This window comes from Somniosus microcephalus, chromosome 15, assembly GCF_052327205.1.
Source record: "Somniosus microcephalus isolate GS21.2 chromosome 15, FLI_Smic_1.0, whole genome shotgun sequence".
NCBI classification, from domain to species: Eukaryota; Metazoa; Chordata; class Chondrichthyes; order Squaliformes; family Somniosidae; genus Somniosus; species Somniosus microcephalus.
This window is the reverse complement of record NC_141001.1, coordinates 56,243,527-57,133,961: the sequence shown is the minus strand read 5'-3', so window position 1 is coordinate 57,133,961 and position 890,435 is coordinate 56,243,527. Positions and strand designations below refer to the sequence as shown.

General features: G+C 46.7%; 5 protein-coding genes across 16 annotated transcripts in view; 3 read left to right on the top strand and 2 right to left on the bottom strand.

Annotated features, from left to right (window-relative positions):
- The window catches only part of LOC147106752 (uncharacterized), a 70,932-nt gene extending 5,252 nt beyond the window's left edge, over positions 1-65,680 (top strand). The window contains exons 2-12 of one of the 2 annotated variants that reach the window (XM_086007852.1): positions 29,348-29,689; positions 31,776-32,096; positions 36,022-36,135; positions 38,093-38,533; positions 38,787-39,167; positions 39,589-39,900; positions 44,813-45,133; positions 46,497-46,808; positions 53,244-53,555; positions 53,839-53,892; positions 59,928-65,680. In XM_086007852.1, coding sequence (XP_085863978.1) covers positions 29,348-29,689; positions 31,776-32,096; positions 36,022-36,135; positions 38,093-38,533; positions 38,787-39,167; positions 39,589-39,900; positions 44,813-45,133; positions 46,497-46,808; positions 53,244-53,555; positions 53,839-53,892; positions 59,928-60,232 — 3,215 coding nt within the window. In that variant the 3' untranslated portion in view covers positions 60,233-65,680. Of the gene's footprint in view, positions 1-29,347; positions 29,690-31,775; positions 32,097-36,021; positions 36,136-38,092; positions 38,534-38,786; positions 39,168-39,588; positions 39,901-44,812; positions 45,134-46,496; positions 46,809-48,873; positions 49,013-53,243; positions 53,556-53,838; positions 53,893-59,927 lie in introns of those variants that run through there. The other variant, XM_086007851.1, reaches the window with a different exon arrangement.
- A 32,028-nt stretch (positions 65,681-97,708) lies between these two features.
- On the top strand, positions 97,709-162,811 carry LOC147106751 (uncharacterized). Of its 5 annotated transcripts, none has more exons than XM_086007833.1 (11): positions 97,709-97,788; positions 121,512-121,877; positions 126,127-126,447; positions 132,661-132,777; positions 133,983-134,417; positions 136,460-136,837; positions 137,737-138,048; positions 140,183-140,506; positions 143,363-143,674; positions 145,138-145,452; positions 160,411-162,811. In XM_086007833.1, exons 2-10 carry the CDS (start codon positions 121,535-121,537, stop codon positions 145,449-145,451), a joined length of 2,856 nt encoding a protein of 951 aa, XP_085863959.1. In that variant the 5' UTR covers positions 97,709-97,788; positions 121,512-121,534; the 3' UTR covers position 145,452; positions 160,411-162,811. The 5 variants fall into 5 exon arrangements, with proteins under 5 accessions (XP_085863959.1, XP_085863962.1, XP_085863961.1 ...); XM_086007834.1 differs by lacking the exon at positions 97,709-97,788 and adding an exon at positions 106,002-106,274 and having other exon boundaries at positions 121,662-121,877; XM_086007832.1 differs by lacking the exon at positions 97,709-97,788 and adding an exon at positions 106,002-106,274.
- A 4,025-nt stretch (positions 162,812-166,836) lies between these two features.
- On the top strand, positions 166,837-200,202 carry LOC147106750 (uncharacterized). Of its 2 annotated transcripts, XM_086007830.1 has the most exons (10): positions 166,837-167,030; positions 174,920-175,273; positions 178,336-178,662; positions 181,305-181,421; positions 183,295-183,717; positions 186,507-186,869; positions 191,181-191,492; positions 195,105-195,431; positions 196,578-196,889; positions 197,525-200,202. In XM_086007830.1, exons 1-10 carry the CDS (start codon positions 166,955-166,957, stop codon positions 197,830-197,832), a joined length of 2,919 nt encoding a protein of 972 aa, XP_085863956.1. In that variant the 5' UTR covers positions 166,837-166,954; the 3' UTR covers positions 197,833-200,202. The 2 variants fall into 2 exon arrangements, with proteins under 2 accessions (XP_085863956.1, XP_085863957.1); XM_086007831.1 differs by lacking the exon at positions 186,507-186,869.
- A 37,084-nt stretch (positions 200,203-237,286) lies between these two features.
- On the bottom strand, positions 237,287-242,079 carry kcnj11 (potassium inwardly rectifying channel subfamily J member 11). Its single transcript, XM_086007829.1, has 2 exons — positions 240,373-242,079; positions 237,287-237,479 (listed from the first exon to the last, which is right to left on the bottom strand). Exon 1 carries the CDS (start codon positions 241,630-241,632, stop codon positions 240,490-240,492), a length of 1,143 nt encoding a protein of 380 aa, XP_085863955.1. The 5' UTR covers positions 241,633-242,079; the 3' UTR covers positions 237,287-237,479; positions 240,373-240,489.
- Positions 242,080-254,239: 12,160 nt separating this feature from the next.
- abcc8 (ATP-binding cassette, sub-family C (CFTR/MRP), member 8) lies at positions 254,240-835,635 on the bottom strand. Of its 6 annotated transcripts, none has more exons than XM_086007823.1 (40): positions 835,300-835,635; positions 835,040-835,181; positions 828,185-828,306; positions 814,304-814,470; positions 785,275-785,517; positions 511,164-511,352; positions 505,896-506,060; positions 473,439-473,594; positions 450,776-450,910; positions 432,926-433,088; positions 396,419-396,459; positions 385,677-385,822; positions 384,131-384,236; positions 383,731-383,841; positions 374,146-374,221; positions 369,035-369,140; positions 362,697-362,732; positions 353,333-353,371; positions 347,928-348,026; positions 343,145-343,229; positions 339,469-339,549; positions 329,496-329,633; positions 326,639-326,764; positions 326,147-326,252; positions 325,075-325,322; positions 311,540-311,706; positions 310,400-310,469; positions 305,754-305,911; positions 302,280-302,372; positions 290,818-290,920; positions 281,398-281,511; positions 278,669-278,789; positions 278,428-278,558; positions 277,005-277,083; positions 274,720-274,828; positions 270,746-270,849; positions 259,800-259,933; positions 256,445-256,507; positions 254,621-254,785; positions 254,364-254,453 (listed from the first exon to the last, which is right to left on the bottom strand). In XM_086007823.1, exons 1-39 carry the CDS (start codon positions 835,445-835,447, stop codon positions 254,651-254,653), a joined length of 4,755 nt encoding a protein of 1,584 aa, XP_085863949.1. In that variant the 5' UTR covers positions 835,448-835,635; the 3' UTR covers positions 254,364-254,453; positions 254,621-254,650. The 6 variants fall into 6 exon arrangements, with proteins under 6 accessions (XP_085863948.1, XP_085863951.1, XP_085863952.1 ...); XM_086007824.1 differs by having other exon boundaries at positions 254,365-254,453; positions 254,625-254,785; XM_086007822.1 differs by lacking the exon at positions 254,621-254,785 and having other exon boundaries at positions 254,240-254,453; positions 835,300-835,634.
- Positions 835,636-890,435: the final 54,800 nt, after the last annotated feature.

Here is an 890,435-nt window from a genome sequence, read left to right as displayed (position 1 = left end):
CCCCAGTCTCTCCCTCTCTCTCTCTCTCTCTCTCCCCATCTCTCTCTCTCTCCCCCCTCAGTCGCTCGCTCTCTCCATCTCCCCATTCTCTCTCCCCAGTCTCTCTCTTCTCTCTCACCCCGTCTCTCTAATCTCTCTCACTCTCTCCCATGTCTCTCTCTCTCTACCCCAGTCTCTCTCGCTCTCCCCCTCAGTCGCTCTCTCTCTCCCCCCCCTTCAGTCTCTCTCTCTGTCTCCCCAGTCTCTCTCTCCCCAGTCTCTCTCTCTCTCTCTATCTTCCAGTCTCTCTCTATCTCTCCCTCTCTCCCCCCAGTCTCTCTACCCGTCTCTCTCTCTCTCCCCCCAGTCTCTCTCTCTCCTTCCCTCTCTGGCTCTGTCTGTCTCTCTCTTCTTCCCTCTCTCTCTCTCTCTCCCCTTCCTCTCTCTCTCTCTCTCTCTCTCTCTCTCTCTCTCTCCTTCCCTCTCTCTCTCTCTCTCCTTCCCTCTCTCTCTCTCTCTCTCCTTCTCTCTCCAATTCCAATTCCAATTCCAATTAAAATGCTTTATTGGCATGAAAGTTTACAGAGAACCATATTGCCAAAGCTTACATAGCAAAAAGGTACAGTTTTCCAACATTCTGTAGGTGTCAATCGATTTGACATTTGTTGGGTACATACAATATTACTTTTAAACAATATTAATTTTAAACAGTCTTTGTACTTCATTTGGTACGTTCAATATTAATTTTAAACAGTCTTAATTTTAAACAGTCCTCAGGTTGTGACATGTTGTTACATATTTGGCCCCAAGGTATGGTCTGTCTCCTTCTCCTAGGACTAATCTCAATTTTGACAGATCATCCAATTCCTTGAAATCTGGGGTTGTTTGGCTTAGCTTGTTGAATAATATGTTTCTTGATGTGTTGAATTTTTCGCATTTTAGGAGGAAATGCATTTCTGTTTCAACCTCGCCAGCCAGACATTGATCGCATATTCTATTATCTCTAGGCTGCCAGGATTTCTTGTATCTGCCTTTTTCAATTTCCAGTTGGTGGTCGCTTAGTCTGTACCTGGTGAGGGTCTGTCTCTGTTTTGTGTCTCTGATGGTCGTGAGGTAGTCTGCCAGTTTATATTCTCTTTTTAGGGCCCGGTAACATTCTAATCTGCTTTGGCTTTCGGTTATTTTGTTCCAATGTTCCAGGTAGGTTTCTTTGCATTTTTTAATGATTTGGTTCACTCGGATTGGTGTTTGGGCGGCTGTGTTGGTCTGGGGCTGGTCAGGGTCCGGCTGAGTACTTAGTTTCCGTAGCAGCTGACTCAGGGGACTCTTTTCTGGGTTTAGCTCTTGGGTCTGAAAGGCTTTGAAATGAAGGGTGTCTGGGGAGCTAGATTTGAGGTGATTTAGGAAGTTTAGTGCTCGTTTTTGGATGTTTATTATCAGTGGGTATCTGCCTAGTTCGGCTCTGCATGCATTTGTTGGCGTTTTCCTTTGGGTGCGAAGGATGCTTCGGCAGAATTCTGCATGTAGGGCTTCTATTGTATGTTTTTCCCATTTAGTGTAGCTTTGGTGATTTAGCGGGCCCCATACTTCACTACCGTACAGTGCAATGGGCAGGATTATGCTGTCAAATATTTTGAGCCAGATTTTGATTGGGATTTGGATGTTGTAGAATTTTCTTTTTATTGCATATAGGGCTCTTCGGGCTTTTTCTTTTAGTGCATTCACTGCTATGCTGAAGCTCCCTGATGCTGTAATAGTTAGACCAAGGTAGGTGTAGCTCATAGTGTGTCCTATAGTGATATCACTGAGGGTAAACTGGTATTTGTTTTCCTGACATCTGGGCCTTTTTTGAAAAATCATGATGTTGGTTTTCTTTAGATTTACTGTTAGAGCCCAATTTTGGCAGTATTTGTCGAGTAGGTCTAGTTGTTGCTGTAATCCCTGTTCTGTGGGAGACAGCAGAACCAGGTCGTCCGCATAGAACTCTCTCTCTCTCTCTCTCTCTCTCTCTCCTTCCCTCTCTCTCTCTCTCCTTCCCTTTCTCTCCGTCTTTCTCTCTCTCTTGCATCACGGGGGGCGTTTCATCCCATGTGTGGGCGGACCTAATACTGCAGCCTCCCGAAACGTCGCGGCCATTTTTTTAATACCGAAAGCGACAGCACCAGCACAACAAACCCCCACAGTGCGGCTCCGGCACAATATCCCGCTCCTGGCCCGCCGGAGCGGGAGGTGAGTTGGGGTCACTCGGGCCGGGCCTCACAACCACTCGGCCCGAGACACAGAGCGGGTGAGCGGCAGCGGCCGGCCGTAAACCACGCGGCCCTGTAAACTGCCGTTTTACAAAGAAGCCTTGGCAACGCCGGCCCCCCCCCCCCCCCAGCTAGTCTATCTATATCTATATAATAAAGGAGTCGATCTGTCTGTCCTTCTGTCTGTCTGTCCTCGGGTGTGCGTCTGTCCAGCTATGCGCTCGAAAGTTATACAGCGTACCTACACGCGCGTTACCTCCAAAGAAAGCTTACGCTTCCGGGACGCTCGTAAGCGTATTTACTTTTCGGTCGGACGAAAATTGTTTGCGCCTTATGCAAAAAACCTTCAAAATTAAACTCATTATCTGCTACTTAGCATTGATTGACTGACGTCAAGGTTCGACCAATCCTGTGCCGTCACGATTGACCAATCCTACAGTACAGTCCCCTGATGGTTGGCCAATCGGTGTGTGTGTGTGGGTGGGACTAATCGTTTTCATCTCGGGGATCTGGCAGCCATTGTTTCACTGCCATTACTTCAGCTTCCAGCTCAAACTACTTTGATCATCCAGCTTTGAAAAAGTTAGTATCTTTTAAAAATAACATAAGATTTACCAAAAACGTTTTATAAGTACTTTCACTTTCATCTTTCAAGGTATTAAGTGTGTGTGTGGGCGGGACTAATCGTTTTTATCTCGGGGATCTACCAGCCATTCTTTCACTGCTTGCAGCTTAAACTACTCTCCTTATCCAGCTTTGAAAAAGTTAGTTTCTCTTTTAAAAATAACGTAAGATTTACCAAAAACGTTTTATAAGTACTTTCACTTTCATCTTTCAAGGTATTAAAAGGTAGAAATGTTGCCCGGCACCACATTCACAAAGGGACACAGACAGGGCCCTAAAGCCTGGGACTCGATTTAAAATGTTGCCCAGCACCAGATTCACAAAGGGACACAGACAGGGCCCCAAAGCCTGGCACTCGATTTAAACCGCCCGCCCCAAAACAGCCCTGGCAAAGCCGGGCTCCCCCACCACAAAACAGCCCTGGCAAAGCCGGGCTCCCCCAGCTAGTATCCATATACAACAGGTCCAGCCAAACTATCCATTCCCCAAAGGCTGCCTTAAAACTTCTTTTCCCTCTGCAAAGAGGCAATCTAACTCCTACCACTAGTTCACAGAGACACTCTTTCCCCCTCCAACTCCACCCCGTTTAGATAGGCCCTATGTATCACCCAGTTTAGAGACACTTTGGCCCCAATATTGGCGGGGAGGGTGCAGGTGAAGCTGAAAACAACCGATTAACCTGGCAAGGCTGGGGACGCGGAGGCCCTGCCAATCTTAACAGCAGGGCCTCATTTGCATCTTTTAGCCACCCCCTGCTCAGCAGCCGTCCAAAAGGACAATCTGACCAGTGGGCAGGAGGGAACACTAGCAGCAGAAGGCTGCAATGAGGGACCCTTGGGAACGGTCCCCGGAAATCGAGCGGGGCAAGGAGGACGCTCCGGTTGGTAATTGGGTAGCCGAGGGAGGCTTAAGGTTGAGGTAAAGATCAGTCATGATCTTATTGAATGGGCCATATGGCCTAATCCTGCTCCTATTTCTTATGTTCTTATGAAGGCTTCCTTGAGGGGTCTGGGGGAGCACTCCTGCTCCTGTTGGCCCACAAGAGATGTTGAAGAAGCCACTTACCTTGGGAAGCCGACAGCTCCCGCCTCCGTTTCACTGCCGAGTTTCCCGTTCCCCGGGAAACCCATGCCGCACAAGTTAATTTCAAATCAGGCTCCCAATTGCACTGTTGGAATCCTATTTAAATGGGTTAATAAACGTCCCGCCTCTCCATGGAAGGACAATCAGACGTCCTGAATTCCGCCGCCGTTAAAATGTCAGCGGGCATGTGAGCAGCATGTTGGGGTCAGGTTACGTGGATTTCATCTTTTAATTGCCCCCCACCGACACTCTCCCGCCCGTCGTGGGGAGGGGTTAATATCATGGACTTTAGGGGGTGAAATTCAGTTAGGCCCCATTTGGGTAACCAAATTATCGTCGGAGATTTAGCACCTGATGCGGAAGTATCGCCCTGGCCGCTAAATTTGGCTTACCGCCCCGGCGAGGAAGCAGAGCGCTATCTCGGGCGCTCCACTTCCTCTCGGGGTCGTTTCGGGAGCGTGGTAGCGCCGGAGCGATGGCGCCGGCATTGACAGCGGCACAGTGGCCTGGGGCGCTACCGGCGGGGGTACGGCACTATCAGCTAGCGCTTCAGTAGTGTCCCACCGAATTTCTCGGGAGGCACCGCCCGGGCGATAAGCCCTTTGTGGCCCGTTGGCACCCCCCCCCCCGGAGATGCTAATGGCAGGCACAAAGGAGCCAAATTTCGGGGCTATGATCTTAAGTATGCACCAGTCCTGGCTGCAGTTCCTACCCGAGGTTCCTTTTTTGAATCAGTTTCTGTATTACAAGAGGAAATTCCTGATTCACATGATGAAGCTTCCTACTTGCAGTTTGGTCTTTGATCGAAGCAGTAGTATAGTACAGGAACCAAAATCACAGGCACTTAGTCATAGTCATAGAGTCATACAGCACAGAAAGAGGCCCATCCTATCCACGCTGGCCAGCAAGCCCTATCTACTCTAATCCCATTTTCCGGCACTTGGTCCGTAGCCTTGTATGCTGTGACGTTTCAAGTTTCATCTAAATGCTTCTTGAATGTTGAGGGTTCCTGCCTCTCCCACCCTTTCAGGCAGTGAGTTCCAGATTCCAACCACCCTCTGGGTGAAAAAGTTTTTCCTCAAATCACCTCTAAACCTCCTGCCCCTTACCTTGAAACTATACCCCCTGGCTATTGACCCCTCTCTCTACCCTATCAATGCCCCTCATAATTTTGTACACCTCAATCAGGTCCCCCTTCAGCCTTCTCTGCTCTTAAGGAAAACAACCCCAGCCTGCCCAGTCTCTCTTCATAGCTGAAGCGCTCCAGCCCAGGTAACATCCTGGTGAATCTTCTCTGCACCCTCTCCAATCACATCCTTCCTATAGTGTGGCGACCAGAACTGCATACAGTATTCCAGCTGTGGCCTAACTAGCGTTTTGTACAGCTCCATCATAACCTCCCTGCTCTTATATTCTATGCCTCGGCTAATGAAGGCAAGTATCCCATCTGCCTTTTTAATCACCTTATCTACCTATCCTGCTGCCTTCAGGGATCTATGTACATGCACACCAAGGTCCCTCTGATCCTCTGTCCTTCCTAGGGTCCTACCATTCATTGTGTATTCCCTTGCCTTCTTAGTCCTTCCAAAATGCATCACCTCTCACTTTTCAGGGTTAAATTCCATTTGCCACTGTTCTGCCCATCTGACCAACCAGTCTATATCATCCTGTAGCCTGAGGCTTCCCTCCTTGCTATTTACCACTCCACCAATTTTCGTGTCATCTGCGAACTTACTGATCATACCTTCTACATTCATATCTAAATCATTAATGTACACTACAAACAGCAAAGGACCCAGTACCGATCCCTGCGGTGCACCACTGGATACAGGCTTCCAGTCACAAAAACAACCTTCGACCATCATCCTCTGCCTCCTGCCACTAAGCCCATTTTGGATCCAATGTGCCAAATTGCCCTGGATCCCATGGGCTCTTACCTTCTTGACCAGTCTCCCACGCGGAACTTTGTCAAAAGCCTTACATCAACTGCACTACACTCATCTACGCTCCTAGTCACCCCCTCTCAAAATTCAATCAGATTGGTTAGACATGATCTCCCCCTGACAAAGCCATGCTGACTATCCTTGATTAATCCTTGCCTCTCCAAGTGGAGACTAATTCTGTCCCTCAGAATTTTTTCCAATAATTGCTAATCAAGCCACCCTTCCTTCTGCATTCCAAAAATAAACCCCATGAAAATCAAAGAAATCAACCTGAAAACCTACATGGTACTTACATAGAAAAGAGACTACTGCCCTCGCTGTCATTAAACAAAAGACGGAAATTCACCATATCCAACAGTGTTGCACCAACATTATATCAAAAATACAAAATATTATGTTTTCGGGTTTTCTGTTAGATATACGATTTGGCTTCAGCCTCACTGATCAATTATGTAAGCTAACCGTGTCTCCCCAAGGAACCAGAGTTTGTGTTTATCTGCCCACTATTTATGCAAATATAGTGAGTCCCAGGGATTAAACTGAGAACGATTGCCACAACAACAACAACTTGTATTTATATAGCACCTTTAACATAGAAAAACGTCCCAAGGTGCTTCACAGGAGCGTTATAAAACAAAATGTGACACTCAGCCACATAAGGAGATATTAGGGCAGATGACCAAAAGCTTGTTCAAAGAGGTAGGTTTTAAGGAGCGTCCTAAAGGAGGAAAGAGAGGCGGAGAGGTTTAGGCAGCTGAAGGCATGGCCACCAATGGTGGAGCAATTAAAATCGAGGATGCTCAAGAGGCCAGAATTAGAGGAGCGCAGATACCTCGGAGAGGTGTGGGGCTGCAGGAGGTTACAGTGATAGAGAGGGGCGAGGCCATGGAGGGATTTGAAAACAACAATGAGAATTTTAAAATCAAGGCGTTGCTTAACTGGGAGCCTATGTAGATCAGCGAACACAGGGGTGATAGGTGAATGGGACTTGGTGCGAGTAAGGATGCAGGCAGCAGAGTTTTGGATGACCTCAAGTTTACGGAGAGTAGAACGTGGGAGGCCAGCCAGGAATATGTTGGAATAGTCAAGTGTAGATTGAGGTAACAAAGGCATGGATGAGGGTTTCAGCAGCAGATGAGCTGAGGCAGGGGCGGAGTCGGGTGATGTTCCAGAGTTGAAAATAGGCGGTCTTAGTGATGGTGTGGATATGTGGTTGGAAGCTGATCTCGGGGTCAGATATTACACCAAGGTTGTGAACAGTCTGGTTCAGCCTCAGACAATTGCCACTGTATTTGAAATAAAAACAGAAAATGCTGGAAATACTCAGCAGGTCAGGCAGCATCTGTGGAGAGAGAAACAGAGTTAACGTTTCAGGTCTGCATTTGGTTTACTGGAATATATGACGTGCCACCACTGTTTGTCTTTGCTGAGTGAATTTTATATACAATCTATCGGAACGAGGCTCAGTCTATAAACCAACAAACAAATTTGTTCAGTGTTAAAAAGGTAAGTAACTGGTAGTTGGTACAAAGGGTATACCTACATTAGTTTCAACCTTTGCTATTCTCCTCATTGTCAAAAGAACTAAGATGCTTATCCTGGCTACCGCCAATGTAAAATTTATGTTTGAAACTCCGTTTATGATGAAACACTACCAAAGAGTCACTGATAAAGCAGTCTGCCTCCTGGCTTTAGACAAACTGGTGAGCTGAGCACAGGGAGACAAACATTAGCTCATAATCGGAAGCTCCTGGCCACAGAGCTGTAACTCAGAGACTACAATGAATTGTGGGCTCTGCTTCCCTTCATAGACCTGACTTACATCTTCCCCTCAGTCACAGCTGTCAATCAAAACCACTACCTCAGTCACCGAGGATGATGGAATTGCACGGGTTGGCTTGATTCATTGATCTGTGCCAAATACTTTCAGTGACAATCCCCGTCCAGGTACAATGTGAACATCCCATGCACACCAGTGAATTGCAGAATTGTGCATGTCTCTATCTTGCCTTGAAATATGAATATTAGCCAGATTGTATTGTGGATTCCCTCCAGCTTGCAAAAAGCATTATGCAATAACTGACTGTAACGTTATAGCCAGTAATAAAGCCAGTAATAGATAATCTAACAATAACAAAAATGCTTCATTTTTGTCACAGAAGAGACTTGGCTCTTTTCAGCAATTCAGTCAGTCTGCTGCTCGCTTACTCTGCATCAGTGTCTCCATATTCCACATTCTGAACTGAGACCTCCCCTTTGTCCTCCTGGCACAGAGGTTCATGCTGAAGTGTTAGTCAGCAATTGGGACTTCCCTTGATGTTGTCTGGGTTGGCTGATCATTAAGAAAAAATGGCTTTTCCACTGGCCATCTGCGAGAGCAGTTGGATTTGTGAGCAGCAGAACTCGAGGAATTCACATTGTGGGAAACTCTCTTCAATGGCAGGACACCATACCTCAGCACCCTGGCTCCATTTAACCACTGTCCTGTGTCCCACCTACAGTGAGATTAAGTTAGCGGTTCTCATGTACACTTTTTATCCCCATATTTGCTGCTCCAGTGGATAAGAAGCATTCATTGGCTGCTGATTCTGACTATGGCCATTTACTGTCCCTCTAACTTCTAGAGTTGGCTTATATGTTGTTTAACCTCCTGTTTATTTATATTCCCTTGTGTTCTACCTGTCCTGTGCTGTTATTTGGTTTATCGCTGGCCTGTAAAATATTGTATGGAACTGTGGGTGGTCATATTTGCTGCTCCCTGTAGCCTGTTCTCATCTTCCCATCCCTTGTTCACCGGTGCAATCCGGGTCAGCAGGAAGCCACTGTGGTCTGCACTAAAAGGGATAGCTCCTTTTTGCCCATGCAACAATAGTGAGTGCATTTCAAAAGTAATTCATTGACTGAAGCATTTGGGACTCCCTGAGGCTGTGATAGGTGCTCTCTAAATGCAAGTTTGTTTGTTCATTTGTAGTGTAAAATAAGAAAGACGCACAAATAGCTGGACCTAGTCCTTCCATGTCTTGTCCCCTGGTGCAGTCCAAAAACTTCTTTTCTTCTTAAATGAAAAGCTTCTATTCATTGGGAGAAATGTAGTAATTATTTTAGAAACAGCTTTAAAATCAAGGAATTATTTTACAGTTTGTATTAATATTGGACGGATAAAGAATATATAGGTAGAATTAGAGGGCCTTGCGTAATGTTGATGTATGGAATGTTAGAACATACTGTGATTAGATAGATGTAATGCATAAAGAAAGGTTGGGATTTAGCTTTAGGTTTCTCTCTCTTTTTATCCCCTCTTGACCGATCCAAATGTCTCCAGAACATCTCCAGCAATTGCTTCTTTTCCTTCCTCTGCACCGTTACCTCTGGAGTCTCCTAAAGATCTATACTTAGCTCCTTCCTCCGACTTATCTACATGCTGCCCCTTGGTGACATCATCTGAAGACACAGGTCAGGTTCCACATATATGCTGAAAAACACCCAGCTCTAACTCTCCACCTCCTGTATTGACCCCTCCACTGCCTCTGTGTTGTCAGTCTGATGTCTAGTCCTAGATGAGTCACAATTTCCTCCAATTGTACATCGGGAACACCAAAGCCATTGTATTTGGACATCGCCACAAACTCCGTACCCTCGCCTCCAATTCCATCCCCTTTCCCAGCCACTGTCTTGGGTTGAACCAAAGTGTTTGCGACCTCGACAACCCATTTGACTCTGTGCTGAGCCTCCTGCTCCATATTGCTCCATCACAAGGACTGCCTCTAACAGCGCCCTACTCCACCTTGTCCATCTGCTGCTGAAATCCTCATGCCTGCCTTTGTCACATCCAGACTCGACTACTTTTACAACATTGTTGGAAATATTGCCCCACACATACTTGTGATATAAACCACAGAGAAGAGGGAGTCAGGCTAAGTACAACTTTGTTTTTGCGGTTTATTTTCCAGTACCTGTGTGAAAATGGCAAAGCATATGGTTATAGGCTGCATGTTGAAAAGGGGTCTTGTTTTGCAGTGTATTAGTGATCTTGGAAACAAGCTATTAGAAAAGATGACTTTCCATACAGACCAGGAACGTTCCAGTTTGACCCATAATCTGTGATGAGAAAGCTGATCTGAAATGCAAATATGATGAAGGCAATATAATTAGCTTTAGCAATCTGAGTTGTGCCAGAACAGGTAGTCCTGAGAAATTGGGCCTCCGGCCTCATGTAAAGTAGGCCCCAGGTGTAAAGTCTGTGGGTTGTACTGTTAATAACGACACAGACTTCAGGAGTAACAAACAAACAAACAGGTCTTTACTATTCGAAGGTCAGGGCGAATCTGCCCCAGCAATCCTGCCACAACACTTATATACTGGTGTGGTCACTGTCGGTATTACAGTATACAGAAGCCAAACAAGTAGTGCCACACCTAAAGTAGTTCTCTTAAAGGTGAACGGTTACATACAATAGTTTCCTTAAAGGTAGACGGGTACATACACTACAATCCTCCCTTTTTAGCTTATTACTTAGAGTCCCATTAACATACATATCTTCACCTTCATATAAAACACTTTACAGATATAATCTCGGTGGGAAACAGTTCACAAAGTCAGTCTCTGCAGGAACAGTTCACAGATTCAGTCTCCGATCTTGACTTGGTCCGAACAACATCTCTTTGGTGTAGCCGGTTCACATGGATAGTGTGACTCCTCCATAGCCTTTTCCTTGACGTAACAGCTTGAACTTTCGTCCTGTTGAACCGGCAGTGCCGACTTTTATAACCAACTGGCTGTCTTGATAATTTCCCACTTTTCAACTAATTTAGCTCCTTTCGTAGGTCCCCTCCTGAGCTGGTAGAAGTGATAATATTTTAGATAGTTATTGTCTTCTGCCTCTTCTTTTTCTTTTCTGCCTTTTTGAGACTCTCGGGGCTCCTTTCTCGGCTGCCAGCTGTAGCGCCACCAACTCTCTATGTTCCTTAGACCTTAAGTGTTTCATCCTGATTTCAGCACTTTGGGAGTTTTCCTCACAAACTGGGCAGAGCAGATCCTCGTAATATTCAGTGTCACTCAACAGGTGATGGTAATATTCGGGGTCGTCTTGAGTTAGGCCAGCGAGAGGGCCTTCTACTTCCTCCTTACCCATCTGGACGTTAGCCGACTGTGGTTCCTTCCCTAGACATCTTTCTTGAAAAGACTTCCTCATACATTCATATTCATCACACTCTTCCTGGGTTGTCTGCCATTCCTTCACTACTGTCCTCATTTGTGAGTTCAATACCTTCCCTTCCATCGGGGATTGCGTTATCCGGCTATTTACTCCTTCTACTGGAGTAGCTGTTTCCCCATTCTTCTGTTCAATTTGACGTAATTCAGCGTCCTTTTGGCATCCTTGTAAAAGCTGTGTTGCCACCTCAGCTATCTCCATTCCTTTTGGAAACTCCGAATTCCTTCCCTTTGAAGCCTGAAGCTCGTGTTCCCCTTGTGGAGTCTTGTCACTCCGCCTGTGAAGGAGTTGGCTGGTTGTTAACTCTTCCCTGGGGACACTGTGGATCAGCTTCTTCTCTATTTCATCCACCTTTCCCTCTGGTGCTTGGGTTTTAAGCGCTCGAAGAAGTTGCGCCTTGATGCTCTCTAGCTCCAGTTCAGGGGCCATTCTTCCTGTCTCTGTCTCTCTTCCAGTTGCCTTTCCTTCCACTGCCCGGATTCCCAGTTGACTATGTTCTTCAAGTTGTTGAACCCTGGTCATTTCCGCCTCATATTTGTCTTGGGTTTCCTTCGCTACTTTTATGAGTTCTTGAACCTCTTGGATTCCATGTTCTGCCATGTCTTCCACCTCCAATTTTTCATCGATGGATGGAATCTCTACCGATGAGTCTGTCTTGGCCTGGAGCTCCTCAAACATTTCCTGCATCCTTTGGACTTCTTGCTCATGTTCAACCTTTAGTTGCTCATATGCTTTCACTAAAACTAGCTTTTCGGAGGTTGCCGAGTTAACCCCCTCCAGAATTGTAGCCTGGGCCTGTTCATACTGTTCTTTCAACTTCTTACACTCTGCTTGTAAGGAGTCATAGAGAGGAACTGGGATAAAATCCTGGCTGCCTGAAGATTCCTCTTCATTTGTTTCGTTCTGCAAATATTCTAACTCTTGAACAGCATCAGGGAGATGTGATCGATACTTAGCCATGATGGCCCTATGGTCGCTCTCAGCTTGAGCTAGCTGCCTCTGTTGTCTTTCCAGGTTCTCCCATTCGGTGTCCCAGAATTGTTCCATTGTTTTCATCTCTTGTACGAGACGGTAACTCAACTGTTCTAATTGTTGTTGTATTTTGCGATACGTTTGCGTCCGGGCTCTGTGTTCTTCCGTCGTGGATAAGTCCTTAACTTGGACAGGCTCAGAATTCTCTGTCAACCTGGAGTTCTGCTCTGAAGCTTTATCCTTCTCGGTAGCATAAGCCTTTATGCCTGTCTTCGTTTTCTCCACCATAGTCGGCAAGTCCATTTCAGCCTTGTCTTCCATATTTGAGTTAGTCTTATCGTCATCCGTTCCAGAATCTGAGCTGATTGCTCGTACCGAGTCCTCACTCGTGATGGCTTTTAGATAGTGCCATTCCATGTCTATTTTCTTAATCCACTCCCGTCCTAGAAGTGGTGGTCCTCCCTCAGGTAATACGTACAAGTTCATTCTTGGGTGTTCTTTACCCCTCTCTCTCACCTTGACTCTTATCTTCCCCATGGGGTATACTTTATGCCCCGTGTATGTCTGTAATACGAACTTGGTATTCCTTAAGGGTATGTGAGAGAATAGCCGGTGGTAGTCCCTTCGATTGGTGACTGATAGAGCTGATCCAGTGTCCAACTCCATTCTTACTTGGACTCCAGCTATTCTTAGCATGACCCAGATAGTTTGTAGATCAGCTTCCCTCCCCACATTGTGAATTCTCAGACTACCCAGCTCCTGGTTGTTTGGGTCTGAGTCTGAATTCTGTTCGTCTGAACTCTTCTCAGCCACCTTGTGTACCTTGCTGTACTTTTCTTGTGGTGGCTTCCTTTGGTTGTTGGTCTTCTTCCCTGACCGGCATACCTTTGCGATGTGACCCAGTTTGCCACATTTCCTACATTCTTGGTTCTTTAAACCAGCATTGATTCTGGTCGTGCGTTGTCTTCCCACAACGATAGCATTTTGTTGTATTCGAGGTAATTTGGTCCACCCCGAGTGCCGCCGCCTTCAGCTGCATTTCTGCCGTTCCTTTCGCTGCGGCTTCGTGCGATGCAGCTATAAGAACAGCCCTGTCTAGTGTGAGGTCGTTCTCTTCCAGTAGTCGCTTTTGCGTCCCTTCTTTGGACAATCCACATACGAACTTGTCTCGCAGTGCCTCTGTCAGATTCCCTCCGAACTGGCAGTATTTCGCCAGCCTACGCAGTTCGACCAAGTATTCCGCGTTACTTTCGTCTTTCCTCTGTGTTCTTGCATAGAATTTGAACCGTTCAGCCAGCATCAACGGTGTGGGGTTCAAGTGGTCCTTCAGCACAGCCACAATCTCTTTGAAAGTCTGATCCGCCGGTTTATCTGGTGCTATTAGATGCTTCAAGAGCCCGTATGTTTTTGCCCCCATCGAGTTTAGCAATGTTATCGCCTTGTCGTCGTCCTCTATTTTGTTGGCTTCACAATAAATCTCTATGCGTTCCACGTACGTGGCCCAGTCTTCTATCTCAGAATTAAAATCGTTAATATTCCCTCGCTTAGGCATCTTTCTTTCCTTGGGAGCAGCACAAGTATTTCTTTAAGTATTCTTATTTATTTGTTTATTTCTAAGAGGGCGGTTTTTCCCGCGAAAATGGCGGTTTCCCGCTCTTTCCTTCTCTCTCCGCCCACTTCAATGGCAGTTAAGATGGCGGTTTTCCCGCGAAAATGGCGGTTTCCCGCTCTTTCCTTCTCTCCCCACCCACTTCAATGGCGGTTTCCCGCTTCTGTCGTCTTCTCCGCCTAATGGCGGCTTCCCGCGTTTCTTCCCTGGTGGAAGGGGTACGCTTTCCCCACAGTGGACAGGTTCAGCCGCTGGCTGGCTTCCGCACAGCTCCCCTTACTCGGCTCTGTCTTTCTCTCCCGCTCGCACGGCTCTACCGGCGCTGGGTACACCCCGTTCACGGATAACAGTTCAGCCGCTGGACTGGCTCTCGCGCAGTCTCTCTCCCCTTGCTCGGCTCTGTCTCTCTCTCCCGCTCGCACGGCTCTACCGGCGCTGGGTACACCCCGTTCACGGATAACAGTTCAGCCGCTGGACTGGCTCTCGCGCAGTCTCTCTCCCCTTGCTCGGCTCTGTCTCTCTCTCCCACACGTTCGGCTCTACCGGCGCTGGGTACCCCGTTGGTGGAGAACAGTTCAGCCGCTGGACTGGCTCTCGCGCAGCCTCCTTTGGTCGGCTCTGCCTCTCCCACACGCTCGGCTCCCGTTCGCCTCCCAGCCCTCACGCAGTCCGGTGCTTCCCTCCCCGGCTGCGGCTGAGTTTCTCTCTTCCCGCGCCTGCTCCCGGTCTCAGCGCTTCGTGGCTTCGGTCGCTGCCCGGCTTTTCCCGCCGATCGCGGTCCGGCTATCTCACGACGCCGTTGGACCCGACTTCCTGACCAGCTCTGCTCCCCCTCGACCGTGGTCGAGTGCACAGCCCTTATCCTCCGGATTTCGTTACACTTTCCCCTACTCACAGTCTCCGCGGCCGCCTTGTTTCCTGCTGATCGGCTCACTCCGCACCGTGGTAGAAGGGTAGTCAGTGCCTGTTGCTGCTGGAAGCTTTTGTTGCTAAGTCTTCTTCCTTTCTATTGCTGCAGCCTCGTGTTTTCTCCCAGCGTAACGACGAGGGCGGTTGCCTCTCTTAGACGCTCTTTAGTTGCTTTGGTAGTCTTGCCGCAGGGTACGATCGGACTCGTCGCCACTGTAAAGTCTGTGGGTTGTACTGTTAATAACGACACAGACTTCAGGAGTAACAAACAAACAGGTCTTTACTATTCGAAGGTCAGGGCGAATCTGCCCCAGCAATCCTGCCACAACACTTATATACTGGTGTGGTCACTGTCGGTATTACAGTATACAGAAGCCAAACAAGTAGTGCCACACCTAAAGTAGTTCTCTTAAAGGTGAACGGTTACATACAATAGTTTCCTTAAAGGTAGACGGGTACATACACTACACCAGGCAAGTCACCAGCGATGCAGCTGTAAATTGCGGGCTGCTGCATCACTGGTGACAACGGTCGTCAGGACTGCTAAGGAGCTGACAGGAGCAATTCTGCTCCTGAGGTCGCCAGCATCACAGAAGCCAATCTTCAACCAATTCGATTCACTCCACGTGATATCAAGAAAGGGCTGAGCACACTGGATACAGAAAAGGCTATGGGCCCTGTAAAGTCTGTGGGTTGGGCAGTTAATAAATACACAGACTTCAGAAGTAACAAACAAACAGGTCTTTACTATTCGAAGGTCCGGGCGAATCTGCCCCAGCAATCATGCCACAACACTTATATACTGGTGTGGTCACTATCGGTATTACAGTATACAGAAGCCAAACAAATAGTGCCACACCTAAAGTAGTTCTCTTAAAGGTGAACGGTTACATTCAATAGTTCCCTTAAAGGTAGATGGGTACATACACTACAATCCTCCCTTTTTAGCTTATTACTTACAGAGTCCCCGTTAAACATACATATCTTCAACTTCCTATAAAACAAATTACAGATATAACCTCGGTGGAGTCAATGTCATATAAAACAATTTACAGATATAATCTCGGTGGAAACAGTTCACAGGTTCAGTCTCTGCGGAAACAGTTCATAGATGCAGTCTCTGATCTTGACTCATTCCGAACAACATCTCTTTGGTGTAGCCGGTTCACCTGGCTAGCGTGACTCCTCCATAGCCTTTTTCTTGACGTAACAGCTTGAACTTTCGTCCTGTTGAACCAGCAGTGCGGACTTTTACAACCAACTGGCTGTCTTGACCTTTTCCAGTTTTCCAACTAATTTAGCTCCTTCCGTAGTGTCCCGCCTGAGACGGTAGAAGTGCTAATATTTTAGACAGTTATTATCTTCTGCTTCTTTTTCTTTTCTGCCTTTTTGAAACTCTCAGAGCTCCTTTCTCGGCTGCCAGCTGTAGCGCCACCAACTCTCTATGTTCCTTAGACCTTAAGTGCTTCATCCGGATTTCAGCACTTTGGGAGTTTTCATCACAAACTGGGCAGACCACATCCTCGTAATATTCAGTGTCACTCAACAGGTCATGGTAATATTCGGGTTCGTCCTGAGTTAGGCCAGCGAGAGAGCCTTCTTCCCTCTCCTCACCCATCTGGACGTTAGCTGACGGTGGTTCCTTCCCTAGATATCTTTCTTGAAAAGCCTTCTGCATGCATTCATATTCATCCCGCTCTTCCTGGGTTATCTGCCATTCCTTTACGATGGACCTCATTTGTGAGTTCAAAACGCAATTCCCGATGGAAGGGAAGGTAATTAGGCTATCTGATGCTTCTACTGAAGTAACGGGTTCCACATTCTTCTGTTCACCTTGACGTGATTCAACGTACTTTTGGCATCCTTGTGAAATCTGTGTTGCCACCTCCGCTATCTCCGTGACTTTTGGGAGCTCCGAACTCCTTCCCCCTGAAGATTGAAGCTCGTGTTCAAATTGTTCCCCTTGCAGAGTCCTGTCCTTCAGCATATGAAGAAGTTGGCTGACCGTTAACTCTTCCCTGGGAACATGGTGGATCAGAGTCTTCTCCATTTCATCCACCTTGTTCTCCAATGCTTTCACCTTCGCTCCCTCTTGTACTTTGGCTTTCAGTGCTCGGAGAAGTTGCGCCTTGATGCTCTCTCGCTCATGTTCAGGGCCCATTCTTACAGTCTCGGTGTTTCTCACAGTTTCTTTTTTTTTTACTGAAAGGATTCCCAGTTGAATCTGTTCTTCAAGTCGTTGAACCTCGGTCATTGCCGCCTCATATTTGTCTTGGGTTTCCTTCAATATTATTATGAGTTCTTGGACATCTTGTCTTTCATGTTCTGCCATGTCTTTCACCTCTACTTTCTCATCGATGAATGGAACCTCTACCGATGAGTCTGTCTTGGCCTTGAGCTCATCCAGAATTTCCTGCAGCCTTTGGACTTCCTGCTCATGTTCAACCTTTAGTTGTTCATATGCTTCTACTGAAACTAGCTTTTCGGAGGTTGCTGAGTTAACCCCTTCCAGAATGGTAGTCTGGACCAGTTCATACTGTTCTTTCAACTTGTTACACTCTGCTTGCAACGAGTCGTAGAGATGAACTGGGATAAAATCCTGGCTTCCTGAAGATTCCTCTTCCTTTGGTTCGTTCTGTAAATATTCTAGTTTCTGAACAGCATCAGGGGAATGTGATTGGTATTTGGCCACGATGGCTCTATGGTCGCTCTCTGCTTGAGCTAGCTGTCTCTGTTGTCTTTCCAGGTTCTCCCATTCGGTGTCCCAGAACTTTTCCATATTTTTCATCTCTTGTATGAGACGGTCACTCAACTGTTCTAATTGTTGTCGTACTTTGACATAAGTTTGAGTCCGAACTCGGTGTTCTTCCGTCGTGGATGAATCCTTTGCTTGAACAGGCTCAGAATTCTCTGTCAACCTGGAGTTCTGCTCTGCAGCTTTATTCTTCTTGGTAACATAAGTCCTTCTGCATGTCTGCGTTTCCTTCCCCATCGTCGGCAAGTCCCTTTTAGCCTTGTCTTCCATATTTGCATTGGTCTTATCGTCATCCATTTCAGAATCTGAGCTGATAGCTTGCACCGAGTCCTCCCTCATTATGGCTTTTAGGTAGTGCCATTCCATATCTATTTTCTTAATCCACTCCCGTCCTAGAAGTGGTGGTCCTCCTTCAGGTACTACGTACAAATTCATTCTTGGGTGTCCTTTACCCCTATCTCTCACTTTGACTCTTATTTTCCCCACGGGGTATGGGGCATACGTTATGCCCCGTGTATGTCTGTAATACGAACTTGGTATTTCTTAAAGGTATGTGAGAGAATAGTCGGTGGTAGTCCCTTCGGTTGATGACTGATAGAGCTGATCCAGTGTCCAGCTCCATTCTTACTTGGACTCCAGCTATTTTTAGTATGACCCAGATGGCCTGTAGATCCGTTTCTTTACCCACATTGTGGATTCTCAGACTACCCAGCTCCTGGTTGTTTGGGTCTGAGTCTGAATTCTGTTCGTCTGAACTCTTCTCAGCCACCTTGTGTACCTTGTTGTACTTTTCTTGTGGTGGCTTCCTTTGATTATTGGTCTTTTTCCCGGACCGGCATACCTTCGCGATGTGACCCAATTTGCCACATTTCCTACATTCTTGGTTCTTAAACCAGCATTGATTCTGGTCATGCGTTGTCTTCCCACAACGGTAGCATTTTGTTGTGCTCGCAGTAATTTGGTCCACCCCGAGTGCCGCCGCCTTTAGCTGCATTTCCGCCGTCCCTTTCGCTGCGGCTTCGTGTGATGCAGCTATGAGGACAGCCCTGTCCAGTGTGAGGTCGTTTTCTTCCAGTAGTCGCTTCTGCGTTCCTTCTTTGGACAATCCGCATACGAACTTGTCCCGCAGTGCCTCTGTCAGATTCCCTCCGAACTGGCAGTATTTCGCCAGCCTACGCAGCTCGACCAAGTATTCCGCATTGCTTTCGTCTTTCCTCTGCGTTCTTGCGTAGAATTTGAAGCGTTCAGCCAGCATCAACGGTGTGGGGTTCAAGTGGTCCTTCAGCACAGCCACAATTTCTTCGAAGGTCTGATCCGCTGGTTTAGCTGGTGCTATTAGATGCTTCAAGAGCCCGTATGTTTTTGCCCCCATCGAGTTTAGCAATGTTATCGCCTTGTCGTCTTCCTCTATTTTGTTGGCTTCGCAATAGATCTCTATGCGTTCCACGTACGTGGCCCAATCTTCTATTTCAGAATTAAAATCGTTAATATTCCCTCGCTTAGGCATCTTTCTTTCTTTGAAGCAGCACCGTATTTCTTTAAGTATTATTTATTATCTTTTTTTTTCTAAAATGGCGATTTTCCTGCGAAAATGGCGGTTTCCCGCTCTTCCTTTCTCTCCCCGCCCACTTCAATGGCGGTTTCCCGCCTCTGTCGTCTTCTCCGCCTAATGGCGGCTTCCCGCGTTTCTCCCTGATGTAAGGGGTACGCTTTCCCCACAGCGGACAGGTTCAGCCGCTGGGCTGGCTCTCGCACAGCTCCCCTTACTCGGCTCTGTCTTTTCCTCCCGCCCGCACGGCTCTACCGGCGCTGGGTACACCCCGTTAACGGAGGACAGTTCAGCCGCTGGACTGGCTCTCGCGCAGTCTCTCTCTCCCCGTGTTCGGCTCTGTCTCTCCCTCTCCCGCACGTTCGGTCCTACCGGCTCTGGGTACCCCGTAGGTGGAGAACAGTTCAGCCGCTGGACTGGCTCTCGCGCAGTCTCTCTCCCTGTTCTCGGCTCCTGTTCGCTCTCCCACTCCCGCACGTTCGTTTTTTTTTTTTTTTTGCCGGCTCTGAGTACCCCGTTGGTGGAGAACAGCCCAGCCGCTGGACTGGCTCCTCGCAGTCTCTCTCTCCGCACCCGGCTCTCACCCGCACGGTTCCCGTTTGTCCCCCCAGCCCTCTCGCAGACCGGTGTTTCCCTCCCCCGGCTGCGGCTGGGTTTCTCTTCCCGTGCCTACTCACAGGCTCAGCGCTTCGTGGCTGCGGTCGCTGCCCGGATTTTTCCTGCCGATCGCGGTCTGGCTGTCACCCGACGCTGTTGGACCCGACTTTTGGCCGGTACAGCTCCCCCTCGACCGAGGTCGAGTGCTCTGCCCTTATCCTCCGGATACTTCTACACCTTCCCCTACTCACAGTCTCTTTGGCCGCCTTGTTTCTTGCTGGTCGGCTCTCTCCGTACTGTGGTAGAAGGGTAGTCAGTGCCTGTTGCAGACGGAAGCTTTTGTTGCTAAAGTCTTCCACCTTTCTCCTGCTGCAGCCTCGTGTTTTCTTCCAGTAGCACGACGAGGGCGGTTGCCTCTCTTCGACGCTCTTCTTTCTTTGGTAATCTTGCCGCAGGGTACGATCGGACTCGTCGCCACTGTAAAGTCTGTGGGTTGGGCAGTTAATAAATACACAGACTTCAGAAGTAACAAACAAACAGGTCTTTACTATTCGAAGGTCCGGGCGAATCTGCCCCAGCAATCCTGCCACAACACTTATATACTGGTGTGGTCACTATCGGTATTACAGTATACAGAAGCCAAACAAATAGTGCCACACCTAAAGTAGTTCTCTTAAAGGTGAACGGTTACATTCAATAGTTCCCTTAAAGGTAGACGGGTACATACACTACAGGCCCCAACAACATCCCGGCTATCGTGCTGAAGACTTGTGCTCCAGAACTAGCCGCATCTCTAGCCAAGCTGTTCCAATACAGCTACAACACTGGCATCTATCTGACAATGTGGCAAACTGCCCAGGTATGTCCTATCCACAAAAAGCAGGACAAATCCAACCCGGCCAAATACCGCACCATCAGCCTACTCTCAATCATCAGCAAATGATGAGGTGTCATCAACAGTGCTATCAAGCGGCACTTACTAACCAATAACCTGCTCACTGATGCCCAGTTTGGGGTCCGCCAAGACCACTCGGCTCCCGACCTCATTACAGCCTTGGTCCAAACATGGACAAAGGAGCTGAATTCCAGAGGTGAGGTAAGAGTGACTGCCCTTGACATCAAGGCAGCATTTGACCGAGTGTGGCATCGAGAAGCCCTAGTAAAACTGAAGTCAATGGGAATCGGGGGGTGGGGGGGAAACGTTCCACTGGCCGGATTCATACATGGCACAAAGGAACATGATTGTGGTGGTTGAAGGTCAATCATCACAGCCCCAGGACATCGCTGCAGGATTTTCTCAGGGCAGTGTCCTAGGCCCAACCATCTTCAGCTGCTTCATCAATGACCTTCCCTCCAACATAAGGTCAGAAATGGGGATGTTCGCTGATGACTGCACAGTGTTCAGCGCCATTCACAACTCCTCAGATAATGAAGCAGTCCATGCCCTGGACGACATTCAGGCTTGGGCTGATAAGTGGCAGGTAACCTTCGCACCACAGAAGTGCTAGGCAATGACTATCTCCAACAAGCGAGAGTCTAACCACTTCCCCTTGACATTAAATGGCATTACCATTGCCGAATCCCCCACCATCAACATCCTGGGGGTCACCATTGACCAGAAACTTAACTTTACCAGCCACATAAATACTGTGGCAACAAGAGCCGGTCAGAAGCTAGGTATTCTGTGGCGAGTGTCTCACCTTCTGACTCCCCAAAGCCTTTCCACCATTGACAAGGTACAAGTAAGGAGTGTGATGGAATACTCTCCACTTGCCTGGATGAGTGCAGCTCCAACAGCACTCAAGAAGCTTGACACCATCCGGGACAAAGCAGCCTGCTTGATTAGCACCCCATCCACCACATTAAACATTCACTCCCTCCACCACTGGCGTACCGTGGCTGCAGTGTGTACCATCTACAAGATGCACTGCAGCAACTCGCCAAGGCTTCTTCAGCAGCACCTCCCAAACTCGTGACCTCTTCCCCCTAAAAGGACATGGGCAGCAGGCGCATGGGAACACCACTGCTTCCAAGTTCCCCTCCAAGTCACACACCATCCTGACTTAGAAGTATATAGCCGATCCGTCACCGTCACTGGGTCAAAATCCTGGAACTCCCTCCCTAACCGCACTGGGAGTACTTTCACCACACAGACTGCAGCGGTTCATGAGGCGGCTCACCACCACCTTCTCAAGGGCAATTAGGGATGGGCAATAAATGCTGGCCTTGCCAACAACTAGGGTTGCAAAATTCCAGGAATTTTTAAAAGGAAACTTTCCATGGGAATTTTGAGTTTTTTTTGCACACTGATGGTTTTTGTCTCTGACCCTTATATTATCTTTGTCACCAAAATAGACATACTGTTCCATACAAATAAAAACAGGCTTTCAAAACTTTATTTAGGTTATAATTTTGAACTTTATTGAACCCCCACAAAAAAGACCCATCTAAAATAAAATAAAAAGAGCGTCAGCTTATTTAGCCTGTAATTTGTCCTTTTTTTGTCCCTTTGAGTCTTCTACTTGTGAGTTTTCTACTCATCATTGCTCCTCCTGATTCTCTGGCTCTGACGTGTCCATTTCCTCCTTTGTGTCACTGTCTAGCTGTGTGGTGGACACTTCTGTATCTGGCTCAATAAGTTGTAGGTTCGCCCGGATAGCCACCAGTTTCTCCACTCTCTTGTTAGTCAGCCTGTTGAGCACCTTTGTATGCATATTCCCAAAAAGTGACCAGTTTCGTTCAGAGGCCGCTGGGTGACAGGGCCTCAGATGCACCAGGTATGTGCACTGATATGCTTGCATGATTCCCATATCCTGTCCCCATTCCAAAGACCTTGCTTGTTAGAGAACTTTGCCAAACTTCCCAGAACTTTGTCCACGTCCAGATTGAGGTTGCGTGAGAGGGTAGAAATCACACTGTAAGCGCTGTTGATCTGTTCTCCAGAAAGTATTGGTCTCCCAACATGCTTTGGGTCCAGCATGTATGCTGCAGCATGAATCGGCTTGACACAAAATTCTTGACGCGTCTGTATGAATTGAACAATTGCCTTCTCTTCTGCTTTGAGCAGCAGGGATGTGGGTAGGGCAATGCTGATTTGTTCTTTTAAATCCGCAAAAAGCCCGAGAACATCTGACAAGACAGCGTCATCTCCTTCAATCTGAGCAATTGCAGATGCTACTGGTGAGAGTAGTTTAAGGCTGCTAACCACTCTCTCCCAAAACACATCATCCAGCAGTATTTTCTTGATGGTGGTTTCCGTATCCCCAGACTGGGATATTGCCATTTTTTGCAGCGACTCCTTACCCTCCAGAAGGCTGTTGTACATTATGACAACACCACCCCATCTAGTGTTGCTGGGCAGCTTCAGTGTGGTGTTCTTGTTCTTTGTCATTTGCTTGGAGTTGTAGGTTGCTGCAACTACCTGTTTTCCCCTGACATACTTAACAACTTGCTTGGCTCTCTTGTACAGTGTTTCCATGGTTCTCAAACCCATGATGTCCTTGAGGAGCAGGTTGAGCCCATGAGCTGCGCACCCAATAGACGTAATATGAGGGTAGGCCTCCTCCACTTGAGCCCAAGCAGCCTTCATATTCGCAGCATTGTCAGTAACTACTGCAAAGACCTTTTGTGATCCAAGATCGTTGATGACCGCTTTCAGCTCATCAGCAATATATGTGCCTGTGTGTCTGTTGTCCTTCGTGTCTGTGCGCTTGAAGAACACTGGGAGGAGTGGAGACGATGTAGTTTATGATGCCCTCCCCTCGTACATTTGACCACCCATCTGAGATAACTGCAACACAGTCTGCCATCTCTATTGTCTCTTTGAGCTTTCCTTGGACTCTGTTATACTCAGCCTCCAGCAAATAAGTAGACAAAGCATGTCTGGTGGGAGGACAGTATGCAGGGTGAATAACATTGAAAAATCTCTTCCAGTACACATGGCTGTGAGCATGAAGGGTGAGCCTGTTGCATATACAGCTCGAGCAAGGCACTCATCTGCATTCTTCTGACTATGGCTATCCATTGTATCAAAGAACCTTCCAAGTGGGCCAGGAGTTGCTGATGATAAGGAGCCTGATGCTGAATGTGAACCATCATCTTCTTGAATGGAAGCAGAGGAACTCTGGGCTGACTGCTATGAGCTTTGAGTGAAGTTGTTGCATTTGGATAAATGCTGCTGCATCTTTGTGGCATTCTTTACATGTAGCTTTGTACAGTGTTTGCACATGTACACAGTCTTTCTATCTTTAATGCCTGGGGTGAAATGCTTCCACAGATCCGACGGTAAACGTGGCATTGTTCTATGCAGAGAAATAAAGGGCATTCGTCTCTGTGTCGAACTGCAGTTGATCAGCACGATTGCAACAGGGTGAGTAAATTTTTCCTGATGCTCCATGTGATGGAAGCGTGACCTGTGCATGCACGACGCTACATCACCAATAGAGGGAGCTAATCGCTCATCCACTCTTCCAACCAATCAGGACACATTTGTTCACAGTCACACACAAAACTTGTAATTATTAAAACAAGCCAAGTAAGAAGATAAACATATATTGATTAAGAAATTCCTGAATAATTAAGATTAAGAGAGGACTTGTGAAAAAAAATGAAAGAAATAGAAAAAAAATATTATGCTAGCATGTGCTTTTTGGGGCAAAATTCCCAAGCTAAACTTCCCATGGAAAATTTCCGGAAATTTACCGGAAACTTTCCACCCCTTCGCAACCCTACCAACGACGCCCACATCCTACAAACAAATTTTTAAAAAAAACAGTCGTCAGGACTGCTGAGGAGCTGAGACGAGCAATCCTGCTTCTCCCAGCTCCACATTGAGGTATTTTATTTAAAACTTACCTTTTTGGTGGCTGTATCAATAGTCTGACATCTAAGCCAGGCAAGTCCGCCAGCACTATTGATTGATTGGTGAGCCAGAATATGTTATTAATGAGACCTGTCGCTGGGGTCTTGGATTCTATTAGGCCAGCTCCAAGTAACTGTGCAAGCCAATAACCTAATGAGTGGGATAGTCCTGAAGGGATAATTACAAGTCCTAGCCCTTTTCGGGCTACCCCAGATCAGGCATATTCCCTAGACGTTCACCTTCAACTAAAGTTAGAGGGAGCCGAATTCTATAAGACGCTTAAATAGGTCTGAAGGTTCAGGCTATCTCTCCCTAAAGGAAAGGAACGACTGAAGATGTTACCGTCCGCCGGATAGCACTTTTAATAAGTTTAACTAGACTGTAACGTTCCGGATATTATGAGGGTCCAGAATACTCACCCAGAATTCTGCAACTCCTTACAAAAGAGTGTACAGAAATTGGGTTTGCGAGATTGATACAGAAATACTCTGAGACAACTCTAAAAATATATAGTTTTATTTAAGAGCCGACATTCAGTTAACAGCTGTTGATTCAATCGCAACTTTTACAGTTCAAAATACAATTAGCTTACACAATCTTATTCTCAGAGATCCTTATTCTCAAATCTTAACTTTGTTACATTTCCACATTTCTACTTATTCTTAATCCAGAATATCCACCAAAATCAAATACCTTGATTACCCGAGACTCGGAGTTCTGGCTTACAGAGTGGTTCTGAAGCCAAGAATCGCTTACCATTTCCAGCGACTTTTGTTTTCCCATTTGAAAAGTTCTATTTTTATATCCTTTTTGCAGTAGTAAATCCTTTCATGTTTTCTGCTGATGTAAGCTAATTATCTCTAAGTCATACTTCCTGTTGATTTCTTTCTATTCTTGCTGTCAATTTAGCTGCTGCATGCATAATTATGTCTCTACCTTTAGGTGTTCCAAAAACTTAATTATAAAACACTATGACAGTAGTCTTTATTTGATGCCATTCTTATCGAAGGACTTTCATTCAATTCTTAATATTGGCTTAACTGGTTATAACCACAGACGTCGTGACTCAGTGGTGTTCCAAGTTCAATACAAAAACCATGTGATTGCTTGGTGTCATCTGTTGAAGTCATATCTTCACAGGTATCATATTTACTACATGTAAATTAAAACCACTTTAACCAAGGTGTTTGCTTGTTTTCTAGCTATCTCAATTGGTTGCATATTTAATCGTGTTTCCTGTCTTTCAAGTTTAACATAAAAACGATTTGACCAGCAGGTGTTTCTTTTACTTGATGTCATCTTTTCAAAGGCACATGCCTCTTTTAATATTCTGTTTCTGTTTCCCTGAGTGTTGGCTTTTAACACTTTTTACCTGGGGCATTCCATTCTCCAGACCTCCTGGAAGCGACAAACTGCTATTTCAGTAGGGCCATTGTTTTAGCATATTTAACCAATTCCCATTTCAAAAGCTTGTGGTGTTTACAACTTTGTTAACAACTGATCTTTATCTCAGGAGCCTGTATTTCTGTTTACAGCTTCTGTCTGAGGTTTTTTAGATTTTTAAACCGAGTTCCGAGTTTCTCATGTATTAATAATGTCAGAAATCTATTCATATGATGGTGTATCTCTTGGAATATGGCTTATTCCGTCACAGTCCTAGTTGGACAAACAGTGGGAAGCTTACAAGAATTATGTACTGGTAAGCTGGGTGGTTTCAGCTAATTACACTCCAGCAGTAGCTTGAATACACTTGGGGGTGGGGGGAGGGGAGGGGGCGGCTAAAGTGTGGCATTTGCAAACCTGCTTCTAAGTTTTCTGAACTTGGGTAAATGGAATGTGCCCTTACAGAGGCCAGAATTTTATGGGAGGTTCAGCAGGTGGGATCGGTAGTGGGTCGGGTGGAAAAGTGCATTTTTTGACAGCGGGTCAGGACCCCGCTGTCAAACCGCCACCACGTGCCTTTCCCAATGTCTGGTCTTTCAGCGCTGAGCAGACCTGACAGGCAGCGGTGGGGGTCCTAATTAAACTCATAATGTCATTAACAGGCTTTTTTAACTTACCTTTTCACTTTAGCTTCATGGCTATGGGAACCACGCTGGTCGGGGACCACGGCTGTCAACCTGAGGCGGGAGTTCAGTGGCCATTGCTCCAGCTGATTATTTGACAGCTTCAAATGCACAGTAAAAAGCTCCCACCTGACAGATCATCACTTGCCTCAGCCACAAGCTGTTTCTCAGTCAATTTCCAGCACAGATTCTGCAGGCTTTCCACTCTCACCTCATTGGAAGAACTCTTTCACCGTTCTTCTGTCATCTCTACTTCACCTGCCATCTATTCCATCAACATGGGTGCCCTTTATACTGTCTCATCTTGGTCCTCTGAATCCGACCATGATCAGCCCCAACACCAGCAACACCAGGCACACCTGCAGCAACAACAACACCAACCTTCTCCGCAATCACTGATATTGCACATGACAGAGGGCATCGGCACCCGAGCACATTGCTGCCAGGGATAGCCTCACCATGGCCAGATTTACTTCACTTGACGCTGTACACCCTGGCCGCCACATGATGCGGCAGGTTTGCACCACCCCACGCCAACACCATAAAGCATCCCTACAATGCCCAAGCCATTCCTTTCACACTCACCATCATTGCAGTGGGTACCGTTATGTCTCACCATTCACTGCAGCTCACTAAGCTACTTCCAAAGGTGCACACAAATCTGTCCAAGAACACGGTGTTGAAAATAAAGATTTCAATGTTTGACAGCACATTAACAGAAACTTTACATGAACATTGGTTAAAACACACAAGTGACTACCCTTGTGTGTTAGTTGGTATGATTGCACTAGGATGAGGGTGAGTGTGAGGGGTGGCTAGTGAGATGGGGTTGTGATAATGTCGACAGATAGAGGGATGGGTGGAGGTGCAAGGTAAGTTGGTGTGAGTAAGGATGTGCAGGGGGAAAGTAGGGGATGTGATGAGAGACACAGCAGGCTGAAGGTGTTTTTTTTTTACTAACGTTTCGTGATCTACTGACTTCATTGAAAGGTTTGTGCCACTGCATCCAGGTCCTCCTGACAACATCCCTGCTTGTGCCTTCCTGTGCAATGTGCAACCAGGCTGTGTTGGTCTCCTGGGGAGGTCTCTACCGCCCATGGGAAGAGAAGAGGACCTCCCTGCGTGCTGTGACTCTCCATAAGCATATGGAGTGAGTCATGGGAGAACCTGAGTGCAGCCTTGCACCTCTGTACAGTGCTTGTCAGTGTTTGCAGCACCTCAATGCTGTAGAACACGGACAGCACAAGTGTCAAAATAAGGTTGGCCATGGACCCTTTAAGGAAACCGGCTGATGCTGCGTCGTCAAATGACGTCATCAGACCCGTTTCCTCTAACTGGACCGGCAAACGCGCTGGGCGGGCTTAACAAGCCCCATCAATGGAAAGTCAATTTGGATAGCGGGCTGATGCCAGCAGCGGGGTCGTGACCTGCCACCGATGTCGCCCGCCGAGGTTAGCAAAAGCCCTGCCAGAGTAAATGTTTCCCTCCATATCTGACAAACGGAAACTTCATCTATAGCCCAGGGACCCACTTCTGATTGTCATCGACAGACTTCTGCAATGTGCATGTGTGTTGACAGGAATACAGGATAGAGATCAGCTGCAGACCTTCATGGCTGAATAGTTTTCTAACGATGTTTATGTTAACGTGAAGAATAACCACTTGGACAAGGTATTTGAAGTCTACCACTGACTATATTGGAGGGCTACTGTGACTGTTGAACCCTACAACAGCACCAATTGTCACCTTTTGAGAGAAAGAGAACAGATTTGGAGACGTGTGTGTGTGTGTCAATAGAAATATATCATCCTAATATTTTTCTCTCTTGTAGTATTCCCATTCTAAGCATCATACCCACCTAGAAGGACAGTCATACAACCTGCTTTGAAGTTTCCATCTTTGCTGCTTCATAATGGCCCTGAAATTAGGATCGGGAGCTTGCCGCGCGTGCAAGCCCCCGATGTGCACTCACCCTGCGCGCCGACATCTGAAGCCCGGGCCTGCTCGCATTTCCTGTCACTGGCCCGGTTCAGATGTCGGCGCGCTGTGCTTACCTGATCCAGCGGCGTAGTTCGTGCGATGTGCTGGCTGGGATCAGGTGAGCACTGTGCAGCCAATCGGGGGAGGGGAAACTCATTCATGAGTTTGACAGTAAGAGCTGTCAAACTCATGAAACGTATGGGCTGCCAAAACACTAACTTTAAATAAAATTTTAAAAAACATCCCACTGATTATATTAACTATAAATAAGTTTTTTTTAATGTTTTAAACAATTTTTTGAAAAAATATTTTTTTAAAATAGGGTCTAAAACTAAACTTACCTTACTGTAAATTCTTCAAAAATAATAAACCTGTGGAAAAAAAAATCTACATTGTACTAAAAGCCCACTTACCTGTAAAACTAAGTACTTACGTCTGGTTTTTCCACGCGTAAAAACCGGAGGCCTTTACACTCAGGCAACTCTGGAGAAAAAAAAAGGAATTTCACTGCGCACGCGCTGCCTGTGCAGTCGCGCGCATTCTGCCTCTTAACCCCTTGGGTCAGAGGACAGGAAATGCCGGTTTTCAGCGCATGCACTGTGCATGCTGAAAACCGGCAATTCCTCCGGGCACACGCGTGAGTACCCTGTCCTTACTCACACATTGTGCCCGGAATTACTGGGCCAATCAGTTGCTAGGGGATGCATTTGAATTACCTAATGTGATGCTCCCTAATACCCTGTGAGGAAGCACCCTAATCCTAAATTTGCTCAACCCCTCTCAAAGGGATGACAGATTGGTAGTGCACCATGTCAGGGAATCATGGATGTGCCTTGCATCCAACCATTCCATGGCAGTGCTACTGTGCCACATCAAGCAGTATATTTTGAATTTGTTTTATTTCTAGTTGTGATACTTGAATGGAGATATTAATGTTTAATTGTTCTATTGATACTTAGAAACCTTGGATATGAACATATTTGCAAAACCAAAGAATGTCTTAATGAATGAAGATGTTTCCCTGGAATGTAAAGTTACCGGCTATGGAGCACCAACACTCGACTTAATAAATGTAGGTGTCCAGTGGTTGTTTGGGCCGAAAAAGGAAGAGATCTATGTCTTTAATGGAGGACAACATGAGCCAAAAAGACCTGGAGCAAAAATGTCTGAAACCGAATTACAGAAAGGAGATGCTTCACTTTATCTTCCAAATGTACAGTTTAATGAAGAAGGAGAATACACCTGTGTTGTAATTGTCACTCCTGATAAGGTAGCAAAGAGTTCAGAAATGCAGGTGTCAGGTAAGTCTCCAAAATGTTAACTGTTGTTGATCTCTGTATTAAGTGGGTTGGGGAAACACTAAGGTATAGTATATTTAAGCATAAAGCTGTACAATAAACATGCTCAAGATAGAATAGGTGATTCTTTGGGTTAGCACACTTATCTTTTCACCAATGAAGTCTGGGTTTGAATGCAGCCCAGACTGATGGAATGAGATTCCGCTCTGTCTGCTAGCAGCATGTGTGAAATGAGTTTGAGCACTCTTAATATTGGCAATCTCACTCCTGAGACCAGCAGGAAGGCTGTGTGGGAAATTGGAAACTTACAATGGTGCAGTAGGGGTACTTCTCTGAGGAGAAAGGTGAGGGACAGTGTTGGGGAAGAGTAGAAGAGTTTTAGTCGATCACAAACACACCCAACGAATGAGAATACTCCCAACATTGAAATATATGATGGCTACATAAGCAGTGAAAAAATATAAATTATACACACAATCCCAACAAGAGTATCATAAAACATAATTTAAAAATTGCACAAACATTTGATATTAACATGGTAGATGTACCACTGGAAATTTGAGGACTTTTAATACCATCACTCTAAACCCCTTGAGAGTGTATTATTTCCATAGCCCTTAGAATTCTATGGTCTTTCAAGGCCAATTTCTGCAGCAATTCTAACCAAATTCAATGGCATGAGAATATTTCCTGGCCGATTTGTCCAGGGTTTAGAAAATCTCAATACAATAAATATTTTTCCAATATTGTATATAAATAGTGCTAAAGTATTGTTCATCAATTTTAAATGGTTTAACTCCTTTGTCACCTTACCCTTTCATATCTCTGTAACCTCCTCCATGCCTACAAACCCTGCCCCGAACACTCCGTTCATCTGACCATAGCCTCTTAAGTATCCTGCACTGCTCCATCCCACCATTCCTTCAGCTACCTTGCCCTATGTTGTGGCAATTTTTTTTCCTAAGCACCTTCCATCGCTCCACTTCCTTCTCATTCTTTAAGATCCTCCTTAAAACCTATGTCTTTGACCAAGCTTTTGGCCACCCCTCCAAATATCTCCTTCTTTGCCTTACCATTTTTTGAAACAAATTATGCCTCTCTGAAGTGCCTTTGGAGGTTTATCTACATGGATGGTTATATAAATACATTGTTGTTGTCCTTAACCTCTACCTCCTCTTCCTATTCCACACCCCCTCTTTGCCTCCCCCCCTTTCTCCTCGTCTCCCCCCTTTCTCCTCGTCTCCCCCCTTTCTCCTCGTCTCCCCCCTTTCTCCTCGTCTCCCCCCTTTCGCCTCGTCTCCCCCCTTTCGCCTCGTCTCCCCCCTTTCGCCTCGTCTCCCCCCCCCCTTTCGCCTCGTCTCCCCCCCCCTTCGCCTCGTCTCCCCCCCCCCTTTCGCCTCGTCTCCCCCCCCCCTTTCGCCTCGTCTCCCCCCCCCCCTTTCGCCTCGTCTCCCCCCCCCCTTTCGCCTCGTCTCCCCCCCCCCCTTTCGCCTCGTCTCCCCCCCCCCCTTTCGCCTCGTCTCCCCCCCCCCTTTCGCCTCGTCTCCCCCCCCCCTTTCGCCTCGTCTCCCCCCCTTTCGCCTCGTCTCCCCCTCTTCTAGTCTCCCCATCTCCACTCTTGTGCCCCACCCCAAGTATTTTGTGCCTCAATGGCTTCCTGTGCATTCCCTGCCCTCTCTATTCCACTGCTGGTAGCAGAGTGTTCTCTCTGCTTTCAAACACCTTCTCTAAACATATCTATTCCACCAGGCTTTTAGTCACCTCTTCTGTTCCCTCCCCATCATTTGTGAAGCACCTTGAAACATTTTTTTACATTAAACATGCTATAAAAATGCTTGTTGATGGTGGAGGAATTTGGAATGCTTCAATCTGAATTTGAGGTATTGGAGTAGTTACTTAATTCACTCCAGATATAATTATCCACATACTTGAAGAAACCGAGTAGATTATTGAGAGAGGAATACCTGAAGGAAGGAAAGTGGTGTGCTTAGCACACATTTGCACAACAAAAATTTGATCTGGCTTTAGATGTTTATGGTAATGTGCCTTCAGCCTGTCTGACCAATTGTTACATTTATCTTCAACACAGCTCAACCAGTGGTCCATTTGTCCACACAACACATTACCATTTTGACTGGTTCAGAGGGGTCTGTGAGATGTGACGTTACAGGATTTTATCCTTTGGAGCATGAACTCATCTGGGAAAAGATATCAAAGGACAAAACTGTGACCATAATAACAGATATCTACACTGGTACCCCAATTTCCAACAGTGATGGAACCTTTAATGTTTCCAGTAGAATGAGAATTGAACCAACAGTGGATGATGATGATAATAAATTCAGGTGTGTCATGAAGCACCGATCACTTCCTGGTAGTCGTTCACTGGAAACTGTGCTCACAGTGAAAGGTAAGTCCTCTTCTTTGCGTAAGATGGGAATATTTTTCAGTGTGCTTTTGTTAAATCTTACAATTGTTTAAAATGATTTGTGCCCATTGTTTAACATTGAATTTCTACTGAGGTTTTCATCGAATTTAAATCAAGAATTCATCCTTTATTACTCCACAATGAAAAGACATTCAGAACATAGATAGATTAATTGAACGGGCAAAACTGGCAAATGGATTTCAATGTAGGCAACTGTGAGGTCATCCACTTTAGAGCTAAAAAGCATAGAATAGGGTACTTTCTAAATGGTGGTACAGTATATTAAAGTGAGGGTCAGTAAAGCTGCATCTCCGAGTTTCCTGCTTTTACACTCCGTGCATTTGGGATAAGTTAGAATGAGAATTATAAGGAATAGTTGTTTCCAGGATAAGCTGAGACAGGCAGAAGTGAGGAGTTTGTGAGTGTGAAGGTGTGGACAGTTTCAGTAGTGATTTTTGCAGCTATTTGTCTTTATTTTGCCATTGTGCCTACGCAGACCTGAACTTGCTTCTTGCTGCTTCTGACCGTGTGAGACCACTGGGACATTTAAAACCCCACCCCTCACCCAGAGCTAGGGCTTTTCAGGAGCTGATACAGCTTTCCCTATGGGATGTACTTGTATGCCATTATCATGGAATAGGATGAAACAAAGGAGAGTAAGGCAGCATTTGAGGAGGGTGGATCCCACCGGATATTACTCCCAGTAATCACCACCTGATTCCATAAGTCACACTAAATAAGTGCACTCCTTCCTGTCTAACTATAACCTCTATGAAGAACAAAGCACGACGTAAGTGCACATTCTATTTTAATGCAACAAAGTCCAAAGTGAACACAAACCAGCCTGCTCTTTCCTAACATTATGCTTCTTGGGTGTCTAAATATGCCTATTTTTCTCTTATTCTGGTTCTTCTCCCAGGTGTAACATGAGGATCAGTATCACAAGAAATGGTTAGCTGCTCGTGTTCTACAAAAAGTGGTCCTCCAATCATTGTCAGGTTGCTCCTGACAGGGGTCTGATGCTGGATACATCTATGGAGCTTGTTCCTGGGTAGCCTGGGGTCACCTTCTATGTTCTGTTGGCCTGGTATGTGCAGCTGTTGTGAGAGACAGCAAGATCATGCAGGTCAACTCCAGCCATTACCATTCCACTAAGCCCTGGATCTGTTCCCACCCCCCAACCCCCAACTCCTCTTCCCCCCTCCCCCCACCCATGCTCAGGAAGTTGGTATGCCGGGTGCTGTCTATTCTCTTCACTATTGCTACCAGAGCTGGAGCCTGTGCTTCTGTGGAGGTGGAGACACTGACTGGTCCCTGGCCATTTCTTAGATGGGGGTCTGTTGCAGATTGCAGTGAAACTGCAACAAAGAAAAATACTTCCCTGATGTTGCCACAAATGAGAGCTGTAGTCTCAAGTAACACTGTCAGTTGCTGCACATCCTTGGAGACTGACCTTGGAGCCTACACATAGGTACGATGTTCCTTGAACAATTTTATTTTCAGTTTAGCATCCATGTGTTCTGGATCCCATGACTCCGAATTCATAGGCAGCCTTCTCGATCCTCTGCTGGGGAGTTGGCAATTCCTCATCCATTTCCCATTCATCCAGCTTCCTCGTGCTCTATGAATCACCTGGTCACTTCCTCATTAACACTATCTAATTCCTGTCTCCCCGCCCACTCCCGTTAAATGTATCTGAGCTGGTGCATGGAAGTGAAAAAGCAAGTGACACGAGATGGGTTTGAGGAGGTTGTGGCAGCAGAAAGTGGGGCAGGAGGTCTCTGCAGGGATTCATAGATGAGCTTTTATCCAAATTCATCATCCTTGTCATTTTCATCCTCATTATCGGAGTTCACAGGAAGTAGTTGAGTCTTTGTTCATCATCACCATCCTCTTCCTTGTCCTTGTCCTGTGGCCGCCATTGCTGTGATGAATCTGCAGGAATATAGGGTGCAAGCTAAGTGTGGGTGATCGTGTCCTTTGGGATTAAGGAGATCGAGTAGGACTGGAAGCTTGTGGCTGTATGGTGCTTCATATAGATGCCATGGTGACTGTGTACGTATTCAGTCACTATTCATATTTGACCCTGAAATGAGCTTCCGACCGACCACATATCCGCGCCATAACTAAGACCGCCTATTTCCACCTCCGTATCATCGCACGACTCCGCCCCGCCTCAGCTCACCTGCTGCTGAAACCCTCATCCATGCCTGTGTTACTTCTAGACTTAACTATTCAAATGCACTCCTGGCTGGCCTCCCACGTTCTGCCCTACGTAAACTTGAGGTCATCCAAAACTCTGCTCGTGTCCTAACATGCACCAAGTCCCGTTAACCCTTCACCCCTGTGCTCGCTGACCTATGTTGGCTCCCAGATAAACAGAGCCTCAATTTTCAAATTCTCATCCTTGTTTTCAAAACCCTCCATGGCCTTGCCCTTCCCTATCTTTGTAATCTCCTTCAGCCCCACAATTCCCCCCAGATATCTACGCTGCTCTAATTTTATCCCCTTGAGCATCCTCGATTTTAATCGCTCCATCATTAGTGGCCGTGCCTTCAGCTGCCAAGGCCCTAAGCTCTGGAATTCCCTGCCTAAATCTCTCCATCTCTCTACCTCTCTTTCCTCCTTTTAAGATGCTCCTTGTAACCTACCTCTCATCTGCCCTAATTTCTCCTTATGTGGCTCAGTGTCAAAGTTTGTCTTATAATGCTCCTGTGAAGCACCTTGGGATGTTCTACTACGTTAAAGACGCTATATAAATACAAGTTGTTATTCAAGTGCCAACCTTTTGCCGTCAATCTTGCTGGCTCCCACAGGAAGAGCACCAAGCCACTCCATGTGCTGCATGGCTACAATCTCATAGGGTGTGAGGTTTTCCAGGTTGAAGCTCGCCTCTCCTGCTGCTTGTCTCTCACTGGCATTGTGTGACATTTTCTCCTGCAAGCAGATTGAATAAATTAGGCGAAGGCTTGCAGTTGAGTGTGCGCCAAGTGGCTTGAGAGACCATGTTAAAGCGCAGGAAAGGTTTTAAGATTGTGCACGTAATTACCAGTTACTGCTCTTAATCAGAGTGCATAGTGAAAGGTTATTTGTACAGCTGTTACTTTTAGAGGGTTAAATGTATACTGGTGTCCAGGGTGCCTAAGCAAGAAAGGGGAAGTGGCTGGTGTTGCCCTGCTTGCTCAAGTCAGGTCATTCAACATTTTGTGGCACTGGCCAGTGCTGCCTCCCTCCACATGCCATGAGTGCCTTCATTGATAAGTTTCCTGCCATGGACACAAATCATTCTGTCTCTCCTGTGCTTTATTTAATTGAGGAGGGTTTGCAGGTTAGACTCGGCGAAACTGTGGCACCTTCTCTGCCTTGGTCTCATACCCTCCTTCTGCCTTTGGCTGCCTCTGCTGGGTTCTCCTGTGTTAAACATTCTTGTAAAGTGTCCCAAAAACAGTCAGGTGACATACAGTCAACTCACTAAGTCGAGCACTGTTCGTTACTTGCCTGCTGCTGCAATCTTCAGCCAGAACTGGCTTTTTAAAGGCTCTACTCTAATTTCCATGCAACACAGCATATTCCTCCTGTTTTGCACTTCCCTAATACACATGCAAATGAGCTGACCCATGAAATTGTGGTGTAAATACCTCTCCAGGCCACCGGCAGCAGCAACTTATTTTTCATTGGTGCAAAAGGAGTGCAATTCACTGCATGAAATTTCTAGACCATTACTTAGAGGGGACATTAACTGCACATCGTTTCAAATTCTTCAAATACTTTACTGTGTTTAAGTATCTTCATTTCTAATTTACAGAAATGGAGGAGCACCATAACAAACTCTGTGCAAGTGAAGCAGTTTATTTCTTGTTGCATGGTTTTGTATAAATGCTTAATGTATTTATTTTTCAAATTTCAGAGCCTGTGAAATCTTCTGCAGCCGGTGCAGTTGTTGGGAGTATAGTTGGTACATTGCTGTTCTGTGCACTATTGTTTTTTGCTGGATTTTATGCCTATAGAAAATTTAAAAAAGGTAATGTGTTGACTGGTGAAACCCTTTTATTGTACAATAACTGTGTGTGTATTTGTGTTCTTGTAATTCTTTGGCTGCTTATTGCATGTTTTCCCCAAATTAGGTGGTGGTGGGCCTTCTCCTTGAACAACAACAGTCCTTGTGGTGATTGTGCTCCCATAATGGTGTTAGATAGAGAACCTGGCCTGGAGTTTCCGCTTTGGGCACAATTGGCAATCCAGGTGCAATTGTGCCTAAAATTCCACTCGTTTTGAGAAGTGTATTTTTTCTCCTGTTTCTGATCAAACTCATTTGCCTATCACCAAACGTAAAATCTGCCATGAATCAGTGTGATGCGCTATCAATTACTCATAAAAGACTGAGAGTTAGAAGAGTAACTAAAGGCTTTTATTAACAACAGAATGGAGGTCTGCCTCGAGTGGTCGACCGGTCCAGGATACCAAGGGCTGGGGAGCAGTCACCTTTATACTAGGACCTGTGGGAGGAGTCAGCCGAGGCATGTCCAGGCATGTACACAGTGGAATACAAACAGGACAAACAGGAATACAAACAGTGGTTTACCACACAGTGCAATCGGGCAGCATTTTGGAATGTCATTTATTTTCTTTTTTAACTTTGCTTTAAAAAATATTCCTTGATGTATTTAAGAGTGGTAACTTGGTGCAGTTTGCTTAATACAGCTGAAAATGGCTTTACCACAAAAAATAAGCATTTTTAATCAGTGTCTAGGCCACCACCTGTGAGTAACCCAATTTTGAATAACTGAAAATTACTTTTAAAACTATGCAGGACCATTTGCTAGTTATATTGGTGTACAGTAGACAGTTTCTTAGTAAATTAAAAATAAATTATATTCAGAAGCTTTGAAAACATGCCTATTGGTGTCCTTGCTCCTAAAAAAAAAAGCTTAATTTTAAGAGCCTCCTTGAAGGCCTGCAAATGGGAGCAATTAGGGAAACTTGCAATGGTGATGAATTCACTCTGGGGGCGTGGCCAGTTTTGTGGGCGGGGCTGGCTTCTGGTACAAACTCGCTTTGCATTCGACATCATTTGCACTGGTTTGTAAATTTTCAGACGAATTGTGCTGAAAGAAACAGCACAACCTTACAGAAACTCCTGCCCTGTGTATACATACACCATGGCCCGTATTTTCTGATCAGAGGCTTCCTGCGTGTGAATGCCTCCGATCTGGAAATAATCTACACCCTTACCTGAGGGCTCTGGAGGTCCGGACATTTCCGCTCTTGGGCCTCTGCTCGTGCACGTGTGCAGAGGCTTGGGGCGCAGGCGGTACGCAAGCGTCCCTGGAATCACGTGGGCCATCACAGCTTAGACCTGTCAAATGTATGAATGGGGATCACTCAAAAAACACATTTAACATTAAATAAAAAAAAATTTTAATCACGTTTTTAAAATTAGTTAAAATTACATTAAATTAAATGTTTTAAACAAAAATTTAATTTTTGCAAAATAAATAAGTTTTTTACTGGGCTAAAAATAAACTTACCTTTTTAAAAAGTATTTTTAAATTATAAATGAGTGAAATTTTTTTATTATTTTACTTTTTTAAACTCTTTTGCTGGTAAAAGCAGGTCTTGCGCCTGCTTTTACTAGGCATAAGATTTTTAAAGGTTTTAAGCGGACGGAGGTTCTGCAGAAAGCAGAACTCTCCACCCGTAGAGGCCTTTCTCCAGGGCAGGCGGATGATCTGTCGAGAATTCTTGACAGATCGGAAGTGCTGGTTTTAGCGCATGCACTTCGCATGCCTGAAACCGGCACTTGCGAGGCCCCTACGGGTGTACACAGCTCGTACACACCCGTAGGGATTGGAAAATACGGGCCATTATCGTGTCTTGTATATACACTTCTACCTGTAGTCCCAGCAAGAAAATAAAGCAGAGTAAACAAATGAGAACATTTCAATTGTCAAGTTTTAATTTACTTTTGTTTTGATTAGCTACTCCAAAAATTACTGAATTCAACATACCTCTCGACATTCGCCATTTTGAGGTAGCCGTCTTCCGTTGCCAAATTACCGGATTTAGACCACAGGGGATTATACTTGCTTTATTCTTAAAGAGGAAGGGGGATGAAAACAAAAAGAAAATTTGTTGCTGGAATAGTATGGACCAGGTTGCAAAGAACCAAGTAAAAACAAAGCACAATGGAAAACTAGATGAAGTGCAGCTTCTTATGAATGGGTGTGAACAAGATGCATTCTTTAAGTCCTTGGAACCAGAATATGAAACTAACAGTGACGGAACTTCCAATTTAAAGTGCGATATCAAAACGTATCCTGATTTATACAGCGATGATGGGGCTGAATTAACTATTGAAGTTCAACATAAAACTCTTGCATCACCTGTTATGAAAACTGTAACACTGGATGTTAAAGGAGGTAAATCATGAACATTTGCACTTAATCATTAATGTTTATGCTATGTGATTCTATTCTTTTTTGTTAACTTATGTATTTGTGCATATGAAGTGACATTCATGTGGTTAATAGTGGTTATGCAGTTCTACCATCTGTAGACTCTAAATCATAGAAAATTCAGACAGCAAAATAATATTTTCTTGCTCTTATTAACTCGTGAAAATTCTTTCAGTTTAAATAAGTGATTTCTTTGTTTTGTTTTTCTTTCCCAAAGTGCCACCGAAGATGTCAAACATTGTGGTGCCACCCCACACCATTCATAATGAGTTTATGGCCTTGGCTTGTCCAATCAATGGATTTAAACCAAGACCATTAAGTATCATTTGGCAACAAATCGGAAAGAATAATGATTTGAAAGAAATCGTTCAGCTGAATAAGGATAACAGAACAATCTTTCCTCGTGACAAAGGGAAGAAGTCCAAGTATCACCATTACATAAGTGAGATGGAGTATGACGACAAAACATACAACATCACCAGTGTACTAGTTATTGTGCCAGATATACAGCAAGACCAGGACACGAAGTACATCTGTAAGGTGCAGCATGAGTGCACTGGCAGTGACCAACAGAAAGAAATAATTCTAAAGATTAAAGGTATGTAATATTTTTGACAATACCTTGTATAGAACAATGGATTACATTTTGTAATGCAACAAAATTGCTAATTTTATTTGGCAAATCCTGTGAAGAGTGACATGTCCTGAGCGCTGTATTTCTTTAATTACTCCTTGAAGACACTGATACTTTTACAAGGGAAGGCTTCAGAATGCATCCAAGAATATTCAGAACTCAAATATTTAATAGGGAAACATAGTAGCTGATTGCCCTGGAGTTACTGATTTAAATTAGCTTGTTGTGTAACTTTTTATTTTACACTTGGGTCTTATTTCAGAACACAATGGATTAAATTTTCTGGTCATTGGCTGTGGATAGGCAAAGAATCTAGCCCACAGTATCTCTAATCTGCTTGTGTTAAAGCCTGCGGTAATTTTCTCTTTGTGTGTGTTTTTTTCAGCCACTCCAAAACTGGGCCTGATAAAGTATGAAGCAGAAAAACTAGTTGCAGAAGAGGCCGTGACTTTAAACTGTCGAATACATTCTTTTTACCCCAATGAAATCACAGTTACATGGCTCAAAAATGGTGAGAAAATGACAGAAGAATCCGAAGTTAGTCCGGCAACTCTGGGAAACGATGGACTCTATTACTTGACAAGTAGTGTGAAGATTGTACCTACCAGAGCTGATGTTGAGAAGAAATACACATGCCAAGTAGAACATGAGAGCCTAACAGAGCCAGTGGAAGCTGACTGGGTACTGGATAAACTGGGTAAGTAACCAAGTTCTGACCAGAGTATGACTATTACTATTTTTTTCTGAACATTTCTTATAAAAACATGTAGGGCCATAACTTGCTGTGGCAGGGCATCTAACGGCATCTGCTGTTAGTTAGATTTGCCCTTGTATGATTTAGGTTTTTAAATTTTTAGCGTGGCAAGTTGCTGGAAGTGCGAGCTGATAACATGAGAGTAAGCTTGCAGGGAACATAAAAACTGACTGTAAAAGCTTCTATAGATATGTGAGGAGAAAAAGATTGGTGGAGTCAAGCGTAGGCCCCTTGCAGTCGGAATCAGGGGAATTTATAATGCGGAACAAAGAAATGGCAGACCAATTAAATACATACTTTGGTTCTGTCTTCACAAAGGAGGACACAAATAAACTCCCAGAGATGTCAGGGAACATAGGTTCTAATGAGAGGGAGGAACTGAATGAAATCAGTATTTGTAGGGAAATGGTGTTAGGGAAATTGACGGGATTGAAGGCCGATAAATCCCCAGGGCCTGATAATCTGCATCCTAGGGTACTTAAGGAAGTGGCCCTAGAAATAGTAGATGCATTGCTGGTCATCTTCCAAAATTCTATAGACTCTGGAACAGTTCCCATGGATTGGAGGGTAGCTAATGTTACCCCACTATTCAAAAAAGGTGGTAGAGAGAAAACGGGGAATTATAGACTGGTGAGCCTGACATCGGTAGTGGGGGAAAATGCTAGAGTCCATTATAAAAGATGTAATAACAGAGCACTTGGAAAACAGTGACAGGATCGGACAAAGTCAGCACGGATTTTCGTGCTCGACTAATCTACTGGAATTTTTTGAGGATGTAACTGGTAGAATAGATAAGGGAGAACCAGTGGATGTGCTATATTTGGACTTTCAGAAGGCTTTCGATTAAGGTCCCGCATATAGCGTGTAAAGTTAAAGCACAAGGGATTGGGGCAAGGTACTGACTTGGATAGAGAACTGGTTGGCAGACAGGAAGCAAAGAGTTGGAATAAACGGGTCTTTTTCCAAGTGGCAGGCAGTGACTAGTGGGGTACCGCAGGGATCGGTGCTAGGACCCCAGCTATTCACAATATATATTAATGATCTAGACGAGGGAACTAGATGTAATATCTCCAAGTTTGCAGACTTCACAAAGCTTTGTGGGCGTGTGTGCTATGAGGAGGATGCCGAGAAACTCCAGTATGATTTGGACAGGTTGGGTGATTGGGCAGATGCATGGCAGATGCAGTATAATGTGGAGAAATGCGAGGTTATCCACTTTGGTGGCAAAAACAGGAAGGCAGATTATTATCTGAACGGCAATAGATTGGGAGAAGGGGAAGTGCAACAAGACCTAGGTGTCCTTGCGCATCAGTCGCTGAAGGTAAGCATGCAAGTGCAGCAGGTGGTTAGGAAGGCAAATAGTATGTTGGCCTTCGTAGCGAGAGGATTCGAGTACAGGAACAAGGATGTCTTGCTGCAGTTGTACAGGGCATTGGTGAGACCACATCTTGAGTATTGTGTGCAGTTTTGGTCACCTTATCTGAGGAAGGATGTTCTTGCCATGGAAGGAGTTCAGCGAAGATTCACCAGGCTGATACCTGGGATGGCAGGAATGACATATGAGGAGAGATTGGATCGATTGGGCTTGTACTCGCTGGAGTTTAGAAGAATGAGAGGGGATCTCATTGAAACTTATAAAATACTAACAGGACTAGATAGACTAGATGCAGGAATGATGTTCCTGATGGCGGGGGAGTCCAGAACCAGGGGTCATAGTCTAAGGATAAGGGGTAAGCCATTTAGGACAGAGATAAGAAGGAATTTCTTCACCCAGAGAGTGGTGAACCTGTGGAATTCTCTACCACAGGAGGCAGTTGAGGCCAATTCATTTAATATATTCAAGAAGGAGTTAGATATATTTCTTACGGCTAAAGGGATCAAGGGATACGGGGAGAAGGCAGGGATAGGGTACTGAGTTTGGATGATCAGCCATGGTCTCATTGAGTGGCGGAGCAGGCTCGAGGGGCAGAATGGCCTACTCCTGCTCCTCTATGTTTCTATGTAACATCACAGCGAGGGAAACCAGGGCCTGAATTTTCCCAGTCCCGAGTGTGCGGGTTTGGGGGCGGGTCAGCAGTAAAAATTGCCGAAATTTCCAGCGTGTTGGCAACCTGCCAACTTCCGCATTTAACTCGGGCACATTTCCCAGCATGCCATGGACCCGCTCGGCAGAGGCGGGTGACCTCATTGAAGTGCTTAAATGCTTGTTGGGAGACGCTTAAGAGACTTTTTAAGAGCAGCTTTTAGCTTTAACTTCTTGAGCACAGAATTCACATACCTCAGGAACCTCGCCTGTGAAGGAGAGGCGGAAGCTCAGTGGCCATTGTGCGAGTTCATGAAGTGACCGCATTGCACTCGCCTGTCCTGACCTCATGAGATCATTGAATCTTTTCCGGCACTGGAGCCACATCCTCCTGACCCCATCCCTGCTACTGACTTCCTCTGCAATCTCCAGCCATGCCCTTTTTGTGTCTTTGGTTGGTCATTTGCGTCGATCGCCAGGGAAGAGGACCTCCCTGCATGCTCTTACTGCCTGCACCAGAACTTCCAGAGAGGCATCGTTGAATCTTGGCGCGGCCCTCTGCCTCGTTTCCATGACCCACAGTTTTATCACATTATTGAGACCTCTGGAAACCACGTAATTCACTCCTACATCAACCTTCAAATGTGATGTGTGCAAGGCTGCTTTAAATATCCGCGCTGGAAACGAGTGATCGATGACGTCATCAGACCCGCTCCATTTAATTGAACCAGGAAACACGCATGACTCTTTTAATTGGAGCTATTCAGTAAAACGTGCAGTGCAGAATGCGCTGTTCACATCTTTGGGCTACGCGGCCCGCACGCACACAACCCGACTCCAAGGTAAAGATTCCAGCCCAGGCATTTGGGACCTAAGTGAACAGGGAAAGCAAATGTGTATCTCCTTAACCAATCCGATTGAATGATAGTGAAGTTAACAGTGCAAGGTCTGAGCAGGAAATGTAAATTAGAGTGGGTGAATTCAATGTCAATCAGGTACAGAAAGAGAGGGAAAGAAAGTTTGGATTAAGAGAAAAAGAGACAAAATAAAAGCTTTTTTTTAAAAATTACATTTAAAATTTAAATTTTTTAAAATATCCAACAATTAATACCTGAAGGAATGAGACTCCACACTTGTAATAGTTATTTTTCAGTGCCAGTGAGGTTGATTGGCCGTAATTAACACGTTATTAAAAGAATCTCAGACCGCTTAAAAAGCTCCCTTTGTCTGAATCCATGCTTAATTAAATATGCACGGACCTTAAATGGCTCCAAGACGGGGTCCTTGCGTCACTTCAGATCAGCCCTAACTTTCTGTGGCGGGTTTAGTTCGGATCTACTGTGCAAATACAGCAACTTCACGCCATTCAGTGCATTTCAATGGTGAGGCAAACGACGAGATGCCGTTTTCGCGAAGCTAAAGGCAACTCGGACAGCAACTTTTGGATATTTGAGTTTAACCATGCATCTACCCCTCACCTGAAGTTGCTGTACAATTTGAGCATAAATAACAGTGAGCGCCATTAGACTCATTGTTCTTTTGACAGCAAAATCTGGGGCATAATCGACTAATATGTTTAGTTCTGATTTGTTAATTGGGAAATAATAATCTGAAACTAATATACAGATTTAAGTTGGTGACTAACAATTCTACTGGGCAGTTTCAGCATTGGCAAAGGTCTGTTCGTGAAGGCCCATGACTTGGAGTGATCCGATTGGAGACCAGGGGAATAAAGAAACCAAAATTAATTAAATGGAAATCTTGCTCTCAACCAAAAATAAAATTACCTTGGTTTTTTCGATATTTTAGCAAACTGAGAAAATCCGAGTTGATCTTTTTGCAATCTGTGAAAAATATTCCATTTGGGGTACTTTTTGGTCTGGAAGAGCAATAAATAAAATAAAAGCCCAGAATAACTGAGGATAATAATATGAAAGAAAAACCATGCATTTATATAGTGCCTTTCCTATCCTATTTAAGTCTGTAAACACTTGATTGCTAATGAATTACTTTTGAAGTGTAATCTTTGTTGTTTTGTAGGTAATTTGCACACAGCAGTGTCCCACAATCAGCAATGTGATGAGTGACCAGTTAATCTGTTTTTTTGGTGATTTTATTTTGAGGGCAAAATGTTGGCCAGGACATCAGGAGAAGTCCTTGCTCTTTGGATAAGTGCAATGAGATCTTTTATGTCCACCTGAAGAGGTAGACAGGGCCCCTTTCAGTACTGCAGTGCTCTTTCAGTATTGTACTGACCTGTCGGCGTAAATTATTTCCTCAAGTCCTGGAATGCCGTGAGAACCCAGACCACCTTCAGTGGTAAGAGCAGTACTGCTGAACCAAGCTGAATAGAGTTGGAAAGGATTGTTTGCAGCCCCCTATTAGCTCATTGGGAAAATGCACCACCCGATTCGGGCCTGAGCCATAGAGAACAGTAAGGCTGTAAGTCTGATCCCTGAGTTAGGTGATCTCCGCTAGGTGGAGTGCTACAATCTGCCTCGGCCCCCATGGACTAGCGAGGTGAAATGTCACTGTCAAATGACCCCTGTTGCAAAGTGTGTGTGGGTGCTTATTCGGTGAATGCAGGATCAGGCTTGAATAGCCTCCCAGTACTCCGTTCAGTCTCTTGGCCACTTCCAAGAGATACTGGAGCATTGACTGCAGCCATGGCCTGTACCACAGTGTGAGGGCAGAAAGAGGGACAGAGAAAAAGGATAGTTAGTCAAGAAATCAATGTTTAAAATTTATCAAGGCATACCAGACATTTTTTTTTTAAATTGTGGTGTTCTCTCAGTTACACAACCTCTAACACTGTTTCTTTTGTACGAGTAGTGTCAACGCCAAAGGTAACAGAAATTAAAGCAGATCCACTTTACCCAGAGGTGGGAAAACCTGTAACACTGTCCTGCAAAGCAAAGGGCTTTTTTCCAGAAGATCATCAAATATTCTGGTTCAAAGCATTTCAGAGAACTAATGATGGAATTGAAACAGAAGAAATTGAATTTGATGAAGAAACTGGTTTGTACTCTCGATTCTCCAAAAGGACATTCATTCCAACTGATGAGGACCATGGACAAGAGTTCAAAATGCAAATCCTTCATTCTGAAACTTCAAACAAGCCTGTCTCATCCAGTCATTTTTTGAAAATAAAAGGTAAATATTGTTTCAACAAGAAGTGCAACTTCATAGTACCAATTACGGAATGTTGAAAAGATAATTTTGTAAATGGACAGATTTAAGTGTTTCAAATTCATTAAATTAACATTGTTTTTATTAATAGAGGCTGGTAGTCAGGTAGGACCAACACCACAGGACTAAACTGATAGCATATTGGTGATTGTTGAGAATAAAACATTTTATTAATGCTGTATTGTGGCCATAAGTCCTTCAAACATAGTCTTTGTGTTTATGTTGAAGGTGATGATAGCTTTGCCATTGGAAGCCCAGGCTTTAACTACCTCTTTTGGTGATCCACAATACCTTCAGTAACTGTGCCACCCTACTTACATTCCTTGTTTGCCTGTGACTCCAGAGTTCCTCTCAGTGGCTCCATTGGCCCTAAGTTGGTGGTATCCCAACATAGCTGTGATTATCAAATCAGCAAAATAAATGGTTTGTAAGGTAAAGAGTGTAAAAAATGTCATCACAATCTTTGAAACAAAGGCCAGAATTTTTACGTTTGGACCCGGGGCAGGGGGGGAGTGGGCGGTAAAGCGCTGGTAAACCTGGAACTTCAGGTTTTAATTCCACAGCGTGCATTTGGCATCACGGACTGGTTCCCCGCCTGGAAGTCAGCCTGATTGACAGGCTGGATTCCAGTCAGACGAGGAATGCTGGCGAAGAGGCTGCAACCACAGGTAGGTGCAAGCTCCGACACCGGGTGGGGGGGGGGGGTGGGGGGGGAGTGTCCGATCCCCGTCCCCGGGGAGTGGGGTGGAGGTCTGATCTCCGACCCAGGGATTGTATGGGTGTGGGGCGGGGAGGTGATGGTGGGGGAGCTTGGTGATCAGAAGGAAGTGCTCCTGCTCCTCCCGGGCCACAAGAATTGCTCCCCAAGGCTGTCTTCTCCTCGCTGCAGCTGCCGGGAATCCCAAGGCCCGGGAACCCCGGCCAGCTACAGTTAAACAAACATAGCAGGTTTAATCTGAGACTGCTAGCCTCATTATATAAAGTGCCAACCCGCCTCCTGGGAGCAGGTCGGCTGCCCACCCGCCGCCCCCCCCCGGTCCTGCCTGTGTTAAAACTGGAAGTGGGTGGGTGGGTTGGAGGCAGGTTGGGGTCGGGATTCAGGTTTTTAACGCTTTAACCTGCCACCCGACCCCAACCCACCTGTGTTTTGGCGTTAATATTCCCCTCAAAGCCTAAGTTGCACAATGATAGATTTGATGGCTGCTGTCATCTTAAATATCCATCATTTGGGGGGAAAAAACAGTTCTTTTTAACCTCCCTTTTTGATCCTTAACCATGAAGGTTATTCAGTATTGTAATCAACTGTGGTTTCATGCAATTTAAACAGGAATTCCATCTGTTGAAGACATCAAACGTGACCCACCAGAAGCTATGTATGGTACAGATCTTGCTCTCATCTGCAATATCAGTAACTTTTACCCACAAAATATCCGTGCATTTTGGATGCAAAAAGAAAAAACGATTGTCAAAGGGTTCACAACTAACGGACCTGAGAGGGAGGAAAATGGATGTTATCGTTTGTCTTCCCACTTGCAAGTAACGCCAACTGCACTAGATTTTGATCAGGATTTTTCCTTCCGTGTGGAGCATGCTAATTTAAAGACTCCAATTGTAAAAAAGGCATATTTAACACTTCCAGGTATGTTTCACCCTGATCCTTCTCCCCATCCCCCATAGTTTGAAAAATTCCACTTTTATATTTAAATGTTTGGGATTATTTTGCGAAGGAAGGAGGCAACCCAGACAGCTCCTTTCTGGCTGGGATATCAAGGACCAAATCATCCGCCTGCGGTACCAGTGAACACAACCCAAATTCTCCTTTCAACATTTGTCCCACACCTTACCTTCCCTCTGTTACTGACCATCACATAAGAACATAAGAAGTAGGAGCAGGAGTAGGCCATACGGTCCCTCGGGCCTGCTCCGCCATTCAGTAGGATCATGGCTGATCCGAATCTAGACTCACATCCACTTCCCTGCCCTCTCCCCATAACCCTTAATTCCCTTATCTGCTAGGAAACTGTCTATCTCCATTTTTAATTTATTTAATGTTGCAGCTTCCGCAGCTCTCTGGGGTAGCAAATTCCATAGATTTACTACCCTCTGACATCCCCTTGGCCACAATGCTGAAATAAAAGCCACCACAAAGCAAACTTTCTAATCCAACTTTATCAATATATGCATCCAATATTACATCAAAAAGAAAGTAGAGTGATGTGGATGTGATGAGTGGCACAGCAGCATGAGGTGTGGCTTTGCAGTAAAGTTTTGTGATCCATTGCGATCATTGAAAGGTTTGAGCCACTGCTTGTGCTCTCCTGTGCAATGTGCAACCAGGCAGTGTTGGTCTCCTGGGGAGGTCTCTTCTGCCCATTGGAAGGGAAGAGGACCTCCCCGTGTGCTGTGACTCCATAAGCATATGGAGGGAGTCATGGGAGAGCCTGGGTGCAGCCGTGCACCACTGTGCAGTGCTTGTCAGTGTTTGCAGCAGCTCAATGCTGTCGAACACTGACAGCACAAATGTCAAAGTGAATTTGCGCATGGTCCCTTTAAGAAACCAGCTGATGACGCCTCATCAAATGATGTCATCAGACCCACTTCCTTCAACTGGACCAGGAAACGCACTGGGCAGGCATAACAAGCCCAATCAGGGGAAAGTCATGTCGGAGGCCATGATGGAGCCAGCAGTGAGCCCGTGACCCGCCACTGACCTTGCCCGCCGAGGTAGGGAAAATCGTGGTCTGTGTTTCTATGATTTGTATGAGAGCTGAAGCACTTTTAGCATTATTTATCTGAAGAAGGCAGCTCAGCTTTAAGAGCTGCAGACTGCCTTGAAGAGGAGCAGGCTAGCTTTAAGTAAAAATACAAAAGCAAAATATTGCGGATGCTGGAAATCTGAAATAACAACAGAAAATGCTGGAAACACTCAGCAGGTCAGGCAGCATCCGTGGAGAGAGAAACAGAGTTAATGTTTCATGTATGTGACCCTTCGTCAGAACTTAAGTAAAGCTAGTCTCGCTCCAGCGACGCGAACTTCAGCCCCATGCTGAGAGCACAGCCTGTCAGCAGCGCGTTCCATGCTAGGCTGTGCGCTGCTATCATGGTGATAGCAGGCAGCACCAAATTGACATGCTGCCTGTGCTTCTTGAATGCGCGTGGGCATATCTCGCATCGCGGTGCCTGCAGCCTTTTTTCAGCGTTATCAAATTTCATTCCCAAACTTTTAGTATAGTTACTTCTAGCAGGATTTGGATCAAAAAACTAAAATTAGGTGATTTTCAATTGAGTTTTGTTTTGGTCTTTTTACTTTTGTGAGGCACTACTTCCTGTCTGAGGCATTGGTCTGGTGACCTTTGCTGTTCGGGAGTCCCTTTGACACCCATGGGTAAAGCTGTCTTTCACTACATGCTGCCGTGAAGTGGTACACCAAAATGCCCTACCGCCATCTTCACTTTAAGTTCTTAAAAGAATCTTTTATGTAAATATGTGAGCTTGTATATCTATAGAAAATATTCCAATAATTCTGATGACATTAGTTTTGCAGAACAGGTTCATGAGATCTTAATTAATTTTCCCTTAAATAATTTGTGTATATTACAAACTATACAAGCACCCTTTCTTTTCTTTTTATTTTGTTCACATTAAAACTTAAATCAGTTGCTTCAATGGCTAAACACTTATGTACTTTTTATTTGTTTTTTCAGCTTTGTCTCCTGATGCGCCGTCAATTACTCAAAAGACTGAAGTTGAGCGAGTAACAATCAGGCTTTTATTAACTAAAGAATGAAGGTCTTGTCTCGAGTGGTCGACCCGTCCAGAATACTAAGGGACTGGGAGGTAGTCACTTATATACCTGGAATAGTGGGAGGAGTCAGCCGAGGCATGTCCAGACCTGTACCTAGTGGAATACACATACAGACACAGACAGGTATGACAGTGGTTTACCACATTCACCCCTTGTTTAAAAATGAGTCCGGCGGGGTGAAGTGTATTTAAAAGTTCGTGTATTGGAGTCTCTCCGGAGGTCTTGTCTGCCGCTGTGATCGACGTGGCGACGGCAGGGGTGGTGGAGCTTCCGGCGTCGCGTCCCGTGTAGGCTGGGGCCCTGGAGTGTAGTCCTCGTGGGTGACGGTCCAAGGCGAGCCGGCTGCTGGGGTTGGATATCGGGTCGTGGGGGGGGGTGGTAATGGGTAGTGGGTTACAGCGGTCCCCGAGGGTGCGAGGTCTCGTATGGAGACTGTGTCCTCCCGCCCGTCCGGGTACGCAATGTAAGCGTACTGGGGGTTGGCGTGGAGGAGGTCGACCCTCTCGACCAGGGGGTCCGTTTTATTGGCCCTCACGTGTCTTCTCAGTAGTACCGGCCCTGGGGACGTCAGCCATGGCGGTAACGATGTCCCCGATGTGGACTTCCTTGGGAAGACAAACATTTTCTCGTGAGGGGTGGCATTGGTGGCAGTGCAGAGAAGTGACCGAATCGAGTGGAGCGCATCGGGGAGCACCTCCTGCCAGCGGGAGGTCGGAAGGCCCCTAGACTTTAAGGCTAGTAGGGCAGCCTTCCAAACAGTTGCATTCTCTCTTTCCACCTGTCCGTTCCCCCGGGGGTTGTAACTGGTGGTCCTGCTTGTGGCTATACCCCTAGCGAGCAGGTACTGGCGGAGTTCGTCGCTCATAAACGATGAGCCCCGGTCGCTATGGATATAGCTGGGGAAACCGAACAGGGTGAAGAGGCTGTTCAGACATTTAATGACCGTGGCACTGGTCATGTCCGGGCAGGGGATAGCGAACGGGAACCAGGAGTACTCGTCAATGATGTTGAGGAAGTACACATTGCGGTCGGAGGAGGGGAGAGGCCCTTTAAAATCGACGCTCAGGCGTTCGAAAGGGCGAGTGGCTTTTATCAGGTGGGCTCTGTCTGGTCTATAAAAGTGCGGTTTGCACTCAGCGCAGACTTGGCAGTTCTTGGTCATGGTCCTGACCTCCTCAATGGAGTAAGGCAGGTTGCGGGCCTTGATGAAGTGGAAGAACCTGGTGACCCCCGGGTGGCAGAGGTCATTGTGGAGGGCCCTCAGCCTATCGATCTGCGCGCTGGCGCAGGTGCCACGCGATAGGGCATCTGGGGGTTCATTGAGCTTCCCAGGCCGGTACAAGATCTCGTAATTGTAGGTGGAAAGTTCGATTCTCCACCTCAAGATCTTGTCATTTTTGATTTTGCCCCTCTGCTTGTTGTTGAACATAAAAGCAACTGAACGCTGGTCAGTGAGCAGGGTAAATCGTTTTCCGGCCAGGTAGTGCCTCCAATGACGCACAGCCTCCACGATAGCCTGGGCCTCCTTCTCGACCGCGGAGTGTCTGGTCTCCGGGCCCTGGAGGGTTCGTGAGAAGAATGCCACAGGTCTCCCCGCCTGATTAAGGGTGGCGGCCAGAGCGAAGTCGGACGCATCGCTTTCCACCTGGAAGGGGATGGATTCGTCCACTGCGTGCATGGTGGCTTTGGCAATGTCTTCCTTGATACGGTGGAAGGCTAAGCGGGCCTCTGCCGTCACGGGAAAAGAGGTGGACTTGATCAGCGGACGGGCTTTGTCTGCATAGTAGGGGACCCACTGAGCGTAGTAGGAAAAAAACCCTAGGCACCTCTTCAGAGCTTTTAGGCAGTGGGGTAGTGGGAGTTCCATAAGGGGACGCATCCGGTCCGGGTCGGGACCGATGACCCCGTGTTCTACAACACAGCCAAGGATGGCGAGGCGGTCTGTGCGGAATATGCACTTCTCCTTGTTATATGTCAGGTTCAGGAGTTGGGCGGTGCGGAGGAATTTCTCGAGGTTTGCGTCATGGTCCTGCAAGTCATGGCCGCAGATGGTCACATTATCTAGGTAAGGGAAAGTGGCCTGCAGCTCGTTTTGATCGACCATCCGGTCCATCTCCCTTTGGAAGACGGAGACCCCGTTGGTAACGCCGAAGGGAACCCTAAGGAAGTGATAGAGGCGGCCGTTTGCCTCAAAAGCAGTATACTGGCGGTCTTCAGGGCTGATGGGGAGCTGGTGGTACGCTGATTTCAGGTCAATGGTCGAAAAGACGCGGTACTGCGCGATCTGGTTGACCATGTCAGCTATGCGGGGGAGTGGGTAGGCGTCCAGCAGGGTGTAGCGGTTTATTGTTTGGCTGTAGTCGATGACCAGGCGTTGTTTCTCGCCGGTCTTAACGACCACAACCTGGGCTCGCCAGGGGCTGGAGCTGCCCTCAATAATCCCCTCCTTCAGGAGCCGTTCCACTTCGGTTTTGATGAAAACCCTGTCCCCGGCACTGTATCGCCTGCTCTTTGTGGCGATGGGCTTACAGTCGGGGGTGAGGTTAGCAAACAGTGGGGGGGGTGGGACTCTGAGTGTGGAGAGGTTGCATCTAGTGCGCGGCGGGCAATTTGGAGGCTGCTGGCTGCGGACTGTGAGTGGGGGGAGGGGGCCACCGTACGCCATCGTAACGCTTTTGAGGTGGCACTGGAAATCCAACCCCAGTAGAACGGCAGCGCAGAGGTCGGGCAGGACCAGGAGTTTAAAATTATTGAACACAGTCCCGTCTACTACTAGTGTCACCACGCAGTAGCCGCCAATGTCCGCTGACTGGGACTCGGAGGCCATAGAAATCCGCTGGTGCGCAGGCAGGACTGGGAGAGAGCAACGCCGCACCGTGTCGGGGTGGATGAAGCTCTCTGTGCTCCCGGAGTCAAAAAGGCAGTTTATTGCATGGCCGTTTACCTTAACGTCCATTTTGGACCGAGCTAGCTGGTGCGGTCTCGTTTGGTCCAGCGTCACAGAGGCCAGCGTAGGGGTCGGTGTGTCGCTGCGAGTATCAGATGGGGGGGGGTTGGCGGTCTGCTGCGTCCCGGCTGGTGTCCAAGATGGCGGCGCCCATGATTCCCATGTGGCTGGAGTCGTCCAAGATGGCTGCTGCTGCGGTGGTTCGCACATGGCTGGGGAGGCCCAAGATGGCGGCTCGCACAGCCCACACGCGGCGCTGCTGGCGTTCGGGGTGGCTTTGGCCTTGCAGACGCTGGCGTAGTGTCCCTTTTTCCCGCAGCCCGAGCAGGTTGCATTCTTCGCCGGGCAGCGCGCTCTGGGGTGTTTGGCCTGGCCACAGAAGTAGCATTTCTGGCCTTGGGATACTGCTGTCTGGCTTTGGGACACTGCTGCGGTAGTTGGGCCGTTGTTGGGCTGTGGCTGGGGTGGCACGGTGCTATGGGGCTGTCCTACCGTGTCCCAGGTTGTCGTTCCCCGCGGCGTCCACGGTGCAGAGGAGTAGGCATCCATGCCCCGGAAGGCTGCGTCCAGCGTTAGTGCGATGTCGGAGGCTTTGTCGAGGGTGAGGTCACTCTGCTCCAGCAGTCGCTGTCGGGTGTAGTTGGACCTGTGGCCCGCTACGAAGGCATCCCGGATCAGTTCCTCCGTGTACTTAGTGGGCGTTACCGCCTTACACCCACAGGCCCGGCCAAGCACGGACAGTGCTTGGAGGTATTCCTCAGTCGATTCCCCAGGTTGTTGCTTGCGACTCCCCAGAAGGTGCCTAGCGTATACTTCGTTCACAGGGCGCGTGTACTGGGTCTTGAGGAGCTGGAGGGCGGCTGTGTACGAGGTCGCGTCCCGGATGACTGAGTACACTCGGTGGTTCACCTTGGAGATCAGGACAGACAGTTTGTCCGCATCCGTTTCGACCGCAGTGGAGGCAGTCAGGAATGTCTCGAAGCACGTGAGCCAGTGAGCAAACTTGGTGGAAGCGTCCGCTTCCCGACTGTCCAGGTCCAGGCATGCTGGTGTGAGGATCTTCTCCATTATAAAAAATTTAGTTAATAAAATTGATGCGCCGTCAATTACTCAAAAGACTGAAGTTGAGCGAGTAACAATCAGGCTTTTATTAACTAAAGAATGAAGGTCTTGTCTCGAGTGGTCGACCCGTCCAGAATACTAAGGGACTGGGAGGTAGTCACTTATATACCTGGAATAGTGGGAGGAGTCAGCCGAGGCATGTCCAGACCTGTACCTAGTGGAATACACATACAGACACAGACAGGTATGACAGTGGTTTACCACATCTCCTACCTTGTCTGTTATTGAAGCTGATCCCGAACTGCCTGGCGTTAATCAGCTTACAAAACTCAGTATCTCATTGACAAACTATGCTCCTGCTGAAGTCCAAGTAAAGTGGTTTAAAAATGGGATACCTTGTTCGGATGTGATTAACAGCCCTCCTGTGATTGCAGACGATGATCTCTTCTCCTCAGTTATAAGCACACAATTTGTTGCAACTGAAAATGATCATGATAGTTTCATCAGATGCGAGGTGCTTCACATAGCAACAAAAGAAATTCAAGAGAAAGATTTCAAATTACTCCTTAAAGGTGAATGTTGTTTTATTGGAGTCGGATTCAAAGCAAACCATTTCATTAAAATTGTTATAACTGCAATATTGATTGCTTTGAATTCAACAAAACAGTAATTTGAATGTTTATTTCACATTGAGATTTTATATTCAATAAACACTTTTTATTAATGCTGAGAATATTTAATTTTGAGGGACTTCAGTTATTTTAAATACTATTAGATGAGTTAATTAATGTTCTTAACATTGGAAGTGCCTATTTAATTTGACTTATGTCAAATTTAACTAATTTGTTTTTGCAGATTGTGCTGAAAATGAAGATGATGCGCTTTATAGCAACATAACAAAATATGAAGGTAAAGTGTTCATTTTGAGAGGTTCCTGTTTTGTGCATGTTTGGTTGTAATCCATAGTGGTGTCAGTGTGGCATTTCAGATTATTTGCAGAATAACCCAGATATTCCTATTTAGGTGGGCAGGTGTGGGGTGCTGTATGCCAGCTGCCAGCCCACTTCTGTGCTCGTCCAATATTCTGACTTTATTTCTGGCTGTTGGCAGAATCACCCACCCTAAATGGGCTGTTAAAATGAGGCTGTGATGACATCATGGATCCCATTCTCCATCATTTCTACCTTATTTGCACTCAGTATACAATGGCTGTCTAGAGTTGCTAGATGCTGGGGAAAAGACATGCATTTAAAGAGCCAAATACAGATAGAATTAAAGCTTTGAAAAATCCTTATTTCTTCAGTGATTTTGGATTTTTTTTTTGCTGTTTCTAATGTTTTACTCTCTGCCATTTGCCGATTGTCACCATCTTCAGGCAAGACACAACGTAGGTTTCTAATTGGGGATTCCCCTCTACCTTTTGCATCCTAGAAGAGGATAGTAGGGAATCCAGGTTGGTGAGGCTGCACTGGAAACCCATGAAATATACCCACCAGTACCCCACACCTGACGATTTGCCCAAGGAAGAGAAGGAGCAGCAGCAGAGGCCTGTAGATAAAGTAGAGCATATCCTTTTCCTAGCTGCAGCACATATTTGTGCTATATTGGGACAGTAGGGGGGGATTTGGTCGCGTCCCCGTTGGGGCGGTAACTTCCCCGCGCCTGAAATTCACTGGTAGCGCCCCAACGGGGAGGCGGCGCGCTACTGGAAGCGCTCCCCCTCCCTCTTGGGGCGCTACCAGTGAATATCGTGTGCGACATGCCGTGGTACTGCAGGCCTTCCTCCCCTTAGGGCGCTAACGGGAGACGCAAAGCAACCGAATTTTGCCCCCTAGGTGTTCTTTTGACTACCACATCTGGTCATTGCACAACCAATCTTGTGCACATTTTTTCCCCCCACACCCTTTCCCATGCGCATCAACTCTCTCAGTTTTCATTCATGCCATCTGAACAAATCCATTTTCAAATATTGCTATGGACAATGTGTGCACACACAACTTTAATGCAACCATAGTTTTAATGAAACCCTGTATAGTGTGTGTGCATGCACCTTTTCCTAGGCGCCATCTGAGTGGCAGGCTGGTGTGAGGTGGCTGGATGCTGTGTCAGCATAAACCTCGGGGCCTGAGAGGCTGTTTCCTCAAGGCAGGAAAGTTCAGAGATGGACCTGCTGTAGGCTGCACCTCTTCTGCTGCTGCCTGAGAAATTTGGCCCTGCTTCCTTTCTCTCATGTGCAGGCGTCTGAGGGGCTGGCAGGAGGGCATGCATGGGCTGCTGCCCATAGAGACCATCATCTGAATGCATTCCTGCCATGCTACCAGCACTGGGCTGTGGCTCTGCATGGTCACTGGTCTGCAGAAAAGCAGATCTATCGGTAATAGTGAGATTAATAAAGATCCATGAGATATCCCTTCCCAATCCGACGCCGCAGGCCTCTATGGCAGCATGAAGGAATTTCTGACTGCTCTCATGGCCTCTGTCATGTGGTCCCCTCTTCAAATGTTCCAAAGTGGACTGCAAGGCACACAGTGGACTCCTCCAGCTTACCCACCATCTGCTGCACAGTTTCTGACACTGTCTTTGGCGTCTGCACATACGTTTAATATCCTGCAAGCATCCTTTTAAAAGCAAGACTCCCGAGATCATGATCACTTGGCTTTTGAGCCAAGGAGCAATGTATCCTGATCCTTCAGTCAGTAACTTCTTCCGCCTCACATTCCACATTGACTCCTCCAGCTCACTTGTGATCTGTGCATTACCCAATGCACTCCCCTTACATTCGGTCTCTAATGGATGTCTCTGGCCTCGTGTTTGGGAGGGAGAGAATGAGCGTTAGTTTGTACTTGGCAGGGCTGGATGCACTGGAGTCTGGCTCACCATATTCAGAAACACCTAGATAAAGAAAAGAGAGAGACAGCTTAGAATAGAATCTCAGGAATGGAGCTCGTATCAATTTCAGTGGAAAGAGTAATAGGGATATCATATGCTTCACTGAGGATTAATGCAAGGTGCAATAGGAAGAGTAGAATGTCATGACTGTTGGCAAATATCCTTCTACCTTGCTGTCTCTATCACCCAAAGTACTTCACTCAGAATCTGCATGGCTTCCTCCTCATTGAAGTGGTAAGTTTCAGGTTTGGGGGGCCTACCAACTTTGCCGTTTTCTCTTGATTATAAGGCTTGTCTGCTTGAAGAAATCATGTAAAAAGTGAGAATGACCTTTAACTGTTATGATATGCAGTACACCCCATGGATCAGAATACAGCCAATAAGGAGTATGCTGACAGCTGCAAGGCAGGCAGTATAAAAGGCACTGCACTGCTTCAAATGTCAGCTTGGATCAGTGGTAGCTTACTCGCCTCAACGTCTGAAGATTGTGGGTTCAAGATCCATTCAAGAGCTTGAATACATAATCCAGGCTGGCACTTTAATGCAGTACCGAGGGAGTGACGCATTGTCAGAGATGCTGTCTTTCAGTTAAGATGCTAACCGAGGTCCCATCAGATGTAAAAGATCCCATAGCATTATTCAGAAAGAAAAAATGCTGTTCTCTCAGTGTCTTGGTCACATTGGCCCTCAATCAACACAGGCAAAACCTATGAACTGATCATGTATCTCATTTAATGTTTGCGGTACCTTGTAATACACAATTGGCTACCACATTTGCTGACTAAAGAACAGGGACTGCACTTCAAAAGTAATTAATTGATTGTGAAATGCTTTGAGATATGCTGAGAATGTGAATGGCATTGTATAAATGCAAGCCCTTTATACGGGATGGTTTCCTGGACCAATATGTCGAGGAACCAACTGGAGATCAGGCCATCTTAGACTGGGTATTATGTAATGAGAGAGGATTAATTAGCAATCTTGTTGTGCGAGGCCCTTTAGGGAGGAGCGAGCATAACATGACAGAATTCTTCATTGAGATGGAGAGTGACGTAGTTGACTCAGAGACTAGGGTCCTGAATTTAAATAAAGGAAACTATGATGGTATGAGGCGTGAGTTGGCTAGGATGGATTGGGGAATGTTACTTAAAGGGTTGAAATCAGTATTTGTAGGCAAATGGTGTTAAGGAAATTGATGGGATTGAAGGCCGATAAATCCCCAGGGCCTGATAATCTACATCCTAGGGTACTTAAGGAAGTGACCCTACAAATAGTAGATGCATTGCTGGTCATCTTCCAAAATTCTTTAGACTCTGGAACAATTCCCATGGATTGGAGGGTAGCTAATGTAACCCCACTATTTAAAAAAGGTGGTAGAGAGAAAACAGGGAATTATAATTGTAAGCCTGACATCGGTAGTGGGGAAAATGCTGGAGTCCATTATTTAAAAGATGTAATAGCAGAGCACTTGGAAAACAGTGACAGGGTCGGACAAAGTCAACATTGATTTACAAAAGGTAAATGATGCTTGACTAATCTACTGGAATTTTTTGAGGATGTAACTGGTAGAATAGATAAGGGAGCACCAGTGGATGTGGTATATTAGGACTTTGAGAAGGCTTTCGATAAGGTCCCGCATAAGAGATTAGCATGCAAAGTTAAAGCACATGGGATTGCGGGTAAGGTACTGACTTGGATAGAGAACTGGTTGGCAGACAGGAAGCAAAGAGTTGGAATAAATGGGTCTTTTTCCGAGTGGCAGGCAGTGACTAGTGGGGTACCGCAGAGATCGGTGCTAGGACCCCAGCTGTTCACAATATATATTAATGATCTAGAGAAGGGAACTAGATGTAATATCTCCAAGTTTGCAGGCGACACAAAGCTGAGTGGGCGTGTGTGCTGTGAGGAGGATGCAGAGAAACTCCAGTATGATTTGGACAGGTTGGGTGATTGGGCAGATGCATGGCAGATGCAGTATAATGTGGATAAATGCGAGGTTATCAACTTTGGTGGCAAAAACAGGAAGACAGATTATTATCTGAACAGCAGTAGATTGGGAAAAGGGGAAGTGCAACGAGACCTGGGTGTCCTTGTGCACCAGTCGCTGAAGGTAAGCATACAGGTGCAGCAGGCCTTCATAGCGAGAGGATTCGAGTACAGGAGCAAGGATGTCTTGCTGCAGTTGTACAGGGCCTTGGTGAGACCACACCTTGAGTATTGTGTGCAGTTTTGGTCGCCTTATCTGAGGAAGGATGTTCTTGCCATGAAGAGAGTGCAGCGAAGATTCACCAGACTGATACCTGGGATGGCAGGAATGACGTATGAAGAGAGATTGGGTCGATTAGGCTTATATTCACTACAGTTTAGAAGAATGAGAGGGGATCTCATTGAAACTTACAAAATTCTAACAGGAGTGGACAGACTAGATGCAGGAAGGATGTCCCGATGGCGGGGGAGTCCAGAACCAGGGGTCACAGTCTAAGGATAAGGGGTAAGCCATTTAGGACTGAGATGAGGAGGAATTTCTTCACCCAGAGAGTGGTGAACCTGTGGAATTCTCAACCACAGAAGGCAGTTGAGGCCAATTCATTAAATATATTCAAGAGGGAGTTAGATATATTTCTTAAGGCTAAAGGGATCAAGGGATATGGAGAGAAAGCAGGGACAGGGGTACTGAATTTGGATGATCAGCCATGATCTCATTAAATGGCGGAGCAGGCTCGAGGGGCCGAATGGCCTACTCCTGCTCCTATCTTCTATGTTTCTTTTCTTTCTCATGGATGTTGATGGTAGGGCTGTATTCCCTGGAATTTAGATGATTAAGGAGTGATTTGATTGAAGTTTTGAAAATATTAAGAGGAATGGATAGGGTAGATAAAGAGAAACTATTTCCGCTGGTTGGGGAATCTAAAAATTAGAGCCAGGCCTTTCAGGAGTGAAGTTAGGAAACATTTCTCCCCGCAAAGTGTGGTAGAAGTTTGGAACTCTCTTCTGCAAATGGCAGTTGATGCTAGATCAATTGTTCATTTAAAATCTGAGATTAATAGATTTTTGCTAAGCAAAGGTATTACGGGATATGGGGCAAAGGCGGCTATATGGAGTTTGGTCACAGATCAACCATGATCACATTGAATGGCGGAAGAGGTTCAAGGGGCTAAATGGCCTACTCCTCCTGTTGCTATGTTCCTATGGTAAGCTATTCAAGCACTTTAATACAGTTAGTGGAAGTGGTTATAAAGTGGTAGACAAGCTTAGTAGAGTGCATTCTTGGCTGGCTTCTTGTAACTTACCTGACCTGGTGAGGTTATTAAACATATTGTGGCATGAAGTGACTGTGTGCTAAATAGTTGAATTGATACTGACTGTCCTACTTATCTCCTGCAGCTCTCCTTCTGTCTGTTCCCAAAGGGTGCTATTTTCATAATTGTTTCAAATTTAATAAATATCTCTGATATGGGAAACATTTTTTGTACATATGTAAATAAATTATACCAACAATATAACTTTTAACTTTTTAAAATGTTACGGTATAGCACTGCAATCTCACACTTTCATAGTTCCCAATTTGAAAATCAGATTTCCTTCTTGTATCTGCATTCTTGAATATTTTACTTGCTTCCCTCTTCCATGGCCCCATCTCCATTATCCCTTCAACTCCAAGTCTACTTCACTAAGACAGGAGGACAGCTGGATGGTCTCTGGCTGCTGCCATGGTCATTGTTATTTTATTGGCCTCTCTTCTTGGACATCAAGGCTCGTGATTTATGGAGGGGCATCTGTGACTCATGGTAAAATGGCTCATCTCTCGTAGAATATTCCATGGCCATGGTGTACATCTCCTGATTCCAAGCTTTTAGGCAGGAAATGCCAATTGATGGCTGCGTTCAAATGTCAGAAGTAGCTGGGATTAAAATAAAAAGTCCCTAGTCTAGGAGCGCAGAGCTCTGCTGCTGGAACCAGCAACTTTCCTTGTGCTTTCATTATAAAATCAAATCTATATTTTTGTCACATTATTAAGGGTTTTGCATCATTTATTTCAAATTTTATTCCAACAGATAATTTTCAGGCGGTGTCGAGGATAACTTGCCAAACAGAAAATCCTAAAGCTGACCAACCCGTAACTCTTTCCTGCACTGTTAAAGGAGTCACCATAGCAGATGCTCACATCACCTGGTACAGAGAAGTTTACCCCATTGAAGATATGAACTGTATTGAAAACACAGCATTTGCAACGGGTAAAGGTTTCACCACTACACTAACGTATATACCAAGGCAAGAAGATGACAATCGTCTGTTCCAAATTGATGTTATCACTGAGATGGACCCTATTAGCAGATCTTTCAACCTGAAATTAACTTGAGTTGGTGTGGCACTTTCTGGATCAGTAAGCAATGAGTTGTGGTTTTGATACAGAAGATGGAAGCAACTTCCCTATTTTGACCCCTCCCAGCGTGTATAATGGGCCGGATATACCGATCCCTACGGGTGTGTGTACGCGCTGTGTACCCACCCGTAGAGACATCGGAAATGCCAGTTTCAGGCATGCGCTAGAAATCGGCATTTCCGATCTGTCAAGAAAGCTCTTGATAGATCATCCGGCTGCCCAGGAGAAGGGCCTCTGTGGGTGGAGAGCTCCGCTTTTTGGAGACCCTCCGCCCGCAGAAAACACAATTCTTGCGCCTGGTAAAAGCAGGCGTAAGGCCTGCTTTTACCAGGATAAGAGTTGAAAAAAGTAAAAAAAAAAAAAAAATTCCACTGATTTATCATTTAAAAATACTTTAAAGAAAGGTAAGTTTATTTTTAGCCCCGTAAAATTTTTTAATTATTTTCAAAATTTAAATTTTTGTTTAAAATAGTTAATTTATGTAATTTCAAGTCATTTTAAAACTGATGTTTTATTTTTAATTTATTTGAAGTTTTACTATGTTTTGGGGGTGATCTCCGTTCATATATTTGACAGGCCTTCCAGGTATGAAGGGCGATTCCCTTCTCTGATTGACTCCCCATGGCCCACGTGATCCCAGGGACACTGCGAACCGCCTGCGCCTCTGGGATACGTGGGCTCTGCACACCGGCAGTTTAGAGAGGCCCAGCAGCAGAACTGTGCGCCTCCCGGGAGCCCTCGGGTAAGGGCGCAGATTTTTCCAGATCGCAGCCCTCCACCTGCGGGAGGCCTGCGATCGGAAAATACGGGCCATTATATTAGAATGTTATCCATCTGAATGAGTGAATGAAATGATTTATGGTCAACTTCAGTTTTATTTTTATATTTTATTACCTATGATATGAATTTCTTTTTCTGATTATCCTGGATCTTCGTAACATATATCACTTTTATCCAAGTTATATTAATGATACAGTATTTTTGTTTCACCTTTGTTCATTTCATTAATTAGAGGCATGATTATAGGCAATGGTGGAAAGCCATTGAGTAGTTACTGTGTATAGAAACTGTTTGAAAGAATGAGCTAAAAGACAGGCCTTCAAAGCCACTCTTTGATAAAATAGAACGACTGTTCTGCAGTGAATGAAAGAGAGGGACAAATGTAATCTTTTAGTGTGAAGGGAGAGCAGAGAGAGACGAGTGGCTGCTAAATGCAGCTATAGTTTGTTATGCAGACTGTGTAGGGTGAGATAGAAGTGAGAAAGGAAAAAGAGGGTAAGTTGTGAAGAGACCATGCGTGATATCTCCTCCATTGTTGCCACTCGCCACGGTCATGACTCGCCCCCTGCCTGTGATAGCCAGCATGTCCGCCTCGAGTGGGGAGAGGGTGTGCAGGTGGTCTCTGGCGTCTCCGGTCGCCATCTTCTGCCTGATTTGTGTGCAACTTTCTCCTGCAAGAAAAAAAGTGAGTCTGTTGGTGACGGCCACAATATTCCCGGCATGGTCAAATAGTACATGTTCTGTGCAAGGTGTGAGTAAGTGAGGGTTGCAATAGTGGTGAGAGTAGGAGGGGGAAGGTGGAATGGTGCAGTGATTGTAGGAGAGTGAAGGGAAGCGGGGGAGGAGAGTGTTAGTGTGGCTGTAGGTATGAGGAGGGAACAGTTAAGGTGGGAGGGAGAATTCGCACCTTGACAACGCTGGGGATGTCATTAAACTTTCTTCAGGATTGTAGCCATGTCGTGGGAGCTGAGCTAAGCTAAGTTGGCATTGGCATTCTCAGCCACCTCTTCTCACTGGTGATGAAGGTGTTGCCTGGAGGGCTTTCTGCCCCCTTCCCCAGGTGGAATAGGACCTCCTTCCTCCCACCTGGACCAGAGCCTACAAAGCTGCATCGGAGAACCAACCTGACGAAGGGGTCATCGACCTGAAACGTTAACTCTGTTTCGCTCTCCACAAATACTGCCTGACCTGCTGAGTATTTTCAGCATTTTCTGTTTTTATTTCAGATTTCCAGCATCCGCAGTATTTTGCTTTTGTATTAGTGAGATAAATTTAACAGACTCGGTGATGCTAGAGATTTTCATTTAAACTACAATTGAAAATCCAGCCCAGTGTCATTACAATGGGCCAGAACTTTGGGTCCCCACGGGTGAGTACACACTGGGTATTCACGCGTAGGCCAAACGAAAGTGCCGGTTTCGTGCATGCACGGGAAACCGGAACTTCTGTTCCCTTAAAGGAAGGGGTTCACAGGTCGAACGCGTGCACCGGAGAGGCAGCGCATTCGCCTGGAACTTCCGTTTTTTTTTGCAGTTTTCTCCGGGAGGGTAAGTCTCCGGCAGTTACACTTTTAAAAAGCAGTCGCAAGGCCTGCTTTTAACAAGGTAAGTGGTGAATTAAGTAAAATTAAAACATTTTTTCCACAGGTTTATTATTTTTAAATACTTTAAAGAAAGGTAAGTTTATTTTTAGCCCCGTTAGAAACTAATTAATTTTTTCAAAAATTTTAATTATTGTTTAAAATAGTTATGTTATGTAATTTATAGTTATTTTAAAAATGTGATTTTTAAAAATTTATTTCAAGTTTGTTATGTTTTGGGGCTGGTTTATATTTATAGTTTTGACAGCTCTTCCTGTCAAATTTATGAATGGGCATTCCCTGCTACCATTGGCTCTCCGTGGCCCACATGATCCCAGGGGACGCTTCGAACTAACTGCACCCCTGGGATACGCAAGCACTGCACACCGGCAGTTGGAGGAGGCCCAGGATCAGAATCCCACATGGGCCCACAGCACAACGGCCGGCGCGCTAGGTAAGTGCAGGTCGGAGGCTTGCACCCGTGGGAAGCCTCTGACCCGAATTTCTGGGCCAATATGTGCCTGTGCTTTTTTTTTCAGTTCTAACCGTGGGTGACAATTCTATTTAATATTTTATCCTTTTCATAATCTTATTAAAATTAATAAGTAATGCATATGCGCTTTGGAACAATTAGATGCAGCAGTTGACAGTTGTGGATTAGATCTTGGCATATGGAACTTGATTAATTCAGCTTCTGAAAGGTGTTCATGTTTAGTTCATTCAGTATAGGGAAGAAATGTGGTTGGCATTGTAGCCAGTTCCTGCAGCAAGAACGCATTCAATTTAAATGATACCAACATTAAAGGGTCAAACGGCTGTACTGTAAAGGCAGTTTTGTGAAATTGACCAATCATAAGAAACTGACCAAACTTCGTATCCCAGTATAACGTGAGGAACCAACGAGGCTTTTAAAAGGAATTTGCAATACACACTCTGAATTAAACAGGATAAGAACCACAGACACGACTCTTTTACTTCATGAATATGCTAACCAAGGAATTGGCTGGAACAATCAAACCACACAATGGCATGTGTTTGTGTAAATTCAACTGACTATCCTGTCCAGTGAAACTCCTTGGTCCAGCTGTTAACCAGACTTACAATTGGTTCCACCGAGTCTGGAACGGATCCCTCATCTTTTGGCAATGTTAATGCCAGGATTGTCATTGGATTGAAACCCATTCACTAACCTTTCAAACTGATAAGCAAGGAAATGTCTAATCAAGATGTGTGATAATGGTCGAACGTCAAACAGGATGAAGACATTTTTTGTACTGTATGGTTGCAATCGAACAGAATGGCAGAAAGACAAGATTAAGATGGTACAATCTAAAGGGGAAGGGTTTGCATCAATCTATTGTCACAGGTTTTGATCTTTTTTGTATTATAAAAGGGTGTGTTTAGAAACAGGGGTGCAACTTGCAAGGAAACTGCGGATGAATTTGATCACCCGTACAAATGGAAACATACTGCTCCACATGATCGCCGGGGTGAGTGGTGTTTGAAATTCTCCTCTTAGGCAGTCCTTTGGAACCGAGGATGACTTGCTTCCACATTAAAAATGAGTTCGCAGGTAACTGATTAGTCCAATGCAGGACCTACAATCTCTGTCACAGGTGGGGCAGACGTTGGTTGAAGGGACGGGAGGGTGGGGTGCTTGGGTTGACATGCGCTCCTTGCGCTTTACTTCCGCTTGCTCCCGGCGAAGAGATGCGAGGTGTTCGGCGCCTTCCTGGATGTTTCTCCTCCACTTTGTGCGGTCTTGGGCCAGGGATTCCCAGGTGTCGGTGGGGATGTTGCACTTTTTCAAGGAGGTTTTGAGGGTGTCCTTGAAGCGTTTCCTCTGTCCACCTGGGGCTCTCTTGCCGTGCCGGAGCGCCGGGTAGAGCGCTTGTTTTGGGAGTCTCGTATCGGGCATGCGGACATTGTGACCCGTCCATCGGAGCTGATTGAGCGTGGTCAAAGCTTCGATGCTGGCCTGAGCAAGAACATTGACGTTGGTGTGCCTATCCTGCCAATTTGAAATTAAAGAGTTAAAGGGAACGATGTATGTTGGTATTGTTTGGAGTTTGCAACCAACAAGCCGTGGATATTTTCAGAATAGAATGTTTAGATTAAAAACACTGGGGGCGAAATTGGGTGCCTTTGCGCCTTCCGTTCCAAGGACACTAACGGCTTTGTGACCGGATGCGGTGCTGACATCGACTCCCGCCATATTCGGCGGGAGCTTTGAGGCGACGCTACAACTTTAGGCACCGATCTCCTTCGCCCAGAGATTGTGACGTCATTGCCGTGCACAGCGCCCAGTAGCGCCCCGGCCCCGAAATTGACTTTCACCCCCTGCAGAAGCGCCAGTTAAAAACACCGACTGCTGCAGGAGGAGTACATTGGGCGGGCGGCCTCTTCGGTTGGCGATGATTAAAGGCGAGATTAACAAAAAACTTACCTTTCTTCCATTTTTTTCATGGGTTCCTGCCCACGATCGATCAGCCCGGCACTCTGCTCGAGCTGCATTGATGGTCCAGGTAGGTCCTTTTTATATTGCAGAGCCTGCAGCGATGGCCCTTCCCTTTAAGGGAGGGAAGGAGCCTTTGAACGTTGTAGCGCTGCTGAAGTCTCCGCCCCACCTGCTGCCGAACACAAACGGTGATTTTTTCAAAAGTTTGAAATTGTTAGCGCCCAGCACTAACTTTTAAAAATTAGCGCCCCAAACGGGGCAATAGTAAATTTCACCCCCGTTATGTTAGGATAAGAAAGTCTAGAGACCAGAAGGTTTATGCTTACCACAGCAAGGTCATGTGTTTTTATATGCTTCTAACGTTGTTGACGTGTGTTCAAGAAAATGCAGACTTGTGTCTCTGGACTATGCAGTAGCCAGAGACACCATATTAGGTAATGCTTGCTCCAGTTTGATAAGAAAATGGTGTATAAATGTAAGCTTTTTCCTTTATTCAAGCAGCACGAAAGGACCCATGCCTAGGTTCGTTTGGTCTATCTGTGACTGTACTCCACTTGTAAATTGCTTTCTATGCTGAATTTAAGGAATAAAATGATTACAACCAGAAGACTGAACTCGTTACTAGTCAAGTGAACAACAGAACTCTGTTTTAAGTCAACATTGGCGAGCCAGGCACGGTCTGAGCCTGCAGCTTTTTGTTCTGATAACCGGGGAGGTGTCGATACCAGACTGAAGTGAGACCTAGACCATCAAGAACTCGATCGGGACGAGCTCTGGGACAGGAGGTAGACTACTTCCACCATCGGCAACTTACGTTGACAATTACGTTGTGGGGCACAGGATAAAAATGTATACGTATGAGTAGTAAACATTTTATGGACGTATAGCAGGTAAAAAGTTATATGGTGTCTTAACATGACTGTGGCTGAAGGACCACTGTACTAATCATATAGTCCTCAATCTCTTATAGGCATCACAGATGGGGAGATTTTTTTTAAAACTTGTTTGTGGGATGTTGGCATCGCTGGCAAGGACAGCATTTATTGCCCATCCCTAATTGCACTTGAGAAGGTGGTGGAGAGCCGCCGTCTTCAACTGCTGCAGTCCGTGTGGTGAAGGTACTCCCACAGTGCTGTTAGGTAGGGAGTTCCAGGATTTTGACCCAGTGACGATAAAGGATCGGTGATATACTTCTAATTCAGGATGGTGTGTGACTTGGAGGGGAACTTGGAGGTGGTGGTGTTCCCATGCGCCTGCTGCCCTTGTCCTTCTAGGTGGAAGAGGTTGCGGGTTTGGGAGGTGCTGCCAAAGAAGCTTTGGCGAGTTGCTGCAGTGCATCTTGTAGATGGTACGCCGGTGGTGGAGGGAGTGAATGTTTGAGTGGATTGGGGTGCCAATCAAGTGGGCTGCTTTGTCCTGGATGGTGTCGAGCTTCCTGAGTGTTGGAGCTTCACTCATCCAGGCAAGTGGGGAGTATTCCATCACACCCCTTACTTGTGCCTTGTAGATGGTTGAAAGGCTATGGGGAGTCAGGAGGTGAGACACTTGCCACAGAATACCTAGCCTCTGACCTGCTCTTGTTGCCACAGTATTCATGTGGCTGGTCCAGTTAAGTTTCTGGTCAATGATGACCCCCCAGGATGTTGGTGGCGGAGTCGGCGATGGTAATGCTGTTGAATGTCAAGGGGAGGTGGTTAGACTCGCTTGTTGGAGATAGTCATTGCCTGGCACCTCTGTGGTGCGAATGTTACCTGCCACTTATCAGCCCAAGCCTGAACGTCGTCCAGGTCTTGTTGCATGCAGGCATGGACTGCTTCATTATCTGTGGAGTTGTGAATGGCGCTGAACACTGCAGTCGTCAGCGAACATCCCCATTTCTGACCTTATGTTGGAGGGAAGGTCATTGATGAAGCAGCTGAAGATGGTTGGGCTGAGGACACTGCCCTGAGGAACTCCTGCAGTGATGTCCTGGGGCTGTGATGATTGACCTTCAACCACCACAACCATCTTCCTTTGTGCTAGGTATGACTCCAGCCAGTGGAACGTACCCCGCCCCCAGATTCCCATTGACTTCAGTTTTACTAGGGCTCCTTGATGCCACACTCAGTCAAATGCTGCCTTGATGTCAAGGACAGTCACTCTCACCTCTGGAATTCAGCTCCTTTGTCCATGTTGGACCAAGGCTGTCATAATGAGCCGAGTGGTCTTGGCGGAACCCAAACTGGGCATCAGTGAGCAGGTTTGTGGTGAGTAAGTGCCGCTTGATATCACTGTTGATGACACCTTCTATCACTTTGCTGATGATTGAGAGCAGACTGATGAGGCTGTAATTGGCCAGGTTGGCTTTATCCTGCTTTTTGTGGACAGGACATACTTGGGCAATTTTCCACATTGTTGGGTAGATGCCAGTGTTGCAGCTGTACTGGAAGAGCTTGGCTAGAGGCGCGGCTAGTTCTGGAGTACAAGTCTTCAGGAGCACAAGTCTTCAGCACGATAGCCGGGATGTAGTCGGGGCCCATAGCCTTTGGTGTATCCAGTGTGCTCAGCCATTTCTTGATAACACGTGGAGTGAATCGAATTGGCTGAAGACTGGCTTCTGTAATGGTGGGGACCTCAGGAGTAAGCCAATATGGTTCATCCACTCGGCACTTCTGGCTGAAGATGGTTCCAAATGCTTCAGCCTTGTCGTTTGCACTCACGTGCTGGGGTCCACCATCATTGAGGATGGGGATATTCATGGGGCCTCCTCTTCCCGTTAGTTGTTTAATGGTCCACCACCATTCATGACTGGATGTGGCAGGACTTTGATCTGATCCGTTGATTGTGGGATCGCTTAGCCCTGTCTATAGCATGCTGCTTCCGCTTTTTAACATGCACGTAGTCCTGTGTTGCAGCTTCCCCGGGTTGGCATTTTTAGATATGCCTGGTGCTGCTCCTGACATGTTCTTCTATACTACTTATTGAACCAGGGTCCCCTTGCTTGATGGTAATGGTAAAGTGAGGAGTATGCCATGCCATGAGGTTACAGATTGTGGAGGAATACAATTCTGCTGCTGCTGATGGCTCACAGCGCCTCATGGATGCCCAGTTTTGGATTGCTAGATCTATTCTGATCACTTTAATTCACCGCTTCACTCCCACTCTGATCTCTCTGTCCTCGGGCTATTGCATTGTTCCAATGAAGCTCAACGTAAGGTGGAGGAACAGCACCTCATCTTTCGATTGGGCACTTTGCAGTCTGCCGGACTCAACATTGAGTTCAACAATTTCAGATAATTATCCCTGCCCCCATTTTTCATGCAGTATGATTTTTGCCATTCCCATTTGCAACATTTTATCTTTCCTGCCTCTTACAAAAGTACAGGATGTGCTTTCTACTCCTTCCTCCCCTCCTAACCCCCCCCCCCCCCCGCCCCCTGTCTCTGCACCTGCTTAATATCTGTTACATCTCCAGCTTTTTCCAGTTCTGATGAAGGGTCCCAGACCTGAAACGTTAACTCTGTTTCTCTCTCCACGGATGCTGCCTGGCCTGCTGAGTATTTCCAGCATTTTCTGTTGTTGTTTCAGATTTCCAGCATCCGCAGTATTTTGCTATTATATATGATGGAGGGTGTCTTCAGTGTGAAGATGGGACTTCGTCTCCACAATGAATGTGTGGTGGTCAGTGCTACCAATACTGTCATGGACAGATGCATCTGCGACAGGTAGATTGGTAGATGAGGTCAAGTATGTTTTTCCCTTGTGTTGGCCCTCTCACCACCTGTCCTAGGCGCAGACTGGTAGTTAGGTCCTTCAGGACTCGGCCAGCTGGGTCAGTAGTGGTGCTACCGAGCCACTCTTGGTGATGTTCATTGAAGTCCCCCACCCAGAGTACAGTCTGTGCCCTTGCTACTCTCAGTGCTTCTTTCAAGTGGTATTCAACATGGAGGAGTACTGATTCATCAGCTGAGGGAGGGCGGTAGGTGGTAATCAGCAGGAGGTTTCCTTGCCCATGCTGGGATCCGGAGTCAATGTTGAGGATTCCCAGGGCCACTCCTTCCCGACTGGTGGGATTTGAATTCACGTTTCTGGATCATTCGTCCAGGCTTTTGGATTACTAGCCCAGTGACATTACCACTACGCTACTGTTTCCATAAGTAAGGAGATTGGAGACTGATCACCTCCAATAGAGGTCGAGTCCAAGATGGAGATGGCCGAATAGAAAACAGCTGTAAAAATAAAAATGGATAGCTATTGTGGAGAGCATAGGCAGAAAATTATGTCCAAAAGCGCACTACGGAAGGACCTTTTAAGGAGGGTAACACTAATGACCCTTATGGGGGACCTTTCAATGAAGTGTGAGAATCGAATATAAATGAAAAATATAACAAAGCAAGAAAGGCCAATTGCATAATGGCAATGGTGCAAATAATAACTAGTTTGAATGAGAAATTCACTAAACACTCAGGCTCTACAGGCAGAAGTAGAGATTGAAAAATGAATTGGGTGCTGTACATGCAGAATGCAGATTAGCCGCCAACCAACAGTTGGAGATGCACCAATTACGCATCCAGCTGCAGCATTCTTCAGAAACAATAGCTCAGATACAGGGAAAACGGGAGGATACCAAAATAGCTTATTGAGAATTATGGAACTTTTCGTAAGTAAACAACGATAGAGAGGTGGTAAGGCAATGGAGAGAGGAGAGACGGGGAAGAGCAGAGGACAAGAAAAAGATTAAAGAATTAAAAGTTAAAGTGGCAGCCTTGTCTGTTGGCACTTATGAGGAGGAATCCAGTCCTCCCAACAGCGCCCCCACAGTTCAGAAGACCACTGAAGGTGGAGGTTTCTGAGGCCGAGCAGGGAGGAAGTGATACTTCTGCTATCAATAGTAATGCAGGAGTTGTCGCAGATTATACCCGGTCTAAAACAGGTGGTAGTACGGGAGTACACAGGTCTGTTAAAATGGCCCCGTTAGTGACCAAACACCTGCGCACAAAAGGGGAGACAGATACGTGAACAGATCAAACAGTATATGAATACAAAAATAACGTTAGTTAGGATCTGACTCTTAGAATCATGCCAACTCAGTGACCAATTGCCCAAATATGAGGGAATAGGAGACCCAACTCGGTTATTAAATAAAGTACAATTGCTACAGCAGGTGTACGCCTTGACAGACAAGGATGCTTGTTGACTGCTGCAGGCGGTCTTGCCTCCAAGCGTGACATTGCCTGATGAGTTTGAACTGGGGAAGAGGGCCAATTCTCAGTCCATGAAGAGCATAAGACCATAGTGTGTGAGGCAGTGGGATATAGGGTAGTGGCGGATATGGGAAAGATTATGGACCATAATCCCAGGGATGAGCACCCAATCCAGTATTTGAGGGACTTTGTGGAAGTGTATAATCAGAACTGTGGACCCCGTGGTGATTGAGTAGAATTGTCCGAGGATGATCCCACTTTTTGGCGTTTAGTGATTAATAAATACAAGACCTTAGTAAATCCTGCTTGTGAGCATATACTTCATCAATATGCCATGGAACTGAGGGCGATGAAGCCACGAGAAGGGATAGGGAGGGATATTCAGACACCCCTTCAAGACTGGCATGAATCCCGGCTCGAGCATAAAACTCTGACAATCCCAAAAACTGAAAAAGCAGCAGCAGTGACTAAGGGGCAAAAGGAGGGAGGCCTTGCTTTAACTGTGGGAGACAGGGATACTTTGCCAAGGCGTGTCGTACACAAAACATCTGTGGTAACCGTGGCAAGTCAGGACACACTAAAGGACAATGTTGGTCTAAGGGAGGAGGAGCCCACAGGCAGGGACCCCAACAGAAAGGAGGACAGAGAGTCTCAGTTTAACCGTTTCCGGACGAACAGAATATGTACTTGGAAGTAGTTTGGGCCTTACAGAAATTGGGGGAGAGAAAGAATCAGGGCAAGTCCATGAACCCAAATCCTTTTGAAAAGGATTAACGGGACAGGCCTGAGTAGCTGCTGTGAGTCAGCTTCTATATGATGACGAAGGCAGACCTTGTACAGGGCTGGATTTTCATTCAGAAGTTGGGAAGGAGGCGGGACTACAACTTTTGGGTTTTAGTCCCGCCTCCATCGAGATGCGGCCAATCCACGCGACTTTCCCTTGATTGACCTTGTTGAGCCCGCCCAGCGGGCTCAGCAGGCCAATTGAGGGCCACCCGGCAACAGGTGACGTCACACTGAAATTTCATCTGTCAAGACGTGTTGACAGATGAAATATCAGTGTTTCACAGCTGTTTGAAGCTGTCAAACACTGAGTCTTCTAACCTGAGTCTTTCTATGCAGACTCAGTTAGAAATCTCACCGGCACTGAAAGCTGAAGGCTGTCACTTTTGACAGCTCGCAGCCATTCTGCTTTCTGTGCCGGCTGAATGATGGACTCCCGAAGCCTAGAGGAAGGAAGGCTGTAAAGGTAAGTACAGGTAATTTAAACTTCTTTACACACTTTAGACACACCAAACACACTTACCTTTGCACTCATGCACCCATCACTCACCTGAATACCGACATCTCGACCCCTCCAAGTCCTTCAACCCGATGGCCTGCCTCCTCTAACCTGGCGTGGTTTGGAGCCCTCGGGAATCCCACATGACACCCTTCAAAATAGGGATTAGGCTAAAAACTGCCTGTTAACTATCTGTTAACAGGCACTTAATTGGCACTAATCCCTTCCCGCCTCGGGTCGGCAGGTCGGGTACCCACCTCCTTCAAAACTTACGTGGAGGTGGGTTTTAGGCGGGATGGTGTCGGGACCCCCGAATTCAGGATTTTTGCCCCCCACATGCCTAAAAGCCCGAGACACGGCACACTGAAAATCGACCCGTGTCTCAGTCTTGGTAAGAGGCCACAGAGAGAATTTTCTAGTGGACACGGGGGCGTCCTGTTCCATCACTCACCATGAAGATTTCCCCTCCAGCGAGCATTGCCTGCAGTTATTGGGAGCAGGAGGAGGAGGCATCTCGGCGGTGATGACCATTCCCCTTCAATTACAAATTGGCAGTATTAAGTTTGAATTATTGTGTATGGCCTCCACACATGAAGGGTCAATTTTAGGGTCAGGCGGGATCGCTAAAGGGAAATTGATTATTGATGTTGCAAACCGTATGATTTGGCAGGGACCCGATCCACCCCATGACACGCATGTACCAACCGTAGTACATGATGTACACTGTATACAGTAAAAGGGATAAGGGTTTATGATGTTCCCCATCTATTACAAACGTTCGATCAGTGTTTGAAACATAGAAGATAGGAGCAGGAGTAGGCCATTCGGCCCCTCCAGCCAGCTCCACCATTCAATGAGATCATAGCTGATCATCCAAATTCAGTACACTGTCCCTGCTTTCTCTCCATATCCCTTGATCCCTTTAGCCTTAAGAAATATATCTAACTGCTTCTTGAATATATTTAATGAATTGGCCTCAACTGCCTTGTGTGGTAGAGGATTCCACAGGTTCACCACTCTCTGGGTGAAGAAATTCCTCCTCACCTCAGTCCTAAATGGCTTACCCCTTATCCTTAGACTGTGACCCCTGGTTCTGGACTCTCCGACCATCAGGAATATCCTTCCTGCATCTAGTCTGTCTAGTCCTGTTAGAATTTTATAAGTTTCAATGAGATCCCCTCTCATTCTTCTAAACTCTAGCGAATATAATTTGGAAACATCAGCAGGTATGGGCATAGCATGAACATGATTGTGGGAGGGTGATAAATATGGTGATAGCCGTAGACGGTGAGCTCTTTCACCCCACAAGCAGTATCCGTATCCAGAAGATGCAGAACAGGCAACTGGGGACGTCATTCAGTCCCTTTTAGGCCAGGGGATACTACGGGAATGTGTCTCCCGGAACAATGCACCCGTACGGCCTGTAACGAAACCCGATGGCTCGTGGAGAACGACTATCGTTTACGGTCAGCTAAATGCCGCCCCGTTAGCCAGTCACCCTGATGTGGTGTCCAAGTTACGAGGCACTGCCATCGTCTATTCAACCTTGGACATTTCAAATGGATTCTGGAGCATTCCAGTGCATCCAGACAATCAGTAGAAATTTGCATTTACCTTCAGGGGACAACAACACACTTGGGTAGGGTTACCCCAGGGATTCCACAACTCGCCTACTTTGTTTCACCAGATACATTACGGTCATGTTCACGACCTGACGATGTGATTCAGTATGTTGCTGATTTATTGTTACAGTCAGAGTCAATGGGGAAGCATTACTTCCTCTTGGAGGAAGTCTTGAGCCTCTTAGAAGAGGCTGGATTTTAAATTAATCTGAAAAAAGCTGCATTTACGCAGAAAACTAAATTTTTTGGGTATTATAATTGAACAGGGAGGAAAAACCCCAGTTCCAGCCAAGATACGACTGGTAGCAGAACTACCAAGACCACACACGGTTACAGCTTTGCGGTCATTCCTGGGTTTTGTGGAATTTTGTAGGGAGTTCATTGAAGGATTCAGTGAGATGGCAGCCCCATTGTATCGCCATCTACAGGGCAACCCTGGTAAAGAGGACACCCTTGAGAATTGGGATTCGGAATCACATCAGGCATTCAAAAATCTTAAAAAGGCACGCACACAAGCTCCAGCCTTGCGGAGTCCAGATCCCTCTCAGTCCTTCATTATGGATGTTGCCGTTTCAGAGCAATGTATATCTGCCGTGGTAATGCAAGAGGTGCACGGAAGCTGTATCCCAGTAGGATATTTCTCACATACACTCACCCCTGGGGAGAGATCGTACGACCAATGTACTAAGCAGATTCTGGGGGTCCACTGGTTAGTCAAGCACACGGAATATTTGGTGTGATTTAATCAGTTAATCTTTCACACCCCTCATACCCCAGTGGTGTTATCAGTGAAGGGCCAGGTGAAAGGTGTGTCCCTGGCACAGTGGGGAAGATGGATCTTGGATTGGAGCTGATCAATTGGCCAGAGAAGCAGCTATAAAAGGGATTACATGGAAACCACCTACCTCACAACCACTGGCACCAGTGCGACAGACTCCGGTCATACCTGATTTGAAAACCTGTCAGGATACTGACCCCGATGTGGTAATGGCTAAAGAGGCCATACGCCATGGGAAGGATCTTCCTCTGCCCTTCGCACTCAGTAAGAACTCGCTTGTCCTACATGAAGAGGTTTTGTACCATGAGGATGGCCCCAAATTGACATGGGTCACCCCTCTCTGTCTTAGAAAAGAGTTGATTCTGTATATGCATCACATTGTGGAGCATGCCTCTGTTTCTCGGGTTATGGATATGTTACACAGTTCTTACTGGTGGCTAATGATGCGCCAGGATGTTCAACATCGCCTAGCTTTGTGTCTCATTTGTGCCCAAATGAATCCGGCCCCAACTAAACAAAAGGTCCCGCTGGATACCTCGCACCCGAATAATGATCCATGGGAAACATTGCAGATTGACTCTACAGGCCCATTACCCACAGCAAAAGGAGGGTATTGGTTTATCTTAGTGGTTTTATATATATGTTTACCTGGTGGATCGAAGTCTTTCCAGTCCGTAAAAATGATGCGGTTACCACGGCAAAGATTTTGTGGGAGCAAATTCTTACCAGATAGGGTTTTCCAAAAAGGATAGAAAGTGATAATGGATCACATTTTACGGCAGAAGTGATGCAACACCTGTGCCGCCTCATCGGTGTGGAGCAATATTTCCACATCCCCTACCACCCGCAGTCTATGGGATGGTGGAACGCTTGAATCGCACTCTGAAAACAGGGCTGAAAAAAGCTGTCATGCAGGGAACTGATGATCTGGTTAAGACCAGTACTGATTGGGTTATGGCTTTGCCTGGTATTCTGATGACCACACCAGTGAGCTCTGCGGGCTGATTTGAGCTGATGACAGGCCGACAGATGTAAATTGCTCATCCAAATGAGGTTCCACGCCCCATTGCTACTCACCAGATCCATAACCAGAACCTCCAACAATCTTTACAGTCTACTCTACTCCATGTAGGTGAGAAGATGGGTGCTACCCATTTTAACACCACCAGGGACGACCACCCCACCTATTGCATTAACTACTTGATTGGCGAGCAAGTCATGCTTAAAACTTTTTTAAAAGAGGGGGCCTGGGAGGCTAATTGGGAAAGTCTGTATAAAATCATGGACAAATTGGGAGAAACAAACCTTAAATTGGCCATCCAGAAACGAGGGAAGAAACCTCAATATGTGTGGTACAAGAAAAAGAGGTCAGATAACTAGATGGAGAATAAATGCTGCATTTGATTTGATTTTAACAGGAACAGGATGTGGAGAGTCATTGTACTACTGCTGACCTCTACCAGTGCGAAACAACAACTGGAAAGAAGATGGAACTGTGTAACAAGCCCAGTCGGCCCGAATGGATCCAGTGATGAACGCAACTGGAGGGTGCAAATACCAGAAGTGGGTGGGTTACTAATACGATGTCATTGTATGGGAAATAATACTTTCGGTGTAACTAAGATCATGTTTAAGTGGATCAAAATTCAAGGACCTATCAGCAGCAAAATTGTGGACTTGGGGATCCCGTATAAAGGAGCCTTAATAATTAATGCTAATTAAAGTGAGTTGAAACAAAAATTGAACTGGCCGAGAATTTGGAAACATAGCTTTCCCAAAGATGCGCTAGGAGTGGGACGCTCCGTGATGGACAGTACTAGCCGTTTAACTGTAGTATCTGGAAACTTTGTTTATATTAATGCAACAGATGTTGAGGAAAAGCTTGAGCATGGGTTCAACTCAAGCTTACAAGATTATACCTGCCCACCTCAAAGACCAAACCCAAATAGAAACAGACTCGAAGTAATCAAATCCGGGACTGTACTATATAATGTTGCCCGTTTTGAGATTGTACCAGTGTTATTGAATATGAAACTAGACATATCCAAAAAGCTTGTCATTGTAATTATACAGATATATTGCATAGAATGTTGCAAGCCTTCGTGGAAAAGGAGGGAGAAAAGCATAAGGGATTAGAAGAAGAATCGGGCTGGTGGGAAGATAGGCATAAGGAGGCTAAGAAACGAAGGAAGAGGGAGCTAATGGGATGGCTGGGCATAGGAGCAACAACAGGTTTGTCTGGAATGAACCGAGCCGATATACAGGGAATGTGGGAACATGATGTGACGAGGAAGCAATTGAAAGACATTTTATCCAAAATGAACCAAGAAGTGGGAGATGATTTAGTGGATCAACAAAACACCTTATTATCTACTGAGGAGTTAGTGAGAGAATTGGGCAAAATACAGAAGAGAATTAATCAGTTAATAGATAATAATGAGGCCAATGAAAAACAGGAGACAATGAGAGGTCTTATGTGTAGCCTGTATGCGGCTTTTGTGATGAACATAATCCAGAAAGGAATGGATCAAATAAAGGGACGTGAGGTGCCTCTGTTTATTCATGAGAAACAAATGAGAAGGTGGTTTAACAACTCGGAAGAATTCAGAGAATAAATAGGACTATGATTTAATGCAGAAAATGGGAATTCCATTTCTGGCCCCTAGGGAAGGGGAAAGAAATGAAGATATTATACCAGTGGTATGGGTCTTGGCTTTGTTAAGGAAAAATGGAAATTAAATGAAACCTTGGAAGGTGTATAGGGTAGAATCGATTGGAATGGTGGAAGACTATGAGTTAGGTCCGATCCTTAAACAGTATGAGGAATATCCAAGATTAAGAAGGGAGGAACTTGGATAGCACCAGATATGCAGTGTTGTACAGTACTCTGAAAGGAATAACATGGGTTTGTAGATGTGACGTAGTCCATCAACATACTGTTCCAGCTTGTGGGTGCACTCTCGTAAAAAAATCACCAAAATGCCAGATTGGAATAAGTAAATGGGGCGAAGACCAAACTAATACCGTGTATAAAGGAAAAGGACAGCATTGTGTGACTACCATGACCACTCATATGACTGTGGGTTTAACCCAATGTCCCATACTAGAACGCCAGTTTTATTTGACTCCAACGAGAAACACTTGTATCGGTGCTAAAACGTTGTTACCGGTAGATCATCATAACACCACTTATCTGCAGATGAGACTGCCTCTGGAGGATGAAGCCATTCGAGGCATTCTGCATATGGGACACTATATACCTCTCTTGTGCTGGCTTTAAAGGCCATAATTGAGCAACCTGGGACATCCCAGAAACACATAGTGCAAATGATGCAGACAAATAGAGAGACAAATCACGAGGCTTGGGAATCATGAATGGCGGGAAGTAGTATCTAGTGTGCAACTACATCCTTGGGCCAGATTTTTCCAGATGGGATTGGTGATAGCACAGATAATAGCTTTAGGGATTCTGGTCATTGTGTTATGTTGTATAAGGACGTCGATAAAGGACATAGGGTGAGAAATTCGGTTGGTTAGCGCCTGGGGGGGGGGTGCTAGAAACATAGAAAAATAGGTGCAGGAGTAGGCCATTCGGCCCTTCGAGCCTTCTCCGCCATTCAATATGATCATGGCTGATCCTCTATATCAATACCATATTCCTGCTCTCTACCCATACCCCTTGATGCCTTTTGTGTCTAGAAATCTATCTATCTCTTCTTAAATATATTCAGTGACTTGGCCTCCACAGCCTTCTGTGGTAGAGAATTCCACAGGTTCACCACCCTCTGAGTGAAGAAGTTTCTCCTCATCACAGTCCTAAATGTCCTACCCCTTATCCTTGTTCTAGACCCCCCAGCCAGGGGAAACATCCTCCCTTGATCCAGTCTGTCTAGCCCTGTCAGAACTTTATACATTTCAATGAGATCCCCTCTCATTCTTCTAAACTCTAGTGAATACAGGCCTAGCCGACCCAATCTCTCCTCATAGGACAGTCCTGCCATCCCAGGAATCAGTCTGGTGAACCTTCGCTGCACTCCCTCTATGGCAAGTATATCCTTTTTATGTAAGGAGACAAAAACTGCACACACTACTCCAGGTGTGGTCTCACCAAGGCCCTGTACAACTGTAGTAAGACATCCTTGCTCCTGTACTCAAATTCTCTTGCAATGAAGGCCAACATACCATTTGCCTTCCTAACTGCTTGCTGCACCTGCATGTTTGCTTTCAGTGACTGGTGTCAACATTTCCCAATCTATCACAATTTAAATAATATGCTGCCTTTCTGTTTTTCCTACCGAAGTGGATAACTTTACATTTATCCACGTTATACTGCATCTGCCATGTATTTGCCCATTCACTCAAACTTGTCTAAATTGCCTTGAAGCCTCTTTGCATCCTCCTCACAACTCACAATCCCACCTAGTTTCATGTCATCAGCAAACTTGGAAATATTACATTTGGTTCCCTCATCCAAATCATTGATATATATTGTGAATAGCTGGATCCCAAGCACTGTGGTACCCCACTAGTCACCGCCTGTCACCCCGAAAAAGACCCATTTATTCCTACCCTCTGTTTCCAGTCTGTTAACCGATTTTCAATCCATGCCAGTATATTACCCCCAATCCCATGTGCTTTAATTTTGCACACTAACCTCTTATGTGGGACTTTATCAAAGGCCTTCTGAAAATCCAAAAACACCACATCCACTGGTTCTCCCTTACCTATTCTACCAATTACATCTTCAAAAAACTCCAGTAGATTCGGCAAACATGATTTCCCTTTTATAAATCCAATGTTGACTTTGTCTAATCCCGTTGATATTTTCTAAGTGTCCTGTTACCACATCCTTTATAATAGACTCTAGCATTTTCCAGGGCACGAAGGGGTTAGCGACCGGGCGTGGCAAATGCAGCGACGCCCGCGAACTTCAGAGCCGGTTTAGTGCTGGTGCTAACTCTTACCGCCTGGGCCTCTAGCGCCTTACAGATCGTGACATCATAAAGTGCGCAGCGCCCCGTTATCGCCCCGGATGTGAAATTGCCCCCCAGCCCATGCTGTATCGCTGGGCATGAACAACAGCAGGAAGAGGAGGCATTGTCAACTCGACTGGCTGCTTGGGGAGCGCTAATTAAAGGGAATGGTTTTCAGGTAGGACAACCTTTATTATTTGCACCAGTCTGGGGCCTGCTCAAAGTTTTTGATCTTTCATTGCTGCAAGGTGGCCAAGCCCTCCACTTTGTGAGAGTTTGGGGCTGTAATGGCAGTCACGCAGGTCACTTGCAACACAGAACTGCCGACAAGTAAGTTGTGCCCCATCATTGGTCCTTCCCTTTAAGCGAGGGAAGCAGCCTCTGATGCTGTTAGCAATGTGCTCCAAATTGTGCCGCATTCTGCTGCTACCACCCCGCTCTCGGACTTTAGCGCCCTAAGAGAAGTAGTTAGTGCTTGATTTAGTGCTCCACTTCCCTCTTGGAGTGCTAAAGCTGAATTTCCCGGCAGGAGAGAATCATTAGTGCCTGGCTCTACTTTTTCTACTTTTCAAAAGTTTGCACCCCAACCAGGGCGCTATGGAATTTCTAGCCCTAAGGAAAGGTAAGGAGATAGCAAGGGCACTAAGAGGAAGCCAGAATTATTAAAGACAAAGAAGGAAATAAAACAATTTGCTAAGAAGTAACTTAACCCATAAAAACATTAAAAATTAGGACATGTTGGCATATGGAACTCAGTTAATTCAGCTTCTGAAAGGTGTTCATTCAATATAGGGAAAAAATGTGGTTGGTATCATTGGAGACACACACACACACACACACACACACACACACACACCTTTAGATTAGAAATATTATGTTAGGATAAGAAAGTCTAGAGACTAGAAGGTTTATGCTTACCACATCAAGGCCACGATGTTTTATGTGCTTCTAACATTGTTGATGTTGTTTATTCAAGCAGTATGAAAGGACCCATGCCTAGGTTTGTGTGACACTATACTCTGCTTGTAAATTACTTTCTATGCTGAAGTTAAAGAATAAAATGATTATAACCAGCAGACTGAACTCGTTACTACTCAAGTGAACAACAGAACACTGTTTTAAGACAACAATTGTACTTTGAAATTGAGACATTTTACTTTATTTTAAGGCTTAATTTGTTTAGATGTTTTTATGAGTACATTTATAAAGCGACAGATAACTGATATCTTTTTTGAAGATTGAAAGGCATCTTTTTTTTGTAATTTGACAAACATATCGTGTTAACTGATAGTTGTTTTGAGAAATGTACGTAGGAATAGATTTTTCTACTTTTCCCTCTCTAGTCTAGCGCACTGGGCTAGAAATCTTCTGATTAGGCAGTTTGCAGCCTTCCGGACTCAATATCGAGTTCAACAATTTCAGATCATAACCTCTGCCCCATTACATTTTTACTTATATTTCTTTTCCACCCCTTTGTTTTGGGTTTCACCTTTTCCCCCCCCCCTTTTTTTTTATCTCTCCCACATGGCAGCTATCTCTCATCCTGCCAGTACACTTCACACCTAATCTGAGCCGTCTTTTGCCTCCTGTCCTATTACCACCTCGTCTGGTTTTGAATACCTCTTAAATGTCTCTACTTTTTTTTGTTCTATCGCAGCCTTGCTTTCGATCTATTTCATTTCCTTTCCAGTTTTGAAAAAGGGTTCACCCGAAACGTCAACTATAATTTCTCTCCATGGATGTTGCCTGGCCTGCTGAGTTCTTCCAGCATTTTCTGTTGTTATTTAGAAATTTGTGGCCTTAGCTCCACTCCATAGCACCATTAAATGGTACTAAAGTGCTGGCTGCCACTCTTTCACCAGCTGGTGGTGGGTCCCGCAGTGACTGCTGTTTTGGTCCCTACTTTTGCACTTCCGGTTACTGGCAACGCCATCCCAAACAAAATGGCAACGATGTAACGTCAATCGGCATGCAACTCTGACTTAACAACACAAATGCGAACTTTGACCCTAGTGCTGAATTCAGTGCTGATTAACCTGGCATGCAAGCAGGCCGACAGTGGTGACGTAGCACCTCTTAAAGGGACACACACATCTTTCAGGTAAGTTTGCATTTAAGCTTTTGGACTGGGTTTTTTTGTTTTTATTAAGTTAGTGGATTGCTGCAATAGAGTGAAGAGTGTAGGGAATGCTGCTGGATGCTTGCAGGGGCTTGGATGGTAAATGAAGGCCTTTGAGAAGACAGAAAATGCTGCAAATATTCAGCAGGTCAGGCAACATCAAGATGCTGCCTGACCAGCTGAGTGTTTCCAGCATTTTATGCTGTCATTTCACATTTACAGCATCTGCGGGAAGAGGAAGACATGGAAGAGGAGGAAGCCAAAGAGGAAGAAGCAGAAGAGGAGGAAGCAGATGGAAGGATGCATCTCAGACAGCCCCTTTGTTGTCGGGATATCCAGGATGGAATCATCCGCCAGTGGTCCCAGTGACCACAACCCCAATTCCTGTTTCAACATTAGTCCCACACCTTAGCTTCCATCTGTTGCTGACCATCACAATGTTCTCTTGGCCATGATGCTGAAATAAAAGCCACCACAAAGTAAACTTCCAATCCAACTGTATATATCTATCCATCCAATGTGACATCAAGAGATCAACTCATCACCCATATGCATTCTCTTAGTGACTGTCTTGTGTGTGCTTTTGCCTATGCTACTGATGTCACGCAGTGCTGCCCCAGTGGCTGCAGCATGGCTGGTGGAAGGCTGCTGACTTTCAGTGGGGGACACTGCAAAAGGCCTTGCTGGTTGACCTTGAGGAGCTGGTGGCTTGGAGTGTCAAATCAATCTTCTTCTTGTTCTTCACGGTGGCATAGTGGTTAGCACTGTTGCCTCACAGCGCCAGGAACCCAGGTTCAAATCTGGCCTCGGGCGACTGTGGAGTTTGCACATTCTCCTTGTGTCTGCGTGGGTTTCCTCCGGGTGCTCCGGTTTCCTCCCACAGTCCAAAGATGTGCAGGTTAGGTTGATTTGGCTATGATAAATTGACCCTTAGTGTTAGGGGATTAAATACGTGGGGTTACAGGGATAGGGTGGGATATGTGTCGGTGCAGGCTCGATGGGCCGAAATGGCCTCTATCTGCACTGTAGATTCTGTGATTCTGTGATTCTTCACTCTCCTCTCCCTCCTCTTGGTCACTCACTGGCTGGGCAGGCTGCATTTCTTGTGTGTGTGAAATAAGGAATGCACAAGGGTGGAGTTGTGGTGATGGGAGGGTCGGAAAACATGAAGTGCATGCCAGAAGGACGATAACGTATGAGGATACCAGCATCTTATATCCTTTCAGCCTGGCTGCTGGCCAAGGGCTCAGCCATGCCCCTGCCAAGAATGGCCTGCACGTCTCCTCCAAGGGGGTGAGGTGAGACGAGGAATGGAAGATGTGCCTTGTGATTGGTGCAGATTGTTGGTAGGTGAGTGATTGGGTGTCGTGCATTGAGCAGTGTGTAAAGCTACTGGTGCAGTTGGTAGGAGATGGCTTTTGAAGATACATTCACTGACCTTGACCAGTGGTCTGAGGTCATGAAGCTTCTTTGGGCACTGGAGCCAGTTGGTGGGACAACACTGCTGGCAGTGATGACCTAAATGATGCACTCTCACATCGTACTTTCTGGAGGGCCTCCTGGCCCCTGTGGGTAGAGGGCCTGTCTTGAAGTGTTGAACCCCTGCACAAAGCTGGAATGCTGCATACGAGACCCTGTGTGCCCCTTCCCTGGCTTGCATTGTCCACAATTCCTTGCAAGCTCCACAACCTTGCTTCCAGAGGCTGTGTGAAGCTCGAACGCTGCACCTGGACAGGAACTTCGGGTCGGATGCCTCCAGCAATGCTACCAGGATCTCCAGCACCCCCGCCAGACGAATTTTGCTCCATTAGCATTACGGCCATTTTCAGTAGCTGTTAACTCCAGTTGCCGGTGACACCGACAACTTTTCTCGTAAACATGAATTTCTCCCCCACTATCTCTTAGTTGGAGAGATAATTCAGGATCCCTTTTCAGCCTTAGCTCAGTGGTAGCACTCACGCCTCTGAAATAGAAGGTCATGCCTCTGAGGTAGACTTGAACACATATTCTAGGCTGATACATAAGAACATAAGAAATAGGAGCAGGAGTAGGCCAATCAGCCCCTCGAGCCTGCTCCACCATTCAATAAGATCATGGCTGATCTGATCCTAACCTCAAATCTTCTATCACTCTCCATCCCACCCGAACCCATGTGATCTCCCGGGAGAGGCGAAAAACCAGATTTAAAAAAAACCCAATGGCCAATTTGGGAGAAAAAATCTGGGAAATTCCTCTCCGACCCATCTAGGCGATCGAAACTCTTCCAGGAGATCACTCTGTCCCTATATTTTCTACAGTACTTACCTTCTGTAAAGGCGATCTCCAACCCAGCCAGGAACAGGAATAAAACCATCTCCTGAAATCTAACACAGAATTAGAACACAAGAAGTAGGAGCAGAACCAGGCTACATGGCCCCTGGGCCCGCTCCACTACCCACAGGGCCATGACCATTCCGAACCTAGACTCATGTCCAATTTCCTGCCCGCTCCCCGAAACCCTTAATTCCCTTTACTTCTAGGAAACTATCTCTTTCTGTTTTAAATTTATTTAATGATGTAGCTTCCACAGCTTTCTGGGGCAGCAAATTCCACAAACCTACCACCCTCTGAGTGAAGAAGTTTCTCCTCATCTCAGTTTTGAAAGAGCAGCCCCTTATTTTAAGATAATGCCCCCTAGTTCTAGTTTCACCCATCATTGGGAACATCCTCACCCGATCCAACCCCTTCACAATCTTATATGTTTCAATAAGATCGCCTCTCATTCTTCTGAACTCCAATGAGTAGAGTCCCAATCTACTCAACCTCTCCTCATATGTCCATCCCCTCATCCCCGGGATTAACCGAGTGAACCTTCTTTGTACTGACTCGAGAGCAAGTATGTCTTTTCTTAAGTATGGACACCAAAACTGTATGCAGTATTCCAGGTGCGGTCTCACCAATACCTTGTATAACTGCAGCAATACCTCCCTGTTTTTATATTCTATCCCCCTAGCAATAAAAGCCAACATTCCATTGGCCTTCTTGATCACTTGCTGCACCTGCATACTAACTTTTTGAGTTTCATGCACTAGGACCCCCAGATCCCTTTGTACTACAGTACTTTCCAGTTTCTTGCCATTAAGATAATAACTTGCTCTATGATTTTTCCTGCCAAAGTGCATAACCTCACACTTTCCAGTATTGTATTCCATCTGCCAAATCTCTGCCCACTTACTTAGCCTGTCTATGTCACTTTGCAGGTTTTTTATGTCCTCCTCCACTCACTACTTTCCCTCCCATCTTAGTATCATCTGCAAACTTTGATATTTTACACTCGGTCCCCTCCTCCAAATCGTTAATATAGATTGTAAAGAGTTGGGGACCCAGCACTGACCCCTGCGGAACACCACTAGTTACTGATTGCCAGTCTGAGAATGAACCATTTATCCCAACTCTCTGCTTTCTGTTAGGGAGCCAATTCTCCACCCATGCCAGAATATTACCCCCAATCCCGTGATTTTTTATCTTGAGCAATAATCTTGTGTGGCACCTTGTCAAATGCCTTTTGGAAGTCTAAATACACCACGTCCACTGGTTCTCCTTTATCCACCCTGTATGTTACTTCCTCAAAGAACTCAAGCAAATTTCACAGAAATCACAGAAACTCCACAGTGCAGATAGAGGCCATTTCGGCCCATCGAGCCTGCACCGACACATGTCCCACCCGATCCCCGTAACCCCTACACCAACACATATCCCACCCTATCCCCGTAACCCCACGTATTTAATCCCCCTAACACTAAGGGTCAATTTATCATAGCCAATCAACCTAACCCGCACATCTTTGGACTGTGGGAGGAAACCGGAGCACCCGGAGAAAACCCACGCAAACACGGGGAGAATGTGCAAACTCCACACAGACAGTCGCCCGAGGCCGGATTCGAACCCGGGTCCCTGGTGCTGTGAGGCAACAGTGCTAACCACTATGCCACCGTTGTCAAACATGACTTCCCCTTCATGAAACCATGCTGAGTTTGTCCTATTAAATTATGTTTATCCAAATGTCCCGTTACTGTCTCCTTAATAATGGACTCTAACATTTTACCAACCACAGATGTTAGGCTAACAGGTCTATAGTTTCCAGCCTTCTGCCGACTACCCTTTTTAAATAAGGGTGTTACATTAGCAGTTTTCCAATCTGCCGGGACCTTTGCTGAGTCCAGGGAGTTTTGGAAAATTATTACCAATGCATCCACAATCCCTAATGCCACTTCCCTCAAGACCCTAGGATATAAGCCATCAGGTCCAGGGGATTTATCTGGCTTAAGTCCCATTATTTTACCAAGTACCACTTCCTTAGTGATTTTAATCATATTTAGCTCCTCTCCCCCTAGAGCCCCCTGTTTGTCCAGTGTTGGGATATTCTTAGTGTCCTCTACCGTAAAGACTGATACAAAATATTTGTTCAGTGTTATTGCCATCTCCATGTTTCCCACCATTAATTTCCTGGTCTCATCCTCTAAGGGACCAACATTTACTTTAGCCACCCTTTTTCTTTTTATATAACTATAGAAACTTCTGCTATCCGTTTTTATATTTTTTGCTAATTTACTTTCATAATCTATCTTCCCTTTCTTAATCAATCTTTTAGTTATATTTTGCTGTCTTTTAAAGATTTCCCAATCTTCTATCCTCCCACTAGATTTGGCTACCTTATATGCCCTTGTTTTTAGTCGGATACTATCCTTAATTACTTAGCCATGGATGGCTATCTTTTCTTTTACACCCTTTTTTCCTCAGTGGAATATATATTTTTTGGAAGTTGTGAAAAAGCTCCTTAAATGTACACCACTGATCATGTACCGTCTTACCCTTTAATCTATTTTCCCAGTCCACTCTAATCAATTCCGCTCTCATACCTTCATAGTCTCCTTTATTCAAGCTCAGCATGCTTGTTTGAGATCCAACCTTCTCACCCTCTACTTGAATATGGAATTCAACCATGTTATGGTCACTCATTCCAAGGGGATCCTTTACTAGGATATTTTTAATTAATCCTGTCTCATTACACAGGACCAAATCTAAGGTAATACTTCAGTGCAATACTGAGGGAGTGCTGTGATGTTGGCGATGCTGTCTTTTGTATGAGACATTAAATGGAGGTCCCATCTGCCCTCTCAGGTGAACATAAATGGTCCCGTGGCACTATTCAAAGAAGAGCAGAGAAGTTCTCCCGGTGTGCTAGCCAACATTTGACCCTCAACTAACGTCACTAATACTTTATTTCCTTCTTTCCTTCCTTCCTTTGTTTCCTTCCTCAAGTCAATGCTGCTCTTTACATAGCCATTTGGAGATGTGTACAGTCTGGTTGCTATAACAGGAATGGTAGCATAGTGGTAATGTTACTGGGCTAGTAATCCAGAGGCCTGGACTAATGATCCAGAGACTGTGAGTTCAAATCCCACCACGACAGCTGGGGAATTTAAATTCAGCTAATTAAATAAAAAAGCTAGTACTGTAATGGTACCATGAAACTATCAGATTGTTGTTAAAAACCCATCTGGTTCACTAATGTCCTTATCTGATTTGGTCTATATGTGACTTCAGACCTACAGCAATGAAGTCCTGTCTTCACACTAAGATCATGCTCCATCATGTTGTGTGGCACTACCACTGTACTAAATGGGATAGATTCAGAACAGATCTAGCAGCTCAAAACTGGGCATCCATGAGGCAATGTGGGCCATCAGCAGCAGAATTGTATTCTATAATTTTTTCCATAACTTTCTTTTGTATGTTTTTAGGCATGAGGGAATAATGTGGGTTTGCAGTATGGACTCTGGAAGGACTTTTGGGGATGGGTTAGATTCGAAAGCACATAAAGAGAGGGCTGAGCTGTAAGGCCTGGGATCAATGGGGGTTGGGGCAAGGATGCTATTGCCTGAGATCACTCTGGGGAGAGGATACACTCTAGGAGGAGTCAGATGTTTAGAGATTTTTGACGACAGACCGTACTATCTCACAGTTCTTGTTCATGGAAGGGGTTGGACCACTGAGGTTGGGCTGGATAGGGGGAAGTGGCACAATAAGTAGTTGGGCATGGTAGTATAGAGGGTAGATTTCACTGGATTGGTGTGTGGGAGCACAGAGAGAAACAATAAGTATTGAGGGGGTGAGATGGGGGGCTGGAAGCAATACAGGATACGTGCCTGGGCTTCAAGTACCTGGGACCAGAGCGCAAAGTGTGGTAGAGTTGGTGGTAATGAGCAGCAGCAGCATTGGGCTAGATGCAATGCACTCGGGTTGGACAGCCAAAGAAGCATTTGGGCAGGGTGAGCAAGCAGGCGGGCCAGCAGGCACTCTGGACAGATGAGTGAGTAGGTGGGCCAAGAAACATTTAGGGCAGTGAGGAGTGCTGAGAACCACTTAGTCTGGTAGATGGGTGGGAAATGTTCTAGGCAAATGAGTGAGTTTGTGGGCTAGGAAGCACGCAGACCAGGCAGGTGAGTACGCAGGTGCTTGCTATTGCCTGGGCAGGTGGATAAGTCGGTAGATGGGCGCGCAGCAGCGCTGGAATGCACACTGGCAAGGGCAGTGATGAAGTATTCAGGGCAGGTAGGCAGGTGAGTGAGTGAGCAGGCAGATAGGAACCATTCAAGTAGGCAAATGAATAGTTGGGCAAAGAAGAACTCTGCAGGTGAGAGACTTTCACAGTTTTGTCTTCCTACTTCGACTTGACTAAAATCATTTCCAAACCATTCTTGCTTCATTCATGATATTTTCATCATATAATATTTGACTTTCCAACTGTATTTGATGACTGCATTCACAGCTACAATCATCAGTTACATTAGAAGAACCAACTTTTGCATCAGCTGATAAAACTAAGAAAAGGACTCAGTGGGAATGGTTCAGAGGTCATTGGGTATGATGCCAGGTGGGTCAGTCAGGATGAGTTGAACTCAGGCAAGATGGTGGGTGGAGCTAAAATGAAGAGGGAAGGAGCTTGTTGTAATTGATAGACTGGAGCCAATTGGGAAGAATCTGCCATGTGCTGAGAAAATAATCAACAAATTCCAACCCAATAATTGAAGCTCCAGCCTAGTACTACAAAATGAGTTCCAGGGCGCCCTCACAGGACTAGGCCTCTCTGGTACATTATTTTCCATGGATTTACAATAGATAATGTCATGGTTTGGATTTCTGTGACCATTTTGTCTATGAATTGGACATGAGTGATCTTAATGGGTTTGTCTAAATGTTATTTTTATTGGTAAATTGTTCATTGGAGTAAAGTATTATGGTTGGTGACTCAAGCCAACTTCATGATATTTTTGGTATGATTTGAATGGTTACTTGCTAGTTGGGGATTGATAATTTTGGAAAATAAATTAAGTGATTTGATTGGTGATTAAAAGGTAAGTCCTCATTTCAGTCAATCACAAATTTTTACCCCATTAATGCGTGATGCCTTGAAATGTAACACTTTTGGGTGTGGCACCTTTGAAAGGCATGTAACAAAACATCCACGCTGGCTGCAAGACTTTTAATGATATAGATATGATTTCAAAGATGAGTTTGTGACAGAGTTCTATCACTAGAGTTTGGTGAGATCTGTAAATGAACTGTACTTGAGACAGAGAGGGCTTTTTTTTTGCTATCTGGCAATCAAATCACAGTCAATTTTAATCTTCCATTTTTGTAGTCTTGCAGTTAGTCATACTTTTTATAAAAATGCACTAGCTTCCAAGCTAACTGATCCATTACCAACAACAATAAGACATCATCCCTCTTGAGCCTTGTACTTTTATGTTGAGAGCAAGGCAGCACACTGCAAAACCAGGTTGTAGCTTGGAAAATGCAGTTATTAGAATTGCTCCTAACCTTACAGAAAAAACAATTGCTGAAGGCATTGATTTTTAGGTGGACTACGGTTGCTCACTGCTAACTCATCCAAGTAGTCATCGTTCACATATGAACCTCGATGTTGAATTCAGCAGGCTGTTCAACAATAGCAGCATTGCAGCCATGTCCAATCCTGTTGTCACCTGACATCCACATATGCATTTCCATCCCTGCTTGATGAATAGCTATCAGGCATAAGAATCCTGATCATTTTCTCCGAGGTAATTGGCTGAGACCAATTGTAGTCCCTACAGCTACTCTGTTTGAAATTAGCACAGACTGGGGATCGAACCTGCGATCTTTTGTGATCCAATTTTAGAAACTCATTTAGGTATCACAGTAGAAGGTAAGATCAATGTATCACTGCTAAATGAACAATTTGCTTTGGCCTTCACAGTGAAAACAGCGAATACATTACTAGAGGTACAAGGAAGCCGAGAGTCTACTGAAGGAAAAAAAAAGGACAGGAGTTATAAACAGAAAACCTGTAGTGAGATTGAAGCCAGACAAACCTTCAGGCTCAAGGTTTGTACTTGAGGATATTACAAGAGGTATGTGAGGAAATTGGGTATGAATTACACAGAATGTACAGTACAGAAACAGGCCATTCTGCCCAAAAGGTCTGTGCCGGTTTTTATGCAACACAAGCGGCTCCTCCCACCCCTCATCATCTAACCCTATCAGCATAATCTTAGTCATAGAGTCATAGAGTAATACAGCACAGATAGAGGCCCTTCGGCCCATCGTGTCCATGCCGGCCATCAAGCCCTGTCTAATCTAATCCCATATTCCAGCATTTGGCCCGTAGCCTTGTATGCTATGGCATTTCAAATGCTCATCCAAATGCTTCTTAAATGTTGTGAGGGTTTCTGCCTCCACAACCCTTTCAGGCAGTGAGTTCCAGACTCCAACCACCCTCTGGGTGAAAAAGTTCTTTCTCAAATCCCCTCTAAACCTCCCTCCCTTTACCTTGAATCTATGCCCCCTAGTTATTGACCCCTCTACTAAGGGGAAAAGCTCCTCAGCATCCATCCTATCTATGCCCCTCACAATTTTGTACACCTCAATCATGTCCCCCCTCAGCCTCCTCTGCTCCAAGGAAAACAAACCCAATCTGCCCAGTCTCTCTTCATAGCTGAAGCGCTCCAGCCCTGGTAACATCCTGGTGAACCTCCTCTGCACCCTCTCTAACGCGATCACATCTTTCCTGTAGTGTGGCGACCAGAACTGCACACAGTATTCCAGCTGTGGCCTAACCAGTGTTTTATACAGCTCCATCATAACCTCCTTGCTCTTATATTCTATGCCTCGGCTAATGAAGGCAAGTATCCCATATGCCTTTTTTACCACCTTATCCACCTGTTCCGCCGCCTTCAGGGATCTGTGTACCTGCACACCCAGATCCCTCTGACCCTCCGTCTTACCATTCATTGTGTATTCCCTTGCCTTGTTAGACCCCCCAAAGTGCATCACCTCGCACTTTTCCGGGTTAAATTCCATTTGCCACTGTTCCGCCCATCTGACCAACCCATCTATATCGTTCTGCAGACTGAGGCTACCCTCCTCGCTATTTACCACCCTACCAATTTTAGTATCATCCGCGAATTTACTGATCATACCCTTTACATTCATATCCAAGTCATTAATGTAGACCACAAACAGCAAGGGACCCAGCACCGATCCCTGTGGTACCCCACTGGCCACAGGTTTCCAGTCACAAAAACAACCTTCGACCATCACCCTCTGCCTTCTGCCACTAAGCCAGTTTTGTATCCAATGTGCCAAGGCACCCTGGATTCCATGGGCTCTTACCTTCTTGACCAGTCTCCTGTGCGGGACTTTATCGAAGGCCTTACTGAAATCCATGTATACCACATCCACTGCGTTACCCTCATCCACACACCTAGTCACCCCCTCAAAAAATTCAATCAAATTAGTCAGACATGATCTTCCCTTGACAAAGCCATGTTGACTATCCCTGATTAATCCTTGCCTCTCCAAGTGGAGACAAATGTTGTCCCTCAGGATTTTTTCCAGTAATTTTCCTACCACTGATGTTAGGCTCACTGGCCTGTAGTTCCCCGGTTTTTCCCTACTACCCTTCTTGAATAATGGTACTACATTAGCGGTTCTCCAGTCCTCTGGCACATCCCCTGTGGCCAGAGAGGTCCTGAATATATGTGTTAGAGCCCCCGCAATCTCCTCCTTTGCCTCACACAGCAGCCTGGGGTACATTTCATCGGGGCCTGGGGATTTATCCATTTTTAGGCCAGCTAAAACCGCCAATACCTCCTCCCTCTCGATGTTAATATGTTCGAGCATATCACAGTCCCCCCGCCCTATTTCTATGTCTACATCGTCCTTCTCCATAGTGAAAACAGATGCAAAAAATTCATTTAGAACCCCTCCTACATCTTCCGGCTCCACACACAGATTGCCACTTTTGTCCCTAATGGGCCCTATTTTTTCCCTAGTTATCCTTTTACCCTTAATATACTTATAAAACATCTTCGGATTTTCCTTTATTTTGCTCGCCAGTGTTATTTCATGGCCCCTCCTTGATCTCCTAATTTCTTTTTTAAGTATCCCCCTGCACTTTTTGTACTCCTCTAGGGCTTCCTCCGTCTTTAGCCTTTTGTATCTACCAAAAGCCCTCCTTTTTTTCCTAATCCATTCCCGTATATCCCCTGACATCCACGGTTCCCTGTGGTTTTTGGAACCACTCTTGACCTTTATGGGAACATGTTGCCCTTGTATGATCTCAATCTCCCTTCTGAAAGCCTCCCATTGCTCCGATGCGGATTTTCCTACAAGTAGCTGATCCCAGTCCATTTTGGCCAGATCCTGCCTTATCCTATTAAAATCGGCCTTCCCCCAATTTAGAACCTTTATTTCCGGCCCATCCCTGTCCTTTTCCATGACCACCTTAAATCTTACCATATTATGGTCACATATTTTCTCCATTATGTATTTATCTAGATTCCCCTTAAATTCATCTATGCTATTCACCTCAACCTAACCTACTCTCTGGCACTTCCGTGACCGGTGGGCGCCGCGGGGACTGGAGTGCATAATTGGATTGGTTAACCAAATTTTAGTTTGATTTGTTAACATTTATTTAAAGTTCTATTAGTTACAGCTTATTTGTTTATTTTTTGATTGGTGCCACCAAAAGAGGAACCTACTCTCTGGGTAAAGAAGTTTCTCCTGAATTCCCTACTGAATTTATTAGTGACTATCTTATATTTATGGCCCCTAGTTTTTGTCTCCCCCACAAGTGGAAATACCTTCTCTACATCTACCCTATCAAACCCTTTCATAATCGTGATGACCTGTATCAGGTCACCACTCAGTCTTTTTTCTAAAGCATTAGCCTGTTCAATCTTTCCTGGTAGATATAACCTCTCAGTTCTGGTACCATTCTTGTAAATCTTTTTTGCACCTTCTCCAGCACCTCTTTTTTATAATGTGGAGACCAGAACGGTGCACAGTACTCCCAAGTGTAGTTTAACCAAGTTTCTACACACATTAAACATAACTTCTCTACTTTTCAATTCTATTCCTCTAGAAATGAACCCCAGTGCTTTGTTTGCTTTTTATATGGCTTTGTTAATCTAATTTTAATGATTTGTGTACCTGTACCCCTAGACCCCTTTGCTCCTCTATCCCATTTATACTTAAAGCCCTGATATTTACGGGAGTGCGGGGGAGACTGAAAATGGTCAAAGAACCCAGCAAGATGGGGACACAGAGGTCCTGCCATTAAACTGTAGCATTTTTCTCTCCCATTTCCTACCCGGCAGGTGACCAGATTGACTGGGGCCCCTTGGGGATGGTCCTCGGGGAGCCTTGGGGATGGTCTTCGGCAATCAGGAGGGGGGAGTGTTGGTGGTCGGGGCATGGAGAGAGAGGCCATTGGGGGATGGGGGGGATGGAAGGTTGGCCGTGATCGGGGCTTGGATAGAGAGGCCATTGGGACTTGGGATGGGCAGATCAGCGATCACGGCAGGGGGAATGAGAGGCTGTGATCAGCAGAGGGGAGGCAGTAGCAGGGGGGGAACACCGCAGTGTCAAGATGAGCTTGACCACCAGCAGCAGCAGCCACACCAGCAGTAGCAGCAACCACAACAACAGTCTTCTCCTCAAGTACCTGATGCTCAACAGGAGAGAGGGGGGGCACCACAGGTTTGCAGCTTGCCAGAGGCGATACCCCCAACACAGGGTATAAGGTGAGGATGAGCTTCCTGGACATGACTGAGCAGCAGTGCTTCAGGAAGCTCAAGTATCGTGCCAGGTCGCCGCAGACATTTGTAGCTTGCTAGAACAAGACCTGCTGCCCAGAAGTCCTGGTGGCCACTCCATACCAGTGGCTGTCAAAGTCCTCACCGCCCTCAACTTCTTCACCTCAGGCTCCTTCCAAGGATCTGCAGCAGACATTTGCGGGATTTCGCAGTCGGCCGCCCCAGGTGACCGATGCCATGTTTCACAAGTCAGCCAATTATGTCAATTTTGCCACTGATGAGGCCAGTGTTACTGAGCGGGCACTCGGCTTTGCAGTACTGGCTGACTTCCCACAGGTGCAGGGCATCATCAACTGCACACATGTGGCCATGAAGGCACCCCATCATCACCCAGGAGAGTTTGTGAAACGCAAGGGTGTCCACTCCCTCAATGTGCAGCTCATCTGCAACCATAAAAAGATCATCATGCATGTGTGCACCAGATTCCCTGACAGCTGTCATGATTCTTTTGTGCTGCGCCAATCCACCCTCCCTGAGCTCATTGCACCTCCAAACAGACTTACCAGACTTACGCTGCTTGGAGACAAGGGCTATCCACTGAAGACGTGGCTCATGACACCCTTGAGGATGCCAAGTACTGAGGCCGAGGAGCGTCATAATGAGAGCCACATGTCCACCAGATGTGTCATAGAGCACACAATAGGCATGCTGAAGATGCGCTTCAGATGCCTTGACAGATTTGGAGTATCCTTTCAGTACGGACCAGCCAGGGTCTCTAAAATCATCGTTGTTCGCTGCACGCTACACAACATAGCGCAGCAGCAAGGACTGGAGCTGCAGGAGGAGCAAGGCGCAGAGCACACAAACTCAGGAGGTGGAGCAGGTGGAAGACTGGGAGGAGGAACTTGAGGTGGAGATGGCACCGACAGTGGTGCACATTGCTGCCTGGGAGGCCTGGGATGGCCTCATAATGGCTCGATTTACTTAACTTGCTCCAATGCAGCCACATGGCTGCCACATGCTGTACTAAGTCCCCCACCCCCCCCCCACAACAATACCATAAAGCATCCCTACAATGACCAAGCCATTCCTCTCACCCAAACCCCCAGTGCTCGAGGTTAAGTAATGTCTCACCATTCACTCCAAGTGACAAAGCCACTTCCAAGGTAGCAGGCAAAAATGGACAAGACTGGAAAGTGGTGCAAAGAAATACATTTATCTGTGTCATCAAAAGAACTGAAACTTAACACTAATATTTTTTCATACACCCATGTGCATAACCTTGTGCATCTACTTTTGTGTCTTTTTTCTTTTCCAAGTGCTTCTACGAGGTGCAGCACCTATGGCTTCAGCAGAGATAGAGGCAGGATGCTCACTTCCCTGCTGCGACTTGTCAGACACTTTTGGCGGACGTCTTCTGGGTTTTGGAGTTTGTGATGGCCCTGCCAAAGTCTGTTCCTCCTGCGACTGTGCAGGGGCAGACTCGGCCATGTGGGGCTCTGACTGAGGGGGAGGCAACGGGGAAGAAGTGTGAGCACTTTGAGAGGAGCCCCCACATCAATGTCCCCTCTCACCATCATCCCTCTCATGGGCCACCCGCATTTCGCTGCTAGCAAGGAGCTGGAGAGCACCTTGCTGCACAGCAGTGGGGCGATCAACGCCCAGGTCTACATTTATATCCCTCCTAGAGATGAGATCTATGAGCATCTGCTATCTGTTGTCCACAGCTAGCATATGCTCATGACTGGTGCATTTGCTGCTCCATGCAGGTGGCCATCCTTTCCATGTAACAGCACATCGTCATCGCCTGCGAGATGGTGGTGCTCATGTTGGAGATGGACTCCTCCATTCTCTGCACATTTGCAGATATCGTGGCTCCAAAAGATGCCAGAGCCTCATGCAATTCTTGCTGCCCTGCCAAGGTCACCCTCTTTCTTGATGGCCCCAGAGGCTCAGCGTCTACATACAGCTCAGCAGAGCTTGGAACGTTCTGCCCCTCCGGCGAGGAGTCTCCACTGCTGTCCCTGTCAACACCATCTGCTCTTGCTCACTTGTGAAGTGAAAGACACCAGGTGACAATACTACTCTATGGTGCACAGGACCCACCGAGGTGTTTGTATCTGCACTGCGCTTGGGTCTGCTGACAGTGCACCCTCAGAGGCTGGAGCTTCCTCTGAGGAGTCGTCTTCCTCCTCTGGCTGGACATTGGGTGAGGGGGAGCTGAGAGGAGGCGGGGGTCACTTGATGGACCTGTGGGAGAGTAAAGAGATGAATTAGAAGTGTTATAATAAGAATGGGTAAAGTTACCATTATGCACATGATGACATTTCACTGGCTGCTGACATCATAATCAACTTTATAATCATCATAATCAACTTTATTGTCATTGTTAGTGCACAAGTGCAGTACAACGAAATGTAGGCTTGCGGCTCCCGAGAGTGTACATTTAGATTAAGACATTTAAACATTCAACATTCATTTGGCTTGTAATACATTAACATAAACATAAACATAATAAAGTGCATTGGCAGATGTGCAGGCTTTAGAGTTTATTTGTGGAGTTCAGTAGGATGACAGCCCTGAGAAAGAAACTGTTCCTAAATCTGGTCGTTCGGGTGCGAATGCATCTGCAGCGTCTCCCAGATGGCAGGAGGGCGAACAGGCTGGGGTGGGTAGGGTCTTTGATGATGGTCCGTGACCTCCGTAAACAGCGTTTCTGGTATATGTGCTCTATGGTCGGTAACCGGGTGCCGGTAATGCGTTGGGCAGTTTTGACTACCCGCTGCAGGGCTTTCCGGTCATAGTAGCTACAGCTGCCATACCATACTGTGATACAGTTCATCAGGGTGCTCTCTATTGTGCAGCGGTAAAAGTTAGAGAGGATCGGGGTGACAGGTTACATCCCTTCAGCCTCCTTAGGAAATATAGGCGCTGCTGGGCCTTCTTCACCAGAGAGGAGGTATTGAGGGACCAGGAGAGGTCTTCTGTGATGTGGACTCCGAGGAACTTAAAGCTGTCCACCCTTTCCACCACAGCCCCATGGATGTGGATGGGGGTGTGACTTCCGCCTTTAGACTTCCTGAAGTCCACAATGATTTATTTGGTTTTCTTGATGTTAAGGGCCAGGTTGTTATCGGCACACCACTTCACGAGATACTGGACCTCCTCCCTGTAGGCTGACTCATCGTTGTTGGTGATCTGGCCTACTACCGTGGTATCATCCGCAAACTTGATGATGGCGTTGGAACCATGAACAGCCACACAGTTGTGGGTGAAGAGGGAGTAGAGGAGGGGGCTCAGCACACATCCTTGTGGGGCCCCCGTGTTCAGGGTCGGGGGGGGTGGCGGGGAGGTGTGGTTACCTAATTTGACAGACTGGGGTCTGTTTGTTAGAAAGTCCAGAGTCCAGTTGCAGAGGGAAGTGTTCAGGCCAAGAGTGTGGAGTTTGGTGGCCAGCTTGTTGGGGACGATAGTGTTGAATGCTGAGCTGTAGTCTATGAACAGCATTCTGATGTAGGTCTCTTTACCATCTAAGTGATTCAGTGCAGAGTGTAGAGCAGTTGTGATTCACCATATGAGCGACTGCTGTATGCCATGTGGCTGTATGAGATGTAATTCTGTCACCAGGTTGCTGGGGTGTCCCCCTCTCCGTCTTCCACTGCCAGCAGCTCTGCAACTCCTGATAGCTCCAGGTCCCTCTCCTCTGCTGGCGTCAGTTGGGTGAATACTGGAGGGCCACCTCCGGTTCTCTGCCTCTCCCCTGTGTTCTGGACTCTTTTCTCCTGCAAGGAGAGAAAGAAGAGAACTTTGTGTGAGAGTGATGGAATGAGTGTAAGGAATGGATGGGTTACATCTGTAGAGGGTGACGATGAGGGAGTGGGATGACAATGCCAAATGGCCTCCTTTTGTGGTGTTACTTGCTATGATTGCATTAGGATGAGGGTGAGTGTCAGGGTTGGTTAGTCAGATGGGGATGTGAGTATGTACATAGAGAGAAGGGGATGGGTGGATGTGCAAGGTATGTTGATGTGAGGAATGATATGCAGGAGTAGGCTTGGGAAGGCAGAGTGATGGGGATGTGGTGACAGGCACATCAGGATGAAGGTGAGTGTGGCATTGCACTCACCTTTCCTGACCTCATGAGACCATTGAATCATTTCCTGCACTGGATCCACGTCCTCCTCACTACATCCCTACTGCTGACCTCCTCTGCTATCTCCAGCCAGGCTCTTTTGGTGTCTTTGGGAGGTCTCCTGCGGCTATCTGCAGGGAACAGGACATCCCTGCGTACTCTCACTTCCTCCACCAGCGTATGCAGGGATGCATCATAAAATTGGGGTGCAGCCCTCTGCCTTTGACTATCCATCATTGATAGTTTAGAACAGCACTCAGACCTTTGTAATTCAGCTTCCACACTCCTTTAACAACCTTCAAATGAGTGGAATGCAAGGCTGCTTTAAATATCAGCACTGGAAATGAGTCATCAATGACGTCATCAGACCCGTTCCATTTAATTGGGCCGGAAAAAGTGTATGACTACTTTAAGTGGGGTCATTAAGTTAAAGTCGCCCTGAAGAACACGCTGACCAGAACATCGCGTTCCTGATCCACACACCCCCGACCCAACTCCAAGGTAAAAATTCCGGCCATTGTGTTTCGGGGCCCAGCTGCTAAAGGGTTGGCATCAATAATGCTGTGAACTTTGGGGAATCCTGCAATATATAAGCACTGCTCTATCATTCTGCTGTTGCTTTTCCCTGGGGAAAGTGTTAGAACTGGTAATCTTAACATCCGTGACCTCCTTGATTCATCTGTGCACTGCTGATTGACTGATGATACAGATGTTCCTTCTGGCAGCCTGGAAGGATGTGGAGGCATAGAGGTTTAGTGAAGTTGATGGCCACCAGCAGTGTAGTCCCTGCGGTTGTGATTCTCAAGTCAGCTTAAACAGATAGTACAACTCTGTCACTACCTCCCTGGTGAATCTTAACTTGCAAAGATAGTTCTTTTCTGACAGTTCCAGATGGATGTGCTTCAACAACAAAAACAACTTGCATTTATATAATGCCTTGAATGTAGAAAAAGTGTCCCAAGTCACTTCACAGAAGCGTAATCAAAAGAAATGCTGAGCCAAAGAAAAGAGTTATTAAGAGGTGTGACTAAAAGCTTGGTTAAAGAGGTGGGTTTTAAGGAAGGTTTTAAAGGAGGAGATGAAAGTGGAGAGGTACAAGGGCTTAGGGAGGGAATTCCATAGTGTGGGCTTAGGTGGCTGAAGGTATGGCTGGCAATGTTGGGCCAAAGGGAGGGGGGGGACACACAAAAGGCCAGAGTTAGAGGATAGGAGAGTTTGGAGGGGCTGTAGAGCAGCAGGAGGATAGAGATACAGTGGGATGAGACCATGGAGGAATTTAAACGTGAGGAGGTCAGCAAGGACAGGAGTGATGGGTGATCAGGACTTTGTGTGAGATAAGATGGGGCAGCAGAGATTTTTGGAGTTGAAATTAATGTAGGGTGGAGATAAGAGGCCGGCCAGGAGAGCATTGGAATAGTCGAGGCCTGAGGCGACAATGGCATGAAGGAGTGTTTCAGCAGCAAGTGGGCTGAGGCAGAGGCGGATGCAGGCGATGTTACGGCGCTCAGTTCATAATAATGGCTGCAGGAGATAGCCACCTGTGCAGGTGAATCTCACTCTGTTCATTCTGTTAGAAACTAGGAGTGCCTAAAAATGTATATGGCTTTTAAATAAGTTTCATTTTCCTGGGAAGCTTGCATTAGAATTTGAGACAGTCTTTTTAATCAGTTAGATTAGGTGAAACATAAACATTCCACACGGGGGCCCATAGGATGGTCCTGCCAGGCTAGTTATCTGTTGTTTGTACGTTAGGGTTTTGATTTTGTTAATGTATCTTTAATTTGGCCAGTGAAGACCCAGCCTATGTTTCTTCCATTATTACTAATAACCATATTATAATCTCCACGGATAGAATTTGGAGTTTGTTTAGCAGAACTGCTTGTGAAGATAATTAAAAGTTAATTGGGGAAAGACATAGAATGAAAGGAATTTGAGAAGGATAAGCTATCCATCTTAGAATGGGCCATTTGCTAGATGGTGAGATAGCGACTGATTAATGTGAGACAGCTCTGGCTGGGGCCATGATTAAGAGGGACAGGGCCGGGCCTTGTACTTGCTGGGAAAAAGGGGGAAGAGAGTAAAAAGAGATAAGATGGATTCCAATGGAGGAACCTTCAAAATGTAAAAACAAGAAAGATAAATTGGATGAAGTAATGGGTCCTTCTTTTGGGGATGGCTTTCATCCAAACACCAAACAAAGAACTTAAGCTACCATTGGTTGATGAAGTTTTGGACGAACCTCTATAGGTTAAATGGTCTTGTCAACAACTTGGCCTCAGGCCCACCCCTAAAAAGAGAATAAAAAGTGACACCCCAAGGGCTTGCACACACACGCTGGAAGGGAGAGCCAAACAGCTGGTCGAACGCTCTTTTAAGAGTGATCCCATGCTCACCATCGAAGGCCAGAGAGAGAGACCAGAAGCCAGAGAACTGTTCATGCATGCCAGCCGTCTGTCCAATCGGGTCCGATATCAGCTGCTTGTCACGGTCGTATGTTTTTGCTGTATTACTCGTGTTATATTCTGTCGTAAACTCTGATTAAACACAATATACCCACCATATTAGTTTGCACTTGATCCTGTTTACCAGAGATACGTGAATCTCTACAATCCTTTAATTCAGCCTTCAAATAATCAGGGATAGAGAACCAGTAAATGCTATTTTGACAATTTTTGTTGCCGTAGTTCAAAATTAAAAAATCTACTTCCTAAAAGGAAGGACTGGCTTTTAACACCCATATTATATAGATAGGATGAACATACTGCATTAATCAGGGCATTAGCAATGAACAATTACATGTGAGAGATCATTTGCATCTGATCACGTGCAAATGAAGCTCACATACAAATGCTGCAGAAGTATTATGCACCTGTATTAAAAATGCCCTGTAGTGAAGAAAGGTGCAAAGTACACTACCTGGTTCTGTTTGTCCTGCATAAAGTGCAAGCTTTCTTCATCTGTATGGCCGTACCAGCTAAGTCCTCAATGGAGGAATCATCACTTGATTCGAATGCCCCTTTATATTGGAAGCAGTGCCAGAAATAAGCCTGCTTCCCTTGGTGTCAAATCATCTGATTGCACAGCAAAGCAGATTGGACATCAATGGGTCAAATGCGCATATGTGTTCATGACCTTTTTGATGTCTGGATGAGGTCTATATTTGCCTAAAATGGCAAGTGCATTTTGAGAGGGGGGGGTGGTTGAGAAAACTGTCTGCCCCATAGGCTGCCCAAGTATGACAAGAGCAAGTGCCGCAGGCAGGAGCCATTTAAAAAGAAAGAACTACATTCAGAAAGTGGTTTTCACATCCTCAAGTCATCCCAAAACATTTCTTACCCAACAAATTACTATTGAAGTGTAGTCACTGTCGCTATATAGGTAAACAAGCCAACTTCTGTACACCAAGGTCCCACAAACAGCAATGAGATAAGTGACCAATTATACTGTTTTGGTGGTATTGGTTAAGGGGTAAATGTTGGTCAATTTTCCTGGTCTCTAAGTAGTGCCATGGTATATTTTACATCTACTCAAACAGGCAGACAGGGCCTGGGTTTATCATGTCATCCAAAAAGCAACACCTCCGACAATGTCACACTCCTTTAGTACAGTACTGAAGCGTTAGCCGAGATTCAGCCTTTCTGACTCAATGGCGAGGGCCTGCCCCTTAGCCAAGCTTTGCTTTGCCACCAGCTGGGGGAGGGTTCAATTCACTCCCACAGTAAGAGCAATGGCTCCTTTATGCTAACAGGAATGTTGCTCATTCTGTCACAGGTTAACCCTTGCTCTGTCATGGGTAAATCACTTTCCACTTTGTAAGGCATATGGTATGAGTTGAGGTACAGATGATCTAATAGGCTGGCAGGACAGGCTTGAGGGGCTGAATGGGCAACTTCCTATGTTGTTTGGTTATCAATTAAAAAAACACTTGCATTTATATAGCACCTTTCACGACCACCAAACATCCCAAAGTGCTTTACAGCCAATGAAGAACTTTTTGAATTGTGGTCACTGTTGTAATGTAAGAAACGCTACAGCCAATTTGCACACAGCAAGCTCCCACAAACAGCAATGTCATAATGACCAGATTATCTGTTCTAGTGATGTTTATTGAGGGATAAATATTGTACCAGGACACCGGGGTTAACTCCCCTGCTCTTCTTCAAAATAGTGCCATGGGATCTTTTACATCCACCTGAGAGAGAGAGAGAGAGAGAGAGAGAGAGAGCAGACGGGGCCTCGGTTTAACATCTCATCCGAAAACATGAGAAATAGGAGCAGGAGTAGGCCATTGGTTCCTTCGAGCCTGCTCCGCCATTCAATATGTTCATGGCTGATCTTCTACCTCATCTCCACTTTCCTGCACTATCCCCATATCCCTTGATTCCCTTAATATTCAAAAATCTAGCGATCTCTGCCTGGAATATACTCAACGACTGAGCCTTCACAGCCCTCTGGGGTAGAGAATTCCAAAGATTCACCACCCTCTGAGTGAAGAACTTTCACCTCATCTTAGTCCTAAATGGCCAACCCCTTATTCTGAGACTGTAACCCCTGGTTCTAGACTCCCCAGCCAGGGGAAACGTCCCCCCTGCATCTACCCTGTGAAGCCCTTTAAGAATTTTGTATGTTTCAATGAGATCACCTCTCATTCTTCTAAACTCTAGGGAATATAGGCTTAGTCTACTCAATCCCTCCTTATATGACAACCTCCCCCCATCCCAGGAACCAGTCTGGTGAACCTTTGCTCCACTCCTTCTATGGCATGTATATCCTTCCTTAGGTAAGGCGACCAAAACTGTACACAATACTCCAGGTGTGGTCTCACCAGGGCCCTATATAATTGCAGTCAGACGTCTTTACTCTTGTACTCAAATCCTCTTGTAATAAAGGCCAACATACCATTTGCTTTCCTAATTGCTTGCTGTACCTGCATGTTAACTTTCAGTGATTCATGTACAAGGACACCTAGGTCCCTCTGAACACCAACATTTCCCAATCTCTCACCATTTAAAAAATACTCTGCTTTTCTATTTAAGAACATAAGAACATAAGAAATAGGAGCAGGAGTAGGCCAATTGGCCCCTCGAGCCTGCTCCGCCATTCAATAAGATCATGGCTGATCTGATCCTAACCGCCAATCCACTATGACAGGACTATCTCCTGAATCTAACAGCATTAGACACACGAAAACAGGAGCAGGATCAGGCTACACGGCCCCTGGGCCCGCTCCGCTACCCACAGGGCCATGACCTATCCGAACCTAGACTCATGTCCAAATTCCTGCCCGCTCCCCGTAACCCTTAATTCCCTTTTCTACTAGGAAACTGTCTATTTCTGTTTTAAATTTATGTAATGATGTAGCTTCGACAGCTTTTTGGGGCAGCATATTCCATGGACCTACCACCCTCTGAGTGAAGTAGTTCCTCCTCATCTCAGTTTTGAAAGAGCAGCCCCTTATTCTAAGACTATGCCCCCTAGTTCTAGTTTCACCCATCATCTGGAACATCCTCCCTGCATCCACCCGATCCAACCCCTTCATAATCTTATATGTTTCAATAAGATCGCCTCTCATTCTTCTGAACTCCAATGAGTAGAGTCCCAATCTACTCAACCTCTCCTCATTATGTCCATCCCCTCATCCCCGGGATTAATCGAGTGAACCTTCTTTGTACTGACTCGAGAGCAAGTATGTCCTTTCTTAAGTATGGACACCAAAACTGTATGCAGTATTCCAGGTGCGGTCTCACCAATACCTTGTACAACTGAAGCAATACCTCCCTATTTTTATATCCTATCCCCCTAGCAATGAAAGCCAACATTCCATTGGCCTTCTTAATCACTTGCTGCACCTGCATACTAACCTTTTGAGTTTCGTGCACCAGGACCCCCAGATCCCTTTGTACTTCAGTACTTTCAAGTTTCTTGCCATTAAGATAATAACTTGCTCTACGATTTTTCCTGCCAAAGTGCATAACCTCACACTTTCCAGTATTGTATTCCATCTGCCAAATCTCTGCCCACTTACTTAGCCTGTCTATGTCCCCTTGCAGGTTTTTTATGTCCTCCTCACTCACTACTTTCCCTCCCATCTTAGTATCATCTGCAAACTTTGATGTGTTACACTCGGTCCCCTCCTCCAAATCGTTAATATAGATTGTAAAGAGTTGGGGACCCAGCACTGACCCCTGCGGAACACCACTGGTTACTGATTGCCAGTCTGAATATGAACCATTTATCCCAACTCTCTGCCTTCTGTTAGATAGCCAATCCTCTATCCATGCCAGAATATTACCCCCAATCCCGTGATTTTTTATCTTAAGCAATAATCTTTTGTGTGGCACCTTGTCAAATGCCTTTTGGAAGTCTAAATACACTACGTCCACTGGTTCCCCTTTATCCACCCTATATGTTACTTCCTCAAAGAACTCCAGCAAATTTGTCAAACATGACTTCCCCTTCATAAAACCATGCTGACTTTGTCTTATTAAATTATGATTATCCAAATGTCCTGTTACTGTCTCCTTAATAATGGACTCCAAAATTTTACCTACCACAGATGTTAGGCTAACCGGTCTATAGTTTCCAGCCTTCTGTCTACTGCCCTTTTTAAATAAGGGTGTTACATTAGCAGTTTTCTAGTCTGCCGGGACCTTTGCTGAGTCCAGGGAGTTTTGGAAGATTATTACCAATGCATCCACAATCCCTACTGCCACTTCCCTCAAAACCCTGGGATGTAAGCCATCAGGTCCAGGTGATTTATCCGCCTTGAGTCCCATTATTTTACCAAGTACTACTTCCTTAGTGATTTTAATCGTATTTAGCTCCCCCCCCCCCCCCCCATAGCCCCCTGCTTGTCAAGTGTTGGGATATTCTTGGTGTCCTCTACTGTAAAGACTGATACAAAATATTCATTCAGTGTTTTTGCCATCTCCATATTTCCCACCATTAATTTCCCGGTCTCATCCTCTAAGGGACCAACATTTACTTTAGCCACCCTTTTTCTTTTTATATAACTATAAAAACTCTTACTATCTGTCTTTATATTTTTTGCTAATTTACTTTCATAATCTATCTTCCCTTTCTTAATCAATCTTTTTGTTATTTTTTGCTGTCTTTTAAAGTTTTCCCAATCCTCTATCCTCCCACTAGATTTGGCTACCTTATATGCCCTTGTTTTTAGTCAAATACTATCCTTAATTTCTTTACTTAGCCACGGATGGCTGTCTTTTCTTTTACACCCTTTTTTTCTCAGTGGAATATACTTTTTTTGGAATTTGTAAAATAACTCCTTAAATGTACACCACTGATCATGTATCGTCTTATCCTTTAACCTATTTTCCCAATCCACTTTACTCAATTCCGCTCTCATACCTTCATAGTCTCCTTTATTCAAGCTTAGCACGCTTGTTTGAGATACAGCCTCCTCACCCTCTAACTGAATATGGAATTCAACCATGTTATGGTCACTCATTCCAAGGGGATCCTTTACTAGGACATTTTTAATTAATCCTGTCTCGTTACACAGGACCAGATCTAAGGTTGCTTGCCCCCTGGTTGGTTCAGTTACATACTGCTCAAGAAACCCATCCCTAATACACTCAATGAACTCATCCTCAAGGCAGCCCTGCCCAATTTGATTCGTCCAATTTATATGATAGTTAAAATCCCCCATAATTATAGATGTTCCCTTATTACAAGCCTCAACTATTTCCTGATTGATACTCCGTCCAACCGAGCTGTGACTGTTCGGAGGCCTATATACTACACCCACTAGTGTTTTTTTCGCCTTATTATTCCTTATCTCCACCCAAACTGTTTCATTATCCTGATCCTTTGACCCAATATCATTTCTCTGTATTACAGTGATTCCTTCCTTTATTAACATAGCCACCCCACCTCCCCTTCCTTCCTGCCTGTCCTTCCTGATTGTTAAATAACCTGGTATGTTTAATTCCCAGGCATTGTCACCCTGCAGCCATGTTTCTGTAATGGCCACAAGATCATACCCATATGTAGCTATTTGTGCCTTTAACTCGTCTATTTTGTTATGAATGCTACGTGCATTCAGATAGAGAACTTTCAAATATGTTTTGTGACACTTAGTTCCTGCTATTGCCCTTTTTATTACTTTACCTTTTATTCCACACCTTCTACCCCTTCCTGACACGCTCTGGTTTTTAATTTCCCCACTGCTACCTAAGTCTATGACCTTCTCTGTTGTCATTTGTATTATTTGCTCTCTAGGAACCTCCCCCCCACTAGTTAGTTTAAAGCCCTCTCTACAGCCCTAGTTATATGATCCGCCAGGACTCTAGTCCCAAAGTGGATAACTTCAAATTTCTCCACATTACATTCCATTTGCCGTGTTCTTGCCCACTCATTTAGCCTGTTTATATCCCCTTGAAGCCTCCATGCACCCTCCTCACAACTTACATTGTAGGACAGCACCTTCAACAGTGCAGCACTCCCTCAGTACTGCACTGGTGTGTAAGGCTAGATTTTTGTGCTCAAGTGTCTGGAGCGGGACTTTGAGCCCACAACCTTCTAACTCAGAGGTACCAGTGCTACTAACTGAGCCACAATTTTAGTGCTTTAAATTCAGTTGTTTCAGCCTTTGGGTAATTTTAGTGAGCTGTACACTTCCTGATTGTTCATCACGCGTGTCAATCTTATTTAACCTGCTTTCGGTGGCGTTGGCTGAGGGATGCACAATTGACTGTGAGGACAGTGTCGCTCCTGTCAGTCGGTCGGTGACCGGCGCCTGAGACCAGCTGCTGCGCGCGCACCTTCGCCTCGTCACCGCCCGCTCGCGAAAGTGAAACTGGGGCGAAGGGGAGGCTGTGGCTGCTTCCCGATCAGAACGGGAGAAACTCGGTGCCCAGAGAGAGGGACAGAGGCTGGAGCGGGAGTCATGGGCCGGAGCGGGAACTCGCTGCCGCTCCTGGTGCCGGTGGTGGTCGCGCTGGCCGCTCTGATACCGCTTTCAGGTAAAGTGCGAGGGGCGGGGCGGATTTTAGGCCACTTTTGAGCCGGGGCACAAGGGTTAAGGGGTTTGTACTTCGGCTGTTTGTGGATTTCCCCCGGAGTTCAAGGTAAAATTGGAGCAGAGCCAACCCTCCCGCGCGGTCTGTAACTGATGTTCCTTTTGGGCTTGGTTTGCAAACCAGAAATTAATGCAATTTAAAAAAATGGTAAAGTGCGAGGCGCGGGGCGGAGCGGCTTTTAGGCCACTTTTGAGCCTGGGCACAAGGTCTGTTTTTTATCAGCATTAGTTGAAGTTTTATGTATTTAAATAATATACAATGTTACTCGGCCCAAATGGGTGTGCTAACCCAAGGGAAAGGGAAATCATGTTTAACAAATTTGCTGGAGTTCTTTGAGGATGTAACAAGCAGGATGGACAAAGGTGAGCCAGTGGATGTGGTGTATTTGGATTTCCAGAAGGCATTTGATGAGGTGCCACATAAAAAGTTACTGCATAAGGTAAGAGCTAATGGAATTGGGGGTAATATATTAGCATGGATAGAGAATTGGCTAACTAACAAAAAGCAGAGAGTTGGGATAAATGGGTCATTTACCGGTTGGCAAACGGTAACTAGTGGGGTGCCACAGGGATCGGTGCTGGGGCCTCAACTATTTGCAATCTACATTAATGGCTTGGATGAAGGGACCGAGTGTAATGTAGCCAAGTTTGCAGATGATACAAAGATAGATGGGAAAGCAAGTTGTGCAGAGGACTCAAAGAACCTGCAAAGGGATATAGACAGGCTAAGTGAGTGGATAAACATTTGGCAGCTGGAGTATAATGTGGGACAGTGCGAGGTTATCCACTTTGGCAGGAAAAATAAAAAAGCAAATTATTATTTAAATGGAGAGAGATTACAAAATGCTACAGTTCAGAGGGACCTGGGGGTCCTTGTGCATGAAACACAAAAAGTTAGCATGCAGGTACAGCAAGTAATCAAAAAGGCAAATGGAATGTTGGCCTTTATTTCAAGGGGGTCCTTGAAAACACTTTTTGTGTTTCATGCACAAGGATCCCCAGGTCCCTCTGAACTGTAGCATTTTGTAATCTCTCTCCATTTAAATAATTTGCTTTTTTAAATTTTTCTTGCCAAAGTGGATAAAAGCAGGGAAGTCCTGCTACAACTGTACAGGGTACTGGTGAGACCACACTTTGAGTACTGCGTACAGTTTTGGTCTCCTTATTTAATGAAGGATATACTTGCATTGGAGGCAGTTCAGAGACAATTCACTAGGTTAATTCCAGAGATGAGGGGGTTGACTTACAAGGAAAGGTTGAGCAGGTTGGGCCTATACTCAATTGGAATTTAGAAGAATGAGAGGTGATCTTATTGAAACATATAAGATACTGAGGGGGCTCGACAAGGTTGATGCAGAGAGGATGTTTCCCCTCGTGGGGAACTCGGGGGCATAGTTTCAGAATAAAGGGTCGCCCTTTTAGAACTGCGATGAGGAGGAATTTCTTCTCCGGGTTGTAAATCTGTGGAATTCTCTGCCGCAGAGAACTGTGGAGGCTGGATCATTAAATACATTTAAGGTGGTGATAGACAGATTTTTGCAAGATAAGGGAGTGAAGGGTTATGGGGAGTGGGCAGGGAAGTGGCTTTGAGCCCAAGATCAGCCATGATCTTATTGAATGGCAGAGCAGGCTCGAGGGACCAAGTGGCCTATTCCTGCTCCTATTTTTATGTTGTTAAACATTGATTGTCCACGGGCGATGGTGGATTATGTGTAGAAGTAGGAACTGTATCTGTTTTCCCCCCCCCCCCCCCCCCATGTTCCCTGGGTGGAGAGGAATGATTCAAAAAGAATTGTGGTGCCCAAGTGGTTGTCCCAAGTGACATCAGCTAACTCAGCACAGAGCGCTTTAACATAGGGCTGTAAAGATGGAAGGCAACCAAGATAATTAATTATCTGAACATCTTACCTCCATTGCCTTTTTTCTCCTTTTAATTTTCTCATTCTTCATTTTTCTCTTCTCCACGCTACAAAGCTTGGCAAGACTCTGTAAACTTGAGGTCATCCAAAACTCTCTTGCCCGTGTCCTAACTCTCTCCAAGTCCCATTCACCCATCACCCCTGTGCTTGCTGACAAACATTGGTTCCCGGATAAGCAACTTCTCGATTATTTAAAAAAAAATTCTCCTCCTTGTTTTCAAATTCCTGCATGGCCTCGCCCCTCCCTATCTCTGTAATCTCCTCCAGCTCCACAATCCGCCTGCAGCGAAGATTCACCAGGCTGATACCTGGGATGGCAGGAATGACGTATGAGCAGAGATTGTGTCGATTGGGCTTATACTCACTGGAGTTTAGAAGATTGAGAGGGGATCTCATCGAAACCTATAAAATTCTGTCAGGCCTGGACAGACTAGATGCAGGAAGGATGTTTCTGATGGCTGGGGAGTCCAGAACCAGGGGTCATAGTCTAAGGATAAGGGGTAAGCCATTTAGGACTGAAATGAGGAGGAATTTCTTCACCCAGAGAGTAGTGAACCTGTGGAATTCTCTGCCACAGAGGGCGGTGGAGGCCAGTTCATTAAATATATTCAAGAAAGAGTTGGATATATTTCTTAAGGCTAAAGGGATCAAGGGATATGGGGAGAAGGCAGGGACAGGGTACTGAATTTGGATGATCAACCATGATCTCATTGAATGGCGGAGCAGGCTCGAGGGGCCGAATGGCCTACTCCTGCTCCTATCTTCTATGATTCTATGAGATATCTGCGCTCCTCTCATTGTTAAAGGTGCTATATAAATACAAGTTGTGTTATTTGTACTGCTTGTAAAAATCCTCAGTGCTATAGGGATCAAATTCTGTAACTATGAATTCTGTGAAAATTGATGTGAGAGGTTCTTTAGATTCACAGCAAGATGTTGGAAGTAGGTATCTGGTTTTTAGTAGTTCTTGGGAGAGGATGGGATTTCGTACTAGGGTGATCCTGGGCTTTGGTTGTGTTGGAGAGGATGGCTCTCGTGTTTGGCAGAGCTGGATTGAGTATCCTGGACCTTGGCAGCCTGCATTGGGCATCCTGGAGAAATGTAGCATGGGGTGTGGGGGTCCTGTGGCTTGATAGCAAGGGTAGGTATGTGAGACCACAGTGCAGGAAAAACCTGGGGTTTGATCGAATTTGGAGGGTAGGTTGACTGGTAGATTCTTGGGGTCTGTCAGCAGTGAAGTGAGAGAGGAGTGCATGGGTCTGACGGCACTGGGGGTGAGGGAGCCCTCATTGGTAAGTTTCTAAAGGATCAATATTACCACATTTCCCACATTACAGCAGTGACTACACTCCAAAAGTGCTTTATTGGCTGTAAAGCGCTTTGGGACATCCGGTGGTCGTGAAAGGCACTATGTAAATGCAAGTCTTTCTTTTCAATAAAAGGTTCATTCAGTACTTTCTGATTCAATTTCCAGTTTGTATTCAAATTGTTTTCTAAAACACACAAGCTCAAACACATGGGCTGCGATTTTACTAACCTCGGCGGGTCATCCCACTGTCTAGAATGACTTTCCATTGATTGAGCTTGTTTTGCCCGCCCAGCACGTTTCCTGGCCAATTAGAGGAAGCGGGTGTGGTGACGACATTTAATAACTCGTCATCAGCCGGTTTCCTTAAAGGGACATGGCCTAACTTTAATTTGACATTTGTGCTGTCAGTGTTCTACAGCATTGAGGTGCTGCAAACAACAACAACTTGTATTTATATAGCGCCTTTAACCTAGCAAAATGGCCCAAGGCGCTGCACAGGAGTATTTTAAGACAAATAATTTGACACCGAGCCACATAAGGATAATTTAGGGCAGGTGACCAAAAGCTTGGTCAAAGAGGTAGGTTTTAAGGAGCGTCTTAAAGGAGGAAAGAGAGGTAGCGAGGCGGACAGGTTTAGGCAGGGAATTCTAGAGCTTGGGGCCTAGGCAACAAAAGGCACGGCCACCAAAGGTTGAGCGATTTATAATTGGGGATGCTCAAAAGGGCAGAATTAGAGGAGCGCAGATATCTTGGGGGAGGGGTTGTAGGGCTGAAGGAGATTAGAGATGGGAAGGGGCGAGGCCATGGAGGGATTTGAAAACAAATGAGAATTTTGAAAGCGAGGCGCTGCTTAACTGGGAGCCAATGTAGGTCAGCGAGCACGGGTGATGGGCGAACGGGACTTGGTGCGAGTTTGGACACGGGCAGCCAAGTTTTTGATGACCACAAATTTATGTAGGGTGGTATGTGAGAGGCCAGCCAGGAGTGCATTGGAATAGTCAAATCTAGAGGTAACAAAGGCATGGATGAGTGTTTCAGCAGCGGATGAGGTGAGGCAAGGGCGGAGCCGGGCGATGTTACGGAGGTGGAAGTAGGCGGTCTTTTTTATGCTGCGGATATGTGGTCTGAAGCTCATTTCAGGGTCAAATATGACACCAAGGTTGCGAACAGTGTGGTTCAGCCTCAGACAGATGTTAAGGAGAGGGATGGAGTCAGTGGCTAGGGAACGGAGTTTGTGGTGGGGACCGCAAACAATGGCTTCGGTCTTCCCAATATTTAATTGTAGAAAATTTCTGCTCATCCATAACTTTGTTGGACAAGTAGTCTGACAATTTAGACACCGTGGAGGGGTCGGGAGAAGAGGTAGTGAGGTAGAGTTGGGTGTCAGCGTACATGTGCAAATTGACGCTGTGTTTTCGGATGATGTTGCCAAGGGGCAACATAGATGAGAAATAGGAGGGGGCCAAGGATAGATCCTTGAGGGACACCAGAGGTAACGATGCAAGAGCGGGAAGAGAAGCCATTGCAGGTGATTCTCTGGCTACGATTAGATAGATAAGAATGGAATCAGGCGAGTGCAGTCCCACCCAGCTGGATGACGGTGGAAAAGGATGGAGTAGGTCAACCGTGTAAAAGGCTGCAGACAAGTCAAGAAGGACCAGGAGGGATAGTTTACCTTTGTCACAGTCAGAAAGGATGTCATTTGTGACTTTGACGAGAGCCGTTTCGGTACTGTGGCAAGGGTGAAAACCTGATTGGAGGGATTTAAGCATGTAATTGCGGGAAAGATGGACACTGATTTGGGAGGTGACAACACGTTCAAGGACTTTGGAGAGGAAAGGGAGGTTGGAGGTGGGTGGTAGTTTGCAAGGACGGAGGGGTCGTGGGTTGTTTTTTTGAGGAGAGGGGTGATGACTGCAGATTTGAGGGAGAGGGGGACAGTACCCGAGGAGAGAGAACCATTAACAATATCAGCTAACATAGGAGCCAGAAAGGGAAGTTGGGTGGTCAGCAGTTTGGTGGGAATAGGGTCAAGGGAGCAGGAGGTGGGTCTTATGGACAAGATGAGCGCGGAGAGATCTTGAGGGAAGATCGGAGAGAAACTGGAGAAAGATGTGAGTTCAGGGCTAGGAAATGGTGGAACCTTAGAGGAAGTTTGGCCCAGTGGGCTAGGGGAAGGAAGGGAAGTGGCAGAGGCCTCAATCTTGGAGACAAAGAAGTCCATGAGCTCCTCACACTTGTTATCGGAGGTGAGGGTGGAGGAGACAGGGGAGAGGGGTTCAAGAAATGGTTAGCAGTAGCGAATAGGAGCCGGGGTTTATCTTTGCATTCCAGAATGATTCTGGAATAGTGAGCAATTTTGGCAGACGAGAGCAGGGCCCAGTAATGCTTTGTGGTCCAACCAGATCTGGCGGTGAATGGCTAAACCAGTTGTCTGCCATATCTGTTCGAGTCTGCATCCCTTGGACTTAAGGGAGCGAAGATGAGCCGTACCAGGGGGAACGGCCAGGGTGAGCGAGGGTAATTGTTTTAGTAGGGACTAGGGCATCAAAGGTGGTGGTGAGGGTGTGGTTGAGCAGATGGGTAGCTGCAGAAATGTCCTGGTGAATGGAGGGCCAGAGACTGGACAGTTGGGATTTCATAAGTGCAGTTGGGAGAGAGTTTTTTCTGGGGCGGACACCGAAGGAAGTAGGGTTTGGTGGGGGGGGCGGTGGTGGAAGGGGGATGTGGGTGGAGAGCGATACGAGGAAATGGTCAGTGATGGCCTCATCTGCAATTGACATGATGGGAATAGCGAGGCCACGAGAGATGGCAAGGTCGAGAGGGAGGCCATGAATATGGGTTGGGGAGTTTATGTGGAGGGAGGAATTAAGGGAGGATGAGAGGCTAGTGAACTCTGGAGAGAGAGCATGATGAATTGAGATGGAAGTTGAAGTTACCAAGGATGGGAAGTCGTTTGGTGCTGAGGGAGGAGAACAGTGAAGATATCTCAGTAATAACATTTTTATGGTACTTGGGTGGGCGGTAGAGACAAGAACTTTTAAATGAGAGGCGAGAAGGGTGGAATAAGGTGAGATGCTCAAAGGAGGAGAAACTGCCGGAGGAATAAGGGGACAGACCAAGGTGTGATTTGGTGATGAGAGCTACACCGTCACCACGGTGGTCTGAGTGGGGCAAGTGGTGGAAGGTCTAGTCAGGTGGGGAGGCTTCATTTAAGGGTAAGGTGTCATCACCCCTCAACCAAGTTTCCGTCAGGGCCATGATATCGATGCAGTCATCCACGATAAGCTCGTGGATGGCAAGGGCCTTGTTCGCATGTGTGAACGGACATTCTGGAGGGAGATGCGAAAAGGGGCGGTGATGGCTGCCCCTCTGCCAGCGTCCACAGGGTCGGCGCTGGGGGCGATGAGTTGGATGGGGAGGGGATTGACGAGATTTGTCCCCAGTGGGCGCGCTGGGCGGGAAGGTCGGCGAGAGAGTAGGATGAGACAGTTGGGGTTGCTGTTCGTAAGGCGGCAGTGACGAGTGCCTCCACTGACAATCACTGTGCAGGGCTGCACCCAGGCTCTCTCATGACTCCCTCTATATGCTTATGGAGGGAGTCACAGCACGCAAGGAGATCCCCTTACCTTTCCATGAGTGGAAGAGACCTCCCCAGGAGATCAACACAGTCTGGTTGCAGATAGCAGAGGAGGTCACAAGCAGGGATGTCGTCAGGAGGACCTAGGTGCAGTGCCGCAAACATTTCAATGATCTCAGTAGATCACGAAGCATTCGTACAGAGGCACACTCAACCTCATCCTGCTGTGCCTCTCATCACATCCTCATCACTCTGCCTTCCCTACCCTATTCCTATACATCCTTCTCACACCAGCTTACCTTGGACCTCCGCCCATCCCTCTCTGTATATTATCACATTCCCATCTCACTAGCAACCCCTCTCACTCGCCCTTATCCTAGTGCAATCATACCAACTAACAATACACAAGTGTAGGCACTTGGGTGTTATATGCAATGTTCGTGTAAAGTTTCTGTTAATGTGGTGTCAAAACATTGAAACCTCTATTTTCAACACTTGAGTTCTTGGACAGATTTGTGTGCACCTTTGGAAGTGGCTTAGTGAGTTGCAGTGAATAGTGAGACATAACGGTACCTCCTACAATGGTGATGAATGTGAAAGGAATGGCTTGGTCATTGTAGGGATGCTTTATGGCGTGGGATGGTGCCAACCTGGCACATCATGTGGCAGCCAGGGTGTACAGTCAAATGAAGTAAATCTGGCCAAGGTGAGACCATCGCTGGCCTCCTGGGCAGCAAGGTTTAGGGAGGTGCTGATGCCCTCTGTCCTGTGCAACATCAGGTGATTGCAGAGAAGGTTGGTGTTGGGGCTGATCGTGGTGGGATTCTGAGGACCAAGGTGAGCGAGTATAAAGGGCACCCATGCTGATGGAATAGATGGCAGGTGAAGTAGAGATGACAGAAGTGATCTGTCAATGGTGAGAGAGGTTATGAGGTGAGACTGGATGGAGACTTGTGTAAAGACTTGCAGCATAGTGAATCTGTTGTGGAAATGCAGTGAGGAAGAGTTTGTGGCTGAGGGAAGATATCTCTAAGGTGGGAGCTTTTACTGTCCATTTGGAGCTGTCAACTCAACAGCTGATTCAATGGCCACTGAACTCCCACCTCAGCTTCACAGACGTGGACCTTGTGGGCGAGCTGTCAAATGCGAGAGGTGAGCTGAAATTCATTCTTAAGTGGCTCTAAACTAGCCACTGATTACCTGAATTGGGTCCCCCATTGTGAACCCGCCGCTGTGTGTCGGGTCTGCTCAGCACTGACAGACCCGACATCGGGTAAAGGTACGTGGCAGCGGGTTCACAGCAGGGTACTGACTTGGATAGAGAGCTGGTTGGCAGACAGGAAGCAAAGAGTTGGAATAAATGGGTCTGTTTTTGAGTGGCAGGCAGTGACTAGTGGGGTACCGCAGGGATCGGTGCTAGGACCCCAGTTATTCACAGTATATATTAATGATCTAGACGAGGGAACTAGATGTAATATCTCCAAGTTTGCAGATGACACAAAGCTGGGTGGGTGTGTGTGCTGTGAGGAGGATGCCAAGAAACTCCAGTATGATTTGGACAGGTTGGGTGATTGGGCAGATGCATGGCAGATGCAGTATAATGTGGATAAATGCGAGGTTATCCACTTTGGTGGCAAAAACAGGAAGGCAGATTATTATCTGAATGGCAATAGATTGGGGAAAGGGGAAGTGCAACGAGACCTGGGTGTCCTTGTGCACCAGTCGCTGAAGGTAAGCATGCAGGTGCAGCAGGTGGTTAAGAAGGCAAATGGTATGTTGGCCTTCGTAGCGAGAGGATTTGAGTACAGGAGCAAGGATGTCTTGCTGCAGTTATACAGGGCCTTGGTGAGACCACACCTTGAGTATTGTGTGCAGTTTTGGTCGCCTTATCTGAGGAAGGATGTTCTTGCCATGGAGGGAGTGCAGCGAAGATTCACCAGACTGATACCTGGGATGGCAGGAATGACGTATGAGGAGAGATTGGGTCGATTGGGCTTGTATTTGCTGGAGTTTAGAAGAATGAGAGGGGCTCTCATTGAAACTTATAAAATTCTAACAGGACTAGATGCAGGAAGGATGTTCCCGATGGCGGAGAGTCCAGAACCAGGGGTCACATTCTAAGGATAAGGGGTAAGCTATTTAGGACTGAGATGAGGAGGAATTTCTTCACCCAGAGAGTGGTGAACCTGTGGAATTCTCTACCACAGAAAGCAGTTGAGGCCAATTCATTAAATATATTCAAGAAGGAGTTAGATATATTTCTTAAGGCTAAAGGGATCAAGGGATATGGGGAAAAAGCAGGGACAGGTTACTGAATTTGGATGATCAGCCATGATCTCATTAAATGGCGGAACAGGCTCAAGGGGCCGAATGGCCTACTCCTGCTCCTATCTTCTATGTTTCTATGCTGGGGGAGAAAAACCTCTTTCCCACCCGACCCGCCACCAATTGCACCTTCTGACGCCCCCCCCCCCCCCCCCCACCCAGAAAATCTCGGCGTTTGATTTCTCCCACTGAGAAAAATAAAAATTGATAATTCATAGGATTACATAGGCTATGCGGCACAGAAACAGGCTATTCGGCCCAATCAGTCCATGCCGGCGTTTATGCTCCGCTCGAGTCTCCTCCTGTCTTTCCTCATCAAACTCTATCAACATAACCCTCAATTCCCTTCCCCCCCCTTAAATGTATCTATGCTATTTGCCTCAACTACTCCCTGTGGTAGCGAGTTCCACATTCTTACCACCCTCAGGGAATTCAGAAGAAACTTCTTCATCTAATTTGATTTGTTGGTGACTATCTTATATTGATGGCCTCTACTTATTCTCTTCCCTACAAGTGGAAACACTCTATCTACTTCATCAAAATCGTTCATAATTTTAAAGACCTCTATTAGGTCACCCCTCGGCCTTTTTTCAAGTGAAGAGAGATCCAGACTGTTCATCCTTTCCTGATATGTATACCCTCGCATTTCTGGTATCATCCTTGTAAATCTTCTCTGCACCCTGTCCAGTGCCACAATATCCTTTCTATAATATGGCGACCAGAATTATACGCAGTACTCCAAGTGTGGTCTAACCAAGGTTTGATACAGGTTTAGCATAACTTCACTACTTTTCAATTCTATCCCTCTAGAAATAAACCCTGGTGCTTGGTTTGCTTTTTTATGGCCTTGTTAACCTATGTCGCTACTTTTAGCGATTTGTATATTTGTACTTCGAGATCCCTTTGCTCCTCTACCCCACCCAGACTCACCCCCTCCAAGTAATAAGTGCCCTCCCTAGTCTTCCTACCAAAATGTAATACCTCACATTTATCTGTGTTGAAATTCATTTGCCAATTATATACCCATTCTACAAGTTTATTAATGCCCTCCTGTAATTTGTTGTAGTCCTCCTCGGCATAAGAACATAAGAAAATAGGAGCAGAAGTAGGCCCCTCGAGCCTGCTCCGCCCTTCAATAAGATCATGGCTGATCTGATCCTAACCGCCAATCCACTATCACAGAACCATCTCCTGAATCTAACAGAATTAGACACACAAAATAGGAGCAGGATCAGGCTACACGGCCCCTGGGCCCGCTCCGCTACCCACAGGGCCATGACCGATCCGAACCTAGACTCATGTCCAAATTCCTGCCCGCTCCCCGTAACCCTTAATTCCCTTTACTTCTAGGAAACTGTCTATTTCTGTTTTAAATTTATGTAATGATGTAGCTTCTACAGCTTTTTGGGGCAGCATATTCCATGGACCTACCACCCTGAGTGAAGTAGTTCCTCCTCATCTCGGTTTTGAAAGAGCAGCCCCTTATTCTAAGACTATGCCCCCTAGTTCTAGTTTCACCCATCATCGGGAACATCCTCCCCGCATCCACACGATCCAACCCCTTCACAATCTTATATGTTTCAATAAGATCGCCTCTCATTCTTCTGAACTCCAATGAGTAGAGTCCCAATCTACTCAACCTCTCCTCATATGTCCATCCCCTCATCCCCAGGATTAACCGAGTGAACCTTCTTTGTACTGACTCGAGAGCAAGTATGTCCTTTCTTAAGTATGGACACCAAAACTGTATGCAGTATTCCAGGTGCGGTCTCACCAATACCTTGTACAACTGAAGCAATACCTCCCTATTTTTATATTCTATCCCCCTAGCAATGAAAGCCAACATTCCATTGGCCTTCTTAATCACTTGCTGCACCTGCATACTAACCTTATGAGCTTCGTGCACCAGGACCCCCAGATCCCTTTGTACTTCAGTACTTTCCAGTTTCTTGCCGTTAAAATAATAACTTGCTCTACGATTTTTCCTGCCAAAGTGCATAACCTCACACTTTCCAGTATTGTATTCCATCTGCCAAATCTCTGCCCACTTACTTAGCCTGTCTATGTCCCCTTGCAGGTTTTTTATGTCCTCCTCACTCACTACTTTCCCTCCCATGTTAGTATCATCTGCAAACTTTGATCTGTTACACTCGGTCCCCTCCTCCAAATCGTTAATATAGATTGTAAAGAGTTGGGGACCCAGCACTGACCCCTGCGGTACACCACTAGTTACTGATTGCCAGTCTGAGAATGAACCATTTATCCCAACTCTCTGCCTTCTGTTAGATAGCCAATCCTCTATCCGTGCCAGAATATTACCCCCAATCCCGTGATTTTTTATCTTAAGCAATAATCTTTTGTGTGGCACCTTGTCAAATGCCTTTTGGAAGTCTAAATACACTACGTCCACTGGTTCACCTTTATCCACCCTATATGTTACTTCCTCAAAGAACTCCAGCAAATTTGTCAAACATGACTTCCCCTTCATAAAACCATGCTGACTTTGTCCTATTAAATTATGATTATCCAAATGTCCTGTTACTGTCTCCTTAATAATGGACTCCAAAATTTTACCTACCACAGGTGTTAGGCTAACCGGTCTATAGTTTCCAGCCTTCTGTCTACTGCACTTTTTATATAAGGGTGTTACATTAGCAGTTTTCCAGTCTGCCGGGACCATTGCCGAGTCCAGGGAGTTTTGGAAAATTATTACCAATGCATCCACAATCCCTACCGCCACTTCCCTCAAGACCCTAGGATGTAAGCCATCAGGTCCAGGTGATTTATCCGCCTTGAGTCCCATTATTTTACCGAGTACCACTTCCTTAGTGATTTTGATCGTGTTTAGCTCCTTCCCCCCCACCCACCTTTAGCCCCCTGTTTGTCCAGTGTTGGGATATTCTTAGTGTCTTCTACTGTAAAGACTGATGTAAAATATTCATTCAGTGTTTTTGCCATCTCCATATTTCCCACCATTAATTTCCCGGTCTCATCCTCTAAGGGACCAACATTTACTTTAGCCACCCTTTTTTTTATATAACTATAAAAACTCTTACTATCTGTTTTTATATTTTTTGCTAATTTACTTTCATAATCTATCTTCCCTTTCTTAATCAATCTTTTTGTTATTTTTTGCTGTCTTTTAAAGTTTTCCCAATCCTCTATCCTCCCACTCGATTTGGCTACCTTATATGCCCTTGTTTTTAGTCGAATACTATCCTTAATTTCTTTACTTAGCCACGGATGGCTGTCTTTTCTTTTACACCCTTTTCTTCTCAGTGGAATATATATTTTTTGGAAGTTGTAAAATAACTCCTTGAATGTACACCACTGATCATGTATCGTCTTACCCTTTAATCTATTTTCCCAATCCACTCTACTCAATTCCGCTCTCATACCTTCATAGTCTCCTTTATTCAAGCTTAGCACGCTTGTTTGAGATCCAACCTTCTCACCCTCTAATTGAATATGGAATTCAACCATGTTATGGTCACTCATTCCAAGGGGATCCTTTACTAGGACATTTTTAATTAATCCCGTCTCGTTACACAGGACCAGATCTAAGGTTGCTTGCCCCCTGGTCGGTTCAGTTACATACTGCTCAAGAAACCCATCCCTAATACACTCAATGAACTCATCCTCAAGGCAGCCCTGCCCAATTTGATTTGTCCAATTAATATGATAGTTAAAATCCCCCATAATTCTAGATGTTCCCTTATTACAAGCCTCAGCTATTTCCTGATTGATACTCCGTCCAACAGAGTTGCCACTGTTCGGAGGCCTATAGACTACGCCCACTAGTGTTTTTTTCCCCTTTATTATTCCTTATCTCCACCCAAACTGTTTCATTATCCAGATCTTTTGACCCAATATCATTTCTCTGTATTACAGTGATTCCTTCCTTTATTAACATAGCCACCCCACCTCCCCTTCCTTCCTGCCTGTCCTTCCTGATCGTTAAATAACCTGGTATGTTTAATTCCCAGGCATTGTCACCCTGCAGCCATGTTTCTGTAATGGCCACAAGATCATACCCATATGTAGTTATTTGTGCCATTAACTCGTCTATTTTGTTACGAATGCTACGTGCATTCAGATGGCATTGCATACCATTTCCCCCCCCCCCAATTTGGTGTCCTCCGCAAATTTAGAAATTGTGTTTTTGATTCCAAAGTCTAAATCGATAATATAAATTGTGAACAACAGTGGTCCCAGCACTGATCCTTGTGGAACACCACTACACACCTTCTGCCCCTGTGAATGGCTACCCTTTACCCCTGCTCTCTGCTTTCTGTCTTGAAGCCAGCTAGCTATCCAATCTGCTACTTGTTCCCTGACTCCGCATTCTCTGACCTTCGTCGTTAATCATTCATTCAAACAAATGATGCAACAATTGTGAAATCAGTTTTGTCTCTTTGTTTGAAGTGGACTTTATTCGTTCACACAAACACCCTCTGGTTTAAAAAAAAAGTCTTTGAGGAAAAACATTAAATATAAACTATTTGAATAAAACTTTTGAAATCTGCCCTCTAGTCAAAGGCTTCCTTGTGGGGCATCTGGGGAGCAGTCCTGCTCCTCTTGGCCCACAAGGAGTGCTGAAGGGGGGCCAGCAGCTCTCGCCTCCCTTTTACTACCGAGTTTCCTGCCCCTGGGAAATCCGTGCAGCAGCAGTAAATTTCAAATCGGGCTCCCAATTGCACTGATTTAAATATGTCAATTAAGCATCTCACCTCTCCATGGCGGGACACTCCGACGCCCCGATATCCGGCATAAAAAAGGGCGGGTTGAGGGTTATTATTTCACATTTTAATGCCCCCCGACGATCTCCCGCCTGCCGTGGGGGGTTAATATCAAGGTCATTGTGTCAGTTGGGCAGAAAAACTGCTACTGATGAATCTGTCTTCAGCAAAGAGAACCATAACTTGGAGGAAGAATATCAAGGCCAAGCCCAGGCTTTTGGGAGAAGCTGAGGCCCTCAAGTAAAAACATTTTATGAAGCTACTAAAAGACAACTTTATAGTTAAGTTTAATCATATCATGAAATATGTAATTTTTCAGTGGAATTTGATTTACTCAGTCATTGTAATCTGGTGTCCATAACCATGATGTTTGCCGTCATGGGATATTGAAAATTTTGGATGTGGAATTGCAGGGAAATCAGCATCCTTTGTGTGATGTGTAGCAGACACATTTCTGGGATCTTTATTTGTCCAAATAAAGCACAAGCAACAAAAAAGCAAATACATTGTAATGTTGGGCCAAATAAATGTGGAATAAATATTGTATCCAATAGCTCTCTGGTTTGTAGCAAGAATATAGGCAGAAGCAAACTGGAATGGAGCATTTGATGAGATGCCGACTCAAATAGGCTACATAGAATTACATGGAATCTACAGCACAATAACAGGCTGTTTAGCCCAACTTGTCTATGCTGGTATTTATACTCCACCCACACTCTCCTCCCATTCTAATTACCTCTTCCCACCCTGCATCCATGGTAAATTTTGTTTTTTGGGATTTACTGTTGGTACTAGACTTATTTAGCTTGGTTCTTTGGCGATTTTTGTAATACCCCATTCATATTTTATAATTGCTTCTATTCACATTCACATTCCAAGTCAGGACTCGGTACTGGTGGGATACAGTTGCACATATGCATGTACAATTATTTGCAAAGTGCAGTGCTAAATATCCTTACATCTGCAATCACAATTTAAAATTTCTTGCCTCAGCCCTTCCCTGTATCGGCCAGCAATGTTAAAAGTGGATTTCTGGCTTCTACATGTGGCTTAAGACCTCGGCACTTTCAGCGCCATAATAACTGGTGACCGATAGGTACCACCTAACAAGGCTATTTGCATTTGCTGTCATCCTATGGAAGTGCCTATTATAGAAAGCGCTGGCTGTCTGGCACCATCATAACAAAAATGTATCATAAATTCACATTTATTTTAACATTAGTAATTATTCTTTTCTAAAACAATTTGTCCTACTTTTTTGTTAGGAAATTGATTCGTATACTGATAATTTTGGTCTTAATTATTGCAGAGGGAGGTGACCTAATTGTGTCGATGAATTCAAGAACTGTGAAAGCCATTGTAAATAAAGAGGTTCTTCTTGAATGCCAAGTGTCTGGTTATACGACTAAAGAAATTGATCTTAAAAACGTGGGAGTTCAGTGGTTCTTTCAAAAATTAGGTGCTCCAGATTCTACCAGACGAGAGGTGTATCAATTCATTGGTGGAAAACGGACACCATACAGAAAAGGAGCCACAATTTTTGATGATGATTTGAAGAGGGGAATTGCTTCCCTCTATCTTCCAGATGTGCAATTTACTGAAGAAGGAGATTACACCTGTGTTGTTTTTATAACCCCAGATAGTGGAAGTGGAAAATCGTCGATGACTGTTTCAGGTAAGAATCACCAAGAATGATTTCTTCCTTTGCTCATACAATCTGCTGAATTGCTACTACACTAAATTTAAAGCAGATCAGGCAAAGATATTCAATGATACCATATGCATGCAACTATAAGCAGTCTAGTTGTATTACTGTACTTTGTAATTTTTATAAAAGTAAATTGATTTAAGTATTGTTGGAGTTGGATCATTTTTTATGGGTATTTGAAGAGCCCACATTGAAACAATAAATGTTGACATAATTGCATGTATTGGTATAGTATTACAGGATAGCTCGTATGCATCCTGAGCAACTACCTCCCCCTCTATCCACCCCAACTTGGAATAATCATCTCGATCCTGAAGTATGTAGCCCTTTATACTATATTCAGCTGATGCGCTGAATTCCTTCAAGTGAGAGCTGGGCCTGTTTCTGGCTGGGGTGGAGATCATCTCATACAACAGGTAGGTACAGCATAACATTATCAGGGCCAAGGTGATGATCTGGACTATTTTTAATCATCTAAGGGGTCGGAGAGGAATTATCCAGATTTTTTCTCCCCAAATTGGCCTGGGTTTTTATCTGTTTGTTTGCCTCTCCCAGGAGATCACATGGTTTTGGGTAGGGTGGGGAGTGTATATATTGTGATGCACAAACTATCACAATTGTGTGGGACAGACTGATGGACCAGATGGTCTTTTTGTGTTTGTCATTGTTTGTTAATCGACATGTACAATTCTGTCAACAATGTACCATTTCAAACTTGGTGAGTTCCTGTTGTTAAATTTATTGGTGATTTATTAGTATACTAGCAGATTACCCATGGTATTGAGTTGGAGGTAATGCTGCTGCAAGAAAGGGAGGGGTACATATGGCCCCTTAAAGGATTTTGAAAGAAGATTGCGAGAGTTGAGCTCAGATAGTAAAGTAATTGTATTTTCATTGATGCCTGGGAAATAAAATGCTTTCCTTACTGCAGGTGAAAAAATAGATGTTACCCTCTGTACCACTGGTACAAGTAAATAAGCCTGTGCATGGGCATGGCAGGAGAAAGCTGGTTAACGGGCAGTGAAATTCAGTGCACTATGTTTTTCCTATTGTTTTCCTTTGCATTAAACTAGGAAATAGCAACATCATCAAGTGTCTGTTTTCTGTGGGTAGAGACATTTGATTATCCTATATTCTGCTGATATAGTCCAAGAAACAATAGAGGCTGGTAAGAAAGGTACGGCTATAATCATGGGAAATTTTAATCTTCATATTGATTTGGACAAAGCAAATTGGCAAAGTTAGACTTGAGGAAGAGTTCTTGGAGTGTATGCGGGATGATTTCTTGGAACAATACGTTGTGGAACCAACCATGGAGCAGACTATTTTAGACCTGGTAATGTGTAACGAGGCTGGATTAATGAATGATCTCGAAGTGAAGGATCCTCTTGGGAAGAGTGATCATAGCATGGTAGAATTTCAAATTCAGTTTGAGGGTGAGAAAGCTAGGTCTCAAACTAGTGTACTGAACTTAAATAAAGGTAATTACAAAGGTATGAAGGTTAAAGTGGACTGGGAAAATACATTTATAGGGTAAGACTGTAGAAAAGCAGTGACAAACATTTAAGGAGATATTTCATAATTCTCAGCAAAGATATATTCTAGTGAAAGAGAAAGACCAAGGTCCCTCTGATCCTCTGTCCTTCCTAGGATCCTACCATTCATTGTGTATTCCCTTGTTTTGTTAGTCCTCCCAAAATGCATCACCTCACACTTTTCAGGGTTAAATTCCATTTGCCACTGTTCTGCCCATCTGACCAACCCATCTATATCGTCCTGTAGTCTGAGGCTTTCCCTCCTCGCTATTTACCACTCCGCCAATTTAAGGTAGTCATGGAAATGGACAAAGATGCCTACATCGTCCTTCTCCATAATGAACACAGATGCAAAATATTCATTTAAAACCTCACCTACATCTTCCGGCACTACACACAGATTGCCACTTTGGTCCCTAATGGGCCCTACTCTTTCCCTGGTTATCCTCTTGCCCTTAATATACTTATAAAACACCTTGGGATTTTCCTTTATTTTGCCCGCCAGTGTTTTTTCATGCCCCCTCTTCACTCTCCTAATTTCTTTCTTTTTTTTAAGTATTCCCCTGCAGTTTCTATACTCCTCTAGGGCTTCCACTGTTTTTAGTCCTTTGTATCTGCCAAAAGCCTCCCTTTTTTTCCTAATCCATTCTTGTGTATCCCTTGACATTCAGGGTTCCCTGGGCTTGTTGGTCCCACCCTTGACCTTTACTGGAACATGTTGGCGTTGTACTCTCTCTATTTCCTTTCTGAATGACTCCCACTGCTCTCATGTGGATTTTCCTACAAGTAGCTGATCCCAGTCCACTTTGGCCAGATCCTGCCTTATCATATTAAAATCGTCCGTCCCCAAATTTAGAATCTTTATTTCTGGTCTAGCTTTGTCCTTTTCCATGACTACCTTAAATCTTACCGAATTATGGTCACTGTCACCAAAATGCTCTCCTACTGACACTTCTACCACCTTGCCCTGCTACATTCTCTAGAATTAGGTCCTGTACCGCCCCCTCTCTTGTAGGACTTTCTACATGCTGGCTCAAAAAGCTCTCCTGGATGCACTTTAAGAATTCTGCACCCTCTAAGCCTTTCACACGCTGACTATCCCAGTTAATATTGGGGAAGTTGTAATCCCCTACTATTATTACCCTATTATTTCTACACTTCTGAGATTTGCCTACATATCTGTTCCTCTATCTCTCCCTGACTGTTTGGGGGCCTATAGTACACTCCCAGCAAAGTGTTCGCCCTCTTTTTTTGTTTTTTAAGTTCTACCTATATGGCCTCATTAGAGGAACCTGCTAAGATATCATCCCTCCTTACTCCATTAATTGACTCCTTGATTAATATTGCGACACCCCCTCTTACACCCACCTCTGTCTCGCCTGAAGATTCTATACTCCGGAATATTGAGCTGCCAGTCCTGCCCCCTCCCTCAACCATGTCTCTGTGATAGCAACAATATCATACTCCCATGTGTTCATCAACACCTTCAATTCATCTGCCTTACTCGTAAGACTCCTTGCATTAAAATAAATGCCATCCAATTTTGGCACAAGTCCCCAGATGTTGGTGAGGAACACTTTAGACAGGTAGATGGTTAAGAAGGCATATGGGATAGTTGCCTTCATTAGCCGAGGCATAGAATATAAGAGCAGGGAGGTTATGATGGAGCTGTACAAAACGCTAGTTAGGCCACAGCTGGAATACTGTGTGCAGTTCTGGTCGCCACACTATAGAAGGGATGTGATTGCATTGGAGAGGGTGCAGAGGAGATTCACCAGGATGTTACCTGAGCTGGAGCATTTCAGCTATGAAGAGAGACTGGACAGGCTAGGGCTGTTTTCCTTAGAACAGAGAAGGCTGAGTGGGGACCTGATTGAGGTGTACAAAATTATGAGGGGCATAGATAGGGTAGATAGAAAGGAACTTTTCCCCTTAGTAGAGGGACCAATAACCAGGGGGCATAGTTTCAAGGTAAGGGGTAGGAGGTTTAGAGGGGATTTGAGGAAAAACTTTTTCACCCAGCGGGTGGTTGGAATCTGGAACTCACTGCCTGACAGGGTGGTAGAGGCAGGAACCCTCACAACATTCAAGAAGCATTTAGATGAGCACTTGAAATGCCATAGCAGACAAGGCTACAGACCAAGTGCTGGAAAATGGGATTAGAATAGATAGGGCTTGATGGCCGGCACGGACACGATGGGCCGAAGGGCCTCTTTCTGTGCTGTATGACTCTGACTCAGAGAAAGATGAACTATCCGTGGCTAACTAAGGAAATAAAGGATGGTATCCAATTGAAAACAAAAGCATACAATGTTGCGAAGAATAGTGGAAGGCCAGAGAATTGGGTAATTTTTTTAAACCAGCAAAGGATGACTAAAAAAATGATAGAGAGAGGAGATAGCTTATGAGAGTAAGCTAGCAGAAATATAAAAACAGACAGCAAGAGCGTCTACAGGTATATAAAAAGGAAGAGAGTAGCTAAAGTGAATGTTGTTCCCCTAGAGGATGAGTCTAGGGAATTAATAATGGGAAATGGAAATGGCGGAGACTTCAAACAAATATTTTGTATAGGTCTTCACGGTAGAAGACACTAAAAGCATCCCAATAATGGATAATCAAGGGGCTGTTGGGGGGGGTGAAAAAACTAGTATTAAATGCCTAACATCTGTTATTTTTTACAGCCACACCACAGGCAAAAATATCTTCAACCGCTATCACAATTGAGAATGGTACCGAGAAGTATGTGAAGTGTGAGAGTTTTGGCTTTTATCCTATTACAATTGTGATGAATTGGGTGCAGAAAACAAAAGATGGGGAACAAAACATTTTAAAACATATCTGCACGGGATCCCCAGTTAAAAATGATGATGGAACCTACAACGTTTCTAGCCGTTTGAGGCTGCGGCCAACACTCCAAGACAGCGGTAATACTTATATGTGCTACGTGAAACATCGATCACTTACTAAAGATTTAAAGTTGACGACCCAACTGACTGTCAAAGGTAAGTTTTGTGTTTGATGCCGCCCACTTGAAGTCTTGTTTGTGTTAGAAAATGTAGATCTAAAATGAAGACTGAAATTTTCCTGAGGTAATAGTGCATGAAAGCTTAATGTGTTCATCTGAAATTATTCTGCGGTTTGGGGGTTAATAGCTTTGATAAAATAGCAGAGAGGGTTGTTGTTGTTTCGTATGACGGGAAAAGCTTATCATGGGGTCTAGTTTGGCTAACCACTCGATGGCCTTCCGCGATGATAAGTGGAGAAATGAGGTCTTGGAGGGCAAGTTGATGTGATGTTTTCCATGGTCTGGGACTCATTGACACTGTCGCATTTCTGGTCATCCCTCATCTTCCACTGCATCGTCCATGGCCTGTGCAGATTAGGTTGAGCGCTGTCCACTGGGAGGGCGAAGCCAGGGACTTCTGCTGTTGGGTCAATGATGAAGTGTTGGTTCTTTATGTTTCATGGGTCCCACGATTCCGTCCATCTGGATAGCTGGTCGATACCAGCTGCATTAATATTGGCTGCTGTTTCCCTGAATGGCCGGCATGATTTTAAGCGCAGCAGAAAGGGTAATTTCAGATGAATGCAATAAGTATTTGTGTGCTAGATGCCCACAGGATAAATTCAAGCTGAAGAGATATTTTTTTTTTTTTTGTTCATATATTTTAAACTGGAAATTCAGTGCTCCTGTTTTGGTAATTGTGCTAGGAGCACAAAACAATCTAAACTTCATATTAACTAATTGACTCTTGTGAGAAGTTTGTGGAGTTTGACTGTAAAGGTCTCCACAATTGAATAGTTTGCCAAATCTGAGTGTCAAGGCTGGCACATCAACAGTGGTTGCTTGAATGAGGTGTTAGATGATGATCACAGCCCATGGAACCTTCTGCAGGAGTTGAAGGAAGAAGCTTGACGAGGGGAAAAAAGGTACAAAAATGCAGCGGGAATTTCAATAATTCCTATTCTACAATGTGAGCTACCTTTCTGTAGGTGTGACTCAAAACCATTTTGAAAATCACCTTTGATGGGGTAAAACATTAAAATAACGTCCCAATACTACTATATTCTGTGGCATTTACATACCAAATATTCATACTCTGACTTCATAGATATACTGACAACATTAATATGGTGTGCAATTTACTGTTTTTGGCTACATGGAAAGAAATGTCACTCACCAGTTTGGTTCCATACGGTAGGTCGTACCTGCCAATACTGTCAAAAGTTGCTGAACGTGAAAATCTTGTGGCAGACAAGGGTAGTTGTGATAGAAGCAGAGCTCTGTCATGCACCTCATTCAAGCAACATCTGTGTTCACTATGGAGAAAGACGATGCAGACATAGAAATCGGGCAAGGGGACTGTGACATACTTGAACATATTAGCATCGAGAGGGAGGAGGTGCTAGCGGTTTTAGCAGGCCAAAAAGTGGATAAATCCCCAGGCCCGGACGAGATGTATCCCAGGCTGCTGTGGGAGGCAAAGGAGGAGATTGCAGGGGCTCCGACACAAATTTTCAGAACCTCTCTGGCCACGGGATGTACCAGAGGACTGGAGAACAGCTAATGTAGTACCATTATACAAGAAGGGTAGCAGGGATAAACCAGGGAATTACAGGCCAGTGAGCCTAACATCTGTGGTAGGGAAATTATTGGAAAAAATTCTGAGGGACAAAATTAGTCTCCACTTGGAGAGGCAAGGATTAATCGGGGATAGTCAGCATGGCTTTGTCAAGGGTAAATCATGTCTGACAAATCTGATTGAATTTTTCGAGGGGGTGACTAGGGGGGTGGATGAGGGAAATGCTGTGGATGTGGTTTACATGGACTTCAGTAAAGCCTTTGACAAAGTCCTGCATAGGAGACTGGTCAAGAAGGTAAGAGCCCATGGGATCCAGGGTGCCTTGGCGCGTTGGATCCTAAACTGGCTGAGTGGCAGGAGGCAGAGGGTGATGGTCGAAGGTTGCTTTTGTGACTGGAAGCCTGTGTCCAGTGGGGTACCTCAGGGATCGGTGCTGGGTCCCTTGTTGTTTGTGATCTACATAAATGATTTGGATGAGAATGTAAAAGGTATGATCAGCAAGTTCGCAGATGACACGAAAATTGGTGGGGTGGTAAATTGCGAGGAGGAAAGCCTCAGGCTACAGGACGATATAAACGGGTTGGTCAGATGGGCGGAAAAGTGGCAAATGGAATTTAACCCTGAAAAGTGCGAGGTGATGCATTTTGGACGGACAAATAAGGCAAGGGAATACACAATGAGTGGTAGGACCCTAGGAAGTACAGAGGGATCTTGGTGTACATGTACATAGATCCCTGAAGGCAGCGGAACAGGTAGATAAGGTGGTTAAAAAGGCATATGGGATACTTGCCTTCATTAGCCGAGGCATAGAATATAAGAGCAGGGAGGTTATGATGGAGCTGTACAAAACACTGGTGAGGCCACAGCTGGAGTACTGTGTGCAGTTCTGGTCGCCTCACTATAGGAAGGATGTGAGTGCTTTGGAGAGGGTGCAGAGAAGATTCACCAGGATGTTACCTGGGATGGAGCGCCTCAGCTATGAAGAAAGACTAAACAGGCTGGGGTTGTTTTCCTTGGAGCAAAGAAGGCTGAGGGGGGACCTGATTGAGGTATACAAAATGATGAGGGGCATAGATAGGGTAGACAAAGAGGAACTTTTCCCCTTAGTAGGGGGGTCAATAACAAGGGGGCATAGATTCAGGGTAAGGGGCAGGAGATTTAGAGGGGATTTGAGGAGGAACTTTTTCACCCAGAGGGTGGTTGGAATGTGGAACTCAATGCCCAAAAGGGTGGTAGAGGCAGGAACCCTCACAACATTCAAGAAGCATTTGGATGAGCACTTGGAATGCCAATGCATACAAGGCTATGGACCAAATGCTGGAAAATGGGATTAGACTGGACAGGGATGGATGGGCAGCGCAGACACGATGGGCCGAAGGGCCTCTTTCTGTGCTGTAAAACTCTATGACTCTATGACTGATGCCTCAAACAGGACATTTTCTCATTTTTAATCTTTCAATAAAATAACATGCATTTAAACTGGAATGTAGTTAGCTGTAGCTGAGATATGAGCTCTTTTGCCTTGGTGTTGAAGGAGAAGAAAAATATACTAAACTGCCTAGACATCATCCACATGTCCTGGGGGCCACTTGCACCCAGCCTGTTCAGTTGCCTGCATTTGCAAGTTAACCTCATGCTTTTTGAAATGTTAATGTATATAAGTTTACAGATTGAGAGAGAAACGGATTAACTCTAATGGCTGAACCATCAAGAATATTCCATTGTTGAAGTTTTAATATGCATTGTTTCAGGTTTTGGCTGGTGTGAGACCCAGGTAACGGGTGTCAGATTGCTTATTAGTATATCCTGCCAGTACTTAGGTTTCAACATGCAAGATGAAAGACAGTCTTTCGAATCTCAGAAAATTGGGGGGTTTCCTCCTACATTAGACCCTTGTTTTAACGGCCCCACCCAATTTGACACAGTGCCAGGGTGGCCCTTATCACCAAGGCACACCGTGATGACTCTCACTCCCATGCCTCTGGCACCTTCTCCTTCGAGCACCTTGTTCAGTTCCAGCCCTCTTGCCTCTCTTTTAAAATTCTCTTTGGATTGGGAGAGAGAAAATACAATCTTTCTTTCCCTCTCTATTTCTCTTTCTGTACCTGATTTGACATTGAATTGACCCACTCGATTTCACCCTCCTTCTCAGTCCTTCCTCTGTTTATTTCTCATTCCTTAAATTTCATCGGTTAAGGAGATGCACTGTTTGCCCCGTTCCCAGATGCCTTGTTGCCCTCGCACCGTTATCAGCTCACATTTATAGCAAATTTCCTTTAAACATGCACCAACAAGTCTAACTAACGAAGCGTGCTGCGAGATGCCCCACTCTGGCAAAATCTGGCCTAGTACCTTTTGAACATCCTTCCCAGCATGCCTCCTAAACTGTGACAGTTCTGTGTTCTATCCTTCATTGTTATACTTTTAATCAAATTCTGCTCTTTGAGCAATCCAGGGTTGTTAGCCCATCCTTTTTAGTTTTCTTTAAAACTGGTATTAAAAGTCTCAAATTTTTCAATATAAATGCAGGTGATTGTTGTATTTTAACTATATTATCTGACTTCAAGCCGTCCTTCCTCTTCAAGGGCTTCAGCTCCCTACAGCCCCACAAAAACAAGTTCCAAATTTGACATGATGTTGAGCTCTTCTGTCACCTTCATCTCCATAGTTACAGGAAACTTTGTGCTATCCGGCACCGGCGGGACCGAGCTGTTGCCGTCCCATCAAAACTGCCGGACAAACCAGCGCTAATGTTGAAACATATGGAGATTTTGGGCTCCGTATCTGGCAACAAACCCTACAGCTTCTAAACAGTTGGCCGTACCTTGCAAGCGTCTCTGTAGCTTAGCAACAGCTTCAGCGAGACCTTGCAGAGCCTGACTGGTGGGGGAAAAAAAAGCAACGAAAAGAAAAAAAACCTAATGAAACGGCTCCTGATTTTTGCCGGTGGCTCGAGCATTCCGGACAGTTAACCTCCGGATAAACCAAAGTTTCCTGTACTTCTTTGGCCAAGTGGATTACCCTCACACATCTGACTTTTTTTCTCCTGACTTCTACCTTCCAGCCTCTCGCCTCCTACCCTCAAGATCTTTTTGGTCAAGAACTGCTGGCACAATATCAACCTCGTCTGTTTCTTCCACTCTCCTCAGACTCAAATCTTTCTCTGTCTGACCTTGCAGCGCTCCATCCTCTTCAGTTCAAGCCCAACATTGTTATCAAACCCACTGACAGAGGGTTCTTGTATGGAGGAAGAACTTCTCCCTTGCTGAGCTGAACACCAGCGCTCTTGTAACCCTTGACTGGGTCCATCCCATTTTTCATGTTTCTGTGCTCACCCCCTCCCCATACAGCATTGATGGGGTCTCCCATTGGTCGCCTTCCACTTCACCAGTTTCCACATTCAACAGGTCACCTTCCTCCATTTCCACCACCTCCAACATCAGGATTCAGTGATCGCTTTGCTGAACACCTTTGTTCTGTCTACAAGTGTGCCCCTAAATTCCCTGTGGCTTGCCACTTCAGTTCGCCATCCTCTTTGTCTTTGGCCTTCTACATTGTTCTCATGAAGCTTGAGGTAGAGCATCTTATCTTTCTATTAAGCACTCTGGAACCCTCTAACCGTAATATTGACTTTACTAACTTCAGCTTGGTCAGAAGGTATTGGTGATGTGGGATGGGTATGCTGGTGTTTCCAGGGGGTAGGGAATGCGCCACTGGCGCGGCAGCCTGCACTCTTGCTGTCAACCTGCTTATATTTTCCCAGGTTCCGGAGCTGCTGGACTCGACTCCGCTTTGCCAGTTTTCTGTGCTTTAATTTATACCTGCCTAACCTCCCACAGCCTCAGCTATTCACATGTTCTGTGTAATGTACATACCATTTACATTGTTTTGATTTCTCTCGTTATGCTTCCTATTGTCTGATTCTCTGCCCTTCCATTTGTTCTGTTCCTTTTTAAATGCTGTTTATTTGTTTCAGTAATGTTCTAATCCATTACTGAGATGGTCTTTTGCACTCATGATTCCTCTCTGGATTTGGCAGTTTAAAAAATATATTTTTTCCCCATCCCTTCTAATTATATTAATATCCCTGTCTGCCTCTTCTATGTTTTGAGGACGGTTCAGCACGCAAAACATTAACTTGCCGGTTCTCTCCATAGATCCTGCTTGATCTGCTGAATGTTTGCAGCATTTTCTGTTTTTGTTTCAGATTTCTAGTATCTGGACACTTTTTTGGTTTTTATTTTTTAATTGATAACATTTGCTTTTGGTATGTAGTACAGTGTACCATGAATTAAGAAAGCTACATTGCTGTAACATTTTCATTTCATAAAAGTAAACCATTGTGAAGATTTTTTTTTTAAATCTGCAAATTCTGGAGCTCAAGTCAAATCAAAAAAATGCTGAAAAGATGCAACAGGCTGACCAACAGCTAAAGGAGATAGATTAATGTTAATCAGAACTCTGAAGAACCTTCAACCTGGAACGTTAACCTTTCTCTATCAACTTGTGCATTCGTAGTGTGTTTTGTTTTACTTTAAGGTAAATCAATGTCTTGGAATAAGACTTAATTTGCAGATGTTGCTCTATTTTGATACTCACTGTTAAAATGAACATTCTGTGTTTTACCTACAGAGCCAGAAGTTGTTATACCAGCGGGAATAATAGCCGGAAGTGTAATTGTTAGTGTATTGATGTGTATGGCAATCGTGGGCATTGGATTTTTTATATATCTGAAATTTCTCAGAAAAGGTAACATTTCACTTCTATACACTTTAGAAATGTAAGAAGCATATAATATGATCTTTCAAAACAGTTTTGATTGAGCTCTTTCTCTGCGTCTCACTCATTTATTTGATACATTTCCCCATGTGAAACTGAACTATCAGATAATCCTTGATCTGCACCGAGTTAGCTCTTCTGTCGGAGTTTTTGTTTAAAGTGCTTTTCTTGGGGCTGGGCAGCTACGGGTTTGTTCCGAGGTCGGTCTAAATGTATGGGCCCCATTGCATTGTCTGCAACAAGCAGCTTCTTCCCATGAGTGATGTCACTGCAGCTTGTAGGCAGGGAGACCCAATACATTGGGTCTGTTCAAATAAGAAACTTCAGGTTTAAAATAAAATGAGGCAAATGTTTATAAACATAATTTGCAAATAGTCAATGGAGAGTACTGTGAACAAAGTAATAGCCCAGACTTTTCTTCCCCTTTTAAGTTACCAAACTCCACATTTAAAAAAAAAAAGTGTTTTATTTTGCATTTGACTGAATATTACTTTGAGTCTCCCGTGATGTTGCTCATGGTGAGTGTTCTGATCTTTTGACCTTTGTCTCTGATTCGGTTGAGTTGATCTGTCTGTTCACCGCAATAAGTCTGTTTTTTGCGCAGCTGATGTGTCTCTATTTTGTCATCGCTCTCCCTTTTTGGAGGTTTGTGTCTCCCCATCGCTGTGGTGTTTGTCTGCCTGATCTCCATGTCCCCTGATCTTTCTCCCCAGACTGTGTGCTGACCTGATTTGTCTCTGTATCTAGCTTTTTCTTGGATGATCTTTCTTGCTATGTTTCTGGCATCCATCATGCAGTACTGATCTCTGCTGTTATGTTTTTTCACTGATTTCTGTCCTTGTACCCTGATGTTTCTCTCTCTTTGCCTTAGCTTGTCTTTTTGTCTCTAATCTGTCTATTTGTGTCTCTCTTCCTCTCATACTTGTATTTTAACTTAGAGATGCAGATGATTATTATGGGCAAGGCACATTTGTTTCAACAAGGAACAGCTTATTTCATTTCATATTTAGTGATATATTAAACCTACTGTTGTGTTGTCATGTAGATATTTTTATTCCAGTAATAGTTATGTTTAGTCATAGAATGGATTCATGCTGATATTTTTGAAGTGACAGGAAGACCTTGTGGCAAAGAATGGATAAACTTCTAAGTGTTTTTAAAACATTTTTTTTTAGTTCCTCCAAAAGTTTCTGATATAAGCAAACCCACACGGATTATACATTCGCAAAAAGCTCTTTTGAATTGTCAGATTTCTGGGTATAGGCCTGAGAACATTTCTGTTCACTGGTCCCTAAAAAGAAAAGGAGAAACGAAACCACGTGAGATTTACAAGTGGATTCATGAACCTAGGAACCTACTGGAACCTGTACAAGCTGACCAGCAGAAACTTATTTCAGAAAATGGATGTCAATTTGATGAGCAAGATCGTTCCTTCAGGTTTGAGATGCCAGCTGTCGAACACAACATTGATGGTAGCTCCAGTGTGAAGTGCAAAGTTATACTACGGCCTGATATTGATAAAGATGATGAAGCTATCCTCTGTGTAGAAGTCCAACATAGCACTCTTGGAAAGTCTATTATTAAGGAGATCACGCTGAAAGTTGAAGGAAGTAAGTGTAAATTACAAGTAATGCCAAGCGAACATAACTGAAGAATTTTTGTTTATAGAGATATACAGTATCTGTTCATTTACTTTGACTTTGATTTCCAGAAGACTGTGGGTAAAATGACCCACCATTACACAAACTGGAAAACTTGTCACTGCCACTTAAGCCTCAAATTGCTCTGTCCATTTACGTATTTTATCCAACTCATTCTGTAAATTCTGAGCTGCCTCCTCCTATTCCTCTGCAATCCTAGTGTTTACTTTTAACCTTGCATGAAGAGCAGTTGTGCAACAGATGCAGTAGGATCACAACATTTGGAGAGCAGGCTCTATATTGTTAGATACTGGTCTATAATTCAGCATTCTTGTGCATTTAGTCAGATGAAGTACTTGTGTACATTTTGTGTCTTGGTGTCATTTAAGCCCAAGGTGTTATGGAAGAATATTTAAATAAACATCGAGCACAATTCTGTAACTTCTGTGCTAGGTTTCCTCTTTATCCTGTGAGAATGAGAGCAAGGGAAGCTGCCCGCAAAGGAGCTTTTAATGTGCCTCAGGCGTTACATTTTGTTGAATCTTTACAATAATATAATAAAAGTTAGGAGTGACAAAGAAATATTTAAATAATATTATCATTAACTAATATATCTACAAATATGATCAAGAACATAATTTAAAAAACTACATTAATTGGAAAGTTAATGGTGCCTTAGTCACATCTATAGACTTTTTGTATCAGTAACTGGTACAAATAAAAGATTGTGTGTGTGTGTGTGTATATAGGTAATATATAAAATTTAGCAGATTTTAAATGTAATTGTAAAGGGGTGGATTTACAATCTTGTGCAAGTTCAGCGGTAGAGCTGTCAAACAGTGTAAATGGTGCCTACAATGTGTTTCTGGGATTTCTGCAGCTCTTCCGTTGAAGTTAACAATGGACAAGTGAGAGAACCTCTGCAGAAATTCACCCTAAAGTCTCAGACTGAAAAATTAAATTAGTTATATTCAGGGACTGAAAGCAAATTGAAGCAGTGGAATGTGTGATGAGAATGAAATTGTTATGGTTGATAATTTGATTTAATGTGTAACTGGACAATCACAGCATACTGTGAGGAAAAACCTGACCAGAAACAGCACAAGCATTTATTTAAATGGTATATGTCTTTTTTATAGTGCAGAGCAATTCACTGCAATTACTGTTGAGTTGGAAGGCAACAGCCAAGAATGACCAGGGTAGCACCTGCATCCCTTCAAGAATTTCTGAATTAACATTTACCAATAGCTTTTCAAGTAGAACAGAATTTCCATCTCTATCAATCTGTTAGCTGATGTAATCAACTTGTTTTTATTTTGGTTTGTTTTCCATGCTGTCAAATAATCAGCTGGAGCAATGGCCACGGAACTCACGCCTCAGGTTGATGGACGTGATTCCCGAGCTGCGTGAATCCCATGGCCATGCAGGGAAATTTAAAAAGTAAGTGAAAAAAGGCTCTTAAGTGCCTGTCGTCTACCTGATAATGATCTCAATTTGGTCCCCCACCACTGCAGGTTGGGTGGGCTCCACGATGACGGACGCTCCTGTGGGAGCGAGCTATGAAAAATAACAACTTTCCCACCCGACCCACCACCGATCGTGCCTGCTACCACCCGGGAAAATTCAACGCAACGTTTATGGTCGATGACCTTTCGTCGGAACGATCCTGACAAAAGGTCATCGACCTGAAACATTAACTCTGTTTCTCTGTCCACAGATGGTGCCTGACCTGCTGAGTATTTTAAGCATTTCTGTTTTTAATTTAAAATTATATTCCTGGCTGTCTTGTAGCACCTGGCAAGGCCAGCTGAACGTTCTGCCAGTACACAGTTTGGAGCTTGCACAGCAGGGTTAGTGGGATTATTTGCCAGGATTGCTGAATTGCCTTTCATACTTGATATGACAGGATGTAACATAAACTCGAAGGTGTGTTTTTTTTTTAAAGTGTATATTCTATAAATTGAGAACTTTGTAAACATTAAATATTATTTTTTCTCTTTTAAAACAAAAAGTTGAACCAAGGATGATGGATATTATAATACCTCCTCGTATTATTCATGAAGAAGTGCTTGCTGTGACCTGTCCAATTAATGGATTTAAACCGAGACCGCTGGCTATCACTTGGTACAAAAAACAGAACGACGTGTTGGAAAAAATTGTGAAACTTGAGCCAGGAAAACCAGAGTTCATTGCTGGGAGAGAAACAGAGCAACCCAAATATTCCCACAGTATAACTGAGCTGGAGTACGACGACAACACGTACAGTGTTGCCAGTGTTCTAGTTTTTGTACCAACCATTAGTGAAGACCATGACATGGTGTATGTTTGTGAAGTAATGCACCAAGCCACAAATTCAAAAATACAAAAAGAGGTTAAATTAAATATAAAAGGTACTGTTAACATTTCTCTGATCATTTTTATTTAAAATGTTTTCCTGCAATTTTAGCGGCAATATTTCTCAATCAGCACAGAATGAATAATTATAGTGAATTTTTAAAGAGGTTAAAAGAATATAAAATTGGGTGGTTAGTTAGCACTAAGAACGATCACTTAACATTACTTGTGTTGCGATCCCAGGACTGATTGTCCCATAAGTTGGCCAAGTAGTCCTCTGCGTAACTTTCCAGAGTGGTCTGCTGCTTTCTTCTGACTCTGCCAGCATGAGATCAGGATTCAGAATAGTCAGGGTTACTTCTGTCTGTTCCACTGGGTTTGTTGGTTTGAAATTGGCAGGCACAGTGGTGTGGAAAATGCCTGATCTCTGCACCAAGAGCAGAACTCTTGATGTATCAGAGCTTGAATATATGGAAATGTTTTGTTCTCTGGTCTAAAATATATTAAAACTTGACTGTATGTGGTTTCATTACAATGCAGACGGTTCCAAAACCAACTGTTTGCTTAAGTGTGTTGGTATATTACACTTATTATTAGATTCTGTGGATCTCACAGAATACAGTTCCTGTGGGTGAAGTTAGAATATCCCTTCTAGAGTGGGCACATTCAGAAGTGATCGGAGAGGTGCAGGTAATGGGCCTTTCCAGGGATAGAACGGAGTAGCTTTTTGTATTTACTTCTGTTTGTTTGATTTTGTGGAGGGGTGGTGATACAGATGTATAATTTGTAACGTTGTACATGTCGAGCTGAATGTCAGTTTCTGTTTAAAGTGCTAACTGTTTCTTTTTAATGATTCAATCTAAAATCAGTTTTTTAATAAATACCTGCAGTTTGTTTCACTAATGTTCGTTATTTTCAAAATTCTACAATTTGTATTTTTCCTTTTTTTTCTCAGCTATCCCAAAATGTGATGATATAAAACTGACCCCAGAAACCCCAATTGTAGAAGAGTATGCATGTGCATCTTGTAGAATATATTCCTTCTTTCCAAAAGATATTAAAGTTATTTGGAAAAAGGATAATATCGCGTTTGATGTACTGGATGCTGATACTGAAGCAGTCCTTGGAAAGGATCACCTTTATTACTTTGTAAGTCGTTTAAAATTCACCCCTGTTAGAGAAGATTTAGGGAAGATATTAACTTGTGAATTCCAGCACGAAAGTATCATGGAGTCCAGAAAAACTGACCGTAAACTGTTTCAAGTGGGTAAGTAAGATGTTTTATTTTTATTAACATAATGGCACGGAATTTGTGGTCAATGGCGAAGTGAATGCGTTCGCCGCTGGCCCCGAAGTAAACTTCGCACAAAGATTTCACGATCTCTGTGTCGAGAAGTTCGGGTTTTCCAACGTTCAATTCAAATCAACGGAGTATAGTGGGGATCTCCTAGTGCAAGCTGCTGTGACGGCAATAAGCTCTCTAAGCAACCAATCAAAACGTCGAATTCTCAGATAGCGAACAAAAAAGTGGGTAATCTCTTAACATTCTCTAACTTTAAAAAAAAAAAATGTTAGAGCAAAACAAAGATTGGGGCTCACACATGGGGGAAAAGGTAAACCTGAAATAAAGATGAACAAACTGTTACTTAAATTTAAATTTTTATTAAAATGGATAAATTTCACACTGCACAAAATTAAAATTAGTTTTTCAGATCCATAACCTTTGTTTAACAGTCAATACACTTAAATTCCCCACTAAAAGTTAGACCCAAAGGGTTTTAACAGTGTAATTACTGCGGAAGAGCTGAAATTTTCGTCAGTTTCCGTGATTTGAGTGATTACACTGATTACCAGCTCTGTTGAGGTATGGGGCGGGGGGTGGTGCACAGCGCAGCCTGTAGCGGAGCAGTGAATGACAGACCGCAACTTCAATCCCAAAGTTGCAGTCAGTTTCAAAGGCAGAATGATGGAGAACGCTGCCAGTTCGCCATCATCCGGACCGCAAATTTCGGGCCATTCTTTAAAGATTCTAATGTTCATTGTAGCACGCAGCAGTGCATAAGTAGTTGATTTTGTTAACTGTTTAAAAACTGGCTGGTGGAATGGATAACATACTGGGTTCATGTGCTCCCTTTTAATCTCTAGGACTGAGGTGCAATTCTAGCCAGACTGATGGAATAATCTCCTTTCCTTGTTGGCTGCAGTCTTATGCGAAATGAGATCGGGCAGTTTCAGTCCAGTCCAGTCCCCAATTAACATAAATAATTTAAAGTTAAGGGTAATTTTGTGTTTATGACAAAACCAGAAATCTAGCCAGAAATGCCAAGATGGCTATTGTGGAAAGTAGAAAAATTCCTACTGATGCAACCTCTGAGGTTGAAGCTCGAGGTACAATCTGGGGCAAACAAGGGAGCTTGCTCAGTAGCTGGCTGTACTTATACTTGACTTGGGAGTACAGGTACAACATCGGTAATCTGGCACCCGACGGTCCGGCACCTTCAGTGGTCCGGCACAAGGAAGGTCCTGCTGTCACATTCCCTCCCTGGGATGGGTCCGGCTCGTGTCCCGGGACCGCCGCCAGGTCAGGATCAGCGCCTGGACCATGCAGCATCACCGACGGCTCGGCGGAGCGATGGAGCCCGAGCAGCCCGTGGGCGGCGGGGTCGGCGGCGGCACAGGGAGGGCAGCAGCAGGAAGAGGAGGAGCAGGTGGTGGCGGTGTTTGTGGTAACTTTTGACGCCTTCAGTGGTTCGTAATTTTCAGTGGTCCGGCACCGGCCTGGTCCCGAGGGTGCCGGATTACCGGTGTTGTACCTGTACTTGATTTTAACACTGGAGACAAAGTTGGAAAGAACTATTCCATCCTTCAGCACTGACCTCTTTCCCCTTGAAGGCCATCATTAAAAAGTAAAACTAATTGCAGAAATAAAAGTTTTGTATATTACATAGTATTGACAGCACAGAAACAGGCTATTCGGCCCAACAGGTCCATGCCGGTGTTCATGCTTCACACGAGTCTCCTACCCGTCTTCATCTAACCCAATCGGCATACCCCTCTATTCTTTTCTCCCTCGTGTTTATCTAGCTTCCCCTTAAATGCATCTATGCTATTCTCCTCAACTACACCTTGTGGTAGCTCTCACAATTTGTCAGACTCTTGACACATGTAGCTTTAAACCTTGAGTGCATTGATATTAAATGCAGGTTTTGTTCCAACTGCATTCAATTCCTAAAAGGATTCAGCAAAGGTGGGGGCGGTGGTATCACCATTAGTCTGCTCCCTGATATTCTTCCCTGTTGATTTCCTCCCTTGTGCTTCTTCCCTGCTGGTTTATTTTCTGTGAGTATTGAAATAGCTTGCAAGATACTACATCTAACTATATATTTTTTGTGTTGTTACAGTATCTTCTCCATTAGTAGGATACATAAGATGTGAACCAAAATTCCCAGCGGCAGGAAAAGTAGCAAAGATCGTATGCTATGCACATGGCTTTTTTCCAAAGGAAACTATGTTCATGTGGTTCAGAAATGATGAGAGAACTGATGATCCAGGAATCATTTCTACCGACCCCCAGAAAGATGAAAAAACTGGCTTTTTCTGCCGTGAAAGTCAATGGAAATTGTTAATTAAGCCAGAATATCATCAAATTGAATTCAGAGTTGAGCTGCTTCATTTCCCAACTTCACACAGACCTACAAGGTCCACTTTCACCTTACACCTTGGAGGTATGAATTAAAGGCATGTTTGTTTCTCTACTGGACTGCATTAATACTAAACTTCTAGTAAGCTGCACATTTCCATTTAAATAGGAAAGTTTTTTCAAATTTTCACATACTTAAATAACTATAAATACAAAGTCACCACAAATGTGTTGTACCAAAATAATTTTAGAAGACAATGTTGATGCGCCCTTGCTTATGAAATATATATTTCCTGCTTTCCAGTCCCTTTCTATTTTTAGAGATGAGTATGAAATGGGGCCCTGGTTGTATTAGTTATTTTGAAATTCCAATACTTTTATTCAACCATAAACTTGAATTATTTTTACATCAAAACAGTTGTTAGAAAATCAAAATAATTGTGACTGTTTATAAGCAAGTTTTTACAGTGGTAATATTGAACTCATAAATAATTTATTCGTTCATGTGGGCGTCGCTGGCAAGGCCGGCATTTATTGCCCATCCCTAATTGCTCTTGTGGTGGTGGTGAGCCGCCGCCTTGTGGTGAAGGTACTCACAGTGCTGACTTTGTTGTAGCAGTTTGGTACAACTGAGTGGCCATTTCAGAGGGCAGTTACAGGTCTGGAGTCGCATATAGGCCAGACCAGGTGAGAACGGCAGGTTTACTTCCTGAAGGACATTAGTGAACCAGTTGGGTTTCTACGACAATCCGGTAGTTTCATGGTCACCATTACTGATGCTAGTTATTTTAAACTTCAGGTTTATTTAATTAATTGAATTTAAATTCCCCTAGCTGCCGTGGTGGGATTTGAACTCGCGTCTCTAGATTATTAACATCATAATCCGGTAACATAACCACTATGCTACAGTATCGTTTGATATCAAATCTACGAGTTGATCTTGGCTTTAACACACACAGGCCTGTTAAGATACTTCAGATCATCTCATATCCGAGTAATACCTGTTTTGCTAAGATCCATGATAAACACACAATTTCTTGATTATTGACTGTTAAATAACTATAATTTACTTGGACTAAAAACCTAGGAAAACTGAGTTGAAGTGTATGGGTAGTATTGTCCTTCCACCTCTGTGGCCTAGGTTTGAATTTAGCCAAGAATGACGAGTCTTTTTGGGAGACTCAACCTAGCTGCTTCCAGGGCCACAGCACAAAATTGCCCATAATTTGGATTGGAATAAGTTGAACAAATAGCATAGTAGTGTTACCTGACAAGCTAACTATGTCTGGAATTCTAGGCATGGGGGTGGGGGAATTCAGAGATTGGCTAATTCTGAAAGTGGGGTAAAAGACAAAACCGGGTCTGGAATCAAACCAAAGAAAGTGACTGATCTTCATCAGTACATTGCGAGCAGATGAAAATGTCAAATGTTGCTACTATGGACTAAAAATTAGGGGGCAAACAGACCTTGACAGGAATTATTATAAGTAATGGGGAATGTAAAAGCTTTGCCTTTAAATTGAGCTTTTTGAATATCCGCATACTGGATGCATGAAAGCTTCCTTGCGCTACTCTTGATTTACAGTACTACTCTTACTAGATCATAGATCAACATATAATGGGTAAGTTATTCTGAAATTTCAGTAAATGCACAATTTCATTTAGCCTCCAAACTTACTGGCCCAGAATTTGCAGTTGCAATGACGGTGAAATGGTCAGTGTTCGCTGTCATTTCTCTGTGAAACTGACAGCAAATTCTGGCGTCCGCACATGCGCAGTTAATCGTGGAAATCCAGAAGTTGCTGTCAGTGATTCCCTGCTCCTCCACAGGATGCGCTGTTGAAGTCCCCGCAGACGGAAATCTTTTATAAATCACTTTAATTGACGTGTACTTCCATTTTTTACATTCTAATCGTGCTGTAAAAACACCTGAAAAAGCTAAGCCTTGTTGAACGAGGTGTAACTGGGTTTTTAACAGCGTACTAAGTCATAATTACTGCTGAAAAACCCCTCTGGTCCTGAAAAACGAATTTTATATTTGTGGAATGTCAAATTTCTCCCTTATAATATATCCATAGGTTTTTAATATGGTGAAAAACTATTTTTAAGTTTGTTTGCTTGTGATATTTCAGCTTCTACCTGAATCCCATGTGTATGTCCCAATCTTTATTTCGCTCTCTGTAAAATGATTAAAAAGTGAAGGATAATCAGTGCATTTTACTTCCTGGTTTGCTGTCTGTGAGTATTCTTCAGTGATTGGCTGCTTAGCCTGCTTGATGACATCACTTGCTGGATGATGAAGATCCCCTATAGGTGATGTCAGAATGAAATTTAACATTGGGAAAGGTGAAATCCATACCACAGAGATCGCTAGATCTTTGAGCGCTGTCACTTCGCCGCTGACCGTAAAATCGAGGCCTTTTTTTTTCTGCATCAAAATGTTTATGAAGTTAAAACAATCATGGATAGCAATAGAACATAAAGGTAAAATAAATGCTTTGTTATTGTCTGAAAGCATTAATTGTTTGTAATATTTGAAGAGTCCAATTTCAGGATGTTTGCAATTAACTAACGAAGGAATGAAAGTTGAGAGGCCAACTGAACTTAAAAATTACAGATTTTTCATGTTGAATTTAAGATTACAAAGATAATAAAGTTGATACCCATTTGTTGTTATCTAAAACATTTAACTCCTCATGTTATTGTGGGTAACAACCATTTATCATGTCAGACTGGTTTGCTAACATGGACAATTTAAATAATAGCACCGTCTTTCAGTTTGTTAGTTTACTTTGTTTTTGTGCTGATTGTATTGTTCCACAGAATTTCATCAAATTACAATACTTCATGTTCTAGGAGGGGCAGGGTTGACTACTGGTACACTACACACATTACTCATTGCCATTATTAGAAACAATTCTTGTTCTTTCTTTTCAAACAGGAAATCCAATAGTTTCTGACATCACTCTTGAGCCAGAAATTCCATCATATGGCCAGCCTCTTGTTCTTAAGTGTCAAGTAACTAATTTTTCTCCAAGTGTAATCTCAACCAACTGGCTAATGGATGAAAAGCCTGTCCTTAGTGGAGTCAGAAATATCGGCCCGGAGAAGGAAGAAGGTGGATATTATCAGTTACTTTCCCACCTGGAGTTAACACCAACAGCTTTGGATCACAATAAGGAATTTGCCTTTGTAGTGGCACATGGAGCTTTATCCAATAGTATTAAAAAACAGCTATGTTTAACACTTCCAGGTATGCTAAACTGGTGCAAACCCCTAATTTCTCTGGAATCTGTAATATTGAATGCTTTGGGTAATGAGAACTGAATTTATCATGGTTATCAACAAAATGTAATTTTTGAAGAAGGCAATTTGTGTTTTTCCTATGTCTTTCTATTTATTGTAAATGGACCTAGATGGGTAAACGGACCTGGATAGGAGTAAAATTAATAAGATTACAGGAAAATTAAGAAACTTTGAATTAAGAAAAGTAGCCTTTATTTCAACTTTGTAAAACTGGAGCATGGGAGTGTAATTAAATCCCCTACAGTCACTTGCCCTCCCTTGGGTCCTTTAAATTTTAAACCCACCACCATCACATGCGACAGCAATAGTGCACCAATAAGTTAAGGTCTACTATCCAATGTTGCTGTGGTGAAAATGATGAGAAATAGGTTAAAATACCTATTTATTTCTTTTGTGCCTCTTTATAATACTTCTGACCATATTTGGGTGAAAGGATTGGACACCTGATAACTGTCAGTGGGAAATCCTGGAAGTGACAATGCGGGAAGCTGGTGGAATGGCTTCCCAACCAATTTTCTTCTGCCTGCTGGAGTTATGGCAGGCAGCCAGTGTAACTTGAAAGGAAATGCACCTTTCTATGAATTCCTCAAAAAATGCAGTGAAATTAGTCAATCACAACTACTAAATTTCCATCTGTCAGATCAGTGGTGATGATAGGGCTGAATTTTTGGTTTCAGAGGACTGTCATTCAGCACATGTTCATTCAGCACGTGTTCAATCATTATTCCTTGGTTTAGCATGTCAGCTGAGGTAAGGTCCTGGGTGTGGTGCTTGGAGCCATTAGTGAGAGCTGGGTGAGTCATCAGGACCAATTGCTACTAAAACCACCCTTCTGGGTGCAGATGTTTGCCATGCAGAGGTGCTACCTTTTGGGCTCGCCCAAAACACAACCTACCTTTTGTAAACCCATGCTGACTGTCCATGCCTTTCTAACTGAGTAATTTAATCCTGTCTCGTGGACTGTGTATGTTTACCCACAATCAAGGCAAGGCTTTAATTCCCTGACTTATTATTTTTCCCTTTCTTGAACAAGAGTATAACATTTGCAGTTTTCTTGTCAACTTGGAAGATTTCCCATTTCCAAAGATTTTTAATATTGTTCTTCAGTATTGAGGAATGCATATCATATGGTCTGGATGACATCTATTTTTAGTCTTTTTTTTAATGGTGTCCTTTTGAAAATTTAGCTGGAGTTGTGGCTCTTCCACAGCCTCCTCAGGTACTCCTTCGGTCCTACCTTCATCTCTCGTGGCCCCAGCTGTACTGTATGACTATAGTAACTGAGTTTTCCAAATTAAAGAATTCAATTTGCCAAAGTTATCTTAAATACATTTACTAGAATGTTGAGACAAATTATCAGTCCGCAGAAAATGGCGTTAACTCTATTTGCATGTTACGTTCTGTTTTAAGGTTCTCCTCCCACTATGTCTGAAATCAGATGCAACCCAACCCGTCCAGCGAAAAACAAAGTGGCAACTTTCACTGTTTCACTGACTGACTATGCACCTCAAGAAATTGAAGTTAAGTGGTTCAAAGGAAAGCAACCCTTCATAGGACCAGTGATTAATACAAAGCCTGAAATTGCTGCAAATGGCCTCTTCTCTTCAGTAACAAAAATAGAATTTGCTCCAGAAGCGTCTGATCAGGGCACAGAAATCAGATGTACGGTTATTCACTCAGAAACTAAAGAAGTGACGGACCAAAAGATTTATTTGCAATTTTAAGGTAAATATAAGGTTTTGTTGCACCTGTTTTGTCCATAGGTCAATTTTAGACAGTCCAAGTTTTATTTTAAATTGTTCCTGCAGACATAACAAACTACATCATTATGCTTTTAAAATTTGGAAATTTAACAAGTACTATTTTATGAAGCAGGTAGATATTAAAATGAGAAACCCAACTTTAAATGTTTAGCCCATTTAAAAATGGGATTTTAGTTACTTTTTTGGAATTTTTATTGACAGCTTTTGATTTCAGTGGCTCAATAGACAAATGTACCATCTAGTGTTGTAGTGAGCAATTAAAATCCGGGGTTCCTAAGTAGGGTTGCAAAATTCCAGGAATTTTTAAGAGGAAACTTTCCATGGGAATTTATGGGAATTTTGAGTTTTTTTGCACACTGATGGTTTTTGTCTCTGACCCTTATATTTGTCATCAAAATAGACATACTGTTCCATACAAATAAAAACAGGCTTCTAAAACTTACTTTAGGTTATAATTTTGAACTTTATTGAACCCCCACAAAAAAGACACATCTAAAATAAAATAAAAAGAGCGTCAGCTTATTTAGCCTGTAATTTGTCCTTATTTTGTTCCTTTGAGTCTTCTACTCATCATTGCTCCTCCTGATTCTCTGACTCTGGCTCTGACGTGTCCATTTCCTCCTTTGTGTCACTGTCTAGCTGTGTGGTGGACACTTCTGTATCTGGCTCAATAAGTTGTAGGTTCGCCCGGATAGCCACCAGTTTCTCCACTCTCTTGTTAGTCAGCCTGTTGAGCACCTTTGTATGCGTATTCCCAAAAAGTGACCAGTTTCGTTCAGAGGCCGCTGATGAAGGTGGGATTTGGAGTATCACCGATGCAATGGGTGATGGGGCCTCAGATGCACAAAGTCCCTTCCACCAGGTAGTGCACTGATATGCTTGCATGATTCCCATATCCCGTCCCCATTCCAAAGACCTTGTTTGGTAGAGAACTTTGCCAGACTTCCCAGAACTTTGCCCACGTCCAGATTGAGGTAGTGTGAGAGGGTAGAAATCACACTGTAAGTGCTGTTGCTCTGTTCGCCAGAAAGTATTGGTCTCCCAACATGCTTTGGGTCCAGCATGTATGCTGCAGCATGAATCGGCTTGACACACAATTCTTGACGCGTCTGTATGAATTGAACAATTGCCTTCTCTGCTTTGAGCAGCAGGGATGTGGCTAGGGCAATGCTGATTTGTTCTTTTAAATCAGCAAAAAGCCTGACAACATCTGACAAGACAGTGTTGTATCCTTCAATCTGAGCAATTGCAGATGCTACTGGTGAGAGTAGTTTAAGGCTGCTAACCACTCTCTCCCAAAACACATCATCCAGCAGTATTTTCTTGATGGTGGTTTCCATATCCCCAGACTGGGATATTGCCATTTCTTGCAGCGACTCCTCACCCTCCAGAAGGCTGTTGTACATTATGACAACGCCACCCCATCTAGTGTTGCTGGGCAGCTTCAGTGTGGTGTTCTTGTTCTTTGTCATTTGCTTGGAGTTGTAGGTTGCTGCAACTACCTGTTTTCCCCTGACATACTTAACAACTTGCTTGGCTCTCTTGTACAGTGTTTCCATGGTTCTCAAACCCATGATGTCCTTGAGGAGCAGGTTGAGCCCATGAGCTGCGTACCCAATAGACGTAATATGAGGGTAGGCCTCCTCCACTTGAGCCCAAGCAGCCTTCATATTCGCAGCATTGTCAGTAACTACTGCAAAGACCTTGTGATTCAAGATCGTTGATGACTGCTTTCAGCTCATCAGTAATGTATGTGCTTGTGTGTCTGTTGTCCTTCGTGTCTGCTCTTGAAGAACACTGGGAGAGGAGTGGAGACGATGTAGATTATGATGCCCTCCCCTCGTACATTTGACCACCCATCTGAGATAACTGCAACAGAGTCTGCCATCTCTATCGTTTCTTTGAGCTTTCCTTGGACTCTGTTATACTCAGCCTCCAGCAAATAAGTAGACAAAGCATGTCTGGTGGGAGGACAGAATGCAGGGCGAATAACATTGAAAAATCTCTTCCAGTACACATTGGCTGTGAGCATGAGGGGTGAGCCTGTCGCATATACAGCTCGAGCAAGGCACTCATCTGCATTCTTCTGGCTATGGTTATCCATTGTATCAAAGAACCTTCCAAGTGGGCCAGGAGTTGCTGCTGATAAGGAGCCTGAAGCTGCATGTGAACTATCATCTTCTTGAATGGAAGCAGAGGAACTCTGGGCTGACTGCTGTGAGCTTTGAGTGAAGTTGTTGCATTTGGATAAATGCTTCTGCATCCATTCTTTACATATGGCTTTGTACGGTGTTTGCATATGTACACAGTCTTTCCATCTTTAATGCCTGGGGTAAAATGCTTCCACACATCCGACGGTAAACATGGCATTGTTCTATGCAGAGAAATAAAGGGCATTCGTCTGTGTCGCACTGCGGTCGATCAGCATGATTGCAACAGGGTGAGTAAATTTTTCCTGATGCTCCATGTGATGGAAGCGTGACCTGTGCACGCACGACGCTACATCACCAATAGAGGGAGCTAATCGCTCATCCACTCATCCAACCAATCAGGACACATTTGTTCAGTCACACACAACTTGTAATTATTAAAACAAGCCAAGTAAGAAGATAAACATATATTGATTAAGAAATTCCTTAATAATTAAGATTCCATCTCTGTTAGTAATTTTAAGAGGGGACCTGTGGGGGGGAAAAAAAATGAAAGAAATAAAAAAAAAAAAACCAGTACCATGCTAGCATATGCTTTTTGGGCAAAATTCCCAAGCTAAACTTCCCATGGAAAATTTCTGGAAATTTACCAGAAACTTTCCACCCCTTCGCAACCCTATTCCTAGGTGATGTTCCTTCTAATTTTTATTTTAGGTGTGCGGCCCCTTTAACTGGCCATTAATAATGCATAGACTACTTGCAAGAACCTATTAACTTAAACTTTACCTCCTCATCATGTTGCGCATGGAGGATGGAAAGTTTCTTTCTCCATCTACAGCAACATCAGATGCAGCACAAAATTCCTTCAAAACTGTGCTACCTATATACCAACATCACTCCCATTTGCTATATTTGTAACTCTTAGCAGTAAATAGTTTCCCAATAGTCACAAATTCTGGTTAAGTATATTCTTTGACATAACACTGACCAGGATTAATGTCTGCACTATTATTTATACCCATCAGAGAACAGAGTTGTTCACCTCCAATATGTGGGCTGGATTTGGTTCCAGGTCCTAGAGATGAAAAGACAATATTAAAGCTCAGTGTCCATTCTAGTTCTTTCTTACTTTTATTGTTGTATACTTATTGATGTTAAGTCAGACCAAATTGAATTTTAAAATTAGCCTTCTAAGATTCACAGACTAGTTCATCTACATTTTCATAGTGCAGTATCCAAAGTGAGAAAGGAATGACAAAGTAACTGCGGGTAAATTGTTTAATTTTTTTAATTTTATGTAAAGCTGTGATTCATGAGTAGCCTTATTATTATACAGTTGATGTTTACTTCGGCCTATGAGCAGTCTTCCAGAAACTGCCAAAATTGGTTGTCAAGAGAAACCTGCCAGAGGTCTTGAGATTGATGATAAAATAATGGCCCGTAATTTCCGATGGGAGGCTTCCTGCTTGCGGATGCCTCATATCAGGAAAAAATCTACGCCCTTACCTCAGGGCTCCCGAGGTCCGGACTCTTCCGCTCCTGGTGCACGCGCAGAGGCCCAGGTATCCCAGGGGTGCAGGCAGTTCGCAAGCGTCCCTGGGATCACGTGTGCCAGGGGAGCCAATAGGAGAAGGGAATCCCCCTTCATACTTTTGACAGGTTAGACCTGAATGGGGATCACTGAAAAAAGACATCAATACATCAAAAAAAAAAAAAAAAAAAAAATTTTTTAAACCCTGCGTTTTAAATGAGTTAAAATTACATAAAATATTTTAAACATTCATTTAGGGCTGAAAATTCGGTGGCGCCAAGCTCACCTGGGCACCGGAATTACCGCGCCGGGCGGAGCTGCTTGTGCCATCCCAATATTCAGTTTGAGCTCCCCAAGAGGGACGCGGGGTGCTGCTCGAGGCTCCCCGCGTCCCTCTTGGGGCGCTCAAACTGAGTATCGCAGTGCAACGTGCGCTGCAGCATGGCGCGCTGCGGTACTGCAGGCCTTCCTCCCCTTCTGAAGGGGGAGGGGCCTGCACCAGCGCGATCACCGATCACGAGTGCCAGCAAAAGAGCCCGGCACCGAGGAGAAGTGCCGGGCTCTCGGGACACAGCCGGCACTGCCCGGGGTTTGGAGGGTGGGGGGGGGAAATCAGGAGGCCGGGGAGGGCGGCGCGAGGAGGTGCTGGCAGGCGGCCACCGAAAAAAAATGACCGTCCCGCACCTCCCCCTTAATTTGTGCCACTACCGCCGCAGGTAGGCTCCCCTGAACCGGTCGCGATTTGCGACCGGTGCTACGGGGGGGGGGCGAGACCCAATATCGAGTTTGGGGCGGTAGCGGGGCGCTGCGCACACCGATGACGTCATCGGGCGCAGCGCTACAGGTTAACGCCGCCATTAGCACCCAGCTAAATTTTGCGGGCGGCATGGCCAGTAGCGCTAAAGCCACTGAGTGCCCTCTCTAGGCGCTAACTGGTGGCGCAGCCCACCGAATTTCTAGGCCTTAATTTTTTGGAAAAAAAATCGTTTTTTACTGGGCTAAAAATAAACTTACCCTTTTTAAAAAAAAGTATTTTAAAATAAAGGAGTGAATTTTTAAAAATTCTTTTTACATTTTTTGAACTCTTATGCTTGTAAAAGCAGGCCTAACGCCTGCTTTTACCAGGCGTAAGATTTTTGAAGGTTTTCAGCGGACGGAGGTGCTGCAGAAAGCGGAACTCTCCACCCGCAGAGGCCCTTCTCCAGGGCAGGTGGATGATCTGTCCAGAGGATTCTTGACAGATCAAAAGTGCCGGTTTTCATCACATGCCTGAAACCGGCACTTGCAAAGTCCCTATGGGTGTGTACACAGCGCGTACAAACCCGTAGGGATTGGAAATTACAGGCCAATATATACAAAATGTTCGATTAATAGTATAGTAACATTTGTTTAAAAAGAATCAAATCATAGAATATTTTGAGAGATGGAGAAAATGTCTTGATGGATGGTATTAGTGGCATCCAAGTTTTTATGATGGTGTTATCTAACTTTCATCCATCCAATGTGTCATTTTTGCTGGATGCTGTAAAGAAAATGCTGAAATTGTGCTGCTAATTTTACTTTTGCTGCAATGGATTACTTTCAGAAATCTTGTATCATCAGTAAAGAGGTTCTAATAGAAACCATTTCATAAGACCAACTGTTACCGTCTTGAGTTTGGCACATTTCAGCATGTTTGTGTTTAATGAGCTTGTTAGGCTACAATTGCACTCTCCGTGGACTCTTGTTAGACTGCAGACTAACTTCAGCCAGACCAGCACTGTGATGCATCAATATTGGTTCACAGTGCATCCACAGAACTCCAGTCCCCCAGCGGCTAATTTCAATGTTGAGTTTGTGAATTGGAGCATCAGCTTTGTTCTCTAACATATAAAAAGATTGTATACAAAGTTTTAAACCCTAGGAATTTTCAAAATGTGGCTTTTTAGTGGACTGGAATTCTCTCACGGCCAATGCAATTTCAAAGTACTCTGATAGCTTCTTGGAGATTTACACCACTTGTAACCCAAGTTACGCTGCTACTTTTTGCTTTGACACCTGGAACTTCACAGCGTGATCCAAACACTTAAGTTGTTATGCGTAATGATCAAACCAACCAGGTGTCACTTTGCTTCAGCCAGAAGTATTTTTACATATGACTTGAGTTGTGATTCCAAGCCCCATCCCGGACTTGATGAATAACCTAGGCTGACAGTTCAGTGTAGAACTACTACTACTACTTTCATATGATAGCAAAACAAATCAGATGTCAATATCTAAGTCAAATATGCAGGCCAAAACTTCCAGTGCAACAGCGTGGCTATCTTGTAGGCTACCTGCAAATTTCCTCTGAGGGGAGTGCTCAATGATGTGTTCCAGGGTCTGATTAGGAGCTCCACAGTCGCATAATGGGGATGCTTTAATGGAGAAGGTGGCAGCATCAACTCGGACCAGTTCTGAGGCGGTTGATGGTTGTCCACTGTTTGCGAGAAAGATTTGATCCTTCAGGTTGTACTGTGTGATCCTCTATAAGGAATGCATTCCGTATGTCAGTTCTTCCAAGCATTTTGCCATCTGTCATCAAGGCTGAGGGGAGATTGCTGAAGGGCTTCGGCAACGGTCCAAAATGGCCTTCTAGATTTGAGATGGGTTGGTGGTAGGTTGTTCAAGTCGGCCTGGATCAGCATGTCTCCACTGGTGTAGCAGTTGTATTCTCTGGAGACTGCATATTTGTGGCATAGGTGTGGTAGTTTGATGTTTGCAAGCACGGGCAGCCAAGGTGTTGAAGGGGTTTGTATTATTATAGATGCCATTGCTTGGATGGGACATTAAATCATCTGTCTGTTGAAATGGGCATAAATGATCCCTTGGTACTATTTGAAGAATAGGGAGTTTTCCCAGTGCCCTTGCCAGCATTCCTCCCTCAGCCTACAGCACCGAAACAGGTTATCTGGTCGTTTATCAAATTTACTGTTTTTGGGATCTTGCTGTGTACAAATAGCCACATTTGCCACACTGACTACACATTGCTTTTTTTGTTTAAAGTAAATCATTGGAGGTGAACTACTTTGGGATGTCTGGACATCATAAGGCACTACATAGAAACATAGAAAAATAGGAGCAGGGGTAGGCCATTCGGCCCTTCGAGCCTGCGCCGCCATTCAATATGATCATGGTTGATCCTCTATCTCAATACCATATTCCTGCTCTCGACCCATACCCCTTGATGCCTTTTGTGGCTAGAAATCTATCTAGCTCCTTCTTAAATATATTCAGTGACTTGGCCTTCACCGCCTTCTGTGGTAGAGAATTCCACAGGTTCACCACCCTCTGAAGACATTTCTCCTCATCTCAGTCATAAATGCCCTACCCCTTATCCTGAGACTGTGACCCCTCATTCTAGACCCCCTCCCCCCCCCCCCCCCAAGCCAGGGGAAACATCCTCCCTGCATCCAGTCTGTCTAGCCCTGTCAGAATTTTATACGTTTGAATGAGATCCCCTCTCATTCTTCTAAACTCTAGTGAATACAAGCCTAGTCGACCCAAATTATTTCCATACGACAGTCCTGCCATCCCAGGAATCATTCTGTTGAACCTTTGCTACACTCCCTCTATGGCAAGTATATCCTTTCTTAGGTAAGGAGAACAAAACTACACACAGTACTCCAGGTGTGGTCTCACCAAGGCCCTGTACAACTGTAGTAAGACATCCTTGCTCCTGTACTCAAATCCTCTTGCAATGAAGGCCAACATACCATTTGCATTCCTAACTGCTTAGAAACATAGAAGATAGGAGCAGGAGTAGGCCATTCGGCCCCTCAAGGCTGCTCCACCATTTAATGATATCATGGCTGATCATCCAAATTCAGTATCCTGTCCCTGCTTTCTCCCCATATCCCTTGATCCCTTTAGCCTCAAGAAAAATATCCAACTCCTTCTTGAATATATTTAATGAATTGGCCTTGACTGCCCTGTGTGTTAGAGAATTCCACAGGTTCACCACTCTCTGGGTGAAGAAATTCCTCCTCATCTCAGTCCTAAATGGCTTACCCCTTATCCTTAGACTGTGACCCCTGGTTCTGGACTCCCCCGCCATCGGAAACATCCTTTCTGCATCTAGTCTGTCTAGTCCTGTTAGAATTTTATAAGTTTCAATGAGATCCCCTCTCATTCTTCTAAACTCTAGCGAATATAAGCCTAATCGACCCAATCTCTCCTCATACGTCATTCCTGCCATCCCAGGTATCAGTCTGGTGAATCTTCGCTGCACTCTCTCCACAGCAAGAATATCCTTCCTCCGATAAGGTGACCAAAACTGCACACAATACTCAAGGTGTGGTCTCACCAAGGCCCTGTACAACTGCAGCAAGACATCTATGCTCCTGTACTCAAATCCTCTCGCTATGAAGGCCAACATACCATTTGCCTTCTTAACCGCCTGCTGCACCTGCATGCTAACCTTCAGCGACTGGTGCACAAGGACACCCAGGTCTCATTGCACTTCCCCTTTTCCCAATCTGTTGCCGTTCAGATAATCTGTCTTCCTGTTTTTGCCAACTCACATTTATCCACATTATACTGCATCTGCCCAACACCCAACCTGTCCAAATCGTACTGGAGTTTCTCTGCATCCTCCTCACAGCACACACGCCCACCCAGCTTTGTGTCGTCTGCAAACTTGGAGATATTACATCTAGTTCCCTCGTCTAGATCATATATATATTGTGAATAGCTGGGGTCCTAGCAGCGATCCCTGCGGTCCCCCACTAGTCACTGCCTGCCACTCGGAAAAAGACCCGTTTATTCCAACTCTTTGCTTCCTGTCTGCCAACCAGTTCTCTATCCAAGACAGTACCTTACCCCCAATCCCATGTGCTTTAACTTTACACGCTAATCTCTTATGCGGGACTTTATCGAAAGCCTTCTGAAAGTCCAAATACACCACATCCACTGGTTCTCCCTTATCTATTCTACCAGTTACATCCTCAAAAAAGTCCAGTAGATTAGTCAAGCATGATTTACCTTTTGTAAATCCATGTTGACTTTGTCCGATCATGTCACTGTTTTCCAAGTGCTCTGCTATTACATCTTTTATAATGGACTCTAGCATTTTCCCCACTACCGATGTCCGGCTTACCGGTCTATAATTCCCCATTTTCTCTCTACCACCCTTTTTAAGTAGTGGGGTTACATTAGCTATCCTCCAATCCATGGGGACTGTTCCAGAGTCTATAGAATTTTGGAAGATGACCAGCAATGCAGCTACTATTTCTAGGGCCACTTCCTTAAGTACCCTAGGATGTAGATTATCAGGCCCTGGGGATTTATCTGCCTTCAATCCCATCAATTTCCCTAACACCATTTCCCTACAAATACTGATTTCATTCAATTCCTCCCTCTCATTAGACCCTATGTTCCCTGACATCTCTGGGAAGTTATTTATGTCCTCCTTTGTGAAGACAGAACCAAAGTATGTATTTAATTGGTCTGCCATTTCTTTGTCCCCCATTATAAATTCCCCGGATTCTGACTGCAAGGGACCTACGCTTGACTTCACCAATCTTTTTCTCTTCACATATCTATAGAAGCTTTTACAGTCAGTTTTTATGTTCCCTGCAAGCTGCCTTTCATGATCTATTTTCCATCTGTTAATTAATCCCTTTGTCCTCTTTGCTGAATCCTAAACTGCTCCCAATCCTTGGGTTTGCTGCTTTTTCTGGCCAAATTATATGTCCTCTCCTTGGATCTTATGCTATCCCTAATTTCCCTTGTTAGCCACGGTTGAGTCACCTTTTTTGTTTCATTTTTATGCCAAACAGGGATGAAAAATTCTGTAGTTCACCCATGCGATCTTTTAAATGTTTGCCATTGCCTATCCACTGTCAACCCTTTGAGTGACGTTCCCCAATCCATCCTAGCCAATTCTTGCCTCATACCATCGTAGTGTACTTTATTTAAATTCAGGACCCTAGTCTGAGTCAACTACTTCACTCTCCATTTTAATGAAGAATATTATGATCGCTCCTCCCTAAGGGGCCTCGCACAACAAGATTGCTAATTAATCCTTTCTCATTACATAATACCCAGTATAAGATGGCCTGATCTCTAGTTGGTTCCTCGACATGTTGGTCCAGGAAATCATCCCGTTTACACTCTAGGAATTCCTCCTCCACAGTATTGTTACTAATTTGGTTAGCCCAATCTATATGTAGATTAAAGTCAACCATGATAACTGCTGTGCCCTTATTGCACGCGTCTCTAATTTCCCATTTTAATGCCATCCCCAACCTCAGCATTACTCTTTGTGGGTCTGTATACAACTCCCACTAATGTTTTCTGCCCCTTGGTATTGCTCAGCTGTGCCCATACAGATTCCACATCATCAGAGCTAATATCCTTCCTTACTATTGTTAATCTCCTCTTAAACCAGCAATGCTACCCCACCTCCCTTTTCTCTTGTCCTTCCTGAATATTGAATACCCCTGGATGTTGAATTCCCAGTCTTTGTCACCCTGGAGCCATGTCTCTCTCATCCCAATTATATCATGTCCGTTTACATCTATTTGCGCAGCTAATTCATCCACCTTATTACGAATGCTCCTCGCATTAAGACACAAAGTCTTCAGGCTTTTTTTTTAACACTTAGTCCTTTTATAATTCTTATTTACTGTGGCCCTGTTTGATTTACACCCTTGATTTCTCTGCCTTCCACTTGCTTTTCTCCTTCCTGTCTTTTGTTTCTATCCTTGGTTCCCTTTCCTCGGTCTCCTTGCACAGGTTCTCAACCCCCTGCCATTTTAGTTTAAACCCTCCCCAACAGCACTAGCAAACACTCCCCCTAGGACATCTGTTCCGGTTCCGCCCAGGTGCAAACTGTCCAGTTTGTACTGGTCCCACCTCCCCCAGAACCGGTTCCAATGTCCCAGGAATTTGAATCCCTCCCCCTTGCACCATTCCTCTAGCCACGTATTCATCTGAAATATCCTTCTATTTCTACTCTGACTAGCACGTGGCACTGGTAGCAATCCTGAGATTACTACCTTTTTTGAGGTCCTATTTTTTAATTTACCTCCTAACTCCCTATATTCAGCTTTTAGGACCTCATCCCATTTTTTACCTATATGCATCACGACAACTGGCTGTTCACCCTCCCCCTCCAGAATGCCCTGCAGCCACCCCGAGACATCCTTGACCCTTGCTGCACCTGCATGTTTGCTTTCAGTGACTGGTGTACAAGGACACCCAGGTCCCTTTGTACATCAACATCTCCCCATATCTATCACTATTTAAATAATACTCTACCTTTCTGTTTTTCCTACCGAAGTGGATAACTTCACATTTATCCACGTCATACTACGTCTGCCATGTATTTGCCCACTCACTCAACTTGTCTAAATCGCCTTGAGGCCTCTTTGCATCCTCCTCACAACTCTCAATCCCACCTGGTTTTGTGTCTTCAGCAAACTTGGAAATATTACATTTGGTTCCCTCATCCAAATCATTGATATATATTGTGAATAGCTGGGGCCCAAGCACTGAACCCTGCGGTACCCCACTAGTCACCGCCTGCCACCCTGAAAAATACCCATTTATTCCTACTGTCTGTTTCCTGTCTGTTAACCAATTTTCAATCCATGCCAGTATATTACCTCCAATCCCATGTGCTTTAATTTTGCATACTAACCTCTTATGTGGGACTTCATCAAAGGCTGTCTAAAAATCCAAATACAGCACATCCACTGGTTCTCCTTATCTAATCTACCAGTTGCATCCTCAAAAAACTCCAGTAGGTTTGTCAAACACGATTTCCCTTTCATAAATCCATGTTGACTTTGTCTAATCCCGTTGATATTTTCTAAGTGTCCTGTTATCACATCCTTTATAATAGACTCGAGCATTTTCCCTACTACTGATGTTAGGCTAACCAGTCTGTAGATTTTGTTTTCTCTCTCCCTCTTTAAATAGTGGGGTTACATTTGCCACCCTCCAATCTGCAGGAACTGTTCCATAATCTATAGAATTTTGGAAGATGACAACCAATGCATCCACTATTTCCATGGCTACCTCTTTTAGTACTCTGGGATGCAGATTATCAGGCCCTGGGGATTTATCAGCTTTCAGTCCCATTAATTTCTTCTCTTTTTTTTACTAATACTAATTTCCTTTAATTCCTCCTTCTCACTAGACCCTTGGTTCCCTCGCATTTCTTGGAAGTTATTTGTGTCCTCTTCCGTGAAGACAGAACCAAAGTATTTGTTTAATTGCTCTGCCATTTTCTTCTTCCCCATTATAAATTGTCCCATTTCTGACTCTTAAGGGACCTACATTTGTCTTCACTAATCTTTTTTTCTTTTTACATACTTGTAGAAGCTTTTACAGTCCACTTTCATGTTCCTTGCAAGTTTACTCTCATACTCTATTTTCCCCTCTTAATCTCTCTCGTTCCTTTTTTGCTGAACACTAAACTGCTCCCAATCCTCAGGCTTGCTACTTTTTCTGGCAACTTTATATGATTCCTCTTTGGATAAGAACATAAGAAATAGGAGCAGGAGTAGGCCAATCGGCCCCTCGAACCTGCTCCGCCATTCAATAAGATCATGGCTGATCTGATCCTAACCTCAAATCTACTTTCACTCTCCATCCCACCCGAACCCATGTGATCTCCTGGGAGAGGCGAAAAACCAGAAAAAACCCAATCTAATATCCTTAATTTCTTTTGTTACTTTTCCTTTTGTGTTTTTGTGCCAGAAAGGAATGTATAACTGTTGTAATTCATGCATTCATTCCTTAAATGCTTTTAATGAAGCTCCCAATCTATTATAGCCAACTCACTCCTCATACCATCGTAGTTTTCTTTGTTTAGATTTAGGACCCTAGTTTCGGATTGGACTTCTTCACTTTCCATCTTAATGAAGAATTCTATCATGTTATGGCCACTCTTCCCTAAAGGACCCTGCACAACAAGATTATTAATTAACCCCTTCTCATTGCACAATACCCAATCAAGGATAGCCTGTTCCCTAGTTGGCTCCTCAACGTACTGGTCTAAAAAACCATCTCGTACACACTCCAGGAATTCATCCTCCACAGTATTATTGCTAATTTGGTTTGGCCAGTCTATATGTAGATTAAAGTCTCCCATGATTACTGTAGTACCCTTGTTACATGCATCTCTAATTTCCTGTTTGATGCCGTCCCCTACATTACCACTACTGTTTGGAGGCCCATAGACAACTCCCACCAATGTTTTCTGCCCCTTGGTGCTTCTTAGCTCCACCCAGACTGCTTCTACATCTTGATTTTCTGAGCCAATATCCTTTCTCACTATTGCTGTGATATCATCCTTTACTAACAACGCCACCCCACCTCCTTTTCCTTCCCTTCCTAAATATCGAATATCCTTGGATATTCAGCTCCCAGCCTTGGTCATCCTGCAGCCATGTCTCCGTAATCGCAATTATATAGTATCTGTTTACATCTATTTGCGCTGTTAATTCGTCTACCTTATTACGAATGCTTCATGCATTCAGATACAGTGCCTTTAGATTTGTCTTTTTAACATTTTTAGACATCAATATTTTTTGTACTATGGCCTTATTTATCTTATTACCATTTTTTCTTACCCGGACCCTATTTGTTAGTGCACTCCTTTGTTTGTACGCTCTGTCCCTTCCTGACACAATCTGGTTATCCTTACCCCAATCACTTTCCTGCACTGCTTCCTTGTCTTTTCTCTTTAGCATTCTAGATTTCTCTCCACTGGGACCCTCCTACCCTCCCCCCACCCTTATTTAGTTTAAAGCCTTATCTACCTCCCTAGTTATTCGATTCGCTAGAACTCTGGTCCCAGCATGGTTCAGGTGTAGTCCGTCCCAATGGAACAGCTCTCTCTTTCCTCATTACTGGTGCCAGTGCCCCACGAATCGAAACCCAATTCTTCCACACCAAACTTTGAGCCACACATTCATCTCCCTGATCCTATTGACCCTATGCCAATTTGCTTGTGGCTCAGGTAATTATTACCTTTGTGGTTCTGCTTTTTAATTTAGTCCCTAGCTGCTCAAACTCTCTCAGCAGAACTTCTTTCTTTGTCCTACCTATGTCGTTGGTACCTACGTGGACCATGGCAACTGGATCCTTCCCCCTCCCACTCCAAGTTCTTTTCCAGCCCGGAGGAGATGTCCTTTTCCCTGGCATTGAGTAGGCAACACAGCCTTCGGGACTCACGCTCTTGGCTGCAGAGAACAGTATCTATCCCCCTCACTACACAGTCCCCTACCACTACCACATTTCTTTTTGCTCCCCCCTCTTGAATGGCTCTCTGTCCCACGGTGCTGTGGTCAGTTTGCTCATCCTCCCTGCAGTCCCTGCTCTCGTCCACACAGAGAGTTAAGAACTTCGTACCTATTGGACAAGAGCAAGGGCTGAGGCTCCTCCACCACTACCCCCTGTTCCCCATACCTGCCTCGCTTGTAGTCACGCCCACCTGTCCCTGACCACGGACCAAATTTGAATGAATTAATCTAAGGGGCGTGACTGCCTCCTGGAACACAGCGTCCAGGTAACTCTCCCCTTCCCTGATGTGTCAGTGTTTGAAGCTCGGACTCCAGCTCATCAACACTGAGCCGAAGTTCCTCGAGCAACCAACACTTACTGCAAATGTGGTCGCCTTGGACCTCAATGGTGTCCACCAGCTCCCACATGTTGCAGCAGTAACACATCGCCTGCCCTGCCATCTCTAATGTATTTAATTAATTAAGTGTTTAAGTTTTGAACGTTTAGTTTTTAATCCCGGCTCTTAATTTAAACCAATGCCCAAGAAAACAGAAAAATGCTGACCAACCAATAACTTCCCTGCTTTCCTGTGACGTCACTCCTTGTTGTTCTTTAAATTGCCTGCTCCCTCACAGGTTGGTCTGCTCCCACGAAATACAAGCTATTTCTCAATAAGAGGAGGCTAAACTTTCTATCCATTGATCAGGCACAATATTAGGTAGAGTTTTATGATTAAAACAAGGAAACTTCTTAAATATTTGAGACGAATGAAGGAGAGGATTAAGGCATTTAATTGGATTTTAGTACATCCTCGAAAGCTGAATTTGATGTGCATAAAACTCAGAATATCCAAGAAGCAGTTTTAGATTTGTAATGCATTTTCAGTTCTCCATTTGTACAGCAAGCTTAATAATATACTTTGTTATATTTCAGGACTGACATTAGAAATAGAATTCAGTATGTATTTTCTGTCCTGCATTTTCAGAAAGATGTCTGCTCCTCTTCTTGCAACCTCAGACCGGGAAGAAACCAGGCCCATTGGAACAGAAGATTAAAAAATGAGAAGAGTTTAGTAGCACAAGAATTGATCTGCAGTCGAGCAAACCCAAGACATTTCAATTGGCATACTGAACCAGACGGTAAACCAATGAGTCTGAACCATACCCCAGGAACTTCTACACATCTGTTGGCAGATTGTTGTAATACTATTTAACTTGTAGAGTCAATATAGATGGACGTAAGCCAGCAAGCTGACTCAACTCCATTAGACATGGGTGGGAAATTGCCCCAGAGCTGCTTCACCAGTTCTCTGCTGCTCCCTGCCACTTTTTGGACTTCTGCCAAGAAGGAGGTATACAATATATGGGTGGGTGCATCAAAATCATCATCTGACATCAATGTTGTTCTTTGTGCCATATTGTTTCTATGGCAGCTTAGAAGCCATTTAAAATTTAAATGCCTCAATTTCTTATAGATCTAAGTGCCAAATTTTGAAAAAAATGACTGTTTTTGTATAGAAGCCAAAAAATTGCCAGATAAATAGAGGCCTGCTGAAGCCAATCTCTGCCCCACACTCGGCAGACTCCCCAGTGGAGTTAGTGGAGCTTGCCAGAAATATTTAAAGGAACTGGAAAATTAGCCGAGGTCTAGGACGCATCTTTCTGGTGGGCAGAAGTCCCACCATGCTGAGGATGCACCCCAATTCAGCTAAAATGGAATATCTAGGCCATAGTGTCGAATGTGTTAATTAATTAAGTCCTAGATCGTAGTGCATCAGATCATGTCCTTGATGTCTTTAAGGTTAATTATGGCTCAAGTCTGATTAGTGCTGTGATGCACTTTCAATTATGGTAATTATTTTAATGTACCTTATTTGAATCCTTTTTTAATATTGCAGTGACTTGCAGCCAAAATTGGAATTTAACTGCAAAAGTAACTCCAGACATAATCCAAAATATTTCCTGCAGCACCCACTAGTATTAAGACTTCATGTTGGTTAATGCAATAATTGGTGGTAACTACAAGATGCTCCAGATTCTCCAGTCTGAAACTTAAGGCCATAAAAGGCAGCGCAGCACAGCGGCACCCATTTTGTTTTATTTTTAAATTTACCCCATTTCCATTGGGTTCCATTCCTGTATTAATGTAATACCCGAGTACCACTGGCAGAAAATGTAATATATCTTCTGAGACTGTAAAATTGTTGCAATAGAATCCATCTTTTTCCAGTGAGGACAAGTAAGAAAATTCTCACCTTCAATTCTTTTTTGCGTTTAATATCCCCTTCTTGAATCGTGACCTAAAATAGATTGTAAATAATGGCCCAGAAATTCGGGTCGGGGGCTTCCCGCGGGTGCAAGCCCCTGACCTGCACTTACCTAGCGCGGCCGTTGAGCTGTGGGCCCCCGTGGAATTGCGATCCTGGGCCTCCTCCAACTGCCGGTGCGCAGTGCTTGCGTATCCCAGGGGCGCAGTTAGTTTGATGCGTCCCCTGCGATCACGTGGGCCATGGAGAGCCAATGGTTGCAGCGAATGCTTCATCCATAAGTTTGACAGACCTGTCAAATCTATAAATACTATAAGCCCCAAAACATCACAATCTTCAAAAAAAAAATTTTAATCACATTTTAAAAATAAACTATAAATTACATGAAATAACTCTTAAACAATTTAAATTAGAAAATAAAATTATTATTTTTTTTTTAACGGGTCTAAAAATAAACTTACCTTTAAAGTATTTAAAAATAATAAACCTGTGGAAAAAATATTTTAATTTTAATTAATTCACCACTTACCTTGTAAAAAGCAGGCCTTGTGACTGCTTTTTACATGTCTAACTTCTGGAGACTTACCCTCCCGGGAAAACATGCAAAAAAAAAAGAAGTAAGTTCGATGTGCACGCGCAGCCTCTCCGGCGCACGCGTTCGACTTCTGAACCCCTTCTTTCAGGGGAACGGAAGTGCCCCGTGCGTACTCGCCCGTGGAGATCTGAATTTCTGGGACAATAAGACTCCATGTCTGACTACCCTACCCTATCAGTAAGATATAAAAAAAAACAACTGTAAATGCTGAAAATTCTCTTTTAGATGCTGATCAATCTATCATGTATTTCTCTCATTTCCAGTTTTAATTATGCTAACGTTTTATTCCAGCCTACCCAAAATACTGCTCTAGTTAATGTTGCAGTGTTTCCCGTATCATGTTTATAAACTGCTGAATTGTTACTGGATTTTTTTTTACTGTATATGGATGTTAATAAATACAAAATTATGGCAGTCATGTAAGAAGATTATTTTTAATTAAATGAGTGATTGATTATATTGCATTGTGCTAAAATATAAAAGCAGTAAATAGTGATGCATAATAAAATATATATCACTGAATAATATTCTGTTTGCTTCTTTATTGACAAATACCTTCTTTACAATTGCTTTTAAGTGCCTCCAGCGCCATTTCAGTGATGTTACTTTGAACTGTCCTGGGAGACACTGAAAATTGGGTACACTTGTTACTCTTATGTTTTTCCTAAACTATGGTGGCCAAAACTGGACACTATTCTAATTATGGTTTATTCAATGTCTTGTATGGATTTAGGATCAACTCTGCTTTTTATGCTACATCCTATTTATAAAACCTTTCCACTTTTTTATTATAATTCTGTTGACTTGGCTTCCCATTTCGAACAATTTGTGTATCTGAACCCCTAAGATTCTCCACTATATTCCTTTTAAAGTTTCACCACTTAGTATATATTTCTTCACATTTCTCATTAAATTACCTCTGGAGTCTCCCAAGGGGATCTATCTATCTCTTTCATCTGCAGGCTACCCTTTGGCGACATCATCTGAAGTTAGATTCCACAAGCACACTGAGAAAACACAGCTCTACCACGCCACCTCTTTTGATCCCTTCACTGGCTCTGTGTTGTCAGACTGCATGTCTGACATCCAGTCCTGGGGGAGCTGCCATTTTCTCCAGTTAAACACTAGGAAGACCATCCTCTTTGGCCCCCACCACAAACTGAGTACCTTTGCCACTGAATCCATCCCCTCTCCAGCAACTGTCCCACATAGAAACAGACTGTTCATAACCTCTGTGCCTTATTTTACCCCCAGTTGAGCTTCAGACCCCATATCCTCTCCATCATTAAGGAGTGCCTACTTCCACCTCGAACATTGCCTACTTCAGTCCATCTGCTGCTGAATCCCTCATTTATGCTAGTGTCACCTCCAGTCTTAGCTATTCCAATGCTCGCCTGGCTGGCCGCCTATCCAGCACCCTCAATAAATTTCAGGTCATCCAAAGGTCTGCTGCCTGTATCCTAGTCTGCACCAAGTCCCCCTCACCCATCACTCGTGTGCGCTCTGACATACTTTGACTCCTGGTCCCCCAATGCCTTCAATTTAAAATTCTCATCATCAAATGTTGGTCATACCCCTTCATGATGCCCCCCTCTCTATATCCTGCTCCAGCCCTACAACCCTCTTAGGACTCTGTGTTCCTACAACTCTGACCTCTTAAGCTTCCCCCAGTTCCTTCGTCCCACTATTAGCAGCTGTGCCTTCAGCCGTTTGGGCCCTAAGCTCTGAATTCCCTCCCTAAACTGCTTCAACTCCCTCTCCTCCTTTAAGACCCTCCTTAAAACCCAGTGATTTTACCAAGCTTTTAGTCACCCCTCCTACTACTTGGTTTGGTGTCCATTTTTGTCTGACTATACTTTAGTGAAGTGCCTTGGGCCATTTTCCTACATCAAAGGTTATCTTCAAAATGTACTAACTTGTCACCAATAGTCCTCTTCGCAGTTGCCCATGCATTATATTTTGTGTTTGCTATTTCCGTTATCAAGCCCCCATACCTAAATCCAGATCATTTATATGGATTAGGAGCCATGTCCCCAACACTGATCCCTAGGGGATAACCACTGTTTACATCCCTCCAATCCAAGAACTTCCATCAACAACTGCGCATTGTTTTCTGTCCTTAAGCAACTTCCTATCCCTGCTTTCACATTCTCTTTAATATTGTGTGCTTCAATTGTGTCAGCCTTCTATGTAGCACCTTATTAAATGTCTTGAGAATCTATTCAAAGAAGGTGGTAGAGAGAAAACGGGGAATTACAGACCGGTAAGCCTGACATCGGTAGTGGGGAAAATGCTAGAGTCCATTATAAAAGATGTAATAGCAGAGCACTTGGAAAACAGTGACAGGATCGGACAAAGTCAACATGGATTTACAAAAGGTAAATCGTGCTTGACTAATCTACTGGAATTTTTTGAGGATGTAACTGGTAAAATAGATAAGGGAGAACCAGTGGATGTGGTGTATTTGGACTTTCAGAAGGCTTTCGATAAGTTCCCGCATAAGAGATTAGCATGTAAAGTTAAGGCACATGGGATTGGGGGCAAGGTATTGACTTGGATAGAGAACTGGTTGGCAGACAGAAAGCAAAGAGTTGGACTAAACAGGTCTTTTTCCGAGTGACAGGCAGTGACTAGTGGGGTACCGCAGGGATCGGTCCTTGGATCCCAGCTATTCACAATATATATAAATGATCTAGACGAGGGAACTAGATGTGATATCTCCAAGTTTGCAGATGACACAAAGCTGGGTGGGCGTGTGTGCTGTGAGGAGGATGCCGAGAAACTCCAGGATGATTTGGACAGGTTGGGTGATTGGGCAGAAGCATGGCAGATGCAATATAACGTGGATAAATGTGAGGTTATCCACTTTGGTGGCAAAAACAGGAAGGCAGATTATTATCTGAATGGCAATAGATTGGGAGAAGGGGAAGTGCAACGAGACCTGGGTGTCCTTGTGCACCAGTCGCTGAAGGTAAGCATGCAGGTGTAGCAGGCGGTTAAGAAGGCAAATGGTATGTTGGCCTTCGTAGCGAGAGGGTTTGAGTACAAGAACAAGGATGTCTTGCTGCAGTTGTACAGGACCTTGGTGAGACCACATCTTGAGTATTGTGTGCAGTTTTGGTCGCCTTATCTGAGGAAGGATGTTCTTGCCATGGAAGGAGTTCAGCGAAGATTCACCAGGCTGATACCTGGAAGGCAGGAATGACGTATGAGGGGAGATTGGGTCGATTGGGCTTATACTCGCTGGAGTTTAGAAGAATGAGAGGGGATCTCATCGAAACTTACAAAATTCTGACAGGACTGGACAGACTAGATGCAGGAAGGATAGTCCCGATGGTTGGGGAGTCCAGAACCAGGGGTGACAGTCTAAGGATAAGGGGTAAGCCATTTAGGACTGAGATGAGGAGGAATTTCTTCACCCAGAGAGTGGTGAACCTGTGGAATTCTCTACCACAGAAGGCAGTAGAGGCCAATACATTAAATATATTCAAGAAGGAGTTGGATATATTTCTTAAGGCTAAAGGGATCAAGGGATATGGGGAGAAGGCAGGAACAGGGTATACCTGTCGGGAAAGGATGAACAGGCTGGGTCTCTTGTAAAGAGATGGCTGAGGGGTGACCTAATAGAGGTCTTTAAAATTATGAAAGGTTTTGATAGAGTAGATACAGTGTTTCCACTTGTGGGGAAGAGCAAAACTAGTGGGCATCAATATAAGATAGTCACCAAGAAATCAAATAGGGACTTCAGAAGGAACTTTTTTACTGTGAGAATGTGGAACTCGTTACCACAGGGAGTAGTTGAAGCGAATAGTATAGATAGAAACATAGAAGATAGGCCACTCGGCCCCTCGAGCCTGCTCCGCCATTCAACGAGACCATGGCTGATCATCCAAACCCTAGCACCCGGTCCCTACACCGACAGCCATCCCACCCAAGCCCTATCCCCGTAACCCCACGTTTAAGGGGCAGCTAGATAAGCATAGGAGGGAGAAGGGAACAGAGGGTTATGCTGATAGACTTAGATGAGGAAAGACTGGAGGAGCGAGTGGAGCATAAATGCTGGCATAGACTGTTTGGGCTGAATGGCCTGTTTCTGTGCTGTATATCCTAGGTAATGTAAAACGTACTTACAGATTTGTCAATTTTAAAGGAAAAAAGTTATAAAATCAGCACAGGTACTTCCTCCTTTTCAAAAACTGGTGTCATCACCCCCACTTTAAAAAACCAACCTTGCTTCCTCTGCCCCTCGAACACTGGCCTATTACCATCTCGTCTGGTTTTGAATAACTTTTAATGTCTCTTTTATTTCTTTCGCTCGATCGCAGCCCTGCCTTCGATCTATTTTATTCCCTTTCCAGTTTTGAAAAAGGGTTTCGACCCGAAACGTCAACTCAAATTTCTCTCCACGGATGTTACCTGACCTGCTGAGTTTCTCCAGCATTTTCTGTTGTTATTTCGGATTTCCAGCATCTGCAGTATTTTGCTATCAGTCAATCTAGAGATTGTTGGCAGCGCCCTCCAGTGGTAGCGGCTGGGACGGGCCGGTGTGCGCGCGCACCTCAGCCCCGCCCGCTGCTGGCGAAAGGGAAACTGGGGCGAAGGGGAGACTGTGGCTGCTTCCCGATCAGAGCGGAAGAAACTCGGGGCTCAGAGACTGGAGCCGGAGTCATGGGCCGGACTCGGAACTCGCTGCCGCTCCTGGTGCCGGTGGTGGTCGCGCTGGCCGCTCTGATGCCGCTTTTAGGTAAAGTGCGAGGGGCGGGGCGCGGCCTATTGGCCACTTTTGATCCTGGGCCCGGAGATCGGGAACCACTTTCTCACGGGGGTGGGGTTGTGCTTCGGCTCGGTGGATTCCCGGGGTTGGTCGATGAAATTGAAGCAGCCGGGGCTAAAGTGAAAGTGACAACTAACAAGCCCACTCCACATTCCCAGCCTCTTGTTAGACTCTTCCAGCCCAGGAGGCCATACCGCCCACCGTGCCTGGGGGTAGAGCTATCCAATCAATCCCACTCTCCGCTCTTCCCCCACAGCCCTGCAACAATTTCCACCAAGTATTTATCCCATTCTCATTAGAAAGTTATTATTGTCGTGGTTTCAGACAGTACCTCCCAGATCATAGCAACTCACTGTGTTAATTTTATTTTCCTCAAGTCACCCCTGGTTCTTTTGCCATTTATCTTAAATCTGTATTCTCCGGTTACTGACCCTTATGCCACTGGAAACAGTTTACTTGATCAAAACCCTTAATTTTGAACACCTAACGAATCTCCCCAACCTCATAGTCCCCCAACCCCACACAGCCCGCTTCTACCTCATTCCCAAGATCCACAAACAGGACTGCCCTGGTAGACCCATCGTTTCAGCTTGATAGCAAAATACTGCAGATGCTGGAAATCCGAAATAATAACAGAAAATGCTCGAAAAACTCAGCAGGCCAGGCAACATCCGTGGAGAGAAATTAGAGTGACGTTTTGGGTCTAACCCTTTTTCAAACTGGAAAGGAAATAAAATAGATCGAAGGCAGGGCTGCGACAGAACAAAAGAAGTAAAAGAGACATTAAGAGGTATTCAAAACCAGACGAGATGGTAATAGGCCAGTGGAGACAAAAGACGGCAAGATTAGGTGTGAAGTGTACTGGCAGGATGGGAGACAGCTGCCGTGTGGGAGAGAGGAAAAAAAGGAAAGGGGGGGAAGGGAAGATACAAAACAAAGGGGTGGAAAAAAAAATAAGTAAAAATGTAATAGGTGCCGAGGTTATGATCTGAAATTGTTGAACTCGATATTGAGTCCGGAAGGCTGCAAAGTGCCTAATCGGAAGATGAGGTGCTGTTTCTCGAGTTTATGTTGCGCTTCCGTGGAACAATGCAAGAGGCCAAGGACAGTGAAGTCCGAGTGGGAATGGAGCGGTGAATTAAAATGACAGGCGACCGGAAGCTCGGGGTCACCCTTACGGACTGAACGGAGGTGTTCCGCAAAGCGGTCACCCAATCTGCGTTTGGTCTCCCCAATGTAGAGGAGACCGCATCGTGCGCAGCGAATACAGTATACTAGATTGCAAGAAGTAAAAGTAAATCGCTGTTTCACCTGGAAGGGGTGTTTGGGGCCCTAGACAGTGGGAAGGGGGGAGGTATAGGGGCAGGTGTTACATCTCCTGCGCTTGCACGGGAAGGTGCCAGGCGAAGGGGAAGAGCTGTTGGGGGTGATAGAGGAGTGGACTAGGGTGTCTCGGAGGGAGCGGTTCCTACGGAATGCTGGGAGGGGAGGGGAAGATGCGTTTGGTGGTGGATCACTTTGGAGGTAGTCGGAAATGGCGGAGGATGATCCGTTGGATGTGGAGGCTGGTGGGGTGAAAGGTGAGGACAAGGGGAACCCTATCGTGGTTCCGGGAGGGAGGGGCAGGGGTGAGGGCAGAAGTGCGGGAGATAGAACGGACACGGTAGAGGGGAATCCTCGGTTGCGGAAAAAGGAAGACATGTCGGAAGCACTGGTGTGGAAGGTGGCATCGTCGGAGCAGATACGACGGAGAAACGGAGAATGGAATAGAGTCCTTACAGGAGGCGGAGTGGGAGGAAGTGTAGTCCAGGTAGCTGTGGGAGTCAGTGGGCTTGTAGTGAATATTGGTCGATAACCTATCCCCAGAGATGGAGATGGAGATGGAGAAGTCGAGGAAGGGAAGGGAAGAGTCAGAGATGGACCATGTGAAGGTGAGGGAAGGGTGGAAATTGGAGGCAAAGTGAATGAAATTGTCTAGTTCGGGGCGAGAGCAGGAAACGGCACCGATACAGTCATCAATGTATCGGAAAAAGAGGTGAGGGAGGGGACCTGAGTAGGACTGGAACAAAGAGTGTTCCACATATCCCACGAAAAGGCAGGCATAGCTAGGACCCATGCGGGTACCCATAGCAACACCTTTGATTTGGAGGAAATGAGTGGAGTTAAATGAGAAGTTGTTCAAAGTGAGAACAAGTTCAGCTAGGCGGAGGAGGGTGGTGGTGGATGGGGACTGGTCGGTCCTCTGTTCAAGGAAGAAGCGGAGCGCCCTCAGGGCATCCTGGTGGGGGATGGAGGTGTAGAGTGATTGTAAGTCCATGGTGAAAAGGAAGCGGTTGGGGCCTGGAAACTGTTAAAGTGGCGGAGGGTGTCCGAAGAGTCGCGGATGTAGGTGGGAAGAGACTGGACAAGGGGAGAAAAGATAGAGTCGAGATAGGAAGAGATAAGTTCCGTGGTCACTGACCTCATCTCCTCTGGAGATCTTCCCCCCGCAGCCACCAACCTCATAGTTCCCCAACCCCGCACAGCCCACTTCTACCTCCTTCCCAAGATCCACAAACAGGACTGCCCTGGTAGACCCATCGTTTCAGCCTGTTCTTGCCCCACCGAACTTATCTCTTCCTATCTTGACTCTATCTTTTCTCCCCTTGTCCAGTCTCTTCCCACCTACATCCGCGACTCTTCGGACGCCCTCCGCCACTTTAACAGTTTCCAGTTTCCAGGCCCCAACCGCTTCCTTTTCACCATGGACGTACAATCCCTCGACACCTCCATCCCCCACCAGGATGGCCTGAGGGCGATCCGCTTCTTCCTTGAACAGAGGCCCGACCAGTCCCCATCCACCACCACCCTCCTCCGCCTGGCTGAACTTGTTCTCACTTTGAACAACTTCTCCTTTAACTCCACTCATTTCCTCCAAATCAAAGGTGTTGCTATGGGTACCCGCATGGGTCCTAGCTATGCCTGCCTTTTCGTGGGATACCTGGAACATTCTTTGTTCCAGTCCTACTCAGGTTCCCTCCCTCCCCTCTTTTTCCAGTATATTGATGCTCTCGCCCTGAACTGGAAAATTTCATCAACTTTGCTTCCAATTTCCATCCTTCCCTCGCCTTCACATGGTCCATCTCCGACTATTCCCTTCCTCGACTTCTTTGTCTCCATTTCTGGGGATAGACTATCAACCACTATCCACTATAAGCCCACTGACTCCCACAGCTACCTTGACTACGCTTCCTCCCACCCTGCTTCTTGTAAGGATTCTATTCCATTCTCTGTTTCTCTGTCTCCGTCGCATCTGTTCTGACGATGCCAACTTCCATACCAGTGCTTCTGATACATAAATTGTCTCCTACCCCTCCCAGACCTTCCCTTTTGTTCTTTCATCCCCTCCCCCATTTCCCAGCCCCCTAACTTGCTTCTTAACCTGTTTCATTTCCTGCCTTTTTTTTTCTCAGTCCTGACGAAGGGTCTTCGACCTGAAACGTTGACTCTGTTTCCCTCTTCGCGGATGTTGCCGGGCCTGCGGAGTTTCTCCAGCGTTTTCTGTTACTTCCGATATGTCTTCCTTTTACCTCAACCGAGGATTCCCATCTACCACCCCAAACACTTCTTCCATGTGAACCAGCGATTTACTTGTATTTCTTTCAATTTCGTACACTGTATTCACTGCTCATGATGCGGTCTCCTCTACATTGGCAGATTGGGTGACGCTTTGCGGAACAACTCCGTTCAGTCCTCAAGCGTAACCCCGAGCTTCTGGTCGGCTGTCATTTCCAATTCTCTGGACCACTCCCACTCTGACCTCTCTGTCCTCGGCCTCCTACACTGTTCCAATGAAGCTCAACGTAAGCTCAAGGAACAGCACCGTCTCTTTCTATTAGGCACTTTACAGCCTTCCGGGCTCGAGTTCAACAATTTCAGATCCTAACCTCTGCCCCCATTTTTTTGGACAGCAGCAGTTGCTGGTGATTCTGATAGTCCCATTTACACCTCCTCTGGATCCATCTTATGTTTTTTTACTAGTCCCACTACCATCTTCTTTTGCTGTGCACCATCATCCCTTTTGTCATTTAATCTCTTCTGCCATCCACCCTATCACAGGCCTTCCATTTTCTTTCCTCCCCTCCCTCCTTTCCCTGCCTCTGTACTTGCTGGAAAACCTGTTGCAGCTCTAACCTTTTCCAGTTCTGACGAAAGATGATCGACTGGAAATGTTAACTCTCTTTCTCTCTTCACAGATGTTGCCTGACCTGCTGAGTATTTTCTGCTTTTACTCCCCTTAACCTCCACTCTAAGGAGCCACAACCCCCAGTTTCTCGAGTCTCTCCTCAAAACTGAAGTTCCTGACCTCTTGTACCATTCTGGTGAATCTCTATTGCACCCTCTCCAAGGCCTGGACATCCAATCTAAAGTGGTGCCAGAATTGGTCACAATACTCCAACTGGGGCCGAACCAGTGTTTTATCCACTCGCTCTCTCTCCTCTCTCTAATCACTTCTCTCCCATCCATCTATTTCCCCCTCTCTCTCTCTCTCTCCCCCCCCTCTCTCTCCCCCCCCTCTCTCTCTTCCCCCCCTCTCTCTCTCCCCCCCCTCTCTCTCTCCCCCCCCTCTCTCTCTCCCCCCCCCTCTCTCTCTCCCCCCCCTCTCTCTCTCCCCCCCCCTCTCTCACTCCCCCCCCCCTCTCTCTCCCCCTCTCTCTCTCCCCCCCCCCTCTCCTCTCCCCTCACTCTCCCCCTCCTCTCTCCCCTCTCTCCCCCCCTCTCTCCCCCCCCCCCTCCTCCCCCCCCTCTCTCTCCCCCCCTCTCTCTCCCCCCCTCTCTCTCCCCCCCTCTCCCCCCCTCTCTCTCCCCCCTCCTCTCTCCCCCCCCCCTCTCTCCCCTCTCTCTCTCCCCCCTCTCTCTCTCTCCCCCCCTCTCTCTCTCTCCCCCCTCTCTCTCTCTCCCCCCCTCTCTCTCTCCCCCCCCTCTCTCCCCCTCTCTCCTCTCCCCCTCTCTCTCTCCCCCTCTCCCCCCTCTCTCTCCCCCCTCTCCCCCCCTCTCTCTCCCCCCCCTCTCTCTCTCCCCCCCCTCTCTCTCTCCCCCCCCCCTCTCTCTCCCCCCCTCTCTCTCCCCCCCCCCTCTCTCTCTCCCCCCCTCTCTCTCTCCCCCCCCCCCTCTCTCTCTCCCCCCCCCTCTCTCTCTCCCCCCCCCTCCTCTCTCCCCCCCCCTCCCTCTCTCCCCCCCCCCCTCCCTCTCTCCCCCCCCCCTCCCTCTCTCCCCCCCCCTCCCTCTCTCCCCCCCCCCTCCCTCTCTCCCCCCCCCTCCCTCTCTCCCCCCCCCCTCCCTCTCTCTCCCCCCCCCCTCCCTCTCTCCCCCCCCCCCTCCCTCCCTCTCTCCCTCCCTCCATCTCTCTCTATAATGTTTGATGACTATCATTGCCAAATTAGCCATTCCCTGCTAGGCTGCTACAGTTGTGTCAGGGTTTGAAGAGAAAAACAGCTAGAGTTCCCACAGAATGATTAGATCAACTATGCAAATAGTCAAAAAAGTGACAAATTAAACATTGATAAATGTAAATTATAACACATTAAATGTAAATTTTTGCAGCTGTGTGAAAATATCATAAGTAAATAGTGAATGGATTTGAATTGGCAAAGGGAGGCTTGGGCTGCCTTAAGGTAACTTCAGCAATTGTAGATTGCTGGTTCAGAGAGTTTCACCAGCGGGAGTAGTATGGTACTTATGGCTTCAGCACTGGGAGTTAGAGAAGTTGAAATTGTTTAGTGTTCCCATTTCTGATTGGTGTTGCCGGAATCGTATGTGTGTGAATGTTGGGTGAGGCCAGGATCAGGCTTAGCTGTTACGATAGCAAAATACTGCAGATGCTGGAAATCCGAAATAACAACAGAAAATGCTGGAAAAACTCAGCAGGTCAGGCAACATCCGTGGAGAGAGAAACAGAGTCAACGCTTCGGGTCGAAACCCTTTGTCAGGACTGAAAAAACACAGGAAATGAAACAGATTAAAAGGCCAGTTTGGGGGCTGGGAAATGGGGATGAATTCGAGTTCAACAATTTCAGATCATAACCTCGGCCCCTATTACATTTTTACATATTTTTTATCCACACCTTTGTTTTTGGCCCTTCCCCCTTTTTTCTCTTTCTCCCACATGGCAGCTGTCTCCCATTCTGCCAGCGCATTTCACACCTAATCTAGAGCCGTCTTTTGTCTCTCCACTAGTCCTATCACCATCGCGTCTCGTTTTGAATACCTCTTAATGTCTCTTTACTTCTCTTTTGTTCTTTCATCCCCATTTCTCAGCCCCCAAACTGGCCTTTTAATCTGTTTCATTTCCTGTGCTTTTTCAGTCCTGACGAAGGGTTTCGACCTGAAACGTTGATTCTATTTCTCTCTCCACGGATGTTGCCTGGCCTGCTGAGTTTTGCCAGCATTTTCTGTTGTTGTTTCAGGCTTAGCTGTGATGTCCACAGTGGTCGTATCGCCTGCTGATGCTCACTGTTGAGGCTCGCAGCTAAATAGTGACTACTTGATAGGCAAAGTATCACAGAGAAGCTGGTGCCTGTGGAACTGTAGCCGAGCAAGCATTCACTTTTGGGGGAAACTTGGTGAGAAGATACCCCCCAAAAATAGCTCGGCTACGTTGTTTCGCTCTTATTGAAACTTGCTCTTTAGGCTTGTGTGTGAATTAGTGACCACCTGGGTGAGGTACTGGAAGCACATTCCAGCAAGGAGTCTGCCTTTAGAAGATGGGTGGGGAGAAAACTGACTGAAAAATAAAAACATTTTGAAGGTCTTTAACCTGCATTTGTATGTGGGAAAAGACATTTAACAAGCAGATGTCTTCTGGTTTAACTGCTTTTGTCAGATACTACACAAAGTATACTGAAAAACAATCGATTGAAGAAGTGAAAATACAAATGAATGGGCATGATGTGCTAACTTTGTCACTTTTGGTAGATTGTATTGTGTTCTCTTATCTAGTTTTGGTGAGGGGGGAGAGAAGCTTATATAATGAGACAATTAATTATGGTGAAATAAAGGCATAAAATGCTGGAACCACTTGGCACGTCAGGTAGCACCTGTGGAGAGAGAAACCGAGTTAACGCTTCAGATCGATGACCTTTATCAGAACCCAGTTAATGGTGAAGTTAGATAAAGGGGGAAGTTAGGTAATGGGGAACAACAACAACAACTTGCATTTATATAGCGCCTTTAATGTAGTAAAATGTCCCACGGTGCTTCACAGGGGCGTTATCAAACAAAATTTGACAATGAGCCACAAGGGGATATTAGGATAGCTGACCAAAAGCTTGTTCAAAGAGGTAGGTTTTAAGGAACGTCTTAAAGGAGGAGAGAGAGGCAGAGAGGTTTCGGGAGGGAATTCTAGAGTTTAGGGCCTCGGCAGCTGAAGGCACAGCCACCAATGGTGGAGCGATTAAAATCGGTGATGTGCAAGAGGCCAAAATTGGAGGAGTTGTAGGGCTATACATATATGGCATAGTTTAGAGGGTTTTGAAAACAAGGATGATAATTTTAAAATTGAGGCATTGCTGGACCAATGTAGGTCAGCAAGCACAGGGGTGACATTAGATAAAGGGTGAGCGGGACTTGGTGCGAGTTGGGATACGGACAGCAGAGTTTTCGATGAGCTGAAGTTTACAGAATAGTTAGCACATAAGGGAGAACGGAATAGAAGGGTTATGCTGATGGGTTAGATGAAGGGTGGGAAGAGGCTTGTGTGGAGCAGTTGGGCCGAATGGTCTTTCTTTGCTGTACGTTCTATGTTAGTTGAGGTAAATATAGGCACACTCTTGTATGGTGGACATTAATAAAACAGCATTATGTTCTTATTGAATCTGCAGAAGGAAAGTTGCAGTTGAGAGTGAGTCAACATACTGTGGAAGTAATGTTTAATGAAAATGGACTTCTACAGTGTGAAATTGCTGAACTCACTGGATCTACGCTGAGCGCAAAGAACTTGGGTGTTTTATGGTCTTTCACTAGTGACACTGAAAAATCAAATGCCTTTGTCTACAGTAATGGAGTAATAACTGTGCCATGGAAAGAAGCTGTGCTGTCAGAAAGCTCCATTCTAAGTGGAAACATGTCACTGTTGCTAAAAAGTGTCACATTTAAACACACCGGACTGTATCAATGTGAAGTTTTTATTCCACCAAATGATAAGGCTTCTAAGACGGTAAAGCTTGAGGTTTTAGGTAAGCTGATTTATGTACAATTACTGTAAACTATTGCACATTGCTGTGTAACACAATGCCATCCGTGTTCATATATCATAACAGTTTGTCTTTCTATGAAAATAGCTTTTGGAAACAAAATCTTGCAAATGAAATACCCTTAAATATAAAATCAATATAATCCAGATGCTGCAAATCTGAAATAAAAACAGGAAATGCCGGAAACACTCAGCAGGTCAGGCAGAATCTGGAGAGAGAAACGGAGTTAACGTTTCAGGTCAATGACCTTTCGTCAGAACTATTGAAAAAGAAAATGCTTTGCACCGAGTGTCTAATGTTTTCTGAACTGATTAGTATACTTTTATTAATGGCCCAATAATAATTTTATTTATGGCCCAATAATACTTTTATTAATGGCCCAATAATACATGTGTGTAGAAGTTGCCACACAATCTAATAATCCTCAGTCAGATCTTGAAACATTTTATTTGTGTGATGCATAGTAAAATCTCATTTTGATCACCAAAAGGACTGGTCAAAGGTAGTTGATTCTGTAAGGTGCTTGGGTTAGTGGGAGATAAAGTACTCGGTTGAAGCTGACTATTAAGTGCTGTAGCATTAAAATGAAAGATTGAAAAGCATTCCAACAGCTTTCATCCCAGCAGAAGTAGAAGGAGGTTCTAACAGCAATTTTTCTTTACCTTCACTTGCACACCATGATTATCTGATCCTTCTGGCTGATACTATAATAAGAGTTAGTAATAACCAATAAATGCCCTACAAATTTTCAGACAGCCGTGCAGAGCTCACAGTCAGTTGGAACTTTCTCTTAACACCTTTAGGGAACCTTCCAGATTGATAGATTTCTCTATCTGCTTGATATTGTTCAAATTTTAATAATGGAATGATAGAAACATATAAACAAATCACTTGACTAAGTAATCAAGTTTTTTTACAATGTATTTGTACAAATGCTGGAGTTTCTTAGAATGCAAACTTTTTTATAGTTCAAAATCCTTGCGTACAACATACGCAATGAACTATAGCTAACAGAACAAAATGAGAATAATGTAAACTTCACAGCATTGCCAGATGTATCCCCAGTCATGTTCCTATGATAAATACAAGATAATACATATTGGTATCAAATCATGTACTTTTTTTTAGGTGTATTGTATATCATTAATTAGTTGAATTAATGACAAGATCTACATGTAATGTAAAAGTTAACGAAATTGAAAACGTCAACAAACAGTCAGCATTTACAAAGGGAAATAAAACACGAGCGTGTGCTTGACTGAAGAACTGGCACATGCCTCAAATAAGCACATTATTGCCCACGGATAAACGTGGTACATTAACACTTAACTACTGTTAGTTATGATTAACAATGATGTTAAAACTGTTACAATTTTTTGCACATGTGGAACTGAAATAGATTAAAAAACCTTCTGCACATCAGCAGTCATGGATCTCTTCAATTTAAATGTTATACTGTATCAAGAAAGAAAACTTGCATTTATATAGCCCCTTTTACTACTTCAGGATGTCCCATCGAGTCTACAGCACAGAACCAGACCATTCGACTCAACTGGTCTATGCCAGCATTTATGCTCCACACGAGCTTCCTCCCATCTTTCTTTATCTAACCCTATCAGCGCATACCCTTCTATTTCTTTCTCCCTCATGTGCTTATCTAGCTTCCCCTTAAATGCATCTATGATATTCGCCTCAACTACTTGTGGCAACAAGTTCCACATTCTTACCGTTTTCTCCTGAATTCCCTATTGGATTTATTAGTGACAATCTTATATTTATGACCTCTAGTTTTGGTCTCCCCACAAGTGGAAACATTTTTTCCACTACTACCCTATGAAACCCTTTCATTATGTTAAAGACCGCTGTCACCCCCTGCCTTCTCTTTTCTAGAGAAAAGAGCCCCAGCCTGTTAAGTCTTTCCTGATAGTTATAACCTCTCCGTTCTGGAATCATTTTTGCACCTTCTCCAGTGCCTCTATCATTTTTATAATATGGGGTATAACCAAGGTTCTATACAAGTTTAACATAACTTCTCTGCTTTTCAATTTTATTCCTCTAGAAATGAACCCCAGTGCTTGGTTTGCTTTTTTTTTAAATGGCCTTATTAACCTGCATTGCTACTTTTAGTGATTTGTGTATCTGTACCCTTAGATCCCTTTGCTCCTCTCCCCCATTTAGACTTATTATCCAACCAATATGTGACCTCCTTATTCTTCCTACCAAAATGCATCACCTCACACCTATATTGAAATTAATTTGCCAATTACACGCCCATTCTGCAAATGTATTAATGTCTTGTATTTTTGTCACAATCTTCCTTTGTATTAACTACACCCCCTAATTTAGTGGTATCTGCAAATTTTGAAATTGTACTTCCGATTCCCGAGTCCAAATCGTTAATGTAAATTGCGAACAACAGTGGTCCCAGCACCGACCCCTGTGGAACACAACTTACCATCTTTTTCCAGTCTGAGTAGCTACCCTTAACTCCTACCCTCTCTTTTTTGTTTTGTAGCCAACTTGCTATCCACTCTGCTACCTGTCTCCTGATTCCATTTGCGCTGACCTTAGTCATGAGTCTACTATGTGGTACCTTATCGTAGGCCTTTTGAAAATTCAAATATATTGCAACTACTGCATTACCCTTGTCTACTCTTTCTGTTACTTCTTCAAAGAACTCAATACGGTTGGTCAAGCATGACTTTCCCTATTGAAATCTGTGCTGACTATTATATTTTCTAGATGTTTTTCTATTACATCTTTGAGTAAAGATTCCATTATCTTTCTTGCAACCAATGTTAAACTAACTGTTCTATAGTTCCATGATCCTGTTTAACTCCCTTTTAAATATAGGAATCACAATAGCTGTCCGCCTGTCCTCTGGCACTATTCCCTTTTCTAATGATGTTTTTATATACCTGTAATAGTGCCTCTTCTATCTCTTCCCTAATTTCTTTTAATATGCACAGATCCAATTTAGCGAGTTACTTTTGAAGTGTAGCCACTGTGATTAGTGCCGCTAACGTACCTGTTTGTTTTGGCAGCACGTCCCACAGTGACTGTGGTTTCAGAAAAAATTGTGGAAGTTGGCACTGGCGGAGAGATGGCCTTGGGTTGTCAGTTAAGTGGATATTATCCTTGCGACAGCAATGCTGAATGGTTTCAGTCAACCCTACCACAAGGAGAAACAAAACGGTTAACTGACATTTGCATCGCTCCACCAGTCAAAAACCCTGATGGAACATGTAATTTAATCACTGAAGTTAGATTGGAGCCTCGTGTAGAAGACATTGGCAGCACTTTCGAATGCCGTGTGACACACAAGACTTTTTCAGAGCCATACTCTGTGAATGCTTTAGTGACTTTGAAAGGTCAGTTGTGGTGGTCTTAGCTTTTTATTAAAATGCAAAACACGAAACTTTTTGGTTAAGTTAGTACAGGTTGAGCGTCCCGAATCCGGCAACCTCAGGACCGATGGAACGTGTTTCTGATGTCCGAAGTCCGGAAACGCCCGAGCCCAGGTTGCGATATTTCCCGACTTCAGAAACACGTTCCGAGTCCGGAAATGCCTAGGCCCAGGTTGCAATATTTCCGGTTTTTGGTAAGCCTCCCTCAGGGTGTCCGGATTCTGGAACCTTTTACGGATTCCGGACGACCCTGCCACCTATCGTCCCGGATTCCGGAACTCTGGATTTTGGACGCTCAACCTGTATTGAAAAGTACTCCAGTGTTAACCGATGTATTGTAGTTTTAACTTTTATAGGGGAGCAAAGGCCTTTTGAACTTTCATGTGTTTATTAAACTGATGTATTTTTACAGAATGTTTTAAATTGGTGTTAATACAAAACTCTGCTATTGACTTCTTCCTACAGTAAATTAGATTACGTGTATATTGTGAATAATAACTATTATTTTGCTATGGTTTTGAGCATTTTGTGGGAGGTTTTTCGAATCCATGGAAAGCATTTTTAATTACCAGACTTGTGTTCCATCCAATAATCTGGACACCTTTTCCTTACCAAACATCCAGTTCTGACCTCCACATGTGTTTTGATGACTTTTCACAACTCTTGAGAAAGGTTAATTGTAATTTGTTTATTTGACTCATATTTTCCACTTCATTGCATTAACAAATCTGTTTAGTGGGAAATTAGCCTACGACCGTTGTTCCTCATGGAGTAGGTTTCAATCTTGACTAAGAATTTTTACATAGAATATACAGCACAGAAACAGGCCAGAAACAGGCCATTCAGCCCAATGAGTCGGTGCTGGTGTTTATACTCCACGAGTCTCCTCCTATTCCATCTGCCTCATCTCAGCCTTTCAGCATATCTTTCTACAGGAAACTTTGTGCTATCCGGCACCCACGGGACCGAGCTGCTGCCGTTGCCTCAAAACTTCCGTACTCTCCAGAGTTAATGTTGAGAGATACGGAGATTCTTATCTCCGTATTTGACAACAAACACTGTTGTTTAGCAACAGCTTCTAAACACTCGGGTGTGGCCCTAAAGCTCTGTAGCTGAAGCTGTTGCTATAGCTACAGACCTTGCACAGCTTGACTGTTCAAACAAAGCAAAAAAAAAAAACAAAAAGAATAAAAAACGGCTGCTGATTTTTGCCGGTGGCTCCAGATTGCCGGATAGCTCACCTCCGGATAGCGCAAAGTTTCCTGTATTCCCTTTTCTCTGTTGTACTCATCCAGTTTCCTTTTGAAAGCATCTCCGTTATTTGCCTCAAGCACTTCCTGTGGTAGCAAGTTCCACATTCTCGCCACTCTGAGTAAAGGAATTTCTCCTTATTTTGCTATTGGATTTATTAGTAACTATCTTGTATTTATGGCCCTTAGTTTTGGATCCTCCCCTAAGTGGAAACATTCTCTTCACAGCTACACTGTCCAACCCATTTATAATGTCAAAATAGAAACATAGAAGATAGGAGCAGTAGTAGGCCATTCGGCCCTTCGAGCCTGCTCCGCCATTCAACGAGATCATGGCTGATCATCCAAACCCTAGCACCCTGTCCCTACACCGACAGCCATCCCACCCAAGCCCTATACCCGTAACCCTGTAACTCCACGTATTTAATCTCCCCTAACACTAAGGGTCAATTTTTATCATCGCCAATCAACCTAACCCGCACATCTTTGGACTGTGGGAGGAAACTGGAGCACCTGGAGAAAACCCACGCAAACACGGGGAGAATGTGCAAACTCCACACAGACAGTCACCCGAGGCCGGATTTGAACCCGGGTCCCTGGCGCTGTGAGGCAACAGTGCTAACCACTATGCCACCGTGCTGCCCATCAGGTCTCCATCAGGTGACCTCTGAGTCTTCTACAGAAAAAAGCCCAACCTGTTCATTCTTTTCCAATAGCTGTAATATCTCAGTTCTGGTACCATTCCTAAAAATCTTTTTTGCACTTTCTCCAGTGCTTCTATGTTCTTTTTATATTAGGAGACCAGAACTGTGCATCCTGACCAGGGTCCTATACAAGTTTAACAAATTCTGTACCCCTAGAAATAAATCCCAGTGTTTTGTTAGCATTTTAATGCCTTTGCTACGATGCTTCATTTACTGATTTGTTCACCTGTATCCCTAAATCCCTTTGCTCTTCTACTCCATTCAGTTTTTTTTATTTTCTAAGATGTAGGTGATGTTTCTACTTTCCCTAACAAAGTGCATCACCTCACATTTATCAATGTTAATGTTCATTTGCCACTTAACTGCCCAGTCTGCACGTTTTCTAATGTCCCATCGCTGATCCTTGTGGAACACCGCTTTCGAACTTAACCAATAGCCAGATTGCAAATAATATGAGACACTCGGGTGTGAACAAATGCCTGTTATTTGTGAGCACTTTCCCTGATTGGCTGGTCCAGTGCTGTGCTAAGTATTTCTCTGGCATACTTTACTCTTATTACATAGATTTACACTTATGCAGTTTTACACTAGTGAGTTGTGGAACCATTAAAAAAAGATCCAATATGAGAAATATGTAACTTTTCTTTTACAGAAGCAGAAATTCGTCTGAACACAGGATCAATAGTTGGAAGCATCATTGCGAGCATTATCATTTCTGTTGTAATAATAGCAATAGCAATTCTCCTCTACATGCGGTACTATTATAAAGGTAAACCTACATTCTCGGTGTTGTGTGCTACTTTGGACAGATCAGGGAATAAACTTGGGAATAAAATGACTCAAAGGAAACTTGGGTTATGGGGAACGGGGGTGCAATGAAAACTCTTACTGCTGCATAGTTCTTGCTGTTACAGCAAATTCTTGTGTCTTCTGGTTAACCAATGCTGCCCCAAACTTTCTACAATTGCTTGATTTTTTTTTTTTTGCATCAAGTTGTAGCAGCCCCAGTCTGTAGTGTTAGTAGATGGTTAATCTGCCAACTTGAGTGCTTAATTGAGATGCAAACTACGTACAGGAAACTCTTTTATCCGGCACCGACGTGCCGGTTCATCAAAAATTCCGGATAACCGAAAGCTATAGTAAAAGATACGGAGCTGAGAGCTCCGTATAAAGCAACAAACCCTGTTGCTTAGCAACAGGTTCAGAACAATGGCCAAAAGTTCCAAGCGTCTCTGTAGCTTAGCAACAGCTGCAGCCACACCCTTGCACAGCAACAGATGGAGGAAGGCAAGTAATAAAACTTACCTGAACCTACTCCTGAATTTTGCCGGTTAACCAAGATTTCCGGTTATTTAGGTGCCGGTAAATCGAAAGTTTCCTGTATGAAATGTTTAACCATGAAGTGCATTGTATTTGTGTTTTGTATTTTGATTAGTAATTTTCATAAATTTTCTGCCTAGAATCTTCTACCTTCATAAACTCCTTAATAATTTGCTCTTTGCAACTAAGGAGTGTTGCTGTTACTCTGACCTTTATGCTGTCTTATTGTACTTTAATCTTTGATCTGGTACCAGTGTTGCTGATAACCATTGGTATATTCTGGAATTTACTGTCAGTGGATCGGGTGAACATTTACAAGGGAAGGAAACTCTAAAGGGAGTAATTGTTAATTCAAAATACTCCACCTTTTGAAAGAGGAAAATGAGGAGCTTACTTTCAATTTATTTAATATTTACTTCCAAAATGTAAATTTTTCTGCTAACATGAAGGTTCTCAAGTAGGGTCTTTGTACCAGTTGAACTTCAAGTTGACTTGCGGGCCCTTTGGCACCTTGAAACCGTTCCATAGGCTTGGAATGCAGATACATCATTATTTTTGTTATTTCTCATTTGTTCTCCTTAAAAAAAAATAGTTCAGTTCTCTTTTGCAATTTCTTCTGTGTTCCATTACCCAAGTTCCCTTCTGTTAACACCCTTTTCTGTTGCTCTCTTTTTTATCTTCATCTCTAAACTTCCAATATTATTTTGAAGTGCATCATTGTTGATCCTGACTGTTGCAATCCCACATTTTTAGACCGTATTTAATTGTTTTCCTTTTTGCTTAACTCCATTTTGCACTTAGCCTGTATATTTTGTGCTCACTTCACTAACCTGTTTCCTTGATCACAGTCAACTCTAAGCTGGTAAGTTACCATAGGAGAAGATGTCCTCCATGCACTTGGTGTAGTGACATTGTAACTGTGTTCTTCATAAAGTTTTTTTAGCAATTTTGCTATACCTTGTGCACAGAGAAAATCTTGCCCCTCCACTAATCAGTTTCTCCAAGCTCATGCCAGATTAAGTGAATCCCAACATTCATGCAATTCCTTTAAATTTAGGCTCACATCAGAGTCTACTTAATGTTGGCATAAATCCCCTGTGTGACTGTGAGCAATTTCATAGATCTGCTAGTGTTCATAATTTTTAAGAAGGTTTTTGGCTAATCTAGCTGGTGAACGTGAAATATGAAAATGAAATCAAATGACAGCATTTCACAATCGGTGAAGCCCACTTTATACCAACTGATAGGAATTTTCAGGAAATGTCAGTGATCATTTGGAACAATCCAACTTGACATTTCTTTCAATTTTCTTTTATTCCTAGTTGCACCAAAAGTATCAGACATTCAAATACCTGCCCGAATTGTACACCGAGAAGCTGCAGAGTTGACCTGCCATGTGTCTGGATTCCGACCTGATGTTATTACTGTTTGCTGGTATTTGATCAGCGTGAATGGCTCTGAAAAGAAATTGATTGGTGACTGGCACAGAGACAACATGTTCCATATACCATTCGTCAAGGACAGGAAAATAGACATGACTGGAGAAAGGAGTGATACTAAGAGCAGATGGAAAGTCAAGGTGGACAGTTTCCAGAAAAATGCTGATGGAACATTCAGTTTTTCTAGCATTCTTGAAGTTTATCCTGACATCAATGAGGACAATGAAGCAGAAATCATATGTAAAGTGATACATTCAGCCAGCAGTGAAGACATCTCCAAAAGCATTTGTTTACAAATTGATGGAGGTAAGCTATTTATAAGTCAATCAAAAGTCACTATTCTGTTCGGTAGAATATGTGGACACTTCATGTTCAGGTTGATCGCATCTCCAATTTCCACTGCCATTTGTTGATTACAGTCATTAAATGTTGCAAGCCCAGGTAATGTACCCTAGAATTGACCATCTTGAGTTTTCAAATTAGTGCGTTATGGTATTGTGGCCCTCAGGTTTTCTCATAATTAAAGAGAGTAGGACTTTTCTGGGATGAGGAGGAAATCTAATTATGGAAGATGAAAGTATGGTGGAGATATAAAAAATTGACAAATGATCTATTTAATATGATGCCGGAAGTGAGAATTAGTTGTATTAGAGGAGGATGTGAACATCACTATTTTGTGGGACAGATGGATTTTTTTCTACAGATATGTTCATTTACTCTTCCAAGAATAAACAAGCTTATTGTAGAAAAGCAGAGGTGCAATTTGCTGCAGTTTTCTTGGCTGATTTACAAAACATGTTAGTAATTCAAGGTTTGGTCATTTTTAGAATAACTAGTTGATATCCTGTGGTGTTGCTCGTGGATCAACAAGAAAGTGGCTCCCGCTTACTGTCCCGCTTACATTCACTCATGCATAATTGTGAGAACAAAAGTGGGCCCAGCACTGACCCCGGGATATATCACTTACAACTCTTCTCCAATCTGAGCAACACCTATTAACCCTGACCCTTGATTGCTGTCTGTCAACCAGCTTTCTGCTACATTTCCTCTTCTACAGGAAACTTTGTGCTATCCGGCACCCACGGGACCAAGCTGCTGCCGTTGCCTCAAAACTTCCGTACTCTCCAGAGTTAATGTTGAGAGATACGGAGATTCTTATCTCCGTATTTGACAACAAACACTGTTGCTTAGCAACAGCTTCTAAACACTCGGGTGTGGCCCTAAAGCTCTGTAGCTGAAGCTGTTGCTATAGCTACAGACCTTGCACAGCTTGACTGTTCAAACAAAGCAACAACAAAAAACCAAAAAGAATAAAAAACGGCTGCTGATTTTTGCCGGTGGCTCCAGATTGCCGGATAGCTCACCTCCGGATAGCACAAAGTTTCCTGTACTATATACTTGAGTTTTTGTAACCAGCGTCTTGCGAACCTTATCAAGCTGCTCTGAAGAATCCAAATGCAGTACATCTACTGAATTCCCTTTATACAGTCTGTCACCTCTTTTGTTAAGAAAAGCTATTAAATTTATCAAACAAGACTTGCCTTCAACAAATCCGTGCTTGATTATCCTCCGCATCTCTAAATGCTGGTTAATTTAATCACAAATTATGGATTCTAAAAATTTGCCCGCAACTGATAAATTAACTAGTCTATAGTTACCTGCTTTATCCTTCTTGAACAACAGTTATCTGGTTCAGTGGCAAATAAATAATTTTACTTCTAATATCCTTATTAAAAATAAATACAGTAAACTCTTGTTTAAACGGCACTTTATCATCCAGAATACTTTAATAACCGGCAAAATAGATATATCTCAATACAAAACAACACCTCAATAACCGGTAATCTTGCCGAATTTAACGGAACATTCTGTAGGTGAGTACCCAATTATATAGTACATTTCTTGATTTTTTTTATATTTGTTTGTTAAAAATTGCCTTGGTAGGTATACCTCTCTGTTACCCAAATTTTTCATCAACCGACACCATCCTGGTCCCACAAGTGCTGGATAAGAGAGAGTTTACTGTAGCCATATAGTAGCCATTTTTCATATTTTTGGCCCTTCTACCCTTTTCACCTGCTCACTATACCCTCTATATTTTGATTTTCTTCAGTATTCTTAGCCCTAGTTTTATCATATGCCTCCTTTTTAAGTTTTAATTTAAGTTTTATCTACAAACTCTATTCTTTAATGCATTCTTTTTCGCCAGATATAAATATATTTTTGACACCTTTCATCAACATTTGAAAATTCTTCACTGCCGATCCGTGGTCCTATTTTTTAACGTAAAATCACCCCAATATTATTGCCCAGTTCTTGCAGCTCTCTGTGAAATGTCTAAGTATCTCGTACCTTATCTCCACTATTTGGTGGCCTACAGCAATGGCAAGATAGTACTATTTTTCTTTCTTTCCTTAACTTTATCCATATAGACTCTATCTTAACCTAAGCTTTTAGAACATCCTTACATTTTAACACTGGGCTAGAATACTTTACGAATACTGCTACCCCGCCCCCTTTTTCCTTCTCCATCTCTCCTGAGGCAAATAGATGGCGTTAAGGATACAGATCAGCCATGATCTAATTGAATGACGGAACCGGCTCGTAGGGCTGAATGGCCTACTCCTGTTCCCATGTTCCTAACTCTGTCCTGGGCGAGATTATCTCTCTCTCGCACTCAACATTCCCTATAAGCTGCGCCGTCGTGCAGCTCTCTGCCGGTCCTGCGCAGCCCCTTAAAGGGGCAGTGCACCCAAAATAAAAATAAGAGGGAACATTGGTTACACTTGTCCTGAATTTGGAGCTGCGCTATTGGCATGTCTGGAAATTGCTACAGGTGAAAAAGAAAAGAGATCTGCAGCATGGGTTAGGGTGGCGGCAGTAGGATAGGGAGCAGACCACTTACATGATTGCCAAGGAGAACTGAAATGGCTTAAGATTAATGGACACACACTATTGTTTGTTTAATACATATATAGATAATGCTTTTTCATTTTGTGAATCATGTATGATAGAAGATAAATCAATAACATTTTATCTTCAGAAATTGTGTATAATTAAAACTCTTTGTGTTTTGTGTTCCTCCCCCACTTTAGTTGCTCCTAAATTGGCTGATATAATTCGACCCCATATCGTGCATCATAACATTTCAGCGATGCTGACTTGTCAGATAAATTTTTTCAAGCCACGTCCTTTAAGCATCACATGGTACAAAATAATGAATGAAACGAAACATCCTTTACTGAAATACGACAACGAAGCTGAAGAGAATATCTTTTTGAGCAAATATTCCCATTGTGTGAGTGAGTTTAATTTTCCTGATCACACTCACAGTGTCTGGAGCATGTTGCTCTTTAATGCAACAATCCAAGAAGATGACAACAGTGAATATCTCTGTGAAGTTAAACACATTGGTTTGAGAAAACCAGCAGAGAAACGGGTTAAACTGGAAGTAAAAGGTAATCTAAACCCAAAGTTCTTGACATTGCTCAGTCCCTTTTTAAAATGTGTTGGTGTCGTCTTTCCTGTGTTCATACTGATACGAAGAACTTCAGTACTAGGGAATAGAACAACCTTCCATTCTGGGCATTTATTGTCAGTATTAAGCACTTCCAGATGTTTAGTTGTAAAGATGTGACCAACTATTGCAAATTTGATCATTTCTTAAGTTAGTTATCTCTGCAGCCTCTCTGAGTGAAATTATCAATTCGCGGGCATTAAGAATTGTGTTGCGATGACTCTAACTTCCCTTGTGTAGGATTCTTACAAGTCATTAAAATAGGGAGACGTTTATCCTATCTTTTTGGAATGTATTTAAATCCAGGTACCAGAAGTCACAGAATAAATGTGCTAAGTCATGGTGCCACTCTATCCCAGCCCTTTAGATTGCCTAAATTTTCCATAAATCTGTATGAATATACTTTTATTAAGCACTATCATCCAAATTCCATAAAGATTTAGCCTTTGTGAATGTAACCTATCCAGAGTACTTTTATACATTATCTGAGAAAATAGTTGTGCTAAGAAAGCTCTTTGAGCTGGAGCTGACGTCCTTGGGGGTGGCTATCCTGCATCTAGTTGATTCTACACCTGAACTCGGAACGTTTAGTGTTGTTGGTGGATATAATTAGTGGAAAAATGCTGTTGCCCAGCACCTGCTCCCTTCATCTCGAGAATCTATTCCCAAAACAATAACTTGTCTCTTATCTTTACAGATGCTGGTGGACCTGCTGTTTATTTCTAGCATTTTCTACTTCTATTTCCGATATGTAGTTTCTTCTTTTTCTTATTGTTATAATTTATTCTACCAACATCGCTAAAAATAGATTCAGGAAATGCTGGAAATACTCCAAGTCAGGCAGCATCTGTGGAGAGAGAAACAGAGTTAACGTTTCAGGTCGATGACCCTTCGTCAGAACTGGAAAAAGTTAGAGATGTAACAGATTTTTAAGCAAGGGCAGGGAAAAGGGGGAGGGGAGGAAAGAACAAAAGGGAAGGTCTGTGATAGGGTGGAAGGCAGGAGTGATTAAATGACAACAGGTATGATTGTACAAAGCAAAAGGCGATGGTAATGGGACAAGTAAAGAAACAGAAGATGGGAAAAAGAGGTGTAAATGGATATAGCAGAATCATAAACAGCTGCCATCTGAAAAAATAGGGGCAGAGGTCATGGTCTGAAATTGTTAAACTCAATGTTGAGTCCAGAAGGCTGTAAAGTGCCTAATCGAAAGATGAGGTGCTGCTGCTCGAGTTTACGTTGAGCTTCGTTGGAACTGTTTAAGAGGCCGAGATCAGAGTGGGAGTGGAGCGGAGAATTAAAGTGACAGGTGACCGGAAGCTCGGGGTCACGCTTGCGGACTGAACGGAGGTGTTCCGCAAAATGGTCACCCAATCTGCATTTGGTCTCCCCAATGTAGAGGAGACCGCATTGTGAGCAGCGAATACAGTATACTAATTTGCAAGAAGTACAAGTAAATCGCTGTTTCACCTGGAAGGAGTGTTTGGGGCCCTGGACAGTGGGAAGGGAGGAGGTAAAAGGGCATGTGTTGCATGTCCTGCGCTTGCACGGGAAGGTGCCATGGGAAGGGGAAGGGGATGTTGGGCGTGATTGAGGAGTGGACCAGGGTGTCGCGGAGGGAGCAGTCCCTTCGGAATGCTGAAAGGGGAGGGGAAGTGGAATCAAGTTGGTGGCGGAAATGGCAGAGGATGGTTCTTCCTATTTCGACTTTTTTTTCTCCCCTTGTCCAGTCTCTTCCCACCTACATCCACGACTCTTCCGATGCCCTCCGCCACTAACAGTTTCCTGGCCCTAACCGCTTCCCTTCACCATGGACGTCCAATCCCTCTACACCTCCATCCCCAACAGGACGGCCTGAGGGCGCTTTTCTTCTTTCTTGAACAGAGGCCCAACCAGTCCCCATCAACCACCATCTTCCTTCACCTGGCTGAACGTGTTATAACATTGAACAACTTCTCCTTTGACTCCACTCACTTCCTCCAAATAAAAGGTGTTGCTATGAGTACCCGCATGGGCCCTAGCTATGCCTGCCTTTTTTGGGGATATGTGGAACATTCTTTGTTCCAGTCCTACTCGGGTCCCCTCCCTCACCTCTCTTTCTACTACATTGGTGACTGTATCGGTGCCGTTTCCTGCTCGAGCCCTGAACTGGAAAATGTCATTCAATTTGCTTCCAATTTCCACCCTTCCTTCACCTTCACATGGTCCATCTCCGACTCTTCCCTTCCCTTCCTCGACTTCTCTGTCTCCATTTCTGGGGATAGGCTATCGACAAATATCCACTATAAGCCCATTGACTCTCACAGCTACCTGGACTACACTTTCTCCCACCCCTGCTTCCTGTAAGGACTCTATTCAAATTCAAATTCAAATCGCTTTATTGGCATGATAAGGTACATCTTATGTTGCCAAAGCATCAAAATACATTTATGGTTGAACACACAAACGCAGTTCTATTCATACAGTGTATAAACAGGTATATCCCTGAGTGTATAAATATACATTCGCCTTGTTTATATATACTCTTTTCTTAGTTTACTGGTTGTCCCTCTGTTCATGGCAAGCTGTAACATAGTGTGCCGCCAGTGTTACACAGCTTCTCTCCTCCCCCAGTAGGAATGGGAGTTTTTGGTTGTCATTCAGATTTCTGAATTCAGGGCATATTTGTGAGAATTTTTGGTAGAAATTCTCCCTGATGCCCTGATATTTTCCACAGGCTGTGAGGAAGTGCATCTCTGTTCTCCCAGTTTCTCCGTCTAGTTTCTGACGATGCCACCTTCCATACCAGTGCTTCTGATATGTCTTCCTTTTTCCTCAACCAAGGATTCCCCTCTACCGTGGTTGACAGAGTCCTCGACCGAGTCCGTTCCATTTCCCAAACTTCTGCTCTCACCCCTTTCCTTCCCTTCTAGAACCACAATAGGGTTCCCCTTGTCCTCACCTTTCACCCCACCAGTCTCCAACTTCAACGGATCATCCTCCGCTATTTCCAGCGTGATCCTACTACCAAACACATCTTCCGCCCCCCCCCCCCCCCACTTTCAGCATTCCAAAGGAACTGCTGAAATGTTAATTCTGTTTCTCTCTCCACAGATACTGCCAGAGCTGCTGAGTATTTCCAGCATTTTCTGATCTTATTTCAGACTTCCAGTATCTGCAGTATTTTGCTTTTATACTAAAAATAGAAATAGATTATCTGGTCATTATCACATTGCTGTTTGTGGGACTTTGCTGTGTAAAAATTGGCTGCGTGTTTCCTACATTACAATGTACATCGCATTGGGACTTTTTTTCTTTCCTTCCCTACTCTGACTTATAATTCAGTGCCCCTGCACGCTGGATCCCAGATTGTGAATTCAAGATTATTTTATTGCCATATGTAACTGGTACAATGGAATGCTTACTCCCCACTCGCTCCCACAATATAAGTATAAATATAAAAAGCAAAAGTAAAAACAAGTATAAATATAGAAACAAAAAGCAAATAAGTATAGCAATGACAGTCCAAGTTGCAGGATATGATGAATAGTGCAAAAAGCCTCTATTACCACTGGAAGTAATAGTAATATAATATAAGTATATGGTAGTATATAATAAGTATAATATGTATAAGTTAAAATGCAGTGTGCAATGTACAAATGAGTTATAAGTTATATAAGTTATAAGTTAAGGTTGAGGTACAAGAGTCCTATGTGCACAAGAATGTTCTTGTGCGCTCACGGTTCATGTGATATACAGTTCCAGGGTTGGGGGGAGAATGTGACTGATATGTGGGGCAGCGCGGTTAGCAGTTCAGTTGCCTAATTGATTGGCTAGATACTTTTAGGATGAGATCAGTTATCACACTCAAATCCTTTGTCTATTCCTGCCAATGAACACCTTTCAGATTTTACACAAATTTACCATTTCCTGTTTGTACATCTTGGCTCAGTCGGTAGTTGAAGGTTGTGGGTTCAAACCACATTCCAGGCTGACCCTTCAGTACGGTACAGAATGAGTACTGCACTGCTGGAGGTGCCATCCTTTGGATGATATGCTAAACTGAGGCCCCAACTTCCTGTTCAGGTGGATGCTAAAGATCCCATTGAACTACTTTAAAGAACAGTGGTGTCAGGGCCATTCTTCTTCTTTCAACCACCATCAAAGAGGATTCTGTTTTGAAAAATTAGTTTATCACAAATATGTAATATACAGTATATATTATTTATATATGTATGTATGTAGTAATATTCTACTGTTTTATATTTTACAGCTTTTCCTTCACTTAATGCCATCTTGTGTGAACCAGTGAACCCTGTAATTGGAAAAGAGTTGACTCTGTCCTGCAAAGTGCATTCATTTTATCCTGAAGACATTACTGTCCAATGGTTCAAAAATAAAGAAGCTATGAAGGATACTGAAACATCTGAAAAAAAGCTGAATCCTGAGAATGAGTTGTATGAATTTACTAGTTCATGTACAATTATTCCAACATTATTAGAGCGAGAGAGTAAATTTACATGCCAGGTTAATCATGAGAGCCTTATGTATCCAAGATTTGAAGAATATACTCCTGAAAATTTGGGTATGTTTATTCTCAGTTTAAAAACATTTCTGCAATATAAAAAAGGTGGAACTTTTTGTTTATAATGAAACTAAATTTTGTTCTAATTTCATAAACTATTCACTCATTTTTGTTATCGCTCCCCACCTTTCACTAGGATGGTTGAGTTTAGCAGTCAGCTGTTTCTGGTGTGCAAAACAGTATTACAGGTTGAGCATCCTGAATCCGGTAACCTCGGGACCGAGGCCGAGCCGTTTTTTGTGTTTTTCTGGACTTCGGAACGTGTTTCTGATGTCCGAAGTCCTGGGCTTGGGCGTTTCCGGACTTCGGACATCAGAAACACGTTCCGAGTCTGGAAATGCCTGGGCCACTCCGCGTAGCGCTGACGTGTTCCTCCGCCCCTCCCCTTCTGTTAAAGGGGAAGGACACTGCGAGCTCTGCAGAGCATCTGATGCACCAGGGCGGCGTGGTGCCGTGGCTGCAGCCTGACGGAAACACTTAGTGGAGCTGTGCAGATTAAGGAGGATAAAACACAACACTAAAGTTTTATTGCATCACTCGCATTTTTCATAGGATTTTTCAAAAAAAGACAACAAAAGTTGATGGCTTTTTGAAGTACAGGTTGAGCGTCCAAAATCCGGAGTTCCGGATTGCAGAACATTTTATGGATTCCGGGTGACCCTGCCACCAATCGTCCCGGATTCGGGAACATTTTGGATTCTGGAACTCTGGATTTTGGACGCTCAACCTGTACTGGAGTTTAAATGTGTTAGAGTCATAAAGTTATACAGCACAGAAAGAGGCCCTTCGGCCCATCGTGTCTGCGCCGTCCATCAAGCCCTGTCCAATCTAATCCCATTTTCCAGCATTTGGTCCATAGCCTTGTATGCAATGGCATTTCAAGTGCTCATCCAAATGCTTCTTGAATGTTGTGAGGGTTCCTGCCTCTACCACCCTTTCAGGCAGTGAGTTCCAAACTCCAACCACCCTCTGGGTGGAAAAGTTCCTCCTCAAATCCCCTCTAAACCTCCTGCCCCTTACCTTGAATCTATGCCCCCTTGTTATTGACCCCCCTACTAAGGGGAAAGGTTCCTCTTTATCTACCCTATCTATGCCCCTCATCATTTTGTACACCTCAATCAGGTCCCCCCTCAGCCTTCTTTGCACCAAGGAAAACAACCCCAGCCTGTTTAGTCTTTCTTCATAGCTGAGGCGCTCCATCCCAGGTAACATCCTGGTGAATCTTCTCTGCACCCTCTCCAAAGCAATCACATCCTTCCTATAGTGAGGCGACCAGAACTGCACACAGTACTCCAGCTGTGGCCTTACCAGCGTTTTGTACAGCTCCATCATAACCTCCCTGCTCTTATATTCTATGCCTCGGCTAATGAAGGCAAGTATCCCATATGCCTTTTTAACCACCTTATCTACCTGTTCCGCTGCCTTCAGGGATCTATGTACATGTACACCAAGGTCCCTCTGACCCTCTGTACTTCCTAGGGTCCTACCACTCATTGTGTATTCCCTTGCCTTATTTGTCCGTCCAAAATGCATCACCTCGCACTTTTCAGGGTTAAATTCCATTTGCCACTTTTCCACCCATCTGACCAACCCGTTTATATCGTCCTGTAGCCTGAGGCTTTCCTCCTCGCAATTTACCACCCCACCAATTTTCGTGTCATCTGCGAACTTACTGATCATACCTTTTACATTCTCATCCAAATCATTTATGTAGATCACAAACAGCAAGGGACCCAGCACCGATCACTGAGGTACCCCACTGGACACAGGCTTCCAGTCACAAAAGCAACCTTTGACCATCACCCTCTGCCTCCTGCCACTCAGCCAGTTTAGGATCCAACGTGCCAAGGCACCCTGGATCCCATGGGCTCTTACCTTCTTGACCAGTCTCCTATGCGGGACTTTGTCAAAAGCCTTACTGAAGTCCATGTATACCACATCCACAGCATTTCCCTCATCCACACACCTAGTCACCCCCTCAAAATTCAATCAGATTGGTCAGACATGATTTACCCTTGACAAAGCCATGCTGACTATCCCCGATTAATCCTTGCCTCTCCAAGTGGAGACTAATTTTGTCCCTCAGAATCTTTTCCAATAATTTCCCTACCACAGATGTTAGGCTCACTGGCCTGTTAGGCAAACCCAACAGTACCCTAAATAGGTCAGCAAGAGAAGTTCACCAGCAAAAGTAATTGTTCAGAGGGGATCCTAGCCAAGACTCAAGTTATACTGGTAGTCATAGTACTCTGACCATAGTAAAATGAGCTCACTGTCATCAAAATGAAGCGAAATTTTTATGTTAGTGGAGCATTGATGGGACATTAAGTTCCCCAGACCACATGGGAGTGTTTATAAATTTTAATCTTTGAAGAGCTACACTTAAAATAATGTGGGTGAAGGGGAGGGAAAGGGGACAAAATTAGTTTGAACAAATTGGGTTTCAATGGGCCGAAATTTGCGGTCGGAGGAGTACCTCCAGAGTATGCCTCCGACCCGATTTTTTAAAATCCGCACCTACCTGCTGGCTCCCGGGCTTCGGAGACTTCGGATCCTGGGCCTCCAGGTGTCAAGGCCCAAGCGTCCCTGGGATCACGTGGGCCACATCCTCCTTTTATAAAGGAGGATTCCTCATATGCTTATGGGGATTCTATTTATGAACATAATCCCCAAATAGTTAAATAATTTACACAACTGGAATAAAAGATTTTTGACTGGGTGCGGATGATCTGTCACGGTGAACCATGACGGATCGCAAGTTCCGGGTTTTCGCGCATGTGCAGCGCATGCGGAAACCCGGAACTTGCGGGCCCTTTCGCAAGTTTTACAAGGCTTACAACGGCGTACGCTGTGCATACGCCATCATGGGGAATGGAAAATCTGGGCCATGGTTACTAGTGAACCTGGTATCAGTGAAATCACATGGGACATTAAAAAGTCTTATTTCCCAAAAATGTGAACAGTGATGTTCAGGAAACAATGCTTGATCAGGCATTAAGTTCTTGATTTGTAAATTTTATATGAAGTGATATTACAGTAAAGCAATTTTATTTTGCCACGCAATGACATATCTAAATGTATCAGCAGTAAAATTATTGCATTGTGTTATGTTCCCATAATTTGAAATGAGTTAAAACACAAATTATTCCATTTTTGAAAATCTTGCAAGTGCAATGCTGATTGGTGATGTGCCAAAATCCTGGTGACAATCCTGCGGTAGTTCATATATTAGGAATTGAATCTTGGACCTTCCTGATCTGTGTAGTTTACCACATTGTGCCTTTACATACTGAGCTATTCTGGTGCTTAAAATGTAATTATTAGTTGGGAAGAAGGACTGAAGTAACCCTTTTCTGTGGAGCATTTTTTTAAATGACAAGCTCTAGCCTAGAGAATGACATTAGTTTAAAATACTAAGACTCATTTGCATTTGTGTGAGTATATAAATGTAGGGATGAACGTTAATAATCCACTTATTTGCTGCTTTCCAATTATCTTACCAACATTGAATACATTCAAAATAGTTTGTTACATAGATTTTTGGTACTAATATCTGAAACAAAGTTTGGAAAGATGTATTTCAGTTTTACTTACTGTTTCTCTTTATTTCAGTATCTTTCCCCAAAGTATCTGAAATTGTCTGCAATCCTGCCATCCCTGAACTAGAGAAGGAATTGACTTTAACCTGTACTATAAGTGAGTTTTATCCAGAGGATATTCAAATTGACTGGTTCCGAGATGAGGTGAGAATGAACGAGATTGCAAAAGATGGAAACATTATGGAAAAATCATCCTGTGAAAATGGTCTGCACAAAAAAGTCACCCAAGTAACCTTGACTCCAAGTACTGATGATCATCAAGTTGAATATAAAATTGAAGTTTGTCATTCAAAATCTTCAACCAAACCTCTTAAGCAATGTTTCCAGCTATTTCTTAAAGGTGAGTTTACATTTTCTGTTTGCTGAAGATGAAATGAGTTCTGCTGACAGCTGTTCAAAGATCGTAATCAAGAGGCTAATCTGAATTGATTGCAGGATTTGTACTTGCCCTGTGAAAGGTTAATGGAAATGTATTTGAAATGCTAAAACATCTTAATTGTGCCATTATATATTTCTTTTGCTTTTCTTTGTTCTGAATATGGATAGCTCAGTTTACAACTATGATATTTGCTGCCTAAGTAGCGTTGTTGAGAAATATCCTGATCATACAACCATCTGCCAATTTGCCAATGCCATTTTCTGCTTCATCTTGGCCTGTGCAGGCTGAGGAAAATGAGTACAATAATGAAAAGTCTGCTTACTGCATATTGATATATTTAAGTTTTGAATATGAAGGGAAAATCTAACCACCCACCTCTTGACATTCAATGGCATTATCATTGCCAAATATCCCACCATCCATATCCTGGGGATCACCATTGACCAGAAACTCAATTGGACTAGCCACACAAATGTCATAGCTACTAGAGCAGGTCAGAAGCTGGGTATTCTGTGGTGAGTGACCCACCTCCTGACTCCCCAAAGCCTCTCCACCACCTACAAGGCACAAGTCAGGAGTGGGATTGAATACTCTCCACTTGTCTGGATGGGTGCAGTTACAACAACACGCAAGAATCTCATCTATAACCAGGGTAAGGCAGGCTGCTTGATCGGCACTCTATCCAGCATAAACATCTACTCCCTCCACCATTGGCGTACTATGGATGCAGTGTGTACTGTGTACAGGAAGCGCTGCAGCAGGTTGCCAAGGCTTCTTCGGCAGCAACTCCAGCTGGTGCATGGGAACACCGTCACCTCCAAGTTCCACTCCAAGTCACACATCATCCTGACTTGGACGTATATTGCCATTCCTTCATTGTAGCTGGGTCAAAATCCTGGAATTCCCTACCCAACAGCACTGTGGGAGTACCTTCATGTTGAGGTTCATCACCTTCGCAAGGGTGAGTAGAGATGGGCAATAAATGCCAGCCTCATCAGCGATGCACATATCCAAAGAATGAATAAAAATATAATTTTTGGCAGATAGGATGTGGCTTAATTTGGACTTTTGTAACTATTAAATGTATTATTTTCTAATATGTTATAGGCTCACCCAAATTTTCAAAGTTCAAAATGGAACCAGAGAACCCTTTGTATGGCAAGCCTTTATCTGTGTACCATTCAGTGTATGGTCTTTTCCATAAAAATATTACTGTTAAATGGTACAAAGCATCTGAGCAGGTTAAAGATGGAGTGACAATTTCAGATCCTGTGCTTACTGATGAAAACACTTACACAATAGACAGTTGCCTGAAGTTTTCAGTGACTGCAGAAGACTTTGAAAGAGAGTTAATCTTTCAGTATAAAGACAATTCCAAAAGTGATGTATTCGAAAGACGTATTGAACTGCCCCTCAAAGGTGAGTGTATTGCATGCACTGATGTTTATATATGTTTTTAATGCAGGATTTGTCGATAATTTCTGTTAAAATATATATGATATAGCATTGAAGATAATGGCCTGGATTTTGTTGAGTGGCAAAGGAACAGGATTCACCGTTCACTTCACGTACAGTTGGCCTCAGACTTTTAGCGGGCTTGTCAGCATAGACTTCCTCTCTTCCGCCGTCTCTTTGAATTTGGTGCCCTCTACAGGGGGTCTGTGAGCAGGGAAAGCATCAGGGAAGCTGTTCAACCAATCAGATTGAAGAATCCTCACTGACACACGCAGACAGCAAAGCAGGAAGTAAAAAAAAGACATAAATTTCATTTAAATCATTGTACAGGAAGCAAAATAAAGATTGGGACATACACATAGGATTAAGAGAAATACATAAGAGCATGTGTTCAGTGGAAATTACTTGGTACAAGTTTGAAGTAATTTTGTTTTGTACACATGGATTGTAAATATGTTATACCATTTTTTGGAACGTAAAATAAATATTCAACTTGAGCAGTTATTGAAAAACTTTTGAACCCATGAAAAAAATGATCTTTTTAGGAGTCTGTATTGGTATTTGTGAGAATTACATTTTGTTACTGCATTTTTTCACAGCTGTGACTCCCAAAGTATCAGAAATCAAGTGTTGCCCTGCTGATCCCAAAAAGGGTGAAAACGCAACTCTTTCTTGCATGATTGAACATTTTTGCCCAGTGGACATACTTGTTAATTGGAGCAAGGGATGGACGGAATACAAGGATAAACAAATCGTAGAAAAGCCCAAAATTGATGACGAGGGACTTTACTCTACAATTACAAAACTACCTATCGTTGCAGGTGCAGGTTCAGAAGAGTATACTTGTGAAGTTCGACACACAAAAACTAATGATATTATAGAGAAGACATTCACTCTGCAGATTTAGGTATATTCTGTAATTTCAGTGCGCCTTAATCATTTCTTTTTAATAATGGCTATTTTTGAAAATTTGAGCATAATGGCCCCGAAATTAGGATCGGGGGCTTGCCGCGCGTGCAAGCCCCCGATCTGCACTCACCCGGCGCGCTGACATCTAAAGCCCGGGCCTGCTTGCATTTCCTGTCCCTGGCCCGGTTCAGATGTCAGCGCGCAGTGCTTACCTGATCCAGCGGCGTAGTTAGTGCGATGTGCCGGCTGGGATCAGGTGAGCACTACAACCAATCCGGGGAGGGGAAGGTTCATTCATGAGTTTGAGAGTAATAGCTGTCAAACTCATGAAAACTACAGGGGCCCAAAACACTATTTAAACTTTAAATAAAAATTTAAAAAACATCCCAATCATTAAGTATAAATAAGTTTAAAAAAATAATTTAAACAATTTTTTTTTTTGAAAAAAATAAATTTTTAATAAAAAGGGTCTAAAACTAAACTTACCTTATTGTAGATTCTTTAAAATAATAAACCTGTGGGGGAAAAAAAAATTCTAAATTGCACTAAAACACCACTTACCTGTAAAAATAAATACTTACGTGTGCTTTTTACAAGCGTAAAGACCGGAGGCCTTTACACATGCGCAAATCCCCCAAAACCGAGGAAATCCAAGACGCACGCGCTGCCCCCTACAGCGCATGCGCTAGCCTCTTCACCTCTTGGGTTAGAGGAGAGGAAATGCCGGTTTTCAGCGCATGCGCTGTGCATGCTGAAAACCGGCATTTCCTCCGGCCAGACGCGTGAGTACCCCTTCCGTACTCACGCGTTTGGGGAGGAATTACTGCCCCAATAAATCCAAATAATGGAGATGCAGAGCAGGAGCTATATCTAACAACAAACTGTAGGTAAGGGAATATGGAACAAGAAAAGAATGTTCGCTGATGTAACTCAATTCATTATAATCCAAATTTCTGGATTCTGTGGACAGTCGCTTACCTCCCATAATCTTTCTTTATTTTTAGTTTGATTACCTGAACTGTGACAGCGATGTGAGCTAGCCAAGCTGTTCTATCCTAATTTATGGCCAACAAGACCTGAACTCTTGTGAAAACTAAATTGAAAGCTCTCCTGAGCACTAATGAACTGTTGAAAACATACAGGCTTTTTTAATCACCTAGTGCAATGATTTTCTAGTTTTTAATAATGATTCCCTAGAATCACCATTTTCTAACTGCCAAAGAAGTTTACTTTCCTGAAATGAGAATATTTCCTATTTTATCATGTTAGCTTTGTGCTTGTGCTGTATAGATCATAAAAATAATTGATCATTAATTGGTAAGTACATTTTTAGACAACTGAAGAGATGCCATTTTGTAATTTTATATACAATTATTCCCAAAACAATGTACAATATTTGCCACTTTAGAATTGACATTTTATATTTTTCTACCTACCATTTTGGAAGAATTTATACTACAGTAAACTCTTTCGTATCCAGCACCTATGGGACCAGGATGGTGCCGGTTGGTGAAAAATTCTGGATAACAGAGAGGTATACCTACCAAGGCAACTTTAACACAAACAGAAATAAAAACCACTGACTAACTCAGCCACCGCGGGAGACTCGGCAAAACGAGTGCTGGATGGATTCGGCAAGATTACCGGTTATAGATTTTGCCGGTTATTAAAGTATTCCGGATGATTAAGTGCCGTTTAAACAAGAGTTTACTGTATTGTGATAGTTCTAAAGTTTGTTGAGTTGTCTTGGAAGCTTTCAACAATAATGATTGCAATTTTTGTCATTGGAAGTGTTCAAGTTGCATGTCTACAAATATGTGTTTAATTATGTAAATTTATTGAGTTTTTTAACAAAATATATTAAATATGTATGTAATGAATTACATGTCCAAATGAATGTCTACTGTGCATTGCATGTGTTCTTTTGAGGTTGTTTGCTATGTACAGCCCCTCTATTGTTTGTAAAAAAATATAATGGTCTGTTCTGATTTAAGGAAAAGATCTGTATGTGCTAAAGCAACTGTTGACTTTACAGTTGTCGCTTTCTATGGCTACTTTATTAAAATTTGAGAAATTGTAAACATACTGGAACTTGCTGTGATTAGAGCACCCTCTACAGGGCATCTAGGACCTGTACAAAAAGGGCAAGCAACTGTATCTCCTTAACCAATCAGATCAAAGAATCGTTAATGAGCTGCACAGCCTCAACTGGGAAGTGTAACTGAATATTTAATTCAATGTCAAATCATGTACATAAAGCATAATAAAGAGAAGGAAAGAAGGATGGGATTAAGAGACACTAAAAATTTTTTTTTTTATCTCCAACAATAATAAAAATTTCAAGGACTGAGACTCTACACTTACAAAAGCCTTGTTCTTGATTTCTACTCTTAATGATTTTTTATAATAACTTACTGACCAGCAATTCGGTAGTTCTTGCAGGACTCCTATTTTCAAGACTGTCCTCATTAGAAAATGTGGAGTTAGCCTTACAGATGTCCCTGGAATAATCAGCTTACTGTACAATCAATTGCCAATTATTCAGCCACAGGTGACCTATGCAGTGCTGCATTCTTCATTCTGGTTTCACAGAATGGGCCAATGGTTCTATCGTGTTGCCCAAGTGCCCTATTCGATTTTACAAATATGATAATGATGTGGAAATCACTCCTGAGAGATTACACATTAGCCACAACCTGAAATAATTACTTATTAGATAACTCAAAGTTACTGTATGATAACAGCAACAACTTAATTTATATAGAACCTTTAACATAGTAAAATGTCCCAAGGTGCTTCATAGGCACGTTCATTGAGCCACATGAGATATTAGGACAATTCTGCCAGTGCCATTACACTTCATCTAGTCATCTTTTGTTTCTTAAGAACATAAGAAATAGGAGCAGGAGTAGGCCAATTGGCCCCTCGAGCCTGCTCTGCCATTCAATAAGATCATGGCTGATCTGATCCTAACCGCCAATCCACTATGACAGGACTATCTCCTGAATCTAACAGAATTAGACACACGAAACAGGAGCAGGATCAGGCTACATGGCCCCTGGGCCCGCTCCGCTACCCACAGGGCCATGACCTATCCGAACCTAGACTCCTGTCCAAATTCCTGCCCGCTCCCCGTAACCCTTAATTCCCTTTTCTTCTAGGAAACTGTCTATTTCTGTTTTAAATTTATGTAATGATGTAGCTTCGACAGCTTTTTGGGGCAGCATATTCCATGGACCTACCACCCTCTGAGTGAAGTAGTTCCTCCTCATCTCAGTTTTGAAAGAGCAGCCCCTTATTCTAAGACTATGCCCCCTAGTTCTAGTTTCACCCATCATCTGGAACATCCTCCCTGCATCCACCCGATCCAACCCCTTCATAATCTTATATGTTTCAATAAGATCGCCTCTCATTCTTCTGAACTCCAATGAGTAGAGTCCCAATCTACTCAACCTCTCCTCATATGTCCATCCCCTCATCCCCAGGATTAATCGAGTGAACCTTCTTTGTACTGACTCGAGAGCAAGTATGTCCTTAAGTATGGACACCAAAACTATATGCAGTATTCCAGGTGCGGTCTCACCAATACCTTGTACAACTGAAGCAATACCTCCCTATTTTTATATTCTATCCCCCTAGCAATGAAAGCCAACATTCCATTGGCCTTCTTAATCACTTGCTGCACCTGCATACTAACCTTTTGAGTTTCGTGCACCAGGACCCCCAGATCCCTTTGTACTTCAGTACTTTCAAGTTTCTTGCCATTAAGATAATAACTTGCTCTATGATTTTTCCTGCCAAAGTGCATAACCTCACACTTTCCAGTATTGTATTCCATCTGCCAAATCTCTGCCCACTTAGCCTGTCTATGTCCCCTTGCAGGTTTTTTATGTCCTCCTCACTCACTACTTTCCCTCCCATCTTAGTATCATCTGCAAACTTTGATGTGTTACACTCGGTCCCCTCCTCCAAATCGTTAATATAGATTGTAAAGAGTTGGGGACCCAGCACTGACCCCTGCGGAACACCACTGGTTACTGATTGCCAGTCTGAGAATGAACCATTTATCCCAACTCTCTGCCTTCTGTTAGATAGCCAATCCTCTATCCGTGCCAGAATATTACCCCCAATCCCGTGATTTTTTATCTTAAGCAATAATCTTTTGTGTGGCACCTTGTCAAATGCCTTTTGGAAGTCTAAATACACTACGTCCACTGGTTCACCTTTATCCACCCTATATGTTACTTCCTCAAAGAACTCCAGCAAATTTGTCAAACATGACTTCCCCTGCATAAAACCATGCTGACTTTGTCTTATTAAGTTATGATTATCCAAATGTCCTGTTACTGTCTCCTTAATAATGGACTCCAAAATTTTACCTACCACAGATGTTAGGCTAACCGGTCTATAGTTTCCAGCCTTCTGTCTGCTGCCCTTTTTAAATAAGCGTGTTACATTAGCAGTTTTCCAGTCTGCCGGGACCTTTGCTGAGTCCAGGGAGTTTTGGAAGATTATTACCAATGCATCCACAATCCCTGCCGCCACTTCCCTCAAGACCCTAGGATGTAAGCCATCAGGTCCAGGTGATTTATCCGCCTTGAGTCCCATTATTTTACCGAGTACCACTTCCTTAGTGATTTTGATCGTGTTTATCTCCTCCCCCCGTATAGCCCCCTGCTTGTCAAGTGTTGGGATATTCTTGGTGTCCTCTACTGTAAAGACTGATACAAAATATTCATTCAGTGTTTTTGCCATCTCCATATTTCCCACCATTAATTTCCCAGTCTCATCCTCTAAGGGACCAACATTTACTTTAGCCACCCTTTTTCTTTTTATATAACTATAAAAACTCTTACTATCTGTCTTTATATTTTTTGCTAATTTACTTTCATAATTTACTTTCATAATCTATCTTCCCTTTCTTAATCAATCTTTTTGTTATTTTTTGCTGTCTTTTAAAGTTTTCCCAATCCTCTATCCTCCCACTAGATTTGGCTACCTTATATGCCCTTGTTTTTAGTCGAATACTATCCTTAATTTCTTTACTTAGCCACGGATGGCTGTCTTTTCTTTTACACCCTTTTTTTCTCAGTGGAATATACTTTTTTTGGAAGTTGTAAAATAACTCCTTAAATGTACACCACTGATCATGTATCGTCTTATCCTTTAACCTATTTTCCCAATCCACTTTACTCAATTCCGCTCTCATACCTTCATAGTCTCCTTTATTCAAGCTTAGCACGCTTGTTTGAGATACAACCTCCTCACCCTCTAACTGAATATGGAATTCAACCATGTTATGGTCACTCATTCCAAGGGGATCCTTTACTAGGACATTTTTAATTAATCCTGTCTCGTTACACAAGACCAGATCTAAGGTTGCTTGCCCCCTGGTTGGTTCAGTTACATACTGCTCAAGAAACCTATCCCTAATACACTCAATGAACTCATCCTCAAGGCAGCCCTGCCCAATTTGATTCGTCCAATTTATATGATAGTTAAAATCCCCCATAATTATAGATGTTCCCTCATTACAAGCCTCAACTATTTCCTGATTGATACTCCGTCCAACCGAGTTGCGACTGTTCGGAGGCCTATATACTACGCCCACTAGTGTTTTTTTCCCCTTATTATTCCTTATCTCCACCCAAACTGTTTCATTATCCTGATCTTTTGACCCAATATCATTTCTCTGTATTACAGTGATTCCTTCCTTTATTAACATAGCCACCCCACCTCCCCTTCCTTCCTGCCTGTCCTTCCTGATTGTTAAATAACCTGGTATGTTTAATTCCCAGGCATTGTCACCCTGTAGCCATGTTTCTGTAATGGCCACAAGATCATACCCATATGTAGCTATTTGTGCCTTTAACTCGTCTATTTTGTTACGAATGCTACGTGCATTCAGATAGAGAACTTTCAAAGATGTTTTGTGACACTTAGTTCCTGCTTTTGCCCTGTTTATTACTTTACCTTTTACTCCACACCTTCTGCCCCTTCCTGACACGCTCTGGTTTTTAATTTCCCCACTGCTACCTAAGTCTTTGACCTTCTCTGTTGTCATTTTTATTATTTGTTCTCTAGGAAGCTCTCCCCCACTAGTTAGTTTAAAGCCCTCTCTACAGCCCTAGTTATATGATCCGCCAGGACTCTAGTCCCAGCACTGGCCAAGTGAAGCCCGTCCCAACGGAACAGCTCCCTCCTGTCCCAGTACTGGTGCCAGTGTCCCAGGAAGCAAAACCCATTTCTCCCACACCAGTCTTTGAGCCACGCATTTAACTCTCTTATTTTATTTGTCCTAGCCAAATTCGCTCGTGGCTCAGGTAATAATCCAGAGATTATTACCCTTGTGGTTCTGCTTTTTAATTTGGCCCCTAGCTGCTCAAACTCCCTCAACAGAACCTCCTTCCTTGTCCTATCTATGTCGTTGGTACCAACATGGACCACGACAACTGGATCCTCCCCCTCCCACTCCAAGTTTCTATCTAGCCCAGAGGAGATGTCCTTAACCCTGGCACCGGGTAGGCAACACAGCCTATGGGACTCTCGCTCTTGGCTGCAGAGAACTCTATCTATCCCCCTAATAATACTATCCCCTACCACTACAACATTTCTATTTACTCCCCCCTCTTGAATGGCCCCCCTCTCCACGGTGCTGTGGCCAGGTTGCTCATCCTCCCTGCAGCCCCTGCTTCCGTCCCCACAGGGAGTAAGAAGCTCGAACCTGTTGGACAAGAGCAAGGGCTGCGGCTCCTCCAACACTACCTTCTGGATCCCCGTACCTGCCTCACTCGTAGTCACACCGTCCTGTCCCTGACCATGGGCTACATCTGAATTAATTAACTTCATAGGTGTGACCACCTCCTGATACACAGAGTCCAGGTACTTCTCCCCCTCCCTGATGTGTCGCAGTATCTGAAGCTCAGACTCCAGCTCATCAACACGGAGCTGGAGATCCTGTAGCAGCAGACACTTGTCACAGATGTAATCACCATTAGCCTCAATGGGGTCTACCGGCTCCCACATCTCGCAACAGTAACACATCATCTGCTCCATTCTATGTAATTAATTATAATTTTTTTTATTTAATTAATTGGATTTAAATTAAATCAATCCCTCTAAATTACACCAGTTTAATGGTTAACCAACTGTCTCCCTTACAGCACAGACCCTAGAAAAAAACCGCCGAATTTAAGCTTGTAATAAAAAGAAGAAATACTCACCAACCAATCCAACCAATCACTTACCTGCTTCCTGGTGACGTCACTCTTGGATTATTTTTTACCTCTCTCCTCTGCTGTTGATTTGGTATGCCTCTGGTCGCTGCCGGGTTATAGCTCCTCCTCCTGACCTCGCTGCTCACTCCTAGGTCCGATGCTGTACTCGGGCCTCTGGTCGCTGCCGGGTTATAGCTCCTCCTCCTGACCTCGCTGCTCACTCCTAGGTCCGATGCTGTACTCGGGCCTCTGGTCGCTGCCGGGTTATAGCTCCTCCTCCTGACCTCGCTGCTCACTCCTAGGTCCGATGCTGTACTCGGGCCTCTGGTCGCTGCCGGGTTATAGCTCCTCCTCCTGACCTCGCTGCTCACTCCTAGGTCCGATGCTGTACTCGGGCCCCATTACCATCTCCTTTTGCCTTGCACCATCTCTTAATGCCTCTTGCCTTCCATCCTATCACAGACCTTTCCTTTTGTTCTTTCCTCCCCTGCCCCTGTACTTGCTTAAAAATCTGTTCCATCTCCAGCTTTGTCCCGTTCTGACAAAGGCCCATCGACCTGAAACGTTAACTCTGCTTCTCTCTCCACAGATACTGCCTGACCTGCTGAGTATTTCCAGCATTTTCTGTTTTTATTTTAGTATAGTTAGAGGGATAGACACTGTTATCTGCAGCCAGGAGCGTGAGTCCCACAGGCTATGTTGCCTACCCGGTGCCAGGGTAAAGGACATCTCCTCCAGGCTGGAGAAGAACTTGGAGTGGGAGGATCCAGTTGTGGTCCACATACTACCAACAACACAGGACAAAGAAAGAGGTTCTGCTGAGAGAGTTTGAGCAGCTAGGGACTAAATTAAAAAGCAGAACCACAAAGGTCATAATCTCTGGATTATTGCCGGAGCCACAAGTAAATTGGCATAGGGTCAATCGGATCAGGGAGGTGAATGAATGGCTCAAAGATTGGTGTGGGTGAAGTGGGTTTCAATTTGTGGGGCACTGGTACCAGTACTGGGGAAAGAGAGAGCTGTTCCATTGGGACGGACTACACCTGAACCATGCTGGGGCCAGAGTTCTAGCGAATCGAATAACTAGGGAGGTAGATAGGGCTTTAAACTAAATAAGCTGGGGGAGGGTCCCGGTGGAGAGAAATCTAGAATGCTAAAGAGAAAAGATAAGGAAGCAGTGCAGGAAAGTGATTGAGGTAAGGATAACCAGAGTGTGCCAGGAAGGGACCGAGTGTACAAACAAAAAAGTGCACCAACAAATAGGGTCCAGGTAAGAAAAAATGGTAATAAGACAAATACGGCCATAGTACAAAAAAATGTTAAGATGTCTAATGTTAAAAAGACAAATCTAAAGGCACTGTATCTGAATGCACGAAGCATTCGTAATAAGGTAGACAAATTAACAGCGCAAATAGATGTAAACAGATACGATATAATTGCGATTACAGAAACATGGCTGCAGGGTGACCAAGGCTGGGAGCTGAATATCCAAGGATATTCGATATTTAGGAAGGGAAGGAAAAGGAGGTGGGGTGACATTGTTAGTAAAGGATGATATCACAGCAATAGTGAGAAAGGATATTGGCTCAGAAAATCAAGATATACAATCAGTCTGGGTGGAGCTAAGAAGCACCAAGGGGCAGAAAACATTGGTGGGAGTGGTCTATAAGCCTCCAAACAGTAGTGGTAATGTAGGGGATGGCATCAAACAGGGAATTAGAGATGCATGTAACAAGGGTACTATAGTAATCATGGGTGACTTTAATCTACATATAGACTGGCCAAACCAAATTAGCAATAATACTGTGGAGGATGAATTCCTGGAGTGTACGAGATAGATTTTTTAGATCAGTATGTTGAGGATCCATCTAGGGAACAGGCTATCCTAGATTGGGTATTGCGCAATGAGAAGGGGTTAATTAATAATCTTGTGTGGGGTCCTTTAGGGAAGAGTGACCATAACATGATAGAATTCTTCATTAAGATGGAAAGTGAAGAAGTCCAATCCGATACTAGGGTCCTAAATCTAAACAAAGGAAACTATGAAGGTATGAGGACTGAGTTGGTTATGATAGATTGGGGAGCTTCATTAAAAGGCATGACAGTGGATAGGCAATGGCTAACATTTAAGGAACGAATGCATGATTTGCAACAGTTATACATTCCTTTCTGGCGCAAAAACACAAAAGGAAAAGCGGCCCAACCATGGCTAACAAAATAAATTAAGGATAATATTAGATCCAACGAGGAATCATATAAAGTTACCAGAAAAAGTAGTAAGCCTAAGAACTGGGAGCAGTTGAGAGTTCAGCAAAAAAGGAGCAAGAGATTGATTAAGAGGGGAAAAATAGAGTATGAGAGTAAACTTGCAAGGAACATAAAAACAGATTGTAAAAGCTTCTACACGTATGTAAAAAGAAAAAGATTTGTGAAGACAAATGTAGGTCCCTTACAGTCAGAAACGGGAGAATTTATAATGGGGAACAAGGAAATGGATGAGCAATTAAACAAATACTTTGGTTCTGTCTTCACAGAAGAGGACACAAATAACTTCCCAGAAATGCTAGGGAACCAAGGGTCTAGTGAGAAGGAGGAATTAAAGGAAATTAGTATTCGTAAAAAAATAGTGCTGGAGAAATTAATGGGACTGAAAGCTGATAAATCCCCAGGGCCTGATAATCTGCATCCCAGAGTACTAAAAGAGGTAGCCATGGAAATAGTGGATGCATTGGTTGTCATCTTCCAAAATTCTATAGATTATGGAACAATGCCTGCAGATTGGAGGGTGGCAAATGTAACCCCACTATTTAAAAAAGGAGGGGGAGAGAAAACGGAACTACAGACCAGTTAGCCTAACATCAGTAGTAGGGGAAATGCTCGAGTTTATTATAAAGGATGTGATAACAGGACACTTAGAAAATATCAACAGGATTAGACAAAGGCAACATGGATTTATGAAAGGGAAATCGTGTTTGACAAACCTACTGGCGTTTTTTGAGGATGTAACTGGTAGAATAGACAAGAGAGAACCAGTGGATGTGTATTTGGATTTTCAGAAGGCCTTTGATAAAGTCCCACAAGAGGTTAGTGTGCAAAATTAAAGCACATGGGATTGGGGGTAATATACTGGCATGGATTGAAAATTGGTTAACAGACAGGAAACAGAGTAGGAATAAATGGGTATTTTTCAGGGTGGTAGGCGGTGACTAGCGGGGTACGAGAGGGATCAGTGCTTGGGCCCCAACTATTCACAATATATATCAATGATTTGGATGAGGGAACCAAATGTAATATTTCCAAGTTTGCTGACGACACAAAACTAGGTGGGATTGTGAGTTGTGAGGAGGATGCAAAGAGGCTTCAAGGCAATTTAGACAAGTTGAGTGAGTGGGCAAATACATGGCAGATGCAGTATAACGTGGATAAATGTGAAGTTATCCATTTCAGTAGGAAAAACAGAAAGGCAGAGTATTATTTAAATGGTGATAGATTGGGAAATGTTGTTGTACAAAGGGACCTGGGTGTCCATGTACACCAATCACTGAAAGCAAACATGCAGGTGCAGCAAGCAGTTAGGAAGGCAAATGGTATGTTGGCCTTCATTGCAAGAGGATTTGAGTACAGGAGCAAGGATGTCTTACTACAGTTATACAGGGCCTTGGTGAGACCACACCTGGAGTACTGTGTGCAGTTTTGCTCTCCTTACCTAAGAAAGGATATACTTGCCATAGAGGGAGTGCAGCTAAAGTTCACCAGACTGATTCCTGATGGCAGGACTGTCGTATGAGGAGAGATTGTGTTGACCAGGCCTGTATTCACTAGAGTTTAGAAGAATCAGAGGGGATCTTGTGGAAACGTATAAAATTCTGACAGGGCTAGACAGACTGGATGCAGGGAGGATGTTTCCCCCGGCTGGGGGGTCTAGAACAAGGGGTCACAGTCTCAGGATATGGGGTAGGACATTTAGGACTGAGATGAGAAATGTCTTCACTCAGAGGGTGGTGAACCTATGGAATTCTCTACCACAGACAGCTGTGGAGGCCAAGTCACTGAATATATTTAAGAAGGAGATAGATAGATTTCTAGACACAAAAGGCATCAAGGGGTATGGGGAGAAAGCAGCAATATGGTATTGAGATAGAGGATCAGCCATGATCATATTGAAAGGCAGAGCAGGTTGGAAGGGCTGAATGGCCTACTCCTGCTCCTATTTTTCTATGTTTCCTGCACCCCCTTTAGAATTGTACCCTTTCGTTTATATTACCTCTCCTCGTTCTTCCTATCAAAATGTATCACTTCACACTTCTAGTTTATATTGCCTCCTTGTTCTTCCTACCAAAATATATCACTTCGCACTTTTCTGCGTTAAATTTCATGTGCCAGGTGTCCACCCATTCCAGCAGCCTGTCTATGTCCTCTTGAAGTCTATCACTATCCTCCTCACTGTTCACTCTACTTCCAAGTTTTGTCATCTGAAATTTTTGAAATTGTGCCCTGTACACCCAAGCCCAAGTCATTAATATATATCAAGAAAAGCAGTGGTCCTAATACCGACCCCTGGGGAACACCTTCCTCCAGTCCAAAAAACAGCCGTTCACCACGACTCTCTGTTTCATGTCACTTAGCCAATTTCGTATCCATGCAGCCACTGTCCCTTTTATTCCATGGGCTTCAACTTTGCTGGCAAGCATATTATGTGGCACTTTATCAAATGCCTTTTGGAAATCCATGTACACCATATCAACTGCATTGCCCACATCAGCCCTCTCTGTTACCTTATCAAAAAACTCAATCAAGTTAGTTAAACACAATTTGCCTTTAACAAATGCATGCTGGCTTTCCTTAATTAATCCACACTTGTCCAAGTGACTGTTAATTTTGTCCCAGATTATCATTTCTTAACGCTTCCCCACCATCAAGGTTAAACTGACTGACCTGTAGTTGCTGGGTTTATCCTTACACCTTTTTTGAACAAGGATGTAACATTTGCAATTCTCCAGTCCTCTGGCACCACCCCTGTATCTAAGGAAGATTGGAAGATTATGGCCAGTACCTCTGCAATTTCCATCTTTACTTCCCTCAGCATCCTAGGATGCATCCCATCCAGTCCTGGAGTCTTATCTACTTTAAGTACAGCCAGCCTTTCTAGTACCTCTTTATCAATTTTTAGCTCATCCAGTATCTCAACTACCTCCTCTTTCACTATGACTTTGGCAGCATCTTCTTCCTTGGTAAAGACAGATGCAAAGTAGAGAGAGGTAAAGAGGTTTAGGGAGGGAATTCCAGAGCTTAGGGCCAAGGCAGCTGTAGGCACGGCCACCAATGGTACAGCGATTAAAATCTGGAATGCGCAATAGGCCAGAATTAGAGGAGTGCAGAGATCTCGGAGCGTTGTAGGGCTGAAGGAGGTTACAGGGATAGGGAGGAGTGAGGCTATGGAGGGATTTGAAAACATGAATGAGAATTTTAACATTGATGTGTTGCTGGACTGGGAGCCAATGTAAGTCGGCAAGCACAGAGGTGATGGGCAATGTTCCCTCGAAATTGTTTTTGTGCTGAGCGGCACAAACTCCTTTGAGCATGACCTTTTTGACCATGGGCAAATTTTACAACAACAGCTTTTACAACAGCAACAACAACCAATTAATAGCAGATAGACAGTAACGCCACATTGCCACCCCACTGTCTCAAATCATGAGACAATCAGACAAACTCTTACAAATCATGAAATCAGTTGCTCTTTCTGGTTTATAAACCTCATTAGTGGCTTTATTTAATCTCTAACAGGTCACAGCTCTTACTATATGTGTCTCATGTTATAATTTGCTCTGTGTCAGCCTGTCTGGTGTCCCATCAAAGTTAATTATAACATCTCCGGGTCATTGTTCAATTAGAATATGGTACTATTGAAGATTAGTTGGGACAATGGAGGAGTAGGAAGAAGCAGATGAGTTGGCAACATCCCATGTGTGATGTTAATAGCAGATTCCCAGAACATTGGAGGCACCAAAGCTAACAGATTAGCAACTATTAGCAAGGTCACATTAACTTTCTGGGATTGCCCAGGCCATCTCCTGTTCCTTTGTAAATTCAGACAAGAAACATTAGGTTAAATTGATTAGCAGTTGAACCGTCAGGGTGGCCATTATGTCATGGTCTGGAAGTTTGGTGAGAAGGAACCTCACTTCAATATACATTCTGGACATTGTGTGATATGACTCACCTTAAAAGTCCAACACCTATGGAAGCCAAGCTTGATCACCTTGGGTCTACCTCTTCTCCTTTAAGAACCTCCTGAAAACCCACCTCTTTGACCAAGCCTTTGATCACCAATCCTAATATCCCCTTCTTTGACTCTGTGTACATTTATATAGAAACATAGAAGATAGGAGCAGGAGTAGGCCATTCGGCCCCTCAAGCCTGCTCTGCCATTCAATGAGATCATGGCTGATCATCCAAATTCAGTAACCTGTCCCTGCTTTCTCCTCATATCCCTTGATCCCTTTAGCCTTAAGAAATATATCCAACTCCTTCTTGAATATATTTAATGAATTGGCCTCTACTGCCTTCTGTGGTAGAGAATTCCACAGGTTCACCACTCTTTGGGTGAAGAAATTCCTCCTCATCTCTGTCCTAAATGGCTTACCCTTTATCCTTAGACTGTGACCCCTGGTTCTGGACTCCCTGACCATCGGGAACATCCTTCCTGCATCTAGTCTGTCCAGTCCTGTCAGAATTTTATAAGTTTCAATGAGATCCCCTCTTATTCTCCTAAACTCCAATGAGTATAAGCACAATCGACCCAATCTCTCCTCATACGTCATTCTTGCCAGCCCAGGTATCAGCCTGGTGAATCTTCACTGCACTCCTTCCATGGCAAGAACATCCTTCCTCAGATAAGGCGACCAAAACTGCACACTATACTCAAGATGTGGTCTCACCAAGGCCCTGTACAACTGCAGCAGGACATCCTTGTTCCTGTACTCAAACCCTCTCTCTACGAAGGCCAACATACCATTTGCCTTCTTAACCACCTGCTGCACCTGCATGCTTACCTTCAGCGACTGGTGCACAAGGACACCCAGGTCTTGTTGCACTTCCCCTTCTCCCAATCTATTGCAATTCAGATAATAACCTGCCTTCCTGTTTTTGACACCAAAGTGGATAGCCTCACATTTATCCACGTTATATTGCATCTGCCATGCTTCTGCCCAATCACCCAACCTGTCCAAATCATACTGGAGTTTCTTGGCATCCTCCTCACAGCACACATGCCCACCCAGCTTTGTGTCGTCTGCAAACTTGGAGATATTACATCTAGTTCCCTCATCTAGATCATTAATATATATTGTGAATAGCTGGGGTCCAAGGACCGATCCCTGCAGTACCCCACTAGTCACTGCCTACCTCTCGGGAAAAGACCCGTTTATTCCAACTCTTTGCTTTCTTTCTGCAAACCAGTTCTCTATCCAGGTCAATACCTTGCCCCCAATCCCATGTGCCTTAAACTTTACACGCTAATCTCTTATGCGGGACCTTATCGAAAGCCTTTTGAAAGTCCAAATACACCACATCCACTGGTTCTCCCTTACCTATTTTACCAGTTACATCCTCAAAAAATTCCAGTAGATTAGTCAAGCATGATTCAACTTTTGTAAATCCATGTTGACTTTGTCCGATCCTGTCACTGTTTTCCAAGTGCTCTGCTATTACATCTTTTATAATGGACTCTAGCATTTTCCCCACTACTGATGTCAGGCTTACCGATCTGTAATTCCCCATTTTCTCTCTACCATCTTTTTTGAATAGTGGGGTAACATTAGCTACCCTCCAATCCATGGGTACTGTTCCAGATTCTATCGAATGTTGCAAGATGATCAGCAATGCATCTATTATTTCTAGGGCCACTTCCTTAAGTACCCTAGGATGTAGGTTATCAGGCCCTGGGGGTTTATCAGCCTTCAATCCCATCAATTTCCCTAACACCATTTCCCTACAAATACTGATTTCTTTCAGTTCCTCCCTTTCATCAGACCCTATGTTCCCCGACATCTCTGGGAGGTTATTTGTGTCCTCCTTTGTGAAGACAGAATCAAAATATGTATTTAATTGGCCTGCCATTTCTTTGTTCCCCATTATAAATTCCCCTGATTCTGACTGCGAGGGACCTACGCTTGACTTCACCAATCTTTTTCTCTTCACATATCTATAAAAGCTTTTACAGTCAGTTTTTATGTTCCCTGCCAGCTTACTCTCATACTCTATTTTTCCCTTCTTAATTAATCCCTTTGTCCTTCTTTGTTAAATCCTAAACTGCTCCCAATCCTCAGGTTTACTGCTTTTTCTGGCCAATTGATATGTCCTCTCCATGGATCTTATGCTAGCCCTAATTTCCCTTGTTAGCCACGGTTGAGTCACCTTTTTTGTTTTATTTATATGCCAAACTGGGATGAACAAATTCTGTAGTTCATCCATGTGGTCTTTGAATGTTTGCCATTGCCTATCAACCTTTTGAGTGACATTCCCAAATCAATCCTACCCAACTCGCGCCTCATACCAGCGTAGTTTCCTTTATTTAAATGCAGGACCCTAGTCTCTGAGTCAAATACTTCACTCTCCATCTTAATGAAGAATTCTATCATATTATGATCGCTCCGACCCAAGGGGCCTCGTACAATAAGATTGCTAATTAATCCTTTCTCATTACATATTACGCAGTCTAAGATGGCCTGATTTGTACCTGATCACGCCTTTGTGAAGCACCTTGGGGTGTTTTTCCACGTTAATGGTGCTGCACAAATGCAAGTTATTCTGAATAAACAGTAAGTCCGAACAGTTTATATGGTAAATAGCCCTTACCCTGCTGAATAGACCGTATCTGCAAGCCCCACCCCACACACAGATACTCACTCACACACACACGCTGATACACACACCACAGACACACGCACCACACAGATAGATACACACTCACTCGCACACCTTATAGACACACACAGACTCAGTCACAGACACACATCACACAGACGCTCCACAGACACTCACAGACACACACAGATGCTCAACGCACTCACAGACACACACACACTGGTCACTCCTCGCCCTCTTGAGCTTTTGTGAACATATTGCCACTTTTATAAGGTCCATTAGAGAGGAAAAAAGGACTGGGCAGAGGAGCGTGTGAGAAAGTAGCTTCCATTCCCAAGTACCGCCTTTTAAAACGATAGCAAAATACTGCAGATGCTGGAAATCCAAAATAACAACAGAAAATGCTGGAAAAACTCAGCAGGTCAGGCAACATCCGTGGAGAGAAATTTGAGTTGATGTTTCGGGTTGAAACCCTTCTTCAAAACTGGAAAGAAAAGAAAATAGATCGAAGGCAAGGCTGCGATCGAACAAAAGAGACAATAAAAGGTATTCGAAGCCAGACGAGATGGTAATAGGCCCGTGGAGACAAAAGGCAGCTGAGATTAGGTGTGAAGTGTACTGGCAGGTAATTCTAGGGAATGTGGCCGGGCAAGTGGTAGAAGTGTTAGTAGGTGAGCACTTTGGTGACAGTGACCATAATTCGGTGAGATTTAAGGTAGTCATGGAAAAGGACAAGGATGGACCGGAAATAAAGGTTCTAAATTGGGGGAAGGCCGATTTTAATATGACAAGGCAGGATCTGGCCAATGTGGACTGGGATCAGCTACTTGAAGGAAAATCCACATCGGAGCAATGGGAGTCTTTCAGAAAGGAAATTGAGAGAGTACAATGGCAACATGTTCCCGTAAAGGTCAAGGGTGGGACCAACAAGCCCAGGGAACCTTGGATGTCAAGGGAATGGATTAGGAAAAAAAGGGGGGCTTTTGGTAGATACAAAGGACTAAAGACAGAGGAAGCCCTAGAGGAGTATAAAAAGTGCAGGGGGATACTTAAAAAAGAAATTAGGAGAGCGAGGAGGGGCCATGAAATAACACTGGCGAGCAAAATAAAGGAAAATCCTAAGGTGTTTTATAAGTATATTAAGGGCAAGAGGATAACTAGGGAAAGAGTAAGGCCCATTAGGGACCAAAGTGGCAAACTGTGTGTAGAGCCAGAGGATGTAGGTGGGGTTTTAAATGAATTTTTTGCATCTGTGTTCACTATGGAGAAGGACGATGTGGACATAGAAATCGGGCAGGGGGACTGTGATATACTTGAACATATTAGCGTCGAGAGCGAGGAGGTACTAGTGGTTTTAGCAGGCTTAAAAGTGGATAAATCCCCAGGCCTGGACGAGATGTATCCCAGGCTACTATGTGAGGCAAAGGAGGAGATTGCAGAGGCTCTGACACAAATTTTCAGAATCTCTCTGGCCACAGGGGATGTGCCAGAAGACTGGAGAACAGCTAACATAGTACCATTATTCAAGAAGGGTAGTAGGGATAAACCAGGGAATTACAGGCCAGTGAGCCTAACATCAGTGGTAGGGAAATTATTGGAAAAAATTCTGAGGGACAGAATTGGTCTCCACTTGGAGAGGCGGGGATTAATTAGGGATTGCCAGCATGGCTTTGTCAAGGGAAGATCATGTCTGACCAATTTGATTGAATTCTTTGAGGGGGTGACTAGGTGTGTGGATGATGGTAGTGCAGTGGATGTGGTTTACATGGATTTCAGTAAGGCTTTTGATAAAGTCCCGCATAGGAGACTGGTCAGGAAGGTAAGAGCCCATGGGATCCAGGGTGCCTTGGCACATTGGATCCAAAACTGGCTTAGTGGCAGAAGGCAGAGGGTGATGGTGGAAGGTTGTTTTTGTGACTGGAAGCCTGTGTCCAGTGGGGTACCGCAGGGATCGGTGCTGGGTCCCTTGCTGTTTGTGGTCTACATTAATGATTTGGATGTGAATGTAAAAGGTATGATCAGTAAGTTCGCAGATGACACGAAAATTGGTGGGGTGGTAAATAGCGAGGCGGGAAGCCTCAGGCTACAGGACAATATAGATGGGTTGGTCAGATGGGCGGAACAGTGGCAAATGGAATTTAACCCTTGAAAGTGTGAGGTGATGCATTTTGGAGGACTAACAAGGCAAGGGAATACACAATGGGCCAGAAATTCCAGGCCAGAAGCGTGAGTACGGTCGGGTTACTCACGCATCTGGCCGTTGGAAATGCCGGCGTTCAGTAGGAACAGCGCATGTGGGGAACGCCGGCATTTCCAGACCCGAGGTCTATTCACAGCGTGTGCGACTGCACAGGCAGCGCTTGCGCAGTGAACTTTGTGGATTTCAATGATGGATTCAGTGAGGGTAAGTCCTTAGAAGTTACACTTGAAAAAACAAGTGTAAAGTTGTTCATTGGCTGCGGAGGAAGATATATTTTATGGTGGAGCTTTTGAAATGCAATATTTTTGTTTGGGAAAGGGAGGGAAGTTATTTTAAGAAATTTTAAGTAAGTTTTAAAGTTTAATTTTTTTTTTTAAAGGGTTTTCAGAACGGTAGGTAGAAGGAGCAATTGTGGCTGTGTGAATGGAATGTGAGAATGAGTTATGTATGTATGTCCACATATATTCCTTTACGTATATGTATGTATGTTTTATATTCCTTTACTAATGTGTATGAATGTATGTTTTTAATTATGATTTTCCAATAAGTTACTTTCTCTGAAAGTCATAATTAAATAATACATTCATACACATAAGTAAAGGAATATATACATAACACGCAAAGGAATATATACAGACATACATACTTTCAGAAGCTCCACGATAATAAATATCTTCCTCCGCAGCCTCTGGAGCAACTGTACCCATGCTTTTTTCATGTGTAAGTTGTAATGACTTGACCTCACTGAAAGCATTAATGAAAGCGGCGAATTATACTGCGCACGCGCTGCCTGTGCAGTCGCACGTGTTCTGCCTCTGAACCCCTTCATTCAGAGGACAGGAAATGCCGGTTTTCCCCACATGCACTGTGCATGCTGAAAACCGGCATTTCATCAGGCCAGATGCGTAAGTACCCCGACCGTACTCGCGCATTTGGAAGGGAATTACTGGGCCAACATTTTACATGTCAATAAAATGAAAAATTTAACAATTGCACGACTTGCCCCCTCGCATCTGCGACTGAGGGTCCAAGGAGGTGCATTGCGCAAGAGGTCATCATCGTACGTATCCTCACACTGTTCCCTTTGGGGAACTGTATGAAGTGGTGGAAGGATTTATGGCCGTGATTAACGCTCATTCCGTGACCGTAACCATCTTTGAACCAGCCATTAGTGTGGTTAGTCCTATGGCGGGAGGGTTTGACGGGCTCCCACAACCCATCTGAGGGGGGGGGGGCCACCAACACCCACGGACGCAAGTATCCCGCTGGATGTCCACCCAGAATTTAAAGTTGGAGCTCCGACTCCACGTGCCGGGACTGTCTGGAGTGGGGTTCAAAACCCTACTCCTTCTGGCCCAGCGGCGGGGATGCTTACTGCTACGCAAAAGGCCCACTCCGCACAAAAGGTGACACCCATACGTTTCCTGCGCCTTTTCCCTCCCCATGACTGGAGCCCTATGCTGCCATTTCACGTTGCTAATCGGATTGGGCCTTTGTCATAGCGGTAGGATCCCCGCCGCTGGGCCAGATCAGGGTAGGGTTTCGAACCCCGCTCCAGACAGTCCCGGCAAGTGGAGTCGGAGCTCCGGCTCTAAATTCTGGGTTGGCATCCAGTGGGATATTTGCGTCTGTGGGTGTGGGTGGCCCCCCCTCCTTGTATAGCTTGTGGGAGCCCATAAAACCCTCCCGCCATAGGACTAACCGCCTTAATGGCTGGTTCAAAGATGGTTACGGTCACGGAATGAGCGTTAATCATGGCCATAAATCCTTCCACCACTTCATACAGTTCCCCAAAGGGAACAGTGTGAAGACACGTATGACGACGACATTGCTAAATAAATAAATGGAATTTAAAAAATTCTTTTAGGGCTTTTAAAAGTCTTTAAACTGCTTTAATTCTCTTTAAAACTACTTCAGATTACTCAAAATAATGTAAACATTTTAAAAAGTTTATAAAAGTTACCAAAATCTTCAAAAAACTTCCAAAAACCTATTTAAACTGCTGCTTTGCATGTAAAAATGCTTAGCAGCTTGACAGAAACATTGGGGGCGTGTCCAGTGAAACTGAGACCTCAAGGGGCGTGTCTCACTTACACTGCACGCTCCTGGCTTCGCACTGGCTGCACTCCTGGGCGGCGTGACGTCATACGCTGCCCGGGATTCTTCTTTCTGTTTCAGCAAGTGCAGGCGTCCCTGGAGCTGATCGGCAGGAGCGCGGGGTAAGTTCAAATACGGGGCTTGCACACGCTGCAAGCCCCGTTCAGCAATTTCTGGCCCAATGTATGGTAAGACCCTAGGAAAGACAGAGGATCAGAGGGACCTTGGTGTGCATGTACATAGATCCCTGAAGGCAGCAGAACAGGTGGATAAGGTGGTTAAAAAGGCATATGGGATACTTGCCTTCATTAGCCGAGGCATAGAATATAAGAGCAGGGAGGTTATGATGGAGCTGTACAAAACGCTGGTAAGGCCACAGCTGGAGTACTGTGTGCAGTTCTGGTCACCACACTATAGGAAGGATGTGATTGCTTTGGAGAGGGTGCAGAGGAGATTTACCAGGATGTTACCTGGGCTGGAGCGCTTCAGCTATGAAGAAAGACTGGACAGGCTGGGGTTGTTTTCCTTGGAGCAGAGAAGGCCGAGGGGCGACCTGATTGAGGTATACAAAATTATGAGGGGCATAGATAGGGTGGATAGAAAGGAACTTTTCCCTTAGTAGAGGGGTCAATAACAAGGGGGCATAGATTCAAGGTAAGGGGCAGGAGGTTTAGAGGGGATTTGAGGAAAAACTTTTTCACCCAGAGGGTGGTTGGAATCTGGAACTCACTGCCTGAAAGGGTGGTAGAGGCAGGAACCCTCACAACATTCAAGAAGCATTTGGATGAGCACTTGAAATGCCATAGCATACAAGGCTACGGACCAAATGCTGGAAAATGGGATTAGATTAGACAGGGCTTGATGGCTGGCGTGGACGCGATGGGCCAAAGGGCCTCTTTCTGTGCTGTATAACTCTATGACTCTATGACTAAGAGACAGCTGCCAGGTGAGAGAGAGAAACAAAAGGAAAGGAGTGGGGGTGGGGGGGGGGGGGGCGGTGGAAAGGAGGACCCAAAACAAAGGGCTGGAAAAAATTATAAGTAAAAAAGTAATAGGGGCCAAGGTTATGATCTGAAATTATTGAACTCGATATTGAGTCTGGAAGGCTGCAAAGTGCCTAGTCGGAAGGTGAGTTGCTGTTCCTCGAGTTTACGTTGAGCTTCCGTGGAACAATACAAGAGGCCAAGGACGGTGAGGTCCGAGTGGGAATGGAGCAGTGAATTAAAATGACAGGCGACCGGAAGCTCGGGGTCACCTTTACGGACTAAACGGAGGTGTTCCACAAATCGGTCACCCAATCTGCGTTTGGTCTCCCCAATGTAGAGGAGACCGCATCGTGAGCAGCGAATACAGTATACTAGATTGCGAGAAGTACAAGTAAATCGCTGTTTCACCTGGAAGGGGTGTTTGGGGCCCTGGACAGTGGGAAGGGGGGAGGTATAGGGGCAGGTGTTACATCTCCTGCGCTTGCACGGGAAGGTGCCAGGCGAAGGGGAAGGGCTGTTTGGGGTCCTCCTTTTCCCCTCCCCCCTCCTTTCCTTTTGTTTCTCTCTCTCACCTGGTAGCTGTCTCTTACCTGCCAGTACACTTCACACCTAATCTCAGCTGCCTTTTGTCTCCACGGGCCTATTACCATCTCGTCTGGCTTCGAATACCTTTTATTGTCTCTTTTGTTCGATCACAGCCTTGCCTTCGATCTATTTTCTTTTCTTTCCAGTTTTGAAGAAGGGTTTCGACCAGAAACATCAACTCAAATTTCTCTCCACGGATGTTGCCTGACCTGCTGAGTTTTTCCAGCATTTTCTGTTGTTATACTGCCTTTTAAACTTCGCCTCCCTCTTAAGTTTGGGCCAAAGTCTCTCTCACAGGGCAATTGTTTCTCATACAGAAGAATCAAATACCCACATTGCACTGCCTGGAAAGACCATAACGTTCATCGACTCTCGGCACACAATAAACGCTAGCCCTGCTCGCAACATCTGCTGCCAACTTCCATCTGAGCTAAACTGAGACCAGATAATCTCCAGATGAAGGGGTTGCCATAGAAACCATGTTGTGGTTGGTATAACACATCAAGCGGCAGCGGACAAGTGGCTGTGAGCCTGAGGTACACAGCAGACAACGGGCAGTCAACGAACCGTGTACATTTAACTAGTGCCTCGCCCACCAGGCGCAAATCTGAAATCGATCGATCAAAGAACTCAATCCTGTGGGTCCGGCTGGTTTTCCTTTTAAGCTGCCGGGTGCAGAGTGTCAATGAAATAAAGTGAAACTCCTTGGAAAAGATTCAAAGTTCTTCTGTGAAAGACGATGGCAGATGGATTGTGTCGCCACTATCCCGAGGAGGAGGGGTAACGGAATCTGCAAAAGAACTCGAGTGACTCCACTCTTCGATAACTCGCCCCTCGTTAAAAAAAAGATACAACAGGAACAGCGAACGATGCCTGGACTCACCGCTTTATAAAGCGATTTTGTGAAGATGCGAGATTCTTGCGGAATGAAATTGCAGGTCACGTCATCGCAGCACGCTACTTCAGTGCCAGGGGTCCGGAAGGGCTGAGGAAGGCAAGCTCACTCTGGCGAGGAGTACTGGCATTCTGAAATCCTTACTTATGTTTTTGTCACCTACAGATTTGATTATTCCAATTGCCCTCCTTTCTGGCCTCCCGTTCTTCACCTGCCATAACCTCGAATGTGTCCAACACACAACTGACCCATAATCTACGCTACACTAAGTCCCACATACCCATCACCCATTATTGCTGACCTGCAGACTCTTTGTCCAAGATATCAAATCTAAACGCCTTGTCCTTGGTTTCAAATCTCTTCATGCCTTGCCACACCCTATCTCTACAACTTCCTCCAGCCTTGTCTCATCAACCCTCCCATAACTTCAATCCTCCGACTTTGGCCTTTTGCAGAGGCCAGCAGAGGTTTTTCCACAATTGCAGACAGAGGGTGATCATGGAGGAGCAGCAACAAATGCGTGAGGCTCTGACAGCTTTTGCAGCCATGATGTGCAACGGTCCCGGCAGATTGGAAAACTGCTAATGTAACACCCTTATTTAAAAAGGGTAGTAGACAGAAGGCTGGAAACTATAGACCAGTTAGCCTAACATCTGTGGTTGGTAAAATTTTAGAGTCCATTATTAAGGAGACAGTAACGGGACATTTGGATAAACATAACTTAATTGGACAAAGTCAGCATGGTTTTACGAAGGGTAAGTCATGTTTGACAAATTTGCTTGAGTTCTTTGAGGACATAACATACAGGGTGGATAAAGGGGAACCAGTGGACGTAGTGTATTTAGACTTCCAAAAGGCATTTGACAAGGTGCCACACAAAAGATTATTGCTCAAGATAAAAAATCACGGGATTGGGGGTAATATTCTGGCATGGGTGGAGGATTGGCTATCTAACAGAAAGCAGAGAGTTGGGATTAATGGTTCATTCTCAGACTGGCAATCAGTAACTAGTGGTGTTCCGCAGGGGTCAGTGCTGGGACCCCAACTCTTTACAATCTATATTAACGATTTGGAGGAAGGGACTGAGTGTAACATATCAAAGTTTGCAGATGATACAAAGATGGGAGGGAAAGTAGTGAGTGAGGAGGACATAAAAAACCTGCAAAGGGACATAGACAGGCTAAGTAAGTGGGCAGAGATTTGGCAGATGGAATATAATACTGGAAAGTGTGAGGTTATGCACTTTGGCAGGAAAAATCATAGAGCAAGTTATTATCTTAATGGCAAGAAACTGGAAAGTACTGCAGTACATAGGGATCTGGGGGTCCTGGTGCACGAAACACAAAAAGTTAGTATGCAGGTGCAGCAGGTGATCAAGAAGGCCAATGGAATGTTGGCTTTTATTGCTAGGGGGATGGAATATAAAAACAGGGAGGTATTGCTGCAGTTGTACAAGGTATTGGTGAGACCACACCTGGAATACTGCATACAGTTTTGGTGTCCATACTTAAGAAAAGACATACTTGCTCTTGAGGCAGTACAAAGAAGGTTCACTTGGTTAATCCCGGGGATGAGGGGGTTGACATATGAGGAGAGGTTGAGTAGATTGGGACTCTACTCATTGGAGTTCAGAAGAATGAGAGGCGATCTTATTGAAACATATAAGATTGTGAAGGGGCTTGATCGGGTGGATGCGGTAAGGATGTTCCCAATGATGGGTGAAACTAGAACTAGGGGGCATAATCTTAAAATAAGGGGCTGCTCTTTCAAAACTGAGATGAGGAGAAACTTCTTCACTCAGAGGATGGTAGGTCTGTGGAATTTGCTGCCCCAGAGAGCTGTGGAAGCTACATCATTAAATAAATTTAAAACAGAAATAGACAGTTTCCTAGAAGTAAGGGGAATTGGGGGTTACGGGGAGTGGGCAGAAAATCGGACATGAGGCTAGGTTCGGATCGGTCATGGCCCTGTGGGTGGCGGAGCGGGCCCAGGGGCCGTGTAGCCTGGTCCTGCTCCTACTTCTTGTGTTCAAATTCTGTGTTAGATTTCAGGAGATGGTTCTATTCACAGGGATTAGTGGAGACCTTGGGAACAGACTGCCAGCTAGGAGTTCTTCAAGAGTAAATTGGGCCTGTTCCTGGCTGGGGTGGAGATCACCTCTTACAGAAGGTAAGTACTGCAGGAAATACAGGGACAGAGTGATCTCCTGGACGAGTTTCGATCGCCCAGATGGGTCGGAGAGGAATTTCCAAGATTTTTTCTCCCAAATTGGCCATTGGGTTTTTTATCTGGTTTTTCGCCTCTCCCGGGAGATCACATGGGTTCGGGTGGGATGGAGAGTGAAAGTAGATTTGAGGTTAGGATCAGATCAGCCATGATCTTATGGAATGGTGGAGCAGGCTCGAGGGGCCGATTGGCCTACTCCTGCTCCTATTTTTTATGTTCTTATGTGCGACTGTACAGGGAATGGAGGAGTCCATCTCCAACATGAGCAAAACCATCTCGCAGGCGATGGCGACGAAGTGCTGTTCCATGGAAAGGATGGCCACCTGCATGAAGCAGCAAATGCGCCAGTTGAACGAGAACATGCTTGCTGTGAACAACAGATTGCAGACACTCATTGACCTCATCTTGAAGAGAGATACCAACGTAGACTTGAATGTTCATCGCCCCACTGCTTGTGCAGCAAGGTGCTCTCTAGCAGGGAAGTGCAGGTGGCCTATGAGAGGGATGATGGTGAGAGGGAAGCTGTTGTTTCGTATGATGAGAAAAGCTTATAATGGGATGCAGGGGGTTGGGAACCTGAGCAAGGGGACAGAGGAAAGGGAAACGAGGATAAAAGCAAAAGATATGAAGGAGAAAAACAAAAGTGGCAGTCAGAGAAATCAACGGTTTAAATCAAACATGGCCACAGTAAATAATAATTCTAATAGGTGTAAGAGCGTTAAAAAAACAAGCCTGAAGGCTTTGTGTCTTAATGCGAGGAGCATTCGTAATAAGGTGGATGAATTAGCTGCACAAATAGAGGTAAACGAATATGATTTGATTGGGATTACGGAAACATGGCTCCAGGGTGGCCAAGGCTGGGAACTCAACATCCAGGGGTATTCAATATTCAGGAAAGATAGGCATAAAGGAAAGGGAGGTGGGGTAGCATTGCTGGTAAAAAAAGGGATTAACACAATTGTAAGGAAGGATATTAGCTCTGATGATGTGGAATCTGTATGGGTAGAACTGAGAAATACCAAGGGGCAGAAAACGTTAGTGGGAGTGGTATATAGACCTCCAAACAGTAATGCGGAGGTTGGGGATGGCATTAGAAGGGAAATTAGAGAAGCGTGCAATAAGGGCACAGCAGTCATCATGGGTGACTTTAATCTACATATAGATTGGGCTAACCAAATTAGTAACAATACTGTGGAGGAGGAATTCCTGGAGTGTTTAAGGGATGGATTCCTGGACCAATATGTCAAGGAACCAACCAGAGATCAGGCCATCTTAGATATTATGTAACGAGAAAGGATTAATTAGCAATCTTGTGCGAGGCCCCTTGGGTCGGAGCGATCATAATATGATCGAATTCTTCATTAAGATGGAGAATTAAGTAGTCGACTCAGAGACTAGGGTCCTAAATTTAAATAAAGGAAACTACGATGATCTGAGGCGCGAGTTGGGTAGGATTGATTGGGGAATGTCACTCAAAGGGGTGACGGTGGATAGGCAATGGCAAATTTGTTCATCCCAGTTTGGCATAAAAATAAAACAAAAAAGGTGACTCAACCGTGGCTAACAAGGGGAATTAGGGATAGCATAAGATCCAAGGAGAGGACATATAAATTGGCCAGAAAAAGCAGTACACCTGAGGATTGGGAATAGTTTAGCATTCAACAAAGGAGGACAAAGGGATTAATTAAGAAAGGGAAAATAGAATATGAGAGTAAGCTTTCAGGGAACATAAAAACTGACTGTAAAAGCTTTTATAGATATGTGAAGAGAAAAAGATTGGTGAAGTCAAGCGTAGGTCCCTTGCGATCAGAATCAGGGGAATTTATAATGGGGAACAAAGAAATGGCAGGCCAATTAAATACATATTTTGGTTCTGTCTTCACAAAGGAGGACACAAATAACCTCCCAGAGATGTCGGAGAACATAGGGTCTGATGAAAGGGAGGAACTGAAAGAAATCAGTATTTGTAGGGAAATGGTGTTACGGAAATTGATGACATTGAAGGCCGATAAATCCCCAGGGCCTGATAATCTACATCCTAGGGTACTTAAGGAAGTGGCCCTAGAAATAGTTGATGCTTTGCTGATCATCTTCCAGCATTCAATGGAATCTGGAACAGTACCCATGGATTGGAGAGTAGCTAATGTTACCCCACTATTCAAAAAAGGTGGTAGAGAGAAAACGGGGAATTACAGACCGGTAAGCCTGACATCGGTAGTGGGGAAAATGCTAGAGTCCATTGTAAAAGATGTAATAGCAGAGCACTTGGAAAACAGTGACAGGATCGGACAAAGTCAACATGGATTTACAAAAGTTAAATCGTGCTTGACTAATCTACTGTAATTTTTTGAGGATGTAACTGGTAAAATAGATAAGGGAGAACCAGTGGATGTGGTGTATTTGGATTTTCAGAAGGCTTTCGATAAGGTCCCGCATAAGAGATTAGTGTGTAAAGTTAAGGCACATGGGATTGGGGGCAAGGTATTGACTTGGATAGAGAACTGGTTGGCAGACAGAAAGCAAAGAGTTGGAATAAACGGGTCTTTCTCTGAGTGGCAGGCAGTGACTAGTGGGGTACTGCAGGGATCGGTCCTTGGGCCCCAGCTATTCACAATATATATTAATGATCTAGACAAGGGAACTAGATGTAATATCTCCAAATTTGCAGATGACACAAAGCTGGGTGGGCGTGTGTGCTGTGAAGAGGATGCCAAGAAACTCCAGGATGATTTGGACAGGTTGGGTGATTGGGCAAAAGCATGGCAGATGCAATATAACGTGGATAAATGCGAGGTTATCCACTTTGGTGGCAAAAACAGGAAGGCAGATTATTATCTGAATGGCAATAGATTGGGAGAAGGGGAAGTGCAACAAGACCTGGGTGTCCTTGTGCACCAGTTGCTGAAGGTAAGCATGCAGGTGCAGCAGGCGGTTAAGAAGGCAAATGGCATGTTGGCCTTCATAGCGAGAGGGTTTGAGTACAGGAACAAGGATGTCTTGCTGCAGTTGTACAGGGCCTTGGTGAGACCACATCTTGAGTATTGTGTGCAGTTTTGGTCGCCTTATCTGAGGAAGGAAGTTCTTGCCATGGAAGGAGTTCAACGAAGATTCACCAGGCTGATACCTGGGATGGCAGGAATGACGTATGATGAGAGATTGGGTCGATTGGGCTTGTACTCGCTGGAGTTTAGAAGAATGAGAGGGGATCTCATTGAAACTTATAAAATTCTGACAGGACTGGACAGACTAGATGCAGGAAGGATGTTCCCGATGGTCGGGGTGTCCAGAACCAGGGGTCACAGTCTAAGGATAAGGGGTAGGCCATTTCGGACAGAAATGAGGAGGAATTTCTTCACCCAGAGAGTGGTGAACCTGTGGAATTCTCTACCACAGAAGGCAGTAGAGGCCAATACATTAAATATATTCAAGAAGGAGTTGGATATATTTCTTAAGGCTAAAGGGATCAACGGGTATGGGGAGAAAGCAGGGACCGGGTACTGAATTTGGATGATCAGCCATGATCGCATTGAATGGCGGAGCAGGCTCGAGGGGCCGAATGGCCTACTTCTGCTCCTATCTTCTATGTTTCTATGTTTATATGTCTAGTTTGGCTATCCACTCGATGGCTTCCTGAGATGCTGTGTGGAGAAATGAGGTGCCTCCTGCAACAGATCTTAGAGGGCAGGTTAATGTGATGTGTTCCATGGTCTGGGACTCACGACATCTAATGACGATTATTCTAGAGTCCCTAGAGTGCGTACTGAAGGACTCCTCCAGATCTGTCAAGGCATCTGAAGCGCATCTTCAGCATACTTATTGTTTACTCTATGTCACATCTGGTGAACATGTGGCTCTCATTATAATGTTCCTGGGCCTCAGTGCTCGGCCTCCTCAAGGGTATCATGAGCCACGTCTTCAGTGGATAGCACTCGTCTACAAGCAGCCAGCCGGAAAGTCTGTTTGGAGGTGCGAAGAGCTGAGGGAGAGTGGACTGGCGCAGCAAGAAAGAGTCATGACAGCTGCCAGGGAATCTGGCACACACATGCATGATGATCTTTTTATGGTTGCAGATGAGCTGATCATTGAGGGAGTGGAAGCCCTTGTGGTTCACAAACACTCTTGCCTTGATGGCCACATGTGTACAGTCGATGATGCCCTGCACCTGTGGGAAGCCAGCCAGAGCTGCAAAGCCGAGCGGCAGCTCAGTAACACTGGCTTCATCAGTGGCAAAGTTCACATAATTGGCTGACTTGTGAAACATGGCATTGGTCACCTGGGTGATGCATCTATGGGCAGCCGACTGCGAGATCCTGCAAATGTCTACTGCAGATCCCTGGAAGGAGCCTGAGGTGGAGAAGTTGAGGGCGGTGGTGACTTTGACAGCCACTGGTAAGGCTTGTTCACCAAGTTCTCTAGGCAGCATGTCTTCTTCCAGCAAGGTACAAATGTCTGCAACCACCTGGTGTGATAGCCTGAGCCCTCTGAAGCACTGCTGCTCAGTCATGTCCAGGAAGCTCGCTCATCCTCTGCCTGTATACCCTGCGTTGTGGGTATTGCCTCTGGCGCGATGCATCACTGTGCTGATCCCTTCTCTCCTGTGGAGCACCAGGTCGGTGAGAAGGCTGCTGGTGTTGCTGCTGTTGTTGCTGGTGTGGCTGGTGTTGTTGGTGCTGGGGCTCATCTTGGTCCGATTCTGAGGTCCAAGGTGAGACAGCATAAGTGGCACCCAAGCTGATCTAATAGATGGCAGGTAAATTGGAGATCAGAGACACAATCCTCCAATGTGGTGAGAGTGGCTTCAGAGGTTGCAGAAATGACCTGCAAACTCCTGAAAGCTAAATCTCAGCACAAAATGGTGTCAGCCAGAGCCTTTCCCTTAGGCAAGGAAGCAGGTGTAATATGCTTTTCAGCTGTCACTTCATGAACTCGCACAATGGCCACTGAGCTTCGACAGGTGACTTCCCGAGGTGAGTGAATCCCGTGCGCAACCAGTTAATGTCCAACCCTGATGTTAAAAGGCAGCTAAGAGTCTGAAATTGAGCAGTTAATGACCTCAACAAGGTCGCCCGCCTCTCCCGAGTGGGTCCGTGGCATGCCTCGAAACGCGCCCGAGTTAAAGGCGGAAGTCGTCAGGATAACGGCGGGTTCCGGACGCGCTGTCAATTTCCACGATTTTAACCACCGACCCACCCTCAACCTGCACACTCTCCAATGTGAAAATTCCGGCCATGGATTCATAAAAGGTATGTTTCTGTTTTTCTTAATTTGTTGATTCACTGATGTGCCCAATGCCTGGTGTTGTTTATTAATTTACTGGTACCTGCTCCTCTTTATTTTCCATTCACTGCTGCCTGTTGCTCTATGGATGTATTGATTCACTGATGGATGGGGCTATATGGATTTTCGGAAGGCGTTTGACAAAGTACCACATAGACGGCTGGTTAACAAAATTGAGGTGTTAGATGTTAGAGGTGTAGGGCAAGACTAGAATACTCAATGAGTACTTTGTATCAGTGTTTACTAAGGAGATGGATGCTAACAAAATGCAGTGGAAAAGGTCGAAGCAATGGTAGGGGTGAAAATTGAAAGAAAGGCTGGGTATGCTTAGAGTGGATATGTCACCTGGTCCAGATGGCTTGCATCCCAGATTGCTAAGAGAATTGAGGGAGAAGATAGCAGAAGGGCTTGCCATAATTTTCCAATCTTCCCTAGATGCGGGGGAGGTACCTGAGGATTGGAAAGTGGCAAATGTGACACCATTGTTCAAGAAAGGGTGTAAGGACAATCCTAGTAACTATAGGCCAGTCAGTTTAACATCAGTGGTGGGTAAAGTTATAGAAACAATAATCAAGGAAAAAATTAAGGGCACTTGGAGAGGTTTAAGCTAATTAAGGAGAGCCAACACGGATTTGTAAAAGGCAGATCATGTTTGACTAATCTAATTGAATTTTTTGATGAACAGGGAGGATTGATGAAGGGAATGCAATGGATGTTGTCTACATGGATTTTAGGAAGGCGTTTGACAAAGTACCATATAGAAGACTGGTTAACAAAATTGAGGCTCACGGAATAGGTGGGTCAGTGGCAGCTTGGATAAGGAATTGGCTTAAGGACAGAAAACAATGAGTTGTGGTAAATGGCTGTTTTTCAGACTGGAGGATGGTAAACAGTGGTGTTCCCCAAGGGTCAGTGCTGGGGCCACTGCTTTTTTTGATATATATAAATGACCTGGATATTGGAATACAAAGTAGAATTTCTAAATTTGCTGATGACACCAAACTTGGGGGTGTGGCAAACAGTGAGGATGATACCAATCGACTGCAACAGGACATAGAAATGGGCAGACAAGTGGCAGATGGAATTTAATACAGAGACGTGTGAGGTGATGCATTTTGGCAGAAGGAACAGGGAGAGGCAATATACACTTAATGGCAGTTTTAAAGAGTGTGCAGGGACAGAGGGACCTGGGAGTTAATGTGCATAGGTCCCTGAAGGTGGCAGGATATATTGAGGGAGTGGTCAGCAAAGCATATGGGATCTTGGGTTTCATAAATAGAGGTATTGAGTACAAAAGTAGAGAAGTTATGCTGAAACTTTATAAAGTGCTGGTTAGGCCACAACTGGAATATTGCATCCAGTTCTGGTCACCACACTTTAGGAAGGATGTGAAGGCCCTTGAGAGGGTGCAGAGGAGATTTACCAGAATGGTTCTGGGGATGGGGGATCTTAGCTACAAGGACAGGTTGGAGAAGCTGGATTTGTTTTCATTAGAGCAACAGAGGTTGAAGGGTGATTTGATAGAGGTGTACAAGATTATGACGGGTTTGGATAGGCTAGGCGGGAAAGCCTGTTCCCACTAGTTGATGGTACAAGGACTAGGGGGCACAGATTTAAGGTTTTGGGCAAGAGATATAGGGGGGATGTGAGGGAAAACTTTTTTACGCAGCGAGTGGTGAGGACCTGGAATTCGCTGCCGACGGAATTGGTGGAAGCGGAAACACTCAATGATTTCAAGGGGAGACTGGATAGGCACATGAGGGAAATAAACTTGCAGGGCAATGGGGTTAGAGCGGGGGAATGGGGCTGACTGGATTGCTCTACAGAGAGCTGGCATGGACTCGATGGGCCGAATGGCCTCCTTCTGTGCCATTATGACTCTATATTAATTCCCTGGTTCTCTCTTAGCTTCTTTTGAAACAACAATCTAATTTCTTTTTAAAAGAATTATGGATTCTGCATCAATGGGCTGTGGCAGAGAATTTTAACAATCATCTGATTAAAAACATTTGTTCTAACGTTTGTTTAATTAATGTCCTAGGGGGAGTGTTTGCTAGTGCTGTTAGGGAGGGTTTAAAATAAAATGGCAGTGGGTTGGGAACCTGTGCAAGGAGACAGAGGAAAGGGAAGCAAGGATAGAAACAAAAGACAGGAAGGAGAAAAGCAAAAGTGGAAGGCAGAGAAATCAAGGGTGTAAATCAAACAGGGCCACAGTAAATAAATATTCTAAAAGGACAAAGAGTGTTGAAAAATCAAGCCTGCAGGCTTTGTGTCTTAATGCAAGGAGCATTCGTAATAAGGTGGATGAATTAGCTGCGCAAATAGATGTAAACGGATATGATATAATTGGGAATACGGAGACATGGCTCCAGGGCGACCAAGACTGGGAATTCAACATCCAGGGGTATTCAATATTCAGGAAGGGCAGGAAAAAAGGAAAAGGAGGTGGGATAGCATTGCTGGTTAAAGAGATTAACACAATAGTAAGGAAGGATATTAGCTCTGATGATGTGGAATCTGTATGGGCAGAGCTGAGAAATAACAAGGGGCAGAAAACGTTAGTGGGAGTTGTACACAGACCCCCAAATAGTAATGCTGAGGTTGGGGATGGCATTAAATGGGAAATTAGAGACGCGTGCAATAAAGGCACAGCAGTTATCATGGGTGACTTTAATCTACATATAGATTGGGCTAACCAAATAGTAACAATTCTGTGGAGGAGGAATTCCTAGAGTGTATACAGGATGGTTTCCTGGACCAATATGTCGAGAAACCAACTAGAGATCAGGCCATCTTAGACTGCATATTATGTAATGAGAAAGGATTAATTAGCAATCTTGTTGTGCGAGGCCCCTTGGGGAGGAGCGATCATAATATGATAGAATTCTTCATTAAAATGGAGAGTGAAGTAGTTGACTCAGAGACTACGGTCCTGAATTTAAATAAAGGAAACTATGATGGTATGAGGCATGAGTTGGCTAGGATGGATTGGGGAACGTTACTTAAAGGGTTGACAGTGGATAGGCAATGGCGAACATTTAAAGATCGCATAGATGAACTACAGAATTTGTTCATCCCTGTTTGGCATAAAGATAAAACAAAAAAGGTGACTCAACTGTGGCTAACAAGGGAAATTAGGGATAGCATAAGATCCAAGGAGAGGACATATAATTTGGCCAGAAAAAGCAGCAAACCTGAGGATTGGGAGCAGTTTAGGATTCAGCAAAGGAGGACAAAGGGATTAATTAAGAGGGGGAAAATAGAATATGAGAGTAAGCTTGCAGGGAACATAAAAACTGACTGTAAAAACTTCTATAGATATGTGAAGAGAAAAAGATTGGTGATGTCAAGCGTAGGTCCCTTGCAGTCAGAATCAGGGGAATTTATAATGGCGAACAAAGAAATGGCAGATCAATTAAATACATACTTTGGTTCTGTCTTCACAAAGGAGGACACAAATAACCTCCCAGAGATGTCGGGGAACATAGGGTCTAATGAGGGGGAGGAATTGAATGAAATCAGTATTTGTAGGGAAATGGTGTTAGGGAAATTGATGACATTGAAGGCCGATAAATCCCCAGGGCCTGATAATCTACATCCTAGGGTACTTAAGGAAGTGGCCCTAGAAATAGTAGATGCATTGCTGGTCATCTTCCAAAATTCTATAGACTCTGGAACAGTTCCCATGGATTGGAGGATAGCTAATGTAACCCCACTATTTAAAAAGGGTGGTAGAGAGAAAATGGGGAATTATAGACCAGTAAGCCGGACATCGGTAGTGGGGAAAATGCTAGAGTCCATTATAAAAGATGTAATAGCAGAGCACTTGGAAAACAGTGACAGGTTCGGACAAAGTCAACATGGATTTACAAAAGGTAAATCGTGCTTGACTAATCTACTGGAATTTTTTGAGGATGTAACTGGTAGAATAGATAAGGGAGAACCAGTGGATGTGGTGCATTTGGACTTTCAGAAGGCTTTCGATAAGGCCATGCATAAGAGATTGGCGTGTAAAGTTAAAGCACATGGGATTGGGGGTAAGGTACTGTCTTGGATAGAGAACTGGTTGGCAGACAGGAAGCAAAGAGTTGGAATAAACGGGTCTTTTTCCGAGTGGCAGGCAGTGACTAGTGGGGTACCACAGGGATCGGTGCTAGGACCCCAGCTATTCACAATATATATAAATGATCTAGATGAGGGAACTAGATGTAATATCTCCAAGTTTGCAGATGACACAAAGCTGGGTGGGTGTGTGTGCTGTGAGGAGGATGCAGAAAAACTCCAGTACGATTTGGACAGGTTGGGTGATTGGGCAGATGCATGGCAGATGCAGTATAATGTGGATAAATGCGAGGTTATCCACTTCGGTGGCAAAAACAGGAAGACAGATTATTATCTGAACGGCAATAGATTGGGAAAAGGGGAAGTGCAACGAGACCTGGGCGTCCTTGTGCACCAGTCGCTGAAGGTAAGCATGCAGGTGAAGCAGGCGGTTAAGAAGGCAAATGGCATGTTGGCCTTCGTAGTGAGAGGATTTGCGTACAGGAGCAAGGATGTCTTGCTGCAGTTGTACAGGGTCTTGGTGAGACCACACCTTTGAGTATTGTGTGCAGTTTTGGTCGCCTTATCTGAGGAAGGATATTCTTGCCATGGAGAGAGTGCAGTGAAGATTCACCAGACTGATACCTGGGATGGCAGGAATGACGTATGAGGAAAGATTGGGTCGATTAGGCTTATATTCGCTAGAGTTTAGAAGAATGAGAGGGGATCTCATTGAAACTTATAAAATTCTAACAGGACTAGACAGACTAGATGCAGGAAGGATGTTCCCGATGGTGGGGGAGTCCAGGACCAGGGGTCACAGTCTAAGGATAAGGGGTAAGCCATTTAGGACTGAGTTGAGGAGGAATTTCTTCACCCAGAGAGTGGTGAACCTGTGGAATTCTCTGCCACACAGGGCAACTGAGGGCAATTCATTAAATATATTCAAGAAGGAGTTGGATATATTTCTTGAGGCTAAAGGGATCAAGGGATATGGGGTGAAAGCAGGGACAGGGTACTGAATTTGGATGATCAGCCATGATCTCACTAAATGGCGGAGCGGGCTCGAGGGGCCGAATGGCCTACTCCTGCTCCTATCTTCTATGTTTAATGTTGTAATTAGCTTGAATGTGTACCTTCCCAACACCATCCTGCTGACCATTGGAAACCATCTATTACTATTTATTATCCTTCATCATGTTGAAGACCTCACAGCACACCTTAAAACGCCCTAGCTTCTCATGCTTCCCTTCATAACTGTAAAGTCTTGGGATATTTTTCTACATTAAAGGTGCTATATAAATGCAACTTGTTGTTGTAGCACCTTTATCCCTGGTAACATCCTGGTGAATCTATGCTGCACCTTTTTGTTGCTTTAATATCCTTTCTATCCCAAAACTCTACACAGTAATCGAAGGCCAGCTTAAGGTGTTGTACAAGTTCAACATTGCCTCCTTATTTTTGTAATCTATGCTTCTAGATACAAGAGTGAATTAATATTTAGTCTGAGCAAATAAAGCTGTTGGAAAAAAATGGTTGAGTTTTTAAATGGTTAAAACTTACACTTTTCTTTAAGCAATCAATATTTGATTGTGATAATGGTTGAGTTAATATTTGATTGTAAACATAGTCATGATTATAATTATTCTTGTATAAATTCAATTGCTGATAAATGTTTAGGGCATTAGGTAATGTGCTGCACAGTTTGGTTGGGCTTGCCACAGGAATTTGATTTGAGGTGTCACAGAATTCTAGGGACCCCGACAGTAATTAAGCAAAATACAGCATCACTTTTTGAGTAATTTTAATACATATTTTCTCAGTTATTGTTTCACTGGCCAATCTATAAGTAAACCTGGCGTCTCCTACGATCTGGCTACGAATTTTTTGTCCAATATTTAGGTAAATGATAGTGAGAGCCAGGGGCTGCAACAATTAACTCTTAATCGGAGCACCGCCTACTGGAATATGTCATGTGACACCACGCCACTTTCCTTTTGAACAGTGGCCTAGATATAAAGTTACAGAATCAAGATGCAAATTCTGGACCAAGAAGTGGTTTTATTTACATAAGATGATTGAACAGTAAACAATACAACAGTGATATATACATTCTTGTACACATCAATTACATTATAAAAGTAATGAGGCCACTCGCTTTCTCTCTAAACATAGACTCTAAACAGAAATCCACTTATTGTAAATGCTATTTAGTTTACCTCCCTGGCTAGGCTGGCACTGATTTTAAAACCATAGCGCCTTGCAGCTTTTGGCTGCAATATTCACCAAATGATTGCGTGCTGATTCCCGATATAATTCTGTGAGAGGTGAGCCCTGGCTGCTGAGCAGTCAACTCAAAGGACTCACGCCAATCAGTGACCCTACCCATTTGTGAAATGGTCTCCAACAGCTGTCAGTCACTATCCCAACCTGGGGCCCGTCATTTGATCGCTGCCCAGGTAGCTTGTGGACATACTGACACCAAAGCAACAGATGATACACCTCTTATGATTTCATTAGAACAAACAGGCATTCATCAATATTGAATGAGAGCAATCTCTGATAATGGCCCAAGTCGTTGAATGTGATAACTCCATCCAGTCAACACCTTGAATCTACAACTGTCCCCAGCCTTATCAATTCACACTTATGAAGACCACTTGGAACCAAATGGACCAGCTCATTTGGAACTGAGCTAATATGTTCCTCTTTAAGAAATCCTTTATATCTTAGGTGTTAACTTCTTACATGAGGTTTCTAGCAGTACAAAATATTACATTTAAAAAATTCAATATAGGCAAAAATCAATTTTCCCACACACAGCTAATGCTGAGATATTGGGATATGCACAATTAAATGAATTGTTTATAATGGTTTAATTTGTTTTTAATCACTTTACTCTTACCATAATGACCGATACCAAAGCTTGTCATGGTTCTAATTGTGTTATCACAGATAACCCAAATAAATTGCTGAAAGTAATGTATTTCTGTGTATGATTTACATTTGAAGCCTCTGTAAAGTAAGAGTTAATTGCACTTCATTCATTGTTGTGGCTTTCTTGGTTCTGTTGACAAACTTGGCTGCCTTCAATTGTCAATATCTTTTGGACTGTCATGTAGGATGATTCAAAGTGAGTTAATTTAGGTACCATATATGAATGTACAGACAGGCAGGAAAGTGGAGTTGAGGCCAAGATCAGATCAGCCATGATCTTATTGAATGGAGGAGCAGGCTTGAGGGGCCGAATGGCCTACTCCTGCTCCTATTTCTTATGTTCTTAAATTCAAAATTAATTTTGTGTGTAAGGGATGGAGGAAGAAGCATTTGATAACCTTCCAACTACTATAGGCTGCATATTGGAATTTTTCAATAGAATATTTCCTGCACATTGTGCAAGATTTAGCTTTCACATTTTCTAACCTCCCCTTCTTGGCATGTGGGATAATAGATTACTTCAAATCGTTAATATTGAGATATGTATTGGTAATTCATCTGGATAAAATTATCTTTTTGTATCTTCTAAAATCAGATAAAATTACTTGACCATTTCAATGTTCAAGTGAAATGTGTCCCTCATAATAGTTTGCTTTATAAATTGCAATGGTAAATGAGGCAGGATTATTAAGGCATACAGACTGATGCACAATATGCATAAAGCATGAGAAAGGGGCTCGATTTTAAAAGATAGATTAACATTTTGGGTAGATCAGTGATGACTAATGATTATTTTTAACCTATGTTTCTTCTCTCATTCTGATGAACCTGGTGTATTTTCTATTTTTATTTATGTTCTTAACATTAGCTGACCTGTTTCTCTTCACTATTCACAGAGTTTGGTGTTTTACAAACTGCCTCATAACACACAGTCTGGGCACCCCTCTGCTTTCTGAGGGAATGACAGTGGATGGTTGTGTTGGGTATTCTTTACACCAGGGGTTCTCAATCGGGGTTCCGCGAGAAGATGTCAAAGGGTCCGTCAGCCAATCGGTGCGAGGAAAAGGCAAGACCCTCCTGAAGTGACTGGACATGCCTGCCAATCACACGGTTGCCATCAAGGTTAGCTTACAACGCAGCTGCCTGCCTGGAGTCAGGGTCGCTGGGGCGAAGGTGCCGTGGGAGTGGGGCCCGAGGGAATTATTTATTAGATAGTCAAAGGCAAGTCAATAAGTACCTCAACAACCCAAGTGTTTATCAGCACGCAATCCTAGCCAGTAACAAGTGTAGTTTTAACTATTCAGGTTACACCCTCTGCCTGGCAGCCTGATTGTACTGTTATCAAGCTCAGAGCTTCAGTAATCTCCTGATTACAGTAATAGGAAATGCACAGTAACAACATTCTCTTTAAAGCTTAGTCATTGAATTATTTTAGTTACAATCCACTACCATCTATTTCCCACAGGGACTTTGTTGAAGGTACAGTGCTATCCGGCTTGCTACCAACTAGAAGTTCAAGGTCATAAATAATGCCTACCCATAATCATTTGTCTTAGTTAAATGTTGCAGATGTGTATTTAATCATCGAGTACTGGATTCATATATTCCGTTGGTATTTAAAATCTTCAGGAAAGAAGGAGCATGCATGTTTTCATGTATGCATTAAATTGAATGTTATCCATGACTTGAAAACAAAATAACCTCCTCCACGCCCAGCAATTATGTAATTTGGTGAACTAGGAGCCAGCAGCAGGGGATTGGTTTCTGCTTGAGATTGTTTCCTGCTTGGCAAACAGCTCACTGGTAACTTTTCAGGGGGTTGCGTACTTGGATTTCAGGAAAATGCTGCATTTGTGTAACCTCTATGCCTTAGTTGATTCAATTTCTCTTGTTATTATTTCACCTTTTAAAACATAACTAAAAATCTAGCAATCACTTATACAGAAAAAAATACTTGTGTTACAGGGGGTCCGTGGAATATTTATAACACGGGAGGGGGGCCTTAGAAGCAAAAAGGTTGAGAACCCCTGCTTTACACTACATGTAAATCCGTGTTCATTTAAGTATCTAAGTCTCTTTTTTATATTTCTGATCAATAAAATGTAAGCTTGAATTACAAACTACAAATTGAATTCCTGGAAGACAATTATTCTTTGAATAATTCTTTTGAAGTCTGAATTTAGCTAGGAAAGCAATAGAGGGCGCCATGCACTTAAAGACCTTATACAAGGGTAACAGTAAGCAATCCAACTGATACCAGTGGCTTCAGATGTTATATTCTGATGTTTGCACTTTGAATACGTGGCGTTTTATTACCTAGTGTGAGGATGGAAAGAAAGAGAACATTTAGATGGTGAATAACAAAACCAAAGGCTGAAGAGAAAATGTTTCCTTGCATTTCTGAGGATTGGGTTTCTGAAGAGTAAGAACAGACAAAAATAACTAACAATTTGGGAGACCATGGTCATTTTATATGACTGTAGATATACATGATAAATATGATTCTGAAATAGCTAGAACTAAGTTGTCTTAGCTTACTCCACTTCAAACTGTAGACTGGAGCCCCACAGCAACACTGGCAGATTTCTGATCTGTAGTTACAGAAGCTTGCCTCTAGAGGGTAGATTGTCTGAGTCCTCAATCACTGCCAGCACATTGACCTACTTAATGTTTGCTATTTTCCCCTTCAAACTGACTTTATTTAGTAGTTCAGTTGTAGTGAGACTGGAATGAAATGTAAATTAGACCAAAATGTGTGTGTTTGGGGTTGGAAAACTGATTAAGAGGTGCTAACATAACTGCTTGAAAGAAAATAAAATGGTTATTAGGTAGGCTAATTAAACTGCAGTCTTGATGATTTCACTAAAAATAACCCTAGCTGTGTTCTGTGCAGGTGTGAACCACTAATCATAATGCACCAGCATACCCCAAGTATTGTAGAGAACAAAGAGAATAATAGAGTGGATTGGTATAGTTCAAAATGTGCTAAGTTTCCCACTTTCAAATCTAAATAACTGTGATTCAGGATAAAAATCTGAGTTGCATGGACAATCTCATTTGAATTCTCTAAACATTTTAAAGCAACTCCAGGTAAGTTTTTTAAAAAAGTGCCTAGGTGACTGAAGAGGCCTTTGAGCATTTTTTAAAACCAGGTTTGACAGCACTCTGGTGTTAAACTTTATGTGGTATCAAAATCCTAGCAATGAAATGACCTCCTCCAGGGAGTACCATCACTAGGCTCTGAAGTTGAGCTGGGTTGGGACTTGACCCGAGTTGTTGCAAAGCAAGAATTAACACCGAAGCTGCACAAAAACACACCCTTACTGTATCTAAATAGTTTGGTTTCTACTGGAAAATCAGTCTCTTGTATTGACTTTTTAAGTTGCAAATCTTGCTGTGCATGCAAGGGGGAGTGCTCAGTTATTGGTATGGCTTATTTTTTTAAAAATTGGGTTTCTACTTATGCTGCTACTGTATATTTTGCAGATGCAGGACAAATAAACTGGCTCCAGATATAAGTTCTCAATGTTTGCTTGCAATCTTTGGTTGTAATGATGAAACTATGTAGCATCTGCGGTATTCTGATTTCAGAAAATATGCATCAGTCTGGGAGCTGTGGTAAACTCTCACTTGCACTCAACTATGTGCTCCTAATTATCATAGACTAACTGTTTCAGTAATCAATAATAATCAGGGAAGCTTTTCCTAAAATGTATGGGTGCAATGACTGGGTGAACTTGAGTCTTGAATCGGGCCATCTAGTGTAAATAATTTGAATAGCAAACGTAGCAAGCATATAACGGGAGGACATTATTGCCAAAAAGGATCTTTAGATTGATCAATTTCTGTTAATTCACTGATTACTTTAATAAGATGTTGACTTGACGGAGTTAGGGTCCAATTACCCTGTAATACAATTCTCTCAGGCTGGAGGACTGAGCATTGTAAACAAGTCTCCCTCCACACCACGAAGGATTTTTCTTTGGTTTTAGATCAACTCTTGTGTTAAACTGAAATATAGTAGATTAAGATCTCTAATGTTGGTTGGATGTACCTCGAGCTATCTTTTTAATAACCACTTTTTAGGGCACTTTCCTGGATGGTTTCTTCATTTGTGTTTATTGTGAATGTAAGAATTACCACAGAATTAAATTCAATTATTAGACTGGAGATTCAATATTTACGGGGTGAATTCGGTCTTTCTTCGTACCTTTCACGTTCTTTTTTCAAAATCAATGAATGTTTGTAAATTCTTCATAATTGGTAGCTTAGTAGCAAATATCAGTTTAATTTTATTTGACGATAATGAGAAGGAATTAACTGTAGTGCCTTATGGACATCGAACCTGGTGAACGCCCATACATTTTTACATTTAAACTGCCATTCCAATGGTTTAAAAAGTGCAGTGGTTTGAAAGAAAACGCACGGAAGGATAGGCTCACCCAGGTACTCGAGGAGTGCGTACACTTGCATTGCTATGGGTTTGTAAACTGTTAATGCACTCGCAGGAAACTAGCTATTGGAACAGGGAAACGACCGATGAGAGAACGTTACCGCTGATCTTGAACGTTGTTGCCACAAAGCAACAGACCGAAAAATGTGCTTTCCATGTGTTATGTACTCGGGAGTATAGTAGTTTGAGGCATACATATTAAAAATTATCATATGCTGGTTTTATTGTCCGAGGCTGGGATGATTCTGTGCAGAACTTGGGTGGGATGTATAAGCTAGATCTGAATGACTTGGGGAATGTGATCCCAATCAGAACATTCAGAACACAAAAGTTACTGTGCGCACTGAGTACAGTACTTGTTTACTGCTCGATCGGGGCTCTCAGTTTGTAAACCAGCATGATTATAACGCTGTCGAGTTCTTAGGACAGTTGTAACGGCGCTTTACTGGAAACGATCCGTTAGCCCTCTTCAGAATTTGGACTTTCGTCCTGTCCTACACTTCAGTAGCGATTTTGTTTTCCGTCTGAGATACTTACTGCGTGAGCAACGCTTCGCCGATCGGCTAATCCGACTGATAAGTTATTGCGTTGGGGATGAGGAACTGCTAACTTCAGCCCCAATCTCCTGTCACTTAATGACACCGTCTGGAGGTTTAATTCTTTACAAAGTTGCTTCTGAGACTAACGCGTTTTAACTAGATCCACACAAAAAAACGCACCATTTGAAAAAGTTCCCTTTTTAAAAAAAAAAGCTACCTTTTTTGTATCTGAAAAGTTCAAGGTAGTGAGCGATCTCGATATGATTTTTTGGATGGCGCCCAGAGCAGTGCAGGCCTCCTCTCCTCCTCCTCGGCATCAGCGGGGAAGCGCCGGTCAAGACTCCTCGGTCTGGGGAGCCGAGGCCCTCCTCCTCAGCGAGCCCGGCGAGGGGAAGATGTCGAAGGTGGCGGTGCCGGCGCCTTGCTCGTCGGCCCGCTCCAGCTGGCGGGCGCCGAGGGGCGGCGTGGGCACCTTGACGGTGTTGCCGAACTTGGAGTAGTCGACCGAGTAGCGGCCCTCTTCCTCGCTCACCACCGGCACGAAGCGGTGGCCCCACAGGATCTCGTCGGCCAGGTAGGAGGTGCGGGCCTGGGTGGTGATGCCGGTGGTCTCCACCACCCCTTCCAGGATGACCACCACCTCGAAGTCCTGGCGCTGGAGGTCGGCGGCCGAGAGCTGGTAGAGCGGGCTGCTGCGGTCCATGACGTGCACGATGATGAGCGGCGACACCAGGAAGATGTTGCCGCCCGCCGAGCTGTCCATCTCCACGTCGATCTGGTCGAGCGGCAGCACCTCGCCCTCGGCCGTCGCCGTCCGCCGCACCACCTGCATGCTGATGCTGGCGCCGATGATCATGCTCTTGCGCAGGTCGCCCACCCGGCACATGAAGCACAGGCGCCCGTTGCGGGGCGCGATGACGGCGTGCTTGCTGAAGATGAGCGTCTCGGCCCGCCGGTGGGCCTGCGAGGTCTTCATGAAGATGCAGCCCAGCATGATGGCGTTGATGACCAGGCCCACGATGTTCTGCACGATCAGCACGATGATGGCGGCCGCGCACTCCTCGGTGATCATGCGGCCGCCGAAGCCGATGGTGACCTGCACCTCGATGGAGAAGAGGAAGGCCGAGGTGAACGAGTGCAGGCCGGTGATGCAGGGCACGGCGGACGGCTGGCCGCGGTGCAGGTCGCCGTGGGCGAAGGCGATCAGCCACCAGATCATGGCGAAGAGCAGCCAGCTGCACAGGAAGCTCATGGTGAAGATGAGCAGCGTGTGGCGCCACTTGAAGTCCACCAGGGTGGTGAAGACGTCCTGCAGGAAGCGGCCCTGCTCTCGGATGTTGGTGTGCGCCACATTGCAGGCGCCGTTCTTGGTCACGAAGCGCACCTTGCGCTGCTTCTGCTTGTAGCGGGGCCGCGACACGTCCTCCACCAGCCGCAGCACGTACTCCTCGGGGACGAGGCCTTTTCTGGCCAACATCTCCGGCCCATCGCCAGGTGGGCTTCAGAGAGAGAGAGAGACCCGGCTCAGGCTCACCTCAGCCCGGCCAACGCTCTGCGCACCAGCTGGCCGGGAGATGGAGGGAGGGATGAGATGAGATGAGGGGAGGGGAGGACGAGACATCGCGGCTCGCAGCAGCCCGGCTGGCGCCGCCAATCATGGCAGTAACCGGATAGGGGCGGCCATGGGGGAGGATGAGGGCATCGAGTGCCTGGGAATAAATAACCCGCCCAGCAGGGACTGGCAGCCCGGCTCAGCGCGGTCCATATTGCAGAGGATAGGAGGGCTGGACACCGGCTCTCTGCCACCCCCCTCCCCCTTCACCCCCTGTGGGAGAGCGGCCCCCCCGGGGGCTTGGGGGGAACCGGCCACTTTCTCCCCGCTCTGACTCGGGGGGTTAGCGGCAGTTCCTCGATGGGCTCCAATAGACAGCTCGCCGTGCGCACGGAATTTCATTTCTCGCCTGGCAATTAAATAGTGCCGCGAAAAGCACCTGCCCCGAATGCCATTGGCTGTGACATTTGAGTGGGACACTTGCTTTAATTATGTTACACACCATTAGCCTGAATGCAGCCTTGTTTTTTTAAGAATTGGCGGAGAGAGATGCCGCAATTCCGCTTGGCTGAGTGCAGCCAAGGTTTCACCCATCTCATCGGATTTGAACGGCAGGACAAAACTGTTCAGGTTCGGCTGGACATCCGCACCACCCTTTGATATTTTGAACCTGGCTGTCGTAAGCGAGTTCCGGCACTGCGGCCGCAGCAGAGGAATTAGTCATGTGGTAGTGGTTACATTGCTGGATTTTGCTGTCAACGCGGCGTTTGCTCTGGAATCTGCTGTGATTAGAGCGCCACTTCCGCGCAGTCTCTACAGGGGAACTGGGACCTGTGTGAACAGGGCACTGTCTCCATAAATAATCAGATTGAAGAATTGTTACTGAGCAGCTTAGAGTCTGAACCAGGAAGTGTAAGTTAGACTGATGAATTCAATGTCAAATCAGGTACAGAAAGCGAAATAAAGAGAGATGGGGTTAAGAGAGAGAGACAGAAAGAAAAAGTTGGAAAAAATATTTAGTTTACTAAAGTTTTAAAATAATTTTAAATCTCCAACAATAATTAAAATATGAAGGTATGAGACTCGACACTTATATAACTTAATTTTCAGTGCCAGAGAGGTTGTTTGGCAGTAATTAAGACTTTTCACACCTTTAAAAATTTATTTACACGGGAATGGACAAGCCCTAACTTTTTCTGGCGAGTTTAGTGTGTATCTATCATGTAAGTACAGCAACTTTACGCTGTTCCATGTGTTTCAATGCCGAGTCTCTTGGCAAGATACTGTCATAGTGAAGTTTCTAGAGGAGCGGGGCAACTGGAACAACAACTTCCTGATTTCTGCATTTAACTGTGCATGTGCTGTCACTGGAAGTTGCTGTTCGATTAACACCTTAATAAAGATGAGTGCTGTTATTTTTACACAAAATCCAGGCCAGTGTTATGTGGAGGGACCCCGGGTGGTCCAGGCTCTGCCAACTGTATGTGTACTGTAGGTTTCAAGTTAAATTTTCCTGCCTAGAAATGGGTTCTGCGCCAGCATGTTTACAAACTCTTCGAACACTTCCTACTCGGCTAATAAAATGTAAATATCTAGAGGAGTGGACGGCAATTTACAAAAACATGTTTCGGCACTCTTTAGACCCTGTTTGACATGGCATTGGAGTTACTATCCATGCACAAATAGTATGAGAGGACCTTGTCCCATAAGAGGGCTCCTTTCTGGAGTCAGGTTGGTCTGCCGATTCTCCTTTTGTACTACAACCTTTGGCTCCCTGTGAAGCGGTGACCATTTAGCAGTGAGGCTAAAGTTGCAATGTAAATGTGGGTTAAGAGCAGCAGAGCTTCTGTAATTTAAGGTTGCAGTAGGCTTTCAGAATGACTAGTTTTTGTCATGAAATTGTTTAGTGCTGGCAGTTAGCATTTGAATGTGTGCATAGACAGGTGACAAAATGAGGCCCATAGTGACCTAAGACCATTATAACAGTCTGAGGGTGCATTTATCTAGGACTGGTTCGGGTTCCAGCCAGGCAGAACCGTGTTTACATAGCTTGTCTCGTGCCTTGCTGGAACTGTAACAGGAGAGAGAGCTGTGTATATGCCTGGATACAGTTAAAAATGTAAATCTTAATAGGCAAGAAGGAGCTAATCCCTGCCCTCTTTTAAAAAAAAATACCCGCCTTACCCTCTCTCGTAATTTAATGAGGTAATGCTTTGGATTTAACATTTCATATTTTGATGCCCTATACCTCCCTTGAGATCCTCCCTTGGTCGCCTCTTTTCAAGGTGGATAACCTTAAGTTTCCTGGAGTCTTTCCTCATAATTCAACCTTCTGATTCTTGGGACTCAGAATTGCCATTCATCTCATCATCTCCAAATGGCATTACAGTACATTGATGTGATATTGTAAATGGCTGGTGCCCTGAATGCAGTAATGAGCGAAAATATAGGAGTCGCCCATTCAGCCCCTTGAGCCTGTTCCACCATTCAATTAGATCATGACCAATCTGTATCTTAACTCCATTTACCCACTTTGGTTCCATATCCCTGAATACTCTTGCTAACAAAAATATATCAATCTCAGTTTGAAATTTTCAATTGACCTAGCCTCAACAGCTTTTTGGGGGAGAGAGTTCCAGTTTTTCACTACCCTATGTGTGAAGAAGTGCATCCTGACTTCACCATTGAACGGCAAAGCTCTAATGTTAAGGTTATGCCCCCTTGTTCTGAAGTCTCCCACAGAGGAAATAGTTTCTATCTATCCCATCACATCCGTTAATCATCTTAAACAACTCAATTAGATTATCCCTTAATCCAATCAAATCACTTGTTAAGAAGAGTTTTATAAAGGGTAGAATTCTGTTTTAGACTGTTGCAGGCCACTGTAAATTTTGAAGAGAAATTACTCTCGCCAAATGAATAATTTGCTGTTTTTATTTTAACCTCCCTTTGAAGGAAGTTCTTTGTGTGGTTGGGTTGTGGGATCCTTGCCTGCTGTTTGGCAAGTAGTTGGAGTGTGGCGGGGGAATTGTAGCAAACAATGGGCACTCACTCACATTGTAGGTATGGGGTGCGCTGCCATTCTTTGTAACCCAAGAGATATCCTAATCCAGGAGTGCTCAACTGAACAAGTGGGACATTTGCAGCCTGAATAGTTCATTGGCAAACATGGCACTACATATTCACAGCGTCCCTCATGCTCAGCTCCAAATAGAGCCCTGGCTGGTGGTTGTGATCGCTGTCTGTAGTGGTGCACAGTTGCAGCTACTTAAGAGTGTGGAATTGATAAAATCAAGTGGGAATGTTGGGTAGTTGCAGCTGTTAAAGAAACTGATGAAATCTAACTTTTGAATTTGTCTTGTTGAGCTGCTCGATAGGCATTTGTGGCGCAGGTTCCTGTGGGATTGTGATGAGTTGTTCCGAAATATATTGGATGGGAACAGCCCACCTCCCCATCGAATCTACCGCCGGATAGTCTTTCTTCCTGCAGTAGAACTTCGCTTGCATTACGATAGTAAGCTCTCTGTCTGGGTGCTGCAGGTGAGAGGCCCAGAGTGTGCTGAATGAACAGATAACTAAAATATGAACGGCACTGGGCAACAGTAGAATTTGGTAGCATGTTGCAAAATGCCAAAATGATTGAATATGTTGATGCTGTGAACTACCTTGAGCTACCTCTGAGATTTGGCTGTGGATTTTCGTCTTAATTTCTGTATGGGTCTTTAAATTTCTTAGCCACCTATTACTATTGGAGAGTACAGGATAACCCCCCACCCACAGACACCATGGGCAGGATTTTCATTGGGCCATGGAGGCGGGATTGGAGGCGTATGGGGGGTTAAAATCCCGAAATCGGGGGGCACGAACCCATCTCGCACCCAACCCGCCTCCATGCCAGTTTCAAAGGAGGCGGGTACCCGACCTGCACTGGGACCCGCCTCCCTGAGGCGGGAAGGGGATTAATGCCAATTAACTGCCTGTTAACAGGTAGTTAACAGGCAGTTTTTAGCCTAATCCCTATTTTTAATGTTGAAGTGTGGGATTCCCGACGGCTCCAAACCATGCCAAGTTAGAGGAGGCGGACCGTCGGGATGAAGGGCTTGGCGGGGTCAAGATGTCTGGTGTTCAGGTGAGTGCTGGGTGCATGAGTGCAAAGGTAAGTGTGTTTGGTGTGTGTAAAGTGTTTAAAGAAGTTTTACATAACTTTACTTACCTTTACAGCCTTCCTTCAGGTCTCGGGAGTCCCTCATCTCACTGGCACAGAAAGCAGAATGGCTGCGAGCTGTCAAAAATTGCAGCATTCAGCTTTCTGTTCTGGGGAGATCTCTAAATCAGCCTGAGAGGAAGGAATTAACCTGGAGTACAGATTGTCAGTGTTTGACAACTTCAAACAGCTGTGAAACGCTGATATTTCATCTGTCAAAAGGTCTTGACATGAAATATCAATCTGTGACGTCACCTGTTGCCGTGTGGCCCTTAATTGGCCTGCTGAGCCGCCCAACAAGGTCAATCAAGTCAAAATCGCGTGGGTTGGCTAGAACTCAATGGAGGCGGGACTACAACCCCGAAAGCTGTAGTCCCGCCTCCTACCCGACTCCTCAATGAAAATCCAGCCCCATTGATTTAAATACATTTCATTGACTGAATTTTCTTCACCCAGAGAAAGATAAATATCTTCAGGTCTTTGACTTGCATCTGATGATCTTGTGTGGTATTGGTGGTTGGAGGTGAGTCACCGAGAACTGTCTCAGATGAGCCCGAAAGAGCCGGTTCATTATTTACAGCATTTTTTCTTGTTCTCCAGGAAAATTCAGACCATCTGTTGTCAGCACAGGAAACTAGTTTTTCCAACTGACACTTTACATTGCATAATTTCTAAGCACCGGCAACCTGAATGCCAAATAATACCCCAGTTCCTCAAACAAGTGAGTATTAAATGCATTGCTGGGAAACCCCAAGAAACGGCCGTTTAATCATGGTTGATTATGTGCATGACTAAATCCGTTGCACCATGTGTTACCATGTTTACATTTGCAGTTTAAACCAAGAATTAGAATGACATTTATGCCTTATAAATGTGTCCTTGGTTCCGACACTGTGCTTTGTGCTCTAGTGGAATTTGAATTGTGGGTAGGGGGCGAGTGCCCATTGGTGGTCTCCCTCTTCAACTGCATTTAGTATTGCAGTACCTGTTCCAGCCAGGCAGTGTCCCATTTGTTCCTTTTAGTACTGTGATGGTACAGTAACTAGTTGAGTAGGGTACACCTGCTGGAGTAGTTTTACCATGGCCGGAATTTTCTGTAACGGCTGGTCGGATGCGGGCAGTCGCCGTGGTGGGTCGCGACCCCTCTGCTCATTCCATTCTGCCCCCGAGATCGACTTTCCGTTAATGGCGCCTATTAAGGCAGCCCTGCGTGTTACCTGGCCCGATTAAATGGTGCGGGTTTGATGACGTCATCAATGACGCGTTTTCAGCCGGTATATTGAAAGGAGCCATGGCCACATTGCATTTGAAGTTCATCTAGGAGTGTGCAGGCACTGTACTGCACCATTGGAGTGTTCCAAACACTCGCAAACGTGACTGCATAGAGGCAGAGGGCTGCACCCAGGTTCTCAGCTGACTCCCTCCATATGCTTGTTAATGGGCGCAAGAGACCTCCCCAACAGACCGAAGGAGCCTGGCTCCAAATAGCAGTGGAGGTCAACAGCAGGGATATTGTCAGGAGGACCTGGGTGCAGTGCCGCATATGCTTCAATTATCTCATTAGATCAGGAAAGGTGAGTGCAAATCCTGCTGTGCCTCTCATCACATCCCCATCACTCTGCCTTCGCAACCCTGCTCCTGTACATCATTACTCACACCAGCATACCTTGCACGTCCACCCATCCCTCTCTATCTACATTATCACATCCCCATCTGACTAACCACCCCTCACACTCACCCTCATCCTAATGCAATCATACCAACTAACAACACACAAGGATGCTATTTGGCATTGGCATGACACTTCCTCATAGTCACCCTCTAAAGATGTAACCAACCATTCCTTACACTCATTCCATCACTCTCACTCAAACTTTTCTTTGCCTCCTTGCAGGAGAAGAGACCCCACAATAAGAGGGAGAGGAAGAGAACGGGAGGTGGCCCTCCATCATTGGCCACCTTAACTGCCGCAGAGGAGGTCGCCCTGGAAGTCTCAGGAGTTGCAGAGCAGTTGGAGTTGGGAGACAGAGAGAGGGGGACGTCTCAGCAACCTGGTGACAGAATTACATCTCATACAATCACATGGTGTACAGCAGTCACTCATTTGGGGACTGATGTCAGCAGCCAGTGAATGTTCATCATGTGCATAATGGTATCGTTACCCATTTTTGATATGACATTTCTAAATCATCTCTTTACTCTCCCACAGGTCCATCAAGAGCCCCCGTTCCGCCCCCCCCACCCCGTCCAGGAGGAAGAGGAAGACGACACCTCAAAGGCGCCCCCAGTCTCTGAGGGTGCACCATCACCAGACATAAGCGCATCCAGCACCAGCGCAGAAACACACACCTTGGTGGGTCCCACGCGAGATAGAGCAGTGTTGTCACCTGATGCCTCAAGTCACAAGTGAGCAAGAGCAGACGGTGGAGACAGGGACAGCAGTGGAGACTCCTCGCCAGAGGATGCAGGATGCTCCCAGCTCTGCTCAGCTGCATTCAGATGCTGAGCCTCGGGGGCCATCCAGAAAGAGGGCAGCAAGAAGTGCAGGAGGCTTTGACAGGTTTTGCGAGCACGATGTCTGCAAATGTCCAGAGAATGGAGGAGTCCATCGCCAACATGAGCGCCACCGTGTCGCAGGCGATGGTGACTGTAGGCTCTTCCATGGAAAGGATGGCCACCTGCATGGAGCAGCTAATGCGCTACTCACAGGAGCACATGGAATCTATGGAGAGTAGTATGGAGAATAAATGGCAGACGCTCATAGACCTCCTCTGTAGGTGGGATATAAACGTAGACTTGGGTCCTCATGGCCCCACTGCTTTGCAGCAAGGTGCTCTCCAGCTCCTTGCTAGCGGGGAAGTGCGGGTGGACCATGAAAGGGATGACAATGAGGGGACATGGAAGTGGGGGCTCCTCCCAAAGCGCTCACACTTCTCTCCCATTGCCTCCCTCTCAGTCAGAACCGCACATGCCTCCTGGGATCGCGATGGCCGAGTCTGCCCCTGCACAGTTGCAGGAGGAGCAGACTTTAGCGGGGCCATCACAGGCTCCAAGACCCAGAGGACGTCCGCCAAAAGTGACTATGCAGTCGCAGCAGGGAAGTGAGCTGGTTGCCCCTACCTCTGCTGAAGCCACAGGGGTAGCACCTCGTAGAAGCACGCATAAGAGAAAGATGACACACAAGTAGATGCACAAGAGTAAGCACTTGGGCGTTTAAATAACTTCGTATGAAGTTTCCGTTAATCTGATGTCACAGATAAAAATTCTTATTTTCACTACTTTCCGGTTATGCCAATTGTGTCTGCAACTTTGGAAGTTGCTTATTGAGTTGGAGTGAATGGTGAGACATAACGTTACCTCCAGCAATGGTGGTCAGTGTGAAAGGAATGGCCTGGCCATTGTAGGGATGCTTTATGGTGTTGCTGTGAGGTGTGGGGAGCTTGGCACAGCATATGGCAGTAATGGTGTAATGCCTGAAGTTAATTAAATCTGGCCATGATGAGGCCATCCCTGGCCTCCCGGGCCACAATGTGCTCGGGTGCTGTTGGCATCTGGACCACAGGTCCATCCTGCTGCTCCTTCTCCTCGTCTTCCAGCTGATGCTCTTCCTCCTCCTCTGAAGAGGCTGTGCACTCAGAGCCTTGCTCCTCATGCAGCGCTAATCCTCACTGCTGCGCTATGTTGTGCAGAGCATAGCAGACCACGACGATTCTGAAGACCCTAGCTGGTGTGTACTGAAGGGCTCCTCCAGAGAAAGCATCTGAAATGCATTTTCAGCATGCCTATTGTCTGTGCTATGACACATCTGGTGGAAATAGGGCTTTCATTAGATCTCTCCTTGGCCTCAGTACATGGCCTCCTCAAGGGTGTCATGAGCCACGTTTCCAAGCAGCCAGCCGGAAAGGCTGTTTGGAGATGCGAAGAGCTGAGGGAGGGTGGACTGGTGCAGGACGAAAGAGTCATGGCAGCTGATAGGGAATTTGGCGCACACATGCATGATGATCTTCCTGTCATTGAGTTAGAGTCATAACGGCACAGAAAGAGGCCATTCGGCCCATCGAGTCCATGCCGGCTCTCTGCAGAGCAATCCAGTGAGTCCCATTCCCCGCTCTATCCCCGTAGCCCTGCAAGTTTATTTCCCTCAAGTGCCTATCCAGTCTCCCCTTGAAAACATTGAGTGTCTCCGTTTCCGCCACTTCCATCGGCAGCAAGTTCCAGATCCTTACCACTCGCTGCGTGTAAAAGTTTTTCCTCACATCCCCCCTGTATCTCTTGCCCAAAACCTTAAATCTGTGTCCCCTAGTCCTTGTACCATCAACTAGTGGGAACAGCCTTTCCTGTCTAGCTTATCCAAACCCATCATAATCTTGTACACCTCTATCAAATCACCCCTCAACCTCCTTTGCTCTAATGAAAACAAATCCAGCTTCTCCAACCTGTCCTTGTAGCTAAGATCCCCGGGGAGACGAGTTGCACATTGAGGGAGTGGAAGCCCTTGCGGTTGTCATAGACTCCTGGGATATGATGGGGCACCCTGATGGCCACGCGTGCAGTCAATGACGCCCTGCACCTGTGGGAAGCCAGCCAGAGCAGCAAAGCCGAGCGCGTGCTCAGTACCACTCGCTTCATCAGTGACAAAGTTGATATAATTGGCTGACTTGTCAAACAGGGCATCTGTGGGTGGCCGACTGCGAGATGCCACAAATATCTGCTGCAGATCCCTGGAAAGAGCCTGAGGTGAAGAAGTTGAGGGCACTGGTGACTGACAGCCACCTGCTCTTCTGGGCTGAAGGTCTTGCTCCAGCAATCTGCAAATGTCTGCGATGGCCTGGTGCGATAGCCTGAGCCTCCTTTGGCACTGCTGCGCAGTCATGTTGAGGAAGCTCATCCTCTACCTGTATATCCTGTGTTGGGGGTATCGCCTCCAAAGCGGTGCACCCCTACGCTGATGCCCTCTGTCCTGTGCAGTATCAGGTTGGTGAGAAGGTTGATGTTGTTGGTGCTGCTGGTGTGCCTGATGTTGCCGGTGTTGGGGCTCAGAGGTCTGATTCTGAGAACCCAAGGTGAGACAGTATAAATGGCACCTATGCTTATGTAATAGCTGGCAGGTCAAGTAGAGATGACAGAAGCAATCTCAATGGTGTGATAGGTGGTACCAATGAGGTGACACTGGATCCCGACTTTGCTGAAAAGACTTGCAACTTCTAGAAAGCTAAATCTGTGTTGACAATGCAGTTAGCAACAGCATCTGCCTTAGCCAAGTAACCAGGTGTCAGGCTGAAGTATTTATTGTGCTTTCCATGCTGTGCACTAATGAGCTGGATCAATGGCCACCGAACTTCTGCCTCAGGTTTTCGCACTGCATGATTTCTGTGGTGATCCAGGGAAATTTGAAGGGTAGGGTTAAAAAGACTCTGAAGTGTCTGACAATTCTCTAATAATCATTTGAATTAGCTTGGGCGTCTCTGCCATTCGGGTCGCTGCTACGCTGGCAAACATGCCAAAGGGAATGGCGCGTGGGGGCGGGATGACAACGGGTTCCCGAGCCGCTCCAAGTTATTTCAAATTTCCCTCCCGTTTCCGGCCAATATATTTAGTTTAGGTATGGTAATGCACTTAGTTTGTGGGGGGTTTTGTGTAGCATTTGTAACGTGGTAAATGTTGACCGTTGTAGTATGGATTGCTCTATCTCACCCTCAGTAAGCTCCCCACTGGAGTGGAGCTAATTTACAGAACAAACGGGAAACTGTTCAACCTCTGTCGCCTCCAGTCCAGATCCAAGGTCGTCCCATCTTCTGTCGTCGAATTACAGTATGCGGACGACGCTTGCGTCTGCGCTCGCTCGGAGGTCGAACTCCAAACCATCGTCAACACCTTCACCGAAGCGTACAAGAGCATGGGCCTTACACTAAACATCCATAAGACGAAGGTCCTCTACCAACCTGCCCCCGCCACACAGTACTGCCCCCCGATTATCAAAATCCATGACAAGGCCTTGGACAACGTGGACCACTTTCCATACCTCGGGAGCCTACTGTCAACAAGGGCAGACGTCGACGATGAAGTCCAACACCGCCTTCAGTGTGCCAGTGCAGTCTTCAGTCGCCTGAGGAAGAGCGTGTTTGAAGACCAGGACCTCAAACCCGGCACTAAGCTCATGGTCTACAGAGCAGCAGTGATACCCGCCCTGCTGTATGCCTCAGAGACATGGACCATGTACAGCAGGCACCTCAAAGCACTGGAGAGGTACCACCAACGTTGCCTCCACATGATCCTGCAAATCCATTGGCAGGATAGGTGCACCAATGTCAGTGTTCTTGCTCAAGCCAACATCCCCAGCATCGAAGCTTTGACCATGCTCGATCAGCTCCGATGGACGGGTCATATTGTCCGCATGCCCAATACGAGACTTCAGAAACAAGCGCTTACTCGGAGCTCCGGCATGGCAAGTGAGCCCCAGGTGGGCAGAGGAAATGCTTCAAGGACACCCTCAAAGCCTCCTTGAAAAAATGTAACATCCCCACCGACACCTGGGAATCCCTGGCCCAAGACCGCACAAAGTGGAGGAGAAGCATCTGGGAAGGCGCCGAACACCTCAGGCTTGATTTTGTCAATGGGGAGCTTTTGGAGGCGGGACACCCACTTTTTGGGTTGTAGTCCCGCCTCCATTGACTTGTGGCCAACCCACGCTATTTTCCCTTGATTGACCTTGTTAAGCCCGCCCAGCAGGCTCAGCAGGCCAATTAAGGGACACCTGGTTACTGGTGATGTCAACGATTGACATTTCATCTGTCAAGAGCTATTGTGAAGCTGTCAAACTCTGACAATCTGTCTTCTAACTTGAGTCCTTCTACTCAGACTCAGTTAGAGATCTCTCCAGACCAGAAAGCAGAGGCTGCAGCTTTTGACTGTTCAGCGGCCATTCTGCTTTCTGTGCTGGTGAGCTGAGGGACTCCCAAGAACTGAAGGAAGGAAGCCTGCAGGAGAAAGTAAAGGTAAGTAAAAATTATTAAAACACTTTACACTTAACTCACATACTTCCCTCTGCACACATGCACCCATCACTCACCTGCACAATGGACATCTCGACCCCTGCAGACCGACGGTCCGCCTCGCTAATTTGGCGTGGTTCGGAGCTGTCGGACAGTCCACACTTCAGGGCTAAAAATAGGAATTAGGCAAAAAACTGCCTGTTAACTGGCAGTTAATTGGCACGAATCCCTTTCCCGCCTCGGGGAGGCGGCTCCCAGCACGGGTCGGGTACCTGCCTCCTGGGACATTGGCATGGGAACTAGATGGGTTCCTGCTCCCCGATTCTGCTATTTTCCCACCACTCCCGCCTCCAAACCCACTTCCTCGGGGCTTGGAAAATCGAGCCCCTCGAGTCTCTTCGCCTGGAGCAAGTGAAAGCCAAGCGCAAGGAGCTCATGTCAACCCAAGCACCCCACCCACCCGCCCCTTCAACCACTGTCTGCCCCACCTGTGACAGAGACTGTAGGTCCCGCATTAGACTCATCAGTCAGCTGCGAACTCATTTTTAATGTGGAAGCAAGTCATCCTCGGTTCCGAGGGATTACCTGCCTGAGTATGGATTGAGAAAATTATTTAGCTTACCATTTTTTTCTGGCAGCAATGGTGGAAATTTGTGTTTTGTGTATTCTGCCTGAGTAACATAAATGGCACAGATGATGAAATTAGGTGGTTTCAGAGTTAAAAATCAGGTGGAACTACAGTGTTTCTGAAGAAAGTATGAGAATTATATTCTTTATTGCTGTGTAGAAATGTATCACAGGTGAAGTGAAGATTATTTGTTACCAAGACTATGTTTGTATGGAAGTAGCCAACAGTACTTTGTAATTTTGAACAGAGATAGCAGATTAAAACTGTTTTGTGACTGTATATGTAATTGTTAGTTTATGTATTTGAGAAGTTTATAGTTTTGTGTATGGAATGAATGACTTGTATGTTTCTGATGTATCGTGAGATGGAATGTCTACAGAGTAGATACTGTAGAATTTGGAAAAGTTTTCTTTTGCTGACCTGAATTGGGAATTATGGTTGTGTCCATTTATACAGTGTGTTAAGTGTCAGTTATGTACATTAGGTATATAGTAGAATAATGTGGATTTGAAACATTATGGGAGGCCTTTTAAGTGACGGTAATATTGAATGTTATTTTTGTTTTTGTGTTAATGTAGAGTTTAGGTGTGAATTATTGTATTTAAATTGTGCAAAAGTATGACTAGGCCATCAACTCTGTTTGAAGTATGGTGTGACTTTTAACATATTGATGTGGCGGCGGACAACTTAGCCCATTCAACACAACCGTAAGAAATGTGCCAATTTTATTTACAGATCAAATGAAATAACAAAAGCAACTCCAGAATGCAACTATTGCTATGTATCATTTATCTGCCCGCACAAAAGAGGCAAAGATTCCATCCCTTTGTTCCAAGAGTATGCTGGGAGTGTCGTATTCCAGGATAATTCCTCTTTTCATCACAATCACCAAGTCTGCATTCAAAATGGTATGCACCCGATGCTGGAAAACAGAAACACATATTAGCATGATTCATTGCAAATCAGGGTACCTTGAAAAGTATGAAACTTGGTTAACCACTCAATGCTGAAAAATAAAACACAGCCTGTGTTAGTGTGAAAGCAGAATATTCCTCTATTTGTGTGAGGGGTAACACGCCATTCCCATACAAACCCAGCAGGCCATCTTTGCGACCGTCTCTACTTATTGGACTTCACTAAATAGGCAAATATGCTGTTCTTGCTCAGTAAATTGGATACAGAATCGTTTTCTGTTATTGTGCCCTCTGACAGGACTATAATCTGATCCGCATCCAGAATTAGCGCAACCCGGGGCTACAAAAAAAAAGGGTAAATAAATCTTTCACACAGGTTCACACAATCCTTAGATTAGCCAAGTCATAACAAAGCTTCCATTATATCTACTGCCTTAATAGCTTACAATACATTGTTGCCATTTGCATGGATTGAACTGCCCCCTCCCACGGTCACCATCATAAAAAACCAAGTCAGAGTTCTGTGCCATTCCAAATTTAATTTACCCCATTTTTTACATTTGTCATTGGTTTTCCTTTTCCAATCATCAAACTCCATTTCAACAAACAGTCACCTTTACAAGCCAAAAAATCGCAAACAGTTACTGAAACACTCCTGTCACACAGGCACAAAGGAACAAGAGTAGGCCATTCAACCCCTCGCGCCTATTCTGCTGTTCAGTTAGATCATAGCAGTATTTCCAAACCTTCCAATCATGTGTTATCCTGAATCTCTATGCCAGACCTGCCTCGTGATCCAACTCCTATTTGCACCTGATATAATTTCTCTGTACAGTGAAACACCAACATCAGTATTCATTGCAGCATAATCAAATCTTAAACCCCTTGTAAATAAAGAACCAAACTCCAATCCTATCCAGAGCAACAGAGGCCCATGGTTTTCTTGTAGGGCCTGCAGGAGCACTCCTGGCTCTTCCTGGCCCACAAGGAAACCTGTAAAAATATTTTTAAAACTTACCTTACTGGGCCTCTTCTGGCTCTAGCTGCTGTTGCTGGCAGGGAAGCTACCACTGCTCCCCCTCTCAGGAGTTGGGTTAAAATAGCAGATCAGGCTCCGATAAAGTAATTGGAACCTGATCTGCATATTTAAAAAGGACCACTTCGGCTTGGGGCGGGAGTCCTTGCCTCCTGTAATTTAAAATTGCATTTGACCAGATTGGGACGGGAAAGTAGTGGGTAAATCCCCTGCTCCATTTGAACTGTCACAATGTCTGGTTTCCACCATGGAAATTTGGCTACAGACCCCATTAATTAAAACAAATCCAGCACTTCTCTCACCCCCCATTACTGTACCTGACTGCCGAGCTCAATGCACTAATACAATTTATTTTTATGTTCTGGGTATGGTAGTGTAGTGATTATGTTACTGCATGAGTAATCCAGAGGCCTGGACTAACAATCCATAGAAGGTGAGTTCAAATTTCACCTCCCCCCGCCCCCACCCCACCATGGTTTGAGAATTTTGAATTCAGTTTATTAAAAAAAAAATCAGTAAAAGTGACCATGAAGCTGTCAGATTAACCCAACTGGTTCACTAATGTCCTTACCCGGTCTGGCCTATATGTGACTTCAGTCCCACACCAGCGTGGTTGACTCGTAATTGCCTTCTGAAATGGCAGTTGTATCAAACCACTACCAATGGTTCAAGAATGCGGCTCCACACCTTCTCAAGGCAATTACGAATGGGCAAAATATATCAGCCTTGTCACTGATGCCCACATCCCAAGAATGAATTTTTAAAAATTCTACTCAAATCAGTGTACAAAACAGTGAACAATTCAATGTCTTGTGCAATTCAAATTCCCTGATAATACTTCTTTCTATTGAAAATACTGCCCTGCAAACTCCTGCTTCATCTACAATCAATGGCACCCAAGAATCTGAAACCCTGTGACCAAAGTCTTAGCTAATGTGAAACCAATAAAAAGGTAATACTTACAGCTATCGTCACCACTGTCCGATCCGCAAAGGCCGTCATCACAACTTTCTGTAAAATATTTTCCTACAACAGGAACAACAATCAGTATTAGTTCCTTTTCCAACAAATTCTACATACTAATAACTACAGCACCCCTCTTCCCTTCATTATAGTTTTTTTTTACTGTGCATTACATTATCCAACTGGTAACTGCTATTTCATCCTTGCTTTCTACGGCTGCTTTTATACCCAACCTGACTCCAGTCTAAGTTAGGTGAGACCCTCTGGAGAAGGATAGCTCACTTTGCTTCAGGTCAAGGTTTGACTCCAGATTTATACCACAACGTATTGGCGTTGATGCAAAGGGAAACCACTTTCCTCCGATGTTACATTTGCAGTGAAAAATACCACCGAAGTCTTAGCTAGATGCACATTTCACATGGTAAATAATACAACACGGCACAAAAATGAACTCAATCCCTAACAATGAATCAAACTATACCCACCCATCTTCTCCACGGAAATAATACTATATCAGATGTGTCCAGGTTTTAAATAAATGTTCCTGGGCTGTTTAGGCACCATAGAGCATCAGTGGGGAGGTACATGTATAGGGGGTGATTTGTTCCGCGCTCTCAGTGATGTCGATGGGCGATATGATCAGTTTTTGTGGTTGGACTCCATTTAAATATAAAAGGTGAGCTGCTAGCACTAAATGTCTTCTTATAGGTGGCTTGTCCTTTGGGAGGGAGGGTGTGAAATCGAGCAGGCCTCCCACCACTTAAAGCCAGCCTGCTGCCCTTAAAGGGGAAATGCACTTTTCAAAGGCGTTCAATGGAGAGCGTATTACTGAGGCAGCGTGCGTCATGATATCATCCATGCACCCCCAATTTTCTGAAACAGCTGTGGAAGTGCTTGTGGGACAAGTGAGGAGCAAGAAGGTGGTCACACTGACAGGAAATTCAGTCCCAGGTTGTGGTGCGGACTGTTAAGATTCTTCATATGCCAATCTCTCCATCTTCAGTCTGGTACAGGTGTTTACCCTCCTGCCTCATCTGTTCATGCCAACTGTACTGACTGGCATTTACTTCTACATTAATTTTGTATCTTAGTGTTGGTCACATTGGGGGTGAAATTGGTATTCGGAAATGCAGAAAAAATGTGGGAGGGTGTCATTTAAATTTCATGGTAATGCAATGAAATAAGTCATCATGGAATTAATCTTCTCACTGGGAATATATTGTGTGCTCAGCTCGCACACATAAAAAGGGTGATAAAGACCAGTAATGCTATGGCCTTCCTGTATGTGAATATTTGAAGCTGTATTTGGGATTGCTACAATATAAATTTTGAATATAGGAATTACAATGGATGTTCCTCTGTGGTTAAACTTTTTGGTGGTGGAGGTGGAAGAAGAAGATTAAAGGAGGGATGTGAAGCAGATTTGTTTGTGTCGGAGGTGAACTGTATGTACCTATCCTTGTCCATGCAGCTATGTATACTGATCCATGCTCATCTACCTGGAAATATCTGAAGACAATTGTCTTTGCAAGCTATGCTTCATCACTGAGTTGCTGGAATATAATCTGCAGACAACATTGACCACATCCAATATTGTACCTCTTCTAAATCCTCAATATCCTTCCCATTGTGTGGAGCCCAAAACTGCACACAGTACTCTTAAGGTTTTATTAAGATTTTATATTGGCTCATCATTACCTCTTGGCTTTTATATTCTATGGCCTAGAAATTCAGTAAGGCGCCGCCAGCTTTGCGGCCAGTTACCGCCTAAAGAGGGCTTCTGCGCCAATACAGGAGTTTGCGCTGATATTCAGCGCAGCGGTAATGGCGGCGGTAGCCGTTAGCGCTGCGCCGGCACCAATGATGTCATCGGTGTGCGCAGTGCCCCGGTTCCGCCCTGATACCGGCCCAATCCCCATATTTAGTTGCGGCCGCCTCTTCCGCAGCGGCCGCAAACAGCGATCAGAAAACGGGGCCGTACTGTAGCCTTAGTGGGGCGCTTTAAGGTGGAGGTGCGGCCGGCCGCTTTTTCGGCGGCCGCCTGCCCGTACCTCCTTCCCCGGCCTCCTCCACCCCCCCCCCCCGCGGCATTGCCGGCTGCTTTCCGCGAACCCGGCACTTCTCCGTGGTGCCGGGCTCATTTGCCGGCACTATCCAGCGGCGATCTCCCCGTTGCAGGCACCTCCCCCTTAAGAGAAGGAGGAGGCCTGCAGTACCGCAGCCTGCCGCTCCGCAGCAGGTGGCGCAGCGGCGCCTAGAGCGCTGAAATTCAGTTTCAGCGCCCCAAGCGGGGGCGGGCACACCCTGGAATAGTGCCCGGTTCCGACTTGGGGCGCAAAAAGTGAATATCTGACGGTCCCAAATGGCTCCGCGCCCAGCGCTAACTTTTGGGCGCTAGCCAGCTGGCGGGGCCATAGTGAATTTCTAGGCCTATATCTCTTGAGATAAAACCTAGAATTTCATTAGTTTTTTTCACAGCCTTATCAAGCTTAGGAGCTGCCTTTAATGTCCTGTGAACCTGTGCTCTTCCACAGTACCGAGCATACTTTCATTGAGTATAATTTCTACTGTTACCTATTTTACCAAAATATATCACCTCACACTTACTGACATTGAAGTCCACCTGTCACTTTTTAGTTCACTCCCCCATCTTATCATTATTCTTTTGCAGCTTCCTTTCATCATCTAAAGAATTAACTATACTTCTTATTTTGTAATCTACAAATTTCAACACCACTCCCTCTAGGCCTATATCCAAATAATTGATAAAGACAGTAACAGAAGTGGCTCCAGAACTCAAACTTGTGGGACGCCATTACCCACTTCCAACCACTGAAAAATTGCCCTCGACTCCTACTCTGCCCTTTTCTCTCTTCTAACTAATTTTTAATCTCCCCTTAATTCCATACCCTTTAATCTTCTCTAATAACCTCCTATGTGGTACGTTGTCAGAGGCACTCCTAAAGTCCATAAACAGTACATCAACTGCAATTGTCCCACCAACCATGCCCGTTATCTCAAGAATTCTGAGGTTTGTCAAGAACAAATGTCCCTTTTGAAATCCGTACTGTCTACATTTAACTATTTTCTCTTTATCTAGATATGTGGTAATTTCATCCTTAAAGAGACTAAATTTTCCTACCACAGATGTTAAGCTAACTGGCCTCTTTACTCCATTTGGCTGGGGGTATTGTTGGTTTCCCGCCAAATTATGGTGGGAGATTGGGAGAACCTTTTGGAATTTCCAGGCCTAAAATATCTTTACAATACGATTCCTAAAATCATTTCATAGATTCCTGGGGTGATGCCACACAGGTGAGATATCCGTAAGTGAAAGCTGGGCATTGGTACTTACGGTTGCCATGTCTATCGAGGCTGTGGCTTCATCCATGATCAGCACGCTACTCTTGCGCACAAATGCTCTCGCCAAGCAAAACAGTTGACGTTGACCCAAGCTAAAATTTTCTCCTCCTTCAGTAACTGTAGCATCTACCATTCAAAGGTGAAAAAAAATAGGAACCATAATGATCATTGAGATGACAGGTAACTTTCGCCTAAACTTTAATATGTAAGCTTTCATATTCCATACAAAGAGGTCAAGTGGTTCTTACTTTTTTAGTATGGTGTGAAAAAGGAAGATGTGGTTAATTTTCCCCCCTAGGCTGTCTAAACATATTGCAACTTATTGCTGCCTTGTTTAATGTTTCAGGACTGAAATTAATTTAATGGACCAAATAATCTGACTTAAGTGTTGGAATGTGCCTGCCTGTGCTGATTGTGCCAAAGTGTCTGGGGTCAGGGGGAGATCATTTAATTCAAATAATGGAGGCAGATGCCTGCACCACTAGGGGTGCATCTCAGGAACCTGCCACAGAATACTGGCTGAAAAATGTCACCTAAGGTTCCAGTCAAGATCCAAGGTTGGGTGCTGGAGGGCAAGTGCTAGGTTCTTTGCCAGGCCAAGATGTGGGAACTCCTGGTCTAGAAGTCCCCACCTTCAGTCTCACCCTCACTTATGCCATTGGCCTTGTTTTGAGGCAGGCAGATACTCTGTCCTCAGCAAGGCCACACAAAACCTATTGGGGGAAGGCCAGGATCTGTGTCCCAGCAAAATTTGCAGCCTTTCCACTGAACTGCTGGATTTTCACCCCAAGGGTCTGTTCAAATGAAGCCACATGATTTAAGATAAACATTTCCCCCTCAGAAACTGCAATTAAGCTGCAATTAAAATAAAATAATGCATCTTATTGACAAATATTTCATTCCTTATTCCTTAGCACCTAGAAACATCATTGGCACAAAATGTACTCCCACATTGTTCTTTGCCTTTCTCCTTGATTCTCAATAGCAAACATGATAACATTTTTACTTAGTATTCATCATAGTGAATCATGATCCTTTCTTCACTTGATGTCCAGACACGGGCACTTCCCGTAGGCATAGCTGCTTGGCAGTTAGTTGCAAGGACCTTGGATGGGTTTTCTCTCTACTTCTTAATCTGACGACACAGAAACCGACTGTAGTGATCCTATTAGTGTTGCACCCCTTGTTAGGACTAACTAACAGCACACACCAGGAATCAGACCTCAGACTTATCTCTTTCATATGGCGCAGAGTAGCACACACCATGATGTGTTTACTAAAATGGCTGTTGAGCGGTTTGATTGCTGAGTTAATGCCTCTTATGGTTACTAACATCACAGTTGCTGACTCATACTTACAAATGCTTCCATGCATACCTGCAATTCGCTGATACCAGGCCCATATGGCTGTTCTTCAAGTGTGAGCCTAGACAGTATGAGTAGACTTTGACCAGATCTGATATCACAGCTAAGTTTGTCCTGTTCTCATCTGATGTCTGCACATTTGCAATTTCCAACAGTGGTTAATGGATGGCTGCCAGGAGCAGAACTCCTGCAATTAGAAGCCAATATACCACCCACATGTCTGCCTCAGCAGAGATCAGCTCACTCACCAACTATTGGGAGGGATATAGAGGAGCAACTGTGCAGGGAAATTACAGAGAGGTGCAAGAATTTTAGAGTAGTGATAATGGGGGACTTCAACTATCCTAATATAGACTGGGATAGTAATATTGCAAAGGGCAGAGAGGGGGAAGAATTTCTAAAGTGTGTTCAGGAGAACTTTCTTGATCAGTACATTTCCGGCTCCAACGAGGAAGGAGGCATTGCTGGATCTGGTTCTGGGAATGAGGTAGGTCAAGTAGAGCAAGTGTCAGTAGGGGAACATTTAGGGAACAGTGATCACAATATCATAAGGTTTAGACTAGCTGTGGAAAAGGACAGGGAGCAATCGAGAGTAAAAATACTTAATTGGAGGAAGGCCAATTTCAGTGGGCTGAGAATGGATCTGGCCCGGGTTGAGAATACAAGTGAGAACCAGGCTGAATATAGAAAAAGGAAATAAGAGGGGCAAAGAGAGAGTATGAAAGTAGATTGGCAGCTATAAAAGGGAATCTAAAAATCTTCTATAGGCATATAAATAGTAAATGGGTAGTAAGAGGATGGGTGGGGCACATGAGGGACCAAAATGGAGACCTACACATGGAGGCAGAGGGCATGGCTGAGGTACTAAATATGAATACTTTGCATCTGTCTTTACCAAGGAAGAAGATGCTGCCAAAGTCATAGTGAAAGAGGAGGTAGTTGAGATACTGGATGGGATAAAAATTGATGAGGAGGAGGTAGAAAGGCTGGCTGTACTTAAAGTAGCTAAGTCACCAGGACCAGATGGGATGCATCCTAGGATGCTGAGGGAAGTAAAGGTGGAAATTGCAGACGTACGGGCCATAATCTTCCAATCTTCCTTGGATACAGGGCTGGTGCCAGAGAACCGAAGAATTGCAAATGTTACACCCTTGTTCAAAAAAGGGAGTAAGGATAAACCCAGCAACTACAGGCCAGTCAGTTTAATTTCGATAGTGGGGAAGCTTTTAGAAATGATAATCCAGGACAAAATTAACAGTCACTTGGACAAGTATGGATTAATTAAGGAAAGCCAGCACGGATTTGTTAAAGGCAAATTGTGTTTAACTAACTTGATTGAGTTTTTTGATAAGGTAACAGAGGGGGTTGATGAGGGCAATGCAGTTGATGTGGTGTATATGGACTTCCAAAATGTGCTTGGTAAAGTGCCACATAATAGGCTTGCCAGCAAAGTTGAAGCCCATGGAATAAAAGGGACAGTGGCAGCATGGATACGAAATTGGCTAAGTGACAGGAAAGAGAGAGTAGTGGTGAACGGTTGTTTTTTGGAATGGAGGAATGTAGACAGTGGTGTTCCCCAGGGGTCGGTACTAGGACTACTGCTTTTCTTCATATATGTTAATGACTTGGACTTGGGTATACAGGGCACAATTTCAAGATTCGCAGATGACACAAAACTTGGACGTATAGTGAACAGTGAGGAGGATAGTGATAGACTTCAAGAAGACATACACAGGCTGGTGGAATGGGCGGACATGTGGCAGATGAAATTTAATGCAGAGAAGTGTGAAGTGATACATTTTGGTAGGAAGAATGAGGAGAGGCAATATAAACTAAAGGGCACAATTCTAAAGGGGGTGCATGAACAGAGAGACCTGGGGGTATATGTGCACAAATTGTTGAAGGTGCCAGGGCAGGTTGAGAAAGTGGTTAAAAAAGCATACGGGGTCCTGGGCTTCATAAATAGAGGCACAGAATACAAAAGAAAGGAAGTTATGATGAACCTTTATAAAACATTGGTTCAGCCTCAAATGGAGTATTGTGTCCAATTCTGGGCACCACACTTTAGGAAGGATGTGAAGGCCTTAGTGAGGGGGCAGAAAAGATTTACAAGAATGGTGCCAGGGTTGAGGGACTTCAGTTATGTGGATAGACTGGAGAAGCTGGAGTTCTCCTTAGAGCAGAGAAGGTCGAGAGGAGATTTGATAGAGGTGTTCAAAATCACGAGAGGTCTAGACAGAGTAGATAGAGAGAAACTGTTCACATTGGTGGAAGGGTTGAGAACCATAGGATACAGATTTAAGGTGATTGGCAGAAGAACCAAAGGCGACATGAGGAAAAACTATTTTACGCAGCGAGTGGTTAGGATCTGGAATTCACTGCCTGAATGGGTGGTGGAGGCAGATTCAATTGTAGCTTTCAAAAGGGAATTGGATGAGTACCTGAAGGAAAATTTTTTGCAGGGCTACGGGGAAAGGGCGGGGGAGTGGGACTAGCTGAAGTGCTCTTGCAGAGAGCTGGCATGGGCTCGATGGGCCAAATGGCCTCCTTCTGTGCTGTAACCATTCTATGATTCTAAGATTCAATGATTCTCAACAAAGACCAACAGTTAAACCAGAGAGCTCCCTGGCCTGTATGACTTAAGTGGTGAGCTCTTCTTGATTGTATTTTTATGATGTACTTCCCACACCACAGCCCCCCAGGGGTTGTGGGGGGGGGGGGGGCAGTTTTATGCTCAGGAAACCCGGAAAAACGCGTTTCCCTCAGGTCCTGCTGAATTTAACGGAAAGGGGGGGGGGGGGGGAGCCTGGAGAGATTGAGGTGGAGGGGCGAAGATCATGGAAGGGGCCAGAGAGATCAGGGGAGAAGATCATGGAAGGGGCTGGAGAGTGAGGAGAGATCATCACCGGGGGATCTGTGGAGGACATGGGGAGGTGGGCGGGAGGAGATGGTGGGCTATGGAGGGCATCGGATTGCAGGGGCATGGGGGTGGGGGGGGGGGGGGAGGAGGTCCGATCGCTGGGGACGTTAACAGGTTTGCTTAGTGGGCTCCTGCTCCTCCTGGTCCACAAGTAGTGCTGGAAAAGCACTTACCTGTTCCATGCAGCAGTCCTCACCTCGCTTCATCTGCCGGGTTTCCTGTGGCCTGGGAAACCCAGCCAGCCAGCGTTACAGCTGGAACAGGGAAGAAATCTGAGGCATGCAGCCTCATTAAAATATTTAAATGAGTGACCTGCCTCCTGGGAGTGGGTTGGTCTCCCCACCACCCTGTCCTGCCTCTGTTAAAACTGGACATGAGCGGGTTTGAGGTTGGTTGGGTTGGGTTTTGAGATGTTTTACATTTTTACTTCCCACCCGACCCAAACCCATCCGTTTTTGGGGTTAAAATTCTCCCCCCATATATCTCATTTACACTATAAGCTCCCAGTGAAGTTTCACTGCACGGAATTTATTGGGTGTGATATTTTATAACCACAAGCTGATCTCTATTGTATTTATCACAGGTAATCTGGAGTCTGCAGCGTTAATGTAATCTTTACCTACTAATCTGTCCAGTTCCTTTGTGGCCACACCCTGTGGAGAGGAGGTATAAATAGGCTCCGAGGTCAATTATGAGTTATTTACTGTTAAGTGAGGGAAATTTGTGGATTGCCAAATACTTGTAAACTTCTGGCTGTAGGTAAATCTGCAAGCTTCCGTCACTAACTGAGATTAACCTGTCATTCACCTCGGCATGAAATAAATGTTTTTTTTATATTTACTTTTGATACTTTGAAGTGTAATACCTGAAATGTAACAGATGCTCTTAACATTTTTTACACGGATTAGTGGAGCACTTGGCTCTTAGTGAATTGGAGGATATGCCATCTCATAACATTGTGTAATGCCATGTAACACACAATGTATTATTATCAAGGGTGACTGAATAAACCAAATTGCATTATTATATGGCATTCTGGAATTTTACCAGAGTTTTGGAAATCAAATGCCATGATTCTATCTGTTTCCCTCTGAAAACCATAAATCAATAGCCTTAATCATTATTTATGTTCATTTACCTATGGACTCAGATTTAATCCATTATCTTTTTCAGAAGCTAAGATACACACCAACACGTACCAGGTTGGAGCTAGGTACTGCAATCAGACAGGAGAGGCTATTTGGGAGGTGATAGAAGTGAGGAACAAAGTGGGAGAGGGGTGTAGAGACCCAGCCTGAGAGGGAATGGAAAATCAGGGGTCAGGAGGAAGCAGAGGTTCCTTGGTTTATGCTCTTCCAAAGTAGGGTACCTGGGAGTAGAAATGGGAGGAGTGTACATTTTGAATTAAAGAAGTCTGTAAGATTTCTGCTCGGAGACAGTGAAGCAAGTGTTTTTGATTGGTTGCTAAAAGATTTTTTTTTCCTTAGCCACTGAAAGTAGACAAATAAACAAAAGGTAACATAACTGCATAAAAAATCTGTTCTGTGAACCTTTGCCATTTTTGAATTCTCATAAATTTAAAAAAACAGGTGCAGTAACCATTTAGCCTCCCCCTCTCATGCTGCCAAGCATTCACTCTGCAACCTCTCCCTTGCTCTGAGCTAAAAATAAAAACTTAAATAGCTTTATCTTGTCAAAACATGCTGCAGCTGGTTTTGAAATCATTTGGAAAAACAAATTTGTAATTACTGTTCTAACCTCCGATTCAGTCTCTGACTTAATGGAGGTGAAATTTGTCTTGGCTGGTGGCGCAAAATGGACAATAGTGAATCGGCAGCTCATTTTACGCTCCAGCCACTTTACTTTTCGATTGACTTCAATGGAAAAGAAAATCAGGCAGACTGCAAAACGGGTTGACAATTCACTATTGCCCATTTTGCACTACCTGCCAAGACTAATTTCACTCCATTGTCTCTCTCTCACACATACTGTCTGTTTCTCTCACACACTCCCTGTCCCCCACAAAATCTCTTATGTGCCCTATCTCTTTTAAACACACATTTGCTCCCTCACATACACTCTGTCTTTCCCTCACACTCCTATCTTTTCCTCAAACACACATAAAGGTGGATAATTGTTCATACACTTAGACTTGAAGCTAACAACACGATAGCTCTACATCAAAAATATAAACTTAAGGCCCAGACCAAAACATCATGGGGGAAAAATTCAGTACCTTAGCACCTCCCATTAGCGGCAGCAGATGGCGCTAATGGGGCGCTAGAGCATTATCGCCGGGGTGAAGCGAATCCAGGGCCGCATGCCAAATCCCGCCCCCCCCTGCAGTGCCGCCGGTAACAGTTATCGCTGGGAGCCTGAACGCCAGGTGGATCGTGGCGTCAGTGAGTGTGCAACACTCACTGACTGCCTGATCTGCAAAATTAATTGTCGCCACCTACCTTAGCGTCTGGAGTAAATAGCGTCAGGGAGAGCTGGCATGAAGCAACAGGAAGCCGGCTCCAGGGATGTTATTTAAATGGAGCATCAATAATGAGTCGCAGCTGTCAGGATAGTGGAGTTTCAGTGGTTTCTTGTCAGTTTCACATAGTCCAACAGTTTCATTCAGTAATTTAAAGGTTCTTTTGTATCAGGAGTGTTGTAGCAACTAAAAAGTAGCTACATTTATTCTTTAAAAAAATCAAACTGCTACACTTGGTTACATTAATGGGCACAGTACTGGCAGTCAACCTGGCCCTCCGGGATCTACAGTGGAGGGAGAAGAGGCAGCGAGAAAGACTGGAACATGTGGCCAGTGGGAGGAGGAGGACCATCAGGGCTCTCAACAGAAGGCCTTACCCTCCGAGGGTATTCCGAAAGCACTTCTCCTACCTCCAATTAAGCGAGGAGAAGTTCATTAGAAGGCTCTGCTTCAGCAAGGAGGTGGTCACAGAACTCTGCCACCTCCTGCAACCAGACCTCCAGCCTCAGATCAGGGCGACCATGGCTCTCTTTGGCAGTCAGGGTCACCGTCACCCTCAATTTCTTCGCCAGTGGATCCTTCCAGTCTGCAACAGGAGACATAGCTAACATCTCGCAGTTTGCTGTCCATCGATGCATCCGGGAGGTCACAGAGGCTCTCTGCAGGAGTAGAAGGGACTACATTTCCTTCCCCATCACCAGAGAGAAGCAGGATGAGCGTGCATGTGGCTTTGCCAGGATAGTGGGATTCCCCATGGTGCAGGGCGTCATTGACTGCACCCACGTGGCTTTGCGAGCACCGCATAACAATCCTGAGGTCTTCCGTAACCACAAAGGCTACCACTCACTTAATGTGCAGTTGGTGTGCGACCACAGACAGCGAATCCTCACGGTCAATGCCCGCTATCCTGGCAGCAGTCACGATACCTTCATCCTGTGCCAGACCAGTGTGCCAGCACACTTCCAGCCACCACATCAAGCTCGCGGCTGGCTACTCGGAGACCAGGGCTATCCACTCTCCACCTGGCTCATGATTCCCCTCCGCAACCCCAACACTCCTGCCCAGCACTCATATAATGAGAGCCATGCTGCCACCAGGAACATCATCGAGCAGACTATCGGCCTGATGAAGTAACGGTTCCGCTGCCTTGACCACTTGGGAGGAGCCCTCCAGTACTCAGCTGAGCGGGTGTCCCATTTTGTAGTGGTCTGCTGCATGCTCCGCAACTTGGCCATCATGAGGACCTAGCCCTTGCCACCAGGGATCGTGGGACCACTTCAGGAGGAGGAAGAGGGAGAGGAGGAGGCGGAGGAAGAGGAAAATGAGGTGGAGGAAGAACAGGAGTGAGGAAGGAGGCAGCCACTCAATTGGAAAGGACGGTCTGTGATCGCCTCATCAGACTGCAATTCGAATGAATTAAACCCCAGATCCCCATTGCTCATCACATCCCCATCATTCCATCCCAGTCGCAGGCCATATCACAGCGCAAAGCTGAAATGAGATGCACCACAAAAGAATTCAAACTGAATTAATTAATTTATAAAAAATCAGTGAACACATATTTACAACAAAAATATTAACCATTCACTCTTGAGCAATCCCTTAGTGCCTCTCGTTACTGTTCCTTTGCCTACTCTAGTGCTCCTACGAAGTGTTGGCCCAGTGGCTGCAGCATGGCTGGTGGAAGGCTGCTGAGTGTCCGTGCAGGAGACTTCAGATGGCCTTGCAGGATGCCCTCGACCAGCACTGGGCCTGGAAGGCCCGGCTGTAGACTGCACCACCTCAGCATGGGCGGCAGCAGTCTGGGCTGGCTAGATGACAGGCAGCGACAAGGGCAATGGTTGAGTAGCAGTGGTGGAAGCAGGAATGCTGTCATTCTGAGAGAGGACAGCAGGTTGCTGCTCCACTGACCCACTGCCACTCCCCCGAAGCAGCAACTCAGCATCCCTAGCAATCTGTTGGAGCACAGATTGTTGGCCTGCTGCATCATCATGAAAGCCCCGGTCGACGGTGGTCGACCCAGCCACGATGACAGCAGTCAGAGATTGCATGACATCAAGCTGAGACTGCATGAGAGTAGTCTGAGATTGGATGCCACAAAGCATAGGCTGCATTACAGCACTAAAATGTTGCGTCGCTTCCGCCTGTGCTGCAATGGAAGCTGCCAGATTGCCCATCACACGCGGCATCAGGTCTGGGTTGCCACGGTCTCTCTGGGAGTCTACCATCTTTTGCAGACTGGAAATGATGGGCTCCAGGGTGTGCGCAGAGCCTTGTGCAATGTTGAAGGCGGACTCCTCCATGCTCCTCATCATTGCCGAGAGGCTCTCAGGCACCCTTGCCATTGCACCCATCATCTCCAACATCAACCTTCTGCTAAATGCCTCCCCATCGAGGTCCTCATCTGAGTCCTGTGCAGCAGAACTTGTGCGTGAACTCACCCTCTGGGGAGCTGGCCCCCGAGATACCCTTCCCCTCTGGCCTTGCTGCAGCCCACTTGTCTCCGGTGCCTCACCCTGTGCAGATCCTGCCAGTATACGAGCCTCTAAAGAATGCATAGTGCCAGTATCTGAGCTGGTACCTGCGGGCGAGACATGCAGTGACGCAGTGTGTTCTTCCTTGCTCTCTATGGTGCCCTCAGGGACAGCCTGCTCAGGTGCTTGCTGATTATCTGAAAGCATAAAGGCACAAGAGTCGGGTTAAGGTGAGGGGAGGGGGGCAGGAAGGGAGAAATGCATGCATACAGCATGATTAGCTGGAAAGTGCGAAACACTTGTGGAGTGAGGGGGAAGTGGGATGTGAGAAGGAGTAGGGATGAACATACTGTTGTCCACAAGGGGGTCAATGTCGCCGGTGGCCACGGCACCCACCACCTGGTGCCCAATGATCTGCAGCACAGACAATGGTTGGGTGTCGGCTTGTCCCCCGCCTGTGCGCTCCTGCTTCCCCCCTGTTGTGAGCCACCTTGGCCTGCAAGAGAAAGGAAAGTGTGTGAGTGAGTGTGGTGCAATGTGTTTGGGTGATGTGCCTGCCATAGTTGAATAGCCGTCATTGTGTGTAAGGCGTGAGATGTGGGTGTGAGTGTTGGTAGGTAGAGATTGTTGGTGGGTGCGTGCTAGGGGTGTGGTGCTTTGGGCAGTGTGTGAAGACTATGGCTCAGACAGTGATATGTAGCATTTGTTGAAGCATTCACTCACCCTGACCACCCGAGTGAGGTTGTTAAATTTCTTCCTGCACTGTGTGTGTGTCCTGGGGACCACAATGCTGCCCGAGACGCGCTGTGCTACCTCCCTCCACATGGTGCGGAGGACCTGTGGCGAGGGACTCCTGCCACTTGCCGGGTAGAGCACCGTCCTCCATCTCCACAGCAAACACCAACGCCTCCATTGCTTGATCGCAGAATCTGTGGGCTCTCTCCCTGGATCTGCCATGACTACAGCTGCTTCAGTCCTCTGGCTTCTTCTCCTTGTATTCTTGCTGCTTGCTGCGGCAGCTGCGCAGCCAGCAACGTTGAGAATGAGGTTCTGCAGCATCAATGAACCTCCCCCTTTAAGTACTAAAAAAAAGCCTGTGGCAATCATGACTTGTGATTAGACTGCACCTGATATTGGTCCACCCTTTGAGTTTAACACCAATGAGCTTGGGCTTTAAGACTTGATTTAGGACTCCAATCATTTATTTGAGCAGTGAGCACGAATTTTGCATGCAGTCTAAATCATTAGCGCCTGGTGCTAATTCTCCAACTTTTCTAGTGACACCGCCCATTCCTGGGCTATAATCAATTTCTAGCCCCATGTGTTTTGAAAGGCCAAGCTTTTGAGAGAGGCTGAATAAAACAAAATAAAAACATAAATAAAAGGTACTCAGACATACAAAATTCGACTCTATAGATAGGTTTAATCCTGCTATTTTGAAATTAATTGCCATATGTTTTTATTTTATGTGAAACCTTATTTTAAAACCAAATTTATGCATTATTGGAAAGTTTATGTACAATGAATTGAAACATATCATGAAAAATGTGTTGATCAAGCAATATCCGTACAGAAACAAAGGAGAGCACATAGAATGAATTTATTCTCAAACATAGTTGAGGATTAGCCGTCATGAAAGCACTCATTTTGTTAGTGGCTTCCCTGTGCTTCTGTTGCATGTTATTTCACTGCTTATGTTACCTAAGCCTCCTGGTAATGCTTTCACCACATGTTTGAGCTGAGCGATCTCCAGGGACTCCCACAACACGCTGTCTGTGCATTTTTTCTCTGGATCCAAATTAAATCTATGAAAAGAAACTCGGATTCAGAATGCAACTTTGCAAAAAGTTCTTCTGATTCTTGTCTTGCAAAATACTGGTCAACAATCTGCCAACCTGTCACTTCTAGACTTGCTGGTCAATGAGCTTGCAATGGAATTTAATAAGCATTTATTGATGTTCACTTACTCTGGTCTGTTTATAAACAATCAAACTGAAATGAAACTATCAATATTTGACAACACTGCAATCAGGAGACCAGGTTCATCCAGACTACAAGCTGGGCATTTACAAAATGTAATTTGTAACCTAAGATAAGCTGTTTTAAGAAAAGTTATTTTGAACCTTAATAAAGTTATTTCCTATCCATTCAATCTTGGATTACTATGAACCCTAATGAACCCTAAGATACGGTCAAAAAAGAACTTTTCAACAGTAGAAGTAAAGACAAATTCCAATGTTGTTAGCAGACGTTAAATCTGTTCTTTCCTTGCTAACACAGAGACTTATATACAGACCTTTGAGCTGAAAAAGAGCACTTTAGGGTTTGAAATTACAAATACCAGGGTCAGAAAAATAAATGCCAATGCAGGAATGCATTGCAAATGTAACCATCATCCTATTTGAAGATATTCAGTGTTTGATCCAGATGGGTTAATTGATAGTGAGGGCCAGAAGAAGTGATCAGAACCACATCTTCCTCAGCCAGTAAGGTAGTCACCAGAATTACTGTTGTTTCTCTGCCCACATATTATAAATGATCTGTGCTATGATCAACAGACCATCAAGATCTACCACTATTGTCTCAGGCCCTGCAAGAAAAGCCTCTTATTCTAAAAAATGACAGATCTATTTCCAGGTCATCCCAATTAGCAAAAAGCAGGTCAGCCAGAAAATTGGTTTCTGCAGCTGGATCCCAATACTGTTGAGGGTGTCCTTGAGCCTTTTCCCTATGGATCGCTGGAGTCCATCTTTAAATATGCAGATTGGGCTGTGATGACATCATTAGTGTACTAGTTCAAGCAGTGGCCTGAGCAGGGAAATTGTTGCAGCTTTCCCACCAGGTGAACCTAGCGGGAAGAAGAGTTGGGGCTAGAGCAGCATTTCTTCAGGACTCAAAGCAGTCTGCTGTCCGTCTTGACCCCGGCTTGCCTGATTCCCAATCCAAGTTAAAATCGTGGCTTTTCTGTCTCCAACCCCACTCTCCCGCACCCCCCATCCCTTCCCAGTACACAGAGGCATGTTATTCCCTCTGTACCTAGTTTACAGAGACACTTTACCCCATCTAAATCCCTATTCAATTCACAGAAGCACTATCCCTCCCTCCAACCCTTGTAATTACTGCTGGTGCTTTCCTCTTCTTCTCCACTCAATTCAACCTGGCATTCTTCTCATTACCTCCTCAGTTCAAGCTGGCACTCCTCTTTCCTATCCAACCCCAGGTCCATGTTCCCCCCACCCCCTAGTTTATGCTGCACTCTCCTTTTCACCCTCCACCAGTTTTTGTTGACACTCTCCTCCACCCCCCTTCACCAGTTCATGGTGGCAATCTCCTTCCCCACACTTAGCTCCTGTTGACTCTCTCCTTTTCCACCTCACCCCAGTTTGTGTTGGTAGCGTGTATATTGACTGAAGGCGGAGTCTGACTCATATTGGCTGCGGTAGGTATCTGTTGATTGATGCCGTCCCAACATGATAGAAACATAGAAGGTAGGAGCAGGAGTAGGCCATTTGGCCCCTCGAGCCTGCTCCGCCATTTAATGCGATCATAAGAACATAAGAAATAGGAGCAGGAGTAGGCCAATCGGCCCCTCGAGCCTGCTCCGCCATTCAATAAGATCATGGCTGATCTGATCCTAACCGCCAATCCACTATCACAGAACCATCTCCTGAATCTAACAGAATTAGACACACGAAATAGGAGCAGGATCAGGCTACACGGCCCCTGGGCCCGCTCCGCTACCCACAGGGCCATGACCGATCCGAACCTAGACTCATGTCCAAATTCCTGCCCGCTCCCCGTAACCCTTAATTCCCTTTACTTCTAGGAAACTGTCTATTTCTGTTTTAAATTTATGTAATGATGTAGCTTCTACAGCTTTTTGGGGCAGCATATTCCATGGACCTACCATCTTCTGAGTGAAGTAGTTCCTCCTCATCTCAGTTTTGAAAGAGCAGCCCCTTATTCTAAGACTATGCCCCCTAGTTCTAGTTTCACCCATCATCGGGAACATCCTCCCCGCACCCACCCGATCCAACCCCTTCACAATCTTATATGTTTCAATAAGATCGCCTCTCATTCTTCTGAACTCCAATGAGTAGAGTCCCAATCTACTCAACCTCTCCTCATATGTCCATCCCCTCATCCCCGGGATTAACCGAGTGAACCTTCTTTGTACTGACTCGAGAGCAAGTATGTCCTTTCTTAAGTATGGACACCAAAACTGTACGCAGTATTCCAGGTGCGGTCTCACCAATACCTTGTACAACTGAAGCAATACCCCCCTATTTTTATATTCTATCCCCCTAGCAATGAAAGCCAACATTCCATTGGCCTTCTTAATCACTTGCTGCACCTGCATACTAACCTTTTGAGTTTCGTGCACCAGGACCCCCAGATCCCTTTGTACTTCAGTACTTTCCAGTTTCTTGCCATTAAGATAATAACTTGCTCTACGATTTTTCCTGCCAAAGTGCATAACCTCACACTTTCCAGTATTGTATTCCATCTGCCAAGTCTCTGCCTACTTACTTGGCCTGTCTATGTCCCCTTGCAGGTTTTTTATGTCCTCCTCACTCACTACTTTCCCTCCCATCTTAGTATCATCTGCAAACTTTGATATGTTACACTCGGTCCCCTCCTCCAAATCGTTAATATAGATTGTAAAGAGTTGGGGACCCAGCACTGACCCCTGCGGAACACCACTAGTTACTGATTGCCAGTCTGAGAATGAACCATTTATCCCAACTCTCTGCCTTCTGTTAGATAGCCAATCCTCTATCCATGCCAGAATATTACCCCCAATCCCGTGATTTTTTATCTTAAGCAATAATCTTCTGTGTGGCACCTTGTCAAATGCCTTTTGGAAGTCTAAATACACTACGTCCACTGGTTCCCCTTTATCCACAATTATATGTTACTTCCTCAAAGAACTCCAGCCAATTTGTCAAACATGACTTCCCCTTCATAAAACCATGCTGACTTTGTCCTATTAAATTATGATTATCCAAATGTCCTGTTACTGTCTCCTTAATAATGGACTCCAAAATTTTACTCAAAGCTGAAGGCTGTCACTTTTGACAGATCGCAGCCGTTCCACTTTCAGTTCCGGCTGAGTGATGTGCTCCCGACAGCTACAGGAAGAAAGGCTTCTAAGGTAAGTACAGGTAAATAAAAGTTATTTACACACTTTAGACACACTTACCTTTGCACTCATGCCCCCATCACTCACCTGAGCGCCGACATCGCGACCCCTCCAACTCCTTCAACCCGACGGCTCCAGCTGGCGTGGTTTGGAGCCGTCGGGAAACCCACACGAAACCCCTCAAAATAGGGATTAGGCTAAAAACTGCCTGTTAACTACCTGTTAACAGGCAGTTAATTGGCACTAATCCCTTCCTGCCTGGTTTCGGCATGTCCCAGTGCGGGGCGGGTACCCGCCGCCCCTGAAACTTACGTGGGGCGGGGTTTTGGACGGGATGGTGTCGGGACCCCCAAATTCGGGATTTTCCCCCCCCCACACGCCTGAGACCCCACCTGACGGCTCCCCGAAAATCTAGCCCAAAGTAACTGCTCCAGAAGGACATGCCTCAGGGGCTGACTCACACATAACCTGTGTAAAGACCTTTGCAGAATTACTGACAGTAGGTCAAAATGACCTGATGGTCAATACTCACCGTATTGAACCGCTGAATAACACGGGGTCTTGAAGAATGATGGAAAGCCTGGATCGTAAAGTGCTTAGCGGCAGTTTGGAAATGTCTATTCCATCAATAATTATCCTCCCTATTGTAGCAAAACACAACAGCACTCAGCAAAGTGTTGCTTTTAAGCTATGCTGCTATAAAAACTTTTACAGCACATAATATACATTAGATTATATATGGAACAGAAAACAGTGTGCTCAGTATCAGTAATATATATTTAAATAGATGTAAAAAAAACCTCTAAAACAACAGGTGAACCCCAAGCAAATGCAGCAGTAATATTCTAATTTTCTATAAAATTCAAATAAATATTCAGCTGTTTCAAATGCTTATTTTGCTTAAAAATGACATGACTTTAATAAAAAGCAGAATGCTGTTCTAAACTATTTGCCAAAGAGAAAGATATACAGCCCTATGAGAATGTGCCTTAATGGATGCACTTCCTTACTATGCTACAAAGTAGAGTGATATGGATTTCAACTATGTAAACACGTTTCTACCTCGGCCTCAACACTGGGCAAAGGTTTTTTACTATCACACACAAGGGGTGATTATACAAGGAAGTTATGATGAACCTTTATAAAACACAGCCTCAACTGGAGTATTGTGTCCAATTCTGGGCATCGCACTTTAGGATGTGAAAACCTTAGAGAGGGTGCGGAAAAGATTTACAAGAATGGTTCCAGGAATTAGGAACTTCAGCTATGTGGATAGACTGGAGATGCTGGGGTTGTTCTCCTTAGAGCAGAGAAGGTTGAGAGGAGATTTGATAGGGATGTTCAATATCATGAGGGGTCGACAGAGTAGATAGAGAGACACTGTTCCCATTGGCAGAAGGGTCAAGAACCAGAGGACACAGATTTAAGGGGATTGGCAGAAGAACCAAAGGCGACATGAGGAAAAACGTTTTTATGCAGCGAGTGGTTATGATCTGGAATGCACTGCCTGGAAAAGTGGTGGAGGCAGATTCAATCATGGCTTTCAAAAGGGAATTGGATAATTATCTGAAGGAAAAAAATTTGCAGAGCTACGGTGAAAGGGCGGGGGAATGGGACTAGCTGAAGTGCTCTTGCAGAGAGACGGCACAGGCTTGATGGGCTGAATGGCCTCTTTCTGTGCTGTAACCATTCTATGATCCTATGGTTGGGGAGAGGAAGGCACATCTGTGGTATGTCTCATTTCTTAGTTTTGAAGAGGCAGTTAACTGAATACATTAAAAAAAAAATTAATATCAGTTGGGCATGTCCATCGCACACTTCCAGAACAGGTACTCGTTGATAGAACAGGTACTCGTTGAAAATAGGAAAGCATAAACTGGGACTGAAATGTTATATACAGGTACTGTATGAAAAAAGGGAATGGTACATGTATCGCATATACAGGAAAGCCACACTGTTTGTAGACCACACAACGCTACCATACTACACCTGAGTTTACTACTGTAGCCATCAACCTCCCATTTCTTGTGAATGCAGGGAGAGAAAATAGACACATGGGCAGTCAATTAACTTGCTAGGTCTGAGAAGGAAGCCTGGTCTGGCAAGGGAAAGCTTGCTCATCTTAAGTCCACAGCCAGTCAGAATCAAAAAGCTGACCAGGAACATTTAAGTGAGCCCTCTAATAGGGATAGTGCGGTGTATTTGTTTTATTTTTATTGTTTGCAAGGAAGGATATGAAGTTAGTTGGATTAAGGTAAGATTTGATTACAACTATTATTCTGTATGTTTAGTTGCATCTATAAAATAAAGAAGCTTAATGATTGGTATTTAGCCTCATCTCACTAAAGTGCCTACTGAAAGAATGGAGAAGTGCATGTGAGGGCATGTGCAAAAGACAATATCCAGTATAGATCACCCTGGGTTATGCTATTGTATATAGTTATATTGGGCAGTATGGGCACATTCCTGAATGTAAAACACTTGGATCACTTACAGGAATGACCAGTAAAGGGGACATTATATTATAAAGTTGCTGTCAAGGTAACAGATAATTGAAATTTTTCTATTGCTTTACACATAAAATATCTCTAGAAAATATCTTAGATGAATGATAGAATTATAGACTGGCTAATTTGTGTTCGGTCAACTTTTGTGATTACAGGTTCAGTTTGACACTCTACTGGGCAGTACTGCCAGCCTTAAAAGCATCAATATCTGTGGCCGAGATTCAAGACACTTTAGAAGGGTGTGATTGGTCGGCACAAAAAAAACTGAATGAGAGAATGTACAAAACAAAGCCAAGTTAAAACATTTTACCTTCAAACATATCTACCATTCTGAAAAAGGCTAAAGAAAAGGAAGACTTCCCACTGCCAGTTCGTCCACAGATTCCAACCTGTGTAATAAATATGTTCCAGTATGGAATATCATAATATAGTGGATAGTAAAGCCTTTTGAGATGCATACAAAAGGCATGTTGCACTAACATAAATATTACATTAAAAAGTCATGCTTGCATTTATATATAGTGGCCCGGATTTTGCATTAAGAATAATAGTGAGGCTAATAACAAACAGCAATATAGGCAGTTAAACATGGAAATCCGGTAGTTGCTGTCCGAGTTGCCCTGCTCCTCCACAAGCTGCACTCTACCAATACCTCGCTGAGAGACTCGGCATTGAGATCCATATAAGGGCGTGAAGTTGCTGTACTTACCCACTAGTTACCCTCTAAACATGCCAGACAAAGTTAGATCTGGTGCATTCAGGTATAAGTGAATTTTTAACGGTGTGGAAAGTCTTAATTACTGCTAAACAACCTCTCTGGCCCCCAAAATTTAATTTTACAAGTGTGGAGTCTCATTCCTTCAGAATTTAATTATTGTTGGAGATTTAAAAAAAAATGTAAATTAATTTTTAAAAACTTTTTCTTTCCGTCTCTTAATCCCATCTATCTTTCCCTCTCTTTATTTCATTTTCTGTACATGATTTTACATTGAATTAAATATTCTAATTTATACTTCCTGGTTTAGACTCTGTGACCAAAATTTCAATTTGGAGGTGATGAGGAAGCTGGGGTGGGCTGGAAAGCAGTCTGGAAAACTGTGAGAATGGGTTTCCCTCAGGCCCTGCCGAATTTAAAGGGAGGGCCTGATTAGCATTTTGATTCTCTGTTTCCCACCAGCAGCCAGCCAGATGGAGGGGCAGGCTAGCTGGCTGTCAGGCAGGTACGCCTGCGGCACCAGGCCACAGAGAGGAGGGAAGGAGTGATCGGATTGTGGAGGGGAAGTGGGAAGACTGGTTTGTCCTCATAACGTAACCTGCTTTGTAATGTACTGTAGGGGCATTACTCTCAAGCTGGCTGCAAACAGACACATGTGCGTGGCTGGGGTCACTTTGCTGTTAAGTTTCCCTTCATTCCGCGCTTCCTTTTATGTCATAGTTACGATCAGGCACGCGCCATGCAGAGAATGTGAACACAATCCTTCCCCTCCCCATTAATCCATGGCATGATGTACTATGCTACCAGTGGGGCAAACATTTCTTCAGGGGACAAAAGTTCTACTGCGCCACTCCTGGTGCCTATCCAGCATGGTGCTGCAATATTTTTGCCCCTAAATTATAATTAAATCCTTTGAAGGCCAATTAAAAGGAACATTTTGTCCAAACTGGTTAAGTTCATAGTTTGTCAATCTCCATTTAACAGTTTCACATTAGCCAAACACAATGTGCCAACTTACCTTCTGTCCTGGGCTGATGTGGGCATTCACATTCTTTAAGACTGGTTTTAGGGTGCTGTCATATCGGACGCTGAGATTCTGGATTTTGATCTCACCCTCGTCTGGCCAATTGGGAGGTATCTGGGAAGATGCTGTGAGTAACCAGGATGGGAAGAAACAATGGTTAGAAGTTTCTTTTATTAAATTAATAACTTGGTTATTATTAGCTTTCCTATTAAATGTGCTATCTGGGAATGCTCACAGAGAAGTCCGTCATAATTTTCCGTTTCAATTTTAAGGAGACTGTTTATTCTTTGCACGGCGCCCAGTTGCACTTCCATATCTGCTAGATTGCGTACCATCCAGTTCAAGTAGTTTGAAATCTGCAGAGAGAGAGATACTAATAAAAAAAAATAATTAACCGTACTGCCACTGGCAACATTAGGCCAAGCTAAGTGTTCAATTGGAGAGACTGTCAATATGAAAAAACGAAACCTACTGCAGTATTGACCTTCCACCATTTACACATTTAATGTCGCATAAATCATATATTTATACAATAAGATAAGTATGACCTCAGGGCACAACATCATTAATGCACAATATTTTTTCTACTTTGGCTTCGAATCTAATATAAATCTCCAGCAGCTGTATGAAGTAGTCCTACTTTCAGAGTCTCAGATCTCATAGCAACCATTAGGGGGCGATTTTGCCAGCCCTGGGGAGGCGGGTTTGGAGGCGGGACTGCCGGGAAAATGGCAGAAACTGTGAGCGGGTACTGAACTCACCCCCGTGCCATCTTCTCAGGAGGTGGGTACCCGACTCGCGCATAGACCCATCTCCTCGAGGCGGGAAGGGGATTACAGACACTTAACTGCCTGTTAACAAGCAGTTAAGAGGATTATCCCCATTTTTCCAACACAAGTGCGGGTTTCCCGACATTGGGAAACCCCGCCAGGGCCAGCGAGGTGAGCAGTGGATCTGCGGGGGTCGGAGGGGTCGAAAGGTACGCTGTGGAAGTGAGTGATGGATGCAAGTGTGGTGAGGTAAGTATGTGAGGTGGGTGAAAAGTGTTAGAAAAAGTTTACTTACCTTTGTTTCTTCCTGCAGGCTTCAACCGTTGGGGAACTGGAGGCTCCGGCATCTCCACGGCAGAGGTGACAGAATGGCTGCTGCATTCTTCGATGCAACAGCCATCTGCTTTCTGCTCAGCAAATGTATTGATGAGTCTTGAATACAAGGACTCATCAAACAACAGAGAATGTCAGTGTTTGACAGCTTCACAGAGCTGTCAAACGATCCATACGCTGATATTCTCGGTCACCGGCTTTCCCTTAATTGGCCGGCTAAGCTTGCAGGGCGGGCTTAACAAGATCAATCAAGGGAAAATAGCGTGGATTGGCCGGACGTCGATGGAGGTGGGACTAAAACCCGACAAGCAGCAGTCCCGCCTCCAATGCGCCCCCATTGGCAAAATCACCCCCATCAACAGTAAATTAACCCTTGCAACATTCAATTCTTTTTAATTTGGAAATGTCACAAATAATCATATTCTCTCCATTTCCAAAAAAAGTACCGCTTGCCTAAATGCATACCTAATCCTGGCAGAATTCCAAACCAGGCATTTTGGCAAATTAACTAAACATTTATCAGCACTGTGCTATAAACAAGAGAAATGTAGAGTTAAGAGAATATTTGAGTTAAAAAAAATTAATATCACCTCTCCGTGCCCCTGTTTATGCTGGCTCTCTTTACCTCTTCCTTCTTCCCCAGTTCACAATGACACTCTTCACCTCCTCCCTCCCCCAGTTCACAATGACACTCTTCAACATATCCTCAATTCATAGAAGCACTCTTCACCTCCAGTTCACAGATGCACTTTTTTCCAATTCTTCCCCCTCATCTTCCAATTTATGCTCACTTTATTCTTCCCTGATTCTTAAGAACATACAAACTTTCAGGAACAGGAAGGTTTTTTCCCCTTTCTCACAGATCGACCCTACTACCTGCCTTCTTATCATAGAAACATAGAAGATAGGAGCAGGAGTAGGCCATTCAGCCCCTCGAGCCTGTTCCGCCATTTAATGAGATCATGGCTGATCATCCAAATTCAGTACCCTGTCCCTGCTTTCTCCCCATATCCCTTGATCCCTTTAGCCTTAAGAAATATATCTAACTCCTTCTTGAATAGATTTAATGAATTTGCCTCAACTGCTTAATGTGGAAGAGAATTCCACAGGTTCACCACTCTCTGGGTGAAGAAATTCCTCCTCACCTCAGTCCTAAATGGCTTACCCCTTATCCTTAGACTGTGACCCCTGGTTCTGGACTCCCCCGTCATCGGGAACTCCTTCCTGCATCTAGTCAGTCTACTGTTAGAATTTTATAAGTTTCAATGAGATCCCCTCTCATTCTTCTAAACTCTAGTGAATATAAGCCTAATCGACCCAATCTCTCCTCCTACGTCATTCCTGCCATCCCAGATATCAGTCTGGTTAATCTTCGCTGCACTCTCTCCATGGCAAGTACATCCTTCCTCAGATAAGGCGACCAAAACTGCCATATCCCCCCTTCGCTCTTCTCCCTTACTCCTGTTTCGCGCTCCCAATTCTTTCTTCAACTCTCCCTACTCCTTCATTTTTCTCTTCTTCCTCTCCTTTTTCTTACCTTAAAGGAAATGTGGGATACAGCACAAATTTCAATTACAGACTCACCTATATTTTCTGAGGGGGGTTTCAAAACATCAGTGATTTCCTAGACTTCATTTGCTAATTTAGTGAGAGTTTCCTTTTGTACGCAAGTATTCAGCTCGCTACCCACATTTAAGCTGCATCTCAACTATTCAAACGGGTTGGGTTCTGCAACTTTGTGATATTAGCATAAGCTGACTAAAAAAAAAACTGAAGTATTTATGTTCACATATTGTTTAAATATCTGGTAATTTCATTATTCAAACTCACTTACAAAGAAAGATCAATAAAATATTCTTACCATAAGTGCATAGGTAAGTCCCAGACCCACAAGTCCTGATGTAAGTCCGTAATACAATGAGTTGGTGATAGAGGCTACTGCTGCAATGAGAACTACACAGGCTCCAATATATTCCTAGAGAAATCGTAAGAAACATCATTACAGACATGTAACTTTGGTGCTGGAGTAAAGCAACAATGAACGAGTAGGTGTGCAGTAACAGAGCTTGAGCAGAATTACAAGAAAACTAATGAACACAATCCAGACAATATTTAATACAGGAATCTGGCAAATTTTCAATATTTAATTTTTGGTGGGATAATACACTGACCAGTTTGTATAGCTATTTATAAAGGAGCTCAACCTGGACACTCAGCCTCTGACACAGAATGCAGTCCATGAACTCAGTATTCACATGTTGTAGACATAGAGCCTGAATTTGCGGTCGGAGGCTTCCCGCGGGCGAATGTCTTTGAAACACAAGAAAAGTACGAACCTACCTGATGGTCCTGGAGGTTCGAACACTTGCAGTCCTGGGCCTCTACGCTTCGTAAAGGCCCAAGTATTCTGGGGCACATGCGGTTCATAGAATGGTTACAGAGGCCATTCAGCCCATCAAGCCTGTGCCGTCTCTCTGCAAGAGCACTTCAGCTAGTCCCATTCCCCTGCCCTTTCACCATAGCCCTGCAAATTTTTTCCTTCAGATACTTATACAATTCCCTTTTGAAAGCCACGATTGAATCTGCCTCCACCACCTTTCCAGGCAGTGCATTCCAGATCATAACCACTCACTGCGTAAAAAGTATTTCCTCATGTCGCCTTTGGTTCTTCTGCCAATCCCCTTAAATCTGTGTCCTCTGGTTCTTGACCCTTCTGCCAATGGGAACAGTTTCTCTCTATCTACTCTGTCGACCCCTCATGATATTGAACATCCCTATCAAATCTCCTCTCATCCTTCTCTGCTCTAAGGACAACAACCCCAGCATCTCCAGTCTATCCACATAGCTGAAGTCCCTAATTCCTGGAACCATTCTTGTAAATCTTTTCCGCACCCTCTCTAAGGTCTTCACATCCTTCCTAAAGTGCGATGCCCAGAATTGGACACAATACTCCAGTTGAGGCCGTGTTTTATAAAGGTTCATCATAACTTCCTTGTATAATCACCCCTTGTGTGTGATAGTAAAAAACCTTTGCCCAGTGTTGAGGCCGAGGTAGAAACGTGTTCACATAGTTGAAATCCATATCACTCTACTCTGTAGCATAGTAAGGAAGTGCATCCATTAAGGCACATTCTCATAGGGCTGTATATCTTTCTCTTTGGCAAATAGTTTAGAACAGCATTCTGCTTTTTATTAAAGTCATGTCAATTTTAAGCAAAATAAGCATTTGAAACAGCTGAATATTTATTTGAATTTTATAGAAAATTAGAATATTACTGCTGCATTTGCTTGGGGTTCACCTGTTTTAGAGGTTTTTTTTTACATCTATTTAAATATATATTACTGATACTGAGCACACTGTTTTCTGTTCCATATATAATCTAACGTATATTATGTGCTGTGATAGTTTTATAGCAGCATAGCTTAAAAGCAACGCTTTGCTGAGTGCTGTTGTGTTTTGCTACAATAGGGAGGATAATTATTGATGGAATAGACATTTCCAAACTGCCACTAAGCACTTTACGATCCAGGCTTTCCATCATTCTTCAAGACCCCGTGTTATTCAGCGGTTCAATACGGTGAGTTTTGACCTACTGTCAGTAATTCTGCAAAGGTCTTTACACAGGTTATGTGTGAGTCAGCCCCTGAGGCATGTCCTTCTGGAGCAGTTACTTTGTGTGCTAATCTGTATCAGGGTTTATTCCTTCTCTCTCGGCTTTGTTGGTAAAGGTGTAATACTGGCCAGAAAGTCTCAAGTTCAATTTCTAATCTGATATAAATCAGGGTGGCACAGCATCTCTGGAGTAGGAAGAGAAAATCAATCGTACTTTGTACTTTTGGATGAGATCAGGATAGTGCTCAACTCTGATGTCTGAAAGAGTTTCTTTTTAGTTTTACTGTTCATAAAGTTTGACAAATCTTGTTTTTGTGTTGAATCACTGACATCAGGAAGGATTTTCCCGATGGCGGGGAGTCCAGAACCAGGGGTCACAGTCTAAGGATAAGGGGTAAGCCATTTAGGACAGCGATGAGGAGGAATTTCTCCACCCAGAGAGTGGTGAACCTGTGGAATTCTCTACCACAAAAGGAAGTTGAGACCAATTCATTAAATATATTCAAGAAGGAGTTAGATATATTTCTTAAGGCTAAAGGGATCAAGGGATATGGGGAGAAAGCAGGGACCGGGTACTGAATTTGGATGATCAGCCATGATCTCATTAAATGGCAGAGCAGGCTCGAGGGGCTGAATGGCCTACTCCTGCCACAAGCGCCCCTGGGATCACATGGGCTAGGCCAACCAATCAAAAAGGGGGACCCCATTATCCTGTGGTGATGCCATTTACATACGGAATCCCCATAAGCATGAATAGGAATCCCCTAAAAAACACAATTACACACCAGTTAAATAAAAATAAATCATTACATGTTCAAAATTAATTAAAATACAATTAAATTAAACATTTAAAACAAAAATTAAATTTTTTGAAAAATAAATTTAAACGTTTTAAAGGGGCTAAAAATAACCTATAACTAATTGTAAAGTTTTTTATGTTAAAATTATTTTTTTTAAATTTTAAGATTTATTTAAACTCTTACACCGGTAAAAGAAGGCCCGACGCCTGCTTTTACCAGGTGTAAGAGTTTCATGGGCATTCCCTGGGCAGTAGTTGGGCAAATAGCCCAACTCTCTGCCAGCGAATGTCCATGTCTGCGGGATGTGGTGGCTCTGTCAAGCTGAAACTTGACAGACCGCAAGTTCCCGGTTTTCGCGCATGCGGAAACCCGGAACTTGCAGGACACTTATGGCCGCGTACGCACTCGCGGACATAAGCCCCGGAATATCCAGGCCATAATTTTGTATTGGGCTTTAGGAAAGCAATGACAAACTGCTCTTTCTGTAACCTCTGGTGATTATACTATCCTGTGCCTTTGCACACTGACCTACACTGGCTATCTCAATGCCTTAAATTTAAAATTCTCAGCCTTGTGTTTAAATTCGTACATGGTCTCACCCCTCCCTTCTCTGTAACCTCCTTGAGCACGAAGATCCACCTTCAAACTGTTCCTTCCTCTACTTCTTTTACATTCCCCCTCCCTTCACCTCACCCCATTGGCTGCCATGCCTTCAGTCATGTGGGCCCCTTGTTCTGAAATTCTCTTTCTAAACATTTCTGTCTCTACACTTCTCTTTATTCCTTAAGACTCTCATCACTCCTCCCAATATCCTCCTCTTTGACTCTACATCCACTTTTTTTGTTATATCTTGGGGCATTTTTCTATATCAAAGACACCATATAAATGCTTGTTGCTATAGTAGTAGTAATTGTAGCAGTGGTCGTAGTGGTATACCTTCGACTGTAGAGGACTTGTGCTTTAATAATTTTTTTAATTCATATTTGAATGTGGGCGTCACTGGCATTTATTGCCCATCCCTAGTTGTCCTTAAGAAGGTGGTGATGGACTGCCTTCTTGAACCGCTGCAGTCTGTGTGGTGAAGTTGCTCCCATAATGCTGTTAAGTTGGGGGCTACAGGATTTTGACCCAGCAACAATATATGTCCAAGTCAGGATGGTGTCTGATCTTGAGGAGAACATGGAGGCAGACTTGGAGGTGATGGTGTTTCCATGCGCCTACTGCAGCCACGTTATGCCAGTGGTTGAGGGGTTGGATGTTTAGGCTAGTGCGTGAAGTACCAATCAGGCAGACTGCTTTGTCCTGGATGGTGTTGAGTTTCTTGAGTGTTGTTGGAGCTGCACTCATCCAGGCAAGTGGAGAATATTCCCTCACACTCCTGACTTGTGCCTTGTAGGTGGTAAAATGTGCTTGGGGTTTCAGAAGGTAAGCCATGCACCAGAGAATACCCAGCCTCTGACCTACTCTAGTAGCCACAGCATTTATGTGACTGGTCCAGTTGTGTTTCTGGTCAATGATGATCCCCAGGATGTTGATGGTGGAGGTCTTAGCGATGGTAATGCCATTGAATGTCAAGAGGAGGTGATTGTGCTCTCTCTTATTGGGGATAGACATTGCCTGGCACTTGTGTGGCGAGAATGTTACTTGCCACTTATCAGCCCGAGCTTGGATATTGTCTAGGTCTTGTTGTACGCAGGCATAGACTGCTTCATTATCTGAGGAATTGAGAAAGGAGCTGAACATTATGCAATCATCAGCGAACAACCCCATTGCTGACCCTATGATGGAGGGAAGGTCATTGATGAAACAGCTGAAGATAGTTGGGCCTAGGATGCTGCCCTGAGGAACTCCTGCAGCAATGTCCAACAACTGAGATGATCAGCCTCCAACAACCAAAGCCACCTTCCATTGTGCCAGGTATGACACCAGCCACTGGAAAGTTTTCACCCCGATCTCCATTGACTTCAGGTTCACTAGGACTCTTTGGTGCCCCAATTAGTTGAATGTTGCCTTGATCTTAAGGGCAGTGACTTTGGAATTCAGCTCTTTTGTCCATGTTTGGAGCAAGGCTGTATGAGGTCTGGAGCAGAGTGGTCCTGTTGGACCCAAACTGAGCATCAGTGAGCAAGTTATTGGTGAGAAAGTGCCACTTAATAGCACTGTTGATGACTCCTTCCCTCACTTTGCTGATAATTGAGAGTTAGCTGATAGGTTGGTAATTGGCCAGATTGGATTTGTCCTGCTTTTTGTGGACAGGACATAATTGGTCAATTTTCCACCATATCAGGTAGATGCCAGTGTTGTAATTGTACTGGAACAGCTTACACCACCTTCAGTGTGCCAGTGCAGCCTTCGGTCGCCTGAGGAAGAGTGTGTTTGAAGACCAGGACCTCAAACCCAGCACTAAGCCCATGGTCTACAGAGCAGATACCTGCCCTCCTGTATGCTTCAGAGACATGGACCATGTACAGCAGGCATCTCAAAGCACTGGAGAGTTACCACCAAGGCTGCCTCTGCAAAATCCTGCAAATCCATTGGCAGGATAGGCGCATCAATGTCAGTGTTCTCACTCAGGCCAACATCCCAGCAATGAAGCTCTGACCACACTTGATCAGCTCAGATGGACGGGCCACATCGTCCGCATGCCCGATATGAGACTCCCAAAACAAGCGCTCTACTCAGAGCTCCGACACAGCAAGAGAGCCCCAGGCGGGCAGAGGAAATGCTTTAAGGACACCCTCAAAGCCTCTTTGAAAAAATGCAACATCCCCACCGACACCTGGGAATCCCTGGCCCAAGACCGCACAAAGTGGAGGAGAAGCATCTGGAAAGGTGCCGAACACCCTCGAGTCTCTTCGCCGGGAGCAAGCGGAAGCCAAGCGCAAACAGCGGAAAGAGCGCACGTCAACCCAGGCACCCCACCCAACCGCCTCTTCAAGGTCCCGCATTGGACTCATCAGTCACCTGAGAACTCATTTTTTGTGTGGAAGCAAGTCATCCTCGGTTCCGAGGGACTGCCTAAAAAGAAGAAGGAACAGCTTAGCTAGGGATGGGGCTAGTTCTGGAGCACAAGTCTTCAGCACTACAGCTGGGATGTTGTTGGGACCTATAGCCTTTTCTGTGTCCAGTGCATTCAGCTGTTTCTTGATTTCACATGAAGTGATGTAAAAGTATCTCTGAAAATCCCATCAGTGTCTCACTGACTGTAATCATGTAATTTATTATTCTGTCAGTCACAAAATAATCTTCAGACTTTACCTACATTGACAGTAACTGACTCTGAAATTTGACAGGGGTTCTCCCAGTCTCCTGCTATACAACAACATAGTAAAACATCCCAAGGCGCTTCACAGGAGCATTATCAAAAAAAATGACACCGCGCCACATAAGGAGATATGCAACATCTTCATCAAAGAGATAGATTTTAAGGAGCGTCTTAAAGCAGGAGAGATAGATAGAGAGGTGGAGGGTATTCCAGAGCCTAGGGCCCAGACAGCTGAAGACACGGCCGCCAATGGTGGAGCGATTAAAATCGGGGATGCGCAAGAGGCCAGAATTGGAGGAGCGCAGATATCTCGGAGGGTTGTAGGGCTGGAGCAGGTTACAGAGAATGGGAGGGGTGAGGCCATGGAGAGATCTGAAATCAAGGATGAGAATTTTAAAATCGAGGCGTTGCTGGACTGGGAGCCAATGTAGGTCAGCGAGCACAGGGGTGATGGATGAACGGGACTTGGTGCAAGTTAGGATATGGGCAGCGGAGTTTTGGATGAGTTAAAGTTGGAGCGCAGAAGATGGGAGGCCGGCCATGAGAGTATTGGAATAGTCAAGTCTAGAGGTAACAAAGGCATGGCTGAAAGCTTCAGCAGCAGATGATCCCTCTGATGGAACCCCTAAAAATGGCAGAGACTGGTGTAATTCAGTTATTCCAGGTCTTTGCCATTTTTTTGGAACTTCCACCACTCATAGCTCTGAGGAGACCGGGAGAATTCTTGCAGAGTTACAGGGCCACTGAATTTATACAATTAAGCCCATTTGGTAATATGCTGGCCCTCATATACTCCCCAAGTTCACTTCTTGTCTTCAATCAGGAAGGTTGACAATTGGGACATTTCCTTGTGATCAACTGACAAGAAGCATCATCCTAGTAAGTGGGAGTGTCTGAACGTAATATTGCTTTTTCCAGAGCACTCCACCCTTTGGATGGTTGTGTCCTTGATCCTGCAGCATAACAGAACAGGCAAAGTTCACTTAGAGACCTGAGCAGTCAAGGGATAAAATTACCATTTTTAGTGCTCCCAGCACTGGGAGCACATATTGAGAATTTGGGTCTTAGACAAGTATAGTGGCTCTGTAGCCACTGCTACACTTGGCAATAGGCTTGTCTGAGCGGCATAATCCGTGAAAGAATACAAAATATATGGATGGTACATGCCGCACAGTATTCCAATAAAACATTTTATTTTCATTCCCCTTCCACCGTGTACTATGATTTACCTGACAGGGAGAACAAGGAGAGCCATTCTACGTACTTGCTGAAGCCACACTGTAACCAGAAGCTATGTTCGGCTGAAACATAGCTAAGCTAACCCAGGCTTCTACTATCGAGTTCGGATTAAGAAATCACTGTGTGTGGCCCTGTGGGTGCATCGCCTACTGTCCCATAGTACAGTAAGTTAGGGCATTAAATCATAACACTGCCTAAGTACTTATCCACTTCCTAACTTTTTTAAGTTGGAGCGCTAATGTAAAATAAACAAAAGGTTTAAACTTTCACAGGGAGGCAAAGTTTATAAACCCCACTCTCCCTTAACTGGTGCAACCAACAGGACAGCAACCAGAAGACTACGGCTGCAGCTGCATCACAGCTATCATCGGTTTATATTTCCTGGCTGTGAATCCGACTCTTGCAGCCAGGAGGCAGCCCTACTCATCAGCCTCTTTAGAGCGCTGCTTCCAACTTGGAAATTTTAAGTGGACAGAGTATGCAGGCAGGAGCATCCATACTCTCAAAAGTTTTATATAGGCTATGGGGGTGATTTTACCAATGGAGGCGCATTGGAGGCGGGACTGCTGCTTGTTGGGTTTCAGTCCCACCTCCATCGACGTCTGGCCAACCCACACTATTTTCCCTTGATTGACCTTGTTAAGCCCACAGGCCAATTATGGGAAAGCCGGTGACAGAGAACATCAGCGTATGATGTTTCAGCTGTCAAAATTTTTTGACAGATGAACTGTCATCGTTTGACAGCTTTGAGAAGCTGTCAAACTCTGACATTCTTTGTTGTTTGGTGAGTCCTTGTACTCAAGACTCACCAAACCTATTTCCTGAGCAGAAAGCAGATGGCTGTTGCATCGGAGAATGCAGCAGCCATTCTGTCATCTCTGCCGTGGAGATGCCGGAGCCTCCGGATCCCCAACGATTGAAGCCTGCCGGAAGAAACAAAGATAAGGAAACTTTTTCTAAGACTTTTCACTCGCCTCACATACTTACCTCTCCACACTTGCACCCATCACTCTCCTCCACAATGCACTTTTCGACCCCTCTCACCCCTGCAGACCCACTGCTCGCCTCGCTGACCCTTGCGGGGTTTCCCGATATCGGGAAGCCCACACTTGTGTTGGAAAAATGGGGATAATCCTCTTAACTGCCTATTACCTACCTGTTAACAGGCAGTTAAGTGTCTGTAATCCCCTTCCCACCTCGAGGAGACGGGACCCGGCGCGGGTCGGTACCCGCCTCCTGGGAAGATGGCACGGAGGCGGGTTGGGGACGTGATGGGTACCCGCCCCCAAATTCTGCCATTTTCCCGGCAGTCCCACCTCCAAACCCGCCTCCCCAGGGCTGTCAAAATTGCCCCCTTTGTTTCAGTTTATGAAGTGCCCATGAAGTTAAGTTGATTGTCTGAGCATTTTTCAGCTAGGCTTGATGCCAGATAATGTTGTGAGATGGCACCTTCCAGGAGGTGTCTCAGTGCTTTCATTTAGAGTGAGATCAGGACCCAATTCAGGGGCTATACATTCAGGGGTAAAAACTGAAGTGTGTGGCAGTATAAGAGCAGGTTTCAGTTAAGACTCCGTCAAGGGGGGGGGAATTCGGTTGCGTCCCTTTTGGGGCGCTAACTTCGCTGGGGCACTACTTTTAGCGCCCTGAAAAAGTTTGCACCCCTGCGCTGTAAATTGAGTGGTAGCGTCCCAAGCAGGAGGCGGGACGCTACTGGAAAGCGCTCCACCTCCTTCCTGGGGTGCTACCGTTCAATATCGTGGCGCTACAGCGCGTAGCGCTACGGTATTGCAGGCCTCCCTCCCCTGATTAAAGGGGAGTGGCCTAGTGCAGTGTGCACCGGGGCCCTTCTGGACCACCGGGGAGTGGGGTGCTAGGAAAACAGCCCGGCACGCAAGAGGAAATGGAAAGGGGGCAGGTGCTGGCAAGCGGCCCAAAAAAACGGCTGCCCGGCACCTGCCCTTTAATTAGCGCTGCCGCAGCTGCAAAATCGCCACCCTGATCCTGTCGGACATATTGTCCGGCAGTAGGTCAGGGGGCGCAACTGAAGTTTGCGGCCGGGGCCACTAACCTCCCACTGAATTTCGCGGGAGGTGTTAGCAGTGCCGCGCTCAAGCACTAGGGGCTTTACGCCAACGGGAGGTGCAAAGCAACTCAATTTTTCCCCGAGTATTTTTAATGTAAATGAATTCAATGAAAAATAAATATCTTCATTAAATCCTTTTAAAGTATGGGCCTGTAAAGATGAACATTTTTCTTTGGTAATCTATAGCAGAGATATTAAATGCACAGCTCAAATTCTAATTCCATCAAAGTGAGAACAAAAAGTAAAAAAAAGGCAACAATAATTATTAAAGTCGCCCTTACCATGCGAACTTCTAGCCAGCGGTTGGCAGCTGTGAGGAATAAGGAGGCAATGTTGTTAGTGTCGGTGAGCTCCAGCAGCTGCTGACTAAAGCGATTTTCTTCCCTGAAAACACAGCCATATAGATTTAATTGACAAAAGGTTTGCTAGGTGTAAATATTTGGTGAAAATTAGGGGAAAATAAGCATTCTTCCCTCTCAATGCTAATTCAGCAACTAAAATAGTTTATTCAGATTCGGCATTCATTTCAGAAATACTATTTTAGCTCCCACTAACTCTACTGATAAACACAGCATGTAGTTGATCTACACAGAGCACATAACCCCAGGTTCCAATCCTGGTCTGTGCTGAGTTAGTTGATCTCAACCAGGGTGGCAGTAGGATTGCTTCAGTTAGCATCAGTACCCAAATAAAGGAGCAGGAAAAAAATTAGACAACCTTCCTGCTCCTGATGGTGATCTAATGGCAGGTGTTGACAAACACATGTGTGCCTGTCAGGCGAGGACACGATTGGGCTTAGCTGGGATACCCTCCACAATCAAACAACTTGTAAGTATTCACAGTCTAGGCTAACAGGCGAAGAAACGCCTGGGTAAGTTATAGGTGGAACTGTACTTTATCAGGAGTCAGTGCCTTCAGGAGGGAAATTTTAAAAAACTAGCCAAAAGAAAGCCTATGTGTCAAAAGTCCCTCTAATAATCTGGAGTTTTCTTTCAATATCTTTCAGGATCAGTGAATATTTACACATGGCTTTCCTTCGGGAGCTTAAACAGGTGGGGTACAATGTATGATCGAATAGATTGTACACAGTCTGTAGAAGGAGCGAGCTTTTTGTCATTCCATGTTTCTTAGGTTCATCAACTCATTATTAACTAACTGCTAGGCTCCAGTCAAACCAATGCCACAATGGTACCTTGGAACATAGGAAAGTACAGGATTGTAAAAAAACATCATGAACCATCTGGCATGTCCCAGAGTTCAAAAAATACCACCCTCTGCTCTATCTTTTACATCCCTCAATTTCTCAACGCTAAATGGTAGAGTTTGGTCTTCACCACCGGGGCAATAATGCACGCCCTTTATACACACTGCCTGATTTTCATTCCATTGGATACTGTAACCCTCTGCGTGCTTCTCTAATTTTCTGAATGGCAGACTGATTAATGCTTCAGTTAGATGAGGCTAGATATGAATCATTAAGTTGCTATATTTTACAGTCGCTAAGTGAACATGCAGAGCAACAATTATGGCAAATCTCACTTTAGCTTAATTTACAATCACTCCTCATAATAAAATAAATAAACCACAATACACTGTGCCTGATGGTGGACTAAGTGACCCTTTCTTTTGGCCAGACCCTTTTACTGAATCAAACCAAGGCTTGCTCTGGACCTTATTGACTTTCTTCTTAGATGGCCTAGGGACTAACCAGCTTTTCTCAGCAGAGCATGTCAATTACATAGGATATGTCTTTTCTTGTTGTTCTCTCTCTGGAGAGGCAGAGAGGCAGTTGAGAGCTTGACCTCTGACACCTAGTAGGACTTGGTGCGGGATGGATACATCAGAAGAGCTTTGGATAAGTGAGGCCATCCAAGAGAAGATAAGAATGATTGAATCTAGAGGTGACAAAGGCATTGATGAGGGTTTCAGCAGTAGATGGGCTGAGGCAGGGGTGGTGGCAGGTGATGTCTTACCACTGGAGGCTGTGTCTTCAGCTACCAAGGCTCCTTCCTTCCTTAATTTCCTTTGCAATACATATTACCATAAATGTTTGTCCATTGAAGCTTACTTGCCATGTCAAAACATCCACACACTTTCTTCTATTTCACTGCATATGTGGAATGCTAACAGTCAATTGAAATAAAGATCCAAGTGTGTTGCTGCTATTTCCCACTTATGAATTATTTTTACAGAAAAGTTAGCACAGAAGGCCACAGTTGGAGGTTTCCCAGATGTCAGGCAATTGACCCAGATGGAGGCAAAGGCCATGACTAGCCTGGGGAATGACTCCCCTCAAGCTGTGGCAGATGGAAAACTTGGAGGTCCTGAGCCCACAATCTGTTTTTGATGTTCAAGTCATTACATTGAAAGCTCTTGATTATGGAAATAGAAGACAACATGAATAGGCTTGTCGCTGCAATATAAAATCATGAGGATAGCAGTAAGAGTTTTTCTTATGTTTCCTTAGAACCATGAAGTGAGGTAGTAGAGGAAGAAACTCCAGGACCTTCCACATCTTGGCTGCTGCTATAGAAACTAATGCAACCTATCCCTTTCACTCTCACTTCCACTCATTAGCCAAGACAGTCAGTGGGGATCAACAAGATGGTATTGATGAGAAAATGACAATGGCTGAGTCACAGAGTACAAGGAAGCCAAAGGCTGAATGTGTGGAACTGGAGCCTGATTTTGCTAAGCGGAGGCTAAGGAAATGTCAGTGCCTGCCTACTGAACACGCAGATAAAGATTTCAGGGGTCCAGCAATGAAACGAAGGATGATCGCAGAGCATCAGTTACAGGCTGCAGCACCGTACAGCCTCTCAGCAGATGTACAGCAGCTGACTGCCATGGTGACAGAGTCCATGCCATCTTCTACAGCACCATCAGAGTTATTAGCTCCACTAATATGTGTATTTTTGAGCGTGAATAATGAGGCATCTAGATCAGTCAGTGTCGTCCAACTGGAAGGATTGATTACTGACCTTCAGACCCTGAGGGACCATATGGAGAGTGTAGTGTATGTAACCTGTACTACCTTAAGAGGATACCTTAAGGTGATGGACTACTTTTTAATGGCTCCTGTACATTGTAGTACTGGTGGTGACCACACCGGTATATAAACCCTGCGGAGCAAAGTGTACCTCAGTTCCGCCCTGACCCTCAATCACTAAAGACCTGTTTACTTACTTCTGTAGTCTGTGTCCTGTTATTCAGTATAACTGCACTTGTAAACACAGACTCAACAGTGGCGACGAGTCTGATCGTACCTAGCGGCAGTTTTGCATCCAAGGAAGCTTCGTCCTCAGGAACGGGCGTCGAAAAAGGGCATCCGCCCTCAACATCCTGTTGAGCACTGCATCGCACGGGAGGCCATCGGGAACCCGGGTTGGTTTTCTGGCCACGAAGTCCAACATCAGCAACAGGCAGTGATCATCCCTTCTACGACAGCGGCGGGTAAGCCCGATCAAGCGGCACGGGGGGGAAGTCGGCCGAGTTGTCAGTGGGAGAAGGGGAGGGAAAACGAAGGAAAGGGCGGAGAACACGACCGCAGCCGGTGTCAGGGGCCGAACTGCAATCGGGGCAGAGACGCGCAGCAGCCAGAAAAGCGTTTTATTGCCACAAGGACCGCGGGAGCGGCGGGGCAACAAGAGCAGCAGCGCAAGGAAAATAAAGGCAGGAAGGACCGTTGGGAGGCGTGGACGGCAACAGTGCGGGAATCGTCATCTTGAGTCGGCGAGGGAAGAAGACAAGCGCGGGAAAAGCCGCCATCTTAAATTTAATTTTTTTTTAAAAGGTCATCATATTAAATAATATCCGAAGGGAAAGGAGAAACTCAGCAAGGATGCCAAAAACGGGTAACATCACTGCTTTTGAGAACGATGTGGAAGATTGGGCCACTTATGTGGAACGCATCGAAGTTTACTGTACAACGAATGATGTACCGGATGATAAGAAAGCACTAACCCTATTAAACTCGATGGGTGCGAAGACGTACGGGTTATTAAGGAACCTGGTAACCCCAGACAAACCGGTAGGGAAGAGTTTCGCGGCTATTGTTACTATCCTGCAAGAGCATTTAAACCCCACACCGCTGCTGATAGCGGAACGATTTAAATTCTACAAAAGAATTCAACTTAAAGAAAGCAACGCTGAATTTCTAACAGAACTGCACAAGTTATCAAAGTACTGCCAGTTCGGAACAGGACTAGCAGACGCGCTGAGAGATAAGTTTGTGTGTGGGCTCCTAAGGGAAGGAACCCAGAAGCGACTGCTAGAGGAAAAGGATCTTACGCTGGACAAAGCTTTCAGCATTGCAGCATCCCACGAGGCAGCAGCACGGGGCGCTGCAGAGATACAGCAAAGGCCACTGGAATTCAGCACCAATGAAATGGCATTGGACGCAGTAAAGTGCTATCGTTGCGGAAGGACAACGCATGACCAGAACCAGTGCTGGTTCAAAGACAAAGAATGCAGGCAATGTGGCAAACTTGGTCACATAGCGAGAGTATGCCGGTCAGGAAAGAAGACCAGCAGCAAAAAGTCACCGAAGGAGAAGTACAAAAAAGTACACAAGGTGACAGAGAACAGTTCGGATGAACAGAAGACGGATTCAGATTCCAGCAGTAAGGAACTGGGTTGTCTGAAAATACATAATGTGGGTAACACAGCAGACCACCAAACTATCTGGGTCATGCTCCGGATAGCAGGAGTTCAAGTGGAGATGGAATTGGACACAGGGTCGGCATTAACGGTCATGAATAAGCAAGATTACAAAAGGTTATTCTCGCACATTCCCCTGAGGGATACGGAGATTGTATTGAAAACATACACGGGGCAAATAGTATACCCCAAAGGAAAGATAAAAGTAAACATGGTCTACAATGGTAAAGAAAGTCAGAAAATGGACTTGTATGTGTTACCTGATGGAGGTCCGCCACTACTGGGACGGGAATGGATCCGGAGAATAAATTTGGACTGGCATTCCATACAAGCACTGACTGTGGATGCCTGTAAAGAGGATGACGTCAAACCTAAATGACTGTCCAAAATCTTAGACGATGCTAAGGAGGTGTTCCAACAGGGACTTGGAACACTGAAAGGAATTACGGCAACCATCAGGTTGAAGAACATGCAAACCCAAAATTTTTCAAAGCCTTATGCGATACGACCTGCTGTGGAAGCAGAGCTGGAAGGGCTAGAACGTTCAGGGGTACTGTCCAAGGTGGACTGGAGCGAATGGGCTACACCCATTGTTCCGGTCATGAAGCGTTCGTTGAGCAACAAGCCGGAGGAACCTGGGAAGGTTCGCATCTGTGGCGATTTCAAGATCACTGTTAATCCAGTTCTTCACCCAGTGCAATATCCGCTTCCGCGGATTGAAGATATCTTCGCTTCGCTGTCTGGCGGGAAGCACTTCACCAAGATAGACCTGGCGTAGGTGTACCTACAGATGGAAGTTGATGAAGCGTCACGACAGTATCTCACGATCAACACACATAAGGGCTTGTATCGGTATAATAGGCTGGTTTTTGGAGTGGCATCGGCTCCAGCGATTTGGCAAAGGGCCATGGAGCAGGTATTGCAGGGAATCCCAGGCACACAATGCTACCTGGATGACATCCTGATTACAGGAGATAACGATAATGATCACCTCGCGAATTTGGAGCAGGTGCTCATCAGATTGAAGGAATATGGGCTAAGAGCTAATCGCCAGAAATGCGAGTTCTTTCAAAAGCGAATCTCGTACTGCGGCCACGTCATTGACCAGGAGGGGCTCCATAAGTCACCTGACAAGATCGAAGCTGTTGTCAAAGCTCCAGCACCGGAAAATGTATCCCAGTTGAGGTCGTTCCTCAGGTTGGTTAACTATTACCACAAGTTTCTTCCAAATTTATCCACGGTGTTACACCCGCTAAACACTCTTTTGCAAACGGGAATACCATGGAAGTGGAGCGATGATTGTAAGCGGGCTTTTCGAAAGAGCAAGGCACTGATCACCTCTAAGGAAGTGTTGGCTCACTTTAACCCAACGCTGCCTATTCGCTTAGCTTGTGATGCTTCTCCATATGGTATCGGGGCAGTGCTCTCACATAAGTTTCCAGATGGCTCGGAAAGGCCAGTCGCTTTCGCATCCAGATCATTGACCTCCGCTGAGCGCAACTATGCTCAGATAGATAGGGAGGCTCTCAGCCTCGTGTGGGGAGTTAAGAAATTTAACCATTACCTGCAAGGCCAAAAGTTTACGCTGCTGACAGACCACCAGCCGTTGGTTTCCATTTTCAACCCTAAGAAGGGTGTTCCGGTAATGACAGCGCAGAGGCTTCAGAGATGGTCCCTTTTCCTAGGGGCACATCAATATGATATTGAATTCAAAGGTACAAAGCAACATGGAAATGGTGATGGGCTGTCGCGCCTGCCACTGCCTACAGCGGAAGAGGCACCGGCAGTTGACGCTGTCGAGATATTTCACTCGACCATCATCGAATGCTTACCAGTCACCAATGCGGGTATTGAGAGACCCGAAATGACCCGACACTGTCTCGGGTCTACGACTTGACAGTGAAGGGATGGCCAGCACATGGCGACCCACTGTTACCAGCATTCTCAGCCAGACGAGAACAGCTGTCCGTATGTCAAGGAACATTGATGTATGGAACAAGGGTGATTATTCCTCCTAAATTAAGGGAGAGAGTTCTAAAAGAATTGCACGAAGGTCATCTGGGGGGAGTCAAGATGAAAAGCCTTGCTAGGGCTTATGTGTGGTGGCCAGGTATCGACAAACAAATAGAGGATCTGACTAAAAGCTGCTCAGGGTGCCAAAAAGTTCAGAACACACCTCCAATTGCACCGCTGCATCTGTGGGAATGGCCTTCAGCCCCATGGCAACGTGTGCATATTGACTCTGCAGGTCCATTCATGGATTCCATGTTTTTGATAGCAGTAGACGCACATTCTAAATGGCCAGAAGTGATTAAGATGTCGACCACTACCTCTGAGAAGACGATTGCAGTTCTAAGAACCATATTTGCAAGGAATGGATTGCCGGAGCAAATATGTTCAGACAACGGACCACAGTTCGTGTCAGAAGAATTCCAGAAATTCATGAAAAAGAATGGGGTGAAACACTATACATCTGCCCCATATCATCCGGCTACAAATGGGTTGGCCGAGAGATTTGTACAAACGTTCAAAAAGGCAATAAAGGCCATGAGTGAAGATCATATTCCACTACAACACAAGGTGGATAATTTCCTAATGGCGTATCGAAACGCCACGCATGCAGTGACAAATCAAAGCCCTGCCATAATGTTCTATAACAGAAGGTTGCGGTCCCGGTTGGATTTATTAAAACCCAATGTGCGACGGGAAGTCGAAAACAAGCAATTCCAGCATGTAAATAAAAAGGCCACTCGTAGTTTTGAAATAGGACAACCAGTATTGGCCAGGGACTATAGGGATGATAAATGGCAACCTGGGACAATTCGTGCACGACAGGGACCCTTGATGTACACGGTAGACGTTGGAGAGAACGTAATACGACGTCATGCTGACCAACTTGTGGAATCGAGAACACGGGTCGACCCCATGTCTACGGCAGAGACACCAGTTGAAGAACTTATTGAGCCTGTAGCATCTACCTCAGACTCGAACGTATTGGATGATGTTGAATCCATAGGAGATCAAGTGGATGAGTCACCCCAGCAATGGGAACCAGAGATCCCTGAAAGGTGTTATCCAGGCCGGATCAGGAGGCCTCCTCAGAGACTGAATCTTTGAACAGTTTTTGTGTGTAAATTGTATATATGTTATCCATGTAGTGTATTAATTGGGGGTGTCCACTGTTAAGCTAAAAGGAGAGGAATTGTAGTGTATGTAACCTGTACTACCTTAAGAGGATACCTTAAGGTGATGGACTACTTTTTAATGGCTCCTGTACATTGTAGTACCGGTGGTGACCACACCGGTATATAAACCCTGCGGAGCAAAGTGTACCTCAGTTCCGCCCTGACCCTCAATCACTGAAGACCTGTTTACTTACTTCTGTAGTCTGTGTCCTGTTATTCAGTATAACTGCACTTGTAAACACAGACTCAACAGAGAGCATGATGGCTGTTGGATTCTGAACTCTCCAGAGCAACATCAGGGAGGGCTTCGAGGATATCTGATGCACTTTCTGTCAGGGATTTAGCGATATTAGTGTTTCCATTAGGTCTGTTCTGCTGTAGGTGGTGTGGCACTAGTATTCTGTTCTCAGTTCAGGTGGACCTGCTGATTAGTCTGCTTTCTCTCAGTACAGCTGCACGACTAGACAATATCCCTAGATGCCTTCACAGGTGGAAAAGTCAGAGCAGGACCAGGTTCTGGCTGAGCCCATATCAAATACACCGCCTGTTACAGGTCCATCTTAGGACTCAGCAATGCTGAATGAAGGGCCACCTCTGTCCCAAGAGACTCATGATCTTTGAGGTGCCATCCACATTTCAGACCCTTGACTCTCAATTTGCACTTAAATGTAGTATTAGAATAGGGTTTAGGAAAAATAGAAAATTCACCAGAGGTTGCACGGTGAAGAGTCATTATAAACATGCACATGACGTTTTCATCCATTTGGATAATGGTTTATGTTCTTTTATGACTTTTGGAAGACAGTAAACATGATGTTATATTTTATACTGTTACTAATGTGTTGACTTTGTGCTACATTCACTGCTATATTCAAAGAGATATGAGGATAGATTTTTGTCTTTACAGCCTGTGAGTTGAGCATTGACGATGGAGTGCAGAAAGGAAAATTGGCCAGGAACCATTGCACATTGGTAACAGGACCTGCATTAATTTTTCTTCAACTTAAATGAATCAAAAGAAAATCAGGTAACTAATGTGCGATGCTCCCCGCCCGATTTTTCTTTCGGCGCTCCACCCAGGCGATGCTAAATGCTCAGTCGGTAAAGATAAAAATCTACTCCACGGATGGAATTAATATAAAAGCAGATTGGGCAACACTGAGATTCTCTATTAAAAAAGTGTGTTTTGACAAGTGGTGCTTTAAGCTTCAGTAAAGGAGTATTGAGCAAGTTGTAGTTGCATCGCTCTAGCTGCTGTGGCTGTTAGTTCACTTGCTCTTCCTCTGGCTGATATTCAATCTTCATGATGTTATCATCTGCATCGCCATCCTACTCAAGCTGAAAGCCTTTCCGGATTGTGAACAGGCTTTCGCAATTTGCAATATTGTTAGGACGCCATGCTAGCAGCATACTGGAAAGCCCCCCTTGAGCTATCCGAGCATTGCTTTGAGGATTCCTTTTGCTTATTCAATGTGGATATCTTGTTCTTATGTGAATTTCATTGTATCACTCTTTTGCTGCATGCAAGTCCTTTACAGTGGTGTCATAATCCATGGAAAGAGAGGCTAGCCTTTGTCTCCAAGGAACCATCCTGAAACTTGCCCTTCATTTTGAAAGACAGCAAGAATGCTGGACTGCCCGAATATAAATGCATCATCACGGCGGCCAGCATGCTTGGCCTTCACTTGAAGGAACTGGTACCTGGAATCACAAACTAGTTGAACACTTAGGTAGTGAAGTCTCTTTCTGTTGATGAAATGATGAGGGTTGTTAGATGGAGCACATATAGCAACCTGAGCACAGACAATAGCACTTAAAATCTTGGGAAGTCTGACCACTCTATGAAAATTGACAGCATGTTTGTACATTTGCCTCCATGCAATATTAAACTTGATAAAATTAGCAGCTCGAACATGCAGGGTATTAGTGATATGCCTTATGCTAGTACAGACTGTAAACTAACTAACATGGTAGAAATCACCAGTTGCACCTTGGAATGAGCCAGGGACATAAAAAATGAAGGCAGTGGTGACCTTTTCTATAACAGCAAGGGATCTGCAACAAAACGCAGAGCTGCTGAAGGGCTTCAGAATTGAACTGAAACCTCCTATGATATAACCAAGGTCTGTACACCCTGTGGCAGAGTACCTGCAGGTGTCTCTTTTTTTGTTGGTACTGCTAGGAGACATGCTTTCCCTGAAGCCACTTGCTGCTCTTTCTCCTCCAACATATATAAGGGAAATAATGGGATCCCCATTGGGACACCATCTTTCAAACAATTTGGGCCAAACCCCCCAGGCTCACAATACACACCAGGAAGACCTAAATTTACAGCCGAGGCGTTTAGCTGAGGGTAGAAAGAAAGATGCAGTGAAAGTAAAATTATACTAAAAAATCTTTTCCTACCAAACAACTTATGTAGTTTGCCTTCAAGTCTCCACTTGCAACTTTAACTTGTAGTCCTCTGGCAGGTTTGTGCTTTATACAGATGGATAGTAGAAGGATGGATTTCAGGGCAGAAGTTGCAAGATTTAGGATGGGTGGCATTATCTATCCTAAAACCATAATTTGCATGCTTGGACTGCTTATTGGGTGGGTCCTTCTACTTATTGGGTGCAAGCCAATTTGGACACATTATACACGGGGTGAAAATCTGGAGGAATGGGGTTCTGTTCTAAATACTAGCCACTCACATAAAAACTGTCACAATTATGTCCTTCCTGACCCCACAATTTTCAAGGCCACATACACACCCCTCAATAAACATCAACCCAAAATTAATCATTAGTCTATATAGCTGACTTCATCTCTTGATCAATAAATCTGTAGGATAACTGTGCCAAAAATAAAATTACAAACAATCTGTTAAAATTCACTGTAGTAACTTTTACAAGAGTGCTAATATCCTTCACTTTGATATTATTAAACTGCAACACCTGCCCTGTTACCTCCTCCCTTCCCACCGTCCAGGGCCCAAACACTCCTTCCAGGTGAAATGGCGATTTAATTGTGCTTCTTGCAATTTAGTATACTGTTTTCGTTGCTTATGATGCGGTCTCCTCTACATTATGGAGACCAAATGCAGATTGGATGACTACTCTGCGGAACACCTCAATTCAGTCCGCAAGCGAGACCCCAAGCTTCTAGTCGCCTGTCATTTTTAATTCTCTGCTCCTTCTACTATCCCTCTGTCCTCGGACTCCTACACTATTCCAATGAAGCTCAATGTAAGCTCGAGGAACAGCACCTCATCTTTCTATTAGGTACATTACACCTTCTGGACTCAACACTGAGTTCAACAATTTCAGACCATAACCTCTGCCCCCATTTTTTCAGACTGCAGCTGTTGCTGATGATTCTGATTTACACCTCCTCTAAGCCCATCTTTTGTTTCTTTACTTGTTCCATTACCAACTCCTTTCGCCTTGCACCATCATCCCTTTCATCATTTAATCTCTCCTGCCTTCCACCCTATCACAAACCTTCCCTTTTGTTCTTTCTTCCCCTCCCCCCTTTCCCTGCCTCTGCTTAAAACCTGTTACATCTCTAACTTTTTTCAGTTCTGATGAAAGGTCATCGACCTGCAACGTTAACTTTGTTTCTCTCTCCACAGATGCTGCCTGACCTGCTGAGTATTTCCAACGTTTTCTGTTTTTATTTCAGATTTCCAGCATTCACAGTATTTTGCTTTTTTATTGTTATATAAATTCTGTAAATTGAACTCCCTATACATCAAATTCAGTTCCTGATGGGCAGTTACCTGGATGCCACTCTTGAAGTATTTCTGGATGAATTAACAAGCCACAGCAAGAGGATTAGGTAGCACATTATTAATTAGTAGCATACAAAATTTTGACAGAATAAGAATGCCATTTTAACCTGAGTTTATATTGCTTTACCTGAAGGCTCGTATTGTGGTCAGACCCTCCACAGTCTCAGAAAAATGGGATAGTAGGGGAAGCTGTGTGCTGTCGTCCAATTGCTGGAGGTCCCTGCAGCAATACAGTAAATAGGAAAATGATGAAAATTCTATTGCCGTGTTAAAGATTTTTATCACACTGCTTCATTGACATGGTGGAGATTCTATTTCAGCTGTGCTGGAATACATTCTGATAAACGTGCACTCTGGAGAAATCCTCAGGAGCAATGGGATTATTAATTACGAACTTGAAAATCTGAATTATATGAAAGGATACACATGTGGGAATAGAATATCCAGTTAATTCCATTAATAAGGAAGAATTCTAAAATTATCAGTGATAATGTCATACATAAGTTATGAATTTCTTACTTCTGATGCAATAAGCTGGGCATTCTGCGGTTTCCCTTTGTGCATTCTTCTGATACAACAGATGTGCTAATAGTTGGGTTTAATGTTTATACATTTAGTTTTAATGAGTTTTATTAGAAAGTTAAGGGTGCTTTAATTTATTTAAATGTTCTTTGAGTGCATCTCACCTCTCTCAACCTTGAAAACCCTCATACTGGGGTTCAAGCATTAAAGTTGCAGAGGCATTTACCCCAAAGACATGAAACTAGTATGATAATTTTATTCTATGTCTCCAAACAAAGACAACGAAAGAACAGTTTGGCAACAACTACAGGTACTTGCATTTTTACAGTGCCTTTAACGTACAAAAATGATTCAAGGCAATTTCGTGTTAGTAAAACAGTAGAAAAAGAACACACTGATTTAATTTGAATTGTTTGGAAGTTATAAGCATGGTACGAGGGAGATCTGGGGCTGGATTTTCTCAATGGATACGAGTTGGAGGCGGGATTGCTGCTCATCAGGACAATGTCCCACCTCCATCATCTTCTGGCCAACCAGAGAGATTTTCCCCTGATTGACTTGTTAAGCCCGCCCTGCAGGCTCAGCAGGCCAATTAGGGGTGAAGGCACTGACAGAGCACGTCAACGTCTGACGTGCTATCTGTCAAAACTTCTTGAAAGAAGAAATGTCAGCATTTGACAGCTCTGTGAAGCTGTCAAACACTGACGTTCTCTGTAGTTTGATGAATCCTTGTGTTCAGGACTCATCAAACCTTTCAACTTTGCAGATTTCAGATGGCTGTTGGGTCAGAGGATCCAGTCTGTGAAATCGACAAGGAAGATGTCAGGTCTCCTGATCCAGGGTGGATGAAGGCTCTAGGCAGAAAACAAGGTAAGTGAACATTTTAAAATTGTGATTTCAAATAAAGCTGTTGGACTATAACCTGGTGTTGTGCGACTTCTCACATTTGTCCACCCCAGTCCAACACCGGCATCTCCACATCACAACATTTTTTAAGACTTAGCACTCACCTTCCATACTTACCACTCCACACTTGCACCCATCACTCACCTCTACATCTTACTTTCAGGTGCCTCTGACCTCCGCAGACCTCCTTCATGTCTCCTCCAACCCGGTGGGGTTCTCCGAGGTCGGGATGCCTTCACCTGAGAAGGTAAAATGGCAATAATCCTTTTTTCTGCCTGTTAACTACCTGTTAACAGGCAGTTAAAAGGATTTAATCCCTTTCCCACCTCCAGGAGAAGGGACCCGAAGCAACACATCTTCCCGCCTCCTGGCAAAAGGGCACGAAGGTGGGATGGGGGCGGGTTTACCATCCGCCCCCACTTTCTGCTACTTTACCGGCAGTCCCGCCTCCATGGGGCTGAGAAAATCCAGCCCAAAAGAGTCTAAATATGGCAGATCTGGCAACAGTCAAAGTACTAAAAGGTGCAGCTCTGATGTTATTATACCACTTGAATCATATTGCATTAAAAAATGTTATTGAAATTCAGTGGTGCAGTTATTTAGACATCTTTCACCTTTGGAACTAGATTCAAACCCAGACCAGACTGATGAGATGAAAGCCTGCAGTTCTGGTGGCTATAAAGGTGCCACGTCAAATGAGTTAGAGCAGAATCATAGAAATTTACAGCAGAGAAGGAGTCCATTTGGTTCATTGTGCTTGTGCTGGCTCTTTGAAAGAGCAGTCATGCTTAGTCCCACACCCCTGCTTCTTGTCCATAACCCTGCAAGTTCCTCATCCTAAAGTACCAGTCCAACTCCCTTTTAAAATTATTTATGAAATCAGCTTCCATCACCTTTTCAGACAGCGTGTTCCAAATCCCAACAACTCAGTGAAAAAAATTCTCCTCACCTCCCCTTTAGATCTTTTGCTAATGATTTTAAATTTATGACCTCTGGTTATTGACCCATTTGAAAGAGGGAATAGTTTTTCTCTATCTACTCGATCAAAACCCCTCATCGTCTTGAAAACCTCTATTAGGTCACCTCTTAACCTTCTTTGTTCCAAGGAGAACAGTCCTAACTTTTCCAACCTCTCCTCATAACTGAAGTCCCTGATCCCTGGTAACATCCTGGTAAACCTCCTCTGTACCCTTTCTAAGGCCTTCACATCTTTTCTGAAGTGTGGTGCCCAGAATTGTCCACAATACTCCAGCTGAGGCCTAACCAGTGATTTATAAAGTTCTAGCATGATCTCTTTGCTTTTATATTCTATGCCTCTATTTATAAACCCAAGTAGCCCATATGCCTCTTTAACCACCTTATCAACTTGCTCTGCCACCTTTAAGGATTTGTGTATATGGTCTCTCTGCTCATCTACACTTTTTCAAAATCATGCCATTTATCGTATATTGTCTTGCCATATTAGTCCTCCCATGGTACATCACTTCACACTTCTCTGCATTGAACTCCATCTGCCATGCTTCTGTCCATTTCACCATCCTGTCTATGTCATCCCGAAATCTACAACTATCCTCATTACTATCTATTACGTTGGCAAGTTTTGTATCATATGCAAACTTTATAATGCTGCTCCTTACACCTGAGTCTAGGTAGTTTATAAAAATTAAGAGTAACGGACCCAAAACCGACCCTTGGGGAACACCTCTGTAAACCACCTCCCAGTCTAAAAACTAACCATCCACCACCACCCTCTGCTTCCTGTTACTGAGCCAATTCTGTAACCATACCGCTACTTTCCCCTTAATTCCACGGGCTTCCAGTTTTGTGCCGTAGGCCCATGTTCACTAGGAATTGGATTAAGTAGTAATCTCACTCAGAAAGGCCATAGGGTGGCTGGTGCGAGAAATGGAAACATGCCACATTGGTGCAGTAGAAAAATGCTCTTCAGACACTGGGGCTTGTGGGTAATACACATTGTTGGGGCAGAGTACGGGGAGATTTACTCAGCACCTAGCTGTGCTATCCTGGGACTGCTTGATGCAGACACTGGGTGCCTGAAACAGAATTTCCATTCCCCAGTGCTAATAACCTTCACCTTGATGTTATCAATGGACTGGTTCTATAAATTTAACTTCCTATACAACATCAAATTCAGTTCCCGATGGGCAGTTACCTGGATGCCACTCTGAAGTATTTCTGGATGAAGTAATAAGCCACAGCGAGAGGAACAAGTGCAATGAGGAACACGGGGGTCACATATGAGATCACAGCCAAGGCAGAGACACAAAGAAGAGTTGATCGACTGAGACATTCCAGGGTGGCAGGAATGTGCTGAAAACAAACACACCAATATCATTAATCCATTCAAAACCAAAAGGACAGAATTTCACCATCAACACCCATCGTTGAAATCAACCGATCAAAACAAATCATCATTCAAAGAGTACTGTTGATATCAGTGAGGAAAGAGGAACCTGACTATGACAAGGAAATGAACATACTGAAAGATGACTGGGTATCTCTGCCAGAACCAGATTAGATTCCTCATATAGTTATAGTCTCATTAACTCAAATCTATAACACTTCTCCCATGATGTGAGCTACTCTCAACATTTAAACAAAAATATTTTAGAAACAATAATCTGGGAGAAAATTAACAGCACTTGGACAAGCATGGACTAATAAAGAAGAGCCAGCATGGATTTGTTAAGGGAAAATTGTGTTTGACTAACTTGATTGAGTTTTTTGATGAGGTAACAGAGAGGGTGGTTGATGTTGTGTATATGGACTTTCAAAAGGCATTTGATAAAATACCACATATTAGGCTTGTTAGCAAAATTGAAACCCATGGGATAAAAGGGGCAGTAGCAGCATGGATACAAAATTGGCCAAGGGATAGAAAACAGAGAGTTGTGGTGAATGGATGTTTTTTGGGCTGGAGGGAGGTATACAGTGGAGTTCCCCAGTGTTCAGTACTAGGACCACTGCTGTTTTTGATATTCATTAATGACTTGACTTGGGGGGGACAGGGCAAATTTTTTAATTTGCAGATGACAAAACTTGTAAGTGTAGTAAACAGTGAGGAAGATAGTAATAAGACTGCAAGAGGACATAAACAGGCTGGTGGAATGGGCAGACACATGGCAGATGAATTCAATGCAGAAAAGTGCGAGGTGATATATTTTGGCAGGAAGAATGAGGAGAGATAATACAAGCTAAATGGTACAATTTTATAGGAGGTGCAAAAACAGAGAGAGCTGGGGGTGATTGTACACAAATCTCTGAAGGTGGCAATACAGGTTACAAAGCATACGGGATCCTGGGCTTTATAAGTAGAGGCATGAGTACAAAAGCCTGGAAGTTATGCTGAACTTATATAAAACAGTAGTTTGGCCCCAGCTGGAGTATGGTGTCCAATTCTGGGCACCACACTTTAGGAAGGACGTGAAGAGGTACAGAAGAGATTTACGAGAATGGTTCCAGAAATGAGGGATTACAGTTATGTGGATCGATTGGAAAAGCTGGGATTGTTCTTAGTGCAGGGAAGGCTAAGAGGAGATTTGATAGAGGTGTTTAACATCATGAAGGGTTTAGTTAGAGTAAATAAAGAGAAACTGTTTCCAATGGCTGAAGGGTCGATAATGAGAGGGCACAGATTAAAGGTGATTGACAAAAAACCAGAGGCGACATGAGGAAAAACATTTTTTATGTGGTTAGGATTTGGAATGCGCTGCCCGATAGGGTAGTGGGCAAAGATTCAATAGTAGCCTTCAAAAGGGAATTGGATAAATACTTGAAGGAGAAACAATTGCAGGGATATGGGGAAAGAGCCAAGGAATGGGACTAACTAGATTGCTCTTTGAAAGAGCCGGCGCAGATTCGATGGGCTGAATGGCCTCCTTCTGTGCTGTACTATTCTATGATTCTAAATATTTTGAAAACGGGACAGAAAAAGGATGTTGATTGCAATTGATAGGCTACTATCTTCAAATTTCTCATCCCATACAAGGACAATGCTATGTAGCTCATGGGGATGCACACAGCTAATGCTGTGGCAAATGTTGAGGTTGCTGGTATCTTGCTGGCTCCAGGACAGTAACTGAACCCTAATAATGTCACTCTGGCAGCCTCTGCAGCACCACACACACACACTCGGCCTTCCAACCCCCTCCTCGGTCTCCTTCATTCTGAGGGGGTTAGACTCATTCTGCCCTACCTCCTACCATCCTTTCCTGCCGATCCACCACAGAAATAGGGCCTCAGCTGCCGGATGATGCTGAGGAAGAGAAGGAGTAATCGCGGCCTTTATTCTCCTTCACTTCGTATGGAAGATGATGATGAAGAGGAGGAATACCAGCCCATACTGCACTTCTACCTGACTCAATCCAGCCAATCTATCTCTGCCCCAAACTCCTTCAAGTTACTGCCTGCAGCACTTGCTTCCTCTCTCCCAGGTACTAGCTCAGAGACTTTCACCTAAGGGAATTAGTTAGTGTTAGTGAGGAATGGGCACTTGGGGATTAACCTATAATGGGGGATCCAGAGGAGTGGGAAATGGGGGAGGACGTGCCCCGTTCCCAGTTGTGGCTGAGGACAAGGTAACTATGGCTTCAGAATTGTGGAACCCAGAACGTGGGGGCAATCACTTAAAAAGAAGCAGCTTTGAGTAACATCATACCTACATGAAGGTTCTGAGGACAATCTTCCATATGTGCCTCAACTGATAGGAGTGACAGCTCTCCTTTGTGGCAACATCTCAGAAGCTTTGTGCTCCTGGCAGGCACCGATACAGCAAATGGCAGCTGCACTGAGCTCTGCAACAGCTCCCCAGATGAGAGGCAGTCATAAACCAGTCAATGCTCCATGGTAGCAAAGACTGCAGCTCTGGAGCAGATTGAACCACAGCATGGATTGCTCAGTGGGGCCGCAGATCCAGGACCCAGTGGAAAGCTGGTGCCTGAAGTCAAGCGGCCTGCCGTCAGTACTGCACTAGAGTGTCAGCTTAGATTATGTGCTCAAGTGTTATAGTGGATTTGACAGCACACAGCCTGCTAACCCATATGTGGGTGCTGGCAACTAAGCTAATCTAATGACATCACGCTTCAAAGTCTTTTTTCTGACTTAGAGCCAGATATTTACAAGTACCTTTCAATCTGCAAATTTTCCTCACTAAACAGCAATTAAACTTTGATTGGCTTCAGGTAGTGTTTACTTACAGCAATCAGACCTTTTGGTCAGTTTTACACAATTCCACTGTAGCAACAGGATAATATTGTGTGCATGACATGTATGTATGAAAAGCATATCATTTGAATTCCCATGGGATATTTGCAAGTGCACTATGTAGAGTGTAGACATTTAGAGAGTATTCAGAATTACAATACATTCAGCATCAGCAACTGAGAGATAAAGCTGGAGTCTTCCACAGTCTAGAGCTATCAGAAATTGTAAAGTACACTGGTATTTCTGTGCCAAGGACACACCACCTGAACCAAAATAAAACAAATCCAAGAAACACTCTGATGCTCCAACATCTCAGCAGTGTCACAGATAATACTGTGCAGTACATTTTTAAAAATAGTTTGGAAACATGAAGATGAAGCAAATGACAGATGAAAGACCTACACATTATAATTTATAATTAAATTGCTGGTCCATGCAATGAAAAACATGCTTAGAATTTCACTGAGAATACTGAGACCAAGGGGGCGATTTTGTGACTGGGGGCGCGTTCGAGGCGGGACTGCTGCTTGTCGGGTCGATGTCCCGCCTCCATCGATTTGTGGCCAACCCACGCTATTTTCCCTTGATTGACCTTGCCCACCCAGCGGGCTTAGCAGGCCAATTAAGGGAAAGCCGGTTGCAGAGCACGTCAACGTATGAAAAGTTTTGACAGATGAATTGCCATCGTTTGACAGCTCTGTGAAGGTGTCAAACACTGACATTCTCTGCAGTTTGATGAGGTCTTGCATTCAAGGCCTCATCAAACTTCTTTCTTTTACAGAAATGAGATGATTGTTGCATCTGAGAATGCAACGGCCATCTTTCAACTGCAACACGGATGTCCGAGACTCTCCGCATACAAACCGACTGAAGACTGCAGGAAGAAACAAAGGTAAGTACACTTTTAAAAACACTTTGCACTTACCTCAGATACTCACCTCTACACTCTTGCACCCATCACTTACCTTCACACTACACTTTTGCACCCCCCGACCCCCGCAGACCCAGCACTCGCCTCGCTGAACTGGCGTGTTTTGGAGCCTTCGGGAAGTCCGCACTTGAGGGCAAAAAGGGGATAATCCTATTTTCTGCCTGTTAACTACCTGTTAACAGGCAGTTAATAGGCTTTAATCCTTTCCCGCCTCCAAGGAGATGGGACCTAGCGTGGGACGGCTACCTGCCTCCTAGGAAGATGGCATGGAGGCGGGTTGGGCACCCACCCCCAAATTCTGCCATTTTTCCTGGCAGTCCTGCCTCCATACCCGCCTCCCCAGGGCTGACAAAATCGCCCCCATCTTTCAAAGAGCTGCAGTGTGGAAGTTGATTCTTAAATCAAAAGAATCCAGGAGAGAGCTGTCACTCTTCAGTTGAATGCAAAAGAATGGCTAAACCATTACTGTCTCTAGTCTACAGTCCATATTTTTGCAGATTTTCCTGTATACAACTATACATCAATTCTTAAATACTGCACACTGTTACTAGGTGGTAACTGCCTGATTTTTCACCACTACCTGTTGGAGTTTCATGAATTTTCTGGCAGAACTCCAGAAAATTGCCACAATAGGGGACTCCTGGAAAACTACAAAAGTATCTTACCTGGTCAATTATATTAGTGTCTGCAGAAAATCGATTCAGGATGTTCCCAAGAGGGGTGGTTTCAAAAAACCTGAAGGAAAAAATAAAGAATTTGCACTGAACTTTTAGAGGCGAAGGTTTCCTTTGCATTTTGTGGTGCTCCACTTCGTTCCCTTAGCTTGCCCATGAGTCTTATTTCTGCTACAACACTCACTTTGCATTTATTTGCAGTGATCTCTGGTGATTAATCAGCAGTGTAATTGAGTCAGCGATTAGTTCTTAATAATGTTGCTAAACAGGTATCCACAACTCTAATGTCCTAAGAGTGAAACATTTCTATATAATTTCCTTCGTTACTTCTAACATCTTAATTGTTAACTTGTGGTCCCCGACAAGTGAAGCCTACACTATAGTGAATCACTTGCTTGGATCAATTTTGTTGATTCCTTTCATGATCAGGGTTGCCACTGCAATTTTTGAAATTGTTACCAGTTGCCACTTTTAACCAGCTGTGTACTGGCCAGTTTTTTTTTAAAGTCTGAAATACTGAAATCTATTTGTCTGTCTGCTGGGACTTCTCAATGACCTGCATCAAAGCAGATTAACCATTAGACTGTTAACCGATCCAGAAAATCCCAGGTCCCCTGGGCTACCTATTTTCTTCACATTTTGGCTCTCTCATTTTGCTTGAAATAAACACTAGCAATTACAGTAATAAAGCTACACAAATGTCAGGACTTTTTTTTTAAACTATAGGGGTAATTTTTACCTAACCCGCATGACAGGAAACTGAAGTCAATAGAAAGTATGATAGCAAAATACTGCAGATGTTGGAAATCCGAAATAACAACAGAAAATGCTGGAAAAACTCAGCAAGTCAGGCAACATCCGTGGAGAGAAATTTGAGTTGACGTTTCGGGTTTGACCCTTCTTCAAACTCTCCAGTTTTGAAGAAGGGTCAAACCCGAAACGTCAACTCAAATTTCTCTCCACGGATGTTGCCTGACTTGCTGAGTTTTTCCAGCATTTTCTGTTGTTATTTCAATAGAAAGTATAACTGGGTGGCGTGTCAGTTTCCTGGCGGGTGGTTTAGGTTAAATTTACCTCTTATAATTTTAAGTCGATATTAATGAAATACAATTTTAAAAGGTAGTCCAGTACCTCATTGGTGCCAGGATGACCTTCTTGAGCAAACTCTTGTGCAGTTCCTTGGTCACTTTGAGGCCTGTCCATTCCATGGCAATAGAGGTAACCAAGCAGAGGACAATTCCCAGGCAGCAGAGTATGCTGAACACTATCGTGTAGGAGAAATGATTGAAGCGACAATCCTGGGGCAGCAAATATAAAACAAAAACAATGTGCAAGGATGCAATGCAGACCACCAGAAAATAAAATAACAAAGTAAGTCTGATTCCTTAAAGTGAGTTCCATGGGTTTTATGTGTATTACTAACAAAGCCCTGTAATGAAGCCCTCCAAATTTTCTTTACATTTAAATTACTGGAAGGAAAATTTGAGAAACTCCATTCCAGGCTGCTATCCTCCCTGCCTGATATTCCTCCCTGTGCTCTGCCCAGACAATGCTTAACAGTCAGATGGTAAAGGTGTAAATCTATCCCTATATTTCTGTCAGGCTATTTGTCCCATTCAGTGATGCTCAGTCATGTAAGCATTATTTCTCCAAATGTTTTTTAAATTTCTCTTATTTTAATAAATGTCATCGAATGCTTTAATAAAAATAGAAAATGCTGGAAGTGCTTAGCAGGTCAGGCAGCATCTGTGGAGAGAGAAACAGAGTTAACGTTTCAGGTCGTTGACCTTTCGTCAGAAGGATTGTAAGAAGTAAACGTATCACACTGATACAGTCAGAGGAGAGGGGCTTTTCTTCTGAGGTCAGGGTTGAGGCATATTGTTAGAGCAGGTTAAAAAGGGTTTTACTCTGCATCTGGCTTTTACCATAGTTAACCTAGAGGTGCTCAATGCTGAATCTGGGGGTAAGTTGTGAAAACATTTTCCACTCACAGCACTGACATTGAGAAGCACAAAAATCAAAGAGAAAAAAACTCACCTGAAAATCAATGAGCTAAACTCAGTACAGGTATATGAACTCTCAAAGTAGGTCAGTGAGATGGACTCTAACTACTTGTTACAACTTTAGAAGGATTAGAGGGGAATTGAGGAGAACTTTTTTCACCCAGAGGGTGGTGGGGGGTCTGGAACTCACTGCCTGAAAGGGTGGTAGAGGCAGAAACCCTCATCACATTTTAAAAGTACTTGGATATGCACTTGAGATGCCGTAAACTGCAAGGTTACGGACCAAGAGCTGGAATGTGGGATTAGGCTGGATAGCTCTTTTTCGACCGGCGCAGTCACGATGGGCCAAATGGCCTCTTTCTGTGCGTAAATTTCTATGATTCTATGTACCAGGGAAACCGATACAAAGACTTCCTAGAATACATTAGGCTCTCCAGAAATTAAGGTCAACAGATCTGGCTGCATTGAGATCATAACACTGGTGGTAACAAACAGTTTATCAGACAGTTTATAATACAGATCACTGATGATACTGAACATGAAACTTTCCCAAAAAGGGAAACTACTAGGCAGCAACTTTAGTTAGCATTGACTAACTTCTTTCTGCACTGCAATGGCATCATTTTTTCAGTGTTAGTGGAACCACAAAGAGTTGGGTGAGGGGTGGGGGAGGGAAGAAAGAAAGAAAGTCTTGCATTTATATAGCGCCTTACATGACCACCGGACATCTCAAAGCGCTTTACAGCCAATGAAGTACTTTTGAAGTGTTGTAATGTAGAAAGCATGGCAGCCAATTTGCACACAGCAAGCTCCCACAAACAGCAACGTGATAATGACCAGATAATGTTTTAGTGGTGTTGACTGAGGGAAAAATATTGGCTAGGATACTTGGGATAACTCCCCTGCTACTCTTTGAAATAGTGCCATTTTACATCCAGCTGAGAGGGCAGACGGGGCCTCGGTTTAATGTCTCATCCGAAAGGCGGCACCTCCGGCAGTGCAGCACTGCATTGGAGTGTCAGCCTAAGACTTTTGAGTGTCTGGAGTGGGACTTGAACCCACAACCTGACTCAGAGGCAAGGCTACCAACTGTAATGATCAATAACATGTCATTCTAGAATAGTACACTAGGTGGAGCTATAGAGCTGTAGAGCTGTATACTGCTGTGTGTTTAGTTGAATGTGTTTAAGACTACACTACCCACAATGCACTAGGCTACCCAGAAAGCAGTAGTCAAGATGGCTGCCTCTACAGGATGCTGTACAAGTCCACATGGCATGAATAAATGTCTAGCTCTAAGCTAGGTGTTCATAATGCAAACGACTAGTTATTAATGAACATAACATGGTACCAGGAGTTGTGAAAATCTGCTAAACATTGTGAAACGCGACGTGGAGTCTTTGAAGCCACCAGGAGGTTTGAACCTCATGGGAAATGTCGACTACAATTGGCGGGCTTTCAAATAACAATTCGAACTTTACATTGCTGCCATCGGGTTCGGTACGAAGCCAGATGCAAGGAAGGTAGCGTTGCTGCTCACGGTTGCAGGCCCACAGGCGATAGAGGTATTTAATACATTTGTATTTAATCCAGAGGAGAACAGAGAAAATTTAGACGATGTGCTAAAGAAATTTGATACACATTGTTCTCCCAAAAAGAATGAGACCTATGAAAGATACGTGTTCTGTTCAAGGACACAGTGGCAAAATGAGACTTTTGATAGCTTTGTGACCGATCTGAAACTGAAAGCACAGACATGTAATTTCTCTGAGCTGAAAGCATCCATGATTCGTGACCAAATTGTGTTTGGTATTCATGATAAAAAGGTCAGGGAACGTCTGTTGAGAGAAACCGAACTAACATTGGAAAATGCTGTGACAATATGCCAAGCCAGCAAGCTAGCTCAAAAGCATGCGAAGATTTTCAGTGAAATCAATAATGATGCGATTGTAGTAAGTGCTGCTGTCGGTGCTGTGTCCTATGAAGGGAAGAAACATGGGCAGAACAGAAATGAAAAGCAATCGGAGGAAGGAATTTTTAATTGTAAACGCTGTAGTTACAAACACCAGTTAAGACAATGCCCAGCGTTTGGAAAAATGTGCACAAAATGTCATGGAAAGAATCACTTTGCCAAACAATGCTTTTCAAAAGTAAAAACAAAGAAAGGGCAACAAGTCTGAGTTAATGTGATTGAGGACACTGATTTAAGTGAGACATTTTTTGTAGGAATGGTGTCATGTGACAATATAGAAAAGGATACAGAAAATGTGCAGCCCTCAGGAATAAACAATGCTGAACATAAAGTTAATGCAGTAAAAGAGGACAAACGGATGATCCCACTGCAGGTAAATGGAGCATTAGTTACATTGAAACTAGACACTGGGGCAAAAGCAAACTTAATCAGCATGAGTGACATTAAAAACATGAAAGAAAATACCAAAATACAGAAAAAGTCAGTACTACTGAAGAGCTATAATGGACAGAAAATAGATAGCTTAGGTGTATGCAGACTTAAAGTGACAGTCAAAGACAAAGTGCATCATCTCATGTTTTCTGTTGTGGCTGAAGGACTTGATTCATTACTAGGTGACAAAGCTTGTGAAGACTTAGAACTGGTCAAGAGAGTCTACCATATAAACTGTGCCATAAGCAGACCAGATGACTCAGTGGATTCTGTAGTGAGTAATTTCCAGGATGTGTTCAAAGGATTTGGAGTTCTACCATTCACTTACAAGATCCAGCTAAAGGAGGATGCTCAGCCAGTGGTACATGCTCCACGAAGAGTTCCAGCACCCCTGCGTGACCGGCTCAAGAATGAACTGGACAGAATGACCACACTAGGAGTCATCAGGAAAGTTGAAGAGCCAACAGACTGGGTTAACTCCATGGTATGTGTAAAGAAAAAGAACAATGATCTAAGAATATGCATGGATCCAAAGGACTTAAATGCAAACATAAAACGTGAACACTACCAGATTCCCAAGCGAGAAGAAATCACCTGTGAAATGTCAGGTGCCAGATACTTTACAAAGCTCGATGCCTCACAAGGATTTTGGCAACTACAACTGGATGAAGAGAGCACCAAATACTGTACCTTCAACACACCATTTGGCAGGTACTGTTTCCTCAGAATGCCTTTCGGGATAATATCTGCATCTGAAATCTTTCATAGAGCGATGGAACACATAATTGAAGGTCTGGAAGGAGTTCGGGTCTATGTTGATGACATCATCATCTGGGGCTCCACACTGAAAGAACACAATGAGAGACTGACTAAAGTGCTACAGAGCATACGCCGGAATGGACTGAAGCTCAACAAAGCCAAGTGTCAGTTTGGCATCCAGGAAGTCACTTTCCTGGGAGATAATCTATCTGGTAAAGGAATAGAGCCAGATATGGAAAAAGTAAACGCCATACTCAACATGCCCTGACCCACTGACAAAAAAGGAGTGCTACGCATCATGGGGATGATAAACTTCATTGGAAAGTTCATTCCTAACTTGTCAGCCAAAACAACCTGTCTGCGAGACCTGCTACATAAAACAAATGAGTTCGCATGGACAGAAAGACATGAACAAGAGTGGATGAACCTCAAAACAGTGCTGACAACCACACCTGTACTCACTTTCTTTGACCCGACAAAGAGAATCAAAGTGTCAATGGATGCATCGAAAGATGGCCTAGGCGCGGTCTTGCTACAAGCAGAGGGTGAAGATTGGAAGCCTGTTGCCTATGCCTCCAGGTCTATGACTGATACTGAGTGTCGATACGCCCAGATTGAAAAGGAATGTCTAGGCTTGGTAGTTGGATTAGAAAAGTTCCATGGCTACATATATGGACTTCCCACCTTCACAGTTGAGACAGACCACAGCCCACTGGTTGCCATCATAAAAAAAAATCTGAATGAGATGTCTCCAAGGATTCAACGACTCATGATGAAGCTGCAAAGATATGACTTTGAACTGATCTACACACCAGGCAAATACATAATGTTAGCAGATGCACTATCCCGAGCACCCACAATGAGTCATGTGAGCTCTACTGAAGAAGACGTGGATGTTCATGTGAGTATGGTCACTGCTGCGCTACCTGTGTCAGACACAAAATCAAAGGAAATAGCAGAAGAAACAGTAAAAGATACAGTTTTACAAACAGTAATAGAGAACATTCATCATGGTTGGCCAAAAGGTTCCTGTCCAAAATACTTTCACATAAGGTCAGAATTGAGTGTCGCAAGTGGACTATTACTAATGCAGAACAGAATGGTCATTCCACAGGTTCTACGTCAAGACATGCTCAAAAGGATTCATGAGGGACACCTCGGAATTGAAAAATGCAAAAGGAGAGCAAGAGACACTGTTGGCCTGGCATAAATAAGGACATTGAGAACATGATAGGCAAATGTGAGACATGTCAGAAACACCAAAACAAACAAGCAAAGGAACCAATGATAGTAGCTGACTTACCAACAGCACCATGGCAAAAGGTTGGTATGGACCTCTTTCATTTGAATGGTAAAGAATATCTAATAGTGGTTGACTACTATTCTAACTATCCTGAGATGGCGCTGCTCTCAAGCACCACAGCAAGCAGTGTCATAATGCATGTGAAATCCATCTTCGCCAGACATGGAATTCCCAGGATTGCTGTTAGCAACAATGGTCCGTGCTTCAACTGTAAGGAGTGGCAACAGTTTGCAACACATTATGGCCCAGAAATTGGGTATAGCCCCGCTTGAGGCACTAGAACTGGCGGTGCGCAAAGTTTATAGCCAGACGAAACTTATCGCTGCCTGGCGAGATATTGGGTTGCATCGCCCCCAAAGGGGATTGAGACGCGAATTCAGCCGTTGCACGGTGCTCCTAAGGCGCAAAAGTTCAGGCGCTACTCAATATCGACGCGGACGGGCGCAGCGCAGGTGATCTCAGTTACGGGAAACCACGAGACTTCCAGGCGCCAGCCGGCTCTTAAAGGGGTGGGTCAGTCAGCCTGAGCTTCAACACCCAACGCCCTGTAGGCCTCAGATTCGGCGCTCGCCCTTCTCTGGTGTTAGAAACTTGTTGAGCATGGAGAAGGTTAGACAGAGAGCAGAGCGCTTCAGCACTGAGGCTCTGGACCAGTTGGTGGCTGCAGTTGAGATGTCCTGTATCCAGACAATGGCAAGAAGCCGAATCAGAAGGCTTACCGACGATCTTGGAGGGAGGTTGCTGTGAGGGTCAACTCCAGCAGCATGGCGACCAGGACCCCTGTTCAGTGCAGGAAGAAATTCAACGACCTCACACGGATCGTTAGGGTGAGTGGTGGTTTAGCAAACTTCTGATTCCCTCCATCTGCAGCTGACTTCGGGCACCCTGTTGCCATAATGCCCCAATGGCCATCTGTCAGCAAGCACCCATGGCCCTTTCTGGGCACACACATGGACAGATGTCTCAAGGCCTCATGTAAGGGCTCTTTCGCCATGGGGGGCATGCGATGATGTCTCAAGGCCTCATGTAAGGGCTCTTGCACCATGGGGGGCATGAGATGATCTCTCAAGGCATCATGTAAGGGCTCTTTCACCATGGGGGGCATGAGATGATCTCTCAAGGCATCATGTTACAGAACTTCCCCTTCTTTCCCCTGCAGTCCAAGCTGGCGACGATCCGAAAGGAGCAGCGTCGAACCGGTGGCGGACCTCCACAAGTGGTCACTCTGACGGATCTGGAGGAGAGAGTGCACCAGATACTTGGAGGACGTCTGTCTGGTCCTGTGACCACTGCATCTGCCGACCCCATTTCCGACAGCGAGGGTAAGACTCGCACCTTTTTCACCTGTTGCCTTCCACTTGGTCCCCCCGCCAGCATGCATCCTCAGTGTGCAGCCATGTCAGAGCCTTGCCGCAATCTGGCATGACTTTCCGCAAACCTGTCCTTTTGCTAAAGCCACTCTTCCACCTCCCTGCTTTCAGATGAATCAGCACCAACTCGGGTTCAACGCACTGAAGCTGCCAGTGCCACCGGAGGCGAGGAGCAGGAGGAATCCGGACCAGCCGTTGCAGAATCCGGGGAGCGGACACATCTACAGACTGGGGATAGTAGTCCCCTGGAGGGGAGGGGGGGGGGGCTCTGAGGATGAACCAGTTGCCGGAACAAGCGGCATGCAGCAACGCAAGGGGGATAGGCAAGTTCGGCCACCGTCTCCCCGGAGGGCAAGGCAGGTAGTGATGACTGCTGCACAGAGTGCAGAGGAGGTGCGTCGCCTGGCTGAAATGAGCAAACAGGCCCGGCTCAGACACACGGAGCTGATGGCTGCAGTGGAGAAGATGCCTGAGTCAATAGATTCATTGGCTAAGAGTATGTTGGACTTCGGGGCAACAATGGAGGGGACTCTCCAGGGCTTTGGGGCAACAATGGACAGGGCTATCCAGGGCTTCGGCCCAACAATGGAGAGGACTGTCCAGGGCTTTGAGGCCGCTATGGAAAGGACTGTTCAGGGCTTCGGACAATCCCTGGAAAGGTCTGTCCAGGGCTTGTCCGAGGCAGTGGAGCGGTCGGCACCTGCCTTGTCCGAAGCAATGGGACGAACTGTCCAGGGCTTCTCTGAAGCACTGGCACCTGGCACACAGGTCCTCACTGTTGCCACGCAGTCACTTGCTGGGCTCCTCCACACCCAGATTGAGGCAACGCGATCTCTCACTGCAGCCACCCTCTCTGCATCAGTTAGGATCACCCCGGGCCCTTCCAGTCCCATACAAGGCCAGGAATCAGTGGAGCATGCAATTGTGGCAGATGAGCCGAGCCGCTCCCCTCAGATAGCTAGTGTGTCGTCCGACCATGGTGCAGGTGTCCTCTCTCGGCAGGAGACCATTGCACATGCCAGCGCTGGTACGTCTGCAGTGCAGCTGCCACCACCTGCAGGGCACACTGCTTCCAGCCATGGTCACATCAAGCATCCTGCGTCCGCACCCTCCAAGCCCAGAGGTCAGCCAGGCCGTCCCTCAGGGGCTTCTACAGTCAGCAGGCGTCCCCCAGCCTTAAGCCCGCCACTGGGGTCCAATTACGTAGGAGCAGCAGGGGGGGAAGGGGCCGGACGCGAAAGAGAAGTCATTCTCCCTCAAGGGGCCAGTTGTAGAGGGAGGTGCTGAAACATTTCTTTGTCCAAATTCAAGGACACCCTCACCTGTTGTTATATTTGCAGAAGGTTTGTTGAGTTTTGCGGCTTTGCCGAAGAGTTCACAGTTATTTTGTTACTTATGGTTTCTGTTGACATTATGTTGTTTTGCTGTAATGAAAGACTTTTGTGACAATAAACAGAAGTTTCAATGTGGCATGGTGTATGTGACTACTTTCAGTGATGCTGGCATTCAGAGGCTGTCAAACATCCAAAGTGCGCAGGAGTTAAGACTCTCATCATTCCGCCACAGGGGTCTCGAAAGTAGTCCTGATGAGCGCCTCTGACGTATGGCCCTTCCACTTTCAGGAGCCCTTCCATCTTCCTCCTCCTCCGCCTGCTCTTCCTCCTCCCCCTCCTCCGCCTGCTCTTACTCCTCCTCCTCCTCCTCCTCCTCCGCCTGCTCTGCTGGTCGTTGAGGGACAGGTGAAATTGGCTGGGTGCGTCGATTCGCCAAGTTGTGGAGCATGCAGCAGACGACGACGATGTGTCCCACTTGCTGCGGCGAGTACTGCAGGGATCCCCCCGAATGTTCCAGACATCGGAAACGCTTTTTGAGAACACCAATAGTGTGCTGTTTACTGTGCCTGGTCGCCTGATGGCCGCTGCTGATCAGCTCTTCTACTGGGGTGTCGGCCACACGGAGTGTTGTCATCAGCCATGGGCAGAGAGGATAGCCCTTGTCCCCAGTAAGCCAGCCTCGTGTTCGAGCCAGCCCCTCAAAAAGGTTACAAACTGAGGTCAACCGCAGGATAAAGGCATCGTGGCTGCACCCTGGGAAATGCGCGGTGACTGCCATGATGATTTAGCGGTGGTCACAGACCAGCTGCACGTTGAGGGAGTGGAACCCCTTGCGGTTGCAGAAGTCCTAAGGATGCTGGCATGGCGCCCTCAAAGCCACGTGTGTGCAGTCAGTCGCCCCCTGCACCATGGGGAAGTCCGCAATAGAAGTGATACCCTGCGTGCGCTCCGCCTGCTTGTGCAGGGTCAGAGGGAAGGTCATGAATTGACGCCTTCGCCTATAAAGGGCATCTGTAACTTGCCGGATGCAACAGTGGACTGCAACCTGAGCGATAGTCGCAATGTCCCCAATGGCTGACTGAAAGGATCCGTTGGCATAAAAATTGAGGCCATCAGTCAGTTTAGCGATCACGGACAGAGGTTCTGCACCATTCATGCGGCTGCAGATCCTGACCAAGCAGGTGGCACAGATCAGTAACAATGTCCCTCCAGAATTGGAGCCTTCGCAAACACTGCTCCTCCGACATGTCAAGGCTTGACACCTGCTGCCTAAAGACCCTCACAGCATCCCGTCGGATTGGCCAACCTCCATTGCCCCTCCTCCTTCTGGCCAATCCCGGCCCTCTCTCCCGCCATCTCTCTGCCCCTTCACAGTGTTGGGCCATGAGGCCGTCGCCCTCCAAAGCAGCTCCCATTCCGATGCCAGTTGGTCAAAAGGCTTTTAGGTGTAGTGCTGCAAGTGCTTCGGACAGGTTTGAAGGTCCCAAGTACTCTAAAGCTAAATTCCCAAAACTCTGCTCCACAGTAGCTCGCCAACTCTCTCCAGCAACGATCGCAATGAGCAGGCCAAGTGGCTGAAGCTTCTGCACTAGAGCTGTCCCCTTTAAATAGCGCCCCCCTACTCCGAGAAGGGCCTGCTAGCCCTCCCTCGAACTGTCACTAATAGCGCTAGGCGTTAAGGCTCCGGGCACTACCCAATATGCGCTCAGGCGCTCCTAAAAGGCGTTGCACACTAAAATGACGTCATGATCTGCTTGCGCTCGTGGGCGCGCGCAAACACTTAGCGCAGGCGTTAAATGTATAGTCAATATCTGAGTTGTCACTATCTTCATAGCGACCGCCCCAACATAGGGTATCGCCCCAATTCTAGGTCTCTTTAGGCGCTCAGCGCCGGCGCTACCAACCGAATTTCTAGGCCTATGACTTTCAGCACAGCACATCCAGTCCTTTGTATGCTCAGTCAAATGGTAAGGCAGAGAAAGGTGTTCAAGTTCTCAAGCAGCTACTGAAGAAAGCGACAGACAGCAAGTCTGATCCTTATCTCGCCCTGCTGAGCTACTGATCCTCAGCTTTAGACTGTGGTTCTTCACCTGCTGAACTACTAATGGGTCGCAAGTTGCGCACCACGCTACCCTGCTGTGCAAAAGAACAGCAGAGTAAGGAACTGAGACAGAGACTTCAACTGTTGAAGCTGAAACAGAAATCATACTATGACAAGTCATCCAAAACTCTAAAACCATTGACAAGGGATGATGTTGTCAGGATTGAGGATCCAGATGCATGGAACAGGAAAGCTACAGTTCTTGAGGAGGTACGACCAAGGTCATACACTGTTAGCACTGAGGAAGGACAGATTCTCAGGAGGAACCGCCGTTCCCTCCTAAAAACACAAGAAACTATCCAACAGCAAATCGATGATATTGCCGCAACTGAATCTTGTCATTCACCACCAGAACAATCTCATGAAAACACATCAGACTTACCTGTGTTAAGAAGATCCACACATGAAGTAAAAAAGCCTGATAGACTTGGGTCTAGAAATTCAGTTAGGGGCGCCCAGCTGACTAGCGCCCAAAAGTTAGCGCTGGGCGCGGAGCCATTTGCGGCCGTCAGATATTCGGCTTCTGCGCCCCAATCCAGAACCGGGCGCTATTCCAGGGTGTGCCCGCCTCCGCTTGGGGCGCTGAAACTGAATTTCAGCGCTCTTGGCGCTGCTGCGCCAGCCGCTGTGGAGCGGCAGGCTGCGGTACTGCAGGCCTCCTCCTTCTCTTAAGGGGGAGGTGCCTGCAATGGGGAGATCGCCGCTGGAGAGTGCCGGCAAATGAGCCCGGCACCTCAGAGAAGTGCCGGGTTCACGGAAAGCAGCCGGCAATGCCGCGGGGGGGGGGGGGTGGAGGAGGCCGGGGAAGGAGGTGCGGGCAGGCGGCCGCCGAAAAAGCGGCCGGCCGCACCTCCACCTTAAAGCGCCCCACTAAGGCTAGAGTACGGCTCCGTTTTCTGGTCGCTGTTTGCGGCCGCTGCGGAAGAGGCGGCCGCAACTAAATATGGGGATCGGGCCGGTTTCGGGGCGGAACCGGGGCACTGCGCACACCGATGACGTCATCGGTGCCGGCGCAGCGCTAACGGCTACCGCCGCCAATACCGCTGCGCTGAATATCAGCGCAAAATCATTTATGGCGCAGAAGCCCTCTTTAGGCGGTAACTGGCCGCAAAGCTGGCAGCGCCTTAATGAATTTCTAGGCCTTAATCTTTGAGTATAAAGTAAAGCTTTGAAAATGTTTATGTTTATAGAGCACTAGCAAAAGTGTTACTGATATCATCTTTATCGTTTTTCTTGAAAGTTAATTGACGTTGATTGATATGATTTTGTTTAACCTCAAAGAAAGGGGGATGTAATGATCAATAACATGTCATTCTAGAATAGTACACTAGGTGGAGCTATAGAGCTGTAGAGCTGTATACTACTGTGTGTTTAGTTGAATGTGTTTAAGACTACACTACCCACGATGCACTAGGCTACCCAGAAAGCAGTAGTCAAGATGGCTGCCTCTACAGGATGCTGTACAAGTCCACATGGCATGAATAAATGTCTAGATCTAAGCTAGCTGTTCATAATGCAAACGACTAGTTATTAAGGAACATAACACCAACTGAGCCACAGAGAAGAGAGGATAATTCAAAAGTCACCATCACTAATTATTTAGTAACCGTTAAACTGTTCTTCTGCAGTTTTAAGACTAAACTATACATTAAAGTTTATTTTCCAGGGCAGCGTGGCAGTGTAACAGATAAACTGATCCCTTTGCTCTGCTGTACGCAAAATGTTTTGAGATAATCACAATGGTATCGGACACTTAAGCTAGCAGCCACAGCAGCACTCACCCATGTCTTTAGATGCTATGCTGTACCTGACAACACTCTATACCAGGAATATATTTAGTCTATATTCTAGGAATCATTGGGCAGCTACCCCTGTCAGAGACAAAAATAATTGCTCATGTTCTTAGGCAGTTTCCTATCAAGATTATGCTGGAAGCAGTGGGAAGTAAATCCAAAAAATTCCAATATATAGCAAATTAATTGTATATTATTATTTGCTTCCTGTAAGACCACCTAAGTAGATTACATGAAACCAATCTGCCCTTTGGTCCAGGGTGTGTTAAAGGTGTTAAAGTAATTCAAGGATCTGTGCCCGAGTGAAGTAGACTGAACGCACTGGCTGCCAGGATTTATTCCAAAAATCAGAGCAGTTTTATATGTTCCAGCATCATTAAAAATATCATCACCACATGTGGGGTGTCAGCGCATAAGCACTGGTGCTCTGAATTTGGGAGGAAATTATAACCTTGCTGGCACAAGTGACACTTAGTTGTTTAATAGGGAACAGATTTCAGATCCTGCATCCAGCACTCAAAGGAAGTTTGTTTTGAGTAAAACATAGATTACCTTGTCTCACTCTTGCTAGCTTACATAGCACTGAAGCTGCAGCTGTTGGCCAGAATTACTTTGAAAAGGAAACGAAAATCAGGTGCTGTGTAAAACAGGTGGCCGACCCACTTCCGTCTAAGTGAAAATTCCGTTAATTCCATTTAGCAATCTGACAGGAGCAAGTCACTTTCCAGCCTTGGTTTTGATATCATGGAATCATACAGCACAGGCCATTTGGCCGGTTGTGCCTGTGCCGTTATCTTGCGTATCTCATTGCTTTTTCTCTCTGTTCCCATATTCTTTGGAACATCTTTTGTATCCTCACCTAACTCCTGGTCTTTGCCAATGGTGTATATTTTTCCATTTTAATACTCACTCCCGCTGGTTAAAGTGGGCCTTACAATTTTTGTGAGTAGAAAGTCCACTTACTGATTTCACTCCTTGGGAATAGTGGTAGCGTCACAACTGAATTATTCTTTAGATCATGTAACTATCAAATGATACTGTTATACCACTGGTTGTATCTGCAAACAGCAATGCAGAACTGGCAGATGCAAAGCTATATTGTTAGCTCCGCATTGCTTACTGGCTAAGCAAAGCTGCATTCTGTGCATATGTACTTGCAACCATGCAGAGCTCTGCTAACCGATAGCCAAATAGCTAAATCTTTAATGATTGAATGTCTGCAGGATAGGCAGCTCTTTGTTAACACTGAAAAGTTTAGAAATGAAACTTAAGAAGTTCCCAGGCCATCCAACAAATAGATGGTCCAACGTCGCTTGCAAGAAGTCTATCTAGCATCAGTTCACTGACTTCACCTGCTAGTTACATTGCAATTCTTGTACGAATACTGTAAGAAAGACAAGCTGATTGTGTCAAGCACTGCAATATATCTGGGGATGCAGAATCAAATCAGGGCTTAAATACATTGCTCTGTTTCTTCTTTTAGAGTTTTGAAGCCAGCTAAATATTAGATCCTCAGCTGTAAAATTGGGGGTGGTAAAGAGTGCTGTACATAGTAGGGGAATGGCTCAAAAGTTCAGAATGGAAGCTAGCATTCTTTACCTGGATCAGAGAACAATTTCTTTTTTCTGCTTCAATCTTAACTTGAATAGCATCCGAGGTCCATTTTGCTAGCCAGTAGTCAATTGCCACCATCACTGTGTGCTTGAAGAGCTGTGAGAAGATCAGCAGGGGCAGCAAAAGGCAACCTGCCGAGCTCAGGTACTTTCCGCAGGCGCGCCATGGCATCTTCGCTCTCTGGCGCATGACAGAGGAAAGGTTGTCCTCATCATCACTTTCAATAATATCTTCTGTAGCAAACATACAAAGGAGGCCATAAGAACAGCAGCCTAATATATTACTTTTTTCCTTCATATTTACTGCACTGCCTGTAACCTAACAGTCGAGAGTGTGTAAGGGTTCCAAATACCTCCCCCTAAAACACACGCACAAACACAGTTGCTCCTCTGAACTTTCCTCTCTTGTTCCTCCTTACAGCATTTTACATACTCTTCATATTCCTCACAGTGTTGAAATCAAGACTTATCACAGCATCTCCGACTCTCTCATTCTTTGCGAGGGACTCGGAACTCCTTACCATCTCTTTCATTTTAATTTTCTCCTACAATCTTCAGGCTTTTAAAACCCAAACCTGGTATCACCTGACTACTATTACTTCATTTATCTGCTCTCTCCTATTCTTTTCCACCTTCATAGTGACGAACACAACACTTCTCTATGACCACTTTCCTTGTGAAGCTTGAGCTTTCAACCATTTACCCAAAAGTGTACAAATAGAAATGGCATCATGAGGAATGACTTTTGACTTCGGATCTGGGTTTGAATCCACCCAGACTGTTAAGTGAAGTGCATTTGGGCAGTCTCAACTCAGTACCTAATGGTCATAGCCCAGCATTCAGAATTGCCTGTAACTCTGTACTGATTTTAAATTAGTCCCACCCAGAGAGAGATCACAAACATGACTGCTGTAGGAAATGCAAATGTCACACTGGTGCTCTTTAGAAGAGAACAAAGGCCTATACGCTACATCAAACATGTGTCCTACTTTCCAAATAATTCCTTGCCTCACATATATTTCTGAACACTATTTAATTGTTGCAAATTAGATGAATACCTTCATCTTCAGCCTCTTGCAACGTTTTGAGGAGGGCCTCCCGGGAGTACATTGCTCTCCGCAGGTTCTTCCGCTCCAATGCAGTCTTGCTTTCAGCTACAGTTTCCTGTAGAGCAAAGTAACAATTTTACCTTCTTCACCACTCAACGTGAGAGAACAAAACAAAAGCAGTATTTCAAATAATTGCCAAGACTGGGTTTCAAAACCAGCCCTAAAATGAGAGTTCAGTGCTGTACAGGTACTGGGCTTCTAGCACTTTGTGTTGGAAATCATGTTTAGATGGTGTATATTGGATCACCACTGAAAAAATACAATTCTGTTTTAGCTTCTGACAAAATGAAGCATTTTTGTCTATAATATATTGTGGTTTTAGTTTCTTTCTTTTGTCGCTGTACATATAAGGTAAAAACAAGGGTCAATCACAAAAAATGCCTAAACTTGTTTTGATATAATGTTATAAGTAAATCTTTGTGTCTGAGAAGATTGAAGAACCTTTTCTAGTTCCTGATCCTGCCTGTTCATTAGTGTTTTCCAAAGTTCGAAGAGTTCAGGATCAGAATTCTGGATATCCTTGAGGGTCCCTTCTCTCTGAATAGTACCATCCTTCATAGCTATAATCTATGGAAATACAAAGCACATTGAAGAAAACATACACCATAGAATTAGTCCGAAAGGTAAACGTTACTGAGCATTATACTACCTTTGAAAAATATTATGTGACATCCTAAACATAATGGCCTAGAAATTCAATGCTTTAACTCCAGTCGTTAAGGCCAGTTTTGTAGAAAAAGTGGCAGCCGCCTTGCTCTCACCCACTTCCGACGTGGAACGCGGCGTCCGCCGTATTGGGCAGGTCGGCAGTGCTGTCGTTGCCTGCGCTCGCCACAAATATTTTAATTACCAGGAGTGTGACGTTAATCGGCGTGCAACACCGAATTGACGCACGTTCATCCATTTTGGAGCTCGCCGTCCTCTCCAAAGCACAACCGTGCGTGCAGCCATTGACAGCGCGTAGAGCCAGGAGAAAGCAGCGGTGAGCTATAAACCGTACAATAAACAGCTGCTGAGATAACTGGTAACTATGGAGAGCTCCGACTATGTAATTGGAGAGAAAACTGCTTCCAATGAGATGTATCAAATCTCCCCCCGGTCAGTCAAACAATACAGGAGGTAAATACTTTTAAAATTAACTATACTGTACTACAATAGTAAGAATCTTAGGAAAAAATTAAAGCTGCGTTTCCTTAAATTTTACACATTGGGTTTTCTAGCTTAGGAACTGATAAAATAATATACAAAGTTTGGAAGTCTGTTTTTAAAAGACTTAACACCACGTTCTCACCAAGAGCTCTTCAAAAGTCTGCCGTTGTTAAAAATTTAATTGAACTCTCTTCTGCATGATTTACACCAGTAAACTTCTGACCAAGAAGTTCATGCTCTCCTTTTTCAAAATTTATTTCAATTGATTTCTCATGCAATGGTTTAACAACATCTATGCCACAGTCTTTATATGCGGTTTACAGGCCCTCCAGATCTGAGCCTGTGCTTTAAGACCCACTCACCAGGGAGTCAATCCCCTATGTGATATGCAGGCTAGTACACTGCCACTGCTAGCTGCAAGATGGTGCGTCCCCATCCCCTTCCTGCACCATAGTGGAGCCCAAACCTCCCAAAAGCAAACATCTGGGTGCAACATATGTGAACCTATGGTAGCCAGCAAAGGTGGGAGTACCAGGCAGTCTGGTACCCATTTGTGGACCCCACACAAGACCCAGACAAATGTCCAAGAAAGTAAGAGGGACAAACAAATGCCCTCTAATGTGCCACAATGGAAAATGCTCCAACCCTATCAGCGAACTCGATACCTCCTGACCCAGCAAAACCCAGGAGCCGTGACCAAATGATCTGAAACAGCAGATTGCCCGAGAACGCCACACCGATTCTTTAGACATGACCTTTGGCCTCCTGCTAAGGTTACTGCTGGAAAGAGCTTCTGCGTTCCGCTCATGTAAATTAGCAAGCAGCACCAAAGTACCGGTGCTGCCTATGCTCTTTTTGTGGGCAGCCATTAACCTCAGCCCGTGGTGGCACCGGCTGTTTTCTGGCCTAATCGAATTTCTAGGCCAACAAATAGTAAATGGCACAAGCATCCTGATCCTGGAACAAAGATGACAGGGTCTTAAGCTGGTCATCATTTTATACATGGGACAAGACTTGCAAAGTAAATATTTGAATTCGATGATTTATTGTCATTTGGATGGATTGCTGAAGCAATCTAAAAAGGATGTAAATTGGATCAAAATAATTTCTAAGTGCATTTTGTATGAACAATAAAATGAATTGTTTCTGCAGTGTTGTGAAGTTTTAAGTGGGCTCAGTTCCTGAAATACCCTGCACCAGAATGCCCATTCTGTTGATTCCCAGAGCAAATCTCCATGGCAAGAGATACACCACAGTATCATGCTGAAGCGATATAGGAACAGATCATTATTGCATCCCCAATTGTGCTGCATTTAGATTTTCTGACTCCATTGCTGGATTCTTGGAAAAAGAATGCTGGGCTCTGAATGGGCATCTAGTCTCAGTGTTCCAAATTTAACAATGGCACAGATGAATCCATAGGACCATAGAAGGAGGACATTTGGCCCCATCATGTCTGTGCCGACTATTTGCTAGAGCAATCCAAAACTAATCCTACTGCTGTCTCCACATAGCCTTGTATTTTCCTTTGCTTTAAATATTTGTCCACTTTTTTCTTAAAAAGATGCAATAATATCTGCTTCAAATACTTTGTGGCAAAGCATTCTATGCTTCAACAACTCTTCTAACCTTTCTCTCCAGCTGTGACAATGCAATGCAGTTACCCGGGTATTTATTCTCAAATTTGACAGAAGTGTCTAATGGCAAGAAGGTAAAAATGATGATTTTTGTATGAGAGCTCTATTTAAATGGACTCAGACATGGGCCAATAGCAACAGTACTTTATTCCAAGGTATTTCTCTTGTAAGTTTCCACCTGTTGCCCCAACCTGCTTTGTCTCCTTACAAGCCGTCCCCATTGTCTACATTGGCTCTCCCTCTATTTGTACTCACTCAGCATTCTTTTTTACATTACTCATAGCTGACTTATAACCTTATATTTTAACTATATAACCCTACAGTGATTACTGCTAGAAGTTACTATGGTGCATGTTTAACAAAAACCACAAATTCTCATCATTTTGAGCCATCAATATGCTATCATATGTAAAAATGTGTTTGACAATGTTTGCAATAGATTTAATCATCAGATTCTTGCAAACACCATTTACAAAACCAGAATAAGAAATTAAAAATGGAGGCCGTCTCACCCAGTCTGCGTGGGGCAGGTACTGCAGCTTATGAGTGACCAACACCACAGTCCGTTTCTCCTCTTGCAGCAGCTTCAGGATTCCATCTTGCATAAGGTGGTCACTCAGGTGAATGTCCAGTGCTGAGAATGGGTCATCCTACCAAAACCAAAACTTGATTAATATTCAATTTAGTCCCTTCTCTCAACTGCATTGGAGGATGCACTAACATGACCCATGTATAACAAGAATATTGTGTGACTTTATAAGGATCACCAAACACATATTTATGGCTTTAATGCTTCTTGATCACCTGTTAGAAAAGCAGAGAAAGGGACCTAAAGCTTTACGTTACAAAAGATCCATATAAAGTGGCTCTTCCCTGTAATACCCTTATGTGGAACCTTATATCCTGGGTGATAGAATTGTAACAGAAATGATAAAAGTTAGATTGAAATTTAACTAATTCATCTATTCTTAATTGGGAAATTATCTCTAGGAAATGTATTTTACAATAGTTATTGCATAAAGCAATGAATTACATGTCCTACATCGGAGTGACTGCTGCCAATGAACAGGAAGCAAACTGGAAGACGTGAAGTCGCTTTATATTATGTCACTGCAACTGCGCATGCGCAACTCTTCGTTTCGCTGGCAGCCGTCGTGTCCTACATACATAGCTGCTGTGGATCGTAAGTTAGAGGCAAATGAGGAAGACCTCCCGGAAAGTAACACCACCCCCTCATCACATTATCTGTTTCTTAAATTATTTCAAAGGTCTCCTGTTCCCTACACTACCAGAAGTATATTCCATGTGTTAATCACTCACTGTGTGAAGAACTTCCCAGATTATTCCTAAATTTGTATTTTACTTGGTTGAACTTGTGCCCTCTTCTTCTATGCTCATGGGTTAACTTGAAGTGGTGTTTCAGATTTACCTTTTCTCTACTGGTTAATATATTTTATTTCTCCTTCAGGTGCCCTGTTTCGGTCCCTCTTGCGCCCAAGTTTCTCCAGTCTTTCCTCATAACTCAGTCCTCTGACCTTAGGGATCAGCCTCTTGGCTCTTCTCTGCATTATCTCAACTGCTTGAATGTCTCAATTTTAAGATCCCAAATGTAAACATTTAGATAAAATGAATGCACGAAAAAGTGCAAAAACATTTTGGTTGAGTTTTCCTCAAACTAATTGGCCAAACCATGCTGGAGTGGGGCATCTCGTGGCACACACCATTAGTTAGACTTTTCCCTGCACCCTCTGGCTCAGAATGTTTTGTACATTAACTTGCCGGAAGTGTGAACTTATAAGATTGGGAGAAGGGGAAGTGCAACGAGACCTGGGTGTCCTTGTGCACCAGTCGCTGAAGGTAAGCATGCAGGTGCAGCAGGCAGTTAAGAAGGCAAATGGTATGTTGGCCTTCGTAGCGAAAGGATTCGAGTACAGGAGCAGGGATGTCTTTCTGCAGTTGTACAGGGCCTTGGTGAGACCACACCTTGAGTATTGTGTGCAGTTTTGGTCACCTTATCTGAGGAAGGATGTTCTTGCCATGGAGGGAGTGCAGCGAAGATTCACCAGACTGATACCTGGGATGGCAGGAATGACGTATAAGGAGAGATTGGGTCGATTGGGCTTACATTCACTGGAGTTTAGAAGAATGAGAGGGGATCTGATTGAAACTTATAAAATTCTAACAGGACTAGACAGACTAGATGCAGGAAGGATGTTCCCGATGGCAGGGGAGTCCAGAACCAGGGGTCACAGTCTAAGGATAAGGGGTAAGCCATTTAGGACTGAGATGAGGAGGAATTTCTTCACCCAGAGAGTGGTGAACCTGTGGAATTCTCTACCACAGAAGGCAGTTGAGGCCAATCCATTAAATATATTCAAGAAGGAGTTAGATATATTTCTTAAGGCTAAAGGGACCAAGGGATATGGGGAGAAGGCAGGGACAGGGTACTGAATTTGGATGATCAGCCATGATCTCATTAAATGGCGGAGCAGGCTCGAGGGGCTGAATGGCCTACTCCTGCTCCTATCTTCTATGTTTCTATAAAGGCGTGACGAGGGCTATGGGGCATCTGGGACCTTAGTGAATGGTTTGACTAACAGTCTATCTCCTTAACCAATGAGATTTAAGGATTGAGAAAGAAAAACAGGAACGACAGAGAAGAAGGGTGAATTAGAGTGGGTGAATTAGAGTCAAATCAGGTCCAGAAAGAGAATCAAAGAGCGGGAAAAAGGATTGGATTAAGAGACAGAAAGGAAAAGTAATAACAAATTTAAAATCTGACATTTTAAAAATCTCCATCAACAATTTACCACATGCAGGAATAAGATTGAACAGTTAAAAATGTTCCATTTCAGGGCCAGAGAGGTTAATTGGCATTGCATTAACAATGATCAAATTGTTAACATTTGTTAAGTTCCGGCCCTAAATTTCTGCGGCGAGTTTAATGGGTAATTAATGTGAAAATGCAACAAGTTCTTAAAAATAACAGGGAGGTTAAGGGCGAGATGCCGTTTGTGCGAAGCAAGTGGCGGAGTGCCGTAAATTGAGCAGCAAGTTCTGGAGATTCACAACTGGCTGTCTGTAGGGCGGAAAAGCCTGCTGCGGGAGGATGGAGCCGAGGGAAGGGGTGGGGGGGGGGGGTTGGGTTGGGTTGGGGGGGGGGTTGGGTTGGGTTGGGGGGGGGGTTGGGTTGGGTTGGGGGGGGGGTTGTGTTGGGTTGGGGGGGGGGTTGGGTTGGGGGGGGGTTGGGTTGGGGGGGGGGTTGGGTTGGGTTGGGGGGGGGGTTGGGTTGGGGGGGGGTTGGGTTGGGTTGGGGGGGGTTGGGTTGGGGGGGGGGTTGGGTTGGGGGGGGGGTTGGGTTGGGGGGGGGTTGGGTTGGGTTGGGGGGGTTGGGTTGGGTTGGGGGGGGGGTTGGGTTGGGTTGGGGGGGGGTTGGGTTGGGGGGGGGGGTTGGGTTGGGGGGGGGGGTTGGGTTGGGGGGGGGGTTGGGTTGGGGGGGGGGTTGGGTTGGGGGGGGGGTGGTTGGGTTGGGGGGGGTTGGGTTGGGGGGGGGTTGGGTTGGGTTGGGGGGGGGTTGGGTTGGGGGGGGGTTGGGTTGGGGGGGGTTGGTGGTGGGGGTGGGGGTTGGGGGGGTGGGGGTGGGGTGGGGGGGGTGTGGGGGGGGGGTGGGGGGTGGGGGGGTGGGGTGGGGGGGTGGGGTGGGGGGGTGGGGTGGGGGGGGTGGGGGGGGGGTTGGGGTGGGGGGGTGGGAAGGGGGGTGGGGGGTTGGGAAGGGGGGTGGGGGGTTGGGAAGGGGGGTGGGGGGTGGGGAAGGGGGGTGGGGGGTGGGGAAGGGTGGGGGGGGTTGGGGGGGTGGTGGTGGGGGTTTGGGAAGGGTGGGGGGGGTTGGGAAGGGTGGGGGGGTTGGGGGTGGGGGTGGTTGGAGGTTGGGTTGGGGGGTTGGGTTTGGGGGTGTGGGGTGGGGTGGGGGCGACAAAGATGATGGTCAGGGGAAGCAAAATGATGATGGGGGTATGAGGGGGGGGGTGGGGGGTTTGGGGGGGGGTGGGGGTTGGGGAGGGGGGTGGGGGGTTGGGAAGGGTGGGGGGTGGGGGTTGGGAAGGGTGGGGGGTGGGGGTTGGGAAGGGTGGGGGGGTGGTGGTGGGGGTGGTGGGGGGGTTTGGGAAGGGTGGGGGGGGTGTTGGGAAGGGTGGGGGGGGGTTGGGAAGGGTGGGGGGGTTGGGGGGTGGGGGTGGTTGGAGGTTGGGGGGGTTGGGTTGGGGGGGTTGGTTTGGTGGGGTTGGTTTGGTGGGGTTGGGTTTGGGGGTGTGGGGTGGGGTGGGGGCGACAAAGAGATGATGGTCAGGGGAAGCAAAATGATGATGGGGGTATGAGATCACAGTGGAGGGGTGGGTGGTGGTCGGACAGATTGTGGAGGGGGTTTACAGGCAAGCTTCTTGGGCCTGGGGAAATACTCCTGCTCCCCGAGGCCCATAAGAAGTACTGTAAAGGCAATTACCTTATGGATCCAACCCTTCTCACTTCCTTTTATCTGCTGGGTTTCCCAAAGGCAGGGAAACCTGGCCAACGAGTTAAAAATAAAAATGCACTTAAAATGGAGCCACACAGCCTCCTTAAAAGCTGTTATCGACTGACCCGCCTCCCAAAAGTGGATGGGTTGCCCATCCCCCGCCCTGCCTCCATTAAAACCAGTTTGAAATGTTTTAAATTGTAGATTCTCACACACACAAACACACCCATTTTTGGTGTTAAAAGTCAAATTGCTTCAGCAGTTCAATGGCAAGAACAACAACATTAGTCTTCTATCTGTACTGGAGTTACATATTGTGCTAATTTAGTTGGAAAAACCTTGAACTAAAATAAATCGACACACATGAATTAAAACAGAGCAGATAATGATTCAAATCTTCCAAGTCACTTTTAATTTCAAACCACACTTAATTTACATCCTCTTTGTGTAAAGTCAGGGGTCTAGCAATTCATTTGTCCCCGGGGATTGCAATGCGTTAACAACCCACCCCCATTCGGAGGACCGCAGGCAGCACACAAACTTTGTGCTGTTACAAGTTTGTGCGAGGATAGCTCCAATTAAAGCTAGTCTGCACTGCTTACAGGCAGTCTGCACCTCTTAAAAGGGAGGCGCATTCTGCCTACAGCAGGTTATTGCACTGGCTGGGGAAGACAGTGGAAAAGTACTATTACTGATGGCACAACAGGGAGGAGAGCATGCACCAAGGTTCTCTAATGTAGCACTGGAGGCCTTGGTGCAGAAGGTCAATAGGAGGAGAGAGGTCCTCTTTCCACAGGGGGCCAGGAGGCCCTGCAGACAACAGAGCAAAGTGCAGTGGGAGCAGATAGCCACTGTGGTGAATGCCAGCAGTGTAGCCCCGAGGACGTGGGCGCAGTGCAGGAAGAAGTTTAATGACCTCACATGAGTGGTCAAGGTTAGTGAATTCATCTTCCAATGCCGTATCCCACCATCTGCACCACTAGCCTCACATATTACTCAATGCACCACACCCCCATCACTCATCTACCAACAATCTCTACCAAACACGACTCATACTTCACATTCATAGCTTCACTTCACCCTCACACACTTACCACTGCTGCAAGTCTCACACCCACATCTCACAGCTTGTACACACTTTCAGCTATTCAACCATGACAGGCTCATCACCCAAACACATCGCACCACATTCACTGACACTGACTTCCCTTTCTCTTGCAGGAAAATGTGGCACAAAACCGGTGCCAGCAGAACCTAACCAGCAGGGGATAAACTCGCCTGCATGACCTCACCCCCATGGAAGAGATGGTGCTGGTCATTCTTGGGAGGGGCATGGCTGAGAGCGTGGGCAGCGGTGGGGCTGAAAGAATACAAGATGCCGGTATCCTCATCCGTTGTCCTCCTACTCACATCCCACTTCCCCCTCATCCCACAATCTCTTCTGATTTACAAGCTGCACATGGTGTAAGCCTGCACCTTTTGCTCCCCCCCCTCCCCTCACCACAACCCTATCCTTGTGCCTTTCTCATTTCAGAGACCCAAGAAATCCAACCAGTGGTTCAAGAAGAAGTGGGAGAGGAGAGTGATGAAGAAGAAACAACATAGTCATTTGATCTGACACTCGCAGCCACCAGCTCAGATACTGGCACTGCATGGAGTTTAGAGGGTAGCTTAGAGGTGGGATCTGCACGTGGTGAGTCACCGGGCATGAGTGTGCTAGAGCCAGGGTAGGGGGGAAAGGGTAGCACAGACGCCAGCTCCCCGGAGGGTGAGGTTGCACATGAGTTCTGCTGCAGAGGATTCAGATGAGGACTTCGATGGGGTGGCCTGCAGAAGAACGCTGATGGGTATTCACAACAAAATGCTTCATGCTGGAATCCATTATTAAGGAAGTGGTAACAGAGTACTTAGAAAATCATAGTATGATTAGGCAGAGCCAACATGGTTTTATGAAAGGTAAACTGTGTTTGACAAATTTATTAAAGTTTTTTGAGGATGTAACTAGCAGGGTAGATAAAGGGGAACCAGTGGATGTAGAATATATGGATTTCCAAAAAGCATTCGATAAGGTGCCACATAAAAAGTTGCTAGGCAAGATAAGGGCACATGGGGTTGGGGGTAAGGTATTAGCATGGATAAAGGATTGGTTAACAGACAGAAAACAGAGACTAGGGATAAACGGGTCATTTTCAGATTGGCAGACTGTAACTAGTGGGGTGCCACAACGATCAGTGCTGGGTCCTCAGCTATTTACAATCTATATTAATGACTTAGATGAAGGACCGAGTGCAATGTATCCAAGTTTGCTGACAATACAAAGCTAGGTGGAAAAATTAGATGTAAGGAGGATGCAAAGAGCCTGCAAAGGGATATCGACAGGTTAAGTGAGTGGGCAATAGGGTGGCAGATGGAGTATAATGTAAGGAAATGTATGGTTATTCACTTTGGTAAGAAGAATAGATAAACAGAATAATTTTTAAATGGTGAGAAACTATTAAATGTTGGCGTTCAGAGAAATGTGGGTGTCCTAGTACAAGAAACACAGAGAGTTAGTATGTAGGTACAGCAAACAATTAGGAAGGCAAATGGCATATTGGCCTTTATTGCTAGAGGGTAGGAGTACAAGAGGAAGGAAGTCTTGCTACAATTGTACAGGGCTCTGGTGAGACCACACCTGGAGTACTGTGCATAGTTTTGGTTTCCTTATTTAAGGAAGGATATACTTGCCTTAGAGGTGGCGCAACGAAGGTTCACTAGATTGATCCCTGGGATGAGAGGGTTGTCCTATGAGGAGAGATTGAGCAGATTGGGCCTATACTCTCTGGAGTTTAGAAAAATGAGAGGTGATCTCATTGAAACATACAAGATTCTGAGGGGGATTGACAGGGTAGATGTTGAGAAATTGTTTCCCTTGGCTGGAGTGTCTAGAACCAGGGGGCATATTCTCAGGATAAGGGGTAGGCCATTTAAGACTGAGATGAGGAGGAATTTCTTCACTCAGAGGGTTGTGAATCTTTGGAATTCTCTGCCCCAAAGTGCTCTGGATGCTCAGTTGTTGAGTATATTCAAGACTGAGATAGATAGATTTTTAGACTCCAGAGGAATTAAGGGATATGGGGATAGGGCAGGAAAGTGGAGTTGAGGTTGAAGATCAGCCATGATCTTACTGAATGGCAGAGTAGGTTCGAAGGGCCAAATGGTCTACTCCTGCTTTTATTTCTTATGTTCTTATGTGCATTAGCAGACACGCCAGAAAGCCTGAGCGCAATGCCAAGGAGCATGGAGTTGTCCGGCAACAACCTTGCACAGGCCTTTGCGCAGAGCTTGGAGCCCATTCTTTCCAGCATGGAAGGGGTGGACAGATCCATTCGCGCACTCGTGGACCCAAGCATCATGCAGCATCTGATGGCTGATGTCTCAGCTTCCATTGCAGCACAAGCAGAAACCACCCAACGTCTGAGTGCTGCAGTGGAAGCTCAGACTGAAGTCATGCAAGCTCAGCTTGCTGCCATGCAAGCTCAGACTGCTGCCATTGTGGCTGGGTTTACCAGTGTGGAAATGGGCTTGCACGGTGTCACAGCAGTTGGGCAATATGTCTTCCAACAGATGGCTAGGAATGCTGAGGTGCCGCCCCAAGGGAGTGGCAGTGGCTCTGTGGAGCAAGAACCCACTGTCCTCTCTCAGGATGACAGCATTTGTGCTCCTACCACTGCCACTCTGCCAGTGCCCTTGGTATTGTCCATCAGCCAGCCAGCCCAGACTGCTGCCGCCCATGCCGAGGTGGTGCATTCCACAGCCGGGCCTTCTAGCCCCAGAGGTGCATGAGGTCATCCTGCAAGGCCATCTGCTGTTGCCCCCATTTAAAGCCAGCAGCCTTTCATCAGACATGCTGCAGCCACTGGGATAGGACTTCATAGAGCACTCGGACAGGCAAAGGCACACTGAAGACAGGCACTAAGGGAATGCACACGGGTGATTAGTTCACTTTGTTATGTTATATTGGATGGATTGATGGATAAACTTGGATTGGAATGTTTCTTTTGTGGTGGCTTTTGTTTCAGCATTGTGGCCAAGAGGATGCTGTGATGGTCAGTAACAGATGGAAGGTAAGGTGTGGGTCTGTTGTTGAATGGGGAAATTGAGGGTGTATTCACTTGTACTGCAGATGGATGAGTTGATCACGGACAGCTTGGGCAGAAAGGGGCTGTCTGGGTTGCTTCCTCCCTTCCACTTCCTCCTTTTCTGCTTCCTCTTCCTCCTCTTCCATTTCCTTCTCCTCAGCTGGTCGCTGTATGCCTGGTGGCAAGAGCTGTGCCCTCATGATGAGAATACAACAGACGAATCTTGAAACGCGTTCTGGTGAGTACTGCATGGCTCTTCCAGAGCAGTCCAGGCAGCAGAAGCATTGTTTAAGGACGCCAATGGTCTGCTACATCAGATTCCATGTGGCAGCATGGTTCTCATTGTACACATGCTGGCTACCTGTGGTTGGGTTGCGTACTGGAGTCATGAGCCAGGTGTTCAGCAATAGCCCTTGTTGCCCAGTAGCCACCCTCTGGTTTGTCATTGCGGCTTAAAGACTGAGGGAACAGTGGACTGGCGCAGAATAAAAGCATCATGACTGCTGCCAGGATACTGGGCATTCACCATCATGATGTGCTGAGCACATTCAGCGAGTGATAACCTTTGCGATATATCTTAGCATTTAGATGCGGTGCCCACAAAGCCACGTACATGCAGTAGATGGCGCCCTGCACCATGGGGATGCTCACTATCCTGTCAAAGCCACGTGCACTCTCCAACTGCTTCTCTCTGGTCAGAGAGAAGACAATGAACTCCCCTCTTCTAGCATAAAGAGCGTCTGTCACCTCTCTTATGCAGCAGTGGACGGCAAACTGGGAGGTGTTGCAGATGTCACCTGCTCCAGCCTGGAAGGATCCTGATGCAAAAAAATTCAGGGCCACGGTCACCTTCACAGCCACTGCTGTCCTTGCCCTGGAGAGAGACTGCAGGTCTGGTTGCAAGAGGTGGCAGAGTTCTGTGAGCACCTTCTTCGTAAAGCGCAGATGCCTCACACCCTGCTCCTGGCTCAGGCTGAGGTAAGAGACTTGCTCTCGAAAGTCCCTAGGTGGGTAAGGCATCCTGCTGAGAGCCCTTCACGCCCTACGCCTCCTCCCTCTGCGAGCAGCTTGTCCTCTTCTTCGCTGCCTCTGCTCCATCTCCCTGTTATGCTGCAGGCCAAGGGGGATGCAACTAGAGTACCCATGACTGGGAGAAAGTAGTCTCACCAGAACCCTTGAAGTCATAAACAAGGCCTTCTCCACTTGCAGCACCACTCCCTGTCACCTCACCAACTTTAAACAACTCTAGAAAGCTCCAAACACTTCCACAAACTTAAACAGAGTCAACAGGAATTAATCAGCAACTCACCTGAGACTTTAAGTATCGCTGGTAGAGGGTCATTGCAGCTGCTAAACACATGTTCAGCTGTGCGAGGTTTACACAGGATGTTAGTTCCGGCATTGAGGACGATAATGGCAGCGCTGGCGTCAAATCAGCGTTGTATGCTTATTGACGTTGCGATCTCCCTACTCTACATACTTCTGGCGCTGCTCCCAGCGCCGCGCTAACGCCCTCACCAAGATGGCGTCCGGCGTGGCCACACCACAAATGTACACGCGTGGCTTGGATGCTATTTTCAACCCAAAGCGGGACCTGTAGCGCCCAAACAACGGGTGCTACGCAATCAAATTTTTAGCCCAGGGTGTCTATACTAATGACTGTTTGTTTTCATGAAGTCAAAAGTTATTCCAGCTTAAGCATCTTTAAAAATACATTTTTAACATTAGTAGATTGGATTTTAAATTGAATCTGCATACTTAATTACTGATTAATTGAAAATGAGAAACCTAACAAAGAATTCTAGTGTATAAGACATGCATTTTAAATAGAGACAAGTAAATAACCGAACCCACCAGAAATACCACATTAGTTCGCTGGTACAGGGCTCTTGCAACACTAATACGCTGACGCTGTCCACCACTTAGGTTGATTCCCTGGGGAGAAAAAAAAAATCAAAACAAGACAAACTCAATTCAGCCACTTAACTACAGCAAGCGGAACAAAGCTGTATAGACTCAAGTTCATTCCCCACAAACCCATTAACATTTAATTAGAATGAAATGAAGAGGCTCACACCCTTCAATATTGGTACACGATTAAAGCATTTATTTAACCTGATGATATGCCCAACAGATTGCAGGATTTTAACAAGACACTGGCCATTTCTTATCTCCCCATCTAGGTTTAACCGTTAGAGCTCTGCATGGAATGGCAAAGTATACGCAATAGTACTGCCCAGCATCTGCATAGGTGTGCAAGATTGTTTGGGGGACCTGCAAAGCATCATAGAGCAAACAACAATTTCAGGGCATCTTGTGGGGGAACCCCCAATTACAGAGAGCCTCAGCACATTGAAGTGTTGAAAAGAGTTCACAAAGAGCAACAAAGATGATTCAATGGCTTACGGCTCAACTTGGCTCAGCAAGCTTTCCTGTGAGTCATGAAGGTTGTTGAGTTCAAGCCACGGGACGGATGATGACAGCCTTCTCGCGGCCCACCCTGTTACGTGATCTTAGATCACAGCTAATGTTGTCTCAAAGGACACCGAACCCGTCGTTAAATTGACCTACTTGTGGTAGTAAACCAAGCAATTTCAAGCCACAGTTCAGGACTTGAGTACGGAATCTAGGTTGTGTACTAAGGGAGTGCTGCCCTTCTAATGAGACATTAAACTGAGGCACTATTTGCCTTTTCCACTAGTTCAAGTGGATGTCAAAGTTCTCATATTCTAAGAGGAGCAGCAACTTCTCCTGGTACCTGGCCCACATTCCTCCCTCAACCAACATCACCAAAAATAACTTGCTTATAAAGCTGGGTCTATTTACTTTAGAGATGTGCAGACTCCGGGGCAATCTGATATTGGTGTTTAAAATGACAAAGCAACTAGACTGTGTTCATACTGACAGAATAACTCTAATTTTAATTCTGGCGGGAATCTGGTGGGCGGGGGCTGAGGCAAGTGGCAAAGGGTGATCTCAGCACCATGAGGCCCGGGTGATTTTAACTCCCAGGTCTCACCTGTATGCTATTGGTGGGACTTTGCTGTGTGCAGAGTGGATGCTGCATTTGCTTACATAACAACAGCGATTACATTTGAAAGTAATTCACTGTTTATGAAGCTATTTGGTTCGTTTTTGAGGAAGGTGATAAAATGTTATATAAATACAAGTTCTTTTTTTTCTTAAGATGTGATGAAAGTCTCTGGAGGTTATATGGATACTGATATATATACCCACTGAGATGGTAAGTGCTCTGTAGTAAATGATGTATCCAGTGCTGTTGGCCAGTGGTGTTGCTTGTGAAGGGTTGATGAGTGGAGTTTTGCTTGATTACATTTGGGGATTATTAAGCGTTTCTGCGGGACTGTCCCTGATGAGATTAAGTATGTAGGGTCAAGTAACTGATAGGATAGTTTGTATGTAGTCTGTAGAGGAGCTGACTTGGTAGGAGTAGCATTTTCCCATTTCATGCTTCCTTTAATTTGCTAGAGTAGGGTAGACCTTGATAGAGCGTTAAACTCATTCTATTAAATATCCCATTACAACAACTTGTTTTTATATAGCGCCTTGAACGTCGTAAAACGTCCCAAGGCGCTTCACAGGAGCATTATCAAACAAAACTTGACACCGAGCCACATAAGGAGATATTAGGGCAGATGAAAGAGGTACGTTTTAAGGAGCGTCTTAAAGGAGGTAGGCGAAGGTGAGAGACGGAGATGTTTAGGGAAGGAATTCCAGAGCTTAGGGCCTAGGCAGCTGAAGGCACAGCCACCAATGGTGGAGCAATTCAAATTGGGGATGCTCAAGAGGCCAGAATTGGAGGAGCACAGAGATCTTGGAGGGTTGTGGGGCTGGAGGAGATTACAGAGATAGGGAGGGGCGAGGCCATGGAGGGATTTGAAAACAAGGAGAATTTTAAAACTGAGGCATTGCTTAACCAGGAACCAATGTAGGTCAGCGAGCACAGGGGTGATGGGTGAACGCGACTTGGTACCGAGTTAGGACACAGGCAGCAGCGTTTTGGATAACTTCAAGTTTATGGAGGGCAGAAAATGGGAGGCCAGCCAGGAGTCCGGTGGAATAGTCAAGTCTAGAGGAACAAAAGCATAGATGGAGGTTTCAGCAGCAGATGAGCTGATGCAGGGGCAGAGTTGGGCGATGTTCTGGAGCTGGAAATAGGCGGTCTTAGTGATGGCACGGATATGTGGTCGAAAGCTCAGCTCCGGGTCAAATATGACACCGAGGTTGCAAACAGTCTGGTTCAGCCTCAGACAGTTGCCAGGTAGAGGGATGGAGTCGGTGGCTAGGGAACGGAGTTTGTGACGGGGACCATCACTGAACAGAGGCTGAATACATTCCAAGAGAAGAAAGGGGGTTAAAAAATGAATGTAAGCCACTCAAACACCCCTCATAATGGCCAACTGTAGAGAGATATTACCTGTGGTGTGGGAACAGGTCCTTTGCCTGCCCTCTCCACCAAGGAATGGTGTAATGTGTCACAGTGACCTATATCACCATGTACACTGGCTATTACATCCAGTAAAGGAGGACATTATTTCCTACAGCATCTATGTTGCTGTTGACAGATATTGCAAACCTGACCTAACCTAACCTTACAATACTGTAGAACTCTTTGTTCATAATGGAAGCTATTTTGAAAAACTCAACAGTCAAATTGCTGGGGGAAATTATAACATGAAAAATAAATTATAATAGCAAAGCATGAAGAGAAATGCTTGCTCAAGGAAAAAGTGACGTGTACACATTCTAATGAACAAAACTGGCTGAGAGCGATGATGATCTCCCGTTTCATGAACAACTATTGTGACATCCACAAAGCAAAATAGCATGATGCAATTCACAGGAGAGGACTACGACCTGACCTCAGAAAGTTATGGAGTCAGTATATCAGAGTATACTGAATTGGATTTATGTCTAACTAAAGTTACTATTTACATGTTTAACAGAATATCATAATATATGACTAACTACATCCTGTGCCATGTACTAATAGGATATGACATCCTGGTTGTAATTTTCTATCTCAACCATGCCATCACTGAGCAGAGGCTGAACACTTTCCCAAGAGAAGAAAGGTGGGGGATATCAATATAAGCCACTCAAACACCCCTCGTATTGGCCAACTGTAGAGAGATATTACCTGTGGTGTGGGAACAGGTCCTTTGCCTGCCCTCTCCACCAGGGAATGGTGTAATGTGTCAGTGACCTAAAAGATGAGTAGAAAATAAAACAAAAAAAATACCCTAATTTGCAGAGGTTGCTTCTCATAGGTTTTTACTACTTTGGGAATTACACCTGCCCTATTGCTTGCTCAAGTGGAAAGCTAATTTTAGCAGCTGTATTGCGGTTTCTATTAATTGTCAGGCATGGAAAAAAGGAGAAAAACAAACGATGACTAAAATCCAGTGACAGGCTTCTATTCAACCATCCTTCATTTTGTTTAATGGAAAAAAATATTTTCTTTAAAAAAAAAAAAAAAAAATCAAAGATTAACAATGTGGTTACTGACCCTCTCTCCAATCTGAGTCTGATCTCCCTGAGGAAGGATGTCAATATCTGGTTGAAGCGAACAAGTATCAATTACTGCTTTATATCTGTGGAGAGAGCAGCAAAGAGTCAATGGGAATCACTTTATTACATCTAGTTAATTGATTCAGAGGAAATCAAACACAAACTGCAGAGTTGGAAACTCTTACTTGGTTTTATCTGAAAGCCTAATGGATCCTAGTGATATCAAGTAAACAGTAAACCTCTACAGTGTTTTGTTGATAGTGGTAATAATTTATTTTCCACAATCTTGTATATTTTATCAGAGTAAAACAAAGCAATGACTCGGAGCTTAAACCAGGTAAGTGATGTAATTGATTAGGCAGTGATTTATTTCCACGCTCTTGTTAAGAGAAGAGCTGATCGCAAGAGGAATCAAACCTCTGGGGTAACCTTTCAAACTTAATTTTTAACCTTTCTTAAATATTGGCAAAGAACTGGCTGACAGACTTGTTGGTTCTTGCACAATAAAATGTATCTAGCATTTTAATGTTAGCAAGGGGGCTTTGCTGGGCCAAACAGCAGCACAAAGGTAACAGTATATGCCTCTAAGCAGGGTGTGAATAATGCCATTGAAATCACAAGGTAAATTAAATTCAGAATTCACTTTTTCTATTCTAGCAATCTGCCTCAACATCAATGGCAGACCAACACCACCAACTGAATGAAACAGACAGTCTCATCTTATGGCCAATTGGAGCCCAACAGCTGATTCAGCACAAGACTTATTTGAGGAAAACTGTTCTGTGGGCCTATGTCCAATTAGAAGAGGATCACAGCTGACTTCAATTCACTTTAGAGAATTTGTCATCGGAGAGGAAAGCTGCTTTTCCCATCCATCTGGGCTGCATTAGAACTTCTGCCTTTGAGGTGAAATGAAAGATTTCTCTGTCATTCTGTTCACCAAACTTTGTGCAAATACTGAATCTTTTTAATTATTCCTCATTGAGAGACCCAGACCCGGTGGTGGCTCCAGACATGTAGAACTCCTCCTCCCCAAGTCCACTGTGTCCTCTTTGAAAAACAACGTTGTCAAATCATTGAACAAACTACGTAACAGCAGTCAAAAAAACACCATCTGTCATGGTCTGTAAAACATTGCCATTTTGGTTAGATAATTGCTTACTGAACCATTAAAATGCTGCAAATATTGACAGAGAGGCAGGTTACTGATGGATGTGACTGTGCAACCTTCATTAAAAGTTATTTATCTACCACATGTGAAGTATAGTGCACCTTTATCCCCCAAACTATGCACATACTGTGGAGGAGCCACAAGAGACTCAGTGTACTTTAGTATAATCCCCTTAATTGTATTATATTGCAGCCAGGGACTGCACCTTTAAACTGATTGTTACCTTTACAGTGTGTGTTTGCCTTTATCCTGCGTGGTGACGTCATGACGCCGATCACGTGACCGCCAGTGGCGCGAAGAACGTGGGGACGTCATGACGTCAGCTTAGAGAACTTTCCAGCAGTCTTCGACTACCTGGCATCTTGAACGAACGTGTTTTGATTTCCTCCTTGTAACATCCAGCAAACTTCGTTGTTATTAAATTCCAGTCTTTTAATCCATTGAGTTGAGCTGAATTATTTAGTTAGGAACCTCCGTTCCTACAATACCATTAAAATGTTTAATTGTATTAGGACATTACTGTATCTCTGGCTGGAGGAAGGGGAAAGAAAGGCATGCACAAATTGTAGGTTAAACTGTGGAGCATATCATAAAGATGGATACAGTCTGAGGCAGAAATTCCGGTCCCTACAGGTGTGTACGCGCTGTGTACTCGCCCATAGGGCCAACGGAAATGCCGGTTTTAGGCATGCACTGCGCATGCGCCAGAAACCGGCATTTCCGATCTGTCAAGAAAGCTCTTGACAGATCCTCCGGCTGCCCGGGAGCAGGGCCTCTGCGGGTGGAGAGTTCCGTTTTTTGGAGACCCTCTGCCCGCAGAAAACACTTACAATTCTTGCGCCTGGTAAAGGCCTGCTTTTACTAGGATAAGAGTTGAAAAAAGTAAAAAAAATGTTTCCACTGGTTTATCATTTAAAAATACTTTAAAGAAAGGTAAGTTTATTTTTAGCCCTGTTAAAAACTTTATTTTTTTCAAAAAATAAAATTTTTGTTTAAAATACTTAATTTATGTAATTTAAAGTCATTTAAAAAAAGTGATTAAAAAAAAATTTATTTAAAGTTTTACTATGTTTTGGGGGTGATTTCCATTCATATATTTGACAGGTCTTCCTGCCAAACGTATGAAGAGAGGTTCCCTTCTCTGATTGGCTTCCCATGGCCCACGTGATCCCAGGGATGCTGCGAACCGGCTGCACCTCTGGGATACGTGGGCCCTGCACACCGGCAGTTTGGAGAGGCCCAGCAATGGAACTCTGCGCCTCCCGGGAGCCCTCCAGATCACAGCCCTCTGCCCGCGGGAGGCCTGCGAATTGAATTTCTGGGCCTAGTTCTTTTTCAGTCATCCAGGAGGATCCTGGATTTGACTCCAACCTAACTACACTGCTCCAGACAGTGCTTTTGGGAGATCTGCAAACAATGCTGGGAATTGGGAGCTGGAACAGGTGATCCTGGTGTATGTATGTGTGTAGGTCTGGGCAGATTTGAGCTTAAATAGGAGACCCCACTATGGTCAAATTATTTGCCAACTCTCAATGGGGTAGATCTTGACTTTGTGCGATAGTGTAAAATGAGTGATAGCGAATTGGCAGCCTGTTTTACATCTCTACCTATTTTTATTTCCATTGACTTCATAGCACTCAATCCAATCTTGAAACAAGTGTAGATGTCAACTGATAGTCCACATCACAGTCAAGTGCTAGAGATGCAAACCCCTGTATCTTTAGCTCTTTTTTCTATATTTACACAGCTAGTAAAAGTGTATCCATTAGGAGTGAGTGTAGCTGAAAATGATCATACATAAAGTGGAGCCAGTTTTTAAAATTTGATTCAAGCCCTGCTCTGTTTCTGTATATATAGATGAAGCTACTGTATTGTTTTGTTTATCTGTTGTTATCGGCTTTAATAAACTGTTTCTATCCTACTGAACAAGGCAATAAATAAGGGATCTAGCTTTACTTTGAACCCCCATTCTATAGACTATGTCCAATTTATTAATCTCTGGAGAGGGATGAACGACCACAAAGAAAACTTCCCCAAAAAGAGTGAAAATGAGCAACTGTTCCTTGACTTCTGTGGACAATCCAGGAAATGAATTAAGGAGCTATGAACCTAACATTATTCAGTCTCAACCGTTTGAATTTTTTTGTTCAGAACAGGATAGACATTCAGATGTCACTAATAGGTCAATAATAATGCAATAGACCAGGCTATCCTAGACTGTGCAGGCAATATTTTCTCAGCTCAAACTAAAGTTTATCTTCACAAAAGTAAAAGTGGAAAACAATAATGAGTACCTATGAAATCCAATTTGTTTCTATTCCTTACATGTCATCTCCTGCTTCTGGGCAGGTCATTGCATTCTGATTGATGAGAGAAAAATACAAAAGGCACAGTACACAGCTGACTTGTTGAATTTCTTGAACTGAGTTGCTTTCTTTACTCCCCTTGTTTGTGAAGGGGTTCGATTGGGTAGACATAGAGAAGATGGCCTTGATTTTAATAGGACATTTTGTGAAATTCCCAGCTTTTATTGATTACCCATTCCCTGATCCAAATATTTTGGAGTGGGGAGAAAATTTTAGACCAGGGCCAGGTATTTTTTTGGAGCTGGGCCTCCTCCTCCGTCATAACTTTGCCAGGGTTTCATCAGCACTTCCGGCGAAGTTATGGAAGTGGATCAGGACCATCTCTGCGACAGGCTTCTGCCCCCTCCCGATCTCTGCCACAGGCTTCCACGCCCCCCTCCGCCCCCCCCGCACTGACCACTGGGGACCATTCACATGGTTGTGGCCGACTCCCACTGGCCAGGTAGTCAATCTGGCCAGGTGTCAGGCGGGACTCTGCAGAGATTTATTCAAATGAGGCCCTGCCATTAAGATCGGCAGGGCCTTCACGTCCGCGGCCTTGCTGAGTTCATAACCCGTTACCGGGCTTCCCCTGCACCCTTCTCTGCCCTCCGTAAAAATCAAGGCCATCTTCTCCATGTCTAACCTATCGAACCCCATCATCATTTTAAAGACCTCTCTCAGGTCCCCTCTCAGTTTCTCTTTTCTAGTGAAGAGGCCCCAGTCTCTTCAGTCTTTCCTGACAATTGTCAGCCTTTTGGGAAAGCCATGGTGGCTTCTCTGCTCAGGCCCCAGTTAAAATGCAATTGGGGTCCTTTTGACACAATAAAACCCCGATTTGCATTAATCCATGAGACCCCCCACTTGCTTTAGGTGGGCGCCTCATCTGCCTGTAGGTTAAAATGGGAAATGGAGCGAAAGGGTCGAGTTTCGAGCGGGTAAGTAACTTGCTTGTTTTTAACAGCCCACCTACCCAGTTTCCGCCAGACGAATAGGGTTAAAATTGACCCCTGTGCCTCTCCGTGAAAAAAACCTAAGTGAGATCTGGGACTTACCATATAGAAACTATTGTGCAAGAATTCATTCCTGCTGCCTCCAGTGCACAAAACACTGATACACGAATGTCCTCTGCCAAGCTCTAATTTCATTGTTCAATAAACTAGATTAAATAAATACCGTATGAAGTCAAAAATAGAGAGAAAAGTTCCATGTTATGGAGTAATCACTGCTACATGTCTATTCTACCCTTACACAAAGTCTATTACCTTTGTTTGTTAAAAGGATTTCCAAAGGTGATGTTCTCTTCCACTGTAGTGTTCAATAACCATGGCTTCTGTGCAGCATAAGCCACAGAACTCTTTCTCCTGAGAGATAACGAAAACAGTTTACAAAATACATGCACAATGCACATAAATAAACTGCTTTGAGAAGTGCTAGTGAAGTGTGTAATATATTTAGATGATAGACACAGTGCAAAGACCTGCCTCCCCAATGTCCTGATTGATAATATTACAATATAACACATGGTGGAGACCTTTGTGAGAGACGGTGGTGCATTTTTGCTCCTGATCACAATCACCTATTCAGAACTTCCAGAGTCACTCTTGAAGAGATTTTCATTCACTTTAGAATCTTGAAGCCCATTGTCTGTTAATGATATCATGGGATTCACAGGACAACTAGAATTCCATCTGTTAGAAAGTTATTGTACTTGGGGCTTATCAACCTTTTACATTGCATTATGAGTATATACAGTAATTGGTTAAATTTGTCAATGCTTCTGATTTTCTTTACTAATTATTTAATACAACCTAACTGGTACATAGCCTGGGGAGAAAATTGAAGGATTTCCCACCTTCACCAAAAAAAAAATGCTTTTGGTGAATTGGCCTCTGGACCCACTCGTCCCATTAGATGGTGTGAGTCAGTTTTGAGATCTGTATTAAAAGCTGATATGCCATTTGTTTTCATTCTTCCGCGACATGTGCAGTTTTCAGTTTTATACCTCATGCAGATTTCATTAATAGGTAAATTGCAAGTATCAGCTCCTTGGGAATCCTGATCCATCAGAACACCTGGAGTACTGCAGGCAGTTTTGGTCTCCTTATTTAAGGAGGGAAATACTTGCATTGGAGGCAGTTCAGAGAAGGTTCACTAGGTTAATTCCTGAGATGAAGGGGTTTTCTTATGAAGAAAGGTTGAGCAGGTTGGGTCTATACTCATTGGAGTTTAGAAGAATGAGAGGTGATCTTATTGAAACATATAAGAGTCTGAGGGGGCTCGACAGGGTAGATGCAGGGAGGATATTTCCCCTCGTGGGGGAAATCTAGAACTAGGGGGTCGCCCATTTAAAACGGAGATGAGGAGGAATTTCTTCCCTCAGAGGCTCGTGAATCTTTGGAATTCCCTACCCCAGAGAGCTGTGGAGGTGGAGTCATTGAATATATTCAAGGCGGAGATAGACAGATATTTAAGCTACAGGGGAGTCAGGGGTTATGGGGAGCGGGCGGGAAAGTGGAGTTGAGGCCAAGATCAGATCAGCCATGATCTTATTGAATGGCGGGGCAGGCTCGACGGGCGAAATAGCCTACTCCTGCTCCTATTTCTTATGTTCTTATGTTCTTATTACACAGAGATTTGCCAACTTGTGACAACTGTAGTTGGGTTCTCTGCTTGAAATCAGTGTGACAATGCTCCCTGCCAGAGATAGCATCAGAAATTGACCTTGTGTAAATTCAGTTGAAGTATCCCTCCTGTCAATGAATATCAAGGAATTAGCCACTCTGTGGTTAGAATTGTCAAAATTTACAAGCACCAGTACAGACTGCACAGCTACTTCAAAGAAGTTAATCAATACCAGATGCAACAGCATCTGTGGGTTACGTAAACCTCTTACTGATAGTACTTTCAATACTTGATACAATATCAAATGCTTGGACTTGTGGTATTTGTTTAATTACCATTACCTTTCAGGGATATGAGAAAGATTTTCCCAAAGAAACATGCTCATAACCTAAACTGCAATTTTAGGATTTTTCCACTGCCAAAATTTGAGTTAAAAATTCTTAAAAAGAGATGGATGAAAATAATGGCCCAGAATTTGCGGTCCTGATGGCGATGAACTGGTAGTGTTCACCATCATTTCGCCTTTGAAACTGACCGCATTGATTTAATGCACGCGCATCCGAATGCAGAAATCCTGAAGTTGTGGTCTGTCATTTACTGCTCCTCCACAGGCTGTGCTATGCCACCACGCCACCCCCCCCACCAACTCCACCCCCGCCACCCCATCCGTGAAATCTCTTAAATCATGGAAACTAACAAAAGCTTCGGCTCTTCCGCAGTAAGTACGCTGTTACATAACCTATTAAACGCTAGACCCAAAGGGATTAGGTGTAACTAGGGTTTTAACAGCCTATTGACTGCTAAACAAAGGTTAAGGCCCTGAAAAACTAATTTCAATTTTGTGCCTTGTCAAATTTATCCATTTTAATAAAAATTTACATTTTTAAAGAACTTAAAAAAAAATGTTTTTTGTTCACCTTTATTTCAGATTTGCCTTTTCCCCATGTGATGGCCCCAATCTTTGGGCTGAAGTTTGCCGGCACTCAGAGGGCAGGTTCAGAGATGGGTCCACTGTCAAAATCCAAAAGATCCCGCTCTAAATCCGCCTCCTTGTGAGTTTTCCTAGTGCTGGCTCTGCCTGCACTTTGCAGACCCGGCACTAAGCGGCGGGTCATGCAATTGTGCTAGTTAAGAGGGTGTTTAAAGCAATTTAATCACCATTTTACCAGGTACAAAGCATTTTCCCAAGTTTTCCACGAGGCTCCCATCGCTCGGGGATCACGCCAGGTAAGTGTGTCGGGTCCTGAACAACTCTCCATTTCTTTCATTAGGTGACAGCTACAAAAGTGGTTTAAAAGCTGCTATTTTACAGCTGGTCACTTTCCAATCTCAGAAGCTTCAGTCTTCAGTATTTGGAACCCACTTTTGAGCTTTATGCACTTCTGAAGTGTTTGGAGTAATCTCTCTATCCACTGTCACCTCCTTGGAACAACCTATCTCAACATTGACATTACTTCTGTCATCTTAACCTCAGCTGCCATCTATTTTATCAGCATCGGTGCCCTTGAAAAAAATCTCACCTTGGTCCTCAGAATCCCAACACGATCAGTCATAACACCAGCATCAACAGGCACACCAGCAGCACTAACATCCACACCAACCTTCTCCGCAATCAACTGATGCTGTACTGGACACAAGGCATCATCACCCGTGCATATTGCTGCCCGGGACGCCAGCGATGGCCTCACCATGTCCAGATTTGCTTTACTTAACACTGAATACCCTGGCTGCCACTTGATGCACCAGGTTGGCACCACCCCACACCAGCATCATAAAGCATCCCTACAATGTTCAAGCCATTCCTTTCACACTCATCACTATTTGGGATGGCGGGGGGGGGGGGGGGGGACATTATGTCTCACCATTCACTGGAACTCACTAGGACATATTCAAAGGTGCACACAAATCTGTCCAAAAACGCAAAGTGGTGACAATAAAGATTTCAATCCTTGACAACACATTAACAAAGTTTACACAAACATTGGCTAAAACACCCAAGTGCCTACCCTTGTGTGTTGTTAGTTGGTATGATTGGACTAGGATGAGGGTGAATGTGAGGGGTGGATACAGAGATGGAGGAGTGATAATGTAGATAGAGCGGGATGGGTGGAGGTGCAAGGTAAATTAGTGTGAGTAAGGATGTGCAGGAGTAGGGTAGGGAAGACAGAGTGATGGGGATGTGATGAGTGGCACAGCAGGATGAGATTGACTGTGGCTTTGCAGCAACATGTTGTGATCTACTGAGATCATTGAAAGGTTTCCACCACTGCAGCCTGGTCCTCCTGATGACATCCCTGCTTGTGTCCTCCTGTGCAATATGCAACCAGGCTGTGTTGGTGTCCTGGGGAGGTGTCTTCTGCCCATTGGAAGGGAAGAGAACCTCCCTGCGTGCTGTGACTCCCTCCATGGAGTCATGGGAGAGCCTGGGTGCAGCCGTGCACCTTTGTGCAGTGCTCATCAGTGTTTGCAGCAGCTCAATGCTGCAGAACAATGACAGCAGAACTGCCAAAATGAATGTGGACATGGCCCCTTTAAGGAAACCAGCTGATGATGCGTCATCAAATGACATCATCAGACCCGCTTCCTCTTAATTGGCCAGGAACCTCGCATTAACAAGCCCCATCATCGTAAAATCTTGTTAGAGGCTGGGATCGAGACAGATGCGAGGTCCCCACACATCACAGACATCGCCCGCCCCGAACCCGCTGAGGTTGGAAAAATCCAGCTCTTTTTTTGTTCTCTCTAACATTATTAAAAAGTTAGAATTTTAGGAGCTTACCCACTTCCTGGTTCGCAGTCTGTGAGCATTCTGCATTTTGATTGGCTGCTTAGACAGCTTGTTGATGTCACAGCAGCTCTTTGCTGGGAACCCCCATTAACTTCCGTTGATTTCAACTACGCGTTGGAAAACCCCAAATTATCGATACAGATCTTGCGAGATCTTTGTGCGAAGCTTATTTTGGGGCCCGTGGCTTTGCCGCTGACCGCAAATTCCGGACCATTATTTTACAGAAAGGACTTGCACTTCCTGGGAGGACTTACAGAACGCAACGGCATAAGGAAGCTGATGATATATTCATTTAACCAGATGCCTCACATACCTTTGTCATTTTAAGAATGTGCACATGTGCTTGTTTTAATCTAGTTCCTCTGCACTTTTAGACTTGGGCTCAAATGAAATTGCACAGAAAAAGCTATCAAGACTTGCTGTTGAAGCAAAGATATTGCGGGAAAAAATAAAGCTACAATGCAAAATATTAATCAGATTGTTTTGAAAGGGGTTTGTTTCACTGGTCTATAAGTATAGCTCCAAAGTGTAGTCATCTGCTTGTGACACTGCAGAACCTAAACTTCATAAAACAATTTACAAATATATTTGTTTAATACACAACAAAACACAGCAGTGTGGCACAGCACACAAAAAAGTTAAAATGAAAGTTAAGAATTAATCTTTACACGGAACACACATAAGGGCCAGTGAAGTTCTGCCACAAAAGTATTAATGACAGGCGTGTAGACAAAGGATGCAAAGATAAGTCAGAGAGTAAGTGCAGCCCAGGTAGGGTCGCCAGCTCTAATTGGATGTATTCCGAGAGGTTTCATCACATGTCATCCAACTCTCCCGTCATTGGTTGCCCGACATGTGCATCCTTGCAGCACACTGTCTTCCCACACCAAATGGAAAGCAAACAGACTTTTAATTACCCAATTGGATGACGCTTGACTCTCAGTCAAATAGCCTTCTTTTTTATCCCTTCTCCAATATTTTTTAAACTACTAAATGTTCAAAGAAAATGAAAAAAATCACAAACAATATTTTTAAAATGTCCCTATGATTTTTCTCCTGGGTTTGCTCACAGCAGTGTCCTGGAGATTAATCTTCAATTCCTGGAGACTCCAGGACAATCCTGGAGAGTTGGCACCCCTAAACCCAGGAGACGCACCCAACACAGTCTGCTAATATCTGAAATCGTGAAGCAACACTAGGAGGAATTTGGGCAATTGAACAGCTTTCCAGTGATTGGGAAAGAACAACTTGATATACCTCACTTCAACATCAACAGCCGTGTCCTCCTCGGTACTGCTGCAATATTTTAAACAAAAAGAGGACAAAGCATTATGTCTCTTTAGGACAGTGAAGCATTTATTACTTCAGTTAAATCCTCCTAAATGCATAAATACAAACAGAAAATGCAGGAAATACATAGCAATCCAGTCAGAATCTGCACCCTTCAACAGAATGAGGATAGCTTTTGGAGAAGTGTGCAGTTCTTTACGCACCTTTCCAATCTGTTTACAGACTGTCAAACACATTAGTTGCCTCTTTGTAAAAGAAATTAGTATAACTGTACCCATCACTTGTTGTTCTCCCCATCCCTCTGTTTTGGAAAATAAATTGACAAAAGGTCCCGTTTAAACATTAACCAATGTTTCTTTTTCAGATGCTGACTGAATTGCTGACCATTTCAAGCTTCTACTGTTTTTACTGCAGAATTCGAGCATTTGCAGTTTCTCTTGTTATCCCTCAAACATACAGCCCATGCTCCAGCTTCACACAAACGGTAGTGCTGTTCCAGAGTGTTTTATCGAGAGGGAGGGGATTTGGTGCTGCAGTTGTGAAATATTGAAAAGATGTGTTTTAAATACACATTACAGCTTTCATTAGACCATTTTGCTAACATTCTTCAGTGTAATGTATATACCTTTAAGGGGGGAACTATCTTTTACAGCTCATGTATACTGCAGTACCGGCAGTGACCACATCTGTATATAGCACTGAGTAGTAATCTGTACAGATCAGTTCCCGTGTGAGCCACGTTGAGTAAACACCTGTTGTACCGTTCTCCTGCAGTCTGTGTCTTATTATACACAGACACAACATTGGCGATGAGGCAAGTTCGAACCTACCTGCAACTCTGCATCACCTCCCGGGGATTCGTTCCTGGAGATCAGTGGATTGGAGGTCAAGGCCAGAGACTCGGGCGTTGACCACGGGCAACCGCCCAGTCATCCAGCAGAGACTTGAGAATTGCGGGGGAGGCTGTCGAGAGCCAGGCTTGGCTTTCCAGTCGAGGTGGTCCAGTGAAATGGGGTGGCAACAGGTAGTGGGCAGACCCTTCCTGGACATCGGCGGGTTAGAGCCCGACCGAGCGGCACAGAAAAGGGCCGAGCAGCGTTGACGGGGGAGAGAGAGAGAGGGCAGAGCGCACAGGGCGCAGCCGGTGTTCAGGGGCTGAGCAGCGTCGAAGAGAGGGAGAGAGAGACGCGCAGAAACCCGCGAGACGCCGCCATTGCCACGAGGACCGCCGAGAGCGGCGTTGGCAGCAGCGCAGGAGAAGCGCGTGAAACCTACAGGCCGCCGCCATTGCCACGAGAACCGCCGGGAGCGGCATTGGCAGCAGCGGGGGAGGAAGGAAAGCGCGGGAGACGGCATTTTAAGCCATTGGGAGACGCCATTTTAAACCACACCCAAAATGCCGAAGAGTGGCAGTATCACCGCGTTTGACAATGAAGTCGAAGATTGGACTAAATATGTCGAATGAATAGAGGTATACTGCAAGGCAAATGAGGTGTCAGATGACAAGAAAGCGTCGGAATTGTTAAATTTAATGGGTGCAAAGACGTATGGTTTATTACGAAATCTAGTAACCCCAACGAAGCCAATGGAAAAGACTTTTGAAGACATAGTAACAATACTACAGGAACATTTAAACCCCACACCGCTGCTGATAGCAGAAAGATTCAAGTTTCACAAATGGAACCAGCATAAGCATGAAAGCAATGCTGATTATTTAACAGAACTGCGCAAACTATCGAAACACTGCCACTTTGGAGCGGGACTGGCAGATACCTTAAGGGACAAGTTTGTGTGTGGGCTTCAAAGTGAAGGAACCCAGAAACGGCTTTTACCTGAAAAGGACCTTACGCTGGAAAAGGCTTTCAGCATTGCGGTATCATATGAAGCAGCAGCACGGGGCGCTGCAGAGATACAACAGAGACCGCAAGAATATGGCACAAATGAAATGTCATATAGAACAGAGAAGTGCTATCGCTGCGGCAGAACAACACACGACCAGAATGATTGCTGGTTCAAAGGCAAAGTGTGCAGACAGTGTGGAAAAGTAGGACACATAGCACGAGTCTGCAGGTCGGGAAAGAAAACCAGCAATAAGAAACCTACCAAAGAAAAGTACAAGAAGGTACATAAGATGACGGAGAATAGTTCAGACGAACAAAAGAGTGATAATGACTCCGAAAGCAGGGAACTGAGTTGTCTGAAACTACATATTGTGATCACAACGGAGGATCACTGAACCATTTGGGTCACTCTCAAGATAGCAGGAGTCCAGGTAAAGATGGAATTGGACACAGGATCAGCCCTAACAGTCATAAACCGATGGGACTACGAGCGGCTATTCTCACACATACCCTTGAGAGACACAAAAATTATTTTGAAGACGTACACGGGGCAAAAAGTCTACCCCAAAGGAAAAATAAGGGTGACCGTTATATATAACGGTAAGGAAACACCAAAACTAGACCTGTATGTATTACAAGATGGAGGACCACCATTACTGGGACGTGAATGGATCCGGAAAATACAACTGGATTGGCATTCCATACAGGCACTGACTGTGGCTGACAAAAAGGATGATGACGTCACACCTGGGCGACTGTCAAAGATCCTAACTGACGCGAAAGAAGTGTTCCAGCAAGGACTCGGAACACTAAAAGGCATGACAGCGACGATTAAAATTGAAGAAAAGGCAAGCCCAAAATTTTTTAAGGCCAGACCGGTACCTTATGCGATCCGCCCAGCCGTCGAAGCAGAGCTGGAGAGTCTGGAATGTTCAGGTGTACTGTCCAAGGTAGACTGGAGCGAGTGGGCTGCACCATCGTCCCTGTGATGAAAAAGTCGTTGAGCAGCACGCCTGGGGAACCAAGGAAGGTTCGCATCTGTGGGGACTTTAAGGTAACAGTGAACCCGGTCCTTCACACCGTACAATACCACTTCTGCGGATTGAAGATATTTTCGCCTCGCTATCTAGAGGGAAACGCTTCACTAAGATTGATCTGGCCCAGGCGTATCTGCAAATGGAGGTAGAAGAAGCATCAAAAAAATACCTCACAATCAACACCCATAAAGGTCTCTACCAATACAACCGGCTGGTATTCGGGGTAGCATCAGCTCCGGCTATTTGGCAGAGGGCAATGGAAGAAGTCCTGCAAGGGATCCCAGGGACCCAGTGTTATTTGGACGACATCCTGGTCACGGGCGAAAATGACAGTGATCACCTTGCCAACCTGGAGCAGGTGCTCACTAGATTGCAGGAATATGGGCTCCGAGCTAACCGCCCCAAATGCGAGTTTTTTAGAAAACAGATCTCGTATTGTGGCCACATTATTGATAAAGAGGGGTTACATAAGTCCCCAGAGAAGATTGAGGCAGTAGTCAAGGCTCCAGCACCGGAAAATGTGTCACAACTGAGGTCGTTCCTCGGGCTGGTAAACTACTACCATAAGTTCTTCCCAAATTTGTCTACAATACTACACCCACTGAGCATCCTACTGCAAACTGGGGTGCCATGGAAGTGGAGTGACGAATGTAGACGAGCTTTCCAGAAGAGCAAAACACTAATCACATCGAAAGAGGTATTGGCCCATTACAACCCGGCATTACCAATTCAGTTGGCATGTGATGCGTCACCCTATGGCATTGGGGCGGTGCTGTCGCACAAATTCTCGGACGGCTCAGAGAGGCCAATAGCTTTTGCGTCACGATCACTAACCTCAGCCGAGCATAACTACGCCCAGATTGACAGGGAGGCCCTCAGCCTAGTGTGGGGAGTGAAAAAGTTCAATCACTATCTGCACGGGCAGAAATTCACCTTGCTGACTGATCACCAGCCTCTTGTCTCCATTTTTAATCCGAAGAAGGGCGTTCCGGTGATGACTGCGCAACGACTACAAAGATGGTCACTTTTTCTAGGGGCGCACCACTATGAGATTGAATATAAGGGCACGAAACAGCATGGAAATGCTGATGGGCTATCACGCGTGCCACTGCCTACTGCGGAGGAAGCACCAGCAGTGGATCCTGTCGAAATATTCCATTCGACGATAGTTGAATACCTACCGGTAACTAACGCTTGTATCGAAAAGGAAACCTGAAATGACCCGACACTGTCTCAGGTATATGATTTGACGGTGAAGGGATGGCCAGCACATGGCGACTCACTGTTGCTAGCATTCTCGACAAGGAGAGAACAGCTGTCAGTGTGCCGGGGGACCTTGATGTGTGGATCCCGAGTGGTAATTCCACCCAAGTTAAGGGATAGAGTGCTCAATGAGCTTCATGAGGGTCATCTGGGAGGGGTAAAAATGAAAAGCCTAGCCAGGGCTTATGTGTGGTGGCCGGGAATCGATAAACAAATTGAGGACCTGACCAAGAGCTGCTCAGGATGCCAGAAAGTCCAAAATGCACCACCACAGGCCCCTCTACACCCATGGGAGTGGCCCTCATCTCCATGGCAACGGGTGCATATTGATTTTGCTGGTCCATTCATGGACTCAATGTTTTTAATAGCCATGGATGCGCACTCGAAATGGCCTGAGGTCATCAAAATGTCCTCCACCACCACGGAGAAAACTATTGCAGTCCTACGGGCCATTTTTGCCAGGAATGGCTTGCCAGAGCAGATTTGCTCCGACAACGGACCACAGTTTGTGTCTGAAGAGTTCCGGAGGTTCTTGAAAAAGAATGGGGTAAGGTATTACACATCCGCCCCATATCATCCAGCCACAAATGGATTGGCTGAGAGGTTCGTACAAACCTTTAAGAAGGCAATAAAGGCTATGTACAATGACAACATTCCGCTGCAGCACAAGGTGGACAATTTCCTGTTCGCCTACCGGAATGCAACACATGCAGTCACCAACCAGGCCCCAGCCATGATGTTCTTTAACCGAAGGTTAAGATCTCGCCTGGATTTGCTCAGACCAAACGTACGAAGAGATGTTGAGAGTAAGCAATTCCAGCACATCCATGAGAAGCCAACAAGGAGCTTCAATGTAGGGCAACCAGTCTTGGCCCGCGACTACCGAACAGAAAAATGGCAGCCAGGAACACTATGCACACGGCAGGGCCCACTAATGTACACAGTGGACGTTGGGGAGAGCATTGTGAGACGCCATGCTGACCAGATCCTAGAGTCACAGGAACAAGTCAACCCCATGCCTCGTCCATACATACCTGGTGATGAACCTGACGTACAGGTCGCATCTACCCCAGAAACAGTAGCATCGGATGCTGATGAACCAACCGACGACAGGGGGCCAGAATCGCCTCCGCACCAAGAGCAAGACACTCGGGAAAGGCGCTATCCAGAAAGGATCAGGGAGCCTCCCCAAAGACTGAATATATAAATAGACTATTTTCAGCTAATGTTGCATGTTAAAAGTGTTAATTGTAATTAGTTTGATATTTAATTGTTAAATGAGTGTTGTGGTACTGTTAATCTAAAAGGGGAGGAATTGTAATGTATATATATACCTTTAAGGGGGGAACTATCTTTTACAGCTCATGTATACTGCAGTACCGGCTGTGACCACACCTGTATATAGCACTGAGTAGTAATCTGTACAGATCAGTTCCCGTGTGAGCCACGTTGAGTAAACACCTGTTGTACCGTTCTCCTGCAGTCTGTGTCTTATTATACACAGACACAACATTCAGTACCTGCCATTTTATTTTGGGGAGGGTTGGAGGAAGAGTACTGTTAACATGTCCTCAGCTCAAATTGAAATAATTATTTGAGGTTTGCAAGAACACTGGGTGGAACACATTATAGTGATTTTAAGATTAAAGTATTAAAGGTCTTACAGATAAAATGCTTTATTATGAAATTAATTCATCTGCTTTAACTGATCTGTTCCAAACCTACCGCCCAGAATTTGTTCATCCCCGTTTGGCATAAAAATGAAACAAAAAAGGTAACTCAACATTGGCTAACAGGGGAAATTAGGGATAGCATAAGATCCAAGGAGAGGACATATAAATTGGCCAGAAAAAGCAGCAAACCTGAGGATTGGGAGCAGTTTAGGATTCAGCAAAGGAGGACAAAGGGATTAATTAAGAGGGGGAAAATAGAGTATGAGAATAAGCTTGCAGGGAACATAAAAACTGACTGTAAAAACTTCTATAGATATGTGAAGAGAAAAAGATTGGTAAAGTCAAGCATAGGTCCCTTGCAGTCAGAATCAGGGGAATTTATAATGGGGAACAAAGGCATGGCTGACCAATTAAATACATACTTTGGTTCTGTCTTCACAAAGGAGGACACAAATAAACTCCCAGAGATGTCAGGGAACATAGGCTCTAATGTGAGGGAGGAACTGAATGAAATCAGTATTTGTAGGGAAATGGTGTTAGGGAAATTGATGGGATTGAAGGCCGATAAATCCCCAGGGCCTGATAATCTACATCCTAGGGTACTTAAGGAAGTGGCCCTAGAAATAGTAGATGCATTGCTGGTCATCTTCCAAAATTCTATAGACACTGGAACAGTTCCCATGGATTGAAGGGTAGCTAATGTAATCCCACTATTTAAAAAAGGTGGTAGAGAAAAAATGGGGAATTATAGACTGGTAAGCCTGACATAGGTAGTGGGGAAAATGCTAGAGTCCATTATAAAAGATGGAATAGCAGAGCACTTGGAAAACAGTGACAGGATCGGACAAAGTCAACATGGATTTACAAAAGGTAAATCATGCTCGACTAATCTACTGGAATTTTTTGAGGATGTAACTGGTCGAATAGATAAGGGAGAACCAGTGGATGTGTATTTGGACTTTCAGAAGGCTTTCGATAAGGTCCCGCATAAGAGACTAGTGTGCAAAGTTAAAGCACATGGGATTGGGGGTAAGGTACTGACTTGGATAGAAAACTGGTTGGCAGACAGGAAGCAAAGAGTTGGAATAAACGGGTCTTTTTCCGAGTGGCAGGTAGTGACTAATGGGGTACCGCAGGGATTGGTGCTTGGACCCCAGTTAGTCACAATATATATTAATGATCTAGACAAGGGAACTAGATGTAATATCTCCAAGTTTGCAGATGACACAAAGCTGGGTGGGCGTGTGTGCTGTAAGGAGGATGCAGAGAAACTCCAGTATGATTTGGACAGGTTGGGCGATTGGGCAGATGCAGTATAATGTGGATAAATGCGAGGTTATCCACTTTGGTGGCAAAAACAGGAAGGCAGATTATTAGCTGAACGGCAATAGATTGGGAAAAGGGGAAGTGCAACGAGACCTGGGTGTCCTTGTGCACCAGTCGCTGAAGGTAAGCATGCAGGTGCAGCAGGCGGTTAAGAAGGCAAATGGTATACTGGCCATCATAGCGAGAGGGTTCGAGTACATGAGCAAAGATGTCTTGCTGCAGTTGTACAGGACCTTGTTTAGACCACACCTTGAGTATTGTGTGCAGTTTTGGTCGCCTTATCTGAGGAAGGATGTTCTTGCCATGGAGGGAGTGCAGCGAAGATTCACCAGACTGATACCTGGGATGGCAGGAATGACGTATGAAGAGAGATTGAATCGATTAGGCCTGATATTCGCCACAGTTTAGAAGAATGAGAGGGGATCTCATTGAAACTTATAAAATTCTAACAGGACTAGACGGAGTAGATGCAGGAAGGCTGTTCCCGATGGCGAGGGAGTCCAGAACCAGGGGTCACAGTCTAAGGATAAGGGGTAAGCCATTTAGGACAGAGATGAGGAGGAATTTCTTCACCCAGAGAGTGGTGAACCTGTGGAATTCTCTACCACAGAAGGCAGTTGAGGCCAATTCATTAAATATATTCAAGAAGGAGTTAGATATATTTCTTAAGGCTAAGGGGATCAAGGGATATGGGGAGAAAGCAGGGACAGGGTACTGAATTTGGATGATCAGCCATGATTGCATTGAATGGCGGAGCAGGCTCGAGGGGCCGAATGGCCTACTCCTGCTCCTATCTTCTATGTTTCTATGTTTATAAAATCAGCCAATGGAAGCTCATCCTTTGAAATAATAAACCTCTCAGTACAATATAATTGAACTCCTTATAATTAGACAGTCACAATTTATTTTATGGTGACACGTTTTACAACAAAGTTCCCAGTTAGTATGCTGCAATAGGTAGAATTAAGAGTAATTTTTATGAACTTGTGTTAACAAGAGTAGTGCGAATGTGGAACTTGCTACCATGTGGAGTGATGGAGGTGAATAGCATTTAAGGGGAAGCTAGATAAGTACATGAGGGAGGAAGGAATGGAAGGATATGATGATAGGGTGAGATGAAATAAATAGACCAGGATGAGGCTCATGTGGAACATAAACACCGGCATAGACGGCCGAATGGCACACAAAGAAGTTAATTCTGTGGTGTAAATTTGATATAATCCTTTGTAAAAATCTTAGTTTACTTAATTTTAACTACAACAGATACACACCAAATGTAATGTTATATCTGTTGGTCTTCATCCCATATTATGCTCAATGCATTACCATATCTTTCTATCCATTTCCATGCTCCCAAAAAATGATGCATGATGAGCCAAATCTTGATATATGAATTAGAGCGCAAAATATCTGCATCTGTGCTTGCAGCACATATTGGGAAATTGCACATCACGGCATGTGATTTTCCATCCATTAATTTTAATGAATGAAATGTCACAGGTGATGTGCACTGGGAGTGCAGACATAGAAAATTTACCCTTAGATTTATGTCTATTTTTTTTATGCAAGCCTAATTTCACAAGATATCCTATTCAACAGAATTATCTTTAGCCTGTTGAAAATCCATCTAGATACACATACCAAAGGTTAGTACTGTATATCAATTTCCCATACTTGACTAATTTATCTTGGAAAGTTGCATTAACATTTTTAAATGGGCATCAATTACTCAGAAACACCAAAATAAAGGGAAGCTGACAGTTCTTAAACTTTAGTGAGGTGTTTCAGATGAATGGGGGTGGGGGCAAGAGTGTTGAGCAGAAGTGCTAGGCTGGAATGATATCAGAATGTTCAAAGAAAAATCACAGCATTTGACAGGACCACCTCAGTGTCGTCCAGGTTGTACACTGCCAGCAACTGCTCCTCTTCTTACAGAATCAAGGGCACGAGCAAGCATTAAACTGAAGTGATAAATCATTTATAGAGGAACACAATAAAAAAAAAACAACTCCGTCTGTTTATAAACCACCAATCCATGGAAATAAACAGCATGTGGTGATGAACAAGTCAGAGTCTGATAAAGAGAAGTTGAAGAAAATCATCATTTTTTTAAGCTTGTCCTGTAACTGTGCATCTAAAGCTGAAGGAAATTGGGGCAGTGAAGTATAGTAAACAGAATTGGAGACCATACCTGCCTTCGCCTTCCATGGGTTCATTATCAGGAATGCTGGAGGAGCATAAAGGAGAACAAGTTAGAAAAAAAGAACGTTTGTTCATGTACAAATAGAAACAAAGAAGAAAGAACTTGCCTTTATATAGCGCCATTCACAACTTCAGGAGGTCTCAAAGTGCTTTACAGCCAATGAAGTACTTTTGAAGTGTAGTCACTATTGTAATGTAGGAAACACAGCAGCCAATTTGCGCACAGCAAGGTCCCACAAATAGCAAATAAATAAATGACTAGATCATTTATTTTTAGGTGTTAGTTGAGGGATAAATGTTGTCCAGAACACTGGGAAAAATCCCCAACTATTCAGCGAATAGTACTTTGGGATCTTTTCCGGTTCACCCGAGAAGGGACGTAGATATCAGCAAGGCAAAAATAGAATCCATATGGATAGAGATAAAAGATAATAAAGGATCAATCACACTAATAGTGAAATGGAGATGGGGGAAGAACTATACAGACAAATTAGAGAAATGAGTAAAAGACATAGAATAATAATCATGGGGGATTTCAACTACCCCGATATTAATTGGACTAGTTAGGTAAAGGGGATAAGGGAATGGAGTTCCTACAATGTCCACAGGACTCCTTTCTAAACCAATATGTAAAAAGCCCAACAAGGGAGGATTTGTTATTGGATCTAGTTATGGGGAATGAGCCAGAGCAGATAAGAGAAGTAAAAGTAAGGGGACATATAGGCAATAGTGGCCATAATATAATATGCTTTAAGATGACAATAGAGAAGGACATAAGAATGACAAAAACCAAGTTAATAGATTGGAGAAATGCTGATTTTGAGGGGCTGAGAATAGAACTTGGGAAGATAAAATGGCCAACAATATTAGCAAACAACGATGTAGAACGACAATGGGAAACATTTAAAACGATATTCAACAGAGTGCAGGAAAAATATATTCCGCTAAAAGGAAAGAACAAACTAAACATTAATGAGACTCCATGAATAAATAAACATATAAGAAAACAATTGAGGGTAAGGAAAGAGGCATACATTAAATACATAGACAGCAGAGGAGTGCATGATAAGAGAGACTATGAAGAGATTAGGAGAGAAGTCAAAAAAAAACAATTAGGAAGGCAAAAAGGAACTAAGAAATTAAATGATCAAGGAACATAAAACAAAATAGTAAAATATTTTACAGGCACATCAATAAAAAAAGGAAGGTTGGGATGGGAATAGGGCCATTAAGGGATGGCCAGGACAACACCACAGGTAACGATAGGGAGTTGGCAGAAATATTAAATCATTATTCTGCTTTGGTATTTACCAGGGAGATAGAACAGGTGGACATGGCATTGGACAATGAGGTGAGTAATGAGATAAGTGCATTTAAAATAAAAAAGGGGATATATTAAATAAACTAATCAAACTCAAAGAGTTTTGGATACTGTTGGGGGGGATGACTCACCAGGGGAAGGCAGCAGCAGCCAACTTGCTGGCACTGGGGGTGCTCCTGCTGCCCAGGAAGGGGGGAAAAAGAGTGGGAGAGCAATAGTGGTAGGGGATTCTATAGTAAGGGGAACAGATAGGCATTTCTGTGGCCGTAGACGTGAATCCAGGATGGTTTGTTGCCTCCCTGGTGCCAGGGTCAAGGATATCACTGAGCGGCTGCAGGGCATTCTGGAGGGGGAGGGTGAACAGCCAGAGGTCGTGGTCCACGTTGGTACCAACGACATAGGTAAAAAGAGGGATGAGGTCCTGCAGCAAGAATTTAAGGAGCTAGGTGAAGGATTAAAGAGCAGGACCTCAAAGGTTGTAATCTCTGGATTACTCCCCGTGCCACGTGCTAGTGGGTATAGGAATAGGAAGATAGAACAGATGAATGCGTGGCTAAAGGGATGGTGCAGGGGGGAGGGCTTTAGTTTCCTGGATCACTGGGTCTGCTTCTGGGAAAGGTGGGACTTGTACAAGTCGGACGGTTTACACCTGAACCAGAGGGGAACCAATGTCCTTGCGGGGAGGTTTGCTAGCACTGCTGGGGGGGGGTTTAAACTAACTTGGCAGGGGGATGGGGTACAGAGTGGAGCTATAGTAGGGGGTGATTTACAGCCAAATACAGAGGAAAAAACAAGTCAGCTGGGAAGGCAGAGCAAATATGTGAAGGCAAAAGGGAATATGGCAGGGCTGGAAGGCATTTATTTTAATGCAAGGAGTCTTGCAAATAAGGTGGATGAACTGAAGTTGTTGTTGAACACATGGGAGTACGATATTGTTGCTATCACGGAGACATGGTTGAGGGAGGGTCAGGACTGGCAGCTCAATATTCCGGGGTATAGAATCTTCAGGCGAGACAGAGGGGGGTGTAAAAGGGGAGGGGGTGTTGCAATATTAATTAAGGAGTCAATTACTGCTGTAAGGAGGGACGATATATTAGCGGGTTCCTCTAATGAGGCCATATGGGTAGAACTTAAAAACAAAAAGGGGGCAAGCACTTTGCTGGGAGTGTACTATAGGCCCCCAAACAGTCAGGGGGAGATAGAGGAACAGATATGTAGGCAAATCTCAGAGAAGTGCGAAAATAATAGGGTAATAATAGTGGGGGATTTCAACTTCCCCAATATAAATTGGGATAGTCAGAGTGTGAAAGGCTTAGAGGGTGCAGAATTCTTAAAGTGCATCCAGGAGAGCTTTTTGAGCCAACATGTAGAAAGTCCTACAAGAGAGGGGGCGGTACTGGACCTAATTCTGGGGAATGTAGCCGGGCAAGTGGTGGAAGTATCAGTAGGAGAGCATTTTGGCGACAGTGACCATAATTCGGTGAGATTTAAGGTGGTCATGGAAAAAGACAAAGACGGCCCGGAAATAAGGGTTCTAAATTGGGGGAAGGCCGATTTTAATATGATAAGGCAGGATCTGGCCAAAGTGGACTGGGAGCAGCTACTTATAGGAAAATCCACATCAAAGCAGTGGGAGACTTTCAGAAGGGAAATAGAGAGAGTACAGCGCCAACATGTTCCTGTAATGGTCAAGGGTGGGACCAACAAGCAAAGGGAACCTTGGATGACAAGGGATATACAAAAATGCATTAGAAATAAAAGGGGGGCTTTTGGCAGTTACAAAAGACTAAAGACGGAAGAAGCCCTAGAGGAGTATAAAAAGTGCAGGGGCATACTTAAAAAAGAAATTAGGAGGGCGAGGAGGGGCCATGAAATAACACTGGCGAGCAAAATAAAGGAAAATCCTAAGATGTTTTATAAGTATATTAAGGGCAAGAGGATAACCAGGGAAAGGGTAGGGCCCATTAGGGACCAAAGTGGCAATCTGTGTGTAGAGCCAGATGATGTAGGCGGGGTTTTAAATGAATTTTTTGCATCTGTGTTCACTATGGAGAAAGACGATGCAGACATAGAAATCGGGCAAGGGGACTGTGGCATACTTGAACATATTAGCATCGAGAGGGAGGAGGTGCTAACGGTTTTAGCAGGCCAAAAAGTGGATAAATCCCCAGGCCCGGACGAGATGTATCCCAGGCTGCTGTGGGAGGCAAAGGAGGAGATTGCAGGGGCTCTGACACAAATTTTCAGAACCTCTCTGGCCACAGGGGATGTACCAGAGGACTGGAGAACAGCTAATGTAGTACCATTATACAAGAAGGGTAGCAGGGATAAACCAGGGAATTACAGGCCAGTGAGCCTAACATCTGTGGTAGGGAAATTATTGGAAAAAATTCTGAGGGACAAAATTAGTCTCCACTTGGAGAGGCAAGGATTAATCGGGGATAGTCAGCATGGCTTTGTCAAGGGTAAATCATGTCTGACAAATCTGATTGAATTTTTCGAGGGGGTGACTAGGGGGGTGGATGAGGGAAATGCTGTGGATGTGGTTTACATGGACTTCAGTAAAGCCTTTGACAAAGTCCCGCATAGGAGACTGGTCAAGAAGGTAAGAGCCCATGGGATCCAGGGTGCCTTGGTGCGTTGGATCCTAAACTGGCTGAGTGGCAGGAGGCAGAGGGTGATGGTCGAAGGTTGCTTTTGTGACTGGAAGCCTGTGTCCAGTGGGGTACCTCAGGGATCGGTGCTGGGTCCCTTGCTGTTTGTGATCTACATAAATGATTTGGATGAGAATGTAAAAGGTATGATCAGCAAGTTCGCAGATGACACGAAAATTGGTGGGGTGGTCAATTGCGAGGAGGAAAGCCTCAGGCTACAGGACGATATAAACGGGTTGGTCAGATGGGCGGAAAAGTGGCAAATGGAATTTAACCCTGAAAAGTGCGAGGTGATGCATTTTGGACGGACAAATAAGGCAAGGGAGTACACAATGAGTGGTAGGACCCTAGGAAGTACAGAGGGTCAGAGGGACCTTGGTGTACATGTACATAGATCCCTGAAGGCAGCAGAACAGGTAGATAAGGTGGTTAAAAAGGCATATGGGATACTTGCCTTCATTAGCCGAGGCATAGAATATAAGAGCAGGGAGGTTATGATGGAGCTGTACAAAACGCTGGTGAGGCCACAGCTGGAGTACTGTGTGCAGTTCTGGTCGCCTCACTATAGGAAGGATGTGAGTGCTTTGGAGAGGGTGCAGAGAAGATTCACCAGGATGTTACCTGGGATGGAGCGCCTCAGCTATGAAGAAAGACTAAACAGGCTGGGGTTGTTTTCCTTGGAGCAAAGAAGGCTGAGGGGGGACCTGATTGAGGTGTACAAAATGATGAGGGGCATAGATAGGGTAGACAAAGAGGAACTTTTCCCCTTAGTAGGGGGGTCAATAACAAGGGGGCATAGATTCAGGGTAAGGGGCAGGAGATTTAGAGGGGATTTGAGGAGGAACTTTTTCACCCAGAGGGTGGTTGGAATGTGGAACTCAATGCCCAAAAGGATGGTAGAGGCAGGATCCCTCACAACATTCAAGAAGCATTTGGATGAGCACTTGGAATGCCAATGCATACAAGGCTATGGACCAAATGCTGGAAAATGGGATTAGACTGGACAGGGATGGATGGGCGGCGCAGACACGATGGGCCGAAGGGCCTCTTTCTGTGCTGTAAAACTCTATGACTCTATGACTCTATGACTAAAGAGGATAAAACCCCTGGTCTGGATGGATTGCATTCATGTATTTTAAAATAATCTAGGGAAGAGATAGCAGAGGCATTACTACACATATTTAATAATTTGTTAGAAAAAGGTGTAGTGCCAGAGGACTGGCGGATAGCTAACATAATACCTATATTTAAGAAGAGAGATAAAACATGCCCAGGGAATTATAAACCAGTCAGCTTAACATCGTTGGTAGGAAAATTAATGGAATCCCTACTAAAGGAGAGAATAGAAAAACATCTAGAAACAAAAAGTATAATAACGAATAGTCAGCATGGATTTCAAAAGGTCACCATATTATAAAAAGGATATAGAGGCACTGGAGAGGGTGCAGAGAAGATTTACAAGGATGATACCAGAAATGCGAGGGTATACATATCAGGAAAGGATGAACAGACTGGGTCTCTTTTCTCTTGAATAAAGAAGGCTGAGGGGTGACCTAATAGAGGTCTTTAAAATTATGAAAGGTTTTGATAGAGTGGATACAGAGAGAATGTTTCCACTTGTGGAGAAGAGCATAACTAGAGGTCATCAGTATAAGAAAGTCACCAAGAAATCCAATAGGGAATTCAGAAGAAACATCTTTACCCAAAGAGTGGTGAGAATGTGGAACTCGCTACCACAGGGAGTGGTTAAAGCGAATAGTATCGATGCATTTAAGGGGAGGCTGGACAAACATCTGAGGGAAAAGGGACTAGAGGGTTATGCTGACAGATTTAGATGAGGAAAGACGGGAGGAGGCTCAAGTGGAGCATAAATTCCGGCATAGACTGGTTGGGCCGAATGGTTGGTTTCTGTGCCGTATATCCTATGTAATGTAACCCTATGTAATGTAAAGGCAGACAGGGCCTCAATTTAGCGTCTCATCCAAAAGACAGGTGTAATGAATAAAGATACCATATAAAAGTGCTTGGTGTGAGGGCAGAGTGAACACTGGCAGGAAACAAGCACTTAGCCTTGATTCCTCATATACTGAATTCCCAAAGAGCTGGGGCGAGTAGGGGCAAGGTTTCACTGATTACAATTGTTTTGTCTCCTTATTGCTAAAAATACAATCTGGGATAGTAGTTTGTGAATATCATTTAGTTTACAGAGTAAAGCAAAACTGGCTCTGGACTAACAAGATCTCAAGACCATTCATGAAGCACACACCTATGGCTAATTACAACGGATTCAACATATTACTGAAGCCCTGAGAATTCAGGACACAACTTAATAGCATTCAGCAGGACCGATACCTGTTCCAGTAGACATTTCCAGAATTCTTTTGCATTTCTCCAAGAGCTGCCAAGAGCAGAGAAGATTTGCCACACCCGACCTGACCAACTATCATGGTTAGCTGTCCTGAAAAAAAAAGGGAAACCTTTCAGCTTCACATTACCTGTACATTACTTCAGCGCTTACTGCACTTTGGGTTGTTTCCGGCCAGTGAACAGGTAATGAGGATGGAATGTTGGCTCTTGTTTAGTTTCTCTATACAGCTAATAACCAAAATGCACAAATACTCATGAAAATGTGGACTTGGATGAGAAAGAAAGGAAACATTCAAGTGATGGATGCAATGCAGAGAAGAGCCACGGGGCTAGTGTCAGGGGTCTGAGTTATGAGGAAAGACTGGAAAGGCTTGGCATTTTCAGCCTGGAAAGGAGGTATCTGAGAGCTGACCTTATAAAGGATATATGATCGTAAATTGTATGGAAACGGCGAATCCAAAAAATTACTATGAATCAGTCTTGTCCAATAGAAATCACTGACTAGCCACAGGTGTGTCTCCAGTGACACTGTTTTGGCCACATGCACTAATTTAAGTACAAAATGCCTTACATACACTCACACAATATACTGTAGGTAAATGTACTTCACATGTGTGTATTTACTTTATAAACATTTACCATTATTCAGTGCAAAACTTTAGTCTTTCCCTTGAAATTCTGCCATGAATTTATCAGACAGAGCACATCTTTGTGCAGCTTCTAGATTTTTGGCCAGCAGCCTCGAGTGGTACTTTAACTTACTCAGATTCATTGATGAGAATGTTGACTCGCATAACAAAAATATCCATTCAGAACACGGTTGGATGCTGCTTGCCCACTGTCATGACGTGTCCTATTGGAGCTGCTCATTATTGGTTCGGCTTGCTTTCTTCTGCTGGCCTGGAGTGATTATTCCGATTGGTCAAGCTGAGCACGATGACAGCTCCCCTCTCCATACAATATGGTTGGTAATTCTATGGTGCTGATATGGACAGTGTCTATTACTCATTTTTTATTTACTAATCATAAATGCAATTATTTGTATCTGGATTCCCAATTAGCCACATGTGGCAAGTGGCTAATGTATTGGACAATACTGCTATAAATTAAACCGTGAGAGTAGAACAAGGGACACAGGTTCAAACTAGTAAAAGGTAACTTCAGGGCTGATATAAGAGTGTTCTTCTTCTTACAGAGAATGATCGACACTTGGAATGGACTTCTGGGCAAAGTGGTAGAGGTGGAAATCCTGGAATTATTTAAGAAACAACTAGAGGCAGCAATGGGGGAGTGAGTAGGGTTGTTCTGGATGGATGTGTTAGAAAGGGTTGAGTGACCATCCTCATCCATAGGTATCTTGTGATCTTGAAATATGAGCTACAAAATGTAACTTTGCACCCATAAACCATCCCTTCTATAAACATGTTACGTGACATGGTGATGACATTTCCAGTGGACCAACTGTCATTCAAGAATAATACTGTTAGAATATTTGAAGAAACACACCAGGGCAGTTAATCTCAACACCATCTCCAGGATCATCAGAGGTTTTATTTGAGCCATCTGAAAAAACACTACTGTTGTCCAAATGTTCAAGCAGTTCACCTGAGTTCAAAAGGACAACAGCTTCCCTGATGGCCTTCTTCAGTGCTCAACCTAATAGTTTCCTCTACACCATTTCCCATTTTGGATACACACTTTTTATTTTGATCTAAAACATGCAGAAACCTATTATGCTTAACAGTTTCCAAACTACACGGGTACAGTTTCTGTTTGCCTGTATGGAGTGCAAACCTTCTTCCCATCACCCCAGCAGAAAGCTTAGGCATAGGTTGGCAGAGCATAGGGTTACTTCTGGAGGTTAACATGTTAAAATTATGCAATTTACCAGCACAGAGCACTGGCAAGCTTTCCACTGCTTGTCCAGGTGGGATCACTCTCCCCCATTTGGGCATTGGCTTACAGGGTTATCTGGAACCACGTGGGAAGATTCCTAATGCCTGGTCTATCCCGCCAAGTTTTATTAGTGAGCCAGGTTGGCTGGAGCAATCTGGAGCTGCCTGGCTCAAGGAGCAGATAACTGAATCTACCATGGAAGGTTGACTCATTTCTAATGTTCTATCACCAGGCATGCCATCTTGACCCCAAAGAAACCCTGCTTACCTCCCTTCAAGGAGGACTGTCATTAGTTGGTTATTAGGCAACTGAAAAACTCCAGGTTAATTCCTTGTTAGGCAGACAGTGGACACAAGGAACTTTTCTTGAGTGGTATGGTAGACAGCATTACTCACTGTAAAATCTGAAAGTCCATAACCACCATCCTCCTAACATTATCAATGATACACTGCATAACCCATTGAACGATGAGGTGCAGAGCAGCAAGTCCTTACCTCTTTACAATGCTATCATGGTAGGTACTGAATCCTGTATATACACAAACACATATTCTCATGCCCAGCCTCCAGTTAACACCTTCCAACTGCCATCATCCCAAGTTGCAGACTTTCTTCATCAGTTATATGACAGTCATCATCTTTCCACATGGTCAAAGGATCCATGCAATACAACCTGCAATGTGCCTGGCACCTTGATGTTTTAGATGACTACAGTTTAAAGGTCCATGGGGGTAATTTTATCTTTTGGTGATAGAGTAAATCAAATGATGATGGAAAGGTTGCCCGTTATACGTCTCTCCCACTTTTTGTTTCCAGAAAATCAGGAGAGGTGTATAACAGGCAGCCAATCCGATATCGCCCATTTTACACTTAAAGTTAAAATGACCCTAATATGTGTTAAATTGTAGGCAGTTTTTGACTAACTAGAAACTGACTTTAAACTGGCCAAACTCATTCTGCACAGGACTCTGCCAGGCAGCACAAACAAGAGATATTCACACTATCGGTGCCAGCTGGATTCAATCCTTAGGGCTGGCTTTTACCAGTCCTGAGGAGGTGGGTTTGCAGGGAAAATCAAAAAGAATGGGGGCGGGTCCCGAACCTGCTCCCAACCCGCTTCCAACCAATCTTCCCGGGAGTTGGGTCCCCCGATTTGCGCAGGGACCTAACTCCTAGCGGCGGGAAGAGGATATTTCCTATTTTGAGACTTCTGCTGCGGGCTTCCCGATGTCAGGCAACCCCGCCAGGGTAAGTGAGGTGTGCTGTGGGTCTGGTGAAATGTTTGTGTATAGATGACAGCTGCAGAAGTGGTGTGAAGGATCCAATGGAACACTGGTGAGTATCAGAGGTATGGAAATGTTGGGAAAGTCATTTTTAATGTGTTTACATTTTTCTGTAGGTGACAAGCTTTGAAGTGTTTGTGTGGCCTCACTTCATTTTGTGAAGTGACAGATCGCTCCTGTACCCTCACCTGCAGCTGCCACCTGTTTCATCCTAAGGAGAGAGTCACTGGAGAGCCTGGATGCAAGGGCTCACCTTTGTACAGTGATTGTCAGTGTTTGACAGCACCTCAATCCTGTTAAACATTGTCAAATCATCTGTCAAAAATAAATGGTTCATGTCCCATTAAGAAAACCGGCAGATGAAGCGTCATGAACTGACGTCATCTGACACCAGCTTTCCCTTAATTGGCCAGCAAGCCCGCAGGGTGGGTTTAACAAGGCCAATCAGGGGAAAATAGCGTCTGTGCATCGGACGTCACTGGGGGCGGGACTAGAACCTGGAAGGCAGCAGTCCTGCCCCCAACTCGTCTCGGCAGGTAAAATCCAGCCCTTAGTCTCAGAACAATGTTTTAATCAACTACACCAGTCAAACCCCAGCATTTTCTTCTCCCTGGAAACAGTACATTTCATGACATTTTAGAGACAAATTTAACCCAATACCTTTGGGAGTATCCAAAGATACACTTTGAACAGTGCATTTATAGCCTGTAATGTCACAGCAATCAGCTATTTTGCTAATTTCATTGTCAAAACTCACCATATCACTAATATGTTGACTGCATTACTATCCTTGTATTTTACTTAAGTAAATGTTTGAGCATTGAAAGCAGCACCTTTCCATAGATAATAAATACAACAGCCCCAAAATTGTCTGGGGACACGACCTAGGAGTTACGCAGGGATCATGCCTGCCTGTGCGCTCCAGCATTGTCCCATCACAGTATATAAAGTCAGGGATAGGGCACCGAATTAGCATGGGCCCAGCAGGCACTTGTGCTATTATGAGCTTACCTTGGGTGCCCATCAGCCGAAATAGGCCAATAGGCCAAAAGCTCTGCCATCTGCTGCCATCTAGGGGTGCGGGTACCTGGCTTCCCTCAACCCCACCCCGCGCTGCAATGGAGTAATGATGTTTTTGGTTTTTTTAGCCCTCTTACAGGTGGCTGATAATGAGGATTTTAATTGTTTAAAAAAAAAATGACCCACTTTAGGTGGGGTCCATTTTCACCTTTCAGGAAGCTGCTATGTCTCATCTCACTGGGTGTACCAGCCTTCACACATACTGGGTCTCACTAAGGCCGTGGAACTGACGACTCCAGTGTAGTGGGTCCCCATTCTCTGGCCCTGTCTCCTTTGATGTGGGGAAATATGTTTGGTTGGATGGAGGTTCCACCCCAGATAAGGCCTCTTGGAAACTACCTGTGAAGGTCTGGACCCATCATATTTGAATTCTGGTCTATTTCTCATGCATTTTATGGAGTTATAGTGGGAGTGTGCTGGAAAGCCTGCACATTTTCAGAGCCCATATTCCAATGTTGTATTGATAAAATATTATAAATCAATTCACTGTTTAATGCTAAGCCCCAGTTTTAGAATCATGGCTACCTCTGTTTCCATTTCAGAATCCATAAACAAAGACAGATCATGGAGATTTGTGGCAGTTGCATTAATGGGGGTTCAAGGCAAAGTGAACTTGAGAGTTCACTGGTTCCTGTTTTCATGGTTTGCCACACATTTGCAAGAATTCTATGCACCTCACAATGTGAATTTTGGCATTGCCACAGCTCAGCTGAACAGCACTTCCAGATTTAATAGAACAGAAAGTACAACACCTGATATCATTAGCTACAACTCTACACTATCCACAGGTAAAAGGAGCTGATTAGTGTATTTTCATAATTGATAATTTAATTCATACCATGAGGAATCTTGATATCAATGTTAGACAAAGTTGGGGTTCCATCAGACGTCCAGGTAAAGAATCCATTTGTCACCTGCATTCATATAAAAATATATTAGAAAAATTTATAAAATACAATTAGCTCTTAAACATCAGGGGGGAGAAATTCGGTATCGCCCCATTTGGAGCGCAATTATCGGCCGGGCGCAAAATTTAGCACCTGGCACTAATTATCGCCTCCGACTGCAAACTTGGCTTCTATCGCCCCTGGAGGCGATTGGAGCGCTAAATCAGGCGCAACACTCTCTTAAGGCACTAACGCCGAGGAGCGAGGCGCTACCTCAGAGCGCTGGCAAAGCTCATGTGATGTCAGTTAGCAATGGAACACAGACACACTGGCGCCGGCCAGTTCTTAAAGGGGATTGGGTCGATCTTGCTCTCCATCCACATCCTGCTCATTGCAGCCTTGAATCTCGGCCTGGAGAGACCTGTACTTCAATTCTGCTGGAAAGAACAATGGAGAGACCCAGGGAAAGAGCTCAGAGTGCAGCCCACATAGTCTCTTCTAAATCAATGCAAGGAAGGTCAAATCAAAATGAACCTGCAAAGTGCTGCTCAGTACCCAAACTCCTTCACACAACATTGAATCTCTCCAGAAGTCTCTCTCTCTCTCTCTCTCTCTCTCAGAATGCATGGTGCAAAAATGTCGCTGACAACAAAAGGCAGGAAGTGGCTGCCTTTAAATAGCGCTCCCCCAGTCCCTTCCTGATTGCAAAATGTTCCCCTCTACCTGTTGTTGCTAGCGGCAGGCAGAAAGGCAAGGGGCGCCACTCAATATCCGGTCCAGGGCGCTACCGGGGCATTGCACGCTCGACTGACATCATGATCTGAGGGCGCAGGAGATCGTGGCAGTAGTGTTTAGCGCCGCCGCAAAATGTCTGGTCAATTTTGCGAGCGGCACAAACATCACCGCGCCCAGCCGCTAGTTGCTTTGCGCCCCATTAGAGCCCTCTTAGGGCGCTAACGGGAGGCGCAAAGCAACCAAATTTTTCCCCCCCGGGATCAACATTAGTGTTTCAGGAATAATTGTACATAGTGTGTGTTACACAGCTATGCTTACATGCCCTGAATACAGTGACATAGTTCCCACAGTGACATACCCTCACTGCATTTAAACACTTGGAAGCACTCTGTGTTGACTCTCACTGCATTTAGCCAATCTGCAGTAAAACAGTTAGGAATATAGGAACAGGAGTAGGCCATTCAGACCCTTGACCCTTGAGCCTGTTCCGCCATTCAATTAGATCATGGCTGATTTGTATCTTAACTCCATCTACCCACCTTGGTTCTGTAACCCTAAATACCCTCGCCTAACAAAAATCTATCAATCTCAGTTTTGAAATTTTCAATTGACATAGCCTCAACAGCTTTTTGGGGGAAGAGAGTTCCAGATTTCCACGACCCTTTGTGTGAAGAAGTGTTTGCTGACATCACCCCTGAACGGCCCAGCTCTAATTTTAAGGTTCTGTCCCCTTGTTCTGGACTCTCCCACCAAAGGAAATCATTTCTCTCCATCTACCCCATCAAATCATTTAATCATCTCAAACACCTCAATTAGACCCCCCCTTAATCTTCTACATGGAGGAGAATATGAGCCTAGTCTATGCAAACTGTCCTCATAATTTAACTCTTTTAGGGTAAAGTTCAGGTGAATCTGTGCTGCACCCCCATCAAGGCCAATATATCCTTCCTGCGGTGCGGTGCCAGAACTAAATGCAATATTCCAGATAAGGTCTCCCCAGAGCTCTGTACATCTGTAACATCACTTCCAGCCTTTGTATTCCAGTCCTCTTGAGATAAAGGCCAACATTCCATTAGCCTTTTTAATGATTTTTTTTATACCTGTCCATTAGCTTTTAGTGATTTCTGTACTTGGACCTCTAAATCTCTCTGCTCATCCACAGTTCCGAGCTTCTTGTCATTTAGAAAATACTCTGATCTATTTTTCTTAGGTGCAAAGTGGATGACCTCTCATGTTCCCACATTGAATTCCATCTATCACAGTTTTGCCAACTCACTTAATCTATCAATGTCCCTTTGCATCTTTCTGCTTCCATCTACACTATTTACTGTGCCACCTACCTTAGTGTCATTAGCAAACTTAGATAGTTAATGATGTCTGGAAATTCAATGATGCAACATGGACACTAGATGTGATTTTAATTATCGAGCAGGAGGCCCGGTCCATTTTGAGTGCCAGCCCTTATTACCATTGTATTGTCAAGCTGCACGACCCATACAGATGTTCCGCCGCACTGGGCTGGCACCCTATTGGGGAACCTAGCTGTCAGGAAGATAGGTCGTGGTGGGATGGGGGGGGGGGGTGGTGGTAGATAGCGAGAGCATGGGGTGGCAGTGCCCACAGTATTCTTGTGGAGCCCGGAGAAGCACTCATGCTCTTCCTCACCCCAGAAAAATAATTTTAACAGTTACTTTTTCGGGACTCTTCCTCTTGCCCACCTGATTTTACTGAGCGGAGTGTCCACAGCGCACACTCTCCCAGTAGGTTGTTAAAATTGCATCAGGGTCCTATGTATGACATAGAACCCTAATTAGCATGGAGTCATGAGGGTCCCGCCTGATTCAGGCAAGTACCTGGACCGCCCAATGGATGGCCAGAGTTAAAATGGTGGCAGAGCTGGAATGGGCTGCTAAGTTGACCACCTCGATTTTAAATTTGTTACTCCCTATTCATGGCAGGCAGAGGGAGTTAGAGTCACCCCTACTGTATCCACATTAGGTCCATGCAATTTAGAGGCTGCCACCTATCTGATTTTTGACCTGACAGTTTGGTCTTTGAGCAGGTTGTCCTGAAATTTCTAAAATGCAAACTGAAATTCTTCCAAAGAGTCAGTTTTTCTATTTTGGTGTCTTATGTTGTGGTGGCATTAGTTATTGAAGTTCTAAATTACTTTTTTGGCATCAGCAAAGCAATCATTCAAACTTAAATTGTGACCCTATCCCTTGCTCTGCCACTATCCTTATCCAGTTTTGGCTTTGGACTTATATTCAGGTTGTTATCTTTTACATGTGCATTAATGCTTGGGAAGCCCTACGTCAGTCAGCTGACATGATGAAGACTGGAAAAGGGCTATGTGAATAACTCCAAGGGTTTCAGGTTGATGCAGACTTATTGTCATCGTATAACAGCTAAGTGTCCCTGTCCTTGGAAAACAGTGACAGGATCGGACAAAGTCAACATGGATTTACAAAAGGTAAATCGTGCTTGACTAACCTACTAGAATTTTTTGAGGATGTAACTGGTAAAATAGATAAGGGAGAACCAGTGGATGTGCTTTATTTGGACTTTCAGAAGGCTTTCGATAAGGTCCCGCATAAGAGGTTAGCGTGTAAAGTTAGGGCACATGGGATTGGGGGCAAGGTATTGACTTGGATAGAAAACTGGTTGGCAGGCAGAAAGCAAAGAGTTGGAATAAACGGATCTTTTTCCGAGTGGCAGGCAGTGACTGGTGGGGTACTACAGGGATTGGTCCTTGGACCCCAGCTATTCACAATATATATTAATGATCTAGACAAGGGAACTAGATATAATATCTCCAAATTTGCAGACGACACAAAGCTGGGTGGGCGTGTGTGCTGTGAGGAGGATGCCGAGAAACTCCAGGATGATTTGGACAGATTGGGTGATTGGGCAGAAGCATGGCAGATGCAATATAACGTGGATAAATGTGAGGTTATCCACTTCGGTGGCAAAAACAGGAAGGCAGATTATTATCTGAATGGCAATAGATTGGGAGAAGGGGAAGTGCAACGAGACCTGGGTGTCCTTGTGCACCAGTCGCTGAAGGTAAGCATGCAGGTGCAGCAGGCGGTTAAGAAGGCAAATGGTATGTTGGCCTTCGTAGCGAGAGGGTTTGAGTACAGGAACAAGGATGTCTTGCTGCAGTTGTACAGGGCCTTGGTGAGACCACATCTTGAGTATTGTGTGCAGTTTTGGTCGCCTTATCTGAGGAAGGATGTTCTTGCCATGGAAGGAGTTCAGCGAAGATTCACCAGGCTGATACCTGGGATGGCAGGAATGACGTATGAGGAGAGATTGGGTCGATTGGGCTTGTACTCGCTGGAGTTTAGAAGAATGAGAGGGGATCTCATTGAAACTTATAAAATTCTGACAGGACTGGACAGACTAGATGCAGGAAGGATGTTCCCGATGGTCGGGGAGTCCAGAACCAGGGGTCACAGTCTAAGGATAAAGGGTATGCCATTTAGGACAGAAATGAGGAGGAATTTCTTCACCCAGAGAGTGGTGAACCTGTGGAATTCTCTACCACAGAAGGCAGTAGAGGCCAATTCATTAAATATATTCAAGAAGGAGTTGGATATATTTCTTAAGGCTAAAGGGATCAAGGGGTATGGGGAGAAGGCAGGGACAGGGTACTGAGTTTGGATGATCAGCCATGATCACATTGAATGACGGAGCAGGCTCGAGGGGCCGAATGGCCTACTCCTGCTCCTATCTTCTATGTTTCTATGTTTCCTCTGGCTCTGCGCAACAGCACCTTATTTATTATCTGCTGTATAGGACTGAAGTACTATGGTGGGTAATTCCTCTTTTTGCATCTAGTCCCACGGCTAGAAATTCCCACCTGCTCCAGAACTTATCAGTGAAACAAGTTCTATTTGGAGTTGTGATGACCCTGTGAATGTAATACTTATCTCTACTTAAGGGATGTTCAATATTGCATGCAGTTGTTCACCTCCAGAGAGGTCGGAGGTAGCTCACATGGCATAATGGGAAAAATGAACATACCCTCAGACATTGGGCCAGAATTTGCTGTCGAAATAACAGCACGGCTACTGGCGCTCACCGTTATTTATAGGTAAATGGTACAGCAACTTCAGGTGAGCAGCAGATTGTTGGTTAAAAGTGAATATACAAAAATTGCTGTCCAGGATACGTTGCTCCACCATTAACTTCCCTATAATGACAGCCCATCCTCAGCATCCTAATTTTTTTTTAGCAAATTGCTGGATTTTCCCATTAAACTCGCCACAGAAAGTTAAGTCTTGTCATTACAAGCGTAAGTACCCTTTTATCAACATGATTAAGTGTTAATGGCTGCCAAACAACCTCTCTAGCACCGAAAATTAACTATTATAAGTGTGGAGTCTCATTCCTTCAGTTTTTGAATATTTCAGGGAGATTTTCTGTACAAAATTTAAATTTTAAATTTGTTTTTCTTACTTTTCTTTTCTGTCTCTTTTTTCTCTCTCTCTTAATCCAAACTTTCTTTCCCTCTCTTTATTTCTCTCTCTGTACCCGATTTGACATTGATTTCACCGCCTTTAATTCACCCTCCTTCTCAGCCCTTCCTGTGTTTATTTCCCAATCCGTCAATCTGATTGGTTAAGGAGATACCCTGTTGGTTGCCCTGTTCACTCAGGTCCCAGATGACCGGTTTCCCTCATTATAATAAGGCAGCCTCCTGAGTGAAAGGTGAAAATGGGCTGATTGGAGGTGGGTTGGAGTCGGGTTTCACAGTTTTACAACTTTCACTTCCTCCCACGCCACCAACCCACCCGTTCTTAACTCTGAAAATTCCGGCCAGTGTATTTGAGTAATGCTGCAATTCATGGCATTGTAGTGCCCCAGTTGTTCAGCTGAATATAACTGTACTTGGTTCTTTTGGGATAGACAGAGATTGGCTGATAATTGATAAAGCAACCAAAATTCAGTGCGATATCAAATCACAGTACCTTCAGACTAGGCCAAAGTTCATTCAAGGATGTGCACTGCTGGTGATATTATGTGAATTTTGTAATTTACTGCATAGTTATAATGTTGCATGACTTTGTATCTCATTCAGCTTTACAAACATATTGGCCCAGAATTTGCAGTCCTGATGAAGGTGAACTGACAGCTCGCACTATGGGATTCTCACTAAACCACGTTGATTTGAATTACATGTCAGAAAACCCAAACTTCTTGACACAGAGATCGTGAGCTTTTTGTGAGAAGCTTACTTCAGGGCCAAAGGCGAATGCCATTGCTTTGCCGTTGACCGCAAATTCCGGGCCAATATGAAATACTGTCTATACTTACAGACAATAGTTACAGAATTAATTTCAAAATAAGGATGGCTCTGTGGTAAAAATGCATTGATGCTTTGTGCTGGGTCCGAGTGTGGTAGAGCATGAATTTATGCTTGCGATTGCTCATAATTCAAGTGAAAAGTTTCCAACTGGGGTGAGGGGAGACACCGAAGAGAGGAGAACATTTGAGGATAAGATAAAATTTGAAATCGAGGAAAAGCACAGAGAGGAAAGGAAAAACTCAGGGTGAGGAAAGGCACTTGCATTTAAGCTTTTGGACTGTTTTTTTTGATTTTATTGAAGTAGTGGCTTGCTGCAATAGATGCAAAAAGGTTTTTAAGTGTGTAGGGAGTGCTGCTGGATGCTTGCAAGGCCTTGAATGGTAATGGAAGGCCTCCGAGAAGACAGAGAATGCTGCAAATACTCAGCAGATCAGGCAACATCCATGGAGAGAGAAACAGAGTTCATGTCTCAGGTCAAGATGCTGCCTGACCTGCTGAGCATTTCCGGCATTTTATGCTGTAATTTCAGATTTATAACATCTGCTTGCAGAGGGAAGAGGAGGAAACAAAAGAGGAGGAAGCAGAAGATGAGGAAACAGAAGAGGAGGATGCAACCCAGACAGCCTCTTTCTGGCTGGGATGGAATCATCCGCCTGTGGTACCAGTGACCACAACCCCAATTCTCCTTCCAACATTAGTCCCACACCTTTCCTTTCCTCTGTTACTGACCATCACAGCATTCTCTTGGCCATGATGCTGAAATAAAAGCCACCACAAAGCAAACATTGCAATCCAACTTTATACATCTATCCATCCAATGTGGCATCAAGAAATCAACTCATCATCCTTATGCATTCTCATGACTGTCACCACAAAGCAAACATTGCAATCCAACTTTATACATCTATCCATCCAATGTGACATCAAGAAATCAACTCATCATCCTTCTGCATTCTCATGACTGTCTTGTGCATGCCTTTGCCTATCCTACTGATGTCATGCAGTGCTACCCCAGTGGCAGCAGCATGGCTGGTGGAAGGATGCTGACTTTCAGTGGGGACACTGTAAATGGCCTTGCTGGTTGCCCATGAGGAGCTGGTGGCTGGGTGTGTGTCAAATTGAGTGAAAGTGTTTCTTCTTCTTCACGCTCCTCTCCCTCTTCTTGGTCAACTTCTGGCTGGGCAGGCTGCATTTCTTGGGTGTGTAAAATGAGGAAGGCACACGGGTGGAGCTGTGGTGAGGGGAGGGTGGGAAAGCAAGAGGTGCATGCCAGAAGGAGGATAATGTGTGAGGATACCAGCATCTTGTATCCTTGCTGCCCCGCCACTGGTCAAGGGCTCAGCCATGCCCCTGTAAGAATGGCCTGTACCGTCTCCTCCAAGGGGGTGAGGTGAGGCTAGGAATGGGAGATGTGCCTCGTGATTGGCATAGATTGTTGATAGGTGAGTGATTGCGGTGGGGGAGGGGGCGGAGTCATGCATTGAGCAGTGTGTGAGGCTACTAGTGATACTGTTGGTAGGAGACGGCTTTTGATGATGTATTCACTGACCATGACCAGTGGTCTGAGGTCATGAAGCTTCTTTGGGCACTGGAGCCAGGTGGTGGGGGTGACACTGCTGGAAGTGATGGCCTCGCTGATGTGGTCCCCTATTGTTCTTTCTAGAGGGCCTCCTGGCCCCTGTGGGTAGAGGACCTCTCGCAGCGTTGACCCCCTGCACAAAGGAGTGCTGCATGCTAGACCCTGGGTGCCCCTTCCCTGGCCTGCTGAGCCAGTTGTGTTAGTGTTTAAGCACCTTTCCCATTTTTTGAGGTTCAGAAGACAATGCAGCTTTAAGAGCTGAAGACTCCCATTTGGGACTTCTTTTAATGTAATTTTTTTTAAAGGCAGTAAGGGTTGAAAACTGTATTTTTTCACTTCATTTTTATTTTTATTAGTTCAGAAGGCATCGTCCTTTTAATGCATTGCCCTTTAAATTTCCCACAATGCCTAGCGAACTCTATTGCCTAATTTCCAGAGGCTGTTGGAAGCTGGAATGCCGCTCCTGGAAGGCAACTTCGACTCCCATGCCTGCACTAACGTCACCAGGAAGGCATTACACAGTAAGTTAGCGCTGAACTAAAAATCTTTAGCCACCAGCGCAAATTTTTCTCTTGTAGCGTTTCATCCATTTTCAGCGGCCGTTAACCCCAGGCCGTGCTGACACCGGCAACTCTCGCAGCGGCCACGAATTTTTAGCCCATGTGCCTTGCTTATATTTTCTTATTGTTACAGCACAATGATTTGTTAAATGTGTGGTACATGACTGAGGTCTCTATTGAACTCCATTTGGATTTGTTCCTTACAACTTAACTAATCAAGGAGCCATTGTGCCCAGTCCATCTCCCATAGTGTTGTCACTCAAGCCAAATAAAAAGGAAATTCTTCCTGCTATAATCAGACCTGCAGTTTCAGGTGACTAAATATATGCAGAATTCTGTGTGTAAAATGTTTTGCCTTGTATGCATCATGCACTATCAACAAAGCTGTTTCAATAGTGGATAATGCCAGCAAGTTCAAGATGAAACTGGATTGATCAGCAAAAGTGTTTCAGGGTAATGGGAGACAGTGCAGTGTATGGCACATTTTGAACTCTGGGACTAGCAAGAGGTACTGCAGTGATCTCTTCTAGTCTCGTAGAGTCCTTCCCAATAGATAAATTATTGCCAAACACAGTTTGAGTTGCTCATGTGATGTACTTATCCAGCAGGATAAGAGTCCATTCAGCAGCACTCAAAAGAGTTCCCCCCCTCTTTTCTGCAACATAGATACCCCATAACTATGCAATTTAGAATTTTTATGAGCCAAGTCCCCCTCTGGTGACTGCAATTTAAAAATGAAGTTTCCCCAGACTTAAACTACACACACAAAAAATGGTTAAAGAGAAAACTATTGTATGTGAGGTAACTACTTTTGCAGATGTGTAGGGAGACACTGGGCCCAAAGCATACCAGCATTATTGCTGGGGCAGCTGCTGAGATTCCAAGTAGCACTGCACACTTTTGTCTTCAGTGGGTGTTACTCAGCATTTGGTATGTTCCCATCATGGCTTAAATTACATAGGTTACTTTAAAAAAAAATAGTCCAGTCACTTAAAGAAATAAAGAATAAACCTGTTAAGTTTCATTGATTAAAAAATGATGTCCACATCTGTTGTTATCTATTTTTGATGAAAGCAACTCATTATAAATTTAAAGTAAGCAGAGATCCATTTGTACAAATGAGATTGTAATCTGCTTCACTATTTCAGATCACATATCTGGCTGCTAATATTTTCTTGATCTTCACAGTCCTGAGATAATTGCAACATTAATAATAATTCCTTTTAAAATATAAGCGCATCATATAAAAAAATAAACCTGCACCATTAAACTAGCATTCCTCATCTTTAGAAAGATAAAAAAGTACAGTAGCTACTGTAAAAGTAGATTTAATTGACAATTATTTCACCTTTATAAAAACATCATCTCCTTCTGTGATGCTTATTTGCTGTCTGGACTGAGGTTCATAAGTGTGCCATTCCTCCTTGGTGGGCCGTTTGCGGTTAATAACTTTAAGGGGCTGTGCAGGAGTGAGTGGAAAACGGAAGGGTAAGTGTTCATTGCATGAGAAGTGCTAATTAAATAAATACACACAGACACACATATAGCTTGAATCCTATAAACACATTCTTTACAGCTCGTGCATTGCAGTAAGGATGCCATTAATACAAGGAATGAATGTGATGGAATTTCAGTTACTGGGTCACTATACTGTATGGAAGATTGTGAAGATGCAGGAATAATGAAAACAGGTGGATAGCACTGAGGAGCTGGCTGGCTGCATTGCTGAAATGTATACTTGTACTCACTACAGTCTGGTACTTGCTATTATTTTCAAAGTTCAGCTGCACCACAACTTTGCTTTGATCCTCTCCAACCTCTTCACTGGAGAAGAATTCGCTTAGTTTCTGCACACTGAAAGAAAAATACAGCGACATATAGCAAATCACTAGACACCTGGAGAGAGTCAGGAGAACATGTGAAAGTACACTCACTTATCCATGCATTGATATCTGAAAACAGCGCAATCCAATGCAAGAAATGTTTCAAACGTTTTTACAAATGTTGTCCCCTTTTCTCTTGGACGCCGTGACAGATGTCACTGTACAGGTCCACAGGTGGTGGCTGTACTCCATTACCTTGCCCAAATATGCATTTTTGTTGTATGCAGTGCATATTGACAGGTTATTCAACAAACTAGGGTGAGTGAGGGGAGAAAATGCAACTGAGCCTAAACCAGTTCTAACCCTAAACCAGTTCTAACCCAGGGGCATATTTTCCTTAATTTGCTAAAGTTGGCAAAACACACTTTATATGCACTCTGATTTTTTTTGCTAACACTGGCATGTGGAGAAAAACATACCAATTGATGTCTGTACATGCATCACTCAGCATGACATACTGCACAGTGGTCAGAAGCAGGAGCCCACACCAATTTTCTCTTTAGTATCTGTATATCAATTCACTTGCCTGCTTGGCTCCTCTAAGATATTTCTCCCTGCTACCCCATTGACATCATCAACACTCAGTTGTTTATTTTACATAAAAATTATAGAAAAAGTGATGTAAAAGTTAATGCGAATTATTTTTAACCAGTTACATTTAAAAAAAAATCAGTGGCCTTGATTTTAACGCCTCACCCAGCGAGAATGGTGCACGGCAGGGATTAAGATTAGGCCAAGTCCATTTATCAGCCTGAGGTTGCTCTGTTCCGCTCGGCGCCATTTCATCTTCACCGATTTTCAAGTCGACTAAGGCTTCCGCTATAGGCAGGCAGGGGCCGACTTTAAATGCAAAAGTTGTAGCTCGATGACATCATTATGATTTTAATGTTATGTCAGGGGGAGTCCTGCACTGTGCGGGACCCGACAGTCGTACCACGACAGGAGGTGCCAACTGGCCAGAAGAGGCCAAGGTAAGTATGAATAAATTACTATTCAGTGAAATCCTTGTGGGCCAGGAGGAGCAGGAGTGCTCCCTCCAGGCACCTCAAAGGAGTCCTTGGGCCTCCCCAGCCCCAGCCTTGCCTCTCGCTCTCGCTTAAGTTAGCAAAGCCCTCGGCCAGCACTGAGGTTATGCTGTGGGCCGTTCCTTTGGGTCCCTGGCATCCTAAGGCTCCCAAGCCAATTTCCCACTCCAGCCCTAAAGAAGATATTAAGGGAAAGACTGTAAAACCAATTATCTATCCACTAATTAAACATTGACTATTGTTATGCGCTCGCAGATACAAGTTGCCTCAGGCGCTACATAAATGCACGTTACTCTTGTTGTTGTCATCTCAGTTTTAGAACCCAAGCATTATGAAAGCGTTAAGTAGAGCAAAAGATCAAACATTGTCTTTGAACTGTACTTTACCTCACTAAAGCTTTGACAGTAGAGCGAACCACACTGGAGAGCAGGAAGAGGGGTGTGACCAGGATGTGGAAGAGGGAGAGCGAGGCAAAGGCCACTGCTGGAGAGAGGTCTGGATCCTCATAGAGGTGGGTGTGAACTACAAAAGTCTTTTGGGAAATTAGAAAAGAAATTGAAATCAGCTCTTTATAAATGAATAAAAATACATTTGAATTCAACATTAGATGTGCAAAGCAATCACACTCCAAGAACTGAAAAAGCACAATTCAGTCATGCCTGAACAGAAATGAGTCTCAGGTTCAAACACTTTAGTGGGGGATTTTAACTCTAGATGCCCAGTGAAAATCAGGCGGCTGGGCAGTTAAAATCAAAGAATTATAGAAAGTTACAGCATGGCCCATTGTGTTCGCGCCGGCCAAAAAGAGCTATCCAGCCTAATCCCACTTCCCAGATCTTGGTCCGTAGCCCTGCAGGTTAGAGCATCCCAAGTGCACATCCAAGTACTTTTTAAATGTGGTTAGGGTTCCTGCCTCTACCACCTTTTTGGGCAGTGAGTTCCAGACCTCCACAACTCTCTGGGTGAAGAAATTTCCCCTCAAATCCCCACTAAACCTTCCCCCAATTACTTTACATCTGTGCCCCCTGGTTTTTGACCCCTCTGCTAAGGGAAATAGGTCCTTTCTATCCACTTTATCTATGCCCCTCATCATTTTATACACCTCAATAAGGTCTCCCCTTAGCCTCCTCTGTTCCAAGGAAAACAGACCCAGCCTATCCAGTCTTTCCTCATAGCTAAGATTCTCTACTCCCGGCAACATCCTTGTAAATTTCCTCTGTACCCTCTCTAGTACGATCACATCTTTCCTGTAATGTGGTGACCAGAACTGCACATAGTACTCTAGCTGAGGCCTAACTAGTGTTTTATACAGTTGAAGCATAACCACCCTGCTCTTGTATTCTATGCCACGGCTAATAAAGGCAAGCATTCCGTATGCCTTCTTAACCATCTTATCTACTTGCCCTGCTACCTTCAGGAATCTGTGAACATGCACTCCAAGGTCCCTTTGTTCCTCTACACTACTCAGTGTCCTACCATTTAATGTGTATTCCCTTTCCCCTGTTAGCCCTCCCCAAAAACATTACCTCACACTTCTCTGGACTGAATTCCATTTGCCACTGTTCTGCCCACCTGACCAATTTATTGATATCTTCCTGCAGTCTACAGCTTCCTTCTTCAGTATCAGCCACACAGCCGATTTTAGTATCATCTGCAAACTTCTTAATCATACCCCCTATATTCAAGTCAAGATCGTTGATATATACCACAAAAAGCAAGGGACCCAGTACTGAGCCCTGCAGAACCCCACTGGGTTACTTACCTGCTAGAAAGCTGCCCGATCCCATCAATTTTAACAAATGTTTCTGGCCAGGCCAAAGCCGATGGGGTCCTAATTCACGTATGCTAATCAGGATCCAATGACATCATTAGGCCCTGACAGCGAAGTTAACGTCGGTCTGAGCGGAGAAGCTGCCACAGCTTTTCCACCAGCTAAAGGCTAAAGTAAAGAGCATCGGGAAGCTGAAGAGGGCCTTTGGGCAAGTCTTTTACTTTCTTATGTAGGGCCAGGAGGAGCAGGAGTGCTCCTCCAGATGCCACAAGGAAAGTTTAGGCCTCCCTAGCCTTGAACTAATTTTCCTGAGGCTGGTAGCTACTTCCCACTCGTTCTGGGTGGGGTGGGACCACTATTAATCACCATTTAAAAAGGCACATAAATTTGAGGTCAATTTTAACTTTTCAGCTGCTGACTGGCCCATTCCAGCAGTGAAGAGACTGGAGCCATTTTGAGGCCTGGGCCTCATTCAAATAGAATTAGCAAGCTGCTGGCCTAAACAGCATCTCAATGCAGCCCGCCGGATATGGGTGGGTGGGCGCAGTGTCGGGTGGCCTGAAGGCCGCCCAGCTGGCAGCAAGCTAAGTATGGGAGGGGGGGTGGGGGGGGGGGGGGAGGGGGCGCATGTGGAGCCCGAATGGGCAGAGGCCCAGATTATTTTTTGAGAGACCCAGAGAAGCAGTCCTGCTCCTCCAGGTCCCACAAAAATAATTTAAGACTTACCTTTATGGGGCCTCTTCGGCAGAGTAGATGAAAGCATAAAATTACAAAGGGATATTGATAGATTAAGTGAATGGGCAAAACTCTGGCAAATGGATTTCAATGTAGGCAAATATAAAGTCACCACTTTGGACCTAAAAAAGATAGAACAGTGTATTTTTCTAAATGGTGAAAAGCTAAAAACAGTGGAGGTCGAAAGAGACTTGGGGGTCCAGGTACATAGGTCATTAAAATGTCATGAACAGATACAGAAAATAATCAAAAAGGCTAATGGAATGCTGGTCTTTATATCTAGAGGACTAGAATACAAGGGGGTATAAGTTATGCTGCAGCTATACAAAACCCTGGTTAGACCACACCTGGAGCACTGTGAGCAGTTCTGGGCCCCACACCTTAGGAAGGACATAATGGCTTTGGAGGGAGTGCAGCGTAGGTTTATCAGAATGATACCCGGACTCCAAGGGTTAAATTACGAGGAGTGATTACACAAATTAGGGTTGTATGCCTTAAAATTTAGAAGGTTAAGGGGTGATTTGATCAAAGGTTAAGATATTAAGGGGAACATATAGGGCAGATAGAGAAAAACTTTCTGCTGGTTGGGGAGTCTAGGATTAGGGGGCAGAGTCTAAAAATTAGAGCCAGACCTTTCAGGAATGAAATTAGGAAACACTTCTACACACAAAGGTTGGTGGAACTCACTTCCACAAACAGCAATTGATGCTGGGTCAATTGTTAATTTTAAATCTGAGATTGATAGATTTTTGATAACCAAAGTTATTGAGGGCTATGGGGCAAAGGCGAGTATATGGAGTTAGGTCGCAGATCAGCCATGATCTCATTGACTGGCGGAACAGACTCAAGGGGCTATGGCCTACTCTTGGTCCTAATGTTCCTATGTGTCTCCAGTAAAACTGGTCATACAGTGGATGGCACAGGCTTGTGACCAGTTCAGGCCAATCAAAATCCTATATAGAGAAGGAGCCTCCTGCCTGAAACAGGCAGGCACTACTTACTTAGTTACATTATATCTATCAAAGAAATACACAGGAAATTCCCCAGGCTCTGCATACCAATTCAAAGGATATGTTTGAGTTTGTGAAATGATGTAAAGTTGCCCCTCAGACTCAAGGGAAACATTGAAGCCTTGGAGGCAGTTTAGGAAAGGGATACAAGATCGATCCCTAATGTTAGACAGCTAAGATTAGAGAAACTTGCATTTCTTGCCTTGCAAAGAGGCAACTCGGGTAACCCTACAGAGGCATTCAAGATAGTAAACAGTATGGAAAATGTAAATATAGATCTGGAAAAGTACTTTGAATGAAATTATGATTGTAGGACAAGGCGGTTTACTTCAAACTAGTAAAAAGGAAGTTTGGATTCATAACAGCAGATTCAGCATCACATGAAGAGCGTAATCCTAACTTTTAATCGCTGGCTGAAAAGTTGGTGATAGCGAATCGACACCTTGCCCGATTTTCTTTTCCCCGTGGTGTAAAACGGGCTGCAGATTCACCTGGCTATAAAAGTTAAGATTACCCCCAAAGAGTGATCAACACATGGCATGAACTTCCAAGTAGGGTAGTGGAGGCAAAATCCTGCAATCATTTCAAAAACAACTGGAGCCATGATGGGGGACTGGAAGGTCTTTCTGGATGGATGAAGTAAGATGGGCCAAATGGCCTTCCTCTTCTATATTTATCTTTGAATCTTGTAAATGAACTGTACCAGCAGGTGAATGCCCAGTATGGTTGGATATGAGTTTGAATTCACACAAAAGAGTGGAGATGATGTCACTTGCAGCCTTTGCTCTTAAATAACATGTTTACAACAGAGACATTTGGTTCTACTCTCATGTTCATGCCTATATTCGGCCCTACCAGGTGCTCACCTGGTGCTACAATTAATTTAAAGTCTTCATGTCCCTTCACCAACTTAAACATGTCCTCATTTGAATTACTATGTGTTAAGTCCGTGAATGATTGAGACACGGACTAACAGGAGTGAAAACAAACAGATCTTTACTGGTGGAAGTCCATAACGAAACTAAACAACAGAGGCTCTCTAGCGCCTTTTATACAGGGGTGGTCACTGCCGGTACTGCAGTCTGAGACCAGTTATTCTCTTAAAGGTACATACACAACAATTCCTCCCCTTTTAGATAAACAGTACATAACATTCATTTAACAACTAAATGATAACGAATTACAATCACAATTACTGTTACTAGATACAGTGGTTAAGTTTAAGCAATTATAAGTTCAGTCTTTGAGCAGGCTTCCTGATTCTGTCTGGATAACGCCTCTTTGGGGTAACAGGTTCTTCTGGCAATGTTGAGTTGGAATCAATGTCGTTGTTTGGTTCATCTGCTTCCAATATTACTGGTTCTGCGGTAGCTGCAATTGGAATGTCGATTTCATTACCAGGTGTATCAGATTGTGGTGTGGAGTTGACGTTTTCCAGTGACTCTAGAATCTGGTCAGCATGGCGTCTTACAATGCTCTCCCCAACGTCCACGGTATACATGAGAGGTCCTTGTCATGTACAAATCGTTCCTGGCTGCCATTTCTCAGTGCGGTAGTCCCGGGCCAAAACTGGTTGACCTATCTTAAAACTCCTGGTCGGCCTTTCATTCATATTCTGAAACTGCCTGTTCTCCACATCTCTTCGGACGTTTGGCTTAACCAAATCCAAGCGGCATCATAGTCTTCGATTGAAGAACATCATGGCTGGAGTTTGGTTGGTAACCGCATGTGTCGCATTCCGGTAGGCAAACAAGAAGTTGTCCACCTTGTGTTGTAGGGGTATATCTTCATTACACATTGCCTTGATAGCCTTCTTGAATGTTTGGACAAACCTCTCGGCCAATCCATTAGTGGCTGGATGATATGGAGCAGATGTGTAATGCTTGACACCATTGTTCTTTAAGAACCTCCGGAACCCTTCAGACACAAACTGTGGTCCATTGTCAGAGCAAATCTGTTCAGGCAGCCCATTCCTGGCGAATATGGTTCGTAAGACTGTGATAGTTTTTTCTGTGGTGGTTGAGGACATTTTTATTACCTCTGGCCACTTTGAATGTGCATCCACCGCAATTAAAAACATCGAGTCCATGAAGGGACCAGCAAAATCAATGTGCACCCTTTGCCATGGAGATGAGGGCCACTCCCATGGATGCAGAGGAGCTTGTGGTGGGGCGTTTTGGACCTTCTGGCATCCTGCACAGCTCTTGGTCATCTCTTCGATTTCTCTATCGATTCCTGGCCACCACACAAACGCTCTGGCTAAGCTCTTCATTTTTACCCCACCCAGATGACCCTCATGAAGCTCATTGAGCACTCTATCCGTCAACTTAGGTGGAATTACTACTCTGGATCCACACATCAAGGTTCCTCTGCACACTGACAGCTGTTCTCTTCTCGGCGAGAATGCTGGCAGCAGTGGTTCCCCATGTGCTGGCCATCCCTTCACCGTTAAATCATAGACCCGTGATAGTGTCGGGTCATTCTGTGTTTCCTTTTCTATGTTTGCATTCGTCACAGGGAGACATTCGACTATGGTCGAGTGGAATAACTCCATTGGATCCACTGCAAGGTCTTCTTCTTCCACCGTCGGCAACAGTAGACGTGACAATCCATCAGCATTTCCATGCTGTTTAGTTCCTTTGTACTCAATGTCATATTGGTGTGCCCCTAGGAAAAGGGACCATCTCTGCAGCCGTTGTGCTGTCATTATCGGTACGCCCTTCTGAGGGTTGAAAATGGAGACAAGAGGTTGATGATCGGTTAGTAGAGTAAATTTTTGACCGTGCAGATAGTGATTGAACTTCTTCACCCCCCACACTAGGCTGAGGGCCTCTCTGTCAATCTGGGCGTAGTTACGCTCGGCAGAAGTTAATGAGCGTGACGCAAAAGCTATCGGCCTCTCCAAACCATCAAGGAATTTATGTGACAGTACCGCCCCAATGCCGTAGGGAGACGCATCACACGCCAGCCTGATTGGCAGTGCTGGTTTGTAGTGAGCCAATACTTCCTTTGAAGTGATTAAGTCCTTACTCTTCCGAAAAGCACGCTTACAATCATCGCTCCATTTCCATGCTACCCCCGTTCGTAGCAGGGCGTTCAGTGGGTGCAGAATTGTCGACAAATTCGGTAAAAACTTATGATAGTAATTCACCAACCCAAGGAATGACCTCAGTTGCGACACATTTTCAGGCGCTGGGGCCTTAACAACCGCTTCAATTTTGTCAGGGGACTTATGTAACCCCTCTTCATCAATCACGTGGCCACAATACGATATCTGTTTCTTAAAAAATTCGCACTTGGGGCGGTTGGCTCGCAGCCCATGTTCCCGTAGTCCAGTGAGCACCTGTTCTAGGTTGTTAAGGTGTTCACTGTCATCTTCACCTGTTACAAGGATGTCGTCCAAGTAACACTGAGTCCCCGGAATCCCTTGCAGGACTTGTTCCATCGCTCTTTGCCATATCGCCGGAGCCGATGCTACTCCGAATACCAATCGATGATACTGGTAAAGACCTTTGTGAGTGTTTATCGTGAGATACTTCCTAGAGGATTCTTCAACCTCCATCTGCAAATATGCTTGTGCTAGGTCAATTTTTGTAAAATGCTTTCCTCCAGACAGCGAGGCGAAGATGTCTTCTATCCTTGAAAGAGGATATTGTACTGTGCGAAGGACAGGGTTCACCGTCACCTTGAAATCCCCACAGATGCGAATCTTCCTTGGCTCTCAGGACTTATTGCTTAACGTTTTCTTCATGACAGGAACGATGGGTGTCGCCCACTCGCTCCTGTCGACCTTAGACAACACGGCCGCCTTCTCCAGATTCTCCAGCTCTGCTTCGACAGCTGGGCGAATTGCATATGGTACCGGCCTCGCTTTGAAAAACTTGGGAACTGCATTCTCTTCTATTTTTATCGAGGCGGTTACGCCTTTAAGCGTGCCCAGTTCTTGTTGAAATACCTCTTTGGCGTTAGCTAAGATTGTTGACAATCGTCCAGGAGTGACATCTTCATCTTTTTTACCGTCCACCGTCATTGCATGAATGGAATGCCAATCTAAGTTTATCTTCCTGATCCATTCCCGTCCCAATAACGGTGGTCCACCATTTGGCAGTATGTACAGATACAATTTCCGTATTTTCTTGCCATTGTATTCGACAGGCACCCTTATTTTTCCTCTGGGGTATACTTTTTGCCCTGTATACGTCGTCAAGATGATGGATGTCTCACTCAAGGGTATGTGTGAAAATAGCCGCTCGTAGTCTCGTCGATTCATGACAGTTAGCGCTGATCCTGTATCCAATTCCATTTTAACTTGGGACCCTGCTATCGTGAGGGTGACCCAAATGGTTCGGTGATCCTCTTTTGCGATTACATTGTGAAGTTTGAGACAGCTTAATCTCCTGTTCTCGGATTCACTATCGCTCATCTGGTCTTCGGAACTACTGTCCGTCATCTTTTGTACTTTCTTGCATGGTTCCTTAGTAGCCTTTTTGTTGTCGCTGGTCTTCTTCCCAGACCTACAAACTCGTGCAATGTGTCCAATCTTCCAGCATTGTCTGCATATTTTGTCTTTGGACCAGCAGTCCTTCTGGTCATGGTTAGTTCTGCCACAGCGATAACATTTTGCAAATCCCCGTGTCATTTCGTGGGTGCCGTATTCCTGTGGTTTTTGTTGAATTTCTACAGCTCCCCTGGCTGCTGCTTCATACGATACTGCCACGCTGAAAGCCTTATCTAGCGTCAGCTCTTTTTCTGCGAGTAACTTCTTCTGTGTTCCTTCACTCAGGAGTCCACAGACAAATTTGTCCCGTAGGGTATCTGCCAGTCCTGCTCCGAACTGGCAGTGCTTTGATAGCTTGCGTAGTTCCGTAAGATACTCAGCATTGCTCTCATCTTTGTGCTGAGTTCTCCTGTGGAATTTAAATCTTTCTGCTATCAACAGCGGTGCAGGGTTTAAGTGCTCCTGTAGAACAGCAACAATTTCGTTAAAACTCTTCGCCTTCGGTTTGGCTGGAGTAATCAGAACCCGCAATAGGCCGTACGTTCTAGCGCCCATTAAGTTTAGCAATATTGATGCCTTTTTCCCCTCCGCTATTTCATTTGCCTCGAAATATACCTTGACTCTTTCCACATACGTGGTCCAGTCCTCTAATGTATTATCAAAAGCAGTGATACAGCCAGTCTTCGGCATCTTGCAAATCTAAAATGGCGCCTCCCGCGCTTTGCCTTCTTCCCCGATTTAACAAAATGGCGCCTCCCGCGCTTTGTCTTCTTCCCCGCTGTTGTTAGCGCTGCTTTCCACGGTTTCCTGTGCGTTAAATATTGATTCTTCTTCTTTTATTATCTTCCCGTCGTGGAGCGGACCCTCTGGGACACTTCCCTCCCTCTTCTTAGGTCCGAACGCTGCCCGGCTTCGAAACACCGGCCGCGTCCTGTGTGCTCCACCCTCTCTCTCTCTCTTTGCTTCCCGACTCGCTGCCCGGCCCCGTTGAAAGGCCACCCGATCGAGCTTCAGCCCGCCGCAGCCCAGGAAGGATCAGAGCACTACCTGCCACCAGCCCGATTAGCTGGGAAACCACGGACCGAGGAACCCAGCCTGGTTCTGGAAAGTCGCTCCTGCAAAGCCTTGAACCCGATGATTGACGGTCGACGCCCGTTTCTCGAGTTTCAATGGACTCTATTTTTTTTTTCTTTCTTCTGGCTCCGACCTTCAACAACGTCGTCGGAGCTGCTGCCGAGTTGCAGGTAAGTATGTTTCTTACTCGTCGCCAGTGTTAAGTCCGTGAATGATTGAGACACGGACTAGCAGGAGTGAAAACAAACAGATCTTTACTGGTGGAAGTCCATAACGAAACTAAACAACAGAGGCTCTCTAGCGCCTTTTATACAGGGGTGGTCACTGCCGGTACTGCAGTCTGAGACCAGTTATTCTCTTAAAGGTACATACACAACACTATGCTTGTCCTGGATGCAAAATCTGGAGCATTTCCTGGGTATTTCCTTGACAGAAAAGAGTGACAATATATCTAGTACCTTCAATACATCAGCCTTTTACACTTGCTTCTTTTACAGAAAGATTTCATCTGATACTCATTCATGCAAAGAAAATCATGAATTATCAATTACCAGTTATAATTTTACAGGACCCTTTAATGTTGGAGAGCAGGGCTCCATTCACTTAAACGGGTCGATTTTCCTGGAGCCGTCAGGCGGGGTTTCAGGCGTGTGGTGGGGGGTGGGGGGGGCGGGAGAAATCCCGAATTCGGGGGTCCCGACACCATCCCGCCCAAAACCCGCCTCCACGTAAGTTTCACAGGAGGCGGGTACCCGCCCCGCATTGGGACCCGCTGACCCGAGGCGGGAAGGGATTAGTGCCAATTAACTGCCTGTTAACAGGTAGTTAACAGGTAGTTTTTAGCCTAATCCCTATTTTGAGGGGTGTCGTGTGGGATTCCCGACGGCTCCAAACCACGCCAGGTTAGAGCAGGCGGGCCATCGGGTTGAAGGACTTGGAGGGGTCGTGATGTCGGTGTTCAGGTGAGTGATGGGTGCATGAGTGCAAAGGTAAGTGTGTTTGGTGTGTCTAAAGAGTGTAAAGAAGTTTAAATTACCTGTACTTACCTTAACAGCCTTTCTTCCTCTAGGTTTCGGGAGTCCATCACTCAGCCGGCACTGAAAGCAAAATGGCTGCGAGCTGTCAAAAGTGACAGCCTTCAGCTTTCATTACTGGTGACAGTTCTGAGTCTGTGTAGAAGGACTCCGGTTAGAAGTCAGACTGTCAGTGTTTGACAGCTTCAAACAGCTGTGAAACACTGATATTTCATCTGTCAAGACCTCTTGACAGATGAAATTTCAGTCTGTGATGTCACCTGTTGCCGGGTGGCCCTTAATTGGCCTGCTGAGCCCACTGGGTGGGCTCAACAAGGTCAATCAAGGGAAAATCGCGTGGATTGGCCGGACGTCGGTGTAGGCGGGACTAAAACCCAAAAGTTGTAGTCCCGCCTCCTTCCCAACAGCTTAATGAAACTCAACCCCAAAGTAACAACTTAGGTAATGGTTAGAAGCCTGACAAGTGGGAACTCCATTTTTGAGTGCTAACCTGAGCTGCACTTCCCAATATTTAAACCAGAGATAAGTGAGCATTGTTCTGAAAATCTGTCCTGAAAAGACTTTTTTGACAAAAGATGTTATGAAATTAGGCACAGCATTAATATAGTTCTTAGGCGCACCAATTTATGGTGTCACAAAATGGTGTCAATCCACAATCCTCCACAATACTGAGTACTGTGCCAATGTGGAACAGGGGTGGGAGCACTGAGTGGAAGTCAGATTTATCTCCAGATGGGGGAAAAGGGTAAATTGGAGATAGACTAGCCTCATCAATTTGTCAGTTCTCAGTGTGATAAGTAGAGACCTAGAAGCGCATCAGCCACCTGTAATCTTAGTCACATGGACCAGAGAGTTAAAATAAAGTGAGTCATGCCCTCAGGAATTTGTTTTAGAAATCGATTACTTTTTGAATTATTAACATTGATTATTTAAACTCATGTAATGCAAGGCTAACATTTACAAAAGGAAATATTGTGTCAGAGCAAATTAAATGCCAGCTACTTACTGTGAGGACTGCTGCAATGGGTATCGCTGCATTCATGAAAACTGCAAATAAGGAGAAAACCTCATGAAGCTACCAAGTGAAAGCAGCTCAGTACTAACCGTTACAACAGACAATAAAAATGTGTTTCATTCTGGAAATGTGGCTTGAATTTTACCAGTACACAGGGCCCAATGTTCTAAACTATCACAGGTTAGTTGCAGTTTTGGGGCACCTACATTTGTATTGCACCTTGATGCATGTCTGTCACAGTAACCTACACATCTACTTGCTTCCTAGACAGCCATATTCTTGTCCATCAATCCGGAGTTGAATCAAAAGGGGACCAGCTGAAAAAACTTGCCTGCAGCAAGGTCACATTGGGATTGAAGTGTTGGCGGGGGGGGTGGGTGGGGGGGGGGGGGGGGGGTGCGGCAGTGAAAGAGGTTGCAACTAAACTAAAAAGACAATCAGTGACTCAAGATAAAAGATGCCAGATTTTAAAAAAACATGCAGAACTCCCCATGATATTGCTTATGGTGTGTCATGGGTTATTTGTAAGGAGGGGAGAGGGCACATTCCCATCTTCTCTTGCATGAAGGAGGGGGGGAAATTTTTACTTTTACTGCCAATCTATTCAGGGTATGGGTTTACATAGCAAATGTCAAGAAATATATAAAGCTGAAGAAAATATTAAACTAATTTGTATCTTGTCTTCTTTATCAAATACCACTGCAAAAGTGCATAGTGTTATTAAAAGCTTCTGTTTAAATAGATATTTAAATTCAGTACTTTTATTCAGAACCTCTCTACAGACTTGAATAATCATCCTTCCAGAACTTTTTACTGATTATGTGAACTATGTTTGTTTTTGTTAGATCTACAAACATAAATATACGTAATGCTGCTAATGCAACAATTTAGAATAGATTATAAAACAAGTTGTTCCAGCCTGATCTCTTCCCTACTCACCAGTTTTATTCTCGGCTAAATCTCTCAGTTCTCTTAGTGAACTTGTTGACTGCAGCTGCAGGTATTCAGCTGGTATATAATATGCACATTTTTACTTTCAAAGTTGCCTCAGTAAATGTTGAAGAGCTCATACTTTACTTTGTCTTCAATGTTTTATACCAGAAAAATCAAGTTCTGGTCATTTTGATTGCCCTAAAAATAGTTTTCCTGGCATTTTTAATCATCAGTAACTTTCTATTGAAAGGATATGTCTTACAAACAACACATTTGTCACACTCTGAATTATAGCTAATATGTCTAGTTGTTAATTATAAAATTTCTATAAGTAATAGCACAGGTGCATGCTGCAAGGTGTATCCTGCTACCTTAGAAGTCTACAGAATAGTAAGAGGCCATTTAGCCCATCATGTCTGTGCTGTTCTTTGTTAGAGCAATCCAAGACTGATACCACTCCCAGTGTTCTCCTCATAGTCCTGCATCTTCCTCTACTTCAAATATGTAATATTGTTTCTCTTAAAAAGGCACAATTGTCTCTGTCTAAAGCATTCCCTGTGGCAAAGCATTCTATGCACTAACAACCCTCTGCATAAAGAATTTTTTCTTAATCGCTCTTCTCACTTTCTTTGGAACAATTTTAAATTGGTCACTCCTTGTCACTCACTCTCCTTCCCTATACATGCTATCAAAACCATAATTTGTAAAAACCTCTATTGAATTTTCTTTGCCTTCTCCATTCCAGTAAAAACAGTCCCTAATATATTAAGGATGAGAAATTGGGTGCCTTTGTGCCTCCTGTTCGCGCCCCCGAGGGGGGGGGGGGGCGCTAATGGGGTGCAAATTGCTTTGCGACCAGGCGCGGTGCTGACATCGACTCCCGCCATATTCAGCGGGAGTTTTGCAGTGGCGCTGTGGCGTTGTGCCCTGATCTCATTCGCCCGGAGATCGTGACTTCATCGCATCGCCCTGGTAGCGCCTCAGACCTGAAATTGACTTTCGCCCCCTGCAGCAGCGCTGGTCAATAACAACGACAGCTGCAGGGGTGTGCACTGGGCGGTCGGCCGCTTCGGGGCAATGATTAATGGCGAGGTGGCCAAGGTAAGTAAAAAAAAAACTTACCTTTTGGCATGTGGAAATGACTCATGAAATGATACTGGGTGGCCTGCTGGTGGCGCTGTCCAGGGAGAGTATAAATACTCAGGCATGGGCCCAGTTTGCTCAGGACATTCTTTAACAGGAACTAGTGAAGGACACAACTAGATCTCCATGTTGAAAAACAGTTGATTAAAGCCTTGTTTAATACTCAGACCAAGTGCCTAGTAGTTTTCTTACATTGTAGGAACGGAGGTTCCTATCTGAATAAGGTATTCGACTCGATGAATCAAATCAACAGGTTTTAATGAACAACGAAGTTAACAGGGAAACTACAGGAGAAATGGTACACAGGTCTATTCAGCTTGCTGGGCACTCGACGACTGCTGGAAGATTCTGGAAGCTGACGTCATGACATCATCGCGTTCTTCGCGCCACTGGTGGTCACGTGATTGGCGTCATGACGTCATCACGTGGAGTGCAGGAAAACACAATACAGTACAGTTAACAGGCAGTTTAAAGGTGCAGTCCGCGGTTGCACTACACTGTAGTTAAAGGGATTATTACCAATTGTTCTGAGGCCCTTGGTGGCTCCGCCAGAGGCGCCCCCCCAGAATCCACTTTAACGGACATTGTCAACCGAGTAGGAGGCTTAATGATCCTGGCCGAACGGCGACGAAATTCAGGCAGCGGAAACGGGGCATGAGTAGAAGGACCAGTGCCGGATTGCGGCAGAAGCGGCGTCTCGGGCGAGGCAGAAACGGTAGTCAAAGGTGCAGGCGCGTCAGAGGCCGAATCGGGCTGTTTGACGGTGGGCTGGTGCACGGCTGGTCTGGCGGCTAACGGCGGTCGGCCGCGGCGAGGCGGTTGGGCAGCCACGACAGGCTCACTCCGATCCAGGTGGGCTGGTTTGAGCCGGTCGATAGAGACGGTATCAGACTTTCCACCGACTTCGATTGTGAAAAACTTTTCCCCTGATGAGATGACACGAAAAGGTCCGGTATACGGTGGCTTGAGTGGGTCTCTGTGACCGTCTTGTCGAATAAAGACATAGTCCGAACTCATGAGCTCTGACGGGACGTGAGGGCTCTGCAGGTCATGGTGCGAGGTCGGGATGGGCAGGAAATTCCGAGCCGCCTCCTGATGAAGTAGGAGCTGTTGAGCTGCAGACCATGGTTCGGTGTGTGGAGGGAGAAAGTCACCTGGTACTCTGAGTGTCTGGCCATAAACCAGCTCAGCCGATGAAGACTGAAGATCCTCCTTTGGTGCTGTCCGGAGGCCTAGCATCACCCATGGGAGCCTGTCCACCCAGTTGGGTCCCCTCAAGCTGGCACGGAGGGACGCTTTGAGAGACCGATGGAATCTTTCGCACAGGCCATTCGCCTGTGGATGGCACGCGGTGGTACGGTGCAGCTTGGTACCCAGGCCTTGTGCCACTGCGTTCCACAGCTCTGGTGTGAATTGCGGACCGCGGTCCAAGGAGATGTCTGATGGCACCCCGAACCGAGCCACCCACGACGAAAGAAACGCCCTGGCGACGTCTGCTGCGGTGGTAGCGGCCAAGGGAATCGCCTCTGGCCACCTGGTGGTCCGGTCTACCACCATCAGGAAGTGTGTGAATCCACGCGACCCGGGAAGGGGACCTACTAAATCCACGTGAACGTGGTCGAAACGGTGCTCAGGCACCGGGAAGTTGGCCACCGGAGCCTTGACGTGACGGTGGACTTTGGCTTTTTGGCAGTCGACGCAATTGTTTGTCCAGTTCTGGATGTCCAAATGCATGCCTTTCCAAACAAATTTGCGGGACAGTAGCCTTTGAGAAGCCCGCATCCCCGGGTGAGATAACCCGTGGATTGCCTGGAATACTTTCTTGCGCCATTCAACCGGCACAATGGGCCGGGGCACTCCCATGGATGTGTCGCACAAGGGCGTGGTTCCTGCCGCTTGAAACGGCACGTCTGCAACCTGCCAACTGGAAGGCGTGGTCCTAAACGCTTGTACCTCTGGGTCTGCCAGTTGATCCTCTGCCAGTCCGACGAAATCGATGCCCAGGTGGACTGCCTGGACTGGAACCCGGGAAAGGCAATCTGCCATGAGATTATCCTTGCCTGACACGTGCCGCAAATCCGTGGTGAATTCGGGTATAAACGTGAGGTGGCGCTGCTGCCGAGCTGACCAAGGTTCTGCCATTTTGGCCATGGCAAAGGTGAGCGGCTTGTGGTCCACGAATGCAGTGAATGGACGGCCTTCTAGCAGGAAACGGAAATGCCGGATGGCCAAAAACAGGGCTAGCAACTCTCTGTCAAAAGTGCTGTACTTTAGCTCGTTCTTGCGCAGTTGGCAGCTGAAAAAGGCTAACGGCTGCCAACCCCCGTCGACCCACTGCTCTTGAACCGCTCCGATGGCATAGTCAGAGGCATCCGTTGTGAGGGCAACAGTCGCACCAGGGAGTGGGTGTGCGAGCATAGTTGCATCCGCCAACGCCGCCTTGCTATCGCGGAATGCTTGGTCCATTTGCGGTGTCCAAGTGAGAACATCCTTGCCCGACTTCCCTTTTAGTGCTTCGTACAGAGGTTGCATTAACCGGGCCGCCTTGGGGATAAAACGATGATAAAAATTTACCATCCCCAAGAACTCTTGTAGGGGTTTGACTGTGTGAGGCCGCGGGAATGCGGTAACTGCCTCTACCTTGGTGGCTAGCGGGACGGCGCCTTCTGGGGTAATCCTGTGTCCCAGGAAATCAATGCTGGATACTCCAAATGTGCATTTAGCCGGATTGACAATAAGGCCGTGTTGGCTGAGTCGGGCGAAAAGTGTACGTAAATGGGCCATGTGAGCTGTCGTATCCTTGCTGGCTATTAGGATGTCGTCCAAATATACAAAAATGAAGGGCAGGTCCCATAAGACAGAGTCCATCAACCGTTGGAATGCTTGCGCTGCGTTTTTCAGACCGAAAGGCATGCGGAGAAACTCAAAAAGGCCGAACGGAGTGATGACTGCCATTTTGGGGACGTCTGGAGGGTGCACCGGAACTTGGTGATATCCACGAACGAGATCCACTTTAGGAAATATAGCGGTGCCAGCCAGATGTGCCGAAAAATCTTGGATGTGGGGAATAGGGTACCTGTCCGGTGTCGTGGCGTCGTTTAAACGTCGGTAATCCCTGCAAGGTCGCCATCCGCCGCCTGGTTTGGGTACTATATGCAGTGGGGAGGACCAAGGGCTGTCCGAACGCCGGATGATCCCGAGGCGCTCCATGGTCTGGAACTCAGCCTTTGCGGCTGCCAGCTTGCCGGCTTCTAATCGCCGCACCCGAGCGTAAATGGGTGCTTCGGTCGTGGAGATATGGTGCTCCACCCCGTGCCGTGTGCTTGCAGCTGAAAAAGTAGGCCTGGTGAGCTCCGGGAACTCGCCGAGCAGGCGCGTAAACCCGTCTTGTGACGGAACCGCACAGGCCACCGACCAGGACACAGCGGTGCTGCGGTGGCAGGGCACTGCGTGGAAAGTGGACGCATTAATGAGTCAGCAGTGTCGGACGTTGACCAGCAGACCGTTTGCACAGAAAAAATCAGCACCCAGGATGGCCTGTGAGACCTTAGCTGTAATGAAGTCGCAGACAAAACGCTGACCGGCGAAGGTTAAATTTACCGTCCGTTTCCCGAACGAACGCATGGCAGCGCCATTTACTGCCACGAGGGAAGGCCCCTGGCCGCCGGATAGTAGGTCCAGCTTTGAAGCTGGGAGGATGCTGCACTGGGAACCAGTGTCGCACAGGAATCGTCGGCCCGTAACGGAATCCGTAACGTAAATGAGTTTGCCCGCTGAGCCCGCCGCCATAGCTAACTTGCTGTGCTTTTTAGACCTTGTCGTCCGTCCGGTAGGACGCGGGCTTGTTGGAGTTTTTTTTTCTTGAGGGAAACTGCAAGGAGGCCGGCAGCATCGAGCTTTGGCGCCAAAACGGGCGTGGTACGCGCACCATCCTGCTGGGGGAGGGCTGGGCTTCGCTCGCGTGGGGGAAAGGTGCCTCGTGGCTGCACAACATTGCTGAGTAACAGTAACTATCTTGTCTGCCTCTGCAGCGAGTTCAGCACCGTCTGTGATGGCAGTGTTGGCCAAGGCCGCCTGAACCGGTTTGGGTAGCTGGCAGAGGAAAAGCTCACGGAATAAAAAGCATTGGGGTTCCGCGCCCAACAGCGTGAGCATTTGACTCATCAGCTCTGACGGTTTTGAGTCCCCGAGGCCGGGCATGGAAATAAGCTTGCGAGCCCGCTCCGACTTATTAAGATCAAATACCTGTAGCAAACGGGCTTTAAGCGCTTCGTACTTGCCCTCCTCAGGTGGGCTTCCAAGGATGCTGACGACCTGCGAGGCCGTGGCACTGTCGAGAGCGGCAGCCACGTGATAATAACGGGTCGCATCTGCTGTGGCCTCCCGGAGAGCGAACTGTGCTTCTGCCTGGAAAAACCATGCTGCTGGCTGCTGTTCCCAGAACTGCGGCAGTTTAAGGGCGACGGCGTTCGTGTTCATCCTCGGCTAAAGTTGTCCGACGAGATCGGGGTCACCAATGTAGGAACGGAGGTTCCTATCTGAATAAGGTATTCGACTCGATGAATCAAATCAACAGGTTTTAATGAACAACGAAGTTAACAGGGAAACTACAGGAGAAACGGTACACAGGTCTATTCAGCTTGCTGGGCACTCGACGACTACTGGAAGATTCTGGAAGCTGACGTCATGACGTCATCGCGTTCTTCGCACCACTGGTGGTCACGTGATTGGCGTCATGACGTCATCACGTGGAGTGCAGGAAAACACAATACAGTACAGTTAACAGGCAGTTTAAAGGTGCAGTCCGCGGTTGCACTACACTGTAGTTAAAGGGATTATTACCAATTGTTCTGAGACCCTTGGTGGCTCCGCCACAACATCACCTTTCTTGTTGAAATTCTTTTTGCGGGTTTCTGCCCACGATCCATCAGCCCGGCACTCTGCTTGAGTGCCGGGCTGATCGCGCTGGATCGCAGAATCCTTGGTGGTCTAGGTAGGTAATTTTTCTATTGCAGAGCCTGCAGCAATGGCCCATCCAAAGAGCCTTTGAATGCGGAAGTGCTACACGACCCAGTGTGCAGCTCTGCTGAAGTCTCCGCCCCGCCTGCGCACCAAGAAGGAAGTGGAGCGCTTGATTTAGTGCTTCACTTCCTTCCTGGAGCGCAAACGGTGAATTTTTGAAAAGTTTGTAAACATTAGCACCTGACGCTAATTTTCTCAACTTTTAAAGTGTTAGTGCCCCAAATGGGGTGATACCCAATTTCACCCCCTATGTCGCTCCACATAACTAAAGTTTCCCATTGCATCATTACGATGAATCTACATGGTACACTCACTACGGCTTAATGTCCTTTCTATTATAGAATGCCAAAAACTGTGGTGTTACTAATATTTTGTACAAATGTATTATTACTTCTATACTATTATAGCTATACCACTACTTATAAAAATTAATATGCTGTTGGCCTTTTTTTAAATGACCGCCTGCGATACAATGCTTCCAATCTTTTTCAATTCCGAGCAATACCCATTTACTCTACCTTTTTGCTTCCAGTCCAGCAAACAACTTTCTATTCAGGCTGCAAAATGTCCTCGTATCCCATACACCTGAATTCTCCTAACAAGTGTCATCTGAGAGACTTTATCAAATGTTTTTTGAAAATCCATAAACACTGCATCTATTGCATTCCCTCTATCTATCCAATCGATCATTTCTTCAAAAACACTCCATTAATTTGTCAAACATGATTTGCCTTTGCATGGTCTTTCCTGGCTATATTTGATTAACCCATGCATTTCTAAATGCTCACTAACGTTTTCTCAAATTATGAACTCTGAAAGTTTCCCCATACTGACATGAGATTAACTAATTCACAGTTACCCAGTTTATCCTTCTCTCTCTTTTTGAACAAAGTTGTTACATCAGCTACTTTCGAATCCAATGGCACAACTTACATCTTTAAAAAAATTGAAAAATTGTGGCCAGAGCCTCCGCTATCTCCTCTCTAACGTATATCAACAGACTGGAGTGCATGCCATCATGTCCCACTGATTTATCCACTGTGTGTGCTGCTAATTTTTTCATATCCAATTCCTTTTCTACAGTTATTTCTGACAATTGTTTCATATGTTCCTCTAGTACACCTACATTCTCACTTCTACCATCATTTGTAAAAACCAATGCAAAATGTTTATTTAATATACCAGCCAGGCCACAATTCACGCCTTCCTTCATTCCCTGATCAATTCTACCCTCTCTTTAACTATTTGTTTACTTTTAAATGCTTATAAAAGCCTTTGCTAATTTGTTAAGTCATTTCACCTGATAATGATCTGCCTGGGCATCTGCATAAACCCAAAGCTCATGCTTTTCAGATAAACACAGGCTACTAACAGAAAACAACATCACAACTATTTAAGCAAGTTTAATCATTTGCTTACAAATTTTGTAATTTTTTCTGCCTTTTCTATGTTGCAAACCAAATTTACAGTAGTAAGTCCTCAATGTAGTAAACAAGATGCCAATTTAATTGGCTGCTCTTCCTTTTCTTGGTAGATTTTGTTAACTGTTTATGCTTGGTTTATTGTTTTCATAAGGTCTTTGTGATTCTTCATTGGAAATTTATCTACCTGCTTGCCTCACATTTGATTCATACCTCCCCAGTCTCTTCAGTTGTGATTTATTGTTGTTTTATGAACATATAAACATCTGAATCAATCAGCATGTGTCATGCTAAGGTGTAACACTGGAAATGTGATGTGACAGAGAAAATGTGGACTGGACATAACTGTCCTGAAAATCCATGGACCTTCTGCTGTATGACTACCATAGCTTCGGTGGGCATCTGCCAGAAGAGCTTTACATGGAATTTTTTGCTGGGTCTTATAAAGGATGATTGTATAAGGGATGGAGTCTCTGCCTACCCCTCAAAAGGCAAGTGGTATAAGAGTGGGCGGGGCCAAAGGCAGTGACTCCAAATGTCAGAGTTCCTGCATGTTGTGTACATGCTTGGAGTTGTCCCTACCCAAATGCATCAAGTTACATTTGACTATATTAAAAAAAAATCTGCCCAACATGGGCCCATTCTCCTATCACATCTGGATCCATCTACAGTAAACTTTTTTCATCTGAGGTCCTCACACCTGCACATGTCTTCATGTCATTCAGAAACTTGTGGATATTTCCCTCAGAACATTCATTCTGATCTTTGATAAAGATGGTGAAGAGCAATGGGCCTAACACTAGTGACTGGTCCCCCACGCTGAACCTCTACTGTTAGTAACTATCTTTTATCTGTACAAATGCAACCAGTTCCTTAGCCAATCCAAAACCTGCCTGCCAATTTCACAAGACTCAACCTTGCTGAGTAGCCTTTTGTGCAGCATTTTGTCAAAAGATTTTTGAAAGTAGATACACTATGTTGACCGAGTTTCTAACATCGTAACCTCAAAAACTTCAACCAAGTTGGTGAAATAGGACATTGTTTCCCAGTGTTCTAGGCCCAACCATTTTCAGCTGCTTCATCAATGACCTTCCCGACATCATAAGGTCAGAAGTGGGGATGTTCGCTGATGACTGCACAGTGCTCAGCACCATTCACAACTCCTCAGATAATGAAGCAGTCCATGCCCGCATACAACAAGACCTGGACAACGTTCAGGCTTGGGCTGATAAGTGGCAGGTAACATTCGCGCCACTGAAGTGCCAGGCAATGACTATCTCCAACAAGCGAGAGTCCAACCACCTCCCCTTGATATTCAACAGTATTACCATCGTCGAATCCCCCACCATCAACATCCTGGGGTCACCATTGACCAGAAACTTAACTGGACCAGCCAAATAAATACTGTGGCAACAAGAGAAGGTCAGAGGCTAGGTATTCTGCAGCGAGTGTCTCACCTCCTGACTTCCCAAAGCCTTCCCACCATTTACAAGGCACAAGTAAGGAGTGTGATGGAATACTCTCCACTTGCCTGGATGAGTGCAGCTCCATCAACACTCAAGAAGCTCGACACCATCCAGGACAAAGCAGCCCGCTTGATTGGCACCCCATCCACCACCTTAAACAGTCACTCCCTCCATCACCGGTGTACCGTGGCTGCAGTGTGTACCATCTACAAGATGCACTGCAGCAACTCACCAAAGCTTCTTCAGTAGCACCTCCCAAACCCGCAACCTCTTCCACCTAGAAGGACAAGAGCAGCAGGCGCATGGGAACACCACCGCCTCCAAGTTCCCCTCCAAGTCACACACCATCCTGTCTTAGAAATATATCGCCGATCCTTCATTGTCGCTGGGTCAAAATCCTGGAACTCCCTCCCTAACAGCACTGTGGGAGTACCTTCACCACACGGACTGCAGCGGTTCAAGAAGGCGGCTCACCACCACCTTCTCAAGGGCAATTAGGGATGGGCAATAAATGCTGGCCTTGCCAGCGACGCCCACATCCCACAAACGAATAAAAAAAAAAGAAGCCATGCTGAAATTCCTTTACAACCCTTTCTCTTTTCAGTTGTTCATGGAAAGCATCTGTAATGGTTCCTTCCAGCAACTTGCTGGTAACCAAAGTCAAATTAATGGATCAATAGATTCCCTGTTCCAACTTTTTAAATACTGCTACCACATGGGCTCTCTTCAGTGAGCTATTAAATATATGATCAAGTGGCTCGCAGAGCTCAGCCCCCATTTCTTTGAGCAGTTGAGGAGGAATGCCATTAGCTCGAACTGTTTTAAGATCACTAATTCTCGCAAGGACTATATTTGCAACAACTTTAACATGTTCAATAGTAGCATCATATTCAGTGATGAAAAATGATGCAAAGTAGCCATTTTGTAATAATTTCCAGTCCCAGGCTTAAAATGTACAGCAGGCTTAATTTTCCTGCTCCAGCTCCAAGCAGCATTACTCACCTGCCAGCTATGACCGTGACTTTGTTTTCTTTTTAATTTGTGAAACCTCCAAGATATTATAAATGGATTGTTTCTATTTACAGCAAAATGTGTTGGGATTTTTTGTCTTTAATTTTTCTCCCATCTCTGGGATAAGTACTTGTCCTCAGAATGCAACTTTTGTAGTGGGGTTGGCAAAGGGCTGGAAACCAAGAAAAATAGTGAGGTCAATTGAACCATACCAACCTGCCACCATTTACATGTGGCACGATGGGCTCAGGCTGGGCAGCCTTACTGACTGCTGCATTTACCGGAGGAAGATTTTAATTAACACTTTTTGGGGGAGGGTTTTGGGGTTTCGATAATATGCCTTCCCTCCATTTTGCTTTGTTTACCACTGCTACACTACCCAAAAATGAGCGGTTTGACTGAAGAAAATCCAGAACATAAAGAACTTATCAATTACATTTTTGGTTGTACAACCAAAGGCTGGTCGTGAGTTTGCAGGAGTAACTCAGATGCTGGGGCAAATTTCCAATCATACATTAGAATCATAGAATGGCTACAGCATGGAAAAAGGCCATTCGGCCCATCGAGCCCGTGCCGGCTCTCTGCAAGAGCACTTCAGCTAGTCCCACTCCCCCGCCCTTTCCCCGTAGCCCTGAAAATTTATTTCCTTCAGATACTTATCCAATCCCCTTTGAAAGCAGTGATTGAATCAGCTCTCACCACCCTTTCAGGCAGTGCATTCCAGATCTTAACCACTCGCTGCGTAAAAAAGTTTTTTCTTATGTCGCCTTTGGATCTTTTGCCAATCACTTTAAATCTGTGTCCTCTGGTTCTCGACCCTTCTGCCAATGGGAACAGTTTCCCTCTATCTACTCTGTCCAGACCCCTCATGATTTTGATCACCTCTATCAAATCTCCTCTCAATCTTCTCTGTTCCAATGAGAACAACCCCAGCTTCTCCAGTTTATCAACGTAACTGAAGTCCCTCATTCCTGGAATCATTCTCGTAAATCTTTTCTGCACCCTCTCTAAGGCCTTTACATCCTTCCTAAAGTGTGGTGCCCAGAATTGGACACAGTACTCCAGTTGGGGCTGAACCAGTGTTTTATAAAGATTCATCATAATTTCCACTCTTTTGTACTTTATACCTCTATTTATGAAGCACAGGATCCCTTAAGCATTTTTAACTGCTTTCTCAACCTGCCCTGCCACCGTCAACGATTTGTGCACGTATACCCCCCAGGTCTTTCTGTTCGTGCACCCCCTTCAAGATTGTACCCTTTAGTTTATATTTCCTCTCCTCATTCTTTCAACCAAAATGTATCACTTCACACTTTTCTGCGTTAAATTTCATCTGCCACATGTCTGCCCATTTCACCAGCCTGTCTATGTTTTCCTGAAGTCTATTACTCTCCTCCACACTGTTCCCTATACTTCCAAGTTTTGTGTTATCTGCAAATTTTGAATTTGTGCCCTGTACACCCATGTCCAAGTCATTAATATATCAAGAAAAGTGGTCCTAGAACCGACCCCTGGGGAACACCACTGTATAGTGTACCTTCCTCCAGTCCGAAAAACAACCGCTCACCACTACTCTCTGTTTCCTATCACTCAGCCATTTCCGTATCCATGCTGCCACTGTCCCTTTAATTCCATGGGCTTCAACTTTACTGGCAAACCTATTACGCGGCACTTTGTTGAACGCCTTTTGGAAATCCAGGTACACTACGTTAACTGCATTACCCTCATCAACCCTGTCTGTTACCTCATCAAAGAACTCAATCAAGTTAGTTAAACACGATTTTCCTTTAACAAATCAATGCTGGATTTTCTTAATTAATCCACACTTGTCCAAGCCATTCCTTTCACACTCATCATCATAGCAAGGGGTACCGTTGTGTCTCACCATTCATTGCAACTCACTAAGCCACTTCCAAAGGTGCACACAAATCTGTCCAAGAACGCAAAGTGTTGAAAATAAAGGTTTCAATGTTTGACACCACATTAACAGAAACTTTACATGAACATTGCATAAAACACCCAAGTGGCTACTCTTTTGTGTTGTTAGTTGGTATGATTGCACTGGGATGAGGGTGAGTGTGAGGGGTGGCTAGTGAGATGGGGATGTGATAATATAGATAGAGAGGGATGGGTGGAGGTGAAAGGTAAGTTGGTGTGAGTAAGGATGTGCAGGAGTAGGGTAGGGAAGGGAGAGTGATGAGGATGTGATGAGAGGCACAGCAGGATGAAGTTGAGTATGGCTTTGTACTAACGTTATGTGATCTAATGAGATAATTGTAACGTTTGCGGCACTGCACCCAGGTCCTCCTGATGACATCCCTGCTTGTGCCCTCCTTTGCAATGTGCAACCAGGCTGTGTTGATCTCCTGGGGGAGTCTCTTCCGCCCATTGGAAGAGAAGAGAACCTCCCTGTGTGTTGTGACTCCCTCCATAAGCATATGGAGGGAATCATGGGAGAGCCTGGGTACAGCCCTGCACCTCTGTGCAGTGCTTGCAACACCTCAATGCTGTAGAACACTGACAGTACAAATGTCAAAATAAATTTGGCAATGGTCCCTTTAAGGAAACCGGCTGATGATGCGTCAACATATCACGTCATCAGGCCCACTTCCTCTAATTGGCTGGGAAACGCGCTGGGTGGGGTTACCAAACCTAATCAAGGGAAATTCTTTTCAGACAGCGGGATGGAGCCAGCAGCGGGGTCAGAACCCGCCACCACGTCGCCCGTCACGGACCCACCGAGGTGAGCAAAATCCCGGCCAATGTGTCTGGACATATGATGGCTTTACCAGTGTTATACACCCAGCTTACTCCCTATTAGTCAGATTGGACTTAAACATAGAAGATAGGAGCAGGAGTAGGATATTTGGCCCCTCGAGCCTGCTCCACCATTCAATGAGATCATGGCTGATCATCCAAACTCAGTACCCTGTCCCTGCCTTCTCCCCATATCCCTTGATCCCTTTAGCCTTAAGAAATATATCTAACTCGTTCTTGAATATATTTAATGAATTGGCCTCAACTGTCTTCTGTGGTAGAGAATTCCACAGGTTCACCACTCTCTGGGTGAAGAAATTCCTCCTCATCTCTGTCCTAAATGGCTTACCCCTTATCTTTAGACTGTGACCCCTGGTTCTGGACTCCCCCACCATCGGGAACATCCTTCCTGCATCTAGTCTGTCTAGTCCTGTTCGAATTTTATAAGTTTCAATGAGATCCCCTCTTATTCTTCTAAACTCCAGCGAGTATAAGCCCAATCAACTCAATCTCTCCTCGTACGTCATTCCTGCCATCCCAGGTATCAGTCTGGTGAATCTTCGCTGCACACCCTCCATGGCAAGAACATCCTTCCTCAGATAAGGCGACCAAAACTGCACACAATACTCAAGGTGTGGTCGCACCAAGGCCCTGTACAACTGCAGCAAGACATCCTTGTTCCTATACTTGAATCCTCTCGCTACGAAGGCCAACATACCATTTGTCTTCTTAACCACCTGCTGCACCTGCATGCTTACCTTCAGCGACTGGTGCACAAGGACACCCAGGTCTCGTTGCACTTCTCCTTCTCCCAATCTATTGCCGTTCAGATAATAATCTGCCTTCCTGTTTTTGCCACCAAAGTGGATAACCTCGCATTTATCCACATTATACTGCATCTGCCATATCACCCAACCTGTCCAAATCATACTGGAGTTTCTCGGCATCCTCCTCACAGCACACACACCCACCCAGCTTTGTGTCATCTGCAAACTTGGAGATATTACATCTAGTTCCCTCATCTAGATCATTAATATATATTGTGAATAGCTGGGGTCCTAGCACCGATCCCTGCGGTACCCCACCAGTCACTGCCTGCCACTCGGAAAAAGACCCGCTTATTTCAACTCTTTGCTGCCTGTCTGCCAGCCAGTTCTCTATCCAAGTCAGTACCTTGCCCCCAATCCCATGTGCTTTAACTTTACATGCTAATCTCTTGTGCGCAACCTTATCGAAAGCCTTCTGAAAGTCCAAATACACCACATCCACTGGTTCTCCCTTATCTATTCTACCAGTTACATCCTCAAAAAATTCCAGTAGATTAGTCAAGCATGATTTACCTTTTGTAAATCCATGTTGACTTTGTCCGATCCTGTCACTGTTTTCCAAGACTCATCCATTATGAGTCAATTAAATGAATGGAGTGTTTTATTGTGTGAAACCAAAATGGAAGAGCCAAAGGGGATCATTATAAGTCAAAGAAACTGTAAGTTAACCTACAGGGCAACTTCTTTGTGCATAATAATCAACTTATGGAATATACTGCCACCTAGTGCAATGAATGTTAACTCAGTTAAAGAATTCAAAAGCTAATTAGATCAATTCCTGATTCAACATGGAATCAAGAGATGTGAGTTTGGGTAAGTCAAGATTGGATTTTGTTCTGAAGCAGGACCTGGACTGTAGAACAAAGTTGAATATCCTCTTCTGGTTTATACAGCACACAAATTTAACCTGGGGCAGGAATGCAGTGTGTGGGGGCTGGGGTAGGAGGGAAGTGCCAACAATGGCCCCAATGTGAGGCTCAGGCAAATGTAACTTCCGAGCCTCATTTAAATGTCCCTATGTGGACTCTTGTCTGAAGCCGGCGGGAATGACGTAGAGGCCGATGGGCGGGAATTTGCGCAGTAGGAGGAGCTTGAAGGAACGGTCTCTAACACGAAGGTAACTTATCGAGTGGGGCGAGGGGTGGGGTTCAATGGTAATTGTGATTAGGGTTGCGGGGGAGCTCAGGACAGGCGGACCACTCCTGCTCCTCCTGGCCCATAAGGAAATCTTTATTTTAAAAGTCACTTACCTGGGCTTCTTCTGGCCTTGGATCCAGCCTAAAGCTTCAGCAAGCAGCTTCAATCCCCAGTTAAAATCACGTTGGGTTTCGAATTACGTCATCGGACCTTGACATTTCCATATTAATACACTAGAAGCCCACTGACTCCCACAGCTACCTGGACTACACTTCCTCCCACCCCGCCTCCTGTAAGGACTCTATTCCATTCTCCCAGTTTCTCCATCTCCGCCGCATCTGCTCCGACGATGCCACCTTCCATACCAGTGCTTCCGACATGTCTTCCTTTTTCCTCAACCGAGGATTCCCCTCTACTGTGGTTGACACGGCCCTCGGCCGTGTCCGCTCTATCTCCTGCACTTCTGCCCTCACCCCTGCCCCTCCTTCCCAGAACGACGATAGAGTTCCCCTTGTCCTCACCTTTCACCCCACCAGCCTCCACATTCAACGGATCATCCTCCGCCATTTCCGCCACCTCCAACGTGATCCCACCACCAAACGCATCTTCCCCTCACCTCCCCTTTCAGCATTTTGTAGGGACCGCTCCCTCCGTGACACCCTAGTCCACTCCTCTATCACCCCCAGCACCCCTTCCCCTTCGCCCGGCACCTTCCCGTGCAAGCGCAGGAGATGCAACACATGCCCTTATACCTCCCCCCTTCCCACTGTCCAGGGCCCCAAACACTGCTTCCAGGTGAAACAGCAATTTACTTGTACTTCTTGCAATTTAGTATATTGCATTCACTGCTCACGATGCGGTCTCCTCTACATTGGGGAGACCAAACGCAGATTGGGTGACCGCTTTGCGGAACACCTCCGTTCAGTTCGTAAGGGGGACCCCCGAGCTCCCGGTGGCCTGTCACTTTAATTCACCACTCCATTCCCACTCAGACCTCACCGTCCTTGGCCTCTTGCATTGTTCCATGGGAGCTCATCGTAAGCTCGAGGAACAGCACCTCATCTTTTGATTAGGCACTCTACAGCCCTCTGGACTCAACATAGAGTTCAACAATTTCAGAACATAACCTCAGCCCCTAACACATATATATATATTTCATTTTTTTTATCCACACTTTTTGTTTGGCCTTTTTTTCTTCCCTCCCACATGGCAGCTATCCTTCATTCTGCCAGCACAATTCACACTTCATCTAGAGCCATCCTTTGTTCCTTAACCTGTCCCATTACCACCTCCTCTTGCCTTGAATATCTCTTAATGTCTCTCAATGTCTCTTAATCTCTCCTGCTTTCTATCCTATCACTGACCTTCCCTTTTGTTCTTTCATCCCCTCCATCCTTTTCCCAGCCCCTAAACTTGCTTTCCATTTCCTGCTTTTTTCCAGTTCTGATGAAAGGTCTTTGACCTGAAACGTTAACTCTGTTTCTCTCTCCACAGATGCTGCCTGGCCTGCTGAGTTTTTCCAGTGTTTTCTGTTGTTATTTCGGATTTCCAGCATTCGCAGTATTTTGCTATTTTAATAAGGCCCCTGCCTGTCTGCCGCGGGTGGCTTCAATGCTCCCGAAAACCCACGAGTTAAAATGGTGGCGGGCAAGAACGTGTCACGAACGTTGTGAGTAGCTTTTGACCGCCATTTTAGCCCTGCGCCTGCATCATTCCTGCCGGGCAAGCAGGGTTAAAATCAGGGCTAAAATATTTATCAGATGCTTTACTCAGTGTTTATTAGAACACACTAAGAATCAAGCAGGGTTGCTGAGAAATCAGTTTTGGCAAATTCAACCCAATGAAAAATTCCAGTGTGGCTGTAACATTTTATTCAGAGACATGTATCTCCAGCCTGTCATCATAAGAATACTTGGCACATAATGCATTTTCTTTGCAATGATGGGATCTAGTGATATTCACAATATTTTTTATATAAATAGCATTCTGCGACTGCGTGAGGCTAATTCAATATCTACTGGTGTTCTCAGAAGCAGTCTTGTGATAGAGTCAAGTTCTAGCTCATTGGCCTCAGATATTTGTTGCCCATGGTTGGCAACACTATGTTTACCTTTAGTCACTTCATACATTCCATTTGTAATAGACTTGCATTATTTTCAGACATGTGTATCAGCTGTCACGGAACTGAAAATATCTTTATGTCAGCGACGTGTTAATATTAAATTCTGCAAGCCATTCTGTTAACTGCCAAACATGTTTCTGCCTTGCCTGTTTATGCTGCTCCCTTTGGTGCTAACAATATATTGAAATATTAAGTTAACAGAAAATGAACGAGCTTGAAAGCGTAACTTCATCTCCTGTTTTCTTTAATGAGAATCACTCAAAATAGCCAAGTGTAAATTGATATTTTAAGTTTTTATGGGGAGCAAGGGATAGGAGAGCTAATAGTGCTGATGAATGGAATATTTTTCCATTTTTTGCACACAGTGTGAGCATCAACTACTCACATATATAGCATAGTTAGATGAAGAATCAGGCTACGTGTGCACTCTATCCCAATAATGTGTCTTAGCGCCAAGCTCAGAAAAGCATATCCATTACACCTCAATAACAGTTCCATTACCCACAACAACCATCCTGCAGACTCTCGTGAGATTGGTAATTTAGTATCAATTAGCACTGAACTCTCAGCAGCTTTGTGCCGACTCTTCTTGCAGCAATTGCCATTTTAAAGTTCAGCAACCAATAAAGACTGTAACTTAAAAACAAATTAAAAGGAATCTTAACAAATCAAATTAAAATTTTATCCCCGGGGGTGGTGATGCACTCCAGTCCCTCCGGTCACGGAAGGCTGCGAGTGCGCCAGTGGATATCGCGTGCTCCCTTTCCAGGCGCAAACGTAGCTGTGGAAGAGAGGCAGGCAGTCGAGCCGGATGAACCCCTCGACCGCCCACTGCCTGGACCTGTTGATGGCCATCATGGCCAAGCCCAGGAGCACAGTTTTGTGCTGTGATCTAATGTTCGCTACAGCAATTGATGTTGTCTTCATGAGTCATATAAAGAACATGTTGCAATAGGAGATTATATATGGTATTTTAAAGGGTATTTTATATGGTTATAAATTAGTGAAGCAGCTAGAAATAGTGTAAACTGTATGAAAAATTGTGGTGCATCAGACTAATGTGCAGGTTTGAAAAGCTTCAGTTTCTCCTAGTCACCGTGGTGCAATGGGGAAATAAAGTGAATCACATCTTGCTTTAGATCAGTTTCACTAGCCCAGATTTTCCTCTGTGGTGCAAAGTTAATGGGTAGAATTAATGGGGGGAATTTCAACAGGCAAGAATGAGAGGGTTGGGGGTCGGGTGCATAGTAAAATTCAGAGAAAAAAATAATCGCGACTGCAACCCAGCTTCCAGGTTTCACTGAGGTGTGTTTGGCTGTGTGTGAGTAACCTGCTCGTCAAAATTGGCGCGATTATTAGTGCAGGTGGGTGGTCAATGAAGACATCATTTATGATGATAATTGGATGCAAATGAGGGCCTTTTCACAGGAATTAAACTTTCCTTCGGATTTAACACTTCTAGCATGGCTTGGGGATCTGACCAATAAAAAGGAGACGATTTCCAGGTGCACTTCATTGGGGTCTATTAACTTCAGATAACCCAAACTTAATAAATGCTCAGTTCTTGCAGCTGCTTTGTCAGTTCTCTCTGGCAAACGTTTAGTTGAGAGTTCTTGTCACCATACAGGTTTTGGAGAACTTTGGAGGGTTTTTACACAGAAGCCTACAGAATGGGAGGCACCTTGAATATCTTTGGCAATACATAAAAAGACGATGACAATCACCATCCACGGCAGCGACGACGTGCTGTAGTGGGATCAACAGGTGCACAGGAGAGGGGCCAAGGTCGCAGGAGACACTACCAATGTAACAGGGTGTACAGACAGAGGCTCAGTTTCCTTGACCTCTCAGAAGAGCAGTGCTTCCGCAGGCTGAGGTTGTCACATCAGGTGGTCGCAGACACCTACAGCCTCCTAGAAGAAGACCTGGTGGCCACTCATTACCAGTGGCTGTGAAAGTCGCCACTGCCCTCAATTTTTTTGCCTCTGGTTCCTTCCAGGGTACTACTGGAGACATATTGAGGGTCTCGCAGTCCACTGAATTTAAATGAATAAGGCAGGTGACAGATGGATTGTTTGCCAGGGCTGGGTGTTATATAAACTTCCCCTGTGATGACAATAGCCAGAATAAGCAGGCACCTGCATTTGCCTCTCCTACATACGGAAATCTGAGCACCACCACAACCAGGAGTTTTTATCAACCACAAGGGATATTCTTCCATCAGTGCGCAGCTGGTGTGCAACCACAAGAGGTGGTTCATGCAGGTGTGTGCCAGATTTCCCTGGGAGCTGTTATGATGCTATCATACTGCAGCAGTTCAACATTCCAGACCTTTTCTTTCCAGGAAGAAGACTTAGGGGCTGACGCATAGGGAGACAAGGGATACCCCTTTCAAACTTGGCTCATGACACCTGTGAGGAACCCAACAAAGAGGCGCAGGAGTGCTACAGCGAGAGCCACATGACCACCAGGTATGTCATAGAAACAAGCCATCAGAATTCTGAAGATGTCTTTCAGGTGCCTAGAAAGGTCTGGAGGTACTCTTCAGTACTCGCTAGCGAGGGAATCCAGAATAATAGTGGTGTGCTGCATTCTGCATAATATTGCACAGCAGAAAACATTGCAGGTGGAGAACGAAGGCAGCCATCACTCATCTTTGGATGAGGAAAACATTGAGGAGGAGGAGGAAGATGAAGATAGGGCACCCATTGCCTGACTAATTGCATACATTGCTGCCCGGGGTGCCAGGGATGCCCTAATAGCTCGAAGGTTCAGCTAGTAGTGACTAACATCAGGAAAACTTCACAAATGAAATTTTCCAGCCCGCTCCCAGCACCAGCACCAACACCCCCGCTCCCTCCCTTTGCACTAAACAGTCCTTCAACCCGCATCCACCCTTCATGCATCGACATTTATCATGAAAGAAGTTAAAGGGCATGTTGACGCTCGGGACGCAATAATGGGCAAGACGTGGAAGTGGTGCAAACAATAAATGTTATGTGTCATTATAAGAAAAGAAAACTTAGCAACATAACTTTTTTTAACACCCATGTGCATACCCTTGACGAATTACATTTGCTTTCTCTTATGCTACCTACTGCTACTACGTGGCTTCTGCAGAAGTAGAGAGGCAGGCTGCTCTCAGGTCCCTACCCTGACTACTGAGATGTTTTTGGCCTATGCCCTCTGGGTTTTGGAGTCTAGAGTGCCTGGGTGATGGTCATTGTGAATACAAAAAAGCACTGTGTAGTGAACATAGTGACAGATGTACAAGACATTTTCAGTATCAAAACATCTGCCAAGCTAAGGCAAACCAAGTACCAAGTAGAATGACACACAAAAATTGCCTCGCAAAAGTGTTAAACATTGACTGCTGCTGCATGCAAAGCACTCAGACAACCTTGCAGCTCTTTCATTGCTAAACAGGCGTGCCCATACTGCAGCCGAATGCACGTTCAATCTGAAAATTACAACTGGCAATCTTGCCATACTTATCCTAAAAAGATTCTTCCAACAAAACCTAGCTGCATGTCGCATGTTCATTTACACAAACACACACTGGGATGTTAGGATTAGCACTTTGATGTCATTGCATGTACTCTTGAGACTTTTGACATTTCAACACCACAGGGGTTGAATTTCTGCGGAAGTTACCCAATCTCCTGCCGTAACTGCGGCAGAATATCGATGGACACCCCAGAGAAAGAGCGTAAATAGTCATTTATGGCCTTTCTCCGGGGTTTCCGCCGATCTTCCATTGAAGTTATGGTAGATGATTGCAGAAATTCCAGGTGCACTTTTCTACTTGGAGGAGGAGAAGCTGACACGTAACAGGAGGGAGAAGAAGTGCACGCGTTCAAGGAGGCAACTGTCAAAATTGTGGAAATGAAAGCATAAAGGAAGTGGAGGAATGTGAATCCTAAGACCTTCCCCAAGTTTAGTGATAATACCAACCTTTTATTATTTTTTTTCCTTCACATACTGATTCAATCTTACACTCTGACACAAACATACACTCAAGTACAGCACCATGACACATGTATACTCCCATTATGTAACTCTTTGAATGGGTGCTATATGTCCTCTGGAAGTATCAAAGCAGAAAGTTGGGCAAGCTCTCTTACAGATAGGTAATCCTCCTGCCTGGGTGGAGTTAAGGCAGACGATTGGGAGAACACCTGTGGAAATTAAATCTTTAAGGGCTGAATTTTGCCGGCGCTCACAGTACGGGTTTGGAGGCCGGTCTGCTGTCAAAATCAAATTGATTGACAGCAGATTGGGAACTCGCTCCAAACCCGCCTTCATGTAAGTTTCCAAAGTGTCGGGTCTGCGATTTCAGAACAGACCCGACACTAAGCGGCGGGGGAGGCATTTAAGATAGTTAAATGCTTGTTATCTACTATTTTACCACTTTTTTAATGAGGTTCCCATCGCTCGGGGATCACGTCAGGTAAGTAGGTCGGGCTCTCTATGTCTCCCCATTGCTGTGAATAGGTGACAGCTGCAAAAGTGGTATGAAAGTTACTATTTCACAGCTGGTCACTTTCCAATGTCAGAAGCTGGAGCCTTCAGGACTTGGAAGACACTTTTGAGCTGTATGCAATTTGGAAGTGTTTGGAGTAAACTCTCTATCCGGTGTCACCTCTTTGGAGCAAGCTCTCTCACCATTGACAGATTGCTTCTGTCATCTCAACTTCAGCTGCCATCTATTCTAGCAACATTGGTGCCCTTGAAAAAGTCTCACCTTGGTCCTCTGAATCCCTCCATGATCAGCCCCAACACCAACATCACCAGGCACACCAACAACAACACCAGCCTTCTCCGTAATCACCTGATGCTGCACAGGACACAGGGCATCAGCACCTGACAACATTGCTGCCCGGGAGGCCAGTGATGGCCTCACCATGACCAGATTTACTTCACTTGATGCTGTACACCCTGGCTGCCACATGATGCGCCAGGTTGACACGACCCCATACCAGCACCATATAGCATCCCTATAATGTCCAAGCCATTCCTTTCACACTCATCAGAATTTGGGGGTTGGGGGCTGGGGGGAGTTATGTCTCAACATTCACTGGAACTCACTAAGACACTTCTAAAGGTGAGCACAAATCTGTCCAATAAGTTAAAGTGTTGAAAATATAGATTTCACTGTATGACAACACATTAACAGAAACTTCACATGAACATTGACTAAACCTCTCAAGTGCCTACTGTGTGTTGTTAGTTGGTATGCTTGCAGTAGGATTAGGGTGAGTGTGAGGGGTGGCTAGTGAGATGGGGATGTGATAATGTAGATAGAGAGGGATGGATGGAGGTGCAAGGTAAGTTGGTGTGAATAAAGATGTGCAGGAGTAGGGTAGGGAAGGCAGAGTGATGGGGATGTGATGAGTGGCACAGCAGGATGAGGTTGAGTGTGGCATTGCAGTAACGTTTTGTGATCTACCGAGATCATTGAAAGGCTTGCGTCACCGCAGCCTGGTCCTCCTGACGACATCTCTGCTTTTGTCCTCCTGTGCAATGTGCAACCAGGCTGCGTTGGTGTCCTGGGGAGGTCTCTTCCGTCTATGGGAAGGGAAGAGAACCTCCCTGCGTGCTGTGACTCCCTCCATAAGCATATGGAGGGAGTCACGGGAGAGCCTGGGTGCAGTTGTGCACCTTTGTGCAGTGATTGTCAGTGTTTGCAGCACCTCAATGCTGCAGAACACTGACAGAACAAATGTCAAAATGAATTTGGACATGGCCCCTTTAAGGAAACCAGCTGATGACACGTCATCAAATGATGTCATCAGACCTGCTTCCTTTTAATTGGTCAGGAAACGCGGAGGGCGGGCTTAACAAACCCAATCTACGTAAAATCACTTGGAGAGAGCGGGCTGGAGCCAGGAGCAGGACCGGGGCCCGCCACCCACCTCTCCCGCTGTGATCCCGCCTCCGCTGGTGAAATCGCAGCCTAAGTGTTTAGGTATCTAGATATGGTAGCTCTTGCATCCATGGATGCAGACTTTGTGGCCTACACATAGGAGGTACCCAAGAATCTGCAGGGTTCTCATTATTTGTTCACTGATATTTTAGATTCATTTTGGTGTAGTGCTTCGCATCCTTCACCTATGATTTAGCATATCTGATCAAAACATTGGTTAAAAGCTATTTCACAAAGTACATTTATTTGTGAGCTTGGTAGAGTTGGAATGGCCTATTGGTTAGGAACTTATATTTTACAAATGAAACAATTCTTTGATGTCAGGAAGAAGGTAATTTTAGAAAAGCACTTTTAGAAACCGGAGGATCTCAACAAAGCACTGGGAGTAATAGGTAGACCAGTGTGTGCTACTATGAGGAAAGCATAAGAAATTGCGAGCTCACTCAGCAGGTCTGTACATAGTGGTGGAAAGGCATAGTGAGGTAGGTTATATAGTCAAGATATGCAATTGACGACACAGGGGCTGGGTCTATCACATGAACATAATAAAGCCCTATCTCTACATGTAAAGGGTATTACATAGTATTTACAGCACAGAAACAGACCATTCAGCCCAACAGGACCATGCCGGTGTTTATGCTCCACACGAGCCTCGTCTCACCCTTCTTCATCTAACCCCATCAACAAATTTTCCTTTCTTCCTCATGTGTTTATCTAGCTTCCCCTTAAATGCATCTATGCTAGTCGTCTCAACTATTCCTTGCGGTGGCAAGTTCCACATTCTAACCTCTCTCTGTGTAAAGAAATTTATCCTGAACTCCCTATTGGATTTATTAGTGACTATCTTATATTTATACCTCCTAGTTCTGGTCTCCCCCACAAGTGGAAACATCTTTACATCTACCCTATCAAACCCATTCATAATCTTAAAAACGTCTATTGGGTCACCCCGTCTTCTGTTTTCTAGAGAAAAGAGCCCCAGCTTGTTCAAACTTGATAGGTAAAATATCTGGTATCATCCTAGTAAATCGTTTTTGCATCTTCTCCAGTGCCTCCATATCCTTTTTTATAAATGGAGACCAGAACTGTTCACAGTATTTCAATTGTGATATAACCAAGGTTTTATACAAGTTTACATAACTTCTCTGCTTTTCAATTATATCCCTCTAGAAATGAACCCCAGTGCTTTATTTTCTTTTTTATAGCCTTATTAACCTGCGTCACTACTTTTAGGGGAAAAATTGGATTGGTTTGCACCTCCCGCTCGCGCCCCGGCCACAAACTTGGCTCGCGCCCCCTGACCTGCCGCCAAACGCTATGTGCGACAGGGTCAGGGTGCCATGTTTGCGGTCTGAGCACGCATATTAAAAGGCAGGTGCCGGGTGGCCATTTTTTTGGGGCCGCCTGCCAACACCTGCCCCCTTTCACCTCCTCCTGCGGGGTGCTGGCTCCCCGGTGGTCCAGCATCGCTGTGCTAGGCCCCTCCCCTTTAATCAGGGAAAGGAGGCCTGTAGTACCGCGGCGCTATGTGCCAACGCGCGTGGCGCTGCTGCACGTAGCGCCACGATATTCAATGGGAGCCCCCCAAGAGGGAGGGGGAGCACTTCCAGTAGTGCCCCGCCTCCTGATTGGGGCGCTACCATTCAATTCCTGGCGCGGGGGTGCTAACTCTTTGGACTGCTAAAAGTAGCACCCCGGCGAAGTTAGCTCCCCAAAGAGGGCGCTGTAATGATCAACAACATGTCATTCTAGAATAGTACACTAGTTGGAGCTATAGAGCTGTATTGCTGTGTATATAGTTGTATGTGTTTAAGACTACACTACCCACAATGCACTAGGCTACCCACAAGGCAGTAGTCAAGATGGAAGCCTGCACACAGAAGCACACATGCTGAATCTCTACAGATGCTGTACCTAGAGAACGTGTACTGAATAAATGACTAAGCAGAAGCTAGCTGTTCATAATAAGAATGTCTATTTATTAATGAACATAACATGGTACCAGGATTGGTGAAGATCTACTAAAAAATTGTGAAACGCGACATGGAGAATTTGAAGTCACCGGAGTTTTTGAATCTCACGGGAAATGTCAACTACAATTGGCGGACTTTCAAACAACAATTCGAAATCTACATTGCTGCCATCGGGTTCGGTGCGAAGCCAGATGCAAGGAAAGTAGCATTGCTGCTCACGGTTGCAGGCCCACAGGCGATAGAGGTATTTAATACATTTGTATTTAATCCAGAGGAGAACAGAGAAAATTTAGACGATGTGCTAAAGAAATTTGATACACATTGTTCCCCCAAAAAGAATGAAACCTATGAAAGATACGTGTTCCGTTCGAGGACACAACGGCAAAATGAGACTTTTGGTAGCTTTGTGACCGATCTGAAACTGAAAGCACAGACATGTAATTTCTCTGAGCTGAAAGCATCCATGATTCGTGACCAGATTGTGTTTGGTATTCATGATAAAAAAAGTCAGGGAACGTCTGTTGAGAGAAACCGAACTAACATTGGAAAATGCTGTGAATATATGCCAAGCCAGTGAGCTAGCTTGACAGCACGCGAAGACTTTCAGTGAAATCAATAATGATGCGATTGTAGTAAGTACTGCTGTCGGTGCTGTGTTCTACAAGGGGAAGCAACATGGGCAGAACAGAAATGAAAAGCAATCAGAGGAAGGAATTTTTAATTGTAAACGTTGTGGTTACAAACACCAGTTAAAACAATGCCCAGCGTTTGGAAAAATGTGCACAAAATGTCATGGAAAGAATCACTTTGCCAAACAATGCTTTTCAAAAGTAAAAACAAAGAAAGGGCAACAAGTCCGAGTTAATGTGATTGAGGACACTGATTTCAGTGAGACATTTTTTGTACGAATGGTGTCATGTGACAATGTCAAAAATGATACAGAAAATGTGCAGCCCTCAGATATGGACAATGCTGAACATAACGTCAATGCAGTAAATGAGGACAAATGGATGATCCCACTGCAGGTAAATGGAGCATTAGTTACATTGAAACTGGACACTGGGGCAAAAGCAAACTTAATCAGTATGAGTGACATTAAAAACATGAAAGAAAAGCCCAAAATACAGAAAAAGTCAGGACTACTGAAGGACTATAATGGACAGAAAATAGATAGCTTAGGTGTATGCAGACTTAAAGTGACAGTCAAAGACAAAGTGCATCATCTCATGTTTTCTGTTGTGGCTGAAGGACTTGATTCACTACTGGGTGACAAAGCTTGTGAGGATTTAGAACTGGTCAAGAGAGTCTACCGTATAAACTGTGCCATAAACAGACCAGATGACTCAGTGGATTCTGCAGTGAGTAATTTCCAGGATGTGTTCAAAGGATTTGGAGTTGTACCATTCACATACAAGATCCAGCTAAAGGAGGATGCTCAGCCAGTGGTACATGCTCCACGAAAAGTTCCAGCACCCCTGCGTGACCGGCTCAAGAAAGAACTGGACAGAATGACCACACTAGGAGTCATCAGGAAAGTCGAAGAGCCAACAGACTGGGTTAACTCCATGGTATGTGTGAAGAAAAAGAACAATGATCTAAGAATATGCATGGATCTAAAGGACGTAAATGCAAACATAAAACGTGAACACTACCAGATTCCCAAGTGAGAAGAAATCACCAGTGAAATGTCAGGTGCCAGATACTTTACAAAGCTCGATGCCTCACAAGGATTTTGGCAACTAAAACTGGATGAAAAGAGCACCAAATACTGTACCTTCAACACATCATTTGGCAGGTATTGTTTCCTCAGAATGCCTTTCGGGATAATATCTGCATCTGAAATCTTTCATAGAGCGATGGAACACATAATTGAAGGTCTGGAAGGAGTTCGGGTCTATTTTGATGACATCATCATCTGGGGCTCCACACTGAAAGAACACAATGAGAGACTGACTAAAGTGCTACAGAGCATACGCCGGAATGGACTGAAGCTCAACAAAGCCAAGTGTCAGTTTGGCGTCCAGGAAGTCACTTTCCTAGGAGATAATCTATCTGGTAAAGGAATAGAGCCAGATATGGAAAAAGTAAACGCCATACTCAACATGCCCCGACCCACTGATAAAAAAGGAGTGCTACGCATCATGGGGATGATAAACTTCATTGGAAAGTTCATTCCTAACTTGTCAGCCAAGACAACCTGTCTGCGAAACCTGCTACATAAAACAAATGAGTTCGCATGGACAGAAAAACATGAACAAGAGTGGATGAACCTCAAAACAGTGCTGACAACCACACCTGTACTCACTTTCTTTGACCCAACAAAGAGAATCAAAGTGTCAACGGATGCATCAAAAGATGGCCTCGGCGCGGTCTTGCTACAAGCAGAGGGTGAAGATTGGAAGCCTGTTGCCTATGCCTCCAGGTCTATGACTGATTCTGAGTGTCGATACGCCCAGATTGAAAAGGAATGTCTAGGCTTGGTAGTTGGACTAGAAAAGTTTCATGGCTACATATATGGACTTCCCACCTTCACAGTTGAGACAGACCACAGCCCACTGGTTGCCATCATAAAAAAGAACCTGAATGAGATGTCTCCAAGGATTCAACGACTCATGATGAAGCTGCAAAGATATGACTTTGAACTGATCTACACACCAGGCAAATACATAGTTTTAGCAGATGCACTATCCCGAGCACCCACAATGAGTCATGTGAGCTCTACTGAATAAGATGTGGATGTTCATGTGAGTATGGTCACTGCTGCACTGCCCGTGTCAGACACAAAATCAAAGCAAATAGCAGAAGAAACAGTAAAAGATACAGTGTTAGAAACAGTAATAGAAAACATTCATCATGATTGGCCAAAAGGTTCCTGTCCAAAATACTTTCACATAAGGTCAGAATTGAGTGTCGCAAGTGGACTATTACTAAAACAGAACAGAATAGTCATTCCACAGGCTCTACGTCAAGACATGCTCAAAAGGATTCATGAGGGACACCTCGGAATTGAAAAATGCAAAAGGAGAGCAAGAGACACTGTTTATTGGCCTGGCATAAATAAGGACATTGAGAACATGATAGGCAAATGTGAGACATGTCAGAAACACCAAAACAAACAAGCAAAGGAACCAATGATAGTAGCTGACATACCAACAGCACCTTGGCAAAAGGTTGGTATGGACCTTTTTCATTTAAATGGTAAAGAATATCTAATAGTGATTGACTACTATTCTAACTATCCTGAGATGGCGCTGCTCTCAAGCACCACAGCAAGCAGTGTCATAATGCATGTGAAATTCATCTTCGCCAGACATGGAATTCCCAGGATTGCCATTAGCGACAATGGTCCGTGCTTCAACTGTAAGGAGTGGCAACAGTTTGCAGCACAGTATGACTTTCAGCACATCACATCCAGTCCTTTGTATGCTCAGTCAAATGGTAAGGCAGAGAAAGGTGTTCAAGTTCTCAAGCAGCTACTGAAGAAAGCGACAGAAAGCAAGTCTGATCCTTATCTCGCCCTGCTGAGCTACCGAGCCTCACCTTTAGACTGTGGTTCTTCACCTGCTGAACTACTAATGGGTCGCAAGTTGTGCACCACGCTACCCTGCTGTGCAAAAGAACAGCAAAGTAAGGAACTGAGACAGAGACTTCAACTGTTAAAGCTGAAACAGAAATCATACTATGACAAGTCATCCAAAACTCTAAAGCCATTGACAAGGGATGATGTTGTCAGGATTGAGGATCCAGATGCATGGAACAGGAAAGCTACAGTTCTTGAGGAAGGAAGGTCATACACTCTTAGAACTGAGGAAGGACAGATTCTCAGGAGGAACCATCGTTCCCTCCTGAAAACACAAGAAACTATCCAAGAACAGATTGATGACAATGCCGCAACTGAATCTTGTCAATCACCACCAGAACAATCTCATGCAAACACATCAGATTTACCCGTGCTAAGAAGATCCACATGTGTAGTAAAAAAGCCTGATAGACTTAATCTTTGAGTATAAAGTAAAGCTTTGAAAATGTGTTGACTGTTGTGAAAATGTTTATGTTTATAGAGCACTAGCAAAAGTTTTACTGATATCATCTTTATCGTTTTTCTTGTAAGTTGATTGACATTGATTTTGTTTAACCTCAAAGAAAGGGGGATGTAATGATCAATAACATGTCATTCTAGAATAGTACACTAGGTGGAGCTTTAGAGCTATTGAGCTGTATTGCTGTGTATGTAGTTGTATGTGTTTAAGACTACACTACCCATGATGCACTAGGCTACCCACAGGGCAGTAGTCAAGATGGAAGCCTGCACACAGAAGCACACATGCTGAATCTCTACAGATGCTGTACCTAGAGAACGTGTACTGAATAATTGACTAAGCAGAAGCTAGCTGTTCATAATATCAATGTCTATTTATTAATGAACATAACAGGCGCAACCCAATTTCTCCCCCTTAGTGATTTGTGTATCTGTAGCCCCAGATCCCTCTGCTCCTCTACCCCATTTAGACACATTTTCCAAGGAGTATGTGGCCTCCTTATTCTTCCTACCAAAATGTATCATCTCCCACTTACCTGTATTGAAGTTAATTCGCCAATTACATGCCCATTCTGCAAGTTTATTAGGGGGCTAAATCCGGTTGATTTGCGCCTCCCGTTAGTGCCCTAAGAGGGCGCAAATCAACTAGCACCTGGCCGTGGTGTCGCTAACGCCTCCCGTGAAATTCAGCAGGAGGTTAGCGGTGGCGGTAACCGTTAGCGCACATAGCACCCCAATCGCGCCCCAGCTGTAATATTGGGTGGTGCCACCCCGACTTACCGCCGGACGCTATGTCCGCTGGTGTCAGGGGGGCCTACCTGCGGCCGGGGTGCCGCTAGTTAAAGGGGAGGTGGCGGCCGGCCATTTTTGTTGCTAGCCGCCTGCCAGCACCTGCCCCGTTGCTGTTCCTGGCCCCTGTGGAGCCCCCCCGCTGCTTTCCGTGAGCCCGGCACTCCTCTTGAGTGCCGGGCTTGTTTGCCGGCACTCCCGATCCCTAGTGGCCCAGTTGGGCGTTGGGAGGCGCGGTGCCAGGCCCCTCCCCTTTAATAAGGGGAGGAAGGCCTGCAGTACCGCAGCACGACATAACACCGTGATATTGGCTCGCAGAGCCCCAAGAGGGATGCGGGGCGCTTACAGTAGTGCCCCTCCTCCCTCTCGGGATGCTACCTGGGAAAACCGGCTGCGGGGGCGCTAACTTTATCGGTGCGCTAAAATTAGCGCCCCGGTGAAGAAAGAGGGTGCTACCCAATTTTTACCCCTTAATGTATTTGTTTATTTTGTAGCAGTCCTCCTCTGTATTAACTATACCCCCCCAATGTTGTCCATAAATTTTGAAATTGTACTTGCATTTAAGTAAATAGTGAACAACAGTGGTCTCAGCACTGACTCTTGTGGAGCACCACTTCCCACCTTTTGGCAGTCTGAGTAACTACCTTTCACCCTTACTCTCGGTTTCTGTTTTGTAGCCAGTTTGCTATCCATTCTGCGACTTGTCCCCTGACTCCACATGTTCTGACCTTAGTCATGAACCTACTATGTGGTAACTTATTGAAGGCCTTTTGGAAATCCAAATATATTATGCCTACTGCATTACTCTTGTCTACCCTTTCTGATACTTCTTCAAAAATTCAATTTGGTTGGTCAAGCATGACATTCCCTTTTGACATCTGTGCTGACTATCATATTTTCAGTTTCCAGATGTTTTTATATTACATCTTTGAGTAAGGATTCCATTATCTTTCCTACCACTGCATTAAGCTAATTGGTCTTCAGTTCCCTGGAATTGTTCAATCTCCCATTTTAATTGTAGGAATCACATTACCTGTCTGCCAGTCCTTCTCCCTTTTCTAATGGATTTTTAAATATATGCAATGTGGCACTGCTATCTCTTCCCTAACTTCTTTTAATATGCATGGATGCAATCCATCCGGACCTGGGTTTTTATCTTTCCTAAGTTTGATTAATTTATCAATTATCTCCTGCTTTTCTATCTTAAATGTCTTTATATCTTCTTTGATCTCTTCTTCTAATGTCATGCCCACCATGCTAGTCTTCCTGGTAAATACTGAGGCAAAGTAATTATTTAAAATTTCTGCCATTTTGCTGTCATTATCTGTGAGTTTATCAGGATTGGGATAGTCCCTTAGTGGCACTATCCCAATCCTGATTTTCCTTTTGTTATTTATGTGTCTGCAGTATACTTTACTATTTCTTTTTATATTCCTCAATAATTAAATTTTGTAATTTCTCGTCGCCTTCCTAATTTTTTGAACCTCTTTTCTAACCATTTCGTATTCCCTTTTGTCATCCGCTCCTTTGTTGTCTATGTACTTAGTGGATGCCTTTTTCTTTAGTTTCAATTTTTCCCTTATTTCTTTATTTATCCACGATGTGTCATTAATGGCTAGTTTATTCTTGCTTTTTAGTGGGATCTATTTCTTCTGGACTCTGTTGATCACCATTTTAAATGTTTCCCACTGCTGTTCTATTTCTTTGTTTGACAGTAAAATTTTCCAGTTTATTCTCCCTCGTTCCATTCGCAATTTTTATAACTCAAACATTATGTTGTCATCACTTCTCTTATCTGCTCTGGTTCATTTTCCATTACTAGATCCAGCAGTGCTCTCTCTCTTGTTGGGCTTTTTACATACGGGGTAAGAAAGTAGTCCTACACACGTTAACGGCCCAGAAATTCGATCGCAGGCCTCCTGCAGGTCTGGAAAAATCTGCGCCAAGACCGGAGGACTCCCGGGAGGCATAGAGTTCCGTTCCTGGGCCTCTCCAAACTGCCGGTGCGCAGGGCCTACGTATCCCAGAGGCGCAGGCGGTTCGCAGCATCCCTGGGATCACATGGGCCATGGGGAGCCAATCAGAGAAGGGAATCTCCATTCATACATTTGACAGGAAGACCTGTCAAATATATGAATGGAGATCACCCCCAAAACATAGTAAAACTTTAAATAAATTTTAAAAAAAACACATTTTTTAAATGACTTGAAATTACATAAATTAACTATTTTAAACAAAAATTTACATTTTTGAAAAAAAAAAATTAAAGTTTTTAACGGGGCTAAAAATAAATTTACCTTTCTTTAAAGTATTTTTAAATGATAAATCAGTGAAAATTTTTTTTTTTTAAACTTTTTTCAACTCATCCTGGTAAAAGCAGGAATTGTAAGTGTTTTCTGTGGGCGGAGGGTCTCCAAAAAACGGAACTCTCCATCCGCAGAGGCCCTGCTTCAGGGCAGCCGGAGGATCTCTCAAGAGCTTTCTTGAGAGATTGGAAATGCCGGTTTCCAGCGCATGCGCAGTGCATGCATGAAACCGGCATTTCCAATGTCCCTACGGGTGAGTACACAGCACGTACACACCCGTAAGGATCGGAATTTTTGCCTCATTGTAAAAACTCCATTCCCTGTACCCCTTTTGCTACCTCTTCTTGCCAGTTTATTTGGGGGTAGTTAAAATATCCCATGATTATTACTCTATGTCCTTTACTCATTTTACATATTTGCTTACATATTTCTTCCTCCACCAATTTCCACTATTAGATGGTCTGCCGTATAGCCTTATTAGCGTGATCAATCCCTTCTTAATTTTTATTTCAATCCATATGGATTCCAATTCTATCTTTCAGTTAGTTATCTCCCTTTTTACTACTGCCTTTCTGTTATCGCTGATTAGTATAGCAACCCCACCTTCTTCCTTTCCTATCCTATATGATTATATTATAACCTGCAATATTTAGTTGGCAGTCCTGTTTTTTATGTAGCCATGTTTCAATTATTCCTACTACATCTGATTCCTTGCTATGGATTATTGCCTCCAGTTCGTCTGTTTTATTTTGGATGCTGTGTATATTGCTGTACAGGCAGTTTAATTCGTCTTTAATAGTTGTTACTTTTACTTTATTTTTAACAGTCCTTTTGTACTTGTTTTATAACTATATTTGTTCCCTAACCGTTTATGTTACCCTTGTTTCTTACCTTGGTCTGATCTTTACTCTCATCTCCTATTTCTTTTATCTTCAGACTTATGTTATTTTCACCAGAACCCTCCCCCCATCTTACTAGTTTAATGTCCGATCAACAGGCCTATTTATCCTTTCTGCTAGGACACTGGTCCCACTCCAGTTCAGGTGGACCCCGTCCCAACGGTAGAGCTCCTTCCTGCCCCACTACTGATGCCAATGTCCCATGAAATGGAACCCCTCCTTCCCACACCAGTCTTTTGGCCACTCATTCACTTTTAAGATTACCACCCACAAGGTGCTGTTTTTTTAATTTAGTTCCTAACTTCTGATATTCCTTTAGCAGGACCTCCTTACTTTCTTCCCTATGTCATTGGTCCCAACGTGGACCAGGACAACTGGATCTTCCCCCTCCCTTTCCAAGGTCCTCTCCAGTTGCTCCGAGATATCCTTCACCTTTGCACCAGGTAGGCAACACACCCTTCTGGACTCTCGTTCACTACTACAGAGGACGCTATCTAGCCCCCTAATTATCGAATCCCCTATGACTACAACCTTTCTACTCTGCTCTTCCACCACCCGGGACCAACTCCTGCTCCACGGTGCCATGATTAGCATTCTGGCTGTCCAACACGCTGCCTGCATCCTTATCCTTACAGCTAGCAAGTACATTGTATCTGTTGGATAGGACCAGTGTCTGTGGAACCTCCTTCACTATCTCCCGTTGGTTTCCCTTATCCTGCTGATTAACAGTCACACTTGCCTCTTCCTGCACCTATACTTTCCTCTAAGCTGTGACTGTTCTCTGGAGAAATCTATCCAAAAAATTCCATCCCCCTCCCTTATGTGTTGGAGTGTCTCTAACTTGCACTCCAACTCAAAAACTCTGATCTGGAGTGCAAGTTAGACGGGTACACACTCAAAACATTAACTGGTCTTTTCTCCTTACTGATGCTGACTTACCTGCTATGTATTTCCAACATTTTCTGTTTTTAATTAAGAAACAATGGCCCAGAAATTCGGGTCTCCACGGCTGAGTACGCACGGGGTACTCACCCGTAGGCCCAACGGAAGTGCTACTTTCGTGCATGCACGGCGCATGCGCGGGAAACCGGAACTTCCGTTCCCTTAAAGGAAGGGGTTCAGAGGTCGAACGCATGCGCTGGAGATGCGCCTGGAACTTCCGTTTTCTTTGCAGGGTTCTCCGGGAGGGTAAGTCTCCAGCAGTTACACATGTAAAAAGCAGGCGCAAGGCCTGCTTTTAACAAGGTAAGTGGTGAATTAATTAAAATTAAAACATTTTTCCACAGGTTTATTATTTTTAAATACTTTAAAGAAAGGTAAGTTTATTTTTAGCCCCATTAGAAAATGTAATTATTTTTTTCAAAAATTTAAATTATTGTTTAAAATAGTTATTTTATGTAATTTATAGTTATTTTAAAAATGTGATTTTTTTCCCAAATTTATTTGAAGTTTTAGTGATGTTTTGGGGCTTATAGTATTTATAGTTTTGACAGCTCTTCCTGTCAATTTTATGAATGGGCATTTCCCTGCTACCATTGGCTCTCCTTGGCCCACATGATCCCAGGGGAATCATTGAACTAACTGCGCCCCTGGGATACGCAAGCACTGCGCGCCAGCAGTTGGAGCAGGCCCAGGATCGGAATCCCACGTGGGCCCACAGCTCAACGGCCGGCGCACTGTGTAAGTGCAGGTCGGAGGCTTGCATCCGCGGGAAGCCTCCGACCCGAATTTCTGGGCCATTAATGTAGGGTGGATGTCATACACTGTCACGGGGGCTCTGTCCAAGATGATTTGGTTTCATTGCTTTCCTTCGGTAGCACTTGAAGCCAGTTTGTGATTGTTCTTTGCTGCATTTTTAAAAGGCACTAGTTTGAGATTGCAACCAATCAGCAAAATTGTGTCTCAGTCCTGCTCCCTATGTAAGTCAGTGTTTATGGCCACTGAACCAGAGCACCATGACAACCAGGGATCTATCGGCAAGAAACTCCCCATTGCTAAGCCACTCACTCAAAAACAACTTATGTTTATTTATTATGACTGCTATTAATAGGAGAGAATAGGTGTGATGCGACAAACTTCATTTAAAAATATTTGAACTTTTGTAACGCAACAAGTTATTTTCAGTCATGATGTGCAACTAAGGAATATCATAAAAATGAATCACTATGGACCTACAAGTTTTTTACAGAGTTGATCAGATACTGGGACAAAGTGTGAAACGTCAAAAGGGGTCTTGCTCCAACTTCATATGCTTCACAATTTCTTTACTGGTGACATGTTAATGTATAAGAAAGATACATACAATTAACTTTGACATCCTTATTTTCTTTATGAAAGGAGCAGTGAGATTAGTTTCTTCCTTAAGACCTTCCAGAAGTCTGTTCTGGGTCACAATATTCACATCATATCTAAACTGAAGGGCCTTTCAATAATTACAGAAAGAACGATTTCCCAACCATGTAATCTCCAGTAAAGAGAAGGGGGATATACATTTTCATAATTAAACCTGATTATGAAATGCTTCCTGTAGTTTGCTACCCAAGAGGACCTTTTTAAAAAAGCAGTCCTGTTTTGGTTGCATGACTTATCTTATCCAGGTTTTATGAAGTGTAAATAATAAAGAAGCAGTTTCAATCAAGTTTGATGAGTAAGAGCAAGAAAACTTAAAATAAGCAAACATCATACTGATATTGCACCTTTTAAAATGAAATGTAAATTGATTCTTACTAGATATGGAGGTGTAGAGGGCAAAGGATTTGAGACTCCTTAGCTCCTTGTGTCGAGTCTCTTCCACGCTTTTATGGAAGATTTGCTCCCAAGCATAGAGTTTAAGTAATTTGATTCCTCGCAGCAGTTCATTCGTTTTCCTCAAGCGTTCACTTGAATAATCCTGCAATAGGAAGGACAATCAGCAGCTGAACCTGGAGAAGGACAAATTAATCTAACAAGAACATCTAAGGACCAGAAAATCTGAGGACCAGAACATCTGTCTGTCAGCCCTGTTGATTATCTCAACCATCGTATGTGATGCTGTCCTTTACTTTCAAATTCATTATTTTTTAAAACTTTTTTTTTATCACGAAGTTTAGAAAAATCATTGCTGGTGAATGGAGTACATTCCCTCTTTGGTAACAAATGTCAGCATCAAGCAATCCCAAGTTAAGTAGCATAGGCATACGTAAAGTAAAACTTACTGGCCTAGAAATTCAGTTGGGCGCCGTTTGGGGCGCCAAGCTCGCCTGGGCGCCGGAATTACCGCTGCGAGCGGAGCCACTTGCGGCATCCCGATATTCAGATTCTGCACCCCAAACGGAAGCGGGCCGCTACTCGAGGCTCCCCGCGCCCCGCTTGGGGCGCTCACCCTGAATATCGCCGCGCTAAGGGCCAAAGCGCCACACGCTGCGGCACGGCAGGCTGCGGTACTGCAGGCCTTTCTCCCACTGTTAAGGGGGAGGTGCCTGCAACAGCGCGATCCCCGCTCGCGAGTGCCGGCAAATGAGCCCGGCACCAAGGAGAAGTGCTGGGCTCTCGGGAAACAGCCGGCACTGTCGCGGGGGGGGGGTGGTTAGGAGGCCGGGGACGGAGGTGCTGGCAGGCGGCCGCCGAAAAAGCGGCCGCCCAGCACATCCACCTTAACTTGCGCCACTACCGCCACAGGTAGGCCCTGTGAACCGGTCGCGATTTGCGACCGGCGTTAAAGAGGCGGGCGCGACCAAATATGGTGATCGGGGCGGGAGCGGGGCGCTGCGCACACCGATGATGTCATCGGTGGCGGCGCAGCGCTACAGGCTAATGCCGCCATTAGCGCCCCGCTAAATATCGCAGGAGGTGTGGCCAGTGGCGCTAAAGCCACTGAGTGCCCTCTTTGGGCGCTAACTGGTGGCGCAGCCCACTGAATTTCTAGGCCACTCTGTTCTGTTCCAACTATGTGCTTTACCCTGAGAAGAGAAATATACTCCAAAAAGCACCATTCCTCTCTATATTTTACACACCAACCACTCCAATGATCTCTCTGAATGAGATTGGAATTTTTGTTGAGTTATGGGCAGCTTTTGGTCTGTCAGCCAAGAATTATGCTCAGATTGACTCAACAACAAACAATAACAACTTGCATTTATAAAGCACCTTTAATATAGTAAAATGTCCCAAGGCACCTCGCAGGAGTGTAGTCAGACAAAAATTGACACAAGCCAATAAGAATACATTAGGACAAGTGACCAAAAGCTTGGTCAAAGAGGTAGGTTTTATGGAGCATCTTAAAGGAGGGGAGAGAGGTAGAGAGGTGGAACAGTTTAGGGAGGGAATCCCAGAGCTAAGGACCTAGACAACTGAAGGTATAGCTGCCAATTGTGGGGCGAAGGAAATCGGGGCTGCACAAGAAGCCAGAATTGGAGGAACGCAGAGTTCTCTAAAGGTTGTATGGCGGAAGCAGGTTACAGAGATAGGGAGAGGGCCACTCAAACTCATTTTACATAGGATGGTTACGGTGTAGTTCTGCTGCCAGTTTCATGTAGATGTAGAGTGTGTTTCCTGAGTATACACACAAGAAATAATAGTATAACACCCAAGTGCACAAAAACCAAGTGGTGGGAGATCTCTTCACACCACTTTCAGTTCATGCCGGCAGCAATATAACGCCAGTCTACTGTACCACAGATGTTGAGAACTGATATCTAGAGGAGGTGTAAATGGGAATATCAGAATCATCAGTAACAGCTGCCATCCAAAAAAATGGGGGCAGAGGTTATGATCTGAACCTGTTAAACTCAATGTTGATTCCCATTTACACCTCCTCTAGACCCATCTTTTGTTTCTTTACTTGTCCCATTACCACCTCCTTTCACCTTGCACCATTATTCCTTTCGTTATTTAATCTCTCCTGCCTTCCACCCTATCACAGACCTTCCCTTTTATTCTTTCCTCCCCTCCCGCCTTTCCCTGCCTCTGTACTTGCTTAAAACCTGTTATATCTCTAACTTTTCCAGTTCTGATTGGCTGGAATTTTCTGGGATGTCAGCGGGCAGGATTGGTGGCGGGTTGGGTGGGAAAGTTTTTTATTGATAGCGGTTCAGGAACCTGCTGACAACCTGCCGCAAAGTGCCTTTCCCAATGTCGGGTCTGTCAGCACTGAGCAGACCCAACAGACAGCGGCGGGTGACCCAATTATACTATTTATAATGTACTTACCAGACCCTTAACAGGCTTTTTTACCTTAATTTTTAACCTTAACTTCATGGCCAAGGGAACCACGCTGTTTAGTGACCACATGACCTGAGGTGAGAGTTCAGTGGCCATTGCTCCAGCTGATTACTTGACAACTTCAAATGTACAGTAAAAGCTTCCACCTGACAGAAATCACTTTCCTCAGCAACAAGCTGTTCCTCACTGCATTTCCACAACAGATTCAGTATGCTGCAAGTCTTTCCACAAGTCTCCATCCAGTCTCACCTCATTACCTCTCTCATCATTGACAGATCACTTCTGTCATCTGTACTTCACCTGCCATCTATTCCATCAGCATGGGTGCCATTTATACTGTCTCACCTTGGTCCTCAAAATCGGACCATGATGAGCCCCAACACCTGCAGCACCAGGTACACCAGCTTCTCCACAATCACCTGATGCTGCACAGGACAGAGGGCATCAGCACCTGAGCACATTGCTGCCCGGGAAGCCAGGGATGGCCTCACCAAGGCCAGATTTACTTAACTTTACGCTGTACACCCTGGCTGTCACATGATGCACCAGGTTGTACCACCCTACACCAACACCATAAAGCATATCTAAAATGACCAAGCCATTCCTTTCACACTCATCACCATTGCAGGGGGGGGCGGGGGGCTGGGTACCGTTATGTCTCACCATTCACTGCAACTCACTAAGCCACTTCCAAAGGTGCACACGGATCTGTCCAAGAATGACGTGTTGAAAATAAAGATTTCAATATTTGACAGCACATTAATAGAAACTTTACATAAACATTGGATAAAACACCCAAGTAGCTACACTTGTGTGTTGTTAGTTGGTATGATTGCACTAGGATGAGTGTGAGGGGTGGCTAGTGAGATGGGGAAGTGATAATATAGATAGAGAGGGATGGGTGGAGGTGCAAGGTATGTTGGTGTGAGTAAGGATGTGCAGGTGTAGGGTAGGGAAGGCAAAGTGATGGGGATGTGATGAGTGGCACAGCAGGATGAGGTTGGGTGTGGCTTTGTAATAACGTTATGAGATCATTAAAATGTTTGTGCCGCTGCACCCAGATCCTCCTGACCATAACCCTGCTTGTGTCCTCCTGTGCAATGTGCAACCAGGCTGTTTTGGTCTCCTGGGGAGGTCTCTTCCGTCCATGGGAAGGGAAGAGGACCTCCCTGCGTGCTATGACTCCCTCCATAAGCATATGGAAGGAGTCATGAGAGAGCCTCTGTGCAGTGATTGTCAGTGTTTGCAGCACTTCAGTGCTGTAGAACACTGACAGCACTATGTTAGGTTAAACTTCAAATGTAATGTGGCCATGGCCCCTTTAAGGAAACCAGCTGATGACGCGTCATGAATGACATCACCAGACCCACTTCCTCTAATTGGGCCGGGAAATGCGCTGGGTGGGCTTAACAAGCCCTATCAACGTAAATTCATTTTAGGCAGTGGGTTGGAGCCAGTAGCGGGGCCGCGACCCGCCACCGACACCGGCCGCACCAGACCTGCCGGGGTAAGTAAAATCCCAACCATCAACTCTGTTTCTCTCTCCACAGATGCTGCCTGACACGTTGAGTATTTCCAGCATTTTCTGCTTTTATTTCAGGTTTCCAGCATCCGCAGTATTTTGCTTTTGTAATAGAAATTAGCAGCTGGGGAGCACGTATCGAGACATGGATGTGCAGAGCATTAGTGTCGCTGCATCTGGGTGTCATTCAGACTCAGATCAGTATGTACTACAACACAGATCTGCCGACTGGGCCAAATCAAGGGTAGATTTTCCTGTCGATCCATTCCCCCTAGAAACTGGGTTAAGAATATCCATACTCATTTTACATAACAAGGCTGAGGAGACATTTGCCCATTAATCTGGGCTGGCTTTAAACCAAGGACCCAGACGTAAATGACTGTGGGATATAAATTCGTCCTGGACCCAAGCCGATCACTTCTATTTCCACTTTCTCCCCGCCACCCCTTTCTCTTCTCTCTCTATCCCTCCTTGACCACTCTCTCCTGTCATCATGCCTCCTTTCATTTCTCCTCTCTCGGGTACTCTGCCCTCCCAAATCCCTACCCCAACTCTTCATTACTCTTCGACCTTCCAACTCTCCTGCCGCTGTCCCAGACTTGACTCCCTCTTAGATAAGCCTACAGCTTCCCTCTGTGCCTCTCCTGGCATCCTCCGAAGGGCCCATCGAGGCACTCGTCGCTGCCTCCTCACGAGCAGCAGCCCCAACTGTCCCATCTTACTCTCTCGCCGATCTTCCTGCCCAGCGCGCCTGCTGGGGGCTCATTTTGTCAATCTCCTCCCCATCCAACTCATCCCTCCCAGCACTAACCCTGTGGACTCTGGCAGTGGGGCAGCCATCACCGACCCTCTCCGCATCTCCCTCCAGAATGTCCGTTCACTTGTGAATAAGGCCCTTGCCATCCATGAGCTTATCGTGGATAATTGCATCGACATCATGACTTTAACATAAACCTGACTGAGGGGTGATGACACCTTAACCCTAAATGAAGCCTCCCCACCTGGCTATACCTTCCACCACTTGCCCCACCCAGACCGTCACGGTAGTGGTGTGGCTCTCATCACCAAATCACACCGTGGTCTGTCCACCTACTCCTCCGGCACTTTCTCCTCCATTGAGCATCTCACCTTGTTCCACCCCTCTTACCTCTCATTTAAAATTCTCGTACCAAGTACCATAAACATTTTAACACCGAGATCTTCACTACTTTCCTCCCTCAGCCTCTGCACTGAGCGACTTCTCATTCTCGGTAATTTCAACCTCCATCTCAATACATCATGCTCTCTCTCCTCTGAGTTCACGAGCCTCCTATCCTCCCTTAATCTCTCCCTCCATGTAAACTCCCCAACCCATATTCAGGGCCACCCCCTTGATCTTGCCATCTCTCATGACCTCGCTACTCCCATCGTGTCAATCGCAGATAAGGCCATCTCTGACCACTTCCTTGTATCGCTCTCCATCGCCCCCCCCGCCCCCCAACTCTACTTCCTTCTGTGTCCACCCCAGGAAAAAACTCTCTCCCAACTCACTTATAACTGCACTTACGAAATCCCAACTTTCCAGCCTTTGGCCCTCCATCCTCCATAACATTTCTGCAGCTACTGATCTGCTCAACCACACCTTCCCCACTTCCTTTGATGCCCTAGTCCCCATTAAAACAATTACTTTCTCTCACCCTGGCCATTCCCCCTGGTACTGCCCTCATCTTCACTCTCTTAAGTCCAAGAGACGCAGACTTGAGCGGATATGGCGAACAACTGGTTTAGCCATTCACCGCCAGATCTGGCTGGACCACATAAAGCATTATTGTGTCCTGCTCTTGTCTGCCAAAACTGTTCAATATTCCAGGATCATTCTGGAATGCAAAGATAACCCTAGCTTCTTTTCTCTACTGCAAATCATCTTCTTAAACCACTCTCCCTTGTTTTCTCCACCCTCACCTCCAACAATAAATGCGAGGAGCTCATGGATGTCTTTGTCCCTATGATTGAGACCATTCGATCAGTTACCTCTGCCACTTCCCTTTCTTCCCCTAGCCCACCGGGCCAAATTTCCTCTATGGTTGCTGCCGGCCCTAGTCCTGAACTCACATCTTTCTCTAGTTTATCTCTGATCTCCCCTCATGACCTCTCCGCGCTCATCTTGTCCATGAGACCCCCATTACCACTAAACTGCTGACCACCCAACTTGCTTTTCTGGCTCCTATGTTAGTTGATATTGTTAACGGTTCTCTCTCCTCAGGTACCGTCCTCCTCTCCAAATCTTCCGTCATCACCCCTCTCCTCAAAAAGAACCCCTTGTACCCTCCATCCTTGTAAACTACCGCCCCATCTCCAACCTCCCTTTCCTCTCCAAAGTCCTTGAACGTGTTGTCACCTCCCAAATCCGTGCCCATCTTTCCCACAATTCCATGTTTGAATCCCTCCAATTAGGTCTCCACCCCTGCCACAGGATCGAAACGGCTCTTATCAAAGTCACAAGTGACTTCCTATGTGACTGTGACAATGGTAAACTATCCCTCCTCATCCTTCTCGACCTGTCTGCAGCCTTTGACATGGTTGACCACTCCATCCTCCTTCAAACGCCTCTCCACCGTCATCCAGCTGGGTGGGACTGCACTCACCTGGTTCTTTCTATCTAATCGTAGCCAGAAAATTACCTGCAAAGGCTTCTCTTCCTGCTCCCACATTGTTACCTCTGGTGTCCCCCAAGCATCTATCCTTGGCCCCCTCCTATTTCTCATCTACATGATGCCCCTCAGCGACATCATCCAAAAACAGTGTCAGTTCCCACATGTACACTGACGACACTCAGCTCTACCTCACCAGCTCTTCTCTCGACCCCTCCACTGTCTCTAACTTGTCAGACATCCAGTACTGGATGAGCAGAAATTTTCCCCAATTAAATATTGGGAAGTCCGAAGCCATTGTCTTCGATCCCCGCCACAAACTCTGATCCCTAGCCATCGACTCCATCCCTCTTCCTAGCATCTGTCTGAGGCTGAACCAGACTGCTTGCAATCTTGATGTCATATTGAGGAGAGATTGTGTCAATTGGGCTTATACTCACTGGAGTTTAGAAGATTGAGAGGGGATCTCATCGAAACCTATAAAATTCTGTCAGGCCTGGACAGACTAGATGCAGAAAGGATGTTTCTGATGGCCGGGGAGTCCAGAACCAGGGGTCATAGTCTAAGGATAAGGGGTAAGCCATTTAGGACTGAAATGAGGAGGAATTTCTTCACCCAGAGAGTGGTGAACCTGTGGAATTCTCTGCCACAGAGGGCGGTGGAGGCCAGTTCATTAAATATATTCAAGAAAGAGTTGGATATATTTCTTGAGTAAGAAGTCACACAACACCAGGTTATAGTCCAACAGCTTTATTTGAAATCACAAGCTTTCGGAGCGCTGCTCCTTCTTCAGGTGAAGTGGAGAAATGCATAAAGACACAGCTTATATAGTCAGAGAATCATGTCAGATGTTTACAGGTAACCTTTCCAACTGCCATTTATCACACCTCGGCAGAGAGATAATCACAGCAGTCAAAGGTGTGAATGGTGTCCAAACAGGTCAGTCAGGGAAACATTACATCAAAGAACAATGAGGTGGGGTCACAAGGGGTCAAATATTGCAGATGCTGGGGTCTGTATGAAAAACAAAAATACAGACAAAAAACATTTTTTTTGGCTGGAGATCACAGCAGGTCCGGCCGCATCTGTGTAGAGAGAACAAGCCAATGTCGACTCGAGTCTGGATGACCCTGCGTCAGGTGGGGTTACATGTAGCGTGACATGAACCCAAGATCTCGGTTGAGGCCGTCCTCATGGGTGCGGAACTTGGCTATCAGTTTCTGCTCGACTATTTTGCGTTGTCGTGTGTCTCGAAGGCCGCCTTGGAGAATGCTTACCCGAAGATCGGAGGCTAAGGCCTAGAAATTGGGTTTTGGCTTAGCCAGGGCTTTAGCGCCGGAAGTTAGTGCCGGCGCTAAGTCCCCCTGCGCGCGCCAAAAATTCAGTAGCGCCGCGCCCAAACGGCTGCCGGCGCTACTGAAGGGTCTTAGCGCCTGGAAAAGGGCGCTAACTGCCGTTTAGCGCCGCAATTCCGGCGCTGCGGCACCCGATGCGGTGCGGCAGGCTGGGGAAGTGCAGGCCTCCTCCTTCCGTTAAGGAGGAGCTGCCTGCACCCGGCCGCGGCCCGCGCAAATCTGTTTAAAAATGAGCCCGGCACCTCGGACAAGTGCCGGGCTTGCATCTGTTCCGGGGGGGGGGGGGGGGGGAGAAGTCCGGGGAGGGAGCTGCGGGCAGGCGGCCGGCGGGAAAGCGGCCGGCCACCGTGGGGCCTTTAATGCGCCGGCGCAAACACACGTTGGACTCTGTTGCCAGAGTCTTAGTTGCGGCTGCCACGGGCGAGGCGGCCGCAACTGAATTTTGGCGCTGGGGCCCGTCGGCATGGCAACCGGGACGCTGCGCACACCGATGACGTCATCGGTGCCGGCGCAGCGCTACCGGTGCAACGCCGCTTTAGGGCCCCAGGGAATTTTTCAACTGGCCATAACTCTGGCGCTAGTCCCTCTAGCGCCTCAAAAGCGGCGCTAAGGCTAGTGAATTTCTAGGCCTGAATGTCCTTGACTGCTGAAGTGTTCCCCGACTGGGAGGGAACACTCCTGCCTGGTGATTGTTGCGCGGTGTCCGTTCATCCGTTGTCACAGTGTCTGCATGGTCTCGCCGATGTACCATGCTCCGGGGCATCCTTTCCTGCAACGTATGAGGTAGACAACGTTGGCCGAGTCACATGAGTATGTACCATGTACCTGGTGGGTGATGTCCTCATGTGTGATGATGGTATCTGTGTTGATGATCTGGCATGTCTTGCAGAGGTTGCTGTGGCAGGGTTGTGTGGTGTCGTGGTCGCTGTTCTCCTGAAAGCTGGGTAATTTGCTGCGAACGATGGTCTGTTTGAGGTTAGGCGGCTGTTTGAAAGCGAGTAGTGGAGGCGTGGGGATGGCCTTTGTTGTGTATGTAACCGTTTACCTTTAAGGGAACTATAGAATGTAACCGTTCGCCTTTAAGAGCACTACTTTAGGGTGGCACTATCTATTGGCTCATGTATACTGTAATACCGATAGTGACCACACCAGTATATAAGGGTTGTGATACGTTAACTAGGGCAGAATCGCCCGAGCCTCTGAATAGTAAAGACGTGTTTTATTTTGTTAACAGTGGAGTCTGTGATTATTTATAATACAACCCACAGACTTAACATTGGCGACGAGTCAGGATTCGAACCCTGCGGCAGTTGTTCCACGGCGGCTTCGTCCGAAGACAGGACGTTGAAGAGAGGTTTCAATCCTCACCAGTCTGGAACCGACAGGCTGGAAGCGACAGGCATTAGGACCCTGAAGCCTCCATAACCTCGTGGGTAAGCCGCAGCGTTGGCTGCAAAGACAGGGCGATCGCAATCCCTGATAAGAGCCGCGGTGAAACGCGCGAGCGGGTAAGCCAGAGCCCGGGAGGGAGCGAGCAAGAGCTGCGCGAGCGGGTGAGCCAGAGGCCGGGGGCCGCTTTCAAGTGCGAGGCGCAGCCGGGCCATCGATCGCATCCGCTGATAAGGCCCGCACTCGGCCTGAAAGTCAGCGTCGGGGAACGGGTGATAACCGCCATTGAAGTGGGCGGAGAGCGCCGAGAAGCGCGGGAAAACCGCCATCGAAGTGGGCGGGGAGAGCGAGAAGCGCGGGAAAGCCGCCATTTTTCGCGGGGAAACCGCTGAAGAAGAAGGAAGAAGCGGGAAACCGCCATCTTGGAAATTATTAAGAATTTCAGGAAAGTAATAAGATTTTTCAGAAAGGCTGGTGTGTTCTCAAGAAGAGAGGGAAAATAAGTATAAGTACAGCAATACTTGTGGTGTTCTCAAGAAGAGAGAAGAAAATTAATAATAAGTAAAGTAATACTTGTACTGTACTCGAAAAGAGAAGAAGATGCCTAAGCGAGGAAATATTAATGATTTTAATGCTGAAATAGAAGACAGGGCCACGTATGGGGAACGCATAGGAATATATTGCGTAGCCATATACGACAAGGCAATAACTTTGTTAAATTCGATGGGAGCAAAAACATACGGGCTTTTGAAACATCTAATAGCACCAGTTAAACCAGTGGACCAGACCTTCGAAGAGATCGTAGCAGTGCTGAAGGATCACTTGAACCCCACACCGTTGATACTGGCTGAACGATTTAAATTTTACGCCAGAACCCAGAGGCAAGATGAAAGCAATGCGGAATACTTAGTCGAACTGCGTAAGCTAGCGAAATACTGCCAGCTTGGAGGGAATTTGACAGAGGCGCTGCGGGACAAGTTCGTATGCGGCTTGGCCAAAGAAGGAACGCAGAAGCGACTCCTGGAGGAAAACGACCTCACACTGGACAGGGCTGTCCTCATAGCTTCATCGCACGAAGCCGCAGTGAAAGGAACGGCGGAAATGCAGCTAAAGGCGGCGGCACTCGGGGTGGACCAAATGACTGCAAGCATTTCCAAATGCTACCGTTGTGGAAAGACAACGCACGACCAGAATCAGTGCTGGTTTAAGAATCAAGAGTGCAGGAAATGTGGCAAACTGGGTCACATCGCGAAGGTATGCAGGTCCAGAAAGAAGACCAACAAACAAAGGAAGCCACCACCACAAGAAAAGTACAACAAGGTGCATCAGGTGGCTGAAAAGAGTTCAGACGAACAAAATTCAGACTCAGACCCAAACAGCCAGGAGTTGGATAGTCTGAGAATCCACAATGTGGGTAAAGTAACTGATCTACAGACGATCTGGGTCACACTAAAAATAGCTGGAGTCCAAGTACGAATGGAGCTGGACACGGGATCAGCTGTATCAGTCATCAACCAAAAGGACTACCACCGACTATTCTCTCACATACCCTTAAGAAATACCAAGTTCGTATTACAGACATACACGGGGCATCGCGTATACCCCATGGGGAAAATAAGAGTCAAGGTGAGAGATAGGGGTAAAGTACACCCAAGAATGAATTTGTACGTACTACCTGAGGGAGGACCACCACTTCTAGGACGGGAGTGGATCAAGAAAATAGACATGGAATGGCACTACCGACAAGCAATGACGAGTGAGGACTCGGTGCAGACAAGCAGCTCAGACTCTGAGCCGGAAGACGATAAGTCCAGCTTATGTATGAAAAACAAGGTTAACATTAACTCACAGACTAAGGTTGGAAAATCGATGGCGTGCATAAAGACAGAGAATTCTGAGTCTGTTCAAGCTACAGACATATGCATTACGGAGGAACACCGGGCTCGAACTCAACGCTATTTCAAAGTACAACAACAATTAGAACAATTAAGTTACCGCCTCGTACAAGAGATGAAAACAATGAAAAAGTTCTATGACACCGAATGGGAGAGTCTGGAAAGACAACAGAACCTACTGGCTCAAGCAGAGAGCGACCATAGAGCCATCGTGACCAATTACCGATCACATCTCCCTGATGATGTTCAGGGGTTAGAATATTTGCATGATCTAGAGATACAGCAGAAGGGCAAATCACGCTGCACTGAGGATTTTGTTCTGCAATTAGAGACGGAGCTAGTGCAGGCAAAGTTAAGAGAAGTTGAATCACAGGGTGCTCTTAAGGAGATGCAGAAACAAATCTTGGACATGGAAAAGAGAAACGCTTCTTTACCTGATGAGAATAATGTGGCCATGTTGCAAGAGGAGCTTATAGGGGCGAAACTGAAAGAAGCTAAGCAAAGGATGTTGGAACTTGAAACGCAGAACCAAATCAGCGGTAATCAGCTATGTCAAGCAGAGAAGGAGTGCAAGGGTCTACATGAGAAGGTGCAATATCTCTCAGCCCAAAATAAGGGACTACTCACTCAGTTAAATGAAAGTAAACGGGAAATGGCTGAGATGGACTGCAAGAATAAAGAAGAGTTGATGGCAGTGAGACTTCGAGAGGCAGATAGCATAGCAGCCTTGGCTGAACTCCAACAGGAAATTGCGAAAGAAACAAATGAAGAGGAATCTTCAGGAAGCCAGGATTTTATTCCAGTTCTTCTCTACGACTCCTTACAAGCAGAGTGCGAGAAGTTGAAAAAACAGTATGAACAGGCCCAGACTACAATTCTGGAGGGGGTTAACTCAGCAACCTCCGAAAAGCTAGTTTCGTTGGAAGTATATGAGCAACTAAAGGTTGAACATGAGCAAGAAGTCCAAAGGCTGCAGGAAATTCTTGAGGAGCTCAGGGTCAAGACAGACTCATCGGTAGAAGTTCCATACATAGATGAGGATGTAGAGGTGAAAGACATGGCAGAACTCATAAAAATATGGAAGGAAGCCCAAGACAAATATGAGGCGGCAATTACCGAGGTTGACCGACTTGAAGAACAGTTTCAACTGGGAATGGGCCCTGAACATGAGCTAGAGAGCATCGAGGCGCAACTTCTCCAAGCACTGGAAGCCAAAGTACAAGAGGAAGAGAAGATGAAAGCATTGGAGAAAATGATGGATGAAATGGAGGAGTACGCTGAATTACGTCCAGGGGAACAGGAGAATGGGGAAACAGCTACTTCAGTAGAAGGATTAAATAGCCTGATAACGAAATCCCTGAAGGAAGGGAAAGGATTGAACGCACAAATGAGGCCAGGAGGGAAGGAAGGGCAGACATCCGAGGAAGAGCAGGATGAATATGATTGCTTGAAGAAGGGTTTTGACCTGTTGAGTGACACCGAATGTTATGAGGATGTGGTCTGCCCAAATTGTGATGGGAACTCCCAAAGTGCTGAAATCCTGAGGAAGCACTTAAGGTCTAAGGAACATAGAGAGTTGGTGGCGCTACAGATGGCAGCCGGGAAAAGAGCTCGGAGAGTTTCAAAAAGGCAGAAAAGAAAAAGAAGAAGCAGAAAATAATAACTGTTTAAAATATTATTACTTCTACTACCTCAGTCCGAACACTACGAAAGGTGCTAAATTTGTAAAAAAAATCCAGGGACATTATCAAGACAGCCAGTGGGTTGTATAAGTCCGCACTGCTGGTTCAACAGGACGAAAGTACAAGCTGTTAAAAAAAAAAAAAAAAAAAAAAAAAAAGGCTATGGAGGATGCTGTCTGGAACGAATTAATACCAGAGACTGAATTTATGAACTGTTCCCACAGAGACTGAACCTGTAAACTGATTCCACTGAGAGTATGTTTGTAAACTGTTATATGACGTTGACTCCATTGAGAGTATATCTGTAAATTGTTATATGATGTTGACTCCATCGAGAGTATATCTGCAAACTGTTCATATAAAGTTGAAGATTGTATGTTTAACGGGATTCTGTAAGTAATAAGCTAGGAAGGGAGGAGTGTTGTGTATGTAACCGTTTACCTTTAAGGGAACTATAGAATGTAACCGTTCGCCTTTAAGAGCACTACTTTAGGGTGGCACTATCTATTGGCTCATGTATACTGTAATACCGATAGTGACCACACCAGTATATAAGGGTTGTGATACGTTAACTAGGGCAGAATCGCCCGAGCCTCTGAATAGTAAAGACGTGTTTTATTTTGTTAACAGTGGAGTCTGTGATTATTTATAATACAACCCACAGACTTAACAGCCTTAGCGAGGTGTTCGTCGTCATCGATGACATGTTGAAGGCTGCGAAGAACATGGCGTAGTTTCTCCGCTCCGGGGAAGTACTGGACGACGAAGGGTACTCTGTTGGTTGTGTCCCGTGTTTGTCTTCTGAGGAGGTCTATGCGATTTTTCGCTGTGGCCCGTCGGAACTGTCGATCGACGAGTCGAGTGTCATATCCCGTTCTTACAAGGGCGTCTTTCAGTGTCTGTAGGTGTCCATCGCGTTCCTCCTTGTCTGAGCAGATCCTGTGTATTCGCAGGGCTTGTCCATAGGGGATGGCTTCTTTAACGTGGTTAGGGTGGAAGCTGGAGAAGTGAAGCATCGTGAGGTTGTCCGTGGGCTTGCGGTAGAGTGAAGTGCTGAGGTGTCCGTCTTTGATGGAGATTCGTGTGTCCAGGAATGAGACCGATTCTGAGGAGTAGTCCATGGTGAGTTTGATGGTGGGATGGAACTTGTTGATGTTATCGTGTAGTCTTTTCAGTGATTCTTCGCCGTGGGTCCATAGGAAGAAAATGTCGTCGATGTATCTGGTGTATAGCGTTGGTTGGAGATCCTGTGCAGCGAAGAAGTCTTGCTCGAACTTGTGCATGAAGATGTTTGCGTATTGGGGTGCGAATTTGGTCCCCATGGCTGTTCCGTGTGTTTGGGTAAAGAACTGGTTGTCGAAGGTGAAGACATTGTGGTCAAGGATGAAGCGGATGAGTTGTAGGATGGCGTCTGGAGATTGGCTGTTGTTGGTGTTGAGTACTGAGGCTGTCGCAGCGATGCCGTCATCGTGGGGGATACTGGTGTAGAGTGCCGAGACGTCCATCGTGGCGAGGAGTGTTCCTGGTTCAACTGGTCCGTGGGTGCTGAGCTTCTGTAAGAAGTCTGTAGTGTCGCGACAGAAGCTGGGGGTTCCCTGTATGATGGGTTTCAGGATGCCCTCGACACATCCAGAGAGGTTCTCACACAGGGTTCCGTTGCCTGATGCGATAGGACGTCCAGGTGTGTTGGCTTTGTGTATCTTTGGGAGGCAGTAGAAGTCTCCCACGTGGGGAGTACGTGGGATGAGAGCATGTAGGATGCTTTGAAGGTCTGGATCGAAGGTTTTGATCAGTCTGTTGAGTTGGCGGGTGTGTTCTTTGGTCGGATCTGCGGGTAACTGTCTGTAGTGTTCCTGGTTGTCCAGTTGTCCTCATACGTTGCAGGAAAGGATGCCCCGGAGCATGGTACATCGGCGAGACCATGCAGACACTGCGACAACGGATGAACGGACACCGCGCAACAATCACCAGGCAGGAGTGTTCCCTCCCAGTCGGGGAACACTTCAGCAGTCAAGGACATTCAGCCTCTGATCTTCGGGTAAGCATTCTCCAAGGCGGCCTTCGAGACACACGACAACGCAAAATCGTCGAGCAGAAACTGATAGCCAAGTTCCGCACCCATGAGGACGGCCTCAACCGAGATCTTGGGTTCATGTCACGCTACATGTAACCCCACCTGACGCAGGGTCAACCAGACTCGAGTCGACATTGGCTTGTTCTCTCTACACAGATGCGGCCGGACCTGCTCTGATCTCCAGCCAAAAAAAATGTTTTTTGTCTGTTTTTTTGTTTTTCATACAGACCCCAGCATCTGCAATATTTGACCCCTTGTGACCCCACCTCATTGTTCTTTGATGTAATGTTTCCCTGACTGTCCTGTTTGGACACCATTCACACCTTTGACTGCTGTGATTATCTCTCTGCCGAGGTGTGATAAATGGCAGTTGGAAAGGTTACCTGTAAACATCTGACATGATTCTCTGACTATATAAGCTGTGTCTTTATGCATTTCTCCACTTCACCTGAAGAAGGAGCAGCGCTCCGAAAGCTTGTGATTTCAAATAAAGCTGTTGGACTATAACCTGGTGTTGTGTGACTTCTTACATTTGTCCACCCCAGTCCAACTCCGGCATCTCCACACCATATTTCTTGAGGCTAAAGGGATCAAGGGATATGGGGAGAAGGCAGGGAGAGGGTACTGAATTCGGATGATCAGCCATGATCGCATTGAATGGCGGAGCAGGCTCGAAGGGCCGAATGGCCTACTCCTGCTCCTATCTTCTATGTTTCTATGTTTCTATATTTGACCCTAAAATGAGCTTCCGACCACATATCTGCACCATAACTAAGACTGCCTATTTCCACCTCTGGAACATGGCCTGTCTCTGCCCCTGCCTCAGCTCATCTGCTGATGAAACCTTCATGCATGCTTTTGTTATCTCTAGACTTGACTATTCTAACGCACTCCTGGCTGGCCGCCCATGTTCTACCCTACGTAACCTTGAGATCATCCAAAACTCGGTTGCCCGTATCCTAACTCGCACCAAGTCCCATTCACCCTTCACCCCTGTGTTCACTGACTTATGTTGGCTCCCAGCTAAGCAACGACTCGATTTTAAAATTCTCATCTTTGTTTTCAAATCCCTCCATGGCCTCACCTCTCCCTATCTCTGTAATCTCCTCCAGCCAACAACCCCCTGAGATATCTGCGCTCCTCTAATTCTGGCCTCTTGAGCATCCCTGATTTTAATCACTCAACCATTGGTGGCTGTGCCTTCAGCTGCCTAGGCCCTAAGATCTGGAATTCTCTCCCTAAACCTCTCCGCCTCTCTACCTCGCTTTCCTCCTTTAAGATGCTCCTTAAAACCTAACTCTTTGACCAAGCTTTTTTTTTAATTCATTCATGGGATGTGGGCGTCAGTTATTGCCCATACCTAGTTGCCCTTGAGAAGGTGGTGGTGTGCAGCCTTCTTGAACTGCTGCAGTCCTCTGCCCTAATGTCTCCTTATGTGGCTCAGTGTCAAGAAGCGCCTTGGGGCATTTTCTTACGTTAAAGGCGATATATAAATACAATTTGTTGTTGTTGTTGTTCTTGTCCAGGTTGGTAGTCCAAAGCAGGCGGAATCGCATGGGCTGCCCCTTATGTGCGCCGCCCGATATTCTGTTCCAATTAAACTGAATATTGGGTGGGGTGTATAAGGGGCAGATCAGACATTACTGCCCAACTTGAGCTACTGTCCAGGATGAATTTCCAACTCTATATCTAATCCAACTCATCACTCAGTCCCCAAACAGCAGTACACCAGCCACACTTTTTAACTGATTTCAAGGAGTTGAAAACATATTATTTCAGAATATGGGCTTTTTTGTGTTCCAAATTTATTTCAATTTTCCCATCCATTTATCAACAAATGTATTACTTTCCATTTCTAGCAAGATTAAGCATTTGGGATGTAGATTCCTATTTTATATTCTTTCGTAACAGAAGAAACCCCAACTTGGTTGGGCTTATTGGTTTTATGTGAAGGTCTGAGTAATTTTGTTTTCATCCTGAGCTACAGAATGACGAAAGGTGAGAGTGAAGTCAGGTGACTCGCCCTCAGAATTCTGTTAAATCTTAGCTGCAAGGAGCTATGTGAGAAAGGGCTGTGAATCCATCCAGTTTTACATCCTTGTGGTAAAATGTTTGCTTCCACTCAGTACATTTTCACAGCAGCACAGCTGAAATAGGCGCTCAGTGGAATGGTGGAGTGAACCTGTATCCCACCACTCTGTGGCATGGCATACTGGTGCTACAGTACACTGCGCTAGCACTGCACCCACCTCATATTCAAAATTATTTTAATTTTATGAAAAAAAAACATATAATAGCAAATTATTATGGAGTTTTCCCAAGTAACCCTAAATTTTGTAGGTTCAGAAGTTTAAGGATCTGACAGTCCCTGACATCCAAATACTCCCTATTATTAATCAGAGATATATGCTTTATTGGTCCTATGTTCAGTTGAACTTGGGATTGGTAGAGCAGCGCAGTTTGGTGCGCTATCATTTTGTGCCACAAAGTGACTGAAGTGGGCACCTATTCTTCACATAACAAAGCTCCATTCATGGTTGGGTCATTAGAAAGGGAGGTGCCAATTCAAAGATGTTTCCCTCAGAATGGACGAACTGGCATCTAGACTAACCTGTGCTGCTCACATGCACCCTACCTACTAGTAGTTGGTTACAGAGCAGCAAAGATATAACTTTGGGATCAGGTCTCTTGTTTGCCTGCTTAGTTGGGAAGTACAACATATGTGGATGTGAAAGGAATAAAAGGAACAAAAATAATTCCAATAAACAAACAAGCATTAGCCAATAACGAACATCTATTATTGGGTCATTTTCTCTTTAATTGATACTCACCAACGTGCTTCTCTGGGCCTGAGAGAATTTGGTTGCTACAAAATACTGGACAGGGGCCAGCAGTGCAATTACTGTCGCTCCAATTAAGGCACTAATTCCAAGGAGGGAGTAGAGAAGAATCACACCTACAATAATCTGTAATAAAATAAAAAATGATGATTTAGACAGGTATTCAATTAGCTCTGCAATGTAATGATAGTCAAAAAAAATCCCAGGTATATTCTGCTTTTTGACCTGCTTTTGTGCCCTTTAAATCTAGAAGTGTGACTCATACACAAATGTGGCACTGGATAGGAATCATCACTTCAACATGTCAAACAGACTTGTTTATTTTGTGGCTGTCACTGTCAGTTTAAACAACATTATTGTTAATGAATGTTAAAAGTGAGGTGAAAATGATTCCTTTGCAAGGATGGGCTCCAAAGCCGAATTCCACGTTGATCCAGATTTGGATGTTTGGGGAAGAAATCTAACTGGTAGTCCCAATTCAGATCACTTACAATTCAGATTGGCCAGTCCACAAAAAAATTATATGCCATCTATATGTGTTATAAGTTGGTTCCTGTTCATATATGTATGATGCCATTTAGAAACTATCCGATGCATTTTGCCAGTTGGTAGTGTTATCCTAAAAATTAAACAGCAGAATGTGGGTGTCTTTGCTGCCATTTGTTTACTGTCCGTGTTCCCGAGCTGCCTGTTGTGGAAAGTGGGGAGAAGTGCATCAGAGTTTCTTGGTGGTGGTGGATGAGGGCACCTTGTGGTTTAATGACAATGGAGGCGGGGTATTGGGATCAATGTTTATTGGTAGCTGTGGTGGGACATATCTTTGTTCCCTTTTCCTGAAGCGCACTTCAATCAATAGACTAATGTTCTTCTGATTAATGATTCAGACCATTTGAATTCCAAGTGGTCCAGGTTCTGCTGAGTTTATAGCCATTATCCTCATTCTATACCAAGTAACTGTAGGTTTTTTTTTCCAGTGGGAACCCTCTCCTCCTTAATAAAAAAGCTATCATTATGTAACAAGATTACTGACATCAGGGCTCTCCGATTGGTAAATACACCACCCAGTGTGGAACTGAGCTGTACAGACTAGTAAGATCTTACATTCAATTCCTGGTCTGCGCTGAGTCTGCTTATCTCAGGTAGAGCAACAGTAGCGAGGGCTACAATTGGTCTCAGCCTGGTTGGCCTTGGGAAAGGAAAATCAACCAAGGTTCCTGCTCTTGACTGCTATCCAGTGAATCCTGCTAGAAAGTGCATGCATGGACATCACTGATGACAAGGTTGGTTTTGACTGTGATGTGACCATTGACATGTCATTCATGAAAGAAAGACTTATGAAATAATACTGAGCGGCCTACAGGTGGCGCTGTCCAGGGAGAGTATAAATACTCAGGCGCGGGCCCAGCTTGCGCAGGACATTCTTAACAGGAACTAGTGAAGGACACAACTAGACCTCTGTGATGAAATATATGTCTTCATCAGCCCCTGTGTTTTACCTGCATTGTATTGTGTGTACCGCCCCCTTTTCCCCTATTGTGTGTATTGGCTCCGCCCCTGTCTTTTGTCATATAAAGGTCTCAAGAGCTGTATGAGTCATTCTGCCAGACGAATCCGATGTGGAATGACGTGCAATGTTCTTCGTGATTAAAAGCCTTCAGTTGAATCCTTTAACTTCTTGTCCTTGAGTTATTGATGGCACATCAATTTTAATCGCTAAAACACCAAGATGGATCGACTCCTGAAACCAGAGCGCTTGGATCTGGACCCCCATGCCACAGACGCAGCCACACAGTTCGGACACTGGTTCCAATGCTTCGAATTTTTCATCGAAACCTCAGCCAAGCCATAGCAGCCGCGACCGCCACCGGAGACGTGAAACTGGGAATCCTGCGAAACCGGGTGAGTCATTGGGTCTCCCCTCTCATCCGAGATGCCACCAGTTACGAGGATGCCTGCACCATTCTGAAGGCCCACTACGTGCGGCCAATAAACGAGGTGTACGCCAGGCATCTTCTGACTACTCGCACGCAGCGGCATGGTGAGTCACTAGAGGACTTCATGCTAAGCCTAAAAGTACTGGGCAGAGACTGTAACTGTAAGGCCGTGTCTGCCACCGTGTACACGGAGGAGCTGGTCCGAGACTCCTTTATTGCGGGCCTCAGTTCAAATTACATTCGGCAGAAACTGTTTGAAAAGGAGGGACTGGACTTAAAACAGACTATGGGCATAGCGCGATCGCTGGATATGGCCCAGAGGAACTCTGAATCCTGTTCCTCAGGCCACGTGGCCCACTCCGCCTCATGCGCGCCGTGGGGGCCGCCATCTTGGAAGCCATCTTCACCTCCCAGGTCTCAGGCCAGCCCAGCACCGTCGGAGCCCCAGCCTCCACCCAGGAGCCCCACTACTGCCGCGATGCATCGGGGCCCGAAATGCTACTTCTGCAGCCAGGACAAACACTCCAGGCATTTGTGCCCAGCGAAGGGCACCACCTGTTTTAAATGCGGGAAGAAAGGACATTTCAGTAAAGTCTGCAGAGGGAACCCCGCCTCCAACTCTGCCACCGCCGCGTGCGCGCCGTGGGGGCGGCCATCTTGGACGCCATCTTGTCCACCCTCATGGAGTCCACCATCTTGTCCCGACTACACGGACCCCCAGGACCCACTGGTGGCCTCAATCACAGTGAATCAATCCAGGCCGCATCCGTTGTCTAGATCGATGATGGACATAGAGGTAAACGGGAACAAGGTTAAATGCTTGATTGACTGCGGGAGCACCGAAAGCTTTATTCATCCTAGCCTGGTAAAACAACTTTCACTAACGATAGTCCCTACACAGGGCAAAATCGCCATGGCTGATAAGACTCATACCTCAAAAATTACAGGTTTCTGCACGGTTATGCTGTCGGTAAAAGGCACTGATTACAGAGATTTTAAACTGTTGATAATGCCAGATCTCTGTGTGAGCGTGATCTTGGGTCTGGACTTCCAGTGCCACCACCAAAGTATCACGCTTACCTACGGTGGGTCCCAGCCGCCCCTCACAGTGTGCGGTCTGGCTACCCTGAAGGTCAAGCCGCCCTCTCTGTTCACCAACCTCGCACCCAACTGTCGACCCATAGCGACCAAGAGTAGGTGGTACAGCTGGGAGGACAGACGGTTCATTGCGTCTGAAGTAGAAAGACTCAAGCGGGAGGGTATCATCGAATGCAAAACCAGCCCGTGGCGCGCCCAGGTAGCAGTAGTTAAGGGTAGCGAAAAGAAACGGATGGTGATAGATTATAGCCAGACGGTTAATCTATACACCCAGCTAGACGCCTACCCTCTGCCCCGCATATGGTTAACCAAATTGCGCAATACCGGGTGTTTTCCACCATCGACCTAAAATCGGCATACCACCAGCTCCCCATTAGGCCAGAGGACCGTCCATACACCGCCTTCGAGGCGAACGGACGCCTCTACCACTTCCTCAGAGTCCCCTTTGGGGTAACGAATGGGGTCTCGGTCTTCCAGCGGGAGATGGACCGCATGGTCAATGAGAACCAGTTAACAGCCACCTATCCATACCTAGACAACGTCACCATCTGTGGCCATGACCAGCAAGACCATGACTCGAACCTCGCGAGATTTCTGAAAACCGCCCTCAGACTCAATCTCACCTACAACGAGGATAAGTGTGTCTTTAGCACCACGCGCCTCTGCATCCTGGGCTGCGTGGTGGAAAATGGGGAAATTGGTCTGGACCTCGACCGATTGCGCCCCCTACAGGAGCTACCCCTACCAAACACTCCCAAGGCCCTGAAAAGGTGCCTGGGGTTTTTCTCCTATTACGCCCAATGGGTCCCCAATTACTCCGACAAGGCCCGTCCCCTCCTGAAATCAACGTCCTTCCCGCTCACGGCCGAGGCCCACGCCGCCTTCAACAGCATTAAACACGACATTGAGAAGGCTGCGCTGCGGGCAGTGGATGAAAACATCCCTTTCCAGGTCGAAAGCGATGCGTCCGACTTCGCTTTAGCAGCCACCCTCAACCAGGATGGGCGGCCCATAGCCTTTTTCTCAAGAACCCTCCAAGGGCCCGAGATCAGGCACTCCTCGGTAGAGAAGGAGGCCCAGGCCATAGTGGAGGCAGTGCGGCACTGGAGGCACTACCTCGCCGGCAAACGCTTCACCCTGCTTACCGACCAGCGGTCGGTAGCCTTCATGTTTAACAACAAACAGAGGGGGAAGATCAAGAACGACAAAATTCTCAGGCGGCGGATCGAGCTCTCTACGTTTGAGTACGACATAATATATAGGCCGGGGGCCCTCAACGAATCCCCCGACGCCCTATCACGAGGGATGTGTGCCAGCATCCAGGGGGACAGGCTACAGGGCCTCCACAATGGCCTCTGCCACCCGGGGGTCACCCGGCTATTTCACTTTATAAAATCCCGTAACCTGCCCTATTCCATCGAGGAGGTCCGGTCTATGACCAGGGACTGCCGCACCTGTGCGGAATGCAAGCCCCGTTTTTACAGGCCCGACCGAGCCCACCTGATCAAAGTTACACGGCCATTCGAGCGCCTGAGCTTAGATTTCAAGGGACCACTCCCCTCCACCGACCGCAATGTGTACTTTCTCAACATTGTGGACGAGTACTCCCGCTTCCCATTCACCTACCCCTGCCCAGACATGACCAGTGCCACGGTCATCAAATGCCTCGGCAGCCTGTTTTGCACGTTCGGCATGCCGAACTACATCCACACTGACAGGGGGGCATCATTCATGAGCGACGAACTGCGCCAATACCTGCTGTCGAAGGGGATAGCCACGAGTCGGACCACTAGTTATAACCCTCGGGGTAATGGGCAAGTGGAGAGGGAGAACGCGACGGTGTGGAAGGCGGTCACCTTAGCACTAAGGTCTAAAGGCCTCCCTACCTCCCGCTGGCAAGAGGTCCTCCCAGACGTACTCCACTCGATAAGGTCGCTACTGTGTACTGCTACTAACGCCACTCCTCACGAGAAGATGTTTGTTTTTCCCCGCAAATCAACCTCGGGAGTGTCCCTACCTTCGTGGCTCTCCACCCCAGGGACAGTCCTATTACGGAAGCATGTGAGGGGCCACAAAATGGATCCCCTCGTGGAGGCAGTACACCTACTCCACGCAAACCCACAGTACGCGTACATCAAGCACGCCGACGGGCGTGAGGACACCGTGTCCATAAAGGACCTCGCCTCGGCAGGAAGTGACGACAACCCATCCTCACCACCCCCAGAAGAACCTCCACCATCCCCAGAGGTATCCTCACCACCCCCAGAAGTACCTGCAACACCCCCAGCACATGGGTATGCCCAGGAGGGCACCACGGACTCCCGGTCAGAACCCGCGGTACTGTTGCGACGTTCAGGAAGGACTATCACACCCCCGGACAGACTAAATCTGTAGAAGGGGTGAATGTGATGAAATATATGTCTTCATCAGCCCCTGTGTTTTACCTGCATTGTATTGTGTGTACCGCCCCCTTTTCCCCTATTGCGTGTATTGGCTCCGCCCCTGTCTTTTGTCATATAAAGGTCTCAAGAGCTGTATGAGTCATTCTGCCAGACGAATCCGATGTGGAATGACGTGCAATGTTCTTAGCGATTAAAAGCCTTCAGTTGAATCCTTTAACTTCTTGTCCTTGAGTTATTGATGGCACATCAACCTCCATGTTGTAAAACAGTTGATTAAAGCTTTGTTTAACGCTTAGACCAAGTGCCTAGTAGTTTTCTTACGTCAACCATCATAGTTGAATAGCTTGCTATCATCACTCACTGCCCAGGCTCAACATGAAGAATGGCTACTTCGCTGATTTACCACAGCTTTTCCAGGTACTACAGAATCGCATATCAATAAGAATGACTGCCTTCAGTTTACAGGCATCTCAGATTAACATGGACACAATGCACTTGCACCAAGAAGCACAGTATATTAATCTTCAAAGGCTCTGTATCTGGATAAAACAACAGAGGTGTGGCGGAACCACCAGAAGATTACGGACAATTGTATATAATTCCTTTTACAGCAATGTAGTACAGCTGGGGGCTGCACCTTTAATGTATCTGTTAACTGTACTAGGGCTTCTTTCCTGTACTCCGCATGATGACGTCATGCCGTCCGTCACGTGATCTCTCAATGGCGGGAAGAACATCATGACGTCATGACGTCAGAGCTCGGAACCTTCTAGCAGTAGAGCTCGGAACCTGCTGGCAGTTGAGCTCGGAACCTGCTAGCAGTTGAGCTCGGAACCTTCTAGCAGTTCCAGAGAGGCTTTCAAGCAGACCAGACCTATTTGCATTGTATCCTACAGTTTCCTGTACAGCTTCGTTTGTTCATTAAATTTTATTGTTTTTGATTTTCTGAGTCGATCTCAATTCTTCGGCTAGGAACCCCAGTTCCTACAGAGGGCTGATTTTTATCTTTCTGCCCTGTCGGAAAATGGGCAGTAGCAGGTCGGCCGGCCATTATACACCCAGCCCGATTTTCCTTTCCATTGACTGCAAGAGAAAAATCCGGCGGTGTGTGTAATGGTCAGCCGATCCTCTACCGCCTGTTTTCCGCCACTGCTGAAAGTTCAAATCAGCCCTCAGATCTGAAATGTGACAACAAGATAATGTTCCACAACAGCTGCTTGCCATGGAATGTCAATTAAATGGAATCTGCTGATGCTGAGTAGCGGTTAGTGACTTTATTATTGGAACGTGAACTTCATCAGCTGTTCGAAGGATGATGATTTTTTAACTACCAGGAAAAATACAGCTCTGCTTTAGCCCCCAGAGGCTCAACTACGTGATATGTTCCCATGAAGTCTTGTTCATGGTATAAATAATGGGTTATGTGAGGATACATCTAAAAGTGTTATAAATTCCCTGTCACTGCTTCCTACAATATTGCCACCAGATTCATAGTTTTTCTAATTCCTCATACTGCTGTCAGATAGTCTCCTTTACACAGTTGAAAGTGGCTTTTTTCGTCTCCAAACTCTCCACATCAAACTTCATTTATAATGCACTGTAATATAAATCCTCAGATACGTAGTCAGCGCTTATTTTTACCGACCAGCAGTTCACAACTAATTCTTTGGAAGCTTCAGAAATTAACAACTGACAAAGTTAGCCTCATGGCCTAGAAATAAGGTAGCAGTAACTAGACAGTTCTAATAAGCACAACTAAAGTCTCATGTCTTAAAAGTAGTCATAGGATGTAGGCATTAAAGTGGCATCATTTACTGAACGTCCTTCAAAAGTCTAAAGGTTCAGAGATGTTTTCTTTGCTGAGAAAAGGCAGTGTGATTTTGTTTGATGAACAGACTAGGTGAGGTGAGAATTTAGATGAAAAATCCACTAAAATGGCATTTGGTTCATTTTCCAGTGCAAAAGTCCCAGGAAATTTGGTGTGAGTTATGCCATTATTCACATATTAGGGTTGGCACTATGGAAGCATAATTCCAGTGCAATCAGATTTTAAAATGTAGCGTCTTTTCCTTGTTTTTTGAGAAAGCAGGCGTACCCATCTGCACTCTCAGAACAATAAAATTTATCAGCTGGTGGAGCGGAGCACTGCACTGCATGGTGTCCAGTCAGGCAGTGTGCGATTCTCAGCAAGGACAATATAACAGGGTTGTTGTCGGCTGCATTCTGTGCTCTGCAGCTACCAGTCTCAAACTGTTAATGCAGTATAACCACAGCCCATATAATACAATCCAATTCAGGAATGGTTTGCAGAGTTCCAAATGCAAATTCTCACCAGCCTCTAGATCCATCTCTATCTTTCATCAACATCCATGTGTTGGTTTTTTGGCAGCACTATGGATTCTTGATTAGCTAATTTATCTCTTCCAGGAAATTACACTTCGGGCTTCAGAATCTTTAAACCCTCTATTCCGCTGGAGCTACTATTAGCAGTCACATGCTGCCTTTGAAGCTTGGGGGAGCTTAAATCTCTGACAGTTAGTCCCTTCCAACCACACGATACCAGAAAATAAATACTAGCACGTCCTGCTTCCCACAAGCAAATGTTATTGAAATACAAGAGTCTAAAAAGGGAAGGTCAGAAATAACTCAATGTAAAATGTACTGTAGTTGATTTAGATATTTGGATTAGAATAATTTTAGCTTTTAAAAGTAGTGGAATACTGTGCAATGCATGGATGAGCATACATTTTCTTTGGAGATAGTGGGGCTGAATTTCCTGGCCCCCTTCTGCGCTGGACTGGAGCAGCAAATCTAAAGTGCACTGCTGCAGTTCAGGTCCAGGAGCACCTGGCCACTGAGACTAGAATCTTCTACCTGCTGATGGAGATCATCAGTCAGTAGGCTGTGACTGCATTCAGTGAGTGATGTCAGTGCTGGAGAATGGAGTACCTTATCCCTTTTGCCATCCAGCATCAGATCAGGTATAGCACAGGTTAAATGGAGCACCAAGCTCCCATTATGTCCCTTAGCCTCTAAACTTAGAAGAGCATCTTCATATTACATCAATGTGAACTTTCTTTCCAAATCCCCACCATCATTCTTAAGTTTGGGTTTAGGATTATCATGGAAAGATAATTAATGAAGGCATGGCATTTTCAGCCCTAGGGAAAGAGGCAGAATGGGATAGTTGGCCACCTCCTAGAACATAGTTAAAATGGTCTTAACAGAGTTCTGGAAACATGTCATCCACCTGCTGTCACAATCATAATTGCTGTGTCAAACAGGAGGACTCAGAAAAAACAAAAGGAGCAAAATAGAAAACAACTGAACACCTCAAAAGTTAGGACAACTATGCATAACTCACTATCTCAATTCATGAGGACACATCAGTTCAGATTCTACAAATGATGTTCTATCCATAAAGTTAAAAAGTTTCCAATGTGACCATAAAATTGGGAGACAAAATATGGTACTCCAGTGGGATGAGCAGGTATAGTAGTGCTGGCATTTTTTTTAAGGATAACCATGTCTGTCCTTTGAGGTTTGAAACAGAACTGCAGACAATGAAAACTCTGACCATATGCAGCAAATGGACAAACGGTGACAGAGCCAGTAAACATCTCACACTTGTTTTAGTCACGGTCATTATCTTCAAGCAATTCTGCAATATTCCAGATTGACTCTCATTCTGATCTAAATCCTCCTGTTAAGAAGGCATGATAGGCACTCATATGGGTTGCCATTGTTGTTAAATAGAACATCTGTGATAATGAATCAGTGATTAGAGTGGAGGGGATACATTTCCACAACTGTAAGACCACTCAGTACCATTCACAGGGTTCAGGAAAATTATTGCCAATAAAATACAGGAAAATAGGTAGAAATAAACAGGAATTGGATGCGTGTTTCCATCTTCAATCAATACTGTATAGAAAAGATGAGCATTTAATCAGTTATGTATCTAGGTAGGTACTTTTGATGTTGAGAAGAGAAAACATATTGGGGCATATTTTTGTCTTGTCACTAATGTTAGCTGAAAAATCAGGATAAATATGTATATAAAATGGAGAAACCTGTTTTATGCTCACTGACTACTTCACTCACATTAGCCTTGATACGTGAATTGGATCTCCTTCTATTTGCAGTTGTGGGATGGCTTTGATAAGCAATGCAAAAAACGCATGGCTGGCCTGTATCTGCAGAGCAGGCCAAAAGCATTTCTTAAGATAAAATTTTATGCCATAGGAAGCATTAGAATCACCTTGTTTATATTACATCACTGCAACCAAAGGTAGGGCTGCCACTGCCAGTAGAATTGTAATATAAATGCAGCAAAAGAGAGGATCATTAGTGTGAATATGTTCAATCTCTTTACAAATGATTGTGGGACAGCCTTTTGGTTTCACCCTCTGTTGAGTATCTTTGAGACTTTAATTCTGGGGGTTTCCAGTGGGTTTGATGGCTGGAAACATGTGGTGTATATATATACCTGTGAAACATTTCACTCTTAGTTCTAAGAATTTTTATGGTACTTTGGTGCTCTCAGCTCCCATTGCAAAGGAAATACAGCCAATGGCATTCCCCAATATAAATCGCATAGCCGCCTTCTGCTTATTTTGTCTGAACCAGTGAAATGGCATTGGGTGTTCCAATGCAAAAAACACGACGGGTGGGGGTGGGGGGCAGGAGGCCGGGGATGGAGGTGCTGGCAGGCAGCCGCCGAAAAAGGCGGCCGCCCCGCACCTCCACTTTAACTTGCACCGCTGCCGGCACAGTAAGGCCCCGTGAACCGGGCGCCGTTCGCTACCAAATATCACGAACGGGGCGCGATTGGGGCGCTGCGCACACTGATGACGTGATCGGTGGCGGTGCAGCGCAAATGGCTAACGCCACCATTAGCGCCCCTGCTGAATATCGCGGGAGGCGCAGCCCGTGGCGCTACAGCCACTGACTGCCTCTTTAGGCGCTAACAGGTGGTGCTTCTCACACAATTTTTTCCCCCCTTGTATTTTGGGGTGCCCATTGGTCTCGAAAGGCTTGAAAAGAGCCCAAGGGCATCATATGATTCTGTTCCAGGGTCAACTGGGCTTGCACAAGGCCTTGAAGAGGGGCAAGCAGTGTGAGCATTCCATCCCATCAATCTTGTGCATCCTGGACCTGTGTATGTAGCCTGCCTGCTTCTGGTAGCAGTGGGGCAAGAAAAGACTCTGTTTTTAATCTCTGGATCTGTTGTCAAAAATACCTCTTTTTAAAATTCATTCTCAGGATGTGGGCAACACTGGTAAAGCTGCAAGTTTTATTGTCCATCTTTAGTAGCTCTGAGGTGGTGGTGGGCCTTCTCCTTGAACAACTACAGCCCTTGTGCTGATGGTGCTTCCAAATGGTGTTATGGAATTCTCGCATTTTGACCCAGCAATGATGAAGGACTGATGGGATATGTCTAGGTCAGGATCTTGTGTGACTGCAGGAGAACTTGAAGGTGATGGTATTCCCAATCATCTATAAATGACTGATGCCAAGAATTCAAATGCAAAAATGTGAGCATGGCACAGTGCTGTTACTATGATATGTATTGTATTAAGTTACAATGTAAAAGCATTTTATAATTGACAGGAACTGTTGTGTATGTAACCTGTTCCACCTTAAGAGAGCTTAAGCCTGTTCCACCTTAAGAGATGTACTACTTTCTCAGGCTGCTGTAGACGTAATACCGGGGGTGAACACACCGGTATATAAGCACTGTGCAGTAATCTTGTATTCAGTGTAGTTCCTACCTCCAACCAGTAAAGACCTGTTTTATTGTTACTGATTAAGTCTGAGTATTAATTACTTGAACAACTCACAGACTTAACACTGGCGACGAGTCAGGTTCTTACCCTGCGGCAGTTATTCCACGGCGGCTTCGTCCACAGACAGGACGTTGAAGAGAGGTTTCAAATCTCACCACCCCACTGGAAGCGACAGGCATTAGGACCCTGAAGCCTCCATCAGCGACTGAAAACTGGAGGACAGAAGACATCCTGCAGCTTCTTTTTCAACCTCGGTGGTGGGTAAGCCAAGCAGCGTTGGCTGCAAAGACAGGGCTGGGGGAAGTCGGAGGTATAAGGGCCATCGATCGAAATCCCTGATAAGGGCCGCACTCGGGCTGAAAGGCGCAGCGTCGGCAGACACTGAAGGCGCGAGAGCCGCGGTGAAAAGCGCGGGCCATCGATCGCGGCGGAGATAAGGGCCGCACTCGGGGCTGAAGGGAGACGGCGTCGGGGGATGGGTGAAGACCGCCAAGTGCGGGAAAGCCACCATTTTGTGGGCGGAGGACGACGGCAAGAGCGGGAAGCCGCCATCTTGGATAGCAGTAAAAAAAAAAAACCTGAGAAATTGCAAATCTGATAAAGTACTACAATGCCTAAACACGGGAATATTAGCAACTTTGATAGTGACATCGAAGATTGGGCCATATATGTTGAACGAGTTAAAAATTATTGTAAGGCCAATAAAATTCGTGAGGCTGATAAAGCACTAACATTATTAAATTTAATGGGTGCGAAGACATACGGGCAATTGAAACACCTGTTATCACCAGATGAACCGGCGGATAAGACGTTCGATGAGATTGTTACTGTCCTGAAAGATCATCTAAACCCCACGCCACTGATGCTAGCGGAATGATTTAAATTTTACGACAGAAGGCAGCTACAGCATGAAAGCAATGCTGAATATTTGCTGGAATTGCGTAAATTAGCGAAATATTGCCAGTTTGGAACGGGACTGACAGATGCACTACGAGACAAATTTGTGTGTGGTTTATTTAAACAGGATACACAAAAGCGACTGCTCGAGGAGAATGAGCTGACGCTTGAGAAGGCGGTCACTATGGCAGCAGCACACGAAGCCGCAGCGAGAGGCACGGCAGTAATGCAGCTACGGTCACCGGAGCTCAGTGCACACAAATTGGGTGTGAGTTCTGGCAAATGTTATCGTTGTGGAAAGACAACGCATGATCAGAACCAGTGTTGGTTTAAAAACCAAGAATGTAGAACTTGTGGTAGGCTTGGACATATAGCTAGAGTATGCAGGTCAAGGAAGAAGACCAGCAACAAGAAGTCACCGCAAGGAAAATACGCAAAAGTACACAAGGTGGCCGAACAGGAGTCCGATTCAGACGCTAGCAGTAATGAACTGGCTGGCTTAAGCAGTATTGAACTGGCTAGCTTAAGGGTACTCAACGTTGGTAAGGGTGCAGACCTCCAGACAATTTGGGTTACTCTTCAGATAGAAGGAGTCCAAGTAAAAATGGAATTGGACACTGGATCGGCATTGTCGGTCATGAATAAGAAAGATTACAGAAGGTTATTCCAACATATTCCCCTACAGGATACGGAGATTATATTGACAACCTACACGGGGCAGAGAGTGTACCCCATCGGGACAATAAAGGTTGCAGTGGCCAACAAGGGCGAAGGAAGTCAAATAATGGACTTATATGTGCTACCGGAGGGAGGTCCACCACTACTAGGCCGGGAGTGGTTTAGAAACATAAATATGGACTGGCATTCGCTAAAAGCCATAAAGAGTGAGAACTCGGTGCAGATAATCAGCCCAGACTCTAGAACTGATGGTGGTAAGACCAACCCATGTGCAAAAGACAAAGTTTCAGCACAGAATTCCACTGAGCAACAACAACATAGTTTAACAGAGAGTTCTGAGTCTGTCAAGTCTACTGATATGCACATTCTTGAGGGACACTGGGCTCAAACTCAACTCCATTTCAAACTACAACAGCAATTAGAACAAATGATTCGCCGTTTTGAGCAAGAGATGAATGAAATAAAAAAGTTCTTTGTTACAGAGTGGGAGAATCTGGAAAGGCAACAGAAGCAACTGATGGAGAAAATGGAGCAGGAGCACACCAACCATCTGCGCGAGGAGGCCGAACGAATCAAAGCTGATTCAGGTTCTGAAGGTGCGTGCCATAATCTGGTGTCAGAAGAGTTAACGGTCAGCCAACTCCTTCATATGCTGAGGGACAAGACTCTGAAATGGGAAAAACTTGAACACGAGCTGCGATCTTCAAAGGAAAAGGGTTCGGAGCTCTCAAAAGTCATTGAGATGGCTGATGTGACGACACAGACTGAAACGACTGCAACAGAGCAGCCATTGGATGCCAAAAGTACGCTGACTCATGTCAATGTAGAACAACAGACCGCTGAAACAGCTGCTCCGGTAGAGGGATTGCATAGTCCGATCAATCAATCTCCAAAGGAAGTTGAAGTATTAAAATCACAAATGAGGTCACTAGTAAACGACTTGCTGAAAGCCCAGAAAAAGCTGGATGCAGAGGTACACATGAAGAAGTCTCTTCAGGAAAGATGTCTGGATTTGGAACAAGAGCTGGCTAACGTCCAGCTGGGTATGGAGGAAATAGACGACCCTCTCGCTGACCTGTCGGACGACTCCAAATATTACTATGTCCTGTCCTGCCCAACTTGTAACTTCGACTCCCACCATACAGAAATCATGGAGGAGCACCGAAAGTCTACGGAACATCGGGAGAAGGTGGCTCTACTACGAAAAAAGGAGGAAGAGAAGGAGGAACTGCGCATGCAACTGGCAGCTGTGGCAGCTGACAATGGAGCCCAGAGAGTCTACAAGAAGCAGAAAAGGAAAAGTAAAAACAGAAGATGACCCATCTGAACCATTATCACCTCTACCAGATCACACACGTGGTCCCTCCGAACGGAGCCAAATCAGTTCGGAAGTTCAAGCTGTTAAATCCATGAAAGGACTATTGAATGAGTAACGTGAACCGACTACACCACAGAGATTGAATCTGTGAACTGTTTTCCGCAGAGACTGAATCTGTGATATGTTACGTTAAACATGAAGTTATATATGTATATATGTTATTACGTTATGTTAAATGGGGGGGTGACTATAAAGCTAAGAAGGGAGGAGTGTTGTGTATGTAACCTGTTCCACCTTAAGAGAGCTTAAGCCTGTTCCACCTTAAGAGATGTACTACTTTCTCAGGCTGCTGTAGACGTAATACCGGGGGTGAACACACTGGTATATAAGCACTGTGCAGTAATCTTGTATTCAGTGTAGTTCCTACCTCCAACCAGTAAAGACCTGTTTTATTGTTACTGATTAAGTCTGAGTATTAATTACTTGAACAACTCACAGACTTAACAGGAACCATGAGTGGAAAGCACTCTATGAAGACATGTGCCATGCATGCATGCACCACCCATTGGTACTAGGCAGACACCCTAACCAGTGGTGCTTAAAAGGACCGCTGCAGGCCGCACATAAAATGTGGCAAAACATCTGTGGAATTGATTTTCGTGGGGCCAGGAGCCACGTTAATGCTATTCCTGGCCCCAAAAAAATCCTCCCACCCACATCCCCTACACCTGCATGCCCTTGTATAATAAAGTTGACTTCTTTCAGGTAATAATGTCACTTCCTTATTGTATAGAAATACTTCGAACAAAAAGTACTTTACCTTAGATTTTCCTTCCCCTTTAAATCAAACAAGGATTAGCTCTGTCTGTCTCAATTAATCACACAGGCATTTATTTCTCTCTTGCATGCACACAGCTGCATGGTTTTTCACAATGACAAAGCACAATGAAGTCTCTGTAGAGATGAATATGACACAATACACAGTCACAAAACAACACAAGCTAAAACAAAGAACTGCGATCATCTGTAACCCATAAAGCGTGGAGCATAATAAAGAAGAACAGAAATATGCAGGAGGAAATTTGGGAAAAGATGATACTGTAAAAATGTTTTTTATACACTTGTTTACAATTATGCTGTAAATAGCAAATGGAAATCTTCCCACATTTCAACTATTCAACTGTGGCCAATTGTTCTCCACAAATGACCTCCTCTTCCAGTCCCAGAGATACAGGGCTGAATTGTAACACCCAAAAAATGGGCGGATTGGAGTTGGGACAGGTGTTAAAAATTTTTTAATCTGCAACCCGCCTCTAACCCACCCACTTCCGGGTTTAACAGAGGCGAGACAAGAAGGGGCAGCCAACCCACTCCCAGGAAGTGGGTTGACAATTTAAATATTTTAATATGTGTACATAGAGTGCTTTTCACTTATGGTTCCTGTCAATTATAAAGATTTAACCTGCTTTGCAGGTTTTACAGTGGCCGGCTGGATTTCCTTGAAGGGAGGTGAGGACAGCTTCGGAGACAAGGTAAGTAAGTGCCTTTACAGCACTGCTTGTGGACCAGGAGGAGCAGGAGTGCTTCATCCCGGCCCCCTAGACATTCCCCCCCATTGTAATGATATCAGCAAATAGTGATGGTATTTGCCTGTTTGATTATTTATGCCTTACCAGCATATTTGCCTGATTGATTATTTATGCCTGACCAGCAGAGGGCATGTGAGAGACAAGCAGTTTAGTTTTAGTTTCGTTTTAGATGGATCTCTAAGATGGTGTCTCCTGTAATGCTGTTAACTGAGTTGAACATACTTTAGATAAAAAGTCATTCTCTTTCATGAATGTGTCATCATTGAACCCACATACAAATCAATACACCCATCAGACTCCCTGCCCCCCACCCCCATACAAAGACCCCTGGGATCGTACACCTCCCCGCACAGGGATCGGACCCCTTCCCACACACCACTCCCGCCCCGGGGTCGGAGATCAGACCTACCTGCTCCTGCGGCCTGCTCTGGAGTCCTCACCGCCCGACTGGAAGCCAAGCCTGTCAATCAGGCTGACTTTTGGGCGGGGACCCTGTGAAGTACAAAAGACGCACGCTGCATGCCGTCCAAAACACTGACCGCACCCCTCCCCCCACCTCCCCCCCCACCAAGGCCTACGTAACCCGCCCCATTAATATCTACAGCATAGATACTTGTGTTCCATGGAGCAATTGATCATTTCTTTCCACACAATCCTTGTTGAGGTTTAGACTTCTCCCAACGTGTTTGCGCTCACCACAAAAGGCAGGCCTATGCCATTTATTAACTAAAACTCAACTTTAGCAAAACAAGAAAGAAAGAAAGAACTTGTGGTGTATGTAACCTGTTCCACCTTAAGAGAACTTAAGCCTGTTCCACCTTAAAAGATGTACTACTTTCTCTGGCTGCTGTATACATAATACCAGTGGTGACCACACCGGTATATAAGCACTGTGTAGTAATACTGTATTCAGTATAGTCCCTACCTCCAACCAGTAAAGACCTGTTGAATTTACTCTCTTAGTCTGTGTAGTAATTATCACTATAACACACAGACTTAACAGTGGCGACGAGTCCGATTCTTACCCTGCGGCAGTTATTTCCACGGCGGCTTCGTCCACAGACAGGATGTCGAAGAGAGGTTTCCACCCTCATCACCCTACTGGAAGACACGTCGAGCGGCAGGCATCGAGAAACCGGAGTGCAGAAGACATCCTGACCTCGAAGCCTCCATCAGCGACTGTCAGCTTTCTTCTTCTACCTCGGTGGTGGGTAAGCCGGGCAGCGACGCGACAGAAAGTCAACCGCGTTGGCTGTACAGACGGGGCTGGGAAGATGGAGGAATAAGGGCGGTGAGATCGATCGCGACCGGAGATAAGGGCCGGGCCGCTTTTGAGCGAGAGGCGCAGCGTGGGGACATCGATCGCGACCGGAGATAATGGCCGCATTCGGGCTAAAAGGCGCAGCGTCTGGGGAAACTGAAGGCGCGAGAGCCGCGGTGAAACGGAGACAGCGTCGGGGGACGGTTGAAGACCGCCAAGCGCGGGAAAACCGCCATTTTGTGGGCGGAGGACGACGACAAAGAGAGGGAAGCCGCCATCTTGGATAACATAAAAATGCAATAAATTGCAACGATGCCTAAACATGGGAACATTAATACCTTTGATAGTGACATCGAAGATTGGGCCATGTATGTAGAACGCATACAAAATTATTGTAAGGCAAATAAAATTCCTGATGCAGATAAAGCACTAACATTATTAAATTTAATGGGTGCGAAGACATACGGGCAATTGAAACACCTGTTATCACCAGATGAACCGACGGATAAGACGTTCGAGGAGATTGTTACTGTCCTGAAAAATCATCTAAACCCCACGCCGCTGATGCTAGCGGAACGATTTAAATTTTACGACAGAAGGCAGCTGCAGAATGAAAGCAATGCTGAATATTTGATGGAATTACGTAAGCTAGCAAAATATTGTCAGTTTGGAACGGGACTGACAGAGGCACTACGAGATAAATTTGTGTGTGGTTTATTTAAACAAGATACACAAAAGCGACTGCTCGAGGAGAATGAGCTGACGCTTGAGAAGGCGGTCACTATGGCAGCAGCACACGAAGCCGCAGCGAGAGGCACGGCAGTAATGCAGCTACGGTCACCGGAACTCGGTACAAACAAATTGGGTTTGAGTTCTGTCAAATGTTATCGTTGTGGAAAGACAACGCACGATCAGAACCAGTGTTGGTTTAAAAACCAAGAATGCAGAACATGTGGCAGGCTTGGCCACATAGCTAAAGTATGCCGGTCAGGAAAGAAGACCAGCAACAAAAAGTCACCGCAAGGAAAATACGCAAAAGTACACAAGGTGACAAAGAACAGTTTGACCGAACAGAAGTCAGATTCAGATGCTAGCAGTAATGAACTGGATAGCTTAAGAGTACACAACGTTGGTAAGGATGCAGATCTCCAGACAATTTGGGTCACTCTTCAGATAGTAGGAGTCCAAGTAAAAATGGAATTGGACACTGGATCGGCATTGACGGTAATGAATAAGAAAGATTACAGAAGGTTATTCCAACATATTCCCCTACAGGATACGGAGATTATATTGAAAACATACACGGGGCAAAGAGTGTACCCCATCGGAAAAATAGAGGTAGAAGTGGTCCACAAGGGCGAAGAAAGCCAAGTAATGGACTTATATGTGCTACCTGAAGGAGGTCCACCACTACTAGGACGGGAGTGGATTAGGAAAATGAATATGGACTGGCACTCCTTGAAGGCACTAACGGTAGATTCCGGGGAAACAGATGTCAAACCTAAACGATTGTCCAGAATATTGGATGATGCTAAAGAGGTGTTCCAGCAGGGACTGGGAACACTGAGAGGAATTGCGGCAAACATCAAGATTGATGAACATGCACAACCAAAATTTTTTAAAGCCAGACCGGTACCCTATGCAATACGACCTACTGTTGAAGCGGAACTGGAAGCACTAGAACGTTCAGGTGTACTGTCTAAGGTAGATTGGAGTGAGTGGGCTACGCCCATTGTTCCCATTATGAAACGTCCTGCGAGCAACAAGCCAGGAGATCCAGGGAAGGTTTGCATCTGTGGAGATTTCAAAATCACCGTTAATCCGGTGCTTCACACGGTGCAGTATCCGCTTCCACGGATTGAGGATATTTTCGCTTCATTGTCTGGCGGGAAACACTTCACCAAGATAGACCTGGCGCAGGCATACTTGCAGATGGAGGTTGAGGAAGAGTCACGCCAATACCTCACGATCAACACGCATCGAGGGTTGTACCGGTACAATAGGCTGGTTTTTGGAGTGGCATCGGCTCCAGCAATTTGGCAGGGGGCCATGGAGCAGGTATTACAGGGAATTCCAGGCACACAATGTTACCTGGACGATATTCTGATCACAGGTGATGGTGATGAACAACATCTCGCAAACTTGGAACTGGTGCTCAACAGACTGAAAGAGTATGGACTTAGAGTAAATCGGCAGAAATGTGAGTTCTTCCAGAAGCGGATCTCGTACTGTGGCCATGTCATTGACCGGGAGGGGCTTCATAAGTCTCCTGACAAGATTGAGGCAGTTGTAAAGGCTCCCGCTCCGGAGAATGTCTCTCAGTTGAGGTCGTTTCTAGGATTAATTAACTATTATCATAAATTTCTGCCAAATCTATCCACGGTACTGCACCCGTTAAACGCTCTTTTACAGAACGGGGTACCATGGGAATGGGGCGAAAACTGTAAGAAGGCATTTCGCAAAAGCAAAGAATTGATCACCTCAGAGGAAGTGTTGGCTCACTTCAACCCGACACTGCCTATTCGGTTGGCTTGTGATGCTTCCCCATATGGTATTGGGGCAGTACTCTCACACAAGTTGCCAAATGGCACGGAAAGGCCAGTCGCGTTTGCATCCAGATCATTGACCTCCGCTGAGCGCAACTATGCGCAGATCGATAGGGAGGCTCTTAGCCTTGTATGGGGAGTGAAGAAGTTTAATCATTACCTGCAGGGCCAAAAATTCACACTTCTGACAGACCATCAACCGTTGGTATCCATTTTTAACCCTAAGAAGGGTGTTTCGGTGATGACAGCGCAGCGTCTCCAGAGATGGTCTCTTTTCCTAGGGGCACATCAATATCAAATAGAATTCAAAGGTACGAAACAGCATGGCAATGCTGATGGGCTGTCGCGCCTGTCACTACCTGAAGAAGAAGACATGACGAAAGTTGACCCTGTTGAGTTATTTCATTCGACCATCATCGAGTGTTTACCAGTCACCAATGCAAGTATTGAAAGAGAAACCAGGAACGACCCGACACTGTCCAGAGTCTACGAGGTGACAGTGAAAGGATGGCCAACACGGGGTGATCCTCTGTTACCGGCATTTTCGGCAAGGCGAGACCAGCTGTCCGTCTGCCATGGTACCTTGATGTACAGGACAAGAGTGATTATTCCTCCCAAGTTAAGGGAAAGAGTTTTAAACGAACTGCATGAAGGTCATCTGGGGGGAGTTAAAATGAAAAGTCTTGCTAGGGCTTATGTATGGTGGCCGGGTATTGACCAACAGATTGAGGAGTTAACGAAAAGCTGCGCTGGGTGCCAAAAAGTGCAAAATGCACCTCCGATAGCACCGCTACACCCATGGGAATGGCCTTCAGCCCCATGGCAACGCGTACACATCGACTTTGCTGGTCCATTCATGGACTCCATGTTCCTAATTGCGGTGGACGCACATTCCAAATGGCCAGAAGTCATCAAGATGAATACCACTACTTCAGAAAAGACAATTGCGGTGTTAAGAACAATATTCGCAAGGAACGGATTGCCAGAACAGATCTGTTCGGACAACGGACCACAGTTTGTATCGGAAGAATTCCGACAATTCTTAAAGAAGAATGGAGTAAAACATTATACCTCTGCCCCATATCATCCGGCGACAAACGGGTTGGCTGAAAGATTTGTCCAGACATTCAAAAAGGCAATTAAGGCCATGAACGATGATCAGATTCCGCTGCAACACAAGGTCGACAAGTTCCTGATGTCATGTCGAAACGCCAATCATGCAGTGACTAACCAAAGTCCTGCCATGATGTTTTATAACAGGAGGTTGCGGTCCAAGTTGGACTTGTTAAAACCAAATGTGCGGAGGGAAGTGGAAGACAAACAGTTTCGGCATATTAACAACAAGACCACTCGAACCTTCGACGTAGGACAACCAGTGTTGGCAAGGGGCTATGGAAATGAAAAATGGCAGTCTGGAACAATTCGGGCCAGACAAGGACCTCTGATGTACACAGTAGATATTGGTCATAATGTGATAAGGCGTCATGCGGATCAACTGGTAGAGTCGAGAGCAAGGGTCGAACCCATGGTTGTGACAGAGACAACTGTGGAAGACGTTAATGAACCTGAAGCATCTACCTCGGCAGGGAATGTACTTGATGATGATGACACCCAATACATTGGAAACCAAATAGAGGAGGCACCTCAACAACAAGAATCAGAGACTACTGAGAGGCGTTATCCAAGCCGCATCAGAAAGCCTCCTGAGAGACTGAACCTTTGAACTGTTATACCGGAAGTTATATATGTATATATGTTATTATGTTATGTTAAATGGGGATATGACTGTTAAGCTAAAAAGGGAGGATTGTGGTGTATGTAACCTGTTCCACCTTAAGAGAACTTAAGCCTGTTCCACCTTAAGAGATGTACTACTTTCTCTGGCTGCTGTATACGTAATACCGATGGTGACCACACCGGTATATAAGCACTGTGTAGTAATATTGTATTCAGTATAGTCCCTACCTCCAACCAGTAAAGACCTGTTGAATTTACTCTCTTAGTCTGTGTAGTAATTATCACTATAACACACAGACTTACAGAACTTACATTTATATAGTCTCCATATCATGTTGTTAGGGTGTCCTAAAGCACGACAATTCCAATAAATTACTTTATGAAGTGTAGCCACTGTTGTTATGAAGGCAAATATGCAGGAGAAAATTTGGGAAAAGGCAAATATGACAGCTGATTTGCAAACAGCAAATGAGATGAATGGCCAGTTAATCTGTGTTTTTGGTGGTGTTAGTTGAGAGGAATATTAGCCAGGACACTGTGGAAATTCCCTGTCTTTTGAATAGTGCCACAGGATCTTTTCCATCCACCTGAAAAAGTCTTGGTTTAACATCTCATATAAACTTTAACAATGAAGCACTCATTCAGTACTGCACTGATGTTCTAGCATACATTATGTGCTCAAGTCTTGCAGTGGGCTATAACTCACAATCTTCTAACTTAGAGGTGAGAGTGCTACCAACTGAAGTATGCTATTCCAAGAGACTGAACCATTTTCAGTGAGGAAATTTGTAGTATATTTGATTAGATGGGAAGATGTTGGGCCCCCCCCCTTATCCAGAAGATGTCCCCAGCAACTGTGCTTTGTAAGAGGGCCACACGTAAAAATGTTTTTATATGTCAACAATCCGAGTCTGGACCTCCAGGTGGGTCAGACTTCTGCCATTCAGTAGCCTGGTACACCTGGTTTCCTCAGACGCACCAGCCATTGATTTTGCCCCCACTAACTGAGAGGCCAGAGACTTGAGAACTCTGACATAATCTGGTACTGTTCTGAGTCACCACTTCTGCCCCACCACCTCTTGTGAGGCAGAGGCTCAGCTCCTTAGAAGGTCAAGCAGGAATTTCAATGCAGAGCTGGGGCTTGACATAGTCTGTCCGACCTAACTTCCAGCCCTCTGTCGGACCCCTATTAGGAGGACACTGGAATGAATGGCTGCGGACTTTCGAGGCCACTGGATTTAGTAGGAATGTATATATGCTTAAGTTATGCAGGTTGCACTCAATTTCAGATAAGGCTACAATCTTTCCACTGCTCTGATAGATGTTACATATCTGCATTAATGTGTCACAACCATTACTAAAGTTAGGGTGTCCTTGGCTATAGAGATTTATACCATGTTATTACCTGCACAGGCATGGCCCATAGATTGGGAGAGAGAAAGAAAAACCACATCAGCTGGTTTGTATCTATGGCGACCAGATTGCAGATCTGTCCAACGGTCATCTCTCCCATGGACATGTTTGAGGTTGACAAACGAAGAATCTTATTGTAGATCTTTGCCTGAAATAAAAGTAATGAAATACAGCTGTTGTGAGAAACTATCAGGACAATACTTCACAGATAAATATTCATTTATTTTCAGCAAGATTTTGAACCAACTAAAACTAAGACTGTTGTAATAGTGACTGTATAAGTCAGGAATTTGAAGTGATATTGGCCCGGAATTTGCAGTCAGCGGCGAAGCAAAGGCGTTTGCCGCTGGCCCCGAAGTAAGCTTCGCACAAAGATCTTGCGATCTCTGTGTCGAGAAGTTCGGGTTTTCCGATACGTAATTCAAATCAATGTAGTTTAGTGGGAATCCCATAGTGCGAGCTGCTGTGATGTCAACAAGCTGTCTAAGCAGCCAATGAAAATGCAGAATTCTCAAAGACAGCAAACCAGGAAGTGGGTAAGTTCTTAAAATTCTAACTTTTAAAAAATGTTAGAGAGAGCAAAACAAAGATTGGGGCTCTCACATGGGGAAAAGCCAAACCTGAAATAAAGAAGACAAACTTTAAAAAAATATATATTTTTTAAAGTTTCTTAATAAAAAAAAATTAACATGGATAAATTTGACACTGCACAAAATTAAAGTTAGTTTTTCAGGGCCATAACCTTTGTTTAGCAGTTAGTACGCTGTTAAAACCCCAGTTACACTTAATCCCTTTGGGTTTAACTTTTAATGGGATATTTAACAGCGTAATTACTGCGGAAGAGCCAAAGTTTTCGTCAGTTTCCATGATTTGAGAGATTTCACTGATTGCCAGCTCTGGGGCATGGGGGGTGGGGATGTGGGGGTGCATGGGGTGGGTGGGGGGCTGGTGGGCAGGGAGGGTGGGGGGCACAGCACAGCCTGTGGAGGAGCAGTGAATGACAGACTGCAACTTCAGGATTTCCGCATTAGGCTGCGTATGTGCTAAATCCTGAAGTTGCGGTCAGTTTCAAAGGCGAAATAATGGTGAACGCTGCCAGTTCGCCGTCATCAGGACCCTAAGTTCCAGGCCAATAAACCATAAGCAAAGTGGAATTATATGAACTCATGCAAATTTTACTTAATTAAATAGTTTAACTGTAAGTCAGGAGTTCCAGCCTCGTGACAAGCTTTGGTCTTCCAAATCTGTCTTATAAATTGTAACAGTGATGACTGTTATAGCCACCTCAACCCTGATAAAATCAGGTATCAGGCCTTTAGCCATGAGATAATATGCTCACTGGGAATATACTCCACGTTCTATAAACTAGAGAGCAAGCTTCATCTCCTCACTATTGTACAGTGTTATCAAAGCAATAATGACCTCAATCATTTTTGACACAGATTTTGGTACTTAATTTATCCTGCTCAGCAACCATCTAATCAGCAGTCTCTCTAACTCACCAATGGGTGTAATATAAAAAAAGGTGGTACTGCATGGGGGATATGTAGTGGAAATATTGAGTGAAAGTATATGGGATTATGTACTGTGTGATCCAAAAGAGAGGAGCATGAATTTTCCCAGATCATACGTTACTTGCGAATGAGGAAGACTATTTGGCCAATATTAGTTCATCCATCCAGAAGCAACCTACAGCCCCTCACCCATTGCAGTAACTAACTGGGGCAGATTTTAACTATTAGATGGCTGACCAGCAGAGCACACCAGCCGGTCACCCAATCCTGCCGCTGAGAGTCCCAATCCATTTTACGTGTTGGGAGAGATTATCATGCTGCAGGAGAGCTGCGAGCGGCATCGAAGTCAATGGAAAGGAAAATTGGGCCGAGTGTATAACAGGCGGCTAATCTGCTACTTTCTGCTTTGAACCCCACCAAAAGTTGAATTTTACCCCCCTTGTTTTAGATTTGCTATCTTTTTCAGAATGAGGTTACTTGGATCTGTTTTCTGTGGAGCATGATGCAATATCTGACAACTCATTTTAATGTGGTCAGACCTCCACCAAATCTAAGGGTGACAGCAAGGTACCATTTTACAGCATTCATTAAGAGATATGCTCAAGGTTCTACAGGCTGGTCGCTGCCTAAAGAACAAATTGAATATCTCACCAGTTTATGAAAATTCCTGTTGAAGAAAATTACAATTTCTGATTACAGACTTAAAAGAGCCAATTTTAACTACTAGCAGAAAATGGGTGGAAGTCACCCAATTCTTGCCGGGGGGACGGCGACTCATTTAGAGGCCCGGGCCTCATTTCCATTCTGCCGGTAAGTTGCGGACACCTCGCTGTAGCTTGCCGGTTCTAGAAGGGCTGGAGATCAGCTGGCCAACAGGTGGAGCCTGGTGAAGGGGAGGCGATTCTAGGAGGGTCAGCAGCAGCCAGGAATTTTTTTTTATGGGCATTCCTGCTAGTACTGATCCCACCCAAAAAAAATATATTTCTTGGGTTGTATTGTGAATGGCCTCCAGCGGCCCTGTAAGGACGGCTGGTTAGGCTGCTCACCACTCAAATGTGTGGAGTGTGCCTGGCGCACGTTCTGCTTATTTGTCCCTCAAATTTGCAATCAGTGTGTTCTACGTATGTCACCAAAGTCAGATTTGCATAACTTAATGAGGCTCCTGCCTGATTCAGTTGGGCACCTCTTGTATAAGCCCTGTGAAATATGGTGGTGCGAACAATTGGAGTGGAAACGTGGCATTAAGTGCAGTGCTCCGATGCTACTACTGCCTTGTTCCCGCCTGGTGGACGAGCTAAATTCTGTCCTATAGTTTCTCACACTCATGAACTTCCGTCATCAGTGAATGATAATCTATTTCTAGCAGTCCATCATCCCCCTTCATTTCTCTGCTCCATTCATTCACCATCAATGAAAGGATTGTAGTTCTCCATGACCATGGTCACCAACACAGCTTCATCCAAACCAGAGACAAACTTGATTCTGGACAGAAATATCGGGGGTAATTTTAAGCCCCCAAAACGATAGTTTTGGTTGGGTGGAAGGTTAAAAACCTAAAAATCTGAAACAGGAACATGAATCTGCCCACTTCCGATTCTAACGGAGGCGGGACAAGGGACGGCTGACCAATCCGCTCTCAGGAGGCAGATTGGTCAATTAAATATTTTAATGAGGCTACGTGCCTTCATTTTAACAGTGATTATATTTTTAACCACAGTCGACTTGGTTTCCCAGGCCTCGGGAAACCCAACAGGTGAAAGGCGACGAGAAGGGCTGAATCCATGAAGTAAGTGCCTTTACAGCACTGCTTGTGGGCCAGGAGGAGCAGGAGTGTTTGCTCCAGGCCCAACAAGCTTACCAGAAACCCCCTCCTGCGATCTGTCTGCTCCACACCCCCCGCGCTCGGACCCTTCGACCATCATCTGCCCCACCCCCGACTGCCATCTGACACCCCCGACTGCCATCTGACCCCCCCGACCACCATCTGCTCCCCCCCGACCACCATCTGCTCCCGCCGACCACCATCTGCTCCCCCAACCACCATTTGCTCCCCCCCGACCACCATCTGCTCCCGCCGACCACCATCTGCTCCCCCAACCACCATTTGCTCCCCCCCGACCACCATCTGCTCCCGCCGACCACCATCTGCTCCCCCAACCACCATTTGCTCCCCCCCGACCACCATCTGCTCCCCCCCGACCACCATCTGCTCCCCCCGACCACCATCTGCTCCCCCGCGACCAGCATCTGCTCCCCCTGACCACCATCTGTCCCCCGCCGACCACCATCTGCTCCACCCCCCGACCACCATCTGCTCCCCCGACCACCATCTGCTCCACCTCGACCACCATCTGCTCCATCCCCCCGACCACGATCATAATATGATAGAATTCTTCATTAAGATGGAGAGTGAAGTAGTTGACTCAGAGACTAGGGTCCTGAATTTAAATGAAGGAAACTACGATGGTATGAGGTGCGAGTTGGCTAGGATGGATTGGGGAATGTTACTTAAATCGTTGACGGTGGGTAGGCAATGGCAAACATTTAAAGATCGCATGGATGAACTACAGAATTTGTTCATCCCTGTTTGGCATAAAAATAAAACAAAAATGGTGACTCAACCGTGGCTAACAAGGGAAATTAGGGATAGCATAAGGTCCAAGGAGAGGACATATAAATTAGCCAGAAAAAGCAGCAAAACTGAGGATTGGGAACAGTTTAGGATTCAGCAAAGGAGGACAAAGGGAATAATTAAGAGGGGGAAAATAGAATATGAGAGTAAGCTTGCATCAAACATAAAACCTGACAGTAAAAGCTTCTATAGATATGTGAAGAGAAAAAGATTGGTGAAGACAAGTGTAGGTCCCTTGCAGTCAGAATCAGGGGAATTTATAATGGGGAACAAAGAAATGGCAGACCAATTAAATACATACTTTGGTTCTGTCTTCACAAAGGAGGACACAAATAACCTTCCAGAGATGTCAGGGAACATAGGGTCTAATGAGAGGGAGGAACTGAATGAAATCAGTATTTGTAGGGAAATGGTGTTAGGGAAATTGACGGGATTGAAGGCCGTTAAATCACCAGGGCCTGATAATCTACATCCTAGGGTACTTAAGGAAGTGGCCCTAGAAATAGTAGATGCATTGTTGGTCATCTTCCAAAATTCTATAGACTCTGGAATAGTTCCCATGGATTGGAGGGTAGCTAATGTAACCCCACTATTTAAAAAAGGTGGCAGAGAGAAAACGACTAATTATAGACCGGTAAGCCTGACATCGGTAGTGGGGAAAATGCTAGAGTCCATTATAAAAGATGTAATAGCAGAGCACTTGGAAAACAGTGACAGAATCGGACAAAGTCAACATGGATTTACAAAAGGTAAATCGTGCTTGACTAATCTACTGGAATTTTTTGAGGATGTAACTGGTAGAATAGATAAGGGAGAACCAGTGGATGTGGTGTATTTTGACTTTCAGAAGGCTTTCGATAAGGTCCCGCATAAGAGATTGGCGTGCAAAGTTAAAGCACATGGGATTGGGGGTAAGGTACTGACTTGGATAGAGAACTGGTTGGCAGACAGGAAGCAAAGAGTTGGAATAAACAGGTCTTTACCCGAGTGGCAGGCAGTGACTAGTGGGGTACCGCAGGGATCGGTGCTAGGACCCCAGCTAACCAGAATATATATAAATAATCTAGACGAGGGAACTAGCTGTAATATCTCCAAGTTTGCAGACAACACAAAGCTGGGTGGGCGTGTGTGCTGTGAGGAGGATGCAGAGAAACTCCAGTGTGATTTGAACAGGTTGGGTGATTGGGCAGATGCATGGCAGATGCAGTATGATGTGGATAAATGCGAGGTTATCCACTTTGGTGGCAAAAACAGGAAGACAGATTATTATCTGAACGGCAATAGATTGGGAAAAGGGGAAGTGCAACGAGATGTAGGTGTCCTTGTGCACCAGTTGCTGAAGGTAAGCATGCAGGTGCAGCAGGCGGTTAAGAAGGCAAATGGTATGTTGGCCTTCATAGCAAGAGGATTCGAGTACAGGAGCAAGGATGTCTTGCTGCAGTTGTACAGGGCCTTGGTGAGACCACACCTTGAGTATTGTGTGCAGTTTTGGTCGCCTTATCTGAGGAAGGATGTTCTTGCCATGGAGGGAGTGCAGCGAAGATTCACCAGACTGATACCTGGGATGGCAGGAATGACGTATGAAGCGAGAATGAGTCGATTAGGCTTATATTCGCTAGAGTTTGGAAGAATGAGAGGGGATCTCATTGAAACTTATAAAATTCTAACAGGACTAGACAGACTAGATGCAGGAAGGATGTTCCCGATGGCGGTGGTGTCAAGAACCAGGGGTCACAGTCTAAGGATTAGGACTGAGATGAGGAGGAATTTCTTCACCCAGTGAGTGGTGAAGCTGTGGAATTCTCTACTACAGAAGGCAGTTGAGGCCAACTTATTAAATATATTCAAGAAGGATTTAGATATATTTCTTAAGGTTAAAGGGATCAAGGGATATGGGGAGAAAGCAGGGACAGGGTACTGAATTTGGATGATCAGCCATGATCTCATTAAATGGTGGAACAGGCTCGAGGGGCCGAATGGCCTACTCCTGCTACTATCTTCTATGTTTCTATCTGCTCCACCCCCGACCACCATCTGCTCCACCTCCCCGACCACCATCTGCTCCAATCCCCCGACCACCATCTGCTCCACCCCCCTGACCACCATCTGCTCCCCCCGAAAACCATCTGCTCCCCCGACCACCATCTGCTCCACCCCGACCACCATCTGCTCCAACCCCCCGACCACCATCTGCTCCACCCCCCGACCACCATCTGGCCCCCCCGACCACCATCTCCTCCCCCGACCACCATCTGCCCCCCCGACCACCATCTGTCCCCCCGACCACCATCTGCTCCACCCCCCGACCACCATCAGCTCCCCCCCGACCACCATCTGCTCCGCCCCCGACCACCATCTGCTCCGCCCCTGACCACCATCTGCTCCCCCCCGACCACCATCTGCTGCCCCCGACCACCATCTGCTCCACCCCGACCACCATCTGCTCCCCCCGACCACCATCTGCCCCCCCAACCACCATCTGCTCCCCTGACCACCATCTGCTCCCCCGACCACCATCTGCTCCACCCCGACCACCATCTGCTCCCCCCGACCACCATCTGCTCCACTCCCCTGACCACCTTCTGCTCCACCCCCCGACCACCATCTGCTCCACCCCCGACCACCATCTGCTCCCCCCCCGACCACCATCTGCTCCACCCCGCCCACCATCTGCTCCCCCCGACCACCATCTGCTCCACTCCCCTGACCACCATCTGCTCCACCCCCGACCACCATCTGCTCCACCCCCGACCACCATCTGCTCCACTCCCCTGACCACCATCTGCTCCACCCCCCGACCACCATCTGCTCCACCCCCGACCACAATCTGCTCCCCCCGACCACCATCTGCTCCCCCCCGACCACCATCTGCTCCACCCCCGACCACCATCTGCTCCCCCCGACCACCATCTGCTCCACCCCCGACCACCATCTGCTGCCCCCCCGACCACCATCTGCTCCACCCCCCCGACCACCATCTGCTCCACCCCCGACCACCATCTGCTCCACCCCCGACCACCATCTGCTCCCCCCGACCACCATCTGCTGCCCCCCCGACCACCATCTGCTCCACCCCCCGACCACCATCTGCTGCCCCCCCGACCACCATCTGCTCCCTCCGACCACCATCTGCTCCCCCGACCACCATCTGCTCCCCCCGACCACCATCTGCTCCCCCTCCGACCACCATCTGCCCCCCTGACCACCATCTGCTCCCCCTCCGACCACCATCTGCCCCCCTGACCACCATCTGCTCCCCCCGACCACCATCTGCTCCCCCCCGACCACCATCTGCTCCCCCCGACCACCATCTGCTCCACCCCCGACCACCATCTGCTCCCCCCGACCACCATCTGCTCCACCCTCCCGACCACCATCTGCTCCACCCTCCCGACCACCATCTGCCCCCCTGACCACCATCTGCTCCCCCCGACCACCATCTGCTCCCCCCCGACCACCATCTGCTCCCCCCCGACCACCATCTGCTCCCCCCGACCACCATCTGCTCCACCCCCCGACCACCATCTGCTCCCCCCGACCACCATCTGCTCCCCCCCCGACCACCATCTGCTCCACCCCCGACCACCATCTGCTCCACCCCCGACCACCATCTGCTCCACTCCCCTGACCACCATCTGCTCCACCCCCCGACCACCATCTGCTCCACCCCCCGACCACCATCTGCTCCACCCCCCGACCACCATCTGCTCCACCCCCGACCACCATCTGCTCCACTCCCCTGACCACCATCTGCTCCACCCCCGACCACAATCTGCTCCCCCCGACCACCATCTGCTCCACCCCTGACCACCATCTGCTCCACCCCCGACCACCATCTGCTCCACCCCCCGACCACCATCTGCTCCACCCCCGACCACCATCTGCTCCACTCCCCTGACCACCATCTGCTCCACCCCCGACCACAATCTGCTCCCCCCGACCACCATCTGCTCCACCCCCGACCACCATCTGCTCCACCCCCGACCACCATCTGCTCCACCCCCCGACCACCATCTGCTCCACCCCCGACCACAATCTGCTCCCCCCGACCACCATCTGCTCCACCCCCGACCACCATCTGCTCCCCCCGACCACCATCTGCCCCCCGACCACCATCTGCTCCACCCCCCGACCACCATCTGCTCCCCCCGACCACCATCTGCTCCCTCCGACCACCATCTGCTCCCCCTCCGACCACCATCTGCCCCCCTGACCACCATCTGCTCCCCCCGACCACCATCTGCTCCACCCCCCGACCACCATCTGCTCCCCCCCCGACCACCATCTACCCCCCTGACCACCATCTGCTCCCCCCGACCACCATCTGCTCCACCCCCCGACCACCATCTGCTCCCCCCCCGACCACCATCTGCTCCCCCCGACCACCATCTGCTCCACCCTCCCGACCACCATCTGCTCCCCCCGACCACCATCTGACCCCCCTGACCACCATCTGCTCCACCCCCCGACCACCATCTGCCCCCTGACCAACATCTGCTCCCCCTGACCACCATCTGCCCCCCCGACCACCATCTGCTCCCCCGACCACCATCTGCTCCACCCCCCGACCACCATCTGCTCCACCCCCCCGACCACCATCTGATCCCCCCGACCACCATCTGCTCCACCCCCCGACCACCATCTGTTCCCCCCGACCACCATCTGCTCCACCCCCCGACCACCATCTGCTTCACCCCTGACCACCATCTGCTCCACCCCCTGACCACCATCTGCTCCACCCCCCGACCACCATCTGCTCCACCCCCCGACCACCATCTGCTCCACCCCCCGACCACCATCTGCTCCACCCCCCGACCACCATCTGCTTCACCCCTGACCACCATCTGCTCCACCCCCTGACCACCATCTGCTCCACCCCCCGACCACCATCTGCTCCACCCCCCGACCACCATCTGCTCCACCCCCCGACCACCATCTACTCCACCCCCCGACCACCATCTGCTCCCCCCGACCACATCTACTCCACCCCCGGACCACCATCTGCTCCACCCCCCGACCACCATCTACTCCACCCCACGACCACCATCTGCTCCACCCCCCGACCACCATCTGCTTTGCCAATAGGTAAACACATATAACAGTTATGATTGTATTCACTTATTGCTATCAATTCAACTTGCTTTTGCATAATAATATATAAAAAATGAAAATGCTACACCACCCAACTTCAGCAGGTTGTTTTGCTTGACTTATAGATAATTTTGTAAATCCGCACTACTGTATTCCATCCTTCTTAAAGCCTCTTGATGCCTGACTGCCTGCACAGCATCCTCTTTCCAAAAACCAGACTGAATGTGCAGTTGTCAGTGATTCTAAATTATTTGCTGGTTTTTCACATCCTGAAAGATATCAAAAAGCTTGCAACACCATAGGTGTGAAGCATTTATTGATTCCTGAGACAGGCTAATAAATTGCGTATTATTTGTAGTTCTGGCATCTCATGTCTAATGCTTCTAGCTTCCATGTATAAGTACCTTAATATAGATTTATCTCCTTTCATGTCCTTTCATGCTGAGCTTTTTCCTGGGCTCTGGTCCATGTATGTCTCTCTGGGTTACTATCTCCAAACCTGCCAATTATCTAGCTTTTACCCTACAGTCTGTCCTGTATGGGATCTAGTTACCTTCCTGCTCTCCACACCTCCCCCCACACCACCACCCTTCACCACACCCCCACTCCGCTCCTACACTCCCAGCTATCTAATTTAAATGATTTTTAATTGCTACCTCAGTGTTCCTTGTAAGTCTCTATTCCTGTTTAATTTAGGTGTGCTAAATATTGCGAAGACCGACGACATTGGGCTAGATTTTTGGGGAGCAATCAGGCGGGGTTTCAGGCGTGTGGGGGGGGGGTGGAAAATCCTGACTTTGGGGGTCCCGACACCATCCCGCCCAAAACCCCGCCCCACGTAAGTTTCAGGGGCGGTGGGTGTATCGATTTGTATGTGGGTTCAATGACGAGACATTAATGAAAGAGAATGGCCTAGAAATTCAGTATAGCCAGTTTTGGGGCGGTAAAGTCGGGCGGGCGCTAAAGTTTGCGCCCGGCGCAAAGTCGAGGGCACTTCGCCGATATTCAGTAGCTTCGCCCTGAGAGGCTGCTGGAGCGCTAAAACTGGCGATGCACGACTATCTTTAGGCGCTAAGCCGGCGGTGCTGAGGGATAGCGCCGAGGCCGGGCGCAGCGCAGGTGCGGTCATTTCTTGATTGACAGCAGACACCGTGGCGCCGGCCAGCTCTTAAAGGGGGAAGGGTCGACTTGGTCTGCTGCAACGGCCTGCACACTGCAGCCTTCCAGCTAGGCGTGAACACTGCTGGTGAGCAGAAGGAGCCATGGCAACGGTACAGAAGGCCCGTGAGCGTGCCCTGCGCTTCTCAGCCCATGACTTGAAGGTGATGGTGACGGCCTTGGAGAAGAGACAGCACATCTTGTTCCCGGACACTGGCAGGAAGCCTCCCACCAGCGTCTATAGGAAAGCCTGGAGGGAGGTCGCCCGCAGGGTGTCGGCCACCGGCGATGCCCCCAGGGACAATGTCCAATGCCGGAAGAAGTTTAATGACCTGACCAGGATTGTCAGGGTGAGTACCCTTTCCCGTCTCCTCCTCATCCTTGCATGTACACCTGACATGATGGGCAAAGGGACCTGAAAGCCCTAATGGCCAGCCCTCAGCCAGCAGCTATGGGACAGTCATGAACATCAATTACACATTCTGCACTTTACACCATGGGAGGCAGTGCACACCATATCAAATCAAATCAAATCAACTTTTATTGTCATTGTTAGTGCACAAGTGCAGTACAACGAAATGTAGGCTTGCGGCTCCCGAGAGTGTACAATTTGGATTAGGACACTTAAACATTTCAACATACATTTGTACATATATATTAGCATAAATATGACCATAATAAAGTGCATCGGCAGATGTGCAGGCTTTAGTGTTTATTTGTGGAGTTCAGTAGGATGACAGCCCTGGGAAAGAAGCTGTTCCTAAATCTGGTTTTACAGGTGCGAATGCATCTGTAGCGTCTTCCAGATGGTTGGAGGGTGAACAGACTGTGGCTGGGGTGGGTAGGGTCTTTGATGATGGTCCGTGCCCTCCGTAGGCAGCGTTTCTGATATATATGTTCTATGGTCGGTAGCCGGGTGCCGGTAATGCGTTGGGCAGTTTTGACTACCCGCTGCAGGGCTTTCCGGTCATGGGAGCTACAGCCGCCGTACCATACCGTGATACAGCTTGTCAGGATGCTCTCTATAGTGCAGCGGTAGAAGTTAGAGAGGATCGGGGGTGACAGATTACATCCCTTCAGCCTCCTCAAGAAATATAGGCGCTGCTGGGCCTTCTTCACCAGGGAGGGGGTGTTGAGGGACCAGGAGAGGTCTTCCGTGATGTGGACTCCGAGGAACTTAAAGCTGGCCACCCTTTCCACCTCCGCCCCATTGATGTGGATGGGGGGGTGACTTCCGCCTTTGGACTTCCTGAAGTCCACGATTATTTCCTTTGTTTTCTTGGTGTTAAGGGCCAGGTTGTTGTCGGCGCACCACTTCACGAGATGCTGGACCTCCTCCCTGTAGGCTGACTCATCATTGTTGGTGATCTGGCCTACTACTGTGGTGTCATCTGCAAACTTGATGATGGTGTTGGAACCATTAACAGCCACACAGTCGTGGGTGAAGAGGGAGTAGAGGAGGGGGCTCAGCACACATCCTTGTGGGGCCCCCGTGTTCAGGGTCGGGGGGGGAGGTGTGGTTACCTAATTTGACAGACTGGGGTCTGTTTGTTAGGAAGTCCAGGGTCCAGTTGCAGAGGGAAGTGTTCAGGCCAAGAGTTTGGAGTTTGGTGGCCAGCTTATTGGGGACGATAGTGTTGAATGCTGAGCTGTAGTCTATAAACAACATTCTGATGTAGGTCTCCTTACCATCTAGGTGATTCAGTGCCGAGTGTAGAGCAGTAGTGATTGCATCCTCCGTTGATCTGTTTGCCCGATAGGCAAACTGGTGTTGGTCAAGGGAGGCAGGAACACTGGCTTTGATGTGGGCTAAGACCAGTCTCTCGAAACACTTCATTATGATGGGTGAGTGCGACAGGTCGATAGTCGTTCAGACACGTCACAGCCGCTTGTTTAGGCACAGGAATGATGGTGGCGGTCTTGAAGCATGTAGGGACTACTGCCTGGGCCAATGACAGGTTGAAGATGGCGGTGAAGACATCAGCCAGCTGATCAGCACATTCCTTGAGTACCCGTCCAGGGATGCTATCCGGTCCAGTAGCCTTTCGTGTGTTCACTCTGCGTAAAGCGCCCCTTACGTCGGAGGTCGACAGAGTGAGCACCTGGTCTTCCGGGGGTGGCAAGGCTTTGGTAGCCGGCTCCTTGTTGTCCCTGTCAAAGCGAGCGTAGAAGTTGTTAAGTTCCTCCGGGAGGGAGGCGTCGCTGACCGGGGGACTGGTGTTTTTGCCCTTGTAGTCAGTGATGGCCTGGATGCCTTGCCACATGCGCCGGGGGTCCGAGTTGTTGCGGAAGTGGTCCTCTATCCGCAGTGTCTGTTTCCATTTGGCAGTCCTGATACCCTTTTTTAGGTTGGTCCTAGCTGCTCTGTAAGCCGCCGTGTCGCCATATTTAAATGCTGCGTCGCGTGCTTTCAACAGTGAGCGGACCTCTCCGTTCATCCAGGGTTTCTGGTTGGGGTATGACCTGATATTTTTGTGGGTCGTGACGACCTCGGCGCAGCTGTTGATGTAGAATAGCACTGTGGATGCGTATTCCTCGATGTCATTGTGGGCAAACATGCCCCAATCAGTGCGTTCGAAGCAATCCTGAAGCTCCGATACTGCCCCCTCTGGCCATACTTTCACTGCTCTCATTGATGTTCTCTCTCTTTTGATGAGCGGTTTGTATGCTGGGGCTAGAAACAGGGAGAGGTGGTCAGACTTCCCAAGGTGGGGGCAGGGAATGGCCTTGTAAGCGTCTACAATGCTCGTGTAGACTTGATCCAGTGTGTTCTCCCCTCTTGTGGGGCAGGAGACATTCTGGTGGAATTTCGGTAGTACAGTTTTTAGGTTTGTGTGATTGAAGTCCCCCGCAACGATAAAAGCTCCGTCTGGGTGCGCAGTTTGTTGTTCGCTGATGGCCCTGTAGAGGTCCTTCAGTGCTAGTTTGGCATTAGCGTGTGGTGGGATGTAGACTGCAGTGATGATAACATTCGTGAATTCCCGAGGCAGGTAGAAGGGTCTGCACCTTACCATGAGGAATTCCAAATCAGCCGAGCAGGATCTATCAATTATATCACTGTTGGTGCACCAGGCATTGTTGGTATAAATGCACAAACCGCCTCCCTTGCTCTTACCGGAGTCTGCAGTTCTGTCGGCGCGGAAGACCGTGCGTCCTTCTAGTTGTATGGTGGTGTCAGGGATGCCATTGTTCAGCCAGGTTTCTGTGAAGATCATGGCGCAGCATTCCTTTGTCCTTTTCTGTGTGGTGAGATCCAGTTTGATCTCATCCATTTTGTTCTCCAGTGACCTGACGTTGGCCAGGAAAATACTTGGGAGGGAGGGTTTGTGTGGGGACCTCTTCAGCCTGTTTTGGATCCCTGCTCTCTTACCCCGCTTCTGCTTGCGTTCCCTGCGCGGTCTGCGCTGACTTCCTGCTGGGGAAGGACGCCACGCTGGTCCCGGGGGTCGGGTGATGTCGGGAGGCAGATCGATGTCGCCGAATTCAAGCTTCACGCAGTCGGCCCCGATGTCTAGGAGCGTCTGCCGGCTGTACAGTAGGTCAGCCTTTAATTCCCGGATCAGCAGAGTCCAGAAGAGACTCAGGAGGAGGGTGAAACCGTTCAGTCTCGGGAGAGACAAAGCCACTGCGTCCGTGCGCGCCGCCATTGGCTACACACTGGCCAAGCTATTCCACCATGGGAGGCAGTGCACACCACATCAGGGCTACACACTGGCCAAGCTATTCCACCATGGGAGGCAGTGCACACCACATCAGGGCTACACACTGGCCAAGCTATTCCACCATGGGAGGCAGTGCACACCACATCAGGGCTACACACCGTACTTACAGGCCGTCCTTTCTCTTGCAGGCAAAACTTGCAAACAACCGAAGGCAACAGGAGGAGACCGGGGGAGGCCGCCCCCAGATCCAGGAGCTCACTCCCCTGGAGGAGCGCGTGAGTCGCCTCATGGGAGCCCGGGTGATTGGGCCCGTCGCCTGTGGAGATGCCGACCCTTCTCTGGGCCACTATGGTAAGGACATCACCTTTTGGACCTCTCTCGTCGCACTTGCGCATCCGATCTACCTCCTTTGCCACTGTCCGACCAATGTGCTGAATGCCACCAGTCATGCCTCCCTCGCTGACGCCCTCTCCTCACTCTAAAGCTACTCTTGTGCCTTCCTGCTTTCAGCTGGTGACGAGGAGCTCCCTGAAGCTGCCAGTGACAGCCCCTCCGAAGAGGAGGAGGAAGAGGAAGGCGGACCATCAGGGCAGCACTCAGGTCCGGCTGCAGATGCCGAAGTAGTGGACACGTCTTCCCTGGAGGAGAGCCTGGAGGAAGTGTCGGAGGGGAGTGGAGCTGCTGGGACCAGTGGCGTCCAGCAACCCAGGAGGGCTGCGGTTGGTCCGCGGCCTTCCCCCCAGAGGGGGGAAGGATCGGAGGGGAGTGCAGTTGCTGGGCCCAGTCGCCGCCGGCAACGTGGCAAGGGTCGGCCAGCTCTGCCCCCTGCTCCCCAGCGGGAGAGTCCAGACTCCAGTCCGGACACGTTCAACTCAGAGGAGGCGTGCCACCTCGATCAAATGGCCCAGGATTCGGATCGCCGGCACACCGAGCTGATGGGGGTAGTGGCACGGATGCCTGAGGCAATCGAGTCCCTGGCTAGTAGTGTACGCGAGTTCGGGGCCTCACATGCCGCGAGTGGCTGGCTGATCAGTGATGCCGTCCAGACAGTGGCTGCTCTGTTGCGGTCGCAGACCAGGGCAACAGGGGAACTCACTGCTGCCACACGCGCTGCGTCAGCCAGGCATCGCCTGGACACCCGCCGTGCTGCAGCAGCACAGCGGGCTGCCCTTCGGCAGATTGGTGCGCATGCTGCAGTGCGGGCCCGGGCGAGTGCCAGAGTGCCACATCACCAGCCAGCGCCTCCCATCCGCCAGATTGCACACATTCCTCCAGCCGTCACCGCCACTCCCCCAGTGGAGCCTCAACGGCAAGCGGCTGCAAATGATGTTGGCCAGGCACAGCTGCGCCAATCACCAGCCGGCCCCTCGAGGGCCAAACCCCGTCTAGGCCGCCCCCCAAGGGCATCTGCCGGAAGGACATCTGACCCTCAAGAGCCTTCCCCCAGCCTCGCAGCAGCCACTGGGCAGAGCTTGCGGAGGAGCAGCAGGCCGGGCAGGGGCCCCAAAAGGCTCGACAAGGTCTCGGCCTCGCGGCCCAATAAGTAGACGGTGTAGCCAAGTGTTATTTTATATGGCGATGCCTATGTTTCTTTTGGGGATGGTTGTTTTGTTTCTGGGGATGTTTTTTGGGTTAAGGCCGAGGATGAAGGCCATTTTTGTCCAAATGTTCAGTTATTCCTCCCCAGGTTGTGGGAGTGAGTCATTTGATGTACTGTTTTTTGGGGCCGTTGAATGTTTCTGGGTTTCATGTGGGAAGGGGTTTCATTTGTCTAAAATAAAGATTTCTCTTTATTCAGAGAGTGTCCATGTTTGTTGTTGTAAGTGTTTGTTGCCTTCGCCGGCTGAGGGCTTGCGGAGCGGCTGCGTTCATGTTCCTTCATGGCCACAAGGCATTCCCTGACAGGGGGCTTAGAAGTGACGTTCAATAAGCCGCCGACGGACGGCCCTTGGACCTTCTCGCTCCCTCCTGGGATGGTACTCCTCCTCCTGCTCCTCCTCCTCATGCTCCTCCTGCTCCTCCTCCTGAGGTGGTGGTCCAACGTGAGGTGGCAGTGCCTGAGTCCTGCGGAGAGTCATGTTGTGCAGCATGCAGCAAACAACGACGAATTGGGAGACTCGGTCCGGCGAATACTGCAGAGATCCGCCGGAACAATCCAGGCAGCGGAACCGCTGCTTGAGGACGCCAATTGTTTGCTCGATTATGTTCCTGCTCACTTGATGACTCTCGTTGTATGCCTCTTCAGCAGGGGTCCTGGGCGCGCGGAGCGGGGTCATGAGCCAGTACACAAAGGATAGCCTTTGTCCCCGAGAAGCCATCCTCTTGGGGGAGGCTGTGCCTTGAACATGTCACGCACAGTTGTCTGCCGCAGGATAAAGGCATCGTGGCTGCTGCCTGGAAAGCGGGCATTGACAGCTAGGATGCGCTGCTTGTGGTCACACACCAGCTGCACATTGAGGGGATGGTAGCCCTTCCGGTTGCGGTAATCCTCGGCATGCTCCACAGGTGCCCGCAAAGCCACATGCGTACAGTCAATGGCGCCCTGCACCAAGGGGAAGGCCGCGAATCTTGCAAATCCCAGTGCACGCTGATGCTGCCTCTCCAGGGCCATGGGGAAGGAGATGAATTGGCGCCTCCTTCTGAAAAGGGCATCGGTCACCTGGCGGATGCAGCAATGCACGGCGAACTGGGATATGTTAGCAATGTCCCCAGCAGCGGATAGGAAGGAGCCGGTGGCATAGAAGTTCAAGGCCACCGTCACCTTCGCGTCCACTGACAGAGATGTCCTGCTCCTGAGCTTTGGATGCAGATCTCTGCGAAGCAGATGGCAGATCTCTGCAACCACCTCTTTTCGGAATCTCAGCCTTTTTACACATCGCGCGCCACTCATGTTGAGGTAGGAGCGCTGCTGGCGGTATGCCCTGACTGGGTAAGGCCTATGTTGCCGACGCCTGTTGCCCCCTCTGCGTCTAGCCAGGGCTGCCCCTCTCACCCCGCGTCTGCGAGCCCTACGGACATGACGCTGAAACTCAGCGTTGGCACCCCATGCAGCCCCCATAATATGCTGCCAAACAGTCAAATATCCAAGAGGCCACTTGCAATGCTCTGGCCTGAAGCCAAAAATACCTGAGCTAGTGTAGGCCCAAACCAGAAAGCTCTCTTCCTTGGTCTCTCTCCAGAAATCCGTTGCACAAGAGTGTTTGCCGCAAAATGGCTGCCCTTTATAGTGCAGGGTAAGTGCCCTTTAATTTGCGCTCCCCGGGGCCCGCTTCGGCTCTGTTGCGTTCCACTAAACAAACGTTCGGGCCGCCGGCCGCACAATGGGGCGGTCCCACTGAAGTTCTGGATCGGGGCGCGCAAAGGGCGTTGCACGAGGATCACACAGAATCACACAGAATCCCCACAGTGCAGATAGAGGCCATTTCGGCCCATCGAGGATATGACGTCATTTTCTGCGCGCGCAGGTGAGCGCGCGCTAAGACTTTGCGCCGGCGTTAAATGTCTACTTAATTTGGGGCGAGGCGCAGATCGCGCTGCGCCCGGACGCTACACGCATAGCGCCCAAAATTCACTTCTCTTAAGGCGCTAACGGCTGGCGCAACCAACTGAATTTCTAGGCCAATGTCTTTTAATCTAAAGTTTGTTCAACTCACTTAACAGCATTACAGGAGACACCATCTTAGAGATCCATCTAAAACAAAACTAAAACTAAACTGCTTGTCTCTCACATGCCCTCTGCTGGTCAGGCATAAATAATCAATCAGGCAAATATGCTGGTAAGGCATAAATAATCAAACAGGCAAATACCATCACTATTTGCTGATATCATTACATCTCCCTTTCTTAAAACAAAAGTATTTTACTTTTATCTAACAACATGTTTTCTTTGTATTACTCTGCATTTTAACTGTAACACTTAATGAACTTACATTATCATAATCATGATCAAGGTTTTTTAACCTTGTTTTGTGTGTTCACATGAAATATGTAAATACCTAGAACTTGAAGAAAGAATAAGATAACATTACTTCCTTCTATAACAAGAGTCCTTAAACTTGCTCAATGAGTCTCTCAGGAGGCTTCACGCGTCTTGAGGATTTTCTGATTGATTGTCCTTGAATCTGAGTTGTTGCCTCAGATGATGATTTCTCAGTTGTGTGATCAGGTTGTTCAACAGTATCAGTCTTTCGACCTGCTGTGTGATCAAGTTGTTCAACAGTATCAGTCTTTTGACTTGCTGTGGCTGGTCCCATGAGAAGATCTCGACGATTTCTTCGCAGAACAGCACCCTCATCTGTCTGAATGGTGTATGATCTTGGTTGAACTTCACTCAGGACAGTTCCCTTCTGAGTCTATATGTTTGTTTTGTCTTTGAACCTTACTTGGTCACCAGTGTGGAGTTCAGGTAGGTTTTGTGTTCCTCTGTCACAGTAGTACTTTTGCTTTTCTTTCTGTTGTTCTTTGAACTTCCTCACTTTCTCCCCCTCTTTTGTTTTCAGGAGGTTCTCCAGGATGGGTAGGTTTGACCTTAGCAGACATCCCATAAGGAGTTGGACTGGTGACATACCACACTCGAGCGGCGTTATGCGGTATACAAGCATGCTCTGGTAGAAGTCAGTTCCACTGTCTTTTGCCTTGTACATCAGTCTTTTCACTGTCTGGACCGATTTTTCCACTAGTCCATTGGACTGTGGAAAGTGAGGACTTGAAGTTGTGTGGACAAAGTCTCACTCTTTGGCAAAGTGTCGGAAACTTGCATTGTAAAACTGGGGTCCGTTGTCTGTGAAGACCTCGCTTGCCACGCCATGTCTGGAGAATATGGCTTTCATACATGTTATCACAGCATCTGCAGTGGTGGTGTACAGTCTACAAACCTCTGGATACAGGGAGTAATAGTCTGTGACTACAAGATAGTCCTTCCCTTGACATACGAATAGGTCAGCGCCTACCTTCTGGTAAGGTCTGTCTGGCGCTGGGTGTGGCTTTAGTGGTTCTACCGGATTGCTTGCTCGATATTTCAGGCATATTGTGCAGTTTGACACCTCATTTGTCACATCTTGGTTGATTCGTGGCCAGTACATCACCTCTCGTGCTCTTTTCTTACACTTTTTGATTCCCAGATGTCCTCCATGGATCCTTTTTAGCATCTCTTTTCTCAGACTCTTTGGGATAACTATTTTACTTCCTTTGTAGATGATGTCTTCGACCACTGATAGTTCCGCCCTGCAGTTCCAGTACTCTGCCATGTCAGGTGAGCAGTCTTGCTTCATGTTGGGCCATCCATCCAAGATGCTTTTCCTCAGTCGTCTCATTGTTTCATCTTTGTTTGTCTCAGTCTTTATGAGCTCCATTTTTGCATCTGCTATGGGCAGTGCACTTGTGATCATGTCCACATAGGCGTTCACTTTTTCATCCATTTTGGTGTTTGCGGGCTCTCTTGGGTCTACAGCTCTGGACAATGTGTCTGCTGTATACATCAGCTTACCCGGTGTGTACGCAACATTCAGTGTATAGCGTTGCAGCCTGATCATCATTCTTTGTATTCTAAGCGGACAGCTATTTAGTGGCTTCTGGAACAATGCAATCAAGGGCTTATGGTCAGTCTCTACACTGATTGCTTGTCCTGCCACAAACTGGTGAAATCTTTCACAGGCGTATGTGATGCTGAGCAGCTCCTTTTCTATTTGAGGATATCGCGTCTCCGCGTCTGTCATTGAGCGTGATGCATATGCAATAGGTTGCCAGTAGTCATATTTTTGCAGAAGAACGGCACCGAGCCCACTCTGTGATGCATCTGATGATATCTTGATGGGTCTCGCTGGGTCATAAAACCTCAGAACTGGTTCCTCTGTGAGCAGTTTCTTTAGATCGCTCCATGACTTCTCATGCTCATGATTCCATTCCCATTCCATGTTCTTTTCAGTTAGTCGTCTCAGTGGCGCCATCTTTTCTGAGAGGTTGGATATGAATTTCCCCATGTAGTTGATCATTCCATTAAACCTCTGCACGTCCTTTTTGCATTGTAGCTTTGGCATATTCTCAATGGCGGACACCTTTCTGGGATCTGGTCTGATGCCCTCACTGCTAAGGATATCTCCCACGAATGTCAGTTCTGTCACCCCGAGCTGGCATTTCTCTCTATTCAGCTTCAGGTTTGTTTTCCTTGTTGCTTCCAGCACTTTTTTCAGTCTCTCGTCATGCTCAGTTCTCGTGGTTCCCCATACTATGATGTCATCCATTGATGTATCAACTCCCTCCAGGTGCTCATAGATCATATGGATAGTTTTGTGATACACTTCAGGAGCTGAGGCAATGCCAAATGGTAACCTTAGGAATCTGTATCTGCCAAATGGACTGTTGAACGTGCACAGTCTTGAACTTGCCTCGTCCAGTTTCATCTGCCAAAATCCTGATGATGCATCTAACTTGCTGAAATACTTTGCATTTGCAAACTGTGACATGATTTCCTCACGTGTAGGAAGCTTGAAGTGCTCTCTCTTTATTGCTCTGTTTAGATCTCTTGGATCCAGGCAAATTCTGAGCTTTCCATTCTTTTTGTCCACAACAACGAGGGAACTCACCCACTCAGTTGGCTCATCTATCTTCTGAATCACGTTCAGGCTTTCCATCCTGTCCAACTCTGCCTTCAGTTGCTTTTGAAGAGCAAACGGAACCTTTCTGCATGGATGTATGACCGTTGGCATACTTTTATCTACTCTGATCGTGTGTTCTCCTGGAAGGCAGCCTAGACCCTGAAATAGGTCGTTGTACTCTTTCATGAGTTCATCATAGACTGTCTCTCCTTCGCTTTCCACAACGAGGACTCTCTTTACCAGGTTCAGTCTCTCACAGGCTTTTAAACCTAGTATGGCCTGCACATCCTTTGGCACCACGATTAACGCTAGCGTGTGCTCTCTGTCCTTGTGTGTCACTTTGACAATGCATCTTCCTTTCACTGGTATATCAGTACCTGAGTATCCTGTCACTTTCACTTTTATTCCATGTATCTTTGGTCTGGGTCTAATTTTCTTAAAATCAGTCTCTGATATCACATTAACTTGTGCTCCAGTATCCAATTTAAATGGAATGTGTATGTCATTCACTTTTAGTGTCAACATCCAGTCTCTTTTTTCTTCTTTGTTTTCAGACACTACATCCACATAGAACTCCTCTATCTCGCTTTCATCTACTGTATGGACCTTGCTTTGTTGCGCTTGTTTCTTACAGCAACGGGCATAATGGTTGTTTTTGTTGCAACTATTGCATGTTTTACCATATGCTGGACACTTTTTTGGTGTATGCTGTGTACCGCATCGACTACATGACTTTTGATTGCCCCTTTCATTTTTGTTCGCTGGCCACGCCTCTTTTTTCACATTGGCGCTCTTTTTGTTAAACGGTTTGTGTCCGTTCTTTCTCACTGCATCCACGTTGCAGCTACTGTCACTGAACAGCTCCTTTGCCTGCGACTTCACAGTCTCTGTAGCTCTACACAGTGCTATGGCTTTTCCCAGGTCTAGATTTTGCTCTCTTAGCAGTCTTTCCCTTAGACCATTATCTAGAATGCCACACACCAGTCTGTCTTTTATCAGCGAGTCTGTCAGTCCCCCAAATTCACACGTTTTGCTTCTGTTTCTCAGTTCAGTCACATACTGATCAATAGTCTCTCCCGTTTTCTGTACACACGTGAAAAATCTGTGCCTCTCAAACGTCACGTTACATTTAGGTATGCAGTAGGCCTCAAACTGTTCTATTATTTTATCCAGTTTCATTTTGTCTCCATCAGCAGCGAATGTGAAGTTATTATACACCTCCAGCGCTTCATCACCCACGACATGTAAGAACACTGACGCTTTCATTTTATCACTTTTCTCGTCAGCTCCGATTGCCGCTAAATACAACTCCAAACGTTGTTTGAACCTCCTCCAATTTTCAGCCACATTACCTGTCAACTGAAGCTTCGCCGGTGGGTGTAATCCTACCATTTTTCACTTCATTAGCTATTCTCCAATGGTAAGTAACGATGTTCTCTTTTGGCTTGCTAATATGTGGAGAGCTGATTTAACTTCAGATTTTTCCTCTTCATCTCTTTCAATCACTTCTGACACCATGTATCGATTTGTATTGTGGGCTCAATGACGACACATTCATGAAAGAGAAAGTCTTTTAATCTAAAGTTTGTTCAACTCACTTAACAGCATTACAGGAGACACCATCTTAGAGATCCATCTAAAATGAAACTAAAATGAAACTGCTTGTCTCTCACATGCCCTCTGCTGGTCAGGCATAAATAATCAATCAGGCAAATATGCTGGTAAGGCATAAATAATCAAACAGGCAAATACCATCACTATTTGCTGATATCATTACAGCGGGTACCTGCCCCGCACTGGGACCCACCGAAACCAGGCGGGAAGGGATTAGTGCCAATTAACTGCCTGTTAACAGGCAGTTTTTAGCCTAATCCCCATTTTGAGGGGTTTTGTGTGGGTTTCCTGAAAGCTCCAAACCACGCCAGGTTAGAGCAGCGGGCCGTCGGGTTGAATGAGTTGGAGGGGTCGCGATGTCGGCGCTCAGGTGAGTGATGGGTGCATGAGTGTAAAGGTAAGTGTGTTTGGTGTGTCTAAAGTGTGTAAAGAACTTTTACTTACCTTTACTTACCTTCACAGCCTTTCTTCCTATAGCTGTCCGGAGCGCAGCACTCAGCCGGAACTGAAAGCTGAACGGCTGCGATCTGTCAAAAGTGACAGCCTTCAGCTTTTAGTGCTGCTGAGATTTCTAAATGAGTCTGCGCAGAAGGACTCATCTTAGAAATCAGACTGTCAGTGTTTGACAGCTTCAAACAGCTGTAAAACACTGATATTTCATCTGTCAGAAATCTTGACAGATGAAATTTCAGTCTGTGACGTCACCTGTTGCCGGGTGGCCCTTAATTGGCCTGCTGAGCCTGCTGGGCGGGCTCAACAAGGTCAATCAAGGGAAAGTCGCGCGGATTGGCCGGACGTCGAAGTAGGCGGGTCAGAAACCTGAAAGGGGAAGTCCCGCCTTCTTCCCGACAGGTTCGACAAAATCGACCCCATTGTTTTCGGTCCCCGCCACGAACTCCATTCCCGAGCCACCGACTCCATCCCTCTCCCTAGCATCTGTCTGAGGTTGAAGCAGACTGTTCGCAACCTTGGTGTCATATTTGACCCTGAAATGAGCTTCCAACCACATATCCGTGGCATAACTAAGACCGCCTATTTCCAGCTCTGTAACATTGCCCATCTCTGTCCCTGCCTCAGCTCATCTGCTGCTGAAACCCTCATCCATGCCTTTGTTACCTCTAGACTTGACTAGTTCAATGCACTCCTGGCTGGCCTCCCACATTCTACCCTATGTAAACTTGAGGTCATCCAAAGCTCGGGTGCCCATGTCCCAACTCGCACCAAGTCCCGTTCACCCATCTCCCCTGTGCTCGCTGACCTACATTGGCTCCCGGTTAAGCAACACCAGGGAAATGGGCATTCCAGGGGAAACGGTCAGAAAAATCTTTCCGAAGGAGTTTGCAACTTATCTATGTCTCAGCCTAACTCGATACAAATGTTGCAAATACATCCAGTCTGGCTTTCTTACTGAAAGGCTGGAGAGAGGATATAACCACATTGAAACAAACAAATACTATGGCCTGGATTTTGTGGACAGCTGAGAATGAACGGTCCCAGTCGTTCATTACACTTACACTTGTCTGAAATCCATTTCGGTGCGGCTCTCTCAACTGAGGATCTGGGACCTGCTCCGCCATTCAATAAGAGCATGGCTGATCTTCTACCTCAACTCCATCTTCCGGCACTATCCCCATATCCCTTGATTCCCTTAATATTCAAAAATCTATCGATCTCTGTCTTGAATGTACTCCCCGACTGAGCATCCACAGTACTCTGGGGTAGAGAATTCCAAAGATTCACAACCCTCTGAGTGAAGAAATTTCTCCTCATCTCAGTCTTAAGTGGCCGACTCCTTATTCTGAGACTGTGATTCCTGGTTCTAGACTCCCCAGCCAGGGGAAACATCCTCCCAGCATCTATCCTGTCAAGCCCCTTAAGAATTTTATATGATTCAATGAGATCGCCTCTCATTCTTCTTTAGGGAATATAGGCCTTGTCTACTCAATCTCTCATCATAGGACAATCCCCCCCATCCCAGGAATCAGTCCAGTGAATCTTGTTGCACTCCCTCTAAGGCAAGTATATCCTTCCTTACGCAAGGAGACCAAAACTGTACACAGTACTCCAGTTGTAGTCTCACCAAGGCCCTATATAATTGCAGTGCCTATATTACTTTGCAGCCTTCTGACAACTTACTTTTCCACCTAGCTCTGTATCATCAGCAAACTTGGATACATTACACGCTGTCCATCTAAGCCATTGATATAGATTATAAATAGCTGAGGTCCAATCACTGATCTGTGTGGTACCCCACTAGTTACAGCCTGCCAACCCAAAAATGACCCGTTTATTCCTACTCTCTCTTTTCTATCCGTTAAGCAATCCTCAATCCATGCTAACATATTACCCCTATTCCCATGAGCCCTAACTTTGTGTAATAACCTCTTGTGTGGCACCTTATCGAATGCTTTCTGAAAATTCAAATCTACAGGTTCCCCCTTATCTACCCTGCTAGTTACAACCTCAAAAAGCTCTAACAGATTTGTCAAACACAATTTACCTTTCATAAATCCGTGTTGACTCTGCCCAATCATATTGGCCTGTAATTTCAAAAATCTATGCCCTTACCTGAAGGCTCCCGAGGTCCAGACACTTCCGATGCTGGGCCTCTCCACAGTCGAAATGCGCAGGGCCCACGTATCTCAGGGGTGCATGTGGTTCGCAAGCGTCCCTGGTATCACGTGGGCCAGGCCAGCCAATGAAAGAAGGGAATCTCCCTTCATACTTTTGACAGATAGACCTATCAAAAGTATGAATGGGGATCACTGAAAAAAGACACTGAAACATTAAATAAAATTTTTAAAAAACCATCACATTTTTTAAATGAGTTAAAATTATATTAATATTTTAAACAAAAATTTAATTTTTTGAAAAAAATAATTCAAGTTTTTTACTGGGCTAAAAATAAACTTACCTTTTTAAAAAGTATTTTAAAATTATAAATAAGTGGAAAAAAATTATTATTTTAAACTTTTTTAAACTCTTATACTGGTAAAAGCAGGCCTTACGCCTGCTTTTACCAGGCGTAAGATTTTTAAGTGATTTCTGCGGGCGGAGGTTCTGCAGAAAGTGGAACTCTCCGCCCGCAGAGGCCCTTCTCCAGGGCAGGTGTCCGATCGGTGAAGAGGCTTTGCATGCCTGAAACCAGCATTCCCGATGTCCCTACGGGTGTGTACACAGCTCGTACACACCCGTAGGCATCGGAAAATACGGGCCATTATGATTTTCTAAGTGCCCTGTTACCACGTCCCTAATAATAGGTTCTAGCATTTTCCCTACTACTGATGTCAGGCTAAAATATAAAATTGACCTTCACACCAGTGCACTCTGATAGTTTTGACTTATGCATCTTGTCTGCTTATATTTGCAATAATGTTAAAGGCACCAGAACTATTTGATTTGAGCACAGGTAATGCCTTCTGTAGTGCATTACATTTTCTGCACTTGCACTCAGGTTAACGGGCCCAGTGTTACTCATTCACAAATATAATTTTCCACAAACTTACTTTGTAAGTCATACATGATGATTTGTGTTGTGAATGCTGTTAAGTCTGTGTGTTATAGTGATAATTACTACACAGACTAAGAGAGTAAATTCAACAGGTCTTTACTGGTTGGAGGTCGGGGCTATATTGAATACAATATTAATACACAGTGCTTATATACCGGTGTGGTCACCATCGGTATTACGTATACAGCAGCCAGAGAAAGTAGTACGTCTCTTAAGGTGGAACAGGCTTAAGTTCTCTTAAGGTGGAACAGGTTACATACACCACAATCCTCCCTTTTTAGCTTAACAGTCATATCCCCATTTAACATAACATAATAACATATATACATATAATATAACTTCAGGTATAACAGTTCAAAGGTTCAGTCTCTCAGGAGGCTTTCTGATGCGGCTTGGATAACGCCTCTCAGTAGTCTCTGATTCTTGTTGTTGAGGTGCCTCCTCTATTTGGTTTCCAATGTATTGGGTGTCATCATCATCAAGTACATTCCCTGCCGAGGTAGATGCCTCAGGTTCATTAACGTCTTCCACAGTTGTCTCTGTCATAACCATGGGTTCGACCCTTGCTCTCGACTCTACCAGTTGATCCGCATGACGCCTTATCACATTATGACCAATATCTACTGTGTACATCAGAGGTCCTTGTCTGGCCCGAATTGTTCCGGACTGCCATTTTTCATTTCCATAGCCCCTTGCCAACACTGGTTGTCCTACGTCGAAAGTTCGAGTGGTCTTGTTGTTAATATGCCGAAACTGTTTGTTTTCCACTTCCCTCCGCACATTTGGTTTTAACAAGTCCAACTTGGACCGCAACCTCCTGTTCTAAAACATCATGGCAGGACTTTGGTTAGTCACTGCATGATCGGCGTTTCGATATGACATCAGGAACTTGTCGACCTTGTGTTGCAGCGGAATCTGATCATCGTTCATGGCCTTAATTGCCTTTTTGAATGTCTGGACAAATCTTTCAGCCAACCCGTTTGTCGCCGGATGATATGGGGCAGAGGTATAATGTTTTACTCCATTCTTCTTTAAGAATTGTCGGAATTCTTCCGATACAAACTGTGGTCCGTTGTCCGAACAGATCAGTTCTGGCAATCCTTTCCTTGCGAATATTGTTCTTAACACCGCAATTGCCTTTTCTGAAGTAGTGGTATTCATCTTGATGACTTCTGGCCATTTGGAATGTGCGTCCACCGCGATTAGGAACATGGAGTCCATGAATGGACCAGCAAAGTCAATGTGTACGCGTTGCCATGGGGCTGAAGGCCATTCCCATGGGTGTAGCGGTGCTATCGGAGGTGCATTTTGCACTTTTTGGCACCCAGCGCAGCTTTTCGTCAACTCCTCAATCTGTTGGTCAATACCCGGCCACCATAAATAAGCCCTAGCAAGACTTTTCATTTTAACTCCCCCCAGATGACCTTCATGCAGTTCGTTTAAAACTCTTTCCCTTAACTTGGGAGGAATAATCACTCTTGTCCTGTACATCAAGGTACCATGGCAGACGGACAGCTGGTCTCGCCTTGCCGAAAATGCCGGTAACAGAGGATCACCCCGTGTTGCCCATCCTTTCACTGTCACCTCGTAGACTCTGGACAGTGTCGGGTCGTTCCTGGTTTCTCTTTCAATACTTGCATTGGTGACTGGTAAACACTCGATGATGGTCGAATGAAATAACTCAACAGGGTCAACTTTCGTCGTGTCTTCTTCTTCAGGTAGTGGCAGGCGCGACAGCCCATCAGCATTGCCATGCTGTTTCGTACCTTTGAATTCTATTTGATATTGATGTGCCCCTAGGAAAAGAGACCATCTCTGGAGACGCTGCGCTGTCATCACCGAAACACCCTTCTTAGGGTTAAAAATGGATACCAACGGTTGATGGTCTGTCAGAAGTGTGAATTTTTGGCCCTGCAGGTAATGATTAAACTTCTTCACTCCCCATACAAGGCTAAGAGCCTCCCTATCGATCTGCGCATAGTTGCGCTCAGCGGAGGTCAATGATCTGGATGCAAACGCGACTGGCCTTTCCGTGCCATTTGGCAACTTGTGTGAGAGTACTGCCCCAATACCATATGGAGAAGCATCACAAGCCAACCGAATAGGCAGTGTCGGGTTGAAGTGAGCCAACACTTCCTCTGAGGTGATCAATTCTTTGCTTTTGCGAAATGCCTTCTGACAGTTTTCGCCCCATTCCCATGGTACCCCTTTCTGTAAAAGAGCGTTTAACGGGTGCAGTACCGTGGATAGATTTGGCAGAAATTTATGGTAATAGTTAATTAATTCTAGAAACGACCTCAACTGAGAGACATTCTCCGGAGCGGGAGCCTTTACAACTGCCTCAATCCTGTCAGGAGACTTATGAAGCCCCTCCCGGTCAATGACATGGCCACAGTACGAGAGCCGCTTCTGGAAGAACTCACATTTCTGCCGATTTACTCTAAGTCCATACTCTTTCAGTCTGTTGAGCACCAGTTCCAAGTTTGCGAGATGTTGTTCATCACCATCACCTGTGATCAGAATATCGTCCAGGTAACATTGTGTGCCTGGAATTCCCTGTAATACCTGCTCCATGGCCCTCTGCCAAATTGCTGGAGCCGATGCCACTCCAAAAACCAGCCTATTGTACCGGTACAACCCTCGATGCGTGTTGATCGTGAGGTATTGGCGTGACTCTTCCTCAACCTCCATCTGCAAGTACGTCTGCGCCAGGTCTATCTTGGTGAAGTGTTTGCCGCCAGACAATGAAGCGAAAATATCCTCAATCCGTGGAAGCGGATACGGCACCGTGTGAAGCACCGGATTAACGGTGATTTTGAAGTCTCCACAGATGCGAACCTTCCCTGGATCTCCTGGCTTGTTGCTCGCAGGACGTTTCATAACGGGAACAATGGGCGTAGCCCACTCACTCCAATCTACCTTAGACAGTACACCTGAACGTTCTAGTGCTTCCAGTTCCGCTTCAACAGTAGGTCGTATTGCATAGGGTACCGGTCTGGCTTTAAAAATTTTTGGTTGTGCATGTTCATCAATCTTGATGTTTGCCGTAATTCCTCTCAGTGTTCCCAGTCCCTGCTGGAACACCTCTTTAGCATCATCCAATATTCTGGACAATCGTTTAGGTTTGACATCTGTTTCCCCGGAATCTACCGTTAGTGCCTTCAAGGAGTGCCAGTCCATATTCATTTTCCTAATCCACTCCCGTCCTAGTAGTGGTGGACCTCCTTCAGGTAGCACATATAAGTCCATTACTTGGCTTTCTTCGCCCTTGTGGACCACTTCTACCTCTATTTTTCTGATGGGGTACACTCTTTGCCCCGTGTATGTTTTCAATATAATCTCCATATCCTGTAGGGGAATATGTTGGAATAACCTTCTGTAATCTTTCTTATTCATGACCGTCAATGCCGATCCAGTGTCCAATTCCATTTTTACTTGGACTCCTGCTATCTGAGGAGTGACCCAAATTGTCTGGAGATCTGCATCCTTACCAACATTGTGTACTCTTAAGCTATCCAGTTCATTACTGCTAGCGTCTGAATCTGACTTCTGTTCGGTCAAACTGTTCTTTGTCACCTTGTGTACCTTTGCGTATTTTCCTTGCGGTGACTTTTTGTTGCTGGTCTTCTTTCCTGACCGGCATACTTTAGCTATGTGGCCAAGCCTGCCACACGTTCTGCATTCTTGCTTTTTAAACCAACACTGGTTCTGATCGTGCGTTGTCTTTCCACAACGATAACATTTGACAGAACTCAAACCCAATTTGTTTGTACCGAGTTCCGGTGACCGTAGCTGCATTACTGCCGTGCCTCTCACTGCGGCTTCGTGTGCTGCTGCCATAGTGACCACCTTCTCAAGCGTCAGCTCATTCTCCTTGAGCAGTCGCCTTTGTGTATCCTGTTTAAATAAACCACACACAAATTTATCTCGTAGTGCCTCTGTCAGTCCCGTTCCAAACTGACAATATTTTGCTAGCTTACGTAATTCCATCAAATATTCAGCATTGCTTTCATTCTGCAGCTGCCTTCTGTCATAAAATTTAAATCGTTCCGCTAGCATCAGCGGCATGGGGTTTAGATGATTTTTCAGGACAGTAACAATCTCATCGAACGTCTTATCCGCCGGTTCATCTGGTGATAACAGGTGTTTCAATTGCCCGTATGTCTTCGCACCCATTAAATTTAATAATGTTAGTGCTTTATCTGCATCAGGAATTTTATTTGCCTTACAATAATTTTGTATGCGTTCTACATACATGGCCCAATCTTCAATGTCACTATCAAAGGTATTAATGTTCCCATGTTTAGGCATCGTTGCAATTTATTGTATTTTTATGTTATCCAAGATGGCGGCTTCCCGCTCTTTGTCGTCGTCCTCCGCCCACAAAATGGCGGTTTTCCCACGCTTGGCGGTCTTCAACCGTCCCCCGACGCTGTCTCCGCTTCACCGTGGCTCTCGCGCCTTCAGTTTCCCCAGACGCTGCGCCTTTTAGCCCGAATGCAGCCCTTATCTCCGGTCACGATCGATGTCCCCGCGCTGCGCCTCTCGCTCGAAAGCGGCCCGGCCCTTATCTCCGGTCGCGATCGATCTCACCGCCCTTATTCCTCCGCCTTCCCAGCCCCGTCTGTACAGCCAACGCGGTTGACTTTCTGTCGCGTCGCTGCCCGGCTTACCCACCACCGAGGTAGAAGAAGAAAGCTGACAGTCGCTGATGGAGGCTTCGAGGTTAGGATGTCTTCTGCACTCCGGTTTCTCGATGCCTGCCGCTCGACGTGTCTTCCAGTAGGGTGATGAGGGTGGAAACCTCTCTTCGACGTCCTGTCTGTGGGCGAAGCCGCCGTGGAAATAACTGCCGCAGGGTAAGAATTGGACTCGTCGCCACTGTTAAGTCTGTGTGTTATAGTGATAATTACTACACAGACTAAGAGAGTAAATTCAACAGGTCTTTACTGGTTGGAGGTCGGGACTGTATTGAATACAATATTAATACACAGTGCTTATATACCGGTGTGGTCACCACCGGTATTATGTATACAGCAGCCAGAGAAAGTAGTACATCTCTTAAGGTGGAACAGGCTTAAGTTCTCTTAAGGTGGAACAGGTTACATACACCACAAATGCCACTTGTATCTAGTGGCATGCTAGGGGATATTTTGGTTGTGCTATTTTTGGTTCAATTATACCTTCAAGCTTATAAATGCTGTAAAAGTCCAGATGAATAATTAAAAAGACAATTAAAATGCTTTGTTATAGCAGGGAGAACTCATGCGAAGAACCTTCCCCAATTGTTCCTATTGTACAATCAGAGGTTGAGATAATACTCTTAATAGAAGTTATACATCTGGTTTGCTCATTGGGTACTGTCTTCCAGTACGTTTTCTCCTTATATCTTGGCTATCAAAAGAAATGATTGACTTTGAAATGAACCCCTGTTATCCAATACAATCAGTTACTCCAATGTTTTGGTCTAGACAGAATAGCTCACATTACCTTTAAGGTTATTTTCTGCTGTTTGCTTTTCCCCGTACTACTCAGAATCCACAGCTAACACAATGCAAACATGCTGACCAACAACTTCAATACAGTTAGTGCAGAGCCAAAACATTGCCAATTCAAGAATAGCACTAACATAAATATATGTAGGTATAGGGACTTGGAAATTAATCTGTAGGTATACATAACTGTCCTTCAATTATACTGGAGGAAAAAAAAAGATAAGTGGACAAAAGCTTGAAAGGGAAACTCAAATGTTAAAGGAATAAGATTGGTCATGCATTTCTAGCAAGTCCGGGGGCATGCTGCCCAGAAAATGTAAATTTTTGCATCATAAATGATGCACCCTGCTTCATTTTCAACACTTTTGTACTTCACAACTAATTTTAAAAATAAGAGTGGCAATTGTATTTTCAACAGACCAACCCGACTATTATTTACCCAAACGTTACCTCAACAGTCTCTCTCTCTCGCATCTAATTCCTCACTACACCAATTCACAAATGCACTCCTTGTGGGGGTACCTTCACCGCATGGACTGCAGCGGTTCAAGAAGGCAGCTCACCACCATCTTCTCAAGGGCAATTAGGGACGGGCAATAAATGCTGGCCTTGCCAGCGATGCTCAGATCCCCTGAATGAATTTAAAAAATACCCTACCCCCTCCTACCCATTCCCAGCTTGAAATGTTATGCTTATTAATGATAATGAACAGAAAATCAGGACTGGGAGTGTGCAAATTTGTGATTTGCATTCCTGGCACATGCCAGCAGCAGGCACATTGGATTTATTATCCCTTAGTGTCAACTTGAGACTGCTTGTTGTTAGTTTTGGTGTTGTACGCTGCACATACTAGGTTTGGGTTACCAACATTTATTTCACAGTTACAGAAGGAAGAGAGAGAAAAATGTCATCCCATTGGAAATAGCTGGATTTAACTCCAGGTCCTGAGGAGAATGTATAATGTATAATTCAGCACACTATCCACTCACCATAATTTATATAATTTTCTATTGAAGTGAATACTCTGGGAATTTCATTTTAATGTATGTTATTGCAAGAATATTTGCTTGGAATTTCTCCTTCCTGGGAAGGAAAATTCCATTCTTTTCTAATGAGAAAGCAACCTAGTGGAAACTCCTCATGTTGGATCTGCTGGATGGAACGCACATACAAAAGTACCTGAATTGCTCCTCGTAAGTTGATTCCAGTTTCTATAGCAACGTAGTAAGATGCCTGAAGAAATGTCCTTTGCAGAAGAAGGGCAAGAAACAAAAGGACTGCGATAACATAAGCATTGGCCAAGAACTCCTGTGAGGAAATGAAGTAAACACCCAGCAATTTGACCTATAAAGACCAAACAGAGTCTGTAAGCAGTCAGCAGTAACGACTGCACTGTGCAACTTGCAAAATATAATTTCTTTAGAACATTCAGAAAACACTACCTGTTGAATGATTTAGCTCAGCAAAATTATCAGCAAGGCAGAAATAAAGATATGGATGTAAAGTTAATTAAAATGGTTTGTTTTTCAAACAGTGCTTCACTCCTAGCCCCAGACAGACCCTGCTTTAATCAATGCTTCACTTCTTGCTCAGATCAGACCCAACTTTAATCAATGCTTCACTCCTGGTCCCAGACGGACCCTTCTTTAATCAATGCTTCACTCCTGGTCCCAGACAGACCCTTCTTTAATCAATGCTTCACTTCTTGCTCAGATCAGACCCTTCTTTAATCAATGCTTCACTCCTGGTCCCAGAGAGACCCTTCTTTAATCAATGCTTCACTCCTTGTCCCAGACAGACCCAACTTTAATAAATGCTTCACTCCTGGTCCCAGACGGACCCTTCTTTAATCAATGCTTCACTCCTGGTCCCAGACAGACCCTTCTTTAATCAATGCTTCACTCCTGGTCCCAGACGGGCCCTTCTGTAAGCAATGCTTCACTCCTGGTCCCAGATGAACCCTTCTTTAATCAATGCTTCACTCCTGGCCCCAGACAGACCCTTCTTTAATCAATGCTTCACTCCTGGTCCCAGACAGACCCTTCTTTAATCAATGCTTCACTCCTGGTCCCAGACGGTCCCTTCTTTAATCAATACTTCACTCCTGGTCCCAGACAGACCCTTCTTTAATCAATGCTTCACTCCTGGTCCCAGACGGACCTTTCTTTAATCAATGCTTCGCTCCTGGTCCCAGACAGACCCTTCTTTAATCAATGCTTCGCTCCTGGTCCCAGACAGACCCTTCTTTAATCAATGCTTCACTCCTGGTCCCAGACAGACCCTTCTTTAATCAATGCTTCACTCCTGGTCCCAGACAGACCCTTCTGTAATCAATGCTTCACTCCTGGTCCCAGACAGACCCTTCTGTAATCAATGCTTCACTCCTGGCCCTGATCAGTGCTTCTTTTAATCACTAAGGTCAATCCTTGCCCCGGTCAATCTTGCTTTAATCACACCCATACTCTTGGCCCCGGTCAGATCATGTGTTAATCACTGCTTCATGTTTGGCCTTTCTCAGACCCTATGCTAACCACCAAATAGCTGCAACCCAGAGTTAGCGTTCAATTGTACTTATTAATTTTCAGTAACAAGAAGCTGTAAGGAAATTCTTAAACCCAATTTGAAAGCTGCAAATCATGCTATGCATTCAAAACATAAAAGCATTACAGGGAACATAATCTGTCTAGCTACTATGTCATAGGACTAACTCCCGTGACATTAATCTGAAGACTTTAACTTCAAAGAAAGTGCATATAACTTAACATTCAGAATAAAAAGTCATAGTACTGTAATGCCCTGATTCATTCTGTCATCATTAATGAGCTTGCCCAAAAATTGTCAGGCATAACTGAGGCATCTGTCCTCAGAATCCTTAGTGTGTAGATGAGTTAAATGTGAAACCCCTAGGACTTGATCCAGTTCAGACCAGACTGGAACCATGCTGAACTTAACATCAGACTTACCTTGTACCTTGAAATCTGACGTTTTAATATTACAGTATGAACACTTAATGTGTCCATATTAAAGACCTCTGTTCATTATTTTAATGGCGGTGGTAACCCATTGAGTAATGCCTTCACCGAAATAACAGACAAAATAATTTATTACACTGGAAGGGTATATTACACAGCTTGTGTTGAATTATTGTTAAGCATTTGTATCTTAACAGCAATTTTGTTCCGTAATGTTCGAATTGAACAAGACGTGAGCTATTGTAGGAACACATTAAACTAACTTAAGTTAAATGCTAAGTTAAGTTAAATGTTGAGTTTTTTTCTAATAAGCAGTATTACAGTCCCAATCACTGAAGTAATTAAAGTAAAATTATCCTTGTTTTAGACCAACTGCTGTTCTCAACAGGATGATGCTGTATTTAATGTAATCTATAATTCACTGTGTGCATTGTTTTGGGAAATGTTTGACAGATTGTGATTTATACTTTCAGCTTATAACATGGAACCTTCTATCTGCTCTGAGAATCCTGTTTCTATTTCACATAACAGTGACCTTATTTAGGCAGCATGATCATTACTGATGTCCACTGTGGAGCACAGTAACAAATTCCTTGGCACCAGTAATAAACATCGTGCCTGAACAAAATGATGCCGGCACTATTTTCTACCTATATGAACTTATTTTCACTTCTGTGCTATTTTAAAGCATTTCTACAGTGCTTGGTTTCAACCCTTTTGTGGTCTTTGAGTCACACTCTCTTATCTACATTGGGGTTGATGTGCAAGTTTGTAGCTGAATTGCCTCATTATGTGCTTATATTGATAAAAGTGATTTCTGAGGTAATCCTCTCTCTTGAAGACTGATTTTTCATGATGTTTCAAACATGTTGGCTGCGATTTTGCAAATGGATGTGGCTTGGGAGCGGGTCAGCTGGTTTCCAGGTTCCAGTCCCGTCCTCAACTGCATCCGGCCAACAGACGTGATTTTACGTCGATTGGCCTTTTTAAGCCCACCCTGCGGGCTTGTCGGCCAATTAAGAAGAAACCAGTCAGATGACGTCATATGATGACGCGTCATCTGCCGGTTTTCTTAAAGGGACCACGCACAATTTTTTTTGACAGCTCATTTCTCAGTGTTTGACAGGATTGAGGTGCTGCAAACGCGGACAATGACTGTTCACAGGTGAGCTCTTGCACCCAGGCTCTCCCTCCTTAAGCTAGAACAGATGGCAGCTGCAGGTGAGGTTACAGAAGCGATCTGTCACTGGTGAGAGAGGTTTTCCCAATAAGGTGGGACTAGACAGCCAATTCAAAACTTCTTACCTACAGAAAAGAGTAAATACATTAAAAATGATTTTCCCAACATTTCCTTACCTCTGACACTCACCAGTGCACCATTGGATCTTTCACACCACTTCTGCAGCTGTCATCAATGCAGAAACACTACAGCAGACTCACAACACGCCACACTTACCTGGCGTGGCGTCCGGACATTGGGGAACCCAAGACAGAAGCGGCAAAATTGAAAAAGAGCCTGTTAACAAGTATCAAATACCTGTTAACAGCCAGGTAAGTGGCTATAATCCTCTTCCCACCACTAGGTGTCGGGTCCATGTGCAAATCGGGGACCCGACACTTGGGAAGATTGATTAGAGGTGGGTTGACAGCGGGTTTCTTGCCTGCTGTCAATCTTTGCGATTTTGACAGCGGTCCCACCTCCAATCCTGCACTCTGAGGACCGGCAAAATTCCGACCGTTATCTTAGACTGCAGCCATGTTACTGGGTTGAAATGCTCTGAAGAAGTCAAATGATTTCCAAAAAATAAAATGACTTCCAAATATATGGAGAACCATCAGAATGTATGGAACTCCATTATATATCACATATACGGAAGAGAGAAGAATGGATAGGCAGGTGTAATTAATTGAGGAGTTAGTTGGCACCAGATTCTATCAGAGGATTTTCATTAGGGAAAAGAAGATTGAAAGGAGACATGATCCAGGTTTTTAAAATGCTGAGCGGAGTGGATGTTGTAGATCCAAATTATCCAACTTGGACTGTGAGCATTGAACTAGAAAGAGCAAGAATAAAATTAATATGTCACAAGCAAAAATGAGACTAGAAGGATTTTCTACCAACAGGGTGGTGGCTATGTGGAGTAGAGTCCCAGATAAATCTGTAAATGATGAAACAATTAGCATTTTATTTAAAGATCTGGATGAATATCTGGTTAGCAATGAAACTGGGAGTTATAAGAACACTGATATGTACCAGAGTTAATCAAATGCTATGGTTACTGGCGCTGCCCGGACCATAGAAATATTATTCCAAGGAAGGTAACCCAGCTCAGCTGTATTAAGCAGGATATGAGTTTAGAGGAGCACAGAGCCTCACAGCGCCAGGGACCCGGGTTCGAATCTGGCCTCGGGTGACTGTCTGTGTGGAGTTTGCACATTCTCCCCGTGTTTGCGTGGGTTTTCTCCGGGTGCTCCGGTTTCCTCCCACAGTCCAAAGATGTGCGGGTTAGGTTGATTGGCTATGATAAATTGACCCTTAGTGTTAGGGGGATTAAATACGTGGGGATAGAGTGGGATATGTAGGGGTTACGGGGATCGGGTGGGATATGTGTCGGTGCAGGCTCGATGGGCCGAAATGGCCTCTATCTGCACTGTGGGGTTTCTGTGTGATTCTGTGTGTGTAATAATCCTCATTCTAAACAAATTGGAAGAACAGCATTCTCAACAGAAACTGTGGAACACTCAATCTATTCCATTTGTGAACAAGACCATGAGTGACAGATCTTATGTGAATTATCAGGTCTCCACTCAAGGAACACATTGACCCAAAATTTGCGGTCAGCGGTGAAGCAAAGGCATTTGCCGCTGGCTCCAAAGAAAGATGCCCACAGAAATCTCGCGATCTCTGTGGAGAGAAGTTTGCCTTTTTCGACGCATAAGTGATTTCAGTACAGTGTAGTGGGGATTCCCTAGCGCAATCTGCTGTGGCGTCAACAAGCTGTCTAAGCGGCCAATCACATTGCAGAATTCTCAGACAGGGCACCAGGAAATGAGAACCTGCTTTTATCCGGACTTTTCAAAAATGTTACAGAGAGCAAAACAAAGATTGGGGCTCTCACATGGGGATAAAAGAGAACTAGGAGGGAAGAACATATAGGGGGAAGGGTGGGGGCCAAAGCGCAGCCAGTGTCGGAGCAGTGAATAACTGATTGCAACTTCAGGATTTCCGTGTTCAGATGCACATGCGCTGCATCCTGAAGTTGCGGTCAATTTCGAAGGGGTAATAACAGCGAAGGCTGTTAGTTCGCCATCATTACCCACCGCAAATTCCAGTCCATTTAGTATCACATGCTCATTTGCTGAATATTATTCATAAATGAATGGAATTCACCACATGAGTTTTATGAAACAGATTTTCCATTAACCTAGACTTGTGCTAGACCTGTGTTTTGCAATAGCAATAACATTGCTGTACCTGTGGACGGAAGGTTTTGTTTTCATCGCTCAGGTGATGTACAATCCCAGAGATGCAGAGTGGCCCCGCGAACCCCAGCAAGTCTGCCAGAATGCGAAATGTACTGCTGAGAACGATGGGACGACCAAATGCCTGCCGTAGCACATGCCAGATCAGCTTTGAGTCCTGAGGGCTGACAGTAGTCTTTTTCTGCAACAGAAAGAAAAACAAACATGTTTTGATGTGTGTTTTACACAAATATAGCTGCACAACCGACTACCAGACTTATGGTCATACCACCCTACTACACTGTAATGAGGAACAAAAACCAGAAGTATCCTGCTTGCCAATTTCAATTCCTATTTAATCTTTTAAAATTTGAAATAACATTTACTCTTTAAAAAAAAAATAGATTCACATAAACAAAATTAGTACTATCATCATAACAATATAAGGATGCTATATAGGAAAAGAATTGCAACAAATCAATGTATCTAGTGATACCTCATTTTGCAATATTGCAATATTGATAAAAGACATAATTACATCAGTAGAAAGAAAAGATTTCAGTAAGGATGATCAGACAGTGGAAACACTATTTGAATAGAATTAAGGAACAGTAAAGGATGCAAAACTCTGCTGGGAGTTGTATACAGCCCTCCTGATAATCGTGATGTAGTGGGGAGATATACAAGTACAGAGAAGCACATAGCAAAAACAATGCCGTTATAATGGGAGATTTTAATGTTCACACAGCCTGGGAGAAGCAGAATAACTCTTGCAGTAAAGACAATGAATTCCTAGCTAACAGAAGCTATTATAAATATATTAAGAAAAAGAGAGTGGTAAAGGGATATTTTGGCCCATTAAAGACAGATGCAGGTGAGATTATATGAACAATAAGGACATGGTAGATTTGTTAAATTAATACTTTGTACATGTTTTCACAGTAGAGGAAGAGGATAAAATACCAACCGTCAAAGAGAATTGACAAATAAGTCAAGGGGGGTGAGTGGGGGGCTGGAGCTTAGAGAATTCAATAGAGGAGTTGTGCTGTTTTTTCCAGCACAATTAGCCCAAAATCGGCCAGACCAGTGCAAGAGACCACGGAATTTTAAGCACAAATTACATTCAGCGCAAATCGAGTTTCTATGATCTTTTGCGCTACTTTAGAAAGCATTGCGTGAGAAGCTAGCTCCACCCACAAAACTGACCTCACCTTCAGATCGAATTAATCACCATTGTGAGTTTCCAGAAATTGTGCCTGTTTGCAGGCTTCACAGAATCACAGAAACCCCACAATGCAGATAGAGGCCATTTCGGCCCATCGAGCCTGCACCGACACATATCCCACCCTGATCCCTGTAACCCCTACACATATCCCACCCTATCCCTGTAACCCCACGTATTTAATCCCCCTAACACTAAGGGTCAATTTATCATAGCCAATCAACCTAACCCACACATCTTTGGACTGTGGGAGGAAACCAGAGCACCCGGAGAAAACCCACGCAAACACGGGGAGAATGTGCAAACTCCACACAGACAGTTGCCCGAGGCTGGATTCGAACCCGGGTCTCTGGCGCTGTGAGGCAACAGTGCTAACCACTATGCCACAGTGCTGCTTTAGAAGAGGATCTAAAAATTAAGCTGTGTTTTTTTAGGCGCAAGGACCATAATAGGCACCTTTTTAAATTTACTAAGAAAATGACTAATGTACACCAAAATAACTAGCAAGTGATTTTGTGTAGTATTTTAAAGTCATTGTCAGTTATTTAAAATTGGGTTACTCACTGGACTAGATACTCTGATTAAAATGCTTATTTTTTGTGATAAACCCATTATCAGCTGCATTAATAAAACTGCACCAAGTTACCGCTCTTAAATATATCAGGGAATATATTTTAAAGCAATTTAAAAAAATTACGTTCCAAAATGCTGCCTGATTGCACTGGTTCACAGTAGATTTTACGTCTGCTGTTTTGCAAATGAGTTTTTGTGGAAAATTGAGAAAAAATGTTTTCTCAAAACTAGCGCAATTGTGGGCGCAATTTGCTCCTGGATCGCGAAGGTCCCCAAAGCAGAAACTCTACCCCATCAATTTTTAAATGGTAATGGAGAAAATAACGGGATTTCAGATATACAAATGTCCAGGAAGTAATGGTTACCACCTCAGAGTATTCACAGAAAGAGGTGAGAAATTTGCAGGTGCATTAGTCAGAATTTTCTAAAGCACCTCTAGATTCATGAAATATGGGGGGAACATTTTGGGAGGTCAGCGGGCATGTTTGGTGGCGGGTCGGGTGGGAAAAACATTTTTTGACAACGGGTCGGGACCCCCGCTGTCAACCTGCCGCCACGCGCCTTTCCCAGATGTTGAGTCTGTCAGCACTGAACAGACCCGACACGCAGCGGCGGGGGAGGCAATTCAGGTCATTATGACCTTGTTAACAGCTAATTAAGAAGTATTTGGCATTCAACTTTATATTTTATGAGGTTGCTTGGGGATCACGTCAGGTAAGGAGGTCAGGAGTGGTATGACCATGGAATCACCTTATTACTTGACAGCTACAAATGTGCTATAAAAGCTCCCATCTCACAGCTGTTCACTTTCCAAGCTCAGAAGCTGTTGCTTACTGCAGTTGGAAGACAGATTGAGCTTTATGCAGGTTGCAAGTATTTGGAGTAACATAGAAACATAGAAGATAGGAGCAGGAGTAGGCCATTCGGCCCCTCGAGCCTGCTCCGCCACTTAATGAGATCATGGCTGATCATCCAAATTCAGTACCCTGTCCCTGCTTTCTCCCCATAACCCCTGATCCCTCCAGCCTTAAGAAATATATCTAACTCCTTCTTGAATATATTTAATGAATTGGCCTCAACTGCCTTTTGTGGTAGAGAATTCCACAGGTTCACCACTCTCTGGGTGAAGAAATTCTTCCTCATCTCTGTCCTAAATGGCTTACCCCTTATCTTTAGACTGTGACCCCTGGTTCTGGACTCCCCCGCCATCGGGAACATCCTTTCTGCATCTAGTCTGTCTAGTCCTGTTAGAATTTTATAAGTTTCAATGAGATCCCCTCTCATTCTTCTAAACTCTAGCAAATATAAGCCCAATCGACCCAATCTCTCCTCATATGTCATTCCTGCCATCCCAAGTATCAGTCTGGTGAATCTTGGCTGCACTCTCTCCATGGCAAGAACATCCTTCCTCAGATAAGGCGACCAAAACTGTACACAATACTCAAGGTGTGGTCTCACCAAGGCCCTGTACAACTGCAGAAAGACATCCTTGCTCCTGTACTCGAATCCTCTCGCTATGAAGGCCAACATACCATTTGCCTTCTTAACCGCCTGCTGCACCTGCATGCTTACCTTCAGCGACTGGTGCACAAGGACACCTAGGTCTCGTTGCACTTCCCCTTCTCCCAATCTATTGCTGTTCAGATAATAATCCGCCTTCCTGTTTTTGCCACCAAAGTGGATAACCTCGCATTTATCCACATTATACTGCATCTGCCATGCATCTGCCCAATCACCCAACCTGTCCAAATCATCCTGGAGTTTCTCGGCATCTTCCTCACAGCACACATACACACCCAGCTTTGTGTCGTCGGCAAACTTGGAGATATTACATCTAGTTCCCTTGTCTAGATCATTAATATAGATGTTGTGAATAGCTGGGGTCCTAGCACCAATCGCTGCCTGCCACTCGGAAAAAGACCAGTTTATTCCAACTCTTTGCTTCCTGTCTGCCAACCAGTTCTCTAACCAAGTCAGTACCTTACCCCCAATCCCATGTGCTTTAAATTTACATGCTAATCTCTTATGCGGGACCTTACCGAAAGCCTTCTGAAATTCAAAATACAACTCATCCACTGGTTCTCCCTTATCTATTCTACCAGTTACATCCTCAAAAAATTCCAGTAGATTAGTCAAGCACGATTTACCTTTTGTAAATCCATGTTGACTTTGTCCGATCCTGTCACTGTTTTCCAAGTGCTCTGCTATTACATCTTTTATAATGGACTCCAGCATTTTCCCCACTACCGATGTTAGGCTTACCGGTGTATAATTCCCCATTTTCTCTCTAACACCTTTTTTGAATAGTGGGGTTACATTAGCTACCCTCCAATCCATGGGAACTGTTCCAGAGTCTATAGGAAGATGACCAGCAATGCATCTACTATTTCTAGGGCCACTTCCTTAACTACCCTAGGATGTAGATTATCAGGCCCTGGGGATTTATCGGCCTTCAATCCAGTCAATTTCCCTAACACCATTTCCCTACAAATACTGATTTCATTTAGTTCCTCCCTCTCATTAGATCCTATGTTCCCCGACATCTCTGGGAGTTTATTTGTGTCCTCCGTTGTGAAGACAGAACCAAAGTATGTATTTAATTTGTCAGCCATTTCTTTGTTCCCCATTATAAATTCCCCTGATTCTGACTGCAAGAGACCTATGCTTGACTTCACCAATCTTTTTCTCTTCACATATCTATAGAAGCTTTTACAGTCAGTTTTTATGTTCTCTGCAGGAGTTAGGTATATTTCTTAAGGCTAAAGGGATCAGGGGATATGGGGAGAAGGCAGGGACAGGGTACTGAATTTGGATGATCAGCCATGATCTCATTGAATGGCGGAGCAGGCTTGAGGGGCCAAATGGCCTACTCCTCCTATCTTCTATGTTTCTATGTTTCTGCAAGCTTACTCTCATAATCTATTTTCCCCCTCTTAATTATTCCCTTTGTCCTCCTTTGCTGAATCCTAAACTGCTCGCAATCCTCAGGTTTGCTACTTTTTCTGGCCAATTTATATGTCCTCTCCTTGGATCTTATGCTATCCCTAATTTCCCTTGTTAGCCATGGTTGAGTCACCTTTTTTGTTTTATTTTTATGCCAAACAGGGATGAACAAATTCTGTAGTTCATCCATGCGATCTTTAAATGTTTGCCATTGCCTATCCACCGTCAACCCTGTAAGTAACATTCCCCAATCCATCCTAGACAACTCACGCCTCATACCATCGTAGTTTCCTTTATTTAAATTCAGGACCCTAGTCTCTGAGTCAACTACTTCACTCTCCATCTTAATGAAGAATTCTATCATATTATGATCACTCCGCCCCAAGGGGCATCGCAGAACAAGATTGCTAATTAATCCTTTCTCATTACATAATACCCAGTCTAAGATGGCCTGATCTCTAGTTGGTTCCTCAACATATTGGTCCAGGAAACCATCCCGTATACACTCCAGGAATTCCTCCTCCACAGTATTGTTACTAATTTGGTTAGCCCAATCTATATGTAGATTAAAGTCACCCATGATAACTGCTGTGCCTTTATTGCACGCATCTCTAATTTCCCGTTTAATGCCATCCCCAACCTCAACGTTACTGTTTGGGGGTCTGTATACAACTCCCACTAACGTTTTCTGCCCCTTGGTATTTCTCAGCTCTACCCATACAGATTCCACATCATCAGAGCTAATATCCTTCCTTACGATTGTGTTAATCTCCTCTTTAACCAGCAATGCCACCCCACCTTCTTTTCCTTTTTGCCTGTCTTTCCTGAATATTGAATACCCTTGGATGTTGAATTCCCAGCCTTGGTCACCCTGGAGCCATGTCTCCGTAATCCCATATCCGTTTACATCTATTTGCGCAGCTAATTCATCCACCTTATTATGAATGCTCCTCGCATTAAGACACAAAGCCTTCAGACTTGTTTTTTTAACACTCTTAGTCCGTTTAGAATTATTATTTACTGTGGCCCTGTTTGATTTAAACCCTTGATTTCTCTGCCTTCCACTTTTGCTTTCCTCCTTCCTGTCTTTTGCTTCTATCCTTGCTTCCCTTTCCTCTGTCTCTCCCTGCACATGTTCCCAACCCCCTGCCATTTTAGTTCAAACCCTCCCCAACAGCACTAGCGAACACTCCCCCTAGGACATCGGTCCCGGTCCTGCCCAGGTGCAAACCGTCCAGTTTGTACTGGTCCCACCTCCCCCAGAACCGGTTCCAATGTCCCAGGAATTTGAATCCCTCCCCCTTGCACCATTCCTCTAGCCATGTATTCAGCTGAAATATCCTTCTATTTCTGCTCTGACTAGCACGAGGCACTGGTAGCAATCCTGAGATTACTACCTTTGAGGTCCTATTTTTAAATTTATCTCCTAACTCCCTATATTCAGCTTTTAGGACCTCATCCCAGTTTTTACCTATATTGTTGGTACCTATATGCACCACGACAACTGGCTGTTCACCCTTCCCCTCCAGAATGCTTTGCAGCTGCTCCGAGACATCAGGGAGGCAACATACCATCCTGGAGTCTCATTTGCGGCTGCAGAAATGCCTATCTATTCCCCTTACAATAGAATCCCCTATCACTATAGCTCTCCCGCTCTTTTTCCTCCCATCCTGTGCAGCAGAACCCCCCACGGTGCCAGGAAGTTGGCTGCTGCTGCCTTCCCCCGATAAGACATCTCCCTCAACAATATCCAAATCGGTATATCTGTTTGAGAGGGGGATGGCCACAGGGGACCCCTGCACTACCTGTCTGTGCCTACTACTCTCCCATTCCCTTCCTGCCTGTGCAGCCTTTACCTGCGGTGTGACCAACTGATTAAACGTGATATCCATGACATCCTCAACATCGCGAATGCTCCAGTGTCCAGTATCCAGTGTCACCTCATTAGAACAACCTCTCTCACCATTGATGGGTCGCTTCTGTCATCTCAAGTTCACCTGCCATCTATTACAATAGTCTCGGTGCCCTTGAAACTATTTCACCTTGGTCCTCAGAATCCCACCACGATCAGCCCCAACACCAGCAGCACCAGGCACACCAGCAGCACCAACAACAACACCAACCTTCTCTGCAATCAACTGATGCTGCACAGGACACATGGCATCAGCGTCCGACCTCATTGCTGTCCGGGAGACCAGGGATGGCCGCACCATAGCCAGATTTACTTCATTTGATGCTATACACCCTGGCTGCCACATGATGCGCTAGGTTGGCACCACCCCACACCAACACCATAAAGCATCCCTACAATGTTCAAGCCATTCCTTTCACATTCATCACCATTGCGGGGGTACCGTTATGTCTCACCATTCACTGCTACTCACTAAGCTACTTCCAAAGGTGCACACAGATCTGTCCAAGAAGGCAGAGTGTTGAAAATAAAGATTTCAATGATTGACACCACATTAACAGAAACTTTACATCAACATTACATAAAACACACAAGTGCCTACCCTTGTGTGCTGTCAGTTGGTATGATTGGACTAGGATGAGGATGAATGTGAGGGGTGGCTGGTGAGATGGGAAAGTGGGAATGTATATAGAGAGGGATGGGTGGAGGTGCAAGGTAAGTTAGTGTGAGTAAGGATGTGCAGTAGGGTAGGGAAGGCAGAGCGATGGGGATATGATGAGTGTCACAGCAGGATGAGGTTGACTGTGGTTTTGCAGTAACATTTCGTGATCTAGTGAGATCATTGAAAGGTTTGCGCCACTGCAGCCTGGTCCTCCTAATGACATCCTTGCTTGTGTCCTCCTGTGCAATGTGCAACCAGGCTGTGTTGCTCTCCTGGGGCGGTTTCTTCCACCAATTGGAAGGGAAGAGAACCTCCCTGCGGCTGTAACTCATGGGACAGCCTGGGTGTAGCCATGCACCACTGTGCAGTGCTTGTCAGTGTTTGCAGCACCTCAATGCTGTAGAACACTGACAGCACAAATGTCAAACTAAATTTGCGCATGGTCCCATTAAGGAAACCGGCTGATGATGTGTCATTGAATGACGTCATCAGAGCTGCTTTCTTCAATTGGCCGGGAAACGTGCTGGGCGGGCTTAACAAGCCCAATCACGGTAAAATAATTTTGGACAGCGGGCTGGAGCCAGCAGCGAGGTCAGGACCTGCCATCGACCCCGGCGCACCGAACCCACCGAGGTTGGGGAAATCGCGGCCATTGACTTTGGAGGAGGTACAGCGCAAATTCATTAGAATGCAACTGGGGTTTTAAGGCTTAAATTATGAGGACAGGTTGTATAAACTTGGTTTGTATTCCCTTGTGTTTAAAAGATTAATGGGTTAACTAAGCAAGGTCTTTATCGGGTACATATTGAGAAATAATTTCCTCTGGTTGGCAAATCCAGAACAAGGGGTATAATCTTAAAATTAGAGCTAGGCCATTTAGGAGTGAAATCAGGGAGCACTTTTTCACACTAAGGGTGGTAGAAATCTGGAACTCTGCCCTCCAAAAGGCTGTGGATGCTGGGTCAATTGAAATTTTCAAGATTGAGATCGCTAGATTTTTTGACAGGTAAGGGTATCAAAGGATATGGAGCAAAGGTGGGTAAGTTGACTTGAGGTACAGATTTGCCATAATCTAATTGAATGGGGAAATGTGCTCGAGGAGCTGAAAGGCCAATCCTGTTCCTGTGCAGAATCAATAAGGCTTTTGGGTTTTTTAGGTCAAATACAGAGATAATAATAGAGTGCAACACACTTTTAAACTTTAGTATATTGAGGTCGATATATTCCAACCCCGTCATTGCACTGAGACAAGGACATTCCGTATGTGTGTGTGAGTGTGTGTGCATAGCTCTATGCAGCCTAAACCCTGCATTATTTTTAGAGGATGATCTCCTCTTCAAATTTTGAAGTCAATGTTAACAAAACCACTCAGATGATTAAATGGTGCCCAGAGATACTTGGAAGGTTTTACATTACACACTTTTTGTTGGGCTTTAACATTTGATTTTGAAGTCCAATGAAAAAGGATACCAGAACTTTTAATATCTAGCTGATCAACCTCCACTAAATATCCATTGTTGGCTTTTATGGCTCTCTTCACTGGATTCAACAATATTTGGGAAGGACACACGAAGAAGAATGACTGCATTGTGAAACATAAAACAAAAATACGCAATGCTGGTAATCTTGGAGTTCTGAGAAATTAATAGTCAATTCTCTATCTGACACAGAGATCATCTGATTGTCTCTTGGCTCTCACGTTTCCTTCATTACATCAAATATTGATGTAATTAGGCAAACCACTGGTAAAGAAAATAAACGTCTGAACTAGACAGGGTGAATCATTTGCCAGATTCGGCTTAAAATAATATATAATTAACTTGTGGGAAAGACATAAAGATGGAAAGGAAATTGTTCTGCTCTCCAAATGATGGAATTTTAAAAACTTCAGGGAAAATGTTAGAGCTGATTCCATTTTGTGTTTTTACTTAATTTAGTTTAATTTCACACACAATAATTCTTGCATTTATATAATGACCTTTCACATTCAACATCTCAAAGTGCTTTATATAACAGACTGCTTTTCAAGTGCAGTGATAGTTATATGGACAAAAAATATAAAGGGACCAAGGGGTAGAATTTCCACAGGGGTTCTCTGATCTCCTGTCATAACCCTGGTGGAAACCCCAGAGAAATGGCATAAACCAGTATTTATGCTGTTTCTCCAGGGTTTCCGTTTAAATTACAACGGAAGTCAGTAAAAACACTGTGGAATTTTTACCCCAGATGTTTAATTGAGGGGACAGTAGAGAATGCTGGACCCTGTTAGATCGGAATTTAACCCTTTTGATATCCCTTAGCATGCACTGTATCCAATCAAACACACATGGAACTCGTATTATTTACTCCATGCTCCATTTCTAACATTAGAGCATGAATTCTGAATCAAGGGATTGAATATGAGATTCAAGGAGTCAAAGTGGACTTGTTACAGTGAAAATGTTCTGCAACACTCATCCATGCCATTGTTACCTCTAGACTTCACTATTCCAACGCACTCCTGGCCGGCCTCCCACGTTCTACATTCCGTAAACTTGAGGTCATCCAAAACTCTGCTGCCTGTGTCCTAACTCACATGAAGTCCCATTCACCCATCACCCCTGTGCTCGCTGACCTACATTAGCTCCCGGTTAAGCAATGCCTCAATTTTAAAATTCTCATCTTGTTTTCAAATTCCTCCATGGCCTCGCCCCTCTGGAAATTCCCTCCCTAAACCTCTCCACCTCACTACCTCTCTTTCCTGCTTTAAGGTGCCACGGTTGCGAACAGTCTGGTTCAGCCTCAGACAGATGCTAGGGAGAGGCATGAAGTAGGTGGCTAGGGAATGGAGTTTGTGGCGGGGATCGAAGGCAATGGCGAAAACATTGGAGAATATATCTCCTCATCCAGTACTGGATGTCGGACAAGCAGTCTGACAATTTAGAGATAGTGGAGGGGTCGAGAGAAGTGGTGGTGAGGTAGAGCTGGGTGTCGTCAGCGTACATGTGGGAACTGATGCTGTGTTTTCAGGGCAGCATGTAGATGAGAAACAGGAGGGGGCCAAGGATGGATCCATGGGGACCCCAGAGGTAACGATGCGGGAGTGGGAAGAGAAGCCATTGCAGGTGATTTTCTGGCTACGATTATATAGATAACAAAGGAACCAGGCGAGTGCAGTCCCACCCAGCTGGACGACGGTGGAGAGGTGTTGGAGGAGGATGGAGTGGTCAACCATGTCAAAGGCTGCAGACAAGTCAAGAAGGACAAAGGATGTCATCTGTGACTTTGATGAGAGCCGTTTCGGTAGTGTGGCAGGGGCGGAAACCGGATTGGAGGGATTTAAACGTGGAATTCCAGGAAAGATGGGCATTGATTTGGGAGGCAACGACATATTCAAAGATTTTGGAGAGGAAAGGGAGGTTGGATTACTCCCAGTGCCACGTGCTAGTGAGTATAGGAATAGGAGGATAGTGCAGATGAATGCGTGGCTAAAGAGTTGGTGTAGGAGGGAGGGTTTTAGTTTCCTGGATCACTGGGCCTGCTTCTGGGAAAGGTGGGACTTGTACAAGTCGGACGGGTTGCACCTGAACCAGAGCAGGACAAATATCCTTGCGGGGAGGTTTGCTAGCACTGTTGGGGGGGGTTTAAACTAACTTGGCAGGGGGATGGGATACAGAGGGGAGCTGAAATAGGGGGTGATGTGCTGCCAATTATAGAGAAAAAAACAAGTCAGCTTGGTAGACAGGGCAAATATATAAGGGCAAGGCTGGATGGCATCTATTTTAATGCAAGGAGTCTTGCAAATAAGGTGGATGAACTGAAGGTGTTGATAAACACATGGGAGTATGATATTGTTGCTATCACGGAGACATGGTTGAGGGAGGGGCAAGACTGGCAGCTCAATATTCCGGGGTACAGAATCTTCAGGCGAGACAGAGGGGGAGGTAAAAGAGGAGGGGGTGTCGCAATATTAATTAAGGAGTCAATTACTGCAGTAAGGAGGGATGATATATTAGCAGGTTCCTCTAATGAGGCCATATGGGTGGAGCTTAAAAACAAAAAGGGGGCAAGCACTTTGCTGGGAGTGTACTATAGGCCTCCAAACAGTCAGGGGGAGATAGAGGAACAGATATGTAGGCAAATCTCAGAGAAATGTGCAAATAATAGGGTAATAATAATGGGGGATTTCAACTTCCCCAATATTAACTGGGATAGTCAAAGTGTGAAAGGCTCAGAGGGTGTAGAATTCTTAAAGTGCATCCAGGAGAGTTTTTTGAGCCAGCATGTAGAAAGTCCTACAAGAGAGGGGGCAGTACTGGACCTAATTCTAGGGAATGTGGCCGGCCAAGTGGAAAAAGTGCTAGTAGGTGAGCACTTTGGTGACAGTGACCATAATATGGTGAGATTTAAGGTGGTCATGGAAAAGGACAGGGATGGGCCGGAAATAAAGGTTCTAAATTGGGGGAAGGCCGATTTTAATAGGATAAGGCAGGATCTGGCCAAAATGGACTGGGATCAGCTACTTGTAGGAAAATCCGCATCGGAGCAATGGGAGGCTTTCAGAAGGGAGATTGAGATCATACAATGGCAACATGTTCCCGTAAAGGTCAAGGGTGGTTCCAAAAACCACAGGGAACCTTGGATGTCAGGGGATATACGAGAATGGATTAGGAAAAAAAGGAGGGCTTTTGGCAGATACAAAAGGCTAAAGACGGAGGAAGCCCTAGAGGAGTACAAAAAGTGCAGGGGGATACTTAAAAAAGAAATTAGGAGATCAAGGAGGGGCCATGAAATAGCACTGGCGAGCAAAATAAAGGAAAATCCTAAGATGTTTTATAAGTATATTAAGGGTAAGAGGATAACTAGGGAAAAAATAGGGCCCATTAGGGACAAAAGTGGCAATCTGTGTGTGGAGCCGGAAGATGTAGGAGGGGTTCTAAATGAATTTTTTGCATCTGTTTTCACTATGGAGGAGGACGATGTAGACATAGAAATAGGGCGGGGGGACTGTGATATGCTCGAACATATTAACATCGAGAGGGAGGAGGTATTGGCGGTTTTAGCAGGCCTAAAAATGGATAAATCCCCAGGCCCGGATGAAATGTATCCCAGGCTGCTGTGTGAGGCAAAGGAAGAGATTGCGGGGGCTCTAACACATATATTCAGGACCTCTCTGGCCACAGGGGATGTGCCAGAGGACTGGAGAACCGCTAATGTAGTACCATTATTCAAGAAGGGAAGTAGGGAAAAACCGGGGAACTACAGGCCAGTGAGCCTAACATCAGTGGTAGGAAAATTATTGGAAAAAATTCTGAGGGACAAAATTAGTCTCCACTTGGAGAGACAAGGATTAATCAGGGATAGTCAACATGGCTTTGTCAAGGGAAGATCATGTCTGACTAATTTGATTGAATTTTTTGAGGGGGTGACTAGGTGTGTGGATGAGGGTAACGCAGTGGATGTGGTATACATGGATTTCAGTAAGGCCTTCGATAAAGTCCCGCACAGGAGACTGGTCAAGAAGGTAAGAGCCCATGGAATCCAGGGTGCCTTGGCACATTGGATACAAAACTGGCTTAGTGGCAGAAGGCAGAGGGTGATGGTCGAAGGTTGTTTTTGTGACTGGAAGCCTGTGGCCAGTGGGGTGCCACAAGGATTGGTGCTGGGTCCCTTGCTGTTTGTGGTCTACATTAATGACTTGGATATGAATGTAAAAGGTATGATCAGTAAGTTCGTGGATGATACAAAAATTGGTAGGGTGGTAAATAGCGAGGAGGGTAGCCTCAGTCTGCAGGACGATATAGATGGGTTGGTCAGATGGGCGGAACAGTGGCAAATGGAATTTAACCCGGAAAAGTGCGAGGTGATGCACTTTGGGGGGACTAACAAGGCAAGGGAATACACAATGAATGGTAAGACCCTAGGTAAGACGGAGGTGCAGAGGGATCTGGGTGTGCAAGTACACAGATCCCTGAAGGCGGCGGAACAGGTGGATAAGGTGGTAAAAAAGGCATATGGGATACTTGCCTTCATTAGCCGAGGCATAGAATATAAGAGCAAGGAGGTTATGATGGAGCTGTATAAAACACTGGTTAGGCCACAGCTGGAATACTGTGTGCAGTTCTGGTCACCACACTACAGGAAGGATGTGATCGCTTTGGAGAGGGTGCAGAGGAGATTCACCAGGATGTTACCAGGGCTGGATCGCTTCAGCTATGAAGAAAGACTGGGCAGATTGGGTTTGTTTTCCTTGGAGCAGAGGAGGCTGAGGGGGGACATGATTGAGGTGTACAAAATTATGAGGGGCATAGATAGGATGGATACTGAGGAGCTTTTTCCCTTAGTAGAAGGGTCAATAACTAGGGGGCATAGATTCAAGGTAAAGGGCGGGAGGTTTAGAGGGGGTTTGAGAAAGAACTTTTTCACCCAGAGGGTGGTTGGAGTCTGGAACTCACTGCCTGAAAGGGTTGTGGGGGCAGGAACCCTCACAACATTGAAGAAGCATTTGAATGAGCACTTGAAATGCCATAACATACAAGGCTACGGACCAAATGCTGGAATATGGGATTAGATTAGACAGGGCTTGATGGCCGGCACGGACACGATGGGCCGAAGGGCCTCTATCCGTGCTGTATAACTCTATGACTCTATGACTCTATGGAGGTTGGAGATGGGGCTGTAGTTTGCAAGGATGTAGGGGTCAAGGGTTGGTTTTTTGAGGATGGGTGATGATGGCAGATTTGAAGGAGAGGGGAACAGTACCTGAGGAGAGAGAACCATGAACAATGTCAGCTAACATGGGAGCCAGAAAAGGAAGTTGGGTGGTCAGCAGTTTAGTGGGAATAGGGTCAAGGGAGCAGGAAGTGGGTCTCATGGACAAGATGAGCGTGGAGAGGGCACGAGGGTGGATCGGAGATAAACTAGAGAAAGATGTGAGTTCAGGGCTAGGACAGGGGGGAACCTTGGAGGAAGTTTGGCCCAGTGGGCTAGGGGAAGGAAGGGAAGTGGCAGAGGCAGCTGATCCGATGGTCTTAATCTTAGAGACAAAGAAGTCCATGAGCTCCTCGCACTTGTTGTTGGAGGTGAATGTGAGGGAGACAGGGGAGAGGCGTTTAAGAAGACAGTTAGCAGTAGAGAATAGAAGCTGGGGGTTATCTTTGCATTCCAGAATGATCCTGGAATAGTGAGCAGTTGTGGCAGACAAGAGTAGGACCCAATAGTGCTTTATGTGGTCCATAAGTGGTGAATGGCTATACCATTTGTCCGCCATATCCATTCAAGTCTGTGTCCCTTGGACTTAAGGGAGCGAAGATGAGGGCCATACCGGGTGAATGGCCAGAGTGAGAGAGAGTAATGGCTTTAATAGGGACTAGGGCATCAAAGGTGGTGGTGAGGGGGTGTTTGAGCAGATCGGTAGCTGCAGAAATGTCGTGGTGAATGGAGGACCAAAGGCTGGACAGTTGGGATTTCATAAGTGCAGTTGTAAGACAGTTGGGAGAAAGTTTTTTTCCAGGGGTGGGCACAGAAGGAAGTAGGGTTGGTGGTGGGGGGAGAGGGATGTGGGTGGAGAGCGATACAAGGAAGTGATCAGAGATAGCCTTATCTGGGATTGACACGATGGGAGTAGGGAGGCCACAAGAGATGGCAAGGTCAAGGGGGTGGCCGTGAATATGGGTTGGGAAGTTTACATGGAGGAAGAGATTAAGGGAGGATAGGAGGGTTGTGATCTTAGAGAGAGAGCATAATGAATTGAGATGGAGGTTGAGAAGTCGCTTGGTGCAGAGGCCGAGGGAGGAAATCAGTGAAGATATCTTGGTGATAAAACTTTTAAGGTACTTGGGTGTGCAGTAGAGAATGAGAATTTTAAATGAGAGATGAGAGGGGTGGAACAAGGTGAGATGTTCAAAGGAGGAGAAAGTGCCAGAGGAGTAGGGAACAGACCAAGGTATGATTTGGTGATGAGAGCCACACCACCACCGTGATGGTCTTTATGGGCAAGTGGTGGAAGGTACAGCCAGGTGGGGAGGCTTCATTTAAGGGTAAGGTGTCATCACCCCTCAGCCAAGTTTTTGTCAGAAGTTTCCATCAGGGCTACGATGTCGATGCAATCATCCATGATAAGCTTGTGGATGGTAAGGGCCTTGTTCGCAAGTGAATGCATATTCTGCACAGAGATGCGGAGATGGCTGATCCACTGCCAGAGTCCACAGGGCCAGTCCTGGGAGGGGTGAGTTAGAGAGGGAGGAGATTGACAAGATGAGCCCCCAGCGGGCACGCTGGGCGGGAAGGCCGGTGTTGAGTCTGTGTTTTCCCAAGTGTAGTTATGCTGAATAACTAAACACAGACAACAGAATACTTAAACAGGTCTTTAGTAATTGAGGGTCAGGGCTGAACTGAAATACAACCTGCTCCACAGTGCTTATATACAGGTGTGGTCACCACCGGTACTACAATATACAGGAGCCATCAGAAAGTAGTTCATCACCTTAAGGTAGTCTCTTAAGGTGGTACGGGTTACATACACTACAATTCCTCCCCTTTTAGCTTAACAGTGTACACCCCAATTTAAACATAACATGAATAACATATATATACAACTTTTATACAAAACTATTCAAAGATTCAGTCTCTGAGGAGGCCTCCTGATCCGGGCCGGATAACGCCTTTCAGGGGTCTCTGGTTCTCGTTGCTGGGGTGACTCATCCATTTGACCTCTTATGGATTGAACATCATCATGTACGTTCGAGTCTGAGGTAGATGCTACAGGCTCAATAACTTCTTCAACTGGTGTCTCTGCCGTAGACGTGGGGTCGACCCTTGTTCTCGATTCCACAAGTTGGTCAGCATGACGTCGTATTACGTTCTCACCAACGTCTACCGTGTACATCAAGGGTCCTTGTCGGGCACGAATTGTTCCGGATTGCCATTTATCATTCCTGTAGTCCCTGGCCAACACTGGTTGTCCTATTTCAAACTCCGAGTGCCCTTGTTATTTACGTGCTGGAATTGTTTGTTTTCGACTTCCCTACGCACATTGAGTTTTAACAAATCCAACCGGGACCGCAACCTCCTGTTATAAAACATTATGGCAGGGCTTTGATTCGTCACTGCATGCGTTGCGTTTCGATATGCCATCAGGAAATTGTCCACCTTGTGTTATAGTGGAATATGGTCTTCGCTCATGGCCTTTATCGCCTTTTTGAACGTTTGTACAAATCTCTCGGCCAACCCATTTGTAGCCGGATGATATGGGGCAGATGTATAGTGTTTCACCCCATTCTTCTTCATGAATTTCTGGAATTCTTCTGACACGAACTGTGGTCCGTTATCTGAACATATTTGTTCCGGCAACCCATTCCTTGCAAATATGGTTCTTAGAACTGCGATCGTCTTTTCCGAGGTAGTGGTCGACATCTTAATCACTTCTGGCCATTTAGAATGTGCGTCTACCGCTATCAGAAACATGGAATCCATGAATGGACCTGCGAAGTCGATATGCACACGTTGCCATGGGGTTGACGGCCATTCCCACGGATGCAGCGGTGCGATTGGAGGTGCATTTTGAACTTTTTGGCACCCTGAGCAACTTTTAGTCAGATCCTCTATTTGTTTGTCGATACCTGGCCACCACACATAAGCCCTAGCAAGGCCTTTCATCTTGACTCCCCCCAGATGACCTTCATGCATTTCCTTCAGAACTCTCTCCCTTAATTTAGGAGGAATAATCACCCTTGTTCCATACATCAATGTTCCTTGGCAGACGGACAGCTGCTCTCGTCTGGCTGAGAATGCCGGTAACAGTGGTTCGCCATGTGTTGGCCATCCCTTCACTGTCAAATCGTAGACCCGAGACAGTGTCGGGTCGTTTCTGGTCTCTCTCTCAATACTCGCATTGGTAACTGGTAAGCATTCGATGATGGTCGAGTGAAATATCTCGACAGGGTCAACTGCCGGTGCCTCTTCCGCTGTAGGTAGTGGCAGGCGCGACAGCCCATCAGCATGACCATGTTGCTTTGTACCTTTGAATTCGATATCATATTGATGTGCCCCTAGGAAAAGGGACCATCTCTGAAGCCTCTGCGCCGTCATAACCGGAACACCCTTCTTAGGGTTAAAAATGGAAACCAACGGCTGGTGATCTGTCAGCAGCATAAACCTTTGGCCTTGCAGGTAATGGTTAAATTTCTTAACTCCCCACACGAGGCTGAGAGCCTCCTTATCTATCTGAGCATAGTTGCGCTCAGCGGAGGTCAATGATCTGGATGCGAACGCGACTGGCCTTTCCAAGGCAACTTATGTGAGAGCACTGCCCCGATACCATATGGAGAAGCATCACAAGCTAAACGAATAGGCAGCGTTGGGTTAAAGTGAGCCAACACTTCCTTAGAGGTGATCAGTGCCTTGCTTTTTTGAAAAGCCCGCTTACAGTCCTCGCTCCACTTCCATGGTACTCCCATTTGCAAGAGAGTGTTCAGCGGGTGTAACACCGTGGATAAATTTGGAAGAAACTTGTGGTAATAGTTAATCAACCCAAGGAACGACCTCAACTGGGATACATTTTCCGGAGCAGGAGCTTTCACAACAGCTTCGATCTTGTCAGGTGACTTATGAAGCCCCTCCTGGTCAATGACGTGACCGCAGTACGAGGTTTGTTTCTGAAAGAACTCACATTTCTGGCGATTAACTCTGAGTCCATATTCTTTCAATCTGGTGAGCACCTGCTCCAAATTCGCGAGGTGTTCCTTATCATCATCTCCTGTAATCAGAATGTCGTCCAGGTAACATTGTGTGCCTGGAATTCCCTGTAATACCTGCTCCATGGCCCTTTGCCAAATCGCTGGAGCCGATGCCACTCCAAAAACCAGTCTATTATACCGATATAAGCCCTTATGTGTGTTGATCGTGAGATACTGGCATGACGCTTCATCAACTTCCATCTGTAAGTACGCCTGCGCCAGGTCTATCTTGGTGAAGTGTTTCCCGCCAGACAGCGAAGCGAAGATATCCTCAATCCGCGGAAGCGGATATTGCACCGTGTGAAGAACCGGATTAACAGTGATCTTGAAATCGCCACAGATGCGAACTTTCCCAGGTTCCCCCGGCTTGTTGCTCAACGAACGCTTCATGACGGGAACAATGGGCATGGCCCATTCGCTCCAGTCCACCTTTGGCAGTACTCCTGAACGTTCTAGCCCTTCCAGCTCTGCTTCCACAGCAGGTCGTATCGCATAAGGTACCGGTCTGGCTTTGAAAAATTTTGGATTTGCATGTTCTTCAACCTTGATGTTCGCCGTAATTCCTTTCAGTGTTCCCAGTCCCTGTTGGAACACCTCCTTAGCATCGTCCAATATTTTGGACAGTCGTTTAGGTTTGACGTCGTCCTCTTTACCGGAATCTACAGTTGGTGCTTGTAAGGAATGCCAGTCCATATTTATTCTCCGGATCCATTCCCGTCCCAGCAGTGGTGGACCTCCCTCAGGTAACACATACAAGTCCATTCCTTGACTTTCTTTACCATTGTAGACCACCTTTACCTTTATCTTTCCGATGGGGTATACTCTTTGCCCCGTATATGTTTTCAATGCAATCTCCATATCCCTCAGGGGAATGTGTGAGAATAACCTTTTGTACTCTTGCTTATTCATGACCGTCAATGCCGATCCAGTGTCCAATTCCATCTTCACTTGGACTCCTGCTATCCGAAGCAAGACCCAGATAGTTTGGTGGTCTGCTGTGTTACCCACATTATGTATTTTTAGACAACCCAGTTCCTTACTGCTGGAGTCTGAATCCGTCTTCTGTTCATCCGAACTGTTCTCTGTCACCTTGTGTACTTTCTTGTACTTCTCCTGCGGCGACTTTTTGTTGCTGGTCTTCTTTCCTGACCGGCATACTTTCGCTATGTGACCAATTCTGCCACATTTCCTGCATTCTTTATCTTTGAACCAGCACTGGTTCTGATCATGCGTTGTCCTTCCGCAACGATAACACTTTACTGCACCCAATGCCATTTCATTGGTGCTGAATTCCGATGGCCTTTGCTGCATTTCCGCAGTGCCTCGTGCTGCTGCCTTGTGCGATGCTGCAATGCTGAAAGCTTTGTCCAGCGTAAGATCCTTTTCCTCTAGCAGTCGCTTCTGGGTTCCTTCCTTTAGTAGCCCACACACGAACTTATCTCTCAGAGCGTCTGCTAGTCCTGTACCGAACTGACAGTACTTTGATAACTTGCGCAGTTCGATTAAGAATTCAGCATTGCTTTCCACTTTCAGCTGAATTCTTTTGTAAAATTTAAATCGTTCCGCTATCAGCAGCGGCGTGGGGTTTAAATGCTCTTGCAGGATAGTAACAATCTCCGCGAAACTCTTTCCTACCGGTTTATCTGGTGTTACAAGGTGCCTTAATAACCCGTACGTCTTCGCACCCATCGAGTTTAATAGGGTTAGTGCTTTCTTATCCACCGGTACCTCATTCGCTGTACAATAAACTTCAACGCGTTCCACATAAGTGGCCCAATCTTCTACATCGCTATCAAAAGCAGTGATGTTACCCGTTTTTGGCATCTTGTTGAGTTTCCTTTATTTTATTTATTTTCCAAAATGGCGGCTTCCCGCGCTTGGCGGCTTTTCCCGCGCTTGTCTTCTTCCCCCGCCGACTAAAATGGCGATTACCGCGCTGTTGCCGTTCTCGCCTCCCAGCAGTTCTTTATTTCCCCCCGACGCTGCTGCTCTTGTTCCCCGCGGTCCTCGTGGACATTAACGCTTCTCTGGCTGCTGCGCGTCTCTGCCCGATTGCAGTCTGGCCCCTTACACCGGCTGCGGTCATGTTCTCCGCCCTTTTCTTCGGATTCCCTCCCCTTCTCCCACTGACAACTCGGCCGACTTTCTCTCCGTGTCGCTAGATCGGGCTTACCCGCCGCTGTCGTAGAAGGGATGATCACTGCCTGTTGCTGTTGGTGGACTTCGTGGCCAGCAATTCCAACCCGGGTTCTCGATGCCTCCCGTGCGCTGCGGTGCTCAGCAGGATGATGAGGGTGGATGCCCCTTTTCGACGCCCGTTCTGAGGACGAAGCTTCAAAACTGCTGCTAGGTACGATCAGACTCGTCGCCACTGTTGAGTCTGTGTTTTCCCAAGTGTAGTTATGCTGAATAACTGAACACAGACAACAGAATACTTAAACAGGTCTTTAGTAATTGAGGGTCAGGGCTGAGCTGAAATACAAACTGCTCCACAGTGCTTATAGACCGGCGTGGTCACCACCGGTACTACAATATACAGGAGCCATCAGAAAGTAGTTCATCACCTTAAGGTAGTCTCTTAAGGTGGTACAGGTTACATACACTACAGCCGGTGAGAGTAGGATGGGACAGTTGGGGCTTCTACTCGTGGGGAGGCAGCGATGAGTGCCACGGTGGGCCCTTCGGAGGATGCCAAGAGAGGCACAGAGGGAAGCTGTAGGCTTATCTAAGAGGGAGTCAAGCCTGGGATGGCGGCAGGGGAGTAGGAAGGGCGAAGATTAATGAAGGATTGGGGAAGGGATTTGGGAGGGCAGTGTATCCGATAGCGGAGAGATGAAAGGCGGCATGGCATCAGGAGAAGAGTGGTCAGGGAGGGATAGAGAGACAAGAAAAAGGGGGAGAAAAAAGTGGAAATAGAAGTGAATGGTTCGGCTCCAGAGTGGCAGCCAAAGTGCGAATGGACACATAAAAACTCAAGTTACATAGGCCTGGTTAGGTAGAGATTATAGAGATACATATTTCTTGGTAGTAACAGGGGATAGGTTGTAGACAATAGTAGGGAGTCCAGAGTTAAAGTCGCCGGTCCCATGGAGGGAAAAAGTTGATGTAGGTAGGGTGGAGTAGGCATGGAGCATCGACGAGCTGTTGTTCAAGTTCAGAGACAGGTGTAGCGGGCGAGTGAAATCCAGAAGCTATTTGAAGGGTAGAGAATTGGAGGATGGAGGTTATTGCGTAGGAATGAAAATTGGTTGCGGTGCAGAAAGATGATGAAGTTGGAGGTCTGAATAGATCAGAAGCAGCGGAGAAAATGTAAAATCACTAGCCAGTGACCAACAAAGCTGAAAAATCAGTCTAACGAGTCACGCAGCTCAGCAGAGATACAGCCACAGTTGGGGAAGATGATTAAAAGTTATTTAAAAATTTTTAGCAGCAGAATCAGAGACCCAGCAGATGAGTCTTACGGTGTAGTCCAGTGCAGAAGTGCAGTGGTGTAATCCAGTTTAGTCCAATGCAGAAACGTAGTCTTGATGTCCAGCGAAGTCCAGGAATTCGGAAACCAAATTTCAGAAGAGAATTCAGCAGCTCAGTGAGAAACAGAGAGTAGGGGTAGAGGATGGGTAATGATGGTTTAAAACAGTTAACTTGTAGTTAACTCGTTTTAGGGCTAAAATGCACCAACTGATGGAGCCAGGGGAACTCGAACAGTGGAAGTGAGGAGATTTGGGACAGAAAGGGCAAAGGATGGCAGTAGATTCTGTTAGATCCGTGGTTCAGTGGATATGCTATTATTAAATAATCACACGGATGCTGTACATTAACAAATAACAGGTCTTTACTGGAGGAGGGTAGCCTCTAGACTGGGGGTACAGAGGCATGCGCAAAGCTTATATACCGGTGTGGTCACTGCCGGTACTACAGTATACAGGAGCTGTAAAAGTAGTTCTGACTTAAAGGCACATACACTACAATTCCTCCCCTTTTAGATTAGTAATACCCCTAATATTCAAATAACAATTAACATTTCAACATGTACATTAAACAACAAAAGTCCATTTATAGATTCAGCCTTTGGGGCGGCTTCCTGACCCTTTCGGGATAGCGCCTTTCCAGAGGTTCTTGTTCTTGGTGCAGAGGCGATTCTGACCCCTTTTCATCAGGTAGTTCATCGGGTTCCACTGCTGCTGGGTCTGAAGTAGATGCTACCGGTATGTCGGGTTCATCCCCAGGTACTCGAGACATGGGGTTGACGCGTTCCTGTGACGCTAAGATCTGATCGACATGGCGTCTCACAATGTTCTCCCCGACATCCACTGTGTACATTAATGGCCCCTGCCTTGTACATATCGTTCCGGGTTGCCACTTCTCTGTTCGATAGTCACGGGCCAAGACTGGTTGTCCTACATTGAAGCTCCTTGTCGGCTTCTCATTGATGTGCTGGAATTGTTTGTCCTCAACATTTCTTCGCACATTTGGTCTGAGCAAGTCCAGACGAGATCTCAACCTTCGGTTAAAGAACATCATGGCCGGGGTCTGGTTGGTAACTGCATGTGTCGCGTTTCGGTAGGCTAATAAGAAATTGTCCATCTTATGCTGTAGTGGAATTTCCTCGTCGCACATGGCCTTTATCGCCTTCTTAAAGGTTTGTACGAACCTCTCAGCCAATCCATTTGTGGCTGGATGATACGGGGCGGATGTGTAATGCCTTACCCCATTCCTTTTCATGAATTTTTGGAACTCGTCGGACACAAACTGTGGTCCATTATCAGAGCAAATCTGCTCTGGCAAACCGTTTCTGGCAAATATGGTCCGTAGGACTGCAATCGTTTTCTCTGTAGTGGTTGAAGACATTTTTATCACCTCAGGCCACTTTGAATGAGCATCCACTGCTATTAAGAGCATTGAGTCCATGAATGGACCAGCGAAATCAATATGCACCCATTGCCATGGAGAGGAGGGCCACTCCCATGGGTGTAGAGGGGCATGTGGTGGTGCATTTTGGACCTTCTGGCATCCTAAGCAGCTCTTAGTTAGGTCTTCGATTTGTTGATCGATTCCCGGCCACCACACATAAGCCCTAGCAAGGCTTTTCATTTTCACTCCCCCGAGATGACCTTCATGTAGCTCATTTAGCACTCTCTCCCTTAACTTGGGTGGAATCACCACTCTGGATCCACACATCACTGTCCCCTGGCATACTGACAGCTGTTCTCTTCTGGATGAGAATGCTGGCAACAGTGAGTCGCCATGTGTTGGCCATCCCCTCACCGTCAATTCATATACCCGTGACAGCGTCGGATCATTGCGGGTCTCCTTCTCTATATCCGCGTTTGTTACTGGCAATCGTTCAATTATTGACGAATAAAATATCTCAATAGGGTCCACTGCTGGTGCTTCCTCCACAGTAGGCAGTGGCAGGCACGATAGCCCATCAGCGTTCCCATGCTGTTTCGTGCCTTTATATTCTATTTCATATTGATTCGCCCCTAGAAACAGGGACCATCTTTGTAACCGCTGTGCAGTCATCACTGGAACGCCCTTTTTAGGATTAAAGATGGAGACAAGTGGTTGGTGGTCAGTCAGCAAGGTGAACTTCTGCCCATGCAGATAGTGGTTGAATTTTTTTACTCCCCATACTAGGCTGAGGGCCTCCCTGTCAATCTGGGCGTAGTTGCGCTCGGCTGAGGTTAGTGACCGAGACGCAAAGGCTACTGGCCTCTCCAACCCGTCTGGGAATTTGTGCGACAGCACCGCTCCAATACCATAGGGTGATGCATTACATGCCAAACGAATTGGTAGTGCTGGGTTGAAATGGGCCAACACCTCTTTTGATGTGATCAATTCTTTACACTTCTGGAAAGCTCGTCTACGTTCGTCATCCCACTTCCATGGTACCCCTGTTTGCAGTAGGGTGTTCAGCGGGTGTAATACCGTAGACAAATTTGGTAAGAACATGTGGTAGTAGTTTACCAGCCCGAGGAACGACCTCAGTTGTGACACATTTTCCGGTGCTGGAGCCTTGACTACTGCCTCAATCTTGTCAGGGGACTTATGTAACCACTCTTCATCGATGACGTGGCCACAATACGAGATCTGTTTCTGGAAAAACTCGCACTTGTGGCGATTAGCTCGTAGCCCATACTCCTTTAATCTGGTGAGCACCTTCTCCAAGTTGGCGAGGTGATCACCGTCATTTTCGCCCGTGACCAAGATGTTGTCCAAATAACACTGGGTCCCTGGAATCCCTTGCAGGACCTGATCCATCGCCTTTTGCCAGATAGCCGGAGCCGAGGCTACTCCAAACACCAGCCGGTTGTATTGATAGAGACCTTTATGAGTGTTGATCGTAAGGTAATGTTTCGAAGCTTCTTCTACCTGCATTTGCAAGTACGCCTGGGCTAGATCAATTTTGGTGAAGCGTTTACCTCCAGACAGCGAGGCGAAAATATCCTCAATTCGTGGAAGCGGATATTGCACCGTGTGAAGGACTGGGTTCACTGTCACCTTAAAATCCCCACAGATGCGGACCTTCTTTGGTTCCCCAGGCGTATTACTCAACGACCTCTTCATTACAGGAACGATGGGTGTAGCCCACTCGCTCCAGTCCACTTTGGACAGTACTCCTGAAAGTTCCAACCCTTCCAGCTCTGCTTCAACAGCTGGTCTGATCGCATAAGGCACTGGTCTGGCCTTCAGAAACTTTGGGCTTGCCTTTTCCTCTATTTTAATCGTTGCTGTTATTCCTTTTAGTGTTCCTAGTCCCTCCTGGAACACTTCTTTTGTGTCAGTTAGCATTTTTGACAGTCATCCAGGTGTGACGTCGTCATCCTTTTTGGCCTCAACCTTCAGTGCTTGTATGGAATGCCAATCTAATTGTATCTTCCAGATCCATTCACGTCCTAGCAGTGGTGGTCCTCCATTTGGCAATACATATATATCCATTTTAGGTATTTCCTGGCCTTTATATGTCACTTTCACCCTTACTTTTCCTTTGGGGTAGACTTTTTGCCCCGTATACGTCTTCAAGACAATCTCTGTAGCTTTCAAGTGTATGTGTGAAAATAGCCGCTTGTAGTCTCTTTGATTTATGACTGTTAGAGCTGACCCTGTGTCCAATTCCATTTCCACTTGGACTCCGTCTATCTTGAGTGTAACCCAGATAGTCTGGTGATCCTCCATTTCGGTTACCTTATGTAGTTTTAGACACCCAGCTCCTTGCTTCCGGAGTCTGTGTCACTTTTCTGTTCGTCTGAACCACTGTCCATCACCTGGTGTACCTTTTTGTACTTCTCCTGTGGAGATTTCTTACTGTTGGTTTTCTTCCCAGACCTGCAGACTCTTGCTATGTGTCCTGCTTTCCCACACTGTCTGCACACTTGGTCCTTGAACCAACAATCTTTCTGGCCATGTGTTGTTCTGCCGCAGCGAAAGCACTTCCCTGTTCCATAGGACATTTCATTGGTGCCATATTCTTGCGGTCTCCGTTGTATCTCTGCAGCGCCCCTTGCGGCTGCTTCGTGTGATACTGCCATGCTGAAAGCTTTGTCCAGCGTAAGGTCCTTTTCTGATAGAAGCCGTTTCTGGGTTACTTCACTTTGTAGCCCACACACAAACTTGTCCCTTAATGTGTCTGCTAGTCCCGCTCCAAACTGGCAGTGTTTTGATAGCTTGCGCAGTTCCGTTAGGTACTCAGCATTGCTTTTGTCTTTGTGTTGGTTCCTTTTATGGAACTTAAATCGTTCTGCTATCAGCAGCGGTGTGGGGTTTAAGTGGTCCTGTAGGATTTCTACTATGCTTTCAAAATTCTTGTTTACCGGCTTCTCTGGGGTTATTAGATTTCGCAGTAACCCATAAGTTTTTGCACCCATGGAATTTAACAGAACCAGTGCTTTATTAGCATCTGGCACTTCATTCGCCCTGCAGTACACCTCAATATGTTCCACATATGTCGCCCAATCTTCGACTTCATTGTCGAACGTAGAGATACTGCCACTCTTTGGCATCCTTGGGTGTGAGTTAACTATCACAAATGGTGCCTCCCGCACTTCCCCTTCTTCTCCACTGGCACAAAATGGTGTCTCCCGCGCTTTCCTTCCTTCCCACGCTCGCCCTTCTTCTCCGCTGCGGCTTCTAAAAATGGCGCCTCCCGCGCTCTTCCTTCTTCTCCGTGGCTCAATGGCGTCTCCCCTTTCTTTGCCCCGTGGACCCTGTTCAGCCTGTGAGCACTGGCTGTGCTCTGCGCGTTCTTCTTTTTATATTTTTCGACGCCGCTCAGTCTAGAACCCAGCTGTTTCTTACCCTCTCTCTCTCCGGTTTGTTTTCTTTTTCTCGACGCCGCTCGGTGTTCAACCCCCGGCTGCGCCCTGCGCTCTTCACCCTCTGTCTTACCCCGTCGACGCTGCTCGGCTTTCTCTCCGCCGTCGGTCGGCTCCAGCCGCCGCTGCTCGGGAAGGGTCTGCGCTGGACCTGTCGTCGGTCTCTTACTGCTCGTTGTGGCTGGGGAACCAAGCCCGGCTCTCCACAGCCTCCCCTGCGAAGTTGGATCTCTGCCTGACTGCTGGGCGGTTGCTCGTGGTCGACGCCCGTGTTCATGGCCTCGATTATTTTTAATAAAAATTTTTTTATTTTGCAGATAGATTCGAATCGACATTCGTCGCCACTGTTAGATCCATGGTTCAGTGGATATGCTATTATTAAATAATCACACGGATGCTGTACATTAACAAATAACAGGTCTTTACTGGAGGAGGGTAGTCTCTAGACTGGGGGTACAGAGGCATGCGCAAAGCTTACATACCGGTGTGGTCACTGCCGGTACTACAGTATACAGGAGCTGTAAAAGTAGTTCTGACTTAAAGGCACATACACTACAGATTCCCATGGATAGAGGTGAAGAGCTCCTTATGGAACTGCCAGCCTAGCGGCAGCCATCTTAATACAAATGAACAAAGGTAGATTATCATACTGACAGATTGTCTGCTTCTGATAACTAAAATCTTTTCTATGATGCCTTTATGCAATGTCAACTGTTCATTAGGTACTTTAATATATGACTAGAGGTAACACTCGGGATTTCTATATGACATTCCACAACTGCTATCCCTTTCTTCCTCACACAAAAGAAAATAGTATCAAAAATCTAAAGAATTGTTGCTGGCAGTTCATCAAACATCTGCACGCCAGCCAACTATGATATATGGCAATCACAAATGTCTAATGAAACACCGAGACACAAAGTTAATTCCAAATAATTAACTTCATTTCTTTACAGAACCAAGGGCTCTTCTCTTCTGCAGTCAGATGGCATGGTATGGCACAATGCTCAAGTTGTTTTTGCAACTTTTATTTTTATGTGGCTATTCTGAATATGAATAATAGAGTGTGGTTATAAGGGAAAATAGATCAGCAGCTCTTATGAAGATAGTTACATACGCTGATGATGATTAATGTTGGCGTATGTGTAGTGTATGTACCCGTCTACCTTTAAGGGAACGATTGAGTGTAACCGTTCACCTTTAAGAGAACTACTTTAGGTGTGGCACTATTTGATTGGCTTCTGTATACGGTAATACCGACGGTGACCACACCAGTATATAAGTGATGTTACAGGATAACTAGGGCAGATTCGCCCTGACCTCTGAATAGTAAAGACCTGTTTGTTTGTACTTCAAAAGTCTGTGTATTTATTTACTGCACAACCCACAGACTTTACAGTGGCGACGAGTCCGATCGTACCCTGCGGCAAGAATAGCAAAGTAACAAAGAGCGTCGAAGAGAGGCAACCGCCCTCGTCGTGCTACCAAAAGAAAACACGAGGCTACAACAACAGAAAGTGTGGTACTTTACAGAAGCTGGAAGACTAGCAACAAAAGCTTCATCAGCAACAGGCACTGATTACCCTGCTACCACGGTGTGGAGTGAGCCGACCAGCAAGAAACAAGGTGGCCGAAGAGACTGTGAGTAGGGGAAGGGGTAGAAGTATCCGGAGGAGAAGGGCAGAGCACTCGACCTCGGTCGAGGGGGAGCTGTACCGGCCAAAAGTCGGGTCCAACGGCGTCGGGTGACAGCCGGACCGCGATCGGCGGGAAAAATCCGGGCAGCGACCGCAGCCACGAAGCACTGAGCCTGCGAGTAGGCGCAGGAGGAGAAACCCAGCCGCAGCCGGGGAGGGAAACACCGGTCTGCGAGAGGGCTGGGGAGGCGAACGGGAACCGTGCGGGTGAGAGCCGGGTGCGGAGTGAGAGACTGCGAGGAGCCAGTCCAGCGGCTGAGCTGTTCTCCACCAACGGGGTACTCAGAGCCAGCAAAACCGAACGTGCGGGAGTGGGAGAGCGAACAGGAGCCGAGAACGGGGAGAGAGACTGCGCGAGAGCCAGTCCAGCGGCTGAACTGTTCTCCACCTACGGAGTACCCAGAGCCAGTAGAACCGAACGTGCGGGAGAGGGAGAGACAGAGCCGAGCACGGGGAGAGAGAGACTGCGCGAGGGCCAGTCCAGCGGCTGAACTGTCCTCCGTTAACGGGGTGTACCCAGAGCCGGTAGAACCGAACGTGCGGGAGAGGGAGAGACAGAGCTGAGCACGGGGAGAGAGAGACTGCGCGAGAGCCAGTCCAGCGGCTGAACTGTCCTCCGTTAACGGGGTGTACCCAGCGCCGGTAGAGCCGTGCGGGCGGGAGGAAAAGACAGAGCCGAGTAAGGGGAGCTGTGTAAAAGCCAGCCCAGCGGCTGAACCTGTCCGCTGTGGGGAAAGCGTACCCCTTACACCAGGGAGAAACGCGGAAAGTCGCCATTAGGCGGAGAAGACGACAGAGGCGGGAAACCGCCATTGAAGTGGGCGGGGAGAGAAAGGAAGAGCGGGAAACCGCCATTTTTGCGGGAAAAGAACCGCCATCTTAACTGCCATTGAAGTGGGCAGAGAGAGAGAGAGAGAGAGAGAAGGGAAGAGCGGGAAACCGCCATTTTCGCAGGAAAACCGCCATTTTAGAAAAAAGAAGATAATAAATAATACTTAAAGAAATACTGTGCTGCTTCAAAGAAAGAAAGATGCCTAAGCGAGGGAATATTAACGATTTTAATTCTGAAATAGAAGACTGGGCCACGTACGTGGAACGCATAGAGATCTATTGCGAAGCCAACAAAATAGAGGAAGATGACAAGGCGATAACATTGCTAAACTCGATGGGGGCAAAAACATATGGGCTCTTGAAGCATCTAATAGCACCAGCTAAACCAGCGGATCAGACCTTCGAAGAAATTGTGGCTGTGCTGAAGGACCACTTGAACCCCACACCGTTGATGCTGGCTGAGCGATTCAAATTCTACGCAAGAACTCAGAGGAAAGACGAAAGCAATGCGGAATACTTGGTCGAACTGCGTAGGCTAGCGAAATACTGCCAGTTCGGAGGGAATCTGACAGAGGCACTGCGGGACAAGTTCGTATGCGGATTGTCCAAAGAAGGAACGCAGAAGCGACTACTGGAAGAAAACGACCTCACACTGGACAGGGCTGTCCTCATAACTGCATCACACGAAGCCGCAGCGAAAGGAACGGCCGAAATGCAGCTAAAGGCGGCGGCACTCGGGGTGGACCAAATTACTTCGAGCACAACAAAATGCTACCGTTGTGGGAAGACCACGCACGACCAGAATCACTGCTGGTTTAAGAACCAAGAGTGTCGGAAATGTGGCAAACTGGGTCACATCGCGAAGGTATGCAGGTCCGGGAAAAAGACCAACAATCAACGGAAGCCACCACAAGAAAAGTACAACAAGGTACACAAGGTGGCTGAAAAGAGTTCAGACGAACAGAATTCAGACTCAGACCCAAACAACCAGGAGCTGGGTAGTCTGAAGATCCACAATGTGGGGAAAGAAACTGATCTACAAACGATTTGGGTCGTACTAAAAATAGCTGGAGTCCAAGTACGAATGGAGCTGGACACTGGATCAGCTCTATCAGTCATTAACCGAAGGGACTACCACCGGCTATTCTCTCACATACCTTTGAGAAATACCAAGTTCGTATTACAGACATACACGGGGCATAATGTATACCCCATGGGGAAAATAAGAGTCAAGGTGAGAGATAGAGGGAAAGAACACCCAAGAATGAATTTGTACGTATTACCTGAGGGAGGACCACCACTTCTAGGACGGGAGTGGATTAAGAAAATAGACATGGAATGGCACTACCTAAAAGCCATAATGAAGGAGGATTCGGTGCAAGCTATCAGCTCAGATTCTGAGATGGATGACGATAAGACCAATTCAAATATGCATGACAAGGCTAAAGGGGACTTGCCGACGATGGGGAAGGAAACAAAGACATGCAGAAAGACTTATGTCACCAAGAAGAATAAAGTTACAGAGCAGAACTCCAGGTTGACAGAGAATTCTGAGCCTGTTCAAGCTAAGGATTCATCCACGACGGAAGAACACCGAGCTCGGACTCAAACTTGTGTCAAAGTACGACAACAATTAGAACAGTGGAGTGACCGTCTCGTACAAGAGATGAAAAATATGGAAAAGTTCTGGGACACTGAATGGGAGAACCTGGAAAGACAACAGAGACAGCTAGCTCGAGAAAAGAGCGACCACAGAGCCATCGTGGCCAAGTACCGATCACATCTCCCTGAAACTGTTCAGGAACTAGACTATTTACAGAACGACCTAAAGGAAGAGGAATCTTCAGGAAGCCAGGATTTTATCCCAGTTCATCTCTACGACTCGTTGCAAGCAGAGTGTAACAAGTTGAAGGAACAGTATGAACGGGCCCAGACTACAATCCTGGAAGGGGTTAACTCGGCAACCTCCGAAAAGCTAGTTTTAGTGAAAGCATATGAACAACTAAAGTTTGAACATGAGCGAGAATTACAAAGGCTGAAGGAAATGTTTGACGAGCTCCAGGCCAAGACAGACTCATCGGTAGAGATTCCATCCGTAGATGGAAAATTAGAGGTGGAAGACATAGCAGAACGTGAAATTCAAGATGTCCAAGAACTCGTTAAATTATTGAAGGAAACCCAAGACAAATATGAGGCGGCAATGGCAGAGGTCCAACAACTTGAAGAACATATTCAACTAGGAATCCGGGCAGTGGAAGGAAAGGCCAATGGAAGGAACACAGAGACTGTAGGAATGGCCCCTGATCAGGAGTTAGAGAACACCAAGGCGCAATTTCTTCGAGCGCTTAAAACCAAAGGACCGGAGGAAAGGAAGGTGAAAACATTGGAGGGAAAGGTGGATGAAATGGAGAAGGCGCTAATCCACAGTGTCCCCGTAGAAGAGTTAACGGCCAGCCAACTCTTATACACGCTGAGGGACAAGACTCCAAAATGGGAACACGAGTTTCAGGTTTCAAAGGGAAAGAATTCGGAGTTTCCAAAAGTCACGGAGAGAGCTGAGGGGGCAACACAGCTTGCACATGGATGTCAAAAGTATGCTGAATTACGTCAAGGGGAACAGAAGAATGCGGAAACAGCTACTTCAGTAGAAGGATTAAATAGCCTGATAACGGAATCCCCGATGGAAGGGAAGGTATTGAACTCACAAATTAGGCCAGGCGTGAAGGAATGGCAGACATCCCAGGAAGAGCGGGATGAATATGAATGCTTGAAAAAGTCTTTTCAAGAAAGATGGTCAGAGAAGGAACCACCGTCGGCTAACGTCCAGTTGGATAAGAAGGAAGTAGAAGGGCCCCTCACTGGCCTAACTCAGGACGACCCCGAATACTATCCTGACCTATTGAGTGACACTGAATATTATGAGGATCTGGTCTGCCCAGTTTGTGATGAAAACTCCCAAAGTACAGAAATCCGCATGAAGCACTTAAGGTCTAATGAACATAGAGAGTTGGTGGCGCTACAGATGGCCGCAGAGAAAGGAGCTCCGAGAGTTTCAAAAAGGCAGAAAAGAAAAAGAAGAAGCAGGAGATAATAACTGTCTAAAATACTATCATCTCAGGCGGGACACCATGAAAGGAGCTAAATTAGTTGAAAACCCGAAAATTATCAAGACAGCCAGTTGGTTGTAAAAGTCCGCACTGCTGGTTCAACAGGACGGAAGGTCAAGCTGTTACGTTAAGAAAAAGGCTATGGAGGAGTCACGCTAGCCATGTGAACCGGCTACACCAAAGAGATGCTGTTCGGAATGAGTCAAGATCAGAGACTGAATCTATGAACTGTTTCCGCAGAGACTGAACCTGTGAACTGTTCCCACCGAAAGTATATCTGTAAACTGTTTATATGACGTTGACTCCACCGGAATTATCTCTGTAAATTGTTTGTTCTCCACCGAGAGTATATCTGTAAATTGTTATGTGAAGTTGAAGATATGTATGTTTAACGGGGACCCTGTAAGTAATAAGCTAAAAAGGGAGGATTGTAGTGTATGTACCCGTCTACCTTTAAGGGAACGATTGAGTGTAACCGTTCACCTTTAAGAGAACTACTTTAGGTGTGGCACTATTTGATTGGCTTCTGTATACGGTAATACCGACAGTGACCACACCAGTATATAAGTGATGTTACAGGATAACTAGGGCAGATTCGCCCTGACCTCTGAATAGTAAAGACCTGTTTGTTTGTACTTCAAAAGTCTGTGTATTTATTTACTGCACAACCCACAGACTTTACAGTATGGTAATACAGTGAGGTACAGATGACTTGCCCTTTAAAGATCCCGATGAAAAATGAGAAAGGCAACAATACACTATTCATCACAGCTGGCAGTGTAAGGCTACAGGGAGTCATTACTGCATTCATTCTATGCAATACAATTTTTGACGAAGCAGTTTCTAGAAATGATTGAATTTATTATTAAATGCAAAATTTCAAGGATAGGTGTTGGCTGCACCATTGGTGACAGAACAGAAGTACATGCCTTGTTACGTGGTGAGCTCCCCTGATCTGAGTTGTAAGCTGAAATTAAACTATTCCTCACAGGGAGGGAGAGAAAAACAAATTATCTGCCAATTTGAACTGTCCTTGTGCACCTCATAGCGGAAGGTTACAGAGCAGCATTGGCTTAAGTCTGGAAGCAGCTTGCCTCCTCAATCTCCTTTCAGCCACGGAAACCTGCACACTGAGAGGAACCTAACGCAGAGGAACAAAAAATACTTAATAATGGAGGGCTTAAAGAAAACAAAGCAATGTACAACAAATCCTTAATAATTTTAACATGACTTGAAAAATGGTGATAGAAATGAGATTGATCATTTATCTAACTAAAGTAGTGGAGCTTTTAAAGCTGGGTGGGCGTGTGTGCTGTGAGGAGGATGCCGAGAAACTCCAGGATGATTTGGACAGGTTGGGTGATTGGGCAAAAGCATGGCAGATGCAATATAACGTGGATAAATGTGAGGTTATCCACTTTGGTGTCAAAAACAGGAAGGCAGATTATTATCTGAATGGCAATAGATTGGCAGAAGGGTTAGTGCAATGAGACCTGGGTGTCCTTGTGCACCAGTCGCTGAAGGTAAGCATGCAGGTGCAGCAGGCGGTTAAGAAGGCAAATGGCATGTTGGCCTTTGTAGCGAGAGGGTTTGAGTACAGGAACAAGGATGTCTTGCTGCAGTTGTACAGGGCCTTGGTGAGACCACACCTTGAGTATTGTGTGCAGTTTTGGTCGCCTTATCTGAGGAAGGATGTTCTTGCCATGGAAGGAGTTCAGCGAAGATTCACCAGGCTGATACCTGGGATGGCAGGAATGACGTATGAGGAGAGATTGGGTCGATTGGGCTTGTACTCACTGGAGTTTAGAAGAATGAGAGGGGATCTCATTGAAACTTATAAAATTCTGACAGGACTGGACAGACTAGATGCAGAAAGGATGTTCCCGATGGTCGGGGAGTCCAGAACCAGGGGTCACAGTCTAAGGATAAGGGATAGGCCATTTAGGACAGAAATGAGGAGGAATTTCTTCACCCAGAGAGTGGTGAACCTGTGGAATTCTCTACCACAGAAGGCAGTAGAGGCCAATACATTAAATATATTCAAGAAGGAGTTGGATATATTTCTTAAGGCTAAAGGGATCAAGGGGTACGGGGAGAAAGCAGGGACCGGGTACTGAATTTGGATGATCAGCCATGATCGCATTGAATGTCGGAGCAGACTCGAGGGGCCGAATGGCCTACTCCTGCTCCTATCTTCTATGTTTCTATGTGAGCTTTCACAATGAATACCTTTCTTTGAAAGCAATGCAAATCAAAGAACTCACAGGTTCGCTTTTTCTAATGGAACTTCAAAGTCATAAATAAATTGGGTTTCCAAGACATTCATTTGGTCTGTAATGAAAAGTCAAAGTCATAAGTAAGTCGGATTTCAGACAGCCTCCATTTGCTTTGTGTGAGCAACAGGATATTGTCTAAGGATACTTCTACTTAATTGGCAGTCTCAGTCCTGAGAGTTCTGCTTAACACTCAGGAAGAATGAATGGAAGAATGATCTATTCGCACTGAAGAAGTCTTTCAAAAATCAAAGCTGAAGCTGTGGGAAACAAATAATTTGCCCCATATGTGACTACCAGTTGGCAGAGACAAAATTCTAAATTTCCAGCACCAGCAACTATGAAGACTATTTAAATGCATAAAAAATGCAAGAATTATCTATTTGCGTATATTTGCAGTGAGCTGGACCAGATTTCTGACTGGACCCATTGGAGAACAAGACGCACCCAACAGTTTGTCTGGAAAGTGTAATTTGATTCTGTCTGCTATAGAGTAATTCAATGTTCTCTGCAATGTGTAATTTGATCCAGTCATTGTCAGGCAGACTACAGAGTTCAGAGTGCTAACACTACTGATTTCAGAGAACACACAGCCCTCACACTGCCGAGTTCAGAGAACGCGCATTGCTAATACTACTGATTTCAGAGAACACACGGCCCTCACACTGCCGAGTTCAGAGAATGCACATCGCTAATACTACTGATTTCAGAGAATGCACAGTGCTCACACTACCGAGTTCAGAGAAAGCACACTGCTCACATTGCCGAGTTCAGAGAATGCACAGCGCTAACATTGCCCAGTTCAGAGAACGCACAGCGTTCACACTACCGAGTTCAGAGAATACACAGCACTCACACTACTGACTTGAGAATGCACAGCGCTCACATTGCTGAAACATAGAAACATAGAAGGTAGGAGCAAGAGTAGGCCATTCGGCCCCTCGAGCCTGCTCCGCCATTCAATGAGATCATGGCTGATCATCCAAATTCAGTACCCCGTTCCTGCCTTCTCCCCATATCCCTTGATCCCTTTAGCCTTAAGAAATATATCCAACTCCTTCTTGAATATATTTAATGAATTGGCCTGCACTGCCTTCTGTGGTAGAGAATTCCACAGGTTCACCACTCTCTGGGTGAAGAAAATCCTCCTCATCTCAGTCCTAAATGGCTTACCCCTTATCCTTAGACTATGACCCCTAGTTCTGAACTCCCCGGCCATCGGGAACATCCTTCCTGCATCTAGTCTGTCCGGGCCTGACAGAATTTTATAGGTTTCAATGAGATCCCCTCTCAATCTTCTAAACTCCAGTGAGTACTAGCACAATCGACCCAATCTCTCCTCGTACGTCATTCCTGCCATCCCAGGTATTAGCCTGGTGAATCTTCGCTGCACTCCTTCCATGGCAAGAACGTCCTTCCTCAGATAAGGCGACCAAAACTGCACACAATACTCAAGGTGCGGTCTCACCAAGGCCCTGTACAACTGCAGCAAGACATCCTTGTTCCTGTACTTGAACCCTCTTGCTACGAAGGCCAACATACCATTTGCCTTCTTAACCACCTGCTGCAGCTGCATGCTTACCTTCAGCGACTGGTGCACAAGAACACCCAGGTCTCTTTGCACTTCCCCTTCTCCCAATCTATTGCCATTCAAATAATAATCTGCCTTCCTGTTTTTGCCAGCAAAGTGGATAACCTCACATTTATCCACATTATAGTGCATTTGCCATGTTTCTGCCCAATCACCCAACCTGTCCAAATCGTACTGGAGTTTCACAACATCCTCCTCACAGCATACTCTCCCACCCAGCTTTGTGTCGTCTGCAAATTTGGAGATACTACATCCAATTCCCTCATCCAGATCATTAATATATATTGTTAACAGCTGGGGTCCTAGGACCGATCCTTGCATTACCCCACTAGTCACTGCCTGCCACTCGGAAAATGACCCGTTTATTCCAACTCTTTACTTTCTATCTGCCAACCAGTTCTCTATCCAAGTCAATACCTTGCCCCCAATCCCATGTGCCTTAATTTTACAAGCTAATCTCTTATGCGGGACCTAATCGAAAGCCTTCTGAAAGTCCAAATACACCACATCCACTGGTTCTCCCTTATCTATTTTACCAGTTACATCCTCAAAAAATTCCAGTAGGTTAGTCAAGCACGATTGACCTTTTGTAAATCCATGTTGACTTTGTCCGATCCTGTCACTGCTTTCCAAGTGCTCTGCTATTACATCTTTTAGAATGGACTCTAGCATTTTCCCCACTACCGATGTCAGGCTTAACGGTCTATAATTCCCCGCTTTTTCTCTACCACCTTTTTTGAATAGTGGGGTAACATTAGCTACCCTCCAATCCATGGGTACTGTTCCAGAGTATATCGACTTCTGGAAGATGACCAACAATGCATCCACTATCTCCAGGGCCACTTTCCTTAAGTTTATATAACACACAGCGCTCATACTACTGAGTTCAGAGAACGCACAGTGCTCACACGACCGAGTTCAGAGAACACACAGCGCTCACACGACCGAGTTCAGAGAACACACAGCGCTCACACGACCGAGTTCAGAGAACACACAGCGCTCACACTGCCGAGTTCAGAGAACACACAGCGCTCACACGACCGAGTTCAGAGAACACACAGCGCTCACACGACCGAGTTCAGAGAACATACAGCGCTCAAGTTGCCGAGTTCAGAGAACACACAGAGCTCCCACTACCGAGTTCAGAGAACACACAGCGTTCACAATGCCGAGCTCAGACAACACACAGCGCTCACACTACCGAGTTCAGAGAACACACAGCGCTCACACTACCGAGTTCAGAGAACGCACAGCGCTCACATTACCGAGTTCAGAGAACGCACAGCGCTCACATTGCCGAGTTCAGAGAACACACAGCGCTCACACGACCGAGTTCAGAGGAAGCACAGCGCTCACACTACCGAGTTCAGAGAACACATGGCGCTCACAGTGCCGTGTTCAGAGAACTCACAACGCTCACACTACTGAGTTCAGAGAACACATGGCGCTCACACTACCGAGTTCAGAGAACACACAGCGCTCACACTACCGAGTTCAGAGAAAGCACAGCGCTCACACAACCGAGTTCAGGGAACACACAGCGCTCACACTGCCGAGTTCAGAGAACACACAGCGCTCACATTACCGAGTTCAGAGAACACACAGCGCTCACACTAGCGAGTACAGAGAACGCACAGCACTCACACTCCTGAGTTCAGAGAACACACAGTGCTCACACTGCCAAGTTCAGAGAACACACAGCGCTCACACTCCTGAGTTCACAGAACGCACAGCACTCACACTACCGAGTTCAGAGAAAACACAGCGCACACACTACCGAATTTAGTGAACACACAGCGCTCTCACTACCGAGTTCAGAGAACACACAGTGCTCTCACTACCGAGTTCAGAGAATGGACAGCGTTCACATTACCGCGTTCAGATAAGGCACAGTGCTCACACTAGCGAGTTCAGAGAAAACTCAGTGCTCACACGACCGAATTTAGTGAACACACAATGCTCAAACTACCGAGTTCAGTGAACAGACAGCGCTCACATTGCTGTGTTCAGAGAACGCACAGCGCTCACACTATCGAGTTCAGAGAACACACAGCGCTCACACTACCGAGTTCTGAGAACACACAGTGCTCACACTACCAAGTTCAGTGAACAGACAGCGCTCACATTGCTGAGTTCAGAGAACACACAGCGCTCACACTACCGAATTCAGAGAACACACAGCGCTCACACTACCGAGTTCTGAGAACACACAGTGCTCACAATACCGAGTTCAGAGAACACACAGCGCTCACACTATCGAGTTCAGAGAACACACAGCACTCACATTGCCGAGTTCAGAGAACACACAGCGCTCACACTACCGAGTACAGAGAACACACAGCGCTCACACAACCGAGTTCAGAGAACACACAGCGCTCACATTGCCGAGTTCAGAGAAAACACAATGCTCACACTACCGAGGTCAGAGAACACACAGCGCTCACACTACCGAGTTCAGAGAACACACAGCGCTCACACTGCTGAGTTCAGAGAACACACAGTGCTCACACTACCGAGTTCAGAGAACACACAGCGCTCACACTACTGAGTACAGAGAACACACAGCGCTCACACTACTGAGTTCAGAGAACGCACAGCGCTCACATTGCCGAGTTCAGAGAACACACAGCGCTCACACTACCGAGTTCTGAGAACACACAGTGCTCACACTACTGAGTTCAGAGAACACACAGCGCTCACACTATCGAGTTCAGAGAACACACAGCGCTCACATTGCCGAGTTCAGAGAACACACAGCGCTCACACTACCGAGTACAGAGAACACACAGCGCTCACACAACCGAGTTCAGAGAACACACAGCGCTCACATTGCCGAGTTCAGAGAACACACAATGCTCACACTACCGAGTTCAGAGAACACACAGCGCTCACACTACCGAGTTCAGAGAACACACAGCGCTCACACTGCTGAGTTCAGAGAACACACAGTGCTCACACTACCGAGTTCAGAGAACACACAGCGCTCACACTACTGAGTACAGAGAACACACAGCGCTCACACTACTGAGTTCAGAGAACACACAGCGGTCACATTGCCGAGTTCAGAGAAGACACAGCGCTAACATTGCTGAGTTCAGAGAACACACAGTGCTCACACTACCGAGTTCAGAGAACACACAGCGCTCACACTACAGAGTTCAGAGAACACACAGCGCTCACACTACCGAGTTCAGAGAACACACAGCGCTCACACTACTGAGTTCAGAGAACACACAGCGGTCACATTGCCGAGTTCAGAGAAGACACAGCGCTCACATTGCCGAGTTCAGAGAACACACAATGCTCACACTACCGAGTTCAGAGAACACACAGCGCTCACACTACCGAGTTCAGAGAACACACAGCGCTCACACTGCTGAGTTCAGAGAACGCACAGCGCACACACTACAGAGTTCAGAGAACACACAGCGCTCACACTACCGAGTTCAGAGAACACACAGCGCTCACACTACCAGGTTCAGAGAACGCACAGTGCTCAAATTACCGAGTTTAGAGAACACACAGCGCTAACATTGCTGAGTTCAGAGAACACACAGTGCTCACACTACCGAGTTCAGAGAACACACAGCGCTCACACTGCTGAGTTCAGAGAACACACAGTGCTCACACTACCGAGTTCAGAGAACACACAGCGCTCACACTACTGAGTACAGAGAACACACAGCGCTCACACTGCTGAGTTCAGAGAACACACAGTGCTCACACTACCGAGTTCAGAGAACGCACAGCGCTCACACTACCGAGTTCAGAGAATACACAGCGCTCACACTACCGAGTTCAGAGAACACACAGCGCTCACACTATCAAGTTCAGAGAACGCACAGTGCTCAAATTACCGAGTTTAGAGAACACACAGTGCCAACATTGCTGAGTTCAGACAACACACAGCGCTCACATTACCGAGTTCAGAGAAAACACAGCGCTCACATTGCTGAGTTCAAAGAACGCACATCACACACACTACCGAGTTCAGAGAACGGACAGCGCTCACATGACCGAGTTCAGAGAATGCACAGCGCTCACATGACCGAGTTTAGAGAACACACAGCGCTAACATTGCCGAGTTCAGAGATCACACAGCGCTCACATTACCGAGTTCAGAGATCACATGGCGCTCACACTACCGAGTTCAGAGAACACACAGCGCTCACACTGCCGAGTTCAGAGAATGCACATCTCTCACACTACTGAGTTCAGAGAACGCACAGCGATCGCACTGCCGAATTCAGAGAAGACACAGTGCTCACACTACCGCGTTCAGAAAACGCACAGCGCTCACACGACCGAGTTCAGAGAACACACAGCGCTCAGACTACTGTGTTCAGAGAACGCACAACGCTGACACTGCCGAGTTCAGAGAATGCACATCGCTCACACTACCATGTTCAGAGATCGCACAGCGCTTACATTGCTGAGTTCATGGAACGCACAGCGCTCACACTACCGAGTTCAGAGAACACACAGTGCTCACACTACCGAGTTCTGAGAACACACAGTGCTCACACTACCGAGTTCAGAGAACACACAGCGCTCACATTGCCGAGTTCAGAGAACACACAGCGCTCACACTACCGAGTACAGAGAACACACAGCGCTCACACTACCGAGCTCTGAGAACACACAGCGCTCACACTACCGAGTACAGAGAACACACAGCGCTCACACAACCGAGTTCAGAGAACACACAGCGCTCACACTGCTGAGTTCAGAGAACACACAGTGCTCACACTACCGAGTTCAGAGAACACACAGCGCTCACACTACTGAGTTCAGAGAACACACAAAGCGCTCACACTGCTGAGTTCAGAGAACACACAGTGCTCACACTACCGAGTTCAGAGAACACACAGCGCTCACACTACTGAGTACAGAGAACACACAGCGCTCACACTACTGAGTTCAGAGAAAACACAGCGCTCACATTGCCGAGTTCAGAGAACACACAGCGCTCACACTACCGAGTTCAGAGAACGCACAGCGCTCACACTACCGAGTTCAGAGAACACACAGCGCTCACACTACCGAGTTCAGAGAACACACAGCGCTCACACGACTGAGTTCAGAGAAAACACAGCGCTCACATTGCCGAGTTCAGAGAACACACAGCGCTCACACTACCGAGTTCAGAGAACGCACAGCGCTCACACTACCGAGTTCAGAGAACGGACAGCGCTCACACGACCGAGTTCAGAGAATGCACAGCGCTCACATTACCGAGTTTAGAGAACACACAGCGCTAACATTGCCGAGTTCAGAGAACACACAGCGCTCACATTACCGAGTTCAGAGAACACACAGCGCTCACATTGCTGAGTTCAGAGAACGCACATCACACACACTACCGAGTTCAGAGAACGGACAGCGCTCACACGACCGAGTTCAGAGAATGCACAGCGCTCACATTACCGTGTTTAGAGAACACACAGCGCTAACATTACCGAGTTCAGAGATCACACAGCGCTCACATTACCGAGTTCAGAGATCACATGGCGCTCACACTACCGTGTTCAGAGAACACACAGCGCTCACACTACCGAGTTCAGAGAACGCACATCGCTCACACTACTGAGTTCAGAGAACGCACAGCGATCGGAGTGCCGAATTCAGAGAAGACACAGTGCTCACACTAGCACGTTCAGAGAATGCACAGCGCTCCCACGACCGAGTTCAGAGAACACACAGCGCTCAGACTACTGTGTTCAGAGAACGCACAACGCTGACACTGCCGAGTTCAGAGAACGCACATCGCTCACACTACCAAGTTCAGAGATCGCACAGCGCTTACATTGCTGAGTACATGGAACGCACAGCGCTCACACTACCGAGTTCAGAGAACACACAGTGCTAACACTACCAAGTTCAGAGAACGCACAGTGCTCAAATTACCGAGTTCTGAGAACGCACAGCGCTCACATTGCCGAGTACAGAGCATTGCCGAGTACAGAGAACACACAGCGCTCACATTCCTGAGTTCAGAGAACACATGATGCTCACATTGCCGAGTTCAGAGAACACACAACGCTCACACTGCCGAGTTCAGAGAACACACAGCGCTCACAATACCGAGTTCAGAGAACACACAGCGCTCACACTACCGAGTTCAGAGAACACACAGCGCTCACATTACCGAGTTTAGAGAAAACACAGCGCTCACACAACCGAGTTCAGAGAACACACAGCGCTCATACGACCGAGTTCAGAGGAAGCACAGCGCTCACACTACCGAGTTCAGAGAACACATGGCGCTCACAGTGCCGTGTTCAGAGAACACACAACGCTCACACTACTGAGTTCAGAGAACACATGGCGCTCACACTACCGAGTTCAGAGAACACACAGTGCTCACACTACCGAGTTCAGAGAAAGCACAGCGCTCACACAACCGAGTTCAGGGAACACACAGCGCTCACACTACCGAGCTCTGAGAACACACAACGCTCACACTACCGAGCTCTGAGAACACACAGAGCTCACACAACCGAGTTCAGGGAACACACAGCGCTCACACTACCGAGCTCTGAGAACACACAGCGCTCACACTACCGAGTACAGAGAACACACAGCGCTCACACAACCGAGTTCAGAGAACACACAGCGCTCACATTGTCGAGTTCAGAGAACACACAGTGCTCACACTACCGAGTTCAGAGAACACACAGCGCTCACACTATTGAGTTCAGAGAACACACAGCGCTCACACTGCTGAGTTCAGAGAACACACAGTGCTCACACTACCGAGTTCAGAGAACACACAGCGCTCACACTACTGAGTACAGAGAACACACAGCGCTCACACTACTGAGTTCAGAGAAAACACAGCGCTCACATTGCCGAGTTCAGAGAACACACAGCGCTCACACTACCGAGTTCAGAGAACGCACAGCGCTCACACTACTGAGTTCAGAGAAAACACAGCGCTCACATTGCCGAGTTCAGAGAACACACAGCGCTCACACTACCGAGTTCAGAGAACGCACAGCGCTCACACTACCGAGTTCAGAGAACACACAGCGCTCACACTACCGAGTTTAGAGAACACACAGCGCTAACATTGCTGAGTTCAGAGAACACACAGTGCTCACACTGCCGAGTACAGAGAACACACAGCGCTCACATTGCTGAGTTCAGAGAAAGCTCATCACACACACTACCGAGTTCAGAGAACGGACAGCGCTCACACGACCGAGTTCAGAGAATGCACAGCGCTCACATTACCGAGTTTAGAGAACACACAGCGCTAACATTGCCGAGTTCAGAGAACACACAGCGCTCACATTACCGAGTTCAGAGAACACACAGCGCTCACATTGCTGAGTTCGGAGAACGCACATCACACACACTACCGAGTTCAGAGAATGGACAGCGCTCACACGACCGAGTTCAGAGAATGCACAGCGCTCACATTACCGAGTTTAGAGAACACACAGCGCTAACTTTGCCGAGTTCAGAGATCACACAGGGCTCACATTACCGAGTTCAGAGATCACATGGCGCTCACACTACCGAGTTCAGAGAACACACAGCGCTCCCACGACCGAGTTCAGAGAACACACAGCGCTCAGACTACTGTGTTCAGAGAACGCACAACGCTGACACTGCCGAGTTCAGAGAACGCACATCGCTCACACTACCAAGTTCAGAGATCGCACAGCGCTTACATTGCTGAGTTCATGGCACGCACAGCGCTCACACTACTGAGTTCAGAGAACACACAGTGCTAACACTACCAAGTTCAAAGAACGCACAGTGCTCAAATTACCGAATTCAGAGAACACACAGCGCTCACATTGCTGAGTTCATAGAACGCTCATCACACACACTACTGAGTTCAGAGAACGGACAGCGCTCACACGACCGAGTTCAGAGAATGCACAGCGCTCACATTACCGAGTTTAGAGAACACACAGCGCTAACATTACCGAGTTCGGAGATCACATGGCGCTCACACTACCGAGTTCAGAAAACACACAGCGCTCACACTACCGAGTTCAGAGAACGCACATCGCTCACACTACTGAGTTCAGAGAACGCACAGTGATCGGAGTGCCGAATTCAGAGAAGACGCAGTGCTCACACTACCGCGTTCAGAGAACGCACAGCGCTCACACGACCGAGTTCAGAGAACACACAGCGCTCAGACTACTGTGTTCAGAGAACGCACAACGCTGACACTGCCGATTTCAGAGAACGCACATCGCTCACACTACCAAGTTCAGAGATCGCACAGCGCTTACATTGCTGAGTTCATGGAACGCACAGCGCTCACACTACCGAGTTCTGAGAACGCACAGCGCTCACATTGCCGAGTACAGAGAACACACAGCGCTCACATTCCTGAGTTCAGAGAAAACACGATGCTCACATTGCCGAGTTCAGAGAACACACAACGCTCACACTGCCGAGTTCAGAGAACACACAGCGCTCACAATACCGAGTTCAGAGAACGCACAGCGCTCACACTACCGAGTTCAGAGAACGCACAGCGCTCACACTACCGAGTTCAGAGAACACACAGCGCTCACACTACCGAGTTCAGAGAACAAACAGCGCTCACATTACCGAGTTTAGAGAAAACACAGCGCTCACACTACCGAGTTCAGAGAACACACAGCGCTCACAAGACCGAGTTCAGAGGAAGCACAGCGCTCACACTACCGAGTTCAGAGAACACATGGCGCTCACAGTGCCGTGTTCAGAGAACACACAACGCTCACACAACTGAGTTCAGAGAACACATGGCGCTCACACTACCGAGTTCAGAGAACACACAGCGCTCACACTACCGAGTTCAGAGAAAGCACAGCGCTCACACAACCGAGTTCAGGGAACACACAGCGCTCACACTGCCGAGTTCAGAGAACACACAGCGCTCACATTACCGAGTTCAGAGAACACACAGCGCTCACACTAGCGAGTACAGAGAACGCACAGCACTCACACTCCTGAGTTCAGAGAACACACAGTGCTCACACTGCCAAGATCAGAGAACACACAGCGCTCACACTCCTGAGTTCACAGAACGCACAGCACTCACACTACCGAGTTCAGAGAAAACACAGCGCACACACTACTGAATTTAGTGAACACACAGCGCTCACACTACCGAGTTCAGAGAACACACAGTGCTCTCACTACCGAGTTCAGAGAACGGACAGCGCTCACACTACTGCGTTGAGAGAATGCACAGCACTCACACGACCGAGTTCAGAGGAAACACAGCGCTCACACTACCGAATTTAGTGAACACACAGCGCTCTCACTACCGAGTTCAGAGAACACACAGTGCTCTCACTACCGAGTTCAGAGAATGGACAGCGTTCACATTACCGCGTTCAGATAAGGCACAGTGCTCACACTAGCGAGTTCAGAGAAAACTCAGTGCTCACACTACCGAATTTAGTGAACACACAATGCTCAAACTACCGAGTTCAGTGAACAGACAGCGCTCACATTGCTGTGTTCAGAGAACGCACAGCGCTCACACTATCGAGTTCAGAGAACACACAGCGCTCACACTACCGAGTTCTGAGAACACACAGTGCTCACACTACCAAGTTCAGTGAACAGACAGCGCTCACATTGCTGAGTTCAGAGAACACACAGCGCTCACACAACCGAATTCAGAGAACACACAGCGCTCACACTACCGAGTTCTGAGAACACACAGTGCTCACACTACCGAGTTCAGAGAACACACAGCGCTCACACTATCGAGTTCAGAGAACACACAGCGCTCACACTGCCGAGTTCAGAGAACATACAGCGCTCACACTACCGAGTACAGAGAACACACAGCGCTCACACAACCGAGTTCAGAGAACACACAGCGCTCACATTGCCGAGTTCAGAGAACACACAATGCTCACACTACCGAGTTCAGAGAACACACAGCGCTCACACTACCGAGTTCAGAGAACACACAGCGCTCACACTGCTGAGTTCAGAGAACACACAGTGCTCACACTACCGAGTTCAGAGAACACACAGCGCTCACACTACTGAGTACAGAGAACACACAGCGCTCACACTACTGAGTTCAGAGAACACACAGCGCTCACATTGCCGAGTTCAGAGAACACACAGCGCTCACACTACCGAGTTCAGAGAACGCACAGCGCTCACACTACCGAGTTCAGAGAACACGCAGTGCTCACACTACCGAGTTCAGAGAACACACAGCGCTCACACTACCAAGTTCAGAGAACGCACAGTGCTCAAATTACCGAGTTTAGAGAACACACAGCGCTAACATTGCTGAGTTCAGAGAACACACAGTGCTCACACTACCGAGTTCAGAGAACACACAGCGCTCACACTGCTGAGTTCAGAGAACACACAGTGCTCACACTACCGAGTTCAGAGAACACACAGCACTCACACTACTGAGTACAGAGATCACACAGCGCTCACACTACTGAGTTCAGAGAACACACAGCGCTCACATTGCCGAGTTCAGAGAACACACAGCGCTCACACTACCGAGTTCAGAGAACGCACAGCGCTCACACTACCGAGTTCAGAGAACACACAGCGCTCACACTACCGAGTTCAGAGAACACACAGCGCTCACACTATCAAGTTCAGAAAACGCACAGTGCTCAAATTACCGAGTTTAGAGAACACACAGCGCTAACATTGCTGAGTTCAGAGAACACACAGTGCTCACATTACCGAGTTCAGAGAACACACAGCGCTCACATTGCTGAGTTCAGAGAACGCACATCACACACACTACCGAGTTCAGAGAACGGACAGCGCTCACATGACCGAGTTCAGAGAATGCACAGCGCTCACATTACCGAGTTTAGAGAACACACAGCGCTAACGTTGCCGAGTTCAGAGATCACACAGCGCTCACATTACCGAGTTCGGAGATCACATGGCGCTCACACTACTGAGTTCAGAGAACACACAGCGCTCACACTACCGAGTTCAGAGAATGCACATCGCTCACACTACTGAGTTCAGAGAATGCACAGCGATCGGAGTGCCGAATTCAGAGAAGACACAGTGCTCACACTACCGCGTTCAGAAAACGGACAGCGCTCACACAACCGAGTTCAGAGAGCACACAGCGCTCAGACTACTGTGTTCAGAGAACGCACAACGCTGACACTGCCGAGTTCAGAGAACACACAGCGCTCACACTACTGAGTACAGAGAAGACACAGCGCTCACACAACTGAGTTCAGAGAACACACAGCGCTCACATTGCCGAGTTCAGAGAACACACAGCGCTCACACTACCGAGTTCAGAGAACGCACAGCGCTCACACTACCGAGTTCAGAGAACGCACATCGCTCCACTACTGAGTTCAGAGAACGCACATCGCTCACACTACTGAGTTCAGAGAACGCACAGCAATCGCACTGCCGAATTCAGAGAAGACACAATGCTCACACTACCGTGTTCAGAGAACGCACAGCGCTCACACGACCGAGTTCAGAAAACACACAGCGCTCAGACTATTGCGTTCAGAGAACGCACAACGCTGACACTGCCGAGTTCAGAGAACGCACATCGCTCACACTACCAAGTTCAGAGATCGCACAGCGATCACATTGCTGAATTCAGAGAACGCACAGCGCTTACATTGCTGAGTTCATGGAACGCCCAGCGCTCACACTACCGAGTTCAGAGAACACACAGCACTCACACTACCGAGTTCAGAGATCGCACAGCGCTCACACTACCGAGTTCAGTGAACACACAGCGCTCACACTGCCGAGTTCAGAGAAAGGACAGCGCTCACACTACTGAGTTCTGAGAACGCACAGCGCTCACATTGCCGAGTACAGAGCATTGCCGAGTACAGAGAACACACAGCGCTCACATTGCTGAGTTCAGAGAACACACAACGCTCACACTGCCGAGTTCAGAGAACACACAGCGCTCACACTACCGAGTTCAGAGAACACACAGCGCTCACACTACCGAGTTCAGAGAAAGCACAGCGCTCACACAACCGAGTTCAGGGAACACACAGTGCTCACACTGCCGAGTTCAGAGAACACACAGCGCTCACATTACCGAGTTCAGAGAACACACAGTGCTCACACTAGCGAGTACAGAGAACGCACAGCACTCACACTCCTGAGTTCAGAGAACACACAATGCTCACACTGCCAAGTTCAGAGAACACACAGCGCTCACACTCCTGAGTTCACAGAACGCACAGCACACACACTACCGAGTTCAGAGAAAACACAGCGCAAACACTACCGAATTTAGTGAACACACAGCGCTCACACTACCGAGTTCAGAGAACACACAGTGCTCTCACTACCGAGTTCAGAGAACGGACAGCGCTCACACTACTGCGTTAAGAGAATGCACAGCGCTCACACTACCAAGTTCAGAGGAAACACAGCGCTCACACTAACGAATTTAGTGAACACACAGCGCTCTCACTCCCGAGTTCAGAGAACACACAGTGCTCTCACTACCGAGTTCAGAGAATGGACAGCGTTCACATTACCGCGTTCAGATAAGGCACAGTGCTCACACTGGCGAGTTCAGAGAAAACTCAGTGCTCACACGACCGAATTTAGTGAACACACAATGCTCAAACTACCGAGTTCAGTGAACAGACAGCGCTCACATTGCTGAGTTCAGAGAACGCACAGCGCTCACACTACCGAGTTCAGAGAACACACAGCGCTCACACTACCAAGTTCTGAGAACACACAGTGCTCACACTACCAAGTTCAGTGAACAGACAGCGCTCACATTGCTGAGTTCAGAGAATACACAGTGCTCACACTACCGAATTCAGAGAACACACAGCGCTCACACTACTGAGTTCTGAGAACACACAGTGCTCACACTACCGAGTTCAGAGAACACGCAGCGCTCACACTACCGAGTTCAGAGAACACACAGCGCTCACATTGCCGAGTTCAGAGAACACACAGCGCTCACACTACCGAGTACAGAGAACGCACAGCGCTCACACAACCGAGTTCAGAGAACACACAGCGCTCACATTGCCGAGTTCAGAGAACACACAATGCTCACACTACCGAGTTCAGAGAACAGACAGCGCTCACACTACTGAGTACAGAGAACACACAGCGCTCACACTACTGAGTTCAGAGAAAACACAGCGCTCACATTGCCGAGTTCAGAGAACACACAGCGCTCACACTACCGAGTTCAGAGAACGCACAGCGCTCACACAACCGAGTTCAGAGAACACACAGCGCTCACACTACCGAGTTCAGAGAACACACAGCGCTCACACTACCAAGTTCAGAGAACGCACAGTGCTCAAATTACCGAGTTTAGAGAACACACAGCGCTAACATTGCTGAGTTCAGAGAACACACAGTGCTCACATTACCGAGTTCAGAGAAAACACAGCGCTCACATTGCTGAGTTCAGAGAACGCACATCACACACACTACCGAGTTCAGAGAACGGACAGCGCTCACATGACCGAGTTCAGAGAATGCACAGCGCTCACATTACCGAGTTTAGAGAACACACAGCGCTAACGTTGCCGAGTTCAGAGTTCACACAGCGCTCACAATACCAAGTTCAGAGATCACATGGCGCTCACACTACCGAGTTCAGAGAACACACAGCGCTCACACTACCGAGTTCAGAGAACGCACATCGCTCACACTACTGAGTTCAGAGAACGCACAGCGATCGGAGTGCCGAATTCAGAGAAGACGCAGTGCTCACACTACCGCGTTCAGAGAACGCACAGCACTCACACGACCGAGTTCAGAGAACACACAGCGCTCAGACTACTGTGTTCAGAGAACGCACAATGCTGACACTGCCGAGTTCAGAGAATGCACATCGCTCACACTACCAAGTTCAGAGATCGCACAGCGCTTACATTGCTGAGTTCATGGAACGCGCAGCGCTCACACTACCGAGTTCAGAGAACACACAGTGCTCACGCTACCGAGTTCATAGAACACACAGCGCTCACACTACCGAGTTCTGAGAACAAACAGTGCTCACACGACCGAGTTCAGAGAACACACAGCGCTCACACTACCGAGTTCAGAGAACACGCAGCGCTCACATTGCCGAGTTCAGAGAACACACAGCGCTCACACTACCGAGTAGAGAGAACACACAGCGCTCACACTACCGAGCTCTGAGAAGACACAGCGCTCACAGTACCGAGTACAGAGAACACACAGCGCTCACACAACCGAGTTCAGAGAACACACAGCGCTCACATTGCCGAGTTCAGAGAAAGCACAGTGCTCACACTAACGAGTTCAGAGAACACACAGCGCTCACACTACCGAGTTCAGAGAACACACAGCGCTCACACTGCTGAGTTCAGAGAACACACAGTGCTCACACTACCAAGTTGAGAGAACACACAGTGCTCACACTACTGAGTACAGAGAACACACAGCGCTCACACTACTGAGTTCAGAGAACACACAGCGCTCACATTGCCGAGTTCAGAGAACACACAGCGCTCACACTACCGAGTTCAGAGAAAGCTCAGCGCTCACACTACCGAGTTCAGAGAACACACAGCGCTCACACTACCGAGTTCAGGGAACACACAGCGCTCACACTACCAAGTTCAGAGAACGCTCAGTGCTCAAGTTACTGAGTTTAGAGAACACACAGCGCTAACATTGCTGAGTTCAGAGAACACACTGTGCTCACACTACCGAGTTCAGAGAACACACAGCGCTCACATTGCTGAGTTCAGAGAACGCTCATCACACACACTACCGAGTTCAGAGAACGGACAGCGCTCACACGACCGAGTTCAGAGAATGCACAGCGCTCACATTACCGAGTTCAGAGAACACACAGCGCTCACATTGCTGAGTTCAGACAACGCACATCACACACACTACCGAGTTCAGGGAACGGACAGCGCTCACACGACCGAGTTCAGAGAATGCACAGCGCTCACATTACCGAGTTTAGAGAACACACAGCGCTAACATTGCCGAGTTCAGAGATCACACAGCGCTCACATTACCGAGTTCAGAGATCACATGGCGCTCACACTACCGAGTTCAGAGAACAAACAGCGCTCACACTACCAAGTTCAGAGAACGCACATCGCTCACACTACTGAGTTCAGAGAATGCACAGCGATCGGAGTGCCGAATTCAGAGAAGACACAGTGCTCACACTACCGCGTTCAGAGAACGCACAGCGCTCCCACGACCGAGTTCAGAGAACACACAGCGCTCAGACTACTCTGTTCAGAGGATGCACAACGCTGACACTGCCGAGTTCAGAGAACGCACAACGCTCACACTACCAAGTTCAGAGATCGCATAGCACTTACATTGCTGAGTTCATGGAATGCACAGCGCTCACACTACCGAGTTCAGAGAACACACAGTGCTCACACTACCGAGTTCAGAGAACACACAGCGCTCACACTACCGAGTTCTGAGAACACACAGTGCTCACACTACCGAGTTCAGAGAACACACAGCGCTCACACTACTGAGTTCAGAGAACGCACAGCGCTCACACTACCGAGTTCAGAGAACACACAGCGCTCACACTACCGAGTTCAGAGAACACACAGCGCTCACACTACCGAGTTCAGAGAAAACACAGCGGTCACATTACCGAGTTTAGAGAAAACACAGCGCTCACACTACCGAGTTCACAGAACACACAGCGCTCACACTACCGAGTTCAGAGAACACACAGCGCTCACACTACCGAGTTCAGAGAACACACAGCGCTCTCATTACCGAGTTTAGAGAAAACACAGCGCTCACACTACCGAGTTCAGAGAACACACAGCGCTCACACTACCGAGTTCAGAGAACACACAGCGCTCACACTACCGAGTTCAGAAAACACACAGCGCTCACATTACCGAGTTTAGAGAAAACACAGCACTAACGTTGCCGAGTTCAGAGAACACACAGCGCTCACACTGCCGAGTTCAGGGAACACAACGTGCTCACACTACTGAGTTTAGAGAACACACAGGGCTAACATTGCCGAGTTCAGAGAACACACAGCGCTCACACTGCCGAGTTCCGAGGAGACACAATGCTAACATTGCTGAGTTCAGAGAACACACAGTGCTTACATTACCGAGTTCAGAGATCACATGGCGCTCACACTACCGAGTTCAGAGAACACACAGCGCTCACACTACCGAGTTCAGAGAACGCACATTGCTCACACTACTGAGTTCAGAGAACGCACAGCGATCGCACTGCCGAATTCAGAGAAGACACAGTGCTCACACGACCGCGTTCAGAGAACGCACAGCGCTCACACGACCGAGTTCAGAGAACACACAGCGCTCAGACTACTGTGTTCAGAGAACGCACAACGCTGACACTGCCGAGTTCAGAGAACGCACATCGCTCGCACTACCAAGTTCAGAGATCGCACAGCGCTTACATTGCTGAGTTCATGGAACGCACAGCGCTCACACTACCGAGTTCAGAGAACACACAGCACTCACACTACCGAGTTCAGAGAAAGGACAGCGCTCACACTACCGATTTCTGAGAACGCACAGCGCTCACATTGCCGAGTACAGAGCATTGCCGAGTACAGAGAACACACAGCGCTCACATTGCTGAGTTCAGAGAACACACGATGCTCACATTGCCGAGTTCAGAGAACACACAACGCTCACACTGCCGAGGTCAGAGAACACACAGCGCTCACACTACCGAGTTCAGAGAACGCACAGCGCTCACACTACCGAGTTCAGAGAACACACAGTGCTCACACTACCGAGTTCAGAGAACACACAGCGCTCACACTACCGAGTTCAGAGAAAACACAGCGGTCACATTACCGAGTTTAGAGAAAACACAGCGCTCACACTACCGAGTTCAGAGAACACACAGTGCTCACACTACCGAGTTCAGAGAACACACAGCGCTCACACTACCGAGTTCAGAGAACACACAGCGCTCACATTACCGAGTTTAGAGAAAACACAGCGCTCACACTACCGAGTTCAGAGAACACACAGCGCTCACACTCCCGAGTTCAGAGAACACACAGCGCTCACACTACTGAGTTCAGAGAACACACAGCGCTCACACTACCAAGTTCAGAAAACACACAGCGCTCACATTACCGAGTTTAGAGAAAACACAGCACTAACGTTGCCGAGTTCAGAGAACACACAGCGCTCACACTGCCGAGTTCCGAGAAGACACAATGCTAACATTGCTGAGTTCAGAGAACACACAGTGCTCACATTACCGAGTTCAGAGATCACATGGCGCTCACACTACCGAGTTCAGAGAACACACAGCGCTCACACTACCGAGTTCAGAGAACGCACATTGCTCACACTACTGAGTTCAGAGAACGCACATCGCTCACACTACTGAGTTCAGAGAACGCACAGCGATCGCACTGCCGAATTCAGAGAAGACACAGTGCTCACACGACCACGTTCAGAGAACGCACAGCGCTCACACGACCGAGTTCAGAGAACACACGGCGCTCAGACTACTGTGTTCAGAGAACGCACAACGCTGACACTGCCGAGTTCAGAGAACACACATCGCTCGCACTACCAAGTTCAGAGATCGCACAGCGCTTACATTGCTGAGTTAATGGAACGCACAGCGCTCACACTACCGAGTTCAGAGAACACACAGCACTCACACTACCGAGTTCAGAGAAAGGACAGCGCTCACACTACTGATTTCTGAGAACGCACAGCGCTCACATTGCCAAGTACAGAGCATTGCCGAGTACAGAGAACACACAGCGCTCACATTGCTGAGTTCAGAGAACACACGATGCTCACATTGCCGAGTTCAGAGAACACACAACGCTCACACTGCCGAGTTCAGAGAACACACAGCGCTCACACTACCGAGTTCAGAGAACGCACAGCGCTCACACTACCGAGTTCAGAGAACACACAGCGCTCACACTACCGAGTTCAGAGAACACACAGCGCTCACACTACCGAGTTCAGAGAAAACACAGCGGTCACATTACCGAGTTTAGAGAGAACACAGCGCTCACACTACCGAGTTCACAGAACACACAGCGCTCACACTACCGAGTTCAGAGAACACACAGCGCTCACACTACCGAGTTCAGAGAACACACAGCGCTCACATTACCAAGGTCAGAAAACACACAGCGCTCACATTACTGAGTTTAGAGAAAACACAGCACTAACGTTGCCGAGTTCAGAGAACACACAGCGCTCACACTGCCGAGTTCAGGGAACACAACGTGCTCACACTACCGAGTTTAGAGAACACACAGGGCTAACATTGCCGAGTTCAGAGAACACACAGCGCTCACACTGTCGAGTTCCGAGCAGACACAATGCTAACATTGCTGAGTTCAGAGAACACACAGTGCTCACATTACCGAGTTCAGAGATCACATGGCGCTCACACTATCGAGTTCAGAGAACACACAGCGCTCACACTACCGAGTTCAGAGAACGCACATTGCTCACACTACTGAGTTCAGAGAACGCACATCGCTCACACTACTGAGTTCAGAGAACGCACAGCGATCGCACTGCCGAATTCAGAGAAGACACAGTGCTCACACTACCGCGTTCAGATAACGCACAGCGCTCACACGACCGAGTTCAGAAAACACACAGCGCTCAGTCTACTGTGTTCAGAGAACGCACAACACTGACACTGCCGAGTTCAGAGAACGCACATCGCTCACACTACCAAGTTCAGAGATCGCACAGCGATCACATTGCTGAGTTCAGAGAACGCACAGCGCTTACATTGCTGAGTTCATGGAACGCCCAGCGCTCACACTACCGAGTTCAGAGAACACACAGCACTCACACTACCGAGTTCAGAGATCGCACAGCGCTCACACTACCGAGTTCAGTGAACACACAGCGCTCACACTGCCGAGTTCAGAGAAAGGACAGCGCTCACACTACCGAGTTCTGAGAACGCACAGCGCTCACATTGCCGAGTACAGAGCATTGCCGAGTACAGAGAACACACAGCGCTCACATTGCTGAGTTCAGAGAACACACAACGCACACACTGCCGAGTTCAGAGAACACACAGCGCTCACACTACTGAGTTCAGAGAACACACAGCGCTCACACTACCGAGTTCCGAGAACACACAGCGCTCACACTACCGAGTTCAGAGAACACACAGCGCTCACACTACCGAGTTCAGAGAAGACACAGCGCTCACACTACCGAGTTCAGAAAACACACAGCGCTCACATTACCGAGTTTAGAGAACACACAGCGCTAACGTTGCCGAGTTCAGAGAACACACATCGCTCACACTGCTGAGTTCAGAGAACACAACGTGCTCACATTACTGAGTTCAGAGAACACACAGCGCTCACACTACCGAGTTCAGTGAACAGACAGCGCTCACATTACTGAGTTCAGAGAACACACCGAGCTCACACTACCGAGTTCTGAGAACGCACAGCGCTCACACTGCAGAGTTCAGAGAACACACAGCACTCACACTACTGACTTGAGAGAATGCACAGCGCTCACATTGCTGAAACATAGAAACATAGAGCAGCCATTAAAAAGCAACATGAACTGAACTCTACTTATGGCCTCTGGATTATCTTTGCAAACGCAAGATTTGGCAACGAGGATGACTGAAATCTCTCTTCCACCACCTCCTACCTTCCTTGCACTACCCGGTGAGCCGCTGATCCCATGGGTTCGCTGGTTACAGTCCTTTGAAACCTATCTCATTTCTCTTGGACTAGAAAATGTGAGTACATCACGGAAAAAGGCACTGTTATCCCATTGCTTGGGTGCGGATGGCCAGCGTGTTCTTGGGACATTATGCACAGCAGACTCAATTCAAACATATGATGAGGCTGTGGCTCTGTTAAGCACACACTTCTCTGCCCCACAAAGTGCCCTCCTGCGGCGATTCATTTTTAGACAGCGTCACCAACTCCCCGGCGAGTCTGTGCATCAATATGTGGCTAATTTGAGGGGGTTAGCTAGTTCGTGCAAGTTCAGTGCACTACAAGATGAGATGGTGCGTGATCAACTAATAGAGCACACCAACAACGTGAGAGTGCGTGAAAGATTGTTACTCGAGTCCAACGATCTGTCGTTGTCACAGGCAGTCAACATTGCCTTTCAAGTGGAGTCTGCAGCCGAATGTGCAGTGAAACCAGCACACACACCCAGTGACAGCACCCTCGGCCCCGACAGCTCTGACACGGTAATGCTCACGCGACGGCAGCAATGCGCACTACCGCGGCAACAGTGTGGAAACTGCGGATCTCGTTCACATGCTACTAGAGCGCAGAATTGCCCCGCACGTGGCCAAGCCTGTTGCAATTGTGGAAAACAAAATCACTTTGCCAATGTCTGCCGCTCTGCCCCGGTTGCTACAAATGAACACTCTCAGTCCTCAAGCACTATAATTCACAACGTGAGCTCTGGGCCAGTAGTGGCTTTAAAGTCATGCACAATTAACCTGAATGATGTGTGCATTCCGCTGTTGTTGGATACCGGTGCCAACGTCTCACTGCTGAGTGTGGACACATTCGAATGCTTTTTCAGCTCCCTGCCACTCTCTGCGCCCTCCACTGCCCTTTGCGGGTATGCTAATTTGAAAATTGGACTAGTGGGCTCAGTCAACCTCACTGTACGCTATGGAACAAAAGTTTTGCCCGATTTTTGTTTTCATGTGGCACGCCAAGGAGCTAACCTGATGGGACTGGATCTTTTCACTGACCTGGGTTTTTCTCTCTTGGACACCGGCGGGTCTGCGATTCTGCATGTCGCCTCACCATGGCGCCAAACATGGCCAGCACTCTTCGAGGGTCTGGCTGCCTGGCTGCCTTCACCCACCAGCCCATGGTTGACTCCACTGTTACCCCCGTCATTCAGCCACTGCGCCGCATCCCGCTTGCTCTCCGTGATGGGGTCATAGCTGAACTAAAGCAGCTACTGGAAGCTGGCATCATCGAACCAGTTGATGCCTCCCCATGGGTCTCCAACCTGGTGGTCGCAATGAAAATGTCAGGTGGTCTATGCGTCTGTCGATATTTGAGCAGTGAATAAGGCCGTAATCCCTGACAAATATCCACTGCCCACGTCAGAGGAACTCACAGCGCAGTTCTATGGTTCCATCCTGTTCTCGAAACTGGACCTTCGACAGGGCTATCTACAGGTTCCCCTCCACCCCAGCAGCAGGGACCTCACTGCTTTTGTGACACATGCTGGCGTCTTTTGGTACACCAGGATGCCATTTGGACTTAGCTCTGCACCCAGCTGCTTCCAAAAGGTGATGTCCTCTGTGCTCGCGGGCATTCCTGGGATGGCCATCTACCTGGATGACATCATCGTGCATGGGCCCTCAACCTCCACTCACGACGAACGCCTTCACAGAGTTTTCACGGCTCTAGCAAAACACAAGCTCACACTGAATGGTGAAAAGTGTGTCTTTGCTGTTTCAGAGATCGAATTTGTGGGGTTTTGGTTGTCGGCTGACGGTATATCCCCACTCCAGTCAACCGTGGATGCCATTCACAGCATCCCAGAACCCAGCTCTGCAGCACAGGTTGCCTCCTTCCTTGGCATGACTAGGTACTACCTGAAGTTTTTGCCCCAGTACTCAGCAACCACAGCCCCACTGTGCCAGCTCCTGTGAAAGGATGAGCCCTGGGTGTGGCCACAAGCCTGTACGGAAGCTGTTGGCCTCCTCAAATCGCAGCTCACATCGCCTCCAGTGTTGGCTCACTTTGACGTCGCCAGCCCCACCCTCGTCACCTGCGACGCGTCCGCTGCAGCTGTGGGGGCGGTGTTATCGCAGGTACAGAATGGAGTGGAGAAACCAATCGCCTTTGCCTCCCGAGCCCTTAGCCCCACCGAACAGAAGTACTCAGTAGGCGAGCGTGAGGCACTGGCGTGTGTCTGGGCATGTGAGCGGTGGCACCTGTACACATATGGCCGTGCCTTCACCCTGCGAACCGATCACCAGGCTCTCACTGCCCTGCTGTCGACATCTGGCATGGGCCACAGACCACTGCGTCTACACCGCTGGTCTGACCGCCTCCGCCAATACAATTTCAGTCTCCAGTTCACACCAGGACGTGACAATGTTGTTGCAGATCTGCTCTCCCGCACTGTCTCTGCCCCAGCCCCACTCGTCAGGTCTGACCATGTGGAACAGGATATCGTCCAGATGCTGCACACGCCTCTCCAAACCACAGTCTCTCTCCAGGAGCTCAAAGAGGCCTCTGAACAGGATCCGGCCCTCTCCCAGCTGTGCACCTTCATCAGAGATGGCTGGCCTCACAAGGTGCCTGAGGAACTGTCTGCCTACTCCAGAGTTAAAGAGGAGCTCTCCTGCTGGAATGACTCCTGTGTTGCACGTGGGCTCTGCAGTGTGGTCCCAAGTGCCCTTTGTGCGCGTGTTTTATCCATGGCGCATGAGGGCCACTTGGTCATAGTCAAGCTCAAACAACGATGCCGAGACCTAGTGTGGTGGCCGGGTATCGACAGGGAAATTGAGGCCCTGGTCAAGGACTGTGCAGCCTGCCTTGTAAGTGGCAAGACTGGCCACCAAGCTCCTCCACCCCTGCAACCCCTTGCCTGGCCCTCTCAGCCCTGGGAGCACCTGCAGCTGGACGTCTGCGGGGAGATCCATGGTGTCCCCCACCTTCAACGGTTCCTAGAGGTGACCTATGACCTGCACTCAAAATGGCCAGAGGTCACTGCCGTGGGCTCCGTCACCTCTCAGGTCATCATTGATATCCTTGAGTCCCTCTTCTCCCGCTGGGGGCATCCAAAGGCCATCACCACAGACAATGGCCCCCAAATGGTCTCTTCAGAACTCTCCTCTTACCTTGAGAGCAAGGGCATCCTGTTGTGTCCGTGTATAATAAGACACAGACTGCAGGAGAAATGGTACAACAGGTGTTTACTAAACGTGGCTCACACTGGAACTGCCTGTACAGATTACTACTCAGTGCTATATACAGGTGTGGTCACTGCCGGTACTACAGTATACATGAGCTGTAAAAAGTAGATCCCCCCTTAAAGGTATATACATTACAATTCCTCCCCTTTTAGATTAACAGTACCATAACACTCATTTAACAATTAAATATCAAACTAATTACAATTAACACTTTTAACATGCAACATTAGCTGAAAATAGTCTATTTATATATTCAGTCTTTGGGGAGGCCTCCTGATCCTTTCTGGATAGCGCCTTTCCCGAGTGTCTTGCTCTTGGTGCGGAGGCGATTCTGGCCCCCTGTCGTCGGTTGGTTCATCAGCTTCCGATGTTACAGTTTCTGGGGTAGATGCGACCTGTATGTTGGGTTCATCACCAGGTACGTATGGGCGAGGCAGGGGGTTGACTTGTTCCAGTGACTCTAGGATCTGGTCAGCATGGCGTCTCACAATGCTCTCCCCAACGTCCACTGTGTACATTAGTGGGCCCTGCCGTGTGCATATCGTTCCTGGCTGCCATTTTTCTGTTCAGTAGTCGCGGGCCAAGACTGGTTGCCCTACATTGAAGCTCCTTGTTGGCTTCTCATGGATGTGCTGGAATTGCTTACTCTGAACATCTCTTCGTACGTTTGGTCTGAGCAAATCCAGGCGAGATCTTAACCTTCGGTTAAAGAACATCATGGCTGGGGCCTGGTTGGTGACTGCATGTGTCGCATTCCGGTAGGCGAACAGGAAATTGTCTACCTTGTGCTGCAGCGGAATGTTGTCATTGTACATAGCCTTTATTGCCTTCTTAAAGGTTTGTACGAACCTCTCAGCCAATCCATTTGTGGCTGGATGATACGGGGTGGATGTGTAATGCCTTACCCCATTCTTTTTCAAGAACCTCCGGAACTCTTCGGACACAAACTGTGGTCTGTTGTCGGAGCAAATCTGTTCTGGCAAGCCATTCCTGGCAAAAGTGGTCCGTAGGATTGCAATAGTTTTCTCCATGGTGGTGGAGGATATTTTGATGACGTCAGGCCATTTTGAGTGCGCATCCAAGGCTATTAAAAACATTGAGTCCATGAATGGACCAGCAAAATCAAGATGCACCCGTTACCATGGAGATGAGGGCCACTCCCATGGGTGTAGAGGGGCCTGTGGTGGTGCATTATGGACTTTCTGGCATCCTCAGCAGCTCTTGGTCAGGTCCTCGATTTGCTTATCGATTCCCGTCCACCACACATAAGCCCTGGCTAGGCCGGTACTGCAGTATACATGAGCTGTAAAAGATAGTTCCCCCCTTAAAGGTATATACATTACAGCTAGTGTGAGCGCTGTGTGTTCTCAGAACTCGGTATTATGAGCGTCGTGTGTACTCAGAACTGGTCAGCGTGAGCACTGTGTGTTCTCTGAACTCGGCAATGTGATCGCTGTGGTTTCTCTGAACTCAGTAGTGTGAGCGCTGTGTGTTCTCTGTACTCGGTAGTGTTGGCGCTGTGTGTTCTCTGAACTCGGTAGTGTTGGCGCTGTGTGTTCTCTGAACTCAGTAGTGTGAGCGCTGTGTGTTCTCTGAACTCGGTAGTGTGAGCGTTGTGCATTCACTGAACTCGGCAACATGAGCGCTGTGCATTCTCTGAACACGGTAGTGTGAGCATTGTGTGTTCTCTGAACTCGGTAGTGTGAGCGCTGTGTGTTCTCTGTACTCAGTAGAGGGAGCGCTGTGTCTCCTCTGAACTCAGTAGTGTGAGCGCTGTGTGTTCTCAGAACTCAGTAGTGTGAGCGTTGTGCGTTCACTGAACTCGGCAATATGAGCGCTGTGCATTCTCTGAACACGGTAGTGTGAGCATTGTGTGTTCTCTGAACTCGGTAGTGTGAGTGCTTGTCTTCTCTGAACTCCGCAATGTGAGCGTCGTGCATTCTCTGAACTCGGCAATGTTACCACTGTGCATTCACTGAACTCGGCAGTGTGAGTGCTGTGTGTTCTTTGAACTCAGGAGTGTTAGCGCTGTGCGTTCTCTGAACTCGGTAGTGTGAGCGCTGTGTGTTCTCTGAACTGGTCAGTGTGAGCACTGTGTGTTTTCTGAACTCGGTAGTGTGAGCGCTGTGTGTTCTTTGAACTCGGTAGTGTGAGCGCTGTGTGTTCTCTGAACTCGGCAATGTGGTTGCTGTGTGTTCTCTGAACTCGGTAGTGTGAGCGCTGTGTGTTCCCTGAACTCGGTAGTGTGAGCGCTGTGTGTTCTTTGAACTCGGTAGTGTGAGCGCTGTGTGTTCTCTGAACTCGGCAATGTGAGCGCTGTGTGTTCTTTGAACTCGGTAGTGTGAGCGCTGTGCGTTCTCTGAACTCGGGAACGTGACTGCTGTGCGTTCTCTGAACTCCGCAATGTGAGCGCTGTGCATTCTCTGAACTCGGTAGTGTGAACGCTGTGCGTTCTCTGAACTCGGTAGTGTGAGCGCTGTGTGTTCTCTGAACTCGGTCGTGTGAGCGCTGTGCGTTCTCTGAACTCAGCAGTGTGAGTGCTGTGTGTTCTCTGAACTCGGCAATGTGAGCGCGGTTTTTTCTCAGAACTCAGTAGTGTGAGCGCTGTGTGTTCACTGAACTCCGCAATGTTACCACTGTGCGTTCACTGAACTCGGCAGTGTGAGCACTGTGTGTTCTCTGAACTCGTTATTTTGAGCACTGTGTGTTCTCTGAACTCGGTAGTGTGAGAGCTGTGCATTCACTGAACTCGGCAACGTGAGCGCTGTGTGCTCTTTGAATTCTGTAGTGTGAGCGCTGTGCATTCTCTGAACCCGGTAATGTGAGCGCTGTGCGTTCTCTGATCTCGGAAGTGTGAGCGCTGTGCGTTCCCTGAACTCGGTAGTGTGAGCGCTGTTCATTCTCTGATCTCGGCAGTGTGAGCGCTGTGTGTTCTCTGAACTCGGTAGTGTGAGAGCTGTGCGTTCTCTGAACTCGGCATTGTGAGCACTGTGCGTTCTTTGAACTCGTTAGTGTGAGCGCTGTGTGTTCTCTGAGCTCGGCAATGTGAGCGCTGTGTTTTCTCTGAACTAAGTAGTGTGAGCGCTGTGTGTTGTCTGAACTCGGTTGTGTAAGCGCTGTGTGTTCTCTGAACTCGATAGTATGAGCGTCGTGTGTACTCAGAACGGGTCAGTGTGAGCACTGTGTGTTCTCTGAAATCGGCAGTGTGAGCGCTGTGTTTTCTCTGAACTCGGTAATGTGAGCGCCGTGTGTTCTCTGTACTCGGTAGTGTTGGCGCTGTGTATTCTCTGAACTCGGTAGTGTGAGCGCTGTGTGTTCTCTGAACTCGGTAGTGTGAGTGCTGTGTGTTCTCTGAACTCGGTAGTTTGAGCGCTGTGTGTTCTCTGAACTCGGTAATGTGAGATCTGTGTTTTCTCTGAACTCGGTAGTGTTGGCGCTGTGTGTTCTCTGAACTCGGTAGTGTGAGCGCGGTGTTTTCTCAGAACTCAGTAGTGTGAGTGTTGAGTGTTCACTGAACCTGGCAATGTGAGCGCTGTGTGTTCTCTGAACACGGCAATGTGAGCGCTGTGCGTTCTTTGATCTCGGTAGTGTGAGCGCTGTTCATTCTCTGAATTCGGTCCTGTGAGCGCTGTGCGTTCTCTGAACTCGGTTGTGTGAGCGCTGTGTGTTCTCTGAACTCGGTAGTGTGAGCGCGGTGTGTTCACTGAACTCAGCAGTGTGAGCGATGTGCGTTCTCTGAACTCGGTAGTGTGAGCGCTGTGCGTTCTCTGAACTCGGTAGTGTGAGCGCTGTGCGTTCACTGAACTCGGTAGTGTGAGCGCTGTGCGTTCTCTGAACTCGGTAGTGTGAGCGCTGTGTGTTCTCTGAACTCGGTAGTGTGAGCGCTGTGTGTTCTCTGAACTCGGTAGTGTGAGCGCTGTGTGTTCACTGAACTCGGTAGTGTGAGCGCTGTGTGTTCTCTGAACTCGCTAGTGTGAGCGCTGTGTGTTCTCTGAACTCGGTTGTGTGAGCGCTGTGTGTTCTCTGAACTCGGTAGTGTGAGCGCTGTGTATTCTCTGAACTCGGTAGTGCGAGCGCTGTGTGTTCTCTGAACTCGGCAGTGTGAGCGCTGTGTATTCTCTGAACTCGGTAGTGTAAGCGCTGTGTATTCTCTGAACTCAGTAGTGTGAGCGCTGTGTGTTCTCTGAACTCGGTAGTGTGAGCGTTGTGCATTCACTGAACTCGGCAACATGAGCGCTGTGCATTCTCTGAACACGGTAGTGTGAGCATTGTGTGTTCTCTGAACTCGGTAGTGTGAGCGCTGTGTGTTCTCTGTACTCAGTAGAGGGAGCGCTGTGTCTCCTCTGAACTCAGTAGTGTGAGCGCTGTGTGTTCTCAGAACTCAGTAGTGTGAGCGTTGTGCGTTCACTGAACTCGGCAATATGAGCGCTGTGCATTCTCTGAACACGGTAGTGTGAGCATTGTGTGTTCTCTGAACTCGGTAGTGTGAGTGCTTGTCTTCTCTGAACTCCGCAATGTGAGCGTCGTGCATTCTCTGAACTCGGCAATGTTACCACTGTGCATTCACTGAACTCGGCAGTGTGAGTGCTGTGTGTTCTTTGAACTCAGGAGTGTTAGCGCTGTGCGTTCTCTGAACTCGGTAGTGTGAGCGCTGTGTGTTCTCTGAACTGGTCAGTGTGAGCACTGTGTGTTTTCTGAACTCGGTAGTGTGAGCGCTGTGTGTTCTTTGAACTCGGTAGTGTGAGCGCTGTGTGTTCTCTGAACTCGGCAATGTGGTTGCTGTGTGTTCTCTGAACTCGGTAGTGTGAGCGCTGTGTGTTCCCTGAACTCGGTAGTGTGAGCGCTGTGTGTTCTTTGAACTCGGTAGTGTGAGCGCTGTGTGTTCTCTGAACTCGGCAATGTGAGCGCTGTGTGTTCTTTGAACTCGGTAGTGTGAGCGCTGTGCGTTCTCTGAACTCGGGAACGTGACTGCTGTGCGTTCTCTGAACTCCGCAATGTGAGCGCTGTGCATTCTCTGAACTCGGTAGTGTGAACGCTGTGCGTTCTCTGAACTCGGTAGTGTGAGCGCTGTGTGTTCTCTGAACTCGGTCGTGTGAGCGCTGTGCGTTCTCTGAACTCAGCAGTGTGAGTGCTGTGTGTTCTCTGAACTCGGCAATGTGAGCGCGGTTTTTTCTCAGAACTCAGTAGTGTGAGCGCTGTGTGTTCACTGAACTCCGCAATGTTACCACTGTGCGTTCACTGAACTCGGCAGTGTGAGCACTGTGTGTTCTCTGAACTCGTTATTTTGAGCACTGTGTGTTCTCTGAACTCGGTAGTGTGAGAGCTGTGCATTCACTGAACTCGGCAACGTGAGCGCTGTGTGCTCTTTGAATTCTGTAGTGTGAGCGCTGTGCATTCTCTGAACCCGGTAATGTGAGCGCTGTGCGTTCTCTGATCTCGGAAGTGTGAGCGCTGTGCGTTCCCTGAACTCGGTAGTGTGAGCGCTGTTCATTCTCTGATCTCGGCAGTGTGAGCGCTGTGTGTTCTCTGAACTCGGTAGTGTGAGAGCTGTGCGTTCTCTGAACTCGGCATTGTGAGCACTGTGCGTTCTTTGAACTCGTTAGTGTGAGCGCTGTGTGTTCTCTGAGCTCGGCAATGTGAGCGCTGTGTTTTCTCTGAACTAAGTAGTGTGAGCGCTGTGTGTTGTCTGAACTCGGTTGTGTAAGCGCTGTGTGTTCTCTGAACTCGATAGTATGAGCGTCGTGTGTACTCAGAACGGGTCAGTGTGAGCACTGTGTGTTCTCTGAAATCGGCAGTGTGAGCGCTGTGTTTTCTCTGAACTCGGTAATGTGAGCGCCGTGTGTTCTCTGTACTCGGTAGTGTTGGCGCTGTGTATTCTCTGAACTCGGTAGTGTGAGCGCTGTGTGTTCTCTGAACTCGGTAGTGTGAGTGCTGTGTGTTCTCTGAACTCGGTAGTTTGAGCGCTGTGTGTTCTCTGAACTCGGTAATGTGAGATCTGTGTTTTCTCTGAACTCGGTAGTGTTGGCGCTGTGTGTTCTCTGAACTCGGTAGTGTGAGCGCGGTGTTTTCTCAGAACTCAGTAGTGTGAGTGTTGAGTGTTCACTGAACCTGGCAATGTGAGCGCTGTGTGTTCTCTGAACACGGCAATGTGAGCGCTGTGCGTTCTTTGATCTCGGTAGTGTGAGCGCTGTTCATTCTCTGAATTCGGTCCTGTGAGCGCTGTGCGTTCTCTGAACTCGGTTGTGTGAGCGCTGTGTGTTCTCTGAACTCGGTAGTGTGAGCGCGGTGTGTTCACTGAACTCAGCAGTGTGAGCGATGTGCGTTCTCTGAACTCGGTAGTGTGAGCGCTGTGCGTTCTCTGAACTCGGTAGTGTGAGCGCTGTGCGTTCACTGAACTCGGTAGTGTGAGCGCTGTGCGTTCTCTGAACTCGGTAGTGTGAGCGCTGTGTGTTCTCTGAACTCGGTAGTGTGAGCGCTGTGTGTTCTCTGAACTCGGTAGTGTGAGCGCTGTGTGTTCACTGAACTCGGTAGTGTGAGCGCTGTGTGTTCTCTGAACTCGCTAGTGTGAGCGCTGTGTGTTCTCTGAACTCGGTTGTGTGAGCGCTGTGTGTTCTCTGAACTCGGTAGTGTGAGCGCTGTGTATTCTCTGAACTCGGTAGTGCGAGCGCTGTGTGTTCTCTGAACTCGGCAGTGTGAGCGCTGTGTATTCTCTGAACTCGGTAGTGTAAGCGCTGTGTATTCTCTGACTCAGTAGTGTGAGCGCTGTGTGTTCTCTGAACTTGGTAGTGTGAGCGCTGTGTGTTCTCTGAACTCGGTAGTGAAAGCGCAGTGTGTTCTCTGAACTCGGTTGTGTGAGCGCTGTGTGTTCTCTGAACTCAGTAGAGTGAGCGCTGTGTGTTCTCTGAACTCAGTAGAGTGAGCGCTGTGTGTTCTCTGAACTCGGTAGTGTGAGCGCTGTGTGTTCTCTGAACTCGGTAGTGTGAGCGCTGTGTGTTCTCTGAACTCGGCAGTGTGAGTGCTGTGCTTTCTCTGGGCTCGGCAGTGTGAGTGCTGTGCTTTCTCTGGACTCGGTAGTGTGAGCGCTGTGTGTTCTCTGAACTCGGTACTGTGAGCGCTGTGAGTTCTCTGAACTCGGCAATGCTTTTTCTTTTTTATTAATTGATGGGATGTGGGCGTCGCTGGCTAGGCCTGCATTTAGTGCCCATCCCTATTTGCCCTTGAGAAGATGGTGGTGAGCCGCCTTTTTGAACCGCTGCAGTCCATATGGTGTAGGTACACCCACAATGCTGTTAGGGAGTTCCAGGATTTTGGCCCAGCGACAGTGAACGAACGGCGATACAGGTCCAAGTCAGGATGGTTTGTGGCTTGGAGGGGAACTTGTAGGTGGTGATGTTCCCATGCGTCTGCTGCCCTTGTCCTTCTAAGTGGTAGAGGTCGCGGGTTTGGAAGGTGCTGTTGAAGGAGCTTTGGCGAGTTGCTGCAGTGCATCTTGTAGATGGTACACACTGCAGCCACAGTGCGCCGGTGGTGGAGGGAGTGAATGTTGAAGGTGGTGGATGGAGTGCCAATCAAGCGGGCTGCTTTATCCTGAATGGTGTCGAGCTTCTTGAGTGTTGTTGGAGCTGCACTCATCCAGGCAAGTGGAGAGTATTCCATCACACTCCTGACTTGTGCCTTGTAGATGGTGGAAAGGCTTTGGGGAGCCAGGAGGTGAGACACTCGCTGCAGAATTCCCAGCCTCTGGCCTGCTCTTGTAGCCACAGTGTTTATATGGCTGGTCCAGTTCAGTTTCTGATCAATGGTAACCCCCAGGATGTTGATAGTGGGGGATTCAGCGATGGTAATGCCATTGAATGTCAAGGGGAGATGGTTAGAGTCTCGCTTGTTGGAGATGGTCATTGCCTGGCACTTGTGTGGTGCGAATGTTACTTGCCACTTGTCAGCCCAAGTCTGAATGTTGTCCAGGTCGCTGTGTGTTCTTTGAACTCTGTCGTGTGAGCGATGTGTGTTCTTTGAACTCTGTAGTGTGAGCGCTGTGCGTTCTCTGAACTCGGCAACGTGAGCACTGTGTGTTGTCTGAACTCGGTAGTGTGAGCACTGTATGTTCTCTGAACTCCGCAATGTGAGTGTCGTGTGTTCTCTGAACTCGGTAGTGTGAGCACTGTGCGTTCTCTGATCTCGGTAGTGTGAGCGCTGTGCGTTCTCTGAACTCGGCAATGTTAGCGCTGTGCATTCTCTGAACTCGGTATTGTGAGGGCTGTGCGTTCTCTGAACTCGGAAGTGTGCGCGCTGTGTGTTCGCTGAACTTGGCAATGTTAGCACTGTGCGTTCTCTGAACTCGGTATTGTGAGCGCTCTGTGTTCACTGAACTCGGTAGTGTGAGCGTTGTGTGTTCACTGAACTCGGTAATGTGAGCGCTGTGCGTTCTCTGAACTCGGTATTGAGAGCGCTGTGTGTTCTCTGAACTCTGTAGTGTGGGTGCTGTGTGTTCACTGAACTCGGCAATGTGAGCGCTGTGTGTTCTCTGAACTCTGTAGTGTGAGCGCTGTGTGTTCTTTGTAATCAGCAATGTGAGCGCTGTATGTTCTGCGAACTCGGCAATGTTTTTTCTTTTTTATTCATTGATGGGATGTGGGCATCACTGGCTAGGCCTGCATTTAGTGCCCATCCCTAATTGCCCTTGAGCAGATGGTGGTGAGCTGCCTTCTTGAACCGCTGCAGCCCATATGGTGTAGGTACACCCACAATGCTGTTAGGAAGGGAGTTCCAGGATTTTGGCCCAGCGACAGTGAAGGAACGGTGATACAGGTCCAAGTCAGGATGGTTTATGGCTTGGAGGGGAACTTGTAGGTGGTGATGTTCCCATGCGTCTGCTGCCCTTGTCCTTCTAAGTGGTAGAGGTCGCGGGTTTGGAAGGTGCTGTTGAAGGAGCTTTGGCGTGTTGCTGCAGTGCATCTTGTAGATGGTACACACTGCAGCCACAGTGCGCCGGTGGTGGAGGGAGTGAATGTTGAAGGTGGTGGATGGAGTTCCAATCAAGCGGGCTGCTTTATCCTGAATGGTGTCGAGCTTCTTGAGTGTTGTTGAAGCTGCACTCATCCAGGCAAGTGGAGAGTATTCCATCACACTCCTGACTTGTGCTTTGTAGATGGTGGAAAGGCTTTTGGGAGTCAGGAGGTGAGTCACTCGCCGCAGAATTCCCAGCCTCTGGCCTGCTCTTGTAGCCACAGTATTTATATGGCTGGTCCAGTTCAGTTTCTGATCAATGGTAACCCCCAGGATGTTGAGAGTCGGGGATTCAGCGATGGAAATGCCATTGAATGTCAAGGGCAGAGGGTTAGAGTCTCGCTTGTTGGAGATGGTCATTGCCTGGCACTTGTGTGGTGTGAATGTTATTTGCCATTTGTCAGCCCAAGTCTGAATGTTGTCCAGGTCACTGTGTGTTCTTTGAACTCTGCAGTGTGAGCACTGTGCGTTCTCTGAACTTGGCAACGTGAGCACTGTGTGTTCTCTGAACTCAGTAGTGTGAGCGCTGGGTGTCCTCTGAACTCGGCAATGCGAGCGACGTGTGTTCTCTGAACTCGGTAGTGTGAGCGCTGTGCGTTCTCTCATCTCGGTAGTGAGAGCGCTGTGTGTTCTCTGAACTCGGTAGTGTGAGCGCTGTGTGTTCTCTGAAATCGTCAGTGTGAGCGCTGTGCGTTCTCTGAACTCGGTAGTGTGAGCGCTGTGTGTTCTCTGAACTCGGTAGTGTGAGCGGTGTGCGTTCTCTGAAATCGTCAGTGTGAGCGCTGTGTGTTCTCTGAACTCGGTAGTGTGAGCGCCATTTGATCTCTGAACTCGGTAGTGTGAACGCTGTGTGTGCTCTGAACTCGGCAATGTGAGCGCTGTGAGTTCTCTGAACTCGGTAGTGTGAGCGATGTGTGTTCACCGAATTCGGTAATGTGAGCGCTGTGTGTTCTCTGAACTCGGTAGTGTGAGCGCCATTTGATCTCTGAACTCGGTAGTGTAAACGCTGTTTGTTCTCTGAACTCAGTAGTGTGAGCGGTGTGCTTTCTCTGAACTCGTCAGTGTGAGCGCTGTGTGTTCTCTGAACTCGGTAGTGTGAGCGCCATTTGATCTCTGAACTCGGTAGTGTGAACGCTGTGTGTTCCCTGAACTCGGCAATGTGGGCGCTGTGTGTCCTCTGAACTCGGTAGTGTGAGCGATGTGTGTTCGCTGAACTCGGTAGTGTGAGCGTTGTGTGTTCGCTGAACTCGGTAATGTGAGCGCTGTGCGTTCTCTGAACTCGGTAGTGTGAGCGATGTGTGTTCGCTGAACTCGGTAGTGTGAGCGCTGTACGTTCTCTGAACTCGGCAATGTGAGCGCTGTGCGTTCTCTGATCTCGGTAGTGTGAGCGCTGTGCATTCTCTGAACTCGGTAGTGTGAGAACTGTGTGGACTCTGAAGACGGAAATGTGAGCGCTGTGCGTTCTCTGAACTCGGTGATGTGAGCGCTGTGCGTTCTCTGAACTCGGTAGTGTATGTGCCATATGTTCTCTGAGCTCAGCAATGTGAGCACTCTATGTTCTCTGAACTCGGTAGTGTGAGCGCTGTGTGTTCTCTGAACTTGGTTGTGTGAGCACTGTGTGTTCTCTGAACTCGGCAGTGTGAGCGCTGTGCTTTCTCTGAACTCGGCAGTGTGAGTGCTGTGCTTTCTCTGGACTCGGTAGTGTGAGCGCTGTGTGTTCTCTGAACTCGGTAGTGTGAGCGCTGTGTGTTCTCTGAACTCGGCAATGTGAGCGCTGTGCATTCTATGAACTCGGTGGTGTGGGTGCTGTGTGTTCACTGAACTCGGTAGTGTGAGCGCTGTGTGTTCTCTGAACTCGGTACTGTGAGCGCTGTGAGTTCTCTGAACTCGGCAATGTTTTTTCTTTTTTATTCTTTGATGGGATGTGGGCGTCGCTGGCTAGGCCTGCATTTAGTGCCCATCCCTATTTGCCCTTGAGAAGATGGTGGTGAGCTGCCTTCTTGAACCGCTGCAGTCCATATGGTGTAGGTACACCCACAATGCTGTTAGGAAGGGAGTTCCAGGATTTTGGCCCAGCGACAGTGAAGGAACGGCGATACAGGTCCAAGTCAGGATGGTTTGTGGCTTGGAGGGGAACTTGTAGGTGGTGATGTTCCCATGCGTCTGCTGCCCTTGTCCTTCTAAGTGGTAGAGGTCGCGGTTTTGGAAGGTGCTGTTGAAGGAGCTTTGGCGAGTTGCTGCAGTGCATCTTGTAGATGGTACACACTGCAGCCACAGTGCGCCGGTGGTGGAGGGAGTGAATGTTGAAGGTGGTGGATGGAGTGCCAATCAAGCGGGCTGCTTTATCCTGAATGGTGTCGAGCTTCTTGAGTGTTGTTGGAGCTGCACTCATCCAGGCAAGTGGAGAGTATTCCATCACACTCCTGACTTGTGCCTTGTAGATGGTGGAAAGGCTTTGGGGAGTCAGGAGGTGAGACACTCGCTGCAGAATTCCCAGCCTCTGGCCTGCTCTTGTAGCTGCAGTATTTCTATGGCTGGTCCAGTTCAGTTTCTGATCAATGGTAACCCCCAGGATGTTGATAGTGGGGGATTCAGCGATGGTAATGCCATTGAATATCAAGGGGAGATGGTTAGAGTCTCGCTTGTTGGAGATGGTCATTGCCTGGCACTTGTGTGGTGCGAATGTTACTTGCCACTTGTCAGCCCAAGTCTGAATGTTGTCCAGGTCGCTGTGTGTTCTTTGAACTCCGTAGTGTGAGTGCTGTGTGTTCCCTGAACTCGGTATTGTGAGCACTGTGCATTCTCTGAACTCGTCAGTGTGAGCGCTGTGTGTTCGCTGAACTCGGTAGTGTGAACGCTGTTTGTTCTCTGAACTCGGTAGTGTGAACGCTGTGTGTTCTCTGAACTCGGCAATGTGGGTGCTGTGTGTTCTCTGAACTCGGTAGTGTGAGCGACGTGTGTTCGCTGAACTCGGTAGTGTGAGCGATGTGTGTTCGTGGAACTCGGTAGTGTGAGCGCTGTGTGTTCGCTGAACTCGGTAGTGTGAGCGCTGTGCGTTCTCTGAACTCGGTAGTGTGAGCGCTGTGTGTTATCGGAACTCACTAGTGTGAGCGATGTGCGTTCACTGAACTCGGAAATGTGAACGCTGTGCGTTCTCTGATCTCGGTAGTGTGAGCGCTGTGCGTTCTCTGAACTCGGTAGTGTGAGAACTGTGTGTACTCTGAACTCGGTAGTGTGAGCGCTGTGTGTTCTCTGAACTCGGTAATGTGAGCGCTGTGCGTTCTCTGAATTTGGTAGTGTGAGCGATGTGCGTTCTCTGAACTCGGAAATGTGAGCGCTGTGCGTTCTCTCATCTCGGTAATGTGAGCGCTGTGCGTTCTCTGAACTCGGTAGTGTATGCGCCATATGTTCTCTGAGCTCGGCAATGTGAGCACTATGTGTTCTCTGAACTCGGTAGTGTGAGCACTGTGTATTCTCTGAACTCGGTTGTGTGAGCACTATGTGTTCTCTGAACTCGGCAATGTGAGCACTATGTGTTCTCTGAACTCGGCAGTGTGAGCGCTGTGCTTTCTCTGAACTCGGCAGTGTGAGTGCTGTGCTTTCTCTGGACTCGGTAGTGTGAGCGCTGTGTGTTCTCTGAACTCGGTACTGTGAGCGCTGTGAGTTCTCTGAACTCGGCAATGCTTTTTCTTTTTTATTAATTGATGGAATGTGGGCATCGCTGGCTAGGCCTGCATTTAGTGCCCATCCCTATTTGCCCTTGAGAAGATGGTGGTGAGCCGCCTTCTTGAACCGCTTCAGTCCATATGGTGTAGGTACACCCACAATGCTGTTAGGAAGGGAGTTCCAGGATTTTGGCCCAGCGACAGTGAACGAACGGCGATACAGGTCCAAGTCAGGATGGTTTATGGCTTGGAGGGGAACTTGTAGGTGGTGATGTTCCCATGCGTCTGCTGCCCTTGTCCTTCTAAGTGGTAGAGGTCGCGGGTTTGGAAGGTGCTGTTGAAGGAGCTTTGGCGTGTTGCTGCAGTGCATCTTGTAGATGGTACACACTGCAGCCACAGTGCGCCGGTGGTGGAGGGAGTGAATGTTGAAGGTGGTGGATGGAGTGCCAATGAAGCGGGCTGCTTTATCCTGAATGGTGTCGAGCTTCTTGAGTGTTGTTGAAGCTGCACTCATCCAGGCAAGTGGAGAGTATTCCATCACACTCCTGACTTGTGCTTTGCAGATGGTGGAAAGGCTTTTGGGAGTCAGGAGGTGAGACACTCGCCGCAGAATTCCCAGCCTCTGGCCTGCTCTTGTAGCTGCAGTATTTATATGGCTGGTCCAGTTCAGTTTCTGATCAATGGTAACCCCCAGGATGTTGATAGTCGGGGATTCAGTGATGGAAATGCCATTGAATGTCAAGGGGAGAGGGTTAGAGTCTCGCTTGTTGGAGATGGTCATTGCCTGGCACTTGTGTGGTGCGAATGTTATTTGCCATTTGTCAGCCCAAGTCTGAATGTTGTCCAGGTCGCTGTGTGTTCTTTGAACTCTGCAGAGTGAGCACTGTGCGTTCTCTGAACTCAGCAATGTGAGCACTGTGTGTTCTCTGAACTCAGTAGTGTGAGCGCTGGGTGTCCTCTGAACTCGGCAATGTGAGCGCTGTGTGTTCTCTGAACTCGGTAGTGTGAGCGCTGTGCGTTCTCTGAACTCGGTAGTGTGAGCGCTGTGTGTTCTCTGAACTCGGTAGTGTGAGCGCCATTTGATCTCTGAACTCGGTAGTGTGAGTGCTGTGTGTTCCCTGAACTCGGTATTGTGAGCACTGTGTGTTCTCTGAACTCGGTAGTGTGAGCGCTTTGTGTTCTCGGAACTCGGCAATGTGAGCGATGTGTGTTCTTTGAACTCTGTAGTGTGAGCGCTGTGCGTTCTCTGATCTCGGTATTGTGAGCACTGTGTGTTCTCTGAAGTCGGTAGTGTGAGCGCTGTGTGTTCTCTGAACTCGGTTCTGTGAGCGCTCTGTCATTTCTGAACTCAGTAGTGTGAGCGCTGTGTGTTGTCTGAACTCGGTAATGTGAGCACTGTGTTCTCTGAACTCGGCAGTGTGAGCACTGTGCGTTCTCTGAACTCGGCAGTGAGAGCGCTGTGTGTTCTCTGAACTCGGTATTGTGAGCTCTGTGTGTTCTCTGAACTCGGTAGTGTGAGCACTGTGTGTTCTCTGAACTCAGCAGTGAGAGCGCTGTGTGTTCTCTGAACTCGGCAATGTTAGCGCTGTGCTTTCTCCAAACTCAACAATGTTAGCGCTGTGCGTTCCCTGAACTCGGTATTGTGAGCACCAAGTCTTCTGTTAACTTGGTAATGTGAGCACTGTGTGTTCTCTGAACTCGGCAATGTGAGCTTCGTGTGTTCTCTGATCTCGGTTGTGTGAGCGCTGTGCGTTCTCTGATCTCGGTAGTGTGAGCGCTGTGCTTTTTCAGAACTCGGTAATGTGAGCACTGTGTTCTCTGAACTTGGCAGTGTGAGCGCTGTGCGTTCTCTGAACTCGGCAGTGTGAGAAGTGTGTGTTCTCTGAACTCGGCAATGTGAGCACTGTGTGTTCTCTGAACTCGGCAGTGTGAGTGCTGTGTGTTCTCTGAACTCGGCAATGTTAGCGCTGTGCGTTCTCTGAACTCGGTAGTGTGAGCGCCATGTGTTCTGTTAACTTGGGAATGTGAGCACTGTGTGTTCTCTGAACTCGGTAATGTGAGCGCTGTGCGTTCTCTGAATTTGGTAGTGTGAGCGATGTGCGTTCTCTGAACTCGGTAATGTGAGCGCTGTGCGTTCTCTGAACTCGGTAGTGTATGCGCCATATGTTCTCTGAGCTCGGCAATGTGAGCACTATGTGTTCTCTGAACTCGGTTGTGTGAGCACTGTGTGTTCTCTGAACTCGGCAATGTGAGCACTATGTGTTCTCTGAACTCGGCAGTGTGAGCGCTGTGCTTTCTCTGAACTCGGCAGTGTGAGTGCTGTGCTTTCTCTGGACTCGGTAGTGTGAGCGCTGTGTGTTCTCTGAACTTGGTAGTGTGAGCGCTGTGTGTTCTCTGAACTCGGCAATGTGAGCGCTGTGCATTCTATGAACTCGGTAGTGTGGGTGCTGTGTGTTCACTGAACTCGGCAATGTGAGCGCTGTGTGTTCTCTGAACTCTCTAGTGTGAGCGCTGTGTGTTCTCTGAACTCGGCAATGTTTTTTCTTTGTGTTCTCTGAACTCGGCAGTGTGAGCACTGTGCTTTCTCTGAACTCGGCAGTGTGAGTGCTGTGCTTTCTCTGGACTCGGTAGTGTGAGCGCTGTGTGTTCTCTGAACTCGGTAGTGTGAGCGCTGTGTGTTCTCTGAACTCGGCAATGTGAGCGCTGTGCATTCCATGAACTCGGTAGTGTGGGTGCTGTGTGTTCACTGAACTCGGCAATGTGAGCGCTGTGTGTTCTCTGAACTCGGTAGTGTGAGCGCTGTGTGTTCTCTGAACTCGGGAATGTGAGCGATGTGTGTTCTTTCAACTCTGTAGTGTGAGCGCTGGGTGTTCTCTGATCTTGGTATTGTGAGCACTGTGTGTTCTCTGAAGTCGGTAGTGTGAGCGCTGTGCGTTCTCTGAACTCGGCAATGTGAGCAACGTGTGTTCTTTGAACTCTGTAGTGTGAGCGCTGTGCGTTCTCTGAACTCGGCAACGTGAGCACAGTGTGTTTTCTGAACTCGGCAGTGTGAGCACTGTATGTTCTCTGAACTCCGCAATGTGAGTGTCGTGCGTTCTCTGAGCTCTGCAATGTGAGTGTCGTGTGTTCTCTGAACTCGGTAGTGTGAGCACTGTGCGTTCTCTGATCTCGGTAGTGTGAGCGCTGTGTGTTCTCTAAACTCTGTAGTGTGAGCGCTGTGCATTCTCTGAACTCGGCAATGTGAGCGCTGTATGTTCTTTGAACTCTGTAGTGTGGGTGCTGTGTGTTCACTAAACTCGGCAATGTGAGCGCTGTGTGTTCTCTGAACTCTGTAGTGTGGGTGCTGTGTGTTCACTGAACTCGGCAATGTGAGCGCTGTGTGTTCTTTGTAATCAGCAATGTGAGCGCTGTATGTTCTGCGAACTCGGCAAAGTTTTTTCTTTTTTATTCATTGATGGGATGTGGGCATCGCTGGCTAGGCCTGCATTTAGTGCCCATCCCTAATTGCCCTTGAGCAGATGGTGGTGAGCCGCCTTCTTGAACCGCTGCAGTCCATATGGTGTAGGTACACCCATAATGCTGTTAGGAAGGGAGTTCCAGGATTTTGGACAAGCGACAGTGAAGGAACGGCGATACAGGTCCAAGTCAGGATGGTTTGTGGCTTGGAGGGGAATTTGTAGGTGGTGATGTTCCCATGCGTCTGCTGCCCTTGTCCTTCTAAGTGGTAGAGGTCGCGGGTTTGGAAGGTGCTGTTGAAGGAGCTTTGGCGAGTTGCTGCAGTGCATCTTGTAGATGGTACACACTGCAGCCACAGTGCGCCGGTGGCGGAGGGAGTGAATGTTGAAGGTGGTGGATGGAGTGCCAATCAAGCGGGCTGCTTTATCCTGAATGGTGTCGAGCTTCTTGAGTGTTGTTGGAGCTGCACTCATCCAGGCAAGTGGAGAGTATTCCATCACTCTCCTGACTTGTGCTTTGTAGATGGTGGAAAGGCTTTGGGGAGTCAGGAGGTGAGACACTCGCCGCAGAATTCCCAGCCTCTGGCCTGCTCTTGTAGCCACAGTATTTATATGGCTGGTCCAGTTCAGTTTCTGATCAATGGTAACCCCCAGGATGTTGATAGTCGGGGATTCAGCGATGGAAATGCCATTGAATGTCAAGGGGAGATGGTTAGAGTCTCGCTTGTTGGAGATGGTCATTGCCTGGCACTTGTGTGGTGCGAATGTTATTTGCCATTTGTCAGCCCAAGTCTGAATGTTGTCCAGGTCGCTGTGTTTTCTTTGAACTCTGTAGTGTGAGCGCTCTGCGTTCTCTGAACTTGGCAACGTGAGCACTGTGTGTTCTCTGAACTCAGTAGTGTGAGCGCTGGGTGTCCTCTGAACTCGGCAATGTGAGCGACGTGTGTTCTTTGAACTCTGTAGTGTGAGCGCTGTGCGTTCTCTGATCTCGGTATTGTGAGCAGTGTGTGTTCTCTGAAGTCGGTAGTGTGAGCGCTGTGTGTTCTCTGAACTCGGCAACGTGAGCACAGTGTGTTCTCTGAACTCGGCAGTGTGAGTGTCGTGCGTTCTCTGAACTCGGCAATGTGAGCGACGTGTGTTCTTTGAACTCTGTAGCGTGAGCGCTGTGCATTCATTGAACTCGGCAACGTGAGCACTGTGTGTTCTCTGAACTCGGTAGTGTGAGCGCTGTGTGTTCTCTGAACTCTGCAATGTGAGTGTCGTGTGTTCTCTGAACTCGGCAATGTGAGCGACGTGTGTTCTTTGAACTCTGTCGCGTGAGCGCTGTGCATTCATTGAACTCGGCAACGTGAGCAGTGTGTGTTCTCTGAACTCGGCAATGTGAGCACTATGTGTTCTCTGAACTCGGCAATGTGAGCGCTGTGCATTCTATGAACTCGGTAGTGTGGGTGCTGTGTGTTCACTGAACTCGGCAATGTGAGCGCTGTGTGTTCTCTGAACTCGGCAACGTGAGCACAGTGTGTTCTCTGAACTCGGCAGTGTGAGCACTGTATGTTCTCTGAACTCCGCAATGTGAGTGTCGTGCGTTCTCTGAACTCGGCAATGTGAGCGACGTGTGTTCTTTGAACTCTGTAGCGTGAGCGCTGTGCATTCATTGAACTCGGCAACGTGAGCACTGTGTGTTCTCTGAACTCGGTAGTGTGAGCGCTGTGTGTTCTCTGAACTCTGCAATGTGAGTGTCGTGTGTTCTCTGAACTCGGCAATGTGAGCGACGTGTGTTCTTTGAACTCTGTAGCGTGAGCGCTGTGCTTTCTCTGGACTCGGTAGTGTGAGCGCTGTGTGTTCTCTGAACTCGGTAGTGTGAGCGCTGTGTGTTCTCTGAACTCGGCAATGTGAGCGCTGTGCATTCTATGAACTCGGTAGTGTGGGTGCTGTGTGTTCACTGAACTCGGCAATGTGAGCGCTGTGTGTTCTCTGAACTCTAGTGTGAGCGCTGTGTGTTCTCTGAACTCGGCAATGTTTTTTCTTTTTTATTCATTGATGGGATGTGGGCGTTGCTGGCTAGGCCTGCATTTAGTGCCCATCCCTATTTGCCCTTGAGAAGATGGTGGTGAGCCGCCTTCTTGAACCGCTGCAGCCCATATGGTGTAGGTACACCCACAATGCTGTTAGGGAGTTCCAGGATTTTGGCCCAGCGACAGTGAACGAACGGCGATACAGGTCCAAGTCAGGATGGTTTGTGGCTTGGAGGGGAACTTGTAGGTGGTGATATTCCCATGCGTCTGCTGCCCTTGTCCTTCTAAGTGGTAGAGGTCGCGGGTTTGGAAGGTGCTGTTGAAGGAGCTTTGGCGAGTTGCTGCAGTGCATCTTGTAGATGGTACACACTGCAGCCACAGTGCGCCGGTGGTGGAGGGAGTGAATGTTGAAGGTGGTGGATGGAGTGCCGATCAAGCGAGCTGCTTTATCCTGAATGGTGTCGAGCTTCTTGAGTGTTGTTGGAGCTGCGCTCATCCAGGCAAGTGGAGAGTATTCCATCACACTCCTGACTTGTGCCTTGTAGATGGTGGAAAGGCTTTGGGGAGTCAGGAGGTGAGAAACTCGCTGCAGAATTCCCAGCCTCTGGCCTGCTCTTGTAGCCACAGTATTTATATGGCTGGTCCAGTTCAGTTTCTGATCAATGGTAACCCCCAGGATGTTGGTAGTGGGGGATTCAGCAATGGTAATGCCATTGAATGTCAAGGGGAGATGGTTAGAATCTCGCTTGTTGGAGATGGTCATTGCCTGGCACTTGTGTGGTGCGAATGTTACTTGCCACTTGTCAGCCCAAGTCTGAATGTTGTCCAGGTCGCTGTGTGTTCTTTGAACTCTGTAGTGTGAGCGCTGTGTGTTCCCTGAACTCGGTATTGTGAGCACTGTGTGTTCTCTAAACTCGGTAGTGTGAGCGCTGTGTGTTCTCTGAACTCGGCAATGTGAGCGATGTGTGTTCTTTCAACTCTGTAGTGCGAGCGCTGTGTGTTCTCTGATCTCAGTATTGTGAGCGACGTGTGTTCTCTGAACTCGGTAGTGTGAGCGCTGTGTGTTCTCTGAACTTGGCAATGTGAGCGGTGTGCGTTCTCTGAACTTGGTAGTGTGAGCGCTGTGCGTTCTCTGAACTTGGCAATGTGAGCGCTGTGTGTTCTCTGAACTCGGTAGTGTGAGCACTGTGTGTTCTCTGAACTCGGCAGTGTGAGCACTGTGTGTACTCTGAACTTGGCAATGTGAGCGCTGTGCGTTCTCTGAACTCGGTAGTGTGAGCGCTGTGTGTACTCTGAACTTGGCAATGTGAGCGCTGTGCGTTCTCTGAACTCAGTAGTGTGAGCGCTGTGCGTTCTCTGAACTCGGTAGCATGAGCGCTGTGTGTTCTCTCAACTCAGTAGTGTGAGCGCTGTGTGTTCTCTGAACTTGGTAGTGTGAGCGCTGTGCGTTCTCTGAACTCAGTAGTGTGAGCGCTGTGCGTTCTCTGAACTCGGTAGTGTGAGAGCTGTGCGTTCTCTGAACTCGGCAGTGTGAGTGCGGTGTGTTCACTGAACTCAGCAGTGTGAGCGATGTGCGTTCTCTGAACTCGGTAGTGTGAGCGCTGTGTGTTCTCTGATCTCAGTAGTGTGAGCGCTGTGTGTTCTCTGAACTCGGTAGTGTGAGCGCTGTGTGCTCTCTGATCTCAGTAGTGTGAGCGCTGTGTGTTCTCTGAATTCATCTGTGTGAGCGCTGTGTGTTCTCTGAATTCAGTAGTGTGAGCACTGTGTGTTCTCTGAACTCGGTAGTGTGAGTGCTGTACGTTCTCTGAACTCGGTAGTGTGAGCGCTGCATGTTCTCTGATCTCGGTAGTGCGAGCGCTGTGCGTTCTCTGAACTCAGTAATGTGATCGCTGTGCGATCTCTGAACTTGGTAGTGTGAGCGCTGTGTGTTCTCTGAAATCGGCAATGTGAGCACTGTGCGTTCTCTGAACTCGGTAGTGTGAGCTCTGTGTGTTCTCTGAACTCGGTAATGTGAGCACTGTGTTCTCTGAACTCGGCAGTGTGAGCGCTGTGCGTTCTCTGAACTCGGTAGTGTGAGCACTGTGTGTTCTCTGAAATCGGCAGTGTGAGCGCTGTGTGTTCTCTGAACTCGGCAATGTTAGCGTTGTGCTTTCTCCAAACTCAGCAATGTTAGCGCTGTGCGTTCCCTGAACTCGGTATTGTGAGCGCCATGTCTTCTGTTAACTTGGTAATGTGAGCACTGTGTGTTCTCTGAACTCGGCAATGTGAGCTTCGTGCGTTCTCTGATCTCGGTAGTGTGAGCGCTGTGTTTTCTCAGAACTCGGTATTGTGAGCACTGTCCTTTGTCTGAACTCGGCAGTGTGAGCGCTGTGTGTTCACTGAACTCCGTAATGTGAGCAGTGTGTTCTCTGAACTCGGCAGTGTGAGCGCTGTGCGTTCTCTGAACTCGGCAGTGTGAGAACTGTGTGTTCTCTGAACTCGGTAATGTGAGCTCTGGGTGTTCTCTGAACTCGGCAATGTGAGCACTGTGTGTTCTCTGAACTCGGTAATGTGAGCACTGTGTGTTCTCTGAACTCGGCAGTGTGAGCGCTGTGTGTTCTCTGAACTCGGCAATGTTAGCGCTGTGCTTTCTCCAAACTCAGCAATGTTAGCGCTGTGCGTTCTCTGAACTCGGTAGTGTGAGCGCCATGTGTTCTGTTAACTTGGTAATGAGAGCACTGTGTGTTCTTTGATCTCGGTAATGTGAGCACTGTGTGTTCTCTGAACTCAGCAGTGTTAGCGCTGTTTTTTCTCTGAACTCAGCAATGTTAGCGCTGTGCGTTCTCTGAACTCAGTAGTGTGAGCGCTGTGTGTTCTCTGAACTCGGCAATGTGAGCATCGTGTGTACTCTGATCTCGGTAGTGTGAGCGCTGTCAATTGTCTGAACTCGGCAGTGTCAGCGCTAAGTTTTCTCTGAACTCGTTATTGTGAGCGCAGTGTGTTCTCTGAACTCGGCAATGTTACCACTGGACTCGGCAGTTTGAGCGCTGTGAGTTCTCTGAACTCGGTAGTGTTGGCGCTGTGTGCTCTGAACTTGGTAGTGTGCGCGCTGAGTGTTCTTTGAACTCTGTAGTGTGAGCGCTGAGTGTTCTCTGAACTCGGTAGTGTTAGCACTGTGTGTTCACTGAACTCGGCAATGTGGGCGCTGTGTGTTCTCTGAACTCAGCAATGTGTGTGCTGTGTGTTCTTTGAACTCTTTAGTGTGAGCGCTGTGTGTTCTCTGAACGCGGTAGTGTGAGCGCTGTGATTTCTCTGAACTTGGTAGTGTTAGCGCTGTCTATGCTCTGAACTCGGTACTGTGAGCTCTGTGTGTTCTCTGAACTCAGTAATGTGAGCACTCTGTCTTCTCTGAGCTCGGTAGTGTGAGCGCTGTGTGTTCTCTGAACTCAGTAGTGTGAACACTGTGCTCTCTCTGAACTTGGTAATGTTAGCGCTGTCTGTACTCTGAACTCAGTAGTGTGAGCGCTGTGTGTTCTCTGAACTCGGCAATGTGAGCGTCGTGTGTACTCTGATCTCGGTAGTGTGAGTGCTGTCCATTGTCTGAACTCGGCAGTGTCAGCGCTAAGTTTTCTCTGAACTCGTTATTGTGAGCGCAGTGTGTTCTCTGAACTCGGCAATGTTACCACTGGACTCGGCAGTTTGAGCGCTGTGAGTTCTCTGAACTCGGTAGCGTTGGCGCTGTGTGCTCTGAACTTGGTAGTGTGAGCGCTGAGTGTTCTTTGAACTCTGTAGTGTGAGCGCTGAGTGTTCTCTGAACTCAGTAGTGTTAGCACTGTGTGTTCACTGAACTCGGCAATGTGGGCGCTGTGTGTTCCCTGAACTCAGCAATGTGAGTGCTGTGTGTTCTTTGAACTCTTTAGTGTGAGCGCTGTGTGTTCTCTGAACGCGGTAGTGTGAGCGCTGTGATTTCTCTGAACTTGGTAGTGTTAGCGCTGTCTATGTTCTGAACTCGGTACTCTGAGCTCTGTGTGTTCTCTGAACTCAGTAATGTGAGCACTCTGTCTTCTCTGAGCTCGGTAGCGTGAGCGCTGTGCGTTCTCTGAACTCAGTAGTGTGAACACTGTGCTCTCTCTGAACTTGGTAATGTTAGCGCTGTCTGTATTCTGAACTCGGTAGTGTGAGCGCTGTGTGTTCTCTGAACTCAGTAATGTGAGTGCTCTGTCTTCTCTGACCTCGGTAGTGTGAGCTCTGTGTGTACTCTGAACTTGGTAGTGTGAGCACTGTGTGTACTCTGAACTCAGTAGTGTGAGCTCTGTAATGATCAGTAACCTGTCATTCTGGAATGGTACACTAGGTGGTGCTGTATGTATATAAGAGTGGGCTACCCACGATGCACTAGGCTACCCACAAGGCAGCAGTCAAGATGGAGGCCTCTACAGATACTGTACCTAGTCCACATGTGCTCAATAAAGTGTCTAGCAAAAGCTAGCTGTTCTTAATAAAAACGACTAGTTATTAAAGAACATAACATGGTACCAGGATTGGTAAGATCTGCTGAATATTGTGCAACGCGACATGGAGAATTTGAAGCCACCAGAGCGTTTGAAACTCACAGGAAACGTCGACTACAATTGGCAGACTTTTAAACAACAATTCGAACTCTACATTGCTGCCATCGGGTACGGTACGAAGCCAGACGCAAGGAAAATAGCGCTGCTGCTCACGGTTGCAGGCCCACAGGCGATAGAGGTATTTAATACATTTGTATTTAATCCAGAGGAGAACAGAGAAAAATTAGACGATGTGCTAAAGAAGTTTGATACACATTGTTCTCCCAAAAAGAATGGAACCTATGAGAGGTACATCTTCTGTTCTCGAACACAGCAGCAAAATGAGACTTTTGATAGCTTTTTGACTGATCTGAAACTGAAAGCACAGACATGTAATTTCTCTGAGCTGAAAGCATCCATGATTCGTGCCCAGTTGTGTTTGGTATTCATGATAAAAAAGTCAGGGAACGTCTGTTGAGAGAAACCGAACTAACATTGGAAATTGCTGTGAAAATATGCCAAGCTAGCGAGCTAGCTCAAAAGCATGCCAAGACTTTCAGTGAAATCAATGATGATGCGATTGCAGTAAGTGCTGCTGTCAGTGCTGTGTCCTACAAGGGGAAGAAACATGGGCAGAACAGAAGTGAAAAGCAATCGGAGAAAGGAATTTTTAATTGTAAACGCTGTGGTTACAAACACCAGTTAAAACAATGTCCAGCGTTTGGAAAAATGTGCACAAAATGTCATGGAAAGAATCACTTTGCCAAACAATGCTTTTCAAAAGTAAAAACTAAGAAAGGGCAATGAGTTAATGTAATTGAGGACACTGATTTAAGTGAGACATGTTTTGTAGGAATGGTGTCATGTGACAATATCAAAAAGTATACAGAAAATGTGCAGCCCTCAGGAATTAACAATGCTGAACATAAAGTTAATGCAGTAAAAGAGGACAAATGGATGATCCCACTGCAGGTAAATGGAGCATTAGTTACATTGAAACTAGACACTGGGGCAAAAGCAAACTTAATCAGTATGAGTGACATTAACAATATGAAAGAAAAGCCCAAAATACAGAAAAAGTCAGTACTACTGAAGGACTATAATGGACAGAAAATAGATAGCTTAGGTGTATGCAGACTTAAAGTGACAGTCAAAGACAAAGTGCATCATGTCATGTTTTCTGTTGTGGATGAAGGACTTGATTCGCTGCTGGGTGACAAAGCTTGTGAGGACTTAGAACTGGTCAAGAGAGTCTACCGTATAAACTGTGCCATAAGCAGACCAGATGACTCGATGGATTCTGTAGAGAATAATTTCCAGGATGTGTTCAAAGGATTTGGAGTTCTACCATTCACTTACAAGATCCAGCTAAAGGAGGATGCTCAACCAGTGATACATGCTCCACGAAGAGTTCTAGCACCCCTGCGTGACCGGCTCAAGAATGAACTGGACAGAATGACCACACTAGGAGTCATCAGGAAAGTCGAAGAGCCAACAGACTGGGTTAACTCCATGGTATGTGTAAAGAAAAAGAACAATGATCTAAGAATATGCATGGATCCAAAGGACTTAAATGCAAACATAAAACGTGAACACGACCAGATTCCCAAGTGAGAAGAAATCACCAGTGAAATGTCAGGTGCCAGATACTTTACAAAGCTCGATGCCTCACAAGGATTTTGGCAACTAAAACTGGATGAAGAGAGCACCAAATACTGTACCTTCAACACACCATTTGGCAGGTATTGTTTCCTCAGAATGCCTTTCGGGATAATATCTGCATCTGAAATCTTTCATAGAGCAATGGAACACATAATTGAAGGTCTGGAAGGAGTTCGGGTCTATGATGATGACATCATCATCTGGGGCTCCACACTGAAAGAACACAATGAGAGACTGACTAAAGTGCGGCAGAGCATACGCCGGAATGGACTGAAGCTCAACAAAGCCAAGTGTCAGTTTGGCGTCCAGGAAGTCACTTTCCTAGGAGATAATCTATCTGGTAAAGGAATAGAGCCAGATATGGAAAAAGTAAACGCCATACTCAAAATGCCCCAACCCACTGACAAAAAAGGAGTGCTACGCATCATGGGGATGATAAACTTCATTGGAAAGTTCATTCCTAACTTGTCAGCCAAGACAGCCTGTCTGCGAGACCTGCTACGTAAAACAAATGAGTTCACATGGACAGAAAGACATGAACAAGAGTGGATAAACCTCAAAACAGTGCTGACAACCACACCTGTACTCACCTTCTTTGACCCAACAAAAAGAATCAAAGTGTCAACGGATGCATCAAAAGATGGCCTAGGTGCGGTCTTGCTACAAGCAGAGGCTGAAGATTGGAAGCCTGTTGCCTATGCCTCCAGGTCTATGACTGATACTGAGTGTCGATACGCCCAGATTGAAAAGGAATACCTAGGCTTGGTAGTTGGACTAGAAAAGTTTCATGGCTACATATATGGACTTCCCACCTTCACAGTTGAGACAGACCACAGCCCACTGGTTGCCATCATAAAAAAGAACCTGAATGAGATGTCTCCAAGGATTCAATGACTCATGATGAAGCTGCAAAGATATGACTTTGAACTGATCTACACACCAGGCAAATACATAGTATTAGCAGATGCACTATCCCGAGCACCCACAATGAGTCATGTGAGCTCTACTGATGAAGATGTGGATGCTCATGTGAGTATGGTCACTGCTGCGCTGCCCGTGTCAGACACAAAATCAAAGCAAATAGCAGAAGAAACAGTAAAAGATACAGTATTACAAACAGTAATAGAGAACATTCATCGTGGTTGGCCAAAATGTTCCTGTCCAAAATATTTTCACATAAGGTCAGAATTGAGTGTCGCAAGTGGACTATTACTAAAACAGAACAGAATAGTCATTCCACAGGCTCTACGTCAAGACATGCTCAAAAGGATTCAAGAGGGACACCTCGGAATTGAAAAATGCAAAAGGAGAGCAAGAGACACTGTTTATTGGCCTGGCATAACTAAGGACATTGAGAACATGATAGGCAAATGTGAGACATGTCAGAAACACCAAAACAAACAAGCAAAGGAACCAATGATAGTAGCTGACATACCAACAGCACCATGGCAAAAGGTTGGTATGGACCTTTTTCATTTAAATGGTAAAGACTATCTAATAGTGATTGACTACTATTCTATCTATCCTGAGATGGCGCTGCTCTCAAGCACCACAGCAAGCAGTGTCATAATGCATGTGAAATCCATCTTCGCCAGACATGGAATTCCCAGGATTGCCGTTCGCGACAATGGTCCGTGCTTCAACTGTAAGGAGTGGCAACAGTTTGCAGCACATTATGACTTTCAACACATCACATCCAGTCCTTTGTATGCTCAGTCAAATGGTAAGGCAGAGAAAGGTGTTCAAGTTCTCAAGCAGCTACTGAAGAAAGCGACAGAAAGCAAGTCTGATCCTTATCTCTGCTGAGCTACCGAGCCTCCCCTTTAGACTCTGGTTCTTCACCTGCTGAACTCCTAATGGGTCGCAAGTTGCGTACCACGCTACCCTGCTGTGCAAAAGAAAAGCAGAGTAAGGAACCGAGACAGAGGCCTAGAAATTGAGTGCCCTTAGCGCCGATTTTGCGGCGCTAGAGGGCCTAGCGCTGCAATTGGCGCCGGCGCCAAAATTGCCTGGGGCCCTTCCGCCGCGGTAGACCGGTAGCGCTGCGCCGGCACCGATGATGTCATCGGTGTGCGCAGCGTCCCGGTTGCCATGCCGACGGGCCCCAGCGCCGAAATTCAGTTGCGGCCGCCTCGCCCGTGGCAGCCGCAACTAAGACTCTGGCAACAGAGTCTTACAAGTCTTTGCGCCGGCGCATTAAAGGCCCCGCGGCGGCCGGCCGCTTGCCCGCCGGCCGCCTGGCCGCAGCTCCCTCCCCGGACTTCCCCCCCCCCCGGAACAGAAGCAAGCCCGGCACTTGTCCGAGGTGCCGGGCTCATTTTTAAAAAGATTTTCGCGGGCCGCGGCCGGGTGCAGGCAGCTCCTCCTTAAGGGAAGGAGGAGGCCTGCACTTCCCGAGCCTGCCGCACCGCATCGGGTGCCGCAGCGCCGGAATTGCGGCGCGAAATGGCAGTTAGCGCCGATTTACCGCCGCAAAGACCCTTCAGTAGCGCCGGCAGCCGTTTGGGCGCGGCCCTGCTGAATTTTTGGCGCGCGCAGGGGGACTTAGCGCCGGCACTAACTTCCGGCGCTAAAGCCCTGGCTAAGCCAAAACTCAATTTCTAGGCCAGAGACTTCAACTGTTAAAGCTGAAACAGAAATCATACTGTGACAAGTCATCCAAAACTCTGAAACCATTGACAAGGGATGATGTTGTCAGGATTGAGGATCCAGATGCATGGAACAGGAAAGCTACAGTTCTTGAGGAAGTAGGACCAAGGTCATACACTGTTAGAACTGAGGAAGGACAGATTCTCAGGAGGAACCGCTGTTCCCTCCTAAAAACACAAGAGACTATCGAAGAGCAAATCGATGACAATGCCGCAACTGAATCTTGTCACTCACCACCAGAACAATCTAAAACAAATACACATACAGGCTCTCATGAAAACACATCAGACTTACCTGTGCTGAGAAGATCCACACGTGAAGTAAAAAATCCTGTTAGACTTAATCTTTGAGTACAAAGAAAACTACAATGAAAATGTATTGACGGTTAAAGATGTTTATGTTGTTATTGATTGATATTGATTGATACTGATTTTGTTTAACCTCAAAGAAAGGGGGATGTAATGATCAGTAACCTGTCATTCTGGAATGGTACACTAGGTGGTGCTGTATGTATATAAGGGTGGGCTACCCACGATGCACTAGGCTACCCACAAGGCAGCAGTCAAGATGGAGGCCTCTACAGATACTGTACCTAGTCCACATGTGCTCAATAAAGTGTCTAGCAAAAGCTAGCTGTTCTTAATAAAAACGACTAGTTATTAAAGAACATAACAAGCTCTGTGTGTTCTCTGAACTCGGCAATGTGAGCACTGTGTGTTCTCTGAACTCAGTAATGGGAGCGCAGTGTGTTCTCTGAACTCAGCAATGTGAGTGCGGTGTGTTCTCAGAACTCAGCAACGTGAGCGCTGAGCGTTCTCTGAACGGGGGAGTGTGAGCACTGTGTGTTCACTGAACTTGGCAATGTGGGCGCTGTGTGTTCTCCGAACTCGGCAATGTAAGTGCTGTGTGTTCTTTGAACTCTATAGTGTGAGCGCTGTGTGTTCTCTGAATGCGGTAGTGTGAGCACTGTGTGTTCTCTGAACTCGGCAGTGTGAGCACTGTGTGTTCTCTGAACTCAGTAGTGTGAGCGTCGTGTATTCTCTGAACTCGGCAATGTGAGCGCTGTGTGTTCTCTGAACGCGGCAATGTGAGCGCTGTGCGTTCTCTGATCTCGGTAGTGTGAGTGCTGTGCGTTCTCTGAACTCAGCAATGTGAGCGCTGTGCGATCTCTGAACTTGTTTTTGTGAGCGTGGTGTGTTCTCTGAACTCGGCCGTGTGAGCGCTGTGTGTTCTCTGAACTCAGGAGTGTGAGCGCTGTGTGTTCTCTGAACTCGGTAGTGTGAACGCTGTGTTCTCTGAACTCAGCAACGTGAGCGCTGCGCATTCTCTGAACGTGGTAGTGTGAGCGGTGTGCATTCTCTGAACTCGGTAGTGTTATAGAGTCATAGAGTCATAGAGTAATACAGCACGGATAGAGGCCCTTCGGCCCATCGTGTCCGTGCCGGCCATCAAGCCCTGTCTAATCTAATCCCATATTCCAGCATTTGGCCCGTAGCCTTGTATGCTATGGCATTTCAAGTGCACATCCAAATGCTTCTTAAATGTTGTGAGGGTTTCTGCCTCCACAACCCTTTCAGGCAGTGAGTTCCAGACTCCAACCACCCTCTGGGTGAAAAAGTTCTTTCTCAAATCCCCTCTAAACCTCCCGCCCTTTACCTTGAATCTATGCCCCCTACTTATTGACCCCTCTACTAAGGGAAAAAGCTCCTCAGCATCCATCCTATCTATGCCCCTCATAATTTTGTACACCTCAATCATGTCCCCCCTCAGCCTCCTCAGCTCCAAGGAAAACAAACCCAACCTGCCCAGTCTCTCTTCATAGCTGAAGCGCTCCAGCCCTGGTAACATCCTGGTGAACCTCCTCTGCACCCTCTCTAACGCGATCACATCCTTCCTGTAGTGTGGCGACCAGAACTGCACGCAATATTCCAGCTGTGGCCTAACCAGTGTTTTATACAGCTCCATCATAACCTCCTTGCTCTTATATTCAATGCCTCGGCTAATGAAGGCAAGTATCCCATATGCCTTTTTTACCACCTTATCCACCTGTTCCGCCGCCTTCAGGGATCTGTGTACTTGCACACCCAGATCCCTCTGACCCTCCGTCTTGCCTAGGGTCTTTCCATTCATTGTGTATTCCTTTGCCTTGTTAGTCCCCCCAAAGTGCATCACCTCGCACTTTTCCGGGTTAAATTCCATTTGCCACTGTTCCGCCCATCTGACCAACCCATCTATATCGTCCTGCAGACTGAGGCTACCCTCCTCGCTATTTACCACCCTACCAATTTTTGTATCATCCGCGAACTTACTGATCATACCCTTTACATTCATATCCAAGTCATTAATGTAGACCACAAACAGCAAGGGACCCAGCACCGATCCCTGTGGTACCCCACTGGCCACAGGCTTCCAGTCACAAAAACAACCTTCGACCATCACCCTCTGCCTTCTGCCACTAAGCCAGTTTTGTATCCAATGTGCCAAGGCACCCTGGATTCCATGGGCTCTTACCTTCTTGACCAGTCTCCTGTGCGGGACTTTATCGAAGGCCTTACTGAAATCCATGTATACCACATCCACTGCGTTACCCTCATCCACACACCTAGTCACCCCCTCAAAAAATTCAATCAAATTAGTCAGACATGATCTTCCCTTGACAAAGCCATGTTGACTATCCCTGATTAATCCTTGCCTCTCCAAGTGGAGACAAATTTTGTCCCTCAGGATTTTTTCCAATAATTTTCCTACCACTGATGTTAGGCTCACTGGCCTGTAGTTCCCCGGTTTTTCCCTACTACCCTTCTTGAATAATGGTACTACATTAGCGGTTCTCCAGTCCTCTGGCACATCCCCTGTGGCCAGAGAGGTCCTGAATATATGTGTTAGAGCCCCCGCAATCTCCTCCTTTGCCTCACACAGCAGCCTGGGATACATTTCATCCGGGCCTGGGGATTTATCCATTTTTAGGCCAGCTAAAACCGCCAATACCTCCTCCCTCTCGATGTTAATATGTTCGAGCATATCACAGTCCCCCCGCCCTATTTCTATGTCTACATCGTCCTTCTCCATAGTGAAAACAGATGCAAAAAATTCATTTAGAACCCCTCCTACATCTTCCGGCTCCACACACAGATTGCCACTTTTGTCCCTAAGGGGCCCTATTTTTTCCCTAGTTATCCTCTTACCCTTAATATACTTATAAAACATCTTAGGATTTTCCTTTATTTTGCTCACCAGTGTTATTTCATGGCCCCTCCTTGATCTCCTAATTTCTTTTTTAAGCATCCCCCTGCACTTTTTGTACTCCTCTAGGGCTTCCTCCGTCTTTAGCCTTTTGTATCTGCCAAAAGCCCTCCTTTTTTTCCTAATCCATTCTCGTATATCCCCTGACATCCAAGGTTCCCTGTGGTTTTTGGAACCACCCTTGACCTTTACGGGAACATGTTGCCATTGTATGATCTCAATCTCCCTTCTGAAAGCCTCCCATTGCTCCGATGCGGATTTTCCTACAAGTAGCTGATCCCAGTCCATTTTGGCCAGATCCTGCCTTATCCTATTAAAATCGGCCTTCCCCCAATTTAGAACCTTTATTTCCGGCCCATCCCTGTCCTTTTCCATGGCCACCTTAAATCTTACCATATTATGGTCACTATCACCAAAGTGCTCACCTACTAGCACTTTTTCCACTTGGCCGGCCACATTCCCTAGAATTAGGTCCAGTACCGCCCCCTCTCTTGTAGGACTTTCTACATGCTGGCTCAAAAAGCTCTCCTGGATGCACTTTAAGAATTCTACACCCTCTGAGCCTTTCACACTCTGACTATCCCAGTTAATATTGGGGAAGTTGAAATCCCCCATTATTATTACCCTATTATTTGCACATTTCTCTGAGATTTGCCTACATATCTGTTCCTCTATCTCCCCCTGACTGTTTGGAGGCCTATAGTACACTCCCAGCAAAGTGCTTGCCCCCTTTTTGTTTTTAAGCTCCACCCATATGGCCTCATTAGAGGACCCTGCTAATATATCATCCCTCCTTACTGCAGTAATTGACTCCTTAATTAATATTGCGACACCCCCTCCTCTTATACCTCCCCCTCTGTCTCGCCTGAAGATTCTGTACCCCGGAATATTGAGCTGCCAGTCTTGCCCTTCCCTCAACCATGTCTCCGTGATAGCAACAATATCATACTCCCATGTGTTTATCAACACCTTCAGTTCATCCACCTTATTTGCAAGACTCCTTGCATTAAAATAGATGCCATCCAGCCTTGCCCTTATATATTTGCCCTGTCTACCAAGCTGACTTGTTTTTTTCTCTATAATTGGCAGCACATCCCCCCCTATTTCAGCTCCCCTCTGTATCCCATCCCCCTGCCAAGTTAGTTTAAACCCCCCCCAACAGTGCTAGCAAACCTCCCCGCAAGGACATTTGTCCCGCTCTGGTTCAGGTGCAACCCGTCCGACTTGTACAAGTCCCACCTTTCCCAGAAGCAGGCCCAGTGATCCAGGAAAGTAAAACCCTCCCCCCTACACCAACTCTTTAGCCACGCATTCATCTGCTCTATCCTCCCATTCCTATACTTACTAGCACGTGGCACTGGGAGTAATCCAGAGATTACAACCTTTGAGGTCCTGCTCTTTAATCTGTTATCTAGCTCCCTAAATTCTTGATGCAGGACCTCATCCCTCTTTTTACCTATGTCGTTGGTAGCAATGTGGACCACGACCATTGGCTGTTCACCCTCCCCCTCCAGAATGCCCTGCAGCTGCTCAGTGACATCCTTGACCCTGGCACCAGGGAGGCAACAAACCATCCTGGATTCACGTCTACGGCCACAGAAACGCCTATCTGTTCCCCTTACTATAGAATCCCCTACCACTATTGCTCTCCCACTCTTTTTCCCCCCTTCCTGGGCAGCAGGAGCACCCCCAGTGCCAGGAAGTTGGCTGCTGCTGCCTTCCCCTGGTGAGTCATCCCCCTCAACAGTATCCAAAGCGGTATACTTGTTTGAAAGGGGGATGCCCGCAGGGGTTCCCTGCACTACCTGCCTGCCTTTGTTGCTCCGCCTGATGGTCACCCCCTGTGCTGCCCTGCCCTGAGGCGTGAACAACTCGCTAAACGTGCTATCCACGAGCCTCTCAGCATCGCGCATGCTCCAAAATTCATCCACCTGTAGCTCGAGCGCCGCAATGCGGTCTGCAAGTAGCTGCAGCTGGATGCATTTCCTGCACACATGGTCGTCAGGGACACTGGCAGCGTCCCTGATTTCCCACATGGAGCAAGAGGAGCAGAACACGGGTCTGAGCTCTCCTCCCATGACTTACTCCTTTAATTAATTTAAAAATTTATTCAATACCCCAGTTACAGGTATACTCTAGGGCGCTTTATTTACCAACTGTCCCCACTACACCAGAGACCCTAGAAATTTAACACCACAGAAGTCAAGCTTGTATTGAAAAGAGAGAACTACTCACCAACCAATCACTTACCTGCTCCCTGGTGACGTCACACACTGATTACTTTTTACCTCTCTCCTCTTCTGTTGATTTGGTCGGGCCTCTGCCTTGGCGCCGGTTTTTCTACCGGGCTCACCTCCTCCGCTGCTGCTCTCCCCCGAACTGGTCGGGCCTCTGCCTTGGCGCTGGTTTTTATACCGGGCTCACCTCCTCCGCTGCTGCTCTCCCCCGAACTGGTCGGGCCTCTGCCTTGGCGCCGGTTTTTATACCGGGCTCACCTCCTCCGCTGCTGCTCTCCCCCGAACTGGTCGGGCCTCTGCCTTGGCGCCGGTTTTTATACCGGGCTCACCTCCTCCGCTGCTGCTCTCCCCCGAACTGGTCGGGCCCCTGCCTTGGCGCCGGTTTTTATACCGGGCTCACCTCCTCCGCTGCTGCTCTCCCCCGAACTGGTCGGGCCTCTGCCTTGGCGCCGGTTTTTATACCGGGCTCACCTCCTCCGCTGCGGCTCTCCCCCGAACTGGTCGGGCCTCGGTCTTCGCGCCGGTTTTTATACCGGGCTCACCTCCTCCGCTGCTGCTCTCCCCCGAACTGGTCGGGCCTCTGCCTTGGCGCCGGTTTTTATACCGGGCTCACCTCCTCCGCTGCTGCTCTCCCCCGAACTGGTCGGGCCTCGGTCTTCGCGCTGGTTTTTATACCGGGCTCACCTCCTCCGCTGCGGCTCTCCCCCGAACTGGTCGGGCCTCGGTCTTCGCGCCGGTTTTTATACCGGGCTCACCTCCTCCGCTGCGGCTCTCCACCGAACTGGTCGGGCCTCTGCCTTGGCGCCGGTTTTTATACCGGGCTCACCTCCTCCGCTGCTGCTCTCCCCCGAACTGGTCGGGCCTCGGTCTTCGCGCCGGTTTTTATACCGGGCTCACCTCCTCCGCTGCGATGTTAGCACGATGTTAGCACGATGTGTTCACTGAACTCAGCAGTGTGAGCGCTGTGCGTTCTCTGAACTCGGTAGTGTGAGCGCTGTGCGTTCCCTCAACTCGGCAGTGTTAGCACGATGTGTTCACTGAACTCAGCAGTGTGAGCGCTGTGCGTTCTCTGAACTCGGTAGTGTGAGCGATGTGCATTCACTGAACTCGGCAGTGTGAGCTCTGTGTGTTAACTAAACTCTGTAGTGTGAGCGCTGTGTGTTCTTTGTAATCAGCAATGTGAGCGCTGTATGTTCTGCGAACTCGGCAATGTTTTTTCTTTTTTATTCATTGATGGGATGTGGGCGTCGCTGGCTAGGCCTGCATTTAGTGCCCATCCCTAATTGCCCCTGAGAAGATGGTGGTGAGCCGCCTTCTTGAACCGCTGCAGTCCATATGGTGTAGGTACACCCACAATGCTGTTAGGAAGGGAGTTCCAGGATTTTGGCCCAGCGACAGTGAAGGAACGGCGATACAGGTCCAAGTCAGGATGGTTTATGGCTTGGAGGGGAACTTGTAGGTGGTGATGTTCCCATGCGTCTGCTGCCCTTGTCCTTCTAAGTGGGAGAGGTCGCGGGTTTGGAAGGTGCTGTTGAAGGAGCTTTGGCGTGTTGCTGCAGTGCATCTTGTAGATGGTACACACTGCAGCCACAGTGCGCCGGTGGTGGAGGGAGTGAATGTTGAAGGTGGTGGATGGAGTGCCAATCAAGCGGGCTGCTTTATCCTGAATGGTGTCGAGCTTCTTGAGTGTTGTTGTAGCTGCACTCATCCAGGCAAGTGGAGAGTATTCCATCACACTCCTGACTTGTGCTTTGTAGATGGTGGAAAGACTTTGGGGAGTCAGGAGGTGAGACACTCGCCGCAGAATTCCCAGCCTCTGGCCTGCTCTTGTAGCCACAGTATTTATATGGCTGGTCCAGTTCAGTTTCTGATCAATGGTAACCCCCAGGATGTTGATAGTCGGGGATTCAGCGATGGAAATGCCATTGAATGTCAAGGGGAGATGGTTAGAGTCTCGTTTGTTGGAGATGGTCATTGCCTGGCACTTGTGTGGTGCGAATGTTATTTGCCACTTGTCAGCCCAAGTCTGAATGTTGTCCAGGTCGCTGTGTGTTTTTGGAACTCTGCAGTGTGAGCACTGTGGGTTCTCTCAACTCGGCAACGTGAGCTCTGTGTGTTCTCTGAACTCAGTAGTGTGAGCGCTGGGTGTCCTCTGAACTCGGCAATGTGAGCGACGTGTGTTCTCTGAACTCGGTAGTGTGAGCGCTGTGCGTTCTCTCATCTCAGTAGTGTGAGCGCTGTGTGTTCTCTGAACTCGGCAGTGTGAGCGCTGTGTGTTCTCTGAACTTGGCAATGTGAGCGCTGTGTGTTCTCTGAACTCGGTAGTGTGAGCGCTGTGCGTTCTCTGAACTCGGTTCAGAAGAAACACAGCGCTCACATTGCCGAGTTCAGAGAACACACAGCGCTCAGATTGCCGAGTTCAGATAACGCACAGTGCTCACGCTACAGAGTTCAGAGAACGCACAGCGCTCACACTACCGAGTTCAGAGAACACACAGCGCTCACACTGCCGAGTTCAGAGAACACACAGCGCTCACACAACCGAGTTCAGAGAACACACAGCGCTCACACTGCCGAGTTCAGAGAACACACAGTGCTGAGTTCAGAGAACACCCAGCGCTCACACTACCGAGTTCAGAGAACACACAGCGCTCACACTACCGAGTTCAGAGAACACACAGTGCTCACACTGCCGAGTTCAGAGAACACACAGTGCTCACACTACCGTGGTCAGAGAACACACAGCCCTCATACTACCGAGTTCAGAGAACGCATAGCGCTCACATTGGCGAGTACAGAGAACACACAGTGCTCACATTGCCGATTTCAGTGAACGCACAGTGGTAACATTGCCAAGTTCAGAGAACGCACAGCTCTCACACTACCAAGTTCAGAGAACGCACAGCTCTCACACTACCGAGTTCAGAGAACGCACATCGCTCACACTCCTGAGTTCAGAGAACACACAGCGCTCACAGTGCCGAGTTCAGAGAACACACAGCGCTTAAAATAACGAGTTCAGAGAACACAAAGTGCTCACATTGCCGAGCTCAGAGAACGCACAGCGCTATCATTGCCGAGTTCAGAGAACACACAGTGCTCACATTACCAAGTTCAGCGAATACACAGCGCTCACACTACAGAGTTCAGAGTACACACAGTGCTCACACTACCGAGTTCAGCGAACACACAGCGCTCACACTACTGAGTTCGGAGAACACACAGCTCTCACATTGCCGAGTTCAGAGAATACACGACGCTCACACTAAAGAGTTCAAAGAACGCACAGCGCTAACATTGCCGAGTTCAGAGAACACACAGCGCTCACATTACCGAGTTCAGAGAACACACAGCGCTCACATTGCCGAGTTCAGAGAACACAGAGCGCTCACACTACCGAGTTCAGCCAACACACAGCACTCACACAACTGAGTTCAGAGAAGGCACAGCGCTCACACTGCCGAGTTTAGAGACCACACAGCGCTCACATTACCGAGTTCAGAGAACACATGGCGCTCACACTACTGAGTTCAGAGAATACACAGCGCTCACACAACCGAGTTCAGAGAACACACAGCGCTCACGCTGCCGAGTTCAGAGAACACACAGCGCTCACAATACCGAGTTCAGAGAACACACAGTGCTCACACTACCGACTTCAGAGAAAGCACAGCGCTCACACTACCGAGTTCAGTGAACATGCCGCGCTCACACTACCGAGTTCAGAGAACGCACAGCGCTCACACTGCCGAGTTCAAAGAACACACAATGCTCACACTGCCGAGATCAGAGAACACACAGCGCTCACATTGCCGAGTTCAGAGAACACACAGCGCTCACACTACAGAGTTCAAAGAACACAGAGCACTCACATTGCCGAGTTCAGAGAACACACAGCTGTCACACTACCGAGTTCAGAGAACACACAGCACTCACGCTACCGAGTTCAGAGAACACACAGCGCTCACACCACCGAGTTCAGAGAACACACAGCGCTCACACTACCGAGTTCAGAGAACACACAGCGCTCACACTACCGAGTTCAGAGAGCACACATCGCTCACACTACCGAGTTCAGAGAACGCACTGCTCTCACACTACCGAGTTCAGAGAACGCACATCGCTCACACTGCCGAGATCAGAGAAGGCACAAAGCTCACATTGCCGAGTTCAGAGAACACACAGTGCTCACACTGCCGAATTCAGTGAACACACAGTGCTCACGCTACCGCGTTCAGAGAGCACACAGCGCTCACGTTGCCGAGTTCAGAGAACGCACAGCGCTCATGTTGCCAAGTTCAGAGAACGCACAGCGCTCACACTACCGAGTTCAGAGAATGCACAGCGCTCACACTACCGACTTCAGACAAAACACAGTGCTCACACTGCCGAGTTCAGGGAACAAACAGCGCTCAGATTGCCGAGTTCAGAGGACACACAGTGCTCACACTACCGCGTTCAGAGAACGCACAGCGCTCACGTTGCCGAGTTCAGAGAACGCACAGCGCTCACGTTGCTGAGTTCAGAGAACACACAGCGCTCACATTGCCGAGTTCAGAGAACACACAGTGCTCAGATTTCCGAGTTCAGATAACGCACAGTGCTCACGCTAGAGTTCAGATAACACACAGCGCTCACACTACCGAGGTCAGAGAACACACAGCACTCACACTGCCGAGTTCAGAGAACTCCCAGCGCTCCCACTACCGAGTTCAGTGAAAACACAGCGCTCACATTGCCGAGTTCAGAGAACACACAGCGCTCAGATTGCCGAGTTCAGATAACGCACAGTGCTCACGCTACAGAGTTCAGAGAATGCACAGCGCTCACACTACCGAGTTCAGAGAACACACAGCGCTCACACAACCGAGTTCAGAGAACAGACAGCGCTCACACTGCCGAGTTCAGAGAACACACAGCGCTCACACTGCCGAGTTCAGAGAACACACAGCGCTCACATTGCCGAGTTCAAAGAACACACAATGCTCACACTGCCGAGATCAGAGAACACACAGCGCTCACACTGCCGAGTTCAGAGAACACACAGCGCTCACACTGCTGAGTTCAGAGAACACACAGCGCTCACACTACCGAGTTCAGAGATCGCACAGTGCTCACATTGCCGAGTTCAGAGAAAACACAGTGCTCACATTGCCGAGTTCAGAGAACACACAGTGCTCAGATTTCCGAGTTCAGATAACGCACAGTGCTCACACTAGAGTTCAGATAACACACAGTGCTCACACTACCGAGTTCAGAGAACACACAGCACTCACACTGCCGAGTTCAGAGAACTCCCAGCGCTCCCACTACCGAGTTCAGAGAAAACACAGCGCTCACATTGCCGAGTTCAGAGAACACACAGCGCTCAGATTGCCGAGTTCAGAGAACGCACAGCGCTCACACTACCGAGTTCAGAGAACACACAGCGCTCACACAACCGAGATCAGAGAACAGACAGCGCTCACACTGCCGAGTTCAGAGAAAACACAGCGCTCACAATGCTGAGTTCAGAGAACACACAGTGCTCACACCACCGAGTTCAGAGAACACACAGCGCTCACACTACTGAGTTCAGAGAACACACAGCGCTCACACTGCCGAGTTCAGAGAACACACAGCGCTCACATTGCCGAGTTCAAAGAAGACACAATGCTCACACTGCCGAGATCAGAGAACACACAGCGCTCACATTGCCGAGTTCAAAGAACACACAGCGCTCACACTGCCGAGTTCAGAGAACACACAGTGCTCACACTGCTGAGTTCAGAGAACACACAGCGCTCACACTACCGAGTTCGGAGATCGCACAGTGCTCACATTGCCGAGTTCAGAGAAAACACAGCGCTCACACTACCGAGTTCAGAGAACGCACTGCTCTCACACTACCGAGTTCAGAGAATGCACATCGCTCACACTGCCGAGTTCAGAGAACACACAGCGCTCACACTGCCGAATTCAGTGAACACACAGTGCTCATGCAACCGCGTTCAGAGAGCACACAGCGCTCATGTTGCCGAGTTCAGAGAACACACAGCGCTCATGTTGCCAAGTTCAGAGAACGCACAGCGCTCACACTGCCGAGTTCAGAGAACGCACAGCGCTCACACTACCGAGTTCAGAGAACGCACAGCGTTCACACTACCGAGTTCAGAGAAAACACAGTGCTCACATTGCCGAGTTCAGAGAACACACAGCACTCACACTGCAGAGTTCAAAGGACACAGAGCGCTCACATTGCAGAGTTCGGAGAACACACAGCTGTCACGCTACCGAGTTCAGAGAAAACACAGCGCTCACACTGCCGAGTTCAGAGAACACAAAGCACTCACACTGCCGCGTTCAGAGAACACACAGCGCTCACACAACCGAGTTCAGAGAACACACAGCGCTCACACTTCCGAGTTCAGAGAACACACAGCGCTCACACCACCGAGTTCAGAGAACACACAGCGCTCATACTACCGAGTTCAGAGAACACACAGCGCTCACACTACCGAGTTCAGAGAACACACAGTGCTCACACTACCGAGTTCAGACAACGCATTGCTCTGACATTGCCGAGTTCAGAGAACACACAGCGCTCACATTGCCGAGTTCAATGAACGCACAGTGGTAACATTGCCGAGTTCAGAGAACGCACAGCTCTCACACTACCAAGTTCAGAGAACGCACAGCTCTCACACTACCGACTTCAGAGAACGCACATCGCTCAAACTCCTGAGTTCAGAGAACACACAGCGCTCACAGTGCCGAGTTCAGAGAACACACAGCGCTTAAAATAACGAGTTCAGAGAACACAAAGCGCTCACATTGCCGAGCTCAGAGAACGCACAGCGCTAACATTGCCGAGTTCAGAGAACACACATTGCTCACATTACCGAGTTCAGCGAATACACAGCGCTCACACTACAGAGTTCAGAGTACACACAGTGCTCACACTACCGAGTTCAGCGAACACACGGCGCTCACACTACTGAGTTCGGAGAACGCACAGCTCTCACATTGCCGAGTTCAGAGGATACACGACGCTCACACTACAGAGTTCAAAGAACGCACAGCGCTAACATTGCCGAGTTCAGAGAACACACAGTGCTCACATTACCGAGTTCAGAGAACACACAGCGCTCACACTACTGAGTTCATAGAACACACAGCGCTCACACAACCGAGTTCAGAGAACACACAGCGCTCACACTGCCGAGGTCAGAGAACACACAGCGCTCACACTACCGAGTTCAGAGAACACACAGTGCTCACACTACCGAGTTCAGAGAAAGCACAGCGCTCACACTGCCGAGTTCAAAGGACACACAATGCTCACACTGCCGAGATCAGAGAACACACAGCGCTCACATTGCCGAGTTCAGAGAACACACAGCGCTCACACTACAGAGTTCAAAGAACACAGAGCACTCACATTGCCGAGTTCAGAGAACACACAGTGCTCAGATTTCTGAGTTCAGATAAAGCACAGTGCTCACACTACCGAGTTCAGAGAACACACAGTGCTCACACTACCGCATTCAGAGAATGCACAGCGCTCACGTTGCCGAGTTCAGAGAACGCACAGCGCTCACGTTGCTGAGTTCAGAGAACACACAGCGCTCACATTGCCGAGTTCAGAGAACACACAGTGCTCAGATTTCTGAGTTCAGATAAAGCACAGTGCTCACACTACCGAGTTCAGAGAACACACAGCGCTCACACTGCCGAGTTCAGAGAACTCACAGCGCTCCCACTGCCGAGTTCAGAGAAAACACAGCGCTCACATTGCCGAGTTCAGAGAACACACACCGCTCAGATTGCCGAGTTCAGAGAACACACAGCGCTCACGCTACAGAGTTCAGAGAACGCACAGCGCTCACACTACCGAGTTCAGAGAACACACAGCGCTCACACAACCAAGTTCAGAGTACGGACAGCGCTCACACTGCCGAGTTCAGAGAACACACAGTGCTCACACCACCGAGTTCAGAGAACACACAGCGCTCACACTACAGAGTTCAGAGAACACACAGCGCTCACAGTACCGAGTTCAGAGAACACACAGCGCTCACACTACCGAGTTCAGCCAACACACAGCACTCACACAACCGAGTTCAGAGAAGGCACAGCGCTCACACTGCCGAGTTTAGAGGCCACACAGCGCTCACATTACCGAGTTCAGAGAACACATGGCGCTCACACTACTGAGTTCATAGAACACACAGCGCTCACACAACCGAGTTCAGAGAACACACAGCGCTCACACTGCCGAGTTCAGAGAACACACAGCGCTCACACTACCGAGTTCAGAGAACACACAGTGCTCACACTACCGAGTTCAGAGAAAGCACAGCGCTCACACTACCGAGTTCTGTGAACATGCCGCGCTCACACTACCGAGTTCAGAGAACACACAGCGCTCACACTGCCGAGTTCAGAGAACACACAGCGCTCACACCACCGAGTTCAGAGAACACACAGCGCTCACACTACCGAGTTCAGAGAACACACAGCGCTCACACTGCCGAGTTCAGAGAACACACAGCGCTCACACTACCGAGTTCAGAGAACACACAGTGCTCACACTACCGAGTTCAGAGAACACACAGCGCTCACACTACCGAGTTCAGAGAACACACAGTGCTCACACTACCGAGTTCAGAGAACACACAGCGCTCACACTACCGAGTTCAGAGAACACACAGTGCTCACACTACCGAGTTCAGAGAACACACAGTGCTCACACTACCGAGTTCAGAGAAGGCACAGCGCTCACACTGCCGAGTTCAAAGGACACACAATGCTCACACTGCCGAGATCAGAGAACACACAGCGCTCACATTGCCGAGTTCAGAGAACACACAGCGCTCACACTACAGAGTTCAAAGAACACAGAGCACTCACATTGCCGAGTTCGGAGAACACACAGCTGTCACACTACTGAGTTCAGAGAACACACAGCACTCACGCTACCGAGTTCAGAGAAGACAAAGCACTCACACTGCCGAGTTCAGAGAACACACAGCGCTCACACTACCGAGTTCAGAGAACACACAGCGCTCACACTGCCGAGTTCAGAGAACACACAGCGCTCACACCACCGAGTTCAGAGAACACACAGCGCTCACACTGCCGAGTTCACAGAACACACAGCGCTCACACTACCGAGTTCAGAGAACACACAGTGCTCACACTACCGAGTTCAGAGAACACACAGCGCTCACACTACCGAGTTCAGAGAACACACAGTGCTCACACTACCGAGTTCAGAGAACACACAGTGCTCACACTACCGAGTTCAGAGAAAGCACAGCGCTCACACTGCCGAGTTCAAAGGACACACAATGCTCACACTGCCGAGATCAGAGAACACACAGCGCTCACATTGCCGAGTTCAGAGAACACACAGCGCTCACACTACAGAGTTCAAAGAACACAGAGCACTCACATTGCCGAGTTCGGAGAACACACAGCTGTCACACTACTGAGTTCAGAGAACACACAGCACTCACGCTACCGAGTTCAGAGAACACAAAGCACTCACACTGCCGAGTTCAGAGAACACACAGCGCTCACACTGCCGAGTTCAGAGAACACACAGCGCTCACACCACCGAGTTCAGAGAACACACAGCGCTCACACTACCGAGTTCAGAGAACACACAGCGCTCACACTACCGAGTTCAGAGAACACAAATCGCTCACACTACCGAGTTCAGAGAACGCACTGCTCTCACACTACCGAGTTCAGAGAACGCACATCGCTCACACTGCCGAGATCAGAGAAGGCACAAAGCTCACATTGCCAAGTTCAGAGAACACACAGTGCTCACGCTACCGCGTTCAGAGAGCACACAGCGCTCACGTTGCCGAGTTCAGAGAACGCACAGCGCTCATGTTGCCAAGTTCAGAGAACGCACAGCGCTCACACTACCGAGTTCAGAGAATGCACAGCGCTCACACTACCGAGTTCAGAGAAAACACAGTGCTCACACTGCCGAGTTCAGAGAACAAACAGCGCTCAGATTGCCGAGTTCAGAGAACACACAGTGCTCACACTACTGCATTCAGAGAACGCACAGCGCTCACGTTGCCGAGTTCAGAGAAAGCACAGCGCTCACGTTGCTGAGTTCAGAGAACACACAGCGCTCACATTGCCGAGTTCAGAGAACACACAGTGCTCAGATTTCTGAGTTCAGATGAAGCACAGTGCTCACACTACCGAGTTCAGAGAACACACAGCGCTCACACTGCCGAGTTCAGAGAACTCACAGCGCTCCCACTGCCGAGTTCAGAGAAAACACAGCGCTCACATTGCCGAGTTCAGAGAACACACACCGCTCAGATTGCCGAGTTCAGATAACGCACAGTGCTCACGCTACAGAGTTCAGAGAACGCACAGCGCTCACAGTACCGAGTTCAGAGAACACACAGCGCTCACACAACCGAGTTCAGAGTACAGACAGCGCTCACACTGCCGAGTTCAGAGAACACACAGTGCTCACGCCACCGAGTTCAGAGAACACACAGCGCTCACACTACAGAGTTCAGAGAACACACAGCGCTCACAGTACCGAGTTCAGAGAACACACAGCGCTCACACTACCGAGTTCAGCCAACACACAGCACTCACACAACCGAGTTCAGAGAAGGCACAGCGCTCACACTGCCGAGTTTAGAGGCCACACAGCGCTCACATTACCGAGTTCAGAGAACACATGGCGCTCACACTACTGAGTTCATAGAACACACAGCGCTCACACAACCGAGTTCAGAGAACACACAGCGCTCACACTGCCGAGTTCAGAGAACACACAGCGCTCACACTACCGAGTTCAGAGAACACACAGTGCTCACACTACCGAGTTCAGAGAAAGCACAGCGCTCACACTACCGAGTTCTGTGAACATGCCGCGCTCACACTGCCGAGTTCAGAGAACGCACAGCGCTCACACTGCCGAGTTCAGAGAACACACAGCGCTCACATTGCCGAGTTCAAAGAACACACAATGCTCACACTGCCGAGATCAGAGAACACACAGCGTTCACATTGCCGAGTTCAGAGAACACACAGCGTTCACACTGCCGAGTTCAGAGAACACACAGCGCTCACACAGCCGAGTTCAGAGAACACACAGCGCTCACACAGCCGAGTTCAGAGAACACACAGCGCTCACACTGCCGAGTTCAGAGAACACACAGCGCTCACATTGCCGAGTTCAAAGAACACACAATGCTCACACTGCCGAGATCAGAGAACACACAGCGCTCACATTGCCGAGTTCAGAGAACACACAGCGCTCACACTGCCGAGTTCAGAGAACACACAGTGCTCACACTGCTGAGTTCAGAGAACACACAGCGCTCACACTACCGAGTTCAGAGATCGCACAGTGCTCACATTGCCGAGTTCAGAGAAAACACAGTGCTCACATTGCCGAGTTCAGAGAACACACAGCGCTCACACTACCGAGTTCAGAGATCGCACAGTGCTCACATTGCCGAGTTCAGAGAACACACAGCGCTCACACTGCCGAGTTCAGAGAACACACAGCGCTCACACTGCCGAGTTCAGAGAACACACAGCGCTCACACGACCGAGTTCAGAGATTGCACAGTGCTCACATTGCCGAGTTCAGAGAAAACAGTGCTCACATTGCCGAGTTCAGAGAACACACAGCGCTCACACTACCGAGTTCAGAGAACGCACAGCGCTCACACTACCGACTTCAGAGAACACACAGCGCTCACACTGCCGAGTTCAGAGAACACACAGCGCTCACACTGCCGAGTTCAGAGAACACACAGCGCTCACACTGCCGAGTTCAGAGAACACACAGCGCTCACACTGCCGAGTTCAGAGAACGCACAGCGCTCATGTTGCCAAGTTCAGAGAACGCACAGCGCTCACACTACCGAGTTCAGAGTACGTGCAGCGCTCACACTGCCGAGTTCAGAGATCGCACAGTGCTCACATTGCCGAGTTCAGAGAAAACACAGCGCTCACACTACCGAGTTCAGAGAACGCACTGCTCTCACACTACCGAGTTCAGAGAATGCACATCGCTCACACTGCCGAGTTCAGAGAACACACAGCGCTCACACTGCCGAATTCAGTGAACACACAGTGCTCATGCTACCGCGTTCAGAGAGCACACAGCGCTCATGTTGCCGAGTTCAGAGAACACACAGCGCTCATGTTGCCAAGTTCAGAGAACGCACAGCGCTCACACTGCCGAGTTCAGAGAACGCACAGCGCTCACACTACCGAGTTCAGAGAACGCACAGCGTTCACACTACCGAGTTCAGAGAAAACACAGTGCTCACATTGCCGAGTTCAGAGAACACACAGCACTCACACTGCAGAGTTCAAAGGACACAGAGCGCTCACATTGCAGAGTTCGGAGAACACACAGCTGTCACGCTACCGAGTTCAGAGAAAACACAGCGCTCACACTGCCGAGTTCAGAGAACACAAAGCACTCACACTGCCGAGTTCAGAGAAAACACAGCGCTCACACTGCCGAGTTCAGAGAACACACAACGCTCACACTACCGAGTTCAGAGAACACAAAGCACTCACACTGCCGCGTTCAGAGAACACACAGCGCTCACACTTCTGAGTTCAGAGAACACACAGCGCTCACACCACCGAGTTCAGAGAACACACAGCGCTCATACTACCGAGTTCAGAGAACACACAGCGCTCACACTACCGAGTTCAGAGAACACACAGTGCTCACACTACCGAGTTCAGACAACGCGTTGCTCTGACATTGCCGAGTTCAGAGAACACACAGCGCTCACATTGCCGAGTTCAATGAACGCACAGTGGTAACATTGCCGAGTTCAGAGAACGCACAGCTCTCACACTACCAAGTTCAGAGAACGCACACCTCTCACACTACCGACTTCAGAGAACGCACATCGCTCAAACTCCTGAGTTCAGAGAACACACAGCGCTCACAGTGCCGAGTTCAGAGAACACACAGCGCTTAAAATAACGAGTTCAGAGAACACAAAGCGCTCACATTGCCGAGCTCAGAGAACGCACAGCGCTAACATTGCCGAGTTCAGAGAACACACATTGCTCACATTACCGAGTTCAGCGAATACACAGCGCTCACACTACAGAGTTCAGAGTACACACAGTGCTCACACTACCGAGTTCAGCGAACACACGGCGCTCACACTACTGAGTTCGGAGAACGCACAGCTCTCACATTGCCGAGTTCAGAGGATACACGACGCTCACACTACAGAGTTCAAAGAACGCACAGCGCTAACATTGCCGAGTTCAGAGAACACACAGTGCTCACATTACCGAGTTCAGAGAACACACAGCGCTCACAATGCCGAGTTCAGAGAACACATGGCGCTCACACTACTGAGTTCATAGAACACACAGCGCTCACACAACCGAGTTCAGAGAACACACAGCGCTCACACTGCCGAGGTCAGAGAACACACAGCGCTCACACTACCGAGTTCAGAGAACACACAGTGCTCACACTACCGAGTTCAGAGAAAGCACAGCGCTCACACTGCCGAGTTCGAAGGACACACAATGCTCACACTGCCGAGATCAGAGAACACACAGCGCTCACATTCCCGAGTTCAGAGAACACACAGCGCTCACACTACAGAGTTCAAAGAACACAGAGCACTCACATTGCCGAGTTCGGAGAACACACAGCTGTCACACTACTGAGTTCAGAGAACACACAGCACTCACGCTACCGAGTTCAGAGAACACAAAGCACTCACACTGCCGAGTTCAGAGAACACACAGCGCTCACACTACCGAGTTCAGAGAACACACAGCGCTCACACTGCCGAGTTCAGAGAACACACAGCGCTCACACCACCGAGTCCAGAGAACACACAGCGCTCACACTACCGAGTTCAGAGAACACACAGCGCTCACACTACCTAGTTCAGAGAACACACATCGCTCACACTACCGAGTTCAGAGAACGCACTGCTCTCACACTACCGAGTTCAGAGAACGCACATCGCTCACACTGCCGAGATCAGAGAAGGCACAAAGCTCACATTGCCGAGTTCAGAGAACACACAGCGCTCACACTGCCGAATTCAGTGAACACACAGTGCTCACGCTACCGCGTTCAGAGAGCACACAGCGCTCACGTTGCCGAGTTCAGAGAACGCACAGCGCTCATGTTGCCAAGTTCAGAGAACGCACAGCGCTCACACTACCGAGTTCAGAGAATGCACAGCGCTCACACTACCGAGTTCAGAGAAAACACAGTGCTCACACTGCCGAGTTCAGAGAACAAACAGCGCTCAGATTGCCGAGTTCAGAGAACACACAGTGCTCACACTACCGCATTCAGAGAACGCACAGCGCTCACGTTGCCGAGTTCAGAGAACGCACAGCGCTCACGTTGCTGAGTTCAGAGAACACACAGCGCTCACATTGCCGAGTTCAGAGAACACACAGTGCTCAGATTTCTGAGTTCAGATAAAGCACAGTGCTCACACTACCGAGTTCAGAGAACACACAGCGCTCACACTGCCGAGTTCAGAGAACTCACAGCGCTCCCACTGCCGAGTTCAGAGAAAACACAGCGCTCACATTGCCGAGTTCAGAGAACACACACCGCTCAGATTGCCGAGTTCAGGTAACGCACAGTGCTCACGCTACAGAGTTCAGAGAACGCACAGCGCTCACACTACCGAGTTCAGAGAACACACAGCGCTCACACAACCGAGTTCAGAGTACAGACAGCGCTCACACTGCCGAGTTCAGAGAACACACAGTGCTCACACCACCGAGTTCAGAGAACACACAGTGCTCACACCACCGAGTTCAGAGAACACACAGCGCTCACACTACAGAGTTCAGAGAACACACAGCGCTCACAGTACCGGGTTCAGCCAACACACAGCACTCACACAACCGAGTTCAGAGAAGGCACAGCGCTCACACTGCCGAGTTTAGAGGCCACACAGCGCTCACATTACCGAGTTCAGAGAACACATGGCGCTCACACTACTGAGTTCATAGAACACACAGCGCTCACACAACCGAGTTCAGAGAACACACAGCGCTCACACTGCCGAGTTCAGAGAAAGCACAGCGCTCACACTACCGAGTTCTGTGAACATGCCGCGCTCACACTGCCGAGTTCAGAGAACGCACAGCGCTCACACTGCCGAGTTCAGAGAACACACAGCGCTCACATTGCCGAGTTCAAAGAACACACAATGCTCACACTGCCGAGATCAGAGAACACACAGCGTTCACATTGCCGAGTTCAGAGAACACACAGCGTTCACACTGCCGAGTTCAGAGAACACACAGCGCTCACACAGCCGAGTTCAGAGAACACACAGCGCTCACAGTGCCGAGTTCAGAGAACACACAGCGCTCACACGACCGAGTTCAGCCAACACACAGCGCTCACACAACCGAGTTCAGAGAAGGCACAGCGCTCACACTGCCGAGTTTAGAGGCCACACAGCGCTCACATTACCGAGTTCAGAGAACACACAATGCTCACTCTACCGAGTTCAGAGAAAGCACAGCGCTCACACTACCGAGTTCTGTGAACATGCCGCGCTCACACTACCGAGTTCAGAGAACGCACAGCGCTCACACTGCCGAGTTCAAAGGACACACAATGCTCACACTGCCGAGATCAGAGAACACACAGCGCTCACATTGCCGAGTTCAGAGAACACACAGCGCTCACACTACAGAGTTCAAAGAACACAGAGCACTCACATTGCCGAGTTCGGAGAACACACAGCTGTCACACTACCGAGTTCAGAGAACACACAGCACTCCCGCTACCGAGTTCAGAGAACACAAAGCACTCACACTGCCGAGTTCAGAGAACACACAGCGCTCACACTGCCGAGTTCAGAGAACACACAGCGCTCACACTGCCGAGTTCAGAGACCACACAGCGCTCACACCACCGAGTTCAGAGAACACACAGCGCTCACACTACCGAGTTCAGAGAACACACAGCGCTCACACTACTGAGTTCAGAGAACACACATTGCTCACACTACCGAGTTCAGAGAACGCACTGCTCTCACACTACCGAGTTCAGAGAACGCACATCGCTCACACTGCCGAGATCAGAGGAGGCACAAAGCTCACATTGCTGAGTTCAGAGAACACACAGCGCTCACGTTGCCGAGTTCAGAGAACGCACAGCGCTCATGTTGCCAAGTTCAGAGAACGCACAGCGCTCACACTACCGAGTTCAGAGAACGCACAGCGCTCACACTGCCGAGTTCAGAGAAAACACAGTGCTCACACTGCCGAGTTCAGAGAACAAACAGCGCTCAGATTGCCGAGTTCAGAGAACACACAGTGCTCAGATTTCTGAGTTCAGATAACGCACAGTGCTCACACTACCGAGTTCAGAGAACACACGGTGCTCACACCACCGAGTTCAGAGAACACACAGCGCTCACACTACCGAGTTCAGAGAACACACAGCGCTCACACTGCCGAGTTCAGAGAACACACAGCGCTCACATTGCCGAGTTCAAAGAACACACAATGCTCACACTGCCGAGATCAGAGAACACACAGCGTTCACATTGCCGAGTTCAGAGAACACACAGCGTTCACACTGCCGAGTTCAGAGAACACACAGCGCTCACACTGCCGAGTTCAGAGAACACACAGCGCTCACACTACCGAGTTCAGAGATCGCACAGTGCTCACATTGCCGAGTTCAGAGAAAACACAGTGCTCACATTGCCGAGTTCAGAGAACACACAGCGCTCACACTACCGAGTTCAGAGATCGCACAGTGCTCACATTGCCGAGTTCAGAGAACACACAGCGCTCACACTGCCGAGTTCAGAGAACACACAGCGCTCACACTGCCGAGTTCAGAGAACACACAGCGCTCACACTACCGAGTTCAGAGATCGCACAGTGCTCACATTGCCGAGTTCAGAGAACACACAGCGCTCACACTACCGAGTTCAGAGATCGCACAGTGCTCACATTGCCGAGTTCAGAGAACACACAGCGCTCACACTGCCGAGTTCAGAGAACACACAGCGCTCACACTGCCGAGTTCAGAGAACACACAGCGCTCACACTACCGAGTTCAGAGAACGCACAGCGCTCACACTGCCGAGTTCAGAGAACACACAGTGCTCACACTGCCGAGTTCAGAGAACGCACAGCGCTCATGTTGCCGAGTTCAGAGAACGCACAGCGCTCACACTACCGAGTTCAGAGTACGCACAGCGCTCACACTACCGAGTTCAGAGATCGCACAGTGCTCACATTGCCGAGTTCAGAGAAAACACAGCGCTCACACTACCGAGTTCAGAGAACGCACTGCTCTCACACTACCGAGTTCAGAGAATGCACATCGCTCACACTGCCGAGATCAGAGAAGGCACAACGCTCACATTGCCGAGTTCAGAGAACACACAGCGCTCACACTGCCGAATTCAGTGAACACACAGTGCTCATGCTACCGCGTTCAGAGAGCACACAGCGCTCATGTTGCCGAGTTCAGAGAACACACAGCGCTCATGTTGCCAAGTTCAGAGAACGCACAGCGCTCACACTACCGAGTTCAGAGAACGCACAGCGCTCACACTACCGAGTTCAGAGAACGCACAGCGCTCACACTACTGAGTTCAGAGAACGCACAGCGCTCACACTACCGAGTTCAGAGAAAACACAGTGCTCACATTGCCGAGTTCAGAGAACACACAGCACTCACACTGCCGAGTTCAGAGAACACACAGCGCTCATGTTGCCGAGTTCAGAGAACACACAGCGCTCATGTTGCCAAGTTCAGAGAACGCACAGCGCTCACACTACCGAGTTCAGAGAACGCACAGCACTCAGACAACCTGTTGTGTATGTAACTTTAAGAGAATAACTGGTCTCAGACTGCCGTACCGGCAGTGACCACCCCTGTATAAAAGGCACTAGAGAGCCTCTGTTGTTTAGTTTCGTTTATGCCTTTCACCAGTAAAGATCTGTTTGTTTCTCTCCTGCTAGTCCGTGTCTCAATCATTCACGGACTTAACACTGGCAACGAGTTAGAAATGAACTTACCTGCAACTCAGCAGCAACTCCGACGATGTTGTTGAAGGTCAGAGCCAGAAGAAAGAAAAAAAGAGGCCATTGAAACTCGAGAAACGGGCGTCGACCGTCAATTATCGATTTAAAAACTCGCAGGAGAGACTGTCCAGAGCCAGGCTGGGTTCCTCGGTCCGTGGTTTCCCAGCTAGTCGGGCTGGTGGCAGGTAGTGCTCTAATCCTTCCTGGGCTGTGGCCGGCTGAAGCTCGATTGGGTGGCCTTTCAACGGGGCTGGGCAGCGAGTCAGGAAGCAAGGAGAGAGAGAGAGAGAGAGGGTGGAGCACACAGGGCGTGGCCGGTGTTTCGAAGCTGGGCAGCGTTCGGACCTCAGAAGAGGGAGGGACGTGTCCCAGAGGGTCCGCTCCATGACGGGAAGATAATAAAAGAAAACGATTTAATATTTAACGTGCAGGAAACCGTGGAAAGCAGCGGTAACAACAGCAGGGAAGAAGACAAAGCGCGGAAGGCGCCATTTTGTTAAATCGGGGAAGAAGGCAAAGCGCGGGAGGCGCCATTTTAGATTTGCAAGATGCCGAAGACTGGCTGTATCACTGCTTTTGATAATACATTAGAGGACTGGACCACGTATGTGGAAAGAGTCGAGGTATATTTCGAGGCAAATGAAATAGCGGAGGGGAAAAAGGCATCAATATTGCTAAACTTAATGGGCGCTAGAACGTACGGCCTATTGCGGGATCTGATTACTCCAGCCAAACCGAAGGCGAAGAGTTTTAACGAAATTGTTGCTGTTCTACAGGAGCACTTAAACCCTGCACCGCTGTTGATAGCAGAAAGATTTAAATTCCACATGAGAACTCAGCACAAAGATGAGAGCAATGCTGAGTATCTTACGGAACTACGCAAGCTATCAAAGCACTGCCAGTTCGGAGCAGGACTGGCAGATACCCTACGGGACAAATTTGTCTGTGGACTCCTGAGTGAAGGAACACAGAAGAAGTTACTCGCAGAAAAAGAGCTGACGCTAGATAAGGCTTTCAGCGTGGCAGTATTGTATGAAGCAGCAGCCAGGGGAGCTGCAGAAATTCAACAAAAACCACAGGAATACGGCACCCACGAAATGACACGGGGATTTGCAAAATGTTATTGCTGCGGCAGAACTAACCATGACCAGAAGGACTGCTGGTCCAAAGACAAAATATGCAGACAATGCGGGAAGATTGGACACATTGCACGAGTTTGTAGGTCTGGGAAGAAGACCAGCGACAACAAAAAGGCTACTAAGGAACCATACAAGAAAGTACAAAAGATGACGGACAGTAGTTCCGAAGACCAGATGAGCGATAGTGAATCCGCGAACAGGAGATTAAGCTGTCTCAAACTTCACAATGTAATCGCAAAAGAGGATCACCGAACCATTTGGGTCACCCTCACGATAGCAGGGTCCCAAGTTAAAATGGAATTGGATACAGGATCAGCGCTAACCGTCATGAATCGACGAGACTATGAGCGGCTATTTTCACACATACCCTTGAGAGAGACATCCATCGTCTTGACGACGTATACGGGGCAAAAAGTATACCCCAGAGGAAAAATAAGGGTGCCTGTCGAATACAATGGCAAGAAAATACGGAAATTGTATCTCTACATACTGCCAAATGGTGGACCACCGTTATTGGGATGGGAATGGATCAGGAAGATAAACTTAGATTGGCATTCCATTCATGCAATGACGGTGGACGGTAAAAAAGATGAAGACGTCACTCCTGGACGATTGTCAACAATCTTAGCTAATGCCAAAGAGGTATTTCAACAAGAACTGGGCACGCTTAAAGGCGTAACCGCCTCGTTAAAAATAGAAGAGAATGCAGTTCCCAAGTTTTTCAAAGCGAGACCGGTACCATATGCAATTCGTCCAGCCGTCGAGGCAGAGCTGGAGAATCTGGAGAAGGCGAGCGTGTTGTCTAAGGTCGACTGGAGCGAGTGGGCGACACCCATCGTTCCTGTCATGAAGAAAACGTTAAGCAATAAGTTCGGAGAGCCAAGGAAGATTCGCTTCTGTGGGGACTTCAAGGTGATGGTGAACCCTGTCCTTCACACAGTACAATATCCTCTTCCAAGGATAGAAGACATCTTCGCCTCACTGTCTGGAGGGAAGCGTTTTACAAAAATTGACCTAGCACAAGCATATTTGCAGATGGAGGTTGAAGAGTCCTCTAGGAAGTATCTCACGATAAACACTCACAAAGGTCTTTACCAGTATCATCGATTGGTATTCGGAGTAGCATCGGCTCCGGCGATATGGCAAAGAGCGATGGAACAAGTCCTGCAAGGGATTCCGGGGACTCAGTGTTACTTGGACGACATCCTTGTAACAGGTGAAGATGACAGTGAACACCTTAACAACCTAGAACAGGTGCTCACTAGACTACGGGAACATGGGCTGCGAGCCAACCGCCCCAAGTGTGAATTCTTTAAGAAACAGATATCGTATTGTGGCCACGTGATTGATGAAGAGGGGTTACATAAGTCCCCTGACAAAATTGAAGTGGTTGTTAAGGCCCCAGCGCCTGAAAATGTGTCGCAACTGAGGTCATTCCTCGGGTTGGTGAATTACTATCATAAGTTTTTGCCGAATTTGTCGACAATTCTGCACCCACTGAACGCCCTGCTACGAACGGGGGTAGCATAGAAATGGAGCGATGATTGTAAACGTGCTTTTCAGAAGAGTAAGGACTTAATCACTTCGAAGGAAGTATTGGCTCACTACAACCCAGCACTGCCAATCAGGCTGGCGTGTGATGCGTCTCCCTACGGCATTGGGGCGGTACTGTCACATAAATTCCTTGATGGTTTGGAGAGGCCGATAGCTTTTGCGTCACGCTCGTTAACTTCTGCCGAGCGTAACTACGCCCAGATTGACAGAGAGGCCCTCAGCCTAGTGTGGGGGGTGAAGAAGTTCAATCACTATCTGCACGGTCAAAAATTTACTCTACTAACCGATCATCAACCTCTTGTCTCCATTTTCAACCCTCAGAAGGGCGTACCGATAATGACAGCACAACGGCTGCAGAGATGGTCCCTTTTCCTAGGGGCACACCAATATGACATCGAGTACAAAGGAACTAAACAACATGGAAATGCTGATGGATTGTCACGTCTACCGTTGCCGACGGTGGAAGAAGACGACCTTGCAGTGGATCCAATGGAGTTATTCCACTCGACCATAGTCGAATGTCTCCCTGTGACGAATGCAAACATCGAAAAGGAAACACGGAATGACCCGACACTATCACGGGTCTATGATTTAACGGTGAAGGGATGGCCAGCACATGGCGAACCGCTGCTGCCAGCATTTTTGCCAAGAAGAGAACAGCTGTCAGTGTGCAGAGGAACCTTGATGTGTGGATCCAGAGTAGTAATTCCACCTAAGTTGACGGATAGAGTGCTCAATGAGCTTCATGAGGGTCATCTGGGTGGGGTGAAAATGAAGAGCTTAGCCAGAGCATTTGTGTGGTGGCTGGGAATCGATAGAGAAATCGAAGAGATGACCAAGAGCTGTGCAGGATGCCAGAAGGTCCAAAACGCCCCACCACAAGCTCCTCTGCATCCATGGGAGTGGCCCTCATCTCCATGGCAAAGGGTGCACATTGATTTTGCTGGCCCCTTCATGGACTCGATGTTTTTAATTGCGGTGGATGCACATTCAAAGTGGCCAGAGGTAATAAAAATGTCCTCAACCACCACGGAAAAAACTATCACAGTTTTACGAACCATATTCGCCAGGAATGGGCTGCCTGAACAGATTTGCTCTGACAATGGCCCACAGTTTGTGTCTGAAGAGTTCCGGAGGTTCTTAAAGAACAATGGTGTTAAGCATTACATATCTGCACCATATCATCCAGCCACTAATGGATTGGCCGAGAGGTTTGTCCAAACATTCAAGAAGGCTATCAAGGCAATGTGTAATGAAGATATACCCCTACAACACAAGGTGGACAACTTCTTGTTTGCCTACCGGAATGCGACACATGCGGTTACCAACCAAACTCCAGCCATGATGTTCTTCAATCGCAGGCTACGATGCCGCTTGGATTTGGTTAAGCCAAACGTCCGAAGGGATGTGGAGAACAGGCAGTTTCAGAATATGAATGAAAGGCCGACCAGGGGTTTTAAGATAGGTCAACCAGTTTTGGCCCGGGACTACCGCACTGAGAAATGGCAGCCAGGAACGATTTGTACACGACAAGGACCTCTCATGTATACCGTGGACGTTGGGGAGAACATTGTAAGACGCCATGCTGACCAGATTCTAGAGTCACTGGAAAACGTCAACTCCACACCACGATCTGATACACCTGGTAATGAAATCGACGTTCTAATTGCAGCTACCGCAGAACCGGTAATATTAGAAGCAGATGAACCAAACAACGACATTGATTCCGACTCAACATTGCCAGAAGAACCTGATACCCCAAAGAGGCGTTATCCAGACAGAATCAGGAAGCCTCCTCAAAGACTGAACTTATAATTGCTTAAACTTAACCAATGTATCTAGCAACAGTAATTGTGATTGTAATTCGTTATCATTAGTTGTTAAATTAATGTTATGTACTGTTTATCTAAAAGGGGAGGAATTGTTGTGTATGTACCTTTAAGAGAATAACTGGTCTCAGACTGCAGTGCCGGCAGTGACCACCCCTGTATAAAAGGCGCTAGAGAGCCTCTGTTGTTTAGTTTCGTTTATGCATTTCACCAGAAAAGACCTGTTTGTTTCTCTCCTGCTAGTCCGTGTCTCAATCATTCACGGACTTAACACAACCGAGTTCAGACAACGCACAGCGCTCACATTGCCAAGTTCAGAGAATACACAGCGCTCACATTGCTGAGTTCAGAGAACACACATAGCTCACACTACCGAGTTCAGAGGCGACAGAGCGTTCACAGTACCAAGTTCAGAGAACACACAGTGCTCACACTATCGGGTTCAGAGAACACACAGCGCTCGCACTACTGAGTTCATAGAGCACACAGCTCTCACATTGCCGAGTTCAGAGAATACACGACGCTCACACTACAGAGTTCAAAGAACGCACAGCGCTAACATTACCGAGTTCAAAGAACGCACAGCGCTCACAGTACCAAGTTCAAAGAACGCACAGCGCTCAGATTGCCGTGATCAGAGAACACACAGCGCTAACATTGCCGAGTTCAGAGAACACACATTGCTCACATTACCGAGTTCAGCGAATACACAGTGCTCACATTACTGAGTTCAGAGAACACACAGCGCTCACATTGCCGAGTTCAGAGAACACATGGCGCTCACACTCACGAGTTCAGAGAACACACAGCGCTCACACTACCAAGTTCAGAGAACAGACAGCGCTCACAGTACCGAGTTCAGAGAACACATGGCGCTCACACTGCCGAGTTCAGAGAACACACAGCGCTCACACTACCGAGTTCAGAGAACACACAGTGCTCACACTACCGGGTTCAGAGAACACACAGCGCTCACACTACCGAGTTCAGAGAACACACAGCGCTCACACTACCGAGTTCAGCGAACACACAGTGCTGGCATTGCCGAGTTCAGAGAACACGCAGCGCTCACACTACCGAGGTCAGAGAACACACAGCGCTCACACTACCAAGTTCAGAGAATGCACAGCGCTCACACTACCGAGTTCAGACATCACACAGCGCTCACACTACTGAGTTCAGAGAACACACAGCGCTCACACTACCGAGTTCAGAGGAAACACAGCACTCACATTGCCAAGTTCAGAGAACACACAGCGCTCACACTACTGAGTTCAGTGAATGCACAGCGAACACGTTGCAGGGTTCAGAGAATATACAGCGCTGACACTACCGAGATCTGAGAACACACAGCGCTCACATTGCCGAGTTCAGAGAATGCACTGCGCTCACACTACCGAGTTCAGAGTACGCATAGCACTCAGACAACCGAGTTCAGACAACGCACAGCGCTCACATTGCCGAGTTCCGAGTACACACAATGCTCACACTACCGAGTTCAGAGAACACACAGCGCTCACATTGCTGAGTTCAGAGAACACACAGTGCTCACACTACTGAGCTCATAGAGCACACAGCTCTCACATTGCCGAGTTCAGAGAATACACGACGCTCACACTACAGAGTTCAAAGAACGCACAGCGCTAACATTGCCGACTTCAGGGAACACACAGTGCTCACATTACCGAGTTCAGAGAACACACAGCGCTCACATTACCGAGTTCAGAGAACACAAGGTGCTCACACTACCGAGTTCAGAGAACAGACAGCATTCACACGACCGAGTTCAGAGAACGCACAGCACTCACACTGCCGAGTTCAGAGAACACACAGCGCTCACACTACCGAGTTCAGAGAACGCACAGCGCTAACATTGCCGAGTTCAGTGAATACACAGCGCTCACACTACCGAGCTCAGAGAACGCACGGCGCTGACACTGCCGAGTCCGGAGACCACACAGCTCTCACATTGCCGAGTTCAGAGAACACACAGCGCTCACACGACTGAGTTCAGAGAACACACAGCGCTCACACAACCGAGTTCAGAGAACGCACAGCGCTCACACTACCGAGTTCAGAGAATGCACAGCGCTAACACTACCGAGTTCAGAGAACACACAGTGCTCACACTACCGAGTTCAGAGAACGCACAGCGCTCACACTACCGAGTTCAGAGATCGCACAGTGCTCACATTGCCAAGTTCAGAGAACACACAGCGCTCACAATACCAAGCTCAGAGAACACACTGTGCTCACACTACCGAGTTCAGAGGACACACAGCGCTCACACTGCCGAGTTCAGAGTACACACAGCGCTCACATTGCCGAGTTCAGTGAACGCACAGTGCTCACACTACTGAGTTCAGAGAACACACAGCGCTCACACTACCGAGTTCAGCAAACGCACAGTGGGAACATTGCCGAGTTCAGAGAACACATAGTGCTCACAATACCGAGTTCAGAGAACACACAGCACTCACACTACCGAGTTCACAGAACACACAGCGCTCACACTACCGAGTTCAGAAAACACACAGCGCTCACAATACCGAGTTCAGAGAACACACTGCGCTCACACTACCGAGTTCAGAGAACACACAGCGATCACACTGCCGAGTTCAGTGAACGCACAGCGCTCACACCAACGAGTTCAGAGAACACACAGCGCTCACACTACCGAGTTCAGCAAACGCACAGTGGGGACATTGTCGAGTTCAGAGAACACACAGCGCTCACAATACAGAGTTCAGAGAACACACAGCGCTCACACTAACGAGTTCAGAGAACACACAGCGCTCACACGAGCGAGTTCAGCAAACGCACAGTGGGGACATTGCCGAGTTCAGAGAACACACAGCGCTCACAATACAGAGTTCAGAGAACACACAGTGCTCACATTACCGAGTTCAGAGAACACACAGTGCTCACACTACCGAGTTTGGAGAACACACAGCGCTCACATTGCCGAGTTCAGAGGAAACACAGCAGTCACGCTACGAGTTCAGAGAAAACACAGCGCTCACACTACCGAGTTCAGAGAACACACAGCGCTCACATTGCCGAGTTCAGTGAACACACAGCGCTCACACTGCCATGTTCAGAGAACGCACAGCTCTCACGTTGCCAAGTTCAGAGAAAGCACAGCGCTCACGTTGCCGAGTTCAGAGAACACACAGCGCTCACACTACCGAGTTCGGAGAACACACTGCGCTCACACTACCGAGTTCAGTAAACGCACAGCGCTCACACTACCGTGTTCAGGGACACACAGCGCTCACACTACCGTGTTCAGAGGACACACAGTGCTCACATTGCCAAGTTCAGTGAACGCACAGCGCTCACACTACCGAGTTCAGATAACACACAGCGTTCACATTGCCAAGTTCAGAGAACACACAGCGCTCACAATACCGAGTTCAGAGAACACACAGTGCTCACACTACCGAGTTCAGGGAACACACAGTGCTCACACTACCGAGTTCAGAGAACGCACAGCGCTCACACTGCCGAGTTCAGAGAACGCACAGCGCTAACACTAGCGAGTTCAGAGAACACACAGCGCTCACACTACTGAGTTCAGAGAACGCACAGTGCTCCCATTGCCAAGTTCAGAGAACACACAGCGCTCACACTACTGAGTTCAGAGAATGCACAGCGCTCACATTGCCACGAAAAGAGAACACTCAGCGCTCGCACAACTGTGTTAAGTGAACACACAGCGCTCACACTACCGAGTTCAGAGAACACACTGCGCTCACACTACCGAGTTCAGAGAACACACAGCGCTCACACTACCGAGTTCAGAGAACACACAGCGCTCACACTACCGAGTTCAGCAAACGCACAGTGGGAACATTGCCGAGTTCAGAGAAAACACAGCGCTCACACTACCGAGTTCAGAGAACACACAGCGCTCACACTACCGAGTTCAGAGAACACACAGCGCTCACACTACCGAGTTCAGAGAACACACTGCGCTCACACTACCGAGTTCAGAGAACACACAGCGCTCACACTACCGAGTTCAGAGAACACACAGCGCTCACACTACCGAGTTCAGCAAACGCACAGTGGGAACATTGCCGAGTTCAGAGAAAACACAGCGCTCACACTACCGAGTTCAGAGAACACACAGCTCTTACATTGCCGAGTTCAGTGAACACACAGTGCTCACACTACCGCTTTCAGAGAACGCACAGCGCTCACATTGCCAAGTTCAGAGAACGCACAGCGCTCACGTTGCCGAGTTCAGAGAACACACAGCGCTCACACTGCCGAGTTCAGAGAACACACAGTGCTCACTCTACCTAGTTCAGAGAACACACAGTGCTCACATTGGCGAGTTCAGTGAACGCACAGCGCTCACAATACCGAGTTCAGTGAACGCACAGCGCTCACACTACCGAGTTCATAGAACACACAGCGCTCACACTACCGAGTTCAGTAAACGCACAGTGGGAACAATGCCGAGTTGAGAGAGCACACAGCGCTCACAATACCGAGTTCAGAGAACACACAGCGCTCACACGACCGAGTTCAGAGAACACACATCGTTCACACTACCGAGTTCAGAGAACACAGCGCTCACACAACCGAGTTCAGAGAACACACAGTGCTCACACTACCGAGTTCAGAGAACGCAGAGCACTCACATTGCCGAGTTCAGAGAACACACAGCGCTCACAATACAGAGTTCATAGAACACACAGCGCTCACATTGTCGAGTTCAGAGAACACACAGCGCTCACACCACCGAGTTCAGAGAACACACAGCGCTCACGCTACAGAGTTCAGAGAACACACAGCGCTCACAATACAGAGTTCAGAGAACACACAGTGCTCACACTACCGAATTCAGAGAACACACAGCGCTCACACTACCGAGTTCAGAGAACACACAGCGCTCACACTGCCGAGTTCAGAGAACACACAGCGCTCAGACTACCGAGTTCAGGGAACACATAGTGCTCACACTAACAAGTTCAGAGAACGCACAGCACTCACACTACCGAGTTCACAGAACACACAGCGCTCACACTACCGAGTTCAGAAAACACACAGCGCTCACAATACCGAGTTCAGAGAACACACTGCGCTCACACTACCGAGTTCAGCAAACGCACAGTGGGGACATTGCCGAGTTCAGAGAACACACAGCGCTCACAATACAGAGTTCAGAGAACACACAGCGCTCACACTAACGAGTTCAGAGAACACACAGCGCTCACACTAGCGAGTTCAGCAAACGCACATTGGGGACATTGCCGAGTTCAGAGAACACACAGCGCTCACAATACAGAGTTCAGAGAACACACAGTGCTCACATTACCGAGTTCAGAGAACACACAGCACTTACGCTACAGAGTTCAGAGAACACACAGCACTCACACTGCCAAGTTCAGAGAACACACAGTGCTCACACTACCAAGTTTGGAGAACACACAGCGCTCACATTGCCGAGTTCAGAGGAAACACAGCAGTCACGCTACGAGTTCAGAGAAAACACAGCGCTCACACTACCGAGTTCAGAGAACACACAGCGCTCACATTGCCGAGTTCAGTGAACACACAGCGCTCACACTACCATGTTCAGAGAACGCACAGCTCTCACGTTGCCAAGTTCAGAGAAAGCACAGCGCTCACGTTGCCGAGTTCAGAGAACACACAGCGCTCACACTACCGAGTTCGGAGAACACACAGTGCTCACATTGCCAAGTTCAGTGAACGCACAGCGCTCACACTAACGAGTTCAGTGAACGCACAGCGCTCACACTACCGAGTTCAGTAAACGCACAGCGCTCACACTACCGTGTTCAGGGACACACAGCGCTCACACTACCGTGTTCAGAGAACACACAGCGTTCACATTGCCGAGTTCAGAGAACACACAGCGCTCACAATACCGAGTTCAGAGAACACACAGTGCTCACACTACCGAGCTCAGGGAACACACAGTGCTCACACTACCGCGTTCAGAGAACGCACAGCGCTCACACTGCCGAGTTCAGAGAACGCACAGCGCTAACACTACCTAGTTCAGAGAACACACAGCGCTCACACGACTGAGTTCAGAGAACGCACAGCACTCACATTGCCGAGTTCAGAGAAAAAACAGCGGTCACACTATCGAGTTAAGAGAAAACACAGCGCTCACACTACCGAGTTCAGAGAACACACAGCGCTCACACTACCGAGTTCAGAGAAAACACAGCGCTCACATTGCCGAGTTCAGAGAACACACAGCGCTCACACTATCGAGTTCAGAGAAAACACAGCGCTCACACTACCGTGTTCAGGGAACGCACAGCGCTCACGTTGCCGAGTTCAGAGAACGCACAGCGCTCACGTTGCCGAGTTCAGAGAACACACAGCGCTCACACTGCCAAGTTCAAAGAAAACACAGCGCTCACACTACCGAGTTCAGAGAACACACAGCGCTCACACTACCGAGTTCAGAGATCGCACAGTGCTCACACTCCTGAGTTCAGAGAATACACAGCGCTCACACTACCGAGTTCAGAGAATGCACAGCGCTCACATTGCCACGAAAAGAGAACACACAGCGCTCACACTGCCGAGTTCAGAGAATACACAGCGCTAACACTGCCGAGTTCAGAGAACACACAGCGCTCACACTACCGAGTTCAGAGAACACACAGCGCTCACACTCCCGAGTTCAGAGAACACACAGTGCTCACACTACCGAGTTCAGAGAGCACACAGCGCTCACACTACCAAGTTCAGAGAACACACAGCGCTCACACTACCGTGTTCAGAGGACACACAGTGCTCACATTGCCAAGTTCAGTGAACGCACAGCGCTCACACTACCGAGTTCAGAGAACACACAGCGTTCACATTGCCGAGTTCAGAGAACACACAGCGCTCACAATACCGAGTTCAGAGAACACACAGTGCTCACACTACCGAGCTCAGGGAACACACAGTGCTCACACTACCGCGTTCAGAGAACGCACAGCGCTCACACTGCCGAGTTCAGAGAACGCACAGCGCTAACACTACCGAGTTCAGAGAACACACAGCGCTCACATGACTGAGTTCAGAGAACGCACAGCACTCACATTGCCGAGTTCAGAGAAAAAACAGCGGTCACACTATCGAGTTAAGAGAAAACACAGCGCTCACACTACCGAGTTCAGAGAACACACAGCGCTCACACTACCGAGTTCAGAGAAAACACAGCGCTCACATTGCCGAGTTCAGAGAACACACAGCGCTCACACTATCGAGTTCAGAGAAAACACAGCGCTCACACTACCGTGTTCAGGGAACGCACAGCGCTCACGTTGCCGAGTTCAGAGAACGCACAGCGCTCACGTTGCCGAGTTCAGAGAACACACAGCGCTCACACTGCCAAGTTCAAAGAAAACACAGCGCTCACACTACCGAGTTCAGAGAACACACAGCGCTCACACTACCGAGTTCAGAGATCGCACAGTGCTCACACTCCCGAGTTCAGAGAATACACAGCGCTCACACTACCGAGTTCAGAGAATGCACAGCGCTCACATTGCCACGAAAAGAGAACACACAGCGCTCACACTGCCGAGTTCAGAGAATACACAGCGCTAACACTGCCGAGTTCAGAGAACACACAGCGCTCACACTACCGAGTTCAGAGAACACACAGCGCTCACACTCCCGAGTTCAGAGAACACACAGTGCTCACACTACCGAGTTCAGAGAGCACACAGCGCTCACACTACCAAGTTCAGAGAACACACAGCGCTCACACTACCGAGTTCAAAGAACACACAGTGCGCACACTACCGAGTTCGGAGAACACACAGCGCTCACACTCCCGAGTTCAGAGAACACACAGCGCTCACACGACAAAATTCAGAGAACGCACAGCGCTCACATTCCCGAGTTCAGGGAACACACAGCGCTCACACTGCCGAGTTCAGAGAACACACAGCGCTCACACTCCCGAGATCAGGGAACACACAGCGCTCAGATTGCCGAGTTCAGGGAACACACAGCGCTCACACTCCCGAGTTCAGGGAACACACAGCGCTCACACTACCGAGTTCAGAGAGCACACAGTGCTCACAATACCGTGTTCAGAGAACACACAGTGCTCACACTACCGAGTTCAGAGAACACACAGCGCTCACACTCCCGAGTTCAGCAAACGCACAGTGGGAACATTGCCGAGTTCAGAGAACACATAGTGCTCACAATACCGAGTTCAGAGAACACACAGCACTCACACTACCGAGTTCACAGAACACACAGCGCTCACACTACCGAGTTCAGAAAACACACAGCGCTCACAATACCGAGTTCAGAGAACACACTGCGCTCACACTACCGAGTTCAGCAAACGCACAGTGGGGACATTGCCGAGTTCAGAGAACACACAGCGCTCACAATACAGAGTTCAGAGAACACACAGCGCTCACACTAACGAGTTCAGAGAACACACAGCGCTCACACTAGCGAGTTCAGCAAACGCACATTGGGGACATTGCCGAGTTCAGAGAACACACAGCGCTCACAATACAGAGTTCAGAGAACACACAGTGCTCACATTACCGAGTTCAGAGAACACACAGCACTTACGCTACGAGTTCAGAGAAAACACAGCGCTCACACTACCGAGTTCAGAGAACACACAGCGCTCACATTGCCGAGTTCAGTGAACACACAGCGCTCACACTACCATGTTCAGAGAACGCACAGCTCTCACGTTGCCAAGTTCAGAGAAAGCACAGCGCTCACGTTGCCGAGTTCAGAGAACACACAGCGCTCACACTACCGAGTTCGGAGAACACACAGTGCTCACATTGCCGAGTTCAGTGAACGCACAGCGCTCACACTAACGAGTTCAGTGAACGCACAGCGCTCACACTACCGAGTTCAGTAAACGCACAGCGCTCACACTACCGTGTTCAGGGACACACAGCGCTCACACTACCGTGTTCAGAGGACACACAGTGCTCACATTGCCAAGTTCAGTGAACGCACAGCGCTCACACTACCGAGTTCAGAGAACACACAGCGTTCACATTGCCGAGTTCAGAGAACACACAGCGCTCACAATACCGAGTTCAGAGAACACACAGTGCTCACACTACCGAGCTCAGGGAACACACAGTGCTCACACTACCGCGTTCAGAGAACGCACAGCGCTCACACTGCCGAGTTCAGAGAACGCACAGCGCTAACACTACCGAGTTCAGAGAACACACAGCGCTCACACGACTGAGTTCAGAGAACGCACAGTGCTCACATTGCCAAGTTCAGAGAACACACAGCGCTCACACTACTGAGTTCAGAGAATGCACAGCGCTCACATTGCCACGAAAAGAGAACACTCAGCGCTCGCACAACTGTGTTAAGTGAACACACAGCGCTCACATTGCCAAGTTCATGAACACACAGCGCTCACAATACCAAGTTCAGAGAACACACAGCGCTCACACTACCGAGTTCAGAGAACACACAGCGCTCACACTACCGAGTTCAGAGAACACACAGTGCTCACACTACCGAGTTCAGCAAACGCACAGTGGGAACATTGCCGAGTTCAGAGAAAACACAGCGCTCACACTACCGAGTTCAGAGAACACACAGCGCTCACACTACCGAGTTCAGAGAACACACAGCGCTCACACTACCGAGTTCAGAGAACACACTGTGCTCACACTACCGAGTTCAGAGAACACACAGCGCTCACACTACCGAGTTCAGAGAACACACAGCGCTCACACTACCGAGTTCAGCAAACGCACAGTGGGAACATTGCCGAGTTCAGAGAAAACACAGCGCTCACACTACCGAGTTCAGAGAACACACAGCTCTTACATTGCCGAGTTCAGTGAAGACACAGTGCTCACACTACCGCTTTCAGAGAACGCACAGTGCTCACGTTGCCAAGTTCAGAGAACGCACAGCGCTCACGTTGCCGAGTTCAGAGAACACACAGCGCTCACACTGCCGAGTTCAGAGAACACACAGTGCTCACTCTACCTAGTTCAGAGAACACACAGCGCTCACATTGCCGAGTTCAGTGAACGCACAGCGCTCACACTACCGAGTTCAGTGAACGCAGAGCACTCACATTGCCGAGTTCAGAGAACACACAGCGCTCACAATACAGAGTTCATAGAACACACAGCGCTCACATTGTCGAGTTCAGAGAACACACAGCGCTCACACCACCGAGTTCAGAGAACACACAGCGCTCACGCTACAGAGTTCAGAGAACACACAGCGCTCACAATACAGAGTTCAGAGAACACACAGTGCTCACACTACCGAATTCAGAGAACACACAGCGCTCACACTACCGAGTTCAGAGAACACACAGCGCTCACATTGCCGAGCTCAGAGAACGCACAGCGCTCACACCACCGAGTTCAGAGAACACACAGCGCTCACACTACCGAGTTCAGAGAACGCACAGTGCTAACACTACCAAGTTCAGAGAACACACAGTGCTCACAATACCGAGTTCAGAGAACACACTGCGCTCACACTACCGAGTTCAGAGAACACACAGCGCTCACACTGCCGAGTTCAGAGAACACACAGCGCTCACATTGCCGAGTTCAGTGAACGCACAGTGCTCACACTGCCGAGTTCAGCAAATGCACAGTGGGAACATTGCCGAGTTCAGCGAACACACAGCGCTCACAATTCAGAGTTCAGAGAACACACAGTGCTCACACTACCGAGTTCAGAGTACACACAGCGCTCACACTACCGAGTTCGGAGAACACACAGCGCTCACAATCCCGAGTTCAGTGAAGACACAGTGCTCAAACAGCCGCGTTCAGAGAACGCACAGCTCTCACATTGCCAAGTTCAGAGAACGCACAGCGCTCACGTTGCCGAGCTCAGAGAACACACAGCGCTCACACTGCCGAGTTCAGAGAACACACAGTGCTCACACTACCGAATTCATAGGACACACAGCGCTCACACTACCGAGTTCAGTAAATGCACAGTGGGAACATTGCCAAGTTCAAAGAACACACAGTGCTCACAATACCGAGTTCAGAGAACGCAGAGCACTCACATTGCCGAGTTCAGAGAACACACAGCGCTCACAATACCGAGTTCAGAGAACACACAGCGCTAACACTAGCGATTTCAGAGAACACACAGCGCTCACACTACTGAGTTCAGAGAACGCACAGTGCTCCCATTGCCAAGTTCAGAGAACACACAGCGCTCACACTACTGAGTTCAGAGAATGCACAGCGCTCACATTGCCACGAAAAGAGAACACTCAGCGCTCGCACAACTGTGTTAAGTGAACACACAGCGCTCACATTGCCAAGTTCAGAGAACACACAGCGCTCACAATACCAAGTTCAGAGAACACACAGCGCTCACACTACCGAGTTCAGAGAACACACTGCGCTCACACTACCGAGTTCAGAGAACACACAGCGCTCACACTACTGAGTTCAGAGAACACACAGCGCTCACACTACCGAGTTCAGCAAACGCACAGTGGGAACATTGCCGAGTTCAGAGAAAACACAGCGCTCACACTACCGAGTTCAGAGAACACACAGCGCTCACACTACCGAGTTCAGAGAACACACAGCGCTCACACTACCGAGTTCAGAGAACACACTGCGCTCACACTACCGAGTTCAGAGAACACACAGCGCTCACACTACCGAGTTCAGAGAACACACAGCGCTCACACTACCGAGTTCAGCAAACGCACAGTGGGAACATTGCCGAGTTCAGAGAAAACACAGCGCTCACACTACCGAGTTCAGAGAACACACAGCTCTTACATTGCCGAGTTCAGTGAACACACAGTGCTCACACTACCGCTTTCAGAGAACGCACAGCGCTCACATTGCCAAGTTCAGAGAACGCACAGCGCTCACGTTGCCGAGTTCAGAGAACACACAGCGCTCACACTGCCGAGTTCAGAGAACACACAGTGCTCACTCTACCTAGTTCAGAGAACACACAGTGCTCACATTGGCGAGTTCAGTGAACGCACAGCGCTCACAATACCGAGTTCAGTGAACGCACAGCGCTCACACTACCGAGTTCATAGAACACACAGCGCTCACACTACCGAGTTCAGTAAACGCACAGTGGGAACAATGCCGAGTTGAGAGAGCACACAGCGCTCACAATACCGAGTTCAGAGAACACACAGCGCTCACACGACCGAGTTCAGAGAACACACATCGTTCACACTACCGAGTTCAGAGAACACAGCGCTCACACAACCGAGTTCAGAGAACACACAGTGCTCACACTACCGAGTTCAGAGAACGCAGAGCACTCACATTGCCGAGTTCAGAGAACACACAGCGCTCACAATACAGAGTTCATAGAACACACAGCGCTCACATTGTCGAGTTCAGAGAACACACAGCGCTCACACCACCGAGTTCAGAGAACACACAGCGCTCACGCTACAGAGTTCAGAGAACACACAGCGCTCACAATACAGAGTTCAGAGAACACACAGTGCTCACACTACCGAATTCAGAGAACACACAGCGCTCACACTACCGAGTTCAGAGAACACACAGCGCTCACACTGCCGAGTTCAGAGAACACACAGCGCTCACACTACCGAGTTCAGGGAACACATAGTGCTCACACTAACAAGTTCAGAGAACGCACAGCACTCACACTACCGAGTTCACAGAACACACAGCGCTCACACTACCGAGTTCAGAAAACACACAGCGCTCACAATACCGAGTTCAGAGAACACACTGCGCTCACACTACCGAGTTCAGCAAACGCACAGTGGGGACATTGCCGAGTTCAGAGAACACACAGCGCTCACAATACAGAGTTCAGAGAACACACAGCGCTCACACTAACGAGTTCAGAGAACACACAGCGCTCACACTAGCGAGTTCAGCAAACGCACATTGGGGACATTGCCGAGTTCAGAGAACACACAGCGCTCACAATACAGAGTTCAGAGAACACACAGTGCTCACATTACCGAGTTCAGAGAACACACAGCACTTACGCTACAGAGTTCAGAGAACACACAGCACTCACACTGCCAAGTTCAGAGAACACACAGTGCTCACACTACCAAGTTTGGAGAACACACAGCGCTCACATTGCCGAGTTCAGAGGAAACACAGCAGTCACGCTACGAGTTCAGAGAAAACACAGCGCTCACACTACCGAGTTCAGAGAACACACAGCGCTCACATTGCCGAGTTCAGTGAACACACAGCGCTCACACTACCATGTTCAGAGAACGCACAGCTCTCACGTTGCCAAGTTCAGAGAAAGCACAGCGCTCACGTTGCCGAGTTCAGAGAACACACAGCGCTCACACTACCGAATTCGGAGAACACACAGTGCTCACATTGCCAAGTTCAGTGAACGCACAGCGCTCACACTAACGAGTTCAGTGAATGCACAGCGCTCACACTACCGAGTTCAGTAAACGCACAGCGCTCACACTACCGTGTTCAGGGACACACAGCGCTCACACTACCGTGTTCAGAGGACACACAGTGCTCACATTGCCAAGTTCAGTGAACGCACAGCGCTCACACTACCGAGTTCAGAGAACACACAGCGTTCACATTGCCGAGTTCAGAGAACACACAGCGCTCACAATACCGAGTTCAGAGAACACACAGTGCTCACACTACCGAGCTCAGGGAACACACAGTGCTCACACTAGCGCGTTCAGAGAACGCACAGCGCTCACACTGCCGAGTTCAGAGAACGCACAGCGCTAACACTACCGAGTTCAGAGAACACACAGCGCTCACACGACTGAGTTCAGAGAACGCACAGCACTCACATTGCCGAGTTCAGAGAAAAATCAGCGGTCACACTATCGAGTTAAGAGAAAACACAGCGCTCACACTACCGAGTTCAGAGAACACACAGCGCTCACACTACCGAGTTCAGAGAAAACACAGCGCTCACATTGCCGAGTTCAGAGAACACACAGCGCTCACACTATCGAGTTCAGAGAAAACACAGCGCTCACACTACCGTGTTCAGGGAACGCACAGCGCTCACGTTGCCGAGTTCAGAGAACGCACAGCGCTCACGTTGCCGAGTTCAGAGAACACACAGCGCTCACACTGCCAAGTTCAAAGAAAACACAGCGCTCACACTACCGAGTTCAGAGAACACACAGCGCTCACACTACCGAGTTCAGAGATCGCACAGTGCTCACACTCCCGAGTTCAGAGAATACACAGCGCTCACACTACCGAGTTCAGAGAATGCACAGCGCTCACATTGCCACGAAAAGAGAACACACAGCGCTCACACTGCCGAGTTCAGAGAATACACAGCGCTAACACTGCCGAGTTCAGAGAACACACAGCGCTCACACTACCGAGTTCAGAGAACACACAGCGCTCACACTCCCGAGTTCAGAGAACACACAGTGCTCACACTACCGAGTTCAGAGAGCACACAGCGCTCACACTACCAAGTTCAGAGAACACACAGCGCTCACATTCCCGAGTTCAGGGAACACACAGCGCTCACACTGCCGAGTTCAGAGAACACACAGCGCTCACACTCCCGAGATCAGGGAACACACAGCGCTCACATTGCCGAGTTCAGGGAACACACAGCGCTCACACTCCCGAGTTCAGGGAACACACAGCGCTCACACTACCGAGTTCAGAGAGCACACAGTGCTCACAATACCGTGTTCAGAGAACACACAGTGCTCACACTACCGAGTTCAGAGAACACACAGCGCTCACACTCCCGAGTTCAGCAAACGCACAGTGGGAACATTGCCGAGTTCAGAGAACACATAGTGCTCACAATACCGAGTTCAGAGAACACACAGCACTCACACTACCGAGTTCACAGAACACACAGCGCTCACACTACCGAGTTCAGAAAACACACAGCGCTCACAATACCGAGTTCAGAGAACACACTGCGCTCACACTACCGAGTTCAGCAAACGCACAGTGGGGACATTGCCGAGTTCAGAGAACACACAGCGCTCACAATACAGAGTTCAGAGAACACACAGCGCTCACACTAACGAGTTCAGAGAACACACAGCGCTCACACTAGCGAGTTCAGCAAACGCACATTGGGGACATTGCCGAGTTCAGAGAACACACAGCGCTCACAATACAGAGTTCAGAGAACACACAGTGCTCACATTACCGAGTTCAGAGAACACACAGCACTTACGCTACAGAGTTCAGAGAACACACAGCACTCACACTGCCAAGTTCAGAGAACACACAGTGCTCACACTACCAAGTTTGGAGAACACACAGCGCTCACATTGCCGAGTTCAGAGGAAACACAGCAGTCACGCTACGAGTTCAGAGAAAACACAGCGCTCACACTACCGAGTTCAGAGAACACACAGCGCTCACATTGCCGAGTTCAGTGAACACACAGCGCTCACACTACCATGTTCAGAGAACGCACAGCTCTCACGTTGCCAAGTTCAGAGAAAGCACAGCGCTCACGTTGCCGAGTTCAGAGAACACACAGCGCTCACACTACCGAGTTCGGAGAACACACAGTGCTCACATTGCCGAGTTCAGTGAACGCACAGCGCTCACACTAACGAGTTCAGTGAATGCACAGCGCTCACACTACCGAGTTCAGTAAACGCACAGCGCTCACACTACCGTGTTCAGGGACACACAGCGCTCACACTACCATGTTCAGAGGACACACAGTGCTCACATTGCCAAGTTCAGTGAACGCACAGCGCTCACACTACCGAGTTCAGAGAACACACAGCGTTCACATTGCCGAGTTCAGAGAACACACAGCGCTCACAATACCGAGTTCAGAGAACACACAGTGCTCACACTACCGAGCTCAGGGAACACACAGTGCTCACACTACCGCGTTCAGAGAACGCACAGCGCTCACACTGCCGAGTTCAGAGAACGCACAGCGCTAACACTACCGAGTTCAGAGAACACACAGCGCTCACACGACTGAGTTCAGAGAACGCACAGTGCTCACATTGCCAAGTTCAGAGAACACACAGCGCTCACACTACTGAGTTCAGAGAATGCACAGCGCTCACATTGCCACGAAAAGAGAACACTCAGCGCTCGCACAACTGTGTTAAGTGAACACACAGCGCTCACATTGCCAAGTACATGAACACACAGCGCTCACAATACCAAGTTCAGAGAACACACAGCGCTCACACTACCGAGTTCAGAGAACACACAGCGCTCACACTACCGAGTTCAGAGAACACACAGTGCTCACACTACCGAGTTCAGCAAACGCACAGTGGGAACATTGCCGAGTTCAGAGAAAACACAGCGCTCACACTACCGAGTTCAGAGAACACACAGCGCTCACACTACCGAGTTCAGAGAACACACAGCGCTCACACTACCGAGTTCAGAGAACACACTGTGCTCACACTACCGAGTTCAGAGAACACACAGCGCTCACACTACCGAGTTCAGAGAACACACAGCGCTCACACTACCGAGTTCAGCAAACGCACAGTGGGAACATTGCCGAGTTCAGAGAAAACACAGCGCTCACACTACCGAGTTCAGAGAACACACAGCTCTTACATTGCCGAGTTCAGTGAAGACACAGTGCTCACACTACCGCTTTCAGAGAACGCACAGTGCTCACGTTGCCAAGTTCAGAGAACGCACAGCGCTCACGTTGCCGAGTTCAGAGAACACACAGCGCTCACACTGCCGAGTTCAGAGAACACACAGTGCTCACTCTACCTAGTTCAGAGAACACACAGCGCTCACATTGCCGAGTTCAGTGAACGCACAGCGCTCACACTACCGAGTTCAGTGAACGCAGAGCACTCACATTGCCGAGTTCAGAGAACACACAGCGCTCACAATACAGAGTTCATAGAACACACAGCGCTCACATTGTCGAGTTCAGAGAACACACAGCGCTCACACCACCGAGTTCAGAGAACACACAGCGCTCACGCTACAGAGTTCAGAGAACACACAGCGCTCACAATACAGAGTTCAGAGAACACACAGCGCTCACAATTCAGAGTTCAGAGAACACACAGTGCTCACACTACCGAGTTCAGAGTACACACAGCGCTCACACTACCGAGTTCGGAGAACACACAGCGCTCACAATCCCGAGTTCAGTGAAGACACAGTGCTCAAACAGCCGCGTTCAGAGAACGCACAGCTCTCACATTGCCAAGTTCAGAGAACGCACAGCGCTCACGTTGCCGAGCTCAGAGAACACACAGCGCTCACACTGCCGAGTTCAGAGAACACACAGTGCTCACACTACCGAATTCATAGGACACACAGCGCTCACACTACCGAGTTCAGTAAATGCACAGTGGGAACATTGCCAAGTTCAAAGAACACACAGTGCTCACAATACCGAGTTCAGAGAACGCAGAGCACTCACATTGCCGAGTTCAGAGAACACACAGCGCTCACAATACCGAGTTCAGAGAACACACAGCGCTCACACTACCGAGTTCAGAGAACACACAGTGCTCACACTACCGCTTTCAGAGAACGCACAGCGCTCACATTGCCAAGTTCAGAGAACGCACAGCGCTCACGTTGCCGAGTTCAGAGAACACACAGCGCTCACACTGCCGAGTTCAGAGAACACACAGTGCTCACTCTACCTAGTTCAGAGAACACACAGTGCTCACATTGCCGAGTTCAGTGAACGCACAGCGCTCACAATACCGAGTTCAGTGAACGCACAGCGCTCACACTACCGAGTTCATAGAACACACAGCGCTCACACTACCGAGTTCAGTAAACGCACAGTGGGAACAATGCTGAGTTGAGAGAGCACACAGCGCTCACAATACCGAGTTCAGAGAACACACAGCGCTCACACGACCGAGTTCAGAGAACACACATCGTTCACACTACCGAGTTCAGAGAACACAGCGCTCACACAACCGAGTTCAGAGAACACACAGTGCTCACACTACCGAGTTCAGAGAACGCAGAGCACTCACATTGCCGAGTTCAGAGAACACACAGCGCTCACAATACAGAGTTCATAGAACACACAGCGCTCACATTGTCGAGTTCAGAGAACACACAGCGCTCACACCACCGAGTTCAGAGAACACACAGCGCTCACGCTACAGAGTTCAGAGAACACACAGCGCTCACAATACAGAGTTCAGAGAACACACAGTGCTCACACTACCGAATTCAGAGAACACACAGCGCTCACACTACCGAGTTCAGAGAACACACAGCGCTCACACTGCCGAGTTCAGAGAACACACAGCGCTCACACTACCGAGTTCAGGGAACACATAGTGCTCACACTAACAAGTTCAGAGAACGCACAGCACTCACACTACCGAGTTCACAGAACACACAGCGCTCACACTACCGAGTTCAGAAAACACACAGCGCTCACAATACCGAGTTCAGAGAACACACTGCGCTCACACTACCGAGTTCAGCAAACGCACAGTGGGGACATTGCCGAGTTCAGAGAACACACAGCGCTCACAATACAGAGTTCAGAGAACACACAGCGCTCACACTAACGAGTTCAGAGAACACACAGCGCTCACACTAGCGAGTTCAGCAAACGCACATTGGGGACATTGCCGAGTTCAGAGAACACACAGCGCTCACAATACAGAGTTCAGAGAACACACAGTGCTCACATTACCGAGTTCAGAGAACACACAGCACTTACGCTACAGAGTTCAGAGAACACACAGCACTCACACTGCCAAGTTCAGAGAACACACAGTGCTCACACTACCAAGTTTGGAGAACACACAGCGCTCACATTGCCGAGTTCAGAGGAAACACAGCAGTCACGCTACGAGTTCAGAGAAAACACAGCGCTCACACTACCGAGTTCAGAGAACACACAGCGCTCACATTGCCGAGTTCAGTGAACACACAGCGCTCACACTACCATGTTCAGAGAACGCACAGCTCTCACGTTGCCAAGTTCAGAGAAAGCACAGCGCTCACGTTGCCGAGTTCAGAGAACACACAGCGCTCACACTACCGAGTTCGGAGAACACACAGTGCTCACATTGCCAAGTTCAGTGAACGCACAGCGCTCACACTAACGAGTTCAGTGAACGCACAGCGCTCACACTACCGAGTTCAGTAAACGCACAGCGCTCACACTACCGTGTTCAGGGACACACAGCGCTCACACTACCGTGTTCAGAGGACACACAGTGCTCACATTGCCAAGTTCAGTGAACGCACAGCGCTCACACTACCGAGTTCAGAGAACACACAGCGTTCACATTGCCGAGTTCAGAGAACACACAGCGCTCACAATACCGAGTTCAGAGAACACACAGTGCTCACACTACCGAGCTCAGGGAGCACACAGTGCTCACACTACCGCGTTCAGAGAACGCACAGCGCTCACACTGCCGAGTTCAGAGAACGCACAGCGCTAACACTACCGAGTTCAGAGAACACACAGCGCTCACACGACTGAGTTCAGAGAACGCACAGCACTCACATTGCCGAGTTCAGAGAAAAAACAGCGGTCACACTATCGAGTTAAGAGAAAACACAGCGCTCACACTACCGAGTTCAGAGAACACACAGCGCTCACACTACCGAGTTCAGAGAAAACACAGCGCTCACATTGCCGAGTTCAGAGAACACACAGCGCTCACACTATCGAGTTCAGAGAAAACACAGCGCTCACACTACCGTGTTCAGGGAACGCACAGCGCTCACGTTGCCGAGTTCAGAGAACGCACAGCGCTCACGTTGCCGAGTTCAGAGAACACACAGCGCTCACACTGCCAAGTTCAAAGAAAACACAGCGCTCACACTACCGAGTTCAGAGAACACACAGCGCTCACACTACCGAGTTCAGAGATCGCACAGTGCTCACACTCCCGAGTTCAGAGAATACACAGCGCTCACACTACCGAGTTCAGAGAATGCACAGCGCTCACATTGCCACGAAAAGAGAACACACAGCGCTCACACTGCCGAGTTCAGAGAATACACAGCGCTAACACTGCCGAGTTCAGAGAACACACAGTGCTCACACTACCGAGTTCAGAGAGCACACAGCGCTCACACTACCAAGTTCAGAGAACACACAGCGCTCACACTACCGAGTTCAAAGAACACACAGTGCGCACACTACCGAGTTCGGAGAACACACAGCGCTCACACTCCCGAGTTCAGAGAACACACAGCGCTCACACGACAAAATTCAGAGAACGCACAGCGCTCACATTCCCGAGTTCAGGGAACACACAGCGCTCACACTGCCGAGTTCAGAGAACACACAGCGCTCACACTCCCGAGATCAGGGAACACACAGCGCTCACATTGCCGAGTTCAGGGAACACACAGCGCTCACACTCCCGAGTTCAGGGAACACACAGCGCTCACACTACCGAGTTCAGAGAGCACACAGTGCTCACAATACCGTGTTCAGAGAACACACAGTGCTCACACTACCGAGTTCAGAGAACACACAGCGCTCACACTCCCGAGTTCAGCAAACGCACAGTGGGAACATTGCCGAGTTCAGAGAACACATAGTGCTCACAATACCGAGTTCAGAGAACACACAGCACTCACACTACCGAGTGCACAGAACACACAGCGCTCACACTACCGAGTTCAGAAAACACACAGCGCTCACAATACCGAGTTCAGAGAACACACTGCGCTCACACTACCGAGTTCAGCAAACGCACAGTGGGGACATTGCCGAGTTCAGAGAACACACAGCGCTCACAATACAGAGTTCAGAGAACACACAGCGCTCACACTAACGAGTTCAGAGAACACACAGCGCTCACACTAGCGAGTTCAGCAAACGCACATTGGGGACATTGCCGAGTTCAGAGAACACACAGCGCTCACAATACAGAGTTCAGAGAACACACAGTGCTCACATTACCGAGTTCAGAGAACACACAGCACTTACGCTACAGAGTTCAGAGAACACACAGCACTCACACTGCCAAGTTCAGAGAACACACAGTGCTCACACTACCAAGTTTGGAGAACACACAGCGCTCACATTGCCGAGTTCAGAGGAAACACAGCAGTCACGCTACGAGTTCAGAGAAAACACAGCGCTCACACTACCGAGTTCAGAGAACACACAGCGCTCACATTGCCGAGTTCAGTGAACACACAGCGCTCACACTACCATGTTCAGAGAACGCACAGCTCTCACGTTGCCAAGTTCAGAGAAAGCACAGCGCTCACGTTGCCGAGTTCAGAGAACACACAGCGCTCACACTACCGAGTTCGGAGAACACACAGTGCTCACATTGCCGAGTTCAGTGAACGCACAGCGCTCACACTAACGAGTTCAGTGAACGCACAGCGCTCACACTACCGAGTTCAGTAAACGCACAGCGCTCACACTACCGTGTTCAGGGACACACAGCGCTCACACTACCGTGTTCAGAGGACACACAGTGCTCACATTGCCAAGTTCAGTGAACGCACAGCGCTCACACTACCGAGTTCAGAGAACACACAGCGTTCACATTGCCGAGTTCAGAGAACACACAGCGCTCACAATACCGAGTTCAGAGAACACACAGTGCTCACACTACCGAGCTCAGGGAACACACAGTGCTCACACTACCGCGTTCAGAGAACGCACAGCGCTCACACTGCCGAGTTCAGAGAACGCACAGCGCTAACACTACCGAGTTCAGAGAACACACAGCGCTCACACGACTGAGTTCAGAGAACGCACAGTGCTCACATTGCCAAGTTCAGAGAACACACAGCGCTCACACTACTGAGTTCAGAGAATGCACAGCGCTCACATTGCCACGAAAAGAGAACACTCAGCGCTCGCACAACTGTGTTAAGTGAACACACAGCGCTCACATTGCCAAGTTCATGAACACACAGCGCTCACAATACCAAGTTCAGAGAACACACAGCGCTCACACTACCGAGTTCAGAGAACACACAGTGCTCACACTACCGAGTTCAGCAAACGCACAGTGGGAACATTGCCGAGTTCAGAGAAAACACAGCGCTCACACTACCGAGTTCAGAGAACACACAGCGCTCACACTACCGAGTTCAGAGAACACACAGCGCTCACACTACCGAGTTCAGAGAACACACTGTGCTCACACTACCGAGTTCAGAGAACACACAGCGCTCACACTACCGAGTTCAGAGAACACACAGCGCTCACACTACCGAGTTCAGCAAACGCACAGTGGGAACATTGCCGAGTTCAGAGAAAACACAGCGCTCACACTACCGAGTTCAGAGAACACACAGCGCTCACACTACCGAGTTCAGAGATCGCACAGTGCTCACACTCCCGAGTTCAGAGAATACACAGCGCTCACACTACCGAGTTCAGAGAATGCACAGCGCTCACATTGCCACGAAAAGAGAACACACAGCGCTCACACTGCCGAGTTCAGAGAATACACAGCGCTAACACTGCCGAGTTCAGAGAACACACAGCGCTCACACTACCGAGTTCAGAGAACACACAGCGCTCACACTCCCGAGTTCAGAGAACACACAGTGCTCACACTACCGAGTTCAGAGAGCACACAGCGCTCACACTACCAAGTTCAGAGAACACACAGCGCTCACACTACCGAGTTCAAAGAACACACAGTGCGCACACTACCGAGTTCGGAGAACACACAGCGCTCACACTCCCGAGTTCAGAGAACACACAGCGCTCACACGACAAAATTCAGAGAACGCACAGCGCTCACATTCCCGAGTTCAGGGAACACACAGCGCTCACACTGCCGAGTTCAGAGAACACACAGCGCTCACACTCCCCAGATCAGGGAACACACAGCGCTCACATTGCCGAGTTCAGGGAACACACAGCGCTCACACTCCCGAGTTCAGGGAACACACAGCGCTCACACTACCGAGTTCAGAGAGCACACAGTGCTCACAATACCGTGTTCAGAGAACACACAGTGCTCACACTACCGAGTTCAGAGAACACACAGCGCTCACACTCCCGAGTTCAGCAAACGCACAGTGGGAACATTGCCGAGTTCAGAGAACACATAGTGCTCACAATACCGAGTTCAGAGAACACACAGCACTCACACTACCGAGTTCACAGAACACACAGCGCTCACACTACCGAGTTCAGAAAACACACAGCGCTCACAATACCGAGTTCAGAGAACACACTGCGCTCACACTACCGAGTTCAGCAAACGCACAGTGGGGACATTGCCGAGTTCAGAGAACACACAGCGCTCACAATACAGAGTTCAGAGAACACACAGTGCTCACATTACCGAGTTCAGAGAACACACAGCACTTACGCTACAGAGTTCAGAGAACACACAGCACTCACACTGCCAAGTTCAGAGAACACACAGTGCTCACACTACCAAGTTTGGAGAACACACAGCGCTCACATTGCCGAGTTCAGAGGAAACACAGCAGTCACGCTACGAGTTCAGAGAAAACACAGCGCTCACACTACCGAGTTCAGAGAACACACAGCGCTCACATTGCCGAGTTCAGTGAACACACAGCGCTCACACTACCATGTTCAGAGAACGCACAGCTCTCACGTTGCCAAGTTCAGAGAAAGCACAGCGCTCACGTTGCCGAGTTCAGAGAACACACAGCGCTCACACTACCGAGTTCGGAGAACACACAGTGCTCACATTGCCGAGTTCAGTGAACAGACAGCGCTCACACTACCGAGTTCAGAGAACACACAGCGCTCACACTACTGAGTTCAGAGAACAGACAGCGCTCACACTGCCGAGTTCAAAGAACACACAGTGCTCACACTACCGAGTTCAGAGAACACACAGCGCTCACATTGCCGAGCTCAGAGAACGCACAGCGCTCACACTGCCGAGTTCAGAGAACACACAGCGCTCACACTACCGATCAGAGCGATCATAATATGATCGAGCTCTCAGTCGAGATGGAGAGTGAGGAAATTGAATCAGAGACTCAGGTCCAGAACTTAAATAAAGGGAATTACGAGGGTATGAGACGGGAATTGGGTAAGATTGATTGGGTGGTGTTTCTGGGGGGATTGACAGTGGATAGACAATGGCAAGCATTCAAAGATAGAATGGAAGAATTCCAGAACATGTTTATACCGGTTTGGCATAAAAATAAACCTAAAAAGGTGACTCAACCGTGGATAACGAGGGAAATTAGGGACAGCATAAAATCAAAAAAAAGGGCATATCAACTGGCAAAAAAAAGCACCAGACCGGAAGATTGGGGGCAGTACAGGATACAGCAAAAGAGGACAAAGGGATTAATCAGGAAGGGGAAAATAGAATACGAAAGTAAACTTGCAGCAAACATAAAGACAGACTGCAAAAGCTTTTATCGGTATATCAGGAGGAAAAGACTGGTAAAATCCCAAGTCGGTCCCTTGCAGTCCGATTCGGGAGAATATATAATGGAGAATAAGGAAATGGCAGACCAATTAAACTCATACTTTGGTTCTGTATTCACAAAGGAGGACACAAATAACCTCCCAGGAATATCGACAAACATAGGGACTAATGAGAGGGAGGAGCTGACAGAAATTAGTATCTCTAGGGATATGGTGTTGGGTAAGTTGAGGGGACTGAAGGCCGACAAATCCCCGGGGCCTGATAAACTACATCCTAGGGTACTTAAGGAGGTGGCCCTGGAGATAGCAGATGCTCTAAGGATCATCTTCCGGAACTCCATTGACTCAGGAACAGTACCCGTGGATTGGAGGGTAGCTAATGTTACCCCAATATTTAAAAAGGGGGGTAGAGAGAAAGCAGGGAATTATAGACCAGTAAGCCTTACATCGGTTGTGGGCAAAATGCTAGAGTCCATTATTAAGGATAAAATAGCGGAGCACTTGACAAATGGGGAAAGGATCGGACAGAGTCAACATGGATTTACAAAGGGTAAATCGTGTTTGACTAATCTGCTGGAATTTTTTGAGGAAGTAACTGGTAAAATAGATGGGGGAGAGCCAGTGGATGTGGTGTACCTTGACTTCCAGAAAGCCTTCGATAAGGTTCCACACAAAAGATTATCATGCAAAATTAAGGCTCATGGGATTGGGGGCAAAGTATTAACGTGGATAGAGAACTGGCTGGCGGATAGAAAACAGAGAGTTGGAATAAACGGCTCGTTTTCGGAGTGGCAGGCAGTGACCAGCGGGGTGCCGCAAGGATCTGTCCTGGGACCCCAGCTGTTCACAATATATATAAATGATCTGGATCAGGGAATTGGATGCAATATTTCCAAATTCGCTGACGACACTAAACTAGGAGGAGGGGTGGGCTCTGATGAGGATGTCAGGAGGCTACAGTGCGATTTGGACAGGTTGGGGGAATGGGCGGATACGTGGCAGATGCACTATAATGTGGATAAATGCGAGGTTATCCACTTTGGGGGTAAAAACAGGAGGGTGGATTATTATCTAAATGGCAATAGATTGGGAGATGGGGAAGTGCAGAGGGACCTGGGTGTTCTTGTGCACCAGTCACTGAAGGAGAGCATGCAGGTGCAACAGGCGATTAAGAAGGCAAATGGTATGTTGGCCTTCATATCAAGGGGGTTCGAGTATAGGAATAGGGATACCTTACTACAGCTGTACAAGGTGCTGGTGAGACCGCATCTGGAGTATTGTGTACAGTTTTGGTCGCCCCATCTGCGGAAGGATGTTCTTGCCATGGAAAGAGTGCAGCGGCGATTCAGCAGGCTGATACCTGGAATGGCGGGAATGACCTACGAGGAGAGATTGAATAGTTTGGGCTTGTACTCACTGGAGTTTAGAAGATTGAGAGGGGATCTCATCGAAACATATAAAATTATGGCAGGCCTGGACAGGCTGAATTCAGAGAGAATGTTTCCAATGGCAGGGGAGCACAGAACCAGGGGCCACAGTCTAAAAATAGCGGGCAAATCATTTAAAACAGAGATGAGGAAGAATTTCTTCACTCAAAGAGTGGTGAGCCTGTGGAATTCCCTGCCACAGAGGGCTGTGAAGGCTAATTCAATAAATATTTTCAAGAGAGAATTGGATATATTTCTGAAGGCTAAGGGGATTAAGGGTTATGGAGAAAAGGCGGGGACGGGGTACTGAACTGGTAAGATCAGCTATGATCTCAGACGAAGATCAGCTATGATCTCATTGAATGGCGGAGCAGGCTCGAAGGGCCGAATGGCCTACTCCTGTTCCTATCTCTATGTTTCTGTGTTTCACGGAACACACAGTGCTCACACTAACGAGTTCAGAGAATGCACAGCGCTCACACTACCGAGTTCAGAGAACGCACAGCGCTCACACTACTGAGTTCAGAGAACACACAGCGCTCACACTACCGAGTTCAGAGAACACACAGCACTCACACTACCGAGTTCAGAGAACGCACAGCACTCACATTGCCGAGTTCAGAGAAAAAACAGCGGTCACACTATCGAGTTAAGAGAAAACACAGCGCTCACACTACCGAGTTCAGAGAACACACAGCGCTCACACTACCGAGTTCAGAGAAAACACAGCGCTCACATTGCCGAGTTCAGAGAACACACAGCGCTCACAATACCGAGTTCACAGAACACACAGCGCTCACACTACCGAGTTCAGAGAACACACAGTGCTCACAATACCAAGTTCAGAGAACACACAGCGCTCACAATACCAAGTTCAGAGAACACACAGCGCTCACACTGCCGAGTTCAGAGTACACACAGCGCTCGCACTACTGAGTTCAGGGGACGCACAGCACTAACACTGCCGAGTTCAGAGAACACACAGTGCTCACACTACCGAGTTCAGAGAAAACACATCACTCACGTTGCCGAGTTCAGAGAACAGACAGCGCTCACACTACCGAGTTCAGAGAACACACAGCGCTCACACTGCCGAGTTCAAAGAACACACAGTGCTCACACTACCGAGTTCAGAGAACACACAGTGCTCACATTGCCGAGCTCAGAGAACGCACAGCGCTCACACTGCCGAGTTCAGAGAACACACAGCGCTCACACTACCGAGTTCACGGAACACACAGTGCTCACACTAACGAGTTCAGAGAATGCACAGCGCTCACACTACCGAGTTCAGAGAACGCACAGCGCTCACACTACCGAGTTCAGAGAACACACAGCGCTCACACTACCGAGTTCAGAGAACACACAGCGCTCACACTACTGAGTTCAGAGAACGCACAGCACTCACATTGCCGAGTTCAGAGAAAAAACAGCGGTCACACTATCGAGTTAAGAGAAAACACAGCGCTCACACTACCGAGTTCAGAGAACACACAGCGCTCACACTACCGAGTTCAGAGAAAACACAGCGCTCACATTGCCGAGTTCAGAGAACACACAGCGCTCACATTGCCGAGCTCAGCGAACGCACAGCGCTCACACCACCGAGTTCAGAGAACACACAGCGCTCACACTACCGAGTTCAGAGAACGCACAGTGCTAACACTACCAAGTTCAGAGAACACACAGTGCTCACAATACCGAGTTCAGAGAACACACTGCGCTCACACTACCGAGTTCAGAGAACACACAGCGCTCACACTGCCGAGTTCAGAGAACACACAGCGCTCACATTGCCGAGTTCAGTGAACGCACAGTGCTCACACTGCCGAGTTCAGCAAATGCACAGTGGGAACATTGCCGAGTTCAGCGAACACACAGCGCTCACAATTCAGAGTTCAGAGAACACACAGTGCTCACACTACCGAGTTCAGAGTACACACAGCGCTCACACTACCGAGTTCGGAGAACACACAGCGCTCACAATCCCGAGTTCAGTGAAGACACAGTGCTCAAACAGCCGCGTTCAGAGAACGCACAGCTCTCACATTGCCAAGTTCAGAGAACGCACAGCGCTCACGTTGCCGAGCTCAGAGAACACACAGCGCTCACACTGCCGAGTTCAGAGAACACACAGTGCTCACACTACCGAGTTCACAGAACACACAGCGCTCACATTGCTGAGTTCAGAGAACACACAGTGCTCACACTACCGAATTCATAGGACACACAGCGCTCACACTACCGAGTTCAGTAAATGCACAGTGGGAACATTGCCAAGTTCAAAGAACACACAGTGCTCACAATACCGAGTTCAGAGAACGCAGAGCACTCACATTGCCGAGTTCAGAGAACACACAGCGCTCACAATACCGAGTTCAGAGAACACACAGCGCTCACACTACCGAGTTCAGAGAACACACAGTGCTCACAATACCAAGTTCAGAGAACACACAGCGCTCACAATACCAAGTTCAGAGAACACACAGCGCTCACACTGCCGAGTTCAGAGTACACACAGCGCTCGCACTACTGAGTTCAGGGGACGCACAGCACTAACACTGCCGAGTTCAGAGAACACACAGTGCTCACACTACCGAGTTCAGAGAATACACAGCGCTCACGTTGCCGAGTTCAGAGAACAGACAGCGCTCACACTACCGAGTTCAGAGAACACACAGCGCTCACACTACTGAGTTCAGAGAACAGACAGCGCTCACACTGCCGAGTTCAAAGAACACACAGTGCTCACACTACCGAGTTCAGAGAACACACAGCGCTCACATTGCCGAGCTCAGAGAACGCACAGCGCTCACACTGCCGAGTTCAGAGAACACACAGCGCTCACACTACCGATCAGAGCGATCATAATATGATCGAGCTCTCAGTCGAGATGGAGAGTGAGGAAATTGAATCAGAGACTCAGGTCCAGAACTTAAATAAAGGGAATTACGAGGGTATGAGACGGGAATTGGGTAAGATTGATTGGGTGGTGTTTCTGGGGGGATTGACAGTGGATAGACAATGGCAAGCATTCAAAGATAGAATGGAAGAATTCCAGAACATGTTTATACCGGTTTGGCATAAAAATAAACCTAAAAAGGTGACTCAACCGTGGATAACGAGGGAAATTAGGGACAGCATAAAATCAAAAAAAAGGGCATATCAACTGGCAAAAAAAAGCACCAGACCGGAAGATTGGGGGCAGTACAGGATACAGCAAAAGAGGACAAAGGGATTAATCAGGAAGGGGAAAATAGAATACGAAAGTAAACTTGCAGCAAACATAAAGACAGACTGCAAAAGCTTTTATCGGTATATCAGGAGGAAAAGACTGGTAAAATCCCAAGTCGGTCCCTTGCAGTCTGATTCGGGAGAATATATAATGGAGAATAAGGAAATGGCAGACCAATTAAACTCATACTTTGGTTCTGTATTCACAAAGGAGGACACAAATAACCTCCCAGGAATATCGACAAACATAGGGACTAATGAGAGGGAGGAGCTGACAGAAATTAGTATCTCTAGGGATATGGTGTTGGGTAAGTTGAGGGGACTGAAGGCCGACAAATCCCCGGGGCCTGATAAACTACATCCTAGGGTACTTAAGGAGGTGGCCCTGGAGATAGCAGATGCTCTAAGGATCATCTTCCGGAACTCCATTGACTCAGGAACAGTACCCGTGGATTGGAGGGTAGCTAATGTTACCCCAATATTTAAAAAGGGGGGTAGAGAGAAAGCAGGGAATTATAGACCAGTAAGCCTTACATCGGTTGTGGGCAAAATGCTAGAGTCCATTATTAAGGATAAAATAGCGGAGCACTTGACAAATGGGGAAAGGATCGGACAGAGTCAACATGGATTTACAAAGGGTAAATCGTGTTTGACTAATCTGCTGGAATTTTTTGAGGAAGTAACTGGTAAAATAGATGGGGGAGAGCCAGTGGATGTGGTGTACCTTGACTTCCAGAAAGCCTTCGATAAGGTTCCACACAAAAGATTATCATGCAAAATTAAGGCTCATGGGATTGGGGGCAAAGTATTAACGTGGATAGAGAACTGGCTGGCGGATAGAAAACAGAGAGTTGGAATAAACGGCTCGTTTTCGGAGTGGCAGGCAGTGACCAGCGGGGTGCCGCAAGGATCTGTCCTGGGACCCCAGCTGTTCACAATATATATAAATGATCTGGATCAGGGAATTGGATGCAATATTTCCAAATTCGCTGACGACACTAAACTAGGAGGAGGGGTGGGCTCTGATGAGGATGTCAGGAGGCTACAGTGCGATTTGGACAGGTTGGGGGAATGGGCGGATACGTGGCAGATGCACTATAATGTGGATAAATGCGAGGTTATCCACTTTGGGGGTAAAAACAGGAGGGTGGATTATTATCTAAATGGCAATAGATTGGGAGATGGGGAAGTGCAGAGGGACCTGGGTGTTCTTGTGCACCAGTCACTGAAGGAGAGCATGCAGGTGCAACAGGCGATTAAGAAGGCAAATGGTATGTTGGCCTTCATATCAAGGGGGTTCGAGTATAGGAATAGGGATACCTTACTACAGCTGTACAAGGTGCTGGTGAGACCGCATCTGGAGTATTGTGTACAGTTTTGGTCGCCCCATCTGCGGAAGGATGTTCTTGCCATGGAAAGAGTGCAGCGGCGATTCAGCAGGCTGATACCTGGAATGGCGGGAATGACCTACGAGGAGAGATTGAATAGTTTGGGCTTGTACTCACTGGAGTTTAGAAGATTGAGAGGGGATCTCATCGAAACATATAAAATTATGGCAGGCCTGGACAGGCTGAATTCAGAGAGAATGTTTCCAATGGCAGGGGAGCACAGAACCAGGGGCCACAGTCTAAAAATAGCGGGCAAATCATTTAAAACAGAGATGAGGAAGAATTTCTTCACTCAAAGAGTGGTGAGCCTGTGGAATTCCCTGCCACAGAGGGCTGTGAAGGCTAATTCAATAAATATTTTCAAGAGAGAATTGGATATATTTCTGAAGGCTAAGGGGATTAAGGGTTACGGAGAAAAGGCGGGGACGGGGTACTGAACTCGTAAGATCAGCTATGATCTCAGACGAAGATCAGCCATGATCTCATTGAATGGCGGAGCAGGCTCGAAGGGCCGAATGGCCTACTCCTGTTCCTATCTCTATGTTTCTATGTTTCACGGAACACACAGTGCTCACACTAACGAGTTCAGAGAATGCACAGCGCTCACACTACCGAGTTCAGAGAACGCACAGCGCTCACACTACTGAGTTCAGAGAACACACAGCGCTCACACTACCGAGTTCAGAGAACACACAGCACTCACACTACCGAGTTCAGAGAACGCACAGCACTCACATTGCCGAGTTCAGAGAAAAAACAGCGGTCACACTATCGAGTTAAGAGAAAACACAGCGCTCACACTACCGAGTTCAGAGAACACACAGCGCTCACACTACCGAGTTCAGAGAAAACACAGCGCTCACATTGCCGAGTTCAGAGAACACACAGCGCTCACAATACCGAGTTCACAGAACACACAGCGCTCACACTACCGAGTTCAGAGAACACACAGTGCTCACAATACCAAGTTCAGAGAACACACAGCGCTCACAATACCAAGTTCAGAGAACACACAGCGCTCACACTGCCGAGTTCAGAGTACACACAGCGCTCGCACTACTGAGTTCAGGGGACGCACAGCACTAACACTGCCGAGTTCAGAGAACACACAGTGCTCACACTACCGAGTTCAGAGAAAACACATCACTCACGTTGCCGAGTTCAGAGAACAGACAGCGCTCACACTACCGAGTTCAGAGAACACACAGCGCTCACACGACTGAGTTCAGAGAACAGACAGCGCTCACACTGCCGAGTTCAAAGAACACACAGTGCTCACACTACCGAGTTCAGAGAACACACAGTGCTCACATTGCCGAGCTCAGAGAACGCACAGCGCTCACACTGCCGAGTTCAGAGAACACACAGCGCTCACACTACCGAGTTCACGGAACACACAGTGCTCACACTAACGAGTTCAGAGAATGCACAGCGCTCACACTACCGAGTTCAGAGAACGCACAGCGCTCACACTACCGAGTTCAGAGAACGCACAGCGCTCACACTACCGAGTTCAGAGAACGCACAGCGCTCACACTACCGAGTTCAGAGAACGCACAGCACTCACATTGCCGAGTTCAGAGAAAAAACAGCGGTCACACTATCGAGTTAAGAGAAAACACAGCGCTCACACTACCGAGTTCAGAGAACACACAGCGCTCACACTACCGAGTTCAGAGAAAACACAGCGCTCACATTGCCGAGTTCAGAGAACACACAGCGCTCACACTATCGAGTTCAGAGAAAACACAGCGCTCACACTACCGTGTTCAGGGAACGCACAGCGCTCATGTTGCCGAGTTCAGAGAACGCACAGCGCTCACGTTGCCGAGTTCAGAGAACACACAGCGCTCACACTGCCAAGTTCAAAGAAAACACAGCGCTCACACTACCGAGTTCAGAGAACACACAGCGCTCACACTACCGAGTTCAGAGATCGCACAGTGCTCACACTCCCGAGTTCAGAGAATACACAGCGCTCACACTACCGAGTTCAGAGAATGCACAGCGCTCACATTGCCACGAAAAGAGAACACACAGCGCTCACACTGCCGAGTTCAGAGAATACACAGCGCTAACACTGCCGAGTTCAGAGAACACACAGCGCTCACACTACCGAGTTCAGAGAACACACAGCGCTCACACTACCGAGTTCAGAGAACACACAGCGCTCACACTACCAAGTTCAGAGAACACACAGCGCTCACACTACCAAGTTCAGAGAACACACAGCGCTCACACTACCGAGTTCAAAGAACACACAGTGCGCACACTCCCGAGTTCGGAGAACACACAGCGCTCACACTCCCGAGTTCAGAGCACACACAGCGCTCACACGACAAAATTCAGAGAACGCACAGCGCTCACATTCCCGAGCTCAGGGAACACACAGCGCTCACACTGCCGAGTTCAGAGAACACACAGCGCTCACACTCCCGAGATCAGGGAACACACAGCGCTCACATTGCCGAGTTCAGGGAACACACAGCGCTCACACTCCCGAGTTCAGGGAACACACAGCGCTCACACTACCGAGTTCAGAGAGCACACAGTGCTCACAATACCGTGTTCAGAGAACACACAGTGCTCACACTACCGAGTTCAGAGAACACACAGCGCTCACACTCCCGAGTTCAGCAAACGCACAGTGGGAACATTGCCGAGTTCAGAGAACACATAGTGCTCACAATACCGAGTTCAGAGAACACACAGCACTCACACTACCGAGTTCACAGAACACACAGCGCTCACACTACCGAGTTCAGAAAACACACAGCGCTCACAATACCGAGTTCAGAGAACACACTGCGCTCACACTACCGAGTTCAGCAAACGCACAGTGGGGACATTGCTGAGTTCAGAGAACACACAGCGCTCACAATACAGAGTTCAGAGAACACACAGCGCTCACACTAACGAGTTCAGAGAACACACAGCGCTCACACTAGCGAGTTCAGCAAACGCACATTGGGGACATTGCTGAGTTCAGAGAACACACAGCGCTCACAATACAGAGTTCAGAGAACACACAGTGCTCACATTACCGAGTTCAGAGAACACACAGCACTTACGCTACAGAGTTCAGAGAACACACAGCACTCACACTGCCAAGTTCAGAGAACACACAGTGCTCACACTACCGAGTTTGGAGAACAAACAGCGCTCACATTGCCGAGTTTTGAGGAAACACAGCAGTCACGCTACGAGTTCAGAGAAAACACAGCGCTCACACTACCGAGTTCAGAGAACACACAGCGCTCACATTGCCGAGTTCAGTGAACACACAGCGCTCACACTACCATGTTCAGAGAACGCACAGCTCTCACGTTGCCAAGTTCAGAGAAAGCACAGCGCTCACGTTGCCGAGTTCAGAGAACACACAGCGCTCACACTACCGAGTTCGGAGAACACACAGTGCTCACATTGCCGAGTTCAGTGAACGCACAGCGCTCACACTACCGAGTTCAGTGAACGCACAGCGCTCACACTACCGAGTTCAGTAAACGCACAGCGCTCACACTACCGTGTTCAGGGACACACAGCGCTCACACTACCGTGTTCAGAGGACACACAGTGCTCACATTGCCAATTTCAGTGAACGCACAGCGCTCACACTACCGAGTTCAGAGAACACACAGCGCTCACATTGCCGAGCTCAGAGAACGCACAGCGCTCACACTGCCGAGTTCAGAGAACACACAGCGCTCACACTACCGATCAGAGCGATCATAATATGATCGAGCTCTCAGTCGAGATGGAGAGTGAGGAAATTGAATCAGAGACTCAGGTCCAGAACTTAAATAAAGGGAATTACGAGGGTATGAGACGGGAATTGGGTAAGATTGATTGGGTGGTGTTTCTGGGGGGATTGACAGTGGATAGACAATGGCAAGCATTCAAAGATAGAATGGAAGAATTCCAGAACATGTTTATACCGGTTTGGCATAAAAATAAACCTAAAAAGGTGACTCAACCGTGGATAACGAGGGAAATTAGGGACAGCATAAAATCAAAAAAAAGGGCATATCAACTGGCAAAAAAAAGCACCAGACCGGAAGATTGGGGGCAGTACAGGATACAGCAAAAGAGGACAAAGGGATTAATCAGGAAGGGGAAAATAGAATACGAAAGTAAACTTGCAGCAAACATAAAGACAGACTGCAAAAGCTTTTATCGGTATATCAGGAGGAAAAGACTGGTAAAATCCCAAGTCGGTCCCTTGCAGTCCGATTCGGGAGAATATATAATGGAGAATAAGGAAATGGCAGACCAATTAAACTCATACTTTGGTTCTGTATTCACAAAGGAGGACACAAATAACCTCCCAGGAATATCGACAAACATAGGGACTAATGAGAGGGAGGAGCTGACAGAAATTAGTATCTCTAGGGATATGGTGTTGGGTAAGTTGAGGGGACTGAAGGCCGACAAATCCCCGGGGCCTGATAAACTACATCCTAGGGTACTTAAGGAGGTGGCCCTGGAGATAGCAGATGCTCTAAGGATCATCTTCCGGAACTCCATTGACTCAGGAACAGTACCCGTGGATTGGAGGGTAGCTAATGTTACCCCAATATTTAAAAAGGGGGGTAGAGAGAAAGCAGGGAATTATAGACCAGTAAGCCTTACATCGGTTGTGGGCAAAATGCTAGAGTCCATTATTAAGGATAAAATAGCGGAGCACTTGACAAATGGGGAAAGGATCGGACAGAGTCAACATGGATTTACAAAGGGTAAATCGTGTTTGACTAATCTGCTGGAATTTTTTGAGGAAGTAACTGGTAAAATAGATGGGGGAGAGCCAGTGGATGTGGTGTACCTTGACTTCCAGAAAGCCTTCGATAAGGTTCCACACAAAAGATTATCATGCAAAATTAAGGCTCATGGGATTGGGGGCAAAGTATTAACGTGGATAGAGAACTGGCTGGCGGATAGAAAACAGAGAGTTGGAATAAACGGCTCGTTTTCGGAGTGGCAGGCAGTGACCAGCGGGGTGCCGCAAGGATCTGTCCTGGGACCCCAGCTGTTCACAATATATATAAATGATCTGGATCAGGGAATTGGATGCAATATTTCCAAATTCGCTGACGACACTAAACTAGGAGGAGGGGTGGGCTCTGATGAGGATGTCAGGAGGCTACAGTGCGATTTGGACAGGTTGGGGGAATGGGCGGATACGTGGCAGATGCACTATAATGTGGATAAATGCGAGGTTATCCACTTTGGGGGTAAAAACAGGAGGGTGGATTATTATCTAAATGGCAATAGATTGGGAGATGGGGAAGTGCAGAGGGACCTGGGTGTTCTTGTGCACCAGTCACTGAAGGAGAGCATGCAGGTGCAACAGGCGATTAAGAAGGCAAATGGTATGTTGGCCTTCATATCAAGGGGGTTCGAGTATAGGAATAGGGATACCTTACTACAGCTGTACAAGGTGCTGGTGAGACCGCATCTGGAGTATTGTGTACAGTTTTGGTCGCCCCATCTGCGGAAGGATGTTCTTGCCATGGAAAGAGTGCAGCGGCGATTCAGCAGGCTGATACCTGGAATGGCGGGAATGACCTACGAGGAGAGATTGAATAGTTTGGGCTTGTACTCACTGGAGTTTAGAAGATTGAGAGGGGATCTCATCGAAACATATAAAATTATGGCAGGCCTGGACAGGCTGAATTCAGAGAGAATGTTTCCAATGGCAGGGGAGCACAGAACCAGGGGCCACAGTCTAAAAATAGCGGGCAAATCATTTAAAACAGAGATGAGGAAGAATTTCTTCACTCAAAGAGTGGTGAGCCTGTGGAATTCCCTGCCACAGAGGGCTGTGAAGGCTAATTCAATAAATATTTTCAAGAGAGAATTGGATATATTTCTGAAGGCTAAGGGGATTAAGGGTTACGGAGAAAAGGCGGGGACGGGGTACTGAACTCGTAAGATCAGCTATGATCTCAGACGAAGATCAGCCATGATCTCATTGAATGGCGGAGCAGGCTCGAAGGGCCGAATGGCCTACTCCTGTTCCTATCTCTATGTTTCTATGTTTCTGTGTTTCACGGAACACACAGTGCTCACACTAACGAGTTCAGAGAATGCACAGCGCTCACACTACCGAGTTCAGAGAACGCACAGCGCTCACACTACTGAGTTCAGAGAACACACAGCGCTCACACTACCGAGTTCAGAGAACACACAGCACTCACACTACCGAGTTCAGAGAACGCACAGCACTCACATTGCCGAGTTCAGAGAAAAAACAGCGGTCACACTATCGAGTTAAGAGAAAACACAGCGCTCACACTACCGAGTTCAGAGAACACACAGCGCTCACACTACCGAGTTCAGAGAAAACACAGCGCTCACATTGCCGAGTTCAGAGAACACACAGCGCTCACAATACCGAGTTCACAGAACACACAGCGCTCACACTACCGAGTTCAGAGAACACACAGTGCTCACAATACCAAGTTCAGAGAACACACAGCGCTCACAATACCAAGTTCAGAGAACACACAGCGCTCACACTGCCGAGTTCAGAGTACACACAGCGCTCGCACTACTGAGTTCAGGGGACGCACAGCACTAACACTGCCGAGTTCAGAGAACACACAGTGCTCACACTACCGAGTTCAGAGAAAACACATCACTCACGTTGCCGAGTTCAGAGAACAGACAGCGCTCACACTACCGAGTTCAGAGAACACACAGTGCTCACACTACCGAGTTCAGAGAACACACAGCGCTCACATTGCCGAGCTCAGAGAACGCACAGTGCTCACACTGCCGAGTTCAGAGAAAACACATCACTCACGTTGCCGAGTTCAGAGAACAGACAGCGCTCACACTACCGAGTTCAGAGAACACACAGTGCTCACACTACCGAGTTCAGAGAAAACACATCACTCACGTTGCCGAGTTCAGAGAACAGACAGCGCTCACACTGCCGAGTTCAGAGAACACACAGTGCTCACACTACCGAGTTCAGAGAAAACACATCACTCACGTTGCCGAGTTCAGAGAACAGACAGCGCTCACACTACCGAGTTCAGAGAACACACAGTGCTCACACTACCGAGTTCAGAGAACACACAGCGCTCACACGACTGAGTTCAGAGAACAGACAGCGCTCACACTGCCGAGTTCAAAGAACACACAGTGCTCACACTACCGAGTTCAGAGAACACACAGCGCTCACATTGCCGAGCTCAGAGAACGCACAGCGCTCACACTGCCGAGTTCAGAGAACACACAGCGCTCACACTACCGAGTTCACGGAACACACAGTGCTCACACTAACGAGTTCAGAGAATGCACAGCGCTCACACTACCGAGTTCAGAGAACGCACAGCGCTCACACTACCGAGTTCAGAGAACACACAGCGCTCACACTACCGAGTTCAGAGAACACACAGCGCTCACACTACCGAGTTCAGAGAACACACAGCGCTCACACTACTGAGTTCAGAGAACAGACAGCGCTCACACTGCCGAGTTCAAAGAACACACAGTGCTCACACTACCGAGTTCAGAGAACACACAGCGCTCACACTACCGATCAGAGCGATCATAATATGATCGAGCTCTCAGTCGAGATGGAGAGTGAGGAAATTGAATCAGAGACTCAGGTCCAGAACTTAAATAAAGGGAATTACGAGGGTATGAGACGGGAATTGGGTAAGATTGATTGGGTGGTGTTTCTGGGGGGATTGACAGTGGATAGACAATGGCAAGCATTCAAAGATAGAATGGAAGAATTCCAGAACATGTTTATACCGGTTTGGCATAAAAATAAACCTAAAAAGGTGACTCAACCGTGGATAACGAGGGAAATTAGGGACAGCATAAAATCAAAAAAAAGGGCATATCAACTGGCAAAAAAAAGCACCAGACCGGAAGATTGGGGGCAGTACAGGATACAGCAAAAGAGGACAAAGGGATTAATCAGGAAGGGGAAAATAGAATACGAAAGTAAACTTGCAGCAAACATAAAGACAGACTGCAAAAGCTTTTATCGGTATATCAGGAGGAAAAGACTGGTAAAATCCCAAGTCGGTCCCTTGCAGTCCGATTCGGGAGAATATATAATGGAGAATAAGGAAATGGCAGACCAATTAAACTCATACTTTGGTTCTGTATTCACAAAGGAGGACACAAATAACCTCCCAGGAATATCGACAAACATAGGGACTAATGAGAGGGAGGAGCTGACAGAAATTAGTATCTCTAGGGATATGGTGTTGGGTAAGTTGAGGGGACTGAAGGCCGACAAATCCCCGGGGCCTGATAAACTACATCCTAGGGTACTTAAGGAGGTGGCCCTGGAGATAGCAGATGCTCTAAGGATCATCTTCCGGAACTCCATTGACTCAGGAACAGTACCCGTGGATTGGAGGGTAGCTAATGTTACCCCAATATTTAAAAAGGGGGGTAGAGAGAAAGCAGGGAATTATAGACCAGTAAGCCTTACATCGGTTGTGGGCAAAATGCTAGAGTCCATTATTAAGGATAAAATAGCGGAGCACTTGACAAATGGGGAAAGGATCGGACAGAGTCAACATGGATTTACAAAGGGTAAATCGTGTTTGACTAATCTGCTGGAATTTTTTGAGGAAGTAACTGGTAAAATAGATGGGGGAGAGCCAGTGGATGTGGTGTACCTTGACTTCCAGAAAGCCTTCGATAAGGTTCCACACAAAAGATTATCATGCAAAATTAAGGCTCATGGGATTGGGGGCAAAGTATTAACGTGGATAGAGAACTGGCTGGCGGATAGAAAACAGAGAGTTGGAATAAACGGCTCGTTTTCGGAGTGGCAGGCAGTGACCAGCGGGGTGCCGCAAGGATCTGTCCTGGGACCCCAGCTGTTCACAATATATATAAATGATCTGGATCAGGGAATTGGATGCAATATTTCCAAATTCGCTGACGACACTAAACTAGGAGGAGGGGTGGGCTCTGATGAGGATGTCAGGAGGCTACAGTGCGATTTGGACAGGTTGGGGGAATGGGCGGATACGTGGCAGATGCACTATAATGTGGATAAATGCGAGGTTATCCACTTTGGGGGTAAAAACAGGAGGGTGGATTATTATCTAAATGGCAATAGATTGGGAGATGGGGAAGTGCAGAGGGACCTGGGTGTTCTTGTGCACCAGTCACTGAAGGAGAGCATGCAGGTGCAACAGGCGATTAAGAAGGCAAATGGTATGTTGGCCTTCATATCAAGGGGGTTCGAGTATAGGAATAGGGATACCTTACTACAGCTGTACAAGGTGCTGGTGAGACCGCATCTGGAGTATTGTGTACAGTTTTGGTCGCCCCATCTGCGGAAGGATGTTCTTGCCATGGAAAGAGTGCAGCGGCGATTCAGCAGGCTGATACCTGGAATGGCGGGAATGACCTACGAGGAGAGATTGAATAGTTTGGGCTTGTACTCACTGGAGTTTAGAAGATTGAGAGGGGATCTCATCGAAACATATAAAATTATGGCAGGCCTGGACAGGCTGAATTCAGAGAGAATGTTTCCAATGGCAGGGGAGCACAGAACCAGGGGCCACAGTCTAAAAATAGCGGGCAAATCATTTAAAACAGAGATGAGGAAGAATTTCTTCACTCAAAGAGTGGTGAGCCTGTGGAATTCCCTGCCACAGAGGGCTGTGAAGGCTAATTCAATAAATATTTTCAAGAGAGAATTGGATATATTTCTGAAGGCTAAGGGGATTAAGGGTTACGGAGAAAAGGCGGGGACGGGGTACTGAACTCGTAAGATCAGCTATGATCTCAGACGAAGATCAGCCATGATCTCATTGAATGGCGGAGCAGGCTCGAAGGGCCGAATGGCCTACTCCTGTTCCTATCTCTATGTTTCTATGTTTCTGTGTTTCACGGAACACACAGTGCTCACACTAACGAGTTCAGAGAATGCACAGCGCTCACACTACCGAGTTCAGAGAACGCACAGCGCTCACACTACTGAGTTCAGAGAACACACAGCGCTCACACTACCGAGTTCAGAGAACACACAGCACTCACACTACCGAGTTCAGAGAACGCACAGCACTCACATTGCCGAGTTCAGAGAAAAAACAGCGGTCACACTATCGAGTTAAGAGAAAACACAGCGCTCACACTACCGAGTTCAGAGAACACACAGCGCTCACACTACCGAGTTCAGAGAAAACACAGCGCTCACATTGCCGAGTTCAGAGAACACACAGCGCTCACAATACCGAGTTCACAGAACACACAGCGCTCACACTACCGAGTTCAGAGAACACACAGTGCTCACAATACCAAGTTCAGAGAACACACAGCGCTCACAATACCAAGTTCAGAGAACACACAGCGCTCACACTGCCGAGTTCAGAGTACACACAGCGCTCGCACTACTGAGTTCAGGGGACGCACAGCACTAACACTGCCGAGTTCAGAGAACACACAGTGCTCACACTACCGAGTTCAGAGAAAACACATCACTCACGTTGCCGAGTTCAGAGAACAGACAGCGCTCACACTACCGAGTTCAGAGAACACACAGTGCTCACACTACCGAGTTCAGAGAACACACAGCGCTCACATTGCCGAGCTCAGAGAACGCACAGTGCTCACACTGCCGAGTTCAGAGAAAACACATCACTCACGTTGCCGAGTTCAGAGAACAGACAGCGCTCACACTACCGAGTTCAGAGAACACACAGTGCTCACACTACCGAGTTCAGAGAAAACACATCACTCACGTTGCCGAGTTCAGAGAACAGACAGCGCTCACACTGCCGAGTTCAGAGAACACACAGTGCTCACACTACCGAGTTCAGAGAAAACACATCACTCACGTTGCCGAGTTCAGAGAACAGACAGCGCTCACACTACCGAGTTCAGAGAACACACAGTGCTCACACTACCGAGTTCAGAGAACACACAGCGCTCACACGACTGAGTTCAGAGAACAGACAGCGCTCACACTGCCGAGTTCAAAGAACACACAGTGCTCACAATACCGAGTTCAGAGAGCACACAGTGCTCACAATACCGTGTTCAGAGAACACACAGTGCTCACACTACCGAGTTCAGAGAACACACAGCGCTCACACTCCCGAGTTCAGCAAACGCACAGTGGGGACATTGCTGAGTTCAGAGAACACACAGCGCTCACAATACAGAGTTCAGAGAACACACTGCGCTCACACTACCGAGTTCAGCAAACGCACAGTGGGGACATTGCTGAGTTCAGAGAACACACAGCGCTCACAATACAGAGTTCAGAGAACACACAGCGCTCACACTAACGAGTTCAGAGAACACACAGCGCTCACACTAGCGAGTTCAGCAAACGCACATTGGGGACATTGCCGAGTTCAGAGAACACACAGCGCTCACAATACAGAGTTCAGAGAACACACAGTGCTCACATTACCGAGTTCAGAGAACACACAGCACTTACGCTACAGAGTTCAGAGAACACACAGCACTCACACTGCCAAGTTCAGAGAACACACAGTGCTCACACTACCGAGTTTGGAGAACACACAGCGCTCACATTGCCGAGTTTTGAGGAAACACAGCAGTCACGCTACGAGTTCAGAGAAAACACAGCGCTCACACTACCGAGTTCAGAGAACACACAGCGCTCACATTGCCGAGTTCAGTGAACACACAGCGCTCACACTACCATGTTCAGAGAACGCACAGCTCTCACGTTGCCAAGTTCAGAGAAAGCACAGCGCTCACGTTGCCGAGTTCAGAGAACACACAGCGCTCACACTACCGAGTTCGGAGAACACACAGTGCTCACATTGCCGAGTTCAGTGAACGCACAGCGCTCACACTACCGAGTTCAGTGAACGCACAGCGCTCACACTACCGAGTTCAGTAAACGCACAGCGCTCACACTACCGTGTTCAGGGACACACAGCGCTCACACTACCGTGTTCAGAGGACACACAGTGCTCACATTGCCAAGTTCAGTGAACGCACAGCGCTCACACTACCGAGTTCAGAGAACACACAGCGTTCACATTGCCGAGTTCAGAGAACACACAGCGCTCACAATACCGAGTTCAGAGAACACACAGTGCTCACACTACCGAGTTCAGGGAACACACAGTGCTCACACTACCGAGTTCAGAGAACGCACAGCGCTCACACTGCCGAGTTCAGAGAACGCACAGCGCTAACACTACCGAGTTCAGAGAACACACAGCGCTCACACTACTGAGTTCAGAGAACGCACAGTGCTCACATTGCCAAGTTCAGAGAACACACAGCGCTCACACTACTGAGTTCAGAGAATGCACAGCGCTCACATTGCCACGAAAAGAGAACACTCAGCGCTCGCACAACTGTGTTAAGTGAACACACAGCGCTCACATTGCCAAGTTCATGAACACACAGCGCTCACAATACCAAGTTCAGAGAACACACAGCGCTCACACTACCGAGTTCAGAGAACACACTGCGCTCACACTACCGAGTTCAGAGAACACACAACGCTCACACTACCGAGTTCAGAGAACACACAGTGCTCACACTACCGAGTTCAGCAAACGCACAGTGGGAACATTGCCGAGTTCAGAGAAAACACAGCGCTCACACTACCGAGTTCAGAGAACACACAGCGCTCACACTACCGAGTTCAGAGAACACACAGCGCTCACACTACCGAGTTCAGAGAACACACTGTGCTCACACTACCGAGTTCAGAGAACACACAGCGCTCACACTACCGAGTTCAGCAAACGCACAGTGGGAACATTGCCGAGTTCAGAGAAAACACAGCGCTCACACTACCGAGTTCAGAGAACACACAGCTCTTACTTTGCCGAGTTCAGTGAAGACACAGTGCTCACACTACCGCTTTCAGAGAACGCACAGCGCTCACGTTGCCAAGTTCAGAGAACGCACAGCGCTCACGTTGCCGAGTTCAGAGAACACACAGCGCTCACACTGCCGAGTTCAGAGAACACACAGTGCTCACTCTACCTAGTTCAGAGAACACACAGCGCTCACATTGCCGAGTTCAGTGAACGCACAGCGCTCACACTACCGAGTTCAGTGAACGCAGAGCACTCACATTGCCGAGTTCAGAGAACACACAGCGCTCACAATACAGAGTTCATAGAACACACAGCGCTCACATTGTCGAGTTCAGAGAACACACAGTGCTCACGCTACAGAGTTCAGAGAACACACAGCGCTCACAATACAGAGTTCAGAGAACACACAGTGCTCACACTACCGAATTCAGAGAACACACAGCGCTCACACTACCGAGTTCAGAGAACACACAGCGCTCACATTGCCGAGCTCAGAGAATGCACAGCGTTCACACTGCCGAGTTCAGAGAACACACAGCGCTCACACTACCGAGTTCAGGGAACACATAGTGCTCACACTAACGAGTTCAGAGAACGCACAACGCTCACACTACCGAGTTCAGAGAACGCACAGCGCTCACACTACCGAGTTCAGAGAACACACAGCGCTCACATTGACAAGCTCAGAGAAAAAACAGCGGTCACGCTACCGAGTTCAGAGAAAACACAGCGCTCACTCTACCGAGTTCAGAGAACACACAGCGCTCACACTACCAAGTTCAGGGAACACACAGCGCTCACACTCCCGAGTTCAGGGAACACACAGCGCTCACACTACCGAGTTCAGAGAGCACACAGTGCTTACAATACCGAGTTCAGAGACCGCACAGTGCTCACAATACCGAGTTCTGAGAACACACAGTGCTCACACTATTGAGTTCAGAGAACACACAGTGCTCACATTACCGAGTTCAGAGAACGCACAGCGCTCACACTCCCGAGTTCAGAGAACACACAGCGCTCACACGACAGAGTTCAGGGAACGCACAGTGCTCACACTACCGAGTTCAGTGAACACACAGCGCTCACACTGCCGAGTTCAGAGAACACACAGCGCTCACATTGCCGAGTTCAGTGAACGCACTGTGCTCACACTGCCGAGTTCAGCAAACGCACAGTGGGAACATTGCCGAGTTCAGAGAACACACAGCGCTCACAATTCAGAGTTCAGAGAACACACAGTGCTCACACTACCGAGTTCAGAGAACACACAGCGCTCACACTACCGAGTTCGGAGAATACTAGCGCTCACAATCCCGAGTTCAGTGAACACACAGTGCTCAAACAGCTGCGTTCAGAGAACGCACAGCGCTCACGTTGCCAAGTTCAGAGAACGCACAGCGCTCACCTTGCCGAGTTCAGAGAACACACAGCGCTCACACTGCTGAGTTCAGATTACACACTGCGCTCACACTACCGAGTTCAGAGAACACACAGCGCTCACATTGCCGAGTTCAGTCAACGCACAGCGCTCACACTACCGAGTTCAGTGAACGCACAGCACTCACACTACCGAGTTCATAGAACACACAGCTCTCACACTACCGAGTTCAGTAAACGCACAGTGGGAACATTGCCAAGTTCAGAGAACACACAGCGCTCACAATACCGAGTTCAGAGAACACACAGCGCTCACACTAGCAAATTCAGAGAACACACAGCGCTCACACTACCAAGTTAAGTGAACGCACAGCGCTCACAATACAAAGTTCAGAGAACACACGGCGCTCACACTACCGAGTTCAGAGATCACACGGCGCTCACACTACCGAGTTCAGAGAACACACGGCTCTCACACTACCGAGTTCAGAGAACACACAGTGCTCACACTACCGAGTTCAGGGAACACACAGCGCTCACATTGCCGAGTTCAGTGAACACACAGCGCTCACATTGCCGAGTTCAGAGAACGCACAGCGCTCACACTACCGAGTTCAGAGAACACACAGCGCTCACACTACCGAGTTCAGAGAACACACAGCGCTCACACTACCGAGTTCAGACAACGCACAGCGCTCACACTACTGAATTCAGAGAACACACAGCGCTCACACTACCGAGTTCAGAGAAAACACAGCGCTCACATTGCCGAGTTCAGGGAACACATTGTGCACACACTACCGAGTTCAGAGAACGCACAGCGCTCACACTGCCGAGTTCAGAGAACACACAGCGCTCACACTGTCGAGTTCAGAGAACACACAGCGCTCACATTGCCGAGTTCAGAGAACACACAGCGCTCACACTGCCGAGTTCAGAGAACACACAGCGCTCACACTACCGAGTTCAGGGAACACACAGTGCTCACGCTACCGAGTTCAGAGAACGCAGAGCGCTCACACTACCGAGTTCAGAGAACACACAGCGCTCACACCACCGAGTTCAGAGAACGCACAGTGCGAACACTACCAAGTTCAGAGAACACACAGTGCTCACATTGCTGAGTTCGGAGAACACACAGCGCTCACAATACCGAGTTCAGCAAACGCACAGTGGGAACATTGCCGATTTCAGCGAACACACAGCGCTCACAATTCAGAGTTCAGAGAACACACAGTGCTCACACTACCGAGTTCAGAGAACACACAGCGCTCACACTACCGAGTTCGGAGAACACACAGCGCTCACAATCCCGAGTTCAGTGAAGACACAGTGCTCAAACAGCCGCGTTCAGAGAACGCACAGCTCTCACATTGCCAAGTTCAGAGAACGCACAGCGCTCACGTTGCCGAGCTCAGAGAACACACAGCGCTCACACTGCCGAGTTCAGAGAACACACAGTGCTCACACTACCGAGTTCACAGAACACACAGTGCTCACATTGCTGAGTTCAGAGAACACACAGTGCTCAAACTGCCGAGTTCATAGGACACACAGCGCTCACACTACCGAGTTCAGTAAATGCACAGTGGGAACATTGCCAAGTTCAAAGAACACACAGTGCTCACAATACCGAGTTCAGAGAACGCACAGCACTCACATTGCCGAGTTCAGAGAACACACAGCGCTCACAATACCGAGTTCAGAGAACACACAGCGCTCACACTACCGAGTTCAGAGAACACACAGTGCTCACAATACCAAGTTCAGAGAACACACAGCGCTCACAATACCAAGTTCAGAGAACACACAGTGCTCACACTGCCGAGTTCAGAGTACACACAGCGCTCGCACTACTGAGTTCAGGGGACGCACAGCACTAACACTGCCGGGTTCAGAGAACACACAGTGCTCACACTACCGAGTTCAGAGAATACACAGCGCTCACGTTGCCGAGTTCAGAGAACAGACAGCGCTCACACTACCGAGTTCAGAGAACACACAGCGCTCACACTACTGAGTTCAGAGAACAGACAGCGCTCACACTGCCGAGTTCAAAGAACACACAGTGCTCACACTACCGAGTTCAGAGAACACACAGCGCTCACATTGCCGAGCTCAGAGAACGCACAGTGCTCACACTGCCGAGTTCAGAGAACACACAGCGCTCACACTACCGAGTTCACGGAACACACAGTGCTCACACTAACGAGTTCAGAGAATGCACAGCGCTCACACTACCGAGTTCAGAGAACGCACAGCGCTCACACTACCGAGTTCAGAGAACACACAGCGCTCACACTACCGAGTTCAGAGAACACACAGCGCTCACACTACCGAGTTCAGAGAACGCACAGCACTCACATTGCCGAGTTCAGAGAAAAAACAGCGGTCACACTATCGAGTTAAGAGAAAACACAGCGCTCACACTACCGAGTTCAGAGAACACACAGCGCTCACACTACCGAGTTCAGAGAAAACACAGTGCTCACAATACCAAGTTCAGAGAACACACAGCGCTCACAATACCAAGTTCAGAGAACACACAGCGCTCACACTGCCGAGTTCAGAGTACACACAGCGCTCGCACTACTGAGTTCAGGGGACGCACAGCACTAACACTGCCGAGTTCAGAGAACACACAGTGCTCACACTACCGAGTTCAGAGAATACACAGCGCTCACGTTGCCGAGTTCAAAGAACACACAGTGCTCACACTACCGAGTTCAGAGAACACACAGCGCTCACATTGCCGAGCTCAGAGAACGCACAGCGCTCACACTGCCGAGTTCAGAGAACACACAGCGCTCACACTACCGAGTTCACGGAACACACAGTGCTCACACTAACGAGTTCAGAGAATGCACAGCGCTCACACTACCGAGTTCAGAGAACGCACAGCGCTCACACTACCGAGTTCAGAGAACACACAGCGCTCACACTACCGAGTTCAGAGAACACACAGCGCTCACACTACCGAGTTCAGAGAACACACAGCGCTCACACTACCGAGTTCAGACAACGCACAGCGCTCACACTACTGAATTCAGAGAACACACAGCGCTCACACTACCGAGTTCAGAGAAAACACAGCGCTCACATTGCCGAGTTCAGGGAACACATTGTGCACACACTACCGAGTTCAGAGAACGCACAGCGCTCACACTGCCGAGTTCAGAGAACACACAGCGCTCACACTGCCGAGTTCAGAGAACACACAGCGCTCACATTGCCGAGTTCAGAGAACACACAGCGCTCACACTGCCGAGTTCAGAGAACACACAGCGCTCACACTACCGAGTTCAGGGAACACACAGTGCTCACGCTACCGAGTTCAGAGAACGCAGAGCGCTCACACTACCGAGTTCAGAGAACACACAGCGCTCACACCACCGAGTTCAGAGAACGCACAGTGCGAACACTACCAAGTTCAGAGAACACACAGTGCTCACATTGCTGAGTTCGGAGAACACACAGCGCTCACAATACCGAGTTCAGCAAACGCACAGTGGGAACATTGCCGATTTCAGCGAACACACAGCGCTCACAATTCAGAGTTCAGAGAACACACAGTGCTCACACTACCGAGTTCAGAGAACACACAGCGCTCACACTACCGAGTTCGGAGAACACACAGCGCTCACAATCCCGAGTTCAGTGAAGACACAGTGCTCAAACAGCCGCGTTCAGAGAACGCACAGCTCTCACATTGCCAAGTTCAGAGAACGCACAGCGCTCACGTTGCCGAGCTCAGAGAACACACAGCGCTCACACTGCCGAGTTCAGAGAACACACAGTGCTCACACTACCGAGTTCACAGAACACACAGTGCTCACATTGCTGAGTTCAGAGAACACACAGTGCTCAAACTGCCGAGTTCATAGGACACACAGCGCTCACACTACCGAGTTCAGTAAATGCACAGTGGGAACATTGCCAAGTTCAAAGAACACACAGTGCTCACAATACCGAGTTCAGAGAACGCACAGCACTCACATTGCCGAGTTCAGAGAACACACAGCGCTCACAATACCGAGTTCAGAGAACACACAGCGCTCACACTACCGAGTTCAGAGAACACACAGTGCTCACAATACCAAGTTCAGAGAACACACAGCGCTCACAATACCAAGTTCAGAGAACACACAGTGCTCACACTGCCGAGTTCAGAGTACACACAGCGCTCGCACTACTGAGTTCAGGGGACGCACAGCACTAACACTGCCGGGTTCAGAGAACACACAGTGCTCACACTACCGAGTTCAGAGAATACACAGCGCTCACGTTGCCGAGTTCAGAGAACAGACAGCGCTCACACTACCGAGTTCAGAGAACACACAGCGCTCACACTACTGAGTTCAGAGAACAGACAGCGCTCACACTGCCGAGTTCAAAGAACACACAGTGCTCACACTACCGAGTTCAGAGAACACACAGCGCTCACATTGCCGAGCTCAGAGAACGCACAGTGCTCACACTGCCGAGTTCAGAGAACACACAGCGCTCACACTACCGAGTTCACGGAACACACAGTGCTCACACTAACGAGTTCAGAGAATGCACAGCGCTCACACTACCGAGTTCAGAGAACGCACAGCGCTCACACTACCGAGTTCAGAGAACACACAGCGCTCACACTACCGAGTTCAGAGAACACACAGCGCTCACACTACCGAGTTCAGAGAACGCACAGCACTCACATTGCCGAGTTCAGAGAAAAAACAGCGGTCACACTATCGAGTTAAGAGAAAACACAGCGCTCACACTACCGAGTTCAGAGAACACACAGCGCTCACACTACCGAGTTCAGAGAAAACACAGTGCTCACAATACCAAGTTCAGAGAACACACAGCGCTCACAATACCAAGTTCAGAGAACACACAGCGCTCACACTGCCGAGTTCAGAGTACACACAGCGCTCGCACTACTGAGTTCAGGGGACGCACAGCACTAACACTGCCGAGTTCAGAGAACACACAGTGCTCACACTACCGAGTTCAGAGAATACACAGCGCTCACGTTGCCGAGTTCAAAGAACACACAGTGCTCACACTACCGAGTTCAGAGAACACACAGCGCTCACATTGCCGAGCTCAGAGAACGCACAGCGCTCACACTGCCGAGTTCAGAGAACACACAGCGCTCACACTACCGAGTTCACGGAACACACAGTGCTCACACTAACGAGTTCAGAGAATGCACAGCGCTCACACTACCGAGTTCAGAGAACGCACAGCGCTCACACTACCGAGTTCAGAGAACACACAGCGCTCACACTACCGAGTTCAGAGAACACACAGCGCTCACACTACCGAGTTCAGAGAACGCACAGCACTCACATTGCCGAGTTCAGAGAAAAAACACCGGTCACACTATCGAGTTAAGAGAAAACACAGCGCTCACACTACCGAGTTCAGAGAACACACAGCGCTCACACTACCGAGTTCAGAGAAAACACAGCGCTCACATTGCCGAGTTCAGAGAACATACAACGCTCACACTATCGAGTTCAGAGAAAACACAGCGCTCACACTACCGAGTTCAGAGATCGCACAGTGCTCACACTCCCGAGTTCAGAGAATACACAGCGCTCACTCTACCGAGTTCAGAGAATGCACAGCGCTCACATTGCCACGAAAAGAGAACACACAGCGCTCACACTGCCGAGTTCAGAGAATACACAGCGCTCACACTGCCGAGTTCAGAGAACACACAGCGCTCACACTACCAAGTTCAGAGAACACACAGCGCTCACACTCCCGAGTTCAGAGAACACACAGTGCTCACACTACCGAGTTCAGAGAGCACACAGCGCTCACACTACCAAGTTCAGAGAACACACAGCGCTCACACTACCGAGTTCAAAGAACACACAGTGCGCACACTCCCGAGTTCGGAGAACACACAGCGCTCACACTCCCGAGTTCAGAGAACACACAGCGCTCACACGACAAAATTCAGAGAACGCACAGCGCACACATTCCCGAGTTCAGGGAACACACAGCGCTCACACTGCCGAGTTCAGGGAACACACAGCGCTCACACTCCCGAGATCAGGGAACACACAGCGCTTACATTGCCGAGTTCAGGGAACACACAGCGCTCACACTCCCGAGTTCAGGGAACACACAGCGCTCACACTACCGAGTTCAGAGAGCACACAGTGCTCACAATACCGAGTTCAGAGAACACACAGTGCTCACACTACCGAGTTCAGAGAACACACAGCGCTCACACTCCCGAGTTCAGAGAACACACAGCGCTCACACGACAGAGTTCAGAGAACGCACAGCGCTCACACTCCCGAGTTCAGAGAACGCACAGCGCTCACACTACTGAGTTCAGTGAACACACAGCGCTCACATTGCTGGGTTCAGAGGACACACAGCGCTCACACTACTGAGTTCAGAGAATGCACAGCGCTCACATTGCTGCGTTCAGAGACCACACAGATTCATAAATCGCAACTTCTACAAGAAGTAATACAGGAAGTACTAATGAATGTCCAGCTGAGGGCGGTGTCCGAGGAGTATAAATACACGGGCGTGGGCCCAACTTCGCCAGAGACAATCAGGAAACAGGAAGCTAGTGACTACTAACTAGACCTCCATGTTTTGTTACAAGTCGATTAAAGCCTTGATTTATGTGCAACCCAGTGTGTAGTGAGTCTTTATTACGTCACACAGCGCTCACATTGTCGAGTTCAGAGAACACACAGTGCTAACATTGCCAAGGTCAGAGAACACAAAGAGCTCACATTGCCAAATGCAGAGAATGCACAGCACTCACAGTACCAAGTTCAGAGAACACACAGCGCTCACAGTACCAAGTTCAAAGAACACACAGCGCTCACATTACCGAGTTCAAAGAACGCACAGCGCTCAGATTGCCATGATCAGAGAATGCACAGCGATCACATTGCCGAGTTCAAAGAATATACAGCGCTCACACTACCGAGTTCAGAGAGCACACAGTGCTCACAATACCGAGTTCAGAGAACACACACCGCTCACATTGCTGAGTTCAGAGAACACACAGTGCTCACACTACCGAGTTCAGAGAACACACAGCGCTCACATTGCCGAGTTCAGAGAACACACAGCGCTCACACTGCCGAGTACAGAGAACTCACAGCGCTCACATTGCCGAGTTCAGGGAACACACAGCGCTCACATTGCCGAGTTCAGAGAAAACACAGCGGTCACACTGCCGAGTTCAGAGAACACGCAGCGCTCACATTGCCGAGTTCAGGGAACACACAGTGCTCACACTACCGAGTTCAGTGAATGCACAGCGCTCACACTGCCGAGTTCAGAGAACACACAGCGCTCACATTGTCGAGTTCAGAGAACACACAGCGCTCACATTGCCGAGGTCAGAGAACACAAAGAGCTCACATTGCCAAATGCAGAGAACGCACAGCACTCACAGTACCAATTCAGAGAACACACAGCGCTCACATTACCGAGTTCAAAGAACGCACAGCGCTCACAGTACCAAGTTCAAAGGACACACAGCGCTCACATTACCGAGTTCAAAGAACGCACAGCGCTCAGATTGCCATGATCAGAGAATGCACTGCGATCTCATTGCCGAGTTCAAAGAATATACAGCGCTCACACTACCGACTTCTGAGGACACACAGTGCTCACACTGCCGAGTTCAGAGAACACACAGCGCTAACATTGCCGAGTTCAGAGAACACACATTGCTCACATTACCGAGTTCAGCAAATACACAGTGCTCACATTACTGAGTTCAGAGAACACACAGCGCTCACATTGCTGAGTTCAGAGAACACACAGCGCTCATACTAGCGAGTTCAGAGAACACACAGCGCTCACATTGCCGAGTTCAGAGAACACATGGCGCTCACACTCCCGAGTTCAGAGAACACACAGCGCTCACACTACCAAGTTCAGAGAACAGACAGCGCTCACAGTACCGAGTTCAGAGAACACATGGCGCTCACACTACCGAGTTCAGAGAACACACAGCGCTCACACTACCGAGTTCAGAGAACACACAGTGCTCACACTACCGAGTTCAGAGAACACACAGCGCTCACACTACCGAGTTCAGAGAACACACAGCGCTCACACTACCGAGTTCAGCGAACACACAGTGCTGGCATTGCCGAGTTCAGAGAACACGCAGCGCTCACACTACCGAGTTCAGAGAACACACAGCGCTCACACTACCAAGTTCAGAGAACGCACAGCGCTCACACTACCGAGTTCAGACATCACACAGCGCTCACACTACTGAGTTCAGAGAACACACAGCGCTCACACTACCGAGTTCAGAGAAAACACAGCACTCACATTGCCGAGTTCAGAGAACACTCAGCGCTCACACTACTGAGTTCAGTGAATGCACAGCGAACACGTTGCGGAGTTCAGAGAATATACAGCGCTGACACTACCGAGTTCTGAGAACACACAGCGCTCACATTGCCGAGTTCAGAGAATGCACTGCGCTCACACTACCGAGTTCAGAGTACGCATAGCACTCAGACAACCGAGTTCAGACAACGCACAGCGCTCACATTGCCGAGTTCCGAGTACACACAATGCTCACACTACCGAGTTCAGAGAACACACAGCGCTCACATTGCCGAGTTCAGAGTACACACAATGCTCACACTACCGGGTTCAGAGAATACACGACGCTCACACTACAGAGTTCAAAGAACGCACAACGCTAACATTGTCGAGTTCAGGGAACACACAGTGCTCACATTACCGAGTTCAGAGAACACACAGCGCTCACATTACCGAGTTCAGAGAACACAAGGTGCTCACACTACCGAGTTCAGAGAACAGACAGCATTCACACTACCGAGTTCAGAGAACGCACAGCACTCACACTGCAGAGTTCAGAGAACACACAGCGCTCACACTACCGAGTTCAGAGAACGCACAGCGCTAACATTGCCGAGTTCAGTGAACACACAGCGCTCACACCACCGAGCTCAGAGAACGCACGGCGCTGACACTGCCGAGTCCGGAGACCACACAGCTCTCACATTGCCGAGTTCAGAGAACACACAGCGCTCACACGACTGAGTTCAGAGAACACACAGCGCTCACACAACCGAGTTCAGAGAATGCACAGCGCTCACACTACCGAGTTCAGAGAATGCACAGCGCTAACACTACCGAGTTCAGAGAACACACAGTGCTCACACTTCTGAGTTCAGAGAACGCACAGCGCTCACACTACCGAGTTCAGAGATCGCACAGTGCTCACATTGCCAAGTTCAGAGAACACACAGCGCTCACAATACCAAGCTCAGAGAACACACTGTGCTCACACTACCGAGTTCAGAGGACACACAGAGCTCACACTGCCGAGTTCAGAGAACACACAGCACTCACATTGCCGAGTTCAGTGAACGCACAGTGCTCACACTGCCGAGTTCAGAGAACACACAGCACTCACATTGCCGAGTTCAGTGAACGCACAGTGCTCACACTACTGAGTTCAGAGAACACACAGCGCTCACTCTACCGAGTTCAGCAAACGCACAGCGCTCACACTACCGAGTTCAGAGAGCACACAGTGCTCACAATACCGAGTTCAGAGAACACACAGTGCTCACACTACCGAGTTCAGAGAACACACAGCGCTCACACTCCCGAGTTCAGAGAACACACAGCGCTCACACGACAGAGTTCAGAGAACGCACAGCGCTCACACTCCCGAGTTCAGAGAACGCACAGCGCTCACACTACTGAGTTCAGTGAACACACAGCGCTCACATTGCTGGGTTCAGAGGACACACAGCGCTCACACTACTGAGTTCAGAGAATGCACAGCGCTCACATTGCTGCGTTCAGAGACCACACAGATTCCTAAATCGCAACTTCTACAAGAAGTAATACAGGAAGTACTAATGAATGTCCAGCTGAGGGCGGTGTCCGAGGAGTATAAATACACGGGCGTGGGCCCAAGTTCGCCAGAGACAATCAGGAAACAGGAAGCTAGTGACTACTAACTTGACCTCCATGTTTTGTTACAAGTCGATTAAAGCCTTGATTTATGTGCAACCCAGTGTGTAGTGAGTCTTTATTACGTCACACAGCGCTCACATTGTCGAGTTCAGAGAACACACAGTGCTAACATTGCCAAGGTCAGAGAACACAAAGAGCTCACATTGCCAAATGCAGAGAATGCACAGCACTCACAGTACCAAGTTCAGAGAACACACAGCGCTCACAGTACCAAGTTCAAAGAACACACAGCGCTCACATTACCGAGTTCAAAGAACGCACAGCGCTCAGATTGCCATGATCAGAGAATGCACAGCGATCACATTGCCGAGTTCAAAGAATATACAGCGCTCACACTACCGAGTTCAGAGAGCACACAGTGCTCACAATACCGAGTTCAGAGAACACACACCGCTCACATTGCTGAGTTCAGAGAACACAGTGCTCACACTACCGAGTTCAGAGAACACACAGCGCTCACATTGCCGAGTTCAGAGAACACACAGCGCTCACACTAATGAGTTCAGAGAACGCACAGCACTCACACTGCCGAGTACAGAGAACTCACAGCGCTCACATTGCCGAGTTCAGGGAACACACAGCGCTCACATTGCCGAGTTCAGAGAAAACACAGCGGTCACACTGCCGAGTTCAGAGAACACGCAGCGCTCACATTGCCGAGTTCAGGGAACACACAGTGCTCACACTACCGAGTTCAGTGAACGCACAGCGCTCGCACTGCCGAGTTCAGAGAACACACAGCGCTCACATTGTCGAGTTCAGAGAACACACAGCGCTCACATTGCCGAGGTCAGAGAACACAAAGAGCTCACATTGCCAAATGCAGAGAACGCACAGCACTCACAGTACCAATTCAGAGAACACACAGCGCTCACAGTACCAAGTTCAAAGAACACACAGCGCTCACATTACCGAGTTCAAAGAACGCACAGCGCTCACAGTACCAAGTTCAAAGGACACACAGCGCTCAGATTGCCGTGATCAGAGAATGCACTGCGATCTCATTGCCGAGTTCAAAGAATATACAGCGCTCACACTACCGACTTCTGAGGACACACAGTGCTCACACTGCCGAGTTCAGAGAACACACAGCGCTAACATTGCCGAGTTCAGAGAACACACATTGCTCACATTACCGAGTTCAGCGAATACACAGTGCTCACATTACTGAGTTCAGAGAACACACAGCGCTCACATTGCTGAGTTCAGAGAACACACAGCGCTCATACGAGCGAGTTCAGAGAACACACAGCGCTCACATTGCCGAGTTCAGAGAACACATGGCGCTCACACTCCCGAGTTCAGAGAACACACAGCGCTCACACTACCAAGTTCAGAGAACAGACAGCGCTCACAGTACCGAGTTCAGAGAACACATGGCGCTCACACTACCGAGTTCAGAGAACACACAGCGCTCACACTACCGAGTTCAGAGAACACACAGTGCTCACACTACCGAGTTCAGAGAACACACAGCGCTCACACTACCGAGTTCAGAGAACACACAGCGCTCACACTACCGAGTTCAGCGAACACACAGTGCTGGCATTGCCGAGTTCAGAGAATACGCAGCGCTCACACTACCGAGTTCAGAGAACACACAGCGCTCACACTACCAAGTTCAGAGAACGCACAGCGCTCACACTACCGAGTTCAGACATCACACAGCGCTCACACTACTGAGTTCAGAGAACACACAGCGCTCACACTACCGAGTTCAGAGAAAACACAGCACTCACATTGCCGAGTTCAGAGAACACTCAGCGCTCACACTACTGAGTTCAGTGAATGCACAGCGAACACGTTGCAGAGTTCAGAGAATATACAGTGCTGACACTACCGAGTTCTGAGAACACACAGCGCTCACATTGCCGAGTTCAGAGAATGCACTGCGCTCACACTACCGAGTTCAGAGTACGCATAGCACTCAGACAACCGAGTTCAGACAACGCACAGCGCTCACATTGCCGAGTTCCGAGTACACACAATGCTCACACTACCGAGTTCAGAGAACACACAGCGCTTACATTGCCGAGTTCAGAGTACACACAATGCTCACACTACAGAGTTCAGAGAACACACAGCGCTCACATTGCTGAGTTCAGAGAACACACAGCGCTCACACTACCGGGTTCAGAGAATACACGACGCTCACACTACAGAGTTCAAAGAACGCACAACGCTAACATTGCCGAGTTCAGGGAACACACAGTGCTCACATTACCGAGTTCAGAGAACACACAGCGCTCACATTACCGAGTTCAGAGAACACAAGGTGCTCACACTACCGAGTTCAGAGAACAGACAGCATTCACACTACCGAGTTCAGAGAACGCACAGCACTCACACTGCAGAGTTCAGAGAACACACAGCGGTCACACTACCGAGTTCAGAGAACGCACAGCGCTAACATTGCCGAGTTCAGTGAACACACAGCGCTCACACCACCGAGCTCAGAGAACGCACGGCGCTGACACTGCCGAGTCCGGAGACCACACAGCTCTCACATTGCCGAGTTCAGAGAACACACAGCGCTCACACGACTGAGTTCAGAGAACACACAGCGCTCACACAACCGAGTTCAGAGAATGCACAGCGCTCACACTACCGAGTTCAGAGAATGCACAGCGCTAACACTACCGAGTTCAGAGAACACACAGTGCTCACACTTCTGAGTTCAGAGAACGCACAGCGCTCACACTACCGAGTTCAGAGATCGCACAGTGCTCACATTGCCAAGTTCAGAGAACACACAGCGCTCACAATACCAAGCTCAGAGAACACACTGTGCTCACACTACCGAGTTCAGAGGACACACAGAGCTCACACTGCCGAGTTCAGAGAACACACAGCACTCACATTGCCGAGTTCAGTGAACGCACAGTGCTCACACTACTGAGTTCAGAGAACACACAGCGCTCACTCTACCGAGTTCAGCAAACGCACAGTGGGAACATTGCCGAGTTCAGAGAACACACAGTGCTCACAATACCGAGTTCAGAGAACACACAGCACTCACACTACCGAGTTCACAGAACACACAGCGCTCACACTACCGAGTTCAGAAAACACACAGCGCTCACAATACCGAGTTCAGAGAACACACTGCGCTCACACTACCGAGTTCAGAGAACACACAGCGATCACACTGCCGAGTTCAGTGAACGCACAGCGTTCACACTAACGAGTTCAGAGAACACACAGCGCTCACAATACCGAGTTCAGAGAACACACAGCGCTCACAATACAGAGTTCAGAGAACACACAGTGCTCACATTACCGAGTTCAGAGAACACACAGCGCTTACGCTACAGAGTTCAGAGAACACACAGCACTCACACTGCCAAGTTCAGAGAACACACAGTGCTCACACTACCGAGTTTGGAGAACACACAGCGCTCACATTGCCGAGTTCAGAGGAAACACAGCAGTCACGCTACGAGTTCAGAGAAAACACAGCGCACACACTACCGAGTTCAGAGAACACACAGCGCTCACATTGCCGAGTTCAGTGAACACACAGCGCTCACACTACCATGTTCAGAGAAAGCACAGCGCTCACGTTGCCGAGTTCAGAGAACACACAGCGCTCACACTACCAAGTTCAGAGAACACACAGCGCTCACACTACCGAGTTCAGTGAACGGACAGCGCTCACACTACCGAGTTCAGTAAACGCACAGCACTCACACTACCATGTTCAGGGACACACAGCGCTCACACTACCGAGTTCAGAGAACACACAGTGCTCACATTGCCGAGTTCAGTGAACGGACAGCGCTCACACTACCGAGTTCAGTGAACGCACAGCGCTCACACTGCCGAGTTCAGTAAACGCACAGCGCTAACACTACCGTGTTCAGGGACACACAGCGCTCACACTACCGTGTTCAGAGGACACACAGCACTCAAATTGCCAAGTTCAGTGAACGCACAGCGCTCACACTACCGAGTTCAGAGAACACACAGTGTTCGCATTGCTGAGTTCAGGGAACACACAGTGCTCACACTACCGAGTTCAGAGAACGCACAGCGCTCACACTGCCGAGTTCAGAGAACGCACAGTGCTCACACTACTGAGTTCAGAGAACGCACAGCGCTAACACTACCGAGTTCAGAGAACGCACAGCGCTAACACTACCGAGTTCAGAGAACACACAGCGCTCACACTACTGAGTTCAGAGAACGCACAGCGCTAACACTACCGAGTTCAGAGAACGCACAGCGCTAACACTACCGAGTTCAGAGAACGCACAGTGCTCACACGACTGAGTTCAGAGAACACACAGCGCTCACACTACTGAGTTCAGAGAACGCACAGCGCTAACACTACCGAGTTCAGAGAACACACAGCGCTCACACTACTGAGTTCAGAGAATGCACAGCGCTCACATTGCCACGAAAAGAGAACACTCAGCGCTCGCACAAACGAGTTAAGTGAACACACAGCGCTCACATTGCCAAGTTCAGAGAACACACTGCGCTCACACTACCGAGTTCAGAGAACACACTGCGCTCACACTACCGAGTTCAGAGAACACACAGCGCTCACACTACCGAGTTCAGAGAGCACACAGCGCTCACACTACCGAGTTCAGCAAACGCACAGTGGGAACATTGCCGAGTTCAGAGAAAACACAGCGCTCACACTACCGAGTTCAGAGAACTCACAGCGCTTACATTGCCGAGTTCAGTGAACACACAGTGCTCATACTACCGCTTTCAGAGAACGCACAGCGCTCACGTTGCCATGTTCAGAGAACGCACAGCGCTCACGTTGCCGAGTTCAGAGAACACACAGCGCTCACACTGCCGAGTTCAGAGAACACACAGTGCTCACACTACCGAGTTCAGTAAACGCACAGTGGGAACATTGCCGAGTTGAGAGAGCACACAGCGCTCACAATACCGAGTTCAGAGAACACACAGCGCTCACACGACCGAGTTCAGAGAACACACATCGTTCACACTACCGAGTTCAGGGAACACAGCGCTCACACAACCGAGTTCAGAGAACACACAGTGCCCACACTACCGAGTTCAGAGAACGCACAGCACTCACATTGCCGAGTTCAGAGAACACACAGCGCTCACAATGCAGAGTTCATAGAACACACAACGCTCACATTGTCGAGTTCAGAGAACACACAGCGCTCACACCACCGAGTTCAGAGAACACACAGCGCTCACACTACCGATTTCAGAGAACACACAGCGCTCACATTGCCGAGTTCAGAAAACACACAGCGCTCACAATACCGAGTTCAGAGAACACACAGCGCTCACTCTACCGAGTTCAGAGAACACACAGCGATCACACTGCCGAGTTCAGTGAACGCACAGCGCTCACACTAACGAGTTCAGAGAACACACAGCGCTCACACTACCGAATTCAGCAAACGCACAGTGGGGACATTGCCGAGTTCAGAGAACACACAGCGCTCACAATACAGAGTTCAGTGAACACACAGCGCTCACACTAACGAGTTCAGAGAACACACAGCGCTCACACTACCGAGTTCAGCAAACGCACAGTGGGGAAATTGCCGAGTTCAGAGAACACACAGCGCTCACAATACAGAGTTCAGAGAACACACAGTGCTCACATTACCGAGTTCAGAGAACACACAGCGCTTACGCTACAGAGTTCAGAGAACACACAGCACTCACACTGCCAAGTTCAGAGAACACACAGTGCTCACACTACCGAGTTTGGAGAACACACAGCGCTCACATTGCCGAGTTCAGAGGAAACACAGCAGTCACGCTACGAGTTCAGAGAAAACACAGCGCACACACTACCGAGTTCAGAGAACACACAGCGCTCACATTGCCGAGTTCAGTGAACACACAGCGCTCACACTACCATGTTCAGAGAACGCACAGCTCTCACGTTGCCAAGTTCAGAGAAAGCACAGCGCTCACGTTGCCGAGTTCAGAGAACACACAGCGCTCACACTACCGAGTTCAGAGAACACACAGCGCTCACACTACCGAGTTCAGTGAACGGACAGTGCTCACACTACCGAGTTCAGTAAACGCACAGCGCTCACACTACCGTGTTCAGGGACACACAGCGCTCACACTACCGAGTTCAGAGAACACACAGTGCTCACATTGCCGAGTTCAGTGAACGGACAGCGCTCACACTACCGAGTTCAGTGAACGCACAGCGCTCACACTACCGAGTTCAGTAAACGCACAGCGCTCACACTACCATATTCAGGGACACACAGCGCTCACACTACCGTGTTCAGAGGACACACAGCGCTCACATTGCCATGTTCAGTGAACGCACAGCGCTCACACTACCGAGTTCAGAGAACACACAGCGTTCACATTGCTGAGTTCAGGGAACACACAGTGCTCACACTACCGAGTTCAGAGAACGCACAGCGCTCACACTGCCGAGTTCAGAGAACGCACAGTGCTCACACTACTGAGTTCAGAGAACGCACAGCGCTAACACTACCGAGTTCAGAGAACGCACAGCGCTAACACTACCGAGTTCAGAGAACACACAGCGCTCACACTACTGAGTTCAGAGAACACACAGCGCTCACACTACTGAGTTCAGAGAACGCACAGCGCTAACACTACCGAGTTCAGAGAACGCACAGCGCTAACACTACCGAGTTCAGAGAACGCACAGTGCTCACACTACTGAGTTCAGAGAACACACAGCGCTCACACTACTGAGTTCAGAGAACGCACAGCGCTAACACTACCGAGCTCACACTACTGAGTTCAGAGAATGCACAGCGCTCACATTGCCATGAAAAGAGAACACTCAGCGCTCGCACAAACGAGTTAAGCGAACACACAGCGCTCACATTGCCAAGTTCAGAGAACACACAGCGCTCACAATACCAAGTTCATAGGACACACTGCGCTCACACTACCGAGTTCAGAGAACACACTGCGCTCACACTACTGAGTTCAGAGAACACACAGCGCTCACACTACCGAGTTCAGAGAACACACAGCGCTCACACTACCGAGTTCAGCAAACGCACAGTGGGAACAATGCCGAGTTCAGAGAAAACACAGCGCTCACACTACCGAGTTCAGAGAACACACAGCGCTTACATTGCCGAGTTCAGTGAACACATAGTGCTCACACTACCGCTTTCAGAGAACGCACAGCGCTCACGTTGCCATCTTCAGAGAACGCACAGCGCTCACGTTGCCGAGTTCAGAGAACACACAGCGCTCACACTGCCGAGTTCAGAGAACACACAGTGCTCACACTACCGAGTTCAGTAAACGAACAGTGGGAACATTGCCGAGTTGAGAGAGCACACAGCGCTCACAATACCGAGTTCAGAGAACACACAGCGTTCACACGACCGAGTTCAGAGAACACACATCGTTCACACCACCGAGTTCAGGGAACACAGCGCTCACACAACCGAGTTCAGAGAACACACAGCACTCACATTGCCGAGTTCAGAGAACACACAGCGCTCACAATACAGGGTTCATAGAACACACAACGCTCACATTGTCGAGTTCAGAGAACACACAGCGCTCACAATACAGAGTTCATAGAACACACAACGCTCACATTGTCGAGTTCAGAGAACACACAGCGCTCACACCACCGAGTTCAGAGAACACACAGCGCTCACACTACCGAGTTCAGAGAACACACAGCGCTCACATTGCCGAGCTCAGAGAACGCACAGCGCTCACACTGCCGAGTTCAGAGAACACACAGCGCTCACATTGCCGAGCTCAGAGAAAAAACAGCGGTCACGCTACCGAGTTCAGAGAAAACACAGCGCTCACACTACCGAGTTCAGAGAACACACAGCGCTCACAATCCCGAGTTCAGGGAACACACAGCGCTCACACTACCGAGTTCAGAGAGCACACAGTGCTTACAATACCGAGTTCAGAGACCGCACAGTGCTCACAGTACCGAGTTCTGAGAACACACAGTGCTCACACTACTGAGTTCAGAGAACACACAGTGCTCACACTACCGAGTTCAGAGAACGCACAGCGCTCACACTCCCGAGTTCAGAGAACACACAGCGCTCACACGACAGAGTTCAGAGAACGCACAGTGCTCACACTACCGAGTTCAGTGAACACACAGCGCTCACACTGCCGAGTTCAGAGAACACACAGCGCTCACATTGCCGAGTTCAGTGAACGCACAGTGCTCACACTACCGAGTTCAGCAAACGCACAGTGGGAACATTGCCGAGTTCAGAGAACACACAGCGCTCATAATTCAGAGTTCAGAGAACACACAGTGCTCACACTACCGAGTTCAGAGAACACACAGCGCTCACACTACCGAGTTCGGAGAATACTAGCGCTCACAATCCCGAGTTCAGTGAACACACAGTGCTCAAACAGCTGCGTTCAGAGAACGCACAGTGCTCACGTTGCCGAGTTCAGAGAACACACAGCGCTCACACTGCTGTGTTCAGAGAACACACTGCGCTCACACTACCGAGTTCAGAGAACACACGGCGCTCACACTACCGAGTTCAGAGAACACACAGTGCTCACACTACTGAGTTCAGGGAACACACAGCGCTCACATTGCCGAGTTCAGTGAACACACAGTGCTCACATTGCCCAGTTCAGTGAACGCACAGCGCTCACACTACCGAGTTCAGAGAACACACAGCGCTCGCAATACCGAGTTCAGAGAACACACAGTGCTCACAATACCAAGTTCAGAGGACACACAGCGCTCACACTACCGAGTTCAGAGAACACACAGCGCTCACATTGCCGAGTTCAGACAACGCACAGCGCTCACATTGCCCAGTTCAGTGAACGCACAGCGCTCACACTACCGAGTTCAGAGAACACAAAGCGCTCACACGACAGAGTTCAGGGAACACACAGCGCACACATTACCGAGTTCAGCGAACGCACAGCGCTCACACTACCGAGTTCAGAGAACACACAGCGATCACACTCCCGAGTTCAGGGAACACACAGCGCTCACACTCCCGAGTTCAGAGAACAGACAGCGCTCACATTGCCGAGCTCAGAGAATGCACGGCGCTCACATTGCCGAGTTCAGAGAACACACAGCGCTCACACGACAAAGTTCAGAGAACGCACAGCGCTCACACAACCGAGTTCAGTGAACACACAGCGCACACACTACCGAGTTCAGGGAACGCACAGCGCTCACACTCCCGAGTTCAGTGAACACACAGCGCTCACACTACCGAGTTCGGGGAACGCACAGCACTCACATTGCCGAGTTCAGAGAATGCACAGCGCTCACACTACCAAGTTCTTAGAACACACAGCGCTCACACTACCGAGTTCAGAGAACACACAGCGTTCATACTACCGAGTTCAGAGAACACACAGCGCTCACACTACCGAGTTCAAAGAACACACAGTGCTCACACTCCCGAGTTCAGAGAACACACAGCGCTCACACACCTGAGTTCAGAGAACACACAGCGCTCACATTCCCGAGTTCAGGGAACACACAGCGCTCACACTACCGAGTTCACAGAATGCACAGCGCACACATTCCAGATTTCAGAGAACACACAGCGCTCACATTGCTGAGTTGAAAGCCCACACAGATTCATAAATCGCAACTTCTACAAGAAGTAACTCAGGAAGTACTAATGAATGGCCAGCTGAGGGCGGTGTCCGAGGAGTATAAATACACGGGCGTGGGCCCAACTTGGCCAGAGACAATCTGGAAACAGGAAGCTAGTGACTACTAACTAGACCTCCATGTTTTGTTACAAATTGATTAAAGCCTTGCTTTATGTACAACCCAGTGTGTTGTGAGTCTTTATTACGTCACACAGCGCTCACATTGTCGAGTTCAGAGAACACACAGCGCTAACATTGCCGAGGTCAGAGAACACAAACAGCTCACATTGCCAAATGCAGAGAACGCACAGCACACACAGTACCGAGTTCAGAAAACAAAGTGCTCACAATACCGAGTTCAAAGAACGCACAGTGCTCAGATTACCGTGATCAGAGAATGCACAGCGATCACATTGCCGAGTTCAGAGAACACACAGCGCTCACACTATCAAGTTCAGACAACACAGTGCTCACACTACCGATTTCAGAGAACACACAGCAGTCACATTGCTGCGTTCAGAGACCACACAGATTCATAAATCGCAACTTCTACAAGTAGTAGCTCAGGAAGTACTAATGAATGGCCAGCTGAGGGCGGTGTCCGAGGAGTATAAATACACGAGCGTGGGCCCAACTTGGCCAGAGACAATCTGGAAACAGGAAGCTAGTGACTACTAACTAGACCTCCATGTTTTGTTACAAGTTGATTAAAGCCTTGCTTTATGTACAACCCAGTGTATTGTGAGTCTTTATTACGTCACACAGCGCTCACATTGTCGAGTTCAGAGAACACACAGCGCTAACATTGCCGAGGTCAGAGAACACAAAGAGCTCACACTGCCAAATGCAGAGAACGCACAGCACTCACAGTACCAAGCTCAGAGAACACACAGCGCATACAGTACCGAGTTCAAAGAACGCACAGTGCTCAGATTGCCGTGATCAGAGAATGCACAGCGATCACATTGCCGAGTTCTGAGAACACACAGCGCTCACACTATCGAGTTCAGACAACACAGTGCTCACACTGCCGAGTTCAGAGAACACACAGCGCTCACACTACCGAGTTCAGAGAACACACAGCGCTCACACTGCCGAGTTCAGAGAACACACAGCGCTCACACTGCCGAGTTCAGAGAACACACAGCGCTCACACTGCCGAGTTCAGAGCACACACAGCGCTCACACTGCCGATTTCAGAGAACACACAGCGCTCACACTGCCGAGTTCAGAGAACACACAGCGCTCACACTGCCGAGTTCAGAGAACACACAGCGTTCATACTACCGAGTTCAGAGAACACACAGCGCTCAGACAACCAAGTTCATTGAAAACATAGCGCTCACACTGCCGAGTTCAGAGAACACACAGCACCAACACTACCGAGTTCAGAGAACACACAGTGCTCCGATTGCCGAGTTCAGACAACGCACAGCGCTCACACTCCAGAGTTCAGAGAACACACAGCGCTCACACTCCCGAGTTCAGAGAACACACAGCGCTCACACTCCCGAGTTCAGGGAACACACAGCGCTCACACTGCCAAGTTCAGAGAACACACAGCGCTCACACTGCCGAGTTTAGAGAACACAGTGCTCACACTGCCGAGTTCAGAGAACACACAGCGCTCACATTACCGAGTTTAGAGAACACACAGCGCTGACACTGCCGAGTTCAGAGAACACACAGCGCTCACACTACCGAGTTCAGAGAACACACAGCGCTCACACTGCTGAGTTCAGTGAACACACAGCGCTCACATTACCGAGTTAAGAGAACACACAGCGCTCACACTACCGAGTTCAGAGAACACACAGCGCTCACACGACCGAGTTCAGAGAACACACAGCGCTCATACTACCGAGTTCAGAGAACACACAGCGCTCACACTACCGAGTTCAAAGAACACACAGTGCTCACACTCCCAAGTTCAGAGAACACACAGCGCTCACACGACAGAGTTCAGAGAACGCACAGCGCTCACATTCCCGAGTTCAGGGAACACACAGCGCTCACACTACCGAGTTCAGAGAATGCACAGCGTTCACATTGCAGATTTCAGAGAACACACAGCGCTCACATTGCTGAGTTCAGAGACCACACAGATTCATAAATCGCAACTTCTACAAGAAGTAACTCAGGAAGTACTAATGAATGGCCAGCTGAGGGCGGTGTCCGAGGAGTATAAATACACGGGCATGGGCCCAGCTTGGCCAGAGACAATCTGGAAACAGGAAGCTAGTGACTACTAACTAGACCTCCATGTTTTGTTACAAGTTGATTAAAGCCTTACTTTATGTACAACCCAGTCTGTTGTGAGTCTTTATTACGTCACACAGCGCTCACATTGTCGAGTTCAGAGAACACACAGCGCTAACATTGCCGAGGTCAGAGAACACAAAGAGCTGCCATTGCCAAATGCAGAGAACGCACAGCACTCACAGTACCAAGCTCAGAGAACACACAGTGCACACAGTACCGAGTTCAAAGAACACACAGCGCTCACAATACCGAGTTCAAAGAACGCACAGCGCTCAGATTGCCGTGATCAGAGAATGCACAGCGATCACATTGCCAAGTTCTGAGAACACACAGCGCTCACACTATCGAGTTCAGACAACACAGTGCTCACACTATCGAGTTCAGAGAACACAGTGCTCACACTATCGAGTTCAGAGAACATACAGTGCTCACACTACCGAGTTCAGAGAACACACAGCGCTCACATTGCCGAGTTCAAAGAACACACAGCAGTCACACTACCGAGTTCAGAGAACACACAGCGCTGACACTGCCGAGTTCAGAGAACACACAGCGCTGACACTGCCGAGTTCAGAGAACACACAGCGCTCACACTACCGAGTTCAGAGAACAGACAGCGCTCACACTACCGAGTTCAGAGAACACACAGCGCTCACACTGCCAAGTTCAAAGAACACACCGCGCTCACACTACCGAGTTCAGAGAACAGACAGCGCTCACACGGCCGAGTTTAGAGAACACACAGCGCTCACACTGCCGAGTTCAGAGAACACACAGCGCTCACACAACCGAGTTCAGAGAACACGCACCGCTCATACTACCGAGTTCAGAGAACACACACCGCTCACACGGCCGCGTTCAGTGAACAAACAGCACTCACACTACCGAGTTCAGAGAACGCACAGCGCTCACATTGCCGAGTTCAGAGAACACACAGCGCTCGCACTTCCGAGTTCAGAGAATACACAGCGCTCACACTACCAAGTTCAGAGAACACACAGCGCTCACACTACCGAGTTCAGAGAACACACAGCGCTCACACTACCGAGTTCAGAGAGCACACAGCGCTCACACTACCAAGTTCAGAGAACACACAGCGCTCACACTACCGAGTTCAGAGAACACACAGCGCTCACACTGCCGAGTTCAGAGAACACACAGCGCTGACACTCCCAAGTTCAGGGAACACACAGCGCTCACGTTGCCGAGTTCAGTGAACACACAGCGCTCACACTCCCGAGTTCAGAGAACACACACCGCTCATACTACCGAGTTCAGAGAACACACAGCGCTCACATTACCGTGTTTAGAGAACACACAGCGCTCACACTGCCGAGTTCAGGGAACACACAGCGCTCACACTCCCGAGTTCAGGGAACACACAGTGCTCACACTCCCGAGTTCAGAGAACACACAGCACTCACATTGCCGAGTTCAGGGAACACACAGCGCTCACACTCCCGAGTTCAGAGAACACACAGCGCTCACACGACAGAGTTCAGAGAACGCACAGCGCTCACACAACCGAGTTCAGAGAACACACAGCACTCACACGACAAAGTTCAGAGAATGCACAGCGCTCACACAACCGAGTTCAGTGAACACACAGCGCACACACTACCAAGTTCAGGGAATGCACAGCGCTGACACTACCGAGTTCAGTGAACACACAGCGCTCACACGACAGAGTTCAGAGAATGCAGAGCGCTCACACTCCCGAGTTCAGTGAACACACAGCGCTCACACTACCGAGTTCAGGGAACGCACAGCGCTCACACTACCGAGTTCAGGGAATGCACAGCGCTCACACTGCCGAGTTCAGAGAACGCACAGCGCTCACACTACCGAGTTCTTAGAACAGACATTGCTCCCACTGCCGCGTTCAGTGAACAAACAGCACTCACACTACCGAGTTCAGAGAACGCACAGCGCTCACATTGCCGAGTTCAGAGAACACACAGCGCTCGCACTTCCGAGTTCAGGGAACACACAGCGCTCACACTGCCGAGTTCAGAGAACACACAGCGCTCACACTCCCGAGTTCAGGGAACACACAGCGCTCACACTACCGAGTTCAGAGAGCACACAGTGCTCACACTACCGAGTTCAGAGAACACACAGTGCTCACACTACCGAGTTCAGAGAACACACAGCACTCACACTGCGCTCACACTACCGAGTTCAGAGAACACACAGCGTGCACATGACAGAGTTCAGAGAACGCACAGCGCTCACACTGCTGAGTTCAGTGAACACACAGCGCTCACATTGCCGAGTTCAGAGAACACACAGCACTCACACTACCGAGTTCAGAGAATGCACATCGCTCACATTGCAGATTTCAGAGAACACACAGCGCTCACACGACAGAGTTCAGAGAATGCAGAGTGCTCACACTCCCGAGTTCAGTGAACACACAGCGCTCACACTACCGAGTTCAGGGAACGCACAGCGCTCACACTACCGAGTTCAGGGAATGCACAGCGCTCACACTGCCGAGTTCAGAGAACGCACAGCGCTCACACTACCGAGTTCTTAGAACAGACATTGCTCCCACTGCCGCGTTCAGTGAACAAACAGCACTCACACTACCGAGTTCAGAGAACGCACAGCGCTCACATTGCCGAGTTCAGAGAACACACAGCGCTCGCACTTCCGAGTTCAGGGAACACACAGCGCTCACACTGCCGAGTTCAGAGAACACACAGCGCTCACACTCCCGAGTTCAGGGAACACACAGCGCTCACACTACCGAGTTCAGAGAGCACACAGTGCTCACACTACCGAGTTCAGAGAACACACAGTGCTCACACTACCGAGTTCAGAGAACACACAGCGCTCACACTGCGCTCACACTACCGAGTTCAGAGAACACACAGCGTGCACATGACAGAGTTCAGAGAACGCACAGCGCTCACACTGCTGAGTTCAGTGAACACACAGCGCTCACATTGCCGAGTTCAGAGAACACACAGCACTCACACTACCGAGTTCAGAGAATGCACATCGCTCACATTGCAGATTTCAGAGAACACACAGCGCTCACATTGCTGCGTTCAGAGACCACACACATTCATAAATCGCAACTTCTACAAGAAGTAACTCAGGAAGTACTAATGAATGGCCAGCTGAGGGCGGTGTACGAGGAGTATAAATACACGGGCGTGGGCCCAACTTGGCCAGAGACAATCTGGAAACAGGAAGCTGGTGACTACTAACTAGACCTCCATGTTTTGTTACAAGTCGATTAAAGCCTTGCTTTATGTACAACCCAGTGTGTTGTGAGTCTTTATTACATCACACAGCGCTCACATTGTCGAGTTCAGAGAACACACAGCGCTAACATTGCCGAGGTCAGAGAACACAAAGAGCTCACATTGCCAAATGCAGAGAACGCACTTCGGCATCGGCAGCGGGTGGAGGCGGAGCTGAGTGGCAGTGCGACTACAAGAGGCCCCAGAGGCTCAGGTAGGCGCCAGTGCGGCATCGGCAGCGGGTGGAGGCCGAGCTGAGCAGCAGAGCGACTACAAGAGGCCCCAGAGGCTCAGGTAGGCCCCAGTGCGGCATCGGCAGCGGGTGGAGGCGGAGCTGAGCGGCAGAGCGACTACAAGAGGCCCCAGAGACTCAGGTAGGCCCCAGTGCGGCATCGGCAGCGGGTGGAGGCGGAGCTGAGCGGCAGAGCGACTGCAAGAGGCCCCAGAGGCTCAGGTAGTCCCCAGTGCGGCATCGGCAGCGGGTGGAGGCGGAGCTGAGCGGCAGAGCGACTACAAGAGGCCCCAGAGGCTCAGGTAGGCCCCAGTGCGGCATCGGCAGCGGGTGGAGGCGGAGCTGAGCGGCAGAGTGACTACAAGAGGCCCCAGAGGCTCAGGTAGGCCCCAGTGCGGCATCGGCAGCGGGTGGAGGCGGAGCTGAGCGGCAGAGCGACTACAAGAGGCCCCAGAGGCTCAGGTAGGCCCCAGTGCGGCATCGGCAGCGGGTGGAGGCGGAGCTGAGCGGCAGAGCGACTACAAGAGGCCCCAGAGGCTCAGGTAGGCATACCAATCTCCAATCTCAGGGAAGGAGAGAGGTAAAAAGTATTCAAGGTGTGGCGTCACCACAAAGTGGGTAAGTGATTGGTTGGTAAGTATTTCTCCCTTTTTAAGCTTAAATCTCCTTGGTTTATAGTTTCTAAGGTGTGATATTCACCATCTAGAATCGAGGCAGAGGGTATTTAAGAATAATATTAATAAATTTAATTAATTACATAGAATGGGAGATCAGGCGATGTGTTGCTGCTGCAATATGTGGGAGCTGGTGGACACCATTGATGCTCACGGTGATCACATTTGCAGTAAGTGTTGGCTGCTCGAGGAATTCCGGCTCCGTGTTGAAGAGCTGTGTGGTGTATGTAACCTGTACCACCTTAAGAGACTACCTTAAGGTGATGGACTACTTTCTCTAGGCTACTGTATATTGTAGTACCGGTGGTGACCACACCGGTATATAAACTCTGTGTAGCAATTTGTAAGGCAGTTCAGCCTGACCTTCAGTTAGTAAAGACCTGTTTAAGTTTTTCCTGTTGTCTGTGTCCAGTGATTTAAAATAAGTGTATCTGGGAAACACAGACTCAACAGTGGCGACGAGTCAATCTTACCCAGCGGCAGTTGCGTCCAAGGCAGCTTCGTCCCCAGAACAGGCGTCGAGAAGGGGCATCCGCCCTCATCATTCTGCTGAGCACCGCATTCGCATGGGAGGCATCGAGTACCCGGGTTGGAATTGCTGACCACGAAGTCCACCATCAGCGACAGGCAGTGGTCATCCCTTCTTCCACGGCGGTGGGTAAGCCGATCTAGCGACACGGGCAGAAAGTCGGCCGCATTGTCAGTGGAGAAGGGGAGGGAGACCGAAGGAAAAGGGCAGAGAACACAACCGCAGCCGGTGTAAAGGGCCGGGCTGCAATCGGAACAGAGACGCGCAGCAATAAGGGAAGCGTTAATGCCCATGAGGACCGCGGGGAACAAAAGCAGCAGCATCAGGGGAATTAAGGACCGCTGGGAGGCGAGAACGGCAACAGCACGGTAATCGCCATTGTAGCCAGCGGGGGAAAAAGAGCAGTAGCGTCGGGGGAATTAAGGACCGCTGGGAGGCGAGAACGGCAACAGCGCGGTAATCGCCATTGTAGCCAGCGGGGGAAGAAGACAAGCGCGGGAAGCCACCATTTTAGTCGGCGGGGGAAGAAGACAAGCGCGGGAAAAGCCGCCATTTTGGAAAAATAAAATATTTAAAGAAACTCACAAGGATGCCTAAAAACGGTAACATCACTGCTTTTGATAGCGATGTCAAAGACTGGGCCACTTATGTGGAACGCATTGAAGTTTATTGTACAGCAAATGAGGTACCGGATGATAAGAAAGCACCAACCCTATTAAACTCGATGGGTGCGAAGACGTACGGGTTATTAGGCACCTTGTAACACCAGATAAACTGGTAGGAAAGAGTTTCGCGAATATTGTTACTATCCTGCAAGAGCATTTAAACCCCACGCCGCTGCTGATAGCGGAACGATTTAAATTTTACAGAAGAATGCAGCTGAAAGAGGACAGCAACGCTGAATTCTTAATTGAACTGCGCAAGCTATCAAAGTACTGTCAGTTCGGTATAGGACTAGCAGATGCTCTGAGAGATATGTTCGTGTGTGGACTACCAAAAGAAGGAACTCAGAAGCGACTGCTAGAGGAAAAGGACCTTACGCTAGACAAAGCTGTCACCATTGCAGCATCGCACAAGGCAGCAGCACGATGCACCACGGAAATGCAGCAAAGGCCATCGGAATTCAGCACCAATGAAATGGCATTGGGTGCAGTAAAGTGCTATCGTTGCGGAAGGACAACGCATGATCAGAACCATGCTGGTTCAAAAATAAAGAATGCAGGAAATGTGGCAGACTCGGTCACATAGCGAAAGTATGCCGGTCAGGAAAGAAGACCAGCAACAAAAAGTCACCGCAGGAGAAGTACAAAAAAGTACACAAGGTGACAGAGAACAGTTCGGATGAACAGAAGACGGATTCAGACTCCAGCAGTAAGGAACTGGGTTGTCTAATAAAAACATAATGAGGGTGACACAGCAGACCACCAAACTATCTGGGTCACACTTCAGATAGCAGGAGTCCAAGTGAATGTGGAATTGGACACTGGATCGGCATTGACGGTCATGAATAAGCAAGATTACAAAAGGTTATTCGCATACATTCCCCTAAGGGATACAGAGATTGTATTGAAAACATACACGGGGCAAAGAGTATACCCCATCGGAAAGATAAAAGTAAAGGTGGTCCACAAGGGTAAAGAAAGCCAAGGAATGGACTTGTATGTGTTACCTGAGGGAGGTCCCCCACTACTGGGACGGGAATGGATCAGGAGAATAAATATGGACTGGCATTCCTTAAAAGCACTAACTGTAGATTCCGATAAAAAGGATGACGTCAAACCTAAACGACTGTCCAGAATATTGGACGATGCTAAGGAGGTGTTCCAACAGGGACTGGGAACACTGAAAGGAAATACGGCAAACATCAAGGTTGAAGAACATGCAAACCCGAAATTTTTCAAAACCAGACCGGTACCTTATGCGATACGACCTGCTGTGGAAGCAGAGCTGGAAGGGCTAGAATGTTCAGGAGTACTGTCAAAGGTGGACTGGAGCGAATGGGCCACGCCCATTGTCCCCGTCATGAAGCGTTCATTGAGCAACAAGCCGGGGGAACCGGGGAAGGTTCGCATCTGTGGCGATTTCAAGATCACTGTTAATCCGGTTCTTCACACGGTGCAATATCCGCTTCCGCGGATTGAAGATATCTTCGCTTCGTTGTCTGGCGGGAAACACTTCACCAAGATAGACCTGGCACAGGCGTACTTACAGATGGAAGTTGATGAAGCGTCACGCCAGTATCTCACGATCAACACGCATAAGGGCTTATATCGGTATAATAGACTGGTTTTTGGAGTAGCATCGGCTCCAGCGATTTGGCAAAGGGCCATGGAGCAGGTATTACGGGGAATTCCAGGCACACAATGCGACCTGGACGACATTCTCATTACAGGAGATGATGATCAGGAACACCTTGCAAATTTGGAGCAGGTGCTCACCAGATTGAAAGAATATGGACTTCGAGTTAATCGCCAGAAATGTGAGTTCTTTCAGAAGTGAATCTCGTACTGTGGTCACGTCATTGACCAGGAGGGGCTTCATAAGTCACCTGACAAGATCGAAGCTGTTGTGAAGGCTCCCGCTCCGGAAAATGTATCCCAGTTGAGGTCGTTCCTAGGGTTGATTAACTATTAGCATAAGTTTCTGCCAAATTTATCCATGGTGCTACACCCGCTGAACGCTCTTTTGCAAAAGGGAGTGCCATGGAAGTGGCGCGAGGACTGTAAGCGGGCTTTTCACAAAAGCAAGGCACTGATCACCTCTAAGGAAGTGTTGGCTCACTTTAACCCAACGCTGCCTATTCGTTTAGCTTGTGATGCTTCTCCATATGGTATTGGGGCAGTGCTCTCACATAAGTTGCCAAATGGCTTGGAAAGGCCAGTCGCGTTCGCATCCAGATCATTGACCTCTGCTGAGCGCAACTATGCTCAGATAGATAGGGAGGCTCTCAGCCTCGTGTGGGGAGTAAAAAAATTTAATCATTACCTGCAAGACCAAAAGTTTACGCTGCTGACAGACCACCAGCCGTTGGTTTCCATTTTTAACCCTAAGAAGGGTGTTTCGGTGATGACAGCGCAGAGGCTCCAGAGATGGTCCCTTTTCCTAGGGGCACATCAATATGAGATCGAATTCAAAGGTACAAAGCAACATGGTAATGCTGATGGGCTGTCGCGCCTGCCACTACCCACAGCGGAAGAGGCACCGACAGTTGACCCTGTTGAGTTATTTCACTCGACCATCATCGAATGTTTACCAGTCAGTCACCAATGCGAGTATTGAGAGACCAGGAACGACCCGACACTGTCTCGGGTCTACGAATTGACAGTGAAGGGATGGCCAGCACATGGCGAACCACTGTTACCGGCATTCTCAGCCAGACGAGAACAGCTGTCCGTCTGTCAAGGAATATTGATGTATGGAACAAGGGTGATTATTCCTCCTAAATTAAGGGAGAGAGTTCTAAAGGAACTGCATGAAGGTCATCTGGGGGGAGTCAAGATGAAAAGCCTTGCTAAGGCTTATGTGTGGTGGCCAGGTATTGACAAACAAATAGAGGATCTGACTAAAAGCTGCTCAGGGTGCCAAAAAGTTCAAAATGCACCTCCAATTGCACCGCTGCATCCATGGGAATGGCCTTCAACCCCATGGCAACATGTACATATCGACTTTGCAGGTCCATTCATGGATTCCATGTTTTTGATAGCGGTAGACGCACATTCTAAATGGCCAGAAGTGATTAAGATGGCGACCACTACCTCGGAAAAGACGATCGCAGTTCTAAGAACCATATTTGCAAGAAATGGATTGCCAGAACAAATATGTTCAGACAACGGACCGCAGTTCGTGTCAGAAGAATTCCAGAAATTCATGAAGAAGAATGGGGTGAAACACTATACATCTGCCCCATATCATCCGGCTACAAATGGGTTGGCCGAGAGATTTGTACAAACGTTCAAAAAGGCGATAAAGGCCATGAGCGAAGACCATATTCCACTACAACACAAGGTGGACAATTTCCTAATGGCATATCGAAACGCCACACATGCAGTGACAAATCAAAGCCCTGCCATGATGTTCTATAACAGGAGGTTGCGGTCCAGGTTGGATTTGTTAAAACCCAATGTGCGGAGGGAAGTCGAAAACAAACAATTCCAGCATGTAAATAACAAGACCACTCGGAGTTTCGAAATAGGACAACCAGTGTTAGCCCGAGACTATAAGAATGATAAATGGCAATCCGGAACAATTCGTGCCAGACAAGGACCCCTGATGTACACGGTAGATATTGGTGAAAACGTAATACGACGTCATGCTGACCAACTTGTGGAATCGAGAACAAGGGTCGAACCAATGTCTACGGCAGAGACACCAGTGGAAGAAGTTATTGAACCTGAAGCATCTACCTCAGACGCGAACGTACATGATGATGTCCAATCCATAAGAGATCAATTAGATGAGTCACCCCAGCAACGAGAATCAGAGACCCCTGAAAGGCGTTATCCAACTCGGATCAGGAGGCCTCCTCAGAGACTGAATCTTTGAACAGTTTTGTATGAAAGTTGTATATATATGTTATCCATGTTATGTTTAAATTGGGGTGTACACTGTTAAGCTAAAAAGGGAGGAATTGTGGTGTATGTAACCTGTACCACCTTAAGAGACTACCTTAAGGTGATGGACTACTTTCTCCAGGCTACTGTATATTGTAGTACCGGTGGTGACCACACCGGTATATAAACTCTGTGTAGCAATTTGTAAGGCAGTTCAGCCTCACCTTCAGTTAGTAAAGACCTGTTTAAGTTTTTCCTGTTGTCTGTGTCCAGTGATTTAAAATAAGTGTATCTGGGAAACACAGACTCAACAAGCTGGAGTCCGAGCTTCAAACACTGAGACACATCAGGGAGGGGGAGAGTTACCTGGACTCTGTGTATCAGGAGGTAGTCACACCAATTAGATTAATTAATTCAGATGTAGTCCGTGGCCAGGGTCAGGATGGTGTGACTAGAAGTGAGGCAGGTACGGGGATCCAGGAGGTAGTGTTGGAGGAGCTGCAGCCCTTGCACTTGTCCAACAGGTTCGAGGCTCTTACTCCCTGTGAGGATGGGAACAGGGACTGCGGGGAGGATGAGCAACCTGGCCACAGCACTGTGGTGCGGGGGGCCATTCAAGTGGGGGGAGTTAAAAGAAATGTTGTAGTGGTAGGGGATAGTATCGTTAGGGGGAAAGATAGAGTTCTCTGCAGCCGAGAGCGAGAGTCCCGAAGGCTGTGTTGCCTGCCCGGTGCCAGGGTTAAGGACATCTCCTCTGGACTGGAGAGAAACTTGGAGTGGGAGGGGGAGGATCCAGTTGTCGTGGTCCATGTTGGTACCAATGACATAGATAGGACAAGGAAGGAGGTTCTGCTGAGGGAGTTTGAGCAGCTAGGGGCCAAATTAAAAAGCAGAACCACAAGGGTAATAATCTCTGGATTATTACCTGAGCCACGAGCGAATTTGGCTAGGACAAATAAAATTAGAGAGTTAAATGCGTGGCTCAAAGACAGGTGTGGGAGAAATGGGTTTTGCTTCCTGGGACACTGGCACCAGTACTGGGGCAGGAGGGAGCTGTTCCGTTGGGACGGGCTTCACTTGGTCAGTGCTGGGACTAGAGTCCCGGCGGATCATATAACTAGGGCTGTAGAGAGGGCTTTAAACTAACTAGTGGGGGGGAGGTTCCTGGAGAGCAAATAATACAAATGACAACAGAGAAGGTCATAGACTTAGGTAGCAGTGGGGAAATTAAAAACCAGAGCATGTCAGGAAGGGGCAGAAGGTATGGAGTAAAAGGTAAAGTAATAAAAAGGGCAAAAGCAGGAACTAAGTGTCACAAAACATCTTTGAAAGTTCTCTATCTGAATGCACGTAGCATTCGTAACAAAATAGATGAGTTAATGGCACAAATAACTACATATGGGTATGATCTTGTGGCCATTACAGAAACATGGCTGCAGGGTGACAATGCCTGGGAATTAAACATACCAGGTTATTTAACGATCAGGAAGGACAGGCAGGAAGGAAGGGGAGGCGGGGTGGCTATGTTAATAAAGGAAGGAATCACTGTAATACAGAGAAATGATATTGGGTCAAAAGATCAGGACAATGAAACAGTTTGGGTGGAGGTAAGGAATAATAAGGGGAAAAAAACACTAGTGGGCATAGTCTATAGGCCTCCGAACTGTGGCAACTCTGTTGGACGGAGTATCAATCAGGAAATAGTTGAGGCTTGTAATAAGGGAACATCTATAATTATGGGGGATTTTAACTATCATATTAATTGGACAAATCAAATTGGGCAGGGCTGCCTTGAGGATGAGTTCATTGAGTGTATTAGGGATGGGTTTCTTGAGCAGTATGTAACTCAACCGACCAGGGGGCAGGCAACCTTAGATCTAGTCCTGTGTAACGAGACAGGATTAATTAAAAATGTCCTAGTAAAGGATCCCCTTGGAATGAGTGACCATAACATGGTTGAATTCCATGTTCAATTAGAGGGTGAGAAGGTTGGATCTCAAACAAGCATGCTAAGCTTGAATAAAGGAGACTATGACGGTATGAGAGCGGAATTGTGTAGAGTGGATTGGGAAAATAGATTAAAGGGTAAGACGATACATGATCAGTGGTGTACATTTAAGGAATTATTTTACAAGTTCCAAAAAATATATATTCCACTGAGAAGAAAAGGGTGTAAAAGAAAAGACAGACATCCGTGGCTAAGTAAAGAAATTAAGGATAGTATTCGACTAAAAACAAGGGCATATAAGGTAGCCAAATCTAGTGGGAGGACAGAGGATTGGGAAAACTTTAAAAGACAGCAAAAAATAACAAAAAGATTGATTAAGAAAGGGAAGATAGATTATGAAAGTAAATTAGCAAAAAATATAAAAACAGATAGTAAGAGTTTTTATAGTTATATAAAAAGAAAAAGGGTGGCTAAAGTAAATGTTGGTCCCTTAGAGGATGAGACCGGGAAATTAATGGTGGGAAATATGGAGATGGCAAAAACACTGAATGAATATTTTACATCAGTCTTTACAGTAGAAGACACTAAGAATATCCCAACACTGGACAAACAGGGGGCTAAACGGGGGGAGGAGCTAAACACGATCAAAATTACTAAGGAAGTGGTACTCGGTAAAATAATGGGACTCAAGGCGGATAAATCACCTGGACCTGATGGCTTACATCCTAGGGTCTTGAGGGAAGTGGCGGTAGGGATTGTGGATGCATTGGTAATAATTTTCCAAAACTCCCTGGACTCGGCAATGGTCCCAGCAGACTGGAAAACTGCTAATGCAATACCCTTATTTAAAAAGGGCAGTAGACAGAAGGCTGGAAACTATAGGCTGGTTAGCCTAACATCTGTGGTAGGTAAAATTTTGGAGTCCATTATTAAGGAGACAGTAACAGGGCATTTGGATAATCATAATTTAATAGTACAAAGTCAGCATGGTTTTATGAAGGGGAAGTCATGTTTGACAAATTTGCTGGAGTTCTTTGAGGAAGTAACATATAGGGTGGATAAAGGGGAACCAGTGGACGTAGTGTATTTAGACTTCCAAAAGGCATTTGACAAGGTGCCACACAAAAGATTATTGCTTAAGATAAAAAATCACGGGATTGGGGGTAATATTCTGGCATGGATAGAGGATTGGCTATCTAACAGAAGGCAGAGAGTTGGGATAAATGGTTCATTCTCAGACTGGCAATCAGTAACTAGTGGTGTTCCGCAGGGGTCAGTGCTGGGTCCCCAACTCTTTACAATCTATATTAACGATTTGGAGGAGGGGACCGAGTGTAACATATCAAAGTTTGCAGATGATACTAAGATGGGGGAAAAGCAGTGAGTGAGGAGGACATAAAAAACCTTCAAGGGGACATAGACAGGCTAAGTAAGTGGGCAGAGATTTGGCAGATGGAATACAATGCTGGAAAGTGTGAGGTTATGCACTTTGGCAGGAAAAATCGTAGAGCAAGTTATTATCTTAATGGCAAGAAACTGGAAAGTACTGAAGTACAAAGGGATCTGGGGGTCCTGGTGCACGAAACTCAAAAGGTTAGTATGCAGGTGCAGCAAGTGATTAAGAAGGCCAATGGAATGTTGGCTTTCATTGCTAGGGGGATAGAATATAAAAATAGGGAGGTATTGCTTCAGTTGTACAAGGTATTGGTGAGACCGCACCTGGAATACTGCGTACAGTTTTGGTGTCCATACTTAAGAAAGGACATACTTGCTCTTGAGTCAGTACAAAGAAGGTTCACTCGGTTAATCCCGGGGATGAGGGGATGGACATATGAGGAGAGGTTGAGTAGATTGGGACTCTACTCATTGGAGTTCAGAAGAATGAGAGGCGATCTTATTGAAACATATAAGATTGTGAAGGGGTTGGATTGGGTGGATGCAGGGAAGATGTTCCCGATGATGGGTGAAACTAGAACTAGGGGGCATAGTCTTAGAATAAGGGGCTGCTCTTACAAAACTGAGATGAGGAGGAACTACTTCACTCAGAGGGTGGTAGGTCCATGGAATATGCTGCCCCAAAAAACTGCAGAAGCTACATCATTACATAAATTTAAAACAGAAATAGACAGTTTCCTAGAAGTAAAGGGAATTAAGGGTTACGGGGAGCAGGCAGGAATTTGGACATGAGTCTAGGTTTGGATCGGTAATGGCCCTGTGGGTAGCGGAGCGGGCCCAGGGGCCGTGTAGCCTGATCCTGCTCCTATTTCGTGTGTCTAATTCTTTTAGATGCAGGAGATGATTCTGCGATAGTGGATTGGCAGTTAGGATCAGATCAGCCATGAACTTATTGAATGGCGGAGCAGGCTCGAGGGGCCGATTGGCCTACTCCTGCTCCTATTTCTTATGTTCTTATGTTCTCACAGTACCAAGTTCAGAGAACACACAGCGCTCACAGTACCGAGTTCAAAGAACACACAGCGCTCACATTACCGAGTTCAAAGAACGCACAGCGCTCAGGTTGCCATGATCAGAGAATGCACAGCGATCACATTGCCGAGTTCAAAGGATATACAGCGCCCACACTACCGAGTTCTGAGAACACACAGCACTCACATAGCTGAGTTCAGAGAACACACAGTGCTCACACTACCGAGTTCAGAGAACACACAGCGCTCACATTGCCGAGTTCAGAGAACACACAGCGCTCACACTGCCGGGTTCAGAGAACACACAGCGCTCACACTGCCGAGTTCAGAGAACACACAGCGCTCACACTGCCGAGTTCAGAGAACACACAGCGCTCATACTACCGAGTTCAGAGAACGCACAGCGCTCACATTGCCGAGTTCAGAGAACACACAGCGCTCACACTACCGAGTTCAGAGAACACACAGCGCTCACACTCCCGAGTTCAGAGAACACACAGCGCTCACACTGCCGAGTTCAGAGAACACACAGCGCTCACACAACCGAGTTCATAGAACACACAGCGCTCACACTGCCGAGTTCAGAGAACGCACAGCGCTCACACTACCGAGTTCAGAGAACGCACAGCGCTCACACTCCCGAGTTCAGAGAACACACAGCGCTCACACTACCGAGTTCAGAGAACACACAGCGCTCACACTACCGAGTTCAGAGAACACACAGCGCTCACACTACCGAGTTCAGAGAACACACAGCGCTCACACTACCGAGTTCATGGAATGCACAACGCTCGCACTACCGAGTTCGGGGAAGGGACAGCGCTCACACTGCCGTGTTCAGAGAAGGCACAGTGCTCACACAACCGAGTTCAGTGAACACACAGTGCTCACATTGCCGAGTTCAGAGAACACACAGCGCTCACACTACTGAGTTCAGAGAACACACAGCGCTGACACTACTGAGTTCAGAGAACACACAGCGCTAACACTACCGAGTTCAGAGAACGCACAGCATTCACAGTGCCGAGTTCAGAGAACACACAGCGCTCACAGTACCGAGTTCAGAGAACACACAGCGCTCACAGTACTGAGTTCAGAGAACACACAGCGCTCACACTTCTGAGTTCATAGAACGCACAGCGCTCACACAACCGAGTTCAGTGAAGGCACAGCGCTCACACTGCCGAGTTCAGAGAACACACAGCGCTCACACTGCCGAGTTCAGAGAACACACAGCGCTCACACTACCGAGTTCAGAGAACACACAGCGCTCACACTACTGAGTTGAAAGAATGCACGGCGCTCAGATTGCCGAGTTCAGAGAACACATGGCGCTCACACTGCCGAGTTCATAGAACGCACAGTGCTCACATTGCCAAGTTCAGAGAACACACAGCGCTCACACTACCGAGTTTTGAGAACACACAGCGCTCACACTGCCGAGTTCAGAGAACACACAGCGCTCACACTGCCGAGTTCAGAGAACACACAGCGCTCACACTACCGAGTTCAGAGAACACACAGCGCTCACATTGCCGAGTTCAGTGAACACACGGCGCTCACACTGCCGAGTTCAGAGAACACACAGCGCTCAAACTCCCGAGTTCAGAAAACACACAGCGCTCACACTCCCGAGTTCAGGGAACACACAGCGCTCACACTCCCGAGTTCAGGGAACGCTCAGCGCTCACACTCCCGAGTTCAGAGAACACACAGAGCTCACACGACAGAGTTCAGAGAACACACAGCGCTCACACAACCGAGTTCAGTGAACACACAGCGCTCACATTGCCGAGTTCAGTGAACACACAGCGCCCACACTACCGAGTTCAGAGAACACACAGCGCTCACACTACCGAGTTCGGGGAATGCACAGCGCTCACACTGCCGAGTTCAGAGAACACACAGCGCTCACATTGCCGAGTTCAGAGAACACACAGCGCTCGCACTACCGAGTTCAGAGAATACACAGCGCTCACACTACCGAGTTCAGAGAACACACAGCGCTCCCACTACCTAGTTCAGAGAACACACAGTGCTCACACTACCGAGCTCAGAGAACACACAGAGCTCACACTACCGAGTTCAGAGTACGCAGAGCGCTCACACTACCGAGTTCAGAGAACTCACAGCGCTCACACTACCGAGTTCAGAGAACACACAGCGCTCACACTCCCGAGTTCAGAGAACGCACAGCGCTCACACTACCGAGTTCAGAGAACACACAGCACTCACACTCCCGAGTTCAGAGAACGCACAGCGCTCACAGTACCAAGTTCAGAGAACACACAGCGCTCACACTCCCGAGTTCAGAGAACACAGAGCGCTCACACTGCCAAGTTCAGAGAAGGCACAGCGTTCACACTACCGAGTTCGGAGAACACACGGCGCTCACACTACCGAGTTCAGAGAACACACAGCGCTCACACTGCCGAGTTCAGAGAACGCACAGCGTTCACACTACCGAGTTCAGAGAACGCACAGCGTTCAGACTACCGAGTTCGGAGAACACACAGCGCTCACACAACAGAGTTCAGAGAACGCACAGCGTTCACACTGCCGAGTTCAGTGAACACACAGCGCTCACACTGCCGAGCTCAGAGAACACACAGCGCTCACACTACCGAGTTCATGGAATGCACAACGCTCGCACTACCGAGTTCGGGGAAGGCACAGCGCTCACACTGCCGTGTTCAGAGAAGGCGCAGTGCTCACACAACCGAGTTCAGTGAACACACAGTGCTCACATTGCCGAGTTCAGAGAACACACAGCGCTCACACTACTGAGTTCAGAGAACGCACAGCATTCACAGTGCCGAGTTCAGAGAACACACAGCGCTCACAGTACCGAGTTCAGAGAACACACAGCGCTCACAGTACTGAGTTCAGAGAACACACAGCGCTCACACAACCGAGTTCAGTGAAGACACAGCGCTCACACTGCTGAGTTCAGAGAACACACAGCGCTCACATTGCCGAGTTCAGAGAACACACAGCGCTCACACTACCGAGTTCAGAGAACACACAGCGCTCACCCTACCGAGTTTAGAGAACGCACAGCGCTCACACTCCCGAGTTCAGACAACACACAGCGCACACCCCTCCCAATCCCACTACACTAACTAATTTGGACACCAGAGGACCAGGGTAAATACTCACCAAACGACTTTCTTGACTGTTGTAGAAGTTTGCGATTTTGGGGTTCTCTAGGTGTGGCGGTTGGGGCCTGCCGTACCCCGGACATGGTAGAAGACTTCACCTGCGTTGCTTTTTCAGTTTTCGCGTGTCTGCTGATACGGTCGTGTGTGTATTGGCTCTATTGGGTAAGTACCCAATTTCCTTTGGTCAGAAATAGGGTTTAGAGTCTTTTCATCAAATCTTACCCAGGGGTAAGTCAGAATAGCTTGTAGAGTGGAAACAAGTTTGCGAGTCTTCGGATTTTTCCAGGTTGGTTTCTTGTTGGTCGCGGTGGCCCAATATTACCTAGCTGCTGGTAACATTTTTGGTTGTTTGTTTCTTGGGGCCCTTGGTTGCCGCGATTCCTTTCTCCTTTCCTTCCGTTCTCCTTCTGTTGTCCTCCCGTCGATTGATTGATTTCAACTGAAAAAGCAGGCCCCAGTTATACCGTATGAGGCCTTGCTTATCTGCCCGCTGAATCTTCCCTGGCCCATTGTCAATTTTGGTGGGCTCGTTAACAGTAACAGTTTTGAATTCTTTAACGGGTTTCGAGCTGGTCCCATCTATTTTTCCTTGATTTAAGTTGGTGTAAACTAGGTTCGGGAAGGCCCATCGAAACCTAAATTGGTTTTAAATGACTGTTTAATCTTTGGTCCGATTAGTAAGTTTTGTCTTCTCCTGCTGGGGCCAGGGTCCCTTTTGTTGGTCAGTGGCATGTACTGCCTTATGAATACTCTTGATGGCTCTGTAGTTTTGGTGGGAACTGCTCTTTCGTAGGCCTATTGTCATTATGTATGAATAACTGAGGCAGTCCAGAACATTCCCAGACAGTTTGGCCTATGCCAATACCCGAACTGTTTGTCTTACAGAGGCCCATCCCAACCCCTTTGTCACAGCCTTCCACAGGCCTGGACATGCCCTTTTAAAATAACCAATATCCTGGGGTTTTAACTTTAAGCCCCTTTTTGGCCCAACATTCTTTAAAACAGTCCAACAATCTCTTCTTTGGGGTATCTTCTTAGTTTTGAGGGAATCTGCAGAATTGTGTGAACCTTACACTCCCTCCTGTGATACTTTATCCACTATAGTATCATCCTGGGTGAGGAAAATTTCTGATCCCTGGGAGCCAACCTTCCCCTGTATTATCTAAACTAAAAACCCAAAAACAAAACATTCTCCCGTTCCCCTTTAGGTGTCGTGTTCAAAATATATACAAGGTACAAAAATTCGCTTACATTCACATCGAAGCACAGAGGGGGTCCAACACCCCTGCACCACTTGGAAAATTACACACACATAGGAAAAATAATGACACACACACTCGTCAAACTTTTAATTTTTAATAACGGTTGCGGTTGTTTTTATACCTGGTCGTAGACTTTATTTTTATTTTTGTCCCATGCTCCCTCATGTTGGGAGTGGAGCATCCTGTCCCGTCCCTTGCACTTTGTATACAACAAGTAGAAAACTATACCGAGCTGGCAAACCACTAAAATGTGTGAAGCCATTCGAATCCAAGAAGGGACCTCTATATTTTCAAAAATATCCCACCAGGGTGGAACTACGATATCCAAGATCTTGGTCCCTATCTCGACTGTCTTCTGCTCTAATGTATAGAAATGTTTCTGTGAGATGACCACTGCTTTTAATAGGGCGGTAAGATGTTCTGGTAGAGGGGGAATTTCATAGCCACAATGTGTTACGTAATTTTGCAGGTTGCTGATATTTTCCCTGACAATGAGGTGAACAGTTGGGGGTTCAGGGATGGGTACAATCCGTTCCTGGGCCACTTGAACTTCTGCCTCGGGTTTAAAACAGAAACTGCTGTCACTCACCGGACACCAGATGTGCTGTCCATGCCGGTAGTGGGGTGCACTTGTGGTGACACAATATGTCCCACCCCCTATGAATGCTACCTGTGGGGAAACATGGCCTTGTGCCATTACCTCCATGGTACAGTTCACAGGTTGTGCACCAGCAGCTTTGAACCCGCACTGTGGTCTCGAATAGGCATTGAAGTGCTGGGGACATAGTATCATGTGTGCTCCCCGGCTCCGGCACCCGGAGAGGTCTGTACCTGTCATAGCTTGCTCCCACTTTATGACATAAGGTGGGACCTCTGCGAAACAGACGTGTGCACCCTCTTGAATGACTCCAATGTTCTCCACCCTGTATACCTGTGCGGGTTGGGCTGTCCCACCCATGACTGGCATCCTCACTACTATCCCCATGATAGTGTGATTGGAACATCCACAATCCTCTGGGACAGGGTAGGCTTCAGAGGCTAGGCAGAGCTGACACAGGCTCAGCGAATTACAAAACAGGTGGAGGGCTGCAAGGTGCTTGTTGCTAATCCAGGAGGGGACTAAACCTTGTTTTAAATCCTCCAGGTTGCTGCGGCCCTCGCCCAGCAACCATGCCCTGTATAGCACGCACACCTCATTCTGTGCAGCTTGATCCGAAGCATTCCTGTCTTCCCGTATAAGTGCATTTACTGTTTTGGCATATCTCTCCAGCTCAGCAATTATCTCTTTTAAATGGGCCATCATAGCTTGGTGCTCGTGTAGCTCTGAGCCTACCACTGTGTTCTCCTCTGTTAGGATTTTTCTTAATTGGGTCTTTAAACCATTTATCTGTGTTTGTAACTCTATATCGTCTAGGCTGTTTACTACTGAGGATCCTGTACTATAGGCAGTGAAAATATCATTCCAGTTTCCCCTTCTTTGTCTCCCCACGCCCATATTATGCTCAGGATGTAAACTGTACAGTTTCGGTTTGTCTACACTGGTAAAGTCGAATTCATAAAACTTCCTAAACATTTCCTTCAGCAGGGCTTGGTACAACTGCTCTGTCTCCTTAGGACATCACTCAGGTAAGTGTAAGGTTCAGGATCACTGAGACCACTGCATAGTGTACCCCCTGGTACAGTAACTTATCGGTCGGCACTAGGACTAAACCATTCCCTGGTCCCTTGGTGGTGGTAGGACACCTCTGTACTATAGTCCGTGATGTCGTGGTCGGTTACCAAAATGTTCAAAAACTTAAACTTATCATAAACTAAAATTAGACTATCTAAAGATTCCAAAACTACCAAACTGTAAAAACACTCTTGAACTAAAAGCTATATACATCCGCCGCCCATATAATCAAGCTCCAGCTGGACGGCCTGGACGGTCGCACGTGAGAGGCAGTCGGCAACCACGTTGTCCTTGCCGGCCACGTGCCGGATATCAGTGGTGAACTCAGAAATGAAGGTGAGTTGTCGTTGCTGCCGGGCCGACCACGGCTCAGTCGTCTTGGCCATGGCAAACGTCAGGGGCTTGTGATCTACAAAGGCGGTGAATTGGCGTCCTGCCAATAAAAAGCAAAAGTGGCGGATGGCCAGGAACAACGCCAACAGCTCCCGGTCGAATGTGCTGTAGCTACGTTCGTTACTACGCAACTGGCGGCTAAAAAACGCCAGCGGTTGCCATGTCCCGTCGACCCATTGCTCTTGCACGGGGCCAACGACGTAGTCCGACGTATCTGTCGTGAGCGCGATGGTGGCACCAGGCAGCGGGTGCGCCAACATCGTCACATTGGCGAGGGCCTCCTTCATGTCCCCAAAAGCGCGATCCATCACCGGCGTCCAAATCACAGGGTCTTTCCCCGGCTTCCCTCAGAGTGCCTCGTAGAGTGGCCGCATGAGCTGTGCGGCCCGGGGGACAAATCGATGGTAAAAATTTACCATTCCGAGGAATTCTTGGAGCGCTTTGATGGATTGTGGCCGCGGGAATGCAGCGATGGCTGCTACTTTCGCCCGGAGTGGCAGCGCCCCTTCTGCGGTGATGTGGTGGCCCAGAAAATAGATCTGCCTCAGTCCGAATTGACACTTGTTTGGGTTAATTATAAGGCCATGTTCCTGGAGGTGGCGGAGGAGGATGCGCGGGTGTCGTAGATGTTCCTCCTTTGACACGCTGGCGACGAGGATGTCATCGAGGTACACGAAAAGGAATTTGAGATCCCGCAGCACCGAATCCATGAGGCGTTGGAACGCCTGCGCCGCATTTTTGAGTCCGAAAGGCATTCTTAGGAATTCGAAAAGTCCAAAAGGGGTAATGACTGCCGTCTTCTGGACGTCCTGGGGGTGGACAGGCACTTGGTGGTACCCCCGGACGAGGTCGATCTTGGAGAACAACGAATTGCCTGCTAAATGAGCGGAAAAATCTTGTATGTATGGTATCGGGTACCGGTCCGGAGTCGTGACCTCATTGAGGTGCCGATAATCACCGCAGGGCTGCCACCCACCGCCGGGCTTTGGCACGATATGCAGTGGAGACGACCAGGGACTATCTGACATGTGAACGATGCCCAACCGCTCCATAATGGCGAATTCCGCCTTCGCGGCCTCGAGTTTACTGGCCTCCAATCGCCGAGCCCGGGCCGGTCGTCGCAATGTGGTGTTCAACACCATGTTTGGCGGTCATCGCCGAGAAGGTGGGTCGAGTGAGCGCCGGAAATTCCCTGAGCAGGCGGGTGAAATCGTCGGGTGTCGACTCGGTGCAGGCAACCGCGTGGGCCGCGCCTGAGCCCCGAAAACAGGGGATGGGGGCCCATGAGGCGGCATGAATCAGGCGGCGATTACGTACGTCGACCAGTAGGTCATTCGTGCAGAAAAAGTCAGCGCCAAGGATTGCCAGTGGTATTTTGGCGGTTATAAACTCCCAGTGGAAAAGTTGCCCGCCGAGACACAACTGGATCCGCCGCTTCCCAAACGTACGGATAGCGCTGCCATTGGCGGCCTGTAGTGGAGAACCACGCCTCCCTGATCTGACGTCGAGGAGTGAAGCGGGGAGGATGCTGCACTGGGCGCCCGTGTCGCACAAGAACCGCCGGCCCGAAATGGAGTCAGTGATATATAACAATTTCCCGGAATCACCAACTGTCATCGTGGATGCGAAATCGACCTCGGGGTCTCTCTTCCGTTTGCGCATTCGGTTTTGCTGCTTTCTCGGTGCCGGTGGCATGAAACTACATGGGAGTCGGCAGCATCGGGCTTTCGGACCAAAACGGGCGTGGTAGTAGCAGAGGCTGGTCTGTGGAGTCGCCGAGGCGGGGTTCTTCGAGGCGGGACGCTTCGAGGTGGCACAGTACTGCTGCATCACCGCGTAAATGATGTCGGCTTCGGCCGCGAGCGCTACACCGTCCGTAGCCTCCAACCTGGCAAGGGCTGCTTGCACCTGCTCGGGGAGCTGGCTCAGGAACAGTTCCCGAAACAGAAAACACTGCGGCTCAGACCCGAGGAGTGTGAGCATTTGGCTCATCAACTCGAAAGGCTTAGCGTCGCCTAACCCGGGGAGTGCGAGCAAGCGTCGTGCGCGCTCCGCCTTCGTGAGACCGAATATTTGCATAAGGCGCACCTTAAGCGTTTCATACTTGTTATCCACGGGCGGGGTCTCCAGCAGGCTGATGATTCGGGAAGCCGTCGAACAGTCCAGTGCGGAGACCACGTAAAGATAACGGGTCTGATCCAGCACGATGTTCCGAAGTTGGAACTGAGCCTCCGCTTGCACGAACCAGGAGGCTGCCTGTTGTTCCCAAAATTGAGGGAGCTTCAAACTCACTGCATTCACATCCATCTTGTTCTCGAGCTTTCCTCCGCAAAAATCGTCCGCGAAGCTTCGGGGTCACCAATGTAGGGATCGACCGATCCCTAACTGAAGCACTGAGGTCGAGTCAGTTCAATAAATCAACTGAATTTAATTAAACAAGCGAACAAAACAAAAGCATGCAGGAGCAACAGCAAACAGGTCTTTGCAGCAGCTTGTTACACGAGGTCTGAACAAGGGACCTCCCACTCTCTGACATCATGACGTCATCACGTTTCCCGCCGTTCGGGGCATCACGTGACCAACATGCCAGCGCATGGAAGGCCGTCGGCGCAGGAGATACCCCTCAAACAGAATCTACAGATGCAGGGTGAGCTACCTCAACATGACTGAGCAGTAGTGCAAGGCGGCTCTGACTTTCGCGAGAGGTAGTGACTGACATCTGTGCAATGCTACAGCAAGACCTGGAGCCCAGAGGACCAGGTGGACACTCCTTACCAGTGGCCATCAAAGTCACCACCGCACGCAACTTTTATGCCTCAGGCTCCTTCCAGGGATCAGCAGCAGACATCAGCGGCATCTCCCAGGCGGCCGCACACACTTGCATCAAACAGGTCACCGATGGCCTCTTTGCCCTCGCACACAATCACATCCATTTCACCCGGGATCGCGCAAGTGTGAGGGCATGAGCGCGTGGATTAGCTCAGCTGGCAGACTTTCCAAGGGTGCAGGGCGTCATTGACTGCACACGTGGCCCTTAGGGCACCCCATCACAATCCAGGAGTTTTTGTCAACCGCAAGGGCTTCCACTCCCTAAACGTTCAGCTGGTGTGTGACCACAAGGAGGAGATTTTGCATGTTTGTGCCAAGTACCCTGGCAGCTGCCATGACTCCCTCATACTGTGCCAGTCTACTGTGCCTCCGCTATTCAGTCCGCCAAACGAACTTCAGGGATGGCTACTTGGAGACAAGGGATATCCCCTGCGGACTTGGCTAATGACGCCGGTGAGGAGGCCAGCCAACGAAGCTGAGGAGCGCTACAACTCCAGCCACATTTCCACCAGATGCATTATCGAGCAAGCCATCGGATTGCTAAAGATGCGCTTCAGATGCCTCGATAGATCAGGTGGAGCCCTACAGTACTCATCAGCCAGGGTCTCCAAAATCATTGTGGTATGCTGTGTGCTTCACAACATGGCACAGCGTCGTGGCTTGCCAATTCCGCAGGACCAAGAAGCTCCTCACAGAGCCACCTCGGATGAGGATGATGCAGAGGAGGAGGAGGACGGAAATGAGCATCCTGCAGAGGCCCGTCAACCAGCGGCACCAGTGTGCGAGTACATTGCTGGGCGGAATGCAAGGAATGCACTCATCCTGGCCAGATTTGTGTAGCCTGGTACCTCAAACACTGTAGCCTCGCTGCTTCTTAACTGACCATGGACAGTGGCCCATCCCTGCGCATTTCTACCTACTGGACCAGCTTGCTGACATCTGCAAGTAATCCTAAGGCCTCAGTGTGAAATCCCCATTTGCCAAATAACAGAAGCCACAACTCCAGCAGTTGCCACCAGATTTTTTATGTACAGCAAAGTGATGGCATTAAAACTATATACAAGACTTCTCACCCAAGTGACTACATTTGTGATTAGTGGTGCTTTATTTTTCTCTAACGCGTGCTCCTACGTAGTGGTAACCCCGTGGCTTCAGCAGATGTGGAGGCCCCTTGCTCACTTTGCTGCTGCTCCTGTCTCGACACCTTTGGCGGGCGTCCTCTGGGGTGGCGAGCCTGTGAGGGCTTGCCAGCAGTCTGCTGCTCCTGCAGCTGTGCAGGGGTTGAGACTCCTAGCTCACTTGGGTGTGGACTCCAGCGGGGCTCTGACCGAGGGCTCTGAAGTGGCATGGAAGTGAGAGCGCGTGGAGAGGATCCCCCACTTCCTTGAGGTGTGCCAACAACCTCCCTCTCATAGGTCAGCTCCCCCTCAGTGCCTGCAAGTGACTGGAGAGCACCTTGCTGCACATCAGGGGGGCCATGGGGACCCGTCTCTGCACTGGAAGTCCTGCTCTGAGGGACTTCCATGAAGGTCTGGTTTCGGTGCTCAATAGATGCCCATCGCTCCTCAAGAGATGTCATTCTATTCTGAGCACTCACCATGTTTTCGATAACCTGGCGACTAAGCTCCTCCATGGCCGTAGCCCTCCTCTCCTCGGCCACAGCCCTACTCTCCTTGGCCGCAGCCCTCCTCTCCTCGGCGGTAGCCAGCCTTACCATGGAGGTAGCCATCCTTTCCGTGGTGATGCTTTGATGCGCCAATGACTCCAATAAGGCTGTGCTCATGCTCGCCATGGACTCCTCCATATGCTCCACACTCGCAGCGACCCTGGAGACAAAACCTGCCAGAGACTCCTGCATCTGTGCATGGAGATCCATCACCTCCTCTCTTGCGGATGGACCCAGAGGCATAGGGTCGACATGCAGCTGAGCTGAGCTGGCAGAGGCCTCCGCCCTCCGACGAGGACTCTCCACTGCTGTCCCTGTCTCCACAATCTACTGATGCTCACTTGTGAGCTGTGAAACACCAGGTGACAACACTACTCTATGTCCCGAAGGCCCCCCCGAGGTGTGAGTGTCTACGCTGGTGCTGGTTGCGCTTACTTCTGCTGATGCTGCGCCCTCAGAGGCTGGAGCTTCCTCTGAGGAGTCTGGCTGCAAAGCCTCTTCCTCCTCAGCAGTGGGAACGGGGGCTCCGGATGGTCCTGTGGGGGAGTAAAGGGAAGAGTTAGAGATGTGATGCCAAGGCTACTTGCACATTGGATTTGGCATATGCTCATAAGTCCAAATGATGCAGCTTCAGAATCATATCAGCGACTCATGCTATGTCAATGACAGAGATGGGAAACTATTCTGTCACCAGCTTGCGGGCTTGCTCCTGTCTCTCATGCCTCAGCTTCCACAGGCATGTCACCCCCAGCAATCTCCATCATGGCTTCCTCCCAGGGGCTCAGGTGGGCGATTGAGGGTGGTCCTCCTCCAGTCCTCAAACGCTCTCTCCTATTGTGAGCTCTCTTTTCCTGCAATGAGGGAGACAAGTGGAGTTTGAGTGAGAGTGCAGGAGTGAGTGTAGAGATTGCATAGCATAGATACTTAGAAGGAGACAAAGATGGTGTGAGGTTGCAAGACCAAGGGCCCTCCCTGTGTGTTGTCAGTTGTGTTCCAAGCATCAGAGTGAGAGGGAGTGTGAGGGCTGCATGGTGGAATAGTTCTGTGAATGTGAGCATAGAGAGAGAGGGAATGGGTAAGGGTGCATGGATGTGACTGTGAAGTGGGATGTGGAGGAAGAGATTGCTGAAGCTGAGTGCTGCTGGGGAAAAGCAATGGGGATCAGGTTGAGGGTAATGGAAACTTCATACTTACTTTTCCTGTGCAGTGAAGGTCATGGAAGCGCTTCCTGCACTGGATCCAGGTCCTTCGGGTGACTCCCTGAGAGTTGACCTCTGCAGCCACCTCCATCCATGCTGCCCTGGTCTCTTTGGGAGGCCTCTTCCTCCCTGAGCTAGGGAAGAGGACCTCCCTGTGGGCCCTTACCCCATCCACCAATGTCTGGAGTGATGTCTCATCAAATTTGGCAGCAGCTCGGCCTCTGCCGCTGGCAGCAGCTGGTGCAGGCTCCTCTGCCATTCTGCAAGACTGGTTGGGAAGCCTGTAGAGGTTGAAAAGCTTGCTGGACACTTTAAAAGCACCATGAATGATGATATCATATTGTGGGGCTTCCTGACTGGAAATGGACAATCAGCATGGGTGCCTACACGCTGGAAATAAATTGGCCAATTGAGCAAAAATTGCGTCCACCTGGCTGACCCATTTAGATTCGGGTCGGAACCCGACATTCGGGGAACATGACAATTCCCCGCACCTTCGGGAAAATCGGGGCCTTAGTCTCTGCCTTTGTTGTTATCAGTGTTACAGAAGCAGTGTTTTAGGCAGCTGGCTTTCTGAGAGATAAGGGAAACTGAACTTCATAGGGAGTCAGCCGTTTCTATCTCTGCCTCAAACACCTTATCTTCCATGTTAATGTCTGCTCGCAACCAAAAGTGGACATTGTTTATCATCTCAAGAATTAAGCGACCTTGCTCACAGAAGCTAGAAACTAGATGTTATGCTGTATGTCAGAACACTTCAGGGCGGCTCCCGACATTGAGTGACTAATCACCCAACCAATAAGAGAGTAACTGTAGTGACGTTGTCTGTAGGTGTACGCCCACTTTTGTAACCAATGGGCGTTGCTTATTGAAAGGTATATTAATGCTTATATGCTGTATTTCCTTTGAGAGATAGGTGCGAGTCTGAGGAGGCTCCCTCCTCTCCCTTGTGCAGAAGGCCTTCCGGCCATTTTCTAATAAACTTTAACTTTGTCAGCAGTTCTGTCTCTCTGTCTGGTTTTGCTCCAAAAATTCGGATCTAACAGTTGGTGTCAGAAGTGGGATACTGGCGTGCAGGTTGCAGGTAGGACAGGCATGGTCCAGGGGGTGTGTTCTGTGGGAGAAAAGAAGTCTTAAAGGAGACTTAAAGACCAGAAAATAGCAGAACAGTGGGAGTCAGGATTGGTCCTGTGCAACTCGAGACAGGGTGGACCCCAATGGGAGGGCCCCCGTATAAAGCCCTCAAAGCAAGTCGTGCTCACAATGTAAGCACCTGCCACAGTATTAAAATTATCCACGTAGTTAAATTACTCCTCACGGAGACCACAGATTGACAGAATTGACTAGACCTGCATGTGTATTTCTAATTTAGAGTATAAGCTGATCTAGAGTATAAGGTAATACGTTTGTGCGGATTAAAGTATAAGATTGGAGTAAAATAAGTTAAAGCATAAGATTGAGCATAAGGAAATATAAATGAGTGACGAGGGGAAATCCCTTTCACCGGACATTCTGGCTATGGCCACCAGTGTCATTGTTGTAAAACCGGGTCCAAGAGGCAAATTTGAAATACCAAAGTGAAATGATTAAGAATGGGTGGAAAGAAACATGTCCGTTAGTTGATCAAATTGTTAAGGCCATGGAAGCCCAACAAAACAAGATCCCACAACCTATGTGCCCCCCCGCCCCGAATATAACCATATCTGCCCTTCATCACCGCCTCAATCTGGGGCCGGGAAATCCAAACCCATGGCTGGCCCCCGTCCAGATGAATTCGGGAGTGAATGCCAACAATGGAGAAATAGGTGGTAGGGGCGATATGGGCGAGTCCTAGCCTTTTGCGCCCCAAGAAAGATCTAGCATTGTCCTTCTCCCGAGAGGGTTCAAGCACTTTTACAAATGCCATGACCTATCACTGTTTCTGGCCTGCGGAGCGTGATGGGGATTGTTCAACTACTGCCGTACATACGTAGCTGACTTCACTGAATTGGCAAGTCTCTTAAATAACCTCCTAAAGGGAGGGCCCCCGGGAGAGGCAAGACTGGATTGGACACCTGAGACAGTCGAAGCCTTTGATATGGTCACAATCACTTTGGCCAGTGCACCTGCCCTGGGTCTCCCAGACCCTGCAAAACCCTTCCACCTGTGGAACTGGGTGGGCAATCGGGCGTATAGTGCGGTGGTTGGACAATTCCGGGATAATGAACCGCGTACTAAAACAGTCCATCATTAAGGCTATTTTACAGACTGGGAGGGGATGGCACTCTGTCCTCCCCGCAATTCTTTGGGGCCTACGAGCCACGCCAGCCAAAAGCACCCGTTCGAGCTAATGACCAGACGAGCAATGGTGTTACCCCAAGACGCACCCCCGCAAGGTACGGGGGACACCTCCCAATTCCAGACTACCCTCCTGACGTACCTACTTATGCTCAGTGAGACCAATCAGGCCAATCATTTCTGGGTTCAACACCTACAGGAGGCACAGGATGCCAAAAGATTGGAGGGGGTTTGGAAAACACCTCCTTGTGTGGGGCAATGGGTGATGGTTCAGCGACCGGTTCGAGGTATTTTTGAGACATGGTGGGATGGACCCTTCCAGACCCTCCTTAGTACAGGTACCTCAGTTTGCTTGAAGGAAAAATTTGATGTAAGGTGGAGACACTGGAGCCAGACTAAGCCCGTGGTGACGCCCGGGGAAGAAATCTCCCCTAACCCTCAGGACACCTAGGGCTGAGGATAAAAAACTGCTGAGTGTGTTCATTCATCTTCAGTGTACTGTCTCTTTAAAAGCCTGTGCTTCCCTCTTCAAGGTCGCAGGCTGCGCGCGCTCTCTCTCTCCCTCTCTCTCTCTCTCTCTCTCTCTCTCGAGATTGTGACTGCTGCTTGAAGTTGTGATTGAAGTTGCATGGAGTGTGTGTGTGTGTCAACTAATGTGCAATGTGCGATGAATTATGAAATGAAAATGACCCTGTGGTTAAGAATATTGCGAGTTAACTTCCTTTCCTTCCCAATATTAGGTTAAGACCAAGTTCGGAGGATTAAGTTGATTCTTCGGGTTGTTATTTACCTCTCTCTTCCTTACAGATGTCCGGGCCCGGCCTCAGTACTGTCACCACTTCCGGGGATATCAACCTTTCAACAGCTCAGTTTTTCAATTTAACCAGTGATCCTGCTCACCCTGACTGTTACATGACCCTGACCTTTCCCAGGACATACCCCTGACTTTTGAGTTCTGATTATCTCCCCTTTGTGGTTGCTATGGTGAAATTTTCCAAAGCAGTTTGATTTGATCTGTTTAAATGTGAAAAAAACCTAACTTTTCTCCAGTTATATTCAATGTTTTTACAGTATTTTGGAAAGACATCTGAAGAAAGGACAATAAGGAATATGACATAATTTACTGTTTTCTGCAAGAATGTGCTATTTTGTTTTGTTTTATTTGTTCACAGTTTTACAAAAGATAAGCTTCTGCCTTAAAGTTTACAGTTGCCAATGTGCTTGGAAGAAAATTAATTTGAATGTTTACAAGATCTGGATTAAATTGGAGTTATGAGGTTAATTAACCTATTAAAGCCAGACTTTCATTGTGGCCACGGTGAAATTCTGGTTGGTGTAAATTTGTGTAGACCGCATTGAATAAGATAACTCCGCTCCGTGAGAACATCCGATAGTTGCAGAGTCCCTTACAAAGACTTACTTAGCTTGTGAACTTTGCTCAATCCCGGCTTTCTTCACTGTCCATGTTACCTCCGTGTTCGTGTTTAGTTAAAGTGTGAAAACGCAACTGTCTTTCGATCAAGAAAGTTTTTTTTGATTTACGTGAATTGATGCAATTGCGTGCATTTGATAATGTTTTGCTCCACCTTCTTAAAGCCTGCAGAGGAGTTAACCCTTTCCACTGACAGCTGTTTAAGTTCACCAAGCAACAACTTTAGTATGAAGTTTAAAGATATTGGACATTATTAAATTTAAGTTTCTCAATGTTAAGTTAACATTTCCCCACAGAGACAGAAGGAAATTTATGATTTGATAGCAGAGTCACAATGGATTTGCCTCTTTCTTTTGTCATATGGAAGCTACATTGTAAACTAATTGCAGCACTTCTGTCCCTAAATGTTAAAACACTATGTAAGCCACCTAGCCTGAGAATTACTTGTTTCTGAAATTGGAAATGGAGGATAAATTGATAATAAGGAAATTGAACATTGACAAAACCTGTCAGTTCAACTGTACTACTGTTTGGATTTTGGGATAATTTTTAAATGACAAAATGGACGCAGGCACTATATATTTGGTTACTTTTGGGAAAAAAAATAAAATCCTCTATAATAAATAAAAAAGTGTTAATAACTTGGATCAAGTGAGAACGTTTGATCTATGTTTTCAATTTTAAATATTGTACTGGACAGTAAAGTTCCTCCAGGACTCATGAATGAGATATGAATGGTAAATTAAAGGAAAGTGATTGAGGGTGTTAGATAGAAACAGGAGAATTACACTACTGAATGGGAATTTTCAAAATGTTCTAGTGAAAATCAGGAAAGTGTAGTTAAGAGTAGTAAATTGATAGCTTTCTCTTGGAGATATTTGTGTCCCTGCCTATAAATGAACATTTTAAAAACTGAATTTGATAGCCCGGCCACTACCCAAGACATCAGGACCATGCAGAGGAAGATGAGCAACGATCTCCAGATGACTACAATCTTTCGATAAGATACCTGAAAGCCCGAGAAAGGCTTGTATCGGATGGCACGTGTGGCATAATATTGAGATACCTGTATGTATGTGCAAATGTGATTCGTTACATATGAGGTAATTACCATCCGGGAATGTATGGTGAGTTTGCACTGAAGAACTGGTCTCAGACATGCTCAGTTACTTGACAACAGCAAGACAGACATGAAATAGTTAATGTGGCTCAGGAGAATGAGACAACCTTTAAAGCATTAACACATACTCCATCGAGAAACTATCCAATTAATGAAGCAATCAGAATAGAGTTAAACACACTGGTACCTGTTAGAGGGATTGAAATTGAAGTTGAAGTGAAGAGTTACATGGAATTTGGCTTGGGAGAATTGAGGGCTAAGGAGAAATCATATTTAGTAAAAATTATCCACAAGATGGATAAGAGTAAAAGAGAGATCTGGAGAATCTTTTAAGTCCATGATTTGTTTATTAGATGTTAAACTGTAATGTCACTTGAAATGATTGTAAGTCTGAATTTAACTGTGACTGTAATTATTGTGTTTTGTAGGTAACAGAGTGTGGGAAAAACCAGTACGAATCCAGTATGAGGTGATCAACCAACACGGTTTTAAGTAAGAGCGGCACAATTGTGTGGCACACTTCAGATACTCAGATACGACATTCCCCTGTTGTTTGAGGGTTTCAGTGAGCTCATGATGCGACTGAAATCCCCCCCCCCCCAAGAGCATTTTTATGTTCTGGGGTAAGACAACTCGAGAATGGATATTGAAATTGACAGCATAGAGGACAACTCACGCTGGTGAGATATTGGGCTTCAGCACACCCTTAGGTTTGTATTATTTCACACGCTCTGGTAGTTAGCATACTTTGATACATAAGCCAATTGGGTACTCATGCCCATGACTAACAAATTAATTGAGCACACCAAAAGAGAAGATCCGAAGCAATGTAGAGGAAACCCCAGGCGGGGTAACATCAGGAAAGATAGAAGAAACAGAGGATACCCCAGGCGGGGCAGAATTGGAACACCCATGGATCAGACTGATTTCACACATATTAGTCGTGGTGCAGTTAATACTGGTCTTTGGCCTGCTATGCGTGACATGTAAGAAATGTAAACGGGCTAAAGCGAAACACTTCGTGAAACAAGTGGTTAAGACAGTTAGTGCATGCACTGCTCCTCCTACACGTGCTTCGGATGACTTTGGTCGTTTGCTGGAGAGATCAAGCGTATGAAGGATGAGGTAGTAGTATAAGAGTTCTAAGGAGGGAGGTGTATAACAAAGTAGGTCCGGTAACCAGAAGAAACCTCAATCATTCACGCTCTTGGTTTCCCAGCATGTTATATCTCTGCCTCAAACACCTTATCTTCCTTTGTAATGTCTGCTCACAACCAAAAGCTGACATTGTTTATCATCTCAAGAATTAAGCGACCTTGCTCACAGAAGCTAGAAACTAGATGTTATGCTGTATGTCAGAACACTTCAGGGCGGCTCCCAACATTGAGTGACTAATCACCCAACCAATAAGAGAGTAACTGTAGTGACATTGTCTGTAGGTGTACGCCCACTTTTGTAACCAATGGGTGTTGCTTATTGAAAGGTATATTAATGCTTGTATGCTGCAATTCCTTTGAGAGATAGGTGCGAGTCTGAGGAGGCTCCCTCCTCTCCCTTGTGCACAAGGCCTTCCAGCCATTTTCTAATAAACTGTAACTTTGTCAGCAGTTCTGTCTCTCCATCTGGTTTTGCTCCAAAAATTCGGATCTAACAGTAGGGGCCCGATGTAATTGATCTGGATCGACTGCCATGGTCCCTCTACACTCCTGGTGTGTCCCAAAGATACATTCCTTTTCTGGGGGTCTGGGTTATTGGCAGCACACACCAGACAGCCGGCACAGAACTCGCGGACCTGTTCCCTCAGTCCTGGCCACCATCCTGCCTGTTCCACCCGCTGCCAGGTGGCCTCAGGCCTGGGATGCCCCTCTCCTGGACCCTCATGGGCCAGTTGGAGGAATTCCCTTCGGTGCTGCTGCAGCACTACCCATTGCTCCCCCCTGAACAGCATGCCTTCCTTAACGATGATGGCTGCTGTACCGTACAGACCCTCTACTTTCTCCCCTTTTGTGAGCGCATTCAGGACGGCTCAGAGGATGGGGTCCCATACCTGGGCCTGCTTTAGGTCTGGGATCAAAGCTACCTCCTGTGTGCCTCCCTTGTCCCGGATTGCGGCTACCGAACCTGTCTGGTAGGGGTCCCAAAACTCTCCTTCCCTAGCTCCCTGCTTGGCCAATTCATCTGCGTTTTGGTTGCCCTCCCGCATGGGTTCTGTCTTCGAATGGGCTTTAACCTTATGGATGTAGACCTTCCCTTCCTCCCCTACGACTGTCATGATTTTCTCCAGCAGAGGCTTGAAGGCCAGGGGTCTCCCATCAGCGGAGGTGTATCCGCGACGGGAGAGATGGCCAGGTATTCTGTACATGAATTGCATGTGAACATGCTGTCCGAGCAAATCGTGTACGGGGTAGGGAATTTCTCTGGGTGTGTAACCACGTACACTACCGCGGACAGTTCAGCCTGCTGGGTGCTCATGGTGCTGGGAAGTTTAATTGCCAGGGCAATGTCCGCCCCTGGGTCATAAACTCCACACCCTGTGAGTCGTTCCCCAGCAGATACTATGCTCGAACCATCTACATAGATTTTGCGGCCTGTGGGGTATATCCCAGCCCGAAAACCTATGTTGACTTCCCATACTCCTTCAATGGAACACCGGTGGGCCATCCCTGGATAAATCATGTTGGCTGCGAGCTTCGGCTCGCAGAGAACTTTCACCCTTAGGTCCATCTGGGAGAGAAGCAGGGTCCAGCGAGCAATGCGGGCACTGCTCACTATCCCATCTTTAATTCTCTCATCTAGGAGCATTTGGGTGGACGAGGTGCCTGTGAAGATCAACGATCTTTTCACGGCCCAGTGAGTGGCAAGGAGGTGCCCCTCACAGTTGGAATAGCCCTTTTCCACATCCGTGAGTATCCTGGAGGAGTAAACCACCGGTCTCAGCTGGCCGTGCCGCTCCTGGAGCAGCACTGCACTCAGACTGTCCTCGCTGGCTGCTACCTCCAGGAAAAACTCTTTTTCCCCTTCAATGGCCCCTAGAGCCGGCACCGTCTGCAGATTTTGCTTGAGTTTTACAAATGCTGCCTCACAACCCTCATCCCAAACCCACTCCACTCCCTTGTGTAGGAGTCGGAGCAGAGGGGCTGCTGTGGCTGCGTAATCCTCAATAAAATCTCTGCAGTACCCGGTTAGCCCTAGAAAAGATCTCACTCCTGTCATTGTATTGGGGGCTGGTAACTCCTGCACTGCTTCCCTTCTGGCTTTATCGATGGCCCTTTCCCCTGCGCGCACAGCCAGCCCTAGGAATTTTACTTCCTGTCGACCGATCTGTACCTTCTTAGGGTTTACTTTAAAACCTTCCTGCCTGAGCAACTCCAGCAGTTCAGCCAGTAGTGGACCGTGTTCCTCTCCTTCATCGGTGAATAGGAGCAGGTCATCCACATACTGAACTAACTGTCGGGGCCGGCTGAAGCTCTTTAAACAATCTGCCATACACTGGTGGAAAATACTGGGGTTATTGTGGAAACCCTGTGGTAGGCAGTTCCAGGTGTACTGTTGGCCTTTAAACGTGAAGGTGAACTTGTACTGGTCCTCTCTCCATAAAGGGATGGGCCAAAACCCGTTGGAAATATCCAGCACCGTGAAAGTGGTCGCGGAGGCTGAAATACTTCCAATGAGGTCGGCGACAGCTGCGACCGTGGATGCACAGGCGGGGATGTTTCGATTAAATACCCGATAGTCCACTGTGGCTCTCCAGGAGTTGTCCAGTTTTCTAACCGGCCACAGCGGAGAGTTTACTTGGGTGGCTACCGGTCTCAATACCCACTGTTTGACCAGAGAGGTCATTACCGTTTCCATGTCTGCCTCCGCCTCTTTGGGGAAATTATACTGCTTTTGTGGTCGGGTCATGGGGTCCCCGTCTACACTTACTTCGACCCCGTTCACCCTCCCACAATCATGCTTGTGAGTGGCAAATGCACCGAGGTGTGCTCGCACAAATGCCTGACCATTTGCTCGAGGTCGTAACCCTCCTTGGGTTTTAGGGTACACAAGGTCCCCTTGCCCTGTTTCTCTGGGATAACTGCCACTTCACTTTCTTTGCTGGTGCATGCTCCCCACAGACAGTGGTTCCTAAGATCCACTAGAATCCTGTGGCCTATGATAAAATCAGCCCCCAGGATCCCTTTCCCTTCCTGCTCCCACTTCATTAAAACACAAGTCCACTTGGTGTGGAGTGCTCCTAAATGAATGGACAGCGGGATAGAGAACGAGCCAGCCTGCTCGTTACCTGTAAACCCCACTAAGCTGCACGGGACCCCGTTAGACAGAGGTGAAGCAGCGGGGTTATCTGAATAGACTATGGTGCTCGATGCTCCCATGTCCAACAGATAGGTCCCTTTTGTGATGAAATATGTCATTCATCAGACTCTGTAGTTAACTACATATATTGTATTGCCTGCTCCGGTGCTTCACCTTGTATTGTGTATAGTGAACCGCCCCCTTTGTGTGTCGGCTCCGCCCATACCTGGCCCTACTTAAGACAAGCCCAGGCTTGTCTTGCAGCAGAACAGCAGCATGCTAGGTGAAGCCACAGGCATCTTTTCTTTGCTAATAAAAGCCTTGTTTTATTCAGTTAACTTTGAGTCTTGAAGTCATTGAGGCGCATCAATTTTATTAGCAAACTTTAACAATGGATCAACTTTTGAAACCGGAACGCTTGGATTTGGACCCGCATGCTTCGGATGCATCGGCACGGTTTGGACACTGGTTCCAGTGCTTGGAATTCTTTATGGCCAACTCCGAAGCCGTCACAGCCTCTAAAGCCACCGGAGATGTGAAACTCGGGATCCTGCAGAATCGGGTAAGCCACCGGGTTTTTCCACTCATCCAAGATGCCGCCACCTACCTGGATGCCTGCAACATTCTAAAGGCCCACTATCAGCGGCCTACCAATGAGGTGTACGCCAGGCACCTGCTTGCTACCTGCACACAGCGACCCGGAGAGTCGCTAGAGGACTTTCTAGTCACCCTAAAAGTGCTTGGCAAAGACTGCAAATGCAAAGACGTGAAAGCCACGGTATACACAGACGAGCTTATTCGGGATGCCTTTATCGCAGGCCTTAGCTCTAATTACATCCGGCAGAGACTGCTAGAGAAAACGGGCCTAGATCTGACACAGGCTGTGGACACAGCGCGATCGCTGGATGTGGCTCAGAAGAACTCTGACTCCTACTCGTCAGGCCGCGCGGCCCACGCCGCCTCTGATTCCCCGCCCGGTAGCCCAACACCGTCGGGGCCCTGCTCTCCCCCCAGAAGCCCTACGACCGCCGCGACGCATCGGGGCCCCAAATGCTACTTCTGCGGGCAGCCGAAGCACACCAGGAACCTGTGCCCGGCGAAAGGCACCACCTGCTGTAAGTGCGGTAAGAAGGGGCACTTTGGGAAGGTGTGCAGAGGGAACCCCGCAGGCAAAACCGCCACCGCCGCGTGCGCACCGTGGGAGCGGCCATCTTGGACGCCATCTTGTCCAAACTCGTGGGGTCCGCCATCTCGCGAACAGACATCGTGGACGCTATCTTACCCGGCCTCGTGTGGCCCACCATCTTGTCCCGATCAGGGCCCTACAGTGGCGTCGATCACAGTGGACCAGTCCAGACCGCACCCACTATCCAAATCGATGGTGGACATCGAGGTAAATGGGTGCAAGGTTAAATGTTTAATTGACAGCGGGAGCACGGAGAGCTTCATTCACCCTGATCTGGTACAACGACTCTAACTATAGTCCCTACTCAGGGCAGAATCTCTATGGCCGACAAAACCCAGATATCGATTATTGCGGGTTACTGCGCGGTACGATTGTCTGTTAAAGGCACTGTATATAATAATTTTAAACTGTTAATTATGAAGGATTTATGTGTGAGCGTGATCTTGGGCCTGGATTTTCAGTGCCACCACCAAAGCATCACGCTCAATTTCGGTGGGACCCAGCCGCCCCTCACAATGTGCGGTCTGGCTACCCTGAAGGTAAAGCCGCCTTCGCTATTCGCGAACCTTACCCCTAACTGCCGGCCAATAGCGACCAAAAGCAGGAGGTACAGCTGGGAGGACAGGCGGTTTATCGCGACCGAGGTAGACAGGCTCCTGAGGGAGCGCATTATTGAATGCAGCAACAGCCCGTGGCGCGCCCAAGTGGTGGTGGTGAGGGGTAGCGAGAAGAAGCGGATGGTGATTGACTATAGTCAAACAGTCAACATCTATACCCAACTAGACGCCTACCCGCTACCCCGCATATCCGAGATGGTGAACCAAATCGCCCAATACCGGGTGTTCTCCACCATCGACCTTAAGTCAGCATATCACCAGCTCCCTATCAGACCAGAGGACCGTTCGTACACCGCCTTCGAGGCAAACGGACGCCTCTACCAGTTCCTCAGAGTCCCCTTTGGGGTGACGAATGGGGTCTCGGTCTTTCAAAGGGAGATGGACCGCATGGTCGATGACCACCACTTGCAGGCAACCTTCCCCTATCTCGACAACGTCACCATCTGCGGCCACAACCAACAGGACCACGACTCAAACCTCGCGAGGTTTCTGAAAACCGCACAAAAACTGAACCTCACCTACAACGAGGACAAGTGCATTTTCAACACCACGCGCCTCTGCATACTAGGCAGCATGGTGGAGAATGGGGAAATCGGACCAGACCCCGACCGATTGCGCCCCCTACGGGAGCTGCCCCTGCCCAACACTCCCAAAGCCTTGAAAAGGTGCCTGGGGTTATTCTCGTATTATGCCCAATGGGTCCCCAACTACTCCGATAAAGCCCGCCCCCTCTTGAAAGCATCCTCTTTCCCGCTCTCTGCTGAGGCCCATGCTGCCTTCAAAAGCATTAAGCAGGATATTGAGCGGGCCACGCTACAGGCAGTGGACGAGAACACTCCCTTTCAAGTGGAAAGTGATGCGTCTGACGTTGCCCTGGCGGCCACCCTCAACCAGGCGGGGCGGCCCGTAGCTTTCTTCTCGAGGACCCTCCAGGGGCCCGAGATCAGACACTCCTCCGTGGAAAAGGAGGCCCAAGCCATCGTGGAGGCAGTGCGCCACTGGCGGCACTACCTAGCCGGCAAACGCTTCACCCTACTTACCGACCAGCGGTCGGTAGCGTTTATGTTCAATAATAAACAGAGGGGGAAGATTAAAAATGTTAAGATTCTTAGGTGGCGGATCGAGCTCTCCACCTTCGAGTACGACATCATATACCGGCCGGGGGCCCTTAACGAATCCCCCGACGCCCTCTCACGAGGGATGTGTGCCAACGCCACCGGGGATCGGCTACAGACCCTCCACAACGACCTCTGCCACCCAGGGGTCACACGGCTGTTCCACTTCATAAAGTCCCGCAACTTACCCTACTCGATTGAGGAAGTTCGGTCCCTGACCAGGAACTGCCGCACTTGCGCTGAGTGCAAGCCTCGGTTCTACCGCCCTGATAGAGCCCACCTAATCAAAGCTACACGGCCCTTCGAGCGGCTTAGCTTAGATTTCAAGGGCCCCCTCCCATCCGTCGACCGCAATGTTTACTTCCTGAACATTGTGGACGAATACTCCCGTTTCCCATTCACCTTCCCCTGCCCAGACATGACCAGCGCCACGGTCACTAAATGCCTCAACAGCCTGTTCTGCCTGTTCGGGATGCCAAACTATATCCACACGGATAGGGGGGCGTCCTTCATGAGTGAAGAGCTACGCCAGTACATGCTGTCCAAGGGGATTGCCACGAGCCGTACTACCAGCTACAACCCCCGGGGTAACGGTCAGGTGGAGCAAGAGAACGGGACAGTATTGAGGGCAGTCACCCTAACTCTAAGGACCAAGGGCCTCCCTATCTCCCGCTGGCAGGAAGTCCTCCCAGATGTGCTCCACTCAATACGGTCACTATTGTGTACCGCCACTAATGCCACGCCTCATGAGCTAATGTTTGTGTTTCCCCGGAAATCCACCTCAGGCGTATCCATACCGTCATGGCTCTCCACCCCAGGTCCAGTACTTTTGCGGAAGCATGTGAGGGGCCACAAGACAGACCCTCTCGTGGAGCCAGTGCACCTGCTCCACGCCAACCCACAATATGCGTATGTCCGGCACGCCGACGGACGGGAGGACACTGTGTCCATAAAAGACCTCGCCCCAGCCGGTAACAACAGCAACAATGACAACGACTACAACAACAACAACAACAACCACAACAACTATTACCCACCCACTCCACCCACTATTCTTTCATCACCCCCGGAAGAACACCAGCCAACGGTACCCCCACCACCTACTCCCCCACCACCTACTCCGTCAACAACCCCAGTGGCGCCCCCGGCAGAGACCCAGGAGACCACCCGGGACACCCAGCCAGCACCCGCGGCACCGCAACCATTACGTCGGTCACAGAGGACTATCACACCCCCGGACAGACTAAATCTGTAGAAGGGGTGAATGTGATGAAATATGTCATTCATCAGACTCTGTAGTTAACTACATATATTGTATTGCCTGCTCCGGTGCTTTACCTTGTATTATGTATAGTGGACCGCCCCCTTTTTGTGTCGGCTCCGCCCATACCTGGCCCTACTTAAGACAAGCCCAGGCTTGTCTTGCAGCAGAACAGCAGCATGCTAGGTGAAGCCACAGGCATCTTTTCTTTGCTAATAAAAGCCTTGTTTTATTCAGTTAACTTTGAGTCTTGAAGTCATTGAGGCGCATCACCTTTCACCTTTTCCACCTCCATCTTAACAAGCGATCTCTTCCATACATCGTACTCATGGGGACACAGATAGACAGGCTGCGCTGGCTCTAGTCATAAGTCTGTGTTAAGTGGGGCAGATGGAGTTAAAGCACCCGTGGCTGTGGCTACCTTCCTTGGGCCAGCCAACAAAACTCGAAGTGCAGCTACTAATGAATCAACTGTGGGGGGAGGGGTCGGTGTTTCTGTCTTTGGGGCAGGAGCTGGGGAGTTTTTCCCTACACTATCCTTCCAAGGGTTTCTACAGTCCCTTCTCCAAAGCCCACTTTTCCCACACCCGAAGCAGTTACGCCTCGTATCAGAAGGGTTACCCCCTTCCTGGTGCCATTCCTTCTTACTTTGGCTTGGTTTTAATTCGTGAAACTTTCCTTTCATTTGTGGTTCTTCCACCCCTCTACCGTTGCAGTAAGCCAGGGTCAGTTGTCTGACCACTGTCTCCTCGGTGACTTGGGGGCCCTTTGGGTCAAACCACAGCTCAGCCTTGGCCCTGATCCATGGCAAGCTGTTTGCCACCAGACTCTGGAGCCAGTGGGCCAGCTTGTTCTGGTTCAAATTAGTCCGGTCGAGATCCCCATTACAGGCACTCTTATACACAGGCGACAGCCTGTCTGCGAAAGCCTGTGGGGTCTCCCCTGTTAACTGTGTAGTCTTCTCCACCCGGGAGAATGGACTACCATCATTCATCCCCATCACCTCCCGAACTTGATCCCAGATGGCAGCGTACCCTCCGTGTCCCTTCTTGCTCTCGGCAGAAAGGGACTGGTACAGCTTGCCATCCAAAGGGAACAGAAGCATTTTGGCCATCTCAGAGTCGTCGCACTCGTTGATGCCTGCTGCTTGTTCCACTTCCATGAAGTGGACTGAGGGGTCTCCCTTGTGGGTGAGTTTGTTCAGGTGGCTTACCATAGCCCTAAGCTGCTGGCTACCGTGGGGAATCACGAATTGGCTTTCAAGGGGCCCCTGGCCCCCACCACCGCCGGGCGGGCCAAACTTTTGCTGCCGAGCCGGGCACATCGGCCCCGGCTCTGACTTTTCCTGCATTGGCTTGTCCCCTGTTGCCTGCTGCCAAACCGAGTCAAAACCTGGCGCCACAGGTGGTGGTGGTGTGCACTCCTCCCTGCCCTCCCTACAGATTGCTTGTCCCTCCTGCTACCCAACCGAGTTGTTCCCCGGCGCCACAGGTGACGTCTGAACAGTTTCTCCTTCTACTTCCAGGTCCACCCGGGCTGCACCCGGGCTCACTAGGCATACCATGCCTTTTGCCCTGGACAGAGCAAGTTTTAAACTGTCGATCTGCTTTTGGCAGGGGCCGTGATCTCCCGCTTCAAAATCCCTAGTGCTTGCTGCTTTATAAGCTGCCTGCATGTCTCTTAACCTCTCTTCCTGTTAGAGTCATCATAGTTATACAGCACAGAAAGAGGCCCTTCAGCCCATTGCGTCCGCACCGGCCATCAAGTCCTGTCTAATCTAATCCCATTTTCCAGCATTTGGTCTGTAGCCTTGTATGCTATGGCATTTCAAGTGCTCATCCAAATGCTTCTTGAATGTTGTGAGGGTTCCTGCCTCTACCACCCTTTCAGGCAGTGAGTTCCAGATTCTAACCACCCTCTGGGTGAAAAAGTTCTTCCTCAAATCCCCTCTAAACCTCCTGCCCCTTACCTTGAATCTATGCCCCCTTGTTATTGACCCATCTACTAAGGGAAAAAGTTCCTTTCTATCTACCCTATCTATGCCCCTCATAAATTTGTACACCTCAATCAGGTCCCCCCTCAGCCTTCTCTGCTCCAAGGAAAACAACCCCAGCCTGTCCAGTCTTTCTTCATAGCTGAAGCGCTCCAGCCCAGGTAACATCCTGGTAAATCTCCTCTGTACCCTCTCCAAGTCACTGGGGCTAAAAGTGTGGTGACCAGAACTGCACACAGTATGCTGTGGCCTAACCAGCGTTTTGTACAGCTCCATCATAACCTCCCTGCTCTTATATTCTATGCCTCGGCTAATGAAGGCAAGTATCCCATATGCCTTTTTAACCACCTTATCCACCTGTTCTGCTGCCTTCAGGGATCTATGTACATGCACACCAAGGTCCCTCTGATCCTCTGTCTTTCCTAGGGTCTTACCATTCATTGCGTATTCCCTTGCCTTGTTAGTCCCTGTTCTTTTAACTGTCTGGTTAGGCGAGCGTTCTCTTCTCTTAACACTAACTCATTGCTTTTAGCCCCAGTGACTTGACACCGAAAATACTCATGTCTGTGTTTCTCCGCTATTTGTAACTTCTCCTGACTTTGGGCCTGTAATTCCTGCAGTTATCCCTCCTCTGCTATAGCCCTTGCTTGAGACAGTTTGGCTGCCTCCCGCAGCTCTTCTGTTAACATTTTAATGTGCTGATCAAAAAGCTGAATCTGTCGCAGGGCGTAGACCAACCAGATGGCCTTTTCCACCGACTTCTTGTGATCCTTGCTCTCAGTCCATTTGGCTGCAGCGTCAATGGGACGCTCAGCACGCGACAGACTGGTCACCCATTTCTTGATGATATTCACCTTCTCAAACAAAAAGAGGAAATCCTCTCTTCCATCTTCGTTCTTTCGTCAAACACAGAGTCTATAGCATTACATAGCTTTTGCCAAAGTCCTGCCACGTTCGCCATTTTCTGTAGGGGGTGGTGTGTGGTCAGCTTTGCCTCTGACTCCTGAGCGGTTCGAATTGCTCCCACTCCCTTGGTTCTAGACTTTGGACTTATTTGGGGGTTGTAATGAACCGGGGGTGAAAAGAACTTGGATTTTATTTGAGACAGAAAATATACACAACACAACAATCTTATCACTCTAAAAGGGGGGGAACACTTCGGAATATACGAGGGAGAATAACAATAGACAAAATACTTCACCCCTCCCAATCCCAGTACACTAACTAAGTTGGACACCAGGGGACCAGGGAAAATACGCACCAAACGACTTTCTTGACAGTTGTAGAGGTTCGCGATTTTGGGGTTCTCTAGGTGTGGCGGTTGGGGCCTGCCGTACACCGGACACGGTAGAAGACTTCACCTGCGTTGCTTTTTCAGTCTTCGCATGTCTGCTGATACGGTCGGGTGCGTATTGGATCTATTGGGTAAGTACCCAATTTCCTTTGGTCAGAAATAGGGTTTAGAATCTTTTCATCAAATCTTTCCCAGGGGTAAGTCAGAATAGCTTGTAGAGTGGAAACAAGTTTGCGAGTCTTCGGTTTCTTCCAGGTTGGTTCCTTGTTGGTCGCGGTGGCCCAATATTACCTAGCTGCTGGTAACATTTTTGGTTGTTTGTTTCTTGGGGCCCTTGGTTGCCGCGATTCCTTTCTCCTTTCCTTCCGTTCTCCTTCTGTCGTCCTCCCGTCGATTAATTGATTTCAACTGAAAAAGCAGGCCCCAGTTATACCGTATGAGGCCTTGCTTATCTGCCCGCCGAATCTTCCCTGGCCCATTGTCAATTTTGGTGGGCTCGTTAACAGTAACAGTTTTGAATTCTTTAACGGGTTTCGAGCTGGTCCCATCTATTTTAACTTGTGTAAACTAGGTTCGGGAAGGCCCATCGAAACCTAAATTGGCTTTAAATGACTGTTTAATCCTTGGTCCGATTAGTAAATTTTGTCTTCTCCTGCTGGGGCCAGGGTCCCTTTTGTTGGTCAGTGGCATGCACTGCATTATGAATACTCTTGAGGGCTCTGTAATTTTGGCGGGAACTGCTCTTTCGTAGGCCTATTGTCATTATGTATGAATAACTGAGGCAGTCCAGGACATTCCCAGAGAGTTTGGCCTATGCCAATACCCAAACTGCTTGTTTTACAGAGGCCCATTCCAACCCCTTTGTCGCAGCCTTCCACAGGCCTGGACATGCCCTTTTAAAATAACCAAAATCCTGGGGTTTTAACTTTAAGCCCCTTTCTGGCCCAACATTCTTTAAAACAGTCCAACAATCTCTTCTTTGGGGTATCTTCTTAGTTTTGAGGGAATCTGCAGAACTTTGCAAACCTTACAACACTATTGAGGTCAGAGAACACACAGCGCTCACACTACTGAGTTCAAAGAACACACAGCACTCACATTGCTGAGTTCAGAGAACACACAGCGCTCACACTACTGAGTTCAGGGAACACACAGCGCTCAAATTGCCGAGTTCAGAGAACACACAGCGCTCACACTACTGAGTTCAGGGAACACACAGCGCTCACACTGTCGAGTTCAGAGAACACACAGCGCTCACAATGCCGAGTTCAGAGAACACACAGCGCTCACATTGCCGAGTTCAGAGAACGCACAGTGCTCACACTACCGAGTTCAGAGAACACACAGCGCTCACACTGCCGAGTTCAGAGAACACACAGCGCTCACACTGCCGAGTTCAGAGAACACACAGCGCTCACACTACTGAGTTCAGGGAACACACAGCGCTCACACTGCCGAGTTCAGAGAACACACAGCGCTCACATTGCCGAGTTCAGAGAACGCACAGCGCTCGCAATGCCGAGTTCAGAGAACACACAGCGCTCACACTACCGAGTTCAGAGAACACACAGCGCTCACACTACCGAGTTCAGAGAACATACAGCGCTTAAAAGACCGAGTTCAGAGAACACACAGCACTCACACTACCGAGTTCAGAGAACGCACAGCGCTCACACTACAGAGTTCAGAGAACATACAACGCTTACACTACCAAGTTCAGAGAACACACAGCACTCACACTACCAAGTTCAGAGAATGCAAAATGCTCACACTACTGAGTTCAGAGAATGCACAGCACTCATACTACTGAGTTCAGAGAACACACGACGCTCACAGTACCGAGTTGTGAGAACACACAGCGCTCACGTTGACGAGTTTTAGCGAACATACAACGCTCACGCTACAGAGTTCAGAGAGCACACGGCGCGCACACTACTGAGTTCAGAGAAGACACAGCCCTCACACTACTGAGTTCAGAGAATACACTGCACTCACATTGCTGTTTTCAGAGAACACTCAGCGCTCACACTACCGTGTTCAGAAAACACACAGCGCTCATACTGCTGAGTTCAGAGAACGCACAGCGCTCACACCACCGAGTTCAGAGAACATACAGCGCTGACACTGCCGAGTTCAGAGAACGCACAGCGCTCACACTACCGAGTTCAGAGACCACACAGCGCTCATACCACCGAGTTCAGAGAATACACAGCACTCACACTACCGAGTTCAGCGAACGCACAGCGCTCACGTTTCCGAGTTCAGAGAACGCATAGCGCTCACATTGCGGAGTTCAGAGAACACACAGCGCTCACACTACCGAGTTCAGAGAACACACAGTGCTCACACTACAGAGTTCAGAGAACATACAGCGCTTACACGACTGAGTTCAGAGAACACACAGCGCTCACACTGCCGACTTCAGAGAATACACAGTGGTCACACTACCGAGTTCAGTGAGCACACAGCGCTCACACTACTGAGTACAGAGAACACACAGCGCTCACACTACTGAGTTCAGAGAACACACAGCACTCACATTGCCGAGTTCAGAGAGCACACAGCGCTCACACTACCGAGTTCAGAGAACGCACAGCGCTCACACTACCGAGTTCAGAGAACACACAGCGCTCACACTACCGAGTTCAGCGAACACACAGCGCTCACACTACCAAGTTCAAAGAATGCACAGTGCTCAAATTACCGAGTTTAGAGAACACACAGCGCTAACATTGCTGAGTTCAGAGAACACACAGTGCTCACACTACCGAGTTCAGAGAACACACAGCGCTCACATTGCCGAGTTCACAGAACACACGGCGCTCACACTACCGATTTCAGAGAACACACAGCGCTCACATTGCCGAGTTCAGAGAACACACAGCGCTCACGTTGACGAGTTTTAGCGAACATACAGCGCTCACACTACTGAGTTCAGAGAACGCACAGCGCTCACACTAAAGAGTTCAGAGAACATACAAAGTTACACTACCGAGTTCAGAGATCACACGGCGTGCACACTACCGATTTCAGAGAGCACACAGCACTCAGAGAACACACAGCGCTCACACTACCGAGTTCAGAGAATGCACAACGCTCACATTGCCGAGTTCAGAGAACACACAGCGCTCACACAACCGAGTTCAGAGAACACACAGCGCTCACACTACCGAGTTCAGAGAACGCAAAATGCTCACACTACTGAGTTGTGAGAACACACAGCGCTCACACTACTGAGTTCAGAGAACGCACATCGCTCACACTACCGAGTTCAGTGAAGGCACAGCGCTCACGTTGCCTAGTTCAGAGAACGCACAGCGCTCACATTGCCGAGTTCAGAGAACGCCCAGCGCTCACATTGCCGAGTTCAGAGAACACACATCGCTCACACTACAGAGTTCAGAGAACATACAGCGCTTATACTACCAAGTTCAGAGAACACACGGCGCGCACACTACCAAGTTCAGAGAACACACAGCGCTCACACTACAGAGTTCATAGAACACACAGCGCTCACACTACTGAGTTCAGAGAACACACAGCGCTCACACTACCGAGTACAGAGAACGCTCAGCGCTCACATTTCCGTCTTCAGAGTACACACAGTTCTCACACTACCGAGTACAGAGAACGCTCAGCGCTCACGTTGCCGAGTTCAGAGAATGCACAACGCTCACATTGCCGAGTTCAGAGAACGCACAGCGCTCACACTACCGAGTTCAGGGAACACACAGCGCTCACATTGCCGAGTTCAGAGAACACACAGCGCTCACACTACCGAGTTCAGAGAATGCACAGCGCTCACACTACCGAGTTCAGAGAACACACAGCACTCACACTACCAAGTTCAGAGAATGCAAAATGCTCACACGACTGAGTTCAGAGAATGCACAGCACTCATACTACTGAGTTCAGAGAACACACGACGCTCACAGTACCAAGTTGTGAGAACACACAGCGCTCACATTGCTGAGTTCAGAGTACGCACATCGCTCACACGACCGAGTTCAGTGAAGGCACAGCGCTCACGTTGCCTAGTTCAGAGAACGCACAGTGCTCACATTGCCGAGTTCAGAGAACGCCCAGCGCTCACATCGCCGAGTTCAGAGAACACACATCGCTCACACTACAGAGTTCAGAGAACATACAGCGCTTATACTACCAAGTTCAGAGAACACACGGCGCGCACACTACCGAGTTCAGAGAACACACAGCGCTCACACTACCGAGTTCAGAGAACACACAGCGCTCACACTACTGAGTTCAGAGAACACACAGCGCTCACACTACTGAGTTCAGAGAACACACAGCGCTCACACTACCGAGTACAGAGAACGCTCAGCGCTCACGTTGCCGAGTTCAGAGAATGCACAGCGCTCACATTGTCGAGTTCAGAGAACGCACAGCACTCACACTACCGATTTCCGAGAATGCACAGCACTCACACTACCGAGTTCAGAGAACATACAACGCTTACACGACCGAGTTCAGAGAACACACAGCACTCACACTACCAAGTTCAGAGAATGCAAAATGCTCACACTACTGAGTTCAGAGAATGCACAGCACTCATACTACTGAGTTCAGAGAACACACGACGCTCACAGTACCGAGTTGTGAGAACACACAGCGCTCACGTTGACGAGTTTTAGCGAACATACAACGCTCACGCTACAGAGTTCAGAGAGCACACGGCGCGCACACTACTGAGTTCAGAGAAGACACAGCCCTCACACTACTGAGTTCAGAGAATACACTGCGCTCACATTGCTGTTTTCAGAGAACACACAGTGCTCACACTACCGAGTTCAGAGAACACTCAGCGCTCACACTACCGTGTTCAGAGAACACACAGCGCTCATACTGCTGAGTTCAGAGAACGCACAGCGCTCACACCACCGAGTTCAGAGAACATACAGTGCTGACACTGCCGAGTTCAGAGAACGCACAGCGCTCACACTACCGAGTTCAGAGACCACACAGCGCTCACACCACCGAGTTCAGAGAACACACAGCGCTCACGTTGACGAGTTTTAGCGAACATACAGCGCTCACACTACTGAGTACAGAGAACACACAGCGCTCACATTGCCGAGTTCAGAGAACACACAGCGCTCACACTACCGAGTTCAGAGAACGCACATCGCTCACACTACCGAGTTCAGAGAACACACAGCGCTCACACTACCGAGTTCAGAGAACGCACAGCGCTCACACTACCGAGTTCAGAGAACACACAGCGCTCACGTTGACGAGTTTTAGCGAACATACAACGCTCACGCTACAGAGTTCAGAGAGCACACGGCGCGCACACTACTGAGTTCAGAGAAGACACAGCCCTCACACTACTGAGTTCAGAGAATACACTGCGCTCACATTGCTGTTTTCAGAGAACACACAGTGCTGACACTGCCGAGTTCAGAGAACGCACAGCGCTCACACTACCGAGTTCAGAGACCACACAGCGCTCACACCACCGAGTTCAGAGAACACACAGCGCTCACGTTGACGAGTTTTAGCGAACATACAGCGCTCACACTACTGAGTACAGAGAACACACAGCGCTCACATTGCCGAGTTCAGAGAACACACAGCGCTCACACTACCGAGTTCAGAGAACGCACATCGCTCACACTACCGAGTTCAGAGAACACACAGCGCTCACACTACCGAGTTCAGAGAACGCACAGCGCTCACACTACCGAGTTCAGAGAACACACAGTGCTCAAATTACCGAGTTTAGAGAACACACAGCGCTCACACTACTGAGTTCAGAGAACACACAGCGCTCACACTACCGAGTTCAGAGAACACACAGCGCTCACACTACCGAGTTCAGAGAACGCACAGCGCTCACACTACCGAGTTCAGAGAACACACAGCGCTCACACTACCGAGTTCAGAGAACACACAGCGCTCACACTACCAAGTTCAGAGAACGCACAGTGCTCACACTACCAAGTTCAGAGAACGCACAGTGCTCAAATTACCGAGTTTAGAGAACACACAGCGCTAACATTGCTGAGTTCAGAGAACACACAGTGCTCACACTACCGAGTTCAGAGAACACACAGCGCTCACATTGCCGAGTTCACAGAACACACGGCGCTCGCACTACCGATTTCAGAGAACACACAGCGCTCACATTGCCGAGTTCACAGAACACACAGCGGTCACACTACCGAGTTCAGAGAGCACACAGCACTCACACTACTGAGATCAGAGAACACACAGTGCTCAAATTACTGAGTTCAGAGAACACACAGCGCTCACACTACCAAGTTCAGAGAACGCACAGTGCTCAAATTACCGAGTTTAGAGAACACACAGCGCTAACATTGCTGAGTTCAGAGAACACACAGTGCTCACACTACCGAGTTCAGAGAACACACAGCGCTCACATTGCCGAGTTCACAGAACACACGGCGCTCGCACTACCGATTTCAGAGAACACACAGCGCTCACATTGCCGAGTTCACAGAACACACAGCGGTCACACTACCGAGTTCAGAGAGCACACAGCACTCACACTACTGAGATCAGAGAACACACAGCGCTCACAGTACCGAGTTCAGAGAACGCACAATGCTCACATTGCCGAGTTCAGAGAACACACAGCGCTCACGTTGACGAGTTTTAGCGAACATACAGCGCTCACACTACTGAGTTCAGAGAACGCACAGCGCTCACACTAAAGAGTTCAGAGAACATACAACGTTACACTACCGAGTTCAGAGATCACACGGCGTGCACACTACCGATTTCAGAGAGCACACAGCACTCAGAGAACACACAGCGCTCACACTACCGAGTTCAGAGAATGCACAACGCTCACATTGCCGAGTTCAGAGAACACACAGCGCTCACACAACCGAGTTCAGAGAACACACAGCGCTCACACTACCGAGTTCAGAGAACACACAGCGCTCACACTACCGAGTTCAGAGAACGCAAAATGCTCACACTACTGAGTTCAGAGAACGCACAGCACTGATACTACTGAGTTCAGAGAACACACGACACTCACAGTACTGAGTTCTGAGAACACACAGCGCTCACATTGATGAGTTTTAGCAAACACACAGCGCTCACACTACTGAGTTCAGAGAATGCACAGCGCTCACACTACAGAGTTCAGAGAACATACAACGCTTACACTACCGAGTTCAGAGATCACACAGCGCTCACGCTACAGGGTTCAGAGAACACACGGCGTGCACACTACAGAGTTCAGAGAACACACAGCCCTCACACTACCGAGTTCAGAGAATACAATGCGCTCACACCACCGAGTTAAGAGAACACACAGCACTCACACTACCAAGTTCAGCGAACGCACAGCGCTCACGTTTCCGAGTTCAGAGAATGCATAGCGCTCACATTGCGGAATTCAGAGAACACACAGTGCTCACACTGCCGAGTTCAGAGAACGCACAGCGCTCACACCACCGAGTTCAGAGAACGCATAGCGCTCACACCACCGAGTTCAAAGAACACAAAGCGCTCACACTACCGAGTTCAGAGAACACACAGTGCTCACACTACAGAGTTCAGAGAGCATACAGCACTTACACTACCGAGTTCAGAGAGCACACAGCACTCACACTACTGAGTTCAGAGAACACACAGCGCTCACACTACTGAGTTCAGAGAACACACAGCGCTCACACGACCGAGTTCAGAGAACGCACAACGCTCACATTGCCAAGTTCAGAGAACACACAGCACTCACACTACCGAGTTCAGCGAACGCACAGCGCTCACACTTCCGAGTTCAGAGAACACACAGTGCTCACATTACAGAGTTCAGAGAACATACAGCACTTACACTCCCGAGTTCAGAGAGCACACAGCACTCACACTACTGAGTTCAAAGAACACAAAGCGCTCACACTACCGAGTTCAGAGAACGTACAGTGCTCACACTACCGATTTCAGAGAACAGACAGCGCTCACACTGCCGAGTTCAGAGAACACACAGCGCTCACACTACTGAGTTCAGAAAACACACAGCGCTCACATTGCCGAGTTCAGAGAACACACGGCGCTCACACTACCGATTTCAGAGAACACACAGCGCTCACATTGCCGAGTTCACAGAACACACAGCGCTCACACTACCGAGTTCAGAGAGCACACAGCACTCACACTACTGAGTTCAGAGAACACACAGCGCTCACACTACTGAGTTCAGAGAACACACAGCGCTCACACGACCGAGTTCAGAGAAAGCACAACGCTCACATTGCCAAGTTCAGAGAACACACAGCACTGACACTACCGAGTTCAGCGAACGCACAGCGCTCACACTTCCGAGTTCAGAGAACACGCAGTGCTCACACTACTGAGTTCTGAGAACACACAGCGCTCACACTACAAAGTTCAGAGAACATACAGCGCTCACACTACCGAGTTCAGAGAACACGGTGGCATAGTGGTTAGCACTGTTGCCTCACAGCGCCAGAGACCCGGGTTCGAATCCGGCCTCGGGTGACTGTCTGTGTGGAGTTTGCACATTCTCCCCGTGTTTGCGTGGGTTTTCTCCGGGTACTCCGGTTTCCTTCCAAAGATGTGCGGGTTAGGTTGATTGGCTATGATAAATTGACCCTTAGTGTTAGGGGGATTAAATACGTGGGGTTACAGGGATAGGGTGGGATATGTGTCGGTGCAGGCTCGATGGGCTGAAATGGCCTCTATCTGCACTGTGGGGTTTCTGTGATTCTGTGAACACACGGCTCTCACATTGCCGAGTTCAGAGAACGTCCAGCGCTTACACTACCGAGTCCTGAGAACACACAGCGTTCACACTACCGAGTTCAGAGAACGCACAGCGCTCACACTGCCGAGCTCAGAGAACACACAGCGCTCACAATGCCGAGTTCAGAGAACACACAGCGCTCACAATGTCGAGTTCAGAGAACACACAGCGCTCACAATGCCGAGTTCAGAGAACACACAGCACTCACATTGCCGAGCTCAGAGAACACACAGTGCTCACATTGCCGAGTTCAGAGAACACACAGCGCTCACACTTCCGAGTTAAGTGAACACACAGTGCTCACACTACCGAGTTCAGAGAACGCACAGCCCCCACACTACCGAGTTCAGAGAATACACAGCGCTCACATTGCAGAGTTCAGAGAACGCACAGCGCTCACATTGCCGAGTTCAGGGAACGCACAGCGCTCACACTACCGAGTTCAGAGAACGCACAGCGCTCACGCTACCGAGTTCAGGGAACACACGGCGCCCACACTACCGAGTTCAGGGAACGCACAGCGCTCACACTACCGAGTTCAGAGAACGCACAGCGCCCACACTACCGAGTTCAGGGAACGCACAGCGCTCACACTACCGAGTTCAGAGAACGCACAGCGCCCACACTACCGAGTTCAGAGAACACACAGCGCTCACGCTACAGAGTTCAGAGAACACACAGCGCCCACACTATCGAGTTCAGAGAACACACACTGCTCACACTACCGAGTTCAGAGTACACACAGCGCTCACACTACTGAGTTCAGACAACACACAGCGCTCCCAGTCCCGAGTTCAGAGAACACACAGCCCTCACACTACCGAGTTCAGAGAACACAGCGCGCTCACACTACCGAGTTCAGACAACACACAGCGCTCCCACTCCCGAGTTCAGGGAACGCACAGCACTCACACTACTGAGTTCAGAGAACACACAGCGGTCACATTGCCAAGTTCAGAGAATACACAGCGCTCACATTGCCGAGTTCAGAGAATGCACAGCGCTCACGCTACCGAGTTCAGAGAACACACAGCGCTCACATTGCCGAATTCAGGAAACACACAGCGCTCACACTACCGAGTTCAGATAACAGACAGCGCTCACACTACCGAGTTCAGAGAAAACACAGCATTCACATTGCCGAGTTCAGAGTGTAGGGGGTTTTGGTTTGGGGTTTGTGCCTGGTTAGTCAGTCATGTGTCTGAGCTGCTCCAGCCCCGTGCGGTTTGAATCGCTTCCCCCTTTTTGGTTCTGACCACCGGACTTATTTACAAGTAGCGATATAGACAAACGAGACCAGTGGTTCGGTGCAAAGAAAACCAATGTTTATTAAAATAGAGAACAATTACTATACAGAGAAAATCACTATGGATGCAGCACAATTACACTTAACGGGGGAGGAGAAACGGACACATCGAGGGAAAATGACTAAAATGACACTTTAGCAATTCCACTTAACTCCCATCCTTTACACCTATCTAGGTTATCTTGTGATGGGCCAGAAAATTGATGCTCACCAGTCTAGGATGTTGAAACGGCTGCTCCGTGCCCTGTTGCCTGCCGATGTCTTCGGATTTCACCGCCCCGTAGCAGAGATACCCCAGTAATTTAAATGTAACTGCGTGTATCCTACTTCCCTGGACGGGCTCTTCATCGACGATCCTCTTGCTGGGTTGATGGTAGGGAAGGGCACCAGAGGCAAGGCGGGAGACAGGGAGAGAGAGAGATAAATGGCCTCCTGAGGGACTAGTTATACCCTTCCCGGTAGCCCTTATCTCACGCCAGATCAGCTCATTTCTTTTGTCTAACCTGGACATGTTGAAACGCATAGAAAAGGTACCGATCTGGGCCCATCGACCTGGCTGGCCGGTAATCGGTTTTAAACGCCTCATCAGTGTTCCCCTTTGTCCAACTGGTTTCATGATGGGGCCATTCCAGTCTGAATGCCCCGTTGATCGTTTGAAGCATTTGGGTAAACAATGTTGACGTCCTCTAAAACGGAGGTCTGAATGCAGCTAAGCTTGTCCCACTACATATTGAATAGGCCTTGCCTGCTCGATTGTTTGTGTAAACAACCTTGATGGCTTTTAATCAGAGGCCCAAATGCCACTGCGTTTGCTTCGCATGCATAACTGCAGAAGGTCTGTCTGCATTCAAATTGCTGGAAAGTTCCTTCTCACAGTCATCAGAATACAAGCTTGTCAGTCCAAACTGAAACTTACAGGCTTTGGCAATGAGGCTGACTGCAGCCATCTTGTTGAGCCCTGGATTCCAAACTCAGTCCAACCAGGGCTTCTTTAATGAACCTGAAGTAAATCCTCGGGGGAGACATGAAATTTGCGAATCCTTTCAAGAGAACACACAGCGCTCACATTGCCGAGTTCAGAGAACACACAGCGCTCACGCTACCGAGTACAGTGAACACACAGCCCTCACATTGTCGAGTTCAGAGAACACACAGCACACACATTGCCAACTTCAGAGAATACACAGCCCTCACATTGCCGAGTTCAGAGAACCCACAGCGTTCACACTACTGAGTTCAGAGAACACACAGCGTTCACCCTACCAAGTTCAGAGAACACACAGCGCGCACATTGCCGAGTTCAGAGAACGCACAGTGCTCACACTACCGAGCTCAGAGAACAGACAGCGATCACATTGCCGAGTTCAGGGAACATACAGTGCTCACATTGCCGAGTTCAGAGAACACACAGTGCTCACACTACCGAGTTCAGAGAACACACAGCGCACACATTGCCAACTTCAGAGAACACACAGCCCTCACATTTCAGAGTTCAGAGAACGCACAGCGCTCACACTACTGTGTTCAGAGAACACATAGTGCTCACATTGTCAAGTTCAGAGAACGCACAGCACTCACACTCCCGAGTTCAGAGAACACACAGCGTTCACCCTACCGAGTTCAGAGAACCCACAGCGCGCACATTGCCGACTTCAGTGAACACACAGCGCTCACACTACCGAGTTCAGGGAACGCACAGCGCTCACACTACTGAGTTCAGAGAACACACAGCGCCCACACTACCGAGTTCAGGGAACGCACAGCGCTCACACTACCGAGTTCAGAGAACACACAGCGCCCACACTATCGAGTTCAGAGAACACACACTGCTCACACTACCGAGTTCAGAGTACACACAGCGCTCACACTACTGAGTTCAGACAACACACAGCGCTCCCACTCCCGAGTTCAGAGAACACACAGCCCTCACACTACCGAGTTCAGAGAACACAGCGCGCTCACACTACCGAGTTCAAACAACACACAGCGCTCCCACTCCCGAGTTCAGAGAACACACAGCCCTCACACTACCGAGTTCAGAGAACACAGCGCGCTCACACTACCGAGTTCAGACAACACACAGCGCTCCCACTCCCGAGTTCAGGGAACGCACAGCACTCACACTACTGAGTTCAGAGAACACACAGCGGTCACATTGCCAAGTTCAGAGAATACACAGCGCTCACATTGCCGAGTTCAGAGAATGCACAGCGCTCACGCTACCGAGTTCAGAGAACACACAGCGCTCACATTGCCGAATTCAGGAAACACACAGCGCTCACACTACCGAGTTCAGATAACAGACAGCGCTCACACTACCGAGTTCAGAGAAAACACAGCATTCACATTGCCGAGTTCAGAGTGTAGGGGGTTTTGGTTTGGGGTTTGTGCCTGGTTAGTCAGTCATGTGTCTGAGCTGCTCCAGCCCCGTGCGGTTTGAATCGCTTCCCCCTTTTTGGTTCTGACCACCGGACTTATTTACAAGTAGCGATATAGACAAACGAGACCAGTGGTTCGGTGCAAAGAAAACCAATGTTTATTAAAATAGAGAACAATTACTATACAGAGAAAATCACTATGGATGCAGCACAATTACACTTAACGGGGGAGGAGAAACGGACACATCGAGGGAAAATGACTAAAATGACACTTTAGCAATTCCACTTAACTCCCATCCTTTACACCTATCTAGGTTATCTTGTGATGGGCCAGAAAATTGATGCTCACCAGTCTAGGATGTTGAAACGGCTGCTCCGTGCCCTGTTGCCTGCCGATGTCTTCGGATTTCACCGCCCCGTAGCAGAGATACCCCAGTAATTTAAATGTAACTGCGTGTATCCTACTTCCCTGGACGGGCTCTTCATCGACGATCCTCTTGCTGGGTTGATGGTAGGGAAGGGCACCAGAGGCAAGGCGGGAGACAGGGAGAGAGAGAGATAAATGGCCTCCTGAGGGACTAGTTATACCCTTCCCGGTAGCCCTTATCTCACGCCAGATCAGCTCATTTCTTTTGTCTAACCTGGACATGTTGAAACGCATAGAAAAGGTACCGATCTGGGCCCATCGACCTGGATGGCCGGTAATCGGTTTTAAACGCCTCATCAGTGTTCCCCTTTGTCCAACTGGTTTCATGATGGGGCCATTCCAGTCTGAATGCCCCGTTGATCGTTTGAAGCATTTGGGTAAACAATGTTGACGTCCTCTAAAACGGAGGTCTGAATGCAGCTAAGCTTGTCCCACTACATATTGAATAGGCCTTGCCTGCTCGATTGTTTGTGTAAACAACCTTGATGGCTTTTAATCAGAGGCCCAAATGCCACTGCGTTTGCTTCGCATGCATAACTGCAGAAGGTCTGTCTGCATTCAAATTGCTGGAAAGTTCCTTCTCACAGTCATCAGAATACAAGCTTGTCAGTCCAAACTGAAACTTACAGGCTTTGGCAATGAGGCTGACTGCAGCCATCTTGTTGAGCCCTGGATTCCAAACTCAGTCCAACCAGGGCTTCTTTAATGAACCTGAAGTAAATCCTCGGGGGAGACATGAAATTTGCGAATCCTTTCAAGAGAACACACAGCGCTCACATTGCCGAGTTCAGAGAACACACAGCGCTCACGCTACCGAGTACAGTGAACACACAGCCCTCACATTGTCGAGTTCAGAGAACACACAGCACACACATTGCCAACTTCAGAGAATACACAGCCCTCACATTGCCGAGTTCAGAGAACCCACAGCGTTCACACTACTGAGTTCAGAGAACACACAGCGTTCACCCTACCAAGTTCAGAGAACGCACAGCGCGCACATTGCCGAGTTCAGAGAACGCACAGTGCTCACACTACCGAGCTCAGAGAACAGACAGCGATCACATTGCCGAGTTCAGGGAACATACAGTGCTCACATTGCCGAGTTCAGAGAACACACAGTGCTCACACTACCGAGTTCAGAGAACACACAGCGCACACATTGCCAACTTCAGAGAACACACAGCCCTCACATTTCAGAGTTCAGAGAACGCACAGCGCTCACACTACTGTGTTCAGAGAACACATAGTGCTCACATTGTCAAGTTCAGAGAACGCACAGCACTCACACTCCCGAGTTCAGAGAACACACAGCGTTCACCCTACCGAGTTCAGAGAACCCACAGCGCGCACATTGCCGACTTCAGTGAACACACAGCGCTCACACTACCGAGTTCAGGGAACGCACAGCGCTCACACTACTGAGTTCAGAGAACACACAGCGCCCACACTACCGAGTTCAGGGAACGCACAGCGCTCACACTACCGAGTTCAGAGAACACACAGCGCCCACACTATCGAGTTCAGAGAACACACACTGCTCACACTACCGAGTTCAGAGTACACACAGCGCTCACACTACTGAGTTCAGACAACACACAGCGCTCCCACTCCCGAGTTCAGAGAACACACAGCCCTCACACTACCGAGTTCAGAGAACACAGCGCGCTCACACTACCGAGTTCAAACAACACACAGCGCTCCCACTCCCGAGTTCAGGGAACGCACAGCACTCACACTACTGAGTTCAGAGAACACACAGCGGTCACATTGCCAAGTTCAGAGAATACACAGCGCTCACATTGCCGAGTTCAGAGAATGCACAGCGCTCACGCTACCGAGTTCAGAGAACACACAGCGCTCACATTGCCGAATTCAGGAAACACACAGCGCTCACACTACCGAGTTCAGATAACAGACAGCGCTCACACTACCGAGTTCAGAGAAAACACAGCATTCACATTGCCGAGTTCAGAGTGTAGGGGGTTTTGGTTTGGGGTTTGTGCCTGGTTAGTCAGTCATGTGTCTGAGCTGCTCCAGCCCCGTGCGGTTTGAATCGCTTCCCCCTTTTTGGTTCTGACCACCGGACTTATTTACAAGTAGCGATATAGACAAACGAGACCAGTGGTTCGGTGCAAAGAAAACCAATGTTTATTAAAATAGAGAACAATTACTATACAGAGAAAATCACTATGGATGCAGCACAATTACACTTAACGGGGGAGGAGAAACGGACACATCGAGGGAAAATGACTAAAATGACACTTTAGCAATTCCACTTAACTCCCATCCTTTACACCTATCTAGGTTATCTTGTGATGGGCCAGAAAATTGATGCTCACCAGTCTAGGATGTTGAAACGGCTGCTCCGTGCCCTGTTGCCTGCCGATGTCTTCGGATTTCACCGCCCCGTAGCAGAGATACCCCAGTAATTTAAATGTAACTGCGTGTATCCTACTTCCCTGGACGGGCTCTTCATCGACGATCCTCTTGCTGGGTTGATGGTAGGGAAGGGCACCAGAGGCAAGGCGGGAGACAGGGAGAGAGAGAGATAAATGGCCTCCTGAGGGACTAGTTATACCCTTCCCGGTAGCCCTTATCTCACGCCAGATCAGCTCATTTCTTTTGTCTAACCTGGACATGTTGAAACGCATAGAAAAGGTACCGATCTGGGCCCATCGACCTGGATGGCCGGTAATCGGTTTTAAACGCCTCATCAGTGTTCCCCTTTGTCCAACTGGTTTCATGATGGGGCCATTCCAGTCTGAATGCCCCGTTGATCGTTTGAAGCATTTGGGTAAACAATGTTGACGTCCTCTAAAACGGAGGTCTGAATGCAGCTAAGCTTGTCCCACTACATATTGAATAGGCCTTGCCTGCTCGATTGTTTGTGTAAACAACCTTGATGGCTTTTAATCAGAGGCCCAAATGCCACTGCGTTTGCTTCGCATGCATAACTGCAGAAGGTCTGTCTGCATTCAAATTGCTGGAAAGTTCCTTCTCACAGTCATCAGAATACAAGCTTGTCAGTCCAAACTGAAACTTACAGGCTTTGGCAATGAGGCTGACTGCAGCCATCTTGTTGAGCCCTGGATTCCAAACTCAGTCCAACCAGGGCTTCTTTAATGAACCTGAAGTAAATCCTCGGGGGAGACATGAAATTTGCGAATCCTTTCAAGAGAACACACAGCGCTCACATTGCCGAGTTCAGAGAACACACAGCGCTCACGCTACCGAGTACAGTGAACACACAGCCCTCACATTGTCGAGTTCAGAGAACACACAGCGCACACATTGCCAACTTCAGAGAATACACAGCCCTCACATTGCCGAGTTCAGAGAACCCACAGCGTTCACACTACTGAGTTCAGAGAACACACAGCGTTCACCCTACCAAGTTCAGAGAACGCACAGCGCGCACATTGCCGAGTTCAGAGAACGCACAGTGCTCACACTACCGAGCTCAGAGAACAGACAGCGATCACATTGCCGAGTTCAGGGAACATACAGTGCTCACATTGCCGAGTTCAGAGAACACACAGTGCTCACACTACCGAGTTCAGAGAACACACAGCGCACACATTGCCAACTTCAGAGAACACACAGCCCTCACATTTCAGAGTTCAGAGAACGCACAGCGCTCACACTACTGTGTTCAGAGAACACATAGTGCTCACATTGTCAAGTTCAGAGAACGCACAGCACTCACACTCCCGAGTTCAGAGAACACACAGCGTTCACCCTACCGAGTTCAGAGAACCCACAGCGCGCACATTGCCGACTTCAGTGAACACACAGCGCTCACACTACCGAGTTCAGGGAACGCACAGCACTCACACTACTGAGTTCAGAGAACACACAGCGGTCACATTGCCAAGTTCAGAGAATACACAGCGCTCACATTGCCGAGTTCAGAGAATGCACAGCGCTCACGCTACCGAGTTCAGAGAACACACAGCGCTCACATTGCCGAATTCAGGAAACACACAGCGCTCACACTACCGAGTTCAGATAACAGACAGCGCTCACACTACCGAGTTCAGAGAAAACACAGCATTCACATTGCCGAGTTCAGAGTGTAGGGGGTTTTGGTTTGGGGTTTGTGCCTGGTTAGTCAGTCATGTGTCTGAGCTGCTCCAGCCCCGTGCGGTTTGAATCGCTTCCCCCTTTTTGGTTCTGACCACCGGACTTATTTACAAGTAGCGATATAGACAAACGAGACCAGTGGTTCGGTGCAAAGAAAACCAATGTTTATTAAAATAGAGAACAATTACTATACAGAGAAAATCACTATGGATGCAGCACAATTACACTTAACGGGGGAGGAGAAACGGACACATCGAGGGAAAATGACTAAAATGACACTTTAGCAATTCCACTTAACTCCCATCCTTTACACCTATCTAGGTTATCTTGTGATGGGCCAGAAAATTGATGCTCACCAGTCTAGGATGTTGAAACGGCTGCTCCGTGCCCTGTTGCCTGCCGATGTCTTCGGATTTCACCGCCCCGTAGCAGAGATACCCCAGTAATTTAAATGTAACTGCGTGTATCCTACTTCCCTGGACGGGCTCTTCATCGACGATCCTCTTGCTGGGTTGATGGTAGGGAAGGGCACCAGAGGCAAGGCGGGAGACAGGGAGAGAGAGAGATAAATGGCCTCCTGAGGGACTAGTTATACCCTTCCCGGTAGCCCTTATCTCACGCCAGATCAGCTCATTTCTTTTGTCTAACCTGGACATGTTGAAACGCATAGAAAAGGTACCGATCTGGGCCCATCGACCTGGATGGCCGGTAATCGGTTTTAAACGCCTCATCAGTGTTCCCCTTTGTCCAACTGGTTTCATGATGGGGCCATTCCAGTCTGAATGCCCCGTTGATCGTTTGAAGCATTTGGGTAAACAATGTTGACGTCCTCTAAAACGGAGGTCTGAATGCAGCTAAGCTTGTCCCACTACATATTGAATAGGCCTTGCCTGCTCGATTGTTTGTGTAAACAACCTTGATGGCTTTTAATCAGAGGCCCAAATGCCACTGCGTTTGCTTCGCATGCATAACTGCAGAAGGTCTGTCTGCATTCAAATTGCTGGAAAGTTCCTTCTCACAGTCATCAGAATACAAGCTTGTCAGTCCAAACTGAAACTTACAGGCTTTGGCAATGAGGCTGACTGCAGCCATCTTGTTGAGCCCTGGATTCCAAACTCAGTCCAACCAGGGCTTCTTTAATGAACCTGAAGTAAATCCTCGGGGGAGACATGAAATTTGCGAATCCTTTCAAGAGAACACACAGCGCTCACATTGCCGAGTTCAGAGAACACACAGCGCTCACGCTACCGAGTACAGTGAACACACAACCCTCACATTGTCGAGTTCAGAGAACACACAGCACACACATTGCCAACTTCAGAGAATACACAGCCCTCACATTGCCGAGTTCAGAGAACCCACAGCGTTCACACTACTGAGTTCAGAGAACACACAGCGTTCACCCTACCAAGTTCAGAGAACGCACAGCGCGCACATTGCCGAGTTCAGAGAACGCACAGTGCTCACACTACCGAGCTCAGAGAACAGACAGCGATCACATTGCCGAGTTCAGGGAACATACAGTGCTCACATTGCCGAGTTCAGAGAACACACAGTGCTCACACTACCGAGTTCAGAGAACACACAGCGCACACATTGCCAACTTCAGAGAACACACAGCCCTCACATTTCAGAGTTCAGAGAACGCACAGCGCTCACACTACTGTGTTCAGAGAACACATAGTGCTCACATTGTCAAGTTCAGAGAACGCACAGCACTCACACTCCCGAGTTCAGAGAACACACAGCGTTCACCCTACCGAGTTCAGAGAACCCACAGCGCGCACATTGCCGACTTCAGTGAACACACAGCGCTCACACTACCGAGTTCAGAGCACGCACAGCGTTCACACTACTGAGTTCAGAGAACACACAGCGTTCACCCTACCAAGTTCAGAGAACGCACAGCGCGCACATTGCCGAGTTCAGAGAACGCACAGTGCTCACACTACCGAGCTCAGAGAACAGACAGCGATCACATTGCCGAGTTCAGGGAACGCACGGTGCTCACATTGCCGAGTTCAGAGAACACACAGCGCTCACACTACCGAGATCAGAGTACACACAGCGCTTACACTGCCGAGTTCAGAGAACACACAGCGCTCACACTACTGAGATCAGAGAACACACAGCGCTCACAATGCTGAGTTCAGAGTACACACAGCGACCACTCTACCGAGTTCAGAGAATGCACAGCGCTCACTTTGTCGAGTTCAGAGAACACACAGCGCTCACATTGCCGAGTTCAGAGAACACACAGCACTCACATTGCCAAGTTCAGAGAACAGACAGCGTTCCCATTGCTGAGTTCAGAGAACACACAGCGCTCACTTTGCCGAGTTCAGAGAACACACAGCGCTCACACTACCGAGTTCAGAGAACACTCAGCGCTCACACTACTGAGTTCAGAGAACACACAGCACTCACACGACCGAGTTCAGAGAACGCACAGCGCTCACATTGCCGAGTTCAGAGAACGCACAGCGCTCATACTACCGAGTTCAGAGAACATACAGCGCTCCCAGTGCCGAGTTCAGAGAACGCACAGCACTCACATTGCCAACTTCAGAGAATACACAGCCCTCACATTGCCGAGTTCAGAGAACCCACAGCGTTCACACTACTGAGTTCAGAGAACACACAGCGTTCACCCTACCAAGTTCAGAGAACGCACAGCGCGCACATTGCCGAGTTCAGAGAACGCACAGTGCTCACACTACCGAGCTCAGAGAACAGACAGCGATCACATTGCCGAGTTCAGGGAACATACAGTGCTCACATTGCCGAGTTCAGAGAACACACAGTGCTCACACTACCGAGTTCAGAGAACACACAGCGCACACATTGCCAACTTCAGAGAACACACAGCCCTCACATTTCAGAGTTCAGAGAACGCACAGCGCTCACACTACTGTGTTCAGAGAACACATAGTGCTCACATTGTCAAGTTCAGAGAACGCACAGCACTCACACTCCCGAGTTCAGAGAACACACAGCATTCACCCTACCAAGTTCAGAGAACCCACAGCGCGCACATTGCCGACTTCAGTGAACACACAGCGCTCACACTACCGAGTTCAGGGAACGCACAGCGCTCACACTACTGAGTTCAGAGAACACACAGCGCCCACACTACCGAGTTCAGGGAACGCACAGCGCTCACACTACCGAGTTCAGAGAACACACAGCGCCCACACTATCGAGTTCAGAGAACACACACTGCTCACACTACCGAGTTCAGAGTACACACAGCGCTCACACTACTGAGTTCAGACAACACACAGCGCTCCCACTCCCGAGTTCAGAGAACACACAGCCCTCACACTACCGAGTTCAGAGAACACAGCGCGCTCACACTACCGAGTTCAAACAACACACAGCGCTCCCACTCCCGAGTTCAGGGAACGCACAGCACTCACACTACTGAGTTCAGAGAACACACAGCGGTCACATTGCCAAGTTCAGAGAATACACAGCGCTCACATTGCCGAGTTCAGAGAATGCACAGCGCTCACGCTACCGAGTTCAGAGAACACACAGCGCTCACATTGCCGAATTCAGGAAACACACAGCGCTCACACTACCGAGTTCAGATAACAGACAGCGCTCACACTACCGAGTTCAGAGAAAACACAGCATTCACATTGCCGAGTTCAGAGTGTAGGGGGTTTTGGTTTGGGGTTTGTGCCTGGTTAGTCAGTCATGTGTCTGAGCTGCTCCAGCCCCGTGCGGTTTGAATCGCTTCCCCCTTTTTGGTTCTGACCACCGGACTTATTTACAAGTAGCGATATAGACAAACGAGACCAGTGGTTCGGTGCAAAGAAAACCAATGTTTATTAAAATAGAGAACAATTACTATACAGAGAAAATCACTATGGATGCAGCACAATTACACTTAACGGGGGAGGAGAAACGGACACATCGAGGGAAAATGACTAAAATGACACTTTAGCAATTCCACTTAACTCCCATCCTTTACACCTATCTAGGTTATCTTGTGATGGGCCAGAAAATTGATGCTCACCAGTCTAGGATGTTGAAACGGCTGCTCCGTGCCCTGTTGCCTGCCGATGTCTTCGGATTTCACCGCCCCGTAGCAGAGATACCCCAGTAATTTAAATGTAACTGCGTGTATCCTACTTCCCTGGACGGGCTCTTCATCGACGATCCTCTTGCTGGGTTGATGGTAGGGAAGGGCACCAGAGGCAAGGCGGGAGACAGGGAGAGAGAGAGATAAATGGCCTCCTGAGGGACTAGTTATACCCTTCCCGGTAGCCCTTATCTCACGCCAGATCAGCTCATTTCTTTTGTCTAACCTGGACATGTTGAAACGCATAGAAAAGGTACCGATCTGGGCCCATCGACCTGGATGGCCGGTAATCGGTTTTAAACGCCTCATCAGTGTTCCCCTTTGTCCAACTGGTTTCATGATGGGGCCATTCCAGTCTGAATGCCCCGTTGATCGTTTGAAGCATTTGGGTAAACAATGTTGACGTCCTCTAAAACGGAGGTCTGAATGCAGCTAAGCTTGTCCCACTACATATTGAATAGGCCTTGCCTGCTCGATTGTTTGTGTAAACAACCTTGATGGCTTTTAATCAGAGGCCCAAATGCCACTGCGTTTGCTTCGCATGCATAACTGCAGAAGGTCTGTCTGCATTCAAATTGCTGGAAAGTTCCTTCTCACAGTCATCAGAATACAAGCTTGTCAGTCCAAACTGAAACTTACAGGCTTTGGCAATGAGGCTGACTGCAGCCATCTTGTTGAGCCCTGGATTCCAAACTCAGTCCAACCAGGGCTTCTTTAATGAACCTGAAGTAAATCCTCGGGGGAGACATGAAATTTGCGAATCCTTTCAAGAGAACACACAGCGCTCACATTGCCGAGTTCAGAGAACACACAGCGCTCACGCTACCGAGTACAGTGAACACACAGCCCTCACATTGTCGAGTTCAGAGAACACACAGCACACACATTGCCAACTTCAGAGAATACACAGCCCTCACATTGCCGAGTTCAGAGAACCCACAGCGTTCACACTACTGAGTTCAGAGAACACACAGCGTTCACCCTACCAAGTTCAGAGAACGCACAGCGCGCACATTGCCGAGTTCAGAGAACGCACAGTGCTCACACTACCGAGCTCAGAGAACAGACAGCGATCACATTGCCGAGTTCAGGGAACATACAGTGCTCACATTGCCGAGTTCAGAGAACACACAGTGCTCACACTACCGAGTTCAGAGAACACACAGCGCACACATTGCCAACTTCAGAGAACACACAGCCCTCACATTTCAGAGTTCAGAGAACGCACAGCGCTCACACTACTGTGTTCAGAGAACACATAGTGCTCACATTGTCAAGTTCAGAGAACGCACAGCACTCACACTCCCGAGTTCAGAGAACACACAGCGTTCACCCTACCGAGTTCAGAGAACCCACAGCGCGCACATTGCCGACTTCAGTGAACACACAGCGCTCACACTACCGAGTTCAGAGCACGCACAGCGTTCACACTACTGAGTTCAGAGAACACACAGCGTTCACCCTACCAAGTTCAGAGAACGCACGGTGCTCACATTGCCGAGTTCAGAGAACACACAGCGCTCACACTACCGAGATCAGAGTACACACAGCGCTTACACTGCCGAGTTCAGAGAACACACAGCGCTCACACTACTGAGATCAGAGAACACACAGCGCTCACAATGCTGAGTTCAGAGTACACACAGCGACCACTCTACCGAGTTCAGAGAATGCACAGCGCTCACTTTGTCGAGTTCAGAGAACACACAGCGCTCACATTGCCGAGTTCAGAGAACACACAGCACTCACATTGCCAAGTTCAGAGAACAGACAGCGTTCCCATTGCTGAGTTCAGAGAACACACAGCGCTCACTTTGCCGAGTTCAGAGAACACACAGCGCTCACACTACCGAGTTCAGAGAACACTCAGCGCTCACACTACTGAGTTCAGAGAACACACAGCACTCACACGACCGAGTTCAGAGAACGCACAGCGCTCACATTGCCGAGTTCAGAGAACGCACAGCGCTCATACTACCGAGTTCAGAGAACATACAGCGCTCCCAGTGCCGAGTTCAGAGAACGCACAGCACTCACATTGCCAAGTTCAGAGAACACACAGCGCTCACATTGCCGAGTTCAGAGAATACACAGCGCTCACACTACCGAGTTCAGAGAACACACAGCGCTCACATTGCCGAATTCAGGAAACACACAGCGCTCACACTACCGAGTTCAGAGAACACACAGCGCTCACACTACCGAGTTCAGAGAAAACACAGCATTCACATTGCCGAGTTCAGAGAACACAAAGCACTCACATTGCCGAGTTCAGAGTGTAGTCGGTTTTGGTTTAGGGTTTGTGCCTGGTCAGTCAGTCATGTGTCTGAGCTGCTCCAGCCCCGTGCGGTTTGAATCGCTTCCCCCTTTTTGGTTCTGACCACCGGACTTATTTACAAGTCGCGATATAGACAAACGAGACCAGTGGTTTGGTGCAAAGAAAACCAATGTTTATTAAAATAGGGAACAATTACTATACAGAGAAAATCACTATGGATGCAGCACAATTACACTTAATGGGGGAGGAGAAACGGACACGTCGAGGGAAAATGACTAAAATGACACTTTAGCAATTCCCCTTAACTCCCATCCTTTACACCTATCTAGGTTATCTTGTGATGGGCCAGAAAATTGATGCTCACCAGTCTAGGATGTTGAAACGCCTGCTCCGTGTCCTGTTGCCTGCCGAAGCGTTCGGTTTTCACAGCCCCAAAGCAGAGATACCCCAGCAATTTAAATGTAACTGCGAGTATCCTACTTCCTTGGACGGGCTCTTTGTCGGTGATCCTCTTGCTGGGTTGATGGTACGGCAGGGCACCGGAGGCGAGGCAGGAGAGAGAGAGAGAGAGAGAGAGAAATGGTCTCCCGAGGGACTAGTTATACCCTTCCCGGTAGCCCTTATCTCCCGCCAGATCAGCTCATTTCTTTTGTCTAATCTGGACGTGTTGAAACTCATACAAAAGGTACCGATCTGGGCCCATCGACCTGGATGGCTGGTAATCAGTTTTAAACGCCTCATCAGTGTTCCCCTTTGTTCACTGGTTTCGTGATGGGGCCATTCCAGTCTGAATGCCCTGATCGTTTGAAGCACTTGGGTAAACAATGTGGGCATCCTCTAAAACGGAGGTCTGAATGCAGCTAAGCTTGTCCCACTACATATTGCACAGGCCTTGCCTGCTCTTGATTGTTTGTGTAAGCAACCTTGATGGCTTTTAATCAGAGGCCCGAATGCCACTGGGTTTGCTTCGCATGCATAAATGCAGAAGATCTGTCTGCATTCAAATTTCTGGAAAGTTCCTGCTCACAGTCATCAGAATACAAGCTTGTCAGTCCAAACTGAAACTTACAGGCTTTGGCAATGAGGCTGACCGCAGCCATCTTGTTGAGCCCTGGATTCCAAACTCAGTCCAACCAGGGCTTCTTTAATGAACCTAAAGTAAATCCTCGGGGGAGACATGAAATTTGCGAATCCTTTCAAGAGAACACACAGCGCTCACATTGCCGAGTTCAGAGAACACACAGCGCTCACCCTACCGAGTTCAGAGAGCGCACAGCGCTCACCCTACCGAGTTCAGAGAGCGCACAGCGCTCACACTACCGAGTTCAGAGAGCGCACAGTGCTCACACTACCGAGTTCAAAGAACGCACAGCGCTCACCCTACCGAGTTCAGAGAACGCACAACGCTCACAATACCGATCTCAGAGAACAGAAAGAGTTCCCATTGCCAAGTTCAGTGAACACACTGCGCTCACATTGCCGAGTTCAGAGTACACACAGTGCTCACATTGCCGAGTTCAGAGTACACACAGCGCTGACACTACCGAGTTCAGAGAACCCACAGCGCTCAAATTGCCGACTTCAGTGAACACACAGTGCTCACCCTACCGAGTTCAGAGAACACACAGCGCTCACACTACAGAGTTCAGAGAACACTCATCGCTCACACTACTGAGTTCAGAGAACACAGCGCGCACACTACCAAGTTCAGAGAATGCACAGCGCTCACATTGCCGAGTTCAGAGAACACACAGCGCTCACACTACCGAGTTCAAAGAACGCACAGCGCTCACATTGCCACGTTCAGAGAATGCACAGCATCAAACTACCGAGTTCAGATAACACACAGCGCTCACACTACCGAGTTCAGAGAACACACAGCACTCACATTGACGAGATCAGAGAACACACGACGCTCACATTGCCGAGTTCGGAGAACACACAGAGCTCACACTACCGATTTCAGAGAAAACACAGCGTTCACACTACCGAGTTCAAAGAACGCACAGCGCTCACATTGCCGAGATCAGAGAACACACAGCGCTCACACTACCAAGTTCAGAGAACACACAGCGCACAGATTGCCGAGTTCAGAGAATGCACAGCGCTCATACAACCAAGTTCAGAAAACGCACAGCACTCACATTTCCGTGTTCAGAGAAGGCACGGCGCTCACACTATGGAGTTCAGAGAACGCACAGCACTCACATTGCCGTTTTCAGAGAACACACAGTGCTCATATTGCCGAGTTCAAAGAACGCACATTGCTCACACTGCCGTGTTCAGAGAACGCAGAGTGCTCACACGGCCGAGTTCAGAGAACACACAGCGCTCACACTACCGAGTTCAGAGAACACACTGCACTCACGTTGCCGAGTTCAGAGAACAGACAGCGCTCACACTACCGAGTTCAGAGAACACACAGCGCTCACACTACCGAGTTCAGAGAACGCACAGCGCTCACACTACTGTGTTCAGAGAACACATAGTGCTCACATTGTCAAGTTCAGAGAACGCACAGCACTCACACTCCCGAGTTCAGAGAACACACAGCGTTCACCCTACCAAGTTCAGAGAACCCACAGCGCGCACATTGCCGACTTCAGTGAACACACAGCGCTCACACTACCGAGTTCAGGGAACGCACAGCGCTCACACTACTGAGTTCAGAGAACACACAGCGCCCACACTACCGAGTTCAGGGAACGCACAGCGCTCACACTACCGAGTTCAGAGAACACACAGCGCCCACACTATCGAGTTCAGAGAACACACACTGCTCACACTACCGAGTTCAGAGTACACACAGCGCTCACACTACTGAGTTCAGACAACACACAGCGCTCCCACTCCCGAGTTCAGAGAACACACAGCCCTCACACTACCGAGTTCAGAGAACACAGCGCGCTCACACTACCGAGTTCAAACAACACACAGCGCTCCCACTCCCGAGTTCAGGGAACGCACAGCACTCACACTACTGAGTTCAGAGAACACACAGCGGTCACATTGCCAAGTTCAGAGAATACACAGCGCTCACATTGCCGAGTTCAGAGAATGCACAGCGCTCACGCTACCGAGTTCAGAGAACACACAGCGCTCACATTGCCGAATTCAGGAAACACACAGCGCTCACACTACCGAGTTCAGATAACAGACAGCGCTCACACTACCGAGTTCAGAGAAAACACAGCATTCACATTGCCGAGTTCAGAGTGTAGGGGGTTTTGGTTTGGGGTTTGTGCCTGGTTAGTCAGTCATGTGTCTGAGCTGCTCCAGCCCCGTGCGGTTTGAATCGCTTCCCCCTTTTTGGTTCTGACCACCGGACTTATTTACAAGTAGCGATATAGACAAACGAGACCAGTGGTTCGGTGCAAAGAAAACCAATGTTTATTAAAATAGAGAACAATTACTATACAGAGAAAATCACTATGGATGCAGCACAATTACACTTAACGGGGGAGGAGAAACGGACACATCGAGGGAAAATGACTAAAATGACACTTTAGCAATTCCACTTAACTCCCATCCTTTACACCTATCTAGGTTATCTTGTGATGGGCCAGAAAATTGATGCTCACCAGTCTAGGATGTTGAAACGGCTGCTCCGTGCCCTGTTGCCTGCCGATGTCTTCGGATTTCACCGCCCCGTAGCAGAGATACCCCAGTAATTTAAATGTAACTGCGTGTATCCTACTTCCCTGGACGGGCTCTTCATCGACGATCCTCTTGCTGGGTTGATGGTAGGGAAGGGCACCAGAGGCAAGGCGGGAGACAGGGAGAGAGAGAGATAAATGGCCTCCTGAGGGACTAGTTATACCCTTCCCGGTAGCCCTTATCTCACGCCAGATCAGCTCATTTCTTTTGTCTAACCTGGACATGTTGAAACGCATAGAAAAGGTACCGATCTGGGCCCATCGACCTGGATGGCCGGTAATCGGTTTTAAACGCCTCATCAGTGTTCCCCTTTGTCCAACTGGTTTCATGATGGGGCCATTCCAGTCTGAATGCCCCGTTGATCGTTTGAAGCATTTGGGTAAACAATGTTGACGTCCTCTAAAACGGAGGTCTGAATGCAGCTAAGCTTGTCCCACTACATATTGAATAGGCCTTGCCTGCTCGATTGTTTGTGTAAACAACCTTGATGGCTTTTAATCAGAGGCCCAAATGCCACTGCGTTTGCTTCGCATGCATAACTGCAGAAGGTCTGTCTGCATTCAAATTGCTGGAAAGTTCCTTCTCACAGTCATCAGAATACAAGCTTGTCAGTCCAAACTGAAACTTACAGGCTTTGGCAATGAGGCTGACTGCAGCCATCTTGTTGAGCCCTGGATTCCAAACTCAGTCCAACCAGGGCTTCTTTAATGAACCTGAAGTAAATCCTCGGGGGAGACATGAAATTTGCGAATCCTTTCAAGAGAACACACAGCGCTCACATTGCCGAGTTCAGAGAACACACAGCGCTCACGCTACCGAGTACAGTGAACACACAGCCCTCACATTGTCGAGTTCAGAGAACACACAGCACACACATTGCCAACTTCAGAGAATACACAGCCCTCACATTGCCGAGTTCAGAGAACCCACAGCGTTCACACTACTGAGTTCAGAGAACACACAGCGTTCACCCTACCAAGTTCAGAGAACGCACAGCGCGCACATTGCCGAGTTCAGAGAACGCACAGTGCTCACACTACCGAGCTCAGAGAACAGACAGCGATCACATTGCCGAGTTCAGGGAACATACAGTGCTCACATTGCCGAGTTCAGAGAACACACAGTGCTCACACTACCGAGTTCAGAGAACACACAGCGCACACATTGCCAACTTCAGAGAACACACAGCCCTCACATTTCAGAGTTCAGAGAACGCACAGCGCTCACACTACTGTGTTCAGAGAACACATAGTGCTCACATTGTCAAGTTCAGAGAACGCACAGCACTCACACTCCCGAGTTCAGAGAACACACAGCGTTCACCCTACCGAGTTCAGAGAACCCACAGCGCGCACATTGCCGACTTCAGTGAACACACAGCGCTCACACTACCGAGTTCAGAGCACGCACAGCGTTCACACTACTGAGTTCAGAGAACACACAGCGTTCACCCTACCAAGTTCAGAGAACGCACGGTGCTCACATTGCCGAGTTCAGAGAACACACAGCGCTCACACTACCGAGATCAGAGTACACACAGCGCTTACACTGCCGAGTTCAGAGAACACACAGCGCTCACACTACTGAGATCAGAGAACACACAGCGCTCACAATGCTGAGTTCAGAGTACACACAGCGACCACTCTACCGAGTTCAGAGAATGCACAGCGCTCACTTTGTCGAGTTCAGAGAACACACAGCGCTCACATTGCCGAGTTCAGAGAACACACAGCACTCACATTGCCAAGTTCAGAGAACAGACAGCGTTCCCATTGCTGAGTTCAGAGAACACACAGCGCTCACTTTGCCGAGTTCAGAGAACACACAGCGCTCACACTACCGAGTTCAGAGAACACTCAGCGCTCACACTACTGAGTTCAGAGAACACACAGCACTCACACGACCGAGTTCAGAGAACGCACAGCGCTCACATTGCCGAGTTCAGAGAACGCACAGCGCTCATACTACCGAGTTCAGAGAACATACAGCGCTCCCAGTGCCGAGTTCAGAGAACGCACAGCACTCACATTGCCAAGTTCAGAGAACACACAGCGCTCACATTGCCGAGTTCAGAGAATACACAGCGCTCACACTACCGAGTTCAGAGAACACACAGCGCTCACATTGCCGAATTCAGGAAACACACAGCGCTCACACTACCGAGTTCAGAGAACACACAGCGCTCACACTACCGAGTTCAGAGAAAACACAGCATTCACATTGCCGAGTTCAGAGAACACAAAGCACTCACATTGCCGAGTTCAGAGTGTAGTCGGTTTTGGTTTAGGGTTTGTGCCTGGTCAGTCAGTCATGTGTCTGAGCTGCTCCAGCCCCGTGCGGTTTGAATCGCTTCCCCCTTTTTGGTTCTGACCACCGGACTTATTTACAAGTCGCGATATAGACAAACGAGACCAGTGGTTTGGTGCAAAGAAAACCAATGTTTATTAAAATAGGGAACAATTACTATACAGAGAAAATCACTATGGATGCAGCACAATTACACTTAATGGGGGAGGAGAAACGGACACGTCGAGGGAAAATGACTAAAATGACACTTTAGCAATTCCCCTTAACTCCCATCCTTTACACCTATCTAGGTTATCTTGTGATGGGCCAGAAAATTGATGCTCACCAGTCTAGGATGTTGAAACGCCTGCTCCGTGTCCTGTTGCCTGCCGAAGCGTTCGGTTTTCACAGCCCCAAAGCAGAGATACCCCAGCAATTTAAATGTAACTGCGAGTATCCTACTTCCTTGGACGGGCTCTTTGTCGGTGATCCTCTTGCTGGGTTGATGGTACGGCAGGGCACCGGAGGCGAGGCAGGAGAGAGAGAGAGAGAGAGAGAGAAATGGTCTCCCGAGGGACTAGTTATACCCTTCCCGGTAGCCCTTATCTCCCGCCAGATCAGCTCATTTCTTTTGTCTAATCTGGACGTGTTGAAACTCATACAAAAGGTACCGATCTGGGCCCATCGACCTGGATGGCTGGTAATCAGTTTTAAACGCCTCATCAGTGTTCCCCTTTGTTCACTGGTTTCGTGATGGGGCCATTCCAGTCTGAATGCCCTGATCGTTTGAAGCACTTGGGTAAACAATGTGGGCATCCTCTAAAACGGAGGTCTGAATGCAGCTAAGCTTGTCCCACTACATATTGCACAGGCCTTGCCTGCTCTTGATTGTTTGTGTAAGCAACCTTGATGGCTTTTAATCAGAGGCCCGAATGCCACTGGGTTTGCTTCGCATGCATAAATGCAGAAGATCTGTCTGCATTCAAATTTCTGGAAAGTTCCTGCTCACAGTCATCAGAATACAAGCTTGTCAGTCCAAACTGAAACTTACAGGCTTTGGCAATGAGGCTGACCGCAGCCATCTTGTTGAGCCCTGGATTCCAAACTCAGTCCAACCAGGGCTTCTTTAATGAACCTAAAGTAAATCCTCGGGGGAGACATGAAATTTGCGAATCCTTTCAAGAGAACACACAGCGCTCACATTGCCGAGTTCAGAGAACACACAGCGCTCACCCTACCGAGTTCAGAGAGCGCACAGCGCTCACCCTACCGAGTTCAGAGAGCGCACAGCGCTCACACTACCGAGTTCAGAGAGCGCACAGTGCTCACACTACCGAGTTCAAAGAACGCACAGCGCTCACCCTACCGAGTTCAGAGAACGCACAACGCTCACAATACCGATCTCAGAGAACAGAAAGAGTTCCCATTGCCAAGTTCAGTGAACACACTGCGCTCACATTGCCGAGTTCAGAGTACACACAGTGCTCACATTGCCGAGTTCAGAGTACACACAGCGCTGACACTACCGAGTTCAGAGAACCCACAGCGCTCAAATTGCCGACTTCAGTGAACACACAGTGCTCACCCTACCGAGTTCAGAGAACACACAGCGCTCACACTACAGAGTTCAGAGAACACTCATCGCTCACACTACTGAGTTCAGAGAACACAGCGCGCACACTACCAAGTTCAGAGAATGCACAGCGCTCACATTGCCGAGTTCAGAGAACACACAGCGCTCACACTACCGAGTTCAAAGAACGCACAGCGCTCACATTGCCACGTTCAGAGAATGCACAGCATCAAACTACCGAGTTCAGATAACACACAGCGCTCACACTACCGAGTTCAGAGAACACACAGCACTCACATTGACGAGATCAGAGAACACACGACGCTCACATTGCCGAGTTCGGAGAACACACAGAGCTCACACTACCGATTTCAGAGAAAACACAGCGTTCACACTACCGAGTTCAAAGAACGCACAGCGCTCACATTGCCGAGATCAGAGAACACACAGCGCTCACACTACCAAGTTCAGAGAACACACAGCGCACAGATTGCCGAGTTCAGAGAATGCACAGCGCTCATACAACCAAGTTCAGAAAACGCACAGCACTCACATTTCCGTGTTCAGAGAAGGCACGGCGCTCACACTATGGAGTTCAGAGAACGCACAGCACTCACATTGCCGTTTTCAGAGAACACACAGTGCTCATATTGCCGAGTTCAAAGAACGCACATTGCTCACACTGCCGTGTTCAGAGAACGCAGAGTGCTCACACGGCCGAGTTCAGAGAACACACAGCGCTCACACTACCGAGTTCAGAGAACACACTGCACTCACGTTGCCGAGTTCAGAGAACAGACAGCGCTCACACTACCGAGTTCAGAGAACACACAGCGCTCACACTACCGAGTTCAGAGAACACACAGCACTCACACTACCGAGTTCAGAGAACACACAGCGCTCACACTACCGAGTTCAGAGAACACACAGCGCTCACACTACCGAGTTTTTAATCTTAAACTCTCTGGTTTATAGTTTCTAAGGTGCGATATTCATCATCTAGAATCGGAGCAGAGGGTATTTAAAAATAATATTAATAAATTTAATTAGTTACATAGAATGGGAGATCAGGTGATGTGTTGCTGCTGCAATATGTGGAGCTGGTGGACACCATTGATGCTCACGGTGATCACATTTGCAGTAAGTGTTGGCTGCTCGAGGAATTCCAGCTCCGTGTTGAAGAGCTGGAGTCCGAGCTTCAAACACTGAGACACATCAGGGAGGGGGAGAGTTACCTGGACTCTGTGTATCAGGAGGTAGTCACCCCAATTAGATTAATTAATTCAGATGTAGTCCGTGGCCAGGGTCAGGATGGTGTGACTAGAAGTGAGGCAGGTACGGGGATCCAGGAGGTAGTGTTGGAGGAGCCGCAGCCCTTGCTCTTGTCCAACAGGTTTGAGGCTCTTACTCCCTGTGAGGATGGGAACAGGGACTGCGGGGAGGATGAGCATCCTGGCCACAGCAACGTGGAGTGGGGGGCCATTCAAGTGGGGGGAGTTAAAAGAAATGTTGCAGTGGTAGGGGATAGCACCATTAGGGGGATAGATAGAGTTCTTTGCAGCCGAGAGCGAGAGTCCCGAAGGCTGTGTTGCCTGCACGCTGCCAGGGTTAAGGACATCTCCTCTGGGCTGGAGAGAAACTTGGAGTGGGAGGGGGAGGATCCGGTTGTCGTGGTCCATGTTGGTACCAACGACATAGATAGGACAAGGAAGGAGGTTCTGCTGAGGGAGCTTGAGCAGCTAGGGGCCAAATTAAAAAGCAGAACCACAAGGGTAATAATCTCTGGATTACTACCTGAGCCACGTGCAAATTTGGCTAGGGTAAATCAAATTAGAGAGTTAAATGCGTGGCTCAAAGACTGGTGTGGGAGAAATGGGTTTTGCTTCCTGGGACACTGGCATCAGTACTGGAACAGTAGAGAGCTGTTCTGTTGGGACGGAGTTCACTTGGCCAGTGCTGGGACTAGAATCCTGGCGAATCGAATAACTAGGGCTGTAGAGAGGGCTTTAAACTAATTAGTGGGGGGGAGATTTTAAGAGAGCGAAAAATAAAAATGACAGCGGAGAAGGCAATAGAGCAAGGTAGCAGTGGGGGAATTAAAAACCAGAGCGTGTCAGGAAGGGACAGAATGTATAATGATAAAGGTAAAGTAGTAAAAGGGGTAAAAGCAGGAATAAATTGTCAGAAAACATATTTGAAAGTTCTTTATCTGAATAAACGCAGCATTCGTAACAAAATTGACGAGTTGACGGTACAAATAACTACACATGGGTATGATCTGGTGGCCATTATGGAAACATGGCTGCAAGATAATCATGACTGGGAACTAAACATACAAGGGTATTTGACAATTAGGAAGGAGAGACAGGAAGGAAAGGGAGGTGTGGTTGCTATGTTAATCAAGGATGGAATCACTGCAATAGTCAGAAATGATATTGGGTCAAAGGATCAGGATAGTTGTGGTGCATGTGCCTTTAAGAGCCCCAGGTGTGCGTAATGCCGGTAATTGCCACTTGGGCTATATAAGCCTGTGTATTGTGTATATCCTTTAGAACCCCCCCCCCCAGACTTTGCTTAGTAAATACCTATGAACCAACTCCTGTCTTCAGTGTCTTTATCAACACACGGACACTACAGTGGCGACGAAGTGGAAATGGACTTACCTGCAATTCGGCAGCACCTCAAGGACATCGATTCCTCGGGCATCCAGAAGACTCAAGGAAGTGAGAGAAACTGTGGTTTCACCAGCTGGCCAAGCTGGTGGCAGGTACTGCGCTAATCCTTCCTGGGCGTCAGGCTGGGGCTCCAGCGGCTGACTCTACAGCTGAGACAGGCAGCGAAATCGGAGGCAAGCAATAACGGACTGGGAGGGAGCACTCGGGAGACGGCCGACGCAGCAAGCAGGTCAGCGTTCAGACCTCTGGCGGGAACGAGTCTCCAACAGTGAATAAACGGAAACCACAGTAAAAACAGCATTGTTATCGGCAGCAGCGGCGGGAAAGCGCGGGAAGCGTCATATCTTTTCTGAAATGCCTAAATCTGGTAATATTGATGCTTTTGATAGTGAAATAGAGGATTGGACCACATACGTGGAAAGAGTAGAGGTATATTGCACTGCAAATGGAATAGAAGATGAAAAAAAAGCTTCAGTACTTCTGAACTTAATGGGCGCAAAGACATACGGGCTGTTACCAAACTTAATCACTCCAGCCAAAACAAAGGACAAGAGTTTTAAAGAAATTGTTGATACCCTGCAGGAGCACTTAAACCCAACACCGCTGCTGATAGCGGAACGATTCAAGTTCTTCAAGAGAAATCAACACAAGAATGAAAGTAACGCTGATTACCTAACCGAATTAAGAAAGCTATCAAAGTACTGCCAATTCAGTATGGCTGTATCATACGAAGCAGCAGCAAAAGGAGCTGCAGAGGTACAACAAAAGACACAGGACTTCGGCACCCATGAAATGACACAGGGGTTCGGAAGATGTTATCGCTGCGGCAGATCCACCCATAACCAGAGGGACTGCTGGTTCAAGGACAAAGCATGCAGGCAATGCGGGAAGATTGGACACATTGCACAGGTATGCCAATCTGGACAAAATAAATCCACTGACAGAAAACAAAAAAATCAATAAAGAAAAGTACAGGAAGGTACAAATGATGACGGACAGTAGCTCCGAAGACCAGAAGAGCGATAACGACTTCAAAAACAAGAGACTAAGCTGTCTCAAATTACATAATGTACTTGCCAAAGAGGATTACCAAACCATTTGGATTACCCTCACAATAGCAGGGTCCCCAGTTAAAATGGAGCTAGATACAGGATCAGCTCTAACCGTAATAAATCGACGAGATTACAAGAGGCTATTTTCGCATATACCTCTAAAAGACACATCCATTATCTTAAAAACATATACGGGGCAGAAAGTATACCCCAAAGGAAAAATAAGGGTGCCTGTTGTATACAACGGCAAAGAAATACAAAAGTTGTATTTATACATTCTACAAGATGGTGGTCCACCGTTGTTGGGACGTGAATGGATCAGGAAGATATGCTTAGACTGGCACTCCATTCAGGCACTGACAGTGACCAGTAAGGAAAAAAACAATGATGACATCATACCTGAACGATTAAAAGACATCTTGGCCAACGCCAAAGAAGTGTTTCAAGAGAAACTAGGAACCTTGAAAGGCATCACCGCCTCAATAAAAGTGGAAGATGCAGCAGTTCCCAAATTTTTTAAGGCAAGACCGGTGCCATACGCAATACGTCCAGCAGTCGAGGCAGAGCTGGAGAATTTGGAAAAAGCAGGCGTATTATCCAAAATAGATTGGAGCGAATGGGCAACACCCATCGTTCCAGTCATGAAAAAAGCATTGAAAAATAACTCTGAAGAACAGAGAAAAATTCGCATCTGTGGTGACTTCAAGGCGACTGTAAACCCGGTCCTTCACACAGTACAGTATCCTCTTCCGAGGATAGAAGATATTTTCGCCTCATTATCCGGAGGGAAACGTTTCACCAAAATTGACTTGGCACAGGCATATCTACAGATGGAGGTTGAGGACGCCTCTAAAAAGTATCTCACAATAAACACACACAAAGACCTGTACCAGTACAATCGACTGGTTTTTGGAGTAGCATCAGCTCCAGCTATCTGGCAAAGAGCTATGGAGCAAGTCCTGCAAGGGATTCCGGGGACTCAATGCTACCTAGACGACATCCTTATAACAGGAGAAAACGACAACGAGCACCTTGCCAATTTGGAGCAGGTGCTCACTAGGCTGAAAGAACGGGGCCTACGAGCAAATTGCCCCAAGTGCGAATTTTTCCAAAATCAAATATCATATTGTGGCCACATAATTAATAATGAAGGGTTGCATAAGTCACCTGAAAAAATTGAAGCAGTTATAAAAGCCCCAGCACCTGAAAATGTTTCACAATTAAGGTCATTCCTGGGATTAATAAATTACTATCATAAATTTTTACCGAACTTATCAACTCTTCTACACCCTCTTAATGAACTTCTACAGACAGGAGTGATTTGGAAATGGAATGAAGACTGTAAACGTGCCTTCCATAAATGCAAAGACTTAATCACATCCGAAGAAGTTTTGGCTCATTACAACCCATCACTGCCAATCAGACTGGCGTGCGATGCATCCCCTTATGGCATAGGTGCAGTATTATCCCATAAATTCCCTGATGGCTCAGAACGGCCGAAAGCTTTTGCGTCACGCTCATTAAACTCAGCTGAGCGTAACTATGCCCAAATAGACAGGGAAGCACTCAGCCTGGTATGGGGAGTGAAGAAATTCAACCATTACCTACACGGACAAAAATTTACCTTGTTGACTGACCATCAACCCCTCATCTCCATATTCAACCCTAAAAAGGGTGTTCCCATTATGACAGCGCAAAAGCTACAGAGGTGGTCCCTTTTTCTAGGGGCACACCAATATGACATAGAATACAAAGGATCAAAACAGCATGGGAATGCTGACGGTTTATCGCGCCTACCGTTGCCAACGATAGAAGAGGCACCTACAGTAGACCCAGTAGAGATATTCCACTCTACCATAGTGGAATGTCTACCAGTGACAAATTCTGCCATTGAAAGGGAGGCAAGAAATGACCCGACTCTCTCACGGGTCTACGATTTAACAGTGAAGGGATGGCCAGCACATGGCGAACCACTGTTGCCAGCATTCTCGCAAAGAAGAGAACAGCTGTCAGTGTGCCGAGGAACCTTGATGTGTGGATCCAGAGTGGTGATTCCACCCAAACTCCAGGATAAAGTGCTAAAGGAGCTTCACGAGGGGCATCTGGGTGGAGTGAAAATGAAGAACCTAGCTAGGGCGTTTGTATGGTGGCCAGGTATCGATGGAGACATCGAAGACATGACCAAGAGCTGCCTAGGATGCCAGAAGGTCCAAAACGCTCCACCACAGGCCCCTCTACATCCATGGGAGTGGCCCTCATCTCCCTGGCAAAGGGTGCACATCGACTTTGCTGGTCCATTTATGGACTCAATGTTCTTAATCGCGGTTGATGCACACTCCAAGTGGCCGGAGGTAATAAAGATGTCCTCCACCACCACGGAAAAAACCATCACAGTATTAAGGACCATATTTGCCAGGAATGGGCTGCCGGAACAGATATGTTCTGATAATGGACCGCAATTTGTGTCCGAAGAATTCAGAAAGTTCTTAAAAAAACAATGGGGTAAAGCACTACACGTCCGCCCCATACCATCCCGCCACCAATGGATTGGCTGAAAGGTTTGTCCAGACCTTCAAGAAGGCCATAAAGGCCATGGGTAATGAAGACATAAAACTTCAGCACAAGGTGGATAACTTCTTATTCGCATACAGGAATGCAACACATATGGTTACCAACCAAACTCCCGCCATGATGTTCTTCAATAGAAACCTAAGATGCTGGCTGGATTTGGTCAAGCCCAACATCAGAAGGGACGTGGAGAACCAGCAGTTTCAAGGCATGAATGAAAGGCCAACTAGGGCCTTCCAGATAGGCCAACGGGTTTTGGCCCGGGACCACTGTACCGAGAAATGGCAGCCTGGAACTATCTGCACACGACTAGGACCACTGATGTATACCGTGGACATCGGAGAAAGCATAATAAGGCGCCATGCTGACCAAATCATAAAGTCATCCGAAAAGGGACAACCTACACCACCACTCTATACATCTAACGATGAAGTAGAGATACCCATATCTACCTCCGATCCGGTGATACTGGAACCCGATGAACCCGACACTGGCATTCAAGCCGAATCAGCCTTGCCAGAAGAACCTACTACACCACCAGAAACTACTACACCCCCGAGGTGTTATCCGGACCGAGTCAGGAAGCCTCCTGAGAGACTAACTTATAATTAATTAATTACAGCAATGTATATTATTTTGCATATAACATGTAATTAATAATTACTTAAAATATGATGTACTGGTTTGCTAAAAGGGGAGGAATTGTGGTGTATGTGCCTTTAAGAGCCCCAGGTGTGTGTAATGCCGCTAATTGCCACTTGGGCTATATAAGCCTGTATATTGTGTATATCCTTTAGAAACCCCCCCCCCCCCCCGCCCCAGACTTTGCTTAGTAAATACCTATGAACCAACTCCTGTCTTCAGTGTCTTTATCAACACACGGACACTACAATAGTGAAACAGTTTGGGTGGAGATAAGGAATAATAAGGGGAAAAAGTCACTAGTGGGCGTAGTCTATAGGCCTCCTAACAGTTGCAACTCTGTTGGTCGGAGTATCAATCAGGAAATGGTTGGGGCTTGTAATAAGGGAACAGCTATAATCATGGGGGATTTTAACTTTCATATTGACTGGACTATTAAATTGGGCATGGCAGCATTGAGGAAGAGTTCATAGAGTGTATTAGGGACGGGTTCCTTGAGCAGTATGTAACTGAACCAACCAGGGGGCAGGCAAACTTAGATCTGGTCCTGTGTAATGAGACAGGATTAATAAAACATGTCCTAGTAAAGGATCCCCTTGGAATGAGTGACCATAATATGGTTGAATTCCAAATTCAGTTTGAGGGTGAGAGAGTTGGATCTCAAACCAGCATACTAAGCTTAAATAAAGGAGACTATGAAGGTATGAGAGTAGAATTGACTAAAGTGGACTGCGAAAACAGATTAAAGTGTAAGATGGTACAAGAGCAGTGGTCTACATTCAAGGAGATATTTCACATCTTTCAAGATAAATATATTCCACTGCGGAAAAAGGGGAGTAAAAGAAAAGACAGCCATCCGTGGCTTAGTAAAGTAATAAAGAATAGTATTTGACTGAAAACAAGGGCATATAAAGTAGCCAAATCTAGTGGGAGGATAGAAGATTGGGAAGCATTTAAAAGCCAGCAAACAATAACTAAAAGATTAATTAAGAAAGGGAAGATAGATTATGAAAGTAAACTAGCAAAAAATATAAAAACAGATAGCAAGAGTTTCTACAGCTATATAAAAAGAAAAAGGGTGGCTAAAGTGAATGTTGGTCCCTTAGAGGATGGGACCAGGAAACTAGTGGTGGGGAGCATGGAGATGGCAAAGACGCTGAACAAATGTTTTGTATCAGTCTTTACAGTAGAGGACACTAAAAATATCCCAACACTGGACAAACAGGGAGCAATGGGGGGGGGGGGGGGGCGGGGAGGAGCTAAACACGATTAAAATCACTAAGGAGATGCTACTCAGTAAAATAATGGGACTTAAGGCAGATAAATCCCCCGGACCTGATGGCCTACATCCTAGGGTCTTGAGAGAAGTGGCGGTAGGGATTGTGGATGCATTGGTGATCATTTTCCAGAACTCCCTGGACTCAGGAAAGGTCCCGGCAGATTGGAAAACTGCTAATGTAAAACCCTTATTTAAGAAGGGAAGTAGACAAAAAGCTGGAAACTATAGACCAGTTAGCCTAACATCTGTGGTTGGCAAAATGTTGGAGTCCATTATTAAGGGAACAGTAACAGAGCATTTGGATAAACATAATTTAATAGGACAGAGTCAGCATGGTTTTACGAAGGGGAAGTCATGTTTGACAAATTTGCTCGAATTCTTTGAGGATGTAACATACAGGGTGGATAAAGGGGAACCAGTGGATGTAGTGTATTTGGACTTCCAAAAGGCATTTGGCAAGGTTCCACACAAAAGATTACTGATCAAGATAAAAAATCACGGGATTGGGGGTAATATACTGGCATGGGTGGAAGATTGGCTATCTAACAGAAAACAAAGAGTTGGGATAAATGGTTCATTCTCGGGCTGGCAATCAGTAACTAGTGGTGTTCCGCAGGGGTCAGTGCTGGGACCCCAACTCTTTACAATCTATATTAACGATTTGGAGGAAGGGACCGAGTGCAACATATCCAAGTTTGCCGACGATACAAAGATGGGAGGGAAAGCAGTGAGTGAGGAGGACATAAAAAACCTGCAAAAGGACATAGACAGGCTAAGTGAGTGGGCAGAGATTTGGCAGATGCAATATAATGTTGGAAAGTGTGAGGTTATGCACTTTGGCAGAAAAAATCAAAGAGCAAGTTATTATCTAAATGGAGAGAAACTGCAAAGTGCTACAGTACAAAGGGATCTGGGGTCCTGGTGCATGAAACACAAAAAGTTAGTATGCAGGTGCAGCAGGTGATCAGGAAGGTCAATGGAATCTTGGCTTTTATTGCAAGGGGGATGGAGTATAAAAACAAGGAAGTCTTGCTGCAGTTATACAGGGTATTGGTGAGGCCACACCTGGAATACTGCGTGCAGTTTTGGTTTCCATATTTAAGAAAAGATATACTTGCTCTCGAGGTGGTTCAGAGAAGGTTCACTTGGTTGATTCCAGAGATGAGGGGGTTGACGTATGAGGAAAGGTTGAGTAGGTTGGGACTCTACTCATTGGAGTTCAGAAGAATGAGAGGCGATCTTATCGAAACATATAAGGTTGTGAGGGGGCTTGATCGGGTGGATGCAGTGAGGATGTTTCCACTGATGGGTGAGATTAGAACTAGGGGGCATAATCTTAGAATAAGGGGCTGCCCTTTCAAAACTGAGATGAGGAGAAACTTCTTCACTCAGAAGGTAGTAAATCTATGGAATTTGCTACCCCAGAGAGCTGTGGAAGCTGCAACATTAAATAAATTTAAAACGGGGATAGACATTTTCCTAGCAGATAAGGGAATTAGGGGTTACGGGGAGAGGGCAGGGAAGTGGACGTGAGTCTAGATTCAGATCAGCCATGATCCTATTGAATGGTGGAGCAGGCCCGAGGGGCCGTATGGCCTACTCCTGCTCCTATTTCTTATGTTCTTATGTTCAGAGAACACACAGCGCTCACAATGCTGTGTTCAGAGAACACACAACACTCACACTACCGAGTTCAGAGAACGCACAGCGCTCACAGCGCTCGCACTACCGAGTTCAGAGAACACACAGCACTCACACTACCGAGTTCGGAGAACACACAGCGCTCACATTGTTGAGTTCAGAGAATACACAGCGCTCACACTACCGAGTTCAGAGAACGCACAGCGCTCACACTGCTGAGTTCAGAGAACACACAGCGCTCACATTGCCGAGTTCAGAGAACACACTGCGCTCACGTTGCCGAGTTCAGAGAACACACAGCGCTCACACTACCGAGTTCAGAGAACGCACAGCGCTCACACTACCAAGTTCAGAGAACACACAGCGCTCACAGCACTCACACTACCAAGTTCAGAGAACGCACAGCGCTCACATTGCTGTGTTCAGAGTGCTCGCACTACCGAGCTCAGAGAACACACAGCGCTGACACTACCTGTAGTGTATGTACCTTTAAGGGGAGAACTACTTTTTACAGCTCCTGTATACTGTAGTACCGGCAGTGGCCACACCTGTATATAACCCTGAGTAGGGATCTGTACAGTTAGTTTTAGAGTAACCCTCATCCAGTAAACACCTGTTGTTTGTTCTCTGCAGTCTCTTGTCTAGTTATTGAAGGACACACAACATCAAGATACACGGATTTAACATTGGCGACGAGCAGATTCGAACCTACCTGCAACTCTGCAGAAGAAGGCCGATTCCAGAAGCACGGGCGTCGACCATCCAACGGAGACTCCAGCGAAACGGGCTGGCAACAGGTACGGCACAGACCCTTCCCGCACAGCGGCGGCTAGAGCCGACCGACGGCACAGGAAAAGGCCGAGCAGCGTCGACGGGAGCAGAGAGAGGGTAGAGCGCACAGGGCGCAGCCGGTGTTCAGGACCGAGCGGCGTCGATGCGAGAAGAGAGAGGGTAGAGCGCACAGGGCGCAGCCGCTGTTCAGGACCGAGCGGCGTCAACGAGAGAGAGAGGCAGTTTTCAGGGGGCGAGCAGCGTCAGCGGGGAAGAAAGGAAAGCGTCGGAGATGCCATTTTGAGCCGCAGCGGAGAAGAAGGGAGAGCGCGGGAGACGCCATTTTGAGCCACAGCGGAGAAGAAGGGAGAGCGCGGGAGACGCCATTTTGAGCCAGTCGAAGCAGAGCTGGAAGGTTTGGAACGTTCAGGAGTACTGTCCAAAGTGGACTGGAGCGAGTGGGCTACACCCATCATTCCTGTAATGAAGAGGTCGTTGAGTAATACACCTGGGGAACCAAAGAAGGTTCGCATCTGTGGGGACTTTAAGGTGACAGTGAACCCAGTCCTTCACACTGTACAATATCCGCTTCCGCGGATTGAAGATATTTTTGCCTCGCTATCTGGAGGGAAATGCTTCACGAAGATTGATCTGGCCCAGGCGTACCTGCAAATGGAGGTAGAAGAAGCCTCGAAACAGTACCTCACGATCAACACTCATAAAGGTCTCTACCAATACAACCGGCTGGTGTTCGGGGTAGCACCAGCTCCGGCTATTTGGCAAAGGGCAATGGGCAATGGATCAAGTCCTGCAAGGGATTCCAGGGACCCAGTGTTATTTGGACGACATCCTGGTCACGGGCGAAAATGACAGTGATCACCTCGCCAACCTGGAGCAGGTGCTCACTAGATTGAAGGGATATGGGCTCCGAGCTAATCGCCACAAATGCGAGTTTTTCCAGAAGCAGATCTCGTATTGTGGCCACGTTATTGATGATGAGGGGTTACATAAGTCCCCTGAAAAGATTGAGGCAGTAGTCAAGGCTCCAGCACCGGAAAATATGTCACAACTGAGGTCGTTCCTCGGGCTGGTGAAGTACTACCATAAGTTCTTGCCGAATTTGTCTACAGTACTACACCCACTGAACACCCTACTGCAAACGGGGGTACCATGGAAGTGGAATGACGAATGTAAACGAGCTTTCCAGAAGTGCAACGAATTGATCACATCAAAAGAGGTGTTGGCTCATTTCAACCCAGCACTACCAATTCGGTTGACGTGTGATGCATCACCCTATGGCATTGGAGCGGTGCTGTCGCACAAATTCCCGGATGGCTCGGAGAGGCCGGTAGCCTTTGCGTCTCGGTCACTAACCTCAGCCGAGCGTAACTACGCCCAGATTGACAGGGAGGCCCTCAGCCTAGTGTGGGGAGTGAAAAAGTTCAACCACTATCTGCACGGGCAGAAGTTCACCTTGCTGACTGACCACCAACCACTTGTCTCCATCTTTAATCCAAAGAAGGGCATTCCGGTGATAACTGCGCAACGGCTACAAAGATGGTCCCTTTTTCTAGGGGCGAACCAATATGAAATCGAGTATAAGGGCACGAAACAGCATGGAAACGCTGATGGGCTATCACGCCTGCCACTGCCTACTGCGGAGGAAGCACCAGCAGTGGACCCTGTCGAAATATTTTATTCGACTATAATTGAACGCTTGCCAGTAACTAACGCTGATATAGAGAAGGAGACCCGAAATGACACGACACTGTCTCGGGTATATGGCTTGACGGTGAAGGGATGGCCAACACATGGCGACTCACTGTTGCCAGCATTCTCATCCAGAAGAGAACAGCTGTCAGTATGCCAGGGGACCTTGATGTGTGGATCCCGAGTGGTAATTCCACTCAAGTTAAGGGAGAGAGTGCTCAATGAGCTTCACGAAGGCCATCTGGGAGGGGTGAAAATGAAAAGCCTTGCTAGGGCTTATGTGTGGTGGCCGGGGATCGATCAGCAAATCGAGGACCTGACAAAGAGCTGTTCAGGATGCCAGAAGGTCCAGAATGCACCACCACATGCCCCTCTACACCCATGGGAGTGGCCCTCATCTCCATGGCAACGGGTGCATATTGATTTTGCTGGTCCATTCATGAACTCAATGTTTTTAATAGCCGTGGATGCGCACTCGAAATGGCCTGAGGTGATCAAAATGTCCTCCACCACCACGGAGAAAACTATTGCAGTCCTACGGACCATATTTGCCAGGAACGGCTTGCCAGAGCAGATTTGCTCTGATAACGGACCACAGTTTGTGTCCGAAGAGTTTCGAAGATTTATGAAAAGGAATGGGGTAAGGCATTACACATCCGCCCCGTATCATCCAGCCACAAATGGATTGGCTGAGAGGTTCGTACAAACCTTTAAAAAAGCAGTAAGGGCCATGTGCGATGACGACATTCCACTGCAGCATAAGGTGGACAATTTTCTGTTAGCCTACAGAAATGCGACACATGCAGTCACCAACCAGACCCCGGCCATGATGTTCTTTAACCGAAGGTTGAGATCTCGTCTGGATTTGCTCAGACCAAATGTACGAAGAGATGTTGAAAATAAGCAATTCCAGCACATCAATGAGAAGCCGACAAGGAGCTTCAATGTAGGGCAACCAGTCTTGGCCCGCGACTACCGAACAGAGAAATGGCAACCAGGAACGATATGCACACGGCAGGGGCCACTAATGTACACAGTGGATGTTGGGGAGAACATTGTGAGACGCCATGTTGACCAGATCCTAGAGTCACAGGAATGAGTCAACCCCATGTCTCGCGTACCTGGTGATGAACCCGACATACAGGTAGCATCTACCCCAGAAACAGTAGCATCGGAAGCTGATGAACCAACCGACGACAGGGGGCCAGAATCGCCTCCGCACCAAGAGCAAGACACTCAGGAAAGGCGCTATCCAGAAAGGATCAGGAAGCCTCCCCAAAGACTGAATTTATAAATAAACTATTTTCAGCTAATGTTGCATGTTAAAAGTGTTAATTGTAATTAGTTAATATTTAATTGTTAAATGAATGTTATGGTACTGTTAATCTAAAAGGGGAGGAATTGTAGTGTATGTACCTTTAAGGGGAGAACCACTTTTTACAGCTCCTGTATACTGTAGTACCGGCAGTGACCACACCTGTATATAACCCTGAGTAGGGATCTGTACAGTTAGTTTTAGAGTAACCCTCATCCAGTATGCACCTGTTGATTGTTCTCTGCAGTCTCTTGTCTAGTTATTGAAGGACACACATCAAGATACACGGATTTAACACTACCGAGTTCAGAGAATACAGCACGCTCACACTACCGAGTTCAGAGAACGCACAGCACTCACACTACCGAGTTCAGAGAATGCACAGCACTCACACTGCGGAGTTCAGAGAACACACAGCGCTCACATTCCCGAGTTCAGAGAGCACACAGCGCTAACACTACCGAGTTCAGAGAACACACAGCGCTCACATTGCTGAGTTCAGAGAACACACAGCGCTCACACTACCAAGTTCAGTGAACACACAGCCCTCACATTGCTGAGTTTAGTGAATGCACAGCGCTCACACTCCCGAGTTCAGAGAACACACAGCACTCACCCTACCGAGTTCAGAGAACGCACAACGCTCACAATACCGAGCTCAGAGAACAGAAAGAGTTCCCATTGCCGAGTTCAGTGAACACACAGCCCTCACACTACCAAGTTCAGAGAACGCACAGCGCTCACATTGCTGTTTTCAGAGAACACACAGCGCTCACATTGCCGAGTTCAGAGAACACACAGCGCTAACATTGCCGAGTTCAGAGAATGTGCCGCACCCTAGGATGCTGAGGAAATTGAGGGCGGAAATCGTGGAAGTACTGGCCATAATATTTCAATCCTCCAGAGACACGGGGCTGGTGCCAGAGGACTGGAGAATTGCAAATGTCACACCATTGTTCAAAAAAAGGTATAAAGTTAAACCCAGTAATAACAGGCCAGTCAGTTTAACCTCGGTAGTGGGGAAGCTTTTAGAAACAGTAATCAAGGACAAAATTAACAGTCACTTGGATAAGGTGTGATTTAATCCAGCATGGATTTGTTAAAGCTGAATCGTGTTTAACCAACTTGATTGCGTTCTTTGATGAGGTAACAGAGAGGGTTGATGAGGGTAATGCGGTTGACGTAGTGTACATGAATTTCCAAAAGGCGTTCAACAAAGTGCCACATATTAGGCTTGCCAGCAAAGTTGAACCCCATGGAATAAAAAGGACACTGGCATAATGGATACAAAATTGGCTAAGTGACAGGAAACAGAGAGTAGTGGTGAATGGTTGTTTTTCAGACTGGAGGAAGGTACACAGTGGTGTTCCCCAGGGGTCGGTTCTAGGACCACTGCTTTTCTTGATATATATTAATGACTCGGAACTGGGTGTACAGGGCACAATTTCAAAATTTTCAGATGACACAAAACTTGGAAGTATAGTGAACAGTGAGGAGGAGAGTGATAGACTTCAGGAAGACATAGACAGGCTGGTGAAATGAGCGGACACGTGGCAGATGAAATTTAACGCAGAGAAGTGCGAAATGATACATTTTGGTAAAAAGAATGAGGAGAGGACATATAAACTAAATGGTCCAATCCTAAAGGGGGTACATGAACAGAGAGACCTAGGGGTATGTGTGCACAAATCATTGAAGGTGGCAGGGCAGGTTGAGAAAGCAGTTAAAAAGGCTTACGGGATCCTGGGCTTCATAAATAGAGGTATAGAGTACAAGAGTGTGGAAATTATGATGAACCTTTATAAAGTACTGGTTCGGCCCCCAACAGGAGTATTGTTTCCAATTCTGGGCACCGCACTTTAGGAAGGATGTGAAGGCCTTAAGAGAAGGTGCAGAAAAGATTTACAAGAATGGTTCCAGGGATGAGGGACTTCAGTTACGTTGATCGGCTGGAGAAGCTGGGGTTGTTCTCATTAGAGCAGAAAAGTTTGAGAGGAGATTTGATAGCGGTGTTCAAAATCATGAGGGGTCTGGACAGGGTAGATAGAGGGAACCTGTTCACATTGGCAGAAGGGTCGAGAACCAGAGGACACAGATTTAAGTTGATTGGCAACACAACCAAAGGCGATGTAAGAAACAAAAAATGTAAGCAGCAAGTGGTTATGATCTGGAATGCGCTACCTGAAAGGGTGGTAGAGGCAGACTCAATCTTATCTTTCAAAAGGGAGTTGGATAAGTATCTGAAAGAACATTTTTGCAGGCTACAGGGAAAGGGCAAGGGAATGGGACTTCTTCCGTGCTGTAACCATTCTATGATTCCTCTCACCCCTCTCCATCCTCCTCTCTCCCGCCTGCAAGCTGCTCTTCCCTCTTGCAAGCACCATTCCCTTTCTTGATAGCACATGGATTGAAGTAAATTGGCTGAAGACTGGCTTCTGTGATGGTGTGAACCTCAGAAAGAGGCCATGATAGATCATCCACTCGACATTTCTGGCTGAAGATGGTTGCAAATCCTTCAGCTTTGTCTTTTGCACTCATGTTTGGCTCCACCATTGTTGAGGGTGGGGATGTTCATGGAGCCGCCTCCTCTTGTTAGTTGTTTAATTGCCCACCACTATTCACGACTGGATGTGGCAGGACTGCGGAGCTTTAACCTGATCAATTTGTTGTGGGAGAACTTAGCTCTGTCTATGTTGCTTCAGCTGTTTAGTCACAAGTCACCCAGTCTGGATGGGATGCATCTTTGGTTGCTGAAGGAAGCTGTGACGGAGATAGCTTAAGCTCTGACCACAATCTTTAATCCTCCTTGAATATTGGAGTGCTGCCAGAGGACGGGAGGATTGCATATGTTGTTATTCAAAAAAGGAAGAGAGGGTTAAACCTGGTAACAAAAGGCCAATCAGACTAACACAGTGGTGGGAAAACTACTTGAGACCATTGTCAAGGACAAAATTAATTCTCACTTGGAGAAGCATGGGCTTCCAGCACGGATTTGATAAAGGCAAATCATGTCTGACTAACCTGATTGAGTTATTTGATGAAGTAATAGAGAGGGTTGATGAAGCTAGTGCAGTAGATATTGTATATATTCGTGTAGAAATTGGAGAAGGCCCGAAAACGGGCGGGGACATCGCCCCATGCGCTATTTACCTGCGCCCATTCTAAGTGGTGCAGGCAGCACGCAGAATTCATGCTGCCTGCTTATTTACATGATGATTGCAACGCTGATCTCAGCGCTAAACGTGCTGTTGATTGGCTTAGTGCTCAATGGGGGGCCAATATCGGGTTCAGTCTACTAGACAATAAAGTTTAGCCTAGACTCTCTCCACTATTTAAAGGGGAGGTGCTTGTTGCAGAAGCACCTCATTATCAAATGAAAGGAAGCCATGGCCCAACAGCCGAAAGGACAAAACAATTTTCTGATGTGGCACTGGAGACCTTGGTCCTGGGGGGGTCAACAACACTGGTACTTCCTCTACCTGCAGGGGAGCAAGAGGCCTTCAAGATTGACCACAAGAAGGATCTGGGAGGAGCTCGCTCAATCTGTCACTGCAACAAGTGTTGCCCCAGTGCCGCAAACATTTTAATGACCTCACACGAGTGGTCAATGACAGTGAATGCATCAGCAAATGCCATATCCCACCATCTGCACCACAAGCCTCACACACTGCTCAATGCACCACACCCCCATCATTCACCTACCAACAATCTCTAGCTAGCACCACTTATACCTCACAATCATAGCTTCACTTCACCCTCATACACTTACCACTGCTGCAAGACTCACACCCACATCTCACCCCTTGCACACACTGCCAGCTATTCAAACATGGCAGGCACATCACCCAAACACATTGCCCCACACTCACTGACACACTTCCCTTTTTCTTGCAGGCCAAGGTGGCTCACAACCGGAGAGAGCACCAGCAAACGGGAGGCGACCAAGCAAGACTTGACAACCTGACGGACCTGGAGGAAGCAGTGCTGCACATCATTGGAGCGGCTTTGAGAGTCCGTGGTGAGCAGAGAAGTGGAAAGCATTGCTGATGATGACTGTATGCTCATACCTAATCCTTCTTCACTCCTCCCACTACCCTCTCATCCCACAATCTCATCTCACTTACAAGCTGCTTATGGTGTAAGTATGCATATTTTCCTTTCCCACCACCCCTGCCCCCCCCCCCGCACCCCCACCCCAACCCTACCCTTGTGCCTTTCTACTTTCAGATATGCAAGTACTCCAAACTGGCCAGCCTGTCCCTGAAGTTGTGGAGGTAAGTGATGGAGAAGAAGAAGATACATCGGCACTGCATCTGATACTCGCAGACACCAGCTCAGAAAATGACACTACGTGTGTTTAGAGGGTAATTTAGAGCCAGGATCGGCTCGTGGTGAGTCACCGGGCATGAGTGGGCTGCAGCCAGGCCAGGGGGAAAGGGTAGCTCGGCTGCCAGGTCCCCGGAGGACGAGTTTGCACCTGAGTTCTGCTCTACAGGATTCAGATGATGGCCTTGATGGGGCAGCCTTCAGAAGAAGGGTGATGGGCATGCACTCAGAAATGCTAGGTGCGAAGGCAAGCCTGCCAGAGAGCCTCGTCAATGTCAAGGAGCATGGAGGAGTCCGGCTCCAACATTGGACGGGGTTTTGCATAGAGCTTGGGGCCCATGATTTCCAGGATGGGAATGATGGGCAACTCTATGAGAGACCTTGTGGACCCAAAGATGATGCTGGGTATGATGGGCGATCTCGCAGCTTCCATTGCAGCACAGGGGAAATGACTTAACCAATGCTCCCCCTTATGTTATTTGCGCCGCACGGCCCCTTTATTGAGCTGCGCGGCCCATTCAAACTTCCACACATGCATGTTTTTTTGCATTGGGAAGCCAGCTCACCAGCTGCGTGGGACCTCGAGACAGCTGCGAAGCCACGCAACTTAAAGGGAATGTTGGACCCAACGTCTCAGTGCTGCAGTGGAAGCGCAGACTGCTCTCCTGCAGTCTCAGCATGTTGCCACGCAAGGTCAGACTGCGCTCATCGTGGCTGGGGTTACGAGTGTCGAAAGGGGCTTGCAGGGTGTCACAGCGGTCCAGCAATTTCTGATCTCCTCCCTGCTGCCTCAATATCTTCTTCCCCCCCGGCCGATCTGCTCTCTCCCCACTCTGATCACCTCTCTTCCCCCGCTCTAATCTCCTCTCTCCCTACTCTGCTTTCCTCTCTCCCTCCTCTAATCTTCTCTATCCCCCTCCAATCTCCTTGACCCCCACCCCACCTCCAATCTCTTGACATTCTCCAGGCAAGCAAGCAAGCTGATAGAAAACAGCTGGCAACAGGGAGGAAACGTGCTTCCAGCCACAGGCCGCAGGCTCTGTATAGGCACATGTGCGGATGCAACATCTGGTGCGCATGCGGGGTCTGCTGGGCGGGTGGGGGGATGGTGTTTAGGCTCAGCCCCTAGACGCCGTGCCAATGGTCACAGCAGAATTATTTGCCACTGAGGAACCCTTCTCCCTCCTGCAACAAACAGAATGGTGGTAAAACAATGGGGCTATTCTCTCCAAGTGAATAGCGTCAGTTTAATCGTGACTTTGTCAGTGAAATGGATCAAATCATTAAATTCACCCACTTACAGGCAGTGGATGTTTTGTTGATAAGATTCAAATCAATTAGTTGAATGACATTTTTAAGAATCTCCTGATACATGATGGACTCTCACCCACCAGCCACTCATATTTGGAAAATCAACCCTTTGGCTTTGTCACTAAGCCAGAAACCTTACAAATTATATCTGTTATGAACAAAATCTGCTAATCATTTTATCAACCAGTTTCTTGGATTTGTGGAACCTACACCTTTTTTAGACAATTAAATATTTGTAACAGGTTTATTGATAAATTGATCTAGAAACATTAATGCCAAATAAACTAGCCTCTGCTATCAATACTTTTTCTCCCTGTTTTTACACTCCTCCTCTGAGGGTGGAGGCTCATGCTGGGGAACTGCTCCGTAAGTTGTGGTACTCGCCTAATTGGCCATTGTTCTGGTATGAATTTAAAACGGTGAGCGTCAGTCGGCTGCTTAACCATTGTAGGACTTCAAAGCCAAGCCAGAGCTGGTCCTCACCTAATGTTTACACATGTACAGTAGGCACCTCAAAGCACTGGAGAGGTACCACCAACGCTGCCTCCGCAAGATCCTGCAAATCCATTGGCAGGATAGGCGCACCAACGTTAGTGTTCTTGCTCAGGCCAACATCCCCAGCATCGAAGCTTTGACCACGCTCAATCAGCTCCGATGGACGGGTCACATTGTCCACATGCCTGATACGAGACTCCCAAAACAAGCGCTCTACTCGGAGCTCCGGCATGGCAAGAGAGCCCCAGGTGGGCAGAGGAAACGCTTCAAGGACATCCTCAAAACCTCCTTGAAAAAGTGTAACATCCCCACCGACACCTGGGAATCCCTGGCCCAAGACCGCACAAAGTGGAGGAGAAGCATCCGGGAAGGCGCCGAACACCTCGAGTCTCTTCGCCAGGAGCAAGCGGAAGCCATGCACAGGCAGCGCAAGGAGCACACGTCAACCCAAGCACCCCACCCACCCGCCCCTTCAACCACAGTCTGCCCCACCTGTGACAGAGACTGTAGGTCCCACATTGGACTCATCAGTCATCTGAGAACTCATTTTAATGTGGAAGCAAGTCATCCTCGGTTCCGAGGGACTGCCTAAAAAGAAGAGAAGAAGACACATGAATGCCTTGCAACAGGTGTCACTGTTATGCGATCAGAAGCAGGGAATCTGGCTGATTTTCCCTTTCCTAGCTTGGAGGCACTGAGGTAATTTGTGGCACTTCCACCCCTATCCTGGATGAGATCGGCTTTCACAGCATAGACTTGCAGCTGAGCCTATGAACATCCTGATGTACATGGCCCAGTGCCAAGTCTCGTAGAGTAGTTGCCCACTGAATAGTCAACAGAGCCCAACACACAGCACTAAAATCATTAAAAAAAACACAGAATGTAAAACTGAACAATAAACTTTCAAATATTTGAGTGCTCTACCTTTTGTGCTTCGTACGCATCCTTTAGGTGCATATAATTGGTCACAGCTCTCATGGCAAAAGGCAGCTTGCCAATGTCTTTAAGGTCAATAGGTCTTTTATGTGCTGTTGTTATGAAGGTGTTCATCCACCAGTAAGTGCCTTTGGAGAGTAGATTCACAAATGGTTGTAAGAATCTGACACCCAAATCCTGCAGGTCTTCAGGAGGTTTCACCTCTCGCGAATGTTTGTAGAAAATATAGCGCTAAAGCAGGAAAAGGAATACCCGAGTTAATGATTGTTTCTGCATAAACAGTGATGAAGTTGAAAGTTTACAATATTTCCTGATTACAGCAAATTAAGAATCATTAGTATTCTTTTGTTAACATCATAACGCAAAAGGTGCATGCACACACTGTTCAACATTTCTTTTCCATTTCTATTCCCTCCTTTCCTGAAGGTGCTGAATGTAACTGAGGTGGAGTTCCATGTTATTTGATAGCCCTCTAGAACCTCACTCAGGTGACCATCCTTCCTGTGTGAGTCCAGACCTTGTGGGTTTCAGCAGGCTTTGTGACTGTGGAGCAGCATCACAGCAGAAGCTATTTCTGTCCTCTCTCGTGCACACAGACAGACATGCATACCCACACACATGCATCTTCCAGCAAGGGTCACTAAATAGCAATCATCAATAGAAATACAGGCGAATTTCTCCCCCTTTCATTTGAGAACACTGAGAGCAAATATAGCGCCTCCAGCTCTACTCCGGTTGAGGTGAACGCTATCCTTCTACTTAAATTTACTTAATAGAATTCCATAATGGATTCTTAGCCTGAAGGAATAAGCAAACTTCATTTAGTATGAAAATCATGCCCAAGTCAACTCATGGCAAAGAAGAATTTTGACAAAGAGATCAATCATAATAAGGCATATATGAATTATATCTCTCATTTCTGGTATATCTAGATCCATCCCACATGTTCAGTTCATATCTGATATTTGCATCATATCCAGTGCATCTGTCCTGAATATTAGATAATATTTACAGCACAGAAACAGGCCATTTGACGAAACAGGTCCATGCCAGTATTTATGCTCCACATAAGCCTTCTCCTACCTTTCTTCATCTAACCCCATCAACATATCCTATTCCTTTCTTCCTCATGTGTTTATCTAGCTTCCCCTTAAATGCATCTATACGAATCACCTCAACTTGTGGTAGCGATTTCACATTCTAATCATTCTCTGGGTAAAGAGGTTTCTCCTGAATTCCCGATTGGATTTATTAGTGACTATCTTATATATATGGTCCCTAGTTCTGGTCTTTTCCTGCAAATGGAAGCATCTTCTCTACGTCTACCCTATTAAACCCTTTCATAATCTTAAAGACTTCTATCAGGTCTTCTCTTTTTCTAGAAAAAAGTGCGCCAGCCTGTTCAATCTGTCCTGATAGGTATAACCTCTCAGTTCTGGTATCATTCTAGTAAATCATTTATGCATCTTCTCCAGTACCTGTATATCCTTTTTATAATATGGAGACCAGAACGGTTCACAGTACTCTGTGTGGTCAGACCAAGGTTCAATACAAGTTTAACATACCTTCTCTGCTTTTCAATTCTATCCCTCCAGAAATGAGCCCCAGTGCTTTGTTTGCATTTTTAAATGGCCTTATTAACCTGCATTGTTACTTTAGTGATTTGTGTATCTGTACCCCCAGATTCCTTTGCTCTCTATCCCATTTACAGACTTATTTTCCAAGGAGTATGTGGCTTCCTTATTTTTCCTACCACCTCACACTTATCTATATTGAAGTTCATTTGCCAATTACACATCCATTCTGGAAGATTATTAATGCCTTCCTTTATTTTGTCGCAGTCCTCCTCTGTATTATCTATACCCATCAATTTGGTGTCCTCTGCAAATTTTGAAATTGTACTTCTGATTCCTGAGTCTTTTATATAAATGGTGAACAACAGTTCACTGAGCACTGTGAAACACCACTTCCCACCTTTTGCCACACTGAGGAACTACCTTTAACCCCTACTCTCTATTTTCTGTTCTGTAGCCAGCCTACTACCCATTCTGCTACTTACCCCTACTCCACATGTTCTGAGCTTAGGCATGAGTCTACTATGCGGTACCTTATTAATGGCCTTTTGGAAATCCAAATATATTGCGTCGACTGCAGTACTTCATCTACCCTTTCTGTTACTTCTTCAAAGAATTCAATAAAGTTGGTCAAGCATGACCTTCCCTTTTAAAATTCGTGCTGACTAATCTCTAGTACATCTTTGAGTAACGATTCCATTATCTTTCCTACCACCGACTTTAAGCTAATTTTTTAGCTCCCTGGACTTGTTCTATCTCCCGTTTTAAGCATAGGAATCACATTAGCTGTCTACCAGCCATCTGGCACCATTCCCTTTTCTAATGAATTTTTATAAATATGTAATAGTAGCACTGCTATCTCTTTCCTAACTTCTTTTAACATGTGTGGATGCAATCCATCTGGAACAGGGGTTTTATCCTCTCTAAGTTTGATTAGGTTATCAATTATCTCCCCTCTTTCTATCTTAAATATCTTTCTATCTTTTTTGATTTCTTCTTCTAATGTCATGTCCACCAAATTAGTCTCCCTAGTAAATACTGAGGTAAAGTAATTATTTAATATTTCTGCCATTTCGCTGTCATTACCTGTGAGTTTAATGTGTGTGTCCCTTAATGGCTTTATCCCTATCCTGATTTGTGTGTCTGTAGAATACTTTACTATTTCTCTTTGTATTCCTTGATAATTTAATTGTGTAGTTTCTCTTTGCCTTCCTAATTGTTTTTTTGACTTCTTTTCTAACCTTTTCATGTTCCTTTTGTCATCCTCTCCTTTGTTATCTATGTACTTAGTGTATATCTTTTCTTTAGTTTCAATTTTGCCCTTATTTTGTTATTCAGCCATCGTATGTAATTACTGGCTAGTTTGTTCTTGCTTTTTAGTTGAATATATTTCCCCTGGACTCTACTGATCACCATTTTAAATGTTTCTCACTGCTGGCCTATTTCTATGTTTGTCAGTAAATTTTTCCAGTTTACTTTCCCTAGTTCCATTCTCATCCCCATAAAATCAGCTTTTTTCCAATTTATTACTTTGGTCTTTGTCTTAATTATGTCTTGTATCTGAAACCTTATAATGTTGAGATCGCTACTGCCTAGAAGTTCCCCTATGCTGACTTCTCTTATCTGTTCTGGTTCATTATAGTTCAATGTTTGCTGGCATTACAAATTCCAAAAGTGATTACATTTCAAAAGTACTTCATTGGCTGTGATGTACTTTTGGACATGCTGAATGAATACTTGAAGGGCACTACATAAATGCAATTGCTTTTAAGTTCCTTACTTCATATTCAGTTAATTCTTCAGAAATCAGCCTTTTTACTTTAGAATATCACATAATCCCAATAAACGGCATCTGATAAGGAGAACAGGTGAGATTCTGTAACCAACAATACTTTAGCTGTTTTTGAATTAATTTGATACGACAAATCACCAATAGTTAATGCTTTCAAAAGCAATGTTCAAAATATTTGCATTATACTTTAAAAGACTTAAAATTTACAGCATGGAAACATACCATTTGGCCCAACCAGTCTGTATCATCATTTTATTAATTATATTCGGCTGATCTGGATTCATGACCTCCACTGATTTCAGTGGATCTGCTTTGGAATGCATGGGAAGTGATGCCATGAGCAACTTTACAGGGTGAAGATTCTGATTTAATGGTCTCCACTCAGCTTAGACAAATGATGCATTTATAAAAGAACCAATTAAAACATTTTTTTGTAAGTACAGTAATTTTCTCTATAAACTTTGAAGAGTGTGCTAAAAAGCTGCAGTACATTGTGGGGTTCACACAATATCAGAAACCATGGAGGCAAGGTTTGAGTTCTTGATGTTATGTTGCCAAGGTATGTTGCAACCCTGAAACACACTTATTTATTTTATCCAAATAATAATGAGTACAAGAGTTACTGGAGTTGCTTTATTAAGATTCTATTGCGATTGTAGTAGTGGGGAACCTGTCTGAGGAATTTAATGGAACTGATTACAAAGCGTGAGAGTTAATATGGCCTGAGTGGAATAGTACAGGATATATTGGTGGTTACTGTCTTGCGATTTTTCAACCAAAGTGATATGTTGCCTTTTACATATTTTATATCATATTTGTATAGTTACATTTGTACTTATGTGTAAGCTGTGGCTCAGTGGGTAGCACGCTCACCTTTGAGTCAGAACTCCACTCCACTCCACTCCACTCCAGAGACTTGAGCACAAAAATCTAGGCTGACACTCCAGTGCCGTGCTGAGGGAGTGCTGCACTGTCAGAGGTGCCGTCTCTCAGATGAGACGTTAAAACAGAGGCCCCGTCTACTCTCTCAGCTGGATGTAAAAGATCCCATGGCACTATTTCAAAGAACAGGGGAATTATCCCTGTCGTCCTGGCCAATATTTAAGTATGTAAAGCACTTTGGGACATCCTGAGGTCGTGAAAAGTGCTATATAAAGGTTGCGATTATTTCCAACACCAGATTTCTGATTGGTCTCCTTGGAGGACAAGACCTGATTTCTGATTGGTTCCATTGGAGGACAAGACACACCCAGCAGTTTCTCTGGAATGTGTAATTAGATCCTGCCTAAGTAATCAATTTCTTTGCAAAGTGTAATTTCAGCCATTCTGACTGCCAGGCTCCAGACAGAACAGAGCTCACATAGAATAGACAACCTCGTGGGTTAAGATCTTCTCCCACCCCCCAAACAAGTTCCTGCCCCCACAACAAGCTCCTAACCTTCCTCACAACCCCCGAGTTTCTGACCTTTTCCCTCTCTAACAACTTCCCAACCGTGACCTTCCCCCCACCCCCACAAGTTCCTGGCCTCCTCCCCCCACGAGTTCCTGACCTCTTCCCCAGCCCAAGTTCGTTACCCCCCCCAAGTTTCTGACCTCCTTCTCGCCCCCCCCCCCCGAGTTCCTGAACTTCCCCCCCCCACCGCAAGTTCCTGATCTTCTTCCCCCTCCCCCCCCCCACGGGTTCCTGACCTTCTTCCCCCTCCCCCCCCCACGGGTTCCTGACCTTCTTCCCCTGCCCAAGTTTCTGCCCCCCCCTCTGGTTCCGAACCTTCTCCCCCCAACAAATTCCTGACTCCTCACCCCGCCCTATAGATGGAGCATTGTGTGTGGGTCACGGATTGTTAACAGGTTTATAGGGTGTGAAGTGTATAGTAAGAGTGTCATGACTTCCGGATTTCATCCAGTCCAATGATGTAACTTGCCACACATGCACCGAGCTTTATGAGAAATCAACCAGGTCTCGGGGGAGGAGCGAGAGAACATGGTGCTGGTGTAAAGGGGGTGGGGTTGGAAGAACGTGATCCATCTTACCATCTGGAACACGTTCTCGCTCTCATTCCCCCCACCCCTTTAGACCTGGATCACGTTCTTCCCCCATCCCCACTGTGTTCTCCATGCTCTTTACCCTCCCACCCCGAGTTCCTAACCTTCTCTACCCCACCCCCAGGTCCTGACCCCCTCTACCCCCCCCCTCTGATCCTCTCTCTTCACCCTTCAATCCTCTCTCTCCCCTCCTCTCTCTCTGACCCCTTTCTCTCTCTCTCTCTGTCTATCCCCCGACCCCCTCACTTTTCCCCCTCCTCTCTCTCACCCTCTGTCTATCCCCCCGATCCTATCACTTTCCCCCCTTTCTCTCACTGTCCCTCCTCTCTCTCTTACCCTGTCTATCCCTCCCGATCCCCTCACTTTCCCCCTTCCTCTCTCCCTCATCTCTCTCACCTTGTCTATCCTCCCCGATCCCCTCACTTTTCCACCTCCTCTCTCTCTCCCTCTCTCTCACCCTCTGTCTATCCCCCCAATTCCCTCACTTTCCCCCTTCCTCTCTCTCTCTCTCCCTCCTCTCTCTCTCACCCTCCCCTCTCTCTCTCTCCCTCCTCTCTCTCTCTCCCTCCTCTCTCTCTCACCCTCCCCTCTCTCTCTCTCCCCCTCCTCTCTCTCCCCCTGCTGATCTCCCCTCTCTCTCTCTCTCCTTCTCTCTTCCCCCCACTGATCTCCTCTATCTCGACCCCTATCTCCACCCCCCTCCGATCTCCCCTCTCTCTCTCTCCCCTTCGATCCTCTCCCTTCCTCCCCGGCCACCAACAGATCCCCGACTGGTCTTCTCCCACAGAGGAAAACGTGGCCCACGCAGCAGGCCGCAACTATTGGGTACTGCGCACGCGTGGCTTTGATAAACAGTGCGCATGCGCAGAAGGCTGCAAAAGTGTTTGTGCGGATAATCACTCCGTTACATAAATGCAAGTCTTTCTTTCGTTTTACATTCTCCCATCTCGCCAGCATGTTGGTGTATTTTATCCATTCTTTAGCTTTACCCCACCACATGCACCAACGCTGTGATCAGGGCAACCTGCTTCCAAAACCAGATCACCATTTTTGTTTCAGATGTTGGATGGTACCTGTGATGAAATATGCCATTCATCAGGCACTCTGTATTCTCTGTGTTTGATTGTGCCTGTGACTGTGACAAGCAGGGGAGTTTAGTTTCAGTTTCATTTCCTCACCTGTATTGTATTGTGTGTAGGGCTCCGCCCATACCTGGCCCCTACTTAAGCAGGCCCCAGCGTGTCTCACAGGCAGTACAGCAGATCTCTGGATGAGAGACACTTCTCCACTGTGTATTACTTTCTGAGTTAATAAAAGCCTTGCTTTGCTCCGTTAACGTTGAGTCTCGGATTCATTGAGGCACATCAATTTTATTAACTCAATTTTCAACGCAATGGATCAACTCTTGAAACCCGAACGTTTGGATTTGGACCCGCATGCATCGGACGCATCGGCACGATTCGGACACAGGTTTAAGTGTATGGAATTCTTCCTGGACAATTCCGCAGCCATCACAGACGCTACGGACGCTGAAAGTATGAAACTCGGAATCCTGCAGAATTGGGTAAGCCACCGGGTTTACCCCCTCATCCAAGACGCCGACACGTACCCGGCCGCCTGCGACATCCTAAAGGCGCATTACCAGCAGCCTACGAACGAGGTGTACGCTAGGCATCTGTTCGCTACTCGCACACAGCGACCTGGGGAATCGCTGGATGAGTTCCTAGTCACCCTGAAAACGCTTGGCAAAGACTGCAAGTGCCAAGATGTAAAAGCTGCAGTGTACACTGACGAGCTTGTTCGTGATGCCTTTATCACAGGCCTCAGCTCCACTTACATCCGGCAGATACTACTGGAAAAAACGGGATTGGACCTGAAACAGGCTGTGGACACAGCGCGATCCCTGGATGTGGCCCAGAGAAACTCGGACGCCTACTCTTCAGCCCGCGCCGCCCACGCCGCCACGTGTGCACCAAGGGCGCCGCCATCTTGGAAGGCATCTTCCCCGCCCAGCAGCCCGACACCGTCAGGGCCCCGCTCTCCCCCCAGAAGCCCTACGACAGCCGCGACGCGTCGGGGCCCCAACTGCTACTTCTGCGGGCAGCCGAAGCACACCAGAAACCTGTGCCCGGCGAAAGGCACCACCTGCTTTAAGTGCGGTAAGAAGGGGCACTTCGGGAAGGTGTGCAGAGGGAACCCCGCTGGAAAACCCGCCACCGCCGCGTGTGTGCAGTGGGAGTGGCCATCTTGGACGCCATCTTGCCCGACCTCGTGGGGTCCGCCATCTTGTGAGCAGACAGCGTGGACGCCATCTTGTCTCGATCAGGGCCCTACAGTGGCATCGGTCACAGTGGACCAGACCAGACCGCACCCGCTACCCAAATCAATGGTGGACATCGAGGTAAACGGGTGCGGGGTTAAATGTTTAATTGACAGTGGAAGCACGGAGAGTTTTATCCACCCTGAACTAGCACAACAACTCTCTCTAACGGTGGTCCCTGCTCGGGGCACCATCGCTATGGCTGATAAAACCCAGACATCGACCATTATGGGTTACTGCACGGTACAATTGTCCGTTAACGGAACTGTATACGATAATTTTAAATTACTAATCATGAAGAGTCTATGTGCGAGCGTGATCTTGGGCCTAGATTTCCAGTGCCACCACCAAAGCATCACACTCAATTACGGTGGGTCCCAGCCGCCCCTCACAGTGTGCGGTCTGGCTACCCTGAAGGTAAAGCCGCCTTCGCTATTCGCGAACCTTACTCCCAACTGCCGGCCAATAGCGACCAAAAGCAGGAGGTACAGCTGGGAGGACAGGCGGTTTATCGTGACCGAGGTGGACAGGCTGCTGAGGGAGCGCGTTATTGAACGCAGCAACAGCCCGTGGCGCGCCCAAGTGGTGGTGGTGAGGGGTAGCGAGAAGAAACGGATGGTGATCGACTATAGCCAAACGATCAACATGTACACCCAACTAGACGCCTACCCGCTACCCCGCATATCAGAAATGGTGAACCAAATTGCCCAATACCGGGTGTTCTCCACCATCGACCTCAAGTCAGCGTATCACCAGCTCCCTATCAGACCAGAGGACCGCCCGTACACCACCTTCGAGGCGAACGGACGCCTCTACCAATTCCTCAGAGTCCCCTTTGGGGTGACGAATGGGGTCTCGGTCTTCCAGAGGGAGATGGACCGCATGGTCGATGACCACCACTTGCAGGCAACCTTCCCCTACCTCGACAACATCACCATCTGCGGTCACAACCAGCAGGATCACGAGTCGAACCTCGAGAGGTTCCTGAAAACCGCACAAAAACTCAACCTCACTTACAACGAGGACAAGTGCGCTTTCAACACCACGCGCCTCTGCATACTAGGCAGCGTGGTGGAGAATGGGGAAATCGGACCAGACCCCGACCGACTGCGCCCCCTACGGGAGCTGCCCCTGCCCAACACTCCCAAAGCCCTGAAAAGGTGCCTGGGGTTATTTTCTTATTATGCCCAATGGGTCCCCAACTACTCCGACAAAGCCCGCCCCCTCTTGAAAGCATCCTCTTTTCCGCTCTCTGCTGAGGCCCACGCCGCCTTCAAAAGCATTAAGCGGGATATTGAGCGGGCCACGCTACAGGCAGTGGACGAGAGCACTCCCTTTCAAGTGGAAAGTGATGCGTCTGACTTTGCCTTGGCGGCCACCCTCAACCAGGCGGGGCGGCCCGTAGCTTTCTTCTCGAGAACCCTCCAAGGGCCCGAAATCAGACACTCCTCCGTGGAAAAGGAGGCCCAAGCCATCGTGGAGGCAGTGCGCCACTGGCGCCACTACCTAGCCGGCAAACGCTTCACCCTACTTACCGACCAACGGTCGGTAGCGTTTATGTTTAATAATAAACAGAAGGGGAAGATTAAAAATGATAAGATTCTCAGGTGGCGGATCGAGCTCTCCACCTTCAAGTATGACATCATTTACCGGCCAGGGGCCCTTAACGAATCCCCCGACGCCCTCTCACGAGGGATGTGTGCCAGCGCCACCGGGGATCGGCTACAGACCCTCCACAACGACCTCTGCCACCCAGGGGTCACACGGCTGTTCCACTTCATAAAGTCCCGCAACTTACCCTACTCGATTGAGGAAGTTCGGTCTCTGACCAGGAACTGCCGCACTTGCGCTGAGTGCAAGCCTCGGTTCTACCGCCCAGATAGAGCCCACTTAATCAAAGCTACACGGCCCTTTGAGCGGCTCAGCTTAGATTTCAAGGGCCCCCTCCCGTCAGTCGACCGCAATGTTTACTTCCTGAACATTGTGGACGAATACTCCCGTTTCCCATTCGCCTTCCCCTGCCCAGACATGACCAGCGCCACGGTCATTAAATGCCTCAACAGCCTGTTCTGCCTGTTCGGTATGCCGAGCTACATCCATACGGATAGGGGGGCGTCCTTCATGAGTGAAGAGCTACGCCAGTACATGCTGTCCAGGGGGATCGCCACGAGCCGTACCACCAGCTACAACCCCCAGGGTAACGGCCAGGTGGAGCGAGAGAACGGGACAGTATGGAAAGCAGTCACTCTAGCTCTAAGGACCAAGGGCCTCCCTATCTCCCGCTGGCAGGAAGTCCTCCCAGATGTGCTCCATTCGATACGGTCGCTATTGTGTACTGCCACTAATGCCATGCCTCATGAACGAATGTTTGTCTTTCCCCGGAAATCCACCTCAGGCGTATCCATGCCATCATGGCTCTCCACCCCAGGTCCGGTATTTGTACGAAGGCATGTGAGGGGCCACAAGACGGACCCTCTCGTGGAGTCAGTGCACCTACTCCACGCCAACCCCCAATACGCGTATGTCCGGCACGCCGACGGAAGGGAGGACACCGTATCCATAAAAGACGTCGCCCCAGCCGGTAACGACAACAACCACGACAACAACAGCAACAACGATCACAGCAACTCTTACCCACCCACTATCCTTTCATCACCCCCGGAAGAACATCGACCAATGGTGCCCCCACCAACTACCCCTTCAACAACCCTGGCGGCGCCACCGGCAGAGACCCAGGAGGCCACCGGGGACACCCAGCCGACACCCGTGGCACCACAACAGCTACGTCGGTCACAGAGGACTATCAAACCCCCGAACAGACTAAATCTGTAGAAGGGGTGAATGTGATGAAATATGCCATTCATCAGGCACTCTGTATTCTCTGTGTTTGATTGTGCCTGTGACTGTGACAAGCAGGGGAGTTTAGTTTCAGTTTCATTTCCTCACCTGTATTGTATTGTGTGTAGGGCTCCGCCCATACCTGGCCCCTACTTAAGCAGGCCCCAGCGTGTCTCACAGGCAGTACAGCAGATCTCTGGATGAGAGACACTTCTCCACTGTGTATTACTTTCTGAGTTAATAAAAGCCTTGCTTTGCTCCATTAACGTTGAGTCTCGGATTCATTGAGGCACATCAGTGCCCAAAGTTGTGCCGCTATGATTTTCCCTCCCTGAGAAGTGTTATGCCTTTCCTTGTGTTTCCTGCCAGCATTGAAGCCAAGACTGCAGATGCTCCATGTTGGAATCTTAGATTTAAATTTACAACATAAAGGAACTGCACCCTTGTGCTGCACTCTCTCTCTCTACTGCCCCCTCCAACCCCACCCCAACCCCTCATCACACACGCCCCATAGGCAATCTATGTACAAAAGCAAAATACTGGAAATCTGAAATAAAAACGCTCACGATGTGGTCTACTCTACATTCGGGAGACCAAATACAGATTGGCCGACCGCTTTGCGGAACACCTCTGTTCAGTCCGTAAGCATGACCCCGAGCTTCCGGTTGACTGTCACTTTAATTTTCCACTCCACTCCCATGCTGACCTCTCTGTCCTCGGCCTTTTACACTGTTCTAATGAAGTTCAATGTAAGCTCGAGGAGCAGCACCTCGGGGGAAAAATTGGGTTGGTTTGCGCCTCTCGTTAGCGCCCCGGGGGCACTAAGGGGCGCAAATCCCCTAGAGCCCGGGCGCGGTGCCGCTAACGCCTCCTGCAAAATTCAGCGGGAGGTTAGCGGCGGCGGTAGCTGGTAGCACCCCCACAGACTTTCCCTTTTGGTCTTTCCTACCCTCCCCCTCTTTCCCGACCCCTGCACTTACTTAAAATCTGTTACATCTCTAACTTTTTTCAGTCCTGACGAAAGGTCGACTTGAAGTGTTAACTCTGTTTCTCTCTCTACAGATGCTGCCTGACCTGCTGAGTATTACCAGCATTTTCTATGTCTAGATATGTATGTATTGGGTTTATGTCTTTGTGCTGAATTGTTATAAGCCTCAAAGGGTTACTGTGCTTAGGGTATAAACTGTTCACTGAAGGATGTCTGTGGCAAGTGCAGAATCACAACCAGGCATGAAACAGAGTTACCTCCAGTTGTGACGAATTATGAAATGGAAACTAATGCAGCTCAAAGGATACCTGCATGAAATATTCCTCACACTAAATTATTCAAGTGATTTTAACAACTTCTGCAAAATCACTTACTTCAACATAAAGGTTTCAGCTGGTTTGACTGTACATCTGGATGTCGGTGCTATTTTTAAACAGATCTGAAGCACTCGGCATGGACAAATAAAAAACACGCATGAGCACTTTTCTACAAAAATGTGCATTTGTTTTGTTGCTTCTGTTCATTATATAATGTCCATTAGGTGTTTCTGAAGGTTAAGTACAACACACTGTATAGGGCTAGAAATTCGTCTCAGGCAGTGACGCAACGCGGGTGGCATCGGATTGGCTGCCCGTTATACGCAGCGCCTGAAGTTTAGTTCTGTTGCAGTCAATAGAACTGAATATCAGGCGCTGCGTATAACAGGCGGCCAATCCGATAACGCCCGTTTTTCGTCACCACCCGAGACAAATTTCTAGGCCAATGTCATTTTAACATTTTTAATGCACTGACAAAGTTAGCAAAAGGAGATTGCTTTTATTTGTCTATCAGACCCCAGCTGCAGCAATATCCGAGCAGCATTACATATAGATTGAATTAGAAGATGTCTCACTTCAGTAGTGAATGGCTCATTTCCATAATAGTGACATCACCAGATGGTTCAACCTTGATTAAAAAATTATCAAAACTTAAGTTAATTTTGGGAACACAAATATTAATGAGCAAACAGGATATAAAGCTGATGACAATAGAAAGCAGAGACTGGTCAGGCTTGGCAATAGTTTATGAACAGAATAGCTAATATCCTGCAATATAGTCAGGGGCCCAGAATTCTGAAAGGCCTGCTCCACTGGTGCAAATGCAGCAGAGTGGAACCTATTGCTGCCCAAATCAAAGGCCATCGACCCCATCCCCAATTGTGGAGATCGGGTCATTGGTATGGTTTCAGTAGGTGCATTGTGCCTGTAAAGGTACATTAGAGGCTGTCACCTTAATGTACCTGTCGGAAGGCAGATCTGCTTAATCAAGAGGATCGAAGCCAGAAGAAGTTTACAGCTCCAACTGGAGCCATTAATGTTTAAATTTAGGTCACCAATCTGATCCAGGATTGATTACTTCTTCCAAGGTCTGAGACCTTTTCTGGGACCTCAGTGGGACTCACACCAGCTCTCACCTGGCCAGGGCTCTGATGAGGCCATTTTAGGGTAGCTCAGAAACTACCTCTGACATGCCTACTTCATGTAGAGAGTGTGTGGAAGATCCATCTATAGCAGAACAGAAAACACGGAATGGAATCTCGGTAGAACCAGTTATGCCCTACTTTCCAATTCCCCATGGGATACTTTGTTCTGTTCATAAAATGAGCTCACAAAGGCAGAGGGCTGCTCCTCGCTTCAGTGATGACTCCCTCCATGTTCTTGTGGAGGGAGTCAGAGCACGCAGGGAGGTTCTCTTCCCTGCCAGTGGGCGGAAGAGACCTCCCCAGGAGACCAAGGCAGCCTGGCTGCAAATAGCTGGGGAGGTAATAAACAGGTGTGTGGTGAGGAGGACCTGGGTTCAGTACCACAAGCATTTTCATGATCTTCTACGACCTGGAAAAGTGAGTATAAAGCCATACTTAGCTTCATGCTGCTGTGCCTGTTATCACTTCCCCATCACTCACCATTCCCAACCCTACTCCTGCACATCACAACTCAATGCACCATCCCTTGCACCTTCATCCATCCCTCTCTATCTATCTACATTATTGCATCCCCATCTTATTATGCACCCCTCACACTCACCCTCATCCTAATATAATGACACCAACTAGCAACATTAAAGGAGGCAACTTGTTACAGCCACCCCACTCCATTATAGTCTCCCTATAAAGATCTAATATTCCTTACACTCATTCTATCACTCTCACTCAACCTTCTCTTCTTTCCCTCCTTGCAGGAGAAGAGAGCACACAATAAGAGGGAGAGGGAAAGAACGGGGGGTGGCCCTCAATCATTGGCCATTCTCACTGCTGCAGAGGAGGCTGCCCTGGAGATCACTGGAGCGGTGGACCAGCCGGAAGTGTGGGACAGAGAGAGGGGCTCATCAGAATAATTTGGTGACAGAATCATTTCCCATACACCTACATGTCATTCATCAGTCACTCATATGGGGGCTGCTGTCAACAGGAATTGATTGCTCATAATGTGCATAATGGTATCTGTATGCAATGTACATATCATATATCTAACGGATATCCACAGGTCCATCAAGAGCCCCCCGCAATGTCCATGAGGAACAGCAAGAGCACACCTCAGAGGAGGCTCCAGCCTCTGAGGGCGTAGCGTCACCTCTGACAAGGCAAGCCAGCACCAGCACAGATACAATCACCTCAGTGGGTCTGTTGCGGGATAGAGTAGTGATGTCACCTGGTGTCTCACACATCACACGTGAGTAAGAGCAGATGGTGGAGACAGGGTCAGCAGTGGAGACACCTCGTCGGAGGGCACAGGAGTCTCTTAGCTCGGCTCAGCTGCATGCAGACGCTGAGCCTCGGGAGCCATCAAGGAAGAGGGTGATCCTGGAGCTGGAGCAACAAGTACAGGAGGCTCTGTCAGGTTTTGCAACCGCAGTGACTGCGAGTGTGCAGCGTGTGGAGGAATCCATCTCAAGCATGAACACCACCATGGCGCACGCTCTCGCGACTGTTGGTTCCTTCATGGCAACCTACATGGAGGACATAATGCGCCAGTCGCATGAGCATATGGTGTCTATGCAAAATAGATGGGCATCTATGGAGAATAGAAACCAGAGGCTCACAGATGTCCTTGCTAGGAGGAATGTCAGTATAGACATGGGTCCTCATGGCCCCACTGATGTGCAGCAAGCTGCTCTCCAGTTACTTGCTAGCAGAGAAGTGCGGGTGGCCCATGAGAGGGATGATGTTGGGAGGGCACATGGAAGAGGGGGCTCCTCTCCAAGCGCTTACACTTCAACCACCTTGTCTACCCCTCAGTCAGAGCCCCAGACGCCTCCACGGACAGCGATGGCAGAGTCTGTCACTGCACAGTCGCAGGAGGAGCACACTTTGGCGGGGCCCACACAGGCTCCAAAACCCAGAGAACGACAGCCAAAGGTGTCTAAGCAGGAGCAGCAGGGAAGTGAGCAGGCTGCCTCTGCCTCTGCTGATGCCACAGGGGTTGCACCATGTAGAAGCACTCGGAAAAGAAAGATGCCACACAAATAGAGTCACAAGGGTAACAAGGGTAGTCACATGGGTGTTTCTTTCAATGTTACTGACAAGTTTCTGTTAAAGTGATTTTGTGGAATAAGGCCTAGAAATTCGATGGGCTGCGCCACCAGTTAGTGCCTAAAGAGGGCACTCAGTGGCTTTAGCGCCACTGGCCATGCCTCCCGCGATATTTAGTGGGGCGCTAATGGCGGCGTTAGCCTGTAGCGCTGCGCCGTCACCGATGACGTCATCGGTGTGCGCAGCGCCCCGCTACCGCCTCATCGCGATATTTGGTAGCGCCCGCCTCTGTAACGCCGTTCGCAAATCGCGCCCGGTTCACGGGGCCTACCTGTGGTGGTAGTGGCGCAAATTAAGGTGGAGGTGTGGGGCGGTCATTTTTTTCGGTGGCCGCCTGCCAGCACCTCCATCCCCGGCCTCCTGATCCCCCCCCCCCCCGGGCAGTGCCGGCTGTGTCCCGAGAGCCCGGCACTTCTCCTCGGTGCCGGGCTCTTTTGCCGGCACTCGCCATCGGTCATCGCGCTGGTGCAGGCCCCTCCCCCTTAAGAAGGGGAGGAAGGCCTGCAGTACCGCAGTGCGCCGTGCTGCAGCGTGTGGCGCTGCGGCACATTGCGCTGCGATATTCAGTTTCAGCACCCCAAGAGGGTCGCGGGGCGCCTCGAGCAGCGCCCCGCGTTCCTCTGGGGCCACTCAAGCTGAATTTCCGGCGGGCGCAACTGCTCCGTTCGCAGCGGTAATTCCGGCGCCCAGGCGAGCTTGGCGCCCCGTTTGGGCCTCCACCGAATTTCTAGGCCTAAATCTTTAAATTCGTTAACTTTGTGGTCCTTGGCACTTGGAAGGGCAGAGTGGATGGTCAGGGCTATTTTAATCTCCATCAATGGTGGTGAGATTGATAAGATAGGACTGGTCATTGTAGGGATGGTTAATGGTGTTGATGTGGGCTGATGCCAATGTGGCAACACATGTGGCAGCCACATGTCTGTCTTGCATGAACTTAAGTAAATCTGGCCATGATGAGGTGATTCCTGGCCTCACGGGCAGCAATGTGGTCATGTACTGCTTCCATTGGTACCGCCGGCTGCTCAAGGTCTTCATCATCCTTGTCCTCAAACTCATGCTCCTCCTCCTCCAAAGAGGCTGTGCGCTCTGCGCCTTCTTCCTCATACAGCGCTAATTGTCGCTGCTGCGCTATGTTGTGCAGGGTGCAGCAGACCACAATGATTTTGGAAACCTTGCTGGTGCGTACTGCAGGGCTCCTCCAGATCTGTCCAGGCATCTGAAGCGCATTTTATGCAACCCTATCGTCTGCTTTATGACACTTCTGGTAGAGATTAGGCTTTGATTGTAATGTTCCTCAGCCTCGTTTGTTGTCCTCCTCAAAGGTGTCATGAGCCACGTCTTTAGAGGATAGCCCTTGTCTCCAACCAGCCAGCGGAAAGACTGTTTGGAGGTCTGAAGTCCTGAGGAATGGTGGATTGGTGCAGGATTTAGGAGTTATGGCAACTCCCAGGGAACTTGGCGCACACATGGACAATGATCTTCCTATGGTTGCAGACCAGCTGCACATTGAGGGAGTGGAAGCCCTTGCGGTTGATGAACACTGCTGGGTTATGATGGGGTGCCCTGATGGCCACATGTGTGCAGTCGATTATGCCCTGCACCCGTGGGAATCCAGCCAGAGCCGCAAAGCCAACCGCATGCTCAGCAGCACTAGCTTCATCAGTGGCAAAGTTTATATAATTTGCTGACTTGTCAAAGAGGGCATCAGTTACCTGTATAATGCATCTGTGTGCAGCCGACTGCGAGCTGCCACAAATGTCTGCTGTGGATGCCTGGAAGGAGCCTGAGGCAAAGAAGTTGAGGGCAAGGGTGACTTTGACAGCTACTGGTAAGGGGTGTCCACCCGCTGCTCTGGGCTACAGCTCTTGCTCCAGCAATCAGCAAATGTCTGCCACGACCTGGCACTGCTGTTTTGTCATGTTGAGGAAGCTCATCCTCTGCCTGTAAACCCTGTGTTGGGGGTAGCGCCTCTGGCGAAGTCCCTCTGCCCTGTGCAGCATCAGGTGGTTGAGGAGAAGGTTGGCGCTCTTGCTGTTGTTGCTGGAGTGTCTGGTTCTGCTGGTGTTGGGGCTGATCGTGGTCAGATTTTGAGGACCAAGGTGAGAGTGTGTAAACCGTACCCATTCTGATGTAATAGATGGCAAGTGACGGAGAGATGACAGAAGCAAATCTGTCAATGCTGAGAGAGGTTGTTCCAATGAGGTGGCACTGGATAGAGAGTTGGCTCAAAACATTTGCAAGCTGCAAAAAGCTCTATATGTCTTCCAAATGCAGTAACCAACAATTTCTGAGTTCTGAAAATGAACAGCTGCAACATGGTATCCTTTATACAACTTCTGCAGCTGTCAGGTAATCAGATAATTCAATGCAGAGTCAACTCACGACATGGTGAGCTAACGTGCTCCCCGAGCAGTGGGTCACCCATGGGGGAGCACGTAAAATTGAAATGTGGGCTTAAAATAACAGTTAATTGGATGTTAACAATCCATTTAATGATGTGAATTGCCTCCCCCGCCTCTTGGTGTCGGGTCTGATCAGCGCTGACAGACCCGACACCTGGAAGACTTGCGTGGAGGCGGGATGACAGCGGGTTCCGTACCCGCTGTCAATCTTTGCTATTTTGACAGCTGACCCACCTCTGAGCTGCCCTCTAAATGCTGGCAAAATTCAGCCCTATGTCTTAGATGATAAAAGAACAATGGGCATGATTTCGCCAACCGAGGAGGGTCCGGGGTCGGTGTCGCGGTTCCAGTAGCCTGTCTACTGCAGCCTGCACTCTCCAAGTGATTTTTCATTGATTGGGCTTGTTAAGCCTGCCCTGCGAGGTTCCCGGCCAAATAATAGGAAGCGGGTCTGATGATGTCATTTGATGATGCGTCATCAGCCAGTTTCCTTAAAGGGGCCAATACCACATTGATCTTGGCAGTTCTGCTGTCAGTGTTCTACAGCATTGAGATACTGCAAACACTGACAAGCACTGCACAAAGGTGCATGGCTGCAGCCAGGCACTCCCATTACTCCCTCCATATGCTTATGGAGGGAGTCACAGCATGCAGGGAGGTTCTCTTCTCTTCCCATGGGCAGGAGAGACCTCCCCAGGAGATCAACACAGCCTGGTTGCACATTGCACAGGAGGGCACAAGCAGGGATGTCGTCAACAGGACCAGGCTGCTGTGGTGCAAGCCTTTCAATGATCTGAGCAGATCACGAATGTTACCATGCCAAGCCACACTCAACCTCATCCTGCTGTGCCCCTCATCACATCCACATCACTCTGCCTTCCCTACCCTACTCCTGCACATCTTTACTCGCACCAACTTACCTTGCACCTCCACCCATCCCTCTCTATCTACATTATCACTTCCCCATCTCGCTAGCCACCCCTCACACTCACCCTAAACCTACTGCAAGCATACAAACTAACAACACACAAGGGTAGGCACCTGGGTGGTTTAGCCAATGTTCATGTGAAGTTTCTGTTAATCTGTTGTCAAACATTGAAATCTATATTTTCAACACTTTGTCTTATTGGACAGATCTGTGCCCCTCCTCCTCAATTGTGATGAGTGTGAAAGGAATGGCTTGGACATTGTAGGGATGCTTTATGGTGCTGGGTCGTGTCAACCTGATGCATCATGTGGCAGCCAGGGTGCACAGCATCAAGTGAAGTAAATCTGGCCATGGTGAGGCCATCACTGGCCTCCCGGGCAGCAATGTTGTCAGGTGCTGATGCCCTGTGTCCTGTGCAGCATCAGGTGATTGCAGAGAAGGTTGGCATTGTTGGTGTGCCTGGTGATGTTGATGCTGGGACTGATCATGGTGGGATTCAGAGGACCAAGGTGAGGTATTTTCAAGGGCACCGATGTTGCTGAAATAGATGGCAGCTGAAGTTGAGATGACACAAGCGATCTGTCAATGGTGAGAGAGCTTGCTCCAAGGAGGTGACAGTAGTTAGAGTGTTTACTCCAAACACTTCCAAACTGCATAAAGATCAAAGTGTCTTCCAAGTCCTGAAGGCTCAAGCTTCTGGCATTGGAAAGTGACCAGCTGTGAAAAGATAGCTTTCATACCATTTTTGCAGCTGTCACCTATTCACAGCAATGGGGAGACATAGAGAACCCAACCTACTTACCTGATATAATCTCCGAACAACATGAACCCTGTTAAAAAAGTTGAAAAATAGAAATCGGCTGGCAAAATAGTAGTTAACAAGTGTTTAACAAGCATTTAACTGTCTTAAATGCCTCCCCCGCCGCTTGGTGTCGGGTCTGTTCTGAAATCGCAGACCCGACACTTTGGAACCTTACATGGAGGCGGGTTCGGAGCGGGTTCCCAACCCACTGCCAATCATTGCGATTTTGACGCGGACCTGCCTCCGAACCCACACTTTGAGCACCAGCAAAATCGCGGCCAATGTTTGGACACACTGGATGACCTGGTCCAATGTTTAAGCCTGTTCTGATGCTTTACAGACATATTGAGAAATAGGAATGTAGGGATGAGTGTTGTTCAAAAGTTCTGTTTTTTTTTAATCAGATCTAAACAATCTAGCACTGCACATTCATTGGAAAATCATGAACTTTTAAACTGTAATACACCAGAAGGTAAATTAATTGATTTGGTACTCCCAACATTTGTGCAAGTACTGGATAAAATATACACGACAGACCAATTGCAACTACAGATCTATAAAGTTAAACAATACATGGGCACAATTAATCCTTTGAGTGCTAAATTTTCACTTGGGAAAATCTGCAAACTTCCAATCATGAATATTTAAAATCAGATTTTTTTTAAATACACAGAGACAAATATACCAAATACAAAAATCTGAGAAGGGTGACAGATTCTTAATTTAGCTCAAAGCAGTTGTCACAAGCTGAGCTGTAAGCCAGTTGTGGGAATGCAGTTTTTTGAACAGACTTATGAACACTGAAAAGCACAAAGTAAGAATTGGCCATTAAGCTCAACAAACTTGTCCATTTCATAAACTATGGGGGAGAAATTCAGTATCGCCCCGTTTGGGGCGTTAACTTTTGAAAGCTGGGAAAGTTAGCGCCAGGCGTTTGCACTCCAGGAAGGAAGTGGAGGGCTAAATCAGGTGTTCCATTTCCTTCCTGGAGCGCTAAAGGAGGCAGGCGGGGTGGTAGTGGTGCAGCGCTGCCGCAATCTGAGGCTCCTTCCCTCCCTTAAAGGGAAGGGCCATCGCTGCAGGCTCTGTATTGGGGCCAGTTAGCCGTGATCCGACCCAATCAGTCCCATTCACTCCAGCAGAGTGCCGGGCTGATTGATCGCAGCCCAGGAGCAATCGAAAAAAAACACTTGGGGGGAGAAATTCGGTACCTTAGCACCTCCCATTATCACCTCCGGGGGCGATAACGGGGCGCTAACGAGTTACCGACCGGGTGCAGCAAAATGAACAACTCCCACTAAATTGGCCGAGAGGTTTGCGGCGTTGGTAACACTTTGCGCCCGGAGATCGTGACGTCATTGCCGCGCACATCGCCCCAGTAGCGCCCCGGACCCGAAATTTGGTTCCGCCCACTGCAGCATTGCCGGGTGACAACACCGACAGCTGCAGGAGGCGTTGTTCGGGAGGCCAGGAGCTTCGAAGGCACAAATAAAAGGGGCTGTTGGCGCAGGTAGGAGAAACATTTTAACAACGTTTCAAGGGGGAGAAATTCAGTATCGCCACGTTTGGGGCGTAATACTCGAGCAGGCGAGAAATTTAGCGCCCGGCGCAAATTATCGCCACCTACTGCTAAATTGACCTGCTTTGCCCCAGGAGGTGCTTGGAGCGCTAAAACAGGCGCTGCACGACTGTCTTAAGGCGCTAAGCCGGAGAAGCGAGGCGCTACCACCAAGGGCGGGCGCAGCGCAGGTGCGGCCAGTTAGCGATTGCACGCAGACACGCTGGCGCCGGTCAGCTCTTAAAGGGGAGGCTCGATCTTAGATTGCAGCCACACCCTGCGCATCGGAGCCCTGATTCTCGGCCTGGACAGACCTGCTGCCACATTCTAACGCCTAGGACCATGGAGAGGGCCAGGGAGCGAGCGCAGCGGTTCAGTGAGGGGGCCTTGCAGGTTCTGGTTGGCGTGGTGGAGCGCAGGCGATCTATCATGTTTCTGGACAGTGGCAGGAGACCACTGCCCAACGACTATCGCAAAGCTTGGAGGGAGGTGGCTCACAGAGTGACCTCCAGCAGCATGGTGCCTAGGACCCCTGTGCAGTGCAGGAAGAAGTTCAACGACCTCACTCGGGTCGTCAGGGTGAGTACCCTTTTCAGTATCCTCTTCATCCCTGCATGTCCACCTCACTTTATGGCCAAAGGGTCCTGAAAGCCCCAATGCCCAGCCCTCATCCAACACCTATGGGCCTTTCATGAAACTCACACGCACATTCAGCACTTTACACACTGTAAGGGCTAATCGACCATGGGAGGCAGTGCAGCCAAGATCAGGGCTTCACACTGTAAGGGCTATTCGACCATGGGAGGCAGTGCAGCCAAGATCAGGGCTTCACACTGTAAGGGCTAATCGACCATGGGAGGCAGTGCAGCCAAGATCAGGGCTTCACACTGTAAGGGCTAATCGACCATGGGAGGCAGTGCAGCCAAGATCAGGGCTTCACACTGTACTCAGAGCCCGTCCTTTCTCTTGCAGGGCAAGCTGGCCCATTATAGGAGGCAGCAGCAACGGACCGGGGGAGGCCGGCCTCACCTTCAAGACCTCAGCGATCTGGAGCAGCGAGTCCAGCGGATTATGGCAGGCCGGAGGATTGGCCCCGTCGCCACTGGAGATGCCGACCCCGTTCTGGACAGCAACGGTAAGGTCATCACCTTTTTGACCTTTCTCCTTCCACTTGTGCCTCACACCAGCATCCTTTGCCACTATCAAACCAATACAGTGCATTGCAGCACTCATGCCTCCCTCGCTGCCGCCCTGTTCTCATGCTAAAGCAGCTCTTGTACCTCCCTGCTTTCAGATGCTGTTTCGCCAGGTGAGGAGGCGGGCCCTCAAGCTGCCACTGTGAGTGACTCTGAAGGTGAGGAGGAAGAGGAAGCCAGACCATCAGTGCCACCCTCAGCCAAGGCAGCCCATGGCCATAATGGGGACACGTCTTCCCTGGAGGGGAGCAGTGGAGAATGGTCTGAGGAGGGTGAAGCTCCGGGGCCCAGCGAGCTGCAGCAACGCGGGAGGGGTAGGAAAGCTCGGCGGTCTTCTCCCCGGAGGGAGAGTCTGGCCTCAAGTCCTGCTACAGTGAGCGCAGGAGCGGTGCGGCTCCTCACTGAAATGAGCGCCCAGGCGGAGCACAGGCACACTGAGCTCATGCCTCCAGTGGCAAGGATGCCCTAATCCATTCAGTCACTGGCAAGGAGTGTCCAGGACTTCGGCGCAGCACTGGCAAGGAGTCTGCAGGACTTCGGTGCAGCACAGGCAAGGAGTCTCCAGGACTTTGGCGCAGCACAGGCAGCACAGGCGGTTTCCACGCAAGTGCTTAGTGGTGTAATGCAGTCAGTGGCTGGTCTGCTGCAGACGCAGATTGAAGCCACATGAGCACTGACTGCTGCCACCCTTGCTGGATCAGGCACGAATCGCCGGGGCCCTCGCCACGCCGCAGCAGGCCAGCAATCTGTGCTTCAGCAGATTGCTCCGCATGCTGCAGTGCTGCCCTGTGGGAGTGCCAGTGTGTTGTCCGACCAGGGAGTGGCTATCCTCTGTCAGGATGGCAGCATTCCTGTTGCCAACACTGTCACTTCTCCACTGCAGCTGCCACCACCTGTAGGACAGACTGCTGCCGCCCATGCAGAGTTGGAGCAGTCAGCAGCCAGGCCCTCCAGGCCCAGAGCTGGTCCAGGCCGTACCTCAAGGGCATCTGCCGACTCAGTTTCTGACATTCAGCAGCCTTCCCCCAGCCTTGCTGCAGCCACTGGGGTTCCATTGCGGAGGAGCTACAGGGTGGGAAGGGGCCAATCTCGCAAACGAAGCAGATCACCCTCGAGGGGCAAAAAGTGGGAGGTGTGGCAAAATGCTGTTAATTTTTTTATTGAAGGCCGAGGATCGTGGTCATTTTTTGGTTACTCTTTTCTTCATTGTCTCCAGGTTGTGAGAGCCAGTTATGTGTCTGACTGTTTTTTTGGGGGGGTTTCTCTCTATTACTTTGTCATGCAGGAAGGGCACACAGTTTGTTAAATAAAGAAGTCTCTTTATTCAGAATGTGCATGTTTGCTCTTTGAACTATTTGTTGCCTTGACTGGCTTAGGGGTTGCGGAACGGTTCCATTCATGTTCTTTCAATGGCACAAGCCATTCTCTCAGAGGGGGCCTAGAACCGACTTGCAATAAGCCGCTGACGGACGGCCCTTGCACTTTGTGCCTCCCTCCCGTCTTGGTGCTCCTCCTCCTCCTCTGCTGGTGCTCCAATGTCTGGTGGCGGTGGCTGAGTCCTGAGGATTGCCAGGTTATGCAGCATGCAGCACACCACAACAAAATGGGAGACTCGCTCAGGTGAGTATTGAAGGGCTCCCCCGGAATAGTCCAGACAGCGGAGCCGTTGCTTGAGCATGCCGATTGTGTGCTCAATGATGTTCCTGGTCGCTTGATGGCTCTCATTGTATCGTTCTTCAGCAGGGGTGCTGGGCGCACGGAGCGGGGTCATCAGCCAGGTGCACAGAGGATAGCCCTTGTCCCCGAGAAGCCAGCCTCCTGGGTGAGCCGGGGCTTCGAAAAGGTCTGCCATCAAAGTCTGGCGCAGGATGAAGGCGTCGAGGCTGCTGCCTGGAAAGCGGGCATTGACAGCGAGTATCAGCTGTCTGTGGTCACACACCAACTGGACATTCAACGAATGGAACCCCTTCCGGTTGCGGTAATCCTCGGCATTCTCTTGCGGCGCCCGCAAAGCCACATGCGTGCAGTCAATGGCGCCCTGGACCATGGGGAAGCCCGCTATTCTTGCAAATCCCATTGCGCGCTCTTGCTGCTTGTCCAGGGTCATGGGGAAGGAGATGTACTGACGTCTCCTTTTAAAGAGGGCATTCGTGACTTGACGGATGCAGCAATGCACCGTGAACTGGGAGATATTGGCAATGTCCCCAGTAGCGGATTGGAAGGAGCCGGTGACATAGAAGTTGAGAGCCACTGTCACCTTCACTGCCACCGACAGAGACGTCCTGCTCCTCAGTTGAGGCTGCAGATCTGGCTGAAGCAGGTGGCAGAGCTCAGTGACCACCTCCCTGCTGAATCGCAGCCTCTGAAAACACTTCTCCTCAGTCATGTTGAGGTATGAGAACTGTTGGCGGAAAACCCTAGGACGGTAAGGTCTCGTGTGCTGACGCCTGTTGGCCCTCCTCCGTCTGGCCATGATTGGCACTCTCTCTCGGCGTCTCTGAGCCCTCTCAATGTAATGGAGAAGCCCAACGTTTCCACCCATTGCAGCCCCCATAGTATGTGGCCACTCAAGGTTATGCCAGTGAAAAAGCAAACCAACTACAAAGTTCTGGGCCGAAGCCAGAAGTACCTCTGCGAGCGCTGACTCAATGCAGAAAGTTCTCTCCCTTTGTCTCTCTGCAAATCTCTCTCTCTCTCACAGAAGGAGTGGTCCAAAAATGGCTACCACAAAGAATCCAGGAAGAGCCCCCTTTAAATAGCGCACCCCCAGCCCCACAGCGACTGGGAACCGTTCCAGTCAACCAGTCGCTGGGAGCGCCAGGCGGAAAGGAGGGGGGCACCACTGAATTTCCGGTTCGGGGCGCCCCAAGGGCGTTGCACCATGAAATGACATCAGGAGCTGCACGCGCAGCTGAGCGGGTGTTGCGGTTTTGCGCCGCCGCTAAATGTCCGCTCAATTTCGCGAGAGGCGCAGGTCTCGCCGCGCCCGGGCGCTACCCGCCTCGTGCCCCACTTATCGCCCTCTTAAGGCACTAACGGTTGGCGCAAACAACTGAATTTCTCCACAATTCCCTGTCTTTGTGTGGCGTAGTATGACACACTTTCAAGATCATCTCTGCAGCATGGAAATTACAGAAATATGAAAATCTTCAGAAAAGTAAGTATTAAAGCTAATAGATTAACTTCCACCCATAGAACGATAGAAGTTTACAGCACAGAGAAGCCCATTACGTCTAGCTTGTTGCTAGAGCTAGCCTAAACTAATCCCACCACCCTGTTCTCTCCTCATAGTCCTGTACCTTTCTCTGCTTCAAATGTTTATCCAATTTTTCCTTGCGTAAGGAGGTCTCAGGTTTGAGTTCCTATTCTCTTGCATTCTTGTGGGGCTGTGCTTAGCATTTATTTACATTGCTTTCAAATATGTTACTATTTTCCTTTGCCACTTTTAAATCACCTTACATAGCGCATCATTTCCACTTCCTCTCCACCAAAAAGACAGCCAAGCAGCCTGTTCCTAGGCCTAAGCCAATGCCGCTCTGTAACTTAATTTCTCCAACAGCAAAGCTGGGTTGCTGCACCCTGATGAGAAAATATCTCATCTCCTTCCCCCGCTTTCTCCTCCACACAATACCCCCATCTGTGATCAGAGAATTCAGCATAAATGCAACTGCAGATATCAACTTCTGTATTTAAAATATTAATTATTCCCATGTACTATTTTTAATACATTGCTTAACAAATTTGTTTAAACACCTGTCTGTGCTATTCTACACCATAATTAATCTGTTTATTTTGATGTATTAATGACTGCATTAAAATAGCACAAGCAAGAATTTAATACAAACTTATTAACTGATGCGCAATAAATTAAGCCTCAATGTTACAGTATTCAAATCAGCACAGGAGTTACTGGCCAACTTTTAGGAAGGAATGCTGTTTTATATTGGGTTGTGTTTAATTATACCTCCAGTGATTTAAAAAAAGGTAGATACCATTATTTAAAATGAAAATAAACTGAGCCTGAACGTGTGGGATAGTAGAAGAGCACACTGAGCACTAATACATTGCAGTACCCCTGCTGCCTGTGTATAAAATTGGCTTTGCGGATTGGCCACCCATTGAGAAACTGCCTGATTTTGATTTCCATTGAAATTAAAATTGGGAGCTTTCTATAACAAGTGACAACACCAGTTCTACTCCCAGGCAGCAAGTTGCAATAACATAGGAACTAAGATTAGTTAGTAAGTTTTTATCGCTCAACCCACACTATCGAAAGAATAAATTAACTGGTCACTTATTGACAATGCTGTTTCACAGAATCACAGAATCACAGAAACCCCACAGTGCAGATAGAGGCCATTTCGGCCCATCGAGCCTGCACTGACACATATCCCACCCAATCCCCGTAACCCCTACACCAACACATATCCCACCCTATCCCCGTAACCCCAAGTATTTAATCCCCCTAACACTAAGGGTCAATTTATCATAGCCAATCAACCTAACCCGCACATCTTTGGACTGTGGGAGGAAACCGGAGCACCCGGAGGAAACCCACGCAAACACGGGGAGAATGTGCAAACTCCACACAGACAGTCACCCGAGGCCGGATTCGAACCCGGGTCCCTGGCGCTGTGAGGCAACAGTGCTAACCACTATGCCACCGTGCTGCCCTTTTTTACACTCCAATATTTTTGTTCATGTTTGTTGGACATGTTGTGTGCAAATTTGCTGCGGTGCAAATTGACAACAGTGATGACCAATGTTTCCTTTAAGCTGCGTGGCCGTGCTCTGCAGCACCCGCGCAGCCAGCTCACTGGCTTTTTAAATAGGAAAAAACGTCTATGCACGGTATTTTGAATGGGCCATGCTGCCCCTTAAAGGGGCTGTGCACCCAAAAAAAATTAAAAGGAACACTGGTGACGACCCCTCAAAAGTAACTCATTGGTTATGAAGCACTTTAGGACATCTTGAGGATGAGAAAGGTGCTATACAAATGCAAGTTCTTTCTATCTTTATAACATTTCTTTACAAATTTCAAACTGATTTAGTAATTACATGATTCCTGCTTTTTAATCATTAAATATTGGAGTGTAAAAAATAATTCTTATATCTTTGTTTGCTCAGCCTCTTCGGGAGTATTATATCTCTTTAAATAAAGCTTTGCATTGTATACATGCAGGGCAATACTTCTATTTTATTTTTACCTTGTTCTTCAAATTCATTAGCTCTGAGGGGAACTTTGCGAGGCTCCTCTCCTGGTGTGCGGATTCTCTACATGGTAGTGCAAGTCAAAAACAGAGCCATAACACTATAAAGCTAATTTTGCAACCTGCACTACTGTCTAGTGAGACTCCACATCAAAAGTGAAGCCTTATAAAAGTCACCCTTCCACTGTTCAGTTTGCAAATGAGCCTGGGTGAAGTATGATCCATTGTTCACCTTTTAAGTAGTCTCCGTTCTTTTAACTCATCTGAGTTACACTCACCTCTTGCTTTATGCTTGTGACCCGCACATAATGTTCACCTAGAATCACCTTTTGATATTTTCTATGTTCAGAAGTACACTCAGTTACCTTGCACATTTTTTTAATTGGTAAACAACATGTGACTTTTCTCACTTTAAGTGGGCTGCATTATGTGTTGGAGGAATTATTGTGTTACCAGTCATGACACTGTCCAGATGAAGCATGCTGTTGATATCTGATATCAGCTTGAAGAGGTTAGACATTGGTTGGCTTTATTTTTAAAGCAATAAATTACTTGGCTCAGTAAGAGTCACGCCAACCCACATTCTGACAGTATAAGCAGCAAGATTTATGCTAAGTCTCACTAACCAGCTAGGTAGTTATACAAGGACTCTCATTAACTTGCAGTGTAATCATGAATGGACCCTCACAGCTCCCCTGATGGCTTAGTGGACTAATATACCATCAGGTGTGATACTGAATCAAACACACCAAGAAAGTTCAAAGTTGGATTCTTGATAGGATTCAGTTATTAGATTTAGAAATATATCAAGCTAATGTTACGGGAAGTTGGATGGGTAGGCTAGACGAACCAACGGTAAATTTCTGTCTGAAAATTGTTATATTATTGTGTTCTGATGATTTTTATTGAGTAAGTAGATCTCATGGGATGGCTCTAGGAGTGCTCGAACTGCCTCACTTTACTAGACTAGGGAGGTGAAGAAAAGAAAATCTCCCCAACAAGAGGGCATAGCCTTAAAATCAGAGACAGGCTATTCAAAAGAGAAGTTAGGAAACACTGCTTCATGCAAAGGGTGGTAGGAGTTTGGAACTGTCTCATAAAAAGCAGTAGATGCTTGCTTAATTAATCATTTTAAATATGAGATCGATAGATTTTTGCTAGACAGGGGTATAAAAGGATAGAGAATCATAGAATCATAGAATGGTTTCAGCACAGAAGGAGGCCGGTCGGCCCGTTGAGCCCATGCCAGCTCTCTGCAAGAGCACTTCAGCTAGTCCCACTCCTCCGCCCTTTCCCCATAGCCCTGCAAATCTTTTTACTTCAGGTACTTATCCAATTCCCTTTTGAAAGCCACGATTGAAACTGACTCCTCTCAGGAAGTGCTTTCCAGCTCCTAACTACTCGCTGCGTAAAAAAGTTTTTCCTCATGTCGCCTTTGGTTCTTCTGCCATGGAGATGGATATGGAGTCAAGGCAGGTGGATGGAGTTAAGATACAGATCAGCCATGATCTCATTCAATGGCAGAACAGGCTTGAGGAGCTGAATAGCCTACTTCTATTCCTATGACTGATCGTGACTCCCTTGTGAAAATGCACCTGCGTGGATGCTGGATGAAGACAGGACAGGACTTGGTTCGCCTGTGATGCCCCTAGAATCGAAAAGCCTGCTGATTCTCACTGTCTGGGGTTGTACGTGCAGAATGGTCATTTGGGTGAGTTGTTGGATGCTTGCTTTCACACTGCCTTTGGAGGTGGGGAAGACAATTGGAAAAGGAAAAAAATAATGGATTCTCACTTACCCGTACTCTGATGACATTGACTTCCACAGCCAATAACATGCCGTACAGTATGGCCAATAGTGCTGCAATACAGAACCGCAGTTGGCTCAGCCCAATTCCATGTTCACAAAACTTGGCAAATTTGACAGTTTTTGTAATGAAAGCTAAACTCCAGTAGACCAGCAAAGCTGCAAAACAAACATACACATTACTGATATCAACTTTTAATTAAACTGTAAAAAATGAAAACATAATTGAACTTGTAATTCCACAGTTAAAACATTTAGCACTGTGTACACAGCTAAGCTGTGATTGAAGTCTTAAGCCTGTGGAAACCAGAAATTTTAAACAAAAGCCTTTAAGCGACATACATCAAGATTTAATATTGCTTTCTTGTCGGTATATTTGTGCTGCTAAAATTGTTAACTTTATTATTCTATTAATGTCTTTAAGAAGTTCTGAAATAGAAACATAGGGCTGAATTTTGATGGCGCTCAGAGGGCGGCTTCGGAAGCGGGTCCACGTCAAAATGGCAGTGATTGACAGCAGGTCGGAAGTCCGCGCTGAACCTTGTTAATTTCCCAAGTGCCGGCTCTGCCTGCAGTTTGCAGACCCAGCACTAAGCGGCGGGTCAGGCAATTGAGATACTTAAGAAGCTGCTTAAAGGTATTTACCATTCATTGCAACTCACTAAGCCACTTCCAAAGGTGCACACAAATCTGTCCAAGAAGGCACAAAGTGTTGAAAATAAAGATTTTAATGTTTGACAAAACACTAACAGAAACTTTACATGAACATTGGCAATAACACCCAACTGCCTACCCTTGTGTGTTGTCAGTTGGTATGATTGGACAAGGATGAGGGTGAGTGTGAGGGGTGGCTAGTGAGATGGGGAAGTGATAATATAGATAGAGAGGGATGGGTGGAGGTGCAAGGTAAGTTGGTGTGAGTAAGGATGTGCAGGAGTAGGGTAGGGAAGGGAGAGTGATGAGGATGTGATGAGTGGCACAGCAGGATGAGGCAGAGCGTGAATTTGCAGTAACGTTTTATGATCTACTGAGATCATTGAAAGGCTTGTGCCATTGCAGCCATGTCCTCCTGACGACATCTCTGCTTCTGCCATCCTGTGCAATGTGCAACCAGGCTGCGTTGGTCTCCTGGGGAGGTCTCTTCCGCCTATTGGAAGGGAAGAGAACCTCCCTGCGTGTTGTGACTCCCTCCATAAGCATATGGAGGGAGTCACGGGAGAGCCTGGGTACAGCTGTGCACCTTTGTGCAGTGCTTGTCAGTGTTTGCAGCACCTCAATGCTGCAGAACACTGACAGCACAAATGTCAAAATGATTGTGGACATGGTCCCTTTAAGGAAACCGGCAGATGACACGTCATGAAATGATGTCATCAGACCCGCTTCCTATTAATTGGCCAGGAACCTCGCAGGGCGGGCTTAACAAGCTCCATCAATGGAAAATCTTGTTGGAGGCCGGGATCGAGACAGATGCGGGGTCCCCACACGCCATAGATGTCGCCCGCCATGGACCTGCCGAGGTTGGAAAAATCCAGCCCATAGGAACAGGAATAGGCCATTTGGTCCATCCAAACCACTCTTCTCTTTTGTTAGCCAAGGCATTTATCCTTTTAACCCAATTCCCCATCTTTTCGCTATAACAAATAAGTAAACACTCATTTGATTCTGTATCTGTTGTGAGGGTCTCGTGGCTGGGGATAGGGGGCTCGAGGCAGAAGAGGCCTGGACTTTTCTGATAGGGTCCTGAGAAGCAATCTTGTTCCTCTGGGACATACTAAGGAAAGGTTTGTAAATCCTACTTTAAGTGGCCTCGTTTGCTTCCCTTGGTGGGGCAGCTGCTGCAGGCGCTTCTGTCATGAGTAGGCTAAAAATCCATCAGGGTCCCATGTACGTCACAGGACCCCGATTTACAATTATTACATTTGCAAGTCATCAAGAAAGGAGCAGGAAATAGTACCTCTCCATTTTAACTGTTCCCCTGCTCCTTTCCCACCAATCAGGGAGAATTAAAATTGCTCTACATATTCTGTTACATTAAAAAAATGAGTATGAGGAGGTAACTTACTCTCAGAGTTCTGATAGTCTCCTTATACCATTCAGTCTTTGCTTCATAGCTAATGTGGGGTAATTTGCGGGACTTGGCTCCTAATACAGAAACTCACAAACAGTGAGCACAGCAGTGGAGATGTGACCACAATATTGTCGCCCAAATATTCTGATGCACCTTTGCAACAAGTGACGCTCTGATTCCCAGGAACTTTTCCTCACATAATTATCCCCATGAAGTCATCTGAATACCTGAGTAAATCACAATAATAATATTTTTATTCCTTTCCTCCCTGAATTAGAGCCTTGCAAAACCTGTCCAACTACACATAATTCTATCTATCATTTTTAAATATTTTTTTCTAATTGGAAATAAATTAAATTTTAACAGCCAAAAATTAAGTATGAACATGACTCAATAGCAATAACTGAATACAACTGCCTGACTCATAGTACTAGAATTTCATGAATTCAAATTAAATTCATACTGCATATGATGTTGAGGCAACGTGCAAAATGGATAGTTTATAAGTCTACAGGAAAGCCTCATCAGGCTTCCCCAACAACTTAATGATCAAGTGCACTCTATAGTATAGTACTACGCCATAAAGGCAAGTGGCTATAAATTGGTTAGCCCCCGAAAATGAGTGCGGGATCGCAATGCTTGATTCACCCGCGCCCATCGAGTGGAATGCGGGCAGCATGGCAACTTTGCTAATTATAATGCTTTCTTTGTGCAGCCAGCGCTTCCCGCGCTGTTCATTTATCTGCACGCATCAGTAGGGGGTTCAATATCATTACTAATTTGCACTACTTAAAACTAGCCTGCATTACTTAAAGCTAGCCTGCATCTCTTAAAGGGGAGATGCATTGCGGCTGCAGCAGGTGCTGGGAGTCATTGTGCAACTGAATCTGATGTGGGAAAAGAGAGAGGAATGGCTGACCATAGAATAGAGCAAGCCCCCAGGTTTTCGGATGCTGCACTGGAGGTCTTGGTAGGGGAGGTGGAAATCAAGAGAGATGTCCTATATCCTCAGGGGGGCTGGAGGACATCCAGACACGCGATGAAAAGGCAGTGGAAACAGATAGCCGTAGAGGTTAATGCCAGGAGTGCAGCCCCAAGGACATGGATGCAGTGCTGGAAGATGTTTAATGACCTCACATGAGTGGTCAAGGTCAGTGAAGGCATCTTCAAATGCCATATCCTACTAACTGCACCACTAGCCTCAATTCACCACACCCCTTTCATTCACCTACCAACAATCTCTATCAATCAGGACTCATACCTAACATTCATATGCTTCACCTTACCCTCACACACTTAGCAATGTTGCAAGTCTCGCAACCACATCTCACAGCTTTCACACATTGGCAACTATTCAACCATGACAGCCACATCACCCAAACATATTGCACTGACACATTTCCCTCTCTCTTGCAGGAGAAGGTGGTGTACAATCAGAGGCAGCAGGAACTAACCGGAGGGGGAGTGGCGCGCCTGCATGTTCTAATCCGCACCCCCATGGAGGAGACGGTGCTGGCCATTGTGGAAAGGGCCATTGTTGAGGCTGTGGCCAGCGCTGGGGCTGAAGCCATTGAAGATGACGGTATCCTCATACCTAATCCTCCTTCTCACATCCCACTTCTCCCTCATCCCTAACTCACTTCTGACTTACAAGCTGCAGATGGTGTAAGCATGCATTTCTTAATTTCTCCTCTCCCCTCACCACAACCCAACCTTGTCACTTTTACATTTCAGATACCCAAGAATGGCAACCTGCCCAGGCAGTGGTGGAAGAGCAGGAAGACAGGCAAGCTGAAGGGACACTTTACTCAATTTCACATTCGCAGCCACCAGCTCAGATACTGACACTACGCGCAGTTTCAAGGATAGCATAGAGGCGGGATCTGTACGGATCTGCAGAACGAGTGCACTGCAGCCAAGGCAGGAGGAAAGGAGAGCGCAGGTGCTAGCTCGCCAGAGGGTGAGGTCTGGCGATACTAGTTCTGCTGCAGAGGACTTAGATGAGGACTTCAATGGGCTAGGCTACAGAAAAAGGCTGTTGGGGGTGTACACACCTAAATGCTTGGTGCATTGGGAAGCCTGCCAGAAACTTGCGTACAATGTCAAGGGGCATGGAGGAGTCTGGCACCGACTTGCCACATGGCTTTGTGCAGTGCTTGGAGCCCATCCTTTCCAGCATGGAATGGGTGGCCAACTCCATCAACACATTTGTGGAACCAACCATGATGCAACTTCTGATGGCTGATATCTCAGCTTCCATTACAGCACAAGCTGCAGCCACCCAACATCTGATTGCTGCAGTGGCGCTCAGACTGCTGCACTGGATACCAGTGTTCAAAGGGGCTTCCAGGGTGTCATAGTAGTCCAATAATTGCAGCAATATATTCTCCAACAGATTACAGGTATTAGGATTGCTGAGGCGCCATCCCAGGAGAGTGGCAGTGGCTCCATGGCGCATGAACCTGCTGTCCTCTCTCTGGATGATAGCATTCATGCTCGCACCCTTGCCACTCTGCCAGTGCCCTTGCTGTTGCCTGTCGCCCAGACTGCCGAAATAGTGCAGTCTGAAGCCGGGCCTTCTATGCCCAGAGCTGCTCGAGGTCATCTGCAGTCTCCTCCACTGAAAGTCAGCAGCCTTCCACTAGCCTGCTGCAGCCACTGGGGTAGCACTTCGTAGAAGCACTAGGACAGGCAGTGGCACACGAAAGACAGGCACTAAGGCAATGCACAAGGGTGATTAGTTTAATTTTGTATTCAATATAGCATGATTTAATTAATAAATTTTGATTGGAATGTGTATTTTTTGTTGGCTTTTATTGTTGCATGTGGGCAAGAGGACGATGTGATGGTCAATGACAGAGGGAAGGTAAAGAGTGTGGGATTGTTGGCGAACGGGGAATTGTGGTTGAGGTTACTTGCATCATTCTTGAATTCGTTCTTCATGTACAAATGGGCAGAAAGGGGCTGTCTAGGTTGCAGCCTCCCTTCCTCTTTTGCTCCTCATCTTCCTCCACCTCCTCCTCTTCATCCGCCATGGTGGCAAGGGCTGTTCCCTCATGATGGCAAGGTTGTGCAGCATACCATGAAAAATCTTGAAACCCGCTCAACCGAGTACTTCAGGGCTCCTCCAGAGTAGTTCCAGGCAGCAGAATCGTTGCTTCAGGGTGCCAATGATCTGCTCTATCAGATTTCTTGTGGCAGCATGGCTCTCATTATATGCCAACTGCGTATGTGTGATTGGGGTGGGAACTGGAGTCATGAGCAATGTTGTCAGTGGTTAGCCCTTGTCAGCCAGTAGCCACCCTTTAGTTTGCCATGGTGGTTGAAAGACTTCCACAGAATGAATGCATCATGACTGCTGCCAGGATACCGGGTATTGATTTATATGATGCGCTGCCTGTGGTCACTCACCAGCTGCACATTGAGGGAGTAGAATCCCTTTCGGTTCAGGTACATGGCAGAGTTGACATAAGGCGCACGCAAAGCAATGTGCATGCAGTCAATGGCACCCTGCACCATGGAGAAGCCTGAATCATTGCAAACCTTTGTGCTCGCTCCACCTGCTTCTCTCTGGCAAGAGGTAATGAAATGTGTGGTGTATGTAACCTGTTCCACCTTAAGAGAACTTAAGCCTGTTCCACCTTAAGAGATGTACTACTTTCTCTGGCTGCTGTATACGTAATACCGGTGGTGACCACCGGTATATAAGTACTGTGTAGTGATATTGTATTTAGTATAGTCCTGACCTCCAACTAGTAAAGACCTGTTGAATTTTATTCTTGTAGTCTGTGTCAGTAATTAATCTTAATACAACTGGAACACACAGACTTAACAGTGGCGACGAGTCCGATTCTTACCCTGCGGCAGTTTATATCCACGGCGGCTTCGTCCACAGAGCAGGCGTCGAAGAGAGGCATCCACCCTCATCACCCTGCTGGAAGACACGTCGCGCGGCAGGCATCGAGAACCCGGAGTGCAGAAGACATCCTGAACTCGAAGCCTCAATCAGCGGCAGTCAGCTATCTTCTTTCTACCTCGGTGGTGGGTAAGCCGGTCAGCGACGCGAGCAGAAAGTCGGCCGCGTTGGCTGTACAGACGGGGGGAGGGAGACGGAGGAATAAGGGCGGTGAGATCGATCGCGACCGGAGATAAGGGCCAGGCCGCATTCGGGCCGAAAGGCGCAGCGCGGGGACATTGATCGCGGCTGGTGATAAGGGCCGGGCCGCTTTCGGGCCAAAAAGGTGCAGCGTCTGGGGCGACTGAAGGCGCGAGAGCCGCGGTGAAGGCGAACGCAGCCGGTGCTAATAACCGGGCTGCAAGAAGGGCTGCGAGGCGCGACATCAGGGAAGCGCGAATGCCCGAGGGAGCCGCGGTGAAGCGGAGACAGCGTCGGGGGAGTTACTAACCGCTGGGAAAGGGGAGCAGCAGCGGCACGCCAAACGCCATTGCAGCCAGTGGGTGAAGACCGCCAAGCGCGGGAAAACCGCCATTTTGTAGGCGGAGGTCGAAGACAAGAGCGGGAAGCCGCCATCTTGGGATAAAATAAATTGCAACGATGCCTAAACATGGGAACATTGATACCTTTGATGGCGACATCGAAGATTGGGCCATGTATGTAGAACGCATACAAAATTATTGTACAGCAAATAAAATCCCAGATGCAGAGAAAGCACTAACGTTATTGAACTTAATGGGTGCGAAGACATACGGGCAATTGAAACACCTTTTATCACCAGATGAACCGGCGGATAAGACGTTCGAGGAGATTGTTACTGTCCTGAAAAATCATCTAAACCCCACGCCGCTGATGCTAGCGGAACGATTTAAATTTTACAGCAGAAGGCAGCTGAAGGATGAAAGCAATGCTGAATATTTAATGGAATTGCATAAGCTAGCAAGGTGCTGTCAGTTTGGAACGGGACTGACAGACGCGCTAAGAGATAGATTTGTGTGTGGATTATTAAAAGAAGATACACAAAAGCGACTGCTCGAGGAGAATGAGCTGACGCTTGAGAAAGCGGTCACTATGGCAACAGCACACAAGGCCGCAGCGAGAGGCACGGCAGTAATGCAGCTACGGTCACCGGAACACAGTACAAATAAATTGGGTTTGAGTACTGTAAAATGTTATCGTTGTGGAAAGACAACACACGATCAGAACCAGTGTTGGTTTAAAAACCAAGAATGCAGAACGTGTGGCAGGCTTGGCCACATAGCTAAAGTATGCCGGTCAGGAAAGAAGACCAGCAACAAAAAGTCACCGCAAGGAAAATACATAAAGGTGCACAAGGTGACAAAGACCAGTTCGAACGAACAGAAGTCAGATTCAGACGCTAGCAGTAATGAACTGGGTAGCTTAAGAGTGCACAACGTTGGTAAGGATGCAGATCTCCAGACAATTTGGGTCACTCTTCAGATAGCAGGAGTCCAAGTAAAGATGGAATTGGACACTGGATCGGCATTGACGGTCATGAATAAGAAAGATTACAAAAGGTTATTCCAACATATTCCCCTACGGGATACGAAGATTATATTGAAAACATACACGGGGCAAAGAGTGTACCCCATCGGAAAGATAGAGGTAAAAGTGGTCCACAAGGGCGAAGAAAGCCAAGTAATGGACTTATATGTGCTACCTGAAGGAGGTCCACCACTACTGGGACGGGAGTGGATTAGGAAAATGAATATGGACTGGCACTCCTTAAAAGCACTAACGGTAGATTCTGGGGAAACAGATGTCAAACCTAAACGATTGTCCAAAATATTGGATGATGCTAAAGAGGTGTTCCAGCAAGGACTGGGAACACTGAAAGGAATTACGGCAAACATCAAGATTGATGAACATGCACAACCAAAATTTTTCAAAGCCAGACCGGTGCCCTATGCAATACGACCTACTGTAGAAGCGGAACTGGAAGTGCTGGAACGTTCAGGTGTACTGTCTAAGGTAGATTGGAGTGAGTGGGCTACGCCCATTGTTCCCATTATGAAACGTCCTTCGAGCAACAAGCCAGGAGAACCAGGGAAGGTTCGCATCTGTGGAGATTTCAAGATCACCGTTAATCCGGTGCTTCACACGGTGCAGTATCTGCTTCCGCGGATTGAGGATATTTTTGCTTCGTTGTCTGGCGGGAAACACTTCACCAAGATAGACCTGGCGCAGGCGTACTTGCAGATGGAGGTTGATGAAGAGTCACGCCAGTACCTCACGATCAACACGCATAGAGGTTTGTACCGGTATAATAGGCTGGTTTTTGGAGTGGCATCGGCTCCGGCAATTTGGCAGAGGGCCATGGAGCAGGTATTACAGGAAATTCCAGGCACACAATGTTACCTGGACGATATTCTGATTACAGGTGATGGTGATGAAGAACACCTCGCAAACTTGGAACTGGTGCTCAACAGACTGAAAGAGTATGGACTTCGAGTTAATCGGCAGAAATGTGAGTTCTTTCAGAAGCGGATCTCGTACTGTGGTCATGTCATTGACCGGGAGGGGCTTCATAAGTCTCCTGACAAGATAGAGGCAGTTGTAAAGGCTCCCGCTCCGGATAATGTCTCTCAGTTGAGGTCGTTTCTGGGATTGATTAACTATTACCATAAGTTTCTACCAAATCTATCCACGGTACTGCACCCGCTGAACGCTCTTTTACAGAAGGGGGTACCATGGGAATGGAGCGAAAACTGTAAGAAGGCATTTCGCAAAAGCAAAGAATTGATCACCTCAGAGGAAGTGTTGGCTCACTTCAACCCGACACTGCCTATTCGGTTGGCTTGTGATGCTTCTCCATATGGTATTGGGGCAGTACTCTCACACAAGTTGCCAAATGGCACGGAAAGGCCAGTTGCGTTTGCATCCAGATCATTGACCTCCGCTGAGCGCAACTATGCGCAGATCGATAGGGAGGCTCTCAGCCTTGTATGGGGAGTGAAGAAGTTTAATCATTACCTGCAGGGCCAAAAATTCACACTTCTGACAGACCATCAGCCGTTGGTATCCACTTTTAACCCTAAGAAGGGTGTTTCGGTGATGACAGCACAGCGACTCCAGAGATGGTCCCTTTTCCTAGGGGCACATCAATATCAAATAGAATTCAAAGGTACAAAGCAGCATGGCAATGCTGATGGGCTGTCGCGCCTGCCACTACCTGAAGCAGAAGAGACGACGAAAGTTGACCCTGTTGAGTTATTTCATTCGACCATCATCGAGTGTTTACCAGTCACCAATGCAAGTATTGAAAGAGAAACCAGGAACGACCCGACACTGTCCCGAGTTTATGAGGTGACAGTGAAGGGATGGCCAACACATGGTGATCCTCTGTTACCGGCATTCTCGGCAAGGCGAGACCAGCTGTCCGTCTGCCATGGTACTTTGATGTACGGGACAAGAGTGATTATTCCTCCCAAGTTACGGGAAAGAGTTCTAAAGGAACTGCATGAAGGTCATCTGGGGGGAGTTAAGATGAAAAGTCTTGCTAGGGCTTATGTATGGTGGCCGGGCATTGACCATCAGATAGAGGAGTTGACAAAAAGCTGCGCTGGGTGCCAAAAAGTGCAAAATGCATCTCCGATCGCACCGCTACACCCATGGGAATGGCCTTCAGCCCCATGGCAACGCATACATATTGACTTTGCTGGTCCATTCATGGACTCCATGTTCCTAATTGCGGTGGACGCACATTCCAAATGGCCAGAAGTGATCAAGATGAATACCACTACTTCAGAAAAGACAATTGCGGCGTTAAGAACAATATTCGCAAGGAACGGATTGCCAGAACAGATATGTTCGGACAACGGACCACAGTTCGTGTCGGAAGAATTCCAAAAATTCTTAAAGAAGAATGGGGTGAAACATTATACCTCTGCCCCATATCATCCGGCGACAAACGGGTTGGCCGAGAGATTTGTCCAAACATTCAAAAAGGCAATAAAGGCCATGAACGATGATCAGATTCCGTTACAACACAAGGTGGACAATTTCCTAATGGCATATCGAAACGCCGCTCATGCAGTGACTAACCAAAGTCCTGCCATGATGTTTTATAACAGGAGGTTGCGGTCCAGGTTGGACTTGTTAAAACCAAATGTGCGGAGGGAAGCGGAAAACAAACAGTTCCGGCATATTAATAACAAGTCCACTCGAAGTTTCGACGTAGGACAGCCAGTGTTGGCAAGTGGCTATGGAAACGAAAAATGGCAGTCCGGAACAATTCGGGCCAGACAAGGACCTCTGATGTACACAGTAGATATTGGTAACAATGTGATAAGGCGTCATGCGGATCAACTGGTAGAATCAAGAGCAAGGGTCGAACCCATGGTTGCGACAGAGACAACTGTGGAAGACGTTAATGAACCTGAAGCATCTACCTCGGCAGGGACTGTACCTGATGATGACGTCCAATACATAGGAAACCAACAAGAAGAGTCACCTCAGCAACAAGAATCAGAGACCACTGAAAGGCGTTATCCAAACCGAATCAGAAGGCCTCCTGAGAGACTGAACCTTTGAACTGTTTATACCTGAAGTTATATATGTATATATGTTATGATGTTATGTTAAATGGGGATATGACTGTTAAGCTAAAAAGGGAGGATTGTGGTGTATGTAACCTGTTCCACCTTAAGAGAACTTAAGCCTGTTCCACCTTAAGAGATGTACTACTTTCTCTGGCTGCTGTATACGTAATACCGGTGGTGACCACCGGTATATAAGTACTGTGTAGTGATATTGTATTTAGTATAGTCCTGACCTCCAACTAGCAAAGACCTGTTGAACTTTATTCTTGTAGTCTGTGTCAGTAATTAATCTTAATACAACTGGAACACACAGACTTAACAAAATGAAGTTATCAATCTTTGCATAGAGAGCCTCAGTGACCTCTTTTATGCAGCAGTGTACTGGAAACTGCGAGATGCTGTTAATATCTCCGGCACCAGCCTGGAAGGAGCCAGATGCATAAAAGTTCATACTCAACATTACCTTCACAGCCACTGGTAATGCGGTCCTTGCCCTACTCTGAGGTTGGTGTTATGGCTGCAGCAATTGGCAGATTTCAGTGACAACCTCCCTAGTGCAGCGCATACGTCTCAAACATTGGTCATCGCTGAAGGTCAGGTAGGAGAATTGCGCCCTGAAAACCCTGGGTGGATATGGCCTCCTGCTGAGAGCCCTTCTCCCCCTCCTCCTCCTCCCACTTCTAGCAGCTTGTCCTGCTCTGCATGACCTCTGCTCACTCTCCAAGTTATGCTCAATGCCAAGAAGGCGGCCTACGAGGCCACCCATGTCTGGAAGCAACTGGTTTGTGCCAAACCTTTAAGTTACAAAAAAAATACTTCAGCACCAGCCAGCCCACTCCCTGTAGACTATTGGAACTTTGAACAAATATGGAAATGTACCCAAAATGTGTGGAATAGCAGCAACAGCTAGAAGAAATAATCCAGCAACTAACCTGTAAGTAGTTGATGATCCCTTTAAATAGCGCTGCTGGGGAGTCCTTCATGCTGCTTAACATGTGTTCAGCTGTGTGAAGTTAAGAGAGGGCGTAGGCTGGAGCATGGAGCTCCAAAATGGCAGTGCTGGTGTCAAATCAGTGTTGAACTCTGACTGACATCATGATCTACCTGCTCTGCATACTTACGGTGGATGTTAGATGCGCAAGGGCTAACCCCTTTACCATATGGCGTCCGGTGCACTTCGCGGCAGAAGTGTGCGCTCACCGCAGACACCATTTTAGAACCTCAAGGAGCCTAGTAGCGCCCAAAAAACATACGCTACCAAGCCCAATTTCATCCCCATGGTTTGATCCTTAATCTGCACTGAAATAGTTTAGCCAATTGAATATTGAACTACAGATCCAAAACAATAAAATACAAGGCAGAGAAGTTGTAATCAAACTGTACACTACTCTGTGTCTGTTCTGGTCACAGAGAAACAAGGGAAACATTCAAGCCCTTGATGCAAGTGCAGAAAAGAGCCACAAGGCTGATTCCTTCTGTTGGTCCTGAGTTATAAGGAAGAAGTGGTGATTTTTGGCCTGGAATGGATACATCTGGGAGCTGATCTTACAGAGATATAGTTTTGAAAAGGGTCATCCGCATTTTACTTTAAATGAAACTTTGGGAGTAGGACGAGGAGGCACATTTTTAAACTAATAAAAGGAACTTTAGAACTGAAACCAAAAGGAGGTTCTTCAAGCAAAGAGTGAACAACACTCAGAATGGACTTTCAAACAGAGCGATGGAGGTAAAAACCTTAGAACCATTTAAGAAACAAGTAGATACAGCAATGGGGGGAATGTAGGGTTGGTCTCACAGATGAATGAAGATGAATGACCTTCCTCATCTGTAAGTGTCTTGTGATCTCAGCTAAGATAGCAACTGAGGGACTACAACTGACCTCAGTGTCACTGAACTAGCGATGGGTAAAAAAAAATCAGCCAGGATTCCCACTTCTGATTGTAGCTCCTGCTGGAATATATACATGTAGACATCAGGTAAGAGTATGATATGGCTTGGCTATGCAGTAGCACACAGCAACTACTGTAGAGAGCCTACCTTAATGTTCCTGTTGTATAAGGAGTTAATATTTTGCAGCACCTCAATACGGAAGCTAAAATCCAAATGTTTGCCTAAAAATTGTGGTATTCAGGCAATTATCCTTAGGATTAGACACTCAATCCACACATTCAAATGACAATTACATCTAGTTTGCAGCTGATTATCTAGTTACTTTAATAATCCCCAAGGGAGTGCTGTCTCTACTCCATTTTCACAAAACTGCCTCATTTATCTGATAAATTGTGTCATTTCTATCTAAACATCAACAGGTAAGAATTACTGTGGCATCCTTTATATTATAATAATAATGTTTAGCTTGACTCCTGCATTCTGAAGGAAAAAGATGAAATTACTACACATCTAGTCACACAATGCCATATAAATTCAACTCATACCTCTCTGTTCACTTCATTATCAGGATGATAGCCGTAATTATAATCTATAGTTATGAAGAGAGAGTTAAGATAATGGGAGGGGATTTAATTTTAAAAACGATGATGGTTTTGAAAGGGTTATTAAAGAAATAGTCTTGTTCCTAGTTGGGAAGTCAGTGACGAAAAGTCATCATTTTAAAATTGTCACTAAAAGATAGGGGAGAAAGCACGGGAGAAATGTTTTTATGCATAGAGTTGTTGGAGCATGGAATACTTTGTCACAGGGAATAGTTATGTCTGAGACCATGGAATTGTTTAAGGAAAAAGTGGATAAAGATTTGAAGCAAAGTATGACACAGAACTATGGGGAGAGAACAGGAGGGTTGGATTAGTTTTGGATTGCTCTGGCAAAGTACTGACATAGACATGATGGGCTGAATGGCCTCCTCATGTGCTGTATGTTTCCATGCTGGGATGTCGCCTGATGGGCCTAAGAGGATTGAATTTATTTTGGAAAAGAAAACTCCAAAAATGGGCAAATAAACTCAATCTATTTGCAAACTATCATATATTAAAATAAACCATCAGGCTGGGATCTTATAGGGCAGTTATTCTTGTTCAGCACACTGCTCCATTTGCCTAAGAATATCATTAAGTGCCCAATTACTATTTTGAAGATAGCTGCTTCATCAGATTTGCAATTGAGTACGATATTTGTGTTACTGTGACCTCTGAAAGGACACCTCATTTATGTAAGGGTGGTTTTCTGACCAGTAGTTATGCAAAGACCAATACCACAGATTTCCTGACTGCTTTGCTGTCCCACAGCCAAGTTTCAGCCTCACATTGTCTCTCCTAATAAAGAGAAACCTACCTAGCAATAGTTTGGGAAAGTTTGATGTTTCGATGTTGTGGTAATAAATGATTGATGTTATCGCAGCCATGAAGCCCATGCCGGCCGGCATATAGAGATGTAAGTGACGTGAGTCAGTAAACCTAGATCATAGAGACAAAAATACCAAAAAGTGAAAATTTCAATACAATACTTTCAAAAGAATCAGACTATTTAATTATTTTAAAGGATCTTAACACTTATTACATTGCTGTACACATATATTTTGCCAGAAATTTCCTCTGGGGTTCGCCCACTTGGCTGGTGTAACTTCAACAGAAGAGCAGCAGAAACCGCGGATAGACAGGATTTCCGTGCAGTTACAGTGGCCAATTGGGAGAACCTCTGAGGAAATTCCCAGCGATGTAAGTTTTATTGTGCATTTGGAAAAGGAATTCTGCATTGGGATGAATAATGATCACAATCATATTATAGCTAAAAGCTGGAAATTCTTTGTTTATTTCATAGCACAGTATTTTATCAAGGGCAACAATCGTGTAATTTGATTACCATACTGTTTACTTCTGGGATTGTGGTTTAAATCCTGTACAAACTGGCAAAGGAAAAAAAAAATCACCTCTTCTCTCTAATGACTGTGAGAGTCCCAATTAAATGAAACTGAGGAAAACTCAACTGAGCTTCTAATGAGTTTACAGCACAAAATTGTCAAAGCAGTCTCACTCTCACAGGTCAAAGGATGGCTGCAGTGGAAAATATAGATATGGTTGCTCTTGTGAAGTGGAAATTGTTGAGGCAGTATCAATGGAGCATTATTATGCACCTAACGTTTCATTATCCAGAAATTGCTTCTCTGAACTCCTTCCCCACTCTAGCTAATGTATCATTTAGCTCAGACTTACTAGTCTTAAGAAGAGTTAACATATCAAGTACCTCTGCCATGTGGATTTCAAAATCCTCTAGGATATTGGGTGTACTACCAAAAATGGATAGTTACTTAGTATCAGAAGAACGTATAAGGACATAAGAAATAGGAACAGGAGTAAGCCATACGGCCCCTTGAGCCTGCTTCATCATTCAATAAGATCATGGCTGATCTTCTACCTCAACTCCACTTTCCTGCACTATCCCCATATCTCTTGATTCCCCTTAGTGTGCAAAAATCTATTGATTTCAGTCTTGATTATATTCAACGACTGAGCACTCACAGCCCTCTAGTGAAGAGAATTGCAAAGATTCACAACCCTCTGAGTGAAGAAATTTCTCCTCATCTCAGTCCTAAATGGCTGACCCTTTATCCTGAGACTCGGACCCCTAGTTCTAGATTCTCCAACCAAAGGAAACAGCCTCTCCACATCTACCCTCTTAAGCCCTCTAAGAATTCTATACATTTCAATATCAACTCTCATTTTTCTAAACACCAGAGAATTTAGGCCCATTCTACTCAATCTCTCCTTACAGGACAAACCTTTCATCCCAGAAATCAGCCTGGTGAACCTTCGTTGCACTCCCTCTATGGCAAGCATATCCTTCCTTCGGTAAGGAGACCAAAGCTGTACACAATACTCCAGGTGTCGTCTCATCAGAGCCCTATACAATTACAGCAAGACTTCCTTACTTTTATGCTCCAATCCCCTTGCAACAAAGACTTGATGTACCTGCATGTTAACTTTCTGTTAATCGTGTACAAAGAAACCCAAATCCCTCTGCATACCAAAAATTACTAGTCTCTCAAATTAAAAAAAAAATTCTGCTTTTCTATTCCTACCAAAGTGAATAATTTCACATTTCCACACATCATACTCCATCTGACACTTTCTTGCCCACTCACTTAACCTGTCTATAGCCCTTTGCAGCCTCTTTGCGTCATCCGCGGAGCTTACTTTCCCACCTAGCTTTTCACTATCAGCAAACTTGGATACATTACACTCGGTCCCTTCATCTAAGTCATTGATAGAGATTGTAAATAGCTGAGGCCCAAGCACTGAACCTTGCTGCACCTCACTAGTTACTGCCTGCCAACCTGAAAATGACCCGTTTATTCCTACTCTGTTTACTGTCTGTTAACCAATCCTCAATCCAAGTTAATATATTACTCCCAATCCCATCAGCCCTAATCTTGTGTAACAACTTCTTGTGTGTCACCTTATTGAATGCCTTTTGAAAATCCAAATATTCTACATCCACTGGTTCCCCCTTATCTACCCTGCTAGTTAAACACTCAAACATGATTTCCCTTTCATAAAACCATGTTAACTCTGCTGATTCATTCTATCCAGTGAATATTTCCATTTAATGTTTCAACTAATTTATCTTTTTTAAGATCAGTAATTTTTATCATTTTATAGTTCTCTCTTTATTCTTAATCATTATTTCACCATTATGGCACCAAAAGAACTTGTTAGTATTGTGCCTAACATCTTCAGCTATGTTGATCTCTAGGTTCTTCTTTGCAACTCAAATATCCCTTTTAACCTATTTCAGCTAGTTCTTATACTCTTCCCAGACTTCTTCCCTGTACTCTTTGTGTAATGTTCTTTTTATTCCCATTTTAATCTTTTCATCCCTTTTGGAGAATGCTTGTTTAACTTACACTTATTTTTCTTGGATCTATACTTATCTTTTATACTCAGCATTATAGTTTTAAAAGTGTTCCATTTTCCCTCAACTGAGCTATCTTTCAGCAATCTTGCTGATGCTGATTGTCAAATAATCAAAAATGTATTACGTTATGATTACTAGTCATAGAATCATAAAATGGTACAGCACAGAAGGATTGCTGTCTTTCAGATGAGACATTAAATTGAGGCCCCATCTGCCAAATGAGGTGGATGTATTTTTTTGACGAAGCACAGGGAGTTCTCCCAGTGTGCTGGACAACGTTCAGCTCTCAACCAACACCATCAAAACAAATTAAGTGGTCATTAAACAAAAACAAAAATTGCTGAAAACACTCAGCAGGTCAGTCAGCATCCATGAATATTACAGATGAGTTAATTATCTGCTAATTTTTCAGATGTAGACCTTTCATCAGAACTGGTAATTTATCTCATTATTGTTTGTGTGCTGTGCACAAATTAGCTGTCATATTTGCCTATAAACATTTGCCTATAAAAAGAACTGTAACTACTCTTCAAAAAGTAATTAATTGGTTTTGAAGCGCTTTGAGACATCCTGAGGGCTTGAAAGGCACTATATAAAGGTAAGCCTTTCTTTTTACATGCAAATTACCTTGAGTGGCTCCTTAGTATATTGGGGTATATTTTATAATTCTGCTTTCTCAGTGCAGAGTTTTGTGTAAGGGGAATATCTAAAAAGAATTTAGCTGCAGAGGTTAGCAAGCCCAATTTGTGGCCATAGAATTTCCCATCTATGGGACAGAAAATTGTGCAGACCATAAATATCATCCACACTGACCTCGATGTCTGAATTCCTGATATATGCATCTGCCATGTAGATTCCTGTGGCAGGGGTACCAAATCTTAGAATTTACCCTATTGTGTCAAAAAGCATTCTTGTGTCATATCCATTGGCAGCCTCACTTCCATCAGTCCCAGTTTATATTTGGGTAGCTAGAAGCCACCCATTACTACATCATTTCTTTACATATCCTTCTAATTGCATCGGAAAAAAGTTGGAACATCCTTGCTTTGCTGTGGGTATCTGCACTAGATCCATATTATTAATTCTGTTCTCTGCTTGTCTGTTAACTCAAGCGAGACTATTCTTTTTGTGTTTTTCCCTGATATCAATTTGTCTCCATGCATTTCCAAATTCTCCAACACATATTAAAATGCACCTCCTCATGTGATTTTCTATCTTTCTAGATACCTCTGTAGAGTGAATTATTTTCCATCTTCTGGAGTGAAAAATTACTCTGTAATTTTTATAATATCTTAATTTACTGCTGGTCCAGATACCTCTAACTCAAACTTCTTATTCTGAATGTTTCCAATTAATCAGCTGCTTAACCTCTTCTTAATATCTGTACTTTTAATATCAATTGTTTATAATATTATTACTGGTTCTGTTGCATTCATCCAGTCCCAAATTCGCACTCTGAGCAAAGTGTTTCTTGGCACTAAGCAGAACTTCAAACATCTGCTCAGGATGCCCATTTGGGACTCTGTGAACGCAATTTAAAAAAAAGTGATATTAAGAGCAACTGACCTTAACAACTGATATTAAAAGAAGCAACTAAGCAGATGATTAATCATCTGTTTAATGTGCCGGTGAGCATGAAGTAACAATGCATGGTATTACAGATCGAGTACTGCAATACTGCATTGGAGGCAGTTCAGAGAAGGTTCATTAGGTTGATTCCTGAGATGAAGGGGTTGTCTTATGAAGAAAGGTTGAGCAGGTTGGGCCTATACTCATTGGAGTTTAGAAGAATGAGAGATGATCTTATTGAAACATTTAAGATTCTGAAGGGGCTTGACAGGGTTGATGCAGGGAGGATGTTTCCCCTAGTGGGGGTATCTAGAACTAGGGGGCACAGTTTCAGGATAAGGGGTTGCCCATTTAAAACGGAGATGAGGAGGAATTTCTTCTCTCGGAGGGTTGTGAATCTTTGGAATTCTCTACCCCAGAAAACTGTGGAGGCGGAGTCATTGAATATATTCAAGGCAGAGATAGACAGATATTTGAGCTACAGGGTTATGGGGAGCGGGCGGGAAAGATCAGATCAGCCATGATCTTATTGAATGGCGGAGTAGGCTTAAGGGACCTAATGGCCTACTCCTGCTCCTATTTCTTATGTTCTTATGTTCTTACTGATCAGCTGATTCTAATGATCATTTGCACCTTTGGCCAAAGCTACCACTAGAACCAAAGTTTACTGTATTTCTGTAACATATCATTTATATTTTATTATAACTCTATCTCTTTATCCTGTCACATAACATAACAACTAGCACTATTTCCATGGTAAATATTTGCAGACTATTTCTGGATGCTAAGTATAAAGTGAATAATCACAATGTAATACATCAAATAACAAGAAGTTGCAAACTAAAACACAAAATCCGTGCTCAGGGTACACACAAAAACTTTTCTAGTTTCATTCTTACAGTTTGAAATCATATCAAACCTTTGACTGCATAACAATTTTGTAAACACTCCTATGCAATTATTACTCTCCATAGGTCAAGCATTTATGGTTAAAATTGTGAGATCAATAAAACCAATTAACAATGGCCTAGCTGCACTGCCAGGTTGCAGCCATGTAATGTGGTTTACTTCCGAGTATAACTAGGGAGTAAAGTCACTGATCAGATGCTGCATTTAATTCTGGCAAGGTGTGAGGCCACATATAACAACATGTAACTGCACCTGCTCAAAAACAACTTCCTAACATTAATTTGAAAACTTTCCAATGATAGCAAAGAGCTGACAATATTCTTGGCTTTTTAGTAGCATTACAATGTAATCCTGAATTGAATGTAGACGTACAGAAAACTCCACTTTCCCTGACCTGAAAGTAATGAAGTGCCAGCAGTAAAAAGTTTGGCACCGTGGGTTTGCTCTGTTCTAAAGCAGGTATTGGTGTCTTCATACTAGACCAAGACAAAATACTTCAAAACCTGAGTAATCGCTAAATGTGAATCACTGTCTTTTTCCTCTGTGCATGCTTAAATCAGAATGTTTTAATATTGTCAAACTATGCAATTATATATTTGGAAACCTAACCCCATTGGAAGTATTGAGATTTGTTAATATCTTCTAGAGACCCTAGAGACAATTTACATTTTCTTGGCTGCATCAAACCTTTTATCTAACCACTAGTTAGACCAATATTTAAGCAAGTCCTTCAGTTTCTTCCTTGAACCTTTTAGGGCTAGCAATGTTGTGGAATGGAACATCTTTCCACCTTTTGTACCAAATCTCTGCATTAACCAGTTCCTGGTCAAGTACAAGATGGGTTAAATGTAAGATAAAGCTTCTTGAGTGCTACTCCTTAACCATAAGCAGAGAAGAGCACTCCCTGATGTACCAGTATGAGATGTTCATTTCCCACAGTGGCCTAAGTACCCAATTAGGGTCAAATTATGCAAAGTTTTATCCTGTGAACTCAGATACACTGGGGCATTGATTTAGTTGGCCCCAAATTAATTCACTTTGGATCTACTCTCCAGCACAAAGAATTTGTTTTATCCTATCTGTTTGTGTTTGACTTAAATACAGGTCCCACTGTGAAAGACCAGTACTTCAATTCAGGCAGTGCACCTCTGCCTTGTTTTGAATTTTGCATGTATTTATCAATATATAATAACCTGATGGTAGAATTTTTTCAGAGTTTCAAGTGAAAAGTTACTGTTTCTGCCCATTTTGGAGGGATTTGCTCCTTACTATTCAATAGCCTTTAAAAAAAAAACTATAATAAATAAAGTTGAAAGAGTATTTTTATAAACAATAATTTAGTTGCAAATCATAGTTGGTTCTTCAAGATAGGCCTCGTCTTTTTACTAGGTCTTCCTTTTAAAAAGCCCCAGTGAGAGGAGCTTTTATGGGGAATTCAAAGTTGGCGCATATTGAAGGGTATTCTAGGATCACGGAGACATTTTACTTGCTATTTCATTTATAATTTAAAGGAAAACTTCAGCTATTATGTCTGCGTCTATTTTAAACTCGATAGAGAGTACACACTTTTAATCAATCACTTTTAAAAAAGCAGGCTCTTTTACTTAAGCCGTGGCACAGACTTCTGCTCGGTGTTAATACGAAGATACATTCCGTTTCTCTCTCTCTCTCTCTCTCTGACACTGAAGTGAACAGTTGGAAGAGGACAACTGGAGCCGGCAATGAGACGAAAAGCGCGCTCGGCTCCATCAGTAAAAATAGCCCTAGACGATCTGGAAAACACATGCGGCCACTTACCCATCTGAAACGATCCCCTCTGCTATTTCACACACCAGGACAAACAAGAGTATAAAAGTGAGGATCCATCGCAAATTATGCCCAGGAAAATGCAACCACGTGCTGTGATGAATGTGGACTTTGGAACTCTGACTTCCCCAACCTTAAATCCAAAACAATGCGTAGATTTTATTTCGATTTTCACAATTACAGTGCTGCAAATATATATATATATACATATAATAATTTTAACCGAAATGGCTGTGATCTTCATAGCTTACCGATGAATAATATGGGAAAGGTGATGAAGAGCAGAAACACATGTGGGACAACATTCAAAGCGTCCACGAAGCAGCCGTTGTTGAGCACTCCCTTGTCCACATTGTAGGCAGCCGTGTCGTTGTCATTGCCACAAAAAGACAAGGACATGGTCGAACTGGGGCTCTGGTCAAATCGAAGAGGGGTAAAGGACAAGCTTTAGCACATTTTCAGAGAACCATTACGTAAATGATCCGGGGTAAATAAAGGAAAGCACGAGAATCCCAGGCAGGGTGTACTGTCAATGAGCTGTCAGCGTTCCCGACTAGTGAGTGTTGAGAACCACTTCTCTCATTACATCAGTACCTCTCGCTGGTAAAATGAGAACAGGATCCAACTTCAGTGACTGCAGCAGCGGCTCACTTCTGCAGCCCTAAGCAAATCTACCAGCCGCTCAGCGTTGGCCACAAGCACGTCGATCAAACAGTGAGCTGTGCTGCCTATAAAGATATTTAATCGGAATATATGATGTCTGAAGCAGTTTAATAATTATTATTGGAAGTTAAAACTGAAAACATTTATGCAGTGTAATTATGAATAGACTCTCATACACTTAAACAATTAATTTTTAAACCAGTTCCTTTTAAACACGATTGTGCTATGCAGTTACTAAGTAATGCGTGAATATTTGGCTACAATAACAACCTCCTCCTTCACAATCCTTTCTCTGAAAACGTAGTTACATGGTTTAAAGGGTATTGCCATCCCTAAAAAGTAGGCAAATATTTTTGTCAACAAGCAAAGTGATGTAATTCATGCTGAAAAATGATTACAATATAAGTGCATAAGAATTTTAGGAACAGGCAATCACCGTTAGGTCCAATAAGCCCATCCCTTTTTCAGAGATATATATTCCTCAGGCCCATCTCTGTCCGCAAAATAACATATAGTGCCTTTAACCCAATGAAACGTCATAAGGCGCCTCATAGGAGCATAATAAGACAAACATTGACACTGAGCCAAAGGAGGAGCTATTAAGACAGGTGACTAAGAGCTTAAGGTAGGTTTAAAGGAGAATCTTAATGGAGGAGAGGGAGATGGAGAAACAGAGAAGTTGAGCAAAGTAATTCCAGGGCTTAGGGCCTAAACAGCTGAGGGAATGGCCTCCAATGATGGGGTGAAGGAAAAGGCGGATGCACAAGAGGCCAGAGCTGGAGGAACACAGAGTTCTCAGAGGTTTGTAGAACTGGAGGAGATTACAGGGATAGGGAGGGACAAAGATGAGAATTTTAAAATCGAGGCGTAGGTGGACCGGGAGCCAATATATGTCAACAACCACAGACACGATAAGTAAATTGGTCTTAGTGCGAGTTAGGATATGGTCAGTAGAGTTTTGAATGAGCTCAAGTTTCTGGAGGGTGGAAGATGGGAGGCCGGCCAGAAGAGCATTGGAATAGTCGAGTCTGGAATTAACAAAAGGATGGAGGAGGGTTTCAGCAGCAGATGGGCTGAGGCAGGGACAGAAATGGACGATATATTACGGAGCTATAAGTAGGTGGACTTGGTGATGGAGAGGACATGGAGGCATAAGCTCAGCTCGTGGTCAAATAGGATGCCAAGGTTGTGAGCAGTCTGTTTCAGTACCAGACAGTGTTCAGAGTGGGGGGTAGAATCAGTAGCTATGCAACGGAGTTTACGGTGGCAGCTCCCCAATGTTTAATTGTAGGAAATTATAGCTCATCCAGGACTTGATGTCAGACAAACAGTCTAACAACACAGAAGCATTGGAGGGGTCGGGAGAGGTGGTGGTGAAGTAGGGCTGGGTGTTGTCAGCATACTTGTGGATGTCATGTCATCGAATGATGTCGCCAAGGGGCAACATGTAGATGAGAAATAGGAAGGGGGCCAAAGATAGGTCCTTGGGGTCTTCAGATTCAATGGTGTTGGGTGGAAAGAGAAGCCATCTAAGTGCCTCTTGAACTCATTTATATTGTCCATTTCAATGGCTTCCCTGTTAATTTAATCTATATATCAATTACTTTTGAGTTAAAAAAGTTCACCTGACTTCATCTTCTTATTCCTAACTTCCTAATGTTTGTTCCCTGATATTCAAAGCCATCACCACAATGAGCAATTTGCTTGAATCAGTTTTGTGAATTCCCTTCATAATCCTGAAAATGCCATTGCATCACTTGTGCATGACATTATCATTATATTTTTAGTGCGTGGTTATTCTGTTTACCCTTCCACTACAATATTACGATAATTCCCCTTTTAAACATTACACTTTTTTTGTTGAAAATAATCAAATACAGCTTTTTCATAAGCAGTTACAATTCTTTTTATTGAGAACACAACTGAAGGACAAGTGAATTGCACAGAACAATGCTAAGGTTGAAAGCAATAGGAGAGATAATGCAATAGATCAGTAAGTTGTGATTAGGTGATGCCAAACTTGGGTTTTTAAAGCCTGTACATTTTAGGAGGCAGGGAACATTGAAGGAGCTAAGGACCTTTACAGTATTAATGCCCCGGGAAAGAATGAGGCAGTGTAGGAGATGAGGCAATAAGTCTTAATTTCAATACATTGGGCACAGAGCAGGGACAAGGAAGAACATAAAGGAGGTGAAATTGAATCTTCTTATACCTGTTTTCTAGGAGAATGACTTAACTTCCCACCCTCACACTGTTACCTCTGGAAATAACCAAAGATCTATCCTTTGCCCTCTCCACTTCCTCATGCACATGCAGCTCCTCGGCGACATCTCCCGAAGAAGTGGTGTCAGCTTGCATATGTACACTGCCGACACCCAGCTCTCCCTCTCCATTACCTCTCTAGGCTTGTCCAACATCTAGTCCTAAATGAGCCACAATTTCCTCCAGTTAAACATTGGGAAGACTGAAGCTGCCATTTTCAGTCCCTGCCAAAAACTTTGCACTCTTACCACGGATTTCATCCCCCTGCCCAGCCACTGTCTCAAGTTGGCACCGACTATTTGCAACCTGGCATCCTATTTAACCCCAGGCTGAGCTTGTGACTCCATATTTTCTCCATCACTAAGTCAGCCTACTTGCACCTCTAGAATATCATCTGTCTCTGCCCTGCCTCAGCCCATCTGTTGCTGAAACCTCATATTTCTCTTCTACATGCTGCCCCACGCCAACATTGAAAGTACAATGTTACATTCCACATGTATACTGACACCACCCAGCTCTACCTCACCACCATCTCTCTCGACCCTCCAATGCCTCCTATTTGTCAGACATCCAATATTGGCAGAGCAAAATTTCCTCCAATTAAATATTGGGAAGACCAAAGTCATTGGGCTGAATTTTCATTGAGGAGGTGGGTAGGAGGCGGGACTACAACTTTTGGGATTGTAGTCCTGCCTCTATTGAGTTGTAGCCAATCCACATGATTTTGAGTTGATTGACCTTGTTGAGCCCGCCCAGCGGGCTCAGCAGGCCAATTAAGGGCCACCCGGCAACAGGTGACGTCACAGATTGATATTTCATCTGTCAAGACCTTTTCACAGATGAAATATCAGCATTCGACAGCTGTTTGAAGCTGTCAAACACTGACAATCTGTACTCCAAGTTAATTCCTTCCTCTCAGGATGATTTAGAGATCTCTCCGGAACAGAAAGCTGAATGCTGCAATTTTTGACAGATCGCAGCCATTCTGCTTTCTGTGCCGGTGAGATGAGGGACTCCCAAGACCTGAAGGAAGGAAGGCTGTAAAGGTAAGTAAAACTTCTTTAAACACACCAAACACTTACCTCTGCACTCATGCACACATCACTCACCTGAACACCGGACATCTCAACCCCTCCAAGCCCTTCAGCCCGACGGCCCGCCTCGCTAACTTGGCGTGGTTTGGAGCCATCGGGAATCCCACACTTCAAGAATGAAAATAGGGATTAGGCTAAAAACTGCCTGTTAACTACCTGTTAACAGGCAGTTAATTGGCACTAATCCTCTTCCCACCTCAGGGAGGCGGGTCCCAGTGTGCGTCGGGTACCCGCCTCCTTTGAAACTGGCATGGAGGCGGGTTGGGGGCGGGATGGGTTTGTGCCCCCCGATTTCAGGATTTTAACCCCCCACATGCCACCAATCCCGCCTCCACGGCCCAATGAAAATCCTGCCCATTGTCTTCGGTTTCCACCCCAAATTCCATTCCCCAGCCACCAACTCCATTCCCCTACCTGGCCACTATCTGAGATTTGCAACCTAGGTGTTCTATTTGACACTGAAATAAGCTTCTGACCCTATATCCTCTCTGTCAGCAAGACTGCCTACTTCCACCTCCGTAATATCACCTGTTGCCGCCCCTGTCTCAGCCTATCAGCTGCTAAAACTCTCATCCATGCCTTTGCTAAATCCAGGCTCAACTATTCCAATGCTCTCTTGACCGACCTTCCACCTTCCACCCTCCATAACCTTCAGCTCATCCAAAACTTTGCTGCTCATATCCTAACTTGCATCAGTCCCGTTCACCCATCATGCCTGTGCTCGCTGACCTACATTGGCTCGCAGGCCCCCAACACCTACAATTCAAAATTCTCATCATCGTGTTTTAATCTTTTCATGGCCTCATGCCTCCCTATCTCTGTAACCTACTCCAGCCCTACAACCCTTCAAGCACTCTGCCTTCCTCTGACACAGGCCCCTTGTACATCCCTCATTGCCTTTGCCCACTATTGACAGTTGTGCCTTCAGCTACCTAGGCCCTTAGCTTTAGAATTCTCTGCCTAAATGTCTCTGCTTCTCCACCTATCTCTCTGCCATTATTACCCCTCTTCAAATCTTTCTCTTTGACCAAGCATTTAGTCACCCCTCTTAATAGGCTGGATTTTCATGGAGAAGGCAGGTTGGGGGTGGGGGGCTCCGATGCGGGCGGGAAACTCTTAAGAATGGATTTCCTGCAGGTCCTGCCGACTTTAACGGGGTTGGCCACCGGAGGATCATGGCCGGCCTTATGCTAATCGGGGGTGGTGGGGTCCGGGAAGGCGATCGGAAACCTCGTGATGGGGTCTCCGATCGCAAGGGGTGGGCTAGGCAGGGTCCCTGGATCCAGGAGGTAGGTATAAAGGCACTTACCTCCTGGATGCAGCAGTCCCCGCATTGCTGTAACTGCCGGGTTTTACGAAGTGTGTAAAACTCGACCAGCTACAGTTAAAAACAAAAGGTAGGTTAAAGAAGAGGTTTCCAGTCTCATTGTCCTGCCTCCTGGCAGTGGGTTGGCTGCCCACTCTCATTCAAATCAAATCAACTTTTATTGTCATTGTTAGTGCACAAGTGCAGTACAACGAAATGTAGGCTTGCGGCTCCCGAGAGTGTACATTTAGATTAAGACATTTAAACATTCAACATACATTTGGCTTGTAATACATTAACATAAACATAACCATAATAAAGTGCATTGGCAGATGTGCAGGCTTTAGAGTTTATTTGTGGAGTTCAGTAGGATGACAGCCCTAGGATGGAGCCCCAGTCCCGCCTCCGTTAAAACCGGAAGTGGGTGGGTTGGAGGCGGGTTCAAGTCGTGATTTCGATTTTTAGCAATTTAACTACTCCCACACTCCAAACCCACCCTTTCTTTTGGTTAAAATTCCCTCCACTATTTCCTTCTTTGCTCGGTCAATTTTTGTCGATTATGCTTCTCTGAAACATCTTGGGATGTTTTTCTGTTATGGGCTCTATATGAATGCAAGTTGTTGTTGTTATTGTTGTTGTAAATGAACCCCATAAATCAGCAGGAGCAGAGCATGCTGGCACCGTGTTAAATCGCAGAGCAAGAGCTGCAAAGAATGCACTGGTTAAAATGAGAAAGAGAGAATTGTACTTTTCTGTTTCAACTAACAAGAAGGTGAAAATTTGGTGCAATGGTGACCCTAGTCTCATATGATGACCATATATATTTTTTAGGAACTGTCATTTGGACTGCTGGAAAAGCTGTACTGCAGCAGATGTGACATCTGTTGTTAAGCAAATTCTTACAGTGTGTTTTGATGCAGTTTTAAAAATACTAAAAAAATTGATTTTCTTTGAGAGAGAAATAATTAATGATGCCACAGCCTTATTGTGACTGCAGCTGCATTATTGCACATCCCAGTTTACAAGCCTGGCAATGTGACACACCATTCAATTTAACACAACAATAGTGTCCTTTTAACTATCATTCTTCTGGCCATTCTATTATGAAGTTATCCAAGTTTTCATCACCAATGTTCACTACCAAGATCTAAGTTGAGAACTCAAACTACCTTCATGCAAAACACTTGCAATCAACAGAAAAAAAGAGTTCATCTTACCAGGTCTGGCCGTGTGATTACTAAAATCCTACACCAAGTGCAGGCTACAGGCACTGTAAGAGTTCAGTTTAATAGAATTCCGTTGCATATTCTTGGCTGTCTCAGCTGTTATTACTGTGTAATTAGCATACCAAATAGCAGCTGCAGACACTGAGGTATTGTCATCTCCCAGTGTAAACTAAGGTGGGCAGCGGGTTTGTATCCACCCAAAAGAATGCAAAATTAAGTATAAGCAAGCAAATCGCTGGATAACTAAATGTGGTTATGTGTAACAAAATATTGACTGCAACTGAAGATTTTAACAGTAAATTTCAGTTTTAGCTAGTTTTAGAAATAACAGTGCTAATAGAAAGTCCTTGCATTTATATAGCACCTTCATGACCCCAGGAAGTTCCAAAGTGCTTCATAGCTACTTAATTACTTCTGATGTGTGGTCACTGTTATTTTGTAGGCAATATAATGTTCAATCAGTGTCAATACTGCAACTCTCCAAAACATTCCAAGTGTGGCACTGTGCCATGCTGAAGTGCCCAAGGAATTTCTTTTTCACCGATTTCATAAAAACTTTTAGTTGCTGTTTTTTCATGTCAGCAGGCAACTATATTGTTCTATTCCTCGCCTCACTCAAGATTATTGGTCACTGATGTAAACTGGCTGGAATCAATGAAAACTATCTTCCGACACATGACAGCTCTTCAGGCAATCACCTGTGCAGCTTCAGTTGACAAATAAATATGGAAAGGACTCAAATTTATTTACCAGTTGCTGAATTTTCACTAATCAGAAACTGCCATTTAAATTAAAATGAGAGGAATCCCAAACGCTCTCCTATAGAAATCCTATCTTATATTTAACTCTCTAAAACTGTTGGAGCACTGTGATCAGTATCCAGATCTAAAAGGATGTTGATGCAATATCAAATTGGTGATACATCAGCAGGGTGGGTTTTTTTTCTGGCCCCATCAAGATGCCCGCCAACTGTTAGAATTGAGAAAAACAAGAAGTTCTTTTTTTCTAATGTTAACCTTTATTACGGAATCCTTGTGATTGAAAGACCCCCCCCCCACCTTTTGAAATAACATGTACCATAGATGAAGTGCTATAGGGGAGGGAAGGCTTGCACCAAGCCCCAAAAAAGTTTTTTTATAGGTATTTTAGCATGGCACACTGCCACCTCTTGAGTATGAGCTCCTATACAGTGAAAATGACACAGAAAATAATGAATACTTGGGAGTAACTGCTGACTAGAATCTAATTCAGGAGTTCAGACTTATATATAGAATACTGAGTTCTTGAAATGATTTGCAAGGAACAATCTAATTGATTTGTTTGATTTGATAAGATGATTTACATCTAATCTAATATTTACTTGGAGATAACTACAATGCAGTAATTTAATCCATGGCTTTAAATGATACACAGAAATAATAGACAATGGAAATGATTATCTGGCAGTAATTTCATTGTGCGATTAAGGTATCATAACACGTAAGAGTGAACTTGAGTGGTGTATCATCTGAACTCAGAGTATGGTCTTACAATCATTGCCATGTGCCTATTTTTTTCCTGTAAATATATTATGGTACATTTGGGATGGCTTTATTCTATTTTAATGGGTTTTTAAAATCTAGAGTCATGGCCTTTGTGTGATAGATGCATGATGACATCCACGCTGAAAGATTAGCAATTGTAATGTAATCATTTTATGATTTATCAAGTGATCATCTTGGCAAATAACAGTAAGCATACATTTACACCCTAGAAACATAGAAGATAGGAGCAGGAGTAGGCCATTCGGCCCCTCGAGCCTGTACTGCCATTTAATGAGATCATGGCTGATCATCCAAACTCAGTAACTTGTCCCTGCTTTCTCCCCATATCCCTTGATCCCTTTAGCCTTAAGAAATATATCTAACTCCTTCTTGAATATATTTAATAAATTGGCCTCAACTGCCTTCTGTGGTAGAGAATTCCACAGGTTCACCACTCTCTGGGTGAAGAAATTCCTCCTCATCTCAGTCCTAAATGGCTTACCCCTTATCTTTAGACTGTGACCCCAGTTCTGGACTCCCCGGCCATCGGGAACATCCTTCCTGCATCCAGTCTGTCTAGTCCTGTTGGAATTTTATAAGTTTCAATGAGATCCCCTCTCATTCTTCTAAACTCTAGCGAATATAAGCCTAATCGACCCAATCTCTCTTCATACGTCATTTCTGCCATCCCAGGTATCAGTCTGGTGAATCTTTGCTGCATTCCCTCCATGGCAAGAACATCCTTCCTCAGATAAGATGACCAAAACTGCACACAATACTCAAGCTGTGGTCTCACCAAGGCCCTGTACAACTGCAACAAGACATCCTTGCTCCTGTACTCGAACCCTCTCGCTATGAAGGCCAACATACCATTTGCCTTCTTAACCACCTGCTGCACCCGCATGCTTAACTTCAGCGACTGGTGCACAAAGACACCCAGGTCTCACTACTGAATCACAGATTATCTTGGCAAAAAAATTAGGTGCAAGTAGAGTGCATTATTAGGTGCTAACTAACAGCATATTCTTCAATAAATTAAGAACGGTGTTTGACAGTACAGGCTCCATCCTGCAGAATATTATTAAATATTTCTGCCTTATATCCTGTTCATATAGAATTGTAGCTAGGCCAATATCCTTTGAAAATGGAGCTGTGTTAGTTGCTTCTGAAGGAATTTATTTTGTCTTTGCTGTGGGAATTGAGTTCTAACAACAACAACTTGCCTTTATATAGCACCATTAACGTAGTAAAACCTCCCAAGGGGCTTCACAGCAGAATTATCAAATAAAATTTGACACCTAGCCACATAAGGAGATATTAGGACAGGTGAGGTAGGTTTTAATGTGTCTTAAAGGAGGAGAGATAGAGAGGTGGAAAGGTTTAAGTAGAGAATTCCAGGGTTTATGGCCTAGACAACTGAGGGAACAGCCGCGTTTAAAATTGGGGATGCGCAAGAGGCCAGAATTGGAGGAGCACAGAGGGTTTTAGGGCTGGAGGAGATTATAGAGATAGGGAGGGGAGAGGCCATGGAGGGTTTTGAATTCAAGGATGAGAATTTTAAAATTGAGGCTTCATCAGTCCAGGAGCCAATGTAGATCAGCGAGCACATGGGCTTGGTGCGAGTTGGGATATGGGCAGCAGAATTTTGGATGAGCTCAAGTTTACGGAGGTTGCAAGCTGGTGATGGCGAGGATATGGGGTCGGAAGTTCAGCTCAGGATCAAATAGGATGCCAAGGTTGTGAACGGTCTGGTTCAGTCTCTGACAGTGGCCAGGGAGAGCGATGGATTCAGTGGCTAGGGAATGGAGGTTGTGGCGGGGCAATATAATAGAGCTTGGAGAACAGTTGCAAGGGGAGGCATTGCCTCTCTTTATGTTGTTGCCTTCAAACAAGACCTAATCAGATCAGTTCACTCAGTTTGACCATATTTCTATGCCACAACAGTGAATCAGGACTTTGAGCAAAGATGTATGTAAAAGATCATCAAAGAGCTCAGTTTCAAGATTCTGAAAGAGACTCTCCAATTCTAGACAGCTTTGTTATTTTCACATTATTAAATAAGTTGTGTCTAACTTTAAAATAGTTCTGATGCATTTATTTTTTCTTCTACGTGAACTTCTCTTTTGTAAGAAATTTGATTGGTAGTCTAGCCTCAACTATATCCTATGACAGCGTCCCACCTATTGAAGGGGTCAGGAGTATATGGTGGGTAAATTATGTGACCTTTCAGTCCAAAATAACTCAGTAATTGTTAATCCTATGGCACATTCATTCCTCATATAAGGTTATCAGTTTCAGATCATAGGAGGTGCTAGTCTGCTTAAGGAAGCTGCCTTTTCCATAAGTTTGAAGGAAGAGGGTTGGGAGAGAGTCCAAAGTGTAACATGGCCAACCAAACAAACCTTACATTTTAACAACATCATAAAGCACAAGCCTTCAGAATAATAGTGAACACATTGTAATGGGAATCCTGTTTACCTTTTTTTCACGTGATAGACTAAGCTTTATAACACTGGTAGACAGTAGTCTCTGTTTTCTTGCCTCTAACATCACTCACTGAATACATTTGCCCACCAATGTCGATTAGAAGCTGTTTTCCCTACACAGATTAGTTGCCCATTATATAAATACTTTGAGTCTAGTGTTCAATAATATACATGAGCATTTGGTTAGTGGATTGCTATAGCACTGATTTATTCTCCGGGTCTGGGGCAGTAAGTTTGTGCTATAGCAATTCACTAAAGCAAATGCTTGTGCATTGCTTGCCCCCTTTAATCGACAAAAGGGAGGAACAATTATATGCCAATTAAAATCCTAAAATTCAAGGCAGATACTTATCAGATCCTTGAGCTACTGTAACTAGAAAGTATTTGACTAATTTCTGTGAATTCTGTTAAAGGTTATAACCTGAAATTCTATAATACTGATAGACAATTGCCTCTTCTACTGATGGTAATGACATTAATTTGAGAATACTACTCATTGGCTTCAATTACCTTAAAAACTGATCTGAATTTCACAGTTGTATTGCTTACAATTTTTGGTCTATATATATCTACCTCATATAAAAACACAATATACTTTTGGATTAGTCATGGGTTTTACGTTGAAGCTAGTTCCGATAGAATGTTTTTTTATGCTGGTGCATAATTTACATCCTCAGGTTGACAGATTCTAAAAACGTACAAGAGGGGCAACTGGAGCACTGAATTTTAAAGCAGTGAATTCCACTCTGATTACATTATGCAACTGCTGGATATGTCTGTACAAGTCAGCAATGAGGAAATGGCTGGGGTAAATGTACCTGCCATCACCCAAGGCAGCAATTAATGCTTGACTGGTGCTGCTTCTTCTGGGAGTACATGGGGTCTCACCACCTCTTCACGTTGGTCTTGCCATCTAACTTACCTTATAGCACATTTGCCAAAGTCTGGGCTACTTAGCCAGATAGTAAGGTAAATATGCCATAAGAATGAAAATATTTTCTAAAATGTTTAGTTAGGATATATCTACAGCCTCATCGCATTACATATCCTATAATAAAAGGGATTCCACGCATGGCACTGATAGAGTTGGAGCTGACCTGTTCATACTTCATTCCCAGCAGATGACCCCTTGTCACATGATATAACCAAGAGCAAGTACTGCTCAAGACAAAATGAAGACTGCAGGTGTGTAACAAAGCAAAATAACTGGCGGGGAACCACCTAATGTACACAAGCCTAAAGAATATGAAACTATAGACCAGGATGTGTACATTATTTTGATGTTGGGATGAATTTACTCTTTTAATTTATACCAACTGACCTACATACTGCAGTCTTACCAGCATAAAGTTGACGTGACCAGACCTAAATTAAACATACCTAAACATGACCACAAAAGAACATAAGAAATAGGAGCAGGAGTCGGCCACTCGAGCCTGCTCCGCCATTCAATAAGATAATGGCTGATCTTCCACCTCAACTCTATTTTCCCGCCAGATCCCTTGATTCCTCACGAGTCCAAAAATCAATCTCTCTCAGCTTTGAATATACTCCACGACTGAGCATCCACAGCCCTCTGGGGCAGAGAATTCCAAAGATTCACAACCCTCTGAGTGAAGAAATTCCTCCTCATCTCAGTCTTAAATGGCTGACCCCTTATCCTGAGACTATGCCCCCTAGTTCAAAGAATGCTAAAGAAAGAAATATTTTCTTCCTGTTGTGTTCATTATCCCGTCTTTTTTGTTGGAAGAAGGTGAATTTTAAAGTACATCAATACGTCATTCTGAGAGGAGAATGAAAGCTTAAAGGGTATCCGAAAAAAATGAGCTCTCGGAAAGACATCATACTGCAGTGCACTTGCTCAGTGTGTCCAATGGTGTGCGTTTCAAACTCTGCAAGGGTTTATAGTCATTAAATTGGGTATTTAATTGAAAAAGTGACGATTTAATCCCTGGATTTGACCTTCCCTCAGTCCCCGCTGCAGCGTTCCCGCCTCCGACTTCCTCATTGGTTCAGCAACTCCAATGGCGTTTCCACACTGCTCGGAAACGTCATTTAAAAAGAAATGCCCCAGTTTGGATTGACTTTCCCACTGACACCTACCGAGCTCTTTCATTCGGGATTCACCTTTGTTTTAAAGTAGATACAATTAAAAAAAAATTATATAATATTCAAAAAATGAATGGGCATTCACATAAAAAAGGGGTTAACAGCATTCCGACGAATGCAGTGTCTGCAGCAGCCCCCGGAGTCAGGATAAAGGATCCCCTTGTCGTCCTGCCTGATCTGGTCACTGCGTCTGTGTGAAGGTGCTTCCGAACCCGAACTGTGCACAAAGGCAGCACCTTACTGAAGGGCGACACAAGGCACCTTTTCAAGCTGCGATGATCATGAAATTCTGATGTTTTTAAAACTTACCTCTTTATATCTGGTTATCATTTTTTAGTGAAGAGACTAGGCTGTAAATACGGTGTCATTGAGTATTACAGAGACGTCCACGCACATTCACACAGCAGGAAACGACCGGTCGCGGAGATTGAAACAGCACAGTGTCCTGACCGTGAAATCTGCCACGCTTTGTTATAATTCAAACTCCATCTTTTCTCCAAAAGTAGGTCGCCACTGTCATTCCTTTATTCTGATTATTATATTTTTAGCCGCTCGCACTCAGGTTCTGTCGCCATCGCTCTGGCTGGTTGAGGTCAGGTTGCTAACTGGAGTCTCGAAGCCAGGACACCGCGGATCGTACCAACGACTGGAAAGCAAACGACTGGGAAATTATTATTATTTATATATAAAGGACACAGCTAAGAAATAGATCCCGTTTCGGTGGCGAGCTGCCTTTTGGTTTCGACCGTGACCCCGTGAATTTAAACAAAGCGGGAGGATGTTTCACATGGAGCCCAGTGCGGCGGAGCGCTCTCCGTGGTACTTACAATCATTTGGCAGAAGCTTTGAGCAAGGTAAAGGCGTAGAAACGACAACCCTGGGGATCGGCAATCTGATGTCACACTTGTTTACCGAGTGTGTTTCTTTCGCTTCACTGCAAATGAAAAGCCAACATTGTGCCAGTATGAGTAGTTTGGAAACACCTCTAACCAAGTCACTGGGCATGTATCTCTGGCTGTTGAAATCCACAAAGAACACTCACAACCCGAGACCCATCAGAATAGGTCCAAGTACCTCTTTAGAAAACACACACGTTACCCAAAATCAAATATCTGGAGCTCTTTCCAACTACATAGTAACAGAAGCACCATTAATAGCATAGATAGCGATTTAACGGTTGCAAGCCTTATTCGTGTTTCATTTTTTTTTAATTTAACATAAATTATTCATCAAGGTTTCAATTCTCAATGAGAAAGAAATTGATACATTTCTAAATATGCCAGGATTTAAAGTGATCACAAAAAGTATATTTTGTTTTGGAAGCAATAAAGATCAACTCAGCCCACACTGGATGATTTCATAGTCCTGCTATTAAAGCTTTCGAAACAATTGTTGCCCGTTATAATAAAAACAGTATTTTAATGACCCCAGTCATTGCTCATCAACAAAAAAATATTTCTGTGACTACTTGCTTATTTTTCACCCTATTATGTTTGCGTTATTTTCTCTCTGTCTTCAATCCTCTTTCTCTCCCGCCCCCAATCATATGGCGATCACATATTTTTCTCATTCTGGTATCCCTTTGCCTAACTCTATTTCCCATTGTTTCTGTCTCACTCTTTCTGGGATATCCCCTCTCTCGTATGTGTCCAAAATCGCAATATGTCTCTCACACGTTCTTTTGCTGGTATACTTAAAAACAACTGTGTTTTATCTTATTGAAAGGCAAGGTTACGTAGGAAGATGAGAGGCAACATATACAGGACTGCATAGGGGTGGAGGCAAGCTATTGTAGACGTGCTGCAACATAGCTGGTAGAGAAGAAGGTGGCAATAAGGGTCTGTCCAGGAGTAACGCTTGGTTGAGGAGTGGTACTGGTAAGTCTGTAAAAAAAAGTTTCTCTGTTTCTTACATCACTGCTCATTCCTTGACTCTCCTTCACTTTTTGCTCTTCTTCAATTCTTGCTTTTCTCACTCTTTTTCACTTCCTCCTTCACTTCCACATTACTCTTTTCACTCTTCTCCATCACTTTTTGCTCTGTTTGTCTTTCCTCCTTCACAATCTCTCATTCTCCTTTGGTACCTCCTGTTCTTTTTTACCCTCTTCCACGCATCAGCCAGGAAGCAATTGCAATGGGCAAGTTAATAGGTGGGTTGTATCCCACTTATGCAAATGGTCTGGGAGGACAAATTAACACATGGATCAGAAAGCCCCCTGGGCAGAAGGGCAGGCAAGAAAACAGACCAAGAAGCACTTACGCTGTGTAAGCAAGTACTCAAGCTACATTGGTAGGAAAGCAGCAGGGTAAATATTAAAGGTGAATGAATAAGCAGCAGAAAATGGAAATCAAATCAATTTTATGCTATTAATTCCAAACTGGTAAGTAGCTGAAATGATAATCAGGATTGACGTAAGAAAACTACTAGGCACTTGGTCAGAGTATTAAACAAGACTTTAATCGACTGTTTCACAACATGGAAGTCTAGTTATCCTTCACTAGTTCCTGTTTACAAAATGTCCCTGAGCAAGCTGGGCCTGTGCCCGAGTATTTATACTCTCCCTGGACAGCGCCACCAGCAGGCCGCCCAGTATATTTCATAAGTCATTTCTACATGAATGGCATGATTTATGGCCCAGAAATTCAGGTCGGGGGCTTCCCGTGGATGCAAGCCCCCAACCTGCACTTACCTTGCACGCCAGCCGTTGAGCTGTGGGCCCCCATGGAATTCCAATCCTGGGCCTCCTCCAACTGCCGGCATGCAGTGCTTGCGTATCCCAGGGGCGCAGTTAGTTCGATGCGTCCCCTGGGATCACGTGGGCCATGGAGAGCCAATGGTAGCAGGGAAATGCCCATTCATAAAATTGACAGGAAGAGCTGTCAAAACCATAAATATTATAAGCCCCAAAACATCACTAAAACCTCAAATAAATTTAAAAAAACATCACATTTTTTAAATAAACTATAAATTACATGAAATAACTATTTTAAACAATAACTTAAATTTTTGAAAAAAATAATTTTATTTTCTAACGGGGCTAAAAATAAACTTACCTTGCTTTAAAGTATTTAAAAATAATAACCCTGTGGAAAAAATGTTTTAATTTTAATTAATTCACCACTTACCTTGTAAAAAGCAGGCCTTGCGACTGCTTTTTATATGTGTAACTTCTGGAGACTTACCCTCCCGGGAAAACCTGCAAAAGTGCGATGCGCACGCGCAGCCTCTCCCGCGCACACGTTCGACCTCTGAACCCCTTCGTACAGGGGAACGGAACTGCCGGTTTCCTGCGCATGCGCAGTGCATGCAGGAAACTGGCACTTCCATTGGGCCTATGGGTGAATACCCCGTGCGTACTCGCCCGTGGAGACCCGAATTTCTGGACCATTGTCATTCTTCCCGCCTGAAAGATTGGAAGTCTGGCGGCTTCTTTCTACCGAATTAGTCGGACTAAGAATAGATGCAGTCGATTAAATTGACGTAAGAAAACTACTAGGCACTTGGTCAGAGTATTAGACAAGGCTTTAATCGATTGTTTCACAACATGGAAGTCTAGTTATCCTTCACTAGTTCCTGTTTACAAAGTGTCTCTGAATAAGCTGGGCCCGTGCCTGAGTATTTATACTCTCCCTGGACAGCGCCACCAGCAGGCCACCCAGTATATTTCATAAGTCATTTCTACATGAATGGCACGATTTATGGCAAGGATATTCTTTCTTGCTTCTTTGTGGCTGGATTTAGAGCAGCATTTGCAGATCCTTGGGATCAGGCCCAAGTTTTGTAGTGCAAGAAGGCAGAAACAAGGCAGAAACAAAATAAAAACCGTGCATTGAAGACATTTTACAAATACATCTTTTATCTTAGTCCTCAGTAATATTGCTTTAGGAGTTATGATGTAGCAGAGCCCACATGAAATTAATAATAAGTCATTAGAATCAGTTACACAGTTATAATAAATCCTTATCTTTCAAGACTATTGAAACTTGATCCATTTAAATTTGTATTATCATTTTGAATTTTGCTTTAAACAGTTGTTTACCTTAAAGTTATACACTGAATAGGATGTGCAGTTTACTTGAGCTCTGATGGAGGGAACTGTTACTGTGAGAATAGTAGCATAGTGGTTACATTACTGGACTAGTAATCTAGAGACCTGGATTAATGATCTGGAAATGTGAGTTCAAAAGCCTTTCCACCATCTACAAGGCACAAGTCAGGAGTGTGATGGAATACTGTCTACTTGCCTGGATGAGTGCAGCTCCAAGAACACTCAAGAAGCTTGACACCATCCAAGACAAAGCAGCCTGCTTGATTGGCACCCCATCCACCACCTTAAACATTCACTCCCTCCACCATCGGCGTACCGTGGCTGCAGTGTGTACCATCTACAAGATGCACTGCAGCAATTTCCAAGGCTTCTTCGGCAGCACCTCTCAAACCTGCAACCTCTTCCAACTAGAAGGACAAGGCAGCAGGCTCATGCGAACACCACCACCTCCAAGTTCCCCTCCAAGTCACACACCACCCTGACTTGGAAATATATCGCCGTTCCTTCATCGTCACTGGGTCAAAATCCTGGACGTCCCTCCCTAACAGCACTGCGGGAATACCGTCACCACAGGGACTGCAGCGGTTCAAGAAGGCGGTTCACCACCACCTTCTCAAGGGCAACTAGGAATGGACAATAAATGCTGGCCTTGCTAGCGACGGCCACATACCATGAACGAATAAAATAAAAGTTTTCCATCTCATTCCATGATTGAAACCTGGCAATGCTCACCCAAATCAGGCAAATCTTAGACTGATGTTCAAATGCAAGCTCTGGGATTAGGTGTTGGATCTCAGTCACTATATTGTTCACAATTAATATAACGTACAGACATTATCTGTTTGATGTGGTATCCATATAGCATCACACAGGTAAGATGAAAATACAAGACACCCATTTTAGTTGTTGTAAATCTCATCAAGTTTCATAAATTTTGAACAGCTACAATAAAGGGCAATATTTGTAAAGTTATGCAACATATTTCAGTAAAGCACCCCTGACATCCACACACTCAAAGTCAGACCAATCAACGTAGATGTTCTGGAGGCAGTTATACACACTTTGAATAGAGTTGCCAATCCTCCAGGATTGGCCTGGAGTCTCCAGGAATTGAAGATTAATCTCCAGGACACTACTGCGAGCAATGCAAGAGAAAAACCATAGATACATTGGCCCAGAAATTCGGGTCGGGGGCTTCCCACGGGTGTAAGCCCCCTACCTGCACTTACCTTGCGCGCTGGCAGTTGAGCTGTAGGGCCCCGTGGAATTCCAATCCGGGGCCTGGCCCAGCTGCCGGCGCGCAGTGCTTGCGTGTCCCAGGGGCACAGTTAGTTCGATGCATCCCCTGGGATCACGTGAGCCATGGGCAGCCAATCGGAGCAGGGAATGCTCCATTCATAAGTATTGACAGGAAGACCTGTCAAGACTTATAAATACTACGGCCCCAAAATAGCAGTAAACCTTCAAATAATTTATTTTTTTAATCACACTTTTTAAATAAACTATAAATTACATTAAATAACTATTTTAAACAATAATTTAAATTTTTGAAAAAAATAATTTTATATTCTAACGGGGCTAAAAATAAACTTACCTTGCTTTAAAGTATTTAAAAATAATAAACCTGTGGAAAAAATGTTTTAATTTTAATTAATTGACCACTTACCTTGTAAAAAGCAGGCTGCTTTTTACATTTCTAAATTCTAAAGACTTACCCTCCCGGAGAAACCTGTAAAAAAAACGTAAGTTCAAAGCGCACGCGCAGACTCCCCCGCGCACGCATTCGACCTCTGAACCCCTGCTTTCAGAGGAACGGAAGTGCTGGTTTCCCGCGCATGCGCAGTGCATGCAGAAAACTGGCACTTCCATCGAGCCCACGCGTGAGTACCCAGCGCGTACTCACCCGTGGAGACCCGAATTTCTGGATGATAAATAAAATAGTGTTTTTTTTAATTTTCTTTGAACACTTCTGTTTATTGTTATAAAAATATTGGATATGGAAAAAGGTTGTTTGACTGACAGTCAAGCATCATTCAATTGGGTAATGATTGGTTTTGCTTTCCAATTGGGGTGGGAAGGTGGTGCAGCGAGAGGATGGACGTGTTAGGCGACCAATGGTGGGAGCTTGGGGGCAGGCAGTTGAAGGCAGGAGGTCATGTGATGAAATCTCCAAGAATATGTCCAACTAGAGTTGGCACCTGTATCTTTGAGTTCATCGCTACATTTTGCTGTTCCTATTAGAATATCCATGGCATGATGATTGCCACATTAGGTTATCCTATCAACTCACTCTGAACTTCTTAGTTTTGCATAAAGCTCTCTTCTTGGATGTGTAATGATATCAGCAAATAGAGATGGTATTTGCCTGTTCGATTATCATGCCTTAACAGCATGTTTGTATGTATTGATTGCTTGTGCCTGACCAGCAGAGGTCATGTGACCGAGACAAGCAAGGCAGTTTAGTTTTAGTTTCAGTTTCATGCTGGATGCATCACTAGCATAATGGTCTTTCCTGAATGCTGTATAAAGAGTTGAACAGACTTTAGATTAAAACTCATTCTCTTTCATAAATGTCTCATCATTGAACCCACAAAGAAATCAATACATGGCGTCAGAAGTGACTGAAAGAGATGAAGAGAAAACATCTGAAGTTAACTCAGCTCTCCACAAATTAGCAAGCCTAAAGAGAACATCGTTGCTTACCATCGGAGAATAGCTAACGAAGTGAAAAAATGGAAGGTTTACACCCACCGGCGACGCTTCAGTTGACAGGTAATGTGGCTGAAAATTGGAGAAGGTTCAAACAACGTGTGGGGTTGTATTTATCAGCAATCGGAGCTGACGAGAAAAGTGATAATAAGAAATCGTCACTGTTCTTACATGTCGTGGGTGATGAAGCGCTGGAGGTGTATAATAACTTCACATTTGCTGTTGATGGAGACAAAATGAAGTTAGATAAAATAATGGAACAGTTTGAGGCCTACTGCATACCTAAACGTAACGTGACGTTTGAGAGGCACAGATTTTTCACATGTGTTCAGAAAACGGGTGAGACTATTGATCTGTATGTGATTGAACTGAGAAACAGAAGCAAATCATGTGAATTTGGGGGACTGACAGACTCGCTGATAAAAGACAGACTGGTGTGTGGTATTCCAGATAATGGTCTAAGGGAAAGACTGCTAAGAGAGCAAAATCTAGACCTGGGAAAAGCCATAGCACTGTGTAGGGCTACAGAGACTGTGAAGTTGCAGGCAAAGGAGCTGTTCAGTGACAATAGCTGCAATGTGGATGCAGTGAGAGAGAACGGACACAAACCGTTTAACAAAACGAGCGCCAATGTGAAAAAAGAGGCGTGGCCAGCGAACAAAATGAAAGGGACAATCAAAAGTCATGTAGTCGATGCGGTACACGGCATACACCAAAAAAGTGTCCAGCATATGGTAAAAAATGCAATAGTTGCAACAAAAACAACCATTATGCCCGTTGCTGTAAGAACCAAATGCAACAAAGCAAGGTCCAGGCAGTAGATGAAAGCGACACAGAGGAGTTCAATGTAGATGTTGTGTCTGAAAACAAAAAAGAAGAAAGAGACTGGATGTTGACACTAAAAGTGAATGACATACATATTCCATTTAAATTGGATACTGGAGCACAAGTTAATGTGATATCAGAGACTGATTTTAAGAAAATTAGACCCAGACCATAGATACATGGAATAAAAGTGAAAGTGACAGGATACTCAGTGTGATAAAAATAATAACTTCCGGGAAGTTATGTCATCACTTCCTGTGAACTATGAACTATGAACTGTGTACATACCTCACTTCCTGTCATGTGTCACTTCCTGTTGGACTGGTATAAATACTGGTCTGTTCAGTATTGTAAGAGGCTTCTACCAGAGGCATGGTAAAGACCTCTCTTGTATATAGTGTGTTTATAAGTTACTTAAAGCTTACTTTAAAGTTACTTGATGGTAAGCCTCCTTTTTCTTACATCAATTTAAGTAACTTAGCATTTACACTCACGAATACTAGACCTTCGGACAAACTCGGAATTAAGGATCCAGGGAACCACCCATCATGGAGAAAATCCTTAGACCTATTCGTCTGGACTTGGACCCGAATGCACCAGCAGCTGGCAGGGTATGGAAGCATTGGTACCGTACTTTTGAGAATTTTCTGGATGAATGTGAAGCGGATGCTCCTGCTAGATTGAAGATACTTATCAATTATGTGACCCCAAAAGTGTTCGAATATGTTGATGAATGGGATAATTACGATGAGGTGATTCGGGCACTTAAGAAACTGTATGCCAAGACCCCAAATGAGGTCTATGCTAGACATCTACTGGCCACAGCCCGACAAGGGCCAGGGGAATCAATTGACGAATTCCTGCAAGAACTTCGCAGGCTCAGCGTAGATTGTAACTTTCAGGCAGCCTCAGCTGAGCTGTACCGCCAAGAAATGATTCGTGATGCTTTCATCTGCGGGATTGCCTCTCCATTTATATGCCAGCGTCTACTAGAAAGTAAAACACTTGAGCTACAAAAAGCTTTTGACCTAGCTTGTTCACTGGATTTGGCAAAGAGAAATGCAGACCTCTATCAGCTGCCCAGATCTCGATCTGCTGCTGTAGCTGCAACCAGACAATTCAAGCGGTCTCAGGTGAACCCTATCATGGGGGAATCTAATTCTGATAATTCTGATGAAGAAGAGGAGGACGACCCCACTTTAGCAGCCTCTTGGCAATCTAGGAAGGAATGCTTCTTTTGTGGAGATGCTTTTCACCCTAGGAAAACCTGCCCTGCTCGCAATGCAATCTGCAGTTATTGCGGGAAAAAAGGACACTTTGCTAAAGTTTGCCTATCAAGGGCCTCTACGAGGGCCAATCCAGCTAAGGCCTACCGAACTGCCCCAATTAGGGCCTATCAAGATGCTCCAGCTAGGACCTATCAAGCTTCCTCTCGAGCTCTCTCCCGAAGAAGCACACCGAGAGTTTTAGCCACTCTCTGTGCAACGACACCAATTACAGCTGCTTGCCCACAGAACCTGTCTCATGCTGCCACAAAAATTTCAATTAAAGGGCATACCTTAGATGCCTTAATTGACTCAGGAAGTACTGATAGTTTCATTAAGGAACAGATTGTTGCGAAATTGAAACTACATGTCTTCCCATCGGACCAGGCAATTGCGATGGCCCAGTCATCACTTAATACCAGAATCTCCGGCTTTTGTGTTGTTGATATGACACTTCATGGTCGTATGTATCCCTCCACCCGACTTTCGGTGCTCAAGGACTTATGTAGTGATCTCCTCTTAGGACTGGACTTCCAAAAACAGCATAAGAAACTCACCATTGAGTTTGGTGGATCCAAACCCGGACTTACTATTTCTAATATACCGTCTAAATTACCATTTTGTGCATTATCAGCAGCTTCACTTGATGAACCCTCATTATTTGCCAGTATTCCGCCTCAATGCCAACCGATAATAACGAAATCGCGGCGCTTTAATCAGGAAGACCAATCTTTTATTGCGGCTGAAATCTCTCGACTTCTAGCAGAGGATATCATTGAACCATGTTCGTCGCCCTGGCGGGCTCAAGTCGTCATTGTCAAGAACCCTCTAAAACCTCACAAACAGCGACTATGCATCGATTATTCGCAAACCATCAATCAATATACCGACTTGGACGCCTACCCATTGCCATGCATTGATGATATGGTTAATAAACTGGCCGAATACAAAGTGTTCTCAACTTACGATTTAAAAAGTGCCTATCATCAGTTACCCTTGAAGGTCTCAGATAAGCAGTACACAGCCTTTGAGGCTAATGGACGGCTGTACCAATTTCGTCGCCTCCCATTCGGGGTTACTAATGGAGTGGCTGTCTTTCAATGGGCAATGGATGGCCTGGTTAAGCAGGAAAACCTAAGGGACACTTTTCCCTATCTTGATAACATTACCATTGCAGGTCACGATCAACAGGAACACGACTCCAACCTCCAAAAATTTCGGGATGCCCTCCATCGCCGTAATTTGACCCTGAATGAATCCAAATCTGTTGAGTCGCAACCGACCATCAACATCCTTGGCTACTGCGTAGGCAATGGTATCATTAAGCCAGACCCAGAAAGACTTCGCCCGCTCCAAGAGCTCCCGTCACCTAAGAATCCGGCTTCTTTACGTCGGGCTCTCGGTCTGTTTGCATACTACGCTAAATGGATTCCTCATTTTTCGGACAAAATCCAACCCTTGCTGCATGCTAGATCATTTCCACTGGGAACAGCGGCTGTTGCAGCCTTTAACCTTCTCAAAAAACAGTTGGAGAAAGCGGCTCTTCACTCCATTGATGAGAATCTCCCTTTCGTGGTTGAATGTGATGCCTCGGAGGTGGCGATCTCGGCTACTCTGAATCAGGAAGGTCGTCCTGTAGCATTTATGTCCAGGACCTTACAAGGTGCCGAGCTACATTATCCTCCGGTTGAGAAAGAAGCCACAGCCATCATAGAGGCAGTACGGAAGTGGAACCATTTTCTAGCTCGCCAGCACTTTACATTGATCACGGACCAACGATCCGTCGCCTTCATGCTCGATAATCAAAAACGAACCAAAATTAAGAATAATAAAATACAACTTTGGAGGATGGAACTGGCCTCTTTTGGTTATACCATTCTCTATCGGCCTGGCAAGGAGAATGTGGCCCCGGACACCCTCACACGGGCATTCTGCTCCACTATGTCATCCTCCACCCTCATGGATGTCCACAATGGTTTGTGCCATCCTGGCGTTACGCGCATGCTACATTTCGTACGATCACGGAATCTCCCTTTTTCCACTGGAGATGTAAAGAAAATATGCTCAGAATGCCGGCTTTGTGCGGAATTAAAACCTCAGTTCTTCCGCCCCTCGGATGGTATACTCATACATGCAACCCAACCGATGCAACGACTTAGCATCGATTTTAAGGGCCCAGTGCCCTCTTCAACTCGGAACACATATTTGCTCGCCATGATCGACGAATATTCACGTTTTCCGTTTGCCTTCCCCTGCTCCAATATGCTGGCGTCCACCGTAATCTGCTGCCTTGAGCAGGTATTTTCTCTCTGTGGCATGCCGGCTTATATTCACTCAGATCGGGGTCCATCCTTTATGTCGAGGGAACTCAAGGACTACCTCTCAGAACGGGGAATTGCTACAAGCAAAACAACACCATACCATCCCATCGGAAATGGGCAGGTAGAGAGGTATAACGGTATCATCTGGAATTCCGTACGTCTCGCTTTAAGATCTCGGGGCCTACCAGACCAGCAATGGGAAACAGTGCTTCCGGATGCATTGCACTCTATACGGTCCCTGCTTTCTACAGCCACAAATACTACACCTCATGAGCGGTTCTTTGGATTCCAGCGTCGCTCATCTCATGGGACATCACTCCCGTCATGGCTAACTACTCCTGGACCTGTATTACTCCGAAGATACGTTCGGACGTCTAAAAATGACCCTCTTGTAGACGAGGTCGAACTAACCGATGCCAACCCCACCTATGCAAACATACGATATTCCGACGGCCGAGAATCTACCGTATCATTACGGGATCTGGCTCCCTGCCCACCAGGACCTAGTGGGACATCGGGTGATGGCATTTCACCAGGAAACTCTTGGGACCTATCGGGTACCCCTCTCCAGGATCCTGATCGGACACCAACTAGCTTGGTGCCGGTAGAACCCCGTGCTCAAGGTTGCGACCCTCCCAGTACCACGCATGAAAGTACTGGTCTGCCACAGACCAGCTCTGCACCTCCCTCTGAACAGAGGCAGTCTGACTTTGAACCTATTGGGGCTCGTACTCAAAGCCATGATCTCCCCGACCCTTCACAGGGCAATCCAGGCCACACGGACTCTGGCCAATGGCCAACCGCATGTAAGCGGACCAGCGACCCTCTACGACGGGAATCCAAACGGGTGCGACTCTTCCTTGTTCGGCGGCTGCGGACCAAAAGGTAGACCACAGCCTCCTAAACCTGCAAGAGGGAAGAATGTGATAAAAATAATAACTTCCGGGAAGTTATGTCATCACTTCCTGTGAACTATGAACTATGAACTGTGTACATACCTCACTTCCTGTCATGTGTCACTTCCTGTTGGACTGGTATAAATACTGGTCTGTTCAGTATTGTAAGAGGCTTCTACCAGAGGCATGGTAAAGACCTCTCTTGTATATAGTGTGTTTATAAGTTACTTAAAGCTTACTTTAAAGTTACTTGATGGTAAGCCTCCTTTTTCTTACATCACTCAGGTACTGAAATACCAGTGAAAGGAAGATGCATTGTCAAAGTGACACACAAGGACAGAGAGCACACGCTAGCATTAATCGTGGTGCCAAAGGATGTGCAAGCCATACTAGGTTTAAAAGCCTGTGAGAGACTGAACCTGGTAAAGAGAGTCCTCGTTGTGGAAAGCGAAGGAGAGACAGTCTATGATGAACTGAATGTTGCGTACACACCGGGTAAGCTGATGTATACAGCAGACACGTTGTCCAGAGCTGTTGACCCAGGAGAGCCCGCAAACACAGTGAAAAGACTGAAGTACAAGGCAAAAGACAGTGGAACTGACTTCTACCAAAGCATGCTTGTATACCGCACAACGCCGCTCGAGTGTGGTAAGTCACCAGCCCAACCCCTGATGGGACGTCAGCTAAGGTCAAACCTACCCATCCCAGAGAACCTCCTGAAAACAAAAGAGGGGGAGAAAGTGAGGAAGTTCAAAGAACAACAGAAAGAAAAGCAAAAGTACTACTATGACAGAGGAACACAAAACCTACCTGAACTCCACACTGGTGACCAAGTAAGGTTCAAAGACAAAACAAACACATGGACTCAGAAGGGAACTGTCCTGAGTGAAGTTCAACCAAGATCATACACCATTCAGACAGATGAGGGTGCTGTTCTGAGAAGAAATCATTGAGATCTTCTCATGGGATCAGCCACAGCAGGTCAAGAGACTGATACTGTTGAACAACCTGATCACACAGCTGAGAACACATCATCTGAGGCAACAACTCAGATTCAAGGACAATCAATCAGAAAATTCTCAAGACACGTGAAGCCTCCTGAGAGACTCATTGAGCAAATTTAAGGACTATTGTTATAGAAGGAAGTAATGTTATCTTATTCTTTCTTCAAGTTCTAGTGTATTGACATATTTCATGTGAACACACAAAGCAAGATTAAAAAACCTTGATCATGATAATGATAATGTAAGTTCATTAAGTGTTACAGTTAAAATGCAGATTAATACAAAGAAAACATGTTGTTAGTTAAAAGTAAAATACTTTTGTTTTAAGAAAAGGAGATGTAATGATATCAGCAAATAGAGATGGTATTTGCCTGTTCGATTATCATGCCTTAACAGCATGTTTGTATGTATTGATTGCTTGTGCCTGACCAGCAGAGGTCATGTGACCGAGACAAGCAAGGCAGTTTAGTTTTAGTTTCAGTTTCATGCTAGATGCATCACTAGCATAATGGTGTCTCCTGAATGCTGTATAAAGAGTTGAACAGACTTTAGATTAAAACTCATTCTCTTTCATAAATGTCTCATCATTGAACCCACAAAGAAATCAATACAGGATGGACCTCTGACCATTTTCCTAGGCCTAAAGCTATAACAATGCACCATCCATGGATGCCCAGTACCTGGGTGAGCCTAATGCGATAGCAAAATACTGCGGATGCTGGAAATCCGATATAACAACAGAAAATGCTGGAAAAACTCAGCAGGCCAGGGCAGCATCCGTGGAGAGAGAAACAGAGTTAACGTTTCAGGTCGATGACCTTTCGTCAGAACTGGAAAAAAGCAGGAAAGGTCATCGACCTGAAACGTTAACTCTATTTCTCTCTCCACGGATGCTGCCCTGGCCTGCTGTGTTTTTCCAGCGTTTTCTGTTGTTACCTTGTTGAGCCTGTTGTGGGTTGAAGTAGTAATATTGATACATTATTTCCAAGCTAGGCAAGTTACGAGAGATGAGATTTACTCCCCTGAAATAGAGACAACATTTGTCAGAGAGTAAACAGGAAGACTAGGGAGGAAACATCTAATTATCTTGAAATTGTGTATCTAATAAATACAGGTTAAACCATTTAATTCAGGTAAGTGAAGACATTGTGATAATGGGCCGGATATTCCGATCCCTACGGGTGTGTACGGGCTGTGTACACACCTGTAGGGACATCGGAAATGCCGGTTTCAGGCATGCGAAGCGCATGCGCTGAAAACCGGCATTTCCAATCTGTCAAGAATGCTCTTGACAGATCAGACGCCTGCCCCGGAGAAGGGCCTCTGCGGGCGGATAGTTCCGCTTTTTGGAGCACCTCCGCCCGCAGAAAACCCTTAGAAATCTTACGCCTGGTAAAAGCAGGCATAAGGCCTGCTTTTACCAGCATAAGATTTGAAAAAAAGTTTTTAAAAAATAATTTTTTCCACTCATTTATCATTTAAAAATACTTTAAAAAAGGTAAGTTTATTTTTAGCCCCATAAAAAACTTCAATTATTTTTTCAAAAAATTAAATTTTTGTTTAAAATATTTAATTTATTGTAATTTCAACTCATTTAAAAAATGTGATTAAAAAATTTTTTATTTAATGTTTTAAAGTGCTTTTGGGGTGACCTCCATTCATATATTTGATAGGTCTATCTGTCAAGTGTATGAATGGAGATTCCCTTCTTTGATTGGCTCCCCATGGCCCACGTGATCCCAGGGACGCTTGCGAACTGCCTGCGCCTCTAGGATACGTGGGCCCTGCCCATTTCAAGTTGGAGAGGCCCAGGAGCAGAAGTGTCCAGACCTCGGGAACCCTCAGGTAAGTCCGTAGATTTTTTCCAGATCGGTGGCCTCCGCACGTGGGACGCCTCCGATTGGAAAATACGGCCCAATGTTTCCTAAATTCATTGATCTTCTGTGGTTAACTTTTATTGGCATTAAAATAATATAATCAGCTGGATATTATTTTTCCTGTCCCTACAGGGACAGATTGGACTTTCATCCACTGCCCTGACCCTGCCATTAACTTGGCCCAGTTTGCTGAAAGGTGAGTTATTCTGTATTGATGGCAGGTTTTTGATGGGATCCCTACCAGCCTGCCAGTGGTTCCAGGAAGATCCAGTTGGACCATGCTGCAGCACAAGAGGAAGAAGGCAAGATTAATGGGATCACAGGGACCCGAGCACTGTAGAAATTCTTTTTTGATGGCCTTGGCTGGAATTGAGGCTTTCAGCTGGTAAAGGATCCATCAAAATGCAGGCCTCTATTGAGCTCTCTTGCTCCATTTAAAATATTTGTGGGCATTACTGCATTGATCCCAGGCCTACTGTTAAGTTTCACTGGGGTTCCAGGGAGCAGAGACAAGGTGGTGGACAGAAAGGAAATGAGTCGGGAATCTGGGCCTCAACCCACTGGTCTTAGCGGTGGCATTGGGTGGAAAAGCAAGGTTGTGTCAGACTGTAGGTCTTGCCATCTGATTTCCCTCACTGTTTATAGTGCTATCCTGCCTTATTTGGGGCATTTTAGAGGAGGAAAAAAAATCAGCATTTTAACCATTCCAAAGTTTATATTCTATATAGATAAGACATCATGCTTGAAGTCTCAAAAGCCTGTTTGACATTTTCTCCTAACTTTGTGTTCATGTCACCTTAAACATCCTTCTTAATATAACACTTTGCTCAGGTTTCCAAAGGAAGTTCACTGGGGTGAATTTTAACTGAAAGAAACAGGTGGGTTGGGAGCGTGGGGGTAGTTAAAGTGTTAAAAATGTGCACCCCGATCTGAACCCGCCTCCAACCCGCCCACCTCTGGTTTTAATGGAGGCGGGATGGGGGCGGGCAGCCAACCCGCTGCCAGGAGGCGGGTGGTCTAGTTAAATATTAAAATGAGGCTGGAAGCCTCTTCTTTAACCTCCATTTTGTGTTTCACTGTAGCTGGTTGGGTTTTACACACTTCATAAAACCCGACAGCTACAGCAAGGTGAAGATTTCTGAATCCAGAAGGTAAGTGCCTTTACACCTGCCTCCTGGATTCAGGGTCCCTGCCGAACCCACCACCCACGATCGGAGCGTTCCCACGAGGTCTCCGATCACCCCCACAGGCAGCCAATCCCCATCCCCCAGGCCACCAATTCCCCTACAAGGCCTTCCCGCCACCCCCTCACCACCACCCCCCCAGGCCTCCGATGCCGCCACGCGACCCCCCGCCCCCAACCCGCTTTTCCCATTAAAATTCAGCTTATTGTATCTGCAGCTTCAAGACTCCAATCATGTTATCTGGACCAAAGTAGCCTTTGAACTCCATCAAATCTAATCATTGATCCTCTGCAGGACAATGGGGATTCTATTTGTGGAATTAAATCAAACATTAAGGGATAGACTTTCTTCTGCTTTCCCACTCAAAATTGCGAAGAATAGCAGTAGTAAAGGGGGTAAAATTGGGTCGGGAGCCCTGCTGCTGGCTTAGCACTCAAACATTAATTTCTATCTTCAGCCCCCCACCTACCCTCCCCACCCCAGAACCACCAAATTAAGTCTGGCGTCTGGTCTGGGAATGGCCCCATGTGATAAATGGAGGGAGAGGGCTTAGGAAAGGCATTCTATATCTCGATTTAGACCCCCCAGCACTTACTTGCTGAAGATGTCATTCTTGACAAAGGCCTTTAGTGGGAGATGCATTGAAGCCTTTGGGGCTCTTCTGTCCCATTAAATTGGCTCCTGGCTCTGTTGCTGCACTGCCTGGCTACTCCTGATAGCCACTGACAGACTTCCACTTGGTGGCGGGACTCCCACCAGGTGCCGGACATAAAAGTATAATGACCTCTGACCCAAGAAACTGAGTGAAGATCATGGTGGAGTAAGGTCTGCAGGCAAAGGACCTACCCTGATCTGGTAGGGGTGGGATCAAGAAAATCCCACCCTAGGAATTGTTTCTATTGTGGTCAGGTGTCAAAAGCAAACAAGCCATCACATTTGCTTGTCTATTGATTGTGGTTGTCATTCTATTTGGTTTCTGGGTACATAATGTGGTAAAAAATAGTTGTTAGTCCTGTGATATGTTATTTCATTTCATCTCATGCATAAGGGTGGAGGTTTCAGTTCATAGGAGACTTGGCTACTTGTGGGAACCACCTTTTTGCTGTGAACGCAAATTAAATATGATGGGAGAAAGTCAAATTGTAAAACTGAAAATATTCTAGGCTAATCCTGGTTTATTTTAATAAGTGCAATTCAGTTAACAGGAGTGAACGCAGTGGGTGCAGATAGAAAAATATTTTGGATTTTCCATTTGGTATTGGATACCTTAAAATGTAAAATTAATAATTTGTAAAAATTTGTAAAACTGGCACATTGTACTATTTGAGACCAGCGGCCCTCAAGTAATAACAATATTGTTGGACCAGAAAAAATTGCTACTCACCTCATTTTATATCCTGGCCTGAGAAGCTCTTGATCATATATTGCATATTCATGATATTTTTAGACGAGGACTTCCTTTCATGGAAATATGTTTACAAAGCAGTATATTATTATACAGGAATTCTTGTATTTAATCATCTGTAATATGGGCCCTTATTGGAATGCAAAACCAAGAGGACAAATTACTAGGCTAATTTTCCTAGCCAGAAGCACAACAAACCAGAAATATGGGTGTAGACTTGAAATGCCTCATCTCCGATTCCATAGCAATAACCCCTAGATTCCGGTAGTATTTTTATCTGGGTTCCACTTGGCTGCACCAGATGATGATCCAATGTCCATAATCATTTTTGCTGACAATGTCACAGTGACCTGAGACCTGATTTCCTGGTTTAGCAAAATTGACAGGCCATAAACAGGCTACTCTTCTTCTCAGGCAGTCCCTTGGAACCGAGGGTGACTTGCTTCCACATTAAAAATGAGTTCGCAGGTGACTGATGAGTCCAATGTGGGACCTACAGTCTCTGTCACAGGTGGGGCAGACGGTGGTTGAAGGGGCGGGTGGGTGGGGTGCTTGGGTTGACGTGTGCTCCTTGCGCTGCCTGCGCTTGGCTTCCGCTTGCTCCCAGCGAAGAGACTCGAGGTGTTCGGCGCCTTCCCGGATGCTTCTCCTCCACTTTGTGCGGTCTTGGGCCAGGGATCCCCAGGTGTCGGTGGGGATGTTACACTTTTCCAAGGAGGCTTTGAGGGTGTCCTTGAAGCATTTCCTCTGCCCACCTGGGGCTCTCTTGCCATGTCGGAGTTTCGAGTAGAGCGCTTGTTTTGGGAGTCTCGTATCGGGCATGCGGACAATGTGACCCATCCATCGGAGCTGATTGAGCGTGGTCAAAGCTTCGATGCTGGGTGTTATGAATCTTATGATCCATGAAGAAAGACTCATGAAATAACACTGGATGTCCAGCTGGTGGCGCCATCCAAGGAGTATAAATACTCGGGCGTGGGCCCAGCTTTCCCAGGACATTTTCTAAACAGGAACTAGTGAAAGATAACTAGACCTCCATGTTTTGAAACAAATTGATTAAAGCCTTGCTTTATACTCGAACCAAGTACGTAGTGAGTTTTATTACGTCAATTTAATCAACTTGATATCAACTCCACGCTCTGAGTGATTTCGGGAACAGCCAGCTACGCTTCAGCTGCAGAAGGGAACTCCGGCATAGAAATCAATCCATCATGGACAAACTACTCAGACCCGCCTATCTTGACCTGGGCCCAAATTCACCTACAACTGCTAAGGTATGGAAACACTGGTATCGTACCTTCAGCAACTTCCTCAGGGTGTGTGGTGAGAATGTTCCTGATAAATTAGACATATTGCCAATTATGTATCTCCTCATGTGTTTGACTATATCGAAGACTGTGTAGACTATGACTCCGCTATCCTAATATTACAGCAACTATATGTTAAGGCCCCAAACGAAATTTTTGCTCGGCATCTATTGGCCACAACTCGACAACAACCCGGGGAATCACTTGACAAATTCCTTCAAAAGCTTTGCAGGCTCAGCAAGGATTGTAACCTTAAAGCTGTCACAGCTGAGCAGTACCAGAAGGAGCTAATTTGCAATTCCTTTATTAATGGAATTACGTCTCCCTTCATACGCCAGCGTCTGTTGGAGAATAAAACCCTCGAGTTACAGGCTGCCTGTGACCAGGCGTGTTCCCTGGACTTAGCAAAGAGGAATGCAGATACCTATCTTTTACCTCATACACGGGCTGCTGCTATCACTTTTAATGACTCCTTTGATAGGTCTCGGGTGGAAGCCCTCACTGATGATGACTCTAACCTAGCGGATGACAACCCTACCCTAGAAGCCTTCACTGATGACAACCCTGCCCTAGTGGCATCTTGGCAATCTGGAAGGAAGTGTTTCTTCTGTGGAGGTGCGTTCCATTAAAGGAAATTTTGTCCTGCTCGTAACGCAACCTGCAATCATTGCAGCAAGAAAGGTCACTTTTCTAAGGTATGCCAGTTAAGAGCCTCTGTTAGTAAGAAAGGCCCCTTTTCTAAGGTATACCGGTCGAGAGCTCCTGTTAGTTTTGCAGCTGCTATCTATGAAACTGCTCCTCCCCCAAGAACCACTACTAAGGTTACAGCTGTCAAGGGTAAAATTGCCCCTCCTCCCATCACAGCTGTTTTTCCCCAAAGTCTGTCCCATGCAGCCACGAAGGTTTTGGTAAATGGACACATTCTGAGCACACTAATTGACTCATGCAGTTCTGACAGCTTCATTAGTGAGCGGGCTGTTGGTAAGTTAAAACTGCGTATTTACCCCTCGGACAAGGAAATTGCAATGGCTCTGACGACACTGACCACCAATTCTTCCGGCTTTTGTCTTGTCGACCTTATTCTCAATGGCCGCACTTATTTCTCCACCTGGCTCGGGGTGATCTAAAACCTATGCAGTGATGTGCTCCTGGGACAGGATTTCCAGAAACAATAAAGACTCACTTTCGAGTTTGGAGGGTCAAATCCAGAGCTTACTATTTCCAAAGTACCGTTTTGTGCGCTTTCGGTGGCTTTGCTCGACGAGCCTTCCTTGTTTGCCAATCTTTCCCCCGATGTAAGCCCATAGCCACTAAATCACGACGTTTCAGCCAAGATGATCGATCCTTTATCGAGGCGGAAATCTCTCGCCTTCTAGCTGACGGTATCATTGAGCCATGTTCATCTCCCTGGCGGGCTCAAGCCATCATTGTTGAAAATCCTCTGAAGCAACACAAGAGACATCTTTGCATCGATTACTCACAAACTATTAACCAGCATACCGACCTGGATGCCTACCCACTACCACGCATCGATGACATGGTCAATAACCTTGCCAACTACAAGGTATTTTCAACTTTTGATTTAAAGAGTGCATACCATCAAGTACCTTTAAAGGACTCTGACAAAAAGTATACGGCCTTTGAGGCCAATGGTCGGCTTTACCAGTTTTGTCGCCTTCCATTTGGGGTCACCAATAGGGTGGCCGTCTTTCAACGGGCAATGGATAGCCTAGTCAAACAGGAGAACTTAACGGACACTTTTCCATATCCTAGATAATATCACCATTGCTGGTCATGACCAAAAGGAGCATGATGCCAACCTCCAGAAATTTTTTGACATTCTCCGTCATCGCAACTTAACCTTAAATGAGTCCAAATCTGTGAAATCAGTACCATCAGTCAACATCCTTGGCTACTGGGCGGGCAACGGTATCATCAAACCGGACCCGAAGCGACTTTGTCCGCTTCAGGAGCTCCCTCTCCCTACGAATCTCGGCTCTCTTCATTGGGCACTCGGCATGTTCGCCTATTATGCGAAGTGAATACCCCACTTCTCCGACAAGATCCAGCCCCTGCTTCACGCGAAGTCATTTCTGTTGGACGCGATGGCTATTTCAGCTTTCAACCTCCTCAAGCGACAACTGGAAAAAGCCACGCTTCGCTCAATTGATGAAAATCTCCCTTTCGTGGTCAAGTGCGCTGCATCGGAGGTGGCGATCTCAGCTACCTTGAATCAGGGTGGTTGACCCATTGCATTTCTGTCCAGAACTTTGCAGGGTAGCGAGCTCCATTATCCTCCTGTCGAGAAGGAGGCTACGGCCATCAACGAAGCTGTACGTCAATGGAGTCATTTTCTTGGTCGTCGCCATTTCACACTTATAACCGATCAGCGCTCCGTGACCTTTATGCTGGATAACCGGAAACGCACTAAGATCAAGAATAACAAAATACAACTCTGGAGGATGGAATTGGCCGCCTTTGGACACACCATACATTATCGACCTGGCAAAGAGAATGTGGCCTCGGATACCCTCACGCGGGCATTCTGCTCTTCTATGTCAACTTCGACTCTGGCGGATCTTCACACTGACTTATGCCATCCTGGCGTTACCCGTATGTTGCACTTTGTGCGATCTAAAAATCTCCCATTTTCTACGGAAGATGTGAAAAGAACATGCTCCTCCTATAGAATTTGTGCAGAAATAAAACTGCAATTCTTCCATCCATCAGATGGCTCGCTCATACACGCTATGCAGCGACTCAGCATTGACTTTAAAGGGCCATTGCCTTCCTCAACGTGAAACACCTACTTACTTACTATGGTGGACGAATATTCACGCTTTCCCTTTGCTTTCCCCTGTCCCAATATGCTTACTTCCACAGTGATCAGATGCCTCGATCAAGTCTTTTCCCTTTGCCAATTTCATCCACTCTGATCAGGGTCCCTCCTTCATGTCAAGCGAACTCAAAATTTATCTTTCCCAACGGATAATCGCCACAAGTAAAACGACACCGTATCATCCCATCGGTAACGGACAGGTTGAGAGATACACTATCATTTGGAATGCTGTTCGTCTTGCACTGAGGTCACGCAACCTACCAGACCAGCAGTGGGAAACTGAGCTCCCTGACGTGTTGCATTCCATCGGGTCTCTGCTTTCCATATCCACCAACGTCACGCCTCACGAGCGATTCTTCAGGTTCCAGTGTCACTCCACACATGGGACGTCCCTACCATCATGGTTGGCAGCTCCCGGCCCCGTGCTGCTCCGAAGATTCGTCCAATCTGCCAAAAACGATACCCTCATCGACGAGGTGGAGTTAACGGACGTTAATCCCACTTACATGCACGTGCGGTACCCTGATGGCCGGGAGTCCACTGTTTCACTCAGAGATCTGGCTCCCTGTCTAACCGGTCCCATGGACCCAAATGATAGAGGGTCCCACGGTAATGATGCCAACACTCTGCGCTCCTTTGAAGATGACGCCCTACCTGGGACGTCAAGAGATCTGCCGGCTACTCCACTGGATCAACTCAGGGAGCCGAGCACTCCCCATGGGATGACCACCCAAAGCCAGGACGCCTGTCAATCCCCGGCTACTAAACAAAATGAAGCCAGCTCTGCGCCTGTGGGGACCCGCACCCGGAGTCATGATCTCCCCAGTCTCCCACAGGTCGATCAAGGCGACACGGGCCCTGTCGACCTACCAGTATGGATCAAGCGACCCAGGGACCCAGACACGGTCCGGGGAGACGTGCCTTCCAGCCACAAGTGAAGAGCTAAAAGACTGTGGCTAGTCGTGGGCTGGCTAATCCATTAAAAGGAAGTCATCGGACTTCCAAATCTTTAGGGAGGAAGAATGTTATGAATCTTATGATCCATGAAGAAAGACTCATGAAATAACACTGGATGGCCAGCTGGTGGCACCGTCCAAGGAGTATAAATACTCGGGCGTGGGCCCAGCTTTCCCAAGACATTTTCTAAACAGGAACTAGTGAAAGATAACTAGACCTCCATGTTTTGAAACAAGTTGATTAAAGCCTTGCTTTATACTCGAACCAAGTGCGTAGTGAGTTTTATTACGTCACTGGGGATGTTGGCCTGAGCGAGAACACTGACATTGGTGCGCCTATCCTGCCAATGGATTTGCAGGATCTTGCGGAGGCAGCGTTGGTGGTACCTCTCCAGTGCTTTGAGGTGCCTGCTGTACATGGTCCATGTCTCTGAGGCATACAGCAGGGCAGGTATCACTGCTGCTCTGTAGACCATGAGCTTAGTGCCGGGTTTGAGGTCCTGGTCTTCAAACACTCTTCCTCAGGTGACCAAAGGCTGCACTGGCACACTGAAGGCGGTGTTGGACTTTGTCGTCGACATCTGCCCTTGTTGACAGTAGGCTCGCGAGGTATGGAAAGTGGTCCACGTTGTCCAAGGCCTTGTCGTGGATTTTGATAATCGGGGGGCAGCACTGTGTGGTGGGGGCAGGTTGGTAGAGGACCTTTGTCTTACGGATGTTTAGTGTAAGGCCTATGCTCTCATATGCTTCGGTGAAGGTATTGATGATGGTTTGGAGTTCGACCTCCGAGTGAGCACAGACGCAAGCGTCGTCTGCATACTGTAATTTGACGACAGAGGATGGGACGACCTTGGATCTGGACTGGAGGTGACGGAGGTTGAACAGTTTCCCGTTTGTTCTGTAAATTAGCTCCACTCCAGCAGGGAGCTTACTGAGGGTGAGATGGGGCATTGCAGCAAGGAAGATCGAGAAGAGCGTTGGTGCGATGACACAGCCTTGCTTGACCCCGGTTTGTACGTGAATTGGGTCTGTGGTGGAACCGTTGGTCAGGATCACAGCTTGCATGTTGTCGTGAAGCAGGCGGAGGATGGTGACAAACTTTTGAGGGCAGCCGAATTTGAGGAGGACACTCCGTAATCCCTCACCCTTGACAGTGTCGAAGGCCTTTGTGAGATCAAAGAAGGCCATGTACAGCGGTTGTTTATACTCACATATAAACAGGATGCTACAGAAGAACTAAGATCATTTTGAATGCTTTTAGGCCCAATAGACCAACATTTTAGAGGTAGAGTTACTTTATAGTTACAGATATTGCTTCTTTATTTTGTTGATATTCTTACTATTAAGTATACTGCATCCAACAGATTACAGATGCGTTGTTTTCCGTAGCTAACCAATATACAATTTTCTCAATGGATGCCAGGGAGCGGCAAGTCCATGTCCTTGGCTTCTTCAGACATGCAGGCTTCCCCCACGTCCAGGGAATCATAGGTGGGACATGTGGGGTTTGGTGCTCCTTAGGAGAGGAGTGCCTTGTACATAAATAGAAAGGGAAATTATTCTATAAATATGTAACTTGTGTGCAACCAGAAGCATAAAATTATGGGGGTCAATGCCAGGTTCTCTTGCCATTTACCGATTCCTCTATAATCTGGCAATGTACAATCCCACCATTGCTTGAGGAAGTGCAAGTTGCTGATGGCCCGTATTACAGCAGCTTTAGCATTCATGAGAAAATCTCAGGCTAGCAACAAAGTTTCTGCTGTGAGGGACTGCACAACAGTTATTGCTAGAAATGCCATCCACTCCAAGGATGCCTGTGTATTTTTGAGTTGGGGCAGCAAGACACCAGGATGTGGACTTCTCCAGAATTGATGCCATGTTGTGGAAGAAGCAAGGTACATCAATCAAGGACTGCAGCAATCTTATCATTGTGTTTACTGATGATACTGCAGTGTTGAGCTCTAGTCACAATTCCTCCAATAATAAAGAAGCCTATGCCAGTCTGCAGCAGGATCCAGACAACAGCCTTGGGAAAACAAGTGGCAGGTAATTTTTGTGTCATATAAGTGCCAGTCAATGACCATCAGCAACATAAAAAGGCCCCTGACATTCAATGGCACCATCATCACTGAGAACTCCCCTCCCCCCCCCACCACACATCATTACATCCTGGGAGTCACCATAAGGCACCCAGCTTCTGCCCTATTCTTGTGGGTGCAAGAGCAGAGTAGAAGCTGGGGCCGCAAAATTCGACTCCATACCGCAGGTAGTTTTGGCTGGTTTTGAAGAAAAAATGGCATCAGCCTTGGTTCGGCCCACTTCCAGTGCGGCCCGCCCACTCCAATGACTTGAGCACAAAATCCAGGCTGACACTCCAGTGCAGTGTTGAGGGAGTGCTGCACTGTTAGGAGGTGCCGTCTTTTGGATGAGATGTTAAACCGAGGACCCGTCTGCTCTCTTAGGTGGATGTAAAAGATCCCGTGGCACTATTTCGAAGAAGAGCAGGGGAGTTATCCTCAGTGTCCTGGCCAATATTTATCCCTCAATCAACGTAACAAAAACAGATTATCTGGTCATACAGGTAGACTATCCTTTATCCGAAAACCTCGGGACCAGCCGTGTTTCGGTTTTCGGAGAATTTCGGATTTCGGAAGGTGGGTCGGCAGGGGTCCACGGGGGGGTCGGCGGGGGGTCGTGTGCACGACCCCCTGCCGACCCCCGCCGGCCCCGACCCCCCCGCCGGCCCCGACCCCCCCACAGACCCCCGCCGGCCCCGACCCCCACCGACCCCCCCGCGGACCCCCGCCGGCCCCGACCCCCGCCGACCCCCCCGCGGACCCCCGCCAGCCCCGACCCCCCCGCCGACGCCGACCCCCCCGCCGACTTACGGTCGGGGTCGGCGGGGGTCCGCGGGGGGGGGTCGGGGCCGGCGGGGGTCCGCGGGGGGGTCGTGCGCACGACTTACGCTGACGCTCAGCGTAAGTCGGCGGGGGTCGGGGTCGGCGGGGGTCCGCGGGGGGGTCGGCGGGGGTCGGGGCCGGCGGGGGGGTCCGCGGGGGGTCGTGCGCATGACTTACGCTGGACTTACGCTGACCAAAAAAACCTTAGGTTTTTAGAGGGTTTCGGTTTTCGGAAGTCCGGACAAAGGGTAGTCTACCTGTATCACATTGCTGTATTTGTGAGCTTGCTGTGCGCAAATTGGCTGCTGCATTTCCTACATTACAACAGTGACTACGCTTTAAAAAAGTACTTTATTGGCTGTAAAGTGCTTTGGGACGTCTGGTGGTTGTGAAAGGTGCTATATAAATGTAAGTCTTTTCTTTTTTTGAAAAGTTGGCAATGAGTGCAGGGAGTGCCGCTAGACATTGGGAAGGTGTTGGCTGATACTGAAAGGCCTCTGAGTTCAACACTTGCTCCCAGTCATGGGGGCTCTAGTTGCAGCCCCTTTTGCACTGCAGCAGGACAAGGAGATGGAGCGGAGGCAGCAAAGAAGACAAGCTGCTTGCAGAGGGAGGACGGGGGCTCTCAGTAGGAGGCCTTACCCACCTAGGGTCTTTAGGGAGCACTTTTCCTAACTGAAACTAAGCCAGGAGCAGTGTGTTTGGCGACTCAGTTTCATCAAGAAGGTGGTCACAGAACTCTGCCATCTCTCGGAACCAGACCTGCAGCCTCAGAGCAGGGCAATGATGGTGCTGCCAGAGGCCCTCAAGGTGACCGTGGCCCTGAATTTTTTTGCCAGTGGATCCTTCCAGGCTGGAACAGGTGACATAGCAAACATCTCGCAGTTCACCATCCATCACTGCATCTGGGAGGTCACAGAGGCTCTGTACACTAGAAGAGACTTCATTGTCTTCTCTCTAAATAGAGGGAAGCAGGAGGAGCGCGCATGTGGCTTTGCCAGGATAGTGAGCTTCCCCATGATGTAGGGTGCCATCGATTGCACATACATGGCTTTGAGGGCACCGCATCTCAATGCTGAGCTGTACCATAACCGCAAAGGGTACCAGTCACTTCATGTGCAGTTGGTGTGTGAGCACGCCCAGCACATCATGCTGGTGAATGCTCACTATCCTGCAGCAGTCATGATGTGTTCATCCTGTGCCAGTCCGCTGTGCCGGCAATCTTCCAGCCAAATTGAACCTGAGGGTGGCTGCTCTGTGACAAGGGCTATCCGCTCTACACCTGGTTGATGACTCTCCTTTGCAACCCCAACACTCATGGCAAGCACTCATATAATGAGAGCCAGGCTGCCACGAGGAACCTCATCGAGCAGACTATCGGGGTGCTGAAGCAACAGTGCCGCTGCCTTGAGTGCTCGGGAGGAGCCCTTCAGTACTCGCTGGAGCGGATGTTCCAATTTGTGGTGGTCTGCTGCATCCTTCACAACTTGGGCATCATGTGGGCACAGTGCCACCACTGGTTCCACAACCACCTCAGGAGGAAGAGGAGGAGGATGAAGAGGAGGAAGGGAGGAGGCAGCCTGCACATCCACATTCAGGATGGGCTGTCCGTGAACACATCATCAGACTCCTGTTCCCCTGAATGAAACCCCAGATTCCCGTTGCTCAACACTTCCCCACCTTACCATCCCGCTGTTACGGAACATCACAGCGTCCTCTTGGCCAAAATGCTGAAATGAAAACCACCACAAAAGAAACATTCCAAACCAAATGTATAAATCAATCAATCCAATATGACATAACAAAGTCAACGAATCACCTTTGTGCATTCTCTTAGTGCATGTCTTCCGTGTGCCTTTGCCTGTCCTAGTGCTCCTATGAAGTGCTACCCCAGTGGCTGCAGCATGGCTAGTGGAAGGCTGCTGACTTTCAGTGGGCGAGACGGCAGATGGCCTTGCAGGACAACCTTGTGCAGTTCTGGGCCTAGAAGGCCAACTGTGGACTGCACCACCTCGGCATGGGCGGCAGCAGTCTGGGCTGGCTGGCTGACAGGCAACAGCAAGGGCACTGGCGGAGTGGCAGTGGTGGGAGGATGAATCATAGAAATTTACGGCACAGAAGGAGGCCATTCGACCCAACATGTCTGAGCCGGCCGAAAAAGAGCTATCCAGCCTAATGCCACTTTCCAGCTCTTGGTCCGTAGCCTTGTAGGTTACGGCCCTTCAAGTGCATATCCAAGTACTTTTCAAATGTGATGAGGGTTTCTGCCTCTACCACCCTTTCAACAGTGAGTTTCAGACAGCCAACACCCTCTGGGTGAAAAAAGTTCTCCTCAACTCCTCTCTAATCCTTCAACCGATTACTTTAAATCAATGCCCCCTGGTTATTGACCTCTCTGCTAGGGGAAATTGATCCTTCTTATCCACTCTATCTAGGCCCCTCATAATTTTATACACCTCAATCAAGTCTCCTCTCAGCTTCGTCTGTTCCAAAGAAAACAACCCCAGCCTATCCAATCTTTCCTCAAAGCTAAAATTCTCCAGTCCTGGCAACATCCTCGTAAATCTCCTCTGTACCCTCTCTAATGCAACCACATTGTTCCTGTAATGTGGTGACCAGAACTGTACACAGTACTCTAGCTGTGGCCTAACTAGTGATTTATGCAGTTCAAGCATATATTCTACGCTCTTATATTCTATGCCTCGGCTAATAAAGGAAAGTGTCCTGAATGCTTTCTTATCCACCTTATTTACCTGCCCTGCTACCTTCAGGGATCTGTGGATATGCACGCCAAGGTCCCTCTGTTCCTCTACACTTCTCAGTATCCTACCATTTATTGTGTATTCCCTTGCCATGTTAGCCCTCCCCAAATGCATTACCTCACACTTCTCTGGATTGAATTCCATTTGCCACTTTTCTGCCCACCTAACCAGTCCATTGATATCTTCCTGCAGTCCACAGCTTCCTTCCTCACTATTAACCGCATGGCCAATTTTTGTATCATCTGCAAATTTCTTAATCATGCCCCATACATTGAAGTCTGAATCATTGATGTATACCACAAAAAGCAAGGGACCTAGGACTGAGCCCTGCGGAACCCCACTGGAAACAGCCTTCCAGTCACAAAAACACCCGTCGACCATTACCCTTTGCTTCCTGCCACTGAGCCAATTTTGGATCCAACGTGTCACTTTCCCTTGGATCTCTTGGGCTTTTACTTTTCTGACCAGTCTGCCATGTGGGACCTTGTCAAATGCCTTGCTAAAAATCCAGGTAGATTACATCAAATGCACTACCCTCCTTGTTACCGCCTCAAAAAAATTCAATCAAGTTAGTCAGGCACGACCTTCCCTTAACAAAGCCATGCTGACTGTCCTCGATTAATCTGTACCATTCTAAATGATGATTAATACTGTCCCTCAGAATTTTTTCCAACAATTTTCCCACCACCGAGCTTAGGCTGACTGTCCTGTAATAACTCGGTTTATCCCTTTCTCCCTTTTTAAACAATGGTACAACATTAGCAATCCTCTGGCACCTCACCTGTAGCCAGAGAGGATTAAAAAATGATGGTCAGAGCCTCTGCTATTTCCTCCCTTGCTTTACTTAACAGCCTGGGATACATTTCATCCGGGCCTGACGATTTATCCACTTTCAAAGATGCTAAACCTCTTAATACTTCCTCTCTCACTATGTTTAACTACAATGTCTGCATTGTCCCTCTCTTTTGTGAAGACAGGCGCAAAGTAGTCACTAAAAATCATATCCACATCTTCTGCCTCCACACACAAGCTTCTTTTTTGGTCTCTAATAGTCCCTACTCTTTCTTTAGTTATCTCCTTGCTCTTTATGTATTTATAAAACATCTTTGGGTTTTCCTTGATTTTACTTGCCAATATTTTTTCATGCCCTCTCTTTGCTTTCCTAATTTCCTTTTAAATTGCAGCCCTGCACTTTCTATATTCCTCTCGGCTTTCTGCAGTATTTAGCTCTTGGTATCTGAAATAAGCTTCCCTTTATTACCTTATCCTACCCTGTATGCCCCTTGACATCCAGGGGGCTCTAGATTTGGGAGTCCCACCCTTTTTCTTGTGTGGGAAGATATTTGCTCTGAACCCTCACTATCTTCTCCTTGACCTCCCACTGATCTGACACTGATTTACCTTCAAGTAGCTGTTTCCAATCCACTTTTGCTAAATCACATCTCAGCTTAGTAAAATTGGCCTTTCCCCAATCGAGAACTTTTACCTCTGGTCTATCTTTGTCCTTTTCCATAACTACATAGAAACATAGAAAAATAGAAGCAAGAGTCAGCCATTCGGCCCTTCGAGTCTGCTCTGCCATTCAATATGATCATGGCTGATCCTCTATCTCAATACTATATCCCACTCTCTCCTCATACCCCTTGATGCCTTTTGTGTCTAGAAATCTATCTATTGTTGAGATACAGCGGCAAACGTGGGAGTCGAGACCAGAGTTGATGGAACTCAACTGCTTTAATTTACATCATGGCAAAACAAGTGCTTAAAAAGCCCGCGCAACCACTCAAATACTCCCCAGACAGGAAGTGCTCCCGGCAGCCTGTCCCTGCGGGAAACAACCTGCCGGAGGAAAGAGCCCACGGCTGCTGGGGGCGGCTGCTGCCGGCAGTGCGCCTGCATAAACTGTCCGTGCCGCCGTGAGTGGATTATGTCCAATGGTGGCATGTCACCACAGAGCTCCCCCCAGAATCCGCTTAGGAGGAGTGGACGAGTCGTGACGGTGGTCTAATGGTTCTGCCGGAGTGGCTCTGAGTGACCGCCGGTCTAGTTGGTGGGGCCGGGCGGTTCGCCGCCGGCTGTGCTAGCTTGCTGGCGGGACGGCCTCTAATTGGAGGTCGGGCCACGGGGACCTGTTCCCCTGGTTCTGTGTGTGCTGGTTTGAGTCGGTCGATGGAGACCGTTTCGACCCTGTCGCTGAGTCGCAGCTTGAAGACCTTGTCCCCGGTTTGTAGTACCTCGTACGGTCCGTCGTACGGGGGTCGCAGGGGTCCGCGGTGTGCGTCGTGTCGCACAAAGACGAAGCGTGCCTGCTGTAAGTTTGGCGGGACGTGAGGTGCGAGTTTGCCGTGTCGGTTGACCGGAAGTGGGGCGAACTGTTGAGCGGAAGAGAAAGAGTTAAGCCGCTGCTGTTCGGCTGACCAAGGCGTGGTAGCCTCCGGAAGGAATTCGCCTGGTACGCGCAGCGGTTGTCCATTGACCCACTGCTCGAACACGGCTCCGACCGCATGGTCGGAGGCGTCGGTGGTGAGCGCGACCCGGGCATCAGCCCTCGGGTGCGCGAGCAGGGTGGCGTTGGTGAGCGCGTTTCTGGTGGCGTTGAAGGCGGCTGACGTGTCAGCGGTCCAGGCTACGGCCACCTTGCCGGATTTACCTCGGAGGGAATCGTATAGGGGCTTCATGAGGGCTGCAGCTCTGGGGATGAACCGGTTGTAAAAGTTCACCATCCCGAGGAATTCCTGGAGGCCTTTGATGGTTTTGGGGCGGGGGAATTGCTGGACGGCCTGCACCTTGTTGGGCAGGGGGACGGCCCTAGCAGGGGTGATGTGGTGGCTGAGAAAATCGATCTCGGTTAGGTCGAATTGGCACTTCGCCGGGCTGAGGATAAGCCCGTGTTGGGCTAAGCGCCCGAACAGGATGCGAAGGTGTTCAAGGTGTTCCTGTTTGGAGGAGCTGGCCACGAGAATGTTGTCTAGATAGACGAATAGAAAGTTCCGGTCCCGGAGGACTGAGTCCATAAGGCGCTGAAAAGCCTGGGCTGCATTCTTGAGGCCGAAGGGCATCCTCAGGAACTCGAACAGGCTGAATGGGGTGATGACGGCCGTTTTGGGAATGTCCGCGGGGTGTACGGGGACTTGGTGGTAACCGCGCACCAGGTCGACCTTGGAGAAGACGGTTCGTCCGGCCAATCGGGCCGAGAAGTCCTGGATATGCGGCACCGGGTATCGGTTGGGGGTGGTGGCATCGTTGAGGCGGCGGTAGTCCCCGCAGGGGCACCAGCCTCCAACGGGCTTGGGGGCGATGTGGAGGGGCGAGGCCCAAGGGCTGCTGGAGTGGCGGATGATGCCGAGTTGCTCCATGGTGGTGAACTCGGCCCGCGCGATTTCCAGCTTGGCCGGGTCGAGTCTGCGGGCGTGGGCAGCGACCGGGGGGCCGGTGGTGGGGATATAGTGCTCCACACCGTGTTTGGCGGCTTTGGCCGAAAAGGTCGGGTTAGTGAGGGCAGGAAACTCGGCTAGTAGTGCCGAGTAGTCGTCCGTGGCTCTGGCGAGGCAGTAGGTCATCAGGCTGGCCGAACGGGCCGGGGTGACTGCGCCAGGGATGGGGGCCATAGTTTTGATGTCGACGAGGCGGTGCCTCGGCATGTCGACAAGGAGGCCATGGGCACGTAGGAAGTCGGCGCCAATGAGTTGGCAGAGGACCTTGGCTGTGAGGAACTCCCAGCGGTAGCGGTGGCCTGCGAGGTCGAGCGTGACCATGCGGGTGTCGTATTTGCGGATGTCAGAGCCATTGACTGCAGCCAGCGTAACACCCCATGCACCGCGTTGGATTTCGAGAGCGGAGGCGGGGGTGATGCTGTGCTGGGCTCCTGTGTCGCACAGGAATCGGCGGTTGGTGCTGTCGTCGATGACGTACAGTAGGGGCCCCTTTTGCCCCGCGGCCATCGTGGGGGCCGGTGCGGGGAGGGGTTTGAAAGTGCACGGTGGCGTGCAGCGTTGGGCCCTAGTGCCAAAACGGGTGTGGTAGCAGCAGTAACCCGAAGTGGAAGGGCGGTCGGGCCTAGTGAGCCGGGGGGACCGCGTGGTCATTGCCGTGAGGTCGGGCGCGACGTCGCGGGCGGTCTGCGCGGAGAGCAGCCGGTCAGCCTTTTCGGCTATCTCATTCAGGTCCGTGTAGCCAGACTCCACAATGAGCGGGTGGATGCTGGCGGGGAGCTGCCGAATGAAAAGCGTGCGAAAGAGGGTGCCGGGTTTTTTGTCGTCCGAGAGGGACAGCATGTGGGAAAGCAGGTCTGATGGTGAAGCATCACCAAGGTCTGGGAGGTCGAGGAGTTGGCAGTTGTGCTGGTAGGAGGACGCCTGAAAATTTTTAAGGAGCGCGGCCTTCAGATGTTCGTACTTGCCTTCCTCTGGTGGATCCTGCAGCGCTGCCCAAACCTTAGGGACTGTGGCGCAGGTGAGAGAGGCGACAAGGTAGTCGTACTTCGTGGTGTCGACTGTAATGCTTCTCAGCCGGAATCTGGACTCGGCTTGAACGAACCAGGCCTCGGCCAGGTTCTCCCAAAAGTCCGGTAGTTTAACCGTGACTACGTTTGTATCCGCCATGCTAGCTTAGGATTCGTCCTGAGCGTCGGGGTCACCAGTGTTGAGATACCGCGGCAAACGTGGGAGTCGAGACCAGAGTTGATGGAACACAACTGCTTTAATTTACATCATGGCAAAACAAGTGCTTAAAAAGCCCGCGCAACCACTTAAATACTCCCCAGACAGGAAGTGCTCCCGGCAGCCTGTCCCTGCGGGAAACAAGCTGCCGGAGGAAAGGGTCCACGGCTGGGGGCAGCTGCTGCTGGCAGTGCGCCTGCGTAAACTGTCCATGCCGCCGTGAGCGGATTATGTCCAATGGTGGCATGTCGCCACACTATCTCCTTTTAAAATATATTCAGTGACTTGGCCTCCACAGCCTTCTGTTCACCACCCTCTGAGTGAAGAAATTTCTCATCTCAGTCCTAAATGTCCTACCCCTTATCCTGAGACTGTGACCCCTCATTCTAGACCCCCCCCAGCCAGGGGAAACATCCTCCCTGCATCCTGTCTGTCTAGCCCTGTCAGAATTTTATACGTTTCAATGAGATCCCCTCTCATTCTTCTAAACTCTAGTGAATAGAGGCCTAGTCGACCCAATCTCTCCTCATACTGCCATCCCAGGAATCAGTCTGGTGAACCTTCGCTGCACTCCCTCTATGGCAAGTATATCCTTTCTTAGGTAAGGAGACCAAAACTGCACACAGTACTCCAGGTGTGGTCTCACCAAGGCCCTGTATAACTGCAGCAAGACATCCTTGCTCCTGTACTCAAAATCCTCTTGCAATGAAGGCCAACATACAATTTGCCTCCCTAACTGCTTGCTGCACCTGCAAGTTTGCTTTCAGTGACTGGTGTACATGGACACCCAGGTCCCTTTGTACATCAGCATTTCCCAATCTATCACCATTTAAATACTACTCTGCCTTTCTGTTTTTCCTACCAAAGTGGATAACTTCACATTTATCCACGTTATACTGCATCTGCCATGTATTTGCCCACTCATTCAACTTGTCTAAATCGCCTTGAAGCCTCTTTCCATCCTCCTCACAACTCACAATCTCACCAGTTTTGTGTCGTCAGCAAACTTGGAAATGTTACATTTGGTTCCCTCATCCAAATCAATTACATATATTGTGTATAGCTGGGACCCAAGCACTGATCCCTGTGGTACCCCACTAGTCACCGCCTGCCACCCCGAAAAAGACCCATTTATTCCTACTCTCTGTTTCCTGTCTGTTAACCAATTTTCAATCCATGCCAGTATATTACCCTCAATCCCATGTGCTTTTATTTTGCACACTAACCTCTTATGTGGGAAATTATCAAAGGCCTTCTGAAAATCCAAATACACCACATCCACTGGTTCTCCCTTGTCTAATCCATGAGTTACAACCTCAAAAAACTCCAGTAGGTTTGTCAAACACGATTTCCCTTTCATAAATCCATGTTAACTTTGTCTAATCACGTTAATATTTTCTAAGTGTCTTGTTATCACATCCTTTATAATAGACTCTAGCGTTTTCTCTTCTACTGATGTTAGGCTAACCGGTCTGTAGTTCTCAGTTTTCTCTCTCCCTCCTTTTTTAAATAGTGGGGTTACATTTGCCACCCTCCAATCTGCCGGAACTATTCTATAATCTATAGAATTTTGGAAGATGACAACCAATGCATCCATGGCTACCTCTTTTAGTACTCTGGGATGCAGATTATCAGGCTCTGGGGATTTATCAGCTTTCAGTCCCATTAATTTCTCCAGCACTATTTTTGTACTAATATTAATTTCCTTTAATTCCTCTTTCTCACTAGACCCTTGGTTCCCTCGCATTTCTGGGAAGTTATTTGTGTCCTCTTCCGTGAAGACCGAACCAAAGTATTTGTTTAATTGCTCTGCCATTTCCTTGTTCCCCATTATAAATTTCTGACTGTAAGGGACCTACATTTGTCTTCACTAATCTTTTTCTTTTTACATACTTGTAGAAGTTTTTACAGTCCACTTTTATGTTTCTTGCAAGTTTACTCTTATACTCTATTTTTCCCCTCTTGATTAATCTCTTGGTCCTTTTTTGCTGAACGCGAAACTGCTCCCAATCCTCAGGCTTGCTACTTTTTCTGGCAAATTGATATGACTCCTCTTTGGATCTAATACTATCCTTAATTTCTTTTGTTAGCCATGGTTGGGCCGCTTTTCCTTTTGTGTTTTTGCACCAGAAAGCAATGTATAACTGTTGCAATTCATGCATTCGTTCCTTAAATGTTAGCCATTGCCTATCCACTGTCACGCCTTTTAATGAAGCTGCCCAATCTATCATAGCCAACTCACTCCTCATACTATTGTAGTTTCCTTTGTTTAGATTTAGGACCCTAGTTTCGGATTGGACTTCTTCACTTTCCATCTTAATGAAGAATTCTATCATGTTATGGTCACTCTTCCCTAAAGGACCCCGCACAACAAGATTATTAATTAACCCCTTCTCATTGCACAATACCCAATCTAGGATAGCCTGTTCCCGAGTTGGCTCCTCAACGTACTGGTCTAAAAAACCATCTCATACACACTTCAAGAATTCATCCTCCACAGTATTATTGCTAATTTGGTTTGGCCAGTCTATATGTAGATCAAAGTCTCCCATGATTACTGTAGTACCCTTGTTACATGCATCTCTAATTTCCTGTTTGATGCCATCCCCTACATTACCACTACTGTTTGGAGGCGTATAGTCAACTTCCACCAATGTTTTCTGCCCCTTGGTGCTTCTTAACTCCACCCAGACCGATTCTACATCTTGATTTTTTGAGTCAATATCCTTTCTCACTATTGCTCTGATTTCATTTTTTACTAAGAACGCCTTCCCACCTCCTTTTCTTTTTTTGCCTGTCCTTCCTAAATATCGAATATCCTTGGATATTCAGCTCCCAGCCTTTGTCACCCTGCAGCCATGTCTCCGTAATTGCAATTATATCGTATCTGTTTACATATATTTGCGCTGTTAATTCATCTACCTTATTACGAATGCTTCATGCATTCAGAAACAGTGCCTTTAGATTTGCCTTTTTAACATTTTTAGACATCTTAACATTTTTTTGTACTGTGGCCCTATTTGTCTTATTACCATTTTTTCTTACCCGGACCCTATTTGTTAGTGCACTCCTTTGTTTGTATGCTCTGTCACTTCCTGACACAATCTGGTTATCCTTACCCCAATCACTTTCCTGCACCGCTTCCTTGTCTTTTCTCTTTAGCATTCTAAATTTCTCTCCACCCCTCCCCCCCCACCTATTTAGTTTAAAGCCCTACCTCCCTCCCTAGTTATTCGATTCACTAGAATTCTGGTCCCAGCATGGTTCAGGTGTAGTCCATTCCAATGGAACAGTGCTCTCTTTCCCCAGTACTGGTGCCAGTGCCCCACGAATCGAAACCCACTTCTCCCACACCAATCTTTGAGCCACGCATTCATCTCCCTGATCCTATTGACTCTATGCCAATTTGCTTGTGGCTCAGGTAATAACCCAAAGATTATTACCTTTGTGGTTCTGCTTTTTAATTTAGTCCCTAGCTGCTCAAACTCTCTCAGCAGAACCTTTTTCTTTGTCCTACCTATGTCATTGGTACCTACGTGGACCACGGCAACTGGATCCTCCCCCTCCCACTCCAAGTTCTTCTCCAGTCCGGAGGAGATGTCCTTTACCCTGGCATTGGGTAGGCAACACAGCCTTCGGGACTCATGCTCTTGGTTGCAGAGAACAGTGTCTATCCCTCTAACTATACTGTCCCCTACCACTACCACATTTCTTTTTGTTTCCCCCCTCTTCAATGGCTCCCTGTACAATGGTGCTGTGGTCAGTTTGCTCATCCTCCCTGCAGTCCCTGCTCTCATCCACACAGAGTAAGAACCTCGTAACAGTTGGACAAGAGCAAGGGCTGAGGCTCCTCCACCACTACCTCCTGGTTCCCCATACCTGCCTCACTTGTAGTCACACCCACCTGTCCCTGATCACGGACCAAATTTGAATGAATTAATCTAAGGGGTGTGACTGCCTCCTGGAACACAGCATCCAGGTAACTCACCCCCTCCCTGATGTGTCACAGTTTTTGAAGCTCGGACTCCAGCTCATCAACATGGAGCCGAAGTTCCTTGAGCAACCAACACTTACTGCAAATGTGGTCGCCTTGGACCTCAATGGTGTCCACCAGCTCCCACATGTTGCAGCAGTAACACATAGCCTGCCCTGCCATCTCTAATGTAATTAAGTGTTAAAGTTTTGAACGTTTAGTTTTTAATCCCAGCTCTTAATTTAAACCACTGCTCAAGAAAACAGAAAAATACTGACCAACCAATAACTTCCCTGCTTTCCTGTGATGTCACTTCTTGTTTTTTTTAGTTGTTCTTTAAATTGCCTGCTCCCTCACATGTTGATCCGCTCTCGCTGCTGCTCTCAATAGTTCGGTCTGGGCCTCGAGTCTCGGGCTTTATTTTCTCGCTCCTCCTTCGCCTGCTCCCTCACAGGTCGGTCCACTCCCGTCGCTGCTCCCAATAGCCAAATTAACTACGCTAAGTCTAACTGAATTATGATCACTACCACCAAAATGCTCTCCCACTGATACCCCTTCCACCTGCACAGCTTCATTCCCTAAAACTAAGTCCAGAACCCACCCCTCTCTTGTTGGGCTTGTTCCATACTGGCTAAAAAGTTCTCCTGAATGCAATGTAAGAATTCTACACCCTCTATACCTTTTACAGTGATTCTATCACAGTTAATGTTAGGGTAGTTGAAATCCACTACTCTTACTACCCTATTGTTTTTGCACTTCTCAGAAATGTTCCTACATATTTGCTCTTCTATCTCCCTCTGACTATTTGGGGGTCTATAGTACACTCCCAGCTCTTCTATCTCCCTCTGACTATTTGGGGGTCTATAGTACACTCCCAGCAGTGTAATTGCCCCTTTTTTGTCCTTCAGTTCAACCCACATGGCCTCATTTGATGATCCTTCTAACATATCATCCCTCCTCACAGCTGTAATTGCTTCTTTAACCAATATTGTGCTCCCCCTCCTTTTTTTTTATCCCCCTCTCTATCTCGTCTGAAAGCCCTGTAACCAGGAATGTTGAGCTGCCATTCCTGCCCTTCTTTCAGCCATCTTTCAATAAAAGCTATGATATCATACTTTCACATGTCTATGTGTGCCCTCAGCTCACCTGCCTTATTCACTAGACTCCTTGCATTGAAGTATATACCATTATTAAGCACTGCCAAACCCCTTTGTTGTCTATTTCCTAGCCTTTGTTTTCTATTTTCTAGCTTGTTTCCTCTGCCTTCCAAACTCACTTACTAATTTACTACCTTCCATTTCCAGCTTTGCTTCTCTCCCTTCTGAATCTTCGCTCAACTTCCCATCCCCCTATCAAGCTACTTTAAACCCTCCCCAGCAGCACTAGCAAAGCTCCCCGAATGCTGTCCTCCTGAGTGAGGACAGCAGGTTCGTGCTTCATGGAGCCACTGCCACGCCCCCAGGATGGCACCTCAGCAATCCTAGTAATCTGTTGGAGGACAGATTGCTAGACTGCTGTGACACCCTGCAAGTCCCTTTCAACACTGGTAAACGCAGCCATGATGGCAGCAGTCTGATCTTGCATGGCAGCAAGCTGAGCCTGCGTAAGAGCAGTCTGAGCTTGCATGACTTCAGTTTGAGCTTCCACTGCAGCACTCAGACGTTGGGTGGCTTCTGCTTGTGCTGCAATGGAAGCTGAGACATCGGCCATCAGACCCTGCACCATGGTTGAGTCCGCAAGTGGGCTAATGGAGTTGCCCATCACTTCCATCCTGGAAATCATAGGCTCCAAGCTCTGTGCAAAGCTGTTGCTGGACTCCTCCATGCTTCTCAACAGTGACAGCAGGCTCTCTGGCAGGCCTGCCAATGCACCAACCACTTCTGTGTGTATGCCCATGTAGGCCACCCCCATCAAAGTCCTCATCTGAGCCCTCTGCAACAGAGCTCATATACGACCTCACCCTCTGGGGAGCTGGCACCTGTGCTACCCTTTCTCCCTGCACTGGCTGCAGGCCACTCATGCTTGGTGCCTCATCATGTGCAGTTCCCGCCTCTATATAACCCTCTAAAGTACACACAGTGCCAGTATCTGAGCTGGTGCCTGCGAGTGTGAGATCGAGTGACGGTGTCCCTTCTTCTCCATCACCCTTCTCTTGCTCTTCCTGCACTGGCTGGCCAGTTTGGAGTTCTTAGGTATCTGAAAGGAGAAAAGCACAAGGGTAGGATTGTGGTGAAGGGAGGTGGGGGGAGAAGCAAGATAAGCATGCTTACACCATCAGCAGCTTGTGAGAGATTGTGGGATGAGGGAGAAATGGGATGTGAGGAGGAGGATTAGGTATCAGCATACCGTCATCTTCAATCGTTTCAGCCCCGCCGCTCACCATAGCATCTGTAATGGCCCCTCCAATGTCGAGCACTGTCTCCTCCAACTGGGTGAGGATATGCAGACTTGCCCATCCCCCGCCGGTTAGCAGCTGCTGCCTGCGGTTATGAGCCACCTTGTCCTGCAAGAGCGAGGGAAGTGTGTCAGTGAGTGTGGTGCAATATGTTTGGGTGATGTGTCTGTCATGGTTGAATAGCTGGCAGTGTGTGGAAGCTGTGAGATGTGGGTGTGAGACTTTCAGCAGTGGTAAGTGAGTGAGGATGAGGTGAAGCTATGAATGTGAAGTTTGAGTTGTGATTGATATTGTTGGTAGATGAGTGATGGGGCTGTGGTGCAATGAGCAGTGTGTGAGGCTAGTGGTGCTGTTGGTGGGAGATGGCATTTGAAGATGCATTCACTGACCTTGAGCACACGTGTGAGTTCATTGAACTTCTTTTGGCACTGCATCCATGCCCTTGGAACAAGACTACTGGCATGACCTCATCGGCTATCTGCTCCCTCTGCCTTCGCAGTGTGTGTCTGGAGGGCCTCCTGGCCCTCTGCAGTTAGAGGACCTGTCTCCTCCTTTCCACCCCTGCACTAAGGCCTCTAGTGCTGTGTCCGAGAACCTTGGAGCCCTTTCTCTGGACTGTTGAGCCATTATTCAGTCACACTTGCCTCCACAACCAGTTCCAGCAGCTGCTGCAGGTAGAATGCACCTCTCCTTTAAGAGAAGCAGATTGCCTTTAAGAAGTGGAGGCTAGCTTTAATTGGAGCTAGCCTCGCATGAACTTGAGCCCCCTGCTGAGCGTTCAGCCACTCAGCAGCGTGTTCAGTACTGAGCAGAATGCTGCGATCATTGTAATTAGCAGGCAACATGAAGGTCACGTGCTGTCTGCATTCCTTTGAACAGGTGCAGGCCGATCGCGCATCGCGATCCTCTCGTCCGTTTTCGGGGGGCTATTGAATTTAGCTACTGGGTATTTTACAAAGAATGGTTCACTTCCTAACCCCCAAAAGCCTCTCTACCATCTACAAGGCTAAAGTCTGGAGTTTGCGTTATTCTATGGTTTAATCTCCATCTCCCTCCCCCTCCAATATCTCTAACTTTATCTTGTTTATGAAGCTCATTGTTACATTTCTGGGGTTTTACTGTAGATATTCTCCTTGAGTTCAGGTCACTAATTATTCTGTTATGCAGAGCTCATGTCTCTTACGAACCAGAGTGTACCTTTGCCTGTCAATATCTAGGTAAATATACTGCAACCCAGGGTCAAACAGAGAACTATTATCACTGTACTCCAGTTTACCAGATTATGGCCCAGAAATTCAGGTCTCCATGGGTGAGTACGCACGGGGTACTCACCCGTAGGCCCAATGGAAGTGCCGGTTTCCTGCATGCACTGCGCATGCGCGGGAAACCGGCACTTCCGTTCCCCTGAACGAAGGGGTTCAGAGTTCGAATGTGTGCGCGGGAGAGGCTGCGCATGCACATCGAACTTAGGTTGTTTTTACACGTCTTCCCGGGAGGGTAAGTCTCCAGAAGTTACACATTTAAAAAGCAGGTGTAAGGCCTGCTTTTTACATGTGGAGAATTAATTAAAATTAAAACATTTTTTCCACAGGTTTATTATTTTTAAATACTTTAAAGCAAGGTAAGTTTATTTTTAGCCCCATTAGAAAATAACATTTTTTTTTCAAAAATTTAAATTATTGTTTAAAATAGTCATTTCATGTAATTTATAGTTTATTTCAAAAATGTGATTTAAAAAAAAATTTATTTGAAGATTTAGTGATGTTTTGGGGCCGTAGTATTTATAAGTTTTGACAGCTCTTCCTGTCAATCTTATGAATGGAGCATTCCCTGCTCCGATTGGCTCCCCATGGCCCACGTGATCCCAGGGGCCACATCGAACTAACTGCGCCCCTGGGATACGCAAGCACTGTGCACTGGCAGCTGGAGCAGGCCCAGGATCGGAATTCCTTGGGGGCCCACAGCTCAATGGCCGGCGCACAAGGTAAGTGCAGGTTGGGGGCTTGCATCCGCGGGAAGCCCCCGACCCGAATTTCTGGGCCTATATCATGTGCTGCTAAGTGATCTTGATTTTGGAATGCGAAAATTATATTCTCTCTGACCCTGTGGCTGAGTCTATAAACCAAAAGACAAATTAATTTAGCAATGAATCAGGCCAATGAACAGTACAAACAGTACATTGCTGTAATTACAGACAGCTATTCTCCTCAAGTTGCCAATAACACTGATCTGCAACATAAAATTGATCATTAAGTGGTGAATTACTACCAGAGTTTCTGATTGACTTTGGCCAAGAATTTCCTTGGCGCTGCTCCAGCTCCATTGCTGTAACTGAACAGGGTTTCTGTATTTTTTCAGTGAATTTATGGTGGCGAATCAGGAGCAGTTCCGAGGAAATTCCTGGTGTTTGGCCTCAGGCTGACTGGGAGAAAGTCAGACTCAATCATCCCATTCAAACTCCTTTGAAAATACACCAAAACAAAGGGCAATAAACAGCTCATAACCAGTGTGTGATACAGTATGTGAAGTTCCCCACACTAGTTTCTACTTGGAAATTATCCAGTTGCATGCAGCAACAATTCTTTCAGTCAGGAGTGAACTGAGCTGGCATTGGAACAGGCTGTGAACTGTGAAAACAGCACCAAAGGAAGAATCACTCACTTCTCAATCAACAGAGTGAAGTTCACGAGTGGTTCCTCATAACTTGTATTAGAACACACAATTCAACAACAAAGGAGAAAGCATGTGGCATACTTGATGGAACATGTTGCCACAAATAGAAAGTACCTGGAAAAAAGTAGAGATATGATGAGGAAGATGCTCAAAAGTTGATCACCCTCCTGACTGACATGTTACAAACCCCATTTAGGTTGCCAGAGGAAGGTGATGCAGAATCTCTCACCAATTTTGCCATTGGTGTTACTACTTCATCAGATATAGATTCCCTTTTGAAATCCTGCAGCCTTTGGAAAGCTGCCATGGAATAATTCATTGTCCCACTGAACACAAATGGTATCAGTTTCTTTGATCGTTTACCCAAGTTCAAAATGGAAATTTGTGATATTACATAGTCTAAACAACTGTATTTTGCAGTCAGAGAGCTCCTTGAGTGTCCAGTTGTTCCTTCTTGGATAGGTGACATGAACCTGTAGACTGCACTTGCTTATGAGCTCTCCTCATACTATTTTCCTATGCCCGTTTGGATGGAGAGAAGTAGACAAAAATGTATTCATGATAGAGTTAGAAAGTGATTTTGATCTTCCAGAAAGTGATTTTGATCTTCCACACCTGATATCACAATAGTCTATCCCTCTGATGGCAGGGCTACTTCCAGGTGTTAAGCAAACAATGCCAAGAAATTTGGCGAACTTGTTGAACATAAAAATTACAG

Excerpts from the sequence above, each read along its gene's own strand:
- LOC147106751 (XM_086007832.1), top strand. The coding sequence starts at position 106,199 with ATGGGCCGGAGCGGGAACTCGCTGCCGCTCCTGGTGCCGGTGGTGGTC. Across the intron at positions 136,838-137,736 it reads GGTTAAATTAAATATAAAAG|CTATCCCAAAATGTGATGAT; the intron begins GTACTGTTAACA and ends TTTTTTTCTCAG. Across the intron at positions 143,675-145,137 it reads GCTATGTTTAACACTTCCAG|GTTCTCCTCCCACTATGTCT; the intron begins GTATGCTAAACT and ends TTCTGTTTTAAG.
- LOC147106750 (XM_086007830.1), top strand. The coding sequence starts at position 166,955 with ATGGGCCGGACTCGGAACTCGCTGCCGCTCCTGGTGCCGGTGGTGGTC. Across the intron at positions 181,422-183,294 it reads CATGCGGTACTATTATAAAG|TTGCACCAAAAGTATCAGAC; the intron begins GTAAACCTACAT and ends TTTTATTCCTAG. Across the intron at positions 196,890-197,524 it reads TATTGAACTGCCCCTCAAAG|CTGTGACTCCCAAAGTATCA; the intron begins GTGAGTGTATTG and ends ATTTTTTCACAG.
- kcnj11 (XM_086007829.1), bottom strand. The coding sequence starts at position 241,632 with ATGTTGGCCAGAAAAGGCCTCGTCCCCGAGGAGTACGTGCTGCGGCTG.
- abcc8 (XM_086007822.1), bottom strand. The coding sequence starts at position 835,447 with ATGTCCTTGTCTTTTTGTGGCAATGACAACGACACGGCTGCCTACAAT. Across the intron at positions 511,353-785,274 it reads ATGCGTACGAAGCACAAAAG|AAAAAGACTACTGTCAGCCC; the intron begins GTAGAGCACTCA and ends TTTCTGTTGCAG. Across the intron at positions 254,454-256,444 it reads GGACAGTGGTGACGATAGCT|CATCGGGTGCATACCATTTT; the intron begins GTAAGTATTACC and ends TCTGTTTTCCAG.